The sequence below is a fragment of the Pinus tabuliformis genome, chromosome 9, assembly GCF_031772625.1.
Source record: "Pinus tabuliformis cultivar Carrire ecotype Pingquan chromosome 9, CPIR1, whole genome shotgun sequence".
Classification (NCBI taxonomy): domain Eukaryota; kingdom Viridiplantae; phylum Streptophyta; class Pinopsida; order Pinales; family Pinaceae; genus Pinus; species Pinus tabuliformis.
Window position 1 is genome coordinate 26,721,845 of NC_142307.1, and position 1,153,433 is coordinate 27,875,277.

General features: G+C 39.8%; 1 protein-coding gene and 2 pseudogenes across 1 annotated transcript; 1 reads left to right on the forward strand and 2 right to left on the reverse strand.

Moving 5' to 3' along the window:
* Window positions 1-401,509: 401,509 nt before the first annotated feature.
* On the reverse strand, window positions 401,510-942,857 carry EMB2410 (embryo defective 2410). The gene is made up of 23 exons (XM_089441428.1): window positions 939,724-942,857; window positions 936,914-937,112; window positions 936,628-936,687; window positions 845,139-845,243; window positions 776,602-776,742; window positions 773,254-773,316; window positions 702,355-702,585; window positions 701,941-702,024; window positions 675,195-675,352; window positions 674,463-674,985; window positions 669,443-669,622; window positions 669,093-669,152; window positions 650,609-650,731; window positions 605,243-605,518; window positions 604,418-604,483; window positions 603,877-604,014; window positions 541,200-542,027; window positions 466,831-467,111; window positions 466,329-466,576; window positions 449,365-449,603; window positions 449,051-449,242; window positions 403,436-403,702; window positions 401,510-401,947 (listed from the first exon to the last, which is right to left on the reverse strand). The coding sequence occupies exons 1-23, from the start codon at window positions 942,078-942,080 to the stop codon at window positions 401,795-401,797; spliced, it is 6,972 nt and encodes a 2,323-aa protein (XP_089297554.1). The 5' UTR covers window positions 942,081-942,857; the 3' UTR covers window positions 401,510-401,794.
* Window positions 767,553-769,098, forward strand: LOC149146935 (signal recognition particle subunit SRP54, chloroplastic pseudogene; annotated as a pseudogene).
* Window positions 800,598-801,223, reverse strand: LOC149146936 (coatomer subunit epsilon-1 pseudogene; annotated as a pseudogene).
* Window positions 942,858-1,153,433: the final 210,576 nt, after the last annotated feature.

The window sequence follows — 1,153,433 nt, forward strand, 5'->3', positions numbered from 1 at the left end:
TTTAACAATTGAGAACCTTTTAGGAGTAGATTCGGATTTGTTTATGAATGTTTTATCTTGTAAGTTGTAGTAGAATTTTAATAGCAAATGAATGATAGCAGTAGTGGTAAAGCCATCAAGCATGCTTGGGAATTTTCTAAAATTCATAAAGAAATTATGGATCAGGTTGACAGAGCAAGAACGATCTTATGGGAAAAGGCATGTAATCTCTAGAAATTGTTGAATTCTTGAATAAAATATTTGCCTCGAGAAAAAAAAAGAGCCTTTTGTAGACTAGTTGATGACGGGGAGATATACATCGACTCTCGATGTTTTGTGTTTTCTTATTTGTCGATTCATTGAGTGTTTAATTTCTCTTGTATGCGGTGGAGACAAGAGACCAAAATCTTGTGGCATACCCTAGAACTCATTCCAGTGTGTTTGGGGACATAACCTTCGTCGATTTTGTTGAAAGCATACCTTTCTAATTGGCACATCTTTGGTGAGGAGTATTGTGGCTCCAACGAAAGGTATTCTTGAACATGAGGTATGCACATGGGACTTCATGGTTATTACGCACAAAAGATAAGTATCTGATTAATTTTATCAAAAAGATTCAAAAGGTTTAATGCCTAAGAAAAGATAAGAAGTTAGCTTTGTTATGTTTTTAGAAAAAGATTGCATATGCATATTCTGTGTGAAAAGTGATAAGAACCATGGTTATTTTCTTGGGAGATTGCACATGTATTTGCATGAAAGAAATAATAATTATTATGTTAGATTTCTTTGGAGAAGATTATGTATTTGCATGCAATAATGATAGTTATGGTGTTTGTTTTCTTTTAGGAAAGAATATGTATCTACATATGCATAAAAGAATAACTACCATGCGTTTGATTACTTGAAGAAGAAACATGGGTTTGCTTTCATGAAAGATTAGCTACAATGTTTTTTATTTCTTGGAAAGAATAGCTACAATGTTTTTTATTTCTTGGAAAGAAGGATGCATGTTTTGCATGTGTGGAAAGAATGACTATTGTGTTAGACTTCTTGATAAGAATATATGATTAATTTCTATATAGTTTCTTGAAAAGAACATGTGCTTATACGCACATATATAACAGTTATTTTACTAAGTCCTTGGAAATGAATATGTGTTGACGTGCACAAAACAATAACCATCATGTTAATTTTTCTTGAAGAGAATGTGTTTATGTACATAAAAAGACTAGTTGTTGTGTTAGTTTCTTGGAGAAGTACATGTGTTTTTTACATAAAATATTACATATTGTGTTAGTGCTCTTGGCGAAGAGCAAATGTTTATATGTGCAGAAATAATAGTTATTGTATTAAGTTTTTGAGAAAGATTGTGTTTGTCTACATAATAGTTATTTTGGAAAAGATTATGTGTTTACAAGACTATTAAACTAGTTTCTTTTGGAAAATAATATCCATAAAATATGAGTAGTTGTGGTGATTTTCCTTTTGGAAAGGAATGCTTTCTTGTGTTTATGAGGTATATCTTTTAGAAAGTTTTTCCCTATTCTTGTGTGAAGAGGTGGTGATAACCATGAAAGGTTCTTTATTTTCTATCGTGTTCTTGTGGATAAAAGTAGAATGTAATTGTTTTCCGTCATGATACATAAGAAGTAGGGACAAGTGAGCATGTCTTTATGTACTTTATACATGTGAGTTATGTATGGACGGACGTGTGTCATAACCATATACACATGTAAGATAAACAGACATGCTTTGATAGTTATGTGATTTTAATTAATGCATATTCAGTGTTAATAAAGAGGCATGTCTCAGTACTTTGTTTACATTTTATTTATGGACATGTAAAAATGTTTGAAGTATCACTAGTAAATATTGTTTATTGATTTGATTAATATTTTATTCAATCATGATATCAAAGTTTGTTGATAGTAGCAGTTGCAAGAAAATATTGTGACGTATGTAAAAGATAGATTATGTTTAACATTTGGCAGGAAAAGAACTATGGTCCATGCAGATTGAGGAATGTCCACTGATGGGAATAATCAAGCCACAAAGACATGCTATTCGAGGATTTATGAATAAATGATATCATGATTGATGTAATAGCTTATAGCTAATTATGTTGTATTTAAATGATATTTTTGCGTAATATTTTATGACAACGGTCAAGGGATAGACTCCCTTCATCCTTATGACCGTTTAATAAAATTAAATGTTTGTTGGTTTTCACCCTACGAGGTTTCTAAGGTATATCAGTGTCTAATGATGTGATTGCATGTTGTGTCATTTATATGATGTTGATTCCTTGCATGACTTGACATTTACATTATCAAGTATGTGATTAACTAACATAGTTAAGAGAATCATGAAAATGATGCAAGGTGACATCAGTTATGTTAATATGCTACAACAGTGATTGTTAATGGTTATGTAACTTACTATTCATTTACTAAAGATACTCTATGTAATGATGAAGAATTTATCTAATGGTCACTAAGGGAATATGGAATAGTAATTCAGATTGTTACAAGTCAGTATTTTAGTAAAAAAATTATAACCTTATGTACATTTTACATGACGTTACTCGGGGATGTTACAAGTGGTATTAGAGAAAAATGTTGCAGCACTGGTGCTTTGGTAATCGATAAGCGGAAAATAAGTAGAGGTATGATACTAGTGGGAAGCAACTCAGGTATGATTTAACAAAACTGCATAACGGTATATGCAGTAGACTACTTTTGACATGAGTTGCATGATGCATGCTTATGGTTGCATTGAAGAGTAGTAAGTAATAAAGTCTGCTTTAAAACTATGTTCATGACATTTAAATCTCTATGTTGATACAAGACAATAAAAATTCTATTACATCTATGAAAAATCCTGAGCACTCACTGTTAGGATATTCCGACACATAGGAAATAGTTAAGTATAATTTGGTCTAGTGTAGAGTTAGGTAAAGTGTGTTTGTTGGTACTATTTTATTGCCATCATTTTCTTCTAAAAATCCATCATTCATCTATCATTTTCTCCCATAAACCCCTCATAGCCCATTGAAATTGATCAATTAAGCATTATAATTGTTATTTTACATTAAAATTAATTTGTGGATTTTTATGTTAAAAATTAGAAATTTTCACGGGATGTCATGACTTCCTGTAATTGGTTCATGTTGTGACACGTGGCATGGCAGGAAAATCAAAACAGAGGATAGGGATGTGATCACGGATGTACATACATGGTGAAAGATCTATTCAGCATCGCATCTGGAGCTCCTGGATACATGGTCAATGCTGGTCAAACCCAGCCTTTTTGGTCATAAAAGTAGCAAAAATCCAAAGTTACCTCAACTGATTTCGTTTTGTTTTAGAAATCAATTAAGATTAGAAAAAAAACAAAAAACAAAAATCGCCTTTTTGACTGTAAAAGCATAAACATCTGCATGATAATGTATGTACATTCAATTGTAAACCTTAAGGAATGTTAGTGAATGAAGGATAATAGACATTGAGCAGACTTAAGACTGCGTATTGTATTGTTACCAGAACTCTGTTCTTGCATGTAATTGATTTCCAGACTTTAATCACAGGCAGCGTTTCATCATTCCAGTGTTTTATGTGTTAACGGTTTCATCATCTGAAGTTTTCTAAGTGTACCATCAATGTGTGGACGGGCCCTACGTGGGGACTGGTATACTTTCATTTCATTTTCATAGCATTTAGACTTCAGATCTGAATAGTTTTTGATGCCATTTCTTTGCTTGTGAATTAATTAATTCGATTAGAAGTTCTTGCGAGTGTTATTGTATGATTCATGGTTATAGCTTGAAACTTCAATTGCTAAATTATTGAACAAGATCTTGTAAAATATTTAATTGAGCACTAAATTTCGAAGTATTTCTGTGGACTCTGTTTTCATGTTTTAGTATGCTTAAAAAGAGTCTTTAGTTTTCATGAATTTGATTGTTAGGATGCTTAGTGTGTTACCGAGAAATAGTTTTTGTGAATGATATCCTTGTAAGAGGATTGAAAACTCAGACTAGTAACACGCTGTGTTTTCAGAACAGTTAATTAAATTAGATGATCTGAGTGTTTAAATTGTGAAAGGAAACATATTCCAATCTCTTGTAAAAGAGTGTTGTAGCCTGTCACAGCAAACACTTATCTAAGTAGATGATATCCTTTTAGGTCTATATATTGTAGACACGTGCCTCTAAGTTTACCTACCTTGGTTGACATTAAATTTATTCTAATCTAGACCCCTGGATTGGTCACTACATTTTGTCGTCGTTGCCGGGGAGGCGCAACTATCTAAAAAAAAACATAAACAAAAACATAGATTTAATTTTGATTCATCATTTTAGAAGTCATGTTTACTTATGTCTAGATCTAGATATGATAAAGGTAGATTCATAAAAACCCCCCATCCAAAAACTAACCTACCACCAGGAGCAGACCCTTTAGGAAAAGTTGAACACACAACACCAGCTGGGAAAGTCATCATACAAAAATTAGAGGATAAACTGAAATCAGGACAAAGACTCACACTCATTGAGAGACAAATTCTATTGGCACACGAATCACAGAAGAAACATCTCCCTGAATCCTCTATAAAAAGAGAAAGTAGCACAATAACTCAACAATCTCTCCTTGAACCTACTGACTTTGAAAAATCTCAAGAAGGAGAAAAATCACTAGAACAACTTCTCTTTGAAACAAGTGACACTGAACAAGAAATTAAATCAATAGAGGAACCTATCAAAATGGCTGAGGAAGGAGATGGATCAGCAAGAGGACCACAAAATCAAGGTCGAAGAGAGGAGGAAGAGTCAACCTTTAAATTTCCTATTCAAGAACCAGGAGAAGATGAGGAAATAAAAATGAAAAACATACCTCCATCTGTGTTACCAAACTTTTATGGCATGGCTTCAGAAGATCCAGATTCATTCTTGTTTGAATTTGACATAGTATGTCGAACATATGGTTACACAGATGATGCCCATAGGCTTAGACTCTTCCCAGCAACATTAAAAGCATCAACATTAAGATGGTTCATGGGACTTGGTGAACATGCAATAACTGACTGGGATGGCATGAGATGAATATTCCTAAAGAAATACCAACCTTATTGTAGATCGAAAGATTCTAAAGATGATATCTTTAGGATGAATCAATAAGAGGATGAAAATTTATAGGAGTATTTGGAACGATTTGTTTACAGTTTGCAAAAATCAAAACATAGGACCATGTCTCTTGACGTGATTCAGACAATATTTTTGAAGGGCATTCGAGAGGAATACTTAGATGATCTTAATTTGATGGGCAAAGGTGATATTTCCACTTTACCTTTCGAAGAAATTGCTGATTTATGTGAAAAGTATTCAAGGAGCAAAGCCAAATATGGAAAAAGAGCTCTATCATCTAAAGCCACAAAATCTGCTTCAGCAAGTGTCACAAGGGCTGAAATAAGAAACCTGTTAGAAGAATTCAAAACAGATCTATTAAGTACCTTAGGAACTCAAATTGACACTCTGAAAGCCAAGAAAATACAAGAAGAGGAAGATCAAATAATGGATGTCTTTTGTCCAAAATGCCAGAAGAAACATGCCTTGAAAGACTATCCATTAGAAAACATTCAAGTTTGTGCCTTTTGTACTGAAAATCATGATATATTTCATTGCTCTAAAGTCAAGATTTTGTAGAATTGTAACGTGGAAGCAGCTAACACAGATATGGAGAATGTGTATTTCATGGGCGCTAAGAGACTGTGGCAACCTAGACCTCCCCCTCCAGGTATGTTTCCAAACCAAAATTTGCAATTTCCCGCACAAGAGCAGATGTATGCTCAGAATTCTTGGAATGTGCCCATGCCATGGCAACACCAAAATTACCCACAGCAACAATGGAGACCATTTCAACAGTACTCTCAACAATATCAACCATATCCTCAACCATACCAACAGTATTCTCAGCCATATCAATAGTATCATCAACCACATTCGCAATATCCTCAAACATATCAGCAATATCCTCAGCAGCAAGTTGTTTATCAACCCCAAAACACTCAACAAGCATTGCCTTCTCCTCCACCAATAACTCCACCTCAATTCTAACTCCCATCTAACCAACAACCTCCTAGACCCACTCAGATTCCTGCTTAGCCTGTACCAAATCCAAATAACAGAGCAGAGAGACCAGCTTACGATGTACATGAGGGACCATCATATCCCACATTACCTTTACAAAATATCAATTTGAGGTCTGGTAAGGTACTTCAAAAAGAACCTCCAATAGCTGAAAAACAAGAAGAAAATGAAAATGAAACTCCAACTCAAAGGAAACAAAATGATGACATTAAAAATAAACAAATGCAACCATTGCATCCACCACCATTTCCAGAACGATTGGTCCAAGCAAAACTTCCCATGTCTATACCACAGTTTGATGTTTTAGATGAGCTAAAGAATGTCTATATAAAAATTCCACTATTGCAAGCCATAAAATACATTCCCATATATACTAAAGCAATCAAAGAACTGTGCCTCAAGAAGCCTACTAGGAAAATAATTGATCCACAAACTATTCATGTTATTGGACATTTAGCTGGCCTTATGACAAACACCATTTCAATGGAAAAGTATGTTGATCCTGGTATTCCCAGAGTCACTACAATCATTAGCAACATACATATTCCAAACACCTTAATTGACCTTGGGGCTGCAATAAATGTGATGACTCTTGAAACAATGAAAACGCTGCAGCTCACAAACTTGCAGCACACAACAATTGTTCTAGAACTAGCTGATAGGTCTAAAGTGATTCCTGAAGGGATTTTGGAGGACATAATTGTTTCATTGGACTCTTGGGAGTATCCAATGAACTTTTTAGTTCTTCAACCAAAATCTAATTTAGGAGGACACCCCATCATCCTTGGTAGACCATGGTTAGCAACTGCTGATGCATTCATAGGATGTAGATCGGGTAATATGATTATTTCACGAGAAACTGAAAGAAAACAACTCACTCTTTACCCATCAGCACAATCACCAGCAGTAGCACACAATTTATGGCTTGATGATAAATGCACTCTGGGCTTACAGAATCACATGGAAAAACACTACAGGATTTACACCATATCATTTGGTGTATGGAAAAGAGGTACTGCTTCCTATTGAATTTCAAATACATACTTATAAGATGGCTACAGATTTAGGAATTGATCTGAATGAAGCACAAAAAGAGAGAATTCGGCAATTGAACCAGTTAGATGAAATGAGGCAGCAAGCAGAAGAGACAGCAATCCTAATGCAGAAACAAAGGAAGCAGTGGCATGATGCACACATTAAAAAGAAACAGTTCAAAGAAGGAGACTGGGCTTTACTCTTTGACTCTAAATTCAGAGATCATAAAGCCAAATTTACCACACATTGGATGGGCCCATATGAAATAGTTCAAGTATATGAAAATGGATCAATCAAGCTTACTACCATTGATGGAGAAGGCAACACCTTTCTTGTCAATGGTCATCGGTTGAAACTCTATCATAAGCCCATCAGCAAGGAGGATTTTATTCACACTGTATCTCAGCAAATGGAGGTTGAGATATTGTAGCCTTCAGCTGTGATATCTCTACCTTAGTTCATTCAATTCCATTTTTGCTTTAACAAAAAAAAAAAAAAAAAATAAATAAATAAATAAATAAATAAAATTAAATTAAATTAAAATTAAAAAATTAAAAAATAAATAATAATAATGGTTTAGATGTGAAAACCAGCCTCTGGCACACTCTAAACCCGAATTCTTACTAGAAAACCAATCATTTGGTTGGTAAGAATTCCTTGTTCTACTTGTTTACTGTTTTTCATCCATTCAATAATGACTTGAGGACAAGTCAAAGCTTTAGTGGGGGAGAAGAATCAGCAAGAATCAACATTTTGTTTTCCCTATCTCATCTCCTCATTTTTATATCTTCAAGGAATTTGTTTCAGTAATTTAGTATTTCAATAAAAGAGTTGTTTTTGTTCTAATCAGAGGGACCTGTTCAAGCAATATGCAGTGGGACCTGTTCAGAAGACTATGTCAACATTGAAGAAACAGTGAGGGACCTGTTCAAGCAATGAGATATGCAGTGGGACCTGTTCAGAAGACTATGTCAACATTATCAATATCAGAGGGACCTGTTCAGAAGGCTATCAACATCACCAATATCAGAGGGACCTATTAAAGACTGCATTCACGATACATTAGGCTACTTCAACAAAGTTTTCAAAGGTTGCTTATCATCAGAATTATAATCAAGGCTACATCAACACCAAGGATAAAAGAAGCTTCACAAACATGGTTCTTCAGAGTTCTTCAAAGTTCTTCAGATTTTAAAGGGACCTGTTATATTCAATTTCATTTCAAAGGGACCTGTTTTGGACAGTGAATACCAATCATATTTGGACAGTGAAGATCGGTCCTACCTTTGCACGCCAAATCATCCATTGTCAACCAACAAGTGTAATGTATTGGTGAAATTTTTATTTTTAACATTTAAAATTCTTGCGTTATTTTAGTGTTAAAAATGATGATTATGATTGCTTGTTATCAATTTCAAAAACCCATATACCCATCACCCTTGTAACATTCCTAACTACTCAACTCTGCTACATTTCCCATCACACTTTAGCCTATTGCCATATTCCTACTACGATTTTCAAACCTTTTCCTACACCACTCTTCAAACCTTGTCATCAACTCATCATTTTTAAATCGGCCATCAAACCTTGTCATCGATCCATCATTTTTCAATCGGCCAAGTACCAACACGTAGTGGATAAGTCGTTCCATTGGAAAGACAAGTGTTAAATGATTTTGTTCATTTTGAATGTGGGAGTTATAAAATAGTCTTTTGACCCAAGTCGGCTCATGAAACATATATCTGTTATCATCACTACAACACTCTTTATATGTATATGGTGTTCTCATGATTGTACCTATGCAAATCAGTACCGCTCCTCTGTCTTTATGATGTGAATGCGCCTTCAACTCTGCATTATCATTATAGCAATTGGGTGAAGGTCGGCTGTTAAGTTTTCACTTTATAAAACTCTCAGCTCATAAAGTGCGTTACCATGTGAGTGTTCAAACTCTGAGTTTTCAAAGAGGGCCGAGATAGCAGGCGCTACAAAGGGAGAGCATAGCAAACAGGCTTACCACGAGTTTCTACCGCTGCCCAAGCAATTAAAGAAGGAAACCCTGAGAATCGAGGGCATTACCAGGTTAGCTAAGTGGAACGCAGGAAAAGAGGTAACACATTGAAAAAACCCTGATTGAATCGTTAAGCATAAACAAAAGGGTTAGAACATAGATTTTTTTTAAAATGACCAATAGAGCAGAGCCTGAAACATTTGATAGTTCACAATATCATGATGACTGTGTCATGATTTTAAGGGAAAAACACTGGTTATCTTTTCTAGAGAAATTCAATGGAAACAATGAAGAAGTGACAAAGCAGTTTGCATTCAAATTCAATGGAGAGAAAGCATTAATAGGAAACTTCTCTTTTAGAATTTCAGAGGATACCATAGCACAAACATTGGGAATCAGTCCAGAAGGGGAAAAGTATTTCAAAACCAAACAATTTAGGGAGAAATCATGGACTCAGTTTATGTCTAGGTCAAGGGTTTCCTCTGTCAATTGGAAAAAGGGTGTTCCCAGAAGTTGGCTAATTCACCCATGGGACGAAATGGTATACATTATTCAAAAATTTGTTACATGTGAAGGACGTTACAGTATAGTACACCTATATCACATCAAACTTCTATTGCACTTAAAAGATCAATGCACCATCAGTTTGCCCTACTTCCTCTTACAGAGTTTGACTAAAATGTCGAAGACCATTCAGAAACGAAAAGGTATGGAAGATAAGAGTTTGTGTCATTTTGGGTTGATCAAAATTCTAATTGAATTTGAGTTGCAGAGGAGAGGAAAAACATGGAAAGAATTTTAATTGCCAATCAAATTAAAGAAGATGAACAGGAACAGCAGCAAGAACGCACATAGTTTATGCTTGATATTGCTGAAGAAATCCCTGAGCGTAAGTCAAGCAATGTTCCTCAACCCAGCAGTGGTGTAAGGACAAGAAGGATGAGGCAAGAAACTGCCAAGAAAATTGAACAAGACAAAATCTTCACTACTTATTAGAGAAGATCAAGGAGAATAAAAAGGAATCAAACACAAGATGATCAACCAGAGCCGAATGCAGATGCACCAATGGACATTGAAAGCAATACTAATTCACAGCCAGAACAGGAAGCAGAAATGGAAATCGAGAGTAACAAGGAAGAAAGGAAAGAGCCAGTACCTACAAACAAGAAACAAAGAAGGTTAGAGAAACAAATTGAAGAGCTTAAAGAGGAATTGATGGAAGCAAACATGTTAGAGAAGGTCGTAAAGAAGGAAAATGAAATGTTGAGAGCTCAGAGCAAGAAGACTCAGCAGAAAAATGAGAAACTGAAGGAGAAAATCAAAGAACTTAAGACTGAACAAACCGAAATGTGCAAATGGGCGACAAAATGGTACACTCAGAAAAAAGCTCTCAAAGAAAAATATAAGAATCTGAAACATGAGTTCCAAGTTCAGAAGAATGCCCAAGTTCAGAAGAGTATAGATGTCTTGTTACAAGCGGCAGAGGCACAAGCAGGAACAGAATATAAAGGGAGCACATCAGGATTAGCATGAGGACATGCTAAATCATTGAGCTTGGGGGAGATGTTGGTACTATTTTATTGCCATCCTTTTCTTCTAAAAATCCATCATTCATCTATCATTTTCTCCCATAAACCCCTCATCGTCCATTGAAATTTATCAATTAAGCATTATAATTGTTATTTTACATTAAATTTAATTTGTGGATTTTTATGTTAAAAATTAGAAATTTTCAACAAAATTACGGGATGTCATGACTTCCTATAATTGGTTTATGCTGTGACACGTGGCATGGCAGGAAAATCAAAACAGAGGATAGGGACGTGATCACGGATGTACATACATGGTGAAAGATCTATTCAACATCGCATTTGGAGCTCCTGGATACATGGTCAATGCTGGTCAAACACAACCTTTTTGGTCATAAAAGCAGAAAAAATCCGAAGTTACCTAAACTGATTTCGTTTTGTTTTAGAAATCAGTTAAGATTAGAAAAAACAAAAATCACCTTTTTGACTGTAAAAGCAGAAACATCTGCGTGATAATGTATGTACATTCGATTGTAAACCTTAAGGAATGTTAGTGAACGAAGGATAATAGACATTGAGTAGACTTAAGACTGCGTATTGTATTGTTACCAGAACTCTGTTCTTGCATGTAATTGATTTCCAGACTTTAATCACAGGCAGCGTTTCATCATTCCAGTGTTTTATGTGTTAACGGTTTCATCATCTGAAGTTTTCTAAGTGTACCATCAACGCATGGACGAGCCCTACGTGGGGACTGGTATACTTTAATTTCATTTTCATAGCATTTAGACTTCAGATCTGAATAGCGTTTGATGCCATTTCTTTGCTTGTGAATTAATTAATTCGATTAGAAGTTCTTGCGAGTGTTATTGTATGATTCATGGTGATAGCTTGAAACTTCAATTGCTAAATTATTAAACAAGATCTTGTAAAAGATTTAATTGAGCACTGAATTTCGAAGTATCTCTGTGGACTCCGTTTTCATGTTTTAGTATGCTTAAAAAGAGTCTTTAGTTTTCATGAATTTGATTGTTAGGATGCTTAGTGTGTTACCGAGAAAGGGTTTTTGTGAATGATATCCTTGTAAGAGGATTGAAACTTTAGACTAGTAACACGCTGTGTTTTTAGAACAGTTAATTAAATTAGACGATCTGAGTGTTTAAATTGTGAAAGGAAACATATTCCAATCTCTTGTAAAAGAGTGTTGTAGCTTGTCACAGTAGACACTTATCTAGGTAGATGAGATCCTTTTAGGTCTATAGATTGTAGACACGTGCCTCTAAGTTTACATACCTTGGTTCACATTAAATTTAGTCTAATCTAGACCCCTGGATTGGTCACTACAGTGTTTCTTTACATGTACTTTTGTAACTTACAATCCGACGGTCACGATATGTACTGATCCGACGATTCATTCTCTCCTCGGTATTACCGACATTTGATCTATGGCTTAACATCCTATTGGTCCATGATCTCTATTTAAAGAGCATGGAGGGTCATTTGTAGGGTAACTGTTCATGAGAGAAGCTTATGTAAATTTTCATTCTTTTATTAATAAATTGCCTGAAGTGGCCACGTTGGCTCAGGCCATGGACTGTTTCCCTCTTTGAGGGTTTTAACCACGTCAAGAATACTGGTGTATTGGTCTGTGATCTGTTTGTGAGCGGTGTTCTTTGGTGTTTTGTCTGAGGAACTTACCCTGTAAATTCCTACATGGTATCAGAGCTATTTGAGCGCTGCATCCGTTGGTGATCCAAATCTGAAGCGGTAGAACTGCATCTGATTGTCATTTCCTACCTGTTTCTGACTACTTTCGGGCAGAGTGGACTACTCTATTGTGTTAGGAGCATCTGTTCCAGTGAGGAACCCCTTTTTTTGACGCGAAAAGGTTTTCAGTAGCCCTAGGTACGTCATTTTTAAGATCTGGAGGTATACAGTGTTTATTTGCAGATTTTAGTTATTTTTTCTATTTATTTCGGTTTATTTAGCTCTCTGTTTTTTTATTACCGGATCTATACCTTTCATTTTTGCATATGCTCTTTGCCCCGTGACTCTGTGCGATCTGGGAAAATCAAAAACAGAAAGGAAGAATTTTTTTCATGCGTATGATCTTTTCCGTCGCGCCTTAGTGTGATCTCGGATAATCAGAAATATTGAGGAAAATATTTAGTTTTCGGCTAAAGCTAACTTCAAGCCGTAAAGTTTGTTTTTTTTGTATGTCCGTGTTGGGTTTTGTGTTTTTTTTTTTGTAGGCAAAAAAAAAAAATTCTCAAGTAAACATGCACCCCAAAGCTTCAGTCAAAAAAAAAAAAAAAACACCCTTCTTATTTTCCAAAAATTTCCAACATTTTAAACTAGCTCACTTGGTCCAAAGTCACTTTATGAGAATAGAGGTCTTGAGTTCAAGTCTTTCTTTTTGTTGAGTTACTTTTTCAAAAAGCACATGTAACTTATGTTTTAAAGGTACTTTATGTAAAAGTGTTCTCACCCATTAGAAAAAGTGAGTCACTTATAATTCTAAAGTCTCTTTATCTTTTATTTAAGTTACAATTTAGTGGGTAGCTCATAAAGTACCATTGTAAAAGTGACTTTCATTTATTTATAAAAGTGAGTCACGTAAAATCTTTTTTTAAGTGATCTAATTAGATTAAGTTTGGAAAATGAGAGATTTTTTTTAAATATAACATTATCATTCATTTCTGCACATTCATGCACTTCGTTGGCACCTTCACCAACTTTTATTCAAAAATACATAACTTCTTCATCCGGAAGCCATTTTTTTTAATCAACCTATTTTTTTGAGATCTTTCCATTGGAACACTTATTTTCAGTATCTACAGCTTCAGTTGCCGTTAAAATGGAAAGTCCATGCCAAGTTATTCTTGACAGCACCAACTACTTCCAATGGTGGTCCTACATTGTGGATTTACTTAGAAGTAAAAGTCTTTACAGAATAGCCTCGGGCCAAGAAACCAAACCTAAAGATGAAGATAAGACAGTCAAATGGGAAAATAGGTAAGATCAAGCATGTGGGTTGATGAGGATGTCTATTTCTTCAGACCTTAGATTCCATGTCGCAGAATTTGATACCCCTAATGAAGCAATGAAATAACTCACTAAAGTTTTTGGAATTAAAAATGAAATTAGAGCCCATCAACTTGAAAATCAGTTGCTTACGTTGGACCCGAATAATTTTTATTCCATTGAATATTTTTTGTCCAAGGTTCAAAACCCTTAGACTTCTCTTGGAAGGTGTTAAGGTTAAGAAAGAAGATGGTAGCCTTATCTATTCCATTCTTACTAAGTTGGGACCAGCCTACTCAGTGTTTGTTTCACCTTCCATTCTACAAGAGAAGCCTTCATTTCTCAAGGACAAGACTACAAGTCCCCTTCCTTTGATGCCTTTTGTGATTTTTTAATAAGAGAACAAGAAAAACTCTTACATCTTAGTCTTCTTAATCTTGGAAACTCTTCTAAGAAAGCCTTAGCTGCTCAGTAGCAACCAAATTCAAAGAATCCTAAGAAGTTGTATCCTAAAAAGAATGGTCCTAAACCAAACCAGGGTCCTAAGCAATTTCAGTCTCAAAATGAAAAATCATTTCAACAAAATGATAAGGCAAATAAAAACAAAGGGAAGAAGACTCATAGACATTGCCACTTTTGTAATTGAGATGACCACTTAGAATCCAAATGCTTTAAGAAGATAGAAGCCTTGGAAGCAGCAATGAAGAAGCATAACATCCATTTGGAGCACTCCTCAACTTCAACTTCATCTTTAGGAATAACACTTTCTGCATGTGGTTGTCAAGCATATCGGTCTGGATATGCACTAAATGTATCTTCTTCTTCTCATTCTCATGAGTGGCTCATTGATTCTGGAGCTTCTTATCACATGGCCAAAAACATAGCCATGTTTTCTTCTTTAAATGATTGTAACACTAAAAATATATATGTTGGTGATGATAGATCTCTTAGTGTTGTAGGGACTGGAACTGTTCATATAGACAATGGTCAATTAATGATGTATTATGTGTTCCAACCTTACCCTGCAACCTTCTATCTGTATATCAGATAACTCATTTAGGTGAAGGTAAAATCGTTGAATTTTCACCTCACGATGTTGTAATTAAGGACCTAAGAGATCCTAGCCAGATTTTAGCTACTGACATTGCTGATGATTCTACAAGGTTGTATAAGTTTAGCAACTTTGGGTCATCAAATCTTCCCTTGGTATTTGTTGCTCATAATGTTGAAGTGAGCAAACTTTGGCATGAGCGATTTGGTCACTTAAACTATCGCTTCCTTTAGAATCTATGAAAAGAAAATATGGTGGTAGGTCTTCCAATGGTATCTTGTAGAGATGGTGTTTGTTCTAGATGTGTACTTGGAAAACATCATCGGGATAGTTTTGAAAAATGTGCCTCTTGGCACGCCTCAGCCCCTTTACAGCTTGTGCATAGTAATTTATGTGGTCCACTTCCAATTGTTTCATTCTTTGGCTACAATTATTTCTTAACTTTCATTAATGATTTCTCCAGACACACTTGGGTATACTTCTTAAAACTCAAGAGTGAAGTATTTAACATGTTCTTGGCCTTTAAGGCCTTTGTTGAAAAACAATTTGGACATCAAATTCTTAAGCTAAGATCTGATAATGGTGGAGAATATGTTAACAACAAATTCATCAACTTTTTCACTGAGAATGGAATTCAAATGCAACATATTGTTCCATATACTCCATAACAAAATGGTGTAGCTGGAAGGAAGAATCGCACCTTAAAGGAAATGGCTAATTGTATGCTTCAATCTAAAGGACTTAGCCTTAATTTTTGGATAGAAGCAATTAACTGTGCAAATTACATAGTAAATCGCACTCCTACTGAGGTTTTAAAGAATATCACTCCAGAAGAAGCATGGAGCTCAATTAAACCAGATGTAAGTCACTTTTGTGTTTTTGGACGTGAAGCATGGGCCCATATTCCAAATGAGAAACATAAAGCTTTAGAACCTAAGAATGAAAAACATATTTTTGTTGGATATTATGAAGATGTCAAAGGATATAGACTTATTCCACTTAAGTCCAAAAATGTTATCATTAGAAGAGATGTAAAGTTTGTTGAAAATATATTAGCCTATGAGCCTAGTTCGGCGAATGTGCCACCTCTCTCTATCCCTTCTACTTCTAAAAATATGTCTTCTTCAGATGATGACAGCGAGGATGACAATCCTCCCCCACCTTCTCAGGATCCTCCTTCAACTCCTCAGCTTCCAAAATGGGTCCATGCTACTCGGGATGTAGCAGGTGCTCTTGCCGGTGATCCTACAGATCAGCGACGTACACGTTCTCAGTTCGATAAAGCCTCGTCTTTACTAGCTCAAGCTTCAGCGAATTATGATCCTGACACCTTTGCAGAAACTTCAGGCCATCCAGATTGAGACGCAACTATGAATGAAGAATATCATTCATTATTGGCAAATGACACATGGGATCTTCTTCCTCCACCAAAGGGACAAAAACTTGTTAGATGTAAATGGGTTTACAGAACCAAGTATGGACCAAATGGAAAAGTTGATAAACATAAATCTCGTCTTGTTGCTAAGGTTTTTTCACAAGTAGAAGGCATTGACTATACTAAAACCTTCTCCCTTGTTGCAAAAATGAACTCTATCTGCCTTGTTCTTTCCCTTGCTGCCTCTTTCAAATGGGAAGTCCATCAAATGGATGTTAAATTTGCCTTCTTGCATGAAGAAATCTATATGGAACAACCTACTGGCTTTATACAAACAGACTCCAGCCTTGTATGTCGGCTTAAGAAATTCATTTATAGTCTCAAGCAAGCCCCTTGGGCTTGGTATGCCAAAATGGATAGCTTTCTTTTAGAAACTGGCTTTTCTAGGTGTCATTCTGACAATATTGTCTACACCAAGAAAGTGGCCAAGTCTCTTATCATTCTTGTTCTTTATGTTGATGATCTTATCCTTACTGGTAGTGATCCCAACCTTATAAACCATGTGAAGTCTAGCCTTATAAAGAAGTTTGAAATGACAGACTTAGGAAACTTGCATTATTTTCTTGGTCTTCAAGTCTTGCAATCCAAGGAAGGTATTTCCCTTTCCCAGTCCAAGTATGCCTATGATCTTCTACGCCATTTTCACATGGAAGACTGTAAGCCAGCCCCTTCTCCCTTTCAATCTGGAGACAAATCGTCAACTTGTAGGAAAACTTTTGTATCTGACCCATACTTGTCCTGACCTTTCCTTTGTTGTTGGCCTTATTGTTCGGTTTATGCAAAACCCACATGAAAGTCATTGGAAAGCAGTTAAAAGAATACTTCATTATGTTCAAGGTACAATTTAGTTTGGGATTCATTATAGTGCAGAAGCATCTCCTCTATTGGTTGGTTTTACTGATTCTGATTGGGCTGGTGACCCTGATGATCGGAAGTCTACTGCAGGTTATGTGTTCACTCTTGGTTCAGGACCTATTACATGGGATTGCAAGAAACAAAGTGCCATTTCTCTTTCTTCAGCAGAAGAAGAGTATTGTGGTACCGTAGAAGCTAGTAAGGAAGCTCTGTGGCTTCGTCAGATCCTGTCAAAGTTTGGATTTCAACAGCAGCATCCGACTACACTTTGGTATGATAATCAAAGTGCCATTCAACTATGCAAAGATCCAGTGCAACATCAGTGCAGCAAACACATTGAACTGCACATGCCCTTCATCAGAAAGCTCATTCATGACCATGTCCTTGAAGTGCAATATTATTCAACAGATGATCAAGTTGCAGACATCTTTATAAAGGCTCTCACAGAGGCGAAGTTTACTAAACTTCGATTTATGGGGGACAGGATCTAATGCCTCCTTCCTTATCCTAATTTGTCATATTTTTACATCCTTCAATCCTATCCCAAGTTTTCCTTGAGGGGGGATGTTAGGATATTCCGACACATAAGAAATAGTTAAGTATAACTTGGTCTAGTGTAGAGTTAGGTAAAGTGTGTTTCTTTACTATGTACTTTTGTAACTTACAATCTAACGGTCACGATATGTAGTGATCCAATGGTTCATTCTCTCCTTGGTATTACCAACACTTGATCAGTGGCTTAACACCTGATTGGTCCATGATCTATATTTAAAGAGCATGGAGGGTCATTTGTAGGGTAATCGTTCATGAGAGAAGCTTATGTAACTTTTCATTCTTTTATTAATAAATTGCCTGAAGTGGTCGTGTTGGCTCAGGCCATGGACTGTTTCCCTCTTTGAGGGTTTTAACCACGTCAAGAATACTGGTGTATTGATCTGTAATCTGTTTGTGAGCGGTGTCATTTGGTGTTCTGTCTAAGGAACTTACCCTATAAATTCCTACACTCACTAGTGATAACGAGGATTAACTATCAACCTTTGCATGCATACTTTACAATAATGATTATGGTGCATTTAAAAAAATACAACTAAAGTTACAATGCATTGAATGCATGTTTTGATTTGTGTGATCACAAAATAATGTATAAGTTGGGGGTTTTCATTGAAGAGGACAATAGACTGTTTCAAAAGACATCAAAATAACCCCTTTAGAAGTTAAAGATGAACAATGAGTCAGGTGGTAAGACTTGATTGTAATGGTTGGTAGTTGATTGAGTCATGTCATGGTTGAATTAAGATGGTTGGTAGCATTGATTAGCTAGTATTGCATGACTAACTATTAAATTTATATGCATGAATAAGTTTTGATTGAAGCTTATTACAAGTTGTAAACAAGTAATTGTGGTAGTTTATTTCATGTTATTGATCCGTTGGTAGCAATACACTGTGGAAATTGGGGATGTTTGAATTGTTACCATAATTGTTATTGACATTTACACATTAATGATAAATCAGTGTTTTATATGAATAAAGCTTTGCATATGCTTTTATGCATAACATTATTGCATGAAAGAAACTACCATGATTATGAAGTGGATACTTGTTGGAAATGCATACTTAACTACAAGTTTTTGAAATTTACAAAAAACTTGGATCATGATATAGTAGTGTTGTTAAAGTGATTGATTGTCTTACCAAATGATAGAACTAGTAGTAATCAAATGAAGTTGATTACCTTGTTTGTTTAAACTTCACAACTCTATGAATTGATGATTCGATGATGTTAGTTGGTATGCATTAACGATTGTTGATTAGATGCATATGCATAAATGAAATGACATATTGCATGCGTTATGAACTATGGGAACGTTTTTTTTTTACAAAATCGGGTACTGATATATTATAAAAACTTCCAGGGACTAAGTCCTGTTACATGGATATGACAAACCAAGGCGTTAAGGATCCAAAACGGGTTCGCAGACCCTTGATCCTTATTGCTACATAAACGGTAACTAAAATGAAAGAGGTAACGGCTATATTGCCGGGTAAAAGATCATGCCAGCCAACAAAATTTGCAGTTCATGAGTCCTAGGTGTTCTTCTGATTAACTGAGTCATCCAGGAGAGATTCCTTCCCTGCGCTGGCTCTGGTTGAAGCTTCCGCTTGCATACTTTGGGTGAGTGTCCTGATATGAGCTATAACTTCCTCTAGGTGGGAGCATCTATCCTTCAGGGCCTCGATTTCAGCTTTTTTTTTTTCCAGCTTCTTCCTTTTTGATCTGTTGTCCGCCTGGTAATCATCTTTGAGGTCGTTGAATCGCTTGATGAATCTGCCAGTCATGAAGGTGTGCGCTTTGCAGAGAGTGCACTCACTGTTCGTGATGACATTTTCTAAGGGATTGGTAGCAGGCTCCTGAGCTCCCTGCTGTTCCTGCTGATCCGCCATTTCTCCAAGCTGGGGAGGGAAGCCAAAGTGCTGGTATTGCAGATAGGGGCGGTTTCTGGGGATGAGGGCGAGATAGGGGAAAGACAGAAAGGGGGAGTGCAGAGCTTTGCACAAGGAGGGGACCAGAAGAGAGGAACAGGATGACGGAGGAGCAGAAGAAAGAAAGGGGGAGCGTTGTGCCAGCCAAACAAACAACCTGTTAGTAGGAAAATAAACTCTGTAATTAAATTTGCCTGAGTTTACCGCTGTCGAGGGTCGTGATCCAAGCTCCAGATGACTGCGCCCTGCTTCATGAGAGAGATTGTGCTAGGAGGAGGCGCGTACCAGGACCTTCGTAACAGTGGAGGATGCGATTATAGAGAGAGCCATGCTGCTATAAATAGAGGAAGAGGGGAGGCTCGAGTGAGTGATCCTAGAGCTGATCGGTTCGATTCCTGAGGTGACCGTGAGTCCATGTAGAGATTTTGCCGCGCGCGATGGAGATTTTGGAATGATGTCCGTCTGAGCAGAACCTGAGAATGATGGTGGAGGACGAGTAAAACACAAGATCGGGGCTGGGAGAGGTGACATATACGATCACAGGGGGGAGGATCTGAGAGAGGAGGGACAGAGTGGCGCAGTCGAGGAGATTTGGCAGAGAATGAGGAGATTCGGGGATGAGCAAATTTCGAGAAGGATGGGGTCTGAGGTGGCTCAGAATCTGAGAAAAGGGAGAGGGATAAGAATCTTTAAGGGATTGCTTTATCATAGAAGGAGTCATTTTCTCTGACTTGGCCTACGGGTCTACTGGCTGCCTTGTTGGCATGTTCATCAGCCTCTTTGTTGCTGCTCCTTAGAACATGTTTGAGGGTGGCCCCATTTAAATCTCTTATGTTGTCGATGATCCTAGATTTGATATTGTTCAGGGTGGTTTGCTTGAAGTCCCTCCCCGAAACCATAGCAGCTATAATAATAGCTGAGTCACCTATTATGAGCGGATTTTGAAGACCAAGTCTCTTCAGAATGTAGGTTCCCAGGAGAAGACCATAGGTCTCGGCCCTATTATTGGACATTATGCCCAAACCCCACTCGTAAGTCACTATAATTTTGCCTTGATGATCTTTGATGACTCCTCCTGCACCTGCCTGGTCTGGGTTGTTTTTTGAGGTCCCATCGAACTGGAGGGAGGGCCTCTTTTGGTTTTGGATCCAATCTCTGATTTCCTCATTAGAGCCTCTTAGCTTCCAATCAGTCTTTTTATGACCTGTGCTTGCTGCTTTGTGATACCTTGATTCATGACTGAATTTGCCCATCCATTCAATTTCCCTTGGGTCCCCAGATTCTTGATCTGATTGGACTATTCCATTAGCACTGATGGTCTCAGAGATGAGGGCAATTGTTTTTGCAAGGGTGCTGGAGATGTTGGGCTTCTTGTTGTTAAAAATGCTTTTGTTTCGGGTGTTCCAGATTTGCCAACAAAGGGTTGGAGGGATGCTATTCCACAGTCTTTTGGCAAGGGTTTTGCTTTTCTTGGGGTAGGGATAGCTGTTCCCCCAATTTTTTTGAATGAGGGTGATCTGATTGGGCAATTCTCCTATCCTTAACGGACTGGTAATGAGCTTCCAGCAATTTCGGGCAAAGGAGCATTCTAGGAAGAGATGGTTGTTGCTTTCTTCCGCTTCTCTACACAAGCAGCATATTGAGGGACCGAGGATGCCTTTCTTCCTTAGATTTTCCGCTGTGAGGATTTTGCTTTTAAGGAGGGTCCAATTAAAAAATTTGATCTTTGGGAGGCATTCCGGATTCCAGGCCGCTTTATGAAGAGGCCAATTATTGGTGGCTGTGGCATTTTGGAGGATTTTGTATCCTTCTCTGACTGTGTAGTTTCCGCCATTGGGGTCCCAGACATACTTATCCTCGAACAAACTGTTAAGGGGAGCTGACCCTGAGAGAGATATCTTGAGGTCGGCCCACAGTTCCCTTAAATTGTTTGGGAGGGGGAGATGCTTCCAGCCTAGCCACCTGTTTTGGTCCCAGGAGGAAATGTCATATAGGGACTTAAGATTTTTCCCTTCCATCCACGATTGCAGAGGTTTGAGATTTGGGAGAGCTTCCCTTGCTTCTGAGCCCATTATACGATCAGTCTAGATGTTAATGTCTCTTCCACTGCCCAGAGCTCTTGAGATATGATCTTTGAAATGGGGGAGAGTTTTTTTTATAAGTTTCCAGACTGGGGTGCACTGCCTGTCAACGATAGATTTTGATAGGATGTTGGAGTTGGGGCCATTCAGGTATTTTCTTTTGATTACTTTTGTCCACCAGGCGCCTTTTCCATTGAGAATTCTCCAAATCAACTTGAAACCCATGGCCATGTTGGCTAGTCTTGGGATTCTTATTCCTAGCCCTCCTTTTTCGAAAGGTAAAATAACCTGGTCCCATTTTACAAGACTGAATTTTTTAGAGTCTTGCCTTCCTCCCTGCCACAAGAAGCTCCTGATAATTAATTCCATGTGCTTGTGAGTGCTGGCCGGGGCGAGAGTGGTTGCGAACTGATATATGGGGAGAGCTGAGAGGATGGCTTTTATGAGAGTTGTTCTTCCAGCCAGGTTGAGCCAGGACACACCCCAACTCTGGAGTTTCCCTCTCAGTTTCTCTATTAATTTCACCCAAATTTCAGTTTTTACCGATTCCTTTGCTAACGGCAATCCCAGGTACATGAAATGGCTCCAGTTCCTTTGAGCAGGGATGTCCAATATTGAGGAGATTCTCTGAATAATCTGCCTGGGGACGTTCCAGGTATATATCATGCACTTATTGTTATTGAGCTTTCCTCCAGACACTTGTAGAAAGAGCTCTAACATTTTCTTGAACCTTCTGGCCATTAGACTGGAGGCTCCTCCAATTAGGAGGGTGTCATCAGCGAAGAGAGAGTGGTTTATCCCCTTGGTTCCACGTACTATGCTGATACCTGTGATTTCTTTTTGCCTGCGAAGATTTTCCAGGTGTATGCTTAGCGTTTCGGCCATAATGATGTAGAGGAATGGGGAGAGCGAGCAGCCTTGCCTCAATCCCCTTGAGCTTCTGAAGAAGTTGCTTGACCTACCATTAATCAGAGGGGCTGCCCAAGGGGATGATATACACTCCATGATCCTGCTGATGAAGGTGCTGGATATCCCAAATTTCCCAAGGGCTGCCTTAAGGAATTGATGGTTTACTCTATCAAAGGCGTTTTCCATGTCTAATTTAATAATCATACCCTTTTCCTTTCTATTTATGCTGCTGTGAATTGCCTCTTGGATAAGGATAACATTATCCGTGATTTGTCTTCTGGGGACGAAGCCTCCTTGATTCTCAGAGATGAGGGAGGGGAGGAGCTTTTTTAGCCTGTTGGCTAGAATTTTGGTGATAATTTTATAGGAGACATTGCACAGGGAGATTGGGCGGAATCGATCGAAGGATTGGGGGTTGGGATCCTTGGGGATAAGGGCTAAGTGAGAAGATTTAATGTTGTTCCCCATTTTTCACTTTGAGAAGAAATTCTTTACCATTCTAATGAAGTCTTTCTTGATGATTTCCCAGTGATTTCTGTACAATGCCACTGTGAACCCGTCTGGGCCCGGTGCCTTGTCCTGCGCCATGTTGAAGATCGACCCCTCAATTTCCTCTGTCGTGACCTCTTGGTCCAGCTTGTTGTTTTGGTCTGCTGAGATTTTATTTTCGATTAGGCTGAGGAATTCCGCATGATCATTGGGCTGAGTGTCTGTGGATAGGAGGGCGCAGAAGTGTCTGGACGCAACCTCTTTTATTTCCTCTTGATCTCTGAGCTCTCTTCCATTAGTCATGATTCTCTCTATATGGTTCCCTGCCCTCCTGAGTTTTAGGCTGTTGTGAAAAAAGGAAGTGTTTTTGTCTCCGGCTTTGAGCCAAAGGCAGCGAGACTTTTGTCTCTGCTCTTCTTCTTCCATCCTATTCTGCTTATACAATTCTTTGTACATTTCATTCTCTTTGGCCTGATCTTCCTCTGTATACTGGATTCGCTCCTTTTCCTGACTCCATTGTTCAAGCTGTGATTGGAGATCAGTTCTTTTTTTACTTTCCTCTGCAGCGTGGTTTCTTGCCCATCGTTTGATAACAGTCCTGAGGGATTTGAGCTTAGCTTCCCAAATATAATGGGGCGAGCCAATAATTTCTTTTGCCCACTGCTCCTTGATCAAGTTTCGGAATTCTTCTTTGTTGTCCCATGCCTTGTTGTATTTAAAGGGGAGAGGCCCCATGTTCTTTCCTTTGTCTAAAGTCAGAGCCACAGGTTTATGATCTGAAATGTATCCTTGAATGATTTTGCTTTGGATATTTGAAAATCTTGCCACTGTTCTTTCTTGAGCGAGGATTCGATCTAATCTCTCTTTTATATTGTTGTTGCCGGTTCTTTTATTGCTCCAGGTGAATCTCCCGTTGTGCGGAGGAATATCCACTAGATTATGGGTTTGGATTATTGCTTCTAGTGAGTCTCTTGAGGGATCAGCATAGTAGTTTCCTCCCAATTTCTCGTCAGCATTCCTTATAAGGTTTAAGTCACCTCCAAGGAAAATGTTCCTTCCCTGTACTGTCATGAGGTCTGCTGTTATTGATTCCCAGCATGAAGCTTTGTCCCTATAATGGTTGGGAGCGTATATGTTGTATATAGAGTATTCCTCTTTTGAGGCTTTGTTCTGCATGTCTGTTCTTATCCACCAGCTGTAAGACTTTTTATCTTTGAGTTCCCATTTGCTTTTGTCCCATAGTGTTCCTATGCCTCCTGAGGTGCCAGCTGCACTTGTTGCTACGCCTGCATATCTTTTGCTTCTTTTTATGTGATTTTGGAATTCTTGTTCCGTGATTTTGGTCTCCTGAAGTAGGAGAAGGTCTGGATGTTCAGTGTTGAGGAGATCCCGGAATGCATTTGTTTTTAGGGAGGAGCCCATCCCCCTACAATTCCAGGAGACCAAAATCATCATTTACCTTGTTTGGTATTTGCCCCGCTTTTCTCTTTCATTTTTCTCCGCTTCCTTTTGATTTATCTAGAAATGTGTCCATTGGTTGCTGCATTCCGGTCGCCATTTCTTTTGCAGCGTTTTCATCTCTAATATATTTATTAGACTTTCTTCCAACTTTTCTGGGGGGATCTGTGGAGAGGTTGTTTTCCTTTGATTTATTTCTGGTTAAGATTCTTTCCACTGTTGGGGGAGGAGAAGGCTGGGGGAGGGAGATAGGGGAGGAGATGACGATGGCGGTGCCTCGAGGGGAAGGGGGAGGGGATGGAGGGTCCTCTGCGGACAGGGTTTCAAAGGGGTTGGAGGAGGAGGGGAAAGAGGGGGCAGAGCCAGAGGGATGAGAAGGAAGGGAGGGGTTTTCAGGGGGAACATTTGAGCTTGGGCCTGGAGGGGGGTTTGATTTTTTCTTTTTGACGTGCTCCCAAGCTCCCTCAGGGTTTTTGACATTGCCTTCAGGAACATTTATTTTATATTTGCTACATCTATTGGTGAAATGCCCATATTCATGACATACCTTGCACTTGAAGGGTAGCTGCTCGTAGTCCACTTGCTGAATGTGCGTCCACTGATCGACTTTGAGTTTGATTGCTTCCGGCAGTCCTTTCCCCAGATCTACTTCAACACAGATCCTCGCGCATGCATGCATGTTCTCCTTTGGTTCAGATCTATCAATGTATTTTCCAACTGCGTTCCCTATGGCTTTGACTGACTCATCCCCCCAGCAATGAAGCGGAAAGTGGGGCAGACGGACCCAGACGGGGACAGCGTTGGGGACATCCATTTCTGGGTCAAAGTCTGGAGTCCATCTGTTTAAGTAAAGACCCCGGGAGTCCATGAAATAGGGGCCGTTTCTGAAGATGAGGTTCCTGTCCTCCATTGATTCGAATAGAAAGGTGTAAAATCCTCTGCCGCAAAACCTGATTACTATTTTCCCTTGCACCATCGAGTTCTAGTTTCTCTCGACCCATCTCTGAACTGATCTTGGGGAGGGCCACAGTCCCGTGAACTGGCCGACCAGGCCTCTTTCTGCTAAGGAGATTGTTGCTCTCCTCCGGAGGGAAGGAGGAAGAGATACTTCTGGTATTTCATCTAATTTCTTGATGAACTTGGAGGCTGTAGGACAGATTTTTCCCGCTGCGCTCTCGGGAATGAGAGAGGCAAACATTTTCTCAAAGTCTTCTGGATCCTGAGGCGGGGGATCCATTTCTGCCATTGGAGAGTCAGGTCTCTGGGGAAACCTCGAGAGGGCTACCGGGGAAGGCCCCGGTGCTGGGAGAGGGCAGGAGGCCCAGGAGCGAAGAAGGGGAGGCCACCAGATGAGGGGCGTGGGCCTAGCAGCAACGCTGCCAGGCGCAAAGGCTCGGAAGCGGGGTCAGGGGTTCTAGGTCGCGCGCAGGAGCCTTCGATCGCGAGAGCTCATCAAAAAAAAATTATGAACTATGGGAACGTTAATGATTAAAGTGTTGTTCCATTAATTGTTGTTTTGGGAAAACAACTTTATGGAAACTTCGTTTTAACATCTCGAAGATGTATCCTTACTTGTTATATTACATTTAATGCATAGAAATTATTTATGGAAAGTAACAATGCATACCTTTCTACATTGTTAAAATATTGAGAACATTGTTGTTTTTCCATGATATTGGAGTCTAGGTTAGGTTCTTAGAATCACTAACACTACCAATCCAATATCATAAAAAATTACTTTGCACAGTGGAAAAATATACAACAGTAAATCAACCCATGCACGAATATAGATAACTTTTTACAATTTCAATAACCCAACTTTGTTATATTAACAACATTAATACAATGGTCTAGGGCTCATGTACCAGGGATAACAACCCTCATACATCCATTAATACAAGATTACAACTGGGTTTTGGTGTCAACAACTATGACAACCACACTACCCAAACAAGATACATTAATTGTTTGGCTAATGTAGCATGCTCTCTCAACTCCTCTTGGTCATACCCTGAACACCCCTGCATGGTCCTTTGGCTCTTGATCTATAGCAACACCAACCTGCCTCTATCAATGAACCAACTCCTTTAGGTCACTGAACACAGCTCCAATCTTCCCTTTAGTTGACCATTCATCCATCAATGCATCATCACATATTCTTCTTCCGAGTTGTTCACAACTCTGTTTGTGAACAACTCTCAACTGCCCATTGTTGCTCCTCGACTCCTTTGGGACTTTATGCCGACTAGTTTCTCCTTAGTCCTTCAAGGACATAACTCTTTGAGACTTATTCCCACTAGTGCCTTCCTATGTTACTTGATGAAGACACATTTAGGGCATGGATGGCTACCACCTATCACTGCAATATGTCCTCTTCAATGAACTTGGGCTGATGTAATCTACTTACCTTGACCTCCTTCCTTTGTCCTTCAGGGATGAGTCCTGAGCTTACACAAATATTCACCCTTATTATAGCTGCCAAAGTCCTTATTTCCAATTGAAATAGGGTTGTAACTTAGATCATCCACTTGTTTCCCTTGTTACACCCTTAAGATGACCTCCAATATTTGTCCTTTACTAGGACAACCATCCACTAACAAACGAACCAAACTATGGAGAATACATACTTATGATTTGGGACTCTTTTTATTGCCTTCAATCTCGTCCCTATGCTGCTACATACCTGAAGTATTAAGCATGGTTAGGGCACTAGATCAACCCTCAACCAAACCTTTGATAACCTCAAAAATATCTGTTGCCTCTTGTTAACATATTTGCCTTCCTTCTATGTAACCAAACCTCTTTACGATGCTAATCCAACTCCCTTTTGACCGCAAACCAACCCTATTTTATGGCTTGGCCCCCCTATAACCTTACTGAAAGACTCAGCCCTGTTTTTGGCCCTGTTTCTCAAGAAGAATCACCTCCACAGATGCAAAGGTAGACTAGAAATGTCCTCAAACAACTTGTCATAATTATGCTCCTACTCGGACCTTCAACATGTCACAAGAAAGACACAATTCAATCCCTTTCCCAACTTCAGCTAGGACATCTAGGATGTGGTTGCCTCAGACTTCATATGTATCTTCAATGATTCTTTGCTCCTTGGATGTAACAATGAGGCTCCTCATCACCTATATTTTTATATTTCCTTGGGGTGTCATCTAACTCATCAAGAGTGGTCACTTAAGCTAAGGTCGACTTGAATTTGAGACAAAATCACCCACACAAATATTCAAAAATTATTTTCTCTCAAACTAGATAGGCTCTCTTAGTGCTTGAAGTTTCTCCTTGCTCCTCTAAGGGTGCACCATCATCTTCAAGTGCCATGTCATTTACCCTCCTCATGGTTTTGGCCCCACATATTTGGGTACAAAACCTCAAGCTTGGGTTCTTAGCCCACAAGTGACCTTATGAAGCCAATTCCTCCACAACCCTCTGACCTAGGGTTTGGAGTACCTCCCAAGCTACAGATCTCAACAAACATAGAAGCATGTGAAAGTGAAATGCATCTTGAATGTATTTGATCAATGTCTTGTGTAGTTTTTTGCTTGTGGATTCTAAGTAGCACTTATGTTTTTTTGCTTCTACTCAGTGTTGCTGTGTTTTTTCATGCTTCATTATGGACTCATAGTTTTCAGTAATGCTTGACGCATCTACGGTTGTAACTTTTTAGTGGCTTAATAAAAGTTTGTTTTTTCTCTAGAAAAAAATAAATGTCTTGTGTATAATAGTATTTTATAGAAGGCATGCTTTTATTAAAAAAAATTATGACTAATGTTATTGATGTGATTAAATAGGGGTAGCTTAGTGGAAACATAAGAACCCGTGGAAGGTAAAACACTGCAATGTGAATTGTAACTTCAAATGAGAAGGTATAATGTTACAATGTGCAAGATTAGTATTGTTTTTCTAAAACTACATGTTGATAATTATGTGAAATTTTGAAATGAATTCCACCTGTATGATATGAGATATCAGTTATGATTTTCCTATCAAAATTAATTTTACAAAACTATGAGACACATGTTGAGGATCAAGTATGAATGCATGATGTGCTTAAATGTTCATTTTTCTTTGATGATAATGTGCATATTATCAGTTATGTAAATTACAATGTGAAAAGGTGTTAAAGAGAATTTCACATGTCATACAATTATGGATAGTTGTGAAAGGCCAAGGAGGCCTTGGGCTGATGGCAATTGTCTGCCCGGATTTCCTCTCCTTAGAGATAGATGATCTTGTTAAGGGAAAAGAGTTGGCCAAGATGGTGAAGAGGAGAAAAATCTTGAGGCAACTCTTTGATTTTGGAGCCTGTTGGAGGCCCAAAGAGTGAGTTTTTAAGCTCAACATTCCTCGAGATAGGACGTTGTTGGAGGAATAGGTAGGACACTGCCAAGAGGAATCCTATGTTGGACCTGGTATGGTCTCTGTCAGAGAATTGTCTAGATGTGAAAATGGCTCAATTTGGTTGTGGAAACCAGTTCCGATTGGTTGGGAGGAGAATTCTTTTGCCCCTGTGGTTCTCATAGCATAACAAATTAACAAATCAATTATGTGTTGTGTTAAAAATGTATTTTATATTTGATTGTGTAAGAATTATGTACATCTTGACCAGAAAGGAGCCTAGTGCTCAGAAAGAAATCACTAGAAATGAAAGTCCCTTTATTGTATTACCAATCTTGTGAATGTCTTTAGCAGGGGCTAAGACATTATGTATTTGATGTAGTTATTGATCATTTCGATGAGTAGAGAGCTAGGTGCTCTCTGAGTACTTTTAGAAGTACTCTATGGATGTCTTTGTTAGAAAATTGAAAAGGTAGAAAATATTTTCTTTATCTTGATAATTACTTGTGATATTCTTTAATTATTATTTACTTCTTATGTCTTCTTTTATCTCTATTCATGAAGAAACTATCAAAACATTAAATTCATGAAGATCAAGGACACAAGATGTAGACTCTGAAAGAGGGAAAAACTCCTCCTTGAGGGGAAAACCCAACATTCTCTTCTCTTCTTCAAGAACCAAATAAAACAAGACAACCAAGACCCTTTGACCTTGACCAAGACCAAGACCTTCCACCATCGATCAAGCCAGCCTCCATGAAGACATGTCAGCTTTTGGTTTATTTCTTCACAAGTCAACATCTAAGATCTCGTCTCTCTTTGTAATCTAGTACCTTCGGCCCTGCAATTGTCTATACCCTCAGCCTCTACAATTGTCTGTTCCCTTGCCCTCTGTAACTATCTGTTCCCCCAGCCTCTGCAACTTCCTGTACCCTCAGCTGCTATAACTTCTTGAACTTTCATCCCTATAATAAATTTGTTCTTGCATCACTTCAAATTTCTTGTATGGCAAAATGGTAAAGATTTCGGTTTCTTGTGTTTAGATAGGTGTCCCTCCTTTTTCGTTGAGACTTTTCTTCATGTTTAGACTTCCTCACATCCCTTTTCTTCACTAGGTAATTGTAGAATGAAACTTGCTTGTTGTCCTTCCAAACTAGGTCGAATGCATGGGTTTAAATAATAGTTTCAATATATTCTTGAGGCTGACATGAATGATAGGCATACTGACTTGATGGTCGAGGAGAAGATGACTTAATTAGTTCAATATAATTCTATTTCTTTGATACAACATCCCTAATAAGGGTCTAGAATTATGACTCAACCCTAGAATCCTTCAATAGAGGCTTTAACCTATAAATAAAATAATAGAGCGTGAAACCCATGGCAAAAATAATTTTTCATTTTACAAATTTTTTTATTTTCCTTTCTTTTTGACAAATAAATTACATCATGATACAAATATAATTATGAACACTGATACTAGTTACATTTCTCAGCACTCCCTCTTAACTAGGAAGGTATTCATAATTGTTAACCGATACAAGGTTGATTTCAATTGGAAATGTTCTTAAAAAGAGTAGAACAACATACACAATGCTAGAAATACCTAGTTGCCAAGGTATCCAACACATCAAAGATCTAAGTGTCATGACACTATTTTCATACACTCATGCAAGGATCTAAGATACTAACAGTGACTAAGGTGTTATACAGGCGTCTGCCACTATAGGTACCATCAAGCTTCAACGCTAACACCAACACTCACGGATCTAGGTATCATCTCCAAGGTCAGAGCTCCACAAGAACAACGATACCCTCCCTCACTGGGATCCATACATCATCAACAGTCAATCAAGATGTCCTCTCGAGTACCATCATACAAGAAGTTTTATGGTACTTCATCTCTCCCTCTCAATCCAAACATGTTTGTCAAATATTCAAAAATTCTCAGGGAGAGATCCACACATTAGCTACCTATTCAACTATTAGAACATCTAGTAGCTTCACAACCCCAACTAGTATCAAACTTTTAATGTATATTTTATTGAATGATAGCACAAAATTACAGTGTCTTCAACTATTATGATGCTGCTTAATTTATCACATAATCCAAACACATCTCCAAGGAAGCTTGCTTCTTTAACTTCTCCAATAGCACCTAACTCATCCTCAAAGTATTAAGACAAGAATGTGCCCTCATAATGAGGAAATATAAATCCCCAAAGAGTAATTTAAATAAGGATGAACAAATTGATCTTAAGTCCCTTTGTAATAATGACAAAATCGTGGTTCTTGAGGCAAATAAAGGAGGAGGAGCAGTTGTTTTGGACAAAGATGAGTACATTCGTAAAATGAATGAACATCTTAACTACGGTAGTTATAAGAATCTTAACACCAACCCCATACCTAGGGTTATAAAAGAGGTCAAGAAGGCAATTATGGAGTCCAACCTTGATGAAGTTCACAAACAATTAATATTCTCAGCAAAGGCTTGGGGTTTGTTGTTGTACCAAAGAATATTCCAATAGAGAGCATCATTTATAACATTGAGGAAGGGATTCAAGGCCTCTCCTTTGAGGACAAAGAAGTATTAAGACAAGAATGTGCCCTCATAATGAGGAAAGATAAACCCCTAAAGAGTAATTTAAATAAGGATGAACAAATTGCTCTTAATTCCTTTTGTAATAATGACATAATTATGGTTCTTAAGGCAGATAAAGGAGGAAGAGCAGATGTTTTGGACAAAGATGATTACATTTATAAAATGAATGAACATATTAATTGTGGTAGCTATAAGAAGCTTAACACCAACCCCATACCCAAGGTTATAAAAGAGGTCAAGAAGGAAATTTTGGAGTCCAACCTTGATGAGAAGTTTGGAAACAAGTAATATTCTCAACAAAGACTTGGGGTTTATTGTTGCACTAAAAAACATTCCAATAGAGAACATCATTTGTAACATTGAGGAAGAGATTCAAGGCCTCTCATTTGAGGACAAAGAAGTATTAAGACAAGAATGTGCCCTCATAATGAAGAAAGCTAAACCCCTAAAGAGTAATTTAAATAAGGACGAACAAATTGTTCATAAGTCCCTTCGTAATAATGACAGAATTGTGGTTCTTAAGGTAGATAAAGGAGGAGAAACAGCTGTTTTGGACAAAGATCATGAGAAATTAGTCAGTTACGACTACCTCTCATGGAAATGGTCATACGTTTGAATGACTTACTTAACGCAGTTGAATCCCAAAAATGATATCTAATATAATGCACTGCGTAAATCCCCCATACTTAAAGATGATTATATTCGTAAAATGAATGAACATATTAACTGCGTAGTTATAAGAAGCTTAACACCAACCCCATACCCAAGATTATAAAAGAGGTCAAGAAGGAAATTTTGGAGTCCAACCTTGATGAAAAGTTAAAGAAGAGGTTAACTCCTTCTTGTGAAGTTATTCCTAGAATTTATGGGCTGCCAAAAATCCACAAAGAAGGGGTTCCTCTTAGACCAATAGTCAATACCATTGGATCCCCCACCTATGAATTGGCAAAATATGTTGCCAAAATCCTAAAACCTCTCATTGGAAACACTGATTCTTTTATTAAAGACTCCAATGATTTTGTAAAACTTATTAAAAATGAGAGAGTAGATAAATATGTCATTTTTGTGAGTTTTGACGTAGTGTCCTTATTTACCAAAATTTCCTTGGATGAGGTTGTTCATGTTATTAAAGAAGTCATTGATCTGGAAACAACAAAACTTGCATAGATTTGTTTGTTCCACTTTTTTCAATTTCCAAGGAAGTTATTATGAGCAGATATCTAGAGTCGCAATGGGATCACCACTCTCACCAATTGTCGCGAACTTATACATGGAGTACTTTGAGAAGAAAGAGCTTGAATCCTACCCTTTAAAACTAGCTTGGTGGAAGAGATTTGTTGATGACACCAACGTAAAATGGACTCATGGTAGGGTAGAAATTGATAAGTTTTTTAAACACCTTATTTATATATCGTCTAAAATAAAGCTTACTATGGAACTAGAAGAAAACGAAAGCATTCCATTTTTAGATGTTCTTATTATCATGAAGGAGGATGGCACTTTGGGACATCAAGTCTTCAAGAAGAAAAATCACACATAAATCTATCTTCATGTTGAATCTTATCATCATCCATCTCAAAAATTTGGAGTCCTTAACACTCTTGTTGTTAGGGCCCTTAGAATATCTGACTTTGATCACCTTAATGGAGAGATAAAACACTTAACCTCTGTATTTAAAAGTATAGGATATTAAGAAATATATAAAAAGAGTTGAAAGAAAGGTCTTCTCCCAAAGCCCTCAAGCTTGTTGTCATAGAGTTTTCCTACCATACATTCAAGGAGTTACAGATAAGATTGCAAATATTTTGGGGAAGAAAGGCATATTCACTCAATTCACAACATCAAGAATGATAAAACAAAGAATAAGGTATGTTAAGGATAATATCGATCAACATCAGTTTAAGGGAGTTTATAAAAATGTTTGTTCTTGTGGCTAAAGTTATGTTGGAGAGCTAGGGCACTCATTGCAAAGGAGACTGGAAGAACATGGTGTTGATATTAAGAATGAAATATCACACACTTTAGCCCTTGCAGATTACTCCTCGAAGACCAAACACCATATTTGTTTAGAAAGTGTTAGGGTTATCACCGGGGAAGAGCATTATCAAAAGAGGAAAATCAAAGAAACTCTTGAGATTATGAAGCATCCACATAATCTCAACAGGGATGTGGGAGTGAGATCAATGGAAATTAGATTCCTTTAATCAGACACCTTAGTTCTTGCAGTTCTTCCTCTCGTGAATAGTATCCTAGGTATACTTTTGTTTCCTTATCCTTATATTTAATTTCTTAAATAATTAAATTAAATTAAATTAAATAATATTAAATAGTTAATATTAATTACAATAACAATAATTTTAGTATAGGGGGTTTACGCAGTGCATTATATTAGATATCATGCACTGAGTGCTAAGTGAACTATTCAAATCATGAGAAATTAGTCAGTTACGACTACCTCTCATGGAAATGGTCATACATGAATGACTTACTTAACACAGTTGAATCCTAAAATGATATCTAAAACAATAATTCTATTAACTCTTAATTACTTTATTAGCTCACATTTTTTTTGTAAGCTTGGGGGTACCTTTCCATTAATTTTTGAAAATAAAGCAGGTTACATCCATATGTCTGAGATTTAGGTGGCCTCAACCCACACAGAGGGAAACCAGATCTGTTGGCCACCTAACCGCAAAATATGCCATCCAAAATCAAAAAATAATAAGTCTAACGAGCCACGCTATGTAAACCTGAGAGTCTTTGTCTTTCCTATTTTCTAAATAACTATAAACATAACTGCTAATAAGCCTGAAAAATTGGAATTGTATCATGCAAAACTAGAAGCAAAGATGCGGTGTCACTACTCATCATCATTTGAATCCACCATTGCAAGATCCTTCACAGTGGAACCCAACAACTCTATGTGGGGAATGCAATTGCTCTATTCGGCTAAGCCGACCATTCTGCTGTTGTAATTGGAACTGATTTTTTTGAAATTATTTGGTGTAATCCGAGTGACCCTAAGGGGCCAAATGCGAGCCAGGAGCAAACTGCTCTAGAGATTTTACCAAAATGCTCTTCATCATCCATAACAGATGGACTGTCTGCTTGTATTGAGATGATCTGCCAAGAGTGTGGCCTAGATCTGGGATCATAGTTTTACACTCGTCCATATCAAGTTCAAAATCCTTCTTGGTCTGTCAAATCTCTGCCTCCCATTCTGCAATAAGTTGCTTGACCGGGTTGGAGCTACTAGCATTATATGCTTGAGCCACTTCCTGAATTATACAAAAGGTTGGCTTGTGACCTCGACCCGCCCCACCAGAAGAGCTAGGTTGACTAGTTGGTGATGGAGAGATCTTCCTTTGCTTCCCCTGGCCACAACCCCTGCGGTCATTCTTTCCTGTACTAGCTACCTAGACCATGCTTTTTCTGTTATTTGACAAAGATTACTCTATGTCTAATGCTAGATACCGACCTGAAAAGAGTCCCAGCTTGGGTGCCCGACGCTTCCAAGGGTCGTTCCAATGTTGCAGACCTATTAAATCAAATTCAAACGAAACCAGCCAAGTAAGGAACCCGCTCTGAATTTTACTATCAACTGGCTGCCAACACAAGATAATGGTGCCACTTTATCCCTCTTCCACCTTTTCCCCCTGAAGGGCCTGAATCGACTAACTATACCATCCATATTTGGGACCTCTGTATTATCTAGACATGTCCCATAGTTTATTGATTCCACTAGCAAAACATTGTACAAAGAACTGAATAGAAAATTGAGCCAACAACTACGCTGAGCTCGCAGCCCAACAAGCCCCTTCCATCGAGACTCCATATAGAGAACCCAAAATATAGAAACCAAACCTGCTTGCCCAGAAGCAAGCCTATGATGAAAAACATTGAGCCATGACCAACTTTGACACCAGGATTGTCCCCTAACCAAACGAGAGTGCCAAACCCAATAAAATTTGTCCAACAAGACCCGACTGCCCTTAAAAAGGTTCACCAGGGCTCTCCTAACTTCACCCCTATGACAACATAGGACATGGCTAGTGTTACATACAACCAAGGCTCGACTTGATCTCGTCCATAGCCTATATACCCTGGAGCCAAACAAAATTCACCACAGACCCAAACCCTTTCCGTCTCCTTCTTACCCGAGCAGGGGGGACCTCCACATATAAAACCCTTTCCCAACCAGACATTGCGAGAACCCATACAGATAACCAGATGCCAAACACAACAAACATCGGGACATACAGAACGATAGACTCAACCAAAACTAGAAACCCATCGAGGCCATGCTTCAGGCAATTCCAATTCCCATCCCCCCCAAAACACAAACCCATGCATCTCATAGATCGAAGGGCAAATAAACTGATCCATACAAATAGAAGATACTAAATTATGGCTGGAAACATACTGGTGAGCGCTGCCAAAACCTGGAGGAGATGGTGACCATCAGCTACCTTGAACCACCAGCACAAACCAAATCCACAGAAGTGTAAGGTCGTAGACTAACTTACCTAACAAGTCAGAGGAAATCTTGCCTTTATAGTTGTCATAATATCGTTGCCACCCTCAAGAAGGGTCATTAAACTCTACATGTGCATTGCCATCTCTCAAAGTGCAGCATGCATGCGGAGGGTGGCCAGAAAATTATGTTGGATACGCATTAAAAGTTAGGTTAGGACAAGCCCAATGTGGCCAGCTCGCACCTCGATCGGGGGATTTATTTATTTATTTATTTTTTTCAAATAAGAGTGGAGCCTTCTATTAACTGCAAGAAAGACTACATATGTTACATGGCTTTACAAAGTAAGGATCAACAAGGCTCACCCTATGAAGGGTAACCAAATACGTAACCCGAAACTAACTCGAAACCATCTAAGATTTCATGAGATCTAACGATCATCAACACTCTCATCTCGGCAACATGCGCGCCTTTTACCCTGTTCACAGACCCGAAATTCTTGTGAGCCATTGATTTATGAAAGGTCGGGTTCGTTTTGAAACTTAAGCTCCGATTACTTGTGGAGCCCAACGATTGATCTGACAGTCCTTCGCGATTTCGGAGTGGAAACTTGCACGGTATATAATTTCCTTTTCGGACCCGATGAGGATTATAAACCGTTAGACTAAAGAGCATCGAGTCTGCTCTGGTGGTTAACCATCGATTTCTTTTTCATCTGATGGCCATTAGATTACTCAGGTTGTCAAGATCTATGGCCGATGACCCATAGAGAAACCCACTGTTTACCCAGTGCTTCTCCCCTATGGAAAGCTCTGTTTTCAGCATTTATCTTCTCCCTTTTTTCCTTTTCTTCTTTTTTTTGAAATTAACGGTTAAAAGGACTTACACTTCCGCTTTCTCCTGCTTCCACTGGTCTTCCTTCTTGTTCAGTCTTGATAGTTTGGAAGTTTTCCATGTCTTTGTTCGCTTGTCTTTGACAATCCTCACGTAATTTCCTTGAGGGTATCAAGTCCCATGCATACCTGTTGTAAATTTTTTTGCAAATCACTCCTTCATTCATTAGACGGTTAGCTAACATATTGGCTTTTCTCCACACATGAATGAAGCTGGTTGTTCTTAGGGTTTGTAGGTGGGAATGAATACGCTGAAAGACCTACAAAAGTCTCCAATGTTTTGATACTTTGCCAAGTGATTTCCCATCGCAGATCTTATTGGCCACATTAATAACGAATTCTGAGTCTGCTTCGATGATGAAATTATGAAAGTTTGACTCAATTAGTATTTCTAGGCACTGCTCTAAGGCCATGAGCTTCGCCATGTTATTTGTGGCAGTTCCCAGATTACTATAAAAGATGTCCTTTATGCACTCCTCATCTCTGATGACCCCACCAAAACCCGCCTTCCCTAGGTTTCGTTTAGAGGCTCCATCTATGTTAATTTTCAAGAAACCATGAGGGGGAGGTTGCCAAAATTCTTTACCAACGTTTATCCGATTCACATATTTTTGTGTGCTCTGGTGAACTATCGAATGGGGACCCAACTGCAGTAGTATATGAGTGTCCTGGGGCAGATTCGGGTTCTCAAGAGGTCTCCCTAACAAGGCACCAATAGTGTCTTTGAGTTGTCTTAATATCTGAGCAATGGTGTTCAGGGTTGAGCTTGTTTTGCCCTTGAAAATCTTGCCATAGCATTCTTTTCAGATGTCCCAGATTAAGAAGCCTGGAACCAGAGTCCAAGTATTGTTGATGATCTCATTGCCTGAGAAGTTCCTTCTCCAGTTCCTCAAAGTGTTGGTGATACTGAGGCCATCCCTGTCAGTTTGCCTAAAGACTGAGGCCACCCAATCCCACAATGTTGAGGTGAAGGGGCAAAGGTTGAGTAAGTGCTCCATCATCTCCTCTTGTGTGCCACACATATAGCATTTGGATGGGCCAACAAAGCCTTTCTTTAGAATATTTTCCCAAGTTAGAATTTTCTTTTGTTGAACTAACCACATGAACAACTTTATCTTCATCCAATGTGAGTGCTGCTAGAGGTTCTTCCATGCCTTATCAGGGTTTTGATGATCGAACCCTAGGGTTATTTGTTTGGCTTATTTTAGGTTAAAGTTACCTTCTATGTTTCTTCTTCATCTTAGTTGGTCAGGCAAGGATGAAACCAAAATCTTCCTTTGTTCCAAGTCCATAGCAAGAGAGTTTGTCTGTGCTTTCAAAGGGCTCTCTTCCCTGTAGCCTAGATCCTTCCATATTCTCCATTTGCTATTGTTCCTTACTTGCTCCCAGAAGTCACTGACCATGCATAAACCTTTGTTGTCAGTGTCATTCTCGAGATCAGTTAGTTCTTCCCTGAACAGGTTTGGTTCTTGCTACCAGTTGTCCTCCCAGAATCTTGCCAGGTTCCCATCTCGGATCTCCCAGAAGCTGTGTTGCTGGACAATGCCTCTATTTTCCCAAGCAAGATTCCAAATGTGGGAGCCCTTGATCAGCCCAGACATTCGAATATGATCCATTTCTTACCAATTTCTTGCATAGTTTTGTTTCCAAATCTTGGCCCATGGGGTTGCTGATTCCTCGAGCCACCTCCACCAAAGCTTTGCACTCGAAACATTGCTAAGGGTTTCGAGGTCATGAAGCCCCAAACCTCCATGGGCCTTAGGTTTGCATAGCTCTTCCCAAGCTACCAAAGCCCACTTCTTTTTATCTTCCCCTTTGCCCCAGAGAAAATCTCTTTGAATGTTCCTGATTTGTTGTAAAACTCCTTTAGGAATAGGAAGAGCGGACATTATGAAAATGGGTATGGCCTGCAGGATAGCTTTTGTGAGCACAAGGTGCCCTGCTAAATTTAAAGATCTGCATGTCCATTTCCTGACCTTATCTTGAAGTTTGTTAATGACCGGCTCCCACACTCCCTTGCTTAGAGGTTTCTCTGTGAGGGGCACTCCCAGGTACTTAGATGGTAGTTGATCCCTTTGGAACCCTAGAATTCTGGTAAGATTTCTTTGAATAGCAATGTCAGTGTTAAAAAAGAAATTTTTTGATTTGTCAAGGCTTACCTCTATAACAGCGGCCATAGCAAAGTCATTCAAGATTTTTTTTGAAAGCTTTGGCTTTCTTGACTGTGGGAATGCCCTGCAGCATATTGTCATCTACAAATTGTTGGTGTGTTGAGGTCACTCCATCTGTGGTGAGTTTCAAATCATTGATTCTTCCCTCAACACTTGCCAGTTTTATCACTTTGCCTATCCCTTCCATCATGAGCACCAAAGAGGAAGGGGGAGATTGGATCTCCTTGTCTTAGTCCCCTAGAAGGCATGAAGGTTCTTGAGGGCGAGCCATTAAGCAAGATTGAGAAACTGGCTGTGGATACAAGGGCCATAACCCATCTGATCTAATTGTGGTCAAAACCATAAGCTTTCAACACTGCCCTGATGTAATACCAGCTTGCTTGTTGCTTTTCAGAGAGTGTACCATCTCATGAGCTTGTATGATATTATTGAGAATCTGTCTTCCTTCCACATAACCAGTTTGCTCCTCTGATATGAGAGCTGGAAGAAGGGGCTTGAGTCTGTTAGCAATTACTTTTGAAATAATTTTGTACACCACATTACATAAAGCTATGGGTCTAAATCTGTCCGGAGTGATGGCTTTCTCCTGCTTTGGAATCAAAGCTATAAAAGAGGCATTGAGAGCCTTCAGGACCGATCTAGATCTTCTTGAGTCTTCCACCACCTCAAGTATGTCTTGTTTGATTGTTTTCCAACATGCTTTGAAAAAGTCCACATTGAAACCATCTGGGCCAGGAGCTTTCGCATTTTGCATCTCGTTGATAACTTCCCTGATCTCATCTTTGGATACTGGATTATTGAGATTATGATTGTCTTCCCTTGTGACAAGCTTGGGTATATACCTTGTGAATTTTTTAATGAACTGTGACCTGTCTAATAGAGGCTCCTTTGCAATGCCGAGGAAGTGTTGTGCTAGGACAGATTCCATTTCTTTGTGGGTGACAAGCTCTTTCCCTTGAGAATCTTTGAGTTTTAAAATTCTGTTGTGTGACCTGTGACTCAAAGTTGACTTGTGAAAAAACTTTGTGTTTCTTTCCCCTTCTTTAATCCACTGTACTCTTGATTTCTATCTCCAGAAAATCTCCTCTTGCCTGCACTTGTCATCCCATTCCTTCTGAAGAATATCTACTTGAGATTTCCTTTCCTCGTTAAAGCCCTCTGTGATCACAAGCCGCTTAATCCCCTAAAGTTTCTATTCAAATTCTTTTTTGGCTTTGAAAATGTTACCAAACTATTTTTTGTTCCAATCTTTGAGTTTAACTTTGATGTGTTTAAGTCTTTGTTGTAGCATGAACATTTTGGTGCCTTGAAAGGGCAACTCTTCCATCCACCATTTATCAATATTGCTGGTGAAGTTAGGGTGAGAGAGCTAGACATTTTCAAACTTGAAAGTTTGTTCCTCGATGTACCCATAAAAGTGGCTTCAAGCTGGACTGGCCAGTGGTCTGAGCCTCCAAAAGGAAGGATTGAAGCTGACATGTCAGGGCCTGTGAGAAATAGGGCCTCTGAGATCATGAATCTGTCTTGTTTGGAGGCAATTTGATAAGCCCCTCCTCTCTTGTTGTTCCAGGTAAAGGTGCCATTTATTGTTTCAACATCCACTAATCTCATGTTATTTATTAAGTTTTGGAAGGCAATGGAGTCTTTGCCTAGTGTTCTGGTACCCCCTTTTTTCTTTGTAAGAGATTTGATCATATTGAAATCCCCTGCTAGAATCCAAGGCATATCAGGATATCTCTCTTTTAGCTCCTCAAGGGAAGTGAGAATCTTGAGTTTGTCTTCTAGTTTTTGAGTACCATAGACATTTGTAATCATGTAACTCTCCTTATCACCCACAAGTTGTATTACCAGTGAAAGATAGTTCCTGGACTCTTTCGCGTCCAGGATTCCAAGTTTTTGGGGATCCCAGAGAGTAAGAGTCCCTCCTGCCGAGTTGTCTGCCTTAACCTCTAGATACTCATACCTGCTCAACCATTTGCTATGTATTTCTTTGATTTTATCCATTAAGCATTTTGTTTCCTGAATGAAAACCATGTCTGGTTTTCCTTCTTTTATTCTACTGCTGAGATTTCTTTGTTTCCTTTTACTTCCTAGGCCCCTAATATTCCAGGTCTTGAATTTCATTAAGAAAGGTTTGTAAAAGAGTAACTAGTGAGATCTTTTATCTTACCTGAGTTGATCATGAGTTTTCCACATTCTGTCAGCAGCTCATTTTGTATTTTCCTTCCTCTTTTCCTACCCGAGTTCTTGGAAGAGTGCCTCAGTGTATCCTCCATTGTCTTCACCCCTCTATTTTCTTGGCTTTCATGGTTTCTTTTGACTCCAGAGCTTTTTGATTGGGATCTCCATAGGAAGAGTTTTTGAATCCTATCAAGCTCCTCTTTTGGCAGGGAGTCAACTCATTTGGTAAAGCACTACTCCAGAAACTTTTCTAGATCCAAGTTTTCCTTCTCAAGAATCTCCTGTAGTTCATGATCCTCTGTTCCCGCCTCACTTGGGTTCATCTCATGGTCCCTGCTGAGCTCCACACTGCTTGGTAGATCATCCTGTTGCTGGCTTTTTTCTGGTATGTCCTCCATGCTGTTATCCTTATCCTTCTCATTGGTCTTAGTCTCCGATTTCTGGTTTTCCCCATTGTTTCCAATTTCTTCTTCTAAGATTTTGAAACTATTATGGCTCAGTGGTCTATCCTCGTTGACTTTCTTTTGGTGTCGCTTTCCTCCTTCCCCTTACCCCCCACCTTAGTGAAACCCTCGGGATCTTTGCTTGTGGTGGTTTTTTTGTTTATTTCCAATTTGTTTAATGGGCAGTCTCTGTATAGGTGCCCATGTTCGTGGCACTTGCGTCACCTAAATGGGACATGCTCATAGTCCATCACCTACACCCATTCCTCATCATAAACTTCTAAAATGATCTCTTCTAGGTGTTACACAAAAATATCATCACCATGATTATTTGCAGTCAGTATGGGTCTATCATCACTTGTACTGTCCTCCTAAGCAAGTCTCAGACCTCAGCTCTTCAAGTCAAGCTTTGAAAATGAGAGAAAGACATTGAAAATCAATAAAACTCTGGTTCCGCACTTTCTCTCACTATTGCCTACGGTCCCGCACCTTCTGTTAACAAAAACTGCAGACCTGCCCGCTCTGTCCCTAAAAGTGTGGGTGCGGACCCCTGTGAAAGTCAAAAAGGCGCAAGTTTATTCTAAAAAACTCACTTTGGGTTAATTCTAGATGATTCTAGAAGGAATTTTGACGTGGATTGGCCGCTATTAGGTGGTTCATGCATCCCAAAAGAGAAGGAGCTAATCCCTTGATGAGAGGAGCTATCCCTTTGAAGGAGGGCTTTATCCCTTTGAAGGAGGACCTAGTAACTTCCCTCCATTGCACTATAAATTCAGGCATTGGGCTGGTTGCTAGAGAGGTTAGAAGCTGAACATTTTTGAGGGTAAATGTTGGTGAAATTAAGACTTCCTAGTTGAGCTTAAGAGGAGAGATCACATACCTTTTTGGCTTCATTGGGAAGAGAGTGAAACTTGTCAAAGTAGAGGAGACTTCTTGCTGGACCCTGGGAGGAGCTTGTACAGCGTCAAGGCACAGGTTGTAAAGTTCTTCTTGATTTGAATTAATACAATCAAACTCATTTTTCTCAACAAATTGTCTCATGTCATTTGTTTCATGAATTCCTTGACTTTCATGTTAAATATGTTTTATGATATTGGCTTTTTAGGTGCTATTTAATTTGTTTGCTTGTTTGTGTTTGCAGATTCGTGACAAAGGAGCTCATTTGGAATCGAAGGAGCGAAGGCTTCCACAAACTTGCGTTGGACCTAAGGTAGGCCTAAAACACTTGTTTGCCTTTGTTTAAAAAAACATATTTAGAGAAAGATAGTGTGTGATTGGTTTGCTTGTCATTAGGTCTTCTTTAGATTCTAGGAAGGTCTATCTTGTCCGCAAGATCGACTTATTCCGTGTGACAAAATGGCGACTCCATTGGGGAATTGATTTTTTCCTTGTTTTTACTTTGACCTGAGAAACTGTGTTTTTGTTTCTGTTTTTGGCTTGTTGTGTGTGAAATTGGGTAGAGATTGTAGATCCAGGGTTATTTTTCGTTTTTCATAGCTTTGGGAGAGGACCGCACCCTAGCCTTTTGACACAGTGCGTACTTATCCACACTTTTGCTTTTAGCACAGAGCGGTACCGCACCTGTGTTAACTGTGGGCTTGCGGACCCTGTCAAAATTTTGAAAAACCTAAGATTTCCTCTATTAGTCAGCTTAGTTTTTGTTTAGAAGTTATTATCTACTGCCCAGACCTGCATATAACCTGTCAGAAGCTTTCCTTAGGTTGATTTCATTAGTGTTAGGGTTTTAGGTGAAATTCCTAGGAGTTTTGCTTGTTGGGCTTGTTTTTCATTTTGGTCTTGTAGTAGCTCTGAGCTTAGAAGCTGTAGGGACCTCAGATCACCTTGGTGTCTACCAGCCTTCTTATGAGTCTTACCATTTATGAAATCTACCCTTGTTAAGGAATCCTCTTTGTGTTTTCTCTTTACAAAACTTCGAAAAGCTTGTGTTTAAAAGTTTGGATTTTCATTTTTAAAAAGAAAACAAAATTGGTTGTTTTTGACTGATTTGTGATTCTGCATAAATTGGTCCTTAGCTTATATCTAGCTAAGTAAAACATCCTTAAAAATACATCTTGTAGGCTTTGACTTCAAATAGGTTTTTATAGTTTATAGATCTCAAAGTTAGTTGTTTGCATAGTTTTGAGTGTTTTATATAAAATTAAAAAAAAATCTCTTTTGGAAAAAGTTTGTTTTTTGTAGTGGTTGAGTGCTTTGAAAAGAAAAGGGAAATTTTTGTGAAATAACTAGTTGTCTCGTTTTGAGTGCATTGGAAAGGACAAAAGCTCTTCTTTTAATTTGTGTGTTAAGAAAGATTTGTGTTTACAAAGTATTTTGCATTCTCAAACTCTTTCCTAGCTAGAAGTTCATCGAAGAGAAAAGATTGTTTAAATCATCTTAGGTGCATTTTTAGTGATTTTGAGTCGAGTCTTCATACCACGAGTTTCATCTCCGCACCTTTTGACTTAAACAAAAACCAATAAAAATAACGCTTAAAGTAAAATTCATCTAGCAACATTTTTATTTCTAGGGCTCTGATACACCAACTTAGCTTAGGCTAGTGTCTTGGAGTAGGAGAGTAATTAACTCTCCAAGACAGTAAAAACAAACAAGTAGTTGTATCTTGTGGCAGGGAAGAAATCCAATTGTTGCATTTATGCTCTGGGAAAGCTCCTCTTAAAGGAGAAGCACGAGATTGTGTCCGAACCAGTGTGGGAATCAATCCTTCCTCATTGGGAACGACGCCAGATATTCACGTATTAAAAACGGTAAACCTCGGATTAACCATTGTCGAGGAGCCTGGGGTCACTTGCTGGTAAACCTTGGATTATGTCAAGGAGCCTTCAAGGGGATTGAGCTTGCTACTCTGCCCTTGCGTGCGTATCGGATCGTAGACTGTTCCCCCAGGTATATTTGTTTCAGTTGGTAACCTTAGTGGCCATATTCTTTAGGATTCTTCCTGAGGAGACAGTGGTGAGAAGATCCTGTTAGCGCTTGAAATTGGCCTCAGGCTGAGGAAGGAAAAATACAAGGCAACATCAAACCACTTAGCCTCGTAGCTAGCCCTACGAGGACAGGAGAGGGCTCTCTCCGATCTATCTCAGCAAAAAGTTTTCTAAAAGGGGCTGAGATGACTTTAAAAGAAACTGATTTTAGGCTAGTAAATTGATAAAAAAGGGGTTTTTTAATAAAATGATGGGGTTTTTCTGGGCTGCATGGGGCAAAGAAACAACTTGAACAGAGAAATGTAATCAAAAACACAGATTATCCCCTGAGGCAAGGTAGGCAAGAAAGTTTAACATCAAATTAAGATTAAATGGAATGGCAAGACTGCTGAGAAGCTGACAAGGGCATAGAAGATGAATCCTTGTCAAACAGAAGAAAACATTAAATATGAACAAACTTAAAGGCAGAGCATATAAACTATGAATTCTACCTTAACACTTCATTTGTTCAAATGGAAACGATCATGAAATGACATGAACACATAACATGCTACATATGAAACAAAAGAGGACACAAATGTTAAATCTCATACCACAAGAATCTCAGGGGTCAGAGCTGCATTTTTTAATTAAAATCTCTGTCAAAATCTGTACAATGAAGCTCTGTTATCTCTCCTCCACCAGTGCTCAGAACTCTGTCTCCCTTGAAAAATTTGGCACTCGTGACAATTCTTGACAGCTTTATATACATCTGAAAACAATGAAGGCCAATAACATCCTACCCTTAGGATCTTATTTGCTGTAGTCTTCCAAAACAAATGGCCCCCGCATTCACCTTTATGAAAATCTTCCACAACTGCTTTGGCTTCCTCCTCGACCAAACAATTCAGCAATATTCCGCCGGGGTCTTTCCAATATAGTGCAGATTTAAGGATGCAAAACTTGGCTGCTTTCAACTTCAATGTCCTACTTTTATTTCGAGGCATCCCGGGAGGTGAAGACAAATTTTGAAGTACATATACAATATCAGCATACCAAGGAGAAGAAATAAAGATGTCAGATACCTGTTGTGCTGAATTCTCCTCATCTTCATCAGACATGGCAGCTATCAAATTGATGTCTAGGACATGTAGATTTGTTTCGGCCATCAATTTGGAAAGACCTTGCCCTTTGATCAACTTAGTGGGTTTAATTTCCACATCATACTCCAATAATGCAGCAATCCACTTACCCCGCCTTCCTTCCGGTGCTGCCTGTACCAACACATCCTTTACTGCCGCGTTAGGAATATATGCTATAATGTGAGAATGCAATATATACACACGGAAATCTTTCAAGGCCTTCACAAGCGCAAGTGCTTGTTTTTCAATGATGTTATACTTTAATGCTCCGTCTCTTATAATATGGCTGAAAAAAGCAATAGGCTTCTCAACTCCATCTCTTTTTTGCATTAGTACAGCTGCCAATGTGTGCTCAGAAGCAAATGAAAATAAATTAAAATCTTGTGTGTAATCTGGGCTGATTAGAGTAGGGGCTGAAGATAGAACCAACTTTACCAAATTGAAAGATTTTACCGCCTCTTCGGTCCACTTTAGCTGGCTGTCCTTTTTCAGCATGTTTGTGATTTCTCTAAGATGCTCAGCAAGATTCAGAATGAAGCGACGCAGAAAATTCAGCTTACCATTAAAGGACTGTATTTCTTTTTTGTTCCGAGGCTGCTCAAGTTGTTGAATAGCTTCAACACGTGCAGGATCTATACGGATGTCGTCTTTGGAAATAATGTGGCCCAAGAGCTTGCCTTCGCTCATGGCGAAAAGACTCTTCTTTGGATTCAACGAAATACCATCTTTCGCGTTGGCAAAGGCCATGTCCATCGCGCACTGAAAAGTGGCACATGCATTTTTCAAACCAAACGGCATCTTTGCATAATGAAATGTTCCCCATGGAGTAGTGAATGCAGTTTTGTCACGATCATCCTCATTTACCAAAATCTGATTGTACCCGGAATAGCCATCGAGTAGCGACATCCTTGATGCTCCAACTACTCGCTGCAATATATGATCCATCTTGGGCAATGGATAATTGTCTTTTAAAGACACCTTATTCAAATTTCTGAAGTCAATGCATAAACGGATCTCACAGGTCTTCTTTCTTACGGGTACCAAATTGGATATCCAATCGGAAAATCTGATAGGTACTATGATTCCAGACTTGTACAACCTATTCACTTCTTTTTCTATCAATGGCAGCAATTTAGGATTGATTCTCCTCAACTTTTGACGGAAAGGTTTCTGATTTGACTTTATAGGAATAGTATGCTGAATGATATTAGTGTCATATCTTTTCAGATCTGAATAATCCCATGCAAAGACATTAGAAAATGAAGATAACAATCTGACATACTCCTTCTTTACCTTTGGTTACAATGATTTTGATAGCTTTACCATCTTGGGATTCTCAGCCGCTCCAATGTTTACCTCCTCAACACCTTCTTCATTTGGTCTCAATGTCGGTTTGCGGGCCACATCATCTTGATCAAACAGCTCTTCCAAAGGAATCAATCCCTTAGGAATAAAATTGTCCTTAAGTTGCAGCACATCCATTTGATTTACTTCATCTGGTTCAGTATCTGTGGAAATGTCTTTAAACTCACCTTCAATCTGCAGAAAATCTTTGATTTCTTCATCATCCTGGAAGACTTGCCAACATCTTTGATTATCCGGAACTGTGGGGCGGTGTTTCACATAAATCTCAAATTTGTTGCTGGAATTCATTGGAATTTTCAAGTTACTTGCTGCCTTGGCCAATGCATCCGCAACACCATTTTGTATGCGAGGCACACATGTCAAAGTATGTTCAGAAAATAATTTCAAAATATCTAGGACAACATTTCGATATGCCCTCATGCGAGGATGCTTAGCCTGAAACTCACCTTTAACTTGCTTTATCACCAAATCAGAGTCGCCATAGACTGCAATCTTCTTTGCTTTCAGCTTACGAAGAATTTTAAGGCCAACAATGAGAGCCTCATATTCTGCCTCATTGTTTGAACAATCGAATGCTAGTTTATAGGAACACACTCTCACCTTGCTTGGGACTTTGTCTCGGGCAGAAAAGGGACTTCGAATCCACACACCAATACCAGCACCATCGCTGCCCACAACACCATCGAAATCCATGGTCCAAAGACCATCTCATCTTCTTCCAACTGCTGAAACTGTGTTGCCTCTGTTTTTTCTGTTTGCTGCCCCTTAGCTTCATCTATTTGTTTCATGGCAGCTGACTTTTCTTCTCTTTCCTTTTGTAGAACTTCTCTAAAATTTTTAGTAATCTCTGGTATATCCTCTGCCTGAACTAACTGACTATCTATCTCATTAAAATTATCAGCAAACAAAACAAACAACTGCAAATCTGTATGTACATAATTTACAGGATGATTTATTGGCTTTTCTTTGCTAGTTATCATGTATTTCATCTTTTGCTCCCGATATAACTTTCTCATTTGACCGAAGACTGGAATTGTAGCATAAGAAAAATCTAACTGAAGTGTACCTTTCAACTTAGCTCCCCGGGATCTTGAAAGAAACATACCAAAACGCGGAGGAATATCCGCCACAACCACATCCATCAAGACATTCTTAGCTGGAATTTGATTTAGGCTTACCACCAAGTCCTTGATCAATCCGATACACTTTACCCAGATGGAATCAAATGAATACAAATCATGATATCTTCTTGTGATGTCCAATCCCAGCTTTTCCATGATTGCTTTCGGCATCAAATTGTGCGAAGCACCCGAGTCAAACATAGCATTATGTAAAACATACTCGTGCAACCTCAAACTGATATAGAAGGGAGGAACATCATTTTCAGGAGACTCACCATTTAAAGCAGGTCCAAAAATTAATTCTGGCTGATCATCTTCTACATTTGCCGTGTCAAGCATTGGATCAATATTCAAAATTTTGGAAATTTGACCTCGGTAGCTGGTATTTTTCGTGATTTCAGTGAATGGAATAGACACTTTTAGCTTTGAAATTTCATTCTCCAAACTAAATGCTGAAACCTTTTCACCTTCTTTGGCCGGAACTTCTCTTCTTTCAACTTTATCCCTCATTGTGCTTGGTGGCTGATTTACCTTATCTGCTGAAGATGATGGATCTGCTGGGGGATCGGTTATATCTTTTCCTTTTTTCTGTGGGGAAGCTGAATCATTTTTTGCTGAAATATCTTTCTTCTTCTGAATGGGATTTATAGGAACAACTCGATTTCTTAATTGTCTCTACTGAGCGGACAAAGCATTGAGAAATCCTCTTTGGTACTCCTCCGATTCTTCCTCAAGTGCTGCATCATTTGATAAAATATAATTCTCTCGGATTCTTCCTCAAGTGCTGCATCATTTGATAAAATATAATTCTCATCCTGATGGATGATGGAGTTTCTCACAAATTCTTCTTCTTCTGTAATATAGGTAAGCAGATCATCAAGAGTGAAAAAATGATTTTCCTCCCCGATAGTATCACCTTCATCCTCGGTTTCTTGGCTAACAAAATTCTGCTGAAGTGGAGGTTTTATTTGCTGCTGAGCTGCTAACTCTTGTGCCCTTGTTTCACACTGCTTAATTCTATATTGTGGCTGCTGCGGACCTCTAAAATTAGGATTGCGAATCTGCGTTTCCGGCTTGTCGAGATGAGCGTTTTCAAACAGCCTTTCTACCTTGCGAAGGAGCTGATCTGATGTAGAAGCTTCTTCTTTGATTGCCACTCTTTTTTCGGCTTTCATCCTTGCTCTTTTATCATTCAAATTTGCTTCAACACTAACAACGATTTTCTGCATATCCTCCAAGGTAGGTGGATCTCTATCTCACAGTGAATAAGCCATCTCCGAATCAAAGCCATCCGGGAATTTGAGAAGTGCTGATTTTCTAGATGGTCTTAAATCATCTGGAATAGCATTGTAAATTGTGTTAAATCTGATAATGTAATCTTGGACAGACTCACCATGATTACGTTTGAGATTGTTGTACTCGGCATTGATCTGAAGTGGATCCTTTCTGATTTCCCATCGATCTAGAAACTGCTTCTGAAGTTCATCCAATGTGGGTATGCTTCTAGCTGTCAAACCTCTGAACCATTTTCTTACTTCTCCTCCGAATGTTTGCACAAACAAACGCATAGTTACATCTTCTTCATCTATCTCATATAGATCAAAGAATGTTGTCATTTTATCTATATGCTGCTGAGCGGAAACACCTTGAGGAGTGCCATCAAACATGGGAATTTTACTCTGATAATCAGCTGGCATATCATGCAGATTTTGAGGAAGAGCAAGTGGGGCAAACCGGGCAGCCATTGCTTTAGGTAGATTGGGTCTAGGAGTAGCAGGTGGAGTAGGTGTAGCTGTAGTATGAGGGGTATAGGGAGGTGTAGGCGGAGGAGAAGCGATATGAGATGAAGAGGGAGAATTGACTGTGGATTCAGGATGTGTAACTATAGGGGATATAGAAATAAAAGGAGGATTGGTCTGTTCGTGCGGAACTGAAGCCGTGATAGTAGATCCAATATTGCCAGATATAGTTTCGAGGAAATCAGCAAGATTAGTGACTTGGATATCTGTCTGAAGGTGTCTTAGGATGAAATTTTCAACCAATTTATTGTGTCTCTCGATTTCAAGGGCAGCAGCAAAATCAGGGTTGAGAACTAGAGAATCAAGTGCACTTTCAGATTTGGTTTTGAACAGGGACAACTCAAAACTCTCGTCAAAATCAATGTCTTCAAGATACTCAAAAACAGCTGGACATGAATGAGATTTGAATATATGACTAGAATCTGAAGCCAGTTTGGATATCAAGGAACAAATAGCCAATCAGCCTGTGAAAACTCTCAACTTATCATCAAAAATTCAGAGTTTACAAATGTACTGGGGTAAAATGCAATCGAAGTGCCGTATTCACAAGCTCACGGAGATTGACTGAAGCAGCGTTTATCTACTTCCGCTTATGCAAAGCAAAAGCGTTTCGAAGGCTACCTGGCATAACTTCAGGCTCCGTCTAAGACTTATGAAATAAACACATCAATCCACAAACAAGTTGTTCTCCCCAGCATGGTCACCAATATGTTAGCGCTTGAATTTGGCCTCAGGCTGAAAAAGACAAAATCCAAGGCAACATCAAACCACTTAGCCTCGTAGCTAGCCCTACGGGGACAGGAGAGGGCTCTCTCCGGGTCTATCTCGGCAAAAGGTTTTCAAAGGGCTGAGATGACCAATAAAGAACACTGATCTTAGGCTAGTAAACTGATAGGGAAAGTTTGATTTTAGATTTTTAGGGTTTTGTTGGAAAGCTGAGCACGACAATTTTGGGTGCGGGGATGAGACACAGTTTTTGCAGAGGTCTTTTTGGGGCAAGGTAGGAGATTGTCTTGATGCCTTTGAAATAAGTGAATGGATAGATATGACCGGTGAGGAGCTAAGGAGAGCAAGAAACCATCGAGAGTTCTCCTTAAACAGATGAAAACATAGATATTAAGCAAACTTAAAGGCAGAGCATGGAAACCATGAATTCTACCTTAACACTTCATTTACTTAATTTGCAGAAGAGAGGAGTAGGAAAATGATACACATAACAAACTTACAAGTACATGAGAGAAGCACACCATCAACACAAATCACCATAGGAATCCCAAATAGTGCTGCAAAACCCTGGTCTTTCCTTTGCCAAAATTGCAGAGATACAAAGAGTAAAACAGTCTAAGCTTATCCCTCAAGAGTCCAACCATGAAAATGACTAAGAAAATACATAATATAGGCAAGCTAACACATTCCCTTGCCTCTAGGGGTCGAGCTCATCATCCTAGGAGCTATTTCAACCAATTCTAAACTGAGCACTACAATCTAGGCAATCAAAACAACTTGCCTCTATAAGCTAGGAAACCAATTCATTCATTAATTTTTTGCCATTTTATGAATGAATCTTCTAGAATAGGTTAAAAAGTGTCATGTCAACATAAAATTACATCAATTACATCAAGGAGGATGAAAAATCCCACCAAAAAGTCAAAACTGGTCAAATGCTGCGTTTCCTGAGCTGAAGGTGCAAAACTGGCAAATTTCCTTGACGCGTAGCGCGCCATTTCTCAACGCGTAGCAAGACTTTCAGCCCACTTTTGGGGCACTTCCCAGCATCCAAATGAGGCACAAGTGGGCTTGTTGGAAAGGTATGGATGTCTACTCTCCAGCCCAAGTGGAATTTCTCAATTTGGTGGCCATTTTCCCCTCCAAAATTACAATCTCCCAAGACTGCTTCCTGTGTGTCCAAAAAGTGGCAGAAAGTCATTGTTTGCTTGTTTTTTGACCTTTTGGGGGTTCAAATCTCCATGAAATATCTTGGCAGTGGCTGAGAAAGTGTATTTTGTCATGAAAAATCCAAAAATGCTGAGTTTTCGTGAAATGGACCTCCCCAATTTAAGGGTAGCGCGCGGCGCGCTACGCGTTGAGGGCAAAAACCTGTTTTTGGCACAAAAAATTCAAAATTGACCAAAATTGCTCCAAATTTCCTGAATTTTGAGCTGGAGGTGTATCATTGAGCACCATGCTCCTTCAAGGTGGCTTCAGCCAAAATCTGAAGTGGATCGGGCCTTTTCCTCCGTTTTAGTGCCTTGGCTAAGCGTGCTTTAAGTACCTTCATTTTTGCTTTGCACACATGCATGCAGGCCCAATAATGATTCTTCATGTGGCGGAGCATATCTTTGTCCCTTTTTGCCTTGGCTATCAACCTCTCTAAATGAGTGTTCACCTGAATGAGCATAGACCCTTGCTCAATAGGTGTCAAATCACCGGGTCTCTTGCGAGCCAAGTTCCGGTCTTCTCGGATCCTCCGCAACTCATCAAGAGTGTGTTCATCCTCTAATTGCTTGTTGCGCTGCTCTAAGTATGTGATTGTCCAATTTTCCATTTCCAACTTTTGCTGCAACAAGTCATTTTCAGCCTTTAGTTGCTGAATGATCTCCTTTGGCTCTAAGCTAGGAGAACTGATATCAAGGTCAACAATATCTATGTATGGATCACCTGATGGCCCCTCATCAATCTTGGGCTGCTTGCCTCTCTCTTGTACCTGTGATGCTGTCGAAAGCGAGGCCCCTTCAACCTGATGTGGAGATAACACTCGTTGTGCTGATGAAGAAGGCGAGACCCCTTCCACCTGATGTGGAGATAATACTCGCCGTGTAGATGCAAATAAGACCCTGTGGCCTCTCTGATATGTAACATATGGAGGAGAGCTGACATGCTCTGGCTCAGGAATGTCAAACTGATGTGAAGGCCCTCCCTCATCATGGACAATCTCGGGAGGTGGCTGTGGCACCATGAAGAAGTCGCGAGAAATGAAATCCTCCCAAGCAATACCCTGCTGTGCCAACTGATGCATCACTATGATCTCGATCAGTGAATAATGATATATACTTTTGAGTTGCTGTGCGGGGTTCTTCCTTTGCACTACGGGCACCATCTTCTCTATATTTCGACACATGAAAAATGGAATGTTCATCATTCGTACCTGGGTGAAATGCATCAACAAACGGATATGGTACAAATATAAACGTGAAAATCTACCCTCACAAGTGAAATAGCGCATAATGAGCCTCATCAAGGGTGAATACTCATCCCTTAGGAATCTGAAAGGAAAAACAACAGTTAGGTGTCTCATGCATCCGGGTTTGATGTATGGTTGATAATGAAATTTGTCTAGCAGGTTGCGCTTGGTCCACTCTTCCCCAACATTTGGTATCCCGGTGGCTTGAGCAACAATTTCAGGTGATAGGGTGAAATCCACTCCTGCAAGGTTCACATGGCCATTGTGCAAATGTAGGACAAACAAGCGGACCAATTCTCTATGGTGTTGAATTTGTGAGATCCTCTCACAATATCCAAAGCATGATTGATACTGAAAACATGACATTGCAAGTGGACAGGCTTGCAATTGAGCCAAAGAAGTGGGCTCTTCCCTGACGTGCCGACCACCCTTACCACCCTTGTGATGCCTCCTTGGCACTTCTACCTCTGGTGTTGAATCACTGTCATAACTCTGCTCATAATCTGATTCGGTTTCTGACATGGTTTTGAAGGCAAGATGGCTGAAATGTATTGCTGACTTTGCACCCAATTAACTGTTGTTTGACTTTTCAAATGCTGTTACCAAGGGGACATAAATACAAGGGAATTGTTAGGGATAGGGGAACATGAGGGAATTAGGGACAATAAACATAAAGAAGGAATTTAGGGAAGGCAAGCATGGGAAATCACAAAATTATGGGATTTTAAAGTGAAGTAGGGTTTGGGAATTTAAGTATGTTTTAGGAATTTTAGAGAGGAGAATTATGAAATTTCATGGGAAAATTTGAAGGAGAAAGGTGATGAAAATGAGGGAAAAAGGGATTACAAATGGGCAACCTTGGACAGCAAGAGAAATTTGAAACCCTAGTACCATTGAGACTTTAAATTTTCCACAACAATGTAGGGTTTTGATTTATCATTTTCATAGCATTTGAACATATTAATTTTCTCTTTCATCTTGCAAAACCAAATCTAACCATGAAGGAGAGGCCTACCTGCAATTTGCTTGAGAGAAAAATCGATTTGATGGCTTGCTGGCAGTTTGTTGAGCAGAAAACCCAACGCGTAGCGCGCCTTGCCCAACGCGTAGCGCCCCTCTGACGCATAGCGCACGTGCAAAATAACACTGAGAAAAGCTCCCTGACGCGTAGCGCGCCCTTCCTGACGCGTAGCGCGCCTCTGAAACTGCCCACTTTGCTCAAGAACTCCTAAAATCGCCTTTGCAAGGATTCACTTAGCTTGTGAGAGGCAAATGAGTTGCTAATGAAGAGTGATGTGCTTTTATAGGCTTCCTTTAGATTTTTACTTGCCCAAAACCCACTTTATAATGTTTTGAATGTTGACACTTTTTGAATTAATTGGCTCTGACTTTTGGTTTCTTTTCTTTGAAAAATTGGTTGAAATGATGATTTCTTCTGAAAATTTTTGCAGGGATAGCTTCCAAAGTGCTTTGGCAAAGGAGACCAAGGCTGCACTTCGACATTTGGAGAGTTTGAAATTTGGAGAATTTTTACAAAAAATGAGAAAATGACCTTTGTTTTTCAAAAACAGAGTTTTGAAAACAAGGTGAAAATTTAGCTGTACAATAGTGAGAATTGTTGAAATGATGCTTTATGAAGAACATCCCTCTGGCCTGCTGATCCTTTATGACTTCTCAAGACAAAAATGGACTCAACCCTAGACCTAAGACCTCAAAACTTAAAGCAAGATGAATGACCCTTTGAAGATTTTATTTACTTAAACAAACCTGAACCAGCAGTGCCAAATAGGAGGGGAATAAAAGACACAAACTCTCTCCACCGTGATTATGGCATGCCTAACGGAATGCAACATGATCACACTGATGGGACACCTAATCATGAAATGCAAAGAGCTTTGATATCTGGTGGAGGGATACTAGACCGACTCTAACAGATCCCACTATACCTGGAGCAGACGTCAGCTAGACTCACTTGGATTTTCTGTGGGGTTCTCTTCACTCGAGACGGTTAAGTGGAGGAACTTGTGCCAGTCTATTCATTAAGCAGGTTGCCAGGGTAATTGTTCCAACCGCCATTTATGTATTGAACTCTGCGACGTTGGATTTCATCACCAACTAGTGTTTTCAGTACGGAAAGTTACTGTTTGTGTGTGTATGATCTCCTAGATTCTTTAGGCGTGTGATTCAAATTTGTTTGGTTCTTTAGAGGCTTTAGGTGGTTTTCATTGAGATTTTACTTTGTTTGCGTGTGAAGTAGTTAAAAGTTTTTAACCGTGGTTGAATTACCGAGGAAGTCCCATAGACTTTGGGGCCAACCTCCTGAGTTTTCACCGAGCCATCCTGAAGGGTTGAAAGTCCTCGTAACTCCTAGAGACAGTAGAGTTGGGTCACCTGAAGAAGGAGAGTCTTCTTTGGTGGTACATCCTGGTTTTCAAGCTTTAGTAGCAGATTATAATCCGCAATCAGTGTCTGTTTCCGAAGTTACTGGTAGCTTTTCATCTACTAGTGATATAGGTGAGGAACCTGAAATATCTGAACTTGAAAGTGAATTTGCTGCTATTCTGACGTCGGGGTTTGCTTCTCCAGCTTCTAGTGGTCTTGGTTCACCTAGGGTAGAAAGAGTAATCACCCAAGATCTTCCTTCTGGACTCATAGCTGTTGAATAACTTGCTACTCCGGAAGAAGAAGTAGGCATCCCTATCCCTGAAAATCAACCTGTTATTGAGCTAAGGGAGAGTGAATCAATCTTTTACAGTCCACCTAGGAGCAGTACTTGGTATCTTTCTTTGACTAATTTCTTAGAAAACCCAGGGTTAAGTTTTTCACCACCTCGTGTTCCTTATCACCCAACACCTAGAGGTTATTATCCTCCGTTAAATATGTCAAGACAGTCGTCCATGTTTACTCAATCGCCTGAATCCTTTTTGTACGGCGGTCCTTCTGTTCCCTCTGGGTATCATTCACTCTCTGGTACTTTTTCGGGAGCATCTCCTCAACCCATTGAACAAGGGCTATTAACTGGAAGCAATGGTACTAAGCCATTGAGCGTAGAAGATATTCTCATGATGTCAGGTTCTATTCCCAATCCTCAACCTCAAGGTGGCCAGTTACCGCCTGGGGGGCAGCCTCAATTATCGCCTGGGGGGCAACCTCAAGGTACCCAATTTGCGCCTGGGGGGCAACCTCAAGGACAGTACATACCTACGGGGCAGTACGTTCCTCAAGGTCAACCCCAGACTCAATATGTACCCCAAGGTCAACCCCAGTATCAATTTATACCTCAAGGTCAACCCCAGTATCAGTACGTGCCTCAAGGGTATCAACCCCAAGGTCAGTACTCGAACCAAGGTTTCCAACCACCCTTCGGTCAATCATATGTTCAAGGAACGGGAAATGTACCTTTGAATTATCAATCCTACCCTCAACCTGGTTATGGTCCTCAATATTCTCAACCTGTTATGGGTCAGTACCCCGGAATGAATTTAGTGTGGGATTCATCGCAAACTCAACAGGTGTTGCAGCCAAATGTACAATTGTCATCTCAAACTGGACAACCCTTAGTTTCTGGTACACCCCAGCAACCAGTCCAGTCTAACATTCAAACTTCTATACCTTCTGTAGTTTCTCAGCCTGGGCCTAGTACGCCTCGTACTCCGCCTCAAACGACTGCTACAACTACCGCAACATCTGTTCAATCTACCCCACCTACTTTCGGAGTATCGACAGCTCCGGTTTCTACTGTTCCTGTATCTACTCCTCAGACATCTTTACCACCGTCTGGATCTACGATTCAAACTTCGGTTCAGATGCCTGTAGGACAACCTGGTTCAAGTATGGTTGTCACAAGTCAACCACAATTTACTTATCAACCGTACAAGGGACAGTACCAATTCGGTCCTGCTGTGCAGCAGCCAGTCTATCAGTATCAACCGTACCCTGGGTACACTTATCAACAACCGCAACAACCCCAGTATGGTCCGGTTAATCCTGGTTTTCTGGGAGGATATAATATCCCAAATGCAATCCCTATTCCTAGTTATCTTGGATATCTTCCTCCTGGGGCTGGTCTCATAACCCAGAGTTTTAGGGACCCTAATCGTCAGTTACCGTTTATCGCAACTTTGGACTTGCCTGACTTGTCGCGCCTAACGAACAATCCCATTAATTATCTTCCGTTTTGGTCACCAATGCCAAATAAGTTGCCTACTGATATTCCTAAGTTCGAAGGCAAATCAGGAGAGGACCCATTGAACCATGTGATGTCTTATCACCTCTAGTGTGCATCTAACTCCATTTCAGATGATTCAATCTGTCTAAGACTTTTCCAGCGCACTCTAATTGGTCTTGCGGCCAAGTGGTACATTGAGTTACCGCGAGGCACTTTTTATAATTTTAGTCAGTTAGCTACCTTGTTTTTAACTCATTTTCAGTTGCCAGTCCGATATGACAATGGCACGGAATTGTTAACTTCGTTAAAGCAATCGATGTCCACTTAAATTTCAGATCATATTCATGAGTGGAGACATCGACAACATTTAGTGAAGGTTTTTATTCTGGATCAGATCTTGGCTGAATGGTTTGTAAAGTCTTTGTTGCCAAAGATCACTGAAGATGTAGCTAAAGCCGGAGTAGTTATTGAGGAGCAAGTAATTTCTCAAGCATAATACCTTGACTTGGTCTATACTCAGTCAGGTACGTTACACGAGAAAATCCCTGATCTTCCCAAGCAAAATCAAATCGCTGCAGCTCCTTTGGGATCTCATGTCGCCGATGGTATGATTGGTACGGTTAACACTAAAAGTAAGAAGAAGTCTTCCAAGAATTCTTCTCCTATCATAACCTTGCCTGATTCCCCGACAAGAGATTCTTCTACGGAGATTTCCGCCGATATTCACGTTGTAGAGTCATCTACAGCCAAATCAAAATCTGTTGAAAAGAAGAAAGGAAAGAAGAAGAATAAAACAGACAAAATTCAAAGGAGAAACCTGAAAAATCAGAATCCAATGATGAAAAACGCAAACCTCGTTATCCTTGTCTCATTTTTCATGATGAAAATTTTACAAGAGACTGCCCTCATCGTGCAGAGGTTGCGAATATTGTCAAAGGTTCCCAAACACCTGCTGTTTTGAAGGATCCTTTTCCAGCTCAAGACAGTAAGATGATAGGTTCTTCCTCGAGTGCCAATGAAGAACCCATTCTGATGATGTCTCATGTTAGGATTGCGACTTGATCACATGATTATGGTAGTAAAAGTCCTGTTGATGGTAAAGAAGCAGAATCTTCTCATTCTAATCCATCAACCTCAGCTCCCGGTTCCGATCCACTACAGATCGAGAAACCTAATCCAGACTTGGTAATCAAACCGCCCGCCAAGGGTATACTTCGAAAGTCAGCTTTCAATCCACATGCGAGAGCGGCTCAGAACTATAACATTGTTGAGGATTTAGCTGTTTCGCCCTCAGCAATGTCGGCTTTGGAAGTGCTGCAATCATGTCCAGCACAGCGTAAATTACTTTTGTTGGCTATAGGAGCTGTTGACATTTAGGACTCGAACCTAATAATTTTCGATCTAGAAAATAGTACACCGCGCTTACCTCATCAAATGGCTTTCCAGATTCCAGTGATAGTAAAAAACAGGCCTATTCATCGGACTGTGATTGATGAGGGAGCCTCAACGTGTATTATGTCGATACAGTGTTGGAGATCGCTTGGTTCTCCTTCGCTAAATCAATCCCTAACAATTCTAAAGGCCTTTGATGGCCGTGGGTTTCATCCTTTTGGCATTCTAGAGGATTTGCCTATAAGGGTTGAAGGAAAAACTGTTAATCTAGATGTGGAGGTGGTTGATGCCCCTCTAGATTACAACCTTCTCTTGGGTCGAAGTTGGTCTTACGCTATGACAACGGTCGTTTCATCGGTCTTTCGGGTTATTAAGTTTCCTCATAATGGAAAGATCGTAACAATAGACTAGCTGGCTTATTTTTCTTCCGACCCAGCCTCTTCTAAAAGTATTCAGCATGTCGGTAAAACGACTATCCCGTATAAGGATGTTGGAGTAGGACTAGTTAAAGATGCCGGTTTACTGGGAACTTTTCCTTTTCCTCCGATCAACGCATCGTCTTCATTTGCAACCATTCATATGATCACGTCAGACACCATTGTTTATGATGATCCTTGGATCATTCCTTCTGAATCTGAGATAGACTCATTTGTTGATGTCATGCCTTTGAGTCCATATGAAATTGCGTATGAGGCCGTGCAATCGTTTACCGACCCATCTTCAACCGAAATTGACTTAATGAATGTGGTCCGTGAAGAATCACTTTTCACCTCAAGCTCGGATTCAATCACGTTTTCAGAACTTGTTCACTCTGATGAGCAAATTCGTGAAATCCTATGTGTAGATGATTTACCATGGGAAGATCTCCATCACAGATCTTCGTTTTTACCCGAGAATGATCGTTTTGAAAATGATTTTTCATCAATCTTTACGACTGAATATGTCAAGGAACCTCAGAATCCAATGAAACATCCTGATTCAGAGTTAAATTTGGGAAACATCTCTCGAACTATTCCTATTGACATTTCGGTTAAGCCTGGAATTGTTGAGAACATTCATATAGGTGCCTCGTGTACAAATGACGAATTTCAAATATATAAGGCCCTATTTCAAGAATTCCGCGACGTGTTTGCCTGGTCCTATGAGGAAATGCTAGGCATTGATCCCGCGATTGTTGTTCATGAAATAAAGACTTACTCAGACGCTAAACCCGTCCGGAAACGTTTGCGTCAGATTCACCTAAGAAAAGCTGCTGCAATCAAAGCAGAAGTTGAAAAATTACTCAAAGCAGGTTTCATTTATCCGATCCCGTTAATGGATTGGGTATCGAATATTGTTCCGGTTAACAAAAAGTAGGGAACAATAAGAATATGTATCGATTATAGGGACATCAATCGAGCCTGTCCAAAGGACAATTACCCAACTCCCTATATCGATCAAATCATTGATGATTGTGCCGACAGTGAAATATTCTCCTTCTTGGATGGTTTTTCCGGATACAATCAAATCAATATTATACCTGCCGATCAACCAAAAACGGCTTTCATTTGTCCATGGGGGACATTTGCTTACTGCAAGTTACCTTTTGGGCTCAAGAATGCCGGAGCAACTTTTCAAAGGGCCATGTCTTATGCGTTTCATGACATCAAGCACATTGTGCAACCCTATCTCGATGACTTGCCTGCTCATTCATTACATCGAGCTGATCACCTCGTCCATTTACGAGCAATCTTTATGAGGTGTAGGCATTATCGGATTCGGTTGAACCCACACAAATGTGTCTTCTGTATAAAGACGGGTCGATTGCTGGGGTTTGTAGTTTCGAAAGCCGGCATTCGCGTCGATCCCTCGAAGGTCGAAGCTATTGTCAAATTGCCTCCTCCTTCGAGTCTTCGCCAACTCCAAAGTTTGCAAGGGAAAGCAAACTTTTTACGACGATTCATTCCTAACTATGCCGAGGTTACAAAGGGTTTTACTCGGTTGTTGAAACAAAACACTCCATTCTATTGGGATGAGATAGCTCAGAAATATTTTGATGCACTCAAACACGCGTTGACCCATGCACCGTTATTGCATCCTCCCAACTACAACCAGGATTACTTCTTGTATCTCGCCGCCTCTCATTCCACCATTGGAATGGTCTTAGTTCAGGAAGATGAATTCGGAACTGAGCATGTGATATATTACCTTAGTCGAACTTTAAATCCAACTGAGCTAAAATACTCACATGTGGAGAAATTAGCATTGGCAGTTGTTCAAGCTTTCCAACGTTTTCGTCACTACATTTTACTACGTAAAACTACAGTAATTTCGGATTGCAACCCTATGATCTACATTTTGACCAAGCAATTGCTAGGGGGCAAGTACTCTAAATGGATTGTTATCCTGCAGGAGTTCGACTTGGAATTTGAAAAATCTAAGTCTAAGAAATCTTTAGTTTTTGCGGAATTAATGTGTGATTTCCCGCGTGCTGACACGGAAACTGTGGCGGAGGAGCCCATTGCAGACGAATCCTTGTTTCTAATCAGCACTTTAGATCCATGGTATGGGGATATCATCGTTTATCTCCAGAACCAATCCTTTCGGCCAGAAATTTCAAGGTCAGAACGTCAGAAAATACGATTCCAGACCCAACAATTTAGGATTATTGGAGATACTCTTTATCGCCGTGGGGCGGACTCTATTTTTCGACGTTGTTTAACTCACGAGGAGGCTGAAAGGGTTCTAAATGACTGTCACTCTGGGTATGCCACAGCCCAAAAGATATTGCGCCCTGGCTACTTTTGGCCGTCTTTGTTTAAAGATTGTATTACCGCGGTCCGAAAATGCCACAACTGCCAAAGTTTTGATTGAAATATGCGCGCTCCACCTGCTCCTCTCCACCCTATAATTGCCATTGGTCCTTTTGCCAAATGGGGTATCGATTTTATTACATGTAACCCTCACTCGGCCGGGGGGCATGCGTATATCATCCTTGCGGTAGATTATTTTACCAAGTGGGCCGAGGCGATGCCTACATTTGAGGCAGACGGCAAGACAGCTGCAATTTTCGTGTTCAATCATATAATTGCTAGGTTTGGTGTCCCACAAGCAATAATCACTGATCATGGGTGTCATTTTCGAAACGTTATGATGACCGAACTTACAGACCAGCTTTGTTTGCGTCACGATAGTTCAACCCCTTATTATCCACAAGCTAATGGTCTGGTTGAATCCATCAACAAAGTCTTAGTCATCATGATCCGACAAATCATTGGGATTCATCGGTCGAATTGGAATAACATGCTATTTTCAGCGCTTTGGGCATATCGTACCTCAGTAAAAACATCAACAGGGTTCACTCCTTTCCAACTAGTCTATGGTCTGGAAGCTGTGTTACCCATTGAATGCGAAATCCCGTCACTGCAAATGGCCATCGAGTTACTTCCAGCCACTTCCGAAGAGGAAAAGCGTTTGTTATACTTGGCTCAATTAGATGAGAATCGACGTGATGCTGCATTGGTGATCGAGACTCACGCAAAACGTATGAAAGCTCAGTATGATTGAAATGTGACCCCTCGAAATTTTTCGGAAGGAGATCTAGTCTTAGTTTACGATCAAGCTAACGATAAATTAGGCGCTGGAAAATTCGTTCCTATGTGGCATGGTCCCTATGTTGTCAAGCGAAAGCTAGCAAAAGGGGCCTATGAATTGGTAGACTTTGATGGGGACTCTTTCGGTAAACCCAGAAATGGTCTTTACTTGAAGAGGTATTATGCTTAAAGGATGGGTATGGAGATTTTTAGTTAGGATAGTTTTTCTTTCTAGCTGGTGTGTTTTAGTTTAAACAGCGTGCTTAGCTTAGAGAGTGTTTTTCGTCATTATTCCTGCTTATCTTGGTTTTACTTTTGATATTGCAGATGTCGATGCCTCTCCAAACATACATTGGTTTCGCTGATGCTGCTTGTCGTAATACACAGAACATTTCTTCCGCAGCTTGGGTTATCTATTCGCCCTCTGATGAGTTAGTATCTATGCATGGGGTAAGCCTCGGTCAAACAACGAACAACATTTCCGAGTATAGTGCAGTGATTGAGTTATTATCTGAATCTATTTCATTTGGGATTCGGAGTTTGATAGTGAGGTTAGATTCTGAACTCATTGTATTATAGCTTAATAGAGTGTATGCCATTAGAAATCTAGTGTTATTGAGATTATTTTTTAGAGTGCGTCTCTTGGAACGTGAATTTGATTATATTGAATATCAACATATTCCAAGATCTTTAAATACATTAGCAGATGCAATTGCTTCTCGAATGTTAAGTAGACATTTGCAATAATCATACATGTAAATTTAAAACCATTCCATAACATGATTTACAAGGTAAGCCGGTAATAGTGATATATATATATAGGAGTGTGTCAAAAAATACATCGTCCTCGATCATAGGTTGAAAAACACCTTATGATCGGAAAAAATGATAAGCACAAAAAACGAAAATGTCATATGTGCCCACAATAAGCGATCATCCTATCACTGGTGATGATCTCGATAAGAAACCACTGCACGGACCACCTTGCGAAGGAACCTCCTAAAAGGTCCTGGGACGCCAATCACATAGTGCTGAAGTCGACGAGGAATGTCATCTATAGTGGTCTTCGGAATATCTCCTATCAAGCGCTCGAGATGATGCTCCAACTCGGCCAAAACCTCTGCTGATTCGTCTTGTGGGGCTGGCGCGGCTGCAACTGTTTGTTTCCTCTCGTAAGGCCGGAGAGCGGCTAGTCGCTGTTGACCCACATCTACATTTGAAACTTTTGCTATCAGTTTTGGGACGATGGAAAAAAAAAAAAAATAAATAAAATAGGAAAAATGTTGAAAATGATTTTACCTGAGTCATCCGACTGCTCTCCTGGTGGAAGAGCCATGTCTGGGTCACCACGAAAATCTACCCCAGCGTAAGGGAAGTCCTGAATAGATAAAACCTGGTTTTCCAACCATTGGAAATACTCAGGTTTGAATCGAACAACCTCTGTCCCCTCGTTCGGATGACGGGCCATAACTGCGACCCATCGCATCAGTTTGGGCTCTCGAGGAAGCCCAGCTCCAACAGTAAGGTGCTGTGGGATCAACATGGGAACCCTCTCCAGACCAAAGCTCACAACCAAAGCCCCATAACCAAAGGTCTTTAGTTGTCTATTCTTGGCTCTGGTCAGTTTGCCTTTCACATTGGCCAACACAGCATCGCACCAGTTGAAGATGGTGCCTCGAAAGCAGTCAACTGCCATACGCATCTGGGATCCGGTGGCAATATGTAATGCGGCACTCCCACAAAGTTTGGTGACAGTAAACGCGATCACCATGAGTTCAGGAAGGGATATGGTTTTTATGTCTATCCCTTTGTCTCTAGCCTGGCTGTTACAGAACTCTAGCCGGAGGCTATCGACAGACTGGCCACCTGGCGTAGCCCCGAATAGAGTCAAGTCTTCACCTCTCTTAGGCAAACCAGTCAAGAAATATATGTCTGCCGGCTTGATTTCGAGCTGGCGGCCACCAATGAAGAAGCACTGGTCCTGTATGCTCCATCTGTCAATCAGCCACTGTAAGAAATCCACTTAGGCCCTCATGACAGGTATGGCCCAGAATTTGTACAAGCCGCACGCCTTCAAAGCATCAAGCGAAGGTTGATGATTCCATGCGGCAGCATCCACGTCCTCATGCTCTCGTTCACGCCAATCTAGCATGATGTACTCTCTGCATCAAGTAAAAAGACAAATTAGAATGCTAGAAATTAATTTGTTTGGGTCAATTTTGAGAATTTTTGGGTTAAAAACCCTTGCGGCGGGGAACGCACCCTCCGGGTTAGACACAGTGCGTGGGTCCGCACTTTGCCTACATGGAAGGTGCGGACCCCTGACTTTTTCCCAATTGAGAAAAAGTCGGGGTCCGCGGGCTGGCAGTGGTACACCTGCGGGCCCCCGCGCGTGGGTTTTAAGCCTAAAAACCCTCCAAAAAATGAAATGAAAGCCTAAAACAAGAAATGAAATGGTTAAAAATGAAGAGTAGGATGATGTGGATTACCTGGAGAAGACGGCGTTCGATTCCGATGGTTGGATTTTCCGCAATCTTCACGGGTAGTTTTCTGAACAAAAGCACTATTTTCTCACCGAAAACTCAAACGGTAAAAATGAATTGACGAAAGCCCTTTTTATAAGTTTTTTGAGTAAATAAATTCCAAATTTGTTTATGTTTCACTTTGGAAAGGTATTTTTGCAACATTTTTATCCATTTCAAACAGGTATGAGTAATGTTTGCATTTTTGTTCAGGATAACAGATTATTCAGGCGAAATCTATCATTTTCGACGAAAAAACATTTAGAGTCACCTTTAAGCTCTTTTCTGACTCCTGAAACATGAAAAGATTGCCGAGTTTTTCTTTTAAACTCGTTAAAACGGAACTAAAAGACGGTCCACTTATAGCTCTTTTTTGATCGTAGAAACATGAAAGGATTGCCGGATTTTTGTCGTTTCAAATTCGATATTGGTTATAAAATGACGTGTCGTTGATTGTTTTTTAACTTTTTCGGATCAGGGGCACTAATTACGAAAAGTAATCCTTGGTCGTAAAGATCAAGCGGTTCTCTCAAGTATTATTTTATACTTTTTCGGGCTTGGGAGACACAAATTTACGAAAAAGGTCAACCTTGGAGTCTTCTTAAGTTTTTTCAGACTCTCTAAAATTGAAAAACGCCGAGTTTCTCCTATACTAGACTCGTTAAAATTTCACAGTAAAGGACCTGTTCAATTACAAACAGGAACGAACCACTCCTTCTTAGTGTTCGAATTTAAACTAAGTTGGACTCGTCTGAAGGATGAGCTTATAATCAAGCAAATGTTATCCTCCTCAAGCCTGTTAAAAAATAAAGAGGTACTTGCCAGAAATGGTGGGGGAAAAGAGAGAAAAATGAGCCTGTTTGTCATACTTTGTAACCACTCTTGAATACGACACTTTTATTCACCTGGGTTGGGAAATCCTTTACATAACAGTTGATCAAACCACATTGAAAGTCTTCAGCCGGTTTCTGGGTATTAACTTTGGGTCAATTGTCACCAAGCCATCTGTCGTGTCATTATGTGTTCAAGAGGTCATTGCCAATAAGCCATTCATCTACAAAATATCTGTCATCCATCTTGACCATCCCTGAGTCAGTCCTTGCAACTAAATTTCTTCAATTTGATCTATGATTTCGTGTTGTGGGCTTGCCTGTGACAGATCGATTTCTATCGACTTCAGCTCATTATCTAGAAAGATGATCTAGAAACCGTCAGTACCTTGGGATCTGCATACATCAATGGCAGGTTTCTCGCCTTTGACGATAGGTTACATCATTGACCTTCGGTCAAAGGATTCCGTGACATGTTCGACATCAACACATTTATTCACATCTCATGGATTGTACTGGGTACTTTGAGAGCCATTGACATCACTGGTGGTTTCTCTCACACTTGTTAACAGTTTACATCATTGACTGGTAATCAAGTGGTTTCTACCATGTTCGACTCCAACACATTCATTCGCATGGATAGAATCGTACTGTTTCGGGAAGTAGAAATGAGGACCCTGGATCTAGTTTCCACAATCTAGGCTGCGAGGAATTTTGTATTCATTATATAATGGACTATTCATAAATAGATGGTTGCGTCCATACTGTGTCCACATGAGTCTATACTTGTGATGTATTACAAGATCATTCCTGTATCAGAGCAGTAGTTAGTTTTCTAAGTCAGTTTTGATTTGAGTATGGGAATGCCTACCTCAGCGATGATATGATCTCATATATATATCTTGCATTGAATGTTTTTACAGGTTCCAATCGGGCTCTCCACAAGATGATCCTCGAAATGATAAAGTACTTCACTCTTCCTAAATGATAAATGAAATCCTCATCTACTACAGACTTCGCACTTTAGGGGGCAATCTGTTACACAAAAATATCGTCACCATGATTATTTGCAGTCAGTATGGGTCTATCATCACTTGTACTGTCCTCCTAAGCAAGTCTCAGACCTCAACTCTTCAAGTCAAGCTTTGAAAATGAGAGAAAGACATTAAAATCAATAAAACTCTGGTTCTGCACTTTCTCTCACTATTGCCTGCGGTCCCGCACCTTCTGTTAACAAAAACTGCGGACCTGCCCGCTCTGTCCCTGAAGGTGTGGGTGTGGACCCCTGTGAAAGTAAAAAAGGCGCAAGTTTATTCTAAAAAACTCACTTTGGGTTAATTCTAGATGATTCTAGAAGGAATTTTGACGTGGATCGGCCGCTCTTAGGTGGTTCATGCATCCCAAAAGATAAGGAGCTATTCCCTTGATGAGAGGAGCTATCCCTTTGAAGGAGGGCTTTATCCCTTTGAAGGAGGACATAGTAACTTCCCTCCATTGCACTATAAATTCAGGCATTGGGCTGGTTGCTAGAGAGGTTAGAAGCTGAACATTTTTTAGGGTAAATGCTGGTGAGATTAAGACTTCCTAGTTGAGCTTAAGAGGAGAGATCACATACCTTTTTGGCTTCATTGGGAAGAGAGTGAAACTTGTCAAAGTAGAGGAGACTTCTTGTTGGACCCTGGGAGGAGCTTGTACAGCGTCAAGGCACAGGTTGTAAAGTTCTTCTTGATTTGAATTAATACAATCAAACTCATTTTTCTCAACAAATTTGTCTCATGTCATTTGTTTCATGAATTCCTTGACTTTCATGTTAAATATGTTTTATGATATTGGCTTTTTAGGTGCTATTTAATTTGTTTGCTTGTTTGTGTTTGCAGATTCGCGACAAAGGATCTCATTTGTAATCGAAGGAGCGAAGGCTTCCACAAACTTGCGTTGGACCTAAGGTAGGCCTAAAACACTTGTTTGCCTTTGTTTAAAAAAGCATATTTAGAGAAAGATAGTGTGTGATTGGTTTGCTTGTCATTAGGTCTTCTTTAGATTCTAGGAAGGTCTATCTTGTCCGCAAGATCGACTTATTCCGTATGACACTAGGAGTGCCCCAGATAGGTCCATTTCCACACAGATCTGAGTGAAGGAAGTGTATTTGCCTCTTAATGTTGCATGTGATATCTTTATAAAATGCCCTAGTTTATTGTCAATAGCCTTTAGAGACTCCAACAACCAATAATCTAAAGGAAGGGAGTAAAGTCTTATCCATACCGGTAGTGAAGTGAATGTTTCTCGTTCTGGGATAAAATTCATCACCCAAGGTCTCATGTATAGGCTCGCAGCAACGTAAAAATAGTGTCCTCTCTCGAACACTCTGTGTTTATCTTCTAAGCTCGTGAACACCACTGTGAAGAAACCCTTGGATCCAAGGTGAAGGTTTATTTCTCCTTTCAATTTCCAGTGGTACCTTATCCATGCATGTAAAGCCTTCTCTGTTGGCAAGGTCCCCATAAATTTGCATATGATTGCGTGTTCTGCCATGTGATATCTGTGTACCTGTAGCGCTGGGTCACTTAAAACGACCTGGGGAGTGATAGTCGACTTGGGTTTGTAGCCCCCTGTCACCCTCAAAGGTGCATCTTTCTGACTGCTGCCCTCTTTCCTCTTCTCCCTGCTATCTTCCTCATGATTTGCTCTTTGTTCGCGAGTTTTGATTTTTTCCTTGTTAGTGTCCTCAGTAATCCCCTCTGTTGGTTTCTTGAAGTGATGCAGATCAGTTTCCTTGTTTCCGTTCGCGACTATGTGATTGTAGGAGGGAATAGAACTCCCTCTTCCACAACCCGCCATGGTCACCAGCGTCCAACCCTGACTCAAACCCTAGATCAGAATGTCGCTCTCCTGCTTCAGATCTCCCAAAATTCTTCCAAGTCCCGATTAGGGGACTTTATTAACTCACATTAATAACATTAATTATAACATTAATTTCTTTATTATGATATTTAGTTTCCATGTTCAATTTAGAAAAGAAAAGAAAAAAAAAGAAATAACGAAAAATAAAAGAGTTTAAAACTCTATGTTAAATTAAAATTCAATTATAATAAATACATAAATAATTTATTTATTTATTTATAATAATAATAATATATTTATTAAAAATAATAAATTGTTAATTATTAGTAAAAAGTAAACAAGTTAATTATTATTAATAATTATTTATTATAATAATAATTAATTATTTATTACAAATGAATAAATTATTAATTATTATTAATAACTATTTATATATAATAATTAATTATTTATAATAATAAGTTATTTATTTTATGCAATCATTTCATTTAGTTAAAGGTTTTATGATTTATACTTTTTAGGATTTTAGTGGGCGCTTTTTCAAATTAAATTTGTTCATTTATTATTTATCCATCCTCCCTTTGACTCTTCTTTCATTCATTCATTGTCCTGATGATGGATACCTTTTGGGATTTGAAACGTCGACAATATTCATGTAATATTGTGGAAGATTCGAACCATCTTTCTCCAAAGAAGACCACACAAGTTTAAAATCTAACATCCATGTCTTGTTCACAACTTTATTAGTCACGAATAATCATCTACAATGCTTCAATTATTCTCTGATCTCAAACATCCTCATGGCCTTCACATTATGGAGGAGAATCAATTTTCTTCAACCAAGCTCCTTCTCAAGTAAGGAGATAAACTTTCCTTTAACCAATATTCTTCTTTACTAGGGGATAAAGTCATCAACAATCTTATTCTTCCAGTCGCACAGGCTCTTTCTTTTGTATCATTATTTCATCGGAGAATTCAAGAACATCATTATTTCAAACTTCACATGGAAACAAGGTCATCTATCAATTTGAATGCCAACAAGATACTTATAGCTCCCTCTTTCCGTCATGTTCATCAAGTCATTATGAGGTAGGTAAACATCTTCAACATCTTGAAGACTATGTACCTGCAAATCTTCAACAACAAGTAGAACCAAGTACAAACATATATGTACAAGAGCATGAAATAAACTTTATCAATCACAATGGGAGCATCTAAGAAATCAAACTTCAAACATCCAAACCCTAAACAAGGGCTGCATCTTTGTTAGGGTTTTGTCACAAACCATAGATTCTATCAAACTAAACCTTAAATATCACCAACTAAATCAAGTTAGCATTCCAATCACAACAAAAGCATTTTACATCTAGGGTTTCATTATCATACCTTAGAAACATATAACAATCTCTACTAGGGTTTTATCATAAACCCTAGATACAAGCATAAAAACTTTAATGTTAGATAACAACTTGACCAAGTTAGGGTTTCAATCAAAGAGAAACATATACACCTTATGGTTTCATTCCTAGGATCTTTCATTATTACAAGGGTTTTGTTATAATTCCTAAATCACCAAACCCTAAAAATATAGGGTTTCATCAAATATCCTAGACATCAATAACAAACCCTAAAAAATTAGGGTTTCATATCAACAAAATTTAAACATCAAGAGATTAGGATTTCATTATATGCTCTAGACTATATCAACAAACCCTACGTAGACCATGGTTTCATCATTAACATCAACATACCCTAACCATCAAAAGGCTAGGGTTTTTACAGTGAACCCTAAAGTTTAGGCTTTTACAAAAGTGAACAATGGATAGTGAGACAAGGATTGATATAGATATCAATCATCCCAACATTACGAGAATATTTCAAGATTAAATGAGAGAGTTTTAAAGAAAAAAAATGATCATACCTTCTTATGAAGAAGACCTGCTACAAATCTTATACTTTCATACATACCTTGAGTTGCTTCTTTTGCAAACCTTTTAGGTTTACCTCTTGAAGAGCTTCCTTAGCAACAAAACTTCTTTCATGGTTCAAGTCTTCCTTTGGAGTCTCCCTCTGAATCTAGCCATAAACCTTATTCTTTAGAGTGTACCCGCAAGCTTCTCTTCAAAGGAAAATGCAAGAGAAAGGATAATATTTGAGTAACAAAACTAAATCAATCAAAACAGAATACTTATATTTTGTAGAGTCTCCCTCTCAACATTTTTAACATCCATCATAGTGCCCAAGGATCCAAATTGTTTATCATGCTCTTTATAAGACCAACATATCTTTCTAAACTTCTGCTTTCTTCATTATGAATTTGCAACATTTATTGAAAAGTACTCCTAAGCAACATATGCAAGTATATGGAATTTAGAGTGGGAGATTCTAAGGATTTCAGATCCAAGCCATAAGATTCTTGATGTTATCATTTGAAATATTAACCCTAGGGGTTGAATCTCAAATATATTTCTACTTTCACTAGGGTTTTTGTAATGCAACCAACTCACAAAATAGAAGGAAATATAGATCAACGCCTTCAAAATCAGCCTCTTCGAGGGGGAAACCTCTTTTACATTACACAAATGAACAATTCTTGGATGATCCAAATGACAAAACCTCCTTTCTATATATAGGAGTCTAAGGGGTCACAATATAATCAAAGCCGACATAACAATAATAATATAAGGGCACAACAATAACAATAATGGGCTTCTATGGGGCACAATAATAACAATGTGGGGACAATAGGGGCACAAAAATAACAGTAAGGGATACAATGACAATAGTAATGGGGGAATCACTAGTATTATAGGGACATAGCATGCCCCTCTCCTTCAAAAAAGTGTTGTCCTCAACGCTTGAGTAGTTTTGGATGCTTATGTATAAAATTCTCACCCTCCCATGTGGAATCTTCAGTGGGTAAGTTCTTCCACTTGATGAGATGCTCTGAAATTGATCGATTTTGTAGCTGTCCAGTTCTTATTTCTGTGACTGCGTCAGGTTCCAATATGATTTTTCCTTCCTCGTCAAGTTTTTGAAGTATTGTTTGAAGTGGGAGTTTGTCACCTATAACCTTCTTTAAGCATGAAACATGGAAAACTGGGTGCACTCGGGAAGTTGTAGGAAGCTCCAATTTGTATGGCATAGTACCAATCTTTTGTAACACCTTGTACAGACCATAATACTTTGGTGATAATTTATTATCCTTCTTAGCTTGCTTGAGGGACATTTGTTTATATGGTTGTAGTAATAGGAATACCCAGTCACCTACATCAAAATTTCTTTCGCTGCGATGTTGATCTACCTGTTGTTTCATTCTATTCTATGCCAAAGTGAGGTTATCCTTTAAGAGTTGGATAAATTGTTGTTTATGCTTGATGTGATCTTCCACTGCTTGAACCTTAGGATTTTCTCTTAAATATAATGTGATGGATGATGGATGATATCCATAAAGTGCCATAAATGGGGTCATTTTTGTTGTAGTATGGAAGGAAGTGTTATACCACCATTTAGCCAGAGGCAACCATTTGACCCATTGTGTCTGTTTATTAGATACAAAGAAACGAAGATATCCTTCCAAACATTTGTTTACTATATCAGTTTTCCCATCAGATTGAGGATGATAATATGAGCTATGAGCTAACTGAGTACTAAGACAAGAAAATAATTATGTCCAAAAATTCCCGTGAAAATGGGATCTCTGTCACTTACAATAATCTTTGGGTTTCCATGTAGCTTTTGAATTGTTTCCATAAATGAAGTAGAAACTGTATCGGCTTTAAATGGATGAGATAATGCACAAACCTCCATTGATGACACTCTTTCCTTCTCATCCATTGTGACTTGGGTAAGCCTGTGATAAAATCCATTGAAACCTCCTCCCAACGTTGGCTTGGAATGGATAAAGGTTGTAATAGACCTAGGGTCTTAATTGTTTCAACTTTATTTCGTTGGCAAACCAAACATTCCGCCACAAACTTTTGAATATCTGATTTAAGGCCATCCCAAAAAAAATCCTTCTGAACCCTGTGGTAAGTTTTTAAAAATCCTGAGTGCCCTCCTAAGGGAGAGGTGTTCAATTCCATAAGAATCTTTTGTTTGAGTTGGGAATTCTTACATAGGTATAAGCGATATTTGTACCATAATGAATCATTTTTCCAGCTAAATGTATAAGATGTACTGGGATATTGTTGTAACTTTTGAATGAGTGCCCACACTTCTTCGTCATTCTTCCATTCATCCCTTGCTTCATTTATCCAATCTGGTTGGATAATAGAAATGGCACAAGAAATGCTTCCATATCCTCATCCTTTCTTGAGAGTGCATCTATTGCAACATTTTGCTTCCCCTTTTTGTAGATGATTTCAAAGTCATAACCCAACATATTTATTACCCATTTTGCTGCTCTTCTAAAGATAACCTTTGTTATAAAAAGTATTTAAGACTATCATTATCCATTTTACCTTGAAGTGTCTTCCCATTAGGTAGGGTCGCCATTTCTTAAGTGCATGTAGTATTGCCAACATTTCCATCTCATAAATATCTTTGTGTAAATACTTTCCTTTGATTGGACGACTTTCGATAGCAATGGGTCTTTCTTCTTGCATTAAAACTACACCAATTCCATTCCCAAGGCATCACATTCTACAATAAAGGTTTTTGTGAAGTCCAGCTAGCTAAGACCGGTGCTTGGCACATTGCCTCTTTAATATGTTCAAAGGCCTTTGTTGCTTCTAGAGTCCATGAAAATGCATCTTTCTTCAATAATGTTGTTAGAAGTGCTGCTATTCGCCCATAATTCTTAACAAACTTGCAATAATACCCTGTCGAACCATGAAATCCTCACATATGCTTTATGGATGTGGGGATTTTCCATTCCTTAATGGCTTTAATTTTGCTAGGGTCTACCTTCACACCTTCATGAGATACAATATGACCCAGATATTCCACCTGTTAGTGTCGGTCTTGAAAGCCCTCCATCAGCGATCAAAACTCTTTGCATTTGCATTAGTAGGTGTCTCATCAGTGTCAAATTTTGCATCCCGTTAGGCATGCCATAACCCTGATGGAGGAGCTGGTCTATTTATACCCCTCTTGGCTTTGCTGGATCAGGGTATATCAGCCATTAAGTGTTTTCAAGATTGTCTTGTTTTGTCTTGAGGTTAAAGTCCTAGGTCTAGGGTTTTGGTCATTTATCTCTGCAAGGTCATGTCTCTGAAAATCCATGAGTGCTCAGCAAGCCAGAGGGAGGATTGTAAACATGTTTCTTCGATATTTTTTATCTTGTACAGTGAACTTTCACCTTGGATTTAAAAACTCTGTTTTTAAAGCCAAGGTCATTTTCTCAGTTTTTGTAAATAAGTGATGAAATTTCAAAAAATCTTCAGCGGACAAAATGCAACCTTGGTCCCCTTGCCAAGGTCCCTCAGATGATCTACCTGCAAAAAGAACCAAGTCAAAGCACTCAATGAGTCAAATTCAGGATAAAGGAAACCAAAAACCAGTGTTATAAAAGTGTCAAAAATAAACTTTAGAAAGTGGGTTTATGAATGAAATTTTTTTAAATGAAACTTATAAAAGCCCAAATTCCCTGCTTTCACTCTCATTATGCATCCTAACGCTTGCAAGAGAGGTTTGAGAGAGCGATTGAGAGAAAGGAGCAAAGGCAGAGTGATTTCGGGCAGCAGAGAGGTGCGTGACCCATCGAAAGACGTGCGCGACCCGTTGGGTGGTGCGCGACCCGTCAGAAGCTCTTCCGCAGTTCAGAAAAACAACGTGCGCGACCCGTTGGGAGGGGCATGACCCGTTGGGCGGCCTGTGCGACCCGTTGAACCGGCTTGCTGCAAACTTCAAAGAAATTTCCCAATCTCCCTCCAAATCATCTAATTTGTTCGAGGTAGGCTCTTTACACATTATTTTTGTGGTTGGTGATGAATGTAAGCCCTCATGCTTGTATTATAACCTCAAATCATGTAAGTGAAAGGACATTATATGGCTGCAATGTTAATGAGCAAACTGTGCTAGGGTTTATGTTGTTTCAAGCTATTTTTCCCTTTGGTTTGTTTCCCTCCTTTCCCTTTCACTCACACTTATATGTTCATCTCTTTTCCCATATTATTTTGTAAATGAAATGCAAATCTTTCCCCATCCCTAGTCACTAAAAATGAAAACCCTACCCCTCTCCCAAAGCATCAAAAAACAAGATTCAAAACCCTAATCGCCCTCTACCATATGCATGTGTAAATAAAAATGTTGGTAAATATGTCAGCATGTTTTGTGCATGGTTTCCCTTTTTCCCCTATTAAACATGTATACATATTCCCATGTTCACTTTCATACATGTTTTTCCCATATGCAATAATCTTTGCAAATGATTTCCCAATTACAAATATGTGTTCCTATATGCATAATGATTTGCAAAATCCCTGTTATATTTATATATTCCCATTCCTTGTTAAAAGATCCCTCCCGTAACATTTCCCTCATGTCTTTTTCCCCTTGAAACAGCATAGAGTTCAACACTTTTTGCAGGCAGAGACAGCAGTTCAGTTTGTCCACTTTGCTCCTAAACCATGTCAGAAACCTAAACGTATGAGCAAAGTATGACCATTCATCATCTACAGAGGTTGAGGTACAGAGGAGGCCTCGAAAAGGGGGTAAGGGTGGACATCATAAGCGAGAGGAGCCCACCTCTTTGGCAGAATTACAGGCCTGTCCTATGGCAGTCACTTGTTTTCAGTACATGTCTTGTTATCAGTTTTGTGAGAGGATCTCTCGGATTCAACATCACAGAGAGTTGGCTCGCCTCTTTGTTTTACATTTGCATGATGGACATGTCAACCTAGCAGGGGTAGATTTTACATTGACACCCGAGGTGATCTCACATGCTACACGGATACCGAATGTGGGTGAGGTGTGGCCTAAGCGCAGGTTGCTAGATTTTGTTCACTTTGAGCCTTATGTCCGGCCACCATTCATGAGACATTTGGCGGGTGTTTTTCCATTCAAATTTCTCCGGAGCGAGTATGCTCCCATCATGAGGCTTATTATGCACTATTTTACCTGTGAGGGCAGATTTTCACAGGTGTACTCATATCACATTCGCCTTTTGATGCATTTCACCCGAGTGAGGATGATGAACATCCCGGTCTTCTTCTTTCATAACATTCAGAGGATGGTGCCCATGTTGTAGAAGAAGACCCCGGCCCAGCAGTACAGGAGCTTATGTCATTATGGTTTGATTCAGCTCATAGTCTTGCATCAGTTGACTCAACAGGGCATCTCATGGGAGGAGTTCATTTCCCGTGAGTTTTTCACAGCACCACCCCAACCACATCCAGAGGTCATTCAGGAGGAGGGAGGACCATCTCAGCAGCCTGATATTCCGGTCACTCGACATGTTAGTTCTTCACCTCAGCTCACTTATCAGAGAGGCCAGAGGGCCTTATTTGCAGCAGCCAGGCGAGTACTATCTCCACAACAGGTGGAAGGGGTCTCGCCTTCATCATCAGCACAACGAGTGTTATCTCCACATCAGGTGGAAGGGGCCTCACTTTCTTCACCAGCACAGGTACCACAGAGGGGCAAACAGCCCATGATTCATGAGGGTCCATCAGGAGTTCCAGACACTGAGATGATTGATCTTGAGGCCAGTTCTCCTAGCCGAGAGGCAAAGGAGATCATTCAGCATCTCAGGGCTGAAAATGATGCTTTGCAGAGGAGACTTGAGGGTGCCCAATGGACTATCACTTACCTGGAGCAGCAGAACAAACAACTGGAGGAGGAGAAAGCACTTGATGAGCTATGGAGGATTCGTAGTGACCGAGTCTTGAACCGAAGAAGACCCGGTGATCCATTGCCTGCAGACCGAGAGTCAATGCTCATCCAGGTGAATGCACACTTAGAGAGGCTGTTGGCTAAGGCCAACCAAGAGAAAAAGCTGCTGAGGAATATCAAAAATCATTATTGGGCAAGGATGCATGTATGCAAAGCCAAAATGAAAGTGTTTCAAAGGAGGTTGACCGAGGCTCAAAAACGGAGAAAGAAGCCAAATCCCCTCCGTATCTTGGCTGAGGCTTCACTCAAGGATCATGGCACTCATTAGCCTAGCCACAGCTCAAATCCCAAAAAAATTCTGAAAATTTTGGGTAATTTTGGCAATTTTTGGAAATTTACAGGTTTTGGCTCCTCAACGGGTCTCACCCCCGGTGAGACCCTTTGTCATGGCAGCTCCTTTTTGCAAAAACTCAGCATTTCTAGATTTTTCATGCAAAGTTACATATGCCTATGGATGGACTTGAGTTTTTATGGAGTTTTGGGCCTCCAAAAGGTCAAAATACATGCAAAATTTGACTTTCTGCCCCTTTTTGAGTTGCAGAAACCAGTCTTGGGAGAATTAAGTTTTGACAGGGAAAATGACCTCCAAATCCAAAAATTCTAGTTGGGTTGGAAAGTAGACTCACAGAACTTTCCAACGAGCTATCCTGCACCCAATTCTAACACCTGCAAGTGCCTCAAACAGAGCTCCAAAGGGGCGTGACCCGTTGAGTAGGGGGGCGCGACCCGTTGAGCAGATTTTGCCAGAATTGACTTGTTCAGCCCAGAAAATGCAGATTTGACTCTTTTTGAATTTTTGCGGTTAATGATGGTCCTCTTGGATGTAATTGTGACACTTTTTAGATACTTTTACTCTTGTTTAACACTTCTAGAAGATTCATTTATGTAAAGGGTAAAAATTGAATGTATGAACTGGTTTCCAAGTTTATAGAGGCAAGTTGTTTTGATTGCCTATTTTCTAGTGTCTAGTTTAGAAGTTGTTGAAACAACTCCTAGGATAGTGAGCTCGACCCATGGAGGCAGGGAAAGAGGTTAGATCATCTATATTATGTACTTTCTTGCTCATTTTCATGGTTGGACTCTTGAGGGAGAAGTTATCATTGTATTATTTCACTTGTATCTCTGCAATTTTTGGCTAAGGAAGACCAGGTTTTGCAGTCCTTTTTGGGATTCTTGTGGTTTCATGTATTGATGGAGTGCTTCTTAATGTTCTTGTAAGTGTGTTATGTGATTCATCTCCTTTCTTTCCTTCTGCATATTAAACAAATGAAGTGTTAGAGTAAGAATTCATGCTTGCCATGCTCTGCTTTTGAATTTGTTTAATTTCTATGTTTTCTATTGTTTAAGGAGAATTCAAAGTAGTATTTTCTCTCCTTAGCTCCTCACCGGTCTTTTCCATCCACTCACCTCAATCAAAAGCATCAATACGGTCTCCTACCTCGCCCCAAAGAACCCCCTGTAGAAACTGTGTCAAATCCCCGCACCCAAAATTGCAATTCCTCAATTTGCCACCAAAAACCCAAAAAAAAAACCCCAAATCAACCCTTTTGATCAGTTTACTAGCCTAATATCAGTGTTACCTTGTTGGTCATCTCATCCCATTGAAGATCTGCCGAGATTGACCGGAGAGAGCCTTCTCCTGCCCCGTAGGGCTAGCTACGAGGCTAAATGGTTTGATGTAGCCTTGAGGTTTACCTTTCTCAGCCTGAGGTGAAATTTCAAGCGCTAACATACTGGCGACCATACTGGGGAGAACATCTAAACCTTTGCTCATTGACGTGTTATTTCATAAGTCTTAGACGGAGCCTGAAGTTACGCCAGGTAGCCTTCGAAAACGCTCTTGTTTTACATCAGCGCAAGTAGATAAACGTTGCTTCAGTCAATCTCCGTGAGCTTGTGAACATAGCGCTTCATTGACACCTTACCCCAGTATAATTGTTAACTCTGAGCCGTGGATGATAGGTTGAGAGTTTTCACAGGCTGAATGCTTTTTCTTTCCTAGTATTTTTGAGAAAACAAGCTGGCTACAGATCCTAGACCCATTTTCAGATCTCATTCATGCCCAGCTATCTTTGATTATCTTGAAGATTTAGATTTTGACGAAAGTTTTGAGTTATCTCTGTTTAAAGCTAAGTCTGAAAGTGCGCTCGATTCTCTAGTTCTTGACCCTGATTTTGCAGCTGCTATTGAATTTGAAAGACATAATAAATTGGTTGAAAATTTCATCTTAAGACATCTTCAGTCAAGTGTTCAAGCTACAACCCTTGCTGATTTTGTTGAGAGTATCTCTGATCACATTGGATCTACTATCATGGCTCACGAAGAATCTTACCCTCCTTATGTTACAGTTTCACCTATAATTACCTATCCCGAATCAACAGTCGGTTCTCCTCCTTCTTCTCCTACACCTCCGACTCCCCCAACTCCACAAACTACACCTCCTCTTGTTATAATTCCTGCTATCACAGCTCCTCCTCCTCATACCCATCCTACTCCTCCTCCGAGAGCAATGGCTGCCCGGTTTGCCCCATTGGTTTTGCCTGCAAATCTTCATGATATGCCAGCTGATTACCAAAGTAAAATCCCCATGTTTGATGGCACTCCACAAAGTATTACCGCTCAGCAGCATATCGACAAGATGACCACATTCTTTGATCTATATGAGTTAGATGAGGAAGATGTTACCATGCGGCTGTTCGTGCAAACATTTGTAGGAGAAGTTAGAAAATGGTTCAGAGGGTTGACAGCTAACAACATTGCTACTTTGGAAGCACTTCAGAATCAGTTTCTAGATCGGTGGGAAATCAGAAAGGATCCGCTTCAAATTAATGCCGAATACAACAACCTCAAGCGTAATCCGGGTGAGTCTGTTCAAGATTACATAATCAGGTTCAATACAGTTTATAATGCTATTCCCGATGATTTAAGGCCATCTAGAAAATCAGCACTTCTTAAGTTTTCGGATGGTTTTGATCCGGAGATGGCCTATTCTTTGAGAGACAGAGATCCACCTACCTTGGAGGAAATGTAGAAAATTGCTGTCAGCGTTGAGGCAAATTTGAATGACAAAAGAGCAAGGATGAAGGCAGAAAAGCGAGTCACAATCAAAGAGGAAGCATCCACTTCAAATCAGTTACATCGTGATGTCGAACAGATAAAGAGGGCACTTGAAAAGATTACTATTGACAAGCCGAAGCCTCAGATTCGTAATCCCAATTTCAGAGGTCAACAACAGCAACAATATAGGATCAAGAAGCGCGAAACAAAGGCACAAGACACAGCAGCTCAGCAGCAAATGAAACCACCTTTTCAGCAGAATTTTGTTAGCCAAGAATCTGAAGATGAAGGTGATAATGTTGGAGAGGAAAATCACTTCTTTACTCCTGATGATCTGCCCACTTATGTTACAGAAGAAGATGAATTGGTAAGTCACTCCATCATCCCGGAAGATGAAAATTATATCTTGTCACATGATGCAATCCTTGAAGAAGAATCTGAAGAATATCAAAGAGGATATTTGCACGCTTTATCAGCTCAGCAAGGCCAGCAAAGACAATTGAGAAATCGATCTATTCCCATAAATCCTATTCAAAAAAGGAAAGATGCTGCAGCAAAGAATGATTCGGTTTCCTCACACACAAAAGGAAAAGACATAGTCAGTCCTTCAACAAGTCAATCATCACCAGCAGCTAAGACGGATCAGCCATCAAATGCACCAAAAGATAAAGCTGAAAAAAGAGATAATCCGGCAAAAGAAGGTGAGAAGCTTCCAGTTTTCAGTTTGGAGAATGAGATTGCAAAGTTGAAGATATCTATTCCTTTGACGGAGGTCATGAAGAACGCCACTTACAGAGGCCAAATTTCCAAGTTGCTGAATTTTGATCCAATGCTAGACATGGTGAATGTACAAGATGATCAGCCGGAGTTAATTTTTGGGCCAGCTTTAAATGGTGAGTCTCCCGAAAGTGATTTTCCTCCATTTTATATCAGTTTGCGATTGCATGAGTTTGTATTGCACAATGCCACGTTTGACTCGGGAGCTTCACATAATTTGATGCCGAAAACAATCATGGAGAAGCTGGGACTTGACATCACAAGGAAGTATCATGATTTGTATTCGTTTGGTTCCAGCCGGGTAAGATGTATTGGTTTGATTAAAGACTTGGTGGTGAGTCTAGATCAAATTCCAGTGAAGAATGTTCTGATGGATGTAGTGGTGGCGGATATTCCTCCGCGGTTTGGCATGTTGCTGTCGAGATCATGGGGAGCCAAACTCAAAGGTACACTTCAGCTAGATTTCTCATATGCTACAATTCCAGTTTTCGGTGAAATGAGGAAGTTATATCGGGAACAAAAGATGAAATACATGATCACTAGTAAGGAAAAGCCCGTCAATCATCCTGTAAATTATGTACAAACAGATTTATAATCTTTTGTTTTGTTTGCGGAAAATTTCAATGAGGTAGATAGTCAGTTAGTTCAAGTAGAAGATATACCAGACATTTCAGAAAATTTCAGGGAAGTTTTGAGAAAGGAAAGTGAAGAAAGGTCTGCTGTCATAAGGCCAATTGCTGAAACAAATGGACAACAAACAGAGCATGAATCAAAATCAGATTTTCAGCACTTAGAAGATGATGAGGATGACCTTTGGACCATGGATTTTGATGGTACAGTGGGCAGCGATGGTGCTGGTATAGGTGTGTGGATTCGAAGCGCGTTTTCAGCCCAAAATCAAGTTCCAAGCAAGGTATGGGTATGTTCTTATAAATTGGCATTTGATTGTTCAAATAATGAGGCGGAATATGAAGCTCTAATTGCTGGTCTGAAAATCCTTCGGAAGTTGAAGGCAAAGAAGATAGCGGTATATGGCGACTCCGAGTTAGTTATCAAGCAAGTAAAAGGTGAATTTCAGGCCAAACATCCTCGTATGCGAGCATATCAGAATGCTGTCTTAGATATTTTAAAGAGGTTTTCTGAACATACTTTGACATGTGTGCCCCGGATTCAAAATGGTGTTGCGGATGCATTGGCTAAGGCAGCAAGTAATCTGAAAATACCCATGAATTCCAGCAATAAGTTTGAGATATATGTGAAGCATCATCCTACAGTTCCAGATAATCAAAGGTGTTGGCAAGTTTTCCAAGATGACGAGGAAATCAAAGATTTTCTGCAAGTTGAGGGTAAATTCGAAGACATTTCAATAGACACGGAAGCTGAAGGAGTAAATCAGATGGATGTGTTGCAGCTCAAGGACAATTACATTCCTAAAGGATTGATTCCTTTGGAAGAATTGTTCGATCAAGATGATGTGGCTCGCAAGCCAACTTTGAGGCCAACGGATGAAGGAGTTGAAGATGTGAATCTTGGGACAGTTGCGAATCCAAAGATGGTGAAGCTTTCAAAAGCATTGCCGCCAAAGGTAAAGAAAGAATATATCAGATTATTGTCTTTGTATTCTAATGTTTTTGCATGGGACTATTCAGATTTGAAAACCTATGACACAAGTATCATTCAACATACCATTCCCATAAAGCCAAATCAAAAGCCTTTCCGACAAAAGTTGAGAAGAATTATTCCTAAATTGCTGCCATTGATTGAGAAGGAAGTCAACAGGTTATATAAGTCTGGAATCATCGTGCCAATCTGGTTTTCTGATTGGATTTCCAACTTAGTGCCCGTGCGAAAGAAGACTGGTGAAATTCGTTTATGCATAGACTTCAGAAATCTGAACAAGGTGTCATTAAAGGACAATTATCCGCTGCCCAAAATGGATCACATATTGCAGCGGGTAGTGGGGGCATCTAGGATGTCATTGCTTGATGGTTACTCCGGCTACAATCAGATTTTGGTGCATGAAGATGACCGTGACAAGACAACATTTACTACTCCATGGGGTACATTTCATTATGCCAAGATGCCGTTTGGATTGAAGAACGCGGGTGCCACATTTCAGCGGGCAATGGACATGGCCTTTGCAGATGAGAAAGATGTCTTTTTAGTTGTTTATATTGATGATCTGACCGTGTTTTCTAAATCAGATGAAGAGCATTTGTTTCATTTGACTAAGGTGTTTCAAAAGTGCAGAAAATATGGCATCTCATTGAATCCGAAAAAAAGTCTTTTTGCTATGAGCGAAGGCAAGCTGCTGGGCCATATCATTTCCAAAGACGGCATTTGTATAGATCCTGCATGAGTGGAAGCAATTCAGCAATTGGAGCAGCCACGTAGCAAGAAAGAAATTCAGTCCTGCAATGGTAAATTGAATTTTCTGCGTCGTTTCATCCCCAATCTTGCTGAACATCTTAGAGAAATAACAAATATGCTCAAGAAGGACAGCGAGCTCAAATGGACCGAAGAGGCGGTGAAGTCTTTTAATTTGATAAAGGTAATCTTATCTTCAGCCCCAACTTTGATCAGCCTAGATTATACACAAGATTTCATTTTGTTTTCATTCACCTCTGAGCATACATTGGCAGCCGTGTTGATGCAAAAGAGAGATGGAGTTGAGAGGCCCATAGCTTTTTTCAGCCGCATCATAAGAGACGGAGCGCTGAATTATAATATCATTGAGAAGCAAGCATTGGCGCTGATCAAAGCATTGAAAGATTTCCGAGTTTACATATTGAATTCCCATATTTTAGCCTATGTTCCTAATGCAGCTGTTAAGGATGTTTTAGTGCAAACGGAACCAGAAGGAAGAAGGGGTAAGTGGATCGCTGCACTCTTAGAGTATGATGTAGAAATTAAGCCTACCAAGTTGATTAAAGGTCAAGGTCTAGCTAAGTTGATGGCTGAAAAAAATCTTCACGTCCTTGATATCAATTTGATTGCTGCCTTGTCCGATGAAGATGAAGAAAATTCAGTTCTACCGGTGTCCGATATCTTTGTGTCTTCTCCTTGGTATGCTGATATAGTTTATGTGCTTCAAAATTTATCTTCACCTCCTGGAATGCCTAGAAACAAAGCTAGAACATTGAAACTAAAGGCTGCCAAATTTTGCATTATCAAATCTTCACTTTATTGGAAAGATCCTGGTGGCATCTTGCTGAACTGTTTGGTCGAAGAGGAAGCTAAGACAACAGTAGATGATTTCCATAAAAGTGACTGTGGGGGTCACTTATTTTGGAAGACCACGGCTAATAAGATTTTGAGAGCTGGTTTCTATTGGCCTTCTTTATTTTCTGATGTGTATAAAGCGGTAAAGAGCTATCATGAATGTCAAATTTTTCAAGGAAAACAGAAATTACAGCCTTTGCCTCTCAAGCCGGTTGAAATCAGTGCACCATTTCAGCAATGGGGCTTGGATTTTATTGGCGAAATCCACCCAGCATCTTCCGGGCAGCATCGATGGATCTTGACCGCCACAGATTACTTCACAAAATGGATTGAAGCCATTCCCACCCGGCAAGCTACGGATTCGGTAATTATCTCCTTTCTTGAAAATAATATCTTGTCACGTTTCGGCTGTCCACATAAGTTGATTACAGATAATGCAGCAGCATTCAAATCGAAGAAGTTGGTTGATTTTTGCTATAAATATAACATCAGCTTGGGGCATTCGACCGCCTACCATCCGCAAGGTAATGGGCTGGCTGAATCTTCGAACAAATCTCTAGTGAACATCGTAAAGAAATTGCTGGAAATAAATAAGAAGAGCTGGCACAAGAAGTTAATAAATGCATTATGGGCTGATCGGGTAAGTCAAAAGAAGTCAATTGGTATGTCACCTTTTGAACTTGTTTATGGAGTAGATGCAATGTTTCCTACTTCACTTAGTGTTCCAGTAGTAAAGTTGTTTCAAGAAGCTAGTGGTGAGGAGGATCCTATGCAACGACGGATCAGTCAAATGATTCATTTACAGGAGACACGAGATGAGGTTTATCAGAATTCCCTTAAGTTGCAGGAGCGCATAAAGAAAATCTATGACCAAAAGGCCAAAGCAGATGATTTTCAGATTGATGATGTTGTGTTGAGATGGGATGCTCGTAATGAAGATAAAGGGAAGCATGGAAAATTCGACAACTTATGGAAGGGTCCTTACAAAATTGCAGCATATCGTGGTCCAAATGCTTTTCTTCTCAAAGAAATGAATGGTGATGAATGTCTCGGTGGGTCGGTGAATGGCCGGCTGCTCAAAAGGTATCATGCTTGAGCATTTTCTGCTCTAATCACTCTCATTGTAATTACCATTTTATTTTCATTCTGCAGCAAGTGTGAAACTGATCTCTCATCTTCAGTTTGGGGCTCGCGGTGAAGGCTATAATTCTGAAAATGGTGATTAGTTGGTGTGAGTTTTACAAGTTGTTTCATGTCAGTTCATTTTCTGCATAAAGTAAGTGAGTTAGTGTCAAAGTTAGTCTAGGATTTCAGTCAATTGGCCAAGTCAAATAAAGTTGTTTTAAATTTGGTCACATGTTAATAAGTTGACTCCATTGCCCAATGAATAAAGCACTGGTATGCTCTCCGAGAGGTCTAAGGTTCTTGGTACCTCAAAGGAGCTACCATCCCCATTGGAGCCAATGTTAGTGTTGGTCTTGAAAGCCCTCCATCAGCGATCAAAAATCTTTGCATTTGCATTAGTAGGTGTCTCATCAGTGTCAAATTTTGCATCCTGTTAGGCATGCCATAACCCTGATGGAGGAGCTGGTCTATTTATACCCCTCTTGGCTTTGCTGGATCAGGTTATATCAGCCATTAAGTGTTTTCAAGATTGTCTTGTTTTGTCTTGAGGTCAAAGTCCTAGGTCTAGGGTTTTGGTCATTTATCTCTGCAAGGTCATGTCTCTGAAAATCCATGAGTGCTCAGCAAGCCAGAGGGAGGATTGTAAACATGTTTCTTCGATATTTTTTATCTTGTACAGTGAACTTTCACCTTGGATTTAAAAACTCTGTTTTTAAAGCCAAGGTCATTTTCTCAGTTTTTGTAAATAAGTGATGAATTTTCAAAAAATCTTCAGCGGACAAAATGCACCCCTGGTCCCCTTGCCAAGGTCCCTCAGATGATCTACCTGCAAAAAGAACCAAGTCAAAGCACTCAATGAGTCAAATTCAGGATAAAGGAAACCAAATGAATGAAATTTTTTTAAATGAAACTTATAAAAGCCCAAATTCCCTCCTTTCACTCTCATTATGCATCCTAACGCTTGCAAGAGAGGTTTGAGAGAGCGATTGAGAGAAATGAGCAAAGGCAGAGCGATTTCGGGCAGCAGAGAGGTGCGCGACCCGTCGAAAGACGTGCGCGACCCGTTGGGTGGTGCGCGACCCGTCAGAAGCTCTTCCGCAGTTCAGAAAAACAACGTGCGCGACCCGTTGGGAGGGGCGCGACCCGTTGGGCGGCCTGCGCGACCCGTTGAACCGGCTTGCTGCAAACTTCAAAGAAATTTCCCAATCTCCCTCCAAATCATCTAATTTGTTCGAGGTAGGCTCTTTACACATTATTTTTGTGGTTGGTGATGAATGTAAGCCCTCATGCTTGTATTATAACCTCAAATCATGTAAGTGAAAGGACATTATATGGCTGCAATGTTAATGAGCAAACTGTGCTAGGGTTTGTGTTGTTTCAAGCTATTTTTCCCTTTGGTTTGTTTCCCTCCTTTCCCTTTCACTCACACTTATATGTTCATCTCTTTTCCCATATTATTTTGTAAATGAAATGCAAATCTTTCCCCATCCCTAGTCACTAAAAATGAAAACCCTACCCCTCTCCCAAAGCATCAAAAAACAAGATTCAAAACCCTAATCCCCCTCTACCATATGCATGTGTAAATAAAAATGTTGGTAAATATGTCAGCATGTTTTGTGCATGGTTTCCCTTTTTCCCCTATTAAACATGTATACATATTCCCATGTTCACTTTCATACATGTTTTTCCCATATGCAATAATCTTTGCAAATGATTTCCCAATTACAAATATGTGTTCCTATATGCATAATGATTTGCAAAATCCCTGTTATATTTATATATTCCCATTCCTTGTTAAAAGATCCCTCCCGTAACATTTCCCTCATGTCTTTTTCCCCTTGAAACAGCATAGAGTTCAGCACTTTTTGCAGGCAGAGACAGCAGTTCAGTTTGTCCACTTTTCTCCTAAACCATGTCAGAAACCGAAACTTATGAGCAAAGTGATGACCATTCATCATCTACAGAGGTTGAGGTACAGAGGAGGCCTCGAAAAGGGGGTAAGGATGGACATCATAAGCGAGAGGAGCCCACCTCTTTGGCAGAATTACAGGCCTGTCCTATGGCAGTCACTTGTTTTCAGTACATGTCTTGTTATCAGTTTTGTGAGAGGATCTCTCGGATTCAACATCACAGAGAGTTGGCTCGCCTCTTTGTTTTACATTTGCATGATGGACATGTCAACCTAGCAGGGGTAGATTTTACATTGACACCCGAGGTGATCTCACATGCTACAGGGATACCGAATGTGGGTGAGGTGTGGCCTAAGCGCAGGTTGCTAGATTTTGTTCACTTTGAGCCTTATGTCCGGCCACCATTCATGAGACATTTGGCGGGTGTTTTTCCATTCAGATTTCTCCGGAGCGAGTATGCTCCCATCATGAGGCTTATTATGCACTATTTTACCTGTGAGGGCAGATTTTCACAGGTGTACTCATATCACATTCGCCTTTTGATGCATTTCACCCAAGTGAGGATGATGAACATCTCGGTCTTCTTCTTTCATAACATTCAGAGGATGGTGCCCATGTTGTAGAAGAAGACCCCGGCCCAGCAGTACAGGAGCTTATGTCATTATGGTTTGATTCAGCTCATAGTCTTGCATCAGTTGACTCAACAGGGCATCTCATGGGAGGAGTTCATTTCCCGTGAGTTTTTCACAGCACCACCCCAGCCACATCCAGAGGTCATTCAGGAGGAGGGAGGACCATCTCAGCAGCCTGATATTCCAGTCACTCGACATGTTAGTTCTTCACCTCAGCTCACTTATCAGAGAGGCCAGAGGGCCTTATTTGCAGCGGCCAGGCGAGTACTATCTCCACAGCAGGTGGAAGGGGTCTCGCCTTCATCATTAGCACAGCGAGTGTTATCTCCACATCAGGTGGAAGGGGCCTCGCTTTCTTCACCAGCACAGGTACCACAGAGGGGCAAACAACCCATGCTTCATGAGGGTCCATCAGGAGTTCCAGACACTGAGATGATTGATCTTGAGGTCAGTTCTCCTAGCCGAGAGGCAAAGGAGATCATTCAGCATCTCAGGGCTGAAAATGATGCTTTGCAGAGGAGACTTGAGGGTGCCCAATGGACTATCACTTACCTGGAGCAGCGGAACAAACAGCTGGAGGAGGAGAAAGCACTTGATGAGCTATGGAGGATTCGTAGTGATCGAGTCTTGAACAGAAGAAGACCCGGTGATCCATTGCCTGCAGACCGAGAGTCAATGCTCATCCAGGTGAATGCACACTTAGAGAGGCTATTGGCTAAGGCCAACCAAGAGAAAAAGCTGCTGAGGAATATCAAAAATCATTATTGGGCAAGGATGCATGTATGCAAAGCCAAAATGAAAGTGTTTCAAAGGAGGTTGACCGAGGCTCAAAAACGGAGAAAGAAGCCAAATCCCCTCCGTATCTTAGCTGAGGCTTCACTCAAGGATCATGGCACTCATTAGCCTAGCCACAGCTCAAATCCCAAAAAAATTCTGAAAATTTTGGGTAATTTTGGCAATTTTTGGAATTTTACAGGTTTTGGCTCCTCAACGGGTCTCACCCCCGGTGAGACCCTTTGTCATGGCAGCTCCTTTTTGCAAAAACTCAGAATTTATAGATTTTTCATGCAAATTTACATATGCCTATGGATGGACTTGAGTTTTTATGGAGTTTTGGGCCTCCAAAAGGTCAAAATACATGCAAAATTTGACTTTCTGCCCCTTTTTTGAGTTGCAGAAACCAGTCTTGGGAGAATTAAGTTTTGACAGGGAAAATGACCTCCAAATCCAAAATTTCTAGTTGGGTTGAAAAGTAGACTCACAGACCTTTCCAACGAGCTATCCTGCACCCAATTCTGACACCTACAAGTGCCTCAAATAGAGCTCCAAAGGGGCGCGACCCGTTGAGCAGGGGGGCGCGACCCGTTGAGCAAATTTTGCCAGAATTGACTTGTTCAGCCCAGAAAACGCAGATTTGACTCTTTTTGACTTTTTGAGGTTAATGATGGTCCTCTTGGATGTAATTGCGACAATTTTTAGATACTTTTACTCTTGTTTAAAACTTCTAGAAGATTCATTTATGTAAAGGGTAAAAATTGAATGTATGAACTGGTTTCCAAGTTTATAGAGGCAAGTTGTTTTGACTGCCTATTTTCTAGTGTCTAGTTTAGAAGTTGTTGAAACAGCTCCTAAGATAGTGAGCTCGACCCATGGAGGCAGGGAAAGAGGTTAGATCATCTATATTATGTACTTTCTTGCTCATTTTCATGGTTGGACTCTTGAGGGAGAAGCTATCATTGTATTATTTCACTTGTATCTCTGCAATTTTTGGCTAAGGAAGACTAGGGTTTTGCAGTCCTTTTTGGGATTCTTGTGATTTCATGTATTGATGGAGTGCTTCTTAATGTTCTTGTAAGTGTGTTATGTGATTCATCACCTTTCTTTCCTTCTGCATATTAAACAAATGAAGTGTTAGAGTAAGAATTCATGCTTGCCATGCTCTGCTTTTAAATTTGTTTAATTTCTATGTTTTCTACTGTTTAAGGAGAATTCAAAGTAGTATTTGCTCTCCTTAGCTCCTCACCGGTCTTTTCCATCCACTCACCTCAATCAAAAGCATCAATACGGTCTCCTACCTCGCCCCAAAGAACCCCCTGCAGAAACTGTGTCAAATCCCCGCACCCAAAATTGCAATTCCTCAATTTGCCACCAAAAACCCCAAAAAAAAACCCCAAATCAACCCTTTTGATCAGTTTACTAGCCTAATATCAGTGTTACCTTGTTGGTCATCTCATCCCATTGAAGATCTGCCGAGATTGACCGGAGAGAGCCTTCTCCTGCCCCGTAGGGCTAGCTACGAGGCTAAATGGTTTGATGTAGCCTTGAGGTTTACCTTTCTCAGCCTGAGGTGAAATTTCAAGCGCTAACACCACCTCTTGCACTCCAAGGAAACATTTGGAGCTTTTTTCATATAATTGTTTCTCCTCCAATAGTTTTAGCACCCTATCAACATGTTGAACATGATCCTTCCAAGACTTTCTATAGACTAGTATATCATAAAAAAATACTAACACAAACTTTCTAAGGAAGGGTTTGAAAATGTAATTCATCAAACCTTGAAATGTAGAAGGTGCCTTGGTAAGGCCAAAAGGAATGAAAAAAAATTCATAATGACCCTCATGAGCTATAAATGCTATTTTTGGAATGACTTCATTCTTCATTCTAATTTGATGATATCCTGAACGAAGATCCAACTTGGTGAAGTAAATTGATCCGTGCAATTCATCCAATAATTCATCAATTACAGGAATGAGAAATTTATCTTTAATACTAAGCTTGTTGAGCTTCCTATAATCCGGACACATGCGACATGACCCATCCTTCTTGTGCACCAATACTATTGGTGCAGATAAAGAACTTTGACTAGGTTGAATTATACCAGCCTCTAGCATTTCTGCAACCATACGTTCAATTTCACTCTTTTGGGCATAGGGATATCTATGAGGCTTGATGTTTGGAGGAACACTTCCTGGAATCAAATGAATAGCATGGTCATGATCACGAATAGGTGGGAGGCCTTTGGGAGTCTCAAATACCTTGGAATGATTATCCAAGAATTTTTGGAGATATGGAGAAATAGATTATTTCGATGTGAGAACCTCTAGCAGGCATAATTGTGCAATTACGCCTCGTTGTTCTTTCTTTAGAAGCTTTGTCATTCCATTAGCGCTGATTATGTTTCCTGGTTTCCCTGTGATACCCCTTAATTCAACTTCCTTTCCTTCTGAAGAAAATTTCATGTAAATTTCTTGAAAATTAAAAGCTATTGTGCCCAAGGATTGTAGCCATTGGACTCCCAGTACAACATCAACACCACCTATTGGAATGGAAAACATTGGGTTATTCAATACATATTCTCCTATGGATAGCTTGATATTATGGCACTTTCCAGAGCAATTTATGGTTCCTCCACTTGCAACCATCACTTGACACTCTGGTGTTGGATATAGGAAGCAATTCAATTCCTTGGCTATCTTACAATGAATAAAGTTATGGGTACTTCTCGAATCAATCAACACTATTACCTTTTTATTCTTGATAAGTCCTTCTATATTGATAGTTCGAGGAGTGGTAATTCCGACCAATGCATTACAATATATGGTTGGATTTATTTCTTCTTTCTCTAGGGTTTGTTCCTGGTGTATATCCTCTTATTTTGATGTTTCTTGTTCCTTTTCTTCCTCCTCTTCACAATATATGTAAAATAATTTCTTCTCAACAAACTTATGACCTTTATTGTATTTGCTACCGCAACTGTAATAAAGCCCTTTTGCTCTTTTTTCTTCCAATTGTTGTGGTGTCAACCTTGTAGGTTGTGTTAGGCTAGGGGCACCAACACTTCCATCTTTATAGTTGTGAGTGGTAGGCTTCCTTGTGGCCATAATTTTCCTTTCCATTTTTCTTGCCAACCTGAATGCCTTCTCCAATGAATTAGGTTCCCAAAGGCGAACCTCATGTTGTATGTTATCCTTTAAAGTCCCTATGAACACATCAATCCTATGCTCCTCTGGAATATCTTTTACCCTTATATTCAATTTTTGGAAGTCCTCAATATGCTCCATCATTGAACCCTTTTGTTTGAGAATTATCATTTGGCTAAAAAAAGTGTTGCTTTTTGTATCCTCATAATGTGCTATCATTTCTTCTGTAAAAATTTCCCAAGTGACAATTTGTTTACGAGAGCAAAGCCATCGACACCATACAAACTTATTTAGTTCCAAATATAAAGTTGCAATGCATGCCTTTTGTGTGTTTTGCACATTATGGAGATCGAAATATTGCTCCATCTGTAGTATCCATGTTATAGGATCCTTGCCATCAAACTTCCTCATATCAATCTCTAGAACATGGTGGGTCTTCAATCCACCATTAGAGTATATGAAATCATGATTAAAATTTCTTTTTTTCTCCTCATGAGTTTCCTTTACTACCCTTTCGCCATTAGGAAGCATTTCTTGTCAAATCTTTCTTCAAATTTTCCATGTTGCATTTAAGTTTTTCTTCTATACCATCCATCTTAGCTTCCATGCCCGTCTTGAAATCTTCCATGTTGCCTTTAAGTTTTTCTTCTATACCATCCATCTTAGCTTCCATGCCTTTCTTTAAACCATCCATCTTAGCTTCCACGCCTTTCTTTAAACTATCCATCTTAGCTTCTATTACTTTTTGTGAGAGTGAATTTTGTTGCACTTGGTCTCGTAATTTTGATATATCATGTTGCATTTCTTCTTTTTCTTCATGAGTCATGCTAGAGATTTTAGGTTAATTACTAGGTGTTTCCATTTTCTTTCTTCGAGGCATCAATTATTGATAATAATTCTTCACTATGTCCTTTGAATTTCTTCAAAGTATTTTTTCTAACCAACTTATGCAAAATTAAAAAAAAACTACACAACTTTTTTCACTTTGAAGGAGCTCGATATTGAATCTGTTGTATCTCTGTAATTTCGGATCTACAAGGTTTGAAATTGCATCTTTTGGTAGAGCTCTAAGTCCTCTTTCCAACCCCGTAAGTTTAATCAAGATTGGATTCTCCAAGGAAGAGTTATGCCAAATCTCCCACGATGACTTGATTATAGACTGGTTCAGTAGAGCGAACTTGTACGAAGTTCCACGTGTCACTGGTTCGACCTTAGAACCTAAAATTGATACATAGAAAACTACAGGCATCCTCTTTCTGTAAATTCTTACGAAATTTCAGTCTGATGCTTAACAAGAAAGTTATGACGATTTTCCCTAGGTCACTTGTTGGAGATATAATTCAGGATCGTGCAAAAACCCTAACTTCCTTGGGTCATATATACGAAAATGTAGCGAGACAAGATCTAAAATTTAGACCTAAGGTTCTGTTGACACCTAATCCTTGTGATTGGGTGAATTATTGTAAATAAATAATTGAGAAATGTGAACAGTCATCGGGAGATGAACTAAACAGTCTCTCCCTCATGTATATAACAGACCTACCTGATTGAATGAATATACGAATCAGTTTTTGTTTTGTGGAGTTTTTGCCTGGCCTGACATGGTATCAGAGCCATCTCCTTGTTTTAGCTATTATGCTCCTGTAACTCCTCTGTCCTGGCCTCTGCCTCTGCCTTATTCCCTTCTGTCCTGAAATAACCTGCCTCTGCCAGCACTGCACATCTGTCCATACTGTCAATTTTTTTATAGCACTGTCTTTTCCTGTTTTAGCACTGAGGCTGACACGCCACCATTGATGAAGGTCCAGCTCCTGTTGAATGCGTTATGGTTCGATATTGAATGGTATGCGTAACGCTGTCCAGTGAGATACCTGTATTGCTTTAACGTTGAATGGTATATGCCCATGCGTTTGAGTTTGTATTGCTTTAACGTTGAATGGTATATGCCCATGCGTTTGAGTTTGAACTGAATTTGTATCTGCGTTAAAACGACTTTGGTATATGCCTATGCGTTTGAGTTTTAACGCTGTCCAGTGGTATCAATCGTTTGGTTTATTGAATAGTATCAGCGTTTGTAGTGGCATTTGACACATAGTTTGACACAATGTTTGAGTGGGAAGTTTGAATACGTTTGGTAACGCTGTCTAATGGTATGCGCCTGTCCAAGTTCTGGTATTGAACTAACTTTTGGTGTATGTGTTGAATGGTATTGAACTGACATGGTAGCAGATGCGTAAAATGGTTTCCATTTGAATGCGTATTAACGTTGTTTTAACGCTGTATATATTGAACTGCGTTGAATGGTATTGAACTGCGTTGAATAATGGTATTAACGCTGTCCCATTGAACTGCGTTGAATGGTATTGAACTGCGTTGAATAATGGTATTAACGCTGTCCGCGTTGAATGGTATTGAACTGCGTTGAATAATGGTATTAACGCTGTCCCATAACGTTTTATTGATTGGTATATATGGTATATGAACGTGAAATGCTGTGCGCTGTGGAATATTAACACTGCTTTATTGAATGCGTTGATTGGTATATATGGTATATGAACGTGAAATGTTGTGCGCTGTGGAATTGAATACGCTGCTCTTATTGAGTTAATGGTCCAGTTATATGTTGGATATATTATATGAGGATGCTTTTTTATAAACATTGGAGGGATTTAAAGAAAACATAGTGCATAAAGTATTTGAAATATTTTTGCCCTTTTGAGTACAATTTCACTGTATATCAACAGAAGTATATTTTTTTACAGAATGCATTCAATCATCTCTATGGTAGGAATAGTTCTCACTGGTAAGGAGAACTATCCTGATTTGTCCGGGATGATACAACACACCCTCATCTTCAATGAGTTGTGGAAAGGAGTGTGTGTCGAAGAAGGAGACAATGACCCAGTACAGCCTACCTCAGACAAAGAGCTCGTCATTTGGGAAAACAAGAACAGTAAAGCTTATGCATTAACCGCAACATCTGTAAATAAAGAGGTGAGTCGCCATATTTCATCATATTCAACTGCCTTTGAAGCTTTACAAAAGCTGAAAGAACTCTATGACTCACATTCTGCACTTGAAGTCGTCCAACTCATGATTAAACTCTTCACTCTTGAACTGCAAAATAATGATCCTCTTGCTCTTGCATCTGAAATAAAGTCTGTAATGCATGATATCAAATCCACTAAGGTTGAGCTAGATATCCCTCTTATTGCTTTTCTCAAGGCACTTTATCCTACTTACTCCAATTATCTTGAGTCTTTGCAAGAAAATGGAAATCTCAAAGATATAACCTTTGACTCTCTTGTGAAAAAGTTTGCTGAAAGAGAGAAAGCTTTTGGAAAGAAGACAACCCCTGAATCTTCTGAAGAGACTGTGTGCCTTGCTCATAAAGAAAAGCATCTTGCTCAAGATTCTACAAGAGGAAGAGGTGGACGAAGAGGAAGAGGAAGATATTTCAGAGGCAGGGGGGGCAAACATTCTCAAGGAGAAAAGGTAGATCTACACTGCATTCGCTGCAAAAGAAATGGATCACATGATGCCTCTACATGCAAGCTACCATGGGACAAAATTGAGCAGAAAAGAAACCAACATAAAGGTAAAACTGATGATACAGACAAAGGTAAAGCACCTGAATCCGCTCACTATATTGAGGCATAATGTAACATTGGAGTAAATGAAGATTTTTTTAATGCTTCACTTGCTTCTTCGAAAAATGATTGGTTGCGTGATTCAGGAGCAACCTGTCACATGACTCATAGAAAATATTTTTTTGAAGATTTCACTGACAATGTTGATGGAGCTGTATACTTTGCAGATCAGTCAAAAATCAAGCCATCAGGGCTTGGCACAATCAGGCTTAAACTGCCTGGTCTTCCAGACTTTATTCTGGATCATGTTCTATATCTCCCACAGCTCAAGAGAAACTTGCTGTCCTTGGTACACATCCGCCAGCAAGGTCACTCCATTCATATGTTTGATGGCAAGCTTGAGGTAAGAAAAGCATCTGACCACTCACTTGTCATGAGGGGAATAAAAGAAGAAAGGCTTCTCAAACTGCAAGGAACCTTTGCTCATGCACAACATTTCTCATATATTTCTCATCATGAAGAAGGTACACTTCCATCAAGTTTATTATGGCATGCAAGATTTGGACATTTAAACTATGACAGTCTCCGCTTATTGAAGAAAAATGGTGTTGTTGGTTTGCCTACAATTCCTAGGAAACATAAGCAATGTGATGCTTGCATTCTAGGAAAGCATAGCAAACAATCTTTTCATGATTCACATTCAAGAGCACATAGGAAGCTTGAACTCATTCATTCAGATTTATGTGGTCCAATGCCTGTTTCTTCTGCAAATGGAAATAAATATATCATAACGTTTATTGATGACTACACCAGAATGTGTTGGGTTTATTTATTGAAGAACAAATCTGATGCTTTCCAAACATTCAAGAATTTTCATAAATGGATTGAAAATGATGCACAATCTCATATTGGGTCTGTTCGCATTGATAATGGAAAAGAATATACATCAAATGAATTTGAAAACTATCTTCGCCAACATGGGATCAAACATCAAATAACCGTGCCTTATAATCCCCAACAGAATGGTGTAGCTGAAAGAATGAATAGAACAATCTTGAATATGGTACGATCCATGCTTTTCTTCAAAAATGTAAAGATAATGTTTTGGGTTGATGCTGTTCTATGTGCTGCATATATAAAGAACAGATGTCCATCTAATGCTATAAGAAACAAGACTCCTTATGAATTATGGTATGGACATGTTCCTTCAGTAAAACATCTCAGGATCTTTGGTTCCACCTGTTATGCTTTGATACCAAAGGTACATAGAAACAAACTTGGTGCTAGAAGTCGTAAGTGTATCTTCCTGGGTTATTCAAACACCTCCAAAGCATACCACCTCTATGATGAAAATAAAAAGTTTTTTGTATCTAGAGATGTAATTTTTCTTGAATCATCCAAATCTGACAATGTTGTTGAGCGGCAACTTGATCGCTTGGATAGATTCACAAAAAAAAAATCATTTCAAGAATTTGATAATCAGATTCCACATCTTGAAGGGGGGATTCCTATACTAGATCAACATGTGGAATCTTCTTCTGAAGAACACTCTCCCCCGCATGAAACTCCAACAACGGATGATGCTTTAAGTGATGTAATTGATAGAATAGGGAGACTCAACCTTGATTCAGTCCCAACTCAATCAACAGAGCAGCCTGGACCATCTCAGAAAGGTCCCCCAAAGTGGCTGACGAAGACACTTGAAAGTGTTCATCCTGATGAAATTGGAAAAACAGGAACCAGAAATTCAAACCGACAAAATGGAGGTGATGTAGATGACTCTAATTCACCTGTTGATATGGATGTTTCTTATGATTGTGAATTGAACTTGTCTACAGATTTTGAACCAACTTCCTTTAAAGAAGCCGCTTCTCATGATGAATGGAAAAAAGCGATGCAAAAGGAGTATGATGCCCTCATAAAGAACGACACTTGGAAGCTGGTTGATCCTCCATTTGGAACCAAACCAATTGGCTGCAAGTGGGTCTACAAGAACAAGTACAAAGCTGACGACTCACTTGACAAGCACAAAGCTAGGCTTGTGACAAAAGGTTTTGCACAGAAGGAAGGGGTCGATTATGAGGAAACTTTTTCCCCCATAGCAAAATGGGCCACCATCCAGACACTCTTTGCACTAGCAGCTTAGAACGGTTGGAAAGTCCATCAAATGGATGTAAAAACTGCCTTCTTGAATGGAGATCTAAAAGAGAATGTTTTTATGTCCCAACCTGAAGGATTTGCTGTGAAAGGACATGAACATAAAGTATGCAAACTTGTGAAGTCCTTGTATGGCCTCAAACAAGCACCGCGAGCCTGGTATGAAAAACTAACTGAGCATCTTCTGAAACTCAACTTCAATCATTTTGATCTTGATGATGCAACTTTATTTGTCAAGAAAGTTGGAAAAGCAGTTTTATATCTTGTGGTATATGTAGATGATCTTTTAATGACATGGAACAATGAAAGCTACATTGCATCCATAAAGAAGGAATTGGGGAAAAGTTTTGAAATGACTGATTTGGGCTATGTTCATTACTATCTTGGCATTGAAGTAACCCAACATCCAAAGTCCATATTTCTTTCTCAAAAGAAATACATTGGAGATTTGTTAAACAGATTTGGCATGACAGAGTGCAATCCTCTTACTACTCCAATGGAACAAAACTTAAAGCTCACATCTATTGAAGGAAAGGAATTTGAGGATGCAACAAAGTATAGACAGCTTGTAGGAAGTCTCATCTACCTCACTACTACCAGACCAGACATTTCATTTGCTGTTGGAATCCTCTCCAGGTTTATGCAAAAGCCTTGTGAGGGACATTGGTCTGCTGCAAAAAGGGTTCTAAGGTACTTGAATGGAACTCAAGACCTTGGAATCAAGTATACACAGGTGGACGACTTTAGCTTGATTGGATACTCTGATTCAGACTTCGATGGAGACAAAGAAACTGGGGTATCTACTTCAGGATATGCTATGAGTCTTGGATCAGGAGCTGTCTCCTGGAGATCACGCAAATAATCAGTTCCAGCAGATTCCACAACAGAAGCAGAATACGTGGCAGCATCTGAAGTTACACAAGAAATTGTGTGGCTCAGGAAAATTCTTGAAGATTTGCAGGTAAAACAAGTACAATCAACCCCACTCATGATTGACAATACCTCTACAATAAAGTTGGCCAAGAACCCAAAGTTCCATGATCGAACCAAGCACATCAATACTAAATATCATATGATTCGACATCATGTTGAGGCCAAAACAATCCATCTTCGTCATTGTTCCACAAATGAGCAAATTGCAGACATCTTCACCAAAGCGCTTGGAAGAGAAAAGCTTGAAAGATTCAGAACGATGCTTGGACTCACCAACATCCCTTCAGATTAAGGGGGGGAATGTTGACACCTAATCCTTGTGATTGGGTGAATTATTGTAAATAAATAATTGAGAAATGTGAACAGTCATCAGGAGATGAACTGAAGAGTCTCTCCCTCATGTATATAATAGACCTACCTGATTGAATGAATATACGAATCAGTTTTTGTTTTGTGGAGTTACTGCCTGGCCTGACAGGTTCAAAGAGATTTCAGCTTAAATGGGTTTTTTTTTAGCTTTTGCAACATTGCAGAAAAAAAGTTATAGCAAAAATGCCAAGACGACCTATTTGGAGAAGTGAAACCCTAGAATCAAAAGCTCTAATACCAAATGTTATGCAACCAACTCACAAAATAGAAGGAAAGATAGATCAACACCATCAAAATCAACCGCTTCGAGGGGGCAACCTCCTTTACATTACACAAATGAACAATTATTGGATGATCCAAATGACAAAACCTCCTTTCTATATATAGGAGTCTAAGGGGTCACAATATAATCAAAGCTGACATAACAATAATAATATAAGGGAACAACAATAATAATAGTGAGCTTCTATGGGGCACAATAATAACAATATGGTGACAAGAGGGGCACAACAATAATAGTAAGGGCTACAATGACAATAGTAATGGGGTAATCACTAGTATTATAGGGACCTAACAATTTTCCTATTCACCCTAGATTATCTACAAACCCTATAAACCAAAACTAAGGTTTATATAGGGGGGATATATTAGGGTTAGGGTTTCTATTTAGGGTTTCCAAAAACCAACAAAATTTCATAAAAGGTTAGTTTCTAACAACCTTCAGTAATATGAAGATTATAAACCCAAAAGAAATTATGATTTAGGTTAGATCTTAAATAAATGAAAACAATTATACATACCTCAAGAGCTACATACCTTGGTCTTTCAAGATTTGCTGCAAGAGTATCTTCAAGATGCCATGATCTATCAATGCCAAAATTTCTTCCAATGAGGCTTCAATAAGCTTTCTAGAAGATGATACCATTGTTCATCTTAACTTCGCTTTTCTAGTTGGCTCTTATACTTTTTACAGTGCTTGATTTTTTCTACAAAAATGTACACCATTTGTGGTGGAAGTAGGCTGTTAAAGTCTTTATCAAAGACTGATATAGCAAGGTTAACTTCTAAGATGTTGATATGTCTCGGTCTTCCTATATGTATGAGTACAAATCTTCTCGGTGGATGTAACTTTATCACTGGTCTTTTAAATTATATATGTAACTTAGTTCTGGACTCTGCTCCTTGATTTAGTCGACAAGAAGAGATACCACAAACTTTGATTTAGTCACCCTCCAACCATGCACAAATTTCTAACTTCGAATTTCTAAGAAAATACAAGAATTTGAACCTCTGAGGTAATACCATAATGTGTATGCACAAAAATTCTCTCTTCAACATAAATTCGGTCTTGGTTCTTATATCAAGAAGACTCTTTCTTTGTCCACAAGCTATACTTCAGAAATGAGATTCGGTCACCTTACAAAACTTGAGGTAAATTCAGACCTTAAATTTATACATAGATCCTTGCTCTATCTTGCAAAGAATTTGACCTTTATTAGGATTGTGTTCTAACCTTTTAGATCATTAATTAAATGCTTCTTAATTCTTCAAACTCCATTGCACTTCTAGCTCGGGTCTTTAGAATTATACCATAGATATGAATCATCTAGTAATATATCTTCAACTTGCCTTTTCCTTCTTCACCATAGCTCCGATACCATGTTAGAAAATAGAAAAGGCATAAAATATTTTATTTATATTGATAATTACTTTTGATATTCTTTAATCCTGATTTACTTCTTATGTATTCTTTTATCTATATTCATCAAGCAACTATCAAAACAATAAATGCATGAAGATTAAGGACACATGATGTAGGCTCTCGACCAAGGCAAAATCGCTCCTTGAGGGGAAAACCCAAAAATATCTTTTCTTCTTCAAGAACCAAATCAAATGATACGACCAAGTCCCTTTAACCAATACCCAGACCTTCCTCCATCCAATAAGCCAACCTCCATGAAGACAAGTCAACTTCTGGTACATTTATTCACAAGTCTACATCTAGGATCTCGTCTCTCTTTGTATTCTAGTACCTTTAGCCCCACAACTGTATGTACGTTTAGCCTTTGCAACTGCTTGTTTCCTTGACCTCTGGAACTTCATGTACCCTTGTTTTTTGCAACTGCCTGAACCTTCAGCCTCTACAACTGCTTGTTCCCTTGACCTCTGGAACTACATGTACCCTTGTCTTTTGCAACTGCCTGAACCTTTGGCCCTATAATAAGTTTGTTCCTACATCACTTCAGATTACTTGTATGACATTATGGTAAATATTTCAATTTATTGTGTTTAGACAGGGTTCCCTCTTTTCTCACTAAGAATTTCTTCATGTTTAAACTTCCATGCATCCCTTTTCTTCCTTAGGTAATCACAAAAAAAAACTTGTTTGTTTTCCTTCCAAACTGGGTTAGATGCATGGGTATAAATGGTAGTTTCAATCTGTTATTGAGGCCGACGTAAATGGTAAGTAGATCGACTTGATGGTGGAGGAGAAGATGACTTAATTGCATCAATATAATTCTATTTCTTTGATACAACATGCTCAATAAGGGTCTAGACTTATGACTCAACCCTATAATCTTCAATGGAGGATTTAACCTAGAAATAAAATAATAGAGCATGAAACCCATGCCAAAAATAAATTTTCTTTTTACAAATAATTTTCTTTTCCTTTATTTTTGACAAATACATTACATCATGACTCAAATACAATTATGAAGATTGATACTAGTTACATTTCTCAATGGTCTTTAGTGAGGGCTAAGATAGTGTGCACTTAGTGCAGTGATCTATCATTTTGATGATTAGAGGTTTGGTGCTCTCTAAGTACTTGTGGGAGTACTATGATTAAAACATAATTTGACATTGCATAGATAATCATTGATTAAAAATGTTGTGATTACTATGATTATATTGAATTTGTTCATCATACATTACTGTGTGTTTGCCATAGAGGTTGTGAAACCACCTATACTTAATTTTTTTGCGTAAAGTGACCATGATTTCCAAGAGTAATTGGTAAGTAACAATAATTCGGTATAGAGACTTTGTTTTTTACTATGAAAATTGATTAATGACTAAGTGATTGAAAGTAGAAATTGAATATTTTTGTAGCTATAAATGCTTGTGATTATTGATAAACATTATTGTTTTTTCTTATTGGTATTTACTACAAATGAAATCTTTCATTTTGAAGGGGAAGGATCCCCTTTTGGGTTGTTTATATTGTTATATCATGAGAAAAGTTAAAGTTCCAGCGAGAGGTGAACACTGAGGACAGTGTTCGCTTTAAGGGGGGAGTATGTAATATCCTTACAAACTGCATTTATGTTAAAATTGAATGGAAAGGTTACTCAATTTACCAAGTTTAATATTGACGAAATGATTGATGTGAACAACCATGTGAATTAGTTTATAGCTAATTAGATGTGGTTATCTTGACTATGGAACAAAACCAAGGAAAAAGGTTAACATGAGGCACTCAAAACCCTAGGAATGTCGACGCTCCAAAAACCATCATATACGATAGTTTCAAATTCTTGGGTTTGTGGTGTAGATAGAGGGCATTGTGTACACCACTATTGTTGTGCAACACTGATGAGGCCGACTCAAAGGTTATGTACAGTTACAAGCTAAGAATTGGTGTGATCGTGTGTAACTGATTCGACAACTTGCACCTAATATTATGAAGTACGCATACTAGCACAATTTTTTGGTACAAATTGGAGGGGGAAGACATAACTTTATGTTTGTCTCTCTTTTGATCACCGAGATTTTTCTATTCAGCCATCTCTTAATATATATGTGGACTTGTTTTAATGTGAAAAGGGGTTTTAATAATTTAGAACTTTTGAGCAATTGATTTGAATTTTTTATGAATGTTTTACGTTGTCAGTACTTAGAAATTTATAGCAGAGTTCGGGGATCATTTTCACTTTGCCAAATTTGATGTAAGTTGTAATAGAATTTTAATAGCAAATTAATGATAGCAACAATGGTAATGTCATCAAGCATGCTCAATATTTTTCTAAAATTCATAAAAAATTATGGATCGATTTGACAAAGCAAGAACAGTCATATGGGAAAACTCGTGTATAATCATTAGAAATTGTTGAATTCTGGAATAAAATATTTGCTTCAAGAAAACAAAAAGAGAATTATGCAGACTAGTTGATGGCAAGGAGATATACATCAATTCTCGATGTTCTATGTTTGCTTGTTGCCGATTCATTGCGTGTCTAATTTCACTTGTATGTGGCGAATACGTGATGCAGGAGCATCGAACTAGGGATGAAAAAGAGGAAGTGTTTGTCTCACAAGTTAACAGGTTCACAGGTCACTGTACCTGAGTTTTTTTTAATTTTTATTTTCTTAGTTATTAGCAGTTGGGACACAACAACAAGTTCTGTTTTATTTTTGTTAAGATGTTTTTTTTTTGAAAAGAAAAAAAACAAAACTCTATTTTTAAATTAATTCCAAAATTTAGACAAATGGAAATTAACAGTTACTCATGGTAACTACATGTAACTTTTGATAGTTTTAAAACTGTTCAACAAATCATACAAAAGGAGAAACACGAAACATTGTAAAGGTTGATTTCCATCATAGCAGAAGAATAATAGAAACATACAAGAAACTTTTGAAATCATCTGAATCCATTTTGTAACAAGATTGTATTTCTTTTTTGTTCTTAAGATGAATTGAGTGTATTTCCAAACAGAGACAAGTATTGGCAGATTAAAATCTTTTAACAGGCATCTAGAATATCAGAGACAGCGAGACCGAGAACTGGTGGAAGCGTTATAACAGACACACGGAAAGAAAGATTGTCGAAGAACTAATGAACATTCACAACAACCACCTACAGTTCCTGAATAGCATCGAGCACGTGATAAAGAAAACTAACAGAGGGTTTCATTACAAGCACAACCAAATTTCCAACAAGAAGAAAACATTTACAACCAGGTACCACATACATTAACACGCATTATTTTTCCTTGAAAATATGGGTTGAAGCAAATCTACAGAAGTCTTTCAATTTATTTACAGTCCAAGTTAAGATTAGTTCATATTACAAAATAGACAGAGAAACCTGGGTTCGAAACCCTGAAGACGCATTTAACTCTCACAACCCCAAGTAAACACCAAACGACCTGTCTATTATTTACAATGACCAAAGTGTGGACTTGAGCGACCGACAGAGAGGCCGAAGCCTGAAACCAGACCAGAACTATTAATAGATGCCAAGCACGAGATACATGGAAAGACCCTACCCGGTCTAACAAGTCGCAAGAGGAGCCGAAGCCATAGCAGCACGCCCGCCAACCACCTGCAACCACCGCACACAGTAGTTAACAGCGGGAAGAATGAAAACCCCAACCGAATGAAGGAAACAGAGTAAGGGTTTGTCACTTACCAGAGGAGGAGTCGAAAAATCGCAGGAGGAGAGGTCTCAACAGGCCGCGAACCGACAAGGAAACCCTGCTCACAAGGAGCACAAACTATTAGTACCGACAGAAGATGCAAAGTAGGAACTGAATCAATGAACGAGAGCTTACCTGTGTCGAACCACGAGCAGAGGTCGAACACCGGGTCACCTCGTGGCTGCAACCTGGATACACAACGACCAGTAGACAAATTAGACAGTGAAGCCATTGGAACAACAGTTAAAAAAAACAACAGTGATACCAAATACACTCAAGAGGAAGCAATCATTAACCGTGCCCGTAGCATTTTCAGAACAGAGGAGGCCACTTGCAGAACGCCGAGAGACAAGCCCAGAAACCCTCAGACAAACCAGCGAACAGAAAAGCCACTGACAACAACAATATACTAGCAGAGCCCAGCCAACTGAGCAGAGCCGTGGCCGAAGAATTCAAGCAGAGCACCACAGAGAAACCCTACAAACATCGCAAGTGAAAACTAGAGAGAAGACCCCCTCAGCACAACAGAATGAAAGTCGAAAATGACAGGGTAAATCGAGAGTTAGGGTTTCAAGCGTAGCATAAGGCGGGAGGACGAAATCCGAGGCAGAGACAGGTGTCTCCCTCACAGCCAGAACCCGTACCAAATAATTAAAAACAGCAAAATATCAAACCATCGTCGGAGATCCCCAAAAATCATTTCATTAATAATTTAATAAATCAAATCTTTGCATCCGAATAGAAGGACGAGGGTTGGTCCCATCAATTTTGGTATCAGAGCAGGAGCAGTTGACTATTTTTCTTATAAAATGGAAGCTGGGAGAAGAGGTCGTGGCAGAGCTATTCAAAGAGTAGTAGATGAGGGATTGAGGGAAGAGATTATAACCTAAATTCCCGTTTGGTGGTAGTAGAAGTATAGAGGAGAAGATTGAATAAGTTACCAATTAAAAAGTGGACCAGAATGGTCACCAAGATGAAGGGCAGGTTTTTGCCCAAAGATTACCAGATTGCTCTGCATCGATAGGTACAAAATTTGAAGCAGAGAGGAATGACGGTGAAAGAGTATACTGAGGAATTCTATCGGGTGAATTTGAGAGCTGGTTATATTGAAGACACCCCAGAAAAGGCAACAAGGTTTGTGAATGGCCTAAGGCTGGAGATATTGGACGAGATAAGTATTCTTTCTCCAAAAACCATAGAGGAAGCATACCAGAGTGCCTTAAAGGCAAAAGAAAAGATCACAAGAAAGCAGAATGCCAGGAGGGGACGAGGAACTGGCAGAGGGAAAGGACAATCCTTTGGTAGAGGAAGAACTACCAACAACAGTGAGGAGGGCAGCAGTTCAAGAACCTCAGGGACAATAGAAAAGGAAGGCAACACTAGGGGAGGAAGGCCATACCAGAGAGGAAGGGGAAATGGCAGAGGCAGAGGATATGCCTACTAGTGCTACAAGTGCCACAAGTGGGGGCACATATCCTTTGAGTGCCCTGAAGGAGAACAGGCTTGTCAAAGAGGAGCATATGTTGCTCAGATAGAAGAAGCAGAGGCATCGCCTCAAGAGGTAGAAAATGTACTAGAGATAGGAGAGGCCTTCGTCTTGAATAAGGTATTGCTGAAACCGACAAAAGAAACAGTTGAACAAACCCAAAGGAAGGCATTATTCCGGACTGTGTGCAAGTCACATAGCAAATACTACAAACTGATTATAGATAATGGAAGCGCTGATAATCTGGTTGCAACATAGATGGTGGAAAAATTGTGTTTAAAACGATTGAAGCATCCAACCCCCTATAAGGTGTCGTGGTTACAGAAGGGTCACCAATTGCTAGTTGATGAGCAATGCGAGGTGGAATTCCATATTGGCAAATATAGGGACAAAATTATTTGTGACATCATGCCCATGGATGTGCGTCATATCCTGCTAGGTAAACCGTGGCAATATGACTGGAAAGTTTTTCATGATTGGGAAGACAAACTGTTACAAGTTTGTTAAGGATGGGATTAAGCATATGCTAGTGCCCATCAAGGAGGAGGAAACATCAGAAACTAGTGGAACAAAAGTGTTACTGGTGGGTGGAAAATAATTTTTAAAACAGATTGAAGATGACGAAGTGAAATATGTTGTGGTAAGGAGACCAAGAACAGTGTTGTTGCATACTGAAATTTCTGATTTACCTGAAGAAATCCAAGAAATGTTGTAGGAATTCAGAGACATTGTGGTGGACAATCTACCAGATAAATTGCCACCAAACCAGAGTATCAGTCATCACATAGATTTCATCCCTAGAGCTAGTTTACCAAACAAAGCTGCTTACTGGATGAGCCCCAAAGACAACGAGGAGATTAGAAATCAGGTATAGGAGTTGCTGGATAAGGGACTGATTAGAGAGAACTTGAGCCCATGTGCAGTTCTGACAGTTTTAGCTCCCAAGAAAGGAGGAGAGTGGCAAATGTGCATAGATTCGAGAGCCATCAATAAGATTACGATCAGGTATAGGTTTCCATTGCCACGAATGGATGATATGATGGACTATTTGAGCGGGGCAACATATTTTTCGAAGATAGATTTGAAGATTGGATACCACCAGATTAGAATCCGGGAAAGGGATGAATGGACAACAACTTTCAAGACTAATGAAGGGCTATATGAATGGCTGGTGATGCCATTTAGGTTAACTAACGCACCTAGTACTTTTACGCGCCTGATGAATAAGATGTTGAAGGAGTTCATTGGGAAATTTGTGATTGTGTATCTTGACGATATACTGATTTTCAGTAAAACTAGGGAGGACCATTTTCAACATGTTCGATATGTTTTGGAGAAGTTGCTGATAAATCTGAAGAAATGCACCTTCTTTCAGAAGGAGTTGGTCTATTTGGGTTTCGTGATTGCAGAAAATGAGTTGAAAATGGACCTACAAAAAGTTGCAGCTATACTTAGCTGGCCATCCTTTAAGAGTTTGTTTGAAGTTCGAAGTTTGGGTTGGCAAGTTTCTATTGTAAGTTTATAAGTAATTTTAGTGGAATCTGCACACCTATGTTGGATACAATCAAGAAGGCAAGTCAACCTTTTCAGTGGACTGAAGCTGTGGAAAAGAGCTTCCAGATATTAAAGAAAAAGATCACTGAGAGGCCAATTTTGAGGCTACCTGACTTCAACAAACTTTTTCAAGTTCGTTGTGATGCCAGTGGTACAACCATTGGGGCCATACTCAGCCAAGAAGACAAACCTTTTGCTTATTTCAGCGAAAAGTTGAATGAAAGCAGGCAGAAGTACTTGCCTTATAACAAGGAGTTCTATGCTGTTGTCCACGCATTAAAGCATTGGAGACACTATTTGCTGGGTAATGATTTTGTTTTGTTTTCTGATAATTTTGCATTACAGTATGTTATGCAGCAGCATAAGCTGAACCACAATCGTTCAAAGTGGGTTGAATACTCGTAGAGTTACACTTTTGTGTTGAAACATATTAGCGGACAGGCCAACAAGGTAGCAGATGCATTGAGCAGGAGGGTTTTGCTCTTGCAGGAGAGCATGATACAAGTGCTAGGTTTTGAACACCTGAAAGACTTGTATCGAACATATGCAAATTTTAAGGAGGCTTATGAAGCCTACCAAAACCCTTTGTTGAGGAATAACAGTCCATGGTTGGACTATAACCTATAGGAGAAGCTGATTTTTAAGGGAGGACAACTATGTATTCCCGACTGTTCGATGAGGGAGAACATCATCTGGGAGAAGCATAGCAGAGGTCTAGCTAGACATTTCGGCATTGATAAGACCTTAGATCAGCTCAGTCACTTTTATTACTGGCTGAAGATGCGAAGGGATGTGCAACGATTTGTAACCAGGTGTAAAGTGTGTCAGTTGGCGAAAGGACACAGTCAGAATATGGGACTCTACACACCACTGCCTATTCCGAGTAGACCGTGGGACTCAGTCAGCTTAGACTTTGTCTTGGGTCTGCCAAGAACACAATGCGGTTATGACTCTGTGATGGTGGTAGTGGATTGGTTCTCAAAAATGGCAGATTTCATTCCTTGCAGGAAAACTAGTGATGCCACTCACGTAGCACACTTGTTTTTCACCGAGATTGTTAGGTTGCACAGCTTACCTTAGTGCATTGTCTCTGACAGGGATGTGAAATTCACAGGACATTTCTAGCGCACCTTGTGGAAGAAGCCGGACACACAGTTGAACTTCAGCTCTGCTTATCACCCACAGATTGATGGACAAACGGAGGTGGTGAACAGAAGTTTAGGAAACCTATTGAGGAGTCTAGTGGGAGAAAATTCACGAATGTGGGATCGTGTACTTGCTCAAGTAGAATTCACTTACAATGATTCACCATACCGAAGCATAGGAAGTATTCCTTTTCAGATTTTATATAGAATGCATCCCCGAGGAGTGCATGAACTACGAGATTTGGGACAACTAGAGAAAATAAGTGCTGACAGGGAAGACTTTGCAAGAGCAATTAATGACCTACATGAGTAGGTGAAGATGAAATTACAGGACAAAAATCAGAGATACAAACAAAAATTTGATTTGAAATGACGTGAGGTACAATTTAATGTGGGGGATCAGGTCCTAGCGCATCTGCGCAAGGAATGATTTCCTAGGGGTGAATACAATAAGCTGAAATTCCTATGAACTGCAATTGTCTCTAGGTATAGGAATATCACCCATTTTTAATGTGGCAGATTTATTCCCATACACTGCCAATCTGGAAGAGGACAGTTCGACACAACCAAAGCAGGACACCCAGGAAAAGAGTAGTTCATGGATGAGACAAATGCCTTCTGCTCAGCCACTTGAAATCGAGGGAATCCTCGACACACAAGTGGCCAGGTGGACACGGAAAAAGGAGTACCTACAGTACCTCGTCAAGTGGAAGAACCACCCTATAGAGGACAGTTCGTGGCTTGATGCGGGGCAGACACAACGTGCAGAGTATTCTATCGAGGAGCTGATGGACCGAAGCCATGACTTTTTGTTGCCCCGGGAACTTGATGCAGGAGCATCCAACTAGGGGTGAACAAGAGGAAGTGTTTGTATAACAAGTTAATAGGTTCACAGGTCACTATACCTATGTTTTTTTTATTTTTATTTTCTTAGTTATTAGCAGTTGGGACACGATAGCAAGTTCTGTTTTATTTTTGTTAAGATGTTTTTTTTTTTGAAAAGAAAAAAAACTTTGTTTTTAAATTAATTCTAGAATTTAGACAAATGGAAATTAACAGTTACTCATGGTAACTACATGTAACTATTGACAGTTTTAAAACTGTTCAACAAATCATACAAAAGGAGAAACACGAAACATTGTAAAGGTTGATTTCAATCATAGCAGAAGAATAATAGAAACATACAAGAAACTTTTGAAATCATCTGAATCCATTTTGTAACACGATTGTATTTCTTTTCTGTTCTTGAGATGAATTGAGTGTATTTCCAAATAGAGACAAGTATTGGTAGATTAAAATCTTTTAATATGCATCTAGAATATCAAAGACAACGAGACCGAGAACTGGTGGAAGCATTATAACAGACACATGGAAAGAAAGACTGTGAAAGAACTAACGAACATTCACAACAACCACCTACAGTTCTTGAATAGCATTGAGCACGTGATAAAGAAAACTGACAGAGGGTTTCATTACAAGCACAACCAAATTTCCAGCAAGAAGAAAACATTTACAACCAGGTACTGCATACATTAACACACATTATTTTTCCTTGCAAATATGGTTTGAAGCAAATCTACAGAAGTCTTTCAATTTATTTACAGTCCAAGTTAAGATTAGTTCATATTACAAAATAGACAGAGAAACCTAGGTTCGAAACCCTGAAGACGCATTTAACTCTCACAACCCCAAGTAAACACCAAACGACCTGTCTATTATTTACAATGACCAAAGTGCGGACTTTAGCGATCGACAGAGAGGCCGAAGCCTGAAATTAGACCATAACTATTAACAGATGCCAAGCACGAAATACATGGAAAGACCCTACCCAGTCTAACAAGTCGCAAGAGGAATCAAAGCCATAGCAGCACGCCCGCCAACCACCTGCAACCACCGTACACAGTAGTTAACAGCGGGAAGAATGAAAACCCCAACTGAATGAATGAGACAGAGTAAGGGTTTGTCACTTACCGGAGGAGGAGTTGAAATATCGCAGGAGGAGAGGTCTCAAGAGGCCGCGAACCGACAAGGAAACCCTGCTCACAAGGAGCACAAACAATTAGTACCGACAGAAGATGCAAAGTAGGAATTGAATCAATGAACGAGAGATTACCTGTGTCGAACCATGAGAATAGGTCGAACACCGGGTCACCTAGTGGCCACAACCTAGATACACAATGACCAGTAGACAAATTAGACAGTGAAGCCATTGGAACAACAGTTAAAAAAAACAACAATGATACCAAATACACTCAAGAGGAAGCAATCATTAACCACGCCCATAGATTTCCAGAACAGAGGAGGCCAATTGCAGAACACCGAGAGATAAGCTCAGAAACCCTTAGATAGACCAGCGAAAAGAAAATCCACTGACAACAACAATATACTAGTAGTTCCCAACCAACGGAGCAGAGCCGTGGCTGAAGAATTCAAGCAGAGTGCCACAGAGTAACCCAACGAACATCGCAAGTGAAAACTAGAGAGCAGACCCCCTCAGCACAACAAAACGAAATTCTAAAATGATAGGGTAAGTCGCAAGATAGGGCTTCAAGAGTAGCATAAGACAGGAGGATGAAATATGAGGTAGAGACAGGTGTCTCCCTCACAGCCAGAACCCGTACCAAATAATTAAATACAATAAAATATCAAACCATCGTCAGAGATACCCAAAATTATTTCATTAATAATTTAATTAATCAAATCTTTGCATCCGGATAGAAAGACGAGGGCTGGTCCCATCAATACGAGCGCTCGAAATCTCATCGCATAGATTATAACTCATTCCAATGTGTCTATAGACATAACTTTCACGGATTTTGTTGAGGAGTATTCTGGCTCCAACGAAAGGTATTCCTAAACATGAGATATGCACATGAGACTTCATGGTTATTACGCACAAAAGATAAGTATCTCGTTAATTTTATTGAAAATATTCAAAAGGTTTATATGCCCAAGAAAATATAAGTTAGATTTGTTATGTTTTTAGAGAAAGATTGCATATGCATATTGTGTGTGAAAAATGATAAGAACCAAGGCTATTTTCTTGGGAGATTGCACATGTATTTGCATGCAAGAAATAATAACTATTATGTTAGATTTCTTTGGAGAAGATCATGTATTTACATGCAAGAATGATAGCTATGACATTTTCTTTCTTTTGGGAAAGAATATGTATTTACATATGCATAAAAGAATAGATACCATGCATTTGATTGCTTGAGGAAGAAACATGGGTTAGCATGCAAGAAATAATAGCTATGATGCTTTTGATTTCTTGGAAAGAAATATGTGTTTTTGCATGCATGGAAATAATGACTATTGTGTAGGACTCCTTGATAAGAATATGTGATTATTTTTATATAGTTTCTTGAAAAGAACATGTTCTTATACACACATAAATAAAAATTATTTTGCTAAGTTCTTGGAAAGGAATATTTGTTGACGTGCACAAAAAAATAGCCATAATGTTAATTTCTCTTGAAGATAATATGTGTTTATGTACATAAAAAGACCAGAGACTGTATTAGGTTTCTTGAAGAAGAACATGTGTTGTTTATGTTAGATTAGGTTAGTTTGTTAGTCGAAAGGTATTTCGAGTTAATTTTTGTTATTTTAAAGGAGGTCAAATCCATAAACTTGTTCACTGTCATGATTTGACCTGTCACTGCCTAAAGGAGTCATCATAAGTTGGGTCATCACTCTGGTCATCAAAGTCAGTCATTGGGAAGGGGTGTCTATTGTATGGGAAGATATTGTAATAAATCGTTGAGTCTAGGTATTAGGTAATGATAGGATGGTTATATGGTCAATGTGTCTGCAGTCGAAGGAAAGATCTCGAAGGGGTCCTAATCATAAATGTTCTGATCTATTCCCTTGTTAGACATTATATGTACCCCTCTGCCTATCCCCTATTTCCCTCATTACATTACTTTCCCTCATTCCCCAATTAATCTTCCCTTATTCCCCAATGTTTACATTATTCATATTTATTATTTTAGGCCTAGACCCTTACCCCCATTTTAACCTAACTACAAATCCCTAGGCCTAAATACCCCTTCCCTAAGCATCATCACATACCATGATTGACTCATGTCCTTTTTCACCCCCAACGAACTTTGATTACAAGTCCATCATGTCTAAAATTTTCGCCATCATACAATACTCAATCAGTGATCACCTTAACATGTGAATTTCAAGTGGAACGCGGGTTAACTGTCAAACTCGTTACATTAGAAAAATTATTTGAAATCATTGTAAAGGCCGCCAATTTACTTCATGACTGATCGCAGGTGATGGGCTCATTCTTCATGTAGGGAATGGGATAACTGGTCGTATTCTGAAGCAGAGATCACAAAGAAGTTTAGAGATCGCAAAGAAGTTTACAGGTCATAGAGGAATTTGTTGACACCTAATCCGAAACGGATGAGGTGAAGTCGGACAGTCATCTAGAAGATGAACTGATCCGTTTTATATTTGTATAAATAAAGTGCTGGCTAATGAATAAATTATCAATCAGTGTTTTCTCTCGTTCAATTGCTGGAGTTACCCTGGCCTGACATGGTATCAGAGCACAGGTCCCAGTCCCTAAAATTAGCTGTAACTCCTGCTGGCCACCTCTGCTCTCTGCGCTGCCTCTGACATATCTGTCTCTGCGCCTCTAAGCCTGAATACGCTGCCTGAGCGTTTATCTGACACACCAGCGCTGCATATGCTCTCTGCGCCCTCTGCCATTATGTACGTTGCTGCCAGTACATTGAATTGAACCTGTCTACGTTGAATCCAGCTGCAAGACTCTTCTCATTACTGCGTGTTGGTGAAACTGAGTGCCCTCTTCATCACTACGTTTCTGGTGCGTTAATGGTGCCTCCGAGCGGTTTGAGTGCTTTGGGCAAGACAATTTGATCTGTTTTACATCATGGAATCAAGGTAAAGGTCTACTTTATGACGTGGACAAGAAAACCTGGTCATGGATAAGTGGCTGCGCACTTCAATCTTGGAACAGCCAGGTGACTTTTTATGAGCCGAGGTTTGATACTTCCATTTATTAGATATAATATCTTGCTATTCTGCAGCAGTTATATGCGAGGCTGTGGCAAACTCTGTCAATGGTGACCCATATTTCTGTATATTTGATGGTGGTTTAGTTAATTAAATTTTGTCCTTTTTGGAGGCGGCTGATATCTACAGTGAAGTAAGTTGTTTGAAAATCAATAAAGCATTCCTTTTCTTTGGACATGGAAGGAATTTTACATCAACAATTTGGTGTAAATTACCTTTAGAATTTGGGAGGAAATTATGTGAAAGGTAATATAGTAAGCTTGAGGAAACTGAAAACTTAAAATGGGAATGTGGTTGAGCAGTAGACAGTGAGATTATTGGGCTTTTTTTAGTGCAGAGATGCGTTTTCCCTGAGTTTTTTATATGAGCAGTTTATATGGAGATGCGTTTTCCCTGAGTTTTTTATATGAGCAGTTTATATGGAGATGCGTTTTTTATAATGGGAATGCGTTTTATGAGAGCAGTTTATATGAGAGCATCGCTGTTATGTTTATATCAATCAACAGAAGAGCATTGCTTTTATGTTTCCAGAATGCTTTAGTATTGCTTAATATATATTGAAGTAATATATATTGAAGTAATATATCCTTTATGTGTTTTAAAGTGAATGCATTCAAACATAGTAATATTGCAAACATAGGAAGAGAAATAAAATGCATAAGGCTATGATATAAGGATATTTTTACAGAAGTTTTTGGCAGAGATATTTTTTCAGAAGGATTTTGTTTACAGAAGTTTTTGGCAGAGATTTTTTTTTTACAGAATGCATTCAATCATTTCTATGGTCGGAATAGTTCTCACTGGAAAGGAGAACTATTCTGAATGGTCCCGGATGGTAAAACACACCCTTATCTACAATGAACTGTGGAAAGGAGTGTGTGTTGGAGAAGAAGACAGAGACCCTGTGCAGCCCACATCAGACAAAGAACTCGCCATTTGGGAAAACAAGAACAGCAAAGCTTTTGCATTGATCGCAGCATCTGTAAATGAGGAAGTAAGTCGTCATATTTCATGCTATTCCACTGCCTTTGAAGCTTTACAAAAGCTTAAAGAACTCTATGATACACATTCTGCACTTGAAGTTGTTCAGCTCATGATTAAACTCTTCACTCTTGAACTGAAAAATAATGATCCTCTTGCTCTTGCATCTGAAATAAAGTCTATAATGCATGATATAAAATCCACTAAGGTTGAGCTGGATATCTCTCTTATTGCCTTTCTCAAAGCACTCTATCCTACCTACTCTAATTATCTTGAGTCTTTACAAGCAAATGGAAATCTTAAAGATATAACCTTTGACACTCTTGTGAAAAAGTTTGCTGAAAGAGAGAAAGCCTTTGGAAAGAAAACAGTCCCTGAATCTTCTGAAGAGACTGTTTGCCTTGCTCATAAAGAAAAGCAGCCTGCTCAAGATTCTACAAGAGGAAGAGGTGGACGAAGAGGAAGAGGAAGATACTTCAGAGGCAGGGGGGGCAGACATCCTCAAGCAGAAAAGGCAGATCTGCATTGCATTCGCTGCAAACGAAATGGATCACATGATGCTTCTACATGCAAGCTACCATGGGACAAGGTTGAGCAGAGAAGAAATCAGCAGAAAGGTAAAACTGATGACACAGACAAAGGTAAAGCACCTGAATCCGCTCACTATATCGAGGCACAATGTAACATTGGAGTAAATGAAGATTTGTTTAATGCTTCACTTGCTTCTTCGAAAAATGACTGGTTGCTTGATTCAGGAGCAACCTGTCATATGACTTATAGGAGAGATTTCTTTGAAGATTTCACTGACAATGTTGATGGAGCAGTATACTTTGCAGATCAGTCAAAAATCAAGCCATCAGGGCTTGGCACAATCAGGCTTAAACTGCCTGGTCTTCCAGACTTTCTTCTGGATCATGTTCTATATCTCCCACAGCTGAAGAGAAACTTGCTGTCCCTGGTCCACATCCGCCAGCAAGGTCACTCCATTCACATGTTTGATGGCAAGCTTGAGGTAAGAAAGGCATCTGACCACTCACTTGTCATGAGGGGTATAGAAGAAGAAAGACTCCTTAAACTGCAAGGAACCTCTGCTCATGCACAGCATTTCTCATATATTTCTCATCATGAAGAAGGTGCACTTCCATCAAGTTTATTATGGCATGCTAGATTTGGACATTTAAACTATGATAGTCTCCGCTTATTGAAGAAAAATGGTGTTGCTGGTTTGCCTACAATTCCTAGAAAACATAAACAATGTGATGCTTGCATTCTAGGAAAGCATAGCAAACAGTATTTTCATGATTCACATTCAAGAGCACATAGGAAGCTTGAACTTATTCATTCAGATTTATGTGGTCCAATGCCTATTCCTTCTGCAAATGGAAATAAATATATCATGACATTTATTGATGATTACACCAGAATGTGTTGGGTTTACTTATTGAAGAACAAATCTGATGCTTTTCAAACATTTAAGAATTTTCATAAGTGGATTGAAAATGATGCACAATCTCATATTGGGTCTATTCGCACTGATAATGGAAAAGAATATACATCAAATGAATTTGAACACTATCTTCGCCAACATGGGATTAAACATCAAACAACTGTGCCTTATAATCCTCAACAGAATGGTGTAGCTGAAAGAATGAACAGAACAATTTTGAATATGGTACGATCCATGCTTTTCTTCAAAAATGTAAAGACAATGTTTTGGGCTGATGCTGTTCTATGTGTTGCATATATAAAGAATAGATGTCCATCTAGTGCTATAAGAAACAAGACTCCTTATGAATTGTGGTATGGACATGTTCCTTCGGTAAAACATCTCAGGATATTTGGTTCCACCTGTTATGCTTTAATACCAAAGGTACATAGAAACAAACTTGGTGCTAGAAGTCGTAAGTGTATCTTCCTGGGGTATTCAAACACATCTAAAGCATACCGCCTTTATGATGAAGTAAATAAAAAGTTTGTTTTATCTAGAGATGTCATTTTTCTTGAATCATCCAAATCTGACAGTGTTGTTGAGCGGCAACTTGATCGCTTGGATAGATTCACAAAACCGAAATCATTTCAAGAGTTTGATAATCAGATTCCACATCTTGAAGGGGGGATTCCTATACTAGATCAACATGTGGAATCTTCTTCTGAAGAACAACCTCCCCTGCATGACACTCCAACAACGAATGATGCTTTAAGTGATGTAATTGATAGAATTGGGAGACTCAATCTTGATTTAGACCCAACTCCATCAACAGAACAGCCTGGACCATCTCAGAAAGGTCCCCCAAAGTGGCTGACAAAGACACTTGAAAGTGTTCATCTTGATGAAATTGGAAAAACAGGAACCAGAAATTCAAACCGACAAGATGGAGGTGATGTAGATAACTCTAATTCACCTGTTGATATGGATGTTACTTATGATTGTGAATTGAACTTGTCTACAGATTTTGAACCAACTTCCTTCAAAGAAGCTGTTTCTCATGATGAATGGAAAGAAGCGATGCAGAAGGAGTATGATGCCCTCATAAAGAATGGCACTTGGAAGCTGGTTGATCCTCCATTTGGAACCAAACCAATTGGCTGCAAGTGGGTCTACAAGAACAAGTACAAAGCTGATGGCTCACTTGACAAGCACAAAGCTAGGCTTGTGGCAAAAGGTTTTGCACAGAAGGAAGGGGTCGATTATGAGGAAACTTTTGTTCCCACAACAAAATGGGCCACCATCCGGACACTCTTTGCACTAGCTGCTCAGAACGGTTGGAAAGTCCATCAAATGGATGTAAAAACTGCATTCTTGAATGGAGATCTAAAAGAGAATGTTTTTATGTCCCAGCCTGAAGGATTTGCTGTGAAAGGACATGAACACAAAGTATGCAAACTTGTGAAGTCCTTGTATGGCCTCAAACAAGCACCACGAGCCTGGTATGAAAAACTAACTGAGCATCTTCTGAAACTCAACTTCAATCATTTTGATCTTGATGATGCAACTTTATTTGTCAAGAAAGTTGGCAAAACAGTTGTATATCTTGTGGTATATGTAGATGATCTTTTAATGACAGGGAACAATGAAAGCTATATTGCATCCATAAAGAAAGAATTAGGAAAAATCTTTGAAATGACTGATTTGGGCTATGCTCATTACTATCTTGGCATTGAAGTAACCCAACATCCAAAGTCCATATTTCTTTCTCAAAAGAAATACATTGGAGATTTGTTATACAGATTTGGCATGACAGAGTGCAATCCCCTCTCTACTCCAATGGAACAAAACTTGAAGCTCACATCTACTGAAGGAAAGGAATTTGAGGATGCAACAAAGTATAGACAGCTTGTAGGAAGTCTCATCTACCTCACTACTACCAGACCAGACATTTCATTTGCTGTTGGAATCCTCTCCAGGTTTATGCAAAGGCCTTGTGAGGGACATTGGTCTGCTGCAAAAAGAGTTCTAAGGTACTTGAAGGGAACTCAAGACCTTGGAATCAAGTATACACAGGTGGACGACTTCAACTTGATTGGATACTCTGATTCAGACTTCGATGGAGACAAAGAAACTGGGGTATCTACTTCAGGATATGCTATGAGTCTTGGATCAGGAGCTGTCTCCTGGAGATCACGCAAACAATCAGTACCAGCAGATTCCACAAAAGAAGCAGAATACGTGGCAGCAGCTGAAGCAACGAAAGAAATTGTGTGGCTCAGGAAAATTCTTGAAGATTTGCAGGTAAAACAAATACAATCAACTCCACTCATGATTGATAACACATCTGCAATAAAGTTGGCCAAGAACCCAAAGTTCCATGATCGTACTAAGCACATCAATACTAAATATCATCTGATCCGACATCATGTTGAGGCCAAAACAATCCATCTTCGTCATTGTTCCACAAACGAGCAAATTGCAGACATCTTCACCAAAGCGCTTGGAAGAGAAAAGCTTGAAAGATTCAGAATGATGCTTGGACTCACCAACATCCCTTCAGATTAAGGGGGGGAATGTTGACACCTAATCCGAAACGGATGAGGTGAAGTCGGACAGTCATCTAGAAGATGAACTGATCCGTTTTATATTTGTATAAATAAAGTGCTGGCTAATGAATAAATTATCAATCAGTGTTTTCTCTCGTTCAATTGCTGGAGTTACCCTGGCCTGACAGAATTCAAGCATTGTGCTGTGTTTTTCTACACAGAGAGGGATTGTGTCTCGGGCTAGCTATCAACACACAGTTTGACTACAAGGATTGGAGAGGTAGGAAGTCAGTCACCTTTCCTGAATTCTCACTGCTATATATCCTAGTTACTGTTGTCGAAACCGTGTCTGTTCTGCCTAAAAAAATTTGTTGCACACACTTTGTTTTTCTTGACAAATACATTTTCACTTTTGAATTTGTTGTCACATTGCCATGGATATGAAGTTGTGCCAATAGATGTTTCCTAAAGGGTCCATATTAGTTGTTTTATAATCCTCAAATTCTCTTGCTTGTATTCGACCCCATAAAACTTCGTTGTCATCATCTCATTGTCACAACTGTTGAAGCATAATTGTGTTGTCACCCTTGATCATATTCATTTCTTTGGGTTTGTACATGTAGCCCTAGCTTAAAGTCAAATTCAGTCTACCAAGTATTGAGATAGGATGGCCCCTGCTACCAATAAAAAGGGTGGAGACCTTGTGCATACTGAACCCAGCACCTTGAGCCTGTTGAACTCATCCCCTGCCATTAGAGTGGCCTTTGAAAATGCAGGGTGCATTCCTTTTTGTCAAAAGATCCAGAAAATAGGTCACAACACTAGACTTGCTAGTTTGTTTGCTCTTAATTTCCAAGATGGCAAAGTAAAACTAGGGGACCTAGAGATTGTATTAACTGAGAAATTTATTGCTGATGCAACCAACCTCCCTACAACAGGGGAGAAGTGGTTTAAAGGGGATGAATTAGACATTTTAGCTTACAAATAGTTTGTGAAGCCGAAGTTTCTGGACAAGTTTGCCTCCACTTTCCCCAGTATTTATCTTCAAGAATAGTATGTCAACCTCCTAATGGTTATTTAAATATACTTCACCTGTGAGGGTAGGTTCAGTAGAATATATCAATACCATCTCAGGTTACGATGGAATTTCACAGAGAACAAGCCAATGAACATCCCTTATTTTTTGCTCAAGAGTTTAGAAAGAATGGCTACCAAAGTACAAATTCAAAAAGACAACCATGCTTCAAGTCTGTTTCATTTTTCTTTAATCAAAATCTTAGTTAAGCATGCAGTTGAGAGGAAGAAAATGTTTTGGTCTAATTTTCTTGCAAGTATTGATCTGTTGCCACAAACTAGGTCACCATCAATGAAGACAGATAAGGAAGAGCCCAAGCAGGAAAACCCAAAAAAGGAGAACATCCATTCAACCATGAAGATGAAACCCATAAAGAAGGAAGGTGAGAAGCCAAGAAAGAAACTTGTAGGAAAATTGAGCAAGAAAGCTAAATTGCAAAGCATGAAGGATGACAAGGCAGTCAAAGAAACATAAGAGCAGGTGACATCAGCTCAACATGCCAAAGTTAAAATCAAAATTGAAGACACAATGCAAGATGAGCTTGTGATGAGACTCGGGACAAGGTTGTTATGAAACCAATGCACAAAAAGATAGAAAAGATAGATCAATGCCTTAGAATTCAGCCTCTTCGAGGGGGCAACCTCCTTTACATTACATAAATGAACAATTCTTGGATAATACAAATGAAAAGACCTCCTTTCTATATATAGGAGTCTAAGGGGTCATTTTATAATCAGAGCTGACATAACAATAATAATGTAAGGGCACAATAATAACAATAGTGGGCTTCTATGGGGCACAATAGTAACAATATGGGCACTACATGGGTACATCAATATAATAAGGGGGTTGTACTAATAACAATAAGGGGTTACACTAGTAGTATAGGGGCCTAACATGCCCCTCTCCTTCAAAAAGTGTTGTCCTCAACGCTTGAGTAGTTCTTGATGCTTCTGTATAAAATTCTTGTCCTCCCATGTGGAATCTTCAGTGGGAAAGTTCTTCCACTTGATGAGATACTCTGAAATTGATTGATTTCGTAGCTGTCGGGTTCTTGTTTCTGTGACTGCTCCAGGTTCCAATATGATTTTTTCCTTCCTCTTCAATTTCTGGCAATATTGTTTGAATTGTGATCTTTTGCAACTTTTGAATAAGTGGCCATACTTCTTCGCCCTTCTTCCATTCATCCCTTGCTTCGTTTATCCAATCTGGTTAGATAATAGAAATAGCACAAAACAATGCTTCCACATCCTCATCCTTTCTTGAGAGTGCATCTGCAACAAAATTTTGCTTCCATTTTCTATAGATGATGTCAAAGTCATAACCCAACATATTTGTGACACATTTTTTTTGTTCTTCTAAAGATAATAGTTGTTCTAAAAAGTATTTAAGACTATCATGATCCATTTTTATCTTGAAGTGTCTTCCCATTGGGTAAGGTTGCCATTTCTTAAGTGAATGTAGTATTGCCAACATTTCCTTCTCATAAATAGATTGCTTGAGATGTAGCAGTAAAAATACCCAATCACCTACATCAAAACATTTTTCACTACGATGTTGATCTACTCGTTGTTTCATTTGATTTTGCACCAAAGTGGTGTTATCCTTTAAAAGTTGGAGAACTTGTTGTTGATGCTCGATGTGATCTTTCATTGCTTGAACCTTTTTCTTCTTGATATGTCCTTCTATCTTTAGAGTTTGAGGAGTGGTAATTTCTTCCAATCCTTTAGAAGATATTGTCGGATTCATTTCTTGATGCTCGATGTGATCTTTCACTTCTTGAACATTTTTCTTCTTGATATGTCCTTCTATCTTGATAGTTTGAGGAGTGGTAATTCCGACCAATGAATGACAACATATGGTTGGATTCATTTCTTCTGTCTCGATGTGATCTTTCACTTCTTGCACCTTTTTCTTCTTGATATGTCCTTCTATCTTGAGAGTGAGGAGAGGTAATTCTTGCCAAAGTTTTAGAAGATATGGTCTCATTCATTTCTTGTTTCTTTGGGGTTGGGTCCTGGCGTATATCCTCTTCTTTTGATGTTTCTTGATCCTTTTATTCCTCCTCTTCATACTCTATGTAAAATAATTTCTTCTTAGCACACTTATGACCTTTAGTGCATTTGCTATCACAATTGTAAAAAAGCCCTTTTTCTCTTTTTTCTTCCAATTGTTGTGGTGTAACCCTTGTAGGTTGTGGAAGGCTAGGAGAAACAACACTTCCCTCTTTATAGCTGTGAGAGGTAGACTTCCTTGTTTCCATAATTTTTATTTCCACTTTGTAACAAAGCCATTTTTCTCTTTTTTCTTCCAATTGTTGTGGTGTTGCTCTAAAGAAGGTGTTTCTCTTTGTATCCTCATAATGTGCTATCATTTCCTCCGTGAAAATTGACCACACTACAAGTTATTTATGAGAACAAAGCCCTTTATACCATAAAAATTGATCTGGTTCTAAATATGAAGATGCAATACATACCTTTTGTAACAGTGGTACACCATGTAGATCAAAATATTTCTCCATCTGTAGTATCCAATTTACCGGATCCTTGCCATCAAACTTCCTGATCTCGCTTTTTCTTGATTTTAGGAGCTCGATCTTGAAACAACTGTAACTCTATAATTTTGGATCTTTCAGATTTGAAATTGTGATCTGCAGTAGCCCTCTGTGTCCTCTTTCCAATGCCACCAGTGTGATCAAATTTAGATTCTCCAAGGCTGAGTTATGCACAATCTCCCAAGATGACCTAATTATAGACCTTTTCAGAAGAGCAAACTTGTATGAAGTGCCACGTCTCACTGTTTTGACCTTTGGCTCTGAAAAATATATACAAGAAACTACAGTCCGTCCTCTTTCTGTACCATCTTACAAAATTTCAATCTGATGCTCAGAGAGAAAGTTATGATGATTTTCCCCAGGTCACCTGTTTGGAATGTAATTCGGGAGTCTGCAAAAATGCCAACTTCCTCAGATCATATCTCCGCGGTTCAGAACGATTTCAGCCCAAGTGGGTCTTTTTTTTAGCATCTAAAATGTCGCAGAAAAAAAGTTATAGCGCAAATGCCACGATGACCTGTTTGGAGTAGCGAAACCCTAGAATTCAAAGCTCTGATACCACTGATACCAAATGTTATGGAACCAGCTCACAAAAAGATAGAAAAGATGGATCAATGCCTTAGAATTCGGCCTCTTCGAGGGGGAAACCTCCTTTACATTACATAAATGAACAATTCTTGGATAATACAAATGAAAAGACCTCCTTTATATATATAGGAGTCTAAGGGGTCATAATATAATCAGAGCTGACATAACAATAATAATGTAAGGGCACAATAATAAAAATAGTGGGCTTCTATGGGGCACAATAGTAACAATATGGGCACTACATGGGTACATCAATATAATAAGGGGGTTGTACTGATAACCATAAGGGGTTACACTAGTAGTATAGGGGCCTAAAAAAGGTCTAGAGTCAAAAATACCTAGGAAGACGCAGCCCCTCAAGCAGTAGTGGAAATTTATGAAGACAAGCAAGTAGATGTACAGGTTGACGATAAAGTGGATGAAGTCAAGGGCCCATAAATAGTACAACCAGACCACGAGGAGGACATAGCACCACTTGAAACAGGTGCTATGCAGTATGAAGAAGAGGACCCTAAGATGACTAAGATGAAATAAGCACTCTCTAAATATCAAATGAGAATAATGTTCTTGAAGAGAAAGAATAGAGATCTCAAGGGAGCAGTCAAGCCAGCAGAGGACAAGTAAAAGTCACCTATAGCATCAGTTGTCAAGGGAAAGGGGAAGCATGTTGCTTTTGTAGAGCAAGCCAAGAATGTTGTAGTAGAGCCTAGAGGGTCATCAGTTAGGATTTCCAAGTCCAAATTTGGGTATGTGCAGCAGATGAAGCAGATAGCTCAAGCTCTTGGAAAACCCCCTTTTATCCAGTGGAAAGAATATCAAAGGTGTTTGGAGGAGCTGGAGGAAAGAAAGGACCAGGTGAACTAGTTCAGAAAGCAGAATCAAGATTATAAAAATTCAATACAACACATTCTTGAGAACTATGATCATGAAGTTAGAGAAGCATCTAAAGCCCTCGACAGGAGAAAACACTTTGTCAAATGGTCCCAGCCGGTTAGGAGGAAATGCAAAAGTTTATATGTTAGAAACTTGGTATTGAATGCTCAGTTGAGAAGTATGAGGCAAGACTTGGATGAGGCATGAAGATTGTTAAAGAGATATGAAGGAGCAACTGTGATACCTCCTCTCATGAAGATGCCTAAATTGGATCCTAAGCTCATGACTAAGGCCACACCCACCTTATCACCACCTGTTGAGCAACATGACTTCACTACTCCAGATATTAAGACTAAAACGCCTAGCACCAAGGCTTCCAGCAGTAAAGTGTCAAGCAAGAGAAAAAGGAAGTGACTAAGCCTCATTTCTTATTTTTAAGTTTTGTCTTAATTTTATGGTATTTTAATATGTTGAATTTGATATGTTGAGAAACATATAGTATCATGATAGCATTCAGGAGGACTGGAAGGTACTCAGAGAAAAGTTGTAGAAATTTCGCTACGTAGGTCATGCCCAGACCATCACATGCATGCTAGATGATAGCCACCTGTTAGGTTTTAAAGAGGCTGATGTGGGGTATGTGTGGTGTCCATATCACCTCCTTAACAGCTCGCCACGTGTCATTTCTAGAAGGATAAAGTTTTGAGTGCTGCGCAACTTCTACGCAGGCTTTTTGAACAATCAGAAAAGCAATTTTTGTGTTTTTTGCTATTTCAGTCATGATGATCAGTTCGAAGACTTATTAAGTTAATTTGTATTAAAAAATTTGTTTTTTCTTAAGGACAAAAGATGATTTATGATTTATGTCTTGAGGAAAGGCATTAGAAAAAAAACAATTTACTATTTTTGTTTTAGTTTTAGACCGATCCTCTGTTGGATCGAAGATACAATGAACCTAAACATATTTTGATCCTATGTATCGATTATATATTTTGATGAATGAATACAGAATAGGTTGTTGATGGTTCAACGATGTGTTAGTGTTAATTTTTCGAAATTTATGCTTGTGTGATCAATTCATGGTGCAGTGCTTATGTATTGAGGGTTATCGATTTCACTGTACAAGGATTCTTATGGTATGATTTATGGGATTTGTTCTGTTTTCTGTTTAGTTATTCTATTTTCTCTCCGTGTTTTATGAGTATTTGATTTCAGTTGATCTAGAATTCAGTCTAGCTACTCTCTTTCAATTGTCTTCATGTTTCAGTTACAAATGAAATGCTATATGCTCATGCATGTTATCTTCTCTGTTTAGTCTCTCTTTCTCCTATATAAACAATATTGTCTTATTGGAGAGGAATAATTTGTTTTTTTTTTAGTTTATCTCCTCTATACTACAACCTGTCATTGTATCCCAAAGTCATGCTTACAAGCCCTTGTAATAGTTTTCAGTTTACTTGCATAAGTAAATGAGTAAAAGGCTAAATTGATCATGTATTATTACCTATACAACCATTCATACTTCAACCAAATACTTCCAGAATTTCTTTGTTAGAATTTTTCTCTGTTATAAATTTGTGCTTTTAAGTCTTTATATTCTTGAGTGAGGGAGCCCCCTCTGGCTAGAAAAGACCAGTTTCTAGCCCAAAGTGCTTTATGGTTACCTTTGTAGCCCTTTTCTCAGCCTAAAGGGATTTTACAGAGTGCTAAAAATTTACATAAAAGATTACCTATTGTGTTAGCGCTCTTGGAGAAGTTTTTGATCAGTGGTTGTCATTGATGTCAACCCAAGCAGCACCAGAGGCTACCGCGATCTTTCAAGGGAATTTTTACTTGACAACTCATATTATTTTGCATCAAATATCTTCTCGATGGATTATACTCATCGAGATGTTTCCGTTGATATATGTTACGCCTCCTAGTTCTTCACGGTTTGAGATTTATTTGCATTTGAAGTTAGTAGCCCCAGTTAGTGGGCTAAAACCCTGTGGGGTTGTGGCATGGAACTCATAATTGGTTGTGGTCATTTAATAGTCAATAATTAATAATATTTTTTTGCTCCTAAAATCCCTCCAACGTTCACTTGTTGAGGACCCTCTGAACTCAAGACATTCATATAAATACTGACCCTCATATCCTCCTCTTGTAGGGATTTTGTGGCTTCAAACAGGTCATCGTGGAATTTTCGCTATAATTTATGTTATTTTTTGTTTTGTTTTGTTTTGTTTTTGTTTGTTTGTTTGTTTGTTTTGTTTTGTTTTTTTTTTTTTTTTTGCAAAGCTTCAGAAGCTGAAATTAAAAACCATTTGAGCCGAATCTTGATGAACCTCATGACCGAATTTCAGATCTTGGTTCGCTATATTTTCAGAGATATGATCTGAGGAAGTTAGGGTTTTCGTAGGATCCCAAATTCCATGTCAAGCAGGTGACGTTGGGAAAATCATCATAACTTTCTCTCTGAGCATTGGATTCAAATTTCATAAATAGTCATAGAAAGAGGAAGGACTGTAGTTTGTTGAGTAGCATTTTCAGCGCCGAAGGTTGCAAGAGTGATATGTGGCACTTCGTACAAGTTTTCTCTACTGAACCAGGCTATAATCAGGTCATCATGGGAGATCAAACATAACTCTTTCTTAAAGAATCCAATCTTGATCAGACCTATGGTGTTGCAAAGAGGACTCAAAGGGTTACCACAGGACGAAATTTCAGACGCTGGAGATTCGAAATGAGATAGATACAACAGTTTCAATATCGAGCTCCTAGAAGGCAGGAAGAAATATGCATTCAAGGATCACTGCAGTAAGGACCACACATCAACAGTAAAGGGTAAGTCTCCTACAACAAGGTATGTATGATCAAGTGTTTACATTTGAATTTGGAGTATCATCTCTGACATATGTTTTTGTAGGACAACGTAAGTATATATAGGGTCTGGTTATATCTCTATGTCTCCAAATGTCACAATTAGTTTTGATACCACATTTCGGATGTCCTATTCTTGATACTACACATTTGATGCTACACCAAGTCTGCTAAATCTATATGATATTGTAAGTTCATGTCACTTGTCTTTTCATAGTTGATAGAATGGTCTCTGTTGTTGTACTTAGAACTTGGTTCATCACAAGTCTAGGGTCTGTCATTAGTTTCTATTGTTTATATCTTTAGGTCAGTTTTGGATATAGTCTTGCATAGATTCCAGGCCTATATCAAGAGGAAGTCTTTGTCTACTGCTGCAAAAAGTCAACAACAAAAGTGACAAGAACATTTCAGGTACGCATTGTAATTTTAATTTGTATTTATTCATTTACATGTGCTTTGCAGGAAAAGATAAGTTGAAGGGTATTTTGTTTCTCCTTTTGAGATTGGGTTTCACTGGGCAAATTTGCATGCAGGTAGAAGAAGATTCAAGGAAAACATCAAGTGAGCATTCAAGAGCTGAAGAATCAAATCAAAGGAAGCATTGCAGCGGGACATCCTTTAAAGACATGACAACCATCCGTATATTGTGAAGAAGTGTTAAGGCCAAGAGTGTTGGCATGATGATACAGATTTGGCTCTATGAAATAGGTGTTGTCCTTGATGGCAACTCACACAAATGACAGATCACAATTCGGGCTCATAGAATGAAGAAAGAGAGGTATACGCAGGTTCCCCATTGACCATGCCGCGTGTACACGCGAGTTTGCAGACCAAAAGACACATATAGCGTACACACACATTTTCACGGAAGGAAAGGCGTGTACATGTTGGAAAACTTAGTTTTGATCTGTGGTATTTGGTCCATGGTATTGGTCCAAGGTATCTTGTTCGAAGTGTTGACCCCAGGTATTTTGTCCAAGGTATTGTTCTAAGTGGTTTTGGACCATGGTATTGAGTAAGGCATAAGACTATAAAAGGAGTAGAAGATCATTAGGCAAAGTCACTCATGAATTGAATATCTAATGAAGAGCAAGATCTAGAATACAGGTTATTGGGTTATGGTGCACAGCTGGATCCGAATCAAGGATGAACCTGAGCGCTTGATGAAGGATAAGTTCTATTGATGGGTCAAGATTTTAAGGCTTGAAGAGAAGTATCTTTGTGTGGTTTTGATCTTTTATTTGAAAAACTGGCGCATGTTGTAATCTGTAAATATGATGATCTGGGTATAACTGATGTCTGGAATTGTTGTAAAGCTTAAATCATCATTTACAGATTTGTACATAGGTTCACTTTAGTAGAGGCGTGTATACACACTGGTTCTACATATCAAAACAGAGTATACGCAGGTTCGCCTTGAGAAAACGACGTATGTACGCAGGTTCGACACATTGAAGTAGCATATACCTAAAAAAATATGCTTTAGCTACTTTTGTTTGTTGTTGCAGTGTTCTGGGTTCTAGCTTGGGTTCTGGTTACTGTTATTGTATTCTGGTTACAACATTCTGAGAAGTGATTGATTGATTCAGTTTTGGTTGGTGCAAAGGAGATTGATTGATGCAGATATATTTGATGGATCCAATCTTAAAATTTATGAAATGTGGTCCTTGGAAGAAAATAGAAGGTTGTAGCCTTCTGTAGGCCAACACCTACGTACTAGTAAACACATCAACCAGTACAAGAGCTAAGGGGTTGTAGCTCCCTTCCAGGAGAAGCTGGAGAATGAGAGAATGTTGTAGCCTTCTGCAGGTAGAAGCCTGCATACTAGTATAAGACTGCACCAATACAAAAATTGTAAAAAGAAGTTTCTTATTAAAAAAAGATAGAGATGATTGCAGCAGGTGGTTTTCACCCACATTGGGTTTCCACCTTATATCTTATGTTCATGTGTGTGATTGTATGTTCTGTTTTTACTGCACCTGGTTACTATTTATATGGTTCTGATGCACAGATTAAAGATCAACATATGATGAATTAACTAAGTTATAAGTTTGAAAGGTATATGCTAGTTGCCTTAAATACAGTTGCGTATACACGCAAGTTTGATTAACTAAAGTAGCGTATATAAATCTGAAATGAAATATTATTGACTTGCTAATACTGATTCACCCCCCCCCCCCCTCTCAGTATTATTTCCAACAATTGGTATCAGAGCAGGTCCTTCAGAAGAAGCTTGATTGCTTGAAGGAAGATTTATCATCATGAGTAACTACGAAAGAGAGGGATCCATTAGACCACCAATATTTGATGGGAGAAACTTTTTTTATTGGAAGGTAAAGACCACAACCTATCTTCAATCTCTTGGAACAAATGTCTGGGAAATCGTGGAAGAAGGATATACATTTCCATCAGCAATTCCTACAGATACGATAGGTAAAAAGCAATATGAAACCAATGCCAAGGCTATAAATACATTATTGGGGAGTCTGTCACAATCAGAATTTGTCAAGGTTATGCAACTCAAAACCGCCAAAGAAATATGGGACAAGATCGTTCTAAGCTATGAAGGAGACAATCAGGTAAAACGTGCAAAACTACAATCTCTCAGAATTCAATATGAAACTCTCAAAATGCACAATGATGAAAGTATAGCTAATTACTTCTTACGTATATATGAGATTGTTAATTGTGTGAAGAACTTGGGTGAAGAGATAAAAGAAGTTACTTTAGTTGAAAAGGTTTTAAGATCCTTGTCCACTAAGTTTGAATCAAAAGTTTCTGCCATAGAAGAAAAGCAGGATCTTCAGAGTATCACTATGACACAGCTACACGAAATCTCAACTGTTTTCGAAATGAGAAAAGGAGGTCCATCAGACATGAGAGAAGCCACATTCAAAGCTTCAGGAAGAGAAGAACTCAATGAATCAGGACATATTTCAGAAGAAGAGGAAGAAGCAAACTTTGTCAAGAACCTTCAACGGGGTTCTAGAAGATTCAGAGGTAAACTACCTTTCAAATGTTTTGCTTGTGGAAGAGTCAGTCACTATGCTGGCAAATGTCCTAATAAAGATAAGCTTGATAAAGGTAAGGAATCAACAAAATGGAATAGAAAACAAAGTGTAGGTAAGAAGAGCTACTATACGCATGAAGATAACAATGGTTTATCAAATAGTGATGAAGATAATAATGACTATAGACTTCTGATGGCTTTTGAAAATGATGATTTCTTGGATGCTTTAGATGAAGATAATCTTTATGAAGAAATCTCTAAACTTAAAATGTGTTTAGAAGAAAAGAATATGATTATAGATACTCTGACATTCCAACTTGCTGAAAGAGAAAAACACAATGAAAAACTAGAATGTGAAATTGTGGGTCTAAGGAAAGATATTGAGAAAACAAAAGCTCTCAATCTCAGATTTGCTAAAAGATCAGAAACTTTAGATGAAATTATCAAAGTGCAGTGTTATTCTCTGATAAAGACAGGTCTTCGATATACTGAAGAAGCATCTCAAGCACAGAAGCCTTCAACCTCCACTAAAAGCTATCTTGATGCAGCGAAGAGCAGTGAACAGTTTGACAATCATCAGCAAAGATATAAATCAATTCACCAAGAAAATCAGGTTCCATCTACTTCAAGGATGAATGGAAGTTACAACCAACCTGAGGTAAATCATACTCAATTTGCTTCAAGAATGAATGTCAATGGAAACTACAATCACTAGGTCAGTAGATTCGATAATCACAGGAACTTCTTTAATGGCCAATGTTTTTCATGTCATAACTTTGGACACAAAGCTGCTCAATGTGTTGCCTACAAGACCATCATGACTAGAGAAGCATGAAATCAAAGGAATGTGACAGGAATCATGAAAAGGACCTACAATAACTTTTCACTTCTTGAAAATGAAATAGAATGCTCTATCTATAACAACTTCGGTCATGAAGATTCTGAATGTAGGAGTAAATTTCGAGAAACATCTCAGAAGGAGCAAACTTCATTGAGTCCCAAAATATGGAGAAAGAAATAACCACAAACAGAAAGATGTGGTATAGCCTTGTATGCAAAAGGACAAGAAAATCAGTGGTACATTGACAGTGGATGCTCGAAACACATGATAGGTGATAAAGAAAAACTTCAGTGATACAATGCCTTAGAAAAGGAAAAGAAGGTCTCATTTGGAAATGGCACTCTACTGTCATAAAAGGTAAAGGTTTTGTTCTCTTAGAAGAAAAGGTTAAGCTGGGAATGTTATGTATGTTGATGGTCTAAAGCATAACCTATTGAGTGTCAGTCAAATGCGTGATCAAGTAAATGAAGTAGTATTTCGATCAAATGAATGTGTTGTTCATGAGATTGATACAGGAGAAACCATGATCAAAGGCATAAGAACTCCAAACAACTTATACATACTCAAGGGAGGACAACGACAATGCTATCTAAGTAAAAATGATGAACACTGGCTATGGCACAGAAGATTGGGGCATCTAAGCTTCCCACAAATAAGGAAAGCATGCAAATTCCAGGCTGTTCGTGATCTTCCTGATATCAGCATTCCATAAAATACAATATACAAATCATGTCATTTTGGTAAGCAAACCAGAGTACATTTCCTTGAGAAGAAAGGATCAACTAGTAAGCCTCTTGAACTTGTTCATACTGATTCATGACGTCCATCAAGGAAAAAGTCACCTCGTGGAGAATAATACTTTATATTGTTCATTGATGATTTTTCCAAAATGTGCTGGATAGGACTTCTAAAGCATAAAGATGAAGCATTTGAAAAGTTCAAAGCCTTCAAAGCTTTGGTTGAAAATGAATCAGATCGCAAAATCAAATGCCTCAGATCTGATCGAGGAGGGTAATTTACCTTGGATGAATTCTTCAACTTTTGTGAAGAACATGGAATAAAAAGAGAATTCTCCACCGTAAGGACTCCTCAGCAAAATGGAGTGGTAGAAAGGATGAACAGAACTGTTAAACAAATGGCTCATGCCATGCTAGAAGAGTCTGGAACTCCTGCAACCTTCTGGGGTGAAGCTGCATTTGCTGCCGTCACTATCCTCAACAAAGAAAACATTCGGGTAAGCAACACTCAAACTCCACATGAACTTTGGTATGGTAAGACTCCTACTATAAAATACTTCAAAGTTTTTGGAAACAAATGTTACATCAAAAGGACTGATGAAAAACTTGGCAAGTTTGAACCTAGAGCAGATGAAGGCATTCTCCTTGATTACTCTTCCCGAAGTAAAGGATATAAGTGTTATGATAAAAGACTTGGGAAAATTATTGAAAATATTTATGTTGTGGTTGATGAAGCAGGCAAAAATCCAAAGCAGGTAAAAACCGAAGAGTGTGAAGAAGATGAGGATTATCCTTCCACATCAAATCAGACTAATTCTGAAGAAGAAGAAACCATTGAAGCACCAAAAGAACAGATAACGGCATAAGCAAATACTCCATCCAGGTATGTTTAGAAAAATCATCTAGCGACTCAAATTTTGGGACAGAAAGAGGTAGGTGTGTAGACAAGAAGAACTATTACAAAAGCTTCAAGCTATCTAGCATTGCTTTCCTCCATCGAACCTCAAAATGTAAATGAAGCATACAAAGATGAATGTTGGGTCAAGGCCATGAATGAAGAACTTGAGCAAATTAGAAAGAATAATACTTGGGAATTAGTTCCTAGACCTCATGATAAGAGTATCATAGGAACCAAATGGATATTTAAAAACAAGCTGAATGAAAATGGTGAACTTATCAGAAACAAGGCCAAACTTGTTTGTAAAGGATATGCTCAACAAGAAGGTATAGATTTTGAAGAAACTTTTGCACCTGTTGCTAGACTTGAAGCCATAAGAATGTTCCTTGCTCTTTTTAGCTTTTAGAAATTCAAAGTATACGAAATGGATGTAAAATCTGCATTTCTTAATGGAGACTTAGAAGAAGAAGTATATATTGAGCAACCAAACAGATTCATCCTTGGAAGTGATCCAAAACTTGTATGCCTACTCAGAAAGGCTCTCTATGGTCTAAAGCAAGCTCCAAGGGTCTAGTATTACCGTCTTGACAAATACCTCCATCAACAAGGTTTTTCAAAAGGATCAGCTGATAGCAATGTATATACAAAGATTGATAATGATAAATTGCTAATACTTGTAGTATATGTTGATGATATCATTTTTGGTAGCAATGAAGAAGCCATGAGTCAAAACTTTGCTCTGGTAATGCAACAAGAATTTGAAATGTCCCTGCTTGGTGAGCTCACATATTTTCTCGGCCTACAAGTTCAACAAAATAAAGATGGTATTTTTCTATCACAAACCAAGTATCTCAGGCAGATCTTGAAAAAATACGGCATGGAAGATTCTAAACCAGTATGTACCCCCATGGTAACAGGATGTAGTCTTAGCTCAAATGATGAATCAACAACAGTACATCAACCAACCTACAGATCCATGATTGGCAGTTTGCTTTATCTAATAAGTATCCGATCAGACATCATGCATGCAGTGGGAATAGTTGGAAGATTCCAAGAAAATCCAAAGGAATCACACCTTTAGGCAGTAAAAGGATCTTCAAATATCTTCAAGGAACTCAGAATTTTGGTATATGGTATCCTAGGGATATAGATCTTACACTTCATGCATATAAAGATACAGATTTGGCAGGAAGCGTGGATGACAGAAAAAACACTAGTGGTGGTGCATTCTATATGGGTTCCAGATTAGTGTCTTGGTTCAGCGAGAAACAAAGTTCAATTGCATTATCTACAGCTGAAGCAGAATATGTGGTTGCTGCATTTTGCTGCACACAACTCCTTTGGATGATGCAAACATTGCAAGACATTCAGATCACATTTACTCCACCCATCTCCGTTCTATGTGATAATACAAGTGTAATAAGTATTTCAAAGAATCCAGTCATGCATTCCAATACCAAGCACATACCCATCAAATATCATTTTCTACGTGAATAAGTGCTTGAACAAAGGGTCAAATTGGAGCATGTTCCCTCCAAAGAATAGGTTGCTGATATATTCACCAAACCACTTCCCAGAGAGACATTTGAATATCTCAGACAGAAGCTGGGAGTAGTTGATGCATCATCTTGCTGTTAAAACTTATCTATTTCAAAGAAAAGTGGTTGTACGCGAGTTTCATGAAGCGTATCCGCGTACATACACCAGTTGCTGTGGATACAGTCACGTATATGTTGGTTTGAAGAAAAATAGTGGATGAAAGGAGTCTGATATGGGTCTGATAGTGATCATCTGGCATAGGTTCAGAGGGAGCATATACTTATAGTAATGCATTGTTTGCATTATCTTAGAAGATCTTGGTACAAATTAATAGTTGTTTTTGATTCAAGTGGAACAAGTTCAGGGGGAGATCATGGTTGCTGGTCTGGATGGTGCTAAAGATAGTTACTAATAACTATCATAGTCTTGTTTTAATATATTTGGTCTCCATGTCATGTATATCTTTTATTGTTAAGGTCATGAAATGACCTATTTTGTTTCCCCACTATGCATGAGATGGATGATGTAATTTTCATGTTTTGACATGTATAAACACTTGGTATATCCCCACTGGGTTGGGAGATGGATGTATGTATGAGTCATTAGTGATAGGAAGGTCCTTTATGATGTATGTATAGAGTCATATGTTTGCATACCTTACTTATATTCAGGGGGAGCATGGACAATACACTTTAGCATATTAGAGAATTCAACATGTATTTAGGGGGAGCATAACTTTTTTCCCTTGATGACAAAGGGGGAGAGTGACTTGGGGTTGCCATCAAGACCAAAGGAGGAGATTATTGGCATTATGATACAGATTTGGCTCTATGACATAGGTGTTGTCCTTGATGGCAACTCACACAGATGACAGATCACAGTTCAGGCTCACAGAATGAAGAAAGAGAGGAATACGCAGGTTCCCCATTGACCATGCCACGTGTACACGCAGGTTCGCAGACCAAAAGACGCGTATAGTGTACACACACACTTTCATGGAAGGTGTTAGGCCCCTATATTATTAATATAACCCCTTATTTTATTAGTAGAACCCACTTATTATATTGATGTACCCATGTAATGCCCATATTGTTACTATGGCACCCCATAGAAGCCCACTATTGTTATTATTGTGCCCTTACATTATTATTGTTATGTAGGCTCTCATTATGTTATGAGCCCTTAGACTCCTATATATAGAAAGGAGGTCTTTTCATTTGTATCATCCAAGAATTGTTCATTTATGTAATGTAAAGGAGGTTGCCCCCTCGAAGAGGCTGAATTCTAAGGCGTGGATTTCTCTTTTCTATCTTTTTGTGAGCTGGTTTCATAACATTTGGTATCAGAGCTTTGGATTCTAGGGTTTCGCTGCTCCAAACAGGTCATCGTGGCATTTTCGCTATAACTTTTTTTCTGTGACGTTTCAGAAGTCGCAAAAAAAAACCCATTTGAGAAGAATTGGCGTTGAACCTTGCATCCGAATTTCAGAGCTTTTCGCGCGATATTTTCAGAGATATGATCTGAGGAAGTTGGCCTTTTTGCAGACTCCTGAATTACATTCAAAACAGGTGACCTGGGAAAAATCGTCATAACTCTCTCTCTGAGGATCGGATTGAAATTTCGTAAAAAGGTATAGAAAGAGGACGAACTGTAGTTTCTTGTATATGTGTTTCAGATTCAAAAGTTGAAAAAGTGACTCGTGGCACGTCGTACAAATTCGCTCTACTGAACCAGTCTAAAAGCAAGTCACTGTGGGAGATTTCACATAACTCTTCCTTGGAGAATCCAATTTGGCTCAGACTTGTGGCATTGGAAAGAGGACGCAGAAGGCTACTGCAGGTAGCAATTTCAGAATTGGATGATCCGAAATTACAGAGATACATCAGATTCAATATCAGGCTTCTACAAAGTAAAAAAAAAGGTGTGTAGTTTTTATTTTTTATTTTTGCATAAGCTTGGTTTGAAGGAATTCAAAGGGCATAGTAAAGCATTATTATCGATAACTGATGCCCCGAGGAAAGAAAATGCAAACACCTAGTAAGGGACCTGAAAGCTCTAGCATGACTCATGAAGAAGAGGAAGAAATGCAACATGATATATCAAAATTACAAGACCAAGTGAAACAACTGTCCCTTGCACAAAAGGGAACAGAATCTAAGATGGATGGTCTAAAGAAAGATGTAGAAGCTAAGATGGATGGTTTAAAGAAAGGTGTGGAAGCTAAGATGGATGACTTGAAGATAGATTTGAAGACAGACATGGACGAATTGAAGATAAATATGAATAAGTTGCTACAGGAAATCGTCCCTAAGGGTGAAAGGGTACTAAATGAAACTCATGATGAGAATAAAAGAAATGTTAATCATGATTCCATAGACTCTAATGTTGGATCGAAGACTCACCATGTTCCAAAAATCGATGTGAGGAAGTTTGATGGCAAGGATCCTGCCACATGGATATTACAGATGGAGCAATTCTTCGATCTCAATAATGTGCAAAACACACAAAAGGTACGTATGGCAACTTTATATTTGGAACCAAATCAGTTTGTATGGTATCAATGGCTTTGTTCTCGTAAACAATTTATCACTTAGGCAATTTTTACGGAAGAATTGGTAGCACATTATGAGGATACAAAAAGCAACAATTTTTTTAGCCAATTGGTAAGTCTCAAACAAAAGGGTTCAATAATGGAGCACATTGATGAGTTCCAAAAGTTGAACATAAGGGTAAAAGATATTCCAGAGGAGCATAGGATTGATTTGTTCATAGGGTCTTTAAAGGATAATATCCAACATGATGTGCGCCTTTGGGAACCTGATTCATTAGAGAAGGCATTCAGGTTAGCAAGAAAAATGGAAAGCAAAATTATGGCAACTAGGAAGCATACCGTTCACAACTATAAAGACGGAAGTTTTGTTGCCCATAGTCTTCCACAACCTACAAGGTTGACACCACAACAATTGGAAGAAAAAAGAGCAAAAGGGCTTTGTTACAATTGTGATAGCAAATACACAAAAGGTCATAAGTGTGCTGAGAAGAAATTATTCTACATAGATTGTGAAGACGAAGAAGAAAAGGAGCAAGAAAGGTCAAAAGAAGAGGATATATTCCAGGAACAAAGCCTAGATGAAGAACAAATAAATCCGACCATATCTTGTAATGCATTGGCAGGAATTACCACTCCTTAAACCATCAAGATAGTAGGACAAATCAAGAAGAAAAAGGTAATAGTGTTGATTGATTCAGGAAGCACCCACAATTTTATTCATTGTAGGGTAGCAAAAGAATTGAATTGCTTCCTATATCCAGCACCAGAGTGTCAAGTGATGATTGCAAATGGAGGAACAATAAATTGTTCTGGAAAGTGCCATAATATCAAGCTATCCATGGGAGAATATGTATTGACTAGCCCAATGCTTTCCATTCCAATGGGAGGTGCTGATGTTGTACTAGGAGCCCAATGGCTACAATCCTTGGGTACAATAGCTTTTAATTTTCAAGAACTTTTCATGAAATTTTCTGTGGAAGGAAAGGAAGTTGAATTAAGGGGTATTGCAGGGAAACCAGGAAAGATAATCAGCTCTAATGGCATGACAAAGCTTCTAAAAAAGGAGCAAAGAGGTGTAATCGCACAATTATGTTTGCTAGATGTTTCCACATTGGAATCATCTATTTCTCTAGATCTCCAAAAAGTCCTGAACAATCATTCCAAGGTATTTGAGACTCCCAAAGGTCTCCCACCTATGCGTGATCATGATCATGCTATTCATCTGATTCCAGGAAGTGTTCCGCCAAACATCAGGCTGTACAGATATCCATATATCCAAAAAAGTGAAATTGAACGTATGGTTGCAGAAATGCTAGAGGCTGGTATAATTCAACCAAGTCAAAGTTCTTTCTCAGCTCCAGTAGTATTGGTGCACAAGAAGGATGGATCATGGCGCATGTGTCCAGATTATAGGGAGCTCAACAAGCTCACTATTAAAGATAAGTTCCCCATTCCTGTTATTGATGAATTACTGGATGAATTGCATGGATCAATATACTTCACCAAGTTGGATCTTCGTTCGGGATATCATCAAATTAGAATGAAGATTGAAGACATTCCGAAAACAGCATTTAGAACTCATGAGGGTCATTATGAATTTTTGGTCATGCCTTTTGGCCTTACCAATGCACCTTCAACATTTCAAGGTTTGATGAATTCAATTTTCAAACCATTCCTTAGAAAATTTGTGTTAGTATTTTTTGATGATATACTAATCTACAGCAAGTCTTGGAAGGATCATGTTGAACATGTTGACAGGGTGTTACAACTATTGGAGGGAAAACAATTATATGCAAAAAGATCCAAATGTTTCTTTGGAGTCCAGGAGGTGGAATATTTGGGTCATATTGTATCTCATGAAGGAGTTAAGGTAGACCCTAGCAAAATTAAAGCCATTAAGGAATGGAAAATCCCCACATCCATAAAGCATCTGCGAGGATTTCTTGGGTTGACAGGGTATTATCGCAAGTTTGTTAAGAATTATGGGAGAATAGCAGCACCTCTAACAACATTATTGAAGAAAGATTCATTTTCATGGACTTCGGAAGCAACAAAGGCCTTTGAACATCTTAAAGAGGCAATGTGCCAAGCACCGGTCTTAGCTACACCGGACTTCACAAAAACCTTTATTGTGGAATGTGATGCTTCAGGAAATGGAATTGGTGCTGTTCTAATGCAAGATGAAAGACCCATTGCTTTTGAAAGTCGTCCAATCAAGGGAAAGTTTTTAAACAAAGCTATTTATGAGAAGGAAATGTTGGCAATACTCCATGCACTTAAGAAATGGCGACCCTACCTAATGGGAAGACACTTCAAGGTAAAAACGGATCATGATAGCCTTAAATACTTTTTAGAACAAAGATTATCCTCTGAAGAGCAACAAAAGTGGGTCACAAAGATGTTGGGTTATGACTTTGAAATCATCTACAAAAAAGGGAAGCAAAATGTGGTGGCAGATGCACTCTCAAGAAAGGATGAGGATGTGGAAGCATTGTTGTGTGCCATTTCTATTATCCAGCCAGATTGGATAAACGAAGCAAGGGAGGAATGGAAGAACGACGAAGAAGTGTGGGCACTTATTCAAAAGCTACAACAAGATTCCAGTACTTCTGATACATTTAGCTGGCAAAATGATTCGTTATGGTACAAAGATCGCTTATACCTCTGTAAGAATTCCCAGCTAAAACAAAAGATTCTTATGGAATTGCACACTTCTCCCTTAGGAGGGCACTCAGGATTTTTAAAAACTTACCACAGGGTTAAGAAGGAATTTTTTTGGGATGGCCTTAAATCAGATATTCAAAAGTTTGTGGCGGAATGTTTGGTTTGCCAGCAAAATAAAGTTGAAACAATTAAGACACCAGGTCTATTACAACCTTTATCCATTCCAAGCCAACGTTGGGAGGAGGTTTCAATGGATTTTATCACAGGTTTACCCAAGTCTGAGGGAAAGAGTGTCATCATGGTGGTAGTTGACAGACTTACCAAGTATGCACACTTTTGTGCATTATCACATCCATTTAAAGCCAGTACAGTTTCTACTGCATTTATGGAAACAGTTCAAAAGCTACATGGAAACCCAAAGATTATTGTAAGTGACAGAGATCCCATTTTCACTGGACATTTTTGGACATAATTATTTTCTTGTCTTGGTACTCAGTTAGCTCATAGCTCATCTTATCATCCTCAATCTGATGGGCAAACTGAGATAGTAAACAAATGTTTGGAAGGATATCTTCGTTGCTTTGTATCTGATAAACAGACACAATGGGTCAAATGGTTGCCTCTAGCTGAATGGTGGTATAACACTTCCTTCCATACAGCAACAAAAATGACCCCATTTATGGCACTTTATGGGTATCAACCACCATCCATCACATCATATTTAAGAGAAAATTCTAAGGTTCAGGCAGTGGAACATCACATCGAACATCAACAACAAGTCCTCCAACTCTTAAAGGATAACCTCGTGTTGGCACAAAATAGAATGAAGCAACAGGCAGATCAACATCGCAGTGAAAGAAGTTTTGATGTAGGTGATTGGGTATTCCTATGGCTACAACCATATAAGCAAATGTCCCTAAAGCAAGCTAAGAAGGATAACAAATTATCACCAAAGTATTATGGTCCGTACAAGGTGTTGGAAAAGATTGGTACTATGGCATACAAATTGGAGCTTCCTGCAGCTTCTCGATTGCACCCAGTTTTCCATGTTTCAAGTTTAAAGAAGGTTATAGGTGACAAGCTCCCAATTCAAACAATATTGCCAGAACTTGACGAGGAAGGAAAAATTATATTGGAACCGGAAGCAATCACAGAAACAAGAACTCGACAGCTACGAAATCGATCAATTTCAGAGTATCTTATCAAGTGGAAGAACTTATCCGCTGAAGATTCCACATGGGAGGATGAGAATTTTATGCAGAAGTATCCAGAACTGCTCAAGCGTTGAGGACAACGCTTTCTGAAGGAGAGGGGCATGTTAGGCCCCTATATTATTAATATAACCCCTTATTTTATTAGTAGAACCCACTTATTATATTGATGTACCCATGTAATGCCCATATTGTTACTATGGCACCCCATAGAAGCCCACTATTGTTATTATTGTGCCCTTACATTATTATTGTTATGTAGGCTCTCATTATGTTATGAGCCCTTAGACTCCTATATATAGAAAGGAGGTCTTTTCATTTGTATCATCCAAGAATTGTTCATTTATGTAATGTAAAGGAGGTTGCCCCCTCGAAGAGGCTGAATTCTAAGGCGTGGATCTCTCTTTTCTATCTTTTTGTGAGCTGGTTTCATAACAGAAGGAAAGGCACATACATGTTGGAAAACTTAGTTTTGGTCTGTGGTATTTGGTCCATGGAATTTTGATCCATGGTATTGGTCCAAGGTATCTTGTTCGAAGTGTTGACCCCAGGTATTTTGTCCAAGGTATTGATTCTAGGTGGTTTTGGACCATGGTATTGAGTAAGGCCTAAGACTATAAAAGGAGGAGAAGATCATTAGGCAAAGTCACTCATGAATTGAATATCTAATGAAGAGCAAGATCTAGAATATAGGTTATTGGGTTATGGTGCACAACTGGATCTGAATCAAGGATGAACCTGAGCACTTGATGAAGGATAAGTTCTATTTATGGGTCAAGATCTTAAGACTCGAAGAGAAGTATCTTTGTGTGGTTTCAATCTTTTATCTGAATAACTGGCGCATGTTGTAATCTATAAATATGATGATCTGGGTATAACTGATGTCTGGAATTGTTGTAAATCTTAAATCATCATTTACAGATCTGTATGCAGGTTCACTTTTGCTGAGGTGCGTATACACGCTGGTTCTGCATATCAAAACAGCGTATACACAGGTTCGCCTTGAGAAAACGACGTATGTACGCAGGTTCGACACATTGAAGTAGCGTATACCTAATAAAATATGCTTTAGCTACTTCTGTTTGTTGTTGCAGTGTTCTGGGTTCTAGCTTGGGTTCTGGTTACTATTACTGTATTCTGGTTATAGCATTCTGAGAAGTGATTGATTGATTCAGTTTTGGTTGGTGCAAAGGAGATTGATTGATGCAGATATATTTGATGGATCCATTCTAAAAATTATGAAACGTGGTCCCTGGAAGAAAAGAGAAGGTTGTAGCCTTCTGTAGGCCAGCACGTACGTACTAGTAAACACATTAGCTAGTACAAGAGCTAGGGGGTTGTAGATCCCTTCCAGGAGAAGCTGGAGAATGAGAGAAGGTTGTAGCCTTCTGCAGGTAGAAGCCTGCGTACTGGTATAAGACTGCACCAATACAAAAATTGTAAAAAGAAGTTTCTTATTAAAAGAAGATAGAGATGATTGCAGTAGGTGGTTTTCACCCACATTGGGTTTCCACCTTATATCTTGTGTTCATGTGTGTGATTGTATGTTCTATTTTTACTGCACCTGGTTACTGTTTATATGCTTATGATGCACAGATTAAAGATAAACATATGATTAATTAACTAAGTTATAAGTTTGAAGGGTATACGCTAGTTTCCTTAAATACAGTTGCGTATACATGCAAGTTTGATCAACTGAAGTAGCATATATAAATCTGAAATGAAATATTATTGACTTGCTAATACTGATTCACCCCCCCCTCTTAGTATTATTTCCAACAATTGGTATTAGAGCAAGTCCTTCAGAAGACGCTTGATCGCTTGAAGGAAGATCTATCATTAGGAGTAACTATGAAAGAGAGGGATCCATTAGACCACCAATATTTGATGGGAGCAACTTTGTTTATTGGAAGGTAAGAACCACAACCTATCTTCAATCTCTTGGAACAGATGTCTGGGAAATCGACGAAGGAGGATATACATTTCCATCAGCAATTCCTACAAATACGTAGGTAAAAAGCAATATGAAACCAATGCAAAGGCTATAAATACATTATTGGGGAGTCTTTCACAATCAGAATTTGTCAAGGTTATGCAGCTCAAAACCACCAAATAAATATGGGACAAGATCGTTCTAAGCTATGAAGGAGACAATCAAGTAAAATGTGCAAAACTACAATCTCTTAGAATTCAATATGAAACTCTCAAAATGCACAATGATGAAAGTATAGCTAATTACTTCTTACATATACATGAGATTGTTAATTGCATGAAGAACTTGGGTGAAGAGATAAAAGAAGTTACTTTAGTTGAAAAGGTTTTAAGATCCTTGTCTACTAAGTTTGAATCAAAAGTTTCTGCCATAGAAGAAAAGCAGGATCTTCAGAGTATCACTATGACACAGCTGCACAGAATCTTCACTGATTTCGAAATGATAAAAGGAGGTCCATCATACATGAGAGAAGCCGCATTCAAAGCTTCAGGAAGAGAAGAACTCAATGAATTAGGACATATTTCAGAAGAAGAGGAAGAAGCAAACTTTGTCAAGAACCTTCAATGGGGTTCTGGAAGATTCAGAGGTAAACTACCTTTCAAATGTTTTTCTTATGGAAGAGTCGGTCACTATGCTACCAAATGTCCTCATAAAGATAAGCTTGATAAAGGTAAGGAATCAGCAAAATGGAATAGAAAACAAAGTGTAAGTAAGAAGAGCTACTATACGCATGAAGATAGCGATGGTTTATCAAATAGTGATGAAGATAATAATGACTATAGACTTCTGATGGCTTTTGAAGATGATGATTTCTTGGATGCTTTAGATGAAGATAATCTTTATGAAGAATCCCTAAACTCAAATTTGTTTAGAAGAAAATAATATGATTATAGATACTCTGACATTCCAATTTGCTGAAAGAGAAAAACACAATGAAAAACTAGAATGTGAAATTGTGGGTCTAAGGAAAGATATTGAGAAAACAAAAGCTCTCAATCTAAGATTTGCTAAAGGATCATAAACTTTAGATGAAATTATCAAAGTGTAGCATTCTCCTCTGATAAAAGACAGGTCTTGGATATATTGAAGAAGCATCTCAAGCACAGAAACCGTCAACCTCCACTAAAAGCTATCTTGATGCAGCAAAGAGCAGTGAATAGTTTGACAATCGTCAGCAAAGGCATAAAGCAGTTCACCAAGTACATTGGGTTCAATCTACTTCAAGGATGAACATAAGTTACAACCAACCTCAGGTAAGTCATACTCAATTTGCTTCAAGAATGAATGTCAATGGAAACTACGATCACCAGGTCAGTAGATTCGATAATCGCAGGAACTTCTTTAATGGCCAATGTTTTTCATGTCATAACTTTGGACACAAAGCTGCTCAATGTGTTTCCTACAGGACCATCATGACTAGAGAAGCATGAAATCAAAGGAATGTGACAGGGATCATGAAAAGGACCTACAATAACTTTTCGCTTCTTGAGAATGAAATAGAATGCTCTATCTATAACAACTTCGGTCGTGAAGATTCTGAATGCAGGAGTAAATTTCGAGAAACATCTCAGAAGGAGAAAACTTCATTGAGTCCCAAAATATGGAGAAAGAAAGAATCACAAACAGAAAGATGTTGTTGGGCCTTAGTTTTGGTCTTATTTTGCTTTGAGAAACTTACCTAACCATCTATTTATCATCTATTTTCACTCCATTCATCCCATTTTAATGAATATTTGATGTTCAATCAGGTATTTAGCTTTAATTTGTCAATTTCTAAAGTTTTTATAAAAGTTTGATTTTAAGTGCAATTTTGGCAATTTCAGAAATTCCCGTAATCACTTCATGGTTGATATGGATGCAGGCCACTTCAGCACGAATGGGATACATGAATGGAAAGCTTGGGAACTAGGACCAAGCCACCTATGCTTGGTTCCAACATAACGAGCTTTATTATGCCTATTTGGAGCTAGTCAATCATGACTAGTCATCCAGAAATCCCATCTAAATAGGGCAGTTTTGAGATTCCATGATATTAGTCATATTTCTTGGGATGAGGGTAGTGAATTCGACTTGGATAGATGGATTAGAGTAGCTGGGTTTGTTAGAGTGAATGTAGATCAGTTTGTTTCATGAGACTCCTTATTTAAGAGCCACAACTTTGATGGCTCATACATTGACTTATTATACTTTTATGCTGTAATACTTTTGGTTTGAAGAATTAATTTGAAGACTTGTGCTATTCTCAATTTGCTGCTCAATGCTATGGATGTGTGACTGATCTAAGCTTCTGATATCATCTTTCAAAGTGTGCAAGGCAAAGGTGGAGGGCCCCCACTCCAAGCTAAGTACACTTCCATGTTAAACTAGTTTTATTTCATTGCAATTTGGTTGATTGTAGCCTTAGTTTTTCAAAGTCTTATTTCAGATTGCTTTATGGTTATGCATAGTGATTGATTTCATTTGTTAATGGCTTATTCATCACTTTATTGAGTTGGAAAACAGATGTTCAAGTTGGGCATCCCTTCTACTAAATGATGGATCAAAACTAGTTTCTTTTGTTTACATGCAAGTAGTTTTATTTCCATTTAGATTTAGATATTGAGATGAATGAATTATGATGGAATATCTTATGTGTCTGTTAAGTTAAGAGATTCTTTCATTTATAATTTATGCATCTTGAGTTTTTGGTTTCAATCTCTAATTCATTAAGTAATAATTGAGGTGAAGGTGGACTTCTTGAGTTCAAGAACCCTTTCAATGTTCTTCTCTTTTGAGCTGATTGAATTAGAGTTATAAGATATATTTTCTTTAGCTTTTAATCATTTATCTTTCAAGGTTTGGTTATATTAGATCTTCACAAATAGTGAACTTGCCTCAAAGAATAAACAACCCGGATTGATAATAAATAATTGTGTTAGTTTAGGAACATAAATTAGCTCAACATTTTGGCGCCGTTGCCGGGGAGGCAAATATCGGCATAGTCAATAGAGAGATAAAATCCAAAACAAACAAAAACATTAGTTACGTTTCATTTCTTTAATTATGTTTCTTTATGCCTAGATTTAGAGATCCTCAAGGTAGATTTATCAAAAACCCCCCACAAGTAGAGATAGGATCATCACATACACCAGTTACTGGTAATCCAATAATTGAAGAGTTGATAGAATAGCAAAGAACTGGCCAAAGATTAACCTTGATTGAAAGACAAACTTTGTTAGCTTGGGAAGCAAAGCAAAAATTCTCCACTTCCGGAAAACAAAAAGAGAGGGGAAAACAAATTGTTTTTCCATCCATCGATCCTCCTATCTTCCCACAACTTGAAAGTCCACCTGAAATTGAAACAACTCAAACAATGGCAGAAGAGGGACATGGATCCGTTCATCTTAATCTTGAACAACAAAGAGCTGAAAATGAAAGACAACAAAGAGAATGGAGAAGGAAGAGAGAGGAAGAGGCAAAACAAGAAAATGATAGGAAGCTAGAAAACGACCGGAAAAGACAAGAAGATGGACTTGACCAAGAATCTACTTTCGGTTTTCCGATAATAGATACAAGTGCAATACTAGGAGAAGAAGTAAAAATGAAAAACATTCCACCTTCTATGTTGCCAAACTTCTATGGAATGTCTACAGAAGATCCTGATTCATTCATGTTTGAATTTGATATCTTATGTAGAACATATGGCTATACTGATGATGTTCATAAGCTTCGTCTTTTTCCTGCAACATTAAAAGCAGCAGCTTTAAAATGGTTTATGGGTTTAGGAGAACAAACAATAACCTCCTGGGATGATATGCGAACCGTCTTCCTTAAGAAATATCAACCTTATTATAGATCTAGAGATTCAAAGGAAGATGTGTTTAGAATGACACAACAAGAAGATGAAAATCTAGAAGAATATTTAGAAAGATTCGCATATAATCTTCAGAAGTCTAAACAACATTCTCTAAATCAAGAAACTGTCCGCACAATCTTCCTCAAAGGCATAAGAGATGAATACCTTGACATTCTGAATGTGATGGGTAAAGGAGATATTTCAAACCTTCCATTCGATGAAATAGTCGAGTTATGTCAGAAATATTCTAGAGGAAGATCAAAAACCGGAAGAAGGGAAGTAAGTTCCAAAGCAGCCAAGTCAGCTGCAAGAGGGATAACAAGAGCTGAAATAGGAAGTCTATTGGAAAATTTTAAAACAGATCTTTTGAGTACATTAGGGACACAAGTAGATGTGATAAAGGCAAACAAGAAGAAAGAAGAACAAGAACAAGCCTTAGCAATATTTTGTTCAAAATGTAAAAAGAAACATCCTTTGAGAGACTGTCCTTTAGATAGCATTCAAGTGTGTGGTCTTTGTACAGGCAATCATTCCACAGAAAATTGTGTAACATTGAAAGACTTACAAATGAATTCAATGGAAGAAGTGCCAGGAATAGAAGGTTTCTATTATGTTGCACCAAGAATATCATGGCCACCTAGAATGCCTCAACCGAATCAGCCACAATTCCCTCAGCAAAATTATGCTTATCCATCTTATAATCCTTGGACCCCTCCAATGCCATGGCAAGCTTGGCCTCCACAACAATATCCACAACAACCTGCACAAGTTTGGAGGGGATATGGTTATGGAAACCAACAACCTCAACAGTCTCAACAGTATCAACAACATTACCAGCAACAATACCAACAACCATTTTCATACCCACCATATCCTCCATCCATGCCATTTCCGCAACAAAATTCTGCATATCCATTCCAACAGCAGAATCCACCACCATTGTTGACACAACCACAACAGTTACAGTTACCTTCAAATCAACCCAGACCAACGCAATTGCCATCCCAACCGGTGGCCAATCCGAATAACAAAGTGGACAAATCTGCATACACTGTAGAGGAAGCAGCATATTACCCTACATATTCAATTCTTCCTCTTGATGATGTCCATCTAAGGTCTGGAAAAGTACTTAAGAAGGATTCTCCTCCAATTATAGAAGAACCAACTGAACAAGGAGAATCATCTGAAACATCAAAAACTAAGGTACAAAATCATAAAGGAACAAATGTTACAACACAAACACCACCTTATCCTGAAAGGTTGGTAGAACAACAAAATCAAAATCAAATAACCCTTCCTGAATTTGATATCTTAGATGAGTTAAAAAATGCATATGTTAAGATTCCTTTGTTAAAATCCATTAAAGAAATACCGATATACGCAAAAACAATAAAGGAATTGTGCATTCGAAAAGAAAGAAAGAAAAAGGATCCTACAACAATCCAAGTCATTGGTAAATTAGCAAGTCTCATGTCTACTCAAACTATAGTAGAAAAATATATTGATCCTGGTATCCCAATGGTTACCATATCAATAAATAATTTCTCTGTACCAAATACATTAATAGACTTGGGAGCAGCTATAAACGTAATGACAATGGAGACAATGAAAACTTTGCAATTAAACAACATTAGATCAACTTCAACAGTCTTGGAATTAGCAGATAGATCTAAAGTTGTTCCTGAAGGAATGTTAGAAGATATCATAGTCTCCTTGGATTCATGGGAATATCCTGTTGACTTCTTGATCTTGCAACCAAAGACAAACTTGGGAGGACACCCTCTGATATTAGGCAGACCATGGTTAGCCACTGCTGATGCCTTCATAGGATGCAGATCTGGAAGTATGATAATTTCAAATGGAGATGAAAGGAAACATATCACTCTTTATTCACCTGCGCAAGCCACTTCTTTAGAATCAATACTTGAAACTCAGGAAAAGCAACAGACAAAAGCAGTTTTAAGTATCAATCAATTCTTTGATTTTAGAGAAGAAGAGGAGAATGAAGATTTGATGGACCTTTTTATCTCAGAACCAAGTATTTCAGAGCAGCTTAGGAAAGCTCAATATGAAGCTGCAAATGAACTTCTGAATCAATGTTTTCAGGAAACATGTACTATTCGAACTTTGCAGAATTCTTTGGTAGACATCTTTCCTGTAAACACAGTTATCAACCCAACAATCAAAACAATTGAGGTACATCCTGGAAACATTTAAATATTGGAAACCAGCTGCAATCAAAACAAGAACAAGAGGTAATTGCATTACTACAAAAATACTCAAAAGCATTTGCCTGGGATTATACTGATATGCAAGGAATCCATCCTAACACATGTATCCACCACATCTATACAGATGATAAACTTAAACCTGTTAGACAACCTCAAAGACGAAGGAATCCTATGATGAAAGAAATAGTGAAAGAGGAACTGCAAAAACTGTTAAATGTTGGATTCATCTATCCAATTTCAGATAGTCAATGGGTTTCACCACTGGTTGTTGTACCAAAGAAAAATGGAAAGTGGAGGGTATGTGTAGACTATCGAGAGTTAAACAAGGCTACATTAAAAGATCATTTTCCTCTACCATTCATTGACCAGGTGTTAGACTCTTTGGCTGGAAAGAAATACTTCTCTTTCTTGGATGGGTTTAGCGGGTACAACCAGATTAGAATAGCAACAGAAGACCAAGACAAGACTACATTTACTTGCCCATGGGGAACCTATGCATATAATGTTTTGCCATTTGGTTTATGCAATGCACCTGCAACTTTTCAAAGAGCAGTGCTTGCGATATTTGCTGATCTAGTCCATGAATGTGTAGAGGTTTATATGGATGACTTCACTGTGTATGGAAATACATATGATGATTGTCTCAACAATCTTGAAAAAGTCTTGAAGAGATGTATCGAAACAAATCTGTCATTAAGTAACGAAAAATGCTATATGATGTTGACAGAGGGTATAGTTCAGGGACACCATATTTCCGGTTCCGGAATTAAGGTGGATCCAGCCAAAATCCAAGTCCTAGTTAACCTGATGCCACCTACAACACAAAAGGAGGTAAGAAGTTTCTTAGGCTATGCAGGCTATTATAGACGATTTATTGAAAACTTTAGTAAAATAGCTCAACCCCTGTTTAAACTATCAGCACGAGATGTAGAATTTCAATGGACAAATAGCTGTCAAAATGCTTTTCAAATTCTAAAAGATAAGCTGTCAGTGGCACCCATACTTCGAGGGCCAAATTGGTCTTTGCCATTCCATATTTCCACTGACGCATCAGATACTACGATTGGTGCCTCTCTTGGACAGAAAGAAAACTTGTTCAATTATGCAATATACTTTATAAGTAAAAATTTGACACCTGCAGAAACAAACTACACAATCACAGAAAAAGAAATGTTAGCCGTCATACATGCAGTAAATAAATTCAGGCATTATATAACAGGATATCAAGTTTTTATTCACACAGATCATTCAGCAATAAAATACTTGATGAATAAACCCATCACCAATGGACGAATAACAAGATGGCTCTTGTTATTGCAAGAATTTAATATCACAATACAAGATCGGCCAGGCAAAGAGAATCAAGTGGCTGACGTTCTGTCCCGCATACAATCACCTGATGACCCAAATCCAGTTATAGACAACTTTCCAGATGAACATCTGTTTGCCATAATAGTAAAGACACCCTGGTTTGCAGATATTGCAAATTATTTGTCATCTGGAAAATTTCCAACTCAATTCACTAGCAAGCAAAGAAAGAAAATTGTTAGAGAAAGTTATAGGTATAGCTGGGTGAATGGTGATTTATTTTATACTGGTTCAGATCTAATGATTAGAAAATGTGTGCGTGAAGATGAAATATTAGACATTCTCAGAGCATGTCATGATGAACCATGTGATGGCCATTTTGCAGATAAACGAACAACATATAAGGTGCTGCAATTGGGCTATTACTGGCCATCTATCTTCCGAGATTCTAAGGCATATGTCAAGCAATGTGACAGTTGCCAAAGAATAGGGAGACCAATCATGTCAGATGAGATGCCGCTCAAGCCATAGGTTCTTATTGAGCCATTTGAGAAGTGGGCACTTGACTTTGTTGGACCCATTAATCCACCATCAAATGGAAAAAGGTACATTCTAGTATGCATGGACTATGTAACCAAATGGGCGGAAGCCAAAGCAGTGAGCAGAGCAACAAAAGACACAGTGGTCACCTTCCTCTTTGAAGAAATTTTTGTGAGATATGGAGTACCTAGACAAATTGTAACAGATCAAGGAACCCAGTTTACATCAAAGTTAGTACGAGATCTGACAGAGAAATACAAGATTAAACACAGGAAGTCTACTCCATATCACCCTCAAGCAAATGGTCAGGTAGAATCCACGAATAAGGTCTTAGAAAATATCATGACTAAGATAGTGCAGCTGAACAGAAAAGATTGGTCTGAAAAGTTAAAGGATGCACTATGGGCCTACAGAATCACATGGAAAAACACAACTGGTTTTAGTCCATACCAGTTGGTCTATGGGAAAGAAGCCTTATTGCCTATTGAATTTCAGATACAAACATATAGACTAGTAGCAGAATTGGGCATGGACCTGACTGAAGCACAACAACAGAGGATCATGGAACTGAATCAATTGGATGAGCATCGTCAACAAGCTATAGAACATACTACATTGGTGCAACAACAAAGAATGAAATGGCACGACAGATACATCAAAACAAAGACATTTCACAAGGGAGACTGGGCCTTACTATTTGACTCCAAATTCAAAGACTTCAAAGAAAAATTTACAACACACTGGCTAGCCCATACGAAATTGAAGAACTCTTTGACAATGGAGCAGTAAAGATCAAGACAATTGACGAGGACCCCACCTCATTTGTTGTAAACGGACATAGGCTGAAAGTTTATCATCAGCCTATCAGTAAAGAGGCATTCATGAAACAACTGGTAGAAGAAACAGGACTGGAAATCATGGCTTAGCCATCTTCCAGTTTGGAAAATGGATAAAAATATAAAAAAAAATAATAAAAAAAGAAAAAAATAAAAAATAGAAAATTGTATATAGAAAAAACAAAACATAAAAAAATAATTTGTTTGCTGGTGAAAACCAGGCAACTGGCACCATGCAAACACGAATTCATAGGGGAAAACCAGGGTAACCTGGACTCTATGAATTCTATATTCTTGTTCTACTGTTCTCACACAATTTCAATGCAGGACCTTTCCACAATTGACTTGAGGACAAGTCAAACCTTCAGCAAGGGAGAGTCTTGTAGCAAGCTTTTAGCTGGAACAGCTAAGGTATTGTATTGTCCACAGAGGGACCTGAAGCAAACTTTGTTGTAGCACTTCAAAGCCAACACAACATTCCAGAAGCATTGTAGAGGGACCTGAGATGAAACATTATTACAGAGGGACCTGAAGCAAACTTGTTGCAGCAGAACCAGATCAAAGCCAACACAACATTCCAGAAGCATTGCAGAGGGACCTGAGATGAAACATTATTACAAAGGGACCTGAACAATTCAAGAAATGGAGCATGGTGAACAAGGAGCAGTAATGAAAGTCTACTTTTCATCCATCTACAACATTTTGGATTCCATTCCACCTGTACAAACAACATTCAAGGGAGTATATTCATAGCCATTTTGTGCTTGAAATTCAAATTTTTTTTAGGAACTTTTAGTTTTGATCTAATTGAAGTTAGTATCTGAGGATATTCATTAACATTCATTCCCTATATATATCCCAAATTCCCTATACATATTCCATTTCATTCATATACATTCCCTATACATCTTCTTATAACCCTAGGTATTTTCTTTAAAAGCAAAAAGATCAAGCTAGGACAACTCTTTTCACCTACACATAAACTCAGAGCATTAGAAATGGTTATAATTTTAAAAATGACCCCAATGGTCATTTTAAAATTATAAAATTATGTTATAAGAAGTATGCGCTATATGGAAGTCAAAAATCATTAACATATATGTCATAAGTTTATAAATGCGCTAAAGTCATTTCCCAAATGCGCATATCAAAAGAAATATAACATAGTTACAAAGGGCCGAGGGTTATCATATCAGTTGCAATGGAATGATATATGGTGGAGGCCGTAAGTATTAAAACATGATAGCGGGAGAGAATGGTATTCAAACAAAAATCATTGCAACCAACGATCATTACACCATAAGCGGAGAATGGTTATACGATGGGTATAATGACAACACAATTGCAATGAGTCAAAATGGTAAACACCCTACAGCACACAGGTACGACTGCACACGGTGTCATGGCGGAATATTATCTATTGGTCGAAATGTTATGCAGAGATCGTGCGTATAAAACCACGACTTGGCCAATCCTTATGACACAGTCGGGCGACTGGTCAATAGGACGACCATGTAAGCCACGAAATTCAAAACAACTCAATGGCAATACAAGGGTCTGTACAGCCCGAAACGGTCATGAACTGACCGAGCCATTGCACTGATTAAAACAATAATTCCACCATCGTTTAACCCATAATCCTCATTGCCCATAAGCTCAGAGAGATCATGTTTGAAGCCGCAGCACAGTAAAAGGAGAGAGGAATGAGTTGAGAGAGATTTAAAGAAGAAATCCGAGTCTAATGTGCAGAGAAAGCCAAGTTTCGGGATCTAGCAAGGTAAGACTGGAGTTTATTTCGCTCGGCGACTGTGGATATGTATGATTCCTTGTCATTAAACTGATCGATTTACTGCTTTGCCATCAGTTTGACTGACCGAAGAAATAGGGATTTGAAGCGCTCGGTTACATTCCACGCGCCCAGTGACAGACAGGTAACACTATAAAACCGTGATAACTCCAAGTTCACAGCACTTATGGATAGATTAACGGATTTTTATGCGTCAATCATGGTATAGAAACAATGGTCAACCAGGCAGCATTTAAATCTTAGACATTGCATGCATAACACGATAGAAGAATTCGAATTAAATATGGAATATGATGCATTAAACACGGAGAGTTAGTTTGAACAGGAGAGGCAGAGAGCGCCGAAGGTTATTTATATGAGCACTGATTGTTTAACTGTTGTTTCATATTCCCTTTTGCTGCGCGCTATTAGTTGTGAGACATTGGTGGTCTCTGTCATGTGTTTGTGCATGTTAATATATGGTTTGACCAGAACAGAGGAATGCATACTAAATTGTCATATGTGTTATTGGCTGCCAAAAGAAGTCGGATTGTTGAATGCTGAAGCAAGGGAGTGCTGTAGAATGTGCCGATTTAAAACAAATGACATGCATTCATGCCCTTGCTGCGCGCTTGTGCATTGTTATTTCCATTTATTTGTGCCATTTACATCAGAACAGAGGATTGAAATATGTGGGGACTGGTTGCATAAATGTTGTGTGTAGTCCTGAGTGAAGTTTTGACTGCAAAATTTAGTTGATGCCAATCATTTGTATTGTTCTGTGTCTTGAGGCCGAGAGCCTTTTTCAAAATTTTGAAGCCGAGAACTGAGAATTGTATTCTGCGTTTTTTTAAAAAAATTTGTCATTTGTTTATAAGCCGTGAGCATGATGTTATTAATTTTTAGAGGCTGAGCGCATGTGAATAGCCCTCTAAGCTCATAGCTCTGTTGATTAAGGCCGTGTGCAATATTTTGCCACATTACACAGTCAAATTTTTTTTGAAAAACGATAAATTGGGATTAGGCCGAGAGTATTTTTGAATATCTGTTGTTGAGGCCGAGAGCCAAATTCTTTAAGTTTTTGTTTTAAATACACAGTAACTCATGTTTTTTTTGAGCTGAGTAAACATGGTTATTGCTGCATGTGTATTTAATTTTCAAAACAAACAAAGATCAGTATATTGACAGAAGATATTCAGGTGTTGTTTGCATTAAACAGGGGATTAACACAGTGCTTGTGCAAAAGGGAATATAACAGAGGTTAAAGAAGGCAGAGTTGAGTTGAGTCAGAGGAGGAAGGTAAGCCTCATTGTTTCCAGAATTTCATTTAAAAAAAAAAACAATAGTCATAATTTTTATTGTTAAAATGAAGTTAGTAACAACAGAGGCCTACATTGATTGGTTTACAGAAATTATGACAAACCGAGTAGAGCCAAGATTTCAGATAGAAAGCTGGGGAAAAGAGACTGTAGAAAAACTTTATCAGTCAGGGATGATAGGGTTTTTACAGAAGTTTAATGGCCATTCTGAGCAGATAACCAAAGATTTTATAAATAATTTCAGTCAAGACCAGACTCGAGTAGGAGAAATCATTGTCCCAGTAACCCAAGAATACTTGTCCAAAGCCTTAGATTTGCCAATGATAGGGGAGAAGTATCATAAAGGTTTACACTTCAAGGAGAAAGCGTGGACTTTCTTCCTTGAGAAAAACTGGAAGGGGACATTTGATAGGACAAAAGGGATACCCAGGGAGTGGTTTAATGAACCATGGGGGGAATTGGTCTTGGTCATCCAAAAGTTCTTGACTTGTGATCGCGGATACAGTATTGCCCACTTATATCATGTTAGATTACTACAACACATCAAAGGGGATGATAGGATTAATCTACCATATTTCCTATATAAGAGTCTTGTGAAAATGATTGAAACAGTAAAACAGGAACATAGGCCTAAAGCAGCACCGATATACTATCAGGGGTTAATCAAAATCCTAGTGGAACACCAGGTGAGATCACAGGGCATAGTGTGGAAAGAATTCATGAATAAAAATCATTTTACTGAACAGATTATTGAGGTACAAGACAAAGTAGAACAGGAAAACAGGAGCTTGATGACTTCTCCCTTATATCCAAGAACAAGAGCTAGAAATATGGCCATGCATGAGACTGAAATATCTGTCATGTCTATTCCTAGGAATAAGAATTCTATTGACTTGGAAAAAGAAGTAGAGGCATATTCTCCCAGAAAACTAGAAGAACATGATATTGCACAAGAAGTCCTTGAAAGGGATTCCACATATGATGATGATGCAGCAGCATCATTAATGAAAACAACACAAGACTTTGAAAAGGAAATCAATTTGGCCAAAATCCAAGACTTAACTGATCAAATGGAAATAAGCAAAATCTTGGAAAAGAAATTAAAAAGAGAGAACAAGGCACATAAAAAGGACAATGCTAAGCTGATCAAAACAAATGAAAAGTTAAAAGAAGAAGTAGGCAGATTGAAAAGAAGAAATGAATTACTTTCCAAGCAAGCATTCAAATGGTTAAAGGACAAAAATATGTGGCAGGCCAAATATGAGAAACAAAAGGTTAAAGCAGCAATGTTCAAGGTAAAGCATGAATCAGGATTTGATTGTTTGGACAGGAAAACAGCTACAGGTACAACATCCACTTCAGAAGGCAGAGGATCCAAGAGGAGCAAGCAAGCATGGGGACATGCTTGATGATAAGCAAGGGAGAGATGTTGGGCCTTAGTTTTGGTCTTATTTTGCTTTGAGAAACTTACCTAACCATCTATTTATCATCCATTTTCACTCCATTCATCCCATTTTAATGAATATTTGATGTTCAATCAGGTATTTAGCTTTAATTTGTCAATTTCTAAAGTTTTTATAAAAGTTTGATTTTAAGTGCAATTTTGGCAATTTCAGAAATTCCCGTAATCACTTCATGGTTGATATGGATGCAGGCCACTTCAGCACGAATGGGATACATGAATGGAAAGCTTGGGAACTAGGACCAAGCCACCTATGCTTGGTTCCAACAGAACGAGCTTTATTATGCCTATTTGGAGCTAGTCAATCATGACTAGTCATCCAGAAATCCCATCTAAATAGGGCAGTTTTGAGATTCCATGATATTAGTCATATCTCTTGGGATGAGGGTAGTGAATTCGACTTGGATAGATGGATTAGAGTAGCTGGGTTTGTTAGAGTGAATGTAGATCAATTTGTTTCATGAGACTCCTTATTTAAGAGCCACAACTTTGATGGCTCATACATTGACTTATTATACTTTTATGCTGTAATACTTTTGGTTTGAAGACTTAATTTGAAGACTTGTGCTATTCTCAATTTGCTGCTCAATGCTATGGATGTGTGACTGATCTAAGCTTCTGATATCATCTTTCAAAGTGTGCAAGGCAAAGGTGGAGGGCCCCCACTCCAAGCTAAGTACACTTCCATGTTAAACTAGTTTTATTTCATTGCAATTTGGTTGATTGTAGCCTTAGTTTTTCAAAGTCTTATTTTAGATTGCTTTATGGTTATGCATAGTGATTGATTTCATTTGTTAATGGCTTATTCATCACTTTATTGAGTTGGAAAACAGATGTTCAAGTTGGGCATCCCTTCTACTAAATGATGGATCAAAACTAGTTTCTTTTGTTTACATGCAAGTAGTTTTATTTCCATTTAGATTTAGATATTGAGATGAATGAATTATGATGGAATATCTTATGTGTCTATTAAGTTAAGAGCTTCTTTCATTTATAATTTATGCATCTTGAGTTTTTGGTTTCAATCTCTAATTCATTAAGTAATAATTGAGGTGAAGGTGGACTTCTTGAGTTCAAGAACCCTTTCAATGTTCTTATCTTTTGAGCTGATTGAATTAGAGTTATAAGATATATTTTCTTTAGCTTTTAATCATTTATCTTTCAAGGTTTGGTTATATTAGATCTTCACAAATAGTGAACTTGCCTCAAAGAATAAACAACCCGGATTGATAATAAATAATTGTTAGTTTAGGAACATAAATTAGCTCAACAGATGTGGTATAGCCTTGTATGCAGAAGGACAAGAAAATCAGTGGTACATTGACAGTGGATGCTCAAAACACATGATAGGTGACAAAGAAAAACTTCAGTCATACAATGCCTTAGAAAAGGAAAAGAAGGTCTCATTTGGAAATGACACTCTTGCTGTCATAAAAGGTAAAGGTTCTATTCTCTTAAAAGAAAATGTTAAAGCTGGGAATGTTATGTATGTTGATGGTCTAAAGCATAACCTATTGAGTGTCAGTCAAATGTGTGATCAAGGAAATGAAGTAGTATTTCGATCAAATGGATGTGTTGTTCATGAGCTTGATACAAGAGAAACTGCGATCAAAGGCATAAGAACTCCAAACAACCTATACATACTCAAGGGAGGACAATAACAATGCTATCTAAGCAAAAACAATTAACACTGGCTATGGCACAGAAGATTGGGGCATCTAAGATTCCCACAAATAAGGAAAACATGCAAATTCCAGGCTGTTCGTGATCTTCCTGATATCAACATTCTAGAAAATACAATATGCAAATCATGTCAATGTGGTAAGCAAATCAGAGCACATTTCCCTGAGAAGGAAGGATCAATTAGTAAGCCTCTTGAACTTGTTCATACTAATTTATGTGGTCCATCAAGAAAAAAGTCACCTCGTGGAGAAGAATACTTTATATTGTTCATTGATGATTTTTCCAGAATGTGTTGGATAGGACTTCTAAAGCATAAAGATGAAGCATTTGAAAAGTTCAAAGCCTTCAAATCTTTGGTTGAAAATGAATTAGATTGCAAAATCAAATGCCTCAGATTTGATCGAGGAGGGGAATTTACCTTGGATGAATTCTTCGACTTTTGTGAAGAACATGGAATAAAAGAGAATTCTCCACCGCAAGGACTCCTTAGCAAAATGGAGTGGTAGAAAGGATGAACAAAACTATTCAACAAATGGCTCATGCCATGCTAGATGAGTCTATAACTCCTGCAACCTTCTGGGGTGAAGCTGCATTTGCTGCCGTCACTATCCTCAACAAAGCAAACGTTTGGGTAAACAACACTCAAACTCCACATGAACTTTGGTATGGTAAGACTCCCATTGTAAAATACTTCAAAGTTTTTGAAAGCAAATGTTACATCAAAAAGATTGATGAAAAGCTTGGCAAGTTTGAACCTAGAGCAAATGAAGGCATTCTCCTTGGTTACTCTTCCCTAAGTAAAGGATATAAGTGTTATAATAAAATACTTGGGAAAATTATTGAAAGTATTGATGTTGTGGTTGATGAAGCAGACAAAAATCCAAAGCAGGTAAAAATCTAAGAGTGTGAAGAAGATGAGGATTATCCCTTCACATCAAATTAGACTAATTCTGAAGAAGAAGAAACCAATGAAGCACTAGAAGAACAGATAAAGACTGAAGAAAAGACTCCATCCAGGTATGTTCAGAAAAATCATCCAGAGACTCAAATTTTGGGATAGAAAGAGGCAGGTGTGCAGACAAGAAGAACTATTACAGAAGCTTCAAGCTATCTAGCATTGCTTTCCTCCATCGAACCTCAAAATGTAAATGAAGCATGCAAAAATGAATGTTGGGTCAAGGCCATGAATGAAGAACTTGAGCAAATTGAAAAGAATAATACTTGGGAATTAGTTCCTAGACCTCATGATAAGAATATCAGAGGAACCAAATGGATATTTAAAAACAAGCTGAATGAAAATGGTGAACTTATCAGAAACAAGGCTAGACTTGTTTGTAAAGGATATGCTCAACAAGAAGGTATAGATTTTGAAGAAACTTTTGCACCTATTGCTAGACTTGAAGCCATAAGAATGTTCCTTGCTCTTTTTAGCTTTTAGAAATTAAAATTATACCAAATGGATGTAAAATCTGCATTTCTTAATGGAGGCTTAGAAGAAGAAGTATATATTGAGCAACCAGACAGATTCATCCTTGGAATTGATCCAAAACTTGTATGCTGAGTCAGAAAGGCTCTCTATGGTCTAAAACAAGCTCCAAGGGCCTGGTATTACCGTCTTGACAAATACCTCCATCAACAAGGTTTTTCAAAAGGATAAGCTGATAGCAATGTATATACGAAGATTGATAATGATAAATTTCTAATACTTGTAGTATATGTTGATGATATCATTTTTGGTAGGAATGAAGAAGCCACGAGTCAAAACTTTGCTTTGGTAATGCAGCAAGAATTTGATATGTCCCTACTTAGTGAGCTCACATATTTTCTTGGCCTACAAGTTCAACAAAATAAAGATGGTATTTTTCTATCACAAACCAAGTATCTCAAGCAAATCTTGAAAAAACACGGCATGGAAGATTCTAAACCAGTAAGTACCCCCATGGTAACAGGATGCAGTCTTAGCTCAAATGATGAATCAACAGCAGTACATCAACCAATCCACAGATCCATGATTGGAAATTTTCTTTATCTAACAGGTACCCGATTAGACATCATGCATGCAGTGGGAATAGTTGGAAGATTCCAAGCAAATCCAAAGGAATCACACCTTCAGGCAGTCAAAAGGATCTTCAAATATCTTCAAGGAACTTAGAATTTTGGTTTATGGTATCCTAGGGATACAGATCTTACACTTCATGCATATACAAATGCAGATTTGGCAGGAAGCGTGGATGACAGAAAAAGCACTAGTGGTGGTGCATTCTATATGGGTTCCAGATCAGTGTCTTGGTTAAGCAAGAAACAAAGTTCAATTGCATTATCTACAGCTGAAGCAGAATATGTGGCTGCTGCATCTTGTTGCACACAACTCCTTTGGATGATGCAAACATTGCAAGACATTCAGATCACATGTACTCCACCCATCTCCATTCTATGTGATAAGTGCAATCAGTATTTCATAGAATCTAGTCATGCATTCCAATACCAAGCACATACCCATCAAATATCATTTTCTACGTGAACAAGTGCTTGAACAAAAGGTCAAATTGGAGTATGTTCCCTCCAAAGAATAGGTTGCTGATATATTCACCAAACCACTGCCTAGAGAGACATTTGAATATCTCAGACAGAAGCTGGGAGTAGTTGATGCATCATCTTGCTGTTAAAACTTATCTATTTCAGAGAAAAGTGGTTGTACGTGAGTTTCATGAATTGTATTTGCGTACATACGCCGGATACTGTGGATATAGTCGCGTATATGTTGGTTTGAAGAAAAACAATGGATGAAAGGAGTCTGATATGGGTCTGATAGTGATCATCTGGCATAGGTTCAGAGGGAGCATATACTTATAGTAATGCATTGTTGGCATTATCTTAGAAGATCTTGGTACAAATTCACAATTATTTTTGATTTAGGTGGAACAGGTTCAGGGGGGAGATCATGGGTGCTAGTTTCGGTGGTGCTAATGATAGTTACTGATAACTATCATAGTCTTGTTTTAAGATATTTGGTCTCTATGTCATGTATATCTTTTATTGTCAAGGTCATGAAACGACCTATTTTGTTTCCCCACTATGCATGGGATGGATGATGTAATGTTCTTGTTCTGACATGTATAAACACTTGGTATATCCCCACTTGGTTGGGAGATGGATGTATGTATGAGTCATTAGTAATAGGAAGGTCCTTTATGATGTATGTATAGAGTCATCTTTTTGCAGACCTTGCTTATATTCAGGGGGAGAATGGACAATACACTTCAGCATATCAGAGAATTCAACATGTACTTAGGGGGAGCATAACCCTTTGCCCTTGATGACAAAGGGGGAGAGTGACTTGGGGTTGCCATCAAGTCCAAAGGGGGAGATTTTTGGCATTATGATACAGATTTGGCTCTATGACATAGGTGTTGTCCTTGATGGCAACTCACACAGATGACAGATCACAGTTCAGGCTCACAGAATGATGAAAGAGAGGTATACGCAGGTTCCTCATTGACCATGCCACGTGTACACACGGGTTCGTAGACCAAAAGGCGCGTATAGCGTACACATGCACTTTCACGGAAGGAAAGGTGCGTACATGTTGGAAAACTTAGTTTTGGTCTGTGGTATTTGGTCCATGGTATTGGTCCAAGGTATTGATTCTAAGTGGTTTTGGACCATGGTATTGAGTAAGGCCTAAGACTATAAAAAGAGGAGAATATCATTAGGCAAAATCACTCATGAATTGAATATCTAATGAAGAGCAAGATCTAGAATACAGGTTATTGGGTTATGGTGTACAACTAGATCTGAATCAAGGATGAACTTGAGCGCTTGATGAAGGATAAGTTCTATTGATGGGTCAAGATCTTAAGGCTTGAAGAGAAGTATCTTTGTGTGGTTTTGATCTTTTATCTGAATAACCGGGGCATGTTGTAATCTGTAAATATGATGATCTGGGTATAACTGATGTCTGGAATTGTTGTAAAGCTTAAATCATCATTTACAGATCTGTACATAGGTTCATTTTAGTAGAGGCGCGTATACACGCTTGTTCTACATATCAAAACAGCATATACGCAGATTCGACACATTGAAGTAGTGTATACCTAATAAAATATGCTTTAGCTACTTCTGTTTGTTGTTGCAGTGTTCTAGGTTCTAGCTTGGGTTCTGGTTATTGTTACTGTATTCTGGTTACAACATTTTATGAAGTGAATGATTGATTCAGTTTTGGTTGGTGCAAAGGAGATTGATTGATGCAGATATATTTGATGGATCTAGTCTGAAAATTTATGAAACGTGGTCCCTGGAAGAAAAGAGAAGGTTGTAGCCTTCTGTAGGCCAACACCTACTAGTAAACACATCAACTAGTACAAGTGCTAGGGGGTTGTATCTCCCTTCCAGGAGAAGCTGGAGAATGAGAGAAGGTTGTAGCCTTCCGCATGTAGAAGCCCGCGTACTGGTATAAGACTGCACCAATACTAAAATTGTAAAAAGAAGTTTCTTATTAAAAGAAGATAGAGATGATCGCGGTAGGTGGTTTTCACCCACATTGGGTTTCCACCTTATATCTTGTGTTCATGTGTGCGATTGTATGTTCTATTTTTACTGCACCTGGTTAGTGTTTACATGGTTATGATGCACAGATTAAAGATCAACATATGATGAATTAACTAAGTTATAAGTTTGAGGGGTATACTCTAGTTGCCTTAAATACAGTTGCATATACACACAAGTTTGATTAACTGAAGTAGCGTATATAAATCTGAAATGAAATATTATTGACTTGCTAATACTGATTCACCCCCCCTCTCAGTATTATTTCCAACAAAGAGTCATCACTGAAAGTTGTAAAAGAGTCATTTGTAAAAGTGTCATCATTGGAAGAGTCATTAAAAGAATCAATCTGCCTAGAGTCTAAAAGGCATTGTTGGGAGGTATAGGAGTCTTTGTTGGGATGATGTCATGGTTGGGTTGCAGGTCATAGTGTGATTGGGTGTTTGGTAAAAATCATTATAAATCATATTGTATCGTGGATCATTGTCCCTAGTACGGGAATCCACACTCTTGTCTCATTTAAGTCATTATAGGGTGGCAGGGAGGTGCTAGGCAGGTGCATGAAGTCGACTACAGGTTGGAGCCTGTGAACACTTCAGGGTGGTAGGTTGTTCTAGGGTGTTGGGACATCCATTCAGTTGATTACTGAAGAAACCAGGGTGTTGTGGCGTCCTTCCAGTGTCACTTTCATTTCAATTGGGGCTGAATATTAAAGAATTTATTAGAAAAGCGTTCGGTGGTTTTTGACCCAGAGGGGGTTTTCCACCGAAATTTTTTGTGCCTCATGTGTTATTTTATTTACTGTTATTACTGCATAAACTTTAATAATAATTGAAGATTAACTAATGCTTTGAAAAGATTTACAAGTGTTAATTGCTAAGGAATACTGATTGACCCCCCCCCTCTCAGTATTTTCAAACAGAAGTACAAGTGTTTATATGGGCATAAATAATAGTTATTGTATTAAATTATTGAGAAAGATTATGTGTTTGTTTACATAATAGCTATTCGTTAGTATCTTTTGGAAAAGAGTATGTGTTTACATAACTATTAAAATAGTTTCTTTTGGAAAAGAATATGCACAAAGTATGAGTAGTTGTGGTGATTTTCCTTTTGGAAAGGAATGTTTTATTATGTAAAGAAAATAGTATCAGTTTTGAGGTATATCTTTTAGAAAGTTTTTCCCTATTCTTGTGCGAAGAGGTGGTGATAACCATGAAATATTCTTTAATTGTTACCATGTTCTTATAGGTCAAAGTAGAATGTAACTATTTTCCTTCATGATACATGTGAAGTAGGGACAAGTGAGCATGTCTTTATGTACTTTACTTTATACATGTGAGTTATGGATAGATAGACATGTGTCATAACCATACACATATGAGATAAACATACATGCTTTGATAGTTATGTGCTTTTAATTAATGCATGTACATAGTTAATAAATAGGCATTTCTCCTTACTTTGTTTACATTTTATTTATGCACATGTAAATATGTTTGAAGCATCATTAGTAAATATTAGTTATTGATTTAATTGATATTTTATTCAATCATGATATCAAAGTCTGTTGACAGTAGCAGTCGTAGGAAAAGATTATGACATATGCAAAAGATAGATTATGTTTAACATTATGGCAAGAAAAGAACTATGGTCCATGTAGATTGAGGGATGTCAACTATAAGATAATTAAATGATGGGAATAATCAAGCCACAAAAACATGTTCGAGGATTGTTAGGTAAATGATATCATGATTGATGTAATAACTTCTAGATATTTATGTTGTATTTAAATGATATTTCTTTGTAATATTTTATGACAATGGTCAATGGATGAACTCCCTTACAGCCATTGAGTGAGGGGCGAACAACCTCAAGAGTGTTTAATAAAATTAAACGTTTGTTGGTTTTCACCCTACGGGGTTTCCAGGGTAATATCAATGTCTAATGATGTGGTTTCATGTTGTGTCATTTATATGATGTTGATTCCTTGCATGGTGTGGCATTTATGATATCGAGTATGTGATTAAATAACCTAGTTAATAGAATCATGAAAATGCTGCAAGGTTACATTAGGAAGTTATGCTAATATGCTACAACAGTGATTGTTAATGGTTATCTAACTTACTATTCCTTTACTAAAGTTACTCTATGTAATGATGAAGATTTTATCTAATGGTCAATGTAGGAATATGGAATAGTAATTCACATTGTTACATGTTAGTAGTTCCATAAAAAAAATCTAGCTTTATGTACATTTTACACGAGTTACCATGGGATGTTACTATAAATCATAAATAAAATATTTTGATATGCAAATTTAAATAATATTGACTTGTATTTAAAAATATATCAATAAAAATAAACATTTTAATATGGAAAATGTGGTTTATAAATGAAATATGTCAATGCCCATATTAAATAAAATATTTCAATGTCAACTATGCATATGTGTATTTATTATATATGTGCAACTAAAAAATATAAATTCTTATCCGTGAAACATTTTAAAACATTTCAATAGTTTCATTATTGTGGCCCACATATATTTTTAGGTTTATTTGTCTAAAATCTAGCAAATATTTGCTGAAATTGCAAATTCAAGTTGTGTAGTCTACATAATCCAAGTGTTGACTTAAGGCATTGTATCCATTTATGTATTCAAAAATATAATTTAAACAATGAAAAATTACACATAGTGTATGTCCATATATATATATATATATATATATGGACATATATATATATATATATATATATATATATGTATGTATGTCCATATATATATATATATGTATGTCCATATATATATATATATATATATATATATATATATATAGCGAGAGAGAGAGAGAGAGAGAGAGAGGTTTATCAAGTGTTGAGAGGGATTAAATCTCATGAGGTGCAAACTCTTTATTAAGTTTTGCACTCTAGAAGAAGTTTGCATATAGGGAGATTTGATCCCTTTCGATCCTTAGTATATTTGTGGTTAAGATGTATTTATACTACTAGTGGAAAATAAGTTGAGTTCGTTTATTTATTAATTTATTTCTTATGTCATAACTTATGGGTTCTTTTTATGAATTGTGGTTGTTAATATTGTGATGTTACTTGTGATCTCTACAGTGGTACTTCTCTTTATGTTGGGATTTATTCTCTTTCACTTCAATATTGTTATTGTTGGTGGTTTTGATATCATACTTTGAAAATCTTAGTTGAATTAGGTTGTTATGCATTGATATCATATGTTATTTTATAGTGGCATTTATTTGTTCGAATTACCAAAGAGAAATATAAATTTATTGAGAAAAATCACAAAGCATAAACACAATTTATCCTAGAAAAAATCTAATTTGAGGAAAAAAATTCAACATAATATTATATTAGTCCCTTAGCCAAAACCAAGCCAAGTGAGCCTTCACCTGTCACATCCCTAACACATTACAATGAAGTATTCAAGTCTTTTAAAGGCTTCATTACAAGCAATCCATTAGCACAAAACCATGGGCAACCCATGTGATATGGATTGGATATTATATTATTTTTCATCCATCTCGATGCTTTCAAAGTGGAAAAAGTGGAGGAATCAACTCACAGGACCATTTTTACTAGTGGGACCTAGTTTGACAAAACATGTTCTAAAACCTTCTAGGAGCGTTTTGAGGCATCAAATGATGTTTTTTGGGCGTAAAACTTTTTTCTTTAGTGTTGCACCTTGTTTTTCATATTCTACACATAAAGACCTTGCCAACCACGCAAGAATCTCGTCAATCAAACACTGTATATAAAAGTTATGATACTCAAAAATTGACCTTCCTGTTCTCACCACCTTAATTCAAGAGGATGCATGTAGAAGATTCTAGAAGAGTCTATTGTAACTCTGGTTAAGAGTTGAGGTAGTCAAATCTAACCACTAGTAGGCTATCAATTGTGTTATAAACAAACCATTAGGAGGAAAAGGGGTCCCATTATTTCGAGTGCATTTGTTTCATAGCCAAGCAAAAATATCTAAGAGGGATATGAGATAGAGTACACAAAAAGGATTTGTGCACTATAGTAGCCCACAGACCATAGGGCATACTTTTTGTACTCATAGCCATAATTCCATTCAGAGATAGAGAGAAAAGTGACCTCACATTCCAGCACGGTTTTTCTCCCGAAAGGGTTTCCCATAGCATATCTTATGTTCAATGTGTGTGTGAGATTTTATTTTTTCATTCTCCATTTTATGCATAATTTTAAATTCACATGCATGCACTATTAACGATAAATCTAGAAATTCATAAATCTAATACTATTAATAATGTAAAATTTTAGATTTTAAATATATTTTTATCAAATCTGTTGTGACGAACTATCCAGTGGAATATCCACAACAATTTATGGACCAAATTTGCATTAGAGTAGGTTTCTTTGGGTGTATTATGGATATTTGCAGTTGATTTAGATCGGTGAGGCCAAAAGTCGTAAAACTCTAATCATGGTCAACGAATCTATGAATAACCCTCGTGATCCTGCAGAGGAGAGGTTTTCGCAGCCAGAACAAGTCAGTGATATAAATCATAATCTAAATCTCCTCATGGGAGCCCTGAGAAATAACCTTTGGATATTTGGAGAAGATTGGGTTCAAATGTAGAGGACAAACTATAAGGGGGATCAGGAGATAGGGAAGAAACGAAGAATCAACTGAAGAAAGAACCTGCAAAAGATCAACTCAGTTCAAGTGTCGTGAATCAATCACGACACTTGTTTAAAATGGAAGCAAAGGTTGATATAAAGCCGCACCACGGAAATATCGACGCTCTGAAGTTGAATCACTAGTTGCAACAACTGGAAGTGTTTTTCAATGTCCATCAAATTGAGGAAGAACAAAAGATTTCATTTGCACCACTGAAATTAGATGGTCATGCCATGACTTGGTGGGAGAGCCACATCGAGACCCTGAGGTTGGATGGAGAGTCTCTAGCGACTAAGTCGGAGGACTTCAAAACCCTCATTAAGTCACAGTTTTACCCTATTGGGTACGTAGAGGACTAGTGAATCTTGTGACACTACCTCAGGCAAAAGTTAAGGAAAAGTGTGTAGGAGTACACCATAGAGTTCAGAAAGATGGCCATAATGTAGGGTATCTCTCTAAAGAACCTAGATGTACTCCAAAAGTATTTGGGGGGTATACACTGCCATCTATGGGAGCAATCGTTTTTGTTCAAGCACAAATTAAACATAGCTATCGATCAAATAGGAACTATTACCTCAAAATGGGTACTCGAACCCAAAAATCCCAAAAAAGCATGAAAAAACACCTTGAAATCGAAAAGTGTTGATGCCAGAATAAAGTTTTTTGTTTTTTGTTTTGTTTTCTTTTGTTTGTTTCTTTGTTTGTTTGTTTCAAAGTAAATTTTCAATATTTTTTTTAAAATAACAGTGAAAAACAATAAAAGCCATTTTGTTTGATGTAAAAAACAGCATGAAATCGAAAAGTGTTTTTTATTTTTATTTTTATTTTTTTAGGGTATATTTTCCACACCTTTTAGTAATGACGTTAAAAACAAAATATCGTGACTCTGAAAAACTTTAAATTTCCAATGATTTTCAAACATGACATTAACAATAAAATGTCACGTCTTTGAAAACTCTTAAAATTCCAACGATTTTTAAGCATGACATTAAATTTAAAATATCACTTCTTTGAAAAACTTTAAAATTTTAACAATTTTCAATCATGGTGCTAAGAAAAATATTTATAATTGTTTTCAGCCACAACATTAAAGATAAAATATCATAACTTAGAAAAACATTAAAAATCTTGACAATTTTTCAACTATGGAATTAAAATCAAGGATTATGACTACAAAACAAACTTCAATTTTCAAAATATTTTAAGCATGACATTATGGAAAAATTTATGACTAAAAAAACTTTAAAAATGAACACCTGAATGAGTTATTAAACCAAGCGTAATTTTTTTTAAATGCTAAACGTATAGCGATTTTGAAATCTTAGCATAACACAACTTGATACATTGCGAAAATAATTTAAAAATCAACTATCAAATTGACACGCAGTGTAGGTGAGCTCAACCCATTGTATAGAAAACTTAAAGACCAACCATGAAATTAGCACATTGTGGGGTAGACTCGATTCATTATAACGAAAAATTTAAAATCAACTATCAAATTGCACATAATGGGATCGGGTTACTAGACAAACATCGACACAGACTCTCTCTCTCTCTCTCTTTATATATATATATAAGATACATAAGAAAAAAAATCAAATATTGAAAAAAAAATTAAAAAATAATAACAAGTAATAAAAAAACATGACAAAAAAATCAAATATAAAAAATATATAGAAATGCAAAAATTCAAATATTGAAAAAAAAACAATAAAAAAACACAAAAATACAAAAGAAAACAAAAATTCAAATATTAAAAAAAATTAAAAAATAATAACAAGTAATAAAACATAAAAAAAAACATGAAAAAAAATCAAATATAAAAAATATATAGAAATGCAAGAATTCAAATATTGAAAAAAAAAAAAAACCACAACGAGTAATAAAACATAAAAACATGACAAAAAAATCAAATATAAAAAATATATAGAAATGTAAAAATTCAAATATTGAAAAAAAATAATAAAAAAACACAAAAATATAAAAAAAACAAAAATTCAAATATTGAAAAAAAATAAAAAAATAAAATAATAAGTAGTAATAAAACATAAAAAAAAAACATAACAAAAAAATCAAATATAAAAACTATATAGTAATAACATAAAAAATAGCCCCAAGGGTTAGCTCAGTTGGTCAAAATCAGTGCCTCGCCGTTTGGGAGGTCACATGGTCCATTCTGCCCGAAGCCCTTGGGGTTAGGCCTTGCTAGTGGGCTGCGGGGCTAGATTCCCTTCAGGGTCGATCAGCCAAGATTTTTCCGTGGACGTAGTAGCCACCCGTTGACCAAGGTGTCCGTGAACCATAGTTAAAAAAAAAAATCATAAAAAAGCTATAAAATGTAAAAAAATTAATCATACCATGTAAAATTTAAAAAAAAAAGTAAAATAAAATAAAAACCAAATAAAAAATAAAAAATCACAAAAATAAAAAAAATTCCCCAGCCGGACGATTCATGACAAAAAATAAATTAAATATCATAAAAAAAAAACCGTAAAAATGAAAAAAAAACAGAATTAACCTGTAAAAATAAAAAATTTAAATAAATAATAAATAGATAAATAAAAAATAAAAAAAGATAAAAATTAAAATAGGAGATCACAGACTTCCTAAGCTAGCTTTAAATTCTAGCCAAAACCACCTAAGGCTGAAGCGGGGGTGGTATAAAGACATGAGGGCCTGGTTAAACCATTGGGAGATCAACGAGAATGATGCATTGCAAAACATTAATAACATTAAAAATATTGTTACTTCTAAGTTCAAAGAAAAAATGTGGTGTAAGAAAGATTTAGCAGCTAAAAGAAAATTAAGTTATTATAAGAAGGTCATCAGCCCCACCCTAGAAGATCAAAAGTATCTCTTTGTTTTAACTAGCTCAAAGAAGAAAATTAATATAGCGAAGATTAGAACGAACTCTCATGAGTTCCATAGTGAAAGAGGTCGTTGGGCAGTTCTTAAAACACCATGGATTGAAAGGATCTGCCATCTCTGTGAGAATAAGAACATCAAGGTTGAAAACCACTTCCTCTTAGAGTGCCCCACGTACAACCACATTAGATCTCAGTTTCATAATCTTTGTCGTAATACTAACCTCCCTAGCCTTTTACGATGTCAAAATTATAGTGAGCTTGGGAGGCTTCTCTCCAAGCTTTTTGAGCATAGGAATAAAATCTTAAATCAAACTAAATAACTTGTTTCTTTAGGTCTGATAGACCAAAGATTGGTCTCAGTGGGTGTTAACCATCATCATCATCATCATAATTTAGGAAAAATAAATAAAAATAAAAACCATTTTTTAGGTTAAAAAAAAAACAAACAAACATCATTTAAAAAATGGTTAAATAATTACAAAATAAAAATTAAAAAATATTTAGAACAAATAAAAAGAATTAAAATTAAAACTAAAAATAAATAAATAAATAAATAAATAAATAAATAAATATATATATATATATATATATATATATATATATATATATATATATATATATAATTTAAATTTGTTTTTTTGTTTCGTTTGGTTTGTTTGTTTGTTTTTTTATAATTATATTATAAAATTTAAATTAAAAAAAAAATAAAATTAAAATAATAATTATTTATATTTAAAAATTATAAACAAAAAACTTAAATTAAAAAAAAAAACGATTAAAATAAAAATAAATAAATATATATAAAAAAAATCAAATTAAAAAATATTCAAATTAAAAAATAAAATAAAAAAAAACTAAATTAAAAAACAATTAAATTCTTTTTTAATTAACTTACCACCTTCCCCCTCGCTCATCCCCACCGCACCACTGCCCTTTCCCTTCCTACCCCCTCGCTCCTCCACCCCAACCCCCCTTCTCCCTCGCTCGTCCACCCCAGCCCCGCCTCCTCCCCTCTCCCCTCCCCCTCCTCCACTCGCCACCCCACACGCTCCCTCCCCCCCGACGCTCCCCTCTCCCGATCCCCACCCCTCATGACCTCCTTCACCCCCCGTCCCCCCTCCTCCCTTCCCCCACCCCCTGTCCCCTCTTCAGTCGACCCTCCCCGGCTGCCATCCAACGGCCAAGAGGTCGCAGGCCGATTTCAGGAATCGGCCTGTGGCCTCTTGGTCGTTGACTGGGGGCTCGGGCGGGCGGAGGGGGGATGACCAAGAGGCTGCAGGCTGGGGGTCGAGGCGGGAGGGGAGAGCTGACTAGAGAGGGGATGGGGGGTGAGGGAGGGGGTGGGGGAAGGGATGGGCAGTGAGGGACGGGGGGTGGGGGAAGGGAGAGGGGAGGGTTGGGGGGAAGGGCTGGTGTGGGGTGAGGAGTGGAGGAGGGGGAGGGAGAGGGTAGGAGGGGGTGTTGGGGTAGGGGAGCGAGGGGTTGCGGATGGGGAGGGCAGTGGTGCGGTGGGGATGAGCGAGGGGGAAGGGGATAAGTTAATTAAAAAAGAACTTAATTGTTTTTTTAATATAGTTTTTTATTTTTATTTTTAATATTTTTTGAAATTTTATTTTTTATTTTTATAATTTAATTTTGTTTTATAATGGTTTTGAATTTTTATTTTATTTTTTAATTTTTATATTTTAATTTTGTTTGTTTTTTTTAATATACTTGTTTTTTATTTTATTTTTAATAATTGTTTTGAATTTATTTTTTTTAATTTTTGTAATTTATTTTTTTTAATTGTTTTGAATTTTTATATTTTAATTTTGGTTTCTTTAAATTTTGTTTTCTAATTTTTCTAATTTAGTTTTGATTTTTTTAATTGTTTTGAATTTTTTTTTTTTCCTTTTATTTTTCTTAAGGGTTTTTTTTTTTTGGAATAATTCTTAATTTGTTTTTTTCATTTTCTATTTTTATTTTTGTTTATTTAAATTATTCAATTTAATTTTTAATTTATATATATATATATATATATATATATATATATATATATATATATATATATATATATTTTAAATGAGGTTTTTATTATTTTTTTGTTTTTTTTTTTTAAACTTAAAAAATGTTTTTATTTTTATTTTTTGGTTTAATTTGTTTTTCTTTAAATTATATATATATTTGTTTGAAAAAATTTCATTTATTTATCTTTTTTCTTTTTTTCTTTCTTTCTTCTTCTTCTTCTTTTTTTTCGTTAATTTTTTATTTGTACGAGTTAATTTTGGTTTTTTTAAACATTTTAATAGGTTTGTTGTTTGTTGTTGTTTTATTTTATTTTATTTTTTATTTTTTTGTATTTGATTTTTTTTTTTGTCATGTCTTATTAATTTTATTTTTATGTTTTATTACTAACATGAAAATCACCAACATTTAAAAAAATTTATTCACAGTTAATTCATTAAAAAAATTAAAGTGTAAAAACTAAGCCCTCTAAACAAAAATGGTTGATGCTTATCAACACTTTTCAAAATCAAGATGAAAATCACTAACATAAGAAAATTTAAAGTGTAAAAAATAAGCCCTCTAAAAAAATGTGTTGATGCTGCATCAACACTTTTCAAAATCAGCATGAAAATTACCAACATCGAAAAAAAATGTTCATACTTGATACATAAGAAAATTTAAAGTGCCAAAAATATGCTTTAAAAAAGGTGTATTCTGGCATAACCACTTTTCAAAATCGGGTGATTTTTTGCTACCTCAAAAAAACAGGTACCAGTTCATTTTCTCATTTGATCGGTAACTATGTTATTAGTAAACGATGTGTTATCACCAAAAAATTGATCATCTAGCGTAATTTATTAGATGGATCGAAGAACACCATGTAAAAGCCAATTTTACCATAGTAAAATTGCTTTCACTGTGAGAAATTACTTAATAAACCACATTTGTTAAGTAATTTATAGTTTTTTTTTTTTTTGCTAAAGCAAGTGTGGATCCTTCTATTTCAATAAGCCAAAAATAGTGTACACTTTTTACAAACGTCCACCCGACGCCAAGGAAAGAGAAAAGAAAGAAAAGCCCCAGTCACCAAGGGCTAAACCTCCTAGCCTTACAACAAAAATCTCAAACCCAAGGAACAACCCACGAACTTCCCGCTACCCCAAACTCGAAAAGGCCTGAACTATCTGGGCCGTCCAAAAGAAGCAAGAAGATCAACGATTGAGGGGAAATCGCTTAGCTCAAAAAGACCTGAAGTTAAGCGGTACTGCCCCACCAAGAAGCACGAACAAATCTAACCGTTGATCGCCTTCGACAAAATCCTACGGATGAGAATGATATTGCACTGGCCAAGATGAATTGACATTAATGTGCAATATAGGGCAGTTTTCGGAACCCTCCCCCTGCCACGTGTTGTAGATTGACTGGAATCGCTGCGTAATCTCCGAAACCGCTTTCAACATAAAAGTGGTGCGACCACTAGAAAACCGCCTGGGGGGTGGTTTTACATGCTGGGACCCGGCTGTCAGATAAAACAGGGTTCTTCTTGCGCCAGTTACTCTCCCTCTCCTGAACTTGGGAAACACGGTCGAGATGATCTCTCTGCCTCGCTAGTTCGTCTTGCTGTGCTGAGTTAGAACCCCCTAGCATCATCCAATTGTGGAATTCCACCCAGCTTGATATCAGAAAACCTCCCTGTCCTCTGCAGCTTATTCTTCACAGATAGCCTTTAGACGACTTCGAGGAATTTCTTGCCACTTTTTAGCCATTCCACCTTCTGCACTGCTCACACCTTGATTGGCCAGTAAGTCGGCCAGTTTATTGGCATTACGTCGAATGTGGTTGAAGCTTATGGTTCGAAGGCCCTTTAGATGCATTTGTATTCTTTGATAAACCTGGATAAGTTTCCAATGATTCGAGACTCTTTCCGACCTGGAACCACCACTGATTCTTTGTGTTGATGGTTATCTCAGAGTCTGCTTCCACAATGACATTTGAGCGATGATTCTGTGATAGAAACTCTAGACCCTGCTCCAGAGCCATCACTTCTGCCATGTTATTAGTAGCTCTACCTAAATGGTAGTGGAAGATAAATATAATATTGCCCTCGTCATCCCTTAAAGCTCCTCCATAACCCACATTTCCCGGATTGCCTTTAGAGGCACCATCAATGTTGTATTTTAGAAAGCCTTTCGGTGGGGGTTGCCAGTAGTCCTTCTCTGTAACCATGGTTTTATCCTTTCTGTTTCTACCTTGAGGAGTTATCCCTTGCATTCCCAGTTGCCTGAAAATTCTCTGCTCTTCATCAGTGGGGGGATTCGAGGGGATATTATTAACAATAGATCTGACTGTCTCTCTGATCTGTTTCAAGATAAGGTCAAGAAGGTGTTGTGCTGAAGACTTACCATTCTTGAAAATTCTTTTATTTCTTTCTTTCCAAATGTTCCAGATAATAAAGCCGGGTGTGAAGGCCCAGGCCAAATTTAGGGCTTCGTTCTCCTTGAAATTTTTTCTCTAGTGGTTTAGGGTATTTGTGATACTTCCTCTGTCCCTATCAAACTGCTGGAAAATTGAAGAGAACGACTCCCACAGCCAAGTAGTATAAGAGCAGCTATTGAGAATATGTTCCATTGTCTCCTCTTGCTCCTCACAGAGCTGGCATCTAGAGGGCCCCATAATTCCCCTTCTTCTAATATTGTCCCAAGTCAATATTTTCTTGTGATGAACCAGCCACATAAAAATCTTGATCTTCATCCATCCTTGCTGCCTCCAAAGATGCGTCCAGGTCTTGTCTGGAACACTATAATTTAGCCCTAGTAGATAACCCTTAGCTTCCCTGAGATTAAAGGCTCCTCGCTTGTTATTACCCCATCTCAATTGATCCTGCCCTTCCGTTTTTAAGATCATCCTTTGCTTGAGCAAGTCCCCAAGAGCCGCTGCTTTGATTTTTAGGGGACTGTCCTCTCCACAATCAATGTTTCTCCAGCTTCTCCATTTTTCAGAGGTATGCGAAAGATCCCAAAAATCCTTAACTCTGATTAACCCTTGGGCATCTGTTTCCTGCTTGAGGCATACAAAATTCTCTGTTAACAGTGTTGGTTCCTGTTGCCATTTGTCCTCCCAAAAAAGAGCAAGATCTCCTGCTCTAATTTCCCAGAAACTATTATTTTGAACTAGACTTCTATTCTCCCAGGCTCTGTTCCATATGTAGGAACCTTTTATAGTTCCAGACATTCTTATGAGATCATTATTGTGCCACAAGCTGGCATATTTCTCTTTCCATATCCTGGCCCACTGTGCTTTTGGCTCCTACACCCATCTCCACCAGAGTTTGGCTCCTAGAGCTTTACAAAGAATCTCTTGATCGTCCAGGCCAAGGCCCCCCTGAATTTTGGGTTTGCATATTTTTTCCCATGAAACCAGGGCCCATTTCTTTCTAGTTTCCTCGTTTCCCCACAGGAAGTCTCTTTGAATGTCTTTGATTTGCTCTAAGACACCTTTTGGAGCCGGGAGAGCTGATAACATAAAAACTGGGATGGATTGAAGAATAGCCTTAGTCAGAACTAACCTGCCAGCCAGGTTCAAGGCACGGAAGGTCCAATTTTTTACTTTATCTTGCATCTTATTAAGGACCAGCTCCCAAATACTCTTATGCATGGGTCTGGCAGTAAGAGGTATTCCTAAATATTTAGAGGGGAGGGAACCACGATGGAATCCAAGAATTCTTGAGATATTTCTTTGGATAACAATGTTAGTGCTAAAGAAGAAGATTTTTGATTTAGAGAGGTTGATTTCCATACTTGTAGCCAGGGCAAAATCTTTAAGAATTTGTTTGTAGGCCAAAAGCCTCTTTGACTATTGGAATGCCTTGCAATAAGATATCATCCACAAATTGTTGATGAGTCAACACAAAATCGTTCTTGGATATTTGAAGATCCCTAATTTTACCCATATCTTTGGCTTTCTTAATGGATCGCCCGAGCCCTTCCATCATAAGAATAAAGAGGAAGGGAGAAAGAGGGTCCCCCTGCCTGAGGCCTCTAGAAGGATTGAAGATTTCTGAGGGGATCCATTGACCAGAATGGAAAAGTTGGAGGAGGACACCAGCGCCATAACCCATCTGACCCAGTTGTGGTCGAACCCAAAGGCGTAGAGAACCTTATTGATATAATTCCAATTCACCTTGTCATACACTTTAACAATGTCCAATTGCATGATCATCACTACCTGTTTTTTGCTGGTAAGCTTGTGCACCACCTCATGTGCCTGAATAATGTTATCTAGAATCTGTCTTCCCTCCACAAAACCTGATTTTTCCTCAGACACTAGCGAGGGAAGGAGAGGTTTGAGTCTATTAGCCACTACTTTGGATATTATCTTGTAAACCACATTACATAAGGCAATAGGTTTGTACTTCACTGCAGATAGAGCTGTGTCCTGTTTGGGAATAAAGGAAATAAAGGAGGTGTTGAGAGCTTTCAAGATAGTTTTGCTTCTCCTGGAATCCTCAATTACATTCACAATGTCCTCCTTGACAATATGCCAACACGCTTTAAAAAAATCTACATTGAAACCATTGGGACCTGGTGCTTTGCCATTCTGCATATCTTTGAGAACCTCGCTAACCTCCTCTTCCTCAATTGGTCAATTGAGGTTAAAATTGTCCTCCCTGGACACCAATTTGGGGATATGCCCAGTGATTCCCCTTATGGACTGATCCCTATCTGGAGTGTTTTCTCGAGTGATGTTCCAGAAATGTTGGACCAGCACAACTTCAATATCTTTATGAGTGGTCTGAATTTCCCTTCCCTCATTTTTAATCATGTAGATTCTGTTGTGAGCTCTGTTAGCCATAGTGGATATGTGAAAAAATCTGGTGTTTCATTCTCCTTCCTTGAGCCTCCAAAATATTTCCTCTTGTTTGCATAAATTTTCCCAAACTTGATGGTATTTATCAGCCTGCTCACTTTTGGCTTTGTCAAATCCATCGTTTATCAAAGCCTTGTTGAGTTCTAGAATTTTCATTTCCACTGATTGTTTTTCCTCAAAAATGTTACCAAAATCCTTCTGGTTCCATTCCTTTAGTCTAAACTTATTGTGCTTTAATATTTTATGAAGAAGGTACATCCTAGATCCTTGTATTTGCAAGTCTTCAGCCCACCATTTTTCAATTTTGCTAATGAAATCCGGGTGGGAGAGTCAGATGTTTTCGAATCTGAAGGGTCTATTCCTAGGAGAATCTATACCCTTGATTTCCAACTGAACCGGCCAGTGGTCTAAACCTCCAAAGGGAAGCACTCTGGCTGTGATTTCACTATTTAGAAACATTAAATCCTCCGATATCATGAACCTGTCTAACTTAGACGCTACCAGCGCCTCTCCTCCTCTTTTATTGTTCCATGTAAAAAGGCCATTGCTTGAATCTGACTCAACCAAATTCATATTGTCTGTAAATGATTGAAACGCTAAGGAGTCTTTATTGAGCACTCTGGTACCTCCTTTTTTTTCTGAGAGAGATTTGATCATGTTAAAATCTCCTCCCATGATCCAAGGCATTCCAGTCTGTCTGCTCCTGAGGTCACTAAGGGCTTCTAACAATTTGAGTTTATCCTCTAATTTTTGAGGACCATAAACATTTGTTACCAGAAAAGTTTCTGAAACCCCAACAGGTTGAATGACCACTGATAGATAATTTCTTGATGCCTCTGCATCCATAATGCTGATCCTTTGGGGATTCCAAAGAGTAAGAATACCCCCCGCTGTGTTCTTCGCTTTAACCTCTAGAAACTCATATCTAATGAGCCATTTGCTGTGTATGAGTCTTATTTTATGAATGGAACATTTTGTTTCCTGGATGAAAATCATGTCCGACATATCTTGTTTCATTCTATGACAAAGCAATTTTTGTTTTCTTCTACTTCCTAGACCTTTGATATTCCAAGATGTAAATTTCCTTATTAAAGACTTGTAAAGGAGTAACTGGTTAGGTCTTTCATCTTACCCGAATCTATCATTAGCTTTCCACACTCCATCATAAGTTCCTTCTGCTTTTTCCGGCCTCTCTTTTTACCAGTGTTTCTAAGAGCTATTCCCAGGGTTGGTTTCATTGTTTTCACTCCTTTGTTTTCCTTCTTGTCAGTGGTTGTTCCTGTTTCTAACCCTCTTTCCGGAGTCTTCCATAAAAAAAATTGTTGTATTCTGTTGCAGTCCTCTTGGGGTAGTGAATCTATCCCTCCCGTGGTTCCCTGCATCAAGAACCCTTCCAGATCTAGATGTTCCTTTTCTATAAGTTCTTGTAGTTCATGATCTTCCAGATCTGTTTCACTTTGGGTCATTTCCATATCCATTTCTGCTTCAGTCTCACTATTCATAGTTTCTTTCCTGTTACAAATCTCTTGTGTTATGATGTAGTTCTCCTCCTTCTCTTTTTCCTTAGGTCCTTCCTCCATTTCTTGGTCTTCACTTGTCGTCTCTTCCTTTTCTTCCAGTACTTGAAAATTGTTGGTGTTTTTCTTTTGCCCCTCGCTGCGATGTTTCCTTGATCCCTTTCTGCCTCCTTTTCCTTTACTTACCACTTTTTGAAAGCTTTCAGTATCCTTCACAATTCTAGGTTCTCCTTTATTGTCTACTTTACTAAGAGGACAGTCTCTAATCAGGTGACCATGTTCGTGGCATCTACGACATCTGAACGGGATATGCTCATAATCCACCGTTTGGACCCATTCCTCATCAAAAACTTCCAGGATTAATTCATCCGAGAGAGCACCTGATAGATCCATTTCTACGCAAATCCTAGCATAGGAAGTATATTTACCCCTTCTAGTGGCTTCCGAAGCTTTCACAAAGCACCCTAGCTTATTGCCAATGGCAGCAAGCGACCCATGTTGCCAATAATTGAGAGGTAGGGAATAGAGCCTTACCCATATAGGTACCGAGGTGAATGTCTCCCTTTCTGGAACGAAGTTAATTTTCCACGGCCTCATATAGAGGCCTGCTGTTGCAAAAAAGTAGGGTCCTCCTTCGAATATTCTGTCTTTATCTTCAATGTTAGTAAATACCACAGTAAAAAAACCCTTTGACCCCAGATGGAGTTCAATACTGCCTTTGGGTTTCCAGTGGTATTTGATCCATGTCTGTAATGCCTTTTCAAAGGTCCAAATTCCCACGAATTTTCAGATTATGGCGTACGTCCCCATATGGTCCCTGTGCTCCTGCAGAGCAGGATCATTCAACACAACTCTCGAAGTAATCTCAGTTTTAGGTCTGCACTGTCCCTTTTGATTTTTGTCCCTTGTTCCCTGGATTTTGTCTTTTTGCTCTTTGTCCTTTGTGCTACTATTGTCCTTGGACCTGGCCCCATCTGACTCCTTCTCATTATTTTTTCCCCTTCTTCACTAGAACCTATGACTTTACCCAATGGTGCCTTGCCTCTACCGACCATTGCTTCTTTGTAGGAGGGAGTGGAGCTCCCTCCTCTGTTGCACTCCATAGGGAGCAACCTTCGAGATCCTCTGTAACCCTATCTTCGCGCCCACGAGTTCGATTTGAACAATTCGTTAAGTAATTTATAGTTAAACCCATGAAGAATAATTAAATAAATCACTATTTATTTGATTTTATTCTAGGAATAATTAATTAAACCATAGCCAATTATTATTTCTTGTCATATTTGACCCAATCATGAAAAATAAACAGATAAATAATTAATTATCTTATTTTTCTCTAAGAATAAGTAATTAATCACTAATTAACTATTATTCTTTGTTAAATTTGACTAAATCCCTTAGGAATAATGAAATAAATCCTTATTTATTTATTATTCCTTAACTAATTCCTTGAGATGATAAATAAATCATTTATTTATTTATTATTTCTAAATAAAAGTTTAAATACTTTTTCCCTCCTAACCAAATATAATAAAATATTCCAAGTGGTTATTCCAAGAATGGGATCAATAATATTTTATTATTGCTCATTATTAGAGGATAACTCAATATTTTGTTATAAATGGAAGGGTTTTTCATTTATTATTCACTTTGATTATTTTCATTGTTGCACTCACTATTGTAACTCTCGTTATTTTCATTGCCGTACACCATTATTTGCTGGGTTTACACATTATAGAGGAGAGAGACTCTACACAAGCTGAAGGTCTTTGAGGATAGCCAAGAACCCATCCCATAGAGGGGGACTGGTAACATTTATTTGTTCCCTTCAGAGGTGTTATAATAAAACTATTCTTTGTATATCTGGTTTCCATTGGATGATTGGAGTTATTACTCTTTCTTTTTGTTGTTTAACTATGATTGTGGCATAGATTCAGACTTTGGCAGGTTTTGTTTCTATTAGTTGTTGCAAATCTACAATGTTTAGCAACCATTTATATTGTTGAGATTGTTTGTCATCCACAATCTTAAGTGGGTTCTTTTCATACATCTTTGAGAAGAAAACACTACAATGTGAGTCTTGTGTACAAGCATAGTACCTAGATAACATAGGTTTGAAGAGAGCACAATGAAGTGGATCGAAGTACAAGAAGCAACAAGACACTTCTAATAAGAAATTTGAGGAGGAGATATAGGTGTACAAATTTACACACAAAAACAATTTGTATATTACATTCAAAGGCAAATTACAAGCCACATAAATAGTGCTTATGAGATACAACAAATTCCAAACAAGGAAAATATTATTGAGAAAATCTCTCAACAAAATTCCAACAACCAAAAAACCAATCCTACCTATATACTGTTGTAAGAATTATTCCAAGTCCCCCCTTTAATGCTTATATTACATCTTTACAAAGATTACTACAAGAATCATAAATTACATATAGTCACATCTGTTTGGTTGGTCTTCATCAACACTCATATTCACTCTAGAATCTTGCAAAACCACTATTTCTTCACCACCACATCTTCGAGTTGTCACTTGACCTCCATTTAAAATTTAACTACCTATGACCATCTTTGACGAACTTTGCAAGATCAACAATATTTACAACTCGGCTCGTCGAGGCTTCTGCGATAAAATATGTCAAGTATGAAGCATCCTATGGACCAATGACCACCTATCGGATATTTTGCTTTCGGCTATCCATTAGTTGCTAGGAGGATGGTCTAGATACTAAATGTGTTCAAAAGTTGATCAAACAACTTGACCTAAAACATAAGAATTGATGTTCTTTTTTTCGGGGCTTCCAGCTTAAGAACCACATGGATCTCATAAAATAACCTGTACTGATGCTCCTAGGGCATGACGGGTCAAACCAACTTGACCTTATTGAGAATTACATGTAACTAATGCTCCTGGAGCACGACGGGTCACCGTTAGTCTATTGAATAGTTGGCATGTTCTTTGTGGTTCTGCATTATAATAACTTTGCACAACTCTAAATATTAAACCCACACCACATAATAAAACTACATAAACAAGACAATAATATTTTATTAATTCAGATATGAAATGATAAATTTCGACATTCCAACTCCTTGCCGCAGTTGTAAACTTATATTGTCGTACAAAATAGAGTCATGGGCAGTTCATGCTAATCCAACTCAATAGATTTGTACTGAATCACATGATTGAATATATATTAACCTTAGGAAGATAAGGGCTGAAATATACCAATACTATGACCACATGTTATAGGAAATGACTCCTCTAAACTTTGTCAACCTAAAATATTTTTATGTAGAGGGCTAACTTTGTAGTAGGAAATGGTGTCGCCATAATTTTTAATCCCTAAATTGATGATATTTAGTTTGAGAAGTACGCAAAGTCCATGTATATTTAGTTTATCTCAATGCTGATACAATTTGTCATGATGGTGTTCAAAGGTTATTGGAAGCCGGTGTAAGTAGATGACGTTGACAATGACGACAAGATGATTTCCACATTTATTGAGGACTCCAATTCTTCATGGTCATTTTGACATTTTCCAACAGTTAAGATCAAAATATTAGCCTCTTTAGGAAAACTTGTTTGAGATGCTAGTCTGATGAATGAAATAATGAAGTTGAAGACAATTTCACTGAAGCAGGAGGGAAAATATTCAAAACATGGCAACAAAAGTTCTAATTGAGTGGCACATAGAAAGAGATTTTACCAAATATTCATTATGTTGAAGCAAGACACCAGATCGCAGCGCAACTGTTCATAACTTTCAAAACCCAGTGACTCGATCCACTAGTAACTCCATGCCATCCAATTCAGGCAGCGACCCTCGTGCTCAAAGTCAACAATCACACAAAACATAGCGTCGTTAATCTACTACAGAACTCACGACACATAGTGATCAAACAAATTTCAATGCATTCTAACACAGACAACTCCAGAGTCTTCGAGAGCTAGAAAACTCCACTCTGGATGCAACAAAGTCTATGTACAACGAGTTTTTCCTTCTCCAAGTGGCATTTCTCACATGCACTAACCATATTGGCACATAGATATACATAGGAAAATAAAATTCACAACAGAAATAAACTCTCACACACTAACTAGCCTATGTAAAAAGAACATAACCTCAAATCTTTTCCATATTCCTAGGCCTACCCTTGAGGGATTCAATCCCATACAAGATCTGATACCAAATAAGAAATTTGAGGAGGAGGCATAGGTGCAAAAATTTACATACAAAAAAAATCATATATTACATTCAAAGCCAAATTACAAGCCACATAAATAACTCTTATGAGACCCAACGAATTCCAAACAAGGAGAATATTGTTAAGAAAATATCTCAACAAAATTCCAACAACCAACAAACCAATCCTACCTATATACTACTGTAAGTATTATTCCAAGTCTTCTAAGGAGGGAAAGAAGAAGAAAAAAGGGGGAAAAAATAAAAAGATGCAGCCACAACACACCAATGCGAAGACCCCAATAACTACTGCAACGTTGACGACCATACTAAGGAGAAGTGTTGGAAGTTGCATCTAAAGCTAAACTCGAAGAACAAAAAGAAACTAAAAGAAGAAGAATATCATGGCCATGGATTGGAAGATCGTCTATAATTTAGTGTAAAAGGAGGTGAATCTGAGTATCCTTCAGCAACATGAAGAGAAATAAATGACCAAACTCTTCCATATAAAGATATAGGTCAAGAAAACAAATATTAATGCTCTATTTGTCTCAGGATCACAGGAAAATCTCAATGCAACAGAGTTGGTAAAGAAGTTGGGGTTGGAATTTTGTGATCATCCAAGTCCATATTCATTGGGATGGGTAATAAGGATGTAGAGTTGAAGGTAAAAAAATAGTGCAAAATTAGATTTGCCATCAGTGTTGATTTTATTAATGAACTAGAACTAGATGTGGTTCCCCTTGATGTATGTGGAGTTGTGTTTGGGAGTCCGTACATGTGCATGTGAGGTGCAATATTCATGCAGAGAGCCAACCAACATCGACTCGTTAGGGATGGAAAATTGTTCACCATCAACATGCAGAAAGGAAAGTTTAAAAATTCACTGGTAACTGTCAACCAAGCCAAGAAATTGACCATTTCCAGCAAGAAGTATGTTTTATTGTTTTTAAGAGAAAATCATTCTGTATAAGAGTCAAGAAGAGGCAAGACATCCCTGGAGGGGTGTACTAAAAACTAGAAACAACAACTAGAGGAGTTGCTACAGACATACATGGATGTGTTCTGAGAGTCTAAGTGGTTACCACCTAAGAGGGAAGTGGAGCATGAGATATAACTATTGTCAAACTCCCCATTGCCAAACATTGGGCTATATAAGAAGTTTTTTATAGAAGCAAGTGAGGTGAATAAATAGTTGCAGAAACTACTGGAACAGGGTGCCATTTGACTGAGTATATCACCATGTGGGTCACCCATCATCATTGTGCCAAATAAAGACAAGACTTGGTGGATGCGTATAGATTACAGGGCGTTGAACAAAATCATGCCCAAAAACAGGGATCCCTTGCCTAGGATAGTTGATCTACTGGACCAACTGCAACAAGTGAGATACTTTACCTAGTTGGACTTAAATTCTGGATATCACCAAGAAGATACCTAGAATACTGCCTTCAAAACCAGGCAAAGTTTGTATGAGTGGTTAGTCATACCTTTTGACCTACGTAATGCACTAACTACGTTTATGAGGTTAATGAATGATGTAATACACCATTTTATAGATTCAATGTTTATTTCCTATTTGGATGATATACTGGTATACAATGTTAATTGGGAGGAGCACATCTCACATTTGACATAGGTCTTGGAGACATTAAAGAAGCACCAGCTACTACAAAATCTCAAGAGGTGTGAGTTTGCACAATAGTCTTTGGTGCATCTGGGGTATGTGATAGGCGGATGAGAGTTGAAGATAGAGCCCGCGAAGATGGAGGTCATCATGAAATGGTTGGTGCGTACTAATGTTTCTAAGGCCAAGATTTTCATTGGGGCAACACAATACCTAAAAGAATTCATAGCCTCATTTTTAGTAGTACCAACACCGCTCCATGCCATAACAATAGGTGACAAGACTTTCCAGTGGGGAAGGAGTCACTAGAGGGATTTTGAGGAGCTAGAAAATATGATCATTCAAGCACTAGTTCTGGCATTACCAAAATTGAAAAAACCCTTTGAAGTGGAAATAAATGTGAGTGGGTATGCTATGGGAGTAGTCTTGGTGCAGGGAGGAAGGCGTGTATGCTACCATCCTGAAGTATTTCATGGGGAAGTTCTTAACTACCCTACCTATGACAAGGAGCTTTAAGCCTTGTTGCAAACTATGAAGAAGTGGAAGCACTATCTAAGGGAAATGAGATAGCGATCCACATAGATCACCAACCACTACAGTACTTGCAAGCCTAGAGTAAGCTACAATAGACCATGCATTACAAGTGGATGGGGTTTCTACGACAGTTTCGTTTGGTGATCAAGTATAAGAAGGGAAGCACAAACAAGTTGGTTGATATGCTCTTAAGGCCACCCACATCAAATATCATAGCTTTGGGAACTCTTATGTACATGGAGCTATTCACCCATGATTTATATAGAGAAGCATATTCAAAGGGTGAGGACTTCAAGGAGGTGTTTCAACAGTTGTAGTGTCAGAGTCATGAGCATGATGGTGACAACACTATCGACTACCATCTCCACGATGGGTTACTCTACAGGTTGGATAAGCGATGTGTTCCTAAAGGTGAGTGATTGCAATTGATAAAATAGGTTCACACCTCCAAGGTTGTAGGGCACTTTGGTGTAGGGAAGATCGTGGCCAACTTGCAGAGATATGTGTATTGGCCCAGGATGCAAGAATATGTAACTAAGTTCATAAGAGCATGCGTGTTTTATTATACCAGCAAGCCTAACAACAAGAAACGTGGTCTACATCATCCCTTACCTATACTCACTCGTCCTTGGGAAAGCATCTCCATGAACTTTGTGAGAGGTTTACCAACAACCAAGAAGGTACATGACTACTTGTTCGTAGTAGTTGAAAAGTTCAACAAGATGTGTGTTCTGATGCCCTGTAAATAGACTATCAATGGGAAAGAATCAACAAACTTGTTCTTTGGACAGGTTTGGGTTCACTTTGGGATACCAAGGAGCATCGTTTTAGACAAGTATACAAGGTTTCTCAATGCACTCTGGACTACATTGTGAGATAATATGGACACGAAGTTGAAGAGATCTACAACATTCCATCCACAGACAAATGGGTAAACAAAAGTAGTCAATAGGATTTTGGTGCATCTTCTGAGGGGATACAACCAGAAGCATCCGAAGACCTGGGATGAAAATATGGTATATATATAAAATTCTTACAACAGAGCAGTCCACACTTCTATAAGAAATTCCCCATTTGAAACTTATTTTGGATATTTGTCATCTTCACCTTTGGCCATTTGTTATAGATCCATTTGGGCACATCACTCCCATCATTCAGATCAATGCTATTGGGGCTCATCAAACCCTAATTCAGTTGCTACATGCCCTAGATAGGTCATCACTTTGAATGCCTCCTTCCTTGAGAGTTTTTTGGCCTGAATCCCTCTAGAAATGCCTCCTTGAGGGAGAAACGCAGCCTTGGTCAGGGTTAAGTGCGCTTCAATGCAGGTAGGCCCATGTCAGGGTGCTTTCCAGAGCACTTAGGCCCACTTTGACCTGCACTGGGCGAGATTGAGAGAAATCATCATAGGGTTCTGGGAATATTCTTATGTTCTGGAGCCATCTAGAAGATTCCCACACTTGTCATCTCCTGTGAGCTCGAAATTGGATAGGGAATGAGTTAAGTAACCTCCTATCCTCTCATCCCTTCCTCCATGGAAATTAACTCTAATTTTGGAAGGCCATCCAATACCCTCATTTATGACCAAATCACCATCATTTTCCTATAAATTGAGCACTCATCTAAGTGATCAGGGGTTGAACTTTGAGAATTTGTAAGGAGATAATGTTGGTGTGAGGTTTGAGATTGTAAGAAAGTATTGTTATGCTGCTAGAGTGTTGTGCTTTTGATGTGATGTTGGTTGGAACCCAAGTTGGAAGAGTGACAATGGATCAGACTTCATGGTTGTAATTCTTCCTTCTACTTAATAAAGCTATTTACACCTTTTCCAATATTCTTGTCTTCATGTATGATGATTATATGTGTAAATTCTTTCGATTCCATTTGCTCATAGTAGATATATCTCTTGCTTTGATTGGTTTTTGTCCTCTTTTTATGATTGCAGGTACTTGTCGAGTGGATTAAGTTCGAGAAGGAGCAATAGGAGCCAAACAAGGGAGACAAATGGAAGCGAAAGATTATAAGTAGGTCCCTTGTCTTATTTATCTTCTATAGAAAAAGGTTAAGCACTTTAAATATGTTGTTCTAGGTGTAGCTACCCACCTAGGGAAATTGTGTTTATCTGTAGATGCAAAATTCCACATAACAACATTGCATATGGACAACAAGGAGGAGTGAGGGAAGATATTACAAGAGACACCTTGACGAATGAAAAATTTATAGAGAAGATTAGGCAAATTCATCTACATGTACAAAAGACACTGCAAAAGTTGCAGGAGAAATATAAGGCCAAGCATGATCAACATAGGACAAAGAAATCGTTCAAGGTGGGAGACATAGTATGACTACAATTGAACAAGGAGAGGCTTCAGGGGCCTAGTAAGAAAATCAAGGCTCTAAGGTATGGTCCCTTCGAGATACAGGAAAAGGTGGGTGATAATGCCTATCAACTTATTTTACCACAATATATGCGCATTTACTCAGTTGTGAATGTAGAAAATTGAAACTCTATGAGCCTTCCATGCTAGACGAGGAAGAGGAACATGCCCTAGCTTCTGTGGAGAATTTGGCACCAGATGCTCAGGGAGAGTTGACAGAGGATATAATTTTGTAAAGAGGTCTAGAAATACAAGACCAGGGAAGCATGACCTTTGGCAGGTTAGGTTGAAAGGAAAAATTCCAGGCAAAACATGGTACACCAAAGAGAAGGTGGAGGACAAAATTTATCACCTCATTCAGTAAAACTTTTGGGGACCAAAGCCTCCCAAAATGGGGAGGTGTGATATAGATTGGATAATTATAATGTTTTTCATCCATATCGATGCTTTCAGAGTGGAAAAATGGAGGAATCAACTCATGGGATCATTTTTACTGGGGAGACCCAATTTGGAAAAACATTGTTTGAAACCTTCCAGGAGTGTTTTGAGGCATCAAATGATGTTTTTAGGGGGTACAACTTTGTTTCCATGGCATTGCACCTCTTTTTCCTATGATACAAACACAGTTCTTTCCAACGACGCAAAAATCGTGTCAATTGGAGTCTGTATGCGAAATTTATTGCCACTCATAAGTTGACCTTCTTATTCTCACCACCCTAATTCGAGAGGATGTCACGTTAGCTCCCATTATTCATGAACAATTGGCTAGCCACATGATTATAATGTAGAAGACTCTAGAAGAGTCTATATTGTAGCTTTGGTTAAGAGTTGAGGTAGTCAAACCTAACCACCAGTAGGCTATTGGGTTGTGTTATAATGGGGCCACAAGGAGGAAAATGGGTTTCATTATTTCGAGTGCATTAGTTCCAGTCTTCGCAACCTATCACCAGGGATCAAAATGGGCTCTTACTATGTCTGGTTTTCAGAGATGTTTTGCACATGATCTTCAGTGCAAATCATATCCTAAGCATGTTCATCAGAAGCAACTCGAAAAAATATTTCCAACAGTATATCACACTCCCAAAACCGGCTCCCGGATCAGAAGATATGATCGAAATGAATGATTGATTCTTGGTTATGCATGTTTTGAGGTCATTTGCTACACACAGGGACAAGTTTACTACAAAATCAGTTTCTGAAGTAATGGACATGAATTTTATAAAAGTGAAAGAGGTTTTTGTCAATCACATACCAAATAACAAAAACCTCCTTCAGTTTATGCACATGTGTTACTATGTGGGAGATATGCAGTGATATTTGAAGCCTACATTAAAACAAAACAAATTTTGCATTTGTTTTACTATTTTAGTCATTGTAGTGCGGCGCCATTTTACAACATATGGAAAGTAATTTTGAGAAACCCAAGGAGGTTTTTGTCAACCACGAGCCATATAAAAAAAACCTCTTTCAGTTTATTCACAGGTGTCGTGACTTAGAATATTTGACTAGATATTTACAACCTATTTTTATAGATTTAAATATTTAATGATTTCCCGTTTTAGAGATTATTTTGTGGCACAGCTTCCAAGCAACTAGAAACAAATTTCCAAAATTTGAGAGGTTTTTCTCAAACACGACCTTCTCTACAAAAACCTCTTTCATTTTTTTTAACAGGTGTTATGGTTCAAGAGATACGAGTTCATCTTTGACCCCTATTTTCAGAAATTCGGTCCAAATTTAATGTAACTGTTTCTATCTTTAGGGAGATGGTTGAGCTCAACTCCCTTAGTACAGGGATGAGCTAATTGTATATATTTTATGAATTTCAGAGTGTAAAGGGTTCGAATTTTTGCAGCAGAGTGAGGCTGCCTTGGATTGTGCAAAGTTTCTTCTGAATATTATTTTTAATGGAGCAGTTTCTGTCTTTTAGATTTGGGATCCATCACGGTGTTTAATGTCCAGCATGTGTTTGTTTTTCTCGTAAATTCACTTACATACTTTGTTTTTTCTACTAATTCTTGTTACAACGTTATCTAAGGGAAGTGTTAGAATCCATCCATTCACGATGCTCCTTTCGCAATGATTTTGTTGTTAAATGTAGTGGTTATCTTTGTAGAATCCATCCTCTGTTAGATGCTCTGTTGAGTAACCCGATGTTTCTTTTTCTTCTAACACTGCCACTGTAGATCCATCCCTTGATTGATGCCTGCAATGCAGCGAGATTTCTCCTCTTTCCTTCTCTCATTTACATCTTTTATCTGGCTGAACATTGCACTTACTTTGCCCCAAGTTTGCCGACAGAAACTAGCCTCGATTCCATAGCCCAATGATCCCTTCTCTTGCTGTTTTCGACCCACAATTTTCAATCAAATCTCCGTAATTCATAGCTAGCCTAAGATTCACTTATTACAACCACATTTTGTTGGAAAAGAGAGAGCCCTCTCTGGTATGGCAGGGCTAGATGCCAGATCGAAAGCTTGGTCTGTGGTTACCTCAGAATTGCCTCTTCTCAGCCTTGAGGTTCATTCTGAGTGCTAACAGAGTGCATTTGTTCCATAACTAAGCAAAAATAGCCAAGAGGGATAGGATATAAAGCACACAAAGAGGATTTGTGCGTTGTAACATCCCATGGGCCATAAGCCATACTTCTTTGCACTCATAGTCATATTTCCATTCAGAGAAAGAGAGTAAAGCGACCTCACCTTCTAGTTGGGTTTTTTCATGAAAGGGTTTCCTAGACCATATTTTGTGTTAAATGTGTCTGTGAGATTTTATTTTTTTGTTCTCTATTTTATGCATGATTTTAAATCCACATGCATGAACTATTAACAGTAAATCTACAGATCTAGAAATCTAAGAAAACTGTAATCTTGTAGAATTTCATATTTTAAATATAATTTTATTAGATTTGTTGTGACGAATTCTCCAGTGGAATATCCACGACAGTTTACGGATCACAATATGCCCAAAATCACCACTGTTTAACCGATCAATTTATACTCTTTCACTGGGTCAAATTTTACTTAACAACCCCCCTCCCCTCGCCCCCTTAAAACTTGACTTGGGGTTTCCCTTGACCAAATTTGGCCAATTCAACCAAGTGAGATGGAACTGCTTACCTCTAGGCCTTGCCCCCTTCAAGTTTTATAACTAGGGTATATAATAATCTAGAATGTCCCCCTATCACCTAGGTCTAATTCCAGAATTTACCAGTAATTTCCTAGGGCTCGCATGCCTTACGAGGTATTACAGTCATATGCACATTTACATGCAATTAAAAAAAATTCAAATCCATTATAATAATATAATTTTTCAAATTGTTGTCCTAGCACTTAAAATTTCATTCTTTCACCCGACACTCTCCTCTACCTCCCATGCTCATTCCCCTTGTGAATTTATGTACACTCACCTCCATAGCCACTTTCTTATTATCAATGCATCATTGCTCATAAACATGAACCGTTACTTCAATTTTATTCATCATTATATTTTCCATGAAGTTCCCTCATACAGGTCGAATCTTAGCACTTCAAAATGCCCTAGGTCCTCAAAGAACCTATGAATGTTCACTTCTTCATACATTTACAACCAGACAATAGATCCAACCTCAAACATGAGATATCCATTAGATCCAAGCATCCAAGCCATATATCCTAGTGCTCTTGACAGATCCACAACTTAAATCTCAAAGCCATTTCAAATCACTCTAGTTAGAGATTCCAATTCAACCAAACTATGATACCACGTTAAAATTTCCAAAGATAAATATAAATTTACTTAGAGAAGATTAAAAACAACCAACAAGAAATCACAAATCATAAACACAATGTTTATCCTAGAAAAACCCCAATTTGAGAAAAAAATCAGCTAACAAAAAACACATCGTTTATCCTATAAAAGCTCCAATTTGAGAAAAGAAATTAGCTAACAAAATATTATATTTGTCCATTAGCCGAAACTCAGGCAAGCTGACCAAGTGAGCCTTCAACAGTCATATCCTTAGCATATTATAATGAAATATTCAAGCCTTTAAAAAGCTTCATTATTTTTTTCTTTTCTTTTCAATATCCATGATAATGATACATGTGAACACCATTATTGGATATGTGTAGTGAATACTCCCACATCCATAATAAAATTGAGACAAAAATGGTTCATAAGGTTATTTTCAACATTAAAAAAAAGAAATAAAGAAAGAAAAGTATTTCACTGTCCACGAGGCTAAAAATAGCCTATGAGACATATTGCTTCTTCATCTAGTTGATGTATTCAACCCTTTCCTTGTGAAGCATCACAATAAACGCTCCGAACTTCTTAACAAAACCCTCGCTAAATAGATTATCCCAAGAGCTAGCTGCAATAATATCTGCATAAGTTTCCTTGCTTCCTGTGAAGGCCTCACATTCTAAAATGAAATGTTTTTCTATTTCCACTTTTTCGGAAGAACAAAAAATACATACTCTTTCCTCCCACACTTATTTTGGCCTTTTCCAACACTTTGTTTCATAGAGGTGTTAATGAGAATTAGTCCTTAATTGAGAAATAAGAATTTTGTCTCTCCAAGAAATATTGGCCTCTATGTACGCTTTTTATTGATGATTATGAGTGGGATTAAACACTTCAATATAATATTTTTTTCTTTCTCCCTAGCTCCTTATCCCAAATATGCTTGTGGAACTTATCCATAACAAAATATTTTATCTCTTTACTATTTATGGGACACGTGTTCAAGAAAATACCCCATTTACTAAATCATTTGTTATTTTGTTGCATCCAAGTCTTCTTTCTTTTGCACAATATGTCATTAAATACAACCTTAGGCCATCTACCCTCTTCCATTTGTTCAATTTTTTTTTAAATAACTTATGACTCGTACCGTAGTAATTGCTTCAATAGGAGCAGCCCTTGTTTCACTTAACAAGGTAGCATAAGGAGATGCACTTTTAATTTTGAATTTGTTTGTAATCAAACGCTTATGAATTTTCTCAATTTGTTTCCACTGCATGTCGGTTGTACTGCTAACCCACAATTCACAACCATAGAGAATCAACTGAATCACTAGAAGCCCAAAAAGAGTTTGAGTGGTTTTCCAGTCCCATAACTTTGCCTCTCTACACTTATTTTGAAAAGCATAAAATGTTTTCCAACCCCCCAAAGTTCTTTTCTTTATACAACCATCCCAACTTATATTTTTGTTGAAGTCAATTCCGAGGTATTTGTAATCCACAACTTCTTCCAAAATGTTGTCTTCAAAGTAGAACTTATGCTGGTTATGTTTTCTTTTTTTAGAGAAAACCACTACTTTCGTTTTGCTAATATTGACTTGCATCCCCACCCTTCTTCAAAAATGTTGAAGGGATAGTAAGTGTTCTTTTAAACCAAGAGCATATTTAACAATCTGAATAAGGTCATCTGCATACAAAAGAAGCCTTATAACAAACTTTCCCAAATGGATACCATCACCCCCTTGCGAATTTAACCACTCCTCAAGCTTGTCGATATATAAACCAAAAAGGGTAGGAGGCAATGGGAAACCTTGCTTGACCCCAATATCACTTCTAAGATTTTCAAAAATGTCTAGTGAAGTTCTAATTTTGACTTTCACATCTTCATACAACATATGCATAGTTGCTATCAAATGTTTAGGAACCCCAAGTTCCTCCATTTTGTGCCAAAGCTTATCCCTAAGAATCGTGTCAAACACTTTTCTGAAATCAACAAAGCAACAAAAGACTTCTTCCTTTTTCTCCCAAACTTTTTCAATGATGTGCCTTAAAGCTATATAATGGTCAACTCTGGAATGTTTAGGCCTAAAACTTGCTTGCCCTTTACAACACTTATCTTTTTATTCTTTCCACTTACTGATTTTATTTTCTAGCATGCTTCCAAATAACTTTGCAAACAAGGGGTTTATCATTATGGTCCTATAATTGGAGAGATTATTGATGTCACCACTCTTGAAAAGAGGTATTGCCAGACCAGTTGTCCAATCTGTGGGGAACCCCTGTTGTATGATGCTGTTGAATTTTTTTGTAATGCGAGGTGCAAGAATCTTTGAGCCCCACGTGAGATACTTTGCTTGGAGCTCAGCTAAGTCTTTTGATTTTCCAAGACCCAACTTCTTGATACCCATCTCTACCTCTTGCACCGTGAAGAGTTCAGTATCTGTGTTGACCTAGGGGGGAGGGTCAACCTTGAGATCTTGCTCATAGAGTTGTCTTGCATAGTCAAACCATTTAGAAACTATAATACTATTTTCAGTTTGCATCTTTCTCGGTTGGAGCTCCTTCCAAAATAATTTGGACTGTTTTTCCCAAGGAATATTAGTTCTTCCCTTCTTGAAACCATGAAAACAACCTTTTTCTTTCTTAATAATTGCTTGTAAGCTTTGAGATTATGTTATCCTTGTTTGACTCTTTCCACATTCTCCTTTCCTTTTTGCATTTTTCATCAAAACAAGCATTAACCGAAAATAAATTTGTTTCAGACTTCTTAATTTTTTTCTCTTTAGCACTCTACAAGTGTGCTTTGAATTAAATGTGTTAATTCGTGACTATGAAGACCGAGAATTGAGATTTTCTCCTTCTCGAATAGCCTCTCTAGCATCATTTTGAAGGTATTACAATTTTCTAGAGTCAAAAGAATTCTGCCCTTTGGGAGATTTTGTTGAACACTGAGTTTTTGACTCTAATTGCTTCTTTCCAGTCCAAGAGAAACTTAAATAAATTGGCTTGTGATGTTATTTTGAGTCCCAAAGCTGATCTCCAATCAAAACTTCCTCAGTTTTCTCACACAAACCGTGCGAGCAAATTACATAATCTACGACACTTGTTCCATTATAAGTATTGCAAGTGAAATTACCAAACTTTTCCCATCTAGTCAAGCCATTACAAATGACTAAATTGAAGGCCCCACATAGAGTAAGAAATTTTTCACCAAAGAGATTGCAGCCCTTGTCCTCTGAAATTCTTTCCCACTGATGATTACTCTCTTCTGTAAGCCAAATAGGGTTGTAGTCTTCTTTACAACAAAGAATGTTAGCTTGCTCACTTGTCGTCCTGGCATTGAAATAACCTACTATAATGACTTCACCTAGCTGAGAATATGTTGCAATATCTTCTTTTAAGGCTGCAAAGGGATCTTTGTGGTCAATCCCTCGACTTTTGTAGATTTTTGAAACTTGCGGTGCAAAATAATGTGCTGCAATTTTGATGCGATTTTCATTTTTTGATATTTTAAACTAAATGAATTGTTTATATGAGTCTTCTTTTTCGAATTGAATGAGACGACCTTATTTTTCCCTCACTAATAGCATGATACCCCCGTGTCCTTTGTCATTCCCTGCTGCCTTATTCCACACTGTCATCTTCCAGTATCCTTCAAACAAAATCATCTTGCATGTGAAAAATCCTTAAACCGAAATCCCTATTGCTGCAACTAATGATATGTCTCCTACTTGTTAGTTGAACAAGTTATTTGCAGTTTCCTACGACAAACATTGAAATACATACACTGCATCCTACACCATTTAAAATAATATGTCGAAACAAGAAACTGAACAATAGAGAGATACGACACAAATGACATAGTTGTTTTTGGACAAACGTCCCCGAAAAACCCAATGCGGGAAAACAGTGCTGCAGATCTGAGGGTTTTTATTTTTAAGCATAAGTTATTTCCAAATACAATATATGTATGCCTTGCAGCAATCTAATACAGAGAATATTACTCGGCAAAAGAAATTTGTGAAATTAACTCACTCTACACTGCAAGTCTCAGCTGATCAGACAACTGAACCAACGAGTTCCCTGACTACTTCTGCACTGCCCTTGCGTGGGCCTGCGTCAGCCTCTAAGGCACTACCTCACCTCTGATGGGAATCAATTTTCTCTCAGGAGTTGATTCCATCCCTCCTGGCTCAGAACATCAGCCTTCTCAGCAAATTCAGACTTTTGCATGGAAGGCTTCTGCGTTGCTCTACGTGGGTCCTGCGTGAGCCCTTCCTGCCTCTGTGTCACCCTCTTTTCCAACTACACTGCCTCCTATGTGTGTATCTTTGCAGGATATCTCCTGAGTATTCTTGGCTTTGGAGAATATCCTCCAACCAAAACTATCATTGCCTCTCTCTGTGTGATTACTACGAAATCACTGCGTTGCCTCTAGTTTCAGCAATTCGATATGACTGATCAACTCTCTCTGTCTTCCAAATGACACTCAAGCCTCCTTAAATAATATTCTCGTTGACATTCAATGACCCAAATTAAAAGATAATCAATGACTAAGATCATTTATGCTTGATCCTCGTCTTCTTTTAGAAGTTACACCCATAGTTAGATTAATATCCATTAATTATTTTAATTTCCTAATTTTAGACTTAGGGTCCCATGAAAAAAATTAATTATTTTAATAAAACTATCTCTGGGTGGAATTTCCAAAAATGATTTTTGGATATTGGTGAACACATGTGTCTAATCCTTCCTACAAAATTTGAGACTTAGAGCACATCCATTGCTACCGGAAATGAACACTCCCTCTTAGTGAGGAATGAGCTATAGTAATGCCTCCCACTGAAGCATCACCTTGACTTGATAACATCATCCTCTGCGTTGTTGATGTCTGGCATGCTGTCCACCAACTACTGCACTGCTGCTGACACTGCCACTGTCAACACTACATCCATACTATAGCTCCCTCTGAATTTCTACATCCATGCTGTTGCTGGCACTACCACTGCACTGTTAACTGCTGCTGCTACTGCATCAACAATGGAAAAACATCCCAAATTACTGAACAAGTGTTCAACATAGATGCATCTCGATGTTGAATTCTGACTGCTACTAGTCCTATGCTATCCCTCTGAAGCTACTGCACTGCCGCTGCTACTGCACTGTGCCTCCCTACACTGCTACAACTCTGCACTACGTTGCTCATACTTGGAGTTCTAGCCACTGCATCTGTCTCTCCATCCTGCACTATCTAACAATCAGTCCATCCTGCTACTATTTTTTTTGGCTCCCGTAGCAAGGTATTGATTCAAGAGGTGGGTTCCTCAAGGATCCTGCCCATATGTAGCTCTTTCGATCTACAACTCCAAATCAGCCCACCTCCCTTATGGAGGTATCTCCAATGTTATGGCAAACTCCTCCTCCTTGATCTTCGCGGGCGCAGCCTTCAGATTGTGCTTCTCATATTTGGCCTTCTTCCTAAGGGGACACTGTGTTGCGTAGTGACCCATTTCACCACACCTGAAGCATTTGATCTTCGAGACGTCATTCTTTTGCCTCCACTACTCCTACTGCCCCTTGGATGGAAGGGATGCATTTTCTTCCTCCTCGTTTGCCTTCGATCCACTGTTGTTGCTTCCATCAAGCTTACACTAGGTCAAGTCTCTCCTCAACTCCTCTTTCTTAAGAGTTTCCCAAATCTCATCCCACTTTGGAAAAGTTTCCCTACTTAGGATACTCTAGATAAATACTTGCCAATCTTCAGAAATAGAATTTAGGGCCAGTCTTACCAACTCAGACCCTTGAGGTATAGACCCCACAACTTCTCTCTTGTCTCGGGTCTCTTGAAACTTCGTGAGGAATGAATCTATGTGCTCCCCCTTCTGCATCTGCACAGATCTTAGTTTCTTCTCTAAGTACATCTTCTGCTACTCGGAAGATCCTTGATACAACATTGCCAAGTCATCCCACATCTCCTTAGCAATCCCTCTGCTAGCAATGTGACAAACCACGTGATCCTTTACTCCACGTAATTATCCTCTTGGCCTTTGTCATTTATGCTTGGTACTTCTTCAGCAAATCTAGATCTGCAGGCACAACCACCATGCTGTCGACATAGGTCTTGATAGAATGTTCATCTAGAAGGAATGACATCCTTGCCTTCCAAATGATGTATTTGGATGCCCCATCCAACCTGTCTTGATCTATCGCCCACTAGTTACCATCTCTTCCACAAAAATGTTGAACTGCTCCTCTCTGCTTCTTAGTGCTACTGCAATAAGAAAACAAACTTCTTGGCGGGAAGTCTACTAAGGAAAAATTCCCTCTGTGCTTCTCCTCTCGCTTCTGACATCTTTCAACCCAACAATCTACCTTCCAAAAAACCTGCGTCCCACCAACTCTTCCTCACGTTGAGGCTCAACGTTGCTTCCTCTGCCACAACAAGATTTCGATCTAGAAGCCCTTCCTTTCTGTCCACTCACTCAAAGAGAGACTTTACTCGAAAATTTATCCCTCTTGGCTTGGACTGCGTAATCCCTCTGGGGATTCGAATTGTTGCTACCTGCAGCTATTTTGATCTCCTTTTCTGCTTAGTGCTATTTTTTTTGGCATTGTTCTTCTTGTCTCACCAACCTGGCACTAATACCATGTGAAAATTCCTTAAACCGGAATCCGTACTGCAACAACTGATGATATTTCTCCTACTTGTTAGATGAACAAGTTATTTGCAGTTTCCTATGACAAACATTGAAATACATACATTGTAGCCTACACCATTTAAAATAATATGTTGAAACAAGAAACTGAACAATAGAGAGATACAACACAAATGAGATAGTTGTTTTTGGACAACCATGCCCGGAAAAACTCAATGCGGGAAAACCTGTGCATCAGATATGAGGCTTTTTATTATTAAGCATAAGTTATTTCTGAATACAATCTCTAGATGCCTTGCTGGCAATCCAGTACAAAGAATATCACTTGACAGAAGAAATTTGTGAGATTAACTCACTCTACACCGCAAGTCCTCGCTGATCCGACAACCGAACCAACGAGTTCCCTGACTACTTCTACATGGGCCTGCATTAGACTTTAAGACACTGTGTCACATATGTTGGGAATCGGTTTTCTCTCAAGAGCTTATTCCAACCCTCCTAGCTCAAAACGTCATCCTCCTCAGCAAATTCAGACCTCTGCGTGGAAGGCTTTTGCATTGCTCTGTGTGGGTCCTGCGCGAGCTCTTCATGGCTCTGAGTTGCCCTCTCTGCCAACTGTGCTACCTCTTCTGTGTGTCTCTCTACCTCTCTTCTGAGTATTCTTGGCTTCGGAAAAGATCTTCCAGCCAAAAATCTCTCTGCCCCTCTCTGCGTGATCACTACGAAATCATTGTGCTGCCTCTAGCTTCAACAATTTGATCTAATTGATCAAATCTCTATGTGTCTTCCAAATGACCCTCAAGTCTCCTTAAATAATCTTCTCATTGAAATTCAATGACTCATATTAGAAGCTAATCAATGGATAAGGTCATTTCCGCTTGATCCTCATCTTCTTCTAGAAGTTACACCCACAATTAGATTAATACCCATTAATTAATTTATTTTCCTAAGTTTAGATTAAGGGTCCCATTAAAAATAATTATGTATTTTTTTAATAAATTGTCTCCAGGTGGAATTTCCCAAAACGATTTATGGGTATTAGAGAATACATGTGTCGAAGCATCCTTGCAAAATTTGAGACTTAGAGCACATCCGATGCTACCAGAAATCAACATTGCACCCTTCACGCTCATGTGTTTCTATGAGGCAAATTATCTCTCTAGCTTCTGCAATAGCCCTAACGCAGGTCCTCGTCTCCATGGGTAACCTCTGCAGTTCCAATAAACTAATCTTAAGGAAACTTGGATATGACTTGATTGCTATTTATTTTGACATGCAAGACTCACAATTGAGTCTTTGTCCCTGCTTTCCCATACTGACCTAGCTTCATGATTTCATGTTGAAGAGTTTGTTGCCTCTTCTTTATTACCATCTTGTTGATCTATTTCGGAAGGAGGTCCAAATCGTGCTATCAAGACTTTACCTTTATAAATCCATGCTCTCTTTCCTTCATCTCTTGTTGCCCTAGCCTTGACATTTCTCCCCTCCTTTCCTCTTGTTGTCTTATAGTTAAATTTTATTCTAAAAAAAAGCGATAACTCCTTAAGAGATGCTTCTTGCTTAGAATGATATATTTATCACGCAAGCTAGGCATGATGATTTTTGGGCCTGGCTCTCTCATCATTAAACTTGCCCACCCTCCATGCTTGGCATATTTGTCCTTGCCATAACAACTTGTCTTTCAAGAAGTCCCTTGCAAGGTCAAGAGTACATTCATTTTTCCCATAGTCTTTCACCCCTTTAATAATTATGTTTGCTACTCTATTTTGTCTTCCCTTGCTTTCTCTATCTTGCATGTTGTCAACCTGAATGTTTGTTTCTCCCTCCCTATTAGCAGAATTGCTAAAAACTTGAGCCCAAGTTTTGGAAACTTTTGTGGAATCTCCTTTCCTTTCTGCTCTTGCTTTCTCTTCATGGTAGTCTATTTGGGCAACCATTTTCCCTTTATCCTGGGATGGTTTCGCATTCACCACCTCTATACTTTCCACTACAGATTTCTTTATGTTTTGCACATGCGTTTCCATTTTGTCTTCTCTATAAGGAGAGCTTCTTCTAGCAATGCCACTTGTTGTTTAAAAAATTTATTGATTTCCGCTAAAGCCTTGTTTTTAGCTGTTATTATATGAATTTTATAATCTCTTTCTTGCTCTTTAGCTTCTGAAACCTTCAACATCTGTTTTTCATTTAACAATTCTTTCACATAAAGATCACATGACTAGGTGAGAGGTGTGGATGTGGGACTATAGAAGGTAGAATCATCAATGACTTTTCCTCTTGACTTGTTGTTGCCACATGCTTGCAGAGGGGACTTGTTTGAATGCTTATTGCGAAGGGTTTGAGTACTTTCCCTTTGAGTACTTTCCTTGTCTGCTCCCATTTTAAACATGCTAGTCTTCATTTTAAAATGTCTCAATATTGTTTGGCATTGACCCAAACCCACTTCCCAACTTTAGCGGATGAGGCAATTTTCACTTGTCCTAGATCATTTGTTTCCATAAGTTTTGAAATTTCTTGTCTCGTTGTTCCTTATTTGTTCTGGGTATCGAACCTCTTGCTTAATTTATATATGCTCAATTCAACCATTTTTGCCCGCGACACCCCCAAATTCAATTCTTCGATATTTTTTTCTCTAGGTTTGTAGGATTTTAAGTAAATGACTGCGTGGAGCCCTTGCGTGCGTTGAAAGTGTTAAAACCTTTTCGTTTCCAGTATTTGTGTCACCTCCTGCTTCTAGAATGTCACGATAGCCATGAGGCACACAGTGGACATTCTGCTTTGAAACGCTCGACCATACCAGTGGACAACATGTTGGAATTTCCTTTTGATGGAGTTCGCAAGGAATGGGCAAGGGAAGATCTGCTATATGTGTTCATTCGCTTAATAATTTCCATCAGACAACAAGTTCCACACCAGCTTTCCTTGGTTCATGCTTCTCCTAAACGTTTCTACTTCTGCTAAAATTTCTCCTAAACACTTTTACTTTTCCTTTCTACTAAACTTTATGCTTCTGTTAAATGAAGTAAAAAAGAGGGCATCGATTCCTCCCTCAACCAATTGGATTTGTGCTCTCCATGGCTTATTTCTTCTCACCCGAAGCAAATGAAATCACATAGTAACCAAAATGGAACCATTCAAGGAGGTAAGTATTGAGATCGATAAGATAATGGACCTTTTTACTTTTATACACATCACCCAAGCATCCACCTTCCACACCACATTTACTGTTGATTATGGTTAATATGCAAATTTCCATGTATAGAGGTGCTCATTAGCAACTTATGAATGACTTGTACTTTCTATAAGACTATGACACAATTCTATGTTGCTTCATTACACCAACTCATGAATCAACTAAGTACCATCATTATTGTTTTAATGCACATAGACACAATTCTATGATGTTGCTTCATTACACCAACTCATGAATCAACTAAGTACCATCATTATTGTTTTAATGCACATAGGTTACACAAAGCATACATCATATCAATTAATTTCGACGAAATGTTGAAATATGTTTTCAGGTATAGATTTTATTGTGAAATTGATCATGTTCTTTCTTTTGGAGAAGTTAATGACTTTTCATAAAGTTTTATTAAACCATTATAATTAATAACATTTTAGTCTAAGCATTGGTCACTGCTTAGACATGATTGTGCATTTAATATAATATATTTCCCTTAAATTAGTGGAAATAATTTGCTCGAATTGCCTTTCATGCATGGTTTCTAATGTTTGAGTATGTTAAGTTACAAATAATCATTGAACATTAAGGTAGGTTATTGAACATTTCATCCATACCTTAATTTTTTAAAGGCAAACCATCTTAGTAACCTAAAAATCAAAAGTTTCAACCCACTGCCAACGCCTCTTTGAAAAAGGCACATTTATTTAATTATGGACCGCCATTTCCAATCTAAACTTTACAAGATAACCACGTATCGCACCACCCCGTCTGCGTGGCATATTTAAGCAATTCGACTGCCACGGTGTCAATAGCCCATGGAAGAAAGAACTCACCGGAGCACCGCAAGGATAGAACCTGAGACCTCTGGAATACCAACAAACCCCGCAATACCAGACAACCCTATGTCCGTCAACCACACCCAAACGATTGACAACAACGACAATGAAACAAAGCAAGAAAAAGTATACACATCGAGTATAGAACGTTCAGGGGATTTCGCCTCCCATGTCACAGGCGGTATACTCGATGAATATCTCCAAGAAAAGCTCGCTCCTAAGGATCCGCGATCAGAGGCTTTATCAGATCACAAAACCTTGTCGGCACGGTTCTCTGAACGGTGAGCCTCATACAGGACCTCGATGGTGGCGACTGGTCTGCGGGACTAGAAAATTACAAGAACCCGCTGATTCAAACACTCGACAAAACCTACTAGAAATTCCTCACCAAATTCGCAGTTGATAGGCTTTTAGCGGTCTGTTTGGCGGACTCCGACTCAAAAGACCAGATCCGCGAAAAATTGTTACATCCGCTGAATCTGCTCCGTCTAGCAGGGCAAGAAGTCGATTCCGCCAAGTATTACAAAATTTTCGAATACCCCGACGACGTTAACAACCTCGCAGCTTTGTGCTGTGTCGTCACGAACACCCGAGATTCTTTGGGTGTGATTCGAATCCTGCAAACCCTAGCCACCTGCTCTCACGAACACCTCAACACGATGTATTTGTTGCTTTTCTGTCATTTTCCATTTGAAATTATCACGAACAGCACGCGAAATCATCAGATAAAAATATACGCTGTTAGGGTTTTGAAGTCCCTGTCTAATGAGGTAGAAACGGTGGGTATCTTGTTGAAGTACCAGATTTTGGAGAATGTGCTGGCAACCATGGCTAGCATTCCTGCCGAGGAGCGGAACAATGCCAAGTGCGCCGAGTTTTACATGGACGTTTATGAGCTCACCGTCGCGCTAACGCGACTGCAAAGTGGATTCCAAGCCCTGCTGGCGTCGGCATCGGTGTACACCAGCGAGAGATTTATGGCACGTACGTTTGTTGAATTATTTTGAAGGTTAATAGAGAACTGGAAAGCCACCTTCGATTGGGGAAGTGGCAATCAAGAAGAGTCTTAACACCAAGGAGGGAGGTTAGTGTATATAAAAATCAATATGGTATTGACATTATGACACGTCATGTTACATCGTGTTGTGAAATGGTGGTGACTTGTCATCATCACTTTTGGCACTATGTTAGGCCTCTGCGTTTACTTGAGTCCTGATGATGGGTTGTGAGACTACTTAGAATGGGTGGTGAGATTATTCGAAATGTAAGACATTAGTAAATTTACACATATTATATATCCATTAATTTATATCAACACAATATAACTTCTCAAGCAAGCACCGTGACCCTGGTATGAAAAGTTAACTGAGCATCTTCTGAAACTTAATTTCATACATTATAATTTTGATGATGCAGTTTTGTTTTTCAAGAAAGTTGGCAAAACATTTGTATATCTTGTGGTATATGTGTATGATCTTTTGATGACAGAGAACAATGAGAGCTACATTGCATCCATAAAGAAGGAATTGAGGAAAGGTTTTGAAATGATTGATTTGGGGTATGTTCATTACTATCTTGGTATTGAAGTAACTCAACATCCAAAGTCTATATTTATTTCTTAAAAGAAGTATGCTAGAGATATATTGAACATATTTGGCATGGTTGAATGCAATCCTCTAACCCATCCAATGGAACAAAACTTAAAGCTCACATTCATTAAAGGAAAAGAATTTGAGGATGCAACAAAGTATAGACAGCTTGTAGGAAGTCTCAACTACCTGACTACTATCAGACCAAACATTTAGTTTGTTGTTGGAATCCTCTCCAGGTTTATGAAAAAGCCTTCTGAGGGACATTGGTCTACTGCAAAAAGAGTTCTAAAGTACTTGAAGGGAACTCAAGACTTTGGACTCAAGTATACACAGGTGGGCAACTTTAGCTTGATTAGATACTCTGATTCAGACTTTGATGGAGACAAATAAACTGGGGTATCTACTTCTGGTTATGCTATGAGTATTTGATCAAGAGCTGTCTCCTGGATATCGCCCAAACAATCAGTTCCAGCAGATTCCACAACAGAGACAGAATATGTGGCAACAGCTGAGGCAACAAAATAAATTGTGTGGCTCAGGAAAATTTTGGAAGATTTGCACGTAAAACAAGTACATTCTACTCCACTCATGATTGAGAACACCTTTGCAATAAAGTTGGCCAAAAACCCAAAGTTTCATGATCGAACGACGCACATCAATAAAAATACCATCTGATTCGACATCATGTTGAGGCCAAGACAATCCATCTACACCATTGTTCCACTAATAAGCAGATTACAAAGATCTTCACCAAAGCACTTGGAACATAAAATCTTGAAAGATTTAGAATGATGCTTGGACTCACCAACATCCCTTTAGATTAAGGGGGGAATGTTGACACCTAATCATGGGGATTGGGTGAACAATTGTAAATAATGTAAATAATAAATAATGGAAAAGGAAGAGTCATCGGGAGATGAAACTCAAGAGTCACTCCCTCTTGTATATAACTATGAACAATCTAAATGAATAAACAAAATTTCATTTGAGGAGTTACCTCTTGGCCTACACACGCCGTTCAATGATTCCATCACTATATACTTCTACGAAAAACAACTGTCATTTCAGATTGCAACCCTATGGTGTATATTCTCACTAAACAATTGCTAGGGGGAAAATACTCCAAGTGGAAAGTTATCTTATAAGAGTTTTATTTGGAATATGAAAATCCAAATCAAAGAAATCTTTGATTTTTGCTAAACTATTGTGTGACTTTCCTCATACTGATATAGAAACTGTAGCAGAAGATTCTTTCGCTGACAAATCTCTCTTTCTTATTTGTACGTCAGATCCATGGTATGGAGATATCATTATATATCTCCAAACACAAACTTTGAGGCCCGAGTTATCGAAAAAGTATCGTCGTCAAATTCAATACCAATCCCAGTAATACAATATTATTGGTGACACTCTTTACCGTCGCGGTATCGATTCTGACGTTGTTTGAATCTCCAAGAGGTCGAAAAAACATTAAATGACTGCCACTCTGGATCGTGTGGCGGTCATATGTCTGGGTATGCTACTGCCCAAAATATATTACATGCTGGCTATTTTTGGCCGTCAATGTTTAAAGATTGCATTATTACAGTTCGCAAATGCCATAATTGCCAAATCTATGATCGCAAAATGCGAGCACCTCCAGCTCCTCTTCACCCTATCATAGTTGTCGGTCCTTTTTCCAAATGGGGCATCGACTTCATCACCTATAACCCTCACTCGGCCAGGGGGCATGGGTATATTATCCTTGCAGTCAATTACTTTACGCAATGGGCCGAGGTGATGCTTAAATATAGAGATGACGACGAAATTGCAAGAATTTTCATTTTCAATCATGTGATTTCTCGGTTTGGTGTCCCACAAGCTATTGTTACAGACCATGGTAGTCATTTTCATAACTTTATGATGGTCGAACTATCTACACAACTCGGCCTACGCCATGATAGCTCTACTCCATACTATCCACAAGGTAATGGTTAGGTCGAAGCTGTCAATAAAGTTTTAACCAATATGATTAACGGATAGTTGGTATTCATAAAGGAAACTGTCATTCTATGCTCTTTTCAGTACTGTGGGCTTACCGTACTATTGCAAAAACATCGACCGGTTTTACTCCTTTCCAACTTGTTTATGGTTTGGAAGAATTATTACCCATTGAATGTGAAATACCATCCCTAAAACTAGCTATCGAATTATTACCTGCTACTTCTGCAGATGAAGAACACTTTGTACATTTAGCACATTTAGATGAAAATCATCGTGATGCCGCACTGGCTAGCGAGGCTCACAAAAAACGTGTCAAATCTCAGTTTGATAAAAATGTTAATCCTCATTCATATTCAGAAGGTGACCTAGTCTTGGTTTATGATCAAGCTCATGACAAGTTAGGTGCAGGAAAGTTCAAACCCATGTGGCATGGCCCTTACATCATAAAACGCGTATTAGCTAAAGGTGCCTATGAGTTCATTTATTACGATGGTGTTCCTTTGGGAAAGCCCAAAAACGGTATTTACCTAAGGAAATATCATGCATAAATATTCCTGGTGGAGATCTGTACATTATTTACCATTTTTTTAGGTATGTGTGACAGTTAATGTTTTTCACATTTTCTACTACTTCTCCTGCTTATCTTGTTTTTACACTTGATTTGTAGATGTCGACGTTCTCTCAGACTTACATTGGCTTTGTTGATGGCGCTAGTCGTAGTACTCAGAATTTATCTTCCGCAACCTGGGTTATCTATTCACCTAGTGATGAGCTAGTCTCTATTCATGGAATATGTCTTAGTCAAACAACAAACAACATATCAGAATATAGCGCAGTCATTGAGCTATTAGTTTATGCCATCCCATTTTGTATCCACGTTTGATCATTAAGTTAGATTCACAACTCGTGGTATTACATTTAAATGGTGTCTATATAGTAAGGAGTCCAACAATGTTAAGAGTAATTTTATGAGTCCGTATTTTGGAAAGGAAATTTTATTATATCGAATATCAACACATTTCGAGATATTTAAACACATTGACAGATGCATTGGCAAATCATGTGTTAAATAGACATTTGCAACATTTGTAAATTAAAAGCAATGTTCATGCATACATTGATCAAGATAAACAATATGCAAAAGTAGTAGATTTTTCATTAAAATAGAGTTTGTATAAAAGTGTGTGTCTACAAAATTTGTCATCCGAGGACATAAGGCCCCATGGCCTTTTATTTTCTGAATATGTTGACACCAAAAATCAAAATGTGGTCCTTGAAACTAGAACAACTAAGCATGATGACGCTCATGATAACAAACAATAGCGCGAGCAATTAGATGCAACAAACGTCTAAGGGGCCCTTGAACCCAAACTATATGTCTTTGATAGGCGTGAGGAATGTCATCTGTCCCAGTCTCTGGGATGTTTGAAGTCAACCTCTCAAGGTTGTGTTCTACCTTTGTCAAGATATCCACTGCCTCTGGGTTCATTGTCGTAGCTAATATAAGCTGCTCGCCTCGTCTATCAAATCGTCTTAGCCTGACTGGTTGGGTTGGGCCCACATATGCACATGCATTTCAGATAATTAGCCTTTGAAGAAAAAACACATAAAAATTTATAAATTCGAAAATATGACAAAATGCAAAATTCTCACCTAGATCATCCGACTGAGTTCCGCTGGAAGTGGGATATATGATCACTTCTGTAATCCATCTCGACATATGAAATGTCCTCAATTAGAACATTCAGTTGGCCTAACCAGTTAAAGAATTCCGCTGTATACCTCATTACTGGTCCATCCACTCCATGGCATGCCATCAGTGCAACCCACCTCATCATGCGTGGATCCTTGGGACCCCCCTCATCTTTTAGAATCTGTTGTGGCCGGAGAATAGGAATCCTCTCTAGGTAAAAAGCAACAAGAATGGCACCATAACCGAAATTCTTCAGTTTTTCATTCTTGCATCTAGTCAATTGGACCTTCATGTTCATTACCACTACCTCGCACTAGTTGTACACCGTGGATTCCCAACATTCCACAACCGTCTGCATCTCTACCTGTGTGGCTAAATGAAGGGAAACATTGCCACACAGTTTGCAAACAGTGAAAGTAATGGTCCTCAGGGGCAAGAGCTCGATGGTATGAACATCAATTCTCCCATCCTTGGGTGGTGCATCCCTGCAAAAGCACCGTAGATACCCTTGAGTAGTATCTCCTCTTGTCCTTTGTTCGAATAGTGAAATATCGGCTCCCCGATGAGATAACCCATTCAAAAAATATATTTCATTGACATCAATGGTAACACAATGATAAACAATAAAAAAACACTCTTCCTGGACATTCCAGGTTCTTACCATCCATGTCATCAAATCTACCTGAGCTTTCATCCTAGGAATGAGCTAGTATTTCAGGACGCCACAAGTCCCGAGAGCTTGCATGGTGGCCAGATATGCCAAAGCTACCAAATCATTGGCTTCATGCTCTATTTCCCTCCACTCCATTTTGAGCAATCAAATGACCTTAAATGACCATTTTAAAAGGATTAGAATCATTTTAGAAACCCATCTTATGTTTTTTTTACCCAAAAGTTGTTTAAAAATAAACCCCCGGCACCTGCGCGGCCACCGTTTTACAGATAGGGCGCAGCTGCGCGGATTTTTCTAGTAAAATTCTATGCAGGTCGTGATTTTCCGTATGGAAAATTTTAATGGCTTGCATGGGTCCGACTGAGAAGAAATAGTGCAGGGCCGAAGGCACATTTTTTTAACATAGTTTTTCCCCCAAAAAATAAATAAAAGCTTAAAATGAAAGTTTAAACGGATAAAAAGCTAAGTTAAGGAGAGATCTTCTACTTGGAAGAAGCGGTGCATGATTTCGTCCACCGGTTAGCTCGGAATCAGTCCTAGAAGTCCCGTGGTAAAAGCTCTTCTCTTTGCTCTCAAATGGTAAAAATGTAAATGGTGAAAATAATTTACCATTCCCACTTTTATAAGTTTTTTGGAGCTAAAAAATATTATTTTTTATATTTAAAACCTTTTAAGAGGGAAAATGACATTTCTAAGCAGTTATGATGAGTTATTGAGTTTAAATGTGCAGGATAGGTTATGGAGTGAGGATGAATCATTTTGAATTTTTAGAAGACTTTTATCACTTTTCATGCTCTTCAAAAATTATGAAAAGCGAAAATCAAAGAGTCCTCTTTTAAGCCCTTTCCATGAATCATTTTGACTTTTTAGAAGACTTTTATCACTTTTCATGCTCTTCAAAAATTATGAAAAGCGAAAATCAAAGAGTCCTCTTTTAAGCCCTTTCCAGACTCTTTCAAAACGAAAAGATTGCCAAGTACTTGCCTCTTTGAACTCATAAAAGTAAATGAACAACCGTCCACTCATTATAAGTTAACCCCTTTCACGGACCAAGTTAGGACTATTTACAAAAAAGGTATATGTTGACCGAACATGGTCAATAAAGTTCTCTCTTGTATTATTTTATCCTTTTCTGGCATGAGAGACTAAAACTTACAAAAAAGAACCTGATGGAGTCTACTTATGTTTTTCTTTTGACTCTCTAAAATAAAAAACCACCGAGTTTTACTTTCTTCGGGCTCATTAAAATTTTACGGTAAAAGAACTAAATGAGTTTCCTTTTTGTGTCTTTTTCAAACTCTTAAAATAAAACGACATTGAGTTACTCCTCTACTAGACTCGTAAAAAACTAAACAGTGTAGGACCCGTTAAGCATAACGGGACCGAACCATTCCTTCTTAGCGTTTGTTAAAAATACTTCGATGATCTCATATGAAGGATGAGTTTATAGTCCAAGCATATGTTATCCTCCTCAAGCTTGTAAAAAATAAAGAGGTATTTGCCATTAATGGTGGGGGGGAATTTGGAAAAGGTGTCCATTTTACAAGTAGCAAATCACTCTTGAACACTGCACTCCATCACACTCATGTCCGGGTTGGGAAATCCATTTGTCGTATAATTAATCGAGCCTCTTTTGAAAGTCTTCATGTTTTTGGGTATTATCGTTAAGTCAAATGTTGCCAAGTCAATTATCTTGTTGTTATGTGTTCAAAAGAAGTTCAACCTCTATTCAAAACTCCTTTGCAAATTCTAGCCTTCAATCTTATTAGCCTTCCTTGAGTCAGTGCTTGCAAACTATTTTCAAAACTTGACATTGTGTTTTGTGTCATAGAATTTATTACGACGGGTCGCTCCTATCAACTTCAATTCATTATCTAGGAAGTTGATCTAGAAACCTTTATTACCTTGAAGCCTGCATGCCTTAATGGTAGGTTTCTCTCTTTCGACGACGGGTTCTCATCATTGGTCTTTGGTCGAATGATTCTATGAGTGTTTGACTTCATATTCCCTATTCACACTTCATAGATTTTACTGGAAGTACCTTGAGAACCATTATCATTATTGGTGGTTTCTCTCACGCTTGTTAACGGTTCACATCATTGACTGGTAATCAAGTGGTTTCTACCATGTTCCACTTCAAAACATTGAGTTGCATGGTTAGATTCGTACTATAATTCGAGAGATAGAGATCAAGACCCCGGATCTAGTTTCATCAATCCAGGTTGCAAGGAGATTTTATATTCATGATTATGTAGACAGATGGATGCATCTATGCTGTGTCTACCATCTATATGATTTTGGTTTTGCCATGCTTGTTCATTGAGTTTGCTTTACTCTGAGTATGGAAATGTCTACCTCAAAGATGATTTTTGATATATATTTGCATTATAATCCTTGAATGTTCCCTGCAGGTTTCTGACCATTGCCTCTAATCTGACCCTTGGAATGATAAAGTGCTTCATTCTTTTAAAGCTTGTTTTTACAAAATTAGTACTTTAGGGGGGAATCTATTACATGTCAATTTGTCACCATGACACTTGATCAGTTTAGGGATCTTTTTACCCTCTGCGAACATGTTTTAACCAACTCCCTTAGAAGTCAAACAACCCAAAATATTTTGAAGTAGATGAGAAATTTGGGAAAAATAGCTGTCACACCTTGTTAAGTTCCACCTGTGCTGATTTTTCTAGAGGTTCTCGCACATTTGCCGGAATTAACTCTGAGAACAACACAAAGTTTCACTATGTTTGCCACTATAAACCTGCATAGGTGAGTTCAAGAAAGTAAAAATAACAAGTACATTCTAGAAACATAGTTGGTCGAATATTTCCCAACTGAAACTTCCAGGTGATGACTATTCGAAATATAGCCCTCAGATGATGCATCTTCATCCCTTTTATCATGGTAACCTAATCCCTCAATGAAGGAGTCTCATCCTCCTCTTTTTCACATGACACTTCTTCCTCTTGGCCTATAAAATTACTAGAGGGTAAAGGGATTGAGGAGGTCAGAACTTAGAGAAGACAAACTTATGTTGTTGGTTTGAGATTGGAAATCTTGTCATCTAAGGAGGAGATTGAAGGCATTTGGGAGGGACCTCAAGACATTAAGGCGAAGGTTGTAAGGCTCCTCTTAATCTTTGATTAATACATATGAACACTTTCTCCCATTGATTTGTCTTATTGGAATAATGAATGGTTTACAATTGTTTATAATGTTTATTAAGGAAAATTCAATTCCTAATTTCCTTGATCATTAGGTTACGCTGTTTGGATTATTATATTGCATGTCCTCTTGATCCTTTTATGGTTGATGTTTGAAGGTCTTATCAAGCATTGGAGAGCTACATCGAATCACAAGAAGGGATCTTCATTAAGCATTTCGTGAAACATGCAAGAGGCTCATCCATTAGCAACAATTCTTATAATTCAAACAAGTTCAACTTATAGAAAGGGCTACTTCAATTGTATTTCTTGTTTCTAGTTTCCATCAAGGATCTAGGGAGATCACTCTTGTATGCAAGAGGGATTTGTCTGGTGTAACACATTCAACTTTTTCCTGGGATGGAGATTTTTTTTAGCAAAATGGATATATGAGGAAGTCAAGGTGAATACCTCCCTATCTAAGAGGGAGTGTTGGTTTTTGGGTAGTTACGAGAGGTATTCCCTAGATACACAAGTCGGCCCATGAAAAGGAGGGAAAAATAAATTTAAAATTTGAATTTAAATTGCTCAAGTTAACCCCAAAAGTTTAGGTTGGGCCAACATAAGGACGTGCCCCTTAGGCACCACAAGAACAATATATATTGGAATTCGACCTCCTCACTTGGAGACCGATTCAGATCATCAAACAACATTTGTTGGCATGTTGGTGTTTCCATTGATGTCACATGATGGATTCATGACTCATATTATTATATTGATGCATTCCTAGTGTATGTCATGTTGTCATGGTGATTGCAGAAGTTTATCTTGGTGTTAAAGGGTCTGGCGATAAATGCCATGTTGCCTCATGTTCACTTCTAAAGTTGACCTACTAGATGAAGATGGCATGATACTTTCATAGGGTGTTACGAGGAATTTTCATGTTTATGGATGACTTGGTATGCCTTGCAGAGGTCCTACAAGCATAGGAGTTGATAGAAGACTTGATTGCACAAGTTCTAAAATTTTAGTGTCTAGAGGAGAAGGTCTTACCTTATGCTCTACCACACTTGCTAGGAGAGAGTGTCCTTAGTGCGGCTGTAGGCCTCTAGCCATTGGGATCCAGTGTAAAGATTTCGGATAGAGCCGAGAATCGCTAGTTATGCCGTTGCAGTTGTGGACCGAACTAGAAATCCTTTGCATTCCTTGCGCATCTCAGGTACTTTATTGGTTTTTCCAATTCTATTGTTTGGGAATTTTCATTAGAAGGTTGGAAAATGGTTAATTAACTTCTAGAACATGGTTAAAGTGAAGAATATACCTCATTAAGTGAAGTTAGTGGCAAGATCAAGTCGAGGGTATGAATATGGATCAATTCAAGTGTATGAACATAGTTGATGAGTGCTCCATCACTTATAACACTTATTTATTTAATCATCTCAGAAAATTATAAATAAGAGAATCCTATGAGGTTATTTGGTTGGTTCTCTTGTGAGTTTCGGAGAATGTCATTGAGAGGGAATTGAGAGAGAAATGATATAGCTGTAGTTGTTCACAAAGAATTTTAGGAATATATCAGAGTGTTGTATGCAGAAACTAGAGATCATAGTTGATGAGAAGATGTAGAGGTTGAAGTCCATCATAGTAGGTGCTATGTATTGATTTTCTTCTCACTAAAGTAGATAGTTGGATGGATTGAGAGTAGTACACGGTCGTTGTAGATGCATATTGTATATCATATTTTGTTGTGTAAGACTCATATTTTTTATGTAGATACTAGTGTTTAGAGAGGAGAAGAAGTGGTAGAAGATAGTGTAATAGAGAGTGAGGATTTGATATGGATATTTGTTATTGTTGATTAATTGTGGTTTTGTTGTAGATATTGTTGCTTTGATGAGCTTGGAGTCCAGTTTGAAAAATGAATGAAATCATGGCTCCAAGATTTTAAGGAAGTGGGTTCCTTTGTTCAGTGCTTGTCGAACAAGATAGTGGTGGTAGTTCCTTATTGGTGGTTGCTGAAAAAACTGTATATTGAGAGTAGAATCTCCATCTGTGGTGGCAGATAGTTTAGTGGTAGTTGGGTAAGGCTCAATGGGAGTGGTTGCTTCCTATAAGTGGTAGCTTTTTGTTAGGTCCCTATAATACTAGTGTATTCCCTCATTGTTATTGTTAGTGTAGCCCCCTTATTTTTATTGTTATGCCCATGTATTCCCCATATTTTTATTATTGTGACCCATAGAAGCCCACTATTGTTATTTTTGTGCCCTTACATTATTATTGTTATGTCGACTCTGATTATATTATGACCTCTTAGACTCCTATATATAGAAAAGAGGTTTTTTCATTTGAATCATCTAAGAATGATTCATTTGTGTAATATAAATGAGGTTTCCCCCTTGAAGAGGCTAATTTTGAAGTCGTTGATTTATCTCTTCTTCTATTTTGTGAGCTGTTTGCATAACATTTGGTATCAAAGCTTTGGATTCTAGGGTTTCGTTGCATCAAACATGTCATCGTGGAATTTTTGCTATAAAGTTTTTTCTATGAAGCTTCAAAAGCTAAAATTAAAATCACGTGGAGCTAAAATCTTGATGAACTTTGTATCCGAATTTCAAATCTTGTCTCACTATATTTTCAGCGATATGAGTTGAGGAAATTAGGGATTTTGCAGGCTCCAAAATTCCATCTCAAACAGGTGAACTAGGGAAAATCATTATAACTTTCTCTTTGAACATCAGATTTAAATTTCATAAAACTTTACAGAAAGAGGATGGATTGTAGTTGTTTTGGCATCAATTTCAGGGCCGAAGGTCGAAATAGTGACACGTGGAACTCCGTACAAGTTCGCTATACTGAAACAATCTATAATCAGACCATCGTAGGAGATCAGGCATAACTCTTTCTTGAAGAATCCAATATTGGCCTGACTTGTGGGGTTGGAAAGAGGACTCAAAGGGATACCACATGATGAAATTTCAGACCTTGGAGATCCGAAACGACATAGATAAAACAAATTTAATATCAAGCTCCTACAAAGAGAAAAAACAATGTGTGTAGTTTTTTAAAATTTGCATAAGTTTTGTTTGAGGTATTAGTTTGAAGTGATTCAAAGGGCATAGTGAAGCATAATTATCATTAATTGATGATCCAAAGAAAGAAAATGGAAACACCTAGTAAGAAACCTGAAATATATACTATGACACATGAATAAGAGGAAGAAATGCAACACGATATATCAAAATTACGAGACCAAGTGCAACAAATTTCACTCTCACAAAAAGTAATAGAAGCTAAGATTAATGGTTTAAAGAATGGAATGGAAGTTAATATGGATGGAATGGAAGCTAAGATCAATGGTATAGAATTAAAACTTAAAGGAAACATGGAATATTTGAAGAAATATTTGACAAAGTTGCTACAATAAATGCTTCCTAATGGTGAAAAGGTAGTAGAGGAAACTCATGATGAGAACAAAAGAAATGTTAATCATGATTTCATAGAATATAACATTGGATTGAAGACACACCATGTTCCAAAGATTTATATGAGGAAGTTTGATGGCAAGGATCCTGTAACATGGATACTACAGATCGAGCAATATTTTGATCTCCATAATATGCAAAACACACAAAAGGTAAGCATTGCAAATTTATATTTGGAACCCAATCAATTTGTATGGTATCGATGGATTTTCTCTCGTAAAAAAATTGTCACTTAGTCAATTTTTACGGAGTAAATGATAGCACATTATGAGGATACAAAGAGCAACACCTTCTTTAGCCAATTGATAAATCTCAAACAAAAGGGTTCAATGATAGAGCACATTGAGGACTTTCAAAAATTGAATATCAAGGGTAAATAATATTCTAGAGGATCATAGGATTGATGTCTTTATAGGTGTTGGCATTTTGGCACAGGTGTGGCGCTACGGTACAGGTGTTGTCCTTGATGGAAACTCTCTTTGATGACAGATCTCAGTCCAGACTACAAGAATGAAGAGAAATTTCATATACGCAGGTTCATTAAGCCCAAGTTGCGTATACACGCTGGTACGCTATATACTAAGTCGCGGATACGCAGGCTAGCTATATACGAAGTCGCGTATACACGCAGTTTCATGAACAGAAAAGTGCGTACATGTCGAGAAGCTTTCTTTTGGTCCGTGGTAGTTAGTCCTCGGTACTTGAGCCTATGTTTTTAGACCAAGGTATCACGACAGTCGTGTTGATCCCGAGTTTTGAAGTTGATGGTATTGGGTTACTATGGTTTTGGACCGTGGTATTGTGAAGGGCCTAAGGCTATATAAAGAGAAGAAGATCATTAGGCAAAGGCACTGAAAAAGTCTTGAATATCTGATAAAGAAAGAGATCTAGTATGCAGGTTCTGGGTTGCTTGATCTAAGCTAAGGAGAGATCACACCGGTTGATGGAAGACTAGATCTAAGGATAGATCGGGATCAAATGGTTTGAAATGAACTATCGGTATATGGTTGATTACGCATATTTTTAGATCTGCATACTGACGCAATGTTATGTTCTGGGTATGACTGATGTCTGGTACAGCTGCAAGTTATGAGAAATTATTTTTAGATCTGTACGCAGGTTTTCTTTGGTAAAAGCGCGTGTATACGCGGGTTGGTTTCATTGGAGTAGCGTATATCTTTTGAAGCTTAATTTTTGGGTTGCAGTTGGGTCTGACTGTTATTGCAGAAGTTCTGTAGTCTGCTCTGTGTTCTGGTGACTGGGTGTTGATAGGGTTTCAGTGGTTCAGTGATTCAAAGATTGATGATGCTAGTATGATCTGTTATGAAAATTGATGAATTGTGGTCTTTAGATTGTAATGTTGTGCTTCAGGAATATCCAGTCTGAAAATTGATGAAAAGTGGTTCCTGAAAGAAAGAAGATTGTAGGCCAGCACCTACGTACTAGTATCTTATCTAGTACAAGAGCAAAGGGGGTTGGAGCTCCCTTCCAGGAGAGTCTGGAAAACGAGAGAAGGTTGAGCCTTCTGCAGGTTGTAGCCTGCGTACTGGTATAATGCTGCACCAGTACAAAAGATTGTAAACTGAAGTTTCTTATTAAAGAAAGATAGAGACGACTTGCAGCAGGTGGTTTTCACCCACATTGGGTTTCCACCTTATATCATGGTGTTCATGTGTGTGGCTTTTGTGTGATGATATGTTCTATTATACTACACCTGTTTACTTTTAATATGGTTAATAATGTCCTGATGCATTTACTGAAGATAAACTAACTGAATCATAAGGTTTCTGGTTATACGCTGGTTGCTTTAGACACAGTAGTGTGTACACGCTGGTTCACCTAACTGAAGTAGCGTATATGTTTCTGAGTATTGAAAAAGTATTATTGATCTGATAATACTGATTCACCCCCCCCTCTCAGTATTATTTCCAACAATTGGTATCAGAGCAGGTCCTTCAGAGAAGCTTGATCGCTTGAAGGTAGATCGTTCATCATGAGCAACTACGAGAGAGAAGCATCAATCAGGCCACCAGTTTTTGATGGGACAAACTTCAATTATTGGAAGGTAAGAGTTACTGCCTATCTTCAATCTCTTGGTACAGAAGTTTGGGACATCGTAGAGACAGGCTACACTTTTCCTTCAGCTACTCCTACAGATCCAGCCGAGAAAAAGAAGTATGAAACAAATGCGAAAGCAGTCAGTACTCTATTAGGATGTATATCCCAATCGGAATTCATGAAGGTAATGCACTATAAATCCGCAAAAGAAACATGGGACAAAATTGTCACGAGCTATGAAGGAGACGAACAGGTAAAGCGTGCTAAACTTCAAACTCTCAGGATTAAGTATGAGACTCTCAAAATGTATAATGATGAAAGTGTGGCTAACTATTTCCTTAGGGTAGATGAGATTGTTAATTGCATGAAAAACTTAGGTGAAGAAATAAAAGAGGCTATTGTGGTTGAAAAGGTTCTAAGATCATTGTCCCCCAAATTTGAATCTAAAGTGTCTGCAATAGAAGAAAAAGAAAATCTACGAATTCTTACTATGTCTCAGCTTCACGGAATTCTAACTGCTTATGAAATGAGAAAAGGAGGTCCATCAGACAGAAGAGAAGGTGCTTTCAAGGCTTCAGGCAAAGAATATTATTATGAAACAAGTCACGTGCCAGAAGATGAAGAAGAAGAATCAAATTTTGTCAGAAATCTTCAAAGGGGTTCTGGAAGGTTCAGAGGTAAGTTACCTTTTAAATGATTTGCTTGTGGAAGAGTAGGTCATTATGCTGCCAAATGTCCTCAAAAATATAAGAATGACAAGGGAAAGGAACCTGTTAAATGGAACAAGAAACATAATGAAAAGAAGAAAAGCTATTACACTCATGAAGATAGTGATGGTCTTTCAAATAGTGACGAAGATGAACAGGGTTATAGATATAAACTTTTAATGGCTTTTGAAGATGATGACTACATGAATGCTATAGATGTAGAAGGCTTTTGTGAAGAAATGAATAATCTCAAAGTTTGCTTAGAAGAGAAAAGTGCTATTATTGATTCTCTACAATGTCAACTGGGAGAAAAGGAAAAACATCTTGAAAAATTGGAATGTGAGATTGTTTGTCTTAGAAAGGAGATTGAGAAAACAAAAGCGATTAATCTTAAATTTGTTAAAGGATTTGAAACCTTGGATGAGATTATCAATGTGCAGCGTTCTCCTCTGATCAAGACAGGTCTGGGATATAATGGAGAAACATCTCAAGCTTCTACCTCTAAAAGTTATCTTGATGCAGAAAGGAGGAGCGAGCAAAGACCAAATAAAAGTCATCAGGTGAATTAGGGACAGTTTACCTCAAAAACAAATAAAGACTATCAAGAAATTCGGGGACAAGCTGCCTTAAGGACAAGCAGAAGCTACAATCAGCCACAGGTAAAATCCTCCCAATTTGCCCCAAGAATGGATGTCAATAGAAGCTACAATCGGTTGGATGATAGATCTGATTATCGGAGAAATTTCTTTAATGGCAAATGTTTTTCTTGCCATAACTTCGGTCACAAAGCAGCTCAATGTGTTGCCTACAAGACAATCATGACTAGAGAAGCTCAAAAGCAAAGAAGTATGACTGGAACCATGAAAAGGACTTATAACAACTTTTCGGTTCTTGAAAATGAAGTTGAATGCTTGTTACGCAGTAATTTGTCACTGTCTCCCTGTCAGTCTCCCTACTGTGTCATGAAATCAAATGCACCATGCTCATGATCTCTAAACTGGCCAAATGACCCACTTTGCCAAAGTTTATTTCATCAGCGCGATGGTTATTAAAATAACCGCGCTGACTGGCGGCTGATAGTGTAACTGATGCGCTACTAGCGCGGAAGCACACGGGTTTTCCGCGCTGGTCGAATTTTATGAGACAGCGCATCCTATGAAAGTATTGAGCCGCGTTGACACAGCCTGCTTCGTTATTATGATGCGCTGTCAGCGCTCCAGTTCAGTGTTACACCCGCGCTGATCCAGTTTGGGCGAATTTGTTCCAACAGCCAGCCTTCTAGATAACTCCAGACCTAGTTGTTAGCCTTGTGAGTATCACCCTCCCTTCTATGGCATGTCTGTTCGTCATTTGGAACCACCTTCCTTGAAGATAATCTTGTCCTCCCACCATTCATGGAGACTCCTTCTCCTATTTAAACCTCCACCATTGCCATGAGCAGCTAGTTTGGATAGTGTGGAATTCATAGTGCTTAGACTGTTGCTGCTAGTAGGTAGTTGGTGTGACAAGTGTGGTTTTGCTATAGGAAGCTTAAGGAAGGTTGTGAGTATTGCTTGTGTGAGAGAGAGCTTTGTTTTGGGAGAATCTACCTCCAAGGGTGAATGCTTAAGAGACTTGCTGGCTGGACCCTCTAGAGAAGGACTCAGCGTCAGAACTTTGGTTGTACCTTTCTCTGTTATTGATTTAATAATAGATGACTACTGTTATGGTTCCATTCTCATTTGTCTTTGTAATGGTTAATGTGAATTACATCTTTTCTGATTGATGTATAATTGCTTTTATTAGATTTCACGCTTGTGTTTGTCTTTCTCTTCGTGTGTGTAGGTATCTATTCACAGAGATCGTGGAGGATCGTGACCGGCCAGAGAGAAGGAGCGAGAGCGGCATCTCTTCATCAAACAATAGCGTTGGAATCCAAGTAGGTGTTCATTGCCTCTATTTTATTTGCAATTAGGAACTTCCCCAGTGGAGTCGCCAAATTGCCAACCCAAGTTCCCCTCCTGATGGGAATCCTGGTCATTTCCCTCCTCTCGGGAATGTTGGTGCTCCTTATATGGCAACGTTATCCCTTCCGGGGTTAACTGTCGGGTTGCCTGTTTGGTTGTTTTCAACCTCTTTGGTCCCTACCGTGTCGGCTGTTAGTCCATCAGTCCCTCCACCTGAACAACATCATGTTGATCCTAAGGTGGACCTCTCCCCTTCGACGCCTACTTCTACGTCTTTCTCTTGTACTTCGCCTGGTGAAAGTCTCGATTCGAGTAACCCGGTGGCTAAGAAGAAGAAGAAGAAGACGAAGAAGAATAAGGCTCCCAAGGGAGAGGCTAGAAGTATAACTCTTACTCCTTCGAGTCCCCCTACAGTCGGGCCACCTTCTGCTCCTCCGCGGAAGGTTAAGTTTCCTTGTCGATTATGCAAGGAAGACCATCTTCTCCGCGATTGTCTTGGCATTCCCAGGGTACTAGAAGTATGGTCTCGTGATCCGGCCCGCCCCTCATCGTCCACTGAGGCTCACGGCGATGTTCCTCACAAAGATAAGGAGAAAGGGAAGATTCGAATCCCCTGTAGACTTTGTGAAGGCAATCATCCCCTTCACCTTTGTCCACTAATGGATAAAGCCTCTGTTGTCTTGGAAAGTCTTACAGTTCCTTCACCTCAACTCCCCGTTGGATATCAACGTCTTTCTGCAGCTGCAGATAATCCGCCTCCTGACAATGAGATTGCTTCAAATTCTTCTCTTGTCCAGGCCCCTCTTCCCAAACCCGGCTGTGTCCAGCCTGTTCCAGACCAACCATTGGTCGGAAAGAGTGTTGACTCGAGTCCGCCACTCGCTCACTCTGTTTCGGAAGAGAATCACACCCATGTTCTTTTCGTCTCTTCAGATTCTCCCGAGTCCCGAAATGACTCTCCTAACCCAGCTGCTCCCGAAGGTTCTCCTTCGGTTCCTTTAGCACATGGGGGCAGTCATACGATTCCCCCACCAAGTAGTATGGTCGCGTCCTTTGATTGGAATCGCCTAATCGCCGGTCGCCTTCCATCCCATATGCCTTTCCAGATCACAGTACATGCCTGTGCTAAGGCAGTACCTGGCACTATTTTGGATGAAGGGGCGTCTGTCAGTCTTATGCCGTACACTACTTGGCAAGCTTTAGGTTCCCTGCAGCTTGGGCCAGTCACTCAGAATCTGTTGGCGTTCGACGGAGGAGCCTGTCCATCTCTAGGAGTTCTCCCGAAGTTCCCTATTACTTTGGGAGGAAAAACCGTCTATATAGACGTCTTGGTTACCCAAGGTGTTTTAAACTTTAGTCTTCTCCTTGGTCGCGACTATGTTTACGCCATGGGGGCACTTGTTTCTTTGCTTTTCCGTGTGGTTTGCTTTCCACACGATGGAAGAATTGTGACTATCGATCAATTGTCGTTCGGTAGTCCCCCAATGCCTCCTGCGCAGTTGTCACCCCCTCCTAGTTTTTATCCACCAGTTGTATCTGCCCCACCACAGATCAACTACGTGGCCACCTACCCCGTGCCTGTATCCAGTGATGACACCGTCGTGCATAGTGTCTTGGGGGCATTGGGCCCTGAATTCCACGATGTTTCCCTTCCACCGGGAGTGGCCATCTTGGAAGCCCCAACTTTCTATTCATTATGATGAAGGTTTGGCGGAGCATAGTTCACTTTCCTATGTCAAGCTCCCTAAAAAATGAAATAGGGTCTGGTGGAGCATAGTTCCTTTCCGGTGTCAAGCTCCTTAAAAAATGAAACTAGGCTTGGTTGGAGCATAGTTCGCTTTCCTATGTCAAGCTCGTTAAAAAATGAAACAAAGTGTCCCGAGGATAGTTTTGATCTTGTGGCGACCTCGTTAAAAAATAAAACAAAGGTTATGAGGATAGTTCTTTTACTGTGTCAACCTCATTAAAAAATGAAACACCTCCCTTTCCAAATCGAGTCTTTTGATTAAGATCTCGTAAAATACAAGTCGAGTCTTTCATCGATCTCGCGAGTGAACCTTCATTCCATCCACTTTGTTGAATGCAATGAAGCTTGGGGGGCATGTACCTCGATTTGCGTTATTACGGTGGGGGCATGCGAACTTATAACAAGCATAGTTTTTCGTTTCAAGCTTGTGTAAACATGAAACCAAACCCAAGCAAAGTTCTCCATGGTTCAAGCTTGTGTAAAAATGAACCCATACTCGATTTACATCTCGTGATTGCCATTTTTATCTGCTGAATTCTGCTAGATGAGCCTTGGCTTTTTCATTCCATTGCTACCATCTCTTTGGCCGATCATATGCTCTCACTTGGTTGTTTATCCTTTCCTGAGGAACCGCACAATGAGTGGTTTTATTAGCCCGCCTCTTGACCATTACATGTTTTGAGCAGTTCCACCATTGCCGGAACCAGTTACTACCCTTTATACCACTCGTTCCTCTAGGACGAGTCGCCTTTAAGCTCTTTTCTGAATCGTAAAATATGAAAAGATTGCTGAGTATTTTTCCCTTTTTGACTCGTTAAAGAGAATAAAAATGGAGGTCTGCTTTCAGCTCTTTTCTGACCATTTAAAGACGAAAAGAGTGCCGAGTCCCCCTCTCGAGTCGTTAAAGAAATGAGAGGCGGTTGCCTTTAAAGCTCTTTTTTCGACCGTTTAAAGACGAAAAGATTGCCGAGTCTCCTTCTCGACTCATTAAACGGAACGAGAAGCGGTCGCTTTTAAAGCTCTTTTTTCGACCGTTTAAACTAAAAAGATTGCGGGGTGTTTGTCGTTTCGCACTCGTTATTGGCTCCAAAACGACGTACTTCCGACCGCTTTTCTACTTTTTCGGGTCGAAGTCACTACTCACGAAAAGTACTCCTCGATCATACTGGTCGGGCGGTTCTTTCGAGTATTGTTTTATACTTTTTCGGGCTCAAGAGACACAACTTTACGAAAAAGGACCCCCCCTGGAGTTTTCTTTTCTGCTGTCTTTTCAGACTCTCTAAACAGGAAAAGACGTCGAGTTTTTCCTTTGTCAGACTCGTTAAAACTTAATGACATCGGACACCGTCGAAATGACGCTTTCCAAGCATATGATATCCCCGTCAAGCTTGTCACCCAAAAATAATCGGGGTACCTGCCAGAAATGGCGGGGAAAATGGAACTGTAATAATGGTCGTATCGGCAGTATGTCACTCTTGAACATGGCACTCGTCTGCATTCGTGTCTGGGTGGGGATTTCTCGTCTTGTTTTACACTAGCCTCCATGGGTTTGGGTTATCCTATTTGACCTCTCATCTGCTCATTTGACGTCAGATACTGCCAAATCCACTGTCGTGCCGCCGATATGTTCAAGAGAAGTTGACCTCTGCAAACTTACAACCTCCCTCTGATGTCTCACACAAAACATTTTATCCTTCTCTGTCTCATTTCGATGATGTGGGAAACATCATGGCCCACCTTCGATCAAGGTTACTTCCTGTCGACTTCAGCTCATTATCCAGGAAAGTGACCTAGAGACTCCCTTCAGGTGCCTTAGAGCCTGCATGCCTCAATGGCAGGTTCTTCGTGTTCGACGTGAGGTTTTCATCATTGGCCTCCGCTCGGATGATTCTGCGGGTGTTCGACACCAGCTCATTGATTCACGCACCGCGGATTTTACCTATAAGTACCTTGAGGACCATTGTCATTATTGGTGGTACCTCTCGCGTCTGTTAACAGTTTTCATCATTCACTGGTAATCAGACGATGTTCATAAATGTTCGACTTCAGCTCATGTATTCACATGCTTGGACTTGTACCTTGTTTGGGTTGGGATGGAGCGCAAGACCCTGGTTTTTGTCTGTTACGAACCAGGCTGTGATTTTGTGAATTGTTATTACATGACTCATTGATGGATGGCTGCGCCCATGCCTGAGTCTTTGGGATGGCTGCGACCATACCCTCTTATCCTCATGGTCTCTTCAGCTGGGTGGCTGCGTCCATACCACAGACCTCCTTTGTATGTCTTTTGGATGGTTGCACCCATGCCTAGACTACATGTAATCGAGATATCAGTTGTACATTCATGCAAGTCCTTCCTGGTGGTGCTCCAGTTCAGCAGTTTTGTAAAGCATTTCACCCCTCCCACTCTCTCGGGCTTCATGCTTTAGGGGGCATCTGTTACGCAGTAATTTGTCACTGTCTCCCTGTCAGTCTCCCTACTGTGTCATGAAATCAAATGCACCATGCTCATGCTCTCTAAACTGGCCAAATGACCCACTTTGCCAAAGTTTATTTCATCAGCGCGACTGTTATTAAAATAACCGCGCTGACTGGCGGCTGATAGTGTAACTGATGCGCTGCCAGCGCGGAAGCACACGGGTTTTCCGCGCTGGTCGAATTTTATGAGCCAGCGCATCCTATGAAAGTATTGAGCCGCGCTGACACAGCCTGCTCCGTTATTATGATGCGCTGTCAGCGCTCCAGTTCAGTGTTACACCCGCGCTGATCCAGTTTGGGCGAATTTGTTCCAACAACCAGCCTTCTAGATAACTCCAGACCTGGTTGTTATCCTTGTGAGTATCACCCTCCCTTCTATGGCATGTCTGTTCGTCATTTGGAACCACCTTCCTTGAAGATAAGCTTGTCCTCCCACCATTCATGGAGACTCCTTCTCCTATTTAAACCTCCACCATTTCCATGAGCAGCTAGTTTGGATAGTGTGGAATTCATAGGGCTTAGACTGCTGCTGCTAGTAGGTAGTTGGTGTGACAAGTGTGGCTTTGCTAGAGGAAGCTTAAGGAAGGTTGTGAGTATTGCTTGTGTGAGAGAGAGCTTTGTTTTGGGAGAATCTACCTCCAAGGGTGAATGCTTAAGAGACTTGCTGGCTGGACCCTCTAGAGAAGGACTCAGCGTCAGAAATTTGGTTGTACCTTTCTCTGTTATTGATTTAATAATAGATGACTACTGTTATGGTTCCATTCTCATTTGTCTTTGTAATGGTTAATGTGAATTACATCTTTTCTGACTGATGTATAATTGCTTTTATTAGATTTCACGCTTGTGTTTGTCTTTCTCTTCGTGTGTGCAGGTATCTATTCACGGAGGTCGTGGAGGATCGTGACTGGCCAGAGCGAAGGAGCGAGAGCGTCATCTCTTCATCAAACAATAGCGTTGGAATCCAAGTAGTTGTTCATTGCCTCTGTTTTATTTGCAATTAGGAACTTGCACAGTAGCATTGATTGATTGTTGCTAGACCCATTCTGGGCTAGTAGGGATCGCCTCTATCCGTAGAGGGGATTTACCTCTCCAACAATGCTCTATTTGTAATAACTTTGGTCATGAAGACTCTGAATGCAGGAGCAGGTTCTAGAAGACAACTCAGAAGGAACAAACCTCAAATGTCAGAACATGGAGAATAAAGGAACCGCAACCAGAAAGATGTGGGATAGCCTTTTATGCAGAAGGTCAAGAAAGTCTATGGTACATTGACAGCGGATGTTCGAAGCATATGACAGGGGACAAAGAAAAACTTGAATCATATACCGCATTAGAAAAGGGAAAGAAAGTTTCTTTTGGAAACGATATCTCTGCAGCCATAAAAGGAAAAGGCGTTGCTCCGTTGAAAGAGAAGGTCAAAGCTGGAAATGTTTTGTATGTTGATGGATTGAAGCATAATCTTCTGAGTGTCAGTCAGATGTGCGATCAAGGAACAAAGGTAATATTTAGATCAAATGGATGTTGTGTTCGTGATCTTGATACAGGTGAAACAGTGATCAAAGGAAGAAGGACTCCAAATAATCTATACATATTTGAAGAAAGACAACAACAATGCTATTTGAGCAAGAATGATGAACACTGGCTATGGCATCGGAGGTTGGGGCATCTAAGCTTTCCACAAATAAGGAAAGCATGCAAATATCAAGCAGTTCGTGATCTTCCAGATATCAAAATTCCAGACAACACCATATGCAAATCATGTCAGTTTGGAAAGCAAACCATAACTAATTTTCCTAAGAAGGAAGGATCAGCTAGCATGCCTCTTGAGCTAGTACATACAGATACATGTGGTCCATTCAGAAAAAGAACACCTCGAGGAGAAGAATATTTGATATTATTCATTGACGATTTCTCTAGGTTTGTCTGGTTAGGACTTATGAAGCACAAAGATGAAGCATTCGAAAAATTCAAATCCTTCAAAACCTTGGCTGAAAATGAATCAGGACACAAAATTAAGTGCCTCAGATCTGACAGAGGTGGGGAGTTTACCTCGAATGAATTTTTCGATTTCTGTGAAGAACATGGGATAAGAAGAGAATTCTCTACAGCTAGAACTCCTCAGCAAAATGGAGTTGTGGAAAGAATGAACAGAACAATCCAACAAATGGCTCGTGCTATGCTTGATGAATCAGGTACTCCCGCAACTTTCTGGGGTGAAGCTGCACATGCTGCGGTTATTATTCTCAACAAAACAAATGTCCGAGTAAACAACACTCAAACTCCTCATGAGCTCTGGTGTGGTAAGACTGCTTCGGTGAAGCACTTCAAAATCTTTGGGAGCAAATGTTATATTAAGAATACTGATGAGCAACTTGGCAAACTTGAACCAACAGCAGATGAAGGCATTCTTCTTGGTTATTCTCCACATAGCAAAGCATACAAGTGCTACAATAAAAGACTTGGCAGAATTGTCGACAGCATTGATGTTGTGGTTGATGAGAAGGGATACATTCCTAGGCAAGTTCATCATGAAGACATCGAAGAAGATGAAGGCTACCCTCAAAGACAGAATGATGAAGAAGAACCTCAAGAAGAAGAAGAACCTCAAGAAGAACCAGAGGAGCAGACAAGAATAGAAGAGAAGACTCCATCTAGATATGTTCAGAAGAATCATCCAGAATCTTAGATTGTGGGGCAGAAAGAAGCAAGAGTACAAACAAGAAGAACAATTGTAGAAACTTCAAGCTATTTGGCATTACTCTCTTCCACTGAACCACAAAATGTGAAAGAGGCATGCAAAGATGAATGTTGGGTCAAAGAAATGGATGAAGAACTTGAGCAGATCGAAAAGAACAACACTTGGGAATTGGTTCCTAGACCAAAAGATAAGAATGTCATAGGGACAAAATGGGTCTTCAAAAATAAATTGAATGAAAATGGAGAAGTAATTAGAAACAAGGCCAGACTTGTTTGTAAAGGGTATGCACAGCAAGAAGGAATAGATTTTGAAGAGACCTTTGCTCCTGTTGCAAGACTTGAGGCCATCCGAATGTTCCTTGCTCTCTCAAGCTTTCAAAACTTCAAGGTATTTCAAATGGACGTGAAATCAGCCTTTCTGAATGGAGACTTAGAAGAAGAAGTATATGTTGAGTAGCCAGATGGTTTCATTCTTGGGAAAGATCCAAACCTTGTACGCAGATTGAAAAAGGCTCTCTATGGTCTCAAACAAGCTCCAAGGGCTTGGTACTATCGTTTGGACAAATATCTTCACCAACAAGGTTTTTCAAAAGGATCAGCAGATAGCAATCTCTATATGAAAGTTGAAAATAACAAATTGCTAATACTTGTTGTGTATGTAGATGATATTATCTTTGGCAGCAATGAAGAGGCTATGAGTCAAAACTTTGCCTTGGTTATGCAGAAAGAATTTGAAATGTCATTACTTGGAGAATTGACATACTTTCTTGGATTGCAAATCCAACAAAATGAAGGAGGTATTTTCTTGTCTCAAACCAAGTACCTCAAGTAGATCTTGAAGAAGTATGGCATGGAAGATTCAAAGCCAGTATGTACCCCCATGGTTACAAGATGCAGCCTCAGTATAAATGATGAATCAGCAGCAGTTCATCAACCAACTTATAGATCCATGATTGGGAGTTTGCTTTATTTGACAGGTACCCGACCAGACATTATGCATGCAGTAGGAATTGTTGGAAGATTTCAAGCCAACCCAAAGGAAACTCATCTTCAGGCAGTCAAAAGAATCTTCAAGTATCTTCAAGGGACTCAAAACTATGGCTTATGGTATCCTAGAGATACAGATCTCACTCTTCATGCTTACACAGATGCAGATTGGGCCGGAAGTGTGGATGACAGGAAAAGCACAAGTGGTGGTGCATTCTTCATGGGTTCCAGATTAGTATCTTGGTTCGGCAAGAAATAGAGTTCGATTGCTTTATCTACAGCTGAAGCAGAATATGTGGCTGCGGCATCTTGTTGCACACAACTTCTTTGGATGATGCTGACCTTGCAGGATTTTCAAATCACTTGCACTCCACCTGTCCTTATCTTATGTGATAATACAAGTGCAATCAGCATTTCAAAGAATCCAGTCATGCATTCAAAGACCAAGCACATACCAATCAAGTATCACTTCCTCCGGGAATAAGTGCTTGAACAAAAGGTCAAGTTGGAGTATGTTTCTTCTAAAGAACAAGTTGCTGATATTCTCACAAAACCACTGCCCAGGGAAACTTTTGAATATCTCAGACAAAAGCTGGGAGTAGTTGATGCTTCATCCTGCTGTTGAAGCTTGTCTGTTCTAAAGAAAAGTTGGTGTACGCGTGTTGTATAAGGGATATCCGCGTACATACGCTGATTTATGCAGGTGAAGTCGTGTATATGGAGTTCTGAACAACAAGAGAAGGTCTGAGATGGGTATGCCAGAGTCCTTCAGGCACAGTTTCAGGGGGTGCAGCAGGCACAGTTTCAGGGGGAGCAGCTTAAAGTCTAATAAAGCATTGTTGGCATTTAGATGTTTTTGGTTCTAGTTCACAACTGTTGTTGGTTTCAGGAGAAGGAGCACAGAAGGAAATCTTGGTTGCTGATCTAAAAGATGATTATTAGATGCTGCTGGTGACTTTCATAAGTCTTGGTCTAGATCTTTCGTCTCTATGTCATGTATCTCTTTTGTGATATCTCTTTTATGATGTCAAGGTCATGTAACGGTCTATGTTGGTTTCCCTACTATGCCTGGGATGAATGATGTAATGTAATTGGTTGTTATATGTAAATTTCTGATGTATCCCCTCTTGGTTGGGATTATGGATGTATGTATTGAGTCTTTTGGTGATAGGAAGGTCCTTTATGATGTATAAGTCTTGGTTCTTCTTGAAGAACATCTTTTGCAGATCTTTCCTACAGTCAGGGGGAGCATGTTCAGCACAACAGAGCAGAGATATCAACATGTTCTCAGGGGAGCACAACCCTTTGCCCTTGATGACAAAGGGGGAGAATGATTCTAAGGATCTTGGGGTTTCCATCAAGTCCAAAGGGGGAGATTGTTGGCATTTTGGCACAGGTGTGGCGCTACGGTACAGGTGTTGTCCTTGATGGCAACTCTCTTTGATGACAGATCTCAGTCCAGACTACAAGAATGAAGAGAAATTTCATATACGCAGGTTCATTAAGCCCAAGTTACGTATACACGCTGGTACGCTATATACTAAGTCGCGGATACGCAGGCTAGCTATATACGAAGTCGCGTATACACGCAGTTTCATGAACAGAAAAGTGCGTACATGTCGAGAAGCTTTCTTTTGGTCCGTGGTAGTTAGTCCTCGGTACTTGAGCCTATGTTTTTAGACCAAGGTATCTCGACAGTCGTGTTGATCCCGAGTTTTGAAGTTGATGGTATTGGGTTACTATGGTTTTGGACCGTGGTATTGTGAAGGGCCTAAGGCTATATAAAGAGAAGAAGATCATTAGGCAAGGGCACTGAAAAAGTCTTGAATATCTGATAAAGAAAGAGATCTAGTATGCAGGTTCTGGGTTGCTTGATCTAAGCTAAGGAGAGATCACACCGGTTGATGGAAGACTAGATCTAAGGATAGATCGGGATCAAATGGTTAGAAATGAACTATCGGTATATGGTTGATTACGCATATTTTTAGATCTGCATACTGACGCAATGTTATGTTCTGGGTATGACTGATGTCTGGTACAACTGCAAGTTATGAGAAATTATTTTTAGATCTGTACGCAGGTTTTCTTTGGTAAAAGCGCGTGTATACGCGGGTTGGTTTCATTGAAGTAGCGTATATCTTTTGAAGCTTAATTTTTGGGTTGCAGTTGGGTCTGACTATTATTGCAGAAGTTCTGTAGTCTGCTCTGTGTTCTGGTGATTGGGTGTTGACAAGGTTTCAGTGGTTCAGTGATTCAAAGATTGATGATGCTAGTATGATCTGTTATGAAAATTGATGAATTGTGGTCTTTAGATTGTAATGTTGTGCTTCAGGAATATCCAGTCTGAAAATTGATGAAAAGTGGTTCCTGAAAGAAAGAAGATTGTAGGCCAGCACCTACGTACTAGTATCTTAGCTAGTACAAGAGCAAAGGGGGTTGGAGCTCCCTTCCAGGAGAGTCTGGAAAACGAGAGAAGGTTGAGCCTTCTGCAGGTTGTAGCCTGCGTACTGGTATAAGGCTGCACCAGTACAAAAGATTGTAAACTGAAGTTTCTTATTAAAGAAAGATAGAGACGACTTGCAGCAGGTGGTTTTCACCCACATTGGGTTTCCACCTTATATCATGGTGTTCATGTGTGTGGCTTTTGTGTGATGATCTGTTCTGTTATACTGCACCTGTTTACTTTTAATATGGTTAATAATGTCCTGATGCATTTACTGAAGATAAACTAACTGAATCATAAGATTTCTGGTTATACGCTGGTTGCTTTAGACACAGTAGCGTGTACACGCTGGTTCACCTAACTGAAGTAGCATATATGTTTCTGAGTATTGAAAAAGTATTATTGATCTGATAATACTGATTCACCCCCCCCTCCCCTCTCAGTATTATTTCCAACAATATGTACTTTAAAGGATAACATCTGACATGATGTTTGCCTTTGGGAACTTGATTCATTGGAGAAGGCATTCAGGTTGGAAAGAAAAACTGAAAGAAAAATTATGGCAACAAAGAAGCCTACCACTCACAACTATAAAGATGTAAGTGTTGTTGCTCCTAGCCTTCCACAACCTACAAGGTTGACGCCACAACAATTGGAAGAAAAAAGATAAAAAGGTATTTGTTACAGTTGTGATAGAAAATACACTAAAGGTCATAAGTGTGCTGAGAAGAAATTAATTTACATAGATTGGGAAGAGGAGGAATAAAAGGAACAAGAAATGTCAAAAGAAGAGGATATACACCAGAAACCAACCCTAGAGAAAGAAGAAATGAATCTGAACATATGTTGTAATGCATTGATAGGAATTACCACTCCTCAAAATCTCAATATATAAGGACGTATCAAGAAGAAAAATGTAATAGTGTTTATTGATTCGGGTAGTACCCATAATTTTATTCATTGTAAGAGAGCCAAGGAATTAAATTGCTTCCTATATCCAACACCAAAGTGTGAAGTGATGGTTTCAAATGGAGGAACCATAAATTGCTATGGAAAGTGCCATAATATGAAGCTATCCATGAGAGAATAAGTATGGAATAGTCCAATGCTTTTTATTCCAATGGGTGGTGCTAATGTTGTACTAGGAGTCCAATGGTTACAATCCTTGGGTACAATAACTTTTAATTTTCAAGAACTTTTCTTGAAATTTTTTTGGGAAGGAAAGGAAGTTGAATTAAGGGGTATTTCAGGGAAACTAGGAAAGTTATCTCTAATGGCATGACAAACATTCTAAAGAAATAACAATGGGGTGTAATTTCACAATTATGTTCACTAGATATTCAAACATCGAAATCATTTATTTCTCTAGATCTCCAAAAAGTCTTGGACAACCATTCTAAGGTTCAAGCAGTGGAAGATCACATCAAGCATAAACAACAAGTTCTCTAAATCTTAAAGGATAACCTCACTTTGGCATAGAATAGAATGAAACAATCGCAAATAAACATCGCAACGAAAGAATTTTTGATGCAGGGACTGGGTATTTTTGCGACTACAACCATACAAACAAATGTCCCTCAAGAAAGCTAAGAAGGTAATAGATTATCACCAAAGTATTATGGTCCTTACAAGGTGTTGCAAAAAGATTTGTACTATGGCATACAAATTGGAGCTTCTTGCATCTTCCCGAGTGCACCCAATTTTCCATATTTCATGCTTAAACAAGATTATATGTGACAATCTCCCAATTCAAACAATATTGCCAGAACTTGACAAGGAAGGAAAAATCATATTGGGACCTGAAGTAATCACGGAAACAAGATCTTGATAGCTATGAAATCGATCAATTTTAGAGTATCTCATCAAGTGGAAGGACTTAAGCACTGAAGATTCCACATGATAGGATCATAATTTTATACAAAAGCATCCAGAACTACTTAAGCATTGAGGACAACACTTATTTTAAGGAGAGGGGCATGTTAGGTCCCCATAATACTAGTGTATTCCCTCAATTTTATTGTTAGTGTATACCCCTTATTGTTATTGTTGTGCCCATGTAGTCCCCATATTGTTATTATTGTGCCCCATAGAAGCTCACTATTGTTATTTTTGTGCCCTTACATTATTATTGTTATGTTGAATCTGATTATATTGTGACCCCTTAGGCTCCTATATATAGAAAGGAGGTTTTTTCATTTGAATCATCCAAGAATTTTTCATTTGTGTAATGTAAAGGAGGTTTCCCCCTCGAAGAGGCTAATTTTGAAGTCGTTGATCTATCTCTTTTTCTATTTTGTGAGTTGGTTGCATAACACTTGTAGAGTCGTGTGAGTAAAGACTTCCTAGCTGGTGGGTGCCATAAATACTAAACACAAGGTAGTAGCTCCTTGTTAGTGGAGGCTAGATAAATTAATGTAAAAGAATATTTGATTAATGAATATTCAGAGCAACGCAACAACAATAAGGTGGTTTTTCTCCCCTTGAGGGTTTCCACTAGAAATACTCGTGTCTTATTGTGCATGCTTATGTTGATGCTTTTCATGTTTTTATGTGTTGAGTTTATATTTCTTTTACATTCAAAATTGATAATATTGTTCATATGTGTGGCTAGTTAATAATCTGGAAAAAATATTTAAAAGTAATATAAAGGTTATCACTATTGATTTACCCCCCCCACCACAAGTAGTGCTCTACATTTCAACAATTGGTATCATATTTGGTGCCTTCATTGTAGCTTAATTGTTGGGAGGTGGATCTAGGAGGATAATGGGTTATCAATATGCTCTACGACTCAATCCCAAAAATTTCCAGGCATGGAAATAGAAAGTGAAATAAAAAAATTCAGCAAGAGGATCTAAAGTTTGGAGAATGGTGATAAATGACTATGATGATAAAACCATTTCAAATAAAGCTTAGTTATTGGATGCATAGGAAAAATGTGTATTGTATGATAATCTTCACGATTGGGAGATGAGAAAATATTGAATCTCAAGATTGCAAGAGAGATATGGGATAAGTTGCATGCATTGTATGGAATAGAAATATGGAGAATTGATGAAGAGAAGCATAAATCAGTTGAAGATCAAACTCAACTTATTGAAGCATTAGGAGAAATAAAGCAGATCTAAACATAAAATAGAGATTTGAAAAGGATTCTCCAAATTTTTTTATGAGAAGGAATGTCCATTCAAGGATGAAATTATTAAATTAAAAATCCAGCTGGAAGAAGGTAAGGGAGTTGAAGAAGGAATGATGAAGCAATATATAGAAAAGGAAAAACAACGTGAGAAATTAAAAGTTGAAGCAATATCCGTGAGAATGTAGCTAAAGATGGAGGATAACGCTGTAGCCTTGGACAATCTGCTTGGAAACCAGAGATTTCCATTGGATAGATCTAGTCTTAATTTTCAAAAGGGAGATTCCAGTTCAGATGCACGAAAGAACAATAATAAAGAACCAAAAAGGCATGTAGAAAACAATAACAACAACAAGAGTAGCAGTAATCAAGGAAATAAACAACAGATCCAACAACATAAAAAAGGAAGACCTCAAGGAGCACCTACATTCAGAAGATCCTTTACTCTAAGAGAGGATCATGGCAAATCTATAAAATGCCAAAGGAATCAAAGTCCCTTCATTCCTTTGATGGATGAGGTAGAGTGTTACAATTGTTACAAGTTTGGACATGTTACAACAAATTGCAGAAGCATGCAACAAAAAAAGTGGTTGTATAGAATGTCCTATCAAGAAAAGAGCCAAAGAGGACTTCCCCCTTCACAAAGTTCAACCAAAATAAGGTATAATGGCCATTTTTACAGTTATTTCTACTCATGCAATGGTTTTGGAAATTCAAGATATTCGATTCCTTTCTTTTATTCCTTGGTCATATCATATGCTACATATGTGACAATCTTGGTCATATGGCCAAAGGTTACAAGATGCCAAGGTTGTTAGGGCCATCCAATCAAATAATGAAGAACATGCAAAGCAGGTCATAAAATAGGAAAGAAAGAGATATGCATTCAAGAGATCAACCCCTCAAAGTTTGGGGGAAGAAGGAGCAACAAGAGTTTGCAAGCAAAAACTGAGGCTTGCATGGCCTCAGGGGGAGCATGCAACAATTTTTTTTTCTTCATGTAGAATCATTGAAGGTGTTTCCATAGCAAGAGAAGTGTGTGTGAATAGATTTGCATGCGGAGCAATTATTTTGATGTATGCAAATAGAGTTTGATTATGCTTATCCTTTTTTTGATGATGATTTTATGATGCTATATTTGTGCTACTAATGTTATATCTACAGAGGAGTTTGTGATAAGGTTCTGATAGAGGATTTGTGATGTGAGCATGAGCACAAATCTCTCCAAGAAGAAGGTTTCCAAAGTGTGACGGCACACGTTCAGTGGGAGCATCTCATATGATTCCAATATTTCAGTAGTATTGATGGCGTCATGGTTCCTTGCTAGCTGAAGAAAAAAAGAAGTGGATTGGTGGAGTTGGCTATGTATTCCATACCATGTGTGTATCTGAAATTGATTCATTGCAGGAGTACGTCATTTGGTTGTGCATAGATTATATGTTGTCTAATAATATTACATGAGTTAATATGTAGTTGTCTTGTATTTTCTTGAGGAAAAATGTGTTTTTGGATTGATGATGTCATGTATGTGTTGGAGCCATAGAGAATAGTATGATGATGGTGTATAGTTATAGCTACTTGCATTATTCCCACATTAGAATTTAGCAATATATATATAGAAGATCTAGGAGTTTATCATGGTGGATATATTTCATGTTGTTGATGTTGTTGCACATGGTGGTTGTTTTCTTTTCTTTTATCATTCTATTTGCTAGGCCACTTACCCATGTTGCTGATGATTGAGATCTACTTAAGGTTCTTGATCTACTATCTAGTGCTGAAGCTTGCCGTTTTCATGAGTATGGCTTCATGATGTTCAGTCATGTGGTGTATGATGCTTATATTTATAAGGATGGTTCTTGATGTGACGTGTATTTATGCTACAATTGCATCATTATATGCATGTTATTGTTTCTAGTTCGTGTTTTCTTGCAAAGGCTCATGTTCCATATGATGGTTATTTTTGCTGCCATGTTAAGCTTTATTGGGTTGATATATGGTGCATGATTATTGTTGATATTTCTATGAGGGTTCTCATGTTGAAAATATCCTTCATGATGCTACTAATATATGTTTTTTTTGGGCCACTGAGCATTACTATGTGTTGATTATTATTGCTGATGAGGTCTTGATCTATGGCTGGTGATTTGGAGAGACTAACACATGTATATCATGTGATATTTATTTTCATTATCTTGATGTTATATAGGGAACTTATTGTTGATCATATATGCCATGTACTTGTTTATGTCATGCATAGAGGTGACCCATGGAATTTGGCATGCATTGTTGTGATTTTTGTTTCAATCATGCATCTTGTTGCTTTATCACTTGGGTCTACTGGTTGATTCATGCATGCGAGTATTTGTTAGCATGCACAATAGTGGAAGATATATTTTAGCCATGTATGAGGTCCTAGTGTCATTTTACGAGCGATATATTTCATTGATGAAGCCTTGTATTATGCTAATGAAATCATGTACTTTCATTGTAAGTCATTTGGTCTTGATCATAGAGTTATGAGCCATGATTGGCATGTGTTGTATAGTGAGTCATGAGAGTTGGTGCAACTATGTATGGGCTAGTGGTGTTGCCAAGTAATCCATGTATACTCTCATACTTATCACGGTGGAACATTTTAGAGTCATGCATGCATTGAGATACTGGTATGTGAGTCATGGTTCAATGATATATGGGATTATTGATGTCATTGTACAACCATGTATTATCATTCTTGTAGCCATGTAGTAGGCCAATGAAGCCCAGTAATTTCATTGCATATCATTGGGTCATAACACTTGGTCCATGTGGAATAGCCTCTTACACGTGGAAAGATGGTAATGGCAGTGATAATTGCAAAATCAACCATGGAGATGCTTGCATTCAAGAGAGTATGTTCCTATTTGCACATGTTTTGGGCAGAGTTATTATTTCGGAAGATTTATGGTTTGTTGTTGCTGCTAGAGATGAACAGAGAGAGGTTGTTGCTGCTGATGTATAAGTTTTCTGCTACTATGAACTAGATAATACAATGTGGAGATGGAAATATGAGATAAATGAATGCATAAGTTGTTTCTGCTATAGAGTTGATCAAATTTTGCTATCATTGTTGATAGAACAAGTGAATTTTTTCACTAGTGTGTCATTGGTAAGACCTAGCTTGTGTCCAGGGGGAGTTTATTGCACATATTCTTCAATTATGAGGTCAGTGGAGGAGTGTTATTATTGGTTTCATCTTTCAGCCATGTATCCCATTGTTTATCATCTACATATGATATTGAGTGAAGTTTCTGATTTGGTTGATGGAGCCTAATGCATGAAGAAGAGGAGCATGTTCAGTTGGAGAAAGAATAATGTTCAATCGTGATATCCTTTCCATTGACGTCAAAGGGGGAGAGATATTTGTGTGTGGTCAAAAGTACACTTCAAAGAGGGAAGTTTTAGGTTGACATCATTGGCAAAGGGGGAGCTTGTTGGCATATTAGTGTTGCAATTGATGTCACCTGATGGATATCATGATTCATATGCTTGTATTGATGCATTCTTGGTGTTAACACCAAAAAATTTGAAGGAAACTAATAAACAAATAATACACACTCACATATAAAATAAACTCAATAAAATAAATATCAGAAATATAGAAAAACCAAACATGGCGGAAAAGGCATGAGCCTTACTGTATTCCTCACATAATGTAATCCAATCCAATGTACAAAGAATGATAATAGTACAAATAAATACATGAGGAAGTTGTCTCAAGATAGCGCATCTATCTTGAACAAACTTGGTTGAGAAAATATCTCAACAACACACTAATCTAGGAGCCTAACTAGTTGGAGAGAATCTCTCAACCAACTAAGCCTAAACTGACTCCTAACCATGAGGAACAAACTCAATCTAGAAAGGTAGGATTAAATCCTAACTTTCGTGATTTTAATTAATTAAATTATTTGGACTTAGAATTGTTTTTAATGTGAGAGTGAGGTTAACATTTCTCCCCTTAATGATAAGTCCAAATTAAGAACTAGGAACCATCTTCCAAGTTCTCATGCTAAAACTGTTGATCCTCAAAAAACATTTTCCTGAAAAACCACCAAAGCTGGACGCTGAAAAAACTCAAATCTGAAGAGAACACGAGTCAGCTGCATGTCTGATTCATCTCTGAATGTTTCTTGACAAAACTCCATCACGTGCCAAGCTGCAAAAGGATCCATATGTCCTTTGCTTACAATCAACATCCTTTTTCCACTGACAAAATATTGAGAACGCCCACTGGCTGATGATGTTGAAAAAAAACTCATTGTTGCTTTTACTGTGTTTGAAAACTGCTCGCTGCTAACTTTGCTGTCAATCGACCACTGGCTGCTTTGTTGATGTTGTCAAGACTTTCAATCTGAAAACCACTGAAAATGCCCATTGGATGCTTCGAGGATGTTGTCGAGACTTTCAGTCTGACAACCACTGTCAATTTCATTGACATTTCCCCCCCTTTGTTAGCTGAAAGGAGAGACAATTATTTTCACTTGATTTCTGAATTTTGAACTCCCCCCCCCAACTTTAGGTGTAGGAGTGTTTCACTGGTGTACTCCCCTGTTCAATTGCACGAGAGTACTATCTTCATTTTTAATATTGGCTACAATATGTGTGAGTGAATTCGATTGTAAAACGTATAAATATTTTGACTGTGGATGACCATTCCTAGGGATCAATCCATGAATAATCGATCTTCAATATGCTTGATTGTTGTTGTTTGTTGCATTGTGTTGATGAATTATTTGACTCTCCACAATGGTGACAAGGATGGAGATCAAAACACTGATCTTCTAGATGACCGATTCTTTGACAATGAAGGCACTTTGGTTTGATTGCAACTTCAGTTTGCGTGTATTTCTGGTTGGCTTCAACTTTCTCAGAACTAGTTGATGTGATTTGTGCAAGAAACCCTGCACCGAAAAACTTAATGGGCCTTGAATAATCTGGGATATGCAATTTGGCGTCATCTTTGACATATCCTAAGCCTCGTCAATTTCTGTTACTTTGGATTTCTTCCCATGGCTTGATGATTGGTTTGGAAGAAAGTTGAACTGGATCATGGACTACTTCAACACTTGAAGTTGGTTGGATCAATGACTTGGAATCAACATCTTTATCTTCATCTGGACGAATGAAAGACTTGGAAACATCACTCTTCTGTTGCAACTCATCTCTTTGAAGTTGCCACTCGAGTTGAAGGAACTCAATCATTTCATGTGCATGTTGGAGATGCACTTTGAATATCAACAAGAGTTGTTTTGCTGATGTTCGCCATGTCATCAGCTGATGATAAAATCAAATTGCTAAGAATTTGGGACAATTGAATGTGTGTCACCATGTTAGCTTGCTCACTTTGAATTCAGGCTCGTTTGTACTATTGCTTATTGCTGATGCTTTAAACACTTGCTAGAGTTTTATAACTTGGTTGCTTGAACTCTTGATTTCATGCTCGCTTGATGATGACCGATTTGCTTGAATGCTTCACTCACACTTTGTGAATGCTTCAATCAACTTCACACTGGCTCGTTTTTTGTAGATGTCGTGCTGTGAACTTTCGCACCTGATTTTGACACGCTCGCTTGCTTTGTTGTTTAAATGACACGCTCGTTTGCTTGGTTTTTTGAATGACACGCTCACTTGCTTTGATTGGTTGAATGACACGCTCGCTTGTTTTGATTGTTTGAATGATGATTGATTTCTAGATGTCTTGCTTGAACTTGCTTGATTGATTACTGACACTTTCTGATTTCTTGAATGTACTCATTGAATGTGCAGATTTTAAAAAAGGAAAGGTGTCGAACACTGTCAAAAATGCACCCAAGAGACAAATGACAAGTTCAATCTTGATGACTCAGTTGAAGACTTACTTGACTTAATGTATTCACCTTAACAATTCAAATTAGGGTGTCGGTTATAACTGAGAATGCACCCGTACAATTCAGTTAAAAAATATTTATATGCAAGTGTTACAAAAAGTGTTGATAATGTTGATGTTGTCTTGGCTTGAAATGCTTGATTTTGTAGCATCCTTAACTTGATTACTTTGATTACATGATGTGAAATGTGCTTGCTTGGAAGATCATCTTATCAAGTTTATGATGTGACGCTTTGTGCTTGTGTACTTAAGCTTGATTACAGGAGCTTGATTAAGCGTTCTTTACTTAAGCTTGCTTATGTGCATGTAGTTGTTTAAGCATAATACAAAAAGATAATCTGAACACAAGTCATACACACATATTCATTACACGCGGTGTACCTGAGATCCCCTTATTCAATTTCGAGCGAATCTAGGACACAAGCACCACAAAAATTATGATTTTATTTAATTAACCTTCACCTTCACAATATCAAGAATGAAATTTCTCCAACAATGAGAATGCCAAGCTCACAGATTCTTGAAGCAACTTGTCTTCAAAAATAAATGTACACTGATTCAATCTGCTAAAAATAAAGCTTTCTTCAAAATACAACAATAGGCTTCCCTTTTAAAAATCTTCACTTATCACTCCAAATTTCAAAATACTTTCACCTTATTGCTCCAAATTATTTAATACACCCTATCTCTCAATAAAAAAACTCATTCACATATTATAACTCAAAAACTAAGTGAAGTCTACTCCTTTTTACAAAATTTTCAAACCCTTTATAAATAACATCACTACTTTAATGACTTAAGAGCAATCAAGTATTACCTTATACTTTTCCAAGGATTTGAAGTTCAACTCACTGTTAAGGTTTGTGATGGCGCAAGCTGAGGTAGAGAATGCTATGACCAACAACATACAACCAGTGCTTGCTACAAATGCTTTAAAATCACAACCCCGAAAGAACATTCTCTATCATATTTGGAATAGAATTTTTCCAAAAATTGATTTAAAAGCAACACATGAAGCGAGAGATGGTGTTAAGGTCAGCGGAAACCAGGCCTAGACCCACCTGTCATGCTAGATGCTGAACACGTTCATCCTATTTCTTCCTCGTCCAATAAAACCCGCTAAAGATGGCAACACCAAAAATAGCCAAAGGAACTATTGTCCGAAGTTTCATAGATGCGGACTTTGCCATTGGAACTTCCACTAAAGAGTTAACCGAAACTGGTTTCATCCAATTTTTCTCAATGCCAGACAAATGCCCTCTTCCAACAACAGCTACCACTGAGGCATGTTCTGATGTGGAGTGAAGTGTTCAGATTGATACTTATCCAGGAATATGGAATCCAGGAGTATATCGAAGTATGTGATATATATATTTTAATTAAAATAATAAAAAAGGGGAAAAATAGGCTTCACATCTTGCACAGAAGAAGGTTAAGATATCGATCCTCGTTGGGTTTTGGAGCCCGATGTCTTTCAATTTAATAGTTGTGAACGCTTGCTTTCTCCATCTGTACCATTTTCCTGAAAATTCTGGGGGTAATTAAAAACATCTTGAAGCAGTGTTGGAGTCATGTGGCAATGATCTTGCTTTGGCAATCAAGAGTTTGAATGAGCTTCGGTTAGAACGTGAAAGAGATTCAACTCTGTGCAAAAAACACAACAGATTCAAGCATCGTTTCGCCCCAGACCTGCTCACGACGAAGCTCCCTCAAACATCACGAAAACAGAAAGTAGCTGCCACCAAGCAATACATAGAGAACCACTATAAAGCTCAAATGAGGAATTTACAGGAGCACAAAGAGAGAAGCTGGATTTTGAAACGTAAACTGGTAATGTCTATGCAATGAAAAAGTTGAAGGCAGAGAGGAATCTTCTTGCCGAGGTAGGCAATAATTGCATAGTTAATCAAATAACATCAAAATGGCTTCACCGCTGGAAAAAATCTAAAATATGGTTTGGATATGGATGGGCATTTGAACACATCAACCACACCAAAGCACACTCAACAGGAACGACTTTCACATTGCCAAAGGAACAGGCACATACTCGCTTATTCAACTATTGATACACCAGACTACATTGCCTCGGACCAGTTAATTACCCTCTGAAAATGGACGACATTAATGCTAAAAATGATGACTATTCTGATAACCACAAGTCACTACCAGAAGAATAAGTAGAAAAACCCGCAGTAACAGGAGGAGAAGGAGATTCAAGGTTTGAGGACTACGTGGACATAGATAGAAGCGACACTGTAACTGACATTCGTCTCGAAGATCAGTCCACGGTCAGATTACATTCGTCCCCAGCTGAAATGCTCGTGGATCATAAGGATCTTATTACCGATGGATCCAACACAGAGCTGAACCGTGAGGCCACATTTGAAAAGGGTATTGCAATGGTTGGAAGCTTTGATACCAATTTATTTCTGGATCTAAATATACTGATCCTCCTTTCGTGCAATAGTGCTCTCACTTGAGATTACACCTCTATGCAGATTACAATGAAGAAACAAACCATTCTTTGCTCACTTACTCTCTCACTCCCAAAGAGCAAACCATAGGCTCTGATACCACATGAAGGAAACTAATAAACAAATAATACACACTCACACATAAAATAAACATTAGATATATAGAAAAACCAGATATGGCGGAAAAGGCATGAGCCTTACTGTATTCCTCACATAATGCAATCCAATTCAATGTACAAAGAATGATAATAGTAGAAATAAATACATGATGAAGTTATCTCAAGATAGTGTATCTATCTTGAACAAACTTGGTTGAGAAAATATATCAACAACACACTAATCTAGGAGCCTAACTAGTTGGAGAGAATCTCTCAACCAACGAAGCCTAAACTGACTCCTAACCATGAGGAACAAATTCAATCTAGAAAGGTAAGATTAAATCCTAACTTTCATGATTTTAATTAATTTAATTATTTGGACTTAATTTTTTTTTTAAATGTGAGAGTGAGGCTAACAAAATTGTACATAGATTTGCAAAATCCAGAAGACGTTAAAAGACGTCCAACAAAATGCACAAGTGAAGATTTTCCAACTGAATACATCATGAAGTTTAAAAATTTTAATTTCTCCTAAGGTCAAAAGTTTACAAGAATAAAAAATTGAGGACGTCGTGGCTATTTCTTCGATAGCCATGTGCGCACAGAATATCCTTTGAAAGTCGTGCAGTGGAGGAAATGGATGACTCAGCGAATTCACAACCACTCTACACATTTGGCGCTAATTCCTTGACAAGATCTCAATCCAGGACAACCGAATTTGAGTCGCCTAGAAGATATGAAACCCTCAATGGAATCTTGTCCTACTAATGTGTCATTGTCATGAATGAACCAAGAGAGGGAAGAAGGATTCAAAAAATTCTATATAAACAGGGCATGGAAGAACCAAAATATGAGACATTGTTATGCCAACAAAATTGCTATCAGAGCAAACCACCATTCCATTTTTGAAGACAAAGAAAGAAAGAGCACTAGCATGTTGGCCATATTTCTTCTAAGGAATCCATCATCTTAGTGAGAGAAGAGGAATCCCTCGTTGGAGAGTTTTCATACTTATTTGAGAGAAAGGATAAAATTGCAAATAGATTGAGGAGAAGAACCCCACACGCTGAGGATTTTTGAGCAATGTAGCTCAAATAATTCTCTTCAAGTGCCTAAGATTCATCTATTGTGTTCAACCTCTACTACCAACAGTCAATAAAGGGATATTTTTCCATTAGTTTGTTGACTTGTTTTCTCCAATGAGCATTGTTTGTGTATTTACCTCTTTGTTTAGTTTATATTTATGTATGTATTGTTTCCACTATTAACATTGTTTTATTTATATAAGTTTGTCCACTAACTTAACCAACTATGTATGTGATCCTTTGTAGGGAACAATCAACTGCTAAGGAGGTGTCTTTTGGTACACCACTGCCACAAAAACACTACCACAAGAATGGAGACCATACTGTTGTATTTTCATTAATCTAAAGATTATGTTTGCAGGACCTTATCTCTACATAATGAATCTACAAGGAGCTCAACACCTCTCTGTAATTTTTTCCGGACCTTTGGGGCCTGTTTTGAGCCCACAGAATTGAGTTTTCATTTTCTCTGCCCGAACGCATGAATTTTTCTCTGATAGACGCGTGCATGCATCTGTGTGTGGCTAAACCCGCATGGTTGCGAGAAAGCCAAAAATAGCCTTGTATTTTCTCTTTTCTTAGATGATTGGCAAGCTTTAGTGAATTTCCTTCACCTCTAAATTTGTTGGAAATACTGGGGGGGTGAATAAGTATTTCTTTTCAATTATTACTTTTACCAGTTAGATCATTTATATTTAGAACACAAAATGAACAATAAGAATAAATGCTTTTGTTAATTTCTTTTTCAAAATAAATTAAGTACAATGTATATAGGGCTCCAACCCTAGATGAAGACATCAACCTTCAATCTCCTAGGCTCCAACATGTTGCCAAGAACCAACTTGGACTTTTGTGAGGCTCCAACCTTTAGGACATCAATCCTATCTTCTCAAGGCACCAACCTCGTGTTTAGAGGCCCAGACCCCTAGGGCACCAACCCTTCTCTGGTACAGGCTCCGACCTAGTTTCTTGAGGACACCAATCCTCTAGGGCTCCAACCCTATTCTCCAAGGCACCAACCTTGTATTTTTGAGGCTCCAACCCACTACAATACTTCGTCAAGATATGTTTGGTAGTAACTCATGGCTCCAATGTCTTCTTCAACAAGACCTGTTAATCTTCGCCTAGTCTTCACTTTAATCTCCACGCTACATCATCAATAACAACCTTGTCAATTAGAAGGTATTGCCACTACACTTCATTGTACCCAAGAAAATTCTCCAAATCACCTCATGATGTCTTCAATGCATCATGGTCTTCAAGGGTGCCTTCAAAATGTCATCTCCAAGGTATGTCTCCACAAAGCTTTATCTGTTTCAAATGCTCTTCCAAGTTTACTTTCCAAAGTCTGCTACAATAGATGATCTCCAATTCTGCTTAAAGGGACTGCTTCAAGGATGTCTTCAGTGATGGCCTTTTAGATTTGCTCCAAGGGTGAATTCACACAAATTGCTACTACAAGAACTCTTGAAATGTACTTCAAAAGGTAACTCCAACAATGATCTCAAGTCTCTTCGACAAGTCTGTCCCAATAATGTCAAGAGTGTGTGCTCAAAGACTGCTTTAAAGGTCTCCAAATTGTATGCAACAAATGGATACTTCAAATTAACATGCCACCATAAGTCTTCAATGAATGTATACTCCCACAAGTCTTTCCTCCATAGTTCAAGCTTACCATGTGACTGTTTCACTTAGTCTGAGTCTTCCATAAATTCGAACTTTCTCATACTAATCCGAGGTTAGGTCCTCAACGGGTTTGTCCCTTAGGTCTGAAGGTGATACAGTTAGTAATTGAGCTTCCTTTACACACAGGTCTGAGGAACAATAATAGAACCTTCAATAAGGACTGTAATTCGAGATTTTAACAAGCCTCTAGCTTTATTGTCCAAAGTCTGAGCTTCTTGGAAGATGAAAGAAGGTCCGAGTTACTGAATAAGGTCTGTGATCCGAGATTAACTGTTATTGCCCAAATGTTTCGAGTATTAGTCCGAGCTACAAGTCTAAGCCCCCTTTTTTTTGTGATCACAGGTTCAATGTAACACAGATAGGACTGCAGTCCGAGCTTTTATCATTGGTTAACTGAGCCTCCACAGGTGCATTACCATTCCTTCATAAATGTGTGACTGTCCGTGCCATATAACACAGATCCGAGGGTATAAAAGCTTCTTAATGTTGGACTGAGGTTTTGTCAGCAATCCTAACACCAAACTCTGCTTCTTTTTCACTGATCCAAGCTTAAGAGATAATCACGGAATTTTCCCAACCAGTAATCTCGTCTTCACGACCTCTTATTGCTACTTCACTTGATCTCTTATATTCTTTTTGTCTTATGTGCCTCTTCTACGAATAGATCACCGAGTTAGATAATTTGAATGAGGAACTTAAACTCCAATATATACTAGTTTTTACCCTTTAATGAATAGACATGTCGGTTGGGCTGGAGGGCCGACATGACCATGGGGAAGCCGACCTGTATGTTTTCATTAAATCTTAAATATATGTATTTTGAATCGAAGTTTTTGTGTGCTGCCTTTGCTAGAAAAATTGACACGTAGGTTAATCACAACACCTATTTTTCTTCAGCTTGGGGACACTGAGAGTAACCTTTTTCACTGACACCATCATAATGAAAAGTATTCAGTGTTATCTAAGTAGCAGGTTCACCAATGGATTGCGCTGCAACACAACCAATTATCTTACTTGGAGCAACTAATGGCTACGTTATCTCCAACAGTTACAATCTCCATTTCTAGGTGTCAAGTTTGCATTTTTCAAACTTTTTCTTTTTTAGAGAATCAAGCTTTTGTGACTTAATTCAAACAACATCCATACCATTTTCACCAATACAGTGTTTTAGGGTATCCTAGTATTTCTTTCATAAGTGATCATTTAATATTTGGAATGCTTCAATGATTTTAGGGCTTTGTTATCAATAAAGGGTTTGTCATTACATTGTTAAATGACTAGGGTTTCATAATATTTGTTAGGCATCAAGGGTTTGCAAGATAACACTCCTAGGGTTTGCAATTAGGCTAGGGAAACATCGTGTATCACAAGAATATTTTCCATCTCGACTAATGCCATATTGACATCAATGACAACCTAGATTAACAATCTCACCCTTTGTCATTGATGGCAATATTCTTGCTCTTCCAACATCCTCTCCCCCTTTAACATAAATGGCAAACGGGGTGCCCAAGTATTCCCCTTGTCAATATGCTTCTTTTCTTCACAAAAAGTAGTTCTTCATAGGTATGTTACTCCCCCTACCATGATGCTCTTCTTTCCGGCAATGTGGTCCATGATAGATGTGCTTAAATTCCTTCATATGATGAACTAACTCCCCCTGTCTGCACAAACTCATCTAGCTCATGAAAGATTACCTGTTTAGTGATTAAGTGGAAGACATATTCAACAACAGTCCATTGGATAGATAAGAGATCATGTTTTTCAATGGAGTGTTCCTGATAAATGATCTATCAAAGAGTGATTTTCCATAAATCTCATCAAGGATTTCATAAGATCCATCCATGACTAGCTTTTGCAAGAATGCTTAATCATCATAAGCTCCCCCTAACTATATGCATGGTATTCCTTTTGGCAGAGTCTCCCCATCAAATACTTGGAATATCAAGGATAACTTCATCAGGTCAACAACATGTGTTGTTAGCTGGAGTGTTCAAGATACTTCTAGATTCAATTTTATTCCTTCTCCATGCTTGTGTAACTTTCTTTTCTAGCACTGTTCTAGCTTGTGTAGGGGCCCAAGTCAAGTTACAATTACGTGCCATATGTCCAATGTTATGACACTTGAAGCATTCTATATTGTTCATGTATAAAAATTCATGACTTATTCTTGCAAAATTTCTTCTCAGAGATTGACGGGGACCATTATAATTATCTTTGTGATATGCCCTACAATCTTTTGCCATGTGCCCAAAGTTTGTACAAGAATAGAAATAGCCAAGATATATACTTTGGTACCTAGGAGAAGAAGGTTTCCTTGATGTACTTATGAAGTATTTTTGCCTTGGGATCCTTTGATGATAACCATTGCTTCTTGTATTATTGACACTATCTACAAGTCTTCTTGGAGTAGGATTTCTTCTAATGTTGTCTTGATTCTTCTCCTTTCTTTTGCTGGATTGGGATCATCAATATTTATTCCAAGTTTCTCCACATCCTTGTTGTTTGAAACATTAGGGTTTGCATCATTCTTGCTTGAGAGTTCGCCTGCATAGTCAAGGAATTATTTATCAAGGGGAGACTGACTTAGGATGTCATCTAGGGTTTGAGAACTTTTCAAGTTCTTATTAAGCAAATCAACTTCCTTTTTAAGAAAAAGAATTTCTCCTTTCAAATTTTCACAATATTGAGCTTTCATAACTAGTTTCTTCTTCATTTATTCCATCATCTTGGTTGCTTCACATGATTGGGCCTTAAGAGAAGTGATTTCTAATTTTAACTTGGTGATGTAATCATCCTTTTCTTCTAGTTGGCACATCATGGTGTTTCTCTCCTTTTCTGCTTCATCAACTTGTCCTTCTATGAATGTCAAAGCTTCCATCACCTTCTCAGCTTCTTGTACTTGTTTCATTGTTTCTTCTAGTTGAGATCTAAGGGAGGAGACCTCTTCCTTGTATTGACCAATCTCTGCTTCAAGTTTGTTCAAGCTCTTGTGCCTTTGTTCAAGGTGGCTTGACAAGGTATCTTCTTGTTTCTTTGCCTTATCCAATTGATTTTTCATGGATATGACCTCTTCATGATGCTTTCTCTTGTTTTGATGAAATTGTTCCTTAATATTGGCAAGCTCCTCATCTCTTTCTTGTACTTGAAGCTTGACAAGGTCAACTTCCTTCCTTGTCTTGTTCTGTTCACCAACTTGCGCTTTCTTCTTAAGTTCCTCATTTTCCTTTTTCAAGTTGTTAATCTCTTCCATGGTAGCCATAAGTTCAGTGAGGAGATATTCTTCAAAATAATTTTCATTCTCTTCATCTTCTAGGTCTTCTTTAGAGTTGATGTTATCACTCTTATCTTCACCTTCCTTGATGGGCTCTGGATATTCTTCTTGTTTTCCACCATTTTCTTGACTATAGATCATTGTCAATGCTCCTTTTGAGTGAAGATCATGAATTTTATTCCATATGCCTTTTGCTGATGAACATTTTTCAAAATTGGCCTTCATAGAATTAGGTAGCCTATTCAAGATTGCTTTCATTGCTCTTGTATTATGTTCCTTGGATTCTTCATCCATCATGCTATCAGAAATCACCGATTTCTAGACTTCAATGCCTTGAGTTTTTAAGAAATTCCTCATTCTTTCTTCCCATATATCAAAGTTTCCGTTGAACAATGGAGCCTTCATAAATTGATTGACTTCAAGTTTGGTGGTTGAGGGAGACACATCTTTAGGAGGATTGAAGACTTTCTTCCTTGGCTTTGCCATTTGTGTTCTAATGATCAACATTCAAGATGTTAGGATTTGAGTGAAGATATTGGCTCTGATACCAATTGTTGGAAATACTGAAGGGGGGGGGGAATCAGTATTTCTTTTCAATTGTTACTTTTACTAGTTAGACCACTTATATTTACAACACAAATGAACAATAAGAATAAATGCTTTTATTAATTTCTTTTTCAAAATAAATCAAGTATAATGTATATAGGGCTTCAACCCTAGATGAAGACACTGATCTTTAATCTCCCAGGCTCCAACCTGCTTCCAAGCACTAACTTGGACTTTTGTGAGGCTCCGACCTCTAGGGAACTGACCCTATCTTGTCTAGATAATCTTCGGCAAAATCACATAATCAATCTTTTGTCGACGCGTTTCGAACCAACCAGTGTGGTTCATCGTCAGGACAAGTTGAAGAACTAATCTGGTTTAGCTTGATTAAATAGAGTGTGCAGAGACTCCAACGGCTATATTGCAACGGCTAATTTTGACCTGAGGATCAAAGTCAAACCCCTAATTTTATTATTAATAGAAGCATCTAATTTATTATTATTAATAAATTTATTGTTTAAATATAATGGTCATTATATCTTCATATTTATTAAATAACCTATATTTATTATTATCCCCAAATTATTTAAATACAAATAAATATTATAAAATTACTATTATTCTTAGAATTTAGTTACAATAGGTAACTGTGTAATTATTTAATAATAATTGTTTAAATCAAAGGGTCCAATGGTAACCTAGATATAATGGTCATTAATAAATTATGGTAAACTAAATCATGGTAAACTAAATATAATGGTCATTAATAAATTAAATCTTCATAATTTTTTTTTTTTAAATACAATAAATAGTATTAAATTACTATTATTCTTATAATAAAGTTACAATAGGTAACTGAGTATTTATTTAACAATAAATATTAAAATTAAGGGTCCAATGGTGAACTAGATCTTCTAAAATAAATCATTTTTATTAATTATTTAAATGTAATGGCCCATTCGAAATTAAAATAATAAGTTCATACAATAATTTATGTATATTAAATAATCTATATTTACTTAATAATTTTTAATTCTAATATAATAAATAGTATTCTAGTTAAATCATTATTACGTAAAAACCATAATTAAAGAACATGTTTATCTAATTTAGTAATTTATATCCATTAAACATTACTAATTTTTTTTATTAAAATTAACTATGTTATTACTTATAAAGTTAAAAATCAAAGAAAAGAATCTAATCTAATTTAAATTACCCCCTGGGATAAGGTTAATACCATAATTAGCCCGAAATTACTTAATAACAAATTACTAACTCCTGCAATCCAAGACAAACCCGCCAAAAACAGAACTTGAGGAGAGGGAAGACAGAGACCCTAAGACCTAACAAAAAGGGAATGAGGAGGATAGGAAGACAAGGCTGGGACCCAGCAACTGCTAATCTTCCAGCCATCATCCCTATTAAGATTGTTCGACCTTTTCTCAATCTTCAGGGCCTCTCTAAATTTGCGATGGTGAAACTGCGCAACTTTGGCAATGACTTGAGCATCTTCTATACAAACATGATGCATAGTCTTCCCCGCATGTTTGGCCAGGGCTAAGGACTTGGTCCTACCATGTCTTAAGTCAGCCGAATGCTTGCTAATCTGTTGATTGATAGAGCGACCAGTCTCACCAATATAAGGGATCCCACAGGAACAGGGAATGACATAGACGCCCTTCATGTCCTTAGGGTCAATAGGGTCTTTCACAGACCTGAGGGAGCTACGGATAGTGCGGAGAGGTCTAAAAGTTGCGGGCACATCGTACTTCCTCAGAACCCTCGCAATCCTATCTGTGGTCCCTTGGATGTAAGGAAGGTTCACACCCATGATATGGTCTTTAGGGACCCTTCGGATTGAAGGCTCCTTCTTGGCCCTGAGGAAGGCTTTTCGACCTAGGTGCCTATTGTAACCATTCTTCTCAAAGACATCTAGGAGATGAGCCTTCTCTGCTTCTAGGCTCTCCTCATCTGAAATTCTTACAGCACGTGTGGCAAGCGTGCTAAGAACTCCTAACTTCTGAGCGGGGAAATGATGCGAAGACGCATGCAAGTATTGTTCAGTATGCGTCTTCTTTCTAAACACCTGATGAGAAAAGGAACCATCCACCTTCTTAGAGATGAGAACATCCAAGAACGGAAGACAACCATTATCTTCTTTTTCCATCGTGAATTTAATTGCGGCGGACTGGTTATTGAGGTGACTAAAGAAACGATCCAGCTCGTCAGGACCATGAGACCAGACAACACCAGTGTCATCAACGAATCTTTTCCAAAGCTTCGGTAAGAGACGAGAGGAGGCCAAAGCCTTAGCCTCAAACTCATCCATGAAGAGATTAGCGACGACAGGGGACAAGGGGGAGCCCATGGCAACTCCGCAAGTCTGCTCATAGAATTCTCCCTCGAAGCTGAAAAAGGTGGAGGTAAGGCAAAGCTCAACTAACTTAGCCTTATCAGGGTCAGTTAGCTTATTAATTACCTTCATGGCCTCAATGATAGGAATACAAGTATAAAGAGAGACCACGTCGAAACTTACCAGAATGTCCTCGGGCTCAAGTTTGATTCTCTTAAGATCCTCAATAAAAGAAGCTGAGTCTTTGACAAAGGACTCAGTCTGCCCAACCAAGGGTCTCAATTTTGTGATTTTGGTTGGTTCGAAACGCGTCGACAAAAGATTGATTATGTGATTTTGCCGAAGATTATCTAGACAATGTTATGGATCACAGAAGTCTAAATTCCTTAATAATGACCCTATATTCTCAAGGCACCAACCTTGTGTTTAGAGGCTCCAACCCCTAGGGCACCAACCCTTCTCTAGTACAGGCTCCGACTTGGTTTCTTGAGGAGACCAATCCTCTAGGGCTCCAACCCTATCCTCCAAGGCACCAACCTTGTCTTTTTGAGGCTCCAACCTCTTGGGCTCCAACCCACTGCAATAATTTGTCAAGATATGTTTGGTAGTAACTCACGACTCCAATGTCTTATTCAACAAGCCCCGTCAATATTCGCCTAGTCTTCACTTTAGTCTCCACGCTGCATCATCAATGACAAAATTGTCAACTAGAAGGTATCACCACTGCACTTCATTGTACAGAAGAAAATTCTCCAAATCACCTCATGATGTCTTCAATGCATCATGGTCTTCAAGGGTGCCTTCAAAATGTTAGCTCCAAGGTATGTCTCCACAAAACTTCAACTATTTCAAATGATCTTCCAAGTTTACTTTCCAAAGTCTGCTACAATAAATGATCTTCAATTCTGCTTAAAGGGACTGCTTCAAGGATGTCTTCAATGATGGCCTTTTATATCTGCTCCAAGGGTGACTTCACACAAATTGCTACTACAAAAAGTCTCGAAATCTACTTCAAAAGGTAACTCCAACAATGATCTCAAATCTCTTTGACAAGTCTGTCCCAATAATGTCAAGAGTGTGCACTAAAAGACTGCTTCAAAGGTCTCCAAACTATATGAAACAAAGGGATACTTCAAATTAACATGCCACCATAAGTCTTCAATGAATGTAGACTCCCACAAGTCCTTCCTCCACAAGTCAAGCTTACCATGTGACTGTTTCACTTATTCTGAGTCTTCCATAAATTCGCACTTTCTCATACTAATTCGAGGTCAGGTCCTCAACAGGTCTGTCCCTTAGGTCTGAAGGTGACACAGTTAATAATTGAGCTGCCTTCACACACAGGTTTGAGGCAAAATAATAGAGCCTTCAAGAAGGGCTATAATCCGAGCTTTTAAAAAGCCTCTAGATTTACTGTCCAAAGTCCGAGCTTCTTGGAAGATGAAAGCAGGTCCGAGTTACTGAATAAAGTTTGTGATCCGAGCTTAACTATTATAGCCCAAATGTTTTGAGTATTAGTCCGAGCTACAAATCTGAGCTCCATTTTTTTTTGTGATCTCGGGTTCGAGGTACCACAGATAGGACTGCAGTCCGATATTTTATCAGCGGTTAACTGAGCCTCCACGGGCGCATTACCATTCCTTTATAAATGTGTGACTGTCTGTGCCATATAACAAAGATACAAGGGTATAAAAACATCTTAATGCTAGACTAAGGTTCTGTTAGCAATCCTAACACCAAACTCTACTTCTTTTTCACTGATCCAAGCTTAAGAGATAATCACAAAATTTTCCCAACTAGTAATGTCGTCTTCACGACCTCTTATTGCTACTTCGATTGATCTCTTATATTATTTTTGTCTTCTGTGCCTCTTCTACGAATATATCATCGAGTTAGATAATTTGAATGAGGAACTTAAACTCCAATATATACTAGATTTTACCCTTTAATGAATGGACACGTCAGTTGGGCTGGAGGGATGACATGACCATGGGGAAACTGACCTATATGTTTTCATTAAATCTTAAATATATGTATTTTAAATCGAAGTTTTTGTGTGCTACCTTTGCTAGAAAAATTGACACGTAGGTTAATAACAACACCTATTTTTCTTCAGCCTGGGGACACTAAGAGTACGTGTAGTACTCTTTGGGGCTACCTAACCCATCTAGTGCTTGGTACTGGTAATTGACTACCAAGAAGCTAAAGACTCAAATGCTCACGTGGGACGAAGGTACTTTAGTGGCCAAAATATAGGGAATCCTTTCCCTATAGGTGACAGTACAGGCAACACTTGAGCCTCATTTCCATTACCTTGGTTGATTATTCAACTGCTGGAAGGAATTTCCAGTTCTTTTGGGACGTTTCCCCAGGACCCATCAAAAGATACCTTCACAAGGCCTAGTTACTTTGAGAGTGGTAAGGACGATTAGGTTTGCATAGGATTTTTTTATCATATGCAACAAACGAAAACCATTGTTTGCTTGATTGATCAAATATCTTAATTGTAAAAGGAAAGTACCCATTCTTATTGTCACTTTTGTTTTATGTATGTGATTTATTGCATTGATATTTATCTCCTTCCATCACCATATACAAAGTAGTACACACTCTAATCGACACCATAGGGGACCCCACAACTCCCCGTCGATCTAGATGATTTTTAAACCTCCCCCCATTACTTGAAGGTGTTCCAGGGCTCACACCATTTCAACGTGGAGGACGTAACGTAAGCACCATTATTGGATCTTCCTTTATTGGTGCATATTTTTTGGGACCCCTCATCAAAGTACACCCTTCACCACCCCACAAGGGTCCCCACGTGCTACCCCTTTGTGTTGGAAAATCATAAAGGTAGTAAATATTTTCTTGATCTTGATAACTAATTGTGATGTTTCTTATTATTACAATTATTTATCTCTTTTTTCTTTAGTTCATCAAGCAATTACCAAAAGAAACAACACATAAAACAGTGAACACAAGATGTAGGCACATGCCAGGGAAAAACCCCCCTCATGGGGCAAAACCAGTCAAAGTAATTCTTCCTTTCAATAACATTATTTGAGACTCTTCACCCTAGACCTTGACTAGACCTTCCCTCCACACCAAGTCATCCTCCAGAAGATTGACCTCTTCCCAGCAACTTCAACTATGCAACAACTTGCAGCAGCCAACATCTTCCGGTAGTAGTCCAAATTGGAAGACTTCATTCTCCCAATCTAGAGCACGAAATAGAGTGACACCACCACCAAAATTGCAATTTTTCTCTTCTCCTTAGTCTCCCCCAAACCTGCATTCACTTCGGCTTCATGACAACATACTTTCCCAGCTATACACTTCGCACTTTTTCCCAGCAACAAGATTTTCACATTTCTTCCCAGTAGATGAGAAGATGAGAAGTGATGCCTCAAATGAATTCATAGTCCTTCCTTTTATAGGCTTCTTTTGGGGTAGAATGGGTTCTTAGGCCAAATTGATCTTCTCTTAGGCCGACATGGTGTGGAGGTTACATAATTCATATTTGACTCAATACTTAACCGATTTACATGATTCAAAAGCCCAAGAAGGGTCTCTTTAAATGTACAATAATTCTATAGACCCAAAATAAATCCTAGAAGTCTTCAATGGGGAATTTGACCTAAAACATGGTGACCCAAGAATGAAACCCATGCTTTAATAAGTCACAATAATAATAATACTTATTATTATTATTATTTTCTTTATTCTTTTGACAAGTACATTACATAATGACTCAAGTACATTATTGAAGACCAAACATAGTTATTTTTTCCAACATTCCCTCTTAACTAGGGGGGTATTCATAATGTACATATACAATGGAAGATCTCAAACTATATGAACCATGAAGAACTTTTAGGCACCGTAATTCCATGGACTAGATTCCTGACCAAGGAAATCTATCCAAGTGGGACTAAGGCGGACTCAATTTCAGCCCCTCTAGGTACCATCAGGCTTACTTGCTAACCACCAACCCAAAAATCTAGGTGCATGTTGTTGGGGATCATGATTTCTGTTAGACCAAATCCCTCAGGTGTTAGTCAACGATCACATCATCAGAGATAAGGCTCCACGAGAGGCGGTTAGTCAATGTCGCAAAACACATGGGGAGCGTTGGTTTATCCAATGTCCAACAATATCCCCCCCAACGCAAGCTGGGTGTGTATTGAACTCATGACCTATGCTTTGATACCATTTATTGGGATTCATGATTATTGTTAGAAAAAAACCCGCAGGTGTTAGTAAACGATCACATCGCCAGAGATAAGGCTCCACGAGAGGCAGTTAGTCCATGTCGCGAAACACATAGGGAGTGTTGGTTTATCCAATATCCAACACGTGTCAGAACTCAAAGACCAACACCACCTTTCCAACTTCGGGGACTCAGACATCAACACAAAGCGTCAGCCATATGTCTCCCCAGGAAATGCTTCACTCGCAAATCCTCAACATCCATTGATCCAATAAATCAAGAATAACAAATCTCTCCCAATCAAACCAATTGGTAACCAACATGCTATAAAATCCTTCGAGAGATTCACCTGTACAAACATAACCCCAATCAATAATATAATTTCACATGTACATAATCAAATACAAACCTCAAGGGTTTTTTCAGATAATAGGTGTTGCTTCTTAACTTTCCATAATAGGACTATCAACAGAATTTTTGACAAAAGATTCCTCAATCATACATTTTTCTTCCTACTTCATACGAAACGACATATTATTCAGTCAGATCCCACTTTCCTTCTTTCAGCAGCACTTCACAATGCAGTCTCTAATTTCCTTATCCTGCTCATGGCCTTCACTTAGACTTATGGCTATTAGTCCCGGTCTAGTGCATGGCACATGAAACAAAGAACCGTATATGTCACTCCTTGTCAACCAAGAAGTACCTATTTATTCATACTCCCTCTTAATCTTAGGGAGATCTCTTCTAATCATGCTTCCTTTGGGAGATGAGCTTCTTCTTTTCGACATCGAATAATATTTCAAGGCTTCAAACCATTTTATCAGAGTTATCACCATTCCCATCATGCTTATCACATCACTGAGCATCTTCACTAAGTTGAAGATTGTGTACCTACACAACTTCAATAACAAGTACAACCAAATATATAGAAGCATGATGTTAGCCATATCAGAATCATGGAAGCATTTCAACTTTATATATATATTAGATAACCAAACTCAATTACAAACAAGAGACATATGCTCTTCAACATCTTGCTAGGGACTTTTGTTATACACCCTATATTACTTCATAACAACATTCATTCCATTTAGGGTTTCAATGTGTCCTCCAAAGGTATGACATACCTTAATAAAACATATAGAAAACCCTAGAAACAATTCAAACAAATATGGATCTACAAATCATCTAATAACCTTCCAAAATACATGTGTTATAATTCTCACCAGGGATTCATACAAATCCTAGATTTCATACAAAATAATCAATCAAAGTCAATCACAACTTAGTCATCAACCTGACCAGCTTCCACTAGGGTTAGTTCCAAGCCCCTAGATTTTCAATCAACCGTCAATCAGTCATTAACATGACCAAATACTACTAACGTTACTTGAAAACCCTAGATTTTCATTTTGACAAATTCAACAATCTTATACAAATCTCAAATCATCATATTCCAGAGATTTACTTTGACTAAGATTTAATTCCAAAACCTTAGATTTCCAATCTCAACAATCATTTCATGAATAAAATTGAGATTTCTATATTTCACACATACTAAGCCACTTTTAACTTCACTAGGGTTTATCTTTAAGACCCTAGATTTTCAAACATAAACATCCTAGAATCTCAGACAAGGATTTCATTAAATTCTAAGACTCATGACCATCAATGTCTAGGTCATCACACATATCTAGGAATTCATAACCATGCATAAGCATATCATATGTCCAATAACATAAATACATCTAACCTAGACCAAGCTAGGTATTCAACAAAAAGGGACATATCTATATATGCCTAAATTTCATTATCATGCAAAGGCATTTCATATCATGTGTTAGTCAAACCCAACTTCTTACCAATATCAAATAAGAGTTAGACATACAATCATTTTATTACACTAAGGTTTGACCAAACAACACACACATACCAAATAAATCAATTCTAAGACAATATACGAGTCTTGATCACACATTTCACCAAAACGTAATGAATTGGAGTTCCAATGAAGAAACATAGCAAACCCTATATTACCATAACTTCAAAGGTTCCAGGATTTTAGACCTTATCATTTCATCCTAACAAGTTAGGATTTCTCGATCATACCAAAATCCCAAACATGAAATCATCAATAAATAATTCAACTAATATTTCAAAATATCCCTAATTAGTTTAGGGTTTCATACACTCACAATAGGATACCCTTCGGTTAGGGTTTTCTAGAACCTGTCTAGGGTTCTACCAAATCTGATAAGAGTGGGGTGGGTAGATTTATCAAGAGATGAATCACCCAAACAAGAATCACTAGGATTTGATATTGCTATTCATAACAAGGTTAGTAATACATCATCAAATGAATAATCCTTTCAATCAATGAATTCAAAGCATACCTTTGTTTATTGACTAACCTTGTCTTGAGAGATCCTCCTTCTTGCACATGTTTTTCCTAATCACACAACAGAGGGAGAAATGTGATTAGTATTTAATATAATCAAAACTATATCTTCTTTAGTCATCTTAGTATTCCTCGGCTCATTCTTTAAAATTGAAACTTGACCAATGTTCTTAATAGTGAACAACTTTGACAAGGCTTCATACATCTTCTGAGCCTGATCGATGTTAGGTATGAATGGGATAAGATTGTCTTTTATGCCTTCTACCATAAAAGTCATAACCACCAATTCTAGATCCCTGAATTTTGCTTTGTCGGCATCACTGGCTTCTTTGGTAGGCTTCTTTACATTTCCTTTTACCATATATAATACCTTGTTCATCTCGAGGATTAGATAAATCCTCTTCTTCTAGGGTCTAAAGTTAGATGCTCCTTCAAGCTTGTTATCACCCTTAATACAGTTAGACATATTCCTTGAATATTATAGATTCCTTCCCTGAGATAGTGCCTATTAATGGATCTACCTTTTTCTTCTTTCTTCACTAAATCTCTCATCCCATGTTGGAAAATAAGAAAGGAATTAAATATTTTCTTGATCCTGATAATTACTTGTGATGTTTCATATTATTACAATTCTTTATCTCTTATTTCTTTAGTTCATCAAGCAATTACCAAAAGCAACAACACATAAAATAATGAACACAATATGTAGGCACATGCCAAGGAAAATCCCCGTCGAGGGGAAAACCCATTCAAAGTGATTATTCCTTTCAATAGTATTATTTGAGACTCTTCACCCTATACCTTGACCGGACCTTCCCTCCACACCAAGTTAGCCTCCAGAAGATGGACCTCTTCCTAGCAACTTGGACTATGTAACAACTTGCAGTAGCCAATAGCTTCTGGCAGTAGTCCAACTTGGAAGACTTCACTCTTCTAATCTAGAGCACCAAAAAAAAGTGAGACCACCACCAAAATTTCTATTTTTCTCTTCTCCTTAGACTCCCCCAAACTCGCATTCACTACAGCTTCCAGCCAACAGAATTTCCCAGCTATCCTCTTCGCATTTCTGCCTAGCAACAAGATTTTCGCACTTCTGACCAGTAGATGAGAAGATGAGAAGTGATGCCTCAAATGAATTCGTAGTCTTTCCTTTTATAGGCTTCTTGTGGGGTAGAATGGGTTCTTAGGCTGACTTGATCTTCTCTTAGGCCGATATGGTGTGGAGGTTACATAATTCATATTTGATTCAATACTTAACCGATTTACATGATTCAAAAGCCCAAGAAGGGTCTCTTTAAATGTACAATAATTCTATAGACCCAAAATAAATCCTAGAAGTCCTCAATGGGGACTTTGACCTAAACATGGTGACCCAAGCATGAAACACATGCTTTAATAAGTCACAATAATAATAATAATAATAATAATAATAATTTTCTTTATTCTTTTAAGAAGTAAATTACATAATGACTCAAGTACATTATTGAAGACCAAACATAGTTACTTTTTCCAACACTTTGGGGAGACCACACACCACTCCTCTGGACAATCTGTGAGACACCCATCGAGGTAGTTCTCCTGAAACTTTCCCATAGAGGACCCCTTTGCATATAACTATCCAAAATCATTTCGTGATGGTGGATAACTCACAGGTCTTGTTCTTAGCTTCTTTAAACCTACTGGATTTAAGTAAGCTAACCAATGACCTGATTTCCCATGGCCAGAATTGGCCAGCTATGCCCACCAAGCTCCCTTCGGATATTCCAAAGTTCGAAGGGAAATTGGGTGAAGATCTAGGAAACCATGCCATGAATTTTCACCTATGGTGTTAATCTAATAGTATAACCAACGATACTATTAGATTAATAATATTTCAATGCACCCTTACTAGCCCTGTAGTAAAATGGTACGTTTCCCATCCTTTTGTGTCACATGGAAACTTTAGCTCAATAGCTACAATTTTCCTCACTTTTTTCCAGCTCCCAGTTCGTCATGATTCAGGCCTGGAACTCCCCACCCACTTCAAACAAACACCTCCTAGCCACATATTAGATCATATACATGAATGATGGAAATGCCGTAGCCTGTGTAAAGCAAAGTTTGAAGATAAATTCCTCCTGGACTTGTTTTTTGATCCCTCACATTGGAAACCTCCAAAGACGTCGAAAATTCATCCTCGCATAATGAGGAGGAAGCCATTAATAAAGCTCAACAGTTAGAGCTTATCTACACCTAGTCTAGATACATTTATCATGTGCTTCTAGATGCTCGCAACTGCAAAATTATAAAGAGACACTAGGTGCATCCAATGCCGCTGATGGATTGATTGGGTCCATAACCCAAAACCAACTCAACAATAACTACTAGTACCTCGGATGCTCGTTCAATGGCCAAAAATTTGATGATACACAAAATGCACCACCATTGTAACATATAGGATACTACCTCAGTCAACCAACGCGATGCAGAATATGGTCAGTAGGGTTAACCAATATCAACCCCCTCATGGAGGCTCATATCTTCTCCCACAGAGCAACCAATACTCCTATAGGAATACAAACGTAATGTCCTCTACCCAAAATCCATATACCAATCAGGGACAAGGAAACCATTATTCTTCTTTCCCTGCACAACGAAAAATAACCCACCAACGTAAAATAACGCAAGGGTTAATCTAGTGCAACCTTCTCTCACTCCACAACAAAAATCAAAGGAGCATCTGAACCAAGGTAACCCGCCCAATGTTGCTAAGAAAAAACCAAAGAGAAAACCAAAGGGAGAACCCAAACATGAGGGAAGCAACCACCAGAAACCCCCATGGGTACTAGCAAGGGGCAACCCTAACCCAAATAAAAACCATGGATCGACCAATAATAACCCACAAAAAAACAGCAAGGACACAAGTCTACAGACTAATCATTCATGTGTTATCTATGGGGAATACGATCATTATACCCATGATTATCCTCAACTCCCCGAGTTAAAAAGGATATAGGACAATAGGGGGCAAGGAGGTCAACAAATTGCAATAATTAAAGACCCTTTCCCCCATCAGGGAGTGGTTAACTCTCAACAACAAAAATCCCACTCTCATCCTTTTGGAGGGAAGTTCCCCCACAACAATTCTAATCATGACATTTTCATGACAAGAGAAGATATCATCTTGCAAATATGAAATAGAAGTTATGAAGCTCCCCTAGATCCCAACCCATCCACCTCGACCACAACAATACCTACAGGGTCATTGACCATTCCTCGACCTTCTAGAGAACCTTTGCCAAAAATGGTAAAAGGACCTTTACAACGTCGAGGAAATAACTCAAAATTTGCTCATAACTACAACATAGTCAATGACTTAGCACAATCACCATCAACTATGTTAGCATTAGAGGTCCTGAAAACATGCCCAACCCAACGGAAAGCCTTACATTTTGCTGTAGGTGCAATCGACCCATCTGATTCTCGCCTAATGGTCTTTGACTTGGATAAGGCTACCTCACGACTCCCATCAGTGGTTGCTTTCCAAATTCTAGGCCTAGTCCAAAACATTAGCATTCATCGTTGCATTGTTGAAGAAGGGGCCCCCACATGTATCATGTCCAAATCCATTTAGAAGAAACTAGGATCCCCCAAACTAAATCCTTCTAACATCATGCTTAGAGCATACGACGAACACCCTTCTACTCCCGTTGGCTTGTACCCTAGAGTGCTAGTTAAGTTGGCATAAAAAACTATGCTAATAGATATCAAAGTACTAGACGCCTAGTTGGATTACAATATCCTACTGGGCCAAAGTTACGTGTATGATATGTTAGCAGTCGCCTCATTGATTTTCAGGATAACGATGCTCCCCCATGACAAAAAGATCTTTACAATAGATCAGCTCACATAATATGCGAAGACGACATTACCCACACCTAACATTGTGTTACCCTTAGTCTCATCTTTTCACAATTTGATCACTACTTACACTGAGCTCAGTGTTGAAGAATCTAGGGAAGTCAACATTAGAGTGATTCTTCTTAGCATGATAACAATTTGTGAAGTGTTTTTACAATTTTATCTTAGCTTGATCTTCTTGTCATTATTAGTGTGTGTGTTTACTTCATCAAACTGCTACCAAAAACAAAGAGACAAGAACACAAGATATTTGGCATTCTTCCAGGGCCAAAACCTCTCCCTCTTGGAGAGGAAAACCCGCACAAAATTATTCTTATATATATTCCAATTAAAGAATACCAAGACCATGACCCTTGACCTATTTTGCCACTCCAAGACTAATACATCAATCCCTTTCTTTGTCACTGCTGAGATCATCATCATCATTACAACTATACTTATGTCATCACACTACTATTGCACCTTCATTAAGATCATCCTTGATGCTCCTTCATCGAGATCATCATTGATGTACCTTCATTGAAGTCACCATTGCTGCAACACTGAGACCTTCACACCAGTACCACCGAGATCATTTACTATTGCATCTTTCCTACACCTTGCTGCACCGAGATCATACCATGGTGAGAGTTATATCGAGATCAAAATCATGATCCTATAACTACCATGATTACATCTATGCCAAGATCAATTTTGTGTATGAGAACGTATCACAAATATCCTTCCTTATCATGAATATATCAAGACTATGACAATATTTAATATGTTTATGCAGTGATCACCAAGTATATGACTATGTATAGAATGAATCCCGAGATAGTGTGTCGTTGTGAGATCAAGGAGATTTATGAATGTCGAGGCTGCTAGGAGGTAGGTCCAAATCCCTTTCCACTGTGATATCCACTAAGAATTTACTTGTCATAATTATGACAAGACTGTATCTCTGTGGTACCATACAAAAGAGAAAAGGTCTCAAGGATTAGAGAAGTATTGAGACCATCGTTATGCCAAGATTGTCTTACTTTCCATGCCTCTCCATCTGTAGTCCTGAACAACTTCCTTCCTGACATGCGAATCTCTGCTACTATACCCATCCAATATCTCCTTCCTACACCTAATAGCCAACCGAAATTTTGGAGAAGAATGCGAGTTCTATTCCTAAGATTTGTGGATACCCTAGCCACATATTTATAGTGGTTTATCCTTGTAAATAAGCCGACTTGTCAAGTGAAACATTGTGCCTCCTCATTCTGAGATGACATGACATTTATATATATATATATATATATATATATATATATATATATATATATATATATATATATTGAGGCCGACATGATGATATCCTTGTCGTTTTTCTTGTAGACTTCTTGTGCTTGCTTTTGGAGGATTGATCTTGATCTTAGAGGGTTTCTCTAGGCTAGAATATATTTTACATAGGCTCATAAAGAGATCCTTCGTACATGACCTGACTCTTTGATTTTATTAATAAATCCTAAAGCCATCAATAAGAAGTCTTTGACCTAATGACACTTCTTGCTCATGAAACCCATGTAGCAAGGTATACAAATATAATTTATTCTCTTTTATTACATCATTTACAAAAATCATGTCATTATGAAGACCGAACCTAGTTACACTTTCTTCAACACTCCCTCTTAACTAAGGAGGTATTCATAGTGGTACTTGGTCTTTCTCAATCTAAAGAATTTCTCATAAGAAGAATCTGATTTGCAATCCATCTGTTATAGCATCATTTCAACCAACATTGTTTTCATTTAGCAAGGCCTTGACTAACAAATCTATCTCTCACTTAGATCAGAGCACACATTGCTAGCGAGACCAATGACTGATAGAAACACATCATCATTGTCTCTCTTAGGGTCATACCCACCCGGGTTTTCTCCCAGTATGCCCTACTAGGACTATTCTCATCTTGGGTTCCCAACCCTGAAGATTATCGATCCTCTTGCCTACTCTTGTCTTGGATGCCCTACCACATCCTCAAAGAGTGTCGGATTCCAGATGATTACATAATCCTCCATTATATCTTCCAAGCTGAAGACAAGAATGTTGTGTCTAACTCCCCCTTTTAACCAGGGTTGAGTTCCAACTTTCTCTTCACTTAGAAACTTACTCGAGTTTCTTTACTCATAGGAACCTCCTAGAGCTCCCTCTTAAAGAGGGACTCTATCATCAGTACTTTATAGGGTCTTATAGTTGACTGATGATCCAAGACCTTGATGTCATCAATTTAGTCATTTGTAACGTTCAACCATCCATCACTTTCCTTCACCATGTCATTCCTTCTCTCCCGAAAAGCATCCTCCTTGGCTTTACATCTAGGGCTTCCTTCATAGGGTCATCTATCTTCACTTTTCCTTCAATGATGATTTCTCTAGATCACAAGGTACATAGTTGTGACATACTTCACAACTCTCCTTACCTTGGCCCTACACACATACCCAGACTTTGTCCAAGAGGTCAGAAACCAAAAACAAATCACATATTACCTTTTTGGTGATGGGCTTTTCCAATGACATCTTCTTGTAGGTATCAACACGCTGTATGCATGTTGACACATCTCCCAAAGATATATGTTGTCAAGTGTCTTCATATTTTCAGATTTCCAGTAGAGTCTTCATATCTTTCCTGGAGATTTCCTAGTCAAATCTTCCTAATCCTTTGGATGTTGATTGCCTTCATCATGGTTGCTATTGGTGCCCTATTTTTTCCCCAATTCCACTATTCCCCACCTCCATTTTTGTCATATTTTTTACTCCTATACCTACTCTCCTTTCACTTTCATTGCCCTAAAACTGTCAAAATCCTGCCATGAGGTAAAGCATTTCATTGTGTCATTTTACTGTTTATTGGTTAAGTTTAAGTGAATTTAAGTTGTTACCAATGTGCTAACTAATTTATATGATTGAGTGTGAATATTGCAATAGCTTGAGCAGGATGAGATCAGGAGAGTGCTTGTCCATGAGCTGTGTTCCACCATTTCTATACTTAAAAACCATTTCAGGATCGGTACTCAACGATATAAAGGATGAATAGGCCGCATGCTTCTAGATGATCGAGCCACCTACAGTTGTGATCAAACAAGTTCAATATCTTCCATGATGAAGATCTTCACTATCCTCACTGAACTTAGCTGGTGCCAATATTAGGGTGAGTTGAGGATTTTTTATGCTAAATAGAACAAGTCATTCCAATAATCTAATCTGAAAGATCGATTTAGCTAAGTCATTAGACTTGTTGTGTATGGTCCAATGTTGTTTTTAACTAAATTCGATGCCTATAAAGGATAATCTGTAATAACTAGGAAGTTAGTGAGCAAAAGAGAATATTGCTATTGTATCTTTGAAGTATTATCTCCAGACAGATTATTTTTAATTGAAAATTGTTAATATGGCCATGTATTAAGTTCAAATCGATTCGTTGGATAGTTTTCTGTGAGTTCATGAATTAGATGTGCTAAAAAATTCCGTTTTTATGTAAGTAAGCTTCCCCAGGTGTGGTCGGGCCCACCATCGTCTGGGATTAACTTTGTATTATTTCTTAGGAAACATGGTCGTGTGTCAAGTATAGCTGATTGTCATTGATTTCTGGTTTGTATGTTAATCGTTTATATATTGCTTAGAAGCTTTCATTGATTTGGAACGATTTCAATGTGCTAACCATTATATGCGTTTTCAGACCTTTCACTTTAGCAATTTGAATGTGTAGTTATTATGTGCATCACAGAGATTGGCGCTCCTACCTTTAAGACAGAGTCATACTCTGTTCTCCAAAGCAACAAGTTGTATTGTCCTAACTGTGTTGTTGCAGTCATATGAAGAATTGGTTCAAGCACATTGTAAATCGAATGCCTGTGGTGAGCTGGTCCCTTTGTTGAAAACACAGAACGAACCCTCGAATGCTGAAGTCAATACAATTCTTTGTGTAGATGAAGCGAACAAAGTTCCTTCTACAGATTAATTACTCCAAAAGACTTGGAATATGAAGATATCCATGAGGATACAAATATTATATATTAAAATGTGTGAATAAGAATGATAATGATTTACAATGAGAATGAGAGGCTTGCTTATATATCAAGAAAGTGTCTCTTCATGGAGAGTCATGTCCTATTTAGACATGCCTCTTCAACCTAACTACTAATTATTATTAACTAATCACTATTACAATTATCCTCGTTACTTATATTTATATTATTTATATATTTTATTCGTAAGAGTAGAAAGGATTGATATGGTGTGGGTTTAGTTGTGTGGAGTAGGAAGCCGGATTGGTAATATGCATTGAGTGGATTTCAGTTAATTCCTAATAGAATCACATTGCTTGTTTCTTTCCATTATCAAATCGATTGGTTTTCCTCTAAATTATTTTCATGAATGTGTGTGCCATAGGAGTATTTATTTCCAGATTGATTGATCAGAATAGCTTAACTTATCATAGTTTAATCTAGACTTGTTTCTCAATAGATTCTTAGATTCTTAATAAAGTTCGCATATTGATTTTGAAGTTCAAGTGAGTGACTCAACTTGCAGTGTGATTCCTTTTGCTTTGTTTTGAGTGCTTGAGTGCAATACTATAGCCTAGAATTTGATACTGTTGGTTGAAATCGTAGTTTCCAACCTGAGGTAATTTCCACCAACATTTCCTTAGTATAATGTGTGCTTGATTAGATTTCGAGGTAAGGTTGCAATCAAGCTATGTGATTTACCTTTTTCATTCAGAAGACGGAGTGTTGGTTTGAAAAAATCTTAAGTAGGTTTCCTTGAGCTTAGTTTGAGATTTGATTCATGTTAAATATAACTATAGGATAGCCTCTTGAGTACAGTTTTGTGTGCCTTATAACAATTCATAGTTGTCTTGTTTGCTTTTCATTCTTGAGAATAGAATTAGGGTTTGATATTTGAGCTTGTTACTAAGGTTATTACAGATTAGGTAATATGTATGCATATTAGTTGAGTTTGAGAGATCAAGTTGCTTGGTTAAGTATATGAGACAGAGTATTCAGATTAGCTCCTAACATAAAGATCTTTTACTTGTTGTCAAGACAATGGAATTCATGTGAAGCCTTTCTAATTCTAGGGTTTTGAATCAAGAACAATTATTGAGTGCAAGATTGATTGCCTAGTTTAAAGTTGAATTACCATCGCAAGTAGATTAGATCTTTTAATTAGTTCAAGTGTAAATTGTAAGAATGAGAAATTAGGATTTGGATGTCAAAACTGTTGAGTTGATGTGTGGAGTCTGTTTGATTAGGAATTCACTTTCATAGTCTGTCAAAGTGGAACCTTTGGTAAATAATTAAGTCATCACTTAAGTCTAGATTTCAATTCAAGGACAGAATATGTTAAGTTTATAAAGATTTCAAAGTCTTTAAGTTGAATTTTATTATTGATTCTGCCTATGTTAACAAGATGGTTTGATTTCCTTTTGAGTTGTGTGTTTACAAGCATTTGTGTGCTCCATTACTTAGCTGATCATTCTAAAGGAAACATTAAAGATCTGACCAAGAACTGAATGTAGAAAGCACAAAACAACTCATGTTTACAAGCCTAGATTGACATATAGATGCAGGAGAAATAATACACCTATTAAATCTCTCAACATTTTGGCGCCATTGTTGGGGAAGTTGTAATTTATTATTCAGGTAACTGTTATTATTAGAGTTTTATGATCTTGCAGGACTGTTAGAGGGCGGAGAGTGTATGGTAAGATGTGAGTGAAGAGCCACACATCCACTTTTGTGGGGTTGCTCCAAAGTCTGACCGATCACTGCTTGTTCTTGAGTTTCTATTTCCTTTATCTTTATGCGTAGGAGTACAGGTAGACCTAGAGACAGTAAGGGTAGATTTATTTCCAGTTCTAAATTTCCTGCAACCTTTGGATCAGTTAATATACCTCTTATTAATGTTGCTAATTGTTATGCAGGATTGAGACAAGAAGGAGGAAGTGTTGATACCAACTTGGTTTTGGATCAAGAATTCTTAGATCAAGGAGAAAATACCATTCGACAGGTTGTCTTTGACAACCCTAAAGGGATCGAGGTAGAAGAAACAGTGGAACTACAAGACAACGTGGACAAGCAATCAACCAACATCAACCATGTTCCAGTAGCTCCTGTTCATACTATAATCAACAAACCTCTTCTGGGGCCCGTCGCAGATATGGAACACCACGATGGGGATAATAGAAATAATGAATAACACATGGGAGAGGGAGAATTCCCTTGACGCAATGTTAACTTATTTGGAGGGAATAACTCGGAAGTCCCAAGAGGAGGACCAGAGGAAGAAAACAAAGAGACTACCTACAGATTCCCTATCCTAGATGTGACTTGCAACATCAAAATGAAAAACATCCCAATGGCATCTCTTCCACTATTCTACAATAAATCATCTGAATATCCCGATGCATTTCTTTTTGAATTCGATATTTTATGTAGCAGGTATAATTACTATGAGGAGGCACATAAAATTAAATTGTTTCCCGCCACTTTAAAAGATGCAGCCCATAGATGGTTCATGAGTCTAGGGGAACACACTATATACTCATGGGATGACATGAAATCAATCTTCCTTAAAAAGTATCAAGATTTTTGTAAGAGTAGGGACATCAATGATATCATTAGGATGCAACAAATAGAAGATGAAAACCTAGAGGAATATCTTGAAGGGTTCCTATACAATTTTCACAAATCCCGTGGGTCAAACTTAGAAGAAAAGGCTGTCAAAACCGTGTTCCTAAAAGGGCTGAGGGATGAATGCGTTGAAACATTAAACCTTATTAGTGGTGGGGACATCTATAAGAAGCCATTTGTTGAAGTTTTTGAGCTCTGTCGTACCTATTCTAGGAGCCAAGCTAAAGTAGGCAAAAAGCTTCGCGAACTTAAAGATAATTCCAAAGACTATGTGACAAAGAAAACTGTGGCTAATGCTGTTACGAGAGTCGAATTGGGAAAATTGTTAGAGAACCTTAAAACTGATATACTCAATACAATCGGTGACTAACTAGACACTATGAGAATCAAACAAAAACAAGAGGCCAAAAAAGCAACCATGGAAGTCTTTTGTTCCAAGTGTAGGCACAAACATGCAGATAGGGAATGTCCTTTAAATTCCATTGAGATTTGTGGAATCTGCACTCTAGAACACCCGATCGAGAAGTTCCCATCACTTCCTGACCTTCAAGCTATCTACAAAGGGAATGTTGAAGCCATTGACCAATCTCAAGCCACCAAAAGACCCATCTAGAGAGGCTAGAATCAGAATGTGTTTCCAGATCCAAATTCCCAAAGTTATGGTTAGACTCAACTGTGGACCTTCCAAGCATCTTACCCTGCTTGGGCTACTCTGTAACCACAAAACACTGTCTGGAGCCAGAATTGGAGGACAAACCCCTATACCAATACCTATCAACCCCAAACCCAATTCTATGTTGAAATGTGGCAAAAAGAATATTCCAAGAGTTGGAGAAATTCAAGTTAGAAGTGTTGGTTAGGTAAATCCCCTCTGCGAACAGAGGCGATCCCACTAGCCTAAAACAGAACTAGCCACAATCAAACCACGCTGCCACGCAAGTTCCTAGTTATGCATCAAAGGTGAATTAAGAAGACCAACCTGGAATCCAACGCTGTAGTCGAAGCAAAGTTGATATTCCCGCTCCCTCGCTCCAGCAGATTATAAACGGACACCTACACATGAAAAGGAAGAAACAGATACCAGCATAAAATCCACCAAGGCACAACTATATTTCAGTCAGAAAGGAACTAAATCACACATCACTATAATAGACAATGAGATTGGAACTATAATAGCAGTCGCTCATTAATTAATAATAGACAGGAAAAGTTACAACCAAGGTTCTGACGTTGAACCTCTCCTCTGGCTGGGCGAGCAACTATATGTGTCTTGCAATGTATCTCCTCTCCGGCAGCATAACCTCTCTATGCTTCATTATCACTCATGATAATCATAACTAGCATTCCTCCAAGAACTCAAGAACTCAACAACTAGCACTCCATGACTAGCTTGTCAAATGCATAAGGACAAGCTTATATAGATGAAGAAGGGAGGAGGATACGATGAACCGGGACACCTATTGTGGATTAACATTATCCCCAAAAGCCATTAAAGATGGAGATAGGATAGAACTCGACATAAGACTGATTTTTTATCCTCAAAAAGCTCCATGTAATGAAGGAAACAATAGTCGGGCGTGCGTTAAGGCAAAAAGCATGACCAAACTTGGTTGGCGCGACTGTTGCTCTAAGACAGAGCACCAATGGTCGCGCCCTCTTTTGAGGATCTCCATGATTGGCGTGGGTAAGATACTGTGGACCTGCGCCAATGGAAAAAGAGCACTTTTCAGGGATAATCTGTAGAAGGTGTCTTCAGGGAACATGAAGTGCATACTCAGGGGAACATAATGCAAGTGTTTTTAGACTTTGTCACTTCTTATAACTCCCGGGATGAGTCCTCCAAAGTACGACAAGAGGAGTAACAGGGATGGTGACAAATTTTTGTGTAACAGATGCCCCCTAAAGCATGAGGTCCGAGAGGTGGAGAGGGGTGAAATGCTTTACAAGAACACAAAAGAACACATATATAGAGCTGCCGCCGAGGATCTGTGTTAAGAGACATGACTGATAGTTCAATTACATGATGTACTTGGTATGGTCGCAGCCATCCATAAGAGAGTACATAAATAATCTAGATCCATAGTATGGACGCAGCCATCTGGTTAGGATCAATGAATTGACTCAGGTATGGTCGCAGCCATCCAGTGAATGAGTCAAGTATCAAGAATCACGCCTGGATTACAACAGACACAATCCAGGGTCTTGCGCTCCATCTCGACCCGAACAAGTGTACAAGTTCAAGCATGTGAATATATGAGCTGAAGTCGAACATGCATGAACATCGTCTGATTACCAGTCAATAGTGGAAACTGTTAACAGACGCAAGAGTTACCACCAATAATGACAATGGTCCTCAAGGTACTATTGGTACAATCTACGGCGTGTGAATTAATGATCTGAAGTCGAACACCCGTAGAATCATTCGATCGGAGGCCAATGATGAAAACCTCACGTCGAACACGAAGAACCTGCCATTGAGGCATGCAGGCTCCAAGGCACCGGAAAGGAGTCTCTAGATCAACTTCCTGGATAATGAGTTGAAGTCAACAGGAAGTGACCTTGATCGAAGGTGGGCCATAATGTTTCCCACATCATTGACACGAGACAGAGAGATAATGTTGTGAATCAAGATTGTGCGAACTATCAGAGGGAGGTTGTTTCTTTGCAGAGGTCAACTTCTCTTGAACATATCGGCGGCACATTAATGGAATCGGCAGTATTTGACATCAATGTATCAAAGGTCATGATGACGAGGCAATGAGTGGATGAGAGGTCAAATAAGGTACCCAAGTCCATGGAAGCAAGTGAAATATATGAGATGAGATATCCCCACCCTGGACACGAAAACAGAAAAGTGCCATGTTCAAGAGCGACATACTGCCGTCACGGTAATAATTATGGTTCAAAAATTTTTCTTTTCCCCCCGCCATTTCTGGCGAGTACCCCAGTTATTTTTAACAAGCTTGATGGGGATAGCATATGCTTGTGGTGTGACAAAATCCGATGTCATCAAGTTTTAACGAGTCTGACAAAGGAAGAACTCGGCGTCTTTTCATGTTTAGAGAGTTTGAAAAGACAGCAGAAAAGGAAACTCCAGGGATGTCCTTTTTCGTAAAGTTGTGTCTCTCGGGCCCGAAAAAGTATAAAATAATACCCGAAAGAACCGCCCGATCATTACGATCGAGGAGTACTTTTCATAATTAGTGATTTCGACCTGAAAAAGTAAAAAAGCGGTCAAAACCACGTCGTTTTGTAACCATTAACGAGTCTGAAACGACAAAAACCCGGTAATCTTTTTATGTTTTAACGGTCGACAAAAAGAACTTAAAATGACCGCCCCTTATTAACATTTAACGAGTCATGAGGAGCGACTCTGCAATCTTTTCCTCTTTAAATGGTCAGAAAAGAGCTGAAAGCAGACCTCCATTTTTATTTTCTTTAACGAGTCAAAAAGGAAAAATACTCGGCAATCTTTTCATATTTTACGAGTCAGAAAAGAGCATAAAGGCGACTCGTCCTGAAGGAACGAGTGGTATAAAGGGTAGCGACTGGTTCTGGTAATGGTGGAACTTACTCGAAACATGTAAAGATTAAGAGGCTGGCTAATAAAACCACTCATCGCTGCAGTTCCTCAAGAAAGGAGAAACAACCAAGTGAAAGCATATGATCGGCCAACGAGATGGTGGCGATGGAATGAAACAACCAAGGCTCATCTAGCATAATTTAGTAGATAAAAGGCAATCACGGGATGTAAATCAGGTATGGGTTCATTTTTTGTCACAAGCTTGAACCATGGAGAACTCTGCTTGGATTCTGTTTCATGTTTACACAAGCTTGAAACGAAAAACTATGCTTACTATAAATTTGCATGCCCCCAGCATGATAATGCAAATCGAGGTACATGCCCCCCAAGCTTCATGGCATTCACAGAGTAGATGGAATGAAGGTTTACTTGGAAAGACTCGATTTTGAAGGAGGATGTATGCCCCACCGGGCCTCAGTCACGCGCCCGGGTCAACTGCCGTCATCAGAATGACGGAGTGGATGTTGAGGAATTTCCTATGGAAATAAGACCATTTAGGAATGGTAGATGACTATATGTGAAGTGTGAACTAGGGAATGAAAGTTGGTCTACGACCTTGATCGTCCTTCCTTCGTGCGGAAAACACATCACTCTGAAGAGTGAGGACACAATTGCACGTATGCGATAAATATAGTCTCGTCCAAGGAGTAAATTGTAATCTAACGGACCTTGGACTACCAGGACGCCCATTTGAACAGTCTTCCCTTCTAATGTGATAGGTACATTGGGAAGAATTCCTAAAGGTCGAGTGGTTTCTCGATGGAAACCTGTAAGGTTTCTCATCTCAGGCAGAAGCAGTGGGGAACCAAGTGCTTCCCAAGCTGTTGAAGAAAGGATACTCACAGGAGATCCCTCATCAATAATTGTACCGGCCATAACCATGCGGTAGACTTGGACTATAATTCGAAATGGTATGGAGGCTGGTAACCGAGGATTGCCTAGTTGATCCCAATTGAAGGAAACAACTAGGTTGCTTGGAGGTGGGACTGGATAAACAACCCGATATGATTCTGATGGACTTTCTTCCTGGTGCGAAGGAATGAGAGGGATGCTCACTTGATCATTAGAGTCTATGTTGATGAATAGAATTTGGACGGTGGGGTCTTCATTCTTTGCAGTGATAACATCATCTGAGGAGGGAACTTCTGAAGGCAAAACCGGGTCACTTGTAAGCTGGACCTTTTGACTTTTGTCTGGTTTGGATTCAGATGTAAGATCATCTAAGGATGGAACTTCTGAAGGCAAAACTGGGTCACTTGTAAGCTGGACCTTTTGACTTTTGTCTGGTTTGGATTCAGATGTAAGATCATCTAAGGATGGAACTTCTGTAGGCAAAACCGGGTCACTTGTAAGCTAGACCTTTTGAAAGACCGGGTCAACTGTAATCTGGAACTTTGGACTTTCGTTTGGTTTGGACTCAGGTGGTTCATCTTTGATGATAAAGTGGTGCATAGATGAGGAATGTAAATCAACACTCGTTCTGACCAGGGGCTGGTCTGGAACAGGCGGAGCATAGCTAGGTTCGGGAAGAGAGGGTTGGACCAAAGAGGAATCATGCTTGATCACTTGGTTGGCGGAGAGATGATCTGCAGTTACAAAAAGACGCTGATATCCAGCGGGTAGTTGGGGTAAGGGAACTGACAGACTTTCCAAAAGATGGGAGGCTTCATCCATAAGTGGACAAAGGCGAAGGAGATGATTACCTTCACAAAGTCGACAAGGGAAACGAACCTTCCCTTTTCTCTTACCAACTGATAAGATATCGTCGATCTGTGATGACAAGGGGCGAGTCGGGTCACGGGACCATATATCTAGGATCCTGGGAATACCGGGACAATCAGAAAGAAAATGGTCCTCCTTGCATAATCGACAAGGAGACTTAGCCTTCCGCGGAGGAGCAGAAGGTGGTTCCACTTCAGATATTCTTGTGGTAGATGCGACCTTTCCCTTAGGAGACTTCTTCTTTTTGGTCTTCTTCTTCTTCTTTTTAGCCACCTGGTTACTGAAATCCAAGGTTTCACCAGGCGAAGTAGAAGATGAGGACGCAGCAATGGGCGAAGAAGGGGAAGGGTCCACCTTAGAATCAACATGGTGTTGTTCGGGTGGAGGAGGTGGTGGCGGAACAGGAGTTATCACACTCGAGACCACCGAGTTTGAAAACAACCATACGGGTAAACCAATGGTCAACCCAGGCAAAGACAATGTTGCGATATACTGAACACCGACATTTCCAACAGAAGGAAATGGACGAGGGTTCCCATCAGGAGGAACACCTTGGCCGGTGGGCGCCGGGAAGGCTGCCATTGAACGAGAAATAATCCTACTCAAGCTAACGCAAACAAAATCTAATTGGGTAGATGTTATCGTGGCCAATAAATTTTAAGACACTGAACTTGACCTTTTCATATTTTAAGAGTCGAGAAAAGGATAAAAGATGACTCTAGTCTCCTTCGAATATTTAATGAGCACGAAGTGACAAGACGCTCATAGGCACCTTTTCTTTTAGGGAGTCCGAAAAGGATCAAAAGTGACTACTCTGGAGACTCTAGGTATAAGGTTTACCAAACAATCCGTAAAACTGCTTATACACCTTGGCAATCAGATGAAAACCAAGGACTTCCCGTACTGCAGTCAATCTTCTCGAATGCTGTGTTCAGTGCATTACGGCTTGTAAGGCGGCAGACTCGGCTTCCTATGGATAAAGGATAATAGCCTAGTGGGGTCTCCCGTATATACGCGACGGTATGTGGGAGCTCAGTCCGTATTGGCACCTATCGTTTCACCGTGGAGGAATCACCTAACCACTCGACGATAAACTACCAGGTTTAAAGACGCCGGAACACGTCTCTAACCTAGACCTCTAGAGTATTTGCGTTATGTTCCAATGCGTTGTTATGTTCATTGAGTTTATTTTAAAGTTTATCTTCGATTATGTTTCAGGTTTTTGGTCCTACCGTATGTGATATCTCAAAAACTTCTTAAATGCAAACTATATGCCAAAACTATATCATTTGATTCGATGAATTCTATCTACAGGAGGGTTGAGATCTTTACACAAACGAAATGATCACTCAACAAACAACAAAGATCTTAATGCAACTAATAACAAGAAATGAAATTTTTTCTTTTTCTTTTTAATAGCAACAAATAACGATAAATGCTAACTAATATGATGCAAAAGACATTTTGTTTTTCTTTCCTTTAAGATGGCATGATGCATCTAAACAAATCTTAAGAGATATACACAATCCAAGTTCACTCAATGAAATAGAACCAACTCTGAAACACCAAAATGAACTATGCAAGCAAGGAAAAACACAAAGACTTTCAATGTACGATGTAATCTAAGTTCGAATGAAGTCAAGTACAATTCAAAGAGGCTAGAAGTGAATCACTCAGAGTATAGAAGATCAAGCTTTAAAAAATCACTGGATAGGTGCAGAACACAACCAACAAGTTGACTGGATAATCAAGAGACCGAAACTTCCCACAGAAGCCTAGACATGCAAAGTCACTAGATGTTCTAGGGCTGAGACGAAAATCAATAGAAATAAGCAAACAATTGAAGGATAAAGGCTAAAACCAGTCAAACAGAGGTTCAACACACTTCCAGAGGCTGTAAGAGATATAAAAAGAGGTTGAAAGAGCTTTCCACCCATACATAGGCAAAATTTACAGGGCTGGCGCGACTGTCAGCCTGCAACTTGTGCTACCAAAGGATTGGCGCGAGTTTCTTTTGAGCAACATGCGCCAACTGGCGCGACTGGCCAATAAAGCTTGCCGGCTAGAAAAATAAAAAACACGACCTCAGGTCGGGTTGACAGTGCTCAAATGGATCAAACAGTAAAGAATAAACTCAAAACTGACCCAGGAAGCTCATCCACTCAAGCAAGTAAGAGAAAATTAACATGCAAGACAAACTCCAGATAGCTTCTCCCCAGTGGAGTCGCCAAATTGTTGGTTAGGTAAATCCCCTCTGCGGATAGAGGTGATCCCACTAGCCTAAAACAGAACTAGCCACAATCAAACCACGCTGCCACGCAAGTTCCTAGTTATGCATCAAAGGTGAATTAAGAAGACCAACCTGGAATCCAACGCTGTAGTCGAAGCAAAGTTGATATTCCCGCTCCCTCACTCCAGCAGATTATAAACGGACACCTGCACATGAAAAGGAAGAAACAGATACCAGCATAAAATCCACCAAGGCACAACTATATTTCAGTCAGAAAGGAACTAAATCACACATCACTATAATAGACAATGAGATTGGAACTATAATAGCAGTCGCTCATTAATTAATAATAGACAGGAAAAGTTACAACCAAGGTTCTGACGTTGAACCTCTCCTCTGGCTGGGCGAGCAACTATATGTGTCTTGCAATGTATCTCCTCTCCGGCAGCATAACCTCTCTATGCTTCATTATCACTCATGATAATCATAACTAGCATTCCTCCAAGAACTCAAGAACTCAACAACTAGCACTCCATGACTAGCTTGTCAAATGCATAAGGACAAGCTTATATAGATGAAGAAGGGAGGAGGATACGATGAACCGGGACACCTATTGTGGATTAACATTATCCCCAAAAGCCATTAAAGATGGAGATAGGATAGAACTCGACATAAGACTGATTTTTAATCCTCAAAAAGCTCCATGTAATGAAGGAAACAACAGTCGGGCGTGCGTTAAGGCAAAAAGCATGACCAAACTTGGTTGGCGCGACTGTTGCTCTAAGACAGAGCGCCAATGGTCGCGCCCTCTTTTGAGGATCTCCATGATTGGCGCGGGTAAGATACTGTGGACCTGCGCCAATGGAAAAAGAGCACTTTTCAGGGATAATATGTAGAAGGTGTCTTCAGGGAACATGAAGTACATACTCGGGGGAACATAATGCAAGTGTTTTTAGACTTTGTCACTTCTTACAACTCCCGGGATGAGTCCTCCAAAGTACGAGAAGAGGAGTAACAGGGATGGTGACAAATTACTGTGTAACAAGAAGTCTTTTTGAAGTCATGTAAGAGTTATCCCTTAAATTAAGGAGATTATCCCTTAATTAAGGAGGTAATATTGAGTTATATTTGAGTTGTAATTAGTTAGCTAAGTCCAGTTAAATTAGTTCCAAACTGTTTGAGGAACTAATTGTGAGTTATCAGTCAGTTGATGCATGCATGCACTCAACCAGTGTACTCCAGATAACTGAAGATTCCCTCATCAAAAACTTATGCATGTCTATTCTGAGAAAGACCCAGTTGAGCTAAATGTCAAGGAAAGTATACTATTAGTTGCATGTTTTCTCCTATAAAGGAAACTCATGCATGCAGAAGGATTGATGCATAGGAGGATTGCGCAGTTCTGACAGTGTGTTAGAGCAGTGTTACACTGGGTGAAGGAGATCATCCCTGAAGTAACTGCACAAGGAAATAGGAGCTTGGAGGGAAGAGAGGAAGGCTTGAGAGAAGCCAGGCTTGCCTGTGAGCATCAGGAGGATTGTAATGAGAGCTAGCTAGCTGCAAGAGCTAAGGATTTGTATAGTTCTGATGTATTTCCACCTTGTATGATAATACAGATAGTGGGGTTTTTAGCTGAGGATTTCCCCTGAGTATTTTCATCCGCAAATTCTGCAGATTCTGCAAATTTTGCAAATTTTGCAGAATTTCTACATGGTATCAGAGATAGTTGATCTATAGAGAAATGTCTACAAGGTATTGGAGCCAAGTTGATCATAGGAAAGTTTATCGGAGCTGTGAACAATATACAGACAAGAGAATTCAAAGTTTGAAGTTCGGGGTTGTAGGTGCAAATAGAATTCATGTCATACTTCAATTGAGATGGGACATGCGAATAATTGCCCATTAAAGAAGTCCAAGAAGGGATCCTCGGATGGATATGAAGGTGAGGCATTAGCCTCTCAGTTCGAAATGGACTTTACCCTCATCGCATGCATGGTGTCATTGATGATGGGTTGTGTCTGGTATATTGACAGTGGAGCCTCATTCCACATGACCGACGATAAAAGTTTATTCAGTACCTTGGAGTAGAAAGACCTCAAGATGCGCATAGAGATGGGTGACGATGGAAAGTATAGTGTTTCAGGAGTGGGCATGGTTGCTTTTTAGAGGGAGCATGGAGCTCCTCTCACCTTGACAAATGTAATCTATGTGCTTGGACTGAAGATGAACTTGGTATCCATCACAATGTTGGAGGACAAAGGCTATGATGTTGTCTTCAGTAAAGGAAAGGCGTTTCTATGACAAATAGACATGGGTCATACCAAGAAGATAGGGATTCAGGTGAAGAATCTCTATAAAATATAGGTAGATGATTGTGCAGCATTAAGTACGAAAGCATAATTGGTGCAAACCCAAGACATTGGCGAGTTGTGGCACAGGTAGTTGGGCCATTTGCATCATGGGGCTTTGAAGAGAATACAATAGACATCTACAAGAATTCCAAAAGGTAAACTTGAGCAAGTTGACAAATGCAAAGGTTGTACCTTGGGAAAGTACACTAAGTCTTCCTTTCATTATCGAGACAGTCGAGCAAAGGCTATCTTAGAGTGAGTTCGTACAGATGTGTGTGGACCATTCTCGACGGTATCCACAACGAAGCAAAGGTATTATGTGATTTTCATTGATGATTTTTCTTGTAAATCTTGGATTTATTTCATGCAGAAGAAGGACCAAACCTTCTCAAAGTTTTGTGAGTTCAAAGCTTTGGTCGAGAAAGAGTTAGGGAAGAAGATCGAGGCCTTGAGAAGTGACAACAATGGAGAATATGTCTCTCAAGAGTTTAAAGACTTTTGTGCAGCAGATGGAATTAAACGAGAGTTGACGACACCTCATAACCCACAACATAATGGGGTGGCCGAGAGGAAGAACAAAACTATTGTAGGGGCATCACGAGCGATGCTGCATGACCAAGGCCTACCACTTCACTTGTGGGATGAGGCATGCAACACAATGGTCTATTTGCAGAATAGAAGCCTGCATTGCATACTTGGGATGAAGACACCAGAGGAAGCTTTCTCCGGTAAGAGACCAGATGTGGGTCACTTCAGGATCTTTGGCTCATCGGTATATTGCCATGTGCCAAAGTATGCATGGAAGAAACTTGAGCCAACAAAAAATTTTGGGATACTTGTGGGGTACACTGATACACCTCACAACTATCAAGTGTACTTGCCTACTAGTCGAAGGACAGTGGTTTGCAGAGATCTCAAGTTTGATGTGCAGAAGGCCATGCGAGTTTCCCTTGAGAGGGAGATCCAACTACAGGCTGTGGAGGAACGGTTGGTTCCTAAGGAGGAGGAGCCTCAGACTGATGTAGAGCAACCGCATGCAAAGGTTCCAGGAGTGGAGACAACCACTCAAGCAAAGTCTTCCAGAGATGGACGAAAGCGCACAAAAGAAGCTGACAGACTGTTGCAGGATGCAAGAGAGAATGTGGGAGCACCATCTTTCCAGCATAGATAGAGGAGGTCACCTGAGAGGTACACTAGATACATGGCCCTTGCTGGGGAATGTGTTGATACTGAGCCATCTTCCTTTGAGGAAGCAGTGCAAAAACCGATTTGGGTTGATGCTATGGCGGAGGAGTATGACTCCCTAGTTCGTAACAATGTTTGGGATGTGGTTCCAACACCAGAGAACAAGTCAGTTGTGAGTTCCCGTTGGATTTACAAGGTAAAGCAAGCTGCTGATGGTAGTGTGGAGAAGCATAAGGCATGATTTGTTGCCCGTGGCTTTTCACAGGTTGAGGGGATTAACTATGATGAGACTTTTGCACCTGTCCCAAGGTACTCATTTATCACATCTATGTTGGCACTATCAGCACAGATGGGTTGGAAGATCCATCAGATGGATGTGAAGACTGCATTCCTCAATGGCAAGATTGAGGAAGAGGTGTACATAGAGCAGCTAGAAGGTTTTGAGACCTTCGATCATGAGTCGCATGTGTGCTGCCTCAAGAGAGTGTTGTACGGGCTAAAGCAAGCACCTCGTGCTTGGTACACCAGGATAGACAACTACTTCACTAGGTTGGGCTTTACAAAGAGTGAAGCGAATGTGAAACTGTACAGCATCGTGGTGGAAGGTAAGTTGTTGATCATTGTTCTTTATGTTAATGATCTCATATTGATTGGTGATGATCAGTTGATTATGTCTTGTAAGGAGGACCTTGTAAGAGAATTCGAGATGAAAGACAAGGGTCTCATGCATTACTTCCTTGGCATGGAAGTGTGGTAGAAGGATGGGGAATTGTTTGTGTCTCAGGGCAAGTATGCCAAGGAGATACTCAGGAGATTCCACATGGAGAAGTGCAAGACCATGCAGACTCCTCTAGCTGGTAACTGGAGGAAGGAGGATGCTACTTTAGGTGAAGTAGTGGAAACTACTGTGTACAGACAACTTGTGGGTTCACTGATGTACTTAGTGAACACACGACCAGATTTGCGCTATGCGGTGAACTAGCTGAGTCAAGCGATGGTTCATCCTACCAAGATGTTTTGGAAGGTGGAAAAGCATGTATTGAGATACCTCAGAGGCACATCTCAATATGGATTATGGTACAGACAAATAGAGGGAGTGAAGCTACAGGGCTTCACTGATGTAGATTGGGCAGGGAGTCCATCAGATCGGAATAACACATCAGGAGGGATTTTCAACCTTGGGTCAACGACAGTTTCTTGGTACAGCAAGAAACAGAGGTCAGTTGCACTTAGCTCGGCAGATGCTAAATACATGGTTGCAAGTCAGGCAGCATGTGAGGCCATCTGGATGTGGAAAATCCTAGTTGGTTTGTTTGATCAGAGGAATGATCCAACTGTGATATATTGTGATAATCAGAGTTGTATCAAATTCTCTGAGAATCCAGTATTTCATGATAGGTACAAGCACATCGACATTCGGTATCATTATCTCAGAGACTGTGTAGCAAGGAGGATCATGTTGCTGAAGTATATTTTGACAGATGAGCAAGATGCTGACATTTTTACAAAGGCATTGTCAAAGTGTAAATTAAAGTTCCATAGAGACAGGATCAGGGTGGCAGATAATCCATTTCTTGTTGAGAGGGAGTGTTGAAATGTGGCAACAAGAATATTCCAATTTTAATTTGTCCTTGAATTAAAATTGAGAATTAAAATCGAATTTAGTCTCACTAGCTGCTTGGAAATAATTAATTAATTCATTATGGATTAATTAGTTGGAGAAATTCAAGTTAGAAGTCTTTCTGAAGTCATGCAAGAGTTATCCCTTAAATTAAGGAGACTATCCATTAATTAAGGTGATAAGATTGAATTATATTTGAGTTGTAATTAGTTAGCTCAGTTTACTGAGTTAAGTCCAGTTAAATTAGTTCTAAACTGTTTGAGGAACTAATTGTGAGTTATCAGTCAGTTGATGCATGCATGCACTCAACCAGTGTAATCCAGATAATTGAAGATTCCCTCATCATAAACTCATGCATGTCTATTTTGAGAAAGACCCAGTAGAGCTAAATGTTAAGGAAAATGTACTATCAGTTGCATGTTTTCTTCTATAAAGGGAACTCATGCATGCAGAAGGATTGATGCATAGGAGGATTGCACAGTTCTGACAATGTGTTAGAGCAATGTGTGAGAGAAGTGTTACACTAGGTGAAGGAGATCAACCCTGAGGTAACTACACAAGGAAATAGGAACTTGGAGGGCAGAGAGGAAGGCTTGTGAGAAGCCAGGTTTTCCTGTGAGCATCCAAGAGGATTGTACTGAGAGCTGGCTAGCTGTGAGAGCTAAGGATTTGTATAATTCTGATGTATTTCCACCTTGTATGATAATACAAATAGTGGGGTTTTTATCTGAGGCTTTCCCCTAAGTATTTTCATGTGTATTGTGCATTGATTCTTCTTCTTCTAGTTATATTGTTCAATTCTAATTCAACTCGATCTTTAAGCTTCCGCAAAGAAAATTGATAGTAGAAGTAGATTATAGTATTTTGCTTTGGTTATATTGCATTATCGGGCTAATCTACAGTTAGATTTTCTACATAGGTCTCAGAGCAAGATTTGTAGAGAATTTGCAAAATTTCTACATGGTATCAGAGCTAGCTGATCTATAGAGAAATTTCTACATTCTATGCGCCTTACCCAAATTTTCCAAGAACCTCGTATAATCCGACCATGAAATACTATCAACAAGGGTATAACCCCAACATGTATCAACAAACCATGCTTCCACTACCTCCTTTGCATCAGTTGTTACCTACACCTGCTAACCAATCACCTTCGCAGGCACCTGCTACCTTGAACCCACCGTGACCTACACTGTTGCCTGCGCAACCTGTACCTAACCCAAGTCATAATAGGCTACCTCAACCTATGCAAAACATTGATATCCAACCTTTTCCTATATACATGATCACTGCCATTCCTATGAATTAAATCCAATTACGATCAAGAGAAATAGTTAACAAAGGAAAATCAGTTGTTGTTATCCAAGAATAGGTTCCCTCCACATCATCTAAAAACCATTTGCAAAATGAAAAACAACAACAACCACAGAAAGAAGAATCAAACGAACCACCATACTTGGAAAGACTGATTGTAAAGAAAGAAGAGATCTTGCTTGAATATTATTTGGAAAACGAACTAAGAAATGTCTGCATCAAAATTCCACTTTTACAAGCAATTAGAGACATTCCCATTTACACCAAAATTGTCAAAGATTTATGTATTAAGAAACCTGGGAGAAAGGGGCATAAAAATTAGAATGTTAAAATCATAAGCCAGATGTCCACTATGATTTCCGACTTGCCTGCTAAGTATAATGACCCTGGGAATCCCATTGTCACCTTTGAGATAAACGAAGTACTTCTGCCAAATACCCTCGTGGATTTAGGAGCAACAATAAATGTAATGACCTATGAAACAATGCCATCGTTACAACTACCCGGTCTTAAATCCACCCCTATCCATTTAGAAATGGCAGAGAAATCCATCATCAAACCAATGGGAACCTTAGAGGTCATAGTAGTCATTATTTACTCTTGGCAATATCCCATAGATTTCATGGTCATTTCTTCGAAAAACTCTAGGCCCAGACACCCTGTGGTTCTGGGACAACCATGGCTGGCAACTGCTGATGCTATCATAGGATGTAGAAATGGAGGAATGATTATTTCTAATGGTCCTCACAACCAAACTTTGTCTATTTCCCCCCTGCCCAGACAACTACTGAAGTACCATTATGGCTTGAAAACCCATAGGGAGACGAAGACTGTATGTTTCCTTTGTTGTCATTAGATCAGTCTAGAGGTCTCTAGGAGCATTCTAACGAACATGTTTTGCAGCAGTTTTTAGCTGATAGCTCTTGTATCGATTATCCCATCTCTTTTAATGGTTATCAACATGTGTTTAGTGATGAGTTTCAGGAAACCTGCCATCCAACTATCTTCGCCTCTTTTGCAGCAATGGAGGAAATCCATGAACCCACCACAAAACCTGTAGAAATTTTTGAAGGAAAGATCTTACATATCGGTACAAGATTGACTATAGAACAGAAGTAGCAGTTGATGAGTATGATTCGCGAACAAACTGGAGCTTTCGCTTGGGATGAGGGGCATACATCCAGACACATGTATCCACCATATTTATACAAATGAAGAAATGAGACCTGTTCGGCAACCACAAAGGCGTATCAACCCAACGTTAAAAGACATTGTCAAATATGAGCTTCAGAAACTCTTGGCTGCAGCTTTCATTTACCCCATTTCTGACAGTAGCTGGGTGTCACCTTTGGTAGTGGTTCCAAAGAAAAATGGAAAGTGGCGTATCTGCATTTACTACGGAGAATTAAACAAGGCCACATTGCGTGACTACTTTCCCCTTTCCTTCATTGATCAAGTCCTCGACACACTTTTAGGTAAGAAATATTTTTACTTTCTAGATGGGTACAATGGTTACAATCAAATACAAATCGCTGAACAAGACCAAGAGAAGACTACCTTTACATGCCTTTGGGGTACTTATGCACACAAAGTCCTTCTCTTTGGTCTTTGTAATGCCCCCGCCACTTTTCAAAGAGATGTACTTGCCATTTTCTCTTATTTGATCCATGACTGTGTGGAGGTCTATATGGATGAATTCACAGTTTATGGAGATGACTTTTCACAGGCTTTGGAAAATCTAGAGAAAGTATTGATTCATTGTCAAGACGCTGATCTAGCCCTTAGTAGTGATAAATGTAAGATGATGCAAACTAAGGGAATTGTTCTAGGCCATCATGTTTCATTAGAATGAATTCAAGTTGATCTAATAAAAATCGAGGTAATCTTGGTATCCCTATTCCTAGCTCGAAAAAGGAGGTAAGAAGTTTTTTAGGGTATGAAGGATATTATCGATGATTTATTGAGAATTTCACTAGAATTGTAGCACCATTATTCAAGTTGTTAACTAAAGATGTTGACTTTGTATGGAATGTTGACTGCCAACAGGCTTTTCAGTACTAAAGGAAAAATTGTCCACTGCTCTGGTACTAAGAGGGCTAAATTGGTCCTTATCGTTTCATATTTGTACAAATGCTTCAGATACTGTACTGTGAGCGGTCTTGGGACAAAGGGAGGATAATTTTCGTTATGCTATTTATTTTGTCAACAAAAATATTTCTCCTGCTGAATTAAATTATACTGTTATTGAAAAATAACTGTTAGTAGTTGTGCATGCTATAGGAAAATTTAGGCATTATATTACCAGTTATGAGACATTTGTCCATACCGATCATTCTATTGTTAGATTTTTAATGAATAAACCTATTACTAACGCTAGGATAACTAGATGGTTGCTACTTTTACAAGAATTCAGTATAACTGTAATTGATAGGCCTGGAAGGGATAACTTGGCAGTTGACTTCTTATCTCGTTTAAACATTGCACAGGGAAGTATGCCAACACCAATGCCTGATGAATTTCCAGATGAAGCATTATTTTCCATTTCTAATATTACTCCTTGGTTCATGGATGTTGCTAATTATTTGGTATCAGGAAAAATAAGGGCGCAAGCTCCAAGCACATCCACATTTAAGTAGGATTTGTACCATACTCTGTAAAATAGCAAATCTATTATCATAGTTGTGTTTTGAAAAATTCTTTTTGGAATCATGAAGGGATTATATTTTCTTATATAAGAATGTTTCACAATCAGTACTCATCTCTACCAACAGTTAAGGATGATTGTCTCTACTGATTGATATGCACAAACATTGATCCATAAGATCTATACTTAACGTGTAAAAATCAAAGATCCTATCATTTGAACTTCATTTCCAGAATGTTGATCGTAGGGAACAGTTATGGCTTCAACATTATTCCTGTCAACATCGTTTTCATTCAAGTACTTGGGCGCTACATCAAAACAAGGGAATCAACATGAATTCACTAATATCTTAAGTGTCTCAGGTATGCACTTTTATTTTCTTGAATTTGATTAATGAATGGTTAAAATGCATGTTGTGAAAATGCGCCTCTAAACCTATCCTTCATTCTAAATTCCGTTCATAATCCTATTCTATATCTCCCTAACATTTCCATCCCCAATCCCACATCGACTAAATTCTGGCACGCTCGGTGAGACACAAACTCACAATCACCAACATTCCTACCTCGCTATGTAATGATAGTCCTTGCTTCGTCATTGCCTCATAACACCTCCCAACAATCATGAGTATGTGTGTGCCGACTCTCGTTCGGTTATGATGTTCGCACTCTACACCAGGTACATATGGGACGATCATCATGATGATTATCAGTATCATGCTCCCAATTCATCATGATGATTATGCGATCATTCATCTGAATTTTAAAATATGAAGGGTATCCAAGACCATGATTATAGAGTTAGTAAGCGACCGAGAGGCAACAAAGAGTTGGTAGGAGTGAAATTGCTGTTGAACGTAGGTGCCGAGCAAAATGGGAGCTGATTTCCATTAACCCATCTTCAGCCAGTTCACACGCAGTCCAAAGTATCAGCAGTGTAGCGACGTTTTGGAAGAGAAAGGATGAAGGACCTTTCTGTATAAATTCCAAGGTTACAATGACCAGGTCGCCTTGGCATTTGTATAGAGTTTTGATGGGGAGCATGTCTAGGTGGGAAATTTAAGTTTTAGAGTTACAAATGAGTCAATGAGCAGAGCCATCGGGGTACCAGCAGAGGGCAAACAGTTCTAAAGGAGTGTAGCTGGACATTTCGATCTGTGCCATGTTTTTGAAGCCCGCTTACAGGTCTCTCAGCTGGGTGAATGGAGTGTTACGAAGTTGCGTCGAGGAACGATGACACTCACTGCTCACAATGATGTAACGTTTTATAACTTGCGAGGGAAGGTATGCGGTTGTGTTCCTTTATCATATTCGGTTGATGACTCATTTTATAGAAGACACACATTTAAACATTCCCCAATTCTTGAAATTGAGTTTGCATAAAATGGCTTGAGGGGTGCAGTCTCAGAGTAGGAAACCTGAGATCGCGTTGTATCACCATAGCCTCATCAAAATTCTGTTGGTCGTTGAGCTTCGAAAAAGGAAGAGGTCATGGGAAGATTTTTTAGTTGGGGAGTTTTGTGGGCAGGAAACTCAAAAAAAAGGACGGAAACGAACAGTGGGCCGGTCAATGAAGCAAAATGATGCTACTCCTATGTATAAATCCCAATCAACACCTACCTCTCCTACCCACTCCCCCATTCCTATTCATGAAACCCCCCAGGCAGCTGATAAAACCTTGAAGGATAGAGAAGAAGCAATTTTTGTGGAAACCCAGGTGGGAACAAAAGGAAAAGGGAAAAGAGATAGGGCCGAGTTGGACCAACTTGGGTCGAGCCCCATAACAAAGGATGGAGCATTAGATCCCCAGTCGGAACCTTTGCGAATTCCTGAGAGCACCATACCCAAGCCAAAATGCAGGCAACCCCTTTTTTCCTGTTGTGTTTTGTTATATTCTTTCCATGTAGTTAACAGGGGGTTTGAGGGGCACCCGTAACCCCACTTTATGGGGTCCGGGGTAGCGCCCCAGAAAATTTTGGTTTTGGACTCTATGTTAGGTTGTGCGGACCCACCTATGGTTTTTTACAAGATTTTCGCACATGTTTTTTTGGACGCGATGTTTTTCGGTCCATGGTATTGGATGCTTCGGCATGTATAAATATGTATTATAAAATTGAAAGGAACATAATGAAAAATCAAGCTGGTAGTCCTGGTTTTGGGATCCAGGGGAAAATCTCTGTGTATATGTGTTTTATGTGTTCTACTCTCGCATTATTTATTTTTTGTGTTTTAGAATTCGTATGCAGGTAATTTCTGTACGGGGTTAAAACCTACATTTGGTATCAGAGCAGATTTGGCTTCAAAATTTCTATTTTTCTCTTCTCCTTAGACTCCCCCAAACTCGCATTCACTACAGCTTCCAGCCAACATAATTTCCCAGCTATCCACTTCGCATTTCTGCCTAGCAACAAGATTTTCGCACTTCTGACCAGTAGATGAGAAGATGAGAAGTGATGCCTCAAATGAATTCGTAGTCCTTCCTTTTATAGGCTTCTTGTGGGGTAGAATGGGTCCTTAGGCTGACTTGATCTTCTCTTAGGCCGACATGGTGTGGAGGTTACATAATTCATATTTGATTCAATACTTAACCGATTTACATGATTCAAAAGCCCAAGAAGGGTCTCTTTAAATGTACAATAATTCTATAGACCCAAAATAAATCCTAGAAGTCCTCAATGGGGACTTTGACCTAAACATGGTGACCCAAGCATGAAACACATGATTTAATAAGTCACAATAATAATAATAATAATAATAATAATAATTTTCTTTATTCTTTTACGAAGTAAATTACATAATGACTCAAGTACATTATTGAAGACCAAACATAGTTACTTTTTCCAACACTTTGGGGAGACCACACACCACTCCTCTGGACAATCTGTGAGACACCCATCGAGGTAGTTCTCCTGAAACTTTCCCATAGAGGACCCCTTTGCATATAACTATCCAAAATCATTTCGTGATGGTGGATAACTCACAGGTATTGTTCTTAGCTTCTTTAAACCTACTGGATTTAAGTAAGCTAACCAATGACCTGATTGCCCATGGCCAGAATTGGCCAGCTATGCCCACCAAGCTCCCTTCAGATATTCCAAAGTTCGAAGGGAAATTGGGTGAAGATCTAGGAAACCATGCCATGAATTTTCACCTATGGTGTTAATCTCATAGTATAACCAACGGTACTATTAGATTAATAATATTTCAATGCACCCTTACTAGCCCTGTAGTAAAATGGTACGTTTCCCATCCTTTTGTGTCACATGGAAACTTTAGCTCAATAGCTACAATTTTCCTCACTTTTTTCCAGCTCCCAGTTCGTCATGATTCAGGCCTGGAACTCCCCACCCACTTCAAACAAACACCTCCTAGCCACATATCAGATCATATACATGAATGAGGGAAATGCCGTAGCCTGTGTAAAGCAAAGTTTGAAGATAAATTCCTCCTGGACTTGTTTTTTGATCCCTCACATTGGAAACCTCCAAAGACGTGGAAAATTCATCCTCGCATAATGAGGAGGAAGCCATTAATAAAGCTCAACAGTTAGAGCTTATCTACACCTATTCTAGATACATTTATCATGTGCTTCTAGATGCCCACAACTGCAAAATTATAAAGAGACACTAGGTGCATCCAATGCCGCTAATGGATTGATTGGGTCCATAACCCAAAACCAACTCAGCAATAACTACTAGTACCTCGGATACTCGTTCAATGGCCAAAAATTTGATGATACACAAAATGCACCACCATTGTAACATATAGGATACTACCTCAGTCAACCAACGCGATGCAGAATATGGTCAGTAGGGTTAACCAATATCAACCCCCTCATGGAGGCTCATATCTTCTCCCACAGAGCAACCAATACTCCTATAGGAATACAAACGTAATGTCCTCTACCCAAAATCCATATACCAATCAGGGACAAGGAAACCATTATTCTTCTTTCCCTGCACAACGAAAAATAACCCACCAACGTAAAATAACGCAAGGGTTAATCTAGTGCAACCTTCTCTCACTCCACAACAAAAATCAAAGGAGCATTTGAACCAAGGTAACCCGCCCAATGTTGCTAAGAAAAAACCAAAGAGAAAACCAAAGGGAGAACCCAAACATGAGGGAAGCAACCACCAGAAACCCCCACGGGTACTAGCAAGGGGCAACCCTAACCCAAATAAAAACCATGGATCGACCAATAATAACCCACAAAAAAACAGCAAGCACACAAGTCTACAGACTAATCATTCATGTGTTATCTATGGGGAATACGATCATTATACCCATGATTATCCTCAACTCCCGAGTTAAAAAGGATATAGGACAATAGGGGGCAAGGAGGTCAACAAATTGCAATAATTAAAGACCCTTTCCCCCATCAGGGAGTGGTTAACTCTCAACAACAAAAATCCCACTCTCATCCTTTTGGAGGGAAGTTCCCCCACAACAATTCTAATCATGACATTTTCATGACAAGAGAAGATATCATCTTGCAAATATGAAATAGAAGTTATGAAGCTCCCCTAGATCCCAACCCATCCACCTCGACCACAACAATACCTACAGGGTCATTGACCATTCCTCGACCTTCTAGAGAACCTTTGCCAAAAATGGTAAAAGGACCTTTACAACGTCGAGGAAATAACTCAAAATTTGCTCATAACTACAACATAGTCAATGACTTAGCACAATCACCATCAACTATGTTAGCATTAGAGGTCCTGAAAACATGCCCAACCCAACGGAAAGCCTTACATTTTGCTGTAGGTGCAATCGACCCATCTGATTCTCGCCTAATGGTCTTTGACTTGGATAAGGCTACCTCACGACTCCCATCAGTGGTTGCTTTCCAAATTCTAGGCTCAGTCCAAAACATTAGCATTCATCGTTGCATTGTTGAAGAAGGGGCCCCCACATGTATCATGTCCAAATCCATTTAGAAGAAACTAGGATCCCCCAAACTAAATCCTTCTAACATCATGCTTAGAGCATACGACGAACACCCTTCTGCTCCCGTTGGCTTGTACCCTAGAGTGCTAGTTAAGTTGGCATAAAAAACTATGCTAATAGATATCAAAGTACTAGACGCCTAGTTGGATTACAATATCCTACTGGGCCAAAGTTACGTGTATGATATGTTAGCAGTTGTCTCATTGATTTTCAGGATAACGATGCTCCCCCATGACAAAAAGATCTTTACAATAGATCAGCTCACATAATATGCGAAGACGACATTACCCACACCTAACATTGTGTTACCCTTAGTCTCATCTTTTCACAATTTGATCACTACTTACACTGAGCTCAGTGTTGAAGAATCTAGGGAAGTCAACATTAGAGTGATTCTTCTTAGCATGATAACAATTTGTGAAGTGTTTTTACAATTTTATCTTCGCTTGATCTTCTTGTCATTATTAGTGTGTGTGTTTACTTCATCAAACTGCTACCAAAAACAAAGAGACAAGAACACAAGATATTTGGCATTCTTCCAGGGCCAAAACCTCTCCCTCTTGGAGAGGAAAACCCGCACAAAATTATTCTTATATATATTCCAATTAAAGAATACCAAGACCATGACCCTTGACCTATTTTGCCACTCCAAGACTAATACATCAATCCCTTTCTTTGTCACTGCTGAGATCATCATCATCATTACAGCTATACTTATGTCATCACACTACTATTGCACCTTCATTAAGATCATCCTTGATGCTCCTTCATCGAGATCATCATTGATGTACCTTCATTGAAGTCACCATTGCTGCAACACTGAGACCTTCACACCAGTACCACCGAGATCATTTACTATTGCATCTTTCCTACACCTTGCTGCACCGAGATCATACCATGGTGAGAGTTATATCGAGATCAAAATCATGATCCTATAACTACCATGATTACATCTATGCCAAGATCAATTTTGTGTATGAGAACGTATCACAAATATCCTTCCTTATCATGAATATATCAAGACTATGACAATATTTAATATGTTTATGCAGTGATCACCAAGTATATGACTATGTATAGAATGAATCCCGAGATAGTGTGTCGTTGTGAGATCACTGAGATTCATGAATGTCGAGGCTGCTAGGAGGTAGGTCCAAATCCCTTTCCACTGTGATATCCACTAAGAATTTACTTGTCATAATTATGACAAGACTGTATCTTTGTGGTACCATACAAAAGAGAAAAGGTCTCAAGGATTAGAGAAGTATTGAGACCATCGTTATGCCAAGATTGTCTTACTTTCCATGCCTCTCCATCTGTAGTCCTGAACAACTTCCTTCCTGACATGCGAATCTCTGCTACTATACCCATCCAATATCTCCTTCCTACACCTAATAGCCAACCGAAATTTTGGAGAAGAATGCGAGTTCTATTCCTAAGATTTGTGGATACCCTAGCCACATATTTATAGTGGTTTATCCTTGTAAATAAGCCGACTTGTCAAGTGAAACATTGTGCCTCCTCATTCTGAGATGACATGACATATATATATATATATATATATATATATATATATATATATATATATATATATATATATATATATATTGAGGCCGACATGATGATATCCTTGTCATTTTTTTTGTAGACTTCTTGTGCTTGCTTTTGGAGGATTGATCTTGATCTTGGAGGGTTTCTCTAGGCTAGAATATATTTTACATAGGCTCATAAAGAGATCCTTCGTACATGACCTGACTCTTTGATTTTATTAATAAATCCTAAAGCCATCAATAAGAAGTCTTTGACCTAATGACACTTCTTGCTCATGAAACCCATGTAGCAAGGTATACAAATATAATTTATTCTCTTTTATTACATCATTTACAAAAATCATGTCATTATGAAGACCGAACCTAGTTACACTTTCTTCAACACTCCCTCTTAACTAAGGAGGTATTCATAGTGGTACTTGGTCTTTCTCAATCTAAAGAATTTCTCATAAGAAGAATCTGATTTGCAATCCATCTGTTATAGCATCATTTCAACCAACATTGTTTTCATTTAGCAAGGCCTTGACTAACAAATCTATCTCTCACTTAGATCAGAGCACACATTGCTGGTGAGACCAATGACTGATAGAAACACATCATCATTGTCTCTCTTAGGGTCATACCCACCCGGGTTTTCTCCCAGTATGCCCTACTAGGACTATTCTCATCTTGGGTTCCCAACCCTGAAGATTATCGGTCCTCTTGCCTACTCTTGTCTTGGATGCCCTACCACATCCTCAAAGAGTGTCGGATTCCAGATGATTACATAATCCTCCATTATATCTTCCAAGCTGAAGACAAGAATGTTGTGTCTAACTCCCCCTTTTAACCAGGGTTGAGTTCCAACTTTCTCTTCACTTAGAAACTTACTCGAGTTTCTTTACTCATAGGAACCTCCTAGAGCTCCCTCTTAAAGAGGGACTCTATCATCAGTACTTTATAGGGTCTTATAGTTGACTGATGATCCAAGACCTTGATGTCATCAATTTAGTCATTTGTAACGTTCAACCATCCATCACTTTCCTTCACCATGTCATTCCTTCTCTCCCGAAAAGCATCCTCCTTGGCTTTACATCTAGGGCTTCCTTCATAGGGTCATCTATCTTCACTTTTCCTTCAACGATGATTTCTCTAGATCACAAGGTACATAGTTGTGACATACTTCACAACTCTCCTTACCTTGGCCCTGCACACATACCCAGACTTTGTCCAAGAGGTCAGAAACCAAAAACAAATCACATATTACCTTTTTGGTGATGGGCTTTTCCAATGACATCTTCTTGTAGGTATCAACACGCTGTATACATGTTGACACATCTCCCAAAGATATATGTTGTCAAGTGTCTTCATATTTTCAGATTTCCATTAGAGTCTTCATATCTTTCCAGGAGATTTCCTAGTCAAATCTTCCTAATCCTTTGGATGTTGATTGCCTTCATCATGGTTGCTATTGGTGCCCTATTTTTTCCCCAATTCCACTATTCCCCACCTCCATTTTTGTCATATTTTTTACTCCTATACCTACTCTCCTTTCACTTTCATTGCCCTAAAACTGTCAAAATCCTGCCATGAGGTAAAGCATTTCATTGTGTCATTTTACTGTTTATTGGTTAAGTTTAAGTGAATTTAAGTTGTTACCAATGCGCTAACTAATTTATATGATTGAGTGTGAATATTGCAATAGCTTGAGCAGGATGAGATCAGGAGAGTGCTTGTCCATGAGCTGTGTTCCACCATTTCTATACTTAAAAACCATTTCAGGATCGGTACTCAACGATATAAAGGATGAATAGGCCGCATGCTTCTAGATGATCGAGCCACCTACAGTTGTGATCAAACAAGTTCAATATCTTCCATGATGAAGATCTTCACTATCCTCACTGAACTTAGCTGGTGCCAATATTAGGGTGAGTTGAGGATTTTTTATGCTAAATAGAACAAGTCATTCCAATAATCTAATCTGGAAGGTCGATTTAGCCAAGTCATTATACTTGTTGTGTATGGTCCAATGTTGTTTTTAACTAAATTCGATGCCTATAAAGGATAATCTGTAATAACTAGGAATTTAGTGAGCAAAAGAGAATATTGCTATTGTATCTTTGAAGTATTATCTCCAGACAGATTATTTTTAATTGAAAATTGTTAATATGGCCATGTATTAAGTTCAAATCGATTCGTTGGATAGTTTTCTGTGAGTTCATGAATTAGATGTGCTAAAAATTTCTGTTTTTATGTAAGTAAGTAAGCTTCCCCAGGTGTGGCCGGGCCCACCATCGTCTGGGATTAACTTTGTATTATTTCTTAGGAAACATGGTCGTGTGTCAAGTATAGCTGATTCTCATTGATTTCTGGTTTGTATGTTAATCGTTTATATATTGCGTAGAGGATTTCATTGATTTGGAACGATTTCAATGTGCTAACCATTATATGCGTTTTCAGACCTTTCACTTTGGCAATTTGAATGTGTAGTTATTATGTGCATCACAGAGATTGGCGCTCCTACCTTTAAGACAGAGTCATACTCTGTTCTCCAAAGCAACAAGTTGTATTGTCCTAACTATGTTGTTGCAGTCATATGAAGAATTGGTTCAAGCACATTGTAAATCGAATGCCTGTGGTGAGCTGGTCCCTTTGTTGAAAACACAGAACGAACCCTCGAATGCTGAAGTCAATACAATTCTTTGTGTAGATGAAGCGAACAAAGTTCCTTCTACAGATTAATTACTCCAAAAGACTTGGAATATGAAGATATCCATGAGGATACAAATATTATATATTAAAATGTGTGAATAAGAATGATAATGATTTACAATGAGAATGAGAGGCTTGCTTATATATCAAGAAAGTGTCTCTTCATGGAGAGTCATGTCCTATTTAGACATGCCTCTTCAACCTAACTACTAATTATTATTAACTAATCACTATTACAATTATCCTCGTTACTTTTTTTTTCTTTCCACTGGAAAAATCAGTAATTTTCATTAAGATTAGAAAATTACATATAGTAGATGCCATTGGCATTGCTGTAATGTTCATAATATCAAAACTTGTCCTGCTAATCAGGAGCTAAAGTCAAACAACTAGACAATCTAGACTTTCCTACCCTTCTTTTTTTCCACTTTCCGCCAACCTTCATTGTTAGGCGGAGCTGTTACAAGAATCATTTGTGTTTCATTTGTGGCAGCCATGATATCCTTTTCAGAATCTGTACTTGTTGGCAAGTAAGCTCGTTTGCTGCCTCCAATTTCCTGCCTGGTGTTCTCATATTGCTGCTGTGGATTACCTGCATTTGTGTCTATTGCTCCTTCGATCAGATATTCATTGTTCTGTAGGTGGTGTGGATAGCTTGCTTTGCTGATTTCTGTATTTATCTTTCCGTCTTCATCTTCTTGTATATTGCTGTTGGTTCCCTCATTCCTTTCCTCTTCTTTTTCCTCTTCTGCATCCTCTGTCCATGTGGCTGAAAATTGCCATCCTTTCGGTTTTGGTGGTTGTCTCCTTTTCCTATCTTTTTTGTTTTGTGGGCATGTACTCTGTAGATGACCTGTTTGTCGACATATGCGGCAACGAAAGGCGGTGTTTTCATAATCCAATGGCTGTGCCCATTGTTTTCCATTGTGGATTAGGATAATGTGCTCTGGTAGGCCTTGACTGAGGTCTACCTCCACACATATCCTGGCAAATGTGTAGATATCCTTAGATAGGCGCTCATGATCTGCTTTTAAAAAAGATCCCAGGGTATTGCCTATTCCTTCCAGTACTTTGTAGTGCCAGAAGTGTATAGGAAGATTAAACAGTTTTACCCAGACTGGCATTTTGGTGACCACCATGCTGTTTGGATCGAAATCCGGGAACCAAGATTTCACGAAAAGGCCAGCGTTACCCCAGAACCATGGCCCTTCGTTCAAAGCATAATCTTTGTCCTTTATGGTGTCAAATTTGACAATAAAGAATCCTTTTGAACAGAGATGGATATCACAGTTTTCTGTCCATATGGAGTAGATCCATTGACGAAGGGCTTCCGGTTTGGGCCAAAATCCATTGAACCTGCATATCACTGCTTTAGTTAAATAATCAGTTTGTATTTCATTTACCTCTGGTGTGGAGATTATTAATGCAGGGTTCTGTGTTGTCTGCTCAACAATGTATGCCCCTGGTGCTGTAGCTTGCTGTTCTGGTTTCTTTTGTGATTCCATCTTCCCTTTGACTGCATCTTTGAAGGAAACAGGTCCTTTTGAACTTGAGCCGGGGCAGCCTCCGCGCAATCTTGAGCTGAGACAGATTGTAGAGTCTTTTGCTATACCGTAATCCATTAGTTTAAACCCCTCCTGAATTACCTTCCCTGCGTAGAGGAGGAGTTGTTTGTATGGTGGGATTCCCGTCTTTTCATGTATCCTCTGTTTGAGGATTTCTGTTGCCTCCCATAACCCTATTTCGATGCATATTGTGTGCCCTCCCATAGATCTGATAAAGAGAGGGCTTTTTTTCCCCTGAATCTTCTTTTCCGGTGGGTGTGTTTCCAGATCTGATCTGCATGGGGTTAGATCTGCTCTACAGAGGTCTAGATCTGGAAGTTTATGTCCCGATCTGAGTCCGAGTACTGTGGCTCGCAGGGGATCCAAAGCCAAGGTCTCGTCCCATGCTTGATCTGCAATCAAATTAATTGAGGGCTGCCAGAATGTGTTAGATCGGGCTCGCTGCTCTCCGAGAGGGGGTATAGGAACAGTCTGCCGGATCGATTTCCAAAAGACGCAGGCAGTGCTTCCTATCCCGGGCATAAACCTCTCTGGGGGAAACGCACCTATCCGAAGCTGATTGGGATCCGACTGTATTGATTCAAGAAACCAAGAGCGTTGAGACGTGGTAACCAGATCCGTCCTGCATGAATCATTCTGAGCCGAGAAGGGAAGGAATAATTCCATTCCCTGTTTGCTTTGTTCCGAGCCTTGAGCCTGCTTTCCGATAGTGGATCCGGTCCAGAACCAATAGTAGAGGTTATACGCTGCTAATCCGTCTGCCAGGCTCCCATCCGCTTCTACGCAGTGTAGATCTATGAGTTTAGCGGCAGGGTAAACCAGATCTGAAGCCCTGATCTCTCGAAAAGACGTCATCACCATCGCCTTCATTCTATACTGGTTCGGATCTGTCTGATTTGTTGTATGCAGCCGCGCGCAGTGATAAATGGCACCCAGATCCATCTTGAATGAAACATCCTGAGCCGAGAAGGTAAGGATAAACTCTGGTTTTTGTTTGCCCTGTTCCGAATCTTTGAGCGTCTTTTCGGGTGTATTTCTGGGCCATATCCAAAGGGAGAGATCTTGCCCAGCGACTGCGTCTGCCAGGCATCCCTTCGATTCTACACAGCGCCAATCAGTTAGGGCAGCGACGGCATCGAGACTTTCTGAAACCCTGATCTGAAGATACGCCATCGCCTTCTCAGCCCGACAAAGCCTAAACTACATGCCAATTATCCTCGTTACTTATATTTATATTATTTATATATTTTATTCGTAAGAGTAGAAAGGATTGATATGGTGTGGGTTTAGTTGTGTGGAGTAGGAAGCCGGATTGGTAATATGCATTGAGTGGATTTCAGTTAATTCCTAATAGAATCACATTGCTTGTTTCTTTCCATTATCAAATCGATTGGTTTTCCTCTAAATTATTTTCATGAATGTGTGTGCCATAGGAGTATTTATTTCCAGATTGATTGATCAGAATAGCTTAACTTATCATAGTTTAATCTAGACTTGTTTCTCAATAGATTCTTAGATTCTTAATAAAGTTCGCATATTGATTTTGAAGTTCAAGTGAGTGACTCAACTTGCAGTGTGATTCCTTTTGCTTTGTTTTGAGTGCTTGAGTGCAATACTATAGCCTAGAATTTGATACTGTTGGTTGAAATCGTAGTTTCCAACCTGAGGTAATTTCCACCAACATTTCCTTAGTATAATGTGTGCTTGATTAGATTTTGAGGTAAGGTTGCAATCAAGCTATGTGATTTACCTTTTTCATTCAGAAGACGGAGTGTTGGTTTGAAAAAATCTTAAGTAGGTTTCCTTGAGCTTAGTTTGAGATTTGATTCATGTTAAATATAACTGTAGGATAGCCTCTTGAGTACAGTTTTTTGTGTCTTATAACAATTCATAGTTGTCTTATTTGCTTTTCATTCTTGAAAATAGAATTAGGGTTTGATATTTGAGCTTGTTCCTAAGGTTATTACAGATTAGGTAATATGTATGCATATTAGTTGAGTGTGAGAGATCGAGTTGCTTGGTTAAGTATATGAGACAGAGTATTCAGATTAGCTCCTAACATAAAGATCTTTTACTTGTTGTCAAGACAATGGAATTAATGTGAAGCCTTTCTCATTCTAGGGTTTTGAATCAAGAACAATTATTGAGTGCAAGATTGATTGCTTAGTTTAAAGTTGAATTACCATCGCAAGTAGATTAGATCTTTTAATTATTTCAAGTGTAAATTGTAAGAATGAGAAATTAGGATTTGGATGTCAAAACTGTTGAGTTGATGTGTGGAGTCTGTTTGATTAGGAATTCGCTTTCATAGTCTGTCAAAGTGGAACCTTTGGTAAATAATTAAGTCATCACTTAAGTCTAGATTTCAATTCAAGGACAGAATATGTTAAGTTTATAAAGATTTCAAAGTCTTTAAGTTGAATTTGATTATTGATTCTGCCTGTGTTAACAAGATGGTTTGATTTCCTTTTGAGTTGTGTGTTTACAAGCATTTGTGTGCTCCATTACTTAGCTGATCATTCTAAAGGAAACATTAAAGATCTGACCAAGAACTGAATGTAGAAAGCGCAAAACAACTCATGTTTACAAGCCCAGATTGACATATAGATGCAGGAGAAATAATACACCTATTAAATCTCTCAACATTTTGGCGCCATTGTTGGGGAAGTTGTAATTTATTATTCAGGTAACTGTTATTATTAGAGTTTTATGATCTTGCAGGACTGTTAGAGGGCTGAGAGTGTATGGTAAGATGTGAGTGAAGAGTCACACATCCACTTTTGTGGGGTTGCTCCAAAGTCTGACCGATCACTGCTTGTTCTTGAGTTCCTATTTCCTTTACCTTTATGCGTAGGAGTACAGGTAGACCTAGAGACAGTAAGGGTATATTTATTTCCAGTTCTAAATTTCCTGCAACCTTTGGATCAGTTAATATACCTCTTATTAATGTTGATAATTGTTATGCAGGATTGAGACAAGAAGGAGGAAGTGTTGATGCCAACTTGGTTTTGGATCAAGAATTCTTAGATCAAGGAGAAAATACCATTCGACAGGTTGTCTTTGACAACCCTAAAGGGATCGAGGTAGAAGAAACAATGGAACTACAAGACAACGTGGACAAGTAATCAACCAACATCAACCGTGTTCCAGTAGCTCCTGTTCATACTATAATCAACAAACCTCTTCTGGGGCCCGTCGCAGATATGGAACACCACGATGGGGATAATAGAAATAATGAATAACACATGGGAGAGGGAGAATTCCCTTGACGCAATGTTAACTTATTTGGAGGGAATAACTCGGAAGTCCCAAGAGGAGGACCAGAGGAAGAAAACAAAGAGACTACCTACAGATTCCCTATCCTAGATGTGACTTGCAACATCAAAATGAAAAACATCCCAATGGCATCTCTTCCACTATTCTACAATAAATCATCTGAATATCCCGATGCATTTCTTTTTGAATTCGATATTTTATGTAGCAGGTATAATTACTATGAGGAGGCACATAAAATTAAATTGTTTGCCGCCACTTTAAAAGATGCAGCCCATAGATGGTTCATGAGTCTAGGGGAACACACTATATACTCATGGGATGACATGAAATCAATCTTCCTTAAAAAGTATCAAGATTTTTGTAAGAGTAGGGACATCAATGATATCATTAGGATGCAACAAATAGAAGATGAAAACCTAGAGGAATATCTTGAAGGATTCCTATACAATTTTCACAAATCCCGTGGGTCAAACTTAGAAGAAAAGGCTGTCAAAACCGTGTTCCTAAAAGGGCTGAGGGATGAATGCGTTGAAACATTAAACCTTATTAGTGGTGGGGACATCTATAAGAAGCCATTTGTTGAAGTTTTTGAGCTCTGTCATACCTATTCTAGGAGCCAAGCTAAAGTAGGCAAAAAGCTTCGTGAACTTAAAGATAATTCCAAAGACTATGTGACAAAGAAAACTGTGGCTAATGCTGTTACGAGAGTCGAACTGGGAAAATTGTTAGAGAACCTTAAAACTGATATACTCAATACAATCGGTGACTAACTAGACACTATGAGAATCAAACAAAAACAAGAGGCCAAAAAAGCAACCATGGAAGTCTTTTGTTCCAAGTGTAGGCGCAAACATGCAGATAGGGAATGTCCTTTAAATTCCATTGAGATTTGTGGAATCTGCACTCTAGAACACCCGATCGAGAAGTTCCCATCACTTCCTGACCTTCAGGCTATCTACAAAGGGAATGTTGAAGCCATTGACCAATCTCAAGCCACCAAAAGACCCATCTAGAGAGGCCAGAATCAGAATGTGTTTCCAGATCCAAATTCCCAAAGTTATGGTTAGACTCAACTGTGGACCTTCCAAGCATCTTACCCTGCTTGGGCTACTCTGTAACCACAAAACACTGTCTGGAGCCAGAATTGGAGGACAAACCCCTATACCAATACCTATCAACCCCAAACCCAATTCTATGTTGAAATGTGGCAAAAAGAATATTCCAAGAGTTGGAGAAATTCAAGTTAGAAGTGTTGGTTAGGTAAATCCCCTCTGCGGACAGAGGCGATCCCACTAGCCTAAAACAGAACTAACCACAATCAAACCACGCTGCCACGCAAGTTCCTAGTTATGCATCAAAGGTGAATTAAGAAGACCAACCTGGAATCCAACGCTGTAGTCGAAGCAAAGTTGATATTCCCGCTCCCTCGCTCCAGCAGATTATAAACGGACACCTGCACATGAAAAGGAAGAAACAGATACCAACATAAAATCCACCAAGGCACAACTATATTTCAGTCAGAAAGGAACTAAATCACACATCACTATAATAGACAATGAGATTGGAACTATAATAGCAGTCGCTCATTAATTAATAATAGACAGGAAAAGTTACAACCAAGGTTCTGACGTTGAACCTCTCCTCTGGCTGGGCGAGCAACTATATGTGTCTTGCAATGTATCTCCTCTCCGGCAGCATAACCTCTCTATGCTTCATTATCACTCATGATAATCATAACTAGCATTCCTCCAAGAACTCAAGAACTCAACAACTAGCACTCCATGACTAGCTTGTCAAATGCATAAGGACAAGCTTATATAGATGAAGAAGGGAGGAGGATACGATGAACCGGGACACCTATTGTGGATTAACATTATCCCCAAAAGCCATTAAAGATGGAGATAGGATAGAACTCGACATAAGACTGATTTTTTATCCTCAAAAAGCTCCATGTAATGAAGGAAACAATAGTCGGGCGTGCGTTAAGGCAAAAAGCATGACCAAACTTGGTTGGCGCGACTGTTGCTCTAAGACAGAGCGCCAATGGTCGTGCCCTCTTTTGAGGATCTCCATGATTGGCGCGGGTAAGATACTGTGGACCTGCGCCAATGGAAAAAGAGCACTTTTCAGGGATAATATGTAGAAGGTGTCTTCAGGGAACATGAAGTACATACTCAGGGGAACATAATGCAAGTGTTTTTAGAATTTGTCACTTCTTACAACTCCCGGGATGAGTCCTCCAAGGTACGACAAGAGGAGTAACAGGGATGGTGACAAATTACTGTGTAACAAGAAGTCTTTTTGAAGTCATGTAAGAGTTATCCCTTAAATTAAGGAGATTATCCCTTAATTAAGGAGGTAATATTGAGTTATATTTGAGTTGTAATTAGTTAGCTAAGTCCAGTTAAATTAGTTCCAAACTGTTTGAGGAACTGATTGTGAGTTATCAGTCAGTTGATGCATGCATGCACTCAACCAGTGTACTCCAGATAACTGAAGATTCCCTCATCAAAAACTTATGCATGTCTATTCTGAGAAAGACCCAGTTGAGCTAAATGTCAAGGAAAGTATACTATTAGTTGCATGTTTTCTCCTATAAAGGAAACTCATGCATGTAGAAGGATTGATGCATAGGAGGATTGCGCAGTTCTGACAGTGTGTTAGAGCAGTGTTACACTGGGTGAAGGAGATCATCCCTGAAGTAACTGCACAAGGAAATAGGAGCTTGGAGGGAAGAGAGGAAGGCTTGTGAGAAGCCAGGCTTGCCTGTGATCATCAGGAGGATTGTACTGAGAGCTAGCTAGCTGCAAGAGCTAAGGATTTGTATAGTTCTTATGTATTTCCACCTTGTATGATAATACATATAGTGGGGTTTTTAGCTGAGGATTTCCCCTGAGTATTTTCATCCGCAAATTCTGCAAATTTTGCAAATTCTGCAGAATTTCTACATGGTATCAGAGATAGTTGATCTATAGAGAAATGTCTACAAGGTATTGGAGCCAAGTTGATCATAGGAAAGTTTATCGGAGCTGTGAACAATATACAGACAAGAGAATTCAAAGTTTGAAGTTCGGGGTTGTAGGTGCAAATAGAATTCATATCATACTTCAATTGAGATGGGACATGCGACTAATTGCCCATCAAAGAAGTCCAAGAAGGGATCCTCGGATGGATATGAAGGTGAGGCATTAACCTCTCAGTTCGAAATGGACTTTACCCTCATCGCATGCATGGTGTCATTGATGATGGGTTGTGTCTGGTATATTGACAGTGGAGCCTCATTCCACATGACCGACGATAAAAGTTTATTCAGTACCTTGGAGTAGAAAGACCTCAAGATGCGCATAGAGATGGGTGACGATGGAAAGTATAGTGTTTCAGGAGTGGGCATGGTTGCTTTTTAGAGGGAGCATGGAGCTCCTCTCACCTTGACAAATGTAATCTATGTGCTTGGACTGAAGATGAACTTGGTATCCATCACAATGTTGGAGGACAAAGGCTATGATGTTGTCTTCAGTAAAGGAAAGGCGTTTCTATGACAAATAGACATGGGTCATACCAAGAATATAGGGATTCAGGTGAAGAATCTCTATAAAATATAGGTAGATGATTGTGCAGCATTAAGTACGAAAGCATAATTGGTGCAAACCCAAGACATTGGCGAGTTGTGGCACAGGTAGTTGGGCCATTTGCATCATGGGGCTTTGAAGAGAATACAATAGACATCTACAAGAATTCCAAAAGGTAAACTTGAGCAAGTTGACAAATGCAAAGGTTGTACCTTGGGAAAGTACACTAAGTCTTCCTTTCATTATCGAGACAGTCGAGCAAAGGCTATCTTAGAGTGAGTTCGTACAGATGTGTGTGGACCATTCTCGACGGTATCCACAACGAAGCAAAGGTATTATGTGATTTTCATTGATGATTTTTCTTGTAAATGTTGGATTTATTTCATGCAGAAGAAGGACCAAACCTTCTCAAAGTTTTGTGAGTTCAAAGCTTTGGTCGAGAAAGAGTTAGGGAAGAAGATCGAGGCCTTGAGAAGTGACAACAGTGGAGAATATGTCTCTCAAGAGTTTAAAGACTTTTGTGCAGCAGAAGGAATTAAATGAGAGTTGACGGCACCTCATAACCCACAACATAATGGGGTGGCCGAGAGGAAGAACAAAACTATTGTAGGGGCATCACGAGCGATGCTGCATGACCAAGGCCTACCACTTCACTTGTGGGATGAGGCATGCAACACAATGGTCTATTTGCAGAATAGAAGCCTGCATTGCATACTTGGGATGAAGACACCAGAGGAAGCTTTCTCTGGTAAGAGACCAGATGTGGGTCACTTCAGGATCTTTGGCTCATCGGTATATTGCCATGTGCCAAAGTATGCATGGAAGAAACTTGAGCCAACAAAAAATTTTGGGATACTTGTGGGGTACACTGATACACCTCACAACTATCAAGTGTACTTGCCTACTAGTCGAAGGAAAGTGGTTCGCAGAGATCTCAAGTTTGATGTGCAGAAGGCCATGCGAGTTTCCCTTGAGAGGGAGATCCAACTACAGGCTGTGGAGGAACGGTTGGTTCCTAAGGAGGAGGAGCCTCAGACTGATGTAGAGCAACCGCATGCAAAGGTTCCAGGAGTGGAGACAACCACTCAAGCAAAGTCTTCCAGAGATGGACGAAAGCGCACAAAAGAAGCTGACAGACTGTTGCAGGATGCAAGAGAGAATGTGGGAGCACCATCTTTTCAGCATAGATAGAGGAGGTCACCTGAGAGGTACACTAGATACATGGCCCTTGCTGGGGAATGTGTTGAGACTGAGCCATCTTCCTTTGAGGAAGCAGTGCAACAACCGATTTGGGTTGATGCTATGGCGGAGGAGTATGACTCCATAGTTTGTAACAATGTTTGGGATGTGGTTCCAACACCAGAGAACAAGTCAGTTGTGAGTTCCCGTTGGATTTACAAGGTAAAGCAAGCTGCTGATGGTAGTGTGGAGAAGCATAAGGCATGATTTGTTGCCCGTGGCTTTTCACAGGTTGAGGGGATTAACTATGATGAGACTTTTGCACCTGTCCCAAGGTACTCATTTATCACATCTATGTTGGCACTATCAGCACAGATGGGTTGGAAGATCCATCAGATGGATGTGAAGACTGCATTCCTCAATGGCAAGATTGAGGAAGAGGTGTACATAGAGCAGCTAGAAGGTTTTGAGACCTTCGATCATGAGTCGCATGTGTGCTGCCTCAAGAGAGTGTTGTACGGGCTAAAGCAAGCACCTCATGCTTGGTACACCAGGATAGACAACTACTTCACTAGGTTGGGCTTTACAAAGAGTGAAGCGAATGTGAAACTGTACAGCATCGTGGTGGAAGGTAAGTTGTTGATCATTTTTCTTTATGTTAATGATCTCATATTGATTGGTGATGATCAGTTGATTATGTCTTGTAAGGAGGACCTTGTAAGAGAATTCGAGATGAAAGACAAGGGTCTCATGCATTACTTCCTTGGCATGGAAGTGTGGTAGAAGGATGGGGAATTGTTTGTGTCTCAGGGCAAGTATGCCAAGGAGATACTCAGGAGATTCCACATGGAGAAGTGCAAGCCCATGCAGACTCCTCTAGCTGGTAACTGGAGGAAGGAGGATGCTACTTTAGGTGAAGTAGTGGAAACTACTGTGTACAGACAACTTGTGGGTTCACTGATGTACTTAGTGAACACACGACCAGATTTGCGCTATGCGGTGAACTAGCTGAGTCAAGCGATGGTTCATCCTACCAAGATGTTTTGGAAGGTGGAAAAGCATGTATTGAGATACCTCAGAGGCACATCTCAATATGAATTATGGTACAGACAAATAGAGGGAGTGAAGCTACAGGGCTTCACTGATGTAGATTGGGCAGGGAGTCCATCAGATCGGAATAACACATCAGGAGGGATTTTCAACCTTGGGTCAACGACAGTTTCTTGGTACAGCAAGAAACAGAGGTCGGTTGCACTTAGCTCGGCAGATGCTAAATACATGGTTGCAAGTCAGGCAGCATGTGAGGCCATCTGGATGTGGAAAATCCTAGTTGGTTTGTTTGATCAGAGGAATGATCCAACTGTGATATATTGTGATAATCAGAGTTGTATCAAACTCTCTGAGAATCCAGTATTTCATGATAGGTACAAGCACATCGACATTCGGTATCATTATATCAGAGACTGTGTAGCAAGGAGGATCATGTTGATGAAGTATATTTTGACAGATGAGCAAGATGCTGACATTTTTACAAAGGCATTGTCAAAGTGTAAATTAAAGTTCCATAGAGACAGGATCAGGGTGGCAGATAATCCATTTCTTGTTGAGAGGGAGTGTTGAAATGTGGCAACAAGAATATTCCAATTTTAATTTGTCCTTGAATTAAAATTGAGAATTAAAATCGAATTTAGTCTCACTAGCTGCTTGGAAATAATTAATTAATTCATTATGGATTAATTAGTTGGAGAAATTCAAGTTAGAAGTCTTTCTGAAGTCATGCAAGAGTTATCCCTTAAATTAAGGAGACTATCCATTAATTAAGGTGATAAGATTGAATTATATTTGAGTTGTAATTAGTTAGCTTAGTTTACTGAGTTAAGTCCAGTTAAATTAGTTCTAAACTGTTTGAGGAACTAATTGTGAGTTATCAGTCAGTTGATGCATGCATGCACTCAACCAGTGTAATCCAGATAATTGAAGATTCCCTCATCATAAACTCATGCATGTCTATTTTGAGAAAGACCCAGTAGAGCTAAATGTCAAGGAAAATGTACTATCAGTTGCATGTTTTCTTCTATAAAGGGAACTCATGCATGCAGAAGGATTGATGCATAGGAGGATTGCACAGTTCTGACAATGTGTTAGAGTAGTGTGTGAGAGAAGTGTTACACTAGGTGAAGGAGATCATCCCTGAGGTAACTACACAAGGAAATAGGAACTTGGAGGGCAGAGAGGAAGGCTTGTGAGAAGCCAGGTTTTCCTGTGAGCATCCAAGAGGATTGTACTGAGAGCTGGCTAGCTGTGAGAGCTAAGGATTTGTATAATTCTGATGTATTTCCACCTTGTATGATAATACAAATAGTGGGGTTTTTATCTGAGGCTTTCCCCTAAGTATTTTCATGTGTATTGTGCATTGATTCTTCTTCTTCTAGTTATATTGTTCAATTCTAATTCAACTCGATCTTTAAGCTTCCGCAAAGAAAATTGATAGTAGAAGTAGATTATAGTATTTTGCTTTGGTTATATTGCATTATCGGGCTAATCTACAGTTAGATTTTCTACATAGGTCTCAGAGCAAGATTTGTAGAGAATTTGCAAAATTTCTACATGGTATCAGAGCTAGCTGATCTATAGAGAAATTTCTACATTCTATGCGCCTTACCCAAATTTTCCAAGAACCTCGTATAATCCGACCATGAAATCCTATCAACAAGGGTATAACCCCAACATGTATCAACAAACCATGCTTCCACTACCTCCTTTGCATCAGTTGTTACCTACACCTGCTAACCAATCACCTTCGCAGGCACCTGCTACCTTGAACCCACCGTGACCTACACTGTTGCCTGCGCAACCTGTACCTAACCCAAGTCATAATAGGCTACCTCAACCTATGCAAAACATTGATATCCAACCTTTTCCTATATACATGATCACTGCCATTCCTATGAATTAAATCCAATTACGATCAAGAGAAATAGTTAACAAAGGAAAATTAGTTGTTGTTATCCAAGAATAGGTGCCCTCCACATCATCTAAAAACCATTTGCAAAATGAAAAACAACAACAACCACAGAAAGAAGAATCAAACGAACCACCATACTTGGAAAGACTGATTGTAAAGAAAGAAGAGATCTTGCTTGAATATTATTTGGAAAACGAACTAAGAAATGTCTGCATCAAAATTCCACTTTTACAAGCAATTAGAGACACTCCCATTTACACCAAAATTGTCAAAGATTTCTGTATTAAGAAACCTGGGAGAAAGGGGCATAAAAATTAGAATGTTAAAATCATAAGCCAGATGTCCACTATGATTTCCGACTTGCCTGCGAAGTATAATGACCCTGGGAATCCCATTGTCACCATTGAGATAAACGAAGTACTTCTGCCAAATACCCTCGTGGATTTAGGAGCAACAATAAATGTAATGACCTATGAAACAATGACATCGTTACAACTACCCGGTCTTAAATCCACCCCTATCCATTTAGAAATGGCAGAGAAATCCATCATCAAACCAATGGGAACCTTAGAGGTCATAGTAGTCATTATTTACTCTTGGCAATATCCCATAGATTTTGTGGTCATTTCTTCGAAAAACTCTAGGCCCAGACACCCTGTGGTTCTGGGACAACCATGGCTGGCAACTGCTGATGCTATCATAGGATGTAGAAATGGAGGAATGATTATTTCTAATGGTCCTCACAACCAAACTTTGTCTATTTCCCCCCTGCCCAGACAACTACTGAAGTACCATTATGGCTTGAAAACCCATAGGGAGACGAAGACTGTATGTTTCCTTTGTTGTCATTAGATCAGTCTAGAGGTCTCTAGGAGCATTCTAACGAACATGTTTTGCAGCAGTTTTTAGCTGATAGCTCTTGTATCAATTATCCCATCTCTTTTAATGGTTATCAACATGTGCTTAGTGATGAGTTTCAGGAAACCTGCCATCCAACTATCTCCGCCTCTTTTGCAGCAATGGAGGAAATCCATGAACCCACCACAAAACCTGTAGAAATTTTTGAAGGAAAGATCTTACATATCGGTACAAGATTGACTATAGAATAGAAGTAGCAGTTGATGAGTATGATTCGCGAACAAACTGGAGCTTTCGCTTGGGATGAGGGGCATACATCCAGACACATGTATCCACCATATTTATACAAATGAAGAAATGAGACCTGTTCGGCAACCACAAAGGCGTATCAACCCAACGTTAAAAGACATTGTCAAATATGAGCTTCAGAAACTCTTGGCTGCAGCTTTCATTTACCCCATTTCTGACAGTAGCTGGGTGTCACCTTTGGTAGTGGTTCCAAAGAAAAATGGAAAGTGGCGTATCTGCATTTACTACGGAGAACTAAACAAGGCCACATTGCGTGACTACTTTCCCCTTTCCTTCATTGATCAAGTCCTCGACACACTTTTAGGTAAGAAATATTTTTACTTTCTAGATGGGTACAATGGTTACAATCAAATACAAATCGCTGAACAAGACCAAGAGAAGACTACCTTTACATGCCTTTGGGGTACTTATGCACACAAAGTCCTTCTCTTTGGTCTTTGTAATGCCCCTGCCACTTTTCAAAGAGATGTACTTGCCATTTTCTCTTATTTGATCCATGACTGTGTGGAGGTCTATATGGATGAATTCACAGTTTATGGAGATGACTTTTCACAGGCTTTGGAAAATCTAGAGAAAGTATTGATTCATTGTCAAGACGCTGATCTAGCCCTTAGTAGTGATAAATGTAAGATGATGCAAACTAAGGGAATTGTTCTAGGCCATCATGTTTCATTAGAATGAATTCAAGTTGATCTAATAAAAATCGAGGTAATCTCGGTATCCCTATTCCTAGCTCGAAAAAGGAGGTAAGAAGTTTTTTAGGGTATGAAGGATATTATCGATGATTTATTGAGAATTTCACTAGAATTGTAGCACCATTATTCAAGTTGTTAACTAAAGATGTTGACTTTGTATGGAATGTTGACTGCCAATAGGCTTTTCAGTACTAAAGGAAAAATTGTCCACTGCTCCTGTACTAAGAGGGCTAAATTGGTCCTTATCGTTTCATATTTGTACAGATGCTTCAGATACTGTACTGTGAGCGGTCTTGGGACAAAGGGAGGATAATTTTCGTTATGCTATTTATTTTGTCAACAAAAATATTTCTCCTACTGAATTAAATTATACTGTTATTGAAAAATAACTGTTAGTAGTTGTGCATGCTATAGGAAAATTTAGGCATTATATTACCAGTTATGAGACATTTGTCCATACCGATCATTCTATTGTTAGATTTTTAATGAATAAACCTATTACTAACGCTAGGATAACTAGATGGTTGCTACTTTTACAAGAATTCAGTATAACTGTAATTGATAGGCCTGGAAGGGATAACTTGGCAGCTGACTTCTTATCTCGTTTAAACATTGCACAGGGAAGTATGCCAACACCAATGCCTGATGAATTTCCAGATGAAGAATTATTTTCCATTTCTAATATTACTCCTTGGTTCACGGATGTTGCTAATTATTTGGTATCAGGAAAAATAAGGGCGCAAGCTCCAAGCACATCCACATTTAAGTAGGATTTGTACCATACTCTGTAAAATAGCAAATCTATTATCATAGTTGTGTTTTGAAAAATTCTTTTTGGAATCATGAAGGGATTATATTTTCTTATATAAGAATGTTTCACAATCAGTACTCATCTCTACCAACAGTTAAGGATGATTGTCTCTACTGATTGATATGCACAAACATTGATCCATAAGATCTGTACTTAACGTGTAAAAATCAAAGATCCTATCATTTGAACTTCATTTCCAGAATGTTGATCGTAGGGAACAGTTATGGCTTCAACATTATTCCTGTCAGCATCTTTTTCATTCAAGTACTTGGGTGCTACATCAAAACAAGGGAATCAACATGAATTCACTAATATCTTAAGTGTCTCAGGTATGCACTTTTATTTTCTTGAATTTGATTAATGAATGGTTAAAATGCATGTTGTGAAAATGCGCCTCTAAACCTATCCTTCATTCTAAATTCCGTTCATAATCCTATTCTATATCTCCCTAACATTTCCATCCCCAATCCCACATCGACTAAATTCTGGCACGCTCGGTGAGACACAAACTCACAATCACCAAAATTCCTACCTCGCTATGTAATGATAGTCCTTGCTTCGTCATTGCCTCATAACACCTCCCAGCAATCATGAGTATGTGTGTGCCGACTCTCGTTCGGTTATGATGTTCGCACTCTACACCAGGTACATATGGGACGATCATCATGATGATTATCAGTATCATGCTCCCAATTCATCATGATGATTATGCGATCATTCATCTGAATTTTAAAATATGAAGGGTATCCAAGACCATGATTATAGAGTTAGTAAGCGACCGAGAGGCAACAAAGAGTTGGTAGGAGTGAAATTGCTGTTGAACGTAGCTGCCGAGCAAAATGGGAGCTGATTTCCATTAACCCATCTTCAGCCAGTTCACACGCAATCCAGAGTATCAGCAGTGTAGCAACGTTTTGGAAGAGAAAGGATGAAGGACCTTTCTGTATAAATTCCAAGGTTACAATTGTTAGGATATTCCGACACATAGGATATAGTTAAGTTCAACTTGGTCTAGTATAGAGTTAGGTTAGAGTTAGGTAAAGTGTGTTTCTTTACCGTTGTACATTTTGTAACTTACAATCCGACGGTCACGATATGTAGTGATCCGACGGTTCACTCTCACCTCGGTATTACCGACACTTGATCCGTGGCTTGACACCCGATTGGTCCATGAGTTCTATTTAAAGCGCATGGAGGGTCATTGTTCGGGTAATCCGTGCATGAGAGAAGCTTATGTAAATTTTCATTCTTTGATTAATAAATTGTCTGTACCCACGTTGGGACAGGCCGTGGACTGTTTCCCTCCTTGCACTCTGAGGGTTTTAACCACGTCAAAAATACTGGTGTATTGATTTGAGATCTGGTTGTGAGCGGTGTCCTCTTGGTATTCTTTCTGAGGAACTTACCCTGTAAATTCCTACATGGTATCAGAGCTATTTGAGGGCCGCGTCCGTTGGTGATCCAAATCTGAAGCCGGTAGAACTGCATGCGGCTGTCGTTTCCTAGATCTGCTGTTTCTGACTGCTTTCGGGCCGAGAGGACTGCTCTGTTGCGTTCGGAGCATCTGTTTCAGTGAGGAACCCCTTTCGTTTCACGCGAAAAGGTTTCCGGTAGCCCTAGCTGCGTCATTTTTCAGATCGGGAGGTATACAGTGTTTTTTTTTGCAGTTTACTGTCATTTTCTCTCTGCTTATTTCGGTTTCGGTTTATTTAGCCTTTTTTTTTCCGGATCTATACCTTTCATTTCTGCGTATGCTCTTTGCCCTGCGACTCTGTGCGATCTGGGCAAATCAGAAACAGAAAGAAAGGATTTTTCTCATGCGTATGCTCTTTTCCCTGCACCTTAGTGTGATCTCGGAAAATCAGAAACATTGAGAAAAATATTTAGTTTTTCGGCTAAAAGCTAACTTTGAGATTTTTTTTTAAATTTCTAGTTTTTTGGCTAAAGCTAACTTCGAGCCGTAAGGTTCGTTTTTCTTTGGATATTCGTGTTGGGTTTTGTGTTTTGTGTTTTGTAGGGGAAAAGAGTCTTCCCAAGGCAAGCACGCAAATCGAGGCCCCCCCCCCCCTCTCTCTCTCTCTCTCTCTCTCTCTCTCTCTCTCAAATATTTTGTATAGATCAATTGGTTCAAAGACCTTTTAAGAGAGTAGAGGTCTTGGGTTCAAGTCTCCATTTTGTGGGGGCGGATTTTTTCATTCCCGCACATTCGCGCACTTTGCCGGCAACGTCAACAATTTTTTTTCAAAAAGCCATAACTTCTTCATCCGGAAGCCTTTTTCAGAGCCGTTTTTTTTAAAACCGCCTATTTTTTCGAGATCTATCCATTGGACCACTTACTTTCAGCATCTTCAGCTTCAGTTGCTTTTCAAAAAATGGAAAGTCCATGCCAAGTCATTCTTGACAGCACTAACTACTTCCAATGGGTAGCCTACATGGGAGATTTACTTAGAAGTAAAGGTCTCTTCAGAATAGCCACAGACCAAGAGAAGAAACCCAAAGATGAAGACAAGGCCGAAAAATGGGAAAATCGACAAGATCAAGCACGTGGTTTGATAGGAATGTCTGTTTCTCCTGATCTTAGATTCCACATTGCAGAAATTGAAACTCCTCATGAAGCATTAGAAAAACTTGCTAAAGTTTTTGGGATTAAAAATGAAATTAGAGCCCATCAACTTGAGAATGAGTTGCTTACTTTGGATCCTAATAATTTTTCTTGCATTGAAGATTTCTTGTCCAAATTCAAGACCCTTAGATATCTCTTGGAAGGTGTTAAAGTTAAGAAAGAAGATGGTAACCTTATTTATTCCATCCTTACTAAGTTGGGACCAGCCTACTCTGTATTTGTTTCCACTTTCCATTCTACCAGGGAAGCTTTCATTTGTCAAGGCAAAGACTACAAGCCCCCTTCCTTTGACTCCTTTTGTGATTCCTTAATAAGAGAACAAGAAAAACTCTTACACCTTGGTCTTCTTAATCTTGGAAACTCTTCCTCGAAAGCGTTAGCCGCCCAGCAGCAACCAAATTCAAAGAATCCTAAGAAGTCTTATCCTCAAAGGAATGGTCCTAAACCAACGCAGCCTCAAGATGAAAGATCATTTCAGCAATATGACAAGACCAATAAAAACAAATGGAAGAAGACTGACAGACATTGTAACTTTTGTAATCGAGATGGCCACTTAGAATCTAAATGCTTTAAGAAGATGGAAGCCTTGGAAGCCGCAATGAAGAAACATAACATCCATCTGGAGCCTACTTCAACTTCAACTTCCGGAACGGCATTTTCTGCATGTCATCGTCAATCATCTCAGTCTGGTTATGCATTAAATGTATCTTCTTCTTCTTCTCATTCTCATGAGTGGCTCATTGATTCTGGAGCCTCTTGTCACATGGCCAAAAACCAAGCCATGTTTTCTTCTTTAAATGATTGTAACACCAAAAATATATATGTTGGTGATGATAGATCTCTTAATGTTGTAGGGACTGGAACTGTTCATCTAGACAATGGTCAGTTCAATGATGTATTATGTGTTCCAAACTTATCCTGCAACCTTCTATCTGTCTATCAGATAACTCATTCAGGTGAAGGTAAAATTGTTGAATTTTCACCTCATGATGTTGTAATCAAGGATCTAAAAGATCCTAAACAGATTCTAGCTACTGGTCTTGCTGATGATTCCAAAAGGTTGTATAAGTTTCACAACTTTGGGTCATCCCATCTTCCCTCAGTATTTTTTGCTCATAATGATGAAGTGAGCAAACTTTGGCATGAGCGGTATGGTCACTTAAACTATCGCTCCCTTCAGCATCTATGTAAAGAAAACATGGTGACAGGTCTTCCTATGGTATCTTGCAAAGATGGTGTTTGTTCCGGATGTGTACTCGGAAAACATCATCGGGACAGTTTTGACAAACGTGCCTCTTGGCACGCCTCAGCCCCTTTACAGCTTGTGCACAGTGATTTATGTGGTCCTCTTCCTGTTGCTTCATTCTCTGGCTGCAAGTACTTCTTAACTTTCATTGATGATTTCTCCAGACGCACTTGGGTATACTTCTTAAAACTCAAGAGCGAAGTATTTACCACCTTTTTGGCCTTCAAAGCATTCGTTGAAAAACAATCTGGACATCAAATTCTTAAGCTAAGAACTGATAATGGTGGAGAATATGTTAAAAATGCATTCATCAACTTTTGCACCGAAAATGGAATTCAAATGCAACATACTGTTCCATACACTCCACAACAAAATGGTGTAGCTGAAAGGAAAAATCGCACCTTAAAGGAAATGGCTAATTGTATGCTGCAATCTAAAGGACTCAGTCTTAGTTTTTGGGCCGAAGCAATTAATTGTGCAAATTATATAATCAATCGCACTCCTACTAAGGTTCTAGAGAATATCACTCCAGAAGAAGCCTGGAGTTCCTTAAACCAGATGTAAGTCACTTTCGTGTGTTTGGAAGTGAAGCATGGGCCCATATTCCAGATGAAAAGCATAAAGCCTTAGAACCTAAGAGTGAGAAATGTACTTTTGTTGGATATTCTGAAGATGTAAAAGGCTATAGACTTATTCCATTTAAGTCCAAAAATGTTATCATTAGAAGAGATGTAAAATTTGATGAAAATAAATCGGCCTGCGAGCCTAGTCCGGCGGATGTGCCACCTATTCCTATCTCTTCTATCTTTGAAAACATTTCTTCTTCTGATGATGAAAGCGAGGATGATAATCCTTCCCCACCTTCTCAGGATCCTCAACTTCCAAGATGGGTCCGTGCTACTCGGGATGCAGCAGGTGATCTTGCCGGTGATCCTACAGATCAGCGACGTACACGTTCTCAGTTTGAAAGAGCCTCTTCTTTACTGGCTCAAGCTCCAGTAAATCATGATCCTGACACTTTTGCAGAAGCTTCAGGCCATCCACATTGGGAAACAGCTATGAATGAAGAATATCATTCATTGATGACAAATGATACATGGGATCTTGTTCCTCTACCAAAGGGACGCAAACTTGTTAGATGCAAATGGGTTTACAGAACCAAGTATGGACCAGATGGGAAAGTTGATAAACATAAAGCTCGTCTAGTTGCTAAGGGCTTTTCACAGGTTGAAGGCATTGACTACACTGAAACCTTCTCTCCAGTTGCCAAAATGAACTCTATCCGCCTTGTTCTTTCCCTTGCTGCCTCTTTAAAATGGGAAGTCCATCAAATGGATGTTAAATCTGCCTTCTTGCATGGTGACTTGCAGGAAGAAATCTATATGGAACAACCCATTGGCTTCATACAAACAGACTCCAACCTCGTTTGTCGACTTAAGAAATCCCTTTATGGCCTCAAGCAAGCTCCTCGAGCTTGGTATGCCAAAATGGATAGCTTTCTTTTAGAATCTGGCTTTTCTAGGTGTCATTCTGACAATACTGTCTACACCAAGAAAGTGGGCAACTCTCTCATCATCCTTGTTCTTTATGTTGATGATCTTATTCTTACTGGTAGTGATCCCAACCTTATAAACCATGTGAAGTCCAGCCTTAAAAAGAAATTTGAAATGACAGACTTAGGACACTTACACTATTTTCTCGGTCTTCAAGTCTTGCAATCCCAAGAGGGTATTTTCCTTTCCCAGTCCAAGTATGCTTGTGATATTCTTCGTCATTTTCACATGGAAGACTATAAGCCAGCCACTTCTCCCTTTCAGTCTGGAGTCAAACTTTCAGTCTCTTGTACTTCTCCTGAAGTTGATGCTACCTTATACCGTCAACTTGTCGGAAAACTCTTGTATTTAACCCATACTCGTCCTGATCTTTCCTTTGCTGTTGGCCTTGTTGCTCGTTTTATGCAAAACCCCCGTGAAAGTCATTGGAAAGCAGCTAAAAGAATACTTCGTTATGTTCGAGGTACAGTACAGTTTGGGATTCATTACAGTGCCAAAGCAGCTCCTCTGTTAGTTGGTTTCACTGATTCTGATTGGGCTGGTGACCTTGATGATCGGAAGTCTACTGCCGGTTATGTCTTCACTCTTGGTTCAGGACCTATTACATGGGCTTGTAAGAAACAGGCTGCCATTTCTCTTTCATCAGCAGAAGCAGAGTATCGTGGTGCCGTGGAAGCTAGTAAGGAAGCCTTGTGGCTTCGTCAGATCCTATCAGAGTTTGGCTTTGAGCAGCAGCATCCAACCACACTTTGGTGTGATAATCAAAGTGCCATTCAGCTATGCAAAGATCCAGTCCAGCATCAGCGCAGCAAACACATTGAACTACACATGCACTTCATCAGAAAGCTCATTCATGACCATGTTCTTGAAGTGCAATATTGTCCAACAGATGATCAGGTTGCAGACATCTTCACAAAGGCTCTCACAGAGGCGAAGTTCACTAAACTTCGATATATGCTTGGAGTTCAGGAAGTTGTCACTAAGGGGGGATAGGCTCTAGTGCCTCCTTCCTTCTCCTATTGTGTCATATTTGTAAATCCTTCAATCCTATCCCAAGTTGTTCTTAAGGGGGGATGTTAGGATATTCCGACACATAGGATATAGTTAAGTTCAACTTGGTCTAGTATAGAGTTAGGTTAGAGTTAGGTAAAGTGTGTTTCTTTACCGTTGTACATTTTGTAACTTACAATCCGACGGTCACGATATGTAGTGATCCGACGGTTCACTCTCACCTCGGTATTACCGACACTTGATCCGTGGCTTGACACCCGATTGGTCCATGAGTTCTATTTAAAGCGCATGGAGGGTCATTGTTCGGGTAATCCGTGCATGAGAGAAGCTTATGTAAATTTTCATTCTTTGATTAATAAATTGTCTGTACCCACGTTGGGACAGGCCGTGGACTGTTTCCCTCCTTGCACTCTGAGGGTTTTAACCACGTCAAAAATACTGGTGTATTGATTTGAGATCTGGTTGTGAGCGGTGTCCTCTTGGTATTCTTTCTGAGGAACTTACCCTGTAAATTCCTACATACCAGGTCGCCTTGGCATTTGTGCAGAGTTTTGATGGGGAGCATGTCTAGGTGGGAAATTTAAGTTTTAGAGTTACAAATGAGTCAATGAGCAGAGCCATCGGGGTACCAGCAGAGGGAAAACAGTTCTAAAGGAGTGCAGCTGGACATTCCGATCTGCGCGATGTTTTTGAAGCCCGCTTACAGGTCTCTCAGCTGGGTGAATGGAGTGTTACGAAGTTGCGTCGAGGAACGATGACACTCACTGCTCACAATGCTGTAACGTTTTATAACTTGCGAGGGAAGGTATGCGGTTGTGTTCCTTTATCATATTCGGTTGATGACTCATTTTATAGAAGACACACATTTAAACATTCCCCAATTCTTGAAATTGAGTTTGCATAAAATGGCTTGAGGGGTGCAGTCTCAGAGTAGGAAACCTGAGATCGCGTTGTATCACCATAGCCTCATCAAAATTCTGTTGGTCGTTGAGCTTCGAAAAAGGAAGAGGTCATGGGAATATTTTTTAGTTGGGGAGTTTTGTGGGCAGGAAACTCAAAAAAAAAGGACGGAAACGAACAGTGGGCTAATCAATGAAGCAAAATGATGCTACTCCTATGTATAAATCCCAATCAACACCTACCTCTCCTACCCACTCCCCCATTCCTATTCATGAAACCCCCCAGGCAGCTGATAAAACCTTGAAGGATAGAGAAGAAGCAATTTTTGTGGAAACCCAGGTGGGAACAAAAGGAAAAGGGAAAAGAGATAGGGCCGAGTTGGACCAACTTGGGTCGAGCCCCATAACAAAGGATGGAGCATTAGATCCCCAGTCGGAACCTTTGCGAATTCCTGAGAGCACCATACCCAAGCCAAAATGCAGGCAACCCCTTTTTTCCTGTTGTTTTGTGTTATATTCTTTCCATGTAGTTAACAGGGGGTTTGAGGGGCACCCGTAACCCCACTTTATGGGGTCCGGGGTAGCGCCCCAGAAAATTTTGGTTTTGGACTCTATGTTAGGTTGTGCGGACCCACCTATGGTTTTTTACAAGATTTTCGCACATGTTTTTTTGGACGCGATGGTTTTCGGTCCATGGTATTGGATGCTTCGGCATGTATAAATATGTATTATAAAATTGAAAGGAACATAATGAAAAATCAAGCTGGTAGTCCTGGTTTTGGGATCCAGGGGAAAATCTCTGTGTATATGTGTTTTATGTGTTCTACTCTCGCATTATTTATTTTTTGTGTTTTAGAATTCGTATGCAGGTAATTTCTGTACGGGGTTAAAACCTACATTTGGTATCAGAGCAGATTTGGCTTCAAGGGGATGCCTTTGTTGCTGAGGGGTTTCGCTCGGGCCTGTGGTAGACCCTGTTCAGTGGGAGATCTGCGAGATCGATTCTGGTGGTGAAAGAAGATGGCGAGCAGTGGAAAGATAGAGATCGAGAAATTTAATGGTCAGAGTTTTGAGTTGTGGAAACTCAAGATGGAGGATCTATTGGTGGATAAAGGTCAGTGGATCGCAGTAGATCCGGATACTAAACCAACAGGAGTGTTCGATAAAGAATAGAGAAGTTGGATCAGAAGGCAAAGAGCACAATACGATTGTGTGTCTCAGATTTAGTATTGTTGAATGTATTAGGGGAAGCTACAGCAAAGGCTTTGTGGGACAAGTTAGGGACTTTGTACTAATCTAAGTCTCTGGTGAATAAATTGTTCCTGCGGAAAAAGTTGTATAACCTGAGGATGAAAGATGGAGACTCGGTGACAGAGCATCTGAACTTATTTAATACTGTGGTAAGTCAGTTAGCATATGTTGATATTAAAATTTCAGATGAAGATAAGTGCATCAATTTTTTGTGTTCTCTACCAGATTCATGGGATAGTTTGGTTATTGCAATAGGTAGCAATGCAACTGCCTTGCAGTTTGATGAAATAGTCTCAGCCTTGTTGACGGAGGAGATGAGACGAAAAAATATGGAGAGCCAAAATGGTGATGCCTTGTCTGTACGAGGACGTTCCCAGAACAGAAACAAAAATAAGTCATCGAGTGGGAGATCTAAATCTAGAGGGAGATCTAAATCTCCAGGAAAACTTGTAAAGGTGGTGTGCTAGAAATGTGGAAAGGAAGGCCACTTCAAAAGGGACTGTAAATCTAAAGCTCCTAACAAAGGAAAGGGATTTGATGAGGCTCCTTCTGCAGAGGCGAAAACCACCTCAGATGAAGGTGGGGATTTGTACTTGGCTTCTTCAAGTACACATGTAGATCATGAGGCATGGTTGATTGACTCAGGTGCATCCTTTCACTTCACTCCCCATAGAGAGTGGTTCTGTGAGTATGAGAAATATGATGGTGGTGATGTCTTCTTGGGGGATGACAGGAAGGCTAGAATCATTCGTCATAGAAAAGTAAAGTTGAAGCTACAAGGTGGAAGGGTTAGAACACTTCCGAGTGTTCTGCATATTCGTGCATTAGCCAGAAATCTGATTTCTGTTAGTAAGCTGGATGATGCGGGTGTAAAAACAGTGTTCGAGAAGGATACCTGCAAGATGGTTCGAGGAGCACTGGTATTGATGCGGGGATTTCGGATTGGAACTCTGTACAAGCTGCAAGGTAGCACTGTTGTTGATGTGTGAAACAGTTCTATGGCTCCTGAAAGTGGAGCAGAAAATCTAGTGGTCTCTGGAGAAAAGAACATGCTGTGGCATCAAAGGCTTGGACATATTGGAGAGAAGGGCCTTCAGATACTTCATGGTAAAGGTATGGTAGAAGGTATGAGTAATAGCTCTTTGGATTTTGGTTTATGTGAAAATTGTGTATATGGGAAGCAGAATCGGGTGAGTTTCCCCTCTGGTGGTAAGAGGGTGAAACATATATTAGAGCTTGTGCACAGTGATGTGTTTGGACCTGTGAAGGTTCCATCACTGGGTAAGTCTGTGTACTATGTATCATTTATAGATGACTTTTGAAGGAATACATGGATATATTTCCTTTAGAAGAAATCTGAAGTCTTTGATAGTTTTAAAGAATTTAAGGCTCTAGTGGAAAACCAGACAGAGAAGAAGATAAAGGTGCCGAGGACAGATAATGGTGGAGAGTTTTGCAGTAAGGAATTTGAAGAAATCTGCAAGAAGTGTGGTATAGCACGACAGAAGACTACTCCATATACACCTCAGAAAAATGGAGTTGCAGAAAGAATGAACAAGACGTTGATGGAAAGGGAAAGAAGCATGCTCAATGGTGTTGGGTTAGGACAGGAATTCTGGGCAGAGGCGGTGGATACTGCATGTTACCTGGTCAACAGGTCACCTTCATCAGCGTTGGAGGATAAGATTCCACAAGAGGTATGGACTGGTAAGAAACCCTCTCTTTCACATCTGAGGGTATTTGGATGTGATGCACATGTACATGTTCCAAAGGAGAAAAGAACAAAGTTGGATAGTAAATCTGAAAAGTGCATCTTTATTGGGTATAAGGATGGTTTAAAGGGTTATAAGCTTTGGAACCTAGTAACAAGGAAGGTTATGTACAACCGAGATGTGGTGTTCAGAGAGGTGAAAGATGTTATTAAACATGAAGTCCAACTAAAGGAACCTGAGAAGATAGAGTTTGAGTTAAAAGAGGAAGAATCAGACTCTACAACAGACGAGAAATCAAAAGATGAAGAGCCACAAACTCCGGCTGTGAGAAGATCAGTTCGAGAAAGAAGGCAGCCAAAAAGGTATAGTCCATCTACTTTCTGTTCAATTTTTGCTTTGCCTATTACTGATGATGATCCCATAACTGTGAAGGAAGCAGTGGATTCAGAGGATGGAAAACTCTGGAAAGAGGCCATGGTTGATGAAATGGCATCTTTTCACAAAAATGAGGCTTGGGATCTGGTGGAGTTGCCGGCTAGAAGGAAACCCATTGGCAACAAATCGGTGTTCAAAAAGAAGACAAATGCAGAAGGAAAAGTGGAGAAATACAAAGCTCGGTCGGTAGCAAAAGGTTATTCCCAGGTGTCGGGAATTGATTTTGGTGATATTTTTTCTCCTGTTGCCAAGGTAACTTATATTAGATTACTTTTATCTGTTGCTGCTGCTTTTGATTTTGAGGTAGAACAGATGGATGTGAAGACAACATTTCTTCACGGGGATCTGGAAGAGGAGATCTACATGAAGCAACCTGAAGGATTTACGGTGAAGGGTAAGAAAGAAATGGTATGTAAGTTAAAGAAGTCTCTATATGGGTTAAAACAGTCACCAAGGATGTGGTATCAGAAATTTGATACATTTATACGGGGACTTGGCTTCACCAGAAGCAAAGCAGATCACTGTGTGTATTTTAAATTAATTGGTGACCGTGTTATTTATCTGGTCTTGTATGTGGATGATATGTTGTTGGTTGGAAATGACAAAGAACTTATCCAGGATTTGAAGACCCAGTTGTCCTCCAAATTCGACATGAAAGATCTTGGTGCTGCAAACTATATTTTGGGCATGGAAATTAAAAGAGATCATGCAAAGAGGAAGCTCTGGTTAAACCAGAGGAAGTATGTCGAGACAATATTGCAGAGGTTTAATATGTAGGATAGTAAACCGATGAAGGTTCCTATTCCTGTAGGTGTGAGGTTATCTGCTGAATAGTGTCCCAAGACACAAGAAGAGGAAGAGGACATGTCCCGTGTTCCATATGCAAGTGCAGTCGGTAGCCTAATGTATGCAATGGTATGTACTAGACCAGAGATTTCTCATGCAGTGGGAGTATTGAGCAGGTTTATGTCAAAACCAGGGAAGGAGCACTGGACAACAATGAAGCGGGTTTTCAGGTATTTGCGTGGCACTAGTGATTATGGTTTGTGCTACCAAGGAAGACTAGGATTGGAAAGAGTGTTGGATATTCATGGCTTTGATGATGCAGACTGGGCTGGAGATATGGATCAGAGAAGATCTACAAGTGGGTATGTGTTTAACCTATTTAGAGGTGCAGTCAGTTGGATGAGTAAGAAACAGGCTGTAGTGGCACTGTTGACTATAGAGGCAGAATACATGGCAGCCACTCATGCAAGCAAGGAAGCAGTTTGGTTGCAGAGATTGTGTTCAAGTATGGGGTTAGTATAGGAAGCTATAAGGATAGACTGTGACAGCCAAAGTGCAATTTTCTTGGCAAAGAACCCTGCATATCATTCAAAGACAAAGCACATTGATGTTCAGTATCACTTTGAGAGGGATATGATAGAAGACAAAAAGGTGTTGCTGGTAAAGGTGGACACTTTGAAGAATACTGCAGATGCATTGACAAAATCTGTGAGCTTTGAGAAGTTCTCTTAGTGTAGAGAGACAATGGGCATTTCAGGGCTGGAAAAATGACTAAGCTCTCTTGTGGCCCCCTGTGGAAAGAAAACAACAAGTGGGAGAATGTTGGGTTGTGTTATATTCTTTCCACGTAGTTAACAGGGAGTTTGAGGGGCACCCTTAACCCCACTTTATGGGGTTCGAGGTAGGGTCGTGGAAATTTTTGGTTTTGGACCCTATGTTAGGTTGGGCGGACCCACCTATGGTTTTGTGCATGATTTTCGCACATGTTTTTTTGGACGCGATGGTTTTCGGTCCATGGTATTGGACACGATGGTTTTCGGTCCATGGTATTGGATGCTTCGGCATGTATAAATATGTATTATAACATTGAAAGGAACATAATGAAAAATCAAGCTGGTAGTCTCGATTTTGGGATCCAGGGGAAAATCTCTGTGTATATGTGTTTTATGTGTTCTGTTCTCACATTATTTATTTTCTGTGTTTTAGAATTCGTATGCAGGTAATTTCTGTATGGGGTTAAAACCTACATTCCCATCAATAAACCCCTGACTTCTCTGGTCAAGACCTCTACTCAGGGCTGACGATGAACTAAGAGTATGGCTCAAGCCCATCAATCCAAGGCTAAGGGCACAAGCTCCGAGCGCATCCACATTTCGTCATCTCATGATTTTGATGCACAGAAGTTCAAAGTGTCCTTTGAGAGAGCCCCCATGACCACATCCGAAGCAAATATCCCTGCGAATATTGCATGGGACATAGAAAACTTATCTCTCGTTCGACCATCAGTAAGCATGAGTGCTGCGACCACAAGTCAACATCTTTCTTTGCCAAGAGGACGCAATGGGAAATCGCTTGAAGGCAATGCATCTCAGCAGTTGACGACACCTACTAGGGCTCCCACTTATGATGCAGAGGAAAATCTGAAGATCTGACTCATCAAACTACAAAAGACGATTGTCAAACTCAGAGAGCAGGCTAATAAGTATAAGGTTTTATTTCATTATGTCAGGGAGGTCAATCACCAGGTGAGAGACTCCAATCTACAGCTATATGCTCATAATGATGAATTGAAGAGGAAGAATAGGTAGCTGCTACGTCAGAAAGCATCGATGTATAGGCTCATTAAAAAGTTGAGTGCACAGGGTTAGCCCTCCAGTTCCAGAAATGTTCCCCACCAGTTAAACATGGGACAAAAGTGCTGATTAAGACTGTTGGTCTTTGACCACAGTTTATTTTTCTTGGTACATTTTTCCTTTTTGGTGGATGCAATAGATGCATGAGGACATGCATCCAAATAGGCATATGAGGATGTTGGTGCCCTGTTTTGTCCCCAATTCCACTATTCCCCACCTCCATTTTTTTCATTTTTGTACTCCTATACCTACTCTCCTATCACTTTCATTGCCCTAAAATTGTCAAAATCCTGCCATGAGTAAAGCATTTCATTGTGTCATTTTATTGTTTATTGGTTAAGTTTAAGCGAATTTAAGTTGTTACCAATGAGCTAACTAATTGATATGATTAAGTGTGAATATTGCAGCAACTTGAGCAGGATAAGATTAGGAGAGTGCTTGTCCACGAGCCGTGTTCCACCATTTCTGTACTTAACAACCATTTCAGGATCGGTACTCTACAGGTGGTGATTGAACAAGTTCAATATCCGCCATGATGAAGATCTTCACTATCCTCGTTGAACTTAGCTGATGCCAATATTGGGGTTAGTTGAGGATTTGTTATGCTAAATAGAACATGTCAGTCCAACAATCTAATCTGGAAGATTGATTTAGCCAAGTTGTTAGACTTGTTGTGTATGGTCCAGTGTTGTTTTTAACTAAAGTCGATGCCTATAAAGGCTGATTTGTAATAGCTAGGAAGTTAGTGAGAAAAATAGAATAATGTTATTGTATCTTTGAAGTATTATCTCTAGACATATTATTTTTAACTAAAGACTGTTATTATGGCCATGTATTAAGTTTAGATCGATTCGTTGGATGGTTCGCTGTGAGTTCATGAATAAGATGTGCTAAAGCTTTCTGTTTTTCTGTAAGTAAGTAAGCTTCCCTAGGTGTGGCTGGGCCCACCATCATTTGGGATTAGCTCTGTATTATTTCTTAGGAAACATAGTCATGTGTCAAGTATAGCTGCTTCTCATTGATTTCTGGTTTGTATGTTAATCGTTTATATACTGAGTAGAGGCTTTCATTGATTTGAAAAGATTTCAGTGTGCTAACCATTATATGCGTTTTCAAACCTTTCACTTTAGCAACTTGAATGTGTAGTTCATGTGTGCATCACAGAGATTGGAGCTCCTACCTTTAAGACAAAGTCATACTCTATTCTCCAAAGCAACGAGTTGTATTGTCCTAACTGTGATGTTGCAGTCATATGAAAACTTGGTTCAATCACATTGTAAATCAAATGCCTATGGTGAGCTGGTCCCTTTGTTGAAAACGCATAAGAAACCCTTGAATGTTGAAGTCAATACAATTCATTATGTAGCAAGGGTTGATACTGTGTGGGTTTAGTTGTGCAGAGTAGGAAGCCAGATTGGTAATATGAATTGAGTGGATTTAAATTAATTTCAAATAGAATCGCATCGGTTGTTTCTTTCCATTATCAAATCGATTGGTTTTCCTCTAAATTATTTTCATGAATGTGTGTGCCATAGGAGTATTTATTTCCAGATTGATTGATCATAATAGCTTAACTTATCATAGTTTAATCTAGTCTTGTTTCTCAATAGATTCTTAGATTCTTAATAAAGTTCGCAGATTGATTTTGAAGTTCAAGTGAGTGATTCAACTTTTAGTGTGATTCCTTTTTCTTTGTTTTGAGTGCTTGAGTGCAGTACTCTAGTCTAGAATTTGATAATGTTGGTTGAAATCGTAGTTTCCAGCTTGAGGTAATTTCCATCAACATTGCCTTAGTATAATGTGTGCTTGATTAGATTTCAAAGTAAGGTTGCAATCAAGCTGTGTGATTTACCTTTTTCATTGAGAAGACAGAGTGTTGGTTTGCCAAAATCTTAAGTAGGTTTGCTTGACTTTAGTTTGAGATTTGATTCATGTTAAATATAACTGTAGGATATCCTTTTGAGTACAGTTTTGTGTGTCTTATAGCTATTCATAATTTTCTTATTTGCTTTTAATTCTTGAAAATAGAATTAGGTTTGATATTTGAGCTTGTTCCTAAGATTATTACATATTAGGTAATATGTATACAGATTAGTTGAGTGTGAGAGATCAAGTTTCTTGGTTAAGTATATGAGACAGTGTATTCAGATTAGCTCTTAACATAAAGATATTTTACTTTTTGTCAAGATAGTGGAATTAATGTGAAGCCTTTCTCATTCTAGGGTTTTGAATCATGAACAATTATTGAGTGCAAGATTGATTTCCTAGTTTAAAGTTGAATTACCATTGCAAGTAGATTAGATCTTTTAATTCTTTCAAGTGTAAATTGTAAGAATGAGAAATTATGATTTGGATTACGAAATTGTTGAGTTGATGTGTGGAGTCCATTTGATTAGGAATTCGCTTTCATAGTCCGCCAAAGTGGAATCTGTGGTAAAGAATTAAGTTTTCACTTAAGTCCAGATTTCAGTTCAAGAACATAATAGGTTACGTTTATAGGGATTTCAAAGTCTTTAAGTTGAATTTGATTATTGATTCTGCCTGTGTTAGCAAGATGGATTGATTTCCTTTTGAGTTGTGTGTTTACAAGCATTTGTATGCTCCATTACTTATATGATCATTCTAAAGGAAACTCTGACCAAGAACTGAATGTAGAAATCGCAATACAACTCGTGTTTATGAGCCCGGATTGCCATATAGATGTAGGAGAATTAATACACCTATTAAATTTCTCAAAAATTGCATATTTCATGATCTCTTCCATCCTCACACCTTCCATTCCAAGGAGATTTCAATCAAAGTTTCTTAATTGTATTCAACCACCTCATACTTCATATGAGGACATATTATTTTGATTTCATCTAGTGTGACTTAAGCCTTCCTGCATCCTTTGAGAGGAGGAGATCCTTTTTCTCTTGATCATGCTTGATCCATGTTACCTGCAACCATATGACATGACATTACAATATTAAACACAATCATACATACCTCATTTTACATTTATGTCATCTAGGCTCCTTCCAACAACTTCCTTGATTGAAAAGATCTTCAATCCCTTGATATGATTCATTTCTCATGTCATCAAACCTCTGTCTCATGAATTCCATAAGTTGGATTTCCTTATGAAACACTTGCTTCCTTCCCAGATTAATGGATTCTCCGCTGAGGTTTTTATCAGAGAATCTTGAGGATCTTACATGTCTCCATCTGTAAAATGTTTTCCTTTTGACTTCTTGTCCTTTCCTTTGATATCCAATGAGATTCCAAGAGCTACGACCTTCATGTTTGACTACCATGGATTTTGTCCTTCATGATTCCCATGGTGATATTACGAGCTCTTATTTCCATGATGCCATGATGCATCTTATCATCATGATCATATCTGCAGAATATTTGGAGCTTGTGATAGGACCCTTTTCTGAGGGACACCATCTCACTCATAGTAGAGGTCTGCTACTCCTTCTTTCCATGGACTTTTTCTTCAGATTCCTCCATCCTTTTGATAATATGACCTTATTTCCATAACATTGAATCTTAGCTATACTATTCTGTCTTGAAAAATTCCATTGCCTTTCTGCACATGTTTAAGTCTTTTTAACCTTCAACACTTTTGTCCATAACTTGTCCTTCTTCCATCTTGAATAGATACCACAAGTTGTTGCATGAGGAAAATCCCATTTCCCAAGGAAACTTGCCATCTTGCTTATTAAGAACGTATATGATTATCTTCTTATCATCTTTCTCAGATCTCCCAATTGAGATCTCATGAAGATATTATTATTATTTGATACCTTCTTTACTGCATTTCAAAGAGTACATCTTCTAGCATTTCATGTATCCCTTTTATGTCTACTTTCTTACTACATAGGAAAGAGAGAACCTTAAGAGTTATTATGAATTCAAAGGATACCTTGATATGTTCACTGAATTCTCTTCTCCATAAGGATTATGACAATCCTTCTTATTCCATGCAAGAACCTTTGATGACCCATCCAACCTATAGATCTTCTTGCAATTATGAAGTCATAGAACCAAACTTGATTATAGAATGAAAAGATACTTACCTAATTGTTAAGATGAAATATTCACCTTGATCATGTTGGTAGTAGTTGGTATATGTATTGATGCTTCCTCTAGATGAGATCCTTGATAGGAAGATTGCCTTCTTTACCTTCGAGCTATCTTGATTTATATATCCAACAAACTGATATAATTGGGCTACGTAAGGAACCTTATAGTATGAAGCATCGAATTGAGGTTGCTTTCTATGATATATAGAGACCCATCAATTAGTATAGCTTCTATATTGAGTACTGTCTATTCAAACTCCAATATATGCCCTCAAATATGTATCATTAATTTATGAGAATCTGAGATTTCAGGACTGATTTCTTTATAGAAAAGGATTCAATCCTGTTAGCACTTGAAATTTCACCTCAGGCTGAAAAGGAAAATCTCAAAGCTACATCAAACCATTTAGCCTCGTAGCTAGCCCTACGGGGCAGGAGAAGGCTCTCTCCGGTCAATCTCGGTAGATTTTCAATAGGATGAGATGACCAACAATGTATCACTGATATTAGGCTAGTAAACTGGTTATAAAGGTTGATTTTGGGGGTTTTTGGGGTTTTTGGTGGCAAATTGAGGAGCTGCAATTTTAGGGTGTGGGGATTGGACACAGTTTCTGCAGGGGGGTCTTTGGGGCAAGGTAGGAACCTGTATTGATGTCTTTAGCTGAAGTGGATGATTAGGAAGAAAGATAAGAAGGCTAAAGAGAACAAACAATGGATTTGAATTCTCTTTAGACAGCAGAAAACATAGAAATTAAACAAATTTAAAAGTAGAGCATGGCAAGCATGAATTCTGACTTTATCACTTCATTTGTTTAATATGCAGCAGTATAGAAAGGAAATGAATCACATAACAAAGCTTACAATAAGATGAAGAAACACACCATCAACACCTGAGTCCACAAGAATCCCAAAGATGACTGCAAAACCCTGGTCTTCCTTAGCCAAAAATTGCAGAGATACAAGTGAAATATACAATGATAGCTCCTCCCTCAAGAGTCCAACCATGAAAATGAGCAAGAAAGTACATAATATAGATGATATAACCTCTTTCCCTGCCTCCATGGGTCGAGCTCACTATCCTAGGAGCTTTTTGAACCACTTCTAAACTAAGCACTACAAAATAGGTAGTCAAAACAACTTGCCTCTATAAACTTGGAAACCAGTTAATACATTCAATTTTTACCCTTTACATGCAAGAATCTTCTAGAAGAGTTAAACAAGAGTAATAGTATCCAAAAGGTGCCACAAGTACAGTCAAGAGGATCACCATCCACCTCAGAAAGTCAAACTGGAGCTAAACGGCGTTTTCTGGGCTGAACTGGTCAAATCTGGCAAAGTTCCCTCAACGGGTCGCGCACTTTGGAGCCCTGTTTGGAGGCCTTCCCGGTGTCAGAATGAGGTGCAGGATAGCTCGTTGGAAAGGTCTCTAAGTCTACTTTCGAATCCAACTAGAATTTTTGGATTTGGAGGTCATTTTCCCAGTCAAAAGTCAATTCTCCCAAGACTACTTCTGCAGCTCAAAAAAGGGACAGAAAGTCAAAATTTGGCTGTATTTTGACCTTTTGGAGGCCCAAAACTCCATAAAAACTCAAGTCCATCCATAGGCAGGTGTAACTTTGCATGACAAATCCAAAAATGTTGAGTTTTTTCAAAACGGAGCTACGATGACAAAGGGTCTCACCGGGGGTGAGACCCGTTGAGAAGCCAAAACCTGTAAATTTCCCAAAAATACCAAAATTACCCAAAATTCTCAAAAAAATTTGGGATTTGTGCTGTAGCTGATGCTAATGAGTGCCATGATCCTTGAGGGATGCCTCAGCCAATATACAGAGTGGGTTGGTTTTCTTCTTCCGCCTAAGAGCCTCAGACAACCTCCTTTGGAACATTTTCATTTTTGCCTTGCAAACATGCATCCTCGCCCAATAGTGATTCTTCATGTTTCTCAGCAGCTTTTTCTCTTGGTTGGCCTTAGCCAACAGCCTCTCCAAGTGGGAATTCTCCTGAATGAGGAATGACTCCCGGTCAGCAGGCAATGGATCACCGGGTCTCCTTCTTTTCAAGATTCGGTCTCCTCGAATCCTCCATAGCTCATCAAGGACTTTCTCATATCTCCCCAACATTTGGAATCCCTGTAGCCTGTGCAATCACCTCGGGTGTCAAAGTGAAATCCACCCCGGCAAGGTTGACATGTCCTTCATGCAAGTGCAAGACAAAGAGGCGGGCCAACTCTCGGTGGTGTTGAATCCAAGAGATCCTCTCACAAAACTCATAACAGGACATGTACTGAAAGCAAGAAACTGCCAAAGGACAAGCTTGTAGACCTGCCAAAGAAGTAGGCTCCTCTCTCCTGTGATGGCCACCTTTTCCACCTCTATGTGGCCTCCTCTGTACCTGAACCTCTGAAGATGATGAATGGTCATCACTCTGCTCATATGTTTCAGTGTCTGACATGTTTGAGGAGCCATTTAAAATTTCATCCACTTGCACAATTCAACTTTTGCACACGAGAGCCATCAATCATGACAAACCACCAACTGAAGTGTAGAAGGCCTACCTCAAACAAATTTGATGATTTGGATGAAGATTGAGCAAGTTTGTGGTCAATTGGCAGCTCACTGGCAATTTTTTGTGGAGAAATCCTCAACGGGTCGCGCCCCTCCCAACGGGTCGCGCACGTTGATTTTTTACACTGCAGGAGGGCTCTCAACGGGTCGCGCACCTCCCAACGGGTCGCGCTTTTGCAGGAGGCTTTTGGAGGCCTTTCCGGTGTCATAATTGGGCGCAGGATGGCTTGTTGGAAAGGTCTTTGACTCTACTTTCCAAATCAAGTGGAATTTTTCAATTTGGAGTTTATTTGACCTGTCAAAAGTCAAATCTCCCAAGACTGGTAAAAACGTGCCAAATGAGGCTGCCTGAAAGAAGAGTACTGTTGCAGTCAACTTTTGAATGCCTTCCTCAACCCCAAATTGAGCTCATGATAGCTCATTGGAAATATATTTGTGTCTAGTTATCATTTTACCCATCAAACAAATCATTTGGCCAACCCAGCTAGGCGAAAACTTGATTTTCCCAAGGTCACTTCAGAGGTGTCCTTGATTCTCCTGAGGCAACGATATTCTTGACATTTCTCTCAAACAATGACACCTGTGAACAAAGTGAAGGAGGTTTTTCTTCTTTGACATGTTATGAGTAAAAACCTCTCTCAGTTTTCCAAAATTCATCTTTGATTACTCTGGAACATCATTTGAGTGCGACTTGTCCCGATGTGTGAAGCAAGGAATTTTGTCGAAATGGAGCGAGATGAAGGGGATAGGGGGCTTCTAAATTCTTGGGGAAATTTTTGGGAGTGGGGAGGGATGTTAGGAATCAGGGGAAAGTGGAATCTCATTGATTGAGTGAGGGGAAGGGGTCCAAAAGGGAAAAACACAGGCCCAACCTAGAAAATTGCCAAGTTGTAGCTAGAAACTAGGGTTTGTGCAAAAATGAGGAATTTGGCGGATTTAAGGGATGGGAAGTGTTCGATAAGGTACTTTAAGGATAGGGGAAGGTGTATGAACATCTGGATACAAGTTTTGCCGATGATTTGACCGTCCAAGAGAAATTGCCTTCAAAACCCTAGGAGAGGGAAATGACCTTACCTAGGCACAACTGAAGCATGAATAAGGTGTAAAATGACTCATTTGACACTGACATGATAATGACAACCCTCTGAATGATGATAGGCTCAGCTGAATGATGACATGGACTGACATTCGGGCAACTTTGAAAGGAGTGAAAAAAACCCTAGACCTAATGCCTAGTGACCAAATTTTGCTTGAAAACTCACTGAAATGACAAAATTTGACCTTGACACTCTGAGATCACTTTATAAGAGCATATTTGATCACTGGAGGAAGGTTGGAAAGACTGACACTAACAAATCCGACATAGTGGCTATCACTGGTATGTTGTAGATCGAAACTGTGGGAGTCACCAAAGCTGTTTCCATGTATCCTGAGATCTGAATGCTTCATCTTTTGATAGTTGTTCTCCAAAACCCTTGTTGTTGTAGACTCTTGTTGTAGGCTACTTCTTCGATCTAGGTCTTTATTTTTGAATGTAGAGCTTGCCTTGATGCTTTGCTTGAAACTTGATCCTTGAACGTATCTTTTCTGCCCTTCCTATGACTTCTGAACCTACCCTCTGATACCATGTTGAAGAATCTAGGGAAATCAACATTAAAGTGATTCTTCTTAGCATGATAAAAAGTTGTGAAGTGTTTTTACAATTTTATCTTAGCTTGATCTTCTTGTCATTATTAGTGTGTGTGTTTAATTCATCAAACTGCTACCAAAAACAAAGAGACAAGAATACAAGATATTTTGCATTCTACCAGGGCCAAAACCTCTCCCTCTTGGAAAGGAAAACCCGTAAAAAATTCTTTTTATAGAGATTCCAATTGACGAATACCAAGACCATGACCCTTGACCTATTCTGCCACTCCAAGACCAAGACATCATTCTCTTTCTCTGTCACTGCTAAGATCATCATCATCATTGTTGCTATACTTATGTCATCACACTACCGCTGCACCTTCACTGAGATCATCCTTGCTGCTCCTTCATTGAAATCACCATTGATGTACCTTCATTGAAGTCACCATTTCTGCAACACTCACACCTTCACAACAGTACCACCGAGATCATTTACTATTGCATCTTTCCTGCACCGAGATCATACCATTGAGATATATGAGATTTATATCAAGATCAAAATCATGATCCTATAACTACCACGATTACATCTATGCCAGGATCAAGACTGTGTATGAGAACGTATCACAGAGATCCTTCCTTATCACGAATATATCAATATTGTGACAATATTTAATATGTTTATACAGTGATCACCAAGTATATGACTATGTCTAGAATGAATGCTGAGATAGTGTGTTGTTGTGAGATCACTGCGATTCATGAATGTCAAGGCTACTATGAGACAAGTCTGAATCCCTTTCCACTATGATATCCACTGAGACTTTACTTTTCATAATTATGTTGAGACTGTACCTCTGTGGTACCATCCGAATGAGTAGAGATCTCAAGGATTAGCGAAGTCTTGAGATCATCTTTATGCCTAGATTGTCTTACTGTTCCATGCCTCTCCATCTGTAGTCCTGAACAACTACCTTCCTAACATGCAAATCTCTGCTCCTATACCCATCTGAGATCTCCTTCCTACACCTAATACCCAACCAAAATTTCAGAGAAGAATGTGAGTTCTATTCTTGAGATTTGCAGATACCCTAGCCACATATTTATAATGGTTTCTCCTTGTAAATAGGCTGACTTTTCAAGTGAAACATCGTGTCTCCCCATTCTGAGTCGAAATGACATTTAAATATATATATTGATGCCAACATGATGATCTCCTTGTTGTCTTGATTGCAAACTACTTGTGCTTGCTTTTGGAGGATTGATCTTGGTCTGGGAGGGCTGCTCTAAGATAGAATACATTTTACATAGGCTTATAAAGAGATCCTTCATACATGACTTGACTCTTTGACTTTATTAACAAATCCTAAAGACATCAAGAAGAAGTCTTTGACCTAATGACACTTCTTGCTCATGAAACCCATGTAGCAAGGTATACAAAAACAATTTATTCTCTTTTATTACATCATTTACAAAGATCATGTCATTATGAAGACCAAACCTAGTTACACTTTCTTCAACACTCAACCCTAGCCAATTTAAGCCATCATCACTCCTAGGGACATTCCCAGGAGACCCTCTGGTGATAGAGGAAGTTTCCCTAATCATTGGAGCACCAATGTGCATGATGAGTTCATCAAACACCCCACCATCTCAGGAACCAATACCAAACACAACATAATCCACGACTATTGATTCTGTTTTCCTACCTCACACCATCACACAAACACCCTTTTTATGCCCTCTGCCTGGCTTTGTCTCGCACCAAGACATGGAAACACTCACATTGCAAAATATGGCTCTCGCGATACTGGTATGGTATCTTTTCCCAATGACCATGTCGACTGATCCAGGAAATACCCTGATAGGTAGTCTCCTTATAAATCCACCTCAGGAAGCCACCACAACTCTAGAACCTCCTACACTGACACTAGTCGGGGCTAGCAAGAAGGCCAAACACAAAGGTAAGAGGGGAGACCTCAAACTCCTCCAGGGATCTACAACCCTGTGTGTTATGTGAAGAAATTGGGTACCCTACTAACATATGCCCCAAGTTAGATGAGTTAAAATCCCTTATGCATGCTTCAAAAACATTGGTAACCTCAACTCCACAAAAAGGAGAAAAGGCTATGCCATTGCGTAATAAAGTATTGCACACCAATCATGCATGCGCTATATGCGAAAAATATGGGCACTACACTCATCACTTCCCTGAGATCCCTCGATACTGAGAGACGTTAAGTGCACTCATTCAAGCCAGTATTAATGAACCATTAGCACTGTCCAAACCCAAAGTTGACGATGAATGCAAAATCATATTCTAGATTTGAGAGAAATCATCTTTATGCTTTGATCCCTCTCAAACACCTTCCCATATCAAAAGGGGAAACTTGAACAACCAATCCCCCCTGCATTGCCATTTGCTCTATGTGATGACCCAAACTATTTGGTGAACTAATGCCCCAGTTTGCGAGCATTTAAACAATAACATCTGGTCTCGCAGATTGATTAAATAAGAAGACCTAGGTGCATGCGATATACATATAATATCTGTACATGAAACCATCACAGGCGAAGGTGCCCCCACCTTCCCAGGTTTTGTAAATCAGTGATTTTTGTACGTCGATTCATGGCCAAAAAATATTATTTATTAGACTCTGATAACGAGTTTGTTGGCATTATGACACAGGTTTGGCGCTATGATACAGGTGTTGTCTTTGATGGCAACTAACTCAGATGACATATCACAGTTCAGGCTCACAGAATGAAGGAAAAAGAGATATATGCAGGTTCCCTTTGACCAAGCCACGTATACATGCGAGATCGCCAACCAAAAGGTGCATATGCGTATACACGCACTTTCACGCAAGGAAAGGTGTGTACATGTTGGAGAACTTGGTTTTGGTCCGTGTTATTGGGACCATGGTATTTTGACCCATGGTATTGGTCCAAGGTATCTTGTCTGAAGTGTTGACCCTAGGTAATTGGTCCAAGGTATTGTTTCTAAGTGGTTTTGGACCATGGTATTGAGTAAGGCCTAAGAATATAAAAGGAGGAGGAGATCATTAGGCAAAGGCACAAAAGAATTGAATATCTAATGAAGAGAAAGATCTAGAATACTGGTCATTGGGTTATGGTGCATAGTTGGATCTGAATCAAGGAGGAACTTGAGTGCTTGAAGAAGGATAAGTTCTATTGATGGGTCAAGATCTTAAGGCTTGAAGAGAAGTATCTTTGTGTGGTTTTGATATTTTATAATTGGCACATGTCGTAATCTGTAAATCTGATGATCTGGGTATAACTAATGTTTGAATAGTTGTAAAGGTTAAATCATCTTTTATAGGCCTGTACGCAGGTTCAATATAGTAAAGGCACGTATACACGCAGGTTCGGCATTTCAAAACAACGTATATGCAGGTTTGACTTCATATAACAACGTATGAATGCAGGTTCGACACATTGAAGTAGCGTACGTCTCATAAAAAATGTTTTAGCTACTTCTGTTTGCTGTTTCAGTGTTCTGGGTTCTGGTTACAACATTCAGAAAAGTGATTGTTTGATTCAGTTTTGGTTGGTACAAAGGAGATTGGTTGATGCAGATATATTTGATGTTTGATTGATGTTATTGATGGATCTAGTCTGAAAATTTATGAAACATGGTCCCTGGAAGAAAAGAGAAGGTTGTAGCCTTCTATAGGTCAGCACCTACGTACTAGTAAACACATCAGCTAGTACAAGAGCTAAGGGGGTTGTAGCTCCCTTCCAGGAAAAGCTAGAGAATGAGATAAGGTTGTAGCTTTTTTCAGGTAGAAGCCTGCATACTGGTATAATGCTGCACCAGTACAAAATTTGAAAAAAGAATTTTCTTATTAAAGAAAGATAGAGACGATTGCAGCAAGTGGTTTTCACCCACATTGGGTTTCCACCTTATATCTTTTATATCTTAAGTAGCCTATATAAATCTGTTTATGGAAATGAAATAATGTTAAATTGCTAATACTGATGCACTCCCCCCTCTTAGTATTATTTCCAACAATTGGTATCAGAGTCGGTCCTTCAGAAGAAGCTTGATCGCTTGAAGGAAGATCTATCATGATGGGCAGCTACGAAAGAGAGGGATCCATTAGACCACCAATCTTTGATGGGGGCAACTTGGTCTATTGAAAGGTAAGAACAACATCCTATATTCAATCGCTTGGAACAGATGTTTGGGAAATCATGGAAGGAGGATATACATTTCGATCAACAATTCCTACAGATACGGCAGGTAAAAAGTAGTATGAAACAAATGCCAAGGTTGTCAATACACTATTAGGGAGTCTGTCACAATCAGAATTTGTCAAGGTTATGCAGCTCAAAACCACCAAAGAAATATGGGATAAGATCGTTCTAAGCTATGAAGGAGACAATCAAGTAAAACATGCAAAACTACAATCTCTCAGAATTCAATATGAAACTCTCAAAATGCACAATGATGAAAGTATAGCTCATTACTTCCTACGTATATATGAGATTATTAATCGTATGAAAAACTTGGGTGAAGAGATAAAAGAAGTTACTTAGTTGAAAAGGTTTTAATATCCTTGTCTTCTAAGTATGAATCAAAAGTTTCTGCCATAGAAGAAAAGAAGGATCTTCAGAGTATGACTATGACACAGCTGCACAGAATCCTAACTACTGTTGAAATGAGAAAAGGAGGTCCATCAGATATGAGAGAAGCCGCATTCAAGGCTTCAGGAAGAGAAGAGCTCAATGAATCGGGACACATTTCAGAAGGAGAGGAAGAAGCAAATTTTGTCAAAAAATTTCAACGAGGTTCTGGAAGATTCAGAGGTAAACTACCTTTCAAATGCTTTGCTTGTGGAAGAGTCGGTCGTCATGCAGCCGAATGTCCTCATAAAGATAAGCTTGATAAAGGTAAGGAACCGACAAAATGGAATAGAAAACAAAATGTAAGTAAGAAGAGCTACTATATGCATGAAGATAGCGATGGTTTATCAAATAGTGATGAAAATGAATATGGTAATGATTATAGACTTTTGATGGCTTTTGAAGATGATGATTTCTTGGATGCTTTAGATGAAGATGGTCTCTATGAAGAAATTTCTAAACTTAAAATATGTTTAGAAGAAAAGAGTATGATTATAGATACTTTGAAATTCCAACTTGCTAAAAGGGAAAAACACAATGAAAAGTTAGAATATGAAATTGTGGGTCTAAGAAAAGATATTGAGAAAACAAAAGCTCTCAATATTAGATTTGCGAAAGGATCAGAAAATTTAGATGAAATTATCAAAGTGCAGCGTTCTCCTCTGATAAAGACAGGTCTTGGATATACTGAAGAAGCATCCCGAGCACAGAAGCCATCAACCTCCAAAAGCTATCTTGATGCAGCAAGGAGAAGTGAATAGGTTGACAATCATCAACAAAGGCATAAAGCAGATCACCAGGTAAATCAGGTTCAATCTACTTCAAGGATGAATAGAAGCTATAACCAACCACAGGTAAATCAGTCTCAATTTGCTTCAAGAATGAATGTCAATGGAAACTACAATCATCAGGTCAGTAGATCTATAATCGCAGGAATTTCTTTAATGGCCAATGTTTTTCATGTGATAAATTTGGACACAAAGCTACTCAATGTGTTTCTTACAAGACCATCATGACTAGAGAAGCACGAAATCAAAGGAATGTGACTGGGATCATGAAAAGGACCTACAATAATTTTTCTGCTCTTGAAAATGAAATAGAATGCTCTATCTGTAACAACTTCGGTCATCAAGATTCTGAAAGCAGGAGTAAATTTCGGAAAACATCTCAGAAGGAGCAAGCTTCATTGGGTCCCAAAACATGGAGAAAGAAAGAATCGTAAACAGAAAGATGTGGTATAGCCTTGTATGCAGAAGGACAAGAAAATCAGTGGTACATCGACAGTGGATGCTCGAAACACATGACATGTGATAAAGAAAAACTTCAGTCATATAATGCCTTAGAAAAGGAAAATAAGGTCTCATTTGGTAATGACACTCCTGCAGTCATAAAAGGTAAAGGCTCTGTTATCTTAAAAGAAAAAGTTAAAGCTGGGAATGTTATGTATGTAGATGGTCTAAAGCGTAATATATTGAGTGTCAGTCAAATGTGAGATCAAGGAAATGAGGTAGTATTTCGATCAAATGGATGTGTTGTTCGTGAGCTTGATATAGGAGAAACAGTGATCAAATGTGTAAGAACTCCAAACAACCTGTACATACTCAAGGGGGGACAACAACAGTGCCAGCTAAGCAAAAACAATGAACACTGGTTATGGCACAAAAGATTGGTGCATCTAAGTTTCTCTCAAATAAGAAAAGCATGCATATACTGGGCTGCTTGTGATCTTCTTGATATCAACATTCCAGAAAATACAATATGCAAATCATGTCAATTTGGTAAGCAAACCAGAGCACATTTCCCTGAGAAGGAAGGACCAGCTAGTAAGCCTCTTGAACTTGTTCACACTGATTTATGTGGTCCATCTAGGAAAAAGTCACCTCGTGGAGAAGAATACTTTATATTTTTCATTGATGAATTTTCCAGAATGTGTTGGATAGGACTTCTAAAGCATAAAGACGAAGCTTTCAAAAATTTCAAAGCCTTCAAAGCCTTGGTTGAAAATAAATCAGATCGCAAAATAAAATGCCTCAGGTTTGATTGAGGAGGGAAATTTACCTCGGATGAATTCTTCAATTTCTGTAAGGAACATGGAATAAGAAGGGAATTCTCTACCGTAAGAACACCTCAACAAAATGAAGTGGTAGAAAGGATGAACAGAACTGTTCAACAAATGGATCGTGCTATGATAGATGAGTCTGGAACTCCTGAAACCTTCTGGGGTGAAGCTGCATTTGATGCCGTCACTATTCTCAACAAAACAAACGTCCAGGTAAACATCACTAAAACTCCACATGAAATTTGGTATGGTAAGACTCCTACTATAAAATACTTCAAAGTTTTTGGAAGCAAATGTTACATCAAAAGGACTGATGAAAAACTTGGCAAGTTTGAACCTAGAGTAGATGAAGGCATTCTCCTTGGGTGAAAAGCAAGAAGGCCACTTTGCTCGAAAATGTCCCAAAATTTCTTCAAACAAATTGAAAGCATGTATTGAAATTGAAGATTTTGTAGATAACTGGTCTATTGTTGATTCCCAAGATGAAGTGTCAGATGTATATATTTTAACTGATGCTTCCTTGTCCGATACCGAGTCTGTCCCAGATGTGAGTCAGAAAATGAATATTTGCTATTCTAATTTCTGTGAATCAGAAGATGAACATGAACTGCATTATAGTGATGAATACAGTTTAGATGAATACACTGAAGAGACGTCAGACAACGGCTCAGATGATACTGTCCCCTTTACGAGTCAAGGCCCTGAGAATTCAAGCTCCATTTTCATTTCTCCGCCTCCACAGTCCACTTTGAATTCTTTTTGTCCTTACCCAAAGACAGTTGCTTCTTCATCTTCATCTTTGTCTGTCTCTACCCCTGTTAGCAAAGATGAAAGCTCTTTCCTTAAAAAGATTGTTAAATCTAATAATCTCCTCTACATTCCTGTTGAAGTTCTTGTTAAAGGAGATTGGATCTCTGTTGATGCTTTCATTGATACAGGTGGTTCCAATAACTTGGCTCGACCGTCATTATTTAAAGGTTTGTGGAAACCTTTGCAGAATATCTTAGTTTCTGAGACCATTGGTGGCTCTGTAAATCTCACCCATTATGTTGATAATGTTTCTTTAAAAATTGGGGGGAGTATTGTCAAAATGTCTGCAATTCAACATTATGATGCCTCTGCAAGTTTGTTTCTTGGAATGCCATTTATCAATTCTGTTTTGCCTGTGACTATTAGTGAAGACAAGATCATTTGTAATATCAAGAAAAAGGCAATAGCAGTCCCAAGATTGACCTTAGCTAATTCTGAAGCTAGAAAAGAAAATAGTCAAAGGAAAGCAGGCATCAATAAAAACAAAAATGGATCTCATGACTGGCAAGAAGTATTGCAGATATATGAAAAAAGGAGTCAGCCAAAACAAAAAGCCAATAGAAATCCTGACTGGTCTCCAGAACAAATGAATCTTTGTGATGAATTGTTAAAATGTTGTTCTGAGAATCCTAAAGCATTCTGGAGTATAGAGAGTCCTCAACAAGAAATAATTACTCTCCATGACAACGGGGTAACTGGAAAATTAATACCCTGTACTCCAGCAGATGAAAAAGAAATCAGAAAATAGATTGAAGAATTGTTGCATCTCCAGTTGATTGAACCCAGTGCTTCACATTATTCTTGTTCTGCATTTTTGGTCAGAAATCATTCTGAAATTGTTAGAGGAAAAGATAGAATGGTCATAAATTATAAGCCTCTAAATGCTATAACTAAAAGTTTTAATTATCCTCTGCCCAGACAAGAAACAATAATGCAGAAAATTCAGAACAGCAAGGTCTTTAGCAAGTTCGACATGAAATCTGGTTATTATCAAATTCAAATCAAAGAAGAAGATCGTCATAAGACTGCTTTCACATGTCCCGTCGGTTTTTACCAATGGAGAGTTGTTCCATTTGGATTGAAGAATGCTCCAGCCTTCTTCCAGAGACGAATGGATCATATCTTTGGTAAATATGATTTCATTGTTGTATATATTGATGATATTTTGGTTCATAGTCCTGATCTTGAAACACATTTGAAGCACTTACAGATCTTTCTTGAGGAAGCAAAACAACATGGTCTTGTTTTGTCAGAAAAAAAGATGCTTCTCTTTCAAGATAATATTGATTTTTTAGGTATTCATGTTAGCCATGGGAAAATTCAGATGTAGCCCCATGTCCTAACCAAATTGTCTGAATTCCCTGATCAATTGCATGATGTTAAAATGATTCAGCATTTTCTAGGAATCTTGAACGATGTACATAAATATATTCCTAGACTTTCTGAAAAAACTGCCTCGATTTGTCAACATTTACATTCTGGTTGGTCACCTGAGGCCACCAAGGCAGTTCAATTGTTGAAAGCTGAATGTCATAATATCCCAGAGCTTAAACCACCGGGTAATGGTTTTATATTCTTACAGACTGATGCCTCTGATAATTTTTGGGCAGCAGTCCTTTTTGAAAGAAAGGGAGAAGGAGAAGAAAAAGAAGAAGTGTTATGTGCATATGCCTCTGGCGAATTTTTAATTCACCAGAAGAATTATTTTCCAGCAGAAAAAGAAACCCTTGCCATATTCAATGGTATACAGAAATTCGAGCTTTACTTAGCTCCCGCCAGATTTTTAATCAGAACAGATTCTATGAATTTTAAATATTTCTTGACAGCCAAGATTTCTAAACAGCTTGCACGAGGACGACTCTTGGCATGGAAAATGTGGTTTCAGATGTATGATTTTGATATTGAATGGGTTCCTGGTAACTCCAATTATTTAGCTGATGCTCTTACCAGAGAAATGAACAAAGCTCATGTTCACAGAGATATTTTTGATCTTCCTGGTAAGACTCCGATGGATGACAGCTTTGAAACCTTTGTCAAAAGATTCCAACTTCTTGATATTGTTCTTAATGATGTTGTTAAAGAAATCAAAAAGGTAGTTGGTCTGAGACTTAGAAGAAACCAGTGGATACAGCAATGCCAAGCATGGCAGACTAAAAATGTTGGTATTCTTTTAGGCTTAGATGAAGATTTGGTGAAGGTATATCCTTTACCCAATATGAAAGTAAAGCTGTTTTTCAAGACTCTTGATGATTACTGGACTAAAAGCTATACTGATGACATGATCAGAGTTTTGCAGATTTTGAATTACTATCAGATAATTGGAGGAGTTGATTTTGCTTTTGTTGTATATACTACTACCAAGATGTTAGATTTAGAAGAAATCAATATGAATGAGAAGGTTGAAAGATTTTTGAAATCTTTAAGAATTCCTGATCTTTTTGAGGAATTGGAAGCTGCGTTTCTCCAAAGAAATGATGAGAATTTTGCAGGTACAGATTCATTTCCCCAGTATGAGCTTTTTGCACCATTTGCAGATTGGGAAATCCGAAATGGCCTATGTCAAAAGAAGATGCAAACCAGAGCTTCTCAATGTGTAGAAAGATCATTACAATATTTGAGAACTTTCTCTGCACCATGGGATTATCAAAGTATGGAATTCAGAACTCCTATAGTGCCAAATCCTTTTGCACAAGTATATGGTCCTTGCAAAGTTGATGCATCCAAGATTGCTAATAATCAAGAAGAAATCAAGAAAATTACATTATGGCTTAAAGAATTCCACACCCTGAAGCTACCAGAAAAATTGTCAATGATCAGAACATTGGAGACGCTTCAAGGAAGATTTGGTGTAATTAAATTGTTAATTAATCAAAAGACCTTCATTACGATTAGTGTAATGTCTGGAAATTGGACTGATGATGTAATTTGCCTGATAAATTTGTTATTATCAACTTCAGTATGCTCCTCTATGATTTTTGAACTAGGGTGGCAACAACAAGAAAATATCAGTCACAACTGCAAGCTATGGGTCCAATATGCCATCGAACGATCGGTCAGTATGTTCCAAATCTTCAAGTGGGAATTATTAGATGGAGTGGAGTTGTCAGTTCAAACAATGCCCGAGTTCCGTAAAAGTAAAAAAGATTCTTTCCTTAACATAGAAATCGATCCACTTGCCTATGTTAACAGATGGACTAAAGCTGACAATGAATATGTTTTCCCTCAAAAGAATCTTTATGTCACGACAGATACAATAAAGTTTGACACAGGACAAACTTCACGGGCACCACTCAAAGGTGAATCTTCTACAGTCATGGCCAGCTCAAAAGGAAAAGAGAAGGTATCTGAGGAAAAGGAAACAATGTTCGTAGACATGTACCAAGATGCTCAAGAACAACATGACCCCACATGGGAGGACGAATATTTGAAGTGGCTGAACACCTCTTGGTTAAAGCAAAAGCTTCCGTCTCAATCGTCCGAAGATCATGATCCCGGATCAGATTTTGATAGTGACCATAGTCCGAAAGGACCTTGGTAGCATCTTTCTTTTTGTTAGTGCGTTTCTTTTAATTGTACTCGAGAATATTGAGTAGACACCGTCATGACTAAGTAATGTCAGACAAGGACCCTCAATAATTCTCTTATGTTTTAGTTCTATAAATAGAGGTTTTGTGTGAGTAGTTAGCAGAGTGTGCATTGAGTGCGAGTGTGTGAGTGTAAGAGTGTTTGTATTCTGAGCTCTAAGAGACCAGAGACTAGAAAATCTCTACTCTTGAGGCTTAACTTGGTATGTAATATTTTTCTTGAATTAATACTGAAGCCTTTTAGGCTGCCTGTCTGAGGACAGTTTGTTCCAAGATCATCTCAAAGTAGGAGATTGTAAAGCGCGTTGAAGAAGTGAAAGGGTCGCGTATGTCCGCGTATATCTCAGGTTGATGTGAGGAAGTTCTGCGTCAGCGTTTACCAAATAAAAATGGACTCTGTAACTTACTTGAACCCCTGAAGAGTATGCAACGTATATAAATCTGTTTATGGAAATGAAATATTGTTAAATTGCTAATACTGATTAACCCCCCCCTCTCAATATTATTTCCAACAAAGTCCATGGGACCCATCCCCCCACTAGGGGAGGATGGACCCTTGGTCGTCTTATGTGTGTTTGAGGAGAAATGGTTTCCAACAATACAACGAGGCCTCCATCATTTCATCTCCCTCCACGTCATCAATCTAGATTGGACAAAAAACGATCTAAAGACACCTGGAAAAAAAGATCACCCCTCACATGTGCCCTATGTGATAAACCAAACCATTTGGTGAATCAATGTTGTGAATTGAGTAAGTTTAATGACATATTTCTCTTAGTGGTCCGAATTCCACACATCCATCTCTCCAACGAAGAGAAAATCACACATTGTTACTATCACATCTGCTCTCAATTTCATCATACGAGGAATTATCAATACCTTCCACATTTTCACGCAGCCAGAGAATCACTGTGAAAAGCCCACACCAGGAAGTCACATCACACCAATGCTAAGATCCAGAGATAGATACCACCTTAGTATATTCCATCTCATGACATCAACTAGGTGTCAAAATCTGATACTATGAGCAATACCACCTCCCATACTATCTATTTGGTTAGTTCTAGTCTGATGTGTAGTATATGTACTTGTACCTCTCATAACACTGAGACATGCCCTATGTTACAAACATTTCAGCAGCTTAGAATTCAAGTTCAAACTCCTATTGAGGAAGCTAATTTTCCCCCTTGTACACCAACAAGAATGAAAGAAATTCCTCTCAAGTGGCATCAACCCACCATAGCCGAAATTCTACCACCACCCAATGTTGATGACATGCAACATTATATACGATTCATTTCCTCATCCTCAGGAACCATGATTCATGTTGTTTGCTCATCAATTTTTGGTATCGAGACCACAAAATCCACCTCTCCAGTGGTAACACCATTGATGGCGCATAACCATCCCATCTGCACTTTTTCAACCTTGTTTGGTTCTACGACATCAACCAACGAATCATATACTTGCTTGTTGACCAACACCACCAAGTTTGAATCCCAACTTCAAGACGCGGCACAACCCAATTCAATGCTAGATAATATTTTTCACTCAGATGAAGATATTATATAATCCATGACGGAACCCTAATGTCCTTAGGACGACATGCACCATTGTTCTTTTCTCTACCTGAAAAAAATTCGTACCCACCAGCGCACCAACCCATGACATTATGCCATCGAATCAAAATATTTCCTCCCACCAGGAAAGGTCGATTGGTTCAAAAAATCCCATTCCAACCCATGGTGAATTTGAGGAAGGGAACATGTCAAATATTTTACCTACCATCAAGGTAAATATTTCAAACAAACCTGGAAAAGTCGAAGAAATCTCCTTGGGGGCAGCATGCTCTCCAGAAGAAATAACTGCATACACATCCTTGTTCCAAGAATACATGGATATTTTTGTGTGGGATTACTTTGAGATGCCAAGCATCAGTTCCACCATTGTGGAACATCATATTGACACATGGCCTGACACCCATCTAATAAGGTAGAAACAATGCCAGTTACATCCTTGTAAGTTAGAAGCAATCAAACAGGAAATAGATAAATTCCACAAGGCTGGGTTCATCTATCCTATCACTTACACGCCTTGGGTTTCTAACCCTGTACCCTTCATGAAAAACTAGGGAACCATTCATGTTTGTATTGATTTTATGGATCTGAAAAAGCTTGTCCTAAAGAAAATTATTCGATGCCATTCATCGACCAAGTCTTTGACACTTGCGCCAATCCTGAGGCCCTATCCTTCATGGACGGGTTCTCTGGGTACAACCAAATCCAGATTCGCCATATGGATCAATATAAGACAACATTTACAGCCCCTTGGGGTACATTCGCATACCAATTTATGCCTTTCGGTGTTAAAAATTCTAGCGCCCCCTTCCAGCGGGCCATGAACTACATCTTCCATGATCTAGCTCATCTCATCCTCGCATATATAGATGACCTTACAATACGTTCTGAGAAGAGTGCTAACCATTTAGAGGATCTTTGCCTTGTCTTTCAGATATGTCGACAATATAAACTATTCTTGAACCCTCTCAAGTGTGTATTTTGTGTAATGTTGGAAGACTATTGGGTTTCATAGTTTCCCAGCAAAGTATCAGGGTTGATTCTCTCAAAGTCCAATCCATTAAGGAGGTACCACCTCCGAAAACATTAAAACAGTTACAAATCTTGTACGGTAAGGCCAATTTCTTACGACACTTTGTGCCTGATTACATTACTTGCACGTAAGGTTTCCTACGCCTCCTTCATCAGGATATTCCTTTCCATTGGGATCATCAAGCTCAAAAATCATTTGAAGATTTAAAAGATGCATTATCTCAATCTCATTTGATTAACCCACCTGTACATAACAAAGGCTATACCCTATACCTATCATCATTAGAGGTAGCCATCGTTGGGGTGTTAGTCCAAGATGGACCATATAATAAGGAGCATGTAATTTATTACATCAACAAGAACTTATCTAGGCCTGCATTGAAGTATGAATCAGAAGAAAAAATTGCCTTAGCCCTCGTACATTTTGTACAAAATCTTCGACATTATATCATACTTTGAAGCACCAACACTTGCCGCATGATGAACCACAAGTATGCTTGGTTGATTGTTATTCTACAAAAAATTGACCTACAGTTTAATTCTCTAAAGAGCAAAAAGGCACTCATCCTTGCGAAGTTCATCAAAAATCTCCCAATAGAGACTGGAAGCTCTCCCGTTAATGAGGCTCTTCCTAATGAAAATCTATTTTTAGTATCAATGGATGACCCCTATTATGGAGAGATCCTCCTCTTTTTATGAACTCAAAACTTCCAATCCCAACTTACTCGTGATGATTAGAGGAGTATACGGCACCAGGCTCCCCGCTACCTCCGTTTGGGGGATGTCCTCTATCGACGAGGTATTGAAACCATCCTACATAGATACCTCAACCACCAACAAGTTGAGAAAGCCTTAAATGATTGCCATAACGAGGTTTGCGGCGGCCACCTCTCTGGCATTTCCATCACACAAAAAATCCTCCGTGCCGGTTATTTCTAGCCCACTCTCTTATACAATTGCACATAGGTAGTCAAAAGATGTGAGTGATGCCAATAATACGCTCATAAGTCATGAGAAGAACCCCCTCCCCTACATCCAATCATCATGGTCGATCCCTTCTGTAAGTGGGGCATCAAATTTATGACATGTAACCCCCCATCATCGGGCACCCACAAGTACATTGTGGTTGTCATCGACTACTTCACCAAATGGGCAGAAGCAAATCTGACATATAATAACACCGTAGAAACGCAACATGGTTTTTCTACAATCATGTCATAACATGGTTTAGTGTTCCCAAGGAGTTGGTTTCAAACCATGGTAAACATTTCAAGAACAAAATCCTCCAAGATCTTTCCCAACATCTTGGTTTCTCTCACAAGTTTGTGTCACCATACTACCCACAATCCAATGGACAAGTAGAAGCTGTCAACAAGGTTCTCAAAACCATGCTGCAGCGCATGGCGAAAACTCACGAAACTAATTGGAACCATATAGTTTTCTTAGCCCTATGGGCATACCGCAACACGGTGGTTTGCACCCTTCCAACTAGTATATGGCATTGAAGCAATACTTCCCATTGAGTCCGTGTTAAGAAACTATCTCACAAAAAGATAGAAAAGATAGATCAATGACTTTAGAATCAGCCTCTTCAAGGGGGCAACCTCCTTTACATTACACAAACGAAATATTCTTGGATGATATAAATGAAAAAACCTCCTTGTTGGAAATACTGAGAGGGGGGGTGAATCAATATTTCTTTTCAATTATTATTTTTTTCAGTTAAAATCATTTATATTTGGAACACAGAAATAGATAACAGGAATAGATGCTTTTATTAATATGATCTTTGCAATAAATCAAGTACAATATATATATATCTATATATATATATATATATATATATATATATATATATATATATATATATATATATATATATATATGGTTTCAATCAGTTGCCAAGCACCAACTTGGAATATTTGTGAGGCTCCAACCTCCAGAGCATCAACTCTGTCTTGTCAAGGCACCAACCTTGAATTTAGGAGCACCAACTCCTAGGACACCAATCCTTTTAGTTCTGAGGCACCAACCTCAAGGGCTCCAACCCTTTGTTGTAAACTGTCTAGATCTGTTTGGTTGTAATTCTCTGCTCCCAACCCTGCTGGACCTATGACTTACTTCTATCCTCCTGTTCCTTCCACTTTTGCCAGAACTTCAGCTTCCTTTTTTTCTTACAGTTCGCCAACAACATTAAACTTTCCTTGTTCTCTATTTTATATGCCTGATACAGTTAACATTTGGCTTCCTCCTTGCTTGCTTGAGCTTCGACTTCCTCAACGCTCACTTGATCTTTCAGCTTCCTCTGCGCTCACTCTTCAGCTTCCTTTGTCTCTTTGAATTCATCAATACTCACAGGACATGTTAATTAGGAAGAGAGGCCATCTTTATTATTATTCAAACAATAGACTTATTCTTTACAGTAATCGCAACATTCATGAACAATCGGAGTTATTCCTTTAAACCCACAATCGCAATCGCAACATTCTGGAGGTCTTTATAAGTCATGCCCATAGTACAGTCGATGGTTGATAGTCGATTCCCCTGTTGGATGCGATATGATTATAAACTGTTTTTAATGAATCCATTAGGTCCATAGTAATATCGCAATTGCAGTTTATAGTGTGCCATCCCTTTATAACTTGCGATACATATCTTTTGACGCAGAGGACGCGATATTACAATAGGGCGTATTACAATGGAGCAGTGGGTCCGTGGTATTATCGCAATCAGAGTTTTAATGTGACAAGGCCTTAAACACTATGATACATAACTCCCTATACGGGTGATGCGATATACCATTAGGGCGCAATATAATAGGAGTCCTCGTTCTGCACCATCGATTTCTTCTATATTAGATCCGACGATCAACACTTGGTCCGATCAACACAATCCATTGGAAGCTTGATGCGCCGTAGATCTCTTCTCTCTAGATCTAACAGTCCCAACTTAACCCAATCAACCCAAAACCATTCGTTGATCCTTCGTCGTCAATCAACCCGCGCTAGATCCAACGGCCTACATGCATTTCGGGTGGACTAATTGCACAAGAGTTACTCGCCCGAAATGAGCGGTTTTTCTCTCTCCTCTAGTTTCTACGTGTCAACCATTGAATGGAATTGGGCGCTCTCCTCTAAATACCACTTACCATTTTGCATCCACCCAAAAACGATTGCCACTATTACAAACCCGCTTTTTGGAATATAACCACGTGCATTAATCAATCTCTTAAATAAAGCGCTTAATCGTTTAACCACGAGATTAATTGTTAACTCCTCTGTTATGGCTCTTACTCTTGGCTATGTGATACTTTCGATAGTTTTCCCTTTGGCTTCCAATAGCTCTACTCCTCCAGATTCCTTTTCCGCTAGAACGAAAACTCATCTCCGCTGTTCATCTCTTAACTCCATCCAATACGACTCCACAGCCCTCCTCCATACCTCGGCTTCAATATAACGCTCCTAGTCTGACAACTTCCAATATTCTTTGCTATGATATGTTCCTCTTTGCTTCTTTTGATGAATTATTCCTCTCAGTTCTTCTTGGGCATACATTACACACGATACTCCCGATATGGCTCCTTGTCAATCTTCTGCTCTTACACTTGCTTCTCTTCTCTGCTTTGATAGCTCTGCTATGATAGCTCCTCGGCTTCATATTGCCATTAATGACAATCTAGATCAACAATCTCCCCCTTTCTCATTGATGGCAATATTCTTCTTTTCTCTCCCTTTGACATCAGTGGCAAAGGAGTGCACAAGGACTCCCCCTATCGAACTGCTCCCCCTGGCCTGCAACATATTTATGAATCAACTTAAGTGATGCTAAAGAGATAACCCCCATCTTTTGACGAAGATGTTCAAATGCTTCTCGAGGAAGAGATTTTGTGAAAATATCAGCTATCTGCTCCTTAGTATTGATATATTCCAAGATGATGTTTTGTTCAACTACTTGTTCATGAAGGAAATGATACTTGATTGGTATATGTTTGGTCTTTGAGTGCATCACTGGATTTTTGCTGATGCTGATCGCACTTGTGTTATCACAATAGATGGTAATTGGTTCCATAATATTTGAGTACAACAATCCGCGGTAGCTATATACTCGTCTTCAATTGTATATAGTGATATGGATGTCTGTTTTTTGTTGAACCAAGATACTAAATAGTCTCCCAGAAAGAATGCATTTCCACTAGTAATTTTTCGATCATCGACACTTCCGGCCCAATCATCATCGGTGTATGCAGTGACAGTAAGAGTTGAACTCTTAGGGTACCAAAGACCGAAATCAGGAGTTCCTTTCAAGTGTCTGAGAATTATTTTTACAGCCATCAAATGGGATTGTTTAGGGGATGATTGAAATCTTCCCACCATTCCTACTACCTACATAATGTCGAGTCTCGCAACAGTTAAGTATAGAAGGGCTCTAATTGTTGATCTGTAATGAGTGGAATCTACCGGAGGGGAGTCATAATTTTTTCTCAATTTGCAACTTGTAGTCATAGGTGTGCTCATGGGTGCACAGTCTTCCATTCCATATCTTTTAAGCATGTCTTTAAGATATTTGGCTTAAGATATAAACATGCCTATCGTGGTTTGAGATACTTGTAGTCCAAGGAAGTGAGATAACTCTCCTATCATTGACATCTCGAACTCTTTTGAAATATTTTGAGAAAACTCATGGCTCATCTCATCATTATTACCATAAAAAATTAGATCATCAACATAAACAAGCGTGACTAGTAACTTATCCTCATCCGTCTTTATGTAGAGATTACTTCTTGCCACCCCCTTCTTGAGGCCTTGTTGTAGGAGCTAGTGATCCAATCTTGCGTACCAAGCTCTAGGATCTTGTTTCAACCCATATAATGCCTTTTTCAACTTACAAAAAAAGTCTTTTCCTTCTATTAGATTAAACCCTTTTGGTTGCTCCATGTAGACTTCTTCCTTGAGTTCCCCATTCAGAAATGCTGATTTTAGTCCATTTGATAGATTTTGAATCCTTTTGAGCAAGCAAAGGCCAAGAACATCCTGATAGCTTCCACACGAGCTACTGGTGCAAATGTTTCTTCAAAGTCAATTCCTTCAATTTGTGAATAGCCTTTACAAACAAGCCTTGCCTTGTTTCTGATAATTTGTCCATCTTCATTCATTTTGTTTTTAAACACCCACTTGGTTCCTATTATGTTTTTGTCCTTTGCTTGAGTAAATGTTTCCGTTCTATCATGGATAGAAGAGCAATATCATTTTTATTTGGTGCATTTGTCATCCTTCTTCGGGTTTGCATCCCTTCATCTATATTGCCAATAATCTGCTCTTCCAGGTGATATTTTTGGAGAAGTTTCATTTTTGAAGGAGTTTGAGATGGTTCTTTTTCCTTGGGTATTTCTTGATTTTTTTCTTCTTCTTCAAGTTCTTCTTCTTTAATGAGAAGATCAACTTCATGTTCTTAAATTTCTTTCTCCGGAAGGTCTTTGTAAATCTTCACATCAATGCTTTCCACTATTTTCCGTAGTCGGTTATTATAGCACTTGTAGGCTTTGCTCTGTGTAGAATATCCAAGGAAGATCCCTTTGTCAACCCGAGAATCAAACTTTCCTGGTGAGCCATCATTGATTTTTATGAAGCAATTGCTTCCAAAAATCTTGAAGTATTTCACTGAAGCAGGTCTTCCTTTCCATAATTCATAAGGAGCCTTTTCATTATTTGGTCTTAATTGAGTTCGATTCAAGGTTTAGATAGTTGTCCTGATTGCTTCTCTCCAGAATTTTGGCTGCAACTCAGCTGCTATTAACATTTTTCTTGCCATTTCTTGAACTTTTCGGTTTCTTCTTTCAACTACCCCATTTTGCTTGGGTGTTCTGGCAGCAGAGAGTTCTCTTTTAATTCCATGTATTTTACAGAATTCATTAAATTCTTTTGATGTGAATTCTCCCCCTCTATTTGTTCTGAGGCACTTAATCTTTGAATCCTTTTCATGTTCTACAATAGCTTTAAGATTCTTAAAACACTCAAATGCTTCAGATTTATATTTTATAAAATATATCCACATCATTCTAGTATAGTCATCAAAAAATAAAGCGAAGTACCTTTCTCCTTGGAGTGCCGGAGTTCTAGTTGGTCCACATAAATCAGCATGGATGATCTCCAAAGGCTTTGATGTAGAAAAATCCTTGGTGTTGTGGCTGGTTGTGGTTTGTTTTCCATGTTGACCTGGACCACATATTCCTTGATTTGGTTTGAATAACTTTGGAATGTCTCGTACTGCTTTAATCTTGCTGATATTGATCAAGTTATCGAAGGTTGTATGTCCAAGTCACTTATGCCACAACCAACTTTCATATGTTTGACTTAAGTAGCATTTATCTTCTTGAATCTTGTTCAGAATATAGATGTTGTCTGGTGTTCTAACTCCTTTCGCCACAAGTTCCCCTGAGGAAGAGTTCCTTATTTCACAGTCTTTGGTGCTAAAGACAACATTATGTCCTTGATCACAGATTTGGCTAACACTTAGGAGGTTGTGTTTGAGCCCGTTTACTAGCAAAGCATTTTGAGCTTTTCCTTTTCCATTAATAAGAGTAACAGTTCCTTTTCCAGCAATTTTGGCAGATCCACTTCTAAAGGATACATTTCCTTCCTTTTTGTTCAATGAGACAAACTTCCTTTTGTCCCTTGTCATGTGTCTGGAGCACCCACTATCCACAAACCAATGATTTTCATCATTTTGAGCACATATAGCTAGGCCACATATATTCGTGTTGGGATTATCACTTCTTACTTTTCCTCTTTTGAGTGGGCAATTTTGTTCATTGTGTCCATTATTATTACATAATGAGCAAATCAAATCAAATTTGGCCAAGGGATCAAAAGAATTGTAGGTCTTGATTTGTCCTTACCCTTTGGGGCCATATGGTTTGTTTATTTGATCCTTTAGTTTTGGTGTTTCATTCTTACGAGCCATGCAATGTCTAGCTTGATGACCAAAATTTTTACAATGGAAACAATGCCGAAAAAAGATAGTTTTGTACTTGTTGTAATAGCCATGATTTGAATCAACATTCTTTCTTGGAGTTACTCCCACTTCATTCTTTGGATTTGAGATGGACCTTTGATGAAATACTGTTTTGTATCTGTTGTAACATCCATGATTCGAATCAACATTCTTCCTTGGAGTTACTCTCTCTTCATTCTTTGGATCTGGGATGAGCCTTTGATGAAATAATCTTTCTTCTTTTGGGTTGCTGGAAAGTACGTCGGCATAGCTTTTTGCATTATTCTTAGTACTTGATGATTCTCCTTTAAAACCTATTCTAGATTTGTCATGTTGAGGTTTTTGATTATTTAGGATAGTGTCAAGTATTTGAGATATTTTCCAACCCTTTTTAACTTGCTCCAATTCCTTCCTCAGAGATACTATTTCGACTTCACGTTCTTCGCAAGCTTCTTCTTTTTCTTTTAGCTTATTTTTCAAGTGATCTTCCCTTATTTTTGTTTCCTCATTTTCTACCTTGAGAGAAATTATTTTATTCTGTAATTTCTCATTTTCTTCAATGGCACTTATTAAAAATTCATCTACATTTCCATCTAGCCCTTAGTCATCATCATTTGTGAATTCCATGAATAATACTTCTTGGCTTCCAACATGGTCATTTTCTTCATCTGATTCTTCATTACCTCCTTTGCGATGAGGGAATTGGTTAGTTGATTTCTTTTTTATGACTACAAATTCATCTTCATCAGACTCATCTTGGTTAGAGAGGAAATTCTTCTTATTGAACCCTTTCTTTTTGTATACCATCCTTTTAGAATTTTCTTCATCATCACTATCATGCTTATGAGGACATTTTACAACATAATGACCTATTTTCCCACATTTGAAACAAATAAGAGGGTATTTAACTTTTAGCTTTGATCCTTTCTTCAGTCTTCGTAAAAATTGTGCCAATTCGGATTCAACATTGGAGTCATCACTACTGACATTCCTTTCTTTCCCCTTTTTTGATTTTGAGGCCTTGAATGCTGCATCTTTGGAACTTGGGCAACCTTTTATCATCTCATAGGCAATGAGGATTCCATGGAGTTCATCCATCTTGACAGTATCTAGATCCTTCATTTCTTCTATGGCACTTACTTTGGAGCCAAATCTGTCTGGGAGAGATCTTATGACCTTTTGAACAATGGTGCTTTCTTCAATGTTTTCTTCCAATCATTTAAGAGAGTTGACCACTTCAGCTACTTGGAGAAAGTATGATGCAATATCTTCTTCATCATCCATTTTCAGACTTTAAAATTTCCTTCTATGAGTTTGAAGCTTTGCCTTATTAACTTTGGAGTCCCCGTCGTATAAGCTAATTAGCTTATCCCATACTTCTTTGGCAGAGTTACAATTCATGACTTTGGTAAATTCAGAATCAGTGATTCCACTAGTGATGGAGTTTAAGGTTTTTGCGTTTGTAACGTAGACTTTCCTCTTGTCTTGATTTGTTGGAAGAGTGGAAGGAGCTATGTACTCATTTAAGACTGAATGCCAAACTTCAGGTCCAAGGGACATTAAGTAGTAGGACATTCTCTTTTTACAGAAACCAAAATTTGTGCCATCGAACAGAGGTCTTCCTGACACTTCTTGATTTCTCATCATGACTAAGAATCCTTCTTCAAGCTGTTAGGCTGATATGAAGCAGCCCACTTTGATACCAATTGTTGGAAATACTAAGAGGGAGGGTGAATCAGTATTTCTTTTCAATTTTTTTTATTTTTTATTTTTATTTATTTATTTATTTATTTATTTTTTTTTTTTTTTTTTTTTTTTTTTTTCAGTTAAAAACATTTATATTTGGAACACAAAAATAGATAACAAGAATAGATGTTTTTACTAATATGATCTTTGCAATAAATCAAGTACATATATATATATATATATATATATATATATATATATGGTTTCAATCAGTTGCCAAGCACCAACTTGGATTCTTTGTGAGGCTCCAACCTCCAGAGCACCAACTCTGTTGGCATTATGATTCAAGTGTTGTCCTTGATGGCAACTCACTCAGAGGTTGGTACAGGTGTTCAGAGGTTGGTACAGGTGATGGCAACTTAATCAGAAGACAGATCTTAGTACAGCATGCCAAGGAAGTTCATATACGCAGGTTCGTTAAGCTCAAGTCGCGTGTACACGCTAGTTGGATTCAGAAAAAGCGCGTGTATGTGGAAAAGTACCTTTTGGTCCATGGTGGTTAGTCCTTGGAAGTTGTGCCTATGATTTCGGACCATTGTGTCTCGACGGGCGTGTCGATCCCTAGTTTTGAAGTTGATGGTATTGTGTTACTATGGTTTTGGCTCTTGGTATTGAGCAAGGCCTAAGGCTATATAAGGAGAAGAAGATCATTAGGCAAATACATCTTTTAACAAGGCTTGAATATCTAAGAGAGAAAGAGATCTGATATGCAGGTGCTGGGTTGCTTGATCTAAGCCAAGGAGAGATCACATCGGTTGATGGAAGACTAGATCTAAGGATAGATCGGGATCTAATGGTTTGAAATGCACTATCATGATATGGGTGATTATGCGTATTTCTAGATCTGCATATTGTCGCAATGTTATGTTCTGGGTCTAACTGATGTCTGGTACAGCTGCAAATTGAGAAAATTTATTTTTAGATCTGTACGCAGGTTGGCTTCGGCAAAAGCGCGTGTATACGCGGGTTTTGCTCATTGAAGTAGCGTATATCTTTTGAAGCTTGATTTTGGGTTTACAGTGGGGTCTGACTGTTATTGCAGAGTTCTGTAGTCTGCTCTGTGTTCTGGTAACTGGTGATTGACAGGGCTCAGTGGTTCAGTGATTCAAAGTTTGGTTGTTTTATGCTTCAATGATCTGTTGTGAAAATTGAATGAATTGGGGTCTACAGATTGTAATGTTGTGCTTCAGGAATATCCAGTCTGAAAATGTATGAAAGGTGGTACCTGAAGGAAAGAAGATTGTAGGTCAGCACCTACGTACTAGTATCTTGGCTAGTACAAGAGCAAAGGGGGTTGGAGCTCCCTTCCAAGGAAGTTTGGAGAACGAGAGAAGGTTGTAGCCTTCTGCAGGTTGTAGCCTGCGTACTGGTATAAGGCTGCACCAGTACAAAAGATTGTAAACTGAAGTTTCATATTAAAGAAAGATAGAGACAACTTGCAGCAGGTGGTTTTCACCCACATTGGGTTTCCACCTTACATCTTGGTGTTCATGTGTGTGGCTTTTGATCTATTCTGTTATACTGCACCTGTTTACTATTAATGTGGTGAATAATGTCCTGATGAACTTAACTGAAGAATAAGCTAACTAAATTATGAGTTTTCTTCTTATACGCTGTTTTGTTTAGTCATAGTAGCGTGTACACGCTGGTTCACCTAACTGAAGTAGCGTATATGTTTCTGAGCATTGAAAAGTTTGATTGATCTGATAATACTGATTCACCCCCCCTCTCAGTATTATTTCCAACAATTGGTATCAGAGCAGGTCCTTCAGAGAAGCTTGATCGCTTGAAGGTAGATCATTCATCATGAGCAACTACGAGAAAGAAGCATCAATCAGGCCACCGATTTTTGATGGGACAAATTTCAATTATTGGAAGGTAAGAGTTACTGCATATCTTCAATCTCTTGGTACAGAAGTTTGGAATATTGTAGAAACAGGCTATGCTTTTCCTTCAGCTACTCCTACAGATCCAGCTGAGAAAAAGCAGTATGAAACAAATGCAAAAGCAGTCAGTACTCTATTAGGAAGTATATCCCAAATAGAATTCATGAAGGTCATGCACTTCAAATCAGCAAAAGAGATATGGGACAAAATGATCACTAGCTATGAAGGAGATGAACAGGTAAAGCAAGCTAAACTTCAAACTCTCAGGATTCAATATGAGACTCTCAAGATGTATAATGATGAAAGTGTGGCTAATTATTTTCTTCGGGTAGATGAGATTGTTAATTGCATGAAAAATTTGGGTGAAGAAATAAAAGAGACTATAGTAGTTCAAAAGATTCTAAGATCATTATCCCCCAAGTTTGAATCTAAAGTATCTGCAATAGAAGAAAAAGAAAATCTCCGTGTTCTCACTATGTCTCAGCTACATGGAATTCTAACTGCTTATGAAATGAGAAAGGGAGGTCCATCTGACAGAAGGGAAGCTGCTTTTAAGGCATCAGGAAAAGAAGATTACTATGAAGCAAGCCATGTTCCAGAAGAAGAGGAAGAAGAATCAAATTTTGTCAGAAATCTTCAAAGGGGTTCTGGAAGGTTCAGAGGTAAGCTACCTTTCAAATGCTTTGCTTGTGGAAGAGTAGGTCATTATGCTGCAAAATGTCCTTATAAGGATAAAGGAAAAGAACCTACTAGATGGAACAAGAAACAAAGTGCAAATAAGAAAAGCTACTACACCCATGAAGATAGTGATGGCTTATCAAACAGTGATGAAGATGAACAAGGTAATAAATATAAGCTGTTAATGGCATTTGAAGATGATGATTATGAGGATGCTGTAGATGTGGATAATCTCTATAATGAAATTACTAGACTCAAGAGATGCATAGAAGAAAAGAGTGTGATCATTGATACTTTGCAATTTCAAATTGATGAAAAGGAAAAACATCTTGAAAAACTAGAAGGTGAAATTGTTGGTCTCAGAAAAGAAATTGAGAAAACAAAAACTATTAATCTTAAGTTTGTCAAAGGATCTGAAACTTTGGATGAGATTATCAATGTGCAGCGGTCTCCTCTAAACAAGACAGGTTTGGGCTATAATGGAGAAACCTCTCAAGCATCCACCTCAAAAAGTTATCTTGATGCAGCAAGAAGAAATGAGCAGAAGAACAATGAAGATAATCAGGTAAAGCAGGGACGAATTACAAACAGAAACTATCAGGGACAATCCTTCTTAAGGGTGAACAAAAGCTACAACCAACCACAGGTAAAATCCTCTCAGTTTGGCTCAAGAATAGATGAAAATAGAAATTACAATCAGTTGGCTGGTAGATTCAATAACCGCAGAAGCTTCTTCAATGGACAATGCTTTTCTTGCCATAACTTTGGTCACAAAGCAGCTCAGTGTGTTGCATATAAAACAATCATGACTAGGGAAGCTCAAAAACAAAGAAGTATGACAGGGATTACAAAGAGGACCTATAACAACTTTTCGGTTCTTGAAAATGAAGTTGAATGTTCTATTTGCAATAATTTTGGTCATAAAGACTCTGAATGCAGGAGCAGGTTTCAGGAGAAAAAGGAACAAGCCACGAGCACCAAAAAATGGAGAATAAAGGAACCTCAGACAAAAGATGTGGGATAGCTTTTTATGCAGAAGGACAGGAAAATCTATGGTACATTGACAGTGGATGTTCGAAACATATGACAGGTGATAAAGAAAAACTTGAATCTTATTCTACTTTAGAAAAGGGAAAGAAAGTTTCTTTTGGAAATGATACTCCTGCAACTATAAAAGGAAAAGGTATTGCTCCTTTGAAAGAAAAGGTCAAGGCTGGAAATGTTTTGTATGTTGATGGATTGAAGCATAATCTACTAAGTGTCAGCCAGATGTGTGATCAAAAAACCGAGGTTATTTTCAGATCGAATGGATGTCTTGTTCGTGATCTTGATACAGGTAAAACAGTTCTCAAAGGCAAAAGAACTCCAAATAATCTGTACATATTTGAAGAAGGACAACAACAATGCTATCTTAGCAAGGATGAAGAGCACTGGTTATGGCATCGAAGGTTGGGACATCTAAGCTTCTCACAAATAAGGAAAGCATGCAAATATCAGGCAGTTCGCGATCTTCCAGATATCAAAATTCCAGACAACACCATATGCAAATCTTGTCAGTTTGGAAAGCAAACCAGAACTAACTTTCCAGAGAAGGAAGGATCAGCTAGCTTGCCTCTTGAGCTAGTCCATACAGATGTATGTGGTCCATTTAGGAAAAGGACACCTCGAGGAGAAGAATATCTGATATTATTCATTGATGATTTCTCAAGGTTTGTTTGGTTAGGGCTTATGAAGCACAAAGATGAAGCATTCGAAAAATTCAAATCCTTCAAAGCATTGGCTGAAAATGAATCAGGACACAAAATTAAGTGCCTCAGATCTGACAGAGGTGGGGAGTTCACATCAAATGAATTTTTCGATTTCTGCGATGAACATGGGATAAGAAGAGAATTCTCTACAGCTAGAACTCCTCAGCAAAATGGGGTTGTGGAAAGAATGAACAGAACTATCCAACAAATGGCTCGTGCTATGCTCGATGAATCAGGTACTCCTGCAACCTTCTGGGGTGAAGCTGCACATGCTGCTGTTATTATTCTTAACAAAACAAATGTCCGAGTAAACAGCACTCAAACACCTCATGAGCTTTGGAGTGGTAAAACTCCTTCCGTGAAGCATTTCAAAATCTTTGGGAGCAAATGTTATATTAAGAATACTGATGAGCAACTTGGCAAACTTGAACCTAGAGCAGATGAGGGCATTCTTCTTGGTTATTCTCCACATAGCAAAGCATACAAGTGCTACAATAAAAGACTTGGCAGAATTGTTGACAGTATTGATATAGTGGTTGATGAGAAGGGATATATTCCTAGGCAAGTTCATCATGAAGACATTGAAGAAGATGAAGGTTACTCTCAAAGGCGAAATGATGTAGAAGAAGAACCTCAAGAAGAAGAAGAATCTCAAGAAGAACCAGAGGAGCAGACAAGAATAGAAGAGAAGACTCCATCCAGATATGTCCAAAAGAATCATCCAGAAACTCAGATTGTGGGGCAAAAAGAAGCAGGAGTACAAACAAGAAGGACACTTGCAGAAGCTTCAAGCTACTTGGCACTACTCTCCTCCACTGAACCACAAAATGTGAAAGAGGCATGCAAAGATGAATGTTGGGTCAAAGCAATGGATGAAGAACTTGAGCAAATCGAAAAGAACAACACTTGGGAATTAGTTCCTAGACCAAAAGATAAGAATGTAATAGGAACAAAATGGGTCTTCAAGAATAAATTAAATGAAAATGGAGAAGTAATTAGAAACAAGGCCAGACTTGTTTGTAAAGGGTATGCACAACAAGAAGGAATAGATTTTGAAGAGACCTTTGCTCCTGTGGCAAGACTAGAGGCCATCCGAATGTTCCTTGCTCTCTCAAGCTTTCAAAACTTCAAGGTATTTCAAATGGACGTGAAATCAGCCTTCCTGAATGGAGACTTAGAAGAAGAAGTATATATTGAGCAGCCAGATGGCTTCATTCTTGGGAATGATCCAAACCTTGTATGCAGATTGAAAAAGGCACTCTATGGACTCAAACAAGCTCCAAGGGCTTGGTATTATCGGTTGGACAAATATCTTCACCAACAAGGCTTTTCAAAAGGATCAGCAGATAGCAATCTCTATATAAAAGTTGAAAATAACAAATTGCTAATTCTTGTTGTTTATGTAGATGATATTATTTTTGGCAGCAATGAAGAGACTATGAGTCAAAACTTTGCCTTGGTTATGCAGAAAGAATTCGAAATGTCACTTCTTGGAGAATTGACATATTTTCTTGGATTGCAAATCCAACAAAATGAAGGAGGTATCTTCTTGTCTCAAACCAAATACCTCAAACAGATCTTGAAGAAGTATGGCATGGAAGAGTCAAAGCCAGTTTGTACACCCATGGTTACAGGATGCAGCCTCAGTGCTAATGATGAATCAGCAGCAGTTCACCAACCCACTTATAGATCCATGATTGGGAGTTTGCTTTATTTGACAGGTACTCGACCAGATATTACACATGCTGTAGGAATGGTTGGAAGATTTCAAGCCAACCCAAAGGAAACTCATCTTCAGGCAGTCAAAAGAATCTTCAAATATCTTCAAGGGACCCAAAACTATGGCTTATGGTATCCTAGAAATACAAATCTCACTCTTCATGCTTACACAGATGCAGATTGGGCTGGAAGTGTGGATGATAGGAAAAGCACAAGTGGTGGTGCTTTCTTCATGGGTTCCAGATTAGTATCTTGGTTCAGCAAGAAACAGAGTTCGATTGCCTTATCTACAGCTGAAGCAGAATATGTGGCTGCGGCATCTTGTTGCACACAACTTCTTTGGATGATGCAGACCTTGCAGGACTTTCAAATCACTTGCACTCCACCAGTTTCTATCTTATGTGATAATACTAGTGCAATCAGCATTTCAAAGAATCCAGTCATGCACTCAAAGACCAAGCACATACCAATCAAGTACCATTTTCTCCGGGAACAAGTGCTTGAGCAGAAGGTCAAGTTGGAGTATGTTCCTTCTAAGGAACAAGTTGCTGATATTCTCACAAAACCACTGCCCAGGGAAACTTTTGAACATCTCAGACAAAAGCTGGGAGTAGTTGATGCTTCATCCTGCTGTTGAAGCTTGTCTGTTCTACAGAAAAGTTGGTATACGCAAGTTACGTAAGGTATATACGCGTATACACGTGGATTTATGCTGGGAAAGTCGCGTGTAAGGTGTACGCTTGTTGCAGGATTATATCCGCGTACATACGCTGTTTCATGCAGGAGAAATCGCGTATATGAAGTTCTGAACAGCAAGGGCAAACTCTGGAGTTCTGAACAGCAATGGGTATGTCAGAATTCTTCAGGCACGGTTTCAGGGGGTGCAGCAGGCACAGGTTCAGGGGGAGCAGCTTAAAAGTCTCATAAAGCATTGTTGGCATTCAGATGTTTTGGTTGTTGATTTCAGGAAAAGGAGCTCAGAAAGAAATCCCGGTTGCTGATCTAAAAAGATGTTTATCATATGCTGCTGGTGACTTTCATAAGTCTTGGTCTAGATCTGTTGTCTCTATGTCATGTATCTCTCTTGCGATGTCTCTTTTATGGTGTCAAGGTCATGTAACGGCCTATGTTGGTTTCCCCACTATGCCTGGGATGATTGATGCAATGTGATTGGTTGTCATATGTAAAATTTTGATGTATACCCACTTGGTTGGGTGGATGAGTCAATTTTTGTATATTCTCACTTAGTTGAGAGATGGATGTATGTATGAGTCCTAAGTGATAGGAAGGTCCTTTATGATGTATAGAGTCATGTTCTTCTTGAAGAACATCTTTTGCAGATCTGGCCTACTTTCAGGGGGAGCATGAGTCAGCCAAGCAGAGGTATCAGCATGTCCTCAGGGGGAGCACAGCCCTTTGCCCTTGATGTCAAAGGGGGAGAGTGACTTGGTGTGGTGGTTGCCATCAAGTCCAAAGGGGGAGATTGTTGGCATTATGATTCAAGTGTTGTCCTTGATGGCAACTCACTCAGAGGTTGGTACAGGTGTTCAGAGGTTGGTACAGGTGATGGCAACTTAATCAGAAGACAGATCTTAGTACAGCATGCCAAGGAAGTTCATATACGCAGGTTCGTTAAGCTCAAGTCGCGTGTACACGCTAGTTGGATTCAGAAAAAGCGCGTGTATGTGGAAAAGTACCTTTTGGTCCATGGTGGTTAGTCCTTGGAAGTTGTGCCTATGATTTCGGACCATTGTGTCTCGACGGGCGTGTCGATCCCTAGTTTTGAAGTTGATGGTATTGTGTTACTATGGTTTTGGCTCTTGGTATTGAGCAAGGCCTAAGGCTATATAAGGAGAAGAAGATCATTAGGCAAATACATCTTTTAACAAGGCTTGAATATCTAAGAGAGAAAGAGATCTGATATGCAGGTGCTGGGTTGCTTGATCTAAGCCAAGGAGAGATCACATCGGTTGATGGAAGACTAGATCTAAGGATAGATCGGGATCTAATGGTTTGAAATGCACTATCATGATATGGGTGATTATGCGTATTTCTAGATCTGCATATTGTCGCAATGTTATGTTCTGGGTCTAACTGATGTCTGGTACAGCTGCAAATTGAGAAAATTTATTTTTAGATCTGTACGCAGGTTGGCTTCGGCAAAAGCGCGTGTATACGCGGGTTTTGCTCATTGAAGTAGCGTATATCTTTTGAAGCTTGATTTTGGGTTTACAGTGGGGTCTGACTGTTATTGCAGAGTTCTGTAGTCTGCTCTGTGTTCTGGTAACTGGTGATTGACAGGGCTCAGTGGTTCAGTGATTCAAAGTTTGGTTGTTTTATGCTTCAATGATCTATTGTGAAAATTGAATGAATTGGGGTCTACAGATTGTAATGTTGTGCTTCAGGAATATCCAGTCTGAAAATGTATGAAAGGTGGTACCTGAAGGAAAGAAGATTGTAGGTCAGCACCTACGTACTAGTATCTTGGCTAGTACAAGAGCAAAGGGGGTTGGAGCTCCCTTCCAAGGAAGTTTGGAGAACGAGAGAAGGTTGTAGCCTTCTGCAGGTTGTAGCCTGCGTACTGGTATAAGGCTGCACCAGTACAAAAGATTGTAAACTGAAGTTTCATATTAAAGAAAGATAGAGACAACTTGCAGCAGGTGGTTTTCACCCACATTGGGTTTCCACCTTACATCTTGGTGTTCATGTGTGTGGCTTTTGATCTATTCTGTTATACTGCACCTGTTTACTATTAATGTGGTGAATAATGTCCTGATGAACTTAACTGAAGAATAAGCTAACTAAATTATGAGTTTTCTTCTTATACGCTGTTTTGTTTAGTCATAGTAGCGTGTACACGCTGGTTCACCTAACTGAAGTAGCGTATATGTTTCTGAGCATTGAAAAGTTTGATTGATCTGATAATACTGATTCACCCCCCCTCTCAGTATTATTTCCAACAAACTCTATCTTGTCAAGGCACCAACCCTGAATTTAGGTGCACCAACTCCCAGGACACCAATCCTTTTGGTTCTGAGGCACCAACCTCAAGGGCTCCAACCCTTTGCTATAAACTGTCTGGATCTATTTGGTTATAATTCTCTGCTCCCAACCCTGCTAGACCTATGACTTACTTCTATCCTCCTTCCACTTCTGCTAGAACTTCAGTTTCCTTTTTTTTTCTTATAGTTCTCCAGCAACATTAAACTTTCCTTGTTCTCTATTTTATATGCCTGATATTCCTGACCTTTGGCTTCCTCCTTGCTCGCTTGAGATTCGGCTTCCCCAATGCTCACTTGATCTTTCAGCTTCCTTTGCGCTCACTCTTTGGCTTCCTCTGTCTCTTCGAATTCATCAATACTCACAGGACACGTTAATTAGGAAGAGAGGCCATCTTTATTATTATTAAAACAATAGACTTATTCTTTACGGAAATCGCAACATTCATGAAAAATCGGAGCTATTCCTTTAAACCCATAATTGCAATCGCAACATTCTGGAGGTCTTTATAAGTCATGCTCATAGTACAGCCGATGACCAATAGCCGATTCCACTGCTGGATGCGATATGATTATAAACTGTTTTTAATGAATCCATAGGGTCCACAGTAATATCACAATTGTAGTTTATAGTGTGCCATCCCTTTATAACTTGCGATACATATCTTCCGATGCGACGAACGAGACATTACAATAGGGCATATTACAATAGAGCAGCGGGTCCGCGGTATTATCACAATCTGAGTTTTAACGTGACAAGGCCTTAAACACTGCGATACATAACTCCCAATACGAAAGATGAAATATACCATTAGGGTGTGATATAATAGGAGTCCTCATTCCACACCGTCGATTTCTTCTATATTAGATCCGACGATCAACACTCGGTCCGATCAACACAATCCATCGGAAGCTTGCTGCGCCGTAGATCTCTTCTCTCCAGATCTAATGGTCTCGAATTAACCCGATCAACCCAAAACCATCCGTTGATCCTTCGTCGTCGATCAACCTGCGCTAGATCCAACGGCCTACATGCATTTTGGGTGGACTACTTGCACGAGAGTTACCCGCCCGAAATGAGCGGTTTTTCTCTCTCCTCTAATTGCTACGTGTCAACCATTGAATGGAATCAGGTGCTCTCCTATAAATACCACTTACCATTTTGCATCTACCTAAAAACCATTGCCACTATTACAAACCTGCTTTTTGGAATATAACCACGTGCAATAATCAATCACTTAAATAAAGCGCTTAATCGTTTAACCACGAGATTAACTATTAACTCCTCCGTTATGGCTCTTACTCTTGGCATATGCGATAATTCCGATAGTTTTTCCTTTGGCTTCCGATAGCTCTACTCATCCGGATTCCTTTTCCGCTAGAACAAAAACTCATCTCCACCGTTCATCTCTTAACGCCATCAAATACGACTCCACGACCCTGCTCCATACCTCAGCTCCAATATAACGCTCCTGGTTTGACAACTTCCAATATTCTCTGCTCTGATATGTTCCTCTTTACTTATTTTGATGAATTCTTCCTCTTAGTTCTTCTTGGACATACATTACACGCGATACTCCCGATATGGCTCCTCCTCAATCTTCCGCTCTTACACTTGCTTCTCTTCTTTGCTTTGATAGCTCTGCTCTGATAGATCCTCAACTTCATATTGCCATTAATGGCAATCTAGATCAACACTCCTTTCTATATATAGGAGTCTAAGGGGTCACAATATAATCAAAGCTGACATAACAATAATAATATAAGGGCACAAAAATAACAATAGTGGGCTTCTATGGGGCACAATAATAAAAATATGGGGACAATAGGGGCACAACAATAACAATAAGGGCTACAATGACAATAGTAATGGATGAATCACTAGTATTATAGGGACCTAACATGCCCATCGCCTTCAAAAAAGTGTTGTCATCAATGCTTGAGTAGTTTTGGATGCTTTTGTATAAAATTCTCATCCTCCCATGTGGAGTCTTCAACGGGTAAGTTCTTCCACTTAATGAGATACTCCAAAATTGATCGATTTCGTATCTGTCGAGTTCTTGTTTCTATGAATGCTTCAGGTTCCAATATGATTTTTCCTTCCTCATCAAGTTATATAAATATTGTTTGAACTGGGAGCTTGTCACCAATAACCTTCTTTAAGCATGAAACATGGAAAAATGGGTGCACTCGGGAGGCTACAAGAAGCTCCAATTTGTATGCCATAGTACCAATCTTTTGCAACACCTTGTAGGGACCATACTACTTTGGTGATAATTTATTATCCTTCTTAGCTTGCTCGAGGGATGTTTGTTTATATGGTTGTAGCCTTAGAAATACCTATTCACCTACATCAAAACTTCTTTCGCTGCAATGTTGATCTGCCTGTTGGTTCATTCTATTCTGTGCCAGAGTTAGGTTATCCATTAAGATTTGGAGAATTTCTTGTTGATGCTCGATGTGATATTCCACTACTTGAACCTTATAATTTTATCTTAAATATGATGATATGGAAGGTGGGTGATATCCATAAAGTGCCATAAATGGGGTCATTTTTGTTGTAGTATGGAAGGAAGTGTTATACCACCATTCAGCCAGAGGCAACCATTTGACCCATTGTGTCTGTATATCAGATACAAAGCAACGAAGATATCCTTCCAAGCATTTGTTTACTATCTCAGTTTGCCCATCAGATTGAGGATGATAAGTTGAGATATGAGCTAACTGAGTACCAAGACAACAAAATAATTTTGTCCAAAAATTTCCAGTGAAAATGGGATCTCTGTCGCTTGAAATAATCTTTGGGTTTCCATGTAGCTTTTTAATTGTTTCCATAAATGCAGTAGAAATTGTACTGGCTTTAAATGGATGAGATAATGCAAAAAAGTGTGCATACTTGGCAAGTCTGTCAACTACCACCATGATGACACTCTTTCCTTTAGACTTGGGTAAACCTGTGATAAAATCCATTGAAACCTCCTCCCAATGTTGACTTGGAATGGATAAAGGTTGTAATAGACCCGGGCTCTTAATTGTTTCAACTTTATCTTATTTGGAAAATCAAACATTTTGCCACAAAATTTTGAATATCATATTGAAGGCCATCCCAAAAAAATTCCTTCTTAACCCCGTGGTAAGTTTTTAAAAATCCCGAGTTCCCTCCTAAGGGAGAGGGGTGAAATTCATAAGAATCTTTTGTTTGAATTTGGAATTCTGACATAGGTATAAGTGATCTTTGTACCATAACGAATCATTTTCCCAGCTAAATTTATTATATGTACTGGGATCTTGTTGTAACTTTTGAATGAGTGCCCACACTTCTTCGCCATTCTTCCATTCATCCCTTGCTTCGTTTATCCATTCTGGTTGGATAATAGAAATGGCACAATGCAATGCTTCCACATCCTCATCCTTTCTTGAGAGTGCATCTGCCACAACATTTTGCTTCCCTTTTTTGTAGATGATTTCAAAGTGATAACCAACATCTTTATGAACCATTTTTGTTGCTCTTCTAAAGATAATCTTTGTTCTGAAAAGTATTTAAGACTATCTTGATATGTTTTTACCTTGAAGTGTCTTCCCATTAGGTAGGGTCGCCATTTCTTAAGTGCATGTAGTATTTCCAACATTTCCTTCTCATAAATAGCTTTGTGTAAATACTTTCCTTTGATTGGACGACTTTCGAAAGAAATTCATCTTTCTCCTTGCATTAAAACAACATCAATTCCATTTCTTGAGGCATCACATTCCACAATAAAGGTTTTTTGTGAAGTCTGGCATAACTAAGACTGGTGCTTGGCACATTGCATCTTTAATATATTCAAAGGCCTTCGTTGCTTTTGAAGTCCATAAAAATGCATCTTTCTTCAATAATGTTGTTAGAGGTGCTGCTATTCTCCCATAATTCTTAACAAACTTGTGATAATACCCTGTCAACCTGAGAAATCCTCGCAGATGCTTTATGGATGTGGGGATTTTCCATTCCTTAATGGCCTTAATTTTGCTAGGGTCTATCTTAACACCTTCATGAGATACAATATGGCCCAGATATTCCACCTCTTGTACTCCAAAGAAACATTTGGAGATTTTTTCATATAATTGTTTCTCATCCAATAGTTTGAGCACCCTATCAACATGTTGAACATGATCCTTCCAAGACTTGCTATAGATTAGTATATCATCAAAAAATACTAACACAAATTTTCTAAGGAAGGGTTTGAAAATGGAATTCTTCAAACCTTGAAATGTAGAAGGTGCATTGGTAAGGCCAAATGGCATGACCAAAAATTCATAATGACCCTCATGAGTTCTAAATCCTGTTTTTGAAATGTCTTCAGTCTTCATTCTAATTTGATGATATCTAGCATTCTAATTTGATGATATCTAGGATGAAGATCCAACTTGGTGAATTAAATTTATCCATGTAATTCATCCAATAGTTCATCAATGACAGGAATGGGAAATTTATCTTTAATAGTGATCTTGTTGAGCTCCTTATAATCCAGAAACATGCGCCATGATCCATCCTTCTTGTGCACCAATACTGCTGGACCAGAGAAAGAAACTTGACTAAGTTGAATTATACCAGCCTCTATCATTTCTACAACCATACGTTCAATTTCACTCTTTTGGGAATAGGGATATCTGTAAGGCTTGATGTTTGTAGGAACACTTCCTGGAATCAAATGAATAACATGATCATGATCACAAATAGGTGGGAGACCTTTGGGAGTCTCAAATACCTTGGAATGATTGTCCAACGATTTTTGGAGATATGGAGAAATAGAGGGTTTCGATGTGGGAACCTCTAGCGAACATAATTGTGCAATTTCTCCTCGTTATTCTTTCTTTAGAAGCTTTATCATTCCATTAGAGCTGATTATATTTCCTAGTTTCCCTACGATACCTCTTAATTCAACTTCCTTTCCTTTTGAAGGAAATTTCATGAAATGTTCTTGAAAATTAAAAGCTATTGTACCCAAGGGTTGCAGCCATTGGAATCCTAGTACAACATCAACACCACCCATTGGAATGGAAAGCATTGGGCTATTCAATACATATTATCCCATGGATAGCTTGATATTACGACACTTTCTAGAGCAATTTATGGTTCCACCACTTGCAACTATCACTTGACACTCTGGTGCTGGATATAGGGAGAAATTCAATTCCTTGGCTATCTTACAATGAATAAAATTATGGGTACTGCCCGAATCAATCAACACTATTACCTTTTTCTTCTTGATATGTCCTTCTATATTGATAGTTTCAGGAGTGGTAATTCTGACCAATGCATTACAAGATATGGTCGAATTCATTTCTTATTTATCTAGGGTTTTTTCCTAGCGTATATCCTCTTCTTTTGAAGTTTCTTGTTCCTTTTCTTCCTCCTGTTCACAATCTATGTAAAATAATTTCTTCTCAGCACACTTATGACCTTTAGTGTATTTTCTATCACAACTGTAACAAAGCCCTTTTGCTATTTTTTCTTCCAATTGTTGGGGTGTCAACCTTGTAGGTTGTGGAAGGCTAGGGGAAACAACACTTCCATCCTTATAGTTGTGAGTGGTAGGCTTCCTTGTTGCCATAATTTTGCTTTCCATTTTTCTTGCTAACCTAAATGCCTTCTCCAATGAGTCAGGTTCCCAAAGGCAAACCTCATGTTGGATGTTATCCTTTAAAGTCCCTATGAACACATCAATCCTATGCTCCTTTGGAATATATTTTACCCTTATATTCAATTTTTTTAAGTCCTCAATGTGCTCCATCATTGAACCCTTTTGTTTAAGGTTTATCAATTGGCTAAAAAAAGTGTTGCTTTTTGTATCCTCATAATGTGCTATCATTTCTTCCATAAAAATTTCCCAAGTGAAAATTTGTTTAGGAGAGCAAAGCCATCGATACCATACAAACTGATTTGGATCCAAATATAAAGTTGCAATGCAAACCTTTTGCGTGTTTAGCACATTATGGAGATCGAAATATTGCTCCATCTGTAATATCCATGTTACGGGATCCTTGCCATCAAACTTCCTCATATCGATCTTTGGAACATGGTGGGTCTTCAATCCAACGTTAGATTCTATGAAATCATTATTATCATTTCTTTTGTTCTCATCATGAGTTTCATTTACTACCCTTTCACCATTAGTAAGCATTTCTTGTAGAAACTTAGACAAATATATCTTCAAATCTTCCATGTCGCCTTTCAGTTTTTTTCTATACGATCAATCTTAGCTTCCATGAAATCCATCTTAGCTTCCACGCCATTCATCTTAGCTTCCATGTCTTTCTTTAAACCATCAATCTTAGTTTCTGTTACCTTTTGTGAGAGTGAAATTTGTTGCACTTGGTCTTGTAATTTTGATATATCATGTTGCATTTCTTCCTCTTCTTCATGAGTCATGCTAAAGATTTCAGGTTTCTTACTAGGTGTTTCCATTTTCTTTCTTCGGGGCATAAATTAATGATAATTATGCTTCACTATGCCCTTTGAACTTCAAACGAAGTTTTCAACCCAAACTTATGCAAAATTTTAAAAAGACTACACACCTTTTTTCACTTTGTAGAATCTCAATATTGAATCTATTGTATCTCTATAATTGCGAATATCCAAGATCTAAAATTTCTTCCTGTAGTAGCCCTCTGAGTCCTCTTTCTAATTCCCCCAGCCTGATCAAAATTGGATTCTCCAAGAAAGAGTTATGCCCAATCTCCCAAGATGACCTGATTATATAATTTTTAAGTAGAGTGAACTGGTACAACGTGCCACATGTCACTATTTCAAGCTTCAGATCTGAAAATGCTACACCAAAAAATATATTCTGTTCTCTTTTTGTGACTTCTTATGAAATTTCAATCTCATGCTCAGATAGAAATTTATGACAATTTTTCCAAGATTACTTGTTTGGAACGTAATTCGGGAGTCTGTAAAAACCCTAACTTCCTCGGATCATATCTCCGACAATATAGCGATAAAAGATGTGAAATTCAGACCCAAGGTCGAGAACGATTTTGGATCAAATGGGTTTTTATTTTAGCTTCTGAAACTTCGTAGAGAAAAAGTTATAGCGAAAATTCCACGATGTTTTGTTTGGAGGAGCGAAACCCTAGAATCCAAACCTCTGATACCAAATGTTAAGAAACTAGCTCACAAAAAGATAGAAAAAATATATCAGCGACTTCAGAATCAGCCTCTTTGAGGGGGAAACCTCCTTTACATTACACAAATGAACAATTCTTGGATGATACAAATGACAAAACCTCATTTCTATATATAGGAGTCTAAGGGTTCACAATATAGTTAAAGCCGACATAAAAATAATAATATAAGGGCACAACATTAACAATAGTGGGCTTCTATGGGGCACAATAATAACAATATGGGGACAATAGGGGCACAACAATAATAATAAAGGCTACAATGACAATAGTAATGGGGGAATCACTAGTATTATAGGGACCTAAAAGTGTGAGATCCCTACCTTACACACGACCATCGAGATTTTAACTGACACCAAAATTTTGGAACAAAGGTTAGTACAACTGGAGCTTGTCAATGAAAGTTGACGATAATCCCTCTAGAATATCGAAGCACACAACAAGAGGGTTAAAGCCTCATTTTATCACAACATCGCCCCTCATACATTTACCAAGGGGGAGTTAGTCCTCTGCTATCATGTTGCCCAAAAAATGGTGTGAACCAGGAAGTTCGAAACCTTGTGGAAGGGCTCATACATCATTAAACATTTCCTCCTCAAGGGGGCATACATCTTGTTAGAGCCCGATGGGACTTGCCTAAAAAATCTCGTCAATGGTCTCTACCTCAAAAAATTTCACCCATAAAATGCTAGAATGTACATGTATGCACCATGACTTATTTTTATGATGATCACCTCATCATGGATTCACTCTAAACATCACTCTCCCCTCATGTGTCACAAATGGATCCTCCACCAGCCTATCATCATGGGTTTTTTACCAGCACATATCGATGGTCGCAAAACCTCGCTGCTGCAGCCTGGGCCATATACTCTCTTGGCCAGACACCTCGTCTCTCTATCAGACTTTGTATTAGGTTAGCCACCAATGATCAAGCTGAATACGACACCGTAGGTCTCTTGGCCGATTCCTACCACTTAGGTGTCTGTCATCTGCGTGTATTCCTTGATTCCCAACTACTTGTATTGCAGTTGAACAAGACCTTTCATGTTCGCGATTCATGCGTTTTTCAGAAGTATCTGCAGGCACAAAGGTTAGCACGACATTTTGATCAATCACATTTACAAATATAACAAGGGATCAAAATCATACAACTGATCACATAGCTAATCAGATCCTAGACTGGCATGCATCACACATATATAACCATCAAGATACATAAACCACAAACATAATATCCATCTAAAACAAATGCAAAAATACATAAAAAATATAGACGCATAATTGACATCATAAGAGCAACAAAAAAAATATCTCGTATATACATGCAAAAAATATATGAGTACAAAAAGAGTCATATAATCCACTGGACCACAACTAGGATAAATAAGTCAAAACACAGGGGAGCGTCCTCATAATGGGTGCTTGCGCTGGTACATACATAATATCATAAAAAATAAAGACTCACAGGTCTCTCTAGCGCTCCAGTGGACCAATCTTTGCGCTAGGAGCCAAAATGGGACCAGTCATGGCCACTGCCAAAGCTATACGGTGCAAAACTGGTCGATGCGTCCACTTAAGCAACATCGCCGTCTCCACAACGACCTCCTCCAACCCTGCCCAACCCTCGATGGGCAATCCTCTAGTCAGGGCTTGAACTCTGCCCCAGATATCTTGGTAGCTTTGAAGCTAAGCCTCTATAGTTTCCAACCACGCCTCTATGACCTCAGCATGCTCTCACCACCGCTCTGTGTCTCTGACTGCTGTTGCACTACTACCCTCCCCAGAGGGTCCACCAATATCTAATTATCATTTCTATGCCAGATGCTGAGGCCCAACAGGTGGCCTCACATTCCTCGGTCTCTAGGCCATGAGTTCCACTGCTACAACACCCATGCGTCTCAGATCATGGCATACCAAGTAGGCCAATGGTTACCCTCATGGCCCCGAATCTCCAAGTAAAAAACATGGTATCAACATCATCATATATAAAAACATACCTACACATGTTAAAAATATATACAAATGTGGAAAAAAACTCTCATACCTACAGGTCCCCAGACATCACCTGGAGGAAGGATCATTTATGGATCTTGGAAGTCCACACCATGGTAAGGGAACTCCAAAATCAGTTGAGGGTTGGAGTTAAACAAACCCTCCATGGTGGCATTCCAGTAATGCTCCATAGCATTACCACTAGCTCGTGGCATTGCAGGTGCCCACCATCGCATACGAGGGTCCCTAGTAGGCCCCATCGACACTACTAGAATAATAAGGAGCATCATGACCCTCTCGCACATGATGTTGCATAGAACACTTGTGTAGAAAAAGCTATGAAGCGTGCCGCATTGCACCTGTGTTAACTGGGACATCATGCCCCTATATAGAAACCAAGCCCAATCAAAGAAGTGGTATACCTACAAATACTGAAGGACTGCTATCTGCGGCCCCAATACTCCATGGGGGGATGTTGACCCCGCCAATCTAACAATCATCACTAAAGGAGACTGCTAAATGAGATCTACAATATCAACAACCTTGATGCAACCCTCCTTATAAGGGTTAGGCCCGCAGTGAGCCTCACTCTCTGCCCATCGACAAATATCCACATGCCCAGATGGCAGTGGATATGGCAGAGCCTCACCATGATGCAACATACCTATCATGAAGTAAACATCTGTATGGTTCGATATCGACAGATCAGTCCTATGAATTACTGTTACCTGCTAGTCCACATCCTAGTAGTGGATCAAAAAATGCAGGAACCTATCCCGCGATCTTAGTATTTGGTTCTGAAGAAACTTCAGCGAACCCCACTAAGCCAACAACTGGCTAGCTTCTGTATCCTTCGCAACCTCTATGCATAGGTTCACCCAATCACGCTCTCTCCAAATCATTCTGCCATCAAGGATATTAAACATCAATATTTAGCTCCCTAAGTTATAAAAAAAAACCCACTTTTTTTACAGTCACCCATTTATGCACCTCATAGTCACGCGCAATGCACATCTGTTTCTCAAAAAGACGTGCATGCACTCGTCTTTCAGGCCATATGCCACAACAACCAATGCGCTGAAGACCGCGTGTCTGTTTTTAACATAGACACACAACCCATGTGTTTGTGATAAACACAAACATTAGGGGAATTTTGAGGTCTAAAATGGGCCTCCTAAGAAAAATGTACAACCAAAATAAAATTTATAGGAACCAATAGGATTCAAGATGATGATGTCAACCATGGGGGAAGATTCACCATTTTAGGAGTAAAAAAGTAAAAATATTAAAAAATAATAAAATAATAAAACTACTTTTTCAACTCGTATTTTCAACTTATATCGCTAAAGTTTTTCTAAAATTTCTAGCAGGAGTACTCATTGGATGAAAAATTTAATTCCTCATCCAAGGAGTACCCATGTTGCATACTTTTGATGGACCTTGCTGTTGGAAATAATACTGAGAGGGGGGGGGGGTGAATCAGTATTATCAAGCCAAATATTTCCTTTCTAAATTCCAGATGATATATGCTACTTCAGTTAATAAAAACCGCGTATATACGCAACTACAGATAAAGAAACCCGCATATATCAAGCAGACTTATAATTTGAATTATCTTTCAGATGTCAGTTATTAATCTGTGATTCAGATGCATATAAACAGTACCAGAAACAGAGCAGAAGACAGTCACACACAAGAACACAAGATGTAAGGAGGAAACCCAATGTGGGTGAAAACCCCCTGCTGCAATTCGTCTCTATCTTCTTGTTAATTAGAAACTTCTCTTTACAATGTCTTGTACTGGAGCAGACTTTACCAGTACGTAGGCTGCAACCTGCAGAGAGCTACAACTCTCTCTCGTTTTCCAACTTTCCTGGAAGGGAGCTCCGACCCCCTTAGTTCTTGTACTAGCTTGAGATACTAGTACGCAGGCTCCTACCTGCAGAAGGCTTCAACCTTCTCTTTGCTTTCAGGGACCTCGTTTCATTAATTTTCAGACTGGATCCACAAGTAACATCAATCAAACATCAAGAATTTCTGCATAACCCAAACTCCTTTTCACCATTCAAAAGTTGAAACAAATAAGCACTTCTCTTACAACTGTACCTAGAACACAGTAACTGTAATCAAACATCAGTTCTGAACCCAAAACTCTGTAGCAGCTAGAAGTATAAATCAAGATATATACGCTACTTCACTGTTCAGCAACCTGCGTGTATACGCTTCTGTATCACAACCAACCTGCGTATACGCTTCTTTCATTCACAGAAAAAGCATGTATACGCACCTTCAATTCACTGAACCTGCGTACAGATCTATAAGGGATAATTTATTCTTTTAAGAATTCAGACATTAGTTAACCCAGATTTTATAGATCAAGAGAGTGCCACATATAATAGATCAAAATTATACAGAGATACCAATGTTCAAGCCTTGAGATTTTGATCCGTCAATAGCCCTTATCCTTCTTGCGCTTAGGTTCCTCCTTTTTCAGATCTAGATCTGCACCATAACCCGATCACACGTATTCCAGATCTAGCACAATATCAGATATTCAATAATTCAGATGGTGATTTGCCACATGATCTCCTTCCTCTTTTATAGTTTTAGGCCTTCCACAATACCACGATCCAAAACCATAATAAACCAATACCAAGGGCCCAAAACCTGGGGTCAACTCTTCTGATGAGATACCATGGTCCACAACCATAGGTTTTGTTAGAGTCGGTCTAGTAGCCCTCCATCAGCGATCAAAACTCTTTGCATTTGCATAAGTAGGTGTCTCATCAGTGTCAATTTTTGCATTCCATTAGGCATGCCATAACCCTGATGGAGGAGCTGGTGTCTTTGTCCCCCTCTTGGCATTGCTGGATCAAAGTCATTTCAGTCCTTAATCTCTTTCAAGCTTGTCTTGTCTTGTCTTGAGGTCAAATTCCTAGGTATAGGGTTCTGGTCAAGCTTGTCTTCAAGGTCATTGTCTCTGAAGGTCAATAAGTGCCCGGCAAGCCAGAGGGATGTTTTCCAAAGTGTTTCTTTGAAAATTTCTATCTTGTACAGTTAAATTTCACCTTGGATTTAAAAACCCTGTTTTTAAAGCCAAGGTCATTATTCAAATTTTTGTAAAAAATGGTAAAATTTCAAAAGACTTCCAAAGACAACATGTAACCCTGGCTCCCTTGCCAAGATCCCTCAGATGCTATCCCTGCAAAAAGCATCAAAGAAAAGCATCAAATTAGTCAATTTCAGGACAAAGGAAACCAAGAAAAAGTCAAGTTTATAAAGTGTCAAAGAAAAACATTATAAAGTGGGTTTGGGCATGAAATTAATTCAAATAAGGTTATAAAAGTCCCAATCTCCCTCCATCGAGCCTCATTGTGCATCTAAATCATAGAGCAAGTGATTGCAAGAGAGATTGGGCGAAATTTGTGAGCTGGACAGGCGCGCGACCCGTTGAACCAGGTGCGCGACCCGTCAGTGGCGCGCGACCCGTTGAGCACCCTCCGCCAGTGTAAAATTATAACGGGCGCGACCCGTCAGAGGCGCGCGACCCGTTGGGTGAGGCGCGCGACCCGTCAGCGCCCTCTTTGTAAAACTGCCTGCAAATTCACCAAGGAGCCACAAATCGCCAAACTTCGTAAGGTAGGCCCTTAATCTTAAACAATTCTTGCTTGCCATGGTTAAAGGAAATCATGATTGCATTCTCAAAGGCCTTCATTTGCAAATGAAAAGCTCCACTTTGCTTTGGTTTAAAGTTGTAAAAATGGCTTGGGTTTATATGCTGTTTTAAGGTATCCCCTTGTTATCATTTTCTCCCCATTTCCCATTTCTTATTCCCTATCATTCCATGTAAATTTCCTTTCCAAATTTGTGAAAGAAACCTAAACTCTACCCCTTTTCCCTAAGAAATCAAAAATCAAACCCTAAACCCTACCTTCCATAACATCCTTGCAAATGAAATTGTATGATGATGTTGATGTCATGATTCCTCTCTTTAACCCCTGTTTCATATATTTTTCCCAATTTCCCTTCCAAGTCTCCCTTCCCTAACATTTCCCTTGTGCTACTTGTCCCCTTGAAACAACATTTCAAAACAGTTAAAACAACAGATTTCAAAGCAGAAGCAGCAGTACATTTCAGCCACTTTGCCCCTGAAACCATGTCAGAAACCGAAACCGAATATGAGCAAAGTGATGATCGTGAGTCAACACCAGAAGTTGAGCCCGCTCCGAAACATGAAAAATCATTATTGGGCACGGATGCACGTGTACAAGGCGAAGATGAAGTGCTCCAAAGGCGGTTGGCCAAAGCACAAAAACGAAGAAAAAGGTCCGACCCCCTCCACATCTTGGCCGAGGCTTCACTGAAGGACCAAGGCACTAAATAGCCTAGCCACAACACAAATCCCAAGAAATTTTGAGCATTTTGGGTAAATTTTGGTTTTTTCAGGCAATTTACAGGTTTTCTCCATTAACAGGTCTCACCCCCCGCGCGACCCTTCATCCTGGCAACTCCATTTTGCAAAAACTCAACATTTCCAGATTTTTCATGAGAAGTTACATATGCTCATCAATGGAATTGAGATTTTATGAAGTTTTGGGCCTCCAGAAAGTCAAAAAAGGAGCAAAAAATGACTTTCTGCCACATTTTTGAGACACAGAAAGCAGTCTTGGGAGATTGCAATTTTGGAGGGGCAAATGACCACCAAATTCAAAAATTCCAGTTGGGTTGGAAAGTAGACTCACAGACCTTTCCAACAAGCCTACTATTGATCAATTTGGACACTTGGAAGTGCCCCAAAAGTGGTCCCAAAGGCGCGCGACCCGTCAGGCAGAGGCGCGTGACCCGTCAGGCAAATTTCTCCAAATTTCACTATACAGCTCAGAAAAATGCAGTTTGACCCTGTTTGACTTTTTGGGGTGGATTATTATGCTCTTTGATGTAATTAATGTAATTTTATGACACTTTTACACTTATGTACCTCTTCTAGAAGATTCATTCATGAAATAGGTGAAAATTAAATGAATGAATTGGTTTCCTAGCTTATAGAGGCAAGTTGTTTTGACTGCCTAGTTTTCAGTGCTTAGTTTAGAAGTGGTTGAAACAGCTCCTAGGATAGTGAGTTCGACCCATGGAGGCAAGGAAAGAGGTTAGATGATCTATATTATGTACTTTCTTGCTCATTTTCATGGTTGGACTCTTGAGGGAGAAGCTATCATTGTATTATTCACTGTATCTCTGCAATTTTTGGCTAAGGAAGACCAGGGTTTTGCAGTCTTTTTTGGGATTCTTGTGGTTACATGTATTGATGGTGTGTTTCTATATGTACCTGTAAGTGTGTTATGTGAATCATTTCCTTTCTTTTCCTTCTACACATTAAGCAAACGAAGTGTTAAAGTAAGAATTCATGACTGTCATGCTCTGCTTTTAAGTTTGTTTAATTTCAATGTTTTCTACTGTTTAAGGAGAATTCAAAGTTATTGTTTGCTCTCCTTAGCTCCTCACCTGTCATTCCTGACCATCCACCTCAATCAAAGGCATCAATATTGTCTCCTACCTTGCCCCAAAGAACCCCCTGCAGAAACTGTGTCCAATCCCCGCACCCAAAATTGCCATCCCCTCAATTTGCCACCAAAAACCCTAAAAACCCCAAATCAACCTTTTTGATCAGTTTAATAGCCTAAAATCAGTGTTACCCTATTGGTTATCTCGTCCATTGAATATTTTGACCGAGATAGACCGGAGAGAGCCCTCTCCAGCCCCGTAGGGCTAGCTACGAGGCTAAGTGGTTTGATGTTGCCTTGAGGTTTACCTTTCTCAGCCTGAGGTGAAATTTCAAGCGCTAACAGGTTCAAATTCCAAGGACTAACAACCACGGTCCAAAAATAAGTTTCCCACCATGTACGCACTTTTATGTGCATAAAAGTGCGTGTATACGCATACGCGACTTCGAAATGTATAAACCGCGTGTATACGCGTCTTCTGCAAGCTGTACCTGCGTATACAAGATTTCCTTCATTCTAAGCACCTGAAATGAGATCTGTCACCAAAGTGAGTTGCCATCAAGGACAACACCTGTACCATAGCGCCATACCTGTGCCAAAATGCCAACACTTGCTATATGAAAAATGAGAAATACATGAAAAAACATGGTTGCAATCACGTTTTTCATGTATTTCTCATTTTTCATGTAGCAGAGACCATCAAAACTATGCACCATAGGTACTCCTTGGATAAGGAGTGAATTTATACATCCAATGAGTGTTTCCACTTGAAATTTGAGTAAACCCATAGGGAGATAAGTTGAAAAAATAGTTTTTTCTTTTTTTCCTTCTAAAATTTGATGATATAATCTAATATTATTTTATTATTTCCACTATTATTTTATAGTTTCCTTAGGAGGCCCATTTTAGACCTCAAAGTTCCCCTAATGCACACAGACCACGTGCGGTCCAGCGACCAAGCCGCGATGATCCCCAAAGGGTATCATCACAGCTTGTCCCAACTTAGATTCACGGACAATACATTTGAGGGTCGTTTTTGTGCAGTGTCACTGGGGAAACCTTAGAGGTTCACGTGGTGACCACGTGACTGCACACGAGTCACTTGCATGGCCCTAGAAAATCACCCTAAAAGGGTTGTACAGAGGATCCTTGTACGACCTATCTACCCTAAAGCTACCAAAAGTACAAAGGGTAGGGTACATGCCCTTATCTGTCTCTCCCCACGCATGCCCTTGACACTTTGGCTGACTGTAATGGAAATAAACACTCCTAAAACTAGCTCTGACCTCTCAAGCTCGACAGTGCAAATGAAGTGATATTTGTCCCCCTCAGCCCTATCTATCGCCCTCTTCGCCATTTTTTGGAACCCATTATAGAAGCTCGGGAGTGTTGATTTCTAGTAGCATCAGATGTGATCTATGTCTCAAAATTTGTAGGGAGGCTTGGACACATGTATTCCACAATACATATAAATCGTTTTGGGAAATTCCACCCAGAGACAATTTTATTAAAATAATTAATTATTTTTAATGGGTGCCTAAGTCTAAACTTAGGAAATTAAAATAATTAAAGGGTATTAATTAAACTTGGGGCGAAACTTCTAGAAGAATATGAAGCTTGAGTCCAAATGATCTGAGCCATTGATTAGGATCTAATATGGGTCGTTGGTTTTCAACTGGAGGATTATAAGAAGGACTTCGACGGGCATTTGGAAGACACACTAGGCAAATACTCAGTTACCCTAGTAAAAGTGATTTTCTCACTGGTCGAAGTTTGACAAGAGAAAATCGATTCAGAAGGAGAGTTGCATGTGAGGAAGAGAGAGAGGGTAGCAACATCAGTCAGGAGTGTAAGAGCAGAAGACATAGAACAGATAAGGGACAACACAAAAGTTGTGATGCAGAGGGATAACGTAGAGGCTGACGTTGCGACTGTGCAGTCCTCATGTAGAAGCTGACGCAGTGGGGGAAATAGGTCCTCTCCTTGATTAGAATCTTGCCGGGAAGTGTGAGAGAAATTTCAGTAAATTTCTCATAGAGATTTCTCTTCTATTTTTCTAGTTGTATCTTGTACATAAGATTTTTGCTGAAGATTAATAAAGAAACCCTCATCTGTTGCACCGGTTTTCCCACATTAGGATTTTCCGGGGATAATTGTCCAAAAATAACTGTCATTGTGATTATACTTGTGCTAGTATTTTTCCTTGCATTTATTTTTCATAGTATTTTAATTGTAAAGGTTGCAGTAGAATTTATTTCGATATTTGTCGTAGAAACACTATGTATATCTTATTTCTGAAATAATAAAGAGAAGAAATAATATCAGTCACTGCAGTTGGATTTCTATCTAGAAATTTTCACATGGTATCGGAGCACAGGTCGTAAGCAGAAGAGCTCAAAAGCAAAGAAAAAAAGAGGATTTCATAATTACTACAGAGGAAACAATTCCAAACCTTAGAGGCAACACAGTTCGAAGGCCAAGGAGGGCGAGTTTTGAGGAGAAATCGATTTCTTTGAGTGAATCAATAGAGAAATTTGATCTCTAGATCAAATCTTACCAAAGGCAGAGGGGAGCAGTGTATTTTTCCTTTCAGAGAAGATCTTCAGCTAGGACACAGATATTTTGCAGTAATTGCTGGGGCAGAAAAGCGTCAGAAATCGATAGGAAAATAACACAAAGAAGGATGGAAAATCAAGATATCTCAGGATTATCTTCTAGATTAGAAGAAGACTTTTCATGCTTGGCAAGTTCAACATCAATAGATGTTTGGTACATTGATAGTGGGGCTTCATCCCATAGGAATGGAGTGTGAGAATATTTCTCGAGCTATCAAGAAGAGCAAATGGACTTCCAGATTACTATGGGAAACAAAATGAAGTGTACTCAAGTAGGGAGAGGCACCATAGAATTTCAGATGAAAGTAAGAACCAACATCCAAGCCACTAATGTTTTGCATGTGCTCGGGTTAGGAATGAATCTGATTTCAGTATCTTGGTTACAAGACAAGGGATATGATGTATACTTCATTGGAAAGAAAGTATATGTCAAACATCCAAGTTGGAAGAAAAAGAGACAAATTGGAGCTCGAAGCAACAAACTGTATACATTGCAACTCGAGTCTCCCATGGCACTAATAGGTAGAAATATTACTGGTGAAAAGGAACTAAATAAGCTATGGCATAGGTGAAAGGGACATTTACACCATGGAGCAGTGAGGATGCTCAAAGAGACTGTTATAGGAGTTCCAATTCTTAGTACTAAGCATGGTGATATATGCAGAGGATGCGTACTAGGGAATTACACTAAAACATCTTTTTCCAAGAGTAAAAACAAAGCAGAGGGTGTATTGGGATTAATAAGCTCATATATATCTATGGTCCAATTTTCACAAGAGCTCTTAGTGGTGGTGAATACTTTGTCACCTTTATTGATGATCACTCTAGAAAAACCTGGATCTATTTCTTAAAGACCAAGGATGAGGTGTTTTATCGGTTTAGAGAGTTTAAGGCTCTCGTTGAGAACATGAAATGGAAAAATATAAAGATATTGCATTCAGATAATGGTGGGGAATATATGGACAAAGACTTCACATATTTCTGCGCAAAAGGGGGCATCAAAAGAGAATGAACAACTCCATAAAATCTGGATCACAATGGAGTAGCAAAGCGTAAGAATAGAACTATTGTTGGGGCAACAAAGGCTATGTTGTATTTTCAGGATTTGCCTAGATTCTTATCGGTAGAAGCTTGCAACACAGTGGTGTATATCCAGTTGAGAACTCCTCATAGAGCTTTGGGGAAGAAAACACACGAAGGTGTCTTCACATGGAAGAATCCAGAAGTCAGTCATCTCATAATATTCAAAAGTGTGGCATATTGTCCATTCTAGACGAGAATCGTAGTAAACTAGATCAGAATGCAGAAAAGGGGTACCTCATAGGATATAGCAAGACCCCGAAGGCATACAAAATCTACATTCCTAGCAGCAAGAAGATTGTAGTAAGACGAGATGCAAAGTTCATGGAGGACAGAGCTTTCAGAAAATCCCGAGAGATGACAGCAGAAGATCAGTGAATAGATATTCCTTTACTCCAGTAGTACCAGGGGTAGAAAGGAGGACAAGTAGGAGGACAGACACCTGGAACTAGCACAGTGACCAATACTAGTATTTCCTCAAAAGAAGGAAATCCAAGTAGTTCTCAGTAGGTGGAACAACATGAACAGGAGGGGGATTTGATCGAGCCTCCACCACCAATGGTAGAAATAGTAGAGAAGTACAACATACATTGAGGGACACAAATGAGTTTGTCAGAGCTCCCATAACTGACAAGAGGCAATGTAGACAACCTGACAAGTACCAATCCTTGGTAGCACAGGTTGAAGAGCCCTCTAGCTTTCAGGAAGCCGTACAACACCAAGTATAGGTGGATTCCATGGTAGAAGAGTATAGTTCTATCATGATGAATGATGTATGGGAAGTGGTACCTATGCCAGAGGATAGATCAGTTGTAGGTTCAACATGGATCTACAAGATCAAATATGTTGTAGATGGAACTATATAGAAGTACAAGGCTAGGTTCACAACAAAGGGGTACACACAAAAAGAAGGAATAGACTATGAAGAGACCTTCGCCCCAGTAGCTAGATATACCACTATTAGATCCGTTATATCCCTAACATCACAAAAGGGATGGGAGATTCACCAGATGGAAGTGAAGACAACATTCTTGAATAGGGTGATAGAAGAAGAGGTGTATATAGAACAACATTAAGGCTTTAAAACTCATGAGAAGAGAACTCATGTATGTAGGTTAAAGAAAGCCCTGTATGGGTTCAAGCAGCACCCAAATAATGGTATGGTCGGATTAATAGTTACTTGTAGAAGTTTGGATTCATCAAGAGTGATGTTGATCCCAATCTCTACTATCTAATGGTGGAGAATGAGCCACTTATTTTGGTATTAAATGTGGATGACTTGTTTCTAACAGGGTCATCTAGGCTCATAAAGGACTGCAAGAAGAATCTTGATGCAGAATACGACATGAAGGATATGGGGTTGATGCATTATTTTCTAGGGTTGGAAGTATGGCAAAAGGATGGGGAGATATTCCTTGGACAAGGAAGATATGCTACAAAGATTCTGAAGAGATTCCAAATGTAGGATTCTCAGCCCATGGCTATGCCCATGATCACCAACTAGAAGAAAATAGATGCATTTGGAGACAAGGAGGTGGACCCCACCTTATACAGAAAACTCATTGGGTCACTCATGTATCTGGTCAACACTAGGCCATACATTTTCTTTGCTTTCAACACCCTTAGTCAGTTCATGGTGGAACCGAAAGGGTGCATTGGGCAGCGGCTAGGCACATGCTTATATATGTGCATGGAACAGTCAGATATGGGTTGAAATACACCTGAGAAGATGACATCAGATTGAATGGATTCACAGATGTAGATCGGGCAGGTAGTTCAATAGATTGGAAAAGTACCTCCGGGTATTGCTTCAGTATTGGATCAAGAATGATCTCTTAGTGCAGCAGGAAGCAAAATTCGGTAGCTCTAAGCTCAACAGAAGCAATATATATGGCGACCAGCACAATTACGTGCAAATATATATGGCTTAGAAAACTGCTTGTGAGTTTGTTCAGGAAAAGGATGGAGGCAACCCATATTTTCTGTGATAATTAGATTTGTATTAAATTCTCTAAGAATCCAATATTTCATGATCGGTCGAAACACATTGATATAAGATGTCACTTTATTAGAGACTGTGTTCATCATGGGGCAGTACAGTTGCAGTATGTCTCTGCTCGAAATCAGGTAGCAGACATACTCACAAAAGCTCTAGGAAGAGCTAAGTTCATCCAGTTTAGGGAGTAGATGGGTATGGTAGAGAATCCGTTTCAGTAGCAGAAACAAATGGTTTCTTAGTTGTAGTGGTAGAAAGTTGCAGTATAGATGCAGTGTTGGCAGTGGCAAAGTCAGTAGAAGTACAAATGCAACATTTGTGTAGTAGTTGGTGTGCAGTGATGTCAAACATCAATAGCACAGAGGGAGATGTTACCAACAGGGTGGTTCTTCAGCAAGGCACATTGCTACAACACATTCCTCGCTAAGAGGGAGCACTAATTTCTGGTAATATCGGATGTGCTCTAAGTCTCAAAATTTGCAGGGAATATTGGACATAAGTATTCCACAATACCCAGAAATTATTTTGGGAAATTCCACTCGGAGACAATTTTATTAAAATAATTAATTATTTTTAATGGGACCCTAAGTCTAAACTTAAGAAATTAAGATAATTAAAGGGTATTAATCTAATTGTGGGTGAAACTTTTAGAAGAACACAAAGACTTAGTCCAAATGATATGAGCCATTGATTAGAATCTAATCTGGATTGTTAGTTCTCAACTGGAGGATTATAAGGACTTTGACGGGCATTTGGAAGACACACCAGGAAGATATTCAATTACTCAAATAAAATCGAATTTCTCACTAGTCGAAGTTCGACAAGAGAAAATCGATTCAGAGGGAGAGTTACAGGTGAGGAAGAGAGAGAGGGTAGCAAAATTAGTCATGAGTGCAGGAGCATAAGACAGAGTAGAGAAGGGACATCACAAAAGCTATGACGTAGAGGGACAACGCAAAAGCTGACGTTGGGACTGCGCAGTCCTCATGCAGAAGATAACGCAATGAGACGCAGAGGGGGCAACAGGTCCTCTCCTATATCAGAATCTCATCAGGAAGTGTGAGAGAACTGTTAGTAAATTTCTTTCAAAGATTTCTCTTCTATTCTTCTAGTTGTATCTTGTACATGAGATTTTTGCTGAAGATTAATAAAGAAACCCTCATCTGCTGCACCGGTTTTCCCACATTGGGTTTTTTAGGGGATAATTGTCCAAAAATAACTGTCATTATGATTGTACTTGTGTTAGTATTTTTCCTTGCATTTATTTTTTGCAGTATTTTAATTGTGAAGGCTGTAGTAGAATTTATTTCAATATTTGCAGTAGAAATACCGTGAATACATTATTTATGAAATAATAAGTAGAAGAAATAATATAAGTCACTACAGTTAGATTTCTATCTAGAAATTTTCACAGGGACCTCCGTTGAAAAAAATGGGAGAGACACAAGGATTAGTACCACACCATCTCCATCATGGAACTCTTCATTCCAGTAGTTGCCAAAACTCATGTTTTGGACCCGCCACACACTCAAAAACTCATTTCAGGTACGCCTTTTCTTGTTCTTTAATTCATATAATTCATTCAATCACAAATTATGTATATGTTTTAAGACTATTCTTTCACTTGGGGTATTGGTTGTGTATATTGTAGGCACATCACAAGTAATTGCTTCGACCAACACCCCAACAGGAAAATATCAGAGAAAGTATCATTCACCACTTAGCATGACATGCTTCCTCTTAAGCTTTGCATATCCTGACATCATTTCTCCGAAATGCACCATAGGGTCTGCTGCCGCACAGAATGTCTAGGTAGCGCGACAACGCTCAGATCGGGGGCTGTCACCCTGATCTCCAATCTCTCTGTTTAAGCTGTTTCCCTACAATAGGCTAAGGGGGGTAGACCCTATGGAAAAATGGAATGAAGAAGAACTAGTTGGGAACCAACCAGTTCGGAAGACACAGTAAAGTGATCAAGTACTTGATTAAGATTTAGCAAGACTTATGGGATTTGATTAGATTTAATTGATACTAGTGCCTTATGGAGTCAACGATTTTGCTAGGGAAATTAATACCAAGTAATCAATTAGCAACTGCTGCTTAGATGAATGTTTATCTTATATGAAATGCAGATCCTAAAGCTAATATGAGATGCAAGAATCTTGGTTAATTTTAGTTAAATGCCTATCTAAGTTTTAACCCTTCGATCCTTTATATATTGAGCTTGATTTCGTAGTAATTAGCAGAAAGAAGATAAGGTGAAGCACACTAAGGTGTGATTAATGATACCTCTCTTGAAAATCTAGCATACCCAGTGCTCCCAGCGTTGCAAAGAGGTGTGGCTCTAACGACTGCAAGGCCACCGTTCTAAGTACTATTAAACGCAGGCTTCTCAAGCAAAGATGGATGGATACCTATCTCTCTATCGACCAAGATTATGCTTGGAAGTAAATTTTATTTATGCAAAACTAACTTATATGAAAATGCACTAGATGATGAGAAGAAGTTTGACCCAAGGACTAGAAACACTAGTGTCACAAAAACCCTTAATCACCAAAATAAATTGCTCGCTTTATTGGATGAAGACTTAAAAATAAGCCCATGAAAATATTACAATTAAACCACAAGCTTATTTCAAATATTTTTTGATACAATTATAGCTCAAAGAGAACAAAAACTTCTTTGCAATCAATGTCAACAGATGCTAAAAAAATACTCAGTTTATGAAACAAAAGATATGCATTTTATCACAATTCCATGACATAACACTTAATTTTCAGAAATTAGTTTTTAGGACAGCAGTAAGAAAATTTTATGACAACAGCAATATGCCAATGAAAACAGTAAGCTATCAATAATATCTTTATGCCAAAAATTTACTGAAAAGTTTCCAAACTTTGCCACATGAATTATAAAAAAATTTCAGCCTATTATGATGTGATTTCTAGAATTATATTAGATATGATATACTTATTACAACCAATAATTAAAACATGAAATAAGCCTAATGATGAATGCCCAACTCAAAAAATTAATTCCTTAATGTATTAGACAACTTAGGAACTAATTTTAGGCTAACCCACATGAAAATTTTCCACTGTTATATTTCAGACTTCAGAAACATAATTATTCAGAGATAACAATCACCCAAAATATAGATATAGGCAAAATTATTGATACACATAAAACATAAATGACTTATTAATATATTTAACATTTTTTTTAGTTAATTTCAAACCACTTAGATGTGTTTTTCACCACTATTAGAAAGGTATATGATTGTTGTAGCAAACAGTGAGGAAAAATATGGTTTAGAGATCAAACCCTTAGGCCCTAGGCCTTGAAGATCACTTGCCCAAGTTGCCAAAAAAAATTCAATACCTGAAACACACTTTTACCAAATTTTCTGCAAAAACCCACCAATGATTAGCTTCAGAAAATCAAATATTCATATCAGAAATGGAGCAAGGGGAATCTAGGGCCAATGAGAGCTAGCACTAGGCCCAATAGAACTAGTGTTGGGCTAGGAGAGGACAGATATGGGCTTAGGAGCCCCAAAAGTTGAAATCCTTGTTCTAAAAAAATTATTTTGCTCCAGAGCTTCGGATTTATTGCAAAATCTTTAATGGCTGGCCTTACAAAAATATTTGGGACAAGATATTGCCCCCCAAGGCCTAGATCTGTCTCAAAACCCCCAGATCTGCTTGAAAAAGTCTCAGATCTAAAGATTTAGGTGGCTGATTTCTTAGATCTATTCCTGCAAACAATCTTTGAGCCTAGATCTTGCCCTCCAGAGTCTAGAATTAGCTCAAATATGAAGATTTTCTTGGATGTTTTCTCATATCTATTCTTGCAAACAATCTTTGAGCCTAGATCTTGCCCTCCAAGGTCTAGATCTAGCTCAGATCTTAAGATTTTCTTGGTTGATTTCTCAGATTTATTCCTGCACAAGTGAAAAGAGAAAAACCTAATACCCAATATGTACAAAAATAGAGAAAATCCCAAAAACCCAAGTGTTAAAATTCAAAATTATGTTACAAAATTTTAGATCTACACAAGTAAATAACAGATCTATACAAATAATTTACAGATCTATCAGATCTGAGGAGTATGAGTCCAAATCCACTCCCAGATTTGATAATCTAACGCTCTTAATAGCCAGATTTATCAAAATTTCCACAACATACTTAAAAGATTTCGAAATTTTAGAGAGGTCCTAGCCCAAAAATACCCTGCAGAAAAAACATTATCGTTAGATAAATCCCGAGGCTTATATGAAGTAGGATCTTCAGAAAATATGTGTTGAGAGTTGGCTAGTCCAACCGAAGACTATCCCCAAACTCTCAATGAGAATCGGAGAGATCTTCTACAAACACTAGATCAACCATCAAATCAAGTAGAGAAATAGAAAAATAATAAAATTATGAAGAAATAGAGATACCTGCTACTTTAATCAAAATTAAAAATGTTACGCTAGATCCAACAAACTGAATAAGATACCTGTATTTAGATCATTCTAAGAGAGCTATTTATTGATAGTTTTCACATAATATTAAGTAGAAATTAAAACACTGTTACCATAAATTCATGACGAGGAACACTACAACATGTTGAAACCCCAAAGACTTTTGCATTAATCCAAAAAAAGTATACAAGAGAGCTTGAGAGCTTAGTACACAATCCAGAGATCGGATGAATTGACTGACAAATGATCTCCTATTTAAAGATAATCATCCAACGCCTAGTTCGAGTGATCCTCGTCAAAGCAATCTCGACCGTTGATGAGGATCAAAATTTCTTTTAATCTCATCCGTCAAAATTTTAAATTCTTGAGGAAATTCGAATTTTTCAATTAAATGCATTTTAATTAATTCAAAAATTAAATTTTTGAATTAACTTCCTCAAAATTGACTTTGACTCAACACCAGGGACCAAAGGCTTAAAATTTAGCAAAATAATTAATTTACCTTAGTCTCGGGACTTCTTAAAATTTAATTTTTAAGGACCGATGAATTTTTCTTTTAGAGAATTTAAATTTACTTAGGACCGAGAATTAATTAAATTTCTAGCTTAGGGTTTTAATTAATTTTTGGCCAGAAAATTTAATTAATTAACCTATGAGGGGATAAATTATTTTTCCAACCCTCAAGACACTTTACGTCATAATTTACATATTTGTACATCACAAGGGGGAAACCCATTTGTGATAGACCCTCACAGACTACCCATTTCTGTGACACAAATATAATCTAGCAGACCAAGCAAATTGTAATAAAATAACCTAAACAAATAGCTATGATTATTCCCAAATCACTTTTACATAGACTCGATTTAGAACATTAAGACTCGCCTAAGATCCCAGTGAAAAAATCCATTCCGGCTTTGGGGTAAGGTTGAAGGAAAACTCTGCCGACCATTCGAGAATGGATCAGTGAGACAAAAAAACTCCCGGAATGTAGATCATCACCAGACAAGAAGATTTACCTAAGCAATTACACATATGACACGGATCTGCTGAGATTATTTACATTATACATATGCAAAAAGGGTTTACATAACATCTTAGAAGTGATGCTGATGATGATAGTTGCACGGCACAGGCACGTCAATCAGGTGCTATTCCTTTTGCGAAAAAAAGGGGGTGTAATGCTATGGGTCATTGACATGTAGTGGTCAACATCTGGCTCTACTTGGGGACACGTTGTTGCAACAGAGGAATGTGAGAATCTAGAATCTGCATCCACACAACACACAATATAACATCAGTAGCATCCATCGAAAAATCATCATATAACATTAAGCACAGGAAATATATAAGCTTTTCATTTATTAACTAGTCTAACAACATGAAAAACATAAATCTAACTATAAAATGAAATACTGAAATAACGGGGCATAAGGTTAGAAATATAATACAAAGATGTCCCATGGCATCAGATGTGGTCAATATAGTGCATACTAAACATTTGCTTGCTTTCAGGCAAATCTGTCGGTTGTTTCTTAGATGTGCCATGTCCAATCCTGCATACGGTAGGACCTTTTCCTATCCGAAAATCAAGCTGCTCATGACCATATGATGCATCAAACTGCTTTCTCATTCTCTTTCTCTTGCGCTTTTTCTTTGTGCAGGCTATATCACTGATAATGTGGAACATTCTGCTTCAAAACTCTCAGATGAAGTATGTAAGATATGCATGACATGTCTTTCTTCATTCTGCATTTGATGCTTATCAATTTCTATTTTATCCGAGTCACCTTCAATTAGCCACTTTTCAATGGAACAAATGACCTCATAATAAGATGGAGCTTGCTGTAGCAGATAGGGAGGCTTATGATCTGTTGACGTTTCCTTGTTTCTTTCATCCTCTAACTGATGCTGAAGTTTCTGTACTTGTATTGTTATGGCATCCATCTGGGTAGAGTGTTCAACCTTCATAGCACTGACTTCCTTGGCATGGTTTTCCTCCATGGTCAATAACTTATTCTGAAGACATATCTGACCAGCTTCCATATTTTTTATTACTTTGTCATTATCTGCTTTTATGGTCATCAAGCAATGTTGCATAGAGTTTATCTCTTTCTCATGATTTGCTTGTATGATAACTAACTAATTATTATAATAAAATCTCATGATGGTCATTTCTTCATCCATAGTTGACAATTTGTTCTGAATCGAACTTATTTCTTCTCGATAATTTGTTTCCATGTCAGTCACGTGATTTTAATGATTAAATTCCATGATCGTCATATTTTCCTCTAGGGCTAATAACTTGCTTTGCATAGAATTAATTTCCCTATCATGATTAGCTTTAACGGTTTCCATTTCCTAGCATGATGACTCTGCATGTCGGTCCTCATATCCTCCATATTCTGAGCACACTTTTCTACTACGGTGGCTACGTGATCGGAGTGTTTAATTTTCATGATTTCTATCTCCTCATCACGTTTTTCCAGTTGAGTGTACAAAGTTCTCATATCCTTGACATAATCAATTATAATTTTTTCTTGATTAAGCTCCATATTTTTTACCAGTTGTGTTTGACTGAACCGCATGTCTTTAACCAACTTCTTTAGTTCTTCTATAATATGCTTATCATTCTCCCTTTCATTGTCGACACTGATTTGATAACTTGTTCCTGCTTTTCCACTATCATGGATTTGTAATGCAACGGTACAAGTGGATAACACATTCTGATATGAAGAATTGTCTTGAAATATTTCATTGACAATTGGATACTTTACAAGATCACTTTCATTCTGTTGCAAAGTATTAGGGGCACAAGGTGAGCTACCTTGATCACCATATCTATCTGTAAAAGCATTGATGATGTCTTGTAAAGAAGCGAAAGAATCTTAAGGACAATTATGAAACTAATTCAAAGCATCACCCTCTAAAGAAGAGGCAAATAGACACATTTTGACATCTTCATGTTTATATTGGGGAGAACTATAATATTTGATTATTGTATGAGTAAACCTACATAGATGCTTTCTAACAATGACTAAATCACCACCCTAGAACAAAGGTAATCTATGAATGGCCTCTTCCGGCATATCATGGAGAAAGTCTGTAAAATGACATGGGGTAAACAAATCATCCATGATGACTTTCTTAAAGGGATAAGGACCAAATGGACTCTAGAGAGAGACCCTTGCTCAAGAAAATTAAGAGATGCACAAGAAGTGAGCTTCTAGCATAAATTCTTGTAAGAAAGGAAAGAAGTGGAGTCGCCACATGAACATGAATTTAGCTCTAGGATCCAAAAGGCAAAAACAACTGGATATTAGGGAGGGTTTTTTGTCTAAGAAATAATGGATGAATAAGTGGAGTTGCCACTCAAACAAGAAATGAACCAAAATGTCCAGGTGCTAAAAGTGCAGATGAAACTATTAATGAGATGATGAAAGATAAGGCAATGAAAAGATCAAATGACGTTAGGAAATTTTGTGCCGCTGACTAAAATGAATGATAGAAAGATGAAAGATGAATGTCATAAAGCCAAGGCCCAATAAATTGGTCCCCGGAAACGACGCAAAAAAATGTTGGCTTTGCCAGCTAAAATGAATGATGAGAAATGAGAAGAATGATGAGGAAATTTTGTTGAAATGTCGAGAATAAAATGTCCCCGGCAACGACGCCAAAAAATGTTGTCGTTGCTGGATCAAATGCAAATATGAGAAATGAGAAGAATGATGAGGAAATTTCGTTGAAACGCCAAGAATAAAATATCTTCGGCAACGATGCCAAAAAATGTTGGTGCACAAAATGTCTAGGCAGCGCGACAACGCTCAGATCGGGAGTTGTCACCCTGATCCCCAATCTCTCCGTTTAAGCTGTCTCCCTACAACAGGCTAAGGGGGTTAGACCCTATGGAAAAATGGAATAAAGAAGAACTAGTTGGGAACCAACCAGTTCGGAAGACACAGTGAAGTGATCAATTACTTGATTAAGATTTAGCAAGACATATATGATTTGATTAGATTTTAAACGATTGATACCAGTGCCTTATGGAGTCAACGATTTTGTTAGGGAAATTAAGACCAAGTAATCGATTAGCAACTGCTGCTTAGATGAATGATTATTTTATATGAAATTCAGATCCTAAAGCTAATATGAGATGCAAGAATCTTGGTTAATTTTAGTTAAATTCCTATCTAAGTTTTAACCCTTCGATCCTTTATATATTGAGCTTGATTTCGTAGTAATTGGCAGAAAGAAGATAAGGTGAAACACACTAAGGTGTGATTAATGCTACCTCTCTTGAAAATCTAACATACCCAGCGCCTCCGGCACTGCAGAGAGGTGTGGCTCTGACGACTGTAAGGCCGAAATTTTAAGTACTATTAAAAGCAAGCTTCTCAAGCAAAGATGGATGGATACTTATCTCTATATCGATCAAGCTTATGCTTGGAAGTAAATTTTATTTATGCAAAACTAACTTATATGCAAATGCACCAGATGATGAGAAGAAGTTAGACCCAATGATTAGAAACACTTGTGTCGCAAAATCCCTTAATCACCAAAATAAATTGTTCTCTTTATTGGATGAAGACTTAAAAATAAACCCCTGAAAATATTACAATTAAACCACAAGTTTATTTCAAATATTTTTTGATACAATTATAGCTCAAAGAAAACAAAAACGTCTTTGTAATCAATGTCAACAGATGCTCAATGGTCAGATGTAACAATCATAGAGTAGGTGACGAGCCATGAGGGTAGTTGAACTATCACAAAGGAGAATGTCAAGGGTCACCCCACCCTTTGCTATAAATAGTCCCTCATAACTCATTGTATAGCCTTTTGGTCAGCCAAGCTTCTACTAAGACTATCTTGAAGAAGGCTTGGACAATATTGTAACACGCCTTGGATTCTCCAATGCATAGAGCTAGTATATCTCTTTGGAGGAGTAGGCGGATGTGGCTGTAACGTTCCACTGATGGGGCTAGCAGGTTTACATGGTGTATTGTATGATTGTGACTTACACTTCTTTATATAAGAAAAGCCAACACATTTTCATGCATATGTTGTTATTGTAGTTGGACTGCTCCGGTTGCCTTAATGATATATGTTGTTTAACTTACGTACTTGTATATGAACTGATTTGTATTCAATTATATGAATCTTGTTGTTAATGTGTTGCATATGTTGTTAATGATGTTACTGTCCATGTCGACTGCTCTGTCGATCATCAGAGATACCTTTCTCTGAACTTTGTTATATCAATCGTCACACTCATCTCGGACTGATTCGTGAGTGCTGTTCGTGTTATCTTACCTTGTATGTTGTGACTGCCACATACATGTTGACTGCTCTGCTGGAAGATGTGCATGTCCTTTGTGTGGTGTGTTCCTAGCCGAGTTGGGACTGATCCCTTTCAACCTGGAACTCACCTTCACCTTTCTCTCCCTTCGAAGTGTTGGAACCTATCATACACATTCCTTGACTCTTTGCATCAGTCACACCCTTGCTACTGACAGAGTTATGTTACTTGCCTCTGTGCGACATCACAGTCAAGGCATTACCATACGATCCACTACTGGGACTCCTACACCAGACGGTCTGAGGTCTAATTGGGACTTCTTATCGGGGAGATCCCCTTGACATGTTGGCAGGTCCAACACTGTCAACAATATGCATTGTTTCCACTAATTACAATGTTTTGTTTATTTAAATCTGTCCACTAACAATACCAACTCTGTATGTGATCCTTTGCAGGGAACAACCAATTGCTAAGGATGTGTCTTTTGATACACCACTACCACAAAAACACTATCACACCTAGTGTATGCCATGTTGTCATGGTGACTGCAAAAGTTTATCTTGGTGTTAAAGGGTCCAAAGATTGCTACCATGTTGTCTCATGATCATTCCTGAAGTTGACCTACTTGATGAAGGTGACATGATACTTGCATAGGAAGATTGAACATGTTTGGAGGTCTTGTCATGTTTATCAGTGACTTGGTATGACTTGCAGAGGTCCTACAGGCTTAGGAGGTGATGGAAAACTTGCTTGCACAAGTTCTGGAAGTTTGGTGGCTAGAGGAGAAGGTATTACCTTATGATTTTCCACAACTAATAGGAGAGAGTGTCCTCAGTGTGGTTGTAGGCCTCCAACCACTAGGATGTAGTGTAAAGATAGTGGCTGTAGCCGAGAATTACTAGTTATGTCCTTGCGGTTGTGACCTAAACTAGAAATCCTCCGCATTCCTCGTGCATCACATGTCTTTAACTGGTTTTTCTAATTGTATTGTTCGAGACTTTTCATTAGATGGTTAGAAAAATGTTAACTAACTTCTAGAAGATGGTTAAAGTGAAGAATCTCTCTCATTAACTGAAGTTAGTGGCAAGATCAAGTCAAGGATATGAATCTAGATCAATTCAAGTGTATGAATAGAGTTGTTGAGTGCTCCATCACCTATAACATTTACTAATTTAATCATCTCATAAAATTATAAATAAGAGAATGCTATGAGGTTATTTGGTTGGTTCTTTTGTGTGTGACAACATGCCATTGAGAGGGAATTGAGAGAGAAAGGATACAATTGTAGTTGCTCACAAATAATTTCAGAAATATATCATTGTGTTGTATGTAGGAACCAAAGATCAGATTTGATGAGAAGATGAAAAATTTCAAGTCCATCACAATAGGTGCTATGTATTGATTTTCTTTTCACTATAGTTTATGGTTGGATGGATTAAGAGAACTGCATGTTGGTTGTAGATCCATGTTATATATCAGATTTTGTTGTGCAGGAATCATATTTTGTTATGCAGATAGCAGTTTTCAGAGAGGAGAAGTAGCAAAAGATAATGTAATAGAGAGTGAGGATTTGATATGGAGATTTGTTGTTGTTGATCTATCATGGTTTTGTTGTAGATTTTGCTACTTTGATGAGCTTGGAGTCTAGTTTGAAAATAATGAGTGTTGCTAAAGAGAGTATGAGGAGGTGGGTACCTCTGTTTAGTGGTTGTTGAACAAGACAGGGGTGGTGGCTCCTTACTGGTGGTTGCCGCCAAAACAATATATTGGGAGTAGAATCTCCATCAGTGGTGGCAGATATTCCAGTGGTAGCTGGGTGAGGCTTGATGGGAGTGGTTGCTTCCATTAGGTGGTAGCTTGTAGAGTCATGTGAGTAGAGAATTCCTAGCTAATGGGTGGGAGTAATATTGAACACAAAGGTAGTAGCTCCTTGTTAGTGGAGGCAAGTTAAAGTGATGTAAAAGAAGATTTGATTAATGAAGATTGCAGGAATTTACATGGTAAGTTCCTCAGACAGAACACCAAAGGACATCGCTTAGAAATAGATCACAGATCAATACACTAGTATACTTGACGTGGTTAAAACCCTCAAAGAGGGAAACAATCCACGGCCTGAGCCAATGCGACCACTTCAGGCAATTTATTAATAAAATAATGAAAATTTACATAAGCTTCACTCATGAACGGTTAACCTACAAATGACCGTCCATGCTCTTTAAATAGAGATCATGGACCAATCGGGCGTTAAGCCATGGATCAAGTGTCAGTAATATCAAGGAGAGAATGAACCGTTGGATCACTTCATGTCTAGAACATATCATGACCGTCAGATTGTAAGTTACAAAAGTACATAGTAAAGAAACACACTTTACATAACTCTACACTAGACCAAGTTATACTTAACTATTTCCTATGTGTCGGAATATCCTAACATCGACCCTTAAGAACAACTTGGGATAGGATTGAAGGATGTGAAAATATGACATAATAGGAGAAGGAAGGAGGCACTAGAGCCTATCCCCCCTTAGTGACAACTTCCTAAACTCCAACCATAAATCGAAGTTTAGTAAACTTCGCCTCTGTGAGAGCCTTTGTAAAGATGTTTGCAACTTGATCATCTATTGAACAATATTTCACTTCAAGAACATGGTCATGAATGAGCTTTCTAATGAAGTGCATGTGCAGTTCAATGTGTTTGCTACGCTAATGTTGGACTGGATCTTTGCATAGTTGAATGGCACTTTGATTATCACACCAAAGTGTAGTCGGATGCTGCTGCTGAAAGCCAAACTCTAACAAGATCTGACGAAGCCACAGGGCCTCCTTACTAGCTTCTACGACACCATGATACTCTGCTTCTGCTGAAGAAAGAAAAATGACACTTTGTTTCTTGCAAGCCCATGTAATAGGTCCTGAACAAAGAGTAAACACATAACCTGTAGTAGACTTCTGATCATCAGGGTCACCAGCCCAATCAGAATCAGTGAAACCAACCAATAGAGGAGATGCTTTTGCACTGTAATGAATCCAAAATTGAACTATACCTCGAACATAACTAAGTATTCCTTTAGCTTCTTTCCAATGACTTTCATGTGGGTTTCGCATAAACCGAGCAATAAGGCCAACAACAAAGGAAAGGTCAGGACGAGTATGGGTAAGATACAAAAGTTTTCCTACAAGTCGACGATATAAGATAGCATCAACTTCAGGGGAAGTACAAGTGACTGAAAGTTTGGCTCCAAACTGAAAGGGAGAAGGGCTGGCTTACAGTCTTCCATGTGAAAATGGCATAGAAGATCACAAGGATACTTGAAATGGGAAAGGGAAATAGCTTCCTTGGATTGCAAGACTTGAAGACCAAGAAAATAATGCAAGTGTCCTAAGTTTTTCATTTCAAACTTCTTTTTAAGGTCGGACTTCACATGGTTTATAAGGTTTGGATCACTACCAATAAGGATAAGATCATCAACATAAAGAACAAGAATGATAAGAGACTTGCCCGCTTTCTTGGTGTAGACAATATTGTCAGAATGACACCTAGAAAAGCCAGTTTCTAAAAGAAAGCTATCCATTTTGGCATACCAAGCTCGAGGGGCTTGCTTGAGACCATAAAGGGATTTCTTATACCGACATACAAGGCTGGAGTCTATTTGTATAAAGCCAGTGGGTTGTTCCATATAGATTTCTTCATGCATGTCTCCATGCAAGAAGGCAAATTTAACATCCATCTGATGGACTTCCCATTTGAAATAGGCAGCAAGGGAAAGAACAAGGCAGATAGAGTTCATTTTGGCAACAGGGGAGAAGGTTTCAGTATAGTCAATGCCTTCAACTTGTGAAAAACCCTTAGCAACAAGATGAGCTTTATGTTTATCAACTTTTCCATCTTGGCCATACTTGGTTCTGTAAACCCATTTGCATCTAACAAGTTTTCGTCCCTTTGGAAGAGGAACAAGATCCCATGTATCATTTTCCAATAATGAACGCTATTCTTCATTCATAGCTGCGTCCCAATCTGGATTGCCTGAAGCTTCTGCAAAGGTGTTAGGATCATAATTCGCTGAAGCTTGAGCCAGTAAAAAAGAGGTTCTATTAAATTGAGAACGTGTACGACGCTGATCTGTAGGATCACCGACAAGAGCCCCTGTTGCATCCCAAGTAGCACAGACCCATTTTGGAAGCTGAGGCACTAAAGGAGGATCCTGAGAAGGAGGGGGAGGATTGTCATCCTCGTTGTCATCATCTGAAGAAGAAATATTTTCAGAAGTAGACGAGATAGAGAGGGGTGGCACATCCACCAAACTAGGCTCGTAGGCCAATATATTTTTAGCAAACTTCACATCTCTTCTAATGATAACATTTTCGGACTTAAGTGGAATAAGTCTATATCCTTTGACATCTTCAGAATATCCAACAAAAATACATTTTTCACTCTTAGGTTCTAAAGCTTTATGTTTCTCATCTGGAATGATAATGTTATATTTAAAAAAAAATCTCCCCATTTTCCAAACATAAATCTAATTAGCTCACTTTAAAAAAAAAATTATGTGACTCATTTTTATAAATAAGTGAAAGTCACTTTTACAATGGTACTTTATGAGCTACCCACTAAATTGTAACTTAAATAAAGGATAAAGAGACTTTAGAATTATAAGTGACTCACTTTTTATAATGGGTGAGAACACTTTTACATAAAGTAACTTTAAAACATAAGCTACATATACTTTTTGAAAAAGTAACTCAACAAAAAGAAAGACTTGGACCCAAGACCTTTTTCTCTGAAATTAAATTTGGACCAAGTAAGCTAATTTAAAAGGTTAGTAATTTTTGGAAAAGAGGAAGGGGTTTTGTTTTTGTTTTTGTTTTTTTTGTCACTGAAGCTTTCGGGTGTGTGCTTACTTGAAAAAGCTTTTTTTTTGCCTACAAAACAACACAAAACCCAATACGAACATACAAAAAAACAAACCTTGCGGCTTGAAGTTAGCTGTAGCCGAAAACTAAATATTCCTCTCAATGTTTCTGATTTTTCGAAATCACATTAAAGTGCGACGAAAAAGAGCATACGGATGAGAAAAATCCTTCCTTTCTATTTCTGATTTGCCCAGATCGCACAAAGTTGTGGGGCAAAGAGCATACGCAAAAATGAAAGGTATAGATCCGATAATAAAAAACAGAGAGCTAAATAAACTGAAATAAGCAGAGAGAGAATAACTCAAAACTGCAAATAACACTGTATACCTCCAGATCTTAAAAATGACGTAGCTAGGGCTACCAGAAACCTTTTCGGGTCAAATGAAAGGGGTTCCTCATTGGAACAGATGCTCCTAATGCAATAGAGCAGTCCTCTCGGCCTAAAAGCAGTAAGAAACAGTGGATCTAGGAAACGACAGTTGGATGCAGTTCTACTGGCTTCAGATTTGGATCACCAACAGATGCGACCCTCAAATAGCTCTAATACCATGTAGGAATTTACAGGGTAAGTTCCTCAGACAAAACACCAAAGGACATTGCTCACAAACAGATCACAGATTAATACACCAGTATTCTTAACATGGTTAAAACCCTCAAAGAGGGAAACAGTCCACGGCCTGAGCCAACGCGACCACTTTAGGCAATTTATTAATAAAAGAATGAAAATTTACATAAACTTCTCTCATGAACGGTTAACCTACAAATGACCGTCCATGCTCTTTAAATAGAGATCATGGACCAATCGGGTGTTAGGCCATGGATCAAGTGTTGGTAATACCGATGAGAGAATGAACTGTCAGATCACTTCATGTCTAGAACATATCGTGACCATTGGATTGTAAGTTACAAAAGTACATAGTAAAGAAACACACTTTACCTAACTCTACACTAGATCAAGTTATACTTAACTATTTCCTATGTGTCAGAATATCTTAACAAAGATTTAGAGCAGTGCAACATCAACAAGATGGTGTTTTTCCCCTTGAGGGTTTCCACCAAAAATACTTATGTCTTATTGTGCATGCTTGTGTTGATTGTTGTCATGTTTTTATGTATTATGTTTATGTTGATTTTACATTCAAATCTAATAATATTGTTAACGTGTGTGGCTAGTTGATAATCTGGCAAAAATATTTTAAAAGTAATATAAAGGATATCATTATTGATTCACTTGCCTCTCCCCCTGATTCCTGACCCTTACTCCCTTCCCTTAGGGGTGCTCTACATTTCTAACATTCTCTTATTCACACGTTAGTTAAATAGGTAGATTTTTGAGGTTGACCAAGTACAAAAGTTTTGGATTGACTAGCTTTGACAGAGTATGTTTTGTTACAATTTGACAGAGTACAGTTAATTGTGATCATCAAATTATAAATTCACCTTTTGTACAGTTCATTGTTTCCTACGATGGATCCAGAAATACTTCTGGATTAAAGGGCTAATCTCTACGTCACATATCATGCAAATAATCTATTTGTCGATCAAATAAAGTGACAAACATCTGAATAATGTGGTTTCATTATTTGAATCGATGCGAGTCCTCATAAACCACCAATGACTTCTAGACATTACACATGATTATATCAAGTATACAAGTTTTGGAGATAGTGTGGAATTGTTTCTAGACATTTCAGCCTAAAACAAATTCTGAATTAACTCGGACATAAGGCATAGAGGTGAGGGTTTTTTTGTTATGACATTGTGACTACTCTAAGGCAACATGTTAGGATAATATCACGCGACCCTATTAGAGAGAATTCAAAGTCTTGTGATAGTGAAACATCAATTATTGTTAACTTGCCAAAGAAATTGCAAGGAGTCTAAACAATACATTGAGGCATCAAGCTAAGGAAGTTCTATTACTTCTCTCTCATTAATAGTTGCATACATATTAAAGATCATGCAAGGATCAAGTCTTAATAAACCTAATTCAATTTTCTCAGATATTAGTATTGTAATCGAAGTGTTTGTGAGTTGGTCTACAACAAGGAACAAGGGTAAATGTATGATCATGTGTTTCTTTATCTTACAACAGGTTGTAAGGATTGTCTCGTTGTTTGTCAACAATAAGGGCTCACACTGTATTGCAGAAAAATCACCACTACCATTTTCAACAATAGGGTTTCATCATTATATCCTTGATGTAGTGTAACGTTTCAGATATCTCATTTCCATTGTGTAGTTGCCAGATCATTTGTAGAAGTAAGGATCAAGTGCAGTGATAAGGGTTTCATATTGAACAATGCATTAATAAGGGGTTCTAAAAGACAAAAGTACTGTGGCATTCCTTTCAACAAGTAAAAAGATCACTGTTGAACAATTATGTTGTATTGAATATCATTCTTTGCATCAATGTAAGGATTTCATTATGGTTTCATTTGTGGTAATGGTTTCGACATTTGTGTAAGGGTGTCACTAGAAGTGAGGGTTTTATTGAATATCTTGTAAGTAGGTCGTTATCTTTGGCATGGGAGCCCATAATAGTTGGGAGGTGATTGAAGTCTCCTTTAGGTTGGACTCTGAAAACACTTCAAGGTGGTGCTAGGGCAAGTTGGAGATTGCAAGGGTGTTGGAGTATCCTTTCAGTGACAACTGATAAAACCAAGGTGTTATTAGTTAGAGCTGGAAAATTGAACGTTTTTTTAGAGTACTAGGGAGTTTGGGCTCCCATTTTCAATTGGAGCTGAAACATTTTATGTACTCACAAAATTATTTGAAAAACGTTCGGTGGTTTCTCTCCCAAAAGGGTTTCCACCTAAAAATTTTGGTGTCTACTATTTGTTGATTTTGTGTATTGTTGGCTTATATATGATACTAAAGATTAATTAATTTTGAAAGGATTAATAAGTTTTTAATTGATAAAAAACACTGATTCACCCCCATCTTAGTGTTTCCAACAATTAGAACTAGAGCATATTCCTTCACTAGCAGTTTAACCATTGGAAGAAGACCATGGAGTGGTCAAAGCCAGGGGTCCCAGTACTTAATGGGAACAACTATGTATTTTGGAATGGAAGGTTGAAGACATACCTTCAAGCACCAAGATTTGAGTTTTGGAATGTTGTGTTGATTGAATACCAAGAACCATCAGTTGTTCCTTCAAATGGAAACGACCATAAGCTTTACGAAAGCAATGGTAAAGCTAAAAATTCCCTTTTGATTGGTGTGTCAAAATTTGTATATGTCAAAGTGATGCACTGCAAACTAGCGAAATAAATTTGGGACAAGCTTCAAAATATATATGGAGACAAGAAGGTAAAGGAGGCCAAACTCCATACATATCGAGAAAAATTTGAGCCACTGAAAATGAATGAAGAGGAAAACATTGCAGCTTACTTTCTACATGTTGATGAAATAGTGAATGTCATAAAAGGACTGGGAGAACCAATGGATAACAAGGTAGTTGTCCGAAAGGTACTAAGATCACTTTCAATGAGGTTTGATGCCGAAGTCTTTGTGATAGAAGAAATAGATGATTTAGAAAAGCTCAGCATGGACAGATTACATGACAACACCAATGCCATAAGCATCTCCAAGAATCCTGACATGCATTAAAAAAAAAAACACATTCCTATCAAGTATCACTTTGTTTGAGAAAAGATCACAGAGAAGAACATAAAGGTGGAATATATTGGGACCAAGGAGCAAATAGTTGACATTTTCACCAAACCTTTACAGAGTGAGACTTTCGAGTATCTTCGACAGAAGTTTGGGATTCTTCCAAATTCACATTGATATCCATTCCATATAGCCCAACAAACAGGGGGAGTAGAGGCAGGTTACATGTATATAACAATAGACGGATTTTCAAGGGGAGTCACCCTTTTCCATTGATGTCAAAGGGGGAGAGAAAACAAGTTTCAAAGACCAGAGGCATGGAGCGAAAAGTACTCACAAGGGGAGTACATGTGTTGCCATTAATGACAAAAGGGGATATATTTGAAATGTGGTTGTCATTGATGTCAAGCCAAGCAACACCAAAATATGCCCCACATTTGTTGACCAAAATGACATGGAAATTCATGATGTTTCAAGTCTAGACCATCCTTATTAGATTCTCCTCATCAAGCTGATTTCGATGGTATGTTGCATGCCACGAGAGCCCTCACAGTTTGAGAGATGCTCGTTTGAAGTTGAAAGCCCTAGCTCGTGGGAAAAAGCCCAAAAAGAAAGATGATGTGGCAAATTGCTATTGGACAATTTTGACAAAATAAATTATGGCATAATTCATATGATAAGGAAGGGACTACAATTAATTTTTTTGGGTTGCAGGAGTTCAATTATTTTTGAAATTATTTATTTATCAAATATTGGATGAAAAATTTTTAACTTGTTTGTGAAGGGAACAATTTTTGAATTTTTACATTCAAAATAATCCTAAAAATCCCCTTCTTTTGGGATTTCAGCTGGCTCTTATGAGACTCAAACTATGTAAGAGCAATCGATTAGCCTCCTATGGCTCGGCTTCATTAAGCCTTCAAAATTCTGGGCCTAAGGGTCACATTTGTGGTGAAAATTGCAGGGTTCTAAAGTAATAAACCTCGGTCCTCTAATTGTGGTCATCAAGTTCTAAATTCACCTTTAGTACAGTTCGTTGTCTCCTGTGGTGAATCCTGAAATACTTGCGGATTAAAGGGCTAATATATGAGGTCACATATCATGCAAATAATCTAATCTGTGGATTAAATAAAGTGACAAACATATGAACAATGCAGCTTCATTATTTGAATCATTGTGACCCCTCATAAATCACCAACGACTTCTGGACATTACACAGGATTATATCAAGTATACAAGTTTTGGAGATATTGTGGCATTGTTTCTCGACATTTCAGCCTAGAACAAATTCTGAAGTAACTCAGACATACGAAACATATGTGAGCGTTTTGTTGTTGTGACATTGTGACTACTCCAAGGCAACGGATTAGGATAATCTCATACAGCCCTATTATAGAGAACTCAAACGTTTGTGACAATGACACATTAGTAATTGTTAACTTGCCAAGGAAATTGCAAGGACTCTGATTATTCAAACAATACACTAAGGCATCAAGCTAAGGTGGTTCTATTACTTCTCTCTCGTTAATAGTTGCAGACCTATTAAAGATCATACAAGGATCAAGTCTTAAAAAACTTAATTCAATTATCTCAGATATCAGTACAGTAATCGAAGTGTTTGTGAGTTGGTCTACAACAAGGAAGAAGGTTAATTGTCTGAACAGGTGTCTCTTTATCTTACAGCAGGTTGTAAGGAATCAGGATTGTCTCGTAAGGGCTCACACTATATTGCAACAGATCACCACTATCATTTTCAGAAGTAGGGTTTCATCATTATATCCTTGCTGTAGTGTAAGATTTCAGATATATCATTGCCATTATGCAGTTGCTAGATCATTTGCAGAAGGATCAAGTGCAGTCATGAGGGTTTCATATTGACCAATACATTAATAAGGGTTTCTAAAAGACAAAAGTACTGTGGCATTCCTTTCAGCAAGTAAAAGTATCACATTTGAACACTTGTGCTGTATTGAATATCATTCTCTGCATCAAAGTAAGAGTTTCGTCAGGGTTTCATTTGTGCTAATGGTTTCGTCATTTATGTAAGGGTGTCATTGGAAGTGAGGGTTTTATTGAATATCTTGTAAGTGGGTCATTGTCCTTGGTATGAGGGCCCACAAATATCTTGTGAGTGGGTCATTGTCCCTGGTACGGGAGCCCACAATAGTTGGCTTGATCTATTATTATTTTTAGTGTTGTTAGGTGGTGCTAGACAGGTGATTGAAGTCACCTTTAGGTTGAAGCCTGAACACACTTCATGGTGGTAGGGTGGTGCTAGGGCAAGTTAGAGCTTGCAAGGGTGTTGGAGCATACTTTCAGCAACAATTGATAAATCCAGGGCGTTGGAGTGTCCTTCTAGTTGGAACTAGAAAATTGAACACTTCTCTATAGTAGGGAGTTGGGGCTCCCATTTTCAGTTGGAGTTCGAGCATTTTAGTACTCACAAAATGATTAGAGAAACGTTCAGTGGTTTTTCTCTCGAAAGGGTTTCCACCTAAAAATTTTGGTGTCGACTATCTATTGATTATGTGTATTGTTGGCTTATGTTTGATACCGAAGATTAATTAATGCTCTTAAAAGATTAATAAGTTATTAATTGATAAGAAATATTGATTCACCCTCTTCTCAGTGTTTCCAACAAATTTAAACAATGGATTTAGGGCCTCCTATCAAATTATGTCATGGATTGTACACATACACAACAATCCTTACTTTCATTCATTAGTTGATCAACATAATGTTTTCTTGAAAGTCTTATCGTGTCATTGGCCCTCTTGCCCAAAAAGCTATGTGGTTATCTCACCAATTCCTAATCTAAAACAATTTCATTGATCTCTAACATGTGAATTTTGTGAGATCACCCATGACTTAAAATTTTGTTTGCTTGAAACACTTCATTGATCTTTAACATTTTTGCACTACATTTATCTTCATCAGATCAATATTGAGAGGGAATTGTTGTAATGTTTATTTTCTATTATTTGGTTTATGTCAAGATCCTTCCTAAAGTGAAGATCAAAGGGAGATCATGTTTGGGGCACATTTTCTTGGCCACATACATGGCTTAGGGATGGTTGTCAAGTTTTGTTCATCTCTTGTTCCGTAAGTAGAGCTTAAGAGGGGGTGTTAGTGATAATTCACTATCCCCTAACATTGACTAAGGAAGTTATATGTAACATGAAAAATCAATACTATTAGTTGTAATCCTACATAACATTGTATTGTAAAAGGGACTAGCCAAGATCCTTATATAGTGGATCCTGTGAGAAGTCCACTCCCAAGTCGTTGAGAGATTGTTTTAATCTTGATGACTTCATTAATTGAGGTTGTAACCCAAAATTCCTATAAATTGGAGTCTTCGCAAATTATTCATACATTGAGCAATCACGCATTGAAGAGAGATTTTGAAAATGGATATTTCCTATATATTGTAGATGTTTTATCACTATACATCCAATTTGTCAATGGTTTTTATGAGACGTGCAATATGTTATTGGTGTTTGATCACAACATGGTTATGATGGTTTAACCACCTAAAACCTAACTTCAAAACTTACCTATCACATCAGCTACATATTTCTAATTACTTAGCATCAATATTTCTTAACCACTTTAATAGTTGTAGTGTTAGATATCACTAATAGAGAAATAATACCGTAGTAGCTTGTAGTCTGCTCCTCCAATAGCATTAGCAATAATGATGGTGAAATTTTTTATAGTGGGAAACTATAGAATTTGGTAACAAAATATAATTGTTCTAACTGTAGATCCGTTACAGAAAGCTATGTTACATGTTACATGCATGTAAGCTCTGTTTTGAGCTCTGAAAAGGAATGGGCTATATAGACCCTAGACCAAATGAATCTTGTAGCTAGCGTCACATCTTTATTAAAAAAATCATGCCATGGTACAGTTATATATCGTTCTTAATGTACAAGAAATACAATGCCATCATTTGCAACAGCAGCAGCAAACTTTCAGAATGAAGCTGCCAATGAAATCAATGTTACAGTGAAATATCAGCTCTGTGACGTTGCAGAGTACTCAAATAGCAAACGCTTATCGCCAGAGGGGATCGATTGAAAGAGAATTCTCAACCTACTACTAAGCTGGTATAGCAAAGTCCAATGTGTGGCCATTTCTGATTCCTTCAGCTGCCTTACAACTGAAGCCTGAAAAAAAACATATATTCAGTAAGTATGGATAATAATATAATAATATACTTCAGTTAAGGACATCTTCTGAATAGCTTACAGTTCCATACCAAATCCTTAATGGCTTTATAGTACAATTTTGCAAACATTGTGATGGTGGAAATATTGCAGAGGGTGGAGGAAAAAAAAAGTGGGCAACATCAGGAAAATATCACAAAAATATCAGCCAAACAAACAATACAAAAAATATTGCTGGCGGGCAATATTTTCAATTGTCTCACGACAATATCGCAATATTTTTGGAGATGAAAATATCGTGATATTTTCAGGCGATAATATCATTGCCATGAAAAAATAGGAAAATCACGATAATATCATGATGTTTGCAATAATGATTTATACCCTTCTGAAAATATCGGAATTGGTTATTGTTCAAGGGAAGAATTGTTAATTGTTGAGTGAGTTGTTGTCAAGTAATAAATCAAGTGAACTTTCTTAGAAGCTCAGGTTCAATCCTCACAAACACATGTTTCCATGATAATGTGGCTGTGTTGTGCTTTCCTGGACATCTCATGGACTGCTACAAGGTGACTTATTGATTGGGAAGCATTTGGGTGTGGATTAATCGTAAGGGGGTTCAAAGCTGGTAACATGGACACCTATGTGCTAACTATTTTGCATGTTTTCTTACTATAATCTATAGGTCTGTGGCTAAGGTTGTCTGATTACTTGGATTTCTGACATTAGAATTGATGTGAGTCTACACCTAAATTAAGAAGCCGGGACAATGTGCCAAGCCACTTGTTAATGTCACCTACTATTGCAATTGAATCCAAGGCACTAAAGATGGTCATTCGTCATCATGATGTAGTGCTAACCTCTGGAGGAAGATTTCCATTAGGAGGGTTGTGAACTAGCCATATAGATTTCCCTAACGTAATTCCTGTAGTCAATTTGTGATTTAATAATCATATACCCTTAATAAGCTGAGGAAAAATGTGTTGCATATTAAATCCTATGGGAGCTGCTTCTTTGTAATGCTTGTGTTTGAGGTTAAGGAAAGCCATTATATAACAAATCCATTGGAGGAGAGAAATTTTCCTAACGAAAACAAGGTGTGGTACCTCTGAAGATCATCAAAGGGATATGCCTTGCACTTAAATCAAATAGTGGGCTCATGGTGAATAAAGGAGGTAACATTCCTTTTCAGATCAGATGAATAAAGGAAAAGATGCCTCATTGTTACAGAACATACACAGAGCCAGATATTGTACTACAGCAGACAACATATGCAGAGAGCCAGATATTTTATTACAGCAGACTTATATAAGGCTTCACTAGAACCAAGACAAAAATCAACAAATGAACCATTAAGCAAGTGTAGCACACAAGTAAAATTGACCTTATTCTTTCTGAAAAGTCAGTTCTGGAAAACTTGATTTTATATTTGTAATTTAAGACTAAATCAGCAAAAACTGGTCCAATATGGAAAGTTTCAATAATTACCTGCAAATGTTTACCCAACTGCACTTCCACTTCAGCTCCAAAGGCAATATTGGACAATAATTTCAATGGGTCAACTTGGGGATCAAGGGAAAGATTTGGAATCTGAGGAGCAGATACAACTCTCCACCGTGCTTGTCCAAACTCTCCCTTTCCTTCTATTCTTGGCATCAAGGTTTCAAGAGTAGCCGCTGCCAATTTTTTGAAGGCAAGTTGGCCATCACCTTCCAACAGGGACTCTGCTAACTGACTTTCAAAGACACGAGCAGCCTGCACAAGCTCTCTCTATCAAAATATTTGCAAAGGAGCATAAAGATTACAAAACAAAATGAAAACAACATACATGGCTCTAAATCATCTAGCCTGTTTTAAAACTAGTTATTCCACTTACACAACTAGTCAAAATCATAAAGAGAAAAATCAGAAAAAGGACATTCATTCCAGAATAAAATAAGATACAAATTGCCACTAGTACGAGTCCCCTTTGTATACTAGCTCAGTTCAGTTTGCATATACTCCTCGATAACAAAACGTGTTACGAATAAAATATATAAAATAATGTAAAATAATTGTAAACAATAATAATCATAAATAATGATTAGTTAAACTAGTAATTAGGTTGAAGAGGCATGTCTAAATGAGACGTGACTCTTCGTGAAGAGACACTTGCCTGGTATATAAGCAAGCCTCTCGTTCTCATTGTAAATCATTCATTCTTATTCAGATATTTTAATATATAATATTTGTATCCTCATGGATATCTTTATATTCCAAGTCTTTTGGAGTAATTAATCTATAGAAGGAACTTTGTTCGCTTCAAAACGCCACTCAAATCATTTAGCATTTGGACAAATATTGAGTTGACTGATGCCAAACATTCCACATCAGATTAATGGGAATCCATAATTTGTAGGCTATGGTTAAGGGAGTGAATTTCAGAAAGTGGCACTTTTAGAGCAATTCTGATTTGAAAGAAAATTTTCCTGCTCTGCATGCATGATTTGGGCCTGCAAAAAAAATTCTGTAAAGCTTTTCCTCTGTTCTTTTGTTTCCTACCTGCAATTTCCCTTCGAGTCTTTTTCTAATCAGTGCCTAAAGATGACATCCTTTGCTTCTCACAATCTACTTCTACAGTTCAGATCCCACTGTTTTCCATTTAAATTTTAAATCATACAGAAGTAAGATTTAGTAGCTATACTCAAGAGTCAAAACTATGGCCTATGATTATCCCGTTGTTTATGATTAAATTTTTAAAACAAGAATTACTATCTACCATCAGTGTTGGCGTGTATAATAATGAGTTTAAAGTTGGACATTTTACACCATGGGGAAGTGAACAACTACCCCATAAATGTACATTCATTGGCACTGTTACCCAACAAAAGTGGGGACCCATAGGAAAGCTTCTTTCCTAGTCACCCTTTTCAGTCGGCAACCAGCAGCCCCTGGGAGCCACCTATAGCCAATGTGATGTGCCGCTTTATCTCTGCGCTCTGCATCAGTGATATGTTTCCTCGCCCATCTGTTGAGAGCATATGTTAGAAGGTGGGCAACCTGACCCAAAATGCATGTTTTTAATTGTGCAATCAGGGGCTTATGCTTGTTTTTTCATTGGGCATTTTGGGCATCGATTATTGAGTAACTTGGAATAAGGAAGGGCTTTGACCGTGGTTTTGTTGTTGACCTAGGTTGTCATTGATGTCAATATGGCAATATTCTAGATACTAGATGATGATATGGAGCCAAGGGAAGCAGAACAGATCCATGAAGAGACAGGAGCAAGGCCATCAGGATAGCCAAGCCATAAGCAAGGGGAGTTACCAAAGGAGGCAGATCAAAGCATATCACAGGATAGCAGAGCAAGAGAGACATTCATATATGCAAGGAGGTCTTTGAAAGACACTGCCAAGCCAGAGGAGCCACATTGGAGCAAGAGGAGCTATAGAAGGAGCCATATATATATGCCAAAACTGAGTTCTCAGAGCTACAAGAGCAAACAGAGCGAGCAGAACAGAGCATATATATATGCCAAAGAAGAGGTTTCGGGAGCAAATAGAGCTATTGGAGCTACAGAGAAGCCATATATATATGCCATATATAAGCGTTTAACAGAGCCATATCAGAGGAGCATAGAGGAAGAGCGGAGGACACAGCGGAAGGGCAGTTAACAAAGCAGTATATAATATTGGAGGAGCCACATAGAACCAATAGAAAGCATATTGTAGTGCAGACATATATATGCATACATTTAACAGCTATAGGGAGCCATTGGAGTTCATATAAGTATGCACAAAATACACTATCGGAGGCACAAATGGAGGCCAAAACATAGTAATACGGCGTTTACACTATTGGGAAGTGGAAAAGGCAGAAATACTGAGTTGTATGGCAAATACACTATCGGCGCAGACTCATGGCAAATACACTATCGACAAACACATCTAAGGCAAATACACTATCGGGGCGGAAGACTTAAGTATAGTGGAATACACTATTGGAGAGGGCAGACATATATATATCGGAGACAATACTAATCAGCGATTCAGCTATGCGCCATCACCCCAAAACCTCGATTGCGATGTATGCGAGCTTTAAGCGATTGCGATACATATATATATTTATATATTAATATATATAAGAGGACCCACAGACCATTCCAATGTGAATATAACATAATCAAAGTTATGGGTTAAGTCAAAGAACAGAGGAATACATGCGGACCCACTGCAGCATTGTGCTATGGTTTAATGCTATATCGCATCCGCCCATCGCAACAATACACTAAGGGATGTCACTCTCCTGAGCGCCAATTGCGATGTAAGTAACGGACCTGATGGTCCGACTGTAACACAACTGAATATTATATCGCATCCGCTGGAGGATCAACCCGTTGGCCACGACGATGTCATGGGGTCGATGTATAAAGGACCCCCGGAAGTCTTGAGCCCCGATTGCGATAAAGACCGGATCCGATACAGGAATAGTTGTGGGTTAATGTTTTTTTGAAGTCCGCCCTTTAAAGTGTTAAGCCTGTTTTCCTCATATATTCCTGTATATTTGTGTTTATGCATTACGCGGGGTTTTACGGCCAAAGATGCATGCAAAACACTCCCGATAGTTTAGGAGGCCTGAACTATAGTTCAAAAGGCTGAATCAAGTCAATTGCGATTGTGATTGGGACGTGGCTGTCCGTTAAACTATGCCGACTCTGTGTATGCCTGCCATCATTAAAAAAGGAGAGCGCTGTTACAATTTTTTGAATATGTGTTCTCTATGTATGATTCGGTCCTCACCGTTGAATCAACGTGTCTCAGGAGTGCTGGTGAGCACGAAGAGACAGAGGAAACCACAGAGACCGAGGAGGAAGCCAAAGGGCCAACGAAGAGAGGAAACCGACAGACAGAGGCATGAGGAATGAATAAAAGATAGAAAAAACAGAGAACAGTGAGCAGTTGAATACCATTGAACGTTGTTGAACATTTTTTGTGGAAATAAGCTGGAGGAGACAGAGGCAGCAAGAGGATCCAGCAAAACAAAAAGAGGGCCGAAGGGTCAACAGGACAGCAGATAGCCAAAGGGGAGAAGTAGCCAGCAGAGAACATAAGCTTGAACAGGAAGTTGTTCTTTATGCAGAGCTTAGTGCAGCTAACAGTAGACTGACTAAAGCTGTGTGAAGACATTATCAGAGAGCATGAAGGCTATTGGAGACTATGTGTGGGTAGTGTGCAGAGTTGTAAAGACTACTTCATAAGAAGATTGGTTGTCATTGATACTGTAGCTTGGAGACTACAGTGAAGCTGTAAATAGACAGAACTCAACAGAGAAGAGTTCTGAGAGTAGAAGAATACTATCAAATGAACCTTGACAAGATTGGGTCAGAACCCTTGAGGCTGGTGCCTCAGAAGTAAGTAGGATTGGAGTCCTTGGGGCTGGTGCCTCAGAAGCAAGAAGGATAGGAGTCCTTAGGGCTGGTGCCTCAGAAGTAAGAAGGATTGGAGTCCTTGGGGTTGGTGCCTCAGAAGCAAGAAGGATAGGAGTCCTTGGGGCTGGTGCCTCAGAAGTAAGAAGGATTGGAGTCCTTGGGGTTGATGCCTCAGAAGTAGGAAGGATAGGTGTCTTTGGGATTAGTGTCTCAGGAAATGGAAGGATTGAAGTCCTTGGGAGTTGGTGCTCCTAAGTCCAAGATTGGTGTCTTGGTGAAATAAAGTTGGTGCTCTAGAGGTTGGAGCCTCACCAAAGTTCAAGTTGGAGCTTGGCAACTGATTGCAACCATCTATATATTGTATCTATTTTACTGCACAGTTTAAATTAATAAAAGCACTTATTCTTGTTGTTCATCTTGTGTTCTGAACATATATGTTTTAACTGGTAAAACAATAATCGAAAAAAGAAATACTGATTCACCCCCCCTCTCAGTATTTCCAATAATTGGTATCAGAGCCAATACCTTCATTCAAAGCTTAATAGCTTGAAGGTTGACCTTTAGAACACAAATGGCAAAGTCAAGGAAGAAAGTCTCCAATCCTCCTAAGGATGTGTCTCCCTCTACTACTAAAATAGAAGACAATCAATTTGAGGAGGCTCCAAGGCTCAATGGGAACTTTAATATATGGGAAGAAAGAATGAGGAATTTCCTACAGACTCAAGGCATTGAAATCTGGAAATCAATGATTGTTGATAGCAGGATGGATGAGGAATCCAAGGAGTCCAATGCAAAAGCAATGAAGGCAATCTTGAATGGGCTACTTGATTCTGTAAAGAACAATCTAGGAAAATATTCATTAGTAAAAGGTATATGAGACAAACTTCATGACCTTCATTCAAAAGGAGCATTGACCATGATCATCAGTCAAGAAGATGATGGAAATCAAGAAGGAAATCCAGAACCCATCCTAGAAGATGAAGAGAATGAAAAAGATTTTGTAGAAGATCTCCTCGCTCAACTTATGGCTGCCATGGAAGAGATTAACAATCTGAAAAAGGAAAATAAGGAACTTAAGAAGATAGCACTAGCTGGTGACCAAGATCAAACAAGAGAGAAAGTTGACCTTGTCAAGCTTCAAGTACAAGAAAGCGATGAAGAGCTTGCCAAGCTTAAGAAGGAATTTCATCAAAGCAAAAGAAGGCATCATGAAGAAGTCATATCCATGACAAATCAATTGAATAAAGCAAAGAAGCAGGAAGATACCTTGTCAAGTCAACTTGAACAAAGGCACAAGAGCTTGAACAAACTTGAAGAAGAGATTGGTTAGTACAAGGTAGAGGTCTCCTCTCTCAAATCTCAACTACAAAAAGAAAGGAAACAAGAACAAGGAGCTGAAAAGACCATGGAAGCATTGGAAGTCATAGAAGGACAGGTTGATGAAGCAGGAAAGGAAAGAAACACCATGATTTGTCGACTGAAAGCAAAGGATGAAGAAATCCTCAAAATGAAGTCAGATATCATCTCCCTTAAAATATTAGCAAATGAAGCTACTCGTAGCAAGGAAGAAACTGAGAAACAACTTGCCAAGAAGAATAATGAGTGTCGGGCCTGCCGAGAACCTCAATCAAAAGGAATCAGTTGGTTGGCTTGCTTTTAGTCAGGTAGGTACGCTCGCCCTTATATACCAAATTATACCCTTCCAGCTCTGCTTTCATGCTTGTAAGATTACCAGTTCTTCTATTCTCTTATCTGGGGCATTAAGGATCTGACCTTCCTTTAGTGCCTTTTTAGACGATGCATGTTCATGCCATCCGATACACCTCACACATGGGAATGCCAAGCCTATTTCTCACTGCTTTTATTATTAGAACCAGTAAAGCCAGATACTTGCCACGGAGGAACCGATTAAGTTAGACCTGCCAGATACGAGCCAGCCATATTCGCATTCCAGGAATAAGGTAGACCACCTAGACCGAAGTGGAGACCATTGCCATTGGGTCATTGCCAGTCTCTAGAATTGATGGAAGCTATAGTCAGTGCAGCTAGTATGTAAGCTAGTCTGTGCCAGTCTCATTTACATAAGGTCATTGGGAAGAGCTGTTAGTCTTTGCCAGTTTCATTTAAGCCTTAAGGTATTCGGACGTGAGAGTGTGGAATGCGAAAGTAAGGCCCATAAAAGGCGGCTCACAAATCAGAGTTAGTTGTTCATTTGACTCTTCCTCTCCCCATAGATCTTCCTCTCCGATACTTTTGTAGTTATGTACAGCTTAATACAATCTTCACTCCAATGGAGACTCTAAGGCTTGTTTTTATCTGCTGGACCAAGGCAAGACCTTAAGGACCACCTATTGAGATGGATGGTAATTTAAGTACAGAAAGGTGGTGGCATATAAGAGATTGTCTTCCTCAAAACAAAGGTTGAAGGGATGAACAAAATCTTGAAGAGCTCTCAAGCCTTGGATGACATGCTCAGCTATCACAGATGTCCATCTGATAAATCAGGTCTCGGATATGCAGGTGAGTCCTCAAACAAGAATGAAAATGCTTTAAACAAAAGAGATGTGAAGAAGCCAGAAAGAAATGGTGATGCTCCCAGCTCCAACAAAGGAAAGGAGAAAAATCAAGGCTACAATAGAAGAAATCCAACTCCAAGAAGAAATATAGATGATGTCAAAAATGCAAGAGGCAATGGTTATCATCAAAGGATCTCAAGGCAGAAAGGCTTCAGAAGTACATCAAGGAAACCTCCATCTCCTAGGTACCAAATTTCATTTTTTGGTTATTGTTATTCTTGTACAAACTTTGGTCACATGGCAAAAGACTGTAAAGCATATCATAAAGATAGATGTTATGGTCCCCAGTCATCTCATAGAGATAGATGTTATAGTCCCCAACAATCTCCAAGAAACAATTTTTCAGGAAGAAATCATGAATTCTTATTCATGAACAATGTAGAATGCTTCAAGTGTCACAACATTGGCCATATGGCATGTGATTGTAACTTAACTTGCGCTCTTACACAAGCTAGAACCATGTAATGGAAGAAAGTTACACAAGTATGGAGAAGGAAGGAAATACGGTCCGAAAGTCCCTTGAGCTCTCCAGCCAACAACATATGCATTGGCTTGAATTTTGACAATCTAAGCATTTGATGGGAAGACTCTGCCAAAAGGAGATGATGCATACAGTTAGGGGGAGCCTGAAATTCATGATTACTATTACAGAAGCCATTAGTGAAAAGGGTTCCGATGAAATCCTTGTTGAGCTATATTAACAATCATTCTTTGATGAAGATCATTTCTCAGGAGTACTCCATTGAAGAATAAGATCCTATAACCATTCTTTGGATTGTTGTTAAAGATGCAAATCAGCAGAATAAATTTAAAGGACAGTCACAGATTGGATATCTGAATTTGCAAAGATATGTACAAGAACACAAGGACAAGATATGTACAAGAGCACAAAGGAACTCAGATCTGAAGAAAGATAGCAAGAAAGATAATCTCAGTGGCAGTTTCTCTTGATTCGGACTTATGAAGGCCTCTCAATTTTTCCTATGGAGACAACAATATGAATTGAAGCATAAAAGCTTGGACTTGGACACTTGGTGTATAGCTAATTGAAATCTGATTGTAAGCATTGAAGTAGAGCACCTTTAAGCATTGTTGAAGCCATGATAAAGCAGTTCTGAGACATGAAGAGGGAATAATGTGCAAATTGATGATAAAGCATCAACCCTTCTATCTTGAGTAAAATAAGAAAAGCACTAAGACAGAGGGAGTCACAGACCCATGAAGATCTACCATTCATGAAGAACAGAAGCAATTTGATAGGGGGAGTCCTAGCGCACTCCTTTGCCATTGATGTCAAAGGGGGAGAGAAGAAGAATATTGCCATCAATTACAAAGGGGGAGATTGTTGACCTAGGTTGTCATTGATGTCAATATGACATATTCTAGATACTAGATGATGATATGGAGCCAAGGGGAAGCAGAACAGATCCATGAAGAGACAAGAGCAAGGCCATCAGGATAGCGAAGCCATAAGTAAGAGGAGTTACCAAAGGAGGCAGATCAAAGCATATCAGAGCAAGAGAGGCGTTCATATATGCAAGGAGGTCTTTGAAAGACACTGCCAAGCCAGAGGAGACACATTGGAGCAAGAGGAGCTTCAGGAGGAGCCATATATATATGTAATATATATATATATATATATATACCAAAACTGAGTTCTTAGAACTACAGGAGCAAACGAAGCGAGCAGAACAGAGCATATATATATGCCAAAGAAGAGGTTTCGGGAGCAAACAGAGCTATCGGAGCTACAGAGGAGCCATATATAAGCGTTTAACAGAGCCATATCAGAGCATAGAGGAAGAGCAGTTAACGGAGCAGTATATAATATTGGAGGAGCCACATAGAACTGATAGAAAGCATATTGGAGTGCAGACATATATATGCATATATATATGCTCTGTTCTGCTCGCTTTGTTTGCTCCTGTAGCTCTGAGAACTCAGTTTTGGCATATATATATTACATATATATATGGCTCCTCCTATAGCTCCTCTTGCTCCAATGTGGCTCCTCTGGCTTGGCAGTGTCTTTCAAAGACCTCCTTGCATATATGAACGCCTCTCTTGCTCTGATATCCTGTGATATGCTTTGATCTGCCTCCTTTGGTAACTCCTCTTGCTTATGGCTTGGCTATCCTAATGGCCTTGCTCCTGTCTCTTCATGGATCTGTTCTGCTTCCCCTTGGCTCCATATCATCATCTAGTATCTAGAATATTGCCATATTGACCCAAACCAGACCAGTCCTCCACTAACCCAAAGTCAGTCTTAGAGTATGTACCACTGGTCCCAGACCAGTCTCAACTGACCCGAAGTCAGCGTCATAGTGGGTACGACTCCTACAACTGGTCCCAGACCAGTATCATTGATCCCAGATCAATGAAGGTCATCCTAGCATAGGGAGTACGGTAGATACAAAGATGCGTCCATCGGTACTACTATGGTCTCTATCCTCATTTCCCTGCTCATTGATCAGATGAGAGGTACTTCCCATGAGTCCTAGACTGCATGGGTAGGATGCCTCGATAGGAGAACTATTCAATCCTGTCCTCACAGGAGAACTAATCATCCTGCTACACAATCGCCATGGAGAACACATCATCCTGCTACATAATCGTCATGGAGAACACATCATCCAGACCTCACAGGAGAACTAATCATCCTGCTACATAATCATCATGGAGAACACATCATCCAGAGCTCATAGGAGAACTAATTATCCTGCTACACAGGAGAGCGAATCATCCTGTCCCACAAGACAGCGAATCATCTTGTCCCACAAGAGAGAAAATCATCTTATTCACATGAGAGCGAATCATCCTGTCCACAGGAGAGCGAATCATCCTGTCCCACAAGAGAGCGAATCATCCTGTTCATAGGAGAGCGAATCATCCTGTTCACAGGAGAGCGAATCATCCTGTCCCACAAGAGAGTGAATCATCTTGTTCACAGGAGAGTGAATCATCTTGTCCACAGGAAAGCAAATCATCCTGTCCCACAAGAGAGCGAATCATCTTGTTCCAATGCACACCACTAGGGGAGGGTGAGTCACCCTATGGTTGTATGTTGCTTCGGTAAGAACCGCAAGCCCCTCGAGCTCCCAGACCTGAATGTATGCAACATGCAAGACCCTTTTACAAGGGTCTCTTGATGACTCCAAGTCGTTCGGGAAAATCACAAATTTGATCTTTCCCGGGGGCTTTGACAAAGTGTAGCGACCTGTACATCAGTGTCATAGGGTTCGTCGAACCTAAACGTTGAGGTCCAAAATTCGGCGAATTTCAAAAAAAATCTTAAAATTCGTTTAGGTTTGAGAAGGTTCAACTTTATCTCAGTTCCTGCATATGCGATTTCGTACACCAATATGCGATCTATTGATCCAGATACGCGACTTATCATGTGGAAATGCGACTATCAGATTTTGGGAGTTACACGAATTATCAAAATGCAATAGGCGACTTATCTCATGAATATGCGATTATCTCAGACAGTTACGTGATAGTTACGTGAGTTATCAGAGATGTGGCAATTTACTTGAACTATCTCCTCCAATTAAGAGATTATCTCCGAAAGTTGGGCGATTATGTATGCGATGCTAATTATTTCAGCAGGATTTATGTGATATGTCAATTATCTGTTTATTACTTGAGTGATCCTTGCGTTGTGCATGGGATATGAGAATTATCTATGGGATATGTTTATTATTAACATGATCTCAATCAAATATGTGAATTAGCTCCATCGAATATATGAATTATAAACATCATCTCAGTTATCTTTGCAATATACTGATATTGAGATTAATAATGCTATGAACAGTTCAAATATTATCATATCGTAATTATAAAATTACTATGTGCAAAGATAAGTTAACATAATTTAAAAATTATATATTTTTACAAGAATTATTTTTAATATATTTTAAATTATATTACATTAACGAAATTAGGGTATTGTTATTTTAAATATTATAAATTAATATAACTTCTATTTATGGAAAATTATAAATTTATTGATATAGTTTATGATAAAAATGATAAATACATATTAATTATAAATGAATATAAAAGATTTATGTAATTTTAATTATTATATATATATTTTTAAAATTATATACATGAACGAACCTAATGGCGAACCTCATCGAAAAATTCGAACTCGAATTGAAATTAATTGTAATCGAATTCGAATTCGAACCCGAACCATGTGACATTGCTGTACATCATCTCAGTGCGATGAAGCCTCCTTGCTCATCGCCTTACCATATCTCAGATAAGGCAGTATCTGATGTCTATTTGCTGGAGCAATCATTGAATACAGGATTCCTCAATAATTGAATCCCGCCTTTGGTTGTCACAGAGAATCACAGTGGTATTCATCATGTGTACTCACTGAAGAGTTTCCACAACCAGGCAACTTCATACGAGGTCATACTCGTAGTTATGTATCCGGTCTCGGCGGTACTTATAACAATTGACTTCTGCTTCCTTCTCATCCATGATATCGAAGCAGAATCCAAAGAGAACCAACACTAAAAAGTGCTCTAGTGATCCTCCACACTGCCTGCCCAGTCAACATTCGAATAATCATGCAGTTTTCATATTTCCGGCAGTGTATCTCAATCCATGAGAGATTGTGCCCCGAAGATATCTCAGAAGATTCTTGGCACCAATCCAATGAGGCTCAACCAAATATGAGCTCACCATGCTAACTGCAAAACATATGTCCGGAATCCAACTCCCTCTTACTTCTGCAAATGAGAGGGTCTGCACCTGTCAGAAATAGTTTGTCCGCATAAGGTGCTGGTATGAGAGGTCTATCATCCACAACCTTCGGGTAATGGTTTGGATTGGTTTCACTCCTAGTGAATCTCAACTTCATCAAACAATGATCAATCCTCTCATACTACGCCTGGGGTGTTTTGCTTCAGGCCATAGAGGGCTTTCTTCCACCTGTATACATGAGATTCCCGTTCATGAATCTCAAACTCCATGGGTTGTTCCAAACCTGTGGACCTGCTGGTGAGGGGAATGGTCTCCTTGTAAGATTTTCCTTCGGTACATCTCAGACATGTACCTTCATGCTTTTTTTGAATTCAGGCATCTCTGTTGCCATTTGACTCACAGACCTCCGGTGTTGTGTTAATGGACATGGTCCCCAGTGGACTTCCTGCAACTTGATACAACCCTGAACTCAAAAGCATCTTTGAAAAATCTATTTTCAACACGTACCTTTCCATCGATAAGTGCCACCTGAAACCTTTGACTTCCATTTCCGAGATGGACACCAGGTTCTTCTTGCGATCAGGGACATAAAAGAGAATCTGGGGTTCCTTGCTTTCTTTGAAGAGTTGACCATTTCCTTGATGACCTGCATTACCAGTCATTCCTTTGATCATTGAAGATGTCCCTGGAATGATTGTTATCTTCATCAAGAGATGTGTCTTTGCCATTTGGACACTCCTTCGTATGATGGCCGAACTTATTGCAACCAAGGCATCTGCCTTTTCTTCCACCCTTAGATTCATACTTCCCAATGAAGTGATCTTTACGAAGGCCATCAAAAACTTTTGCTGCGACATTCTGATAATATTCTCTGCTTCCACTTCACCCTCGGTGAATTTGAAGAGGGATGAGGAACCCATTGATCCTTTTGTCCTTGTCCCAACTGTCTTTGGTGATTGCTCTTTCACTCTTGCTTGGGCATTGTCTTCGCCTCAGCTCCGATACCATGTTAATTTTAGGTATGTTCTATGCTAGAGAAATTTATTTAAATTTTCACAGTTAGCAATCACATCAGCATTAAAGTAAACTGCAGATAGAACATAAATATAAATCGCAGAAGACAAGCCAAGACAAGAGGACACAAGATGTGGCGCCAGCCAGGGACAAACCCCACAATGTGGGGAAACTCTTGATCAATTCTTCTTTTATGTTCTTCAAAGTTCAACAGAGAAAGTGAGAGAGATAGTACATTTACAATAGAAGTCAACACTTTGACTTTTGATATCTGCAGAGATCAGTTGAAGACATATTCCTTCAACTGATTCTCTAAGGTGACTTCTTCACCTATCATAGTGCTGCATCTCGTCCATTTGCTGCACCTTACCGTGTAGCACCATCATGCTGCTTATGATCACTATGCTGCCCATACATCATGCTGTCCATGATCTCATACATCATGCTGCCCATGCATCATGTTGCCCATGATCTCATACATCATGCTGCCCATGATCTCATCTATCATGCTGCCCATGCTCTCATCTCTCATGCTGCCCATGATCATTATACATCATCATGCTTCCCATGATCTCGTTTATCATTATGCAACCACCTACAACAAAACAAGTCTCCTTGCTGCTCTTCGATGTTTTCGTTGACTGTGTATAGGGCTTCTTGGACAACGTATTATAGTGCCTCCATTTGCGGCTCTTCCATGCTGTGGCTACCATCTATGCCTGCTCTCCATCAAGTATGATCAATAGCTATCTAATGACTGCGGCTGTTCCATATTGTGGCTACCATCTACCTGCGGCTCTTTCATATGACAACGGAGCAGATTAAGGCATCACGCTGACGGTGAATGAATGTCTTCATGAGCTGCGTGTAAGGTCTATGTATTAAAGTCTTCAAGATAGTGATTGAGTGTGTATAGACTGTGGGTTCCTTCATATCACAACGGCTCCTCTTCCATGTGAAATCACAGAACCATCCGAATATGAGTTCTGTGCTTTTATGGCTGCATGAACAGGTCTTCTGGTCAGCGTATGAGTGCTCCCTTGACTGCGTTCATAACTTGACTGCGTGTTAGGGCTTCTGGACAATGTATGAGTGCTCTCCATGCGTTATATGACCAACATATAACATCCTCTATGAACAACGTATAATATCCACAAAGAACAGCGTATCCTGCATATGTCCTGTCTTTATGACCTATGGCTAGGGCATGTTTGTACTGCGGCTAGGGCATCATACACTAGCATATACTCTCAGCGTTTTCTCCTTCTCCAAAAATCAAAGGACGTGGAGAGGAGATCACATGAGGGGTGTGTCCAAAATGACTTCAAATCCTCTTCTATTTATACTAAAACGTGATAGCAGAGAGCAGTGTACCACTTCATGGATCCCTTAGCACCACTCATTGATTGTTCATATTCCACATTTTGGATGGGGATGATGCACCAGGACCACCTTGCCCAGTCGGCTTCACACATGCACCATCCACTTGGTAGATGTTTCAAGATCCAAATGAGGATGTGTCTCACCATAGGAGACAATAAGGAGGGCTTATGTCATCATTCCAACCCCTACGGATGGTATACAGGCATTATCGATCCACTTGGAGACCCATCAGGCGGTCATTGTGCCCCCACACCTATTTGGGGCACCATATTGGATTTGCTTGGATATCAAGGGGCCACCCCCTTGATCACTACGTTTGGAGCCTATTCTCTCACATTAGCACACTTTGGACTCCACTAGGCCTCCTCAATGACCCAAAAACTTGTTGAATTTTCTAAGTCTATCTATTAGAAAATTAATCTGTATTCTACTGGTTTATTTCTTCTACTTGTTTAAATTCAAACAAGTTATTTAAAACATTTAAATACCGAAATAAACACAATACAGTCACAACATCTACAGATCATCAGTTGAAAGAAAACAAACACACAAGTGACACTGTTATTTTTGGACAAATGTCCCCGGAAAAACCCAATGCGGGAAAACCGGTGAAACTATTATGAGGGTATATTATTATGCAGTATTTCCTTGAGTACAACTGGGTGCCTAACCGGCTCACCCGACAGAGAAAAATACACGGTAGCAATACATCTCTATTCAAAAACAGGGATTTAGAAAATCTATCCCACGAAACCCTCTCCGGCGACTCTGAAGCTCAACACTGACCCTTCTGGCCTCTGTGTCAACCCTCTGAGGCACTGCGCAACCTCTGGGACCCTCTACGTCACGCTCTCTGCCTTCTGTGTGGATGACACAGTCCCCCTCTCGACTCTGCGCTGTCTCTGCTAGGCTATGCGTGGCCTACTTTGGCTGTTGTTCTCGTTCTCTACTTCTGTGCTGGTCTCTTGGCATTGTCTCTGCCTCTTGGCCCAGTACTCACTGCCCCTCGCTGTTGATCACCGATTTGTTGATCACTGATTCACTTTTGCTTAGCAACCCTGCTCTAGCAAAATGAACCACTGATCACTCTAGTGTGTTCTCGAACTGACCCTCAAGCCTCTTCTTATACTTTTCTCGTTGGTCCTTCAACGGTCGAGATTAAATCTCTAATCAATGACTAAGATTCGATTTGGCTTGATCCATGACTTTTGGAACCTTCTAACCCAGTTTTATATTAATATCCATTAATATTTTATTTTTCCTAAGTTTAGACTTAGGAACTCCACTAAAAATATTAATTATTTTAATATCTCCCAAACCGGGTACAATCTGTCCAAACCATTTATGGGTCTTGGAGATTTCATGTGCTTTAGGCTCTCCACCAATTTTTATGGCTAGAGCGCATTCGATGCAACCACAAATCAACACGACTCATTGTATCTACTATTTTTCCCTATTAAGAGGCTTTATCTTTGTACTATTGAGCTATCTTGGTGTGCTTGTCACCAAGTCATCTCATTGTTGTACATTATTTTATTATTTGGGGCATTATTAGGCTAATTAGGATATTCGAACCCCCTTATGGATTGTATAAATAGATGAGAGGCTCATTCATTCCTCTCGTCGTCACTTGGATTGGATTAGTATCTCTTGTGATTTTCGCATTGACTTTCTTGGACGAAATTTTTGGAGATTCTTAATGCATTATGATGTTTGGATTTTTGCTATTGTTTTTGGAGCTTCTTTCTATTCGAAGTTGATGAATGGATACTCTCTCTCTCTCTCTCTCTCTTGTAAGTGAAATTTAATGCTATTCTTGTTGTCTTACTTGTCTAATGCATTGTATTGTTATCATTATTATTGTATGGACTATAAATGATGCGAAATTCTTCTTGAAACCTTCAATAGGTGATTTGATACATGTGTTGTTCTTAGAGGGACTAGGTGAATGTTCCTAGAGGCACCTAATAGGTCAAAAGCCTTGAAACTTCATCTCCTTTGCAAATTTGAAGTATAAATCCCTAATAACCTAATTGTTGCACTTGGAAAGGCTAGCGAAGGTCAATTAGGGCTCCTTAGCATAAGAAAAACCTCGATCTAAGTGTATCTTGACTCCATTAAGCCCAAGAAGCAAAGCACTGATCCTCGCATCCCTTTGATGGTCAAAACAATTCTTCTTTTCCTCACTTCTCGCAATTCTAGGCCTAACTCTAAAAGGGCTCCTAGGGCATCAAACGAAATCTTTTGTGGCCATCGAAAACCTTTGAAAATCGATCTAGAGTTGTGCTAGGGTTTTCTCAAGGGGCCCTCCAACTTAGAGCTCAATCCGAATTGAATCCCGAGATATTGCAAGCCCTAGCTCAAAGATCGTTCTTCTCCCTAGGTTGATTTGCGTTAGTATCCTCACTTCGATCATTGCATTTGAATTCCAAAGGAAAATTAGTCCTTTGATCCTATTCTCCTCTCTAACTAGGTCAAGCCCATCTATTGTTGATGAACTCCATAACCTTGACCTAGTTTGGGTCCAATTGGCTTCTTTGTGGTCCCGCAACTTTGTGACTCAAATTCCACAAGGATTACATAGAAACTATTTCTCCTTTAGGGTTCTTATATCTAGGATACATCATGTCAAATATTACTCACCAAACCTAGGTCTAAGTGTCCTCATATGCCCTTCTAGGTGAGCAATGTACTTTGCTTCCATAGCAAGCAAGCCCATTATCTAAACCTCTTTGGTGAATAGGCCTTAGGAATCTCTCCTCATCGCATCATTGATCCATCCATCCTTGTGATTCCTCTCATAATAGGACTCCTCCCATCGATGAAAGACCATAAAGAGCATAGAGTTTTAGCTGAGGTGACAGTGGGCTATTGCTCCATTATTGCCACTTGACCTAGTAGTTTCAGTGGTAACATTTCTGGTGTCATTTTTGAGGAGGAAGCAGGTCTACCTCCCTAGTGAATCACTGGGGAATTGATTCATAGACAACAATTCAAGTATTCCTTGGGAGACTCCATTCATTGTCCAATCCTCTAGTTTGCTTGAAGATGACAACATTTCTCGTTTGACTAGGGTTGCTGCAAGAAGGGGAGAACGAACTCCATCACCCGTTAGATCTAGCCTTCTCCCTGAATTTGAAAAAGTTGGTGATCTCACCCCCAAAATGAAGAAGGGTGGAAAAAAAAGGTCGGGGTAACTCATGTACCACGATTGCTCCCTCCTACATTATATATACCCAAGGTGTGGGCTTTCCTCATCATAGCTACCCTTGCACCTTGGCATGTGGCTTGGAACCTTCCCTTTGTCCCCACTCCATTCCATCATTATTTCACATGACACTTGCCATTTGAAGGGTGTAACTTGGACCTGTCAACCCCTTGAAGGTTGAAACCATCTAATAGGGTCCTTCATTAACCTCTTTTGCCAAGGAATGTAACACCAGTGCATGTCTAAAGCCCCAAGTTTGGAAGGGAAACCCATTATGAAGTGTTCACTTATGCCTTTGATTAGCAAGCTTATTTACTCAATTGCACTAATGAATCATTATATTGGAAGGTGAGGGGACACATTGGATCTTATACAGGATCGCAGGTGGGTTTTTCATAATGGACTTGGCCTCCCTATATAGGATCTAAGCCCTCCAGAGGATCACAATGGCATTTGTAGGGTGAGCGTTCAGAGCCATGGGCCTCCATGCATGCAGAGCATTGATTGCCACATCATGGGCTTCTTTAGCACCATTACTTGCTTGCTCATGCCCCAGTTATTCAAAGATGATGATACACTTGGACCATGTTGCCCAATCAGTTACGCATTGCACCCAACACTTGGCAACTGATCCAGAGCCTAGAGGAGGTTATGTCTTTCTTAGCTGTTATTGTTTGTAGCATCAGATGGTGTTCTAGTCTCAAACCTTGTGGAGAGGCTAAAACACATGAGTTCTTCAAAACCCAAAATTTGTTTTTGGAAATTCCACCTAGAGACGGCTCAATTAAATTAATTGATCGATCATTAAAAAAATGCCTAAGTCCAACTTGGTGGAATCAATTAATCAATAGGAATTAATTGAGAAAGGTGAGAATTCTTTAGAAACTCACATGGATTGACTTAGAGATTATCTAAGCCATTGATGAGGATTCAATCATGGTTGATGGGTAGATGGAGAACACACCAATGCACATACAAAGTGATCAAGGCAGTTGGATTTGCCAGTGGTAGGTGATTCAACAGTGAGATTGAGTAGCAAGTGGCAGAGGGGCAGAGTAGCAGATTTCCAGAGAAGTTATCAATTCTGAACGAGTCAACTATGAGAGAGACGAATTTTCCTCAACGAGTTGCAAAAGGCTTGCACAGAGGGTTTCTTGGGAGAGTTCAATTTAGCCAGACGAGGAGTCAATTCAGTTGTTGGAGGCCAGGATAAATTCCAGGAGGCCTAGCGAGTCAATTTCTTCACAAATAAAAATTATGTTGTGGAAATAAAATATGCGGAACTGAGAAATATAGAGCAATCACACTCACAAATTGACACATTTATTTTTTGACAATTGTCCCTGGAAAAACCCGATATAGAATTGTCTTCCAGATTGGAAAACAAAGTTGCTCAGATAGCTTTCATATCTAGAATAGCTTCACAAGGTGTCTGGTATATAGACAATGGAGCATCAACTCACATGACAAGGATTAGAAAATATTTCTCTAGCTTCAATGTAGAGCAAATGGACTTCCATATAATAACGAGAAACAAGACGAAGTGCACTCCAGTGGGGAGAGGTACCATCAATCTTCAGAGGGAGTCAGGAGCAAGTACTAGCGTTATAGATGTACTGCATGAGATCGGATTAGGTATGAACCTGATTTCAATATCCTAGTTACAGGATAAGGGATATAATGTCCAATTTGTAGGGAAGGTGTTCATCAAACCCCTGAGATGGAAGAGGGTGAAATAGACTAGAGTTCAAAGCTCGATTCTCCAATGGCACTAGTAGGTAGCAACAGTAACAGTGGAAAGACCTGAATGGCCTATGGCATAGGAGGATGGGACATTTACACCATGAGGCACTCAAAATGCTTAGGGAGACAGTGACAAGTGCTCAAGAACTTGGCAGGGAACACTGTTGATTTAGGGTAGCATCAGATGTGCTCTAGCCACGACATTTGGTGAGGTTGGGGCACATGAGATCTCCAATACCCAGAAAGGGTTTGGGCAGATTCTAAACAGATCAGGAGATATTAAAATAATTAATATTTTTAATGGAGTCCCTAAGTCTAAACTTGGGGAAAATAAAATATTAATGTGTATTAATATGAATTTGTGTTAGAGTGGTCCAAAAGACATGGATCAAGCCAGATCTAATCTTAGCCGTTGATTAGGGACTTAATCTCGACCGTTGAGATGTCAATAGGAAAAGTATAAGAGGAGGCTTGAGGGTCACTTGGAGAACACACTAGAGTGATTAGTCATTCTATTCTCTAGAGTGGGGTTTGCTAAGAGAGATAGAATCAGTGATTAGGAGAGCAGCTGAGGGGCATTGAGTACAGAGTAATAGAGAAGGTAGAGATTGTGCCGGGAGAGCAGCGCAGCAGCTAAGGAGAGTGACGCAGATCCAACAAGGGCTCACGCAGGGCCATGTAGACGCAGCCAGGTGCTGCACAGAGCACCAGAGAGGTCAGCGTGTTTGACACAGAGGCCCAGAAAGCTAATGCAGGGCCTCCTGGGGCTGACGCAGGCCAAGAAAGGCTGACACAGGGTCAACGTGAAATAGAGAGGGGCCGACGCAGTCCAAATTCGGCAGACGCTGGGGTTGCATAGCAGTTTTGTGTTGAGGAGCTGCTGGAAGGATTTTTCGGGGTTTCAGCCAGGAGATTTCTCTCAAACTGTGAGGTATAGATGCTAAGGAAATTCTCTGTTGGGTAGGCCAATTTCTACACCCAGATTGTACTTTGATATTGCTTAATAAGAAAACCCTTAGATAGCTGCACCGGTTTTCCCGCATTGGGTTTTTCCGGGGACATTGGTCAAAAAATAATGGTGTGTTTGTTCTTGTTTCTTCTAGTTGCTGATCTGCAATATGTTGAGCATGCACTAGTGTTTATTTTCAGTATTTACTTTGTAAATAACTTGTTAAAGAAAAATAACAAGTAGGTAGGAATAAATCAGAAAAAGTGCATGAAGGGTTTCTAAATTAAGTAAACTTAGAAACTTCAACATGGTATCAGAGCGTGATTGCAGATCACAGGAGGACTAAAAGACATCAGCTGAGCGGAGCAATAACAGTAGAAAACAACTGTCCCGAGGTGACAGAAGTTGTTTCTAGCAGCGCAGAAGCCAAGAAGTGTGAAGCTGAGCCAGCCAGAGCCACACAGAAGACGCCGGGAGCTGCGCAGAGCCTCAGAGAGGATAACGTTGTTGACACAGGTCATCTCAGGGCTGACGCAAACCCATCTGGGGTGACACAGAGCCAGCATGAGGCAGAGAGGGGCTAACGCAGTTCACAAAGAGGTAGTTGCTGGAGTCTAGAAGGCTGTTCAAATATTGCAGAGTGGAGTTGGTGAGGTACTGTAGTCAGAACAGTACTTGACAGAGTAGGGCCAGAGGAGTTGTTACCGAGGGTTTCTAGCCGAAGAACCTGGATTAGCAGTGCAATTGCACAAGATGATCAGAGTAGGGGGCATCTCGACAAGCGGCAGAAGGATTTCCATGAGAGAAATCAGGACTTAGAGGGAGTCCAAAAGAGAACTTCCAGATGGGAAGTAGAGACTCAAAGGAGTCGAACAGAGAACTTCCAGGAGGGAAGTAGAGGAGCGTCATGGCACTACACGAGGCAAGAGACTAGGATAGACTGGACGGAGCATCGAACTTCGTAGTCTAGAAGGCCAAAATCTTATCAGTGCTTGACAGAAATCGTGTCAAGAACTTCGCCTTGAAGGTTATAGCTATCCCAGTCGACCCCAATGATAACAACAAGTACGAAGAGGCGATGGCGAGGGCCAAGTGCATTATCCTTGAGGGGTCAAGGATCATCTGGTCCCACATAAAGCCGAGAAGGAAATGGCAATTGAGATGTGGGAGGCTCTCAAGAACCTGTACCAACTTACTTATGTGCAGAGAAGAATGTTGCTCGAGAACCAGATGAGTTCGTATCAGATGAAGAAGGGTCAATCAATTGACACCTTCCTCGAAGGACTGAATGAAATCCGAGACTAGTTGACTGCTATAGGAGCGACACCAGATCAGGAGCTTATGGTGAGGACAACCCTGAATGCTGTCTCAGAAGATTGGGAAGTGTTTTTCCCGAGTATCCTGGGCAGAGGGACTCTCCCACTTGGGACGAGATGTGGGCAGCTCTTTGCCAAGGAGAGATCAGACAGCAGTCGAAGACAGGTAGCAGCAACAAAGGGATCAAGGTCAAGCAGGAGGAGGAGGATGTGGCCCTAACATCTGAGGGAAAGCAGGAGAAGAAACATCTCTCCAAGACCAAGTTCTTCCACTGTGGGGAGATGGGTCATTATGCAACCCAGTGCCGAAGGAAGAAGAGTAAGGGAGAGTCTTCCGAGACTAAGGCAGCGCCAACACGGGCAGAGAAGGAAGTTTTGATAGACGATGATTGTGCCATGAGTGCACACGCCCCACTTCGGCGGAAGTGGGGAGACATCAAGCTGTACTCAGGCAGAATACAGACGATGAGGGGCAGGATCCTTGAGGTGCCCAGCCTCTTGGATTAGACCTTGCTACGGGAGCCCCGATGAGGAGTAGCAGGACTGGCTGAGTGGGTAGAGACGGATGCAGATAGAGCGGCAGAGAGAACTACAGTGTAGGAGTCCCGAGACAACGCAAAGCTAGCAGGTTGCAGCAGTGCGAGAGGCACAGGAGTGTTCCACTAGTGCAGGAAGGCACAACGAGGTGTGCAATGGTGTGAGATACAGGGAGTTGTTGCAGCAACACAGAGGTCAGAGAGGGAGCACTTGTTAGCGACAGATGGAGCTTCAGCATCAGAGCATGTTTCTAGCCTAACAGGGAGGTTAGTTGGGAGATCAGTTACTTACTTCTCAGTAATTGAGTTGCAGTGCAACAATGGGCAGCACGATGCAACATGATGAGAGGAGGTGCAGTGCGGATGCAGTGCTGGGAGAAAGGACCAGCAACAGCACGGATGAAGAGGAAGCTGTCGTACAAATGCAACAGTGGCAGTGGCAGAACCATGGGGAACAGTACAGGAGGCAGCAATGCAAAGGATGTTGGGCAGGAAGGCCTAGCATTAGCACAGGTACTGATGTGGGATGATCAGAGTAATGCTTAGTGAGGAGTATTGTTAGAGCACAGTCCTTGCTAAGAGGGAGTGTTGATTTGGGGTAGCATCAGATGTGCTCTAGCCATGAAATTTGGTGGAGAGGTTGGGGCACATGAGATCTCCAATATCCAGAAAGGGTTTGGGCAGATTCTAAACAGATCAGGAGATATGAAAATAATTAATATTTTTAATGGAGTCTCTAGGTCTAAACTTCGGGAAAATAAAATATTAATGTGTATTAATATGAATCTGTGTTAGAGTGGTCCAAAAGACATGGATCAAGCCAGATCTAATTTTAGTCGTCAATTAGGGACTTAATTTCGGCTATTGAGATGTCAACAAGAAAAGTATAAGAGGAGGCTTGAGGGTCACTTGGAAAACACACCAGAGTGATTAGTCATTCTATTCTCTAGAGTGGGGTTTGCTAAGAGAGATAGAATCAGTGATCGGGAGAGCAGCTGAAGTGCATTGAGACAGAGAAATAGAGAAGGTAGAGATTGTGTCGGGAGAGCAGCGTAGCAGCCAAGGAGAGTGACGCAGATCCGGAAAGTGCTCACGCAGGGCCACGCAGATGCAGCCAAGTGCTGCGCAGAGCACCAGAGAGGCCAGCGTGTCTGACACAGAGGCACAAAACGCTGATGTATGGCAGGAAAGGTTGGCGTAGGGCCAGCATGAGATAGAGAGGGGCTGACGCAGTCCAGATTCGGTAGACGCTAAGGTTGCAGAGCAGTTTTGTAATGAGGAGCTTTCGGAAGGATTTTCCGGGGTTTCAGCTAGGGGATTTCTCTCAAACTGTGAGGTATAGATGCTAAGGAAATTCTCTATTGGGTAGGCCAATTTTGGCACCCAAATTGTACTCTGATATTGCTTAATAAGAAAACCCTCAGATAGCTGCACCGATTTTCCCACATTGGGTTTTTCCGGGGACATTGGTCAAAAAATAATGGTGTCATGTGGGGTGTTTGTTCTTGTTTCTTTTAGTTGTTGATCTGTAATATGTTGAGCATGCGCTGGTGTTTATTTTCAGTATTTACTTTGTAAATAACTTGTTAAAGAAAAATAACAAGTAGGTAGGAATAAATTAGAAAAAATGCATGAAGGGTTTCTAAATTAAATAAACTTAGAAACTTCAACAAACACAATGAAGGCCTGCACAGAGAGTTTCTTGTGAGAGTTTGATTCAGTCAGAGGAGGAGTCAATTCAATTCTTAGAGGCTAAGATAAATTCCAGGAGGCCTAGCGAGTCACTTTTTGAGGCAGAAACAGGTAGAGCTACAGGATTCAGTGAGTTCTAGAGGCAGAACTCATAGCAGCTATGCAAGCACAGCGCAAAGGCTCATACAAGGGCAGTTCGTACAACCTAGTTTGGCCGAATTTCGAAGCAGAATCAGTTGTGGTGTTGAGGTATTTGCCTCACATATATTTTGCCATTATTTCTCTTAGATTGGATTGTCGATTGGACATCCATAGATTGTACTCAGATGCAACGGGTTTCCTGTATCAGGTATTTATAGGGAGAATTATCAAAAAATAACGGCGTCAATTTGTGTGTGTGATTGCTCTATATTTCTTAGTTCCACATATTTTATTTCCGCAATGTAATTTTTATCTATGAAAAAATTGCAGTGTGAATTATTCGTTGTTTGTCATAGCAAATAAACTACTTAATAATTGACCAATTAGAAGAATAATTTCCAGTCATTGCATTTCAAGGAATTTTCACATGGTATCAAAGCGATTTTGATCAGATCAGTAGCTCAAAGACGAAGAGGGATAAATTCGTTGTTCAGAGGGAGAAGCAACATAATTTCTCTAGGGTCTATGCAGGGCCTAGCTAGGTAGTGTCATTAGCAGAGAAGAAGTTCGATTTCTAGTTGCTAAATAGCAGGAAAAGTTTGAATTGCTCAGAGTAGAGCTCCAGTAGGCAGAGGTAGAGCCGGAAAGTAATTCTGGAGAGTAGCGCAGCAGAATCATTGAGAAGATTCGAGCGGAAGAGAAAGAGAACTAGCACACGCAAATATACTTAGGATGTCTTCAGTAGATTCTTTAGATTTCTAAAATATGGCTGTACACAGATTTGATATTCAGGGAACTAGAGAATTGTCTTCCAGATTGGAAGACGGAGTTGCTCAGATAGCTTGGTTATCTAGAATAGCTTCACAAGGTGTCTGGTATATAGGAAGTGGAGCATTAGCTCACATGACAAGGGTTAGAGAATATTTCTCTAGCTTCAATGCAGAGCAGATGGGCTTCCATATAATAATAGAAAACAAGACCAAGTGCACTCCAGTGGGGAGAGGTACCATTGATCTTCAGATGGAGTTAGGAGCAAGTACTAGCATTATAGATGTATTGCATGTGATGGTATTGGGTATGAATCTGATTTCAGTATCCCAGTTACAGGATAAGGGATATGATGTCCATTTCGTAGGGAAGGTGTTCATCAAACACCTGAGCTGGAAGAGGGTGAAACAGACTGGAATTCGAAGCAACAGGTTGTACAGATCGCAACTCGATTCTCCAATGGCACTAGTAGGCAACAAAAGTAACAGCGGAAAGACCTGAATGACCTATGGCATAGGAGGAGGGGACATTTACACCATGGGGCACTCAGAATGCTCAGGGAGACAGTGACAGGTGTTCCAGAACTTTGTAGGGAACGCAATGATGTGTGCGAAGCGTGCATGCTTATGCTAAGGCATCATTCTCAAGAAGCGACAACAGAGCAAATAGCATGTTGAAATTTATATACTCAGATATTAGTGGCCCTTTGTCCACTAGAGCTCTCACTGGGGCAGAGTGCTTCATCACTTTTATTGATGACCATTCCAGGAAAACATGGATCTACTTCTCGAAGACCAAGGATGAAGTCTTTAGTCAGTTCAGGGAGTTCAAAGCTCTAGTATAGAATGTGACAAGGAAGAATATCAAGGTTCTTTTCTCAGATAACGGTGGAGAGTACACAGATAAGGACTTCACAAATTTTTGTGCGAAGGAAGGCATCAGAAGAGAGTGGACAACTCCATACAATCCACAACATAATGGGGTAGTGGAGTGGAAAAATAGATTTATAGTTGGAGTTGCGAAAGCAATATCATATGACCAGGATTTGCCCAAGTTCTTATGGGTAGAGGTGTGTAACAAAACAATGTTTATTCAGAATAGGGTTCCTTAAAGAGCATTGGGGAAGATAACCCCTAAAGAGGTCTTCTTAAGAAAGAAGCCAAAATTTAGTCACTTCAGGATCTTCAACAACTTAGCTTATTGCTATGTGCCAGATGAGAAGCGCACCAAATAAGATCAGAATGCAGAGACGAGGTTCCTCGTTGGGTATAGCAATACCTCAAAGGCATATAAGATCTACATTCACATTCCTAGCAATAGGAAGATTGTAGTGAGACAGGATGTAAAGTTCATGGATGACAGATCCTTCAAGAGATCTTGTGAAATGTCTGAAGGAGATCAGAATCAACCAACAAAAGCTCCACTAGTCTAACAGCAGAGGCAACCACAGGTGCACCCGTAAGGACAACAACCGCAAGGACAGTCATAGGGATCTAGTATTGTTACCAATGGCAACATATCCTCAAGTGTAGGAGATCTAGTGAGTTCGCAACAAATGGAGCAGCAAATGCACGATGGGGACCTAGTTGAGCCTCCCACCACTAGTGGTCAAACCATCAAGGAAGTTCGTCAAACAGTAAGAGATGTAGAGGAGTTCAATGGAGCTCCTGTGAAGAACAAGAGAGAACGTAGATAGCCAAACAGGTACCAAGCATTGGTGGCACAAGTTGAAGATCCTTCCAACTATCAGGAGGCCACACAACATTAGGTGTGGATAGATGTCATGGTAAACGATATCATGACCAATGACGTTTGGGAGGTAGTGCAAAGGCTTGAGGACAAGTCAGCAGTGGGCTATCAATGGATTTATAAGATCAAGTATGCTACAGGTGTTAGTGTGGAGAAGTACAAGGCTAGGTTCGTGGCAAAAGGGTATGCACAAATGCAAGGCATAGATTACGAGGAGGCCTTCACCCCAGTTGCCAAATACAGTTATATCCCTAGTAGCACAGATGAGATGGCAGATTCACTAGATGGACATTAAGACAACATTCTTAAACAATGATAGAGGAGGAGGTGTACATAAAACAACTAGAGAGCTTTGAGACACATGAGAAACACACGCATGTGTGTAGTCTAAAGAAAGCTCTATATGGGCTCAAGCAGACTCCTGTGAAAATTCGGTTACCCAAATCCCTACTACAACAACTGATTAAATTTCCCCTACTTGTTAATTTATGAATCAAGTTATTTAAGGTGTTACACAGTAAACATCAAAATAAAATCTATTGCAGCCTTCACAACATAAAATACTGCACAAGAGAGAAATAAACACCCACACAAATACACCATTGCTTTTGGACAAACGTCCGGAGAAAAATCCAACTTGGCAATACCAGAGCAACAACTGAGGGTTTTATTATTATGCAGTAGTTTCTGAGTACAAATATTTAGATGCCCAAACTAGCAATCTGATACAGAGAATAATTTGGCAAAGAGGTAGTGAGAAATATTCTCACACTGTCACTGGAGATCTGAATCTGATCTAGGCTCTGGATGGCTAGCCCCACGCTACATCTGCGCTGCCTCTACGTTAGCCTGCTGGAAATTGTGTCACCCTTCTTGTTGATCGTTTTCTTGACTGGAAATCGACTCTCTGGCCCTCCGGTCTCACACCCCAGAGTTTGGCAATAGATATCGACTGCTCCCAACAAAATTACAAACTCCCTCTGAAGCACTGCACTGCCTCTTTGAACCTCTCGTTGCCTTCTCTACCTTGCACTCTACGAAACTGGACAAATCCCCTCCGGTCTACTATCCCTGCCCCTCACTGCAAGAAGATCACTTGATCTCTCTCCGGCAACTTAGTGCTGCTACTCTTGAGAAATTCGATCACTAGATCTCAGTGTCTCGATGTGTTCTCCAAGTGCCCATCAAGCTCCTTCTTATAATCTCTCATTGGAGCACTAATGGCCAAGATTAAAACATAATCAAGGGCTAATATTAACTTGGAGTTGATCCTCGTCTTCTTCTAGAATACTCGCAACAGATTTAACTAACACCCTTTAATTAATCACATTTCCTAAGTTTAGACTTAGGAATACATTAAAAATGATTAATTATTTTAATTAAACCATCTCTAGGTGGAATTTTCCCCAATGATTTCTGGGTCTTGGAGAATGCATGTGCCAAGGCCTCTCTGCAAAATCTTGAGGCTAGAGCACATTCAATGCTATAGAAATCAATGTTGCACTAATTGTTATCAGGATAATATCGACGCGAGGAAAAAATCGGTAATAATTGGGAAAAATCGTTTGGTACAAAAATATTCATTTTTTTTTCAATTTTTTTAATATCTAAACCATCTACAACATAAAATAAATACATTGACACATAAATATGATAAAAGAACTAACATATAAGATGTTTAATATCATTTCTAGTGCTAAAATCACACATAACAGTGAATCATGTCCTGAATAGTAAGCCCTGACTCCTAAGTCCCACCTCAACCTCAAAATATCAACAAAAAATATAATAATGTATCTCATATCATGAGTCATAATGTCATATACAATGAAATGAACTAAATAACTAAAGTCTAATACCACTGATTTCCTTTGCCCCTCTAGATGTAGATGTCGGTGGAGTTGGCAGGCCACAGTAGACTATGGAGTCCGCTGTGCTCTGGAAGCTAAAGAACTAGGAGCTACAGGAGGTAGACCACGTCCTCTACTTGTGACAGGGGTAGCTTGTGTCACCTCCTCCTCAAATTTTTTTTCCCTTGATTTTTTCCCAAAAAATCGGGCACTTTTTTTTTATCCGAGTACTAAGCGCGATTTTATCTTTTTGTTGAAAATATCGCGATTATACGATAATATCGCAATTTTAACAACACTGATAGAAATCAACACTCTGTCTTAGCGAGGAATGTGCTCTAGTGTTGCAACCCACTGAAGCATCACTTTGTCTCTGCACCATCTCCTGCTGCGTTGCTGATGTCTGGCCCCACTGCCCAACAACTACTGCGCAACTCTGATTGTTACAGCTGTGTTGCTACTAGCCCTACTGAACTGCTACCAACACTGCATTTGCACTGCAACCTTCTCCAACTGTTGTTGCTACAACTGCAACAACTGTGACAGAAAAGCATCCAAAATACTGAACCAATTGTGCTTAGTATGATGCATCTGTCGTCCAAATTCTGACTGCTGCTAGTCTTTGCCCTATCACCGAAACCACTATGTTGTCGCTAACTCTACACTGCTGCCAACTCTGCTTTGCGCTACTCAGTTTCAGACTCTATTACCTACTACATCTGTCACTCTAGCACCTCACTGCACCAACTACCATTGGTCCATCCTGCTACAGCTGACTATGGGCTCCTGTATCAAGGTATTGATTCAAGAGGTGGACCTCCTCAAGAATCCTGCCCATCTTGTAGCTCTCTGGGGTTACAACTCCAAATCACCCCACCTCACCCCTGGAGGTAACTCGGTGATCATGGCAAACTCTTCCTCCAATCTATAGCACAGCTTGCCGATCTCAGCGGATGTAGCCTGCTAATCCTGCTTCTCCTCTTCGTCCTTCTTTCTGAGAGGACATTGAGTGTTATAGTGGCCAAACATACCACTCCTGAAGCACTTGATCTTTGAAATGCCCTTCTTCCTCCTGTGCTGCTCCTGTTGCCCCTTCGATGCAAGGGCCACATCTTCCTCTTCCTTAACTTGCTTCATCCCACTGTTGTGGCTCTTCACCAAATCTCGCCTCATCTCCTCCTACTGTAGATCATCCCACACATGTTCCCAATCTGGCATTTTCTCTCTGCCTAGGATACTCTGGACGAAAACTTGCCATTCTTCATAAACGTTTTTCAGAGCTAATCGTACAAACTCTGTAGGCTGGGGTGGTGTCCATACTAAAGGAAAATGATCCCGAACATCTTGAAGCCTTGTAAGGAAGGGGTCTATACGCTCCCCCTTTTGCATCCTCGTGCATCTTAGCTCCTCCTCAAGATAAATCTTCCATTACTCGAAAGATCCTTCGTACAACGTAGCTACTGCTTCCCACATCTATCGGGCAGTATCTTTGCCAGTTATGTGAGATACCACGTGATCTCAAACCCCATTGAGAATCAACCTCTTAGCTTTGGCCATCTCCTTCTTGTATTTCTTAAGTGGATTTGCATCTGTGGGTATAACTACCACACTATTGATATAAGTCTTGAGATCATGCTCACTTTGAAGTCAGGAAATTCTAGCCTTCCAGATCACATAGTTGGAGGCTCTGTCCAACCGATCTTGATCCCTCAAGTCAGTTGATGCCATCTCTAAGAAAATGTCAAACTCCTCTTCTCCTCTGCGCAGCTGCTGCCCAGTGATTCGCACTCCCTTCTGGAGTGTGATATCCTACACACAACTACTGCTGCTCTGCTACGAAAATTCGAACTTCTTGTCTAGAAGTCCCCTGAGCAAAGAATTCCCTAAGTGTGTGCTCTTCTCCTTCCTCCTGAAGCTATTTGCACTAGCAAACTGCTGCAAAATTTGTCCCAGCTGAAGATCTGCTCTGCAAGGAAACTGCTACTGCTCCCTCTGCCTCTGGTACTCTTCTATCTAGAAAATTTTATTCTTTGTGGACTCACTCAGAGAAGTAAAATTTCTACAAAAAACAAACTCTCCTGGCCAAGGAAATACATTGCCCCTGAGGGTTTCAAATTGTTGCCTACGTAGAAATTCGAACTGCCTCCTTCCTTCTACGTCGAGCTCTCCAGTTACAATTTGTGCTCTGATACCATGTGAAAATCCTGTTACCCAAATCCCTACTGCAACAACTGGTTAAATTTCTCCTACTTGTTAATTTCTGAATCCAGTTATTTACAATGTTACACAATAAGCATCGAAATAAAATCTATTGTAGCCTTCACAACTTAAAACACTGTGGACACAAAATACTGCATAGGAGAGAAATAAACACACACAAATACACTGTTGTTTTTGGACAAACATCCCAGAAAAACCCAACTTGGGAAAATCGATGCAGCAGCTCAGGGTTATATTATTATGCAACAGTTTCTGAGTACAAATCTTTAGATGCCCAAACTGGCAATTTGATACAGAGAATAAACTGGCAAAGAGGCAGTGAGAAATATTCTCACACTGTCACTGGCGATTTGAATATGATCCAAGCTCTAGATGGCTAGCCCCATGCTGCCTCTACGTCAGCCTGCTGGGAACTGCATCACCCTTCTTGCTGATCGTTTTGATAACTGGAACTCGACTCTCTGGCCCTTTGGTCTCACACCCCAGCTTCCGGCACTAGATCTCGACTGCTCCAAGCAAAATTACAGATTCCCTCTGAAGCACTGCGCTGCCTCTCTGAACCTCTCATTGCCTTCTTTGCCTTGCACTCTCCGGAACTGGAAAAATCCCCTGTAGTCTACTATCCCTACCCTGCATTGCAAGAAGATCACTCGACCTCTCTCTGGCAACTCAGCATTGCTACTCTTGACAAATTCGATCTCTAGATCTCACTATCTTGTTGTGTTCTCCAAGTGCCCATCAATCTCCTTATAATCTCTCGTTCGAGCACCAACGACCAAGGTTAAAACATAATCAAGGGCTAAATTAACTAAGAGTTGATCCTCATCTTCTTCTAAAAGACTGGCACCAAATTCAATTAGTACCCTTTAATTAATCACATTTCCTAAGTTTAGACTTAGGAATACATTAAAAATGATTAATTATTTTAATTAAACCATCTCTAGGAGGAATTTTCCCAAACGATTTATGGGTCTTGGAGAATGCATGTGTCTTAGTCTCTATGCAAAATCTTGAGGCTAGAGCACATTCGATGCTACAGAAATCAACACTCCCTCTTAGCGAGGAATGTGCTCTACTGTTGCAACCTACTGAAGCATCACTATCTCTCTAAACAATCTCTTGTTGTGTTGCTGATGTCTGGCTCCACTACCTACCAACTACTACGCAACTCTGACTGTTGCATCCATGCTATTGCTGGCCCTGCTAAACTGCTGCCAACATTGCATCTGCACTACAACCTTCTCCAACTGTTGTTGTTGCAACTGCAACAAAAAATCATCCAAAATATTGAACCAACTGTGGTCAGTATGATGCATTCGTCGTTCGAGTTTTGACTGCTGCTAGGCTTTGCGCTATCACTGAAGCCATTGTGTTGTTGCCGACTTTGCACTGTGCCATTTGCACTGTTTCCAACTCTGCTCTGTGCTACTCAATTTCAGACCGCTACTAGCGACTGCATCTGTCACCTGACTGCACCAAATTCCATTGGTCCACCTGCTACTGCTGACTATGGGCTCTTGTAGCAAGGTATTGATTCAAGAGGTGGACCTCCTCAAGAATCCTTCCCATCTTGTAGCTCTCTGGCTCTACAACTCCAAATCACCACACCTCACCCCTGGAGGTAACTCGGTGATCATGGCAAACTCTTCCTCCAATCTACAGGACAACCTGTCGATATTAGCGGATGCAGCTTGCTGATCTTGCTTCTCCTCTTTGTCCTTCTTTCTGAGAGGACATTGAGTGTTGTAATGGCCAAGTTCACCACTCCTGAAGCACTTGATCTTTGAAATGTCCTTCTTCCTCCTGCGCTACTTCTGCTACCTCTTAGATGCGAGGGCCACATCTTGCTCTTCCTTAACTTGCCTCGACCCATTGTTGCTGCTAGGACCACTGATGGTGCTCTTCACCAGATCTCGCCTCATCTCTACCTGTTGCAGATTAGGCCACAAACATTCCCAATTTGGCAGTTTCTCTCTGCCCAGGATACTCTGGACGAAAACTTGCCATTCCTTGGAAACACTATTCAGAGCTAATCGTACAAACTCTGTAGGCTGGGGCATTGTCCCTATTGAAGCCAGTTGATCCCGGACATCCTAAAGCCTTGTGAGGAAGGGGTCTATACGCTCCCCTTTTTGCATCCTCATGCATCTTAGCTTCTCCTCAAGATACATCTTCCGTTGCTCGGAAGATCCTTCGTACAACATAGCTAGTGCTTCCCACATCTGTCGGACAGTATCTTTGCCAGCGATGTGAGATACCACATGATCTTGAACCCCATCGAGAATCAACTTCTTAGCTTTCGCCATCTCCTTCTTGTATTTCTTAAGCAAATCTGCATCTATGGGTACAACTACCACACTATCGATATAAATCTTGAGATCATGCAAATCTAGAAGGCAAGAAATTCTAGCCTTCCAAATCACGTAGTTGGAGGCTCTGTCCAACTGATCTTGATCTCTCAACCCAACTGATGCCATCTCTTAAAAAATGTCGAACTATTGGAGTGAGAAATCCTACACACAAATACTATTGCTCTGCTAGGAAAATTCGAACTTCTTGTCTAGATGTCCCCTGAGGAAAGAAGTACCTTAGTGTGTGCTCTTCTCCTTCCTCTTGACGCTATTTGCACTAGCAAACTGCTGCAAAATTTGCATCCTAGCTGAAGATCTGCTCTGCAAGGAAACTGTTGTTGATCCCTCTGCCTCTGGTACTCTTCGAACTGGAAAATTTTATTCTTTGTTGACTCACTCAGAGAAGTAAAATTTCCGTGAAAAACTGACCCTCCTGGCCAAGGAAATACGTAGCCCCTTAGGGTTTAGAATTGTTGCCTACGCAAAAATTCGAACTGCCTCCTTCCTTCTACATTGAGCTCTCCGACTTACGATCTGTGCTTCGATACCATGTGAAAATTCGGTTACCCGAATCCATATTGCAACAACTGATTAAAATTCTCCTACTTGTTAATTACAGAATCAAGTTATTTACAATGTTACAAAGTAAACATCGAAATACAATCTACTGTAGCCTTCACACATAAAATACTGCGGAAACAAAATACTACATAGGAGAGAAATAAACACACACACAAATACACCGTTGTTTTTGGACAAACGTCCCAGGAAAAACCCAACTTGGGAAAACCGGTGCAACAACTGAGGGTTTTATTATTATGCAGTAGTTTTTGACTACAAATCTTTAGATGCCCAAACTGGCAATCTAATACAGAGAATAAACTGGCAAAGAGGTAGTGATAAATATTCTCACACTGTCACTGGTGATCTGAATCTGATCCAAGCTCTAGATGGCTAGCCCCATGCTGCCTCTGCACTGCCTCTACGTCAGCCTACACAGATCTGGGTCAGCTTGCTACATCACCCTCCTTGCTGATCGTTTTGCCAACTAGAACTCAACCCTCTGGCCCTCTAGTCTCACACCTCAGCTTTTGACACTAAATCACGTCTGTTTCCAACAAAATTATGGACTCCTTCTGAAGCTCATGGATGTTGTTGTTATCGATATACCTAATGTATGGGGGATGTTATTGTCTAGAAAATGGGGTGCTACTATGGGAGGTCGACTCCAAATGGATTTATGTTATGCCACTATCTCATAGCTTGATGGAACTCCATTTACCCTTTACACAGACCCTTTACATCCAACCCATGTGGTAAAACCTGGTCCCATCCTGTATCATAAGATGACTGAGGCTAAGGACCCCACTCCTATTCTTCTTTCATAGGAGGTTTGAATCCTTAAAAGACTTGATCAAAAGAAAAATAGGAAATGGGTGCAAAAACCTAGGAAGGATTTCAAGGTTGAGGATGGAGTGTTGGTGGATAAGAACCTTATCCTTGTCAAGATTCATGGTAAGATTAGTGAGGGATATTACTACATTGCTAGACTTGATGAGGAACTTTGGCCAAAGCCAGTCAAAGTTAGTTGCATCACCCCTTTCCTTGACACTTGACATTGTATCATATGGATGTAGAGTAGGATGCATTGCATGTTGATTTTATATTAGAATTTAATACCATATTATGTTCTCATACTAGATTAGATGCATTTAGAATAGGAATGCATTTTAAATTGGAATTTATTTCCTGTTGGGTTTTATTAGCTAACAAAAGCATGGGCGATCAAAGCATGCGATGGACAAATTCTTCCTTTTCTTGCTTGTGAATGTGCAGGTAACAAGTCTGTAGTCTCAAGAGATTGTTGGTGTTCTCATGACCTCCCCATTCGAGTACATAGTTCATGCACTCTGCTGAGAGCTCATGTCCCAGTTGGAGCCAGATGTTACCCACAACCTATGGGTAACCCCTACAGGAGAATTTTTCTCCTAGATTTGTCTTCAGCTAGAAGCCAACAGACACCTGATAGCTTTGATGTGCTACTATTCTTCACCACCTGAGCCGGCCATTATGTACCCTCACTCATCTGTCATGATTGTATGTTTGAACGTGGGCCATCCAACCCCCAAGGTATGATTTTTCATTATGTAATTAGGCTTTTATGCTTTCTTTTCTTGAGCACACTTACGAATGGATTATTGGGCAACTTAGAAGAATGAAAGGCTTTGACTGGACTCTTGTTCCCTTAACCTCAATTAGGGGTTAATCATGTATCCTAGTCTTGTGGGATCTCCTTTATTGGCTACTAGCTTTAGGAGTGGCACTACGTGCGAAACACTGATTTTGGTTGCGTGGTCTGTAAAAATTTCTGTTTTCCCACCCCGGTTTTCAGTTTCACCTTATTTCTCCCATGTAGTTAAATGCCCTTTCCCATATCCATACATTCATTTTTTTCGCTGAAAACACAAATTCTGGAAATTTTACAGAATACTGGAAAATGTAGAAATAAAAATCAGCAGGTACAAACAGCCATTTCAAACATTTAAACGCAGTGATTTTTGGTCAATGTGACACTTGAAAAACCCCTTACAACTCTTGGGGAAAACCAGTTCGACAGCTCTTTCTTATTTCTGAAAAATGCCTTTTACAGTGAGAAAAAATTTTCAGCAAGCAAACTTTACAACTTATCTCATTTTTAGGCCTCACAGTCAAGCTGGAAAACTGCTGTACGGGTGTACGGACTGTACGGACAAACCTCGATTTTTGTGCATAAAATCGCCTCCTTGAAAATCGTGCCCAAAAAATCTGCCTTTTACTGTTTGCTCATTCAACTGTATGGATTTGCTGAAATGCTGCCTTGGAATGTGTGCCAAGCTGCTGCCTCCTCCTTCCTGTCCAGAAATCTCCCTTGCTCTCTTGCTCTCTCTCTCTCAATCTGCTCATGAAAGAATGAATGATCTTTTCCTCATTTTCCTCCCTTAATCCAACCCTAAGTGACTTTTGGGTGATCCCTAAATCCAATGGCTGAAATAGATTGAGATCTAGGGCTGAGATTAAATGCTCATTTAAATCTCACTTTCTATTTTTTAGTTCACCCCACTTTAATAAAGACCCACTTAGTCATTTATTTCCAAAGTCACTTTTCCTTTCTAATTTTAAATTGACTTTATAAAAGTCACTTTAAAATTAGACTTTAGTAACTTTATCACTTAAAGTCACTTTTAAATTAGATTTGACTTTATAAAAATTATAAAGTCACTTTAGGAGAAAAATTAAATTCTTTTGGACACTTTTCCCTAGGCCAAAGATCAAAGCCTAAGGGAACCACCTGTCCTCCGGTACCAAATTTCAACACTCCCTCTTACTGAGGAAGGTGTTCCTCACCACACCCATCTTGTCTCTGAAGTAGTCATGCTTGCCCCGTGGTAAGGCTTTGGTAAGAATATCTGCTACCTGCTCATCAGTGGGAATATACTCAAGCTTCACAGCGCCCTTCTGAACACAGTCTCTGATGAAATGATATTTGATCCCGATATGCTTTGAGCTGTCATGAAATACTGGATTCTCCGTGAGTTTAATGCAACTCTGATTATCACAGTAAATCACTGAAGGTCTCAACAGCTGACCAAATAAGCCAAACAACATCTTGCGAAGCCAGATGGCCTCACAACTAGCTAGAATGGCTGCCATATACTCTGCTTCCGCTGAACTCAATGCTACTAACTGCTGCTTCCGGCTGAACCATGACACTACTGCCGAACCCAACCCAAAACAGCGCACTGAAGTGCTCTTCCTATCAGAAGCACAACCTGCCCAATCAGAATCAGTGTAACCTGCCAATCTCACTCCATCCCCCTGCTTGTAGTCCAGACCATAATCCACTGTCCCCTGCAAGTACTGCAAAATGTGTTTTGCAGCCACCCAGTGAACCTTCCTAGGCTCACACATAAACTGACTCATCATGTTGACTGCAAAACAAATATCTGTTCTAGTGTTGACCAAATACATCAAGGAACCAATCCGCTGCCTGTACAATGTGGGATCCACCAACTCAGAATCCGAAGCATGAAGCTTCTTCCAGTTGGTGATCATCGGTGTCGACATGGGTCTACAATCCTCCATGTGGAATCTGCCAAGGATGTCTACAATATACTTCCCTTGCCCCAGGAAGAAATGCCCCTCCTCCTGCCACACCTCCAAACCCAAAAAGTAATGCATCAAGCCGATGTCCTTCATCTCAAACTCCGCCGCAAGATCTCTCTTGTAGTGCACTATGAGTCTCTCTGCACCTGTAATGACCAAGTCATCCACATACAACACCAGAATGAGAGGCTCCTCACCTATCACAATAAAGTAAAGGTTCGGATCTGCCTCACTCTTTGTGAAACCCAACCCCTGCAAGTATGTATCTATCCTGGAGTACCAAGCTCTGGGAGCTTGCTTCAGGCCATAAAGGGCCTTCTTCAGTTTGCACACATGGGACTCCTTCCCATGCACCTCAAAGCCCTGTGGCTGCTCAATGTACACCTCCTCCTATATGAAGCCATTGAGAAATGCAGTCTTCACATCCATCTGGTGGATCTTCTAACCCATCTCTGCTGCTATCGATATAATAGAGCGGATCGAAGTATATCGAGCCACGGGAGCGAAGGTCTCCTCATAATCAACTCCCTCTACCTGGGAGAATCCTCTAGCCACAAACCTCGCTTTGAATTTCTCAATGCTGCCATCTGCAGCATGCTTTACCTTGTAAAGCCATCTGGAAGTAACCACGGATTTGCCCTCAAGCCTCGACACCACCTCCCAAACATCATTCTTCATGATAGAAGAATACTCCTCCTACATGGCCTCTCTCCAGACCTGTTGGCTAACTGCCTCCTCATAGCTAGAAGGCTCAGAGTCAAGGATGCTGGTAACCATTGCCATATAGCTACAAAACCTCTCAGGTGGTCTACTCTCTTTGATCGGCCTCTTTGGCTCAGCAACAGATGTGGCATCTCTCAAGGTGTCCTGAATCCACTTGGGCTTCCTCTTCCCTGAGTGCACTTCTCCCATAGGAGAATGAAACTCCTCCTCCCCATCATCATTAGGAGCCGGAACTCCTGACTGTCTGTCTGCTGTCCTCCTGCCTGCACCTGAACCTGTAGAAGCTGAGGTATCGTGTGAACTGTCCATCAGTGGACTCCCTAGTGAACTGCTCTGCATGCTGCACAGAGCACCACCCCTCTGGCTCGGTGAGCCACTGCTCACTGACAGACTTGACATCCTCATAGATGTACCTCCAGATCCTCCTGATCCTTGCCCACTGGATCCCTGTGACTGACTCAACTGCTGCCGAGGGTTTGGCTGATCCAGATACTCTAACTCCCGTGATCTCCTAAAGGCCTTGTCCTCCTCGAACTTTACATCCCGCCTAACAACAACTCTCCTCTGAGCAGGAATGTAAATCTGAAAGGCCTTTGAGGTCTCACTGTAGCCCACAAAGATACCCTTCTATGCGGTGGGCTCTAGTTTGGTCCTCTTCTCCTTAGGTATGTAGGAGTATATAATGCATCCAAGGATACGAAGATGACCAATATCAGGCTTCTTCCCAGAGAAAGCCTCCTCCAGAGTCATGTGCCCCAAGGCACGATGCAGACTCCTGTTCTGCAAGTAAACAGCTGTGTTGCAGGCCTCTGCCCACAAGAACAATAGCAACCCCTGATCATGTAACATGGCTTTGGCAGCCCCTACGATGGATCTGTTCTTCCTCTCCGCAACCCCGTTTTGCTGGGGGTTGTAAGGAACAGTGAACTCCCTCCTAATGCCTGCCTCCGCACAATAGTCAAGAAACTCTCCAAGGGTGTACTCTCCCCCATTGTCTGACCTCAGGGACTTGATCTTCCGACCTGTCTGTGTCTCCACAAGAGCTCTAAACTCCTGAAACCGCTTGAAGACCTCACTCTTGGTCTTCAAGAAATAAATCCAGGTCCTCCTAGAGTGATCATCAATGAATAAAACATAGTACTCATATCCACTCAAGGAAAGATGAGACATCCGACCGCTCACATCAGAAGGAATCAAATCAAGTATCCCAGTCGCTCTGCTGTCACTGTTGGGAAAAGGGGATTTGGCAAACTTGCCCATCGCACATCCTCTGCAAGTATCAAAGTGATCAGTACTGAAATCTGGCACACCTATAGTGATCTCCCGCAATGTCCTCAAGGCTCCATGATAAATATGTCCCATCCTGCGGTGCCAAATCTCACACAGCTCCGGATTGCTAGCTCTGCTGTCGGTACTACTGCTCAATGCCACAAGGGACTGGAATGCAAACTTGTACACCTTTGCATGGCGTACACCTATCACTCTAGCTGAATCAGCTGGAGTGCCCCTGGGATACATCAACACCTGTCCTCCCCTGAACGGTACCTCATATCCTCTGTCCTCCAAAGCTGAGACGGATATGAGGTTCTTCCTCATCCCTGGCACATAAAGAACATCTGACACCTTCAAGGGAGGTTTAGACTCCCTCTGAAATGTCAGTCTCCCCACCCCGACTGCTCTGACAACTCTGTCATCACTGAGTACTACCTCAATATCAGTGCCACTCTCTGAAATCTCTGAGAAGTACTCACGAACTCTTGTCATGTGACATGAAACACCACTGTCCACATACCAGATACCCGAAGATGCTCCGCTAATCGAGGGAAAAGCATGCTCCCTCTGAACCTGTGTGGCAGGTGATCCTGCACTAGAGGACTCATACGCAGTGAACCCAAACTCTCGGTCAAAACGAACTAGAAAGCCCTCAACCTCCGCTGAAGCTGCCACGTTTTGGTTCTTCCCCTTCTTCTTCTTCTTCTTCTTCGGACACACAACTGCATAGTGTCCCATCTTTTGACAATTCCAACACTTCACTTTGGAATAGTCCTTCTGTGTGTCACCTTGTTTACCTTTACCTTTGCCTTTGCCCCCACCATTGCTTGTGGAAGCCTGCTTCTTCCCTTTGCCTTTCTTGCCTCCTGCTAATAGTGCTACATCCTCATCCTGCTCAACTGGCTTGGCTGCCCCAAGCTGACCTTTCCTGATCTCCGTCTGAATGTAATCATCCCAAAACCTCTCCCATGTGGGAAGGGTCTCACGTGCACAAACCCCATCAGCAAAGTTCATCCATGAACGGGGGAGGCCATTCACTGCAATCCGCACCAACTCAGTGGGTTGAATGGCCTCTCTAATTGATGCCAACTCATCTCTCACATTAGTAATCTTTGTGAGATATCCAGCTGCACTATCATTACCCATCTTAATGTTCTTCAGCTTCTCCTTCAGGACCATTTTCCGGTTTTCATTGGCAGTCTGGTAGAGATTGGACAATGCTGTCCACATCTCATGGGCATTGCTCTTTCTTCTCACATGAGGAATGCAATGGTTTTTGATTCCGTCTAGAATCAGTTTCTTACCCTTGTTGTTCTTTTTATTATAAGCAACCAACTGAGTAGCATCAGTAGGCACAACAACAGGGTTCTGTGTGGTATGCACCATGATATCCCAGACTTCTGCCTCCTCAAAGATACTCTGCATTCTCTCCTTCCAAACGCTGTAATTTGTATGCCCATCCAACCTATCCTCCACCCTCAATCCCAATGACATCCTACTGTCCTAAAACTGAAAAATAGCACTGCTGTAGTAAAGATAAAAACTGTTGTTTGTGAAAAATCAGCTTGCTGGAATTTTCTGAGTGAAAAATCAGCAGGCTGTAATTGTCTTCCTTGCTGTCCCAAACTGCACTTAAGCACTCAAGCTTTGATACCATGTAAAAATTTCTGTTTTCCCACCCCGATTTTCAATTTCACCTTATTTCTCCCATGTAGTTAAATGCCCTTTCCCATATCCATACATTCAACAACTGAAAAAATAATTTTTTTTGCTGAAAACACAAATTCTGGAAATTTTACAGAATGCTGGAAAATGTAGAAATAAAAATCAGCAGGTACAAACAGCCATTTAAAACATTTAAACACAGTGATTTTTGGTCAATGTGACCCTGGAAAAACCCCCTACAACTCTTGGGGAAAACCAGTTCGAGAGCTCTTTCTTATTTATGAAAAATGCCTTTTACAGTGAGAAAAATTTTCAGCAAAAATTTCAGCAAGCAAACTTTACAACTTATCTCATTTTCAGGCCTCACAGTCAAGCTGGAAAACTGCTGTACGGGTGTACGGACTGTCCGGACCGTACAAACTGTACGGACTGTCCGGACCGTACAAACTGTACGGACCGCCGTACGGACAGACCTCTATTTTGTGCAGAAAATCGCCTCCTTGAAAATCGTACCCAAAAAATCTGCCTTTTACTATTTGCTCATTCAGCTGTATGGATTTGCTGAAATGCTGCCTTGGAATGTGTGCCAAGCTGCTGCCTCCTTTTCCTTCCTGTCCGAAATCTCCCTTGCTCTCTTTCTCTCAATCTGCTCATGAAAGAATGAATGATCTTTTCCTCCTTTTCCTCCCTTAATCCAACCCTAAGTGACTTTTGGGTGATCCCTAAATCCAATGGCTGAAATAGATTGAGATCTAGGGCTGAAGCCTGAGATTAAATGCTCATTTAAATCTCACTTTCTATTTTTTAATTCACCCCACTTTAATAAAGACCCACTTAGTCATTTATTTCCAAAGTCACTTTTCCTTTCTAATTTTTCATTGACTTTATAAAAGTCACATTAAAATTAGACTTTAGTAACTTTATCACTTAAAGTCACTTTTAAATTAGATTTGACTTTATAAAAATTATAAAGTCACTTTAGGAGAAAAATTAAATTCTTTTGGACACTTTTCCCTAGGCCAAAGATCGAAGTCTAAGGGAACCACCTGTCCTCCGGTACCAAATTTCAACATGGTCCCGCTTCCCAATATTATATATCTCACTCACCTCTGCTCATTAAAATCCCTTTTCACATTTTCCCTATCTGAGTCCACATTTTTCCATCTGGTCCACAAGGTGTTAGCCTCCCCTTCCCCTTGTCCACACCTTGGGTCGGGCCTGGAATGATGCCTTGGAGGTTGATGTTGCTAAAAGGAAAGATAAAAGCATAATATGGCCACATACAACAAGAAAAGTACCACAGAACACAAAAGATGGTCGGGACAATAAAATTTAGTGCATAGGCAAAAGCCAAACATGAGCTCTACCTCCCATCATTATGGCCATCTCACTAGATCCTAGGGTCCCTAGGAGTGTGCCTTGCATCAAGGAACCCATGGATGTCCCAACCCCTAGTGGGCAATGAACTGCCCTACCATAAGGGGGTAATCACTGCTATATCTTACACATCATGCTCTAATTCCCTTGAGCCCCAAGTAGTAAAATGAAGAAAAATCAATAAAAGGCAAAAGGTAAATAAAGGGTGGAAAAACAAACATCAGGGTAACTCATGTGCCATGATTGCTTCCTCCTACATTTGTATACCCAACGTGTGGGCTTTCCTCACCATAGCTACCCTTGTACGATGGCATGTGGCTTGGAGCCTTCCATTTGTCCCTGCTCCATTCCATCATTATTTCACATGACACCTGCCATTTGAAGGGTGTACCTTGGACCTGTCAATCCTTTAAGGTTGAAACCACCTAATACGCTCCTTCATTAACCTCTTTTGCAAAGGGAGGTAACACCAGTGCATGTCTAAATCTCCAAGTTTGGAAAGGAAACCCACTATGAAGTTTTCGCTTCTCCCCTTGATTAGCAAGCTTATTTATTCAATTGCACTAATGAATCATTGTATTGGAAGGTGAGGAGATGCAATGGATCTTATACAAAATTGCAGGTGGGTTTTTCATCCTAGAGTTTATGGATGAAATTTGGATGGATACCCACCAGACTTGCTAAATAGGTATCCTAGACACTAAGCTTGATGTTTAAGCTCTCAAATCACCAAAAAGCCTCTTCCCAAAAATTTTGCTACAAGCCCTAGAATTTCATCCTAACCTTTAAAACAGTGATTTTAGGGGAGAAAATTTAGGATTGGTCACCAATGACTTGGACTAGTTCCTTCTCTTTAAGGCATAAGGATTCAAGAATGAAATAGATAAGCTAGATCCCTTTTAAGGGGGCTAAAAATTGATGCCTTAGGTATCAATTTTTGACATTTACCCACTTCAAAAGAAAATGGAGTTTGATGGAGAGATTAAAGATTTCCTCCACTAGGAACATTCATTACACGTTGCCAAATGAATAACATATGCAATACTCAACTAGATGGCCATTCAAAATTAAATTTCAGCAATTAGGGCACAAAATAACGTAACCTAGAAGCAACAATTCTATACATTAGACAATTTCAAGATAGAAATAATTCAACAATAAGCACTTACAAGACAACACGTAGTATATGCATCCGTTATCCAAAGAATTAGCTCCAAAGATAGCCAAAAATAGCTTCCAAATATCAAAATGCATCCAATAGATCTCCAATAGCCAAAAAGGAACAAGTGCAAAAATCCTTTAAGAGGTCAAATTCCAAGTGTGATGAAGATGGGGGACTCAAATGAGCTCCCATCTATTTATACATGTCCAATCAAGTCTAATATTACCCTAAAGCCTTCTTAGTTGTCAAATGGAGGGGAAAAACTAAGTGTGGTTACAAGCCAACCACATAGCCAATGTAAAATCATAAAGATAAACCCACAAGAGGGTTGAAATGCTGATGTCACCATTGCATGGGCACTTGGAGGCATGCATTGAGCTCTTTGTGCTAATATCAGTTAAGAGGGCTCCAAAAACCATCTACTAGGAGTTGGACCCTAGACATACACGCAAATCATCAAGTGGACCCAAATTTTGTGTTTGGGGCACAAAATGGGTCTCACGGGTCTCATGGTGATAGAATAGCCTGTGTATGTTCCAACATTGAGGGCTCATAGGATGGTGTTAGCCATCCCATGTCTCCATAGTGAGACAAACCTCATTTGCGCCTCAAATTAGTGACCAAAACCCGTATATACTGCTAAGCCGAATGGGGGCACACTGGTCCAAGTGCATCATCTCATGAATAATGTGCGGAAAAGTACAAACTGTTGGGTGTTGAAGGTGCCAGTGGAGTGAAATGATGCTCTGCAAGTGATAGGAGTCCCATGGCTCTTAATGCTTCACCTGTAGGGTGTCATATGCTCCTCTAGTGGACTTAGGCCCCAATTAAGTTGCCTAGCCCATGATTAAACCACTTGCCAATCACACATAATGTCCAGCTCTGCATCTTCACCAACAACGACAATTAATTATTGGTGCATCTAAGTGAACCAAGCGTGTTAGTCAAGGGCACATTGAGACTTCATATGGGGTTTCTCTTTCAAATTTGGGGCTTTGATCTCAAAGTAGTGTTACCTGCCCAAATAAGAGTGGTTAATAAATGATCCTATTAGGTGTTCCTAGCCCCTAAGGGGAAAGACAAGTCCCTGGTACATCCTTCAATTAATAGGTGGCATGTGAATGATGATGAAATGGATGGGAAACAAGGGTCTCAAATCCTAATGGTATGGGTACAAGGATAGCAATCATTAAGGATACCCACATATTGGGTATATAGATGTGAGGGAGAAATCGTGGTTACATGAGTTATCCCAGCCTTTGTTTTTCCACCCCTCTCTACTTGCCTTTTTCCTTTTTTGATTTTTCATTGAATTACTACTTGGGGATCCAGGGAAAGATAGCATGTTGTGTATGATGTATAACAATTTTTACCCCCTTAAAGGTGGGGTTGGGACGTGCATAAGTTCCTTTAATGATGTGATAGGGCATCGTGGCTCTAGGAACCAAGGTATTGCCCAAAATGATAAGGGGTAGAGCTCATGTTTGACTTTTTCCCACGTGATATTATTTAATGTACCGGTCATGCTTTGCATTTTATAACTTTATTTTTCTTTTGTTTCTTGAGTGTGGCTATGATATGCTTTTACTTTTTTTCAGCTGCATCGACCTTCAGGGAAACGTTTCCAAGACTGACCTTGGTATGTGGACAAGGGGAGAGGGGGTGTGCCAGTGCCTTGTGGACCCAGAGAAGGGAAATGGTGAAATAGGGCTTGTTATGTGTGAAGGGAAGTGAAAAATGTGGAATGGGAAAATACGACCACGCTACCAAAATTAGGGTTTCCCTAGAAGTGCCCTTCCTAAAGCCAATTATATCTAATTTTGTGAATTTCAGACATTATATCTAATTTTATGATGTCTGTTATCATCTTTCAGACATCTCCTTTTCATTATATATATATTTGTTGACTCTCAAAGCCTGATTTGCCTCCCTATATATAAATTGATTGAAAGGATCTAAATGGAGGATAACTAGCATGCGATATCAAAGACTCTTTCATCTATGGTTCATACTCATTATTCCATAGTACATACATGGCCTGTAAAATTTATTTCTGGAAATTTAATATTTCGATCATTTTAGTCCAGTATCAATTGGACAGCTGAATCACTGTCATCATTTGGTTTTGGAAATTCGAATATTTCTGACAATCAGAATGAGGTCTCTCTTCAGCGGTGACATCAAGATTATGCACAACATTAATTGTTTGAATGAACTGGGATGAAAAACAAGTGTGAATTACATTTTTATGCAAATGATGCATATATAAATACATGGTCTTATGACCTTTGCATTCTTCTTCCAATGTCCCTTGGACTCCCAATGACAATTTGTATTCCTTGCCATAGCCCTAATGGATTAGGTGTCTATCAATATAACTTCTACAGGGAAAGATGAAGTTCTACTGTAAGGAAATAAATCCTGTGGATGCTTATCATGAGTAGAGATATTTGCAATATGAATATCCCATATCATACTTCACAAGACAATTGATATGTAGCATTAGGAAAACTTCACATAACCTGGCAACTGAAACGGTTTGTTGGAAACAAATGGAAAGACGACAATGAAAATGTCTCCTATGTGGGAAACAAGTAATTGAAGATGAAATATATCTTGTTAAATTGTCCCAAATATGACTCAATGCATCAGTTTCAACCCATGGGAATGAATGCATTGATGCATTTCCTAGCCAGACATGTAGGAAGATTTCTCGAGTTATTATAATATAGGAGAAATCTTCCTTTAAACATAGGCAGAGAAATGAAATGAAATGATCTTAATGTCTATCAATGACCAAAATAGCTCAATGGGAACGAATAGGAAGAACAAAAATTAACTACAGCAACAAGCACTGCCTAGAGCATCTCCCAAAAAAAGAGGAAACCAATGTATCTTGCAAACTAGATTTACTGATTTACAATATAATTTGAGATATGTTTATTTTGTATCCACATATCACATCTTATATGACTATAAAGAGATTTATAGATCTTATCTACTCTGTTTTATTATGAAATTATGTAGATCCTGTTTGACTCTTCCATCACTTCAGTTTAATGCCCAGAGGATCTATCAAATAAAATTTCATATATCTTCTGTAGTATGCTTCAAACTGAAAAATGGGGATACACACCTCGATAGGTGAAAGCACGTCTTGCTCTCCAGAACGTGTTGAAGTTACGACCAAGTTGTCCTGCCAGTTACTTGCACGACCCTGAATCTTCAGCTGCCAATCTGCTCCTACCAAGGCTAAGTCCAAAGTTGGATCCAAGCCCTCCTCGGGTTCAAATTTGGCTCTATTTGGATGATCTCGTTTGAGCCTCACCTGGCAAGAATAGAAAATATGGGAAAACCCTCTTGAACAAGTAGTGATCTACAACAAACATGTTGCTTTCATGAGAAATAATGTGAAAATTGTGCAATAGATATAGTAAAATGAGAACTTACCTGAGTAGCCACAAGATTTACATCTCCATTTTCAAATGTAAGAGTACCCTTGGGTTTGATGAGCTTCGGATCAGCCAAGCCACTAAGCTCAAGTTCACCACTAACAGCAAAATTCAGTATCAAAGGATAAACAATTCGCAACTCAGGTCCAAGATGAAGTTTGAGGTCCCTCATGTGGACAGCTATTTTTGGTTTGCTTTTGGCTTGTTCTTTTGGTTTCTCAACTTTTTCCTGTGTATCTGTGCATAGAAAACAGTCAAATCACCACTCCAGACATCTTAACCAGTTTTTTCATAAGACAGAAGCACAGAGGTGCACCATAATATTTTTCACAATACACTAATATTAATTCTGGCTTAATAGTAAGAGGCTAATGGAAACTAAGAGCTAAATCGATAAATGGTACTTGACTGTTACAAAACATCCTTTTGATAACTAATAAAATATCCAATGTAAATAGGATATAGGATTAAAATCCATTTGGGATAGAAATATATTATAATGTAATGAATGATACACACACACACAAGCTATTGACAGTACACTGGCACACTGTATGGAGTGGATAACTATGATTTCACTGAAAATAATACATATATATATATATATTATTAAAGAACTGATTGATGATTACAAATGTGGGAGGCCCCTGACTTAAATACTGCCTTGGGTGCCTCTTGATGAATGGCCATGATCTTTGATCATGCCCTTTGCCTGATTAATTAATAATTACAGACTTCATTAATTTTTATGTAACATTGCCTTCCTCTTCAAAAGATGCTTTGTCCTCAAAGCATACGTAACGATGGGTGCCATTGACAAAACACTTCTATCTCCCAAGAAGCTTCCTTTTCTGGTAAGTCCTTCCACTTGATCAGGTATTCTTTGATTACTCGTGATTGCAGCTTCTTTTCCCTGATGGAGATGATACCTTCTGGTTCTAGAATGACCCTTCCTTCGTCATCTAAGGTTGGAAGTGTTGTTTGTGCTGATTGATGTTCGCCAAGTGCCTTTTTAAGGCAGGAAACATGGAAAATGTTGTCAACATGACTTTTATTGGAAAGGCTTAAACTGTATGTTACTTGAATGATCTTTTTGTTGATCTGGTATGGTCCATAAAACCTTGGTGCCAATTTGTTTTTTCCCTTTTGTTTTAAGGACAATTGCTTGTAAGGCTGAAGTTTAACAAATACCCATTCTCCAACTTCAAATTCTCTCTCGGTTTTGTTTTGGTCAGCTTGCTGCTTCATACGATTTCTTGCATTATTTAGATTTTCTTTTAGAGTTTGGACGACTTTTTGGGTTTCTTCTAACTAGTTTTTAAGAGCTAGAAGTTTCATCTCGATGATAGCAAAGTCCTTTCATTTCGGAGGTTCATAACTGTACAAAGCTCGAAATTGTGAAAATTTCTAAACTGAAATTCTACTGCAGCAACTGATTTATTTCACCTACTTATTATTCACAATAAGTTATTTACGAAATCCCTTCAGCAAATATTAAAATAAATTCTACTGCAGTTACCACACAATTACCCAGAGAAAAATACATGCACAAGAACCAATCACATCAACACAGTTGTTTTTGGACAATTGTCCCCGGGAAAAACCCAATGCAGGAAAACTGGTGCAGCAGATGAGGGCTTTATTAATCTTCAACAACAATTGCTTTTACAAGGAATGATTTTATAGAGAAACTGAAAGAGAACACCTGAGACTTTCCCTTTGAGACCTTTTGACACTTTGGAGACCCTACTCCCACTCCTGCGTCACCTCTGCATCACTCTGTGTGGCTCAGCATGGCTTTAAGCGGCTCTGTGTCCCTCTACGTCAGCCTTCGTGAGGGCTACGTCTCTCCTTTGGACTGCGTCTCTCTCTGCGCTGTCTCCCATTGTCCCTACGTCACCTCCTCCTCAGTCACTTCCTGTTGTTGATGCCCTCCTATTCCTCCACCCTGCAACTCTCCCTCTGAAATCGATCTCCGTTACTTGAGAATTGATTTTCCTTGGGATACTGAGTATCTGCCGGCATGTCTCCAAATGATCCTCAAGTCCTCTCCTATACTTTTCCTATTGATGAATCAATGGTCGAGATTAAGTCTCTAATCAACAGCTAAGATTAAAACAGACTTGATCCTCGTCTCTTAGAAGCTTCTCACCCTTATCCTTATTAATACCCATTAATATTTTTATATTCCTAAGTTTAGACTTAGGAACCCATTAAAAATATTAATTATTTTAATAACTCCTCATCTGGATGGAATTTCTCAAAACAATTTCTAGTTCTTGGAGATCTCATGTGCCTTAGCCTCTCCTCCAAATTTCAAGGCTAGAGCACATCCGATGCTACCAAAAATCAACAGAAACTGAGTCATTTTCGCTGACATGTGGTAAGTAGATTTGTGCCACCATTCAGCAAGATGTAACCACTGAGCCCACTTGTTTTATTTGTCTGTAGCATAACAACATAGGTAGGTTTCTAAACATTTATTGACAACCTCTGTTTGGCCATCTGTTTGAGGATGGTAGGCTGAACTCATGTTGAGGTAGGTTCCTATATGATTGAAATATTCCTTCCAAAAATTACCCTTGAATTTGGCATCTTTATCGCTCACAATGACCTTGGGAAATCCATGTAATTTGTAAACATTTTTGCAAAATATCTCAGCGATTTGTTTTGTTGAGTTTGATTTCCTCACTTCAATAAAGTGAGCATACTTGGTGAGTCTATCGACTACTACAAGAATTTTATCCTTACTATCAGACACAGGTAAACCTTCGATAAAGTCCATTGATATTTCCTCCCATTTCTGATTTGGCATATTTAAAGGATGACGTATTCCAAGTTTCATAATATTTTAATTTTTATTCCTCTGGCATTTATCACATTTTGCTACATATTTTTGAGTATCATTATGCATTCCCTTCCAGAAGAATGATTGGCATGCATTATAGTAGGCTTTAAAGAATCCTACATGTCTGGCTGACAATGAATCATGCAACTCTTTGAGAATCTTGGCTTCAAATTTGGAATTTGAGCTCAGATAAATTCTTCCCTTGTAGAATACCGTTTTTCCATTCAAATTTTGCATTTTGAGGAAGGTTATTGATTATAGAACTTGTTTTTGGATCTTTTGCATATTCACTTTGAATCTCATTAAGCCATTCAGAACAACAACTGAAACTGCAAGTAATGAAGGTTCTTCGTCTTTCCTAAATAGAGCATCAGCTACTATGTTATCTTTCCCTTTCTTATGTAATATATCCATGTTGAAGGCAACGATTTTTTCAATCCCTTTTTGTTGTTCTGTAGATAGTGTTTTCTGTTGGAGGAGATGTTGAAGACTATTATGATCTATTCGTATTAAGAACTTACTTCCCAAGAGATATTGTCTCCATTTGGCTAATCCATGCATAATAGCAAGCATTTCCTTGTTGTGTGTAGACTTGAGACGTTCTTGCTTATCGAGATTCTTGCTTTCAAACGCGATTGGGTGACCATCTTGCATTAGTACTGCTCCTATGCCAAAACCTGAAGCATCACACCAATTACAAATGGTTTTGAGAAGTCTGGAGTTGCCATTACAGGGGCATTAGACATAACTTCCTTCAAATCTTCAAAACACTTTTCTGCTTCATCATTCCATCGAAATGAGTTCTTCTTTAGAAGATTCGTTAGGGGTATGGTTATATGGGCATAGTTTTTAATAAATCTTTGATAATACCTGTTAGAAGACATCTAGGCTTGTTTGATCGCATCATGATCATATATTGCAGATCCCCTCAGTTTAATCATGAAGATATCAAAATGCGTTTATTTGTCCTTACTTTAGAAGATGATGCTTTAAATTGGTTTAACAGTTTTCCTAAGGATTCTTTCACTTCTTTAGAAGACATTGTTGATGCTTTTAAAGATAGATATGGTTATCCAAACAGATTGCCTTCTAAAATTGTTGAACGGAAAGAAAGTAATTCAGTTGTTGAAGAAAGATCTCAAAATCAGAATGTGTCATCAACCGGAAATATTGCAGATCATCATAGTGGAAAATCAGGGACAAATAATAGTGAAAGGGAAGAACAAAAGCAAATTATACAAGATCTAATGATGCTAGTAAGAAATATGGAAAGCAATCAAACTAGTCTTATCAATGATGTTAAAACTTTATGCACCCACCTGGAAAAACGTAATAGGGAGTTGGAGGTCACACAAAATCAGCATGCTAAGGAAATTGAGGCCATGAAAACTAAATATGAAACAGAAATTAGAAGCATGCAAAGCAAGATGTCAGTCTTAGAGGAAAATATGGTGACCATGAAAGCTGATCATGATAGGGAAATTGACTCTATGCAAAACAAGTTATTAACTATGGATGAGGAAATGACTATCATGACGTTCAATCATAATAATCAAGTGGCTGACATGCAAGCGAATCATAAAGAAGAAATAAATTTTATGCAGCATTGCTTGATGGACATAAAGGAAAAGAATGTTAAAGTAATAAAAGACATGCAAGAACACCATGCCAGACAAATCAGTGCTACAAAGGTTGAACACTCTAGTCAGATGGATGCCATTAAAATACAAGTTCAAAGTTTTCAGCAACTGGTGGAGGATAAGAGAAACCAGCAAACATCAACAGATCAGGAGTCTTCTCATTTGCTGCAACAAGATTCATCTTATTATTGGGAAGTTGTTGATTCGATTGAAAGATGGTTGATTGAGGGTGATCCAGATAGACTTGAAAGTGATAAAGATCAGATGCAAGATGAAGAAAGACATAGCACGCATATCTTACATACTTCATCTGATAGCTTTGAAACAGAAAGTACCAGGTCATCAGTAATTCAACCAGCCAGAAAGAAAAAGCGCAAGAGAAAGAAGATGAGACGAAGATTTGATACATCAGACGGCCGTGAGCAGCTTGATTTTCGGATAGGAAAAAGTCCTACCATATGCAAAATTGGACATGGCACATCCGACAAGCAGCCCACAGATTTGCCTGAAAGCAGGCAAATGCTCAGTATGCACTATATTGAACACATCTGATGCCGTAGGGCATCCTTTTGTATCGTATTTCTAACCCTACTTCTTGTTTTTCCGCATTTTCATTTCTGCTTTAGATAGTTAATAAATGAAGAGCTTTTTTTTTTTTTCTTTCCTGTGCTTAATGTATATGCTGATTTTTGGATTGACGCTACTTATTTTTGTGTTGTATGGATGCAGATTCTGGATTCTCACATTCCTGCAAGCAGCAACGTGTCCCCAAGTAGAGCCAGATGTTGACCTCTACTGGTCAACTACCCATGCAGTGCATCCCGTTTTTCTTGACAGAAAGAAGCAGCACCTGATCAGCATGTCCGTGCCATCCTGCCATCATCAGCAGCTTGATCATTTTTGTTGTAAACCCAGTCTGCATGTATAAGTTGTAAATAATCTAAGCAGATCAGAGTCATGTTTGTAAAGTTGCCTAGGTGGACCTAACTTTCTAATGATGATCTGCGTCCCGGGAGGTTTTTCGTCTCACCGATCCACGGATCGGCAGAGTTTTCCTTCAAACCTGACCCCAAAGCCGGGATGGATTTCGTCATCAGAACTTTAGGAGAGTCTTATATGTCAATCTGCTAGATTATAGTTGTGTCGCAGAACTGGGTGTTCTATGAGGGTCTGTATTAAGTGGGTTCATCCCTTTGAGATGTAAATTGTAAAAATCATGATGAATTGTGTCTTGAGGGTTGAAAATGTTGTAAATCCCCTCATGAGTCCTAAGTCCTAGGTCCTAGGTGATGATCCAAACGGCTTAGTTTGATGATCCATCTTAAAATAAATTAAAAAAAAAAAAAAAAAATGAATAAAAATAATAAAATAATAAAAAATAATAAAAAAATTAAAAAATGAAGCAAAAACCCTAACTAATAAAATAATAATATTTTAAGTTAATAAATCGACGGATGAGATCAAGAGATGTCTTGATCCTCATCAACGGTCGAGATCAGTTCTACATGGATCACCCAAAACTAGCCGTTGGGATCATTTCCTTTATATAGGGTCTTAGGGGGTCATTTCAGATCATCTGATCTGTGAGTCTGTACTGAAAAGCTCTCTTGTAATCTGATTTTCTGATTAATAAAAAGACTTTGGGGTTCAAAACTGGCTGGTGTTACTCTCCGGAATTGCTGTGAGATCTTTAATTTTCTGCATATTTCAGTTTTCACCCATTTATCATAGCTTGTTTTTAGAGTAGTGTGAGCACAGGTATCTTGTTCACCTGCTAGGGTTTGAGGGCTGCTAGGGTTTCTGAAATAATGGCAGGTATCTCCATTATTTCCTGAGATCTAGCAGCTTTCTCTCTCTCTTTGCTGATGGTTGCTTGAGATGTGCAGGAAAACATCTTTTGAAGGAAATTTTGTGGGCATTTGGGGAAGTTCTCGGCTGAACCAGCCAACTCCTGCAAGCACTTTCTGTGCAGAGCCCAACTGATTGTTCCCTGGGTTAATCATTTGAAGTTTCTTTTCTGTTTTACATTTAGAGATTTTCTTTCTGTTCATAGTGAAGTTCAAAAATTTCTGATATATTGAAAAAATTACTGCAATTTATTGTCAAATCTGGCATTTCAGGGGCCAAAAATCTGTAAATTAGCTGATCTAGGGTTTTCAAGATTCTGCTTTTCATAATTTTTTTATTAGGGTTTCAAATTTTTGTTCAGTTTTTATCAGGGTTTTGTCTTTTTGCAAATTGCAGGAGCGCCATCAGGGTTAACACAATTCAGTTTAAGAGGAAAAAGCGGATATTGTCAATGTGTGTTCATGCCCAGAAAGAAAAAATTATTGAATGAATTAGCGTGGTCCCTGTCTGCTCATTATTCAAGGGTTGATCAAATTGGGGAACCTGTAAATCGAATTTTCTCTGAAATTTTAAAAGGCGGGTTACCAACGAATGACCATTTTGCACATCTTACACTTCGCGTGGTCATGATTTGAAGCCTCAACCTGCAGTATAATACGGGCAAATCAATGAAAGATTCACTCATTTAGTTGATCTGAGGCCGTAGGGCATTGCCTGGGCAAATCGCTTACTCGCTGCGTCCAGCGTTCAAGTGAAACAGCGGTGGGTATATTGCATGGAGGCTCCAGTTTCATCAGGCACGTTAGAGCAGCAAGAACATGGGTATTGCACTGCCAGTCCGCATCGCTGACCCGCCATCAGCTCCAGTTCAAGCAACGTGTGTTGAGGGGCGTATGTCTGCCATCCAGCGTGGGTATTTCTCTTCCGCCGTCAAACCTCAAAACTACACCTGCGTGCGTAACCCTCTCCGCCTGCTAGCTGCGTCCTTCCATATCCACGCGGACCTGCAAACACAACGATTTCACGTCTTGATATAGTGTGTGGGCTTCATAGCGTAGGTTTGATAAAGTTTAAAAATCGATTTTTCCTTTCTTTTGTTTAGGTCTAATTACGTATTCGATCTTTTTTTTAGTTTTAGTTTGTATATGCGTTATAGATTGTAGCTTTAATTTCAAATTTAATTTTTTAGTTTTGTGATAGTTTTTTTTTTATAGTTACGTATTTCATTTTTTTTAGATTTTAATTCTTTTAGAATAGTTTCATTTCTTTTAATTGTAATTTCAAAAAAGATCAAAAAAAATAAAAATAAAAATGTATATGTTTTAGGTTTTGTTTTAATTAGACTTTATTTTGTTTATTTAGATTTGATTTATGTGTTAGTTTTATATTTTAAATTTAGATTTTAAATTAGATTTTTGATTTGTTATGAAAAATAAAAAATAAAAAGATTCATTTTATTTCTTTAGATTTTAGATTTAGTTTTAATTTTTAGCTAAGTTCTCATTTATAATTTTTTAGATTTTAGTTTAACTTAGATTAATTTTAGTTCAAGTTTTCTTTAGATTTATTTGATAAATTTTTTAGATTTTATTTAAAAATAAAAATAAAAAAATCGAAAAAATATAAAAATTTTGTGGAATTTTTTTAGGATTCAGTTATTTTCGGGAATTGTCATATCTTTCATGCTGAGATCTAAATTTTTCAAGCCGAGATGCGAAATTGATATCTAGTTAATGGTTTATGATTCGTGGTGGTTTAAAGCATTCATCTTTCTAAATTTTCAGTTGCCAGATATCGTTTTGAGCATTATGATTTAGCTGATGACAAATGATTGCTGTTCACGGTTAACGTTTTTATCTCATTTAACAAGTAATCATTTCATTAAAAAATCTCTTAAGGCACTGGTCTTTTAACTTCAAATCCATTTTAGTGCTATCGTGTCTCGTGTCTCCCAACCAACTGGTCGACAGTTGGTCTCATCATCTCGCAGGGTCTACCCCCCTTAGCCGCGGGAGACGGGCTTAAACGGAGGGATCGGGGATCAGAGTGACAGCCCCCGGTCCGAGCGTTGTCGTGCCAATCCGCGCGACAACAATACCCAATCAATCCTAAGAATCCTCTTAGCTTTGAGATATTAACTGGTTTGGGCCATTCCTTTATAGCCTTGATCTTATTAGGATCTACTTTTACTCCATCCTTGGATATTATATGTCCGAGATACTCTACTTCTTCTTTCCCAAAAGTGCATTTGGACTTCTTGGCATAGAACTGATACTATTCTAATATAGAAAGAACTTGCTCCAAATGTTGTAGGTGCTCCTTCCATGTTTTACTATAAATTAAAATGTCATCAAAGAACACTAACACAAAGTTCCTTAGATATGGACAGAGTAGCTCGCTCATAGTAGCTTGGAATGTTGTTGGTGCATTGGTTAACCCAAAAGGCATTACTTTAATCTCGTAATGACCTTTATGTGTTCAAAATGCATTTTTTGTTGTCTTTCAATCTTATCCATACTTGGTAGTATCTGTTGGGAATCACAATTGTCGTTAGACCAAAACCCGCAGGTGTTAGACAATGATCGCATCACCAGAGATAAGGATCCACGAGAGGCGGTTAGTCCATGTTGTGAAACACACGGGAGTGTTGGTTTATCCAATGTCCAACAATCTCCCCCCCCCCCCAACGCGAGTTGGGTGTATCTAACTCGTGACCTACTCTCTTATACCACTTGTTGGGAATCATGATTGTTGTTAGACCAAAACCCGCAGGTGTTAGTAAATGATCACATCATCATGGACCCTATCATTTCTTTGCTACAATTTGCAGATACAGACCAACCCATCCTACGAGAGGTTTATGAGGGATGCCATTCCATGATTGAGTATGTGACGAGCATTATTTTACAGAGTGAGTGCCCCGAGTATGAAACATCATCAGAGGCCTTCTTCACCACCATACAGGATATTCTTGTCAACGGATGCGACAAGAATTGCACACTTTTACATTGTTTGGCCTACTCATTGAACCCAAGACACTACCACCATGAGTGGTTGAATGGTGGACCTTCCCGTAGATTCCATCCTCACATGGATGGGGAAATTTCACAGGGGAGGAAAGCTGCATTGAGGTGGATTTTTCAGGATAGAGCACCCCTTGATGACATCGAGGATGCCTTTGCAGAGTTTTCCACTGACACTGGTTGATTTGCAGGATATGATGTGATTAGAGACAGGGGGGCTAAGAAGCCCTATTCTTGGTGGGAAACTCATGGGGCAACAAGCCCTCCTCTACAGCAGTTAGCCATGAGGCTCCTTTCTCAAGTGACTTCATCCTCTTATTGCAAGAGGAATTGGAGCACATATGAGAATTTGTATAGTGTCAAGAAGAGTAGGCTTGAGCAGTCCAGGGCAGAGACAATGGTGTATGTACATGCCAACCTTCGTTTTATTTACAGGCAGAGGGATGAGTGGTTGAAGGGAAAGACAAAGATGTGGGATGTCTTTCCTGATGATATCGGTTTCGACAACAGAGTTGAATTGGCATTGGTAAACATGGATCTTAATGACCCAATGTTAGAGCCTGTTACTTTTGATGATGGTGATACTATAGAGGGGTCATCCTCCACACCAACAGATGGAGAGATGACAATGGATATAGAGGAGGAGGATGCAGCGGAGGAGAGCAGTGGTAACCATGATGATGAGTACAATGACGCTGACTTTGATGATAAGGATTGATGACTCATGAGCTACCTATTGCTTTCAGTCTTGTAGTTGTTTTGTATTTGCTATTTCGATTTTCCATTGGCATTGATACTACCTATGTAACACTGTACACATTGTGATTTTGATGACTTAATGAGAAAACTACAGTGTCTTGTCTTTCTCCTATTGGATCATTGATGAATATGTATTATGAATCATGATTTATCATTTATGTCACAATTGTATTTGTATGCATAATATTACTTTGTAAAACTTACATCTAGATGAAGATCTATGTTTGAATCAATGAATTCGTATCATGAATGAGAATTTGCGTAAGAAATATCTAATTTTTAATATATGTATGTTATATATATATATATAAAGATAATATATAATGTGTTTGTGTCAGACACCTGAATCCTTGTGTCCTTCGTGTCAGGTGACTTAGGTGCATTATTTATTATTATTATGTTTGTTACAAGTTTCGACCTCATCAGGTTCCATATGGAGAAAGTAGAATTTTAGATCCCACTCAAAATCCAACAGACTTAATAGTTTTCAGGATTTCAAGATTGGGAGCAATGCAACGTTTCCATTAGAGTTTGTCATGTATGAAGGTATAGGACTAGCATTTAATTAAGAGGACCAAGCCCTCTATATACCTCAATGTTGGTGGCATTGATCATTGAACTCCTTTGTCATAACCCTAGTAAAGATGTACCCATCACTCAAACAAAATCTCGATTTGATATGTTCAACTTTGTTGACACCTAATCATTAGGATTGGGTGAACATAATGTAAATAAATAAATAAGTAATGTGAACAGTCATCGGGAGATGAAGTGAACAATCTCTCCCTCATGTATATAATGAAGACCAACCTGAAGGAATAAACATACGAATCATTTTTGCTTTCAGGAGTTACTGCCTGGCCTGACATGGTATCAGAGTCAGCTCCCAAAATAGTTGTAACTCCCTCTTGCCTATTGCTCTCTGTCCACTGCCTACTGCTTTCTGTCCACTGCGTACTACGCTCTTTGTCCCCTCCATGATCGCTGCCACTGTCTAACGCACTGTTGAAAGAAGCAACATCATAACGTTTGAATTGTTTCACTGCGTTGAACAAACCAATCCACCCTTTGTTTCTTTGCGTTGAACGAATCATTCACACATTGTTTCGAAACCTTGCTGGAGTTGTTGGGTCATCCTCAGATGATGGGAATTCTGCTGGTGCGTCTTCCGAAGAGCTGGCGAGGACTCCGAACGTATGCCAATCTTGCAGAAAGCGTGTGGGATTGACAGGTTTCAAGTGTTGGATGCTCGTTTGATTACAAGGAGGCCGAGTGTCTGGAAACGATTTTTATTTTAAATCGATTGTGCATGAAAAGCTACGTTGATATGGTCATTTTACCGGGCAAAGCTGGGTACGATTTTTTATTTTAAATCAATTATACATGAAAAGCTACGCTGAAATGTGCTGAAGTTTTTTAACGCTAGCCTAAAGTTTGTGGTATTATATTAACGCTAGCTAGCATCTTCACACTGTTTGGCATTGTATTAAAGCTGTTTTGGTATGCCATACGTTGAACGTTGTTTTGGGACATTGGTAAGCCATGTAAAATATGTTAAATGGTATGTGTTGAACCGTTTTGAAGTTGCATTGTTCATTGCGGTGGTGTATTGGAAAAGTGCTGTACTAATTCGAGCCCACGGTGGTAGCCGCGAGACACTGATGGAGTGTTGTATATACCTCTGTTGAATGCCTTATAAATTTTTGTCTTTACACTGTCCAATTCAGAGCGTTGTCCAGTTGAATGTGCTGTATGGTTTTGTGTATTTACATTCTTGCGTATTGACATTTGAATTTTCTGTCCAGTCATATCAGAAATATATTTTTTCCATTAGGAGTAAAAAAAAATTTGCAGCAGAAGTTTTTGTTACAGTATGCATTCAATCATATCCATTGTGGGAATAGTTCTCACTGGCAAAGATAACTATCCTGAGTGGTCCCGAATGATAGAACACACCCTCATTTTCAATGAGTTGTGGAAAGGACTGTGTGTTGGAGACGGAGACAAAGAGCCATAACAACCTACATCAGACAAAGAGCTCGTCATTTGGGAAAACAAGAACAACAAAGCTTATGCATTAACCGCAGCATCTGTAAATGAAGAGGTGAGTCGCCATAATTCGCCATTTTCAACTGCTTTTGAAGCCTTACAAAAGCTGAAAGAACTCTATGACTCACATTCTGCACTTGAAGTTGTTCAACTCATGATTAAACTCTTCACTCTTGAACTACAAAATAATGATCCTCTTACTCTTGCATCTGAAGTAAAGTCTATAATGCATGATATCAAATCCACTAAGGTTGAATTAGATATTCCTCTTATCGCTTTTCTCAAGGCACTTTATCCTACTTACTCCAATTATCTTGAGTCATTGCAAGCAAATGTAAATCTCAAAGATATCACCTTTGACTCTCTTCTGAAAAAGTTTGCTGAAAGAGAGAAAGCTTTTGGAAAGAAAACAGTCCCTGAATCTTCTGAAGAGGCTGTGTGCCTTTCTCATAAAGAAAAGCATCCTGCTCAAGATTCTTCAAGAGGAAGAGGTGGTCGGAGAGGAAGAGGAAGATATTTCAGAGGCAGGGGGGGCAGACACTCTCAAGGAGAAAAGGCAGATTTGCACTGAATACGCTGCAAAAGAAAAGGATCACATGATGCCTCTACATGCAAGTTACCATGGGACAAAATTGAGCAGCAAAGAAACCAACAGAAAGGTAAAACTGATGATACAAACAAAGGTAAAGCACCTGAATCCGTTCACTATGTTGTGGCATAATGTAATATTGGAGTAAATGAAGATTTATTTAATGCTTCACTTGCTTCTTGGAAAAATGATTGGTTGCTTGATTCAGGAGCAACTTGCCACATGACTCATAGAAAAGATTTTTTGAAGAATTTACTGACAATGTTGATGGAGCAGTATACTTTGCAGAGCAATCAAAAATCAAGCCATCAGGGCTTGCCACAATCAGGCTTAAACTCCCTGGTCTTTCAGACTTTCTTCTGCATCATGTTCTATATCTCCCACGGCTCAAGATAAACTTGCTGTCCTTGGTCCACATCCACCAGCAAGGTCACTCCATTCATATGTTTGATGGCAAGCTTGAGGTAAGAAAAGCATCTGACCACTCACTTGTCATGAGGGGAATAAAAGAAGAAAGACTTCTCAAGCTGCAAAGAACCTCTGCTCATGCACAACATTTCTCATACAATTCTCATTATGAAGAAGGTACACTTCCATCAAGTTTATTATGGCATGTTAGATTTGGACATTTGAACTATGGCAGTCTCTGCTTGTTGAAGAAAAATGGTGTTGCTGGGTTGCCTACAATTCTTAGGAAATTTAAGCAATGTGATGCTTGTATTCTAGGAAAGCATAGCAAACAGTCTTTTCATGATTCACATTCAAGAGCACATAGAAAACTTGAACTCATTCATTTAGATTTATGTGGTCCAATGTCTGTTCCTTCTGCAAATGGAAATAAATATATGATGACATTTATTGAAGAACAAATCTGATGCTTTTGAAACATTCAAGAACTTTCATAAATGGATTGAAAATGATGCACAATCTCATATTGGGTCTATTCGCACTGATAATGGAAAAGAATACACATCAAATGAATTTGAAAACTATCTTCGCCAACATGGGATCAAACATCAAACAACTGTACCTTATAATACCCAACAAAATGGTATAGCTGAAAGAATGAATAGGACAATCTTAAATATGGTACGATCCATGCTCTTCTTCAAAAATGTAAAGATAATGTTTTGGGCTGATGCTGTTCTATGTGCTGCATATATAAAGAATAGATGTCCATCTAATGCTATTAGAAACAAGACTCCTTATGAAATATGGTATGGACATGTTCCTTCGGTAAAGCATCTCAGGGTCTTTGGTTCCACTTGTTATGCCTTAATACTAAAGGTACATAGAAACAAACTTGGTGCAAGAAGTCGTGAGTGTATCTTCTTGGGGTATTCAAACACCTCCAAAGCATACCGTCTCTATGATGAAGTAAATAAAAAGTCTGTTGTATCTAGAGATGTAATTTTTCTTGAATCATCCAAAAATGACAATGTTGTTGAGCGGCAACTTGATCGCTTGGATAGATTCACAAAAGCAAAATCATTTCAAGAATTTGATAATTAGATTCCACATCTTGAAGGGGGGATTCCTATACTAGATCAACATGTGGAATCTTCTTCTGAAGAACACTCTCCCCCACATGAAACTCCAACAACGAATGATGCTTTAAGTGATGTGATTGATAGAATTGGGAGACTCAATCTTGATTCAGTCCCAACTCAATCAACGGAGCAGCCTGGACTATCTGAGAAAGGTTCCCCAAAGTGGCTGACAAAGACACTTGAAAGTGTTCATCCTGATGAGGTTGGAAAGACAGGAACTAGAAATTCAAACTGGCAAAATGGAGGTGATGTAGATGACTCTAATTCACCTGTTGATATGGATGTTTCTTATGATTGTGAATTGACCTTGTCTACAGATTTTGAACCAATTTCCTTCAAAGAAGCTACTTCTCATGATGAATGGAAAGAAGCGATGCCAAAGGAGAATGATCCCCTCATAAAGAACGACACTTGGAAGCTGGTTGATCCTCCATTAGGAACCAAACCAATTGGCTGCAAGTGGGTCTACAAGAACAAGTATAAAGCTGATGGCTCACTTGACAAGCACAAAGCTAGGCTTGTGGCAAAAGGTTTTGCACAGAAGGAAGGAGTCGATTATGAGGAGACTTTTGCCCCCATAGCAAAATGGGCTACCATCCAGACACTCTTTGCCCTAGCAGCTCAGAACGGTTTGGAAGTCCATCAAACGGATGTAAAAACTGCTTTCTTGAATGGAGATCTAAAAGAGAATGTTTTTTTGTCCAAGCCTGAAGGATTTGCTGTGAAAGGACATGAACATAAAGTATGCAAACTTGTGAAGTCTTTGTATGGCCTCAAACAAGCACCGCGAGCCTGGTATGAAAAACTAACTAAGCATCTTCTGAAACTCAATTTCAAACATTATGATCTTGATGATGCAACTTTATTTGTCAAGAACGTTGGCAAAACAGTTGTATATCTTGTGGTATATGTAGATGATCTTTTGATGACATGGAACAATGAAAGCTACATTGCATCCATAAAGAAGGAATTGGGGAAAAGTTTTGAAATCACTGATTTGGGCTATGTTCATTACTATCTTGGTATTGAAGTAACCCAACATCCGAAGTCCATATTTCTTTCTCAAAAGAAATACATTGGAGATTTGTTGAACAGGTTTAGCATGACAGAATGCAATCCTCTTACCACTCCAATGGAACAAAACTTAAAGCTCACATCTATTGAAGGAAAAGAATTTGAGGATGCAACAAAGTATAGACAGCTTGTAGGAAGTCTCAACTACCTAACTACTACCAGACCAAATATTTCGTTTGCTGTTGGAATCCTCTCTAGGTTTATGCAAAAGCCTTGTGAGGGACATTAGTCTGCTGCAAAAAGAGTTCTGAGGTACTTGAAGGGAACTCAAGATTTTGGAATCAAGTATACACAGGTGGACGACTTCAGCTTGATTGGATACTCTGATTCAGACTTCGATGGAGATAAAGAAATTGGGGTATCTACTTCAGGATATGCTATGAGTCTTGGATCAGGAGCTGTCTCCTGGAGATCACACAAACAATTAGTTCCAGCAGATTCCACAACAGAAGCAGAATATGTGGCAGCAGCTGAAGCAACAAAAGAAATTGTGTGGCTCAGGAAAATTCTTGAAGATTTGCTGGTAAAACAAGTACAATCAACTCCACTCATGATTGACAATACCTTTGCAATAAAGTTGGCCAAAAACCCAAAGTTCCATGATCGAACAAAGCACATCAATACTAAATATCATCTGATTCGACATCATGTTGAGGCCAAAACAATCCATCTCCGTCATTGTTCCACTAATGAGCAAATTGCAGACATCTTCACCAAAGTGCTTGGAAGAGAAAAAACTTGAACGATTCAGAAAGATGCTTGGACTCACCAACATCCCTTCAGATTAAGGGGGGGAATGTTGACAACTAATCATCAGGATTGGGTGAACATAATGTAAATAAATAAATAGGTAATGTGAACAGTCATCGGGAGATATTGCTTTGAATCATTTTTGCTTTGAGGAGTTACTGCCTGGCTTGACAAACTCTTTCTATCTTATTTTAATGCTTAGAGGGTGATATTGATGACGAGGATCCCAAAAATAGGAAATGATTTTGATGATAGGCAGTACTAATTATTTGCGTGATTTTTTTGGACTCTACAGACCATTTAGGCACTCTCTGTTAATGTATTTTTGGTTGAGAGATGGATTGCACTCAATGCTATTCTGTTTATACGCGAAGTTGTATGATTTATCATCATCATGCAAATGTTTTATATATTTCATATTCTATGTGTAATTCACCAATTTGTTATATTTTTTCATATATATTAGATTTTTTAATATATAATATATAATGTGTCCTCTGTGTCATGTTTCATGGGGTCACCGTGTCACATTTCAGATATTCATATTTCCATGTCCTGTGTCCTCGTGTCATTTTACTTAGGAAATAAGGGATGCTGTAAACAAAACAAGTCCTTAATGAAGTTCATGAACAAGATTTTCTAATGATATATAGTATATACCACATGTTTTGAAAAGATAAATAATTAAAATCATCTGTATAATTTAAAGATTTAAATGGTGAACAGTTTATCTTTTTCTTTTTTTAAGGGATAATTGCACTCAGGCTTTATTAGTATTCATATTAATTCATCACATGGCATGCAAAGAAAGATGCTTTCATTTGAATCATACCTGATGTCTTGACAGGCACATTGACAGGCAAAAAGGCAGATTGTGTACTATAAAAGCGAGCAATATTTCCTGCAGCTGTAACCCGGCCATTTGAAAGGCTTTTTGGATTTGATGCTAAACGAGGGATAACAGGCCCTGTGCCCTTTTCTTGTGACAAGTATGCCTCTCCACGACTAAGCTTAATCATTCCTGAGACCTCTGGCTCCAGTATTGAACCTGCAACCTGTATTTGGCTGTCCACCTGACCACTGTTCCTCCGCATAACCAAGAAAGACAAAAGAGATGAGAAAATAATCATTTGAAAGTAATGTTTGCAACATCTTGAAACTTCTTCCTCAAAATCAGTCAGTAAAATGTATGCATTGCAGGATAAAAAGTGTCATTTATAACTTATAAAAGGCTAAGATTGTTACAGACATGGCTGTCTAAGAATGTACCCATTGTTTTGCAAAAGTTATTCTTTGTACTGAATAAAATGAAAAAGACTAAAATGGTGCCTTACCTGAATATGTTTTTGGCTCGCACCTCCAGGCTCTCTGACTTCATCTCAATCTTATCTACCAAAGAAATTTTGCTTGTTCTGAGAGGCAAATTCCCTTTGACTAATAAGCGTCCCTTTCTACCAACTCGTCCTTCCAACCCATTAATTGATAACTGATTACTCCTCACATTAATTGTGCCTCCAAAATTTGAAAGTGGTGTTGGAAGCACTGGTGAATATACAGATGCCCTATGAAATGTTGCAGCTCCATCAAATAAGGGCTGATCTACAGTTCCTCTGATCTGCATAAACATTCATTGCACATCAGTCTGACACCAACCTAGGTTAAAACATTTAATCACATAACCAAATAAAAGTGTCTGTAGTATATACTAACATTTACAGCCCAAGTGCCAACTGGGGCATCTACACACTCTCATGATACGTATTATACTATTATGGTATATACTATATAATCATCTCTTCTTAAGAACCTCAAAAAGAGCTTTTGGAAAGCCCCTTGTCCAAAGTCCATGTATCACAAAAGAAGAGCAGAGCAGAACAAAATATAGAAATGGAATATAAAAGACTTCAAAATGGAACATACATACCAGAAGTCTAAAATATAACTCAATCTACATGAAACATGCAACACAGAGAATATCAGTTATATTATAACTCAGAGCTTTGTAGTCCTGTTAGCATAAATTTTTACGCCTTGAAAAGTAATATAAACTTTAAAAATCAGCGAACATATAAGGGAATTTGCCAAATGTGTCACTGGAAAATCCTCCTCCCCATTTAGGTTGGTGCTTGCCAACCTCAGGGCGTGCCCTGGCGAGCGTGCCTGCTGTCCAGACCTGTAAATCTGCAATAGATGACTAAAACAACAGCGTGTTTAAGGCTGTTTGACCAGCAAGTTAGTGGCCAAACAGTTATAGAAAAATTTGTAAAAAATATGTGGAACAGTCACTCACAAATCAGCCTCTAAAGTGAAAAGATGACGTAATAAAGAAAGCATATCTAACTTCTAAGTGCTAAATTGCCCAAATAAATACCTCTGAACTCTTAATAATTTGTGCAAGATAACATTGAATCAAAACAAACCGAAGTGAACGAACCAAAAGTGAGTTTTATTCCACAATGGCCAAAAGGTTTGCTGCACCAAGATGACTATTACAAAACTTGAGACAGCGATATGAAGATAAGAAGTATCAAGAGCTAGAGAGAGAGAGAGAGAGAGAGAAGAATAATGGAGAAATGAGAGTTAGGCCCTTGCTCTTGCTCAAGACAATTTGAGTTGGAAAGTTGACCTTTCACTTGCTTAAATAATAATTCTCTTCACTAATTTGACCCAAGATTAGGAAAGGTCAAATGGGTATTGCTGGCCCTTAGTTTGTTGGAAATCAAGAGGCTTTCAACTTATTATTAGATTTCCGTTACATGATAATTACTTGTGTGACTGTTAGCAGTTTTATTATTATGTTTTCTTTCTATCATCAAGCAATTACCATAAACATGAAGATCTCAGAAGACAATAGAACACAAAATATAGGCTCCAAGCCAAATCAAAACCCCTCCAAGGGGAAAACCCAGAAAATCTCTTCTTATAGAATCAAATCAAATGACATATCCAAGACCCATGATCATAGAAATTCCCACCTCTAGATGTCAAGCCAAAGTTCCTTCCAACAGATTCATTGGCAAGAGACCAGCAACAAGAGGTGTTGACCACTACGTGTCAACTACCCATAGCAGTACACCCCCTTTTTCACAAAAGGGATAGAGCTTGATTGACGTGTTCGTGCCATTCGACAGTCATCGTCGACCTGATCATGTTATGTTGTAAATCCACTCTGCATGTATAAATTGTAAATAATCTTAGCAGAGTTGAGTCATGTATGTAAATTGCCTAAGTGGACCTAATTTTCTAGTGATAATCTACGTTCCGGAAGGTTTTTTTGTCTCACCGATCCATGATCAGCAGAGTTTTCCTTCAGCCTAACCCCAAAGTCGGAATGAATTTTGTCATTAGAATCTTAAGAGAATCCTAGTGTGTTGATCTGCTAGATTATATTTGGTTGCAGAACTGGGTGGTCCATGAGGGTCTATGTCAAATGGGTTTTACCCCTTGAGATGTAAAATTGTAAAAAAATCATGATGTAAAGTGTCTTGAGGGTTAGAAAATGTTTTAATCCCCTCATAAGTCCTAAGTCCTAGGTCCTAGATAATTTTTCCAAAGGCTAAGTTCGAGGATCCATTTAAAAATAAAAATTAAAAATTGAAAAAAATAATAAAAGATATAAATAATAGAAAATTAAAAATTAATAAATAAATAAATAAATAAAATTAAAAAATAGAATAAAATAATAATAAGTCAAAAATTTTGAGAAAATAAATGCAAAGTTTTAATTTTTTAATATATTAAAATGCATTTAAAATTTCGACGGATGAGATTAAAAGGGATTTTGATCCTCATCGACGGTCGAGATCATTTTGACATGGATCACTCGAACTAGCCGTTGGGAAGTTTTCCTTTAAATAGGGTGTTAGGAGTCATTTGAGATCAGATTGGATTTAAGAGTCTGGTGTTAAAGAAAGCTCCCTTGTAGTCATTTTTTGTGCAATAAAGAAAGACTTTGGGGTTTAAAAATCTTGCTGGTGTTACTCTTCTGGAAATGCTGTAAGATCTTTTATTTTTCTGCATAATTTTATTTTCAGTCATCAATAATAGCTTGATGAAGATTGATTCAGGCACAGGTATCTTGTCTGATCTCTGGGGTTTGAATGATAGTTTAGATTTTGAAATATAATGGCAGGTATCTCCATTTGATCTGGATTTCACTATTGTTTTTTCCCTCTATGTTAATGGTTGATTTTAAGCTGTGCAGGAAATCTTAGTTTTGAATTTACCGGGCGTTAGGAGAAGTTCTCGGCTGAATCAGCCAACTCCCGGATTGTGTTTTCTGAAAGAGTCCAGCCAATTTTTAATCCCGGGCTTATCATCTGAAATTTTTTATGAATGCATGCAGGGTTTTTCTGAATCATTTCACATTAAATTAAAATTCTGAAAATATTTATGTGGCATAACGAGAAATCTGGCTAATTTAGAGCCTGCAGTTTGTGAATATTGTAATTATTTAGTTAGGGTTTTCAGTTTCGTTTCTTGCACATATTATTTTTCGATTTTCAGTTCTTTGCCATTGCAGGTTGCAGATCTGAAGGTGAGCTTTAATCTTGAAGCCAGATCTAGGCCCTGGAGGGTAAGATCTGGCCTCAGAATCAGTTTTCTGCATGGGCATAGTTCTGCTGTTTGGAGTTTCATTTGCGTTGCAAGAAAAGAATTTTATTGTGAAGTGGGTTTCTCTGCACTTACGTCCAGCCATCCTCATCGTTTCACTAATCCTATCGTTGCCCAACCTAAAGAAGTTAATAAAAAAAAAACAACGTATTATCTCAGTTGCCCATGTGCTGGCCATTATACACATAGCTCAATCCACCTCCACGCAAGCTATTGCCTCTCCTTTTCACGTTTCTGTTGTAGCTGCCCTCCTCACATCCAGTCATTCGGCCGTTGTCATCGCAACACCCTCATCCTTCCCCTGTCCACCATCGAATCCGTATCCAAACGCAGTTTCATCGTTGCCATTGCTCCTTTTCCCAGCTCCCATCTCTGCGCTACAGCCTTTCCATCGTAGCCGCCTTCTCAAATTACCCAAGCGCTGCCATAAACTGCTGCGCGCAGCCTCCATCTGTGTGTTGTCCCCTCTGCCAATTTGCATCAGTGACTCATTTCCATCCAGTGAGTTTCCCTCTCTTCTGCTGCTCGAAAACCTTGCTGCCATTTCTTCCAGGCCTGCAGATTTTTTCACACGCAACCGCAACCGCTTCTGTGAGTTCTCCACATCTTTACGCCGACCTGCAATCATTCCTCTGTCTTGGCAGCCATATCCACGTAGCCGATTCCACCTGTGTATGTTTTTTTTTATCTCAACCGCATACCTGCGCACAACAACATACGACAGATATTTCGATTTTCTTTTACATAAGCATATTATTAGGGTTAGTATAAATGTTTTGGTCTTGTTTAAATTTTTACGTTAGTTCATTTTAATTCAGATTTTCATTTCGATTATTTTTGGTTAGGTCTTAGTTTTAGATCTTAGATTAATTTAAATTTAGTTCATTTCATTTTGACTCTTAAAAGATATATAAAATATAAAAAAATAAAAAAGCTTAAAAATCTTTCCTTCAGGTTTCATTTTTCTAGTTTTGTTTACTTTTCATTTCATTTAGATTTAAACTTTTTTAACTTAAAAAATAAATAAATAAATAAATAAAAGGCATAAAAAGTTTTCTTTTAATTAAAATTAGATTTTAGTTTTATTTAGATTGTAGATTTATTTGGCTTTTGTTTGAATTTTGAATTTAATAATATTTTTAAAAAAATATATATATAAAAAGATAAAAATCCCAAAAGCATAAAAAATAATCTTTAAGCCTTTTTTATTTTGTTCTATAGTTTAAATTTTTATTTAGATTTAAGTTACTTTTACTTAGAATCTAGTTTTTGTTTAGCTTATTTTTGTTTTATTTGAAAATATAAAAATATTTTGGAAATATTTTGCCAAATTCAGTCTTGGCTTAAGGCTTTGTCATGTTTGCGATATATCTTTTCTGCTGAGGCTAAAATTTTGATGTGGGATTAATATTTATCATTTTTATGTGGTTAAACATGCTTAAATGTTCATTTTGAAGATTAGCTATATGAAAGTGATAACTGGTTAGCATTTAAAATTACGTGGTTATTTAAAGCATTTAATCTTTCGTATTGTAATCACTGGAATATCATTGAGCCATTGAGCATTTATCGATTATCTCGCATTTGGTAAAAGTTAACCTTTGATGGTAAATGATTGTTAATGAGTTCATATTTCTGCAAGCATTTGATAAATAATCATTCAGTCATTAACTCCATAAGGCACTAGTCTATTAACTTAATAAAACCAAATAAGTGCTTGTTTTCCCTCGTGTCTCCCAACCCAACTGGTCCACAGTTGGTCATGCATTGTCCCATAGGGTCTACCCCCCTTAGCTGCGGGAGACAGGCTTAAGCAGAGAGATCGGGGATCATGGTGACAGCCCCCGATCTGAGCGTTGTCGTGACAATCTGTGCGACAACAAGAGGTAAACCAAGATAGACCTTCCTCAAACCCTAGCGTCTCTCTTTCAAATTTTCGTCCTCCTCTTCTTCTTTGCCCTTCTCTTCGATACTTCAAACCAAAAATCCATCCAAGCATGTGTTCAAATGAGCTCCATCCTCCCTCTATTTATATAGATTCGATGGGTGTGGATAAATATGTCCATTTGGGCAAGGCCGATCTGTCACATAGGCTGACTTGGCATCTAGAGGGGTTTTTGTCCCAAAAATTACTTTTCGTTTCCATTTTCTTTTGCAATAGATCCAAAATAGGACTTTGACTCTTTCACTCAAAAACCTAAAAGCGCGAATAACATGCTTATCTAGAGAATAAAAATAATTTTCCTTGATCCTTTTCTTTTGCTTTTTACATAAAATACAAATTGATACAAATTATGAAGACCAAAACTAGTTACATTCTCCAACACTCCCTCTTAACTAGGGGGGTATTCATAATTGTACCTAGTACTAGGATATTCTCAAACTGAAATATTCTCATAAGAAGAGTCACATTGGCAATCCATTTGTAAGCATCAACATCATATCATCATAACTAGCATTGTCAACATAGCAAGGCCTTGACTAACAAGCTCTATCTCTCCATAAGATTAGAGCACAATGCTGGGAGGATTTACGTGGGACACCACACTACCTCTCAAGGCATATACCCCATCCAGATGTTCACAAGGTTTGTCCTTCTAGGACTATTCTTATCTTGGATTCCCAATCCTCAAAGAATATCAGTCCTCTTCGACCACTCTTGTTTTGGATACCTTCTCCAATCCTCAAAGAGTGTCAGTCCATGAGACCACTTCCTTATCTTGGATTCCAAATCCTCAAGGAGTACCATTCTCAGATGCATACCCAATCCTTCGAGCCCCATTCTCTCTCCATGTCCTTCACTAGATGTATGGTTGTTAGTCCTAGCCTAGTGAATCACACATGAAGTAGAGAATCATGTCCATCATTACAACCTCAACTAAGGAGGATATACTCATTCCCCCACACACAAAGGGAATATATTCAAGCTCCCTCTCAACTAGGGAGATATGTCCAACATCCGCTACTAGTTCTTCATGGACATAGTTGCATAATTCCTTCTTTCCTTGGTATCTCTTCCTTCAATCTAGTGAAAGGGTTCAGGCCATCAACCTTGGATATCACTTTCCTTTCTTTATCATCAAAGAAGGCATTATATTTATCTTTATCAAACTTCAAGCCAATCATAGCTTCCTCTTAAAGTGATCTTCATTGTATGAACTTGAACTTCAGGTTATCTTCTCGCACTACTACCTTTCAATTCCAAGAGGAAAACATCTTGACTTCATAATTACCAAATATCATATGTTGAGCTTGTCTCAACATCCTTCACATATTCCCGCAATATCCTTCCAGGTAGCAAAACAATATGTGAACTAGATAACCAATAGCCTAAATATTAGACTTACCTCATCATGATAACCTTCTCATCAAAGCATCAATTTTCTTGAGTTCTTCAAGATCAACATCCTTTCGCATGATCCATCTCCAAATGAATCTTTCTTCATGCATTTGTTTTAATCAGAGTGCCCTTGGATCAAACTTGAATTCCAAGTTACAATATCTTTGTAGGAGTTGTCATTATTAACTCCCTTCCTTTCTTTCGGAGACTATACTTGATGTTGATCAACATTACTATATGCCATGTAATTTTGTGAGAGTATTGATCTCCATTCATTCCAAAGAATGTCAAACTTCTTTTGAGCATCATGCAACCACATGGAAGACATACCAAGCACATTAATAATCAATTCTTCCTTCATGATCCTTGTTACCACTCAAACTAGTAGGGGTCCAAGGAGGGGATCCTATAGAGCAACTACTAGGTCAAGTGGCAACAGTGGAGCAATAGCCCACTGTCACCTCAGCTAAAGCTCCCTGCTCTTTACGGACTTTCACCAATGGGAGGAGACCCAGTATGAGAGGAATCACAAGCATGGATAGATCAATGACAGGATGAGAACTGCTTCTTAAAGCCTATTCACAAGAGAGGCTCAGATAAATGGATAACTTTCTTTAGAAGCAAAGTGATTGGCTCCCTAGGGAGGGCTGCTGGATACCTAGACCCAGGTATGGAGAATATCCCTTGACAAGAGGTATCCTAGACCTAAGTATCGCTAAAAGGAAAGGTTTCTTTGTAATCCTTGTGCAATTTGAATCACAAAGTTGCAAGACCACAACGAAGACAAGTGGACCCAAACTAGGTCAGGGTATGGAGTTAATCAACAATAGAGGAGAATAGTATCAAAGGACTAATTTTCCCTTGGAATTCAAGTGCAATGATCCAAGTGAGCACACTAACCCACGACAACCTAGGGAGAAGAATGATCTGTGAGCTAGGGGTTGCATTTCTCGTGATATGTGGTATGCCACATAAGTCCTCCTGGCCGCAATCTCATAGTGTATAAGTTGAATAACTTCAAGAACCAAAGGCAATAAACCAATCATTGACTTCACAACTAGGTAGGACCATATGCACAAAGCTAATCATTGACTTCAATTTTTAGTAGAGCTTAAGGCAAAGCATGTTATTAAAAACAAAAATAATAATCAGTGAAACATGAATCTCCGATCGCTCGCGATTAATCACGAGTCAAACTCTGCTCTTCCCTCAAACGATCTGATTCAACTCTAGGCGAGTCAAACTTGCACGAACCAAGTTTGACTTGTGGTCAACGCGATTTTGACTAGTGACTCATTGATTAATTGCGATTTATGGGACTACGGCTATTTCAACCCTCAACTCGGCGAGCACAGGTTTAACTTTTAGGGTTCCCACATTTTTCGCTTCATAGTTTAGTTAAGTTAAAAATTAAAAGTTGGTCCATAATTGACTTCACTGTTCAGGGCTACAACTCATAAGTCGAGAAGGTAATAGAGTCATGGTTTCAGTTTCAATTTACCCAACGTAATAGAGTCGTAGTGTAATAGAGGCGTAGTGTGTAGTGTGCTCCAATGTAGCTTCAACGTGTGCTCTGTCAAAGATTTCAATAGAAAACCATTATCATATCATTTTAGCAACAATCAAGAGATTTCAATCACTGCTTTTACACTGATTGGTACGCAGTATTTTATAAACTTCTAGAAGTAGATGCTTCTGGTCTATGTAGTCACACGTTAGGAGTGAGGACCCAGTACTTTGGATCATGTTTGGACTGATAACATATATGAAATACTTATTCAATCATGATATTTTGGAAATTTATTGTGATTATGCATTGTTTGGACATGGCTTTATTGAATATCAATGAAAAATGTTTTTTCTTAATTCAATATATGTGTATATCTTAATTTATTGGGTTCACCAATTTTTCCCGATTTTTCCCCGATCCGATTAAAACTCTTCGCTCTTTTGCCTCGCCGATTTATTGTTGATTCCGAGTCTGGTTACATTGATAATAATAATAACAATAATTAAATATTTCAAAATAATTAAAGACCCTAAAGTTTCCTCCAATGTTCATTTGTGAAGCCCCTCTTTAGCACACACATAAGCCTATAAAATAAGACTTTATAACTCACCTCAATACATAACTTCAATTAATAATCTCAAGACAGTCTTTTTTGAAAATTTCAATGATCTAAGGTAGAAGAGATTCGAAGTAGGGCAATATCTCAACTTCAAGGTAAGTGCTTTTCGATGTATTTATGTTTCGTACTAGTTAGGGCTCTCCACAAGGGTTAGGCCACAAGCTCTTTTTTTTGTTCAAGACTAGCAATGGCCAGTTAGGTTTGAGGCATGTCCTTTTTGGCATCACAATTTTTGTGTTCTAATTTTGGTATTTGGTGTTTCGCTTGCTTTTAGACAGAAGTAGGTTTACTGTTATATACCTTCAGTCCTCAATTAGGGCACAAAATCTAGGCCAACGAAGTTCTAAATTTGGCCCTCTATCTTGAAGCATATCTCTTCATTATTTGTGCAACGGATACCATTTGTTAAGTAGATCAAGAACTCAATTTGTGTAATATGCCCTTCGGAATATTATACAGAATTTGCAGAAAACTAATTCAACCAAAATTTCTCCATAAAATTACCATTCAATTTACAGAAGATTGCCATGTAACATAGAACAAGAGAATGCATGCAATTCAATCATCCAATGAGCAGAAATAATCTCAACTTTTATTATAATATATAAACTAGGGTTTTACATGTTCAAATAACAAAAATAGCCGATATAGCTTGAGAGAGAACTGGCCTCAAGAATCTGCTCCAATGCTGCACAAACCCTCCACCAAAATTGAACTGAACTGCCACTGTTAAGTTCTCCTATGAATTTTGAGTGAATTCACCAAGGGAGATGGACACTCGCCCAATCTCACTAAATCCCCCGAAGGTTTTCTTCCTGGAGCTACCAAGGAAGTAGAGAACCGGGTTCCCAACCTCTCATACAAGAAGAAATATCAAATCCAAGATGTCCTCTAATGGCCTCTTCCTCCTCTTTTTATAGATTTGATGGACCCCTCTAGAAGCTCCTATTGTATTATTATTTTAATCATTGAGCACATTTCCCTTAATTAAAATATTCTTTTTAATGTGGGAAAACGGTAAATTGGCAACCATGCTTCCTCAAGCCTCCAACAATCACTTCTATCCATCCCATCATGTAGATCTTCTCGTTCCGATTCCAAAAGCTATTACACTAAGGTGTTCTGCCAAATATTTCTCCTGAAATGCCACCTTAAGCGTAATTAATTGAGTCAGACCCATTCATAACTCAGTTTTTTGAAAGTTGTCGGAATGCAACAGAACGAAAGGCAAATTGTGCTGATGATGGAATATACCAAGTGAATTCTATTAGACCTCATAAAAGCTCCTCAAAACCCCATGAAACACCTCCAGAGGCCCTTGGGCCCGCTGATGAAGTGAACATGTACCTGTGACCTATCTACCCCAACCCTGAAAGATAGGGTCTTCCCAAAAAGGAGAATCAATCATCTCCAATTCTTCCTTTTCATGCAAGGGAAAGTGATAATTCTCCTTCCCAAGGGTACTGATGGATATGTCTTCATAAATAATGCTCAGGAGAAAGGGAGGGACGCTCTCAGCCTCATCCTCATTGTCGGTGTCTAAATGGGAGCACAGTCAAATTGAGCGCCAACAACTTGCCATTTCTCTTTTGCAATATGGAAATAATCTCCAATATCATCTACTAAGGGGCTAATGGCATCACCTTCCTCAAGGTTCTCAAAAGGAGAATCATCAAAAGTATTATCTTTGAGAAAGGTAAGGTTAGTCTCAACTTCACTTTCCCTAGACTCATTCTTCCCAACACATGTGACCTCAAAATCATCCTTTTCATCATATGGACCCAAGGAGGACTCATCTTCTTGCTCATCACTTAGATTCTCAATGTCTTGATGATTTTCAATGAAGGCTTCCTCTTGGATGCTTAATGCAGGGTGTAATTGAAAATGTCTAAGAAATCCATAACCGAACTCTTCAATGGATGAGATGCTCCTAGGTTCATGATCATGTGGCCATGAGTTATGACCACCAAGAGATCCCATGAATAATAACATAAGGACGTCTTGGTGAACAATCTTTTCTCTTGAAGCATGTGCATTAAATCTTTCTACATGGTCAATTGTGGAGAGTGGCTCACCATCAAACATGGGCACCCCACGTACCATACTTCCCGCGACATGATTAGGATGCCCAGGGATGCTAACAATGTCGAAAGCGGGAAATTTATCAAAGAAATACAACCTATTTGAGATATACATGAAAAATATATAGGAGTCGCCAGGTTGAATTTAAAGATGCCTAGAAAAATGCTTGCTACACCCTACAAGCACTGTCCTTAAAGTTTGATGAAGAACTAGGGCTTCATTCTTCTAATGGAGTCGCCAACAATGTTATGGCAATGTGTCGTATGGGGAACAAACACACATTTTGTGTCCCCGGCAACAACACCAAAATGTCACTGCTCAAACTAGCAAGGGTCCTAGGAGGGAATCCTAAAGCTCCCTACTCTTTACGGACTTTCACCGATGGGAGGAGATCCGATATGATAAGGATCACAAACATCAATAGATCAAAGATAGGATGAAGGGTGATCCTATAAGCCTATTCACAAGAGAGGCTCAAGATTGTGGCTTGCTTGTCTGGGAAGACGAGATGGAAGGCTCTCTACGAAGGGCTTGGGGAGAATTTCAACGGTTAGATTTTGGGTATGTGTCTTATAAAAGAGATCCCTAAGCCCTAGAATTTGTTATGAAATAAAAATTCATAAAAACTAAATATCTAAATATTATTCAATTAAATAAAATCAATAAAACATAAATAATTAATTAGCAAATTATTAAAGTAGACTTAGTTAAATTGAAGAGACATTAGTCCCAAAGGACATGTCTCTTTATTTTGGGCATGGCCAGTCAACTCCTATTAAAGGAGCACTGCCACGGCCATGTAAATCATCCAATTAATTAATAAAACATTATATATTACATTTCAATGAATTTGGAAATTATAGCCTGAGCGCACAGTTTTCCTTTTATACTCTAGTGGTATTGGAGCAAGTTTGTCTTGCCTAGTCGACACCAAGCTACCCTGCGGGTTGTCGCCCCTGTCAGCCTTCTGTTTTCCTTCACTCCACTTCGTTTCGCTGACCTCGTCTCTCACTGTTCGTTGACATCGACTCTCGCTGTTCATTGTCACCGCTCCACCGTTGCCATCTGATCCCTCGCTCGAGCCCTATCATCACCCCTGCTCTCCGTGTCCTTTGTCAATCCTTTCATCGTTGTTGTTCTGAGTTTCATTGTCGAGCCTTGCTGTCACCCCTTGTTGGAATTTCTAAGTCTAACTACTAGAAATCCTTTCTATACTTTCTGATTTATTTCTTCCTACTTGTTCTATTAATTAACAAGTTATTTACCATGTAAATACTTAAAATAAATACAAGTATAGTCTCAACACATACAGATCATCAACTGAAGGAAAAACAAGCACACAAGTGACACCATTATTTTTGGAATAATGTCCCCAGAAAAAACCAATGCGGGAAAACGGTGCAGCAATTTGAGGGTTTCATTATTAAGCAGTTTCAGAATACAATTTGGGTGCCAAAAATGGCTCACTCAACAGAGAATGCCCTCAACAGTAGTACCTTCCAGTCGGAGATAGATATCAGCCCTATTCTGCCCCACGAAATCTCCTAGCATCAACCTCTAGGGTCTACATCAGCGTTTTTGGCCCACTGTCAGCCTCTCGGGGTTCTGCGTCAGCCTCTGGAGTCTTTGGTTCTCCCATGCTGGCCCTCCTCAGGCCTTGCGAAGCTCCTGGCTGCCTCTGCGTGGCCTTTGGCTGCTTCCGTGTGGCCTCCAGCTGGCTTTGCGTCAATCCTCTCTCAGCTTCTGTGATGATGTGCCCGGTACTATCACTGCCTCTCTGCTACTGCATTCACTGCCCCTCAACTGCAACTCTGATCACTCCTTTGATTTCCTCAGCAAGCCCTGCTCCAAAAAATCGAATTCTTTATCAACTTAGTGCATTCTCCAAGTGACCCTCAAGCCTCCTCTTATACTTTTCTCGTTGACATTTCAATGGCTGAGATTAAGTTCCTAATAAATTGGTAAGATTAGATCTCTCTTGATCCATGACTTTTGGACCATTCTAACTCAGTTTTATATTAATTCACATTAATATTTTATTTTCTCTAAGTTTAGACTTAGGGACTCCGTTAAAAATAATAATTATTTTAATATCTCCCAAACTAGTTGGATTCTGCCCAATCCATTTCTGGGTCTTGGAGATCTCATGTGCTTTAGCCTCTTCACTAGTTTTTGTGGCTAGAGCGCAGCCGATGCTACCCCAAATCAACACTCCCTCTTAGCGAGGACTGTGCTCTAGCAATACTCCTCACTGAGCATCACCCTGATCATCCAACATCGGTCTTTGTGTTGATGCTAGAACTGTTGCCCAACATCCTCTGCAATGCTGCATCATGTATTGTTGCCCATGGCCCTATCACTGCCACTGCTTCATCTGCACTGCAACCCCTCTCGTCATGCTGCATCGTGTTGCCCATAGCATTGCCATTGCTAACTGCTGCACTGCAACTCAGTTACTGAGAAGTAAGTAACTGATCTCCCAACTCTAACATCTCTGTCAGGCTAGAAACACTCCTGATGCTGAACCTCCCTCTATCGCTGAAAACTGCTCCCTCTCTGACCTATGCGATGCTGCAACAACTCTATGCATCTCACACTGCTGCCTCATGCTGTCCTGGGACTCCTGCACGGTAGCTCCCTTTGTCGCTCCATCCGCATCCGTCTCTACTGACATTCGCCAGTCCCGCTACACCTCTTCAGGGCTCCCGTAGCAAGGTATAATCCAAGAGTGTTATAGCTCTGATCCCACTTGTTATAGCTTTGATACCACTTGTTATAGATCTAACCGAGAAATACTATAGATCTGATATGAAAATATAAGTCAATGCAAATAAACCCAGAAATAATATGAAATGATTTTTTATTGATCAAACCCTTAAAGATAGGGCAACACCATACATTCACTACTTAAGGAAGGAGAATACTCCACAAGCCATATGCCTGTTCATACAATAATCGTTGACTATATTCCTTCACATGGAGTCTCTAGCCTTTATATAGGCCTCATAAATACAATACCATGGGTCATTACTATGGTTCCCTCATACCATCAACTAATACCATGGGCCCATTACATTATTAATAAGTACTTGTGGTCCCTTACATGATATGGGTTAACCACCTTATTTATTAATATGGCCCATCCCATTTTATATTTTTGGATCAGATCAATAACAAGTGGTATTAGAGCTATAACAAGTGGTATCAGAGCACTTTCTTGGGCAAAAAAGTGGAGATTTTATTTTTTTTATTTTTTATATTTTTTATTTTTTATTTTTTTATTTTTTTATTTTTTTTTCCAGGATTTTGGGGGCGGCGAGTTGCAGATCAGATATGTATGTTTTGGTGCAAGATCTGCAAAATCTAATTGTAAATTTGGATTCTTTGTGAAAAATAGCCGATTTCAAAAAAAAATCGGTTGAATCGGAGTCCGGATGAAGGAGATATCGCTGATCTAAAAATCAGTGGGGTTGCAAACAATTTTTCAGGGCAGCGAATTTGCGGCGCAGATCTGGACGTCCTAGCACAAGATCTACAAAATCTAATTGCAGATTTGGATTCTTTGTGAAAAAATACCCAATTAGAAAAAAAAAATCAGTCGAATTGGAGTCCGGATGAGGGAGATATCGTTGATTTAAAATCAGCTCTTTTTTGCAGAAATTGTGGTGATGGCGGGAGAGTAGTAGTGCAGATCTGAAATTCCAGTGTCCGGATCAGGATTTCTATTACATGGGCAGATGCAGAATGGTTGTTCCATTTCCGAAAACAGGTCATAATACGAATTCTGAGCAATATTGACGCAATTGTGACCATTTCAAATTTTCGCCAATTTTTTGTGATGGCGGCCCTAGGTTAGAATTTCAGGGACTTGTATAAATTTGATGGCTCTCATCCAGCGAAATGGCTAGCACAAATGGAGAAATATTTTAGATTGAATTACATCATGGATGATGAGACTCAGTGGAGTGTGGAAATAATGTACTTGGACAATGAAAGACGGCAATGGTGGCAATAGCATCAACGTTGCTATCGAAGGCCCTTGACTTGGGACACATTCACAAAAGATCTTATGGAGCACTTTGACCGTAAAGCTAATCTTGTGAATAAGCTCAAACAGACAGACACACAGCCTAGCAAAGATTTTATAGAAAAGAAGGAAACCAAGGAACCTAAAGGGTTATTTTCTTCTGGTATCTCTTTATTGCAGGTTCATGGATCGATTCAGAAAGAGAAAATCATTGTTTCTATAAATCCTAGTTGCAAGCATAATTTCATCAATGTTATTTTGGCAAAAAAATTGCAAGTTCCTACAAAACACATTGAAAACACACAGGTGGATGATGAGGATGTTCAAGTGTATAAGGATTTGAAGATTTCTATGGATAAGTATGTGTTGCATGGTGATTTTTATACATCAAAGATGGATAATATGGATGTTGTTTTAGGATATTCTTGGATAGAATCTGTGGGTACTATAAATATTAACGTGCAGAAGAAATTCCTAAAGCTTTGGTATAAAAAGAAGAAAATTACATTACAGGATATTTCCATCAATAAACAAGTTGACGCAGAAAATGTTCCAGGGACTGACATATCACATGATGAGCAGTTGATGGTCGACAATCAAACACAAACAGAGGCTGAAGTAGAAAAGGTTACAGGTGCTGATACATCAGATGAGGGCTCAGTAGTGGAAGTAATATTGGAAGATAAGACACCACAGTAGGCACCACAACATAACAGTCAGGCTCAAGTAAGGGGTGAATTAAAGAAAAAGCCATCGTGGGTTAAAACTTCAACATATCATCACCCACATCACCCCACAAGACAACCATCAAGATGGAAACCAATTAGCCACATGGACAACAACCCCCGCAGGACAGATAGAGAGGATCGAAGATCCCCTACTACACATCAACACAGAAGAGCTACCATGGTCAACTTCCATCTCAAGCGAGCGAGGCACCAACGAGACCGAGGATTCACCTCTCTCTTGGATGGTTAGATGCACGTGCATGGTACCAGTGGACTACTCTTTTGAGTAGATCTTATTATTTGTGTTCTTCCCACATTTCGGGGACAAAACATGCTAAGGGGGGTGGAATTTTATATACCTAGGGGGGGTAATATGGGGTACCAAGGGAGGTACCCAAGGTAATAATGTAATAATGGGATGGGCCATAGTAATAAATAAGGTGGTTAATCCATATCATGTAAGGGACCACAAGTAGTTAGTAATAATGTAATGGGCCCATGGTATTAGTTTGATGGTATGACGGAACCATGTTAATGACCCATGGTATTGTATGTATGAGGCCTATATAGAGGCTAGAGACTACATGTAAAGGAAGATTGTGAAGGATTATTGTATGAACAGTCATATGGCTTGTGCAGTGCTCTCCTTTCTTAAGGAGTGAATGTATGGTGTTGCCCTACCTTAAGGGTTTGATATCAATAAAGAATCATTTCATATACTTTCTGGGTTCATTTGCATTATCTTATATTTTTGGATCAGATCTATAACAAAGAGGTTGGGTACCTTGAGGATTCTGCCCCTCATCGCCTGTAATCTGTCTGACTACAGTTTGATGTCTCCCCATTTCCTCTCAAGTGGCGTATGAGCACTCATGGCACACTCATCATCTGTCTCCACTTCTTTCTCTGCCCTTGTTGGCGCAGCCTTGGTCTCAGAGGCCTCTCCTTTGCTCTTCTTCCTCGGACACTGGCTCGCATAGTGACCTAGTTCCCCACAGTGAAAGCATTTGACCTTGGAGAGGTCCTTCTTCTGTTTCTTCTGCTTTCCCTCAGATGCAAGGTCAGCATCCTCCTCTTCCTCCTTCTTGATTCTGACCCCCTTGCTGTTGCTTCCCGCCTTGGTTAGCCTTCTGAACTCTTCTTGATGAAGAGCTGCCCACAGTTCCTCCCAATCTGGAAGGGTCGACCTGCCCAGTATGCTTTGGACAAATACCTCCCAATCCCCTGAGACTACATTCAATGCGGTCCTCACCATCATCTCCTCATCCGTCGTGGCCCTTGTGGAATTCAATTGATCCCGGATCTCCTTCAATCGACTGAGGAAGGTGTCTATCTGTTCTCCCTTCTGCATCTGGTATGACTGTAGTTGATTTTCCAGTAGCATCTTCCTATGCAAGGAAGTGCGCTGATACAATTTCGTCAAGGCCTCCCACATTGCATTTGTTGTGTCCTTTTCGGCAATATGTGGTACTACATGGTCCTTGACCTCGTCAAGAATGATCCTCTTGGCCCTCGCCATTGCCTCCTGGTACTTTTCGTTCTCATTTGGGTCAATTGTGATCACTATCGTGTTCAAGGCGAAGTGCTTGAGACGATTCCTGTCTAGAACGGACAAGATCCTGGCCTTCCAGACTACGAAGTTTGAGGCTCCATCCAATTTGTCCTAATCTCTCACCCTGTTCACTACCATTTCGCTACTCCTCTTCCAACTCTTCCGAGTCTCTCTAGTTCCCTCCTTGAATTTCTCAGTGACAATCCCTCTGAGCCTCGATTTCCCTCCTAGAAACCCCTCTGCCAATGTCGAGATGCCCCCACTCCGATCGTTAGTCCAATTGCACCACTACTCCGTATTTCTTGGCTAGAAATCCTTAGAAGCAACTCACTCCTCCTTGGTCTTGCTTTGTTAGGTATTGTTCTGACCATAGTACCCCACCAGCTTTACTCCGCAACTTACCCACAACCTCCTATGCCCCAGCAAACTAAAGCTTAGAGCCTCTAGGGTCTACGCAATCCCAGCACTAGCAAAATCCGCACCTCCGAGCCACAGGGATCAATCCTTCCTCACTGAGAAAGATGAGTAGGCACTGCGTAGGTCAGGTCTACTCCTCTCTGCCACTATGTTGATCCTCTTCCCGATTCGAACTGATGATGTAGGCACTGCGTCACCCCTTTCTTGTTGCTTTTCCGCTAGGAACAACTTCTGTCACTCGGGACAACTGTCTCTATTGTTGCTGCTCTACTCGGCTGATGCCCTCAGTTATCCTGTGATCTGCAACCACGCTCCGATACCATGTTGGAATTTCTAAGTCTAACTGTTAGAAATCCTTCCTGTACTCTAATTTATTTCTTCCTACTTGTTTTGTTAATTAACAAGTTATTTACCATGTAAATACTGAAAATAAATACAAGTACAGTCTCAACACATACAGATCATCAACTGTAGGAAAAACAAGCACACAAGTGACACCGTTATTTTTGGACTAACGTTCCCAGAAAAGCCCAATGAAGAAAAACCGGTGCAGCGATTTGAGGGTTTTATTATTAAGCAGTTTCAGAATACAATCTGGGTGCCAAAAGTGGCTCACCCAACAAAGAATGCCCTCGGCAGTAGTACCTCTCAGTCGGAGACAGATATCAGCCCCAATCTGCCCCACGAAATCTCCTAGCGTCAACCTCTAGGGTCTGCGTCAGCCTTTCTGGCCCAGCGTCAACCTCTCAGGGCTCTGCCTCAGCCTTTGGAGCCTCTATGTCTCCCATGTTGGCCCTCCTCAGGCACTGCGCAGAGCTCCTGGCTGTTTCTGCATGGCCTCTGGCTGCTTCTGCATGACCTCTAGTTGGCTTTGTGTCAATCCTATCCCGGTTTCTGCCCTGATGCTCCAGGTACTATCTTTGCCTCTCTACTACTGCATTCACTACTCCTCAGCTGCAACTCTGATCTCTCCTTCAATTTCCTCAGCAAGCCCTGACCCAGAAAATCGAATTCTTGATCAACTCGTTGTATTCTCCAAGTGACCCTCAAGACTCCTCTTATACTTTTCTCGTTGACATTTCAATGGCCGAGATTAAGTCCCTAATCAACGACTAAGATTAGATCTTGCTTGATCCATGACTTTTGGACCATTCTAACTCAGTTTTATATTAATTCACATTAATATTTTATTTTCCCTAAGTTTAGACTTAAAGACTCCATTAAAAATATTAATTATTTTAATATCTCCCAAACTGGTTAAATTCTGCCCAAACAATTTCTTGGTATTGGAGATCTCATGTGCTTTAGCCTCTCCACCAATTTTCGTGGCTAAAGCGCATCCGATGCTACCCCAAATCAACACCCCTGCTCTATGTGTCCTTTGTCACCCCATCCTCGTTGTTGTTCCAAGTTCCGCTGTTGGGCCCTGCCGTCACCCCTACTCTCTATGCCCTATGTCAGCTAACTCCATTGGTCGACACTGCAGTCTGATCATATCAACTGGCCTTATGTTGCTCGGGTTTCGAATCGGTTAAATGTTGCGAAGTTGGTTCAAGCTTATAAGTTCATAATAACTATTAACCATAATATAATTTAATTAAATTATTTCAAAATATATATATAATTAAAAAAAATGGGTCTACCAAGAAGAAAGAGAACAAAATGGGGAGCAGTAACAGTGACGAAATGAAAAAAAATGAAGAGGACATCAAGAAGTTAAATAAGTGCCTTGATAATGTGGAGACGTTAGTTAATAAAGAGGACCAAATGGCCAAAGATATTTCATATTTAAAAAACATGATGAGCCAGCATTTTGAAAAGGCTAAACCACCCTCAGCCATACAAAGTCCTTGAACACCAAAAGCCGAAAATTCTCCAAACCCTGGATTTTTGAGACACGAGCAGTCGAGAATACCGCAACTACACTTCCAAGGAAGCCAGTATTATACTAAGTCTTCTGAAAGGAACCATCTTAAAATTAAAAACGAATTACCTAAGTATGATGGTAAGGACCATAAAGGCATCGTAGTATGGGTAAATAAGATGGACGCCATTTTTTTAGCAAACCCACCACTCGGCGAGAAAGAAAGGGTCATGACAACATCCAACTACCTCGAAGTAGAAGCATATGATTGGTTTCTATGGTGGTCTTCCAAATGTACAGGTTGCCCGTTCAATTGGCAAAACTTTAAAAATGCCCTGCTGAAAAGATTTCATGATGAGGAAGAGGATGATGTATACGAGAGATTCGTTCACCTCAAACAGAAAGGAATGGTGAATGAATACACTCACAAATGGGAAGTGTTGGCAGTACGACAAAGAGGATTTTCAGATGAAGAACTATTAAAAATATATCGTTGTGGCCTTGAAGATTATGTTCGGGAAGAATTAAAATTACATAAACCCAAAACCATTGAAGATGCTAGACACGCAGCGATAATTATCGAACAAAAATATAAACTCCCTAAGGCACCATATGCTAGTAATGAGAAATCATACAGCTATTCCAAAGGGAAATCTAGTAAACCTTTGTCAGAAAACTCTGGCAAGTACGTTCCACCACCAATGCGCAATGGAGGAAGACAACAATCTAATGTTGAAAGGAAAAAGGATGGCAAGTGTTGGACATGCAGAGACAAGTATTTCTCAGGACACAAATGCACGACGCAAAAAAATTCCAATTGTGAAGCCAAACAAGAAAGAGTCTTCAGAAGATAGCTCCAACGAGGAAAACAATGAAGAGTATGACAACCCTAACCCAGAGTCAAAAGAGGATATGCCACGAATTTCTCTGGCAGCCATCACAGGGATAGCTCAACCACAGACACTAAAGTTTAAAGGCCATATCAAGAAATGAAACCTTATCATTATAATAGACTCAGGAAGTACACACAACTTCGTAGATGTCAATGTTGCAAAAAGACTGAACATTTTTGCTTACCCTGTAGCAGATTTAAAAGTTATGGTAGAAGATGGGAAACAAATAGATGGACTCGGCAAATGCCATAAAGTTAAGTTGCAGTTGAGCGAATACGTAATGGAGTCCAGTTTTTATACAGTCCCCATAGGAGGAGTAGACGTTGTTTTAGGGATACAATGGTTGCAAACATTAGTCATGTATTCAACAAACCACCAAAAGCAATTCATTAAATTCAAATTGGATGGAAGGAAGTAGAAGTTGTTTCGGTTCCAAGTCCCACCTACTCAAGTCATCTCTGCTCAATAGATGAAGAAACTTATTCGCAAGGGAACCCCAGCATTTGTTGCACAATGTCAGCAGTTGGAGTTATTATCGATAGAAGGGTCTCCCCAACCATCAGAAATTTCATCCTTGACCCAAAAATACGAGAAGGTTTTTCACGATCTGCCAATGAAATTGCCCCCTGAAAGGAAAATTGAACACATCATTGAAGTCAAACCAGACTCGACACCAGTAAACGTTAAACCGTATCATTACCCCCATCATCACAAAACAGAAATAGAACGATTGATACAAGACTTGTCAAAACATGGAATCATTACAAACAGTTGAAGTTTGTACGCTGCACCTGTAGTATAGGTCAGGAAGAAAGATGGATCCTTCCAATTATGTATAGATTATAGAGGATTAAACAAAATCACTATTAAACTGATCTCGTTCATTGATGAGATGTTAGATGAGCTACATGACGCAAAATATTTCTCAAAATTAGATCTGAGATCAGGTTACTACCAAATACGAGTAAGATTAGGAGACGTCGAAAAGACAACATTCAGGACTCACGAAGGACACTATGAATTCAAGGTTAGGCCATTTGGATTAACAAACACAACAACCACATTCCAAGCTACCATGAATGAAATTTTCCACCCATACTTGCGGAAGTTTGTGTTTGTCTTTCTTGACGATATCCTCATTTAGAGTAACACGTAGAAGGAACACCTTAGGCATCTAGAAGAAGTATTATCTGTATTAGAAAATAATCAAATTCTATGCCAAGTTATCAAAATGTACCTTCGGAAAAAAGAAGTTGAATACGTAGGAGACGTTATATCCAAGGAGGGAGTCAAGGTAGACCCCAACAAAATTAAAGCAATCAAAGAATGGCCCAAACCCAAGAACGTATCCAACCTAAGAGGATTTCTAGGTCTAATCGGGTATTACAAAAGATTTATAAAAATCTATGCACATTTGACAACACCCCTGACCAACTTGTTAAAGAAGAACGCTTTTTAGTGGAATAACCAAGCAGATAAATGTTTCGAGAATCTAAAGGAAGTAATGTCAATCACACCAGTACTAGTGACTCCAAACTTCTCCAAACCATTTGTAGAAGAGTGTGATGTGCCTGGATTCGGAATTGAGGTCGTATTCATACAAGACAGCCACCCGATAGCATTCGAGAGAAGGAAACTTAACAAACCAGAAAGTTTGAAATGAACTTGCCAAAAGGAGATGCTTGCCATCATACACGCCTTAACAAAATGTCGATAGTACTTACTCATGATTAAATTCTCAATCCGAACTGACCACAATAGTCTTCAATTCCCACTTCAACAAAAGAGATTGTCAATAGAACAACATAAGTGGATGGAGAAGTTGTCAGCTTTCGACCTAGAGATATCACACAAGAAAGGGAAGGAAAATGTTGTAGCAGATGCACTCTCACATAAGGATGAAGACAACACAACATGCGCCGCCATGGTAATCATAACTGAATGGCTAGATGAAATAAGAGTTGAATATGCCAAGGATGAATGTTGTGGTTCTATGATTGAAAATATCCATCAATATACCAACTTTGAGTGGAAGAATGACATAATATGGTATAAAGGAAGAATTTACCTAAGACCAATATCCAAATTTAAGACGAATTTTCTAAAGGAATCGCACAGTTCTCCTGCAGCCGAACATGTCGGTTTTTTCAAAACTTACTACAACATTCGATTCATTTTATTGGAAGAGTATGGGCAAAGAAATCCAAAAATATGTTGCAGAATATGATGTGTGCCAAAGGAATAAGAGTGAAAATATCCCAACACTTGGTTTACTTCACCCACTACACACCCAAATAAAAAATGGGAGGAGATTTCGATGGAATTCATCGAAGGACTACCTGCATCTGATGGAAAGGATAAGATATTTGCAGGAGTCAATAGACTCACTAAATATGCCCACTTTATGGCCAAAACTGACACAACTAAGAAAATTGCGGATATGTTTTGTAAAAACATATACAAACTACATGGGGTTCCCAAGGTCATAGTAAGTGATAGAGATGCAAGGTTTAAAGGTAATTTTTGGAAAGATTTTTGCCAACAAGCAACAATATCTCACAACATGAGTTTGGCCTATCACCCCATACAGATGGTCAAACCGAAGTCGTAAATAAATGTTTGGAAACATATCTTCACTATTTTCTCACCGACAAACAAAATAAATGGACCTAATGACTACACTTGTCATAATGGTGGTATAATACCACTTACCACACTTCAACTAGGATGACACCTTTCCAAGCCTTATATGGTTATGGGCCCCCCAAGTGGAAGGACTTTGTGCTAATCGATGCTAAGGTTCCAGCAGCAAAAGACCACCTAGAAAAAAGTCAAAGAGTCATTAACTTATTAAAAGAAAATCTAACCATGGCACGTAATAGAATGAAACAACAAGCCGACCAACATCGCATTGAGAGAGAGTTTGCGGGGGGAGAATGGGTCTTTGTTAGACTCCAACCTTACCAGCAATTGTCATTAAAACAACAAGGGTAGAAGAAACTATCACCTAAATATTATAGGTTGTATCAAATAATTAAAAAAATAAGTAGCGTCGCTTATGGACTGAAGTTACCTAACAATTATCAAAGCCATAACACCTTTCATGTATCAAGTCTCAAGAAAGTACTAGGGTAAAACCAAATAGCACAAACAAAATACCAAAGTCTGATGAAGAAGGAAGAATCATCCTAGAACCTGAAGGTATACTCGCTAACAGGGAAAGGGTATTATTGTTCAAGACAATTAAGGAGTACCTCATCAAATGGAAGAAATTACCGAAGGATGACTCGTCTTGAGAGTCAGAACGTTTTCTTCAACAACACCCGACCTTACCCATGCTTTGAGGACAAAGCATTTTAAGGGAGAGGCAATGTTATGAATTAAGTAATTCATAAAAACTATATATCTAAATATTATTCAATTAAATAAAATGAAAAAAAAAGCATAAATAATTAATTAGTAAATTATTAAAGTGGACTTAGTTAAATTGAAGAGACACCAGTCCTAAAGGACATGTCTCTCTATTTTGGGCATGGCCAGTCAACTCCTATTAAAGGAGCACCGCCACGGCCATGTACACCATCCAATTAATTAATAAAACATTATATATTACATTTCAATGAATTTGGAAATTATAGCCTGAGCATACAATTTTCTTTTTATACTCCAAAATTCTAGTGGAAACATGGGTTCCAAGTGATCTTTGAAGAATTAACCTTGATAGGGCATGGGATCACACGTGAACAAGTGGACTCGAGGTTAGCTCAAGAGGATAGGATTTAGCAACCAATGATATACTTGTCCTAATTAGGAAGGAGAAAGGGATCAAGGAATGAATTTTCAATGAAAGGTAATGCAAGGATCTCACTGAGGCTTCTAGCCTAAGGGAAACCAAGGGCAAGAATTGGTCTTCACCTAGGGCTTGCGATATCTCATGATTTCACCGTCGGACTCTCATGAAATTTGGAGGGCTTCTTGACAACACACCAGCACAATTGTGCACCAAAAATCGAAGTATTTGGGTGGCTATTTCATGAGATAATTGATGCCCTAGGTGACCTATGTAGGCTAGGCCTAGAAAAAGAGGGGAAGGTGAAAGAAATAAGCTTTAAAGTGATCACCAGAGGAGGACCAATGCTTTTCCCTTTGGGAGAGATGGAGTCATGGAAGATTAATAGTTTCGATTTATTTCCACTTGTCAAGGAGGCTTAAAAGACAACTTTGTGTACGAATTTACAGGGTAAGCTCCACAGAAAGAATACCAAAAGGACACCGCTCACAACCAGATCTCAAATCAATACACCAGTATTTTTGACGTGGTTAAAACCCTCAGAGTGCAAGGAGGGAAACAGTCCACGGCCTGTCCCAACGTGGGTACTACAGGCAATTTATTAATCAAAGAATGAAAATTTACATAAGCTTCTCTCATGCACGGATTACCCGAACAATGACCCTCCATGCGTTTTAAATAGAACTCATGGACAAATCGGGTGTCAAGCCACGGATCAAGTGTCGGTAATACCGAGGTGAGAGTGAACCGTCGGATCACTACATATCGTGACCGTCGGATTGTAAGTTACAAAATGTACAACGGTAAAGAAACACACTTTACCTAACTCTAACCTAACTCTTTACTAGACCAAGTTGAACTTAACTATATCCTATGTGTCGGAATATCCTAACATCCCCCCTTAAGAACAACTTGGGATAGGATTGAAGGATTTACAAATATGACACAATAGGAGAAGGAAGGAGGCACTAGAGCCTATCCCCCCTTAGTGACAACTTCCTGAACTCCAAGCATATATCGAAGTTTAGTGAACTTCGCCTCTGTGAGAGCCTTTGTGAAGATGTCTGCAACCTGATCATCTGTTGGACAATATTGCACTTCAAGAACATGGTCATGAATGAGCTTTCTGATGAAGTGCATGTGTAGTTCAATGTGTTTGCTGCGCTGATGCTGGACTGGATCTTTGCATAGCTGAATGGCACTTTGATTATCACACCAAAGTGTGGTTGAATGCTGCTGCTCAAAGCCAAACTCTGATAGGATCTGACGAAGCCACAAGGCTTCCTTACTAGCTTCCACGGCACCACGATACTCTGCTTCTGCTGACGAAAGAGAAATGGCAGCCTGTTTCTTACAAGCCCATGTAATAGGTCCTGAACCAAGAGTGAAGACATAACCGGCAGTAGACTTCCGATCATCAGGGTCACCAGCCCAATCAGAATCAGTGAAACCAACTAACAGAGGAGCTGCTTTGGCACTGTAATGAATCCCAAACTGTACTGTACCTCGAACATAACGAAGTATTCTTTTAGCTGCTTTCCAATGACTTTCACGGGGGTTTTGCATAAAACGCGCAACAAGGCCAACAGCAAAGGAAAGATCAGGACGAGTATGGGTTAAATACAGGAGTTTTCCGACAAGTTGACGGTATAAGGTAGCATCAACTTCAGGAGAGGTACAAGAGACTGAAAGTTTGACTCCAGACTGAAAGGGAGAAGGGGCTGGCTTACAGTCTTCCATGTGAAAATGACGAAGAATATCACAAGCATACTTGGACTGGGAAAGGAAAATACCCTCTTGGGATTGCAAGACTTGAAGACCGAGAAAATAGTGTAAATGTCCTAAGTCTGTCATTTCAAATTTCTTTTTAAGGCTGGACTTCACATGGTTTATAAGGTTGGGATCACTACCAGTAAGAATAAGATCATCAACATAAAGAACAAGGATGATAAGAGAGTTGCCCTCTTTCTTGGTGTAGACAGTATTGTCAGAATGACACCTAGAAAAGCCAGATTCTAAAAGAAAGCTATCCATTTTGGCATACCAAGCCCGAGGAGCTTGCTTGAGGCCATAAAGGGATTTCTTAAGTCGACAAACAAGGCTGGAGTCTGTTTGTATGAAGCCAATGGGTTGTTCCATATAGATTTCTTCCTGCAAGTCCCCATGCAAGAAGGCAGATTTAACATCCATCTGATGGACTTCCCATTTTAAAGAGGCAGCAAGGGAAAGAACAAGGCGGATGGAGTTCATTTTGGCAACAGGAGAAAAGGTTTCAGTGTAGTCAATGCCTTCAACCTGTGAAAAGCCCTTAGCAACGAGACGAGCTTTATGTTTATCAACTTTCCCATCTGGTCCATACTTGGTTCTGTAAACCCATTTACATCTAACAAGTTTGCGTCCCTTTGGTAGAGGAACAAGATCCCATGTATCATTTGTCATCAATGAATGATATTCTTCATTCATAGCTGCTTCCCAATGTGGATGGCCTGAAGCTTCTGCAAAAGTGTCAGGATCATGATTTACTGGAGCTTGAGCCAGTAAAGAAGAGGCTCTTTCAAACTGAGAACGTGTACGTCGCTGATCTGTAGGATCACCGGCAAGATCACCTGCTGCATCCCGAGTGGCACGGACCCATCTTGGAAGTTGAGGATCCTGAGAAGGTGGGGGAGGATTATCATCCTCGCTTTCATCATCTGAAGAAGAAATGTTTTCAAAGATAGAAGAGATAGGAAGAGGTGGCACATCCGCCGGACTAGGCTCGCAGGCCGATTTATTTTCATCAAATTTTACATCTCTTCTAATGATAACATTTTTGGACTTAAATGGAATAAGTCTATAACCTTTTACATCTTCAGAATATCCAACAAAAGTACATTTCTCACTTTTAGGTTCTAAAGCTTTATGCTTTTCATCTGGAACATGGGCCCATGCTTCACTTCCAAACACACGAAAGTGACTTACATCTGGTTTAATGGAACTCCAAGCTTCTTCTGGAGTGATATTCTCTAGAACCTTAGTAGGAGTGCGATTGATTATATAATTTGCACAATTAATTGCTTCGGCCCAAAAACTAAGACTGAGTCCTTTAGATTGCAGCATACAATTAGCCATTTCCTTTAAGGTGCGGTTTTTCCTTTCAACTACACCATTTTGTTGTGGAGTGTATGGAACAGTATGTTGCATTTGAATTCCATTTTCGGTGCAAAAGTTGATGAATGTGTTTTTAACATATTCTCCACCATTATCAGTTCTTAGCTTAAGAATTTGATGTCCAGATTGTTTTTCAACAAATGCTTTGAAGGCCAAAAAAGTGGTAAATACTTCGCTCTTGAGTTTTAAGAAGTATACCCAAGTGCGTCTGGAGAAATCATCAATGAAAGTTAAGAAGTACTTGCAGCCAGAGAATGAAATCACTGTGCACCAGTGTTGTTAAAATCGCGATAAAATCGCGATTTTATCGGAAAATCGCGATTTTTTCATCTTGCCGATCAAATCGCGATTTTTATACGAAAAAATCGCGATTTTTTCGAAAAAAGCGTGATTTTTAACGAAAAAATCGTGGGGGCTCAGGACAGCATAGTTTTATAACTTTTTTTGGGTTTTTTCATGCAATGTTTTTTGAAAGAAACAAATAATTTTTGAGTGGGGTAGCTTAATGATCAAGTCTAGGCCCTAGTATGGATATGCTATTCATGGTAATGTTAAATTCTTAAAGTAAAAGTGACATTCTCCTTAATCTTCATTTTCATCCTTTTACTTAAATTTTTAACATTACCATGAAATGACTCAGGATGTTTGAGAGTGGTTCCAGCCTCATTGGATTTCATATGGAGAAAGTAGAATTTTAGATTTCATTTAAAATCCAGCAGACTTATCAGTTTTTCAGGATTTCAGGATTGGGAGATTGTAACGTTTCCAGGTGACACCACCTGCCCGGGCTACCCCTGCCACCAGTAGAGGACGTGGTCTACCTCCTATAGCTCCTACTTCTAGTTCTTCAACGTCTAGATCACATCAGACTCCACTGCCATTTCCACCTGCACGGGCACCAGCATCTACATCTAGAGGGAAAGGGAAAGCTGTGGCATTTTCTCGCAAGAGGGGCAGAGGAAATCAATAGGATTAGACTTTCATTTTATTGTATATGACATTATGACATGATGAGATACATTATCATATTTTTTGTTGATATTTTGAGGCTGAGTTGGGACTTACTATTCAGGACATGATTCAATGTTATGTGTGATTTTAGCGCTAGAAATGATATTAAACATCTTATATATTAGTTTTTTAATCATATTTATGTGTCAATGTATTTATTTTATGTTGTAGATGGTTTAGATATTAAAAAAATTGAAAAAAAATGAATATTTTTGTGCCAAACGCTTTTTTCCCGCTTTTTTCCGCTTTTTTCCTGGCGCCGATTAAATCCCGCTCGCGCTTTGTGCAACATTGCTGTGCACAAGCTGTAAAGGGGCTGAGGCGTGCCAAGAGGCACGTTTGTCAAAACTGTCCCGATGATGTTTTCCGAGTACACATCCGGAACAAACACCATCTCTGCAAGATACCATAGGAAGACCTGTCACCATATTTTCTTTACATAGATGCCGAAGGGAGCGATAGTTTAAGTGACCAAATCGCTCATGCCAAAGTTTGCTCACTTCATCATTATGAGCAACAAATACTAAGGGAAGATTGGATGACCCAAAGTTGTGAAACTTATACAACCTTTTGGAATCATCAGCAAGACCAATAGCTAGAATCTGTTTAGGATCTTTTAGATCCTTGATTACAACATCATGAGGTGAAAATTCAACAATTTTACCTTCACCTGAATGAGTTATCTGATAGACAGATAGAAGGTTGCAGGATAAGGTTGGAACACATAATACATCATTAAACTGACCATTGTCTAGATGAACAGTTCCAGTCCCTACAACATTAAGAGATCTATCATCACCAATATATATATTTTTGGTGTTACAATCATTTAAAGAAGAAAACATGGCTTGGTTTTTGGCCATGTGACAAGAGGTTCCAGAGTCAATGAGCCACTCATGAGAATGAGAAGAAGAAGAAGATACATTTAATGCATAACCAGACTGAGATGATTGACAATGAGATGCAGAAAGTGCCATTCCGGAAGTTGAAGTTGAAGTTGGCTCCACATGGATGTTATGTTTCTTCATTGCGGCTTCCAAGGTTTCCATCTTCTTAAAGCATTTAGATTCTAAGTGGCCATCTCGATTACAAAAGTTACAATGTCTATCAGTCTTCTTCCATTTGTTTTTATTGGTCTTATCATTTTGCTGAAATGATCTTTCATTTTGAGGCTGAAATGGTTTAGGACCATTCTTTTGAGGATATGACTTCTTAGGATTCTTTGAATTTGGTTGCTGCTGGGCGGCTAACGCTTTCGTGGAAGAGTTTCCAAGATTAAGAAGACCAAGGTGTAAGAGTTTTTCTTGTTCTCTTATTAAGGAATCACAAAAGGAGTCAAAGGAAGGGGGCTTGTAGTCTTGTCCTTGACAAATGAAAGCTTCTCTTGTAGAATGGAAAGTGGAAACAAATACAGAGTAGGCTGGTCCCAACTTAGTAAGGATGGAATAAATAAGGTTACCATCGTCTTTCTTAACTTTAACACCTTCCAGGAGATATCTAAGGTTCTTGAATTTGGACAAGAAATCTTCAATGCAAGAAAAATTATTAGGATCCAAAGTAAGCAGCTCATTTTCAAGTTGATGGGCTCTAATTTCATTTTTAATCCCAAAAACTTTAGCAAGTTTTTCTAATGCTTCATGAGGAGTCTCAAGTTCCGCAATGTGGAATCTAAGATCAGGAGAAATAGACATCCCTATCAAACCACGTGCTTGATCTTGTCTATTTTCCCATTTTGCCGCCTTGTCTTCATCTTTTGGTTTCTTCTCTTGGTCTGTGGCTATTCTGAAGAGACCTTTACTTCTAAGTAAATCTTCGATGTAGGCTACCCATTGGAAGTAGTTAGTGCTGTCAAGAATGACTTGGCATGGGCTTTCCATTTTTAAAAAAAACTGAAGCTGAAGATGCTGAAAGTAGGTGTTCCAATGGATAGATCTCGAAAAAATAGGCGGTTTAAAAAAAAACGGCTCTGAAAAAGGCTTCCGGATGAAGAAGTTATGGCTTTTTGAGAAATAATTGTTGAAGTAGCCGGCAAAGTGCGCGAATGTGCGGGAATGAAAAAATCCGCCCCCACAAAATGGAGACTTGAACCCAAGACCTCTACTCTCTTAAAATAGCTTTGAACCAATTGATCTATACAAAAAAATTGAGAGAGAGAGAGAGGGGGGGGCCTCGGTTTGCGTGCTTGCCTTGAGAAAGCTCTTTTTCCCTACAAAACACAAAACCCAACACGAATATGCAAAGAAAAACGAACCTTGCGGCTAGAAGTTAGCTTTAGCCAAAAAACTAGAAATTTTAAAAAAAAATCTCAAAGTTAGCTTTAGCCGAAAAACTAAATATTTTTCTCAATGTTTCTGATTTTCCGAGATCACACTAAGGTGCAGGGAAAAGAGCATACGCATGAGAAAAATCCTTCCTTTCTGTTTCTGATTTGCCCAGATCACACAGAGTCGCAGGGCAAAGAGCATACGCAGAAATGAAAGGTATAGATCCGGTTAAAAAAAAGGCTAAATAAACTGAGACCGAAATAAGCAGAGAGAAAATAACAGTAAACTGCAAAAAAAACACTGTATACCTCCCGATCTGAAAAATGACGCAGCTAGGGCTACCAGAAACCTTTTCGCGTGAAACGAAAGGGGTTCCTCACTGGAACAGATGCTCCGAACGCAACAGAGCAGTCCTCTCGGCCCGAAAGCAGTCAGAAACAGCAGATCTAGGAAACGACAGCCGCATGCAGTTCTACCGGCTTCAGATTTGGATCACCAACGGACGCGGCCCTCAAATAGCTCTGATACCATGTAGGAATTTACAGGGTAAGTTCCACAGAAAGAATACCAAAAGGACACCGCTCACAACCATATCTCAAATCAATACACCAGTATTTTTGACGTGGTTAAAACCCTCAGAGTGCAAGGAGGGAAACAGTCCACGGCCTGTCCCAACGTGGGTACTACAGGCAATTTATTAATCAAAGAATGAAAATTTACATAAGCTTCTCTCATGCACGGATTACCCGAACAATGACCCTCCATGCGCTTTAAATAGAACTCATGGACCAATCGGGTGTCAAGCCACGGATCAAGTGTCGGTAATACCGAGGTGAGAGTGAACCGTCGGATCACTACATATCGTGACCGTCGGATTGTAAGTTACAAAATGTACAACGGTAAAGAAACACACTTTACCTAACTCTAACCTAACTCTTTACTAGACCAAGTTGAACTTAACTATATCCTATGTGTCGGAATATCCTAACACTTTGTTGGGCATTAGGGCTTACTAGAAGTAGCTTCAAGGTCCTTTATACTTCGTTCAACAATATTTGGTGACTTATCAAGACAAGGATGTCTCTAGGAAAATTCTTTCATTCAAACATGGCCCAATCATGATACAACACTATTTAGAGATTTAATTTCCACAATTTCATTCCAAGAAAAGTAAAAATTAACCCTAGAATAGAGAAAATCCCAATATCATGAATGCAACAAAATAAAGAATCAAAATAGAATTAACATAGTACTTACATGTAAGAAGAATATATCCAATCACCAAGATATGCCAATCATAGAAGCTCCAAGACAAAGAAGAATAACCAAACATCCAAATTCATCCATTCATCCAAAAAGTCTCATGCTCAAAAGATAGCGAAACACGCACAAGAAGATATGATCCAATCCAAGTGATGATACAAAATGAATTCATGTCTCTCCTATTTATACACTCATTAGGAGTTTGAATTACCTAATTTGAGCCTACATTAGCCCATCAAATAAAATAATGTGCAAATAACTATCTTTTGGTGACAAGCCCACCAAACTAGCTCATAAACAAAATAATAAGCCTCCCAAGAGGTCGAATAATCAATAATGCATGTTGTTGGGCTCTCTAAGAGGCCTGATGAAGTCCATAAGTGCCAAAATGATGAATTGGACTTCCAAAAGAAATGGACAAGGGGTTGGCCCCTTGTTCTCCACATAATAAACCTGTGGTGCTCCCAATAGTTGTGCGGGCACACAAGTGAACTCATGGGTCTCCAAGTAAGTTGAAGATGCTTGTAGACCATCTATAAGGGCTCACATGATGGTGTAAGTGATGCCATATCAGCGTACAAGTCATAAAGGTGAACAAGGTGCACCTTCCTCGTCCAATACGTGAATCTCGATAAATCTCTGAACATCTCTGGGGATCCATGGAGTGGTGTCTACTGTTGTGGAGGCCCATCGCTCTCAACACACACTGTACATGTGCCAATGTAGCCCTCTGGAGGGTTAGGACCTCGTATAGGCAAACCAAACCGAAGATGGAGACCACCTGCAATCATGCATAAGATTGAATGCGTCCCCTAGCCTTCCAATACAACAAAACATCGAGGAAATTGAGTAAAAGAGCTTACAAACCATGGACAACAAGTGGGGACTTCATAATGGCATGCCCTTCCATAATGGGCTTTAGCAGGAGCTAATGTCTCCAAGTTCCAAATGGGATTAACCAAGTATCCCATTAGGTGGTTTCTACTTCTAAAGGGGATAATATGTCCAAGGTACATCCTTTAAAAGGTGGTCGCATGTGATAAATAAATGAATGGAGTAGGGAATGAAAAGGGGCAGTCTTGGGCCACATGCTAGGCTACGAGGGCAGCTAGTAAAAGAGAAGCCCATACTTGGGCATATAATGGTGATTTATGGTAGCATCGGATATGCTCTTAGCCTTAACAATTGCAGGGAGGCTAGGACACATGTTGTAGGAATTTACAGGGTAAGTTCCTCAGAAAGAACACCAAAAGGACACCGCTCACAACCAGATCTCAAATCAATACACCAGTATTTTTGACGTGGTTAAAACCCTCAAAGAGGGAAACAGTCCACGGCCTGAGCCAACATGGCCACTTCAGGCAATTTATTAATCAAAGAATGAAAATTTACATAAGCTTTCTCTCATAGACGGATTACCCGAACAATGACCCTCCATGCGCTTTAAATAGAATTCATGGACCAATCAGGTGTCAAGCCACGGATCAAGTGTCGGTAATACCGAGGAGAGAGTGAACCGTCGGATCACTACATATCGTGACCATCAGATTGTAAGTTACAAAATGTACAACGGTAAAGAAACACACTTTACCTAACTCTATACTAGACCATGTTGAACTTAACTATTTCCTATGTGTCGGAATATCCTAACATCCCCCCTTAAGAACAACTTGGGATAGGATTGAAGGATTTACAAATATGACACAATAGGAGAAGGAAGGAGGCACTAGAGCCTATCCCCCCTTAGTGACAACTTCTTCAACTCCAAGCATATATCGAAGTTTAGTGAACTTCGCCTCTGTGAGAGCCTTTGTGAAGATGTCTGCAACCTGATCATCTGTTGAACAATATTGCACTTCAAGAACATGGTCATGAATGAGCTTTCTGATGAAGTACATGTGTAGTTCAATGTGTTTGCTGCGCTGATGCTGGACTGGATCTTTGCATAGCTGAATGGCACTTTGATTATCACACCAAAGTGTGGTTGGATGCTGCTGCTCAAAGCCAAACTCTGATAGGATCTGACGAAGCCACAAGGCTTCCTTACTAGCTTCCACGGCACCACGATACTCTGCTTCTGCTGACGAAAGAGAAATGGCAGCCTGTTTCTCACAAGCCCATGTAATAGGTCCTGAACCAAGAGTGAAGACATAACCGGCAGTAGACTTCCGATCATCAGGGTCACCAGCCCAATCAGAATCAGTGAAACCAACTAATAGAGGAGCTGCTTTGGCACTGTAATGAATCCCAAACTGTACTGTACCTCGAACATAACGAAGTATTCTTTTAGCTGCTTTCCAATGACTTTCACGGGGGTTTTGCATAAAACGAGCAACAAGGCCAACAGCAAAGGAAAGGTCAAGACGAGTATGGGTTAAATACAAGAGTTTTCCTACAAGTTGACGGTATAAGGTAGCATCAACTTCAGGAGAAGTACAAGAGACTGAAAGTTTGACTCCAGACTGAAAGGGAGAAGGGGCTGGCTTACAGTCTTCCATGTGAAAATGACGAAGAATATCACAAGCATACTTGGACTGGGAAAGGGAAATACCCTCCTTGGATTGCAAGACTTGAAGACCGAGAAAATAGTGTAAGTGTCCTAAGTCTGTCATTTCAAATTTCTTTTTAAGGTTGGACTTCACACGGTTTATAAGGTTGTGATCACTACCAGTAAGAATAAGATCATCAACATAAAGAACAAGGATGATAAGAGAGTTGCCCACTTTCTTGGTGTAGACAGTATTGTCAGAATAACACCTAGAAAAGCCAGATTCTAAAAGAAAGCTATCCATTTTGGCATACCAAGCCCGAGGAGCTTGCTTGAGACCATAAAGGGATTTCTTAAGTCGACATACAAGGCTGGAGTCTGTTTGGATGAAGCCAATGGGTTGTTCCATATAGATTTCTTCATGCAAGTCCCCATGCAAGAAGGCAGATTAACATCCATCTGATGGACTTCCCATTTTAAAGAGGCAGCAAGGGAAAGAACAAGGCAGATAGAGTTCATTTTGGCAACAGGGGAGAAGGTTTCAGTGTAGTCAATGCCTTCAACCTGTGAAAAGCCCTTAGCAACAAGACGAGCTTTATGTTTATCTACTTTCCCATCTGGTCCATACTTGGTTCTGTAAACCCATTTACATCTAACAAGTTTGCGTCCCTTTGGTAGAGGAACAAGATCCCATGTATCATTTGCCAACAATGAATGATATTCTTCATTCATAGCTGCTTCCCAATGTGGATGGCCTGAAGCTTCTGCAAAAGTGTCAGGATCATGATTTACTGGAGCTTGAGCCAGTAAAGAAGAGGCTCTTTCAAACTGAGAACGTGTACGTCGCTGATCTGTAGGATCACCGGCAAGATCACCTGCTGCATCCCGAGTAGCACGGACTCATCTTGGAAGTTGAGGATCCTGAGAAGGTGGGGGAGGATTGTCATCCTCACTTTCATCATCTGAAGAAGAAATGTTTTCAAAAGTAGAAGAGATAGGAAGAGGTGGCACATCTGCCGGACTAGGTTCGCAGGCCGATTTATTTTCATCAAATTTTACATCTCTTCTAATGATAACATTTTTGGACTTAAATGGAATAAGTCTATAACCTTTTACATCTTCAGAATATCCAACAAAAGTACATTTCTCACTCTTAGGTTCTAAAGCTTTATGCTTTTCATCTGGAATATGGGCCCATGCTTCACTTCCAAAAACACGAAAGTGACTTACATCTGGTTTAATGGAACTCCAAGCTTCTTCTGGAGTGATATTCTTTAGAACCTTAGTAGGAGTGCGATTGATTATATAATTTGCACAATTAATTGCTTCGGCCCAAAAACTAAGACTGAGTCCTTTAGATTGCAGCATACAATTAGCCATTTCCTTTAAGGTGCGATTTTTCCTTTCAGCTACACCATTTTGTTGTGGAGTGTATGGAACAGTATGTTGCATTTGAATTCCATTTTCGGTGCAAAAGTTGATGATTGTGTTTTTAACATATTCTCCACCATTATCAGTTCTTAGCTTAAGAATTTGATGTCCAGATTGTTTTTCAACAAAGGCTTTGAAGGCCAAAAATGTGTTAAATACTTCGCTCTTGAGTTTTAAGAAGTATACCCAAGTGCGTCTGGTGAAATCATCAATGAAAGTTAAGAAATACTCGCAGCCAGAGAATGAAGCAACAGGAAGTGGACCACATAAATCACTGTGCACAAGCTGTAAAGGGGCTGAGGCGTGCCAAGAGGCACGTTTTTCAAAACTGTCCCGATGATGTTTTCCGAGTACACATCCGGAACAAACACCATCTCTGCAAGATACCATAGGAAGACCTGTCACCATATTTTCTTTACATAGATGCTGAAGGGAGCGATAGTTTAAGTGACCAAATCGCTCATGCCAAAGTTTGCTCACTTCATCATTATGAGCAACAAATACTGAGGGAAGATTTGATGACCCAAAGTTGTGAAACTTATACAACCTTGTGGAATCATCAGCAATACCAGTAGCTAGAATATGTGTAGGATCTCTTAGATCCTTGATTACAACATCATGAGGTGAAAATTCAACAATTTTACCTTCACCTGAATGAGTTATCTGATATACAGATAGAAGGTTGCAGGATAAGGTTGGAACACATAATACATCATTAAACTGACCATTGTCTAGATGAACAGTTCCAGTCCCTACAACAGTAAGAGATCTATCATCACCAACATATATATCTTTGGTGTTACAATCATTTAAAGAAGAAAACATGGCTTTGTTTTTGGCCATGTGATAAGAGGCTCCAGAATCAATGAGCCACTCATGAGAATGAGAAGAAGAAGATACATTTAATGCATAACCAGACTGAGATGATTGACAACGACATGCAGAAAGTGACATTCCTGAAGATGAAGTTGAAGTTGAAGTTGAAGAATGCTCCACATGGATGCTATGTTTCTTCATTGCGGCTTCCAAGGCTTCCATCTTCTTAAAGCATTTAGATTCTAAGTGGCCATCTCAATTACAAAAGTTACAATGTCTATCAGTCTTCTTCCATTTGTTTTTATTGGTCCTATCATTTTGCTGAAATGATCTTTCAGTTTGAGGCTGAGTTTGCTTAGGACCCTTGTTTGGTTTAGGACCATTCTTTTTAGGATATGACTTCTTAGGATTCTTTGAATTTGGTTGCTGTTGGGCGGCTAACGCTTTCTTGGAAGAGTTTCCAAGATTAAGAAGACCAAGGTGTAAGAGTTTTTCTTGTTCTCTTATTAAAGAATCACAAAAAGAGTCAAAGGAAGGGGCCTTGTAGTCTTTTCCTTGACAAATGAAAGCTTCCCTTGTAGAATGGAAGGTGGAAACAAATACAGAGTAGGCTGATCCCAACTTAGTAAGGATGGAATAAATAAGGTTACTATCTTCTTTCTTAACCTTAACACCTTCCAAGAGATATCTAAGGGTCTTGAATTTGGACAAGAAATCTTCAATGCAAGAAAAATTATTAGGATCCAATGTAAGCAACTCATTTTCAAGTTGATGGGCTCTAATTTCATTTTTAATCCCAAAAACTTTAGTGATTTGTTCCAATGCTTCATGAGGAGTCTCAAGTTCTGCAATATGGAATCTAAGATCAGGAAAAATAGACATCCCTATCAAACCACGTGCTTGATGTTGTCTATTTTCCCATTTTGTAGCCTTGTCTTCATCTTTTGGTTTCTTCTCTTGGCCTGTGGCTATTCTGTAGAGACCTTTACTTCTAAGTAAATCTTCCATGTAGGCTATCCATTGGAAGTAGTTAGTGCTGTCAAGAATGACTTGGCATGGACTTTCCATCTTTTAAAAAAAACTGAGGCTGAAGATGCTGAAAGTAAGTATTCCAATGGATAGATCTCGAAAAATTAAGCTGTTTAAAAAAAAACGGCTCTGAAAAAGGCTTCCAGATGAAGAAGTTATGGCTTTTTGAAAAAAATTTGTTGAAGTTGCCGGCAAAGTGCGCGAATGTGCGGGAATGAAAAAAAACGCCCCCACAAAATGGAGATTTGAACTCAAGACCTCTACTCTCTTAAAATAGCTTTGAACCAATTGAGCTATACAAAAAATTTGAGAGAGAGAAAGAGAGGGGGGGTGGGCCTTGGGTTGCTTGCTTTCCTTGAGAAAGCTCTTTTTTCCTACAAAACAAAAACACAAAATCCAACACGAATATGCAAAGAAAAACGAACCTTACGGCTCAAAGTTAGCTTTAGCCGGAAACTAAATATTTTTCTCAATGTTTTTGATTTTCCAAGATCACACTAAGGTGCAGGGAAAAGAGCATACGCATGAGAACAAAAACTTCCTTTCTGTTTCTGATTTTCCCAGATCGCACAGAGTCGCAGGGCAAAGAGCATACGCAGAAATGAAAGGTATAGATCCGGTAATAAAAATAGCTAAATAAACAGAAACCGAAATAACCAGAGAGAAAATAACAGTAAACTGCAAATAAACACTGTATACCTCCAGATCTTAAAAATGACGCAGATAGGGCTACCGGAAACCTTTTCGCGTGAAACGAAAGGGGTTCCTCACTGGAACAGATGCTCCGAACACAACAGAGCAGTCCTCTCGGCCCGAAAGCAGTCAGAAACAGTAGATCTAGGAAACGACAGCCGCATGCAGTTCTACCGGCTTCAGATTTGGATCACCAACGGACGCGGCCCTCAAATAGCTCCGATACCATGTAGGAATTTATAGGATAAGTTCCTCATAAATAACACCAAAAGGACACCGCTCACAACCAGATCTCAAATCAATACACCAGTGTTTTTGACGTGGTTAAAACCCTCAAAGAGGGAAACAGTCCACGGCCTGAGCCAACGTGGCCACTTCAGGCAATTTATTAATCAAAGAATGAAAATTTACATAAGCTTTCTCTCATAGACGGATTACCCGAACAATGACCCTCCATGCGCTTTAAATAGAATTCATGGACCAATCAGGTGTCAAGCCACGGATCAAGTGTCGGTAATACCAAGGAGAGAGTGAACCGTCGGATCACTACATATCGTGATCGTCGGATTGTAAGTTACAAAATGTACAACGGTAAAGAAACACACTTTACCTAACTCTATACCTAACTCTATACTAGACCAAGTTGAACTTAACTATTTCCTATGTGTCGGAATATCCTAACCAATGTTGCACGAAGCGGGAGCGAAGCGGAAGCGCGGAGCGCGGAAGCGTCATTTTCCAAAAATCTAGGACGCGAAGCGTCCGCGGAAGCGTCTGCTATATATATATATATATATATATTTATATTTTTTTGCATTTATACTCAAAACAAACATCCCAAATACCAAATTAATTGTAGAAGACATGAAAACATGCATATTTTTGCATAAATCAAGATAGATATGGCATCCATGATTCCATTGTAGTTACTAGTATGTACAACAATCATCTATATTCTAGCTATTACAAACATACATCAAATTTTTAAGCATATTATAAAACATAAAACATTTAAGCATATTATAAAACATAAAACATAGAGCATATTATGATTTATCTAGCAAGTGAGCAACTGTCAACATTTGTCATGTCCAAAATTCAAATAATAATGTTTACAAAATATGTCACTTGGTCACCGCCAAGCCAAAAAGGTTCAAAATTCAAATTCACAAGTCTACAAGTCTAATGAGTAATCTATGACAAAAAGTAGTAGATTGTGAATATATCTACTAATCTCTCCTCCTTCCACCACGAATAGAACGTGATGGCGGGCCTCCACGTGGTGGCAATGAAGAAGATGGTGCCTGTGGAAGTCGTGGAACTGGAACTGATGAAGAAGAACCCCCTGCTGTTGGTGTTGAACCATGGAACCTAGGAACCAAGGGACCAGATGGGGGTGGTGGAATATCAACACGGTCATCATCATCCTAGAATCGCTCAAAAAATTCATGCAAAAAAAAAAACACTAGTTAACAAAAAAATTAAAAACATGAATTAGAGAAATGCTTTATAAGGGAAAATTGGAAAATTCATACCACAATGGACATACCTGGATAAGAGCATCCTCTAATTGCTCTAGTCGCAACACTCCATCCTCCAAATTGGGCTCCTCTGGATTCTTGTCCCAAATCAACAAGTCTTTATTAGACTTTGCATCTTCACAGTAATGGGACAACAATCGCAAGTTGTAATGAACATAAACCAAGCTCTCTGCCCGATCTAAACTCAATCTGTTCCTTTTAACACTGTGGATGAAAGAATAAGAGCTCCAACACCTCTCTGCAGAAGAAGTGTTTACCACCTGTGATAGCACCCGCAATGCCAAACTCTGTAGAAGTGGAGTACCCCCTCCATGCATGTTCCACCACTCAAGAGCAGAAAAATGCTCTCGATCTTGAATTGCATGCATGCTCCCAAATGGACCAGTGTTGAGCGTATAGTTGCTCACCTGTCTCCGTACCAATGCAGCCTCCTCATCATCAGGGATTAATCTACTCAATGCAGCCATATATTTTTCGTGAACCTCTCTATCTTGGTGTGGTTTTTTCCTGCTTCCCCCCCCAGGTGCTGGTTTTGAAAGCCATGATGGATGATAGTATTTACGTGTCAAAACATATGCTAATGCATGCAATGGAATATTTAGCATTTCCCATCGGTTTTGCACCTCTACACGAATATAATTGTACAAGGTGGTATCTCTAGGCTCAACAATGTCTTTAATCTGCCCCAACATGCTATCCATTTGCTCATACACCTCCCCAATTACTGGTCGATCTGAATCTGCAAATTTGATCATGTAATAAATTGGTTTGGTGAATTGCAAAACATATTTAACCTGTGACCAAAAGTAAGTGTCAAGAACAGTGTCCTTGACTACATTAGCACCATCTGTGTCATTGTTAATTTCATCCCATGTTTCAGCACACACTAGATTATTTAAAGCTTGTCTCACCCTCACTAGCCGCCTAAAGGTGAGGTAATAACTAGCAAATCTTGTCTTTGCAATTTTAAGCAATTACAACTTGGAGTAAGTGCCATAGAAGTAGTTTACCCTTGTATGCCCTGTGATGAATTTAATGAGCTGCTTCCCTTTCCTGTAAACATCAGCAATCCACCCACAATCTTTGTGTTTCACAATATCATGCATCAAAAGGTTCAATGTGTGAACCAGGCACCCAGACCAAAAGATGTGTGGATGAGTACGCTCAATAATTTTTCCTGCTGCCTTACAATTTGCTGCATTATCTGTGATCACTTGAACCACATTATTCGGACCAACATCTTTGATTGATTTCAATAGGAGATCTGCAATGTTTTGTGCAGTTGCACTGATGGAGGAGTCATGACATGCAATAAATACTGCACCACTAGAAGAAACACCAAGAACATTTATCAAATGTTGGTTTCTAATATTTGTCCACCCATCTGATACAATGGATACCCCATAATCCACCCACTCATGTGTAAAACGTGTCAAAGCTCTTTGAACCTTAGATTTTTCTCTTTCTAATAACACTGTTCTAGCTTTCTCATAGTTGGGGGCCTTGTATCCTTTTGGGGCTTCATTGATGGCCTTTACCATTTCATGCCAATAGGGAGAGCGAAGCACATTGAATGGTACACCGCAAGCACAAAGAAAACGAACTATCTTTCCATCCACATCATCCCTCCCAGCAACATTAAGGAAATCCCCTATTGTTTTTCTACCTCCAGAGGTTGCAGAAGTACCATGAGGAGATGGGCAACTACCAAATTTAGAGGTTGCACTTGATTCAGAATGAGTTTTTTGTTTCTTGTTTTTTTGTTGTGCAGCCATCTCTATTTGGATGTATTTTCTTCTTTGTTCAGTTGAAATGTTTGGGCAAATTTGTACCCCCACAGAACCCTTTTTTTCATCACTGTCCAGCACCCCACAAAGATGCCTCCTCAGACGGGTATATGAACCCGTATATGGTTTTCCTCCATGACAACCATGAGGGCACACAAATTTGTAAGATCCACCACCCTTTCCCCCATCAAGTTTGGTCACATAGTTCCACAAGGGATTTGATGTACCTTTCCCATCTTGTGCTTCAGTGTCCCCTTCAAGTTCATCCCCTTCCTCTTCAAACCCTTCCTCCTCATCATACATTGGGTCACTACTATTAGGACCAAGTTCATCCCCTTCCTCTTCCCCTCTATTCCTCACCCTTGCCATCATTAAAACCAAGAGTGGAATGATACATAGAAGCCAAAAGAACACCATCTTGGAATATGGATATAGGTGGTGGACAACCTGTAAATAAAGGAGCAAGTAGAAACAATGGGAAAGAGTAGGAGAGGGAGGAGAAAAATACAATTTTTTTTTCAAAAAAACAAGGGAGTTTGGGCTTTGAACTTACCTCTTTAGCTCTTGTAGATGAAGTCCTCCAAGCTCTTGCTCCAAGCTCCTCCTCCTTCTCCTAGCTCCTCCTTCTTCACTCCTCCAAGCTCTCCTCTCTTCTCCTCTCCTTTCCTCTCTTCTCTTCTCCTCTCCTCTCTTCTCTTCTCCAACTCTCATAAACTCAAAGTGAGAAAATGAGAAGAGAATGGGGGCTTTATTCTTTTCTAAAGTCACCCTAAACTCACCCTAAACTCACCCTAACCCACCCCCTCATGCTTAGTTAAGTTAAATTTTAAAAGAAATTAAAAAAAAATTATGTTTATTTTGCTGCCCCGCGGGTTGTGCCCGGGTTGCGTGTGGGTTGCGCCCGGGTGGCGTGCGCTTCCGGGCAGGTTGCGTGGCGCAACCTCTTGCCCGAATCGCCTTCTGAAGCGCGATTCCGGGGGCAACGCAACCTAAATGGCAGGAATCATTTTTAAAAATAGGAATCGCGCCACCTAAAATTCGGAATCGCGCTTCGCCTGGAGATTCCGTACGGGTCGCGATTCCGGCATAGGATCCGGGGGGGGGGCGATTCCTGCAACTATGATCCTAACACATGTATTCCACAATACCCAGAATTGTTTTGGGAAATTCCACTGGGAGATAGTTTTATTAAAATAATTAATTATTTTTAAAAGGTGCCTAAGTCTAAACTTACGAAATTAAAATAATTAAAGGGTATTAATCTAACTGTGGGTGAAACTTCTAGAAGAAGACGAGGATCAAGAAAAAATAATCTGAGCCATTGATTAGAATCTAATCTAGGATGTTGGTTCTCAACACAAGGATTATAAGAGGAGGCTTGATGGGCATTTGGAAGATACATCGAGTGCTTGATCAAAGATAGAATTTCTGAAGTGACCACCGCATCAGTTGCCAGAGAGTTTCGAAGTGATTTCTTGCAGAGAGGGTAAGGGATAGTTCCGGTTGGAGATTTTTCCTGATCCGGGAATACTCAGCTGAGGAGGTAGATGTTGATTTTGAGTAGCATTGCATGTGCTCTAACTCTAAAATTTTGTGGAGGGGCTAGAATACATGTGATCTCCAGAACACATAAATCGTTTGGAGAAATTTCACCCGGATGAGGAGTTATTAAAATAATTAATATTTTTTTAATGGGTTCCTAAGCTAAACTTAGGAAAACAAAAATATTAATGGGTATTAATAAGAATATGGGTAAGAAACTTCTAAGTGATGACGATCAAGTCTGTTTTAATCTTAGCCATTGATTAGGGACTTAATCTTAGCCGTTGATTCATCAACAAGAAAACTACAAGAGGAGGCTTGAGGTTCACTTGGAGATACAATTGAGAGATCAGTCATTTCGATTTTTCTGGGGCATGGTAAGCTGAGAAAATCGAAAAGGTGATCTGAGTTGCAGTGAGAGGGGTAGTTTGGCAAAGGGACTTCAGTCCAAGGTCAAGAATACATAGCAGAGAGGTCGAGAGAAGCACCAGGAGAGCTTTGATGCAATGTCGCAGAGGGAGAGCTCCGATACAGTGACACAGAGGGGGGGCTCTGACGCAGAGCCACAATGTCGTAGTGACGCAAGAGGGAGAGCTCTGACGCAATGACATAGTGTTGCAGTGTCGCAGTGACAAAGAGGGAGAGCTTTGACACAGTGTCGCAGTGACGAAGAGGGAGAGCTCTAACACAGTGTCACAGTGACGCAGCTCCTAGAGGAGGTGACGCAGTTCTAGCGCAGAGCTTGGAGCAGCCATCACTGCCCAACACTGGGATCAACGCAGTCACCTGTAGGGTTTGTGCATCTGTCTCTGGATAGAGTTACTTCTGTCGGGTTTGTTCATCTGTCTCTGGATAGAGGTACTTTTGTCGGGTTTATTCTCTATTGGGTGAGCCAGATTTTGCACCCTAGTTGTATTCAGAAATCTGCTTAATAATACAAACACTTTATATGTTGCACCAGTTTTCCTGAATTGAGTTTTTTTGGGGACGATTGTCCAAAAATAATGATGTCCCTTGTGTATTTGTCTCGTTCTATTTTAGTTCATGATTTGTATGAACGTGTAGTCTGCAACAGTGTTTTCATTGCTATTTAAATAATTAAATAACTTGTTGAATGTGAAAACAAGTAGGAGATGATAAACCAGTGATTGCAGTAGGATTTTTGATGTGTAGGTTCAGAATTTTTCACAGCAGAGAGAGATCCGGGAGAGGCAGTGTAGGTTCAGAATTTTTCACAGCAGAGAGAGATCCGAGAGAGGCAGCATAGATGCTACGCTGCCCAACGTAGGTTGACGCAGAAGAAGCACAGAGCCTCAAGGAGATCCGTATTTTTGTTGGAGAGATCGATTTTCTGAAGCCAGGAGTGGGGTGCGACACTAGGAGGATAGAACTGAAGTCTCAAAGAGGCAAATTGATCAGCAGAGGGAGTGACGCAGTCCCCAGGAGCTGTGACATCGGGGCTACGTAGTCACTACACAAAGGCAGCATAGAGGCAACAAGGGACTAGCCATTATGTGGCTGGATCAGTGAGGATCGCCAGTGATAGTGTGAGGTATTTCTCACTAATCTTCTGTTAGTGATATTCTCTATACTGGATAGCCAGCAAAGCATCTAAAGACTGAATTCAGAAAAAAGTACTGCTTAATAATACAAACCCTCAGTTGTTGCACTGGTTTTCCCGCATTGTGTTTTTCCGGGGACTTTTTTCCAAAAACAACAGTGTAATGTGTTGTGTATTTCTTTCTTGCTTGCTTAATTTCTTGTTTTCGCTTATAATTTAATTGGTGAAGACTGCAGTGTATTAGTTTCGTTGTTTACTGTAGGAAACAACAAATAATTTGTTCAGTAATTAACAAATAGAAGGAACTTAATCAGTTGCTGCAGTACGAATCGAGTATCCGATTTCTCACATATGATATATAGGAGGAAGCAATCGTGGTAAATGAGATCCCCCGGCCTTGATTTTTCCACCCTTCTTTATATGCCTTTTGCCTTCTATGATTTTTCTTTAATTAACTGCTTGGGTATCAAGGGGTAAGAGCATGATGTGTGAGATGTAACAATGGATACTCCTTTTAAGGTAGGGCGGTTCATTGCCCACCAGGGGTTGGGACAATCATGGACTCCTGAATGATAAAGGAGGCTCATCTAGGGCCTATAAGAACTAGGGTGATGGCCATGATGATGGGGTAGAGCTCATGTATTGGCTTTTGCCTACGTGCTAAATGTATTTGTCAGGGCCATCTTTGTTGAAATTCTGACACGTAAGAAATTCCTACTGCATTATCTGGTTTATTATCTCCTACTTGTTCTTTCCATTAACAAGTTATTTATAAATATAAATACTGAAATGAACACAAATGTAGCCTCAACACATATAAAGATCAACAACTGAAATAACTAAGACAATCACACAAGGGACACCATTATTTTTTGACAATCGTCCCCAGAAAAACCCAATGCGGGAACATCGGTGCAACAGATATGAGGGTTTTATTATTATGCACTTTTTGAATACAACTAGGGTGCCAGAAATGGCTCACCCTTGACAGAAGTACCTCTCCTCGGAGACGGATATTATGGCTTATCATCCACCGAATGATCGATCCCACAACAACTATGACAACTCCTTAGCTGGACAGCGAACGCTGCTCCAAGATTCTCCATTGCTCTGCGTCACTCTCCATGGATTGCGTCACCCTCTCAGCTCCAGTCTGCCCCACGAAAATCTCCAGCGTTGCCTCTTGGTCCTGCGTCAGCTCTGCTAGCCTTTGCGTAGCTACTGCTATCTCTGTGTTAGCCCTCTGCGTCACCCATGTTGGCCTCCTCAGTCTCTGCATCAGTCCTAGTTGCCTCTGTGTCAGCTTTCCCAGGCTCTACATTGTCTCTCCGACACTATCTCTGCCTCTCTTTGCTATGTATTCTCGGCCTTCTTCCAAACTACCCCTCGCTGCAACAGATCACTGGGTCGATTCTCTTAGCAAACCCCTCTCCAAAAAATCAAACTGACTGATGAATTTGGTGTCTCGAATTGACCTTCAAGCCTCCTCTTATACTTTTCTTGTTAAGTCTTCAACGGCTGAAATTAAGTCCCTAATCAACGACTAAGATTAGATTTGGCTTGATCCTTGTCTCTTGGAACCTTCCAACCAAAATTTTTTAATACACATTAATATTTTAATTTTCCTAAGTTTATACTTAAGACCCCGTTAAAAATATTAATTATTTTAACATCTCCTCATCCGGGTAGAATTTCTCCAAACGATTTCTGGGTTTTGGAAATCTCATGTGCTTTGGCCTCTCCACCAATTTTGATGGCTAGAGCACATCTGATGCTACCACAAATCAACAATCTTTTGCATTTTTTGGTACATTTTCTTGTTGAATGTGGCCAATTATGCTTTTGCTTTTCTTTTCAGCTGCATCAACCTTCGGGGCATCATTCTAGGCTTGACCCAAGGTGCAAGCAAAGGGAAGGGGAAAGTTAACCCTATGTGGACCCAGGTGGGAGAAATGATGAATGGGGTTATAATGTGTGAAAAGGGGGCAATATTCGTGGATGAGGGAGCGGGGCGACGCAACCAAAATCAGGGTTTTCCACGAAATACCATCCCTAAAGCCAAAAGGTCAGTAAAGATATCCCACGCGACTAGTATCCAAGGTTAACATGCAAAAGGGGTCTAGAGGACAAGAACACAAACCTAGCCCATTCTTTTCGACAAATTGCCCCATTAATACATGCCCAGAGGTGTCCATGATAAGCAAACAACAATACTCAATTTCCAAATGACAAGGGATACCTTTAGGTTCGAGGGACCACATGGTTGTCTCACGTGGCAAAGAAGTGGCATAATGAGCTAGTTGGTGGCTACAAGGGGCTACTAGCTGCCGACTGAGAACCATCTTCGGAGAAAAACTTTATCCTAGGTATCTCACCAACAAAATGGTGGGTAACATGTCTTATACATATTATAATGACTGAATTGACTTCTTTGACTCAATGAGAAAACTTAGAAGCACTCAATGGGTTCTTGACCTACAAATAAAATAATCTTGAGCATGAAACCCATTCTACAAAATAATAATAATAATTTATTTTTCTCTTTACATCAAATACATAAAATCATGATTACAATAGACCTTCAGACTTCTGGAGACATTTTTCTCGTATTGAATAATTCTCATAAGAGGAGTCGAATTGGTAAGCCATCTCATAAGCTATTTATTCAGCTTATATCAGTACATCTCATCAGTGCTCTGATACGATGTTGAGAATTTGAGGGCAGCTAAATTAGGTGATTTCTCTTACTTTGATAACTGTTTGTGATGTTCTTTTTACTTAACTTGATTAGCTTCTTCTTTCACTCGAGTGTTCTTATCAACAAACAGCTACCAAACTATGAAGATCAAAGAGACAAGACAACACAAAATATAGGTTGCTATCAAACTCATTTTCCTAGACAATCCCCACATCTCAGGGTTCCTCCGACTCTGCAACTTTATGATTGTGATGTTTCCCATCGTCTGAGAGTAGCTCAGCAAATTTACCAACATCATTCTTTCAGGATCTTCCATCCAATCTTAACAATGCTAGTTGTAGGTGACTTCTACAACCTTCTTTCGGTAGCCCTATTTCAACCCAACCGAATGATTTCACAAAATAAAAAATGAACATTAAATCAAAGTTACCTCTTTATGATGGCCTTTCGTCATGACATTTGTTTTTCTTCAATATCACATCCTTTTGCATGCTATATGAATCCATCTCCAAGACATAGATTACCAAAGTTTTCCTTTTCTAATGTACATATCAGGGTCTTCATACCTTCTCCATGGAGATGTCATAGCTAATCCTTCCTATCATGATGAGTGCTTCAACCATATAGATTTTTACTTCAGCGACAACATGTTTCTATCCACCTCATCATTATTCACATGACCCCTATCAATTGAAGGATGTACCTTGGACATGTCTTTCCCCTTAGGGGCTGGGAACACTTAATAAGGTTGTTTATTAGCCACTCCTACCTAGGAAGGTAACGTTATTACATGCATAAAGCCCCAAATTTGGAAGGGAAACCCATTATAAAGTCTCATTTGTCCCTTGACTAACAAGCTTGGTTCACTTATATACACTAATGAATAATTGTACCTGATAGTGATGAAGCGCATTGGATCTTATATGTGTTAATTTTAGGTATGTTCTATGCTAGAGCAATTTATTTCAATTTTCACAATTAGTTCAATATCTTTTCCAGATTAGCAATCACATCAGCATTAAAGTAAACTACAGATAGAACATAAATATAGATCGCAAAAGACAAGCCAAGACAAGAGGACACAAGATGTGGCGCTAGCTAGGGACAAACCCCAATGTGGGGAAACCCTTGATCAATTCTTCTTATATGTTCTTCAATAGTTTAGCAAAAAGAAAGAGAGAGAGAGAGAGATAGTACATTTACAACAAAAGTCAACACTTAGACTTTCTAGATAAGAGAATAGATTAGTTGAAGACATGCTGCTTCAACTGATTCTCCAAGGTGACTCCTTCACCTATCATAGTGCTGCATCTCGTCCACATACTGCACCTCACCATGCTACACAATGATGCACTCAATTGTTGGACCTCACGCTGCCACTATTGTCCCATGCACCACATTGTTGTCCCATTTTTTGTGACATTGTCATTCCATGCCTGCCATACTACTGTCCCGTTTGTTTGCTCCATCAAGCTTCATTGCTGTTCCAAGGCTGCACTATGCAGCACCATATATCTTCATCATGCTGCCACCTATCACATCATTATGCTACTGTACATACTGTGCACAGAACTTCCCCAAGCATCCACGTTGTCTCTTGTTCTGAGGTGATAAGGCTTGTTGCCTATCACAGTATATAGCTATCATCTACAACTCTCTCAAACTATCTTGATTGTAGTCCAAACTATCTTGATTTTGGGCTTGGTCACAACAGCCATTGCACCCTCAAACAACCCTCATACTAATCGACTCTTCAACAGCAACTTGGCCTCTAATCTAAGCTCTCCATGCTGTCCTGAAGTGACATTACCTTGCTGTCTCTTGTTGTTGTGGCAAGGGCATCTAGTCATCATCTTTGGGCTGCGTTTGGCTATGTATAGACTGTAGCTAAGTCTCCTTGTTGTTGTGTGTTGAAGTTTCTAAGTCTACCAGTTAGAAGCCCTCCATGCACTTTATCTGATTTATTCCTACCTACTTGTTTTGTTACTTAACAAGTTATTTACAATGTAAATACTAAAAATAAACACTAGTGCATGCTCAACATATTACAGATCAACAACTGAAAGAAACATAAACAATCACACCAAATGACACCGTTATTTTTCGACCAATGTCCCTGGAAAAACCCAATGTGGGAAAATCGATGCAGCTATCTGAGGGTTTTCTTATTAAGCAATATCATAGTACAATCTGGGTGCCAAATCTAGCTTACCCAATAGAAAATTTCCTTGGTAGTAATACCTCTTAGTTTGAGACAAATGTCCCGGCTGAAACCCCTGATAAACCTTTCGGCAGTTCCTCAGCTCCAATCTGCCCTAGAAACCCCAGCGTCTGCCTTTTTGGACTGTGTCAGCCTCTCTCTGCCCAACGTTGGCCCTGCGTCACACTGAATGGGTCTGCATCAGCATTCTGGCCCTCTGCGTCAGCAACGCTAGCCTCTCTGAAGCTCTGCGTAGCTCCCGGTTGCCTCTGCGTGGCCCTGCGTGAGCCCTGGCTGCTACTGCATCACTCTCTCTGGCTACTACGCTGCTCTTCCAACACTATCTCTGCCTCTCTGTCTCTGTACTCAATGCCCCTCAGTGGCAACTTCGATCAATGATTCTATCTCTCTTAGCAAACCCCGCTCTAGAGAATAGAATGACTGATCACTCTGGTGTTTTTTCCAAGTGACCCTCAAGCCTCCTCTTATACTTTTCTCGTTGACATATCAACAGCCGAGATTAAGTCCCTAATCAATAGCTAAAATTCGATATGGCTTGATCCATGTCTTTCGGACCATTCTAACAAAGTTTTATATTAATCCACATTAATATTTTAAACTGCGGGACTCCATTAAAAATATTAATTATTTTAATATCTCCCTAACTGTTTAGAATCTTCCCAAACCCTTTCTGGGTATTGGAGATATCATGTGCCCCAACCTCTCCACCAAATTTCGTGGCTAGAGCACATCTGATGCTACCCCAAATCAACACTCCCTCTTAGCGAGGACTGTGCTCTAGCAATACTCCTCACTGAGTATTACTCTAATCATCCGACATCGGTCCCTGTGTTGATGCTAGGCCTGCTGCCCAACATCCTCTGCACTGCTACATCATGTAGCTACCCATGGCCCTGCCACTGCCACTATTGCATCTGTACTACAACTCCCTCTGCATCCGTGTTGTTGTTGGTCCTTTCTCCCAACACTGCATCCACACTACAACTCCTCTCATCATGCTGCATCGTGCTGCCCAGTGCTGCACTCCAACTCAATCACTGAGAAGTAAGTAACTGATCTCCCAACTCTGTCCTCTCTGTTGGGCTAGAGACCCTCCTGGTGCTGAAGCTCCCTCTGTCACTGACAAGTGCTCCCTCTCTAACCTCTACGTTGCTGCAACAACTCACTGCATCTCACACCATTGCACACCTCTCTGTGTCATCCTGCACTAGTGCAACACTCCCGTGCCTCTCGCATTGTTGCAGCCTGCTAACCTCGCGCTCTCTCGGGACCCTTGTGTTAGTGTCAGTCTTTCCAGCCTTCCTACAGTGATCAAATGTGCTCTTACAAAGTGATTTTGAAGTGTCAAGGTCAAATTTTGTCATTTCAGTGAGTCTTCAAGCAAAATTTGGTCACTAGGCATTAGGTCTAGGGTTTGCCCAAATGTCAGTCCATGTCACCATTCAGCTGAGTTTATCATCATTCAGAGGGTTTTCATTATCATGTCAGTGTCTAATGGGTCATTTGATACCTTGTTCATGCTTCAGTTGCGCCCAGGCAAGGTCATTTCCCTCTCTTAGGGTTTTGAAGGCAGTTTCTCTTGGGCGGACAAATCATCGGCAAAACTTGTTTCCTGATGTTCATACACCTTCCCCTATCCTTAATGTACCTTATCAAACACTTCCCATCCCTTAGATCCGCCAAATTCCTCATTTTTGCACAAACCCTAGTTTCTAGCTACAACCTGGCAATTTTCTAGGTTTGGCCTGTGTTTTGTCCTTTTCGACCCCTTCCCCTCACTCAATCTCTGAGATTCCACTTTCCCCTGCTTCCTAACATCCCTCCCCACTCCCAAAAATTTCCTCAAGAATTTAGAAGCCCCTTATCCCCTTCATTTCGCTCCATTTCGACAAAATTCCTTGTTTCACACATCGGGACAAGTTTCACTAAAATGATGGTTCTGAGCAATCAAAGATGAATTTTGCAAAACTGAGAGAGGTTTTTGTCCACAACATGCCAAGGAAGAAAAACCTCTTTCACTTTTTGCACAGGTGTCATGGTTTGAGAGAAATGTCAAGAATACCGTTGCCTCAGGAGAATCAAAGGCACCTCTGAAGTGACCTTGGGAAAATCAAGTTTTCTCCTAGCTTGGTTGACCAAATGACTTGCTTGATGGGTAAAATGATAACTAGACACAAAGAGCTTTCCAATGAGCTATCATGAGCTCAATTTGGGGTTGAGGAAGGTATTCAAAAGTTGACTGCAACAACACTCTTCCTTGAGGCAGCCTCATTGGGCACTTTTTGACCAGTCTTGGGAGATTTGATTTTTGACAGGTCAAATCAACTCCAAATTGAAAAATTCCACTTGAGTTGGAAAGTAGACTCAAATACCTTTCCAACGAGCTATCCTGCGCCTGATTCCGACACCGGGAAGGCCCTCAAACAAGGCTGTGAATGTGCGCGACCACTCAGGAGGTGCGCGACCACTCAGAGGCTCTCCTGCAGTGTTAAATTACAAGGCTGTGAATGTGCGCGACCACTCAGGAGGTGCGCGACCACTCAGGTTGTAAGTGCCAAAATCACCTCCAACTCACTCAAAATCTCCTTCAAACTTGCAAATTGGGTTGAGGTAGGCTCTCTACAAATTGTTTTGTTGGTTGATGGTGGTTGTGGATCCTCATGCTTGTGATTATACCTCCAAGAATGCAAGGAAAGAAGACATTGGTAGCTGCTTGTTCATGTAGGCATAATGCTAGGGTTTGATGTTTTTTCAAGGTGTTGATTCCCATCTATTACCTCCATTGTTTCCCATTAAATTCACAATTGTTATGATATGTTTCTATCTTATCTCATTTGCAAAGAATATTAAATTTCCCATCCCCAGTACCTAAACCCTATCCCTCCCTCACATACATTCCCTAAACCCTAATGCCCTCCATCTAATCTACCCAAAACCCTAACAATGGACAATAAACTATCTTGAGCAGCGCAACAAGCAACTTGAGGATGAGAAAGAGTTGGATGAGATGTGGAGGATTCGAAGTGACCAAGTTATCAACCGTAGGAGGCCCGGTGACTTGCTGCCCAAGGAGAGGGAATCCATGCTTATCCGTGTGAATGCACACTTGCAGAGGCTGTTAGAGAAGGCAAACGAGGACAAGAGGCTGCTACAGAACATGAAAAATCATTATTGGGCGAGAATGCATGTTTGCAAGGCAAAAATGAAGATACTCCAAAGGAAGTTGTCCGAGGCCCGCAAGAGGAAGAAAAGGACAAACCCACTCCGTATCTTGGCTGAGGCATCCCTCACTCACCATGGTACTCATTAGCCTGCATCCAACAGCAAAATCAAAAAATTTTGAGAGTTTTGGAGCATTTTGGAAATTTACAGGTTTTTGCCTGTGGAGTGGTCTCACCCCCCGCGCGACCACTCGGGAGGACTGCTCATAATCACAAAAAGTTGACATTTTTGGAAAGGGCATGCAAAAACTAGAATTACCTATACTTGGGGTCAACTTGATTTTGAGATTTGGGCCTCCAAAAGCTCAAAATACATCAAAATTTTGACTTTCTGCCCACTTTTTGAGTTACAGAAAGTGACCTTGGGAGAATTGACTTTTGAGGGGTCAGATCAACTCCAAATCCAGAAATTCCACTTGGGATGGAAAGTAGACACACAGAGCTTTCCAATGAGCCATCTTGCACTTGATTTGGACAACTAGAACCCATTCAAAAAGTGCTGCAAAGGGGCGCGACCACTCGAGCTGAAAATTGCCAGTTTTGACTTTTCGGCCTGCAAAACTCAGTTTTTACCTTGGTTAATCATTTGTACCTGTAAATGATGGATGTATGGATAATTTTCATGGCACATTGATAGATTTAATCTCTCTTAACCCTTCTAGAAGCTTCCTTGATGTAAATAGTGAATATTTAATGCATGGATGAGTTAGCTAAGTTTTAGAGGCAAGTTGTTTTGACTTCCTATTATCTAGTGCTTAGTTTAGAATTAGTTCAAACTGCTCCTAGGAAGCTGAGCTCGACCCCTAGAGGTGGGGAAAGGAGTTAGATGGTCTATATTATGCCTTCTCTTGCTCATTTTCATGGTTGGACTCTTGAGGGGGAAGCTCTATTGTATATTTTACTTGTATCTCTGCAATTTGAGGAAAAGGAAGGCCAGGGTTTTGCAGACATCATTGTGGATTCTTGTGGATTATTGTGTTGATGGTGTGTTTCCTACTTGTCATTGTAAGTGTGTTTATGTGTTCCATCTCTTATTCTATTGCTGCCAATTAAACAAAAGAAGTGATAAAGTTTGAATTCATGCATGCCATGCTCAGCTTTCAATTTTGTTTAATATTTATGTTTTCCACTGTCTAAAGAGGATTCAAAGTCATTGTTTGCCCTCTTTAGCTCCCTCTCTTTCTTCCTTGATCATCCATCTCAGCTTAAGGCATCAGCACAAACTCCTTCCTTGCTCCAAAGACCCACCTGCAAAAAACTGAGCTCAATCCCCACACCCCGAATTGCACTCCCTCCAATTGCCACCAAAAACCCCAAAAACTTTAAATCAACCCTCCTTATCAGTTTACTAGCCTAATATCAGTGTTCCTAATTGGGTCAGCTCATCCTATTGAAAGATCTACCGAGTTTGACCGGAGAGAGCCTTCTCATACCCCGTAAGGCTAGCTACGAGGTGAAATGGTTTGATGTTGCCTTGAAGGTTTACCTTCCTCAGCCTAGGGTGAAATCTCAAGCGCTAACACCTTGCACTGTAGCTCTCTCTGTTGTTCCATCCACATCCATCTCTACCCACATCAGGCAGTCCTGCTACTCCTCTTCAGGGTTCCCGTAGCAAGGTCTAATCCAAGAGGCTGGGTACCTCGAGGATCTTGCCCCTCATCGCCTATAGTCCACCTGACTACAGCTCGATGTCTCCCCACTTCCGCTCAAGTGGTGCATGTGCACTCACGGCACAGTCATCGTCTGTCAACACTTCCTTCTCTGCCCTTGCTGGTGTTGCCCTAGTCTCAGAAGACTCTCCCTTACTCTTCTTGCTTGAACACTGGGTCGCATAATGACCCAGCTCCCCACAGTGGAAGCACTTGATCTTGGAGAGATCCTTCTTCTTCCGCTTTACCTGCTTTCCCTCAAATGCTAGGGCAACATCTTCCTCCTCTGTTAGACTTTGATCCCCTTACTGTTGCTTCCCACCTTTGACTGTCGTCTGATCTCTTCTTGGCGAAGAGCCACCCACATCTCATCCCAAGGTGGAAGTCTCCCTCTGCCTAGTATACTCTAGACAAATACCTCCCAATCTTCTAAGACAACATTCAGGGATGTCCTCACCATCAATTCTTGATCCGACGTGGCTTCTATAGTAGTCAATTGATCTCAGATCTCATTCAGTCCTCCAAGGAAGGTGTCAATCGGTTCTCCCTTCTTCATCTGATACGACCTCAGTTGATTTTCTAGTAACATTCTTCTCTGCACAGAAGTATGCTGGTACAATTTCTTGAGGGCGTCCCACATCTCATATGTCGTTTCCTTCTCGGCAATGTGCAGTACTACATGGTCCTTGACTCCGTCAAGGATGATGCTCTTGGCCCTTGCCATTGCCTCCTCTTACTTGTCGTTATCATTTGGGTCGACTGGGATAGCTATAATCTTCAAGGCAAAGTTCTTGACACAATTTCCGTCAAGTATGGATAAGATTCTGGCCTTCCAGACTGCGAAGTTCGACGCTCCGTCCAGTCTTTCCTAGTGTCTTACTCCGTGTAGTGCCATGATGCTCTTCTACTTCCTCTGAGTCTCAATTTCCCTCCTGGAAATCCTTCTGTCGATGTCAAGATGCCCCCTACTCTGATCGTTTGTGCAACCGCGCCATTGATCTGGGTTTCTTGGCTAGAAACCCCCGGTAGCAACTCCCTCCTATTGGCCTTGCCCTGTCAAGTACTGTTGTGACTATAGTACCTCACCAGCTCCACTCTACAATGTTTCCACAGCCTTCTAAACCCCAGCAACCTGAAGGTGAGAGCTCCTAGTCTCTGTGCAATCTCGGCACCAGCAACCCGGCCTCCTCAGCCAACCACGTCAGCCCCTCCTAGCTTCTGCGTGGCTCTGCGTAAGGCTCCCTTTGCCTTCCTTAGCCTCTGCACTGCCTCTTCCTGGCTCACCCTTAATGATGCAGGCACTGTGTCACCCTTCCCTTGTTGCTGCTTTGCTAGAAACAACTTCTTTCACCTCGGGACAACGGTTTTCTGCTGCTATTTCTCCACTCAGCTGATGTCCTCAATTCTCCTATGATCTGCAATCATCCTCTGATACCATGTTGATGTTTCTAAGTCTACCAGTTAGAAACCCTCCATGCACTTTATCTGATTTATTCCTACCTACTTGTTCCATTACTTAACAAGTTATTTACAATGTAAACAATGAAAATAAACACTAGTGCATGCTTCACATATTACAGATCAACAACTGAAGGAAACAGAAACAATCACACCAAATGACAACATTATTTTTGGACCAATGTCCCTGGAAAAACCCAATGTGGGAAAATCGGTGTAGCTATCTGCGGGTTTTGCTTATTAGGCAATATCAAAGTACAATTTGGGTGCCAAATCCGCCTTACCCAACAGAGAATTTCCATGGCAGTAATACCTCTCAATTTGAGACAAATGTCCCGGCCAAAACCCCGAATAAACCTTCTGGTAGTTCCTCAGCTCCAATCTGCCCCAAAAACCCCAGCATCTGCCTTTCTGGAATGCGTCAGCACCTCTATGCCCAGCACTAGCCCCGTGTCACCCTGAATGGGTTTGCATCAGCCTTAAGAGGCACTGCGTCAGCCTTCTTGCCCTTTGTGTCAGCAACACTGGCCTCTCTAAAGCTCTGCACAGCTCCCGACTGCCTCTGCATGAGCCCTAGCTGCTACTATGTCACTCTCTCTGGCTACTGCGCTGCTCTCACAACACAATCTCTGCCTTTCTTTTTCTCTGTACTCAATGCCCCTCAGCTGCAACTCCAATCACTGATTCTATCTCTCTTAGCAAACCCCACTCTAGAGAATAGAATGATTGATCACTTTGGCGTTTTTTCCAAGTGACCTTCAAGCCTCCTCTTATACTTTTCTCGTTGACATATCAATCGCCGAGATTAAGTCCCTAATCAACAACTAAGACTAGGTCTGGCTTGATCCATGTCTTTTGGACCATTCTAACACAGTTTTATATTAATCCACATAAATATTTTAATTTCCCTAAGTTTAGACTTAGGGACTCCATTACAAGTATTAATTATTTTAATATCTCCCTAACTATTTAGAATCTGCCCAAACCCTTTCTGGGTATTGGAGATTTCATGTGCTCCAACCTCTCCACCAATTTCGTTGCTAGAGCACATTCGATGCTACCCCAAATCAACACTGCGTCTAAGGGTTGTCCTAAACCCTTCCAAAATAGTGTAGTATGACTGCGTTTAGGTCTTACCTTGTTGCGTACAGATGATCCTCTAAACAGCTCCCTTCTTGCTGCGATTAAGTAGCCTCTGGTGACTGTTGTTAGGGCATTCTTTTAGACAACGAGTTAGGGCAGGGTAGGGCAGCGTATAGGAATAGGTTAGGGCAGCGTATAGGAATAGGTTAGGGCAGCGTATAGGGCAGGTTTGGGTAGCATATAGGAGTAAGGATCTCCTCTCTTGGACTGCGGCTAGGGTAGTATTGAACCTCTTCATGACTATGGCTAAGGTTCTTTTGAACAGCATATAGGTCTCTTTCTTTAGGGTTGCGTATAGGTGCCTTTTAGGACAGCGGATAGGGTCTCTTCTAGAACAACAATTAGATCTTTCCTTGCTGCATTATTGTTAAAATTGGCAACTAGGGCCAAATTCCATGAAGGTCACCTCATTTATGGCAGCTGATATTTTTCTTAGATTCCTCTTGTCGAGAGGTGTAGGATTGATCTAAAGATCATCCGATTCCGACAAGTATTTATGGAGATATGAATTTATTTGTAATTACTTGACAAATTGTCAAGGTCAGCAAGCAGTTAACTGTGTGGCACACATGCCTAGCGTTTCATATAAATAGAGGAGAGGTTGAGTTATTATTTCATCTCATCATCTCTTCTCTCGCACTCTCCTTTGTTGTTTGGGTTAACAAAGGAGCAGCCAAGTGGGAGAGGAAAGACACAGCCACAAGGAGGACGACGCAGCAAGGAGGACACAGCAAGGAAGGGACGCAAGTCTGTTCTGCGTTGACCTAGGGTGCAGCCAGAAAACAGGGACATAGTTGACCAGCAAAGAGCCTCCTTTAACTGCGGCCTTGTGTGGGGAGTCTCCCTCAAGCAAGCCGCAAATCAGATCCGCTGTTTGGAGGGCTGATTTGACCAAAAAGTGACCAGCGCAAATCTGGTTAGGGCTAATTGCAGGGTTGCCTGAGTGTTGACCAAATTTGACCATGTTTCTTGAGTTGTTTCGGGCTGTCCTTCATCTCCGTTGAAGGCTGGGTTGTCTAAGGTTGATCCTAGACTATTTGTGAATCATTTGATTCACTTTGCAAGTGTTGGTTAGGGCATCTCTTACCGTTGTCATAAAAATTGCAGATCTGATATATTGTACTATTTCTCTCTGCTGAACTATTGAGGATTAAAGAAGAATTGATCAAAGGGTTTCCCTGCATTGGGGTTTGTCCCTAGCTAGTGGCCACATCTGGTGTCTCTTGTCTTGGCTTGTTTTCTGTCAATCTTTTAATGTTCTATCTGCACTTTACTTTATGTTTATGTGATTACTAGAGAAGTAAATTGCTCTAAGCATAGAACATACCATAATTTAACATGGTATCAAAGCTGAGGTGAAGACAAAGCCCAAGCAAGAGCAAGAGCAATCACCGAAGAGAAGGTTGGCAAGGCTATCTTAAAGAAATCACGGGATCCTCAGCACACTTCCCTAATGAAGACAAACTTCGTGAGAAGTCTGACTATCAAGGATGGAAGATGTCTCATGATCTAACATTAGAAGAGCAGGAAGTGTTGGACCATGTGAGAGGTAGAATTGTTGATCCTCCATCAAATGCATCTGCTGCTGCAAGGAACAAGTGGACCAAGGGAGAAGTTAAAGCAAGGAATATCATCTGGGACTCTATCGACAAATGCCTGGTGGCCTATGTTTCCGAGCTGACCACCTCCAAAGAAATCTATAATACACTGGTGAGTTTATTTAAAGTTAATGATGCAAATCAAGTTTTGTTCCTTAGAAATAAGCTTAAGGAAATTAAGAAGGGAAAAGATGAAAGTATGCAAGCATATTTCTTAAGGATCACCGAGATCAAGAATGATCTCCTATCTATTGGGGAAGTAATTCCTGATAGGGAAATGACATGCACAACTCTTGGAGGACTGCCACCTGAATGGTATATATTCAAGACTACTCTTCTCAACAATAATGTAATTCCAGGATTTGAGGAATTGATGGCAAGATGCATTCAAGAAGAAACAAGGATGGAAGAGCAAGAAATGCTCGCACTTAAAGGCCATCTCTCTGACTTTTCTTCTCATGCTAAAAGAATAAACAATTTTGGGGCTAAATCCAAAAGAAAGGCTAGATCAAAGGGTGGAAGAAAAGGACGATGTTACAATTGCAATAAACTGGGCCACTATGCGAGGGAGTGCCCTGATAAAAGGGACTCACACCATGATGATGATCAAAATCACTCTCAAGGCAATCAAAGGAATGGCAGGTCCAATGGTAGAGGTAAAAGAAATGCCAGAAATCGAGGAAGAGGACAAACCTTAAAGAAGGCAAGAAACTCCAGGTATGAATCTAACGTTGTTAACAATAAGCAAGATGAATATTAGCTACTAGCGGCCCTCCCTACTACTGCTTCCTCAGACTCGTTGGGAAATTGGCTTATTGATAGTGGTGCCTCAAGGCACTCCACTGGTTACAAAGAAGCTCTCTCTAATCTGATAGAGAAGGAGACCAACTTGGGAATTGTTCTTGGGGACAACTCAAAATATCCCTTGAAAGGCGTAGGGAATGTCACTCTTCAATTGAATCAAGGAAATACAATTCATTTACAAGATGTATTATATGTATCTGATCTCAAAAAGAACCTGGTGTCCATTTCGACAATGGAAGACAAAGGCTACAAGGTGGCCTTCATCGATGGCAGGTATGTGTATGGAAAAAGAACTTTAAAGATGCTCACTCTTGGGTTTCAAATTGATTCATTATATCAGGTCGAAGGAAGTCTGCTGGGTGTCATGTCTTGTGACACATCTCTTCAGTCCGAACTATGGCATCAGAGGTTTGCTCACCTTCATTATAAAGCTCTACCCGATGCAAGACAAATGGTGACAGGGATGCCTGAGTTTCGAGTAGAGCAAGAAGGTGTATATCCGGGATGTGCCAAAGGAAAGCTCAAAAGGGGACCATTCCCCTCAAGCTAAAGCAAGACCTCTGATATATTGTAGTTGGTTCACTCAAACATATCCGGTATGATGCCTGTGAACTCCTTGGGAGGATATTTATATTACCTCACTTTTACAGATGATTATTCTTGCAAGACTTGGATATACTTCTTGAAAAAGAAGGATGAAGTTTTCTCCTAGTTTCGTCACTTCAAAGCCTTGATCAAGAATCAAACCAAAAAGAAGATCAAGATCTTAAGGACTGATAATGGGACTGAGTATGAATCCAATGAGTTTCATGACTTTTGAAAAGAGGCTGGCATTAAGAGGGAGACTACTACACCATATACTCCTGAGCAGAATGTTGTGGCGGAAAGGAAGAATCGTATGATTGTGGAAGTTGTCTGAGCTATGCTCCATGATCAAAAACTTCCGAAGTTTCTATGGGCTGAAGCTACAAATACCGCCGTATATGTACAAAACTGATGCCCAAATCAAGCATTGGGTTCCAAGACTCCCGAAGAGATGTTCACTGGTAAGAAACCTGACGTATCTCATACGTCCTGTATATTTTCATGTGCTGAAGAAGAAAAGGAATAAATTGGGTGCATCTGGAAAGAAAGGAATCTTCGTGGGCTATAGAAAAAATACTAAGGGCTATAGAATCTATGTGGCTAGTCAAAGGGAAGTCTAGATTAGCCATGATGTCACCTTTGACGAAGATATGACTCTTAGCAAAGTTGACAATCTTCCTACTCTAAGGGGATCTAAAGAAGCTGACACCAGGGAACCGAAGGAAAAGGAAGATCAGACCATGCCCGATGTGGAAGAACCTATGTATCCTATTGATCCCCCTCTGCAAGAGCCCTCCTCTTCTAGGAAGAGGCCTTCATGGCTTAGGGGGACACTTGATGATGTTGAAGGGCACGTTGCACCCAAGGGAACCTTCCAGGAAAGTAACAAGCCGACCAGGTATCAAGGATACTTGGCCATCATGAGCGTGATCATCCAAAATGAGCCTTTGTCATTCACAGAAGCCATCAAGCATAAACTATGGAATGATGCTATGACTGAAGAATATGAGTCCATCATGAAAAACGATGTTTGGGATGTGGTCCCCCGACCCCAGGACAAAGCAGTTGTCACTTCGAAATGGCTTTACAAGATAAAGCATGCAGTTGATGGAAGTGCGGAAAAGTATAAGGCTTGTTTTGTCACTCGTGGCTTCTCTCAGAAGGAAGGTATAGACTATTACGAGATATTTGCACCTGTTGCCCAATATACCACCATTCGCTCGATCATAGCCCTTGCTGCTTCACAAGGATGGAACCTACATCAGATGGATGTCAAAACTGTGTTTTTGCATGGTTCGATCAAAGAGGAAGTCTATGTGGAGCAACCCGAAGGATTTGAGATTCATGATCGAGAATCTCGTGTCTGCAGGTTGAAGAAGTCCCTCTATGGGCTGAAGCAAGCACCCCCAGCGTGGTATGAGAGGATCGACAGCTACTAGATGAAACTGGGATTTACTAGGAGTGAAGCTAACCCTAACCTTTACTTTAAGGTTGAAGATGACAATCTTCTCATACTAGAGCTGTATGTTGACGACCTCTTTCTAACAGGGGCAGACCCTCTTATTCACAAATGTAAGAGGGAGTTGGCTTCTGAGTTTGAGATCAAGGACCTAGGACTGATGCACTATTTCCTAGGACTAGAAGTCTGGCAAAAGCCAAGGGAGATTTTCCTATCTCAAGGAAAATATGTGGTGAAGGTATTGGAGAGATTTGGTATGGTGGACTGCAAGCTCGTAACTACCCCAATGGAGCTTGACTTCAAGAAGTTAAGCAGTAGTGCTGCTGGACTTGTTTTACGAAATGTTATCGAGTATCGTCAACTCGTCGGAGCATTTATGTTCTTCGTGAACTCCCATCCGGATATATGCTTTGCAGTCAACACGTTGAGTCAACATATGGTTGAGCCTCACCACACACATTGGATTGGTGCCAAGAATCTGTTGAGATATCATCGTGGCACAATCACTCATGGGTTGAGATACATTGTCGAAGATGTGAGACTACTTGGATATATCGATGTTGATTGGGCAGGCAGTGTGGTGGACCAAAAGAGCACTTCTGGGTGCTGTTTCTCTTTGTGATTTGCCTTGATATCCTAGATGAGTAGGAAGCAGAAGTCGGTGGCTTTGAGCACCGCCGAGGTATAGTACATTGCTGCTAGTATGGCCTCTTGTGAAGCGGTCTGGTTGCAAAAGCTCTTTAGTGAGCTGTTTGGATTTACATTGGATACCACTGTGATCCTGTGTGACAACTAGAGCGAGATTCGTTTATCAAAGAATCCCGTATTTCATGATCGTTCCAAACATATCGATATCAGGTACCACTATATTCGGGATATGGTACAGTGGGGAGCAATAAGGCTCCAACATATCGGTACAGATGAACAAGTCACCGACATTTTGACGAAGCCCCTACTTAAGGTCAAATTCTTGACTTTCTAAGAACGACTTGGTGTCATTCAAAGACCCTCTTCTGACGGTCGAGTATGATGTATTGAGCTCTGGGAGCTCGAGGGGGGCGTAGGGTACTTCTTGGAGCGACATGCGACCACAGGGCGACTCACCATCCCCTGGTGGTGCACTATGTACAGAGTGAAAGGTTCAACCTCCCCCTGTGACACCCAGTGGCGACTGTATGACAGGATGATTAGTTCTCCTGTGGGCCAGGATGATTAGCTCTCCTTGGCGACTGTAGGACGGGATGATTAGTTCTCTTGTGGCGACTGTTGGACAGGATAATTCATTCTCCTGTGAACAAGATAATTAGTTCTCCTGTCGAGGCATCCTACCCATGCAGTCTAGGACTCATGGGAAGTACCTCTCATCTGATCAATGAGTAGGGAAATGGGGTTAGGGACCATAGTAGTACTATCAATGGACGCATCAGTTTATCTACCGTACTCCCTATGCTAGGATGACCTCCATTGATCTGGGATCAGTGAGAGTGGTATGACACACTTTGAGACTGACTTCGGGTTAGTGGAGGATGGTATGATACATCCTCGATCATTTCTTCTTCTTTATAGTTCGAGCAAAGCAGAGTCGGGCCAAGCAGTGCAAGGCAGTGAATTTGATGGCTGGACAGTAGCGACGATCAGAGGAATTGCAAATGGAGTTCTACCTAGTTGAGAGGGAGTGTTAAAATTGGAAACTAGGGCCAAACTCCATGAGGGTCACCTCATTTATGGCAGCTGATATTTTTCCTAGATTCCTCTTGTCGAGAGGTGTAGGATTGATCTAAAGATCATCCGATTCCGACAAGTATTTATGGAGATATGAATTTATTTATAATTACTTGACAAATTATCAAGGTCGGCCAGCAGTTAACTATGTGGCAAAAATGCCCAGCGTTGCATATAAATAGAGGAGAGGTTGAGTCATTATTTCATCTCATCATCTCTTCTTCTCTCGCACTCTCCTTTCTTGTGGGTTAACAAAGGAGCAGCCAAGTGGAAGAAGAAAGACGCAGCCACAAGGAGGAGGACGCAGCAAGGAGAAGGGCACAGCAAGGAAGGGATGCAGGTCTGTTCTGCGTTGACCTAGGGTGCAGCCAGCAAACAGGGACATAGTTGACCACAAAGAGCCTCCTTTGACTGCGGCCTTGTGTGGGGAGTCTCCCTCAAGCAAGCCGCAAATCAGATCTGCTATTTGGAGGGCTAATTTGACCAAAAAGTGACGAACGCAAATCTGGTTAGGGCTAACCGCAGGGCTGCCTAAACATTGACCAGATTTGACCATGTTGCTTGAGCTGTTTCAGGCTGTTCTTCATCTCCGTTGAAGGTTGGGTTGTCTAAGGTTGATCCTAGACTATTTGTGAATCATTTGATTCACTTTGCAAGTGTTGGTTAGGGCATCTCTCACTGCTATCATAAAAATTACAGATCTGATATATTGACTATTTCTCTCTCTACTGAACTATTGAAGATTAAAGAAGAATTGATCAAAGGGTTTCCCCGCATTGGGGTTTGTCCCTGGCTAGCTGCCACATCTAGTGTCTCTTGTCTTGGCTTGTTTTCTGTCGATCTTTTAATGTTCTATCTGCACTTTACTTTATGTTTATGTGATTACTAAAGTGGTAAACTACTCTAAGCATAGAACATACCATAATTTAACAGTTATGTAGACTTCATTAGGGCAGCGTAGATCCTTTCTCCATCAGGGTAGCATTATCCCTTAGGATTTCTCCTTCTACTAAAACCCAAAGACAAGTAGAGAGGAAGAGATCCCAAGTGAGTGTGTAGAAATGACTTGAAGACCGCCCCTATTTATAGTAAAACGTTGAGCACAAGTGGAATTTGTTTGGTTGTTGGCCGACGTTGACGAATTTTCCCATAACACAAATAAATTCATCTCCATGAATACTTTTCAGAATCGGATGATCTTTAAATCAATCCTACACCTCTCGATAAGAGGGATCCAAGTAAAATATCAGTTGCCACTAATAAGATGATTCACATGGAGTTTGGCCCTAGTTGTCAATTTTAACAATATGTGATTGGCAAGTGGTTTCATCACGAGCTCAGTAACTTAACTGTGGCCCAAGCCCACCAGAGGATGATATTAACATTTATAAGGGATGTGTTGAGAGTCATGGGACTCCATCATGTGTTTAGCATCATTTCATGCCATGGGTGTTGATTTCTGGTAGCATCGGATGTGCTTTAAGCCTCAAAATTTGCAGGGAGGCTAGGACACCTGTATTCCAGAATACCCAAAAATTGTTTTAGGAAATTCCACTGAGAGACAGTTTTATTAAAATAATTAATTATTTTTAACAGATGCCTAAGTCTAAACTTAGGAAATTAAAATAATTAAAGGGTATTAATTAAAACGAGAATAAACTTCTAGAAGAAGATGAAAACCAAGCCAAAATGATATGAGCCATTGCTTAGAATCAAATTTGAGCCATTAATTCATCTACGAAAGGATTATAAGAAGAGGCCTGATGGGCATTTGGAAAACATCATCGAGTGAGAGATGAAGAGGTCGATTTTTGAAGAGAGCAGTGCACTAGTTGCAGAAGAAGTGATTGAGATGATTTCTTGTAGTGAGGGGCAGGGATAGTTTCTAGAGGAAGTTTACCTGATCCGGAGAGTACAAGGCAAAGAGGGCAGAAAGACGTCCAGAGAGGCTGATGCAGGGCCACGTAGAGCTACGTTGTGGCAGTGCAGAGCTTTAGAGGGAATTTGAAATTCTGCTGAGAAATAGTCGGGATCAGGTATCAGAGCCGTGGTGTGAGACCGGGAGAACAGAGGGCTGACGTTTCCAGCCAGCAGAGGATCAGAGGAGGTGCAACACAGTCCCAACAGCAGTGACACAATGATTGCATGGGTGTGATGCAGTTCTACGCAGACGCAGCGAAGAGGCTCATCGACAACGCAGATCAGTACCAGATTATCCAGTGACAGGGTGAGATCATCTCACTACTTTTTGTCTAGTTCGATCTCTCTATAGGATTGTCGGTTTGGGCATCTGAAGAATTGTACTAAAAAATTACTGCTTAATAATACAAACTCTCAGCAGATGCACTGGTTTTCCCATATTAGGTTTTTTCGAGGACATTAGTCCTATTGACCATTGGAGTGGCCCCTGACGATTATATGAAGACTCCATGCCCAAGGATGATCCAGAGGACACTTGTACTATCAGATATCATCAGTCAATAGAGTTTTTAACTCTACTTCTATCTTCTCATCATCTTTCTTGTACCCAAATTCCACACCCTGCTGAGAATTGTAAAAAGTGATACTAGTAATGATGAGTTTTTGAGTCTGTAACAGGCCTAGGATGTTGGGACTTGATCAGCAAATGAGTACACCTTGGAGTGTTTTATATATCTGGTTAATTATCCCTTCTTTTTCAAAGACAGATAATTTTCTGGGTTTTTTCACTCTTGTTCTACCCAAAAGCCGAGGTCACTGTTTGGAGGTTGAATTAGTCTCTAGAGTCGATGTATATTACCATACTAGATCACAAAAAAAAAATCATGGAATTTGGTTAGGTTTAGGTAGTCATTTTTTAACTTTTTAGATTTTTCGCACTGCGGAAATTGCTAATAAAATTGTATTTGTAATGTAATAAGTGATATCTAGAGAAGTTGTACGGGGTATGAGTAATGAAATTTGCACCTCTCACCCTCAACTTCTTACTATGACAGACTTTGATGGGTTAAAAATGTGTTTTGAACCCTCAAAACCAACTTTTCCTAGGTTTAGTGGAAAATCTAGCAATTAATTAAGCCAAAAACTAAATAAATGGAGAAAAATAAATATCCACACATTCTAAATGTTGTGGAAATGAGGTGGAAAATTTTGGGGGAGTTAAAGTGAAGTCCCAAGGTGATGTGGACTCCCAAAATCAAGGAAAGGACATGTGCTCAAATAAAATCGAATTTCTAGCATTAAAAGAAAAAATTGTTTGGAAATTCGAATTTGTGAAGTTAATGCACATTTGGGAGAATTTGGGAGAATATTTGGTGGAGATTTTTGTGGGAAATTGTCCCTACATGGATTACCATCCATATACACTTGTCATTCTATCATAAAATTCGAATTTGGCACATAAGGTAAAAAGAAAATGATGTCCACATGCCAAAATTCGATTTTTACACTTGGCATTGGAGCTCCATTCAACAAATTTGAATTTCTCTTTGGAATTGTCACCTTATGCCACTTGTTTAATCACTTCTACATTGGGATTGGCTCCAATGCCATTTATCATTGTCATTCTTCATTGGGATTTGCTACCAACTCTCTATATAATAAAGCCATGGGCTCTCATATTGTATCATGTAATACGAGCTCTTGTGCTTGAGGAGACTCTGCGGGATTGTATTCACTACTTGCAATATAATACAACAGTCTTTGGGGTAAAGCGTGATGGTGTTCTTCTCCTTGCATGTGTGGTAAATTCTTGACTTGTTGTTATGGTTCTATCAATTTTCTCAAGTCATTATTTCTTTTATATTTGTTTCATGTTATGTTAGTATGCAACTATCTCATATTAGCATAGGAATTAATTATTTGCTTTAGGAAAGGAAATATTCTAGTGTATAATAGATGTATCTCTAGGAATTCTTTCCCCTGCATTTATTTATTTTTATGTCGATTTAATGATTTGTGGTGAAGTTTTGTAGATGAATCATTATTTGGTCAAGGTATTCAAACATGAGCGGAAATTCTTGGAGGAATCGACTCATTCTTGAAAAATATTCAAGGAGAACCCACATGTTTTGAATTCCAATCTCATCTATATCTTATTTGTGTCTTGCAGGGATTCTTTCAAGTCTCTTAAAGCTTTTATTTCTTGCATCAAAATATCAAACTTGGAAAAAATTATTTTTTACATGTTGTACTTCATTTATCAATATCTAGCTATTTCAAAGAGCTAAGTCATGGCTAGTCAAAGAGGAGAGTTTGCTCATACTCTTTGGCCTAGCCTCTTGTAGATTATTTTTGTAACATACTTTGTAGTTATTTTGAGCTAACATTTGTTGTTGTAGATTTTTTTTAATCTGTTCTCTTGCAGCTACTTGCGGGATTCATCATCGGAAAATTACTTACAAGTTTGCATGCAAGACCTTGGGACTCAGATTTAGAGATTACTTCCACCTTTAAGTCAGATTCATCTTGGATAAAGTCGTGTTCTTCTTGAGGAAGGCCGAGTTCATTTTGGCCATCTCTCGCTCTCTCTTCGTCGTGGCCATAAGGAGACCTATCTTCTCCTCTTCTTCTTCAAAAAAAATCTGCATTTTGTTGAGCCTTTGTAGACCTCAAATTGCAGAAATCTTCAGCGAAGAAAAGTCTATGGTTTGATTCCAATTTGTTAAGACTTTCCTTGGATTTAAGAGAAGACTTCATTGTCTTTTCCTTCTTGTAACAACTAATAAAATTTATGATTTTGGGAACGTGGGTTTTACCCATTGGTATCCCTATCTCTCCACCTTTTGGATAGACTTAGCGATCTGACTTTGTTGGTTTATATCATTTTGCATGCATATCATCTAATTGAGAAATTAACACAACATGCATCACACTCATTTTGCATGCACTTTATTTTAACTTACTACATGTTTTAAATCTATAACAAGTTCAAATTTTTTGCATGCAAACACTTTTTACTTGATCTTATTTTGGCTTGAACATAGTTCCAAGTTTACTTATGCTTCACCATTAAACACATTTTACATGCATCAAGTATTTGGACAAATTTTCTCCAAAAAGTAACATCTCATTTCATGTCAAGCAAGTACATTTCAAGTAGAAGCTAATTCTCATTGTTTGGTTAATTTATTTACATGCCCCAAGCATCACTAAAACTTACCTCCAACTTATGTTGGTTGAATAGACTTTTAGGGACCCTCTACCTCTATTGACTCCTCATTGTGAGATCCAAATACTTGGACGAGGATGAGGTCTGAGGATTAGAGTTCTATTGTAACTTTGCCTTAGCACTTAATCAAATAAAATGAACAAAAAAAAAAGCATTCCATCACATTTGCTTTGGCTTAAAGTCTCACATGAAAATATTATTTCAAGAGGCACTTTGGATGCAAGCATTGTAGTCTCTTTTAATTTTGCAGCAAGTTTAATTTTCTTGTACTTGGAAATTGACTCATCTTTTGGTTTAATTGCTTATTGTCATGAATGGTTGATTTCACTTTTAAGTACTATTATTTTGGGTTGCAAACTTAATTGCATGTTGTCATCTTGGTCTAACATTTGAATTCTTTTTCTATCATTTTGAGCAAGTGTAACAAATAAAATATATATAAATAATGTAAAATAATATAAATGATAATAGGCGTAAATAATTATTAGTTAAGTAGTAATTAGGTTGAAGAGACATGTCTAATTGAGACATGACTCTTCATGAAGAGACGCTTGATATATAAGCAAGCTTCTTGTTCTCATTGTAATACATTCTTATTCTTATTCATTTTAATATAATATTTATATTCTTAATGGATAATTGGATATTCCAAGTCTTTTGGAGTAATTAATCTGTAGAAGGAACTTTGTTCGCTTCATTTGGTATCAGACGCAGTTCGGTCCTCTAGGTTGCTTAATCGGTGCATAGAGCAAGTTCTCTGATCCAAGTCCTTGGCTATCGAAATTCGTCAACCTTGTTGCCATACAATTGAAGCATTTTGCTCAGAATTAGGGAGTTTCTCCTTTTCTCCGTTTTTCTAAGCCTTTGGCCATAAAAAAAATTAACCAAAAAAAATATATATAAGTAAATAAATTAAAAAAAGAAGAGAAAAAAAGTAAAACAAAAAACAAAACGGATACAAAATCTCATACCAAGTATATTTAAAACTTTTTACGTGGATAAGCCTGTGGTTTTAAATACAACCCATGGTAATTTCCCATGGTATTTTAAAATGTTTAGAAAAACAAAAAACAAAACAAAACAAAAAACAAAAGGAATACGTTTTACTTTTTACGTGGAGAACACTTTACGAAGGTTTTAAAAACAACCCATGGTAATAGCCCATAGTATTTTAACATCATGACTGTGTCATATGAAAAGATGTGACCTTTATATTTATTAAGTGGGGTGACATTAAAAATTTATCAAGGAAGTAATTAAGTATATAAAAAAGGGACCAATTTATTATTAAAAAAAGAAGTGAAACTATTATTATTATAAGATAATAAAGTTATTTTGAAAAGGGGTCTTAATATAAAGAAATACATACATATATAGAGGGCAACAATATAAAGGAGTACTTTTTTAATAAAAGGATATTCAAGTTTTAACAATCCACATTAAAGGAGAATATTTGAAAAATATATATAGAAGAAATAAGTGATATTTTATAATAAAAATAGCTCCAGTTGACATATTGTTTACGTAAAAACATCAAGGCAAAAATGGAGACTAGTAATGAAAGGTTTCCTAGAACCTTTAGTAAAAGAGTTGATACATTATTTAAAGTCAAAGGATCACTCGCCGGAAGAGATATCATAATCTCTATCAGTCTTGCTGAAGAAAATAAATATGTTAGTCATGAATGTGCTAACCAATTGGTGATTCCTGAATCAAATATAATTGAAACAAATTGTTCTGGCATATGTGATAAACAATACGACATAAGCAATCTACACCTAAATATTGGAGATTATACTTTTACCTCACAATTCACCGTGAAAACCTTATGGTTTAATGATAGTGACATTGTTTTGGGTTTACCTTGGATGGAAACTCTAGGTTCCTTTATTCTAAATACAAAGAAGAAGTTTTTAACATTTTCTTACAATAAGAAGAAAATAACGCTCCAAGATCTTACACTAAAACCAAATTCAGTAACACCAGAAGATATCTCAGATATTTCAAAAGTAATATCTCAAGAAGGTAAAAAGGTATTACAAAATATGTAAAAAGAAATTGACAAAATCAATGTTGACAAAAATGAAGAAGTTTCTCGATTTAAAAACCATAGCGAAAAATTATTGTTGCAAATTAAGAAACTTAAGAAGGATAAGAAGTCATTAGAAAACAAGGTACAACAACTTATCGAGAAAAAAGCATCAGGAATTCAAGTTGATGACAAAACAACAAATACCGATCGAGTGAATATGGCAACTCAAGAAGACAAGTCAGTTAAAGAAGCAACACACTTAGATGTTGCAGTGCAGACAATGGACATCCCAAGTGAATGTTCCATAACTAATTCAACAACATCTTCGCCAGAAGAAAATCTAAAAACTCCATATCAACATCCAAATCACGAGAGTAGACCAATCAACCATGCTATGTATCGGTACCATTCAGACCAGAAACAACAAACTGATATTCCCTATAATAGTGATGTAACCTCAATCTAGTCTTATGCTGACAAGTCGTTACAAAATTCCAATGATTAGAATACTATACAAAAGATTAATCTGGGATGGTCTGATCCCTTCTCAATGCGACAATTCTGTTTGTCACTAAGAAGATCATATTAGCTTGTATCGACGAAGATGACTGGTCCAAGAGAGAAATACGTTCAAAGCCAAAAAATAGATCAAGCTTTTTTTCATCGACAAGCTTTGAGGATAAAGCTCTTTGAGGAAGGAGGCAATGTAACAAATAAAATATATATAAATAATGTAAAATAATATAAATGATAATAAGCATAAATAATTATTAGTTAAATAGTAATTAGGATGAAGAGGCATGTCTAATTGAGACATGACTCTTCATGAAGAGACGCTTGATATATAAGCAAGCCTCTCGTTCTCATTGTAATACATTCTTATTTCTTATTCATTTTAATATAATATGTATATTCTTAATGGATAATTGGATATTCCAAGTCTTTTGGAGTAATTAATCTGTAGAAGGAACTTTGTCCGCTTCAGCAAGATAGTTTCCATGCGTTGATTTGTAGACTTATTCATCTCCAAAGCATTTATAATATCTTGTGCTAACAATTTATTGTTTCAATTTTCAGGGTTATTTTGGCTTTCCATTTGAAAACATTTCACTTCATTTTAAGCAAAATACAATTTCATTTCTTAAAGAGCAAATACTTGGAAGGCATTGGTTGTTTACGTACTTCATGCTTATCTTATGATGGTTCTTTTGCAACAGCAATTTGTGGGCGGACCCGATAGGAGTATAGGCCGGATTTGAGGACATTTGAAGTCTGCATGAACAGTGTTTTCTGTGGATTTTTCCCGTGTCCGGGATATTTTCCTGTGTAAGCCGAGAATGCCAAAATTTGGGGATTTCAAGCGTAGATTTCACCTTCTGTTACAGAATAGGTGGCATCCATCCCCGAGGGTGTTTAGCAATGATTGCTAACGCTCAAAAAGAAGGGATTTGAGTGGACTGTGGCTGGAAGACAGAAAGTCGATAAGCAGAAATGAACCAGCAGCGCCAATTTGGCTTAAAAAGCCACAGAACAACAAAAAAAAAAGACGATTGGTTGTTGAGGGTGTTGTTGGAGTTTTTGTTGTTGAAAGTGAAGCCAAGGCGAAGGAGGCAGCGTAAAAGCAAAAAGGCAACCAAGGGAGTCACTTGGAGTTCAAGTGAAAAGCCCAAAGAATTGTAAACTGATAGAGAGCAGAAAAGAGCCAGAGCCAGAGCCAGAGCCGAAGAGCCAGAGTTAGAACCAAGAGCCAGAACCAAGAGCCAAGAGCCAGAGCTTCAAGAGCCAAGGGATAAAATGGTGTCTGAACCCACTGTTTCTATGTAGAATAGCAGGAGTTGAGCCAAGAGCTTGTAAAAAGGACTTATATCATAATCCCAGAGAGCCTAGTTGAATTGACTAGAGCTCACGGAGATGTAGCCCAAGAGTTGTGGGTGAACTCCTAATTAATATTGCTACTTTGCGTGTGTTTTATTGTTGCATTGTCTCTGTTGTTTTATTTACTATTATATGCATTTATATATCAGTTTAAGCACATCAACTTACAGCACAACAACAAAAATTAAAGCATGTAATCAGTTAAAAACAAATACCAGCATACACCTATATTTTTAAGCATTTTTAATTCCGCATCGGTTAATCAATTGGAGTTGGGAATATTTCAAGCTTTGGAAGTGGGAGAGGTTCTTGTAACTTAGGCAAGAAGCTTAAGTGCCCCATTTTCAGATTAGTTAGGAACCCATTAAAAATATTAATTATTTTAATAACTCCGCATCTGAGTGGAATTTCTCCAAATGATTTATGGGTCTTGGAGATCTCATGTGCCTTAGCCTCTCCACCAAATTTCAAGGCTAGAGCACATCCGATGCTACCCAAAATCAACATTTCCTTCTATAGGTGGCTTTCTTGAGGGTTGTATGAGCATTGTATTTGGTGGAATAAATCATAAGAAACCCTTTCTCCTTCCTTGCCTTGACCTAGTGAGTGCCTTGGAAGTATTTCCTCCCACCATTATTTATAGAAGCCTAGGTCTAGCGCAAGACTTTCTAGCTCTCTCAAGAGGAGCGAAGAGCGTTTTAAAGTATCAAATCATCACATAGAGCTTCTTGAGAGGTCTTATCTCATCTCCTAGAGTCTTGGCCTTAGGAGTGCATATCACCATTGCATATCTGAAACCCTAGGTCTTGATCTCCACCTAGGTCTTTCTTGGAGAGCCTTTAGCTTCGTTGAAGCATTGAACCATTATTGTGTCTCTCCTTGAATGGGCTTACTAGAATCACTTCACGCTTAAATCATTGATCTATTCATTCCAAGTGATTCCCTTGTTATCGAGACTCCTCCCATCGGTGAAAAACCGTAAAGAGTTGGGGACACTGACTGAGGTGATAGTGGGTCATTAACCCATTGTTGTCACTTAATCTAGTAGTTGTCCTTTAGGTTTCCATTCCTTAGGGTCCTGCTACATTGTGTGGTAACAGGTCCTGCACAATATGTAAAGTTTTGAGATAAGCTTGGTGTAGATAGTAGATTGACCATTAAGGTAAGGTGTTAAACTTTAAAGTCAATATAAGATTATAATGGTCAATTAGATATTAAGCATAGGGATTAATAAATTCACTCCAACCTTAGGTTATTTTATGCTTTTACATTTTATTTCCCTGTAGCATGTTTCTTAATCTATCCCACATTCATAAAGTGGAACGACTCAACTAGCTTGTAACCCTTTATAAGAAAGCTTTTACTTTCTTATACTGGTACTCGTACTAGTTGTATCCTCCAGTCCCATTTACCTATTTATGGTTATTCATTGGACATTAATACATCTCATTATTAATGCAATCTTGTCTTCCTTTATGTGGTTGTGTTATTGTTATCATTACTCTACAGGAGGAGAAATCACTTGGAAGGTAAAATCTACTATTATTACCATTGTAACATGAACCATACTTGAAAAATGGGATAGCTTGTCAGAAAGCCTCCCTCAACATGTAATGGCTGCCTGTTCCTTTCCCATATCAAATGAGACAAAACTGAGTAAATCCTGTACAAACACGTGTCTAGATGGAAACAATCTCATTCTTCACAGCAATTAGAAGCAAGAAAGAATCTGCTGAAAAAATGAAAATAATTGATTAGAGCTATCTCTTTATAATTTTTGCAATCACTCTTTTACTTGGATTTTGTGTCACATAACAGATAGGAAACTGAAAGATAAGAAACATAACTACAATTGAACAAATTCCATTTCTAAAGTTTTCAGTGACACAGAAATTGATATAAAACTAGCCATTGCAATTTCAAAAACTATTGCTTACGTTTCCCTGGAAATAAACCACACTGATCCATTAGCAACAATGACATAACAACTATAAGGAAAGCTCAGAAAGAAAGAAAAAAAAGCAGAAGTTAAGCATCAATATGCATGAATAACCTGATAAACTAAACAAAAACCTACCTGCAAAACAATGTCAGCACTTCCCTGGAGCCAACGGACATAGGGAGACAGTGCAGTAATTAACATCATCCCACCATCTTTCACAGTTGCATCAACCTTAACTGCACCTGTCTCCATCAGATTCCACTCCAGACCCTTTAAACTTTCTGTCAATTGAACTTCCCAGCCTTCATCCCCTCTATCTCTCCCAAATTTTTTAACATTCGTATCATTTTTACCAGTAAGAACTCCCTTATCATGTATCCATTCCCTCGCCCAAATTGCCTGATTTCGCTCCATCTCCATATTCTCCTCTGCTAGCATATCAGCTCCCAAAGGAGCCACAGGAAGACTTCCAATAACATGCACATGCCCACTCTGGATTACAGGTTTAAAATTTGCATCAAACACAAAGCGATTTGCTGATGTAATACAAGCAACCACTTCAGCTCGTTCAAGGTCAACACCTCCAATAGCTCCATCTAAAAGTCTTACTTGTACATCACATTGTGGCCTTGCTAGACTTCCTCTTAGATCTCCTTCCATATGTAAAATTCCCTTCAGAGGTGCTAGAGGTGTCCATGATGAAGGGATAGGATCCATAGTTGAAGACTCAAAGGCCTTCAATAAATAAGGAACTAATCCAACAGGAAAATTTAGAACAGCAAAATGAAGATTAGTCCTCGGCCCCAATAATGTCCCATCTGCATGAATAGTTGCTTTGTCTCTTTGTATCAGAATCTTATCAAGACGTAAACCATTGTTATTACTGTAACTTCCAACTGCAATAACCCTCTGAGACTTATAAGCTCCCCACTCCCATTCTTCTCCATGGAGGTCAAAGTCTGCCTGTCCATATACACACATCAAATGTCAACATAAAGAGAAGAACGATTTAAAGCTGTATATTACTACCATAATCATATATGAAAATGTTCTTTGTTTATCCCTGTAACCAACTACCCAACAGGATATCAGAATTATGATCAATGACATATGTGTAACAATTAAGAGAATCAATTAGAAGCACGGTGTGAAGCACTTTCAAAACTGCTATTATAATGCACAGGTAAGATATAAATTCCTTCATCCAACCCCCACCCCCTCTCCCCCTCCACCCACCTTCTCTCTCTCTCTCAGCAATGTTGCTGTTAGGAGCAGGATCTTACCAGCTGACTCTGCTGCAAAATATTGGAACATATGGAAGACCAGAGGTAGACTAGAACAAATAATTGTCAACGATGTAAATCAAGAAAGAAAGAAATTAAAAAATACATCCTAGTCATATGCAATATTTAATGTGACTCAAGGGTGAGGTGCAACATGGTAGAAAATAAAGCACCTAATAAAAACAAATCAGCAAAGAAAACCTTCCATGTGTAGGAAAAACTATATTGGAAGCAGAAAAACCACGTGAAATAAGGATTCAGTATGAGAGTCAGACTAGCACCTATGCACCAGATGACCAGTTGTGGCTAATTGATACAGATGGTTCTAGAGATGGCTATCATTTACCTTTAGACATTGTCTATCCTATATCCTTCTCTATTTTGTGTAGTTGGCTATTTACTTTACATCTTAGAGTTTACTTTCACTGGGTCTTTATTGATCAATATTCTAGTTTTGTTTTAATTCCAGCAAGGAGATGCCTCTAGCATTTCTAATCCTACTGTAACTTATTCATGTACTTCACTCCCATTGACCTGTTCTGGCTATCTGTGGGTATTAATATGACTTCATATTAGAGAACCAACTATGATAACCAAATATAGCTCACTAACAAAATATCCAAAATACTTGGAATATAATAAAGAAATCAATTCTAGATCTGTACTGTTATGATGATGAAGATGAAGAAATGGATGAGAGCCAACAACATCCAGAGGTACAGACTCAACAAGGTTCCCAAACAGAGGAAGGAGAAGAGCAGCAGAAGGACCTGGCCAAACATACAGAGGAATCCAACGCCTTAGCGGTGGTCCAGACTCCAGGAAATCAGCATGAGGAAAAGACTAATAGCCAAGGTACAGGTGGAATAAAGTGAACACACGTTTCTAAGAGTTCGGATTCCGACAAGTACCAGGAATAGTAGAAGGAGAAGAGATGGCAATTGTTATGACTACTCCATCTTCTAGGGTATGCCACAAAGTTCAAAAGAAAAAAGGTAAAAAGGAGAAAACCATTTTATCTGGGTAGCTGTAAATTTTGGTAGTTTTGACTACGTTAAGCGCCTCAAGAACATACAAATGGTCCTAAGGGATAATATATGAATGCCCTTGTGCATCTGCTTATGTAAATTTTTATTTTTTTTAATATAAAGTTGTGATTTTTCCTTCGAAAATAAATAATAAAGGAATCAATTTACGAGTAAAAATATATTAAATAATGATCGAGAGAATTTGATATGATCAGATACAATGGGGCCTTGTATATATGCCTAAGAGGACTTCCCTTTCATTAATAGTCATGTCTCTTGAGACATGTCCATTTTTTATACTAATTATTATTCAATTGAGTTATTTATTTATATTATTTAATATATTAATCTTCATAACATTGCCTTTCCCTTATAAATGCTTTATCCTTGAAGCATATTTGATGAAAAGGCTAGATATTTTTTTTTGTCTTGTAACATCTTCATATCTTTCCCAATTCCTAGAGCTGTCATCTTCAATGATACAAGATGATATGACCCTCTGAGTGCTGAGAAAAATTGTCAAAATGAAAAAAGACCTAACCATTGCAATTCGATCTTTTGTGGAGCGTTGTGCATATAGGCTTTCCAAGATGAATTGTTATTGTCGGTCTTAATTTTGCTGAACCCAATATTTTTCAGAACATAAGTTAGTTGCTTCCATTATGAATAATGTTGATACACTGACTAGTTAAAGTATTTGCTTTTATGATGAGGATGTCAACAAGGTATTTTTGTAGTATGAGTTTCTTTTATCGTGCATGTAGCTTTTTCTTGGCTTATTTTTGGTATCTATATTTTTTACGTACTAATGTTACAAAGTTAAATTCTGGATCATCACTTGCAATTGCCAGTGTATATGAGGCAATTTAAACAGTAACGTTCTGAAAATTTTAAACATATGCAGTAATCCAAAATGACGGTGCTAACTAGTCACGATCCAAAGGCTTAGGCTTCATTTCATTTTCTTCTTCCACATTGCCACACTGTTGAGTAGCAATTTGATCTCCAACAAACGTAACAATTGTCCAACCCTGGGTACCTTTGTTATCTGTGGCAGAGTTATTTCACTGGACAACCAGCTCACATAATGACAGTTTCATATGATCGCTAACAATCGCATTAAACGTGTGGTCTTTTCCATGCTTTTCTCCACCAGCGGAATTCTACAATGAGCAATTGCTTTGATCCTTGAATGGTAGTTTGGGTCACCTCTTTTATGCCTGAAATGTTGAGTGCTATTTTTTATTTTGGCAGCAATATATTCGGTATGGACTAGAGGTGGCCTTGATGACAACACAATTTTGGAGATACTTTCTGGTGCCTTCGATGGTTATTTTCCGTCACGATTACTATCATAGCCTCAATGCAGCAATTGTTTTCATTGTTCTGCCACATTGCAGCAACCATTGTCACTATTATTGTAACTAATGTGACAGGTTACTCTATAGTTAGATTGTAGAGCCAAAACCTGATTTTTAGTTGTGGTTAACTCTTTAATATATAGTTATGGACCGCACCTGCATGAACTAACACCTGATTTGCAATAGCAGTACTTTTCCCTTTTAAACACTATCAGCCAACGGAATCACTTTTTCTTCAACAAAATTTAGAAAATGGCCAAAGACCTAGTTTTGGTCAAGACCTAAACTAAAGAAACATTTTTATGGCCTGTTGACCACTACCGGTCAACTACCCATGCAGTACACCCCCTTTTTTTTGGCCAAAAGGGGCAGCACCTGATCAGCATGTCCGTGCCATCCTGCCATCATCAGCAACTTGATCATTTTTTGATTGTAAACCCAGTCTGCATGTATGAATTGTAAATAATCTTAGCAGATATGAGTCATGTATGTAAAATTGCCTAGGTGGACCTAACTTTCTAATGGTAATCTACGTCCCGGAAGGTTTTTCGTCTCACCGATCCATGATCGGCAGAGTTTTCCTTCAAACCTGACCCAAAGCCGGGATGCATTTTGTCATTAGAACTTTAGGAGAATCCTAGTGTGTTAATCTGCTAGATTATAGTTGTGCCGCAGAACTGGGTGATTTGTGCGGGTCTGTATTAAAGGGGTTTTCCCCCTTAATATGTAAATTGTAAAAAGTCGTCATGAAATGTGTCCTGAGGGTCGAAAAATGTTTTAAATCCCCTCATGAGTCCTAAGTCCTAGGTCCTAGGTGATGTTTCCAAAGGCTTAGTTCGATGATCCATTTTAAAATGAATTAAAAATTAAAAAATGAATAAAAATAAGAAAATAATAAAAATTTAAAAAATAAAGCAAAAACCCTAACTAATAAAATAATAATATTTTAAGTGAATAAATCGACGGATGAGATCAAGAGATGTCTTGATCCTCATCAACGGTCGAGATCATTTCTACATGGATCACTCGAACTAGCCGTTGGGATCATTTCCTTTAAATAGGGTGCTAGGGGTCATTTCAGAGCATTGGATTTGTGAGTCTGATACTGAAGAAGCTCTCTTGTAAATCTGTTTCTGGTTAATAAAAGAAGACTTTGGGGTCCATATCTTGCTGGTGTTACTCTCTTAAAATGTTGTGAGATTGTTTCATTTTCTGCGTATGTTATTTTCAGCCGTTAATAATAGCTTTTTGTAAAGTATTGTGAGCACAGGTATCTTGTTCACTTGCTAGGGTTTGGGTGTTGTTAGGGTTTCTGAAGTAATGGCAGGTATCTCCATTACTTCCTGAGATCTAGCAGCATTTTTGCCCTCTTTATTGACAGTTGTTTTGAGTTGTGCAGAAAACATCATTGAAGGAAACTTTGTGGGCGTTCGGGGAAGTTCTCGACTGAACCAGCCAACTCCCGCAAGCATTTTTTGCTGAGCCCAGTTGGATTTGATCCTGGGTCTATCATTCAGTTTATTTTTCTAAGTTTGCATGAGAGATTTTCTGAAGTTCTTCACAGTGACAATCTGAAATTTCTGTTCTTTAAAATGTTTTCCGTGCTTATTGTTGAATCTGGCTGTTAAGGGGCCAAATCTGTATATTAAATCAGCTGTCTTAGGGTTTCGAATTTTTCTGATCTAGGGTTTCAAATTTTTGCTTTATGCAATTTTTTTTTTAATTAGGGTTTTATTTTCTTTTCATTGCAGTTGCCCAGGATCGGCCCACAGGCAATTCCTTCAAAATTTTTGATGCAGGCTTCATTGTTAAATCTGAATGCAATAAATTTTTATGTGTATACAGCCTGCTCAGCCAGCAGATCCGAGTCCGACCTCCCTTCACGCAGAAAAACAGCAGCTCCAGCGTTTCATAGATGTATAATCCTCGTCCATGCACGATAAGAGAAGTAAAATGTTGAAACGATACCAGTTCTAGAAAGCCCGGCAATCGGCGTATCAACGACTCAGGGCTACGATTTCTTTTGTCTCGGTTAGCAAATGATTCCCTTCAGAAATGCTGAGCTGCCGACAGAGAATCGACTTTCTAGAAAGCCGAACAGGTAAAATCGATTCAAGTTTTTCTCAAAATCATTGCGTCGATCGTCTCCAGGTATTCTCTAAATTGTTTTCTTTTGTTTCTGCCGCATTAGCTGTTCATGGTTTCCGCATTCAGTTTCTTTGTTTCAAATCGAGGTCACGATTTTGATAGGTTGCCGTCACATTTTTGCTTTGGTTGAGTCACATATCTCTGCGTCTTCACGTAAGCACTATTTCGTTTCTGTCTCTGCTACCGCCGTATGATATCAAAGTTGTCCAGTTTGTCTGGTGCGTGTCCATTTTTTCTCCTGCCGCTGCCTTCACGTATAAGCTTAAATGATTTTTCTCTGGTTCTGTCGTTGTAATCGTATCAAGCATATCGCCTTCTGCCATTCGATTTTTTTATTTCCGTGGTCTAGGGTTACGTCTTTCAAGCATGGCCGCTCCAATATGTTTCACGGCCTACCTTTATTTTTTTATTTTTTTTAAATTCTAGCTTTAAATTGTTTAACGTAGATTTTTTGTTTAGTTTAGTTTTATAAAGAATTAAAATTAAAAAAAAAAAAAAAGCAAAGAAATACGATTTAGGTTTTTATGTCGTATGACTTAGGTCATTGTATATATATATGTTTTGACTTTTTAGAATTTAGTTTTATTTTTAATATAGTTTAGTTTTAGATTAATTTTTAAATTTCATTTTTTAATTTAAACAAAAAAAAAAAAAAAAAAAATTGGAAAATTTTTCTTCGTCGGATCCAGTTTTATTTTCGGGAATTATTATCTTTCATGCTGAGATGCTAAATTTTCAAGTTGAGATACGAAATATGATATCTGGTTAATGGTTCATGACTCGTGGTGGATTAAAGCATTCATCTTTCAAAATTTTCAGTTGCTGGATATCGTTTTGGTCATTTTAAGAGCATTGTGATTTAGCTGATGACAAATGATTGTTGTTCACAGTTCATGTTTCTATATCATCTAACAAGTAATCGTTTTAACCCCAATCTCTTAAGGCACTGGTCTGCTAAGTTAATCAAATCTATCTGGTGTTTTTCATATCGTGTCTCGTGTCTCCCAACCAACTGGTCGACAGTTGGTCTCATCATCCCACAGGGACTACCCCCCTTAGCCGCAGGAGACAGGCTTAAACGGAGGGATCGGGGATCAGAGTGACAGCCCCCGGTCTAAGCGTTGTCGTGTCAATCCGCGCGACAACATGGCCAAAAGCCAAATTATAATGGCTCTGATAAGAGCATAGCCAAAATGGTCTGATACCAAATGTGAATAACCAAATATGGCTAGCTAATAAAGCATCGAAAAAACTAATAGAGAAATCCATTCAGGAGCAATAATATATTAAATAATCTATGAGAGAATTTGATATGATTGGATACAATGGGGCCTGTTACTGCTTGCTGCCTACACCTACCAGTTAGTGAAAAAAGCCCATAACCCCACAAGGTGTGGTTGGTGGCAAGAACTAATAGAAGGGGCTGTCACCTATTCCAAACTCTATCCATTTAAGCTATCTCCTACGTTAGCTAAGGGGGGTGTGTTAGTTTTTGTAATATCAGATGTGTTCGAGCCACGAAATTTTGTGGAGAGACTAAAATACATGAGATCTCCGAAACCCACAAATCGTTTCTGGAAATTCCACCTAGAAATGACTTAATTAGATTATTTGTCATTTTTTATAAATTTCCTAAGTCTAAACTTAGGAAATATGACAGATTAATCAGAATTAATTAAGTTATGGTGTGAATGTTCTAGAAACTCACATGGATCGATTTCAAGTTAATCGTGGCCATAGATTAAGATCTAATCTTGGTCGTTGAAGTCTCAACAAAGGATTAAAAGGAGAAGTCGATGAGCATTTGGAGAATACAATTGGAGAGATCGATTTCATGAGCAGACTAATTTCAAAAGTAGCAGCAATCAGTTGCCGGAGAGAGAGCTACTGAAATCGGAGCAGTAAGAGAGGGGCAGGGACAGTGAAGCCGAACGACGATTTCCTGATCCGATGAGTACATTTGCAGAGAGGCAAAGAAGCCACAGAGAGATTGATGCAGGGCAACGCAATAGCCTCTAGAAGCAAAGTCGAATTGTTGGGGAGAAGCAGAATTTCAGTGCCAAAAGTCGGGCAAAGCTTCAAGAGGCCAAGAGAGACATTTTCCCAAACGGCTTGACGAGAAGTTGTTCCAAGCTAAGAGTAGAAGCAACTACACTAGGGTAACGCAGTGACTGTGCAGAGGACAATTTGGGCGGCTCAATTTGAGTTGAGGTCAGTTCCAAGATTTGCCTGTGGAGTGAGGAATTTCTCCTGACTAGATTTTCTTGCCAATATTTTTCTATAGGATTGCCAGTTTCAGCATCCAGTTGTACTCGGATTATTTCACTGCTGCATAATAATAAAACCCTCAGCTACTGCACCGGTTTTCACGAGTTAAGTTTTCCTAGGGACATTGGTCCAAAAATAATTGTCAATTTATGTGTGTGCTAGTATTTCTTCCATTGTTTATTTGTGTAGGTTGCAGTGTGATTGATTCAGTATTTGTTGTAGCTCACAGTAAATAAATTGTTAAGTTTAATTAACAATTAGGAGAATTATTTCCAGTTGTTGCATTAGGAATGGGGTCACTGATTTTTAACATGGTATTGGAGCACAGATGAGCAGTCAGAGTGTTCAATAGCAAAGGAGAAGTTTCGCTATTCATTGAGAGGCAGCAGTTTGAAACCCCAGAGGAAGCGTAGTTACCTTGGGCAAGAAGACGAATTCTTCGGGAGAAATCGATTTTTCCTGAGGGACAGAAATATTCGATCTCTCCAAATCAAGGGTTTGAAGAGGCAGAAGGAGCAACCAGTTTTTTTCGCAGAGCAAATCTCTAGCTAGACGCAGCAGTTTTACAGCAATTCCTAGAGCAAAACTAGTGTTGATTTGGGGTAGCATCAGATGTGCTCTAGCCACGAAATTTGGTGGACAGGTTGGGGCACATGAAATCTCCAATACCCAGAAAGGGTTTGGGCAGATTCTAAACAGATTAGGAGATATTAAAATAATTAATATTTTTAATGGAGTCCCTAAGTCTAAACTTAGGGAAAATAAAATATTAATGTGTAATAATATGAATATGTGTTAGAGTGGTCCAAAAGACATGGATCAAGCCAGATCTACTCTTATCTGTTGATTAGGGACTTAATCTCAGCCGTTGAGATGACAACAGGAAAAATATAAGAGGAGGCTTGAGGGTCACTTAGACAGTACACCACATGATCAATCATTCTATTCTATAGAGCGGGGTTTCCTAAGAGAGATAGAATCAGGGATCAGGAGGAGCAGCTGAGGGGCATTGAGTACAGAGACACAGAGAAGGCAGAGATTGTGCCGGGAGAGCAGCGTAGCAACTAAGGAGGGTGACGCAGAGGCAGCAAGGGCTCACGCAGGGCCACGCAAAGGCAGCCAAGTGCTACGCAGAGCACCAGAGGGGCCAATGCAGCTGACGCAGAGTCTCCCAGAGCTGACGCAAGGCCTCCTGGGGATGACGCAGGCCTAGAAAGGCTAACGCAGGACCAATATGAGACAAAGAGGGGCTGACGCAGTCCAGATTGGGCAAATGCTGGGGTTGCAGGAGCAGTTTTGTGCTAAAGAGTTGCCATAAGGATTTTTCGAGGTTTCAGCCAGAAGATTTCTCTCAGACTGTGAGGTATAGCTGCTAAGGAAATTCTCTGTTGGGTAGGCCAGTTTCGGTACCCATATTGTACTCTGATATTGCTTAATAAGAAAACCCTCAGATAGTTGCACCAGTTTTCCCACATTGGGTTTTTCCGGGGACATTGGTCCAAAAATAATGGTGTCATGTGGTGTGTTTGTTCTTATTTCTTTTAGTTGCTAATCTGTAATATGTTGAGCATGCACTGGTGTTTATTTTCAGTATTTACTTTGTAAATAACTTGTTAATAAAAAATAACAAGTAGGTAGGAATAAATCAGGAAAAGTGCATGAAGGGTTTCTAAACTAAGTAAAGTTAGAAACTTCAACAACTAGCGTAGGGAGGAAGAAGAGCACACACTAAGAGGGAAAATTTTCCTCAGAGAACTTCTAGTCTTAAGAAGTTCGAATTCCCTTGCAGACCAGTAGTGCTCGTGTAGCAATAGCGACCGAGGTAACAGCAGCTGAGCAGAAAGGGAAGACGATATTTTCGACATCATCTGAGATGGCCACTGACTTCAAGATCAAGACAAGTTGGACGGTGCTTCCAACTATGTCATCTGCAAGGCAACGATGTCCTTCCTTTTGGATGAATATGGCCTAAAGCCATATATTGATGCAGTGGTAGCTACCCCCACATATGTAGATCACTCGAAGGAATATCGAAAGGAGATGGCGAGGGCGAAGAGATTGATCCTAGACAGTGTCCGGGATCATGTTGTATCACACATAGCAGCCAAGGGAACAACCAAGGAGATGTGGGATACACTTTCCACGCTATACCAAGGCACTTTTGCGCAGCAGAAGATGTATTTGGAGGAGAAGTTGAGATGCACCAGGATGCAGAAAGTGGAAAGCATAGACCCCTTCCTCACCAGGATTCAGGAGATCTGGGACTAGTTGTCAGCTGTTGGGGCAGTGCCTCAACCCACAGAGCTAGTGCGATTGGCACTCAATACTGTCTCAGAGGAGTGTCAGGTATTTGTCCAAAGTATCTTGGCAAAGAAACCTTGCCAAGTTGAGACAAGATATGGGCCGATTGCAGCAGGAGTTGAGACGAGCTCTTTTAAAGATCTCCATCAGTGGCAACAGCAGCAGATCAAAGTAGGTTGTTGAATTTTCTAAGTATATCCATTAGAAAATTAATCTGTATTCTGCTAGTTTATTTCTTCTACTTGTAAATTTTGAACAAGTTATTTAAAACATATAAATAACAAAATAAACACAATACAGTCTCAGCATCTATAGATCATCAGCTGAAAGAAAACAAACACACAAGTGAGTCGTGACACTATCATTTTTGGACAAATGTCCCCGGAAAAACCCAATGCGGGAAAACCGATGCAGCTATTCTAACGGTTTATTATTATGCAATATTTCCATTAGTACAACTAAGTGCCAAACTAGCTCACCCAACAGAGAAAAATAACTGGCAACAATACCTCTCTACTCGGAAACAAGTATTCATAAAACCTGCCCCACGGAACCCTCTCCAGCGACTCTGAAGCTCTGCGCTAGCCCTTCTGGCCTCTGCATCAGCCCCAAACCCCTTTGCGTCATCCCTCTGAGGCACTGCGCAGCCTCTGGGACCCTCTGCACCACTCCAGCTACTCTCTGAGTGGATGACACAGTCCCTCTCGCCTCTGCGTTGTCTCTGTTGGGCTCTGCATGGCCTGCTTTGGTTGTTGCCTCTCGCTCTCTGCTTCTGCGCTGGCCTCTTGGCACTGTCTCTGCCGAGTACTCACTGCCCCTTGTTTTTGATCACTAATTCGACTTTGCTTAGCAACCCCTCTCTAGCAAATGAATCACTGATCACTCTGGTGTATTCTCCAACTGACCCTCAAGCCTCCTCTTATACTTTTCTCATTGGTCCTTCAACGGCTGAGATTAAATCTCTGATCAACGGCTAAGATTAGATTTGGCTTGACCCATGACTTTTCTATCCCAATTTTATATTAATACCCATTAATATTTTATTTTTCCTAAGTTTGGACTTAGGAACTCCATTAAAAATATTAATTATTTTAATATCTCCCAAACCAGTTGGAACCTGCCCAAACCATTTCTGGGTCTTGGAGATCTCATCTGCTTTAACCTCTCCACCAATGTGCATGGCTAGAGCACATCCGGTGCTACCCCAAATCAACATTCCCTCTTGGTGAGGACATACTCTAGTAATACTCCACACTGAGCATCACTGTAATTATACAGCACTGGTACCTGTGTTGATGCTAGGCCTCCCCATCCAACGGCCTCTGCACTACTGCATCCTATTCCGTTGCCATGGCCCGCCACTGCCACTACTGCATCCGTATGGCAGCTCCCTCTGCATCTATGATGTTGTTGGTCCATCCTCCCAACACTGCATCTACACTGCATCCCCCTCTCATCATGCTACATCATGCTACTGCACTGAAACTCGGTTACTAAGAAGCAATGTTTTAAAAAACGGCCGAATCGAATCCGAAACGGCCGAGTTGATCCGAGTTGTTGGGATTTTTTGTGACCCGGCAGAAAAAACGGGAGTTATTGCATGACTCGGCCAAGTCAGTCATGACTCGGTCAACCTAGCCAGTTCCGCAATAACTCGGCCGAGTCAATGAATGCGGCCTGTAACCCAAAAAAAATGCGATTTTTCATATTTTTTTTTAAATTTCTAATTGTTAGCTGAGTGTTGGGGACTCCAAGGTGTTTTCTAAATTATTTAAATGCTATTTGGGGTCCATTCCCCTCTCCTAGTATTGATATGCTATTCAAATTTCATTCCCCTCATTGGATTTCATATGGAGAAAGTAGAATTTTAGATTTCATTCAAAATCCAGCAGACTTATCAAATTTCAAGATTGGAGGATTGCAATGTTTCCATTGAATTTTGTCATGTATTAGGGTATGGAACTCGTATTTAATCAAGAGCACCAATCCCTCTATGTACCTCGATGTTAGTGACATTGGTTGTCGAACTCCTCTGGGATTCGCTCCCAAACCAGGGGCTTCTGAAAATGTCGCTCCTGCTCCCGTTTTCGCTCTCACTCGCCACTTTCACTCCCGCTCACAAGTAACACTGAGCCAGATGATGTTGGCAACTCTAGCAGTAGCTAATAGTACTAGTCACAGACTTTTGTTGTAAAGGCCATTTATAGCCTCCTTGGTTATCTGTTTTTGTTTTGATCTCTATATCATCATCGTGTATGTATTGGACAGTGCACTGGGTGCCATTTTGATATAATGGATATATTCATGAGCCTACTTTGATCATATGTTGTCTTCTATCTATATTCTAATGCTGTGTGTTTGGAAACATGAATGAAAATCTTTAAAATTATGTGATTTTATAAAAAATAAATATTTAATGTATTTTTTACAACGATCGAGTCATTGAAATCGAGCCGGTCGAGTCGATATCGAGTCAGGGTCAGAGTCGGAGTTGACCCTCGACCGAGTCGGAGTCGGAGTTTTAAAACATTGCTGAGAAGTATGTAACTGATCCACCCTACTTCTGACATCAGTGTCAAGTTCGAAACACTCCCGATGTTGAAGCTCCCTCTGTCGCTAACAAGTGCTCCCTCTATTGATCTATGCGTTGCTGCAACAACTCCCTGCATCTTGCACCGTTGCAAACCTCTCTATGCCATCCTGCACCGTTGCAACACTCCCATGCCTCTCACACTGTTGCAGCCTGCTAGCCTCACACTGCCTAGGGACTCCTGCACTGTAGCACTCTCTGTCGCTTCATCTGCATAGTCTCTACCGACATCTGCCAATCTTTCTACTCTTCAGACCTCCTGTAGCAAGGTATAATCCAAGAGGTTGGCTACCTCATGGATCCTGCCCCTCATCGCCTGTAGTCTTCCTGACTATAGCTCGATGTCTCCCCACCTCTTCTCTAGAGGTACATGAGCACTCATGGCACAATCGTCATCCTTCTCGACTTCTTTCTCCGCCTTCACTGGGGATACCTTAGAGTCAGACGCCTCTCCTTCGTTCTTTTTCCTCGGACACTAGTTCGCATAATGACCCAGTTCCCCACAGTGGAAGCACTTGACCTTGGAGAGCTCCTTCTTCCTCCTCTCCTACTTTCCCGCATCCTCTTCTTCCTTCTTGATCCTGACCCCTTTGCTGCTACTTCCCACCTTGCTCAATCGCCTGATCTCCTCTTGACGAAGAGTCACCCACAATTCTTCCCAATCTGGAAGATCTGCCCTGCCCAGTAAACCTTGGACAAATGTCTCCCACTCCTCGGAGACTACGTTAAGTGAGGTCCTTACCATCATCTCTTCATCTGGCATGGCTCCTATGGAAGTTAGTTGGTCTGGATCTTCTTCAACCGACCGAGAAAGTGATCTATCTGATCCCCCTTCTACATCTGGTATGACCTTAGCTAATTCTCAAGTAACATCTTCCTTTGCACAAAAGTATGCTGGTACAATGTCTTCAAGGTGTCCCACATCTCCTTTGTCATTTCCTTCTCGGCAATATGTTGGACCACATGATCCTTGACCCCATCAAAGATGATGCATTTTGCCTTGGCCATTGCCTCCTCGTACTTCAAATTAGCTACCGGGTCGACTGGAATAGCCATTACTCTCAAGGCGAAGCCCTTGATGCAATGTCTATCTAGAATGGACAAGATCCTGGCCTTCCAGACCACAAAGTTGGATGTCCCATCTAGCCTGTCTTGATCCCTCAACCCATTCACGACCATCTTGCTGCTCTTCTGTCGACTCCTCCAAGTCTCTCTACTTCCCTCTGTAAGTTCTCCTTTCGACTCCCGCTGAGTCTCTCTACTTCCCGCCTAGAGGTTCTCTGTTGGACTACCTCTGTGTCCCGATTTCCCTCCTGGAAATCCTTTTGCCAATCATCAAATTGCCCCTCTCCAATCGTCTGTACACTCGCAACATTGATCCGGATTCCTTGGCTAGAAATCTGCCTCAACAGCAACTCCTCTACCTTGGTTTTGCCCTGTTAAGTATTGTTCAAACCACAGTACCCCACCAACTTCGCTCCCGCAAACTGCCCACAACTCCCTATGCCCCAGCAACTGAAGGAATGAGCCTCTAGGCTCTGCGCAATCCCGGCACTAGCAAAAACAACTCCCTCAGCCACTGTGTCAACCCTCCTGGTCTTTGTGTGGCTCTCCCTGAGCCTCCCTCTACCCTCCTCAGCGTCTGCGCTAGCCTCTCTCTGGCCCGGACTGATGACGCAGTCCCTCTGCATCAACCCTTCCTCTGTCGCTTCTGCAAGGATCAACATTTTGTCACTCAAGACAGTTGATTCTGCTACAAATACTCTACTTAGTTGATGCATTCATCTTTCCTATGATCTGCAACCACGCTTTGATACCATGTTGAATTTTCTAAGTCTATACATTAGAAAATTAATCTGTATTTTGTTGGTTTATTTCTTCTACTTGTAAATTGTGAACAAGTTATTTAAAACATATAAATAACGAAATAAACACAATACAATCTCAACATCTACAGATCATCAGCTGCAAGAAAACATACGCACAAGTGACACCGTTATTTTTTGACAAATGTCCCCGGAAAAACCAAAAGCGGGAAAACCAATGCAACTATTCCGAGGGTTTATTATTATGCAATATTTTCTCAAGTACAACTGGGTGCCAAACTGGCTCACCCAATAGAGAAAAATAACTGGCGGCAATACCTCTCTATTCGGAAAAAAGTATTCAGAAAACTTGTCCCACGAAACCCTCTCCAGTGACTCGAAAGCTCCGCGTTGGCCCTTCTGGCCTCTGCGTCAACCCCAAACCCCTCTATGCCAGCCCTCTGAGGCACTTTGCAACCTCTGGGACCCTCTGCGTCACTCCAACTTCTCTCTGCATGGATGACGCAGTCCCTCTGACCTTTACACTGTCTCTGCTGGGCTCTGTGTGGCCTGCTCTAGCTACTGCCTCTCGCTCTCTGCTTTTGCGCTAGTCTCTTGGCACTGTCTCTACCTCTCTGCCCAGTGCTCACTGCCCCTCGTTGTTGATCACTGATTTGACTTTGCTTAGCAACCCCGCTCCAACAAAACGAATCACTCTGGTGTATTCTCCAACTGACCCTCAAGCCTCCTCTTATACTTTTCTCGTTGGTCCTTCAACGACCGAGATTAAATCACTAATCAACTGCAAAGATTAGATTTGGCTTGATCCATGACTTTTCTATCCCAGTTTTATATTAATACCCATTAATATTTTATTTTTCCTAAGTTTAGACTTAGAAACTTCATTAAAAATATTAATTATTTTAATATCTCCCAAATCAGTTAGAATCCAACCAAACCATTTCTGGGTCTTGGAGATCTCATGTGCTTTAGCCTCTCCACAAATTTTCATGGCTAGACCACATCCGATGCCACCCCAAATCAACATAGGTGAAGGAGAAGGAGAATGTGGCCCTCGCATCAAAGTATCCCAATCAAGGACAGGGGGAGCAAAGAAAGAAGAAGAAGGACATGTCAAAGATCAACTGCTTCAGATGTGGTGAGCCTGGTCACTACAGCACCTAGTGTCCTCTCAGAAAGAAGGACAACGAGAAGAAGCAAGACCAGTAGGCAATATCAACAGAGATCGATAGACTTTCCTCCAAGTTAGAGGAGGACTTCGCCATGTTTGCTGACATACACCCAAGAGTCAAGTGGTGTGACTTGGTTTTGTAGCCCCAACGTGCTACAAATGGGCAGGATTCTTGAGGAGGTCCACCTCTTGAATCAATAGCTTGCTACAGGGCCCACAGTGTTTTCTAGCATGATGGATCAGTGGCAGTACATGTAGTCAAATGCCAGAGTGACAGACGCAGAGTCTAATTGCAGTCAGATAATGGCCAGCGCAGTGCAGAGTTGGCAGCAGTGTAGAGTCAGCAATAGCGCGGATTCTTTAGTGACAGTGTAGATACTAGCAGCAGCCAGAGACTCGGGTGATAGATGCATTATACTGATCACAGTTGATTTAGTGTTTAGGATGCTTTTCAGTTGCATATGCTGGAGTTGCAGCAACAACAAATGGAGAGGGAGTTGCAGTGCAGATGCAGTGTTGGCAACAGTTCAACAGGGTCAGCAGCAGCACAGATGAAGCGTATATTAGAGTTGCGCAGTAGTTAGTGGGCAACATCAACCAAACATCAGCAGCGTAATAGGACATGATGCAGAGACAAGGTGTTGCTAGAGGGGGCAGCAGCACTAGAACACATTCCTTGCATTAGATGTTTTCTAGCCACGCAATTTTGTGGAGAGTCTAGAATACATGAGATCTCCAAAACCCATAAATCGTTTCTAGAAATTCCACCTAGAAATGACTTAATTAAATTATTAGTCGTTTTTTAAATATTTCCTAAGTCTAAACTTAAGGAATATGACAAATTAATCAGAATTAATTAAGTTATGGTGTGAATGTTCTAGAAGCTCACATAGATCGACTTCAAGTTAATCCTAGCCATAGATTAAGATCTAATCTTGGTCGTTGAAGTCTCAATAGAGGATTATAAGAAGAAGTCAACAGGCATTTGGAGAGTTCGATTTCATGAGCAGATCGATTGCCAGAGTAGTAAGAGTCAGTTGTCGGAGAGTGAGCTAGTGAGATCGAAGTAGTACAAGAGGGGCAAGGATAGTGAAGCCGAAGGAAGATTTCCTGACCCGATGAGTACATTTGCAGAGACTCAGAGAAGCCACAGTGAGGCTAGCAAGATCCGGGGATTAGAGCCACGCAGAGCAGCGCAGTAACCTCTAGAGGCAAAGTCGAATTGTTGGGGAGAAGCAGAAATTCAATGCCAGAAGTTGGGCAGAGGTTCCAGAGGCCAGAAGAGATGTTTACCCAGACAGCAGCTAGTCAGATGGCTTGAGGAGAAGTTGTTCCAAGTTGAGAGTAGCAGCAACTGCACTAGGGTAACGCAATAAATGCGAAGAGGACAATTTGGACGACTCAATTTAAGCTGAGGTCAGTTCCAAGATTTGCCTGTGGAGAGAGGAATTTCTCCTCACTATATTTTCTTGTCATCATTTCTCTGTAGGATTGCCATTTCCGGCATCTAGTTGTACTCAAATTATTTTACTACTGCATAATAATAAAAGTTAAAACCCTCAGTTGTTGCACCGGTTTTCCCGAGTTGGGTTTTTCTAGGGACATTGGTCTAAAAATAATTGTGTTATTTTATGTGTGTGTGCTAGTATTTCTTCCATTGTTTATTTCTTCCGCAATTTACTTGTGTAGGTTGCAGTGTGATTCATTCAGTGTTTGTTGTACCTCACAGTAAATAATTGTTAAATTTAATTAACAATTAGGAGAATTATTTCAAGTTGCTACAATAGGAATTAGGTCACCGATTTTTCACATGGTGGTCCCTAATGAAAAGTTATATGATATAAGTCTCTAGGAGAAAGGTTAATTTGGATTACTCGTCAAAAGATAACTTGTTTCCAAGAATTAAGCAAGCATATGAATAAATGAGAAAATTTCAATGATATATTCAACGTATAGACCAGTGCCTTCAAGTAAATAACAATAGCTTGCTCAAAAATGAAATCAAGATACAGTGATAGACAATCCTGCGAAATCAAGTGTTAGACCAAGATAAGCATATAAACATCGATTGCAACTATAAAGGAGATAGAACTTGAAAGTAAATGCCCAAATGACAAGATAATGACATCAATTACTCATGAGCTTAAATGCTCATCAAAGCAACAACATATGAAACAGGGTTGCGAGGTAGCACCCCACCCCCCCCCCTCCCCGTTCGAACTCACTCCCAAATCACGCTCCACTCGGGAGTGGATAGGGAGTGACCTAGGGAACGTGCTCCCTTAAAAAATTTAGTTCCCTGGTTTTTAGGGAGCAATTTAGGGAGCGGTCGCTCCATGTTTTAATTTTTTCGCTCCCATCCGCGAAAAGGTCGCGCGATGCATGGGGAGGGTTGGCCGACGGACTGAGAGGGACGGGCGGCGGATGGGGAGGAAAGGGATGGAAGCGGAGGGGGGTAAAGGTTAAAAGGCCCTCTCCCCTCCCATTATTTACCATTTGTCTTTGTTGGAGAGAGCAAGAGAGAGGAGCTTGGAGCTTGAGTTGAGGAGGGAGATTAAACGAGCTTAAGGAGCTTGCAAGGGAGATTGGAGATTGGGATTGAAGGACAAAGAGGTAGGATCTACACTCTAATCTAACATTTTTGTTTTATATATGTTCATTGCTAAATAAAAATGTTCTCCTCTATTTCCCATTCTCATTTCTCCATTTTTTTTGCAGACTCAAAACTTCAAACATCATGGCTATATGGCTTGGCATTCTCTTGTTGTTGGTTCCTTTTTTTGTTATTATGGTGTTGGAGAGTAGAAGGAGGGTTGATCATGATGAAGAGGATGAAGAAGTGGGTTATAGTGGATTTGATGAAAACCCTGGAGAGGAGTACCTTGGTGAAGAGGAAGAGAGTGGAGATGATGAGGGCACAAAAACTAAACAAGACCAAACCCCATTGTGGAAATATGTTTCTAGGCCTAAAGCAGGGAAAGGGGGTGGAACCACTAAATTTACATGCCCCCATTGCAAAAACACTTACACAAGTTCATACACCCGTGCCAGAAGGCACCTCTGTGGGAAAAGGCCATGGGATGGAGATAAACAAATAGGAATCAAAGCTTGTGTAAGTGTGTCAGCAACACAAAGAGCCAAATACATAAGGGAAGAGGAGGAAGCCCAATACAGATCTAAAAAATCAAAGGGTTTCTTTGAACATAGCTCACAATCACATGCACAAAGAACTCCATCAGCATCCTCCCATGACAGTGGATATGAAGGCACAGGAACAAACATCTCTTTAAGTCGTAGAACCATATCGGATTTCCTTGACGAAGGGTATAGGAATGATGTGAATTCAAAAATTTACCAGTTTCTCTATGCATGTGGGATACCATTCAATGTTCTTTGCTCACCTTATTGGCATGAAATGGTTTTTTCCATAAATGATGCCCCCAAAGGATACAAGAGCATTGGGTATGACAAGGCTAGAACCGTTGAACTTGATCATGAAAAAGCAATAATAGCACATTCTTTGAGTAAAATGACAAATTCTTGGAATGACCATGGGATGTCCATTGTATCTGATGGATGGACAAATGTAAAAGGAAAGCCAATGGTAAGTGTTCTTGTTGTGTCTGTTAATGGTGCCATCTTCCTTTCAGTGTATGATTACTCAAACAAGTTCAAGAACGCCATCAACTGCAAAACCATTACTTGAAACAATTGAACGTATTGGGCCATATAATGTCATCAAAGTCATCATCGATAATGCTGCTAATTGTAAGGCAGTGAGAGCAATTATTAAGGGTAGATACCCCAACATATTTTGATCTGGGTATTTGGTTCACACAATGAACCTTTTGATGCATGATATTATTAAGAACAAAAACCGTCAAATATAAATGGATTGGTGATTTGTACAAAAGAGGCAAAAAAATGATAAAATTTATTACGAATCATAGCAATACCCATGGGCTTTTCCGCAATCATTCAAGATTGGAGTTTTTGAGGATTGCAAAGACTAGATTTGCTAGCTATTACCTCACCTTCAGGTACCTTTTGAAGGTAAGAGAGTCATTGGCTAGAATGGTATCAAGTCAACATTGGCAGGTATTAAAGGACAAGGCTCCAAATGTAGTTGACAAGCAAGGGTTTGAACAGGTGGAGGAGACCGCTCTTGATGGTCTGTTTTGGGCAAGTGTGAGGAAAGTATTACAATTCACCAAGCCCATTTATAGCATGATTTGTTTTGCAAATACAGATAAACCAGTGATTGGGGAGGTGTATGAGTAGATGGATAGCATGTTGGGGCAAATAAAAGATATTGTTCAGGAAAATGATCCCAACTTGTATTCAATGATTCACAATTGTGTGTGTGCACGGTGGAATAAACTTAATGTTTCACTACATGCCTTGGCGTATATCCTTATGCCAAAATACTACTCTCCATCTTGGTTGGGCCAACCTGCACCTGGGGGTGGGGTTAGGATCAAACCCCATACAGATCTAGAGGTATCTAAAGGATATATGGAAGCATTAGACAAGTTGGTCCCTGACAAGGAAGAGTGTGCTAATCTGTGTCTTGAATTATGCAGATACTTCAATTGCACTGGTTTTTTTTATTCTTTTCATGCAATGGAAGATAGACACTGCTTTGATGCTCTCACATGGTGGGAAGCATATGGCGGCATGGGACTTTTGGAAAAATTGGCAAAAAACGTTCTCTCACAGGTTATAAATACTTCTTCTGAAGAGAGGTATTGGAGCACCTATAGCTTCATACATAATGTGAGAAGAAACAGACTCAATGAAAACCGAGCAAAAAGCCTGGTTTATGTGCACTATGACTTGAGGTTGTTGAGTCATTATTGTGATCAAGCTTATGAGGATACAACATATAAAATTTGGGACAACAACCCAGAGGACGATAATTTGGAGGATGGCACTATACATCTAGAAGAATTGGAAGCCGAACTTTTGAGAGATGATGATGAAGCAACAATACCCATGCCACCCCCACCATCCAGTAGTAGTGCCAGTGCTCGAGTTCCAACAATTGTTCCTTTGTTGTCGCCGCCTCCATCTACATCCTCACTTGGAGGGCATGTGCCTTCTGATTCTGGTCATGCGACTATGTGGGAGGAGACTCCTGGAAGACCACCACAACCTGCTCAGAAATTAGACATTTCTCGTGGCGGCAAGAGGAAGTTGTAGATAATAGATTTAATTGTCTTTTCTAGTTTCTAATAGTTCTTATAACTGTTGACTCTTTCATATTTATTGTGATATTTTTTGAGGGCATGTGCCTTCTAATTTTGGTCGTGCGACTATGCGGGAGGAGACTCCTAGAAGACCACCACAACCTGCTCAGAAATTAGACATTTCTCATGGCAGCAAGAGGAAGTTGTAAATAATAGATTTAATTGTCTTTTCTAGTTTCTAGTAGTTCTTATAACTGTTGACTCTTTCATATTTTTTGTGATATTTTTTGTAAACAATATATGACAATTTAAGTTTGAAGTTGGTAATTATAACCATTGGTAATGAATTATGAATATGATGCTTCGTGAAAGTTGAAAGTTGTTTCATTTCATGTTAGATATTCTTTGTGGTAATGGTTACATTTAGCTTACAAGTACAACTTTGGTGATCAATGATGATAAATGTTATATATTGAATTTTGAAATCTTGAAACTTTAAGATTGATGAATCATGAGACTCAATATGTTGTATGTTACTAACTTGTGGACGTGGTTGATGATGATTATAACTTCTAGATGATTGGTGTTATATGGTTCAATAGATATTTTTATGATTTTTATATCTAATACCAATGTGGAAAAAGTCGAAGTCCGGATTAATTCGGCAAAGGTCCAAAAGTTGAAAAACTTGGCAAAGTCGGGAGTTTTTTGAAAAAGTCAGCAAAATTAAAAGAACACAAAATTATTCATTTTTTTTTAATTTTTTTTAACATCTAGAGTATCCACAACATCAAATAAATGCATTTCCACATAAACATGTAAAGAAAGCTAATATATAATATGTATAGGAAGTCTAGTGCTACAACACATATCAAAATAGTGAATCAACTCCTGAATTTTGAGACCTGTCTGAGTCTCAACTCTCAAGAGTCAAAATATCAACAAAAAATATAATAAATGTACATCATGAGTCATCTAAAAGTCATCAAGTAATCAGTCACTGAGATCCTCTTGCCCTTTTACGGGAATAGGGAATGGCTTTGCCTTTTCCTCTAGAGGAAGAAGACCCTGCCACCGGGGATACAAAATTAAATGGACTCAATCGTCCTCTAGAAGCCGATGGAAGAGGTGGCCTCTGTGTTATGCTGCTGCTGCTGCCCATCCTAGATGGTGTCACCTCCTACTCAGCATCCTTATCTAGCTCTGCTACTGCCTCTTGACCCTGATGTTGCTCCTCCTCCTCTATCTCTGGCTCTCCCTCCTCTGCAACTGCTACATCCTCTAGATCCAACCTAACCAATCCGGGATCGAGTCCATGATCAGCCTCTCAGTCTCGACTCTCCATGAAGAGGAGGTATCAATACTGTCCAATGAGATGGCTTCCACATCAGTAGGTTTCTGAAGCTGTCTCACCCACAATCGAAGATTATAGTAGACGTAGACCACGTCATTGAGGCGTTGGGACTCCAATGTGTATTAGGGTCATAGATTGTAAATTAGTACTTAGAAAATTTAAATAATAAAATTAATCAAATGAATTCAAAAAATTTAATTTGAAATCTTTTTACCTGCTGCGCATTTTGGAGTGTATTTTGTCAAATACACTCCAATTGCGCTCACACCTAGAGAAACTGCATGTTTGGTTGAGCACTCGAATGGCAAGCTTTTGGAGATGGGGTACTCTGGCACCATAGCTTGCCCACCAAGCATCTACAAGTTAAAAAAAAAAATGAGAAACATAAAAAAAAACATTGAAATTCTAAACTTGAAAGTTTGAAACAAACTGAAGCTTACCTGGCGTTTTGGTCGTCCTATTCTTAATAGCCATGTTAAAACCAAATGTGCCACCTCCCATCCTATAGACCTCCACTTCTTTAGAAATCTCCTCACGTTCTTGCTCAAATGACACCATCCTCTTGACACAAGTGAAGAATCCATCCATCACCTCGGCATCAAATCTGAAACCACAAGTGTAACAAAATGCAAGGTTGAGGTAGACACCTGTAGCATGAATGGGGCGATGGAGGGTATTTTTCCATCACTGATCAATCATTGTCCATATGACCTGTTGTTTCTCTAACCCCTCGTCTCCCTTATCTGCATAATAAGCACGAATGGCTTCTTTGGCCCTATCCATGGCCTCATACAAGTAGACCATTGCGGGCTTGTCTCCAACAACCAACCGAAGAACCCTTACCAAAGGTTCTGAAATGGCACACACCTCCTCTACTCCTGCCCAAAAGCTCTGATCATATGAAACTAGTCTGCATATGCCCTCTCCCTCTAGTTTGCGGCTAATAGATAAAGAACGCCAATCCGCTGAGAGAAACGTGCTCTTCACATCCCACATAGAATTCAACAGAGACTGAAGAGATATGAAAGTAGTGGAAAATTGTGTAATGGCAGGCCGCACCAACTCTGTTGTTGGTGAATATTCTCATCAAGATAAGCACAGATGCATGATTATATATAAATTTTGTTATGCTCTTGGATGATTCAACAATATCCCTCATAGTAGGAATCTTACCTATATCCTCCAGCATCAAGTCAATGCAATGAGCAGCACAAGGTGTCCAAAACAAGTTAGGATACCTCTCCATAAGCATCTTGCCAGCTGCAACATAATTTGCAGCGTTGTCCGTTATGACTTGGACAACATGGCCTACTTCCTGAATGAAGATGTCCAACAACTCACATAATAAATGTGCATCTTTAATGTGTGCAGATGCATCAACAGATTTCATAAACATTGTCCCCTTGGGACAACTAACCAAGAAGTTAAGAAGGGTCCTACTCTTCTGGTCAGTCCAACCATCTGACATGACTGTGCATCCATTGTGTTCCCATGATGCCCTAAACTCTGCCAATCTAGCAGTGCAATCAGTCTTTTCATCTTGAAGAAGAGGCCCTCTCAATTCTGCAAAGGTGGGGGCTTTGTACCCCGAGCCAACGACAGCAACAACATCAAACATAGGCTGGTAGAATGGGTTTGTCTTGGCAATGTTGAAAGGAACATCACTCCATAGAAGACACTTACTGACCAACCTGTTAGCTTCTGCTTTTTCCTTTTTTTCATTGATGATTTGATCCTAGGTTGTGAACCAGCTGCTGTTCTAAGAACAAAAAAAGATGAGATAGAAGGATGAGTACCCATGGGTGAGGAAGGTGATGCCACTGTAGAAGCACTGCCACTCTCAATTCCCCCCACACTTGAGCCCCCTACAAGTTGGTTTCTTAGTGCTGCCCTGGTGTCTTTTCTGTCCTCTTTATCCATCAATGATTAAATGGCCCCTCGGATGATTTCTGGAGTTGTATTTGTGCAAAGTTCAACATTTTGCCCCGGAATTTGCCCCAAATGGAATTTTAATCTATTGATGCCTCCTAACATATGCTTGCCACACAACTTGCAAGTCAAATACATTCTATTGACCGCCGCAGTTTCGGGTGTAGTATCAAGCTCACCAAACTCCCACATAGCGTCCAAAATCCTTGGCATTTTGTTTTAAACTTTGAGCTTGAATTTAAAGTTTAAACCTGGGCACAAAAAAAATTGAAACAAATTAAATTAGCAATGATCCATCAAAATAGTCCTAAATGATGTCCTGAAAGTTTGAAACAGATCACTCAAACAATGTATGTATGCTGATCCTATTTGGCTATATTTGACATAGAGCACAGTAGGGTTTTTGCAGGACTTTGTTCCCTACAGATTTGTAGCAGGAACTTACTCTAAACTATTGATAGTAGGCCAAGAAAGAAGCTCAGACTCCGTAGTTGTTAGCAAGAATTAAGGCAATGAATCTGGTTCATTTTGATTTTATATACAGTATTGAATTTTCAATTTAATGATAGAACAAAATGTCACTGTAAGAAGAAGAGATTTTTTTTGAAGAAAACAATGGATTTAACAGGGACAGGTTGCTTGGTTATTTATCTTTAAAATATGTGGATGAAATAAATGAAGTCTTCCTTCAAGTATTTTAAGATGGATGGCAGAACTTATTGAATAGACTTTTGTTGATTTGCCATAATCATCAAAGAAAATTTTCTTTTGAATTAAAAATTAATTGGTTATCATAACGTTAAATATGCCTTGTCAAAAGTTGAGACAACGAAGGTTTATCTCCAAAGGAAGCTCGAATATGTTGGTTTATCTCCACAGGAAGCTCAAATATGTTGGTTTATCCCCACAGAAAGTTCGAATGGTCAAATCTCTGGGTAGAAGGTCTCATTGCTACAGCAGAAAGAAGGAAGCCAAATGAAGGTATCTATTCCACAGTTAAATGATGTATAGAAGCCACGATTGGTGATGTGAAAATGCTGTCATCAAGAGAAGTATTACAGCATCTTGCTAAAGCTGTAGTAGAGAAAATTCGGTGACAAAACAGTGATATAAAACTTCTGCTACACGAGTTTTTTTGTCAGCAAGTTAAGGTTTTGGTCCTTAACTGAAAGTCTGAAACATTAACTCAGAACTGTTTAACTGTGACATACCTTGCCAGCTCCTCTCCACGCAATGGCAGTTGCAAACGGAAGTTGGACTTGGAACGTAACCCTCGATCAGTCGATTCTCCACAGCAGCCAAAACAGTGAACACTGAAAACGCACAACAAAAAGTAAACCGAAATCACCCTTTGCGGCAATTTATCCACACAAAAAAAAAAATTATGCCAATTTTTTCCATCGACTCGCAATTTAATCGGGATTATTTCAATAAAATCGTGATTTTTTTGTTTACAAAAAAATCGCCAAAAAGTCGCTCGATTTAATCCTTTTGCCCCAAAAATCGTGATTTTAGGAATAAATCGCGATTTTTTCGAGACTTTTTCCACACATCATTCTACATGCTTTTGTTGACATATAGCATCAAAATATAACAAATATATATTATTTAAAAACTCGCTCCCCGATTTGCCCCTGGTCTGGGAGCTTCTGAAGATGTTGCTCCCGCTCCCAAGTAACCTTGATATGAAATAACTTTGAAATAGAATTGCATCAATGAAAGAATTTCCAAGTACAAGAAAATTAAATGTTGCAAAAGAAAAAGAATTCATAATGCTTGCATAATAAATGCCTCTTGAAATAAAGTGATATAAACAAGACTCAAGTAAATCCAAGATAGCATAAGTAGGAAAATTGCATTTCCAAGTAAAGTAAAGATGTGATGTAGATGTGCTCTTGGTTTATTTTATTAGTTGCATTCAAAAGCAAAGTTTCAATTGAACTCCTATCTCCAGACCTCACCCTCACCCAAAAAGTCGGATTTGACAGTGAGGGACTTAATAGAGGTGGAGGGTCCCTAAAGTCTATACAACCAACTTAAGTTTCAGGTAAATTTTAGTGATGCTTGGTGCAAGGAAGATTTCCCAAAGTAGCTTTGCAAAAGGAAACATTAACTTGAGAGATTATAGCTTGACATAAAATAAATGGTTTCTTTGGAAAATGAAATTGCCCAAATACACAATGCATCAATACTCAAGATATGAAGATGTCGCACAATAATGACGCATAAGTGAACTTTAGACAATTACCAAGCTAAATATATCACGTTAAAGAGGTGCTTGCATAAAAATAAATTGCTACGAAATGGAATGTAACTTGTGACTTATAGCAATCAATTTAAATGGTGCAAGTGAATTGTAGTGAACTTTGGGAAAGGGAATGTGATGTGTGTTACCCACCACTTTGTGGGTGATATCCCTAGAAGAAATATTTTCTCCATGATGGTCCTCAGTGGGCAGCCCCTTGTAGCCATCAATTAGCTCGTTGTGCCATTTCTTCGCCACTTGAGCCATCCATGTGCTAATATCTGATTTCAAAAGTTAAAGTAGCATGTTTGTGCTAAGGATCTTTCACAATTTTTCCCCAGAGTGGGGTTAGTCAACTTTAAACTAACATAACTCACAAACTGTGAGGTGTCATGTGGCGTGCCACATATCACTAGAATCGTCTTGACAAGGAGAATCCAATGGTGAGAATCTTCTTGAAAACATCCATAGTTTTCTTCTTCAAAAACCTTCAACAAGTGTTGGGTATGTCCTTATTCCAGAGAACCCAAACCCTAGAACTAGGACTTTCCACCATCCAACAATCGAGCATCCAACTTGATGTAATTCAGACAAATATTAAGAGCATTCATTTACAATTTGACATCAATGATTGGTTTTTAGTCAAAGTCAAACCCCAGGGTGTTTTGCCTGCTCCATCGTCTTTCTTTTCTTCCGCCATGGGAGGTCGTCAAGGTTTGTGAGGCTAGTCTTGCAAAGGTTCAACCAGTTCGAGCCCTAACTCCTTATACCCTGACCTCGTTGGGGACATGCAAAGAAAAACAAAGAAAGAGCAGACCGCTCTGATACCACTGATCCGGACTTATGCAAGAACGCAACAAAATACAGATATAAACATAAACACAGAGATGCAGCAAAAATAAAACTTCATTTCATTAATATCAAAGAACTGAAAGATGCTTACATACAAAATGGAAATAAACTAGCTCGGGCAATGGTAGCTTATCTCTGAGAAGAGATGTGGCGGCTACATGCCTTTGAACTATGTTACAATGAGGCTCAAGGGCCTTTTTATTATTGAACAACAAAGTAAAACCCTAACCCCAGGAGATGAAACGCCAAGAATTTGTGGGCCTCGTTGGGGTTAGTTGGGAAGCCAACTTCTCAGGGTCATAACTTGGTCATATAATCTCCATTTGGCACGTACGATACCTCATCAGAAAGATCTATCCAGGTACTATAGCATTTTCCACATGCCCCTGCTTATGGCTACAAGTCTGCTGCGGACCTCAAAAAAAGTCGTTTAGGTGGTCAAAATAGCTCCGGAAGTTCAGGACCCATAAAACTGCTAAAATTAGTAAACGCTGCTATAGTCAAGGAAACAAAAAAAAATGACAAGGGGTCCAAGTGGAATAGCCGAGTGGCCACCAATATCCACTTGGATCCAATTTTGGCCACATGATGGGGCTTAAACCTTTTGAAGGGTATAGCTTTCAAACCGTGAGGACCCTCGTGACGTGCCACATATCGTCAGAATCAACATGACGAAGAGAATCCAATGATGATGGTCTCCAAATCAAATTCATTATCCGTATCTTCAAAATCTTCAACAAGTGCAGGGCCTCTAGGGATTTCCAGAGCTTCTTGATCTTTGGAGCTTCCAATTAATGCAAACTAGGCGAATATTAAGAGCATTCAAAGTACCGATGTTGGCATCACTGATAACACGCTTCAAAAATTAATCATGGGTTGATTTCGTCCCCATTTTCAAGCATTTCACTCTTGCCTTCATGCTAACCTCTCTTAATTTGATAGCCAACAGTAAAACATACATAGTGGCATCCGGGCCCACATACCGGATGGGGCTCCTATCCCAAACAATGTGACATCTAATTAGGACTTCACACTATTGATTTGTGTAGGTTGGGAGGTACTCCAAGCCCTAGGGTTCCAGGTTTGGAGGACAACGCACCACAAGGGCAGCTTGTGGGCTTGAAACCCAAGTGTGGGGTTTTGGCACCCCTCGCATTTTGGGACAAAACTATGATGGATTCACGGCAGGTGATGGATGAGGATGATACTGCTCGGAAAGACAATTCCAACGCATCGAAAATTGTTCAAATCCAAGTTGTTGTTAGAGAGATATGAACTTTTGAAGTTAACATAGTAAAGATTGGACTTTCAAGTAGGCCAACATGAAGAAAATTCCAAGTAGATGTGTCTCTTCATGTGATTCGTTGGAGGCCTTAAAGGCTATATATTGAGGACGGATTGGAGTCATTATATCATCCATTTGTGGCAATATATCTCTAAGTATAGCTCCGAAATCTGCGTGGAGGAGGCTTGGAACAGTGTTTAGGAGGCTGCCCTAGATAGCGTGGAATGCCTGTATGGACAACGTATTTCTGAGGTAAGTTTAAGGGTTAGACAAATCCATTTGGGGCTGTTTCAAGTGTGGATTTAGAGCAGGGATTGTAGGAGTCTTAGCTGCAGTTTGAAGGGAACAAGGGACAGCGTGAGGAGGCCTAGCCAGCATGGTATTTTCTGTGATAAAGCCACATTGCTGTAGGTGACAGCGTGGCCTATTTCAGGGCTGTTTTGGGCATGATAGGGTTATTCTTGAGCTCGGTTTGCAGGGCAGAAGAAGCTGCAGAAAAGAGGAGCAAAGGGCTGTTGTTTAAGGGCAGCAGAAGGACCTGGCCAAACATACAGAGGAATCCAACGCCTTAGCGGTGGTCCAGACTCCAGGAAATCAGCATGAGGAAAAGACTAATAGCCAAGGTACAGGTGGAATAAAGTGAACACACGTTTCTAAGAGTTCGGATTCCGACAAGTACCAGGAATAGTAGAAGGAGAAGAGATGGCAATTGTTATGACTACTCCATCTTCTAGGGTATGCCACAAAGTTCAAAAGAAAAAAGGTAAAAAGGAGAAAACCATTTTATCTGGGTAGCTGTAAATTTTGGTAGTTTTGACTACGTTAAGCGCCTCAAGAACATACAAATGGTCCTAAGGGATAATATATGAATGCCCTTGTGCATCTGCTTATGTAAATTTTTATTTTTTTTAATATAAAGTTGTGATTTTTCCTTCGAAAATAAATAATAAAGGAATCAATTTACGAGTAAAAATATATTAAATAATGATCGAGAGAATTTGATATGATCAGATACAATGGGGCCTTGTATATATGCCTAAGAGGACTTCCCTTTCATTAATAGTCATGTCTCTTGAGACATGTCCATTTTTTATACTAATTATTATTTCATTGAGTTATTTATTTATATTATTTTATATATTAATCTTCATAACATTGCCTTTCCCTTATAAATGCTTTATCCTTGAAGCATATTTGATGAAAAGGCTAGATATTTTTTTTTGTCTTGTAACATCTTCATATCTTTCCCAATTCCTAGAGCTGTCATCTTCAATGATACAAGATGATATGACCCTCTGAGTGCTGAGAAAAATTGTCAAAATGAAAAAAGACCTAACCATTGCAATTCGATCTTTTGTGGAGCGTTGTGCATATAGGCTTTCCAAGATGAATTGTTATTGTCGGTCTTAATTTTGCTGAACCCAATATTTTTCAGAACATAAGTTAGTTGCTTCCATTATGAATAATGTTGATACACTGACTAGTTAAAGTATTTGCTTTTATGATGAGGATGTCAACAAGGTATTTTTGTAGTATGAGTTTCTTTTATCGTGCATGTAGCTTTTTCTTGGCTTATTTTTGGTATCTATATTTTTTACGTACTAATGTTACAAAGTTAAATTCTGGATCATCACTTGCAATTGCCAGTGTATATGAGGCAATTTAAACAGTAACGTTCTGAAAATTTTAAACATATGCAGTAATCCAAAATGACGGTGCTAACTAGTCACGATCCAAAGGCTTAGGCTTCATTTCATTTTCTTCTTCCACATTGCCACACTGTTGAGTAGCAATTTGATCTCCAACAAACGTAACAATTGTCCAACCCTGGGTACCTTTGTTATCTGTGGCAGAGTTATTTCACTGGACAACCAGCTCACATAATGACAGTTTCATAGGATCGCTAACAATCGCATTAAACGTGTGGTCTTTTCCATGCTTTTCTCCACCAGCGGAATTCTACAATGAGCAATTGCTTTGATCCTTGAATGGTAGTTTGGGTCACCTCTTTTATGCCTGAAATGTTGAGTGCTATTTTTTATTTTGGCAGCAATATATTCGGTATGGACTAGAGGTGGCCTTGATGACAACACAATTTTGGAGATACTTTCTGGTGCCTTCGATGGTTATTTTCCGTCACGATTACTATCATAGCCTCAATGCAGCAATTGTTTTCATTGTTCTGCCACATTGCAGCAACCATTGTCACTATTATTGTAACTAATGTGACAGGTTACTCTATAGTTAGATTGTAGAGCCAAAACCTGATTTTTAGTTGTGGTTAACTCTTTAATATATAGTTATGGACCGCACCTGCATGAACTAACACCTGATTTGCAATAGCAGTACTTTTCCCTTTTAAACACTATCAGCCAACGGAATCACTTTTTCTTCAACAAAATTTAGAAAATGGCCAAAGACCTAGTTTTGGTCAAGACCTAAACTAAAGAAACATTTTTATGGCCTGTTGACCACTACTGGTCAACTACCCATGCAGTACACCCCCTTTCTCTTGGCAGAAAAGAGGTAGCACCTGATCAGCATGTCCGTGCCATCCTGCCATCATCAGCAACTTGATCATTTTTTGATTGTAAACCCAGTCTGCATGTATGAATTGTAAATAATCTTAGCAGATATGAGTCATGTATGTAAAATTGCCTAGGTGGACCTAACTTTCTAATGGTAATCTACGTCCCAGAAGGTTTTTCGTCTCACCGATCCATGATCGGCAGAGTTTTCCTTCAAACCTGACCCCAAAGCCGGGATGCATTTTGTCATTAGAACTTTAGGAGAATCCTAGTGTGTTAATCTGCTAGATTATAGTTGTGCCGCAGAACTGGGTGATTTGTGCGGGTCTGTATTAAAGGGGTTTTCCCCCTTAATATGTAAATTGTAAAAAGTCGTCATGAAATGTGTCCTGAGGGTCGAAAAATGTTTTAAATCCCCTCATGAGTCCTAAGTCCTAGGTCCTAGGTGATGTTTCCAAAGGCTTAGTTCGATGATCCATTTTAAAATGAATTAAAAATTAAAAAATGAATAAAAATAAGAAAATAATAAAAATTTAAAAAATAAAGCAAAAACCCTAACTAATAAAATAATAATATTTTAAGTGAATAAATCGACGGATGAGATCAAGAGATGTCTTGATCCTCATCAACGGTCGAGATCATTTCTACATGGATCACTCGAACTAGCCGTTGGGATCATTTCCTTTAAATAGGGTGCTAGGGGTCATTTCAGAGCATTGGATTTGTGAGTCTGATACTGAAGAAGCTCTCTTGTAAATCTGTTTCTGGTTAATAAAAGAAGACTTTGGGGTCCATATCTTGCTGGTGTTACTCTCTTAAAATGTTGTGAGATTGTTTCATTTTCTGCGTATGTTATTTTCAGCCGTTAATAATAGCTTTTTGTAAAGTATTGTGAGCACAGGTATCTTGTTCACTTGCTAGGGTTTGGGTGTTGTTAGGGTTTCTGAAGTAATGGCAGGTATCTCCATTACTTCCTGAGATCTAGCAGCATTTTTGCCCTCTTTATTGACAGTTGTTTTGAGTTGTGCAGAAAACATCATTGAAGGAAACTTTGTGGGCGTTCGGGGAAGTTCTCGACTGAACCAGCCAACTCCCGCAAGCATTTTTTGCTGAGCCCAGTTGGATTTGATCCTGGGTCTATCATTCAGTTTATTTTTCTAAGTTTGCATGAGAGATTTTCTGAAGTTCTTCACAGTGACAATCTGAAATTTCTGTTCTTTAAAATGTTTTCCGTGCTTATTGTTGAATCTGGCTGTTAAGGGGCCAAATCTGTATATTAAATCAGCTGTCTTAGGGTTTCGAATTTTTCTGATCTAGGGTTTCAAATTTTTGCTTTATGCAATTTTTTTTTTAATTAGGGTTTTATTTTCTTTTCATTGCAGTTGCCCAGGATCGGCCCACAGGCAATTCCTTCAAAATTTTTGATGCAGGCTTCATTGTTAAATCTGAATGCAATAAATTTTTATGTGTATACAGCCTGCTCAGCCAGCAGATCCGAGTCCGACCTCCCTTCACGCAGAAAAACAGCAGCTCCAGCGTTTCATAGATGTATAATCCTCGTCCATGCACGATAAGAGAAGTAAAATGTTGAAACGATACCAGTTCTAGAAAGCCCGGCAATCGGCGTATCAACGACTCAGGGCTACGATTTCTTTTGTCTCGGTTAGCAAATGATTCCCTTCAGAAATGCTGAGCTGCCGACAGAGAATCGACTTTCTAGAAAGCCGAACAGGTAAAATCGATTCAAGTTTTTCTCAAAATCATTGCGTCGATCGTCTCCAGGTATTCTCTAAATTGTTTTCTTTTGTTTCTGCCGCATTAGCTGTTCATGGTTTCCGCATTCAGTTTCTTTGTTTCAAATCGAGGTCACGATTTTGATAGGTTGCCGTCACATTTTTGCTTTGGTTGAGTCACATATCTCTGCGTCTTCACGTAAGCACTATTTCGTTTCTGTCTCTGCTACCGCCGTATGATATCAAAGTTGTCCAGTTTGTCTGGTGCGTGTCCATTTTTTCTCCTGCCGCTGCCTTCACGTATAAGCTTAAATGATTTTTCTCTGGTTCTGTCGTTGTAATCGTATCAAGCATATCGCCTTCTGCCATTCGATTTTTTTATTTCCGTGGTCTAGGGTTACGTCTTTCAAGCATGGCCGCTCCAATATGTTTCACGGCCTACCTTTATTTTTTTATTTTTTTTAAATTCTAGCTTTAAATTGTTTAACGTAGATTTTTTGTTTAGTTTAGTTTTATAAAGAATTAAAATTAAAAAAAAAAAAAAAGCAAAGAAATACGATTTAGGTTTTTATGTCGTATGACTTAGGTCATTGTATATATATATGTTTTGACTTTTTAGAATTTAGTTTTATTTTTAATATAGTTTAGTTTTAGATTAATTTTTAAATTTCATTTTTTAATTTAAACAAAAAAAAAAAAAAAAAAAATTGGAAAATTTTTCTTCGTCAGATCCAGTTTTATTTTCGGGAATTATTATCTTTCATGCTGAGATGCTAAATTTTCAAGTTGAGATACGAAATATGATATCTGGTTAATGGTTCATGACTCGTGGTGGATTAAAGCATTCATCTTTCAAAATTTTCAGTTGCTGGATATCGTTTTGGTCATTTTAAGAGCATTGTGATTTAGCTGATGACAAATGATTGTTGTTCACAGTTCATGTTTCTATATCATCTAACAAGTAATCGTTTTAACCCCAATCTCTTAAGGCACTGGTCTGCTAAGTTAATCAAATCTATCTGGTGTTTTTCATATCGTGTCTCGTGTCTCCCAACCAACTGGTCGACAGTTGGTCTCATCATCCCACAGGGACTACCCCCCTTAGCCGCAGGAGACAGGCTTAAACGGAGGGATCGGGGATCAGAGTGACAGCCCCCGGTCTAAGCGTTGTCGTGTCAATCCGCGCGACAACATGGCCAAAAGCCAAATTATAATGGCTCTGATAAGAGCATAGCCAAAATGGTCTGATACCAAATGTGAATAACCAAATATGGCTAGCTAATAAAGCATCGAAAAAACTAATAGAGAAATCCATTCAGGAGCAATAATATATTAAATAATCTATGAGAGAATTTGATATGATTGGATACAATGGGGCCTGTTACTGCTTGCTGCCTACACCTACCAGTTAGTGAAAAAAGCCCATAACCCCACAAGGTGTGGTTGGTGGCAAGAACTAATAGAAGGGGCTGTCACCTATTCCAAACTCTATCCATTTAAGCTATCTCCTACGTTAGCTAAGGGGGGTGTGTTAGTTTTTGTAATATCAGATGTGTTCGAGCCACGAAATTTTGTGGAGAGACTAAAATACATGAGATCTCCGAAACCCACAAATCGTTTCTGGAAATTCCACCTAGAAATGACTTAATTAGATTATTTGTCATTTTTTATAAATTTCCTAAGTCTAAACTTAGGAAATATGACAGATTAATCAGAATTAATTAAGTTATGGTGTGAATGTTCTAGAAACTCACATGGATCGATTTCAAGTTAATCGTGGCCATAGATTAAGATCTAATCTTGGTCGTTGAAGTCTCAACAAAGGATTAAAAGGAGAAGTCGATGAGCATTTGGAGAATACAATTGGAGAGATCGATTTCATGAGCAGACTAATTTCAAAAGTAGCAGCAATCAGTTGCCGGAGAGAGAGCTACTGAAATCGGAGCAGTAAGAGAGGGGCAGGGACAGTGAAGCCGAACGACGATTTCCTGATCCGATGAGTACATTTGCAGAGAGGCAAAGAAGCCACAGAGAGATTGATGCAGGGCAACGCAATAGCCTCTAGAAGCAAAGTCGAATTGTTGGGGAGAAGCAGAATTTCAGTGCCAAAAGTCGGGCAAAGCTTCAAGAGGCCAAGAGAGACATTTTCCCAAACGGCTTGACGAGAAGTTGTTCCAAGCTAAGAGTAGAAGCAACTACACTAGGGTAACGCAGTGACTGTGCAGAGGACAATTTGGGCGGCTCAATTTGAGTTGAGGTCAGTTCCAAGATTTGCCTGTGGAGTGAGGAATTTCTCCTGACTAGATTTTCTTGCCAATATTTTTCTATAGGATTGCCAGTTTCAGCATCCAGTTGTACTCGGATTATTTCACTGCTGCATAATAATAAAACCCTCAGCTACTGCACCGGTTTTCACGAGTTAAGTTTTCCTAGGGACATTGGTCCAAAAATAATTGTCAATTTATGTGTGTGCTAGTATTTCTTCCATTGTTTATTTGTGTAGGTTGCAGTGTGATTGATTCAGTATTTGTTGTAGCTCACAGTAAATAAATTGTTAAGTTTAATTAACAATTAGGAGAATTATTTCCAGTTGTTGCATTAGGAATGGGGTCACTGATTTTTAACATGGTATTGGAGCACAGATGAGCAGTCAGAGTGTTCAATAGCAAAGGAGAAGTTTCGCTATTCATTGAGAGGCAGCAGTTTGAAACCCCAGAGGAAGCGTAGTTACCTTGGGCAAGAAGACGAATTCTTCGGGAGAAATCGATTTTTCCTGAGGGACAGAAATATTCGATCTCTCCAAATCAAGGGTTTGAAGAGGCAGAAGGAGCAACCAGTTTTTTTCGCAGAGCAAATCTCTAGCTAGACGCAGCAGTTTTACAGCAATTCCTAGAGCAAAACTAGTGTTGATTTGGGGTAGCATCAGATGTGCTCTAGCCACGAAATTTGGTGGACAGGTTGGGGCACATGAAATCTCCAATACCCAGAAAGGGTTTGGGCAGATTCTAAACAGATTAGGAGATATTAAAATAATTAATATTTTTAATGGAGTCCCTAAGTCTAAACTTAGGGAAAATAAAATATTAATGTGTAATAATATGAATATGTGTTAGAGTGGTCCAAAAGACATGGATCAAGCCAGATCTACTCTTATCTGTTGATTAGGGACTTAATCTCAGCCGTTGAGATGACAACAGGAAAAATATAAGAGGAGGCTTGAGGGTCACTTAGACAGTACACCACATGATCAATCATTCTATTCTATAGAGCGGGGTTTCCTAAGAGAGATAGAATCAGGGATCAGGAGGAGCAGCTGAGGGGCATTGAGTACAGAGACACAGAGAAGGCAGAGATTGTGCCGGGAGAGCAGCGTAGCAACTAAGGAGGGTGACGCAGAGGCAGCAAGGGCTCACGCAGGGCCACGCAAAGGCAGCCAAGTGCTACGCAGAGCACCAGAGGGGCCAATGCAGCTGACGCAGAGTCTCCCAGAGCTGACGCAGGGCCTCCTGGGGATGACGCAGGCCTAGAAAGGCTAACGCAGGACCAATATGAGACAAAGAGGGGCTGACGCAGTCCAGATTGGGCAAATGCTGGGGTTGCAGGAGCAGTTTTGTGCTAAAGAGTTGCCATAAGGATTTTTCGGGGTTTCAGCCAGAAGATTTCTCTCAGACTGTGAGGTATAGCTGCTAAGGAAATTCTCTGTTGGGTAGGCCAGTTTCGGTACCCATATTGTACTCTGATATTGCTTAATAAGAAAACCCTCAGATAGTTGCACCAGTTTTCCCACATTGGGTTTTTCCGGGGACATTGGTCCAAAAATAATGGTGTCATGTGGTGTGTTTGTTCTTATTTCTTTTAGTTGCTAATCTGTAATATGTTGAGCATGCACTGGTGTTTATTTTCAGTATTTACTTTGTAAATAACTTGTTAATAAAAAATAACAAGTAGGTAGGAATAAATCAGGAAAAGTGCATGAAGGGTTTCTAAATTCAGTAAAGTTAGAAACTTCAACATGGTATCAGAGTGTGATTGCAGATCACAGGAAGACTAAAAGACATCAGCTGAGCAGAGCAATAGCAGCAGAAAACAGTTGTCCCGGGGTGACAAAAGTTGTTTCTAGCAACGCAGAAGTCGAGGAGTTTGACGTAGAGCCAGCCAGGGCCACACAGAGGAAGCCGGAAGCTGCGCAGAGCCCCAGAAAGGCCAACATTGCTGATGTAGAGGGCCAGAGGGCTAACGCAGACCCATCTGGGGTGACGTAGAGCCAGCGTGAGGCAAAGAGGGGCTAATGCAGTTCACAAAGAGCCAGTTGTTGGGGTCTAGAAGGTTATAGGAATATTGCGAAGTGGAGCTGCTGAGGTACTGTAGTCAAAACAGTGCCTGACAGAGCAGGGCCAGAGGAGTTGTTACCGACAGTTTCTAGCCAAGGAACCTGGATCAGCAGTGCAGTTGCACAAGACGATCAGAGTAGGGGGCATCTCAACAAGCAGCAGAAGGATTTCCCAGAGGGAAATCAAGACTTAAAGGGAGTCCAAAAGAGAACTTCCAGAGGGGAAGTAGAGACTCAGAGGAGTCGAACAGAGAACTTCCAGAAGGGAAGTAGAGGAGCGTCATGGCACTACATGGGGTAAGAGACCAGGATAGACTGGACAAATTATCGAACTTCGTAGTCTGGAAGGCTAGAATCTTATCAGTGCTTGACAGGAATCATGTCAAGAACTTCGCCTTGAAGGTTATAGCTATCCCAGCTGACCCTAATGATAACGACAAGTACAAAGAGGCGATGGCGAGGGCCGAGTGCATTATCATTGACAGGGTCAAGGATCATGTGGTACCACATATAGCCGAGAAGGAAACAGCAGTTGAGATGTGGGAGGCTCTCAAGAACCTGTACCAGCATACTTCTGTACAAAGAAGAATGTTGCTCGAGAACCAGATGAGGTCGTATCAGATGAAGAAGGGCCAATCGATTGACACCTTCCTCGGAGGACTGAATGAGATCCGAGACTAGTTGACTGCTATAGGAGCGACACCAGGTCAGGAGCTTATGTTGAGGACAACCCTGAATGTTGTCTCAGAAGATTAGGGAGTGTTTGTCCAGAGTATCCTGAGCAGAGGGACTCTCCCACCTTGCGACGAGATGTGGGCAGCTCTTCGCTAGGAAGAGATCAGACAACGGTCAAAGACAGGTAGCAGCAGCAAAGGGATCAAGGTCAAGTAGGAGGAGGAGGATGTGGCCCTAGCATCTGAGGGAAAGCAGGAGAAGCGGGAGAAGAAAGATCTCTCCAAGATCAAGTGCTTTCACTGTGGGGAGATGGGTCATTATGCGACCCAATGTCCAAGGAAGAAGAGTAAGGGAGAGTCTTTCGAGACTAAAGCAACGCCAGCACAGGCAAAGAAGGAAGTTTTGATAGACGATGATTGTGCCATGAGTGCAGACACGCCACTTGAGCGGAAGTGGGGAGACATCGAGCTGTAGTCAGGTGTACTACAGGCGATGACGAGCAAGATTCTCGAGGTGCCCAACCTGTTGGATTAGACCTTGCTATGGGAGCCTCGACGAGGTGTAGCAGGACTGGCTATGTGAGTAGAGATGGATGTGGATGGAGTTGCATAGAGAGCTACAGTGCAGGAGTCCCAAGACAGCACAAAGCTAGCAGGTTGTAGCAATGCGAGAGGCACAGGAGTGTTGCACCAGTGTAGGAAGGCACAGCGAGGTGTGCAACGGTGCGAGAGGCAGGGAGTTGTTGCAGCAGCGCAGAGGTTAGAGAGAGGGAGCACTTGTCAACGGCAGAGGGAGCTTCAGCATCAGTGGGTGTTTCTAGCCCAATCGGGAGGTCAGTTGGGAGATCAGTTACTTACTTCTCAGTAACTGAGTTGCAATGCAGGAGTCGGCAGCACAATGCAACATGATGAGAGGAGGTGCAGTGCAAATGTAGTGTTGGGAGGAAGGACCAGCAGTAGCACATATGCAGAAGGAGTTGCAGTGCAGGTACAGTGTTGGGAGGAAGGACCAGCAGCAGCGCGGATGCAGAGGGAGATGTCATACAAATGTAGTCGTGGTAGTGGCAAAACCATGGGCAGCAGTACAAGAGGCAGTAGTGCAGAGGATGGTGGGCAGGAAGGCCTAGCATCAGCACAGGTATCGATGCCGGATGATCAGAGTAATACTCAGTGATGAGTATTGCTAGAGCACAGTCCTCGCTAAGAGGGAGTGTTGATTTGGGATAGCATCGGATGTGCTCTAGCCACGAAATTTGGTGGAGAGGTTGGGGCACATGAGATCTCCAATACCAATAAAGGGTTTGGGCAAACTCTAAACAAATCAGGAGATATTAAAATAATTAATATTTTTAATGGAGTCCCTAAGTCTAAACTTAGGGAAAATAAAATATTAATGTGTATTAATATGAATCTGTGTTAGAGTGGTCGAAATGACATGGATCAAGCCAGATCTAATCTTAGTCGTCGATTAGGGACTTAATCTCGGCTATTGAGATGACAACAGGAAATGTATAAGAAGAGGCTTGAGGGTCACTTGGAGAGTACACCAGATGATCAGTCATTCTATTCTCTAGACTGGGGTTTGCTAAGAGAGATAGAATCAGTGATCGGGAAAGTAGCTAAGGGGCATTGAGTACAGAGAAACAGAGAAGGCAGAGATTGTGCCGGGAGAGCAGCGCAGAAGCCAAGGAGGGTGACGCAGAGCCAGCAAGGGCTCATGCAGGGCCACGCAGAGGCAGCCAAGTGTTGTGCAGAGCACCAGAGGGGCCAGTGCCGCTGACGCAAAGGCTCCCAGAGCTGACGCAAGGCCTCCTGGGGTTGACACAGGCCTAGAAAGGCTGACGCAGGGCCAACATGAGACAGAGAGGGGCTGAAACAGTCCAGATTGGGCAGACACTAGGGTTGCGGGACCAGTTTTGTGCTAAAGAGATGCCAAAAGGATTTTTCGGGGTTTCAGCTAGAAAATTTCTCTCAAACTATGAGGTATAGCTGCTAAGGAAATTCTCTGTTGGGTAGGCCAGTTTCGGCACCCAGATTGTACTCTGATATTGCTTAATAAGAAAACCCTCAGATAGCTGCACCGGTTTTCCCACATTGCGTTTTTCCGAGAACATTGGTCCAAAAATAATGGTGTCATGTGGTGTGTTTGTTCTTGTTCTTTGTAGTTGTTGATCTGTAATATGTTGAGCATGCGCTGGTGTTTATTTTCAGTATTTACTTTGTAAATAACTTGTTAAACAAAAAATAACAAGTAGGTAGGAATAAATCAGGAAAAGTGCATGAAGGGTTTCTAAACTAAGTAAAGTTAGAAACTTCAACAACTAGCGTAGGGAGGAAGAAGAGCACACACTAAGAGGGAAAATTTTCCTCAGAGAACTTCTAGTCTTAAGAAGTTCGAATTCCCTTGCAGACCAGTAGTGCTCGTGTAGCAATAGCGACCGAGTAACAGCAGCTGAGCAGAAAGGGAAGACGATATTTTCGACATCATCTGAGATGGCCACTGACTTCAAGATCAAGACAAGTTGGACGGTGCTTCCAACTATGTCATCTGCAAGGCAACGATGTCCTTCCTTTTGGATGAATATGGCCTAAAGCCATATATTGATGCAGTGGTAGCTACCCCCACATATGTAGATCACTCGAAGGAATACCGAAAGGAGATGGCGAGGGCGAAGAGATTGATCCTAGACAGTGTCCGGGATCATCTTGTATCACACATAGCAGCCAAGGGAACAACCAAGGAGATGTGGGATACACTTTCCACACTATACCAAGGCACTTTTGCGCAGCAGAAGATGTACTTGGAGGAGAAGTTGAAATGCACCAGGATACAGAAAGTGGAAAGCATAGACCCCTTCCTCACCAGTATTCAGGAGATCTGGGACTAGTTGTCAACTGTTGTGGCAGTGCCTCAACCCACAGAGCTAGTGCGATTGGCACTCAATACTGTCTCAGAGGAGTGTCAGGTATTTGTCCAAAGTATCTTGGGCAAAGAAACCTTGCCAAGTTGAGACAAGATATGGGCCGATTGCAGCAGGAGTTGAGACGAGCTCTTTTAAAGATCTCCATCAGTGGCAACAGCAGCAGATCAAAGTAGGTTGTTGAATTTTCTAAGTATATCCATTAGAAAATTAATCTGTATTCTGCTAGTTTATTTCTTCTACTTGTAAATTTTGAACAAGTTATTTAAAACATATAAATAACAAAATAAACACAATACAGTCTCAGCATCTATAGATCATCAGCTGAAAGAAAACAAACACACAAGTGAGTCGTGACACTATCATTTTTGGACAAATGTCCCCGGAAAAACCCAATGCGGGAAAACCGATGCAGCTATTCTAACGGTTTATTATTATGCAATATTTCCATTAGTACAACTAAGTGCCAAACTAGCTCACCCAACAGAGAAAAATAACTGGCAACAATACCTCTCTACTCGGAAACAAGTATTCATAAAACCTGCCCCACGGAACCCTCTCCAGCGACTCTGAAGCTCTGCGCTAGCCCTTCTGGCCTCTGCATCAGCCCCAAACCCCTTTGCGTCATCCCTCTGAGGCACTGCGCAGCCTCTGGGACCCTCTGCACCACTCCAGCTACTCTCTGAGTGGATGACACAGTCCCTCTCGCCTCTGCGTTGTCTCTGTTGGGCTCTGCATGGCCTGCTTTGGTTGTTGCCTCTCGCTCTCTGCTTCTGCGCTGGCCTCTTGGCACTGTCTCTGCCGAGTACTCACTGCCCCTTGTTTTTGATCACTAATTCGACTTTGCTTAGCAACCCCTCTCTAGCAAAATGAATCACTGATCACTCTGGTGTATTCTCCAACTGACCCTCAAGCCTCCTCTTATACTTTTCTCATTGGTCCTTCAACGGCTGAGATTAAATCTCTGATCAACGGCTAAGATTAGATTTGGCTTGACCCATGACTTTTCTATCCCAATTTTATATTAATACCCATTAATATTTTATTTTTCCTAAGTTTGGACTTAGGAACTCCATTAAAAATATTAATTATTTTAATATCTCCCAAACCAGTTGGAACCTGCCCAAACCATTTCTGGGTCTTGGAGATCTCATCTGCTTTAACCTCTCCACCAATGTGCATGGCTAGAGCACATCCGGTGCTACCCCAAATCAACATTCCCTCTTGGTGAGGACATACTCTAGTAATACTCCACACTGAGCATCACTGTAATTATACAGCACTGGTACCTGTGTTGATGCTAGGCCTCCCCATCCAACGGCCTCTGCACTACTGCATCCTATTCCGTTGCCATGGCCCGCCACTGCCACTACTGCATCCGTATGGCAGCTCCCTCTGCATCTATGATGTTGTTGGTCCATCCTCCCAACACTGCATCTACACTGCATCCCCCTCTCATCATGCTACATCATGCTACTGCACTGAAACTCGGTTACTAAGAAGCAATGTTTTAAAAAACGGCCGAATCGAATCCGAAACGGCCGAGTTGATCCGAGTTGTTGGGATTTTTTGTGACCCGGCAGAAAAAACGGGAGTTATTGCATGACTCGGCCAAGTCAGTCATGACTCGGTCAACCTAGCCAGTTCCGCAATAACTCGGCCGAGTCAATGAATGCGGCCTGTAACCCAAAAAAAATGCGATTTTTCATATTTTTTTTTAAATTTCTAATTGTTAGCTGAGTGTTGGGGACTCCAAGGTGTTTTCTAAATTATTTAAATGCTATTTGGGGTCCATTCCCCTCTCCTAGTATTGATATGCTATTCAAATTTCATTCCCCTCATTGGATTTCATATGGAGAAAGTAGAATTTTAGATTTCATTCAAAATCCAGCAGACTTATCAAATTTCAAGATTGGAGGATTGCAATGTTTCCATTGAATTTTGTCATGTATTAGGGTATGGAACTCGTATTTAATCAAGAGCACCAATCCCTCTATGTACCTCGATGTTAGTGACATTGGTTGTCGAACTCCTCTGGGATTCGCTCCCAAACCAGGGGCTTCTGAAAATGTCGCTCCTGCTCCCGTTTTCGCTCTCACTCGCCACTTTCACTCCCGCTCACAAGTAACACTGAGCCAGATGATGTTGGCAACTCTAGCAGTAGCTAATAGTACTAGTCACAGACTTTTGTTGTAAAGGCCATTTATAGCCTCCTTGGTTATCTGTTTTTGTTTTGATCTCTATATCATCATCGTGTATGTATTGGACAGTGCACTGGGTGCCATTTTGATATAATGGATATATTCATGAGCCTACTTTGATCATATGTTGTCTTCTATCTATATTCTAATGCTGTGTGTTTGGAAACATGAATGAAAATCTTTAAAATTATGTGATTTTATAAAAAATAAATATTTAATGTATTTTTTACAACGATCGAGTCATTGAAATCGAGCCGGTCGAGTCGATATCGAGTCAGGGTCAGAGTCGGAGTTGACCCTCGACCGAGTCGGAGTCGGAGTTTTAAAACATTGCTGAGAAGTATGTAACTGATCCACCCTACTTCTGACATCAGTGTCAAGTTCGAAACACTCCCGATGTTGAAGCTCCCTCTGTCGCTAACAAGTGCTCCCTCTATTGATCTATGCGTTGCTGCAACAACTCCCTGCATCTTGCACCGTTGCAAACCTCTCTATGCCATCCTGCACCGTTGCAACACTCCCATGCCTCTCACACTGTTGCAGCCTGCTAGCCTCACACTGCCTAGGGACTCCTGCACTGTAGCACTCTCTGTCGCTTCATCTGCATAGTCTCTACCGACATCTGCCAATCTTTCTACTCTTCAGACCTCCTGTAGCAAGGTATAATCCAAGAGGTTGGCTACCTCATGGATCCTGCCCCTCATCGCCTGTAGTCTTCCTGACTATAGCTCGATGTCTCCCCACCTCTTCTCTAGAGGTACATGAGCACTCATGGCACAATCGTCATCCTTCTCGACTTCTTTCTCCGCCTTCACTGGGGATACCTTAGAGTCAGACGCCTCTCCTTCGTTCTTTTTCCTCGGACACTAGTTCGCATAATGACCCAGTTCCCCACAGTGGAAGCACTTGACCTTGGAGAGCTCCTTCTTCCTCCTCTCCTACTTTCCCGCATCCTCTTCTTCCTTCTTGATCCTGACCCCTTTGCTGCTACTTCCCACCTTGCTCAATCGCCTGATCTCCTCTTGACGAAGAGTCACCCACAATTCTTCCCAATCTGGAAGATCTGCCCTGCCCAGTAAACCTTGGACAAATGTCTCCCACTCCTCGGAGACTACGTTAAGTGAGGTCCTTACCATCATCTCTTCATCTGGCATGGCTCCTATGGAAGTTAGTTGGTCTGGATCTTCTTCAACCGACCGAGAAAGTGATCTATCTGATCCCCCTTCTACATCTGGTATGACCTTAGCTAATTCTCAAGTAACATCTTCCTTTGCACAAAAGTATGCTGGTACAATGTCTTCAAGGTGTCCCACATCTCCTTTGTCATTTCCTTCTCGGCAATATGTTGGACCACATGATCCTTGACCCCATCAAAGATGATGCATTTTGCCTTGGCCATTGCCTCCTCGTACTTCAAATTAGCTACCGGGTCGACTGGAATAGCCATTACTCTCAAGGCGAAGCCCTTGATGCAATGTCTATCTAGAATGGACAAGATCCTGGCCTTCCAGACCACAAAGTTGGATGTCCCATCTAGCCTGTCTTGATCCCTCAACCCATTCACGACCATCTTGCTGCTCTTCTGTCGACTCCTCCAAGTCTCTCTACTTCCCTCTGTAAGTTCTCCTTTCGACTCCCGCTGAGTCTCTCTACTTCCCGCCTAGAGGTTCTCTGTTGGACTACCTCTGTGTCCCGATTTCCCTCCTGGAAATCCTTTTGCCAATCATCAAATTGCCCCTCTCCAATCGTCTGTACACTCGCAACATTGATCCGGATTCCTTGGCTAGAAATCTGCCTCAACAGCAACTCCTCTACCTTGGTTTTGCCCTGTTAAGTATTGTTCAAACCACAGTACCCCACCAACTTCGCTCCCGCAAACTGCCCACAACTCCCTATGCCCCAGCAACTGAAGGAATGAGCCTCTAGGCTCTGCGCAATCCCGGCACTAGCAAAAACAACTCCCTCAGCCACTGTGTCAACCCTCCTGGTCTTTGTGTGGCTCTCCCTGAGCCTCCCTCTACCCTCCTCAGCGTCTGCGCTAGCCTCTCTCTGGCCCGGACTGATGACGCAGTCCCTCTGCATCAACCCTTCCTCTGTCGCTTCTGCAAGGATCAACATTTTGTCACTCAAGACAGTTGATTCTGCTACAAATACTCTACTTAGTTGATGCATTCATCTTTCCTATGATCTGCAACCACGCTTTGATACCATGTTGAATTTTCTAAGTCTATACATTAGAAAATTAATCTGTATTTTGTTGGTTTATTTCTTCTACTTGTAAATTGTGAACAAGTTATTTAAAACATATAAATAACGAAATAAACACAATACAATCTCAACATCTACAGATCATCAGCTGCAAGAAAACATACGCACAAGTGACACCGTTATTTTTTGACAAATGTCCCCGGAAAAACCAAAAGCGGGAAAACCAATGCAACTATTCCGAGGGTTTATTATTATGCAATATTTTCTCAAGTACAACTGGGTGCCAAACTGGCTCACCCAATAGAGAAAAATAACTGGCGGCAATACCTCTCTATTCGGAAAAAAGTATTCAGAAAACTTGTCCCACGAAACCCTCTCCAGTGACTCGAAAGCTCCGCGTTGGCCCTTCTGGCCTCTGCGTCAACCCCAAACCCCTCTATGCCAGCCCTCTGAGGCACTTTGCAACCTCTGGGACCCTCTGCGTCACTCCAACTTCTCTCTGCATGGATGACGCAGTCCCTCTGACCTTTACACTGTCTCTGCTGGGCTCTGTGTGGCCTGCTCTAGCTACTGCCTCTCGCTCTCTGCTTTTGCGCTAGTCTCTTGGCACTGTCTCTACCTCTCTGCCCAGTGCTCACTGCCCCTCGTTGTTGATCACTGATTTGACTTTGCTTAGCAACCCCGCTCCAACAAAACGAATCACTCTGGTGTATTCTCCAACTGACCCTCAAGCCTCCTCTTATACTTTTCTCGTTGGTCCTTCAACGACCGAGATTAAATCACTAATCAACTGCAAAGATTAGATTTGGCTTGATCCATGACTTTTCTATCCCAGTTTTATATTAATACCCATTAATATTTTATTTTTCCTAAGTTTAGACTTAGAAACTTCATTAAAAATATTAATTATTTTAATATCTCCCAAATCAGTTAGAATCCAACCAAACCATTTCTGGGTCTTGGAGATCTCATGTGCTTTAGCCTCTCCACAAATTTTCATGGCTAGACCACATCCGATGCCACCCCAAATCAACATAGGTGAAGGAGAAGGAGAATGTGGCCCTCGCATCAAAGTATCCCAATCAAGGACAGGGGGAGCAAAGAAAGAAGAAGAAGGACATGTCAAAGATCAACTGCTTCAGATGTGGTGAGCCTGGTCACTACAGCACCTAGTGTCCTCTCAGAAAGAAGGACAACGAGAAGAAGCAAGACCAGTAGGCAATATCAACAGAGATCGATAGACTTTCCTCCAAGTTAGAGGAGGACTTCGCCATGTTTGCTGACATACACCCAAGAGTCAAGTGGTGTGACTTGGTTTTGTAGCCCCAACGTGCTACAAATGGGCAGGATTCTTGAGGAGGTCCACCTCTTGAATCAATAGCTTGCTACAGGGCCCACAGTGTTTTCTAGCATGATGGATCAGTGGCAGTACATGTAGTCAAATGCCAGAGTGACAGACGCAGAGTCTAATTGCAGTCAGATAATGGCCAGCGCAGTGCAGAGTTGGCAGCAGTGTAGAGTCAGCAATAGCGCGGATTCTTTAGTGACAGTGTAGATACTAGCAGCAGCCAGAGACTCGGGTGATAGATGCATTATACTGATCACAGTTGATTTAGTGTTTAGGATGCTTTTCAGTTGCATATGCTGGAGTTGCAGCAACAACAAATGGAGAGGGAGTTGCAGTGCAGATGCAGTGTTGGCAACAGTTCAACAGGGTCAGCAGCAGCACAGATGAAGCGTATATTAGAGTTGCGCAGTAGTTAGTGGGCAACATCAACCAAACATCAGCAGCGTAATAGGACATGATGCAGAGACAAGGTGTTGCTAGAGGGGGCAGCAGCACTAGAACACATTCCTTGCATTAGATGTTTTCTAGCCACGCAATTTTGTGGAGAGTCTAGAATACATGAGATCTCCAAAACCCATAAATCGTTTCTAGAAATTCCACCTAGAAATGACTTAATTAAATTATTAGTCGTTTTTTAAATATTTCCTAAGTCTAAACTTAAGGAATATGACAAATTAATCAGAATTAATTAAGTTATGGTGTGAATGTTCTAGAAGCTCACATAGATCGACTTCAAGTTAATCCTAGCCATAGATTAAGATCTAATCTTGGTCGTTGAAGTCTCAATAGAGGATTATAAGAAGAAGTCAACAGGCATTTGGAGAGTTCGATTTCATGAGCAGATCGATTGCCAGAGTAGTAAGAGTCAGTTGTCGGAGAGTGAGCTAGTGAGATCGAAGTAGTACAAGAGGGGCAAGGATAGTGAAGCCGAAGGAAGATTTCCTGACCCGATGAGTACATTTGCAGAGACTCAGAGAAGCCACAGTGAGGCTAGCAAGATCCGGGGATTAGAGCCACGCAGAGCAGCGCAGTAACCTCTAGAGGCAAAGTCGAATTGTTGGGGAGAAGCAGAAATTCAATGCCAGAAGTTGGGCAGAGGTTCCAGAGGCCAGAAGAGATGTTTACCCAGACAGCAGCTAGTCAGATGGCTTGAGGAGAAGTTGTTCCAAGTTGAGAGTAGCAGCAACTGCACTAGGGTAACGCAATAAATGCGAAGAGGACAATTTGGACGACTCAATTTAAGCTGAGGTCAGTTCCAAGATTTGCCTGTGGAGAGAGGAATTTCTCCTCACTATATTTTCTTGTCATCATTTCTCTGTAGGATTGCCATTTCCGGCATCTAGTTGTACTCAAATTATTTTACTACTGCATAATAATAAAAGTTAAAACCCTCAGTTGTTGCACCGGTTTTCCCGAGTTGGGTTTTTCTAGGGACATTGGTCTAAAAATAATTGTGTTATTTTATGTGTGTGTGCTAGTATTTCTTCCATTGTTTATTTCTTCCGCAATTTACTTGTGTAGGTTGCAGTGTGATTCATTCAGTGTTTGTTGTACCTCACAGTAAATAATTGTTAAATTTAATTAACAATTAGGAGAATTATTTCAAGTTGCTACAATAGGAATTAGGTCACCGATTTTTCACATGGTGGTCCCTAATGAAAAGTTATATGATATGAGTCTCTAGGAGAAAGGTTAATTTGGATTACTTGTCAAAAAATAACTTGTTTCCAAGAATTAAGCAAGCATATGAATAAATGAGAAAATTTCAATGATATATTCAAAGTATAGACCAGTGCCTTCAAGTAAATAACAATAGCTTGCTCAAAAATGAAATCAAGATACAATGATAGACAATCCTGCAAAATCAAATGTTAGACCAAGATAAGCATATAAACATCAATTGCAACTATAAAGGAGATAGTACTTGAAAGTAAATGCCCAAATGACAAGATAATGACATCAATTACTCATGAGCTTAAATGATCATCAAAGCAACAACATATGAAACAGGGTTGCGAGGTAGCACCCCACCCCCCCCCCTCCCCGTTCGAACTCACTCCCAAATCACGCTCCACTCGGGAGTGGATAGGGAGTGACCTAGGGAACGTGCTCCCTTAAAAAATTTAGTTCCCTGGTTTTTAGGGAGCAATTTAGGGAGCGGTCGCTCCATGTTTTAATTTTTTCGCTCCCATCCGCGAAAAGGTCGCGCGATGCATGGGGAGGGTTGGCCGACGGACTGAGAGGGACGGGCGGCGGATGGGGAGGAAAGGGAGGGAAGCGGAGGGGGGAAAAGGTTAAAAGGCCCTCTCCCCTCCCATTATTTACCATTTGTCTTTGTTGGAGAGAGCAAGAGAGAGGAGCTTGGAGCTTGAGTTGAGGAGGGAGATTGAAGGAGCTTGAGGAGCTTGCAAGGGAGATTGGAGCTTGGGATTGAAGGCCAAAGAGGTAGGATCTACACTCTAATCTAACATTTTTGTTTTATATATGTTCATTGCTAAATAAAAATGTTCTCCTCTATTTCCCATTCTCATTTCTCCATTTTTTTTGCAGACTCAAAACTTCAAACATCATGGCTATATGGCTTGGCATTCTCTTGTTGTTGGTTCCTTTTTTTGTTATTATGGTGTTGGAGAGTAGAAGGAGGGTTGATCAGGATGAAGAGGATGAAGAAGTGGGTTATAGTGGATTTGATGAAAACCCTGGAGAGGAGTACCTTGGTGAGGAGGAAGAGAGTGGAGATGATGAGGGCACAAAAACTAAACAAGACCAAACCTCATTGTGGAAATATGTTTCTAGGCCTAAAGCAGGGAAAGGGGGTGGAACCACTAAATTTACATGCCCCCATTGCAAAAACACTTACACAAGTTCATACACCCGTGCCAGAAGGCACCTCTGTGGGAAAAGGCCATGGGATGGAGATAAACAAATAGGAATCAAAGCTTGTGTAAGTGTGTCAGTAACACAAAGAGCCAAATACATAAGGGAGGAGGAGGAAACCCAATACAGATCTAAAAAATCAAAGGGTTTCTTTGAACATAGCTCACAATCACATGCACAAAGAACTCCATCAACATCCTCCCATCACAGTGGATATGAAGGCACAGGAACAAACATCTCTTTAAGTCGTAGAACCATATCGGATTTCCTTGACGAAGGGTATAGGAATGATGTGAATTCAAAAATTTACCAGTTTCTCTATGCATGTGGGATACCATTCAATGTTCTTTGCTCACCTTATTGGCATGAAATGGTTTTTTCCATAAATGATGCCCCCAAAGGATACAAGAGCATTGGGTATGACAAGGCTAGAACCGTTGAACTTGATCATGAAAAAGCAATAATAGCACATTCTTTGAGTAAAATGACAAATTCTTGGAATGACCATGGGATGTCCATTGTATCTGATGGATGGACAAATGTAAAAGGAAAGCCAATGGTAAGTGTTCTTGTTGTGTCTGTTAATGGTGCCATCTTCCTTTCAGTGTATGATTACTCAAACAAGTTCAAGAACGCCATCAACTGCAAAACCATTACTTGAAACAATTGAACGTATTGGGCCATATAATGTCATCAAAGTCATCATCGATAATGCTGCTAATTGTAAGGCAGTGAGAGCAATTATTAAGGGTAGATACCCCAACATATTTTGATCTGGGTATTTGGTTCACACAATGAACCTTTTGATGCATGATATTATTAAGAACAAAAACCGTCAAATATAAATGGATTGGTGATTTGTACAAAAGAGGCAAAAAAATGATAAAATTTATTACGAATCATAGCAATACCCATGGGCTTTTCCGCAATCATTCAAGATTGGAGTTTTTGAGGATTGCAAAGACTAGATTTGCTAGCTATTACCTCACCTTCAGGTACCTTTTGAAGGTAAGAGAGTCATTGGCTAGAATGGTATCAAGTCAACATTGGCAGGTATTAAAGGACAAGGCTCCAAATGTAGTTGACAAGCAAGGGTTTGAACAGGTGGAGGAGACCGCTCTTGATGGTCTGTTTTGGGCAAGTGTGAGGAAAGTATTACAATTCACCAAGCCCATTTATAGCATGATTTGTTTTGCAAATACAGATAAACCAGTGATTGGGGAGGTGTATGAGTAGATGGATAGCATGTTGGGGCAAATAAAAGATATTGTTCAGGAAAATGATCCCAACTTGTATTCAATGATTCACAATTGTGTGTGTGCACGGTGGAATAAACTTAATGTTTCACTACATGCCTTGGCGTATATCCTTATGCCAAAATACTACTCTCCATCTTGGTTGGGCCAACCTGCACCTGGGGGTGGGGTTAGGATCAAACCCCATACAGATCTAGAGGTATCTAAAGGATATATGGAAGCATTAGACAAGTTGGTCCCTGACAAGGAGGAGTGTGCTAATCTGTGTCTTGAATTATGCAGATACTTCAATTGCACTGGTTTTTTTTATTCTTTTCATGCAATGGAAGATAGACACTGCTTTGATGCTCTCACATGGTGGGAAGCATATGGCGGCATGGGACTTTTGGAAAAATTGGCAAAAAACGTTCTCTCACAGGTTATAAATACTTCTTCTGAAGAGAGGTATTGGAGCACCTATAGCTTCATACATAATGTGAGAAGAAACAGACTCAATGAAAACCGAGCAAAAAGCCTGGTTTATGTGCACTATAACTTGAGGTTGTTGAGTCATTATTGTGATCAAGCTTATGAGGATACAACATATAAAATTTGGGACAACAACCCAGAGGACGATAATTTGGAGGATGGCACTATACATCTAGAAGAATTGGAAGCAGAACTTTTGAGAGATGATGATGAAGCAACAACAACCATGCCACCCCCACCATCCAGTAGTAGTGCCAGTGCTCGAGTTCCAACAATTGTTCCTTTGTTGTCGCCGCCTCCATCTACATCCTCACGTGGAGGGCATGTGCCTTCTGGTTCTGGTCATGCGACTATGTGGGAGGAGACTCCTAGAAGACCACCACGACCTGCTCAGAAATTAGACATTTCTCGTGGCGGCAAGAGGAAGTTGTAGATAATAGATTTACTTGTCTTTTCTAGTTTCTAGTAGTTTTTATAACTGTTGACTCTTTCATATTTATTGTGATATTTTTTGAGGGCATGTGCCTTCTAATTTTGGTCGTGCGACTATGCGGGAGGAGACTCCTAGAAGACCACCACAACCTGCTCAGAAATTAGACATTTCTCATGGCAGCAAGAGGAAGTTGTAAATAATAGATTTAATTGTCTTTTCTAGTTTCTAGTAGTTCTTATAACTGTTGACTCTTTCATATTTTTTGTGATATTTTTTGTAAACAATATATGACAATTTAAGTTTGAAGTTGGTAATTATAACCATTGGTAATGAATTATGAATATGATGCTTCGTGAAAGTTGAAAGTTGTTTCATTTCATGTTAGATATTCTTTGTGGTAATGGTTACATTTAGCTTACAAGTACAACTTTGGTGATCAATGATGATAAATGTTATATATTGAATTTTGAAATCTTGAAACTTTAAGATTGATGAATCATGAGACTCAATATGTTGTATGTTACTAACTTGTGGACGTGGTTGATGATGATTATAACTTCTAGATGATTGGTGTTATATGGTTCAATAGATATTTTTATGATTTTTATATCTAATACCAATGTGGAAAAAGTCGAAGTCCGGATTAATTCGGCAAAGGTCCAAAAGTTGAAAAACTTGGCAAAGTCGGGAGTTTTTTGAAAAAGTCAGCAAAATTAAAAGAACACAAAATTATTCATTTTTTTTTAATTTTTTTTAACATCTAGAGTATCCACAACATCAAATAAATGCATTTCCACATAAACATGTAAAGAAAGCTAATATATAATATGTATAGGAAGTCTAGTGCTACAACACATATCAAAATAGTGAATCAACTCCTGAATTTTGAGACCTGTCTGAGTCTCAACTCTCAAGAGTCAAAATATCAACAAAAAATATAATAAATGTACATCATGAGTCATCTAAAAGTCATCAAGTAATCAGTCACTGAGATCCTCTTGCCCTTTTACGGGAATAGGGAATGGCTTTGCCTTTTCCTCTAGAGGAAGAAGACCCTGCCACCGGGGATACAAAATTAAATGGACTCAATCGTCCTCTAGAAGCCGATGGAAGAGGTGGCCTCTGTGTTATGCTGCTGCTGCTGCCCATCCTAGATGGTGTCACCTCCTACTCAGCATCCTTATCTAGCTCTGCTACTGCCTCTTGACCCTGATGTTGCTCCTCCTCCTCTATCTCTGGCTCTCCCTCCTCTGCAACTGCTACATCCTCTAGATCCAACCTAACCAATCCGGGATCGAGTCCATGATCAGCCTCTCAGTCTCGACTCTCCATGAAGAGGAGGTATCAATACTGTCCAATGAGATGGCTTCCACATCAGTAGGTTTCTGAAGCTGTCTCACCCACAATCGAAGATTATAGTAGACGTAGACCACGTCATTGAGGCGTTGGGACTCCAATGTGTATTAGGGTCATAGATTGTAAATTAGTACTTAGAAAATTTAAATAATAAAATTAATCAAATGAATTCAAAAAATTTAATTTGAAATCTTTTTACCTGCTGCGCATTTTGGAGTGTATTTTGTCAAATACACTCCAATTGCGCTCACACCTAGAGAAACTGCATGTTTGGTTGAGCACTCGAATGGCAAGCTTTTGGAGATGGGGTACTCTGGCACCATAGCTTGCCCACCAAGCATCTACAAGTTAAAAAAAAAAATGAGAAACATAAAAAAAAAACATTGAAATTCTAAACTTGAAAGTTTGAAACAAACTGAAGCTTACCTGGCGTTTTGGTCGTCCTATTCTTAATAGCCATGTTAAAACCAAATGTGCCACCTCCCATCCTATAGACCTCCACTTCTTTAGAAATCTCCTCACGTTCTTGCTCAAATGACACCATCCTCTTGACACAAGTGAAGAATCCATCCATCACCTCGGCATCAAATCTGAAACCACAAGTGTAACAAAATGCAAGGTTGAGGTAGACACCTGTAGCATGAATGGGGCGATGGAGGGTATTTTTCCATCACTGATCAATCATTGTCCATATGACCTGTTGTTTCTCTAACCCCTCGTCTCCCTTATCTGCATAATAAGCACGAATGGCTTCTTTGGCCCTATCCATGGCCTCATACAAGTAGACCATTGCGGGCTTGTCTCCAACAACCAACCGAAGAACCCTTACCAAAGGTTCTGAAATGGCACACACCTCCTCTACTCCTGCCCAAAAGCTCTGATCATATGAAACTAGTCTGCATATGCCCTCTCCCTCTAGTTTGCGGCTAATAGATAAAGAACGCCAATCCGCTGAGAGAAACGTGCTCTTCACATCCCACATAGAATTCAACAGAGACTGAAGAGATATGAAAGTAGTGGAAAATTGTGTAATGGCAGGCCGCACCAACTCTGTTGTTGGTGAATATTCTCATCAAGATAAGCACAGATGCATGATTATATATAAATTTTGTTATGCTCTTGGATGATTCAACAATATCCCTCATAGTAGGAATCTTACCTATATCCTCCAGCATCAAGTCAATGCAATGAGCAGCACAAGGTGTCCAAAACAAGTTAGGATACCTCTCCATAAGCATCTTGCCAGCTGCAACATAATTTGCAGCGTTGTCCGTTATGACTTGGACAACATGGCCTACTTCCTGAATGAAGATGTCCAACAACTCACATAATAAATGTGCATCTTTAATGTGTGCAGATGCATCAACAGATTTCATAAACATTGTCCCCTTGGGACAACTAACCAAGAAGTTAAGAAGGGTCCTACTCTTCTGGTCAGTCCAACCATCTGACATGACTGTGCATCCATTGTGTTCCCATGATGCCCTAAACTCTGCCAATCTAGCAGTGCAATCAGTCTTTTCATCTTGAAGAAGAGGCCCTCTCAATTCTGCAAAGGTGGGGGCTTTGTACCCCGAGCCAACGACAGCAACAACATCAAACATAGGCTGGTAGAATGGGTTTGTCTTGGCAATGTTGAAAGGAACATCACTCCATAGAAGACACTTACTGACCAACCTGTTAGCTTCTGCTTTTTCCTTTTTTTCATTGATGATTTGATCCTAGGTTGTGAACCAGCTGCTGTTCTAAGAACAAAAAAAGATGAGATAGAAGGATGAGTACCCATGGGTGAGGAAGGTGATGCCACTGTAGAAGCACTGCCACTCTCAATTCCCCCCACACTTGAGCCCCCTACAAGTTGGTTTCTTAGTGCTGCCCTGGTGTCTTTTCTGTCCTCTTTATCCATCAATGATTAAATGGCCCCTCGGATGATTTCTGGAGTTGTATTTGTGCAAAGTTCAACATTTTGCCCCGGAATTTGCCCCAAATGGAATTTTAATCTATTGATGCCTCCTAACATATGCTTGCCACACAACTTGCAAGTCAAATACATTCTATTGACCGCCGCAGTTTCGGGTGTAGTATCAAGCTCACCAAACTCCCACATAGCGTCCAAAATCCTTGGCATTTTGTTTTAAACTTTGAGCTTGAATTTAAAGTTTAAACCTGGGCACAAAAAAAATTGAAACAAATTAAATTAGCAATGATCCATCAAAATAGTCCTAAATGATGTCCTGAAAGTTTGAAACAGATCACTCAAACAATGTATGTATGCTGATCCTATTTGGCTATATTTGACATAGAGCACAGTAGGGTTTTTGCAGGACTTTGTTCCCTACAGATTTGTAGCAGGAACTTACTCTAAACTATTGATAGTAGGCCAAGAAAGAAGCTCAGACTCCGTAGTTGTTAGCAAGAATTAAGGCAATGAATCTGGTTCATTTTGATTTTATATACAGTATTGAATTTTCAATTTAATGATAGAACAAAATGTCACTGTAAGAAGAAGAGATTTTTTTTGAAGAAAACAATGGATTTAACAGGGACAGGTTGCTTGGTTATTTATCTTTAAAATATGTGGATGAAATAAATGAAGTCTTCCTTCAAGTATTTTAAGATGGATGGCAGAACTTATTGAATAGACTTTTGTTGATTTGCCATAATCATCAAAGAAAATTTTCTTTTGAATTAAAAATTAATTGGTTATCATAACGTTAAATATGCCTTGTCAAAAGTTGAGACAACGAAGGTTTATCTCCAAAGGAAGCTCGAATATGTTGGTTTATCTCCACAGGAAGCTCAAATATGTTGGTTTATCCCCACAGAAAGTTCGAATGGTCAAATCTCTGGGTAGAAGGTCTCATTGCTACAGCAGAAAGAAGGAAGCCAAATGAAGGTATCTATTCCACAGTTAAATGATGTATAGAAGCCACGATTGGTGATGTGAAAATGCTGTCATCAAGAGAAGTATTACAGCATCTTGCTAAAGCTGTAGTAGAGAAAATTCGGTGACAAAACAGTGATATAAAACTTCTGCTACACGAGTTTTTTTGTCAGCAAGTTAAGGTTTTGGTCCTTAACTGAAAGTCTGAAACATTAACTCAGAACTGTTTAACTGTGACATACCTTGCCAGCTCCTCTCCACGCAATGGCAGTTGCAAACGGAAGTTGGACTTGGAACGTAACCCTCGATCAGTCGATTCTCCACAGCAGCCAAAACAGTGAACACTGAAAACGCACAACAAAAAGTAAACCGAAATCACCCTTTGCGGCAATTTATCCACACAAAAAAAAAAATTATGCCAATTTTTTCCATCGACTCGCAATTTAATCGGGATTATTTCAATAAAATCGTGATTTTTTTGTTTACAAAAAAATCGCCAAAAAGTCGCTCGATTTAATCCTTTTGCCCCAAAAATCGTGATTTTAGGAATAAATCGCGATTTTTTCGAGACTTTTTCCACACATCATTCTACATGCTTTTGTTGACATATAGCATCAAAATATAACAAATATATATTATTTAAAAACTCGCTCCCCGATTTGCCCCTGGTCTGGGAGCTTCTGAAGATGTTGCTCCCGCTCCCAAGTAACCTTGATATGAAATAACTTTGAAATAGAATTGCATCAATGAAAGAATTTCCAAGTACAAGAAAATTAAATGTTGCAAAAGAAAAAGAATTCATAATGCTTGCATAATAAATGCCTCTTGAAATAAAGTGATATAAACAAGACTCAAGTAAATCCAAGATAGCATAAGTAGGAAAATTGCATTTCCAAGTAAAGTAAAGATGTGATGTAGATGTGCTCTTGGTTTATTTTATTAGTTGCATTCAAAAGCAAAGTTTCAATTGAACTCCTATCTCCAGACCTCACCCTCACCCAAAAAGTCGGATTTGACAGTGAGGGACTTAATAGAGGTGGAGGGTCCCTAAAGTCTATACAACCAACTTAAGTTTCAGGTAAATTTTAGTGATGCTTGGTGCAAGGAAGATTTCCCAAAGTAGCTTTGCAAAAGGAAACATTAACTTGAGAGATTATAGCTTGACATAAAATAAATGGTTTCTTTGGAAAATGAAATTGCCCAAATACACAATGCATCAATACTCAAGATATGAAGATGTCGCACAATAATGACGCATAAGTGAACTTTAGACAATTACCAAGCTAAATATATCACGTTAAAGAGGTGCTTGCATAAAAATAAATTGCTACGAAATGGAATGTAACTTGTGACTTATAGCAATCAATTTAAATGGTGCAAGTGAATTGTAGTGAACTTTGGGAAAGGGAATGTGATGTGTGTTACCCACCACTTTGTGGGTGATATCCCTAGAAGAAATATTTTCTCCATGATGGTCCTCAGTGGGCAGCCCCTTGTAGCCATCAATTAGCTCGTTGTGCCATTTCTTCGCCACTTGAGCCATCCATGTGCTAATATCTGATTTCAAAAGTTAAAGTAGCATGTTTGTGCTAAGGATCTTTCACAATTTTTCCCCAGAGTGGGGTTAGTCAACTTTAAACTAACATAACTCACAAACTGTGAGGTGTCATGTGGCGTGCCACATATCACTAGAATCGTCTTGACAAGGAGAATCCAATGGTGAGAATCTTCTTGAAAACATCCATAGTTTTCTTCTTCAAAAACCTTCAACAAGTGTTGGGTATGTCCTTATTCCAGAGAACCCAAACCCTAGAACTAGGACTTTCCACCATCCAACAATCGAGCATCCAACTTGATGTAATTCAGACAAATATTAAGAGCATTCATTTACAATTTGACATCAATGATTGGTTTTTAGTCAAAGTCAAACCCCAGGGTGTTTTGCCTGCTCCATCGTCTTTCTTTTCTTCCGCCATGGGAGGTCGTCAAGGTTTGTGAGGCTAGTCTTGCAAAGGTTCAACCAGTTCGAGCCCTAACTCCTTATACACTGACCCCGTTGGGGACATGCAAAGAAAAACAAAGAAAGAGCAGACCGCTCTGATACCACTGATCCGGACTTATGCCAGAACGCAACAAAATACAGATATAAACATAAACGCAGAGATGCAGCAAAAATAAAACTTCATTTCATTAATATCAAAGAACTGAAAGATGCTTACATACAAAATGGAAATAAACTAGCTCGGGCAATGGTAGCTTATCTCTGAGAAGAGATGTGGCGGCTACATGCCTTTGAACTATATTACAATGAAGCTCAAGGGCCTTTTTATTATTGAACAACAAAGTAAAACCCTAACCCCAGGAGATGAAACGCCAAGAATTTGTGGGCCTCGTTGGGGTTAGTTTGGAAGCCAACTTCTCAGGGTCATAACTTGGTCATATAATCTCCATTTGGCACGTACGATACCTCATCAGAAAGATCTATCCAGGTACTATAGCATTTTCCACATGCCCCTGCTTATGGCTACAAGTCTGCTGCGGACCTCAAAAAAAGTCGTTTAGGTGGTCAAAATAGCTCCGGAAGTTCAGGACCCATAAAACTGCTAAAATTAGTAAACGCTGCTATAGTCAAGGAAACAAAAAAAAATGACAAGGGGTCCAAGTGGAATAGCCGAGTGGCCACCAATATCCACTTGGATCCAATTTTGGCCACATGATGGGGCTTAAACCTTTTGAAGGGTATAGCTTTCAAACCGTGAGGACCCTCGTGACGTGCCACATATCGTCAGAATCAACATGACGAAGAGAATCCAATGATGATGGTCTCCAAATCAAATTCATTATCCGTATCTTCAAAATCTTCAACAAGTGCAGGGCCTCTAGGGATTTCCAGAGCTTCTTGATCTTTGGAGCTTCCAATTAATGCAAACTAGGCGAATATTAAGAGCATTCAAAGTACCGATGTTGGCATCACTGATAACACGCTTCAAAAATTAATCATGGGTTGATTTCGTCCCCATTTTCAAGCATTTCACTCTTGCCTTCATGCTAACCTCTCTTAATTTGATAGCCAACAGTAAAACATACATAGTGGCATCCGGGCCCACATACCGGATGGGGCTCCTATCCCAAACAATGTGACATCTAATTAGGACTTCACACTATTGATTTGTGTAGGTTGGGAGGTACTCCAAGCCCTAGGGTTCCAGGTTTGGAGGACAACGCACCACAAGGGCAGCTTGTGGGCTTGAAACCCAAGTGTGGGGTTTTGGCACCCCTCGCATTTTGGGACAAAACTATGATGGATTCACGGCAGGTGATGGATGAGGATGATACTGCTCGGAAAGACAATTCCAACGCATCGAAAATTGTTCAAATCCAAGTTGTTGTTAGAGAGATATGAACTTTTGAAGTTAACATAGTAAAGATTGGACTTTCAAGTAGGCCAACATGAAGAAAATTCCAAGTAGATGTGTCTCTTCATGTGATTCGTTGGAGGCCTTAAAGGCTATATATTGAGGACGGATTGGAGTCATTATATCATCCATTTGTGGCAATATATCTCTAAGTATAGCTCCGAAATCTGCGTGGAGGAGGCTTGGAACAGTGTTTAGGAGGCTGCCCTAGATAGCGTGGAATGCCTGTATGGACAACGTATTTCTGAGGTAAGTTTAAGGGTTAGACAAATCCATTTGGGGCTGTTTCAAGTGTGGATTTAGAGCAGGGATTGTAGGAGTCTTAGCTGCAGTTTGAAGGGAACAAGGGACAGCGTGAGGAGGCCTAGCCAGCATGGTATTTTCTGTGATAAAGCCACATTGCTGTAGGTGACAGCGTGGCCTATTTCAGGGCTGTTTTGGGCATGATAGGGTTATTCTTGAGCTCGGTTTGCAGGGCAGAAGAAGCTGCAGAAAAGAGGAGCAAAGGGCTGTTGTTTAAGGGCTGTTTGGGTGGTGTATAACTGAGCCGCAGCTACAGCTAGCTGCTGGGCTAGGTCGCGGTCCTTAGCCAGCAACTAGAGGTGATGCTGCGTTGAAGTAAAACAAGCAGACAAGAGCAGCGTAGGAGTGGAGGCATATTCCCTTGCTAAACCGCAGTCTTTTGGAGGGTTGGTTGCTAAGTTGAGTAAAGGAGAAGGACTGAAGGTTGATGCCCTAACCAGTGGTACAGTGACAACAGTGCAGCAAGGTGAACAACAGTGTTTTGGAGGTGTATTGGGTCAAGGTATTTGACTGTGTTTGGATCAGACTGTCAAGCAGCCTGTTGGAGCCAACTGGAAGACATTCCGGGTAGGGAACGTGTCTTCCCAGGTGCAGATTCAACAGTGATAGTATTCGGTGTCATAGAGCTGGTTGGAGGGCAGCGAGTTGGCTACCCAAAGTAGCCCTAGACGAGCTATCTTGAAGGATGAAGAGCAGCTGAAGGTTGGGTGAAGGACGGCGCCAAAGTGCAACACTTTGATGGACCAAAGTTGTTGCTAGCCTAGTAGATTGGAGCTCGGGAATTAGACCTACCCAAAGAGCAGTTAATGAGCCCGTGTTCATTGTAGCAAACGTGACTTGCAGCAGTGATAGGAGGCAGCCCTCTTGGAGTCTCGATTTGCAGATGCCTTGATGGACTAAGGCACTACTAGTGAGGAGTACAGGAGCGAAGGACCAGCAGGACAAGATACGACATAATAGTTGTGCAACGAATTTGTCGTTGTATCTTGTAAACCATAGACTGTTGTATTACTCTATTTGTTTAATATCACAAAAATTGGGATTGTACATATTGTACAATTTTGTTTAAAACTATGTATATTGTGCATATGTGATTTACTGCTTTATATTTCCGTTGTGTAAAGTAGTTTTATGGTTGAGATTCTTGGTTTGGTAGCGGCAGTGATTTTAAGACTCTAACCTAGACCCAAGGTCATGGAAAATCAACACACACTAGGGAGACCCCCTAACTATTCGTGGGACATTTTTCCCCGTCAACATCTTCTACATGATTCAAGTATATACATGTTTTGTTTACGATGTTGTCCTATTATTGTATCCTTCTTTACTTAATTTTATCCTAGATTTAGCTTTGGCATTTTCTAGGAGTTGTATTTGCACTCCCACATTGTACTCGTACTGGTTGTATCCTTCTATTCCATTGACCTATTTATGGTCATTTGTTGGATAAAAAATAAAATTAGCTTTCCAACATAACTTTTTCCCCTCTGCAAACCAACGTAACTCTTTCCCCTTTCAGTCTTCGACAGAATATGGTCTCTTCTCTTTGGTCTCCATCTTCACAGTCTCCAACATGTTAGAACTACTCTGATACCATGATAGATTATGATAAAAACAATCAAAAACAGCAATACAGAATAGTACACAATAGACTATAGCTTCGTTTTGAAAGAAGTAACAAATAGACCATTCAGAAATAATTGACTCAACTCCCTAAAAGTATGAGAGTGTGTCTAAATCTCTAACTACATAATTACTTTTTCACATAGCTTAAGCCTAAGTTATATATTACATTAACCATTGACCTATACTGAGTACTTCATAAAGGTTAACACTAGTCATTGGATCTTACAATCATTATGTCCAGGTCTGTGTACATAAAGTTATCTTATATGACTGTGGACTTTTGAGGAATTCTAAAAAATACATCTTGCATAGTGCACATCTCATAGTCAACAGAGGTGAGACGAACAGAGCCCAAATCACACAGTTATTTCCAAGAGTGACATACAACAACATAAATCAAGTCAGACTCCTTTCAACATATGCACACAACATAATTTGCATCTTTATGCAACCAATTGTAGATTACACTGAAAAAACCTTTGTGGAAAAACTTCTGATAAAATCCTGATAACATTTGAAAATCGTGAGTTTTTCAACCCGCCGATGTTATCTGCCGAGTTTTCCGGGAGTTTTTCAAACTTGAAAAAATCGTGATTTAATCGATAAACTCCCAACAGAATCACGATTCGAACAAAAAAATCGTGACACAAGACCAGGCCGTGTATAATTTGGGGAAAGTCTGATTTTTTTACTCATTTTGCATTCAAACCTTTAGGATTCGATCCTGTGGAGAGAGGAGGAGATTGTCCCTACCCAAGAGGAGGAGATTTTACCAATTTTGTGGCGCGATTTGGAATTTTGTCAACTGCTCAATGTGAGAGACACTGAGACAGCGATCATCAATTTGCAAGTATGGATTCTCTGTGAGTCTTTGTAATGGTACACACTGTTGTTGATTTTTGCAATACATATGGTCCATTTGTAGCCCCAGGGGCAGGGCCTTCTTCCTCTAGAGGAAAAGAAAAGCCATTCCATATTCCCATAAAAGGGGCAGAGGAACTCAGTGACTGATTAGTTTATGACATGTAGATGACTCATGATGATAATATACATTTATTATATTTTTTGTTGATATTTTGACTCTTGAGACTGAGTCAGGACTCGGGATTTAGGACTTGATTCACTGTTGATATGTGATGTAGCACTAGACTTCTTATACATCTTATATATTAGCTTTCTTTTCATATTTATGTGGCAATGCATTTATCTGATGTTGTGGATACTTTCGATGCTAATTTTTTTTTAAAAAATGAATATTTTTTTACTTTTTTTTAAATTTTGCAGAGTTTTTTCTGATTTTTTCAAAATTCAGACCCTGGCCGATTTATTCCCAAGTTCGACTTTTTCTACATTGGAAAAAATTATACATAATGATGGGAATACAAAGAAGGAAGAAATGAGTGACAGTATACAGCCTTACTGTAGTATCTCCATTGCCACCTCCACTTGCATCAAGACTTCCATGCCAACGGCCCTTTAATTCGGCTAACCCTGGAAGAGGTATTGCCTCCGGGGTTCCTTCCTCGAAAGGAAGATATTTACTGCTCCCTTTTGTAGCCTGTAAAGACACAATAACAATAGTTAACTCTGAAGCTACAGAACTCCACCAATACTAAAATGTCCAAACTAAGCTCCAAGGGAGATTACACATGAATCTACCAAAGTAATATCAAAAATGACAATGATTACAGTCAAGGGAGCTAAAAACCCTCTCTTCCTTGTACTCCCATAATCTTAAAGGTCTTCAAGCTTCTGAAGGAGGTATCCCACTACATCAAAATTCCTTCTAGTAGAATATATCATAGAAATGAAACTTGTTCACGATTCTAGTAAAATTGGTCAGAACTCAGAAGTTAGAAAGTATAGTTAAACTGAGTTACGAGAGAACACAGTCATATTGGAGTTCAAGTAAATAATCACTATCTATAGATGGTCATTTTAAAAAACTACAAAGAAGCTACCTCTAATTGATTTTGCAGATTCTCAGCAAAGAACCCAACATTTTGTACACCTTGAATAAATAACTCCTGCACAACAACACAAGAAAGCTTTTCAGAAACTTAAATCCTAAGATATTTCAAGTTTCAACGGCATGAAACTGAAGATAAATATATTATGCTTCTTTAAATGCAAGTAACTAAGAAGCCTGTGACCGTGTTATGCATTCAAAAGTAAAGAACACAGTACAGCAGATGTGTGTGGCTTAAGTGAAAATCAATCCTCAGACCAACATAAAATGGATAGAATACAAAAGTCAACAATGTAAATTCGGTCACTTTAAAAATAGATTAGCCAGGCATGGCAGAAAAAGAACAATAGGCCTCCACGTGAAGTACTTGTTCTCAAAAACACATGCACATTAGGAAAACCTTTTGGCAACCAGAACAATAATTTCCTTGCCTCCTTCAGCAAGCTTTAGACCTCAATCCCAAAAATCACCAAAAAATCAATCACTCATGAATGAAATGGCTGCAAATATCATATATAATCTATTTATTCATCTCCTTTCAATGCCGGCAGTGACATAAGAATTTACAAATAGCTGTAGCTTCCTGAATTCTAAAAGTTCATAATCCTATCATCAAATGGAAAGAGAAATTCCTCGCATGGACCATAAACATTATAAAGCATAAAATTTACATCATAAATGTAAATGCTAAATGAACACCTTTATCTGCTAATGTCACACAAGATAAAACAATGAAATATGAGTACCTTGAACTAGAAAGAGCAGAAAGATTGCCACTTCTGGAAAGCAGGAGAGAAAATGGTTAATGTATGTCTACCTTCGACCTAGAAAGAACTGCAGGATCACTGCTCCTGGAAAGCAGGCGAGCAAATGGCAGCATCTCAGCGATTTCAGCACCAGGAACTTCTAATCGCAACCGCCACCTTCCCAAAGATGTAATTAGGCTTCCAAGCTGTCCAGCCATTGCTCTCTTCAACATTCCTCCTTTTTCTCTTTCACCAGGAGAACGATCACGTGTTCCTGGCAGCACATATTCACCCTGCAGCTCATACTTGCTACAAGCTTGTTCGAGCACAGATTTCTCCAGTGTAATCTGTATGAATATCCAACAAAGATTGTACATAAAAGTCAAACATAATACCAACATATTATATATACACTTGCCTTTTAACAATAAATGTTTTCTCAGTGTCTCTACCGAGGTGCAATAAATATAATTGCTTGCAAGCACCAACAGTTATTTTTCCGAGTCTTACAGACCCAGTAATTGCCTACAGAAAGCAAGTTACAAGAATCATGTAATTTCCTCAGTATGTAATTTTATTAACTATGGTTTGACTGTTAAATATAGCTGTGTTGATAAAGTGAGACGCTATGGCCATACATAAAATAAATTGAGGCCAATGAAGCCAGTGTTGCAAATATCATTATCAACAATTTATCATCAGTGAACTTCATCTTGAGATATTTGAAAATATATTGAAAATATCACCAACATCAAAAAAATACAAAATAAATTAAATTGTTTACTATTTCAACTATAAATTAACAACATTAAATAATCACATTTCCACATAAAGATGAAAAGCATATTGGTATATAAGATGTATTACATGTCAAATAATGATGAAAAGAACACTAGTATATGAGACGTGTTGCCGCCTAAATCCACACCTGGGATTATCGTAAAGAAAGTCTTTAACTCCATTTGGTGTGGCCTTGGGGGCAAGTTGTATTGGATAAAGTTGTCATTGATCTCAATAAGATGGCAAACTAAGTGCATTGTTGAAGCATGCCCTAGATGAAACCCTAATGTGTAAGAAACCCTATCCCTAAATTATTGAAGCAACTCCCATTATATGATGTCCTAACATAAACCCTAGAAAGGTTGATGCAAAGCAAACCCTACGTGCATTGAAAAGCCCTAGTTGATGCAATTGTCCTAAGTTACCCTAGAAGGAGCCCCAGCATTGTTGATGATGATGCCAGATCTAGATGTTGAAAGATATGATGCCATAGTTGTGTTAAAGCAATGCAAAATTTATAACACTAGCCCTAAGTCCTAATAATGAAACCCTTATATTTTATTCAAGATATCATGAAACCCTAAGTGCTTGTAAACCCAGGCCTTAACCTATGCAGACAACCTTACTACAAAATAAATACTAACCTCATTGTTACTTGAAGTACTTCTATTAATGAAACCTTTATTCTTGATGATGCCTTAACCCCAATTCCTTGGCCCACCCAAATCCTAAAGGACATATTCTAGATAACCTTACCATAAATTCCTAAAGGCTGCCAAAAATACTAAAGATCGTAATAAAAACTTAATTTACTCTTGACATTAAATTCAAATTTTTGATATGGCACTTACACCAGCTGATGAAGGACTTTAAAATCTCTCTAACGAGTACTTACAGCTAAGTTACAAGAAAATGGATATGGGAACGGATACGGGTACAGGGTTTGAAACGGATACGGCAAATTTTCAAAAAATCTAGATACGATACGGCAGGAAACGGCACATATATATATATAGATATTTTAAAAATAAAATTTCATATTACCATTCATATTTCAAAATCTAGATTATCATCTATGATCTATCATGATTCATCATCATCAATTCAACATATGCCATAAACATTCAAGTCCAATGTTATTTGTTATACTTCTCTAACTAGGTGGCCTATGCTTGATTCTTTTTCAGCAGTCGAATGCCAATTAACAAGTTAATTTATTTTGTAGTGCTCCGTGATTCTTAGTTTCTGTCTTCTAAAAGAGCTAAATGACAGAGGATAGGCCAAATTCAGTTGCATGACACATCCCAGTGGTGAATATCTTGAAAAATATTTGTTTCATGCTTTATAAGAGCCAACGAAACCCTGTCCAAATATCATAGCAATGAGCAGATTTCATTTCTTTGTTAATGTTTTGAAAATTTGAAATGATGAAAAATTGAAATTTTGTTATCAGGCCTTTGCTAAGGAATCTCATCCAAGTGAGCATCATCAAATATCTTGGCTAAAACCAAGATGGTCTTATCTTGCCTTCCTGATTCTTCAAAACAGCACTGATATGGACTAATTTCAGTGGCAATATGACCTAAACCTTCTTGGAAATCACTTGCAGAGGTTCATTTTACCTCATGCTTGGCTGTCCTATTCATAAAAGCTAATTTCTCAGCAATATCACAGTGATCTGCAAGAAATTTCAGATCTGATTTATGGTCCAAGTTAGAACTTAGAGGGCAACAGGCCTGCATTCTCACATCAGATTTACACACACAGGAAATGGACAGGAAAAACCTAGAAGAGAGAGAAGATAATTCAAAAACTTCTTTTACACGAGAGAGATGAGAGAGGTTGTATAACTTATTTTTTATTTATTCTTAATTATTACTGAAGTACTTAATTAATAACTTAATGCACTATCATTAACATAATCTAAGTACATAAAATATTAAATAACCATTCACTAAACGTTTAAAGTATATACTGACATGTGGTGTATAAGCTGCCTTGAAATTGACTCTGATGGAGTTTGTTTTATCATCTTGGTATTTTTTGGCTGAGTTGATAGGAATAGAAGCAAGTTTTTTTTACTGAAAAAAATAGAAGCATTTTTCCATACAAGACTCATCAGTTTATGTTTTTGTGTTGTGCAGTGGCCGTCTACTAAAAACATTGGTAGATGTAAAATACAGAAATCTCCATCTAACACCTGTAGAGATTATAATTTATCTACAATGCAATTTCCTTTTGTGTGGCTGTTGGTATTGCAATTGCTTTCACAATATATGCCAGGAGAGCTTTAAAAAATTCATGAGTACGGGGGTTGTCGTAATGCGTATATTATAAAAGTTAGTCGTGCAGCCAATTTTCAATTTTAAGTTTGCTGTTCCCAGCGGGCAGACTTCAAAACCCTTTTTTTGCTGTAAAACGTTTCAAATTTTTCCAAATACGTTTCAGAATTTCAGAAAACGTTTTCAAATTTCTAAAACGACACATTTTTCCTACAAAAATGCCGTTTGAAAAAAAGGTCCCGTATCCAAAAACAAAAAAGGGCACCAAAACGTTTTTCTGGTGTTTTTCTGGCATTTCGTTCCAGGATCCGAATCTGAAACAGGAAAACGCCTTTTTGGGGGTTAGGGTAGCCGTTTCCGGCAACGTAGACTTACAGTCTCCCATAATCCTTGCTGTTGAGAAGAATTATTTTTTTGAAAGGAAATACATCTAAAAAAGAAATGATGAGCCTACATAAGTTGGCCCTAATGTAGGCTTGACATGCCTCTTCAAAAGACGTGTCCCTTCACTTACAGCAAATGACTATAAATATAAACGTTGTGTTGTTCAGTAAGGCATCAATTTTGGTTCAGAGCATCTCTCGGTAAAGACAAGCAAAGAAGAGCACAGAACAATGAGTTAAGAGGACGAAGACCTGTTTAGAACATTTGTTTTGGAATTCGGACTTGTCTTCAAGCACAGTGAATTCAGTTACCTCAGGGATTGTTGAAAGTATTATTTGGGTCTGTAGAGAAGCCTTTTTGTGAACCTGTGAAAGAGTTTTTTTCTACTGATTTTTGGACCTTGGATCTGTGGTAAGAACCACAATTCGGACCTGTGGGCATTCCTCAAAAGGGCAGCTTGGACCTGTAGATATTTAGAGTTGTGGGCATTCCCCAGAAGGACAGCTCAGACCTGTAGTTTAGCTCTCTGCAATTTTATTGGACCTGAGTTTTTATGGAAGAATAAAATCCAACTCTGTGACTTGTAGTGCCATTTAATTCCAGACGTATTGGAGACACTTTTGGGCCTACTATAACAACTTCCTGCAAGCATTCATTCAGACCAACAGCAGTCATGTGAAGAGTGAAATTTGGACCTGAGCCTAATCTATGTTGCACCACATTCAGACCCATGGACCTGTGAAGTGCATTTCAAGCTTGACTGCTTTGAAAGCAGATTGCAGTGCTCTGAAGCAGACATTAAGCGCGCACAGTCATATTTCGCAGACTTTATTGGGCAGTTAAAAAGCAGTCATTAAAGACATCCTTATACGCCACTCTTGGAGCAGCCTCATTGTGTCGACTTGAGAACATATAGTACAGACCTTGTGAAGTCCTTATTGAAGACATTGTAAACCTTTTGAAGAAGCCATTGAAGAATTGATTGAAGGCCTCATTGAAGCATCTCTAAGCATAGCTGAAGATCCCTTGGAGTTTCGTGAGCAGATCTATTAAAGAAGTTTTTGGAGCAGCTTTAGAACAGGCAATCTTGAAGACTTGAGCTTGTTGGAGACCATTTAGAAGATCAGTTTTGAGCATACTTTGAGGAGTACTGTTATGAATAAAATTTATATAAAAATAAAGTAAATAATATTAATCATAATTAATGATTAACTAATTAATAGTTAGTATTGAAGAGACATGTTCTAAGGACATGTCCGTTAATGAAGGGGCACCTGCCTAGGGTATATAAGCAGGCCCTCGCCCTCATTTGTAAGCATCTCATATCTCATCAATTCTTTATATACTATTCAATATACAATTACTTGTCCTACAATGGATGTCTTTGTCTTCGAAGTATTCTGAAGATTACTCCATTGTATATACGAACTTTGTTCATTACATTGGTATCAGAGCTATTTGATCCTATGGCCGCTTAACCGCTGCAAAGAGACAGCGGTTATATATATATATATAGAAAAAAAAGTTATATACCTGTCACTTGTTCATTCAGCTAGCCGCCAGAGTCCACCGGCTACACGCAGACACGAGCCTATCCGCTCAACCACTAGCATCTGATTCAGCCACCGTCCAACCACAGCCGTCGTGCATCCTCAATAATCTATGGAACAGTCACTCGACAAAGACAACCTTCTAGCCAGCCGTCGAACAGCAACTCTTCCACTCCCATAATTTTGTGTCGTCTCCACATTACCGTCATCTAAATCACAAACTGATAGTGTAAGTCCTATTCCTACACTGGTAACTCCCACATTATCGCAGCCCATCTACCGATTACCCATCCATTACCCCCCCCCCCCCCCCCCCTCTGCCCACATGACACTGTTGTTGCAGCCATACACAATTTCCAATCTGTGTTGTTTCCGCTGCCAACTGCCCACTCACAGCACATTCACCTGCTGCCAGGCTTTTCGTCTAGCCACAGAATGCAAATCAGTTGCTTCACCCTTCTACAGATCACCATCCTGTAACTTCCTGAGCTGCATCATCGTGTTACAAACAGACCCCCCCGCCCCAACGTTTAGTTGTGGGGCTACCTTCGAACTTTGTCGCCATCTCTACTACACCGCACATCCCTATCTTCCCTCTATCCCTACTCAGTCATCGCCCTATTCCGATTTCACCTTCCACTCTGTGCCAAATCTCCTCTGCCTTTTCTTTTTCGTCAAAGCCATCAGCCGTCAACAGTCACGCTCGTGGACGAGTTTTGTTCCCCGTCCATACAACAATTTTTTTTAAATATTTTAGTTTTAATTTTTATGTATAGTTAATTAATAGTATAACTAAATTAGTTAATTATATGTATAAAGCCCTTGTGTAAATCACTAAGGAGAAGGGTTATTTAATTTTAAAAAATCAAAAGTGAAAAAAAGGGTTATATATATATATATATATATACACACACAAAAGAAAAAAAATTCTAAATTTACTCAGAGATTCAAGGGATAAAAGTTAAGAAATATCAAAAAGAAAAAATGGAGCTTAATTTGAAAATGATGAAGGATGAAAAGATGGGTTTTGCATACAACTCAACATTTTGGACTAAATGTCCATTTTGTCTAAACGAAATTGGATATACATATATTCAAAAAAATTGCAAATTAAGTTGTCCAGCATGTAGAAGATTATTTAGTACGGAAGAAGGCCAAGATAATGAGCAAATGCAAATGAAAAGAATAAAGCATCGGAAAAGAAATATAAAGATCTTGAAGATCAGTTTTATGAAGAATCAACAGAGTAATGAAGAAATTTGACGTCTAAGGGACCATAACAAAGAATTACTTGAGAGGGTCAAGAAGTCCAAAGATATAAGAAAAAATTAGAAGGAGAAAATGAATGTCTCAAAAAGAAATTCAACAAGAGTATATCAGAAAAGGAAGTAGAAAAATTGCGTTTAAAAACCCTGAATCAAGGTTATTAGAACAAATCAAAAATATAAAAGATAAAGCGAAGGATACTAAGGACAAAGTCAACGATTCCGAAAATGACAAACTTTTACGTCGAAGGAATCATAACCAAGCCCTTCTTACGCAAATAAAGAAGCTTAAAAGTGACAAGAAGTCACTGAATGACAAGTTAGAACAACTTACTCAAAAAAAGTATGGAAGTCTCCAGTCGTAACAGTCCAAGTTGAAGATAAAGGAATAAATACTGATCCAGTCAATATCACAACTCAAGAAGATGAGAAACCAATAGAAGTTAAAACATATTCAGATGTGTGAAAATTTCTGAATCTACACATCAGAAAACCCTACTGCATTCACTGGTTTATCATCTCCTACTTGTTCTTTGCATTTAACAAGTTATTTAATTACATAAACATCGATGAAAAACACGATTGCAGCCTACACATATATACATATCATGGACTGAAATAAACTAAGACAATTGCACAAGGGACATTGTTATTTTTGGACAATCGTTCCCCGAAAAACCTAATGCGGGAAAACTGGTGCAACATATAGACGGTTTGTATTATTAAGCAGACTCTTGAATTCCACTAGGGTGCCAAATGCGGCTCACACAACAAAGAATAACTTAGAAGTACCTCTATCTGGAGACAGATATTTCTACAGATCCAGCAACTGAATGATCAAACGCCACAGATGACAAATGTTGTCCCCAGTGTTGGGGAGCAATGGCTTCTCCAAGCTCTATGTTGGAACTGCATCACCTCCTCTAGGAGCTGCATCACCCTCCTAGTGAGCCTCCATTGCTCAAAAATTCGATATGATGAACTACTATCTCTGCCCCACAGACAAACCCCAGCGCTGCCTCTAAGGGCCTGCGTCAGCCCCTCTAGCTTCTGCGTCAGCCTCTCTGGCCTCTGCGCCACCCTCTCTGGAGCTGCATTGTCTCTCCTGGTGTTACTTTGCCTCTCTGCTATGTATTCTTCGACCTTGGACTGAAGTCCCTCTACCGAACTGCCCCTCACTGCAACTCAAATCACTAGCTTGATTTTCTCAGCAAACCACACCCCAGAAAAATCGAACTCTTTGATCTCTTCAGTGTATCTCCAACTGACCCTCAAGCCTCCTCTTATACATTTCTTGTTGACGAATCAACGGTCGTGATCAAATCTCTAATCAATGGCTAAGACTAAAACAGGCTTGATCCCCATCACTTAGAACCTTCTCACCCATATTCTTATTAATACACATTAATATTTTTATTTTCCTAAGTTTAGACTTAGGAACCCATTAAAAATATTAATTATTTTAATAACTCCTCATCTGGGTGGAATTTCTCCAAATGATTTCTGGGTTCTGGAGATCTCATGTGTTCTAGCCCCTCCACAAAATTTTGGAGCTAAAGCACATTCGATGCTACCTAAAATCAACACTCCCTCTTAGCGATGAATGTGCTCTAGTAACACTTCTCAACAGAAGTACTACATTGATCCACTGCATTGGTCCTCTGTGCTGCTGATGCTTGGCCTGTTGCCCTTCATCCACTGCACCGCAACTTCCTGTACTGCTGCCCATGACTCTGCCACAGCCATTGCTACATCTATACTACAGCGCCCTCTCAAAATGTTGCATCATGTTGCCCATAGCACTGCCAATGCTAACCGCTGCATTGCAACTCAGTTGTTGAGAAGTAAGCAACGGAAAACTCACCCAAACACTAACATGCTGGTCAGTATGGATGCCTTGTGATGTTGAAGCTACCTATGTTGCTAATCTGTGCTGACCCTCTGCAGCCATTGTGCTGTTGCAAACTGCTTCGTGCTTCTCGCACTGCTACAACATCCACTGCGCTGCCTCAGACTTTAACACTCTAGCAATGCCACTATCGCTCCATCACACGTCACTCCAACTGACACCCATCACTTTGCTACTGTCGTTAAGGGCTCTCGTAGCCATATGTGTTCCAAGAGTTTGGGCACTTCAAGGATCCTACCCCCGTCATGTAGTCCTCTTGACTACAACTCCATGACACCCCACCTCTTCTCCAAAGGCACATGAGCACTCATGGCACAATCATCATCCTCGCCTTCCTTGTCCACTTTCGCTGGAGCAGCCTTTCATTTAGAAGCTTCACCCTTGCCCTTCTTCTGGGGGCACTGAGTGGCATAATGGCCCAGTTCCCCACAGTTTAAGCATCTGCACTTAGTGATGTCCTTCTTGTTCCTCTTCTGTTGCACTTGTTGTCCCGACGATGCGAGAGTTGCATACTCCTCCTCCTCCTTCTTGACTCGAGCTCCCTTGCTGCTACTCCCTGTCTTGGTCATCCTCTTGAGCTCTTCTTGTCGAATAGCTGCCCACATCTCCTCCCAAATGGGAAGAGTCGCTCGGCCTAAAATACTTGGGACAAATATCTCCTAATCTTCGAAGACTGCATTCAAGGCAGTCCTAACCATGAGCTCAAGATTTGGTGTAGACCCCACAGAAGTCTACCAGTCGTGAATCCCTTGCAACCTAAGAAGGAAGGGATCTATCTCCTCTCCCTTCTGCATCTGGTACTGTCTCAGCTGATTTCCTAATCGCATCTTCCATTGGATGGAAGAGCCCTAATACATGGTGGTCAGCACCTCCCACATCTCCTTTGTTGTGTCCTTCTCAGCAATGTGTGGTACTACATGATCTTTGACCCCATCTAGGATCATGCACTTTGCCTTCACCTAGGCCTCCTTGTACTTCTTTGCAGCATCAGCGTCAACCGGAACAACAACCACTTTCAAGGCATAGTCTTTGATGGGATTTTATCTAGGACTGCCAGGATCCTCGCCTTCCAGATGACAAAATTGGATGCTTCGTCCAATCTATCCTGATCCCTCAACCCATTCATTGCCATCTCCACTCAAAAATATGACTGGTTCTCCTCTCCCTCTCTTGTCGTCAATCTAGCAAGACTTGAACATGGATTCCTTGGGCGCAAGAAACCCTCTAAGGAACAAGCTCTTCTCGACTCCCTCTAAATCCTGATTTCCCTCACAGAAATCCTCCGGCCAACTGTCGAATTGCTCCTCTCTAATCCTCCTTTGTTGTTGCAACCCAAATCTAGATTTCTTGGCTAGAAATATGTCAAGGCAGTGATTCCCTCTACCTTGGTTCAGTGTCCTTAGACATTGCTCTACACCAATAGAAACAACGTCCCACCAGCTCCTGAAATTGAAATATTCTCTGCTCCCTTAGCCCTGGCAACTAAAGAGTCTAAACCCTTCTGGCTCTGCGCAATCACTACGTGCGCTGGATCATCTCCTCCTAGCCATTGCGTCAATCCTTCCTGGCTCAGAAAGATGACATGGCACTGCATCGACCTGATCTACCCCCCTCTACTTCTGCGCTAGCCTGGATAGCTGACGCAGCTACTGCGTCACCTTCGCTTGGCTCAAAGTGTTGACGCAGGCACTGCGTTAGCCTTTGTGTCACCTTTTCTGCACTGCATCACTCCTTCTACGTCTCTAGCTCTGGAACAGCACTGTCACTTGGGGCAGCTGCTTCTCTGCAGCAAATTCTCCGGATTTCTTGGTTGGTGTCTTCAGTCACCTATGATCTGTAATGCTTTGATACCATGTGAAAAACTTTGAATCTACACATCAGAAAGCCCTACTGCAATCACTGGTTTATCATCTCCCACTTGTTCTTTGCATTTAACAAGTTATTTAATTACATAAACATCGATGAAAAACACTATTGCAGCCTACACATATATATAGATCATGGACTGAAATAAACTAAGACAATTGCACAAGGGACACCGTTATTTTTGGACAATCGTCCTCGGAAAAACCCAATGCGGGAAAACCAATGCAGCATATAGAGGGTTTGTATTATTAAGTAGATTCTTGAATACAACTAGGGTGCCAAATGCGGCTCACCCAACAGAGAATAACCTTGGCAGAGGTACCTCTATCTGGAGATAGATATTTCGGCAGATCCAAAAACTGGATGATCAAACCCCATAGATGACAAATGTTGTCCCCAGTGTTGGACAATGGCTACTCCAAGCTCTGCACTGGAATTGCGTCACCCTCTCAGTGAGACTCCATTGCTCAGAAATTCGATATGCTGAGCTACTCTCTCTCTGCCCCATAGACAAACCCCAGCGCTGCCTCTAAGGGTATGTGTCAACCCCTCCAGCTTTTGCGTCACCTGTATCAGCCTCTCTGCCCTTTGCGTCACCCTCTCTGGAGCTGCGCTTTCTCTTCTGGTGCTGCTCTGCCTCTCTGCTATGTATTCTTCGGCCTTGGAATGAAGTCCCACCGAACTGCTCCTCACTGCAACTTAGATCACTAGCTCGCTTTTCTCAACAAACCACGCCCCAAAAAAATCGAACTCTTTGATATCTTCAGTGTATCTCCCACTGACCCTCAAGCCTCCTCTTATACTTTTCCCGTTGATGAATCGACAGCGATGATCTAATCTCTAATCAACTGCTAAGATTAAAACAGGCTTGATCCTCGTCACTTAGAACCTTCTCACCCATATTCTTATTAATACACATTAATATTTTTATTTTCCTACGTTTAGACTTAGGAACCCATCAAAAATATTAATTATTTTAATAACTCCTCATCCAAGAGGAATTTCTCCAAACGATTTCTAGGTTCTGGAGATCTCATGTGTTCTAGCCCCTACACAAAATTTCGGAGCTAGAGCACATCCGATGCTACCTAAAATCAGCAAGATGTTGTAGTCCAAACAATGGAAATTCCAAGTGATGATTTAGTATTCAACTCAACAACAACAGTACTTAAAGTAAATCGAGAAACTGCCACACAAATGATAAAGGAAAGTTCAACCAGAAGAAGTCCTTATCAACATCTGAATCACAAAAGTAGACAACTAAGTCAGTCTACATCAGTGATGCGGGGGAGCCCCCCCCCCCTTCGAACCCGCTCCCGAAGCGCGCTCCGGGCGGGAGCGGCTCAGGAGCGGGTCGGGAGCGCGCTCCCCAAATCGCTCCCGGACGGGAACGATTTTCGGGAGCGCGCTCCCGTAAAAAAATTTGCGCTCCCTGGTCTGTGAGGGAGCGCTTCAGGGAGCGATCGCTCCCGCGCTCCCGGAGCGCTTTTTAATGCCCGGGAGCGATCGGGGAGCGATCGCTCCCTGATCGCTCCCGGGCATTAAAAAACGCTCCGGGAGCGAATTTTAGTGAACCGGGAGCGGTTCGGCGGAAAAAAATTCCGCGGACCCGAAAAAAACAAAAAATTTAACTAATTTTTTTGGGTTTATAAGCCCAATGGGCCAAAACAAAATCATTTCAATGAGATTGAGCTTGAGTTTGAGAGCAAAGGAGCAAGGAGCAAGAGCTGAGGAGCAAGGAGCCAGAGCTGAGGAGCGAGGAGCAAGTGCCAAGGAGCGAGGAGCAAGCTTGCAGAGGTAAGTAACTTAATCATTTAGTTAGTTTAGTTGGTTAGGTAGTTAGTTTGTTTAGTTTAATTTACCTGTTTGAGTTTAAAGATCATTAATTTAAATTAAATGAATTAATCCCAATAAACTAAATTAATTTGCAGATTCAAGACTCAAACCCTACAAACATCAAACACGATGGACCTGGGGATTTTTATTGGCATTTTCCTCTTCCTGGTCCCTTTTCTGGTTATTATGGTGGTGGAGAGTAGGAAACGGAGGGGGCCTGAAACTGAAGAGGTGGATGAAGAAGCCGGAGGAAGTCAAATAGGTGAAAACCCCAGTGAGGAGGATGTGGAGGGTGAACATGAGGGTCAAAAAACTAAACAAGACCAAACTCCATTGTGGAAATATGTTCAGAGGCCTGAAACAGGGAGAGGGGGTGGAACCACTAAATTTCATTGCCCCCATTGCAACAATGATTTCACAGGCTCATACACCCGTTTGAGAAGACACCTTTGCGGGAAAAGGGCATGGGATGGAGAGAAACAAATAGGAATCAGAACTTGCGATGCGGTGTCAACAGCAGATAGAGCCAAATACATAAAGGAAGAGGAGGACGCCCAATACAAAGCAAAAAGATCAAGGGGTTTCTTTGAAAGCTCACAAAGAACTCCTTCAGCATCCTCCCAAGGCAGTGGATATGGACATGGAGGCTCAGGGTCATCATCTTTACGCCGTAGAACCATATCAGATTTCCTTGATGAGGGGTGTAGGAATGATGTGGATTCAAAAATTTACAGGTTCCTCTATGCAAATGGGATACCATTCAATGTTCTACGCTCACCTTATTGGCACGAAATGGTTTCTGCCATAAATGATGCCCCTAAAGGATACAAGAGCCCTGGGTATGACAAGGCAAGAACAGTTGGCCTTGATCATGAAAAAGCAAAAATATCACATTCTTTGAATAAAATGACAAGTTCTTGGACTGACAATGGGGTGTCCATTGTATCTGATGGATGGACAAATGTAAAAGGCAAGCCATTGATAAGTGTTCTTGCTGTGTCCCGAAGTGGTCCCATTTTTCTAGCTGCACATGATTACTCAGACAAGTTCAAGACCGCTATCAACATTGCAGAAGCATTGCTTGAAACAATTGAGCGTATTGGCCCATACAATGTCATCCAAGTCATCACTGATAATGCTCCTAATTGTAAGGCAGCGGGAGCAATTATTGAGGATAGATACCCGAACATATTTTGGTCTGGATGTTTGGTTCACACATTGAACCTTCTGTTGCATGATATTGTCAAAAACAAAAATGAACAATACCAATGGATTGGTGATTTGTACAAGAGAGGAAAAAAAATGATAAAATTTATTACAAATCATAGCAATACCCATGGCCTTTTCCGCAGTCACTCGAGATTGGAGTTGCTGAAGATTGCGAGGACTAGATTTGGTAGCTATTACCTCACCTTCAGGCGCCTTTTGAAGGTAAGAGAGGGTTTAGCTAGCATGGTATCAAGTCCAAATTGGCAGGTGTTAAAGGAAAGGGCTACAAATGTAGCTGACATTGCAGGTTTTGAAACGGTGGAGGAGGCCACTCTTGATGGGCAGTTTTGGACAACTGTGAGACAGGTATTGGATTTCACCAAGCCAATTTATAACATGATTCGGTTTGCAGATACAGACAAACCAGTGATTGGCGAGGTGTATGAGCAAATGGATACCATGTTGGGGGAAATAAAAGACATTGTTAATGACAGAGATCCCGACTTGTACAATCTGATTCACGATTGTGTGTGTGAACGGTGGAAAAGGCTTAACCTTCCACTACATTGCTTGGCGTATATCCTTACGCCAAAATACTACTCAGATTCTTGGTTGGGCAAACCTGCAGCAGGGGGTGGTGTTAGGACCAAACCCCATTTAGATCGAGAGGTAACTAAAGGATATCTGGATGCATTAGAAAAGTTGGTGCCTGACAGGGAGGAATGTGCAGCTGTGCGCCTTGAAATAGGCAGATACTTCACTGGCAGTGGTTTGTATGGTAACTTCCATGCAATGGACGACAAAGATAAATTTGATTCTCTCACATGGTGGGAAACATATGGCGGCGACGGACTTTTGCGAAAATTGGCATTGAAAGTTCTTGCACAGGTTGTAAATTCTTCTTCTGCAGAGAGGTGTTGGAGCACCTACAGTTATATACATAATGTGAAAAGAAACTGGCTCAACGAAAACCGAGCAGAAAGCTTGGTTTATGTGCACTACAATTTGAGGTTGTTGAGCCATTACTGTGATCGGGCTAATGAAGATCCCACATATAAAATTTGGGACAATCACCCTGAGGACGACAATTTGGAGGATGGCATTGTACATATGGAAGAACTAGAAGATGAGCTTGTACGGGATGAAGCTGAAGCAGCTGCAGCAGCCATGCCACCTCCACCTCCACCATCCAGTAGCAGTTCTCGGGGCCCGAGTCTTGTTCCATTGCTGTCGCCACCTCCATCGACACCCTCGCGTGGAGGCTCTAGTTCTGGTCGTCGGTCTGGGCAGGAGACTCCTAGAAGACCGCCAAGACCTACTTATACTCCTGGAGACTCTCGTGGCAAGGGCCACTTGTAGATTTACAGTTTACTTGTCTTTTTTAGTTTCTATTAGACTTGTCACTTTAGTTTTCATAACTGTTCAGTGTTGAGTTTTGAGTCCTTGACTCTTGACTCTTGACTCTTTCATATCATTATGACATTATGATATTTTTTGTAAACATTATATCACTGTGACAATGAAAATTTGAAGTTTGAAGTTGGGCCTTGGCAATTATAACTCATTGGTAATGATTGTGAATTATGAATATGATGCTTTGTGAAAGACTAAAGTTGTTTCATTTCATCTCATTATTCATGTTTCATTTTATAAATTTTTAACATTTCATATCATGTTAACAGTTAGAAGTTAGGACTTAGAAATATCTTCGATATTACTTCTTGTAATGGTTAAACTTGGCTTACAAGTACAACTTGTTACTTTGGTGATCAATGATGATAAATGTTATTGAATTGAATGTTATTTTAATTTATTATTTTACTAAGGTTGATGACGATTATAATTTCTAGATGATTGATGTGATATGGTTCAATGATCAATTTGTGTTTTTTTATGTTTTTTATGTCTATTTCATCATTCTACATGTTTTTGTTGACATATATGTATCAAAAATTAAAAAATATAAAAAATATATATATTTTTAAAAAATCGCTCCGGGATTCACTCCCAAACCGGGAGCTTCTGAAAATGGTCGCTCCCACTCCCGCTTCCGCTCCCGCTCCCCGCTCCCGCTCCCGCTCCCAAGTAACACTGGTCTACATATTTGAACCATTCAGAACGGAAACAACAGATTTATGTTCCAAGGAATACTGAAGTATGCAGAATCTAGTCCTATGATAAAGATTCCTTACAAATTTCCAGTGATCAGAAGATTCCACAGAAGAATAATCTAGGATGGTCAGATCCATTCTCAGTTCGACAATTTTCTTTATCACTCACAGCATCATATCATCTCGTATCAACGAAGATGAAAGTTCGGAGGCAAGGAGATATTTGAAATGGGAAAATAGATCAAGCACTTTCATCAGTAAGCTTTGAGGACAAAGCTTTTTGAAGAGGAAGGCAATGTTATGCATAAAATTGATATAAAAATAATAAAAATAGTGTAAATAATAATAATCATAATTAATGAATAACTAACTAATAGCTAGTATTGAAGATGCATGTTCTAAGTACATGTCCATTAGTGAAGGAGCACTTGCTTAGGGTATATAAGCAAACCCTAACCCTCATTTATAAGCATCTCATATCTCATCGATTCTTTATATACTATTCAATATACAATTAGTTTTCCTTCAATGGATGTCTTTGTCTTCGAAGTATTTTGAAGATTACTCCATTGCGTATATGAACTTTGTTCGTTACAAATATTGATTAGACCCTCATTTGGAGCAACTTATCGAAGAAAATTGGAAGGATAATAGAAGTTGATCTTGTAGATATTCTTGGAGACCTTGATGCATGATTGAAGCCCTCATGGAGTAACCTTGGAGAAAATTGTTTGGGTAACATGAAGAATTTTAGAGACACCTTTTGTGGTTATTAAAGTTGTCATTGATGAGCGAAATGCTTTGGAGACTAATTGAGGGCATTGTGGAAATAGAACTTGAAGATATTGACAGGGCTTGTTACAGAAGACATTGGAAGCCTTGAAGAACCATTGATCCTATCTCAAAGAACAAAAGCATAGGGTTGGTGACCTAGAGGATTGGAGTCCTCAACGAGACCAAGTTGGAGCCTGAAACAATTGAGAGGATTAGAGCCCTAAAGGATTGGAGTCCTCAAGAAGACCAAGTTGGTGCTTGGTGAAGTGCAGGTTGGAGCCTGGTGGAAGTGAAGATTGGAGTCTTCATCTATGGTTGGAACCCTGAAGGAATCATAGGTGTGATTGTACAAATTGGAAACTGAATCATAGGTGTAACTTGCAATGCTATTTCGGCCTCCTACAAATGATTTGGCCTCGTCTTCCTGCTTCTCCGACATTAGAAAATACTATGGAAATCTCCTCCAGATTCCTGCTCCCAAATCTCTATTAAACCCATGTCTCAGATGCTTCCCTAGCTTCAATCGTGCCCTTGTTTAATACCTACAACTAGGTAGTCGAACTGCTCAACTCACAACTAATTCGATGTCTCCTCTGCAACCCCTTCAACCTGCTCTTATAATATCTCGTTGGAGTCTCAACCGCCACGATTACATCTCAACTATGGCTAAAATCATTTTGACATCATCCATGGAAGTCTCTAGAGAAAAATCGAATTTCCTCATTTAATTCACTATAATTAACCAATTTTCCTAAGTTAGACTTGGGAAATATTTAATTATTGACTAGTTAACTTAATTGAGGCACCTCCAAGTCTTTTCTCGCGAAACCTTTTCTTGATTTTGGTGATCTCATGATCCTTGGCCTCTAACACACCATAGAGACTAGAACACATGTCCGCTGCTACCATAATCTACCACTCCCTCTTATCAAGGAAGGTATTCTCCACTATACCCATTTGCTCCCTGAAGTAGACAAACTTTTCCCTACCCAAGGCTTTCGTGAATATATCAGCTACCTACTAGTACGTGGGAACATGTTGTAGCTGAATTGATCCACATTGCACACAATTTTCGATTCACCTGCTATATGTTGTAACTGAACCATCATGTGTTTCTACTGTGCTACTTTGATCTCACACAATTTGCCCCGCTGCTATCATTGCGAAACTGTGTGCAATCTCAATCTCCCACTCAAATTAACTAAGAAATCTCTTTTCCTTCCAGCAAATCAACTTGGCTTCCTCCCTACTACTAGAACTCCTTCCTAACTGGATTGTGTAGTATTGCAACAGGGAAACTTGTTCTATTTTCAGACACTCTTTGAAATCTCCCAGCTACTCACACTCCTTCCTACGACATACCCTAGCTAATTGAACTGCATAGCATTGCCACTGCGGAACTCGTTCTTGCCTCTTTTGTTGGAAACCTCGGCCTTCCTTCTTGACTAGAGTGTTGGAAACCTGCTCTAAATGGAAATGCCATCCTAGAGTCTCTCTCTAGCTAGAACTGTGCCTGCACTTTACTGCTAGCAATTCACAATGCCACCCCAATCATATGAATTTCCCGCAATTTGCACTCGTAACTGGAAACTTGGTCTCTTTTGATCTATTGTATCACTGCAACTAGCTCTGCACTTGTCTCCTGAGTATCCAAATGCGCCTTGCTAACACTTTGATCCTCCTACAACTAAAATACTTTGGGCTCCTGTAGCAAATGTAATGATCCAACTAAGGAACACACATCAATTGGATTTGATCTAACTGATCAAGGCCCCCTTAGCTAGATCTAGACTTCCTTGTTGCTCCTCTCTCGGATCTTTCCCATGTGAAAATTCAGTGATCATGAATCCTACTGCAGTAACTGATAATATTTCTTCTATTTGTTAAAGTACTTAAACAAAGTATTTGAAGTTTTCTACGGCAAATATCAAAATACATACATTGCAGCCTTCACAAATAAAATTATGCAGAAAATAAGTACAAGGAAAATACTAGCACATATATAACCACACTGACAGTTATTTTTGGACAATTGTCACCCGGAAAAACCCAGTGTGGGAAAACTGGTGCAGCAGATGAGGATTTCTTTTATTAATCTTCAACAATAATTTTTGTAGAAGACAAAATGGAGGAAGAGCCACTGAGAGAAATTTACCGGTGAATTTCTCACACTCCACCTGCAACTCACTCTCTGACAAATCCTTTATCTCTATCGAAGCTATTATCTGTGAAAATTCAGAAACCCCAAATCCTACTGCACCAATTGATTAAGTTTCTTTTGTTTGTTAAATAACTTTAACAAATTATTTACAGCGTTAAACGGTAAATATTGAAACTAATACACTACAGCCTTCACAAATATAATATTGCGAAAGAAAAATAATGTTGGAAGAATAGAATCATACACACATAAATAACATTGTTATTTTTACAACGTCCCTGGAAAAACCCAACTTGGCAAAACCGGTGCAGCAGCTGAGGGTTTTATTTATTATGCAGTAGTAAATCTGAGGACAAATCTATGGAAGCTCAAATCTAGCTTTACATACAGATAAATAACTGATAGGAGATCTAGTGAGAAAAATCTCACTCCCACCGATGATCCAACACTGACCTTGGCTCAAGATGTGCTGCCCATTGCTACCTCTGCATCAGCCTACGCAGATCTCCATCCCACAACTCGGACCAATGTCTCTTAGTAACTGATCAGCTGTTATCTAGAAAATCAATCCTCCTGGCCTCTGGGCTCCCACTCTAGCTTCTGGCACTAAATTTCGACTTCTTCTCAGCAAAATACAGATCTCTCTCTGAAAGTTTGCGCTACCTCTCTATGGCACTCATTCCCTCTCTCCTATGCACTCACCGAACTGGAGAGACTTCCTTCCGATCTTACTATCCCTACCCTTCTCTCACTGCTTCGACTTCACTAGCTCTCTCCCCAGCAACTAACTGTTGCTACTCTAGAAATCAAACTTCTCAAGTGTGTTCTCCAACTCCCACCAAATTTCTTCTTATAATCTCTCGTTGAGACATCAACGACCAAGATTAAAACATAATCGATGGCTAAGATTAACTAGAACTTCATCCATGTCTTCTTCTAGAAGATTCTCACCATGACTTAATTAATGCCCTTTCATTAATCAGTTTTCCTAAGTTTGGACTTAGGTCGCATTAAAAAAACATTAATTATTTTAATTAATTAGTCTCTAGGTGGAATTTCCATAAACGATTTTTGGATTTTGGAGAATACATGTATTCTAGCCTCTCCACAAAGTTTCGTGGCTAGAACACATCCGATGCTACAAAAATCAATACTCCCTCTTAGCAAAGAATGTGTTCTCCCTCTTAGCGAGGAATGTGTTCAGCGCTGCAACTTACTGAAGCAACACCCTTTCTCTACACCACCTCTAGTTACACCACTGATGTTTGGCTGCTGCTTCCCACCAACTACTGTGCAACTCTGATAAACATTGCATTCATGTTGTTGATGGCTCTGTTGAACTGTTGCCAACACTGCAACTCCCTCTCCATCTGTTGTTGCAACAACTGCAACGAAAAAAAGCATCCAAAACACTGAACCAATTGTGGTCAATATGATGGATCTATCACATGAGTCCTCACTGTTACTAGGCTCTGCGCTGCCACTAAAACCTCTGCACTACTGCTCACTCTGCTTTGCGCCATCTGCACTGTTGCCAACATTGCACTGTGTTGCCGGTATCTGATCGCTACTAGCTACTGCATCTGTCACTCTAGCATCTGACTGCATCAACTGCCACTGGGCCATCCTGCTACTGCATGTTTGTGGGCTCTAGTAGCAAGGTATTGATTCATGAGGTGGACCTCCTCAAGAATCTTGCTCATCCTGCAGCTCTCTGGGGCTACAAAACCAAATCACCCCACCTCATTCCTAGAGGTATATTGGTGATCATGGCAAACTCTTCCTCCAATCCGGAGGACAGCTTGTCAATCTCCATGGATGCAGGCTGCTGATCCTGCTTGTCCTTTCTAAGAGGCCATTGAGTGTTGTAGTGGCCAAGCTCACCACATCTAAAGCATTTCACTTTGGAAATGTCCTTCTTCCTCCTGCATTGCTCCTGCTGCCCCTTTGATGCGAGGGCCACATCCTCCTCTTCCTTTACTTGCTTCATCCCACTGCTACTACCAATGATGGTGGTCTTCATGAAATCTCGCCTCATCTCCTCCTACTGCAAATCAGCCCACATACAATCCCAGTCTTGTAACTTTTCTCTTCCAAGAATATTCTGGATGAAGACTTGCCACTCTTCGGAAACGTTGTTTAGAGCAAACCGCACCAACTCAGTAGGCTTCAGATCACATAGCTGAAGGCTCTGCGGATCTACATTTGCAGGTACAACTACCACGCCATTGATATCAGCTTTGAAATCATACTCATCTAGAAGAAAAGAAATTTTTGCCTTCCAGATCACATAGTTGGAGGCTGCCTCCATCTGATCCTGATCTCTTAGCCCTGCTGTGTTAAAATTGGCAACTAGGGCCAAACTCCATGTGGGTCATCTTATTCATGGCTGATAATATTTTTATTAGAGTACCTTGTCGAGAGGTGTAGGATTGATCTAAAGATCATCCGATTCCGATAAGTATTTATGGAGATATGAATTTATTTTGATTATGGAATAATTATCAAGCCGACCTACAACTCATGTAGGCTCAGAAGCCCAACAGTCGCATCTATTCAATCATCAACAGTTGTGTATAAATACAGGAGGTCTTTTCCTCATTTGGACACACTCATCTCATCACATCTCTCTCTCAACTGCATAGAAAAGAGTCTCTTCCCTCTTGCGCAAAAAAGGCTCTCTCTCACACATGAAGAAGGAAGGTGCAGAATTTAGGGTTGCAACTACAGAACCAAAGTTTGACCAGCGTTGACCAGAAGACTCCCTCCTCATAACTGTGCTATAGGTCCATTTGGATCTCCTCTGAAGGCTGCATTTCTTGGTGGTGGAATCAAGCCGTTCCGACGGTCAATTTGCAAGATATTGTCTGCCCTAGTTTGGCTAATCTAGGGTTTGCTGCTGCTGATGTAAATCAGATTTATGTACTATTTCTCTCTGTTGAATTATTGAAGATAAAGGAAGATTTGATCAAAGGGTTTCCCCACATTGGGGTTTGTCCCTGGCTAGCCACCACATCTTGTGTCTCTTGTCTTGGCTTGTTTTCTGTCGATCGTTTAATGTTCTATTTGTACTTTACTTCATGTACATGTGATTGCTAATCTATGGATAATAATAGGAAAGAAGTAAATTGTTATAAGCATAAAACATACCATAAATTAACAAGGTATCGGAGTTGAGGTGAAGACAAAGCCCAAGCAAGAGCAAGAGCAATCACCGAAGAGAAGAATGGCAAGGCTATTCTAAAAGAACTATGGGGTCCTCAACACTCTTCCCTGCCGAAGACAAGCTCCGTGAGAAAGCTGACTATCATGGATGGAAGATGTTTATCAATCTAACCTTAGAACATCAAGGAGTGTTGGACCATGTGAGAGGCAATATTGTTGAGCCTCCATCAAATGCACCCGCTACTGCCAGGAACAAATGGAAAACTGGTGAAGTCAAATCAAAGAAGATCATCAGGGAGTCTATCGACAAGCGCTTGGTGGCCTACATCTCCAACCTCAACACCTCCAAGGAAATCTACGATAGACTGGTGAGTTTATATAAAGTTAATGATGCAAATCAAGTTTTGTTTCTTAGAAATAAGCTAAAGGAAATTAAGAAGGGCAAAGATGAAAGTATGCAAGCATACTTCTTAAGAATCACCGAGTTCAGGAACGATCTCCTATCTATTGGGGAGACTATTACTGGTAGGGAAATGGCACTCACGACTCTTGGAGGATTACCATCCGAATGGTATGTGTTTAGGACTACTCTTCTAAACAATAATGTAATTCCTAGTTTCGAGGAATTAATGGCTAGATGCATTCAATAAGAAACAAGGGTAGAAGAGCAAGAAATGCCCATATCTAAAGGTCATGTTGCTGCCTTTTCTTCTCATGCTAAGAAAAGAAATAATTCCGAGACTAAATCAAAAAGAAAGGTTGGACCTAAGGGTGGAAGAAAAGGACGATGTTACATTTGCGATAAAGCAGGTCACTATTCAAGGGAATGCCCTGATAGAAAGGACTCTCACTAGGACAATCATCAAAATCCCTCTCATGACAATCAAAGGAATGGCAAATTTAATAGCAAAGGTAAAAGGAGTGTTGGAAATCAAGGAAGAGGACAACCATTCAAGAAGGCTAGATATCCCATGTATGAATCCAACATTGTTGAAAATAAGCAGGATGAATATTATCTACCAGCTGCTCTATCTACCTCTGCTCCTTTAGACTCAATGGGAATTTGGCTCATTGATAGTGGTGCCTCAAGGCACTTCGCTGGTTATAAAGAAGTTCTCCATAATCTGATAGAGAAAGAAACTAACCTGGAAATTGTCCTTGGAAATAATATGAAATATCATGAAAGGTGTAGGCAATGTCTCTCTCAAATTGAATCAAGGTAATACGATCGACTTACAAGATGTATTATATGTACCTGACCTCAAAAAGAACCTGGTGTCCATCTCGGCAATGGAAGACAAAGGCTACAAGGTAGCTTTCAGTGATGGCAAGGTATGTGCATGGAAAAACAATATTAAAAATGCCTTCACTCTTGGGTTTCGAGTTGATTCATTATAACGGGTCGGAGGAAGTCCGCTAGGTGTCATGTCTTGTGAGTCCCAATGTTGCACAAAGCGGGGATGAAGTGGGGATGTGAAAGCGTCATTTTCCAAAAATCTAGGAAGCGAAGCGTCTGCGGAAGCGTCTGTTTATATATATATATATATATATATATATATATATATATATATATATATATATATATATATTTGCATTTATACTCAAAACAAACATCCCAAATACCAAATTAGTTGTAGAAGACATGAAAACATGCATATTTTTGCATAAATCAAGATAGATATAACATCCATTGTACATTAATAATTAATTATTCGAGCATCAACCATTTAGATGCATCAACCATCTAGAATCTAGACTCTTCTCCTCTTGTCTAGCCTTTGCCTCTACCTCGATTGTCTAGGGATATTAGTCAACATTGCCCAATTTTGATCAAAATACCTAATTCAAGACTTAAAATATGGTAAAAAAAACTTAACATGCTTGATCAATGATTTTGACTTGATTGAAAGGTAATTTTTTGCTAAGGGCGTGCCGCGTGACAAAGGAGTTCAACAATTAACACCACCAACATTAGGGTACATATAGGGCTTGGTGCTCTTGATTAAATGCTAATCGTGTACTTTCATACTTGATATAATCTAATGAAATTCCACAATCCCATTGATCCTGAATTCCTAAAAAGTGTTAAGACTGTTGAATTTTGAATAGGATATGAAATTCTATTTTCTCCATATGAAGTCCAATGAGGCTGAAACCACTCTCAAACATCCTGAGTCATTTCATAGTAATGTTAAAAGTTTAAGTAAAAGGATGAAAATGAAAAATAAAGGAGAATGTCACTTTTACTTTAAGAATTTAACATTACCATGAGGGAGCATCTGCTATATTTATATTTTTTTTTGCCTTCATTCCTCACCCTAACCCAAGGTGGACCCACCCCAACAAGCAAACTCACCTAAAATTTAAAAAAAAAAAAAAATGAAAAAAATGATTTTCTAAACACTTTTCCAAAATCGTACGGAAGCGTACGCTTCACCCTCCGAAGTGCCACACTTCGTACTGCCAAAGCACCGTACGAAGCGCACTTCAGAGATTCGAAAGTGCGCTTTGGAGGAAAGCTTCTGAAATTTCCAGGAAGCGTCCAAAACAGGCGGAAGTGCACTTTTGAATTTCGGAAGCGCGCTTCCGTTGAAGCTTCCTAGACGCTTCCACACGGGACGCGCTTCCGGGCTTGGAACCGGGTGGGGGGCGCTTCGTGCAACATTGCTTGTGACACATCTCAAGCCTTGATCGAGAATCAAACCGAAAAGAAGATCAAGATCTCAAAGGACTGATAATGGGACTAAATATGAATCTAACGAGTTTCATGACTTTTGTAAACAGGCTGGCATCAAGAGGGAGACTACTACACCATATACTCCTGAACAGTTTGGTGTGGTGGAAAGGAAGAACCGTACGATTATGGAAGCTGTCCATGCCATGCTCCATGATCAAAGACTTTCGAAGTTTCTATGGGCCGAAGCTGCAAACACCGTCGTATATGTACAAAACCGATGCCCTCATCAAGCATTGGGTTCCAAGACTCCTGAGGAAATGTTCACCAGTAGGAAACCTGACGTATCTCATTTTAGAATTTTTGGAAGCCCTGTATATTTTCATGTGCCGAAAGAGAAAAGGAATAAATTGGGTGCATCTGGAAAGAAAGGAACCTTCGTGGGCTATGGTGAAAATACCAAGGGCTATAGAATCTATGTAGCCAGTCAAAGGGAAGTCGTGATTAGTCATGATGTCACCTTTGACGAAGATATGGCTCTCAGCAAGGTGGACAATCTTCCGACTTTGAGGAGCTCTCAAGAAGCCGACACCAGGGAACCGAAAGAAAAGGATGATGAAACAATGTCTGATGTGGAAGAACCCATGGATCCGATTGATCATCCTCCACATGAGCCCTCCTCTTCTAAGAAGAGGCCTTCATGGCTTAGGGGTCTACTCGATGATGCTGAAGGACACACTACACCCCGAGGAACCTTCCGTGAAACTAAGAAACCCAACAAGTATGAGGGATACCTGACCATCATGAGCACGATCATACAAAATGAGCCTTCATCATTCTCAGATGCCGTCAAGCATCAAGTATGGAAGGATGCTATGACCGGAGAATATGAATCTATTACAAAGAATGATGTCTGGGAAGTAGTTCCCAGACCCCAGGACAAGACAGTTGTCACTTCTAAATGGTTTTACAAGATAAAGCATGTTGCAGATGGAAGTACGGAAAAATATAAGGCTCGTTTTGTCACTCGTGGCTTCTCCCAGAAGGAAGGTATAGACTATGATGAGATATTTGCAATTTTCATCTATTTCCAGATATACCACCATCCGCTCGATCATAGCCGTTACAACTTCACAAGGATGGAACCTACATCAGATGGATGTCAAGACCATGTTCTTGCATGGTTCGATCAAAGAAGAGTTCTATGTGGAGAAACCCGGAGGATTTGAGATTTATGATCAAAAATCTCATATATGCGGGTTGAAGAAGGCCCTCTATGGGTTGAAGCAAGCACCCCGAGCATGGTACGAGAGGATCGATAGCTACTTGATGAAGCTGGGATTCACTACGAGTGAAGCTGAGCCTAACCTTTACTTTAAGGTCGAAGATGACAAACCTCTCATGCTGGTGCTGTATGTTGACGACCTCTTCCAAACAAGTCCAGACCCTCTCATCCACAAATGTAAGAGGGAGTTGGCTTCTAAATTTGAAATGAAGGACCTGGGACTAATGCACTATTTCCTAGGACTTGAAGTCGGGCAAAAGCCAAGGGAAATTTTTCTATCTCAAGGAAAATATGTGGTGAAAATATCGGAAAGATTCGGTATGGTTGACTGCAAGCCTGTAACTACCCCGATGGACCTTGACTTTAAGAAGTTAAGCAATAGCGCTGCTAGACCTATTTTACAAAATGCCACTGAGTATCGTTAACTTGTCGGAGCATTAATGTTCTTAGTGAACTCCCATCCAGGCATATGCTTTGCAGTCAACACGTTGAGTCAACATATGGTTGAACCTCACCACATACACTGGATTGGTGCCAAGAATTTGTTAAGATATCTTCATGGCACAATCACATATGGGCCAAGATACACTGCCGGAGATGTGAGACTACTTGGATACACTGATGTTGATTGGGTAGGCAGTGTGGTGGATCGTAAGAGCACTTCAGGGTGTTGTTTCTCCTTGGGATCTGCTTCGATATCCTGGATGAGCACGAAGCAGAAGTCAGTGGCTTTGAGCACCGCCGAAGTAGAGTATATCGCTACTAGCATGGCCTCCTGTGAGGCAGTCTGGTTGCAGAAGCTCTTCAGTGAGCTGTTTGGATTTACACTGGATACCACGATGATTCTCTATGACAACCAGAGGTGGGATTCGATTATTGAGGAATCCTGTGTTCGACGATTGCTCCAGCAAATAGACATTAGATACTGCCTTATCTGGGATATGGCAAGTCGATAACCAAGGAGGCTCCATCGCATTAAGATGATGTACAGGTCGATACACTTTGTCAGAGCCCCGGGGAAAGATCCAATTTGTGATTTTCCCGAATGACTTGGAGTCGTCGAGAGACCCTTGTACAAGGGTCTTGCATGTTGCATACATTGAGCTCTGGGAGCTCTGGGGGCTTGTAGTTCTTACTGGAGCAACATACGACCACTGGGTGACTCACCCTCCCCTAGTGGTGCGCACTGGGACAAGATGATTCACTCCCTTGTGGGACAAGATGATTCACTCTCTTGTGGCACAGGATGATTCGCTCTCCTATGTAGTAGGATGATTAGTTCTCCTGTGAGGTCTAGATGATGTGTTCTCCATGACGATTATGTAGCAGGATGTTTAGTTCTCCTGTAAGGCCTGGATGATGTGTTCTCCATGGCGATGGTGTAGCAGGATGATTAGTTCTCTTGTGAGGACAGGATTGATAAAGTTCTCCTGTCAAGGCATCCTACCCATGCTGTCTGGGACTCAAGGGAAGTACCTTTCATCTGATCAATGAGCAGGGAAATGAGGATAGGGACCATAGTAGTATTGATGGACGCATCACTATATCTACCGTACTCCCTATGCTAGGATGACCTTCATTGATCTGGGATCAATGATACTAGTCTGGGACCAGTGGTAGGAGTTGTACCCACTATGACGCTGACTTCGGATCAGTTGAGATTGGTCTAGGACTAGTGGTACATACTCTGAGACTAACTTCGGGTCAGTAAAGCACTGGTCTGGGACCAACGGTAGGAGTGGTACTGCACTCTGAGACTGACTTTGAGTCAGTGGAGGATGATAATGGTCTGGGACTAGTGGTAGGAGTTGTACCCACTATGACGCTGACTTCAGGTCGGTTGAGACTGGTCTGGGACGAGTGGTACATACTCTGAGATTGACTTTGAGTCAGTATGATACATCCTCGATCATTTCTTCCTCTTCATAATTCGGACAAAGCAGAGCAGAGAAGAACAGAGCAGATCAGAATAGGGCAGAACAGAACAAAGCAGAACATGCAAGATAGAGCAGAGCAGAGCAGGGGTCAAGCTGTACAGGGCAGTGCATTTGATGGATGAATAGTAGCGACCGACAGATAGATTGCAGATGAAGTTCTCCCGAGTTGAGAGGGAGTGTTAAAATTGGCAACTAGGGCCAAACTCCATGTGGGTCATCTTATTCATGGCTGATAATATTTTTATTAGATTCCTCTCGTCGAGAGGTGTAGGATTGATCTAAAGATCATCCGATTCCGATAAGTATTTATGGAGATATGAATTTATTTTGATTATGGAATAATTATCAAGTCGACCTACAACTCATGTAGGTTCAGAAGCCCAACAGTCGCATCTATTCAATCATCAACAGTTGTGTATAAATACAGGAGGTCTTTTCCTCATTTGGACACACTCATCTCATCACATCTCTCTCTCAACTGCACAGAAAAGAGTCTCTTCTCTCTCTTGCGCAGAAAAGGCTCTCTCACACGTGGAAGGAAAGTGCAAAATTTAGGGTTTGCAACTGCAAAACCAAAGTTTGACCAGTGTTGACCAGAAGACTGCCTCCTCAGAACTGCATTGTAGTTCCATCTAGATCTCCTCTGAAGGCAGCATTTTTTGGTGGTGGAATCAAGTCGATCTGACGGTCGATTTGCAAGATATTGTCTGCCCTAGTTTGGCTGATCTAGGGTCTATTGCATCTGATGTAAATCAGATTTATGTATTATTTCTCTCTGCTGAATTATTGAAGATAAAGGAAGATTTGATCAAAGGGTTTCCCCACATTGGGGTTTGTCCTAGCTAGCCGCCACATCTTGTGTCTCTTGTCTTGGCTTGTTTTTTGTCAATCGTTTAATGTTCTATCTGCACTTTACTTTATGTACACGTGATTGCTAATATGTGGATAATAATAAGAAAGATAAGTAAAGTGTTATAAGCATAGAACATGCCATAAATTAACATGCCGATACCATCTCTGCAGAAATATTGAATTCCTCCTCTTCTCCTCTATGCAGTTGTTTATTGGCTTTTTGCACTCCCTACTCAAGTGGGCAAATCTGCTCACAATTGCTACTGCTCTGCTAGGAAAATTCAAACTTTTGGGCTAGAAGTCGCCTAAGAAAAGAATTCCCTTAGTGTATGCTCTTCCTTCCTCCTGGTGTTATTTTGCACTAGAAAACTGCTGCAAAATAATTGCATTCCCAACTGAAGATTTGCTCTTCAAGGAAACTTCTGCCACTTCCTTTGCCTCTGGTAATTTTCGAACTGGAAAATCTAATTTCTCTGTCAACTCTCTCAGAGAAATAAATTTTCCTCAAAAACTGACCCTCCTGGCCCAAGCACTGCGTTGCCTCTGTTGAAATTTCTAAGTATTACCCGTTAAAAATTTTATCTGTATTCTCTAATTTATTTCGCCTACGTGTTTAATTACTAACAAGTTATTTAACCATATAAACGATGAAATAAACACAATACAGTCTCAACCATCTACAAATCAACAACTAAAAGAAATAGACAAACACACAAGTGACACCGTTATTTTTGGACAATCATCCCCTAAAAGACCCAATGTGGAAAAACCGGTGCAGCAATTCTGAGGGTTATATTATTATGCAGTCTTTCTGAGTACAATTGGGTGCCAAACTAAGTCACTCGATAGAGAAAATAATCTTGCAACAATACCTCTCTATTCGGAAGCAGATATTCGGAAGTCTGCCCCATGAAACCCTCTCTAGCGCAATCTGAAGCTCAACATCTACCCTCCTGGCCTTTGTGTTAGCCTGAAATCCTCTGCGTCAGCCTTCTGAGGCTCTACGCAACCTCTCTGGCTCTCTGCATCAATCCTGTAGCCTCTGCATGGATGACACAGACCCTTCTGGTGTCTGCGCAGTCACTGATGGCTCTGTGTGGCTCCCTCTGGCCCTGCGTCTGCCTCTACGCTGGTCTTCCGGCACTATCTCTGCCTCTTTGCCTCATACTCACTACCCCTCGCTGCAAACTGATCACTGAATCGATTTCTCTTAGCAAACCCCACTCTAGAAAATCGAATGACTAATCACTCTGGTGTGTCTCCAACTGACCCTCAAGCCTCCTCTTATAATTTTTCTGTTGAGTCTTCAACAGCAGAGATTAAATCTCTAATCAACGGCTAAGATTAGATTTGGCTTGATCCATGTCATTTAAAACCTTCTCACCCAGTTTTATATTAATACCCATTAATAATTTTATTTTCCTAAGTTTAGACTTAGGGACTCCATTAAAAATATTAATTATTTTAATATCTCTCTAATCGGGTGGAATTTCCCCAAACCATTTCTGGGTCTTGGAGATCTCATGTGCTTTAGCCTCTCCACCAATTTTCATGGCTAGAGCACATCCGATGCTCTACCCCAAATCAACAGCCTCTAAAGGGTTTCAAACTGTTGCCTCTACAGAGATTCGAAATTCTCTTCCCTTCTCCTACTGAGCTCTCTGGTTTATGATCTGTGCTCTGATACCATGTGAAAATTCGAAAACCCCGAATCCTACTACAGCAACTAATTAAGTTTCTTCTATTTGTTAAATAACTTGAACAAATTATTTACTGCATGTTACAGTAAATATCGAAACTATTACACTACAGCCTTCACAAATAAAATACTGTAGAAAAAAATTAATGTTGGAAGAATAGAATCAGACACACATAAACAACACTGTTATTTTTGGACCAATGTCCCCGGAAAATCCCAACTTGGGAAAATCGATGCAGCAGCTAAGGGTTTTATTTATTATGCAATACTAAATCTGAGTACAAATCTATGGAAGCTCAAATCTAGCTTTCCATACAGAGAAATAACTGACAGGAGATTTAGTGAGAAAAATCTCACTCCCACCAGTGATCCAACACTGACCTTGGCTAGAGATGAGTTGCCCCTTGCTGCGTATGTGTTGCCTGTGCATCAACCTACACAGATCTAAGTCCCACAACTCGAACCAGCGTCTCTCTCGCTAACTGATCAGTTGCTATCTGGAAAATCGATCCTTCGGGCTCCCACTCCGGCTTCTATCATTGAATCTCGACTTCTTCTCATCAAAATACGGATCTCCCTATGAAGTTCTGCACTGCCTCTCTACTCTGTGCTGCCTCTCTGTGGCACTCATTGCCTCTTTGCTATGCATTCACCAGACTGGAGAGACTTCCTTCCGGTCTTACTATCCCTACCCCTCTCTCATTGCTTCGACTTCACTGGCTCTCTCTCCGACAACTGACTGTTGCTACTCTAGAAATCAAGCCTCTCAAGTGTGTTCTTCAACCACCATCAAATTTCTTCTTATAATCTCTCATTGATGTCTCAACGGCCAAGATTAAAACATAATCGATGGCTAAGATTAACTAGAACTCGATCCATGTCTTTTTCTAGAAGATTCTCGCCATGACTTAATTAATACCCTTTAATTAATCAGCTTTCCTAAGTTTGGACTTAGGTCCCATTAAAAAAACATTAATTATTTTAATTAAGTCATCTCTAGGTTGAATTTCCATAAACGATTTATGGGTTTTGCAGAATACATGTATTCTAGCATCTCCACAAAGTTTCGTGGCTAGAACATATCTGATGCTACAAAAGTCAACACTGTCTACTTCCCCTTCTTGTCCTTCTTCCTCTTCGGACACTAGCTGAAGTATTGACCAAGCTCACCACATTCGAAGCACTAGACCTTCGACAGATCCTTCTTCTTCTCTCCTTTAGAGTCTTGTCCCTAATTGGGACTCTTCTTTGTTTTTCCCTTCCCTGCAAGAGCAACATTTTCCTCTTCCTTCTCCACCTTCAGTCCCTTACCACTGCTGCTAGTAGTACCATCGACAAGACTGAGCCTCAGCTCCTCCTAAGTGAAGTCACTCCACAGGTGTTCTCAATCTGGTAGCTTATTGTTAAATTGGCAACTAGGGCCAAACTCCATGTGGATCAGCTTATTTATGACAGCTGATATTTTTATTGGATCCCTCTCGTCGAGAGGTGTAGGATTGATCCAAAGATCATCCGATTCCGATAAGTATTTATGGAGATATGAATTTATTTTGTTTATATAATTATTACCAAGCCGACCAGCAACTTGAGTAGGCTCAGAAGCCCAATAGACGTGTCTATTCATCATCTACGTTCTAGTATAAATTGGTGAGGATTTGAAGTCATTTTAACACATATTCTTGGTGTGTTCTCCTCCTCTCCACGTCTTGGGTTTTTGGAGAAGGAGGGACACCTAAAATATACATTTGCTGATGCCCTAGCCGCAGTAGCTGATGCCCTAGCCACAGTTCAGTTGTGCCCTAGCCGCAGTGCAGATGATGCCCTAGCCGCAGGCTTATAAGAAGATCTAAATGCAGATAAGAGGAGACTTATGTGCAGCATGAATAAGCCCCTAGTGCTGCCCTAGTCACAGTCCTAAAGGAGGTCATAATCAGCAGCAAATAAAGGAGGAAGGCTGTAGTTAAAGGAGACCTTATCACAGTATGAAAGGACCCTTAGACGCAGCAGGAAAGTGAATCTAAAACGCAGCAAGGTAACTATATTACAGCATGAAGGATCAATGATAATGTCACATTGCTGTAGGTGACAGCAAGGCTGTTTGAGCATGTTAGTATTGCTCCTAAGCTCGATTTAAAGGGAAGGAGAATCCGTTATAAAGAGGAGATTGAGGCTGCTATGTAAGGGCTGTTTGAATCACTGTTTGAAGGAACGTAGTTGCAGTCCAACTGTCCACTGCTGGGCTAGGCCGCAGGCCATAGCCAGCAGTTGGAGGCCTTTATCTAGTAGCTGCGTTCAGAAGGTAAGCAGCCCTATAAGGCAGCGTATCATTGGAGGATTGTATGAAAGCTAGCTGCAGTAATCAGGTGAACTGTGGGGCATGGTTAAGGTGTTGTGGCTCTCAGAGGGTGCCCTAACAAATGACCAGGTCTGCCATGCACCAGTCCTTATGAAAGGTACCAGATTAGCAGCCTTGACATGATCAGTGAAGCAGCAAAGGAAGGAGAGTCTCATGGAAGGAAAGCTTTTGTAATATGGGTAACTGACTGAGCTGTTCATCTGCTACATATCTTCAGTCCTTGGGATCAGATCTGCAACCTCATTGTGTCATCTTCAAGGTGAAGATCTCTGATGTCTGATCTCCTATTTGGCAAGTCAAGTATTGACTTAAAATCATTGTACTCTATCTCTCTCTCTCTGCTGAACTTTGAAGATAAAAGAAGATTTGATCAAAGGGTTTCCCCACACATTGTGGGGTTTGTCCCTGGCTTGCGCCATATCTTGTGTCCTCTTGTCTTGGCTTGTCTTCTGCGTTTTATATTTATGTTCTATCTGCAGTTTATCATAATGCTGATGTGATTGCCAATTGTGAAAATTTAAATAAATTGCTCTAGCATAGAACATACCAAAAATTAACATGGTATCAGAGCTGAGGTGAAGACAATGCCCAAGCAAGAGTGAAAGAGCAATCACCAAAGGCAGTTGGGACAAGACAGAAGGATCAATGGGTTCCCCATAATTCACCTAGGGTGAAGTCAAAGCAGAGAATGTTATCAGAATGACGCAACAGAAGTTTCTGATGGCCCATCTAATGATCCCTTCATTGGGAAGTTCGGTTCTAAGGGTGAAAGGAAAGGCAGATGCCTTGTTGAAATAAGTTCGGCCGTTATGCGAAGGAGTGTCCGAATGGCAGGGACACATCTCTTGATGAAGATAACAATCATTCCTGGGACATCTTCAATAATCAAAGGAATGACTGGTAATGCAGGTCATCAAGGAAGTGGTCGACTCCTCCACGAAAGCAAGAAACCCCTGAATCTCTTTTATGTACCTGATCGCAAGAAGAACCCGATGACCATCTCGGAAATGGAAATCAAAGGTTACAAGATGGCACTTATCAATGGAAAGGTACGTGTTTGAAAATATATCTTGTTAAGATGTTTTGAGTTCTGGGTTGTATCAAGTTGTTGGAAGTCCACTGGGGACCATGTCCGTTGACTCAACACTGGAGGTCTGTGAGTCAGATGGTGACTCGGATGCTTGAATTCAAAGAGGAGCATGTAGGTACATGTCTGAAATGTACCGAAGGAAAATATTATAAGGGGACCATTCCCTTCATGCAGCAGGTCCACAGGCTTGGAACAACCCGAGGAGTTTAAGACTCATGATCGGGAATCTCATGTATACAGGTGGAAGAAAGCTCTCTATGGCTTGAAGCAAAACACCTCGGGCATAGTATGAGAGGATTGATAGCTGTCTAATGCAGCTGAGACTCACCAGGAGTGAAACTGATCCAAACCATTACTCGAAGGTTGTGGATGATAAAACTCTCATACCGGCACCTATGTCTGACAGGTGCAGACCCTCTCATTTATAGGAGATAGAGGGAGTTGGATTCTGAATGTGAAAAGATAAGCTGCAAGCCTGTGACTACCTCAAGGGTCTTAACTTTCAGAAGTTATATGGTAGTGATGTCGGACCTGATTTGGGAAATGCCTCTGAGTTTTATAAACTCATTCGCGTTGATGTTCTTGGAGAACCTCTGTCCGGACATCTGTGTTGCAGTTAGCATGGTGAGCTCATATTTGGTTGAGCCTCACTGGATTGGTGCCAAGAATCTTCTGAGGTATCTTCAGGGCACAATCTCTCATGGATTGAGATACACTGCCGAAAAGATGAAATTGCATTATTATTCGAATGCTGAATGGGCAGGCAGTGTGGAGGATCACTAAAGCACTTTTAAGTGCTCTTTCTCTTTGGAATCTGCCTCGATACCCTAGATGAGCAGGAAGCAGACGTCGGTGACTCTGAGCACCACCAAGGCAGAATACATTGCTGCTAGTATGGCCTTCTGTGAGGCAGTCTGGTTGCTGAAGCTCTTCAGTGAGCTGTTTGTTCACATGATGAGTACCACTGTGATTCTCTGTCACAACCAGAGGTGGGATTCGATTATTGAGGAATCCCGTATTCGTCGATTGCTCCAGCAGATAGACATCATGGTAAGTCGATGAGCAAGGAGGCTCCATCGCATTAGGATGATGCACAGGACAGAGCCCCTAGGAAAGATCAAATTTGTGATTTTCCTGAACGACTTGGAGTCGTCGAGAGACCTTTGAAGAAGGGTCCTACATGTTGTTTACATTGAGCTCTGGGAGCTCTGGGGGGCTTACAGAATCTACTGGAGCAACATATGACCACAGGGTGACTCACCCTCCCCTGGTGGTGTGCACTGGAACAAGATGATTCGCTCTCTTGTGGGACAAGATGATTCGCTCTCTTGTGGAACAGGATGATTCGCTCTCCTGTGTAGCAGGATTGATTAGTTCTCCTGTGAGGCCTGGATTGATGTGTTCTCCATGGCGATTGTGGCAGGATGATTAGTTCTCCTGTGAGGCCTGGATTGATATGTTCTCCATGGCGGTTGTAGCAGGATTGATGTGTTCTCCTGTTAGGACAGGATTGATTAAGTTCTCCTGTCGAGGCATCCTACCCATGCAGTCTGGGACTCATGGGAAGTACCTCTCATCTGATCAATGAGCAGGGAAATGAAGTTAGGGACCATAGTAGTACCGATGGACGCATCGTTGTATCTACCGTACTCCCTATGCTAGGATGACCTCCATTGATCTGGGATCAATGATACTGGTCTGGGACCAGTGGTAGGAGTTGTACATACTATGACGCTGACTTCGGGACAGCTGTGACTGGTCTGGGACCAGTGGTACATACTCCGAGACTGACTTTGTGTCAGTGCAGTACTGATCTGGGACCAGTGAGAGTGGTACATACTATGACATTGACTTCGGGTCGGTTGAAACTGGTCTGGGACCAGTGGTACACTCTCTGAGACTGCGATACTAGTCTGGGACCAGTGGTAGGAGTGGTACTTACTATGAAGCTGACTTCGGGTCGGCTGAGACTAGTCTGGGACTAGTGGTACGCACTCTGAGACTGACTTCGGGTCAGTGGAGAATGGTATGAGACATTCTCGATCAATTCTTCTTCTTCATAGTTCAGCAGAGCTAAGCAGAGCAGAGCTAGCAGAGCCAGCAGAGCTGAGCCAGCAGAGCCAGCAGAGCTGAGCAGAGCAGAGCCAGCAGAGCTGAGCAAAGCAGAGTTAGCAGAGCTGAGCAGAGTTGGGCAGAGCAGTGCAGGGCACTGATGGCCGAGATTGTACAGTCGGACTTATGGATCACTGGATGGAGTTCTCCCTAGTTGAGAGGGAGTGTTAAATTGGCAACTAGGGCCAAACTCCATGTGGATCAGCTTATTTATGACAGCTGATATTTTTATTGGATCCCTCTCGTCGAGAGGTGTAGGATTGATCCAAAGATCATCCGATTCCGATAAGTATTTATGGAGATATGAATTTATTTTGTTTATATAATTATTACCAAGCCGACCAGCAACTTGAGTAGGCTCAGAAGCCCAATAGACGTGTCTATTCATCATCTACGTTCTAGTATAAATTGGTGAGGATTTGAAGTCATTTTAACACATATTCTTGGTGTGTTCTCCTCCTCTCCACGTCTTGGGTTTTTGGAGAAGGAGGGACACCTAAAATATACATTTGCTGATGCCCTAGCCGCAGTAGCTGATGCCCTAGCCACAGTTCAGTTGTGCCCTAGCCGCAGTGCAGATGATGCCCTAGCCGCAGGCTTATAAGAAGATCTAAATGCAGATAAGAGGAGACTTATGTGCAGCATGAATAAGCCCCTAGTGCTGCCCTAGTCACAGTCCTAAAGGAGGTCATAATCAGCAGCAAATAAAGGAGGAAGGCTGTAGTTAAAGGAGACCTTATCACAGTATGAAAGGACCCTTAGACGCAGCAGGAAAGTGAATCTAAAACGCAGCAAGGTAACTATATTACAGCATGAAGGATCAATGATAATGTCACATTGCTGTAGGTGACAGCAAGGCTGTTTGAGCATGTTAGTATTGCTCCTAAGCTCGATTTAAAGGGAAGGAGAATCCGTTATAAAGAGGAGATTGAGGCTGCTATGTAAGGGCTGTTTGAATCACTGTTTGAAGGAACGTAGTTGCAGTCCAACTGTCCACTGCTGGGCTAGGCCGCAGGCCATAGCCAGCAGTTGGAGGCCTTTATCTAGTAGCTGCGTTCAGAAGGTAAGCAGCCCTATAAGGCAGCGTATCATTGGAGGATTGTATGAAAGCTAGCTGCAGTAATCAGGTGAACTGTGGGGCATGGTTAAGGTGTTGTGGCTCTCAGAGGGTGCCCTAACAAATGACCAGGTCTGCCATGCACCAGTCCTTATGAAAGGTACCAGATTAGCAGCCTTGACATGATCAGTGAAGCAGCAAAGGAAGGAGAGTCTCATGGAAGGAAAGCTTCAGTAATATGGGTAACTGACTGAGCTGTTCATCTGCTACATATCTTCAATCCTTGGGATCAGATCTGCAACCTCATTGTGTCATCTTCAAGGTGAAGATCTCTGATGTCTGATCTCCTATTTGGCAAGTCAAGTATTGACTTAAAATCATTGTACTCTATCTCTCTCTCTCTGCTGAACTTTGAAGATAAAAGAAGATTTGATCAAAGGGTTTCCCCACACATTGTGGGGTTTGTCCCTGGCTTGCGCCATATCTTGTGTCCTCTTGTCTTGGCTTGTCTTCTGCGTTTTATATTTATGTTCTATCTGCAGTTTATCATAATGCTGATGTGATTGCCAATTGTGAAAATTTAAATAAATTGCTCTAGCATAGAACATACCAAAAATTAACACTTATCCTGTTCAATAACCACCTGAACAAAAATACACCATTCCTTGGTAAACCCATTTAGAGTTGTACGCATCAATTCATCCTCTGTTGGCTTCTCTCCAACTGTTGCAAGTTCATCTCTGACACCCTGAATCCTATTGAGATAGGATGTTTCTTTCTCACCCTTTTGCATCTTCACCGACCGGAGCTTCTCTTTGAGTATCATCTTCTGACTCTCAAAAGGTTCCTGTTACAACTTAACAATGGCATCGAGCATCTCTTTCTTAGTTTCCTTCTCTGTAACATGTGGAACAATATGATCTCATACTTCGTCGAGGACCGTCCTCTTAGCCTTAGCCATGTCCATCCTGTAATCATGTAACAAGATAGGATCTGCTAGTACAGCAACAACTGTTGTCACAAATTCCTTCAAATCGTGTTCATCTAATAGGAACAGCATCCTGGCCCTTCCAAATCCCAAAGTTGGAGGCTCCATCCAACTTGTCCTGATCTATTAGTCCTACTACAACCATCTTTGAGAAAATATGTGAAACTCAATAAATTGGAGAAATATTACTCAAACTAGAAAATCACTCTGAGAACACTAAGGTTTCTCTGCAAAAACTGACTCGACCTCCTCCTCAAATTCGCGCCCTCTGCCTCTGGAACTCCCACTGGATCTTGCAGCGCGCACTAGATCCTGCAACTCATCCTCGCAACTGAGAAATGCTTCTGGAAATTATTTTCGGTGAATATGTTGCCTCCCTCTATCCTCCAAAGGTATTCACACCCAGTGTCGCATGAACCCCCCCCCCCCAAAAAAAGGATCCAAACCAATAATCGCGTCCCGTGTGTGTTGATTTGGGGTAGCATCGGATGTGCTCTAGCCATGAAAATTGGTGGAGAGGCTAAAGCACATGACATCTCCAAGACCCAGAAATGGTTTGGTCAGATTCTAATCGGTTTGGGAGATATTAAAATAATTAATATTTTTAATGGAGTTCCTAAGTCTAAACTTAGGAAAAATAAAATATTAATGGGTATTAATATAAAAATGGGTTAGAATGTTCCAAAAGTCATGGATCAAGCCAAATCTAATTTTAGTTGTTGATTAGAGATTTAATCTCGATCGTTGATGGACCAACGAGAAAAGTATAAGAGGAGGCTTGAGGGACAGTTGGAGAACACACCAAGAGAGATCAAGAATTCGAGTTTTTGGGGCAGGGTTTGCTGAGGAAATCGAGTGAGTGATCTGGGTTGCAGCTGAGGGGCAGTGAATACATAGCAGAGAGGCAGAATTAGTACCAAGAGGATCAGCACAAGGCCAGGAGAAGTTGACGCAGAGCCAGTTAGAGGCCACATAGAGGCAGCCAGGAGTTGCGCAAAGCCAAAGAGGCCAGTGTGTGAGACGCAAAGGGTTTAGGCGCTGATGCAGAGGCTCCAGAAGCTGACGCAAAGACCAGAGAGGTTAACGTAGGGCCTAGAGGCAGCGTTGGAGGATTCTGTGTGACATAATGGGGGCTGGAGAATCGGATAGGGTGACGCAGTCCCTATCAGGGTGACGCAGAGCAGCAAAAGCTACATTGTTGTTGTGAGATTGTTCATCCGGTGATTTCGCCGGAATATCTGTGTTCGACTAAGAGGTACTACTGCTGAGGGCATTCTCTGTTGGGTGAGCCATTTTTGGCACCCATGTTGTATTCTAAAACTGCATAATAATAAAATCCTCTGAGTACTTGTATTTATTTTCAGTATTTACATGGTAAATAATTTGTTAAGTAATTAAACAAGTAGGAAAAAATAAATCAGATAGTACAGGAAGAATTTCTAACAGGTTAAACTTAGAAATTCCATCAGTATGGATCCGTGGGGGATCTGTCATAGGATTCACGGTTCAAAATTTCGAAACCGTAGATCAGGCCAACAAAAATGGTTCTTGGCAATTCAGAACCTTGTCGGCCTGATTTGCAGTCCCAGATTTCCAAACCACAAATCCGACGATGAATCCTCCCCGAATCCATGGCAGGTCAGGCACAGATCCCAAGCAAATCCGAAAGACATGCGGTTCCACAGGTTTCTAAATTTTTTTTATTTTTTCTTTGACTTAAGTTGGGTTGGGGCTTCTCGAACTCCCAAGGTGCTCCCTTTATGCTCCTTAGATGCTTCCTAGATGCTTCGTCCTAGATGCTCCCTTGATGCTCCTTAGATGCTTCCTAGATGCTCCCTTTATTTTTCATTTTCATCCATTTACTTAAATTTAATATTACCGTGAAATGACTCAGGTTGTTTGAGAGTGGTTCCAACCTCATCGAACATCATACGTATTACGGAGAAAATAGAATTTCATATCCTATTCAAAATTCAGCAGACTTAACAGTTTTAAGAAATTCAGGATCAATGGGATTTTGGCATTTCATTAGATTATATCATGTATGAGGGTATGTGATTAGCATTTAATCCAAAGCACCAAGTCCTATATGTACCCTAGCATTGGTGGTGTTAATTGTTGAACTCCTTTGTCATGTCCTTAGCAAAAAATTACCATTCAATCAAGTCAAAATCAGTTATCAAGCATGTTAAGCTTTTTCTACCATATTTTAAGGCTTGGATTAAGTAGTTTGTCAAAATTGGGAAATGTTGACTAATATCACTAGACAATCGAGGTAGAGGCAAAGGCTAGAGAAGAGGCTATATTCTAGCTGGGTTATGCATCTAAATGGTTGATGTTCAAATAATTAATCATTAATGTACAATGGATGCCATATCTATCTTGATTTATGTACAAATATGCATGCTTCCATATCTTCTACAACTAATTTGGTATTTTGGATGTTCTTTAAATATAAATGCAAAAAACTATATATATATATATATATATATATATATATATATATAATAGACACTTCACTTCCTAGATTTTTTGGAAATGACGCTTCCGCGTCCCCACTTCCAAAAAACGTCCCTGCTTTGTGCAACATTGTTCACACCTCCTCCAACAAATAGATCCGACAACTAGAAATGAAATAACTTCTTCAGATCAGCTCATCCTTATTCAATGCCTGAACTAGAGGGTGAGTTTGTGTCCCCATTAATCATTGTGAAGTCACTAATATTGAGCATGATAATGTCATGTGAAGAGTGTCCTAGACTAGTTGAAGCCAACTAGACCAAGGGGCAGAATTTTAGGTAAACACAAAAGGTCTACTAACATCCAAGCTTGTGAAACTAATAAAGGAGCAGGAAAATTCGGTGATGTACTTCTATCCAGAAAAAATATGTTGGGCATGGAGAGAGAACTCAAGCATCACTAACTAACTCAAACACATATATAAATTAAAAATCTTAAGGGACACAAATATATTAGTTTACAAAATGCCAAAGTATGGGAGATGATTACTTACCTATAGTGCCTATGAAGTTTAAACTTTACACCCTCTAATATTCAATCTCACCATAAGTCTTGTTAGAGTTTTCCAGTTTTTTCCATGTTAGTGTTGACTATTCGTAAACAAGTTAAATAACTTCATTGAAGAATCCTCCAGTTCTAAGGACACACAGTTGGCACATAAATTAGATTGTGATTGAAGATAAGATAGGATAATTATATTAACTTCCAACAAATGACCACAAAAGTAGGTCAATGAGACAAAAGAATACATCCAATCTGAAAACAATATGGGAGTGCAAAAGCAGCTCCTATATAATGACAGACATAAAGATACAGAAAACTCTGTTGGACACCTAATCCTAAATGGGTTAGTGTGGAAGCTGAATAGACTAAGTAGTCCAAGAGACCTTGGGATGTGAAACCCAACGGTCACAACAATGTACTATAAATGTATATCAGTTGTTAATAAAAATTGTACTGCATGTTTTATCTTTCATATTTTCTCTTGCTTCCCATGTGTGTTTAACATGGTATCAGAGCGGGCGATTGCTGGTCCTGCTCCAATTTGAGCCACTTGTTTTGTGGTCTCTATATATATGTCAGTTTTGCGTTACCTGACCTCTGCCTCTGCCTTATTCTCCTCAGACCTAAAATAACCTACCTCTGTCAGCACTGCACATCTGTCCATACTGTCATTTCCTGTTTTAGCGCTGAAGCTGATACGCCACCATCGATGAAGGTCCAGCTCCTTGTATGCGTTGTTGAATGAGATACATGCGTTCTGTCTGCCACACCTGCGCTGCCCTGACATATTCTATTTATGATTTTTTGCATACGCTCAGACTTCAAAACCGTTTCATATTCTCTGCAAACTCATCTGTGTCCATAACGCGCTGCCTTTCCAGCGCTGCCTCTGCTGCAAACTCACTATTGAAACGTTGAATGATGGCCTGAAACGTTGAATGATGGCTTGACATGTTGCACAATACCCTACTGGATATAAACCGGAGACCTTTTGCGTAATGGTGTGGCTGCTCTGCACAGTGGAAACGTGGTGACAGCGGGCACGGAAAGCACAGTAACGCGAAAGGACAGTAACGCACTCTGTTACTCGGTTGATGGCGAGTTTAACATTCGAGGATGGACAGCATCAGTGTTGAAATTTCGAATGGTTGTTGAGTAACGTCTGCTGTTGGCTTACTAGGCAAACAACAAATAACTTCAAACACTGTGGAATGGTATATTGAACTATGGTATAACGCTGTGGATTTATTTAATATTCCACGGCTCTCTTAATCTGCATATTAACGTTGTTTATATGGTATTAAACTGCCATTTTATTGAATGGCATTAAATTGCGTTGAATGGATTTTTTAACACAGCGTTCCTTGCTCATAATCGACTGGAGGTCTATATTATTGCTACACATGGGCAGCAAGAGAAATGATATTTGAAACACTGCTTTAACGTTGTTGAATGATGCGTATATATGGAATATGAACTGTTGTACGCTATATATGAACTTGTTGAAATCTTGTGCATTAAGGGTGGTATATTGGCTCGACGTTGAACAATTTAGAACTGTGCGTTGAATGTATGATGTGTTGGTTGTACGTTCAACTAAATGCCGTGTATAAATACCTACTATTATGCGTTGAATGAAAACTTCTTGTTGTGCAAGTTGTCATGAGCTCAACTCCTGATTGCGTTAGTCCCTTGCAGACTGACAATGTCGAAATTCCACAGTCACACAAGGGAAAGAGCTTGAGCCTTGAATGGCGCTCGGGCTTTGCTTTCTTTGCATCAAAATCAAGAGTATATTTGAAGGTTGCGCTGGAAGATGGAATTTTTGAAATTCTGCTGAGAACCGTGGTGAAACTGCCATGAATAACGTGGAATGCTACCTAGATTGAACGCTGTGAAGACCGTGGTGAACGTTGCCTAAATTTAATGTTGTGAAGACTGTGGTGAACGCTACGAGATAACATTGTTGTCATTAAAACAGCGTTGTTCCATTTGATGAGTTCATTGATGCACTAAGAGTTGAACAAGAAACAATCAAGAGAAAATGGGCGTTGATGAGTAATAGTCTCAATAACGTCGCTATATTTTGAAGGAGTCAAAAAAAAACACTATTGGGCAGAAGTTTGGTTGGGAGATCCTTCACTGTGCATTCAAATCCCACTTTAATTTATGGTGATGTGTTAATTGATTTCCATGTAAAATGCATTAAAATAATTCTATTGTACGTTCTCTTTTGGAGGTTGAGCGTTGGAGTCACTGATCATAATATATGTGCATCTATTGAATATTGTGCATACACATTTGATGCAATGAAATTATATGTAATATGGAATATAGTTAGTGCAGCGTTAGTTGGGTATGGGTATGTGTTCTGATAGCCATCATTTCTGAAGGAGTACTTGAAGGATCCAAGCAAGTTTGCAGTTGTTGCTGCCCCAATTGTGGCATTATCCATTATAGTTTCTGTCTACATATATATGCATTGATTCCCTGATTCATTTGTTGCACATTTATACAAAATATTGCTGTGTACTGTGAGTGGATATTACTTTTATGCATTAAGTAATAATTGTGATCAACTTTTAAGGTGTAAATCTGACATTGAAGAAAATGGCCAGAATCAGTGAAGTATTAGAGTTCATGAAAACTCTTATACAATCTACTGTTGATGACACATTACAAATCAGCAAAGGATCTCTCTCAGAAATTCAGACATGTCTACAAAATGCACAGGAAAAGATCGATTTTTTGCAGCTTGAATCTCAGCTACAACAAGAAGAATTACAGGGATGGAGTCATCATTCTGAACCTGTTTCTGTTGAGAAGATTGAAACAGACTCCCATAAACAGCGAGACAATATTGTTCCAGTGCATTTAAATAAAGCAGCAATTGTACATGCAGATGCAGAAACTCAGTCTGCACTTCCGAAGCCCATCATCAGACCTTGGGAACAGCTTGTCCACAACAAGGACAGAACTGGTCTTGGATATGACAAGGACTTGTCCTTTCATATTCCAGACTATGCCAAGCCCATTCAGTTTCAGAGTGCTGGATTCATTCATGATAATTCACCTGCTCCTCATGACAGTTCAGCTTCAGCTGTTCCAGACTCTGCCCCTCTTCCACAGCAACAACAACAACAACAGATTGTGAAATGCCAACACTGTGACCGAGTTGGCCATTTGAAAGATCACTGTTTTGATCTTCATCCATGTAAGCACTGTCATAAAACCAGCCATTCTTCACACAGATGCTTCAGAAACAAACACCCTGCAAAAACAAAGATTCATCTTGGATGGATCGCTTCTTGGCAATGGGCATCAACAACCACGAAGATATTCCAAACACATGTCAGAACTTGTTCCAGAATATTGAACAGTCTTGCAGTTGAGTTTTCTCCATCTTCTCACCTTGTATCTGACAGGGGGGGAAATGATGGTCATCTACAAGCTTCAAAGCCACATCAAGCGAGCCTGAGCCACAACCTGCCACACCAGTTTCAGAGTTGTATCCAGAACAAAGATGCCCGTGAACATGCCTTCAGTTGGCAATCTGGGACACTTCCTCTAGCAGAAGACTTCAGCTTCTTGCCAGTTTTGGAAGAATTCCAGGAACACAATTAAGAACACTTCCTCTAGCAGAAGACACCAGCCTCTTGCCAGTTTCAGAAGAATTCCAGGAACAAAATTGGGGACACTTCCTCTAGCAGAAGACTTCATCTTCTTGCCAGTTATGGAAGAGTTCCAGGAATTGCATTAAGCATTCCAGAGTTGTTGGTCATCCTTAAACCATCACAGGTTGAGACTTCCCTTTTCAGGTTGAAGTTCTCCCTTTTATGCGGGGTGAGACCTCCCTTTCATGGTTGAAGGTTTCCCTCTTTAAAACAATAGGATCACTTCCTCTAACAGAAGACTTCAGCTTCTTGCCAGTTTTGGAAGAGTTCCGGGAACTGCACTAAGCGTTCCAGTGTTGGTGGTCATCCTTAAACCACTGCGCTTTATACCAACATTTCATAGAGCACATTCAGCCTAGTGTTGCCATGCATTTTTTGCACATTTTGTATTACAGCTCTCTTCTTGGACTCATACATAACCCTTCGGATTAAGGGGGGGAATGTTGGACACCTAATCCTAAATGGGTTAGTGTGGACTAAGTAGTCCAAGAGACCTTGAGATGTGAAACCCAACGGTCTTGGACACCTAATCCTAAATGGGTTAGTGTGGAAGCTGAATAGACTAAGTAGTCCAAGAGACCTTGAGATGTGAAACCCAACGGTCACAACAATGTACTATAAATGTATATCAGTTGTTAATAAAAATTGTACTGCATGTTTTATCTTTCATATTTTCTCTTGCTGCCCATGTGTGTTTAACAAACTCAAAGTACAATCTAGATAAATATCTAACAAGGCTAAATACTAATCTAGCTAAGACCAAAAATAAGTGTATATAGTATCATAAGTACATTGATACAAAATGAGTGTGTCCATGGTAGGATTTCGACAACTGGATGTTTGGATTTCTTATGTTAATATTCAGTTCAACCAAATCATTATTAGATAAAAATAGTTAGTGATGTTTGGATTATGCATGGGAGCACTATAGTTTTTTGATTGCTTATTTATAGATTTGGATTTGATAAATAAATTCATTTTCTTGAATCCTCCATATGTATATTACTTAATCTGTCATGAGATGGCTATTTGCTTATATATTAATTTATCGTTCAATGTGCTAGGACGCTGATGTGACAAACAGATCAAGAGGGATGGAGGCCAGCCCACTAATTCACACTAATATATTTTCACAGACCATCTACAGTACAAGCACTGCATTCTTTGACATATGCTAAATGAATATCACGCTATGGCCATCACTGTGTCCTCCCCAAACTTAAGGTTTTACTAATTTATGCTAAACTTTCTTGTCATGTGCATCCCTTAGACATCTAAAACAGCATCCACAAAATTAGCATCATAGAAAGAACAGAATTACAAACCACCTTTTATCATTTTAAACAACCGCAATTCCAAGAATAATATCAGAAAAAAAGGGGAAAAAAATCACTTACCACATCACCTGACCAGCGAGCAGAAACATCCAAGGATTCACCTTGAACACCACTGAACCTTGGTCGCATAACAGATACCTTTCCTTGACCTTTCCTTTTGTGAAAATTAAGTTCGAGTTCTGCCTGCCAAAATCCAACAAATCAGGCCCATAGGATCCAGCTCTCTGTAGAGAAAAGTTGAAATTATTGAGTGTAAACAAAAATTTCATAATATAACAAGCCAATACATGAATGGTAGCCTCAAGAAAATCCTTCCAAAATTAAGCAACTTGCCAGGTAAAAGCCAAATGACAGTTAATTGATATTGCAGCAAAATTGCAAATTTTATTGTGCAATGGTTTAACTCACATTCATAAGTCAGAGATGGCCATCGAACGCAAAAGAATATGATGTGCATAAAAGACAATGAAAACTTGAATCAACACAATCTGGACTTGGAAGATGAAATAGAAACTGCATATAACTTTACAAGACAGAAAGCAAGATAGAACCGAAGTATATATTGCCAAGAAAAGCAACTTCCTCACACTGCTTTTATACAGAAATAAATTGTAATCAAAAAGCATGCCCTATTTAAAAATAATTTTCAAGTTTCCACTGGAACTACAAAATGAACAGTATATTATAAAAAGAGATAAACAGGTAATTATTCAATAAAGCCCAATGACCTTACAACACACTGCACAAAAGTTAGTATCTCTCAGAAACACAGCCTTTTCTCCACCATAAACACCATAGCAGAGGTCCATTTATTCCTCTTCAAATTGATATCCATCTTCTCCCAAAGTGTAGTCTGGAAGGCACTGAGAAATATGGTATCCCTCTCTGAGATGATGCTCCTTAGCATCCCAAAGTTCACCCAAACCAGAAGGGGATCACACTTATTACAAAAGCTAAAACAGCCACGACCACGAAAGTGACAGGAGAAAACACCCGACCAAACACTTCCAAGAAACAGTCCAAATAAGATACCAGTGCCGTCACAATGAAACATAGACCAGACTATACCACACAATGGAACTCCGTACTCAGATACTCCAGGACTGGCTCCACTCGCTATGCTGTTATGTAATTAATTAATATGTAATTGGGGCATGATCTTTGATCATGCCCCTTCCAGATCATGCCCCTTCCCGTACAAGTGCCCAAGAGTTTATTTAAGCCAGGGCCCTGCCTGTTAAACAAAACATCATTCAATAATTAATATATATATATATATATATATATATATATATATATATATATTCATTTTATCTGAGTTTGTGCGCTCCCAGTGGTATCAGAGACAGCCGCTGCTGCAGCTCTTGTTTGCTCCTCGTACAGTCCGTCGTCTATGCTCTCTGCCTGATTTGTTCTTTCCGCCCTCTTCTCTGTCATCAAACTTTCATCTGTCCCACCGTTCGTTCTCCCCGCCCTTTCCTCTGCCGTCCTCCGTTTTCCCTCCCTGCCACTATCTCCGCCGCCATCCTTCCTCCAGTCTCTGCACCGCCCAAACCTCATTCCCCGTGTCCAAGTCTCAGTTGACCAACGGCTGCCATTCACCCGTTGCCATTTGCCGTGACCGTCACTCAATTCGACTTCCATTTCCATTCGAATTTCACTCCATCCGCCATTATAAAGTTATAAAGTGTAAAGTATTCTATTATTATTATAAAGTATAATAATAATATAATTATAATTTATATCATTAAGTTATATAGTTATATAAAAATATAATTATAAGTATAAATTATAGAGTGGCTTGTAGATTGAGCTCCGATGATTTCAAAAATGGCCAAGGGTTTCGAAGTTGGGGCTAGGGTTTCTTAAAGGATTTCATTGCACGGCCATGTCAAGGATGGCGGTTTCACGAGGTGCTCACCCGTTACTTTCTTGTGCTCTCATGGGGATTTTTATAAGGATGCTACGTTGAGGTTTGGGTTAATCTGACAACTCTTCTGTCGGTTTTCTTAACTTTCTCGGTTTCGGTTGGGTGCGGCTTGAACGGCCCTCATCATTCTTGGGGTCTTCGCGATTATCCGTGGCAATTTTGGCCTGTTTACTGGCGGTGGACTCAGGGCTTCACAAGATTCAACAAGGGTCAGCTACGGTGGGGGTTTTGCCTTGGTTTTTTCGAAACTGCACCCGGCATCATAACGACGTTTTCTGTTTCAGTTTGTTTTTATGTATGGAGGAGGACTTAATTGATTATTCTTCAGACAGCTTGACCCCTTACAACATCTGGGTGGAAGATAATTCCATGTCTAGTTCCAGACAAAAACCGGCAACACCACCTTTAGCAGAAGCGGAAGTTGTCGTTCTCTCGTCAATAATGGATGACATGGAGGTGACCTTGCAGGGTTTGGGCCTTTCTCAACCGGCAGCAGCAGTGACGGAGGGGCTATTAAACTTGGGTGAAGGCTCTGACTCGACTTTCCTTTCTGTTCCATCGCCTTCAGACCTACAGACCTAGGCAAACCATCAGCAGAGCACAGAGGTGAATCTGGGTAGTACGGGGGTTTCAGTTGCAGGGACAAGTGGAACAGTTCTGAGCCTAAAGGATTCCTCGAACAATCTCTTCAGAGATTCTCAGACCTACATAGAAGGTTTGCCAAATTTGGTTTATGCCTGCAATACCCACCCCTCGGGGTTTTTTTGATGGCATCTCGAGAAGGGATTCAGAGCCGGAAGACATAAGGGCTTTTGACTCGGATGAGAACCCACAGGCGGAAGGTCCTCAGCAAAGGGCAGCCCCGCACTCTGGCCCTGGGGTGGGAAAGAAGTCAAAGGCATCGAAGAAAAGGGAACGTGGTAGGCTGCTAATTTTCGAGGCAGGTATAGGCATGGAGCAAGCAGCACTAACAGAAAGCACAGTGTAGGTGGGCAGGTTTGTGGTAGGAACTACTCCCCGGGGTGTTTAAAAAAATGGACAATAGAGGTTTGGGGAAATGTAATGGAGCAACTTCCAACAGTAATAACCATGTCTCAGGGCTGGTTTGCACTTATTTTTCCCTTGTTAGAGCTGGTGGATTGGGTGTTGACGTGATATTGGCACATAGAGATGACTCTTGTACTACTAAAACATTGGACACCTCTTTTTGATCTGGAAAAGGAAAATTTGGGGGTCGAGCCGATATGGGTACGTCTCCCTAGACCCCCGCTTCAATTCTGGGCAAAGGACATTTTCAGGTGTACTGAGGCCGATTTGGGAGTATACCTTGATCATGATAGATCATACCAGGACTCTGGCTGCCTGGCAATGGACAGAATTCTTGTGCATTTGGATACCCGAGAAGGATTAGTTGAGAGCTACCGCTTTCAAATGCGCGAGATCGTCAGATCGTAGAATTTGGACTACAACAGTATCTCGTTCAGGTGCTGGCGTTGTCATGAGGTTGGCCATCTGTACAAAGATTGCCCCCTGATAATTGGTAGGCAGCCGAGTCCCCCAAGATCCTTCGTATCAGCGGGCATCCAAACAGTGGAGATTTAGGTTTCCTCACAGGCAACCCTTCTTGTTGTTGTAGGGCATGACCAGGGTGTTGTTAGGGGAGCGCTCCCTAGGACGGACTCCGAGACCTCTACAGCATTAGTCACCAGATCATGCTCCAGAGACTCTGCTCTATTCTCGAGTACTATTCCTCCCTCTCCTCTATTTTCAAATGATTGTTAGTTTTATGTTGCATCTTCTTCTGTGTTTTTCGGGTCTAGGTTTTGAGGTCGGAAAGCTGTGTCCCATAATCTGTCCTGTGGCATTTGCTCCTACTCCATCCCTCTGTACCCCCCAAACCATTGATCAGAATGTTCGTTCTCTAGATTCCAGGGATGCTCCTGCCTCCTATGCTGCTCACCGGTACAACCTGCATTCTCTGCCCCCTACCTTTGGCCTGGATGTGGACCCTCACCCATCCTTCCATACGAAGCCCCCCAGAGGCAGAGAATCTCACTTATCAAAAGCCATTAGGAGGGCTAGCATTGAAGTGGCTTCAGGCATCCAGACTCCCATCGATCAGGTCCTTAGAGCAAAGGGGAACCATGCAAAGGTTACCCCATGAAGTGTCTTTCTTTCAACTGCAGGGGTCTGGCCAACCCGGATAAAAAATTGGCGCTTCAAAGATTGTGCAAGTCGGAGAGATTGGATGTTATTTTTCTGCAAGAAACTCTGGGAGACGGGAACCATATCAATAAGGTTCTCAAGAATTTTCATCCGAATTGGGATTTCTTCTTTATGGATGTGAGAGGGAGACCGGGTGGATGTACTTTGGGGTATAACGACAAATCGATAAGATTGGAAAATGCATGGGGTGGAGAGGGTTTCCTGGGGGCGAATATCACCTCGATGGACATCAACATCCCCTTAAGGATCATAAACATCTATGGGCCTTGCCATAACAAAGAGATTTTTTGGGAAAATCTTCTGCAAGTTGATTTCATGCAATCTGAGAATTTGATTATTGGAGGAGATCTTAACTTCTCACTTGGGCTAGCGGAATCTTGGGGAAACAGGGCCCAAACGGACAGCTTAACTGGTTTCTTTGAAGGGTTGTTGGACGATCATAACCTTCTAAACATTGACACGGCAAGAATCATGCCGACTTGGAGGAATTGCAGGACCGGGGTGGATGCCTTGGCTAGAAGGCTAGATCGTTTCCTCATTAGAGCTCCCCTGCTTGCCCGAATGGACCGCATTTGACAATGGGTGGGATCGGGGGGTTACTCTGACCATTCCTCGATCTTCTTGGAGATTGGGGAATCCAACCATAAACCCCATTTGCCTTTCAAGTTCAATGCAACATGGCTAGCTGAAGTCGAATTCCATGAAATTGTCAAAGAAGATTGGAATCACTTCATCTCAGACATTCATCCCTCGTCGGTCGTTGTTATTTCTAATAACCTAACCCGTTTAAAGACAAAAACTATCAGCTGGGCTAGGATCAAACAAAAAAAAGATGAGTTAAAATGGATTGAAGGGGTTCTCAAACAGTTGGAAGAAATTGGTCTGTCCAGTTATGCATCCTCTAACACAAAGGACCATTTAATCCAATTGGAGAGAGAGAAGATCAGGCTTTTGTGATAGAAAGAGGAGACATGGCGCCTAAAAAGCAGAGCGACTTGGCTAAAGGCGGGTGATGAGAACACAAAATTCTTTCAGCAATATGCCAGGGGAAGGAAATCTATTAATACCATTTGGGAGTTGGGAGACCATACAAGCATGGAGGCTAACTCTTTCAATCAACTTGCTGACACGGGAATGCGACACTTCTCAAGCACTTACAAGGCTCCAAGGGGGACATCCATCAATGAGATCCTCCGCATCGCTAAGGTTCTCACTAGATTTGTTGAGGATGAAGAAGTGGAGTTACTAAACATGCCAGTTTCAATGGGGCAGTTGGAAGCAGATCTCAAATGTTTCAGCAGGGACAAGAACCCAGGACAAGATGGCTGGCCCATGGAATTCTACATCTTCTTCTTTGAGCTCAATGGGTTGAATCTTCTTTTGGAAATTGAAGAGTACAAAACTTCTAGCAGGATGTATGAAGGTTTCAACTCAACTTTCCTGGCCCTCATCCGTAAGGTTGACAAGCCCCTTACCTTTGACGATTTCTGTCCCATCTCCCTCTGCAAGTGTATTTACAAACTCATTTCAAATATTACAGCTTTGTGTGTAAAGCCTATCCTATCCAGGATGATTTCCAAGGAGCATTTTGCCTTCCTCAGTCACCGTCAAATCCATGAAGCCATTAGAACTGCTCAGAAAGGCCTACACTCAATCAAAACTCTCTCCAAAAAGGCTATTATTCTCAACATTAACCTCTCCAAAGCTTTTGACCGTGCAAGTTGGACCTACCTTCAACTCATTCTCACCCATATCAGCTTCCCCCATCTTTTCATAAATTGGATCATGTGTTGTTTCACCTCCGCCTCCTTTAGTATTCTCATAAATAGGGCTGCATCTGGTTTCTTCCATGCAGAACGTGGGCTGAGGCAGGGATGCCCTCTATCCCCTTTTCTTTTTCTATTGATCATGGAAGGTTTAAGTAGATTGTTAAAAAATGCTCACTCAACTGGAGCGCTGGGGGGGGTCTCGATTTCAGACATGACCGCTCTCTCGCATCTATTGTTTGTAGATGATGTACTTATTTTTTTAAATGGTTCATACCGTGATTCCTCTTGTTTCAAGATCATTCTATCATTGTTTTGTAAAGCGACAGGTATGGAGCCAAATTATGACAAATCTACCATCATTTTCAATTCATGCCTACAAAATGAGCTAAGGTATGCTACACATCAATTTGCTTTCGTCAGGCAAGAGCTGGATTCTGGCCTCAAATATCTTGGTTTCAAGCTGAAACCGAATGGTTACCGTATAGCCGACTCGTCGTGGCTTATAGCAAAAATTGAAAGCCGCATAAACATCTAGCAACAAAGATGGCTCTCCAGAGCAGGCAGGCTCACTTTGATAAAAACGGTGTTGGAGGCCATCCCAGTATATTGGATGACCCTTGCCTAGATCCCAAAGGTCATTCTCAGCAGGATTCAACAGATTTTTTGTCACTTCCTTTGGCGGGGTCAAAACATGGGGCGTACCTTTACTTGGGTTCGCTGGGACAGGATTGCAAAACCAAAAAAGTGGGGTGGATGGGGTCTAAAGGAACCCCAGGTTTTTGCTAAAGCCCTAGCGGCTAAGATGGGTTGGCAAAACATCAACTCTGAGAGTCTCTGGAAGGACGTGGTTTATAATAAGTACATCCACCCTTTATCTGTTATTGATTGGATCGGAAAACCCTGTCCAAATTTACCGGGTGCCTCAATCATTTGGAAATCCATCACCCAATCCCTAAGCATTATCAAGGATGGATTAGCCTAGCAAATAGGCAATGGCGAGCAGGTTAGAATTGGCACAGATGCCTGGGTTGGATGCGGGAATGTGCATATTCTCCCACGGGAAATGTGTTTAGACCTGTCTGTGGTTAGCTTCACCATGATTGCACACATTTCGGCAGTTGGGCGCACTGAATGGACTAGGAAGTATTGGATGGATTGGGACCCTCAGTTTATCGGAAAGATGGTGTAGGGTCTGGCATAGGTTCGTTGGGGCTCTGGAGGAAGCCAACATCAGAATTTCAGACCGGGAGGACGAGCTCATCTAGGCCTCTGCTCCTGAAGTCCAGTACACCCCAAAAGATGGTTTTGCTGCCATCACGGAGGCTCAGTTTATGGGAGTGGGATGTTGGTGGTGGCGTCACTTATGGAAACTTAAAGCTCCACACAAGACTCGTCTCTTCATGTGGTGCATCCTCTCAAATAAAGTACCTACAAAAGAAAATCTAAAAAAACATGCTTTCCAGGGTCCCTCCCGATGTTGTCTCTGTAAAACCAATGCAGAGGATACGAACCACTTATTTCTCCACTACCCAATTTCTACCGAAGTTTGGTCTTTCATTACATCAGCTCTCAGCACAGATAAAATTGGGATGGTCAAAATATTGATGAAGCCTGGCTTTGTTGGTGGACTGCGGAAGCCTCCCAAAAAGCCAAGAATCTTCCTCTGATCGTTTGCTAGGGAATCTGGCTGAACAGGAACTACCTTATCTTTCATGAGACCCCGATCCACTGGTATGTCACATGTAACCACATTCTCGCCATTTACAACCTGATTCTCGAGGATTTTGTCCGCCACAACAACAGGGTCATCTCTCCTAAAGTTTTTGACAAAAGCATCCCCTAGGCTTACTTCAATGACTCGGCGAAAGCAGTGGGCTGTGAGGGGGGGGTGTTGTTCTCCACGTAAATGGATCCCTTTGTTTCAAAATCAAAGTGGGTTTTGGGAGGGGCACAAACAATTTTGCAGAGTTAAACAGCTTAAGACACCTTCTCCTCTTTGCTCTGGAACAAAACTGCCACAGGATTCAGATTTTTGGGGACTCACAACTTGTCATAAATTGGATCAATGTTGATTATCACTGTCACTTGCACACACTCAGGGATTTACTGGAGGATGCCCTCTCTTTAAAATCACATTTTGATTTTATTGTATGCTCTCACATATACAGGGAAAGGAATGAAGTCATTGATCTTCTATCCAAAGAGGTCGCGCAGCTGAACAGGGGACATTGGTTGATTCAGGAATTCAGGGATGGGGAATTCTTCCAATTCTTCCATCGTCCATACATTGATTTGGATGGAAACCTCTCGAAATGATCTTCATGATCATTTCTTTATTTTTCTTTTTGCAGTTACAGTTATTTTCTAGACTCATAATGGACTATATGGTTTATTACAGTTTTGGTATTTTTTTGTAATATCAGGTTGATATCTGTAAATAGTGTATCTGAACATTGTCTGTTCTGACTACAAGTGAATGCATCTCATACATGTTGGAGATTCAACATGTAATTTTCTTAATTTATTAATGAAACTTACGTCTTTTTCCTGGGAAAAAAAATAATATAATTATAAAAATAAAAATAAAAATTAGGATCAAGTTAAGAAAAGTTAAATTGGATAAGTATACCCCACCACATACCTGATCAATGGCTTCATCAATGTCGATAGCCGATTTCAATAAAATATTGGTAGATCTGGAGACTAAGGTGTCCAGACATGGCAAAAAAATCGAGTAGCTCCAAAATACATCAAAGAGAAATCGAGCATACAATAGAAGTCAAAGCATGATCAAATCCCATCAACATCAAACCGTATCGATATTCACATCATCAAAACACTGAAATTGAGAGATTAGCCTAAGATCTTTTAAAGTGTGGCATCATCACAAAAAGTAAAAGTCCATATGTTACTCCAATTGTACTAGTGTGAAAGAAAGATGGATCATTCAGATTATGCGTCAATTATCGAGGACTAAACAAAATAACAATTAAAAACAAGTTCCCATTTCCTTTTATCGATAAAATGTTGGATGAACTACATGGCGATTGGACTTAAGGTCAAGGTATTACCAAATCATAAAATGTTGGATGAACTACATGGCGCTAAATACTTATCAAAATTGGACTTAAGGTCAGGGTATTACCAAATCATAATAAGGTTGGAAGATGTAGCAAAATCTGTGTTCCGAACACATGAAGGTCATTACAAGTTTAAAGTAATGCCTTTTGGTTTAACCAATGCACCGACAAACATTCCAAGCTACTATGAATAAGATATTTCGTCCATATCTAAGGAAGTTTGTGTTAGTATTCTTTGATGACATTCTAATTTATAGTAAAACATGGAAGGAGAACTTACAACATTTGGAACAAGTTCTTAATGTATTAGAAAAACATAAGTTCTATGCCAAGAAGTCCAAATGCACTTCTGTGAAGGAAGAAGTAGAATATCTCAAACATATAATATCCCAAGGAGTAAAAGTAGATCCTAAAAGGATCAAGGCTATAAGGGAATGGCCCATGCTAGTTAATATCTCCAAGCTAAGAGGATTCTTAGGATTGACCGAGTATTATCGAAGATTTATTAAAAACTATGCCCATATAACCGCACCCCTAACGAACCTTCTAAAGAAGAACTCATTTTGATAGAATGATGAAGCAAAAAAAAAATTTGAAGACTTGAAGGAAGTTATGTCTAATGCCCCTGTATTGGAAACTCCAGACTTCTCAAAACCATTTGCAATTGAGTGTGATACTTCAGTTTTGGCTTAGGATCAATACTAATGCAGAATGGACACACAATCGCGTTTGAGAGCAGGAAGCTCAATAAGCAAGAACGTCTCAAGTCTACATACGACAACGAAATGCTTGCTATTATGCACGCATTAGCCAAATGGAGACAATATCTCTTGGGAAGTAAGTTCTTAATACGAACAAATCATAATAGTCTTCAGCATCTCCTCCAACAGAAAATGCTATCTACAGAACAACAAAAGTCGATCGAAAAAATTGTTGCCTTCAACATTGATATATTACATAAAAGGGAAAGATAATGTAGTAGTTGATGCTCTGTCTAGGAAATATGAAGAACCATCATTACTTGCAGTTTCAATTGTTGTTCCTAATTGGCTTGATGAGATTCGAAGTGAATATGCTAAAGATCCCGAAACAAGTGCTATAATTAATAACCTTCTTCAGAATTCAAAATTTGAATGGAAAAATGATATTCTATGGTACAAGGGAAGAATTTATCTGGGTTCAAGTTCCAAATTTAGAGCCAAGATTCTCAAAGAGTTGTATGATTCACTGTCACATGGACATGTAGCATTCTTTAAAACTTACTATAATGCACGTCAATCATTCTTTTGGAAGGGAATGAATAGTGATATGTTGGAATTTCTAAGTCTATCTGTTAGAAACCCTTCATGTACTTTACTGATTTATTCCTACCTACTTGTTTTGTTAATTAACAAGTTATTTACCATGAAAATACTGGAAATAAATACAAGTACATGCTCAACACATTACAGATCATCAACTGAAGGAAACAGAAACAAGCACACAAGTGACACCGTTGTTTTTGGACTAATGTCCCCTGAAAAACCCAATGCAGGAAAACCGGTGCAGCTATATGAGGGTTTGATTTATTAAGCAGTTTCAAAATACAATCAGGGTGCCAAATCCGGCTCACCCAACACAGAAAACTCTCGGCAGTAGTACCTCTCTACTCGGAAGCAAATATTCCAGCTGAAACTCCGGATAAACACTCTGGCAACTCCACAGCTCCAATCTACAACACAAAACCCCAGCGTCAGCCTCTAGAGACTGCGTCAGCTCTCTCTGGCCCAGCGTTAGCCCAGCATCACTCTGGCTTGGCCTGCATCAGCCTCTGGAGGCACTGCATCAATCCTCTGGCCCTCTGCATCACTCACGTTGGCCCTCTGAGGCACTGCGCAGCTCTTGGCTGCCTCTGCATCAGCCTTGGATGGCTCTGCATGAACCCTTGGTTGGTTCTGCGTCCCTCTCTCTAGCTATTGCGTTGATCCTCCCGATGTTATCTCTACCTCTCTGCTTCTGTATTCACTACCCCTCAGCTGCAACTCTGATCACTCTCTCAACTTTGTCAGCAAACCCAGCCCCAGAAAGTCAAAATCTTGATCTCTTGGTGTATTCTCCAAGTGACCCTCAAGCTTCCTTGTATGCTTTTCTCGTTGACAAATCAACGGCCGAGATTAAGTCCCTAATCAACAACTAAGATTAATTTTGGCTTGATCCATGACTTTTGGACCCTTTTAACACAGTTTTATATTAATTCACATTAATATTTTATCTTCCCTAAGTTTAGACTTATGGACTCCATTAAAAATATTAATTATTTTAATATCTCCCAAACTGTTTAGAATCTGTCCAAACCATTTCGAGGTATTGGAGATCTCATGCGCTTTAGCCTCTCCACCAACTTTCGTGGCTAGAGCACATTCGATGCTACCCCAAATCAACATGGTATTCAAAAATATGTAGCAGAATGTGGATCAATATCAGCAAAATAAAAGTGAGAACATTAGGACACCAAGGTTGCTCCGCCCCTTAAATATCCCAAACCAAAAATGGGAATAGATATCAATGGACTTTATTGAAGGATTACCCATGTCAAATGGGAAAGATAAAATTCTTGTAGTAGTAGACAAACTCACAAAGTATGCACACTTCATAGGAATGAAGAAATCAGATTCACCAAAAGAGATCACTGATATATTTTGCAAGAATGTCTACAAATTACATGGATTCCCTAAAGCCATTGTTTGTGATAGAGATCCCAAGTTTAAAGGGGATTTTTGGAAGGATCTTTTCAAACATATTGGAACATACCTCAACATGAGTTTTGCATATCACCCGCAAATAGACGGACAGACAGAAATTGTTAATAAGTGCTTAGAAGCTTACCTTCGTTGTTATGTAGCAGACAAGCAAAATAAGTGGGTTCAATGGTTACATCTCACTGAATGGTGGTACAATTCAACTTATCACACTTCCACAAAGATGACCCCATTTCAAGCTCTGTACGAATATGAACCTCCCAAATGGAAGGATTTGGCCATTTCCGAGACAAAAGTTCCAGCAGTAAAGGAGCAATTAGAAGAAACCCAAAAAAAAATTTCAAACATGAAAAGAAAATCAAAGTATTGCAAGAAATCGCATGAAGCAGCAAGCCGACCAACACAGAACAGAGAGAGAATTTGAAGTTGGAGAACGGGTATTTGTTAAACTTCAGGCTTACAAGCAATTATCCCTAAAACAAAAAGGGAAAAACAAATTGGCGCCAAAGTTTTATGGACCATATTGTTGGTACCATTCCATTACCATCTTTTTCTTCTAAAAACACCATCATTTGTCTACCTTTTCCTCGATAGATCCCTTATAATCCTTGAAATTGATTAATTAATAGCATTATAGTTGTTAGTTTGCATTAAAGTTAATTTATGAGTTTTTATGTTAGAAATTAGGAATTTTCAATAAAAAGGTTATAGGAAGTCACAACATCCTGTAAATGGTTTATCATCTGACACGTGGCATGACAAGCAATCCAAAGCAATGGATAGGGACGAAAATTGGAATGTACAAGCATGGTGAAAAATCAATTCTACAGCAAATCAAAAGCTCCTAGTTACGCAGTCCACGCTAGTCAAACCTCAGCGTTTTGGTTACAAAGGCAGTAAAAGATATAGTTTCCCAAACCGGTTTCGTTTTGTTTTCTTTTTGGAAATCGGTTTAGATTAGAAATGACCAAAAATCATTCCTTTGTAAAAGCGGAAACAACTGCTCAATGAATGTACATTCGATCCCGATAGGGACAGGCAAATAAGACTGTGTATTATTTTGTTAACGAGACAGTTACGATTATCATCTCTATACATCGTTTGAGAACTGAACTTTTGTATGTAATTGCAACCTACAGTACTTGAATACAGTCACGGTTTTACTCCAGAAGTGTTTATGCGTTAGATCTCTCGTTTCTTGAGTTTACTTCAGTGTACCATTGAAACGTGGACGGGCCCTGCGTGGATTGGTATACTGTTATTTTCATTTCCTTAGTAGTTTTTGAATTTGAATAGAACGCATAGTGTTTAATGTTATTTTCATGCTTATGATTTTGTCGATTTGATTTGAAATTCTCACAAATGGTATTTATGGTGATAGCTTGAAGATTTCATCGTTAAGATCATTGAACCATATCTTGTAAGAGATTTGATCTATCGTTATATTTTGAAGCATCTCCATAAACTCTGTTTTTCATGCATTTAAATTTTAATGTGCTTTTGATTGCTTTTGATTTTCCATGAATGCTCAAGTGTTAACTAGACAGAGCTTTTGTGCATAGCATCCTTGTAAGGGGATCAAAATCTCAGTCTAGTGATGTGTTGTATCCTTAGGACAGTTAGATAAGTTAGGTGATCTAAGTGTTAAGGTGAGAGGAAACATATCTTAACCTTCTGTAAAGAAGTACTGCGACCTATCACAATAAACACTTAGTTAGGAATCCTTTATGTCTATAGACTGTAGACACATGCCTCGAAGTTTACTGACCCTGGTTGATAATAAATCTAGTCTAATCTAGCACCCTAGATTGGCCACTACACATATCAAATTAACAAAAAGATCAGCCAAGTAACATACAACTTAAGCCTTCCAGACAACAATCAAGTTCACAACGTTTTCCATGTATCTTGTCTTAAAAAGGCATTGGGAAGACACCAATCAAAACAGACAACACTTCCAATATTAGATGATGAAGTCAAGTTCATCTTAGAACCAGAAGGAATTGTTACCATTAGGGAAAGGAAGTCGCGATCTCGATTAATTAAAGAATACCTTATCAAGTGGAAGAATCTACCAGAAGAAGAAGCCTCATGGGAGACAAAAAAAATTTGCCAAAAACACCTATCATTGAGTATGCTTTGAGGATAAAGCATATTTTCAAGAGGAAGGCAATGTTATGTAATTAATTAATAAGTAATTATGTTATGTAATTAATTAATATGTAATTGGGGCACGATCAAAGATCATGCCCCTTCCCATACAGGTGCCCAAGGGCTTATTTAAGCCAGGGCCCTGCCTATAAAACAAAACACCATTCAATAACTAATATATATATATATATATATAGATATAGATATAGATATATATATACATATTCATTTTACCTGAGTTTGTGCGCTCCATATGGAGCCTACTACAACCTAGAAAATAAGACAAACAACAAACCACAAACCCAATGTTATACCAGACGTTCAATAACTACACCGAGATAAGAAAAACCAGGAAGGCAAAAGAGTGTTGACCCTCATCAACAAACTCGACATGGGAGACCCCCTTTCCCTAAACAATGCTTTACACAAATTTCTTTCCCCAAGCCAGACCAGACCCAAGACCCAAAATGTACATAGACACCACAACAGCAGTTAGACATACAACGACTGAGCTAACACAACCAGGAGTACATAGAAGAATTACAAGGTAAGCCACAGGACCCCATACTAGCATTATAGAGTCTGCAACCACAATTTGAAACTTGTGGCAACCTCCACAAATTTTTTCGAAGCCAACAACCAATTATTCTTTTGCCAACCGAGCTTCTTCACCCACCTTCACTTTTCTGACATCCATTGCAGATTTTGTCCCTCAATCATATTAACAGGCATCCAAACTCGCAATTCTCCCATCGTACCAGGACACAGTTAGCCAGACCCCAGCTTTGACAGCTAATTCCCCTTCTTCAAACCTGAACTACCCACCCCCTCCACTTCTCCAACTCCAAGTAGAAAGAACTTCTCTCAAAACACAAGCCAAGTGCAAAAATGAGCCAAAATAACACAACATTGGAGTCGGTCAAAGGGGCAGACAACAAGGAGGTCTGCTCCTCGACCTCACGCCTGCAGCTACCTTCAACCCTCACCACCAAAAGAACACACAGTTCATCATTCCCGTGCCTCTATTTAATGCCAACTGGGTGGTTGCATGCGGTTCCAAGCCCAAGACGAGTCGCACCTTTACCATTTAATGCTCATCGGGTGGGTAAGGTTGCGGGCATGTTCCCCCAAGACCCCTCTCAAATCCTAAGCACACCCCCATCAGGGAGAATATAAAAATATAAATAACATTAAATAATAATTAATACGTGTAATTAGTAATAATGAAAGCACGTCTCAATGAACATGACACTTAATAAAAATGCCCTCTCAGCAAGAATATATATACATGACCCTAGCTTGTAACTATACAATACCATTTTTACTCGTACAATTTATCTATTTACTATCCTAATGGATATCTTTATATTCCAAGTCTTTTGGAAATATTATTTGTGAGTCAGGATTGCCTGTCACATTTGGTATCAGAGCTTCATTTCTAATCTGGACTTCGGCTATCCTCTTATCATAGCCATTTTAGTTTAACATTTCACCATAAAAATTATTAGAGCTTCTCTGATTTCTTCAAGTGTCTGACCAGAGATTGACTTTTGGCCATTCAAATTTAAAAATTATATATATATATATATATATATATATATATATATTCTACTACAAATATGAACCAAAAAAAACTATAAAAAAAAATCACAAGGGCTGAGCCATAAGGCTGTACAATCACAAATTACAAGACAGTGTCATTTATAATTAAATTGCAAGGCCAAGATAATGAATTGTATCCGTACAACTATAGAGCCTAGGCAATAAACTTGCATCTGTACAAAATTGTACCCATCCATGCAAATCTGTACAATAGCCATCATTACATCCACTGCCAGTGCCAACTCTGCTTCCCTACCACTGTACCCCTGCCACACAGTGTTACTTCCAACCTTGCAATACATTGCTACCAGTCTATACCAATCTTTGTGTTCGGATAATCTGCCTGGAACAACTGTCACTTGAAATTACCAATCAACAGAATAAATAGAAGATATCATATCTTACAAACACATCGTCGAATTCAGCATGATATCATGATGCTATGACTATTCTGTGCCTTAATACACTTTGGGAAAGGACTTTCCATGAAAGTGGCTACTCAATAAGAAGATTAAAAATAAAAAATCGTGATTTTGCTCCAAATTCAAAGTTAAAGTATATTAAAGGGGGGAGGGGAGAATACATAAAGTTAATACAACGTAAAATGATATTCAAAAATTCAAAATAAGGTTTATAAAAAGGCAACTCAATATTATATTTATATAAGGATTATCAAGGAAAAAGTTATATATATATATATATATATATATATATGCAGGTGGAACTCTAGTAAGGAGTATATATGAAGGTCAGTTTCGAAGGAGAAAAAAATATATAAAGACAAAATAATGTGGCATACCACGGAAGTTATTGAAGGGAGCAATTGAAGCACGTCACTTTTTGTGTTACCTCTCCAATAGTATATCAAATAATTACTGAATAAAACGTTAAAGCGTCAGGAATTATGGATTCAACAAATAATTCTTATTTTTTGTGCAAAGGAATTTACATATCTAGAAGCCTTCCCAAATCAAAATGTCATTTGCTCCAATTGTTACTAATCTTTTACTCCAATCAAATTTCAAAGTGACACACAAATACAATTACAAATTAAGGAATTAGAAGCTGAATTAGTTAAGAAACAACAAAAATATAAATATGTCGACAATATATGTGGTGATGAATTATTAGAACAAAATGCACAATTATTAGAAAAAAATGAAGAAATTTTTCGTTTAAAAGACCAACGTGAAAAATTACTTACACAAATCAAAAAGTCAAAGAATACAAAGCAATGCCTTGAAAAGTTGGAACTAGATAATCAAGATATAGGGAAGAAACTATCCAAAAAGAATCAAGAAAATTCTCAGTTGACGATTCTTAATCAAATGTTATTAGAATATATCAGAAAAATAAAAAATGAAGAACTTGGCAATCCAAACATCAAACAAGTCAACAAACCAAAAGGTACAACTTTCACATCTCAAAAATCATAATCGAAATCCACTTATGCAAGCAAATTAAGAAGCTCAAGAATGATAAGAAATCACTGCAAAACAAACTGGAAGAATCTAACAGAGAAGAAGCATCAAAGTTTTCAAGTAAAAATGTCTGAGTTGAGGAGAAGGAACAAATATAGATACACCTAGTATCACAACTCAGAAAGATGCCAATCTAGTGGAAGTCAAAAAATACTCGGATGTTGTCATACTGATGATGGAATTCCAAGAGATCTAGTGACCAACCAAGCAACATCAGTGCGTCAAGAAAATCATATACTGAAAGTAAACCAAGAAAATGCTTCAAGCATGATAAGGGAAAATCATGTTACAAGAATTCCTTATCGACATCCAAATCATAAGCACAAACATCTTAACCAGTCAATGAATCAATATCAGCCAGGATGGAAATAAATAATTTATGTTCCAAAAAATATTGATGTCCACACATTTCAGTCATAATAATTTCAGGTATCAAATAAGTGCAAGGTTCCATAAAGGATCAAATTGGGTTAGATTATTTTTCTGTTCAACAGTTTCACTCAGCACTCAAAGGTTCATATTGTCTCATATCATCAACTATGACAACTCCAATAACAAGAATGATGTGAAGACATTACAAGACAAAAAAATGACATCAATCCAATGAATAAAAATATATAAACAAAATAATAATTATAATTAGTTAAAATTAATGGACATGTCCCAACGGACATGATTCTTAATGAAAGGGCACTCCTGCCTAAGTGTGTGTGTGTGGGGGGGGGGGGAGCGGGTGGGCGGGGGGTGTGGTCCTAATTTGTAATCATATTATATCATTTTTACTCATACAATTTATATATTTATCATTCTTACGAACATCTTTATATTCCAAATCTTTTGGATATTTTATTCATGAGCCATGTTTGGTTATCGGAACAATTGAAAAAATGGGGTCTGAAAAAGACAAAACAGTAATAAGAATGATGTTGACGGTTGTAACAAGCATTTTCTTGAGCTAAATGAAATCAACCTGCAGAGTTGTTATCAAGACCCAACAATTTGTTATGTTTTATTTTATCTAATTTGTGTTTTTTTCTGTTTTTAATTTTTACCAAAAGTTGTCCCCTCAAATCCCCCGATTTCTACTGGGCCATTTCATGTGATATAATCCCACATCTAGGTGCAGGACAGATGTACCCAGAAATATACCCAAGATGTGGAATGCGTTCTTATCCTGGGTTCACACCGCACAAGGCTAGGGACACATACCTTGGCTGCCATAGACTGGAGAGACTATGTGGAAGAACTTAGTTCTACATATTACTTCTCCTACAGGTTGAATACCCATCCAAAACAGTCACAATATTACGCTTGGCCATCATAATCCTTTAGAGCTTATGTAAACATACATTCACACCCTCTCCATTATGCCATGTTTACTGTTTTGATGAATTTAAGACGTAAGAAAGCTTCCTATAACAATAGCTATCGTCCACAGAAATACTTTGTGCGTAAACACAAGCATACATGTCTACACAATTGTATGTAAGCAAACCATTCACATAAATATGTACAATTACAGTCAGGATACTTTGCAGGCATAATATTCAACTGAGAGGCTACAAACCTTCTGTACCATTCCACGCAATGAGGCAAGCTCGAGTTCATCAAGTTCCAAGTGTCGTACCTGCAATATGAAATAGGCAGGGAAAAATATAAAGATGCATTTTCTCAACCTAAGATATAACTAAATTGCAAGAAGAAAATCACAAGGAACTCTCCATAAACTACAAAATATATATAGCGAGTATCTGAGAAACCAACATTTATATGTGCATTGACTGCATTAAAGAAAGACACAAAAAGGAAAAACATAAGACATGTTTGCTCAAATTCAGAAATTCTACTTAAACTACAAAGAGGAAATGACAAGAAAGTTTCTAAAAATTCAAAAAGTTAAAAGAGTAAATATTTGACCTCCAAACTTCCTGAATGGCCGGGTTGAAAGGAAATGCTGGTTCTAAGCTGGCCCTTTTGTAAACAAAAGTACGTTTTTCTCAAAATCAGATCATAAGGTGAAGTTTCTGAGCTAGCAGGATTTGAACCGCAAATAAATTCAATAACAAGATTCTCATCTGGTCTTCCTGTCGCATTTAACTGCACAATGGATCATTGTGAAAAAATATTAGAAAATAATTATTCCTATTGCAGCATGCTCAACATGAAAACACTAACTGAAATAATGCTGCATAATAGTAAATAAATATATTCGATTCAAAACAACAACAGCACCTATTACATTGTGTAATTGTATCACAAATATGCCTAAAAGACAGTAAAACTGGTCCAACAAGCACTCAATGGAGAACCAGATACACTTTCACACATCCATCATGTCATCCCAAACATCTCACATTGTAATTCATATAGGAGAACAACTCATAAAGAGCCATGAAAAAACGATAACCAACACAAGACATGTCAGCATGAGCAACCACTAAATAGATGAGTAATAAGGCATAGTCCTAGATCCTAGTGCACTTTATTTAGACTCTAAACATGTACTACATGAAGGATTAACTCTTACTGGTGAATCATGAATAAAAACTAAATTATATGATGGCTTTGTGATGTTGTAGACTAAGCATAAAGTGCAAATTGTGTGTGAGTGCTATTCAATCTTTTTAGTTTTATATTCAGAATCTGTTTGCAGGAATTATCTGTGTAGAGTTTGCTTTTGCAAAATCTAGCAGGCCTTCGAGAGAGAAACCCTACAAGGTGTAAACTAGACCAAGAAGCAACAATGGGGTAGTGGCCCATTGTCACCACAGCCAAAACCCCCTGCTCTTTTGTCATGTCCCTTCTCAAATACATTTGTAACAGGGTTATGCTACGCAATTTTGGCTTAGGAAGAGAACCCATCATTTTCGACTTAGGGACTTAGGAGGCAATTCAACTTCATTTGGCTTCTAGTGGAATGTGGGGGCCACCCACATGGGAGTTCGAATTGGCCGATTCGAATAGCTTGGAGGGAATATCGAATAGGTGGATGGAGGGGCCCACATGAGGTTAAGGAGGCCCAAGGGGTTATAAGGAGGGAGCAGCTCTCATTTTGGAGGATTCTTACACCTTGCAATCAAAATTACTTGACTGTTCGCTCTGCTGTTCAGTGGAGTCAACCCGCTGTTTAGCCACGAATCTCTCAAGCAGGAGATTCAACCTCTACCTCGGGGGACCATCCGTGCCCACCCTAGAGAAGCAATGCCATAAGTATTTCAGGAGTTCCGAGAGTTTTATTATTAAGCGGTTTTGAGGGATTTATTATTAAGCAGCTTTTCCGAGTACACTGGGTGTCAAACTGGCTCACTCGATAGAGGTAAACAAATCTGGCAATAATACCTCTCTTCGGAAGCAGATATTCGGAAAGTCTGCCCCATGAAACCCTCTCCAGCACAATCTGAAGCACTGCATCAGCCCTCCTGGCCTCTGCATCAGCCTAAAACCCTTTATGTCAGCTTTCTGAGGCTCTATGCAACCTCTCTGGCTCTCTGCGTCACTCCTGCAACCTCTACATGGATGATGCAGGCCCTTCTGGGCTCTGCACACTGGCACAGTCCCTGCTAGCCTCTGCCTCTCTGGTCCTGCGTTGGTCTTCCGGCACTATCTCTGCCTCTCTGCCTCGTACTCACTGCCCCTCGCTGCAACTCTGATCACTGATTTGATTTCTCTTAGCAAACCCCGCTCTATAAAATCGGATGAGTGATCACTCTGGTGTATTCTCCAACTAACCCTCAAGCCTCCTCTTATACTTTTTTTATGTTGAGTCTTCAACGACCAAGATTACATCTCTAATCAACGGCTAAGATTAGATTTGGCTTGATCCATGTCCTTTAGAACCTTCTAACCCAGTTTTATATTAATAACCATTAATATTTTATTTTTCCTAAGTTTAGACTTAGGAACTCCATTAAAAATATTAATTATTTTAATATCTCCTTAATCGGGTAGAATCTGCCCAAACCATTTCTGGGTCTTGGAGATCTCATGTGCTTTAGCCTCTCCACCAATTTTCATGGATAGAGCACATCTGATGCTACCCCAAATCAACAATCCTAGCATAGGGAGTACGGTACTACATGATGCATCCATCAGTAGTACTATGGTCCCTATCCTCATTTCCCTGCTCATTGGCTAGATGAGAGGTACTTCCCATGAGTCCCAGACTGCATGGGTAGGATGTCTTAGCAGGAGAAGGATGAACCACTCATCCTAGCTACATGTCGCCATGAGGTATCCCAGGGGAAGGCTGAACCACTCACCCTATACACAACAAATCACTAAGGGAAGGCTAAACCACTCACCCTATGACTGTGTCTCAACAGGAGAAGGATGAACCACTCATCCTGCCTACATAGCAAACCACTAGGAGGAGGTTGAACCACTCACCCTATGATTGCTCATCGCTCCAAGAAGTACCCTCAAGCCCCCCGAAGCTCCCAAAGCTCAATGTCCATATCATACAGGACCCTCAAGACAGGGTCTCTCCATGACTCCTAGTCGTTCTCATAAAGTCAAGAATTTGACTTTTCCCAGGGGCTTCATCTGTATGTCAGCGACTTGCACATCAGTCCCAATGTGTTGGAGCCTTCTTGCTCCCCGTTGTACCATATCCCAGATAAAGTGGTACCCGATGTCTATATTCTTAGAGCAATCATAGAACACAGGATTCCTTAATAATCGAATCCCACTCTGGTTGTAACAAAAGATCATAGTGGTATCCAACACGTGTCCAAACAGCTCACTGAAAAAGCATCCTCAACCAGACAACTTCACACAAGACCATACTCGCAGCTATGTATTCGGCCTTAGCGGTGCTCAAATCAACCGACTTCAACTTCATGCTATCCAAGATATCGAAGCAGAACCCAAAGAGAACTAGCACCCTGAAGTGCTCTTGCGATCCTCCAAAATGAATGACTGATGACTCTGGTGTGTTCTCCAACTGACCCTCAAGCCTCTTCTTATACTTTTCTCGTTGGTCCATCAACGGTCGAGATTAAATCTCGAATCAACGGCTAAGATTAGATTTGGCTTGTTCCATGACTTTTGGAACCTTCTAACCCAATTTTATATTAATACCCATTAATATTTTATTTTTCCTAAGTTTAGACTTAGGAACTCCATTAAAAATATTAATTATTTTAATATCATCCAAACCGGTTAGAATCTGCCCAAACCATTTATGGGTCTTGGAGATCTCATGTGCTTTAGATTCTTCACTAGTTTTCATGGCTAGAGCACATCCGATGCTAACCCAAATCAACATCCTGAAATTTGCTCCCGAAATTCCCACATTTTCCCTTCTCTTCAATCCTGGAGTCTCTAACTCCTTGAGAAAATCGTTCTCTCAACAATAGCAATGTAACGTGTCTACATCATCTCCCATATGTTCTCTCTACAATTTCTCGATGGACCAAATCTCTAATCTCCAAAGTGATTTGAGCGTTAGGATTAACTCCTAGCTTTCTTTGATCAATGGTGAAGTAGATCTAGGTCACTTAAATAATTAATTATGTATCCTTAGAAAAGCATTAGCCCAAAGTCAACATTAATTAAATAATTGATCAATGTGCTTTTTCCTAAATTTAAACTTAGGAACGAGACCATATTAGTTGCTCCCTTCGAACAACCACCTAAAGAGGACTTTCTCTCTTGAAATTAGCCTATGCAAGGCATTATACCTTATATGCATGCATTTGTGTTTACATGAATGTTTCCCATCGCACACCCAACCCCCCAGCAACCCCACAAACCAAAATTTATTGTCCTGGATGACCAGGACTGGGAACTGAATCAACCATTAGACTATGAAAAAGTCCCTGCTTGGTGCCATAAGTGCCAAGAACATGAACACATTCTGCAGCATTGCTCCTCCAACATCCAAATTCAACACAAAAAGAAAGTGAGGAACGATGGTTTTAAAAATTGTCAAGAAATCAAGTAAAGGATGTCAGCAAGGTAAAGGTCCAAAAGATCAATCCAGAAACACCTCCTCTCAGTGTTTCCAAGCTCTATCAAATAGAAAATATCGAGGAAAACAACAAAGGAAAAGAAAAGCAAGCAAAGTCACACCATTCTTCGATGCAAAGGAAGCAAGGTGGGCCTTCATTAACCCTTGAGGGGGGGACTGCAGCATCCACAAAGGAATCAAAATATGGAGTGTTTAATGCATAAGGACAGAAAGCAGACCCAGTTCAGTGAATGATAGTGAATAGTTGTCATGGAAGTGCACGAGAATCAACTAGACTAGTAGACTTAATAAGTATCCAAAGACGGTTGTAATGTCCCCTGCAATTATGATTTCTTTCTGTATGGTAAGCATGACTACTTACTTCTTAACTCTCGGTGTTTTGTAGGATGCAAGCTGCAGTCTACTGTAGCAAGAAATATGTAAACATACACAACAACAGCATACATCTTAAGTGAGTTATCTCCTCGGAGAAAAAGATTCATAGATACATAACATAATCACTCAGCCATTTCAAACTGAACAAAAAGTAACATCACAAGATAAACTATAGCTCAGAATTAGTAATACGAAATGTATATTGCTTAATGGATGTCCCCTTAAGCCAGCAGTGTTGTATAAGATTCAGGCTGCAGTCTTTCCCAGGTTGTAATATTGAAAATGAAGCAACAGCACACACCATAGGAGAATTGTCTGTTTGGCAATATCGATTCATAATATACCACCAAGAGAACACCTGAACTGAATGTAAAGTAATATGACAACCCTGTATACTCTAGTCTCCAACTATACATATTAAAAAGATCCTGAAAACATGGAGCTTATGATTTTTCCAACTATAAAAACACGGAGCTTATTAGTTTTCCAACTACAAAAAGACATCGTTACAACATCTTGAAAAGATGCAGCACGAATTTAAAGAATATTGATGTAAATTCTGCATAGAAACCAGACTACAAAAAGGCTTACCTTGAAATTTTGTGGGAAAATAGCCAACAGCCCTGACGAATTTGGTGCCACAAGAAGTTGATTCAATTTTATTCCTGATAATTGTACATCTCCAACAAGTCCCGATGCTTTTGTCCTAAGAAAGTCATCAGAACTCAAGATCTCCTCTTGAACTGCAATGTTCCCATCAACTGATCTCTCTAAGGATTCCACGACAGATCCATGAAATTTAGCCCTGCCTGTTAGTTTCATATGCATGGGCTTTGGAGAACCAATAGCACTAAAAGGAGTCAAACTAAGGATATCAAATCCCTGCAAACGTAAATCAGCATCAACGCCCAGGATATCTGGGGCAACAGCAACAATGAGATCTGAACTCTCTTCTTTTAAATAGTGTCCATTAGGATATGATATTTGAATTTTTGTCACAAGATCAAAAGTAATCGAAGAAGAGCTGATTATAATGGCTTCATCAGATATTATAACACGTGCATCAGTGAAAGAGCCTTCAGCCTTTGGTGCTGTCCATTTGATGTCATACCTCCTTAAATACGTATTAATACATGAGATTAGTCAATGTACAAAAGACACATAAAACAAGTTACTAAACAAAAGAGGATAACAGAGTATCCGCACTTATCTAACTCTTTGTATGATCTCAAAGCAGCAACAAACAAGGTGTTCAAGAAGTAAATTTAATTTGGAAATTCCAAACTTTTCAAATGTGTTCACACAGTCAGGAATGTCACATACGTTTTCAAAATTGAACCATATACTTTGGCCTCCCCATTTAAATAGCCAAGCTTCATAGGCATTGCTTGGACTCCATTAGGAAGAAAGTGTTTAACCACATTGTCAAAATCCACATTTCCAGAAAAATTAAAATCAACTGCAGAGTCATCCATCTCACCCTGTTCATAGATCACCATAATTTACATACCAATAAGTTGATGCAGGCCAAATCTGTTAAATATAAAGAAAATTGACACAATCTACTAGAAGATAAACAAGCATGTAGCCTGAAAAGGCTAAAACCTCAATACAAATATCCATAAATAGAAGAGCACAAACTATCCTCTTAGCATTTGTCATACAAAGAATTACTAGTTTCCAAATCCTCTTAGCATTTTTCATAAAAAGATTTACTAGTTTTCAACTCATGCCTAAGAATAGAGAAGAGGCATGTTCTTAACTAATTTGGTGAGTATTGATTACAATCAATTGTATTGCCCTCGCCCCCCCTCCCATTATATGAGTAATCTTTAAATATGAAAACTTACTGCTTCGCAAACTTGTATATCTGGGATAGAACCCTATGATGAATGAGCACTCAAGTCTCAAGGATATGAAACTTGAGCATTCTAGCTTACAAGCCAATATCCAGTTCTACACTATAATATGCATTCTAAATGATATAGCACTTTATTATCACGGTTTGTAAGTACTTTGAGTCTTTGAGATATGTTTCAGCTTTTTCTCCGAAATCTGAAATTCAGTGGTTATTGTGATGAGAAGTAAAAAATACAAAAAGAAAAAAATGTTAAATCAAAGATGAACATTTCCAAATCACCGATTTCCAGTGTTTCTTTATCTTCTTGGCAGGTGCATCACGCATGGTAGCAGACCTCAAAGATTCTGGAGATCTCTTGCACCCTACACGAGTGTGCAGTTCCTATATGGAGCCAACTGTTACCACTGGAAAATGCGAAATCCAATTTGCATTTTCAGACATTCCTTCAACAGCATTGCAACAGGACGTGTGTGTTGACTTTTGTAATGTCCTGGACCATTTAGGAAGCTTATTACGGAGTCCCCTAGCCTAATGTGGTTCCCATAAGCTAAAGTGGGAAAATATTAATAAGATGGACTAAATTTGCCTAAGGAAAAATTATAAAAAGTCGAAGGGGTGAAAAGAGGACATTTCCTAGGCAAGTGAGAAGTCATTTTAACTTTATAAAGTGAAATATTATAAAATGACTTTATAAAAACTAAAATGGTAAAATAGTGGCAAAAATGGCCACAAATTTATAAAAGAAGGAAAATGAGGATACTCTCCTCATTCATGCATTTGAGTTTTTGGAGAAAAGAGCTCTTGGAGAGTTTTCCTTGAGGAGAAGCTTAGGGCTTGGAAACCCTAGCCGTCATAGCCAGTTTCAGTGTTGAAACTAGACACTCTAGCCAGTCCAAGGAGTGAAATCACTTACATTTTCACTATTGGGATTCAAAGGAGAAAAAAATATCTAGAGATTTGAGCTAGAAAGAAGTGTTATCAGTTAAATCTCTAATTTATCGCTCTTCGTTTAACATCTTTCAGGTTGGGAACAAAAATCATGGAGCCAAAGACCCAAGCTCAAGTCTGGATATAAGTTACAGCTGTTAGAAGAGCATACTCCTCTCATTCTGCCATTCGAACCACCTATAGCACAGGCCGAGTTTATACTTCAAGGGTTTGCTCTCATTTGTGACTATCTGCAAGTGTTAGTGATTCGACTTCTTCTTGAGAGGGCAGCTCGAGTACCCAGCCAACGGCCATCAAATATTTCAATGCTAGAATAGGGTTATTACCTTCCTGGGCTGCGAGCTAGTTGTTGGTCTGAACGTGTTGACTTCTGGAGCCTAATTGCTGTCACATACAAGTCACATTCTTTGCTGGAGGGACGTGGAACTGTTTTCCCTTGCCCTCAGTCCATGTGCATTTAATATTCAAGTTCGTGCTCCATTCCTGTGCTGACCACAAGTTAGGGAGAAGATGAGTCATCTCTGCGTATCTCAGTGTTGCTGGAGGCTCATTTTAAGGGCGGTGTATTATCTCAGTGACTAGTATTGCATGGGCCGTTGCAAGAGTTAAGCCATTATATGTTCTTCGGCAGTGTATATCATAAACAAGTGCTGGAGTGCTATTCCGGAGGACTGATATTTGTACATGTATTCATTATTATTGACTGTCTACACTACCAGGCTCCATCTTCCAAATCTGCTCACTGTATATTCAAGTTTTTAAATGAAAAATGCCCATCCTGTAGGTGCCATTGTCTAATATCAGCTGCATTGTATTTCTAAAGTTTGTTATTAAAATTATAAGTTTATTTTGGAGATTGTTGATGAATGTGGATGTAGATAGATGTCTTTCAGATTAATCACATAATCAGGATTTCGTCGACGTTTCGAACCAACTAATGTGGTCCATAGAACAAACTTATAAAATTCACCTACAGCACAGAGCAAACAAACTGACTGAAAGACTCTGTCACTGAAACTCATTTTGAAAAACTCAGAAATTTCAAGGAAAATTGGGAATATTGCAAATTTGGAATTTTACAGTGGTATCAGAACATGTTCATGGCCAGCTGTGTGGTCTGAGGGCAGCCTGACAGAGGTTACATGACAGAAGAAAATCTTTTTATAGAAGGCAACACACCTACAGAGAACCAACTCCCCTTACAGAAGAGGATATCCCTGATACTGAAAGTGAACAGACACCTGAAAAGAGGAAAGAGATAGAGGAAACACCTGAAATTGAAGGGCCAGATATGGGAGACAACGAGGAACAGGCCTTTAACAGCTTGCTCATGGCTATAAATGACTTGGCTAAGGGCCAAAAGGAAATGGTAGACTTGATTAAAGAGATGACAAACAAAGGGGCTTCCACTGTAAGGAGCCATTGAATGGAGAAGGGTCCAACAGTGCTGAGAGCAGTCATGCTCATACCCATATGCAGAGCCATTCACACGAGACAGCAATTAATACATGAGACAGCAGAGGACTTAACAGAGCAAACTAGTCTGGAGATCCCTTATGCGGATTGTATGGAGCAGTACCAAGCACTGGGATGGGATTTCCATGCTGCTATAAACTTTACTGCTTTCTGCCACCTTCGGTTGAAAAGCAGGCCTAAACCATTTCAGAGGGTCCCAAGGAAGAACCAAGAGCTGCAAAAGACACTGGGGAAGGTGACCATCCCCTACTTTGATGATAGGTCATCCAAATGTTCAGCTTAATAATGGGTTCAGAAACTGGAGAGCTATTTCCAATTACATCAGACGACAGATGAGGAGGCTATTAAACTAGCCACCTTACAATTGGATAGTGAGGCCCATGAGTGGTGGTACCATGGGTTGGTGACTATGGGTCACAGCAGCATCACTTCATACACGGAGTTCACTCAGAGACTCATTGAGCAGTTTGAAAGGAAGAATCCAGAGCTTCATTTTAGAGAGCTGGCACAACTCAAGCAGACAGGTAGTCTGAAGGCCTACATCTCAGTGTTCCAGAGGTTGGCAGTCATGGTCACAGATTTTTCAGGGACCAGAGTGGTGATGCTATTTGTAGAGGGGCTGGTAGAACCTCTACATGGATGGGTTAAAAGCTTTGAGCCCACCACTCTTCGTGTGACAATCAAAAAAACCAGGGACTTGCAGGATGCCGCCACCAAAAATAAATTCACTCCTAAACATTTCATCCCGCAGAAAGGTAGAGAGGTCAAGCCCTTTCAGAAGGAGTGAACTGGTAAACCGAAGATGGATGAGGAGACCCGAAAAGAGCTAAGGAAGAAGAAACTTTGTTTCAGGTGTCAGGAGCCATGGGCACCAAGGCACAAATGCGCTGGCAAGGACAAAGTGGGAAAGGCTCACTACATTGAGGTGTACTCAGAGAGTGATAGTGATGACAGGGATGAGGAGCTAGTACAGGGGCAGGTACAGGGACATATGCAGCAGACAGTTGGAGGTGATTCCTCACATGTAGAGGGCAAGGCTCCTACTATTGCCTCTACGTCAGGATTCCCTAGATATTGTTAGTGTCCTATCGTAATCAAAGTCAAGCTTAGTATTTGTTAGTATCTTGGTCAATTTGTAAAGTGTTGCTATGATCTCATTGAGATCAAGTCTTAGTGTCAATAGGATATTCTAAAGTTTGAGTGGTAAATAAAGATCAAGTTGTCAAAGTCTTAAAAGGTCTAGTTTTAATAAGTCTAGGGTAACGTGTTATCCAAATCATGAGTGAAGATAGTTGTGGGTCTTTGTTTTCTCATCATTGGGACAAGTCATTGGTGTCTTTTCAAGTCACTTGCAAAGTCACATCAAATACTTCATCATTTCATTATCACAAGAAGTTGTTGGTGCGCTTCTCCTTTGCGCTGCACTTTCACAGTTGCTATGCTTTCTTGCACCTTGACAACCTCCGGGTTATAGAAGTTTGTTTTTCTTGTTCATTTTGTGTTTAATACCTCAAAACTCATCTCAAAATGTTCCAGAGGGCGGTCAACTAGTCAGTTTCACATCTATTCCTTAACCATTTCGCTTTTCTTGTAAAGTCTCAACTGATGTAAAGGACCATTTCTGATTCTATAAAATATTTACTGAACTATTTATCTATTTTAAGCTATCTATCTATTTTAAATAGAGTATGGAATTTAAGAAATTTCTGTTCTAATTTATGCAAAAACTTCATATAGCTAATTGCTTCAATTAATGAAAAGTACTTACTTGGTCTGCTGCGGATGAGGATGTTTCAGAACCCCTCTAGTTTGCTCCCGTTTACCAAAAGACCAAAACCACCCAGCCAGACTGAGCAGAACCTCGCTACTCAATCCAGTAAGCTTCTCAGTTGAAGCAGACTGTTCCCCCATGCCCAGAACCTCAGAACAATCTGTGCTCTTCCTTCCTGTGGATAATTTCAGTTTATGATCCTCCTCCTCCTTCCCTTCTTCTGTTTCCCTTCCCGTTAAATTCTTCCTTCTGGTATATAAACTGATTCTTGGCGGTGGCCGTCCTTCCTGCAGCACCCACCGCTTCATTGCCTCACGACACCCTTCCCATGTTGTGTCATGTGTATTTATTTTAAACAGATATTGATTTTTAATTAAGATTCCTTTTTTTTATTTTATTTTAATATAAAGGTTAGACTTACATTAAAATACTTTATCATTTTTATTTTTATTATTTTATTAATTTGGTTAATATAATTTATTTAATATTATTTTTATAAATAGGTTGTTACATTTCTGCTACGCTACTCTCAAAGAATATAAGATATGGAGAAAATCGATGATTTTTCACTTCTTTTCATAAGTGGAGTTTCAAAGAGGATTCATGAGGTTGTAAACATCATCTACCAACTATTTTTCTCGATCAGAGATTTCAACACTTGGTCAAACCCATGCAAATGAAATTCATTGTGCTTTGTTATTGCGCTTTCGCTGTAGGTGGTGATTTTGAAGAAGGGAAGTTTGAAATTTGGAAAAATGTTTTCTAATAGGTATTTGATGATTCAAGGGTTGTCTTCCACCTGTTTGACACATTCAGAAGTACGGGAGATGGTTGGAAGTATGTAAAGGATGAACTTGATGCATTTTCGCTACAGGGGATTTGCTACGTTTTTAACTCTTTTAGCAGTTAACTTCAAAATCAAATTCTGACCAAATGGAGATGAATCTTGAAAAACCAAAAGAGGTTTTTGTCAAACACAAGCTCAATAACAAAAACCTCCTTCAATTTTGTAACAGGTGTCATAGATTGGAAGATTCAAATGAATCTTTACAGCTTATTTTTAGATTTTGTCATATCCTGTTTTAGTCATGCTTTTTGGGCGTGGATTCTGACAATTTGGAGAAGAGTTTTCGAAAACAAAGAGGTTTCTCTCAAGCACTAGCTCATCTACAAAAACATCTCTCGGTTTTTACACAAGTGTTACAGTTTGGGAATTACAAGTGTCACTTTGAGACTCATTTTTCACAATTTCGCCAAGCCAGATTTGTTGACAGAGTTCTAGAATTTTTTTAAATTCAACTTGGCGGACCTCCAACTTGGCATAATTGACTCCAAATTGATTTGGATGATGAAGTTTGAAGATTTTTCTACCCAATCCCATGATTTTCTCTTCAGTTAGCATATTTTTGGTTAGTCAAAAAACAAACCCTAGATAGTAGGATATGGGCAGATTTTCCAAATATTTTATTCCTAAAGCATTGTAACCTCTTCCTATCTTTGGGAAAAGGATGGATTTCGACTTCCTTAGTCCAAGGATGAGCTAATTGTATATATTTCATGAATTTTAGTGTGCAAAGGGTTGGTTGGTCAGGGTTTGATAGAGAAGACATTGAGCATTGTACATTTTCATTAAAAAGTTTCAGTGAATGATGAAGGTTGAAGTCTACTTGTTCAGGGATTCATGTGTCAGTCTCTTATGGTGATGTTTATCTCCTGTTTTTGTTTCATTATCTTATGTTATTTCCATGCTTAAATGTCATGTCTTTAATGTTTAGTTAAGCAAAATTTATTTCAAAATTCACTTTTAAGTGCTCTGTTATGGCTCACTGAACATTTTAGTGTTTTTCTTCCATTGTAATATCTAAAATTCATCCTCAACTAGATGCTTTAGATGTTATCAATTCCATTGCTCCTCTGCTCACCTCTCTACAACAAAATTTGACAAAGACACCATAAGGATTGCCTACCTTGCCCCTATCTAAGGATTCCTCATTTTCCCATCATATCACTAAAAATCATTAGCTCCATATGACTCCATGCCCAATGGATTTTCCCTCTTCCCTGCCATCAAACTGTTAAAACCTATTCCTCTTTGATCTTAATACCTAGCCTAAAACCTAAGACAACCAATCATCTAAGTGACTAAAGATTCATATAGAGAGAGCCCTCTTTGAAGCTGGAAGGGCTAGATTCCAGTTTTAAAGTGGTTTTTGGTTACCTCTGGGCTCCTCTCCTCAGCCTGGAGGAATTACAAAGTGTTAACAGATATCGCACTTCCAAAATCAGAGCGGTTCTAGCTGAGCACAAGGTGACATTATTGATTGATAGTGGGGCTTCCCACAATTTCATAGATGCCGAGATGGTGGAACGGAGAAGGATTCCCACTGAGGAGTTCCATGGTTTTAAAATTGTCATACCTGGAAAACATCATATGGACTACAACAGATACATCCCCAAGCTATTGTTGACTATGGGGAACTACACAATGACAAAGGACTTCTTTGCGGTGGATGTACTGACACTAATTTGGTGTTGGGTTGTCAGTGGCTCTACTACATCGAGAAGTATACCACGGACCAATTGAACATGGAAATGAAATTCAAATACCAATAGATGGTAGAAGAGTAGTTTTGACTCTTGAGGGCCATGCATCAGTACCCACCAAAGCTAGTATCATCCGACCACATGCAGGCAATATTGAGGCGACGCGATATTGAGTGGACAGTAGAGTGCCTTATCACAGACAACAGGCAGCTAACATTCCTCCAGGGTGACCACCAAACAGAGGTTTTGAGCATGTCATACAATTAGAGGGTGTGCACGCAGTGATAGCCCATCCCTATTGACATCCCAAGATCTACAAGGATGACATAGAGAATGCCATAACGGAATTGTTTAGGTTGGGCCATATCCAACCTAGCTCCAGTCTATTCGCTTCTTCGATAGTGATGGCTAAGAAGAAGCACTGCACCCTGCAAATGTGTATAGACTACTCGTCTCTCAATAAGAGGACAATCAAGAACCAGTATCCTACTCCCATGATCGATATGTTGATGGATGAATTGAAAGGGACCAAATATTTTTCAAAGACTAATCTCCACTCTAGTTATCATCAGATTCGGGTTCGGGAATAACACATCCCAAAGACAACTTTCAAGTGCCACTATGGGCACTACGAAATTTTGGTTATGCCATTTAAGCTAACCAACGCTCCCGCGACTTTCTAATCCTGTATGAACCATGTGTTCAATAAGCAATTGCGGAAGTACTTGTTGGTCTTCTTTGATGACATATTGGTCTACAGCAGGAAGTGGGAAGACCACTTGAGGCACTTGGACAAGGTGTTGGGAATTCTAGAGAAGTTATCTGCGAAGGAGTCCAAGTGTGAATTTGGCATGATGGAGATATGAAAATTCCTATACTCAAGGAAACACTACTGCAGCAAAACTAAATTTACTTCTCCTACTTGATTTTAATATATATTATCAAGTTATTTTCTAAAAAATACTGAACTAAATTACTTTTGCAGCCTACACCAATTTAATTTGATTACATGAAACAAGAAACTGAGCAAAAAGCAAGATACATAGGACACCGTTACTTTTGGACAAAATAGTCCCCAGAAAAACCCAATGCAGGAAAATCGGTGCAACAGCTCTGAGGGTTTTATATTATTAAGCAATAGTTTAGAATACAATGTTGGTTTCCCTCCCGGCAATCCAGTTACAGAGAAAAATAAAATGGCAGAAAACTGAGTGAGCATACCTCACTTCACCCGACAGTTTTCGGTTGATCCGGCAGCAGAACTATCAAACCACCAACTATCTCTGTGCTATCCCTACGTAGTCCCTGCGCTGTCTCTTCTGCCTCTTGGAGCTTATGCGTCAACCTCTCACGATTGTCCTAGCAGCTCCACGGCAGTTCCGGATTTCTGTGTGAAGGCAGCTTCCCTTCTGCGTTGGCCCTTCTAGCTCTGCGTCAAGCCTACGTGGGCCCAGACTGGCCCAGCGTCAAGCCCTCTAGGTGTTGTGTTGCCTCCACTAGTAGCTCTCCGCCTTTCTGCCCAATATTCCCAAACTATCCCTGCCCCCCTACTGTAGAATAATCACTTAGTTCGAATTTCTCAGCTTCCAAGCCCCATACATTTCGAACTCTAGATCAATTCGTTCTCTCGATTTTTTTCTTAATGAACCCCAAACCTCCTCCTTCTAGTTTTCTCGTTGAGCCTTCAACAGCCATATGAATGTGCTCTAGCAACAATGTCCAACTGCATGTTGCTCTGTCTTTGAAGCATCTCCTTTCTGCATTGTTGTTGCCATCAACACTGCGCTACTGTTGCTACTGTACTGTTGCCCATGACACTGCCACTGCCACTGCTGCATCTATACTACAACTCCCTCTAAAATGTTGCATCTGCTATGCTGCTAGCACTGCCACTGCTAACACTGCATTTGTTCTGCAACTCAGTTGTTGAGAGAAGCAATTGAAAAACACCCAAAATTACTGAACTAACTATGCTCAACACAATACCATGTGAATGTTGGAATCTGACTGCTACTACTCTCTTAGCCTCTGAATCTTTTGCGTTGCTACTAAGTTTTGCGATGTGCCATCTGCACTACTGCCAACCTTGCTTTGCGGTGATCAGTCTCGGGTCTAGGCTACTGCATTTGTCTCTCCAACCAACCCACTACATCATCTAACACTAAGTCCATCTCGCTACTGCCGAATCTCAGGTTCCCGTAGCAAGGAATTGATCCAAGAGGCGGGTTCCTCAAGGATCCTGCCCACATGTAGTCCTCCCAACTACAGTTCTATATTGCCCCATTTCCCTCCTGGAGATGCGCGGGCACTCATGGCAAACTCATCTTCGTCAATTTTTGTTCAAGCAGCCTTAGGATCATGTTTCTCATCCTTATCCTTTTGCCTCAAAGGACACTCGGATGCAAAGTAGCCCATCTCGCCACATCTGAAACATTTCACCTTCGAAATGTCCCTCTTTCGCTTCTACTTTTGTTGTCCCTTTGATGCTAGAGTTGCGTTCTCCTCCTCCTCCTTGGTCTTCATGCCACTCCCACTGCTGCCATTGAGGTTGACCTTAACCAGATCCCTCCTTAATTCTTCCTGTTGAAGGGCTGCCCACATCTCCTCCCATGAAGGTAGTCTTTCCCTGCCCAATATACTTTGGACGAAGACTTGCCATTCATCTGAGACTCCATTCAGGGTCGTCCTTACCATCGCGGTAGACTGAGGAGTAGACCCCACTACAGCAAGCTGGTCTCTGGTGTCCTGAAGACGTTGAAGATAGGAGTTAACCCCTTCTCCCTTTTGTATCAATGTCTGCTACAACTTTTGTTCTAATTACATCTTCTGTTGTTTGGAAGAACCTTCATACAGTGAAGACAAAGCTTCCCACATTTCTCGAGCTGTATCTTTGCCCTGCAAGTGTGAGACCACATGATCTCGAACTCCATCGAGTATGTACCTCTTCGCCTTTGCCTGCTTAGCCTTGTAATTCTTCTTCTGATCATTGTCTGCAAGAACAGGCACAACACTCTTGACGTAAGCTTCAAGATCGTACTCCTTCAGAACAGCTAAGATTATGGTCTTCCATATGACATAGTTGGAAGCTCCTTCCAACTTGTCCTGATCTCTATGCCCATGCGATGCCATCTCACCCAAACTATCGAACTGACTCCTCTAGTCACTGCGCAGCACTGTTCTGTTACTCGACAAGTGAAAAATTCGAACTTTTGGCGAGAAAAGTCCTCTGAGGAGAAAATCCCCCTTCTATGTGTCTTCGCTCTTTTTCGATGGATTTTTGCCCCGCCAGAAACTACGCCCTTCAAGCACTGCACTGAGGCTCTGCGTCACTCCCTATGCCTCTGCAAGCTCACAAACCAGAAATCGTACCTCTCTATCGACTCTCCCAGAGAGAGATTTCCTCGGAGTCTTTGCTCTCCCGGCAAGGACTGCACTATCCCTTCAACGGAATTCGAATTGTTGCCAAATGCAGCTATTGGCTTCTCTGCTCAGCATTGAATCTGCTCTTCCTATTTCAAAATCAATGCTCTGATACCATGTGAAAATTCCTATACTCAAGGAACCCCTACTGCAGCAAAATTGAATTTAGTTCTCCTACTTGATTTTAATATGCATTATCAAGTTATTTTCTGAAAAATATTGAAGTAAATTACTTCTGCAGCCTACACCAATTTAATTTGATTACATGAAACACGAAACTGAGCAAAGAACAAGATACATAGGGCACAGTTATTTTTGGACAAAATAGTCCCCAGAAAAACCCAATGCAGGAAAATCGATGCAGCAGCTCTAAGGGTTTTATATTATTAAGCAATAGTTTTGAATACAATGTTGGATGCCCTCCCGACAATCCAGTTACAGAGAAAAATATAATGGCAGAAAATTGAGTGAGATTACCTCACTTCACCCAATAGTTTCTGACTGATCCGGTAGCAGAACTGGCAAACCCCCGGCTATCTCTACGTTGGCCCTGCGTCAGCCTCAGAGGCTTTGTGTCAGCCCTGCGTTGTCTCTTCTACCTCTTGGAGCTTCTGCGTCAACCTCTCCCGGCTGTTCTGGCAGCTCCCCAGCAATTTCATATTTCTGCGTGTAGGCAGCTTCCCTTCTGCGTTGGCCCTTTTGGCTCTGCATCAAGCCTACGTGGGCCCGGACTGGCCAAGCGTTAAGCCCTCTATGTGTTGCGTTGCCCCTACTGGTGGCTCTCTGCCTCCCTGCCCAATATTCCCAAACTATCCCTGTCCCTCTGGCTTCAATATATATATATATATATATATATATATATATATATATATATATATATAACTGCATTTCAATACCTGTTGTGCTTCTTGGTTAAACGCTCTCCCCATACCACTACGCGTTAAAACCTATCCAGTTCAGGGTCGTTGTTATCGTCTTCCTTCATTATCTCGCTTTCGGCAATGATTCGTCGGCATTCCCTGAGAACAGCTAGTGTAAGGAACACCTCTTTGTAAATCATGGTGTCGTTCTTGTAGTTCGTATTGTTTGCATAGCGGAGCTTGCCGTCGGGACGGAATTCAAACTCGAGAAACGCATGGCTGAGTTTTCCCTTGTGACCCACGTAGTACCTAACGTAAAACTCTTGGCCGCCCGGACATGAATCGGAGAACAACAGGTAATAAAGGAATCCTAGCACATCAAATTCGCAGCGAGGGCTACCGTACAGGAGCTCCACATCCCAGTCCATCGTATGTTAGTTATTGGAAGAATTACAGCGGTGGTGGTGATGAATAGTTTAACGATTGAACATCATACGCTGGTTCACATACTCCTGAAAGTTGATTAACGCTTGGTATCACCGCCATCATGTTGTCTCAGGCTTGGTGCCTCCACACCAGAAGATAAAACACTCTTCGGCCTTCTCTATTGCTAAAACACTCTGTAAAGAACACTGTAACGCCATCAACTGGTATCCAAGGATCACTACTTACTCCTTGGCACAGTCGTTCGATGCATGCTTGTCCAGTGTAAATTTGCTAAAGCCCAGGCATACGTCGTTGGCCTGTACGTGGAAGATGGAAACAGCGCACATCAATGGATGACAAAGAATTCCAACGAGGAAGTATTTAGTCGACTACTAAGAGCACTTGTTGCTTGAAGACTTGTATTGGTAATGGACAAGTATGTAGCTAGGCAGATGCAATACAAAGTTTACAGAGCCAAACTTGTTACGGGTGTTGTGGGAATCTCCTTTTGACGACAATGACGACTTGAATTTGGAGAAAATCCCATCCGTTGACGAGGCATAAGCAACGTTGAAGTTCAAGATTCCTGCTTCAATACTTTCTCTCTGCATGATACAAGTAAAACGAAACTTCTCATCAGCTTGATCCATATTAATGTGAGTTGTGACGATTATACCTGCGTCAAAATCAATGGGCTGTAAACGTTCATCGCACAATTTTTCATGTTGATCCACTGGTGCCGCTTTGAATCGATTGCCCGTTCTCTTACATTTAAATATTTTGGCGGTGGGGGGAACTCTATTATTGTTTTGTCTAATCTCGTACGCCCTAGGCTAATTAGGCTTCAAAATTGTTTTGAAAATAATTGAAATTTTGGCCGGTTTTGATAAAATTTGGTATAGTTGTCAAGTTTGAAGATTTTGGGTGACCAAAAATTTTATATTTTGGGGCTAAAGAGAATAGCTTGCAGTCACGTTGGTTCATAGTTGTGAACAAATTTTAAAGTGTAAGTTTGACATTGGAGAAAATGACTCAAGTAGGTGAAGTATTAGACTCCTTGAAAACTCTAATACAATCTACTTCTAATGACACATTCCAAATCAGCAAAAGCTCTCTCTCAGAAATTCAGACTTGTCTACAATATGCACAAGAACAGATTGATTTTTTGCAGCTTGAATCTCAACTACAGCAGTGGAGTCATCATTCTGAACCGGTTTCTGTCCAGAAGATTGAAACCAATGTTCCACCAAGTCTCCGGGACGGGGAGACGCGGGTGCGGGGAGACGCACAAAGGGGACGTGTGGGAGTACCTTCAAATTTTAGGGAAATTTAGGGGAGACAGGGGGACGTCGAGGTATATATAATATAATTTTTAATTATATTATATATATATATATATATATATATATATATATATATATGTATATAATTTTGAAATTTTCATGTTCATATTCATTGTTCAATAATGAAAGCATATTAAATAGACTAATTAGTAATAGTAATACCAATACATTGAAATTTCAAATTTGATCCATACATAAAATTTAAATTCATAATTGAATCAAATAATAACATGTTATAGCAGCAATGTTGCTGGCCGTGTGGAGGGTTTGGTGGAACCATGAAATAAACACCCACCTAGAAAGCAGAGGTTGAACCCATGTTTTAAAGAGACAAACAGCACAGGGAAATCCGAAAAACAGTTTAATAATAATAATGCATGGCCTGAATCGGATTAAAATTTAGAAGGTAGATAAAATGTTAAGAGACTAGCATAGTAGATTGCAAAACAAAAATTACCAGCACAGCAAATAGAACATAACAAATCGTTGTTTCAGCTGTCGGCTACGTGGAGGGCTGGTGGAACTGTGGAGCAGCAAGGTAACCAGTAACCACTACAACATAACTACTAACAACAAGCCACTGCATGGAGAAGAGGGAGGATAAGGCGTGAGCTGAAGCTCTAAGGCTCTTGTGGGCGCAGTGGGAGCAAATTCACACTGGAACGATGGAAGAAAAAAATGCGCTCAGTTGTTTTAACTTTTAACAGAGGTAAGAGCATAATGAATGGACGCAGAATGAAAAGTAGAGTTAAACCTAACTTTTCATGTAATTTTTTATTTGTAATTGTTAGTTTAGTTTATTTTTAATTTTAATTTTTTTTAATAAATTAATTTCATTTTTTATTTTAGTTTATTTATTTTTATATAAAGGGTAATTAGACAAAAATGAAGGGGGGACGCCCAGAAGAACCCCATTTTCGGGGGGACGCCCAGAAGAACCCCATTTTCGGGGGGACGCCCAGAAGAACCCCATTTTTGGGGGGGACGCCCAAGAGTACCCCTTTCGGGGAGTCGAGTCTCCCACCCTGGGGAAACGCACCCCCTTGCGTCTCCCTGAGTCTCCCCAAAAGGGGGAAGTGGGGAAACGCACACCCGAGAGTCTCCATGTCCCGGGTGCGTGGGGTGCGAGGGGTGCGTGCACCCCACCCTGGGGGACGCGTCCCCGTGGAACACTGATTGAAACAGACTCCCATAAACAGCAAAACAATAATCTTATAGTTGATTCAGATCCAGTGCCCAATAAAGCAACAGAGTTACATGCAGATGAAAAATTTCAGTTTGCACTTCCCAAGCCCATCATCAAACCTCGGGAAGAGCTTGTCCGCAACAAGCACAGAACAGGTCTTGGATATGATAAGGAGGTTTCCTTTCATATTCCATACTATTCCAAGCCCATCAAATTTCAAGTGTTGGGTTTCTTCATGATAGTTCATCTTCACATGTTCCTGCTCGTCTTCCACAACAATCACAATAGAATGTCAGATGCCAACATTGTGACAGAGTTGGCCATATGAAAGATCATTGTTTTGATCTTCATCCATGTAAGCACTGTCATAAAACCAATCATTCTTCAAACAAATACTTCAGAAACAAACCTCCTACAAGAACAAAGATTCATCTTGGATGGATCGCTTCTTGGAAATGGGCTTCAACAGCCAAGAAGATATTTCGCTCATACAACAGGATTTGTTCTCGAATATTGAAAAGTCTTGCAGTTGAGATCTCTTCATCTTCTCACCTTTTATCTGACAGGGGGGAAATGAAGGTCATCTACAAGATTCAAAGCCACATCAAGCGAGCCTGAGCCACAACCTACCATACCAGATTCAGAGTTGTAGCCAAAGAGAAAGATGCCCCTGATCATGCCTTCAGTTGATGATGCCTCTTCAAAGAATTGGGGACACTTCCTCTAGCAGAAGACTTCAGCTTCTTGCCAATTTTGGAAGAGTTCCAAGAATTTCATTAAGCATTCTAGAGTTGGTGGTAATCCTTAAACCATCACAGGTTGAGACCTCCTAGACTTGGAAGAGTTCTGGGAACTGCACTAGCGTTCCAGTGTTGGTGGTCATCCTTAAACCACCTCCCTTATACCAACATTTGAGAGAGCACATTCAACCTAGTGCTGCCATGCATTTTTTCACGTTTTGTATTACATCTCTCTTCTTGGACTCATACATAACCCTTCGGATTAAGGGGGGCAATGTTGGACACCTAATCCTCTAAGGGTTGGTGTGGAAGCTGAATAGTCTAAGGAAGTCCAAGAGACCTTGGAATACGAAACCAAAAGTCATGTGAATGTACTATAAAAGTATATCATTGTCAACAATAGATACACACATGTTTTTCATTTACACTTTGTGTTTTCCATGTATGTGTCTAACCTAGTTACATTATACAACAGTTTGTAGGTACACTGGCCCTTGGGCTCCAAGTTCATAGACTTTGGAAAAGAGCTGACCTTGTTTGGGCTCTTGGAATTTTTGTTTGATTTTCTTACCGTAACTTTTGAAACACATTTGATCCATTGTCATTATCATCTAAAAAATTATTTCTCAAAAATTATTTTATTTTCACAAGCATTGTATATTTGTAAATATATCTTGTAAAATTATTTTTTGTGAATTATTTTTCTAACCCTTGTTTTGCAGCAACTGGGATTTGGGGTTTATTTTCAAATTTTGTACATATTAGAGTTTTGGGAAATTCTATTTTTCATTTGTGCAGGTCAGCTTCAAGAAGAGTTGTTCAAGTTTTGAGCTAGATCTAGGCCCTTGAGGGTAAGATCTAGTCTCTATTGTATTTGCAAGGCCAGCATTGAAGAATTTTGTAGAGAAATTAGACAAGTTTTCAGATCTGAAGAAACTAAAAAAATTTGTCAAGGGTTTGAAATTTGTTTAGGGCTTCCTAGGCCTAGTGTTGAACCTCCTAGTCTAGCCGCAGGTTCAATTTTGCCTCTTTACCCTAGCCGTGGGCCCCTTCACCCTTGACGTCATCCCTCTAATGATTGTTCCCTTAGCAGCAGACCTATTAGGCATTGTGGTAGCCTTTTCTAGGGCTTTAAGCCCTAGCCGTAGGCTTTAGAGCCTTCCTCCAGCCCTCGTACAGCCCTCTTCCTCCTTTGTTTGCCTTTCGTTGCCCCTTCTCCTCCCTTTTCTCCCTCCTTTTCCCCTCCGCTTGCCATTCCTCCCCTCCGCTCAGCCTTCCTTCCCTCTCGGTCCCTCTTGGCATCCCTTCTAACCTTTCAGGCAAGCTTTAAAGGCCTTTCCTTGCTAGGTCGCATACCTTAGGGATTCATCTAGCCCCTCAGCTCACTAATTTCCCATAGCCGCAGCCTCTAAGAGGCCTATTGTGACCTCCATTTGGCCTCTTCCCTCGGCTTCCCCCTCCTTGAGCCTAACACTAGCCCTTTAGGGCCTATCATTCCCCTTATCCATCCCCTCTTACATCATTTCAGTCATAGCATTGGTGAATTTTTATTTTTATCATTGAATCTTGGTGTTTTGCATAGACTTTGGGATAAAATCTTGTGTTTGCAAGTAGCTTCACTACTGAAGAAAATTAGGGCAAGTGGACTAGTCTTCTACCAGGCCTAAAGGCCCACTGGTTTGCCCTCCAAACCCTTGATCTCCTCACTGTTTACTTACAGCTACTTAATCATTTGATAACAGTGATAAGGATCTCATCTAATTGGCATAAAATCAACTCACGAGTTGTCTAATAAATTAACAAAAGTATTGCATAAATTGGGCATCTATCATTTGGTAAGGATCTCATACTCTTTTGGGACTGCACGCTAAAGTCTGATGCATATAACAGTGGCATTGGCATATAAGGGTACCTAATTCATTGAAAGTTTGGTTTTGGCAAAGTGGTTTGATAGTGAGATAACTCATTTTTCATTTTGCATGCATATGCATCTCACCTTTGCATATTAAGAGTACCCTAAACTAATCTAACTCACTGCTGTCATAAAATTTACTTGTTGCTTATTTTGATATCATTGAAACATAAGTAACATAAAGTGTTTTCACTTGTTTATACTCTATTGATAATAATTGCTCATAATTGAAGGCATTGTTTATATTTAGTCTCCTAAAGTGATTTGACAATTGGTATCGCTAATGAGAGCACTAACATATTGTTGTCTTGTGAGATCTTAATAAGTTCCAAACTTGCACTAATAAGCTCACTCTCTAAAGCACTTGACATAATCCAATAATCTTGTTGAATGGTTGCTTAAGTGGATAAATCTAAGAATTCATTGGATATTGGTATCTCTTGTTCTCTTACACATTGGCATTGAGGAATCTAATTACAACATTGGCATTATCTTGTTGACATAACTTGGAAAGCTTCTAATTGTCTAAAGAGCATTGATAATCTTATTGTCTCTTTTGAGTAATTTTCATTTGCATCTGGTATTGTCTACTAATAATCATTGGCCAATTGTTCTAAGAAAATATGTGCTCTAGTTGTCATTAGATTTATGGTTCATACCTAAGGTGGATATCTATTGTGAATGATAATTCTATATTGGTAAATCATTGTGAAGAGACTCAATCTTGTTGTTTACATCTTGGTTATCTCTTGTAAATTTGGCACATATTCTTGTGGTTAAGTTTGTCTCCTATTTACCATTGTCAAGTGCTTATTGTCATAATTGAGGATCAATCATAACTAAGTACTTAAAGGAAAATAAACAATCTCACCGTAAGAAGCACTCAACTCATCTTTGCATTCTAAGATTAGTTTTTCATTAATAACTTACCTCCAAGCATAAGCTTGGCTGATAAAGAATAAGACCACCTTTCTCATCTAGCTTGAGGAGCCTAGCACCTCTTTGGTGGTTAACACGATGACCTTGCAGTCGTCAAAGTCGTAGTCTCTGCAGTGTCAAAGGCATCAGGTGGCTAGAACCTAAGGGGAGGTATTGTTAACCAAACCTGTTGAATTTTCTAAGTCTAACCGTTAAAAAATTAATATGTATTCTGCTGGTTATTTAAAACATTTAAATACCGAAATAAACACAATACAATCACAACATCTATAGATCACCAACTGAAAGAAAACAAGCACACAAGTGACACCGTTATTTTTGGACAAATGTCCCCGGAAAAACCCAATGCGGGAAAACCGATGCAACTATTCTAAGGGCTTATTATTATGCAGTATTTCCTTGAGTACAAGTGGGTGCCTAACCGGCTCACCCGACAGAGAAAAATACATGGCAGCAATACCTCTATATTTGGAAACAGGTATTCACAAAACCTGTCCCACGAAAGCCTCTCCGACACAACTGAAGCTCAGCGCTGGCCCTTCTGGCCTCTGCATCAGCCTCCTACTAACCTGCGTCAACCCGAGGACCCTCTGCATCATCCCTCTGAGGCACTGCACAGCCTCTAGGACCCTCTGTGTCACTCCAGCAACCTCTGCGTGGATGACGCAGTCCCTCTGTGTTGTCTCTGTTGGGTTTTGTGTGGCCTGAATTGGTTGCTTCTCTCGCTCTCCCTGCTTCTGCGTTGGTCTCTCAGTATTGTCTCTGCCACTCTACCCAGTACTCACTGCCCCTCGCTGTTGATCACTGATTCAACTTTGCTTAGCAACCCCGCTCTAGCAAAATGAATGACTGATCACTCTGGTGTGTTCTCCAAATGACCCTCAAGACTCTTCTTATACTTTTCTCGTTGGTCCTTCAACGATCGAGATTAAATCTCTAATCAATAGTTAAGATTAGATTTGGCTTGATCCATGACTTTTGGAACCTTCCAACCCAGTTTTATATTAATACCCATTAATATTTTATTTTTCCTAAGTTTAGACTTAGGAACTCCATTAAAAATATTAATTATTTTAATATCTCCCAAACCATTTCTGGGTCTTAGAGATCTCATGTGCTTTAGCCTCTCCACCAATTTTCATGGTTAGAGCACATCCGATGCTACCACAAATCAACACCCCCTCTTAGCGAGGATTGTGCTCTAGTAATACTCCTCACTAAGCATCACTCTGATTATCTGACACTAGTACCTGTGCTAATGCTAGGCCACCCCGCCCAACATCCTCTGCATTGTTGCATCCTGTATTGTTGCCCATGGCTCTTCCACTGCCACTGTTGCATCCGTACGACAACTCCCTCTGCATCCATGTTGTTGCTGGTCCATCCTCCCAACACTGCATCCCCCTCTCATCATGTTGCATCATGCTACTGCATACTGTTGCACTGCAACTCAGTTACTGAGAACTAAGTAACTGATCCACCCAACTTTTAACATCCTTGTCAGGCTAGAAACACTCCCGATGTTGAAGCTCCCTCTATCGCTAACAAGTGCTCCCTCTACTGACCTCTGCGTTGCTGCAACAACTCCCTGCATCTCGCACCGTTGCACACATCTCTGTGCCATCCTGCACTAGTGCAACACCCCCGTGCCTCTCGCATTGTTGCAGCCTGCTAGCCTCGCATTTCCAAGGGACTCCTACATTGTAGCACTCCTACATTGTAGCACTCTCTGCCACTTCATCCGCATCCGTCCCTACCGACATCCGCCAATCCTGCTACTCCTCTTCGGGGCTCCTGTAGCAAGGTATAATCCAAGAGGTTGGGTACCTCAAGGATCCTGCCCCTCATCGCTTGTAGTCCTCCTAACTATAGCTCGATGTCTCCCCACTTCTTCTCAAGTGGCACATGAGCACTCATGGCACAATCGCCATCCTTCTCGACTTCTTTCTACGCCCTCGCTAGCGCTATCTTCTAGTCAGAAGCCTCTCTTTTACTTTTCTTCCTCGGACACTAGTTCGAATAGTGACCCAGTTCCCCACAATGGAAGCACTTGACCTTGGAGAGGTCCTTCTTCTTCCTCTTCTCCTGCTTTCCCGCAGATGCCAGAGCCGCATCCTCTTCCTCTTCCTTCTTGATCCTGACCCCTTTGCTGCTACTCCCTGTCTTGGTCAGCCGTCTGATCTCTTCTTGACGAAGAGCCGCCCACAGTTCTTCCCAATCCGAAAGACTCGCCCTGCCTAGTATGCTCTGGACAAATGTCTCCCAATCCTTGAAGACTGCGTTAAGTGCGGTCCTTACCATCAACTCCTGATCCGGCGTGGCCCATATGGAAGTCAGTTGGTCACAGATCTCCTTCAACCGACAGAAGAAGACATCTATCAGATCTCCATTCTGCATCTTGTATGACCTTAGTTGATTCTCTAGGAGCATCTTCCTCGACACAGAAGTATGTTGGTACAATATCTTCAAAGTGTCCCACATCTCCTTTGTCGTTTCCTTCTCGGCAATATGTGGGACCACATGATCCTTGACCCCATCAAGGATGATACACTTTGCCTTAGCCATTGCCTCCTTGTACCTTTCATTAGCTACTGGGTCAACTAGGATAGCCATCACTCTCAAGGCGAAGCCCTTGATACGATGCCTATCTAAAATGGACAAGATCTTGGCCTTCCAGACCACAAAGTTGGACACTCCATCCACCCTGTCCTGATCTCTCAGCGCATTCACAGCCATCTTGCTATTTTTTGTCGACTCCTCCGAGTATCTCTACTTCCCGCCTGGAAGTTCTCAATTCGACTCCTGCTGAGTCTCTCTACTTCCCATCTGGAAGTTCTCTTCTGGACTCCCTCTGAGTCCCAATTGCCCTCGTGGAAATCCTTCTGCCAACCACCAAGTTGCCCCTCTCCAATCGTTTGTGCAACTGCAACACTGATCCGGATTCCTTGGCTAGAAATCCGCCTCAACAACAACTTCCTCGACTTTGGTCTTTCATTGTTAGGTATTGTTCTCACCACAGTACCCCACCAACTTCGCTCCCGCAAGCTGCCCACAGCTTCCTTCGCCCCAGCAACTGAAGGATTGAGCCTCTTGGCTCTGCACAATCCTGGCGCTGGAAAAATAGCTCCCTCAGCCAACTGTGTCAGCCCTCCTAGCCTCTATGTGAGCCTCTCTCTGCGCTGGCCTCTCTCTAGCCCAAAATGATGACGCAGTCCCTTTGCATCAACGCTTCCTCTGTCGCTTTTGCAAGGATCAACTACAGCCACTCAGGATAGCTGACTCTGCTGCAAATTCTTTGCTCAGTTGATGCCTTCAACTCTCATGTGATCTGCAACCACGCTCTGATACCATGTTGAATTTTCGAAGCCTATCCGTTAGAAAATTAATCCGTATTCTGTTGGTTTATTTCTTATACTTGTAAATTCTGAACAAGTTATTTAAAACATTTAAATACCAAAATAAACACAATACAATCACAACATCTACAGATCATCAACTGAAAGAAAACAAGCACACAAGTGACACCATTATTTTTGGACAAATGTCCCCGAAAAAAACCCAATGCGGGAAAACCGGTGCAGCTATTATGAGGCTTTATTATTATGCAGTATTCCCTTGAGTACAATTGGGTGCCTAACCGACTCACTCGACAGAGAAAAATACACGGCAACAATACCTCTATATTCGGAAACAGGTATTCAGAAAACATGTCCCACGAAACCCTCTCTGCACAACTGAAGCTCAGCGCTAACCCTTCTGGCCTCTGCATCAGCCTCTTGCTGACCTGCGTCAGCCCTCTGAGGCATTGTGCAGCCTCTGGGACCCTCTGCGTCACTCTAGCAGCCTCTGCGTGGATGACGCAGTCCCTCTCACCTTTGTGTTGTCTCTGTTGGGCTCTGCGTGGCCTAAATTAGTTGTTGCTCTTGCTCTTTCTGCTTCTACGCTGGTCTCTCAGTATTGTCTCTGCCTCTCTGCCCAGTACTCACTACCCCTCACTGTTTATCGTTGATTCAACTTTGCTTAGCAACCCTGCTCTAGCAAAATGAATCACTGATCACTCTAGTGTGTTCTCCAACTGACCCTCAAGCCTCTTCTTATACTTTTCTCGTTGGTCCTTCAAAGGTCGAGATTAAATCTCTAATCAACAGCTAAGATTAGATTTGGCTTGATGCATGACTTTTTGGAACCTTCTAACCCAGTTTTATATTAATACCCATTAATATTTTATTTTTCCTAAGTTTAGACTTAAGAACTCCATTAAACATATTAATTATTTTAATATCTCCCAAACCGACCAGGTACAATCTGCCCAAACCATTTTTAGGTCTTGGAGATCTCATGTGCTTTAGCCTCTCCACCAATTTTCATGGCTAGAACACATTCGATGCTACCACAAATCAACAAAGCCTTTGCTTGCTTCCCCTTGGCTGTTTTCTCACAACCTACTCTAGAAACTAGCTTCAAAATAGTTAAGCAAAAGGATACATTTAGCTATGCATTTAATTAAAATAAACCAAGATCTTGCATCTCACCTAGGTCATAGGATTTGCATAGCATATAGGATAGACAAGCATTCCTTAAGCAGTGATCGTTCATCCGGTCACCTAGTATCTAATTGATTTAAAGCAAGTAGTTGACTCCATAAGGCACTGGTGTCATAATTAATTCAATCTAATCTCATAACTTGCTATAATCAACCAAGTGCTAGGCCATTCAATCGTGTCTCCCAGACTTCTTGGTTGCCAATAGGTTTTGCATTTCCATCTTCCATAGGGACTACCCCTCATAGCCTGTTGTTGTGAGACAACTAGAACAAAGAGGTCGGCGATTAGAGTGACAGCCCCTAACCTAATTCGTTGTCGCATCATGCCTGTATAATCTGAGTGAAAACAAGCCCCACATGTGCTAATTAGCCCTCCTCACACACATATAAATAGGGCATCATTGAGATTCATTTTGAGCATCATCACACACAATCATTCAATCTGCAATTTCAGAGAGACATCACACATGCAGAGAGAGGAAGCATCTTTTATCTGTGTTGACTATTCTTTGGAGTTGCAATGACTTTCTTTGACTTGGGCAATTCGACACCTATTTGACTGAGGCTCTGATTGTATTGGAGTGTCCAAGAGTTCAGAGATACTTTGACTTTGTTTGACTGAGATTTCATCCTTATTTAGGTTAGTTGACCAACATTGACTGTAGGTTTAACCAAAAACTTTAACTAGTTCGTTGACTGTTTTCTGAGGCTACTTCAGGACCAAATTTCAGCCCTCTGTTTAGACACCTCAAGGGCCAAAATTTGGACTCTCTATGTAGACTATAATTATTTGACGATGTTGACTTTTCTCTCCTAGTGGATTGGTTTTGACTAGAACAGTAATGAGGTCAAATTTGAATCTTGTTGGAATATTCTTTGGTGTCCTATTGATTAATAGAATCTCTCTCTCATAAAGAAAGAATTGGTTGGGTTTTCCCCTTGTGGGTTTTGCCCTGGTTGTGAGCCTAAATTCTTGGTGTCTCTTGTCTATTGTTTACTGTTTACTGTAATCTCTATATTGCTCTATCAATGAAATGAATGGTTGAAGTTTTTCATGTATAGCTACTTAATGATTGAAGTATAAAGAAAGGATCGGTTATATCATTAGAAGTAGTTATCAATTGTAAAAAACTACTCTAGGCTTGACTAGACTTGAAAAGCAACAATTGTAGGGACCATAGAGTAGTCATATGGGTCAACAAAATGGAAGGCACTTTTTAATCAAAAATGTTGTTGGGTGAACGAAAAAAAATAATGACAACTTCCAATAGCGTAGAAGGGGAAGCTTACAATTGGTGTTTATGGTGGACCAGAAAATGTGACACGCATTCTTTTCATTGGCAAGTTTCATCACAGCCTTATTGAAAAAGTTTCATGACAAGGAAGACGATGACCTATACAACAAATTCATTCAACAAAAACCGAAAGGAAACGTGAATGACAACATGCACTAATGGGAAGTTTGGGCCACAAGGCAAACTGCATTCACAGATAACAATTGATAAAAAAGTACATATGTGAATTGAAGGATTACATCCATAGTGAAATAAAACTATGGAACCCGAACCCGACTCCACACGTACGTGGGCCCCAAAAATAGGTTTATGACTTACCAAATACAGCATTCCCCATTTACATCAGCGCATTGGGCAGTATGATGACTTGAGCAACTGATACACATTCCAAAGTACCCCCAAGACCCAGGAAGTTGATCTTATTTTGCCTAGCACAAAGGATTCTTTATGATAGCACAATTGGACTTAGCATGCTCCCGGCTGGCTTGAAACTACTTAATAGGCAAGCCACGATTCAAAGCCCAAATGAGTATGATCTTCCATGAGATGACTAGAGAGATCTTGTCGCACCTGATGGAGCCCTAGTGCTAGAGAAAGGAGGAACTACATTTCCCACACGAGACCCATGGAGATGACATAGGGGCACTCCGGCTTGATTTAGGACCCTTGGAGTTGTGCTTCGAAGTTGGATTTGAGGACTACTCAAATGATGGATGATCATGATGCTTGGAGACACCTTCAACCTTCTCTTCACCATCACCTAGCATTTGGAGCCCAAAAAGGGCATGATGTCATCATAATAGAGGCTGATGGCTCACACATGTGGGTCTATTTTAGCAATATTGCTTGTTAAGCTAGTGGGTTGGCTTGTAACCCAAGGTTTACTTTATGTTTACTCATTATCAAACTTGTTTAGGGGCTTCAATAGTTAAAATTAGGTGAGGTAGACATCATATATATAAAAGGTCACATCACATTCTTCACTCATCGTCACTTGTGGACTATTTCGGCCTCTTCAAAGATTTTTGCCTAGCTCTTGTACCTCGCTACTCTTGTGGAGATGTGATCTTTGTGGATATTTTGCTATTAGAGACTAGTCCTTGTTGTGGAAACATCATTTTGGGATAATGAAGTATTGTTCATCGATATCTTCTAAGTAATTTTACTGTTGAATATCTTTTATGGTTATTGTATGCAATATATTGTGCTAAGGTTTCTATCTTCCACATCTAAATTCATATCTTTATATGAAATCTTTTGATGAAATGGTGCATGCATTAATTAAGAATCTTGAACATTCCTTGAGAACTTCCTAGTGAGATTTCTCTTGATCTTATCCTCGTATTGAATGGTAGCAAGGGTTTTGAAGTGGAAAATCAGGGTATTCCCCCCTACTCCCTCCCCGGATTTGATATTTCCATAGTAATTTTCCCTTCGACTCCATCATCCACGCAGTTAGTAGGAATTGGCATCCACAAAGATGGTCAAAATTATAAAAACAATATTCCTTTATCTCCTCTCAGCTAATTCGACCCTTCAAGGCAAGTTACTAGGGCTAGGGCATAGGGAAGAATTCAACTAGGGTTGAAGCATTGGCTTGATTTGAGGTCGTTCTTGCTAGTTGGACCTTATCACCTCTCAATCTTGTGTTTTGCATTGTTGGAATAGCCTCCTTAGGCAATTATAACCTATAGAACCCTAATCTAGCATTAAGGCTTTAACTTAGGGCTTGTTGAAGGTTTGTTGCTCCCATTTGTTCATCATTTCTTCGGATTCTTCCTTGCAAACCTTTTCTTGGTCTTATATGCGTAATTGTGCCATTTTGCATCATATCATTCAAAACCCTAGGCTATAAGCCCTACTTGATAGGTTCTCTTTGAGGCTACGCTATTCCTTGTCACATTAGATTGAGCCTTGTTCTTAGTTTGAGTGCCCTATCTGAGCCTATTAAAACTGTCCCCTTTGAACTATTGACTTAGAAATATGAATATATGTTAGGTGACCTATACTGGGAATCCTCCCTTGTGGTGAAATTGCATTAAAGAGCAGGAGGTGGAGTGCTGTGATGGCAGTGACCGACAGCCCATTGTTGTATCTTAGTCTAGCATTCAAAACCCTAGGCTATAAGCCCTACTTGATAGGTTCTCTTTGAGGCTACGCTATTCCTTGTCACATTAGATTGAGCCTTGTTCTTAGTTTGAGTGCCCTATCTGAGCCTATTAAAACTGTCCCCTTTGAACTATTGACTTAGAAATTAGAATATATGTTAGGTGACCTATACTGGGAATCCTCCCTTGTGGTGAAATTGCATTAAAGAGCAGGAGGTGGAGTGCTGTGATGGCAGTGACCGACAGCCCATTGTTGTATCTTAGTCTAGCCCTTGCCTTGTGAGGCCTCTCACAAAACCTGCTAGATTTTGAGGCAACAGGTCCCAAAAGATTACTTCAGCAATAATTGGTAAATAATCAGAAATAATCAGGGAAAGTTGGAAAATCTTCGTGCACCGGTGGTGTTAAATAAAATTAATCGGCATTATTTAGAAATAATGATTTCATTGATTGCAACAGCACTAATTCGATTAACTGGATATTGTTTCACCCATGATCTCAAACACTCACAAGTTTCATTGTTCTCTTTTCTAAAAGAACCTATAAAAATTTGAAAGATATTTAAACAGAAAAAATACCATCTTTTACTGTCTCTTTAATTCTGATTGCATATTGCACAACATATGAAAATGTACAAGCCTCTATTATTATCAGCCATAAATGAAAAAAACAAAAATAAAACCATAGATTTGCAAACCTCTGGACAGATCCAAGCATTTCCAGCACCACGTATTTCACCACCATCTGTAAGTGTTGCTCGAATGCCATACACATCTGTGATCTGCCAAATAGTATTATGGAGTTACAATATCGTTCCCACTGGATTCTCCTCAACTAACACAACTTCCATAAAAAATAGAACACCTAACAAGTTTAACTGTAATAAACATTCACCAGGTTGCAATACCCTCTAATGACTTTGAATGAATAAAATACTTGAACACAATGAAAAAGTCACTTGCCATAAAAAACACAACCTCCACACATCATGTAGATGCACTTCACCGATTCAAACAGAAAAGCTCTGCTTCTAGTCACCTACAATTCACTCCTAAATAATAACTACTTCTCACAAACACACATTTTCAAAAAAGTGATCTTTGAAACTCACGCGACTATCAGTGTTGAAAGTAAAATTGGCTGACACATATGAGAATGGCACATGACCTATAGCTGCTACCGCCCCAAACTCCTTGTTTCGCATGACTGCTTCAGCCGCAGCAGAGGAAGGCATATTTGATATGAAATGATTGTTTTTCTTTGACATTATGCCACCACCTACAAATACAGGAATATCCAATGGGCCTTGACAATTGAAAACTGCTTTCAATGAACCTGCTAACTGCAATCAAGCAACATCCAAAAAGAGATATATAAGACAAAGTCCATGTCTTTCAATAATTTAAAGAGAGACTATAGAAGATTAAATGAAGATAGCTTACCCTTGAGAACACAAGGCCAATTTAACTCCAATAAGAATACAGAAAAGTTCATCATTAAATTTTGATTCTTTCCCTTTATATTACATTACGGGTATATCCACACTTGTAGCTTGCACTTGTATCCAAATATTTGAAGTGCATGTGAGGTGAGAAAAATGATGGCACAAGGCCACATCCTTCGAAATTGAGACACAGTATAATGTTCAGAACTTCAGGCTCAACACTGGGTCTGAGAATGTTGCAAAAGTTAAAATATATGTGACAACAATTATAAACACAACATCAAATTCAAGCCCACTCAAGCACTAAGGATATAGGATCATCAGGTCCAGTACTGTGTCATAGTGACAAGTAATGCATTTGCAAAGAGATTATATGTTATGCTTACAAGAAAAATATAGGAAAGTTAGCAATTAACTGATGCACTGGGTTCCAAAGATTGTAATACTAATTAGCGTAATAGATGAAAGTAAATGCAAGAGAAGAATACAGACAATAACAGCATCCTGTTTCTGACACCATCGCCTAGCATTAGAGTCACCGTGAAAGTAATTACCATCACCCCAATTTGGGGGAATGCAAGCTATTGTCACATACGGACCTGTTACCCATCATTTCAGCAGGGGTGCCTGTTACCCACCAAAAGTGGGTAACCCATAGGAGATTTTTTCTCCTCATTTGGCAGCCAGTGAGCCAGAAGCCCTATGATGGCCCACAGATAGCTTTAGATCAAAGCTCTCTACCTATGCTCGGATCAGTGCTCTGTCCCATCTAGCATGCTTCTTGAAGGAATGTGTGTCATCTATCGAAAAGTACATTAACCATTCTTGTAATCATGTGCTTTCATTTAATGTTTTGGGGAGTACTAAATTCTAATATGCATCACAAGACAAGCTAACTGATTTGTTGAAATGTGTAACTAGGTTTGGTCTTCATAAATATGAAATGTACTCTTGATTCTTGTATGTTGTAAAAAGAAAGAAAATTTATTATTGCTATTTTTGTAGCATGGGTTTCATGCTCAATCTCCTTTTATTTAGAGGTCAAGCACCCATTGAGTGCTTCTAGGGTTTGTCCTAGTGTCAAGAAGTCATAGAGTCATTGTCATATGAAGAAGACCCCATTGGGCACATTGTAAGATGTAAAAAGAATTATTTTTGTATTTAGAAAGTGTCAAAACACCCTCCAAGACCAAGTCAGCCCGGCAGCTAAGAGTCAGCCTCATTAGGATATGTCGTCCTCCTTGGAAGCCTATATATAGGAGGGAACTCAACCTCCTATGGACACTCACTGACTTCTCATCATCTAAGCAAAGCAGAAGCAGAAGGCTAGCAAAGAAGGAAGAAGGACGAAGGACGAAGGTTTGGGTTATTTCTCTCTCTCTCTCACATGCAAAAAAGGAAGACTAGGGTTTGATGCTACAAGGTCAAAGTTGAGGAAATTGCAAAAAAAGGTCGAAGAAAGGAATATTAGTTCACCTACAAGCCCTAGAAGGAGAAGCAACCCAAGTGAGGGTCAAAGGAAGCTTTGGAAACCCTAGAATTGCTCACATGTGTGGAAGCAGTAGCTGTTGCAGGGGCCAAAAATTTTTGGACTGTTGCTTGTGATTGTTAGGTCGATTTTACTTTCATTGTTTTATCTTACATCACAGCTACTATTTTATCTTACATCACAGCTACTCTTTATGTCATCTATTGATAATTACAAGTAGTCAAGTCACTGTGTCATATCTAAGCTATAATATCTTAGATTGTCACATCACTTAGATTCTAAGTCTCTGTCAAATCTATCTATACACTTGAGGACTGTTATCACAATTCTTAACACATGATGGTGAATGTCATTTTGTCATTCTTCAGTTTCTTAGGCTATTAGTATTACTGTTTATGTCATCTATTGATAATTACAAGTAGTCAAGACACTGTGTCATATCTAAGCTATAATATCTTAGATTGTCACATCACTTAGGTTCTAAGTCTATATCAAATATATCTATACACTTGAAGACTGTTATCACAATTCTTAACACATGATGGTGAATGTCATTTTGTCATTGTTCAGTTTCTTAGGCTGTTAGCATTACTGTTGCTCCCCAAAAGTCATGATGTTACAGAGGTTATATCAAAATGCCAAATCATTGTTCTAAGGTATGCAAGAATGGCACACAGGTTATTTTAACAAACTTCGAAGTCAATGATTGGCTTAGTGCATGATACTGATACTCAAACAATGAACCCCTTAATACCACTGTCTTATGGTGTAAACAATGTCATATATTGACAACTGTAGGACCATAAGAGGATACAATGCTCACTGTGATATCATTTACTGTGATGTCAAAAGTCTTGTTATCAAAAGGTCATCAAAACCTTAATTCCTTGCAACATGCGAGAGTTTGCTACATCATAGTCAACAGTTTTAGGTCACATTAATTAGAGGCACAGGCCATATGAAGGACAAAACGTCCTTGCTGCAAAGAGAGCCAAGTAATGAAACCCTCAAGGTACTAAAGATAACAATTGCATATTCGGTCAAAAGTCTGCAAGAGAAGCACACAGATCTGAATGCCTAGTGTTAAGGTTCGATCATCTATTTGTTGTCCTGTACAGTGACTTTTCTAGGAGGGCCGACGGTCTAGCATTAGTCTATAAGTCCAAATTAAAAGCTTGACGCCAAAAGGAACGAGCCGCACTAGGTTCTCCCCTAGCATATCATTCTTCCCTAACGAATTCCAAGGAAAATTGATCCTAATTCAAGTGGGCCGAGAATCCTTACAACAGGGCACTAAGGCTTGTTCAGATTCGTGCAAGGAAAATCAAGTTACACAAAACAAATCCATCAAATATCCCAAACAAAGATCAAAAGAAAAGAACCCTTGCTGTTTTAAGTGCCCTAGAAGAGGTCCGAAGTGTTGTGCAAGAGTGCCCAGCCAAACTATAATTGAAGGGCTAACAGAGACTAGTAAGCAAGAGGAACAACTACTACAACAAAGATGGGATGAAAGATCCATTCAGGAAGAAGAGTTGTGGCAACAAAAATCCAGAATAAATTGGCTGAAATGTGGGGAAAGGAACACGGCCTTTTTCCACAAAACAATGATACAACACAGGAGGAACAACATAATTCTGGCTCTGAAGAACCAAGAGGGTCATCTCATTCACTCTCAAGAGGAGTTGGAAACAGAGCTCATCAACTATTTCAGCTCTCTTCTCAAAGAGCCAAGGAATGATCAGGATCAGGATATCAAAAAGATCACCAAGAATATTCCCAAAATCCTCACGGAGGACCATAACAAAATGCTCCTAAGGAAAGTCTCCCTCCAGGAAGTGGAAGATGTGGTCATGGGAATGCCCAATGGAAAAGCTCCAGGGCCGGATGGGTTCACCATTGATTTCTACAAATCTTGTTGGCCTATCATAAAGCTGGATGTTCATACCCTGGTGGAGGAATCTCGAATTCAGAAGTTTGTCCTTAAAGCCCTTAACTCCACCTTTCTAACTCTAATACCCAAGGGAATCTCTGCGGATTCCCCGGACAAATTCAGGCCCATAGCCCTTTGCAATGTCATATACAAAATAATCTCCAAAGTTCTTGCCAATCAAATTAAAGTCATCCTCCCTCTCCTGATCTCCCACCAACAGCCTGTCTATGTGGAAGGAAGACAAATCATGGATAGCATCATCCTCCCTCATGAGCTCATTCATTCTCTCAAATCCCAAAAATTACCTGGTATGATAATTCAGCTAGATATGTCCAAAGCCTTTGACAAAATTAGCTGGAACTATATGAGACAGATCTTGGATGCGTTCGGCTTCCACAAAGAAAGCATCAAGTGGATCATGGCTATGGTGTCAAGAGCTTTCTTCTCCATCCTCGTGAATGGATCACCTTCGCAACCCTTCAATCCTACAAGGGGTATCAGGCAAGGGGATCCAATCTCTCCCTTCCTCTTTGTTATAATGGCGGAAGGGCTAAGTCGCTCTATCACTGCTGCCCTGCATGAAAATAAGCTCTCTGGTCTCCAGCCCCATGCCTCTGCCCCCCCTACAACTCACCAGCAATTTGTGGATGATACTCTTCTCATGGGCCTCCCATCCATCAAAGAGGTTGCTTCTTTCATGTCCATCCTTTCGGACTTCTCTGCTGCTTCTAGCACCTCCATCAATCCCCTTAAATCCAACTTGTTTTTCTTTAACACTTTGCTGCCCATTTGCAAGAATTGTTAATCTAGGTTATCATTGATGTCAATATAGCAGTGTTTGTGATGGAAAATTCTTTGATACCTGATTGTCCATTGATGCCCAGTGATCATAATGCTCAAATTTTGATATATGATGATATGATGAGATGGAGGACCCAAGTGGATTGAACAGCAGGAGGTCAACTGAACAGCAAATGACGCAAGAGGTCAATTGAACATCAATTGAACAGCAAATGACGCAGGAGGTGAATTGAACAGCGAATGACGCAGGAGGTCAATTGAACAGCAAATGACACAGGAGGTCAATTGAACTGCAAATGACTCAGTAGATCTAGTAGAGCAACAGCGATAACGGAGGAGCATAAGCAGAGTTATCAGAGGTCATAGGAAGATAAGCCACAGGAGCAACAACAATCGGAAGAGTGAAGAGAAGTCACAGGAGCAACAACTATCGGAAGAACGGGGGTAGGAAAGTACGGACTTCCTTGATCGTGGTTGAAGTCCCGCACAAAAGCCCAGTCGTCAATCTCATAGTCAACCCTTAGATCATGGTCAACTACGGGGGTTAAGGCCAGTTTTAATCCATGTGCCAGTCGAAGTCCCGCAAATACTCTGATTGCGATAACATTGTGGACCTGTTGCACCATTATAATACGTCCTAAAGAAATATCATATCCATCGCATATCGCAAGTCTTGAAGAGATGTAACGATGGAAAACTGCCGATTGCGATAAGGTTGTGGACTCAACGGGTTTATTAACAACTGCTTAAGATCGTATCGCATCTGCGCCATCGGCAGCAGTGGAATCACTATGTTATGTGCAAACCTTTGATAATTGCGATTGCGCTTAAGGTGATGATATGGCTAGTGGGACCACCCATTATATGGTTTTAACTATGTTGATATGTGAATATCGATGATGTTGATATCGGAGGACAGCGCACACTTGTAAAACCTCAGATTCTCATGAAAGTTGCGATTGCGGGATTAAAGGAATAATGTGGCATGTGGGATCTCCAATATGGGTATAACCTCTCTTCTGATGCAATTTCCGTGAATAATTAAGTCTGTGGATGAAAGGGCCTCTCTGATATAATTTTAATATGTGACATCATAAGTTGGCCTATCTTCCAAATGAACGTGTCTTTTGAGTATTGGTGAACTCGAAGAGACAGAGGAAGCCGAAGATCGAGAAGTCAAAGGTCGAGAAGCCAAAAGGTCGAGCAAGCGCAGAAGAAGCAGAAAATCAAGCAAGCGAAAAAGGAAGCCAAGGGTCAGGGGTATTAGGCATCTATAACAGAGAACAAAAAAAAGTTCACAACTGGTGAACTGGAAGAAACAGAGAAAGTTGTACAGCAAGCAGGAGGACAAAAGTAAGTCGTAGGTCCAGCAGGGTTGGGAGCAGAGAATAACTACCAAACATATCTAGACAATATATAGCAGAGGGTTGGAGCCCTTGAGGTTGGTGCCTCAGAATTAGAAGGATTGGTGTCCTTGGAGTTGGTGCTCCTAAATCCAAGGTTGGTGCCTTCACAAGATAGGGTTGGTGCCCTGGAAGTTGGAGCCTCACAAAAAGTCCAAGTTGGTGCCCTGGAAGTTGGAGCCTCACAAAAAGTCCAAGTTTGTGCCCTGGAAGTTGGAGCCTCACAAAAAGTCCAAGTTGGTGCTTGGCAACTGGTTGAAGCCCTATATACATTGTACTTGATTTATTGTAAAGATTATATTAATAAAATCATGTATTCCTGTTGTTCATTTTGTGTTCTAAATATAAATGATTTAACTGATAAAAATAACAATTGAAAATAAATACTTATTCTCCCCCCTCAGTATTTCCAACAATTGGTATCAGAGCAGGCTTCTTCGTATCAGCCTAACAGATAGAAGAAGGATTCTTAGTCACAATGAGAAATCAAGAAGTGTCAGGAAGACCTCCTCTGTTCGATCGGACAAATTTTGGTTTTTGGAAAAAAGGAATGTCCTACTACTTAATGTCCCTTGGACCTGAAGTTTGGCATTCAGTTTTAAATGAGTACACATCTCCTTCCACTCTTCCAACAGATCAAGACGAAAGGAAAGCTTACATTGCAAATGCAAAAGCCTTAAATTCCATCACTAGTGGAATCACTGATTCTGAATTTACAGAAGTCATGAATTGTGGTTCGGCCAAAGAAGTATGTGATAAGCTAGTTAGCTTATACGATGGGGACTCCAAAGTTAAGAAGGCAAAGCTTCAAACTCATAGAAAGCAATTTGAAAGTCTGAAAATGGATGATGAATAAGATATTACATCATACTTTCCCTGAGTAGCTGAAGTGGTCAACTCTCTTAAGGATTGGAAGAAAACATTGAAGAAAGCACTATTGCTCAAAAGGTCCTAAGATCTCTCCCAAACAGATTTGACTCCAAAGTAAGTGCTATAGAAGAAATGAAGGACCTAGATACTCTCAAGATGGATGAACTTCATGGAATCCTCATTGCCTATGAGATGAGAAAGGAATCCCAAGCTCCAAAGATGCAGCATTCCAGGCCTCAAAATCAAAAAAGGGGAAAGAATGGAATATCAGTAGTGATTACTCCGATGTTGAATCCGAATTGGTGCAATTTGTACAAAGACTAAAGAAAGGATCTAAGCTAAAAGGTAAGTACCCTCTTATTTGTTTCAAATGTGGAAGAATAGGTCATTATGTTGCAAAATGTCCTCATAAGCATGATACTGATGGTGAGGAAAATTCTAAAAGGATGGTATACAAAAAGAAAGGGTTCAATAAGAAGAATTTCTTCTCTAAGCAAGATGAGTCTGAGGAAGGTGAATTTATTGTCATCAAAAAGAAATCAACTAATCAATTCCCTCACCGCAAAGGAGGTAATGAAGAATCAAATGAAGAAAATGACCATTCTGGAAGCCAAGAAGTATTATTCATGGAATTCACAAATGATGATGATTCAAGTCTAGAAGGAAATGTAGATGAATTGTTAATGAGTGCCATTGAAGAAAATGAGAAATTACGAAAGAAAATCATCTCTCTCAAGGTAGAAAATGAGGAAACAAAAAGAAAGGAAGACCTCTTGAAAAATAAGCTAAAAGAAAAAGAAGAAATTTGTGAAGAACATAAAGCCGAAATAGTATGTCTAAGGAAGGAATTGGAGCAAGTCAAAAAGGGTTGGGAAAGCTCTCAAATACTTGACTCTATCCTAAACAATCAAAAACCTCAACATGACAAATTTGGGATAGGTTTTAAAGGAGAATCATCAAGTACTAAGAATAATGCGAAAAGCTATGCCGACGTACTTTCCAGCAACCCAAAAGAAGAAAGATTATTTCATCAAAGGCCCATCTCAAATCCAAAGAATGAAGAGAGAGTAACTCCAAGGAAAAATGTAGATTTAAATCATGGCTATTACAACAGGTACAAAACTATCTTTTTTGGGCACTGTTTTTATTGTAAAATTTCGGTCATCAAGCTAGACATTGCATGGCCCGTAAGAATGAAACACCAAAATTGAAGGATCAAACAAACAAACCATATGATCTCAAAGGGCAAGGACAAATCAAGACCTACAACTCTTTTGATCCCTTGGCCAAATTTGATCCAATTTGCTCATTATGTAATGATAATGGACATAACGAACAAAATTGCCCCTTCAAAAGAAGAAAAGCAAAAAATGAGAATCCCAACACGGATAAATGTGGCCTGGCTCTATGTGCGCACAGTGATGAAAATCATTGGTTTGTGGATAGTGGTTCCTCCAGACATATGGCAGGGGACAAAAGAAAGTTTGTCTCATTGAACAAAAAGGAAGGAAATGTATCCTTTGGAAGTGGATCTGCCAAAATTGTTGGAAAAGGAACTGTTACCCTTATTAATGTAAAAGGAAAGACACAAAATGATTTGCCAGTGAACAGGCTCAAACACAATCTCCTGAGTGTTCGCCAAATCTGTGACCAAGGACATAATGTTGTCGTTAGCACTAAAGATTATAAAATAAGAAACTCTTCCTCGGGGGAACTTTGGTGAAAGGAGTTAGAACATCAGATAACGTCTACATTCTGAACAAAATTCAAGATAAATGTTACTTAAGTCAAACAGATAAAAGTTGGCTGTGGCATAAGCGACTTGGACATACAAGTTTTGATAACCTGATCAATATCAACAAGATTAATGCAGTACGAGACATCCCAAAGTTATTCAAGCCAAATCAAGGATTATGTGGTCCATGTCAACATGGCAAGCAAACTAGAATCAGCAACAAGACCAAGGAGTTCTCTACATCAAAACCTTTGGAGATCATCCATGCTGATTTATGTGGACCAACTAGAACTCCGACACTCCAAGGACAAAGGTACTTTGCTTTATTTGTTGATGACTATACTAGAATGATGTGGGTATATTTCATAAAATATAAATCCGAAGCATTTGAATGTTTGAAGAATCATAAAGCTTTTGTAGAAAATGAAAAGGATTCTAAGATTAAATGTCTTAGAACGGATAGAGGGGGAGAATTCACATCAGAAGAATTTGATGAATTCTGTAAAGTACACAGAATCGAAAGAGAACTCTCTGCTGCCAGAACACCCAAGCAAAATGGGGTAGTTGAAAGAAGAAGCCGAACAGTTCAAGAAATGGCAAGAACAATGTTAATAGCAACTGACTTACAGCGAAAATTCTGGAGAGAAGCAGTCGGGACAGCTGTTTATACCTTGAATCGAACTCAACTAAAACCAAATAATGAGAAGGAAGACCTGCTTCAGTAAAATACTTCAATATTTTTGGAAGCAAGTGCTTCATAAAAATCAATGATGGCTCACCAGGGAAATTTGATTCTTGGGTTGACGAAGGGATATTCCTTGGATATTCTACAAGGATCAAAGCCTACAAGTGCTACAATAATCGACTACGGAAAATAGTGGAAAGTATTGATGTGAAGATTGATGAAGACCTTCCAAAAAAAGAAATTGAAGATCATGAAGTTAACCCTCTCATTGAAGAAGAACCTAAAAAAGAGGAAAAAGATCAAGAAAAACACAAGGAAAAAGAACCATCTCAAACCCCTTAAAAGATGAAGTTTCATCAAAAACATCACCCAGAAGAGCAGATTATTGGCAATAAAGATGAAAGGATGCAAACCCGAAGAAGGATGACAAGTACACCAAAGAAAAATGATGTTGCTCTTCTATCCATGATAGAACCAGAAACATTTACTCAAGCAAGGATCCTCATTGGGTAAAAGCCATGGAAGAAGAAATGTCTCAAATCGAGAAGAATGAGACATGGGAGCTGGTACCTCGTCCAAAGGATAAAAATATAATTGGAACCAAGTGGGTGTTCAAAAACAAAATGAATGAAGATGGACAAATCATCAGAAATAAGGCAAGGCTTGTTTGTAAAGGTTATTCACAAATTGAAGGAATTGACTTTGAAGAAACCTTTGCACCAATAGCTCGTGTGGAAGCTATAAGGATGTTCTTGGCATTTTCTTGCTCAAAAGGATTTAAAATCTATCAAATGGACGTAAAATCAGCATTTCTGAATGGGGAACTCAAGGAAGAAGTCTACATGGAGAAACCAGAAGGGTTTAATCTAGCAGAAGGAAAAGACTTTGTTTGTAAGTTGAAAAAGGCATTATATGGGTTGAAACAAGCTCCTAGAGCTTGGTACGCAAGATTGGATCACTATCTACAACAAGAAGGCTTCAAGAAGGGGGTGGTAGGAAGTAATCTCTACATAAAGACGGATGAGGATATGTTACTAGTCACACTTGTCTATGTTGATGATCTGATTTTTGCTAGTAATAATGATGAGATGAGCCATGAGTTTGCTCAAAATATGTCAAAAGAATTCTATATGTCAATGATAGGAGAGTTATCTTACTTCCTTGGACTACAAATATCTCAAACCATGACAAGCATGTTCATATCTCAAGCCAAATATCTTAAAGACATGCTTAAAAGATATGGAATGGAAGACTGTGCACCCATGAGCACACCTATGACCACAGATTGCAAATTAAGAAAAGATGATGACTCTCCTCCGGTAGATGAAACTCATTACAGGTCAATAATTGGAGCCCTTCTATACTTAACTGCTACGAGACCCGACATTATGCAAGCAGTAAGAATGGTGGGAAGATTTCAATCAGCTCCTGAACAATCCCATTTGTTGGTTGTAAAAAGAATTCTCAGATACTTGAAAGGATCTCCAGATTTCGGTCTTTGGTACCCTAAGAGCTCAACTCTTACTGTGACTGTATACATCGATGTTGATTCGGCCGGAAGTGTCGATGATCGAAAAAGTACTAGTGGAAATGCATTCTTCCTGGGACATTGTCTAGTATCTTGGCTCAGCAAAAAACAAACATCCATATCACTATCTACAGCTGAAGCCAAGTATATAGGTGCCGCAGATTGTTGTACTCAAATATTATGGATGAAGGAAGCTCTGAAAGGCGTCAACATAGGTACAAATCAACTAGTCACCATCTATTGTGATAATACAAGTGCTACCAGTCTCAGCAAAAATCCAGTGATGCACTCAAAGACCAAACATATACCAATCAAGTATCATTTCCTTCGTGAACAAGTAGCTGAACAAAACATCACCTTGGAATGTATCAATACTAAGGAGCAGATAGCTGATATGTTCACAAAACCTCTTCCTCAAGAAGCATTTGAATATCTTCACCAAAAGATGGGGGTTATTTCTCTAGCAGCACATTAAGTTGATTCATGAAGATGTTGCAAGACAGGGGGAGCAGTTCGACAGGGGGAGTCCTTGTGCACTCCTTTGCAATTGATGTCAAAAGGGGGAGAGAACAAGAATATTGCCATCAACAACAATGGGGAAGATTGTTAATCTAGGTTGTTATTGATGTCAATATAGCAGCGTTTGTGATGGAAAATTCTTTGATACATGATTGCCCATTGATGCCCAGGGATCATAATGCTCAAAATTTGATATATGATGATATGATGAGATGGAGGACCCAAGTGGATTGAATAGTAAGAGGTCAATTGAACAACAAATGATGCGTCAATTGAACAACAATTGAACAGCAAGTGACACGTCAATTGAACAACAATTGAACAGCAAATGACACAGGAGGTCAATTGAACAGCAAATGACGCAAGAGGTCAACTGAACAGCAATTGTACAACAAATGACGCAGGAGATCAATTGAACAACAAATGACGCAGGAGGTCAATTGAACAGCAAATGATGCAGAAGGTCAATTGAACAACAAATGACGCAGTAGATCCAGTAGAGCAACAGCGATAACAGAGGAGCATAAGCAGAGTTATCAAAGGTCATAGGAAGATAAGCCACAGGAGCAACAGATATTGGAAGAGCGGATGAGTGAAGAGAAGTCACAGGAGCAACAGCGACCAGAAGAGCGGGGGTAGGAAAGTACAGACTTCCTTGATCGTGGCTGAAGTCTCGCACTCAATCCCAGCCGTCGATCTCATAGTCAACCCTTAGATCACGGTCAACTGCGGGGGTTAAGGTCGGTTTTAATCCATGTGCCAATCGAAGTCCTGCAAATCCTCCAATTGCGATAACATTGTGGACCCGCTGCACCATTATAATACGTCCTAAAGAAATATCGCATCCGTCGCATATCACAAGTCTTGAAGAGATGTAACGATGGAAAATCGCCGATTGCGATAAGGTTGTGGACCCGACGGGTTTATTAACAACTGCTTAAGATCATATCGCATCCACTCCGTCAGTAGTAGTGGAATCACTATGTTATGTGCAAACCTTCGATAATTGTGATTGTGATTAAAGTGATGATGTGGCTGGTGGGACCACCCATTATATGGTTTTAACTATGTTGATATGTGAATATCGATGATGTTGATATCGGAGGACAAAGCACACTTGTAAAACCTTAGATTTTCATGAAAGTTGTGATTGTGGGATTAAAGGAATGACGTAGCATGTGGGATCTCCAATATGGGTATAACCTCTCTTGTGATGCGATTTCCGTGAATAATTAAGTCTGTGGATGAAAAGGCCTCTCTGATATAATTTTAATATATGACATCATAAGTCGGCCTCTCTTCCAAATGAACGTGTCTTTTAAGTATTGGTGAACTCGAAGAGACAGAGAAAGCCGAAGATCGAGAAGTCGAAGTTCGAGAAGCCAAAAGGTCGAGCGAGCACAGAGGAAGCAAAAGATCAAGCGAGCGAAAAAGGAAGCCAAAGCTCAGGCATATCAGGCATCTATAACAGAGAACAAAAAAAAGGTTCACAACTGGTGAACTGGAAGAAATAGAGAAAGCCATAGAGCAAGCAGGAGAACAGAAGTAAGTTGTAGGTCCAGCTGGGTTCGGAGCAGAGAATAACTACGAAACATATCTAGACAATATATACCAGAGGGTTGGAGCCCTTGAGGTTGGTGCCTCAGAATTATAAGGATTGGTGTCCTTGGAGTTGGTGCTCCTAAATCCAAGGTTGGTGCCCTGGAGGTTGGAGCCTCACAAAAAGTCCAAGTTGGTGCTTGGCAACTAGTTGAAGCCCTATATACATTGTACTTGATTTATTGTAAAGATTATATTAATAAAAGCATTTATTCCTGTTGTTCATTTTGTGTTCTAAATATAAATGATTTAACTAATAAAAATAACAATTGAAAAGAAATACTAATTCACCCCCCCTCTCGATATTTCCAACAAGAACATCGCCAAACTCCTAGCCATTCCTATTAGCCCTCTCCCCTCCGCTTACCTTGGTGTTCCCCTTATAGATAGGCCTCTCTCCCGAGCCACTTAGGAGAACCTGATAAACAAATTGGAGAAAAGATTGGCCAATTGGACCTTCAGATCTCTAAATTTGGTTGGTCGTCTTATCCTGGTTAAATCTGTCCTTCAGGCCATCCCGCTTTACATGTACTCGGCTCTGGCAGCCCCAAAATTGATTTCAAACAAAATTAGAAACCTTTAGAGGAACTTCTTATGGAGAGGTGCAGAGGTCAAACAGAAATGGGCTCTTGTAGCATGGGAAAAAATCTGCAAGCCCAAAAAAGATGGTGGCCTCGGTCTTAGAGATATAGACCTCCTGGGAAAGGCCCTGGGAGCCAAAAACCTATGGAGATGGATTGCTAACCCCAACTCCCCTTGGGGTACCCTCTGGAAAGAAAAGTACACTCCCTCCTTAACGCAAGAGCAAATCATCAGGCTCAATGGAAACATCAAAGGTTCTGTCATCTGGAATCAAGCTTAGGAGAACAAGGACATCATTCAAAGACATAGTTTACGGGAAATAGGCAGCAGAAACAAGGCTCTTTTCTAGGAGGATGCCTAGCAACAAAGGCTGGAACTTGATCAAGATCACTATCAACATATCAAGGCTGAAATGCAAAACAGAGGGAAGATCAAAGTCAACCAGTATTGGGGAAAAAGTGAAGAAAATGATAGATGGATAAATTGGATCAATCACGAGGAATGGACTCCCCATATGAACCCCCAAACCTCGTCAGACCTCTCCTCAAAGTTACAAAAAAAGACAAATCCTCCTAGACTTTGTTGAGGATAAACTTAGATGGGGGAAAAACTCAGCAGGGTACTTCATCTTAAGCAGAGCCTACAGATACATAGCAAAGCACGACCAACTCCAACCAGATCCAAAATGGAATGCAATCTGGGACAGAAAGCACTGGCTGAAAATTTCTACCTTCCTTTGGTTAGTCATGCATAGAAAAGTTTTAATGTGGGGCAATCTAAGAAGAAAAGTCTTTATTGGCCCCTCGAGATGCCCCCTCTACCAGCAAGAAGAAGAAACCCCCAATCATTTGTTAAATGTCTACCCCTTCACGTCCAATGAATGGAATTGAATTTCTTTGGTCTTTAAAAGCTCTGATCGGTACCCCACTTCCATTCAAAGTACCATCGCGAACTAGAGAACAGTCTTTCATCATCTGGTTAACCATGCATCGAATTGAATTCCTGGTTTGATCTATTGGGCTCTGTGGAAGGAACGCAATGCGAGAATCTTTCGCAACCTCTCCATCCAAGAGGAATTCATTATCGCGAAGATCAAAAGCGCACTCCGTGAAACAGTGACCTCTCTACCCACTCACACTGTCAAAGCCCCTCCCACCCTCCTCGAAGTGAGAATTCTCTCAATGTTGGATCTCCTTCATATCAAGGTCTGCGAAGTCACTCCCCTCCCCAGGCATGATAATAAAACAACACGTGGCGGCTGCCAGAGCAGGGGACTTTCAAGCTCAACTACAATGGCACAGCTAAAGGGAACCTGGGCCTAGCAGGTTTTGGAGGGGTCTTCAAAAACTCTAAAGGTGAGATAATCTAGATTTATGAGGGCAATATAGGTTCAGCCACCAACAATGTCGCTGAACTTCATGCCCTAGAACATGGCATCGCCATAGCGCACAACCTAAACCTCAGTCCTCTAATAATTGAAAGAGATTGAACACTACCCACCCAAATTAGCAAAAAACTTCTGCAGGGTATCGAGGTGGACAAGATCTCGGAAAATTGGCGCCTAAACAAAATAATCCAAGGGATCAAGCAGGGAATTGACAGCATGGCAGACCTCCACTTTCAAGCAATCAGAAGGAAAGGAAATGGATTTAGACCCTTGGAATTGAGGAATACCCCAAATGAGCCTTAGATCAATTCCCCGAGCAAGCATTCCCTCAGACTTTGGATCCAGGTGGTTTATCAACCTTACTGCAACCACCATAGTGGCTCAGTTCACCCTACCTAAATGCTTGTTGAGTAAGTTGATAAACCACTAAATGCTTGTTGAATAAGTTTATAAACCACTTAGTGCTTGTTGAATGGGCTAATAAACCATTTAGGTGCTTGTTGTAAAGTTGATAAACCATTAGGTAGGGTGAACTGAGCCACTATGGTGGTTGCAGTAAGGTTGATAAACCACCTGGATCCAAACAGACTGGCGAATGAGGGTACAGCTGGTACCACACTCCTGAAGTCCCGAGCGTGGCAGGAATTGGAGGAAGGGGAACTCCATCAGCAATGCGCATCAATCAATGAAGAAGATAACTATTCTACCAAACAATAATAGTTCACGTACTTTTCATCATTACAAGATGGATTCTCTGCTCAACAAGAAGGACAGGTGGAGGGCGCTTGAGTACGGACTCATCCTTGGCTCGCCTATCTCAAGAGCCCGCGATGCCACCTCCCCTCTCCCTTGTGTGACCGCCGTCTCTCAGTCTCATCCTCTTTGCTCTACCATTACTCCTCCGCCCCTCCTTAGATCTCCGCATGCTTCCCCTTCCCACCCCCTCTCCCTCATTCTGGTCTCCCTCCTCCTCCTGGCATCTATAAATTCACCCCTCCCCCTTCTCCCCCTCATTCTTCTCACTACCTTTTCCCTCCTCTGTTTGCCCCTCGCTCTCTGGTTCCCCTTGCATTCCAATCCCTCTGTTTCTCTCATGGCTCCGAGGAATGGCTCCACCCCTGGTCCAAGTAGGGGAGGTGCGTGCAGTCGCACAGCCTCCCGTTGGCAGTCCTTGGGCCCAGCCCCTACCACTCGCATGGAGACTGCTGCTAAGCGTGCAACTCTAGCCTACTCGGCGGTGGTTAATTCGAAAACTCAGCAGCGAATTTCAAGCTTAGAGGCCCATGCCAATATTCTCCATAGAGAGGTCACCACGGAGGAGGTTGACGCAGAATTTGCTTGGATTCCAAACCCTGCTCTCACCCGAGCACGCAAAAACCTCTACGCACGTACAATTGAAACATGGTGGCAAATGAAGACCATCATGGGGCTTGCTATGTAGGAACAAGAGGAGCGCTCCAAGACTCTAGAAACTAAGATTGACCAGCTCACTGAAAAGTTTGTAGTGTATGTAGAAGCCATCCACCATTGCAGATTTATCACTCGAGACGCTACGAATTATACTGTCATCAAGAAGAAGTCGACAGTGAAGGTCCATTCAACCGCTGAAGGATCCCCGAGCATCAAGAAAGAGGACCCTAGGGCCTCCACGAGTTGTCGGGTCATCACCACACAGCAGGAGAGAAGCTCTCAGGAGACACCCATTCGTCTAGATGAGGATCGGGTCACCACCAACCAGAAGTGATGCAGTCGGTTTCCTTCCCTGTTTTTCTTCCCATGTGTATGTTCTTCTACCTCTGCGAAAGTCTGTTTGTCGCGGAGGTTAACAATATCTGTTTGGTCGGCTGCCATAAGGTGTTCTTCTCCTTTCTCAACTTCTACTTTCTCAATTTTGAAATTGTTGTAATGAGAGCACCTCTCAGCCCCACTTTTGTACTATGTTCCCTCTTTTGTCTGGGTCATACTGTAAATATAGCCTATGCTATGACCAGAGCTAGCTTTTCGGTTGGTCTTGTGTCGAGTTCTTTCCCACACAACCCCTTTTGTAATCTGTCAATTTACCAAGTAATATACTATCTTATTTACAAACAAACAAAAAATATTTATAAATATAAATAATAATGATAATTGTAATAATGATTAGTTAATTAGAAATTAGTACTGAAGAGGTATGTCTAAATGGGACATGACCTTCCATGAAGAGGCACCTTCCTAGGGTATATAAGCAAGCCCTCACTCTCATTTGTAACATCATATTCACATTCATACATTTTAATATATATTCTTGTATCTTCAATGGAGATCTACATATTCCAAGTCTTTTGGAGTGTTTAACTTGTTATAACAAACTTTGTTCGTTATATTGGTATCAGAGCCACGTTGGCTGTCACTAGGCCTTTGGCCATCAACCCTTTGTCCATTGTCGTTGGAATTCAAGCTTTTAGCCACAAGAAACTTTTGGAGGTTCTCCATGGTTATCGCCATGCCATTGACTATTTAAAAAAAAATTGAAAAGAAAAAATTATATAAGAAGTATTATTGATTAAAAAAAAGGAAAAATTATATAAAAAGCGAATTGAAAAAAAACGTTATATTTAAAAAAAAAAATAATAAAATAAAAACAAAAAAGTCCAAAGAAAAAGCGTTTATAAAAATCTTTAAAAATAATAATATTAAATAAAATAAATAAATAAATTTTACCTGTCATCAAAAGCCCACCCTAGAAGACATCCACTTAAGTCGTTGACCATCGACCCCAGCCCCCACAGCCTTGCCGCATCTGACCTCAATGTCGCTGCAAAAACAAAATCACTGCTGCCCATCTAACATTGGTTGTCTGCATTCTCCATCACCTGCAAACGACGACGACTGCACTAATCAAACAGTAACACCACTGCAAGTTGCCTTCACCACACCGCTTGCTTCCATGCCAAAATCGTCACTACCTTCTCCTCGAACATCCAACACGTTGCCTCTGCCCAGGCATTCACCTTATCCCTGTCACCCGCTGCTTGTATCCCTTTCATCCACTACCAACCGTATCCTTCTCTGTCGTGTCCCCTACATTAGCATTCCTTCCCGCCCCCCAGTTCTTGCATTTCTTCCCAATCTAGCAAGCCTGTAAAAATTCTCCACCACTACCGACCATCGCTTCTCCCACTGTCTTCTAGCCGATTTCCAAACCAGCTAATTCACAACCGCCAATCCAAGGTGTGAAAATTCCAAACTGTAATCCTATTGCAGCAACTAGACATTATTCTCCTAATTGTTAATTTAATTTAACAATTTATTTGTTGTTTGCTACGGCAAATGCTGACTAAATCATACTACAATCTACACAAATAAAATTGCAGAAGAATAAATGCTGGAAGAAATGCTAGCACACACATAAAATAACACAATTACTTTTGGACAAAAGTCCCCAGAAAAACCCAACTTGGGAAAACCGATGCAGCAGCTGAGGGTTTTATTATTATGCAGCAGCGAAATAATCCAAGTACAACATGATGTCGAAACTAGCACTCCTACAAAGAAATAATGGCAAAAATCTGGAGAGGAATTTTCCTCACCCCACAGGCAATCTCCGCCACAACTTGCCTTCAAAATTTCAGCCCTTTGAGCCTCTGTGTCAGCCTTTGTGCTACTCAGCATAGTTGGTTGGATGTCTAGCCTCAGACTAGACTCTAATGAAGTCGTTATGCCTTCTACTAACCAAAAAGACGCTTCTCCTGCATTTTGGGACTCCATCCCTACCTTTGGAACTGAAAACATCAATCTCTCTCAACAAATCGACTTTGCCTCTAGAGGCTACCACATTGCCCCAGCGTTAGCCTCTCTGTGGCTCTCTTGGCTCTCTGCAAATGCACTAGTTTCCCATATAAGACCCGTTCCTAGACCTAGCGCAGACTTCCTTCAACAAATTTCAATTTTTTTTATTTTTCCTTTTTTTAGATCCGGTGGAGGGAAAGCGAAAATAGATGGAAGGAAATGCTTTATAAGCACCTCCCTCCCTCTCATTTCTCATTCACTTGTCATTTGACTTATTTCTAATTCTCATTCAGTGAGTGTTGAGTCTTGACTAAAGGCGCTGAGTGACTCCATTGCACAATGAAGGAGCTCTTGCAAGACTTTTCTACAAGACTTTCAAGACTCCATTCAAGACTTTCAACATGGGAGATGAATATGAATATATCCCTTTATGGAAAATGATTGATTCCAAGTGGGACAAGCAGTTGCATTCACTATTGCATGTAGCAGGACCATATCTCAATCCAAGCATATTCTACAATGAGGGGTCTAACATTCAAAAAAATCCCGAGGTGATGAGAGGAGTCATGATATGCATTGAGAAGATGTTCCCAGATCAAAATATTTAAGACAAAATCAACATGCATCGAGATATGTACAAGGAAGCATCTGGCATGTTTGGATTCAGCTCAAGTCAATGTCTCAAGGACAAGAAAATGCCTTGTAAGTGCAAATTGTTAGAACTTAGCTTGTAATTTTGTTACTTCTCTTTTATATGTTTGGCATTGCAAACTACTAATCTTCGTTGTAAATTTTTTACAGCTCATTGGTGGATAGATTTTGGCTCTAAGGCACCACAATTACAAGAACTCGGCATCAAAGTTTTGAGTCAACCTTGCATCACTTCTACTTGTTAGCGTAATTGGTCAGTATTTCAGCACATCCAGAGCAAAAAAAGAACCCAGTAGGAGCATGAGAGGTTGGAGAAATTGGTTTTCATCTAATACAACCTTTGAATGTTCACAAAACAACTACAACCAAAGGATCTAGATCCAATTTTATTGGATAGTATTAATTTAGGGTTTGATTGGGTTGTGGAGGAGGAGTCCCCTGATTTGAGTTCGCTTGATGAAGAGACCTAGGATCTCTCTAGTTTTCCATCTCAAATGGAAACTCCAAATACACTTGCCTCATAGTTGCTTTAGCCTTCTGATGTTGACACTAGCTCCTCGAGGGCTTATTTTAGGTGTAGTCGTGCATGAGACTCAAGATTGCTATGAGACTATGATTTATCATTTATGACATATGTATTTGAATTTTGAACTTGCTGCCATTGTTTATTTTGATTATGGAATCATGATTCTTTTAAATATTCACTATCTATTTTTTTGCTTACAAAAACCGAATATGTTATGTTGTACTATCATAGCTATCAGATGATGTTACGAATTCTTGCATATATTGTGGTTTTATGACTTATAGGGATTGGAAACGTCATTATTTTCTTTTTTGTGTTTAAAATTTACCATATTTTAAGTTTTTTTTCCTGTATTTTGCCAAGTCTTATACAATTCGCTTATGATTCTTTTACGAGTCGTCGAGTCAATAGCCAAACGAGCCGTACAACGTTGCTTAGAACCTTTAGGGTAAGAAATATTATGATTAGTGGCTTTCCTTTCATCAACCATTTCATTGAACATCATTTTGATAATGGTGTACATTTGAAACAAATATATAATGTTAACAATGTGCTTTAGCACAAGCTATCAACTCAAGTGCTTAATTTCATGATTATTGAAGTTTTTTAATCACTGAAAGATGAGCATTACAAGGTCACAATTAATCTAATGTTTTTTTATGTTATCTCCTTTGATTTCATCATTCATAGAGATCCAGTTAGGGACCTCTTACCCATTGAAGTGGGTAACCCCCAGGAGAAAGTTTTTCTCTTAATTTATCAGCCTGACAGCTAGCAACCATATGATGATCCACATTGTTGACCTATCCCTTGTTTACCCCCTTAAATAGCATTGAGCCCATTGTTGATCATACTATGGAAAGGTTAGTTCAATTGTTGTTGTGAAGTTTTATATGTTGCAAATCTGCATTTTCTTCAAACACGAACCCATAATAACATTTTGTTAGTTGATGTTGGCTAGTGGGAAAGCATGCTTGAACATCCATAGACATTATCTCAGCCTCCAAATCTTTGTCAATAGTTTCATCCAATCCATCACCTTTTCCTCAACCCACACCTTTCTTTTGAAACCCATTCCAAGGTGTATAGTTTGCAAGCTCCTTATAGAGCCATTTGGCTCATGATCCTTTAGTCATCTAAAGACTTAAGGAAGTAAACCTTGTGGGGATTATATACAAACATAAAATAGCAGAGTAAAAGCCACTAAGGTGACAGTGGTGGTTGATCTCATTGTTTCCCTAAACCTACAGTGCCTAGTGAGGCTTTGCACTAGGCTACAAGGTTTTGCAATAACAAGACCTATACCAAGATCCATCTGCCTACATCATGAATAATTTGCACTTGGTGAGGTCATCCTTTTAGGGGGCTTAGACACCCACACTAGAACAAAATAGGTTCTCATTTATGATAAACTAGAGGATGTTTTTTGCTTACAGGAGATTAAACTAGAGTCGGTCAATTTACATAGGAAGTTCAATGATGCCAAGGGACCCCTTTCAACTTCTGGTAAATGTTCGACCCATAGAATGACCACTTTTTGTCACTATTTTTGCCACCTATTTTGATTACCATACTCTTAGAAGCTTACCATGTTCACTATCTTATACCCCATTGTGATCAATTTGATATGAAATGCTAACACACACACATAAAATAACACAATTATTTTTGGACAAAAGTCCCCGGAAAAACCCAACTTGGGAAAACCGATGTAGCAGCTGAGCGTTTTATTATTATGCAGCAGTGAAATAATCCGAGTACAACTAGAGGTCGAAACTGGCAATCCTACAGAGGAACACTGGCAAAAATCCTGAAGAAGCTTCATGCTTCGGATTCCGAGTTGGTGGATCCCACATTGTACAGGCAGCTGATTGCTTCCTTGATGTATTTGGTCAACACTAGACCAGATATCTGTTTTGCAGTCAACACGATGAGTCAGTTTATGTGTGAGCCTAGGAAGGTTCACTGGGTGGCTGCAAAACACATTTTGCGGTACTTCCAGGGGGCAGTGGATTATGGTCTAGACTACAGGCAGGGAGATGGAGTGAGATTGGCAGGATACACTGATTCTGATTGGGCAGGTTGTGCTTCTGATAGGAAGAGCACTTCAGGGTTCTGTTTTGGGTTGGGTTCAGCAGTAGTGTCATGGTTCAGCCGGAAGCAGCAGTCAGTAGCACTGAGTTCAGCGGAAGCAGAGTATATGGCAGCCAGTCTAGCTAGTTGTGAGGCTATCTGGCTTCGCAAGATGTTGTTTGGCTTAATTGGTCAGCCGTTGAGACCTTCAGTGATTTACTGTGATAATCAGAGTTGCATTAAACTCACGAAGAATCCAGTATTTCATGACAGGTCAAAGCATATCAGGATCAGATATCATTTCATCAGAGACTATGTTCAGAAGGGAGTTGTGAAGCTTGAGTATATTTCCACTGATGAGCAGGTTGCAGATATCCTTACCAAAGCCTTACCACGGGTCAAGCATGTCTACTTCAGAGACAAGATGGGTGTGGTGAGGAACACCTTCCTCAGTAAGAGGGAGTGTTGAAATTTGGTACCGGAGGACAGGTGGTTCCCTTAGGCTTTGATCTTTGGCCTAGGGAAAAGTGTCCAAAAGAATTTAATTTTTCTCCTAAAGTGACTTTATAATTTTATAAAGTTAAATCTAATTTAAAAGTGACTTTAAGTGATAAAGTTACTAAGTCTAATTTTAAAGTGACTTTTATAAAGTCAATGAAAAATTAGAAAGGAAAAGTGACTTTGGAAATAAATGACTAAGTGGGTCTTTATTAAAGTGGGGTGAATTAAAAAATAAAAAGTGAGATTTAAATGAGCATTTAATCTCAGCCATTGATCTAAATCTATTTCAACCATTGGATTTAGAGATCACCCAAAAGTCACTTGGATCACCCAAAAGTCATTTGGAGTTATATTAAGGGAGGTGTTGTCGCGCAAATTGACACAACAACGCTCAGACCGGGGGCTGTCACTCTGATCCCCGATCCCTCCGTTTAAGCCTGTCTCCCACGGCTGAGGGGGGTAGTCCCTGTGACGTGATGAAGACCAACTGTCGACCAGTTGGGTTGGGAGACACGAAAGGAAACCAGCACTAAAAAGATTTTGTTAAGTTTAATAGACCAGTGCCTTAAGAGATTGCGGATAAGACGATTACTTGTTAAATGATATAAAAAACATGGACCATGAACAGCGATCATCTATCATCAGCTAGAATCAGCTAAATCACAATGCTCTTAGAATGACAAAAATGATATCCAGCAATTGAAAATTTAAAAATGATGAATGCTTTAAACCACCACGAATCATAAACCATTAACCAGATATCAACTTCGCATCTCGACTTGAAAATTCAGATCTCAGCGTGAAAGATATAATTCCCAAAAATGACTGGATCCGACAAAGAAAATTCCCCGCAAAATTTTTTTTTATGCTTTCTCAAAAATTTTTATTTTTTATTTTTTTTTATTTTTTTTTATTTTTTTTTTTGTTTATAAATAAAATCTAAAAAAAATTACCAAATAAATCTAAAGAAACAATGAATTAAAATTAATCTAAATTAAACTAAAATCTAACAATTATGAAAATTAAACTAAAGTCTAAAAAAAAAAAACAAAATAAAATCTTTTTATTTTTATTTCCTTTTTATTTTAAAACAAAGATAAATGAAAAATCTAATTTAAAACATTCTAAAAACTAACACATTAAAAATTAATTAAAACAAAACTAATAAACAAAATAAAATCTAACTAAACAAAAATCTGAAACATAACTAAACTAAACACAAAATCAAAACTTAAATCTAAAAATTTACGAACTATGCTAACCTTTTTATATTTTTTTATTTTTTATGAATCTACATTAAATAAAATGAAACCATTTCAAAAAGAATTAAAATCTAAAAATGAAATACGTAACCAGCACTTAAACTAAAACATAACAAAAAAAAAAAAAAAAAAACTATACAAATCCTAAGATTTAACCTATGCTAAATACGTGAAACGCATCAGAACAAAATGCGAGATGAACCCTAGCCGTAAAATCGGAAATGAGAACCGACGCCACAGAGAAACCCGTGACTAGAGCCAACATCGACTTACCTAGAAAACGCTGATACTCAGCCACCGGAGGAAATACGTGACCTGGAGACTATCGACGATGGGTCAAATATACGGTTGAAGGCCGAGATATCAGTTAGCAGAATGATGAACTCGTGATCCTGATCTGAGGGCTTTCGACGGCAAAACAGCTACCATTTTCGCTTGAATGCAGAGGGGAAAACGTGAAACGTTCAGACGGTGATCTTTTAAAAGTTTGCTTGCGCGGTTAGACACCCTGCTCTCTGCATACGGATATACAGATTCGTTGACAGCCACCGTCCTGATATCTTCTGAGTATTTCTCCGCAGGAAATGCGAGTTACAAATTGTGCAAGTGGACACGGGTTTGCCTATTCGCTGTTTGTGCAAGCTGAATGAGCTTACTGCGGGTGGAGGAACTTGAGCCACGAAGGGAGCAGGTTGAACGTTGATATATGGAGATTTGAAATTGCTGATGCTGAGATTTGCAGTCACTTTCCTCAAACAGCGATTTTATAAAACGCATTGATATTTTTCTTTCCTCATTAGTTTGTAAACGATTTGACCCGTATACGAGTGTTCTCACTGTCTCTGTACAAATTCTGGCAGCTGAATGCTATGATCTGGGCAGCCTTGATTTCTTTCTGAAAAATCTGCTCTTGATGAAAACCCTGTGGCTGCAAACACAGAAATACAAAACCCTAATGAAAAAAAATTGTAACCCTAGAACAGAAAAATTTGAAACCCTAAGACAGCTAATAAATTTACAGATTTGTGGCCCCTGAAATGCCAGATTTAGCAATAACAGCAGTAATATTTTCGAAATATCAGAAATTTTTGAACTTCACTGTGAACAGAAAGAAAATCTCTCAATGTAAAACAGAAAAGAAACTTTAAATGATTAACCCAGGGAACAATCAGCTGGGCTCTGCACAGAAAGTGCTTGCGGGAGTTGGCTGGTTCAGCCGAGAACTTCCCCGAACGCCCACAAAATTTCCTTCAAAAAATGTTTTCCTGCACATCTCAAGCAACCATCAGCAAAGAGAGAGAGAAAGCTGCTAGATCTCAGGAAATAATGGAGATACCTGCCATTATTTCAGAAACCCTAGCAGCCCTCAAACCCTAGCAGGTGAACAAGATACCTGTGCTCACACTACTCTAAAAACAAGATATGATTAACGGCTGAAGAACTGAAATATGCAGAAAATTAAAGATCTCACAGCAATTCCAGAGAGTAACACCAACACGATTTGAACCCCAAAGTCTTTTTATTAACCAGAAAATCAGATTACAAGAGAGCTTTTCAGTACAGACTCACTGATCAGATCCCCTCTGAAATGACCCCCTAAGACCCTATATAAAGGAAATGATCCTAACAGCTAGTTCGAGTGATCCATGTAGAAATGATCTCGACCGTTGATGAGGATCAAGACATCTCTTGATCTCGTCCGTCGATTTATTAACTTAAAATATTATTATTTTATTAGTTAGGGTTTTTGCTTCATTTTTTAATTTTTTAATATTTTTTATTATTTTATTATTTTTATTCATTTTTTTAATTTTTTAATTCATTTTAAAATGGGTCACTGAACTAAGCCTTTCAGAAACATCACCTAGGACCTAGGACTTAGGACTCATGAGAGGATTTAAAACATTTCTCGACCCTCAGGACTCATTACATCATGACTTTTACAAAATTACATCTTAAGGGACAAGCCCATTTAATACAGACCCTCACAAAACACCCAGTTCTGCGACACAACTATAATCTAGCAGATTTAACACACTAGGATTTTCCTAAAGTTCTAATGACAAAATCCATCCCGGCTTTGGGGTCAGGTTTGAAGGAAAACTCTGCCGATCCATGGATCGGTGAGACGAAAAACCTTCCGGGACATAGATTATCATAGAAAATTAGGTCCACCTAGGCAGCTTTACATACATGACTCTGATCTGCTTAGATTATTTACAACTTATACATGCAGACTGGGTTTACAACAAAAAAAGATCAAGCTGCTGATGATGGCAGGATGGCACGGACATGCTGATCAGGTGCTGCTTCTTTCTGTCAAGAAAAACGGGGTGCACTGCATGGGTAGTTGACCAGTAGAGGTCAACAGGAGGAAAAGGAGGAAAGATCACATTCGATTCAATTCTTTCATGAGCATATTGGGAGAAGGAGAGCAAGAGAGCAAGAGAGATTTCTGAGCAGGGAGGAAAAGGAGACAGCAGCTTGGCACACATTCCAAGGCAGCAGTTGAGCAGAATTGTACAGCTGATTCAGCACACAGTGAAAGGCAAATTTTGGCACGATTTTCAAGGAGAGGTTTGCACAAAAATCGAGGAGCAGTTTGCTGGTTTTCCTGCACGCAAAACGAGGGCCATACAGCAGCATTTAATGCTGAAAGTGGGCACGAAAATCAAGGAGACCGTACAGCATTTATTACTGTCTTGTTTGCTGTAATTTCCACTTTGCTGTGAAGCATGGGAAAAGAGATAAGTTGTAAATTTGCTTGCTGATTTTTTGCTGAAAATTTCTCACTGTAAAAGGCAATTTTCATAAATAAAGAAGAGCTCTCAAACTGGTTTTCCCCAAGAGTTGTAGGGGGTTTTTCCAGGGTCACATTGACCAAAAATCTCAGTGTTTAAATGTGTTTTAATGGCTGTTTATTACTGCTGATTTTTATTTCTGCAATTTCCAGCATTCTGTAAAATTTCCAGAATTTGTGTTTTCAGCAAATTTATTTTTTTCAGCTTGTTAAATGTATGGTTATGGGAAAGGGCATTTAACTATATGGGAGAAATAAGGAGAAACTGAAAACCGGGGTGGGAAAACAGAAATTTCTACATCAACCAGATTTCCTAAGTTTAGACTTGGGGAACCATTTAAAAAAGTTAGTTATTTTAATTAAATCATCTCTAAGTGGAATTTTCCCAAACGATATCTGGGTATTGGAGAATGCGTGTGTCTTAGCCTCTCTGCAAAATCTTGAGGCAAGAGCACATCTGATGTTATAAAAATCAATATTCTATGCCTTCCCCCTTCTGCATCCTTACGCACCTCAACTTCTCCTCTAGGTACATCTCCCGCAGCTCGGAAGTACCCTGGTACAGCATGGAGAGGGCATCCCACATCTTTTTGGTAGTATCTTTTGCCAACTATGTGAGAAACTACATGATCCCAAACATCGTCTAAGATCAAACGTTCTGCTCATGCTATCTCCTTTTTGTACTCCTTCAATTGATCTACGTCCTGGGGAACTGCTGCCACTGCATCAATATGTGTCTTCAATCCATATTCATCTGGAAGGAAGGATATCCTTGCCTTCTAGATGACATAGTTAGAAGCCCCATCCAACTTGTCCTGATCACGAAGCCCAGCAGTGGCCATCTCAACAAATGTCTTAAACCTCCTCTTTCCTTCTGCTTAGCTGTTTGCTATTCGCATTCCCTTCTGGAGTGAGAAGATCTACTCACAACAACTGTTGATCTACAAGCAAAAATTGAACTCCTTGAGACTACAAATTCCCTGAGGAAACGTTTCCCTCTATGTGTGCTCTTCTTCCTTCCACCCGACGTTGGCTCTGTTCTAGTGCACTGCTGCAAAACGTTTGCGTCCAATTAGAGATCAATCTGAGTTGCCTCCTCTACCTTTGGAATTACTCAGACTGGAAAGATCGAATTTTTCTATCCCTCACTCAAAAAATTCGAACCTCAACAAGTATCTCGGCCTCCTAGCAGAATCACTGTGTTTCCCTTGGGAATTTCGACTTGTTGCCCACAATGAGCAGTGAAATTCCTTCACTCTTCGCCTCTGAGCTCTTCGGCTGATCAACTGCGCTCTAATACCATGTCAAAATTCCAAACTATTATCCTATTGAACCAACTGGAAATTATTCTCCTAATTGTTAATTTAATTTAACAATTTATTTGTTGTTTGCTACGGAAAATACTGAATAAATCACACTACAATCTACACAAATAAAACAGCAAAAGAATAAACGTTGGAGGAAATGCCAGTACATGCACATAACTAACACAGTTACTTTTGGACAAAAGTCCCCAGAAAAACCCAACTTGGGAAAACCAGTGCAACAGCTGAGGGTTTTATTATTATGCAGCAGTGAAATAATCTGAGTACAACTGGATGCCAAAACTGGCAATCCTACAGAGAAATACTGGCAAAAATCTAGAGAGGAATTTTCCTCACCCCATAAGCAATCTCTGGGCACAACTTGCCTTCAGAATTTCGGCACTCTGAGAATTTCCGTCAACCTTTGCGCTACTCTACATAGCTGGCTGGATGTCTAGCCTCAGACTGGACTCTCATGAAGTCATTTTGCCTTTTGCTAACTAGAAAGACACCTTTCCAACACTCTGGGACTCCTTCCCAGCATTTGGAACTTAAAACGTCAATCTCTCCCAGCAAATCGACCTTGCCTCTAAAGGCTACTGCGTTGCCCCAGCGTCAGCCTCTCTGTGGCTCTCTTGACTCTTTGCAAACGAACTCACCGATCTGGAAACCTTCCTTTGGCTTCGCTGTCTCTGCCCCTCTCTCACTGCTTCGATCTCAGGCTCTCTCTCCGACAACTGACTGCTGCTACTCTGAAAATCGATTTGCTCATGAAATCAAACCTCTCAAGTGGCTTCTCCATCACCACATCGATCTCATCATATAATCCTATATTGGAGCACCAACGGCCAAGACTAAAACTTAATCAATGGCTAGGATCATCTCTAGATCGATCTGTGTGAGTTTCTAGAAGAATATCACCTTCGCTTAATCAATTCTGATTAATTAACTATAATCCCTAAGTTTAGACTTGGAAAATATTTAAAAACTGGTTAATAATCTAATTAAATCATTTCTAAGCGGAATTTCCAGAAACGATTTCTGGGTTTTGGAGATCTCATGTATTCTAGCATCTCCACAAAATTTCGAGGCTAGAACACATCCGATGATACAAAAACTAACACAAGGGATTGCAAAAAATACGCATTAAACAATTGTGGGTTAAGCCTCTGTTGAATCAACTCGAAGAGGAACAACGATTGAAAGATCAAAAACTTATGACATTTGATAATTAAAACAAATTGCTTTAATGATTAAACGGAATCATCAAAGTTTGAAGTTGTCTTTATAATGTTGAAGGAGTTAAAAGCAGTGATTGTATGAAAAGCAAGCATTGTATGAAAAGGAAAAAAAGGTACCAATTGAAAATCAAATTAAAAGTTTTGATTTATTATTAATAGAAAGAGGAAGCTAATATAATATTCAGTAGCATAGCATTCAGTGGAATTGAAAAAGGGTAATATATAAGCTTTATATAGTCATTAAAAGGGAAAGGTATTTTAATAAAAATATAAGAGAAGTTATTGACAATAAAATAAAAAGGATATATAAAAAAAATAAAAGAGAATAGTCCAAGTCAAAAAATAAAAAATAAAAGGATATGTAAAAAAATAAAATCCAAGTCAAAAAAAAAAAAAGGATATATTATAAAAAAGGGTTATTCGAAGTTATCCAATAATTGAAGGTATTAATATTAAGGTAAGGGTGAATTCAAAGAAAGTTCATCTCGACAAGCAAAATGACATCTAATTCAAAAATGAAAGCTGAAAGATTCTCGAAAACTTCATATAATTATGCCTCAGTGCTATTTAGAATTGAAGTATCTATTGTGGGAAAAGATGTTACTATCGCTATCTCGCCAGCCGAAGATAAAAATTACATAAAACCTAAAATCGCAAACCAATTAGTGCTTCTCGAGTCAAATATAATCAAAAAATTAGACTCTTATGACAACAAAAAATATGAAATAACCAATTTACAATGAAACATTGGAGATGCTACATGCATATCACAATTCTCAGTTCAAAACCTATGAAGCAAGGTGACATTATTTTAGGTTCACCCTGGATGGAAACCCTGTGTTCCTTCATCCTGAATACGAAGAAAAAGTTTCTGACATTTTCTTACAAAAAGAAAAAATAACGCTACAAGACGTTAAAGTGAAGTCGAATTCAGTAATACCAGAAGACATACTAGATATCTCAAAAGTAATTTTTCAAGAAGGTAAAAAAGTGCTACAAAATATGCAACAAGAAGTTGACAAGATCACTGTTGAAAAAATGAAAACGTTTCTCGGCTTAAAGACCATAGTGAAAAACTATTGACGCAAATTAAGAAGCTTAAAAAGGACAAGTCATTGGAAAACAAGGTACAATAACTTATCGAGAAGAAAGCATCGAATGTAGAAGTCCAAGTTGAAGAGAAAGGAATAAATATTGATCCAGTGAATATCATAACTCAAGAAGAAGGCAACTAGGTTGAAGATAAGGCGCACTTAGATGTTGCAGTTCAGATGATAAAGGTTTTGTAACCAACTCAACAACATCGTCACCTAAAATAAATCAGAATATCGCCATATCTACATCTGAATCACAAGAACAGACATCTCATTCAATCTACGAATCCGTATCTCTGAACATAAACAACAAACTTATGTTCTGAAGACTACTAATGCAGTACAATTCAGTGTTGTGATAACAATTCATCACAAGTTTCCAATAACCAAAAGATTCCACAAAAGATTGATTTAGGATGGTCAGATCCCTTATCAGTTCGACAATTTTGTTTATCACTTAGAGGATCATATCGTCATATCAACTAAGATAACTGTTCGAATTTCTAAGAATAACTGTTAGAAACCCTTCATACACTTTTCTGATTTATTTCTGCCTACTTGTTCTAATTAATTAACAAGTTATTTACCATGTAAATACTGAAAATAAATACAAGTACATGCTCAACACATTACAAATCATCAACTAAAGGAAACAAAACAAGCACACAAGTGACACCGTTGTTTTTGGACCAATGTCTCCAAAAAACCCAATGCGGGAAAGCCAGTGCAGCTATCTAAGGGTTTTAATTATTAAGCAGTTTCCAAATACAATCTGGGTGCCAAAACCAACTCACCCAACAAAGAATAATCTCGGCAATAGTACCTCTCAGTCGGAGACAAATGTTTTGGCTAAAACCGTGGATAAACACTCCGACAGATCCTAGCTCCAATCTACCCCACGAAAACCCCAGCGTCAGTCTTTAGGGACTACGTCAGCCCTTTCTGGCCCAGCGTCACCCTAGCTCGCCCTGCGTCATCTTTTAAAGGCACTGCGTTAGCCCTTACAGCCTCTGCGTCACCCACGCTGGCTCTCTGAGGCACTGCGCATCCCCTGGCTGCCTCTACGTGAGCCCTGGCTGGCTCTGCATGAACCTCTGGCTGGCTCTGCGTCCCTCTCTCCAGGCTTTTGCGCTGATCCTCCTGGTACTATCACTGCCTCTCTGCTTCTGTATTCACTGCCCCTCAGCTGCAACTCTGATCACTCTTTCGACTTCCTCGGCAAACCCTGCCCCAGAAAATCAAAATCTTGATCAGCTCGATGTGTTCCCCAAGTGACCCTCAAGCCTCCTCTTATACTTTTCTTGTTGACAATTCAATGGTCGAGATTAAGTCCCTAATCAACGGCTAAGATTAACTCTGGCTTGATCCATGACTTTTGGACCCTTCAAACACAGTTTTATATTAATGCACATTAATATTTTATTTTCCCTAAGTTTAGACTTACGGACTCCATTAAAAATATTAATTATTTTAGTATCTCCCAAACTGTTTAGAATCTGCCCAAACCATTTCTCGGTATTGGAGATCTCATGTGCTTTAGCCTCTCCACCAATTTTCGTGGTTAGAGCACATCCAATGCTACCCCAAATCAACAATAACAATTCTGAGACGAGAAGTCATTCAAAATGGGAAAAGAGATCAATCCCTTTCACCAGTAAGCTTTGAGAACAAAGCTTTTTGAAGAGGAAGGCGATGTTATGAATTAAATATTTATACATAATATAGATATAAAAAATGACGAAAATTGTAATAATGATTAGTTAATTAGTAATTAGTACTGAAGAGGTATGCCTAAATGGGACATGACCTTCCATGAAGACGAACTTACCTAGGCTATATAAGTAGGCCCTCACTCTCATATATTCAATGGAGATCTACATATTCCCAGTCTTTTGGATTGTTTAACTTGTTATAACAAACTTTGTTCGTTACAGATTCTCTACCGAAATTTCAGAGCAAAAGGATTGAGATTTGAGTTTAGATGTGATGTAAGGTGGTAATGTGTTTTCTTCTATAGGCACGTGCATGGGCAAGTTAGAGGCTCTTAGATGGATATTGGAAGAAAATTAGCTTCGTCAAAACACTTTTCTTTTATTACTGTTTTTAATAACATTTTCTTATTAATAAAATCATTCATTTAATATTTGATTATCCCTTTTTGATGTGATTTAGGATTCTTTAGCGTTTTCCTTGAATGTTGGAGAGATTTTTAGGAGTTTAAGACTTTTTGAAATGTTAACTTATGTTTAATAAATAATTTTAAATGTTACCTTGTACCTTTAGTGAAAACTACTCAACCTATATGACTAAGAATTAGGCTTATGTAAGGTTTTTTGGATACTAATTGATTTATTGATTTAGATGCTTCCTAGGATGATTATACCTTAAAAACATGACCAAGGAACCAACTTGCTTGACTTTAGATGTCGTTGACCACTGAAACTGTGCCAAGTCACCACCCCTTGGGGTTTTAGCCCAGAAAGTGGGATATTCAACTTCAAAGTCAATTTTCTCTCAAACCAATAGGAACCACGTGGTGTACCACGTACCATTGGAAAGATCTTGACAAGGAGAATCCAACGACGTAGATCTCCAAGTCAAAATCAATAATTTGACCCTTCGAAAACTCTCGACAAAGTCAGGGTACATCCTCAGTCCAGGGATCCCAAACCCTAGGACGAGTTTTCAACCATCCATCAGTGTAGCTGCCAACTTGATATAATCCGACAATTACTAAGAAGCATTCATTAACCATTTGACATCAATCACTGGAGTTTTTAGTCAAATTCAAACCCAGCCAACTCCATGGGTTGACATCAATGACAACACCATCCAACATAAATTGCATATAAAGCATGTAGTCTGCAACCAAAGGAAACGAAACAAACTGGAGATTTAGCTAAGCCTCCAAAACCAATGTTGCATGAAACACACCCCCCCCCCCGCAAGGATCCAAACGAGAATTGCGTCCCATATAGATCTGTGGGGGATCCACCGTTTAGAAATCCACAACAACGGATCAGGCCAGCATGGTTCCAAATTTCTAGCCCGATCCGCAGTTCCAGATTTCCAAACTGTAGATCCGACAACGGATCCACCTCAAATTGGGCACGGATCTGTATGGATCCCAAGCGGATCAAAAGGGAGACAGGCAGTTCCACATGGTTCTAAATTTTTATTTTTATTTTTTTGTCTCAAGTTGGGTTGGGGCTTCTCGAACACTCCCAAGGTGCTCCCTTGATGCTCCTTAGAAGCTTCCTAGATGCTCCCTCATGGTAATGATAAATTCTTCAAATAAAAGTGACGTTCTCCTTTATCTTTCATTTTTCTTCGTTATCTTTCATTTTCATCCTTTTACTTGTATTTTTAACATTACCATGAAATAACTCAAGATGTTTGAGAGTGGTTTCAGCGTCATCAAACTTCATATGGAGAAAATAGAATTGCATAGCCTATTCAAATTTTGGCAGACTTAATAGTTTTCAGGAATTCAAGATCAATGGGATTGTGGCATTTTATTAGATTACATCATGTATGAGGGTATATGATTGGCATTTAATCAAGAGCACCAAGCTCTATATGTACCATAATGTTGGTGGTGTTAATTGTTGAACTCCTTTGTCATGCCCTTAGCAAAAAATTACCTTTCAATCAAGTCAAAATCATCAATCAAGCATGTTAAGTTTTTTCTACCATATTTTAAGGCTTGGATTAGGTAGTGTTGACCACTACGTGTCAACAGCCCATAGCAGTACACCCTCTTCTTTCGCAAAAGGGATAGCGCCTGATCGACGTGTCTGTGCCATTCAGCTATCATCATCGGCCTGATTAACATGTTATAATGTAAACCCATTCTACATGTGTATAATGTAAATAATCTCAGTAGATCCGTGTCGTGTATGTAATTGCCTAGGTAAATCTACTTTTCTAGTGATGATCTACATTCCGGGAGGTTTTTTATCTCACCGATCCATTCTCGAATGGTCAGCAGAGTTTTCCTTCAGCTTTACCCCAAAGCCAGAATGGATTTTGTCATTGGGAACTTAGTCGAGTCCTAGTGTTTTAGATCGAGTCTATGTAAAAGTGATTTGGGAATAATCCTAACTATTTGGTTAGGTTATTTTATTACAAAATGCTTGGCCTACTGGATTATATTTGTGTCGCAGAAATGGGTAGTTTGTTAGGGTCTTTTATAGATGGGTTTTCCCCCTTGAGATGTAAAAAATATGAAAATTATGATGTAAACTGTCTTAAGGGTTGGAAAAATAATTTATCCTCTCATAGGTTAATTAATTAAATGTTTCAGCCAAAAATTAATTAAAATCCTAAGCCAGAAATTTAATTAATTCTAGGTCCTAAGTAAATTTAAATTCTCCGAAAGGAAAAGTCGTCGGTCCTTAAAAATTGAATTTTAAGAGGTCCCAAGACTAAGTCAAAGTCAAAATTTTGAGGAAATTAATTCAAAATTTTAATTTTGAATTAATTAAAATGCATTTAATTGAAAATTTCCAATTTCTTCAAGAACTTAAAATTTTGACGGATGAGACTAAAAGAAATTTTGATCCTCATCAATGGTCGAGATTGCTTTGACGAGGATCAGTCAAACTAGCCGCTAGAGGATTTATCTTTAAAAAGGAGGTCATTTATCAGTCAATTCATCCAATCTCTGAATCGTGTGCTAAGTTAAAAGATCTCGTGTAATCTTTTTTAACAATAAAAAAAGGCTTTGGGGTTAATTTTCGTCGGTGTTACTCTTCATGGAAATATTGTAAGATGTATCGTTTTCATGCGTAATTTATTTTAGCCATTAATGATAGCTTCTGAAGAGTGATTTGAGTGCAGGTATCTTGCTTAGTCGCTGGAGTTTAAGTGATAATTTAACTTTTGAATGTAATAGCAGGTATCTCTATTTATCTGAAAATTTATTATCATTTTCTCGTTCTATTTTGATGGTTGAATTGAGTTTTGCAGGAAAGTCTTGATTTTTAAATCATCGGGCGTTCAGGGAAGTTTTCAGTTGGACCAGCCAACTCCCGATCCGTGTTTTCTGAAGAGCCTAGCTTAATTTGATCCTGGGCTTATCATAAGATTTTTTGGTGATACATGGACAGCGTTGAGGTAAGCATCTCATTTAAAATTTGAAAGTTTAATTTTTTTTGTATGTGTTAAATTGATAAATCTAGTTGTTAAGAACCTTAGATTGTCAGATCTGGGAGCGGAGTTGGACTCACACTCCTCAAATCCGATAGATCTGTCACTCCTCTAAATAGATCTGTAATTATTTTTGGTTTTCTAACTTGAGTTTCTGGGGTTTTATTTATTTTTTGTATATCCGGGTTTTGGGTATTTTTGTTTTCACGTACAGGTTGCAGATCTAAAGGTGAAATTTGGTCTGAAGCCATATCTAGGCCCTGGAGGGTAAGATCTGGGCTCAAAAACCATTTTTGCAGAGGCATTAGTTTTGTAGTCCAAGAATTTTAAAAAAAAAAAAAAAAACTGGAAAAAAAAATTAAGGATTTTCATTGATAAATCTAAAGCAAATGGATTCGACATTTTAATTAAAATTTTCGGAAAATTTTTAAGGGGTTTCTAGGCCACCAGTTTGCTGACTAGTTTCTTTGATTTGCTGCCTAGTTTGTGGATTTCACTAGGAAATTTCGATTTTTTTTCAAAAACCCTTTCGTTGTGCGTATCCCTTTATCCCCTCATCATTGCTAACCCGCAGCCGCTACTCCATTCCTCTTGGCCTTCCATCCTACGCTGCAGCTCTCCCGTCTGTTGTCCTCCAAACACTGCCCCTTCCTTTCTATCCGCATCCTTCTCAGTCTCCCTCAAACCCCCGCATCTCTCATCACCGTCAACAGCTTAACATCCATAAATCTGCAACTCCTTCCTCCAAATCCGCACCTTCTGCTCTACCTACCTGTGATCCCTCAATTCCGCCCTTGATCTACACGTTTGAACGCTGCCGCAACCATTTGTCTTCATTGCAGTCCTCACCTGCATCACTAGAAACAAGCAGCTCCCTGTCCACGTTGAGCTCCTCTCCCCTTGCGGCTCTTGCCAGCCCTCTTCTCGTTCCACGTTTTCTCATTCCTGGCCGCCGTCCAGCTCTTTCCGTCGGCCTACACCTGCACAACGATAAAAAAAAACATTTGATTTCTTTTTTTAATTTGTATGTATATAAATTAAGTTAGATATTTTTTCAGTTCTTTTTATTTGTCTATTCGTTTAGGGTTTAGGTTTAATTATTTTTGATTTCATGTGAATGAAACTTTAGAAAAAATTCGAATTTGTTTTGACTTATATTTTGATTCGTTGTCATTTCATTTTTTTTATGATTTGTTTTTTGATTCAAAAAAATATAGAAGTCTAAAAATCCTAAAAATTAAAAAATCTAAAAGCTAAAAAATTACAAAAAAAAAAAAAAAATTGTCTTTTTCTTTGTGACATTTGATTTTAAATTTTTTTTTTTTACATAAAATCAAAAAAAAATTAAACATTTAAAAAAAATGAAAATCCTAAAAAAGTTCTTTAAACGTGACAAAAAACTTGAATCAAAAGTGATTTTTTGCATTAGAAGATTTTAAATTTTATTTTTGTGGCCTCTAGCCCATTAAAAATTTTTAAAAACTATCAGATCATTTTGATTTGTTTTACTTTGGTCACATTAAAGGAAAATTTTGATTAATCATTTACCACATTGGATTTGTTTCATAAAATTTAGCACATTAAAAAAATTCCTAATGACTAATTAAATTGTCAATTTAAAATTCCTTCTTGGTGTCTTTTTGTGCTAAGGGTAAAAGCTAAAGAAAATTGTTGTGGTATTAACATTTTTTATTTCTCTATAGTTAAATGCACTTAAATTATTTTGTATCTAAAGGTTAAACTATAGGAAAGTGGTAAATTTTCCTAGATTTGAGTCACTAAGCATAAATTATTTTAATTCTAGGATTGGAATTGATTAGCATTTAAATTTCATGGTGTTTTAAAGTATTTGGATCTCCAGAAATTTAACTGCTAGAATATCTTGCATCTATTGAAATTGATCGTCATTGCATGAATTATTTGATGGGTGTTACATGTTAGATATATTGTGAATATTTTCAAGTAATTGTTAAAGTGCTCTATTGTGGAATTATAATAAATCGCATATCTTTGTTTCCTAAACTAGTATTTGTGAACATTTGTTGATATTGATAAGAGAGATTTGAAATAAGTTGGTGGTTTAATTGTAATATTTTCACGAGTTTATTTTCAAGTCTTCATTCAATAAAGCTAACATTTAATTTTGGTGATTGAGGGCTTTTGCAACACAAGTGTTTTATAATCCTCGAGTGTAACTTCATCTCATCATCTGGTGCATTTTCATATAAGTTAGCTTTGCATACATAAAATTTACTTCCAAGCATAAGCTTGGTCGATAGAGAGATAGGTATCCATCCATCTTTGCTTGAGAAGCCTGCTTTTAATAGTACTTAAAATGGAGACCTTGCAGTCATCAGAGCCACAACTCTCTGCAACGCTGGAGGCACCGGGTATGTTAGATTTTCAAGAGAGGTATCGATAATCACACCTTAGCGTGCTTCGCCTTATCTTGTCTCTACCAATTACTACAAAATCAGGCTCAACATAGAAAGGATCAAAAGATTCACATTCACATAGGCATTTAATTAAATCAAGCAAAATTCTTGCATCTCACATTAGCGTTAGGATCTGCATTTCATATAAGTCATTCATCTAAGCAGCAGTTGCTAATCAATTACTTGGTCTTAATTTCCCTAGCAAGATCATTGACTCCATAAGGCACTAGTATCAATCGTTTGAAATCTAATCAAATCCTATAAGTCTTGCTAAATCTTAATCAAGTACTTGATCGCTTCACTGTGTCTCCCGAACTGGTTGGTTCCCAGCTAGTTCTTCTTCATTCCATTTTTCCATAGGGACTACCCAACTTAGCCTGTTGTAGGGAGACAGCTTAAACGGAGAGATCGAGGATCAGGGTGACAGTGCCGATCTGAGTTGTTGTCGTGATGCCTAGACATTTTGTGCGACAACAGGTAGTTTGATCATAATTGAGCAATGTTGACTAATATCCCTAGACAATCGAGGTACAAACAAAGGCTAGATAAGAGGAGAAGAATCTAGATTTTAAATGGTTGATGCATCTAAATGGTTGATGCTCGAATAACTAATCATTAATGTACAGTGTATGCCATATCTATCTTGATTTATGTACAAATACGCATGTTTCCATATCTTCTACAACTAATTTGGTATTTCAGATGTTTTTTTAAATATAGATGCAAAAAAAATATTTCAAAAAAATATATACATATATATAAATATATATAGTAGACACTTCTGAGATGCTTCGCTTCCTAGATTTTGGGAAAATGACGCTTCCGCGGATCCGCTTCCAAAAAAACATCCTCGCTTTGTGCAACATTGTCCAAAACAAGTCCATACTAAAGTTTAGTAAACTTTGATATGATCATTATGGAAGCATTTGTCATGTAATGGAAATTTATCCCTTATTGAGAGGAAAACAAAGAGCACTAATTGGCTATAAATTTTACACAAATCTTGTATAAGCACTAGCATTTTTTCATAATTATATAAAATATCTTGGCATAGTTACAACTTACAAAGGTAAATGTTTGTTATGAATAGAATATATATAAAATAATATAAATCATGTAAACAATAAAAACACTAACTAATGATTATATAACTAGTAATTAGTTAATGAAGAGGTATGTCCCTAAGGACATAACCATTGGTGAAGAAGTTCTTGCCTAGGGTATATAGGCAAGCCCTCACTCTAATTTGTACATCATTCTCATTCATACATTTTAATATATATATATATATATATATATATATATATATATCTTCAATGGAGATCTTCATATTCCAAGTCTTTTGGAGTATTTAACTTCTGAGTATACAAACCTTGTTCATTACATTGGTATCAGAGCATTTCTCTGAGTACACAAACTTTGTTCATTAAATTGGTATTAGAGTTGTTTGATCCTCTGGTTGCTCAATGTTTGCACCAGAGCCTCGTTCTCCAATCCAGGTCTTTGGTTGTCGAAATTCCTCAACTTGGTTTTCGTTGAAGCATCTCGCTACAAGCTTTTGGAAGTTCTCTAGTTTCACCATTAAGCCTTGGGCCATTAATAAAAAAATCAGAAATAAAATAAAATAAGAGAATATTAAAAAATAGTATAAAAAAATAAAAATTACAAAAAAAAAAATTATTAAAAAAAGAAAGACAAAAAACAATATAGGAGAAAAACAAGTTTGCAAAAAAATAAAAAACAAATATAAATTATTAAAAAAAAACTATATAAAAAAAAGTTCAAAAATAAAAAAATAAAAATAAAAAGAATCAAAAATCTAAAATCAAAACAACTTACCTGGCCCATCTACACCATCACCTGATCCACTGCCGCTGTCCGCAATCGGCCACATCTATTCAAAGTTTTAAAACTTTGACTCCGAGTCCGACTCCAAACACAACATTAGAATATAGATAGAAGACAACATATGATCAAAGTAGGCTTATGAATATATCCATTATATCAAAATGGCACCCAATGCACTGTCCCATACATACATGATGATGATATAGAGATCAAAACAAAAACACATAACCAAGGAGGCTAGAAATGGCGTTATCCTCCAAAATAGATTGTAAGTCATCAAGGAACTAATACAAGGGTCCAAGAGTGTTCCTCACTCCAAGAAAGTCCCAAAGTGCATGTGTACATCTTCAAAAGGTGCATCCTCCACCGTGATGTCATCTAGGAGAGGACCCTATTGTGACCCTTTTCAAGCATGTGAGTGACATGGCACCCATAAGGCTAAGCATTGGCATCAAAAGAGGGATGTGCTAGCCCTCCTAAGTCATCTCAATGATAACCATCCTCATCTGTGCTTTGGAAGAAGGCACATCCACCAAAACAGGGTCAAGGCCAGCCAGGGGGAATCTTCAGTCCATTTGGGCTTATCATCAAATAGTCCAACGTCCAAGGTTTTAATTTTAGTGTTTTAGCATTTGGAGGCTCATCAAGGGGTGTAGCATCACGTGGAATCAACTCAAGGCTCGATGCTCATCTTTGGAGGGCCAAGGTTGGGGCCACAAAGTTAGGTTTGCTTTAAGAAAGGGGCAAAGAACCTATTGGAAGGTTTTGAAGAAGAATGAAGCTATCCCTTAAGGAATCTCTACTACATGTGTGATACCACCTAAACAAACCTCTCAAGATCAAACGAGATAAACTTATTTAGGGACAAAAAATCATTGAAGTATCATAGTGAAAACTTTGGAGTCCCCCAAAAGAAAAAAAATTAAAAAAAAAATCGTTGTTTTTCAGTTCAGTGGCCGTTGTCATCCAACCCGGCCGAGTAGGCTCGTCAGCCGAACCGGTTCACTGGTCGAGTCAACCCGGTGAGGCCTTGACTCGGACCAACTCGGCCGAATCGGTTCCGAGCTAGCCGAATCTTAAAACACTACATCTATCTACCACACACCCAATTTGCCAGCCGCCAAAGACTATACAGCGCAACCTCATTTTGTTTGTCATTGTTTCCGCTACTACCTTCGTATTCGTCCAACCATACATTCAATTACCGCTACATGTGTTGCATGTAGCGACTATAAATAGTGAACCAGCAATTCACGCTGCCATAAGCAATCGTCCTTCTTTTCCGACAATCGCACAACTGTCGATCGCACTACACAACATGTTGCCAGAGTCCTATGGAGGCACAAAAAGAATCATAGTCCCAAATTCATCCGCTCCATCGAATCCTATGCTTTTTCTCAGGGTAAAAAGATAGATTTTGATTTGTATTTTTTTCCTAACTCCACTGGGTATTTATCTCCACTGAATTCCTTCGCAAGCGAAGAGTCTCCAGGTCAAGGCATCAAATCCAGCCAGTGATATGTAAATGTGCCATAGGTGTTTTACAACTTAACTTCAATATTGGGTCATATCACCAATGGCAAGGTTGGTGTACGCCCATTATCACGTCCTTTCGTAAGCCACGGTTGTTGTTATGAATAAATATATAGAAATAATATAAATATAAATAATGAGGATAATTGTAATAACGATTAGTTAATTAGTAATTAATACTGAAAAGGCATGTCTAAATGGGACATGACTTTCCATGAAGAGGCACTGCCTAATATATAAGCATGCCCCTCACTCTCATTTGCATCATCTTATTCATACTTTCTAATATATATTCTTGTATCTCAATGGAGATTGTGAAAATCGCGATAAAATGAAAAAATCGCGATTTTTCCCTCTACCGATAAAATCGCGATAATTAAACGAAAAAATCGCCGGATTTTTTTTGCCGATTTTTATTGAAAAAATTGCGATTTTATGAAAAAATCGCGATAAAAACTTAAAAAATCGCCGGGGGTTGCGACAGCATAGTTTTATAACGTTTTTTGGGTTTTTTTCATGCAATTTTTTTTAAAGAAACAAATAATTTTTGGGTGGGGCAGCTTAATGATCAAGTCTAGGCCCTAGTATGGATATGCTATTCATGGTAATGTTAAATTCTTAAAGTAAAAGTGACATTCTCCTTAATCTTGAATTTCATTCTTTTACTTAAATTTGAACATTACCATGAAATGACTCAGGATGTTTGAGAGTGGTTCCAGCCTCATTGGATTTCATATGGAGAAAGTAGAATTTTAGATTTCATTTAAAATCCAACAGACTTATCAGTTTTTCAGAATTTCAAGATTGAGAGATTGTAATGTTTCCAGGTGACACCACCTGTCCGGGCTACCACTGCCACCAGTAGAGGACGTGGTCTACCTCCTATAGCTCCTACTTCTAGTTCTTCAGCGTCTAGAGCACATCAGACTCCACTGCCATCTCCACCAGCACAGGCACTAGCATCTACATCTAGAGGGAAAGGGAAAGTTGTGGCATTTTCTCGCAAGAGGGGCAAAGGAAATCAATAGGATTAGACTTTCATTTTATTGTATATGACATTATGACATGATGAGATACATTATCATATTTTTTGTTGATATTTTGAGGCTAAGTTGGGACTCAGGAGTCAGGACTTACTATTCAGGACATGATTCAATGTTATGTGTGATTTTAGCGCTAGAAATGATATTAAACATCTTATATATAAGTTTTTTTATCATATTTATGTGTCAATGTATTTATTTTATGTTGTAGATGGTTCAGATATTTAAAAAATTGAAAAAAATGAATATTTTTGTACCAAACGATTTTTTCCCGATAATTCCGATTTTTTCCGATTTGTTCCCCACGCCTATTTAATCCCGATCACGCTTTTCACAACATTGCTTTATATTCTAAGTCTTCTGGACTATTTGATCTGAAGCACGAACTTTGTTCGTTCTGTTTGGTATCAGAGCAGTTCGGTACTCTAGGCTGCTTAATCGCTGCACAGAGCCACCTTCTCCGATAAAGGTCCTTAACTGTCAAATTCGTCAACATTGTTGTCGTTAAACCGTTTCGCTACCAATTTCTGGAGATTCTCCATACTGCTGACAAGCCTTTGGCCATTAGAAGAGTTTAAAAAAAAGTTATTAAAATAATTACAATTATAAATAAAAATTAAAAAAACATCATATAGAAAAAAATAATAATAATAATAAAGATTATTTATTAAAAAAATATTCAAATAAAATAAAAATTAGAAATAAATATATAATATAATTGAATCAAACAAAAATATATATATATAGAAAAAAGTTATATTTGATCGTCTGCTACAGCCACCTTCGACGACAAACTGCAACAGCGGCCAGTACAAATTGGCCATTTGTTCACGGCCTGTGACGCTAACGTTCGATTGCTTAATTGAGGTCGCAACCGTCAACACTCCTTGGTGACTGGCCACCCAACCTTCATACACAGCCCCGCAGTACCAGACTGCCATTACAGCAGACGACCAGTGACTGTCTACAACCATGACACCGCCTGTCCCTGAAACACTCCTTATCCATCATCGTTCAGCAGGCAGTCGTAGCTGAATCAACCACCACCAAAGTCTCGTCGCACTGCTACAACTCCAATGTTGCCATTGACTGCAATTCCAGCGTTTCCACCATTGCTCCAACATTTGAGCCACAGTCATCGATTCCCAGCCACCCTTAATCTGTGTTCCAGTTGACCATTCATCCACACTGTTAATCAACCGATTATATTTTGTACTCCTGCCACCGTTCTTGCTCGTCTTCCTCAACTCTTGTTGGTTCCACTGGAGTCACCCTGTTACCCACCACTTTCATGTGCTACAGACAACTGAAAGGTATTTTGATGCCATTGCAAAAAAAAAGTGTGGGCCAAAATAATTTTAATCATTTCTAAATCTAAGGGTCGTGATGCTAGGTAACATCTGCTAGGCATTTTGGATAAGTTAGTATAGAAGTAATTTTAATGTGAGGATGATATAGTTGAAATACCAAATTCTCTTGAGAGAAATTTTAAAATATAAGTGTTAAACTTACTTAAAAAAATAAAGAGAAGTATTATATTATAAAGTGTAATATATCTGTATAAGAGAATTTGCAATACAACGTACAAGGGGTATAAATATCCAAGAGCTATTTTTTTTAAAACGAAAAGGTTGATCAAAAAAAAAAAGGGTATGCTCGCAACTAAAAAAAAACACCAAGATCATTTCGAAAGAGAAAAATGGAATCAATCACTGAGGAGAATGAAATTGACTCAAGGTCAGAAATGAAATGGAAGATTTCCTAAAACTTTTAGCATATGTGTCGGTGCGCTATTTAAAATCAAAGGCTCATTTGTGGGAAATGATGTTATCATCTCTATTGATCCTACTCAAAATAATAATTATGTTAGTACTAAATGTGCTAACCATTTAGTGATTCCTAAATCAAATATAATTGAAATGAATTTTGTTGACACAAGTGACAAACAATACGACATAAGCAAGCTACAACTAAGTATTGGAGACTATACTTGTCTTGCAATTCACCATTAAAAGCTTATTTTGCGACAATAGTGATATAATTCTGGGTTCGTCCTGGAACGAATCATTAGGATTTGTTATCCTAAATATGAAGAAGAAGTTTTTGACACTTTCATAAAAAAAGAAAAAGATAACATTACAGAATGTTAAAGTGAACCCAGATTCTGTAACGCCAGAAGATATGCAAGATATCGCCAAAGTCATTTATCAAGAAAGTAAAAAAGTAATACAAAATATGCAAAGGGAAATTGACAAAATCACCACTGACAAAAATGGAGAAGTTAAGCGCCTCAAGGACCACAGCGAGAAATTATTGACGCAAATTAAGAAACTTGAAAATGACAAATTGAAAAGCAAATTAGAAGTACTCAACATGGGAAACATATCGAAGTCTTCGGACGTAGCCGACCAAGCTAAAAAAAGAGGAATGAATACTGATTCAGTGAATATCAGAACTCAAAAAGATGACAACCCAGTTGAAGGGAAAACATATTCAAACGTTGCAGTTCAGACGATGAAAATTCCAAGTGAAGAATCTGTAACTAAATCAACAACATCAGTTTTTGAAGTAAATCAAGAAAATTCCAGACGCATGATAAGGGAAAATCAAACCAAAAGAACCCCTCATCTACACCCAAATCACATTCATAGACACCACAATCAATCTACGAATCTGTATCAATCAAAACATAAACGACGAACTTATGTTCCGAAGACTAATAATGTCAGTACAAACCAGTCCTGTGATAACAATTCACACGAAGTATCTAGTAACCATAAGATTCCACAAAAGATTAATCTAGGATGGTCTGATCCCTTCTCAATGCAACATTTTTGTTTATCACTTAGAAGATCATATCAACTTGTATCAACGTAGATGACAATGTCGAGACGTGAGGATATTCGAAACTGAAAAAGAGATCAAGCCTTTTTGCATCAACAAGATTTGAGGCCAAAGCATTTTTGAGGAGGAAGATAATGTTACGAATATATATATATATATATATATATAATATAAATAAAAATAATGAGGATAATTGTAATAACGATTAATTAATTAGTAATTAATACTGAAGAGGCATGTCTAAATGGGTCATGACTTTCCATGAAGAGGCTCTGCTTAGTATATAAGAAGACCCCTCACTCTCATTTGTATCATCTTATTCATACTTTCTAATATATATTCTTGTATCTCAATGGAAATATTTATATTCCAAGTCTTTTGGAGTATTTGATCTGAAGAACAAACTTTGTTCGTTCCAGTTGGCCACTGTTTATCTCATTTGGTATTTCAAGTTTAAAGTTAAGTTAAAGTTATTTAAAAGGGTAAAAATATTTGAGGGAAAAAAAAGGGAAGTATTTAAAGTCTTAATTGGCTATTTGACAAGAACAAGTTAAAAAGAAAAAGAAAAAAAGGGTGTTATATTGTAGAAATATATAATTTAGAAGATTAAAAAAAAAATCCATAGCTATGCTTCATAGTTTTAAAGGGGTGACATCAAAATAACTATTGAATAAGGTGGAAAATCATAAGGAAAAAGAAAAGTATTATTATAAAGTTTAAAAGGGTTACCTTTAAAACCCTCAATCCATCTCAACAAAACAAAATGGAGTCAACCTTTGAAGAAAAGAGAACAGACTCTAAGCTTGAAATGAAGGAAGATTTTTGGAAACCTCACATAATTATGCTTCAGTGTTACTTAGAAAATGGTCTATTGCGGGAAAAGATGTTACTATTGCTATCTGACTGGTCGAGGATAAAAATTATATAAAACCTAAAATTGCAAACCAATTAGTGATCCCCGTGTCAAATATAATTGAAAAATTAGATTGTTTTGACAACAAAAAATATGACATAACCAATGTACATTTAAACATTGAAGATTATACATTCATATCACAATTCTCAGTTCAAACTCTATGGAGCAATCAAGGTGACATTATTTTAGGTTCACCCTAGATGGAAACCTTAGACTCCTTCATCCTAAATACGAAAAAGAAGTCTTTGACATTTTCATACAACCAGATAAAAATATCACTACAAGATGTTACATTAAAGCCAAATTCAGTAACCCCAAAAGACATACAAGATATTTCAAAAGTAATTTTGCAAAAATGTAAAAAAACACTACAAAATATGCAAAATGAAATTGACAAAATCACTGCTAATAGAAATGAAGAAGTCTTTCGCCTTAAGGACCACAGCGAAAAATTATTAACACAAATTAAGAAGCTTAAGAAGGACAAGTCATTAAAAGACAAGCTAGAACATTGTATTCAAGAGGAAGTATCGAAGTCGTCAGTCGTAACAGCTCCAGTTGAAGTAAAGGAACGAATAGCGAACCAGGCAATACCACAACTCAAGAAGATGATAACTCAATTGAAGTAAAGACACACTTAGATGTTGCAGTTCAAATGATGAACATCCCAAGTGAAGGTTTTGTAACTAACTCAACAACATCGTCACCTTAAGTAAATCAGAATATTGCCACATACATGATAAAGGGAAATCAAACCACAAGAACTCCCTATCGACATCCTAATCACAAGAGCAAACAACTCAATCAAACTACATATCTATATCACTCAGATAAGAAACAGCAAACTTTTGTTTCAAAGACTACTAATGTCAGTGCAATTCAGTCTTGTGATAATAGTTCACACAAAGTATCAAGTAACCGCAAGATTCCACAAAAGATTGTGTTGACGGTGTTGGACCCACCAACATGTCAGAGGATCTCCCTGGTAAGAAGTCCCAACTAGACCTCAGATCGTTTGGTGTAAGCGTCCCAGCAGTGGGTCGTGCGATATTGCCTTGACCGTGGTTGTGCACAGAGGCAAGCAAGATGTCCGTGTTGGTAGCAAGGGTGTGACCAGCGTAGCAAGCCAAGGAAGGTGCATTAAGGGTTCTAACACACGGAAAGTGGAATGAGTACGCCCCTTGGAAACCTGTGGAAACACGCAACTTGGAAGGGAACACATGAGCAAAGATACATCACAAGCTGGAACGCAGGTGAACCAACAATCCAAAGTGATGGTTAAACCAACAGCACATCTCAACAAGATTCATACATACATATATAGGAAGCGTCCATACATACATGAGTAAGCAAACAGCTACATATATCATTAGAGTAACCAAGACAACTGAAAAACAATAATAACATATGCATGAAACATGTTGGTTCTGTTATATTAAGAGTGAAAGATCCAATCATACAGTACAACCATGACCAACCACTAGTTCCAATAGCAGAACTTTACAGTCATTGTCGTCGGCTCCTCTAAAGAGATGTACAAACTCTGCACTGTGGAGAAGCCAAGGCTCGTTACAATACACTCCAAGCTTTCTTTAAGATACACCTATAGGAAGTTTGGCTCCCAAAAGCCTCTACAATGGGTTATGAGGTTCTATAAATAGCAAAGGGCGGGGTGACCCTTGACATCCCCTTTGTGACTCTTCAACTACTACATGACTGTTACGTTCGACCATCGACACTTGGTCTTTCACTTTTACAAGATGTTACATTACAATCTGCACATGTACCCATGTGAGACAAATAGGCTTGAGCACACCATGCAAGATATCTCTAAGACTCGGTCAGTTGTGGGAAGAGCAACTCTTCGACATCCTCGCAATGATCGACGGTGGCGAACTGATGCCAAGCTTGGTAGTCCGTGATGGTGTCCGCGTGCTCAATGGTGACATCCTGCTGAAAGCGAACTCTCGCCTCCGTTGCATCCGGGTACACTGATTTGGAACCTCTGTCCAACTCGTTTGATAACATGCACATCATAGTCTTGAGTGCAGTCGAACCAGCAACATAGTGATGCATAGTGTTTGAGCTGATCTCCAAGTGTGTGCTGGTGGCTATGCACATCAACTTGCCGAAGTACATGTCCAGCTCCAGTTGAACTTGGTTCTTTGTCTTCGCCTCGGTGAGTGCGCCAACGGATGGGATCGCATGCGTGCGCACAATGACATCCATGCTATTGAACACTAGTGAGTGCGATCGCCAGCACCGCTCACCCTGTCTGCTTTGCGCCAGCTGCTGGAATGGTTCTATAACCTGTATGGCGTAGTTTCATCAATCTGTTCATGTTACGCCTACTGCTGGATCTGTTCCTGTTGCACTTCCTTCTCTGCTATGCGCAGCTCTTGTTCTTCCCTGAGATGTCGCTTCAACTCCTGCAACTCCTTCTCTGTTTCCTCCATTCTTTGTTTGTCTCTTTGCCTTTGCGCGATCCTCTTGTCGCGCTGTCACCTCTTACCCTCAATATCCAAAGCTGCTTATCACAAATGGATCTTCTTTGAACTTGCAGCTTTGCTCTGCCTCTATGTTGTCAACAACCTTCTTCTTGCCTTGTCACGCGCAGGTTTGCTACCCTTTGTTGTTGCTGATGGTGTTGCTCTCTGTAATGCCGCGACCATTTCATCTTGATATCTTTGTCTATGAACAGCTTGGTGTCTTCATAGATAGGCAAAATCATAGACATTCGCTCAACTGCATCTCCAGTTGCGCTCCCAACAGTGTCCTTTGACCCTGCTCCTTGGGAGGCCATTGTACCTGTGCTACTGAGAGGCAGACGAACCCCTATGATACTGTTGAAGTTTCTAAGTTTACTAGTTAGAAACCCTTCATGCACTTTTTCTAATTTATTCCTACCTACTTGTTATTTTTCTTTAACAAGTAAATACTGAAAATAAACACCAGTGCATGCTCAACATATGACAGATCAGCAACTAAAATAAACAAGAACAAACACACCACATGACACCATTATTTTTGGACTAATGTCACCGAAAGAACCCAATGTGGGAAAACCGGTGCAGCTATCTGAGGGTTTTCTTATTAAGCAATATCAGAGTACAATCTGGGTGCCGAAACTGGCCTACCCAATAGAGAATTTCCTTAGCAGATATACCTCACAATTTGAGAGAAATCTCCTGGCTGAAACCCCGGAAAATCCTTTCGACAGTTCCTCAGCACAAAACTGCTCTGCAACCCCATCGTCTGCCCAATCTGGACTACGTCAGCCCCTCTCTGGCTCACACTGGCCCTGCGTCAGTCTATCTTGGCCTGCGTCAGCACCAGGAAGCCCTACGTAAGTTCTCTGGGCCTCTGCGTCAGACACGTTGGCTTCTCTGGTGCTCTGCGCAGCACTTGGTTGCCTCTGCGTGGCCCTGCGTGAGCCCTTGCTAGTTCTGCGTCACTCTCCTTAGCTGTTGCGCTGCTCTCCCGACACAATCTTTGCCTTCTCTATTTCTCTGTACTCAATGCCTCTCAGCTGCTCTCTCGATCACTGATTCTGTCTCTCTTAGCAAACCCCGCTCTAGAGAATAGAATGACTGATCACTCTAGTGTCTTCTCCAAGTGACCCTCAAGCCTCCTCTTATATTTTTCTTGTTGACATATCAACGGCCAAGATTAAGTCCCCAATCAACGACTAAGATTAGATCTGGCTTGATCCATGTCTTTTGGACCATTCTAACACAGATTCATATTAATACACATTAATATTTTATTTTCCCTAAGTTTAAACTTCGAGATTCCATTAAAAATATTAATTATTTTACTATCTCCTAATCTATTTAGAATCTGCCCAAACCCTTTCTAGGTATTGGAGAACTGATGTGCCCCAACCTCTCCACTAAATTTCGTGGCTAGGGTACATCCGATGCTACCCCAAATCAACGCTCCCTCTTAGCGAGGACTGTGCTCTAGCAATACTCCTCACTGAGTATTACTCTGATCATCCAGCATCGGTACCTGTGCTAATGCTAGGCCTTCCTGCCCAACATCCTCTACACTGATGCCTCATGTACTGCTGCCCATGGTTCTGCATTGCCACTAATGCATTTGTACGACAGCTCCCTCTGCATCCGTGCTGCTACTGGTCCTTCCTCTCAGCACTGCATCTGCACAGCACCACCTCTCATCATGTTGCATCGTGCCGCCCACGGTTGCACTGCAACTCAGTTACCGGGACATAAGTAACTGACCTCCCTATTGGGCTAGAGACACCCACTGATGTTGAAGCTCCCTCTGTCGCTGACAAGTGCTCCCTCTCTGACCTCTGCACTGCTGCAACAACTCCTTGCATCTTGCACCGTTGCACACCTCTATGTGCCTTCCTGCACTAGTGCAACACTCTTGTGCCTCTCGCACTGCTGCAGCCTGCTAGCTCTGCGCTGTCTCAAGACTCCTGCATTGTAGCTCTCTCTACCGCTCCATCAACATCCGTCTCTACGCGCATCAGCTAGTCCTACTACTCCTCGTCGGGGCTCCCGTAGCAAGGTTTAATCCAAGAGGTTGGGTACCTCAAGGATCCTTCCCCTCATTGCCTATAGTCCTCCTGACTATAGCTTGATGTCTCCCCACTTCCGCTCAAGTGGTGTGTGTGCACTCATGGCACAGTCATCGTCTGTCAAAACTTCCTTCTCTACCCGTGTTGGCGGTGCCTTAGTCTCGAAAGACTCTCCCTTACTCTTCTTCCTTGGACACTGGGTCTCATAGTGACCCAGCTCCCCACAGTGACCCAGCTCCCCACAGTGGAAGCACTTGATCTTGGAGAGGTCTTTCTTCTTCTGCTTCTCCTGCTTTCCCTTCGATGCTAGGGCTACATCTTCCTCCTCCTGCTTGACTTTGATCCCCTTGCTGCTGCTACTCGTCTTCAACTGCCGTCTGATCTCTTCTTGGCAAACAGTTGCCCACATCTCGTCCCAAGGTGGATGTGTCCCTCTACCCAGTATACTCTGGACAAATGCTTCCCATTCTTCTAAGGCAACATTCAAGGTTGTCCTCACCATCAACTCCTGATCCAGTGTTGCTTCTATAGCAGTCAACTGATCTCGGACCTCATTCAGTCCTCCGAGGAAGGTGTCAATCAGTTCTCCCGTCTTCATCTGATACGACCTCAACTGATTCTCAAGTAGCATTCTTCTCTGCACAGAAGTATGCTAGTACAATTTCTTGAGGGCCTTCCACATCTCATATGTCATTTCCATCTTAGCAATGTGTGGAACTACATGGTCCTTGACCCCATCAAGGATGATGCTCTTGGCCCTCGCCATTGCCTCCTCGTACTTGTTGTTAACATTGGGGTCGACTAGGATAGCTATAACCTTCAAGGCGAAGTTCTTGACATGATTTTTGTCAAGCACTGATAAGATTCTAGCCTTCCAAACTACAAAGTTCGATGCTCCGTCCAGTCTACCCTGGTCTCTTACCCCATGTAGTGCCATGATGCTCCTCTACTTCCCTCCTGGAAGTTCTCTGTTCAACTCCTCTGAGTCTCTACTTCCCATCTGGAAGTTCTCTTCTGGACTCCCAATGAACCCTGATTTCCCTCCTGGAAATCCTTCTGTCGCTTGTCGAGATGTCCCTTACTCTGATCGACTTGTGCAGCTGCACTTCTGATCCTGGTTCCTCGGCTAGAAACCCTCGGTAACAACTCCTCTAACCCTGCTCTGTCAGGTACTATTCTAACTACAGTACCCAGTGTTCTAGGGGGACGCATCCCCCAGAGTCGGGTGCACGCACCCCTCGCACCCGGGACAAGGGGACATCTGGGGAAACGTTTCCCCACGTCCCTCTTTTGGGGAGACATGGGGAGACGCAGGGGGGGACATTTCCCCAGTGTGGGGGACGTGACTCCCCAAAAGGGGGACACCCCTCAAAATGGGCTATGCATACCCCCTTAAATTTGCTTGTAAACAATGATTTATGACAGGGAAAACGTAGTATTTGACCATATTTCCCTGCTATTGCTACGCTATTCATGGTAATGTTAAATTCTTAAAGTAAAAGTGACATTCTCCTTTATCTTTCATTTTCATCCTTTTACTTAAATTTTTAACACTACCATGAAATGACTTGGGATGTTTGAGAGTGGTTCTGACCTCATTGGATTTCATATGAAGAAAATAGAATTTTAGATCTCACTAAAAATCCAGCAGACTTAACAGTTTTCCAGGAATTCAGGATTCGATGGAGTGCAATGTTTCCATTGCATTTTGTCATGAACAAGGGTATGGAATTTGTATTTAATCATGAGCACCAAGCCCTCTCTGTACTTTAGAGTGACTTTTAGACTCATCACTCCATTGTTTTTGAGTTTTAGTTATATCAATTTACTATTCCAGTCTTTAGATTTCAGTATCTATTATAGTATATTTTGCTTAGTACTAATTAGATTCTAGAATGATAAATGATGAATTTTAATTTTAAATCAATTTAGAATCTAGAATGATGAATGATGAATTTAATTTTTAAATCAATGTCAAATCGAGAATGGTGAATAATGAATATTGAATCTGGATCAGAGTATTTCATTATTGAATCTCGTGGTTTATGGATGAATCATGTATGTATTAGTAAGGATGATGAGTATGGATCAATGTATTTCATTATTTAATTCAATTATGTATGTATCATTCTATTTATGCTTACATTATTGAATATGAATTTGAAATATATATATATATATATATTAAAAAGGAAAAAAAATTATATACCCCGACGTCCCCACGTCCCCCTAAATTTCGCTAATATTTGAGGGTACTCCCACACGTCCCCCTTGTGCATCTCCCCGCACCCGCGTCTCCCAGTCCCGGAGTCTTGGTGGAACATTGACAATAACTCACCAGCTCCACTCTGCAATATTCCTACAGCCTTCTAGTCTCCAGCAACTGTCTCTCTACGAATTGCATCAGCCCCTCTTTGCCTCACACTAGCTCTGTGTCACCCCGGATGGGTCTGCGTCAGCCATGGGATGCCCTGTGTCAGCCCTCTGGCCCTTTGCGTCAGCAACGCTGGCCTCTCTAAGGCTCTGCGCAGCTCCCAGCTTCTTCTGCATGGCTCTCACTGGCTCTACGTCACACTTCTTGGCTTCTCCGCTGCCAGAAACAGTTTCTGTCACCTCGGGTGATCCAAAAATGGATCCTGAATAAACCTCTAAGTCTAAAGACTTCACATAAGAGGTAAAAGGTGCCAAATGGCACAAATCCTTTGTAAATCATAGGAAAATGAAAGTCGCAGGCTGCTCTCAGAAATAGTCTTATTGCAGGGATCCCTCCATTCTGAATCCAACGCAACTTAAATGGGCGAAAACGGATTTCCGCCGGGAAAGCTATCATAAAATGAAGCTGCCCTTTTTCAAAGGAAAAAGAGGCAAAGTCCCTTGAATAATGGGTTTAAAAACCCTCTAAGTCTTCCAAATCCCCCAAAAGGGCAAGACCACCAAAAAAGGAGAAGTTATGGAGAAGGCGGATAACACTATCGGGCCTTAAAAACATGAAGAAAACCATGAAAACAAGGCTATCGGAGGCTTAAACAATGGTTGCACAGAGGTCGTCGGATCTGACCGATCAATGGTCCAGTTCAGATTAGCATATCGCATCGATGGTGACAAGCGAATTGGCAATCGCAATCAACATTGGCATGAACCATGTATATGGTAAGGCTGCGGGCTTATGCGATATGTGATAGCGACAAGTTGCATCGCAATATCGCATCGGCACATTACAGTGGAGCGGGCCCAATATACATATATATATATGCTCGATGCGATGGTCGGACCTGACGGGCGATAAACGACATTTGATATATTTTGAAGTCCATTGAAAAGGCAGTTTTACATGCATTTTTGCATATTTCATTTAATAAATGAAAAGCGAAGGGAAGCGCGATGCGATGTAAACCGGACCCGAAAGGGTTCGGGAATGAAAATGTATAACATTTGAAATCCGCCAAAGCCATGTTTGCGTTATTTTCACCGTTTCAATGTATTTTAAAATACAAAGGGGAAACCATGGAGCAGGCCAATTGCGATATGCGATAGCGATTCCCAAGTGGACCCGATGGCGCTATAAAGCACAGTTATGAATGTTTCAAGTCCGGGGAACAGTGTTTCTGCGGATTTTTCCGTGTATTGCAGCGTTCTCTGTGTAAACACAGAGCGACTGTTTTTTAAGGATTCAAAGTGTCGATAGACCCCTTCCGTTACCAAATAGGTGGCATTCATCCCTAAGGGCGTTTAGCAATGATTGCTAATGCCCAGAGATGGGATTTGAATGGACTGTGGCAGGAAGATAGAGAGCCCGAAAGGGAAAACCAACAGACAGCGCCGATTTGGCTTTTAAGCCATGAATGTCAAAGGCTGGGGGCTGCTAAGTTGTTGACAGTGGCCAAGTTGCTGTTGTTGTTGAAGGTTGTTGTTGGGGTTTTGCTGTGAAGCAGAAGCCAAAGAGGCAACGTAGAAGCCAAGGAGGAAACATAGAAGAAGAAAAAGAGCAGTTGAGGGAGCCTTTGGGGTCACTTGAAGTTCAAGTGAAAAGCCAGAGAGTTGAAGGTTGCAAAAGGTAGAAAGAAGCCAGAGCGGAGAGCCAAAGAGCCAAGGGGCCAGAGCCAAGAGCCAGATTCAGAGCCAAGGGGCCAAAACCAAGAGCCAGATTCAGAGCCAAGAGCCTGAACCAAGGCCAAAGAGCCAGAGTCAGAGCCAATAGCCAGAACCAAGAGCCAAAGCTAAGAGCCAAGAGCCAAGAGCCAGAGCTTCAAGAGCCATGGGATTAAATGGTGTCTGAACCCATTGTTTTTGTGTAGAACAACAAGAGTTCGACCAAGAGCTTGTAAAAAAGGCTAATACCATAATTCCAGAGAGCCTAGCTGAGTTGACTAGAGCTCACGGAAATGTAACGCAAGAGTTGTGGGTGAACTCCTAATTAAATTGTTGTCTCATGTGTTTGTTTTTACTGTTGTATTATTCGTTGTTATATGCATTTATATATATGTTCAAGCACATTTAAATATCAGCATACATAGCAGATTTTAAAGCACTTAACAGCCAACAATAAATACAAGCATATGCATATATTTTCAAGCATTTCTTAATTCCGCATTGGTTAATCAAATAGACTTGGGAAAATTCAAGCTTTGGAAGTGGGAGAGGTTCTTGTAAGCTAGACAAGAAGCCTAAGAGCCCCATTTTCAGATCAATTGGTATCAAAGCTTAAGATTGATTAACCACACCTTTAAGAAGGTTATATCAGAATTCTTGATTGACAGAGCAAAGACTGCTTGTTTGAAAGGTGTTTGAACAGCAAGACGTTGATTGTATGCTTGTTTGCAGACTGACTATTTGCTAAGTTTGTAGAGGTGAAGGGAAAGCTATTGATAGCTTAGTCCAGGAAGGACAAGCAGGAGAAGGGTTGAAGGCATTGTTCTATCCCAGGACCTCAAGGCAATCTTTGGAGCACAAGAGGTTTGTTGCAAAAGGTTGTTAAATAAGCTCTTTATTTATCTTGTTGAAATTTTTTTTGTGCATTGGCATAATGACAACTTCTACAATTGGGTCCTCAAATTCTGTTCTCTTCATGAGACTCTTTAATGAAGACATGAAGCAAGATTTGTCCACCATGATGGATATGGTGAGATAAATGTATGAGGATCGAAGGAAGAGCAGCATGCTTAAAAAGCAACTGAATTCCATGAAGGAAGAGAAGCAGTTGCTTGCTGACAAATTGCAGGAAATGGAGAGGCAACTTCATATTGCAAATATGAACCTGAAGAGGATGCATGAGCTGGAAACACAGCTCTTTATTGCCCAAGAAGCCTTAGTCAAGTACCAGCTTGAAGAAGAGGTAATCCATTCCAGTTTGTCTTCAAATTCTTCTGAGAATGCTTGTATTCGTTCTTTTGAGAAACATGCGAAAGGCATAGGTTCCAAGCTAATGTCCAAGATGGGCTATGAAGGAAAGGGCTTGGGAAAGCATGCACAAGGTATTGTTGAACCAATAATGGTTGAAGAAAGGCCTAAATATTTGGGTCTTGGCTGTGGACAGTCTTATGGAGAGAATTCCAAAGCTGCCATGAAAGCCATTGAAACAATCCCAAGAAGGAGTTTCATTTCATGTCCTCTACCTCAAAAGTGTGAAGGTTGTATCCAAGAGGAATACAATAGCTTGAAACATCAATTGCAGGACGCAGTTGTTTAGAAGCACACACTTGAACCAGAGAGTTGGGGAGACTCTAACAGCCTTGAAGAGTTTGATGGTGTTCCAAAGGGAGCCACTTCTTCATTTGCTTCACCTCCTCATGAAGGCAATAAAGGTGAAAGAGGTAGGTATAAATCTGGTTCTAATTATATTCCTTTTGATTTTGCAAAGCATGATAAATTTCCACATAATATGGGGGAAGGGTTGCATGTTCCTTTTGTGGTTTGGATAACCATGATGTTTCTAGATGTTGGAAGAGAATGGCCGCATACAGGAAGCAGAAGAAGGAAAAGAAGCAAGTAGCCAAAGGTCCATTGGACAAGGCAAATCATGTTGTCAAGAGGACGTACATGCAGTGCACTTACTGCCATCAGCAAGGACATCTTGCTACAAAGTGTTGGACATTGAATCCAACAATGCTTCCACCAAAGCTAAAGAAAGTGGAAAGAGAAGATGGCAGAAATGGAAGTGAAGATTCCATGAATGATGTGTTTCAAATGATTCACATGCTGATGCTGATGTGCAAGCAAGGGTAGTACCTTTGAAAGGGATTGGTGTAATTAACTTGTAGGGTTGCTTCCTTTGACATGCATATGATGCCATGTTGACTTGAAAGAAGTTAACTTGGTCTCCAAATGGAGATAATGATGAAAGTTTCATTTTTTGGAAAAAGAGTCCTAATGATCTTTTTCTACATGCTTGACTTCAAGGGTCATTTGTTTAAAGGCATGTTTTGTGAGCTTGTTGTCTAGTCCATCATTTGTATGTAGATGTAAGACATGGAAGCAGTGTTACTTGGGAGCGGGAGCGGGAACGGAGGGAGCGGAAGCGGGAGCGGGAGCGACCATTTTCAGAAGCTCCCGGTTTGGGAGCGAATCCCGGAGCGATTTTTTAAAAATATATATATTTTTTATATTTTTTAATTTTTGATACATATATGTCAACAAAAACATGTAGAATGATGAAATAGACATAAAAAACATAAAAAAACATAAATTGATCATTGAACCATATCACATCAATCATCTAGAAATTATAATCGTCATCAACCTTAGTAAAATAATAAATTAAAATAACATTCAATTCAATAACATTTATCATCATTGATCACCAAAGTAACAAGTTGTACTTGTAAGCCAAGTTTAACCATTACAAGAAGTAATATCGAAGATATTTCTAAGTCCTAACTTCTAACTGTTAACATGATATGAAATGTTAAAAATTTATAAAATGAAACATGAATAATGAGATGAAATGAAACAACTTTAGTCTTTCACAAAGCATCATATTCATAATTCACAATCATTACCAATGAGTTATAATTGCCAAGGCCCAACTTCAAACTTCAAATTTTCATTGTCACAGTGATATAATGTTTACAAAAAATATCATAATGTCATAATGATATGAAAGAGTCAAGAGTCAAGGACTCAAAACTCAACACTGAACAGTTATGAAAACTAAAGTGACAAGTCTAATAGAAACTAAAAAAGACAAGTAAACTGTAAATCTACAAGTGGTCCTTGCCACGAGAGTCTCCAGGAGTATAAGTAGGTCTTGGCGGTCTTCTAGGAGTCTCCCGCCCAGACCGACGACCAGAACTAGAGCCTCCACGCGAGGGTGTCGATGGAGGTGGCGACAACAATGGAACAAGACTCGGGCCCCGAGAACTGCTACTGGATGGTGGAGGTGGAGGTGGCATGGCTGCTGCAGCTGCTTCAGCTTCATCCCGTACAAGCTCATCTTCTAGTTCTTCCATATGTACAATGCCATCCTCCAAATTGTCGTCCTCAGGGTGATTGTCCCAAATTTTATATGTGGGATCTTCATTAGCCCGATCACAGTAATGGCTCAACAACCTCAAATTGTAGTGCACATAAACCAAGCTTTCTGCTCGGTTTTCGTTGAGCCTGTTTCTTTTCACATTATGTATATAACTGTAGGTGCTCCAACACCTCTCTGCAGAAGAAGAATTTACAACCTGTGCAAGAACTTTCAATGCCAATTTTTGCAAAAGTCCGTCGCCGCCATATGTTTCCCACCATGTGAGAGAATCAAATTTATCTTTGTCGTCCATTGCATGGAAGTTACCATACAAACCACTGCCAGTGAAGTATCTGCCTATTTCAAGGCGCACAGCTGCACATTCCTCCCTGTCAGGCACCAACTTTTCTAATGCATCCAGATATCCTTTAGTTACCTCTCGATCTAAATGGGGTTTGGTCCTAACACCACCCCCTGCTGCAGGTTTGCCCAACCAAGAATCTGAGTAGTATTTTGGCGTAAGGATATACGCCAAGCAATGTAGTGGAAGGTTAAGCCTTTTCCACCGTTCACACACACAATCGTGAATCAGATTGTACAAGTCGGGATCTCTGTTATTAACAATGTCTTTTATTTCCCCCAACATGGTATCCATTTGCTCATACACCTCGCCAATCACTGGTTTGTCTGTATCTGCAAACCGAATCATGTTATAAATTGGCTTGGTGAAATCCAATACCTGTCTCACAGTTGTCCAAAACTGCCCATCAAGAGCGGCCTCCTCCACCGTTTCAAAACCTGCAATGTCAGCTACATTTGTAGCCCTTTCCTTTAACACCTGCCAATTTGGACTTGATACCATGCTAGCTAAACCCTCTCTTACCTTCAAAAGGCGCCTGAAGGTGAGGTAATAGCTACCAAATCTAGTCCTCGCAATCTTCAGCAACTCCAATCTCGAGTGACTGCGGAAAAGGCCATGGGTATTGCTATGATTTGTAATAAATTTTATCATTTTTTTCCTCTCTTGTACAAATCACCAATCCATTGGTATTGTTCATTTTTGTTTATGACAATATCATGCAACAGAAGGTTCAATGTGTGAACCAAACATCCAGACCAAAATATGTTCGGGTATCTATCCTCAATAATTGCTCCCGCTGCCTTACAATTAGGAGCATTATCAGTGATGACTTGGATGACATTGTATGGGCCAATACGCTCAATTGTTTCAAGCAATGCTTCTGCAATGTTGATAGCGGTCTTGAACTTGTCTGAGTAATCATGTGCAGCTAGAAAAATGGGACCACTTCGGGACACAGCAAGAACACTTATCAATGGCTTGCCTTTTACATTTGTCCATCCATCAGATACAATGGACACCCCATTGTCAGTCCAAGAACTTGTCATTTTATTCAAAGAATGTGATATTTTTGCTTTTTCATGATCAAGGCCAACTGTTCTTGCCTTGTCATACCCAGGGCTCTTGTATCCTTTAGGGGCATCATTTATGGCAGAAACCATTTCGTGCCAATAAGGTGAGCGTAGAACATTGAATGGTATCCCATTTGCATAGAGGAACCTGTAAATTTTTGAATCCACATCATTCCTACACCCCTCATCAAGGAAATCTGATATGGTTCTACGGCGTAAAGATGATGACCCTGAGCCTCCATGTCCATATCCACTGCCTTGGGAGGATGCTGAAGGAGTTCTTTGTGAGCTTTCAAAGAAACCCCTTGATCTTTTTGCTTTGTATTGGGCGTCCTCCTCTTCCTTTATGTATTTGGCTCTATCTGCTGTTGACACCGCGTCGCAAGTTCTGATTCCTATTTGTTTCTCTCCATCCCATGCCCTTTTCCCGCAAAGGTGTCTTCTCAAACAGGTGTATGAGCCTGTGAAATCATTGTTGCAATGGGGGCAATGAAATTTAGTGGTTCCACCCCCTCTCCCTGTTTCAGGCCTCTGAACATATTTCCACAATGGAGTTTGGTCTTGTTTAGTTTTTTGACCCTCATGTTCACCCTCCACATCCTCCTCACTGGGGTTTTCACCTATTTGACTTCCTCCGGCTTCTTCATCCACCTCTTCAGTTTCAGGCCCCCTCCGTTTCCTACTCTCCACCACCATAATAACCAGAAAAGGGACCAGGAAGAGGAAAATGCCAATAAAAATCCCCAGGTCCATCGTGTTTGATGTTTGTAGGGTTTGAGTCTTGAATCTGCAAATTAATTTAGTTTATTGGGATTAATTCATTTAATTTATTAATTTAATTTAAATTAATGATCTTTAAACTCAAACAGGTAAATTAAACTAAACAAACTAACTACCTAACCAACTAAACTAACTAAATGATTAAGTTACTTACCTCTGCAAGCTTGCTCCTCGCTCCTTGGCACTTGCTCCTCGCTCCTCAGCTCTGGCTCCTTGCTCCTCAGCTCTTGCTCCTTGCTCCTTTGCTCTCAAACTCAAGCTGAATCTCATTGAAATGATTTTGTTTTGGCCCATTGGGCTTATAAACCCAAAAAAATTAGTTAAATTTTTTGTTTTTTTCGGGTCCGCAGAATTTTTTTCCGCCGAACCGCTCCCGGTTCACTAAAATTCGCTCCCGGAGCGTTTTTTAATGCCCGGGAGCGATCGCTCCCCGATCGCTCCCGGGCATTAAAAAGCGCTCCGGGAGCGCGGGAGCGATCGCTCCCTGAAGCGCTCCCTCACAGACCAGGGAGCGCAAATTTTTTTACGGGAGCGCGCTCCCGAAAATCGCTCCCATCCGGGAGCGATTTGGGGAGCGCGCTCCCGACCCGCTCCCGAGCCGCTCCCGCCCGGAGCGCGCTTCGGGAGCGGGTTCGAAGGGGGGGGGGGCGCTCCCCCGCATCACTGCATGGAAGTGTTCACAAGATGTGAAAATCTGTTTCTTTTGTTGAAGCAGGAGTTTATTCCATCCAGTTGTTTTCTGTATGCCTATTGTTGTTAATAGTTGTTGTTGGCAACTTGTCAAACAGGTACAAATGAAAGTTTTGTGGAGTAGATGTACTTCACATTTGTTGAGCCACCTTGGATCAATGATCAAGGCAAAGAAGCTCAAACTACCTTCTATGACCAATATAGAAGAAGTTCTGTAGGAAGGCAAGGAGGAAGACAGCTCTTCTCAGGAAGACCAGCCCATCCAAAGAAGAGAAGTGGTCAAAACTTTGGTTCAAAGGCACTATGCAAAGGCAAGTGTAGGGAGGCTGAAAGAAGAGGGTGATTCACTCTTATTTACTATTCAGATCAATGTATCAGTCTTTTGGAGACCAAAAGTTCTCTTAGTGGGAAGGCGTGATCCAAAAATGGATCTTGAATAAACCTCTAAGTCTAAAAAACTTCACATAAGAGGTAAAAGGTGCCAAATGGCACAAATCCTTTGTAAATCAGAGGAAAATGAAAGTCGCATTCTACTCTCAGAAATAGTCTCATTGCAGGGATCCCTCCATTCTGAATCCAACGCAACTTAAATGGGCGAAAACGGACTTCAAATGAGAAAGCTATCATAAAATGAAGTTGCCCTTTTTCAAAGGAAAAAGAGGCAAAATCCCTTGAATAATGGGTTTAAAAACCCTCTAAGTCTTCCAAATCTCCCAAAAGGGCAAGACCACCAAAAAAAGAGAAGTTATGGAGAAGGCGGATAACACTATCGAGCTTTAAAAACATGAAGAAAACCATGAAAACAAGGCTATCGAAGGCTTAAACAATGGTTGCACAGGGGCTGTCGAATCTGGCCGATCAACGGTCCAGAGCCGATCGGCATATCGCATCGGTGGTGACAAGCGGATCAGCGATTGCAATCGGCATTGGCATGAACCGTGTATATGGGAAGCCCGTGGGCTTATGCGATATGCGATTGCGACAAGTCACATCGCAATATCGCGTCGGCACATTACAGTGGAGCGGGGCCGATATACATATATATATATATATGCCTGATGCGATGGTCGGACCCGACGGGGCGGTAAACAACATTTGATATATTTTGAAGTCCATTGAAAAGGCAGTTTTACATGCATTTTCGCATATTTCGTTTAATAAACGAAAAGCGAAGGGAAGCGTGATGCGATGTAAACCGGACCCAAAAGGGTTCGAGAATGAAAATGTATAACATTTGAAATCCGCCAAAGCCATGTTTGCATTATTTTCACCGTTTCAATGTATTTTAAAATACAAAGGGGAAACCATGGGGCAGGCCAATTGCGATATGTGATAGCGATTCCCAAGCGGACTCGATGGCACTGTAAAGCACAGTTATGAATGTTTATAGTCCAGCGAACAATGTTTATGCGGATTTTTCCGTGTATTGCAACGTTCTCTGTGTAAACACAGAGCGACCATTTTCTAAGGATTCAAAGCGCCAATAGACCCCTTCCGTTACCAAATAGGTGGCGTACATCCCTAAGGTCGTTTAGCAATTATTGCTAATGCCCAGAGACGGGATTTGAACGGATTGTGGTAGGAAGACAGAGAGCCCAAAAGGGAAAACCAACAGACAGCACCGATTTGGCTTTTAAGCCATGAATGTCAAAGACTGGGGGCTGTTGAGTTGTTGACGGTGGCCGAGTTGTTGTTGTTGTTGAAGGTTATCGTTGGGGTTTTGCTGTGAAGCAGAAGCCAAAGAGGCAGCGTAGAAGCCAAGGAGGCAGCGCAGAAAAAGAAAAAAAAGCAGTTGAGGGAGCCTTTGGGGTCACTTGAAGTTCAAGTGAAAAGCCAGAGAGTTGAAGGTTGCAGAAGGCAGAAAGAAGCCAAAGCGAAGAGCCAAAGAGCCAAGGAGCCAGAGCCAAGAGCCAGAGTCAGAGCCAAGAGCCAAGGGCCAGAGCTTCAAGAGCCAAGGGATTAAATGGTCTCTAAACCCACTGTTTTTGTGTGGAACAGCAAGAGTTGGGCCAGGAGCTTGTAAAAAGACTAATACCATAATCCCAGAGAGCCTAGTTGAGTTGACTAGAGCTCACAGAGATGTAGCCCAAGAGTTGTGGGTGAACTCCTAATTAAACTGTTGTCTCATGTGTTTGTTTTTACTGCTATATTATTCACTGTTATATGCATTTATATATATGTTCAAGCACATTTAAATATCAGCATACACAGCAAATTTTAAAGCACTTAATAGCCAACAATAAATACAAGCATATGCATATATTTTCAAGCATTAATTCCGCATTGGTTAATCAAATAGACTTGGGAAAATTCAAGCTTTGGAAGTGGGAGAGGTTCTTGTAAGCTAGACAAGAAGCCTAAGAGCCCCATTTTCAAATCATTGAGACAGTTGTTTTCTGCTACTATTGCTTCGCTCGGCTGATGTCTCTTAGTCCTCTCTGATCTGCAATCACGCTCTGATACCATGTTGAAGTTTCTAAGTTTACTAGTTAGAAACCCTTCATGCACTTTTTCTGATTTATTCCTACCTACTTGTTATTTTTCTTTAACAAGTTATTTACAAAGTAAATATTGAAAATAAACATCAGTGCATGCTCAACATATTACAGATCAACAACTAAAAGAAACAAGAACAAACACACCACATGACACCATTATTTTTGGACTAATGTCCCCGGAAAAACCCAATGTGGGAAAATCAGTGCAACTATCTGAGGGTTTTCTTATTAAGCAATATCAGAGTACAATCTAGGTGCCGAAACTGGCCTACCCAACAGACAATTTCCTTAGCAGCTATACCTCACAGTTTGAGACAAATCTCCTAGCTAAAACCCCGGAAAATCCTTCCGACAGTTCCTCAGCACAAAACTGCTCTGCAACCCCAGCGTCTGCCCAATCCGGACTGCGTCAACCCCTCTGTCTCACATTGGCCCTGCGTCAGTCTATCTTGGCCTGCGTCAGCCCCAGGAAGCCCTGCGTCAGCTCTCTGGGCCTCTGCATCAAACAAGCTGGCTTCTCTGGTGCTCTGCGCAACACTTCGCTGCCTCTGCGTGGCCCTGCGTGAGCCCTTGCTAGCTCTGTGTCACTCTCCTTGGTTGTTATGCTGCTCTCCCAGCACAATCTCTGCCTTCTCTGTTTCTTTGTGCTCAATGCCTCTCAGCTACTCTCCCGATCAATGATTCTCTCTCTTAGCAAACTCCGCTTTAGAGAATAGAATGATTGATCACTCTGGTGTCCTCTCCAAGTGACCCTCAAACCTCCTCTTATACTTTTCCTGTTGACATATCAACGGTCGAGATTAAGTCCCTAATCAAAAGCTAAGATTAGATCTGGCTTAATCCATGCCTTTTGGACCATTCTAACACAGATTCATATTAATACACATTAATATTTTATTTTTCCTAAGTTTAGACTTAGGGATCCATTAAAAATATTAATTATTTTAATATCTCTTGATCAGTTTAGAATCTGCCCAAACCCTTTCTGGGTATTGGAGATCTCATGTGCCCCAACCTCTCCACCAAATTTCGTGGCTAGGGCACATCTGATGCTACCTCAAATCAACAGATACTTGGAGACATAGCAACACTCATGGCAAGCAATCCGTTAATTGAAAACCAAAACAAACTTGAGGACTGACTTGCACAATACTTGTATGATTGATTGTGAAGATTTTGTAATTTCCACCGGGAGACTGGGAGACTGACTGCCAAAACTGCGCAAGGCATAGTCCGGGCTTTCAGAATGTTGACTAACTGCTAGAACTGCGAATGCACAGTCCAGCCTAGCTTGCTGAGGACTAAAATTGCGCAATGCGCAATTTCAGTCAGCAGTGACATGCAAACCAGCAAACTACATTGTGCAATTTCTAGGGCCAGCAAGGCACTGCCTCCCAGAATTGTGTAATGCAAGCCTGGAGGCCAGTGCTTCCCAAATTTGCGCATTTTTTGGGAGGAAGGCAAAGCCTTCATTCTCAAAAAATGCGCATTGTTGGTCGGGCAAGGCAAGGTTTGGGCCAAGGCAGCCCAGACCCACCGACAGGCGACTAAAAACATGAGAAAGTTGGAATGCATGGCGAGATTGACTGTAAACAAGAGTGAATGATCATGCATGCAAATAATGAATGCAAGATTCAGAAAACGGGAAAACAGCATGTGTGTGAAGTGAATCGCCGCAACGGCCACCGTGAGGTCAAAAACAATGTCTGTTATGAATATAATTCATAACAAGTAAATAAATAAAATAAATATAAATATTAAATAATCAAATATTAATTAGGTTAAATAGTCATTAAGTTAAGTGAAAAGGCATGTCTAAAAGACATGCCCATTCACGAAAGGACACCTGCTTAGGTATATATATGCGGGTCCTCATTCTAACAATCATCACGTGTACAATTTTATATATATTACTAAATTAATATTTTAATACTTGTGGTATCAGAGCCATGGCGCACAATATAATGATGCGAGTCTTTGAATGTTGTTCGCCGCACAATGTGCCATTACGTTCACGTCCTGATTGCGTCGAGCAGTTTAGTATTCAAGAAGCATTTCAGCGATTAGAAAAATCAATTGCAGAAGTTAAAGAATGTTGAAAGGAAATCAATAATAACGAAGATGATGAAGAGAAAAATGTGGAAGAAGAAAAATAAGAATTCGATCAAAATGTTAATAGTGTTGAATATGAGAATGATACAGATCAAGATGATGATTCTAATGATAATGAAAATGAAGACGAAAATGATCCTTCAAGCCCCAACATTTCGACTTGTCCATTGATCGTGTTCATGTATCTTGTAAGAGCAGAAATGTTTGGGCAGTTGACAACCAGCCTTGAAGCAGCCTGGTCCAAACTGAGGAAGCAATATGTTTTGACCAAGGAGAACATGGCAGAGCCCATGCGAGATATCCGAAGAGCTCTTTTAGAAGTAGATGTGAGTCTACCTGTTGTCTGAAGGTTTGTAAAGGTCATTATTGAACAGGCCATTGGTGTGGGAGTTGTTCAAGGAGTTAGGTCTGATTAACAATTAGTAAAGGTGGTGAATGATGAGCTCGTGAAACTAATGGGAGGAGAGGTTGCAAAATTGGATTTTGCAAAAACTGGTCCTACTGTGATATTGATGGCGGGTCTACAGGGTGTTGGAAAGACGACAGCTTGTGCAAAGTTGGCTTTTTATCTCAAGAAGAAAGGCAAGAATTGTATGTTGGTTGCAGCTGATGTATATAGGCCTGTTGCTATCGATCAGCTTGTAATTCTCGGAAAGCAGGTGGAAGTCCCTGTGTACGAAGCAGGGACAAAAGTGACTCCAATGGAAATAGCAAAGCAGGGTTTGGAAGAGGCAAAGAAGAAGGGCATGGATGTGGTCATTGTGGACACTGCAGGAAGACTGCAGGTAGACAAAAGTATGATGGATGAACTGAAGCAAGTAAAGCAGGTTGTGAATCCTACAGAGGTTCTCCTTGTGGTTGATGCAATGACTGGCCAAGAAGTTGCGGCTTTGGTGGCAACATTCAATTTGGAAATTGGAATCACTGGGGCCATACTCACTAAACTTGATGGCGATTCTAGGGGTGGTGCAGCTCTTAGTGTTAGAGAGGTATCAAGTGAACCCATCAAATTTGTTGGACAGGGAGAACACATGGAAGACCTTGGGCCTTTCTACCCTAATCGCATGGCTAGCCACATCTTAGGAATGGGAGATGTCCTTTCATTTGTTGAAAAGGCACAGCAAGTTATGATACAAGAAGAGGCACAAGAAGATCATGGAGTCAAAGTTTGATTTCAATGACTTCCTAAAATAGACCCGTGCTATTGCACGAATGGGTTCTATGAATCAGGTGATTGGAATGATCCCTGGTATGGGGAAGATATCTGCTGCACAGATTCGTGAAGCAGAAAAGAGTCTGAGAATTGTAGAATCGATGATCAATGCAATGACTGAAGAGGAAAGGAAAATTGTTGTAGATTCTGGTAGGTACCAAAATGCTTAAATGGTTGGCCGTGCATGGGCACATAACTATTCGGGCATCGAGAATGGTTCAGGCAATTACAGTCATGATACGGTGCATGTCGTGGATGGTTACTATTTCGAACACATCGATAGTTGCAACGGTTTCGTTGTCTGCCTCTGCTACCTTCCTCCTCCCAACTGCATACGCTGCTCTGCGTCCCCTCCCCATTGTGCTTTCCCCCCGACAACTTCCGCAGACTGTGGCCATTTCCGACAACCCGCACACGCACAAGCGTTAAGACAAAGGTTGCCCCTGCCGTTGTCTTGTTCTACAGTTGTCATCGTCCATCGCCCCCATTCGCATTGTTCCTTATTGTTTTGCACCTGCATTGGCCAATGTTCGACCCATTGGGCAGGACTAACGTACAACCCTGGCTATCGTGCTGACGTTTACACCGCGCTGAGACTTAAGCCGGGTGTCTGCGGTTTTAGCAACGGCCACTGTGGAACACTGCATCGCGTTCGCTGGTCGACACTGCCATCAGACGGAAGGGTCCACGACATTAAAACGCGATGAGGTTACGGTGTCAGGTACGGGGTCAACTGACGTGACCAACGAACATGGCCCAGCACAGGTTCAAAAGAAATTACGCTCAAATCGACTAATTAAAAAATGAACTATATAATATATATATTCGCCCTTATATAGAATTAATATATATATATAAATAAAATATAACGATATTATATATTTGTGAATTAATTAATTAATCAATTAAAAAATATATATATAGGGTTCGGAAAAAATATATGTAGTGTTATATTTATAACTATTATATAAAGTCATATTTATAACTAATATATTATAATTATAATTTAATTAATTAATATATTTTAATTAATTAAATTATTATTTAAAAAAAAAAATCTTAAATAAAAAAAAAGAAGGAAGACAACCTTGGACTCAAAATAGAGTTACTAGTGAGCCACGAGTGACAGAGACCTTCCACCTTCCATATGCCGAGACGACAACAGCAAAGACAATTGCCAGCAATACAACTTTGAGAACAAAGCTTCTGAAGGAAGGGGCTATGTTATGAATATAATTCATAACAAGTAAATAAATAAAATAAATATAAATATTAAATAATCAAATATTAATTAGGTTATATAGTCATTAAGTTAAGTGAGAAGGCATGTCTAAAAGACACGCCCATTCACGAAAGGACACCTGCTTAGGTATATATATGCGGGTCCTCATTGTAACAATCATCACTTGTACAATTTTATATATATTAATAAATTATTATTTTAATACTTGTGTGTATTTTTATATTCAAATTTTCAAGCAATCAGTTTTCTTGCTTAAGTATCAGTTTTTATGCTTCAGTGTCATACATGCGACAACAATGTGATGCAATGAAAAACTGAAACAGTGCTTCTACAAGCTAACATGCTTCAAAAGGACAGCAAGCATTCATTGAAAGGCAGCACTTACACAAAACGAAATACAAAAAGCGATAGAAACATAGCACAAGACATGAAAAGCAGACTTACCCTGAAAAAGCTTAGTTGAATGTGTCGAAGACTCCTAGATGCAATGTGGGATGTCAGAGTTGCAAGATCGATGTGAGGAATAAGCTCTGCAGCATCTGACAAATGAGTTTTGATAAGATCGAGATTATAACACGCATGCCACAAATCTAGGAAAAAGCAACACTTGGAGGGAAGTTTTTAAAACGATATTTGCATGTAACCTCCAGCTACTAAAAATATATCCCTAAAATTTAGGGATGCCTTTTGCATGTTGCTTTTTGCTATTTTGGAAAAAAACAGCCCATGCTTGCAAATCAAGATTGCTCAGTCCCGGAGGGAACCGGTCAACCTGAAGGCACATGTAGCAGTCTGCAAGCCTGTGAAAGGATTTGTGCAGTTTTTGGGTTGAGCAGGGTTGGCTATCCCTCAGGCATTGCGCAATTTCTGGGGTCAACAGGTCACTGCCTCCCAGAATTGAACAATTTATGCGTTGAAGCCCAATGTCGAGCTAGATTGTGCAATTTTCTGAGGGAGGATTGCCTGGCTGGATTGCGCAATTCTATAACTCAGCAAAATTGCGCAATTTCTAGAGGGAAGGTTGGTTCCCCTCCAGAATTGCGCAATTTTCTAACTGAACATCTCAGCCAGAAAATTACCTAAGTCTGGAATGCCAGCCTGCGGGTGGGAGACAAAAAAGTTGACATGCACAAGCTGGCAAGCCAATGAAACTCAACTGAAGCCTATGTACTTGACAGTGCAAGACATGCTGCTAAGGATGGCTGGTAGGGAGGCTCCAATGTTGAAATTTCTAAGTATTACCCGTTAGAAATTTTATTTGTATTTTCTGTTTTAATCTGCCTACTTGTTTAATTACTAACAAGTTATTTAACCATATAAACACTGAAAGAAACAAAATACAGTCTCAACCATCTACAGATCAACACCTGAAAGAAATAGACAAACACACAAGGGACATCGTTATTTTTGGACAATCGTCCCCGGAAAAACCCAACTTGAGAAAACCGATACAGCGGTTTTGAAGGTTTTATTATTAAGCAACTTTTCTTGAGTACGCTTGATGCCAAACTGGCTCACTCGACAAAGATAAAAAATCTGGCAATAATACCCCTCTTCGGAAGTAGATATTCTGAAAATCTGCCCCACGAAACCCTCTCCAGCACAATCTGAAGCATTGCATTAGCCCTCCTGGCCTCTATGTTAGCTTGAAACCCTTTGTGTCAGCCCTCTAAGGCTTTGCGCAGCCTCCCTGGCCCTCTGTGTCACTTCTGCAGCCTCTGCGTGGATGAAGCAGGCCCTTCTGGCCTCTGCGTGGCTCCCTCTAGCTCTGCGTCTGCCTCTACGCTAGTCTTCTAGCACTATCTTTGCCTCTCCGCCTCATACTCATTGTCCCTCATTGCAACTCTAATCACTGGTTCAATTTCTCTTAGCAAACCTCACTCAAGAAAATCGAACTGATTGATCACTCTGGTGTCTCCAACTAACCCTCAAGCCTCCTCTTATACTTTTTCTGTTGAGTCTTCAACGGCCGAGATTACATCTCTAATCAACGACTAAGATTAGATTTGGCTTGATCCGTGTCATTTAGAACCTTCTAACCCAATTTTATATTATTGCCCATTAATATTTTTATTTTCCTAAGTTTAGACTTAGGAACCCATTCAAAATATTAATTATTTTAATATCTCCTTCACCGGGCAGAATTTCCCCAAACCATTTCTGAGTCTTGGAGATCTCATGTGCTTTAGCCTCTCCACCAATTTTCATGGCTAGTCTGCATCCAATGCTACCCCAAATCAACATCTAAAATGAAGCTAAGGCAAAATTTTGGAGGGTGGTTGTAGCTGCTACAATAGATTCATTTAGAATGGTCAGATCCTTTCTCAGTTCGACAGTTTTGTTTATCACTCAAAAGATCATATATCAGCTTGTATCAATGAAGATGATAGTTCCAAGACGAAAAGACATTCGAAACCAAAAACGAGATCAAGCATTTTCATCAACAAGCTTTGAGGACAAAGCTTTTTAAGGAGGAAGGCAATGTTATGAATAAAATATATATAAAATAATATTATACAATGTAAACAATAAAAACACTAAATAATGATTATATAACTAGTAATTAGTTAATGAAGAGGTATGTCCCTAAGGTCATAACCGTTGGTGAAAAGGTACCTGTCTAGGGTATATAAACAGGCTCTCATTCTCATTTGTACATAATTCGCATTCATACATTTTAATATATATATTGTATCTTCAATGGAGATCTTCATATTCCAAGTCTTCTTAAGTATTTAACTTTTAAATATACAAACCTTGTTTGTTACATTGGTATCAGAGATAACCACTGAAGTATACGAACTTTGTCAGAAAATTTAGTTCAATATCATCAGTGTTACAATGTTCAATATCACCAAAATCAGAAACATGTCAGAAAATTTAGTTCTTTACACTCTTGCAATATTGCCTTACCAAAAAGACAAATGATGGGAAGAAAAATTAGACTGAAGAGAAGCAAACATGTAAATCCTGACATAATTCACAGCATGGAATACACTTCAAGGGATTTCAATAGCAGTGAAACACAATTCAAAATAATATAATGCAATGATCATAAAGAGTGTTACCATCCAATACTCACAGGAAACAACAGAGGCTTTGCGTCAAGGGTCCTCATAAGAGCATTGACTTCAACATTCGGAACCTGTCATCAAACAAAATCCCTAATGAGGATACAGTCTCCAGTTAATATTCATATCTTCTAAACACCATGTAGAAAAAGACTTGAGAAATTTTTCAAAACTTTAGCTTATTATTAACCTATGTTTAACATTTTGCAATCTCTGGCAAATAAAAATTAGACTTTGTTCAAAAGAAATGGTCCAGACTCGCTACAAAGTAAACCCAAAATAGGTTAAAAATTTTGAAACGCATCCAAATGAACTCCATTGAAAGCCTTGGCCAGTGTTAAACACATGGGACAATCTAGATGGGAATGTGGAAACTTGCATCATCTGACCAATTGCTAATTTCCTCCTGTTGAATCTGGAGACCAACTTCTCAAGTCTCTCCCTACTTGAGTGGCATATTTTATATCAATCATCATCCCTCGTAGATTGTTTACGCACCTGAAACTTGCCACATCACTATTGTATGTATTACTGTCACACTCCCAACAAACAGATATCCATAGAGAAGGTATAAACCCAAAATAGGTTCAAAGTTTTAAGCAGCATACAATTGAACTACATTGAAAACTTTGATCGGTGTTAAACATATGGGACAATCTAAATCGAAATGTAGAAACTTGCATCATCTGCCCAAGTGCTAAGTTCTTGTGGTTAAATATGGAGACCAGCTTCTCAAGTCTCTCAAAACTTTAGAGTGACAGAATTTATATCAATCCTGATCCCTCGTACGTAGATTGTTCACACACCTGAACATTGCCATATCATTATTGTATGTATTACTGTCAGACTCCAAACAAACAGACATCCTCAGAGATGTTATAACCCAAAATGGGTTAAAAAATTTGAACAGCATCCAAATGAACTGCATTGAAAACTTTGATCAGTTCTAAACATATGGGACAAACAGGAATGCGGAAACTTGAATCATCTTCCCAAGTGCTAATTTCTTGCTTTTGAATCTGAAGACCGACTTCTCAAGTCTCTCCCTACTTTAGAGTGACGGATGTTATATCAATCTTGATCCCTCATAGATTGTTTACGAATACAAAACATTGCCACATCACTAATGTATGTATTACAGTATTACTGTCATACTCCAAACAAACAGATATCCTCAGAGAAGGTATAAGTCTGCAGACAGGATACTGTAATGGACCAGTAATGGTGTCTAAAATGACTAGCTTGCTTAGCTAACACATAGTTACACAGAGATACACTCGAGTTCTGTCCAGTAAAGCATACATCAAGACCAGCACATGCCTTAGATTCATCAGTCATGTGGGCAATTATCTTCTAAAATGATGATTCGCAGCACAACCATTTAGCATGCTTGGAAATATCACACACATTAATGTGTGCATTAGACACGACACATACCACGTCCATTGATATATGTGTTATATAACTAAGTTTTCCCCAAAATTGTAATGTATGTTATTACACTGAGTTGAAAAGCTTTTTGGTAAAATACGCCACCAAATGAATATGATCATTTGTTGAAACAAGCATGATAAGCAAACAAACATGCAAGCATAAAAACAGGATTTTGTTAGAAAAGTGTACCAAGGACAAGTGTTTCCTTAGGTTTGGTGTCTTGCCTAAGAAGAAGTGTCAAACATGACCCCCTGACATAACTTTATGGCATATAAAGTTAAAGTGACTTTATGAGATATAAAGTCATAATGTGACTTTTTGTGAATTAAATGAAAAGGTGATTTAGGGGATGAAGTGACTTAAGTGGGTCAATGAGAGATTAAATCGCCACCCTTGATCTCAATGGCTAATATCTAATCTCAACCATTAGATCATAGTGTTAGCTCACTCTTCATTACGAGAGAACAAAGAGGAAACTCAAGGGAGGAAAAGGCACCATTATGATTTCATTCTTCATGAGCTTTGGAGAAGAGGAGAAGAGGGCTGAAAAAGCAAGTACAGCAGGAGCAGAGGAGTACAGCGGCAAGTACAGTGAGTTCTCAAGGACAGAGGACATGAAACTCAAGGTACATCAACAGCACAAATTTCGAGGCACTTTTCAGCAGTCTGTTCACTGTACCAGTGTGAATTTCAAGGAGCATTAATCACAGCCAGAAGCTGCATGATATTCAAGGGTGCTGAGCACAAATTTCAAGGGATGTTGAAGCAAAAGAGCAGCATGAAATTCAAAGACTCCTAGCGCATTAATTGCTGGCTGTCAGTAGAGCAGAACAGTGCAAAAATCGAGCAGGCACAATTTTCGAGGGGGTTTTCTGCTGGGAAATTCATACAGGAGGTATGAATTTCGAGGGGGCTGTCAGGCACTAATTTCTGAGTGAGTTTGGGCACAGAAATCGAGGTCTTTACTGCACAGTTTTTGGAGCAGTAGCTGGCACGAAAATCAAGGGACTGTCAGCACAACTTTTTACGAAACCTGGGCACAATTTCCAAGAGATAAGTCTGTCATTTAATGATGTAATAATTGCTGCAAAATTTCTATGAAAGAAATAAGAAATTCCTCTCTCGCACTGGTTTTCCCTTCGGAGTTTTCCCAAGGTCTATTGACCAAAATTCCTTTGTGTAAAAATTTCGTGGGTTGCTTGTGTTTTATCTCAGAAAAACGAAAAAAGTAGATTAGATTCATGTGTTTCAATTTATGAAATATTCATGTTTAGGACAGCAGCAAATAAACATGTGGGCTGGGCATTAAACATGATGAGACTTCACTAAACTTGGAACCAGTTTGGGTCTAAAGCATAATTTTCTACAGAATTAAGCACAGAACAAGGTCAAGCATAGAGAATTGCATCAATGTTAGCCAGGACAGAATTTACAACAATAGCAAGGGGCATTCATGCAAAACCACATTTATACTGATCCTTAAATAACCATATTGATTGAGACCGTTCTATCTCGAAAAATTCTCTCCATATGAACAACTGTGGAAATCTACACTCTCTCAATCATATTGATTTTTACATTACCACAATGACACAGCAGAAGCATCTGACTATGTTATCATAAATTAAAAATGTACTATATGAACTCACCAGCATCTAGACTTTAGTGTACTATGCACACGTCTATTGCTTTGTGGAACATATTAAGAAGAAACAACCAACGATTCATAGTTTTTAGTTCTTTTCAACTGAAAGATCATTATTCTATTCAAAACACTGTATGGTACTTCATCACCATCCAAATAAAACAAGGTACTCAGTAGCACCAAAAATATCACTAAAATAAATTCACATCTATAACACTTTTATCATGCATCAACTTGCACAAGAATTGGAACAGAAATAAAAGATGAAAAAAATGAAGACCTGGCACAAAAGGTGATACTCTCCATCCTCGGGATTTATTCCAAAATCTCCTGAAACTTCCAACGGCACTTCACCAAAGAAGCAACGAGCATTATGCAAAAATATTCTCTGGCCACGAAAGCATAGGCTTCCATTTAAAGCCTGACATTTCAAAAATAATTTTCAATAAATTAGAAGTCATCATGCTTAATTGTTTCAATAAAGCTAGGATTTCAAATCAAAAGCATCAAAAAACTATAAGACTTTACTGCTTTTTCAATATAATATCTATCTCATGACAAATTATTTGCATACAAAATGTTAAATGACTTATTCTTGACCCAAAATGTATGGTATAACCCCTATTAAACTTTAACCATGGGCCATATTCTTCTTTTTCTGAATGAAATATCTTCAAAGCAGGAGATACATTTGCAATGAAACTTAGACCACCACAAATCGACATGCAATACAACAAGAAGACATCTCCTGTGACTCAATCTAAGCAATTTTACCTGAGGTTGAAAGACTCAACTTATGTTTGTAAGATCAGACCCATTCAAATTCAAAGAATAAAACTTTATTCTTCAAGTTATATTTGGTCTGGTCATAGAAACATATGTTTCAAGTCTTTTAAAGTTCAGGAGATGTCTTCCTGTTGTATTGCATGTTAAATACCAGTGGTGTAGGTTTCATTGTAAAAGAGTGTCCTGCTTGGAAGACATTACCTTCAGAAAACGAAGAATAAGTCCCATGGTTAAATGTCTTTATTGGGAAAAAATAATCAAATAATTATCTGTTTAACTAGCACCAATAATGCTGATTCAGATAATGCTTTGGGCATCAGTTATTTGGAGACTTATTTTGTCATTATTGAAATTGAACATGATATAAAAAGGTAGTTAAAGACAGATTCATTCCTTAAGATGGAAGATTATAAACATTGCTTAAACATGAAGAATGTGATCCAATCAACTACGACTTGTTTTATATGCAAACTTTCTCCACTTCACTGTCCATATTCCACTTTGTTTTGTTTTATTTTCACTTAGAACTAGTGAAGCACGACCCTTATAAGACCCTTCAAGACTCGCGGGTCTTGACTAGTCATATGCCGAAACAAGTCTAAAGCATAGAACCCGCGCATAAGACCCTTACCCGCGGTGACTCGCATAAGACCCTTGCTAACCTATGGACTCGCATAAGACTCATATCAGACTTGTATGGACCCGTATAAGACCCGTTCCTGGACCTAGCGCAGACTTCCTTCAACACATTTCATTTTTTCTTTATTTTTCCTTTTTTTTTGAGATCTTGTTATGAATATATATATATAGGAAATAATGTAAAATAATGTAAATGATAATAATCATAAATAATGATTTGTTAATTAGTAATTAGATTGAAGAGTCATGTCTAAATGAGACATGACTCTCCATGAAGAGACACACGCTTGGTATATAAGCAAGCCTCTCGCTCTCATTGTATCATCATTGTTATTCATACATTTAATATATAATATTTGTATCATCGTGGATATCTTTATATTCCAACTCTTCTAGAGTAATTAATCTATAGAAGGAACTTTGTTCGCTTCATTTGGTATTAGAGGAATCGGTCCTCTCGCTGGTCACCGCTACACAGAGCCACGCTCTTCAATCCAGGCCCTTAGCCATCAACATTTGTCAATGTTGTTGCCGTATAATTGAAGTGATCCGCTACAGCAATCTTGGAGTTTCTTCGTCATTGATTCACCAGTTGGGTATCAGAGCAATCAGTGCTCTGGTTGGTCACCGCTACACAAAGCCACGCTCTTCGATCTAGGCCCTTGGCCATCAACATTTGTCAACGTTGTTGCCGTATAATTGAAGTGATTCACTACAGCAAGCTTGGAATTTCTCCATCGCTGATTCGCCAGTTGGCCCTTTGCCATTAAAAGAAAATCAGTATAAAAAAAAAAACTATATATATATAATAAATAAATTAAAAAAAAAAAAAAAAAAAAAAAAAAAAATCATTACATACAAAAAATAATAATAAATAAAAATAAAAACCAAGTCGTCGTCGTTGTGGCCTTCTCCCCTGACAACTAGTTGAACCCACTGTCTCCGCCAAAGGCAATCCTAGGCAACCTGCCCTCGTGGCCACGATGTCTGCACCTCCGCTCCCCCGCTGCGTCTATCCCTCTACACCTCCATCATCCTTGGCCACTTCGCCACTTCCGTTGTCCCATCCGTTGTCGTGCCCACGTCCTGCCTTGTCTGTTGTCCCTTCCCGTGTCACTAGCCTCGATCTCTTCTCTCGTCTGCTACCTTGGTTGGATATACAAAGCTACTATAAATCCTGTTGTCGAACCAGCTACCATCACATACCATAGTCGTCACACATAGATTTCCCCGCATTGCTGTTCGATTGGGTTTCCTCCGATAGTCGTTGCACAATCAATTGTTTCCACGCCACCGCCAAATCAACTGCCAAGTCGACGTCCTTACGACCGGTAGCATTGTCGATTAAGCCGCTGCCCCATTTCACCATCTGTCCTCCTGTCCCTGCCCCGCATTAAACTCGGAATGCATCTAACTCGAATGTGTGCTTAATTTGCATACGACTTGACCAAAAGTCGTATGGTTTGCCTATTACGATTTAATTTAAATAAAATAAAAAATAATAATTAAAAAAAAACTACCATATGTTAATAACTTAATTGTTATATTAAAATATAATTATATTATATAGTTCATAACTATATAATTAATTAATTAATTTTTAATAAAAAAAATTATATATTAATTAATTAAAATTATTTTATTAATTAAATTTAAAAAATAGGAATATTAAGAGAGGTAATCAAAGAAAGAAAAAAAAGGTTACGTTAAAAACCCTAAATCTCATTCCAAGACGAAAAATGAAAACCAATAAGGAAATATTTCTTAAAACTTTTATTAAATGTGTTAGTACACTATTTAAAATCAAAGGATCACCGGCAGAAAGAGATATTATAATATGTATCAGTCCTACTGAAGATAGTAATTATGTTAGTACTAAATGTGCTAACCAACTAGTAATTCATGTATTGACTATAATCGAAAAAAAAAATTGTTGGCACAAGTAACAAACAATATGACATAAACAATCTACAATTAAGTATTGGGGATTATATTTTTAACTCGCAATTCACCGTGAAAACCTTATTTTTTGACGATAGTGACATTGTTTTGGGCTCACCCTAGATGGAAACTCTAGAGTCCTTTATTCTAAATATGAATAAGAATTTTTTTACCTTTTCCCACAAAAAGAAAAAAATAATGCCACAAGATGCTACTTTGAAGCTAGATTCAGTGACACTAAAAGACACAAGAAATCTCAAAAGTAATTCTTCAAGAAAGTAAAAAAAAAAATACAAAAAATTCAAAAGGAAGTTGACAAAATCACCATTGACAAAAGCGCAAAAGTCTCTCGGCTGAAAAACCATAGTGAAAACTTATTAACACAAATCAAGGAGCTTAAAAAGGACAAAGTCATTAACAAACAAGTTAGAACAACTTGCTCAAGAAGTATCAAAGTCTCCAATCGTAGCAATCCAATTTGAAGATAAGGAAGCAAATACCAATCTAGTGAATGTCACAACTCAAGAAGAAGACAAGCAAGTTGAGGAAAATACACACTTAGATATTGTAGTTCAGACGATGAACATCCCGAGTGAAGGTTTGGTAACAAACTCAACAACATCCTCACAAGAAGAAAATCAAAAAAATTCCCCACAGCCAATAAGGGAAAGTCAAACAAAAAAGTTCCCTATCGACATCCGAATCATGAGAGTAGACAACTCAACCAAGCTACGTATCGGGACCATTCAAAACAGAAACAACAAACTGATGTTCCAGAGAATAGTGATGTAACCTCAATCCAGTCCTATGATGACAAGTCGTTACAAAATTCTAGTGATCAGAATATTCCACAAAAGATTAATCTAGGATGGTCTGATCCCTTCTCAGTGCGACAGTTTTGTTTGTCACTTAGAAGATCATATCAACTTGTATCGACGAAGATCATTGTTCAAAGACGAAAAGACATTCAAAACCGAAAAAGAGATCAAGCCTTTTTCATCGACAAGCTTTGAGGACAAAGCTTTTTGAGGAGGAAGGCAATGTTATGAATAAATATATAGGAAATAATGTAAAATAATGTAAATGATAATAATCATAAATAATGATTAGTTAATTAGTAATTAGGTTGAAGAGTCATGTCTAAATGGGACATGACTCTCCATGAAGAGACACTTGCTTGGTATATAAGCAAGCCTCTCGCTCTCATTGTATCATCATTCTTATTCATACATTTAATACATAATATTTTAATCCTCATGGATAACTTTATATTCCAAGTCTTCTAGAGTAATTAATTTGTAGAAGGAACTTTGTTCACTTCAGATCCGGTGAAGGGAAAGGGAAAATGGATGGAAGGAAATGCTTTATAAGTACCTCCCTCCCTCTCATTTCTCTCACTTGTCATTGGACTTATTTCTAATTCTCATTCACTAAGAGTTGAGTCTTGACTGAAGAAGCTAAGTAACACCATTGCACAATGAAGGAGCTCTTGCAAGACTTTCTACAAGGGAGATGAATCTAAATATCCCCCTTTATGGCAAATGATTGATTTCGGGTGGGACAAGCAATTGCATTCACTGTTGCATGTAGCAAGAGCATATCTCAATACAAGCATATTCTATAATGAGGGGTCTAACAGTCAAAAAGATCCAGAGGTGATGAGAGGTGTCATGATATGCATTGAGAAGATGTTCCCAGATCAAAATATTCAAGACAAAATCAACATGCATCAAGATATGTACAAGGAAGCATCTAGCAAGTTTGGATTTAGCTCAAGCCAATATCTCAAGGACAAGAAAATGCCTTGTAAGTGCAAATTGTTAGAACTTAGCTTGTAATTTTGTTACTTCTCTTTTATATGTTTAGCGTTGCAAACTGCTAATCTTTGTTGTTATTTCTTTTATAGCTCATTGGTGGATAGACTGTGGCTCTGAGGCACCACAATTACAAGAATTCGCCATCAAAGTCTGAGTCAACCTTGCATCACTTTTTCTTGTTAGCACAATTGGTCAGTATTTGAGCACATCCACAGCAAAAAGAGAAACAAGTTGGAGCATGAGAGGTTGGAGAAGTTGGTTTTCATCTACTACAACCTTTGAATGCTCACAAAACAACTGCAACCAAAGGATCTAGATCCAATTTTATTGGATAGTATTAATTTAGAGTCTGATTGGGTTGTGGAGGAGGAATCCCCTGATTTGAGTTCGCTTCATGAAGAGACTGAGGATCTCTCTAGTTTTCCATCTCAAATGGAAACTACATCAGCCTCATAGTTGCTTTAGCCTTCTGATGTTGGCACTAGCTCCTCGAGGGCTCACTCGAGGTGTAGTCATGCATGAGACTCAAGATTGCTATGAGACTATGACTTATCATTTATGACATATGTATTTGAATTTTAGACTCGCTGCCATTGTTTATTTTGATTATCGAATCATGATTCTTTTTCTTATTCACTATCGAAATTTTTTGCTTACAAAAATCGAATATGTTATGTTGTACTATCATAGCGATGAGATGATGTTATGAATTATTGCATATATTGTGGTTTTACGACTTATAAGGATTGGAAATGTCATTATTTTCTTTTTTGTGTTTAAAATTTACCATATTTTAAATTTTTTTCTGTATTTTACCGAGTCTTATATGAGTCGGTCCCGATTCTTATACGAGTCGCCTAGTCAATAGCCAAACGAGTCGTGCAACGTTGCTTAGAACCTTTAGGGTAAGAAATATTATGATTTGTGGCTTTCCTTTCATCAACCATTTCATTTAACATCAATTTGATGATGGCGTACATTTGAAATAGATGTATAGTGTTAACAGTGTGCTTTAGCACAAGCTATCATCTCAAGTGCTTAATTTCATGATTATTGAACTTTTTTAATTACTGAAAGATGAGAGGTACAAGATTACAATTAATGTAATGTTTTTTATGTTCTCTCCTCTGATTTAATCCTTCATAGAGATCCAACTAGGGACCTCTTACCCACTGAAGTAGGTAAGCCCTAGGAGAAATTTTTTCTCTAAATTGATCAGCTTGACAACAAGCAACCATATGATGATCCACATCGTTGACCTATCCTTTGTTTACCCCCTTAAATAGCATTGAGCCCATTGTTGATCATACCATCGAAAGGCTATTTCAATTGTTGTTGTGAAGTTTTATATGATGCAAATCTGCATTTTCTTGAAACACGAACTTATAACAGCATTTTATTGGTTGATGTTGGCTAGTGGGGAAGCATGCTTGAACATCCACAGACATTATCTCGGCCTCCAAATCTTTGTCAATAGTTTCATCCAATCCATCATCTTTTCCTCACCCCAAACCTTTCTTTTGAAAACCATTCCAAGATGTATAGTTTGCAAGCTCCTTATCAAGCCATTTGGCTAAGGATCCTTTAGTCATCTAACCTCTAAGTCTTGCTAAGGAAGCAAACCTTGTGGGGATTATATGCAACACAAAATAGTAGAGTAAAATCCACTAAGGTGACAATGGTGGTTGGTCTCATTGTTTCCCTAGACCTACAGTGCCTAGTGAGGCTTTGCACTAGGCTACTAGGTTTTGCAGTAACAGGACCTATACCAAGACCCATATGCCTACATCATTCAATACTTTGCACTTGGTGAGGTCATCCTTTTGGGTGGCTTAAAACCCACACTAGAACAAAATAGGTTCTCGTTTATAATAAAGTAGAGGATGCTTTTTGCTTACAGGAGATCGAACTAGAGTTAGTCAATTTACATAGGAGGTTCAATGATGCCAACGGACCCCTTTCAGCTTCTCGTAAATGTTCGACGCATAGAATGACCACATTGTCACTATTTTTGCCACCTATTCTGCTTACCATACTCTTAGAAGCCTACCATATTCACTATCTTATACTCCATTGTTATCATTTTGATATGAAATTATGCTTTGAGCTACAAAGATTAAATACGAGAAAAATCCAATGTAAAGTGTCCCTTTTTATATATATTTTCATGCATTCTTTTGTAAAATCAATTTAAATGTTACAGCGGAGCTACAAAATTAGCAATTTTGTAATTTTGTAGCCACATACATAATTTTGTAGCCAACCATTGATTTTTTTGGCTGAGTCACAGATCTATACGGGTATGAGCATGACAAGGCAAGATAGAAAGTTGGAGGGCATGGAAAATGATAACATTACGCTTCTCCACTTGTTAGATTTGAGCCAACACTTTCTAGGGAAGCACAGGCATAAATTCAAAGGCAGAGTCAAAGCAATGGCAGAGTATGGCAAAGTATGCAAACAGATTAAAGGGCTTTGGCTCAGGTCGCAGATCAGGTCCACAAGGATCAAGCTCTATCTAATATCGATATCTTGTATGAGAAATTCATGCATCTAATCATGAATTTCTTATACGTGGATCGTAGCCTTTACCCTTTGTTTTTGAGAGCCAATATTTTAGCAAAATTATTCTAGAATCTCGCACTAGATCTCCAACAATATTTATTTATTTAAATTTGATTTTCATTAATGCCAACCAAAGCAACAACCAGAAGAAGCCCTGCTTTTGATGACAAAGATGACTAGGAAGATCAAGGTCTTGGGGTTAGTATAACATTCATTTGATGGTCCTCATCATGTCGATTCTAACGATATATAGCACGTCTCATAACTCCTCACGGTTGAGGAGATATGCCCAATGAAAGTTTGAGCCCCTTTGTGGTTAAGAAGCCCCAAAGATTATGTGGCAGACAACCTTTCGATTGGTCTATTTGTGGCATCTTTATATCAAAGATTAGTTTAAAAATTAATGATTGGGCCTATCCTATTCAAGCTTGCTAACAAAATTGTTAAGGGAATTTTATTCAAATTATTTTTGGGTCTTCTAGTTAAAATTGGCCTCCAAGTCAAGTCCACCTCCAAGAAGTTCTTGATTTTGGCTCCAATGTTTCAAATTTGAATATTGAATTTTCCCTCCATCTTCAAGTCGGCTTCATGAGGGATTCTTTAGGCCATTCGGCCTTCTACGCAAACTCTACTAAGGCCTGGAACAGTGGGAGACGCAGCTTTTGGAGCCAATCTTGCACTCATTGGTGACATCACTCAAGACTACGAGTATCTCTACGGCAAACGCAGCTTTTGGAGCCCATCTTGCACTCATTAGTGACATCACTCAAGACTACGAGTATCTCCGAGGCCTCTCTTTGGCATTTGTGGCCCTATTCGCTGAGGAATCAAGGTACAGTTCAACATCCCTAGGGTTTGGACTTATCATGTAATGTGAGACCTATTCAACCCTTCAAAGAAGATATTTTGCAAACCTTTTTGTGTTATTTCGATGGCACCTACTCGCATCAGACTTGTTACTCTTGTGTATTGTTTAGAATTTGGTGGTCTTCTTTTGGTCTTGATCAGATAGTATATGCTGAATTTCTGAGGCAAACTATGACGTGTGAATTGCATGATTATTGGACTGATTTCTTAAGCAAATTCTGGGGAAACCGTTTGCAACCTAGGCCTTATTTTGAGCCCTGATCAGTGACCTATTTTCCCAAAAATTGCAATTAATTCTATGCTATGTTTCAAGTCATGTATGTAGCATACTTCCTGAGAATTTCTATGGACAGCTTGTAGACTTTGTTTGGCTCGACAATTTGATAATTTTGTGGAAGTTTTGAAATGGTTTCTGTAGAAGATCTCTTATAATCTAGGCACAAATCTGAACCCTAATCAAAGACACCATAGCTCAAGCAAAGTCACCTATGTGGTATAGTCACTTTCTTGCAAGGGTTTGATAATTATTTTGTAGAATATCTCTTGTAATCTACGTACAGGTCCGAGCCCTAATCAAAGACACAGTAGCTCAAATTTGTAGCTAAGGCAAAAGTCACCTATGTGCTTGTTTGCTCATTGACAACTACTACAATACATAGGATTGGTTGTGATTAACTTGACAGTCTGGACATAATCAGATAAAAACTCTCTTCCTATAATCAAAGGAACAAACTAGTCTACCTATCTTTATCCTTGTCTAGGAGAGATTCTGAACTATGGCAAAGAGTAGAAGGCTTAGTGGCACAACAAAGACAGACATCTTCAAGGAAATCTTCAAGACAAATTTGAGGACCTTGTTGACGTATATCAAAATCAATGTTAAGGAGCAGTGAAAAATTAAAAGCAGATTGAAGACACCAGTGGTATTTTCAGAGACTCCAAGAAGCTACCAAATCTGAAGTTATCTACAAGTACAACAATGGCGGAAGACTAAACGTACATGTATTTCTCAGTTGTAATACTTGAATTGAAGTCTGTGCATTTTAATCACATTGTTATCTAGAAGCAGTTCTAAAGATTTTGAAGAAGGTTGAGGCACACATTGGCAAGATGAGTTCGTTGAATTTTTCTCGTTAAGTGGGCCATTATCCCTAGTACGGGAGTCCACAGTTGTTTCTCTATTTTATCATCATATCCAAGGTGGCAGGTTGGTGTTGGGGCAAGATGGAGCTTGCAAGATGTTGGAGCATCCTTTTTATTGAAGCTAATAAAACCAAGGCGTTGGAGCGTCCTTCCAAATGGAGCTGGTAAAACCAGGGTGCAGGGGCATCGTTTTAGAAGTTGGAGCTACCAAATAAACTTGAATGCTTTCCTAGAGTACTAGGAAGTTAGGTCTTCCCTTTCAATTGGAGTTGAAGCATTTTTGTACTCACAAAATACTAGAAAAGCATTTGGTGGTTTTTCTCCAGGAAGGGTTTCCACCTAAAAATTTGTTGTGTAGTACTCTTTTAACGTGTTGTTGCTTATTGTTCTATTGTTCATGCTCTAAATTTTTATAATTAACTAATACTAGGTGAAATACTAATTCACCCCACTCTCAGTATTTCCAAAAGTATTCAAGTTGTATAAATTCCCATAGTATGAACAATGGGAGACTATCTCTATTTTTTAAAAACACTCTGCGATATTATTAATACTAAATCTCTATTGTTGTTGGAGAATTAATTTTCCAATGCAATTACATTTCAAGAGCAGTTTCATATTTTAGAGTTTCTTCAACAATCTAAGTTTATACAACCTCTTTAGCAACGCATAACCGATCCAAGAGGGCCCCTTGTGTAAGGGATGCATTGCTCTTCTTTCATTAAATTTTTTTTAGTTACAGTGGATTGAATTCCTTTTGGTTTTAATGCTTTAATTCTCATTACTTATAGTTTTGTGTGGTGTGACAAGACAATGAACGCTGTGAAAATTCTATTGCAGTTACTGGTAATTATTCTTCTATCTTTGCAGATTATTTGTCTTCTGTAAATTAGCTTACGGCAAATACTAAATAAAAACTCAACAGCAATTTCACCAAAAAACTAATCACAAGAACTGAGAAAATATCATGCACATAAAAATTGGACACTGCTATTTTTGGACAAAAAAGTCCCTCAGAAAACCCCAAATGGAAAACTAGTTCTGCAAAGGAGGGTTTATTTTATTTCTTTAGCAAATTGAGAATTACATAAACTGCTTGTCTAACACTGGCTTCGGCAAATTAATTTCTTCAATTTTGCAAGTTGATTCGGCCTCATGGAAACAACTCGCCCCCTCTAAATCAATTCGGCCCCTCTTTATGACACTGAATCAATCCAACTAGTGCATTTCTGACAAATAACTCGGCCTCTCTCGAAACTCGCACTTTTTGGAAAAATAACTCGGACCTCCACAGAAATTTCGAACTCCACAGGTAAACCTAGCTTCTCCTGTGCAAATCAATCACATTGACAAATTCGCACTTGCTCCGACAACTCGATGTTACGAATATAAATTATATAAAATTAAATAAATATAAATAAATGTAAATACTAAATAATCAAGTAATGATTATGTTAAGTAGTCATTAGTAAGTGAAAAGGCATGTCTAAAAGACATGCCCAATCATGAAAGGACACTTGCCTAGGTATATAAGCAGGGCCTCAATGTAATATTCAACATCCTTGTACATAATATATATATTATGTATATAATTGTAAAATACACAAGAGGTATCTGTAATATATCAAGTAATGATTATGTTAAATAGTCATTAGTTAAGTGAAAAGGCATGTCTAAAAGACATGCCCAATCATGAAATGACACTTGCCTAGGTATATAAGCAGGGCCTCATTGAATGGACACTTGCCTAGGTATATATATTACAAATACCTCGTGTATTTTACAATTATATACATAATATATATATTATGTACAATGATGTTGAATGTTACAATGAGGCCGATATTTTATGAATCGGTATCTAAGAATGAAAATAGAATTCTCAAGGGGAACCGAGGACGGAGCCGGCGGAACGAACAGCTAGGGTTTACAGTAGTCAGCAGGCGTAGAACTCCATGGAAGGGCGCAAAGGAGGGAGCTCCACGCCCTCCTACAAGCAGGTTGTAGCCAACCGAGGTAAGAAGCCAATAGAAGAGGCCAGAGGTAGGGCTGAACTATGGAAAGAAAACATGGAAGAAGAACAAGAGGGAATGACAGCAAAGGAGAATAATAGCACAAAAGAAAAGGAGGAAGATGACAGGGAACAGGGGGCAAAAACCAAGGCACAGAAGGGCCCAAGTAAACCCAAAACTGAAGTCAGACCCGGAGTAGTTCTGAATGATCCTGCTCTACAGGCATATAGGGACCACATGCGGACATATGCTATCATTTGTAAATTCATGGGAGTATGGCCCATTGAAAAAGCATTACAGACAGGGATTAAATATCACTGGAAACCAAAAGGAAGCATTGACGTACATCTTGGGTCAGAAGGATTCTTTACTGTGGTCTTTACAAATATTGAGGATAAAGACAGTGTGTTTGAAGGGGGGCCCTACTTCTTCGCAGCTGTTGGACTCTATATGAGGTCGTGGATGATGAACTTCGTCCCAGAGGGCGAGACATTCACTTCAGTTCAGGTATGGGTAAGGCTTTACTCCCTTCCTCTTGATTATTGGCAAACTGAGTCGTTAACAGCCATAGGAAATAAATTAGGACGTTTCGTCAAAGCCTCTGAAGCCACCAGAAGGGGAAAATACACCTCCTTTGCACGAATTTGCGTGGAAATGGATCTATCTGGAGCCCTACCGGATGAGGTTATCTTGGAAGTTTTTGATGAAGAATGGGTTCAAACAGTTGATTATGAACATATTCCTTTCAGATGTCACAGATGCCATGAGCATGGGCACCTCTTCAGAGATTGCCCTCTCAGTAAAATGGAGAATAAGAGCATAGCTACCACTATGAAAGATACTGATAGCTTTCAAAAAGTGATCCATAGAGGAAAAGGAGGCAAAAGGGGATTTAAACAACATCAAGCAGAAGGGCCTCAGGCTAGTTTTAATAAGTACCAAGTGCTCAAGGAAGAAGAAGAGGAAAATAAAGAAGATTCGGGAATGGAGGGAAGTCCAAAGGAGAAGGAGAAAGAGGAAGACAAGGAGAAAATAAAGGATAATAATAAACAGAAAGAGGATATGATGAGCGATGTAGAACTAGATATGGGCCAGGAAATGACCCAAAGCAAGATGGAATTGGAGGACCATGAATTACAGGAGATTCTTGAGCAAGAAAACCTAGATTTTGAAGGGTTCTTGAAACAAGAAACCATGGGAGGGGTAGACTCGCTTCCTCAAGAGGAGTTCACTAGAGTACAATAGCTGTACTTATGAAAAACCCAGACTATAGGAATGGAAAGGCAAAATAACACTGCAAGACAGGGTAGCGAAGGAGTGAAAACTATGAAAAACACACCAGGATTAGCACCCAGATGTCCAGGAAAGAAGACAGGCATAAAAAAGCAGAATGAGTTGCTGATGGAATGTGGAAAGCTAATGATAGATTCAGGTAAAATGAAAGACCTAACCAATTACTCATTCACAAATCTTTAACGATGAAGTTCACTTCTTGGAATATCAGGGGTCTAGGCAGTAAAAGGAAACAAAGACTAATTAGTAACAGAATGAAACAAGAAGCTCCAGATATGATTTTTATCCAAGAAACTAAATGTTCCATTCAAAAGATTAAAGAAATCTATAGCAAATGGCTCAATCGTTTTGAGTATTCAGAGATCAAGGCAGAAAATACAGTAGGTGGCATTCTCACTCTTTGGAATCCCCAAAAGATTGGCGTAGTAGATGCTGAGGCTTCTAGAAATTATTTATCAGTGGTTATTCAACCTGTGGGGGATAGGGAGATCTACCTAGTCACAAATGTTTATGGTCCTCAGAGAATGAATGACAAACTTAGGTTTATAGATTCTCTGATGGATCTCAAAGCAAGATATGTAGATTTACCATGGATTGTGGGTGGAGATTTCAACATAATCAAATCACTATCGAAGAAAAAAGGGGCACGAGAACGCTAAACAAAGACTCCTTAGCCTTTCAATCTTTTATTGATTCTATGAAGCTAGTTGACATTGTTTCAAGTAATGGTCTCTTTACTTGGAACAATCGAAGAGGAGGAGAGTCTCTGGTTGCATCAAAGTTAGATAGATTTATCATCTCAGAGGACCTTATGCTCAATAATAAGGAAATGGCAGCGAGAATTCTCCCCTTTGGAGGATCAAATCACTGGCCAGTCCAACTGGAAGTCAAAGGCATAGGTACCCCCAGGAATAGACCTTTCAAATTTGAAAATATCTGACTCACCCATCCAGATTTCCTCAACAACATTTCAAGTTGGTGGTCTGAAGATTTACACATTCAGCGTACAAGTATGTTCCTTCTTCACAAAATATTAAAACATATCAAGTGCAGGCTAAAAGATTGGAACAGGAATGAATTTGGCAACATTTTTGAAGGAAAAACGCAGTTGAAAACAAATTGCAGGAACTAAACCAAAACCTCATCACGGTTGGCTTTGATAAGGTCAAAAATGAGAAAGCTACCAAACTCCAGCTAGAATGGCAGAATTTTTGTAAACAAGAAGAAATATTTTGGAGACAAAAATCTAGAATACAATGGCTAAAAGAACGAAAGCGAAACACCAGATTCTTCCACAGATCCACCTTGGCAAATAGAGCCCATAATAGAATCTCTTCGATCAAGAATGAGGGAGGGAAACTTCTCGGTTCCCACGAAGATATAGAAGCTGTGTTAGTCCAGCACTTTCGTGGGATAGCAAAGGAAAACATTTCGGACAGACAACATTTCATCAAGGACTTAACAAGACATATACCAAGACTAGTGTCCAGGGAGGATAACTTCAACCTCAATAGGCCGGTGACTGAAGAGGAGATCAGTGAGGTCCTCAAGGAAATGCAGAATGGTAAAGCCCCAGGCCCGGATGGATTCAATGTAGATTTCTTTAAAGCTTGCTGGAATATTGGTAAACAGGACATTCTGAATGTGGTAGAAGATTCTAGGAGGAATAGAACTATTCTGAAAGCACTCAACACCTCCTTCATCTCTCTGATCCCCAAATAGGACAATGCCCTAACGCCTGATAAGTTTAGACCCATTGCACTACGCAATGTGGTTTATAAGATAATATCCAAGGTTGTCACCACTAGACTCAAACCTCTTTTGCCCACTCTAGTGTCTAGGGAACAATCTGGTTATGTGGAAGGCAGGCAAATTCTTAATAATATCATTCAAGCACAAGAGGTGGTGCACTCTCTGACTAGCAATAGGAAGGCTGGAATGATTATGCAACTAGACCTAGCCAAAGCATATGACAAGCTGAATTGGTCCTATATTAGAAGGGTTCTTATTGCTTTTGGGTTCGATCATAACTGGGTCAAATGGGTTATGGCCCTGGTAACTTCTTCCAGTTTTTCTGTTTTGGTAAATGGTTCTCCCTCCGAGAATTTTATTCCTTTAGGAGGCCTCAGGCAGGGTGACCCACTCTCTCCCTTTCTCTTCATTCTCATGATGGAAGGATTGGGTCGGTCCATCAAGTAGGCTAAGGAAGATGGCAAAATCATGGGTCTCCAACTTTCTGAGAATGGACAAGCCTGGACTCATCAACAATTTGTGGATGATACCATGCTGCAGGGAATCCCGACAGTCAAAGAGGCTCTTGCTTACAAACAACTTCTAAGTGACTTTGCCATGGCTTCAAGTATGGAGGTTAATCTTTCCAAATCCAAGATTTTTTTCTTTAATACCAATATTGCTATTCAAAGGAATATCTCCAGAATTCTAGGTTTTCAAAGGGATTTCCTTCCTTCCAAATATTTGGGTGTTCCTCTTACTACTAAACCCCTGCATAAGAGCATATGGGCGCCGGTGATTAACAAGATGCAAGATAAAATTAGGAAATGGACCACTAGATCTTTAAACCTGGCGGGCAGATTGGTGCTTACAAAGGCTGTTCTTCAATCCATCCCAGTATTCATGCTTTCAGCTATCCCTGCACCAAAGGGAGTCTTACAAATATTCAGAATCATTCAAAGAGACTTCCTCTAGGGCAAGGGGGAGAACAGAAAGAAATGGGCCTTGGTAGCCTGGGAAAAGATTTGCAAACCTAAAAATCATGGTGGTCTTCATTTGGACGATCCAGAGGTTCTAAGCAGGGCTCTAGGGGCTAAACTTTGGTGGCACTGGATTAAAGAACCAAAGGCTCAGTGGGCTAGTATCTAGAAAGAAAAATATGCTAGCACTTGGCAAATTAATTATCATATAAGGATGTCTGGAAGCATAAAGGGCTCTTGTATCTAGAATAAGGCCTGGGAGAATAGAGACTTAGTACAAAAGAACAGCTTCTGGGAAATCAGAGAGGGAGATCTAGCACTATTTTGGGAAGACAAATGCAACAAGAACCGATACTGTTAATAGAGGACTTTAATGACTTCAAGATTGAGACAGACATCATCGGGTTGTCTAAGGTAAAAGATTTTTGGGATCAAACCAATAATGCAGGAAAATGGAGAAACTGGAAGCATATTGTCCACAGGGAAGACAGCGCCTTGAAGGCTAAAGGAGAAGCTCTTATGAAAATTTTGGAACAAAGGGAGATTCTAGTTACATGAGGGCATGATCAAGTTAGATGGGGCAACAACAATGAGGGCACCTTTAATCTGAAGGAGGCAAAGCGCATACTCCTCGAGCTGGATTCTCTTGCTCCGGACAGAATTTGGCAAGATCTTTGGAGGCATCAAGGATGGATGAAGATTAAACTCTTCATGTGGTTGGTTTACCATAAGAAAATCCTGACTTGGGACAATATTCAGAAAGGGGGGCTATGGGACCTTCCAGGTGCTAGCTCTATGAGGCCCAAGAGGAAACCATGGAACACCTCCTCAACAATTGTATCATCACCTCTAGATTGTGGGACTCTTTTGCCACCATCTTCCAAAAGACCGACAGGGATGGAGGGAGTATTATCAATACCCTAAACAACTAGAGGCGAACTTTTTCTGATTTTGAAATTCTTTGCTCAGCTTGGGCTCTCATGCCTAGCTTCATCATTTGGAATGTATGGAAAGAAAGGAACAACAGGATCTTTAAGAATGTAAAGAGATCCTTCCTATTTCCTTTTTAGCACACCTTAAGACAACTTAGGGAGACAGTGAGAAATCTCCCTAATAATCCTCCTTCAGATGCTGAAATGAGAATTCTCAGACAGTTGGGCATGCAGGGGCTTATTCCTCAGGACCTGGACAGAATGATCAGGATAATGGTTACTGAGCAGGATTATTGGCATCCCCCCCTCACGGTTTTCTGAAAGGGGCCTCCAAAGGCAACCCGGGTATTGCTGGTTTCGGAGGAGTGTTAAGGGATGATCTGGGAAATATCATCTCCATCTTCCATTGCCATTTGGGCAAAGCCACTAACAACATGGCAGAACTAATGGCTATGGAGCAATGCTTAGAACTCCTAGTGAAGGAGAATTGGCAAAACGTGATTATCGAGGCTGACTTTGAGCTAATCATTAACTCAGTCAAGAGGATCAGTTGGGGCACGGGGCCGGAAAAGGTTCAAAACATTGGAGGTTGATCCAGGTCTTTCAAAGGATCCAGATCCTTCTCATGAGCCTACACACGGTAAGTTTCAACCATGTAAGAAGGAAGGCCAACAAACTGGCAGATTTATTGGCCAACCAAGGTGTGAATTGTAACACTTGCAAAGTTGCAATGGGTTGGCAAGGGCTGTCTCAGAACAGGCTCAAGGAACAGTGTGGCGGCCAAGCAGATGAAGATATGAGGGTATATATTAATAGAGCCATGGAGCCCGTGCCCAGATAATTCGGTTTTGACATGAGTGGCTACTTTTTCCTCTTTTTTACCTTTCTTCGATGGATCGGCAGGTTTTCCGGTCTAAGCAGATGGCTGGAGGAATGGGACTATACTTCGCATGGGCTTATCATCTGGTGCAGAGGGGATGGAGTGAGAAGCCGGATTTCAGGCTTTCGTGGCAACCGGAATACCCTAATGTCTCTACACAGGAACGATATTCTGCCCGCGTAGTGGTTTTCTGGCCATCGGGCGCCTTTCAAGCACGAAGTGGTTTTTGAGATTTTGGAGCGATTCCACTCAAGTCGTTACATGTGGCCGCAGGGTGGGTACGAATACCGCCCTCATCACACGCTAACCCGCGGGGCTTTAGGCCCGTGCGATATGATCCTGGGCCGTCAGATCAAGCCTGAAGGATCGACAGCTAGGAATCATCGTGCTTGTCAGTGGGGCCATGTGGTTAAGCGGCGGGCTTTTTGGCATCGCGATTTTTTCCTCAGCCTTTGGATCATGCTCGGGAGATCTACGGTCAGGAACTTTCATGTTTGTCAGTGGACCCGCACAGATAATAGGCAGGCTCCTTGGAAGTGGTTTTCTGGATTTCGAGTGCCCTTCAAGCAGAAAGTGGTTTTTGAGATTTTGAAGCGATTCCACTCGAGTCGTTACACGTGGCTGACGGGTGGGTACGAATACCGCCCTCATCGCACACTAAACCGCGGGGCTTTAGGCCTGTGCGATATGATCCTGGGCCATCGAATCAAGCTTGAAGGATCGACAACTAGGATTCTTCGTGCATGTCAGTGGGGCCATGTGGTTAAGTGGCGGGCTTTTTGGCATCGCGATTTTTCCTCGGCCGTTGGATCACGTTTGGGAGATCTACGGTCAAGAACCTTCGTGCTTTTCAGCGGGTCTGCACGGTTTTCAGTCGGGCTCCTTGGCACCGCAAGATCTTCCTCTACCGTTGATTCGGGCTTGGTGTTTTAATGGTGAAGTTTATAGGTGTCAAAGCTATTTTCCGTTGGGATTTAGGTATTGCTTTAGTTTGAGGGTTATTCCCCCTTCCGAATTGTGGTGAGGCAACTGGCTGGCCTCGGTACAGTCTGGCAGATGAGGACTTAGTTGTTGTGATTGGTTGGGATCGGAGTTACACCCTTAACTCGATGCCCTTGGTTGTTGGGGGCTTGTTTTACCCGGTTCTTGGATCCACTTGGATGTTTGTAATCTATGTAAATTATTTTATGTTTTAATGATAATGAAGGTACGACTCTTGCTTTAGAAAAAAAAGAATGTTACAATGAGGCCCTGCTTATATACCTTGGCAAGTGTCCTTTCATCATTGGACATGTCTTTTAGACATGCCTTTTCACCTAACTAATGACTAATTAACATAATCATACAGCGTTACAAGCTCCAATTTCACAACCTGGTAAAGCCAACAAATGGCCTTTCACATGCTAACGTTCAAAGACTCGCATGGCTACGATACGAAGCAACAAAATTTATAGTGTGTCGACTTGAATTGTAAAATACACAAGAGGTATATATATATATACATACATGTGTATATATGTATGTATATATGTATACACATATGTACATATGTACATGTATACATATATACATACATATATACACATGTACATATGTACATATGTGTATACATATATACATACATATACACATGTATGTATGTATATATACCTCTTGTGTATTTTACAATTCAAGTCGACACACTATAAATTTTGTTGCTTCGTATCGTAGCCATGCGAGTCTTTGAACGTTAGCATGTGAAAGGCCATTTGTTGGCTTTACCAGGTTGTGAAATTGGAGCTTGTAACGTTGTTCCTTTACAAAAGAAGAAAAAAATGGAAAAAGAGTTCACTGTTGGTATGGCAAATGTGGCTGCAAAATCAAGAAAAACCAAGAACGAAGACCCCCTTCTATTTTTAGGAAAGGCACCACCAAATTTCCATTTGAGAGTTCTATTGGGGGACAAGCAGCAAAAAGAAGAGCAATTTCACTTGGTCCAATGGACAAGATTTTTCAGAAAGAGAAACGAGAAGAGCTTGATCTTACCATTGCCTTCTTTTTCTATCAAAACTTCATATCATTTAATGTTGTACGCTCACCTCTATTTATTGAGATGTGTCGAGCTCTAACTCACGGGTCTCCATCATGGTATGTGCCTCTTGGTTCAAAGAAGATTAGAACCACATTGTTGACGAAGGCAAAAAATGAGGTGCAAAAAATGCTTGAGCCTATTAAAGTATCATGGCCAACATCTAGGGTTAGCATTGTTTCTGATGGATGGACAGATCCAGCACGACACCCACTCATCAACTTCATGGTGTCTTCCTTGAATGGTCCAGTTTTCTTGAAAGCAGTGAATACACTTGGAGAATACAAGGATGCACAATTTATGGGTGAGTTATTTATTAAAGTTATTGAAGATATATGTTTGAAATCAATGAAGTTGTAACATTAATGAGAATTTGTGTAAGAAATATCTAATTTTTAATATATATATATATATATATATATATAAAATAAAATAATATATAATGAATCCTACGTGTCCTATTCCAGGGGGTCAAAGTGTCTGAATCCGACACTCGAATCCTCGTCTCCTACGAATCCCGAATCCCCGTGTCAGGTGACTTAGGTGGTAACCCATGTGGGGACAATTTCCCACAAAATTCTCCACCAAATATTCTCCCAAATCCTCCCAAATGTGCATTAACTTCACAAATTCGAATTTCCAAGTAAGCAATTTTCTCCTTTAATGCCAGAAATTCGATTTTATTTGAGCACATGTCCTTTCCTTGATTTTAGGATACACATCACCTTGGGACTTCACTTTAACTCCCCCATAATTTTCCACCTCATATCCACAACATTTAGCATGTGTGGATATTTATTTTTCTCCTTCTATTTAATTTCTGGCTTAATTAATTGCCAGATTTCCCACTAAACTTAGGAAAAGTGGGTTTTGAGAGTTCAAAACACATTTTTAACCCCTCAAAGTGTGTCAAAGTAGAAAGTTGAGGATGAGAAGTGTAATTTTGATTACTCATATCCCATACAACTTCTCTAAACTACACTTATTACAATTTAAATACAATTTTATTAGCAATTTCTGCAGTGCGGAAAATCTAAAAAATTAAAAAATGACTACCTAGATCTAACTAAATTCCACGAATTTTTTTGTGTGATCTAGTATAGTAATATACATTGACTCTAGACACTAAGATGTGTTAGGGGCTCAACCTTCAAACCGTCGCCCTGACTCTGGGGTAAAACATGAGTGAAAAAACCCAAAAAATTATTCGCCTCTGGAAAAAATGGATAATTAGCCAGATTAAAAAACACTCCAAGGTGTACTCGTTCGCTGATCGATTCCCAACATCTTAGGTCTGTTACAGACTCAAAAACTCATCATTACTAATACCACTTATTACAATTCCTTATAGGGTGTGGAATCTGGGTACAAGAAAGATGATGAGAAGATAGAAGTAGAGTTAAAAAAACTTTGGTGACTAATGATATCTGATGGTACAAGTGTTCTCTGGATCATCCTTGGGCATGGAGTCTTCATATAATCATCAGGTGCCACTCCAGTGGTCAACAGTATGTTTAAGAGAAAATTGAAATAATGTATAGATCCTACTCTCGCCATGTTAAAACTAAAGGGTGTGAATTATTTCACCGAGAAATTTTCATAACAATACGCGTGCTCAACATGAGTGAAGACCAAGTACGTTAACAGTTAAACCCCGACGACCTATCAGAGTGCGCTCGATTTCTAGGGTTTTTACTTCAAAATTTGCAGGTGGTTGAAGAATGGTTTCATTCAATAATCCTCGCCATTCTCTCGATCATATCCAGCCATTTAAAATTCCAACACGTTCTTCCAGTTCTTGAATACTTTAACATGGCAAACCCCATAGTTTTTTCGTCAACCGATCTGAAAAATACAGTTGTTATCTTGCAGACCTTCTATTCTACCAACTTTATTGTTGGCAATATCACTTTGCTTGTCCAAATGAACAAAGGACTTGTTCAAGGGCTTGTGCAAGTTTTTCTTTATGTTCTGGGTTTGTTCAAGAACCAGGACCGCAATGGCATTGTGGGGTACCCCTGTGAGGCTCTCCATGTGCCTCTCTTTCTCATCGATTAGCTCGTCAATAGCAACCAATTATTGCTTCAACAGAGAGCATTGGCTTTCAGTATTGACATGAATTTGCCTTTGGAAATTGGAGCCTTTTGTTGCCCTGCATTGCCCCTTGTCTGCATCACAGGTGCTTTAGAGCTCCGTCCACGAAAATCGAGGGCACAGTTGCCAACTCAACATTTTTGTTTCGATGACAATGTTTCTCGAGGCATGCCAAGTAGATGCCAGCGACCACTTCTATGGAAGTTCTGGTTCTGGTGGAGCATTTAGTGCGAGACCACATAGCCTCTTCCTACTTAGGTTCCCCATCTCTGCACAGAGTGGAGCAGGAGCCGTGAATTTACCGACCCATCTCTACACGGAGCAGAGCAGAAGCCATGAATTTACCGACCCCTGGAACCCAGAATTCTCCTGCATTGTTGAAGTAGAGCTTCACACAGTGTTGCGAGTGTGGGGTAGAGCTAAATCGAGTTCAGTCACGACCAAACATGTCCTGTTGACGTTCGAGCCTGACACCACCGTCACCCGATTTGGCTCATAAGGTGTGTCCAAACGGAAAGGCACCGTATTGGTTCAATTATTAATGTTAATTATTATATAATTATAATAAATAACTATATTACATTACAATTAATTTAAAATAATTATATATATATATATATATATATATATATATATTATTTTTTAAAAATGGAATAAAAAAAATAATAAAATAAAAAATTATGGATAACCCATAATTCCAAAGGAGTATCACTAAAAAATTATACATGCCGAGATGACCAATGCCAACGTGAAGGAAATTGTCAGCGACAAGCTTTGAGGACAAAGCTTTTGAAGGAAGGGGCAATGTTACTGTTGGACACCTAATCCTATTGGGTTAGTGTGGAAGTCAAATGGACAAAAGCAGTCCAAGAGACCTTGGGATCTGCAACCCAAGAGCCATATGTTGTACTATAAATGTATATCTGATGTTAATAAAAAATGTACTCACTGATTTATCTTTCCTATTCTTTGCTGTCCATGTGTGTTTAACATGGTATCAGAGCCACTTGTTTTTCTGTGGCCTGTTATGTGCATGTCAGTCCTGCACCTCTGCCCATATTTCTGTGTCTGAGCTGCCTTGAATAACGCTGATGTGGTCTTCATTATCTCTGTGCCACTGTGTATTCTCTTCGGTTTTTTGATAACGCTCAGAAAACGCTTCTGCGCCACTGTGTATTCTCTTCGGTTTTTTGATAACGCTCAGAAAACGCTTCTGCGCCACTGTGTATTCTCTTCGGTTTTTGATAACGCTCAGAAAACGCTTCTGCGCCACTGTGTATTCTCTTCGGTTTTTTGATATCATTGTGGTTTGAAGGCTAGTTTCGGCGATTTCTGGTCCGTGTTTGCGTTAAGCTTTCGAGGAGAAATCATGGCGGAAGCTGGTGAAGTTGAGACCTTTGCGTTCCAGGCTGAGATCAACGAATTGTTTGTCTTGTCTGGGATAATGTGAATAAACAGTTCCGGTTGTGCATCCAGCTTACTCTCAAATCGGATCTTGTCCAAAGCTTCTGATGGGTTGCAGTGTCAGTGTTCTGATCCTTGTAACCTTCAGCTGAGCGAATGATATTTTGCCGTTTCTGGCAAAATATTTAACGGAAATTCGAGGCTCAGCTGCCTGCAACAGCTAGGCTCCGTTCCCAGTGGAAACGACGTACAAGTGGCATACCTCCTCTAGTCCAGATTCTGGAGATTGGATCTTCAAAAGCAAAAGAGGACTCTGCAACTGTTATTGGGAATCTTTGTAATCACAGTGAAGATATTCGTGCATGTGTTGAAAGTGCAGATGCTGTGCCTGCACTGATTTGGTTGCTGAAATTCTGGGAGGACACCCGTTTCCCAAAACCATCCCCAGTGTCGACTTGCTAATGGATGCAGCATAGCTCGACATGTCTATGTATAGGTAAATGCTATAGTGTTTACAACTTTTGTTTCAACCGCGGAGGGAAGTATTGGGAGGACGTCATTACTCTCTGAGACTCACTACTCTTCCGTTTTTTCGAAGAATCGATGGGAGACTCTCTACTCTTCTGTTTATTTCGGGGCCTAAGTCTCTCCAACTGTCAGTGATATCATGTGAGTCGTCTTCATTTCATTTCGGAGAAGTGAAGTAACTCTCGGGCGTTTCGTGTTTATTCCTGCAGTTGTCCTTCATCCCAGAATGTCCTTGACCCGAATGGTAGCCACAAGCTTTCGCACAATGCTTCATTCCATTCCTTTCTGTTACTTCTAGACCTAAAATACTATATAGAATATCCTGTGGGTCTTTCTCGTTTCGTTGGATCTGGAGAAGTGGAGTAGAAGAAAGCTGATTTCACTCGTGGTTCGATTTTCCTCATGCCGAGGCTCGGCTCTGGTGACCAGAGAGATATCCAATGAGAATCTGTTTTTGATTGTAACGCCCAAAACAGTAAGCTGTTGTGGGACATTTCATTTCAACCATCAATTTTCGGTGAAGAATTCAGTGAAGGAGATTTGAAGAAGATAAGAGGCAGTGGAGTTGAGTGTTGACTAAGGGGACGAGATTCTGGTTACACTTGCTGCATTAATTTCAACTGCTTCTCTGCATAATCGGACCTGTGCATCTTGAGATATATTTGAACATTCAGAGCATACAATTCTAGTGTTCCTCCTGAGTGAGTGTGTTTCAGAGCCTCATTGTAATCTTGTTCATGAACGTAGATGGTTCCAGCAATCAGCTTCAAAACAGGATTGTTGCTTATGACAGTATCACTGAGCCATTCTTTGAAACTAGAAAGAGCAGTTTCCTTGTATTCAGGTCCAGCCAAGTACATTGCCAAGAGCTTCACGGCCTGTAAAGGGGTTGCTGCCGAATCATTAATCTCGGAGATAACGAGCTGGTAACTGCCGATGGCAATGTAAGATCTGTAAACGAGGCAATCCCTTTCGATGGATTCCTCTTCCGTGAGGCCATGGACATCGCTCTCGTTAATGGCTGCCTGGTAGGCTCCTAGGTAGAAATTGTTCCGGAGGGAGAATAAGGCATCTGGCCCGCTCATTTTCACACTGTACCGATCGAGAGAACGGAACACACGGATACAGGACCTGCAATATCACGCTTTGAATTTTCGTGCTGGAATTACAGGAACCCGCTTTCGATTTTCGATCTCCAAATTTATAGTGCCTGCATTTTACAAACATTGGATTGATGGTTTGCGCAGAGACTGTTGTATTTGGACTCTCTCTATCACTCTTGGTCTCTGTATTCGTGCATGATATGTGTGTTGATAACTCCTGTCTCACTTCAATCATAACAGTTCTAAATTTCCAGCGATAAGGAAAAGATTCTTGACATAGTATTGTGAGTGGGTGCTGCTTATTCATTTGTTCATAGTTATGATCAGTTTTTTAAAAGGTGTAATTTTGACAATGGAGAATATGGCTAAAATTACTGAAGTATTAGAATTCTTGAAAACTTTGATGCATTCTACTGATCATGACACAGTGAAAATCAGCAAGAACACTCTCTGTGATATCAAAACCTATCTGCAGTATACACAAGAAAAGGTAGAATTTTTGGAGCTTGAATCTGAGCTTCAGCAAGAAGAATTAAAACAAAGGAGTCATCATTCTGAACCTGTTTTTGTTCAGAACAGTGAAATAAACTCCCATAAGTAGCAAGTTCATTCAGATCCAATGCCCAATAAAGCAGCAGTTGTACATGCAGATGCAGAAACTCAGTCTGCACTTCCCAAGCCCATCATCAGACCTTGGGAACAGCTTGTCCACAACAAGCACAGAATTGGTCTTGGATATGACAAGGACTTGTCCTTTCATATTCCAGACTATGCCAAGCCCATTCAGTTTCAGAGTGCTGGATTCATTTATGACAGTTCACCTGCTCCTCATGACAGTTCAGCTTCAGCTGTTCCAGACTCTGCCTTTCTTCCACAACAACAACAACAACAGATCGTGAAATGCCAACACTGTGACCGAGTTGGCCATTTGAAAGATCACTGTTTTGATCTTCATCCATGTAAGCACTGTCATAAAACCAGCCATTCTTCACACAGATGCTTCAGAAACAAACGTCCTGCAAGAACAAAGATTCATCTTGGATGGATCGCTTCTTGGCAATGGGCATCAACAGCCAAGAAGATATTCCAAACACATATCAGATCTTGTTCCAGAGTATTGAACAGTCTTGCAGTTGAGTTTTCTCCATCTTCTCACCTTGTATCTGACAGGGGGGGAAATGATGGTCATCTACAAGCTTCAAAGTCACATCAAGCGAGCCTGAGCCACAACCTGCCACACCAGTTTCAGAGTTGTAGCCAGAGACAAAGATGCCTGAACATGCCTTCAGTTGGCAATCTGGGACTTCCTCTAGCAGAAGACTCCAGCTTCTTGCCAGTTTTGGAAGAGTTCCAGCAGAGTTGTTGGTCATCCTTAAACCATCACAGATTAAGGACACTTCCTCTAGCAGAAGACACCAGCTTCTTGCCAGTTTTGGAAGAGTTCCAGGAATTGCATTAAGCATTCCAGAGTTGTTGGTCATCCTTAAACCATCACAGATTAAGAACACTTCCTCTAGCAGAAGACTCCAGCTTCTTGCCAGTTTTGGAAGAGTTCCGGGAACTGCACTAAGCGTTCCAGTGTTGGTGGTCATCCTTAAACCACTGCGCTTTATACCAACATTTCATAGAGCACATTCAGCCTAATGCTGCCATGCATTTTTTGCACATTTTGTATTACAGCTCTCTTCTTGGACTCATACATAACCCTTCGGATTAAGGGGGGGAATGTTGGACACCTAATCCTATTGGGTTAGTGTGGAAGTCAAATGGACAAAAGCAGTCCAAGAGACCTTGGGATCTGAAACCCAAGAGTCATATGTTGTACTATAAATGTATATCTGATGTTAATAAAAAATGTACTCACTGATTTATCTTTCTTATTCTTTGTTGTCTATGTGTGTTTAACAGTTACGAATATAAATTATATAAAATTAAATAAATATAAATAAATGTAAATAGTAAATAATCAAGTAATGGTTATGTTAAGTAGTCATTAGTTAAGTGAAAAGGCATGTCTTTTGCCCAATCACGAAAAGACACCTGCCTAGGTATATAAGCAGGGCCTCATTGTAACATTCAACATCCTTGTATATATATATATATAATATATATATATATATATAGATATATGTATATATATATATATATATTATATATATAGATATATATATATATATTATTTCAAATACCTCTTGTGTATTTTTCAATTAAAGTCGACACACTATAAGTTTTGTTGCTTCACTCGCCCTCACTGAATCAATTTGCACTGGCTCGAGAAACTCGACCTCTACAGATAAATCAATCTCCCTTTGTCACTGAGAATCTAGAAATCACTATGAAGAATCCCTCTCTGGCAAATAGATCTCAAGCATTGTTGATCACTGCAAATCTGCTTGTAAGAATGATCTCCAAATGCCCCATCGATCTCCTCTTATAATCTCTCGTCGACAAATCAACGGCCACGATCTAACTCCAATCGATGGCTAATATAATCTTGACTTCCAAAAATCACTTTTGTAGAACTCACTATAGAAAAATCGATTTTCTCAATTAATCTTGATTAATTAACCCATTCCCCTAAGTTAAACTTGGGAAAATAATTAAAACTGGTTAATTAAATCTAATTAAGACATTTCACTTAGAAATATTTCTAGGTATTGGAAATAATTAATCCACCTATGCTCCTAGCCTTACAGACACCATCTGAGACTAGAACATTTGTCTGAGCTATAAAAACTAACAAAGGTTATTCATACGAGCCATCCAACTGATTAAAGACTTGTTTATTCTCAATCACAGAACCCATTAGTTGAATTATAAATTGAATGAACAAATGATTTTGCGATTGTTTCATTACAAAATTTTACATGGTGATGGTTTAAGTGTTTAGAACCGATTATGTGTTGATTCTTTTAATTTGCAACTAGTTTTCATAGTTAGATTTATGTTTCCAATAGTTAGTGATAGGTAGCTTACAAAGTAATTTTCAATAGATAAATTAGAAACTAGATCTTGCATAACTTCACAACTTTACAAACTCGGATTGATGAATTAAATGTAACGTAATTCTAGTTCACAATAATTACTGCATTTTTGGCGTCGTTGCTAGGAAATTGTACAAAGGAATTAGTTTTCAATCTAGGCATACAATTATTTGCATAAGTAAAGCATGATAAGTAGGATGCATGAATAGAAAAAGAGATTCTAAAGGTAGAATCACTTCAACAATTTATTTACCTAGCACCCCAACTAGTTCAACACATCGTTCAGTAAATGCCACATCATCATCCACATCACGCATCCCCACATTTGCAAGTAGAATAAGGTATCCAGAGTAAACTTCACAATCAGGAGAAAGAGCTAAGGAGCAAAAAGAATCTTCAACACAAGCAGTTGTCTTTCATTCATATCCAACAGGAAAGGCATTCAGTGGACTTCAATTGAAGGTACCAACTGAAGAAACTATAACAAAGGAAGGTTCACTTGAAGAACAACCAATCCGAGAGAAACTAGTTGAACAAAATCCATTTGAGGAAACAACATACTCCCATACATCAAAAGCATCAATGGTTGAAAATAGGTGAGAAGGCATAAGAGAAAAAGCAGTTAGAATTGGACCAACATTAGAAGGAAATGAACAAAGAGGCTCGCACATCATGAAGATGAGGAAGAAGAAGAAGAAGAAATTTGAATCCCTATTCAAGATCCAATAGCCAATGTAAATATGAAAAATATTCCATCATTCGTGCTATCATATTTTCATGGTTTAAGAACAGAAGATCCTGAAACTTTTCTCTTTGAGTTTGAGGTATTATGTCGAAGCTATGATTATTCATTAGATATTAAAAACTTAAAGTTAGTTCCATCTACTCTTAAATATGGTGTTTTACAATGGTTCACTGGATTAGGTACATATTCTATTAGAACTTGGGATAAAATGCATAAACTTTTTCTTGAAAAGTATATAGACTATTGCATAGATCATAATTTTAAAGAGCGAGTTTTTAAAATGAGTCAAAAAGATGAACTTCTTGAGGATTACATAAAAAGATTTGCGTAAGTCTTGATACTCTTAAAATTCTTTTACTTAGAGGCATTAGATATGAATTAATAGATCTTTTAAACCGAATGGGAAAAGGAGATGTATCTCAACTAAGTTTTGCAAAATTTTGTGAATTGTGCAAAAACATTTCAAGAGGAAAATCTAAATATGGTAAGGGAACTAGAGATTCCAACATCTCTACGGTAACTAAATCAGCAATTGGTGGAGTAAGTAGAGTTGAACTAGGTGATTTACTTGAAGATTTTAAAACAATATTCTTGGAAATCTTAGTAAGCAAATAAATACATTGAAAATTCAGAATTATAAACACACAAACAAACAAAAACAGAAAATGCAGCCTTATCAATCTTTTGTCCAAGATGTAGAAAAAAGCATCATTTGCATGAATGTCCTTCAGATAACATTGAAATCTATGTTATATGTCCAAAAAACCATGCAGCAAAGGATTGTCCATATTTGCTAGCACTGAGGGCAGTATATCAAAGAGACAATGAAGCAAATGAAGCTTCAGAGCAGCGTTGTTATGTCGCACCAAGAAGACCATGCAAAACACAAAAATCAAGTATTACCCAAGATCCCAAGTAGCAATTTAATCCATATCAACAATATCCACCACATAGTTGGAATACCCTTTTACCTTGGCAAACATGGCCACCAAAAACCCAAAACCAACCTTGGCAACAAGGATGGCGAGGGAACGCTTATGGAGATATGCCAAATTTTCTTCAATATCCACAGCAATATCCCCAATATCGACAATATCCACCATATTATTCCCAATATTCTTCTCAACCTCAACAATCGTATCCAAATCAACCTTTAATGTCCCCAATTTTTTAATTCCCTTGTCATGTGGTTAGAGGGAATTTCCACGGCTTGTCTTAGCTAGGTGGTAGGGCAAGATTACATGGTTGATGGACCTGAAGGGTTTTGGAGGAGTTTTATGGGTCTAACTGGGATTGCTTGCCATGTTTCATCATCGAGATCAGTTTTTCACAATTTGATCTTGGTTTCGTTGTATTCCAATGATTTTCGTAAAACAAAATTATTAGAGTTTAGGCTTCTGTGATCCATATCAAGTTTACAAAGGATTTTTCGGCGAAGATCACATGAGACATCATTTGTTGACGCGTTTCGAACCAACCAGTGTGGTTCATCGTCAGGACAAGTTGAAGAAACAGATCCAGCTTTGCAGGTTAAATAGACAGAGCAAAGCCTCCAACGGCTAAAAAGACAACAGCTACTTTTGACTAGGTCCAGGGATCAAAAACCCTATTATTAACCTGGGGGGCTAGACCAATAAATAAAATAATAAAATGATAAAAAATATTAATAAATAATAAAAATAATTAAACAGTTATGTACGATTAGTACCTAAAAATAATTCCTAATAATAGTTAGTTAAAAATAAAAATTATATCTAGGAAAAAATAAATAAATAAATTAATAATAAATTAATTAATTAATTAATTAATTAATAAAAATTAATCTAGAGAGGGACCAGTCCCTTACAAATAATATTATGATAATAGTTAAGTACCAATATTAGAAAATAATTAAAAAAAATTTAATAAATAATTAAAAAGCAAATAGGTCCCATCAGTAACTAAAATTAATTCAGAATTAAAATTCTATTCAATTATTAAATATAATTAAAATTATATAAAGTTATAATATATTTATTTAGTTATAAATAAATAATTAATTATATAAAATTATATAAATTAAAATTATATTTACTTAGTTCTAAATAAATAAATAAATAATAAATAATAAATAAATAAGTTAATTAATTAATAAATAAAAATTAATCTAGAGAGGAGTCCCTTAAAAATTATGATAATAGTACCAATATTAATAGAAAATTAAAATTTTTAATAAATAATTAAAAAGCAAATAGGTCCCATCAGTAACTGAAATTAATTCAGAATTAAAATTCTATTCAATTATTAAATATAATTAAAATTACATATAATTAATATAATATATATAATTAAAATTATATATAATTAAAATTATTTTAATTAATATAATATAATTAAAATAACTTTAATTATATTATATTAATTAACCTTATTATATTATTTAAAATTATATGAAGTTATATTAAAATTAAAATTATATTTAAAATAATATTTATATTAAAATTATGTTTTAGAATTAAAGTTATATTATCCTAGGGGGACCAACCCCTAAAAATGATTTAAAGAAAATATAATAATAAAAAAATAATAATAATAATAATAATAAAAATAAATAAATAGATAGATAAATAAACGGATAAATAAATAAAATAAAAATAAAAATAATAAAAATAAATAAATAAATAAAAATAAAATAAAATAATACTAATGATAATAATAATTCAGAATAATAATAGATAATAAATACATAATTAAAAAAAAAAAAAAAAAAAAGAGACTAGGACGAGAGTGCTGGGACCCAACACCGACTGATTTTCCAGCCATCATCTCTATTGAGATTACTCGGCCTCTTTTCAATCTCAAGCGCCTCCCTAAATTTCCGATGATGGAAGTGCGAAACCTTCGCAATAACACTAGCTTCCTCAATACAAACATGATGCTTGGTTTTCTCGGCGTGCTCAGCTAAAGCGGAAGACTTAGTACGCCTATGCTTGAGATCTGCTACATGCTCACTAATTCGTTGATTAATGGAGTGACCAGTTTCCCCAATGTAGGGGGTCCCACAGGAACAGGGGATCAAGTACACACCTTTCATATCTTTAGGGTCGATAGGATCCTTCGCTGATCTGAGGGACATGCGAATAGTGTTCAGGGGCCTAAAGGTCACAGGGACATCATGTGACCTGAGAATCCTACCAATCTTATCAGTAGTCCCTTGAACATACGGAAGAAGGATGCCAGGAACTCGCTCCTTAGGTTCACGATGAGACAATGAATTCTTTGAAGCTATAAGGAAAGCCCTCTGACCCAGGAATCTACTATAACCATTCTCAACAAAGACATCAAGGAGATGGGATTTCTCCTTCTCAAAACTCTCCTTATCCGAGATCCTTAGGGCCCGCGTAGCCAGGGTATTGAGAACACCCATCTTTTGAGCCGGGAAATGATGGGAACTGGCATGAAGGTACTACTCAGTATGCGTTTTCTTCCGAAAAACTTGGTGGCCGAGGGAACCATCACTATTCTTAGAAATCAGAATTGGAAAGGAATAATGAGAAGAATGAGAAAGGTTTAAAACCATCGAATGAGAAGAAAGGCAATTAAAAGTCTCATTCTCATTCTAATAGGGTTTTAAACCTTTCCAATTTCTCCTTTCCCCTTCTGTTTTTAAAGTTTTAGGCAAAGGTTTAAATTTTGCCGTGGCTCCTAAGAAAATCCCGGTAGATGATATTATTTGTGACATTGAGTTTGGGATCCGAAATTTACCTGATAGGGTCAAGGACACCATCAGGCAAGATTGTGCGGTTGTCTTGAGAAAGGCTAAGCCCCCTAGGAGCAACCTTAGCAAGGAAGAATCTGTCGCTCTCAGATCCTTAAACCAGAACAAGGATATCATTGTTTTAAAGGCGGACAAGGGTGGTGCTGTCGTCATTCTTAACATGGCTGATTACCGCAGCAAGATGTTGGATCATCTTCATAATAGTGGTAGCTACAGAAAGCTTCCTAAGAATCCGTTAAAGAAGGTTGCTAGGAAGGTGGCGCTTGCCATTAAATCCATTAGCTCATTGAGTTCCCTTCACCATAAACTCATCGAGAGCAACCCTATCACGCCTAGAATCTATGGTCTCCCCAAGATTCACAAGGAGGGGGCTCCCCTGAGGCCCATTGTCAACACCATTGGTGGTCCTACCTACCGCCTTGCTAAGTTCCTTGCGTTAAAGCTTAAGCCCTTGGTTGGTCGTACTGAGTCCTTCGTAAAGGACTCTGCTTCCTACATTAAGGAGCTCAAGGACATTAAGCTCGACCCTGGGGACATTCTTGTTAGTTTTGATGTTGTTTCCCTCTTCACTTGCATCCCTATTGGTGAGGCCTTGGAGGTGATCAACCGCCTAACAGATCCTGACACTGCTAAGTTAGTGGAGATCTGTCTCACTTCTACGTTTTCCTGTTTTGAGGGAGAGTTCTTTGAGCAAACCTGCGGGGTTGCCATGGGCTCACCCCTTTCCCCTGTTGTTGCTAATCTTTTCATGGAAGATTTTGAGTCCAAGGCTCTAAACTCTTCCAGGCTCCTGCCAAAGCATTGGAGAAGATATGTGGATGACACCAATGTTATCTGGCCTCACGGCCAAGAGGAATTAGATCTCTTCTTCAATCATCTCAATAATCAATCCTCTGCCATTAAATTCACCATGGAGCAGGAGGTCGATGGTTGCCTTCCGTTCCTCGATATTCTGATTTCTAAGAATAGTGATGGTTCCCTCGGCCACCAAGTTTTTCGGAAGAAAACGCATACTGAGCAGTACCTTCATGCCAGTTCCCATCATTTCCCGGCTCAAAAGATGGGTGTTCTCAATACCCTGGCTACGCAGGCCCTAAGGATCTCGGATAAGGAGAATTTTGAGAAGGAGAAATCCCATCTCCTTTATGTCTTTGTTGAGAATGGTTATAGTAGATTCCTGTCAGAGGGCTTTCCTTAAAGCTTCAAAGAATTCATTGTCTCATCGTGAACCTAAGGAGCGAGTTCCTGGCGTCCTTCTTCCGTATGTTCAAGGGACTACTGATAAGATTGGTAGGATTCCCAGGTCACATGATGTCCCTGTGACCTTTAGGCCCCTGAACACTATTCGCATGTCCCTCAGATCAGCGAAGGATCCTATCGACCCTAAAGATATGAAAGGTGTGTACTTGATCCCATGTTCCTGTGGGACCCCCTACATTGGGGAAACTGGTCGTTCCATTAATCAACGGATTAGTGAGCATGTAGCAGATCTCAAGCATAGGCGTACTAAGTCTTCCGCTTTAGCTGAGCACGCCGAGAAAACCAAGCATCATGTTTGTATTGAGGAAGCTAGTGTTATTGCGAAGGTTTTGCACTTCCATCATCGGAAATTTAGGGAGGCGCTTGAGATTGAAAAGAGGCCGAGTAATCTCAATAGAGATGATGGCTGGAAAATCAGTCGGTGTTGGGTCCCAGCACTCTCGTCCTAGTCTCTTTTTTCTTTTTTTCTTTTTTTCTTTTTAAATTATGTATTTATTATCTATTATTATTCTGAATTATTATTATCATTAGTATTATTTTATTTTATTTTATTTTTATTTATTTATTTATTTTTATTATTATTATTTTTATTTTTATTTTATTTCTTTATTTATCTGTTTATTTATCTATTTATTTATTTTATTTTATTTTTTATTATTATTATTATTATTATTATTATTTTATATTTTCTTTAAATCATTTTTAGGGGTTGGTCCCCCTAGGATAATATAACTTTAATTCTAAAACATAATTTTAATATAAATATTATTTTAGAAATAATTTTAATTATATTTTAACTTTAATATAACTTCATTTAATTTAAATAATATAATAAGGTTAATTAATATAATATAATTAAAGTTATTTTAATTATATTATATTAATTAAAATAATTTTAATTATATATAATTTTAATTATATATATTATATTAATTATATGTAATTTTAATTATATTTAATAATTGAATAGAATTTTAATTCTGAATTAATTTTAGTTACTGATGGGACCTATTTGCTTTTTAATTATTTATTACAAATTTTAATTTTCTATTAATATTGGTACTATTATCATAATTTTTAAGGGACTTGTCCCTCTCTAGATTAATTTTTATTTATTAATTAATTAACTTATTTATTTATTATTTATTATTTATTTATTTAGAACTAAGCAAATATAATTTTAATTTATATAATTCATTAATTAATTTATTTATTTATTTTTTATTTATTTATAACTAAATAAATATATTATAACTTTATATAATTTTAATTATATTTAATAATTGAATAGAATTTTAATTCTGAATTAATTTTAGTTACTGATGGGACCTATTTGCTTTTTAATTATTTATTAAAAAAAAATTAATTATTTATTATATTGGTACTTAACTATTATCATAATATTATTTGTAAGGGAATGGTCCCTCTCTAGATTAATTTTTATTTATTTATTAATTTATTAATTTATTAATTTATTTATTATTTATTATTTATTATTTATTATTTATTTATTTATTTATTTATTTTTTCCTAGATATAATTTTTATTTTTAACTAACTATTATTATGAATTATTTTTAGGTACTAATCGTACATAATTGTTTAATTATTTTTATTATTTTAATTATTTATTAATATTTTTTATCATTTTATTATTTTATTTATTGGTCTAGCCCCCCAGGTTAATAATAGGGTTTTTGATCCCTGGACCTAGTCAAAAGTAGCTGTTGTCTTTTTAGCCGTTGGAGGCTTTGCTCTGTCTATTTAACCTGCAAAGCTGGATCTGTTTCTTCAACTTGTCCTGACGATGAACCACACTGGTTGGTTCGAAACGCGTCGACAAATGATGTCTCATGTGATCTTCGCCGAAAAATCCTTTGTAAACAAAGTTACTATCAGGATTAATTTAATTATTTACACTTGATGCAATTTTGGGTTGTTGATTATTTGGAGGAACACCTTAGTGTAATAGTTCGTTGGAAACAGAGCATAAAGGCAGGATGACAAAAAGGGGCTTTGGGTGGTCAGTGTGATCATGGAGACGAATTAAGCATTTTGCAGAGTTAAAAGTGGCTCTAATTAGTCAATAAAAGGCACTTTATTAAAATAAAGAAAAGTGTTTTTATTATTTAATTGGAGGGAAAAGGTAAAAAGGGTGGAAAAAGAGTCAAGTGAGCTATAAAAAAGGGAAATGAGGGGGTCTCTCATCATCCTAGCATTTTTTCACTTGACAACTAGAATTTTTTGAGAGCTCTTGGTGAAGAGTCTAGGGTTTATGGAAACCCTAAGTTTGGTTGCTAGTTTCAGTGTTGAAACCATACACCCTATCTAGTTTGGAGGGTGGAATCACTCAAATTCTGCCATTGAGCTTCATTATTCACTGAGGAGAAGGAATGGCAGAGAAGAAGTAAGTTTCTATCGTGCTATCAGTTGACTTTATTCACTAACCTTGGATTTTCCATTATCATTACACATATCCAAGTCTGCCATTATAGAGCATTGAGTTCTATATCTTGAAGAGACCACGAGTTTTCTGGAAGAAGGGGTCAATTTGTTATGTAAAGAGATCACAAAAAAATAGATCAACGACTTCAAAATTAGCCTCTTCAAGGTTGCAACCTCCTTTACATCACATAAATGAACAATTCTTGAATGATTCAAATGACTAGACCTCCTTGTGCTATATAGGAGTCTAAGGGGCCACAATATAATTAAAGCCTACATATCAATAATAATATAAGGACACAACAATAACAATAGTGGGCTTCTATGAGGCATAACAATAACAATATGGGGCCTACATGGGCACAACAATAACATAGGGGGCTACACTAACAATAACAATAAAGGGTATACACTAGTATTATAGGGACCTAACATGCCCCTGTCCTTCAAAAAAGTGTTGTCCTCAATGCTTAAGTAGTTTTGGATGCCTCTGTATAAAATTATTATCCTCCCACATGGAATCTTCAGCAGGTAAGTTCTTCCATATAATGAGATGCTTTGAAATTGATCGATTCCATAAAGCTATCGAGTTCTTGTTTCCTTGACTGCTTCAGGCTCCAATATGATTTTTCCTTCTTCATTAAGCTCTGGCAATATCGTTTGAACTAGGATCTTGTCACTGATAACCTTCTTTAAGCATGAAACATGGAAAATTGGGTGTACTCGAAAAGATGTAGGAACTCCAATTTGTATGCCATATGACCAATCTTTTGCAACACCTTGTAAGGACCATAGTACTTGGATGATAATTTATTATCCTTCTTAGCTTGCTTGAGGGAGATTTGTTTTTATGGTTGTAGCCATAAAAATACCAAGTCACCTACACCAAACTTCTTTCACTATGATGTTAATCAGTTTGTTGTTTCATTCGATTCTACAATAGATTGAGGTTATCCTTTAAGAGTCGGAGAACTTGTTGTTGATGCTTGATGCGATCTTTCACTACTTGAACCTTAGAATTTTTCCTTAAAGATGATCTGATGGATGGTGGATGATATACATAAAGTGTCGTAAATGGGGTCATTTTTGTTGTGGTATGGAAGGAAGTGTTATACCACCATTCAACCAAAGGTAACCACTTCACCCATTGTATTTGTTTATCAGATACAAAGCAACGAAGACATCCTTCCAAACAATCGTTCCCTATCTCAGGTTGCCCATGAAATTGAGGATGATAAGAAGAGTTATGAGCTAATTGAGTACCCATAAAAGAAAATAATTCCATCCAAAACTTTCTAGTGAAAATGGGATCTTTGTCGCTTACACTAATCTTTGGGTTTCCACGTAGCTTTTGAATTATTTCCATAAATGCAGTAGTAACTATATTGGCTTTAAATGGATGAGATAATGCACAAAAGTGTGCATACTAGGTAAGTCTATCAACAACCACCATGACGACAGTCTTTCCTTCAGACTTGGGTAAACCTGTGATAGAATCCATTGAGACTTCCTCCCAACATTGACTTGGAATGGCTAAAGGTTGTAACAAACGCAAGGTCTTAATTGTCTCATCTTTATTTTGTTGGCAAACCAAACATTCCACCACAAACTTCTGAATATCAGATTTAAGGTCATCCCAAAAACATTCCTCCTTGACCCTATGGTAAGCTTTTAAAATCTTGAGTGCCCTCCTAAGAGGGAAGTGTGCGATTCCAAAAGAATCTTTTGTTTGAGTTGGGAATTCTTACAGAGATATAAACAATATTGGTACCATAATGAATCATGTTTCCAGATAAATGTATCAGATGTATTGGGAATCGGGATCTTGCTGCAGCTTTTGAATGAGTGTCCACACCTTTTCTTCATTCTTCCATTCATCACTTGCTTCAGTTATCCAATCAGGTTGGATAATAAAAATGGCACAAAGCAATGCTTCCACATCCTCGTTCTTTCTTGAGTGTGCACCTGCAACAACATTTTGCTTCCCTTTTTCGTAGATGATTTCAAAGTCATAACTGAACATCTTGGGGACCCATTTTTGTTGCTCTTTTAAAGATAAGTTTTGTTCCAAAAAGTATTTAAGACTATCGTGATCTATTCTTACCTTGAAGTGTCTTCCCATTAGGTAAAGTCGTCATTTCTTTAGTGCATGTAGTATTGCCAACATTTCCTTCTCATTAATAAGCATGTGTAAATATGTTCCCTTGATTGGACGATTTTCAAAAGCAATGGGTCTTCCTTCTTGCATTAAAACAACACCAATTCCATTTCCTGAGGCATCACATTCCATAATAAAGGGTTTTGTGAAATCTGGAGTAGCTAAGACCGGTGCTTGGCACATTGCCTCTTTAAGATGTTCAAAGGCCTTAGTTGCTTCTAGAGACCAAGAAAATGCATCTTTCTTCAACAACATTGTTAGAGACGTTGCTATTCTCCCATAACTCTTAACAAACTTGCAATAATACACTGTCAACCTGAGAAATCCTCAAAGATGCTTTAGGGTTGTGGGGATTTTCCATTCCTTAATGGATTTAATTTTGTTAGTGTTTACCTTAACACCCTCATGAGATACAATATGACCCAAATATTCCACCTCCTGTACTCCAAAGAAGCATTTGGAGTTTTTTGCATGTAATTGTTTTTCCTCCAATAGTTTAAGCACCCTGTCAACATGTTGAACATGATCCTTCCAAGACTACTTGTATATTAGTATATCATCAAAAAATGCTAACACAAATTTTCTAAGGAAAGGTTTGAAAATGGAATTCATCAAACCTTGAAATGTGGAAGGTGCCTTAGGCCAAAATGCATGACCAAAAATTCGTGATGATCTTCATGTGTTCTGAATGCTATTTTCAAAATGTCTTCAATCTTCATTCTATTGTGATGATATCCTGAACAAAGATCCAGCTTTGTGAAGTAAATTGCTCCATGTAATTCATCAATGACAGAAATGGGAAATTTATCTTTAATAGTGAGCTTGTTGAGGTCCCTATAATCCGGACACATACGCCACGATCCATCCTTCTTGTGCACCACAATAATGGAGCAGAGAAAGAACTTTGACTAGGTTGAATTATACCGGCCTCTAGCATTTCTGCTACCATACGTTCAATTTCACTCTTTTGGGCATAGGTATATCTGTAAGGGATGATGTTTGGAGGAACACTTCGTGGAATCAAGTGAATAACATGATCATAACCACGAATAGGTGGCAAGCCTTTGGGAGTCTCAAAGACCTTGGAATGATTGTCCAAGACGTTATAGAGTTCTGGAGAAATAAAATATTTTGATGTTTGAACCTCTTGTGAGCATAATTGTGCAATTATGCCTCGTTGCTCCTTCTTCAAAACTTTGTCATGCCATTAGAGCTAATTATCTTCTCGAGTTTCCCTACGTAACCCCTTAATTCAATTTCCTTTCCTTGCAAAAAAAAATCATGAAAAGTTCTTGAAAAGTAAAAGCTATCGCCCCCAAAAATTGTAACAATTGGACTCCCAGTACAGCATCAACACCACCCATTGGAATGGAAAGCATTGAACTATTCAATACATATTCCCCCATGGTTAGCTTGATATTATAGCACTTTCTAGAGCAATTTATAATTCCTTCATTTGCAACCATCACTTGACACTCTGGTGTTGGATATAGAAGGCAATTTAATTCCTTGGCTATTTTACAATGAATAAAATTATGGGTACTACTCAAATCAATCAACATTATTACCTTTTTCTTCTTGATATATCCATCTATCTTGAGAGTTTAAGGAGTGGTAATTCCCACCAATGCATTACAAGATATGGTCAGATTCATGTCTTCTTTCTCTGGGATTGGTTTCTGGTGTATATACTCTTCTTTTGATGTTTCTTGTTCATTTTCTTCCTCCTCTTCACAATCTATATAAAATACTTTCTTCTCGGCACACTTATGACCTATGGTGTATTTGCTATCACAACTATAACAAAGCCCTTTTGCTCTTTTTTCCTCCAATTGTTGTGGTGCCAACCTTGTAGGTTATGGAAGGCTATAAGCAACAACACTTCCTTCTTTCTAGTTGTGAGTGGTAGTCTTCCTTATTGCCATAATTTTGCTTTCAACTTTTCTTGCCACCTTAAATGTCTTCTCCAATGAATCAAGTTCCCAAAGGCAACCCTCATGTTGGATGTTATCCTTGAAAGTTTCTATAAAGACATCAATCCTATGCTCCTGTGGAATATCATTTACCTTGATATTCAATCTTTGGAAGTCCTCAATGTGCTGCGCCATTAAACCCCTTTGTTTGAGATTTATCAATTGGCTAAAGAAGGTATTGTTCTTTGTATCCTCATAGTGTGCTACCAATTCTTCCGCAAAAATTGTCCAAGTGACAATTGATTTATGAGAACAAAGTCATCGATACCACACATTGATTTTGCTCTAAATATAAAGATGCAATGCATATTGTTGACCACTGGAGTGGCACTTGAGGATTATCTGAAGGCTCCATGCCCAAGCATGTACCAAGGATGCTTATAACATCAGTCATCATCATACTAGAGTTTTTAAACTCTACTTCTTATTTTTATCATTTTTGTTGTACCCAGATTCCACACCCCTGCGGGGAATTATAAAAGTGATGCTAATATGAGGAGTATTGAGCCATGTAACAGGCCTAGGTAACCTAGGACCTTGTCATCAAGTGAGTATTACTCTAGGAGGTTTTTTTTCACTTGGTTAATTATCATCTCCCTACCAGGACTTAATAATTAATTGAGTTTTTTCCTCCAATATACAGCAAAGTTGGAGTACGGCTTGATGGTGAGGCCTTGGGTGAGTCATAGTGTCTAGAGTCAATGTATATTATCTTACTAGATCACACAAAAAAATTGTAGAATTTGGTGAGGTCTGGGGGGTCATTTTTAATTTTTAAAATTTTCCGCAGGGCGGAAATTGCAATAAAATTTGTATATGAAATGTAATAAGTGTTTTCTAGAGAAATTGTATGGGGTATGAGTAATAAAAATTGCACCTCTCACCCTCAAATTTCTACTATGACACACTTTGAGGGGTTAAAAATGTGTTCTAGACCCTTAAAACCCACTTTTCCTAAGTTTAGTGGAAAAAGTGGCAATAAATTAAACCAAAAATAAATTAAATGGAGAGAAATAAATTGCTCCATGTGACATAATGACATGGAAATGACTTGGAAATTATCCCAAGTCAAAGAGTTGAGTCAAGGGACATGTGGAGGATGATTGAGCACCTTACATCATAAATGCACCACTCACTCAAGGAAATCGAATTTCTTGGAATAAATGCAGCAGCAAATGACTTGGAAAATCGAATTTTTACGAGTTAATGCACATGGGAGATTTTGAAGAGATATTGATAGACATATTCTTGGGAGTTTGTCTCCACTTATGTTCCCTCTCCTTCACATTTGGCATCATCACCTCTACATCGAATTTCCTCAAGGAGGGACAAAACAGTTCATGAGGGATCTACGTTGAGCTTATTGGGATCATCTACGGCAGGTGGCATCACATGGTTTTTTCTTGGAGTTTGACTTAAGTTAACTCCTTGATTTGGTTCACATTTGGATTTTCTCATGAAGCCACATATGGAATTCGATTTGCCTTGCTATCTCTCTCATCTCTACTTGGAACTCGACTTTCTCTCCTTGGATTTGCTCCATAGCCATTTGCCATGTCGATGCTTCATTCGAATTTGCTCCCAACTCTTTATATAATAGAACCTTGAGCTCTCATATTGTAACTTGGAATACGAGCTATTGTGCTTAAGGATACTCTATTGGATTGTACACTCTTTGCAAATTAATATAAAAGACTTTGGGGTTACATTTGAGGTGTTCTTCTCCTTGTGTATGGTAACTTCTTGATATTCTTGCTCTTATATTTCTACTTGTTTCATTATGTTATTATTTCCATTATGTTTTTCAAGTTATGTTGATGTGTAGCTATCTCACATTAGCATAAGGATTATTTACTTGCTCTAGATAGAGAAATGTTTTAGTTGATGTCAAATATATCTCTAGAATTTTCTCTTCATTGCATTTGATTAACCCCACATGGATCTAGTATGTTCATATGAAGTTGTGTAGAAATATTTCTTTGATCAAGCTTCAAGCATGAAGGGAAGTTCTCGGGCGAACCAACCCACTCTTGAAAGTACTCAAGGAGAACCCACATTTGTCAATTGCCAAAGTCTTATCATTCGAATTTGTCTTGCAGGGATTTCTTTTGAGCTTTGGTCTCATATCTCTTGCTTCATAATTCAATATTTATTTCTCAAATATTGCGCTTCATTTGCTAGTATCTTGCTATTTTAAAAGGAGAGTTTACTCATACTCTTTAGATTAGCCTTTGTAGATTATGTTGTACATATACATTTGTAATTTTATTAAGTAATTTCATAGCTAACACTTGGTTTGTTTTGCAGCCCTCTCTAACTTGTTTCTTGTGACAGCTTGTGGGATTTATCATTTGAAACTATTAACAAGTTGTGTGCAGGACCTTGGGCTCTGAATTCAAGACTAATTCTCTCTCTTGGTCGTGGACATTCGAGGCTCTCTTTGGCAAGACCGAGTTCCATTTTGGGGTCACATTTCTCTCTCTTGGTCGTGGGCTTAAGGAGGCTTAACCTCTCTTGCTTTGGTGCAAATTCCTCTCTTTCTTAAATCTAATCTTTGTATCTGAAGCAGCCCCTTTGAAATTTCAGATTTCTAAGGCCTTTCTTCATTTCATTTGCAGCAATAATTCATCAAGGAAAAGTCTATGGTCTAAAGACTTCATTGTAAAAGATTTTCCTTGAGTTTGGAGGAGGCTTTCATGAGCCCTTGCCTCTTGTGATTTAATTAATAAAATTTCTGATTTTTTGAGAGCGTGAGTTTTACCCATTGGCATCCCTATCTCTCCACTTTGGGGAGAGAACTTGTGGTTGGCTTGATTTGATGATTCTAACTTCTCTTCTCACTTGCATGCTTTAAGTTGTTAATTAACACAACCATGAATCTCACTTAATTTGCTAAAGTTAACTACAATTTGCTTGTCATTTACGTTAATTACTACAAGTCAACGTTATTTCATAGCAATTCATTTTTATGCAAGCATCTCTTTAACTTGATACATTTTAGCTTGGGTATTGTCTAAAGTTCACTTATGTTTCACTATTGTGCAACAATTTCACATCTTAAGTTTTGATGCATTGTGTATTTGGGCAATTTCACTTTCCAAAGCAACAATTTATTTATGTCAATTTAATCTCTCAAGTTGAAGTTTCTTTCTTTTGCAAGGTTATTTTGAGTACAATCTTGAGTTTATTTTTCACAAGCATTGTCATTTATTTTACATGCAAATCAATTGCTCATAAGTTTCAAGTTTGCTTTTGGTGGATCATTAATTTATCATAAGTCAAAGCAAATACTTTCACTTCACAATTTTACATGTTATAAAGCTTATGCAATCTTGTGTTTAAAGCATCTCCATCTTTTACATAGCACTTGCAAATTTATTTGCATATCATAGTAGGCATCTTAACTTAGTTGCACATTTAAAATCAACCTCCAAGCATAAGCTTGGTTGATAGAAATCATAGGGAAAAAATATTTTCTTAGAAAGTTCTTCTATTTGGTACAAAGTAAGGTAAAAGCGTTGTGACCCTGCAGTCAGGAAGGTGGCTTGTCCCCTTGTAGGAACGAAGGCACACACTAGCTCGTAAGACTCAGGAGGCGAACATCATTAATGACACCATCGTGTCATCGCCCCCTCTTTCTTACAGTCACCCCAATTTTTACCCTTTGGAAATAGCTCAAGAGGAAAGCTTCTCATCTAGATTAGAGTAACCAAGATAATTGCACCCAAATCTAGTGTAGGTGTCTTTCATATTAACATATCTCATGGTTTTACTTGCAAATTGGTCATCTTACTTGTCATCGCTGAATTGAATACTTTGTTTTTAGCAAGCATTATTTCATCTATAGTTTGCAAGTAGTATACTAATTGTTTTCCTTTTGCAAGATATCCTTGTATGCTTTGAATTAGCAATTGATCATATATCTTGAAAGGCATCCTTATATCTTGCATTGATTATTTTATTGTGCTAACGTTTTCTTGTTTCACTTTCAGGGTTACTTGTGCCTTTATTTAAAAGCATTTCGATTATATTAAGCAAATATCTTTCATTTTTTAGTACTACTTTAAAAGACACTGGTTTTTCATATGCTTATAATTAACTCATGTGTTGATGGTTGTTAATGGTTATTTCATATTGCTCGCATCATATTTGCTTGTAATCCAGTGTTCCACGGAGACGCATCTCCCAGGGTCAGGTGCGCGCACCCCCCGCACCCCACGCACCCGGGATGGGGGGACGTCTGGGGAAGCATTTCCCCACGTCCCCCTTTTGGGGAGACGCAGGGGGGGACGTTTCCCCGGTGTGAGGGATGCGACTCCCCAAAAGGGGGACTCCTGGGCGTCTCCCCTCAATATGGGCTATGCGTCCCCTGTTAAATTTGCTTTTAAACAACGATTTATGACAGGGAAAACCTATTATTTGACCATATTTCCCTACTAATGCTATGCAATTCATGGTAATGTTAAATTCTTAAAATAAAAGTGACATTCTCCTTTATCTTTCATTTTCATCCTTTTACTTCAATTTTTAACATTACCATGAAATGACTCAGGATGTTTGAGAGTGGTTCTGACTTCATTGGATTTCATATGGAGAAAGTAGAATTTTAGATCTCACTCAAAATCCAGTAGACTTAACAGTTTTTCAGGAATTCAGGATTCGATGGATTGCAATGTTTCCATTGCATTTTGTCATGTACAAGGGTATGGAATTAGTATTTAATCAAGAGCACCAAGCCCTCTTTGTAATTTAGAGTGATTATCACTCCACTGTTTTTGAGTTTTAGTTATATCAATTTACTATTCCAGTATTCAAATTTCAGTATCTATTATAGTCTATTTTGCTTAGTACTAATCAGATTCTAGAATGATGAATGATGAATTTAGTTTTTAAATCAATGTAGATTCTAGTATGGTGAATAATGAATAATGAATATAGATTGGAGTATTTCATTATTGAATCTTGTGATCTATTGATGAATCATGTATGTATTAGTAAGGATGATGAGTATGGATCATTGTATTTCATTATTTAATTCAATTATGTATGTATCATTGTATTTATGCTTTCATTATTGAATATGAATTTGATATATATATATATATATTAAAAAGGAAAAAAATATATATATATATATATATCCCAACGTCCCCCCGTCCCCCCTAAATTTCCCTAAAATTTGAGGGTACTCCCACACGTCCCCCTTGTGCATCTCCCCGCACCCACGTCTCCCCGTCCCAGAGTCTTGGTGGAACATTGTTGTAATTTTAAAAAGGTAATCCACTTAACTTTAACATTCTCTTAGAAACCTCACATCTTTAACTTAGTTTTCCTTTAGAGACCACCCCCCATAGCTAGCCTATGAGATAGCTTAAACGGAGAGACTTGGGAATAGGTGACAACCTCTTCTCTTAGTTCCTTGCCACCAACCACACCTTGTGGGGTTAAAGGATTTTCTCACTAACTATAGGTAGGTATATGCGGCAGGGTCAACACGTACCTTTTGTGTTTTCGACACATTATGTAGATCAAAGAATTGCTCCATCTGTAATATCCATGTTATTGGATCCTTGCCATCAAAACTTCTCATATCAATCTTTGGAATGTGGCTAGTCTTCAACCCGCTATTGGAGTCTCTAAAATAAAATTCATATTCCTTTTATCCTCATCATGATTTTCATGGGGTACCTTGTCGCCACTAGGCAGCATTTCTAGCAGCAACTTTGTCAAACCTTCCTTCAAATCTTCTAGGTTTCTTTTCATTTCTACTTTTAAACCATCTTTCAAACCTTCCATCTTAATATTTATGCCATCCTTCAAATCTTCCATGTCTACTTTTAAACCATTCTTCAAACCATCCATCTTAGCTTCCATTTCGTTTTCGGTTGCTCTTTGCAAGAGCGAAATTTGTTGCACTTGATCTCGTAATTTTGATATATCATGTTGCATTTCTTCCTATTCTTCATGCGTCATAGGACAGATTTCTGGTTGCTTACTAGGTGTATCCATTTTTTTGCTTCGAGGCATTTTGGAATCAAACAACGATATCTATGCCTCGCTATGCCCTTCCAATCACTTCAAACTTATTTTTCAAACAAAAGTTATTCAAATATTTTACAAAAATACACACATTTTTCTTTTTTTTTAGGAGCTCAACATTGAAACTGTTGTATCTTTGTAATTTCGGCTCTTCAACGTCTGAAATTTCGTCCTGTGGTAGCCCTCTAAGTCTTCTTTCCAATGCCACAAGTCAGACCAAAATTGGATTCTTCAAGATAAAGTTATGTCAAATCTCCCACGATGGCCTAATAATGGACTAGTTCACTAGTGCGAACTTGTACGGAATGCCACACGTCATTGTTTCAGCTTTTGGCCCAGAAATTGATACATGAGAAACTACAGTCCGTTCAATTTCTGTCACTTTTTACGAAATTCAAGTTTCATTCTTGACGAAAAAGTTATGATGATTTTCCCTAGGTCACTTGTTTAAGACTGAATTCTGGAGCATGCAAAAACCTTAACTTCTTCAGCCCATATCTCATAAAATATAGCTAACCAAGATTTGAAATTCCTACATGAAGTTCATCAATATTTCGGCTCCACGTGGTTGCAATTTCAGTTTCTGAAGCTTCATAGCAAAAAAGTTATAGCGAAATTACCACGATGACCTCTTTGAAGCAGTGAAACCCTAGAATCCAAAGCTTTGAAACCAAATGTTATGTAAGCAGATCACAAAAAAAATAGATCAACAACTTCAAAATTAGCCTCTTCAAGGAGGCAACCTCCTTTATATCACATAAATGAAGAATTCTTGAATGAATCAAATGACTAGACCTGCTTGCTATATATAAGAGTCTAAGGTGTCACAATATATTTAGAGTCTACATAACAATAATAACATAAAGACATCACAATAACAATAGTTGGATTTTATGGGGCATAACAAGAACAATATGGGGGTTACATGGGCACAACAATAACAATAGGGAGCTACACTAACAATAACAATAGGTAGCTAACATAATTCTCATCACCCAAAGAGGATTGCTTCTATCTTTCCCAGGGTTCCAATTACATTGTTATAGCTAGTCGAGTTTCACCATAAGATGAGTTGAGTTGCTTGGTTAGGTCAACCACCTTGTACATGTCGAGTTTCTTGCTCATTGGTCAGATATCCTTGTTGTCCCTAAGCTGCGAGTTGCACATATAAATGATGGTCGAGTTCTGTGAGTAATAAGGTCGAGATTATCTTCAGTAAAGTGTTAGAAGAGTTCACATTTGGTTGGATCTGAGTTAGTTCTAAAAGTGCATTGTATATGTTCATTTGAAATAAATTGTGAATAGTGCACCTACAACAGTGTGTTTACAAACTGATTAAAGAAACCTCTCACTGAAAAATTCAACAAAACTCTAAAAAACTAAGTGGGTGTACTAAGATATTCTAAGGCGATATCTTACACGACCTCGCCTGCAAGCACAAAACCCACAACCATAGCAGTTACAATTTCCTTCCACACAACCTCCTTAGAGGTCTGTTGGAACATGGTTGTCATTAATCTCAACCCAAGTAGCGCCAGAAGAAGTGTCGCTTTCGTTGAGGAAATTGATTGGGAAGATCAGTGTTTTTGCCTACGAGACCATCTTCATTTGATAGTCCTCATTGTGTTGATTCCAACAATAAGACGCACACCCCCTAACTCCTCACGGTTGAGGAGATATGCCTAGTCAAAGTTGGAACCCTAAGTGTGTGGTCAAGAAACCCCAAACTATGATGTTAATGGTAGCTTGATGATTGGGAATTTTCAACTTGGTGATGGATTTAAAAGATGCCATCTATATTAGATTAATTGATGGGCTTTGAGCTGCCCCAATTGATCCTTTTTAATCTAAGAAAAAACCTCCTTATGTTGGCCTTAAGAGTCGGCTCCAAAATTTCAAATAGAAAATTCAAATTTCGAAATTTATGTTAAGCTCAGCTCCCCTCTTTTGAATAGGTTGGACCAACTCTAGAAGCCTCTTCGACTTGTATATATATAGGGCTTGTCTACCCTCCAAATGCAATTATGCAACAAATCTCAGGCACAACATTTGCAAGAATCATCTATGATTTCTGAGGCCTTATTTTGTCACGCGCATCTAGAATTTAGGCTGAATTTTCTGAGCTTAAAAGATCGATCATTGTGGTATTAATTCTTCACTAAACAGAGGTTGCTTTGGAGACGTTTGTGCATAATTCTGATGTAAATTTTGCTTGGTTTTTCTAAGGCCTAGCCCGAGCTAGTCTACGGCAAGTTTGTTGGCTTTCTGAGGTCTAATCCGAGCACTTATGAGGTCATCGGAGGCTTAATCCGAACCATTTCTGAGCCATCTTTTTGTGGAGAATATTCGCTCGATCTGAGATCATACTGAGGTTGATCTAGGTCTAATTTTAGGAACTATTCTGGGCTATTTATGAGGTTGATCTCGCACCATTCCTGAGGATTATTGTGGAGTGTATTAGAGCTACTCCTTGGCTAGTCTGTGAAGGACATATCCGTGGCTTTTCTGAAGTTAAACTACTCGCTAATCTGTGGTATTTTGCTGCCTCAGAGGCCAAATTTCAGCCCTCTCCTAACACCACATTCCTGTAACAAATTTCAGTCTAAGGTCTGACCTAAGGTATCTTATGAGGCTTATTCACTAGCTTATCTGAGGAAATTTCATTGGCTTTTTGAGGCTTAACCTGAACCTATCTAAGGAGAGTTTGTTGTCTTCTTTTAAGGCCTAATCGGGGCTAGTCTAAGGAATTTTTGTTGGTTTACCGACACCTATTTTCGGCCCTACTATTGGGACTCTTCTGAGGTTGTTCGGACCCTTCTTACAGGGCACTTCTGAATCAATTTGAAAGCGTCTTGGGTCATTATTAAATGATTTATTTTATGAGGCTAATTCGTATCTATCTTGCATTTTCTTTTGGCTCATTAAGGCACAGACCAACCCTTTCTTGAGGCCCTTCCCGACCTTTCTGATGTGTAAATTCGGTGACCCAAATTCCTATTGCAGCAACTGATTAAATTTCTCCTACTTGTTAATTTTTGAATCAAAATATCTACAATGTTACACAGTAAACATCGAAATAAAATCTACTGCAGCCTTCACAGTATAAAATACTACGGAAACAAAATACTATATAGGAGAGGAATAAACACACACAATTACACTGTTGTTTTTGGACCAATGTCCATGGAAAACCCCAACTTGGGAAAATCGGTGCAGTAGATGAGGGTTTTATTATTATACAGTAGTAATCTGAGTACAAATCATTAGATGCCCAAACTAGCAATCTAATACAGAGAATAAATTGGCAAAGAGGTAGTGAGAAATATTCTCACTCTGTCACTGGCGATCCGACTCTGATCCAGGCTCTGGGTGGCTAGCCCCACGCTACCTCTGCATAGGCTCACGCAGTCACTGTGTCACAGCTTCTAGGAGATGTGTCACCCTTTCAGCTGATCAATTCACTGGCTGGAACTCGACTCTCTGGCCCTCCAGTCTCACACCCCGGCGTCTGGCACCAGATCTTGACTGCTCCCAGCAAAAGTGTGGACTCCCTCTAAAGCACTACGCTACCTCTCTGAACCTCTCGTTGCCTTCTCTACCTTGCACTCTTCGGAACTGGAAAAATCCCCTCCGGTCTACTATCCTTGCCCCTCATTGCAAGAAGATCACTTGATCTCTCTCCGACAAATTAGCATTGCTACTCTTGAGATATTCAATCTCTATATCTCGCTATCTTGGTGTGTTCTCCAAGTGCCCATCAAGCTCCTTATAATCTCTCGTTGGAGCACCAACGACCAATATTAAAACATAATCAAAGGCTAAGATTAACTGGGAGTTGATCTTCGTCTTCTTCTAGAAGATTCGCACCAAATTTAATTAATACCCTTTAATTAATCATATTTCCTAAGTTTAGACTTAGGAATACATTAAAAACAGTGTTCCATGGGGACGCGTCCCCCAGGGTCGGGTGCACGCACCCCTTGCACATGGGTCGGGGAGTCCCTTGGGGGTGCATTTCCCCACGCACACTTTTTGGGGAGTCTCGGGGAGACGCAAGGGGGTGCGTTTCCCCAGTGTGGGAGTCTGGACTCCCCAAAAAGGGTGCGTCTAGGCATCCACCTTCAATGTGGGAGTCTAGACTCCCCCAAAAGGGTGTGTTTGGGCGTCCCCCTTCAAAAAGGGTGCTTTTGGGCATCACCCTTTAAATTTGTCTAATAAGACCCAAATTAAAAATTAAAAATCAAAACAATGAAAAAAATTAAAATTAAAACTAAATAGAACAAAAAAAATTAAATAACTAAAAGTCTAAAACCTAGGTTCAAACTTTGAGTTATATAAATTTAGTGTCCAAACTAGGAAAATATACTAGTATGTTGTGCTTTCAATTTAGATTCTAGCATGATGAATGATGAATTTAATTTTTAAATCAATGTAGATTGTAGAATCATGAATCATTGAATTATGAATGATATGGATCAATGTATTTGAATATTTCATTATTGATCTTTATTTTATTTTATTGAATCTCGTGGTATGTATGAATATTCAATAATGAGACTTGAGTATGTCATATGAATGATGTATGTATCAAAATGAATGATGAGTATGGATCAATGATTCAATTGTCTATTTAATATTTTTATGCTTTCATTATTGAACAATGAACAATGAATATGAACTTGAATTATATATATATATATATATATATATATATATCTCCTCGCACCCCCAAAATTTCCCTAAAATTTGAGAGTACTCCCACACGTCCCCCCTGTGCATCTCCCCGCACCCCCGAAATTTCCCTAAAATTTGAGGGTACTCCCACACGTCCCCCCTGTGCATCTCCCCGCACCGAAGTCTTGGTAGAACATTGATTAAAAATGATTAATTATTTTAATTAAACCATCTCTACGTAGAATTTGTTAGTGTCGGTCATGATGCCCTCCATCAGTAATCAAAAAACTCTTTGCGTATGCATAAGTAGGTGTCTCATCGATGTCAGTTTTGCATTCCATTAGGCATGCCATAAAACTGATGGAGGAGCTGGTCCTTGTTCCCTTCTTGGCTTTGCTGGATCAGGTCATATCAGTTAATGAACTTGTGTCACGCTTGTTTTGTTTTGTCTTGAAGTCCAAAGTCTTAGGTCTAGGGTTTCAGTCAAATGTCATTGCAAGATCATGAGTCAGAGGTCTAATAGTCCCCAGCAAGCCGGAAGGAGGTATGTTAATATGTTCCATTGATATTTTTCATCAGGTACAGCTCATTTATACCTTGGATTTAAAAACCCTGTTTTTAAACCCAAGGTCATGTGAAATTTGCAAAAAATAAGGAAAATTTTCAAAATTCTTCAAAATGCCGGCAATAACCCTGGTCTCCTCGCCAGAGTCCATCAGATGGTCAACCTGCAAAAAGAACGGAGTTAAAGCACTCAAAAGATCAAATTCAGGACAAAGTGAACTCAAAACAGTGTTAAAAGTGAATGTCAAAACAAAAACATTAGAAAGTGGGTTTGGTAAGTTAATTTTTTCAAATTGGGCCTATAAAGAGTAAATTTCCCTCTAAACAGCCTCATTATGCATTTGAGAGCTTGCAAAAACGAGTGAGAGGTCAAAAGAGGCGATTTGCAGAAAGTTGGAGTCATTCTCAGGGGCGCGACCACTCAGGCTCAGTGCGCGACCAGTTGGGTAGGGCGCGACCACTCAGCGACCCCTCTGCAGTGTATTTTTCTAAAGGGCGCGACCACTCAGGCAGGGCGCGACCACTCAGAGCAGGGGCGCGACCACTCAAGCTGTCTTCTACAGAACCACTCCAAATCGACTAAATCGCCCTCTTGCTTGCTCAACTGATCGAGGTAGGGTCTTCTAGTGCGTTTGAATGCTTGGAACATGAAATGATGGGCTTGCATATATATGTTTATCACCAAGAAATGTAAGGAGAAATGGATTTGGGTGATTGCTTGTTCATGTAGGCATTATGCTAGGGTTGATGTTTTTTCAAGGCTTTAAATCCCTATTTATTCCCTCCTTGTTTCCTATTAAATTCACAAATGTCATAATATGTTTATATCTTATCTCATTTGCAATAAATACTAAATCTCTCATCCCAAAATTCCTAAAACCCTATCCCTCCCCCAAATCCCTTTACAAAACCCTAATGCCCTTTCATGTATTCTACCCAAACCCTAATACCCTCCACACGGCAAGGAAAATAAATGAACAACAGCAAGGATAAAAAAATGTTATGTAAAAAGAGAAAAGAGCAATAATATGGCAAAATGACCAAATAAAAAAAAGATGTTGCTGTGCATAGTCATTGGAAAATAGAAGACACACTGCTGTTGCATATCAATAGCAAAAACAAGAAAAATGCAGCTGTGTATATGTATAAAATGGACATATTGCTGTAAATATTGTTTGCAAAAGAATATTGTTGTGTCTCCCCAAAACTAAGCCCTGTTTTCCTCTCTACCCCTTCCCTAAAATCTTGTTCAATTAAGATCCCTTTTCCCTTATGACAAGATGTAAAAGAAGCCTTGTTCCCCTATGACTAAATGTACATAAAATCCTTTGAAAAACACTGTTTACCTTATGATGTACATTGAAAAAACAAAAAACTCAAAGGAGCAAGCTATCTATGCTGTCCTATACTCCTGTTGCAAATGCATGTCCTTTCCCTTGATGACTATCATACGTATTTTCCCTAATAAAGTATTTCTTTGCAAATGATTTCCTAATGATGGAAGATGAGATGATATGTTTGACATTTTGTGAATTATCCCTTAAAAATCCCTGTTTTTACATATTTTCCCTTTCCTTATGAAAAATCCCCTCCCCTAACATTTCCCTTATGATTTTTTCCCTTTGAAAACAGCATACTTCTCAGCATTTTTGCAGGCAAGGGCAGCAGTTTACTCTATCTATTTGCTTCACTTTGCTCAAAAGCACCATGTCAACCACTGAAACCTATGAGCAAGGTGATGACCGGTCTTCTTCCACAGAGATCGAGGTACAGCGGAGGCCTCGTAGGGGAGGCAAAGGTGGTCATCATAAAAGAGAGAAACCCAAGAAATTTTGAGAGTTTTGAGGCAGTTTTGGCATTTTTGGGAATTTTACAGGTTTTGGCCATTTGACTGGTCTCACCCCGCGTGCGACCAGTCATGGGGAAAGCTCAGAACGGGGAAAACTCTACATTTTTGGAATTGTCATGCAAAAATACACTTGCCTATGGATGGGTTTCAGATTTTATGAAGATTTGGGCTTCCAAAAGCTCAAAATACATGCAAATTTTGACTTTCTGCCCTTTTTTTTGAGTTGCAGAAAGCTGCCTTGGGAGAAATGACTTTTGAGGGGTCAAATCAACTCCAAATTCAGAAATTCCAGTGGGGTTGGAAAGTAGACTCACAGACCTTTCCAATGAGCTATCTTGCACCTGATTTGGACACCGGGAAGGCCCTCAAACAGAGCTGTTAATGCGCGCGACCAGTCAAAGTGAGGGGCGCGACCACTCAGGGAAATTTCACTGTTTTGACCAGTTCGGCCAGCAAAACACTGTTTTTACTTTGGTTGACTTTTGAGGCATGTAAATGATGGATTTTTGTGTAATTTTCATAGCACTTGGACACATTTACTCTCCTTTGACACTTCTAGAAGTTTCTTTGATGTAAATAGTGAATATTTAATGCATGGATAGATTGCCTAAGTTTTAGAGGCAAGTTGTTTTGACTGCCTATTATCTAGTGCTCAATTTAGAATTAGTTGAAACAGCTCCTAGGAAGCTGAGCTCGACCCCTAGAGGTGGGGAAAGGAGTTAGATCATCTATATTATGCCTTCTCTTGCTCATTTTCATGGTTGGACTCTTGAGGGAGAAGCTCCTATTGTATATTTTACTTGTATCTCTGCAATTTGAGGAAAAGGAAGACCAGGGTTTTGCAGACATCATTGGGATTCTTGTGGACTCTTGTGTTGATGGTGTGTTCTCTTATTGTAATTGTAAGTGTGTTTATGTGTTCCATCTCTTTCTTTACTGCAACTTATTAAACAAATGAAGTGATAAAGTTTGAATTCATGCTTGCCATGCTCAGCTTTCAAATTTGTTTAATGTTTATGTTTTCCACTGTCTAGAGAGGATTCAAAGTCATTGTTTGCCCTCTTTAGCTTCTCTTTTTTCTTCCTTGATCATCCATCTCAGCTAAAGGCATCAGCACAAACTCCTACCTTGCCCCAAAGACCCACCTGCAAAAACTGAGCTCAATCCCCGCACCCTGAATTGCACTCCCTCCAATTGCCACCAAAAACCCAAAAAACTTTAAATCAACCTTCCTAATCAGTTTACTAGCCTAATATCAGTGTTAACTTGTTGGTCATCTCACCCCATTGAAAATTTGCCGAGATAGACCGGAGAGAGCCTTCTCATACCCCGTAGGGCTAGCTACGAGGTGAAATGGTTTGATGTTGCCTTGAAGGTTTACCTTCCTCAGCCTAGGGTGAAATCTCAAGCGCTAACAAAATTTTCCCAAACGATTTCTGGATCTTGAAGAATTCATGCGTCTTAGCCTCTCTACAAAGTTTCAAGGCTACACCACATCCGATGCTACAAAAATCAACACTCCCTGTTAGTGAGGAATGTGCTCTAGTGTTGCAACCCACTAAAGCATCACTCTGTCGCTACACTATCCCTTGTTACGCTGCTAATGTCTGGCTCTGTTGCCCATCAACTACTGCATAACTCTAATGGTTGCATCTGTGTTGTTGCTGGCCCTGCTAAACTACTGTCAATACTGCATCTGCACTACAACCTTCTCCGACTATGGTTGTTGCAACTGCAACGGAAAAGCATCCAAAATATTGAACCAACTGTGGTCACTATGATGCATCTGTCCCCGGAGTCCTGACTGTTGCTAGACTTTGCGTTGTCACTGAAGCCTTTGTGTTGTTGCTGACTCTGCGTTGTGCCAACTGCACTGCTGCCAACTCTGCTTTGCGCTGCTCAGTCTCTGACCACTACTAACTACTACAACTGTCACTCTAGCACCTAACTGCACCAACTTCCATTGATCCACCCTGCTACTGCATGTCTTGGGCTCCCGTAGCAAGGTACTGATTCATGAGGTGGACCTCCTCAAGAATCTTGCTCATCCTGTAGCTCTTTGGGGCTACAACTCCAAATCACCCCACCTCACCCCTGGAGGTAACTCGGTGATCATGGTAAACTCTTCCTCCAGTCTGGAGGACAACCTGTTGATCTTGCTTCTCCTCCTTGTCCTTCTTCCTAAGAGGACATTAAGTGTTGTAGTGGCCAAACTCACCACACCTGAGGCACTTCATCTTGGAAATGTCCTTCTTCCTCCTACACTGCTCCTGCTACCCCTTTGATGTGAGGGCCACGTCTTCCTCCTCCTTTACTTGCTTTGTCCCACTGTTATTACTACCACCATTGATGGTGCTCTTCACCATATCTCGCCTCATCTCCTCCTATTGCAGATAAGCCCACACGCGTTCCCAATCTGGCAGATTTTCTCTGCCTGGGATACTCTGGACGAAAACTTGCCATTCTTCAAAAACACTTTTCAAAGCTAATCGTACAAACTTTGTAGGTTGGGGTATTGTCCCTACTAAAGCCATTTGATCCCGGACATCTTGAAGCCTAGTGAGGAAGGGGTTTATACGCTCCCCGTTTTGCATCCTCGTGCATCTCAACTTCTCCTCAAGATACGTCTTCCGTTGCTCGGAATATCCTTCGTACAACGTAGCTAGTGCTTCGCACATCCGTCGGGTAGTATCTTTACCAGCTATGTGAGATACCACATCATCTCAAACCCCATAGAGAATCAACCTCTTCACATTTTCCATCTCAATCTTGTATTTCTTAAGCAGATTTGCATCTCCGAGTACAGCTACCACACTATCGATATAAGTTTTGAGATCATGCTCATCTAGAAGTCAGGAAATTTTGGCCTTCCAGATCACATAGTTGGAGGTTCCATCCAACCGATCTTGATCTCTCAACCCAGTTGATGCCATCTCTCAAAACTGTCGAATTCCTCCTATTCTCCTCTGCACAGTTGTTGCCCAGTTATTTGCACTCCCTTCTGGAGTGAGAAACTCCGCACACAACTATTGCTGCTTTGCTAGGAAAATTCGAACTTCTTGGCTAGAAGTCCCCTGAGGAAAGAATTCCCTCAGTGTGTGCTCTTCCTTCCTCCTGACGCTATTTGCACTAGCAAACTACTGCAAAATTTGTGTCCCAGCTGAAGATCTGCTCTGCAAGGAAACTATTGCTACTCCCTTTGCCTCTGTTGCTCTTCGATCTAGAAGATTTTATTCTCTGTCGGCTCACTCAGAGAAGTAAAATTTCCACAAAAAACTAACCCTCCTGGTCAAGGAAATACGTTGCCCTTGGGTTTCAAATTGCTACCTATGCAGAAATTCGAACCTTATTCTCTTCTTCTGCTCTGAGCTCTCCGGCTTGCGATCTGTGCTTTGATACCATGTGAAAATTCGATGACCTGAATTCCTACTGCAACAACTGATTAAATTTATCCTACTTGTTAATTTCTTAATCAAGGGAGGCAAATTTGCAGGGATAAATGGGCTAGGATGATAGATCGAGGCACAAGGATGAAGAATGTAGCCTCAAAGGGCCAACACTATGCCTAATGAGGCTAGCGTTTGGGAAAAGGAGGGTATGGAGGCCTAGAGCAAGGCCTAAGGCCTATGGCCTATAGCATAACAGCCAAGGAAAGGGAGTCGCAAGCCCTTAGAAGGTTGCGGCCTAGGGAGAGAGGAGAAGAGGGTTGAGGAAGGAGTGCCAAGAGAGGACAGAGGAGGGAGGAAGGCCGAAGGAGGAGGGTCGAGATGGAAGGAGGGCTGAGAGGAGAGGCCAAGAAGGACGGAGGGCTGAGGAAAGGGAGCAAAGGAGGACGTAGGGCCGAGGAGGCCGAGTGGAGCTTAACAGAGGGAGGTCGAGGGGATTGAGAGTCGAGGAGGAGGAGAGAGAGGAGGCTGAGGCCTCAAAACCCCACAAGAAGGCCCAAACAAGGCCCTAAACCAAGACGTTTAAGGGAGGAAGGTTGACGCTGAAGCCTAGGAAAGAAAATCCAGGCTTAGAAGTCCTGACAAGGTTGAAACCCTTGCTCAAAAAAATTTATGCGTCAACTCCTTTGATTTTCCAAATATTTTCTATGGGAAACTTGCAAAAAAATTCTGAGAGACTAGATCTTACCCTCAAGGGCCGAAATCTAGATATTCTCCCACTTGGTTTCTCGATCTAACCTCCAAAAATAAAAATAGAAACACCCAAACCCCAATATATACAAAAATAAAACTAAAACCCCAACCCAAATTAGAAAAATAATTTACAAAATATACATGGGTTTTCAAATGGATTTTGAGAAAATATTTTTTATGAAATTTTTCCTTGAAAGAATGGCTAAAACGCTTCAAAAAAATTAATGCTCACTATAGCCCAAGTGAATATTCAATCCACCATATAAAAGGTTTTCAAATGGATTTTGAGAAAATATTTTTTATGAAAATTTTTCCTTGAAAGAAAGGCTAAAACGCTTCAGAAAAATTAATGCTCACTATAGCCCAAGCAAAAATTCAAGCCACCATATAAAAACTAGAGGTCCAAGCAAAGTAACCATGAACCACAATCTGTGAACTTGGAGACCAAGGATTGAGTACCTGCACACACTATGTATTATCTCAAAATAACAATATAAAGCACCTCATAGGAAGCCCGTAGTCAATACATACCACAGATCAGTGACAAGTACACCTCGAGTTGCACCGCAAAGTCTTTTATTATAGTAGAAAAATAATTCCCAGCAAGACAATAATTTACAAAATGCTTCAGCAGCAATTCTAGCCAAAGATCAAGATGACTAGAGCCTCACCTGACTCTCTAATTTATAGATAAATCCTCCAAATGGAAAAATAAAGGCTAGTTTCTTTGATCATTGTTAAAATAGTCTTGGCCGTTGATAAACACTTCAAGATCTTTTAATCTTGGCCCCTGATTTTTTCTTTTTGACGAATTTTTGAACTTATCATTTAATTCCATTTTAAATAGCTCAAAATTAATTATGTAGAGCTAATTTCCTCAAAATTTTGACTTTGACTTGACCACCAAGGTCCAAGGGTCCAAATTTTCTCGAAAAATACAACATTCCCATGGTGGAGGACCTTTAAAAATTGATTCTTTTAAGACCAACGAATTTTTCCATCTGGAGAATTTATTTTCTTAAGACAATTTAACTTGACTCTAATTAATTAATTTTTTGGCTTAGGATTTACTTTTATTTTGCCAAAAAATTTAATTAATTTACACGAAGGGATTTAATTATTTTTGCAACCCTCTAACACATGATTTTTTATTTACAAGACTCGATGGGAATTCACATTTGTCTTAGACCCTCAAGACACATAATTAAGCCAGTTAGCTTAAATTATTCCCAAACCACTTTTACATCAAACTCGACTAAAACACTAGGACTCACCTAATAATCCAACAATAAATTTCACCCTAGCTTTGGGGGTTTAAGCTGGAGGGAAAAAAGCTCTTCTGATTAGCCATGTCAAAAAACACAAGTAATGAGTGAGGTTAAAAAACCTCCTACGATGGAATTCGTCATCAAATTATAGGCTTACCTAGGTTGTTACATAGACTCAAGGTTTTACTAAGATCATTTACAATATATAACTTGCAGAATGGAGGCAAATCCTGGCATTAAACTCAGCTCAAATAAAGTTGTCCAAACTGCCTCTGCGCAGTCACTGCGTCACCCTAGCGCAATTGTTGTTGCTCTTAGCTAGGAACAGCTTCTCCTAAAGTCGTCTAACCAGTTGTTGTCTGGGAAAACGTCTCTCGTGGTCTTTGGAACCTCTGCCTAGCTTTTGGCACTGAAATCTTGCTTCTCCCTAGCAATTCGACTTTGCCTCTAGAGGCTATTGCGTTGCTCTGCGTCAGCCTATCTGTGGCTTCTCTGCCTCTCTGCAAATGCACAAATAGGATCTGGAATTCTTCCTCCAACTTCACTATCCCTGCCCCTCTCTCATTACTTCGATTTCTCTACTCTCTTTCTGGCCACTGAATGTTGCTACTCAGGAAATCGATCTGCTCATGAAATCAAACTACTCAAGTGATTTCTCCAAGCCCGATCGACTTCTTCTTATAATCCTCTGTTGAGACTTCAACGGCCAAGATTAGATCCTAATCGATGGCTAGCATTAACTTAAAGTCGATCCGTGTGAGTTTCTAGAACATTCTCAACATAACTTAATTAATTCTGATTAATTAGTCATATTCCCTAAGATTAGACTTCGGAAATATTTAAAAAATGATTAATAATCTAATTAAGTCATTTCCAGGTGTAATTTCCAGAAACGATTTATAGGTTTTGGAGATCTCATGTATTCTAGCCTCACCAAAAAAACAAGCCTAGAACACATTCGATGCTACAAAAACTAACAATGCACTGTTGATATGTGATCCAATCCTTGTTGAAAAAGTTGGCACTTTCGCTTCCGTGGAACTTTGATAATCTGAGCGCAACAATGCCTTTCACAAATCAAAAGTGGACTTGTTGCTGATTTCATTGACCAAACAATCATTATGGCTCCAATTTTGAAATGCCTAAAATGAGACGCTAGTTTGACTATGGAAGAGTCAATGTCCTAGCCGAAGGAATAAAAGTATGGCTGACTAGGACAACCTTGTTGAAGAATCTTGGGCAATTAGGTTTAGTATGATTCTTCTTGACTTGATAACAATTTGTGGAGTCTTTTCACTTTTCTTGTTAGCTTAATCTTCTTCTTCTTATTAATGCATGTGTGTGTACTTCATCAAATTGCTATCAAAAACATAAGAACAAGAACACGAGATGTTGGCTCTCTGATAGGGCCAAAACCTCTCTTCTCTTGAGAGGAAAACCCTTTAGTAAGTTTCTCTTATTGAAGCTTCTTATTAACCAATGCCAAACCCTAGACCCTTTACTAGAATGTCCCCCAAGCACAAGTAAAGTCCTTTCTCCTTTCTGCACTTTGTTCCTTAGCATTTCCTTCTTTCGGCACTTCGTTCCCCGGCACTTTGTCCTCCTCATTCCGACACTTTGTTCTTCTTTCAATTGTTGATACACCTTTTTGCACTTGCTCTAGATGAGATGCTTCTCTTCTATACTTAGACATATCCTTCACTTATGTAGACACCTTCCTTCAAATGAAATCCTTCTTGAGATGTGAGTGGAGACTGAAGTGACTGTACAGCAGCCCTAGATTCTCGCACGTGTGGGAGGTTTACTTGATGTTGTATACCGTTCTCTCCCTCGCTTGAGTACCCTTCTTCTACGCTTGACTAGGAGGCCTTGTAGGCCTAGATTTAGCCCCACACAAAGAGAGATGGATGACTATCAGTGGCTGCTGTCATAACCGCGGGGACAGCCCTCTGTTTCCTCACACGTCACTACATCTGCCCTAGAACATACCTCTTTAAACTCGGTTGTGTACCCTCCTTCCCCGCTACACTTGAAGACCCTTTTCCTTCGCTCTTTTCCACCTTTTCTAGCGCCTTTATTTCACTAATTTTAGAGCTACTTGATTGACGTTGTAATGGAGTGGACAACCTCTATATATAGAGGATTGTCCCTCCTTTTAGGCTGACTTGAAGACTGTTTGCAGGCCGACTTGTTATGCTTACTTCGGATGGCTTCTTTGGTAGTGTCACATGCCTGGAGGAGACTCTTTGATGGTGCCTTTGCTTTGGAGGATACTCTTTGACTTTACTTGGAGGGGTGTTCTTTGACTTCTATACAAACATATACATGTTGCAACATGCCATTAAGGTCTTCAACATTTTCTTTTGACTAATTGACTTACCTATAGCACTTAATCATGTGCTAGACCTATTTCAATGAGCAAGAAACTCATTGACATATATTATAAAAATAATATTTCTTTTCTTGAATAAATACAAATATCAAAAGTACATTTATGAAGACCGAACCTAGTTACATTTCCTTCAATACTCCCTCTTGAATAGGGAGGTATTCATACAAGATTACAAGGTGTTTGGTTATGTTTCAATCTTGAAGAATTCACATAAGAGGAACCGGATTTGCAATCCATCTGTTATAGAATCATAATAACCAACATTGTTTCCACAGCGAGGCCTTGACTGACAGCTCTATCTCTCAATAGATCATAGCACAATGTCGGCAAGACCAATGACTTATAGACACCTTAGTCATTGTCTCTCAAGGTACATACCCACCCGAGTGTTCACTGAGTACGACCTTCTAAGCCTATTCTTGTCTTGGGTTCCCAACCCTTAAAGAATATCGGTCCTCTTGCCTACTCTTGTCTTGGATGCCCTACACATCCTCAAAGAGTATCAAATGCCAGATGATTACCCAATCCTCCCATTCTTTCTTCCCAAGTGAAGACAAGAATGTTGTGTCTATTACTTCCTTCCAATTGAGGAACATATGCCCAAGTATCTTCTAACAAGGTACTTGTCCAAGTTGCTTTGTAATTGGGAATTTGTTATAACTCCCTCTTAGTTAGGGACTTGTCCATTCATCAGCAACTTTCTTCTTCATGGGTCCTTCAGTTGTTTGATCTTCTTCTTTCTTTCGAAGTCGTGAAGTCTTGGTTCGAACTTCCTTTTGGTAGGGCACCATTCATCGATCACTTTCCTTCCTGGTTTGTTATGTCATTGCTTCCTTTGTGGAAAGTGGTCTTCTTGTCATATATCAGGATCTCTTGTTATTTGGCTGCTCCTTTGTCATCTTGTCCATGCTTTGGATTACTCTTCTCATGGATGCTTGTTGAACTTGCTTGTTCCCATGTTTTGATCTAGTAGCCCTTCATGACTTCATCCTGATATTGCTTCAACATTGCTTTGCTTTCGTTGGATGGCTTCTTCATCACAACATCTTCGTTAGAGTAGAACCAGTTATCTGCACCTTTCATATCTCTAAGGCCTTCATAGGTGTCAAGGGTCCTTTGATCTTTTTCTTCCTTTGTCAAAGTTTTCATGCCTTCTTTCGGGAGATGTCTTCAATGTATCTTGTCAGATAGTGATTCTTTGTGATCATGGTGTTCTTCACATGCTTGATCTCTTTCTTCATTTGCTTCTTAATTGGTCAACCACCTTCTACTCCTTGTGGGAGCACTTCTTCATTGCTTGCTTCTAGGACTAGTCAGCATTTCTTCTTCACATGCTTCTTAGTCAGCAATTTTATACTCCTTATGTGAGTATTTCCTTTTGTTGACCTTCATTGTATTGTAGTACATGCCTTCGAGCATGTCATTGGTGAAAGAGATTATTTCCTACTTGATCATGTTATAGAACTATTCCCATGACTCAATAATATAAAAATGATAACATGACTAAACTTTGATGCATACATACCTCATCCTAATTCTCCTTTGATCATCTTAGCTTAATTTGGTTGTCCTTAGTGTGGCCCTTCTTGCTTCATCATAGCTTGCTTGCATATCATTCTTCTCTTGAATCCCACGAATGGGATTCCCAATGAGACATCTGCTTTGGTTCATGAACCTTCTTTTGAAGATTCCATCATAGGATCTTAAAGACCCTTGCCTTGCAAATGTTTCTTTTCTTTTGATGATGGAGGTCTTCTAAGATTCTTAATCATGATCAATTATCTTTCATCATGGATGAGGTCCTATACTAGGTATGCTCCTTCTAGATGAATATCTTGAGCTATATCTACCATGCTCTTATATTCTAGAAGATATTTCTAACCATACATTTTGTCCTCATTATAAATGCTACATCTACATGAGTATTTAGAACTCTATGTACTTCATGCTTCTAGATTCTAGAAGATGTTTCTAGCCAAGCAATTTTTATTTTATTCCTACATGCGCCTATCCTACTCAAAACCTTGAAAGAAGACTTTAAGTAAAGAGTTTGACTTAGTCATAGTAGAGATCCAAAGGATCTTCCTTATTTTGCTTATTTTCTTCTTCTTTCACCTCTTGAGTCATGTGAGCTTCTTCCCTCTTTCTTTTGTTGTTGTTGCCCTTCTTAAGCTTAAAACAATTCCTTTTGTAGTGTCCATATACTTGGCATCCATAGCATTGGATTTTGGACATACCTTTGTTGTTTGTTCTCCGTGGACCAAATTTGCCATATTTTCCCTTTCCCTTGGCCATGGTAGCAAATGATTGCTCCTTTGATCACACATCTTCCTTTGCTTTAAGTCTGGTTTCCTCTGTCTTGCATAGAGACCACATTTCACTCAGTGTGGTTGCTTCCTTCTTGGCATATATTCTTGATGTGAAGTTGCCCCAATCCTCAGGTAGAGCATTGAGTACTACAGTTGTCATTTCTCTGTCAGGCATGATTTCCCCAAGCTCTTGAAGTTGATCCCTCATCTCAGAGATCTTCATGAAGTAGGGAGCTATTCCTTCCTTTGATGTCTTCATCTTGTACAATCCGTTTCTTAGAAATATCACTTCTCCAGTTGTGGATACCAAGAATAGCTCTACTAGCTTATCATAAATTTCTTTTGATATTTCAAATTTGGAGACATAAGGAATGAGAGAGTCCTTGATAGAATCTATTAGAATCCGTTGAGCTCTTGTCTCATCCTTATTATACTTGGCTAAGGCTTGAGTTTGTTCCTTAGCAGGGACAGTGATATTCCCTTTTATATGTTCTAGAAGTTCGTTCTCCTTGAGAAGTAGATCAGTCCTCTTCTTCCATACAAGAAAGTTGTTGGTACCTACCAGTTTGTTGCTTTCCTTGCAAAAATACACTGATGTATATTTAGAAGGGGACATATACTTACTTGATAGATTTCAAAATGTAGTTGACTTCTTTTCTCCTTCAAGTCTTGATGGCTTGCTTTCCTTGAATCTTGACGTTCCTCAAGATGTTTTCTCCAAGTGGGCTTGCTTGATGATGAGACTTGCTTGATGGCTTGGCTTGAGGTGTAGGTCCCTTCTTGATCTGCTCTTCTTTGTAGGTGCCTTTGAATAAAAAGGCTTCTCCTTTTGCTTTGTAGTCTCCTTGTAATCCCTTCTTGTCCTCGAGTAGATTTGGCTTGATGCTTCAACCTTGTAGATGCCTTTCCTTGATGAGTGTTCTTGAGTTGCCATTTCCTTGATGTGTTACCTTAGCTCCAATACCATGTAAAGAATCTTGGGCAATTAGGTTTAGTATGATTCTTCTTGACTTGATAACAATTTGTGGAGCCTTTTCACTTTTCTTGTTAGCTTAATCTTCTTCTTATTATTAATGCATGTGTGTGTACTTCATCAAACGGCTATCAAAAACATAAGAACAAGAACGCCAAAACCTCTCTTCTTTTGAGAGGAAAACCCTTTAGTAAGTTTCTCTTATTGAAGCTTCTTATTGATCAATGCCAAACCCTAGACCCTTGACTAGAATGTTCTCCAAGCACAAGTTAAGTCCTTTCTCCTTTCTGCACTTTGTTCCTTGGCACTTCCTTCTTTTGGCAATTCATTCCCTGGCACTTCGTTCTTCTTTCAGCGGTTGGTACACCTTGTCGCACTTGCTCGAGATGAGATGATTCTCTTCTATACTCAGAGATATCCTTCACTTATGTAGACACCTTCCTTCAAATGAAATCCTTCTTGAGATGTGAGTGCAAACTAAAGTAACTGTACAGAAACCCTAGATTCTCGCACGTGTGGGAGGTTTACTTGATGTTGTATACCCTTCTCTCCTTCGCTTGAGTACCCTTCTTCTACGCTTGAGTAGGAGGCCTTGTAGGCCTAGATTTAACCCATAGTTTTAAAAATTGGCCTAGCTAACCAGTTACCGGTCCAACCGGCCAGTTAGCAGGCCCACCGGTTGGAACCGGAGCAAAAACCCGGTTTAGGAGGCTGGATGGCGAGAAATGGGCCCTAACTGGCCGGTTTAGGACGGAACTGACCGGTTCAGCCCTAAACCGGTCAGTTACCTGCCATCCTCGCGGAGGACCCAAACAGCAGCTTATCCAAGGTGATTTAGGGTTTTTGGAGGGAAAGTAAGGGTCCTTTCCCTCCAAAAACACCCTCTCCAAGCCTTTAAGAGGCCCTTCTCCCTCTCTTTTGTCTCACACATCTCATTTGGAGTGTTTGTGAGTTTGCTTGGGAGTTTGGAGAGTGTTGAGTTTTTGCTGGAGTAGTGGAACAACAGAGTTTAAGCTAAGTAGTAGTCATCATGCCTCCAAAAGCCAAAGATACTGCATGGGCTCATTGTGATATGATTGATGGCAAAATGATCTGCAAATATTGCCAAAAGTCCATTGAAGGAAGGGGTATTAACAGGTTCAAGCAACACTTGGCTGGGATAGGAGGCCATGTAAAGCCATGTGGAGCACCAAATGAAATAATAGGGCATATTAGGGCAGAATACCTTTAGAAATTTGAGACTCAAGTCACTAAACCAATAGAGAATTTTGTGACTGCAAAGTTTGGGAGTCAAGACTCAATCAACTGACTTGATCATGATGACTCATGAGAAGTTTCAAATGATAATGTTGATCACTATTATCATATATGTAGACTTGAGTCTTGTAGTAGGCCACTCGCCCCATAGTTTGTAGGCTTTGTTTTTGCACTCTGGAGGCCATTTAGAGCCTCATTGCTTATGTATTTTGTCGCTGATATGTATTGCACTCGGTGCCATTTTGATATATTCACCTTTACATGGTATATAAATGAACAATCTTTGCATATTTTGTCTCTATTGGCTTCGAATCATGGCTTTGAATCTTAGAAATAGTTTTTTCATTAAAAATTAATTATTTAATGTATTTTTCTATAACAGGTTCGTTTAGACCTAACTAGTCCCGATTCGACCGGTTCCGGTCGGTAACCTGGTTCATTAGGTGGACCGGTCCAGTCACTGGTTTTGGTTTTTAAAACATTGATTTAATCACAAACAAAGAGAGATGGATGACTATGAGTGACTGCTGTCATAACCGCAGGGACAGCCCTCTGTTTCCTCGCACATGTGACTGCAGCTGCCCTAGAACAGACCTCTTTAAACTCGGTTGTGCACCCTCCTTCCTCATTGCACTTGGAGACCCTTTTCCTTTGCTCTCTTCCACCTTTTCTAGTGCCTTTACTTCGCTGATTTCAGAGCTGCTTGGTTGACATTGTAATGGAGTGGATAGCCTCTATATATAGAGGACTGTCCCTCCTTTTAGGCCGACTTGAAGATTGTTTGCAGGCCGACTTGTTATGCTTACTTCGGATGGCTTCTTTGGTGGTGTCACATGCTTGGAGGAGGCTCTTTGATGGTGCCTTTGCTTTGGAGGAGACTTGACTCTGCTTGGAGAAGTATTCTTTGACTTCTATACAAACATATACATGGTGCAACATGCCCTTAAGATCTTCAACATTTTCTTTTGACTAATTGACTTACCTATAGCACTTAATCAAGTGCTAGACCTATTTCAATGAGCAAGAAACTCATTGACATATATTATAAAAATAATATTTCTTTTCTTGAATAAATACAAATATCAAAGGTACATTTATGAAGACCAAACCTAGTTACATTTCCTTCAACAGGCCTTAATGCTGGAGAATGAGTTGAAGAAAAGACATGAAGTTCTAAGCCTTATCCAGTCCGTTCTGTTCAAAAGAAGAAAGCCGAAGCCCTAGAAGGGGCTGAGAAGTATCAGACTCTTGAGAAGTATGACTGAGATACCTCTGAAGGCCAGCAAAGCGTAAACAGAGAGTGCACAGATTAAGTGGGCTGAGAAGTATCAGACTCTTGAGAAGTATGACTGAGATACCTCTGAAGGCCAGCAAAGCGTAAACAGAGAGTGCACAGATTAAGTATAAGGCTGAGTTGCAAGACCAAGTTGAGGCCTGTTTTATAAGGCTCTTTTGAAGCTGATCAAGCTGATCCAAATTCTAAGAAGTTTGACGCAATTAGAATTCCAAGGTTTCTCGAGGCAGACCGAGTTTTACAAAGTCAAGATCATATCAAGTCATATTGATTTTTTTGACCCTTGTGGAGAAACAGATTGTCATATGGAAATCAAAGCCTAATAGAGGAAATCGTTCAATTTTTCTTCTTTACCTTTAGCACAACTTATGCAGGCCTGCATCATAACTCTGAGAAATTCTGGTCTGTAGAAGTGAAATTCAATACACATTCCTGTAAAAGATATAATGGCAGAATTTGGTTTCTTTTATGCTTTGTTGAAGCATGGTTCAATGGACGTATCTTACGGTGGAATGGCAGCTGCTTGATGGTGGTCAAAATGCCCTCGTGTTGCATTAAAGACATTATTAACAGCTACAACTAAATTGCATTGAGAAATCTGTTTGCAAAGGCTGCTCAAGAATATTGTAGCTGCCTTCCAAATAAATTTGTTGTTGACAGAAACGGTTCATCTTATCACCCATTGAAAGCTCAAATGCCATCACAAAATCAGGCTGATATAAAAAATGCTCTAAATCAGTAAAGTGTCAACTTCAGATTGGTAGATAGCAGAGTTTCGAGTTGTGGTTTTAGAGTAAATCTTGCCTTAATCTTGTGATTAGAAAGATGAACAAGATGAGAAAAATAAAGTCAAGAAATGTTTCTCAATCACACTCTTATACAAAATTTTGTACTAGTTCTTGAAGATCCTAGTAACAGGGTCAAAAACTGATTCAAGGCACTTCGTTGACATACTATGGAATTCTGTTACAGGGTCAGATCTCATTAAGAATGAGCAGTATAGATTCAAGATATGGGGCTTAAACGAAGGCTCATGTTCAGGCCTGTTTGGGCAGCTTTTGAATCCTGTTTAGAAAGCTATCTAAAAAGCAGTTTCAAGTATGTCACTAATGAGGGCTAGTTCAAGACAAGATAAGGCCTGCAACTAAAAAACCTATATTGCAAAGACCACAAAACTGCAGCATGTAGGAAATTTCAGAGCCTTAAAGGAGGAACATGAAACAGAGGTACAAAGCAACATCTAGAACAAAAACTAAAGATATTAAATACCAGAAATGAAATAGAGACCATAGATAGCCTATAGTCATCACATTATTGTAAGGCTGAAGACCCCAGCTATCCATTAACAGGGAAAAGAAATATTAACGTACATTTGATGAGGAGGAAATACTAAGTCAGACCAGACTAGATTGATAAGTATAGAAGAGGATTGCCACTCCCTGTCTTGTAGATGTCAACACCATTCAGGGTAACCAAACCCAAGACGTTCAAGAAGGCTCACACAGTACCTGACTTCTGCAGTGAACTTTGTATCTAGAGCCCAATTCCAGCAAATTGGTGACCCACGCATTTTGGTAGATGACTCTGTTCGCAGTATCTTATATGTATTAAAGTTTCATTGCAGGAGATTCAGTTCCCAAAACCCTTTCAAGCATTGGTTACAAGCAAAAGCATCCGTTGCATAGTTAGAAATTATAGACACTTGGGAGATTATATAATATGGAGCCAAAACATACCAGAAGTCATTTATTAAAACAGATCAAGCCTTGTATTGCAGATAAAGAAACCAGAAAATATGCATTATCTAATCCTTCATAAATGCACCAATTTTCCACAGTAAGTTCTGAAATCTAATATCCACAATCGTGATCATCAGCTATTGCTTTCTTATCTTGCATTTCCACAGAACGCATTCACTATGTGTAAAATAAACACAAGCAATGCATGGCACATACAGAAAAGGATGAAGGTGCATCCAAAATTTGAAACTCCAATCCTCTCACATCAATTTGCCCATGCAAGTTGGGAAAATTTTCACCCTTTGACAAACAAATGTGAACCTGTGTACCAATTAACACCGCAATAAGATTAGAAAGGAAACTTCTTCTTATGATCTTACATTCCAATGAAATTTCTATAAAGCTAAAACAAGGGTAACGCAAACTCAAGACATGTCCCTAAATTTATAAAACCCTTCAATAAAATGAAGGAAGAATGCATTGTTAGCAATTTAGAGAGTAGAATCCCTTATTATAGTTAGCCATATTATTTTCGTTGATCTGTAACCAAAATTTAATATTTACGTAGAATTACAAGTCTGTTAGAACATAGAATGCACTAAGTGAAAGTATTTAATATCATGAAAGAAAATTTGAAAAAGAAAATAGACAAGGCTACTGCAAATTAGGTGTGCGAGTGTGTGTGTGTGTATGGTATAAAATTTAACAATATATGTATGCTATACATTTGCGATCAGAAAACAGAAAAATAGTTATGTGACATTTATTCCGTAAAAACAATCTGACACTACAACAATAACAACAATGAGAAAGAATGATGCATTATAGGCAATATGATTCATAGTGAAAGAGGCTATCAATACACCATTCGGACATAATGGATTTAACTCCCTAAAGGTACAAGAGTATGTATACATCACTAACTATATAATTGCCATTTTACATGACTTGCACCAAAGTCAAATTTTTACTTTTACTATCAACTTGAGAATTATTTTATGTCATAAAGTTAACAGTAGTTATTATAATCCAATGCCCCTCTTAATGACTAGATTGTTAACATTTACACCAAGCTTGTTTTTAAATTTTACGATCTTGTCCTTGAATAAAGGCTTGATGAATATATAAGCAAGTCGAGAAAGTCAAATTAGATTCTTCACCAACCAGGGGGGTGCTCCAACCAATTGAACTCCTGTGTCTTCAAAGATTCTTCTTACAGTGGTTTTCATCATTTGTTGATCCAATCCACAGTCCAAAACATTGAATCCACTCAAGTTGAAGTTATCATTATAGACTAATTATTCGATGGAGGCTAGAAATTCTAGGTACACCTGTACTGAAAGAGGAGTGCTGCCGAAGACAGAAGCAACGCATTGCACTACAACCATTCAATCCTTGATGAAGCAACCAGTGTTTGAGATGCAGGGAATGAACAAAAAGTAAAGCAAGCATCACACGAAGTCTATCCACAATATGCAGGAGCTGATTCAATACAAACCTTTTTCAACGATATATCAAAAGGAAATAATGACTGTTTGATGTTTAAAGGAGTGCTGATATATTCAAAGGTTCAAAGGAATGGCTGTGTTAGCAAGAGTTGTTAATCGTATGATGGATTTAGAAGTGATCTCAGTAACATAGTCCGCTGTGAAGTTGAGCTGGTGAGGTAAGTGTGCATGAGTTGAAACCTGAAACAAATACGTTTTTGCTTCTACTCTTGCCATTTATATCAAAGGAAAAGTAATTCTCGTGGAAGTAAAGAAAAATATAATCAGTTTAAGCCACCAAGAACAGAGAGCAGTAATTTGATGAGACAAGAAGAGCTGGTCATTCAGAAAGTTCCCAACTGTTTGCCATTGATGTCAAAGGGAGAGGTAAGCAGAGGTTAGGAGAAATATGATTCTCAAGACAAAAGGGGGAGCGACCAATGTGTTGCCATCAATACCAAAGGGGGAGATTTCTGGTAAACACTGAAGTTATAATTGATGGCAAAGGGTGTTGAAGGTATAATGATCCAAGCCACAATTGAATATGTCTGATGCTAACTTTATATTGCTCCTAGTATGTTGCATTCTGCCTGATTGGTGAGTATGTGTTGCTTGTCAAAGGTATGTTGTGATGTGAATGCCTGCTCAGATATTGTGATGTATTGTCTGTTGAATTTCCACAATCTTGGGTCTAGGTTAGAATCGTAAAATCCTTGACGCTACCAAACCAAGAATCTCAACAAGAACTACTTTGCACAGCAGAAAATATAAAGAAGTAAATCACATATGCACAAGTATACACAATTTTTAACAGATATTGTACAATAATGTACAACCCAATCTTTGTTATATTAAACCAATCTGAATAATACAACAGTCTATGGTATACAAGATACAATGACAATCTTCGCTGCAACTTCTATGTTGTATCTTGTCCTGCCAGTCCTTCACTTCCATACTTCTCTCTAGCTTCCCCTTAGTCCTTCAAAGGACAACACAGAGAGACTACAGGAGGGCTGCCATCTAACACTGCTGCAAGTCACTTTGCTGCATGTACATGGGCTGATCCAATCTGCTCTTTAGGCTGGCCAATACCTGAGCTCCAGTCCGTCAATCTAGCAGTCACTTTTGTCCATCAAAGTGCTGCACATTAGGCACCAAACTTCACCCAACTTTCAGCTCTCTTCATCACTTCAAGATTGCTTGTCTAGAGCTACTTTGGGTAGCCAACACGCTTCCCTCCACCAGACCAATGGCTCCCAACTCTACACTGTGAAATCTGCTCCTAGTTGGGGTTTCTTCACACCCAAGACAACCCCAACAAATGTCTCCCACAGGCTACTTGTCAAACTGATCCAAGCTGATCCTCACTGTAGAATCTGTCACCTGGTTAGGGCATCTAACCATCAAATCTGCCCCTCCTCTTTGACTTCCACAGGCTACACTGTCCAAGCACTAGGACAGCCTTCCATCTAGCAACAATTCAACATAGAAAATGTCAGTATACCTGTACCTTTGGGCTGGTGCAATTGCTGTTGTATAGCATTCTGGTTAGGGCATTATTGCAGACCCTAACAGCCCTCACAAAACCATACAACAGTCCCTTTATTTGCTGTGGATTCCCCTCCTCTTTAAGCCCTTGGCCTACGCTACCTGTTCCTTTGCTCCAGCACCCTGGAATAGGCCTTACGGCCCTCCTAACTTGCCCAGAACAGGCCTGCGGTGGCTCTAATGTGACCACAGGGCCTGCAGCTCACCCAAACAGGGATATACCACCCTCAAACCAGCACCAAAGCTGCCCAGAAATGCTCGGAATCCTCTGCTGCTCCTTGGCCCACACAAAAGGTCTCCAAACTGATCCTTATGCTCCTCGGCCTCCTCTTCTTGAGCTGCGGCTTCCACAGGTGTTCTTTTCACTATGAATGTTGCACTTGGATGAGGAAAAGGACTCACACGTGTTTAATTTATACCCTACACATGTGGCTCCAACACATTCATGCCAACTGTCAACAAGTCTTCTTTAACCCAAGCCAACTTGCACAAATCATGACAGTGACATTCAAAAATTAATATCTCAAGTTCTAGAGCTCCAATTTGAGTGATTTTCGAAGCATTGGATTCTCCACGCTATCCTCTGGCACCTCAAATTTTCTCGTGCTCAAACTCCTCATGGTTTTGGCCCAAATCCTGATGGGTGCAAAACCCCAAGCTTGGGTTCCAATCCCACAAGTGACTCTTGTGGTGCTTTGCCCTCCATACCCTGAACCCTAGGGCTTGGAGTACCTCCTAAGCTACTCAAAAATCAATACTCCCTCTCAGCGAGAGAGGTACTTCCAAGACTAGGAAGTAACTCATCATCATCATCACTACTCGCAACACTCGCCCAACCCTTGGCACTCACCACTGCAACAATCCCTGTAGCATTAACTACGCCTCTCTCGGAAGTGTCGTTCTTACTGCAAGCATCATGCTTCTTCTTCTTCTCCTGTATCACTTTCCAATCCCTCCATGATTCCTTCTTGCCAGATGTGGAAGCACCCTTGCTCCCCACTGACCACGCGCTCTTCTTGGGCTAAAAAGTTTCCCTCTAAATCTGCAAGATCCCACTAGAACTCGACTCCCTCTAAGCCTCTGGAACCTAGACCATTTTCTCAGGAACCTGTACCTATACCTCTAAATCCTGCACCTGCTCCACCTGCGTCTTCGCATGATCCATAGGCTTACCCGTCAGCCTGTATAGACCATGCACTCTAACTCCAAGGACAATCCCATTGGAGCTAGAGCCTATATGTAAAATTTTCTGTTTCCCACCCCGGTTTTCAGTTTCACCTTATTTCTCCCATATAGTTAAATGCCCATTCCCATAGCCATACATTTAACAGACTAAAAAAATAAATATTGCTGAAAACACAAATTCTGGAAATTTTTCAGAGTGCTGGAAATTGCAGAAATAAAAATCAGCAATTAAAACAGCCATAAAAACACATTTAAACTCAGTGATTTTTGGTCAACTTGACCCTGGAAAAACCCCCTACAACTCTTGGGGAAAACCAGTTTGAGAGCTCTTCTTTATTTCTGGAAAATGCCTTTTACAGAGAAAATATTTCAGCAAAAAAATCAGCAAAACAGAAATTTTTCCAGCAAGCAAAACTTATCTGTTTTCAGCCCACACGACAATCTGAAAACTGCTGGAAGAGCTGTACGGACCGTACGGATGTACGGACTGTACGGACGTACGGATGTATGGACCGTACAGACTGTACGGACTGTACGGACGACCGTACGGACTTGTACGGACAGCCCTCGGGAAAAGTGCAGAAAATCGCCTCCTCGATATTCGTGCTGAAAAATAATTTTTTCACTGTTTTGCTCACTAAATCTGCCTTTTTCTGCTTGTTCTTTATGCTGTTCAGATTTGCTGAAATGCTGCCTTGGTGTGTGTGCCAAACTGCTGCCTCTTTCTCCTCCTTGTCCAGAAATCTCCCTTGCTCTCTTGCTCTCCTTCTCCCAATCTGCTCATGAAAGAATTGAATGATCTTTTCCACCTTTTCCTCCCTTAACCCAACCCTAAATGACTTTTGGGTGATCCCTAAATCCAATGGCTGAAATAGATTTAGATCAATGGCTGAGATTAAATGCTCATTTAAATCTCACTTTCTATTTTTTTAATTCACCCCACTTTAATAAAGACCCACTTAGTCATTTATTTCCAAAGTCACTTTTCCTTTCTAATTTTTCATTGACTTTATAAAGTCACTTTAAAATTAGACTTAGTAACTTTATCACTTAAAGTCACTTTCAAATTAGATTTAACTTTATAAAAATTATAAAGTTACTTTAGGAGAAAAATTAAATTCTTTTGGACACTTTTCCCTAGGCCAAAGATCAAAGCCTTAGGGAACCACCTGTCCTCCGGTACCAAATTTCAACACTCCCTCTTACCGAGGAAGGTGTTCCTCACCACACCCATCTTGTCTCTGAAGTAGACATGCTTGCCCCGTGGTAAGGCTTTGGTAAGAATATCTGCAACCTGCTCATCAGTGGAAATATACTCAAGCTTTACAGCTCCCTTCTGAACATGGTCTCTGATGAAATGATATCTGATCCCGATATGCTTTGACCTGTCATGAAATACTGGATTCTCCGTGAGTTTAATGCAACTCTGATTATCACAGTAAATCACTGAAGGTCTCAACGGCTGACCAAATAAGCCAAACAACATCTTGCGAAGCCAGATGGCCTCACAACTAGCTAGACTGGCTGCCATATACTCTGCTTCCGCTGAACTCAGTGCTACTGACTGCTGCTTCCGGCTGAACCATGACACTACTGCTGAACCCAACCCAAAACAACACCCTGAAGTGCTCTTCCTATCAGAAGCACAACCTGCCCAATCAGAATCAGTGTATCCTGCCAATCTCACTCCATCTCCCTGCCTGTAGTCCAGACCATAATCCACTGTCCCCTGCAAGTACCGCAAAATGTGTTTTGCAGCCACCCAGTGAACCTTCCTAGGCTCACACATAAACTGACTCATCGTGTTGACTGCAAAACAGATATCTGGTCTGGTGTTGACCAAATACATCAAGGAACCAATCAGCTGCCTGTACAATGTGGGATCCACCAACTCGGAATCCGAAGCATGAAGCTTCTTCCAGTTGGTGATCATCGGTGTCGACATGGGTCTACAATCCTCCATGTGGAATCTGCTAAGGATGTCCACAATATACTTCCCCTGCCCCAGAAAGAAATGCCCCTCCTCCTGCCACACCTCCAAACCCAAAAAGTAATGCATCAAGCCGATGTCCTTCATCTCAAACTCCGCTGCAAGATCTCTCTTGCAGTGCTCTATGAGTCTCTCTGCACCTGTAATGATCAAGTCATCCACATACAGCACCAGAATGAGAGGCTCCTCACCAATCACAATAAAGTAAAGGTTCGGATCTGCCTCACTCTTTGTGAAACCCATCCCCTGCAAGTATGCATCTATCCTGGAGTACCAAGCTCTGGGAGCTTGCTTCAGGCCATAAAGGGCCTTCTTCAATCTGCACACATGGGACTCCTTCCCATGCACCTCAAAGCCCTGTGGCTGCTCAATGTACACCTCCTCCTGTATGAAGCCATTGAGAAATGCGGTCTTCACATCCATCTGGTGGATCTTCCAACCCATCTCTGCTGCTATTGATATAATGGAGCGGATCGAAGTATATCGAGCCACGGGAGCGAAGGTCTCCTCATAATCAACTCCCTCTACCTGTGAGAACCCTCTAGCCACAAACCTTGCTTTGAATTTCTCAATGCTGCCATCTGCAGCATGCTTTACCTTGTAAAGCCATCTGGAAGTAACCACGGATTTGCCCTCAGGCCTCGGCACCACCTCCCAAACATCATTCTTCATGATAGAAGAATACTCCTCCTGCATGGCCTCTCTCCAGACCTGCTGGCTAGCTGCCTCCTCATAGCTAGAAGGCTCAGAGTCAAGGATGCTGGTAACCATCGCCATATAGCTACAAAATCTCTCAGGTGGTCTACTCTCTCTGACTGGCCTCTTCGGCTCAGCAACAGATGTGGCATCTCTCAAGGTGTCCTGAAGCCACTTGGGCTTCCTCTTCCCTGAGCATGCTTCTCCCATAGGAGAATGAAACTCCTCCTCCTCATCCCCATCAGTAGCCTGAACTCCTGACTGTCTGTCTGCTGTCCTCCTGCCTGCACCTGAACCTGTAGAAGCTGAGGTACCGTGTGAACTGTCCATCAGTGGACTCCCTAGTGAACTGCTCTGTGAACTGCTCTGCATGCTGCCCGGAGCACCACCCCTCTGGCTCGGCGAGCCACTGCTCACTGATGGACCTGACATCCTCATAGATGTACCTCCGGATCCTCCTGATCCCTGCCCACTGGATCCCTGCGACTGACTCAACTGCTGCTGAGGGTCTGGCTGATCCAGATACTCTAACTCCCGTGACCTCCTAAAGGCCCTGTCCTCCTCGAACTTCACATCCCGTCTGACAACAACTTTCCTCTGTGCAGGAATGTAAATCCGAAAGGCCTTTGAGGTCTCACTGTAGCCCACAAAGATACCCTTCTCTGCGGTGGGCTCTAGTTTGGTCCTCTCCTCCTTGGGTATATAGGAGTATGTAATGCATCCAAGGATATGAAGATGACCAAGATCAGGCTTCTTCCCAAAGAAAGCCTCCTCCGGAGTCATGTGCCCCAAGGCACGATGCAGACTCCTGTTCTGCAAGTAAACAGCTGTGTTGCAGGCCTCTGCCCACAAGAACAATGGCAATCCCTGATCATATAACATGGCTTTGGCAGCCCCTATGATGGATCTGTTCTTCCTCTCCGCAACCCCGTTCTGCTGGGGGTTGTAAGGAACAGTGAACTCCCTCCTAATGCCTGCCTCTGCACAATAGTCAACAAACTCTCCAAGGGTGTACTCTCCTCCATTGTCCGACCTCAGGGACTTGATCTTTCGACCTGTCTGAGTCTCCACAAGAGCTCTGAACTCCTGAAACCGCTTGAAGACCTCACTCTTGGTCTTCAAGAAATAAATCCAGGTCCTCCTGGAGTGATCATCAATGAATAAGACATAGTACTCATATCCACTCAAGGAAACATGAGACATCCGACCGCTCACATCGGAATGAATCAAATCAAGTATCCCCGTCGCTCTGCTGTCACTGCTGGGAAAAGGGGATTTGGCAAACTTGCCCATCGCACAACCTCTGCAAGTATCATGGTGATCAGTACTGAAATCTGGCACACCTGTAGTGATCTCCCGCAATGTCCTCAAGGCTCCATGAGACATGTGCCCCATCCTGCGGTGCCAAATCTCACATAGCTCAGAACTGCTAGCTCTGCTGTCGGTACTACAGCTCAATGCCAAAGGGGGCTGGAATGCAAACTTGTACACCTTTGCATGGCGTACACCTATCACTCTAGCTGAATCAGCTGGAGAGCCCCTGGGATACATCAACACCTGTCCTTCCCTGAACAGTACCTCATATCCTCTGTCCTCCAACGCTGAGACGGATATGAGGTTCTTCCTCATCCCTGGCACATAAAGAACCTCTGACACCTTCAAGGGAGGTTTGGACTCCCTCTGAAATGTCACTGCCCCCACCCCGACTGCTCTAACAACTCTGTCATCACCGAGTACTACCTCAATATCAGTGCCACTCTCTGAAAGCTCTGAGAAGTACTCCCGGACTCCTGTCATGTGACGTGAAGCCCCACTGTCCACATACCAGATACCTGTAGATGCTCCGCTAATCGAGGGAAAAGCATGCTCCCTCTGAACCTGTGTGGCAGGTGATCCTGCACTAGAGGACTCACATGTAGTGAACGCAAACTCCCGGTCAAAACGACCTGCAAAGTCCTCAATCTCAGCTGACGCTGCCACATCCTGGGTCTTCCCCTTCTTCTTCTTCTTCTCCGGACACACAACTGCATAGTGTCCCATCTTCTGACAATTCCAACACTTCACTTTGGAATAGTCCTTTTGTGAGTTACCCTGTTTACCTTTACCTTTGCCTTTGCCTCCACCACCGCTTGTGGAAGCCTGCTTCTTCCCTTTGCCTTTCTTGCCTCCTGCCACCAGTGCTACGTCCTCATCCTGCTCAACTGGCTTGGCTGCCCCAAGCTGTCCTTTCCTGATCTCTGTCTGTATACAATCATCCCAAAACCTCTCCCATGTGGGAAGGGTCTCACGTGCACAAACCCCATCAGCAAAGTTCAACCATGAACGGGGGAGGCCATTCACTGCAATACGCACCAACTCAGTGGATGGAATGGCCTCTCCAATCGCTGCCAACTCATCTCTCACATTGGTGATCTTTGTGAGATATCCAGCTGCACTATCATTCCCCATCTTAATGTTCTTCAGCTTCTCCTTCAGGACCATCTTCCGGTTCTCATTGGTACTCTGGTAGAGATTGGACAATGCTGTCCACATCTCATGGGCATTGCTCTTTCCTCTCACATGAGGAATGCAATGGTCTTTGATTCCGTCTAGAATCAGCCTCTTACCCTTGTTGTTCTTTCTATTATAAGCTGCCAACTGAGTAGCATCAGTAGGCACAACAACAGGGTGCTGTGCTGTATGCACCATGATATCCCAGACTTCTGCCTCCTCAAAGATACTCTGCATTCTCTCCTTCCAAACGCTGTAATTTGTATGCCCATCCAACCTATCCTCCACCCTCAATCCCAATGACATCTTGCTGTCCTAAAACTGAAAAATAGCACTGCTGTGGTAAAGATAAACCTGCTGTTTATGAAAAATCAGCTTGCTGGAATTTTCTGAGTGAAAAAATCAGCAGCTGTATTTTTTCTCTTTTGCTGTCCCAAACTGCCCTTCAGCACTCAAGCTCCGATACCATGTAAAATTTTCTGTTTCCCACCCCGGTTTTCAGTTTCACCTTATTTCTCCCATATAGTTAAATGCCCATTCCCATAGCCATACATTTAACAGACTAAAAAAATAAATATTGCTGAAAACACAAATTCTGGAAATTTTTCAGAGTGCTGGAAATTGCAGAAATAAAAATCAGCAATTAAAACAGCCATAAAAACACATTTAAACTCAGTGATTTTTGGTCAACTTGACCCTGGAAAAACCCCCTACAACTCTTGGGGAAAACCAGTTTGAGAGCTCTTCTTTATTTCTGGAAAATGCCTTTTACAGAGAAAATATTTCAGCAAAAAAATCAGCAAAACAGAAATTTTTCCAGCAAGCAAAACTTATCTGTTTTCAGCCCACACGACAATCTGAAAACTGCTGGAAGAGCTGTACGGACCGTACGGATGTACGGACTGTACGGACGTACGGATGTATGGACCGTACAGACTGTACGGACTGTACGGACGGCCGTACGGACTTGTACGGACAGCCCTCGGGAAAAGTGCAGAAAATCGCCTCCTCGATATTCGTGCTGAAAAATAATTTTTTCACTGTTTTGCTCACTAAATCTGCCTTTTTCTGCTTGTTCTTTATGCTGTTCAGATTTGCTGAAATGCTGCCTTGGTGTGTGTGCCAAACTGCTGCCTCTTTCTCCTCCTTGTCCAGAAATCTCCCTTGCTCTCTTGCTCTCCTTCTCCCAATCTGCTCATGAAAGAATTGAATGATCTTTTCCACCTTTTCCTCCCTTAACCCAACCCTAAATGACTTTTGGGTGATCCCTAAATCCAATGGCTGAAATAGATTTAGATCAATGGCTGAGATTAAATGCTCATTTAAATCTCACTTTCTATTTTTTTAATTCACCCCACTTTAATAAAGACCCACTTAGTCATTTATTTCCAAAGTCACTTTTCCTTTCTAATTTTTCATTGACTTTATAAAGTCACTTTAAAATTAGACTTAGTAACTTTATCACTTAAAGTCACTTTCAAATTAGATTTAACTTTATAAAAATTATAAAGTTACTTTAGGAGAAAAATTAAATTCTTTTGGACACTTTTCCCTAGGCCAAAGATCAAAGCCTTAGGGAACCACCTGTCCTCCGGTACCAAATTTCAACACTATAGGCCTGAGTCTTGCCTTCCCATCCTAGAACAAGACCTCAAGCCCCTTCTTCTCGATCATCGAGACAGAAATCCTGTTATATTTGAGTCCTGCTACAAATAGTACACCCTGACCCGCATCACTCGTCTTGTCTCCATTCTAAATGGCACAACTCCCAATCCTCGTATCTCCTTCTGACGCTCGTCGCCCAACACCATGTTCAACTTCGAGTCCCATTCAGCTAGAGTCTCAAAAACCTCCTGTGACCCTGTCATATGTTTCGATGCACCACTATCCACGTACCATCCATCCTCATCGATAGTACCCTGCGAGAAATGAGAGATCATGGCAAAGTCCTCCTCCTCTAATCTCCTGGTGAGAGCATCTATATCAGCAAAAGTGGCAACACCAGCAACCTGCTTTCATTTCTTCTTCTCACCATCTCCCTTCTTCTTCATCGGACATCTCAACGAAAAATGACCTATCTCGCCACAGTTGAAACACTTGAATTACTCAAGTCCTTCTTCTACTTACCTTTCATTCGTGTTGCAAGTGCCATGTCATCCTTTGAAGCCCTCTTCTTCAGATGAAGATCCTCGTCTCGCAACTCTTCCTGAATGAAGTCGTCCCACAACCTATTCCAGTCTGGAAACTTCTCTTTGGCAATGATCCCCTTGATGAAGGGCTTCCATTCCTCAGTGAACCCTTTCAAAGCAATCCTCACCATATCAGAATCTGAAATAGTCACACCGACAGCAGCAAGCTCATCTTTGACCTGAGACAATCTCGTCAGATACGAAGTCACTCCTTCACCCTGTATCATCTTGGTGGACTTCAACTTATCCTCCAATACCAATACCCGGTTTTCGTTCTTATTCTAGAACGAATTCTGAAAATCCATCCACATCCCATGTGTAGTGTTCTTCCCGGACAAATGAGGTATTAGGGAATCCTTCACACCATCAAGGATGATCAATCTCACCCTCGTATCCAAATCCTCGTACACTTCTAGCTCCTTTGGGTTAGTTGGCTTCTTTATGGCTTTCTCAGCGAACTCCCAGATCTTGTTGACCTGCAAGACCAACTTGATCCTTTCCTTCCATGGACTATAGTTGGCCAACCCCTCCTACCTGTCCTCATACCTGATACCAGCCTGCAGCTTCAACATTGTCACAATGTGACCAACTCCCTCTTAAGTTGTACCTCATTTTGCACAACTCTGATTCACTGACTTCCAAAGTAGTTCAAACACACTCTGATACCATGTTGAATTTCAACGATCTTGGGTCTAGGTTAGAATCTTAAAATCTATGACACTATCAAACCAAGAATCTCAACAAGAACTACATTGCACAGCGGAAAATATAAAGTAGTAAATCACATATGCACAAGTATACACAATTTTTAACAAATATTGTACAATAATGTACAACCCAATCTTCGTTATATTAAACCAATCTAAATAATACAACAATCTATGGTATACAGGATACAATGACAATCTTCACTACAGCTTCTATGTCGTATCTAGTCCTGTCAGTCCTTCACTTTCGTACTGCTCTCTAGTTGCCCCTTAGTCCTTCAAAGGACAACACATAGAGACTCCAAGAGGGCTACCACCTAACACTGTTGCAAGTCACTTTTGTTGCGTGTATATGGGTTGATCCAATTTGCTATCTAGGTTGGCCAATACCTGAGCTCCAATCCGCCAATCTAGCAATCAGTTTTGTCCATCAAAGTGTTGCACATTAGGCACCAAACTTCACCCAACCTTCAACTATCTTCGTCACTTCAAGATTGCTTGTCTAGGGCTACTTTGGGTAGCCAATACACTGCCCTCCACCAGACCAATGGCTCCCAACTCTACACTATGAAAATTTGGAAGTCCAAATCCTATTGCAACAACTGGAAATAATTCTCCTAATCATTAAATTAACTTTTAACAATTTATTTATTGTTTGCTATCGTAAATACTGAACCAATCACACTTCAACCTACATAAATTAACTGTGGAAGAAATAAACGTTGGAAGAAATACTAACACACAAATAAAATGACACTTTTTTTACCATTGTCCCCAGAAAAACCCAACTTGGGAAAATCGGTGCAGCATCTGAGGGTTTTATTATTATGTAGCAGTGAAATACTCGGAGTACAACTGGATGCAGAAATTGGCAATCCTACAAAGAAAAACTAGCAATTGTTGATCAGTGGTTGTCATTGACGTCAACCCAAGCAGCACCAAGGGCTACCCCGATCTTGCATGGGCATTTTGACTTGACAATTTACTCTATTCTGAGTCAAGGATCTTCTAGATGGATTCTACTCGTCGAGATGTTTCTGTTGATATATGGCACGCCAAGTAATTCTTCACGGTTTGAGAGATATTCATGTTTGAAGTTAGTAACCCCAGTTAGTGGGCTAAAACCCTATGGGGTTATGGTATGGTACTCATAATTGGTTGTGGTCATTGCATAGTCAATAAATAATAATAATAAAATTGCTCCTAAAATCCCTCCAACGTTCACTTGTTGAGGACCCTCTCAACTCAAGACATTCATATAAATAATGACCCTCATATCCTCCTATAGTAGGGATTTGTTGCTTCAAACAACTCATCATGGCATTTTCACTATAACTGTTTTTCAGCGAAACTTCAGAAGCTGAAATTAAAACCCATTTGAGCCGAAATCTTGATGAAACTCGTGACCGAATATTAGATCTTGGTTCGCTATATTTTCGGAGATATGATCTAAAGCAATTAGGGTTTTTGCAGGCTCTGAATTCCATGTCAAACATGTGACGTTGGGGAAATCGTCATAACTTTCTCTCTGAGCATTGGATTCAAATTTCGTAAATAGTCACAGAAAGAGGATGAACTGTAGTTTGTTGAGTAGCGTTTTCAGGGCCGAAGGTCGCACCAGTCACACGTGGTACTTCATACAAGTCTGCTTTACTGAACCAATCTATAATCATGTCATCGTGGGAGATTGGGCACAACCCTTTCTTGAAGGATCCAATCTTGACAGACCTGTGGGTTGGAAAGGGGACTCAGAGGGCTACCACAAGATGAAATTTCAAACCCGGGAGATCCGAAATTACATAGATACAACAGATTCAATATCAAGCTCCTAGAAGGCAAGAAAAAGCATGCATTCAAGGATCACTGCAGTAAGGACCACACATCAATAGTCAAGGGTAACTCTCCTACAGCAAGGTATGTATGATTATTGTTTACATTTGAAATATGAGTATCATCTCTGACATATGTTTTTGCAAGACAACGTAAGTATATACAGTGTCTCGGTTATATCTCTATGTTTCTATATGTCACAGTTAGTTTTGATAACACATTTCGGATGTCCTATTCTTGATACTACATATTTGATGCTACACCAAGTCTGCTAAATCTATATGATTTTGTAAGTTCATGTTACTTGTCTTGTCATAGTTGATAGAATGGTCTGTGTTGTTGTACTTAGAACTTGGTCCATCACAAGTCTAGGGTTTGTCATCAGTTTTTATTGTATATGTCTTTAGGTCAGTTTTGGATATAGTCTTGCATAGAGTCCAGACCTATATCAAGAGTGGGAGTCTTTTTCTACTGCTGCAACAAGTCAACAACAAAAGTGACAAGCACACTTCAGGTACGCATTGTAATTTTAATTTGTATTTATTCATTATTATGCACTTACGTGTGTTTTGCAGATAGAGGTAAGTTGAAGGGCATTTTGTTTTGTTTTGGGATTGGTTTTGCCAGGAAAATTTTGCATGCAGGTAAAAGAAGATTGAGTACAACTTCAAGCAAGAATTCAAGAGCAGAAGTATCAAATGAAAGGAAGCATTGCAGCAGGACATCCTTTGAAGACATGACAGCCATTTGTATATTGTGAAGAAGTGTCAAGGCCAAGAGTCATCATTGTAAAGTTGTAAAAGTGTCATCATTGGAAGAGTCATTATTGTAAAAGAGTCAATCTGCCTAGAGTCGAAAGGCATTGTTGGGAGGTATAGGAGTCACTATTGGGATGACGTCGTGGTTGGGTCGCAGGTCATAGAGTGATTGGGTATTTGGTCAAGTACACGAAAATCATTGTACATCTTATTGTATCGTGGATTGTTGTCCCTGGTTTGGGAATCCACAGTCTTGTCTTATTTCAATCATTATAGTGTGGAAGGGAGGTGCTAGGAAGGTGTATGAAGTCGCCTACAGGTTGGGGCCTATGAACACTTCAGGGTGGTAGGGTGGTGTTAGGGCAAGTTGTGGCTCGCTAGGGTGTTGGGGCATCCATTCAGTTGATTACTGAAAAACTAGGGCGTTGGGGCATCCATTCAATTGATTACTAAAGAAACCAGGGCGTTGGGGCAAGGAATGTGTTCTAGTGTCGCTGCCCCTGTAGCAACACCCTGTCTTTGTATCATCACGTGTCACATTGTTGATGTCTGGTTGTTGTTGCCCACCAACTACTGCGCAACTTTGATATGTGTTGCATTTGTGTTGTTGTTGACCCTGTTGAACTGCTGCCAACACTGCATCCGCACTGCAACTCCCTCTTCATTTGTTGTTGTTGCAACATCTGCAACTGAAAATCATCCTAAATATTGAATCAACTGTGATTAGTATGATGCATTTATCACCCGAGTCTCCGACTGCTCCTAGTATCTGCACTATCACTGAAGCATTTGCGTTGTTGCTGACTCTGCATTGTGCCAACTGCACTACTGCCAACTCTGCACTGCGCTCCCCAGCATCTGACTGCTACTAGTCTCCGCAACTGTCACTCTGGCATCTGACTGCATCAACTGTCACTGATGTAGGAATTTACAAGGTAAGTTCCTTAGATAGAACACCAAAGGACACCGCTCACAAACAGATCACAGATCAGTACACCAGTATTCTTGACGTGCTTAAAACCCTCGAAGAGGGAAACAGTCCACGGCCTGAGCCAACGCGGCCACTTCAGGCAATTTATTAATGTAAAAGAAAGAAAATTTACATAAGCTTCTCTCATGAACGATCACCTAACAAATGACCCTCCATGCTCTTTAAATAAAGACCATGGAACAATCGGGTGTTAAGCCACGAATCAAGTGTTGGTAATACCGAGAGAGAATGAACCATCAGATCACTTCATGTCTAGAACATATAGTGACCATTGGATTGTAAGTTACAAAAAGTACATACTAAAGAAACACACTTTACCTAACACCTAACTATACACTAGACCAAGTTATACTTAATTATTTCCTATGTGTCAAAATATTCTAATATCCATCCTGCTACTAAATACTGTGGGCCCCCGTAGCAAGGTATGGATTCAAGAGGTTGACCTCCTCAAGCATCCTCCTCGTCTGTAGCACTCTGGGGCTACAACACCAAATCACCCCACTTGACTCCTGGGGGTATGTCAGCAAACATGGCGAAGTCTTCCTCCAGCATGGAGGACAGCCTATCGATCTCTGTTGATGCTGCCTGTTGGTCCTGCTACTCCTCGTCTCTCTTCCTGAGAGGACATTGGGTATTGTAGTGACCTAGCTCACCACATCTGAAGCATTTGACCTTCGACAGGTCCTTCTTCTTCTTTCTTTGCTTCCCCTATCCCTGACTGGGACCCTTCGATGCGAGGGCCACATTCTCCTCCTCCTTCACCTGCTTCAATCCGCTGCCATTGATGGAGCTCTTCACTAGATCTCATCTCAACTCCTCCTGCTGCAAATCAACCCACATCATGTCCCACCTTGGCAAGGTGTCTCTGCCCAAGAGACTTTGGACAAATACTTGCCACTCCTCTCAGACATTGTTTAGTTCCAATCGCACTAGCTCTGTGGGTTGAAGCACTGCCCCAACAGCTGACAACTGACCCCGGATCCCCTGAATCCTGGGGAGGAAGGGGTCTATGTGTTCCCCTTTCCGCATCCTGGTGCATCTCAGCTTCTCCTCTAAGTACATCTTCTGCTGCTTGAAAGTGCCTTGGTACAGCATGGTGAAAGTCTCCCACATCTCTCTGGCAATCCCTTTGTCAGCTATGTGTGTAGAAATTTCTCATTTCCCACCCCGGTTTTCAGTTTCTCCTTATTTCTCCCATATAGTTAAATGCCCTTTCCCATAACCATACATTTAACAAGCTAGAAAAAATAAATTTGATGAAAACACAAATTCTGGAAATTTTACAGAATGCTGAAAATTGCAAAAATAAAAATCAGCAGTAATAAACAGCCATTAAAACACATTTAAACACTGAGATTTTTGGTCAATGTGACCCTGGAAAAACCCCCTACAACTCTTGGGGAAAACCAATTTGAGAGCTCTTCTTTATTTCTGGAAAATGCCTTTTTACAGTAAGAGAAATATTCAGCAAAAATCAGCAAGCAAACTTTTACAACTTATCTCAGCCTTGCTGAAACTCCGCCCTGCTGAAACTCCGCTGTACAGACTTGCTGAAACTCAGCCTTGCTGAAACTCCGCCCTGCTGAAACTCCGCTGTACAGACTTGCTGAAACTCCGCCCTGTTGAAACTCCGCTGCTGAAACTTCGCCCTGCTGAAACTCCGCTGCTGAAACTCCGCTCTGTTGAAACTCCGCAGCTCACTGTCCAGAAATCTCCCTTGCTCTCTTGCTCTCCTTCTCTCAATCTGCTCATGAAAGAATTAATGACCTTTTCCTCATTTTCCTCCTTTAATCTAACACCAAGTGACTTTTGGGTGATCCAAGTGACTCTTGGGTGATCCCTAAATCCAATAGCTGAAATAGATTGAGATCTAAAGCTGAGATTAAATGCTCATTTAAATCTCACTTTTTATTTTTTAATTCACCCCACTTTAATAATGACCCACTTAGTCATTTATTTCCAAAGTCATTTTTCCTTTCTAATTTTTCATTGACTTTATAAAAGTCACTTTAAAATTAGACTTAATAACTTTATCACTTAAAGTCACTTTTAAATTAGATTTAACTTTATAAAATTATAAAGTCACTTTAGGAGAAAAATTAAATTCTTTTGGATACTTTTCCCTAGGCCAAAGATCAAACCCTAAGGGAACCACTTGTCTTCCAGTACCAAATTTCAACAATGTGTGAAACAATGTGATCCTGAAAACCACTAAGGATCAACCTCTTCACCTACGCCATCTCCTTTTTGTACTCCTTCAGCTGATCTGCATTTGTGGGGATAGCTACCACCGCATCTATGAATGGTCTCAGGCCATATTCATCTAGAAGGAAGGACAATGTTGCCTTCCAGATGACAAAGTTGGAAGCACCATCCAACATGTCCTGATCTCGTAGTCCGGCAGCGGCCATCTCAAATAATGTCAAAAATCTCCTCTTCCCTTTTGCTCAGTTGTTGCTAGGCTATTCACCCTCCCTTCTGGCGTGAGAAAATTTGCTCACAACTGTTGATCTACAAAGGAAATCAAATTTCTTTGAGACTAGAAATTCCCTTAGGAAAAATTTCCCTCAGTGTGTGTTCTTCTTCCTCCCAACGTTAGTTCTGCTCTAGCAAACTGATGCAAAACTACTGCGTCCAGCTAGAGATCTGCTGTGCAAAAAACATTGGCTACTCCCTCTGCCTCTGGAATTCCTCGATCTAAAGAGATCGAATTTTTTTCTCCTTCTCTCAGAAAAATCGATTCTCCTCAAGAAATTTGACCACTTGGCCAAGGTGATTGCATTGCCTCTGGGGGTTTCGTCCTGCTACCCCTCAATGAACAGCAAGACTCCCTCTTCCTTCACTACTGAGCTCTCCAGCTGATCATCTGCGCTCTGGTACCATGTGAAACTTTGGAAGTCCAAATACTATTGTAGCAACTGGAAATAATTCTCCTAATTATTAAATTAATTTTTAACAAATTATTTATTGTTTGCTACAGCAAATACTGAATCAATCACAATGCAACCTACACAAGTTAACTGCAGAAGAAATAAACTCTGGAAGAAATACTAGCACACACACATAAAATGACAGTTATTTTTGGACCAATGTCCCTGGAAAAACCCAACTTGGGAAAATCGGTGCAGCAGCTAAGGATTTTATTATTATGCAGCAGTGAAATAATCTGAATACAACTAGATGACGAAACTGACAATCCTATAAAGAAAAACTGGCAAGAAAAATCTAGTGAGGAATTTCCTCACTCCACACGCAAATTTGCGCTCTGACCTCAGCTCAAATTGAGCTGTCCAAACTGGCTCTTCGCAATCCCTTCTGCACTCATCTCAGAATAGCTTCTCCTCAAGCCGTCTAGTCTGCATGTCAAGAATAGTGTCCTTGGCTACATTAGCACCATCATTATCAGTGTTAATTTCCTCCCATGATTTAGAGGTCACCATATTAGTTAAAGTTTGTCTCACCTTCACTAGTTGCCTAAAGGTGAGGTAATAACTTGCAAATCTTGTTTTTGCAAGTTTAAGTAATTGCAAATTGGAGTTTGCCTCTACAAGATTATTGCCAAAATCATCGCTAATCGATTAAAGCCCATCCTATCTACCCATATCTCATATGAGCAATTCGCCTTTCTGCATAACAAACAAATACATGATGCCATTGGTACTGCACAGGAGTCCTCCACTCCATTAAGACGAGGCATTTAAAAGGCTCCATCCTTAAAGATCGACCTCTCTAAGGCTTTTGATCGAGTAAGTTGGTTATACTTAAGAATGCTCCACACACACTACGACTAGGGCAACTCCCTCTTGACCTCTCTTGCCACCAAACCCAAACAAGTGGAGAGAGATCATGAGAGAAGTGTGTGTAACAAATGACTTGAGGCCTCCTCTATTTATAATGCCACGTTGAGGTTGAGCTTAGGGTTAATTGGTTGTTGGCCAACCTTGACAAATTGTCAACAATACAAATAAATTCATATCTCCATAAATACATGTCGGAATCGGATGATCTTTAGATCAATCCTACACCTCTTGGAGAGAGGAATCCAAGAAAAATATCAGTTGCCATAAATAAGATGACCCACATGGAGTTTGGCCCTAGTTGCCAATTTTAACATTTCACAAGGCACTGGAGGTGGTGAGGGAGAGCGAATTGCAGATGGGTCTTTGCTGGAAAACATTTTATACTTTTTCGTGGACATTGGAAGGGCCGATGCAGGAGTTTTTTTCATTTCATACGCTACAGGAACTAAATCATAAAGAGACAGCCGGCATACAGGAAGAAGAGACACGTCGTATGAAACGTGCAAGTGGGTATGAGACAAGATATTAAACCAAAGAAATTAGTTAATTAATTTGATGTATATATATAAAGGGAAAACATAAAAACCAATAGGACAAGATATTAAAACTAAGAAATTAGTTAACTAGGGTGGCAAGAGGAGGAGGGATTCTCATTAATCCCAAATGAATCATTGAAGATAGATATTCTTGGGGGCTTGGACGGAAGACAAACAACCAAGCAAAAGCGTATGGCTTGTTCCTGGGCCTCACATTGGCTCAAAAGAAGGGCATTAAAAAAATATAGGTCTTAGGGGACTCCATGATAATCATTAGGCATATGATATATACTTCATCAGCTAAAAAACATTATCTTAAACCAAATTATCAATAAATCGCAAGGGTTGATCCCCTCCTTCGATTTGGTGTCCTTTTTCCATATTCTCAGAGAAAATAACCAAGAAGCCAACAAACAGGCAAACCAAGCCTGTCAGTTGAGAGAAGAAAGGAGTATTGTGAACAAGGTCGATGGCATGACTAGAATCCCCTAATTGTGTTGATGAGCTTCAAGTTCTGGGTTGAGGATATTACTCTTGGTCTAGCGAGGAAGTTAGCAAACATCAAAAATAGGGACTTTGCAATTTGGTTTCTAAAGTTGGCTTATTGGTTTCTCTTCCCCCCCTTTGCCCTCCCTCTCTTTTTGAACCCCCCTTCCGCTGCGCCCTTTTCCCCTCTTTCCTTTTTAACCCCCCCGTCCCTATCCTCCACCATTCTCCTATCTCCCACCTTGTTGTTCCCCTCCTCTATTTTGTTTCACCTCGGAACCTTTCCGTCATGTTCCCCTCTCCAATCCTCTTCATCCCCCTGCACCTTGGGCCCTATCGTATCATTCCATGTGAGTCTTGCCCTGTCTTGGAGCCTCGTGGCATGGGCTTCCTCTGCTTGTGGTCACGACATGTCTGTGTTCGTCACCCTAGTACAACACTTGTGCATGGAAGAGTTCAATGTGTGTGTATCCAACTCCCACACCTTGGATCATGGTGCAAAGGCCAGTGCACCATCTCGGGTGATTGCAAGATAATGGCAATTCGGAGCAGCAATTAATTCTCGTGCTCAGAAATGCCTCGATCAATCGTGGGAGGAAGCTTAGGATGGGAATGACGGACCAGGAGCAGAACTGGGAAATAATGGCAGACTGCTAGGAATTTATGGAGGTGCATCGGGATTACAGCTCCAACAGTTCCTCCCCACGGTACTGCATCATCACACAGTCCTGCATCTGTTATTTAAGGAATAACGATATGTTCAGTTTTTATGGTTTAAGGTTCTTTTCTGCGAAGGCTTGGCGGTTGAAGTTGAGGTCACTGCGATTCAGTGGTTGGGTCTGGGTTGAAAGGAAGAATCTCAAGGCATCTGGTGTGCCTGAGTATTCAAGTGGTAATCTTCAGGGGGCTATCGGTCTGAGTAAAGTTGCTTTGGTGACAGTTGTTGGGTTGGGTGTTGTTAGTTTGCATGATTGGGAGGGGGTTCTGGAATAGAACCTCGGGGATAATTCAAGTGTTGATCCACAAAGGGATGTTTGTCTGAGAGCAGCCGCAATTGAGAAAGTTGTTGGTGGGAGTGTTGATAATCTGCTAGACTGGGAGGGGGTTCTCGAACAGAACCTCGAGGCTTCGTTGGAGGCCAGTGTGGAAGACGATTTGGAGGACGATGGGGTCCTAGATCGGTGGGTCAAGGGTATATTGGAGTCGGGCGGGCGCAATAGAGGGGTTTGTAGCATTTTGGATAAGTCGGCTAAGGGAAGCTTGAAGATGGATACGAGTGTGCAAAGTGCTGAGGATAGCTCCATGTCGGGCTCATGGGGTCGTCGCACGCCGAGGACAGGTGGGCCGCAGGTGGGAATTTCCCTGATTGGAAGTAGAAATTGGAAAACCTGCATCAATTGTGTGCAAGACCACTTGGAGTTACGAGAAGGATTGGTTGTTCTGCAACGTAGCATCCACCAACAGCAGCAGGAGAACCTGACTATGCAGGAGAGACAGTTGGAAAAGAAGGAACATATTCGCCAATTGGAGGATGAGGTGGACGCTTTGCGGCAACAAATTGAGCAGTTGAAGCTCAAGGTGGAGGAGAGCAGCAAGAGTAACGAGGGAGATTCCACCGAGCTAGATCTAAATAGAAGCAATGAAGAAGTCTCCACGGGCCTGGACCTGAACAGCCCAGTGCCAATGGATGTTTAGTCTCTCTAGTTTTACTTATTGTTTTTGAATGGCACACTACAAATGTAAATATTTACTGTTCCATTTTTGTCGAATATATAGTTATAGGAGCTCTGGAATGAGGAATTTTTATGAAAATCACAGTGAATACTCTTATAGAAGGAATGCAGAACAAATGATGTATCAGCAGCACTCAGTAGGCTTGAAATCACCTTGTAAAATCCCAGTTGTGTTCGCGAACAGGCGCGTTTTATTTATATAAAAAATCTACCCATTCTGGTTTAAAAAATAAATTAATTAACTGATTATATATTGTAGGAATTTACAGGGTAAGTTCCTCAGACAGAACACCAAAGGACACCGCTCACAAACAGATCACAGATCAATACACCAGTATTTTGACATGGTTAAAACCCTCAAAGAGGGAAACAATCCACGGCCTGAGCCAACGCGGCCACTTCAGGCAATTTATTAATAAAAGAATGAAAATTTACATATGCTTCTCTCATAGAAGGATTTTCCTACAAATGACCCTCCATGCGCTTTAAATAGAAATCATGGACCAATCGGGTGTAAAGCCAGGGATCAAGTGTCGATAATACCAAGGAGAGAATGAACCGTCGGATCACTACATATCGTGACCGTCGGATTGTAAGTTACAAAATGTACAAGATAAAGAAACACACTTTACCTAACTCTATACTAGACCAAGTTGTACTTAACTATTTCCTATGTGTCGGAATATCCTAACATCCCCCCTTAAGAACAACTTGGGATAGGATTGAAGGATTTACAAATATGACACAATAGGAAAAGGAAGGAGGCACTAGAGCCTATCCCCCCTTAGTGACAACTTCCTGAACTCCAACCATAAATCGAAGTTTAGTGAACTTCGCCTCTGTGAGAGCCTTTGTAAAGATGTCTGCAACTTGATCATCTGTTGAACAATATTGCACTTCAAGAACATGGTCATGAATGAGCTTTCTGATGAAGTGCATGTGCAGTTCAATGTGTTTGCTGCACTGATGTTGGACTGGATCTTTGCATAGCTGAATGGCACTTTGATTATCACACCAAAGTGTAGTCGGATGCTGCTGCTGAAAGCCAAACTCTGACAGGATCTGACGAAGCCACAAGGCTTCCTTACTAGCTTCTACGGCACCACGATATTCTGCTTCTGCTGAAGAAAGAGAAATGGCACCTTGTTTCTTGCAAGCCCATGTAATAGGTCCTGAACCAAGAGTGAACACATAACCTGCAGTAGACTTCCGATCATCAGGGTCACCAGCCCAATCGGAATCAGTGAAACCAACCAATAGAGGAGATGCTTCGGCACTGTAATGAATCCCAAACTGAACTGTACCTCGAACATAATGAAGTATTCTTTTAGCTGCTTTCCAATGACTTTCACGTGGGTTTTGCATAAACCGAGCAACAAGGCCAACAGCAAAGGAAAGGTCAGGACGAGTATGGGTTAGATACAAAAGTTTTCCTACAAGTTGACGGTATAAGGTAGCATCAACTTCAGGAGAAGTACAAGTGACTGAAAGTTTGACTCCAGACTGAAAGGGAGAAGGGGCTGGCTTACAGTCTTCCATGTGAAAGTGGCGTAGAATATCACAAGCATACTTGGACTGAGAAAGGGAAATACCTTCCTTGGATTGCAAGACTTGAAGACCGAGAAAATAATGTAAGTGTCCTAAGTCTGTCATTTCAAACTTCCTTTTAAGGCTAGACTTCACATGGTTTATGAGGTTGGGATCACTACCAGTCAGGATAAGATCATCAACATAAAGAACAAGAATGATAAGAGACTTGCCCACTTTCTTGGTGTAGACAGTATTGTCAGAATGACACCTAGAAAAGCCATTTTCTAAAAGAAAGTTATCCATTTTGGCATACCAAGCTCGAGGAGCTTGCTTGAGACCATAAAGGGATTTCTTAAGCCAACATACAAAGCTAGAGTCTGTTTGTATAAAGCCAATAGGTTGTTCCATATAGATTTCTTCATGCAAGTCCCCATGCAAGAAGGCGGATTTAACATCCATCTGATGGACTTCCCATTTGAAAGAGGCAGCAAGGGAAAGAACAAGGCAGATAGAGTTCATTTTGGCAACAGGAGAGAAGGTTTCGGTGTAGTCAATGCCTTCAACTTGTGAAAAACCCTTAGCAACAAGACGAGCTTTATGTTTATCAACTTTCCCATCTGGTCCATACTTGGTTCTATAAACCCATTTGCATCTAACAAGTTTTCGTCCCTTTGGTAGAGGAACAAGATCCCATGTATCATTTGCCAATAATGAATGATATTCTTCATTCATAGCTGCTTCCCAATCTGGATGGCCTGAAGCTTCGACAAAGGTGTCAGGATCATAATTCACTGAAGCTTGAGCCAGTAAAGAAGAGGCTCTCTCAAACTGAGAATGTGTACGTCGATGATCTGTAGGATCACCGGCAAGATCACCTGCTGCATCTCGAGTAGCACGGACCCATTTTGGAAGCTGAGGAGCTGAAGGAGGATCCTGAGAAGGTGGGGGAGGATTTTCATCCTCACTTTCATCATCTGAAGAAGAAATATTTTCAAAAGTAGAAGAGATAGGGAGAGGTGGCACATCCGCCGAACTAGGCTCGCAGGCCGATATATTTTCATCAAACTTTACATCTCTTCTAATGATAACATTTTTGGACTTAAGTGGAATAAGTCTATATCCTTTGACATCTTCAGAATATCCAACAAAAATACATTTTTCACTCTTTGGTTCTAAAGCTTTATGTTTCTCATATGGAATATGGGCCCATGCTTCACTTTCAAAAACACGAAAGTGACTTACATCTGGTTTGATTGAGCTTCATGCTTCTTCTGGAGTGATATTCTTTAAAACCTTAGTAGGAGTGCGATTTATTATGTAATTTGCACAGTTAATTGCTTCTGCCCAATAATTAAGACTAAGTCCTTTAGATTGAAGCATACAATTTAGCCATTTCCTTTAAGGTGCGATTCTTCCTTTCAACTACACCATTTTGTTGTGGAGTATATGGAACAGTATGTTGCATTTGAATTCCATTCTCAGTGCAAAAGTTGATGAATGTATTTTTAACATATTATCAGATCTTAGCTTAAGAATTTGATGTCTTGATTGTTTTTCAACAAAGGCCAAGAACATGTTAAATACTTCACTCTTATGTTTTAAGAAGTATACCCAAGTGCGTCTGGAGAAATCATCAATGAAAGTTAAGAAATACTTGTAGCCAGAGAATGAAGCAACTGGAAGTGAACCACATAAATCACTATGCACAAGCTGTAAAGGGGTTGAGGCGTGCCAAGAGGCACGTTTTTCAAAACTGTCCCGGTGATGTTTTCCGAGTACACATCCGGAACAAACACCATCTATACAAGATACCATGGGAAGACCTGTCACCATATTTTCTTTACATAGATTCTGAAGAGAGCGATAGTTTAAGTGACCAAATCGCTCATGCCAAAGTTTGCTCACTTCATCATTATGAGCAACAAATACTGAGGGAAGATTTGATGACCCAAAGTTGTGAAACTTATACAACCTTGTAGAATCATCAGCAATGCCAGTAGCTAAAATCTGTCTAGGATCTCTTAGGTCCTTAATTACAACATCGTGAGGTGAAAATTCAACGATTTTACCTTCACCTGAATGAGTTATCTGATATACAGATAGAAGGTTGCAGGATAAGGTTGGAACACATAATACATCATTAAACTGACCATTGTCTAGATGAACAGTTCCAGTCCCTACAACACTAAGAGATCTATCATCACCAACATATATATTTTTGGTGTTACAATCGTTTAAAGAAGAAAACATGGCTTTGTTTTTGGCCATGTGATAAGAAGCTCCAGAATCAATGAGCCACTCATGAGAATGAGAAGAAGAAGATACATTTAGTGCATAGCCAGACCGAGATGCTTGACAACCACATGCAGAAAGTGCCATTTCAGAAGATGAAGTTGAAGTTGAAGAGTGCTCCAAATGGATATTATGCTTCTTCATTGTTGCTTCCAAGGCTTCCATCTTCTTAAAGCATTTGGATTCTAAGTGGCCATCTCGATTACAAAAGTTGCAATGTCTATCAGTTTTCTTCCCTTTATTTTTATTTGTCTTATCATTTTGTTGAAATGATTTTTCATTTTGAGGCTGAAATTGCTTAGGACCCTTGTTTGGTTTAGGACCATTCCCTTTTTGGATATGACTTCTTAGGATTCTTTGAATTTGGTTGCTGCTGGGCGACTAACACTTTCTTAGAAGAGTTTCCAAGATGAAGAAGACCAAGGTGTAAGAGTTTTTCTTGTTCTCTTATTAAAGAATCACAAAAGGAATCAAAGGAAGGGGACTTGTAGGTTTGTCCTTGAGAAATGAAGGTTTCTCTTGTAGAATGGAAGGTGGAAACAAACACAGAATAGGCTGGTCCCAACTTAGTAAGAATGGAGTAGATAAGGCTACTATCTTCTTTCTTAACCTTAACACCTTCCAAGAGAAGTCTAAGGGTCTTGAACTTGGACAAAAAATCTTCAATGCAAGAAAAATTATTGGGGTCCAATGTAAGCAATTCATTTTCAAGTTGATGGGCTTTAAGTTCATTTTTAGTTCCAAAGACTTTAGTAATTGGTTGCAGTGCTTCATCAGGAGTATCAAGTTCTGCAATATGGAATCTAAGATCTGGAGAAATAGACATCTCTATCAACCCACGTGCTTGGTATTGCCTATTTTCCCATTTAGCTGCCTTATCTTCATCTTTCGATTTGGTCTCTTGGCCTGTGGCTATTCTGTAAAGACCTTTACTTCTAAGTAAATCCACAATGTAGGACCACCACTGGAAGTAGTTAGTGCTATCAAGAATGACTTGGCATGGACTTTCCATTTTTTACAGAAACTGAAGCTGTAGATGCTGAAACTAAGTGTACCAATGGAAAGATCTCGAAAAATTAGGCCGTTTCAAAAAAAACGGTTCTGAAAACAGCGTCCGGATGCAGAAGTTATGGCTTTTTAAAAAAAAATTGATGAAGTCGCCGACGAAGTGCGGGAATGTGCGGAAATGAAAAAGACTGCCCCCACAAAATGGAGACTTGAACCCAAGACCTCTACTCTCATAAATTAGCTTTGCACCAAGTGAGCTATACAAAAAGTTTGAGAGAGAGAGGGGGGGGGGTTGATGCTTTGGGTTGCGTGCTTGCTTTGAGAAAGCTATTTTTCCCTACAAAACAAAAAACACAAAACCCAACACGGACATACAAAAAAACGAACCTTGTGGCTCGAAGTTAGCTTTAGCCGGAAACTAAATATTTTCAAAAAAGAACCTTGCGGCTCGAAGTTAGCTTTAGCCGAAAACTAAATATTTTCCTCAATGTTTCTGATTTTCCGAGATCACACTAAGGCGCAGCGGAAAAGAGCATACGCATGAGAAAAATCCTTCCTTTCTGTTTCTGATTTGCCCAGATCGCACAGAGTCGCAAGGAAAAGAGCATACGCAGAAATTAAAGGTATAGATCCGGTAATAAAAAAAGCTAAATAAACTGAAACCGAAATAAACAGAGAGAAAATGACTGTAAACTGCAAATAAACACTGTATACCTCCAGATCTAAAAATGACGCAGCTAGGGCTACCGGAAACCTTTTCGCGTGAAACGAAAGGGGTTCCTCACTGGAACAGATGCTCCCAACACAACAGAACAGTCCTCTCGGCCCGAAAGCAGTCAGAAACAGTAGATCTAGGAAACGGCAGTCGGATGCAGTTCTACCGGCTTCAGATTTGGATCACCAACGGACACGGCCCTCAAAAAGCTCTGATACCATGTAGGAATTTACAGGGTAAGTTCCTCAAACAGAACACCAAAGGACATCGCTCACAAACAGATCACAGATCAATACACCAGTATTTTGACGTGGTTAAAACCCTCAAAGAGGAAAACAGTCCACGGCCTGAGCCAACGCGGCCACTTCAGGCAATTTATTAATAAAAGAATGAAAATTTACATATGCTTCTCTCATAGACGGATTTTCCTACAAATGACCCTCCATGCGCTTTAAATAGAAATCATGGACCAATCGGGTGCTAAGCCACGGATCAAGTGTCGGTAATACCAAGGAGAGAATGAACCGTCGGATCACTACATATCGTGACCATCGGATTGTAAGTTACAAAATGTACAAGGTAAAGAAACACACTTTACCTAACTCTATACTAGACCAAGTTGTACTTAACTATTTCCTATGTGTCGGAATATCCTAACATATATATATATATATATATATATATATATAGATTATTATTAATATTATTATTATTTAGCCCAAGGGTTAGCTCAACTGGTCAAATGAGCTAACCCTTGGGCTAAATAATAATAATATTAATAATAATCTATATATATATATATATAGATTATTATTAATATTATTATTATTTAGCCCAAGGGTTAGCTCAACTGGTCAAATAAGTGCCTCGCCATTCGGGAGGTCACAGGGTCAATTCTCCCCGAAGCCCTTGGGGTTAGGCCTAGCTATTGGCCACGAGGCTTGATACCCTTGATCAAGCTCAGATATTTTCGTGGACGTAGCAGCCACCCAGTGACTGCGGGTGTCCATGAACCACACGTGAAAAAAAAAAATATTATAATTATTCAAAAAAAACAAAAATTAATTAAAATATATATATATATATATATATATATATATATATATATATATATATATTTATTTATTTAAAACAAAATAAATAAAAATTAAAAGACAAAAAAAAATCCCAAGGGAATATTCTCGACGAGCTATACATGCCGAGACGATTAACAAATTATGCATATCAAGATAATGAAGGTGAATAAAATTGTCAACATTAAAGCTTTGAGGACAAAGATTTTGAAAAAATGGCAATGTTTTGAATATAAATTACATAAAATAAATGAGTATAAATAAATATAAATAATAAATAATCAGAATAATGATTATCTTAAATAATCATTAGTTAAACGAAAAGGCATGTCTAAAAGCCACACCCAATCGTGAAAGGAAACCTGCCTAAGTATATAAGCAGGGCCTCATTGTAACATTCAACCATCCTTATACATTTTATATATATAATAAATTATTATTACAAATACCTTTTTGTGTATTTTACGTTTAAAAGTCAACAAGCTATAAGTTTTGTTGCTTCAATTAACTTCTTCAAAAACCATCGACAAGTGTGGAGTGTGTCCTTAGTCCAGGGAACCCAAACCCTACAACTAGGGTTTCCAACCTGGAGCTTCTAACTTGATGTAATTCAAACAAATATAAGAATGTTCATTAACAACCATCAACATCAATGACAACACCATTCAACACTTCTATGGCTATTGTTATTTCTGCAATGCTTTTGGTGAAGCGACAAAACTCATAATTGTTTGTGCCTTTAAATGTAAATACACAATTTATTGTAAGTAATATTTTTATTAAGACAATGAAATGTACAAGTGTTGATGAATGTTATGATGAGGACCCGCTTATATACCTAGGCACTTCATGACTGGGCATGTCTTTTTAGACATGTCTTTCTATTTAAACTAATGACTATTTAAAATATAACTACGATTATTTATTATTTACTTGCATTTATATAATTTTGTCTAAATTATATTCATAACATTGCCCCTCTCTTCAAAGAGTTTTGTCCTCAAAGCTTTATTACTGACAATTTCCTTCACTATGCGTTTTGTCATTTCATTTGTTTTCACTTTGCGTTTGTGAATAATATTCCCTTGGAATTGGGGTTTATCCATTTTCTTTCTTCTTTTTATTTATTTATTTATTTATTATATATTATTTTTTAAGAAAGTAACTTTATAAAAAATTATAAAGTAACTTTATAATGTAATAAAGTGACTTTATAATAATTTATAAAGTGCTTTCAATAATTAAGTTGTTAACCTTGTAATATTTATCTTTTATATTCAATAATCACTGTACAAATCTGTACAGTCATGTCCGTACACGTGTCTCCCATGTTGGTTGGTTTGTGGCTGATATCCTTTGCATTCTTTGACTTAATATATCAAGGGCACGCATATTCCAAGAGCGTCTAGAAATTAGTCAATAGCCAGCGAAAATGTGCCAAAAGAAATGTATACAACACCTGTGGGTTCCTTCATGTTCAGCCAATCGATGAGGTTTGTGGTTTTCCAAAAATTTGCCACGGACTCTATGTCTTCGGGATTGCCTCCGTCTAGGAATGCCGAGGGTATGAGAGGGCCGACAGAACAAATCAGAGCTATCAATTTCATTGAATTTATTTTTTCGATTTCGAATTCATCAACCGAATTTGTCAGTATCCATGTTGCCTCTGAAAATGTTTTAAAATGATCCATTATGACTCGCAGCAGAAATTCGTAGGCATTCGAAGGTTGCAAAACGGATGGCAAGTCTGAGAGGTTCAACAGCGGCATTCCTGGTATTTTTATCACATTCGTCATTTCTACTGCTATGATCTGCCCAATATTCCAATCTCAAAAGAGGAATTGTCTGCTAAGATTAATCTTTTCAATAACGTCTTCATCAGTTATAGTCAACTTCCCCTAGCTTCTACAAGAGGCAACCATGAGGGCTAAGTTCCTTAAAAGTTCACATCCCAGAGCACCAGCACCCACAACAAATATTTTTGCATCTTGCAACTTCTCCTGCATCTGTTTTCCAAATACAAAAATTTAGGTATGGTATTGATAATTCAATGGAGCCACGTCCTCGGGCTCTAGGGGTTCTATAAGAAGAGATTCCAACAAATCGAAATAGAAGAACTGAAAAAGTGGATGAAACTTGCCAGAACAAGCTTTAACAACCTCCTGCCCAACAATTCCATCGAACATGGTTGTCGTGGAATTCAACACTGCATGGGAACCACTAGCAAAATGCTTAAGCACATTTACATTTTTATCAATTTCATTGACATCCAACTTGATCAGGTTGTTATCACTGTAATTTAAAGCCTTTGCCACATCAATGAATCTACTGGCATCTTCCTCTGAAGCAGCAAAAGGGAAACGCCCAAATTGATGAACAAATTTATCTAGAGCTCGGAAAGCCAGGTGCAAAAGTGGAGGGCAGTCAATCTTGGAGAAATCACTGAAGGCCAGAGATGAGAACATCTGCACTGGCTAGGCGTCTCATAGCCTTCTTTCCATAAACTGCCAACTGTCTATTGTGAAAATATTCGTCTATGTGTATTTATGTTTGTCCATGATCAAGAACAGGAATTGAGTTTGTGCCAGAACCGGCAGCAGCCACCATGTTAATCAGATTTGTTTTCTCCCCTACTTTATCATCTGTGGACTCATTTCTTCCATTGGAACTCTCTGCATCCACATCTTCCTCTCCATTATCAGCATCAACTATTTTCCCTTCCTGTTCATCATCAAAATTAGTAATCTTGACATCTTCATCATCTACAACTGTATTTACATCCTAAGTTGTAATATACCCACTTTGATTGCCATTCATGTCACTTTGGGGAGATCCTCACTCAACACATTCAGCATCATTTTCTTGGGTAGAACATTCTTTAATGTTAGTTTCCTTCATGTCAATGTCAACTTCCTTTGTAGGTGCTGAATCTGGTGTTTTGAAAACCTTTAATGATTCTGCAAATGATATTTTTATTTGGTGTAATGCTTCTCCAATTTCCTTTAACAGTTTAGATTTATGATATTCACTTAATTCCATGATTTTCAGGACCTAGACTTAATGGCAGATTTGTGCAGTAGATAACTTCCAAAGACTCGAATGGCTCTCACACCACTGAAGCAACAAAAATCAAAATTGTTTGTGCTTTTAAATGTAAATACACAATGTATTGTAAGTAATATTTTAATTAAGAAGATGAAATGTACAAGTTTTGATGAATGTTACACTGAGGGCCCACTTATATACCTAGGCAGGCATTCCTTCATGACTGGACATGTCTTTCTATTTAAACTAATGACTATTTAAAATTTAACTACGCTTATTTATTATTTATTTGCATTTATTTAATTTTGTCTTAATTATATTCATAACTTTTGGACATAATGTTGTTGATTGCAATGTAAACAAGAGTAGAAATGGCACAAGAAGACACAAGCACTTTTCTCCACTTCTTGGCCACACAAGATGTTATGTATGTGACAACCTTAGCCACATGGCCAAATATTACAAGTTGCCCTGTACCTTACAGAAATTTTTGACAGAAGAAGAAGGTCATTCAAAGCAGGCAGAACATTAAGCCAAAAGGAAATGCACAGAGTAGATGGCAGCCCATAAAAGTCTGGAAAAGGAAGAAAGTGTTAAAATTGGCAGGTACAAGATGAATTTGCCCAAGGAGAAGCCCAGCTACCCCAAGGAGGATCCATTCTTCTCATCTTCCATTCTTCTTTGAGTTTGACAAGTCGGGCCAGTGGAATATGACAAGTTGGCCCCACCTAAGGAAATTACTCCTCCTCAACCTCATATAAATAGGCATTTGTTGACCTCAATTGGAGACATATCCATCACATCACACATCACATCAAAAAGGTTTGATCTGATCTGAAAATCACAAGAGACATTCACACGTGCAGAGGAGAGAGAGGCGTCTGTTGACCAGCACTGACTTTCTGTTTTGGGCTACTTTGACCAGTGTTGACTTGGGCACTTTGGCTCTATTTTTGACTGAATTTCTTTCTGTTTTAGGATGACGAATTGAGGGAAACTTTGACCAAAATATTCCAGGCACTGAGGTTGATTGCAGAGCTGACAAGGGTTTGACCACAAAGTTGACAGTGGAATTTGGCCAAATTGCAGGCAGAATTTAAGGACTGTTTTGACTGAGTTTGACTGAGCAAAGAAGACCAAGTTTGCTTTGGGTTGACCGAACTTTTCTGGGCAAGTTAACTATTGACTTGACTGGTTAGAGCAGACCGTTGACTGTTGTTGATTGTTCCTCCATAGGCCAAAATATTGCAAACTGGTATCTTTGACCAGATTTGACTTTCTCTCTCATTATTGACTTATTTTGGATTGGTTGATTTGGGAAGTCAAGGCTTTGACTTTGACTGGTTGTTGGATGTACTATTTGGACTATGTATCTCATGTTGAACATTGATTGACTAATAGAAGAAGAAGAATTGATCTAAGGGTTTTCCCCCTTGTGGGGTTTTTCCCTGGTCTTTGACCAAATCTCTGTGTCTCATTGTGCTTGGCTATCTTCTATTGTGCATTTATTATTTACTGTTCTATCTATAATTGCTTATCTGTTATTGGGGTGATTGAAATTGGAATAAATTGTTTAAAGTGATTATAACAACATAGAACACTGTGAAAAATTAACATGGTATCAGAGTTAAGGTGAAGGTTAGCCTAAGGAGACTAGAGAGCACCCCTTTGAGACACTCTTTTTGCTGATTGGTGATCTAATTTTGGGCAAGATGATTACATCCTACTTCAAGATTGAGGAGAAGTTGAATGATGCCTCCAACTTTGCAGCATGGAGGGCTAGATTGGATCTCACACTTGAAGAGAATGATGTGATGGAATATGTGCAGGGTCAAGTAGCTGAACCTCCTAAGAATGCCAATGCCAGTGCCAAGAACAAGTACAAGAAGGGTGAGATCAAGGCCAAGAAAATCATCATTGACTCTCTTAGAGACCATCTCATCACCTATGTGTCCAAGATGAAGAAGTCAAAGGAGATGTATGACAAATTGATTGGGATGTATGAAGTCAACAATATAAGACATATCATCTCTTTGAGTCAACTTCGTGACATCAAGATGAACAAGTCTGAATCTATTACTACCTACTTCATTAGGATCTCTCAAATAAGAAATTAACTCCTTTCCATTGGAGAAGTCGTATGTTAAAATTGGCAACTAGGGTCAAACTCCATGTGGATCATCTTATTTATGGCAGCTGATACTTTTCTTGGATTCGTCTCGTCAAGGGGTGTAGGATTGATCTAACGATCATCCGATTCCAACATGTATTTATGGAGATATGAATTTATTTGTATATACTTGACAATTTGTCAAGGTCGGCCAGAAGGCAGAAACAAAATGTGTGGCACACACCCTCAACGATTCATATAAATAGAAAACACCTTGTGGCATTATTCACTCATCTCTCATCTCACATTCTGCTCTCTCCTTATTTGATTGGGTACACATCTAGGAGCAGTATCTCTCTCACATGTGTGGAAGGACGAAGTAATTTCTGGCTAGGCTGCGTTGACCAAGATTGACCAGGGCTGCAGAAAGACACTTTGACCAACATTAACCAGCATGGACTCTTCTTGGACTATGGATTTGGTGTGGCTGGTAAGCTCGTTTAAAGTGAGTGATGCAAGTCAAGTTTTGTTCCTCAAAAATAAGTAGAAGGAAATTAAGAAGGGTTGAGATCAGAGTTGCAGGGGAGCGCTCCCCCCCCCTCGAACCCGCTCCCAATCCGTGCTCCGAGCGGGAGACGCTAGGGAGCGCGCTCCCGATATAAAAATTTGCACTCCCTGCCAAAATTGGGAGCGATATCGGGAGCATCGCTCCCAGAGCGAAAATTACAGCTTGGGAGCGATCAGGGAGCGATCGCTCCCTAGCATTTAATTTTCGCTCCAGGAGTGATTCGAGCAACGCTGGGAGCGATTCGCGCTAAAAAAAAAATCGCGGACATGAAATATAAAAAAACAAAACAAAAACAAAAAACAAAAAAATATATATATATATATTATGTTTTAAAATGACTTGAGGGCAAAAAAAAAAATCATTGTCACTTGAATGAGTTGAAAAGAAGCTGGAGAGCAAGAGCAAAGGAGCGAGGAGAAAGCGCCAAGGAGCAAGGAACAAACCTGCAAAGAGGTTAGTTACGTTAGTAACTTAGTAATTTAGTATTTTAAACCTTAGCTAGCTAGTAATTTAGTATAGTTTAGTTAGTTTAATTTCGTTTAGTTTAATTTATTTAGTAAAAAGTTCTTGAATCTAAATTAAATTAATAAATTAAATTAATTTTCTCATTCATATTTCCATTCCCATTCCCATTAAATTTTGCAGATTCAAAAGCCTACAAATATCAAACATCATGGACCTGGCTATATTTCTTGGCATTTTCCTCTTCTTCGTCCCTTTTCTGGTTATTATGGTGCTGGAGAGTAGGAAACAGAGGAGCCAAAGTGAAGAGAGGGGATGAAGAAGCTGGAGAAAGTGAATTTGATGAAAACCCCGGTGAGGAGGCGCTGGAGGAGGGTGAACATGACTCTCAAAAAACTAAACAAGACCAAACCCCATTGTGGAAATATGTTAACAGGCTTGAAGCAGGGAAAGGGGGTGGAACCACTAAATTTCATTGCCCCCATTGCAACAATAATTACACAGGTTCATACACCCGTGCCAGAAAACACCTCTGCGGGAAAAGGCCATGGGATGGAGATAAACAAATAGGAATCAAAACTTGTGCAGCTGTGTCAACAACAGATAGAGCCAAATACATAAGGGAAGAGGAGGAAGCCCAATACAAATCTAAAAAATCAAGGGGTTTCTTTGAACCAATGCATCCTCCCAAGGCAGTGGATATGGAGGCACAAGGTCACCAGCTTTAAGGCGTAGAACCGTATCAGATTTCCTTGATGAGGGGTGTAGAAATGATGTGGATTCAAAGGTTTACAGGTTTCTCTATGCATGTGGGATACCATTCAATGTTCTTCACTCACCTTATTGGCACGAAATGGATTCTGCCATAAATGATGCCCCTAAAGGATACAAGAGCCCTGGGTATGACAAGGTGTAATATTCCTAACCCAAAATATCCCTCAAACCCCAGCAAAAAATCCAACCAAATATGTGCAAATGATATAATAACCTAGAAGTGATAAAATAACAGTGGAACAGCATATAATAATATAAACCGAAAATATAAGCAGATACACAAGAAATGTAGCGAGAAATGCTAAGCCATTTTATTATGCTGAGCAATAAAATGAGTACAAGAGGTGATTAGACAGATGGCACCTCGACTTGCATAAGACAAGTGAAGAAATACTCTCAGAATGACAAGAATGGCCTCTCTGCGTGGATGTTGTTGTTGTGCTGCTGCTACTGCTAGAAAACAAATGATGATTTGGGGCTACTCCCCTCCTCAGAAAAAGCTGAAACTCTAGATTTGGGCTCTACTCAATAAACCCAGAAAGCTTTCCTGGAATGGCCGACCCCCAATGTTGAAATTTGGTACCGGAGGACAGGTGGTTCCCTTAGGCTTTGATCTTTGGCCTAGGGAAAAGTGTCCAAAAGAATTTAATTTTTCTCCTAAAGTGACTTTATAATTTTATAAAGTTAAATCTAATTTAAAAGTGACTTTAAGTGATAAAGTTACTAAGTCTAATTTTAAAGTAACTTTTATAAAGTAAATGAAAAATTAGAAAGGAAAAGTGACTTTGGAAATAAATGACTAAGTGGGTCTTTATTAAAGTGGGGTGAATTAAAAAATAGAAAGTGAGATTTAAATGAGCATTTAATCTCAGCCATTGATCTAAATCTATTTCAGCCATTGGATTTAAAGATCACCCAAAAGTCACTTGGAGTTATATTAAAGGAGGAAAAGGTCATTCATTCTTTCATGAGCAGATTGGGAGAAGGAGAGCAAAAGATATTTCTGAGTAGGGAGGAGAAGGAGACAGCAGTTTGGCACACATTCCAAGGCAGCAGTTGAGCAGATTTGTACAACTGATTCAGCACATAGTGAAAGGCAGATTTTTGCACAAAAATCGAGGAGCAGTTTGCTGATTTTTCTGCACACAAAACGGAGGCCGTACAGCATTTATTGCTGTCCTGTTTGCTATAATTTCCAGATTGCTGTGAGGCACGGGAAAGGAGATAAGTTGTAAATTTGCTTGCTGACTTTTTTCTGAATAATTCTCACTGTAAAAAGGCAATTTTCAGAAATAAAGAAGAGCTCTCAAACTTTTTTTCCCCAAGAGTTGTACGGGGTTTTTCCAGGGTCAAGTTGACCAAAAATATCAGTGCTTTAATGTGTTTTAATGGCTGTTTTTGATTGTTGATTTTTAATTCTGCAATTTCCAGCATTCTGAAAAATTTCCAGAATTTGTGTTTTCAGCAATATTTATTTTTTTCAGTCTGTTAAATGTATGGTTATGGGAATGGGCATTTAACTACATGGGAGAAATAAGGAGAAACTGAAAACCGGGGTGGGAAAACAAAGATTTTTACATGGTATCGGAGCTTGAGTGCTGAAGGGCAGTTTGGGACAGCAAAAGGAAAAATTACAGTTGCTGATTTTTCACTCAGAAAATTCCAGCAAGCTGATTTTTTCATAAACAGCAGTTTTATCTTTACTAAAGCAGTGTTATTTTTCAGTTTTAGGACAGCAGGATGTCATTGGGATTGAGGGTGGAGGATAGGCTGGATGGGCATATAAATTACAGCGTTTGGAAGGAGAATGCAAAGTATCTTTGAGGAGGCAGAAGTCTGGGATATCATGGTGCATACCGCACAGAACCCTGTTGTTGTGCCCACTGATGTTACTCAGTTGGCTGAGTATAAAAAGAAGAACAATAAGGGTAAGAGGCTGATTCTAGACGGAATCAAAGACCATTGCATTCCTCATGTGAGAGGAAAGAGCAATGCCCATGAAATGTGGACAGCATTGTTCAATCTCTACCAGAGTACCAATGAGAACCGGAAGATGGTCCTGAAGGAGAAGCTGAAGAACATTAAGATGGGGAATGATAGTGCAGCTGGATATCTCACAAAGATTACCAATGTGAGAGATGAGTTGGCAGCGATTGGAGAGGCCATTCCATCCACTGAGTTGGTGCGTATTGCAGTGAATGGCCTCCCCCGTTCATGGTTGAACTTTGCTGATGGGGTTTGTGCACGTGAGACCCTTCCCACATGGGAGAGGTTTTGGGATGATTGCATTCAGACAGAGATCAGGAAAGGACAGCTTGGGGCAGCCAAGCCAATTGAGCAGGATGAGGACGTAGCACTGGTGGCAGGAGGCAAGAAAGACAAAGGGAAGAAGCAGGCTTCCACAAGCGGTGGTGGAGGCAAAGGCAAAGGTAAAGGTAAACAGGGGAACACACAGAAGGACTATTCCAAGGTGAAGTGTTGGAATTGTCAGAAGATGGGACACTATGCAGTTGTGTGTCCGGAGAAGAAGAAGAAGAAAGGGAAGAACCAGGACGTGGCAGCTTCAGCAGAGATTGAGGACTTTGCAGGTCGTTTTGACCGGGAGTTTGCGTTCACTACATGTGAGTCCTCTAGTGCAAGATCACCTGCCACACAGGTTCAGAGGGAGCATGGTTTTCCCTCGATTAGCGGAGCATCTACAGGTATCTGGTATGTGGACAGTGGGGCTTCACGTCACATGACAGGAGTCCGTGAGTACTTCTCAGAGCTTTCAGAGAGTGGCACTGATATTGAGGTAGTACTCGGTGATGACAGAGTTGTTAGAGCAGTCGGGGTGGGGACAGTGACATTTCAGAGGGAGTCCAAACCTCCCTTGAAAGTGTCAGATGTTCTTTATGTGCCAGGGATGAGGAAGAACCTCATATCCGTCTCAGCTTTGGAGGACAGAGGATATGAGGTACTGTTCAGGGGAGGACAGGTGTTGATGTATCCGAGGGGCACTCCAGCTGATTCAGCTAGAGTGATAGGTGTACGCCATGCAAAGGTGTACAAGTTTGCATTTCAGCTCCTTTTGGCATTGAGCAGTAGTATCGACAGCAGAGCTAGCAGTTCTGAGCTGTGTGAGATTTTGCACCGCAAGATGGGACATATGTATCATGGAGCCTTGAGGACATTGCGGGAGATCACTACAGGTGTGCCAGATTTCAGTACTGATCACTTTGATACTTGCAGAGGTTGTGCGATGGGCAAGTTTGCCAAATCCCCTTTTCCCAGCAGTGACAGTAGAGCGACGGGGATACTTGATTTGATTCATTCCGATGTGAGCGGTCGGATGTCTCATGTTTCCTTGAGTGGATATGAGTACTATGTGTTATTCATTGATGATCACTCCAGGAGGACCTGGATTTATTTTTTGAAGACCAAGAGTGAGGTCTTCAAGCGGTTTCAGGAGTTCAGAGCTCTTGTGGAGACTCAGACAGGTCGAAAGATCAAGTCCTTGAGGTCGGACAATGGAGGAGAGTACACCCTTGGAGAGTTTGTTGACTATTGTGCGGAGGCAGGCATTAGGAGGGAGTTCACTGTTCCTTACAACCCCCGCAGAACGGAGTTGCAGAGAGGAAGAACAGATCCATCATAGGGGCTGCCAAAGCCATGTTACGTGATCAGGGGTTGCCATTGTTCTTGTGGGCAGAAGCCTTCAACACAGCTGTTTACTTGCAGAACAGGAGTCTGCATCGTGCCTTGGGGCACATGACTCCGGAGGAGGCTTTCTCTGGGAAGAAGCCTGATATTGATCATCTTCATATCTTTGGATGCATTACATACTCCTATATACCCAAGGAGAAGAGGACCAAACTAGAGCCCACCGCAGAGAAGGGTATCTTTGTGGGCTACAGTGAGACCTCAAAGGCCTTTCGGATTTACATTCCTGCACAGAGGAGAGTTGTTGTCAGACGGGATGTGAAGTTCGAGGAGGACAGGGCCTTTAGGAGGTCACGGGAGTTAGAGTATCTGGATCAACCAGACCCTCAGCAGCAGTTGAGTCAGTCGCAGGGATCCAGTGGGCAGGGATCAGGAGGATCCGGAGGTACATCTATGAGGATGTCAGGTCCATCAGTGAGCAGTGGCTCGCCGAGCCAGAGGGGTGGTGCTCCGGGCAGCATGCAGAGCAGTTCACTAGGGAGTCCACTGATGGACAGTTCACACGGTACCTCAGCTTCTACAGGTTCAGGTGCAGGCAGGAGGACAGCAGACAGACAGTCAGGAGTTCAGGCTACTGATGATGATGAGGAGGAGGAGTTTCATTCTCCGGTGGGAGAAGTGCGCTCAGGGAAGAGGAAGCCCAAGTGGCTTCAGGACACCTTGAGAGATGCCACATCTGTTGCTGAGCCGAAGAGGCCGGTCAAAGAGAGTAGACCACCTGAGAGGTTTTGTAGCTATATGGCGATGGTTACCAGCATCCTTGACTCTGAGCCTTCTAGCTATGAGGAGGCAGCTAGCCAGCAGGTCTGGAGAGAGGCCATGCAGGAGGAATATTCTTCTATCATGAAGAATGATGTTTGGGAGGTGGTGCCGAGGCCTGAGGGCAAATCCATGGTTACTTCCAGATGGCTTTACAAGGTAAAGCATGCTGCAGATGGCAGCATTGAGAAATTCAAAGCGAGGTTTGTGGCTAGAGGGTTCTCCCAGGTAGAGGGAATTGATTATGAGGAGACCTTCGCTCCTGTGGCTCGATATACTTCGATCCGCTCCATTATATCGATAGCAGCAGAGATGGGTTGGAAGATCCACCAGATGGATGTGAAGACCGCATTTCTCAATGGCTTCATACAGGAGGAGGTGTACATTGAGCAGCCACAGGGCTTTGAGGTGCATGGGAAGGAGTCCCATGTGTGCAGATTGAAGAAGGCCCTTTATGGCCTGAAGCAAGCTCCCAGAGCTTGGTACTCCAGGATAGATGCATACTTGCAGGGGATGGGTTTCACAAAGAGTGAGGCAGATCTGAACCTTTACTTTATTGTGGTTGGTGAGGAGCCTCTCATTCTGGTGCTGTATGTGGATGACTTGATCATTACAGGTGCAGAGAGACTCATAGAGCACTGCAAGAGAGATCTTGCAGCGGAGTTTGAGATGAAGGACATCGGCTTGATGCATTACTTTTTGGGTTTGGAGGTGTGGCAGGAGGAGGGGCATTTCTTCCTGGGGCAAGGGAAGTATATTGTGGACATCCTTAGCAGATTCCACATGGAGGATTGTAGACCCATGTCGACACTGATGATCACCAACTGGAAGAAGCTTCATGCTTCGGATTCCGAGTTGGTGGATCTCACATTGTACAGGCAACTGATTGGTTCCTTGATGTATTTGGTCAACACTAGACCAGATATCTGTTTTGCAGTCAACACGATGAGTCAGTTTATGTGTGAGCCTAGGAAGGTTCACTGGGTGGCTGCAAAACACATTTTGCGGTACTTACAGGGGACAGTGGATTATGGTCTGGACTACAGGCAGGGAGATGGAGTGAGATTGGCAGGATACACTGATTCTGATTGGGCAGGTTGTGCTTCTGATAGGAAGAGCACTTCAGGGTGTTGTTTTGGTTTGGGTTCAGCAGTAGTGTCATGGTTCAGCCGGAAGCAGCAGTCAGTAGCACTGAGTTCAGCGGAAGCAGAGTATATGGCAGCCAGTCTAGCTAGTTGTGAGGCCATCTGGATTCGCAAGATGTTGTTTGGCTTATTTGGTCAGCCGTTGAGACCTTCAGTGATTTACTGTGATAATCAGAGTTGCATTAAACTCACGGAGAATCCAGTATTTCATGACAGGTCAAAGCATATCGGGATCAGATATCATTTCATCAGAGACTATGTTCAGAAGGGAGTTGTGAAACTTGAGTATATTTCCACTGATGAGCAGGTTGCAGATATTCTTACCAAAGCCTTACCACGGGGCAAGCATGTCTACTTCAGAGACAAGATGGGTGTGGTGAGGAACACCTTCCTCGGTAAGAGGGAGTGTTGAAATTTGGTACCGGAGGACAGGTGGTTCCCTTAGGCTTTGATCTTTGGCCTAGGGAAAAGTGTCCAAAAGAATTTAATTTTTCTCCTAAAGTGACTTTATAATTTTATAAAGTTAAATCTAATTTCAAAGTGACTTTAAGTGATAAAGTTACTAAGTCTAATTTTAAAGTAACTTTTATAAAGTAAATGAAAAATTAGAAAGGAAAAGTGACTTTGGAAATAAATGACTAAGTGGGTCTTTATTAAAGTGGGGTGAATTAAAAAATAGAAAGTGAGATTTAAATGAACATTTAATCTCAGCCATTGATCTAAATCTATTTCAGCCATTGGATTTAGAGATCACCCAAAAGTCACTTGGAGTTATATTAAAGGAGGAAAAGGTCATTCATTCTTTCATGAGCAGATTGGGAGAAGGAGAGCAAGAGAGCAAGAGAGATTTCTGAGCAGGGAGGAGAAGGAGACAGCAGCTTGGCACACATTCCAAGGCAGAAGTTGAGCAGATTTGTACCGCTGATTCAGCGCATATTGAAAGGCAGATTTTTGCACAAAAATCGAGGAGCAGTTTGCTGATTTTTCTGCACACAAAACGGAGGCCGTACAGCATTTATTGCTGTCCTGTTTGCTGTAATTTCCAGATTGCTATGAGGCACGGGAAAGGAGATAAGTTGTAAATTTGCTTGCTGATTTTTTGCTGAATAATTCTCACTGTAAAAAGACAATTTTCAGAAATAAAGAAGAGCTCTCAAACTGGTTTTCCCCAAGAGTTGTAGGGGGTTTTTCCAGGGTCAAATTGACCAAAAATATCAATGTTTTAATGGTTGTTTTTGATTGCTGATTTTTAATTCTGCAATTTCCAGCATTTGTGTTTGCAGCAATATTTATTTTTTTCAGTCTGTTAAATGTATGGTTATGGGAATGGGCATTTAACTACATGGGAGAAATAAGGAGAAACTGAAAACCGGGGTGGGAAAACAGAAATTTCTACACCCAAAAAACACCCTCTTGGAGTTCTGCGCAGTTCCTCAATGCCCTGCACTGCCACTGAAGAAAACCCCTCTAAACTCTGCCTGAAACACTGCCTGAAACCCTGCCAAAAATCCTCCAATGAGACAAGAGTTGGACCCCTGCTCAATCTCCCAACATAACTCCACATACAAAACCCCAATCCAGCACTACAACCAAAAAGAACTGTGTCCCTCTCCAAGTGCCGCACAGTGTTCCAAAATGCTGATGAAATTGCTACTAAAATGCTGATAAAACTATTGTTGAAATACCGATGGAAATACCTTGCCCGAGCAAGCACCCTAAGTCCCCCGGGGCTAAGGGTGAGATCTCCAAACGGAGACACTTAATGCATTAAACAGTGTTGCAGACCAGCTAAACAGCTAGCGTGCTCAGAAGTCGAAACGACTAGCTCAGAATGCACATAACTAAATGATCCAAATGAGGGGGTTCCTCTCTCTTTTATAACCCTTGCCTCTCTCAATCCAAAAGCTCAACCTCCACCTGTGTGATTCCCCTCTTGCCACGTGTTCTTTCCCTCCTGCGCAGTTCCTCCATGTGTCTACGTGGGCTCCATTCCTGCATCCCCCTTTGGCCCCCTTGGCTCCCCTTTAAGTCACAACATTGTGCTACCTAGGAAGTGACTTTTATTCTAAAAGTGAGTTATGTCCCCCTTCCTCACTTTTATTTACAAAATAACTATAGAAAGCAAAAATTTGGACAAAATCGAATATTCCAATTAGCCATGGCTAATTAGGAATATTACAATCTCCCTCGGCAAAATGTTGCTTGTCCTCAAGCAACTGAAGTGATAGATGCTGTAAGATCTTCTCACTCTCCCAAGTGGCATCCTCATCCGGCAAATTCTTCCACCTCGCCAAGAATTCTCGAACCGTCCTGCTCCGCAACTGCCTCTCCCTGGTATCAATGATAGCCTCTGGCTACAATACCAAATGTCCCTCGTCATCCATGGGTGGTAGCTCATCTGTCACCGTCACCTGCTACCCCAATGCCTTTTTCAGGCACGATACATGAAAAATGTTACGAATCTTGCTGCCCGGGGTAGCTCCAACTCATATGCAACCTGTCCAATCCTGCGTATCAACCTGTATGGCCCATAAAAGCAGGGCTTGAGCTTCTCAGCCCCCTTCTGCTTCAGTGTTGACTGTCGGTATGGCTGTAATCGTAGGTAGACCACGTCCTCTACCTCGAACTGTCTCTCCACCCGACCCCTGTCGGCATACAACTTACGCTGATTCTGCACTGTAGCCATGTTATCCTTGAGAGCTCGGAGGATATCCTGACTCTCCTGGATCCAAATCTTGGCTCTAGGAGCCCTGCTATCACCAAACATCATGTCAACAAAAGATAAAGGATGATACCCATACAAAGCATAGAATGGTGACATACCAATGGACATGTGATGTGAAGTACTGTAGCAGTACTCCCCCATATGCAGCCACCTCATCCATGCTCGCTGTTGCCCGCTGACATAGTTACGCAAGTAGCCCTCCAGCCACTTGTTAACTATCTCTGTCTATCCATCGTCTGTGGGTGATAACTGGTACTCGGTGTCAACTCCGTCCCCACCAATCGGAAAAGCTCCTGCCAAAACCCGCCCATAAAACGGTTGTCCCTATCACCGACTATGGTCTTAGGAAGACCATGTAGCCTAAAGATCTCCCTGAAGAACAGCTCGGCCACCTGTGCTGCTGTATAATGTGCGGATATGGCAAAGAAATGTGCGTACTTCGTCAGCCAATCAACGACAACAAAGATACAATCCTTGCCCTGTACCATGGGCAACCCTGTGATGAAGTCCATCTAAATACTCTCCCATTTCCCCTCCGGAATTGGAAGAGGCTGCAATAGTCTCGCGGGATGGCTCATCTCCCCCTTGTTCCTCTGGCAAACATCGCACTCCCTGACATGCTGGAGTACGTCCTCCTTGAGGCCCTTCCATGAGAACCTCTCTCTAATGGCCCTGTAGGTTTTGGTAAACCCCGACGGCCTGCCAATGGTGAGTCATGTGATGCCTGGAGTATCTTCTTCTTGAGCTGAGACCCCTTAGTCAAGAAGATCCAGTCCCTGTAACAGATGATCTCATCGATCACCCTGTACCTGTCATCTGTCACCTGCCCATCCAAAACCTCACATGCAAACCTGTCCTTGGAGTACTCTACTGAGAGTCGAGCCCTCCAATCTGTATCCAAGCTCATAAGAGACAACGTGGCTGGTCTACGTGAAAGGGCATATGCTACCACATTGTTCTTACCCTTGACATACTCAATGTCAAAGTCATATGCTTGGATCTTCTGATCCACTTCTGTTGCCTCTCCTGTAGCTGCTTCTGCTCTAGAAAGAACTTGAGGCTATTGTGATCAGTCCTCACCCTAAACCTGTTGCCTACCAGATACTGCCGGTACTTAGCCAATGCATGCATGATGGCCAGTATCTCCTTGTTGTATATGGAATACAACCTCTCATGCGGAAGGAGCTTCCGGCTCTCAAATGCTATAGGGTGACCTCCCTGCATCAATACTGCGTTGATCCCCTCCCCCGACGCATCACACTCCAAGACAAATGGCTGCGTAAAATCTGGCAACGCAAGCACTGGGCAGCTGCTCATAACCTCCTTAAGCCTGTCAAAGGCTCGCTACGCTGTATCGGACCAACTGAATGCCCCCTTCTTTGTCAAATCTGTCAGGGGTGCAGCAAGTTATGAGAAACCTTTGACGAACTTCCGGTAGTAAGTGCAAATGCCAATGAATCCTCGAAGTTCCGTCACGTTTCTCGGCTCTGGCCATTCCCTGATGGCCCTGATCTTCTCCTCGTGGACCCTCACTCCGTCCACCCCTATGATGTGTCCCAGATACAACATCTTCGTAAACCCAAACTCACACTTGGAGAGTTTGGCATAGAACTGTTGCTCTTGTAAGATACGCAATACTGTCTCAATGTGCTGGAGATGCTCCTCCCAAGTCCTGCTGTAAATGAGAATATCATCGAAGAATACCAACACAAACTTCCTCAAATGACTATGGAAGATGTGATTCATGCAGGACTGAAATGTAGCTGGGGCGTTGGTTAGCCCAAAAGGCATCACCAAGAACTCAAAGTGCCCATAGTGACACCTGAAGGCGGTCTTGGGAATATCCTGCTCCCTCACGCGAATCTGATGGTACCCCGATCTCAAATCAATCTTTGAGAAGAATCGTGCTCCCCTCAACTCGTCCATCAACTCATCGATCCTGGGTATGGGGTACCTGTTCTTCAAGGTCTTCTTGTTCAAGGCCCTGTAGTCAATGCACATCCTCAATGTACTGTCCTTCTTCTTCACCAACACCACAGAAGAAGCGAAAGGACTCGTGCTCAGACGAATGTGCCCAAGTGCCAGCAACTCCTGGATTGCTCGTTCAATCTCGTCCCGATAGGCCTTGGGGTGTCTATAGGGGGTGGTGATCACTGCCTGGATGCCCTGCTCAAGCTCAATAGTGTGCTCAAACCCCTGATCCGGTGGTTGTCCTGGTGGAATCTCTCCAAACACTATGGCATACCAATCAAGGATGGACTGTATCTCTGGATGTGTCGTCTGCCCTGTAGGCCCTACCTTTGATGCACGCAGCTCCACTGCCCACTCTGTCTCCCTTCCGGAAGACTTCCTCCATCCGATGAGCCGACACAGTCTGAGGCGGATATGTGTGTTGTCCCCGTATCTTCTCATGCCTCCCTGTCTTCTCATCATCCCACTCCATCTCTAGGGTCTTCCAATCCGTCGTGACCTTCCCTAGAGTAATAAGCCACTGAACACCCAATATCATGTTGGTGTCCAAAATATCGACCGCGAAAAAGTGGTCAATCAATGTGCAGGTGCCCATCGTCACTGAAAGCTCTAGAACATAACGAGCACACGTCATGGTCTGATCTCCTAGGACCAATACTAAAAACCCATCGAAGCTCTATGTCTGAATACCTCTCCGCTCAACCATCTGTGCATCGATGAAGTTGTGGGTTGCCCCACTGTCAACCAAAACTGATACGCGCTGGCCACGTACTGTCCCTCGTACGCGCAGCGTCAAATACTTGGGAACTCCCTGCTACACTGCAAGGGCCCCTCTGGTGGGTGCAAAAGATGCACCGCCTGCTGCTACTGGTGGAGGTAGCAAAGGTCCCTGTATGGCATGGCTATCTCCTGCCTCCACATCCTCATCGTCATCCAAATGCAATGTTGCCACCCTGATGGCCTCTGCCTCCGACATCTAGTTACGCTAGAAATAAATGTCCAGCTTCTCCACCCAAGACTTTGCCTAACTGTTTGATGATCCATCAAACGTAGGCAAGTGGAACTCGCTGCATGGTTGGTATCGCCATCATGGTAATGCCGTTAGCCTCTGTGATGGTCACGGGGTCTGCTATCCCGCTGCAGCTGAACAAAATCTCTGAATGAGAGGGCTTCCCTGAACTCCTGCACATAGGCCTGGTACTCTGCAAAATAATCGCCCATATGTCCGGGCTCTGCCTCCTGCTGAGCTACGGCCCCGTGTCTGCTACTAAGAAAGTGGGCATGGTAGAGAGTGTAGGGGCATGTGAGGCCACCTGCTGCGCAATATCAGGCTGCTCTGGGGATGCACTTGATCCCTCACCAATTTGAAAAACTCATGGGCTCTCTCGCTGTCTGGCCTCTACTGCCATGAATCTCTGCCCCATCACCTCAATCTCCCTCGACAGATCCTGCACTGGTTTGACGAGCATATCCGCAAATCTCTTTCTGTCCTCGTCGACCATATGTTCTGCATCCACTACTGGCTCTCTCTGTTCTACGTCTGCCACAGGCTCCTCCTGTTCAGTGTCCACTACAGGAACACAGTCTCCCTCCCCGTAGGTATTCTCCAACCTACGTCCAGTGTCTCTGTACCTTCTACCTCTATAACAAATGTAGGGTTTTTCCCCTAGTGTCATAGATTGCTAGCTCCACAAGCTAAGCCAGATCTATTCTCTGATACCACTGTAATATTCCTAACTCAGAATATCCCTCAAATCCCAGCAAAAACTCCAACCAAATATGTGCAAATGATATAATAACACAGAAGTGATAAAATAACAGTGGAACAGCATATAATAATGTAAACCAGAAAAATAAGAAGATACACAAGAAATGCAGCGAGAAATGCTAAGCCATTTTATTATACTGAGCAATAAAATGAGTACAAGAGGTAATTAGACAGATGGCACCTCGACTTGCACAAGACAAGTGAAGAAATACTCTCAGAATGACAAGAATGGCCTCTCTGCATGGATGTTGTTGCTGCTGCTAGAAAACAAACGATGATTTGGGGCTACTCCCCTCCTCGGAAAAAGTTGAAACTCTAGATTCGGGCTCTACTCAAGAAACCCAAAAAAAACCCAGAAAGCTTTCTTGGAATGGCCTTCTGCGCAGTTCCTCAATGCCCTGCACTGCCACTGAAGAAAACCCCTCTAAACTATGCCTGAAACCCTGCCAAAAATCCTCCAATGAGACAAGAGCTGGACCCTTGCTCAATCTCCCAACATAACTCCACCTGCAAAACCCCAATCCAGCACTACAACCAAAATGAACTGCGTCCCTCTTCAAGTGTTGTGCAATCCTCCAAAATGCTGATGAAACTGCTATTAAAATGCTGATAAAACTACTGTTGAAATACCAATGGAAATAGCTTGCCCGAGCAGGCACTCGAAGTCCCCCGGGGCTAAGGGTGAGATATCTGAACGGAGACACTCAATGCACTAAACAGTGTTGCAGACCAGCTAAACAGCCAGCGTGCTCAGAAGTCGAAATGACTAGCTCAGAATGCACCTAACTGAATGATCCAAATGAGGGGGTTCCTCTCTCTTGTATAACCCTTGCCTCTCTCAATCCCAAGGCTCAACCTCTACCTGCGTGATTCCCCTCTTGCCACGTGTTCTTTCCCTCCTACGCAGTTTCTCCATGTGTCTGCGTGGGCTTCATTCTTGCGTCCCCCTTTGGCCCCCTTGGCTCCCCTTTAAGTCACAACGTTGTGCTACCTAGGAAGTGACTTTTATTCTAAAAGTGAGTTATGTCCCCCTTCCTCACTTTTATTTACAAAATAACTATAGAAAGCAAAAATTTGGACAAAATCGAATATTCCAATTAGCCATGGCTAATTAGGAATATTACACAAGGCAAGAACCGTTGGACTTGATCATGAAAAAGCAAAAATATCACATTCTTTGAATAGAATGACAAGTTCTTGGACTGACCATGAGGTGTCCATTGTATCTGATGGATGGACAAATGTAAAAGGCAAGCCATTGATAAGTGTTCTTGTTGTGTGTGTTAGTGGTGCCATCTTTCTAACTGCGTATGATTACTCAGACAAGTTCAAGACCGCCATCAACATTGCAGAAGTATTACTTGAAACAATTGACCGTATTGGGCCATACAATGTCATCCAAGTCATCACTGATAATGCTCCTAATCGTAAGGCAGCAGGAGCAATTATTGAGGATAAATACCCCAACATATTTTGGTCTGGATGTTTGGTTCACACATTGAACCTTCTGATGCATGATGTTGTCAAGAAAAAAAATGCACAATACAAATGGATTGGTGATTTGTACAAGAAAGGCAAACAAATGATAAAATTTATTACAAATCATAGCAATACCCAGGCCTTTTCCGCAGTGACTCAAGATTGGAGTTGTTGAAGATTGCAAAGACCAGATTTGGTAGCTATTACCTCACCTTCAAGCGCCTTTTGAAGGTAAGAGAGTCATTGGCTAGCATGGTATCAAGTCCACATTGGCAGGTATTAAAGGAAAGGGCTACAAATGCAACTGACAGGCAAGGTTTTGAACTGGTGGAGGAGGCCGCTCTTGATGGTCGATTTTGGTCAAGTGTGAGGGCAGTATTGGATTTCACCAAGCCCATTTATCACATGATTCGATTTGCAGATACAGATAAACCAGTGATTGGCGAGGTGTATGAGCAGATGGATACCATGTTGGGGCAAATAAAAGCTAATGTTCATAACAGAAATCCCGAATTGTACAAACTGATTCACGATTTTGTGTGTGTATGGTGGAATAAACATAATCTTCCACTACATTGCTTGGCGTATATCCTTACGCCAAAATACTACTCTACATCTTGGTTGGGCCAACTTGCACCAAGGGGTGGGATTAGGACCAAACCCCATTTAGATGCAGAGGTAACTAGTGGATATTTGCAAGCATTGGAAAAGTTGATACCTAACAGGGAGGAATGTGCAGTTGTGCGCCTTGAAATAGGCAAATACTTCAATAACACTAGTTTGTTTGGTACCTTCCATGCAATGGAACACAGAGACAAATTTGATGCTCTCACATGGTGGGAAACATATGGCGACCATGGACTTTTGCCAAAATTGGCAAAAAAAGTTCTATCACAGGTTGTAAATACTTCTTCTGCAGAGAGGTGTTGGAGTACCTACAGCTTCATACATAATGTGAAAAGAAATAGACTCAATGAAAACCGGGTAGAAAGCTTGGTTTATGTGCACTACAACTTGAGGTTGTTGAGTCATTACTGTGATCGGACTTATGAGGATCCCACATATAAAATTTGGGACAACCACCCAGAGGAAGACAATTTGGAGGATGGCACTATACATCTTGAAGAACTGGAAGAGGAACTTATAAGGGATGAAGATGAAGCAGATGCAGCAGCCATGCCACCTCCACCATCCAGTAGCAGTGCTCGAGTTCCGAGTCTTGTTCCTTAGCTGTTGCCACCTCCATCTGCACCCTCACGTGGAGGGCATGTGCCTTCTAGTTCTGGTCGTCGGTCTGTGTGGGAGACTCCTAGAAGACCACCACGACCTGCTTATACTCCTGGAGACTCTCATGGCAAGGGCCACATGTAGATTTACAGTTTACTTGTCTTTTCTAGTTTCTATTAGTTTTCATAACTGTTGAGTCTTGAGTCCTTGACTCTTGACTCTTGACTCTTTCATATCATAATGATATTTTTTGTAAACAATATATGACTGTGACAATGAAAATTTGAAGTTTGAAGTTGGCAATTATAACTCATTGGTAATGATTATGAATTATGAATATGATGCTTCGTGAAAGACTAAAGTTGTTTCATTTCATTTCATTATTCATGTTTCATTTTATAACATTTCATTTCATGTTAACAGTTAGAAGTTGGAACTTAGAAATATCTAAGATATTATTTCTTGTAATGGTTAAACTTAGCGTACAAGTACAACTTTGGTGATCAATGATGATAAATGTTATATATTGAATTTTCAATTTTGAAAGCTTGAAGTTGAAACTTTAAGATTGAATTTGATGAATCATGATTCACGAGACTCAATATGTTGCAGTTGTAATATGTATGTTACTAACTTGTGGACATGGTTGATGAAGATTATAACTTCTAGATGATTGATGTGATATGGTTCAATGATCAATCTATGTTTTTTTATGTTTTTTATATCTAATTCATCATTCTACATGTTTTTGTTGACATATATGTATCAAAAATTAAAAAATATATATATATATATTTTAAAAATCACTCCGGGATTCGCTCCCAAACCGGGAGCATCTGAAAATGTCGCTCTCGCTCCCGTTTTCGCTCCCACTCCCAAGTAACATTGGTTGAGATACACTGTCGGAGATGTGAGGCAACATGGATACACCGATGTTGATTGGGCAGGTACTGTGGTGGACTGAAAGAGCACTTCAAGGTGTTGTTTCCCTTTGGGATCTGCCTCGATATCCCCAATAAATTTTTTAAAAGGATATCGAACAGGATATCGAGGCAGATCCCAGAACAAGGGATATCGAGGGTCAAGAAACAGAACCAGGGTCTGGTTCTGTTTCTTTTCATTTGGAGACTAGTCAAACTATTCTTTTATAAGACGTGTTGTATGTGCCAAGCCTGAAGAATAATCTTGTCTCCATCTATGCCATGGAAGACAACGGGTTTAGAGTTCAATTTATTGATGGTAATGTCCTTGCTTGGCCAAGGAATTCTAGCATGAGGGCAACCTTCACACTTGGTGTCAAAAATGAAGGCCTTTACAGAGTTTGTGGACGACCAATTCAAGCATTGGTCCATGACACCACTAATCAATGTGAGCTTTGGCACCGGAGATTTGCTCACCTTCATTACAAGGCTTTGCCTAACTTGAGCAGGATGGTTACAGGGATACCCAGGATTCAGGTTGATCATGAAGGTGTATGTCAAGCATGTGCCAGTGGGAAAAATATCAAGGGACCATTCCCTTCTAAGGAGATTCTTCATCTAATTCATTATGATCTTTGTCGGCTATGTCGATGAAATCTCTTAGAGGATATTTATACTATGTGATCTTTATTGATGATTGTTCTTGCAAAACTTGGATCTTCTACTTGAAGACCAAGGATCAGGTTTTCGATGTGTACAGGCAAGGCTCTTGTGAAAAATCAAGCAGGGAAGAATATCATGATCCTAAGGACAAATAATGGAGGATAATACACTTCAAATGAGTTCAAAGACTTTTGCAGAGAAGCAGAGATTGAGGGAGGTCATTGTTCCATACAACACTCAACAAAAAGGAGTTGTTGGGAGGAAGAACAAGTCCCCATCTTAGAAGCAGCGAAAGCCATGATTCATGATCAAAAGCTTCCTATGCTTTTGTTGGGAGAAGCTACAAATACTGCAGTGTATGTACAAAATAGTTCTCAAAATGTCTAGGGAGACAAGACTCCTGAAAAAGTATTTACAGGTATGAAACTGTTATAAATAAAATATTTAGAAAATAATACAAATAGTGTAAAACAATAATGATAATAGTTAATGATTAATTAATAACTAATTAATGAAAAGGTATGTCCCTAAGGACATAACCATTGGTATATAAGCAGGCCCTCACCCTCATTGTAATCATCTCAACGTTGCATGAAGCAGGGACGAAACGGGGACGTTTTTTGGAAGCGGGGACGCGGAAGCATCATTTTCCAAAAATCTAGGAAGCGAAGTGTCTCGAAAGCGTCTACTATATATATCAGTGTTGAAAATATCGGTATCGGCAAAATATCGGCAAGGGTCCGGAAAATATCTTATCGGCAATATCGGCAAAAATATCGGCAAATATCGGCAAGCATAAAAAATAATTCTTTCAAATTTTTAAATATAGCCGATATTTTCAAAATATCGCGATATTTTGCCGATATTTGCCGATATTTTGAAAATATCGCGATATTTTCTCGGCGATATATCGTTTTGCCGAAAATATCGCGATATTTACGAATATCGCCGATATTATCAACAGTGATATATATATATATATATATATATATATATATATATATATATTCAAAACAAACATCCCAAATACCAAATTAGTTGTAGAAGACATGAAAACATGCATATTTTTACATAAATCAAGATAGATATGGCATCCATGATTCCATTGTACATCAATGATTAATTATTCGAGCATCAACCATCTATATTCTAGCAATTACAAACATACATCAAATTTTTAAGCATATTATAAAACATAAAACATAAAGCATATTATCTAGAAAGTGAGCAACTGTCAACATTAGTCATGTCCAAAATTCAAATAATAATGTTTACAAAATAGGCCACTTGGTCACCGCCAAGACAAAAAGGTTCAAATTCACAAGAAGCCTACAAGTCTAATGATTAATCTATGACAAAATTAGTAAATTGTGAATATATCTACTAATCTCTCCTTCCACCATGAAGACAACATGGCGGTGGGCCTCCACGTGGTGGCAATGAAGAAGATGGTGCCTGTGCAAGTTGTGGGAGTGACACTGAAACTGATGAAGACGAATCCCCGGTTGTTGGTGTTGAACCATCAAACCTAGGAATCAAGGGACCAGATGGGGTGGCAACTCAACTCAATCATCATCATCCTGGAATCGCTCAAAAAAATCATACCAAAAAAACCACTAGTTAACAAAAAAAAATTAAAAACAGGGATTAGAGAAATGCTTTATAAGCAAAATTGACACATTTGAATTCAATGGACATATCACTCATTGACTAAATTTTGAAATTCATACCACAATAGACATACCTAGATAAGAGCATCCTCTAATTGCTCTAGTCGCAACACTCCATCCTCCAAATTGGGCTCCTCAGGATTCTTGTCCCAAACCTTAGGGTCTTTATTAGTCTTTGCATCATCACAGTAATGGGACAACAATCACAAGTTGTAATGAACATAAACCAAGCTCTTTTCCCAGTCTAAACTCAACATGTTCCTTTTAACACTGTGGATGAAAGAATAAGAGCTCCAATACCTCTCTGCAGAAGAAGTGTTTACCACCTGTGATAGCACCCACAATGCCAAAGTCTGTAGAAGTGGAGTAGCACCTCCATGCATGTTCCACCACTCAAGAGAAGAAAAAGTCTCTCGAACTCTAATTGCATGCATGCTCCCAAATGGGCCAGCGCTAAGTGTATAGTTGCTCAATTGTTTCTATACCATGGCAGCCTCCTCATCAAGGAATAATTTACCCAATGCAATCATATATTAATCTAGAACCTCTCGATCTAGGTGTGGTTTTCTCTTGCCCCCCCCCCCCCCCCCCAGTTCTGGTGTCGAAAGCCATGATGGATGATAGTATTTAGGTGTCAAAACATATGTTAATGCATGCAATGGAACATTTAGAATTTCCCATCGGTTTTCCACCTCTGCACGAATATAATTGTACAAGGTGATATCTCTAGGCTCAACAATGTCTTTAATCTGCCCCAACATACTATCCATTTGCTCATACAGCTCCCCAATTATTGGCCGCCCTGAATCTACAAACTTGATCATGTAATATATTGGTTTGGTGATTTGCAAAACATATTTAACTTGTGACCAAAAGAACATGTCAAGAATAGTGTCCTTGGCTACATTAGCACCATCATTATCAGTGTTAATTTCCTCCCCTGATTCAGAGGTCACCATATTAGGAACCGGCAGGAAAAAATAAATTAGATAGAACAGGAAGAATTTCTAACGGGTTAAACTTAGAAATTCCAACATGGTATCGGAGCATGGTTGCAGATCATAGGAGAACTGAGGACATCAGCCGAACAAAGCAGCAGCAGCAGAAAACAGTTGTCTCGAGTGACAGAAGTTGTTCCTATCAAAGTAGCGGCAAGGAAGGGGTGACGCAGTGCCTGCATCATCAAGATTAAGCCAGGAAGAGGCAGCGCAGAGGCTGAGGGAGGCAAAGACAGGCTCACACAGAGCCACACAGAGGCCAGGAGGGTTGACACAGTTGGCTGAGGAAGGTTGATTTGCCAGTGATGGGATTGCGCAAAGCCTAGGAGCTCTAACCTTCAGTTTGTTGGGGTTTATGAGGCTGTGGATAAATTGCAAAGTGGAGCTGGGGGGTATTGTAGTCAGAACAGTACCTAACAGGGCAAGGCCAAGGAAGAGGGAATTGCTGCCGAGGCGGATTTCTAACCAAGGAATCTAGATCAGTGTTGTTGTTGCACAAACGATCGGAGAGGGGCAACTTAATGTTGGCAGAAGGATTTCCAGGTGGGAAATCGGGACTCAAAGGGAGTCTAGAAGAGAACTTCCAGACGGGAAGTGGAGAGACTCAGCAGGAGTCGAACCGAGAACTTCCAGGCAAGAAGTAGAGAGACTCAGCAGGAGTCGAACAAAGAATTTCCAGACAGGAAGTAGACTTAGCAGGAGTCGAACAGAGAACTCCCAGATGGGTAATAGACTCAGCAGGAGTCGAACAGAGAACTTCCAGGCGGGGAGTAGAGAGAATCAGAGGAGTCAACAAGAAGAACAGAGAGATGGCCATGAATGGGCTGAGGGATCAAGACAGGTTGGATGAGGTATCCAACTTTGTCATCTGGAAGGCCAGGATCCTTTTTGTTCTATGTGCCATGAGTGCACACACTGTTGATTTGGGGTAGCATCAGATGTGCTCTAGCCACGAAATTTGGTGGAGAGGTTGGGACACATGAGATCTCCAATACCCAGAAAGGGTTTGGGCAGATCCTAAATTGATCAAGAGATATTAAAATAATTAATATTTTTAATGGAGTCCCTAAGTCTAAACTTAAGGAAAATAAAATATTAATGTGTATTAATATGAATATGTGTTAGAATGGTCCAAAAGACATGGATCAAGCCAGATCTAATCTTACCCATTGATTAGGGACTTAATCTCAATCGTTGAAATGTCAACAGGAAAATTATAAGAGGAGGTTTGACGGTCACTTGGAGAACACACCAAAGTGATCCGTCATTCTATTCTCTGGAGCGGGGTTTGCTAAGAGAGATAGAATTAGTGATTGGGAGAGCAGCGGAGGGGCATTGAGTACAGAGAAACAGAGAAGGCAGAGATTGTTCTGAGAGAGCAACGCAGCAGCCAAGGAGAGTGACACAGAGCTAGCAAGAGCTCACGCAGGGCCACGCAGAGGCAGCCAAGTGCTGCGCAGAGCACTAGAGAGGCCAACGTGTCTGATGCAGAGGCCCAGAAAGCTGACGCAGGGCCTCCTGGGGCTGATGCAAGCCAAGAAACGCAGGGCCAACGTGAGACAGAGAGGCGCTGATGCAGTCCAGATTGGGCAGACGCTGGGGTTGTAGAGCAGTTTTGTGCTGAGGAGCTGCCAGAAGGATTTTCCGAGGTTTCAGCCAGGAGATTTCTCTCAAACTGTGAGGTATAGTTGCTAAGGAAATTCTCTGTTGGGTACGCTAGTTTCGACACCAGAGTAATTAGTGATTCTATTCTCTAGAGCAGGGTTTGCTAAGAGAGATAGAATCAATGATCAATTGCAGCGAGGGGAAATGAGTACAAGGCAGAGAGGCAAGGACAGTGCCGAGAGACCAACGTAGAAGCAGAGAGGCACAGACACAGAGCCAGAGGTAGCCACGCAGAGGCAGCAGAGACTACGCAGAGCTAGAAGGGGCCTGCGTCATCCACGCAGAGGGTTTCAGGCTGACACAAAGGCCAGCAAGGCTGACGTTGGGTTTCAGATTGTGCTGGAGAGGGATTTCGTGGAGCAGGTTTTCCAAATACCTGTTTACGAAGAGAGGTATTGCTGCCAGATTTTTTCTCTGTCGGGTTGACCAGTTTGGCACCCAGTGTACTCAAAAAAGAGTTGCTTAATAATAAAACCCTCAAATAGCTGCCCCTGTTTTCCCGCATTAGGTTTTTCCGAGGACATTAGTCCAAAAATAACGGTGTCATTTGTGTGCTTGTTTCTGTTTCCTTCAGTTGATGATTTGTAATGTGTTGAGCATGCACTTGTATTTATTTTCATTATTTACGTGGTAAATAACTTGTTAATTAACAGAACAAGTAGGTAGGAATAAATCAGTAAAGTGCATGGAGGGTTTCTAACGTGTCAGACTTAGAAATTCCAACACTTTCTGCATAACGAACAAATACATGAGGCCATTGGTACTGCACAGGAGTCCTCCACTCCATTAAGACGAGGCATTTAAAAGGCTCCATCCTTAAGATCGACCTCTCTAAGGTTTTTGATTGAGTAAGTTGGTTATACTTAAGAATGCTCCTCACACACTTAGGCTTCCCCCTCTCATTCATTCATTGATTTATGTGCTGCATCACCACTGTGTCTTTCAGCGTTCTTATTAATGGGTCGGCCTCTAATTTCTTTCAGAGCGAGGCCTCAGACAGGGATGCCCTCTTTCTCCTCTCCTTTTCCTCCTTGTAATGGAAGGGCTAAGCAGATTAATATTGCAGGAAAGAAGAGATGGGTGACTTCAGGGTATCAAGATAACAGACCACTGCATCATCTCCCACCTACTTTTTGTTGATGATGTCCTCATCTTCCTCAATGGGGGTATTGGGGACTTCTCTGTTTTAAACTTTTATATGACATCTTGCTACTCTTTTCCACTGCAACAGGTATGGAATCCAATCAGCTAAAATCCTCAATCTCCTTTTCAGAATGCTCCCCACAGGAAATATGGATCGCTCTACAGAAGTTCCCCTTTCAGAGACTTCATCTGGAAGATGGACTCGGATATCTTGGTTTTCACATCAAAGCTCACAGTTACAAAATCGCAGATTGGATTTGGCTTGTGGCCAAAGTGGAAAAGGGACTTCAGAATTGGAATCATAGGTTCTTATCCAGAGTTGGGCAATTAGTCCTTATTAAATCGGTCCTTGAGGCAATCCCGATTTACCAGATATCCTTGGCTTGGATACCCAAAGGTATCCTATCTCGGATACAAAAAATTTGCTATTGATTCTTGTGGAATAGTTACAAGGAAGGGAAGCCATTTGCTTGGGTGGGATGGAGTTACATCGCGCTTCCTAATAAATGGGGTGGCTGGGGAATAAAGGACCTACCTTCTTTCGCTCAGGCTCTTACTGCCAAGATGGGATGGCATGTACTTACATCTCGTAGCCTTTGGACTAATGTGATCCATCACAAATACATTTGACCTCTTCATTATCTAGATTGGATTTGTCTCCCGACCTGGAACAGGACTAATATTTCGATGATCTGGCGAGCTATCCTCCACACTCCACCCACTATCAGAAACGGCCTTGTATGACGTATTAAATCTAGCACATCAGTGCGCATCAGCATGGACTCGTGGACAGGTTGCGGCAATATGTACAGACTACCCCCTGATCTTATTAACTTCCTAAATGATCGAGGCATAAATTCGATTGCTAATATTGTCGATCCGAAACATACCACCATATATGCACAAGATTGGAAATCAGCTGAACTCGTGGGAATCCCAGTCCAATGGCATCAGGATTGGGTGGGCTATATCTCTGCATTGACTGAATCACATGTTCATATCACGGAGGAAGATGATGAGCTCATTTGGGCACCTGTAGCGCACAGAGTTTATTCCCCTAAAGAAGGATATCCTATCATATATGGTGCACACAAGCCACCTGTGTTGGCGGGGTGGTGGTGCTCTCTCTGGAAGCTCAAAGCCCCTCCACGCACCAGGTTGTTTAGGTGGAATGTTCTCGTGAACAAAACTCCTACTCGGGAGAATCTTAGGAAAAGATTTTTTTATGGTCCCTCCTGATGCGTACTCTGTCATCAGGTCGATGAATCAAATGATCACCTCTTTCTCATATGCCCTGTTGTTGTCAATTTATGGGAACAAGTGCTCTCCTCGCTGGCTATAATTCAGCAATGGCATGGCAATAACATTCTAGATGCTTGGAATCATTGGTGGACTGAGACTACGAATCAGAAAGCTTGCAACCTCCCTCTTCTTAATACTTATCTGTTGGACAATCTGGCTGATCAGGAATGGAATTATCTTTAAAAACAAAGATACCCAATGGCCTCTTTCAATCGCCCAGATTATTAACTCTTACCATGAAATACCCGATGATGATCACACTCCTCCTGTACGAGTTGTGAATCCTGAAGTTATTGACCGAAATCACCCTTGGGCATATTTCAATGGATCTGCACAAGAACAAGGATGTGGGGGGGGTATCTCATTACACCTATCTGACAGTCATTTTTATCATATCCAGTTGGGATTGGGAGCTAGCACAAATAACTATGCTGAACTCATCACTCTTAGACATTTGCTTCATTTTGCATTGGAACATGATTGCAGACACCTTCAGATTTTTGGGGACTCCAAAATCATTATAAATTGGTTCAATAACATATTTGCATGTCATGTTCACTCTCTCAGGAATATATTGGATGAAGCCTTGCTATTAAAATCACATTTTGATTATATTTCTTGTCATCACATTTACAGGGAACGTAATCAAATTGCCGACCAATTATCTAAGGAGGTCACGGTCCAACCCAGGGGTATATGGCTAATTCAGGAACAGAGGGAGGCTGAACATTACCAGTATTACCACCGGCCATATATTGATCAACGTTTACAGGGTGCTGATATGCCATAATGCAGCTTTTTTTTTGCAGATACTATCAGATTTTTATATTATGCTCTATATATCTTTGTATATATCTATTTCTGAACAGTTAACTGTATACCCTCTTGGGTAATTTTGTATAGACATATTATTTTGAAGGCTAAGGCCAACACTCTGATATGCCTATTTGGCATCTACAACATGTAATTTTATCATATAATAGAAAATTGTGATTTTTCCCCGAGGAAAAAAACTACAACTTGGAGTAAGTGCCATAGAAGTAGTTTACCGTTTTTTTCCCATGGAAAAATCATAATTTCATTGATATTATCAGAAAATTACATGTTGTAGATGCTATTAGCATATGTAGAATAATGGGCACAAGCCACTTACAGTGAAAAACTCAAACCGGATAAAAATCATTACAATAAATGGGTTGAAAACCCCAACAAATCCTGTATAGAATAGGAGCCTGAAACCCCAAAGAGGGTAAACAAAAACCTGTCACTGACACATACAGTCCGCCAAGGAAAAACTACCAAAATCTAGAGTATAATCAGGGCACAGGCCACCCAGTAACCCGAAACAAGAAGCCCTGGAACAAGCCTGCTGAAGGAAACAGAGCATAAACCCCAAACCCGCTACAACCTCAAAAAGGAGTGCAGCACCAAGATAGCGCCCATGGCGGTGATGAAAATGAGGTCACACCATCTGGACCACGAACAGCATACCCCGACACCAAACCACATAGGCAAACGCGCAATACTCCTTCAAAATAACAGCGACTGCTGCAAATGAAAGCCCCGGAGACCTGGTCAAGAAGGAAAGGCACGAACCAGGGGAAGAGACAGCGAGGGTAGTCACCCCTCCCCCACTCCCTCAAACTCTCCCCTCGAAACAGGTAGATACCAGCACCGACACGCAGTAACTGCACCACCGAGCATCGTCAGCAACAAGCGGAAGCCTCTGGAGACCCAACCATGAAGCAAGAGGTACGAACTAGGGGCAGAGGCGGGTCGGGTTCAGCCTACTCACCCCCGCTCCCTCAACTATCCATCAAAATCACGATGTAGTTTACCCTTGTATGCCCTGTGATAAATTTAATGAGTTGCTTCCCCTTCCTGTAAAGTTCACTAATCCATCCACATTCTTTATTCTTCACAATATCATGCATCAAAAGGTTCAATGTGTGCACCGAGCACACAGACCAAAAGATGTGTGGATGAGTACACTCAATAACTTTTCCTGTTGTCTTACAATTTGATGCATTATTTGCGATCACTTGAACCACATTATTCGGACCAACATCTCTGATTGATAGCAATAGGAGATCTACAATGTTTTGGGAAGTTGCACTGATGGAGGACAAGTCATCACACATAATAAATACTGCACCACTAGCAAAAACACCAAGAACATTTATCAAATGTTGGTTTCTAATATTTGTCCACCCATCTGATACAATGGATACCCCGCAACCCACCCACTCATTTGTAAAACGTGTCAAAGCTCTTTGAACCTTTGCTTTTTCTCTTTCTAATAACATTGTTCTAGATTTCTCACATTTGGGGGACATGTATCCTTTTGGGGCTTCATTGATGACCTTTACCATTTCATGCCAATAGGGAGAGCGAAGCACATTAAATGGTACACCGCAAACACAAAGAAATCAAACTATCTTTCCATCCACATCATCCCTCCCAGCAACATTCAAGAAATCCCCTATTGTTCTTTTACCTCCAGAGCTTGCACAAGTACCATGAGGAGATGAGCTACCAAATCTAGAGGTTGCACTTGATTCAGACTGAGTTTTTTGTTTCTTGCTTTTTTGTTGTGCAACCTCCTCTAATTGGATGTATTTTATTCTTTGTTCAGCTGAAATGTTTGGGCAAATTTGTATCCCCACAGCACCCATTTTATCATCACTGTCCATCACCCCACATAAATGCCTCCTCACACTGGTATATGAACCAGTGTTGTTAAAATCGCGATAAAATCGCGATTTTATCGGAAAATCGCGATTTTTTACCTCTCCCGATTAAATCGCAATTTTTATACCAAAAAACCGCGCCTTTTTTTTTATACCGATTTTTTCGGAAAAAATCGCGATTTTTTCGAGAAAAAAAAAATCGCGATTTTTAAGGAAAAAATCGCAGGCCGTCGGGGCAGCGGGCTTTTAATAGGCAAAAAACGATTTTTTTAATTTCATTATGCTGTCTGCGCGCGGAGGAGGAGAAGAAGAGGTGAGGGAGAGGAGCTGAAGGGTTTCCGTCGAATTTGGGAGCGAATCCAAGTGGTTTTAGGAGAAATCCAAGACAAGATCACCAATTTGTCCATAAAAAAGGTATGTAGATTAATTTTTTTTGTTTTGCTTCTATAAAAACTTTGTTTTACATTGTTTTTCAAGAATTTTTTGTAATTTTTCATTGATTTGGGATGGGTAATTTGTTATGACTATGAGAACCAATTTTTTATTTTTATTTTCTCATTTTTTTTAAACATTGTTTATTTTTTTTGAATTTTCATTGTTTTTTGGCATTTGCCATTGGCATTTGGTTGGGTAACTTGGGTTTAGAAATTGGGATTTTGGAAATAATTAACTTGTAATTTTGTAAATGCTAAATTGTAATTTGTATTATGTAATCCTAAATTCCTATTTCCTAATCCTTATTTTTCCATAGGTTTGCAAATTCAAAATTCAAAAACAAACATGCCAAGGAAATTATATCCTTTCTGGGAATATGGTGACCCTAAAACTCCGAATGATAGACAAAACTTGTATTGCAAGTTGTGTGGAAAGGAAATATTCGGGGGGGTGTACAGGTTGAAGTTCCACCTTGCACAAATCCCTGGACATGATGTGGGGCCCTGTCTAAATACAACTGCTGAAATTATCCAAAAAGTCATGAGAGCATTGGGAGAATTAGAGCACACTAGAGAGGCCAAAGAAGAACTCAAAAGGCAACTAAAAAGGTCAGCTGAAGGAAGTGGGCCAAGTGGCACTGGTTCTACTGCAGCGTCAGTCAATCCGGTAGCTGCATCATCATATTTTGTTCCTCGAACCACACCTGGTTCACAACCAACTATTGGTTCAATGCTAAAAAGAACTGAAAAAGAACAAGCTGACAAGTTGATGACAAAATTTCTCCTCTGGAGTGATATTCCTTTCAGCATTATAAGGAATAATCCATTTTTCCAACCTACTGTTGATGCTATTGCCAGTGTTGGCCCGGGGTACAAAATCCCTTCTCTTCATGATTTCAGAGGCCGGCTTCTTCAAGATGAAAAGCGTGACTGCACCCAAAGATTGGAGGATTTTAGGGCATCATGGGCACAAACAGGATGCACTGTTATGTCAGATGGTTGGACTGACCAAAAGGGGAGAACCCTTATAAACTTCTTGGTTAGTTGTCCCAAGGGGACTATGTTTATCAAATCTATTGATGCAACTCATCAAATCAAAGATGCAAGAACTTTATGTGATTTGCTGGATGTGTTTATTTTGGAGGTGGGTGCAGAAAATGTTGTCCAAGTCATAACGGACAATGCTGCAAATTATGTTGCTGCTGGTAGAATGCTTATGGACAGGCATCCTACTTTATTTTGGACACCTTGTGCTGCCCATTGTATTGATTTGATGTTAGAGGACATAGGGAAAATTCCCTTTGTCAAAGAGGTTGTTGACTCATCAAAAAGCATCACAAAATTTATTTACAATCACACATTTGTGCTTAGCTTGATGAGAAAATGCACCAACAACAAAGAGTTGGTGCGCCCCGCCATTACACGGTTTGCGACGAGTTTCATATCTCTTCAATCCCTCTTGAATTCTATGTGGGATTTGAAGAGAATGTTTCTTTCAGAGGAGTGGCGTGCTTCGTCAATGAGCCGCAAACCAGAAGGAGAGGCCGTCTGCAGACTAGTTTCATACCAGGAAGACTTCTGGGCGGGAGTGCAGGAGGTGTGCGCTGTTACAGAACCTTTGGTAAAGGTTCTTCGGTTGGTTGATGGTGAGAAGCCCGCAATGGGCTATTTGTATGAAGCCATGGACAGGGCCAAAGAAGCCATTCGGTCCTACTATGATGATAAGGGAGATGATGGGTTTCAGAGACAACTCCTTCTATGGGAAGTCATTGATGAGCGATGGAACAACACACTCCATCGTCCCATTCATGCTGCTGGGCTTTTCCTGAACCCTGCATTTTCTTATGCATGTGGGTTTAATTTTGATGTTGAGGTCGTGGAAGGATTATTAACCTGTGTCCAGAAGATGGTGAGATCTCCAGAAGAACGTATGGAGATCTCTAGACAAATTGAGCAATATAAGTTGTCAGGTGGCACATTTGGCTTTGAGATGGCTGTCATTGATAGGACGATTAAAATGCCAGGTATTTTTTAGTTTGTACTTTGTAACTTTGTTTCAAATTTCATTGTCTCTTCAAATTCCATTTTTTTCTTATGTTTATTTAAAATTTTATTTGTAATTTTGTTGTAGACGCATGGTGGAAGATGTATGGTGTCAGAGTACCCCTTTTGCAAAAGCTTGCCGTACGCATCCTCAGCCAAACATGCAGCTCCTCGAGATGTGAGCGCAATTGGAGTGTATTTGAAAAAATACACAAGAAGAAGCGCAATAGGTTAACACTTAAACATTTAAAATATTGCAAATTTCCAAATAAATTTTTGAATTCATTAAAGTTTTAAACAATATTTTTTTTATAATATTAATTATTAATTATTATTTCATGAACTTTGTACAGGTTGGAGTCCCATAGACTTAATGACATGGTCTATGTCTACTACAATCTTCGATTGTCGGTGAGACAACTAGAGAAGACACCTGATACGGAAGCCATCTCATTGGATGGGATTGACACCACTGCTGAATGGAGGGTTGAGACCGAGAGGCCTCTCATGGATCCCACTGATGATTGGTTAGTGCAGGATGAGGGGGAGGAGGAGGGGGAGCAGGAGGAGCAGGAGGAGCAGGAGCAGGAGCAGGAGCAGGAGCAGGTGGAGGAGGAGGAGCAGGAGGAGGAGGTGACACCGCCTACCCGGGCTACCACTACCACCAGTAGAGGACGTGGTCTCCGTCCACCTCAGCCTCCTGTAGCTGCTACTACTAGTTCTTCAGCTTCTAGAGCACGTCAGACTCCACTGCCATTTCCACCAGCACAGGCACCAGCTTCTACATCTAGAGGGAAACAGAAAGTTGTGCCATTTTCTCGCAAGAGGGGCAGAGGAAATCAATAGGATTAGACTTTCATTTTATTGTATATGACATTATGACATGATGAGATACATTATCATATTTTTTGTTGATATTTTGAGGCTGAGTTGGGACTCAGGACTTACTATTCAGGACATGATTCAATGTTATGTGTGATTTTAGCGCTAGAAATGATATTAAACATCTTATATATTAGTTTTTTTATCATATTTATGTGTCAATGTATTTATTTTATGTTGTAGATGGTTTAGATATTAAAAAAATTGAAAAAAAATGAATATTTTTGTGCCAAACGCTTTTTTCCCGCTTTTTTCCGCTTTTTTCCCGCTTTTAACGATTTTTTCCGCTTTTTTCCCGGCGCCGATTAAATCCCGCTCGCGCTTTTAACAACATTGATATGAACCACTAAATGGTTTTCCTCCATGACAACCATGAGGGCACAAAAATTTGTAGCTTCCACCACCTTTTCCCCGTTCATGTATGGTCACATAATTCCACAAGGGTGTCAATGGAGCTTTCCCCTCTAGTGTTTCAGTGTTCCCTTCAAGTTCATCCCCTTCCTCTTCAAACCCTTCTTCCTCATCATACATTGGGTTACTCGTATGGGGACCACTATCCTCCTGTTCTTTTTCCCTTCTATTCCTACTCCCCCTTTCAATCATTAAAACCAAAAGTGGAATGATACACAGAAGCCAAAAGAACATCATCTTGGAATATGAATATAGGTGGTGGACAACCTGCAATTAAATGAGCAAGAAGAAAGAATTGGAAAGAGTAAGAGAGGGAGGAGAAAAATACAAAAAATAATGATAGAAAAATGAGGGAGTTTGGGGTTTGCACTTACCTCTTTAGCTCTTGTAGATGGAAGCCCTTCTTTACTCCTCCCAGCTCCTCCTAGCTCCTCCTTCACTCCTCCATGCTCTCCTCAAGTCTCTCCTCTCTTTCTCCTTTCTTCTCCAAGCTCTCTTCTTCAAGCTCTCGAAAAATATCAGTAAGCAAATGCGAGGTGAAAGGGCCTTTTAATCCCTTCATTCCTTACCCTAACCCACCTTGGACCCACCCCCAAGCACTAGAAAAAAAATTAAAAGTCGCATTTGTGGGGCCGCACGGTGGAACCAGCCGGCTGCCCACAGAAAAGGTCGTGATTCGTACAGATCCAGCCGCAAAACGCCACGTTTCGGCTAGGCGATCCACCGGCTGCAACGCATTTCGGAAATTCCAAAACGTGGATCAGTCCGAACGGTTCCGACGGGGCAAGAAACATCTTTTTCGGTGTAGGTTTTAACCCTATACAGAAATTCCCTGCATACGAATTCTAAAAATAGAAAATAAACAATGGCGAGAGCATAAAACATAAAACAGATATACACAAAGATTTTCCACTGGATCCCAAAATCAGGACTACCAGATTGATTTTTCATTATGTTCTTTTCAATGTTACAATACATATATATACATGTCGAAGCATCCATAGACCCCAATCCATTAACCCTAGATTAGAACATAACTGTAGTTCCCTTGACCGGATCTACAAAATACCATAGACAGAAAACCATCATGCCCAAAACCATATGCGAAATCCATGCACAAAACCATAGGTAGGTCCGCCCACCTATTATAAAGTCCCAAAAAAATTTCCCAAGGCACTGTCCCACACCCCGTGTAGGGGGCTATCGCCCCCTTGCATACTCCCAGGCACAACGTACAGGGGGGGCTACCGCCTCCTTGCGCGTAGCACAGTCGTGGAAAGAATATAACACAACCCAACATCTGACCCGATCTGCATTTCGGCCGGCAGATCCGTACGGATCGAGTTTCGAGGTTTTGATTTAGGGGGTGTTTCGTGCAACACTAAATCATCTCATCTCACATCAATTCTTTTAAATAATATTCAATATACAATGACTTGTCCTACTATGGATGTTTACATCTTCTAAGTCTTTTAAAGACTACTCCACTATGTATACTAACTTTGTTCGTTACATTGGAATCAAAGCATACCGCTGAAGTATACAAACTTTGTTCATTGCATTTATCAGAGCCATGCTCTCTGATCCTGGTCATTGGCCATTTAAGTCTTTGCAAACATAGTTGTTGTTGTGATTTAAGCGTTTTGGTACACCAATGTTGGAGATTCCCCATTCTACAGGATTTGTTAAGGCCTTTGGCCATTTAAGAAGAAAAAAATATAGATCAATTTAAAAGAAAAATAAAAAAAATAAGATAAAATTTTTAAAAATAAAAAATAATATATTAGAAAATAAAAAAATCGAAAAAAATTATAGCAAAAAAAATCATAGAAAAAAGAGATTATATAAATATACAAAAAGAAGAAAAAAGAATTATATAAAAATATATATATTTAAAAATTAAAAAAAAAAGGATATTAAAAGAAAACTAATCAAAATATTTAAAAAGAAAATCGATCTATATTAATAGGGAAAAAAATTATTAAACAATATGTATTTAAAAAACAAAAAACACAGCAGCGTAGCTCGTCCGACCGCCGACAGCCCTGCGTCCGCTCCCTGCCATCATCTGCCAACCATCAACGTTGCCCAACCACCTGTTCTTCCTGCTCCCAGTGGTGTGCAGCCGCAAACCCACCGCACAATAGACGCCACCACCACCAACCAATCTGCGTGGACCTAAGCTTAGTCATTGTCTTGTCAAATCACATTCAATCGATAGAGTCATTGTCGCCATTCGTTACATACCACACCGCCATTTGAATGCCCGACTGCACGACACACCAACTCTCATCTTTTGCCAAGACCTCCACACAAATCGTGCCCGAGCATCGCAATCTGCCCCTTGAAGTCGTCGCCCCATTTCCGTTCGCCTCAGTGCAGTGCTACCAAATAAGGTACACCACTTCAAAAAAATTATTTGGTTGTTGTTGCCATTGTACAGACTCAGTCGACCCATTCGCTATTCTATAAATTACAACAACCGAATTCACATTCCGTGCAGTGCCATAAAATTTAGTGTCGGAATTGTTTGCCCTCTAAGTGAAACTTTCTTCCGTCATATCTATCATATTCCTCTGTGTGAAACATTGTTTCATCATGTTTTGTCATTCCCTAGCCAACAAGACCGTGTCTATTCCCATACGCCTTCCAACATATTTCGGACACCTCTGTCTCAGTTGTGTTTGGCTTCCCGACTGTCGCATCATTTGTTGTCTTGTAATCCATCAAGAGTCACGACCAATCATCACACCACCGTCTTTCATGCCCCTTCGAACCTCAATTAAAATTTAATTTAATTATAAGTTCTTATATATAAGTTAAAAGAATTATATAAGTTCATATAATTAAATTATATTGTTAATTATATATATATATATAAGTAATTATACAGTTAATTAAAAAAATAAAAAAAAATAAGGCAAAAGTATAAAATATTTGAGGTCAAGAATGGAGCCTAATTCGAAAATAAAAGGACGATTTTCTTATAAGGGTATTTTAATCACACATCACGAATTATTTAATCACACATCACGAATTATTTACATTAAGAGGGACTATCCAAGGGAAAAAAATTAATATTGCTATTGATACAAGCAATGACAAAAATTACATAAATATTAATCTGGCGAATCGACTATTAATTTCAGATGCCAATGTAGGCAAAACAATAGAATTTTTTTGAAAAAAATATAAAATTATTGATTTACAAATAATAGTAAATCATTACGAGTACATATCCCAATTTCGTGTTGTAAAAATGTATGACATAGAGGTTGACATAATTCTTGGTCAACCTTGATATAGAGAATTGGGTATGTTCACGTTAAACATAGAGAAAAAAAAAATTGATGTTTTCTTATAAGGGAAAGATGATCACATTTCAAGACATGACAATGAAGTCAAAAATCGAGAATGTCATCATTAGAAGACTTTAAAGATATTATGAAATTAATACCTCAAAAGAATCAAAACACAATACCGGAGAAGCAAAAAGAGCTTGAGGAGGTCATATCCAATAAAAACGAAGAGAATTCTCGTTTAAAAGATCATATCTAGAAACTACTTGCCCTAGTCAAAAAGTGTAAAACTAAAAAGCACAAGTTAGAACAAGAAAAAGAAAGCTTTGACAAGAAACTCAACGAAAGTTTATCAAAGAAAGAAGAGGAAAATGTATGCTTGAAGGACCTTAACAAAGAATTATTAGAACAAATCAAGTGTTTAAAAAACGAGAAGTTTTAATGCCAAAATAAAGTTGACTAACAAAATGAGAAACTATTGCGTCTCAAAAATCATAATCAGAGTCAACTCACTCAAATTAAGAAACTTAAAAATGATAAAAAAAAATCATTGAACAACAATTTAGAAGAATTTATCACCAAAGAAGTGGTGAAATCTTCAGTCCAAGTTGAAGAAAAAGAGACGAACTCCGATCTAGTAAATATCACAACTCAAGATGAATGAAAGGATTAGTTTTCACCCTAGGCTCCGCCACTCCGAGGTTTCTTTCATTAGATCTAAATCATGAGAAGCAGAAGGAGGATGAAGAGTTGGATTAGGAATTTGATTTGCGGATTTCCCAACTTTATTATCATCGCAAGGAGGCACCCACATCGGGACTGGAAAAGAAGGACAAGGAACAAAAAGGGTAGTAGTTTCCTCTTCTAAAATTCGAGGTGTCTCATGATTTACAAGAGTCGAGGAGGTAAAAGCATCAAGGGGTTTAGATTCACCGTGCAAAGAGATATGAACCAAACGCTTAAACTTTTGTTTAAAGAAATCTCAATCCGTGTCTTCTCCTGAAAATTCATAACAAAGGTGAAGGAATCGATCGGAAAAATCCTCAACTAATTCATTAGGCTTCATTCTTAGTTGATTAATTCTTTTAAGAACATTTCAATAATCATACCTGTCAAATGCTTTATGAAGCTCCTTCGCAAGCTAGTCGAATGAATTGATAGAAGTAGCGGGTAATGTATGACACCATTGATTAACACGACCTTCAAATGTGAGGGTGAGTAATCTAGCCATGACATCCTTGTAATGTATTCTGTTAGAAAGGCAGAAACAGACAACTTGAAACAGATGTTCACGAAGAGTTAATTCACCCTCGCCATCAAACTTAAATTGGGACAGGTTATGGAAAACTTTCGCAGGGATGGTAAGATTAAGCTCTTTAGAAAAACATCTTGGGATTATGATTTGGGGAAGAGCCATTTTGAATAAGAGATTCAAAGCAGACTCAGGCACAGCTTGTTGTTTGGCCCTCCTTTTAGCAACATTTTGTTGACAGTGTTAGAAATCCCCCGATGTGAAGTCCCAATTAGACCTCACATTGTTTGGAATAGGAGCCCCATCCAGTGTATTGGCCTAGTCGCCATATTTTCTTATAGATTTGCCTTGGCTTTAACTATCAGCAAGAGAGAGAAGCGTATATGTGCCTTTGCGAAAAGCAAGTGCGTCTAGTGAATGTTCGGTTGCAGGTGTATCCAGGTTCTTCTACTGCGAAGGGAGGAAAGGTGAGCCTCTAGGAGAGAGGTAATAGTACCACCCTAGTAGAGGCGCACACAAGCGAAAAGACAACTGCCTAACATCAAGAAGAATAGTCCATAAAGATGCGAAGATTATTACAACCATTACAACACATCTTCAATTAGAAAAGGACTAAAATAACCGAAATAGTTCAACTACTTTAGTACAAGTGAAAGCAAACATGAATCATAAATATTCACAGAACAACCTTTCAAATATTCACAATCCATGCATGAAAACGTGTCGGCCATCAAGCTTCAAGTTTTAACTAAAAGTCCCAAGATACATGAAGACAATGAGCATCACTAGCTCCAATAATGGTGCATTGGAGCCACGACTTGCTCCCCAAAAGTAATAACTTTGTATCTTTGATGCCTTCTGGGAGAAGCCAAGGAGAAAAGTCCTTTGCTTGTACAATGAGGGTGTATATATAACAAACGAGGTGACCAATCACCTCCCTTGTGACTCTTGGACTACCCTCATGACTGTTTGACTTCTTCATGACTCTTTGACTTCCTACATGACTTTTCACATTACATGGATGACTCTTGGACTTCCACTTTTACAATACATTTTTCATTGTTGAATTACATATTCCTTAAAATGATGTGGCAAATAATCACTAATGACATGGCATGACACTGGTGACATGCACTGCATGATGACATGGCAGTGTCAAGTCACTCTTTGTTGTTGCTTCCTTTCTGTCTTTTTGAAAGATAGGACATGCTCTTCTTCTTCCTCCTCCTCATGACTTGAAGATAAGGAGTCTCCAATGTGGTCTCAGTCTTCAGCTGTTGTTGCAAACCAATGTCCCATTTCTTCTCTTGATGGACCAAGTTGTCTTTGTAGCTACAAGGGTATCTTCTAGCATGGTCACCTTCTCCATCTCCTTCATCATCATCTTGTCATGACATAATAGAATACCTACGACTACAAACCACTCACGACAAGATGACATCAGTCTGATAAACCCCTAGCCTAAGATACTTCATGAAACCTCTTGTTAGGGTTGGAACTGGTGACTGATTGAGTGACTAACTCAAGGATTACGCAGTTCCAGAGGCCAAGGTCTAGCACTGTGGCTTGAGACTGCGTAATGCATAGTTCAGGATGGCCAGGGTCAAAGGATCGCGCAGTTGAGGGACTCAGGGACTCAACTTGGAGGCTTGAGACTTAGACTTCACAATGCACAGTTGAGGAGACCTGGGCAGAGGGACTACACAGTTGAGGGACTCAAGGGCTCAAGCTAAAGGCTTGAAGCTTTAGACTGCGCAATGCGAAGTTTTGAGGGTCTGGGTTGAGTGACTGGAGAACAAGCTGGGAGATTGCACAATTGAGGGGTTCAAGGGCTCAAGGTTGAGGCTTGAGGCTTGAAGTTGCTCGATACGCAGTTCTAGAGGGATAACAGTCTCAAGGATTGTGCAGTTGCATAGCTCAAGGTGCAGGTTGGAAGCTTGAGGTTTGACACTGCATAGTGTGCAGTTACGGCTGACTAGGAGGCAGTTCTGGAGATCAAGGGTCAAAGTTGGGCACTGTGACTACGCAATGCGTAGTTCCAAGAGGTAAGGTCAAGGCTTGAGTGTTCCGCCTACGCAATGTGCAGTTCAAGAAGGCTGAGTGAGGTCAAGTTGCCCAGAAGTGAAATTTTCCAAATGAGGCTAAGTGTCGAATCAGTGAGCCAAAGTGAACAAGGACAAAACTTGATCATGATCGCACACTTAGAACAATTGAAGACACAACATTGATCACTCTGAAAACATGAACAACATACTTCCCTCAATGTGACGACATTGTGACGGCTTCCCCAAGTGCGACACTAAAGGTATACTTTGCGACGACAATGACGACACTTGTGCGACAGTGCTTGAGATTTTGGAAATGAGTGTGAAACATATTTACATGATAAGAACAACTCATTATCACAAACACTGCCCCTTGAAACCAGCCAAAATTCCACTTTACGTGATAAGCAGCAATTCCCAAGCCAAAAGACAACACTTGCAATATGACAAGAAAAGTGCGAATGACACTTGCGATATGCGAACGACGGTGAAAACAACACATGCTAGGATGAAGATAACATGAAAATGACACTACTTAAAGTAAACGCGAGCAAAAGCGACAGTCGTAAGCATGAAAACGACACTTGCAAAGATGAAAGTGCACAAAAGGCAACAGTTAAAGAAACTCACCGAAATAGAAGTACAATCGCAAACAAAGTGAGGAACCGTCAATGACAATGCACATTGAATGTTGACATGGGTTGAACATTGCACAAGCACTATCTTAGTGGACTGTGCCATGCCCGTTCAAGCTTGCGTGAAGGAATGCTTTCATGAATGCGTTACGTACTAAGCATGTGTGAGCAAGTGACTTCGACATTTACAATCCAAAAGCAAGCTCGAAGACTTAGTAAAGCATCAGTCGACCAAGAAGTGACTATGGAACGACCAATCACAAGATCTACAGTAGGCTCCAAAATTCAAGTATTGGCAAAATTTTGGAGGGTGTTTCTCGCAACGACGACAACTCCACCTCATGAGCATGATTAAGAGAAAGGGATCTCCTCCTTTGGGAAGATGCATAAAGGCATGGTTCACATATTGACTAGATAAAATCAACATAATAAGTCCTCACATGGGATATGAGGTGGTTGATAAAAATGAAGGAACTATAAATGGAAGTTCTTGAGAAGCAATATGTGAAGAAAGTAAGGAGAGATCGTGAAAGATGCAACTATTGTCACATAAAAAAGGAAATCAACATCTGATAACTACAAGAATTGACCGTGACATCTCCATGGAAAAGGTGTGAAGACTCCGAAGAAGTTTGGAAAGGAAGATGACCCTCGACATTTAATATCTTTTTGGAGATGTGTTAATATAAATGCGGGATGTTGATACAAGAAGCAGATGTCATGATGTAAGACCATTAGAAAGGTAATTTGATGTTCATTTCTTATTTTTGAACAATATCTGGATGGGCTAATGCAGGACTACCAAAAAAAGAGTTGTAGATGTCATCTACAACTGATACTCATGTGGTGGGATGATAAGATCCTAAAGAAAACATGTTGAGAAGGTAGTCGTATGAAGGAAAACCAGATATGGATTAGTGAATCACTTTCCGATAAAAGAAGGGATGACATGATTGATATGATTCATGAATGAAAGTGATGGATGGCCGATACCCTATGAAGAAGTCCCAAAAGATGTTGGCTCCATAACAAAGAAGAAATTCATGACATCGAAACGGGGAGTCCTACAAGCAGCGGGTTGTCCCATGATCTCCACCTAGAGAGCTGCTGGAAGCAAGTCCCTAGTTAAGGGGAGGCTTGGTCAAGCCCCTAGTTAAGAGGGAACTTAGGTACATTCCTTTTATAAGAATAGGTGCATTCCTTCATTGGAATGGGTATATCCTCCCTAATTGAGAGTGAGAGGTAGACACATCATTCTTGTCTTCACTTGGGAAGAAAGAATGGAGGATTGGGTAAGCATATGGCATCTGATACTCTTTGAGGATGCGGTAGGGCATCCAAGATAAGAGTAGTCGTAAAGGACAGATATTCTTTGAGGACTGGGAATCCAAGATAAGAATAGTCCTCGTGGAACATACTCTAAGAGAATCCAGGTAAGGTATGTTCTAAGAGAGACAATGACGAGGGTATCTATAAATCATTGGTTTCGCCAGCATTTTGCTCTGATCTTGTGGAGAGATAAAGTTGTTAGTCAAGGCCTTGTTATGTGACAATGCTGGATGAAATGATGCTATACAGATGGGTTACCAAATTGACTCTTCTTATGAGAATTCTTTAGATTGAGAATGTCCAAGTACCTTGTATGAATTAAGAATACCTCCCTAGTTAAGAGGGAGTGTTGAAATATATAACTAGGTTCGGTCTTCATAATGGCATATGTAATCGTGATTTTATGTATTTAATGAAAAGAGAAAAATAAATTTATTATGTGTGTTCTTGAGGCATGGGTTTCATGCTCAAGGGAAATTTATTTTTAGGTCAAGCACCCATTGAGTGCTTCTAGGTTTGTCATAAAGTAAATTGAGTCATTGTCATGTATTGAAGACCCATTTGGACATGTTACATATTGTAAAGAAAAATTTATTGAGTCAAAGTAGAGTCAAAAGACCCTCCAAGACCTCGTCATGGCACAAAGATCAAGTCAACCTACATGAAGGGACAAGTCGGCCTCAAGATAGCAATTCGTACCCCTCACAAGCCTATAAATAAGAAGGAATTCGATCTCAATTGGACACTCACTCAAGGAAGTTCAATCCCCTCAAGATAGAAGTTGGAAAAGGACGAAGAAGAAGATCAAGATAAAAGTTTTTGGGCCTCTCCCTCTCTATTTCGTTAGGGTTTCTACAATTTCTGGGCTAGATGATCCGAATTGGATCCATAGAAAGACTGTCAAGGACCATGACTAAATCAGGTCGAACAAATCTCTAATGAAATCCAAAACAGTATCAAAAACACCCTGAACCAGTGGCCATGGCAACCGACGTGGAACGACGAGGACCTCAGTCAAAGCGCACTGACCGAGGCCGATGGGGACCGCACAGGAGGCCAAAGTAGACCCTGGGAACCCCAGAACGGGAAAAGGGCGAGGTTTTTGAAGCGCCATCGCTAAGCGAACAGGGCCAAAATGGGAAAGCCCGAGCACCCGGTCACGTGGGGGAACCAGAGGACCGCGGGCGGGAAAAGGTAAAAGCGCTAAAGTACAAAGCCGAGACCCGTGCTCTGGAAACCGACGGTTTTGATCAGGGCGCCCTTGAACAGTAAGAGCGGAGCAATTCCATACACCGATCGACGCGTGGCAGGCAAAGGTGAGAGAAAACCGCCGTTGATCGCGCGCTATCGATCGAGCAAGTCAACCGCACAAAACGTGCGTATGGTATCAGATCTGGAGGGCCCAAATTGGACGGCTAAGATTGCGCCCAATGGAAAGAAGCGGAATCAACAGGGAATTAAGCCGCATTCTAAAGGGGATTTGGAATCCGTTTGACTGCCATGGTGGAAGAATAACGCACCCACGACGTAACTAAAGAAACGAGCCGACGAAGCATGCTGGCACCATTTAGATGAGGACAAGTGGCCATTCCCTAAGCGCTCATGATGACGCCAAACGCAGGGAACTCCAAGCGCAACTGCAGAAGGTGAATCGACACAAGCGGAAGAAGAACCGAACAAGCATAGGGGTCGAATGGCTAAAGCCATGAACAGAGACAGTCGAACCAATAGGGAATCAGAATTAAGAAGAGTCCAAACAACCAAGAGAGACAGTGAACAGCGAACCCTGAGAGGAGGACTGAACACAGAGAACAGTAAAGCCAAGCAGAAGAGACAGAGGGCCAAGCTGACCACAAGCAGCATCGAGCACCAGAGAGCTTGAAGATTCAAGCCTTCCCATAGAGGAATCTGTCCGGACAGAGCATCACATTTGGCTCTTTCCACTGGAGACCAAGGGTCACATAGCTGGTGGGAAGAAGAAGAGTCTGTGTACTCCGAGTGGCTTGGGGAATCCAAGAACCACCCTGCCAAGCAAAATCTGCTTTAGGAGAACTCATATCGAGTCCCTATATTATAATTTCTCTGCTAAAAGACACAATAAAACAAGGCCACCACTGAAACTAGACCAGAGACGTAACCCTGGAGAATAGGGTGAACTCCTTATTAAAATTGTTTGTGTCTTTGTGTCACTTACTGTAGTTCTCTGCTATCTTTCCATTTTATTTTCTGTGTATTGGCAATCTGATCGCTCTGTTGTTTCAATAACACAGAACACACACACCAGCACATGAGTCTGTAATACCTTTAGTTCAATAAATCTTTAATTGATGGCACTCATAAGGTGAATATCAGATCAAATGGTATCAAAGGCTAAGGTTGTAAGGTTAGACAAACTTGTGTTGGTATAGCTGTGAATGTTCACAAGATCAAAGCTCAAATTAGGAGAAGGAGAGTTGGTGGAAACTAATCCTGAAATTGGGAGAGTCTATCCTCGAAAGACCATGTCAAAAGAAAGTTCTATGGGGCCAAACCCTCAATTCATAAAGAGTTTCCTAGCTATGAAGTCCATGGTTGAAGAAATGTACCGAGACTTTAGAAAGCAAAAGGTGGAAGATGCATCAGGCTCTAAGCAAGAGAAAGGAGAAGATGAGTCTCACTTCCATGACAACTCCAAAGGAAAAGGGAAAGAGGAAAACTTTCTCACACCTCCTAATAGCCCTGTACATAATAAGAAAGCATCTTTGATTAAGTTAGATGTTAAATTTGATTTGCCTATATATGATGGAGAGCCAAATGCTGAAAAATTGGACAATTGGATTAGACAAATTGATGTGTATTGCAAGGTACAAAACATAAACTCAAACAAGAGTATGATTCAGCTGGCAAGACTACGCCTAAGAGGCACTGCCTTGGTTTGGTGGGAAAGTAGAACCCAAGCTGATATGAAAAGCCATGGTAAAACCATCTCTGTCTGGAGTGACTTCGTTTCTGCAATCAAGAAACAGTTCTATCCATTGGCCTACATGCAGCAGGCCATGATGAGTTGGCAAACTCTTCGGCAGTTGAAGGGGCAAAGTGTACAAGGGTATACTCAAGAGTTCAGAAAGAGAGCATTGACATTGGGTATCTCACTAGACTCACCAGAGACTCTTTTGAAGTACAATTGGTAGTCTACACAACTACATGAGGCATACCATCCTCATGTTTAATCCCACTAGTATAGATGAGGTGTCGGTACAAGCTACTCATCTAGAGGCTAGAGGAAAGAATGGCAATCCAGAAGTTGGGGGACCATCCCAACCCACTATAAGCAAGAGCAAGGAGAAAAGAAAACATAAGTGGAAAGAAAAGAAGGCTAACACTGCACAGAAAGCCAAAGCTTCATGAACTCACTGTAAAAGGAGGGGCATGATGATAAGCATTGCTAGATTCTGCATCCAAAGCTGAGACCTAAAAAGTCCGAGGGCAAGAAGAAGAAGACAGTTGCAACTATTCAAAGAGATTTGGGGTCAGACTCGGGAGATGAAACAACCATAGCAGCCATAGGTATAAAAGGTAAGAATTCTAAAGCATCTACTAGTAATTCTGCTCAATCGGTTATTGATGAAGAAAATGAGAGAAAAAGACATGAGCTTTTCCATATTCGAGTTATTTCCAAAAATCAAAAGATTGATACTTTGTTTGACAGTGGCTCTCAAGTAAATTTGATTTCTGAAGCAATTGTAAAGAAATTGGGATTAGCAACTACACCTCACAAGAAACCATACCCATTAGGATGGTTGAATGATAAAGCACAACTACAAGTGACTAGACAGTGCAAACTCAAGTTTTCTTTTGGGTCAGCATTTGTAGATGAGGTTGAGTTAGACATAATTCCTTTGGATATATGTGGAATTGTTTTAGGAAGTCCTTACTTGTACAATAGAAAGACTATTTTCTATAGAGCTGAGAACAAGTATCTACTGGTTAAAGATGGAATCGAATACTTTATAAGAGCTCATAAGCTCAAGAATAATTATACTCTCATAAGCTCGAGACAGATGAAAAGAATGATTAATTCATGCAAACAATTCTTACTGATGGTTGTAAAGGAAAATAAACCTGATAAAACCAATGTATTTGAGGGCTGTAATGCTGAACAGCAAGCTGATATAGAAAATGTTGTTTCAGAGTATGATGTCTTGTTTCAAGAACCTAAAGGTCTGCCACCCAAAAAGGGATTAGTACATGATATTATTCTCCAACAAGATGTTCCATTGCCTAACATTGGGATGTACAAGTCGTTTGCTTTAGAGAATGCTCAAATCAAGAAGCAGGTGCAGGAGTTGCTCGAGAAGGGCTTCATCAGGCCTAGCACATCACCATGTGGGTCACCAATCGTTTTGGTGAGAAAGAAAGATGGCTCGTGGAGAATGTGCATTGATTACCGACCACTGAATAAGATAACAATCAAGAATCGTTATCCCCTTCCTCGCATAGATGATCTCTTAGATCAATTAAAAGAAGTTGTTTATTTCACCAAGCTGGATTTGCACAGTGGATACCATCAGGTCAGAGTTGTAGAGCAAGATGCATGGAAGACTACTTTCAAAACAACGCATGGATTGCACGAATGGCTAGTTATGCCTTTTGGCTTAACTAATGCTCCTGCTAATTTCATGAGATTAATGACTGATGTACTCTGACCTTTTCTTGATGATTTTGTTATTGTGTATCTGGATGACATTTTGATTTTTAGTAAAAAGTGGGAAGAACATTTAAAGCATGTTAAGCAGACATTAGATGTTTTCAAAAGAGAAAAACTTTATGTTAAACTCTCAAAATGTGAATTTGGAAAAACATCTCTAAACTACTTGGATCACATAGTAGGGGGAGGTGAATTGAAAATAGATCCCTCTAAAGTGGCAGTGATTGTAAACTGGCCTAAACCCAGGTCTGCTACAGAAGTGAGAAGCTTCTTAGGAGCAGCACAATATTGGAGGAAGTTCATCTCTAACTTCTCCACGATTGCAGCTCCCTTACATGCTTTAACAGGATTGAATAAGGTGTTTTAGTGGGAAGGCAAATATCAGAAAGTCTTCGACACCTTGAAAGAAAAAATAAGTACAGCACCTGTACTAGCACTGCCAGATTTGCAAAGACCATTTGAGATCCAAATTGATGCCAGTGACTATGCCATGGGAGCAGTGTTGACACAGCACGGCAAACCCATATGTTATCATTCTGAGACTTTTAATCCTGCAATAGTTAACTATCCTACATATGATAAAGAATTGTATGCATTAGTTCAGAGTGTGAAAAAGTGGAAACATTACTTAATGGGAAAAGTGATAGTAATACATATTGATCATCAGCCACTTCAATATCTACACTCCCAAACTAAGTTGCAACAATCAAGACATTACAGGTGGATGGGTTTTCTACAACAGTTTCATTTAGTCATCAGATATAAAAAAGGGCATACATAACAAGGTTGCAGACATGTTATCTAGACCCATTATAAATGCATCTACCATACTTAAGCATAATTATGTACTACATGAAAGCTATATAGAACAATATGCTCAAGATATGGATTTTAAAAATGTATATGCAACTTTGAGTCAAGGCAAAAGAGTAGAAGAATTGGACTATCATATAAAGCACCGACTCTTATACCATTGTGGGAAACTTTGCATTCCACAAACGAAGAGGATAAAGATAATTAGGGAAGCACACACTTCTCTGATATCAGGTCACTTTGGGGTAAGCAAAACGGTTGCACAGCTGCAAAGATTCTGCTATTGGCCGAAAATGAATGAGGCAGTTTCTAGATATGTAAGAGGGTGTGCCATGTGTGCTAAAAGCAAACCCAGCAATAGAAAACTAGGCTTGTACACTCCATTGCCAGTCCCTTCTCACCCTTGGGAAAGTGTTTCCATGGATTTTGTAGGAGGACTGCCTAAATCTAGGAAAGGTCATGATTATCTATACGTTGTTGTGGATAGGTTCAGCAAAATGTGCATTTTGATACCTTGTAGTAAACAGGTCACATCTGAACATACTGCAAAATTGTTCTTTCAACATGTATGGGTTCATTTCGGATTACCCACTTCCATTGTAATTGATCGAGACACCCGATTTGTGGGGAAGTTTTGGTCTAGTCTGTGGGAACTGATGGACACCAAATTAAAGAAAAGCACAGCTTTTCATCTACAAACAGAGGACCAGACAGAAGTAGTAAACAGGACTGTGATCCAGTTACTGAGAGGATTTGCAGTGAACATTCTAAGCTTTGGGATGAACACTTGTGTTATGTGCAGCATGCTTACAACAGAGCCAAACACTCTTCTACACAGAGATCTCCTTTTGAGACCTGCTTTGGTTTCACATCAAGGTCTCCTTTGGATTTTGTCTTTGATAAAGATACCATGGTTGATGGGCACAGTGATGTGGATAAGGCAACTAGGTTCATTGAACAAATCCAGGAGATCCATCAGGCAATACAGGAACAGCTGGAAAAGAGCCAGGCCAAGTATAAGGGTAGGCATGATAAGCATCGGATGGAGCATAGTTTTCAAGTTGGAGACCAAGTCTGGTTGTATATCAGCAAGGACAGGATGCAAGGTGAAAGTAAAAAGCTATAGCCTGTCAGGTATGGACCTTTCAGGATACTTGAGAAGATTGGTGAAAATGCGTTTCGCCTTGATCTACCAACTTACATGCACATCTATTCAGTCGTAAATGCAGATTGTTTGAGATTGTTTGAACCTTCAATGATTGAGGACCCTGAAGAGCAAAGTCAACTGCCTTCTAGTGATGACCTGCTACCTGAATACCTCAATGAGTTGCAAGAAGACACAGTGCTGGATAGGAAGGTGAGGACAACGCGCAAGGGAGAAGTTGAGTACCTCAGGATTGGGCTCAAAGGTTCAAAGCCGAGCAGCGCAAAGTGGATTGAGATTGGACAAGTGAAGAAACAGTATCCTCACTTAGTCGATGCTTGAAAACCAACTTTTGGTGGTCTAAAAGCTTTTTCAGTAGGGAGGTCGTGATCCGAATTGGATCCATAGAAAGACTGTCAAGAACCATGACTGAATCAGGTCGAACAAATCTCTAATGAAATCCAAAACAGTATCAAAAACACCCTGAACTAGTGGCCATGGCAACCGACGTGGAACGACAAGGACCTCGGTTAGAGCGCGCTGACCGAGGCCCATGGAGACTGCGCAAGAGGCCAGAGTAGCCCCTGGGAGCCCCGGAATGGGAAAAGGGTGAGGTTTTTGATGCGCAATTCGCTAAGCGAACAGGGCCAAAATGGGAAAGCCCGAGCACCTGGTCGCATGGGGGAACCGGAGGACCGCGGGCGGGAAAAGGTAAAAGCGCTAAAGTACAAAGGCGGGACCCACGCTCTGGAAACTGGCGGTTTTGATCGGGGTGCCCTTGAACGGTAAGAGGTTTTGGACAGAAACGGAGCGATTCCATACATCGATCGACGCGTGGCAGGCAGAGGTGAGAAAACCATCGTTGATCGCACGATATCAGTCGAGCAAGTCAACCACACGAAACGTGCGTATGGCATCAAATCTGGAGGGCCCAGATCAAACAGCTAAGATTGCACCCAATGGAAAGAAGCGGAATCAACAGGGAATTAAGCCACGTTCTAAAGGGGATTTGGAATTTGTTTAACCGCCACGGTGGAGGAAGAACGCATCCACGGCGTAACTGAAGAAATGAGTCAACGAAGCATGTTGGCACCATTTAGAGGAGGACAAGTGGCCACTCCCTGAGCGTTCATGATGATGCCGAACACAGGGAACTCCAAGCACAGCTACAGAAGGTGAATCGACACAGGCGGAAGAGGAACCGAACAGGCATAAGGGTCGAATGGCTAAATCCATGAACAGAGACAGTCGAACCAACAAGGAATCAGAATTGAGAAGAGTCCAAGCAACCAAGAGAGACAGTGAACAGCGAACCCTAAGAGGAGGACTGAACACAGAGAATAGTAAAGCCAAGCAGAAGAGACAGAGGGTCGAGCTGACCATAGGCAGCGTCGAGCACCAGAGAGCTTGAAGATTCAAGCCTTCCCATAGAGGAATCTGTCCAGACTGAGCATCACATTTGGCTCTTTCCACTGTAGACCAAGGGTCACAGAGCTAGTAGGAAGAAGAAGAGTCTGTGTACTCCGAGTGGCTTGGGGAATCCAAGAACCACCCTGCCAAGCAAAATCTGCTTCAGGAGAACTCATATTGAGTCCCTGTATTGTAATTTCTCTGCTGAAAGACACAATAAAATAAGGCCACCACTGAAGTTGGACCAAAGACATAGCCCTGGAGAATAGGGTGAACTCCTTATTAAAATTGTTTGTGTCTTTGTGTCGCTTACTGTAGTTCTCTGTTGTCTTTCCATTTTATTTTCTTTGTATTGGCAATCTGATCAATCCGTTGTTTCAATAACACAGAACACACACACCAGCACATGAATCTGTAATACCTTTAGTTCAATAAATCTTTAACTGATGGCACTCATAGGATGAATATCAAATCACTAGACGAAATTCTAAAGTTGCATCAAAGTTGTGAAGCTGCAAGGTCGAAGCTATGAAGCTGCAAGGTCGAAGCTGTGAAGCTGCAAGATCAAAGTTGTGAAGCTGCAAGGTCGAAGCTATGAAGCTACAAGATTGAAGTTGTGAAGCTGCAAGATCGAAGTTGTGAAGCTGCAAGGTTGAAGCTGTGAAGCTACAAGATCAAAGTTGTGAAGTTGCCTCTAGATTGAAGTTGTGAAGCTGCTAGGTTGAAGCTGCTGAAGATGCTAGGTCGAAGCTGCTGAAGCTACATCAAGGTCGAAGTTGTGACGCTGCTAGGTCGAAGATTGCAAAAATTGTTGTTGGGGTCGAAGTTGCTAGAGAAGTCGTTGGAAGGTCAAAGTTTGTTGTTGGAAGTTGTGTAAGGAAAGCTCATCAAGAAGGAAGGATGACTTGGACTTGGAGGGTCTTGGTCAGGGGTCTTAGATCTTGAAAATCCTCAATTGAAGTTTTATAAGAAGAGAAGGATTTTGGTGGGTTTTCCTCTCAGTTGGAGAGGTTTTGGCCCTGGTTGATCGCCTATCTCTTGTGTCTTATTGTCTCATTGCTCTTTATGATTTGGTAGTTATTTGACGATAGAGAACACTAATAATAATAAAGGAATGAAGAAGTTAATCAAGTAAAGTAAAAATACATCACAAGCAATTAACAAAGTAAGAGAAATCGCCTACACTTGTTGCCCCCTAGATTTCTCAACATCCTTCACAATTTAAATTCTCTCTCTTTATTTTTGGCAGCTCTCTAATCATTTGTTTTTTATGTAAAAGATGGAGATGTTGCTAAAGTTTCGAAAATCTGAAGTCTTCTAGTGACTTATGAAATGCTTCCAGATTGAAGATTAGTGGTGATGTTGCAACTATTTGGAACTAAAGGATCTACAAGAACTTTCACATAAAGGTAGAGTGTTATGCTCTTAACCTGCAAATCAATACCCAAGCGAAGAAAAGATACCGAGAACACAAAATATGCGAAGAAAATATACCCAGAACACAGAATAGCAATGATTTTATTATTCAGAGAGAAATGTTCACAGGCCTCTTCGAGGGGGCAACCTCCAATAGAGCAAAGCTCGATTACAAAACAAGACACAATGCTCCTCGCAGGGAGTCTCTATCCTTTATATATGACTCATACATGCAATACCACGAGCCAATATCGTGGGTTTTATTAATACCATCTATCTAATACTACCGCCTATTTACCATCTATCTAATACTTCCGCCCATTTGCAACTAACTGTGGTCCCGTTATTAATTGCGGGTTAACCACTTACAAATATTAATATGGGCTTTATTGACTCTTGACTATGACGTGATCCCAAGACATAAATAAGGGGGTTAGGGTGGGACCCTAACATAGAGCTTCCTTGATAATTTACTATTTCCAAAGCCATGAGGGTTAGCTCAATTGGTCGAGTCTCCATCATTAAAAGCACATTTTCTATTAAGAGGTCACAGGTTCAATTCTCTCAACACTCTCAGGGTTAGGCTCTGTGGTTGAGCCAGCGGGAAGTGATCTCTTCGGGTGGATCTGCCTGGTACAAATATTTTGTGGATGTCGCAGTCACCAATCTCCAAGATCCATGAACCACAACAAAAATCGAGGAAAAATATTTACTATTTTCAAGCAAAATGGATGAGAGTGAGTCTTTACATGATCTTTTGTTGTTACACCGTTTTCTACGTACCTGTATTATTTGTGTGAATTAACTCTCTAACCAATGATGTACTTATTTGTTCTATTAAGTAATATATGCATCATTTAAGTAATGATGTACTTATTTGTTCTATTAGAGGTCAAGTAGTTGGCAAGAAAGTCCTTATGCTCCCCCACCAGGGTTCAAATTCCAATTGGTGACATGCTTTCTTCATGAGCCCATTGTTGATTGTTGACTTGACCTTGAGCCTTGAATAATCCAGTGTAGAATTGAGGGAAGTACCAAGTGCGTGGGAAAGCATTGTGCAGATATAAAAATAAAATAAAAATAAAAATAAAAAAACTTTATAGAGCAATGCTAATGAAAAAGTATTCAAGTACTTTCCATTTAGGTCGATGTCCTAGAGAGAACTGAAAAGTAGCTACTTATAGGAAAGGAAAAAAAAAACAATGACAAAAACTTAGTGGCATTAACAATTTCAAACAATGGATAAAGCTATTAAAATGCAAAGTTCCAGACAGCAATCCCTACCTTGCCATGTACTATACAAACTATGTTGGGCAACATCTTTAAAAAATTATAGTTTTAAACCAGTTATTAGCAATCAATTGAAGGAGACTTGTGATTTTGAGGTCAGTTAAGGAGTTTTTTGGCGGAGCTGGAACCCTGGCAAAAATGGCGAAACCCTAGGGTTTCTGCCTGCTAAATCGAGGGATTCCTGGTCTGTGTGTGACCCTTTGGAACTGGAAATGGTTACTTCCGCGGGCCTGCCTGCGGGTTAAGGATTATTATATGGTTGGGACCTCAATTCCCGGGACTGTCGATGAATTAATTAAGGTTTTGTATGTGAACGGCCGTTCAACATCCGCGATACCGTTCATACCCTGCAGACTGTCTCCCCCTGGTCATACGGTGGTCAGGTCGGTTTTTTGTCGGTTACTATGGTAGAGGAGGACCTCGTAGACTACGAGGAGGACCCCATGCCTGAACAGGAGATTTGGGCTCATAAAAAAGGCTCGGACATGGAACCCTGGGAAAAAATCTGGTTCGGTCGACAGCTGCAGCTCAACCGGCGCAACACCCGCCTCTCTCCGGTAAAAGGCAGCATCCGGCTATCAATGTGGCGGATTTACCGGCTTTAGACTGTCCCCCCCTCTCGCCGGCTACACTGCATCTACTTGGCTCCTGCATGCAGACTTCACCCTCTTTCGACTCCCCCTTACCATACTCCTCGCAACATGCCACTCCAAACCCCGCGCAGGTTTCCCAACACTTGAACCCACCCTCCTTCTCCTTGGCCCCGGCTGGCCCCTCAAATCTGCAGCGCCCTGCACGATCCTTCATTCATCCTGGCTCCTGCAGTTTAAACCCACATTCCCCTATCCGTTCAGGTTGTTTCAGTTCTCCTTTACTGTCTGCTCGCCCTACATTATCGGCCCAGCATAGCACCTCGGACCCGTGTCGAAATCTGCTTAAAGAGTACCCAACGGGCCGACGCTCGGACAAACAGAAAAAGGGTCGGTGCCTTAGACCCATAGACTCGGATATTAACCTGACCTTTGGTGAGGACGTCCAAATGGAGGATGCAATGGAGACAGCGAGGAAAGTACTGGTTGGTCGAGTCCGAGGACGGACCTATACCATGGAAAGATTGCGTCAATGGACTGAGGAGATTTGGGGTTCCCTCCTGAAGGAACTTCCTGCAATAAGGGTCTTAGCCAGAGGCTGGTTCGCTCTACACTTTCATAGAGCGGAGTACACGCAAATGATATTGTCGCAATTCTGGCATATTGAGCTAGCACCAGTCCTATTGAAGCGTTGGGACCCCCTTTTTGATCCAGAGCGTGAACAGCTTGGAGCTGGGCCTATTTGGGTGAGATTGCCTGGTTTACCCATGCAATTTTGGACTCCACAAGTGTTCAAGCGTATTGGGGATGCACTGGGAACCTATCTTGAGCACGATCAATCCTACGAAAGAACAGGCATTATGACCATGGCAAGGATCCTAGTACATCTTGATACCAGGGCGGGGCTGGAAGAGAAAATTACTCTACACCGAAGGCACTTCTCACGCAAACAACTACTGGACTATGAAGGTGTCCCATTTCGTTGCAGATGGTGTCACAAAGTGGACCATTTATTCAAAGATTGTCCATTACTCTCTGCGGTGACCTCAGAAAATTCGAAGGGGACGAAACATCAAACTTCAGTTGAGCAGAACAAGGGTGATATGAAGCGAGGAGAAGGTGACAAGAAACAAGGAGAGAGCCCATCAGAGGCGAAGGAAGGTGCTTCAAAGAAGACAAAACACAGGCAAAAAGCGGCGATCTCACCTCCTCGGACTCGCTCCAAGTCAGTAGTGGAAGCAACTTCTATCCCGGGTAATGAGTCTTTTCCCATAACTTCTGCACTCTTTTCAGATGTTATGTTTTCTGCTCTGCATTCATCTCTGCATCCTCCCTCCTCCGCTTTGGGCTCTATTCCCTCCATTCCTTGCTCCATTATCCCTCCTCCCCCCACTTTCTCCACTACTCCCACCTCCCTCAGGGAGCTTTCCACCCCCCCCACCCGTACCTCCTCCCTATCAGGGACGGGCTCCCATCCCTACAACCTTCGATCTCAGATTCGGCCAAAACCTTTGGGGTTGGGACTTTCCCCTGGACGGTCAAAAAAAAAAAAATCTGCCAGAGGCCGTCCATCCAAGATCAAATCAGCCATTAAGTCGGCGGTGGCGGATGTTGCCAGGGGCCGACAGTGCACCATTGAAAGGGCGCTTAGAGCAATTGAGCCCTCTGTCCCTGTTTCCCCATGATTTGGCTCTCCTACAATTGCAGGGGACTAGCCAACCCCAAAAAGAGATTGGCTCTCAAGCGGCTGGCACAAGATACCAAATGTGATATCCTCTTCCTACATGAAACTCTTGGCTCTTCGGACAACATTACAAGAACCCTCCAATCTATTCTGCCGGGTTGGGTTTTTCAGGGTTTGGATGCAAATGGCAAATCGGGTGGCCTAGCAATTGGTATTAATCCCAAAGCTGTCAAGATCAATTCATCCTAGGGAGGGTGGGGCTTCTTAGGTATGGACATCTTCGTGGGAGAACTCAGAATCACATTAAAAGTGATCAACATTTATGCCCCTAACCAGAACAGAATGGCATTTTGGCTTAATTTTTTGGAACATAATCTTATCACAAATTCTACCATTATTGGAGGGGATTTAAACTTTTCCTTGGGAATGGAGGAATCCTGGGGTCATCATGCTCAAATGGATCCTATCTCAGAGCAGATGAGTACATTACTGGACACCTACAAGCTAGTTGATGTTCCCATGAACAAGAAAGTACCCACTTGGCATAATAGGCGCACGGGGGAAGCTGCTTTGGGTCGGAGATTGGACCGATTCCTGATCCATGAAGATCTGCTCCGTCACCTCCCCCTGTACAGACAATGGGTAGGCACTGGAGGTTTATCAAATCATCTTCCCATTCTTCTTCAAATCACTGGACCAACCAAGAAGCCTCGTCCTCCTTTCAAATTCTTTACGGGCTACCTTCAAGAACCAGAATTCATCAACCTTGTGACTGAATTCTGGAGATCACAACCTCCGCTGCGGGAACAGAGGATGGCGGCGGATTTCTGTGAGAGACTCAAAACTCTCAGGATTAGGACCGAGGAATGGTCAAAGATGAAGAAAATGAGAGATGAACAACATCTCATCGATATTGAATTACAAATTGCACAGCTAACGGATGAACAGGGGCTTGGATTCTTATCGGAGGAGACTAAAGAACAATTGAACAATCTAGAGAAACAAAAAATTAAGTTGCTACTTGACAAAGAAGAACAGTGGAGGTTGAAAAGCAGGGCCATCTGGCTGCAAGCGGGAGATGGCAATACAAAGTTCTTTCACAACTTCGCAAATGGTAGAAAGGCCGCTAATACTATCTGGCAGCTGCCTAGTGATCTTGATGGTTGGGCCTCAACTCACAAGCAATTAGCCAGATTAGGAACTTCACATTTTAAAAGACAATTTACGGCTCCGACAGACATCAATCTACCGGAGATCATTAATCTGGCAGGGCATTTTCCAAGGTTTGTGGAACCTGATGCAATTGAGGATTTGATCCAACCGGTCACCATGGAGGAATTGGAAGGAACTCTAAAGTGGTTCAAAAAAGACAAGAGTCCGGGGCCGGACGATTGGCCAGTGGAATTTTACTTGGCTTTCCTGGAGCTGTTGGGAAAGGATCTGTTGGCAGTCATCGAAGAAAGTAGAATCAAAGGTCATATACATCCTCCCATGAACTACACCTTCATAGCCTTGATTCCCAAGACTGATTCTCCTGCCTCCTTCAACGACTTCAGGCCTATATCCCTCTCCAACTGCCTTTACAAAATTATTGCAAATCGCATTAAGCCCATCCTTTCTAATCATATCTCCCAGGAGCAATTTGCTTTCCTCCACCATCGACACATACAGGAAGCCATTGGTATGGCCCAGGAAGCCTTACACTCCATAAAACACAAGAACCTTAAGGGCATCTCTCTCAAAATTGATCTGTCAAAGGCCTTTGACAAAGTGAATTGGCTTTATCTTAAAATGATCCTTACTCACTTGGGTTTTCCCCCCATCCTCATCTCCTGGATCATGGGTTGCATCTCTTCTATCTCTTTTGCTATCCTTATAAATGGATCGGCTACTTCATCCTTCAATATTGATAGAGGCATCAGGCAGGGATGCCCTCTTTCACCTCTTCTTTTCCTTTTAGTCATGGAAGGACTGAGCAGACTTATAGCAACAGAAAAAAGGAGAGGGGGACTTAGTGGACTAAAAATCATGGAGCATTTCTATCTGACCCATCTACTTTTTGTAGATGATATCCTGATATTTTTGAATGGGAGTGTCCGGGACTCTACCTCACTAAATGCGATTCTGATCCTTTTCTGCAAAGCAACGGGAATGGAGATAAACAGAGAAAAATCATCCATCTCCCTATCAGACTGCACTCTACAGGAATCTCAGCTAGCCATACAAAAGTTTGCCTTCCAAGAAACTGATTTGATGGGAGGACTCAAATACCTGGGCTTCAGACTTAAACCGGATGGGTACAAGATTGCAAATTGGACCTGGCTCATCACAAAAGTGGAAAAGAGAATCAGCTGTTAGTGTCATAGATTCCTTTCTAGAGCTGGCAGACTTATACTCATAAAATCTGTCCTTGAAGCCACCCCGGTGTACTGGATACCGCGTGGGATTCTCCACAGAATTCAACAAATTTGCTGCAAATTCCTCTGGAATGGTAAAAAGGAGGGCAGGACTTTTGCCTGGGTAAAATGGACCAAAATTGCCACACCAAAGAAGTGGGGAGGTTGGGGGCTCAAATTACTCCCGGCCTTTGCTCAAGCCTTGGCGGCCAAACAGGGATGGCTTTTGTTGAAACAAAATAGTCTATGGGCGGAGGTTATTCATCATAAATACATATGGCCGTCGACCATCACTAACTGGATCAGAGACACATCTTGGAACAGGAGGGGTATTTCAGTGATATGGAGGGCCATTCTCAATGCTATGCCCATTATCAAAGAAGGTTTGCTATGGAAAATTGGAAATGGTGCATCTGTCCGCATTGGTATCGACCCATGGCCGGGCTGTGGAAACTCCCATAAATTACCAGAAGGTTTGATACATCATCTTAATAGCAGAGGTATAAAGTTCCTTGGACAGATTGGGGACCAGCAGAATTCTACTTTTCATTCACAAGCATGGTTGACTGAACAGCACTGGCATATCCCAAATGAATGGAGTAGATCTTGGCAAAGTTATATACAGGCACTTACAGAATCACATGTCAGATTAAGGAATTCAGAGGATGAACTTATATGGGCACTCTCAAAAACTGGACAATATTCACCGAAACTGGGTTATGATAAAATCATTGCTGATAGAAAACCGGAGGTCTTAAAAAGCTGGTGGGATTCATTATGGAAATTAAAAGCTCCTCCGCGTACCAGATTGCTGATGTGGAACATTTTGGAAAACAAGATCCCCACTGGATCGTATCTAAAAAAAAGGGCTTTCTTGGGTCCTACCCGGTGTGTGTTGTGCCTTCAAGACGAAGAATCGACCCATCATCTATTCCTTTCTTGTCCTACTACCAGGTGCATCTGGTCACAGGTCATTCAAACACTTAATTTGAATATAAACTGGCAGGGGGCGGACATCAGCACAGCCTAGGAACACTGGTGGAGTACCTCGGCTACAGACAAACCTCGGAACCTCCCACTTCTTGTTTCTTGGCACATTTGGATCAAGAGGAATACTTTTATTTTTGAGGATAGACCGGTCAATTGGAACCTTATCCATCCTATTATCTGTGCGGCATATGCTGAACTTCCAAATGACAACAGCAATGTGAGACCTAGGAACATCCGGCAGGAGCAGATTAATAGATCAATTCCTTGGGCCTATTTTGATGGGGCCGCCCAACAGCATGGCTGTGGGGGAGGCATTTATTTCCACCTATCTGAAACTCATTACTTTCAGATTAGTATGGGACTGGGGCCGGGAACAAATAACCATGCTGAACTGATATCACTCCGACATCTTTTATACTTTGCCATTAAGAAAAACTGCCGAAATTTGCAAATTTTTGGCGATTCAAAGAATGTGACTGATTGGTTTAACAACACTGCTGTTTGTTCTGCATACTCATTGAGGAATATATTGGAAGAAATTGTTTTTTTCAAAACATTCTTTGACCAAATATCTGTTTCTCATATCTACAGGGAAAGAAATGAAACTGCTGACCGGCTATCGAAAGAAGCGACGCATCGTCCTCTAGGGGAATGGATGATCACTGAATTTACACCAGCAGGGACATACCAATATTTTCATAGGCCTTATATTGATGGGGAAATTTGGGGAGGCAGCAGCCTCTAATTTCTCAGCCTATGAATATGAACTTTTTGCCGTATACTATGTATATAACAGCATAATGCTTGTAAATATGGACATCTTCTATGTACAGGAGATACTTTCTGAACTATTTTGATGGTCATAGCACCAATACTGTACACCCTCCGGGGTTTTTCTGTTACTAGTTTTGTTTTGACAGTGGACGAGTGCCACAGTTTCAGCATATGCCTTCGGGCATCTACAGCATGTAATTTCTCCTTTGAAATTATGAATTTTCTATTTCAGAAAAAAAAACAATCAATTGAAGGAAATATAATTGAATTTGCAGCCACTTCAGATAGAAAATTCTACATTGTTAATGGGCATAATTTATAAGAGGAAGAAATTTAGAAAAGCACCTCTCCGCTGGCCCTACCATTAGACCAAACAATGGGAATCTCCAGCAAGTTTTCAAAAAGCTGCAGCAGAAAAATGTACAAATGAAATTCATCAAAAATACCTCAAAATTCCATGAAAATCACTTTACTGGTCCTTCAAGGGAAAATCACTAATCAATATCACTAGAACTAACAATTATTAATGAAGTTAACTTGTGAGCTGCAACTTCATTGAGATTTATATAAAAAAGAAAATATAGATAGTGTTAGATGATACATTAATACAGCATGGATACTATTTACTAACCGGAGCAAAGAGATTCTTCCCTTTTATGTTGACATGCCACTTCTGCTGTGGGTGGTCAACAAATACATTTAAAAACAACTCTCCCCCATCTTTTAATGGCATTCCAGTTCGCCACTCCTTTGGCCTCCCACTTAGTTGTGCATATAAACGTTCATATCCACCATGAAATTTTAGGTGGCCATTGATATTCTCCATGACCCTATAAGATAAGATAAGTTTGATTAATGTCCAACAAATGACAGCAAAAGTAGGGCAGTAGGTCCAAAACAGTACATCTGGTGGAGATACAAAGTGGGAGTGCAAAAGAAGCTCCTTTATCAATACTGAAAGCAGGGAAAACGAGAGACTAAGTGTCTAATTAAATCAATACTAAAAGCAGGGAAAATAAGAGACTAAGTGTCTAATTAAAAACTAAATGTCTTGCTAAGAGAAGATATAGAATAAGGTCAAGTGCGAGAAAGAAGTTAGAAAGTGAAAAAAATTGGTTTGAAACAGACAAGAGGAAGTTAAGGCCTGCTAGAGCTGGCACTAGCTGTCAAGAAGGAGTGAGGAGACAACAATACAGGCTCCTCATTAGTCATCAATAACTGTCAAAGGACCAATACACTGGCAGACGATATCCTCCAAATATAAAAAAAAATATATATATATATATATACATAATACATAAAACTTGAACATTGTTAAAATACATACAAATATTAATCGCTAATAGTAACCATTAACTTCGATGAGAAAATTTGATCCAAGAAAATTAGCCTCTATGAGGAAGGGCTAAAGCTCCAAGATCAGTCCATATTGTACAAGACTGTTTTGTAATTTGTAGTAATATATAACCACTTTTCATTGGTCGAGAATAGTAATTGTGTTAAGAGAGAATTCTCATAATTTCATTAAGTACAAACAAAATTCTCTAAATCACAAAAATATCTAAATTCTCAATGCACTTAAACTTGTGATGAATTTTTGGTTAGTTACTTGAAAATGAAAAATAAGTTGCTAAACTGACACTGCTGTACATAAAATTGTAATCTAACTGAACATTTGCAGTACCAAATAGCATTGAGAAGTACAAAACAAATCATACAAATTGTACAAAAACATAGAATTAATTCATCAATGCCCATAAGGCATAGATGACATATAAAACAACATAAATTCACGATGATTAATTATTCAGCTAATTAATTCTAGAATAAAAACATGAATTACAAATAAGTTAAGATATACGAATATGACAGGAAATTGGAACAAAGTACTCCCAGGAATTCATCTCTAACAAATTAACAACCAACGAAAAGGCATAAAACACCAAAATTATTTGTGCTCCCTTATGAAACAACCCCCACCCCCACTCTCTATGACTCTATGTTTTTAATGAAGCCAACAAAGCTAAAGTTCTGTTATGTATTCATTTTGACAACAGTCCATTGGTATTTTGGTTCCTTTTTTGGCTCAGCCAGACAGCTACGTATTTTTGGAAATTGGAAAATCTATGTTTGCTTGGAGTGCTCCATGCACATACAGAATGTAATATTTTATTTTTTTATAAAAATTAAGGTTTTTTCTTTGGAGATTAAAAAAAACAACCCTACCTCACTCCACCCCCCCAAAAAAAAACTAGGTTCTGAACCCAACACGCACAAAAACAATGAAGCATGTTTCAAAATGGCCAAAAATGTCACCAAACATTTTGAGGCCATTTTGGGATTTGGAAATGAATGCCCACTTTCCAACACGTTTTGATCTGAACAGCTCGCATTTTGACCCATATGGGGCACTTTTCGGGCCCATCGAAGCTATTAAAAGGTGGGACCCGCAATGGCGACACAAATGCTTAATGACAGGAAAAAAATATTTCAAGTACAAGGAAGATTGGAAGAATTTGATGATAACATTAAACTTTTAAAATAAAAGTTCATGTTTTCTTTACCTACCGTTTACTTAAGCTTTTTACATTATCTTTAATAATTTCAGGCTGTTTGAGAGTGGTTCCAACTCATAGGACTTCATACAAAGATAGTAAAATTTCATATCCCATTCAGAATTCAACAAACTTAACAACTCTTGGGATTTAAGCATTGAACACTGGATTCTATAATGACTCATTCTTCATGACCTTGGCTTGGAATGCAGTGTTCCAAGACTTGAAATGAAGGTATCCCTTGGTAACAAGACATGCCAAAACACACAAAATTACTTGATCTTTTTATCAAAATTGCATAATAATGTGGTTTTTTAAACTATTTTTTGAAATTTTATATTTTCTTATTTTTTTTAAACCACGTTTCCACATTTCCAATTTTTGGGGAGGTTATACTTCTACGGCATAGATATTTCCACTTTTCATCCAACTTAGTGGAGATAACTATCACCAAACACTTTGCGGGCATTCTGCATGTCCTCTTTTACTTCTACCTTTGCTTCATCGACAATTATTTGTTTTGCTGTGTTCTCTTTAATCTGTCATTCTTCCATTTAAAAATAACGCATTTCACACCACATAAGATTAAGACGTTGCAGGATCTTCTAATTATCTATTTTAATTACCTTGTACGAAACTGTTACATTATTCTTAGTGATCATTGTGTATTGAGCTGTTAGCATCATAAATGAAAATATGTAACAAATGAATCAGATCTTAGAAAGTAGATATATACCAATCAAGAAATGTGCTAAACGGTGAATAAGTCAGTGAAGATCCGAAAAGAGCAAAAGCAATGTAAAGTCATCAAACCCATCATATTGTCTCAGGGAAGAAGTTCTCATGAAAATGTCATTTAATATCTAAAGATGAAATAGTTGCACACCTGGGTTCTTCATCCCCATATCCTAACAGCATTAGAGTTCCATTCCGGAAGTAGACAGAATCTAAGACAACAGGAAATAGGTGTTCTGAGCCTGCAATATGTATTTTTTCCTGTGCACCTGCTACAAATTCATTAGCAAGTTGCTTAAACTTTCTTCTTAAGTATCCACTCATTCTCTGCACTGAATTAATAAACGTATCTGAAAAAGCCATCACAATGCTCCCATGAAAAACAGGAAGCTTGCCAACTCTTGAAACGTTAATGTCTTCTGAATGATCGCCACTTTGGTCTTCAGCTATGCTTTGCGATGGACCACCCATAGTATCACAGTATTGAGAAGAAGCCTCATTGCTCTTGCTTTTTATGTACACCAATTTTTCACCTTGTTTACCAAGATGATTTGAAGATTTACAGCTTTCAGTGGTTTGACATGAATTGTGAATAGCCTCAACTAAAGCTTTGTAGATTGAACCTTTTTCATTATCTGTGCATTTCATTGAAAGGTGCTGTTTAAATTGATCTTCTGAGATTGTTTCCTGTTCTAAACTACCTTTATCTAACAGTTGAAGATCCAGAATTCTCCTTATATCATAATCATAAGATGGATGCTCAATATCCACGATTACATGATTCTTGCAATCTGTCTTGACAAGCTTCGATAGATCCCCCTTGTCGAACGAAACGGGACAAGCAGAAAGTCCTTCATTTCTGCCAATAGTTGGTGGGCAATTATGTTGGTCCACATTCATCACAATATACTCACTAAACTCTTTATCCTGCTCTTCCATCATACCCTTCTGACTGTCCTCTTTCACACTTACAAATGAAGAAACCAGTTCTGGATTTGCAAATGCTCCAGAATTTCCAATGTAACCCATTCCTCTGTCTGCACCAGAATTCTGCTTCTTGTCCATTTCATCAAAGTATTTCCTTGCTGCTGCAGCACTGCGATCAAGGTTTCTTCTCTGCATTGTCGCTTTCTGAGAAAAAGGTGCACTCTTTTGGGTTGACCGCTTAAATCGGTGTCGTATAGGTTTCACCATATTTTCCTTTAACCAAGTTCTTACAACTGGAGCAGGATTTCTCAAACTAAAATGTTTATTTAAAGTACCCTGCTCAAAGGCCCTATCAAGCTCAGACCTCTCCATCGCACTTTTATTACAGACACCTTCTGTACATTTATGATGCAAGTGTACTTGTCTACCTACTTTCCCTCCATCAAAACAATTTTCTGTAGCGACCTCTTCCTTCATGCAATTCATGCAATCACAGTTTACCATGTCTTCTGCATGCAGTGCAACACCCTTTCCCGGGAAACTTGTGTCCTCAATGCCAACAAACTTATAGCCTTTTTGTGCCCATTTCCTTGCTGCCTCATTCCTTTCTTCTGCCCAACGAATAGCAGTTTGCTCTCTTGCAAGTCTCCTAGCTTTCGTACGAGGATCAATGCCCTCCTCGTTCGAGCTATGCTTCACCACGGGTTTTTCTAAGGGGGTTGGGATACCCAGCCATGTCCAGTCCTCCTTCTGAGCAACCAAAACATGCGGTTGCACCAATACAGCATCAACTACTACCTGTCGCCTCTGTAGGCTGGCCCAAGGCCGGATGCGAACTTTAACATTTGGAAGCTCCCCACAGGAAAACTCTTCAGGTTGGGGACCCAAGGAACAGGATTCCAATGCAAACCCAAGAGGAGAAATCCTATGAACCTTTCCAAGGTTAAGTTTCCTACCTAGGTAATTGCCCATGACAGTCGCCACAGAAGGCAATATTCTTTCATTAATATATGCTTGGGCTCTGACTTGTCCATACAAAACCAGCATTCCAAGAACGGCGATTGTAGCGACAAATGCAGAACAACGCACAAAAAATATTCCTTGCCTCCATTGAGAAACGGGAGCCTTCCACTGAGAAACGGGACCCTTAATATTGTCTTCATCTCGGCAGCAGTGGCACTGTAATCTGTTTTGCAAATTTAGTTTTCTTCCCAGAAATCTCCCTATCACGTTGAATTTCGAATAGTTCAGTAAAAATGGAGATTTGTGTTCACAGCATGAGATCCTCACTTTGCCTCCATAGTCGATAAACTTGTTTGATGTTTGCCTCTCGTGTTCGAAAACTATATGTTCCAGGGGAGATTGTAACTTCCTTAATGGATTTCCAAAAAACTGATTATGTAACCGTTCAAATCCCCTCACTCTTCTCCTACAAGTTCTGAAATCAGCTAAATTAACAGGTTGCCCTAGGCATGACCTATGAACACGAGAGGGCATTGTCACATTCAAAGGAAACATTGAATTACCGTTGTGAACTGACACTGTCGCCCTCCCGGACATCTTATATTCAAGATAAATCATCAAAATGCCATAACCACTAGAATTTGCTCTACCAAACCCTGACTGGAGCAATGAAAGCCCAATCGCGTGCCTCCAACTATCCCGAATCCAGCATTTCCAATTTCATCTTTCGGAGATTTATTTTTTTACATGAAGCCTCGCAGATACAGACCTAAACTAAATTTCTCTCAATACCACTGCCATGGTTCTCAGAAAACCCTAACACGCACTGAAATTTAAATTTCCATGTATATCAAGATTATTGAATATCAGATTACCCCGTTGCATAATAACAACTAGATTGCAGTCCATTTACAGTTCTTCTGTCCATTCGCTGCCAATTGCTCTGAGAAAACCCTAATGTTCCCTGAAATTTAAATTCACCGTCTACACCTTTCTAAAAATCAGATTTGGCTTTAGACATATAGAGATATAGTACTGTAAATCCAATTTTCCATGAATTTTTCAATATTGAGCTCCCTACCTCCGTAATTTCTTCACGATAAGTTGCCATTCATTAAATCTGAAAAGCCGCCAAGCTGGGTCCGACTCTGCACCAAATCAGATGATATGGAGCTCTAATCGGTACGCCATTTCACGGCCGTGAAGCACATGAATATCGACAGAAATTACATCGCAGCTAATCGCGAAATTTGAAGATAACATCCATGCATCCCTCCTCTCCAGAATGCATTGGATCAAAGACCTGGACAAAAATTTACTCGCGAACTGTGCGTGTCATATTATCGGCTGTTTTCAATTCGTCGTTTGAAAAATGTACAAACGAAAATGATATTTATCATTTTGAAAAATATATAATTGAAATTAAAAGGCCGAATCGCGGGATCCGTGAGGGAAAGGCTTGTAGTGGAGGCCATCCTTGATTCTCTACTTTTATTTAATTAATAAGACGTTATTAGAATTTGCTCAACCAATCCAACGATCGTGGGCTCCTGCACTCTACCGGTAGCAGTCTCAGCTACAAAATTAAAATGCAATTAATTTATTATTAAATTCATTTACTAAATATGATTATGATTTTATTTCTATTTCCGTGGCTTCGGCGTCCGTGGTTATAGTCTCATTACTTATATCAAAATTTGTATCAAAGTAGACTTTAGTGAAGTAGAAGAAAGAAATTATTTTAATGTTCATGAGGCTAAAGATAGCTTATGAGATGTATTAGGCCATTTTTTTGTGAAGCTTCAAAATAAATGCTCCAGCGTCTCGACAAACCCCTCGCTAAATATATTATCCCAAGAGCATATCTGCATAACTTTCCATGTTGTCTTTGAAGGCCTCACATTCTAAAATGAAATGTTTTTCTATTTCCACTTTTCAGAAAGAGCAAAAAATGCTTACTCTTTCCTCCCACACTTCTTTTGGCTTTTTCCAGCGCCCTATTTCACAACGGAGTTAATGAGAGTTAGTCCTTAACTTAGCAATAAGAATGTTGGCTCTCCAAGAGATATTGGTCTCTATGTATGCTTTTGGTTGATGACTATGAGTGGGATTAAACACTTCAATATAGTACTTTTTCTTTCTTCCTAACTCTTTATCCCAAGAACTCGTGTGGAACTTATCCATAACAAAAGCTTTTATCTCTTTGTTGTTTATGGTACACGCATTCAAGCAAATACCCCATTTACTAAACCATTTGTTATTTTACTGCATTCAAGTTTTTTTTTTTTGTTGCACAATCTGTCATTAAAGGCAACCTTAGGCCATCTACCCTCTTCCATCTGCTCATTTTTTTTAAATACCTTATGACTCGCGCCATAGCAATTGCTTCAATAGGAGCAGCCCATGTTTCACTTAACGAGATAGCATAAGGAACTGCACTTTTAATCTTGAATTTGTTTGTAATCAAACGCTTCTGAATTTTCTCAATTTGTCTCCACACTACATGTCAGATGTACAGTTGCCCCATAGTTCACAACCATAGAGAATCATTGGAATCACTAGAAGCCCAAAAAGAGTTTAGTGGTTTTTAAGTCCCATAACTTTGCCTCTCTACACCTATTTTGAAAAGCATAAAATGATTTCCAAACCCCTTGTTGGAGAGGTAAATCCCCTCTGCGGACAGAGGCGATCCCCACTAGCCCAGAATGGGTCTAGCAACAATCAAACAATGCTAACACGCAGGTTCCTAATTACAAATTAAAGGTAAATGATGAGAGCCTACTTGGATTCCAACGCTAGTGTTGTAGAAGAGTCGACACTCCCGTTCCTTTGCTCCGGCCGGTCACGATCCTCACGATCTCCGTGAATGGACACCTGCACATGCAAAGAACGACACAAATACAAGCATAAAATCCAATAGATGCAATTATATATCGGTCAGAAAAGATATAACTCAAACATCATTACAATGAACAACAAGAGTGGAACCATAATGATAGTCATCTATTATTGATAAGCAACAAAGAAGAATACAACCATAGTTTTGACGTCAAATCCTCCTTTGGCTGGGTGATCAGCTACATATGCCTTGCAAAGCTTGTCGGGATTGGGAACAAGCCTCTCTCTCTTTGATTATGAATGCAAAGAAGACCCTTACAGCAATCTCTCAAACGTCTGAAAGTATAATTCTCCCTATGCTTGAACTAGCTTGTCAAATGCAACAGAACAAGCTTTTATAGATAGAGGAAATGGAGATACGATGAATCAAGACATCCCTCAAAAAGCTATTATGGATAGAGGAAAGAGAGATACGATGAATCAGGACATCCATGGGATTGGCATTATCCTTAAAAAGCTTCATGAGTCTAAAGGAAAAAACCTTCGCGCGTGCGTTTGTTAAAAAGCTTTTCCAAACTCGGTTGACGCGGGTATAGTTCTGAGACAGAGTGCCAACTGGCGCGCCCTCTTTGGAGGATTTCCCCCATTGCCGCGGGTAATACATTATGGATCCGCGTTAATGGAAAAAGGGGACTTTTTAAGGATATTTTGCAGGAGATGTCTTCAGGGCATATGAAGTCCATACTTAGGGGAACATAATGCAAGTGTTTTCAAGTTATGTCACTTCTCACAGGTCCCGGAATGAGTCCTCCAAAGTGCGGGAAAGAGATAACGGGGACGATGACAAATTACTGTGTAACAGATGCCCCCTAAAGCATGAGGCCCGAGAGAGAGAGAGGGGTGAAATGCTTTACAAGAACACATGCAGCTACCGCCGGAGAATCTGCATAGAGAGGTACAACTGATAGCTCAAGTACATGATATATGTGGTATGGGCGCAGCCATTCATAACAGAGTACATAATAATCTAGATCCAAGGTATGGGCGCAGCCATCTGGTGAGGATCGATGAATAGACTCAGGCATGGTCGCAGCCATCCAGTGAATGAGTCATGTAACAATAATCCACAAAATCGCAGCCTCGATTCCAACAGACAAAATCCAGGGTCTTGCGCTCCATCTCGACCCGAACAAAAGTACAAGTTCAAGCATGCGAATACATGAGTTGAAGTCGAACATGCATGAACATCGTCTGATTACCAGTCAATAATGAAAAACTATTAACAGACGCGAGAGGTACCACCAATAATGAGAATGACCCTCAAGGTACTATAGGTACAATCTACGGCGTGCGAATCAATGAGCTGGCGTCGAACACCCGTAGAATCATTCGATCGGAGGCCAATGATGAAAACCTCACGTCGAACACGAAGAACCTGCCATTGAGGCATGCAAGCTCCAAGGCACCAAAAGGGAGTCTCTAGATCAGCTTCCTGGATAATGAGCTGAAGTCGACAGGAAGTGACATTGATCGAAGGTGGGCCATAGTGTTTCCCACATCATCGACACGAGATAGAGGAAGAATGTTGTGGTGAATCAGAATTATGTGAGCTATCAGAGGGAGGTTGTTATTCTGCAGAGGTCAACTTCTCCTGAACATATCGGCGGCATGACAATGGACTTGGCAGTATTTGACATCAATGGATCAAAGGTCATGGTGACGAGGCGATGAGCAAATGAGAGGTCAAACAAGATCACCCAAATCCACGGAGGCAAGTGAAAAACGAGATGAGATGTCCCCACCTAGACACGAAAGCAGACAAGTGCCATGTTCAAGAGCGACATACTGCCGACACGACAATAATTATGGTTCCATTTTCCCCCACCATTTCTGGCGAGTACCCCAGTTATTTTTATTAACAAGCTTAACGGGGATAGCATATGCTTGTAAAGCGTCATCTCGACGAACTCCAATGTCATCAAGTTTTAATGAGTCTGACAGAGGAAGAACTCGGTGCCTTTTCATGTTTAGAGAATTTGAAAAGACAACAAAAAAGAAAACTCCAAGGGTGTCCTTTTTCGTAAAGTTGTGTCTCTCGAGCCCGAAAAAGTATAAAACAATGCTCGAAAGAACTACCCGACCATTACGATCGAGTAGTACTTTTCATGAGTAGTGATTTCGACCTGAAAAAGTAAAATAGCGATCGAAGCCACGTCGCTTCGTAACCGTTAACGAACCTGAAATGACAAGGGTCCAACGATCTTTTCGTTTTACACGGTTGGAAAAGAGTTTAAAGACGACCGCCTCTTATTTACGTTTAACGTGTCAAGAGGGATAACTCGACGATCTTTTCATGTTTAGAGAGTGAGAAAAGAGCTGAAAGATGACTCCACAGTGACTTTTTCGTGTATTTACCGAATCCGAAAAAAAAGTATAAAATACAACTCGTTTCACCATCGAAGTTGCGTAAAAGACCTGTCGCTGCACAAAAAGCAAGCGTAAAATCCATTTTCGACCAAAGATATATTAAAATATTCAAAAATTAACTTTTCAAACCTGAGTATAAGTCAAAAAGTTATAAATATGGTCGAAAAGGTAAAAATAGAATTACTTTTACTTTTTACCTCTCCGAAGAGTAGCAGTGGTCTGTTAGGGGAGTGAACTTCAGACGGTGATTACGGCCAATCCGTGCAACCATTCGGGATTTCGTCGGTTCCAGGTAAGAGGCACTTTCCTTGGCTCCATTTCCATACATTTTTTATTATTTTATTTTATTTTATTATTTATTTATTTATTTATTATTATTATTATTATTATTATTATTATTATTATTATTATTATATATATATATATATATATATATATATATATATATATATATATATATATATATATATATATATATATATATATATATATATATATATATATATTATGCTTTTGCTTCATGATTGGCCTCTGCAAGGGGGTATTACAAAATTTAGGGCTTCGCCCATTAGCGCGGGTATCCGGCACGGACCTGCGCTAATGGGGCGATTTTTCCAAAAGGGTCACGCCAACCGCGCAACTTAATTTTCCGCTTAAAATTTCCTAATGCATTTTGAATATAACTGGATTGCAAGCTTACCAATGATCTAATTGTGATTTATGCGTTCTTGTGGGTGCAGGAAAGCAGGCAAAATGGTAGTAGAATGGAAGGAACGAGAACATGATACTGTGGATGCTTTGGCCCTTGAGGATGAAGGGTGTATGAATGCTTTAAGGGACTGCAGGCTTAAGAAATTCTTTTATACGCCTTACTTGCGCGCTCAGCCCGAGCTACTGCAATTCATAATTGATCTGTGGGATGTTAATGACCAAGTGTTCTGTTTACAAGACCAAGTGCTGGAGCTTGATGTGTCTGATGTCTACTTCATCACGGGGTTGTCACGGAGAGGAGTGAGGCCCATTTTGACCGGGAGTAGACCTTCCGGGGAGAAGATGACTGAAGTTCGAGACCGAGTGTGCCTAGGGGCACAATTTGGAAGGAACAATGCAAAGGTGGATATCCCACCGTTTCGGACTTGATTCTCAGGGTGATATTGTTCACCATTACTCGAGCTACAGGGGTGCAGGCGCCTCATGAGGCGAGCAAAAACCATCTTCTGTTAGCCACAGAATGCCTAAATCCTACCATCTTTGACTGGGCCACAGCAGTGACCACTAACATCAAGAGGCAGCTTACAAAGTGCAAGCGAGGAGGGGTAAAGCAGTTTGGGTACGGCTCAATCGTGGTATCGTTCTTCTTGGAACGATTACCAATTTTTCAGGGACAGGGAGCTATAGTGGCTGATCCTTTGCCACGAGAGCCTAGAATGGCTCGCTGGGCAGCACTGATGCCCAGGGGAGGAGGAGGCCAACAGATGTCCTGGAGGCCCGAGTTCTTTATATGGCTCCGCCGTCAGCTGATTGTGGTGGAGGATTGGCCATACGCAGGGACTGACTTCATTGGAGACCCAGATGTCCCACTGCCCGAGGGAGAGGAGTGGGACGAGGAGCTGGATAAGATCTCTTTTTGTTTTTGATGTTTTATATGTTTTTTTTTTGTTAATACATGTTTGTCCTAACAACAATTGTATATATATGCAAATGTTGGCCTAGAGCGACCAGTTGGCATGTCTCCTATCGCTCGGAGGAACCAGCCCGCTGCTGACCCTCAGGAAGAGGGTGCCGAGGGGGAGGAACTGATTCAGAATCTCGAGGGACTCGCCCGAGGGATTCTTGATTACGCTAGACTGGCAGATATGCCACTAGCATACCAGAGGCACACAGTGGGGGTGCCTAATCGTGTCCATCGTCTGTTGAGACGCTTGGTGCGCGCGGTGTCGTGCTATCATGAGCACCACTGGGACTAGACTCCTAGGTTTCTTTTTCATGCATATTTTTTGAGAGACATGTCGTCTCCGGATGTATTTGAGATGAACATGTATTATTTTTTGAACTATATGATGCACGTGGTGCAAACATTGCGACACACACACACACACACATATATATATATATACATATGCCTATTTCTATGGTTTTATTATTGTGCTTTATATGCTTTCTTGTATGATGTTTTATCTATTACGCAAATGTCTATCTAATACATGGTTAGCCAATGCATCAGTTAATGTGTTCAATTGTCTTGGAATATGTTGATATGTAATGAAATCAAAGTTCCTTTCTAACAATCTCACACGTAAATACAACCTTAGAATGCGATGGTCTCTGACGGAATATTGCCCGTTGAGCTGGTGGATGACAAGTTGAGAGTCTAGGTTCACTACCAATGCACGAACACACACTTTGAAGATCTATCAACTCGCCATGAGGATCATAGATCACCCACGCCACAGAGGACAAGTTGCGAGTACTGCGGCAAGCACCATCAGCAAAACCAACATAAGGTGTATCAGACATCTGTACAAGAAGCGAAAGACACAATAAGCGGCAGTCACGCCTTCAAAACAAAAACACACACACACACAACACACCTGCTAAAGTACATGTATGTACAAAACAAAGTGTATAAGCATCACGCATAGTACTTTTTCAAGTACAGCCCGTTTCGGGGCTTCTCAAGAGGGTTCCCTTCATAGTCAATTAGCTCGTAGGCCCCTTTTTGCAAAACTTTCTTGACAATATAAGGACCTAGCCACATAGGCTCGAGTTTTCCTGCCCCCAGCTTATCGTTTGCCTGATCGTATAGCAGGACTAAATCTCCCTCAACGAAAGAACGTGGGTGGACAGTCTGATCGAAGTGAGTTTTCACTCTCTTCTTTTGTGCTTCAATGGCCAGAGAGGCTAGGCGACGGGTCTCATCTAGCCGTTCCAGGTAAAGAAGGCATTCTTCTACCGGAGTAGTGTTGGGAAGTAGTTCGACAGCCAATTTTAATGAAGGGATTTCACACTCGATTGGAAGGGTAGCCTCCAGTCCATAAACTAGTTGAAATGGAGTGAAACCGGTGGCATCCTTCACGGAGGTTCGGTAGGCCCACAAGGCAGGGAACAACATCAAGTGCCAGTTAGACTTATGCATGCCAACGGTACGTTGAAGCATTGTAACCAAAATCTTGTTGATAGCTTCAACTTGGCCATTGGCCTGAGGGTAGTATGGAGTCAAACTGTCGTGTCGTAAGCCCAGCTGGGTTGTTAGTTATGTCATCATATGATTACGGAAATGCTTCCCGTGATCAGTGACGATGGCTTGAAGGACGCCGAATCGCGAGATAACATGGTTGAACAAGAATTGCGCCGTTGTGTGACCGTCTTCAGTTAATGTGGGCATTGCCTCGGCCCATTTAGTGAAGTAATCGATGGCAACGATAATATACCCATGCCCGCCGGCTGAGCGAGGGTACAGGTCGTATAATAAATGCCCCATTTTGCAAAAGGGCCGACGGTGACAACAGGGTGCAATGGAGCGGGAGGCGCACGCATCTTCCTCTGGTATATCTGGCACTCATGACAAGAGCGGACGGCAAGAATGCAATCCTTAAAGATAGAGGGGCAAAAGTAGCCAGCACGGAGGATTTTTTGGGCAGTGGCATATCCGGACATGTGACCACCAGAGGCGCCACAGTGGCAGTCATTCAAAACACGCTCAGCTTCCTCGAGAGTTAGACATCGGTGGAGAACAGAGTCGGCGTCGAGGCGGTATAGTGTATGCCCAATGATACGGTATGGTTGAGACTGATGACGGATCCTTCGCCGAGCATCTTTGGACACGGCGAGGCGAAAGGAGGATGTTTGCAGATATACGATGATATCCCCGTACCAGGGATCGAGGGTGCTAATGAGAAACAAAGTCTCATCCGGAATATGATCCTCTGAGTGAGAAGGCGGAGAAGAAGATGGCAAAGAGCAAAGTAACTCAACGAATACAAGGGATTTCTTGGACTTGGCAGTGGTAAATTGCAAGTCGAACTCTTGGAGGATGACAATCCACTTTGAGTACTTGCCCCCCAGCAACTGGCGTGACAAAATGTACATCATGGGGTTGCAATCAGAAACCACGGTGGTAGTGCGCAGCAGAATGTAGTGACGGAAGGGTTGGACGGCACAAACAACGGCCAAAGCGAACTTCTCGACATAAGCATATCGAGTTTCCGTGTATAAAAGGTTGCGGCTAAGATAATATATAACATGCTCAGTGTCATCATCGTCACTTTGAACGAGAACCATGCCGATAGTGGTGTCGGCGGCGGCCAAATACAGAGTATAGTCGCGATGATAGTTCGGAGGATGCAACAATGGAGCGGAAACCAAGAGATTCTTGAGATGCTCGAAAGACTTTTGAGCGAGAGCATCCCAATGAAAAGGAACGTCTCGTTTTAGCAACCGTGTAAAACCTTTAGCCACTTCGGCATAGTTTGGAACGAATCGTCTTAGAAAGTTTGCTTTACCCTGCAAGCTTTGCAATTGCTGTAAAGAAGCAGGGGGAGGAAGATTCACAATAGCCTCGACTTTAAGGGGATCCAAACAGATGCCCTCTCGGGAGACGATAAACCTGAGAAGTCGGCCGGATTCAACGCAGAAGACACATTTGTGAGGATTGAGTCTGATACGATAGTGTCGACAGCGAAGAAAGATATCGCGAAGGTGAGTAGGGTGGTCCTGGCGTTTGGCTGAATGAGCCGGTAGATCATCCAGGTATGGTTGTACAATGTGGCGAATGTCATGAAAAGCGTAAGACATTGCACGTTGGAAGGTAGCACCGACATTTTTTAGACCGAATGTTATGAAACCAGCTCAAGAAAATATAGAAAAGAAAGATCAACGCCTTAGAATTCAGCCTCTTCGAGGGGGCAACCTCCTTTACATTACATAAATGAACAATTCTTGGATGATACAAATGACAAAACCTCCTTTCTATATATAGGAGTCTAAGGAGTCACAATATAATCCAGCCGACCTAACAATAATAATATAAAGCCACAAAAATAACAATAGAGGGATTCTATGGGGCACAGAAATAACAATATGTGGGTAATAGGGGCACAACAATATAAATAAGGGGTATAACTACAATAGTAATGGGGTAATCACTAGTATTATAGGGACCCAACATGCCCCTCTCCTTCAAAAAAGTGTTGTCCTCAACGCTTGAGCAGTTCTGGATACTTCTGCATAAAATTCTCATCCTCCCATGTGGAATCTTCAGCGGATAAGTTCTTCCACTTGATAAGATACTCTGAAATTGATCGATTTCGTAGCTGTCGAGTTCTTGTTTCTGTGACTGCTTCCGGTTCCAATATAATTTTTCCTTCCTCGTCAAGTTCTGGCAATATTGTTTGAACTGGGAGCTTGTCGCCTATAACCTTTTTAAACATGAAACATGGAAAACTGGGTGCAATCGAGAAGCTGCAGGAAGCTCCAATTTGTATGCCATAGTACCAATCTTTTCCAACACCTTGTACGGACCATAATACTTTGGTGATAATTTATTATCCTTCTTAGCTTGCTTTAGGGACATTTGCTTATATGGTTGTAGCCGTAGGAATACCCAATCACCTACATCAAAACTTCTTTCACTGCGATGTTGATCTGCCTGTTGTTTCATTCTATTTTGTGCCAACACGAGGTTATCCTTTAAGAGTTGGAGGACTTGTTGTTGATGTTCGATGTGATGTTCCACTGCCTGAACCTTAGAATTTTCTCTTAAATATGATGTGATGGATGGTGGTTGGTACCCATAAAGTGCCATAAATGGGGTCATTTTTGTTGCTGTATGGAAGGAAGTGTTATACCACCATTCAGCCAGAGGCAACCATTTGACCCATTGTGTCTGTTTATCAGATACAAAGCAACGAAGATATCCTTCCAAACATTTGTTTACTATCTCAGTTTGCCCATCAGATTGAGGATGATAAGATGAGCTATGAGCTAACTGAGTACCAAGACAAGAAAATAATTTTGTCCAAAAATTTCCAGTGAAAATGGGATCTCTGTCACTTACAATAATCTTTGGGTTTCCATGTAGCTTTTGAACTGTTTCCATAAATGCAGTAGAAACTGTACTGGCTTTAAATGGATGTGATAATGCACAAAAGTGTGCATACTTGGTAAGTCTGTCAACTACCACCATGATGACACTCTTTCCCTCAGACTTGGGTAAACCTGTGATAAAATCCATTGAAACCTCCTCCCAACGTTGGCTTGGAATGGATAAAGGTTGTAATAGACCCGGTGTCTTAATTGTTTCAACTTTATTTTGTTGGCAAACCAAACATTCCGCCACAAACTTTTGAATATCTGATTTAAGGCCATCCCAAAAAAATTCCTTCTTAACCCTGTGGTAAGTTTTTAAAAATCCTGAGTGCCCTCCTAAGGGAGAAGTGTGCAATTCCATAAGAATCTTTTGTTTTAGCTGGGAATTCTTACAGAGGTATAAGCGATCTTTGTACCATAACGAATCATTTTGCCAGCTAAATGTATCAGAAGTACTGGAATCTTGTTGTAGCTTTCGAATAAGTGCCCACACTTCTTCGTCATTCTTCCATTCCTCCTTTGCTTCGTTTATCCAATCTGGTTGGATAATAGAAATGGCACACAACAATGCTTCCACATCCTCATCCTTTCTTGAGAGTGCATCTGCCACCACATTTTGCTTCCCTTTTTTGTAGATGATTTCAAAGTCATAACCCAACATCTTTGTGACCCACTTTTGTTGCTCTTCAGAGGATAATCTTTGTTCTAAAAAGTATTTAAGGCTATCATGATCCGTTTTTACCTTGAAGTGTCTTCCCATTAGGTAGGGTCGCCATTTCTTAAGTGCATGGAGTATTGCCAACATTTCCTTCTCATAAATAGCTTTGCTTAAAAACTTTCCCTTGATTGGACGACTTTCAAAAGCAATGGGTCTTTCATCTTGCATTAGAACAGCACCAATTCCATTTCCTGAAGCATCACATTCCACAATAAAGGTTTTTGTGAAGTCCGGTGTAGCTAAGACTGGTGCTTGGCACATTGCCTCTTTAAGATGTTTAAAGGCCTTTGTTGCTTCCGGAGTCCATGAAAATGAATCTTTCTTCAATAATGTTGTTAGAGGTGCTGCTATTCTCCCATAATTCTTAACAAACTTGCGATAATACCCTGTCAACCCAAGAAATCCTCGCAGATGCTTTATGGATGTGGGGATTTTCCATTCCTTAATGGCTTTAATTTTGCTAGGGTCTACCTTAACTCCTTCATGAGATACAATATGACCCAAATATTCCACCTCCTGGACTCCAAAGAAACATTTGGATCTTTTTGCATATAATTGTTTCTCCTCCAATAGTTGTAGCACCTTGTCAACATGTTCAACATGATCCTTCCAAGACTTGCTGTAGATTAGTATATCATCAAAAAATACTAACACAAATTTTCTAAGGAATGGTTTGAAAATTGAATTCATCAAACCTTGAAATGTTGAAGGTGCATTGGTAAGGCCAAAAGGCATGACCAAAAATTCATAATGACCCTCATGAGTTCTAAATGCCGTTTTCGGAATGTCTTCAATCTTCATTCTGATTTGATGATATCCCGAACGAAGATCCAACTTGGTGAAGTAAATTGATCCATGCAATTCATCCAGTAATTCATCAATGACAGGAATGGGGAACTTATCTTTAATAGTGAGCTTGTTGAGCTCCCTATAATCTGGACACATGCGCCATGATCCATCCTTCTTGTGCACCAATACTACTGGAGCTGAGAAAGAACTTTGACTCGGTTGAATTATACCAGCCTCTAGCATTTCTGCAACCATACGTTCAATTTCACTTTTTTGGACATATGGATATCTGTACGGCCTGATGTTTGGAGGAACACTTCCTGGAATCAGATGAATAGCATGATCATGATCACGCATAGGTGGGAGACCTTTGGGAGTCTCAAATACCTTGGAATGATTGTCCAGGACTTTTTGGAGATCTGGAGAAATAGATGATTCCAATGTGGAAACATCTAGCGAACATAATTGTGCAATTACACCTCTTTGCTCCTTTTTTAGAAGCTTTGTCATGCCATTAGAGCTGATTATCTTTCCTGGTTTCCCTGCAATACCCCTTAATTCAACTTCCTTTCCTTCCACAGAAAATTTCATGAAAAGTTCTTGAAAATTAAAAGCTATTGTACCCAAGGATTGTAGCCATTGGACTCCTAGTACAACATCAGCACCTCCCATTGGAATGGAAAGCATTGGGCTAGTCAATACATATTCTCCCATGGATAGCTTGATATTATGGCACTTTCCAGAACAATTTATTGTTCCTCCATTTGCAATCATCACTTGACACTCTGGTGCTGGATATAGGAAGCAATTCAATTCTTTTGCTACCCTACAATGAATAAAATTGTGGGTGCTTCCTGAATCAATCAACACTATTACCTTTTTCTTCTTGATTTGTCCTTCTATCTTGATGGTTTGAGGAGTGGTAATTCCCACCAATGCATTACAAGATATGGTCGGATTTATTTGTTCTTCATCTAGGCTTTGTTCCTGGAATATATCCTCTTCTTTTGACCTTTCTTGCTCCTTTTCTTCTTCCTCTTCACAATCTATGTAGAATAATTTCTTCTCAGCACACTTATGACCTTTTGTGTATTTGCTATCACAATTGTAACAAAGCCCTTTTGCTCTTTTTTCTTCCAATTTTTGTGGTGTCAACCTTGTAGGTTGTGGAAGACTATGGGCAACAACACTTCCGTCTTTATAGTTGTGAATGGTATGCTTCCTAGTTGCCATAATTTTGCTTTCCATTTTTCTTGCTAACCTGAATGCCTTTTCTAATGAATCAGGTTCCCAAAGGCGCACATCATGTTGGATATTATCCTTTAAAGACCCTATGAACACATCAATCCTATGCTCCTCTGGAATATCTTTTACCCTTATGTTCAATTTTTGGAACTCCTCAATGTGCTCCATTATTGAACCCTTTTGTTTGAGACTTATCAATTGGCTAAAAAAAGTGTTGCTTTTTGTATCCTCATAATGTGCTATCAATTCTTCCGTAAAAATTGCCCAAGTGATAAATTGTTTACGAGAACAAAGCCATTGATACCATACAAACTGATTTGGTTCCAAATATAAAGTTGCCATACGTACCTTTTGTGTGTTTTGCACATTATTGAGATCGAAGAATTGCTCCATCTGTAATATCCATGTGGTGGGATCCTTGCCATCAAACTTCCTCATATCGATTTTTGGAACATGGTGAGTCTTCGATCCAACATTAGAGTCTATGGAATCATGATTAACATTTCTTTTGTTCTCATCATGAGTTTCCTTTAGTACTCTTTCACCCTTAGTGACTATTTCTTGTAGCAACTTATCCATCTTATCATCCATGCCATCAATTTTAGCGTCCATGCCATTCACCTTAACTTCCATGCCATCCATCTTAGCTTCTACACCTTTCTTTAAACCATCCATCTTAGCTTCTACATCTTTCCTTAAACCATCCATTTTAGATTATGTTGCTTTTTGTGCAAGTGACACTCGTTGCACTTGTTCTTGTAATTTTGATATATCATATAGCATTTCTTCTTCTTCTTCATGAGTCATGCTAGAGCTTTCAGGCTCCTTACTAGGTGTTTGCATTTTATTTCCTCGGGGCATCAGTTACCAATAATAATGCTCTAATATGCCCTTTGAATTCCTTCAAAATAAATTTTCAAACCAATCTTAAGCAAAAATTAAAGAAAATCTACACACTTTTTTCACTTTGTAGGAGCTCGATATTGCCTCCGATGTATCTCTGTACTTTCTGTTTATCTAGTTCTAAATTTGTGACCTGTAGTAGCCCTCTGTGTCCTCTTTCCAATGCCACAAGTCTGACCCAAATTGGATTCTCCAAGGAAGAGTTATGCGAAATCTCCCACAGTGACTTTATTATAGACTAGTTCAGTAGAGTGAACTTGTATGACGTGCCACGTGTCACTGTTTCAACCTTTGACTCTGAAAAATATATTAAAGAAAACTACAGTCCGTCCTCTTTCTGTACCTTCTTACGAAATTTCAATCCGATGCTCAGAAAGAAAGTTATGACGATTTTCCCCAGGTCACCTGTTTTGAGTGTAATTCAGGAGTCTGCAAAAAGACCAACTTCCTCAGATCATATGTCCGAAAATATCGTGCGAAAAACTCTAAAATTCGGACCCAAGGTTCAGCGCGATTTCTTCTCAACTGGGTTTTTTCTGCGACTTCTGAAATGTCACAGAAAAAAGTTATAGCGAAAATGCCACGATGACCTGTTTGGAGCAGCGAAACCCTAGAATCCAAAGCTCTGATACCAAATGTTATGAAACCAACTCAAGAAAAGATAGAAAAGAAAGATCAACGCCTTAGAATTCAGCCTCTTCGAGGGAGAAGCCTCCTTTACATTACATAAATGAACAATTCTTGGATGATACAAATGACAAAACCTCCTTTCTATATATAGGAGTCTAAGGAGTCACAATATAATCCAGCCGACCTAACAATAATAATATAAAGCCACAAAAATAATAATAGAGGGATTCTATGAGGCACAGAAATAACAATATGTGGGTAATAGGGCACAACAATATTAATAAGGGGTATAACTACAATAGTAATGGGGTAATCACTAGTATTATAGGGACCCAACACCGAAAGGGAGCTTCTTATAGGCAAAAGTGCCCCATGGACAGATAAAAGCGGTCTTGTGTTGATCAGCGGGGGCAATATTTATCTGGTTATACCCAGAAAAACCATCCATAAAGGAGTACATTTCACTTCCGTCACACTCGTCAATAAGTTGATCAATGAATGGTGTGGGGGAAATTATCTTTAGGACAGGCCCGATTAATATCACGATAATCGACACAAACACGAATGATACCTTGTTTTTTATTCACAGGCACGATGTTAGAGACCCAATCTGTGAGTGGGATAGGGTAAATAAAACCAGCTTTAAGAATCTTTTCCACTTCCGCCTTAATAGTTGCAGCCTTGCGGGGGTGTACGGGGCGTAAACGTTGACGAACAGGCTTAGCACCTGGATACATGAGTATCTCATGCACCACTATGCTAGGATCAATGCCAGGCATTTCTTCGTAGGACCATGTAAAGACATCACGAAATTCGCGAAAAAGATTGGTATAGAGTCGAATCTCCTCCGGAGTACAAGTGACTCCAATGTGAAGATGTTCGACAATCCCTGGTTTCGCAGAGATGTCGACAGGCTGGGTTTGCGTGATGTTCGCCATATTTCCTTCAGAGGACGCTTGATAAACTTGGATAGGTGTTTGAAGGGTTTGAAATGGGAGACAAGGAGAAAACCGTTCGAGACAAGTAAGCATATTTTGATGGGCAGGGAGAAACGAGGAACGATGGTGATAATCATGCCAAGGAGGTTCCTCGGGAGACATAGTCTCAATAATGGATTCGTCAAAAGGGAATATTTCTTTTAAAGGGTCCTAAGAAGTCTCATCTCCAAGCCATGAGGATGGAGCAAACGAGTCGGGAACCTTGCTCGAAGGAGCAGGTTCAGAATAGGGAGTCGATGCAGCAATGATTTCGACGTAGTTGAGCTCGGTGGGACTCAATGGCATCTCATCGCCCCACGATTCTACTTGACCAATGGGAGGGAGGATCCACGGATCAGAACGAATAGTAATCATATTGACGGAAGCGACGTTAGGAGGTGGGAGCGGAAAAACACCCATGAGGGCGGGATCTTTAAAAAGCCCGGCTCCCAGACTCTCATATGATTTGGAGGTATGCTCCACAAAAGGGATGTTGCCTTCGGAAGAGGAAGCGAAGAATGAAAGCTGGTCTACGGTAACAATCTTCCCTTGATGAGGGAAACGGATGATACGAAACAAAGACGAAGCTACAGCTTGCATTGCGTATGTCCAGCTACGTCCGAGAAGGAGGTTGTAGGTAAGATTAGCATCAACAACTTCAACTTCCATCTCGACCGTCTTCCCTTCCAAAGAGATGGGCAAACGTTGGAGTATACCATAGGGACGGGATGCTCTTCCATCAAAAGCTTCCAAGGTTGTGGGAGACTGGCTCAGCGTCAGAGAACCAATAGCTTTCCAACAGGCAACAGACATGATGCAAGTTGAAGCACCTTCATCGATGACTGTACGATGAATCGTTTTGGAATTAATAATAACCTGTATGAGGAATGCGATTTGGTGAAGCAGTCTCGGCGTATGGCTTTCCAAGTCAAAAGTAATCAGGTCTGAGTCGGCCGGGTCTATGCCACCGATGGCCGATAGCAAGGACTTCCTCTGAGAAGGGCAGCTTTGGAGGACTTCTAAAGCAGACATAGCTGATGGAGTCTGAGCTAAGTCCTCAACAATACCGTAGTGTTGTGCAGCACGAGCATTTGGGTTGTAAGAAGATTTCGGGAGTACTCCTTTTGGAGGGGGTCGAATAGGCGTCTCAGTGCTAGGTCTCTCGATGTGGAGCGGGCCTGAACTGGACGGAGGAGCACTAGACGGGACCTCAGCCTCTTTCCCGGCAGATGAAGGATATTATTTTGTCCGAATACTGATGTGGACAGGGATCGTTCCAGCCATAAATACTTGAGAACCGAAGGAAGATGGAGGTTGAGAGGGGTCAGCCACCATTTGAGTTTGTTGTGAGGGAAAGGGTTCTTTGAGCACCATAGGAGTCCCAGGAGCGCCTTTCAACAAACGACTAACTTCGGACCGTCTGGGGCAGTCTTTGGTATAGTGATCGTCATCACAGATAAGCCAAGGATACTTGGGTTTGCGCTTGGCACCTTCCTCGGGTGGAGGTTTAGGGGAGTCTTGTTTAGGTTGATCCGACTTATTCTTCCCTTTTCCTTTCTTCTTTCCTTTCGAGGCTTTGTCTGCCGTGGTGGACTGGACGACATTGACCTCGGAAGTAATATTCGAAGTGGGTGTAGCCTGAGAAGTGTGTTCATTCGAAGCATTTGATTTTTGCTTCCCAGGGTTCGTGGAATTCTTCTTCGAGGATGAGTTAACAGAACCAATAATACCGTCAACAGATGGTGTTGGCGGGGCTTTAGATGTTCCTGGTCTCGGGGCATCAGGCAAATAATCATACAATGTACCAGACTGGGAATAAACCAAGTCAAGGTACTGAGCGCGCGCGATAGCTTGCTCTTCAGTGACACATGCCCCCATTGCAATGTCCCGTGCTATTGGAGGAACGAAGGAAGTCGTAAACCAGTTGGTAAGAAGTTGGTCGGGAATCCAAAAATTGATCATACGTCGATGTCATCTCCATTTATGGATATGATCAGAGATATGCGTAGCCGTTGTCTGTCTTATGGATGTCAGGAGGTGTGTACCCGTTTCATATCGAATGGGAAACTGAAAATGAGTTAGAAATGCCATAGCCAACGAGTTAAAATCCTGAAAGGATCCGCAAGTGAGCTCAATATACCACTTAGCTGCAGAGCCAGTGAGAGTCCTTTGAAAAAGGCGAAGCCGAATCGAATCATCAAGCCACGAATTCGATGAAAACCACAAGTGATAGGTCATGACGTGAGCTTGAGGATCTTCATTAGCTTTACCATCGAATTTGGGACAATCACCGGGAATTTTCGTCGGAACCGGAGGCCAATACGGATTATGGAGAATGGGATCATTGGTCAGTTTGGACACATCCGGTAGTTCTAAGGTTGCTAAGAAGGGTAACTGAGGGTTGAAAGTCATCTGGGCCTGTGGGTAGGATGGAGCACCAGGGTTCCAACCAACTGGCGGTTGCCCCTATGGGCTTTGTCTGGACGGATTTGGCCCCATAGGGTTTTGTCCGTAGGGATTCTGTCCGTAGGGATGTTGGTTCTGCCCCCCAGCATTCCATGGATTACTAAACTGTCCTATAGGAGCACCATACAGTTGTGGGTAATTCTGATAAGGATTTGCCTGCAGTTGTTGATAATTTTGTAGGTTTTAACCCTGTACAGAAATTACCTGCATACGAATTCTTAAACAAAGAAAATAAACAATGCGAGAGCATAACCCATAAAACACATATGCACAAAGATTTTTCCCTGGATCCCAAAACCGGGACTACCAGCTTGATTTTTCATTATGTTCCTTTCAATGTTACAATACATATTTATACATGCCGAAGCATCCAATACCATGGACCGAAAAACCATCGCGTCCAATACCATGTGCGAAAATCATGCACAAAACCATAGGTAGGTTCGCCCAACCTAATATAGGGTCCAAAAAAAAAAAATTCCCGGGGCGCTGCCCCGGACCCCGTAGAGGGGGGCTACCCGCCCCCCTCTAACCCCCCGTTTAACTACGTCGATTAGTCGTGGAAAGAATATAACACAACCCAACAAATTTTGATATGGGGCAAATGAAGGTTTCCCTTGGGGTTGCTGGTAACCATAAGGCGACTGGACTCCAAACTGAGTTTGAGAAATAGGTTAAGTTTAATAGACTGGTTGGGATTGAATTCCAACCTGCATTTGAAGACCAGATGGGGCCTGGGGTCCAGCCTCGGCCCTAAAACCGGGTTGAGCTTGTGAGACAACAACCATTTGAGTGCCCGATTGAGCAGCGCCAGAAGGATGTCCTAGCAGTTGGGCCATTGGGCCGGAAGGGTGACCTAGTTGATATTGAGGTTGGCCCACCTGCCCAGAAGGTTGTACTTGCTGGGGGTGGAGTTGTCCTGACGGACCGGATGGCCAAGTGGGCTAGGAAGTTGGTTGGCTTGATTGGATTTGAGGCTGGCCGACTTGTCCAGGTGCTTGACTATACTGGACGGTGGGTTGACCATATAGTTGACCAACTTGTCCAGATGTTGGACCATACTGGACATTAGGTTGGTTTGGGTAAACATACGATTGACCAATTTGTCCAGTAGGGTAACCTTGTTGGATACCAAGTTGGCCTTGTTGAATAGAAGATTGACCTGGGTTACCAAAAGGTTGATCATAAGAGGTGAAAGACGGACCACCAGAGGCCAAAGGTTGTCCCTGGAAGGGTTGTCCTTGTTGGCTCCCAGGTTGCCCTGCGTAAGACTGTTGGTCTTGATTAGGTGGCCCTTGGGGTTGCACAGACGATACTTGGCCACCATGATAATAGGTGGCGCCCCAATCAATTGACAACGGGACCGAAATCTCAACAGTCGGTTGAGACGACAAAGGCCTACCAAGATGTCGTAAATACTGGTCGTATGGCCCCTCTGCTGGGACGTTTGACGTAGGATCAACGACTCCGAATATAGAGGCCGAAGGACCACTGAAAACGGGGGTCGAAGAAGCTACACATACCGTTGGAATGGTTGGGATTGAGGTAACAGACGTACTGCGACCCTGTGGAGTAAAAGGCTCCATGGTGGGAATGGCAAGTTGTGACCAAATAGAACTCGTGGAGGGAGTCCTAGAAGACATAACATCCTTTAATGCTTTATAACCTGTAGGTAGTCTCCCAGTAGTAGGGGTGCTACTAACAGGTATAGGTTCCATTGCGGTGGGAATTTCATCGCTCGTCGCAACGGATTCTTCAGTCAAAATAGGGGATACTTCCTCCATATCGGAAGAAAATAGTGGGGCCAAAACACGAGGGGAAGTGTATTCCCAAAAAGGGATACCGTCTTCAGAAGGTTCCCAAACGGGGTTCCAATGGAATTCGTAAGTCTCGTCGCCTGGAGCACGAGAGTTAATTGATTGGATACTCGGAATAACAGGAAGAGTATCACTGACAACCGGTATCTCGGAAGCAGCAAAGGATGGAGACCCTTGGTCACTTGGAATAGGGGATGAAATTGGTAATTCCGCCAGGATGAAAACTTCACAAAACCCTAGGGAATCTAACGAGAAAGGACCCTACTCAAACTAACGCAAACAAGATCTAACCGGGTAAATGTGAATCGTGGCCGAATAAATTTTAAGACAAAGGAACTGAACTTGACCTTTTCATGTTTTAAGAGTCGAGAAAAGGACGAAAAGGTGACTCTAGTCGCCTTCGAATGTTTAGTGAGCCCGAAGTGACAAATGCTCAGGCGAGCCTTTTCTTTTAGGGAGTCCGAAAAGGATCAAAAGCGACTACTCTGGAGAAACCAGGCAAAGGGTTTACCAAACAAATCCGTAAAACTGCATATACACCTTGGCAATCATATGAAAACCAAGGACTTTCCGTACGACAGTCAATCTTCCCGAATGCTGTGTTCAGTGCGTTGCGGCTTGTAAGGCGGCAGACACGGCTTCTTGTGGATAAAGGATGATAACCTAGTGGGGTCTCCCCATATACTCGACGGTACGTGGGAGCACAAATCCGTGCTAGAACACTATTGAGTCACAAAAGGAGGAATCACCCAACCATAATGTGAAACAACAGTGACTAGGTTTAACGACGCCGGAACACGTCTCTAGCCTACACCTTTAGATGTATGCGTTAAGTTCCAATGCGTTTTTAGATTCATTCAGTTCATTTTACGGTTGATATTTGATTAGGTTTCAGTTTCCAGGTCCTACCGTATGTAATCTCTCACAATTTCGTAAATGCAAGCTATATGCCAAAATATATCATTTCATTCGATGAATGCTAGCTACAAGAGAGTTGAGATCTTTCAATCAAACAAAATGATCATAAAACAATCAACAATGACTCTAATGCAGCCAATGGCAATAAACGAAACTTTTTCTTTACAATCACTAATCGCTAATAATAATGAAAAGCTCTAATTTCCATTAACTACCGTAATGCAAAAGAGATTGTTCGTTTTCTTTTCGATGGCAAAATGCACTAAATTTTTTTTGAGAGATAATAACAAAGAGTAAAAAAGACAAATTTCACTCAATGAAAACACAATCAAGTCCTTGAAACACCAAGACAATCTTTCAAACCAAGAAAAATCACAAAGACCTCAATGAGCTATGTAATCTAAGCCCAAACGAAGCCAAGCAAAATCCAAAAGCAAAAGAGGTAAAATTACTCGAAGAACACAATAAAACATTTTGACAACCACTAGACAAGTGCAAAAAGTAGCAAAGAAGTCGACTGGACAATCAAAGAACCAAAAACTCCTACGGAAGGCTCAATGTACAAAGCCACTAGATACCCTAGGGCTGGAATGTGAAATCGATGGAAAGAGGCAAACACCCGAAGGATGAAGGTCAAACCCAGTCAAACAAAGCTCTGACACACTCCAGTAGTTGAAAAAGATGTGACAAGACAGAAATCCAAGCTCAGAAGGCTTCCAAACAAGCAAACTGGAAAAGTTCACAGGCCTGGCGCTACTGTCATGCTGTAACTCGTGTTTTTAAGGGATTAGCGCGAGTTGTTTTTGTGCAACATGCGCCCACTGGCGCGACTGTCAGGGAAAAAATCGCGCTAATCAAGTTTGCTAGCTTAAAAATAAAAAAAAGCAGTCCAGGGCTCGATCAACAGTATCCAGATAGACCAGGCAGCAAGAGACAACTTAAAAATTCAACCCATAAAGCTTATCTAAGCAAGCAAAACAAGAGAAAACCAAAGAGACAAGACAAACTCCAAGTTGTTCGGCTCGTAAACCAAACCGGAGATTGACTGAAGTGGCATTGATCTACTTCGCTAATGCAGAGCAATAGCGTTTCGAAGGCTACCTGGACGTACTTCAGGCTCCGTCCAAAGTTTACAAATCAAACAACAAATAGCATTCCCCAGTGGAGTCGCCAAATTGTTGGAGAGGTAAATCCCCTCTGCGGACAGAGGCGATCCCCACTAGCCCAGAATGCGTCTAGCAACAATCAAACAATGCTAACACGCAGGTTCCTAATTACAAATTAAAGGTAAATGATGAGAGCCTACTTAGATTCCAACGCTAGTGTTGTAGAAGAGTCGACACTCCCGTTCCTTTGCTCCAGCCAGTCATGATCCTCACGATCTCCGTGAATGGACACCTGCACATGCAAAGAACGACACAAATACAAGCATAAAATCCAATAGATGCAATTATATATCGGTCAGAAAAGATATAACTCAAACATCATTACAATGAACAACAAGAGTGGAACCATAATGATAGTCATCTATTATTGATAAGCAACAAAGAAGAATACAACCATAGTTCTGACGTCAAATCCTCCTTTGGCTGGGTGATCAGCTACATATGCCTTGCAAAGCTTGTCGGGATTGGGAACAAGCCTCTCTCTCTTTGATTATGAATGCAAAGAAGACTCTTACAGCAATCTCTCAAACGTCTGAAAGTATAATTCTCCCTATGCTTGAACTAGCTTGTCAAATGCAATAGAACAAGCTTTTATAGATAGAGGAAAGGGAGATACGATGAATCAGGACATCCCTCAAAAAGCTATTATGGATAGAGGAAAGGGAGATACGATGAATCAGGACATCCATGGGATTGGCATTATCCTTAAAAAGCTTCATGAGTCGAAAGGAAAAAACCTTCGCGCGTGCGTTTGTTAAAAAGCTTTTCCAAACTCGGTTGGCGCGGGTATAGTTCTGAGACAGAGCGCCAACTGGCGCGCCCTCTTTGGAGGATTTCCCCCATTGGCGCGGGTAATACACTGTGGATCTGCACTAATGGAAAAAGGGGACTTTTTAAGGATATTCTGCAGGAGATGTCTTCAGGGCATATGAAGTCCATACTTAGGGGAACATAATGCAAGTGTTTTCAAGTTATGTCACTTCTCACAGGTCCCGGAATGAGTCCTCCAAAGTGCGGGAAAGGGATAACAGGGATGGTGACAAATGGTGACAAATTACTGTGTAACACCCCTAGTGCAAATTTCGAAAGGGATCAAATTTCCCGAGGTGCAAACCTTTTTGGAGTGTAAAACTTAAGGAAAAGTTTGCACCTCGATAAATTTGATCTCTCGAAGATTGATAGATCTGAGTTAAGATGGATCTAAGTTCGTTTAACTATTAATAGTTAAAAGTTATAATTAATAATTTTATTATTTTAATTTTTATTTTTGTGTAATTTTTCTTAGCCAAAATGTTTTTGATAATATAACATAACTCGACATTACAACATCTCTTCCAAACTCGGTTGGAGAATACCTCTTCATGCAAAATGTAATAAATTAAATATATATATATAAGAAAGAAAAATATTTTAACGTCCATGAGGCTAAAGATAGCCTATGGGACAAATTGCTTCTTCATCTTGTTGATGTATTCGGCCCTTTTCCTATGAAGCCTCATAATAAACAGTCTCAGCTTCTCGACCAACCCCTCGCTAAATAGATTATCCCAAGAGCTAGTTGCCAGAATATCTGCATAACTTTCCTTGTTGTCTTTGAAGGCCTTGCATTCTAAAATGAAATGCTTTTCGGTTTCCACTTTTCTAGAAGAACAAAAAATGCATATTCTTTCCTCCCACACTTCTTTTGGCCTTTTCCAGTGCCATGTTTCACAGCAGAGTTGATGAGAATTAGTCCTTAACTGAGCAATAAGAATTTTGGCTCTCCAAGAAATATTGTCCTCTATCTATGCTTTTTGTTAATGATTATGAGTGGGATTAAACACTTCAATATAGTATTTTTTCTTTCTCCCTAGCTTCTTATCCCAAGTACGCTTGTGGAACTTATCCATAACAAAAGCTTTTATCTCTTCACTGTTTATGGGACATGTGTTCAAGCAAATACCCCATCTACTAAACCATTTTGTATTTAGTTGCATCCAAGTCTTCTTTCTTATGCACAATATGTCATTAAAGACAACCTTAGGCCATTTTCCTTCTTCCATTTGCTCATTTTCTTAAAATACCTTATAACTCGCACAATAACAATTGCTTTAATAGGAGCAACCCCTTTTTCACTTAATAAGATAGCGTAAGGAACTGCACTTTTAATTTTGAATTTGTTTGTAATCGAACGCTTTTGAATTTTCTAAATTTGTTTCCACTTGCATGTCAGATGTACTGTTGGCCCACATTTCGCAAACACAGAGAATCACCAGAATCACTAGAAGCCCAAAAAGAGTTTGAGTGGTTTTCCAGTCCCATAACTCTGCCTCTCTACACCTATTTTGGAAAGCATAAAATGATTTGCAACCCCCCAAAGTTTTTTTCTTTCCACAACCATCCTAGCTTAGATTTTCTTTGAAGTCAATTCCAAGGTATTTGTAATCCGCAACTTCTTCCAAAACGTTGCCTTCAAAGTAGAACTTATGTTGGTTATGTTTTCTTTTTTTAGAGAAACCACTACTTTCATTTTGCTAATATTGACTTGCATTCCCACCCTTCTACACAAATGCTCAAGGGATAGCAAGTGCTCTTGCAAAACAAGAGACGATTTAGTAATCAGAATAAGGTCATCTGCATATGAAAGAAACCTTGTAACAAACTTGCCCAAATGGACACCATCCCCCCTTGTGAATTTAACCACTCCTCAAGCTTGTTGATATATAAACCAAAAAGGGTAGGGGGCAATGGGCAACCTTACTTGACCCCGATATCGTTTCTAAAACTTTCAGAAATGCCTATTGAAGTTTTAATTTTGACTTTTACCTCTTCATACAACCTATGCACAACTGCTCTCAAGTGTTTAGGAACCCCAAGTTCCTCCATTATGTGTGAAAGTTTATCCATAGGGACTGTGTCAAACGCTTTTTTGAAATCAACAAAGCAACAAAGGACTTCTTCATTTTTATCCCAAACTTTTTCAATGATGTGCCTTAAAGTTATGCAATGATCAACTATGAAATGTGTAGGTCTAAAACCTGCGTTCCCTTTAGCACGCTTATCTCTTTCTTGCCCACGTGCTGACTTCATTTTTTACATGCTTCCAAATAACTTTGCAAACAAGGGGTTTATCATTATAGTCCTATAATTGGAGGGATTATTGCCAGAGTAGTTGTCCAATCTGTGGGGAACCCATGTTGTATGATGTTGAAAAAATTTGTAATGTGAGGTGCAAGAAAAATTGTATTATAATATATTTTGATTGAGAAATGAGAGATGGTTTTTGGCCATATGGTATTGATGAGCCATGGTATTAACCCACAATATTATAACAAAATCTATTTACAAGTTAATAAAATCCATGAGAAAATGAGAGTGAATATACACAATTTAAAATCCTATTATATTGGAAGTATTAAGTTTTATGTGCTTATTAGTGAAAGTTAAATATGGTTACAAAATTATTATTTTAATTGATATGGTGAAATGGATCTTAATTTATAGCTATTATTTATATCTTGTATAATTTAATGTGATAGAGGGTTTAGATGTATTTAGAAAGTAATTATAGAATATTTTGATTTTGAAATGAGAGAGTTTTTTTGGGCATGTGGTATTGGTGAACTATGGTATTGGTCCATGGTATTGTAACAAATCATATTTACAAGTTAATAATATCTATGGTAAAGTGGGCATGAATATCCATGGTTAAAAATATTATTATATTGTAAGTATTAATGTTTTATGTCCTTGTGTCCTTATTATTAATGTGAGATGACCATGTTTTAATTTATAAGGTAAATGGATCTTAACTTATAACTAGTATTTAGATTTTTGAGGGCAACGAGGGACGGTTCTGCTTCTAGGGTTCCTGCAACCTTCTGAGACGGCGCAGACAAGCACGACTCAGCTTCCACCGAGGGCCTAACCTCCTGGCCTTGACAGAGCACCGCAAACATATCAACAAGGAACATGGATCCCCCGCAAGGGGGGCCTCAAAGCCCTCCCCCTGTCCAATACCTCGCCGCCAGGGCAAATGGGGGCACTGGTCTTTGGATCAATCCAAGCTGCGGCGGATAACAGTGAGAAGCCGGAACAGCATAAACCCGACGCACCTGCCAGTCAGTCTGACAAGAGCAGCGAAATGCCAGAAGGAAAAGACAAGCCAGAGGAGACGATCAAGGTTACCTCGAAAACATGCAAACTGATAGCAGCTGAAAGACCTAAGATAGAACTGCCCAGTCAGAAGATCAATGAACGAATCCAATATATGACGGATCATGCACTCATCGGGAAATTTATAGGATTCTGGCCGACAGAAAAAGCCTTGTATGGCTGGATCGCTGCTAAATGGAAACCCAAGGGCCATATAACACTGCAGTTAGGACCAAAGGGGTTCTTTACTGTGATATTCTTGTGCCTAGAAGACAAGTACAGAATCATGGGTGAGGGGCCATACTTTTTCAACTCAGCAGGATTGTATCTAAGGAACTGGGTTGCAAGATTTAACCCAGATGAGGAAGACCTCACCTGGGCTCCAGTGTGGATCAGAATGTATTCACTTCCAGAGGAATACTGGGATGAAGGGTTGCTCAAAGACATTGGGAATGGGCTGGGGGAATATGTAAAAGCAGTGGAAGAGACGAAGCTTCGAAGATACACATCCTATGCCCGCATCTGTGTCTTCATGCGCCTGGACAAAGCCCTACCGGACTCGGTAAGTCTCTCTCATGACGACTATGAATGGATTCAACCCTTGGATTATGAACATGTACATGGGCATCTCTTTAGGGATTGTCCGCTAAATGCCAAAACCACTGCCTCCGATCCCTTTGATCCGCGGGCTCAAGATGGCTTTACCAAGGTTCCCAGCCGCAAACGAGCGCACAAAAAACCTTCCATCGGGAAAAAACCCCAGCAAGATCCGACCTCTATCCCATCCACGAGTAATAACTTTGGAATTCTAGCACAAGCCTCAGAAGAGCAACCCTTGATCTCTACAATCCCCAAAGAGAGACAAAAGGGACTTAATGGGAAAGTAAAGGATATAGAAGTTGAGGGCACTCCATCTAAATCAAGCATAACTCCCACAGCAGACCCGAAACATCCTGAAGGAACATCCAAAGCCATGGAGACGGATGAACCTCAAAATCAATCCTGGCAACTAGCGCTTATCTCAGAGGAAAGCAGTCAAGTGCAGCATATGGAGGAAGAACCAGAAAGTATAGATCTAAAAGGGCTAGACATTTTTGAACTGGAGCAAGCCTGTAGAAAGAAGGAGTATGATAAAATCCAAGAGCATCAGCTCAACACTCTGGAAACCATATTATCCAGAGCATATCAGCAAAATCAATTGGGAATACAACCAGAAAGTCAATGGGATGGCACCCTCATTCCAAAGGACTCCAAAAAGCGGGGCAGAAAGACTGATCTCCAAAGAACTATAGCAGTAGGGAAAATCTTGGTCGACTAAGGTAGATATGCTAAATTGACAAAGTACTATAGGCCCACTCCACACAGTGATCAATGAAGCTCACCTCATGGAATGTAAGAGGGCTCAACAGCCCTGGGAAACTCAGAATGATTAAAAATATGATTAGGCAGGAACAATCCCAGATTTTCTTCCTGCAGGAAACAAAGTGCAACAGTAACACCTTGGGAAGCATTCTTTCAAAAGCTTGGCCAAGATGTCATTCAGTGGCAGTGGATGCATCAGGAGCTTCTGGAGGCTTAGCAATTGCATGGAACACGCAGGCAATAATGTTGTCAAATTTCCACGCATCCCACAACCTCATCCAGGCAACGTTCCATATAATTGGCACTAACATACATGGTCATCTGACCAACGTTTACTTTCCGCAGGACGCTCCCAATAAAATTGCTCTTCTAGACACCATAGCAACTCTCAACTCCAACAGAGAACACTCCCTATGGCTCATAGGTGGAGACTTCAATATGATCACCAAGTCAGAGGAAAAGAAGGGAGGTCGGGCCAAGCTGGATCAGGAATCGGACCACTTCAAATACTTTATCCATAACAACATGCTTATCGACATGCAAACTCCCAATGGCATATACACTTGGAGCAATCGTCGGGCTGGGAAGTACCAAATAGCTTCAAAACTCGACAGATTCCTCATCTCGGACAACGCAATACATCTCGGGGGCGACCTCTCAGCATCCATCCTCCCCTACTCTGGCTCTGATCATTGGCCTATAGCACTCCAATGGCAGCGACCAGGCAGCACCACCAGACGTCCCTTCAGATTTGAGGCATGTTGGTTAACTCATCCCGCTTTCAAAGACTTCATCAGACACACTTGGAACAACTTCTCGGCGCCAGAAGGATAAAAAATGTTCCAATTCCAACAAAAACTCAAATATCTGAAAGCCCAAATCAAAAGATGGAATAAGGAGACTTTTGGCAATATCTTTCAGGCCCAACAACACCTCAACAAGGAAATGAGGGATCTCCAACAACAGATAATAACAGAGGGGTACAATGACGAAACCCTGGAATGGGAGAAGCATCTACATAATCAAATGGAGGAAAGAAACAAGCAGGAAGAAATTCTCTGGAAGCAAAAATCCAGAATCAGATGGCTGAAAGAGGGCGAGAGGAACACCAAATTCTTCCACAGAACCACTATTCAAAGAAGAATGCATAATACTATTACCTTCATCCAAAAGCAAGGGGGGGAAGAGTGGAGGACCATGCAGAGATCGAACAGGAATTCATCAATCACTTTCAGGAAGTCCTACAAGAACCCCAAATTGACAGAAGGATTGCCATAGAAAAGATCACTCAACTAGTGCCAAAAGTCATCACTGAAGAACACAACCAACTCCTTCTCCGACCTGTAATGCCCGAGGAGGTGGACATAGCCATGAAGCAGCTCAAGGAAGGCAAAGCACCAGGTCCGGATGGCTTTTCCACCACCTTCTTCCACGCATTCTGGGAGCTCATAAAGGGGGAAGTTTGGCAAGTGGTAGAAGAATCTCGTTCTCTTCACTGGCTACTGCCTTCGTTGAATTCAACTTTTATTGCTCTCATCCCCAAAGAAGACAGCACCATCACTCCGGACAAATTTCGCCCAATTTCTCTCTGTAATGTCATCTACAAGGTCATCACTAAAGTCATTGCAAACAGGCTGAAGCCGCTGTTACCCCTGCTCATATCGCCGGAACAATCAGGGTACGTTGAAGGTTGACAAATATTGGACGGCATTATCCTCACTCATGAAATCATACACTCCCTCAAAACCTCCAAACAGGTAGGTATGATTCTCAAGATTGACCTCTCTAAAGCATTTGATAAATTAAGTTGGACTTATATTCAAAAAATGCTACATGCTTTTGGTTTTTCACCAATGTGGGTTCGCTGGGTTCATAGTCTAATCTCCTCAACCTTTTTTTCCATCCTCATCAATGGCATCCCCTCTCGACCTTTCAGCCCCTCCAGAGGGATTAGACAAGGGGACCCTCTATGTTGGGCCCCTATAATACTAGTGATTACCCCATTACTATTGTAGTTATACCCCTTATTTATATTGTTGTGCCCCTATTACCCCCATATTCTTATTTCTGTGCCCCATAGAATCCCTCTATTGTTATTTTTGTGGCTTTATATTATTATTGTTAGGTCGGCTAGATTATATTGTGACTCCTTAGACTCCTATACATAGAAAGGAGGTTTTGTCATTTGTATCATCCAAGAATTGTTCATTTATGTAATGTAAAGGAGGTTGCCCCCTCGAAGAGGCTGAATTCTAAGGCGTTGATCCTTCTTTTCTATCTTTTCTTGAGCTGGTTTCATAACATTTGGTATCAGAGCTTTGGATTCTAGGGTTTCGCTGCTCCAAACAGGTCATCGTGGCATTTTCACTATAACTTTTTTTCTGTGACGTTTCAGAAGTCACAAAAAAACCCATTTGAGAAGAAATCGCGCTGAACCTTGGGTCCGAATTTCAGATCTTTTCGTGCAAAATTTGCGGAGATATGCTCTGAGGAAGTTCGTCTTTTTGCAGGCTCCTGAATTACATTCAAAACAGGTGACCTAGGGAAAATCGTCATAACTTTCTCTCTGGGGATCGGATTTAAATTTCGTAAGAAGGTACAGAAAGAGGACGGACTGTAGTTTCTTTTATATCTTTTTCAGAACCAAAGGTCGAATATTGTACACGTGGTACTTCATACAAGTTCACTCTTCTGGAAAGGTCTATAATCAGGTCATCTTGGGAGATTGTGCATAACTCTTTCTTGGAGAATCCAATTTGGATCAGACTGGTGGCATTGGAAAGAGGACACAGAGAGCTACTACAGGTCACAATTTCAGAACCAGATGATTGGAAAGTACAGAGATACATCAAAGGCAATATCAAGCTCCTACAAAGTGAAAAAAGGTGTGTCGATTTTTTTAAATTTTTGCTTAAGCTTGGTTTGAAAATTTATTTTGAAGGAATTAAAAGGGCAAAGTAGAGCATTATTATTGGTAACTAATTCCCCGAGGAAAGAAAATGCAAACACCTAGTAAAGAACCTGAAAGCTCTAGCATGACTCATGAAGAAGAGGAAGAAATGCAACATGATATATCAAAATTACAAGACCAAGTGCAACAACTGTCCCTTGCACAAAAAGGAACAGAATCTAAGATGGATGGTTTAAAGAAAGATGTAGAAGCTAAGATGGATTGTTTAAAGAAAGGTGTAGAAGCTAAGATGGACTGTTTAAAGAAAGGCGTAGAAGCTAAGATGGATGGCATGGAAGCTAAGGTGAATGGCATGGACGCTAAAATTGATGGCATGGATGATAAGATGGAAGAATTGAAGATAAATATGAATAAGTTGCTACAAGAAATGGTCACTAAGGGTGAAAGAGTACTAAAGGAAACTCATGATGAGAACAAAAGAAATGTTAATCATGATTCCATAGACTCTAATGTTGGATCGAAGACTCATCATGTTCCAAAAATCAATATGAGGAAGTTTGATGGCAAGGATCCCGCCACATGGATATTACAAATGGAGCAATTCTTCGATCTCAATAATGTGCAAAACACACAAAAGATACGTATGGCAACTTTATATTTGGAACCAAATCAGTTTGTATGGTATCAATGGCTTTGTTCGCGTAAACAATTTATCACTTGGGCAATTTTTACAGAAGAATTGATAGCACATTATGAGGATACAAAAAGCAACACTTTTTTTAGCCAATTGATAAGTCTCAAACAAAAGGGTTCAATAATAGAGCACATTGAGGAGTTCCAAAAATTGAACATAAGGGTAAAAGATATTCCAGAGGAGCATAGGATTGATGTGTTCATAGGGTCTTTAAAGGATAATATCCAACATGATGTGCACCTTTGGGAACCTGATTCATTAGAGAAGGCATTCAGGTTAGCAAGAAAAATGGAAAGCAAAATTATGGCAACTAGGAAGCATACCATTCACAACTATAAAGACGGAAGTGTTGTTGCCCATAGTCTTCCACAACCTACAAGGTTGACACCACAACAATTGGAAGAAAAAAGAGCAAAAGGGCTATGTTACAATTGTGATAGCAAATACACAAAAGGTCATAAGTGTGCTGAGAAGAAATTATTCTACATAGATTGTGAAGAGGAATAAGAAAAGGAGCAAAAAAGGTCAAAAGAAGAGGATATATTCCAGGAACAAAGCCTAGATGAAGAACAAATAAATCCGACCATATCTTGTAATGCATTGGTGGGAATTACCACTCCTCAAACCATCAAGATAGAAGGACAAATCAAGAAGAAAAAGGTAATAGTGTTGATTGATTCAGGAAGCACCCACAATTTTATTCACTATAGGGTAGCAAAAGAATTGAATTGCTTCCTATATCCAGCACCAGAGTGTCAAGTGATGATTGCAAATGGAGGAACAATAAATTGTTCTGGAAAGTGCCATAATATCAAGCTATCCATGGGAGAATATGTATTGACTAGCCCAATGCTTTCCATTCCAATGTGAGGTGCTGATGTTGTACAAGGAGTCCAATGGCTACAATCCTTGGGTACAATAGCTTTTAATTTTCAAGAACTTTTCTTGAAATTTTCTGTGGAAGGAAAGGAAGTTGAATTAAGAGGTATTGCAGGGAAACCAGGAAATATAATCAGCTCTAATGGCATGACAAAGCTTCTAAAAAAGGAGCAAAGAGGTGTAATTGCACAATTATGTTCGCTAGATGTTTCCACATTGGAATCATCTATTTCTCCAGATCTCCAAAAAGTCCTGGACAATCATTCCAAGGTATTTGATACTCCCAAAGGTCTCCCACCTATGCGTGATCATGATCATGCTATTCATCTGATTCAAGGAAGTGTTCCTCCAAACATCAGGCCGTACAGATATCCATATGTCCAAAAAAGTGAAATTGAACGTATGGTTGCAGAAATGCTAGAGGCTGGTATAATTCAATCGAGTCAAAGTTCTTTCTCAGCTCCAGTAGTATTGGTGCACAAGAAGGATGGATCATGGCGCATGTGTCCAGATTATAGGGAGCTCAACAAGCTCACTATTAAAGATAAGTTCCCCATTCCTGTCATTGATGAATTACTAGATGAATTGCATGGATCAATTTACTTCACCAAGTTAAATCTTCGTTTGGGATATCATCAAATCAGAATGAAGATTGAAGACATTCCGAAAACGGCATTTAGAACTCATGAGGGTCATTATGAATTTTTGGTCATGCCTTTTGGCCTTACCAATGCACCTTCAACATTTCAAGGTTTGATGAATTCAATTTTCAAACCATTCCTTAGAAAATTTGTGTTGGTATTTTTTGATGATATACTAATCTACAGCGAGTCTTGGAAGGATCATGTTGAACATGTTGAAAAGGTGCTACAACTATTGGAGGAGAAACAATTATATGCAAAAAGATCCAAATGTTTCTTTGGAGTCCAGGAGGTGGAATATTTGGGTCATATTGTATCTCATCAAGGAGTTAAGGTAGACCCTAGCAAAATTAAAGCCATTAAGGAATGGAAAATTCCCACATCCATAAAGCATCTGCGAGGATTTCTTGGGTTGACAGGGTATTATCGCAAGTTCGTTAAGAATTATGGGAGAATAACAGCACCTCTAACAACATTATTGAAGAAAGATTCATTTTCATGGACTCCGGAAGCAACAAAGGCCTTTAAACATCTTAAAGAGGCAATGTGACAAGCATCGGTCTTAGCTACACCGGACTTCACAAAAACCTTTATTGTGGAATGTGATGCTTCAGGAAATGGAATTGGTGATGTTCTAATGCAAGATGAAAGACCGATTGCTTTTGAAAGTCATCCAATCAAGGGAAAGTTTTTAAGCAAAGCTATTTATGAGAAGGAAATGTTGGCAATACTCCATGCAATTAAGAAATGGCGACCCTACCTAATGGGAAGACACTTCAAGGTAAAAACGGATCATGATAGCCTTAAATACTTTTTAGAACAAATATTATCCTCTGAAGAGCAACAAAAGTGGGTCACAAAGATGTTGGGTTATGACTTTGAAATCATCTACAAAAAAGGGAAGCAAAATGTGGTGGCAGATGCACACTCAAGAAAGGATGAGGATATGGAAGCATTGTTGTGTGCCATTTCTATTATCCAACCAGACTGGATAAACGAAGCAAAGGAGGAATGGAAGAATGACGAAGAAGTGTGGGCACTTATTCGAAAGCTACAACAAGATTCCAGTACTTCTGATACATTTAGCTGGCAAAATTATTCGTTATGGTACAAAGATCGCTTATACCTCTGTAAGAATTCCCAGCTAAAACAAAAGATTCTTATGGAATTACACACTTCTCCCTTAGGAGGGCACTCAGGATTTTTAAAAACTTACCACAGGGTTAAGAAGGAATTTTTTTGGGATGGCCTTAAATCAAATATTCAAAAGTTTGTGGCGGAATGTTTGGTTTGCCAACAAAACAAAGTTGAAACAATTAAGACACCGGGTCTATTACAACCTTTATCCATTCCAAGCCAACGTTGGGAGGAGGTTTCAATGGATTTTATCACAGGTTTACCCAAGTCTGAGGGAAAGAGTGTCATCATGGTGGTAGTTGACAGACTTACCAAGTATGCACACTTTTGTGCATTATCACATCCATTTAAAGCCAGTACAGTTTCTACTGCATTTATGGAAACAGTTCAAAAGCTACATGGAAACCCAAAGATTATTGTAAGTGACAGAGATCCCATTTTCACTGGAAATTTTTGGACAAAATTATTTTCTTGTCTTGGTACTCAGTTAGCTCATAGCTCATCTTATCATCCTCAATCTGATGGGCAAAATGAGATAGTAAACAAATGTTTGGAAGGATATCTTCGTTGCTTTGTATCTGATAAACAGACACAATGGGTCAAATGGTTGCCTCTGACTGAATGGTGGTATAACACTTCCTTCCATACAGCAACAAAAATGACCCCATTTATGGCACTTTATGGGTACCAACCACCATCAATCACATCATATTTAAGAGAAAATTCTATGGTTCAGGCAGTGGAACATCACATCGAACATCAACAACAAGTCCTCCAACTCTTAAAGGATAACCTTGTGTTGGCACAAAATAGAATGAAACAATAGGCAGATCAACATCGCAGTGAAAGAAGTTTTGATGTAGGTGATTGGGTATTCCTACGGCTACAACCATATAAGCAAATGTCCCTAAAGCAAGCTAAGAAGGATAATAAATTATCACCAAAGTATTATGGTCCGTACAAGGTGCTGGAAAAGATTGGTACTATGGCATACAAATTGGAGCTTCCTGCAGCTTCTCGATTGCACCCAGTTTTCCATGTTTCATGTTTAAAGAAGGTTATAGGCGACAAGCTCCCAGTTCAAACAATATTGCCAGAACTTGACGAGGAAGGAAAAATTATATTGGAACCGGAAGCAGTCACAGAAACAAGAACTTGACAACTACGAAATCGATCAATTTCAGAGTATCTTATCAAGTGGAAGAACTTATCCGCTGAAGATTCCACATGGGAGGATGAGAATTTTATGCAGAAGTATCCAGAACTGCTCAAGCGTTGAGGACAACACTTTTTTGAAGGAGAGGGGCATGTTGGGTCCCTATAATACTAGTGATTACCCCATTACTATTGTAGTTATACCCCTTATTTATATTGTTGTGCCCCTATTACCCCCATATTGTTATTTCTGTGCCCCATAGAATCCCTCTATTGTTATTTTTGTGGCTTTATATTATTATTGTTAGGTCGGCTGGATTATATTGTGACTCCTTAGACTCCTATATATAGAAAGGAGGTTTTGTCATTTGTATCGTGCAAGAATTGTTCATTTATGTAATGTAAAGGAGGTTGCCCCCTCGAAGAGGCTAAATTCTATGGCGTTGATCCTTCTTTTCTATCTTTTCTTGAGCTGGTTTCATAACACTCTATCTCCTTTCCTTTTTGTTCTGATGGCAGAAGGGTTAGGGAGACTCATCAAGCATGCCCTTCACTCCCAGCTTCCCAAAGGTATTTCCATACACAATACCCCTGCTACCACCCATCAGCAATTCATGGATGACAATATGCTCTTTGGATACCCATCTGTCCAAGAAGCCATCGTCTTTAAAACCCTTCTGAATGACTTCTCTGATGCCTCTGGTACAAGCATAAACAAAACCAAATCGCAAATCTTTTTCTTTCACATGCCTCCCATCATTCAACGTGCTATCGCCCGCATTCTTGGTTTTTCCATCGCCTCCCTGCCCTCCAATTACCTAGGCACTCCCCTCATTGACTCTGCTATTAAGCATGCCTCTTGGCGCAAGCTCTTAGAGAAGCTTGAAATCTGTCTCTCCTTATGGACCTATAGAGCTTTGAATATGGCCAGCAGATTAGTTCTAATCAAAGCGGTGCTTCAGGCAATGCCCCTATACCTCTTCTCAATCCTAGCAGCGCCTAAATGGGCTCTTAAAAGAATCAGAGATCTTCAGCACAACTTTCTGTGGGGAACTCATGGAACAAATCGCAAATGGGCCCTTGTTAAATGGACAACAGCTTGCAAGCCCAAGGAAAAAGGTGGCTTAGGACTGAGAGACCCTAGTCACAACAATGAAATCATGGGTGCGAGAATTTGGTGGCAATGGCTCACGGCACCAAACAAGCCCTGGGGAGCCATCTGGACAGCCAAATATGCCAACCACAGACCAGTGGAGGAACTTATCAGATTCACCCCTGTAGAGAAAGGCTCGTTGATGTGGAATGCGGCCAGTCAACACTTCTCGTTGATCCAACAACATGGATTTTGGGAGATCAGAAGTGGTAATACAGCTCGTTTCTGGACGGACGCTTGGAATCAGCTCCCCAAGCTTGACAACATTCTTAATCTTCCGCCCAGCCATGATTGGGAGGTACAACAAAAGGAATTGGTCAAACAACAATGGACACAGGAGATTAATCAAGGCTACAGACAATGGAAGCACCCTGACAGACTGATAAGAAATATAGATCATCAGACAAGAGAAAACCTGGAAAGAGAGCTCCAAAAACGAAGGATCAGACACACCGAAGGCAATGATTTATTGAGATGGGGATATACCCCAAGGGGAACCTTTACCACGAAAGAAGCATACAAAATCAAATGCCAAGATGATGCGCCTCAAGATCCCATCTGGGGAAGGGTCTGGACTCCGGGCATCTGGCCCAAAGTTTCTATATTTCTGTGGCTCACTGGGCATCGCAAAATCCTAACTTGGGACAATTTAAGAAAAAGAAACATACATGGGCCCTCCATATGCCCCAATTGTCAATCCCAAGAGGAAACGCTACAACATCTCTTGGATTCCTGCTCTCTAGCCAATCATCTGTGGGAGAAAACCAGTTTCCGCTGTCAAAGAAATTGCAGGTCATCTGAAGACATCATCAACTCTATTCGCCTTTAGCACCAAAATCCCTACAATAGCACTATCCTTAATCATCTATGGAGAATCATTCCCGGCCTCCTTATATGGACTATATGGAAAGAAAGGAACAAGCGTATCTTTAAAGACCAAAGCACTCCTTTAGAAATCATCTGGGACAAGTTTGGCAAGAACCTGGCAGAGACTTTGGCGCTTAAAACTTGGCTCCCGGATGACTTTCCCAAGCAAGATAATGAGAAAACCATATGGGAAAACTGGAATCTCCATCTCCCGCAAGGAAACCCTGATTGCAATCCCACAGGAAATCCATACATCAGCAAGCATCTTTGGTTCCCCCCTCCTAAACACAGACTCAAGCTCAACTTTGATGGAGCGTCAAAGGGTAACCCAGGGAATGCAGGTTTTGGTGGCATTTTCAGAGATTATAGGGGTTTTCCTCTCTTAATATACTTTGGCAATATAGGATGGGACACAAATAACTCAGCTGAACTGGAGGGACTCTGGCAGGGATTACGCTTAGCCCAACACCATGGCTACCAGCCTCTGGAGATCGAAGGAGACTCCCAAATCCTCATCAACATGGCCAAACAGCTACTCAATGGAGCACATGCGAATAAAGTCTCCACTAGTTGCAGACTTGAGGCCAGATTGGAAGCTATAGAAAATATTCTCAACACCAACAGAGCAATTATTTTCAATCATGTCAAGAGGGAAAGCAACAAGGCAGCGGACCTCCTTGCCAACCTGGGTGTAGAAAGCAGGCATTCTCTTCTTACAGGAACCCTGGATATAATAGAGAATCATGAATATAAATAGGAATGCAACACTCTGGTTCAAAAGGACGCAACCACCCCAGATGCGGGTGCTTCAGATGACAGTTAGGGTGATGGGACAGGGGTGCGGTAATGCTAAAAATGGAAGGGACGAGTTCATTACAGCTGAAGGGGAGTTCACATGGCTATGCGCATTGGGACAACGGCATGCACAACCTGGATATGGATCAGACCATCACCTCCGCATGCTTCAGGTCAAGTTGGGCTTCGGCTCCATTTAATGTAGGAGTAATGGCGGGGGATAGCCGAGGAGAGGCGGTTGAATTAGAATTTATGTATTGCAATTGTCTGGTCTAGAAGCTTCATATGCATCGACGGCCTGGCGAAGGTGGGTTATGGGTGTCTACTGGGTTATACTTGGCTGCTGAGTCGCGCCCTCCGCCTGCTCCCAATTTGCTCCTCTGTCCACTTTCAGAGTACCATTTCACTCTCTCTGTTCCTTATCCCATCATGGTGAGACAGTGTCTGATCAGTAGAAGGGGCGGCTCGAGGGGTGGTAGCTCTCGACAGCAGGTTAGGAGGCGAAGCACCTCGGGCTCTCCCTCTTCCTCGGCGGAAAATCCTCGCTATCCTAATACCAGAAGCGGACGGGGTCGAGTTTGCCTTCGTTCTACTACCTTCCCTCTGCCTCAGCATCCCTCCCCCCACACCACGTTTTTCCACTTCCACAGCACTCTCAATCAGCCTATTATCACTGCAACCATTGCCATCTCCTTCTCTGAGGAGGCGGCTCAGAACACCCAGGCGCCCTCCCCCAGGAATGATGCGCTTAAAGGGGAAACCAGTCAACATAGAGCTCGGAAGAAGGCTAGCAAAGATAAGGAAGCTGCGCACGGTGAACCGCCCAGCCGGAAAGGAAAGGAGGTGGTGGGGGCTCAGCTTGAGGATTCTGAGCCTCAGCTTGATACGCCAGCCATGGAGCAGCGCAAGGAGAATGAGGAGGACACGCCGCTGGTGGATGGAAGAGGAGAAGGCGAGCGCTCTCAGCCAGACAACCACGAAGATTGGAGCTGCCCGATAGTGGAGGAACCTGCCACGGAGGAGTTCATCAACCATATTACCAATGCCAGGTGGCACTTCTTTTAACTCTTGGTTCAACTTCTTTTTTGTCCACGCAGGCATACCTTGGAGGATGAATTGCTGGTTTAAGGTTGTTTTTTTAACAATGCCCAGAACACTGTGGCAAATGTTCAATGATGCACTCTTTTTTGTAATATTTGTACTATCAGACTGGTTTCCCCTCTGTTGTGGCAGTCTTAGAACTAGTTCTTCGGCTAGCTGAGATAGGCTGTTCTTCTGTACAGCCAGTACCACTCTGTAAATAGCTTTTTTCTTCTCTTAATAGATTAATCTTACTTAGAAAAAAAAAACTTATAACTAGTATTTATATGTTATATATTTTAATGTGATATGTATATTATGATTTTCTTTTATCTAAAAAGTTATTCATAATTTTATGAATAAAAACAAAATTACAACATAAAAAATAGAATTTTATTATTTTTATTACTTTTAACTTTTTATGGACACTATAACATCTAGCCCATACTGGGTTCTATATTACTTTTAACATTTTATCATTATTTAATTGATTAATGTTTACAAATCTTTTATCTTTTATAAATTCAACATATTGAGTCGACATGTAAAAATGTTGAAAAACTTTCTTACATTACACTTACGCATCTACCCTATACTGGGTTGTAGAGCGTCTCTCAACAAAATAAACCGTTGTTACTGCCCAACCTTTGAAGTTTTGGGTTTCATAGGTGAGGTAAAAGCTTTCTTAACCTCTTTGTCTTCCATTATGTATTTATTTTCCTTGTGTTACATAATTTTAACGAGATGAAGTGGTTGTTTTATCTTTGCATTATCTTTTTCATGCTAATAGTGTTGGAGGATGTTTGAGAAGTTTGGGCCATTGATTTTAATTTGGATAGGTAGGTATGTGGTTAATTTTTGAAATGAGGATTGGATTTGTTAGATGATCTAAATACATAAACTATAGTTTAATTATTTAAAGTCTAATATTGTATTATCTAGAATGTTTAATTAAATATTGGAGACATTTTAGAATAACTAATTGTTGTAAAAGATATGACATCTAGAAAATTGTCGTTTCTTCGGAGCTAATTTAGGAAAATAGTTAGGACTGTTGTTATGAGAGCATTAAATGTAAATGGACACTTGTAAATGAAATAAGTGATCCATAAAAAAATTAGTTTAGGACACAAGCTTATTTAAAGCTTGTTTCTCTCCACTTGCAAGTGTGTTGAGTGATCGTGTGTAAGCTCTTGTAGATTTTATGTAATTTTCTTTTCCTTATTAATAAAATGCGTGTGTCTGAGGAGACTTTTGCTATTATTGTGCTATCATAGCACAATGATGCAGAAGGTATGTGAAGAGGAGATCCCAGCGCTGCACACTCTTGGAAAACTCCACCAAGCGGTTAATTGGTATGCAATTTGTTCAGCCTTTGTTTAAGGAAAAGAAAATTGAGTTTTTTTTTTTTAAATGTGAAATTGAAATTTGGTTTTGGTGTTAACCTTTGGCGAATTAGTTGCAACCTTCTTTCCTTTGGCCTCAATTTATAATTTATATGTGTTATTGATTGGTTCTTTGCAAAAGTAACATAATACATTTTTGGTTAAGTCGACATACGCGAATTTTCAAATTGTTGTCAAGTCCACCATTTTAGCTATGCCAGTCGCAGACCTAAATGTTGTTGAGCCTTTTAAACTTTGAAGCAACTCTGCCAAATTTGTTTCATAAGAATCACACCATATAATTTGCCCCATAGAATATCTTGCTACATGGATTACGATCTCTTGTGCTCAAATCTATATATCAGATTTTGCTTCATAGTAGAAGCGAAGGTTCGGATCCCACGTGGACACTTTTGAAGTTGTTGGAGTTTTCTACAAATCAGATTTTGCGCAGCAGAAGCGAAGGTTCGAATCCCACACGGTTCTCTGCGAGCAGGTTGTCGTTTGTTTCACCTTCACCATATGTTATGTGATTCGAACATTGTTACTTTTTATAGCACTTGAATTTCAATGTCAATATTTTACAATGCAAGAAGAACTTCTTAGTTCCTCACCCACCCATCAGCACTAGTTAAAATGTTACCAACTAGGTTAGTATATCATATGGCGCAAGACGTACTAATAAAGAATATGCATTCAGGTTAATTTGCACCAGCCCACATCGGCAAAGAGAAGCGTTCCAAATTGTCCCCATAGAGCGAGGGCTAATCTCACTCTCCATCGAGTAAATTTCACTTGGTAAGCTTATCCATCTGTCGTAGCTAGATTTTGGTTCTTCTCAATGCAAAAAAAATTTCACACTTGTTCTTGTTCATTGCTTTGTGAAAAAAAAAAATCATTGCGTTGTACTCTAATTGAAATGGTAGATGGCAAACTAGGTGTCTCACTAGTAGGGTGAAGGCAGAATGGAGAGAGGTGTGTGTGTGTGTGTGTGTGTTTTAATTGAAATTTTGAATTTTGTAATTTTGGAGTGATAAGGTGTAATTTTTTTAGGGAAACAAGTTTGTAATTTTTACTTTGAGGTGGGGCTATAGTCAAATAAGTCAAATTGCCATATCATTGTAAAAAGTCAAATTTTGAAAGCTTTATTGTAAAAACTTAGAGAAGTTGACTATAGCCAAGTGCAAAGCTCAGTCACTTTTCTCCTCAAACGAATATACGAAGGTCAAGGCCATGTCCCGATAGATAGTTTTTTTGTGTGGTGTTGTGTATGGTGTGTTGTCCATCTTATTTTTGTGGTGCATGATCCATCGTGGTGCATACATTTACTTTTACAATGTCCAAGTTGGTAAACTTATTTTCTGAGTCTGACAAACTTGAAGGCTCAAAGAATTACAAGACATGGAAAAGACACATAGAAAGCACTTTGATTTACAATGAACTTTGGCAATATGTATGTGATGGTGATGTTAAACCAAACAAACCTACCGATGCAGACTCACTAGCTAAATGGAAGATCAAAAATGCCATAGCATTAGCATTAATTAAATATTCAGTTAATGATGCAATGTATGCTCACATTGAAAATCCTTATGATGCATGGTCTACTTGGAGAACATTTAAATATTTATTTGATACACAACCAAAATCTAAAAGAGTTTATCTTCAATTGAATTTGCTTCAACAAAACTTGATAGACGGAGGAGATGTACTTGAATACATATCTAAACTTAATAACATTAAGTAGGAAATAGTACTAACACGAGACACCCAATGCAAGGTGCACAAGGGAACTTCCACAGTTGTTAAAGGAAAACAGGCCTTCGGTTAGAAAAGTAATAGTATTATCCTAAAGGGGGGCCTGGGAACTAGGAGAAAGGCTTGTTGATTACCTGCATCTTAGTCCACATAATAACAACAATCACAAAAACATATTAGTATATATTCTATAACAACCATATCTAAGTAACGAAATAGTTCATTAACCTTATTATGTACTTAACCAACATATATCGTAAACATAACAAGAATAGTCCTACTACATCCAAAATACATGTTTGAAAATATGTTAGCTCATATAGCTTATGATTATGAATGAAAGATCCCAAGTACATTGTTACATAAATGAAACACTACATCCAACAATGCAACATGAAGCCACAACTTGTTTCTCCCAAGAATGGTCTATCTCCTATGCACTATAAAGAGAAGCCAAGGCAAGACTCTAAGAATCCAAGCCTTTAGCTTGAGTTATGAGGAGCTATTTATAACTAATGAACATGACCTTTGAGCTTCCCCGTGACTCTTCAACTCCTACAACTTTTCATATTCTATACATGACTCTTTACATTCTGTATGTGGTTATGCACATTCCACATGTGTCTCTTGGACTTCATTACATACCATTTATTACAAAAGACAAATTACAAATGAGATGGTTGCTATATATAAGACAAAATTGATAATAGGACAAAGTCTTATCAAATTGACAAATCATTTGCTTCCTCATAGAGCTCATTGGTGATGTATGTGTGCCATGCTCTAAACTTCGTTGAGATGACTTTGACCCGAACTAGCAAGTCCCTTGCATAACACATCTTCACCTCTAGTGCCTCTGTCAATATGGCCTTGGAGCTTGACTGTACATTCTTCCATAGCCATGAGAGTTTCGTATGAGCCTTGACCGGTGTGGTGGCATTTTGCACAATAATGTCTTTGGTGATCTCCAAGCATTCATGCTCTAATGCTTACTTAATCTATTCTATGTACTGCCTAATCTCTTGGAAGATGATTTCCCAGCCTTTGATTTCTTCAAGTGACCCTATTGAGGGAATCCCATGTTTATGCACCAAAGACTCAAAACCATTGTGTAGTCAATTGTAAGTGACAATAATGTTAATCTATTATTCTCCAAAATGCATGTAGTTCTAATGGTGGAGACTCAAAAGGAGCAAAAAGGATAAGCCTTGAGGATTCTTCTCCACCCCAAGGAGCAAAAAGGATAAGACTTGAGGATTCTTCTCCACCCCAAGGAGAAAAAGACACTAAAAAGGAAGTATTGCAACCTTAGCTACATTGGGCACTCCTGTCAAGCCCAAGAGGAAGCAATCAAGACCAAGTCAAATGTATTTCAGAACTAGGAAGAGCACTAGAATTAGACAAGGGAAGCCACAAACTCCTACAAGGGTTCCTATAATTATTGATGAGTCACCAAGAAAAAAGGAAGAAATAGGACCCAGTGAAGGAAAAATTGAGGAGGTCACTCCTCCTAAAAGAAACCAAGTCACCATAGCACCTGTGAGTAGGCCTACTAGTAGGCCTGTCACCTTCAAGAAATCAAGGACACAATCTGCCTTTGAGGAAGAACAAAAAGAGAAGCTACAGTAGGATCAGGGTTTGCTACAGGAGAGATAGGGTTTGATACAGGAGGAGTAGAGTCTGCTAAAAGAAAGATAGGGGAAGCTACAAGAGCACAAGAAAGATTCACAATAGGAATCAACCACCTCAAAGGGTGTTGGAAAAGACCTACAAGAGTTCCAAGAACCTAGCCCACAACCTAGATTGAGCTCCTACTTCAAATTCATTGAAGGAGGAGGGTTTATCCCTACAAAAATTGCAATCCCACTCCTTTATGAGTTGGATATAGAGAGAAGTAGAACTCACAGGTGGATGAAAATTGGTAAATCTAAGAAGGTAGAGGATGTAGAACTCATGGAAGAAAAGGTCATTGAAATGGGAAAAGAGTTAAGTGATTTGAGAATGAGAGAGTCTGTGATGAAGGAGCAACTACAAGCAGAAAACATGAGGTTGAGAGAGAGGTTGCAGGAGAAAGAAAAACAACTTGCCACCATGAAAAGTATCTCCATGGAAGAATTGCAATGCAGATAGCCATCAAAGTCTTATGCCCTCTTTCTCAAAGAATAATGGCTACAGTTCCAAACCAAAACTTTAGCACAATGTGGATCTTTGCCTTTTCAGGAACATAAGCAGTTCATTAAATTTTGCAACCAAACTAACATGGAAGACATAACAAAATTGGACGAATTTTACATGCACAACCTCACTTTGAAAAATATGAATTTTTGGGATCCCAATTCAAGATTGGGAGATATGCAGTTGATGGCTTTAGCATCCTAGATGACTCATGAGGAGACACCAACTGAGGAGGTGAAAAGGGTAATGGAAAAGGAGGAAAAAGAACCATTGTATATTTGGGCAGATCTAGTGAGCCCAAATCAAAACCTCATCACCAATGATGTTGCTTTATCGCCGAAATACATTGCTACCTAGGAACAACCCATTCTACACTTTGAAGACAAATTTAGGATGTTGGGAACAAAAAGTCTAAAAGCTTTCCAAAGGAGATGGCATGCCTTACCCTGAAGTCCACATATTAGAGAATATCACTCTCCTGAAAGGCTAAGGAATGCCTTGGAGAGAACACCATTGTACAAGAGGATCATGCAAAGGATGAAAATCAGGTGGATAGGACACAAGCTCAGTCCACCCTTACTGATAAGATTACAAGAAGGAAGAGATGTAGCATGAGAGCAAAAGGAGTGGACAAAGATAGAGAGGAATGCAAGTTTTTACCCCTAAGAGGGCACACCATATAAGGAGCCTTGGGATGTCAAGGACGCCACTAGGGCCATAAAAGAGTTGCACATGGATGACTAAGTTGCTCAGAGGACGAGAAACAACTTCAGCAGGGGGGTGATGATGAGTCCCATCAATAGGTACATTTTGAATATCGATATGCCATCCTCAAACCTTAAAATTATCCTTCTCTTACATTAATTCACATCTTTTTGTTATATTATGTTTATTAAGAGGAGTGAAATGTGTTTGTCATAATATGTGGCCTAATGTGGTTAAATTGCAGGAAAATTAAGTATTTTTTAGGCAATTACCATGCAGGGGCTTGATGGAGACAACTAGGAGAGAATATAGGGGGTTTATCCACCTCCTTAACTCCCTAAAATTGACTTGGGATCACAATATCCTCTCTCACTAGTTCGAGTTCATTAGCAACCAAGTGACTTCTAGTCCAAGTGAAGATCAAGATGGACAAGATCCACCATATTCGAGATCGAGGAGGGAACCATTCCTACTTTCAAGGAAGCTACTTCAACTGCCCTTTTGTATAAATAAACTAGACGAAGAGCTCATTAGGATTCAAAGTTTTTGTTCATATGGGTGTAGCGATTAAGGTTCAAGCTTGACATGATTATTTTATACTTTTATGTGATGTATTGATCCAAGGCATCAGTAAAGTGCTCAAAATTCAAAGTGTTCAAAAGAGATCAAAACATATACTAGAGTGTATATCTCAACGACCCGAATCCAATGCAACTTGAATCACTCAAAACTAATATCGCATGCTCCCGATATTGTGTTTAGATTGTTTTCCCAAAAGATAAAAAAATTGTAGGTTGCATGCAGGACTGTTGTTATGCTCTTAACCTGCAAAATGATACCCAAATACAGAATATGCAAAGAAAAGATACCCAGAACACAGAATATCAATGATTTTATTATTTAGAATGTTCACTTGCCTCTTCGAGGGGGCAACCTCCAATAGAGCAGAGCTCGATTACAAAATAAGACACGATGCTCCTCGCAGGGAGTCTCTATCCTTTATATATGACTCATACATGCAATACCACGGGCCAATATCGTGGGTTTTATTAATACCATCTATCTAATACTACGGCCCATTTGCAACTAACTGTGGTTTCGTCATTAATTGTGGATTAACCACTTACAATTATTAATATGGGCTTTATTGACTCTTGACTATGACGTGATCCCATTACATAAATAAGGGGGTTAGGGTGGGACCCTAACATGCCCTCCCCCTTAAGACTAGCCTTGTCCTCAAGGCTGAAGCTGTGGAAACTGCTGAAGAATAGTGGCTGGTTCCCAAGTTGCATCTTCTGGAGAGGTGTCTTTCCATTTGACGAGGACTTCCTTAATCATGCGGTTGCGCAGTTGCTTGTCTCGTGTGTCTAGGACCTGTTCGGGTTGAAGCCAGATGGACCCTTCTTCGTCCAATTCAGGTAGACTGGTCTGAATTCTGCAATTGTTCCCAATCACTTTCTTGAGACATGAGACATGGAAAACTGGACGGATTTTTGCAGTAGGTGGCAAGGCCAACTTGTAGGCCACTTCTCCAATGCGCTGAAGTACTTGATATGGTCCGTAGAATTTGGGAGAGAGTTTCTGACATCCCTTGTCTTTGAGTGATGTTTGCTTATATGGTTGTAGCCGTAAAAAGACCTGATCCCCTTCTTGAAATTGGCGCTCTGAGCGATGCTGGTCTACCTGTTGCTTCATGCGGTTCTGAGCTTGATGAAGATTCTCTCGAAGATGGGCGAGCATGGTTGCGCGGTGTTGTAGGAGTTGATCCACTACTTGTACTTTTGAGCATCCCTTGAGATGCGAAGTAGGTGAAGGCGGGAGTTGACCATATACTGCTTCATAGGGAGTCATTTTGGTGGTGGCATGATAGTTGGTGTTATACCACCATTCAGCCAGAGGTAACCACTCTACCCAAAGGTGTTGCTTTTCTGAAGTGAAACACCTAAGGTAGGTTTCTACACATTTGTTGACGGCTTCGGTTTGACCATCTGTTTGCGGATGATAGGAAGTACTGAGTTTTAGTTGAGTGCCTTGTATTCTGAAGAGTTCCTGCCAAAAATTACTGGTGAAGATCGGGTCGCGGTAGGACACAATAGAAATGGGCATGCCATGCAATTTGAAGATATGGTCCATGAAAGATTGAGCAACCAAAGTTGGTGTAAACGGGTGGGGTAGGGCGTAGAAATGAGCATACTTCGACAGTCGGTCCACAACCACCATGATGACTGACTTGTTCCCTGACTTTGGAAGACCTGTAATGAAATCCATAGAAACCTCCGTCCAAATTGATGCCATAATGGGCAATGATTGTAATGTGCCTGGTGTGTTGACGGTTTCCCCTTTATGGCGTTGACAGACATCGCATTCTGCTACGAAAGTAAGGATGTCCTTTTTCATACCTATCCAAAAAAATGATCTTCTGGTGCGAGCATACGTCTTCTGAAAGCCCGAATGTCCTGCAATGGGAGATGAGTGCAATTCTGCCAAAATGTGACTTTTGAGGGTGGATGTTGGTGACATTACGACTCTGTCCTTGTAGTGAAGAATATCATCCTGCCACGAGTAGCCCTTGGTGGAATTTGGATCTACCTGCAATTGAGAAATGAGTTGGGAGAGCCCGGGGTGTGAAAACCATTCCCTGCGAGCCTCTTCAATCCATTCTGGAATGGGGAGGGAAATTGCTAGCAGAGTACTTTCCTCCTCAAATTGGCGAGATAATGCATCTGCTACACTATTATCTCTCCCTTTCTTGTAAATGATCTCATAATCATATCCCAGCATTTTGGTGAGCCATTTATTTTGTTGTGGGGAGGATAGGCGTTGCTCCAAAAAATATTTAAGACTGTGATGATCTGTGCGGATTTGGAAACGTCGCCCCAATAAGTAAGGTCGCGAGGTCTCGACGGGATGTAAGATGGCCATCATTGCCTTCTCGTAAGTAGATTGGCCCAGATTCCTCCCACTGAGTTGTTGGCTTGTGAAGGCCAACAGTCGCCCTTCCTGCATTAAGACCTCCCCAATACCTGTACCCAAAGCATCACATTCAATGACAAAAGATTTGGTGAAGTCAGGTAGTGCTAAGACTGGAGTGGAACACATGGCATTTTTTAGAGCTATAAAGGCCTGTTGTGCTTCCTCATTCCAGAAGAATGAATTTTTCTTTAAGAGTTGGGTGAGGGGCTTCGCTATGCGACCATAGTTGCGGACAAATTTACGATAATAGCCTGTGAGACCCAAAAATCCTCTCAAGCTCTTCAAGGTATTAGGTTGAGGCCATTCCTTCATTGCCTGGATCTTTTTGGGGTCCACCTTGACACCTTCACGCCCCACAATGTGGCCCAAATACTCTACTTCTGCCATACCAAACGAACACTTTGACATCTTGACAAATAATTTATGCTTGCGGAGCAGTTGCAAGAGTAGATCTACATGATGAAGATGTGCGGCCCAAGTGCAACTATAGATGAGGATGTCATCGAATAAGACAAGGACAAATTTCCTGAGATATGGTTTGAGAATGTGGTTCATAAGGCTCTAAAAATAAGAGGGGGCATTACAAAGACCAAATGGCATGACCAGGAATTCATAATGGCCTTCATGAGTTCTGAAAGCAGTCTTGGGAATGTCGACTTCCTTCATGCGAATTTGGTGGTAACCTGAGCGAAGATCCAGCTTAGTGAAGAACTGAGCCCCATTGAGTTCATCCAGCAAATCATCAACCACTGGGATGGGAAATTTATCTTTGACTGTCAACTTATTGAGGGCCCTGAAGTCGGGACACATCCGCCACTCCCCATCTTTCTTGAGCACCATGACCACTGGGGATGAATAAGGACTAATGCTGGGACGAATGACACCTGCTTCCAAAAGTTCCTTGATGATTTTTTCTATTTCATTCTTTTGGGTGAACGGATATCTGTATGGGCGCACATTTGGGGGTTGGGCCCCTGGAACCAAGGTGATGCTATGATCATGTTCCCCTCGCGAGGGTGGAAGCTCATGAGGCTTGTCAAAGACCGGCAGATGGTTATTTAAAATCTGTTGCATCTCAGGATGAATTGGCAGAGGCTTGGTTTCGACTGCCTGGATGGCATTAAATTGAGCTACAACTCCATGATTGCCCTTTTTTTAACAATTTTTCCATCCTATGCGAGCTGATGATAGAGGGGGCTCCCGCTTGGAGGCCACGGAGGGTATGTGTGTAGTTGTTCTACTTAAAACTCATATATAACTCCTGGAAATCCATTGTGATTGGCCCAAGAGTGCGGAGCCATTCAGCGTCGAGGACAATGTCGCAACCCCCCGTGTGTATGGCAAACATGTAGGTTTTCAGCTAATAATCCCCCATTTGAAGTTTGACATTTTCACAGCGGCCTTCACATTTCATTGTGCCTCCATCCGCAATTTGAACTTGGAAGTTAGAAACTGCTCGTAGAAAACAATGCACTGCTTTTGCGACTTTTTGATGGATGAAATTATGTGTACTTCCACTATCAATCAAGACTACTACTGGGCGATGTTTAATAAAACCTCTGATTTTGAGAGTTTGAGGGGAAGAAATCCCTGCCAAAGCATGCAACGAAATAACTAGTTCGTCAATGACATTGTCCTTTTGGTTGTCTTCTTCTAGCGGCTCATGTTCTTCCAGTGGTGGATCTTCCTCTGTCGAGCTGTAGTCGGTGGCATCAATTTGAAAAAATTTGGGCTCCTTGCATTTATGACCTGGGGAGTATTTTTCATCACAGTAGTAACATAGGCCTTTCTTTCTTCTTTCGGCCATTTCTGCAGGTGACACCTTTTGGACCTTAAGTGTTTGAGTCTTGTTGTGAGCCTATGGGAGGCGACCTTTAGCGGAGAAATTTGGGCGACTGTATTGGGCTGGTAATGCACGTTCCACGTTATGAGCTACCTTGCAAGCCTCCGTCCATGTGGGAGGGTGGTGCAGTAGGACTTGGGCTTTGATAGCTTCTTTAAGACCGCTGATAAAACATTCCGTGCAGAGCATATCTGAGAGACCCCAAGTGCGGAAGGCTAAGGCTTCAAAAGCTGTAATATATTCATCCACTATACCAGTCTGTCGGAGCGTAGTAAGACGACCCAAAAAAGATGATTCCTGGTCAAAGCGGTCTTGAAGAGCTTTGGTGAATTTGGTCCAAGTCCTAAAAGGTCCAGTGCAACGTTGATGCCATTCCCACCATTGCCACCTTTCATTGTCCAAGTACATGCTCCCCAACATAAGCTGAGTCTCATCATCGAAGATGTGATTCAGTTTGAAATACTGCTCCATTTGTGCTATCCATGCCGACAGGTGAGAACTGTCAAATTTATGCATATCCAACTTGGGAGGTCGCTGACTGGGTTGTTGGTGGGTGTGCCAGACGTGAGGAGAGTGGCTAGACTCACCCTCATTGTGTTCATTGCCATTATACGCCTCCTCGTGGGCTTGCTCCTTGTCCTTCAGGACTATTTTCTCGACCATGCTACATAGTCCGCTAAGCTGAATGTGGAGGGATTGCACTGATTCTTCAAGTTTGTCCATCCTTTCATTGGCCATCGCTTGAGCTCTAGTTTCTACCATACACCAACCTGTTTTTTTTTTTTTTTTTATTGGGACCGCCTAAAAAAAAAAATTCACTAAGAAGTGAATGGTACCACCGTGCTCAGCTCGTCGTCCTGATTCTGATGGGCTAGATCACCAATAAGCGCCAAAAGTCCTGCGAAAATTATACCCCGGTAGGAACCCTTCACAACGACTCCGATCTGGTGGATCTGAGAGATCTGAATGGCGGATCTGATAGCTCTGGGTGGCGGAACAGACTGCTTCTGCGGATCTGATGGATCCGCGAACTTGAGACTGCGAGACTGATGTCTGTTGCTGCTGCACCCCTTTGCACAAGCAGATCTGGAAGAGATGATGTGTGATCCCCCGATAGAAAAGGGAACTATGGTCTTGAGGAGTGTCAGGTGCTACTGATCGCAATATACATAAGGGTCTGGCAGTAGTACTCGGCCCAATGTTTCAGGGCTCTAACTAAGGAGGATCGACCGTACCCTTAGCCGTACAACCCGACTACCCTATCATACGGGCGAGTAATCTCTCCGAGTGCTATTCTCGGTGTATTGTAGCCGCAAGACGGCCGACGGTTTATCTATGGCAAGGTTTCAAGGGAGCCTAGGGGGCTTCCAATATACCCAGAGGGTACGTGGAAGACAGTCCGTGCGCGGTTCTGTCTAATGCGCTACTACTCGAAGGGGTACCCACAGGGGTTACAAGGGAGTCCAACAGACGTGACCACCTCTTGTATTTCCTACGTGCATGCCTCCCCAAATCCGTAGGTTTATGCGCTCAACGACATATCCCGTGGTTTAAAGACGCCGGAACACGTCTCTAGCCAAATATTTTTTTGCTAAGAAATGGAGATCCCACCGGCCTTGGAAAGTGCTCTGATACCACTTGTTATGCTCTTAACCTGCAAACTGATACCCAAATACAGAATATGTGAAGAAAAGATACCCAGAACACAGAATAGCAATGATTTTATTATTCAGATAGTAATGTTCACTTGCCTCTTCGAGGGGGCAACCTCCAATAGAGCAGAGCTCGATTACAAAATAAGACATGATGCTCCTCGCAGGGAGTCTCTATCCTTTACATATGACTCATACATGCAATACCACGGGCCAATACCGTGGGTTTTATTAATACCATCTATCTAATACTACGACCCATTTGCAACTAACTGTGGTTTCGTCATTAATTGCGGATTAACCACTTACAATTATTAATATGGGCTTTATTGACTCTTGACTATGACGTGATCCCATTACATAAATAAGGGGGTTAGGGTGGGACCCTAACAATGTTGACTGGGTAGTTCATACGCTGACTGGGCAAGTTGATTGGATAGGCTGCCTATACCTTGTAGGCCAATGGAAGGATGCCAAGTGTCCTATTATGATTGGTTAAACTTTGGAAAGCAATTGATTGGTGGTTGAGTTTGTTATGTAGACTAATGGTGGGATGTCATGTGGCCCAGTCATTCGCTGCCACATGGCACCCCTGGATCAAACAAAATTTGGCAAGGGGTTGTCTAGAGACTTGATCGAATTTGAATGTAAGACCTATGGAGTAGCATTGCAACACCTTATCACTAGGGCGCAGGGTGTCACTTGATATGTATAGTGACAAACATGTATTTAAAGTTTATGCATTTTGTTGTTGGGGGACGGGGCTGGGGCTAAGCCCTGGGCCCCAGTCACCTCATTGCCACAGGATTGCAAGCAGGAGGAGCCAAGGGCTAGAGCTTAGCCTTAGCCCAAGGCTCTAGCACCACAAGTCATAGCCACTGGACCACATGCCAACAATGCAAAGCGTTTAATAGTAGTGGCAGGGAGGAGCTTTAAGGACCATCCCACAGTCACCACGGAGCCATGGAACCATACGCCATCACAGCAGAGAGCTTGGCGCAGTGTTTGATGATCAGGTGCGAAGTTTTACGGAATGACCCTAGTTTTATGGCTTTCCACGGAACCATATGTGACGAGCCTGGGGGCTATGCCGACAGGGGCAGGTAGTTAGCCCCATCCCTCGGGCGCATGGCCCCATGTGGTCTAATTTTTCTGCTTACAGGCCTTATTGGGCATTTAAACAAAGCGACATTTTGCACCCAATTCGCATGAATCTCGCTAGAAGCAGGCACAATTGTCGCACGACGCACCCTGAAAACGCAGAATTCGTAGAATGGTTAGCAGTTCAGTCCAATTTGTAGATCAGTTAGCAGGGAAAACTTCTAGACATCACAACTTCTTCATTTTTTGGCCAAATTAAGTTCAACAAGAGCCCAGGTGGAGGTTTTTTACTGTTCTGAAGGCATTGGAGACATAATATTTATATTATGAGCACTACAAATCTATGTAAACACAAATTTGAGCACTTAATGAAAGAGGCTCGACATTGGAAATTGGACCAAGAGATGTAGCCCAGGAGAGGGGTGAACTCCTTTATAATTTTTGTTGTTGTGTGTTTCTGATATGGTATATTTGTCTTTGTTTATGCTGTTAAAAAAAATTTTAAACCATTATTTTATGTGTTTTACAAAGTGATATGTTGACACCTAATCATTGGGATTGGGTGAACACTTGTAAATAATGTAAATAATAAATAATGGAAAATAAAGAGTCATTGGGAGGTGAAGCCCAAGAGTCACTCCCTCATGTACATAACCATGAGCAATCTTAATGAATAAATGCAATTCATTTTAGGATTTACCGCCTGGCCTGACATGGTATCGAAGCCAATGCCATTTTTGGCTTCCTTGTCTACCCTTGTAACTCCCTTCTGCCATTTTTTCAGTCTTCCATATTCTTCATTCATATGCTCTCTTCCCTCTACGTGATAATATGGTGTACATCCGGAGGTTGCCTACTGCGCAACCACAAACGTTGTATGCTCCTCCCTCGAGCCTCGGCCTCACCGACCTCACCTGTGTATTTCTTCTAGTCTGGTGTAGTGTATATTTCTTCTAGTCGGCCTACACCAGACTATGGTATACCCATCCCTCCCACACACTCCAAACGTAGATCCTCCCCTAGACTCCAAACACTAGCCTCTATCCAAATGCTGTGTAATTCTCCCATCTGCATACACTAGTTTTCCTTACTCGCTGTGCTAACCCACTACAGTCCTCCGTTGCCATACACAGCTTGACCTCTGTACCCAATGTCTATTGATAAGCTGACAAGGCGAAGGCCAAGGCTAAAGCTCTCGTTGCTACTAAGAAGGTAGAGAAGCCTGTTGGTGGCACTGCCTGAACTCTTCCCATACGCTGACAACTATTTCACTACCCGGGAATCATGAGGGTGCAATAACGAGACTGTTTGATACAACGAATGTTGGTGTTCTAATATCAATGCCAAATTTTGTGGAAGATACAAGTTTGTGAATCAAGGGCAGATTTCTGTCTAAATGGACTTGAGCTCGAATCTTTAAAGTTTATGGCGAAATGGACTTGAGCTTGGATCTAGACCAAAAACTAGGTAAAATTTTGTCCTGATCACTGTCCATATCGGATACATTAACTCTATGGAGTTTCCATTCGCATAATCGATGAATCAATTGCTTCTCTGAAACCCTGAATTTTTAACATATAGCTGTGTTTTTTTAACATATCAGACTACTGTGTTGCGTTGTATGTCCTCTCGCCATAATAATCACTCTCTCCGCCATACCTCCCCATAATAATACCTCCTCCATATACCACCTTCCCCAAATCATAGCTTTGTCCTATATATCAATGTTCATTTTTTTTTACAAATTTACACCAGAATTGTCTTTTTTTTTTAACCACTAGGAGTGCAAATTTTATACATTGGCAGCATAAGTATTTTTTATTATTATAGTAAACATATTTTAAAATGCATTCATTGATAGCTATTGTGAGGGTGGTCCTCATAGGGAAGGAGAACTATCTTGAGTGGTCTCGGAAGATGAAACAAACTCTCATTTTCAATGAGCTGTGGAAAGGAGTTTGTGTAGGAGAAGGAGATAATGAACCAACAAAGCCTACCCCAAACAAGGAATTCTTCATTTGGGAAAATAAGAACAACAAGGCATGTGCCTTCATTGCAGCATCTGTAAATGAAGAGGTGGGTCACCATATTTCACCATTTTCAAATGCTTTTGAAGTCTTATAAAAATTGAAGGAGCTCTATGACTCACACTCTGCGCTTGAAGTTGTCCAATTGATGTTTAAATTGTTCATCCTTGAATTACAAAATGATGATCCTCTTTCTCTTGCATCAGAAATAAAATCTATTATGCATGATATCAAAGTCACTAATGTTGAACTAGACATTTCTGTTATAACTTTTTTCAAGGCACTTTATCCCACTTATTCAAATTATCTTGAGTCATTGCAAGCAAATGGAAACCTCAAAGAAATTACCTTTGACTCCCTTGTAAATAAATTTGTTGAGAGAGAGAAAAAGATTTTGGGAAGAAGATAGCTCCTCAGTTTTCTGAAGAAGCTGTGTGTCTTGCACATAGAGAGAAGAATCATGTTCAAGATTCTTCCAGAGGAAGAGTTGGTCGAAGAGGAAGAGGAAGAAGAAATTTCAGAGGCAGGGGGGGCAGACACTCTCAAGGAGAAAAGTTTGATCTTCATTGCATACATTGCAATAGAGATGGATCACATGATGCATCCACATGCAAGTTTCCTAAGGACAAACTTTAGCAGGAAAGAAATCAACCCAAAGGTAAAATCAATGACAAAGATAAAGGTAAAGCACCTGAATCGCTCACTATGTTGTGGCACATTGTAATATTGGAGTAAATGAAGGATTGTTTAATGCTTCACTTGCTTCTTGGAAAAATGATTGGTTGCTTGATTCAGGAGCAACTTGCCACATGACTTTTAGAAGAGATTTTTTTGAAGAATTTACTGACAATGTTGATGGAGCAGTATACTTTGCAGACAAATCAATATTCAAGCCATCAAGGCTTGGCACAATCAAGCTCAAATTCCCTGGTCTTCTAGACTTTCTTCTGGATGATGTTTTATATCTCCCACAACTGAGGAGAAACTTGTCGTCCTTGGTCCACATCTGCCAGCAAGGACACTCCATTCATATGTTTGATGGCAAGGTTGAGGTGAGAAAAGCATCAGATCGCTCACTTATCATGACGGGGATAGAAGAAGGCAGGCTTCTCAACCTGCAAGGTACCTCTGCTCATTCACAAAATTTCTTGCGAAGGATAGCTAACGATCCAAAGTAATGGGTTATATCAACAACATGCTTCACTAAGATTCATACAAACACATATGGAATAGTCCATACATACATGTGTAAATTACAGCTACATATATCATTAAAGTAACCAAGATAGCTGAACTACAATAACAATATATGCATGAAACTTGTTGGCTCTGTTATATTAAAATAGTGAAAGATCCAATCATACATACAACCATGACTTCCACTAGCCCCGATAGAAAAACATTGCAGTCACTGTTGCTTGCTCCTCCAAAGAGATGTACTAGCTCTGCACTGTGGAGAAGCCAAGGCTCGTTACAATACACTCCAAGATTTCTCTAAGTTACACTTATAGGAAGCTTGGCTCCAAAGAACTTGTACAATGAGTTTTGAGGTTTTATAAATAACAAAGGGTGGGGTGACCCTTGACATTCCCCTTTGTGACTCTTCACCTGCCCTCATGAGTCTTCAACTACTACATGACTATTACATTCTACTATCGACACCTAGTCTTTCATTTTTACAACATGTTTACATTACAATCTGCACATGTACCCATGTGAGACAAAATAGGCTTGAGTAAGCCATGCAAGACATCACTAAGATTTGGATAGTTGTGAGAAGACTAACTCTTCGACATATTCGCGGTGATCGACAGTGGAAAACTGATGCCAAGTTTGGTAGTCTGTTATGGTGTCCGCGTACTTTGTGGTGACATCCTTCTGAAAGTGAACTCTTACCTTCATTTCATCTGGGTACATTGATTTGGCACCTCTTTCCAACTGGTTAGACAACATGCGCATCATAGTATTAAGTGCAACCGAACCAACAACATACTAATGCATAGTGTCCGCGCTCATCTGCAAGTCTGCGCTGGTGGCTACGTGCATCAACTGATCAAATTACATGTCCACTCCAGTTGGACTTGATTTTTTGACTTCGCCTTAGTGAGTGTGCGAATGGATGGGATCACATTCGTGCGCACAATGACATCCATGCTCCTAAACACTCATGCATGTGAAGCCCACAAACTGGTGATGAGCTGCGCGAGTTCCTCATAGTTTCGGATCGGACTCCGGATGTGTGCCTTCAAATCTACCGCCTTTGGCTTCATCATCTTTAGCAAGTGCAACAAGGCTCCCTTATACCTCATTGTCCATACCTGCATGTGATCGATAATAGTTTGTATATATGACAATATGTGTGCTCTCCTAGCACAACATTGTTGCCAATCATTGAGATGAACAACTAGCTTATGCACGGTGATGAATCTAAAGTACAACTTCCACATGACTATCTCTAGAGATGATACTTCATCTAGTATCACTCTCCTCAACTCTGCTCTGGTGGATGTTGTAACCTGCTCTCCTCCCTACTTGGACGCTTGTAGCTCCTTATCCATGTGCTTGTTCTCAACTATCAAGAATCTAACACTCAAGTTGGTGGCTTCGACATATGCTTTGGTAGCATCGGCCAATGCGGCTAAATTTCTGCGCACATCAGACATGATCACTCGTTCTTCAAACTGCGCAGGAGATACATGGACATCTAGAGTAGGCACTCTGCACGACTACACAACTCTGTGTTGTGACTCATCGAAAGATATGTTGTGCATCTCTGCCTCCGGATTGTCTTCAAGGATTTTTGTGTCTCCTTAATCACTTGGGACTTACTCTACTTCCAGATCTGGTGAAGCCGATGGAGTGACCTCTTGGTTATGAGGCATGAGGTCAATGTCATGATCTAACTCTGGCTAAACCATCTCCGTGTCCACCTGCTCTAGCATTTGTTCAATCTCTTGAGAAAAGTCCTACTCCTACAACTGCTCACCCTATTTGCTCTGTGCCAGCTGCTCTGATGAGTTAATAACCTGTATGGGCGCAGTTTCATCAATGTGTGCATGTTGTGACTCCTATTGTTCTTGTTCTTTCTACACTCCTTCTCTCTTTTGCGCAACTCTTGTTCTTCCCTAAGTAGCTGCTTCAACTCCTGCAACTCCTTTTTTGCTTCCTCCATCCTCTGTTTCTCCCTCTGCCTTTGCGTGATCCTCCTATCGCACTGTCGCTTCTTAGCCTTAATATCCAAAGCTTCTCTCAACACAAGTGGGTTTGCTTTGAACTTATAGCTTTTCTCTGCCTCTACGTTATCTGCAACCTTCCTCTTGCCTTTGTCAAGCACAGGTCTGTTGCCCTCTGCTGCTGCTGCTGATGTTGTTGCCTTCTGCTTCTCTAACAACTCTACAACTATGTTGACCAATTCATTGAACCTTGAGAAGTGATAACAATACCTCCATGGGTCTTCCTTAAGCCAATGACACGCTCGGTGGATCCAAGGATGATGCACTCTCGCACAATGGTCCTTCACCAAGCAATGCAGGTAATAGAGATTGAAACTTCTGGTGCCGAAGGTGAATCTCTTGAATTCCTTCGTCTCGGCCTCACCATGCTTGAGATTCCGGATCTCATACAACCTGATTAGAAAAGGAAGAGCAGGCCAAGGTGCCTTCTTCTTCCTATGCAGTCTAGCTGACAACCCTATCGAGATGTGGTCTGAAACTTCTTGCATGACCAACTTATCCATGGTAAACTTCAGTAAAACATGTGGAGCCTTCTCCATGCTGTATACTCGGATGAAGGTGCTAAGGGGTGAGGCATACCAATCTACTATGTTGATCAATGCCTCCATCGTTGCTTGCGACATGCAAGGTGGATCCTGCTCAAAGATCATCCTGTATACGTGGTGACAAAGTGGTCTGATAGGTGTATGATAACTCCGCAGAAGCTGCATTTGGAGAATAACTTACAATAAGTGTGCACAGAGGTTTCTGAAGGTGTCCATGCTCAACCCAAGCCTGGGAACTACTGACGGGCATAGATTGCATCAAGTATGTAAGCGAACATGAATAGCTTCGCTTGTTGACCCTTGTGTGGATGTCAGGCTTCTTCTACTTGTTCCTTCGACCTGAGATCCAACATGTTAGACCAGTTGATCTGACACAATCATCCAACTCTGCGGAAGGTTTCTATGCTCTCCTGGACGTATAAGCGGCATGCAAAGATGACTAAGAGCTAATATGCCTTCCACAGTATCCTTGTCTTGTAAACCTGGTTGGGTGTTGTCCTGAACTTAAAAGGCTCTTTCAGCTAGCTCTTCAAGATGTCTCTTCAGTTTGCACTATTGTTGGGTCTGGTGAAGGGTGTATCCATCGTGATCACTAGTTGCAACAAGTGATACATTTCCTGAAATTCCTTTGCCCTGAAGGTAGCAAGTTCTATTCCACTGACACTGCTCAACAACATTGTCTCTGGATCAGTATGTGAGACAATCCAGCGAATCATGTCTGCGCATGGAAATGTGGGATACATGCATGCAATCCGGTACAAGTTAGACTTATGTATGTTGACATAGACCATGGGGTCTTCCAGGTTCTCCTCAAATGTGCCTGAAAAGGTGTTATTGATGTCCTGCTATTTCATCTTTATCTCCTTTTCTATTAACAACTTAGTGTCTTCATAGATGGGCAAGCTCATAGACACTTGCTCAATTGCATCTCCAGTTGCACTCTCAACGATGTCCTTTGACCCTACTCTCTTGGAGGCCATTATTTCTATACTTCTGAGAGATGGATGAACACCTATAATAACTGGAGATAGAGAAACACTCATGGCAAGAAATCTGCTAGTCAAAAACCAAAATCAACTTGAGGACTGACATGCAACACATCTGGGTGACTCACTGGATAGATTGTGTAATTTTCATCGGAAGGTTTGGAGACTGACTGCCAAAACCTCGCAGAACATAGTCCAGACTGCCAGTAGGCTGACTGACTACTGAAACCACGCAGAGCATAGTCTGGCTTGGCCTACTGATGAATGAAACTGCGGAATGCGTAGTTTCAGTCAGCAATGACTGCAACCCAAAAAATTGCATCTGCGCAATTTCGGGGGCCAACGGGGCATTGCCTCTTAGAGTTGCATAGAGAAAACCTGGAGTCCAGTGTTGAGCAAGCTCTGCACAATTTCTGGGAGGAAGGCAGAGCCTTCACTCTCAGAAATGCGCAGTGGAAGTCGGGCAAGTCAAGGTTCGGGCCAAGACAACCTAGACCCGCCGACGGGCGACTGAAATCATAAAAAGGATGAATGCATGGTGAAGCTGAGTGAAGACAATATTGAATGATCATGCATGAAAATAGTGAGTGCAAGATTTAGTAAATAGGAAAACAAGTAAGCGTATGAAGCGAGTCACCACAATGATGACCTTCATTGTGTAAACAATGTCATGCGTGCAACAATAGTGAGATGCAATGAAAAACTTGAAACAATGTTTCTACAAGCTAACATGCATTAAAATGACATCAAGCATTCAATAAGACCTTGCACACAAACCAAAATACAAAAAGTGGCAGAAAAGCAACAAAAGACATGAAAAGCGGGCTTACCCGGAAAAAATTGAGTCGAGTGTGCTGAATGCTCCTAGATGCGATGTGGGATGCCAGAGCTCCAAGATCGAAGTGATGAATGAGCTCTAAAGCATCGAATAAATAGTTTTGATAAGATCGAGGCTTATGATGCGCATGCCACAAATCTAGGAAAAAGATGCACTTGGCAGGAGGTTTCTAAAACGACTTTTTCATGTAATCTCCAGCTGCTAAAAATGGATCCCTAAAATCTAGGGATGCTTCTTGTTTTTTTGCCTTTTGCTTTCTTGGGTAAAGAAACCCATGCATGCAAATCAAGATTGGTCGATCTTGGAGGGAATTGTTCAACTCGAGAGCACATGCAACGGTCTGTAAGCCTTGGAGTGACTTCTACGTAGTTTCTGGGCTGAGTTGGTATGGTTGTCCCTCAGGCTCTATGTAATATCTAGAATAAAGCCCTGGCTGTCAGCCAGAACTGCGCAAAATTTGAGAGCAAGCCCAATGATGGGATACTCTATGCAATTTCCAAAGGGAAGGTTGCCTAGCTTCTCTGCGCATTTTTGGAGAGCAGCAGGCTGCCTTGATGGTTTACGCAATTTTGGAGAGGAAGGCTGGTTCCCCTTCAGATTTGCACAATTTCCCAAGTGAGCACAACAACCAGAAAATGACCAAGTTCTAGAATGTCAGCTTGCGTGTGGGAGGCAAACAAGCTAGCAGACACAAGCTGATAAGCCACAGAAACTCAACTAAAGCATATGTACCTTGACAGTGCAAGACATCCTGCTAAGGATGGTTGGTAGGGAGGCTCCAAAACGAAGCTAAGGCAAAATTTTGGAGGGTGGTTGTAGCCGCTACAATAAGTAGTTAACTATCCGACATATGACATAATTATATGCATTAGTGCAAAGTGTGAAAAATAGAAACACTACTTTATGGGAAAGGAAACTATCATTCACATTGATCATCAACCATTGCAATACTTGCAATCACAAACCAAGCTACAACAAGCGAGGCATTTCAGATGGATGGGTTTCTTGCATTAATTCCACTTGGTGATAAGGTATAAGAAAGGTATCTATAACAAATTTGCTGACGTGCTTTCTAGACCAATTGTTAGTACTTCAACTATTCTTAAGCAGAATTCTATCATGCATGAGAGCTATGTTGAACAATATGCTTTAGATGACAATTTAAAGATGTGTATGCGGCTTTGTGTCAAGGCAACCTAGTAGAGGAATTAGATTACCATGTTCATGATAAACTTTTGTATCATCGTTGCAAGCTATGCATTCCATAGGGTGAAAGAGTCAACATCATAAGGGAAGCACATACTTCTCTTATTGTTGGCCATTTTGGTGTGGGAAAGACGATGGCACAATTACGAAGGTATTGTAATTGACCTCGAATGAATGAAAGTGTGTCATGATATGTAAGAGGATGTCCATTATGTGCTACTAGTAAGTCTAGCAATAGAAAGTTAGGATTGTATACTCCACTTCAAGTTCCTTCCCATCCTTGGGAAAGTATTTCTATGGAATATTTAGGAGGTTGCCTATGTCTAAGAAAAATCATGATTATCGTTATGTTGCGGTGGTTCATTTCAGCAAGATGTGTATTTTGATGCCTTGTAAGAAGTAGGTTACAACTGAACAGACTGCACAAATGTTCTTTCAAAATGTATGGGTACATTCTGGGTCGCCCAAATCTATTATTTCTGATCGAGATTTTCAATTTATCGGGAAATCTTGGTCAAGCTTATGGGGGTTCATGGACACCAAGTTGAAAAAGAGCACAACATTCCATCCACAAACCAAAGGTCAGAAAGAATTGGTGAACAAAATGGTAGTACATCTTCTTCTTGGTTATTGCAAAAAACATTCTAAGCTTTGGGATGAACACTTACACTACATTCAACATGCTTATAATTGGGCAAAGCATTCTTCGATTCAAACATATCCATTTAAGGCATGCTTTGGATACTTACCAAAATCTCCTTTAGATTTTAACTTTGGGGAATACGTTGCTATTGATGGTCATAGTGACATCGATAAGGCCGAGTGATTCATTGAACAAGTTCAATTGGTGCGTCAGATGGCTCAAGAAGAGTTGGAAAAGAGCCAAGCCAAGTATTAGACAAGGCATGATAAGCATTGTGTTGACCACAGTTTTCAAGTTGGAGATGAAGTTTGGCTTTACATTAGCAAGGAGAGGCTTAAAGGAGAAGGTAAAAAACTAAAACCAATAAGGTATAGACCTTTTAAGATTATAGAAAATATTGGCAATAATGCCTTCCGGTTGGATTTTCCTCCATATATGCAAATGTATGCAGTTGTTAATGTTGAGAATTTTAGATTACATGAGCCTCCTTTAATTGAAGATCAAGGAGAGCATGTTCATATTCCTTCAATAAAAGATTTTTCTCTTGAATTTCTTTAATAATTTCAACAAGAGACCATCCTTGAAAAAAAAACAAGAACTTCAAAACAAGGGAATGTGGAGTACCTTCATGTGGGAATCAAAGGCACAAATCCAAGCAAAGCCAAATGGATTGAGATTGGAAGGGTGAGGGAACTGTACCCTCATCTGTTTATTGACTGAAATTAGTCTTTTGGAGGTTCAAAAGCTTACAACGAGGAGGTGTGATCCAAGGGATTAGTAAAGTTCTCAAAATTAAAAGTGTTTAAAAGTGCTTGAAACCTATAATAGAGTGTAGATCTGGGCAACCTAAATCCAACGTAACTTGAACTGCTCAAAACTGATATTGTATGCTCCTGATATTGCGTTTTGATCATTTTCCCAAACAAGTGAAAAAATTGCAGGTTGGATGTAGGATTGCTGACTGGGAAATCCATATGTTGACCGGGAAGGGTGACTAGACATGCTAACTATACCTTGTGGGCCAATGGCAGGCTACCAAGCGTCCTATTGCGATTGGTTCAATTTTGCCAATCAACTGATTGGAGGTTGACTTTGTTATGTGGACCAATGGTGGGATTCTACGTGGCACCCAAGGGTCAAACAAAATTTGGTAAGGGGTTGGCTAGAGGCTTGACCGGATTCAAACATGAGACTTATGAAGTAGCATTACAATGCCTTATTGCTAGGGCGTAAGGTGTCACTTGATATGTATAGTGATGAACATGTATTTAAAGTTTATGCGTTTTGTTGTTGGGGGACGGGGCTAAGCCCTGGCCCCCGATCACCTTACCACCATGGGATCACAAGCAGCAGGAGCTAAGGGCTAGGGCTTGGCCTCAGCCCAAGGTTGTGACACCATAAGTCATAACCACCATACCACATGCCAACAACACAAAGTGTTTAACAGTCATGGCGACGCGGAGCTTTGGGGTTCAGCCCACGGTCACCATGGAGCCATGGAACCACATGCCATCACAGCAGAGAGCTTGGTGATCAGGCACGAAGTTTTAGGGAACTACCCTGGTTTTATGGCGTTCCACGAAACCATATGCGATGGGCCTAGGGTCTTGTTGGTCACCGGAATTGTCCTTTTTTTAACCCTAATTTCACCCTAATTACACCATCTAAGCCCTCTATTTCACATGGAACCTAACCCTTGCACCTATTCCTCTACTTCTTCATGAATTTTGATATTGTGGGTTATATGAACTTAATCATTAATTAAAAGGGTTAAAGTATTTTATTTGTCTTTGCAACTTATGTATTTTCTTTCCTAAGAAGCATGATAGAATAAAAGTATTCATTGCTATGGAGGATGGTTGGTGCATGAACGTTCTTGTACTATCTACCATTCCTGTACTCAAGGGACAGGTGGTAGCATCCACCACAAAAAGGCCACAAAAGTTCAGTAATCAGTGCACATTCCTTGTCAAAGATTAGTTCCACTCTGGATTAGGCTGGAGCGTTGAGGAGAACGCGGGATATGGAGGTTGGGGTTTTGACCAGCACCCCTTATTCAGCCTCTTCTAACAATTGAGAGCCTAAGTTATACTTTCATTTATTTTATGTTGCGGCCAAGATCTCGACGATGTATATTAAATAGGGTTTCTAGGTTAGGTTTAGGTAGCGATACTTTGGAGAATATGTGCACTGTAGTTTTGTGTGTGTCGCCACACCTCCGGGCTGGATCCTGGAACTCATGATGTGTATTTGCAACTATTAAATTTAATCTAAGGATCTATGACAGTTTATCTAGGAAGAAGGGATGCTCTGCTTCTTAGATTAGATTCTCATCTTTACATGAAGAAGTTTTCTGTTACAATATAAATCTCTTTCGATTCTTGCAACACCTTTACTTTCGAATGAATGAATAGTTAAGAATCTTTTGATTTCATGTGGTTCATTTACAATTCTTTCCCTTGCTCTGATTCGCTTTTCAATTGATTTATAGTTAGCACCCTTTACATTTTATGCAAGTGATTTGGGAACTTAGTACAAGAATGTTGGTTCTATAGGAACATGAACATCTGTCTTGGTACATGAATCAATATCCTGGTACAGGAACAGTGCGTCCTGGTGCAGGAACCTAGAATTATAGTATTAAGTAAAAATACTCAGTGCAGGAACATAATACACTTCTGGTACAAGAACATCATTCTAGTACAAGAATATCGTTCTAGTGCAGGAACTCTATTCTAGTACAGGAACGTTGTTACGGTGCAGGAACACTGATTTAGTCCAGGAATGGAAAACTTGTAACAAAGGTAAATATAACTATAATCCTAATTATTTCTCTTTCTCTTAATGCACTGATAGTCAGTCACATAGATTTTCTTTCCTTCCTTTTATTACTAGAATGATTTATGTTGATTCAAGTTCCTTTCATTAAGTTTTTGCAAGTATTTTCTTTTGTTGATTCCAACACTAGAATTCTCTTGGTGTTATTTGCTTTTCATTCTTTGATTCTGCAAGTGTAATTAGGAAATATAGGAGTAGATATCGTGAAAGTTTATACCATTATTATTGGCATTTCCTATGCTACGCCTCTAAGCTTACATAGCCCGAAGTTGACAATTAAGTGTTGAAGGTGTCTGTTGAATTGCAACTCCAACACCCAACATTTTGGCGCCGTTGCCGAGGAGGTGTTTAGGATTTGGTAAGAACTTTCTGATTTTTTTGCAGTAGGGGTAAGTTTGCCATTTTTTAATTATTTTTATTTTTTTTTTAATTTTTTAATTATTATTATTATTATTATTATTTTTTTTTTGTCCTTCTAGTCATGGAAAGAATATAACACACATCCAAAATTCCGCTGGTTGAGTTCGCTTGCAACAATGGGTATCATGAATATTTGAGGATGAGTCTGTTTGAGGCACTCTATGGGCGGAGTTGTATTACTACCATCAGTTCGAGTGATCCAGTTAACAAGGTGTTGATAGGATCGAACATGTTGGAAGAAATGGAAACAAAAATGTAAGTTATCAAGCAGAATTTAAAGGCAACACATGACAAGTAGAAACGTTATGTAGATCAACACAGGTTGTTTAAGGAGTTTCAGGTTGGGGAACAAGTGTACTTGCGCATCAAGCCCAAGAAGAGCTCCTTGAGGATTGGATCATGTGCCAAGCTAGCACCTCGATATTATGGACCTTTCACTATTCTTAAGAGGATTGGACCAATAGCCTATCAACTTGCACTGCCTTCGACAATGAATTTCCATGATGTTTTCCATGTGTTATTGCTTAAAAAGTATGTTAGAGATGTTGATCATGTGATTGAATGGTCTATATTGCAAGTGGAGCTAGAAGGAGAATTCTAGCTGGAACCTTAATGCATATTGTAGCGAAAGATGCTCATGCTCAAAAATCGAGAAATCAAGCAAGTTAAAGTGAAATGGAAGTACTTTAGGCCTGGTGAAGCTACATGTGAGATGGATGATTAGATGTGGGCTATGTATCCTCCTCTATTCACTGGTTGAGCAGATGTTTTTCGGCATATGTGTTGGTGTGGTGTTTTGGCATATGTATATATGTATATGGATATGTTGACGGTGCTGGACCCACCAACATTCACGGGATCTCCCTAGTATGAAGTCCCAACTAAACCTCGCATCGTTTGGTGTAGGAGTCTCATCTAGTACGTGGCGCAGTTGCCATTATATTATAGAATTTCCTTAGCTCTTGTTGTTCAGCACATGAGAGTGTTATGCTTGTAACTTCAAGAAAGCGAGGTGAGTGTGCCCAGGGAGTTCTTAATGTAACTCTGTGTCTGGGTTCTCTTACTGTCAAAAGGGGGAGGTGAAGTGAGCCTCTTGATGAGAAGGAATAGTTCCAACCCAGGAAGAAACACACGCGAAAAACAACAAGGGTCTATCTAGCATCTAGTGGAATAGTCCACAACGGATGCGGTAGTCATGAAAACCAAAGTTCAATGGAAAACACGTACATTGTCCAACGGAATAGTCCACACGGGGGTGACGGTCATTAAAATCAAGAAAACACAAAGATGGTATGCCTAATATCCGTCAGAGTAGTCCAAAGGGACGGGACAACAGTGATAAACAATACAACACATCTTCCACAATATGAGTATGAAAATAACCGAAGTAGTTCAACTGTCTTAGTACAGGTTAAGCAAACATGCATTACAAACTTTTAAAGAATAGTCTTACAAATGGATGCAACACATGCATGAAAACATGTTGGCTTGAGACATGCTTCTGAATTATGAAAAAGATCCAAGACACATTTGTACACCATACATCACTAGTTGTAGTAGTGGGATGTTGGAGTCACTGCTCGCTCCTCAAAGAACATACTACAAACTCTCAAGGTTATGCGGGAGGAGCCAAGGTGAAAAGTCCTTTGCTCATATAATGAGGGGGTATAAATAGCCAAGGGGGGATAAATGACCCTTGTGAATCTTTGACTTCCCTCATGACTATTTGAGTTCCTATGAATTTTCGTCTTTACAAGACTCTTCAACTTCATATGTAGGTCTATTGGACTTCCACTTTACATTACATTGATTGAAACAAGTATGGTCCATAGTAGTGATGTGGTCGAGACAAATCATGACACAACTCGACATGACATTGCTGACATGTACTAACTGAATGTGGTGTCCGTGTCGAGTTCTTGTGATGCTAAGTGATGGTGTGCTCTCGGTGTAACATGTCTTCACCTTCGCATGGAAAAGTTCATGGGGTATTCGATGGTCTTGGTCTTTGCTTGATGGTGCATGTGTATGTGTTCCTTTAACTCATTGCTCAATGTGCTTCGTGCGTTTATTCAATTGCGAGCAAGTCTTCTAGCATGCGCTCCTTCTCCATCATGTTTGTCGTCGCACCATGTTTCATCAATGTACCTGTTCCTGCAATCACTCATGATAAGACGACATCAAATCCAAAAATATCCTAGTCTAACATGATGCATTATTTTATGTTTCGGTGCAGGTGACTGGGAGAGGAACAAGGAACTGAAACTACGCAGAGCATAACTCAAACTGGGATGAGAGGCTTTAGAGCACTATCGGGGAAAACTATGCAAAAATTACTAGGAGGAAGATTTGCGCAATTCAAGACAGTAGTGACAGTTGCGGGGAAAAACCTAATTGGGAGGCATAATTGCGCAGTTTCAGGGAAGAAGACCAGGCAGGGTGTCGGGGAACTGCTAGGCCAATCTGCGCAATTTTCTGGGGGAACACTGGGTAGGTCATACAGCTGGGACTTGCGCAGTTTCTCCAGGGAAGATAATCTAGGCATTAGGAGGCATTAGTAGGAGATTCTACGCAATTTTCTATAGGAAGACAAGATCAGGCTGTAGTAGTTGCTCATCAACATTGTGAAATTATCGGAGAGAGTTCAGGCCTGAACATAACCACACAATTTCTAGGTTGATTGCAGAGCAGGGCAGAAGGGTAGGTGACAAAAAAATCTGCACAGTTTTCTAAGGGATAATAGAGCTGGTCAGCAAGGAAGCGTGTCTGCCAATTTTGTGCTATTTCCCAGGACAATGCAATGACAGGTAGCAGAGGCCTGTCCCACATGTCTGCGCAATTTTTGCAGGCAGTGTAGGGAAGTCAGGATAGAAAAGTTTTACGAAGTTTTGGAGATTAGTGCAGCCCTTGGTCACAACTCAAGTCATTTTTTTTTGATTGATGAGAGGCTTGATGGGAGATTTTGCGGGAAGCGCAAACTGGATTGGGTTCTAGGACAACTTCTACGCATTACTGGGAGATAGTCAGTTGGATCATTTATGGAATTGCACAGTGCGGGCTACCCAGAGGATAGCCTCAAGATCTGCGTAGTTCTAGGCAACAGTGCAAGGTCACTAAGGTCAGGGTCTGGTTGAAGGAGGGTTGTGTTCTTGCTTTCACTAAGTGGGAAAGCAAGTGTACTTGTGCATACATGGCAATATGATCACACACTTAGCACGACTTGACAATAAGACACCTCAAAGCAAGAAGACAAACATGTGCTTAGTGAGACTGACTCAAAGGTTAAGAGCGATAAGTGCGACAGTTGAGATATGTCTTCGAATGACCGTGATGACACTTGCGCGATAATTCTCACGAGTTTGTGTGCGAATGCGACTGATGTCGACAGTGAGAAAACAACTCATGCACACAAATAAAAAAACTTCAAAAATGCTAGAACAAACTCACAAACATGACATATCGATCAACATGCCAAAAGATGGCTGATGGTTGATCAAGCAAAAAGGGTGTGAAGACTCGACAAGAACTCATGGGATGAGCCCGAGTGTTTGCGACCATCAAGGGGAAAAATCAAGGAAGGCTCTTGTTACACAGTAATTTGTCACTGTCCTCACTCCAGTCTTCCTACTGTGTCATGTGTCCTATGATGTTGCCAAATGACCCACTTTTCCAAAGGTTTCTACCTCATCACGTCTGTTGGCCAAATAAACGAGCTGAAGGGCGCTCCAAAATAGCTTGGAAGTGCTGCCATCACGGAAGTACACTTGATTCCTGCAATGGTTGGATTTTATGTGCAAGCGCGACTGTCACTTGTAATCCTGAGCGATGATATGACTAGCTATGTTATTTAATAGCGATGTCAGCGCGGAAGGCCAGTTATGTGCCCGCGATGATCCAGATTGGCTGAATTTGTTCCAACAGTCGGCCTTCCAGATGACTCCAGACCTGGTTGTTGGCCTAGTTTATGTCGCCCTCCTTTCTCTGGCGTGGTTGTTCCGCCATTTGTGCTACCCTCCTTGGAGATAAGCTCATTCTTCCACCTTTCATGGAGACTCCTTCTCCTATTTAAACTCCCACTATTGCTATGTGCTGCTAGTTCTTAGTCTTTGGAATGGTTGCTGATAGTGCTGTTAGTGTTTGTGAGTTTGCTAGATAGCTGGTGTGAGTGTGACAAGTGTGGGATTGTTGATAGCTTGAGGAAGGTTGTGAAGTGCCCTTAATATTGTGCAAAACTTGTGAGTGAGGGAGACTTGTGTTGGGAGATCCATCTTCAAAAGAGTGAATGCTTGAGGAACATGCTGGCTAGATCCCTTCTGAGAAGGCTTGTGACGTCAAGACTTTGGTTGTAAGCTTACTCTTATTTCATAATTAATGCAATCAATGATGTTTTCCTATGTCTTGTATGTAATGTACTTGATAGCTCATGACTTCTTGACTTTGTGAGTAAATAGATCATTGTTGTTCCGATTACGTGCTTTGTTGTATTTCCCTTGCATTGTTTCAGGTTGATTACTTATTAGGAGAAAGGAAGTGGAAGCTGGAGCAACACAACAGAACTCCATCGACCACCAGTTGAGGTAGGCCTCTAACTATGACTGTTTAAGGAAAGCTATTGTTGATCTATCCTTGTTTGTGGCTAGATCCACTCTAGGGCTAGAGGGGTTGCCTCTGTCCGTAGAGGGAACACTTTCCTGCATCACAAATTGGCAACTCCACTGGGGAGCTTTTGCCTTTGTTATTTTCTTGTTTACTCTTGTCTTGATTTTTGTTTTGGTCTCTTTCGAATTTTTGGGATTAGTTACTAGTCTTTTGAGTTTCCTGGCCTGATCTAGAAAATGCCCTTATTTGATTAAAGATTGATTGTATTTGATTTGGGAGTTTTTGGTTCGCCTGTTACTGTTTTGAACATCATCGCGGCTTTTAATTTAACAGTCGCGCTGTCATCACGTCACCCCTTTTGTAGTATTCTGTTCATCGCGTAATTACGCCTAACAGTCGCGACGATTCTGTAAATCGGACCATCGCGGAAAAGTCGTGTACTTCCACGCTGACATTGCTTTGTTGCTGCAGTGTGCTCTTTATCATCGCTTGTTGCTTGTGTATCACCCAAGCTGATTGATGTAGAATTGATTTTTTCAATTCTGCCTCCTGAATCCATCAGTCTTACTAGTCCCTTGCTGTTTTCACTTGCTTTTCACTATTTAGAGGTTGAGGCACTCTCTTGTGAGCTTTGTGGAACGAATCTTGTTTTTCTTGCTTTGTGACCTAGTTTCATTGTTTCAAGTCTTTTGGATCAGTTTGGCTTGGTTGCTTGTTTGCAGAGATTTGTTTGCAGCTTGTTGTTGCTTTGATTGAGCCTTCCCCTTTGCTTACTTTTGGTTGGTTGTTTAGTGGTTGTTATTGGACCAATCTCGGCATTGATTCGATTTCCTTTCACTACCCAGACATAGATTACAATTGTTTGGATCAACCGTTTTTGCACATTTGTTTATTGCTTATTGGTTTCTTTTAGATTCAAGAGACATCAAAATCAAAATAATTGCATTTCATTTATTCTACAAAAGTGAAAGTGAATTTGCATTTCAAGTTGCATATTGAAAAGCGAATGATTAAATTTCTCATTAGTAATATCCGTGCACTTTAGGAATTGATGTCTGTCTGCATTGAATGACTGCTTTGTTGTCTTGCTTTTCTTAGTTTGGGAATGATCTCTCTACCCTCCCATAGGTAGGTGTTCATTGGAAAAAAAGGATATCTCATTCATTCCAGCTGCATCCTAGGTTTTGTTATATACATACGGTAAGGCCTTAAAACTGAAACATAATCCAAGATCAACTCTAAAATGAACTGAATAAATCTAACAATGCATTGGAACATAACGCACACATTTAGAGGTCTAGGCTAGAGACGTGCTCCGACGTCATTAAACCTAGTCACTTTTGTTTCCACTCAAGGTTGGGTGATTCCTCCTTCTGTGACTCTATAGTGGTCTAGCACAGAATTGTGCTCCCATGTACCGTCGAGTATATGTTGGGAGACCCAACTAGGTTATCATCCTTTATCCATAGGAAGCCGTGTTTATCGCCTTACAAGCTGTAACGCACCGAACACAACATTCGAGAAGATTGACTGCCGTATGGAAAGTCCTTGGTTTTCATATGGCTGCCAAGGTGTATATGCAGTTTTACGGATTTGTCTGGTAAACCTTTTGCCTAGTTCTCCAGAGTAGTCAATTTCGTTCCTTTTCGGACTCCCTAAAATAAAAGGTCCATCTGAGCACTTGTCACTTCAGGCTCATTAAATATTCGAAGGTGACTAGAGTCATCTTTTGTCCTTTTCTCGACTCTCTAAAGATGAAAAGGTCAATTTTTGTTCCTGTGTCTCAAAATTTATTCGGCCAAGATTCACATTTACCCTGTTAGATCTTGTTTGAAAAGCTTGAGTAGGGTCCTTTCTTGTTAGTTTGGCTAGGAATTTTTCAAGTCATCATCCTGGTGGAATCACCGATCTCGTCTCCCGTTCCAAGTGACCAAGGGTCTCCTTCTTCTGTTGCTCCCGAGGTACCGGTTGTGAGTGATACTCTCCCTGTTATTCCGAGTATCCAACCGATTAACTCTCGCGCTCCAGAGGACGAGACTTACGAGATTCACTGGAACCCCGTTTGGGAGCCTTCCGAAGAAGATATTCCCGGTACTCCTCCTAGTGTTTCGGTCCCAATGTCTTCTTCCGATATGGAGGACACATCCCCCGTCACAAGTGAAGAATCCATTGCGACGAGCGGTGAAATTCCCACCTCAACAGAAACTGCACCTTTTCGTATCACCCCTCTTGGTGTTACGTTGCCTTTACGCTATAAGGCTTTGAGGGATGTTATGTCTTCTAGGACCCCCCTTACGAGTTCTATGTGGTCGCACACCATCACTCCGACCTCAGAGTCCTTTATTCCTCAAATTCACAATGTGTCTGTCACTTCCGTCCCGACTATTCCAACTGTTTGTGTGGCTTCTTCAACCCCTGTTGTCGGTGCCGTTACTGCATCCTCAGTTGTGACCGCTGCTGCTGGACCTTCTTCAGGGTCAGCTAATAGTGGCCCATCGACATCCGTACCCAGAGTTGTTGATCCTACACTAGGTGCCCCACCTTCTTCTGGTTCTATTCCAGCAGGGGGGCATACAATCAATATCTGCATGCTCTTCAAAATCCGGATCCTCAAAATCTGTTTCATTACTATGATTCTAGAGGGGCTCATCTTTATCACCATGGGTCTTTGCCACCTCAGCCTGCGGTTGAGGTCACGGTCCCATTATCCGTTGCTTGGACCACCACTAGTTATGGCGGTGGCCAAGTATCGCCTGCACATCTTCAAGGGCCACCTTATCAAGGCCAACCGTCTTACATGCAAACCTCTTATGGGCAGCAGTATTACGGGCAGTCTTATCCAGGGCAACCTGGAGGCCCATAAGGACAACCCTTTCAGGGACAACCTTCAGCCTCTGGTGGTCCGTCTTTTACCTATTTTTCACAAACTTCTGGTAATCCGGGACAACCTTACATGCAACAAGGCCAACCTGGTGCCTAGCAAGGCTACCCTTCTGGGCAAGTCGGTCAACCTTACGTTCAGCAAGGCCAACCCACTGTCCAGTATGGTCAAACATCTAGACTAGTTGGTCAGCCTCAAATCTAATCAGCTCAACCAACTATCCAGTCTGCTCAGCCATCCGGTCTATCAGGACAACCCTCAGTTGTGCAAGGATAGCCCAACACCCAACAAGCTCAACCTTTTGGGCAGATGGGTCAGTCTCAATCTCAACTAGGTCAACCTTCTGGCCAGATGGCTCAGCCTCAATCCTCTCAAGGAAATCCTTCTGGGCCTGCTCAACCGGGCACTCAAATGATTGTTGCTTCTCAAGCTCGACCCGGTTTTCAGCCCCAGGCTAGGCTCCATACCCAGTCCGGTCTTGAAATGCAGGTTGGATCTCAATCCCAATCGGCCTATCAAACACAGCCTGCCTCCCAGGCTCAGTTTGGAGCCCAACCGCCTTATGGTTTCCAGCAATCCCAAGGGCAAACTCAATTTGCCCCGTATCAAAATTATCAACAATTGCAGGTGCGTCCTTATAAGAATTACCAGCAACCTTATGTTGCTCTTGCAGGCCAAGTTGGTAATCAATGGAATGCTGGGGGGCAAATCCAGGGTCAGCCATCCTATAACCCCTATGGACAAAATCCCTACGGACAAAACCCTCCTTGGCCAAATCCGTCCGGACAAAATCAATGGGGGTAACTAGTGGCTGGCTGGAACTCTGGTACCACCTCCTACCCGCGGCCTCAGATGTCCTTTAACCCTCAATTACCCTTTTTAGCAACGTTGGAATTACCAGATGTGTCCAAACTGACAAATGATCCTATTCTTCATAATCCGTATTGGCCCCCGGTTCCAACTAAGATTCCCAGTGATTGTCCCAAATTCGATGGTAAAGCTGGAGAAGATCCCCAAGCTCACGTCATGACTTATCATCTATGGTGTTCATCGAATTCGTGGCTTGATGATTCAATCTGGCTCCGCCTTTTTCAAAGGACTCTCACTGGCTCTACTGCTAAATGGTATATTGAGTTATCTCGCGGATCTTTTCAGGATTTTAACTCGTTGGCTATGGCATTTTTAACTCATTTTCAGTTGTCGATTCGATATGAAACGGGCACACACCTCCTCACATCCTTAAAACATACAACGACTACGCATATCTCTGATCATATCCATGAATGGAGATGACGTCTTCATTTGATTAAGTTTTGGATTCCCGATCAGCTTCTCACCGACTGGTTCACGACCTCATTTGTCGGTCTGATAGCGCGGGATATTGTTATGGGGGCATGTGTAACTGAAGAGCAGGCTATTGCACGCGCTTAGTACCTTGACTTGGTTTACTCCCAGTCCGATACGCTATATGATTATTTGCATGATGCCACGAGACCCGGAACTTCCAAAGCCATGCCAACACCATCTGTTGATGGTATCATCGGTTCCGTTAATCTGCCTTCAAAGAAAAATTCCGCCAACCCTGGGAAGAAAAAGTCGAATGCTTTGAATGAAAATACTTCTTAGGCTGTATCCAATTCTGGTAGTACTTCCGAGGTTAACGCCGTTCAGTCCACCACAGCGGACAAAGGCTCGAAAGGAAAGAAGAAGGGAAAAGGAAAGAATAAAGCGGATCAACCTAAGCAGGATTCCCCTAAGCCTCCACCCGAGGAAGGCGCCAAACCCAAGCCTAAGTAACCTTGTCTTATGTGCGACGAGGATCACTATACCAAAGACTACCCAAGGCGGTCTGAAGTTAGTCGTTTGTCTAAAGGTGCTCCCGGGACTCCTGTTTTGCTCAATGAACCTTTTGCCTCATAGCAAACGCAAATGGTGGTTGATCCATCCCAATCCTCTTCTCCCTTTGGTTCTCAAGTATTTATGGCTGGGATGATTCCCGTCCACATCAGTACTTGGGCAAAAGAGTATCTGTCGCCTGCCGGGAAAGAGCTAGAGGTCCCCTCTAGCACTCCTCCGTCCAGTTCTGGTCCCCTCCATATCGAGAGACCTAGCACTAAGACGCCCGTCCGACCCCCTCCTAAAGGTGTACTTCGGAAATCTTCTTACAACCCTAATGCTCGTGCTGCCTAGCACTACAACATCATTGAGGGCTTAGCCCAGGCTCCGTCGGCTATGTTCGCTTTAGAAGTTCTCCAGAGCTGCCCCTCTCAGAGGAAGTCCTTGCTATCGGCCATTGGTGGCATAGACCCAGCTGACTCGGATATGATTACTTTTGACCTGGAAAGCCATATATCGAGACTACCTCACCAAATTGCCTTCCTCATACAGGTCATCATCAATTCCAAAATGATTCATCGTACAGTCATTTATGAAGGTGCTTCAACTTGCATCATGTCTGTTGCCTGTTGGAAGGCTATTGGTTCTCTGACTCTGAGCCAGTCTCCTACAACCTTGGAAGCCTTTGATGGGAGAGAGTCTCGCCCTTATAGTATACTCCAACGTTTGCCCATTACTTTGGAAGGGAAGATGGTCGAAGTGGAAGTTGAAGTTGTTGATGCTAATCTTACCTACAACCTCCTTCTGGGACGCAGCTGGACATACGCCATGCGAGCCATGGCTTCATCTCTATTTCGTGTCATTCATTTCCCTCATCAGGGGAAGATCGTCACAGTAGACCAGCTGTCCTTCTTCGCCTCCTCTTCCGAAGGCAACATGCCCTTTGTGGAGCATACCTCCATCCCATATGAGAGTGTGGGAGCTAGACTTTTTAAAGATCCTGCCCTGATGGGTGTTTTTTCACTCCCACCTCCTAACGTCGCTCCTATCAATATGATTTCCATTTGCTCTGATCTGTGGGTTCTTCCCCCACTGATCAGGTAGAATCTTGGGGCAATGAGATGCTGTTGAGTCCTGCCGAGCTCAACTACGTCGAAATTGTTTCTGCATCGGCTCCACCTTCTGAATCTGCTCCTTCGAGCAGAGTTCCCGACTTGTACGCTCATTCCCCTTGGCTTGGAGATGACACTTCTTTGGATCCTCTAAAGGAAATATTTCCTTCTGATGAAGCCATTATCGAGACCATGTCTCTCGAGGAACCCCCTTGGTCTTCTCATCACCATCGTTCCTCGTTTCTCCCTGCCCACCGGGAAATCTTTACCTGTCTCGAGCGGTTTGCTCCTTGTCTCCCATCCCAACCCCTTCAGACACCCATTCAATTTTATCAAGTGCCTTTTGAAGGAAATATGGGAAACATCATGTAGACCCAGCCCATCGATATCTCTGTGAAACCAGGGATTGTCGAGCATATCCATTTCAGAGTCACTTGTACTCCAGAGGAGATTCAGCTCTATACTGATCTTTTCGCGAATTTCGTGATGTCTTTGCCTAGTCCTACAAAGAAATGCCCGCCATTGATCCTAGCATAGTGGTGCATGAGATACCTACGTATCCGGGTGCTAAGCCTGTTCGCCAGCGTCTACGCCCCGTACACCCCGAAAAGGCTGCGGTTATTAAAACAGAAGTCGAAAATCTTCTTAAGGCTGGTTTTATTTACCCTATCCCACTCACCGATTAGGTCTCCAATATCGTCCCTGTGACTAAGAAACAGGGTACTATTCGAGTCTGTGTTGATTATCATGATATTAACCGGGCCTGTCCCAAAGATAACTTCCCCACACCCTTCATTGACCAGCTCATTGATGAGTGTGCTGGGAGCGAAATGTATTCATTCATGGACAGTTTTTCTGGGTATAACCAGCTTAATATTGCGCCCGCCAATCAACACAAGACTGCCTTTATCTGTCCGTGTGGCACTTTCACCTAATAAAATCTCCCTTTTGGTTTGAAGAACACCGGTGATACCTTACAACGTGCAATGTCTTATGCATTCCATGACATTCAACACATTATACAACCATACCTGGATGATCTACCAGCTCATTCAGCCAAACGTCAGGACCATCCTGCTCATCTTCGCGAAATTTTTCTCCCTTGTTGACACTACAGCATCAGGCTTAATCCTCATAAGTGTGTCTTCTGCGTTGAGTCAGGTCTACTGCTCGGGTTTATCGTCTCCCGGGAGGGCATCCGTTTAGATTCCCTTAAAGTCGAGGCTATTCTGAATCTCCCCCCCTGCTTCCTTGCAGCAATTGCAGAGTTTGCAGGGCAAAGCAAATTTTTTAAGACGATTCATTCCGAACTATGCTGAAGTGGCTAAAGGTTTCACGCAGTTGTTGAAGCGAGATACCCCTTTTCATTGGGATGCCGCTGCTCAAGAGTCCTTCAAGTGTCTCAAGGGTTTCCTTGTTTCTGCTCCATTGTTGCGTCCTCCGAATTATCATCGTGACTACACTCTGTATTTGGCCGCTGCCGATACCACTATTGGCGTGGTTCTTGTTCAAGATGACGATGATGACACTGAACATGTCATATATTTTCTCAGTCGTAATCTTCTAGATACGGAAACTCGATACGCTTACGTCGAGAAGTTGGCATTGGCCGCCATTTGTGCCGTCCAACGTTTCCGCCATTATATCTTGTTGCGCACTACGACAGTGGTTTATGATTGCAATCTGATGACGTACATCCTGTCACGTCAGTTGCTGGGGGGCAAGTACTCGAAGTGGATCGTTATCCTCCAAGAGTTCAACTTGGAATTCACCACCGCCAAGTCTAATAAATCCCTCGTTTTTGCTGAGTTGCTTTGCTCTTTGCCATCTCCTACCACGCCCTCTCGGTCATAGGACCATATCCCAGACGAAACTCTGTTCCTAATTAGCACTCTCGATCTCTGGTACGGGGATATCATTGTATATCCACAGACGTCCTCTTTTCGTCCCCATGTGTCTAAGGATGTTCGGCGACGAATTCGTCATCAGTGTCAACCCTATCGTATTATTGGGGACACCCTGTACCATCTTGGCGCCGAATCTGTTCTCCGCCGATGCCTAACATTCGAGGAGGCTGAGCGAGTTTTGAATGACTGCCATTCTGGTGCTTGTGGTGGTCACATGTCTCGATATGCTACTGCTCAAAAGATCCTCCGCGCCGGTTATTTTTGGCCCTCCATCTTTAAAGATTGCATTCTTGCTGTCCGCTCCTGTCACAAATCTACCAGCGGAAGATGTGTGCGCCTCCCACTCCATTGCACCCTGTTGTAACTGTCGACCCTTTTGCAAAATGGGGCATTGATTATACAACCTGTAACCCTCGCTTGGCCGAGGGGCATGGGTATATCATCGTTGTCGTCGATTACTTCACAAAATGGGCCGAAGCGATGCCCACATTATCTGAAGACGGTCACACAGCGGTGCAATTTTTGTTTAATCATGTTATTTCACAGTTCGGAGTCCCTTAGGCTATCGTCACTGATCATGGGAAGCATTTTCGTAATCACATGATGACTGAGCTAACAACCCAGCTAGGCTTACGACATGATAGTTTGACTCCATACTATCCTCAGGCCAATGGCCAAGTAGAAGCCGTCAACAAGGTTCTGGTTACGATGCTTCAACGTACCGTTGGCATGCACAAGTCTAACTGGCACTTGATGTTGTTCCCCACCTTGTGGGCCTACCGAACTTTTGTGAAGGATGCCACCGGTTTCACTCCATTTCAATTAGTTTACGGACTGGAGGCTACCCTTCCAATCGAGTGCGAGATCCCTTCTTTGAAATTGGCCATCGAATTACTTCCCAACACTACTCCGGTAGAAGAACACCTTCTTTACCTAGAACGGCTAGACGAGACCTGTTGGCTAGCCTCTCTAGCTATCGAAGCACAGAAGAAGAGAGTGAAAACTCACTTCAATCATAGTGTCCATCCTCGTTCTTTTGTTGAGGGAGATTTAGTCTTGCTCTACGATCAAGCGAATGATAAGCTGGGAGCAGGCAAACTCAAGCCCATGTGGCACATGCCTTATATTGCAAAGAGAGTTTTGCAGAAAGGGGCTTACGATCTAATTGATTATGAAGGGAATCCTCTCGATAAGCCCCGAAATGGGCTTTACTTGAAAAAGTACTATGCGTGAATTCCATGCACTTTGGTTTGTACATACATGTGTTTTAGCAGGTGTGTTGTGTGTGTGCTTTCATGTTTTTGGCTTGGTGTGAAGGCATGATTGCCGCTTATTATGTCTTTTTCTTCTTGTGCAGATGTCTGGTGCACCTTATGTTGGTTTTGCCGATGGTGCCTGCGACAGTATCCGCAACTTGTCCTCTGTGGCGTGGGTGATATACGATCCTCATGGTGAGTTGATAGACCTTCAAGGTATTTGTTTAGGTTGTACCACAAACAATGTCGCTGAATTTAGTGTTGTGATTGAGTTATTGGCCGAGGCGATTAATCTCGGTATTCATACATTGGTTGTGAACCTGGACTCTCAGCTTGTTGTCCACCAGCTCAATGGGTGATATTCCGTAAGAGACCATCAGATTTGAAGGTTGTATTTACGTGTTAAATTGTTAGAGAGGAATTTTGATTTCATTACATATCAGCATATTCCACGATGATTAAACATGTTAACTGATGCATTGGCTAATCATGTATTAGACAGACATTTTCGTAACATGTAATCAAAACAGCATACAAGAAGCATGTAAAACACAATAATAGACCATAGGATATATATATATATATATATATATATATATATATATATATATATATATCGTGTGGCGCACCGAGGCACTAAAAAAATAAGTGTACATGTCCAAATAGAGTCTATGTTCTCCGTACATCTGAGACACATGTTTCTCAAAAAATCACCAGCAAGAAATAAAAACCTAGGTGTCTACTGTGGTGGGTTGTGCTCCCTATAGTACACCGCCGCTCGTGTCACCCGCCTCAACAGGTGGTGCACCCTGGGTTCCACTCCTACTGTGTGGATCTGGGACGCTCTAGTGACCTCCTCGATCCCCATGTAATCTGGAATCCTTGCTAACAAGCCCTCAAGGTTCTGAACCACTGTCTCAATCGTATCATCAGCTGGAGGAGCCAAGGCTAGTGCTGCAATGCCCTGCGCATCCCTCCGTGCCTCTGGAGCCAGCCCGACGGGTCTCATTGGTCCTACATCTACATACCATAGCATTCGTCATTAGGACATATACATGAACAAATAAAAAAAACATCATAAAAATAAATAAATAAAAAATGTGATCAAGTGTCTTACCACTGTCATCCCACTGCTCTCTAGCGGGCAGCTGCATGTCAAGATCTCCGCGGAAGTCCATGCCGGCATATGGCCAATCCTCCACGAAGATCGTCTGGCGCTCCAGCCACTCTCGGAACAATGTCCCCCATGCCACCGGTCGTCCTCCTCGTGGCATGACGTGAGCACATCGTGTGGCCCTTGTCTCACGTGGCCTGGGTAAATCCAAATCCATGTCCTGTAACTGTAGTGCCAGCACCCGCTCCAGCATAAGCGGGACTGAGATGGATCCATAACCAAACTGCTTCGTCTCTTCTCGACGGAAGTTGGTGAGTTGCCTCTTCATGTTCGCTGTCATCGCCTCTGCCCAGTTAAACATGGTGGGATTGAGACATTCGAGAGCCAGACGGAGATGGGTCTTCGATGTCTCATGTTGGGCTTGGGAGCCCGCTGCCCGTGTCACCATGAAAAGCATAGCACGAAGGACCACATCGTCCACTATTGGGATTTCCACCTTCCCACTCCTCGTCTTGCGTGCCCGTGGGCACACTTGAGCCATCAACATCTCTAAGGAATCACCTCGGGTCGCTGCCCCTCCAGAATGGGCCTCTCACCTCGACGGGACATCCCGGTCAAAAAATATATGTCTGTAGCGTCAAACTCGATATCCTGGCCTCGGACGATGAATTTACCATCTGTGGGATTCGAGGCCCTAATCAGTAGCTCCAACAAATCAGGTTGTGATCGGAGATGCGGAGTTAGGAAGAATTTGAGCAATCTGCATGGTCGCAATGCATTTTGGCACCCCAACTCGGCGAAACCTTCTATATCATTGTCATCATGCGTCCGCTCTTGCAAAAAAAATGCCATTGTCACCTGCATGACGAGAAAAATTGGATTAGCACTTCATTCATCAAATTTCAACACGTCATTTGCAAAAAACATAAGTTCGCGTCGTCATCGTGTCTGGTTTGAAAACAGACGTGATGACGCGAGGTCTCTAGTTCATTTGTTTCGCTATCATTGCAGAAGTACACCACTTTTCCATGATGATTAGAGTGCGCTATGTGTTAATTTTTTTTGGCCATCACGGACCTGAAGGCTATAGCTGCGATGATCGAGCGGCGGAGCTCGTTCCAAAAACCTGCCCAAATTAACACATGCAACATTCAAAATGCGTGAAAAAGGTATGAAATTGGAACGCAAGACAAGGACTACTTACCTGGAACAAGTTTCGGGGTGAATGATGGACGATCAAAGCGGAATTTAGCTTGCCAACTCCGGTGCTCCAAAGTGCTCCACAATGCAATGAACAGTAACTATGGTAAAAATGGTTGGATTAACCCCTTTTTATAGTAATTTTTGAAATTAAAAAATTATATTTTATAAATGTGGGTTTTTTCTCATTGTTTTGCCACATGGATAGTAAAAATATGGTTTTTACCTATGTCTTTATGTATATTATTCATATTATCTCGAATGGATTTACGTGTGACATGTTTTTGTGCAGAGCTTCAGGCAGTGGAATTATGACAGCTTCAGGAGCACTTGATCCGGAAAAGTCGTCTTTAAGCTTTTTTCCGACTTGAAAAATGAAAAGATAGCAGAGTTTTCCTCTTGACTCGTTAAAAGAAATGAGAGGTGGTCGCCTTTAAGCTCTTTTCCGACCGTTTAAACACAAAAAGATTACCGGGCCTTTATCGTTTCAAGCTCGTTATCAGTTACGAAACGACGTGCTTCCGACCGCTTTTCTACTTTTTCGTGTCGAAGTCACTAATTACGAAAAGTACTCCTCGATTGTAATGGTCAGGAGGTTCTTTCGAGTATTGTTTTATACTTTTTCGGGCTCTAGAGACCCAAATCTATGAAAAAGGACCCCCCCTGGAGTTTTCTTTTCCGTGTCTTTTTCAAACTCTCTAAACATGAAAAAGACTCCGAGTTTTACCTATGTTGGACTCGTTAAAACCTGATGACATTGGACTCGTCACCATGACGAGACTCGAGCTTCTCATTCCTAGGGCTCGCTAGACTATTACTAGGTTGGACTCAACAACAGATTTATCATTGATTATCTATGGCGGCTAGTCATTCTTGAACATCGACACTTTTGCTTCTTGTCAGTTTGGGACATCCATACATCGTCATTTGGCCTTCCGCGGGTTTGGATTATCATTCTAGCCTCATTTCATCCAATTCATGCCGTCTCCTTCGAGCCTCTGATCCCTTGGTGCCTGAATGCTGCCACCCCCCTCTGGAGTCGTGTCGCTGACATGTTCAAGAGTATAATCCTTCTGCAGTTTACACCCTCGTCTTCTCCTCTGATACTCTGTTTCGCCATCTACCACTTGTTCCTTACCTCGTGTCGTTGATGGGGGAAACATTATGACCCTCTTGCGATGGGTCATCTCCTGTCGACATCAGCTCATTATCCAGGAGATTGATCTAGAGATCCCCTTTGGTACCTTAGAGCTTGCATGTCTCAATGGAAAGTTCTTCGCACCTGACGGTCGACTTTCATTATTGGTCGTCGATTGGGTGATTCCATGAGTGTTCGACTTCAGCTCCTTCTTCACACTTCGTGGATTGTGCCAGCTAGTACCTTGAGAACCATTGGCATTGTTGGTGGTTTTTCTCGCGCTTGTTAACAGTTTTCATCATTGACCGGTAATCAAGCGATGTTATATCATGCTCGACCTCAGTACATCTATTCACATGCTAGAATTTCTACTATGATCGGATGGGTTCAAGACCCCGAACTCAGATTACACATGTTCGGGCTGCGTGGATTGGTTTATGATTACATGACTCAATGATGGATGGTTGCGACCATACCTGAGTCTTCATGGATGGTTGCGACCATACCTTTATCATCATCATGGTCTCATTAGCTGGATGGCTGCGTCCATACCACAGACCTATTTCGTATGTCTTTTGGATGGCTGCGCCCATGCCTAGACTACATGTACTTCATTATCAGAGATATCAGTTGTAATTGCGTGTAGGTTCTTCCAGATGGTGTTACAGCTTAGTCAGTTTCGTAAAGCATTTCACCCCTCCCTCTCTCTCGGGCTTCATACTTTAGGGGCATCTGTTACACAGTAATTTATCACTGTCTTCACTCCAGTCTTCCTACTGTGTCATGAGTCCTATGATGTTTCCAAATGACCCACTTTTCCAAAGGTTTCTTCATCATCGCGTCTGTTGGCCAAATAAACGCGCTGAAGGGCGCTCCAAAACAACCCAGAAGTGCTGCCATCACGGAAGTACACCTGATTCCCGCGATGGTCGGATTTTATGTGCCAGCGCGACTGTCGCTTGTAATCCTGAGCGATGATATGACTAACTACGTTATTTAATAGTGATGTCAGTGCGGAAGGCCAGTTATGTGCCTGCGATGATCCAGATTGGGCAAATTTGTTCCAACAGTCAGCCTTCTAGATGACCCCAAACCTGGTTGTTGGCCTAGTTTATGTCACCCTCCTTTCTCTGGCATGGTTGTTCCATCATTTGTGCTACTCTAGTTGGAGATAAGCTCATTCTTCCACCTTTCATGGAGACTCCTTCTCCTATTTCAACTACCACCATTGCTATGTGCTGCTAGTTCTTAGTCTTTGGAATGGTTGCTGATAGTGCTGTTAGTGTTTTTGAGTTTGCTAGATAGCTGGTGTGATTGTGACAAGTGTGGGATTGTTGATAGCTTGAGGAAGGTTGTGAAGTGCCCTTAATCTTGTGCAAAACTTGTGGGTGAGAGAGACTTGTGTTGGGAGATCCATCTTCAAAAGAGTGAATGCTTGAGGAACATGCTGGCTAGATCCCTTTTGAGAAGGCTTGTGACATTAAGACTTTGGTTGTAAGCTTACTTTTATTTCATAATTAATGCAATCAATGATGTTTTCCTATGTCTTGTATGTAATGTACTTGATAGCTCATGACTTCTTGACTTTGTGAGTAAATAGATCATTGTTGTTCCGGTTACATGCTTTGTTGTATTTCCCTTGCATTGTTTCAGGTTGATTACTTACCAGGAGAAAGGAAGCGGAAGCTGGAGCAGTGCAACGGAACTCCATAGACCACCGGTTGAGGTAGGCCTCTAACTATGACTGTTTAAGGAAAGCTATTGTTGATCTGTCCTTGTTTGTGACTAGACCCACTCTAGGGCTAGAGGGGTCGCCTCTGTCCGTAGAGGGAAGACTTTCCTGCATCACAACTCTGAAATGGACGATGTTGCAGCTGCTACAACAAGATATAAATATCACCATGAGCTATGTTATAAAGCTCCAATAAGTCATATGGTTATCATGTTGCTATGCTTGTCATGTTGGGTTTCTTTTGAGTAGGTTGTCCATTGTGAATATTGCAAAGAGCTATGTTATAAATCTCCATGGGAAATATGTTTTACTTTTCAGTGGTCTTGTTGGTTGTAGGTGTCATTGAACACCGAGGACAGTGTTCCCTTAAGGGGGAGGGTTCTGTAACAACCGTGGTAAAAAATCCATGTAATAAAGTTAATAAAGGAAAATAATAACCAAGGTCATGGGACACATATTCCAAGTTGAATGTTGGGAAAAAACATATTGACGAGTATAATTTGTGATTAATTTATGGCTATGGAAATTGGAAAATGTAATGGCAAAGGAAAAGTGACATTTATTGGCATTTATTTATGAAAATAATGGAAAATAGGAGAAACGAAAGGTGAAAGGTCACAGGTTGCATGTGAGGAGGAAAATGAAGAAAATAAAGGCCTCATTGATCAAAATGCTTATGAGGATCAGTTCACAACTTTTGTCAGTTCAATTTTGGGAGCTATCTCTCTATTATCTCTCTCATACTCTTGCACACTTAGAGTTTTCTAGGAGCACTCTTGGAGGAGTGTGGCATGCTTGGGATTTGGAACAAGAAGGAAAAAGAAGAGTAGGAAAGTGCAAGAGGACATCGGGATCAGAAGCAACAATGGGTTTTTCTTGTAGGTACCGAGTTGCATGTATGATTTCCTTGCTAGTTTTGGCATGCATGACACATGCATGTGGTTTCTTGTTTATGATCTGTCACTGGCATGGAGGATTGCCTGGATTGATAGTGTTTTTTCCTAACCTTGCCATTTCTTGGATAGCCATGGTGCTGTGGGTTTCTTTCCTTTTGTTTTCTGGTTGGATCTCATGTTCTTTATGGCTATGGGTTGAGTTGCTAGTTGCTGGAGCCTTAGTTGGACACATGCTCTGGAAGTCCTATGACAACTTGGTTTGAGTTACTATTCCTGGAAGCCTTGGTTGAACAAACAATCTTGAGACCTTGGTGTGTTGAGTTACTAGTCCTGGAAGCCTTAGTTGGACAAACGCCCTGGAGCCCAACAACAACTATAGGTTGAGTTACTAGTCCTGGAAGCCTTGGTTGGAACAAATGCTCGAGAGCCTTGGAAAACTTGGGTAGAGACCAATCTGGTGATGGTTAGTGATGTATGTTTGTGAGGTGAAATCACTGGTTAAGGCTTGAGGTGGTTTCGCCTCTGGAAGCCCATGTTTGGTTTTGTTTGATTTATTTAATGATATCCCACATTCATGCTTGGAATATGGTGCAGGGGTGATTGGCTGAAAAAGAGATTTGGTTCAACCTAATCTATGGTTGGGTGGTACATGGAAGTCCATGACTTGGTTTGATTTGCATATGTCAATAAGAGCTCCTTTTCCTTTGGTATTTTCATTAGCAAATGTGTTTGTCATTATGTGCTTTAATAGTTGTTTCATCATTGATATATCTTTGGTTATTTGTTGGTTATGAGCATGTTTTGTGATAACCTTGATGTATGAATCTCCTCATATTTTTCTTAATAGATGAAATAATAATTAATGAATGACCTAATACATAACAATGAGAATATTGGGAGGAAATATCTATCCTCCTTTATGATTCTCAGATAAGTATGAGATCCCTGTGTTTAGATATATTGTTATGACCTGTAGATTTCATGTTTACGATATGTTTGACAAAATGCCTGTCATGGATAGTAGGGGTCAGATCAAGTCATTGGTCAAGTGTTTGTCGTAGTAATCGTATCTCAATGGTAATTATATTTTTTAGAATTTTCATGAAGCTCTGGGTAGTGGCCTAAGTCCTCGCCCTAAAAAAGTGGCACAAAAGTCGGGGTTGCTGGCACAAAACTACCTAAAAAAGGCCACATTTGCATGCATGCCTTGTTGTGGGAGTGACTAGAGGGTCTCAATCGCATGCATGGCTTGTCATAGGAGTGATTGGGGGTCTATATCAACAAAACATCAAGTTGTCTCAGGGGTTGGACACTTGGAAGGGTTGGTTGTCTCCTGAAGGTTCTGTAGCTCTTGAGGAAGGATAGATTGGTCTTGTCTTATCAGTTCCACTTCCTTAAATGTACTTGGGGAGTTGAATCATATCATAGTAACTCTTCGTCAAATGTTTACCTTGGTGGACCAGTTAGCTTGGTTAAATGTGGGAGGAGGGTGCTACAAGTTGCCTGAATAGATACTTCATCTAGATTGGTGGGATTAAACATAAGTATAATATGTCTCAAATAACCATGTAATGCACCTATGTATTTAAGGAGAGTGTGTTGTGAAGACAAATCAACACCCAAGATTAAATATGTTCTTCTAAATTCTTGTGTGTAACTTTGAACACTTTGACCTTTAGCTTGTCTAAAATTTAGGCAATCCATAATTTTTTTTGCATATAAGCTAATGGATAAAATTCCCTTCTTAATGCAGCTACAAAATCATTCCAAGAAGAGCTTTTTTGACCACTTTTCTTCAAATATTCTTGAGTTCTGGCCTCCCATAAGATGAGGGCTGCACTTTACAAATGAAGAGAAGCAAGTTGGATCTTTGTAATATCATCCTTAATTCTTTGAATCTTGCAATAAACTTCAATTTGACGAACCCAATTATCCAAATTTTCAACATTTACTTCCCCATTGTATATAGGAAATTCAAACTTGTGATGAAGCTTAAGCAAAGGAGACTTATCATGTCCTTTTGCAGATATAGGAGGAGTATGTCTAGGTGTTGAAGGAGTTGACGAAGGAGGTGAGGATGGAGGTGAAGATGGAGGTGGAGGAGGTGGAGGTGGAGGCTTGCCCCCATCACCACCATTACCTTTTTTTTGGTTTGAACTTTTTCCTTACATCCTTGTTGTTCTCTCTTCACACAACACTTTCACCATCTTAGACATATCATAGAAACCTTTCTAAAATCTATCTCATCCCCAGACATCAACTCATGTCCTTCTTCATGTGCCATGATTGGTGGAGTTTTTAGAGTTTGTGACCTCCTTGAACCAATTTGAGGGTTTGATTCTCCAAGCACTCCTTCTCCTCTTCTCAACTTAGACCTTTTTAACATTCAAAAACATTTGAAAAAATAGTCAAACCTTCAAAATAACCATGCTTTGATACCAAACTAATTTGAAATTTAAAATTTGAAGGTTTCTTGAAAAATCTTGTAAGCTAGTTTATGTCTTGTGCGAAATGGATTAAAATTGAAAAAGCACATAAACTTAAGATTTTTATTTAACTTTTGTAGGTATAACCAAAGAAAAATAAACAATATGTAGCATCACACAAACAACAATTTAATGATGGAGTTCACCCCTCCCAGGCTACGTCTTTGAGTCTAGCTTCCATTGTTGGCCCTTTATATTATATGCTCAAAATGTAAATTACATCAACATACAATGCTCAAATCACAAAAACAATACTGCCATTGTGTCCAAACACCCAAAAACCCTGTGTAGGCTCTTCTTGGGCTCAAAAATGCTGAAAAATGACCAAGTGAGATATCTTTCTCCATTTCTCTCCTACCTATCGTGCCAATTCACCAAACTGGAAATCCAGGCAACAAATTCCTACTTTGGTTGTTCCACTAGGCTACAAATCAATGTGATTTTAGCATGTATTCCGTTGTTAATTGTGCAAATTATCAAATGAATAATTGCACCAATGAGGGTCGCATGCCTATTCCTTAGCTCATAGGCTGGTCATATGGGGTCCATATGGCCAGGGGCACAGGCCAGAGGCCACGCGCCTGTCGACACTCCACCCCTAGTCGTGTTGTGTGCCATGTGGCCCAAGGCTGGGCCACATGCCCGACCCGATCTTTGGGCCGTCTACTTGTGGTCAAAACATTTAAATAAGACCTGGGATGAGGGATAAGCACAAGGTTCCTCTGTTTCCACCACAAGCACGTCACATTCCATATGCCCCGTGTAGAAATTTTGAATAATTTAACACATATTCAATGGAGATTACCCTGATCATGTACTATTGCGGAAAACATACACAATACATAAGCTCCTCTACGTTGATCATCAATATAGCAGCATCAATAACAATAAAACATCAAGAGCATTCACACATTAACACAGTATGTATCCCGGGGAAAGCATCTCGCTAAAAACCCCAACTATCTGTATATTAATGATTGAGTCATGTAACATTACACAGCATAGTACTTCTCACAAGTATCTCCACCTCTGTTACACACAATACAGCTCAGATCTGATCTCCAAATCTCTTCCACTGCTTGCCTGCCTCCACTGCTCAATACCTGCTCAAGAACTGATGAGAATGGCTCACCAAACTCGTTTTTCACCTGCAAAATAGTCACTCACTCTTTTTTGGACGTGAGCACAAGCTATAATGTGGGAAAATACGTGAGCAAACTCATTGGCATACTCAATCCCTTGATTGTGCAAGATCTGGTGCATAACTATAGTCACAACTGATAGCAATCTGATTCTCTATCACCTGTCCCTGTTGAACTGAACATGCACTGACATGCAACTGAGTTAACTGATGTATTCATTAGTTGTATTATGAGTTAATAACTTGTGAATTAATTAATAACTAATTCACCCAACTCATCTCTAGTCTATTTGCCAGTTAGACTAAATACAACCAGTTTAACAAAGCTAAACTGAACACAACTCCATCAAATCCACAATCAACTCCACCAAACTCAACTGATTGAGTTCTAACTGAAGTCATGCATGCAACAACTCAACTGACTCATAAGAAAAGCGTATTTCCTTCTGACAGCTGCATGTGCCACCTCTGTAGCTCAAACTGAAGTGCTCCAAGAGAATAAGATTAAGTTTATAGTCCAAATATTATTGTGAGATAATAATATTTGACTTTTCTATTTTTGACAGCCAATCTAAAAATAGACTTTGATCACTCACACTTTCATAAAAAATAGAAGTCCATCTATTTTTTTCCCAACTTGATCAATCATCCATAAACAACAACTTGCAATCCATAGACATGATCCATATGTCTAAAAATAGACTTGCGCCAAAAATAGCCTGCGGGCCCACTTAGTGAAGGTGACTCTTTTCACTAAGCTCCATCATCTTGTTGCAATCTCAACACTCCCTCTCGACAAGATATGGATTATCAGCAACCCCTATCCTGCCTCGGTGGTACTCGAATTTGCTCCTGGTGAGAGCCTTCATCAGAATATCAGCATCCTGATCCTACGTTGGAATGTACGAAAGTAACATGATCCTCCGCTGCACACAATCTCTGATATGATGGTACCTGATGTGCTTGGACCCGAACAATCTGACCAGGATCATCCTCGTCCACATAGATTGCTGCTTCCTGCTGTACCAAGAAACTGCTGTCGATCCAATACTGAAGACCCTTCCTAATGTGCTCTTTCTATCCGTTGGGCTCCCTGCCCAATTTGCATCCGTGAAGCCACATAGCTTCACCTCATCCTCCTGTCTGTACCACAAACCATATCCCGATGTGCCTCTCAAGTAGTGCAATACATGCTTGCCCGCCTTCCAGAAGAGCTTGGTAGGCTTAACCATAGCTTGTGAAAGCTGGTTAACTGCATAGCATATATCAGGTCGTGTATTGACCAAATACATCAACGACCCCACCAACTGTCGATAAACAGTGGCATCCACTTCTTCTCCCGAAGTGGCATCCTCCTTCCTCCAACCTCCAAGAAGAGGAGTATCAACAGGCTTGCAGCCATGCATGTTGAACTTCTCCAGTATCTCCCGAGCATACTTGCCCTGAGAAACAAATAGTCCACCACTACGCTGCCATATTTCCAATCCCAGGAAATAGTGAAGGAGGCCCAAATCCTTCATCTCAAACTCTGTAGCAAGATCCTTCTTGCATGACAGTATCAATAGCTCATCACCCGTTAGAATCAAATCATCAACATACAGTACAATGATAAGCAACTTACCCTCCACCACAATCTGGTATAGGTTCGGATCCGCCTCGCTCTTGGAGAATCCAAGTCCTGTGAAATAGCTGTCTATCTGTGTGTACCAAGCACGTGGTGCTTGCTTCAACCCATACATCGTTCTCTTGAGCCTGCACACATGCGACTCGCTGCTGAAGACTTCAAAGCCTTCGGGTTGCTCAATGTACACCTCCTCCTCAATGACTCCGTTGAGGAACGCAGTCTTCACATCCATCTGATGAATGTGCCATCCCATCTGCGCTGAGAGAGCAAGAATCGTCCGTATGGAAGAATACCTTGCGACAGGTGCAAAGGTCTCCTCATAATCGATCCCCTCAATCTGTGAAAAGCCTCGAGAAACAAATCTTGCCTTGTACTTCTCCACACTCCCGTCAGCTGCCTGCTTAACTTTGTATATCCATCTCGAACCCACCACTGGTTTCCCTTCCGGTCTAGGAACAATCTCCCATGCACTGTTTCTGACAATAGAATCATACTCTTCCACCATGGTGTCTACCCATGCGGGATCCTCCACAGCTTCCTCGAAAGAGGATGGCTCAGTCACAACACACTTGCTCATAAGAGCCATGTATCTAGTGTATCGATCAGGTGACTGTCTCTGCCTGCGTTGGGCTGTAGGTGGTCCTACAACTTTCTCTGCATCTTGAGCTAGTCGCTCAACTTCTGTCAAGCGCTTTCGCCCTCTGATGGTTGGCGCTGCATGAGTGGTCTCTTCCACTCCATGAACCTCGTCCTGTGGCTGATCCACGTCCTGAAGCTCATCCTTAGGAACTAATAGCTCCTCATCTGCATGCAAGTGTAGCTCCCTCTCAAGCGAACACTTCATGGCTTTCTCCTCCTGAAATTTTATATCCCGTCGCACAACAGTTTTACCACTGTGTGGCAAATGCACACGAAAGTTGTGGGGCGTATCAGTGTACCCCACAAATATCCCAACCTCTGCGGTCGGCTCCAACTTCTTCCTGGCATCCTTCGTCACATGCATGTAAACGTTAGCACCAAAAATCCTCAAATGAGAAAGATCAGGCTTCTTACCAGAATAAGCCTCCTCGGGTGTACTCATGCCAAGTATCCTATGAGGACAACGGTTCTGCACATAAACTGCTGTATTGCATGCTTCCGCCCACAAGTGAAGGGGTAGGCCCTGATCATGCAACATTGCCCGTGCAACACCCACAATCGTTCTGTTCTTCCGCTCAGCTACCCCGTTCTGCTGTGGGTTATGGGGAGCTATGAGCTCTCTACGAATCCCTTATGCCTTGCAGAAATCCTTGAACTCGTCTGAGATGTATTCACCACCATTATCGCTCCTAAGAGCCTTCACCTTCTTCCCCGACTCCTTCTCAACCAGTGCTTTGAATTCACAGAACTTTGAATATGTCTCGCTCTTCTTCTGCATGAAGAAGATCTAGCACTTACGAGAGAAATCATCAACAAAAATCACATAATACCTGTGTTTTGCTATCGAAGTAACTGAGAAAGGTCCACACACGTCTGTGTGAATTCTCTCAAGGATCGTCGTGGCGCGACTATCCTTCTCGTGAAAGGTGGCTTTCACAAACTTCCCCAAAGTACACCCCTTGCACTGATCTGACTTCGCAAGTGTGCCTTTAGGAAGCCCTGTAGTGATCTGCTGCAGTATCTTCAAGGCTCCATGGTGAAGGTGACCCAATCTCCTGTGCCAAAACTCGGCATCATCCCGGCTCACCAATCCTTCTGCCTTGCCCGCCATTGCTGCGCATCCATCTACATGCAACTGATAAAGGTTCCTCACTTGAACCCCTATCTTCCGGGTCTCACCAGTTGTCTTGCTGCGCAGGAAGGCCTTTCCCTCGCTGAAAACAACATCATACCCCTTGTCTTCTAACATCGCCACTGAGATGAGATTCTTCTTCAATCCTGGAACATGCATGACTTCCTTCAAATCAAAGGGTTTACCAGACTCCCTCTCAAAGGAAATGGTACCGATACCGGTCGCACTGTATCTACCATCATCGCCCATCTCGATGTGCACTCCAAGATCTTTGTCCTCCAGATCAGAGAACAAATCGCTATCTCCCGTCATGTGAAAAGACGCACCACAGTCCAAGAACCACACTGATCCCATCACACTTGATTCCAAGCATGCGATCAATGAAAAATCAAGCTTAAACTGTGAAGCTAAGGCCTCTCCCCCTGCAGATCCAGCAGCTTGCTTGTTCTTCTTCTTCTGCGGACAATTTGTGGCATAGTGTCCGTGCTGGTGACAGTGAAAACACTTCACCTTGGACATATCCTGCTTCTTGCCTTTCGCACCAGACTGAGAAGCTTTCTTGCTCTTCCCTTTCTTTGCTTTGGCAGCCAAAGCACAATTCTCTTCATCAGCTCGCTTTGACGAAGATCCGTCCCTGGTACTCCGCCTGATCTCCTCCTGCACAAGATCTGACCATAGTCTTTCCCATCTTGGCAACTTCTCCCGACCATTGACAGAGTCCTGATAGGAATGCCAACTCTTCGGAAGACCAAGGAGAGCCAAGCTCACTAAGTCCTCATCATCGACAGTAACCCCCATACTTCCCAGCTCATCTCGACACTGAGTGAACTTAGTGAGATACTTGGGAATACTGTCACCCTTCTCGCATTTGATGTTTCTGAGTTTATCTTTGAGCGCCAGCTTCCTCTGATCGCTCTTGCTTTGGAATAATTCTGTTAATGATTTCCACATCAAATATGGAGTAGCCTTTCCATGGAGGCTGGACACAATGTGATCCTTCACGCCCTCCAACAGAATCCTTCGACATTTTGCGGTCTTCTTTTGCCAAACTTCCACCTCAGCAACATCAGTAGGCTTTGGGATATTCGTATCTATGAACTCCTTCAGCCCGTTATCATCCAATAATGCCTCCATCCTGTCCTTCCATGCAATATAGTTTGAGCTGCCCTCAAGAGCATACTCCAATCGCAATCCGTTGAAAGACATTGCTGCGTTGTCACCAAGAAAACACTGCTGCAAATTCGAATTCCACCAGCAACCAACTCAACTGCTTCCGATCTAGAATTCGTGAGAACAAAATATTTCTCGTATAGAGATTAACTGTATGGGCTTTTACCGGATATTTCACCTTCCAAAGGAAGGATGAATCCAGAGGCTACCTGGCCCGATTACAGGCTCTGCCTAGAGAAATAGAATGTAAACACTTCCTGAATAGTAGATCTGATGATCAACAGCCCTGCTACCATGTAGAAATTTTGAATAATTTAACACATATTCAATGGAGATTATCCTGATCATGTACTATTGCGGAAAACATACACAATACATAAGCTCCTCTACGTTGATCATAAATATAGCAGCATCAATAACAATAAAACATCAAGAGCATTCACACATTAACACAGTATGTATCCCGGGGAAAGCATCTCGCTAAAAACCCCAACTATCTGTATATTAATGATTGAGTCATGTAACATTACACAACATAATACTTCTCACAAGTATCTCCACCTCTGTTACACACAATACAGCTCAGATCTGATCTCCAAATCTCTTCCACTGCTTGCCTGCCTCCACTGCTCAATACCTGCTCAAGAACTGATGGGAATGGCTCACCAAACTCGTTTTTCACCTGCAAAATAGTCACTCACTCTTTGTTGGACGTGAGCACAAGCTATAATGTGGGAAAATACGTGAGCAAACTCATTGGCATACTCAATCCCTTGATTGTGCAAGATCTGGTGCACAACTATAGTCACAACTGATAGCAATCTGATTCTCTACCACCTGTCCCTGTTGAACTGAACATGCACTGACATGCAACTGAGTTAACTGATGTATTCATTAGTTGTATTATGAGTTAATAACTTGTGAATTAATTAATAACTAATTCACCCAACTCATCTCTAGTCTATTTGCCAGTTAGACTAAATACAACCAGTTTAACAAAGCTAAACTGAACACAACTCCATCAACTCCACAATCAACTCCACCAAACTCAACTGATTGAGTTCTAATTGAAGTCATGCATGCAACAACTCAACTGACTCATAAGAAAAGCGTATTTCCTTCTGACAGCTGCATGTGCCACCTCTGTAGCTCAAACTGAAGTGCTCCAAGAGAATAAGATTAAGTTTATAGTCCAAATATTATTGTGAGATAATAATATTTGACTTTTCTATTTTTGACAGCCAGTCTAAAAATAGACTTTGATCACTCACACTGTGATCACTCACACTTTCATCAAAAATAGAAGTCCATCTATTTTTTTCCCAACTTGATCAATCATCCATAAACAACAACCTGCAATCCATAGACATGATCCATATGTCTAAAAATAGACATAGTCTAAAAATAGACTTGCGCCAAAAATAGCCTGCGGGCCCACTTAGTGAAGGCGACTCTTTTCACTAAGGTCCATCATCTTGTTGCAATCTCAACACCCCGGGGCTAGGACCATGTGCCCTGCCCCCTCCACCAAAACCAGAATAACATGTCTTTAAATATAACTGATGCCCATTGTATTAAGGAGCATGTTTGATGGACTAGTGATTCGATGGTCGGTTTGTTGTGGTGAGGTCATGGGTTTGATTCCCAGCGGGATCGGTCAGTCCCCTAACAATTTTTTTCACAGAACCCAAGGGCCACATTGCACCCTACTACTGGGCCATGTGGTGCCTCTCTATTGGTCCACCTAAATCAAACAACCAATAAAAATATGTCACTTGTCCCCGTAGAGTCATGCCACATGTCAACACATGATTGGCTCATTTGTCCATCATACCTGCACAATCACTTGTTGATGTCAATGCCACGTCACATATATACCCGCCCAGTCAGAAGCCTAGTCAACCCTGCAAGTTAACTTTTTAGTTGTTTTCCAAAAACTCTAGAACCTGATAAATTTCACATATGGTGTCGAATTGAGGTGATTTAAACGTCGATAGGATTAGAATGATGAGATATACAACTTGGCATTGGTTTCGAGCGATTTTGAGCACTTTGATTTTGAGCATATTTTTGATCCCTTGGATCATATGCACACTCATAACTCTTTTGCAACCTTTCATGAATTTGCATCAAGTAATAATAGACTGTAGCGAGGACTAGTGACTCCTACTTCACGGGCTGTTGCTCCTTCGTTTTCACCCATACTATGGTAGGTTTATTCTTTTCATGCACATACTCCTCTTATTTTCCACCAAGCCTTCTCCATGTTTGTTGCTCCTTTTTTCTAATATGCCTTTAGAACCCTATCATCTTGCTATCTCTAGCCATGTAACCAAAATTATGACATGTATAACATCCCACGCGACCAAGATATTTAGCTAGGGGGTCAAATCTTTTGCTCATCATCTGAGATCTCTTTCTTTGTGCATGAGATTTGTAATCAATTGCCAAATAGGTTACAAGCAAAGCAATAACCATTAAATTAACTAGTATACCTAATGGTTGGTGATATCCTTGGATGCCCGTACTATTGCATGCTTTGTTGATTAGATTTGAACACTATACTTCTACAATGAGTTGTGACATGTCCAAAATTGTGGCAATTTTAACACTTTACATCATCTATCAATGGAGCAAACAAATTTCTACTTCTCCTTTGAAATTTAACAGATCTACCACAATTTTCTCTTGGAGCGAATGATATTCTAGTCATAGGTTATCCTCTCAGCTTCTACTAGATTTGTTTCTTGTTTTCTCTTTTGTTGCTCATTTTGGTGCCTTTTCCTGCTACAAACTTTGTAGAATTTAGAATCTTCCTTGCATGAGCTTGTGTGCTAGACTCTCTCTTTTGAAAACCAAGACTGGATTTTTTCTTGAGAGATATTTGGCTGCTGAGTAGGTTGTTCAAAACCTTGGTCTCATTCTCCTGCTTGAGCTGATTGTTCTTCTGTTCCAATTGCTTTCTCATTTGGACCACTTCAACCTCTAGATTTTCCATTCGGTCTTCACCTTCTTTTAGTTGACTGGCCATCTCATCCTCAACTCTTCTCTCTTCTACCAACTGGGTCTTCAAGATGATGGCTACTTCTTTAAGTTCAACTTCCATAGGATTTAAAATTTGCAAAACGTTTTCTCGATATTTACATGGAATTTTCAACTTATTTAGTTCAACTATTAGTTTATCAATAACAATCATAACTACCTCATATTTAGCTTTAGGAATATTAACATCATCATCATCTTAACTAGGTGACTCAACATGGTTATAATCATATCTACCTAAAACAGAACTAAAAAACAACTCATATTTAATTATAACTTCATATCTACATTGTTGGAGCACACCTGGTTCTGCTGAGTCATTTTATGATTTCTCCTTATCAATTGTTGAACTATCACTAGGGGGATGAGACTCTTCTGGCTAAGATTCTCGCTTTTGAGGGCCCTTTTTTATTTTTTATTTTTTTCTGTTGTTCTTCTTCTGTTCTCGATTGTTGATGATATTATTATCTCCTCCATACATGATCTACAATCTATCCCATATCTCTTGTGCAGATGTCAAATCCACTATCTTCTATAGGTTTGTGTTATGGATATTATCATAGATCACACACTTCCCTTGGGCTTTATGTTGCATCACTTTTGATGGGGAAAATCTCAACATGATCTGTAATCTATCCCATATCTCTTTAGGGGATGCCATATCCACTATATTCTCTAGATGTGCGTTATGGAGATTATCATAGATCACACGATTCACTTAGCCGTTTTGTTGCATCTCTTTTTTTTCTTTTTTTTTGCACTAGTACATAGTAGAAACTGACCTTCTGAATTGATAATTAGTTCTAATTATGTTCAATTAATTTTATATTGCGTCACATATATCATTAAAGAGTTATATACAAAAATGCCAATAGTAAAGCAACAAAAACAATAGAAACAATAAATATCATAAAGAAACAACCATGCACATTAAAGACAGAAATCTACCTTTGGAAAACCCAACCTTGGGAAAAATCCAACAAACCTTTTTTCTTGGGAGAAATTCTTCTTCGGTAAGGTTTACAATAAATTTTCTAGAAATCTTGGCAGAAAACAAATCCAAACTATATCCATTCCATCCTTTTTTTTCTCCCATGAGTGTCTTTTATATAAGAGAGATTGATCATTGTTGTCAGTTTTAAATTGTACCAAATGGAGCGGTCAAATTGATATTTATTGTGGTAAAATTGGATGGGTTTTGACCAAGGGTCACACCCATTCACAAGGTGGGGCTGACATGTATTTTAGGGCCTACATGAAGGCCAAAATACTAATTTTATTTTTCATATTTGATATTTTTTTCTTAGGCCGATTTAGAGGTCATTTGGCATGAGGGAATACATCCCTACGCCACACAAAAATAAGTAGTTGTCTCCCCCATACAGGACCTATAATCTATCCCATATCTCTTTAGCATATGTCGGATCAATTATCTTCTCTACATCTGCATTATGGATATTATCATAGATCACACACTTTTCTTGGCCATTTTGTTGCATCATTTTTTATGGGGAAAGATATTGACCACAACCTTCACACACCACCTTCCAAATGTTGGGTGTGTCTTCTATTCTTTCTGCCTATGGTTTTGTGCATGGGTTTTGCACATGGTTTTGGGCATGATGATTTTCTGCCCATGGTATTTTGTAGATCTTGTCAAGGGAACTAGGGTTATGTTCTAATCCAGGGTTAATGGACTAGGGTTTATGAATGCTTCGGCGTGTATATATGTATTGTAACTTTGAAAGGAACATAATGAAAAATCAATCTGGTAGTCCCGATTTTGGGATCTAGCGGAAAATCTCTGTGTATTTGTTTTGTGTTTCTCGCCATTGTGTATTTTCTGCTTTTAAGAATTCGTTTGCAAGTAATTTCTATATAGGGTTAAAACCTACACCAAATGTTAGATCCATAAGTTAATAATTGAGATTTGACTTTTTCTTTCTATACCTAGAAGTTTGCAACAATGGGCAGTTATACTCGACGATCCATTCTGAAGAAGGAAAAAATTGATTTTACCATATCTTCCTAGATCTACTTTCCAACGATCAAGCTGCACCTAAAAGAACCCACTATGATACCAAATGTTGGAAGCTTGACAATAGTGAGGGGGGGCGAAATAGTTTTGTGCTATGGGTCACCAAATTAAAATTTTTACCCTTTCTTTAACAATTAACTAAACCATACATTGATTAATAAAAAGTGTAAATAATTGATAACATAAAAAATCATGAACATCATCAACCATAAACCATGAGTAGAAATAAACATGAAATCAACACATGAGCACATGAAGACACATGATGTAATGTGGAAACAATTCATGGAGAAAAACCACCATCTGCTTTGTTTGCTTTGTTCTTCTTCTTATTAGAATCTTCTTTTTTACATAATCACTAGATACCACTAGTGTGAAAGCCCCAACTTGTAATCACACGAGCAACTACTCACTCCAGTCCACTATATGATGGAAGTCGCCACTTCCTGAACTTTGTTGGCCACCACATTCCGGAAGCCACCACACCCTCAACTATGCAGGCCACTACCCACTGGATGTCCCAACACACAATAGTTTTTCCAAACACTATGTTGATGGTGCTTGAAATCCATCAACCAAGGGTGTCTCCCCGATGTGAAGTCTTAATTAGACCTCACACCATTTAGAGTAGGAGCCCCATCTAGAGTATCGACCCAACCACCATAACTCAAGGTTTGAATTAGATGAAATGAGTAACCTAAGAGAGTATGCACATAACCTTTTAAATCAACAAGTAAGTTGAAACCATGAAACACCAATTGTAATGTTTAAAAGGAGGCTCACGAGAGGGGAGTAAAGAGTAAGTCTCTAGAACGTAAGTAATAGTATTATCCTAAGAGAGGCACATGAGAGTGTTGACGGTGCTGGACCCGCCAACATTCAGGGGATCTCCCCGGTATGAAGTCCCAACTAGACCTCACACTGTTTGGTGTAGGAGTCCCATCCAGTATGATGGCCTGGTTGCCATTATCTTAAAGGTTTGCCTTATCTCTTTCTTCTCAGCAAATGAGAGTGGTTTGCTCTATTTTTGAATATTAAGATTTGCGTGCCTGGTGAGTGCTTAGTGTTACTTGTGTCAAGAATCTTTCACTTTAGAGGGAGAGGGTGAAGGTGAGTCTCAAGTTGAAAGGGAATAGTCCCAAATTTGTTAGAGACACACAACACAGTAGGACATGTGCAGCTTTTGGCGGAGTAGTCCACACGGATGCGACAGTCACGAACACACAGTGAAAGGATAACACGTACAACACTCATTGGAATAGTCCACACGAGTGCGGTGGTCATTATAGCAAGTTTATGAGAATGGTTTTGTCGAGTGTCTGACGGAATATTCTACACGGGCAAGACAACGTTAACAACTTTTACAAAACATTTTCGTAAGCATATGTATTAGAACAACCATAATAGTTTAATTGTCATAATATAGGTTAAATAAACATGCACATAGGTCACTGGGAGGCTAAGATAGGAAATCTAGATCAACAATGACTGTCTGCAGATCTGGGTCGGTTGGAGGGAAGATCTGCGCAATTTTTCCAGGGAGGCAGTGCAGGCAGCAAGGAGGACACTGGCAGTGAAAACTATGCAGATTCTCTAGGGTGGTTGGTAGCGGGTTGCGGGAGCTTGCTAGAAAAAACTGCACAAACCTAGAAGGTTGGCCTACAGGAAATCTTTGCACAGTTTCTGGCTGAGCAGGATGTTGGGTAGCTGGGAGATAGCCTAGGAGGAGCAGCAGCCTGACTGAAAGGGTGATTAGCTGACTGAACTACACAAATTTCAAGGACAATGTAGTGACTGATAGTGGGTGCCTATCCTTCATGTCTGCGCAATTATTTAGTCGGTGGAGGCAGGCATGCTGGCATCTTCTGCGCAATTTTTTGGAGGAATGAAGCCCGAGGTCACTGCCTGGTCAAACTCTCTGGTTGACCAACATGAAGCTTGATAGATTTCCTTGTGAGCATCACAAATTGAGATGACTTGCTGAGCAACTTTTGTACTGTTCTGGGTGACAGTCAGTTGGGTCGACCCAGGGGTTGCATAGTGCAGAATTCTTGGGAGGCAACCTCAAGCTATGTGCAATTCTGGGCAGCAGTACAAGATCACTAAGGGATGAGATTGCGTAGTGCAACTCAGAGGAGGTCCAGCTGTTGGGGGTGGTCTGGTCGACAAAGTTTTAACAAAATGACTAAGTGTGTGAGTGAGTGAACTTGTGCATACATGACATTTCAAACACACACTCAACATGACTCAACGACAAGACAACTCAAACCAACAAGACAACATGCTCAATGTGACTGACCAACGGGCGTGGACGACAAGCGCAACACTTGTGATAGATCATTGAACAACTGTGATGACACTTGCACGAAATTGAATACAACTTCGTGTGTGAGTGTGAAATATGCTTACATAGTGAATAAAACTTGTACACACGAAGACGATCATGAACATAGCCATAACACGACTGCAAGCATGACATTGAGACCAACATGCTAAAAGATGTCTGTGAATGGTCAAGCAAGGAGGGTGCAAAGACTCACAACGAACTCATGGGATGAGCTCGAGTGCTTTCAAAATTCAAGGAAAAACCCAAGGAAGGCTCCAAAATTAGATGCAAGCCAAAATTTTGGAGGGTGTTTCTACCACTACAACACTTGGCGACACACTCGTTGAATACCAACTTCTATGTTTTGGTCCATTGACAACATAAGGCCTTGGTCTTTCATGGAGCATTGAATCATTGTGTGGGTTACTTTGGCTTCCCCACTTACCCAATGGATAGACATGGTTCACCTTTCGCCAACTCGGTCAAACACAACAACAAGTTTCAGCTTGATCACAATGTTTCAAAATCGAGAAGCGTAGTTTCGCTTGCAAGTTAAAAAAACTTAGAGTGTAAGTTTTCATCTCTGGTGTTGCTCCGCTGCCAGCAGGCCTGGACAGTACCTTAGCGGAGTCACGCATGAACACACGCATTGCTCCACTACCAGCGAGCTTGGTCAGTACCACGGTGGAGTTGCATGCTTCACCTCTTTACCCAGGAAGCCTTTCTCTTCTTTTGCCTTTGTATTTTTTTAAGAAGATTGTGCATAGGCACTTATTTATTTTTGGGGAAGAAGAGGGATCCCGACTTATTCATAATAGAAGAGGTTGTTCCTTCAGAGAAGCATGTAATACCTTTGATATAGGTTTTCTCGTTTATATTTTCCCCTTCTTTGTTTCTACTAGTTAGATGAGCTTGAACACACCGAGCAGAAGGCTAAGTAAGGCATGGGGTTTCCTAGTGTGGAAACATGTTCATGGTTGGACCCAAGCTTCCCTTGCAGATGGATCGTATTTTCCATCAAGTCTTCATTGACCAAAGGTTATAACCAAGCACAAATAAGATAAACACAAGACTGGCCAAGTGCTGCAGTGTCACAAGACTCTTTGGATCTCAGCCACATACTCATTCAAAAGCCAGAACTCAGTAGAGGGCAACACTTATTTAAAAAACCCAAATTAGAATGACACCAAGCAAACCAAATAACATGAAACAAAAATATTAAGGAAAAGCGAAAAAAAACAATCAACAGTAAACAAACTATGTACATGGCGCAAGGCGCAACCTCGACATACTGAAAATAATGTTTGAGATCTTGGTCGTTGATAGGAAGGTTGTCAATCCTCCCGTCAAGTGATTGTAGACGGTACATGTGTGGGCCAAGATTCTCATGGAAAATGTACGGACCAATCCACAGGGACTGGAACTTTGTATGTTTGCCTTTGTCTTCATGGGGTCTGTCCCATTTTAAGACCAAGTCACCAATATCGAAGTTAACGTTCCCTACAAACTTCTTGTCTAACCATCTCTTGATACGGTTATGGTGGAGTGTGAATTTTTCTTTTTCTTCCATCCTTTCTTCCTGCCACTTGTGAAGTGTATCCATCCTCAATTGAACTAGCAGACAAGGCTCGCCTTGGGATTCTTGGGACAACTGGAGCGCAGGCAAGTAGTTGTGCAGAAGGATGGCTTCTTTCCCATAAACCAGGAAGTATGGCGAACTGTTCAGAGAGGGTTTGGGTATTATGTGGTTAGCCCATAAGGCATTCGTTAAAGTGAAGTGCCAGTTACGTTGTTCAAAGTAAATGGTCTTTTTGATTATGCGAATAAGGTTCTTATTTATGGATTCTGCGAGACTATTTCCTTGCGGGTAATAGTTAGATGAGTGTTTCAGCACAATACCATACTGCAATGCAAAATCATAAAGCTTCAAAGATGAAAAGTAAGTTGAATTGTCAAACACAAGTGATACTGGAACGCTAAAGCATGATATGATGTTCTATTGGAGGAAGATGATGACTTCCTGGTGATTCACTTTCTTGAGCGGAACTGCTTTTGTCCACAGTGTGTAGTAATCAGTAGTTGTCAAGATATAGCGGTGTTGTTTTGACAAATGTGGGAAAATTTCCCCAATGATGTCTAGGCTCCATTATTGGAATGGTTTGGACACTGCAACCGGGTGCAGTGGAGCTGCTGACCTTTGTGTTTTTTCGACGCATCGTTGACAGACCGAGCACTTCTGGGCGTAAGCATGTGCATCCTTAAACAATGTGGGCCAATAAAAATCAACTTGCATAACTTCGTGCGCAGTGGTATTTACCATGAAGTGTCTCCCGACTGGTCCATCATGAAAATCATGCAAGACCTTCTCTGAGTCATGTGCTTCCAGGCACCTGAGCAAGATTCTGTATTGTGGTTTCTGTAAATCACTCCGTGCACCAACTGATAGGATAAATCTTTGAGGTGCAGTGCCCTCTTATGTCTCATGGAGAAGTGAGAGGGTATGGTTCTTTGCTCAATGTATTGGCGCACATCTTCGTACCAAGAGTTTCTCCATGCAGTGGGTGGTGCTCGCTCTACATCATACATCTCGATTTCTTGCTCCCAACCAAAAATATCTTCTTCTTTCTCCTTTGCATGGATTGCTTTAGCTGTAAGTCTGCAGAGAACATGACCCTTGATAGTGTGAAATGGCTTGATTTCAAGATCATAGTCTTGCAATCCTGTCATATAGTTCGCATGTCGTTCACCCAACTCTTATTATATAAGTAGTGAGCAGACTGTTGGGTGAGGCACATTGACTATGCATTGATTTTTTAGCAAGTAGGGTTTGAAGTGTTTCACCACCTTGTGTATTGTGTATGCTCGTTTTCCAATGGCAGGGTATTTGAGTTTGGGTCCATGCATGCTTACGCTCATGAAGGAGATGGGACATTCGTTGTTCAGCTCATCCTTCCGAGTGAGTACTACAACAAGCCAGTTGTTGGAGGCAAAGGTGTATAGCAAGAAATATTTGTTGAAATCTAGGTTGTAAAGTGTAGGTGCATCCGCTATAGCCTTCTTAATATGGGTGAATGCGTCCTTTTCACTCTTACCATAGCTGTAGACTGCATCCTTCTTGATCATGTCTTGCATTGGTTTCACTATCTGCGCATAGTCCGAGATGAACTTCTGGAGGAAGTTTATCTTTCCCAAGAAGGACTGCATTGCTTTCTTGTTGGCTGGGTGAGGGATCTGTGTAATGGTCCAGACCCAGTCCGAATCAACCTTGATCCCACTTCTGGCAATGATGTGCCCAAGGAGGTTCCCCTAAGACATTGCAAACATGCTCTTTTTAGGATTCAAGAAAATCCCATATTTCCGGCATCGCTTGAATATATTCTTTAAATGGCGTATGTGGTTTGATTGTTTTCTTGAAAAGAAAGTCATGTCATCAAGGTACACCACTACACTCTGTACAATGAGTCCAAGGCAAGGTGATGTCCATGGTGCGTTGAAAGGTTGTGCCTACATTCACGAGACCAAATGGCATTCATCTGTATGCGAACGTACCCCACTTAGTACGGAAGGTAGTTTTAAGTCGATAAGGTTATGCTACCAGAACTTGGTTATATCCGGAAAACCCATCAAGTGAGGAAAACATATCTGGATCAGATACTGTCTATAAAATAAGCTCCGTAGACGGCACAGGGTAATTGTCTTTGTTTGAGGCACAGTTCAAGTTTCAGAAATCAACGCACAAGAAGATCTACCCGAACTTCTTACGTACATGAAAAAGGTTGGAAACCCATGTGGAATGATGAGCTTTGTATATGATCCGTGCATCCAATAGTTTGGTCATCTCTTTCTGTATGATGGGTTCAAGTGATGGATGTACTTTTCTCAGCTTCTGCTGCAATGGCTTGACCCCTTCTTTGATTGGAATCACGTGTTGGATTATTCATATGTTGTATGTTTTTAGATCATCATATGTCCATGCCAACACATCCTGATACTATTTGAACAAGTAGACAAAGGCTCTTCGCTCCTGCTATGTGCAACACGTACGAGATTAACGAACTTCGGATCTTGTTTTGTTCCTAGGTTTATCTGTTCGTGCATAATGGTGGAGTTGTGGGTTTTGTTGTTCCTTGGCCCCTGAAAGCAGTTCTATAGGTCATAGAGCTTTTCTAGAGATACCACACCCTTGGGGATGAGGTTGCCTTTCTTGTCATCAGCCCCAACTTGCATAGACTGCTCGTGCTTGTCTTTGTCAATCGCTGCATCTTTGAAGACATCAACGTTGGCCATGAAGAGTAGTATCTATTGATCATTGTCAAAAACACATAGATTAGTTGTGTTATTAGGGATAGAAGGCTTGAACAAAGTTTCAACAATAAATCCATCTCGAAGTGGTGACATCCTAGAAGTTGTATTTGCTAAAGCATAGGCAGTTGCATTACGCATTCTTGGCACAAAAATGATATTGAATGCTTGGAAGTTAGAGATTAGTTGCCATACATCTTGCTGGTATCTTTTGAGATGAGGTGATAAACAATATATGGTGTTACGTACATATTGTACCACGATCTCTGAATCACCTACCACTTTGAGTGTGACAACGTTGAGGTTAATGGCCTTTTCTAAGCTTAACACGAGTGCTTTGTATTCAACAATATTGTTTGTGCACTAAAAATCCAAGCGCATCGAGATCAAATGTTTCTTGTGCTTTGGGTCAATTAAGACACAACCAGCTCCAGAGCCATCCCGTGTCTTTGATCTGTTAAAATACATGGTCCATAACTCATCTGTACATGGACCGTTCGACGCGCTTGTATTACTGCTACTAATGTTACAATGTGTTGTACAGGTTTCGTTTCCATCAGCTAGGAAAATAAGGAGACCCAACTGCGTGTTTGGTAGGGTTAGAGCTGGTTGTGTGAGATAACACCCCAACGTTGTTCCCAAGAGGCAGTTGTTAAACATGAGCTGCGTGAAAGCCAACGGTTCGTTCTCACCATTGATGGGAGTAATGTTGTGCCTAATGTATCTCTCGAATAACAGCCGAATCTGATTGCATTTGCCCTGGTACGGAAGACACAAGTGTGACTAGTTTGTAGAAAAGTACCCATTCAACTTGCTGGACCAGTCTCTGCTGAGCAATAAACCATATGCTTCAGGTATGTCCACAACAACAATGTTGATGCACCGGTGAACTTGGTCGTCATGAGATAATCGGATGATCACATCCTGAAGCTCACCAATGGCTGGTACGCATGTCCGATCGAGTTGGATGATCTGTGCAGACATCTTTCTCAATTATGATTGATATTCTTGGCAATGAAGAGTGGCATGATGTTGGTTGATGCGCCAGAATCAACCAAAAAATTGTGAACATTGCAGTTAAAGATTTCGAATGAAAGCGAGAATGGAGGGAAAACATAGTTTGCTTCTTCCATCCAGAGTGTGTTGAGCATAGTTGTGAGTGAACTGGGATATGTGCTTGCTCCCTTTCTAGTAGAGGTTATGTTGTCTATAGATGTTTTCCCCAGTGCGTGCAACAGAATATCCGGCTGACTTTGAATCTTAGCTAACTCGAACAAAGATATGTCTACGCAAGTTTTCCTCATGTCTTCCACAATGTTGTAGTCAAGAGTAGGTAGACTCGTCGAGATGTTCAGGGTTAGACTCGTGCTTGTACTATTCGACAAAGTGTTTTGCAATTTGTTGCTCATGGACATACTCTTGTTCACTATTGTCTTCCTGGGCTTGCTTTGTGTTTTCTTCTTTTCGAGGGCTGGTGGATCAACCTTCCTCAACAGTTCAAACTTTTCTCACATTTCCCGAAATGTAAGGGGAGTACCTTGACTCATGAGATTGTATCGACCATTTTGCTTTTGTGGTTGCTTCTCAATGTTCATTGTCTACGCTGCGAGCATTGATAGATGTTGATTACCTTCCCAGTGCTGGGTGCCTCATCAGGTGCAACATCTTCATCATCATTTGTGTCTCTTGGATGGCGCTGCATACTTCTTACTACATTTAGTGTGCGATTGCATATTGAGTTCACAACTCGTTTCAATTTCAAACAAAACCCTTCCAGGTGATCATCTTCATGGAATGAGCAAAAATCGTCGTTCACACACCGTTCTATCTGGAACATTGAGTTGGAGCTCTGTGCAGTTTTAGCCAAGAAGCGGTTGCTGCCTGATGACATGCTTCCTTTTTGTTGTCTGGGAGGTCGGATACTCGCAGATGTGTCAATTGTTCGTTGTTTAAGCTTAGACACTTCTGTTATCAAGCTCTTGACAAGATGAGTAAGGGTTTCAATGTCACTTTCTTCCTTATCTTTTCTCTTGCTCGTCGCATCCTGGGTCTTCCTACTCGCATCTCTAGAGTCCTTCGCTAGTTCATCATCCTTGATGACTCCAATAGCACACAGGTCTTTCTCCTGGTTGGCATTGCGAACATATAGTAGTCGACAGTGTTGGAGTCATGAGGTTTCGTGTCTACTGCAAACTTGTTCAATATGAGCAAAAACCTCTGATTCAAATCTTTTACCTTTTCTTTCGGCTCCATCTTCAGACTGCCCAACTCTTTGAGCAACATGGTCGGGGTCTTGTCATCAAATATTTTTTCCCAAAATATCTGTTTGAACATACTCGAGTTATGGATGGACTTGACAGGAAGGTTGCAAAACCATACTGCTACGCGGCCATCCAAGGTACACGATGTTAGAGTCAGTATTTGCATACTGCCACCATTGATCAAAATCTCTCTTTTATATCATATTAGAGTCCCGGTTGAAATTTTTTGCATTCCACTCAGGTCATCATGAAAAAAATTGTTCACTGATGGTAGCCCGAAATCCAAAATCACTTTTCCCTCTCAAAAGTTTTTATTTGTTGACCCTCCTTCATGTGTCTTCTGGGTTACCATTGAACATGAAGGCTCATTTCATCATATTTTATATCAATCAAATCCACTTGAAATTTAGTCATTTGAGGTTCCATTAGGTCACCTAGGTTTTATATCTCCAAGGTCCAATAAATCACCATCTCAGTGCATAAGGTCGGAAAAATATGAGAGTCAAGCAAATAATATCTTTTTCAGTTAATTAAATCTTTCCAAAGCATGTAACCATAGTTACTGAAAACCCTAAATTTGATTTCAAGAAGGGATTTTATTCCAAGTTTGTAAATTAAACTTCAAACAAATGTAATAATTTTATTTTGTATATGTAATTTTATGTAATAAATTACTTTTTAGCTGCATACTCAAGTCCATTTCCAAAATCATCCCAAGCAAAAGTCAAAATTAGGATTGCCAAAGCATCATCCACCTGTCAAGAGAAAAAAGGTTAAAAAGTCAAAAAGCATTAATATGAAAATTTGGAAATGACAAGAAACATTAGAAAGTGGGTATGCAAACTCATAAATTAAATTCCATTCAAGTATAAAGCCTCTCAAGACACTCATGAAGCCTCATTTTCCCTCTAGCACTCTCAAAACTCCTCAGCAAAAGAAAATTTACAATTTTAAGGCGAAATTGGGCAAAATAGAGCAAGTGGACGCATTTAGTAGGGTTCCATTCAAGTATAAAGCCTCTCAAGACACTCATGAAGCCTCATTTTCCCTCTAGCACTCTCAAAACTCCTCAGAAAAAGAAAATTGACGATTTTAAGGCGAAATTGGGCAAAATAGAGCAAGTGGACGCATTTAGTAGGGTCGCTGCGCGTTTAGCCTGGTCATTGTTCTCCTGTAAGGGTCGCTGCGTGTTTGCCAAAAATCCCAGTGTTATTTACAATGGAGTTGCACTCCTGTAGAGGTCGCCGCACGTTCGACCAGGTCGCTGCACCTTTGCCCGGGTCGCTGCGCGTTCACCTGGAAGGATCCAAAACATCCTAGAAACCCTCCATCGCCACCAAGTTTCCAAGTTGATCATCATTTACTTCAGCAAATCAGGTTGGTGGAAAAATAACTCACTCCTTCCCTCTGTTATTCGCTTACATAGGGTTTAAGTTGTCTGTTGTTTTTCATAAGATCAAACCCTAGTCATACATTCCCACCATCTCAAATCACATTTCCTAGCGTTCATCACTATTCCCATTCACTTAAAAACTATCCCCTATCACCTCCATCATTCCACACATCCCCATCTCTCCTCACATCATTCCACATTTCCCATACCCACAGTCCATTCTACCATTTCCCTAGGGTTTTAACATCAATAAATCATGGCAGAAGAAGAACACACAATTCAGAGTCAGGAAGAAAAACAACAGAGGAGGAAATATAAAAAAGGAGGGAGAATCATCAGATATGAACCAACGAACAGTAGAGAGCTCATGGCATCTCCCATCACTGTCACAAGCTTCAAACATATGGGTTGTTTTGAGTTTTGTGAGAAGGTGGAAAGGACACAACATCATTCTGAATTGACCAGACAGTTCATCATCAACCTCCATGAAAACCAAGCAACCCTTGTCGATGTCACCTTTACCATATCTTCTGCTATCATATCAGCTGCTACTGGGATCCCAGATGTTGGGGAAAAATGGTTTAAACAGGCATATTTGGATTATTGCTACTATGAGCCATATCTTAAACCCAACCACAAGAATGAAAGAAGGAGGATTTTTCCTTTCTCTTACCTCCTAGACAGATATGTTCCTATGATGAAAATCATCATGAAGTACTTCACATGTGAGGGCAGGTTTTCTAGGCTCTATTCCTATCATATTCAGTTACTCATGCATTTTACAAGAGTCAAAATCCTCAATTTGCCCTACTATCTTTACTGGGATATTGACAAGATGCCATACATTGCTTGAAGGAAAGATCATGATCATTAAATGCATAGAATATTTCACCATTCTCTCATCAAAATTATAGTCCTAAACCGCCTTGATCAACTTAACATTGCATGGACACTTTCATATCCAATAAGATTTTCACAGTCCCACCTATTCACCATGGCCAAGAGGCACCTTCATCCTCTCATCCATTCACCTCCATTCCTCCACTTCAGTCCATACATCATTCATGTTCATCTGATAAGTCAGCCACACCATCACCTCCATCATCACCATTTCATGAGCCTATTCATTCACCTAGCAAAGATGAAGACACTGAGCAAGAGCATATTGAGCATGGTGAGAGTAGCAAGCCCAAAAGAGCTAGTTTAGGTACCTTGGCATATAACTATCAGAGAGGGCATAGGCAAGTGTTTGCTCCACTGATTATGGTAGGGGCCTTGACTTCTTCATCGACAAAGCAGGTACAAAAGGGTAAGGAAATTTTTTTAGAGGCAGAGATCCAGCAGCAGGAGGAAGACCTCCATGAGATAGAGCATGATTTTCAGTTAGTTGAATCAAATGAGCATGATGATAGTAAAAGCAAAACTATTTTCATGAAGGAGAAGCTGAAGAATGCACTCATAGGTGAGCTCAAGGTCAACTTGCAAAGGGCCAAATGGATCATTTCCTACTATAACCAGGAAAATAGGCAGTTTGAGGTCAAACATGAGCTCATGGAGATTCAACTCAGAAAGGCAAAGAGAGAGGCTAAAAAGGCAAAGGCCTTACTTGATGAGGCATATGAGAAGTATGGTGAGCCACTTGATGAATATATTCCAAGGAGAAGGCCAAGGACTAGAGGCATAAAGAGAGCTTTGGAACAAGAAAGGAAAAGGGAGGAAGAACTAGCCAATCAGCTCACCTTGAATGAGCAATTTGCCAAGATGGTAAATGAAAACCGAGAATATTGGCTTGAGAAGGTAAATGATCATCTGGATAACCTCCTAGACAAGGCCAAGAAGGACAATGATATTCAAAGAAGGACGGTGAAACAATATGCTATGAGAGACAAACTTGCAAGGGCCAAGCTCAAAAGAGCTCAAGCAAAAATTGAGGCCTTGACCAAGAAAGAGGAGAAAAAGAGGTTGGATATCCTTGTTGAGCCATCAATCCATGCCTAAAACATATAGCCAGCTATCAACCCACCATTTTGGCCATTTTTGAACAATTTTGGCAAGATATGTTTTGGTGTGTTTTTGGAGAAATTTTGGCACAGTCAGCATGGTCAAATGCGTAGCACCTAGGATGTTGCGCTTTTGTTTGGAGCATCCAATGAGAAAATATTCAGCATTTTTGGATTTAGAATGATGAGGACATGCACCCTGTACTTTTTCTAAGCATTTGCATCAAAACTGGTTAGCCAAAAGGGTCAAAAACTACCAAAAAATCACCTTTTTGCCTCTTTTCTGGCCTGGTTGCTGCACGTCTGAGTGGTCTTGGAAGATTGCGATTTTGGAGGGGAAAATCAATCCCATTTTGAAAACCAAGGGAAGTTTTACAAACTAGATAAGATAAGCTTTCAAATGAGCTATTCTGGGCTAATTTTGACATTGGGAAGGCAGTCAAAAGTTAGTTTGAAGAGGACGTTGCGCGTTTGACCAGGGTCGCTGTGCGTTTGACAGTCTTACACAATTTTCACTATTTCACTCCAAGTTGACTTTTACCTATGGGAAATTCAATTTTTACCTATGTAATTGATCTAGATGATGTAATTATTATGTTTTTACTTTTATATAGGGTAGATACATCAGTTAGATGGCTTATGTGGCATGTAATGAATCAGTTTACTAGAGTGAGGGTTGAGTCACTTTGACCACCCTACACTCTAGCTATCAGTTCATCCTTTCTTGCAATTGCTCCTCCTCTCAAGGATTTGACCCCTAATCTTAGGATGAGTTGGTTTTTGACCTATATTATGTATTTTCTTAGTCATTTTACAGGATGGATTTAGTAGGGATGCTATACTAGTGATCAGAGACTATTGTATCAGATTTTCGTAATTTTCAATAGATGAGTTGTAGCTATTTTTTCTGGGATACATGTGGTATGAATTTTTAGCATTGTTTCTTCTTTGTGATCATTTGTATGAATGTTTTATCAGTTCATAAACCATTTCATGTCTGTTATATGGTAATTTTCAAGCTGATAGGTAGAATACATGCTTGCTCATGCTCTGTTTTGGGTAATTTATCATACTCTGTCCATTTTTCCTCAGTTTAGAAGAATACATCTCTTATGCTCTTCCTAACTCCTCATCAGTCTTAAACCATCTCATCAAATCACCTTTTAAGTGTTAAGCTTCATACCTACCTTGCCCCTTTGAATGTCTACAATCATATCTCATTTTCCTTGACCTAGTCCCTCTGACCTAAATCACCCATCCTTGTGACTACCCAATCAAAATCAAATCAAACAACCCCATGCACATTACATCTAGCTTAAAACCCTATTCTATCTAGCCCTCCTCGCTGTGATCCTTTGGAGAGAGCCCCATCTAGCTTGGTAGGGCTAGCTACCAAGCTAAAAGATTGGTTTGTGGTTACCTCAACCAGACTCTTCCTCAGCCTTAGAGATCCAAAGGAGTGCTAACATACTAGCGCCATTGCCGGGGAATGAAAGGTTCATTTTACTTGGGTGTGCGACTATTTATCTTTGAAGTTTGGTCCTTTGGATGATGGGACTAAGCTTTACAAAGGCTGATTTAGAAATTACAGTGCCTAGATTGTAGAAGCTGGCCTCAAGGAGACAACGAGGAAAATTTTGCATCCTGGTCCAGTTGATTCAGTTGAAGACAATCAGAGCTTGTTCAAAAGCAAATACGGGTACATATCACAAGTTCGATCAGACTTCCTCCTATTGGTAAGCTCTTAATCATTACCAAGTTCAGATTTCGCTATTGAAGACTTTCCTTTATAAATAATCTAAGTTTAGCTCAAAGTCTTAGATCTGATCCTATTGAGTCTGACCTTGTTAAGATACTGGCTTCTAAAAGATACACCAGGTCAAACCCTGACCCTAATCCTCCTTCTCCGGTTGATAACCCTGAGAGGTTGTTGAGAAAGCCTAAAGTCCTTATCCCCGAGACCGAAACCCCTAAATTGGAAAGGACCACTTCCTTGCCAGATAAACTGCATAGTATCAAGGATATACCTTTCGACATTAAATTTGAGTTATCCTTGTTTCGATCAAAATCTGAGTCTAGTCTTACTGAAGAAGTTTTCGATCCTATAAAGTTTGACTCATATCTTTCTGACCCAAAGTCATTGTTTAACCGACCTTCTGCTGCTTCTCAGTCTTTAAAACTCGAGCACGAGGTTTGGTCAAATTTTGACAAACTTCAAAGCCTAGCGGATCAGTTACAGATCACTGTTGAAAAGGCTTATATCCAATATCAACTTGAGCTCTTATCTTCTGCCATACCCTCTACTTCATCTCCGAAAACATCCACTTCATTCCCTTCATCTTCTTCACAACCAACACAGCCCATTGCAGTTCCCATCCACCATTCTCTGGGAGTTATGGCGAGATTTGCACCTTTGGTGTTACCAGGTCAGTTGGCAGCATTACCTCAGACCTATGGTCAGAGGCTTCCTTTGTTTGATGGCAACCCAGGAGTAACAACCCAACAGCATATTGATAAGATGGCTGATTTCATTGACTTAGAGGAAGTCGATGAAGATGATGCTAAAATGAGGTTGATAGCTCAAAGTTTTTTGGGAGACGTGAAAAAATGGTTCCGTGGTTTGGCAGCAGGCTCTATTAATTCTTCAGCCAGGCTCAATGAGTTGTTTTTAGCTAGATGGTGGGAAAAGAAGAATCCGTTGCAGATCTTGGCAGAATACAACACCTTGAAGAGGAATCCTAATGAGACGGTTCAAGAATTCACCATAAGATTCAATCAGGTGTACAATTCTATTCCGGACAATATGAAACCTCCACCGGATTTGGCACTTCAACATTACCTGGATGCTTTTGATCTAGAAATGGCCTATCATTTGAGGGAAAGGGATCCCACAACTCTCGAAGATATGCAGAACAATGCGGTAAGTGTGGAAGCAAACTTGATGATCAAGAAATCTCAATTGAAACATGAGAAACCAGAAAAGAGAGTGACCATCAAAGAAGAACCTTCCACTTCTACCAATCTAAAACTTGATGCATTAATCAAAACCATGGACAGAATGGCTGACCTGATGATAAATTCAACTAGATATCTGGAGCCACAAGTTAGAAATCCTAACTTCAGAAATCAGCAACAACCTCAGTACAGGATAAAACAAAGAGAGCCTAAGGCTTCTGAAGCATCAACATCTCAGTAGCCTATTTAGACTCCTTTGTAGCAGAATTATGCTCAAGGTGAATATGATGATGAAACAGAACCAATTGTTGAGGAAAATCACTTCTTTAGGGAAGATCACCATCCCATTTTCTTGACTGAAGATGAGAAGTATGTCGAGAAAGTGGAGGAGCCTAAAGATGAGGACTACATACTGGCAAGCGATAATGCATTGGAAACCCAAACCAATGATTATCAAAGAGGATATTTGAATGCTCTTAGTTCTTAGTAGAATCAATATTCTTTGAGGAATAGAGATGTCCCAATCACTTAGAAAAGGACATCACAGCAGAAAGACACCCAACAGAAATCAAATCCTCAAGGAGGTCAAAGCAAAGGTAAAGAGCTGGCAGCAAATGATCAAAGCAGAACAAAGCAGCCATCTACAAGCATTCCGAACAAGGATCATGACATCCAAAGGAAGGATTAAATACCGAGGGATCTGCCCGAGAAGAGAGACAATCTCCAAAAGTAGGTAGATAAAACTAACTCTTTTAATCTAGAGACTGAAATTTCAAAGTTGAAAGTGTCAATTCCTCTTACTGAACTTCTCAAAAATAGCCATTACAAGTCTGACATAGTTAAAATGCTTAAAGTTGATCCTACATCTGACATGGTTAATATTGAAGATGACCAACCTGAATTGATTTTTGGTCCAGCCATATATGGTCAGTCAGGTCATAGTGATGTTCCTTCGTTTTATCTCAATTTAAGAATTCACCAATTCATTCTTCACAACTCCATGCTTGACTCCAAAGCCTCTCATAACTTAATGCAAAAAGCCATCATGGAGAGAATAGGTCTAGATATAACTCGTGAGTATCATGACTTGTGTTCTTTTGATTCCAGAAAGGTCCGTTGTCTTGGTCTAATCCCTTGGGAAAGATGGAGCAGGTATTGGTATTTGGATTAGAAGTCCACAACATCATCAGCGAGGCAATCTCCCTCAACATGTTAGATTGTGCTCATACAAGTTAGCTTTTGATTGCACTAACAATGAGGTAGAGTATGAAGCACTCATCACAGGTTTGAAGATCTTGAAGAGGTTAGGTGCCCACAGAATTTTCGTGTATGGTGATTCAGAACTTGTAATTAAGAAAGTTAAAGGTGAATATCAAGCTCACCATCCACGAATGAAACAATATAGAAATGTCGTTTTAGATATTCTTAGAATGTTTCCCGAATATACACTTTCAGTTGTACCAAGGACTCAAAATCTTATGGTGGATTCATTAGCTACAACTGCAAGTAATTTTAAAATTCCAATTTTTTCTAACAAGAAATTTGAGATTCATGTGAAGCATCAGCCCTCAGTTCCTAATAACTTGCGATACTGGAAAGTATTCTGGGATGAAAAACAGGTGAATAACTTCCTTCAGAGTGAAGGAGAGTTTGAAAATTGTTCTATGGACGAAGTCTATGATGAAGATGATCAAGTCATCGAGGCAGCTCAGGTTGATATACTACAGCTGAAAGATAACAATATTCCGAAAGGTCTCATACCTTTGGAAGACTTGTTTGATTAGGATGATGTAGCAAGGAAGCCTACATTGGTTCCTATAGAGAAAGGTGTCGAAGATGTGAACATCGGGACAGTAGACAAACCAAAAATGATCAAGCTATCCAAATCATTATCTCCCGAAGCAAAGGAAAAATACATTCATTTACTGTCTGAGTTTTTTGATGTCTTTGCTTGGGATTATGCAGATTTGAAGGAATATGATAAGAAGATAATTCAACACACAATACCAATCAGGCCCGATCAAAATCCCTTCAGGAAAAAGTTACGAAGGATCAATCCGAGATTGCTGCCATCCATAGAAAAGGAAGTTAATAGACTTTACAAGGCGGGCATTATTGTTCCCATCAGATTTTCCAACTGGATATCAAATCTAGTTCCGGTGAGAAAGAAGACTGGGGAGATAAGACTTTGCATAGACTTCAGAAACTTGAACAAAGTGTCGCTGAAAGACAATTACCCCCTTCCAAAAATGGACCATATTCTTCAAAGAGTTGTTGGTGCTTCCCGACTTTCACTTTTGGATGGCTATTCTGGTTACAATCAAGTTTTAGTGCATGAGGACGATCAGGCTAAGACGACATTCACCACACCTTGGGGCACATTCAAATATGCCAAGATGCCATTTGGTCTAAAAAATGCAGGGGCCACTTTTCAGCGTGCCATGGACATAGCATTTTCAGACGAAAAAGATGTTTTCCTAGTTGTATACTTAGATGATGTAACCGTATATTCACATTCAGATGATGAACATTTGCATCATTTAAGAATCATTTTTCAGAAGTGTAGAAAGTTCAGAATCTCTCTCAATCCAAAGAAAAGTCTGTTTGCCATGGAGGAAGGCAAACTCCTTGGCCACATCATTTCGAAAGATGGCATCTGGATCGACCCTTCAAGAGTAGAAGCCATTCAGCAAATTGATTTTCCTCACAACAAAAAGGAGATCCAAGCTTTCAATGGTAAGATGAATTTCTTATGAAGATTTATTCCTAATTTGGCTGAACATCTTAGAGAAATGACCAATATGTTGAAAAAAGATAATGAGGTAAAATGGTCTGAGGAAGCCCGTAAGTCTTTTCATGTGGTCAAGCTTGCCTTAACCACTGCCCCTATTTTGATTAGTCCTGATTACACCGATGATTTTATCATATTTTCTTTTGCTTCCGAGCATACTATGGCAGTGGTACTAATGCAAAAAAGGGATAAAACCGAGCTGCCAATTGCATTTTTCATTTGCAACATCAGGGATGTAGCTCTTAAGTACAATATCATTGAGAAACAGGCCTTGGCTTTGGTAAAGGCAATCAAAGATTTCAGAGTTTACATCTTACATTCGCATACTCTTGCTTATGTGCCTAATGCAACAGTAAAAGAAGTCCTTGTGCAGAATGACCCAGAAGGTAGGAGAGGTAGATGGATAGCAACACTATTAGAGTATGATCTTGAGATCAAGCCTACAAAGCTGATCAAGGGTCAAGGCTTAGCCAAACTCATGGCCGAGTCAAACCTTCATGCTCTAGACATCAACCTTGTGGCAGCATTATCAGATAATCAAGAAGAAGTGGATCTCATTCAGGTATCTGAAATCTTTCTCTCATCTCCACGATATTCTGATATCATTTATGTACTTCAGCATCTAAATCCCCCTCCAGGCATGTCTAAGGCTAAGACTAGGTCTTTGAAGTTGAAGGCTTCCAAATATTGTATCATGAACAGTGCGCTCTATTGGAAAGATCCAGGAGGTGTATTACTGAACTGTTTGACTGAAGATGAGTCCAAAGAAGTAATAAATGACTTCCACAAAGGAGATTGTGGGGGTCACTTGTATTGGAAAACTACGACCAACAAAGTACTGAGAGTGGGTTACTATTGGCCTACGCTTTTTGCAGATATTTACAAGGCAGTGATGAGTTGTCACGAGTGTCAAGTTTTTCAAGGTAAAAGAAAGCTTCTTCCCTTACCTCTACAACCAATATCAGTGAATGCACCTTTTCAGCAGTGGGGCCTAGATTTCATAGGTGAGATCAATCCATCATCATCCACACAACACAAGTGGATACTGACAGCTACAGACTACTTCACAAAGTGGATCGAAGAAATCCCAACCAAGCAAGCAACTGATTCAATTATCATTCAGTTTTTAGAAACTAACATTTTGTCCCGTTTTGGTTGTCCTCATAAGATAATCACAGACAACACGACAACATTTAAGTCCAAAAAGATGACTGAGTTTTGTGACAAGTACAACATCAAGTTGGGACATTCTACAACATACTATCCACAAGGTAATGGTTTGGTGGAGTCCTCCAATAAGTCTTTAATCAACATCATCAAGAAACTGTTGGAGGCCAACAAAAAGAATTGGCACAAAAAGCTGATCAATGCATTGTGGGCAGATCGGGTGAGTAGTAAGAAATCTCTTGGGCTTTCTCCTTTTCAAATTGTGTATGGAGTAGACACTATTTTCCCTACATCATTGGCAGTCCCAGTCATCAAATTGTTACAAGAAACGGGAAGTGAAGAGAATGATATGCAGCGCCAAATCAATCAAATGATTCACTTAGAGCAGACACGGGAAGAGGTATTTCAGAACACCTCCAAGCTACACGAGAAGATAAAAAGGATCTATGACCGGAAAACAAAGGAAGATGATTTCAAAATTGGAGATGTGGTACTTCGTTGGGATGCTAGAAACGAGGACAAGGGCAAGCATGGTAAATTCAAGAATTTATGGAAAGGCCCTTATCAAATTTCAGCTTTCCAGGGACAAAATGCTTTCTTGTTGGAAGAAATGAATGGAGAATCATGCTTAGGAGGACCAGTCAATGGTAGGCTCCTGAAGCATTATCTTTTCTAAATTTGCCTTGGTTTCATTGTACATACATTTTAAATTTTCTGCAAGTGTGAAGCTGAAGATCACTGGAGTTCGGAGCCTGAAGTGAAGGCCATGGAGCTTCACTGATTTTCTGCTATTTTGATAATTCAGTCCTTAGTCATGTAAGTCAGTTTTGAGTCAGTTTCACATCAGTTTTTTTTGTTTTTTGTTTTTGTTTGTTTGTTTGTTTTTGTTTGTTTGTTTGTTTTTGTTTTTTTTGTTTTGTTTTTGTTTTTGTTTTTGTTTTGTTTTTTGTTTTTTTTTATTATTTATTTGTTTTTTGTTTTTTGTTTTTTGTTTACACCGTATTGGCCCATATGGTAAGGCTACTTTATCTATGGTGTTCTTGGCACCTCCAAGGAGCTGCCATCCCCAAATAAGGCCAATGTTAGAGTCAGTATTTGCATACTGCCACCAGTGATCAAAATCTCTCTTTTATATCATATTAGAGTCCCGTTTGAAATTTTTTGCATTCCACTCAGGTCATCATGAAAAAAATTATTCACTGATGGTAGCCCAAAATCCAAAATCACTTTTCCCTCTCAAAAGTTTGTATTTGTTGGCCCTCCTTCATGTGTCTTCTGGGTTACCATTGAACATGAAGGCTCATTTCATCATATTTTATATCAGTCAAATCCACCTGAAATTCAGTCATTTGAGGTTCCATTAGGTCACCTAGGTTTTATTTTTCCAAGGTCCAATAAATCACCATCTCACTGCATAAGGTTGGAAAAATATGAGAGTCAAGCAAATAATATCTTTTTCAGTTAAATAAATCTTTCCAAAGCATGTAACCATAGTTACTGAAAGCCCTAAATTTGATTTCAAGAAGGGATTTTATTCCAAGTTTGTAAATTAAACTTCAAACAGATGTAATAATTTTATTTTTGTTTATGTAATTTTATGTCTATTATATGTAATAAGTTACTTTTTAGCTGCATACTCAAGTCCATTGCCAAAAGCATCCCAAGCAAAAGTCAAAATCAAGATTGCCAAAGCATCATCCACCTGTCAAGAGAAAAAAGGTCAGAAAGTAAAAAAGCATTAATATGAAAATTTGGAAATGACAAGAAACATTAGAAAGTGGGTATGCAAACTCATAAATTAAATTCCATTCAAGTATAAAGCCTCTCAAGACACTCATGAAGCCTCATTTTCACTCTAGCACTCTCAAAACTCCTCTACAAAAGAAATTGGCGATTTTAAGGCGAAATTGGGCAAAACAGAGCAAGAGGACGCGTTTAGCAAGGTCGCTGTGCGTTTAGCTTGGTCGTTGCGCTCCTGTAAGGGTCGCTGCGCATTTGCCAAAGATCCCAGTGTTATTTATAATGGTGCTGTGCTCCTGTAGAGGTCGTTGCGCGTTCGACCAGGTTGCTGTGCCTTTGCCCGGGTCGCTACACGTTCGCCTAGAAGGAGCCAAAACATCCTAGAAACCCTCCATCACCACCAAGTTTCCAAATTGATCATCATTTACTTCAGCAAATCAGGTTGGTGGAAAAATTACTCACTCCTTCCCTCCATTATTCGCCTACAAAGAGTTTAAGTTGTTTTTTGTTTTTCCTAAGATCAAAACCTAGTCATACATTCCCACCATCTCAAATCACATTTCCTAGCTTTAATCGCTATTCTCCCTCACTTAACAACTATCCCCTATCACCTCCCTCATTCCACACATCCCCATCTCCTCCTCATCATCTCTGCTCACATCATTCCACATTTCCCATACCAACAGTCCATTCTACCATTTCCCTAGGGTTTTAACAACAACAAATCATGGCAGAAGAAGAACACACAAGTCAGAGTGAGGAAGAAAAACAACAGAGGAGGAAATATAAAAAAGGAGGGAAAATCATTAGATATGAACCAACCAACACTAGAGAGCTCATGGCATCTCCCATCACTATCACAAGCTTCAAACATATGGGTTGTTTTGAGTTTTTTGAGAAGGTGGAAAGGACACAACCCCATTCTGATTGACCAGACAGTTCATCATCAACCTCCATGACAACCAAGCAAGCCTTGTTGGTGTCACCTTTACCATATCTTCTGCTATCATATCATCTTCTACTCATATCCCAGATGTTGGGGAAAAATTGTTTAAACAGGCATATTTGGATTATTGCCACTATGAGGCATATCTTAAACCCAAGCACAAGAATGAAAGAAGGAGGACTTTTCCTTTCTCTTACCTCTTAGACAGATATGTTCCTATGACAAAAATCATCATGAAGTACTTCACATGCGAGGGCAGGTTTTCGAGGCTCTATTCCTATCATATTTGGTTACTCATACATTATACAAGAGTCAAAATGCTCAATCTGACCTACTATCTTTACCGGGATATTGACAATATGTCATACATTGCTCGGAGGAAAGATCATGATCATCAAATACATAGAATATTTCACCATTCTCTCATCAGAATGATAGTCCTACACTGCATTGATCAACTTAACATTGCATGGGACACTTTCATATCCAATGAGATTTTTACAGTCCCACCTATTTAGCATGGCCAAGAGGCACCTTCATCCTCTCATCCATCCACCTCCATTCCTCCACCTCAGTCCATACATCATTCATCTTCATCTGATGAGTCATCCACACCATCACCTCCATCATCACCATTTCATGAGCCTATTCATTCACTTGGCAGAGATGAAGGCAATGAGCAGGAGCATATTGAGCACGATGAGAGCCCTCCTGCTCTGTTTTTCCCAAAAGGGTTGGTTTAGGTAGCTTGGCACATACCTATCAGAGAAGGCATAGGCAAGTGTTTGCCCCACTGATTGTGGGAGGGGCCTTGCCTTCTTCATTGACAAAGCAGCTACAAAAGGGTAATGAAAAAGTTGTAGAGGCAAAGATCCAGCAGCAGGAGGAAGACCTCCATGAGATAGAGCACGATTTTCTATTAGTTGACTCAGATGAACATGATGACAGTAAAAGCAGAGCTATTGTCATCAAGGAGAATAATACACTCATAGGTGAGCTCGAGGTTAACTTGCAAAGGGCCAAATGGATCATTTCCTACTATAAGCAGGAAAATAAGCAGTTTGAGGTCAAACATGAGCTCATGGAGATTCAGATTAGAAAGGAAAAGAGAGAGGTTGAAAAGGCAAAGACGTTACTTGATGAGGCATATGGGTAGTATGGTGAGCCACTTGATGAACAGGTTCCAAGAAGAAGGACAAAGACTAGAGGCCTAAAGAGAGCTTTGGAGCAAGAAAGGAAAAGGCAGGAAGAACTAGCCAATCAACTCACCTTGAATGAGAAATTTGCCAAAATGGTAAATGAAAACTGAGAATATTGGCTTGAGAAGGTAAATGATCATCTGGAGAACCTCCTAGACAAGGTAAAGAAGGATAATGTTATTCAAATAAGGATGGAGAAACACTATGCTATGAGAGACAAAATTGCAAGGGCCAAGCTCAAAAGAGCTCATGCAAAAATTGAGGCCTTGAACAAGCAAGAGGAGAAAAAGAGGTTGGATATCCTTGCCGAGGCATCAATCCATGCCTTAAATATATAGCCAGTTTTCAGCCCACCATTTTGGCCATTTTTGATCAATTTTGGCAAGATACGTTTTGGTGTGTTTTTTGAGAAATTTTGGCACAATTAGCATGGTCAAATGCGCAACACCTAGGACGTTGTGCTTTTGTTTGGAGCATCCAATGAGTAAATGGTCAACATTTTTGGATTCAGAATGACGAGGACATGCACCTTGTACTTTTTCTAAGCATTTGGAGCAAAAATGGTCAGCCAAAAGGGTCAAAAACTACCAAAAAATCACCTTTCTGCCTCTTTTCTGGCCTAGTCACTGCGCGTTTGATTAGTCTTGGGAGATTTCCATTTTGGAGGGGAAAATCAAGCCCATTTTGAAAAACAAGGGCATTTTTGGAAACTATATAGGATAAGATTTCCAATGAGCTATTCTAGGCTAGATTTGGACATTGGGAAGGTAGTCAAAAGTTAGCTTGAAGAGTACGTTGTGCATTTGACTAGGGTCGCTGCGCGTTTAACCAGGTCGCTGCACGTTTGACGGTCTTCTAAAATTTTCACTGTTTCACTCCAAGTTGACTTTTACCTATGGGAAATTCAAGTTTTGCCTATTTAATTGATCTATATGATGTAATTATTATGTTTTGACTTTTATCTTGGGTAGATACATCAGTTAGATGGCCTATGTGGCATGTAATGAATCAATTTGCTAGAGTGAGGGATGAGTCACTTTGACCACCCTACACTCCAGCTATCAGTTCAACCTTTCTTGCAACTGCTCCTCCTCTCATGGATTCAACCCCTGAGCCTAGGATGAGTTGGTTTTTGGCCTATATTATGTATTTTCTTAGTCATTTTATAGGTTGGATTCAATAGGGATGTTATACTAGTGATCAGAGACTATTATATCAGATTTTGGCAATTTTCAATAGATGAGTTGCAACTATTTTTCTGGGATACATGTGGTATGAATTTTTAGCATTGTTTCTTCTTTGTGATCATTTGTATGAATGTTTTATCAGTTCATAAACCATTTCATGTTTGTTATATGGTAATTTTCAAGTTGATAGGTAGAATACATGCTTGCTCATGCTCTGTTTTGGGTAATTTATCATACTTTGTCCATTTTTCCTCAGTTTAGGAATAATACATCTCTTATGATCTTCCTAAATCCTCATCTGTATTAAACCATCTCATCAAATCACCTTTTAAGTGTTAAGATTCATACCTACCTTGCCCCTTTGAATGTCTGCAATCATATCTCATTTGCCCTGACCTAGTCCCTTTGACCCAAATCACCCATCCTTGTGACTACCCAACCAAAATCAAATCAAACAACCCCTTGCACATTACATCTAGCCTAAAACCCTAATCTATCCAGCCGTCCTAGCTGTGATCCTTTGGAGAGAGCCCTCTTCGGCTTGTTAGGGCTAGCTACCAAGCTCAAAGACTAGTTTGTGGTTACCTCAGCCAGACTCTACCTCATCCTTAGAGATCCGGAGGAGTGATAACACACAGAAACAATCTACATGCAACATCGTCGAAACGTACTTTGAGTGTTTGAAGTTGTAGGTAGAAGTTGTCCAAGTGATCTTCTGCCTTCACTACTTTGTCAGGGTTATACTTTGTGAGAATTATCTTTGAATGCTTTGGCATCCCGTGCAAAGCACCAGGGAGAGGCAATGGTCCACGAGTCATCCCAAGTTTTGTTCAGCCATCTCTTCTTCTTCTTCGTCATCCTCCTCTTCAGAATATGACGGTTCCAGTTCTGAGTTTGTTGGTTCGTCTCCGCCTCTGCCTCCTCTGCTACCTTCCCCTCTACCTCTTGTACCAGAGTCTGAGCCTAAGATCATGAGGGTGGCTTGTTCTCCCTGTCGAAAGACTAGAGGTTCCTCTCCATTCTCAACAGCTTCTTCCAGACCTTTGAGTGTGGCAAGAATTGCTTCTTCCACTGATGATACTGTTAGCGCTTGAAATTTGACCTCAGGCTGAGAAAGGCAAACTCCAAGGCAACATCAAACCACTTAGCCTCGTAGCTAGCCCTACGGGGCAGGAGAGGGCTCTCTCTGGTATATCTCGGCAAAGATATTCAAAGGGCAGAGATAACCAATAAAGAACACTGATTTTAGGCTAGTAAACTGATAAAAGGTTTGATTTGAGATTTTTAGGATTTTGGTGGAAAATCGGGGAAAGGCAATTTTGGGTGCGGGAATTGGACACAGTTTTCGCAGGGGGTTCTTTGGGGCAAGATAGGAGACTGTATTGATGCCTTTGAAAGAGTTGGATGGATGAGAATGACTGGTGAGGAGCTAAGGAGAGCAAGCAATCACCTTGAATTCCCCTTAAACAGATGAAAACATTGATATTAAGCAAACTTAAAAGCAGAGCATGGTAATCATGAATTCTACTTTAACACTTCATTTGCCTAATTTGTAGAAGGAAAAGTAAGAAGATGATTCACATAACAAACTTACAAGTACAAAGAGAAACACACCATCAATACATGTAACCACAGGAATCCCAAAAAGGATTGCAAAACCCTGGTCTTTCTTCCTTTGCCAAAATTGCAGAGATACAATGAGTAATACAATAGAAAGCTTTCTCCCTCAAGAGTCCAACCTCTCCAACCATGAAAATGATTTAGAAAATACATAATATAGACCATGCCAACCCATTCCCTAGTCTCTAGGGGTCGAGCTCATCATCCTAGGAGCTGTTTCAACCAATTCTAAACTGAGCACTACAATCTAGGCAATCAAAACAACTTGCCTCTATAAGCTAGGAAACCAATTCATTCATTAAATTTTTGCCTATCTCATGAATGAATCTTCTAGAAGAGATAAATAAGTGTCAAAGTATCATAAATTTACATCATTTACAACAAGGAGGATCAAAATCCACTCCAAAAAGTCAAATCCAGTCAAAACTGCGTTTTGCTGAGCTATAGGTGCATTTCTGTGAAAATTGCCCAACGCGTAGTGCCCTGATTCTGAACACGTAGCGCACCTTTGGAGCAACTTTTGAGGCACTTCCAGGTGTCCAAATGAGGCAAAAGTGGGCTTGTTGGAAATTTCTGGATGTCTACTTTCCAACCCAAGTGGAATTTTTGAATTTGGTGACCATTTTCCCCTCCACAATTGCAATCTCCCAAGACTGCTTCCTGTGTGTCAAAAAGGTGGCAGAAAGTCATTTTTTGCTTGTTTTTTGACCTTCTGGAAGCTCAAAACTTGATGAAATTTCTTGGCAATTGCTGAGCAAGTGTATTTTTGCATGAAAAATCCAAAAATGCTGAGTTTTCCTGAAATGGAGTTGCCCATCTTAAGGGTCGCGCGCGGCGCGCTACGCGTTGGTGAAGAAAACCTGTTTTTAGCCCAAAAAATTCACAAGTGACCAAAAATGCTCAAAATTTTCTGAAATTTGTGCTGGAGTTGAGTCATTTAGCATCATGCTCCTTCAAGGAAGCCTCAGCCAAGATGTGGAGGGGATCAGGCCTTTTTCTTCGTTTTAGTGCTTTGGCCAACCGTCCTTGGAGCACCTTCATTCTTGCCTTGCATACGTGCATTCGGGCCCAATAGTGGTTCTTCATGTTCCGGAGCAGGTCCTTATCTTTGTTGGCCTTGGCCAGCAACCTCTCCAAATGAGCATTGACCTGGAGAAGCATAGCCTCTCGCTCAATGGGTACCAAATCACTAGGTCTCTTACGAGCCAAGTTGCGATCTTCATGGATCCTCCGCAACTCATCAAGAGTGTGCTCATCTTCTAATTGCTTGTTGCGCTGCTCCAAATATGTGATCATCCATTGTGCCATCTCTAATTTTTCTTGCAATAAGCAATTTTCAGCGTCCTTTTGCTGAATGATCTTGTGAAGCTCCGTGCTAGGAGAACGAGTGTCAAGATCAATGATGTCGATATCTGGATCACCTGACAATCCCTCCTCAATCATGGGCTGCTTGCCCCTCTCTGATACCTATGCTGCTGTCGGAAGCGAGGCCCCTTCCACCTGATGTGGAGATAACACTCGCGGTGCTGATGAAGATGGCGAGACCCCTTCCACCTGGTGTGGAGAAAATACTCGCCGAGCTGATGCAAATAAGGCCTTGTGGCCTCTCTGATATGTGACCAATGGAGGGGAGCTGACATGTCTAGGCTCAGGGATGTCATACTGCTGTGATGGTCCTCCCTCCTCATGAACAACCTCAGGGGGTGGTGGTGCTGTGAAGAAATCTCGAGAGATGAAATCCTCCCATGGGATACCCTGCTGGGCCAACTGATGTATGAACACAAGCTTGATCAAACCATAATGATAGATGCTCCTGTGTTGCTGTGCTGGGCTCTTTCTCTGCATCAAGGGCACCATCCTCTCAATATTCCAGCACATGAAAAATGGTATGTTCATCATCTGTACTCGTGTGAAATGCATCAACAAGCGGATATGGTACGAATACAAACGTGAAAATCTGCCCTCATAGGTGAAATAGCGAATGATGAGCCTCATCAAGGGAGCATACTCATCCCTCAAAAATCTGAAAGGAAGTACACCAGTCATGTGCCTCATGTACACAAGTTTAATGTAGGGCTCATACTGAAATCTGTCCAACAGTTTGCGCTTGTTCCACTCTTCTCCAACATTGGGTATCCCTGTTGCTTGAGCAACAATCTCAGGTGACAATGTAAAATCCACCCCTGCAAGATTCATATGCCCGTCATGCAAATGCAAAACAAACAAGCGGATCAATTCCCTATGGTGCTGAATTTGAGAAATCCTCTCGCAAAATTCATAACATGATTGATGGCGGAAACATGTGACTGCAAGTGGACAAGCCTGTAAATAGGTCAAAGAGGTGGGCTCCTCTCTCACATGGTGACCACCCTTACCACCCCTGTGAGGCCTCCTTTGTACCTCAACCTCTGGTGTTGACTCACGTTCATCACTTTGCTCATAGTCGGTTTCGGTTTCTGACATGGTTTCAAGAGCAAAGTGGCTGAAATGTACTGTTGCTTCTGCTCAAAAACCTACTGTTTTAACTGTTGAAATGCTGCTTCAAGGGGACAAATAACACAAGGGAGATGTTAGGGAAGGGAGACTTTTGAGGGAACTAAGGGAAAATATAAGTAAAAGGGGATTTAGGGAAGGAATCATGACATATACAACATCATATAATTATAATTTGCAGGGGTTTTACGGGAAGTAGGGTTTAGGGTTATGTTATTTGAATTTTAGGGATAGGGGTAGGGTTTTAGGGGTTTTGGTATTTTTGTTAGGGAGATTAGGTGAAAATGACAAGGGAGATGGTAATGGGATATGGGGAAAAAATGGGGGTGAAAAGGGATGACCTTGAGCAGCAAAAGCAAAACCCTAGCCTTACTTGCACTTTGACATTTGTAAGCAAAATACACATGAACTTCTCATTTCAAAATGATGACATTTAAATGCTCATTCAAGCTTTAGCAAGCAATATACTTTGATGTTTGGAGGCCTACCTGCAACCTTGAAGAGATTTGGGGTCGATTTGAGGTTTGAAGGCAATTTTTCTGTGTGTAAACCCCAACGCATAGCGCGCAGGTCCTGACGTGTAGCGCGCGCCCAACGCGTAACGCCTGTGTCTTTTTCCCACTGCGATGACTGCCCCGACGCGTAGCGCCTGCCCAACGCGTAGCGCGCAGGCCCTGATGCGTAGCGCGCAGGTGCAGTCACCAAATTCGCCCAGTTTCACACTAAATCGCCTTTCACACTTGCTCTTGGAGTCTTGGAGGCAAAAGAATGACAAAATGAAGAGAGAGGGGCTTTTATAAGCTTGATTTAAATTTATTTCCCCTCAAACTCACTTTATAATGTTTATAAAATGACACTTTTTAAAACTAATTGCTGCTGACTTGTTGTTTCCTTTTTGACATGAAATTGGTTGAAATGATGTTTTTTCTTGAAAATTTTTGTAGGGATAGCTTCTGAGGAGTCTTGGCAAAGGAGACCAAGGCCGCATGCCAACTTCTGAAGAGTTTGAAGTTTTTACAAATTTTTACAAAAAATGAGAAAATGACCTTGCCTTCAAAAACAGGGTTTTTGAACTCAAGGTAGAAATTAGCTGTGCAATATGAAATCCTTTGAAGTGATGCTTTGATGGAGATCCCTCTGGCCTGCTGGGCATTTATTGACCCTAAAAGACATGACCTCAAAAGACAAAATTGGACTAAACCCTAAACCTAGGACCTTGACTTCAAGACAAGACCAATGACCCTGTAAGGAATTTATTGACTGAAACAAACTTGATCCAGCAATGCCAAGAGGGGAATAAATGACACAAGCTCCTCCATCAGGGTTATGGCATGCCTAATGGAATGCAATAAGATGACACTGATGAGACACCTATGTTGGCTAGTTGAATTGTTTATGAATTAAACATTCAAGTACCACATTAATTGTCAACCAGGGAAAGTCTTTTTATTCCAAAGGCTACTGCGTACTGTATGTACTTAAAATCTAAAAGCATTGAAAAGCTGTAGTATACGTGATTCTTACGCTATGTCATTACAATACTTGTTAAAATAAAAGCAATTAATTAAAGCTACAAATCTGGAAAGCAAAGTGATGGATGCTCTGTTGGCAGAGGATCAGGACCCTATCCTCCAGGTGGGGACGTTCAACACCTGCCCCTGTAATCAGATCACTAATGCACACTGCACTCTCATTCACCGGTGAGAAACAAACTCAAGTGATTAATGAAACAGAGTACTAGCAAAACAGAAAATACCAGAGGTAATGCTATAAAATCCAAGCAGAGTACCAGAAAGAAACTATTGCACACTTACACACTTGACAAGAAAGTAAATGGGTGAATCTTGTGAGGAAGGTGGGCCCAGTCCCTCTCACAAGATTCCCCAGGAAAACGAAGACTGGATTAAGTGCTCAAAACAGTTTTATATTCATCTGCCAAAAATATTTGAATACAATAAAGTTCAGACTTGCTGATGTTCTCAAGATCTCTTCTTACAGACTGACCATAGACACTGACTAATCCCCTTTTCATGTAGATGTCTCCTCTTTATAGAGGAGACATCTATTACAATAAAGTATTACAGCCCATTCAGTTAACCCATTCTATCAAAAATAAGCATTTCAGAACGCTGTTACAACAGTATGATAATATGTTCTTTCTTGGGTTCTGGCTGTTACATAGCTGGTAACTGACTTCGACCGTCTTCTCGGGATCTTCACATTCCTTTGTCGTTTCCCCATGCTGTTCCTGATTTAGGCCATGCTGACTGTGTTCTTCTTGCTTTAGACCTCCGCTTGATTATGCCACGTCAGGGTTCTTTAAATAGTTACCATCTGTTATTCGCGGCTGTTACAAAATAGCTTGCTTTAGGTGATAGCTGTTGCTGACTGTAGCAACTACGGAGTTGCTGCTTCTGGTGTTGCAGCAACTGCGTAGTTGCTGTTTCTGGTGTTACAACAACTGCATAGTTGTTGTTTCTGGTGTTACAACAACTATACATTATAATTCCTGCAAGCTTAAGGCAATTACTTGACAGTTTAGTCAGCGTTTCCAAGGATAAATATAAAGATATTCACGAATATGCAATGAAAAATTAAACATAGATATGCGGGAGGTTACTTCGTACCTTGGGGTAATTATGTCATTATAAAATAAAAGCTTTCAACCTATGACTGCAAAAGGATAATAATACGGCAAAAAGATAAGGTCAAAAATAGGTCAATTCTGAGTCCCAACAACCTACTTATGCAAATGCAAAGAGCTTTGATCGCTGATGGAGGGCTACTAGACCGACTCTAACAGATACAACAACTCCTGTGGGAGTGGTCTTTGGCTTCCTTGATGTGTCTGGAAGATCTTGTATTCTTGGGATCAATCTGAATGCTTTAGCAAACTAACGAGTGATGGGACAGACAGAGTGGAGGTGCTGATATGAAATTTCGTGTTCACCTTTGGGAGGTGAGGAGTAACCAACTTCAGAGTTGTGCATAGGTGAGAGGGAGTGTGAGTTACTGCCTTGACCAGATGATTGATGAGTGGGAGTGAGAGGACATTCAACAATAAACAACTGGAGGCTCTCCTTCTAGTTAAATGTTGACAGTGCTAGACCTACCAACATTCAGGGGATATCCTTGGTATGAATTCTCAACTAGACCTCACACCATTTAGTCTAGGATTCCCATCCGATATGATGCCCTAGTTTCCATTGTCTTAAAGGTTTTCCTTAGCTCTTGCTTGTCAGCACATGCGAGTGGTTTGTTTTGTATTCGAATAGCGAGATTCACATGCTTGGTGAGTGCTTAGTGTTACTTATGTCAATGTTATTTCAGCTAAGAGGGAGAGGGTGCAGGTGAGTCTCAAGTTGAAAGGGAATAGTCCTAACTCTGTTAGAGACACACAACACATCAGGACATGCGTATCTTCCGATGGAGTAGTCCACATGGATGTGACAGTCATAAACACACATTGAACAGATAACACGTACAACACCCAATAGAATAGTCCACACGAGTGTGATGGTCATTATAGCAATTTTATGAGAATGGTTATGTCGAGTGTCCAACGGAATAGTCCACACAGGAGAGACAACGTTAACAACTTTTACAATACATTTCCATAAGTATATGTATTAGAACAACTGAAATAGTTCATTTGTCTTAATACAGGTTAAAGCAAAATGCATTACAAGCGTCCAAAGAGTAGTCTTACAAATGAATGCCATACATGTGTGAAAATGTGTTGGCTTGTTATCAGGCTTCTGAATTAAGTGAAAGTTCCAAGACACATCGGTACACAATTACATTACTAACCCCGATAGTGGGGCGTTGGAGCCATTGCTCGCTCCTCAAAGAAAATACAACAAACTCTCAAGGCTATGTAGGAGGAACCAAGGTGAAAAGTTTGTTGCATGTACAAATGAGGGGTATATATAGCCAAGGTTGAAACTGACTCTTGTGCCTATTCGACTTCCCTCATGACTGTTTGACTTATATGACTCTTCAAATTTACATGTGGGTCACTTGGGCTTCCACATTACATTACATTGATTACAAACTATGGCCCACAGTAGTGATGTGGCCGAGATGACTCATGACATGACTCGACACGATAGAGTTGGTATGTTCATGTTGCTACTAGTGTCCATGTTGAGCTGCAATCTTGCTGAGTGATGAATGTGTTCTTGGTGTATCATAACTTCACCTCTGCATAGCAAGGTGAGTGAAGCCTTCGATGGTCTTGGTGTTTGCTTGATGTTGTACATGCATGTCTCTCCTTCGCTTGTACTTGGCATGCTCCATGTGTTCATCCGTTTGTGAACAAGTCTCCTAACATGCACTCCTTGTTCATCCCGTTCGTCGTCGCGCCATGTCTCATCCATGTACCTATATCTGCAATCACTCATGATGAGACGACATCAAATCTAGAAATATCCTAGTCTACCATGATGTATTATCTTTCGTTTATGGGTGCAAGTGACCGAGAGAGAGGGCAAGGCTTTGAAATTGCGCAAAGCACATTTCAGGCCGGGATGAGGGCTCTAAGCATTGTCAAGGAAAATTGCGTAGAGGTCACTGAGAGGCTGAGATGGGCATACTAGATCAGTAGTGACTATTTGTGGGATCTGGCTCGACTAGAGGGAAGATTTTCCCAATTTTTCTAGGGAGGCAGTGCAGGCAGCAGGGAGGACACTGGAAGTGAAAATTGCATAGATTCTCCGGGGAGGCTAGCAGCGGGCTGCGGGAGCTTGCTGACCAAAACTGCACAGAGATGGAGGGCTAGCCTATAGGACATATCTACGCAATTTCTGGGTTGAGCAAGATGGTGGGAAGCTGGGAGACATCCCATGAAAACTGTGCATTTTTCAGGAGGAGCAGCAGACCAACTGACAGGGTGACTGGATGACAGAACTGTGCAAATTTCGAGGATAGTGCAGTGATAAGTAACGGGTGCCTATCCTTCATGTCTGCACAATTTATTTAGTCAGCGAAGGCAGGCATGCTGGTAGCTTCTGCACAATTTTTTTGAGGAGTGAAGCTCAGGGTCACTTCCCGGTCAAACTCTTAGGTTGACCAGTGGGAAGCTGGATAGATTTGCTTGCGGGCAACGCAGATTGAAATGAATTACCAAGCAACTTCTGCGTTGTTCTGGGTGACAGTCAGTCAGGTCGACTCCAAGTTTGCGCACTGCAAATTTCCTAGGAGGCAACCTCAAGCTCTATGCAATTCTAGGTCGCAATATAGGATCAATTGTTGGGTTGTGTTATATTCTTTCCACAACTAGCCCCGGGAAAAAAAATTGGACCCTATATTAGGTGGGCGGACCTACTTGTGGTTTTGTGCATGGATTTCGCACATGGTTTTGGGCGCGATGGTTCTCGGTCCATGGTATTTTGTATATCTGGTCAAGGGAACTATGGTTATGTTCTAATCCAGGGTTAATAAATTAGGGTTTATGGATGCTTCAGCGTGTATATATACGTATTGTAACATTAAAAGTAACATAATGAAAAATCAATCTGGTATTCTTGGTTTTGGGATCCAGGGGAAAATCTCCTTGTATATTTTTTTATGTGTTATTCTCTCACCATTGTTTATTTTCTGTTTTTAGAATTCGTATGCAGTTAATTTCTGTACGAGGTTAAAACCTACATTGAGGGTTGAGACTGCGCAATGCAGCTCAGTGGAGGTCTAGTTGTTGGGGGGTGGTCTGGTCAACAAATTTTCAGCAAAATGACTAAGTTTGTGAGTGAGTGAACTTGTGCATACAAGACCTTGCGAACACACACTCAACACGACTTGACGACAAGATGCCTCGAACCAACAAGACAACATGCTTAATGTGACTAACCAACAGGTGCTGACAAAAGCATGACACTTGTGATAGATCGTTGAACGACTGTGATGACACTTGCGCGACATTACATACAACTTCGTGTGTGAGTGCAAAGGATGCTTACATAGTGAATACAACTTGTACACACGAAGACGGTCGTGAACATAGCGAGAACACAACTGCAAGCATGACATTGTGATCAACATGCTAAAAGATGTCTGGTGAATGGTCAAGAGAGGAGGGTGCAAAGACTCAGCATGAGCTCATGGGATGAGCCCGAGTGCTTACAAACATCAAGGAAAAACCCAAGGAAGGCTCTGAAATTGGATGCAAACAAAAATTTTGGAGGGTATTGCAGTCGCTAAAACAGAGAGAAAGGAAAGATTCATTAATTATCTAGTTAAGTAGTTCACATAGACACAATGTTATTAATAAAAATACAACACACACTCAACAAGATGAGCACCAAGGCCAATGAAATAGTTCATTTTCTTTAGTACATATGAAGATAACATATACCACTAACATCTAAATTATATTCTTACAATATTCACGATACATGCATGAAAATATGTTGGTTGAACGAGCTTCTGATAATTAAGCGAAATATACAAGTACATAGTTATAATGACGAGACACTAGCTCCAATAGTGAAACATTAAGTCACTTCTGGTTTCTCCAAAGAATGATCCTCTCTCCTATGCCAAGATAGAGAAGTCAAAGCTAGCTCTCCAGAGTCTAAGCTTCCAAAATCCTTTTTGCTTGAGTTATGAGAGTGTATTTATAACAAAATTAATGACCTTTCATATCACCATAACTCTTGAGATTTCCCCATGACTCTTTGACTTCCTAAGTGATCCTTAAAATTCTATTGATTCTTTGGTCCGCATGTGACTTTTCATATTTCACATGTGACTTTTGGACTTCCATACATTTACATTTTGTCATTTTTTTGAAAATACATAATTACATTCCACAACATGTGGGAAAATACATGGACAACGTAGGACTATGTGATGATACTTTGAGAGGCCGTAAGTTGACCACTATGACTTAATTTTTCATTGTGATGTATCTATTCCAAATGCCTCTCATTGCTTCTATGTATTGCATTCTTGATGATAAATCTGATTTGTACTTCATGTTCACCCTCCAAAGGGTTTTGGATGAATGTTGGAACCTTTTGACTCATCATGGAATATCATCATTATGTCATTGTTTAGGATCTATTCATGTATTCATGATGGTTCTTCTCTACAAGTTTTTCCTTGTATCTTCTCCTTGATATACTCCTTAAGCATCCCCTTTCCATGGGGTTGGTACACCTTGTTACACAACATTTTGTCATTGTCCCTGTACTCCCCCATTCCTTGATCCTGGAGGACCTCTATAATGAACCCTACATACTTTGCCTTCGTGAAGAAACTCCCATTATGTCCCTCTTCATGAGCAGATCATTTCCCTTTTGCACCATTTCCCCTGAAACTTTTGTTTTGCCCAGTTTATAAGACCGGTGCTAATGGCCTTTGTCTCCCTCGCGTCGATGTGTAGATATTAGCACTATTCCCCGTGCCGATCGGTGCGACTGAGCTGTGTTCCAGTCGCGCCAATTATGGAAAGTTTTTTAAATTAGAGCTAAAGCTTCCATCTCTAGAAGCTTCGTAACAGAAGTTTGGTAAATGGTTTGGCCGGATGGGGTCGAGGATGACAGTTTGGGCTCCTTTCCCCTATAATGATGAAATTACCTCAAGGGATAAGTCCTTCTCCCATGAGAAGAGGATCCATCTCCCATCCATATTTCCTATATAAACCTCCCTTCTTCCCAAGCACAAACTAGTCACAGTTAGAGTATTGGCTGAGTGCGAGTATACTATTTTGATCAGACAAGCAAGCCATTACTAGTTGTAGCCATCTAGATGTGTGAGGGAGAAGTGTGTTTGGTTTGGAGTGAAGTATAAAGGGAAGAGCCTTTAAAATATTGTTGTTTGAAGCCATCATGGAGTGCTAGCAGAAGTGTGTGGGAACTCGGTCTTGTCAGAGGAAGACTGCGACATCAAGACAAATGGTTTTAATCTCTATTTGATATTAATATATGCAATTATCGATTTATTTCCTACATGTTTTGTAATATTACATATTCGTGTCTTGATGCTTCTTGACTCATTAAGTAGGTTGAATTGCAATTTTTCTATTATTATGTTTGTGTGTTGTTGTTGTTTACTTGTTTCAGGAACTTGAAGAAGGAAGCGAGAGATTGCTGGAGCGAGCAAGCGAGGACATCATCAAGCAGGATAAGTGACCAAGAGGTAGGCCCTCTTGATTGATTCTAACCTAAGGAAATCTTCCATAGAATGTATCTGTTGTGGCTAGACCCATTATCGGGCTAGAGTAATTTGGTTATGTTTCTTTTCCCCTGCTTACTGGCCTAAGTCTAAAATTCATAGTAGCAGATCTGGTCCCTGTGTTGAATTTTTTTATTTATTTTTCCTTAGTTACCTCGGTCAGCGCGCTTAATCCATTGAGAGTTGCGCTGACCAGCCTCTGGTGCTTGTTTTCAGTTAGGCAGCCACATCGATGCCTGTAAGTGAAGATTAGGCCTCACCCCAATATTGTCCAGTGTGTTTTGCTCTTGTGTTTTTGACCCCGTAAGATCTTTTGGACTGTCTTCTCACTAACTAGAGAGCTTCATTTAGCTTTCTCATTTTATCCCACCCTTTGATGTGTTAAGTCTGGCCCTATGTGAAGTTCTTTTTATTTTTTCTTTGAATCCCTCGATCGACGCTATTTTTGGCCAAAAAGTCACACTGACCAGCCATCAACGCTAGTTGTAGTACTGGTCAGTTGTGTCGATTGACGCTACTTTTGGCCCAAAAGCCGCTCCGGTCTCAGGGGTAAGAAAAATTATAATTTCTCCCATTCAAGTGCCAGTGTGTCTTGACCCTCAGACTCTCTTCTTCCTCCCAGAAGTGACTAGGATGCTTTGTTTTCAATTGAATGAGGTGAGTCCCCATCGACCTTAGGATATCATGTCGATGCTGCATCCTCGGTTAGCGATGGTAAGAAGAGAGGGAAGATTAGATTCCCCTATAGGTTATGTGAAGGAGAGTATCTTATTCACCTTTGTCCTCTTATGGATAAAGGTTCCAAAGTTTTGGAAAACCTTACAGCTCCTCAACCCCAACTTCCTGTTGGTTATAAGAGACTTTCTTCTAAACCTCTCCTAGTTGGTAAAGAGATTTAATTGGATTCATCTCTTGCCGGTCCTGCTCTTCTTGAGCGAGACTCTCTTGTGTCTATTCCTAACCAACCATTGGTCTAAAAGAGTGTCGACTTGGCTCCACCTTCGGTTGTTCATTCTGTTCCTGAGTAGAGTGGTGATCATACTACTCATGTTCTTCTCGTCTCCTCAGATTCTTATGAATCAAAGAGTGACCCTCCCGTCCGAGTTGTTTAGGAGAGTCCTTCTCCCATTCCTATAGAGCATGGGGGAAATCATATGATACCCCCACCAAGTAGTTTTGTCGTCTCTTTTGATTGGGGTCCATCGACTGCTTTCCGCCTCCCATATTATATGCCTTTCCAAATCACAATACAAGCCTATAATATGGTAGCACTGACACTGTATTAGATGAAGGTGCGTCTGTTAGCATCATGTCTTCTACTACTTGGAAAGCTTTGGGTTCCCCACAGCTTGTGCCTGTCACCTCGAATATGTTGGCTTTCAACGGAGGAACCAACCAACCTTTAGGGATCCTTTCGAAGTTCCCTATTACTTTGGGAGGAAAGACCATCTATATAGACATGATGGTAGTCCAAGGACCCTTAGATTTCAATATTCTCCTTAGACGTGGCTATGTTTATGTCATGGGAGATCTTGTTTCTTCACTTTTCCGTGTGGTTTGTTTTCACACGAAGGGAGAATTGTGATTATTGATCAACTATCGTTCATTGGTCACCAGGCGCCTCCTTCGCAACCATCGTCCCCTATCGGCTCTTGTTTGCAAGAAATACCTTCCCCGCCACAAGTTAATTATGTGGCTACCCATTCCATCTCCACATCTATTGATGATCACACAGATGGTATAATACATTATGTACTGGGGGCATTGAAACCCGATTTGTTAGGAAACCAGATCACAAAAATATAGAAAAGATAGATCAACGCCTTAGAATTCAACCTCTTCAAGGGGGAAACCTCCTTTACATTACACAAATGAACAATTCTTGGATGATACAAATGACTAAACCTCCCTTCTATATATAGGATTCTAAGGGGTCACAATATAATCAAGTCAACATAGTAGTAATAACATAAGGGCACAAAAATAACAATAGTGGGTTTCTATGGGGCATACTAATAACAATATGGGGACAATAGGGGCACAATAATAACAATAAGGGATACAATGGAAATAGTAATGGGGGAATCACTAGTATTATAGGGGCCTAACTTGCCCCTCTCCTTCCGAAAAACGTTGTCCTCAACGCTTGAGTAGTTCTAGAAGCTTCTGTATAAAATTCTCATCCTCCCATGTGGAATCTTCAGCAGATAAGTTCTTCCCCTTGATGAGATACTCTAAAATTGATTGATTTCATAGCTGTCGAGTTCTTGTTTCTGTGACTGCTTCTGGTTCCAATATGATTTTTCCTCCCTCGTCAAGTTCTGGCAATATTGTTTGAACTGGGAGCTTGTCACCTATAGCCTTCTTTAAACGATGAAACATGGAAAACTGGGTGCACTCAGGAAGCTGTAGCAAGCTCCAATTTGTATGCCATAGTACCAATCTTTTGCAACACCTTGTACAGACCACAATACTTTGGTGAAAATTTATTATCCTTCTTAGCTTGCTTGAAGGACATTTGTTTATATGGTTGTAGTTGTAGGAATACCTAGTCATCTACATCAAAACTTCTTTTACTGTGATGTTGATCTACCTATTGTTTCATTCTATGCCGTGCCAACGTGAGGTTATCCTTTAAGAGTTGGAGAACTTGTTGTTGATGCTCGATGTGATGTTCCACTACTTGAACCTTAGAATTCTCTCTTAAATATGATGTGATGGATGGTGGATGATATCCATAAAGTGCCATAAATGGGGCCATTTTTGCTGCAGTATGGAAGGAAGTGTTATACCACCATTCAACCAAAGGCAACCATTTGACCCATTGTGTTTGTTTATCAGATACAAAGAAACAAAGATATCCTTCCAAACATTTGTTTACTATCTCAGTTTTGCCATCAAATTGATGATGATAAGATGAGCTATGAGCTAACTGAGTATCGAGACAAAAAAATAATTATGTCCAAAAATTTCCTGTGAAAATGGGATCTCTATCGCTTACAATAATCTTTGGGTTTCCATGTAGCTTTTGAATTGTTTCCAATGATGTAGTAGAAACTGTATCAGATTTAAATGGATGTGATAATGCATAAAAGTGTGCATACTTGGTAAGTCTGTCAACTACCACCATGATGACACTCTTTCCTTCGGACTTGGGTAAACTTGTGATAAAATCCATTGAAACCTCCTCCCAACGTTAGCTTGGAATGGATAAAGGTTGTAATAGACCTGGGGTCTTAATTGTTTCAACTTTATTTTGTTGGCAAACCAAACATTCCGCCACAAACTTTTGAATATCCGATTTAAGGCCATCCCAAAAAAATTCCTTCTTAACCTTGTGGTAAGTTTTTAAAAATCCTGAGTGCCCTCCTAAGGGAGAAGTGCGCAATTCCATAAGAATCTTGTTTAAGTTGGGAATTCTTACATAGGTATAAGCGATATTTGTACCATAACAAATCATTTTTCCAGCTAAATATATTAGATGTACTGGGATCTTGTTGTAACTTTCGAATGCGTTCCCACACTTCTTCATTTATCCAATCTGGTTGGATAATAGAAATGGCGCACAACAATGTTTCTTATCGTCATCTTTTCTTGAGAGTCATATGCCACAACATTTTGCTTCCCTTCTTTGTAGATGATTTCAAAGTCATAACCCAACATCTTTGTGACCCATTTTTGTTGCTCTTCAGAGGATAATCTTTGTTCTAAAAAGTATTTAAGGCTATCATGATCTGTTTTTACCTTGAAGTGTCTCTCAATTAGGTAGGGTCACCATTTCTTAAGTGCATGTAGTATTGCCAACATTTCCTTCTCATAAATAGCTTTGTGTAAATACTTTCCTTTGATTGGACGACTTTCAAAAGCAATGGGTCTTTCATTTTGCATTAAAACAACACCAATTCCATTTCCTGAAGCATCACATTCCACAATAAAGGTTTTTGTGAAGTTCGGCATAGCTAAGACCGGTGCTTGGAACATTGCTTCTTTAATATGTTCGAAGGCCTTTGTTGCTTCTAGAGTCCATGAAAATGCATCTTTCTTCAATAATGTTGTTAGAGGTGCTTATTCTCCCATAATTCTTAACAAACGTGTGATAATACCCTATCAACTCAAGAAATCCTCGCAGATGCTTTATGGATGCAGGGATTTTCCATTCCTTAATGGATTTAATTTTGCTAGGGTCTACCTTAATACCTTCATGAGATACAATATGACCCAGATATTCCACCTCTTATACTCCAAAGAAACATTTGGAGCTTTTTTCATATAATTGTTTCTCCTCCAATATTTTGAGCACCCTGTCAACATGTTCAACATGATCCTTCCAAGACTTGCTGCAGATTAGTATATCATCAAAAAATACTAACACAAATTTTTTAAGGAAGGGTTTGAAAATGGAATTCATTAAACCTTGAAATGTAGAAGGTGCATTCGTAAGGCCAAAAGGCATGACCAAAAATTCATAATGACCCTCATGAGTTATAAATGTTGTTTTCGAAATGTCTTCAGTGTTCGTTCTGATTTGATGATACCCTGCACGAAGATCCAACTTGGTGAAGTAAATTGATCCATGCAATTCATCCAATAATTCATCAATGACAGCAATGGGAAATTTATCTTTAATAGTGAGCTTGTTGAGCTCCCTACAATTTGAACACATGCGCCATGATCCATCCTTCTTGTGCACCAATACTACTGGAGCAGAGAAAGAACTCTGACTAGGATGAATTATACCAACCTCTAGCATTTCTGCAACCATACGTTCAATTTCACTCTTTTGGGCATAGGGATATCTTTACGGCCTGATGTTTGGAGGAACACTTCCTGGAATCAAATGAATAGCATGATCATGATCATGAATAGGTGGGAGAACTTTGGGAGTCTCAAATACCTTGGAATGATTGTCCAAGACTTTTTGGAGATATGGAGAAATAAATGATTTCGATGTGGGAACCTCTAGCGAACATAATTGTGCAATTACACCTCGTTGTTCCTTCTTTAGAATCGTTGTCATACCGTTAGATCTGATTATCTTTCCCGGTTTCCTTGCAATACCCCTTAATTCAAATTCCTTTCCTTCTGCACAAAATTTCATGAAAAGTTATTGAAAATTAAAAGCTATTATACCCAAGGATTGTAGCCATTGGACTCCTAGTACAACATCAACATCACCCATTGGAATGGAAAGCATTGGGATATTCAATACATATTCTCCCATGGATAGCTTGATATTATGGCACTTTCCAGAGAAATTTATGGTTCCTCCACTTGCAACCATCACTTGGTACTCTGGTGTTGGATATAGGAAGCAATTCAATTCCTTTGCTATCTTACAATGAATAAAATTATGGGTACTTCCCTAATAAATCAACACTATTACCTTTTTCTTCTTGACATGTCCTTCTATCTTGATAGTTTGACGAGTGGTAAGTCCAGCCAATGCATTACAAAATACAGTTGGATTCATTTCTTCCTTTATCTAGGGTTTGTTCCTGGAGTATATCCTCTTCTTTTGACATTTCTTGTTCCTTTTCTTCCTCCTCTTCATAATCTATGTAGAATAATTTCTTCTCATCACTTATGACCTTTAGTGTATTTGCTATCACCACTATAACAAATCCCTTTTGCTATTTTTTCTTCCAATTTTTGTGGTGTCAACCTTGTAGGTTGTGGAAGGATAGGGGAAACAACACTTCCATCTTTATAGTTGTGAGTGGTAGGCTTCCTGGTTTCCATAATTTTGCTTTCCATTTTTCTTGCTAACCTGAATACCTTCTCCAATGAATCAGGTTCCCAAAGGCGAACCTCATGTTGGATATTATCTTTTAAAGTCCCTATGAACACATCAATCCTATGCTCCTCTGGAATATTTTTTACCCTTATGTTCAATTTTTGGAAGTCCTCAATGTGCTCCATCATTGAACCCTTTTGTTTGAGATTTATCAATTGGCTAAAAAAGGTGTTGTTTTTTGTATCCTCATAATGTGTTATCATTTCTTCCCTAAAAATTGCCCAAGTGACAATTTGTTTACGAGAGAAAATCCATCGATACCATAAAAACTGATTTGGTTCCAAATATAAAGTTGCAATACGTACCTTTTGTGTGTTTAGCACATTATGGAGATCAAAAAATTGCTCCATTTGTAGTACCCATGTTCCGAGATCCTTGCCATCAAACTTCCTCATATCGATTTTTGGAACATGGTGGGTCTTCAATCCCACATTAGAGTCTATGAAATCATGATTAACATTTCTTTTGTTCTCATCATGAGTTTCCTTTACTACCCTTTCACCATTAGTGACCATTTCTTGTAGCAACTTATTCAAATTTATCTTCAATTCTTCCATCTTATCGTCCATGCCATTCATATTAACTTGCATGCCATTCATATTAGCTTCCACGCCATTCATCTTGGCTTCATTTACCTTTAGTGAGAGTGAAATTTGTTGTACTTGGTCTTGTAATTTTGATATATCATGTTGCATTTCTTCCTCTTTTTCACGAGTCATGCTAGAGCTTTTAGGTTGCTTAGTTGTTTCCATTTTCTTTCTTTGGGGCATTTTAATGCTAATAATTCTTCACTATTCCCTTTGAATTCCTTCAAACTAATTTTTCAAACCAATCTTATGCAAAATTTAAAAAAAACTACACACCTTTTTTTTCACTTTGTAAGAGCTCGATATTGAATCTGTTGTATCTCTGTCACTGCGGACCTTGAATATCTGAAATCTTGTCATATGGTAGCCCTTTGCGTCCTCTTTCTAACCCTGCAAGTTTTATCAATATTGGATTCTCCAAGGAAGAGTTATGCCAAATCTCCCACGGTGACCTGATTATAGACTAGTTCAGTAGAGCGAAGTTGTACGACGTGCCATGTGTCACTGTTTCGACATTAGTTTGGGCTGTTTGTTTTTGCCTTCCATTTTATCTTTGCCACTTCATCATGACCACTGATCCCATGGATCCAAAATCTATCAAACTTCCATTTGCGTTTCCGATATGTTCAAGAGTTGCCCTTCTGCAATTACACTTACCTCTATTTCTCTGTATCATCCAAAAACCATTTTGCATCCTCTCATCTCGTGTCGATGATGTGGGATTCATTATGGCCCTCCTTCGACACAGTCACTTTCCATTGACATCAATTCATTATCTAGGAAGTTGACCGAGAGACTCCCTTCCAGTACCTTAGAGCTTGCATGCCTTAATGGAAAGTTCTTCACACTCGACGACAAGTTCAGATCATTGGCTTTTGATCGAGAGATTTCGCGGATGTTCGAATTCAGTTCCTGTATTCACATTTCATGGATTGTGCTGATAGTAACTTGAGAGTCATTATCATTATTGGTGGTATCTCTCGTTCTTGTTAACATTTTACATCATCGACTGGTAATCAAGTGACTTTCTAGCATGTTCGACATCAACACATCTATTCACATGCTAGGATCTGTACTTTGATCGAGTCATGTTGGAGTGCAAGACCCTAGACACAAATCACAAAAGTATAGGTTGTGAAGTGATGTGACATGGTTATGATGATATGCATGACTCTTTCAGATGGATGGCTGCTACCAACCATGAGTTATCATATGTGATCCTTCTCATTATTGGATGGCTGCGACCATACCCTGGTTTCATTATGATCCTCTTTGACGGATGGCTGCACCCATACTTGGATCCATTTACTTGATCATTCCCTTGATGGATGCATCCATGCCATGATTCATGTATCATTTGATAGAGATCTCATTTTATGTATATTTATTTGTATTTGCTTGCAGGTTTTTCGACGGCAGACTGGTTCCCTGCACTGATTTATAAAGCATTTCATCCCTCACTCCGGCTTGGCCTTCACGCTTTAGGGGGCATATGTTACACAACATTTTTTCACTATCCCTGTACTCCCCGTTCCTTGATCCTGGAGGACCTCTACAGTGAACCCCACATTCTTTGCCTTCGTGAAGAAACTCCCATTATGTCCCTCTTCATGAGCAGATTATTTCCCTTTTCCACCATTTCCCCTAAAACTTCTGTTTTGCCCAGTTTAAAAGAGCGGCGCTAATGACCTTTGTCTCCCCCGCGCCAATCGGTGTGACTGAGTTGTGTTCCAGTCCGTCGGTCCTGTTATGGAAAGTTTTTTAAATTAGAGTTAAAGCTTCCAGATCTAGAAGCTTCGTAACGAAAATATGGTAAATGGTTTGGCCGGATGGGGTCGAGGCTGACAGTTTGGGCTCCTTTCCCCTATAATTATGGAACTACCTCAAGGGATAAGTCCTTCTCCCATGAGAAGAGGACCATCTCCCATCCATATTTCATATATAAACCTCCCTTCTTCCCAAGCACAAACTAGTCACAGTTAGAGTGTTGGCTGAGTGTGAGTATACTATTTTGATTAGACAAGCAAACTGTTACTAGTTGTAGCCATCTAGTTGTGTGAGGGAGAAGTGTGTTTGGTTTGGAGTGAAGTATAAAGGGAATAGCTTTAAAATATTTTTGTTTGAAGCCATCATGGAGTGCTAGCAGAAGTGTGCGGGAACCCGGTCTTGTTAGAGGAAGACTGTGACGTCAAGACGAATCGTTGTAATCTCTCTTTGATATTAATATATGCAACTATTGATTGATTTCCTACATGTTTTGTAATATTCGTGTCTTGATGCTTCTTGACTCATTAAGTAGGTTGAATTGAAATTTGTATATTATTATGTTTGTGTGTTGTTGTTGTTTACTTATTTGAGGAACTTGAAGAAGGAAGCGAGAGATTGTTGGAGTGAGCAAGTGAGGACATCATCAAGCAGGATAAGCAACCAAGAGGTAAGCCCTCTTGATTGATTCTAACATAAGAAAATCTTCCATAGAATGTATTTGTTGTGGCTAGACCCATTATCGGGCTAGAGGAATTCGTTCATGTACGCACTTATAATTTTACTTCACCACACACCTACCAATGAGGTTCACTCATTACAAGGAAAGATAGGGCTAAAATTATTTATTCTACCCCTACTTTGCTCATGGGAGAAGTTGATTGTGATGAGCCTGTGTAAGGGCTGAGAAAGAGAGGTTTGTTGGGAATTTCATAGTTGAGCTTGGTAGTGACTATAGGATGACCCCATTATCAATGCGCAAAAAACAGGGGATATTTAGGGTCCAACGTAGTGAGAAAGTGCAAGAGACAAGGTTGATGAGCGTATAGACTAAAACTGTGCAGTGCATAGTGCCCAAGGGAGAGGGAGATAGTGACTGTGTATTTGAGGTTCATAGTGATTGAGGGAAGGTCTCATTGTGCACTATAATTGCGTAATGCACAGAGGAGGAAAAGCAGGACAAGATGATTGTGCAGTGAGGGGTTCCAATCAGTAGAGGAGGCAAAACTAGGCATTGTAATTTCACAATGCGCAATGCTTGAGGGGATGACTCCTATGCTTGCATAGTTGAGGACTGAAGTTGGCTAGACATGGAATTACTATCCATTAGAATTGTGCAATGCCAAAAGGAGGCTCACTAAAAGGGAAGATTTCAAAATTGGTTGATGGAGGAAGGTGAAATTCAAGTCAGTTTGCCATGAAGGTTCCCACTGCACTGTGAAGGAAGGAGGAACTTTGTATTGCATAGTTTTATTTTACAAGGGGATCGAGGAGGTCCTTGTTATCAACTATAAATGCTCCATGTGCTATGGAAGGTATAAATGATCAAGGCTCAGTGCAGTAAGTTGATACAATAAACAAGGGTTAGTGACCATTCTTGGAAGGTTCTAAGTGTGCAATGATAGGAGTTGACCTGAGAAAAGATTTGGTGCACAAGTATGGGAGGGTAAAAATTTCATTAATGAGGCTTATGAATAGGAAGTGCTTATCACCTGATGAGAGATTAATGCCTTCATAACTTTCACTGGAGAGGAGGACTGAGAGGAGCTCCAAAATGGCTACGTGTGGGACCGGTAGAGTAAGAGAGAGAAAAGCATCCAAACAAGACTCAAACATGAATAACACACATTAATGCCATCAAAACAAGTGAGGGGAATTCACAGGACTCACAATTAGCAACCACAGCTTAAAGTGACAAGAAAGAAACACTTATTTTTAAGTGAGACAGTTGAAACATTGCATTGCAACACTTAGAACACACATTGTGACAGAAGTGCCATCTGCGACCCGAAAGTGCGCTAAGTTTTATGAAAGTGTTTGGTGCATATTCTTATGATATATAGGACCATCTAATATAGAAAAAGGTTATATATTTGCCTCTAGTGACATGCAAAGGTGCGACACATACGGGAGTAGAAATGGTTATAGGCGACACATAAGACAATAAGGAAAAGTGAAAACGACACTTACAAAAGCTAAATAAAGTGAAAACTAAACATGCCAAAGTGAAGATAAATTGAAAATGACACTTGTTAAAGAAAAAGTAAGAAAAAATGACAGTTGCAAAACTGAAAGTGACACTTGTGGAAGCAAAGGTGTGTGAAACTGACAGTTGAGAAAATTCACTGGAATATTAGTACAATTACAACCAAAGTTAGAGGCACTACCAAATGATAATGTGCACTCACTATCAACTTAGGTTACGCAATGCGCTATTCTTGTGGGTTGCATAGTCACTATCAATAATGATTTTTCAAGCCTTACTTTGAGGAGTTGCAGGATACTATTTGAGCTTGCATAGAAAGAAGTACATACATGAATTATGTTATGGCCTAAATCTACCTCAAGCTGAGAAAGGCAGGATCTAGGGTAACATCAAACCATGCTTAACCTGGTAGCTAGCCCTACCAGGTCGGGAGAGGGCTCTCTCCTTGTCAATATCAGAAAGGATGGTCAAATAAAGCTTGAGATGACTGATATTAATTTTGATTTTAGGCTAGGTATGTGTACAGAGGTGTTTGATTAAATTTGAGATGGGTTTGCCGGCTCAATTGTGAAAGGCAGATTTGGGTCCGGGGAATGGACACAGTTTTTCAGAGATCTCTATGGGGCGAGATACGAAAATGGTTTAGCACTTCAAATTGAGTGAGATGGAGAGATTTTAGACTAGTGAGGAGTTGGAGAGGTCATGAAAGTCTCAGGGATCCTCTTCAAACAGCTGAAAACATAAATAACTAAACAACCCTAGGTAAAGCATTGCAATTTCAATGAATTCTACCTTTATCCTTGTTTGATTTAGTTAAGATGAAACAAAGAGAGATGATGGCATACATAAAACACATGTAAACTAACAATTACAGAAGGAAAGACAATACCAAATCAAGATGCTACAAGAATCCCATAAAATGCTGCAAACCCTCCTTAATTCCTTTGCCAAACTGCTGAAAATGAATGTACAATAATGTTCAAAGCATTCACAAGAGTCCAACCTTTACAAATGACTGAAAAACTACTAGATATAGGCATCAAACAACTCATGCTAGGCTTTAGGGGTCGATTTCATGAGTTTAGGAGCTGTTTCAACAAGATCTAAACTAAGAACTGAAAAGTAGGCAGTGGAACAACATGCCTCTAAAACCTAGGAAACTGATTCATTCAGTTGCAAACTACTTTTTCATGATGAATATACCTCTATGAGTGAAAATTTAGCATAATACATCAAAATCCATCCAGTCACATTAGATTACATCATGGGTTTTACTATTAGAAAGAGAAAAGTCAAACTGTGAAGAAACTAGGTGAAAAACAAAGTTTTTTGCCCAAAATGAGCAAATTTCATCCTATGCGCCGCGCTGATTTCCCTATGCATAACGCCTTTTTGCAGCTAATTTTAGAGGCCTTCCCATGCACCAATTTTCTCCAAGTGGGCTTGTTGGAAAGGTCTTCTTGTCTACTTTCTAGAACAGGTGGAATTTCTGAATTTGGCCTCCATTTTCCCCTCCAAAATTGAGTTCTCCCAACACTGCTTCCTATGTGTCCAAAAAGGGGCAGAAAGGTCATTTTTGAGGTGTTTTTGACCTTTTTGGAAGATCAAAACCTGTCAAAATTTCTTGGCCATGTGAGGGAATTCATATTTTTCCATGAAAAATCCAAAAATGCTAAGTTTTCCTCAAAAGGAGGTCTCTAGAAAAAGCACGCGCCAAGTGGCGCGGCGCATCAGGCAGAAAAACTTGTTTTTTGGGCCAAAAATTTCAAAATTGCAAAAAGTTTCCCAAATTTCTTGCAATTTTGGCTGAGTGTTCCTCATCAGGTGCTGTGTTGTGCTAAGGAAGCCTCAGCCAAGATTTGGAGTCTATTTTTCTCTTTTCTCTTCCTCATGGCTTTCTTCAATTTGGCCTTCAAATTCCTGATTCTTGCTTTGCACACCATATTTCTGGACAAGTAGTGGTATGCCATGTTCCTCAACATGTTTTTCTCATTGTTAGCCTTCTCTAGCATCCTTTCTAGGTGCATGTTTTTCCTCTCAAGCCAAGATTCATGATCAACTTGAATTTCTTGCTCAAGTGTAGTCAATTTGATTTTCCTCCTCTTGGCAGCTTGCCGGTTTGTCCTTATGTTTTGGAGCTCCATGATGGTTTGATGATATTCTAGCTGTTTGTTCCTCTAATATAAATAATTAATGATCTACTTGGCTCTTTCCAGGTTGAGAGACAAATGTTGAATGTCATCTTGCTGCTCTCGAATGATCTCTTTAAGTTTTGAGCTTTGTGAGCCCAAATCAGTGTCCTCATCTTGAATGAGGATGAAATCTGCCTCTTGATCTCCTGAAGGTCACTCATCATGCAGGGGATGCTTGCACTTGTCCTGTACCTGCTCTGCTGATGGTGGAAACGAGACCCCTTCACCTCGGGTGGAGATCGTACTCGTTTTGTTGCTGCAAACAACCTTCTAGTGCCCTTTTGGTATGTGACAAACACTGGCACACTAGTGGTTCGTGTCTCATGAATCTCCTGCTGATGTGATGGCTCTCCTGCCTCATGAAAAAATGCTAGGGGTACCTTCTTTATATGAACATACCCTTACTGAGCAGTTTGGCAAATTGCCCTTACTGGGTATGTTCGTATAAATTGGCTTTTGATTGTTCAAATAATGAGGCTGAATATGAAGCTTTAATTGTTGGTCTGAAAATACTTAAGAAGTTAAATGCTAAAAGAATTTGAGTATATGGCGACTCCAAGTTAGTTATAAAGCAAGCGAAAGGTGAATACCAAGCTAAGCATCCTCGCATGCGAGCTTATCGGAATGCGGTGTTAGACATTTTGAGAATGTTTCCAGATTACGCTTTGACATGTGTCCCTCGTGTTCAGAATGTGATTGCAGATTCACTTGCAACAGCTGCAAGTAATTTGAAAATTCCAATGAATTCAAACAATAAGTTTGAAATTCATGTGAAACATCGCCCTGCTATCCCAGATAACCAAAGATATTGGTATTTGTTTCAAGATGATAAAGAGATCGAAGAATTTTATGCAAATTGAAGGCAAATACAAAGACACTTCTATAGATGGAGAGCATGATTATGGTGAAGCAGATGTGGAAGTAAATCAGATGGAAGTTTTGCAGCTCAAGGACAATGTTATTCCTAAAGGTCTAATACCTTTATAGGAGTTGTTTGATTAAGATGATGTAGCCCAGAAACCGAGCTTGACACCCACCGAGAAAGGAGTTGAAGATGTAAACATTGGATTAGCAGAAAATCCTAAAATGGTCAAGTTATCAAAGGCTTTGCCTCCACAGGTAAAGGAAAAATACATTAGTTTATTATCTTCATTTACTGATGTATTTGCTTGAGACTATTCGGATTTGAAGGCATATGATAAGAGTATAATTCAGCACATCATCCTGATCAAGCCAAATCAAAAGCCTTTTCGACAGAAGCTAAGAAAGATAAATCCAAAGCTGCTGCCCTCAATAGAGAAGGAAGTGAATCGATTATACAAAGCTGGTATAATCGTTCCCATAAGATTTTCAGATTGGATTTCAAATTTGGTGCCCATGTGCAAGAAAACAGGTGAGATTCGATTATGTATTGATTTTAGAAATCTGAATAAAATATCTTTGAAAGATAATTATCCATTGCCTAAGATGGATCACATACTTCAACGAGTAGTTGGAGCATCTCCATGTTGCTACTCGATGGTTATTTCAGTTATAACCGAATTCTGGTCCATGAGGATGATAGAGACAAAACAGCGTTCACCACTCCGTGAGGAACTTTCCATTATGCCAAGATGCCTTTCGAATTGAAGAATGCTGGTGCAACTTTTTAGCGGGCTATGGATATTGCATTTGCAAATGAGAAAGATGTATTTTTAGTTGTTTATCTTGATGATTTGATAATTTTTCTAATTCAGATGAAGAGCACCTTTATCATTTGAAGATTGTATTTCAGCGGTGTAGAAAGTATGGTATATCTCTCAATCCAAAGAAGAGCTTGTTTTCCATGGATGAAGGCAAGCTTCTCGGTCATATCATATCCAAAGAGGGCATTCATATTGTTCCAGTTCGAATGGAAGCCAAATTCAGAAATTCCACTTGTTTTGGAAAGTAGACAGACATACCTTTCCAACAAGCCCACTTGGAGAAAATTTGGTGCACGGGAAGGCCTCTAAAATCAGCTGCAAAAAGGCGCTACGCATAGGGAAATCAGCGCGGCGCATAGGATGAAATTTGCTCATTTTGGCCAAAAAACTCTGTTTTTCGCCTAGTTTCTTCACAGTTTGACTTTTCTCTTTCTAATAGTCAAACTCATGATGTAATTTAATGTGACTTGATGGATTTTGATGTAATTATGCTAAATTTTCACTCATAGAGGTAGATTCATCATGAAAAAGTAGTTTGCAACTGAATGAATCAGTTTCCTAGGTTTTAGAGGCATGCTGTTCCACTGCCTACTTTTCAGTTCTTAGTTTAGATCTTGTTGAAACAACTCCTAAAATCATGAAATTGACCCCTAAAGCCTAGCATGAGTTGTTTTATGCCTATATCTAGTAGTTTTTCAGTCATTTGTAAAGGTTGGATTCTTGTGAATGCTTTGAGCATTACTGTACATTCATTTTCAGCAGTTTGGCAAAGGAATTGACCAGAGTTTGCAGCAATTTATGGGATTCTTGTGGCATCTTGATTTGGTATTGTGTTTCCTTCTATAATTGTTAATTTACATGTGTTTTATGTATGCCATAATCTCTCTTTGTTTCATCTTAACTAAATCAAACAAGGATAAAAGTAGAATTCATTGAAATTGCAGTGCTCTACCTAGGGTTTGTTTAGTTATTTATGTTTTCAAGCTGTTTGAAGAGGATCCCTGAGACTTTCATGCCCTCTCCAACTCCTCACCAATCTAAAATATCTCCATCTCACTCAATTTGAAGTGTTAAACCATTTGCCTACCTCGCCCCATAGAGATATCTGCAAAACTGTGTCCATTCCCCAAACCCAAATCCGCCTTTCACAATTGAGCCAGCAAACCCATCTCAAATTTAATCAAACACCTATGTACACATACCTAGCCTAAAATCAAAATTAATATCAGTCATCTCAAGCTTTATTTGACCATCCTTTCTGAGATTGACAAGGAGAGAGCGCTCTTCCGACCTGGTAGGGCTAGCTACCAGGTTAAGCGTGGTTTGATGTTACCCTAGATCCTACCTTTATCAACCTGAGGTAGATTTAGGCCATAAAAAATTAATCAAAGACTGAGCATGTATGAGAAAATGACTTTGACACTTAGGACTTGAGAAGAAGGTTGAGAACTTAGAAAAACATTAACCAACCATGAAGTGACTATGATTCACATGGAAGGACAGATCATAACATCCCTAGTAGGCTCCAAAATTCAAGTGTAAGCACAATTTTGGTGGGTGTTTGTCGCAACGACAACACACAATAGATGAAATCTACCAATCCCATGTTCATAGGCCACAACTCGAAGAATGCCACTGCACCTTGAATAACCAAGCCACCACTTTCAGCAAGCCACTACTCGCCCACTTAAGGCCCTAACCTTCATGATCTCATGGTCCTCTTTTCTTCCATTTTCAAACTAGGATCCACCTACAACAAACTCAAACACCGTAGACCACGTTTCATCCCATTTTCATACTAGACCCACTATGACCCTAAGCTCATCAACTTAATACAAAAAAACAGACTCAAGAAATCAACAACCCACCCTCAATCTCTACTCTCATTACCAAATCCACACATCATAATGACTAACTCAATAACTCGACTGCAACATCAATACATGAGCACGATTACTAATACAAGGAAACAACATCTCCGCAATACATACAACCTTCACTACTCATTGTTTTTGGTGTGGAGCCTGATTATCTTCCTAATTCCGAGGTCTTGTTTTCAGTCGAGTGTAAACCTCAGGAAGATTGTACACCCCTCCATGGGTGAGGGGGGGGGGGCTTGTCCCTTGTGGGGGTCCAGAGGCTAGTGGGCCCTCGGCGGGGGCTTGGGGGTAGTTCCCCAGAAGTTAAAAATAGATGAAAATTTTCCTTGTAAAATATTGTAATTTCATAGTCAATCTCAAACGTTCATTAGGCAGATGATCTGATATTAAAAGTTATGTTAATTTAGGGTTTTTTCCCTAGAAGGCAACCCTTTCTTTATATGAGGGAATTGTATTGCGACTGTGTATTATTATTCTGAATGATAAAGGGAGAGGATATTGTGTGAGAGTGAAGAGGAAATTACAACAAATCTATTGTAGGTTGTATCTCTTCATTTTGATGGATAATAAAAAAGGAAGGATTGGCCGTTTCTCCGTGGATGTAGCCCAAATTGGGTGAACCACATATATATGCGTCTCTCTTGTTTTATATGTTTCTGTGTTTTGTTTCCAATATATTTTATGTGTTTGATTGATCTATGATTTAATTTTTTAACACATCAACCTCAAACTCAAATAAATGCACATAATCTCACAATCACTTTTACAGGGCTTTGGGATTAGTACAATTCTATGATTTAACTATAGGAAAAACTATGACTATAATAGATATACATAAACAAGTGATCAATAATCATTAACTCAAGCTCTCTACCACATAGAACTAATCATTGTAATGCAAACATATCAACACCCGAAAGATAATAGCTACACTAGAATATGTATGCCCCTACAACCATAACAATTAGTAGTGCAATCACCGACGATATAAACCATATAAACCCTCTGGTAAATATGCTTAGAATCTAAAACAATAATGCTTTGTATCTAGCATCAACTACAGGTGTAATCTCTTGTCTTTTCACACTCCATGTGAATAACGACTACCTTAGAATCAACATTGTCCAAAAATTTGCCTCAGACTCAACACATTTCGTTTATGCACACAAATATCCATCACATGCTTGATCTTTGATGCACACAATTTTTTCTTTAGAAAATACATGTTAAACTTGTTTTCACACTTTCTCTAGCATCTAATATCTACATACATCGGTCTCGCAAGGCAATGCCCACTCACCCTTAATCGAACCTCTCAACAATACATGGCCATGATTACTTGATCTTATCACCAAGTGATCTAGGTCAACCAAGTCGATACCATTAATGAAAATGTATTTTCCTTCGACTGGATCAACCAATAATGCCATTACGTCCTCAACATTAATGTGTCCACACCCTATGATACGAGATCAAAAATTCATTAAATTGTTCCACTACAAATGATGAACAAATCAATCCATGACCAAATCAATCAACTAATGAGTTGTTAATGCATTCATATCCTTTGTGACCATATCAATACATTTCATCACTCCTCTAACTCACTAATTCGATAATGGCATTGTAGACAATGTGTAGCAAATCATTGCTCTGCTTTACCTTGGGAAATATCTACTTAAGGCCAAAGTATTTTGAATTTACACCTACAGGAGAGTGTTGTTGACACTAAATGCAAAAACTATAGAAAAATCCATGCTCTGAATGTGGCATGCCTGCAACACCAATGCAATGTCACTCTGTGACCATGAGATGACCGTGACAATGCTCTAAGACATGGAAATACAAAGTATCACTGTCCAGAATTTCTTCCAAAATCTTCAACATCCTTCCCATCACCTATAATACCTTTGCATACCTCAACAACACATGTAACAATTCAACAAAACTTTGATCATCATCACAAATCCGCAAGCCCTTCAAGCCTGTTGACATCAAAGCCAGCACATCTAGATCCATGGTGGACATCAAGGCCAACAACATGCTACCAACAAAATCCCCCTTTGGAATTGATGGCAATCTTTGGCCACATCACCAACATCGTCTTCTAAACTGATTTGCAATCTTCTCTTACTGGTTGGTATTTACTCTCTGCTAGTGGTCGCGTCACTATTGGGCGCGGCCCGACTTGGTCCAGGTTTGGTCAAAGACTCTGCATTTTGAGGAGCAGAGTGCGTGGAGTCTGCAAATATTATGTTGACCACGCAGTGTCTAGGGGCTTCGAGGTGGGTCAGATCCCCTCATTTTGTAATGGGTATAGGGGTTTTAGTTCATTGTTTCGTTGATTCCTGGTATGTGGACCATGGTTTTTGTAGAAATGTAATGAATTTGAGGACATGTAATGCTTTGTCGAAAATAATTATATGATATCACAGAGAGAGCACAAGTGATTGAGTCTTTTGTTCTTTGTTTTGTAGAAATTTTGAATAATATAACACTTATTCACAGGGAGTATCCCGATTATACACTATTTGCGGAATGCATGCATAATACATAACCTCCTCTAAGTTGATCATCAATTTTGTGGAATTAAAAACAATGAAACATCAATCACATGCGCACATTAACACAGTATGTAATGGGGAATGCATACAGCTGAAAGCCCCGCACTATCTGTATATTATAATGATAGAGAACATGTAACAATGCATAGTACAATACTCCTCACAAGTACTTAGTACTATCTCCACCTGCTACACACAAACTAGCTCAGATCTTAATCAAGTCACAGGTTCAAATCTCCTCCGCTATCTGCCTGCCTCTACTGCGCAATCCAATGTGAGAATAAGAATGATCCAAGTTCGAATTCCCTTTTGTTGTACCACGCAATCCTCATTGGCAATCTCCATCAATGATTGTGCAAATCTCATGCACAGCTATAGTCACAACTGATAGCAGTCTCACTCTTTCACCCACCTCTAACACTTGTCTCCACTGAACTGTCCATGCACTGAGTTAACTGATGTATTCTTTAGTTGATTTATGAGTTAATAGTTAGTGAATTAATTAATAATTAATTCACATCACTCATCACTAGTGTATTTGGCAGTTAGACTAAATACAACTAGTTCAACTAAGTCAAACTGAACACAACTCCATCAACTCCTCAATCAGCTCCACCAAACTCAATCACTTGAGTTCTAACTGAAGTCCATCATGCAATAGCTCAACTAACCCATAGGAAAAGTGTATTTCCTTCTGGTAGTTGCATGTGCCACATCCGTAGCTCGAATTGAAGTGCTGCAAGAGGATAAGATAATGTTTATAGTCCAAATATTATTAAGAGCTAATAATATTCGACTGTTCTATTTTAGACTGGCAGTCTAAAAATAGACTCCGCCCATATGTCTAAAAATAGAAGTCCATCTATTTTTACCAACATGACCAATCATCTACAAATAGAATCCTGCAACTCATAGACCATGATCCATATGTCTAAAAATAGACATAGTCTAAAAATAGACATAGTCTAAAAATAGACTTTGCACCAAAAATAGCGTGCGGGCCCACTTAGTGAAGGTGAATTCTTTTCACTAAGCTCCATCATCTTGTTGCATTTTCAACACTCCCTCTCAACAAGATATGGATTATCTACAACCCCTATCCTGCAACTCTGGAATGTTCTGCATGCAACACATTTGCCCGGTCCACTTGCTGCAACAACACTTGGAACAAAAACACTCCCAACTGACCACTCTGTTGGGCTAGGAACATACTCTGATGCTGAAGCTCTACCTGCTACTGACAAGTGCTCCTTCTCTGACATTTGTGCTACTGCAACATCTCCATGCATCTTGCACCATTGCACACCTCTCTGTGCCACCTAGCACTATGCAAAACACTTGTGCCTCTCGCATTGCTGCAGCCTGCTAGCTATGCGCTGTCCTGGGATTCCCCACACTGTTGCTCTCTCTGCCACTCCATCCGCATCTGTCTCTACCCAATCAGTCAGTTCTTGCTACTCCACATCGGGGCTCCCGTAGCAAGGTCTCATCCAAGAGGTTGGGTACCTCAAGGATCCTACCCCTCCTCCTTGGGACGATCATTCTACATCGCCCCACCTCCTACCTGGAGGTATGGCTGCATGTGATCCCTCAGCCCACCTGGCTCGAAGCTTCCCCCTACTGGAGGTCTCTGCATGAGTAGATGTCTCTACTTGATCTCCTCTCAGCTTCCCTTGTTGTGGCTGCTCCAGAACCTCCTGAAGCTGCTGCACCAATCGTGGCTCCTCCACAATCGTCTGAGACTTCTTCTGGCTCTGCATGTTGAGAGGTAAGATACACTCCCTCTCAACCACCAAGTCTCCATCAGTTACCTCACTGCTTAAGGCTTTGCATGCATCTTGAACCTCAAGAGCATACAGGTTCTTGACCCGTGAACCAATCTGTTTCACTTGTCTAGTGATGATGTGTCCAAGGAAAACCTTTCCCTTACTGAAGACTACATCATAGCCTCTGTCTTCCAGCATCGCGATCGACACCAAGTTTCTCTTCGGTCCTGGTACATACTTGACATCAGTCAAGGTAAGGCGAGCTCCATGCTCCCTTTGAAAAATAACCATGCCTACACCCGAGACACTATACTTCTTATCATTACCCATCGCTATGAGTATCTGGAGATCTTTCTCCTCCAAAGTACTGAACAAACTCTTGTCACCGGTCATGTGGAAAGAAGCTCCACTGTCAAGAAACCAAACACTTCCCACCATGGATGAAACCATGCATGCAAAGAGTGTGAAATCCAACTCAAACTGTGAAGCAAGTGCCTCACCTTCAGATCCTTCCCCGGATCCCTTCTTGGATTTCCTCCGTGGACAATTTGAAGCATAATGGCCCACCTCATGACAACGAAAGCATTGCACTTTCGATTTGTCAACCTTCTTCCCATCATTGGAAGAACTGGATTCGGAAAGAGAAACCTTCTCCTTCCCCTTCTTTGCTTTGGCAGCCAAAGCACAATTTTCTTCATCAGATGCATTTGATGAAGATCCGTCCCTGGTATTCCGCCTAATCTCCTCTTGCACAAGATCAGGCCAAAGTCTCTCCCATCCTGGCAATTTCTCTCGACCATTGACAAAGTCCTGATAGGAATGCCAACTCTTCAGAAGACCAAGGAGAGCCAAGCTCACCAAGTCCTCATCATCGACAGTCACCCCCACACTTCCCAGCTCATCCCGGCATTGGGTGAACTTCGTGAGATACTTGGGCATACTGTCTCCATTCTCACACTTAATGTTTCTGAGTTTATCCTTGAGCACCAACTTCCTCTGGTCGCTCTTGCTTTGGAATAAATCTGTCAATGCTTTCCACATCAAGTATGGAGAAGCCTTTCCATGCAGGCTGGATATAATGTGATCCTTCACGCCCTCCAACAAAATCCTTCGACACTTTGTTGTCTTCTTTTGCCAAGCCTCAACGTGAGCAGCATCAGTAGGCTTTGGGACCTCAGCCTCTATGAACTCCTTCAACCCATTGTCATCTAATACCGCCTCCATCCTGTCTTTCCATGCAATATAATTCGAGCTGCCTTCAAGGGCATACTCCAATCGCAATTCGTTGAAAGACATTTCAACTTTGACACCAAGAAAACACTGCTGCAAATTCGAATTCCACCAGCTCAAAACTCAACCGCTTTTGATCTAAAATTCGTGAGAACAAAGTATTTCTTGTACAGAGATTGACTGTATGGGATTTGACCGGATATCTCACCTTCCAAAAGAAGGATGAATCCAGAGGCTACCTAGCCCGATTACAGACTTTGCCTGAAGAAATAAAATGTAATCACTTTCTGAATAATAGATCTGATGATCAACTCTGCTCTGATACCATGTAGAAATTTTGAATAATATAACACTTATTCACAGAGATTATCCCGATTATACACTATTTGCAGAATGCATGCATAATACATAACCTCCTCTACGTTGATCATCAATTTTGCGGAATTAAAAACAATGAAACATCAATTGCATGCACACATTAACACAATATGTAATGGGGAAAGCATACAACTGAAAACCCCACACTATCTGTATATTATAATGATAGAGAACATGTAACAATACATAGTACAATACTCCTCACAAGTACTCAGTACTATCTCCACCTGCTACACACAAACTAGCTCAGATTTGAATCAAGTCACAGGTTCAAATCTCCTCCGCTGTCTGCCTGCCTCTACTGCGCAATCCAATGTGAGAATATGAATGATCCAAGTTCGAATTCCCTTTTGTTGTACCACGCAATCCTCATTGTCAATCTCCATCAATGATTGTGCAAATCTCATGCACAACTATAGTCACAACTGATAGCAGTCTCACTCTTTCACCCACCTCTAACACTTGTCTCCACTGAACTGTCCATGCACTGAGTTAACTGATGTATTCTTTAGTTGTTTTATGAGTTAATAATTAATGAATTAATTAATAATTAATTCACATCACTCATCACTAGTGTATTTGGCAGTTAGACTAAATACAACTAGTTCAACTAAGTCAAACTGAACACAACTCCATCAACTCCTCAATCAACTCCACCAAACTCAATCACTTGAGTTCTAACTGAAGTCCATCATGCAATAGCTCAACTAACCCATAGGAAAAGCGTATTTCCTTCTGGCAGTTGCATGTGCCACATCCGTAGCTCGAACTGAAGTGTTGCAAGAGGATAAGATAATGTTTATAGTCCAAATATTATTAAGAGCTAATAATATTCGACTGTTCTATTTTTACTGGCAGTCTAAAAATAGACTCCGCCCATATGTCTAAAAATAGAAGTCCATTTATTTTTACCAACATGACAAATCATCCACAAATAGTATCCTGCAACTCATAGACCATGATCCATATGTCTAAAAATAGACATAGTCTAAAAATAGACTTTGCACCAAAAATAGCCTGCGGGCCCACTTAGTGAAGGCGACTTCTTTTCACTAAGCTCCATCATCTTGTTGCATTTTCAACATGTTTTGGGTCTTAAGGAAAGGCTTTGTCGCTGAGTGCACGAAGGCCTTGGAAGAGTCTGTAATTGAGTGCACAGACCACCTGCAGTTGGGTGCGCAGGTCAAGAATTTGTATGTACTGAAAGATCTATCTTAATAAATAAGAAGAAGTTTTGGTGAAGTCTTTTGTATATGTATATGTTATTTGTGTTCTATTAGCTTATGCGAAGTAATTGCAAGTAATGGGTACGTTAGCACAGTTGTTATTGTTCTGTAATGTGATCATATTAAAATAAATGTGACAAAGTCAGTAGTTAGAATACACTACGCAATAATGTTATGAATGTTAGAAGAATAATTAAAGTATAGAAAAGTGAAGTTAAGAGCCACTCCACACAGTCCCTCAAGGTTGCAGAAACATGGTTTTGTAATCACCCATAGCCACATAGGGTGAGACTTTGATATGCTTGTAGGTCGTTATCAAAAGGGATGGTGTCTGAGGGTTTTTTTGGTGCAAAGTACAAGCCAAACCTGGGTCAAGCCCAACTGACCCAACAAATGGTTCCGTTACGAAGCTCAAGGAAATCAAACAAATGACTACTAAGTCTGTGTGGGAGTTGGATCAACTATTCAAGGTGTTAATGGGACAAGTAAGCTTCAACATGCCCCCAAAACAACATAAAGAATGGCTAATAGTTGTGTTGTTTCCACATATCAGGTTACCCTTGACGCAATAGAAGATAGCAACTCAAGCCAAAGCATTGGAGATTGCAATGAAGCTGGAAGCCTTGCTGATCGAAGATATTAATGCAGGAGTACAACAAATTCAGAGTCATATAGCAAATTTGACCTTGGAATTGCAAGATCTCAAGAAAAGTAAAGAATCCAGATCATAATTGTGGTGTACAAAATGCAAAGAAGAGGGCCACTATAAGGATCAATTCCCTATGTTTAGAGATTACTTGGCAAGTGGAGCACCTAATCCAGTAAACCTAGGATCAAGTTTGTGGTGCGAGATTTGTAGAATGAGAGGCCAACATCACTCTGAAGATTGCTATTTATTACAGAAGTATGTGCAGAACCCAAAGCAGTTGTTTTGTAACTTTTGTAAATCAGTAGGCCATGATGAGAGAAATTATCGAAGTTATGACAGGATGTTGGAGCGCACTACTTATGCTTATAGATTGTAAGCGAGGAGCCATGCCAACATGCTGGTCGAGGAGGCTTCCAAGGACGAGGATGAGGAGGAGGATCTAGTCGATGACACGACCAGATTATCTGTTATAACTCTGGACATGCATGATACTTTGCAAGAGACTGTCAGAACTCTACCACAACCTGCAGCTACTACAAATATTTTGATCACACGATAGAAGAATGTCACTTTAGTATTGTGAATATGTAGGAGAAAAGAAACCAACAGCCCAAAGGAAATATTCAAATGATGACTGCTAAGCCAAGGGAGGATGAACCACTCATCAACATCGTAACAATGAGTGGAGCTGTGAATAGAGATGATAAAGGTAAGAAGAATGTAGAAGAGACATGGGTAAGAAAGATGCAGAAAAGGCCCCTGGTTTAGTATCCAAAAGGAAAAAGAAACATTCATGGGAGCGAAGCGAAGCTTCATGGATGATGGGGCTTTAACATCTAGTGTGCAACCGAAGTTAATGCCAAAGAAGGACTGCAACAAAGTGTCTACTTCGACACGAGAATTAGATCCAAGTATTTTGAAGTCCTTTTTACATACTTGCATGAAGTTGTTGAGGAATCACAGGGTTGTCAAGGGACTCCAGGAATTGATAGACTCCTGCGCTGATAAAGAGGTACCATGAAGCGATTTGCATGGAGTGAACAATTTACAATGACACAATAAGAGAACGAGGAAGGAAATGAGATTAACTACGTATATCAGGGAATATGATATGGATAAGGTAATCCTGGATTTACAATCTGATGCCAACATGTTACCTAAGCAAACTTGGGAGTTAATGGGAAGACCGAAGTTGCAATGGTCACCGATACATTTGAGGATGGATAACCAATAGAAGATCATCACTATCGGAAGGTTACCTGGTGTCATAGTATACATCGAAGGAGTATGAACCGTTGCATACTTCGAAGAGATTGAAATTATAGATGATAGAAACCCCTATCCAACACTGCTTGGATTGGATTGGGCTTTCGATAATTTGGCGATAATTAATTTGAAGAAGAGACAAATGGTGCTCGAAAAAGACAATATGAGGGTCATTGTTCCTCTAGACCACTTAAAAGGAGTGCGCTATATAGAGCCTGTCCGGGATGAGTATTGTGACGCAAATGTGAACAAAGTTTATTAGATAACAGCTAAGGAGGAAGATTGGATTAATCCCATTGCAAATGGAAAATTGGGTTGGAAACATGACAATTCTTGCACTTCAGATTCCAAGGAAGAACTGGAAAATTGGCAGAACACGTTATATGAAGTCTCTACCACAAAATCACTTTGTTGCATAACTTCTGAGATATGTGATCTACCTTATTATGATGGGATCGAAGAAGTAAGTTTGTTTCTTGATGAATATGAAAGAGAAATACAAGAAGAACAGAGGTTGCAAGCTTTTGATGTAGCCTTGAGAGCTACACTTGCTAGATGGTGGGGTACTCATAAAAGAAATATAGCATATTTGCAACAATGTTGAAGATTAATGTGGATCAGGTTTGGCTCAATCGACACATAAATAGAAGTAAAGTATGATGGTAAGGTTGATCCCCAAGAGCATATTCATTGCTACACTTCGATTTGAAAAGAAATTCTAGAACAAGAGTGGGTACATGGGTTTATCCACACACTAGAAACGATTCCTATGAATTGGTATCTTGAAACATAACTGTGACATGGAACTGCGAACTTGATAGATTTGGTTGAAGGGTTCATGTTAACATTCAATTTTGAAGTTGATTACCCGTAGAATTGTCTCTTCGGGTAATCAAAGAAAATATTTTTGAGAATGAAGCTCCATTAACTTGGCAACATGATTGGGCTATGCAGTTACAAAATGTATTGGAATGTTATAATATCACTATCGAAGAAGATGAAGATCCACACAATATCGATATACCATAATTGGAAGGACATCGTGAAGTTGTTGGACCAGAACTAGAAATACCGGATATAACACAGCCAATGAAGGATAACAGCGCAGATACCACCACACCAATTCATTTTTTAATATATTATGTCTATATTTGGGTGTCTGAAGATATTAATGAGTGATCGAGGCTCACATTTCTTGAATCAAACTATTGAGGCACTGACTGAAGAGTTTCAAGTACACCATCAGAAAATTACCCCATATCACCCTCAAGTGAATGGGACAGTCGAAGCTTTCAATAAAATTCTGGAGAATGCACTCACAAAAGTGTGCAATGTGAACATAAATGACTAGGATCTAAGGATTCCAGCGGTGTTGTGGGCATATAGGACAACATGCAAGAAATGTGCAAGCCATACACCTTTTATGTTGGTATATGGACAAGAAGAAATCATGTCTATGGAGTAAATTGTTCCCAGTTTAAGAATTGTAGCCTTCATAGATATGGAAGATTCCGATATAATGGAGGAGAGGATGGCACAATTGATTGCTTTGGAAGAGGATAGGTTTATAGCAGGTTTTCATTAGCAAGTACAAAAAGCAAGGGAGAAATCCTGGCATGACAGGCACATCAAGCAAAAGACATTCTGGGAAGGAGATCTTGTACTCTTATATGATAGAAAATTAATGAAGTTCCTAGGAGAATTTACAACACATTGATTAGGGCCATATATCATCAAACATGTCTCTGATGGTGGTGTAGTTCAGCTCGCAAAGTTAAACAATCAATTGATTCCAGGACAGGTGAATGGTAGAAGATTGAAGGTATATAGGGATGACTTTGTCCCTGGAGCTTCACACTAAAAGACGAAAGGAGAAAAATCTTAGTGCCACCTACAGTTGAAAGTGGGCACTGGACTATACACTACTCTGCAGAAGGGGAATTCACCAAGGAAGGCTACTACGTGATATTCAGGGGTATGTTGAAGTCAGAAATAACTGTGCCAAAGAAGGATTATTGTGTGATATTCAAAAGCATGTCGAAGTCCGAAAAAAATGCAAAATTGTCAAAGATAACTAGAAAAATATGACCGTTGGAAGGAAAAAGTTGTTGTTAAAAGGAAGTTGTCATTAAAAGGCATGGGAGAAACGTATTTATGAAGCACAACTAGTCGAATCTAGTGCCATGCCTTCATTAAATTAACAAGATCTAAACTAATCATGAGGTTCGAAATTCAAATTCCCTATAAAGCTATGTCCCACTCCACATTTTACACTTTGCTATCTGGAGAATTCAATTTGAGAATTTGCAATCAAGAGTGAGTTAAGTGTATGTCTGAGAGAAGCTTTGAAGAAATTGCTCAAGCATTTGTAGAGAAAGGGCTAGTAGGAGTCATGGAAGCCCAGGTTGGTCACTCTGGAGCACCGAATGTACCTTTGTCCCTAATGTACGCGAGGTCACCACGAAAACAAGTAGTTATAGAAGAACAACCCAGGAAAAGACCTGAAAAGAGGCCAACTGAAGCATCTAGAGTAGAGCTAAGAACATCCCTAAGGAAGAATATGGATGAAGACTAAGAAAAATAGTAGTAGATGAAGACTAAGCAAAATAAGAAACCTAAGGAGAAGGCGAAGAAGCTAGTACATCAGGAAGAACCAGAGGAAATCCATGACAATAAGGAGAAAGACGAGATGCCCCAAATGGAGAAAGAGGGCGCAAAAACTCTCTCTATGCTGCCACCATATTTTCCACCAAGGAAACCAGGTGCCAAGCTAGTTAAGGACCTGAAAGACACAAAGTTCGACACTTTCACACCGCTACTACCATAAAAAGTTCCATTTGAAGGTGAAGTGTTGGGGAAAATCCTGCAATTAAAAATGGAGGATTGGGACTTTAATGACAAAAATAAATATCCACAGTTCGATTTGAGCAAGTACCTACATCGGTTCTATTATCCAGAGAGTGGAGTTACTAGGTTGGAGTTGCACCAGTGGGCTGTAGGATTGTAGAGATCATGCTTGCAAAACATGGTATACGTGCCACACTTCGGTAGAAGCACATCCAACACAACCTCTGTTTGAACACTACTAATATTGGTGCATGGCGAATGCCTCTGGTTGGGGAAGAGGATCTCAATTGACGAGATGTTGATAAGAATTATTATTGGACTTCCCTACCAAGGGAAGGACCTTCGAAAGAGTTAGTTGGAAAAAACTAAGACAAGGAAATGTCACAGACCATGAAGGATAAGTTCGGGATTATCAAGAAGTTGCACAGTTATGATATCAACTCTATGAGTGACCAAGGGGAATGCTTCACCAAACACATTTTAGCAGGAAAAATAATGAGGAAATGCAGAGCAAACGAAGTTCCCGCAGTCATGGTTTCTTTGAATGGGCAGTGCAGTGGGGTTCAGTTCAACTGGGTCAGGTACTTATGCAAGGAATTTTTGGAGGATTGCCATGAGGCATGGGAGGAAGGCAAAACATTTCATTATGTGTGGTTGATTTTGATCATTGCGTTAATAGCATGGAAGGAGCAGGAGGACTCACAATTTTCACTAGTCGAAACAGATGTATGTGAAGCCACGTGGTATGCCTCACTGTGGCATACCAAGGAGTCGTTACGCACGTAGGAGAACATAATTTTCTTTGTGCTATTGGACATGGATTTTCACATGGTGGTGAACTAGTATCCTAGGTTATCACCTAGCTTATATGAGCAGTATCGCAACATCACAACATTCAAGGCATATTTTCACAGAGTATACATCAAGGCTCGGAAGGATCCAATGGAGACATGGCACCCTCTGCCATATTTGGTCACTGAAGACGACCTGCTTGCAATAATACAACAATGGTCAGCTGAATGGATGACCCCAACCATAGATGACACTGAAGCAATGGGGGGCACTGCACAACATGCGGGTCCAAGTGGGACAGACAAAGGAAAAGAAGTAGAGGAACCAAAGCCAGAGATAGAACATGATACCAAGACCCTCTCAACAAAGTAGATCCAACATAGGAATCACCATTCATCATAAAAAATAGCGTACCTATAGTAAATATGTCGAGCACACAGAACAACCAAAAGGCGAGAAAATCTAAGGGCGCGATACTGCTTGCCCTCACCGAGGGGACATTGATGAGATTGGAGAAAAGGTCTAGGAAGTAACACTAAAGACATGGAACAAGGAAAACGATATTGATAGATGTGAAGCAAGGCATCACAGAGTTAAAGGTATAGGTGCAGACAACCGGACAACCGACATAGATAGGTTAGCTATTGCCGCCAAAGTGATGAATAAAGCCGACAATTGGATTGAGGATTTTGCAGATACCAGGTGGAGAATTACAGTTTGAATCTGCTGAACACATAGACCGAGTAAGAGGGTGGGACCGTGTTAACATGAACATCACAACACTTCCAAATAAATTATTACACGAGTTCCATCAAAGTATTACAGATGAAATGAAGGAGTGAGAACAATGCACTTTGTTATTAAGCATTCAGATGGAAAAGGACAGAGCTTCGCTAAAGAAGGAGCTTGATCAATTGATCAAATAAAGGGATGAAGCATGCCATCAACAACAATAGCTAGAGGAAGCCATTGTAAAAACTTGTAGTGAAGTTCTGACGTAAAGTTCTGTGAAGAAGAACTGCCAGTAGAGAAGGCCGCAAAGCTCGACCTCGCTCTTGAGTACTGAAGAAGGTATGTTATTATCGTTTATTTTGTCATCTTTTCTTTAAAACTCATAACCTCTTTGCATCATGAACTAGGTAGATAATAATAAATTACGACAAAATCTATGGGATTTGTATGTAACGCAAAATAACTAATAATTGCCCTTTTCTTATGCAGAAAAGGAGAAAACGGAAGATTATCGTCCTAAAGAAAAAGACAGGACAGAGTTAACTGCTGTCCCTTTGGTAGGGAACCGCATGCAAACAAGGCGATCCAAATTGGAGCGTATCAGCTAGGAAAGGGAAAAGGAGATACCAAATCGGCGTAAGAGAACAAGAGGATAACTGAGAATTAACAGTCTGGTGAATCCCTCAGGATCCTATGATCCTGAGGGATCACTATCTTAACGATTTTTTGTATTGCTGATATCTCCGCTCGGATGTTATAAGAAGGGGTAGCACTGCTAGCCCAGGGGACGAACTATTATTGTTTTTATGTAACTCTCCTTTGTATTTGGAACTTTGGTCATCGACTCTCGTTGAAGAGCGATCCACTGTAACTCTGTTTTGATGTTTTAATATAAATCTGGTTGCCGTTCCATCTTTGATTCTGGAGTAATCTCAAGTGGTGTGTCCCTGGAGGCTAAGGGCCTGACCATGGTGGAACACTTGCTCCTGTACCATTATTTCTAATTCGTGTGTGGTTTTCGTTATTAGCTCTATTTAGTAATATGATGTGTTTTGCTATTTTACATGACGATTCTGTTATATTCTGTTTATGCTCAACTAAGTAATGTTGTTCTCTGTAATAGGAATTCTGTGTTGTTCATTCTGACTTTGTAACACATTGTTGTTCCTTTAACCATTGATATAACATTGCTGTTCCTTACAGAATGCCATTGCTGTTCAATTACAGAGTAACCGTGCTTTACATTCATAAGTCGGTATTACTGTATTTATCTATGGTTTACACTTAACCGCGATTGTTGTTCAATTGGCGTTGCTGTTCCATTACGAATCACAATCGTTATTGTTTATAACTGTGATTTATACTTGTTGTATCGAAGTCAGATTACTATTCCTTTTAATATTAAGCGTGCTGTGTGTGATATTCGTTTTGGTTTATTGTAAATTTATATTTGATTAAAGTTGTTGTTCTATATTTCATCTCTGTTAGTTGCCGTTCTATTTCTGTTTGCTGTTTGATTTATCTTTAGAGTAAATATTGTTACCTAATTCATGTAGGATACAATTGCTGCATTTATTTCCATAGACTAAGGTTTTTCTGTTCAATCTTGTTGATAGGAATAATTGTTGTTCCATTTCTCGTCATTTGTATTATCATTGCTTTGGTGTGCAGAACGATCTGAGACTTTAGTGAGCGTTGACATTTGTTGTCTAGTTCCCAGATTGATGATCTTTTCCTTGATTGTCTTTAATTACATCAGTTTACAGAGGGATGAGTCGCCATTACTATACCCTTGACTGATAAATTGCTATAGTTTTCTGAGTGCATGATTTGAGTTTTAAGGTTCTTTTCTGTAAGTAGATCTTATTTCAAGCATCCGTTTACTCTTGTATTTAGAGCGCTATACTACTAGCATTACTATGATAAATGACTACCTCAAATTGAGTACACTCTTTGAGATAACAAATCATTCCTGGATTGATAAGTTAATGTAGGGTAAATAGAGGTGAAAAAGACCCTTTTACTGCTTGACATTTTGGCACCGTTGCCAAGGAAGAGTGTAGCCATTTGTTTCTTTCCCAGAATGATGTAAGAACCTGCTAGAAGAGAACTGGGTTTTAAAAATGGAAGGTAAGAACCTGCGTACGAAGCATGTAGTAGCCCTGCTCCCCTGCCCGCTTTCCTGTAGATTTGTTGCTGTTTTTTGGGTAGAAATTAGCATTTGATTGGTGTGCATGACTAAGTAGAAAAAGCCTGAAAATAATCCAAAACTCCTACTCAAGTCTGACAAAGCTAAGGGGCCGGTGACCCTTGGTCGATCGACCTTTATAGACGAAATCCTTAAGAAAGCAGAATCTCAGCCTTCAGTAGGACCTAGAAAAGTTGCTTCTAGACAACCTACTAGTTCCCTTCAGGCCACAGGATCACCATCTGTAGCCTTTGCTGAGGTGCATAGTCAACCGAAGAGCAAGATTTTTAAGAAATTGAGAATTCTAGCCCAAAATAATTGCGAGAAGGGAACCTTAGCAATGTCTGTGAAGGGAGAGGAGAAACAAGAGAAATTGAAGAACCAAGATCTCCTCTTGGGATAATTCAGCCATTAAGTAGCCCAGATAAGGGAAGTGCTGCAAAAATCATTTATAACGAAGTTGAAGAACCTCAAGAACCAGAATCCCCCTAGACATTAGGCACTCTCATCATCCCAGATAAAGGAAGTGCTGTTAAGGCCATTCCTGTTAAAGCCATTCCCCCTCGATAGCCTAGGAATACCCTCCTAGATATCCCAGAAGGTTATTGGCATATATTTGACCAAATGGCCCAAAACTAGCCAAACACCCAAACCTCTACACTGCAATACCCCATTGTGGATACTGCAGCTAATGCACCTATGAAAGCAATTCCTCTTCAGCATATCCCTACATTCCATGGCCTTACATCAGAGGATCCGGATGCATTCTTATTTGAATTTGATGTGCTGTGTAGAGGATATGACTATACCACCGATCCCCAGAAACTAAAATTGTTTCCCTCTACATTAAAAGGGGTTACTTTAAGATGGTTTATGGGACTGGGTGGTGGTGTTATAAACAATTGGGATCAAATGAAATATGATTTTCTAAAGAAATATTAGGACTATTGCAGGTCTAGAGAATTAAAAGATGAAATATTTCAGATGGTAGCTGTTAGACTCCGTCTCATGTCAGAGATTGATTCTTCTTCAAAACCCTGTTTTGAAGAAGAAATCATTAATGTGTTGTTTAAATTTGTGTAATTTATTCTCTAGCTCTTCAGAAGGCAGTAGCAAACTTCAAAGCTCCTAGCCCTGCACAAGCACAATTTGAAACATTATCAGCAACTAAAGTCTGGCAATTTATTTCTGTATATCATGCTGCCCTTCTTGTTGTTATCTTCTCTTGGAGGCCTCCATTGAATCCAGTTCAACTTCTCACAGTGCGGCAAAGGCCTTTGTTTTGAAGCGCCTTGCTTACACTTTGCTTTGAGAAATAACGAAAGTATTGTTTCTGGTGGTTCAGCATTGTCATACAAAAGAAACTTGATGCTTTAGTCTTTATGAAATTAGTCGCTGCAATGAAAGAAAATATCCATGATGATAGCCTGTATAAATTTCTGGGCCAGATGTTTGATGCAGATGTTCTAAATGTAGAATTTGGTGGTTTTCCAAAGGGCCAAGGATATCCGCAAGAAGAATACTTTCGAAGTTGCCTTTTTCTGTTTCATATGGTTTCAATTTGGCTTGAAATCTCCTCTTTATGCACTTGTATGATGAAGGCCATATTTGATGAGCAGACATCCAATGCAGTGAAGAGATGGCACCAGGTTGCCAAAAGTAACATGAAGCGGAACAAAAGATCGGGTACTTTCTCTGGATTTAAAAGAGGAGAATCTTCAAATCAAGGATCCTCCCCGGCGCATTTGCTGCACAGGGACAAAACACTCTTCTCTAGTATTCAGTACAAGGTTGGACATTTTAACAGAATTAAGCTACTCCTTATTCAGTCTCATTTTAAATTCGGTAGAAGATTGTTGGACTGTATGTTTGACAATGATAGACTGTATCAAAGGTATGCTTGAAATTGTGTTGAAAAGAGAAAGCCTTCATGTGTCTAAAGGCACACAAAATATTGTAGAAGACGTACGAGCATTGATACTAAAATGCCTCCATGCGTTGAAAGTCGGCTTGATCGTTGTGAGTTGAATAAGCAGGGTTGTTATGCCTCCAGGCTCATGGTGTCTCTCTGTCATTGTTGGTGGATGTGTCTGGATAAGCTTGACGTGGAGGGAGATCTTGATAGCAGAATGTATAATAAAGTGAAGCAAATGACTAAATATGTAATACAGCTAGATTCTTCCAGTTACCTTCTATACTATCTAATTCCAACTTTATCGAAATCATGTTATGCTTATCGATTTGGACTGTTAGATGGTTGCAAAATGATTAATCATACAGATGCTACTACACATGTCACAGACACAAATATGGAGATATATTTCTGTCTATTTCAAGATCACTTTTGGGCTCAAAATGAAAATTTAACTTTGGATGGCAGCCAGGGCACGATTTAACATAATTGACTACAAAGGAAAGTGTTCGGATTTTATTTGCAAGGGAGTTTTTCAAAGGATATCGGATGGTCGACTTGAGACGTGGCGAAATATTGCTATCAGTTTTTTTTTACCATTTACAAGGCAGGGTGAATATGTCAAGGAGTTCAAGCGTGCTCGGCGCAGAGATGATGACATTGCACTTGTAAATGCAGATGTGCATAGCGCGTTTTTTAAATTACAGTTACCTTCTGGGCCCTTGATTGAAAATTCACCAGGCATAAAGCCTGGAACCCTGATAGCTTGTGATCGGGTCTGTATTCCTGGCCTTCAAAGGTTGCAGCATCTCAAGAAATATGCTCATTCACGTCGAGTCAAGGTGCAATATTCAGAAGGAATATCAAAATTAAATCCAACGAAGATTGAAATTTGTTTTCACAGGAATGCATCACTGGGATTGGGACAATGTCTGCAAAATGAGTGGAAAGCACTTGACAAGGGTTCATGGACTGCTCTCATGTCACCTTTTGAAACAAAATTTATTGATATTAGAATGCCGGGCACGCTGTTTGATTCTCTCACAATTTCGGTTGAAGAAACGGAAAAGCACAATATATGTTGTTTTGAATGGATCAATTGTTGGGCTTGGGTCAGTAATTCCTCGTTACGTATCAGGATTGGTTCATTCCATGCTTCAAGAATTAGGCTTTGGTGAGGAAATGTTTAATCCTGTAGCGGCGTTTCTTCTGTTATGTGTTATCCTGACAGGAGCATGGTTGGGTTATTGAGGAGTGAGAAAACTAGTTCTTTCGGAAGATGGGAGTGTGGACATAGGTACAGCCCAGTTTGTTGCGTGGGCAATTCGCATAGTGGCATCTGTTATGATTCTTCAGAGTTCCCATGATTCATTGTTGGCACTACTGATGCTGATTGTTGGAGTAACTTTTACATCAACTGCTAGACATATGGCTTTCACAATGCCAAGATCCAGATCACGGTACGATCTTTGGAGATTTTGTGGGATCGAGGGCGATGTGGCGCTTAGAAGGTGGAGCTTTTGAATGCAGCCATGTAAACTGCTCTCGGTTTAGTTGTCACCATAAGCCGAATCGGTGGAATATTAGTTTGAAGGTCGTTGTATTGGCAAATGTAACGTGGAAAATCGAACTTAAGTCCAGATTATCTATTATAGCCACAAATGTGATTTGGTTTCATCTCTTAAATGGAAGATCTGCGCTCCAATTTTGGCCAATCATCAGCAGATTTAGAGGAAGAGGGACACTGCATTATTTTAGGATGATGTAACTCTCCTTTCTAATTTTAATAATTGTAGTGGAAATAGCGCAGAGGTCTTGGGGTTGATTGGTTTTCCCCCAGCTGTATTTTGTTTCATATTTTTGTGATGTTAGTTAAAACAGCGCCCCTGTTTTGGGCAGCAGTTTTATTTTATTGTATTAAAAATGTCATTTGTAAAAGAGAGTGAGAGGGGGGGGAAGTTTTTTCTGAGTGCTGAGAGCTGCTGTAGCGTAGCAGAGCTTCATTGTACAGTCATTGGCAGAGATATTTAATGGAATTTCACAGCTCTGTTTGCTGAGATTCATGTGGTATGTTAATTTAGCATAAGTTTTCCCTTTGTCTCATATGTAAACTGTTATGTTTCATTTCATTTCATGACCATTTCAAGCTGAACAAATGAAGTGATTAGGTAGGAATTCATAGTATTATATGCTCCTCCTATAAGTTTGTTCGCGTTCAATGTTTTCTACTATTTAAGGAGGATTCAGAGTTATTGTCTGCCCTCCTTAGCTCCTCACCAGTCTTGCCATCCCATTTAAAAATCTAGATTTGATGCTAAATTTCATGCCTACCTTGCCTCAGTCAATAACCTGTGTTGTTCATTATATTTTTCTGTTTCAAACTGTGATCTTGCCCATTCAGCCCGGAAAATCCCCGTCATTTAATTAAAAACCCCCTTAGATCAATTTACTAGCCTGAAATCTTTATTCCTAATTGGTCAGCTTATCATATTGAACGATCTACCGAATCTGACCCGAGAGAGCCTTCTCATACCTCGTAGGGCTAGCTACGAGGTGAAATGGTTTGATGTTGCCTTGAAGGTTTACCTTCCTCAGCCTAGGGTGAAATCTCAAGCGCTAACATAGTGGCGACCATACTGGGGAGAACAAACTTGTTTGTGTGTCGATGTGTTTGTTTCATAAGTCTTAGACGGAGCCTGAAGTTACGCCAGAAGCCTTCGAAAACGCTCTTGTTTTACATCAGCGTAAGTAGATAAACGCTGCTTCAGTCCATCTCCGTGAGCTTGTGAATACAGCTACATGTATCAAGTTAAGATCTGATTGTTGATAGTGGACAACGATCAGACACTTGAAAGGCTGAAATCATTCACTGGCGACTCCTTCACTGAAAACTCCAAAGATCAATGCTTCATGGTTTACCTTCCTCAGCCTAGGGTGAAATCTCAAGTGCTAACATAGTGGCGACCATACTGGGGAGAACAAACTTGTTTGTGTGTTGATGTGTTTGTTTCATAAGTCTTAGACGGAGCCTGAAGTTACGCCAGAAGCCTTCGAAAACGCTCTTGTTTTACATCAGCGTTAGTAGATAAACGCTGCTTCAGTCAATCTCCGTGAGCTTGTGAATATAGCACTTCATTTGCATTTTACCCCAGTACATATATCAAGTTTAGATCTGATTGTTGATAGTGGACAACGATCAGACACTTGAAAGGCTGAAATCATTCACTGGCGACTCCTTCACTGAAAACTCCAAAGATCAATGCTTCATGGTGACCTCACTACAGAGAGATCAGTAGCTGTGAGATTTTCAAGATGGATCAGATTGCAAGAAGATATGCTCCCTTGAGCCGAGATCACATTCCAGGTTTTCCAAATAAGATTCCAAAGGTAGATTGGTCAAGGAATTTGCCTATATTTAATGATGATGGTAAGAAGGATGCTGCTCTACATCTAGTTAGATTTCATATGCATATTCGCAAATTCAAGATCGATTTTCCTGAGGATTCCTTGATGAAGATATTCTTGGCCACTCTGGAAGGTAAAGCCCAATCATGGTATGAAAGTTTTCCACCTGCTTGTATTTACTGTTTAAAGGATTTTCATGCTATGTTCATTGAAAGATATAAGGGCTCATATCCATCATTAAATTTAGTTCAAGACTGTTGCAAGCATGCCTATAGTTTTATTGAAAGCCTTGAGAAGTTTTATGAAGATGATAATTTCATGGATGAAGAGATCATGGAAGCTCTGTATGAGAATCCATTTCAGCAACACACCGAAATCTTAGAGGATACTTGCCAAGATCATCAGGCTGAAGATTTCAATATGGTTGAAAATGAGGAAAGAGCAAACATTGTTTCAGATCTGCCCACTGAAGACAGCAACATGCAACCCATCAAAGAAATCTCTACTGTTGAGATCATAGACAGAGTTTTGGATTCAGATGTTCATGAACAGCAAGGTGAGATCTTTGTGCAAGTAAGTGATGAATCTCCTTTCAATAGCTCAGTACTAAATGATAGTTTGAATGCCTTGTCATATGAAGATAATTATTGTTTAAGCAAAAGAAACCAAAAGGCATTGTCTCCTTTGTCTGAAGAGGAGATAGATCAGCTTTTGAAAGGTCTTGTTACAGCCCAAGCTACAGCAGATTTGCAATGCACACATAGTCAGGAAAGTGTTGGGAAAACTTCTTCCTTTGTTGAAAAAGATGATTGTCTTGTAGATCAGCAAATAGATAATGTTTTCTTTCACAAAGATGATAATCCGGCTGTCATATCATTTGAAGATGACCTACCATACTGTCAAACTACCGCAGATCATAACATTCAGGATTCCATTTCAGATTCTTCCTCATATGTTTCATGTGCTGAAATGTTTTTCCAAGAAGAGATCTGCTCATCCGTTTGTTCAGAGATTTTTGAAGCCCATGAGCATACTTTTACTGAAGCACATGATGAAGACAGATCAGAGTTTGAAACAAAGGATACCTTGTTCTTTCAGCAGGAGGTGGCAGTGGCAAATCTTCATGTTTTTCACGATCCTCTAGTAAGTTTGTTGCAACCAGCAGTGATAATGTTTATTGCAGTGTTCAGTGATGAAGGAGATCATGGTCAGCTATGTTTTTGGATGCCCGGTTACCAGTATCTATTGTTGATCATGCGATCTGATTGGGAGAATCAATCAAGAAGGCATCTGCTTGATTGGTTGCATTGGCATTTTGATATAGTTTGATGTATATAGTCTTGTAAGAAACACCGGTGGTTGTCATCATGATTTCAAATCTTGATGGACTGCTGCCCTTCAAAAAGCTTTGTAAAGTTCTGTTTTAAGTCGGTCATGAGTCATTTCTGTTTGGTCTATTGAGTGAGTTTTTTCAAGTTATTTCAGTTTGCCATCGAGTCGGTAGTTTCAGTTAGGTTTCAGTCAAGTTTTCATTCAATAAATGTGTCAAAGTTTTGTGTCAAAGGTGTAAATCATGACTCCATCGCCCAATGGTTGCAAGCACTGGTCTGCTCTCCCAGATGTCTAAGGTTCTTGGCACCTCCAAGGAGCTACCATCCCCATTGGAGCCAATGTTAGTGTCAGTCTTTCCAGCCTTCCTACAGTGATCAAATATGCTCTTACAAAGTGATTTTGAAGTGTCAAGGTCAAATTTTGTCATTACAAAGAGTTTTCAAGCAAAATTTGGTCACTAAGCATTAGGTCTAGGGTTTGCTTTCACTCTGTTCAAAGTTGCCCAAATGTCAGTCTATGTCACCATTCAGCTGAGTTTATCATCATTCAGAGGGTTTTCATCGTCATGTCAGTATCTAATGGGTCATTTTACATCTTGTTCATGCTTCAGTTGTGCCTAGGCAAGGTCATTTCCCTCTCCTAGGGTTTTGAAGGCAATTTTTCTTGGATGGTCAAATCACCGGCAAAACTTGTTTCCTGATGTTCATACACCTTCCCCTATCCTTAAAGTACCTTAACTTATACTTCCCATCCCTTAGATCCGCCAAATTCCTCATTTTTGTACAAACCCTAGTTTCTAGCTACAACCTGGCAATTTTCTAGGTTGGGCCTGTGTTTTGCTCTTTTCGACCCCTTCCCCTCACTCAGTCACTGAGATTCCACTTTATCCTGCTTCCTAACATCCCTCCCCACTCCCACAAATTTCCCCAAGAATTTAGAAGCCCCCTATCCCCTTCATCTCGCTCCATTTCGACAAAATTCCTTGCTTCACACATCGGGACAAGTCGCACTCAAATGATGTTCCAGAGCAATCAAAGATGAATTTTGGAAAACTGAGAGAGGTTTTTGTCCATAACATGCCAAAGAAGAAAAACCTCCTTCACGTTTTACACAGGTGTCATGGTTTGAGAGAAATGTCAAAAATACCGGCGAGAACGAAGGTGCTCCAAGGACGGTTGGCCAAAGCACAAAAACGAAGGAAAACGCCCGATCCACTCCAAATTTTGGTCAAAGCCTCTTTGACTGAGCATGGTACTTTATTGGGGACTCCCAGCCCAAATTTCAAGAAATTTGGAGAAAATTTTGTCATTTGTGAATTTTTTGTGCAATTTACAGGTTTTGGCCATTGGAATGGTCTCACCCCGGGTGAGACCATTTTGGAGGACTGCTCGGAATTTTGAAAACTTGGCATTTTTGGAAAGGGCATGCAAAGAGAAAAATTACCAATACTTGGGAGAAGCCTGATTTTGAGATTTGAGCCTCCAAAAGCTCAAAATACATCAAAAAAATGACTTTCTGCCCACTTTTTGAGTTGCAGAAAGTGACCTTGGGAGAAATGGTTTTTGAGGGGGAAAAACAACTCCAAATTCAGAAATTCCACTTGGGATGGAAATTAGACAGACCAAGCTTTCCAATGAGCCATATTGCACCTGATTTGGATCAGTGGAACCCACTCAAAAGTAGCTGCAAAGGGGCGCGACCATTTGAACAGGGGGCGCGACCATTCGAGCCAGCTTTACCAGAATTGACCTTTTTTGTCAAAAAACACTGTTTTGACTATGGTTGACCATTTTTACTTGTAGATGATGGATAAATGTAATATTTTCATGGCACTTTGATAGATTTTATCTCTCGTTACCCTTCTATAAGCTTCCATGATGTAAAAAGTGAAAAATTAATGCATGGATGAGTTAGCTAAGTAATAGAGGCAAGTTGTTTGGCTGCCTATTTTCTAGTTCTTAGTTTAGAATTTGTTCAAACTGCTCCTAGGAAGCTGAGCTCGACCCCTAGAGGTGGGGAAAGGAGTTAGATGGTCTAGATGGTCTATATTATGCTCTCTCCTTCTCATTTTCATGGTTGGACTCTTGTGGGAGAAACATTATTGTGTATTGTACATCTATTTCTGCAATTTAAGGAAAGGAAAGCCAGGGTTTTGCAGATTTCATTGTGGATTCTTGTGGATCATTGTGTTGATGGTGTGTCTTCTAATTGTTACTGTAAGTTTGTTTATGTGTTACATCTCTCTTTCTTTGCTGCTATTTGAACAAGATGAAGTGATAAAGTTTGAATTCATGCATGCCATGCTCAGCTTTTAATTCTGTTCAATATCTATGTTTTCCACTGTTTAAAGAGGATTCAAAGTCCTTGTTTGCCCTCTTTAACCTCCTCTCTTTCTTCCCTGATCACTCATCCAAGCCAAAGGCATTAGCACAAGTTCCTACCTTGCCCCAAAGAACCCCCTGCAAAAACTGAGCCCAATCCCCGCACCCTGAATTGCACTCCCTCCAATTGCCACCAAAAACCCCAAAAATCATTAAATCCAACCCCCCTATCAATTTACTAGCCTAAAATCTTTATTCTTAATTGGTCAGCCTAATCATATTGAAAGATCTATCAAATTTGACTCGAGAGAGCCTTCTCATACCTCGTAGGGCTAGCTACGAGGTGAAATGGTTTGATGTAGCCTTGAGAGTTTGTCTATCTCAGCCTAGGTGAATTCCAAGCGCTAACATATTTTAGGATGATGTAACTCTCCTTTCTAATTTTAATAATTGTAGTGGAAATAGCGCAGAGGTCTTGGGGTTGATTGGTTTTCCCCCAGCTGTATTTTGTTTCATATTTTTGTGATGTTAGTTAAAACAGCGCCCCTGTTTTGGGCAGCAGTTTTATTTTATTGTATTAAAAATGTCATTTGTAAAAGAGAGTGAGAGGGGGGGGAAGTTTTTTCTGAGTGCTGAGAGCTGCTGTAGCGTAGCAGAGCTTCATTGTACAGTCATTGGCAGAGATATTTAATGGAATTTCACAGCTCTGTTTGCTGAGATTCATGTGGTATGTTAATTTAGCATAAGTTTTCCCTTTGTCTCATATGTAAACTGTTATGTTTCATTTCATTTCATGACCATTTCAAGCTGAACAAATGAAGTGATTAGGTAGGAATTCATAGTATTATATGCTCCTCCTATAAGTTTGTTCGCGTTCAATGTTTTCTACTGTTTAAGGAGGATTCAAAGTTATTGTCTGCCCTCCTTAGCTCCTCACCAGTCTTGCCATCCCATTTAAAAATCTAGATTTGATGCTAAATTTCATGCCTACCTTGCCTCAGTCAATAACCTGTGTTGTTCATTATATTTTTCTGTTTCAAACTGTGATCTTGCCCATTCAGCCCGGAAAATCCCCGTCATTTAATTAAAAACCCCCTTAGATCAATTTACTAGCCTGAAATCTTTATTCCTAATTGGTCAGCTTATCATATTGAAAGATCTACCGAATCTGACCCGAGAGAGCCTTCTCATACCTCGTAGGGCTAGCTACGAGGTGAAATGGTTTGATGTTGCCTTGAAGGTTTACCTTCCTCAGCCTAGGGTGAAATCTCAAGCGCTAACATAGTGGCGACCATACTGGGGAGAACAAACTTGTTTGTGTGTTGATGTGTTTGTTTCATAAGTCTTAGACGGAGCCTGAAGTTACGCCAGAAGCCTTCGAAAATGCTCTTGTTTTACATCAACGTAAGTAGATAAACGCTGCTTCAGTCCATCTCCGTGAGCTTGTGAATACAGCTACATGTATCAAGTTCAGATCTGATTGTTGATAGTGGACAACGATTAGACACTTGAAAGGCTGAAATCATTCACTGGCGACTCCTTCACTGAAAACTCCAAAGATCAACGCTTCATGGTTTACCTTCCTCAGCCTAGGGTGAAATCTCAAGCGCTAACATAGTGGCGACCATACTGGGGAGAACAAACTTGTTTGTGTGTTGATGTGTTTGTTTCATAAGTCTTAGACGGAGCTTGAAGTTACGCCAGAAGCCTTCGAAAACGCTCTTGTTTTACATCAGCGTTAATAGATAAACGCTGCTTCAGTCAATCTCCGTGAGCTTGTGAATATAGCACTTCATTTGCATTTTACCCCAGTACATATATCAAGTTTAGATCTGATTGTTCATAGTGGACAACGATCAGACACTTGAAAGGCTGAAATCATTCACTGGCGACTCCTTCACTGAAAACTCGAAAGATCAATGCTTCATGGTGACCTCACTGCAGAGAGATCAGTAGCTGTGAGATTTTCAAGATGGATCAGATTGCAAGAAGATATGCTCCCTTGAGCCGAGATCACATTCCAGGTTTTCCAAATAAGATTCCAAAGGTAGATTGGTCAAGGAATTTGCCTATATTTAATGATGATGGTAAGAAGGATGCTGCTCTACATCTAGTTAGATTTCATATGCATATTCGCAAATTCAAGATCGATTTTCCTGAGGATTGCTTGATGAAGATATTCTTGGCCACTCTGGAAGGTAAAGCCCAATCATGGTATGAAAGTTTGCCACCTGCTTGTATTTACTGTTTAAAGGATTTTCATGCTATGTTCATTGAAAGATATAAGGGCTCATATCCATCATTAAATTTAGTTCAAGACTGTTGCAAGCATGCCTATAGTTTTATTGAAAGCCTTGAGAAGTTTTATGAAGATGATAATTTCATGGATGAAGAGATCATGGAAGCTCTGTATGAGAATCCATTTCAGCAACACACCGAAATCTTAGAGGATACTTGCCAAGATCATCAGGCTGAAGATTTCAATATGGTTGAAAATGAGGAAAGAGAAAACATTGTTTCAGATCTGCCCACAGAAGACAGCAGCGTGCAACCCATCAAAGAAATCTCTACTGTTGAGATCATAGACAGAGTTTTGGATTCAGATGTTCATGAACAGCAAGGTGAGATCTTTGTGCAAGTAAGTGATGAATCTCCTTTCAATAGCTCAGTACTAAATGATAGTTTGAATGCCTTGTCATATGAAGATAATTATTGTTTAAGCAAAAGAAACCAAAAGGCATTGTCTCCTTTGTCTGAAGAGGAGATAGATCAGCTTTTGAAAGGTCTTGTTACAGCCCAAGCTACAGCAGATTTGCAATGCACACATAGTCAGGAAAGTGTTGGGGAAACTTCTTCCTTTGTTGAAAAAGATGATTGTCTTGTAGATCAGCAAATAGATAATGTTTTCTTTCACAAAGATGATAATCCGGCTGTCATATCATTTGAAGATGACCTGCCATACTGTCAAACTACCGCAGATCATAACATTCAGGATTCCATTTCAGATTCTTCCTCATATGTTTCATGTGCTGAAATGTTTTTCCAAGAAGAGATCTGCTCATCCGTTTGTTCAGAGATTTTTGAAGCCCATGAGCATACTTTTACTGAAGCACATGATGAAGACAGATCAGAGTTTGAAACAAAGGATACCTTGTTCTTTCAGCAGGAGGTGGCAGTGGCAAATCTTCATGTTTTTCACGATCCTCTAGTAAGTTTGTTGCAACCAGCAGTGACAGTGTTTATTGCAGTGTTCAGTGATGAAGGAGATCATGGTCAGCTATGTTTTTGGATGCCCGGTTACCAGTATCTATTGTTGATCATGCGATCTGATTGGGAGAATCAATCAAGAAGGCATCTGCTTGATTGGTTGCATTGGCATTTTGATATAGTTTGATGTATATAGTCTTGTAAGAAACACCGGTGGTTGTCATCATGATTTCAAATCTTGATGGACTGCTGCCCTTCAAAAAGCTTTGTAAAGTTCTGTTTTAAGTCGGTCATGAGTCATTTGTGTTTGGTCTATTGAGTGAGTTTTTTCAAGTTATTTCAGTTTGCCATCGAGTCGGTTTGAGTCAAGTTTCAGTTAGGTTTCAGTCAAGTTTTCATTCAATAAATGTGTCAAAGTTTTGTGTCAAAGGTGTAAATCATGACTCCATCGCCCAATGGTTGCAAGCACTGGTCTGCTCTCCCAGATGTCTAAGGTTCTTGGCACCTCCAAGGAGCTACCATCCCCATTGGAGCCAATGTTAGTGTCAGTCTTTCCAGCCTTCCTACAGTGATCAAATATGCTCTTACAAAGTGATTTTGAAGTGTCAAGGTCAAATTTTGTCATTTCAAAGAGTTTTCAAGCAAAATTTGGTCACTAAGCATTAGGTCTAGGGTTTGCTTTCACTCTGTTCAAAGTTGCCCAAATGTCAGTCTATGTCACCATTCAGCTGAGTTTATCATCATTCAGAGGGTTTTCATCGTCATGTCAATATCTAATGGGTCATTTTACATCTTTTTCATGCTTCAGTTGTGCCTAGGCAAGGTCATTTCCCTCTCCTAGGGTTTTGAAGGCAATTTTTCTTGGATGGTCAAATCACCGGCAAAACTTGTTTCCTGATGTTCATACACCTTCCCCTATCCTTAAAGTACCTTAACTTATACTTCCCATCCCTTAGATCCGCCAAATTCCTCATTTTTGTACAAACCCTAGTTTCTAGCTACAACCTGGCAATTTTCTAGGTTGGGCCTGTGTTTTGCTCTTTTCGACCCCTTCCCCTCACTCAGTCACTGAGATTCCACTTTCTCCTGCTTCCTAACATCCCTCCCCACTCCCACAAATTTCCCCAAGAATTTATAAGCCCCCTATCCCCTTCATCTCGCTCCATTTCGACAAAATTCCTTGCTTCACACATCGGGACAAGTCGCACTCAAATGATGTTCCAGAGCAATCAAAGATGAATTTTGGAAAACTGAGAGAGGTTTTTGTCCATAACATGCCAAAGAAGAAAAACCTCCTTCACTTTTTACACAGGTGTCATGGTTTGAGAGAAATGTCAAAAATACCGGTGAGAACGAAGGTGCTCCAAGGACGGTTGGCCAAAGCACAAAAACGAAGGAAAACGCCCGATCCACTCCAAATTTTGGTCAAAGCCTCTTTGACTGAGCATGGTACTTTATTGGGGACTCTCAGCCCAAATTTCAAGAAATTTGGAGAAAATTTTTTCATTTGTGAATTTTTTGTGCAATTTACAGGTTTTGGCCATTGGAATGGTCTCACCCCGGGTGAGACCATTTTGGAGGACTGCTCGGAATTTTGAAAACTTGGCATTTTTGGAAAGGGCATGCAAAGAGAAAAATTACCAATACTTGGGAGAAGCCTGATTTTGAGATTTGAGCCTCCAAAAGCTCAAAATACATCAAAAAAATGACTTTCTGCCCACTTTTTGAGTTGCAGAAAGTGACCTTGGGAGAAATGGTTTTTGAGGGGGAAAAACAACTCCAAATTCAGAAATTCCACTTGGGATGGAAATTAGACAGACCAAGCTTTCCAATGAGCCATATTGCACCTGATTTGGATCAGTGGAACCCACTCAAAAGTAGCTGCAAAGGGGCACGACCATTTGAACAGGGGGCGTGACCATTCGAGCCAGCTTTACCAGAATTGACCTTTTTTGTCAAAAAACACTGTTTTGACTATGGTTGACCATTTTTACTTGTAGATGATGGATAAATGTAATATTTTCATGGCACTTTGATAGATTTTATCTCTCGTTACCCTTCTAGAAGCTTCCATGATGTAAAAAGTGAAAAATTAATGCATGGATGAGTTAGCTAAGTAATAGAGGCAAGTTGTTTGGCTGCCTATTTTCTAGTTCTTAGTTTAGAATTAGTTCAAACTGCTCCTAGGAAGCTGAGCTCGACCCCTAGAGGTGGGGAAAGGAGTTAGATGGTCTAGATGGTCTATATTATGCTCTCTCCTTCTCATTTTCATGGTTGGACTCTTGTGGGAGAAACATTATTGTGTATTGTACATCTATTTCTGCAATTTAAGGAAAGGAAAGCCAGGGTTTTGCAGATTTCATTGTGGATTCTTGTGGATCATTGTGTTGATGGTGTGTCTTCTAATTGTTACTGTAAGTTTGTTTATGTGTTACATCTCTCTTTCTTTGCTGCTATTTGAACAAGATGAAGCGATAAATTTTGAATTCATGCATGCCATGCTCAACTTTTAATTCTGTTCAATATCTATGTTTTCCACTGTTTAAAGAGGATTCAAAGTCCTTGTTTGCCCTCTTTAACCTCCTCTCTTTCTTCCCTGATCACTCATCCAAGCCAAAGGCATCAGCACAAGTTCCTACCTTGCCCCAAAGAACCCCCTGCAAAAACTGAGCCCAATCCCCGCACCCTGAATTGCACTCCCTCCAATTGCCACCAAAAACCCCAAAAATCATTAAATCCAACCCCCCTATCAATTTACTAGCCTAAAATCTTTATTCTTAATTGGTCAGCCTAATCATATTGAAAGATCTATCAAATTTGACCCGAGAGAGCCTTCTCATACCTCGTAGGGCTAGCTACGAGGTGAAATGGTTTGATGTAGCCTTGAGAGTTTGTCTATCTCAGCCTAGGTGAATTCCAAGCGCTAACATATTTTAGGATGATGTAACTCTCCTTTCTAATTTTAATAATTGTAGTGGAAATAGCGCAGAGGTCTTGGGGTTGATTGGTTTTCCCCCAGCTGTATTTTGTTTCATATTTTTGTGATGTTAGTTAAAACAACACCCCTGTTTTGGGCAGCAGTTTTATTTTATTGTATTAAAAATGTCATTTGTAAAAGAGAGTGAGAGGGGGGGGAAGTTTTTTCTGAGTGCTGAGAGCTGCTGTAGCGTAGCAGAGCTTCATTGTACAGTCATTGGCAGAGATATTTAATGGAATTTCACAGCTCTGTTTGCTGAGATTCATGTGGTATGTTAATTTAGCATAAGTTTTCCCTTTGTCTCATATGTAAACTGTTATGTTTCATTTCATTTCATGACCATTTCAAGCTGAACAAATGAAGTGATTAGGTAGGAATTCATAGTATTATATGCTCCTCCTATAAGTTTGTTCGCGTTCAATGTTTTCTACTGTTTAAGGAGGATTCAGAGTTATTGTCTGCCCTCCTTAGCTCCTCACCAGTCTTGCCATCCCATTTAAAAATCTAGATTTGATGCTAAATTTCATGCCTACCTTGCCTCAGTCAATAACCTGTGTTGTTCATTATATTTTTCTGTTTCAAACTGTGATCTTGCCCATTCAGCCCGGAAAATCCCCGTCATTTAATTAAAAACCCCCTTAGATCAATTTACTAGCCTGAAATCTTTATTCCTAATTGGTCAGCTTATCATATTGAAAGATCTACCGAATCTGACCCGAGAGAGCCTTCTCATACCTCGTAGGGCTAGCTACGAGGTGAAATGGTTTGATGTTGCCTTGAAGGTTTACCTTCCTCAGCCTAGGGTGAAATCTCAAGCGCTAACATAGTGGCGACCATACTGGGGAGAACAAACTTGTTTGTGTGTTGATGTGTTTGTTTCATAAGTCTTAGACGGAGCCTGAAGTTACGCCAGAAGCCTTCGAAAACGCTCTTGTTTTACATCAGCGTAAGTAGATAAACGCTGCTTCAGTCCATCTCCGTGAGCTTGTGAATACAGCTACATGTATCAAGTTCAGATCTGATTGTTGATGGTGGACAACGATCAGACACTTGCAGGCTGAACCATTCACCTGGCGACTCCAATTCGATCCAGACATTCCAACGCATGCTGATCTGTTCATGCAACGGTAGGGTATGTGGCAAACCCTGCACTGTGTGAAGCTCTAAACGAATTTAGAGAATGCTTAGTGGATGTTGAAATTAATGAAGAAGTTTTAAGTTTTTTCCTTCAATGTTTGAAATCTCCGAATTATCATCCTAGCGTCTGTGAGTTACTTGTTGAAAGAATCGAGAAGGAGATTCAATGGTTAGATGAGCAGATTCAGTCTTATGATTTCCAAGACCCTAAAAAGTTCTTGGAAATCCTTCTTCCTTCACAACAAGAAATAACAGACTTGCCTATAGAGGTATACATTGACAATGTGCAGCTGGAAGTATGTGTTGCAGAGTTGGGGCAGCCAACAGAGTCTGGTGTCCGTGATCCTATTGCGGCATACATGGACACATTTTTCAGTTTGATTGATAAATCAGGCTGTATTTTCCGTGACCAGGGTCATTATGAGCATGAAGGGCTGCCAGCATCTGCATCTGTGACTTCGTGGCAGCATTCTCAAACGGCTTCATTTCCAGGTTTACTTGAATGGTTAATTTGGCATTTTAGTATAACCTGATCTATTATATGTACAACAGATTAGAGTAGATGTTGTACATAAATAAGCAGCCATAAGGGAAGCATCATGTTTCAGTTGGCTTTTAGTTTGTTTGAGTTCAGTTTCAGTTTGTAAATTAGTCAAGGGTTGTGTTGATGATGACTCCATTGCCCAATGGGTGGAGGCACTGTCTGCTCTTCCAAAGTTCTGCGGTTCTTGGCACCTCCAGGAAGCTGCAGCTGCCATCCCAAATGGAGCCGATGTTAGACTCCGTCTCATGTCAGAGATTGATTCTTCTTCAAAACCCTGTTTTGAAGAAGAAATCATTAATGTGTTGTTTAAATTTGTGTAATTTATTCTCTAGCTCTTCAGAAGGCAGCAGCAAACTTCAAAGCTCCTAGCCCTGCACAAGCACAATTTGAAACATTATCAGCAACCAAAGTCTGGCAATTTATTTCTGTATATCATGCTGCCCTTCTTGTTGTTATCTTCTCTTGGAGGCCTCCATTGAATCCAGTTCAACTTCTCACAGTGCGGCAAAGGCCTTTGTTTTGAAGCGCCTTGCTTACACTTTGCTTTGAGAAATAACGAAAGTATTGTTTCTGGTGGTTCAACATTGTCATACAAAAGAAACTTGATGCTTTAGTCTTTATGAAATTAGTCGCTGCAATGAAAGAAAATATCCGTGATGATAGCCTGTATAAATTTCTGGGCCAGATGTTTGATGCAGATGTTTTAAATGTAGAATTTGGTGGTTTTCCAAAGGGCCAAGGATATCCGCAAGAAGAATACTTTCGAAGTTGCCTTTTTCTGTTTCATATGGTTTCAATTTGGCTTGAAATCTCCTCTTTATGCACTTGTATGATGAAGGCCATATTTGATGAGCAGACATCCAATGCAGTGAAGAGATGGCACCAGGTTGCCAAAAGTAACATGAAGCGGAACAAAAGATCGGGTACTTTCTCTGGATTTAAAAGAGGAGAATCTTCAAATCAAGGATCCTCCCCAGCGCATTTGCTGCACAGGGACAAAACACTCTTCTCTAGTATTCAGTACAAGGTTGGACATTTTAACAGAATTAAGCTACTCCTTATTCAGTCTCATTTTAAATTTGGTAGAAGATTGTTGGACTGTATGTTTGACAGTGATAGACTGTATCAAAGGTATGCTTGAAATTGTGTTGAAAAGAGAAAGCCTTCATGTGTCTAAAGGCACACAAAATACTGTAGAAGACTTGCAATTGGGTACGAGCATTGATACTGAAATGCCTCCATGCGTTGAAAACCGGCTTGATCGTTGTGAGTTGAATAAGCAGGGTTGTTATGCCTCCAGGCTCATGGTGTCTCTCTGTCATTGTTGGTGGATGTGTCTGGATAAGCTTGACGTGGAGGGAGATCTTGATAGCAGAATGTATAATAAAGTGAAGCAAATGACTAAATATGTAATTCAACTAGATTCTTCCAGTTACCTTCTATACTATCTAATTCCAGCTTTATCGAAATCATGTTATGCTTATCGATTTGGACTGTTAGATGGTTGCAAAATGATTAATGATACAGATGCTACTACACATGTCACAGACACAAATATGGAGATATATTTCTGTCTATTTCAAGATCACTTTTGGGCTCAAAATGAAAATTTAACTTTGGATAGCAGCCAGGGCACGATTTAACATAATTGACTACAAAGGAAAGTGTGCGGATTGTATTTGCAAGGGAGTTTTTCAAAGGCTATCGGATGGTCGACTTGAGACGTGGCGAAATATTGCTATCAGTTTTTTTTTACCATTTACAAGGCTGGGTGAATATGTCAAGGAGTTCAAGCGTGCTCGGCGCAGAGATGATGACATTGCATTTGTAAATGCAGATGTGCATAGCGCGTTTTTTAAATTACAGTTACCTTCTGGGCCCTTGATTGAAAATTCACCAGGCATAAAGCCTGGAACCCTGATAGCTTGTGATCGGGTCTGTATTCCTGGACTTCAAAGGTTGCAGCATCTCAAGAAATATGCTCATTCACGTCGAGTCAAGGTGCAATATTCAGAAGGAATATCAAAATTAAATCCAACGAAGATTGAAATTTGTTTTCACAGGAATGCATCACTGGGATTGGGACAATGTCTGCAAAATGAGTGGAAAGCACTTGACAAGGGTTCATGGACTGATCTCATGTCACCTTTTGAAACAAAATTTATTGATATTAGAATGCCGAGCACGCTGTTTGATTCTCTCACAATTTCGGTTGAAGAAACGGAAAAGCACAATATATGTTGTTTTGAATGGATCAATTGTTGGGCTTGGGTCAGTAATTCCTCATTACGTATCAGGATTGGTTCATTCCATGCTTCAAGAATTAGGCTTTGGTGAGGAAATGTTTAATCCTGTAGCGGCGTTTCTTCTGTTATGTGTTATCCTGACAGGAGCATGGTTGGGTTATTGAGGAGTGAGAAAACTAGTTCTTTCGGAAGATGGGAGTGTGGACATAGGTACAGCCCAGTTTGTTGCGTGGGCAATTCGCATAGTGGCATCTGTTATGATTCTTCAGAGTTCCCATGATTCATTGTTGGCACTACTGATGCTGATTGTTGGAGTAACTTTTACATCAGCTGCTAGACATATGGCTTTCACAATGCCAAGATCCAGATCACGGTGCGATCTTTGGAGATTTTGTGGGATCGAGGGCGATGTGGCGCTTAGAAGGTGGAGCTTTTGAATGCAGCCATGTAAACTGCTCTCGGTTTAGTTGTCACCATAAGCCGAATCGGTGGAATATTAGTTTGAAGGTCGTTGTATTGGCAAATGTAACGTGGCAAATCGAACTTAAGTCCAGATTATCTATTATAGCCACAAATGTGATTTGGTTTCATCTCTTAAATGGAAGATCTGCGCTCCAATTTTGGCCAATCATCAGCAGATTTAGAGGAAGAGGGACGCTGCATTATTTTAGGATGATGTAACTCTCCTTTCTAATTTTAATAATTGTAGTGGAAATAGCGCAGAGGTCTTGGGGTTGATTGGTTTTCCCCCAGCTGTATTTTGTTTCATATTTTTGTGATGTTAGTTAAAACAGCGCCCCTGTTTTGGGCAGCAGTTTTATTTTATTGTATTAAAAATGTCATTTGTAAAAGAGAGTGAGAGGGGGGGGAAGTTTTTTCTGAGTGCTGAGAGATGCTGTAGCGTAGCAGAGCTTCATTGTACAGTCATTGGCAGAGATATTTAATGGAATTTCACAGCTCTGTTTGCTGAGATTCATGTGGTATGTTAATTTAGCATAAGTTTTCCCTTTGTCTCATATGTAAACTGTTATGTTTCATTTCATTTCATGACCATTTCAAGCTGAACAAATGAAGTGATTAGGTAGGAATTCATAGTATTATATGCTCCTCCTATAAGTTTGTTCGCATTCAATGTTTTCTACTGTTTAAGGAGGATTCAGAGTTATTGTCTGCCCTCCTTAGCTCCTCACCAGTCTTGCCATCCCATTTAAAAATCTAGATTTGATGCTAAATTTCATGCCTACCTTGCCTCAGTCAATAACCTATGTTGTTCATTATATTTTTCTGTTTCAAACTGTGATCTTGCCCATTCAGCCCGGAAAATCCCCGTCATTTAATTAAAAACCCCCTTAGATCAATTTACTAGCCTGAAATCTTTATTCCTAATTGGTCAGCTTATCATATTGAAAGATCTACCGAATCTGACCCGAGAGAGCCTTCTCATACCTCGTAGGGCTAGCTACGAGGTGAAATGGTTTGATGTTGCCTTGAAGGTTTACCTTCCTCAGCCTAGGGTGAAATCTCAAGCGCTAACAGTAGCTACACTGAATGAAACATTAGAAGAGTATGTTGAACGTTTCCAGTATAATCTTCAAAGATATCCTTATGCATCATTACCCTTACCTGATAATGTATTAAAAACGACATTAATTAGGGGAATCAAGGAACAATGGATTGAAACACTAAATATTATGGGAAAAGGAGATATTTATCAGGAAAATTTTGCTGACATTATTGATTTATGTATCAGGAGCTCGAGAGGCAGCACAAGACTAAAACCAGTGGAACATGACAGGTTTACAAGAGACAACAAGATCTCTGCAGAGGGAATAACTCGCGCAAAAATTGGAAATTTATTAGAAAATTTTAAAATAGACATATTGGGGACACTGACAACACAACTTGATATTATGCAGGCCAAACAAAAGCAAGCAGAGGCAGAACAGAATTTGGCAATATTCTGTCCCAGATGCAGAAAGAAACACAGCCACAAGGAGTTTCCATTAGATACAGTCCAAGTTTGCGCCATTTGTACAAAATACCACTCTACAGAAAGCTGTCCCTCACTTCCTGGATTGAAAGCATTATACAAGGAAGCGGAAGAAGAGCCAGAACTGGTGTACCTACTCAATCAACGCCATCAATGGCAGCCGCGACAATCAGGTATGTTCCCAAATCTAGCTTCTTCTTTTCAGCCTCCACAATATCATGCTCAACAATATAATACAATGTGGCAAAATCAACCTCCCTTCTCAAATTGGTCACAACAACCATTTCCTTCATCATCACCATGGCCAAACCAAATAAGTCAAGCTAGTTGGCCAAATTTTCTCTATACTCCACCATATTGGCAAAACAATGTATATCCAACACAATGGTCCCCTCCTACTTCACAGAGTCAAGCCTGGCAGACAAACTGGCAAAGACCGATGAATCAGCTAGTAGGAACCATTTCGCTCCCTCAACCTACACTGCCAGCATTACAACAAAACCCTCAGTCTAACTTAAGACCACAACTCCCGGCCCAGCCCAACCCTAATCCAAATAATAGATTGGTCCAATATATCCAAATAATTGAAACACCAAAACCAGAAACCGATCTAAAGGAGTGTAATGATCTTCAATTAAGATCTGGACGCATTATAGAAATAGAGGGAAATAAAACCGCTCAAGTTGAAAATCAGTTACTTATAGAACAACCACCACAAGAAGAGGATGTGACTAGACAACAAATTCATGATCAAGCAACCACATCCTCTCCCCCATTCCCAGAATGATTAATTATACCTCGACCTATACAACATCCTGATTTTGACATTCTAGGAGAACTGAAAAATATGTACATAAAAATCCCACTCCTCCAAGCCATCCAAGACATCCCAATATATGCAAAGACCATCAAAGAGCTATGTATAAAAAAACCAAGGAGGAAAATAACAAATAACCCAACAGTCCAAGTAGTTGGTACCTTATCCGATCTATTATCAGGAAAAGAAACACCCGTTAAATATGAAGACCCAAGAAATCCAATAGTAACAGTACAAATCAATGGACAAACCTTCTCAAATGCCTTAGTTGATCTAGGAGTTGCAATCAATATCTTAACAACCACCACTTTTCAAAAAATGGGCATTACATCAGTAGAACCGACTTCCAGTTTATTAGAATTGGCTGACTGATCCGTGGTTAGGCTAGAGGGCACACTGCATGATGTCATGATATCCGTTGATTCCTAGGAGTATCCTGTTGATTTTCTGATAATAAACCCCAAAAACTGACTTGATGGACATCTGTTGATTTTAGGCAGACCTTGGCTTGCAACTGCTGACGCTTATATTGGCTGCCGACAAGGCAGTATGACCATAACTAGGGGGGCTAATATCAAGAATCTAGCTTTATATCCTCCAGCCCAGCCAAGTGTCACAATAATAAGAACTAACAAACATCCTGTATCATACCTCACCAAAAATATTAGATCTCCATTAACCATAGAAGATGCCCTCGATTAAGATCAAACATAAGATGATGTCATTAACAATTTTATTAGCCAAGCTGAATCCAGATTCCACATACAATGTTATATGATAGAAGCAGCATTTGATAATGAATTAGAAGAAGATCCTCTTAAAGATACTCACGATCAAACAATATCTACTACCTTTGTCTCAAATAGAAAAACTGTAGAATTTGAGCCAGGAAAGACTTTAAAAATTAATGCCGACCTAACTTCCGAACAAGAAGAGAAGCTGATCCAACTACTGAGGAAATACAAAGAATCATTTGCATGGGATTACCTTGACATGAAAGGAATTGATCCCCAGTTATGTACACACCAAATTTACATAGAGAAGGATGCAAGACCCGTTCACCAACCACAAAGGAGACTTAACCCTCATCTAAAATACATTGTAAAAGCTAAACTTCAAAAACTTTTAGATGTGAACTTCATCTACCCTATCTCCGATAGTAAATTGGTCTCCCCACTTGTTTTGGTGCCAAAGAAGAATAGAAAATGGAGGATTTGTGTAGATTATAGAGAACTAAATAAAGCAACACAAAAGACCACTTTCCCCTTCCATTCATTGACCAAGTATTAGACGCTTTGGCAGGAAAGAAATTCTTTTCTTTCTTAGATGGCTTCAATGGATACAATCAGATTTAGATTTCCCCTGAAGACCAAGACAAAACTACTTTTACTTGTCCTTGGGGAACATTTGCCTACATAGTTCTACCTTTTGGCCTATGCAATGCCCCTGCCACATTTCAAAGGGCTATCCTCAGCATCTTTTCAGATTTATTAAATGAAGGGCTCGAAGTATACATGGATTATTTTACACCATACGGAGATGATTTCAACCCAGCATTGGACACAATGGAAAAAGTGCTGCAGCGGTGCATTGACACCAGGCTCTGTTTGAGCCATGAAAAATATTATATGATGATGACTGAAGGGCTTATTTTAGGCCATTATATCTCAACAACTGGAATACAGGTAGATCCGGCCAAAATTCAATAATTTTGCTAATTTCCACTCCTACCACTCAGACAGAGGTACGCAGTTTTCTTGGATTTTCTGGTTATTATAGAAGATTTATAGAACATTTTTCTCATATTGTTGCACCTCTATATGCACTAACAGGTAATGTTGACTTTGTTTGGACAGAAAAATGTGACCGTGCTTTTCAGGATCTGAAAAAGCTTGTGTCAACAACCCTAGTACTTAGAGGTCCAAATTGGGACCTGCCATTTCAAATTTCATCAGATGCTTCAGATACAGCTATTGGAGCAGTCCTTGGGCAGGAAGAAGATAAAAAACCATATGCAATTTATTATATTAGCAAGAATTTATCTCCTGCTGAATTGAACTATACTGTTACTGAAAAGGAATTTTTAGATGTAATACATGTCGTCAATAAATTTAGGCATTTTATTACTGGATATCCTATTATCTTGTATAAAGATCACTCTGCCATAAAATATTTAGCAAATAAACCAATCACAAATGGTAGAGTAACCAGATGGCTGATTTTATTGCAGGAATTCGATATCACAATAAAGGACCGACCTGGAAAAGAAAATCTTGTAGCTGACTTTCTCTCACGAATGCCAAAACCAGTGGACGCAATAGTAGTTGAAGATCAATTTCTAGATGAACATTTGTTTGCTGTCACTGTTAAAAAACCCTGGTATGCTGATGTTTCAAATTAATTAGCAGTAGGAAAATTACTGAAACATCTGACCCCCAATGAAAGAAAACAGATTGTCCAGCGAAGTACTCGATTTTCTTAGATTGGGAGCTACCTGTTCCATACAAGGGCAGATATGCACATCAGGAGATGCGTCCGTGATGATGAAATTTTTGACATTTTGAAAGCTTGTCACGACAGACCGTGTGGCAGACGTTTCGTCGATTGAAGAACTGGTCACAAGGTGCTGCAAACAGGGTATTATTGGCCCACGATATTCAAAGATGCAAAGAAGTTTGTTCAAGCTTGTGACAGCTGCCAAAGAGCAGGATGCCCTGGACAGTTCGACGAAATGCCCCTGAACCCACAGCTAGTTATTGAACCATTCGAGTGATGGGCCCTTGATTTTGTTGGTCCAATTAACCCATCATCGAACCAGAAAACATATATTTTGGTAGCAACAGAATATGTCACCAAATGGGTTGAAGCAGAGGCATTGCCGAGAGCTACAAAGGATTCCGTCATACAGTTCCTATTCCATATATTTGTGCGATATGGCCTCCCAAGAGATATAATTACAGATGGTGGACCATAGTTTGCTGGTAACAAGATTGCTGCAACACTAAAAAACTATCATATCCAGCATAAAATTACTACTCCATACCACCCACAGGCAAATGGTCAAGTAGAAAGCAGTAATAAAATAATAGAAGAAATCCTAACAAAAACCATTGCGTCACATAAACGTGATTGGGCTACAAGATTGCCAGAAGCCTTGTGGGCTTACAGAACAACATGGAGAAGCACTACCGGCTATTCACCATACCAATTAGTATTTGGAAAGGAACCCATCTTTCCGATAGAATTCGAGATACAAACACTGTGAACAACACAAGAAGTCGGTCTAGATCTAAACGAGGCATAGATTAATAGATTACAGCAGATCAATGAGCTAGATGAAATCAGGCTCTCTGCCCTTCAACACACTGCATTGATCCAACAACAATGAGCTAAATGGCATGACGCCCTCATTAAAAAGAAAGTCTTCCGCGAAGGAGATTGGGCGCTCCTATACGATTCCAGGTTTCAGGATTTTCCGGGGAAACTTCAGACTCGTTGGCTGGGGCCATATGAAATCCAGAAGGTACATGATAATGGCACCCTTACTCTAACCACCATTGATGGATGTGGACATACCTTCAAGGAAAATGGCCACTGAGTTCTACTATACCCCAAACCACTTACTCGGGAATCCTTCTACCAACAACTCCGTGAAGACTCCGACATGCAGATTTTGGTGGAGGAAGACAATTCTTCCTCACCTCTAGTTCATTAAGTGATTCAACTGTTCTTACATTCTGTACATAATTCTTTTGTTTTGTTAGCATAAATTATTCTCTGTACATATTTTGTTGTATTTGCACTTTTCTGTTCCTTTTAGGAAGAAACAACATTCTCACCGACTTGCTGTTCCTTTTTCAAGGAACAACACCTCTGCATTTTGCTGTTCCTTTTCGAAGGAACAACAGTTCCATCGTTTTTGCTGTTCCTTTTCAAAGGAACAACACTTTTGCATTCTGCTGTTCCTTTCAGAAGGAACAACATTTTCACCGTTTTGTTGTTCCTTTTTCCAAAGGAACAACACTTGCATTTTTCTACTGTTCCTTTTTCCGAAGGAATAGCACTGTTGTTTTTGCTATTCCTTTTCTGAAGGAACAACACTTTTGTTTTTCTGCTGTTCCTTTTTCTGAAGGAACAACACTTTCGTTTTTGTTGTTCCTTTTCCGAAGGAACAACACTTTTGTTTTTCTACTGTTCCTTTTTCCGAAGGAACAACACTTTCGTTTTTGTTGTTCCTTTTCCGAAGGAAGAACACTTTCTTTTTTTGTTGTTCCTTTTTCCGAAGGAACAACATTTTCGTTTTTGATGTTCCTTTTCCGGAGGAACAACACTTTTGTTTTTCCGTTGTTCATTTTTCCGAAGGAACAAAACTTTCATTTTTGCCGTTCCTTTTCCGAAGGAACAACACTTTTGCTTTTCTGCTGTTCCTTTTTCCAAAGGAACAACACTTTCGTTTTTCTGTTCCTTTTCCAAAGGAACAACACTTTTGTTTTCTGCTGTTCCTTTTCTTCAAAGGAACAACATTGTTTTCTGTTGTTCCTTTTTTTGAAGGAACAACACTTGCATTTTCTGCTGTTCCTTTTCCGAAGGAACAACACTTGCGTTTTCTACTATTCCTTTTTGAAAGGATAGCATTTTCGTATCCCTTTTACTTACGCTTGTTCTCCTTGCTGTTCCAATTAAAGGACAACTGCTGTTCCTCTCAATGTACAACAGTTCGAGTCTTTTTCTAGTGATTTGAAGCAAAACTATACCCTTATGCAATGGATACAAAACTAGAGCATACTGAAATCAACAAATTACATAAAATCACTATTTTTTTTACAAGAAATTGCTTTGAATTGATAGGAGAAAAGAGGAAAGGACACAACTATTCATCACTTTGCTGTCATTATTCTACTAATACTGATATGATTGGTTATCTTTATCATGGTGGTTCTTTTTAAATTCCCATAATATTCTTTGATCATTATTAAGGAATAAGAACGAAGGGTATATTTTTCTATTAAGATGTTAAGACTTCTTCCACCATTCCTACTCTTAAGGAGTGCTGAACCACCTTTTGTGTATAAATAGGAAAGTACTTTATAAAAGAGAAAAATAAAGAAAAATGTTTATATGATTTGCTAATATGGGTTGTCAAATGAAGGATAGGGGGTCTCATCAAGAGCCAGCCTACCATGATCATAAGGAAGAAAGTGAAGTGGCATTCCCACTATGGCCACCACACCAGGGATATGATCCAAGAGGCACATCAGAAAAAATAAAGAGTCCTTGGAACACGAGGTCTCATCATGAGCTGACCTGCCCACCTTTCACTCCTTCCTGGTGAATGTAATTATGGTTTATCCGGTTACCAAGCCAGCATAATGACCTCCATTTTGACATTGCACAACACTTCCTAAGCATACACAAAGGATCATGGTTCCATGGGTGAAAGAAACAACTCTGTCAAAGTTATGGACACCTGTGGGCAACAGAGCTATGTTGATGGTATTGAAGTCACATTCTTTATACACTAATAGCAATTATCAAGACCCTTCTTTGTCTTATACCTTTGTAATAGGTCAAATGAGATTATGTATATAACTTCCCCGAACCTTTCAACACATGAAAATCTATTACAACCAATGATGACGGAAAAATTTGATAATGACCGCATCAGACTTTTGTGCACGTCAGCTGTCCTATCCTTCCAACCTCGCATCATATCACGACATTCTCTTATTTATTAAGCAATTCTATTATACACCTAGATTTCGGCAACCTTCTCCTTTTGTAAACATGGCATCTCGATATACACTGTTCCGTTATGACTCTGTACCATGGTAGTTCAACATGCCACTCCCTCATTTGATGGCAGAGGACGGCCTATCACATTACAGGGGGGAGCAAGTGACCTCATAATTTGCTGGTACACGTGTCAGACTATTATTCGGATAATTTTCACTTGGGAATAGCAAGTCTTAACGGTATATTGTTTTCCAATTTGCATGGCTTGCTGTTCCTAAGCTATTTTCGTATTATGCTCTGCAACAATTAGTAAGTGACTCAGGATTTGAACAAGCTTGCTGTTTCATTATTTTCTCTGTATTTCCTAATAGCTTGAACAACCTGCTATTCCATTGCTGTCTCTGTGTTTTTACAGTGTGCTAAGCATGGGAGGAAGATCAATTCGGAGAGAACCACAGGTATTGACAGTTTCTGATGCTGCACGAGAAATCCTAACAAGGGCAGGATGGATAGTTTATCTCAATCGTTTACAAGAATCCAACGAGACCGTAGCAATAGAATTCTTGCAGAACTTGCAAGAACATCACTCCACGGTAAGAGGGAGACACATAGTAGTCACTGATGACATAATTGCAGAGGTCTCAGGACTGCCAGCCACTGGACCTATGTGGACTCTAAAGAAGGAGAGACTGTGAAAAGTCATAAAAATCTTCCAAGATGAAGGCCAGAACCTGACTGTAAGAGGAAAGGGAGTTCTACTAGCAGCATTAGGAGAGCCGTGGGCAGAATTGGCAAGAATCATCCAGAGCTACATCACTTGTGAAGGTAGGAAAGACGTGGTAAGACCAAGCCACCTTAAACTTTTAGTCGTATTACAACAGAAACATTTTGAAATTCTTTATTACATGATGTTGCCCGAAGCATGAAAAAATCACGCCACGTAGAATCGGTAGTAAGTCACCATGGGTTGATACGACTGATAGTTAGCTACAGTCTTGCTCAACAACAAAGTAGTTGGGAGGAACTGATCATCACGATAGACGGGGGACTGGCTCTGCCAGCCCCAAAACAAAAACATGTTACCAGTACATCAAATAAACCATTGAAATGGAGGAAATCCATTAGATTGGCATGGATCAGAGGGAGGATGGAAAATTCCCAAGGGAATACCAGTCAACTGGTGGAGATAGATGATTCATGGGATGAGCAACCCCCGTAATTGGAAGGAGAGGAGAATGAGAAAGAGTTGGAGGAAAATGAGGAAGGAGAAATAGAGGAAGAGACCGAGCAGTCTAGGCAGGCGGAGGAAGAGACAGAGCAACGTGAAGAAAGCCCATTGCAAAATCCATTGCAAGAGGATGAATTGGCCCAAATTCTGGCCAATATGGGCGAATATGCTCAACCTCTCAGCCCACTAAACCTCCACATCAAAGAAGAACCAAAGGAGCATTCTGCTCATGACAAAAATGCATCCGAAGAATTGTGCGATGAGGAAGAAGAAGAAGAGAATCACTCCATTCATGATGAAAGTATATCTGGAGAGAAAAGTGATGAAGATAAAGAAGAGGAACAATCTGTTCCTAGCTAGACTACACTGGAAGAATTTCATGGAGGAGAAGGGGTGGAAGAAGAAGTCACCCAGGAAATAACAGAACAAGCTAGGGTTTTTACTCTTGAACAACCCGATCAGAACAACGAGGAAGCACCCCAAGAAGAGAACCAGGAAATTGGCCAGGGAAAAAGTCTAGGCCCAAGTAAACAGACAACTTTTCCTTCCAAGAAAACAAAAAGAAGATTACAAAAAGAACAACAAAGATTGCTTATGTGATAGCATGACTTCGACAACAAATCAGGGTTTTGAAAATGGGAAAGAGAGCAAAAAGGACCTCGGGGGTAAAACATGCAACCATTCTGGCGAAACCCCTCAAGAAAAAGATTAGGAGGACTCAAGTCCAGCCTGCCATTCAAAACCAAAAGGAACAACATTCAGCTGTCGCCCATGTCGAAGTACAAATAGATAATATATCGACATGTGACAAAGAAGTTCAGATAGAGGTATAGTCCTCTGAAGGAATGCAAACCATAAACACGAGATGATGCAATAAGAAGATTCAAGTAAACCTTCCGCTTATAACTACCATGTGGGACAGTGATCCGAGGACAATAACTCTGCAAAAGGACTTGGTGCAAGCCCAGGAAATAGTAGAGAAACTTACAAAACAGACTGTCTCTCGAGAAAAGTATGAAAAATTACAACAACAGCTGAGGAATGTCAACTTATCCGAAAGCCAGGCCTTTGAAGGATGGCGAAAGTAAGAAGAAAGGGTCAAAAAGGTAACTCATAGACTAAATGAAGTCATCAAACAAATGGATACCTTATGCTCTTTGTATATTGACATCCTAGCGTGTAGAGCACCTACTAGGAATTATGCCTTGTTTTTAATGGAACGATATTTGCAATTGAAAATTAAAGCTGTCAAAGCAAGAGCCCCGATAGAAATAAACACTATTGACAATTTCATAAATTGTTGTAAGCACTATGGGGTGAAGGTTCAAAGATTATTATGTGAATTCTATCTGCATAACCTTGTGTTAGATCAAGAAACAAAGCAGAATCCCAGCCCTTTTGTTGGGGATATCCAACTGCAGGCATTCATTTCTTTTGGTGTTAATCAAATAAAATGGCTTAAAGCCTATAATGCCTTTCAAAGACAAGAAAATGGATTAGACTTATGGGTGTGAGCTGAGCCTAGAGACCCATTACAGTTGTGGAATAAACATAGGAACCTCATGAGGACTCCGGGCGTGATTGAGGCATTAGGACCTATTCATACAACAATCAATCAGCAAGGGATAGAATATTTCTTTACCATTAAGGACCTTGCCATTGCAGCTGCCAAATTCTGATATCAGACTTCTAATCCGAACATCCAACTCAGGGAACTGTTTAACTATGAGAACTTTAAGCTAGCTACTGATCGCTTGGGTCTCTATGGTGACCTTATTTTGAGAGAAGGCCGATCTTGGTTAGGCTGTAGGTTCCGCAGTCTAGGTATTTGGAACCCTGCACCAGGATACCAAGCCTTTTATGAAATGCCTGAGGGTCAGACATGACATCTTTTTGAACACCTAGCTAGGCATCATGGCTGTAGACCACCTCATGAGATCCCGTCTCCAGCCTACTCTCTCACTGCCTTGCATGTCAACTACAATGTTTTCATGAGGGCATGAAAAAGGGTAAGCAGGGGGGTGTGTTGAGTACTGGAGAAGGTATGTTATTATCGTTTATTTTGTCATCTTTTCTTTAAAACTCATAACCTCTTTGCATCATGAACTAGGTAGATAATAAGAAATTATGACAAAATCTATGGGATTTTTATGTAATGAAAAATAACTAATAATTTCCCTTTTCTTATTGCAGGAAAAGGAGAAAACGGAAAATTTCCGTCCCAAAGGAAAAGACAGGACAGAGTTAAATGTTGTCCCTTTCGCAGGGAACCGCATGCAAGCAAGGCGATCCAAATTGGAGCGTATCACCCAGGAAAGGGAAAAAGAGATACCAAATCGGCGTAAGAGAACAAGAGGATAACTGAGAATTAACAGTCTAGCGAATCCCTCAGGATCCTTTGATCCTGAGGGATCGCTATCTTAACGATTTTTTGTATCGTTGATATCTCCACTCGGCTGTTATAAGAAGGGGCAACACTGCTAGCCTGGGGGACAAACTGTTGTTGTTTTTATGTAATTATCCTTTGTATTTGGAACTTTTATCATCGACTCTCGTTGAAGAGCGATCCACTATAACTCTGTTTTGATGTTTTAATATAAATCTGGTTGCCGTTCCATCTTTGATTCTGGAGTAATCTCAAGCGGTGTGTCTCTGGAGGCAAAGGGCCCGACCCTGGTGGAACACTTGCTCCTGTACCATTATTTCTAATTCGTGTGTGGTTTTCGTTATTAGCTCTGTTCAGTAATCTGATGTGTTTTTCTATTTTACATAATGGTTCTGTTATATTCTATTTATGCTCAACTGAGTAATGTTGTTCTCTGTAACAGGAATGCTGTGTTGTTCATTCTGACTTTGTAACGCATTGCTGTTCCTTTAACCAGGGAAAATTTTAAGAACCCCCCCTAAATTTATAAATATAATAAATGGGCGAATCTCCATGGTATATAGGAAAAATGGAAGGCGATTTTATCAATAATATAATATGTATATATAATTTTTTGGCGAATCTCTCACCAGGCATGGCGAATATTTTACTCAATTATAAAATCTTGTAAGATCTTGGCGAGTCTTTCACTAAATAATAAAACTTTGTAAAGTCCTAGTGAATCTTAGCATAGGCTACATGCTGGTTTAATTCCCCCATTTAAATAGGCTACATTCCAGGTGAATACCATGGGTCAATACCATGTGCCATTTTGGTGAATACCATGGGTCAATACCATGTGCCATTTTTATTTTTATTAATTATAATATTAGGGTTAATAATGGTTTTTTGCATGGTATTAATAACAATCTAGTCCATGGCATTTGTCCCATAGTATTTTGGCCATAGGGTTCACCTAAATATAACCCATTTTTTGAGTGTTCGTAAATATAAGGTGACTTATGGAGTAAATATAAAAAAAATGTTTTATTTGTTTACCATACCTCTCGTTTATTTATATTTTTATTAATTTACCATACCTCTTTTACAAATATGGTATTTAGCCCATAGGATTCACTTAAATAAAACCTCTTTCTTGAGCCTTCATAAATAGAACGAGGGTTATGGACTAAATATAAAAAGAGGTTTTATTTATTTACGATACGTCTAGTTTATTTATATTTTTATTTATTTACCATACCTTTTGAGTAAGTATAAAAAGACGTTCTATTTATTTATCATACCTCCACTTTACTTATATTTTTATTTGTTTACACCCTTACATGTATATAAGGTGACTTATGAAGTAAATATAAAAAATGTTTTATTTATTTACCATACCTCTCATTTATTTATATTTTTATTAATTTACCATACCTCTTTTATAAATATGGTATTTGGCCCATAGGATTCACTTAAATAAAACCTATTCTTGAAAATGGGCGAATGGATTCACTTAAATAAAACCTATTCTTGAAAATGGGCGAATGAAAGGTTGTAAGTCCTAATTTGAAGGGCTAAATTTACCTTTTTTACCCTCTCCCTTAAAATAAGGTGGGCTATTTGAGGTGATTTGTAAAAATGTACTATGATACAAAATATTCGTCCACTAAAAATTTAAAACCCCTTAATTTCGCCAAAGGGCGAACATTCGCCCCTAAAATTATCCTTGCCTTTAACCATTGATATAACATTGCTGTTCCTTACAGAATGCCATTTCTGTTCAATTACAGAGTAAATATGTTGTACATTCATAAGCCAATATTACTGTATTTATAATCTATGGTTTACACTTAACCGCAATTGTTGCTCAACTGGTGTTGCTGTTCCATTACGAATCACAATCATTATTGTTTATAACTGTGATTTATACTTGTTGTATTGAAGTCAGATTACTGTTCCTTTTAATATTAAGTGTGCTGTGTGTGATATTCGTTTTGGTTTATTGTACATTTATATTTGATTCAAGTTGATGTTCTATATTTCATCTTTGTTAGTTGTTGTTCTATTTCTGTTTGTTGTCCGATTTATCTTTAGAGTAAAGATTGTTACCTAATTCCTGTAGGATACAATTGCTGCATTCATTTCTGTAGATTAAGGTTTTGCTGTTCAATCTTGTTCATAGGAATAGTTGCTGTTCCATTTCCTATCATTTGTATTATCATTGCTTTGGTGTGTAGAACGATCTGAGACTGTAGTGAGCATTGACATTTGTTGTCTAGTTCCAAGATTGATGATCTTTTACTTGATTGTCTTTAATTACATCAATTTACAGAGGGATGAGTTACCATTATTGTACCCTTGACTGATAAATTGCTATAGTTTTCTGAGTGCATGATTTGAGTTTTAAGGTTCTTTTCTGTAAGTAGATCTTATTTCAAGCATCTGTTTACTCTTGTATTTAGAGCACTATAATACTAGCATTACTCTGAAAAATGACAGCCTCAAACTGAGTACACTCTTTGAGATAACAAATCATTCCTGGATTGATAAGTTAATGTAGGGTAAATAGAGGTGAAAAAGACCCTTTTTACTGCTTGACACTCGCGATAAAGGAGTCAAAGAATAAGCTCACAAAAATAAAGTTTGAATATGAAGTGAAGATTTTTGAGCCACAAATAAGGTTGCAACCATCACGCCACCGGAAGTGCATGAGAAAAGGGAGAGGGATCTAAAAGTTACAGTGAAAGGCATCTCCGACATAGTGGCGGATTGTGGAAAGTTACTAGATGAGACCATGCAGATTTGGACCTCACTACAGAAGGATCCAAACATTTAGAGGATTGAAGAGGAACTATAAGTGAAGCAAAAGTAGCGGGAAGAGATCATGGAAACTGAAAAGTCCCTACCAGTCTCTCAAAGGCTCGCCAACATCACAGAAAAGAAGAATATACATAAACAGATTGAAGATATTCGAAGGAAAGAGCAGATTTTGATAGAGAGGACTCAACCGTGACAGGATGAGGCCCTCCAACTTTCACAAGAAGTAGATGAAAGGCTTGAGAGATACGAAAGAAGGAGAAACAAGTGTTATAGCAGACGGTCGGACCAACCACAGAGGCATTACTAGAATAAGTGCACCGCTGATCTAAAATCACTTGTGAATGATCTTAGTTAATTAATGAAGGTATTACAACCCATGCGTTGGGGTGTTTCTATGTTATTTTAAGCAACAGATCAATAAGATTGAGAAATACACAGACACTTGAAACAATAAGAGAAACACAGTAAGCAAATATAAAAACACGAAAAATTTAATAAGGAGTTCACCCAATCCTCCTGGGCTAGTCTCCTGGTCCAGGCTTCAGTGGTGGCCTTTTCTATTGTGTCTTAAAACAAAGATTTTACAATAAAGAGCTCAATTTGAGTCTCACTTAACATATGATGATCAGTAGGGTGGTACTTGGATCCCCCAAGCCTCTAGAGTACACAGACTCCCCCTTATTGAATCTCGACCTTAACTGGTCTCGATGGTATGAGCCCAATTTGGTACTCAATATCAGACAGGTATACATAGAGGAGTTGCTTGAACCTCTCAAGCCTTCTCTGGAGTTCACAGACTCTCGGACTCTCTCTGTTCTGTCTGCTCGATGCTGCCTTTGCTCTGCAGGTCAGCTCGGCTTCTGTTGGGTCCCTATAATACTAGTGATTACCCCATTACTATTGTAGTTGTATCCATTATTAATATTGTTGTGCCCCTATTGTTCCCATATTTTTATTACTGTGCCCCATAGAATCCCTCTATTGTTACTTTTTGTGGCTTTATATTATTATTGTTAGGTCGGCTGGGTTATATTGTGACTCCTTAGATTCCTATATATAGAAAGGAGGTTTTGTCATTGGAATCATCCAAGAATTGTTCATTTATGTAATGTAAAGGAGGTTTCCCCCTCGAAGAGGCTGAATTCTAAGGCGTTGATCTATCTTTTCTATCTTTTTCTTGAGCTGGTTTCATAACATTTGGTATCAGAGCTTTGGATTCTAGGGTTTCGCTGCTCCAAATAGGTCATCGTGGAATTTTCACTATAACTTATTTTTTTGTGATGTTTCAAAAGATAAAAAGAAAACCCATTTGAGAAGAAATCGTGATGAATCTCGGGTCTGAATTTCAGATCTTTTCGCGCTATATTTGCGGAGATATGATCTGAGGAAGTTGGTCTTTTTGCAGACTCCTGAATTACATTCCAAACAGGTGACCTGGGGAAAATCGTCATAACTTTCTCTCTGAGCATCAGATTGAAATTTCAGAAGGTATAGAAAGAGGACAGACTATAGTTTCTTGTATATCTTTTTCAGAGCCAAAAGCTGAAACAGGGACACGTGGCACGTCGTACAAGTTCACTCTACTGAACTAGTCTATAATCAGGTCACTGTGGGATATTTGACATAACTATTACTCGGAGAATCCAATTGGGATCAGACTGGTGGCATTGGAAAGAGGACACAGAAGGCAACTACAGGTCACAATTTTAGAACTGGATGATCCGAAATTACAGAGATACATCAGAGGCAATATCGAGCTCCTACAAAGTGAAAAAAGGTGTGTAGATTTTTTTAAATTTTTGCTTAAGCTTGGTTTGAAAAATTATTTTGAAGGAATTCAAAGGGCATAGTAGAGCATTGTTATCAGTAAATAGTGCCCCAAGGAAAGAAAATGCAAACACCTAGTAAGCAACCTGAAAGCTCTAGCATGACTCATGAAGAAGAGGAAGAAATGCTACATGATATATGAAAATTACAAGACCAAGTGCAACAAATTTCACTCTCACAAAAGCTAACAGAAGCTAAGATAAATGGTGTGGAATCTAAGATAAAGGGCGTGGAAGCTAATATTGACGATTTGAAGACAGATTTGAAGATAGATTTGAAGAGAGACATGGCAGATTTGAAGACAAATTTGAAAATTTTTCTACAAGAAATACTTACTAGTGGTGAAAAGGTAGTAAAGGAAACTCATGATGCAAACAAAAGAAATGTTAATCATGATTTCATAGACTCTAATGTGGGATCGAAGACCCATCATATTCCAAAAATCGATATGAGGAATTTTGATGGCAAGGATCCCGCAACATGGATATTACAGATGGAGCAATTTTTCGATCTCAATAATGTGCAAAACACACAAAAGGTACGTATTACAACTTTATATTTGGAACCAAATCAGTTTGTATGGTATCAATGGCTTTGCTCTCGTAAACAAATTATCGCTTGGGCAATTTTTACGGAAGAATTGACAACACATTATGAGGATACAAAAAGCAACACTTTTTTTAGCCAATTGATAAGTCTCAAACAAAAGGGTTCAATAATGGAGCACATTGAGGAGTTCCAAAAATTGAACATAAGGGTAAAAAATATTCCAGAGGAGCATAGGATTGATGTGTTCATAGGGACTTTAAAGGATAATATCCAACATGATGTTCGCCTTTGGGAACCTGATTCATTAGAGAAGGCATTCAGGTTAGAAAAAAATTGGAAAGCAAAATTATGGCAACCAGGAAGCATACCACTCACAACTATAAAGATGGAAGTGTTGTTTCCCCTAGTCTTCCACAGCCTATAAGGTTGACACCACAACAATTGGAAGAAAAAAGAGCAAAAGGGCTTTGTTACAGTTGTGATAGCAAATACACTAAGGGTCATAAGTGTGCTGAGAAGAAATTATTCTACATAGATTGTGAAGAGGAAAAAAAAAAGTAGCAAGAAAGGTCAAAAGAAGAGGATATACTCCAGGAACAAAGCCTAGATAAAGAAGAAATAAATCTGACCATATCTTGTAATGCATTGGCGGGAATTACCACTCCTCAAACCATCAAGATAGAAGGACAAATCAAGAAGAAAAAGGTAATAGTGTTGATTGATTCAGGAAGTACCCACAATTTTATTCATTGTAAGGTAGCAAAAGAATTGAATTACTTCTTATATCCAGCACCAGAGTGTCAAGTGATGGTTGCAAATGGAGGAACAATAAATTGCTCGGGAAAGTGCCATAATATCAAGCTATCCATGGGAGAATATGTATTGACTAGCCCAATGCTTTCCATTCCATTGGGAGGTGCTGATGTTGTACTAGGAGTCCAATGGCTACAATCCTTGGGTACAATAGCTTTTAATTTTCAAGAACTTTTCATGAAATTTTTTGTGGAAGGAAAGGAAGTTGAATTAAGGGGTATTGCAGGGAAACCGGGAAAGATAATCATCTCTAACAGTATGACAAAGCTTCTAAAAAAGGAACAAAGAGGTGTAATTGCACAATTATGTTCACTAGATGTTTCCACATTGGAATCATCTATTTCTCCAGATCTCCAAAAAGTCTTGGACAATAATTCCAAGGTATTTTAGACTCCCAAAGGCCTCCCACCTATTCGTGATCATGATCATGCTATTCATCTAATTCCAGGAAGTGTTCCTCCAAACATCAGACCGTACAGATATCCCTATGCCCAAAAGAGTGAAATTGAACGTATGGTTGTAGAAATGTTAGAGGCTGGTATAATTCAATCGAGTCAAAGTTCTTTCTCTGCTCCAGTAGTATTGGTGCATAAGAAGGATGGATCATGGCGCATGTGTCCAGATTATAGGGAGCTCAACAAGCTCACTATTAAAGATAAATTTCCCATTCCTGTCATTGATGAATTACTGGATGAATTGCATGGATCAATTTACTTCACCAAGTTGGATCTTCATTTAGGATATCAACAAATCAGAATGAAGACTGAAGACATTCCGAAAACAACATTTAGAACTCATGAGGGTCATTATGAATTTTTGGTCATGCCTTTTGGCCTTACCAATGCACCTTCAACATTTCAAGGTTTGATGAATTCCATTTTCAAACCATTCCTTAGAAAATTTGTGTTAGTATTTTTTGATGATATACTAATCTACACCAAGTCTTGGAAGGATCATGTTGAACATGTTGACAGGGTGCTACAAATATTGGAGTAGAAACAATTATATGCAAAAAGATCCAAATATTTCTTTGGAGTACAAGAGGTGGAATATCTGGGTCATATTGTATCTCATGAAGGAGTTAAGGTAGACCCTAGAAAAATTAAAGCCATTAAGGAATGGAAAATCCCCACATCCATAAAGCATCTGCGAGGATTTCTCCGGTTGACAGGGTATTGTCGCAAGTTTGTTAAGAATTATGGGAGAATAGCAACACCTCTAACAACATTATTGAAGAAAGATGCATTTTCATGGACTCCAACAGCAACAAAGGCCTTCGAACATCTTAAAGAGGCAATGTGCCAAGAACCGGTCTTAGCTACACCGAACTTCACAAAAACCTTTATTGTGGAATGTGATGCTTTAGGAAATGGAATTGGGGCTGTTCTAATGCAAGATGAAAGATCCGTTGCTTTTTAAAGTCGTCCAATCAAGGGAAAGTTTTTACACAAAGCTATTTATCAGAAGGAAATGTTGGCAATAATCCATGCACTTAAGAAATGGCGACCCTACCTAATGGGAAGACACTTCAAGGTAAAAACAGATCATGATAGCCTTAAATACTTTTTAGAACAAAGATTATCCTTTGAAGAGCAACAAAAGTGGGTCACAAAGATGTTGGTTTATGACTTTGAAATCATCTACAAAAAAGGGAAGCAAAATATGGTGGCAGATGCACTCTCAAGAAAGGATGAGGATGTGGAAGCATTGTTGTGCACCATTTCTATTATCCAACCAGATTGGATAAACGAAGCAAGGGAGGAATGGAAGAATGATGAATAAGTGTGGGAACTTATTCGAAAGTTACAACAAGATTCCAATACGTCTGATACATTTAGCTGGAAAAATGATTCGTTATGGTACAAAGATCGCTTATACCTTTGTAAGAATTCCCAGCTAAAACAAAAGATTCTTATGGAATTGCACACTTCTCCCTTAGGAGGGCACTCAGGATTTTTAAAAACTTACCACAGGGTTAAGAAGGAATTTTTTGGGATGGCCTTAAATCAGATATTCAAAAATTTGTGGCGGAATGTTTGGTTTTCCAACAAAATAAAGTTGAAACAATTAAGACACCGGGTCTGTTACAACCTTTATCCATTCCAAGCCAATGTTGGGAGGAGGTTTCAATGGATTTTATCATAGGTTTACCCAAGTCTGAGGGAAAGAGTGTCATCATGGTGGTAGTTGACAGACTTACCAAGTATGCACACCTTTGTGCATTATCACATCCATTTAAAGCCAGTACAGTTTCTTCTGCATTTATGGAAACAATTCAAAAGCTACATGGAAACCCAAAGATTATTGTAAGTGACAGAGATCCCATTTTCACTGGAAATTTTTGGACAAAATTATTTTCTTGTCTTGGTACTCAGTTAGCTCATAGCTCATCTTATCATCCTCAATCTGATGGGAAAACTGAGATAGTAAACAAATGTTTGGAAGGATATCTTCGTTGCTTTGTATTTGATAAACAGACACAATGGGTCAAATGGTTGCCTCTGGCTGAATGGTGGTATAACACTTCCTTCCATACAGCAACAAAAATGACCCCATTTATGGTACTTTATGGATATCAGCCACCATCCATCACATCATATTTAAGAGAAAATTCTAAGGTTCAAGCAATGGAACATCACATTGAACATCAACAACAAGTCCTCCAACTCTTAAAGGATAACCTCGTGTTGGCACAGAATAGAATGAAACAACAGGCAGATCAACATCGCAAAAAAAGAAGTTTTGATGTAGGTGATTGCGTATTCCTACAGCTACAACCATATAAGCAAATGTCCCTCAAGCAAGCTAAGAAGGATAATAAATTATCACCAAAGTATTATGGTCCTACAAAGTGTTGCAAAAGATTGGTACTATGGCATACAAATTGGAGCTTCCTACAGCTTCTCAATTGCACCCAGTTTTCCATGTTTCATGTTTAAAGAAGGTTATAGGCGACAAGCTCCCAGTTCAAACAATATTGCCAGAACTTGATGAGGAAGGAAAAATTATATTAGAACCAGAAGCAGTCACAGAAACAAGAACTCGACGACTACGAAATCAATCAATTTCAGAGTATCTTATCAAGTGGAAGAACTTATCCGCTGAATATTCCACATGGGATGATGAGAATTTTATACAGAAGCATCCAGAACTACTCAAGCATTGATGACAACACTTTTTTGAAGGAGAGGGGCATGTTGGGTTCCTATAATACTAGTGATTACCCCATTACTATTATAGTTGTATCCCTTATTAATATTGTTGTGCCCCTATTGTTCCCATATTGTTATTACTGTGCCCCATAGAATCCCTCTATTGTTACTTTTTGTGGCTTTATATTATTATTGTTAGGTCAGGTGGGTTATATTGTGACTCCTTAGACTCCTATATATAGAAAGGAGGTTTTGTTATTTGAATCATCCAAGAATTGTTCATTTATGTAATGTAAAGGAGGTTTCCCCCTCGAAGAGGCTAAATTCTAAGGCATTGATCTATATTTTCTATCTTTTTCTTGAGCTAGTTTCATAACAACTTGTCTATTCTCTGCAATTCGCTTCTTTCTCTACTTCTGTTCCCCTCTGCTCTTTGTCTGTTTGTGGCTTAAAGTCAATCTGCTCCCTAACTATTCATTTCCTCTTCTTGGCTCTCTGGATCGCCTGCCTCTGTCTGCTGGAATTCCCCTGCTCTGCATCATCATTGCTATGTAATGATGCACAAAGAGATGGCCACTTGTCGCCTTACGAACTAAGTGTCAGTTTTCTTTAAACGATCATTATTTCCGTTACTCTAGGATTTGCCCTTGAAACTGATTCTTCTGCCAGCTCATCGGTCATGCCGGGCCTCAAATCTTTATGTGCCTTAGTTTATTTCCCCATTGAATCCAGTCATCCATCGGGTTGATTCTCTGCCGTTGATATGGAGCCTCCAGATCCTACGGTCTCCGTCCATATCGTGCGGGTAAGTTGCTCGACCGTTACTCACGCGATGTAAGCGGTTTTCTCTCTCATCTGCTGGACACGCGTCGCTTGGTGTGTGGCATCGCGCTGAACTTGGCCAAACCCGCTTACCGCTCTAAGTGCACGTGATATCCTGTCGGTTTTGGGTGTGGGATCCGCCTTCTGACGGTTTCCTGTTTTCCTCATGACCAAATGCTTGGGGCTTTCCTTCTTGAGGGTTTTTTCCCTGCGGTATGCGATTAGCGCTTTATGCTTGCGATAATCGCGTATCAGAAACTGCCTCTGTTTCTGGATCTGGGCTTCCGATTGCCAATTTACGTCCATGCATGGTCTCCATGGGCCAATGGTCAGCGCGCTTTGACCGAGGGTCCTCGTTGTTCCGTGCTGGCTACAAATTGCCATTGTCCAGAGGTCATTTCTGATAAGCTTGTTATTCATAAGATTTTGAAGCTTGACATAATTTGAAATAGTCATGGAAATGTTTAAGGGTCCAATTCGGATTAGCCGAGAGGAAACGTAGGTAGCAAAAATAGTTTTGTGGTATAATGTCATCTACAATATCATCACAACAAAGATCAAGGGCACCGAAGTTGAGTGACTCAGGACGAGTCACATGTGAGCGTTGGGGGCCTATTGGGCACAACCCAACTTGGTCTAGATTTGGTCAAAGAATCTGCACTTTGAGGAGAGGAATGTGAGGATTCTACGAAGATTCTTTTGACTGCGTAGTGTCTAGGGGCTTCGGGGTGGGTTAGAACCCCTCATTTTGTAATGAGTATCGAGGTTTTAGTTCATTGTTTTGTTGAGTCCATGGTATGTGGACCATGGTTTTTGTAGCAATGTTATGTATTTAAGGACACACAATGCTTTGTCGAAAATAATTAGATGACATCATAGAGAGAGAACAAGTGATCGAGTCTTTTGTTCTGTGTTTTGAGTCTTAAGGAAAGGCTCCGCAACTGAGTGAGCGAAGGCCTTGGAAGAGTCTGCAGCTGAGTGCGCAAGTCGATAAGTTGTATGTACTGAAAGACCTATCTTAATAAAGTAGAAGAAGTTTTGGCTAAGTCTTTTGTATATGTATCTATCATTTTTGTTCTATCTGTTTATGCTAAGTAATTGCAAGTAATGGGTATGTTAATGCAATTGTTATTGTTATGTAATGTTCTCATATTAAAATAAATGTTACAAATTCTGTAGTTAGAATACATTGTGCAGTAATTTTATGAATGTTATAAGGATAATTAAAGTATAGAAAAGCAAAGTTAAGAGCCACTCTGCGCAGACCCTCAAGGTTGCAGAAACTTGGTTCTATAATCACCCATAGCCACCCCAGGTGAGACTTCGACCTGCTTGTGGGTCATTGCTGAAAGGGCCGATGTCTAAGGGTTTTGTTGGTGCGAAGTACAAGCCGAACCTGGGTAAAGCCTAATCGACCCAATAATCACTCACCCCCTTTGGCATAAATAGAAAAGGGTGGTCCAATCTTCACTAAAACACCATGCTATTACCAATTAATTTGTTGAAGAAATGAGATTAGCTAACAACATCTAAAAGATAATCATTAGAAACCAATGTAATTAATAATTCTCTCTACCAATACCACGCTCTTCTCTTTTTTTGAATATGCTCCCCTTGAACATGTATTAGGGGATGCAATTAACTCCTCCAAGTTGTTGTTTAAACACTTTTTTTGTTCTGCAATAAGCCTCATTTCCACTTGAAAGAGACAACACAACTAGGCCAATGATTTCATGACAAGACACGATAACTGATAGATGAGATTACAGGGCTTATTCAATGAGTACAGGGCTATATCAATAAGATACAAGACTTAAAAAATGACATCTATAAGACCATATATGGCTGAAAAAAATGTCTCTCCTATGCATGCCTATCACCATGATTACATAACCATGACCCGATGATGACATCAACAATGATACATGGCTACATATTGCACACAATAGTTCTCCCTTCAATACATGCCTAAGATAAAAAAATTTCTATGCATGATTATGACAAGGAATTTCTTTCCCATGTAAGTCTCAACTAGCTTGCCACACATAGATGAAACATAACTCACTCCTGTGCACACCAAACCAAGTGGCTTGTGCTCTAATGCATGACCAATACAATGATATATAATGAAAGTACATGCCCGCTACATTAATGCACTCATATGTGCTTACATGACTATAACATATGACTTCTTCTATGAATGCCAAAAGACTCATAACTCTCCTACGCATGGTTGACCCAAAAGATACTGTTTGATACCTACTTGGTACAAGGGCATTTAAACCAATTTTAAAATAAGACATAACTACATACAAGGCCAATTTTCATGCCTCTTCACCCATAATCACAACATATGAATATGCTATAAGGAATGAGTGAAAAAACATAAAAATTTGTAACCTTAATGCATGAATAGCTCTCCCTTAAGTTCTTTATACCTTGTAACCTTCTGTTGATCCTACATAATTGATTATGCAGGAGGACTCTCATACACATTGTGTTGTTGTTTCTAATCGTACTCATGCCACCTTCATTCTTCCATTCACTTCACCTAAGGCTATCCACTCTCTTCACTCTTCTGCATTATTTCATGAATATTCATAAAGTAATAATAAATTGCAGTGGGGACTTCTAGGTCCTACTTCACGGGCTACTGCTCCTTCTTCTTCACCCATATTGTGGTAGGCCACATCTTTGCATGGACATAATCCTCTTGTTTTACACTAGGCTTACTTCAGGTTTGTTTCTCCTTTCATCTAATATGCCTTGAGAACTCAATCATCTTACAATCTCTAGCCATGTGACTAAAATTGTGACATGCATAAAATCTCACATGACCAAGATATGTAGCTAGAGGGTCAAACATTTTTCTCATCATGTAAGATATATGTATTCCATAAAATGTGCCTCTACTTTGTGCACAAGACTTGCAATCAACTACCTTATGGTAAAATAGGTTACAAGCAAAACAATAACCATTAAATGAACTAATATACTTTATGGTTGGTGGTCTCCTTGGTTTCCCGTACTATTACATGCTCTGCTGGTTAGATATGAAAACTCTACTTCTATAATTGGCTACAACATGTCCAAACTTGTGATCATGCAAGAAACTACTCACTCCAGGTCACTACCTAATGGATTCCACCACTCCCAAGTTCTTAGGCCACAACTAGAAGGATGCAACTACACCTTGAATAATAAATCCACCACTCGCCCATTGATGGTCCCAACTTTCAAGCTCTCGTGGAGCTCTTTTCATCCATTTTCAAAATAGAATCCACCTGCAACAAACTCAAACATCGTAAGCCACGTTTCATCCCATTTTCATACTGGAGCCACTAGGACTCTAATCTCATTAATTGGATACAAACAAATTGACTCAACAATCCACACTCAATATTTCC

Excerpts from the sequence above, each read along its gene's own strand:
- EMB2410 (XM_089441428.1), bottom strand. The coding sequence starts at position 942,080 with ATGATTTATCTTGAATATAAGATGTCCGGGAGGGCGACAGTGTCAGTT. Across the intron at positions 675,353-701,940 it reads ATGCTTGGATCTGTCCAGAG|GGTGAGATGGATGACTCTGC; the intron begins GTTTGCAAATCT and ends ATCTATGAACAG. Across the intron at positions 669,153-669,442 it reads GCCATTCAGGAAGTTTGGAG|GTACGACACTTGGAACTTGA; the intron begins GTCAAATATTTA and ends TTCATATTGCAG.